This window comes from Pongo abelii, chromosome 7 (assembly GCF_028885655.2).
Source record: "Pongo abelii isolate AG06213 chromosome 7, NHGRI_mPonAbe1-v2.0_pri, whole genome shotgun sequence".
NCBI lineage: Eukaryota > Metazoa > Chordata > Mammalia > Primates > Hominidae > Pongo > Pongo abelii.
In genome coordinates, this window is record NC_071992.2 from 20,092,420 (window position 1) to 21,106,557 (window position 1,014,138).

At 40.3% G+C, this 1,014,138-nt stretch overlaps 4 protein-coding genes, 3 long non-coding RNA genes, 1 other non-coding gene and 1 pseudogene across 23 annotated transcripts; 4 read left to right on the plus strand and 5 right to left on the minus strand.

The window, feature by feature from the left end:
• Positions 1-77,955: 77,955 nt before the first annotated feature.
• LOC134761811 (surfeit locus protein 6-like) lies at positions 77,956-82,863 on the minus strand. Its single transcript, XM_063726382.1, has 5 exons — positions 82,825-82,863; positions 82,622-82,736; positions 81,630-82,485; positions 80,394-80,480; positions 77,956-78,890 (listed from the first exon to the last, which is right to left on the minus strand). Exons 1-3 carry the CDS (start codon positions 82,861-82,863, stop codon positions 81,824-81,826), a joined length of 816 nt encoding a protein of 271 aa, XP_063582452.1. The 3' UTR covers positions 77,956-78,890; positions 80,394-80,480; positions 81,630-81,823.
• LOC100436911 (large ribosomal subunit protein uL1-like) lies at positions 78,230-78,981 on the minus strand (annotated as a pseudogene).
• On the plus strand, positions 81,159-96,205 carry NAT2 (N-acetyltransferase 2). Its single transcript, XM_063726549.1, has 4 exons — positions 81,159-81,487; positions 81,751-82,554; positions 83,032-83,571; positions 94,987-96,205. The coding sequence occupies exons 3-4, from the start codon at positions 83,446-83,448 to the stop codon at positions 95,863-95,865; spliced, it is 1,005 nt and encodes a 334-aa protein (XP_063582619.1). The 5' UTR covers positions 81,159-81,487; positions 81,751-82,554; positions 83,032-83,445; the 3' UTR covers positions 95,866-96,205.
• Positions 96,206-237,200: 140,995 nt separating this feature from the next.
• LOC100173459 (pleckstrin and Sec7 domain containing 3) lies at positions 237,201-238,746 on the minus strand. The gene is given in 1 exon segment (NM_001133000.1): positions 237,201-238,746. A coding segment is annotated over 1 exon segment (315 nt). The 5' UTR covers positions 238,702-238,746; the 3' UTR covers positions 237,201-238,386.
• PSD3 (pleckstrin and Sec7 domain containing 3) lies at positions 237,201-964,954 on the minus strand. 15 transcript variants are annotated; one of them, XM_054561279.2, is made up of 23 exons: positions 964,744-964,954; positions 957,155-957,218; positions 924,754-924,918; positions 882,907-883,029; positions 873,718-873,767; positions 864,046-864,166; positions 814,559-815,431; positions 666,496-666,604; positions 596,211-597,318; positions 592,254-592,649; positions 523,222-523,416; positions 523,040-523,120; positions 519,785-519,897; positions 517,818-517,876; positions 478,961-479,050; positions 468,418-468,519; positions 361,119-361,162; positions 338,160-338,353; positions 306,532-306,602; positions 282,930-283,087; positions 280,322-280,466; positions 266,067-266,210; positions 237,201-245,861 (listed from the first exon to the last, which is right to left on the minus strand). In XM_054561279.2, the coding sequence occupies exons 7-23, from the start codon at positions 815,309-815,311 to the stop codon at positions 245,646-245,648; spliced, it is 3,978 nt and encodes a 1,325-aa protein (XP_054417254.2). In that variant the 5' UTR covers positions 815,312-815,431; positions 864,046-864,166; positions 873,718-873,767; positions 882,907-883,029; positions 924,754-924,918; positions 957,155-957,218; positions 964,744-964,954; the 3' UTR covers positions 237,201-245,645. The 15 variants fall into 15 exon arrangements, with proteins under 15 accessions (XP_054417254.2, XP_054417255.2, XP_063582620.1 ...); XM_054561280.2 differs by lacking the exons at positions 468,418-468,519; positions 864,046-864,166; positions 924,754-924,918; positions 957,155-957,218; positions 964,744-964,954 and adding exons at positions 817,176-817,248; positions 948,140-948,254; XM_063726550.1 differs by lacking the exons at positions 468,418-468,519; positions 882,907-883,029; positions 924,754-924,918; positions 957,155-957,218; positions 964,744-964,954 and adding exons at positions 817,176-817,248; positions 948,140-948,221 and having other exon boundaries at positions 864,046-864,162.
• Positions 708,682-708,832, plus strand: LOC112134786 (small nucleolar RNA SNORA62/SNORA6 family). Its single transcript, XR_002916137.1, has one exon. It is a non-coding gene; the product is annotated as a small nucleolar RNA SNORA62/SNORA6 family (small nucleolar RNA).
• LOC129060908 (uncharacterized) lies at positions 732,831-742,165 on the plus strand. The gene is made up of 3 exons (XR_008527791.2): positions 732,831-732,949; positions 735,411-735,546; positions 741,440-742,165. It is a non-coding gene; the product is annotated as an uncharacterized LOC129060908 (long non-coding RNA).
• Positions 822,082-875,761, plus strand: LOC134761910 (uncharacterized). The gene is made up of 5 exons (XR_010141064.1): positions 822,082-822,231; positions 825,789-826,011; positions 867,002-867,170; positions 872,886-873,029; positions 874,855-875,761. It is a non-coding gene; the product is annotated as an uncharacterized LOC134761910 (long non-coding RNA).
• Positions 964,955-967,448: 2,494 nt separating the features above from the next.
• LOC129060907 (uncharacterized) lies at positions 967,449-975,504 on the minus strand. Of its 2 annotated transcripts, XR_010141063.1 has the most exons (4): positions 975,156-975,504; positions 972,252-972,312; positions 970,081-970,294; positions 967,451-967,703 (listed from the first exon to the last, which is right to left on the minus strand). It is a non-coding gene; the product is annotated as an uncharacterized LOC129060907 (long non-coding RNA). The 2 variants fall into 2 exon arrangements; XR_010141062.1 differs by lacking the exon at positions 972,252-972,312 and having other exon boundaries at positions 967,449-967,703; positions 968,558-970,294.
• Positions 975,505-1,014,138: the final 38,634 nt, after the last annotated feature.

The window sequence follows — 1,014,138 nt, forward strand, 5'->3', positions numbered from 1 at the left end:
TTACCCCTGAAAGAAGAGGTCAAACTCAGAGTATAAGCTTTGCAGCCCAATCTTATACAACAGCCAAAATTAGAAGGGAACCTAACAGGGTTGAATTATAGGGGACTGTAGGAAGGCTGGATGGAGTGGAAAACATCATTCTCTGGGAAGATCAGCCAGTCACCTGGTGGCTGATTGATTGCACAGAACTACTTCTATCATACAAGAGGCAGCACTTTATTCTCACTGGAATAGAAGTTGGGAGTACAGATTTGCCTTCCCTACCTGCAAAGCGTCTGCAAAAATCATCATCCCTGACTGCCTTATTCACCTTTGTGCTAGCACAAAATTACTTCTTACCAAGAAACTTGTTTCACAGTGAAGGAAGTGAGGCTATTGACTCATGCTTACAGAGTTCACTAGTCATCTCATACCGCTGTCTGTTCTCTGTCATGTTGACCTGATAGATTTGCAGAATAGACCTTTGAAAATTATAATGTCACCTGAAGGAAGCTTGTGAGGCTGAAGTAATATCTTCTAGGATACGGTATATCCTCTAAATCAACAGTCAATAATTAGTGCTATTTCTTCCACCACCAGGATTTGTGAGTTCAAGAACCAAGGAGTGGTGCCCAAAAGATTGGCTCCTCTGAATACCACCTCTACATCTTTCCAATATCTAAGACTGTGTTTTAAGCAGGTATACAAGCCTTGGTTCACAATGAAGACATGCTTCAAACAGGGGACACAGCAATGGTAGTTGAGACTACCACGTGAATACTTAAGGCTCCATATGCCCATGTATCCACAGACAAAGAAGGGATTAGTGTACTTGCAGGAGTGAATTGTACTGTCAAGGGGAAAGTGTGCTGCCACTACTCAATGAGGGCAAGTAGGAGTATATGGAATGTGGGAGATACCCGAGAGTACCTTTGAGTACTATCATGTCCTGTGATTAAAGTAAGTGTCAGAGTAAAACCAATACAGGCAGAACTGCTAATGGCCCAGACCCTTCAGGAATCACGTTTGGGTCAAACTACCGGACACGGAACCATGACGAGCTAATGTGTTTGCTGAGGGGAAAGGGAATACAGAATGGATCATGGAAGAGAATAGTTATAAATACCAGTGACAGCCACATGACCAGCTGCACAAAAAGGACTACAGTGATTATGAGTATTTTATACTTATTTTGATATGAATACATTTGTGTACATACTAGCCAAATTTCTTTTCTTTTTTCCCATTCTCCTGCCATCTAATGCCAAACATGTTAATAATCATTACCCTTATATTTAATAATTTAAATTCAGGATATTAAGTGGGGGAGTGTGAGTTGACTAGATTTCTCTTAATCATCTTTTTGGGAGACAGTTATCATGCTTTTAGTTGTCTAAGGGATAGCTGCATCACGTTAGACAAAGACAAAATTTTGCTGTTGTCTTTATTTGGAAACAAAGTTTGGATAAAAAGGGTGTGTTTGGATGCCAAGTTGACAGTATCCATTCTCCTCTTCCTTACTAACAGGATACCTGGTTTTTAGCTGGGCACAAAGCTGTTCAGAGTACGGGTTATTTTTCTCAGCTTCCCTGGTAGCTAAGTATGGTCATATGACTATGTTCTACCCATACTGAAAGTATCGTACATCATTTAAAAAGTATTGTATTAGTCAGTTCAAGCTGCTATAACAAAATACCATTGACTAGGTGGCTTAAACAACAGAAATTTATTACTCAGAGTTCTGGAGCCTGGGAAGTAAAATATCAAAGTGCCAGCGAGGTAGTCTCATTCTGAGGACTCTTCTCTTGGCCTATAGGCAGCTGTCATCTCACTCTCACTTGTGTTCACATCACCTCTTCTTTGTACACTTGAGGCTGGGGACACAGGGGAGAGAGAGAGAGAGAGAAAGAAAGGGATGGAGAGAAAGAAAGGGAGAGAGAGAGACAGAGAGAGAGAAACAAAGGGAGGGAGACAAAGAAAGGGAGAGAGAGAGACAGAGAGAGAGAGAGAGTGCATGTGTACAAGCCCTCTTGTGTCTCTCATAAGGGTACTAACTACATGATGAGGGCCTCACCTTCATGACCTCATATAGCCTTATTACTTTCCAAATGCCTCATCTCCAAATACCACATTGAGGATAAAGGCTTCAACATATGAATTCCGGGGGATAACAATTTGGTACATAGCAAATATCCTTAAAAAAGAGCCATTCCCATCTTTAGCTTTGATATGGTTTGGTGGTTTTCCCACCCACATCTCATGTTGAATTCTAGTTGCCATAATCCCTACATGTCGTGGGAGGGACCCGGTGAGAGGTAATTGAATCATGGGGGCGGTTACCTCCACGCTGTTCTCGTGATAGTTACATCTCCCAAGAACTCAGGAGATCAGATAGTTTTATAAGGGGTTTTGCTCCGCCTTTGCTCTGCTCTTCTCCTTGCTGCCATCATGTGAAGAAGGGCATGTTTGTTTCCCCTTCCACCATGATTGTAAGTTTCCTGAGGCCTCCGAGCCATGCTCAATTGTGAGTCAATAAAACCTCTTTCCTTTGTAAATTACCCAGTCTCAGGTATTTCTTCACAGCAGCATGAGAACTGACGAATACAAGGCCCCCATTCCTTATAGCTGTAAGCAGACATGATAGCTGGAATTCACACTGCTATCTTGGACTATGTGGCAGAAGCCATATACTGAGGGTGCAGAGCCACAAGATAGAAGGATTCTGGGTCCCTGAGAACTTAATAAAGCTACCCTACAGGCACAGACCACCTATTTCCATCGTTTCGGATAAAAAAGAAATAAATTTTCATCTTATTTAAGCCACAGTTTTCTTAGATGTTGTCATTCACAGATGAACCTAACCCTATTTCTTATAATGAATAACACATTATTGGTTCTTTGGATTAACTTAATTAATTCACTGTTGCAGCAGATATTATCATCAACCAGGAGTCAAGTACTTTGCCAGCTGCTGCGGTACAGTAGTGAACAACATAGGTGTTAACATTAAGTTCAAGGTCCAGGATTCAAAACAGACAAAATACAATAATTACAAGCAAGAGGGTTAAAAACAAAGTATTGGGTACTGAATTAGATCACTTAATTCTATATCTAACTGAGAGTGGTGTCCTAAAGAAAAAGAAATATTGCTAGAGAGTGATGAATGGTTCCTCTGTAGAGGACAGACCCTCAGAAGGCCATGTCCAGGAGTCCTGAGCACCCTGGGACCAGAGATTTAAGGGTGAGATACTGGGAACATAAAAAGGTGGAGGAAATTAAAATCACTAGAATCTCTCTCTGTGAGAGAATTGAAAGAAATTATTTGATAAACTTCTTAGGATGGGAACCAGGGTTAAAATCCCCAAGAGGAACACTTAGAAACACAAACTGCTATCTAAGGAGGATGGCTCTGATGAATGGCAAGATTGTTATTTTGCTGAACAGGTGTTCATATCTGAGGCAAGAATGGAACTGTGCTGGATAGTAGAGGAGAGGTTCATGGGGCCCCTGATGGCTCTTCTCTACTTCCTCATGAAGCACAGTCAGACTCTGTTAAATAAATACTGACTACACACACACACACACACACACACACACACCAAACACAAACACACACGCACGGTTTAAAGTACCCTAACTTATTGTTCTGGCCTGGGTGTGAACATGCTTTGTTTTCATTTGTCTGGAGTAGAGGAACAACAAAAGAGAAAAGTCATGAAGAAGAGAATGAAAGGACTCCTAACGTCAAGGACTTAGAGTACCCACATTATTGCATAATACAGTTACCTTTCATCGAATTTTTAAAGAGCAATAAAAAATCTCCCCGATCAGTAAATGTATAAATGACTGAATAGTGGGAAGATCCTCATTGCAAAGACACAAATGGTAATGAAGGAAAATGTGTTGTAAATTTCAGAAATTTATTCCATTAATAGAAAAGAAAATTTAAAAAGAGCTTTCAACAAAGTATAAATTGCAGTTAGTTTGTGTATACAGAAGGGTACACAAAACATATGCCAAGCAACTGATGCTGTTTTGCAATTACTTGACATAAGAAATTAAGTTCTCTTAGCTACCTGACCTTGCACATGTGACTTAACCTCCGCAGGCCTCCTGCTCACCAGTTAAATAAAGGGTTTGAATTGCATGATTTCTGGGTCAACACTGACTGAAAAATCCATGGAGCTATGTTTGTTTCATTAGGTGAAGGTCAATTTTAAATTCGCTGCCATATTCCTTTTTTCTCTTTGATGTTGTCCAGGCTCTTTCCTATGTAGGTCATATCAGCAATAACAGGAACTTTTTGTCCTCCAGATAAACAACTTTCTTCTTTCGTACATTCAAGAATCTCCTGCAATCCTGTCCCAGGCCTCCAATCTGGAGTTGCTTCTGCCCTGGGGCCCCTATCGTAGACTCCCATACTCAGAAACCTGGGGTCATGCTTAACTTCCTCCCTTTCCTGGTCACCCAGCCAATAAGAAAACTTTGTAGACATTTTCAAAACAGCTCTCTGTATCAGTGGTCACCACCAAGTACAAAACATAATTATTCTCAAAGAAAAATTATAAAGAATTTTGGGGAAAATTTTAGTTGCATTGCAAGGGGGCAAGACCTTCAAAAGAAGGGGCTTCCTGAATAAAGCAAGCAAGCAATATCTACAGCTCAATTTGTATATGTTAGTCTATAATTCTGTTTACATAATGATTGTGTGAATTTTAATAAAATTTACATCAGGTCCAGACCAGCCTGGCCAACATGGTGAAACCCATTCTCTACTAGAAATACAAAAAAAAAAAAAAAAATTAGCTGGGCGTGGTGGTGTGCACCTATATTTCCAGCTACTCAGGAGGCTGAGGAAGGAGAATCCCTTGAACCTGGGAGGCAAAGGTTGCAGTGAGCCGAGATCACAACAGTGCACTCCAGCCTGGGCAACAGAGTGAGACTCCATTCAAACAAAAAAATAAATAAATAAAATAAAATTTACATCAGGTGCAAAACTTCAAAGCAATGACACATGATGCTCTTTTTTTGTTCTTCAAATTTTAGTTTAAGTTCCTGGGTACATGTGCAGGTCGTGCATGTTTGTACACAGGTAAATGTGTGCCATGGTGGTTTGCTGCACAGATCATGCCATCACCTAGATATTAAGTCCAGCATCCATTAGCTATTCTTCCTGAAGCTCTCCCTTCCCTATCCCCAACCTCCGCCAGGCCACAGTGTGTGTTGCTCACCCCAAGATACATGGTACTCTTTATTACCAAAATGGTGGATACGGTTAGTCTAAGGGCAAGATGTCAGTGCTGCCTTTACAACCATCTTCCACTTGAGCAATTATAACAGTCTCCTGGCTTGGTTTCCCACTCTGGTCCCATCTCATTTGTTCTCCATTCCTCAGGCAGAATAAATTGTAGGAAATTGTGTATGATTAAGCAAAAGGAAAGCTTATACACTGTTGGTGAGAATGCAGATTAGAGCAGCCTCTATGCAAAACAGTAATGAGATTTCTCAAAGAACTAAAAATAGAACTACTATCAGTCCAGCAATTCCACTTCTGAGTTTCTACCCAAAAGGAAAGAAATCATTATACCGAAAAGATATCTGCGCTAGTGTGTTTACTGCGGCACTATTCACAATAGCAAAGATATGGAATCAACCTAAGTGTCCATCAATAGATGAGTGGATTAAAAAATGTGAGATATATCTATATATACACACACACACGTGGAATACTACTCAGCCATAAAAAAGAATAAAATCATGTCTTTTTTGGCAACAGACATGATGGAACTTGTAGCAACACAGAGGGAACTAGAGCCCATTATCTTAAGTGAACTATTTCAGAAACAGACAGTCAAATGCCACATATTCTCACTTATAAGTGGAAGCTAAGTAATGTGCACACTTGAACGTAGAGTGGAATGACAGACTTGGATATTCAGAAAGGTAAAACGATGGGAGGGTAGAAATGAGAAATTACTTAATGGGTAAAATGTACACTATTTGGGTGATGGCTACACTAAAGGCCTAGACTTTACAGCTATGTAATATATCCATGTAACAAAACTGCACGTGTGCCCCATAAACCTATAATTAAAAAATAAAAATAAATAAAATTGTGCATCAGATCATACCATGGCCTTAGACTTGTTTACTTGGAACACTCTGTCTTCATACCATTTCCTGCTTTCTGTTTATTCTTCAGGTTGCAGCTTAGTCATTCCTTCCCAGGGAAGATTTCCCTGCCTATTGCTGCCTTACCTTCTCCTCCCACCCCACATACACTTGATTAGATACCCTCACCTGAGCCTCCACGTCATCTTCTTAATAAGCCCTTTTGTAGTTCATCTTTGTTTACTTGATTTTGACTTGTTTACTTTTCTATCTTTCCCAGAATCCCAAGGGGACAAGGACTGGGCCTATCTTATTCATCACTATATTCCCACTGACGATCATAGTGTCAGCCCATAGTGAGCACACAATAAACATTTTTGAGTGCCTGTATCTTAGACTCCCTTCTGGAAGGGGCCTCACCATTCTCTCCAGCAGAGATTTCAATGCTGAAAGTGGTGAAAGGAGGATGATGCTCAAGAGCTGTCCCCACACTGGGAACAGCTGTCTTCCAACAGCTCCCCATTCATTCCACTCCAAGGGTGTCCAAGCATCCTGTCTGTTATCCCACAAGGCAGAGCCAACGGGAATTCTTGGCTTCCTGGTGCAAGAGTAGCAATATTAAAATACTGACTGTTCTCGCCTTAACAAAGGCTTCCCTTCCTTTGCCACCCACACAGTAATTTTAATCATTTCCCCAGCTGCATTCTCTCTGTGACAGAACGTCTCCATCCTCTAGTGCTGGGTTCACCGCCCTCCCACAAAACAATCAGGGATGGCTAAGCATGGTCACAAGAGCTTGGATTTCAGTGAAGTGTGCTCTCTCTTTTCACATGAGTGATCTCGCTGTTTCCCTTTTCCATTATTAATAGAGTCATTTCTACTCATCAATATTTCAGAGATTTTATTTACCTAGTGTCTGAAGACAGACATCAGGCAGGGGACCTTCCCATAGGACAATTATACATCCCTTGCCGAGAGCAGCTTGTAAATTTATGGCTCAACTACAGACCCTAAAGCTGGGTTGCATGAGCAGAATTAAGGGACAACAGGCTACAAAGTTGAAATTGTGCATTGCTAGAAATATGCAAACCATTCCTATGATCCTGATGTCAATCACCAGATACAGGTTGGCTAAAAATCTACGTAGAAATTTGCCAATGCATGCCCTATAAAAACTGAGGAATCAGTCACCCACACAGCACTGAAAGAACCCAGTTGAAAAACACCCACCTCCGTGTTGTATTTATTCCTTGATACTCCTTTAAGCAGAACTTTGCTTCTTTGTGAGATATACTTGGCACTTACTTTTGCCAGTGGAATACGGAATTTTTAATGCTCCTCCCTCTCCATCCCCTAGTGTTGACTTCAGGCAAGATCTCAAATGCCCAATAGGGCCTGGTTCACCTGCTGTCTTCCAGCAGGCCCTCAGGATCACTATGGACGTAGTAGAGCTCCCACTCCTGTCTTGTTCTTTACAATTTGTGTCTTTATAGGGCTTTATTAGGGACTGGCTTGTACGCAATTACTTGCGTATGTAACCGGACTGCAAGTCCCCAGAGGACAGCTATCACTTCTTGCTTATCTATGTGTCCACAACCACAAAGCACGGCACGTAGTAAGTGCTTCATAAATGTCAATACGTTGAATTTGTTGGAAATCTTTTGGTATTCAAAATTTATTCTGTACATGGTTTTGTGTTTCTTCATTTTTTATGATTCACCTGTTACTCTGCCTTTCCCTGACAACACAGAGTCTACAGGGGGCACATTTTTATTGTTGAAAATGAGATTATCAACATTTTAATAAAAATTATTAAAGTCATATTAACATCTAATTAAGGTTTTTTTATTTGTGTGTATGTGTGTTTTCTTTTTTGATAGGGGCTTGCTCACTCTGTTACCCAGGCTAGAGTGCAGTGGCATGGTCATAACTCTCTGTAACCTGGGCTCAAGTGATCCTCCTGCCTCAGCCTTCCAAATAGCTGTGACCACAGGCACACATCATCATACCTGGTTATAATTAAGTGTTCCTTACTGGTAGAATGGGGGGAAATGGAAAAGAAACATCTTTACACAGAATGGTGCCCCATAATTACTATCAACTACAAGTATTCATGCATTTACCATTTGGGGGCTCTCTGGAGCTTTATCACCCAATAATGGGAAGGGTATCCTGAAAATTTTAGGGAGAAGATGGTACTCTGAGACCTGAGAATGGTTACACTAGCTATCTGAAAGACCAAGAGGCATTCATTCAATGAAGTAAATAACGCATTGCCTGCCACACAGGATAGATAATTCATTTATCCTCCCCACCACCCTAGAGGATATGACAAATCTAGAATGCAAGACATTATGCAGGATAAGGCGTGGATATTTCAAAAAGATCAACTCAAAACAAAAACAATAGAAGGTAATGGAATGTTGTAGATTAAAAGAGATTGAGAAGCTGTGATTAAATGAAAGCATAAACCAAAACCTAAATGGCTCTAAAGATATTTTAGTAACAATTAGGAAAATTTGAATAAGGACTACATTTTAGTTTCTATTATAGAATTATTGTTAATTTTGTGCATATGCAAATTGTAATCATTAGGTGAAATTGTGCCTCTATTATTAATACCCAAAGTATTTAGAAGTGAGGTGTCCTGATGTTGGCAATTTATTCTTAAATGATATTTGAGGCCCGGCATGGTGGCTCATGCCTGTAATCCCAGCCCTTTGGGAGGCCAAGGTGGGCAGATCACCTGAGGTCAGGAGTTTGAGACCTACCTGGCCAACATGGTGAAACCTCATTTCTACTATACAAAAATTAGCTGGGCGTGGTGGCAGGCACCTGTAATCCTAGCTACTCAGGAGGCTGAGGCATGAGAATCACTTGAACCAGGGAGTCAGAGCTTGCAGTGAACCGAGATTGTGCCACTGCACTCCACCCTGGGGGACAGAGTGCGACTTTGTCTCAAAAAAAAAAAAAAAATTGGGAAAAATGAAGAGACAGAGATTAAGTAAATGTGACAAAATGTTAGTAATTGGCGAATGTGAAGTGTATACAGGTGTTCTTTTTACAGTTATTTAAATTTATAAATTAGAAAAAGAATAAGTTTACTTATTAAATTTTTGTTTTTTTAATTAGCAAATTGTTTTTGGTGAAGGAGTACAGGCAGAATTGCAGTGGAATGAGAAATACAAGTTGAGTTGTAGCAGGACAAGCAACAGACAAAACCCTTCAGACACTGAGTTAAAGAAGGAAGCAGTTTATTTGGCCAGGAGCATTGGCAAGACTCCTGTCTCAAGAGCTGAGCTCCCCCAGTGAGCAATTCCTGTCCCTTTTAAGGGCTCACAACTCTAAGGGGGTCCGCTTGAGAGGGTCGTGATCGATTGAGCAAGCAGGGGGTACATGACTGGGGGCTGCATGCCCTGGTAATTAGATCGGAACAGAACAGGACAGGGATTTTCACAGTGCTTTCCCCTATACAATGTCTGTAATCTATGGATAACATAACCGATTAGGTCAGGGGTTGATATTTAACTACCAGGCCCAGGGTGTGGCGCCACGCTGTCTGCTTGTGGATTTCATTTTTGCCTTTTAGTTTTTACTTCTTCTTTCTTTGGAGGCAGAAATTAGGCATAAGACAACATGAGGGGTAGTCTCTTCCCTTAGAGTAATAGGATAGTGGAAAGATCTTTGGCTGCAAATTGTAAGGAGAGAGTGAATAAGGGCAAGAGACACAGAAGATACTACAGCCATTTCAATGTTGATAAGAATAAAGAAAGAGCAATTGAATATACAGGAGGGGAGGTAATTGATGGAGTTTTTATATATTTATTAAATTTATCACTTTGCCTGGGGAAGAGAATAAAAATACAGAAGTAAAAATACAAATATGTTCTATAAAAAACATCAATCTGCCTGAGGAAGAATACATTGTTTTTTAATATGCAATCTTCTCTAAGTGCATTTTACTAAAGAAGAATAACTGATGAGAGATAATATAGTCTCAAAGTCCACTTGAACTAGGGACAACTGACATTTACCATATTACCCAGGGTGGTGATTGAAAACATACCTCCAGTCACAAATATTGATTGAGCAAAATTGAAATCAGAGCATTGGCTTAAGCGTGAAATACAGCAGAAAATAATGATAGGTAGAAAATAAAATTTGCTCTGTACAAGTTACAGGAGTATAGTTGGGAATATTTAAATATTTAGAGTTAGCAGCTTATTTCAAATGAATACATGAAGTTATATATTAAATACATTTTCATTTAAAAGGATTAAATAGGTTTTATAAAGCCTTTTTGGGTCTGGCTTCTGATGATATTACTAGCAGTTATTTTTTCTTCAAGGACAAATTCAATTGCTTAATCAGGATTTTTAGGTTGGAAAACAGACAACTATATTTTGCAAAGGTGTAATGCACTGACAATAAGCAAAGTAATAAAGGAGGAACCCTTAATACAGAGCTCCTATGTCCTAGATGTTGTGGTACCAGCCCCACACATTACTTATTTATTTATTTATTTATTTATTTATTTACATTAATTGACAAATAAAATTGTTTGAAAATAAAACTGTATGGTTTTATCACTTACAACATGATGTTTTGAAATGCATATACATTTGTGAAAAGCACTATTAACATATTATTACTTCACAAAGTCATTTTTCTGGTGAGAACATTTAAAATCTACTCTTTTAGCATTTTTCGATAACACAATATATCATTGCTAACTGTATCAGTCCGTTTTCACATTGCTATAAAGAACTGACTGAGACTGGGCAATTTGTAAAGGAAAGAGGTTTAATTGACTCACAGTTCTGCTTGGCTAGGGAGGCCTCAGGAAACTTACAAATGGCGGAAGGGGAAGGAGAAGCAAGTACCTTCTCAATAAGGTGGCGGGAGAGGAAGCACAGAGAGGAAACTGCCACTTTTAAACCATCAGATCTCATGCAAACTCACTCACCATCATGAGAACAGCATGGGGAAACTACCCCCATGATACAATCACCTCCCACCAGGTCCCTCCCTTGACACCTGGGGATTACAATTTCACCAGATTTGGGTGGGGACACAGAGCCAAACCATATCACCAACTATAGTCACCAAGTTGTACAATGGATCTCTTGAACTTATTCCTCCTATCTATATGAAATTTTGGATCCTTTGACCAGCATTTTCTCAACTCCCAACCACCATTACCCAATTCTCTGGCAACCACCATTCTACTCCCTACTTCCACCAGATCAAAATTTTTAGATTCTACAAGTGAGTGAGATGAAGCAGTATTTGTCTTTCTGTACATGGATGATTTCACTTAATATAATGTCCTTCAGGTTCATCCATGTTGTTGCAAGTCACAAAATTACTTTCCTTTTTATGGCAGAATAGTGTTCTATTGCATATATACACCACATTTTCTTTATCCATTCATCTGTTAATGGATACTTGTCATTTCTTATCGTGGTTATTGTGAATAACGCTGCAATAAATACGAGTGCAGTGCAAATGTATCTTCAACATACAGATTTCATTTCCTTTGAATATATATACAGTAGTAGAAATGCTAGATCATATGTTAATTCTAGTTTTAATTTTTTTGAAGAACTTTCATGCTTTTTTCCATAAAGGGTATAATAATTTAAATTCCCACCAACAGTGTGCAAGGGTTCCCTTTTCTCCACATCCTCACCAATACTTGTTATTTTTGTCCTAGTTTTTTTCTTTTTTCTTTTTCTTTTCTTTTTTTTTTTTCTTTTTTTTTTGATATGGTGTCACTCTGTTGCCCAGGCTGGAGTACAGTGGCATGATCATAGCTTACTGAAGCCTCAAATGCCTGGGCACAAGCAATCCTCCTGCCTCAGCTTCCTTTGTCTTTTTGATAATAGCCATTCTAACAGGTGCAAGTTGCTATCTCATTGTGTTTTTGATTGTATTTATCTAATGATTAGTGATGTTGAGCATATTTTCATATACCTGTTGGCCTTTTGTATGTCTTCTCTTAAGAAATATTTATTCAGGTCCTGTGCCCATCTTTAACTGGGTTGTTTTCTTTCTATTAAGTTGTTTAAGCTCCTTGTGTATTTTGAATGTTAACCGCTTATCAGTTGTAGATTTTGCAAAGATATTCTCCCAAGCCCCAAGAAGGAGAGTGTTGTAATTACTGGGAAAACATTAAGGAGGCTCTTGTTCACTATCTTACTCTTTGTCTACTGATTATGATTTGAGAGAAGAGTTCCTTAGGCTGACTGTCAGCAAGAGCTATGTATCACCGATTTCATGGCAGTATATATTTTATGGACTCTAGAAATCATGCCCTGGATTTTAACATTTGCTGCCAACAGACTCGGAGCTGAATGTGTGCTACACTTCTCCCAAACATTCTGGAGCGCATTATGCATTGTGCACTAACCTGGCACCTGACTTTCTCTTACCTTCCCTAGTCTCATTTTTCCTATCATCCTCCTTTCTCTTCCACTCAATTTTTATTTTATTTATTTTGTGTCTATTTATATAAGCCAAATTAAAACATTTCTGGAAGAAAACCACTGTATAAGTAAGTAAATAACTATAATATGATATGATCCCAGTTTTGTAATGGCATCGACAAAAAGGATAATTCATATATATATTCATCAGATGTTGAAAGTATCTGTCCTGAATGGTGAGATCATAGGTAATTTTTATATTCTTCTTACATTTTTCTACATTTTCCATAATGAGAAAGATATTACTTTTATAATTTTAAAAGTGAGCTTACAACTAGTTTAGTAAGAAATTTAGACAGTTCTTTATGATGATATCTAAATAGGATTAACAAAGGCATTCTGTGTTCTGAGAAGACAAATCTTTAAAAAATTTAAACTACAATAATCACATCTTAGGAAAACTGGAAGCAACCACACATTATAAAAAAAATTACAGCACATGGAACCCTTCATTGGTGTGTGATAATTTAAAAAGTGATTTATTTTTATTGGTGTAAATTTAAGGGGTACAGATGCAGTTTTGTTACATGGATATATTGCTACATAGTGCTGAAGTCTGGGCTTTTAGTGTTACCATCACCTGAATAATGTACATTGGATATATTAAGTTATTTCTCATCCCTTATCCCCTTTCCATCTCTCCTTCTGAATCTCTAATGTCTATTATTCCACACTTTATGTCTCCATGTACATATTATTGATTATAGCTTTCTTTTATTTATTATGGAAGCTAAATAAAAGTGATTTAAAAAAATATGTGGCTGGGCACGGTGGCTCATGCCTATAATTCCAGCACTTTGGGAGGCTGAGGCAGGTGGATCACCTGAGGTCAGGAGTTCGAAACCAGCCTGGCCAACAAGATAAAACCCCATCTCTACTAAAAATACAAAACTTAGCCTGGAGCAGTGGTGGGCACCTGTAATCCCAGCTACTCAGGAGGCTGAGGCAGGAGAATAGCTTGAACTCAGGAGGCAGAGGTTGCCATTGAACTCCAGCCTGGGCAACAGAGCAAGACTCTGTCTCAAAAAAAAAAAAAAAAAAATTGTGAAATACTATACTTTGGGTCCTGATTCAGGAGGACTTCCGCTGCCAAATACTGTAATCTATCCCAGGTTGTTATGGCATTAATTATGGTAATCATAACAAATTCTATAAATTTTGTACGTACAATGTGATATACAGATATACTCTGTTGCCTGCGTGCTAAATAGAACATTTTAATTTCATTCTTTTTTCTTTCCTTGTTTCCTTACTGTCTGGACAGTTTCTTACACAGACTCTTTGAAAATAGAGATACAAGACCAATGTCTTAGCTTAGATCAGTGCACAGAGCTGTCACTCTAATCTGCAACTAGACTCCCCCCAAGGGAGATGGAGAAAAGCTCAGTAAGTGCTAAAATGTCAAGCTATTATAAATCTCCCTCTTTGAAATTAAATATTGTTCATTTGTTCATTCTAAATGGCTGGGGTTTGTCCCTGTAAAACTTTACCAATGAAATGCATGTTCTTTGTGTGTATATGCACATGTATATATGTAGGCATGTATTTTAAACTTACATAAATGGGTCTCATTCTATTTCATACTCTTTCACTTAACACAATAGTTTTAAACTCTAATCCATATGGCTTTGTGTACATCTAATCTGTTACTACTAACTTTATGGTATGCAAGCATCAATTTTCTCTACCTACTCTCCCTGATTGCCTCCAACTCTGCCACCACAAACATTGCTATAAATGAACAGCTTCATGATCCCATATGGACCTGGTGGGAATTTATTTGTAATGTATCTTGGAAGCAGAATTGCTGTAATCTGTAATATATTATATATAATCACTCCAAGATACATTACAAATAAATTCTCACCCAGGTCCCTGTGTGTGTGTGTGTGTGTGTGTGTGTGTGTTTATTTGCCACCGTACTTCTAGCTCACTCTGTAGCATGGATGCCAAGTCTACTTCCCACATTCCCACACGCAGTGGATAAATGGGTGAGGGTGCCTATGGCCTTATCCAACTTTTTAATAACTTGCCAGTCTTATGGGAGAAAAATAATACCTAATTGCTGTTTGAATCAGCAATTCCATAATTACTAATGAATTAGAGCTTCTCTTCACATGCTTGTAACCATCTCTGTAATTTGTCTGCTTATATTCTTGCCTTTTCCTCTTAGGACTTCTGTCTTATTCTTGTTGATGGCAAGGAGTATCTTGCATATCACACAAACCAGTTTTTCAGTAATTTTGGACATTGTAGATAACATCTCCACCATCTTCTCTCTGTCACCTTTGTCCACAAGTCCTTAATTAAACAGATATCTTTATCTGATGTAGAGGATAAATAATGAGAAAGTGCAATTATAGAAGCTGAGGAGTCACATGATTTTCCATCTGCAAACTGGAGACTCGGGAAAGACTGTGGTGAATTCAATCAAGCCCAAAGGCATGAGAACTAGGGGAGGTGATGATATAAATCTCAGTCTAAGGGCAAGAGAAGATGAGATGAGATGTCCTAGCTCAAGTGGTAAGGCAGAAAACAAGGTGGGGAGGGGGAACTTCCTCCTTCCTCCACCTTTTGTTCTATTCAGGCCCTCAATGGACTGAATAGATTAAACATTATTTCCCATATGAGAACACCCTCACAGACACACTTAGAATTAATGTTTAATCTGGGCACCCAATGACCCAGTCAAGTTGACACATAAAATTAACCATCATGGCCTCTAAACAAGATACTTTAATTTTTTTTTTATTACTTTTTTTGAGACAGGGTCTTGCTCTGTCACCCAGGTTGGAGTGCAGTGGTGCATTCTCGGCTCACTGCAGCCTCATCCTCCTGGGCTCAAGCAATCCTCTCAACTCAGCCTCCCAAGAAGCTGGGATGACAGGCATGCAGCCACCATGCCCAGCTAATTTTTGTATTTTTTGTAGAGATAGGGTTTTGCCATGTTGCTCAGGCTGGTCTTGAACTCCTGGGCTCAAGTGATCTGCCCACCTCAGCCTCCCAAAATGCTAGGATTACAAGCATGAGCCATCACGCCTGGCCTAAACAAGACGCTTTAAAGTATTACCCTTCTAAGCCCAAGATGTGCACTTGGTTCTGTCTTCGCACAGAGGCCATACAGGAAAGCACAGTTTGGCAATCTTGAAAAATACCGTGGAATTTTATTATATATCTTCTAATCGGGGACATCCAGGGATTTTAAATAATACAGACCTTACAGAAACTTTCTATAAATCTATCTAGACATTGTTGCCTCTCTTGAATGTTTCACAACTCAGGGTTTCTAAAGAAGAAATTTCACTGCTCTGTCATCTACTGAGGTCCTTTCCCGGCACTCTGCTCTCCTCATTCGACATCTTCTTCCCTCTCCACCTCCTACACCCTGTGCTGCAAGCACATCATCTGCCTCCCAGGCAGAAGCGAGCACTCATTTCCACTCCTTTTCTCACCCTGAAATTACCTATGATATGACACTTTAGAAACCCGACCCCTCTGTCAGTGGGAGCACATTTCTCACATCTACTAAAAACTTTAAGAGCCCTACACTTGGCATGTAACACGCTATTTCTTAGTCTTTTGTAAAAGATGTTTAGAGAAATATGCATGCTGGTATTTCATAAGCCAATACAGATACCTTTTACATTAATAGCCAGTGTCTGTTACTTCTTGGCTAATGGCATGGGAGCTGCTGTGCAGACACTCATTAACAAAACTGTAGAGGCTCTCAACCATCCAAATCTGGCAGAATAAGCTTATGAGTCACTTAATCTAAAGCATTTAACCATCAGTGCTCTGAAATTTAGAGAGAAGAAGATATGGAAAAGGACAATAATTTCTGGAGGTTCTCCGTGTGTGTGTGTGTGTGTACGTTTATGATGCATCAGTGTTCTATGTCCTCCTCCTGACTGAAATATAATAATAAAAGTTGATTACTTATAATGAAAGTCACTTTACAATAACCCCAAGTGTCTCCTATTATCCCTCATAATTTTCCCCATATAAATGTTAGTTTCTTTCCCCTTAAAATATCTTTTAAATTTTCAGTGAAAGACATTAATTTTGAGAGCCTATTTTATGACAGACAGTGTGCTAGGTGCTTTAGCTTTGTATATTTTAGGACACAGGATGAGCCCATAAACTGAAGCAAAAATTCAAAAAGGGATCTTGTGTGGGTGATGTAATACTTAGGACTAACTTCTATGATATTTAGTTCTATCCGAACTCAAATTGGCCAAAAATAGATGATTCTGTTTGATGTTTTACATAAAACTGAGAAGCACCAAGTATTTGGAAAACAGAGCTATTTTGGAATCCACAGATTAATTATCTTTGTTACTGAAAGCCTCACTGAACAAACATCCAGAAGAATCTCAAATACTGATCAATGAAAAGGAAGAGCTTTGTTTTATAAAACCAATGAATACAAACTACAACACAGAAACACCTATTTTAATGAATTTGAATAAGTACATGAAATAACTTTTTCCCTTTAAAATGATATATGCTGTCTAGGTGACCCATGGATTTCTTGAAATTCCTACTATTTAATCAGTCATTCTCAGACACTATGGTTTCTGTAATGGAAAAGTATGTCAAAATATTTTCTAATTGCTATTCAAAGACATGAATGATTTAGTCATTATTGCTGATTAAAGAGCCAAAGGAGATACAAAATTATTGTAAACTTTTTAAAATTATTTTTGAAAAATAGGTTTTAGGAACAACGAAGTCTTCTTCAACTCTATCGTCAAACCTGACAATGACATTTTGCTCATCACCATTTTAGTCTCTCAATTACGTTCCCTCAACACTATGAGCTCTGAGCTACTAATCCAGACCAAGAATTTAAAAAATGTGTGGAATAAAACAAGAGGTTTATTTTTCACTTTAGAGGAAAAGGTAATCCCTGATGAAAACCAATTTTTACTCTATTTCCTAAAATCTGAGCATGGACAAAGGGTAACATCAGCAAGAAACTCACCCAGAAAGGAAAAGTAGCCCGACTCTGATGATACCTCTTACAATATGTCAGCACTTTTTCTCCCTGGAGGACACCTGCCTTCCCCTCCTCTTTACTAGGCAACACTTGTAAAGGCCAGGATGTGAGGTGTGTGTGAGATAATGTATGTGTACATAGACTTGCCTTACATCCTATGGATGAAACATCTTTCTCAATTTAAAAAGTAAAAAGGTGGCATTTTTTTATAGCCTAATCCTCCAAAACCAGCAAACTTCTGTCTACTTGAGGTTTTGTTTTGTTTTGTTTTACAATAGCAGTCCCCATATACAAGGTCTGCCCTTAAGCTGATTTAGAATAATTCATTATAGCAGCTCATTAATTCACAAGTGATCCATAAGTTGTCAGTCTAAGCAAAGATAATTTGGATCAAAAAGAGCTGGCAATGTCCACATTAAAGCTAAGATTATTACAATTAAAGAAACTTGCCTCCTGCCTGTATGGTTTAATAAAACAAGATTATTGGCCTACTCTTGGGGAGCTTGGTATATTTGATTATATTATAACATTTATTGAGCACCTTTTTTGCTTTCAGGATTAAAAAATTAACAAGATAGTTTCTGACCTCTAAGAGTTCAGATTAATGAAGAGCAAGATTAGCCACCCCCCACACACACTCACACCCAAATCAGCTTTTCCATACTATTACAGAGGTCACAATAAAACTTAAAAATCATTGCTTTAAAGTTTCAAGTATGAAGAGTCCTAACCTCTACTTAATATTCACTGATTTTCTGATTTTCAACTCTAGATGAACACATTAGTGTATTGTCTCTCCTGTTGGTTGACATTTTTAAAAGTAAAGAAATTTTAAGAATCGACAAACATTTGACAGAAATGCTTACATGTGTGGAAAAATTCCATTACATAGAAAGACTCCAAGTTTACATCTTCCTCAGAATTTCTCTCAATGAATTCTCATCCACTCTCATGGATTTTTCTATTACCGACAAACTGATGGCTCTCGCTGTATTATCTTACTCTGGATTTCTTTTCAAAGATTAAGGCCCATTTTTCTGACTGCCTGCTAAATCTTCTGACTTCACCCTGCAAGTCTCATAGGATCCAAAAAGCACTCCTGTTCAAACAGAACTCAAAACAGGCCCCTGAGATATTAAAACTTGTTATAAAGCTAGGTAACTAAGAAAACTTTGTGCTGGTACAAAAAGAAAAACAAATTTCTTTGTAAGTACAAGAGAAATTTATCTAAATATATGGAAGAATTTACAGCAGAATAAAAATCACATTTCATATCAATGTGGGAAAGACAGATGACTCAATAAATGGTATTGGGTAATTGGCTAGCTTTTAGGGAATGGAATGAGATGGACTCCCAAAAAGTTTCAAAATAACTTTCCAGATAGATAAAAAAGATTACCTGTAAAAATGAAATCATAAAGGAATACAAATGAATGTGCTGAAAATAATGAGATAAAGAAAATTTTAAAACATGGTAAAAATTATATAAGAAAAGATTAATATCAACTTGAAAACTTAAAACTTTAACAATTTATGAACAGTATCAGAGCAGACAACCTACAGAATGAGAGAAGACACTTGCAAATTATGTATCCAACAAAGGCCTAATATCCAAAATCTGTAGGAAACTTAAACAAGACAACAAGCAAAAACAAATAGCCCCATTTAAAAAATGGGCAAAGGACATGAACAGACAATTCTAAAAAGAAGACATACAAAGCAGCCAACAAACCTGAAAAATGGTCAGCATCATGAATCATCAGAGAAATGCAAATCAAAACCACAATGAGATACCAACACCAGTCAGAATGGTAATTATTAATAAGTTAAAAAAAACAGATGTTGGTGAGGCTTCAGAGAAAAGGGAATGCTTGTACACTGTTGATGAAAATGTAAATTAGTTCAGCCACTGTGAAAACCAGTCTGGAGATTTTTCAAAGAACTTAAAACAGGGCTATCATTCAACCCAGCAACCCCATTACTGGTTATATAATCAAAAGAAAATAAATCATTCTACCAAAAAGCCACATGTACTCGTATATTCATCACTGTGCTATTCACAACAGTAAAGACAAGAATTAACCCAGGTGACCATCAATGGTGGACTGGATAAAGAAAATATGGGACCTATCCACCAAGAATGCTACACAGTCATAAAAAAAATAAAATGCTGTCTTTTGCAGCAACGTGGATGAAGCTGAAGGCCATAATCCTAAGTGAATTAATGCAGAAACAGAAAACCCATGTTCTCATTTACAAGTGGGAGCAAAACATTGAGCACGCATGGATATAAATATGGGAACTAGATACTGTGGACTACTAGATGGGGAAGGGAAGGGAGCAGGTTAAAAACTACCTATTGGGTACTATGTTCACTACCTGGGTGACAGGATCCATACTCCTTAGCATCACAAGATATTTCCATGTAACAAACCTTCACATGTACTCCCTATACCTAAAACAAAAGTTGAAATTTTTAAAAAGGAAGAAAAAAATCACAAAAATAGTTTATCAAGAACTATCACTCATGAATACAGAAAGAAAATACAGTAAAAAAACATGAAGAGATTCAAACTATAAATGAAAAGCTGGAAGTATATTTTCAACATATGTGATAGCATTTGATATGATAAAGGAATAATTTCCCTAATATGTACCTAACTTGTAAATTAATAAAAATGTCAAAGGTACGTAAATAAATAGTTTAAAGAGAAAAAAACAGTACCAATATCCACTAAACATGAAGATTTTCAATGTCATTCATATTTATAGAAAAACAAATGAAAACAAGAGCAACAATTTTTGCCCATCATATGGCGAAGAGTATGAAGTTGTACTCAGTGTTACTAAGGATATGGAAAATAGGCACTCTCGTACAGTTTTAGTCAGAGAATAAAATTGGTAAACTATTTTACAGAGCAATCTGGCAATAGCTATACAAACATGTAGACACTTTCTCAGCACCTTCACTTACAGGAATTCATTATATAGAAGTAAATACATCTGTGAAATAATGTGTAAGTATAAAGACTACAGCACAATATGTAATGACAAAAAACAGAAACTAAATATTTTTAATAGAGAATTGTTTTTAAATTATAGTTTATGAAACAGAATAATCTGTGGTTGATAATAATAGATAACTCTGTATGTGCCAATGTGGGAAAAAATTTATGGTCATACTTATATACACATGAAAATGTTTTCAAACTGTAAGAATGATTGCCTCCAAGAAAAGCATGAAAATGCAAAATTTTTGCCTCTGTTAGTCCCACTTCCCATTGCCTTTCTCATATTTATGCATTATATTTATAATCCAAAATAAAACTCATCAATGATATCAGCAAGCTAGCAGAGTAAGAATACCAGTCTTTGTCTTTCAAAAAAAAATTACCAAAAAACCACCACAACAACAATTAGACAATTATCCATGAAACAAATGGGCCATGGCAGGGTTTAAGAGTCCAATTAAGGGAAGATGTCAGCAAAATGGTGGAATAGAAGATCCCCTGGCATCACTCACCCAACCAAAGTATAATTAGAAACTATTCAAAGACAAGAGAACCACCATGAATTTTCCAGAATTCAGGGAAAAATGAAGAAACACCCTGGGCCCACAGAATCAAAAGAAATCACAACTGGTAAGAGTAACAGTCATTTTAGACTATGCCACCCTCTCCCCCAAGCCAGCCCCCTAATGCCACTCACAGAAAATTTTCCTAAGCCCACAGCTGCTGAATGAGAGGAGAGAATTGGAGGTGGATATCCAATCTCCCCATGGATCTGGGAATCTCTGTGGGAAACCCACTTTGGTCCTGCCCTACAAGAACCAGTGGGAGTGCCAAGAGGAGTGAACCTCCTGAGGTGGGTTGAGGCCAAAGTGCAGGGCACTGATTGCAGCAACTTGGTAGATATTCTATGTTCGGATCAGTGGTAATGCCATATTAAAGAGATTGGCCAGCACCTTGCACTGCAGGGGGCACAATTCATGGGAAGGCCCCAATCCCTAGTCCTATTTCCCATAAATCCCAGGTGCTTGTCTGAAGACATCCCCTGGCCTGAACAACTAAAAGGACGGCATGAGAGTTCTGGTGCTCACTGTAAGTTTTCACCGGACTGGGAAACAAAGGCAGGCCTGCGGTTTAATTCCAGTGTAGCATTTAAGTTCCAGTGTTCACTATAAGACCTTCCCAAACCAGGAAATAATGGTAGGGCAGAAAGTTAGTTCCAGTGCAGTGTTCTGCTTCTGGTATGCACTATAAGTTCTTCTCAGAACAGGAACAACAACAAGCTAGAAATTAAAATTTGATACTAATTAGTAAAGATCTAATACCACCAAAGAACACCTGTAATAGCTGAAGAGGTGGCTGTCTCCTTAAATGCACATGCATTACTGTAAAGGTGCAAGGATTGTGAAAACTCAGGGAAATATAAGTCCAACAAAAGAAACTAACAAAGGGTCTAGAAAAATTAAAAATCTATGATATGTCTGAAAATAATTTAGATCAATCCTTTTAAAGATGTTCAGGGAATCACAATAAAATATAAATAGAAAACTAAATATAATTTGGAAAATAATCCAGGAACAAAATTAGAAATTTTAAAATGAAATAGAAACAATTTTGAAAACCAAATAGAAATCCTAGAAATAAAGAATACAATAACCAAACTTGAAAAACTCATTAGAAAACATCAACAGATTTGCTCAAACAAAGGAAAGAATCAATGAGGTTGAAGACAGAACACATGCAATTACTCAATCAGAAGATCAAAGAATAAAAAAGAATTAAAAAAGGGTGAAGAAGGCCTATGAGAATTATGGACCACCATCAAGCAAACTAACCTTCACATAACAGGAATTTCCAAAGGAGATGAGAGAGAAAAATGTCTACAAAGGATATTTACAGAAATAATGGCTGAAAATTTCCCACATCTAAAGAAAAAGACTATACCATATTCATGTACGGGAAGCTGAGTGGTCACAAATAAAATTCAATCCAAAAAGCATTTTCCCAAGGCACATTATAATCGAATTGTTAAAACTCATATACAAAGAACAAATACTCAAAACATCAAGAGAAAAGAAACATATCACATTCAACAGAGCCCAAGGATGGCTTTCAATGGATTTATCAGTAGAAACCCTGTGGGACGAGAGAGAAAATGGGATAATACATTCAAAGTGCTGAAGAGAAAAAAACTGTCAATCAAGAACACTCTATCTGGTAAAGCTTCCCATCAAACATGAAGGAAAGATAAAGACTTTCCCAGTCAATCAAAAGCTGAAAGAATTCATCACCACCAAACCCATCTTACAAGAAATGCAAAAGGGAGTTCTTCAGTAGGAAGGAAAAGGATGCTAATGGGTGTACGTATAAAACTCACTGGCAAAAGAAAGAATACAGACAAATTAAGACTACTGTAAACCATTTATATCTCAAGCAGGAAAACTAAAAGATAAAACTGGCTGGGCGCAGTTGCTCACACCTGTAATCCCAACACTCTGGGAGGCTGAGGCAGGCGGATCACCTGAGGGTGAGTTCAAGACCAGCCTGGTCAACATGGCAAAACCCCATCTCTACTAAAAATGGCAAAAATTAGCCAGGTGTGGTGCCATACACCTGTAATTCCAGCTACTTGGGAGGTTGAGGCAGAAGAAACACTTGAATCTGGGAGGCAAAGGTTGCAGTGAGCTGAGATTACACCATGCACTTCAGCCTGGGTGACAGAGCAAGACTTCCATCTCAAATAAATAATTTTTTTAAAAAAGGCAAAACTATCAAAAAGAACAATAACCACAACAATTGGTTAAGGGATAGGCAATATAAAAACGTTAAAGTGTATTTGCTTTTTTTTTTTCTTTGTGGTCAGTTAAGTTGTTATATATCCCTTAGAATTATTGTAGGTAGTATTATTTGTAATAGTTTTGTCTTTTAAACTTTATTCAAGTATTCTATCCTTTTCCCCGGCATACAGAAAGCTCTTAAAATGGTAGTTATTATTAATATCAGGTGTTATTTTATATCTATTTTATATTAAGCACACATATATTTAGGTCACTTACGTAATGGAGATCAAAGTCACAGATGTATAGTAATCATAGATCAAATTTGGTGCCACTCAATCACTTCTATCACATCCCACTATGTTCAATTCTTGGTGTATCTTCTACGATTTCCCACCAGCCAAAGGCTCTGTGTATGAGTTTGAAGGAGTATATTCAATCTTCCTCATTATTTAAAAAATACAAACCATGTGTAACTTTCATAGATCCTAATTATATCCCATTGGTGAAAAGTCACTGTTCTAGATCTTGTGATCACGTAGCTCAACTGTACTCTGTAACAAATGAGGAAATTGAGGCTCAGGGAGATTAACTGGCTTATCTACAGTTGCAAAACTACTTTTATTATATTTCTTTTATCAGAACTTATATAGTGTGTTTATTTTTAAAAATTATAAGACAAGCAGTATTGACATTAATAGTAATTTTATTTTATTTTAGACAGAATCTTGCCCTGTTGCCCAGGCTGAAGTGCAGGAGCTTACTGCAGCCTTGACCTCCTGGGCTCAAGTGATCCTCCCACTTCAGCCTCCCAAGTAACTGGGACTGCAGGTACTCACCATCATGCCTAGTTAATTTTTTGTATTTTTTGTGGAGACAGGGTTTCACCATGTTGCCCAGGCTAGTCTTGAACTTCTGGGCTCAAGCCATCTTCCTGCCTCAGCCTCTCAAAGTGCTGGGATTACAGGCATGAGTCACCACATCCAGCCCAATAGTAATTTTAATAATAAGGAATTTTTATTTATAGAAACAAAACCTGAAATTGTAGCCTGATATATTTTTCTGTAATGCAAAGAAATAAATAGCAAAATTGTTAAAGAAGCATTCTTACTTTATTGAATACAGGGCTAGATTTTAGAAATCTATTTTGTCTTGGCAATACCTTCAATTAATAATTAGTTCATCAAACATATTCTAGAGGCTATCAGGGCACTTTCATTCTTCTTCCCAAGGACAGAGAAGGGCTCTGAGGATCTTCCGAGGTGTTTGGGGTCACCTTTACCTCAGATGAAACATTTGAGTCAGCAGCCAAAGAAGTTAAACACAATGAAGATGGCAAGCAGAAACCATGGAAACTCAGCTTGCTTTCTGTCAAATTATGTGAATCATATTTCATTAAAAGATGTTTTACAAAATAGCCCACCTGTTTACTCTGGCTTTTTTAATTCCACAAATCCACATATTCTCTTGATTAGAAAAACATAAAATACTCCCTCACTAAAAGGCCAGAGAGGAGGAAAGACTATCAATGTTTATTCTCTGAAATTTTTCCCTGGATTATACTTTTTCCTGGGAAACAAATATATTATTTATATGTTATATGCATAAATATATTTTTACACACACACACACAGCACAGAGAATGGCTTCTGTCTCATATATAAAAGAAAAAGTCCTCAGGGTGATGTCAGCAACAAAATGGTGGAATAGAAGGCTCTCGACTACTCTCCTCCCACAGACACACTGAGTAGACACCTACACACAGATCAATTCTCTCCAAGAGAAAGCCAAACTCTAGTTAAAAGACTCCTACACACTGGATGACTGAGAAAATATCCACATCAAAACGGGTAGAAAAAAATGAAGAAAAACTTGCACACGAACCCTATCCTGAGCACAGTGCCTTACAACCTAGAAGGAATCCCCAATTCCTAGCTTCTTCCTGAAGGGTTAGGGGTTTGTACCACACACACATAGTGCCCCAATTTAAAGTCCCTGCCAGAGAACCTGGCTATTAAACCATCTTGCTTGAGGAACATCAGGGACAGAGCATCAGAAGATTTACTTAAGAGCAAAGGGGGTTTTAAAACACATGAGCACTTCCAGCAACCACAGCCGCTAAGATCAGGCCAGCTTCCAACCTAACCCATGGAAAGAGTTTGGCTTCACACTTCCAGCAGCTATCTGTGGCTCTGGTTCCTAAGAAGCCAGTATCTGGAAGCTTACATAGCAAATAAAAACAAAAGCTTCTTCAGCCTAAATGGGAGTGATGGCACTCCTTGTGTCTTCTTCTCTTACTTGTTCCAGCAATAAATCCCTTACAATCTCTCATTTTAAGGAGGCTGGGGACATCTCCATGGCTAAAAGGAAAAGTGAGCATATCTTGAGCTTTCTTCCTTGGTTTGCTTCATTGATTACTTCAGAAGTATCTCCCTGCAAGGAGGGTGTGAGATTTCTGCTTGCTTGAATAGGACAGTAGGCACTCACTGCACTTTCTTCCTCAGCTTGCTTCATGATAATTTCAGCCATGCAATCTTTCCTTGTTGGAGGCCTCTTCCAACAAGAACAGAAGAGACTGCACTCCATGCCTTCTTCCTCAACTTGCTCAAGACGTAAATTTCTGAAATCTCTCTATAAAAGGAGCTTGGGAAACCCCTCTGTGCCTGAAAAGGAAAGTAGGAACTCCCATAACTTACTTTCAGGTTTGCCTCAGTGATAACTCGAGAACAGAAGTCTCCCTCTGCAAGAAGGTCACGAGACTTCTTTTTGCTAACGCAAGAGAACAGGCAATTTCCAAATTGTTAAAAAAATGGATTTTTAATGTTTACACCACAAAAAGTTAAGCTGATGTTCTACTTTGTTGCTAAAGGGTTTCAATGGAATCAACTGAGAAAGCCTAGTAAAACACAAAGAATGACAACCATAACAGAGTAGAAACTCAACACATTTCTTACTTCAGCATGTGGGCATAGTATAGCCTAAAATTAAATTACTCCTTGCGAGATATAGAACACGCATTTTACTAACCACATTGGATCCACTTTGTTTAAATCTGAAAAAAAAATTGAAAATAAAAATGGAAAATATGAATTGGAGTCAGGTAAGATGATTTAAAGCCTGGACAATAAGATCTAAGATGAAAAGCTAAGAGAACACCAAAGCAATATTTTAGAACTAAATGTAAGTGCTAGCATATACTGTTGAAATATACTTCTGTGTAGTATAAAAGGTATTTTCCATTTCTCAACATACAGCAATTCTTTTTTTATTCTTCATTTGTTTTTTGTTTTTTGTTTTAGATATGGATGCCACATTGCCCAGGCTGGATTCAAACTCCTGGCCTCAAGCGATCCTCCTGCCTCAGCCTCCCAAGATACCTAAGATACCTTCCACGAACTATAGGCACTGACCATCATGACCAGCCTGGCAATTCTTAATAACATACGTTTCTCATGTTCATAATAGTAGATTACCCTTGCTTTTGGACAACAGATTTTCTGTGCTCAATGTGCTCAATGGGTTCTACAATATAAGTTGTAAATGTGACAAGTATATTTTCCTATATTGTGCTTTTGAGAGCCGTTTTGACTCTCACTTGGCTGAAAAAAGATATGTGAGTCAACAAGATGGCAGATTAGAAAGCCCTGGGCCCTCCTTCCCTTTATGGGTATACCAATTCAGCAATACATGGATAAATTTTCATTGTGAGAACTACAGAAACTAGTTTAGAAACTACCATACCCTGGGAGAATGGAAAAACAGCCACACAGAAGCTGGTTAATAAAATTTGAGACGCTGTCTCATAATCCACCCCAGCACAATGCTATATTATTGGGAGAAAACCCTAGCCTGGTGCTTCTACCTGGGGAGGAAAAGAGTTGAGCCATTCACTCAACCTTTCAATTTTTCCTGGGGCTGTCCAAGGAACTGGCTGCTGTCTCACCTGTCTTGGAGCACTGACAGGACACAGCATATGCTCAATGCCTGGGGGAGAGTGAAAACAGAAGGCAGTTGAAGCTAGCACACAAGCACTCACCGTAGCCCCTCCTCCAGAGCAAGTGGATTACAAATACTAAATTTTAGCATTTCCCTAGGAAGGAAAAAAGGTGAACTGTATGTCCACCTTTCCAGTTTTTCAAGGAGCTACAGAAGGGAGCTTTTGTTTTCGTTACGCCTGTCTTGGAGCAATGATGGTACACAACATACTCTTGAGATCTGGGAGCTGCTAAAAATAAAGACTGTGGATTGAATTACCGCAAATATTTGAGAGGCCTGCACATTCTCTGGCTGAGCCGATTAATGAGGGTCTTCTGTACAAGACCAGTCTACGAAAACTTAGAAAGATGGTTATTTTCTCTAATTCAAAGACACCAATACAAAAATTCAAGAAGAATGAAGAAACAGGGAATCATATTCCAAATGAAAGAACAAGATAAATCTCCACAGACTGACCTTAATGAAAGAGAAATATATAATTACCTAACAATTCAAAATAGTCATCATAAAGATGTTCAAAGAAGTCAGAACAATGAAGGAATAAAGTGAGATTTTAACAAAGAGACAGAATTTATTTTAAAAGAACCTAACAGAAACCTTGAAGCTTAAGAATACACTAACTTAATTGAAAAATTTACTAGAGGGGATTAACAACAAACTAGAGAGAGTAGAAGAAAGAATCAACAAACTTAAAGACAAGTCCTTGGAAATTCTCCAGTCAGAAGAGCAAAATAATATAAAAAAAGGAATGATGATAGCCTGTGGGACTTATAAGATACCATCAAGCAAGCCAACACACACATTATGGAAATCCTGGAGGAGAAGAGCAAGAGAAAGGGCTGGAGAGCTTATACAAACAAATAATGGCTGAAAACTTCCCAAATCAAGGGAAGGAAATGGACATCCATCTTTGGAAGGCGCAACAAATTCCAAGTAAGATAAACCTAAGGAATTCTTTTCTGAAACACATTATAATTAAATTTTCAAAAGTCAAGAGAACACTTTGAAATTATCAAGAGAGAAGTGACATATCACATGCAAGGGAATCTCCATAAGATGATTAGCAAATTTCCTAGCAGAAATCTTACAGGCCAAAAGGGAACAATATGATGTATTTGAAGTGCTAAAAGAAAAGAACTGCCAAACAAGAATAATATGCCCAGGAGAAACATCCTTCAAAAATGAAAGAAAGATAAATACTTCCCCAGATAAAGGCTGAGACAGGTCACTACAACTAGACTTGCCTCTGGAAAAATACAGAGAGAATTATTTAAGTTGAAATTGAAAGATGCTAACAGCAATATGAAAGCATATGAAAGTACAAACCTCACTGGTAATGGTAAATATATAGGCAAATACAGAACACTGTAATACTGTAATAATGGTGGGTAAATCACTTTTAATTATACTATAATAATTAAAAGAGAAAAGCATTAAAATAATTATAACATAAAACACGTTAATATAAAACATAAAAATGTGTAAATTGTGACATTAACAAAGTAAGCGGGAGAGAAGTAAAAGTGTAAAGTTTTGTATGCTATTGAAGATATATTGTTATCTGCCTAAAATAGACTATTACAACTATAAGATATTTTATGTAAACCTCATAGTAACCACAAAGAAAACAGAAAAGAGGCTATACAAAAGAAATAAAACACCAAGGAAGAAAATAGGAAATGAACAGAAAAACAAAAGAACTACAGTCAGACAGAAAATAATTATCAAAATGACAATAGTAAATTCTTCTCTATAAATAATTACTTTAAAAGCAAATAAATTATTTTCTCCAATAAAAAGATATAGAGTGGCTGAATGGATTTTAAAAAAGCAAAATCTAACTATATGCTGTCTACAAGAAACTCACTTTACATTTAAGACACACATAACCTGAAAATGAAGGGATGGAAAAAGACATTTTATGCAAACAGTAACCAAAGGAGAGCAGGAGTGGTTACACTTACATTCCACAAAATAGACATCATCGAAAACTCTCATAAGAGACAAAGAAGGACATTATATAATGATAAAAGTGTCCATTAACAGAAAAATACAATAAATATACATGCATACAGCATCAGAGCACCTAATATATAAAGCAAATATTGACAGAATTAAAGGTAGAAATGGAGCACAATACCCCACTTTCAACAACAGATCAAAGATTCAGATAGAAAATCAGTAAGGAAACAGTAGAGTTGAGTAACACTACAGACTAAATGGACATATGACATTTACAGAATATTCTACGCAATGGCAGGAGGATACACGTGCTTCTCAAATTCATGGAACACTCTCCAAGATAGATCACATTAGGTCACAAACAAGCCTTAACAAATTTAAGAGGACTGAAATTATACTAAGTATTTTTTCTGACCACAACAGAATAAAACTAGAAATTAGTAGCAGACACAAACCTGGACATTTTACAATATGTGAATATGAATCAACATTCTTGATTGACTCAAAGAAAAAAATAAAAAGAGAAATTAGAAAATATCTTGAGGCAAATGAAAAGGAAGAAACAACATTTCAAAACTTATGGTATGCAGCAAAAGCAGTGCTAAGAGGGAAGTTCCCAGTGATAAACACCTGCATTGAAAAAATATATGTTATATATATATAATGTAATGTAATATATAATTACATTATATATTAGAATATTGATATGGTTTTGCTGTATCACCACTCAAATCTCATCTTGAATTGTAGTTCCCGTAATCCCCACATGTTGTGGGAGGGACCTGGTGGGAGGTAATTGAATCATGAAGGCAATTGCCTCCACGCTGTTCTCATGACAGTGAGTGAGTTCTTATGAGATCTGATGATTTTATAAGAGGTTTATCCCCACTTCACTCTGCACTTCTCCTTGCTGCCACCATGTGAAGAAGGACATATTTGCCTCCCCTTCTATCATGATTTTAAGTCTCCTGAGGTCTCTCCAGGCCTTGGAACTGTGAGTCAATTAAACATGTTTCCTTTATAAATTACCCACTCTTGGATATTTCTTCATAGCAGCATGAGAATGGACTAATACAAATATATGACACATAATATATAATATAATAATGTATATTTTATATAACTCCATATTTATAGTTACATATTTATTTTATATATATATATATGTATATATAGGCACAACCTAACTTTGTACTTCAACAGAATACAAAAAGAACAAACTAAGCCCAAAGTTGCCATAAGGAAAGAAATGATAAAGACTAGAGCACACAGTTAAAAAATATATAGAATAAAAAAATAGAAAAAATTCAACCAAAGGGTCGTTTTTTACAAAAACAACCAAAATTGACAAACCTTTAACTAGACTGAGATTAAAAGGAGAGAAGACTTAAATAAATAATATGAGAAATGAAGGAGAATGTATTGCAACCAGTGCACAGAAATAAAAAGGATCATAAGATCATAATAAACAATTATACACCAACAAATTGGATAATCTAGAAGAAATAAATAAATTACTAGAAACAGACAACCTACCAAGACTGAATCTTGAAGAAATAGAAAATCTAAACAGATTTATGACTCATAAGGAGATTTAATCACTATCCAAAAATCTTCTAGCAAAGAAAAGCCCAGGACCAGAGCTACACAGGTGAATCTACTAAACACTTCAGAATTACTGCCAAATCTTTCAAGTTTTTCCCAAAACAATGAAAAGGGAACACTTCCAAACACATTTTATGAAGCCAGAACTACCCTGATAACTTAGATGAAGATACTGCAAAAACAGAAAACTGGCTGGGTGTGAAGGCTCACACCTGTAATCCCAGCACTTTGGGAGGCCAAGGCAGGCGGATCATGAAGTCAGGAGATCAAGACCATCCTGGCCAACATGATGAAACCCCATCTCTATTAAAAATACAAAAAAATTAGCCAGGCATTAGGGCAGGCGCCTGTAAGCCCAGCTACTTGGGAGGCTGAGGCACAAGAATCACTTGAACCCAGGAGGCGGAGGTTGCAGTGAGCCTAGATTGCGCCACTGTACTCCAGCCTGGCAACAGAGCGAGACTCCATCTCAAAACAAACAAACAAACAGAAAACTATAGGCCAATATCACTGATAAATGCAAAAAGCTCTGAGGATACAAATATCCTCAACAAAATATTAGCAAACCAAATTCAACATCTCATTAAAGGGATCGTACACCATGACCAAGTGCAATTCATCTAAGGGATACAAGGATAATTCAATGTATGAAAAGCAATTAATATAATACTCTACTTTAACAGAATGAAGGGTAAAAATGTACAATCATCTCAATATGCAAAGAAAAAGCATCTGATAAAATTCAACAACCTATCATCATAAAACCTCTCAACAAATTAGGTAAAAAACAAACGTATACAATAAGGGAAATGTATATGACAACCCAATAGCTTAAAAATGGAAAGTTTTTCCTCAAAAGCGTAGAAGGAACAAGGCAAGGATGCTGTCTTAGTTCATCTTGCACTGCTTTAACAGAATGCCACAGACTGGGTATAACAAACAGAAGTTTATTTTCTTACAGTTCTGTAGGCTGAGAAGGCCAAGATCAAGGCACCAGCTTCTGGTAAACCCCTTCTTCCTGTCCCATCACATGCTGCCACCACAGAAGGCAAAAGGGCAAAGAGGAATCCTGTGTCTTCACATGGCAGAAAAGTGGAAGAGAGCAAACTCAGCCCTAAAGCCCCTTTAATTTTGGCATTAATTCATTTATGAGGACAGAGCCCTGATGACCTAAACACCTGTTAAAAGTACCACCTCTTAATACTGTTACAACGACAATTAAATTTCAGCATGAGTTTTGGAGGGCACAAACATTCAAACCACAGGATATGTTCACCATCACCATCTCTATGTCACGTCATCCTGGAATTTCTAGCCAGAGCAATTAGGCAAGTAAAAGAAATACAAGGCATCCAAGTTGGAAAGAAAGATATAAAATTATCTCTGTTTGCAGATGCATGATCTTACATATAAAAAACCCTAAATGTTACACAACAAATGATATAACTAATAATTTAATTTAGTAAAGGGCAGGATACAAAAAACAAAAAAAAAAACAGATTAACATACAAAAATACAAAAATCAGATGCTACAACAAGAAGGAACTATACAAAAAGGAAATTAAGAAAAGATTGCATCTACAATAGCATCAAAAAGAATAAAATGGGTGGTAATTAACTAAGGAGGTGAAAGACTTTTACACTGAAAGTTAATAAATATTGCTGAAAGAAATGAAAGAAATCACAAATAAATGGAAAGAAATCCTATGTTAATGGATTAACACATTAATATTGTTAAGATATCAATACTACCGGATATGCTTTGGATGTGTGTCCCTTCCAAATCTCATGTTGAAATGTGATCTCCATTGTTGGAAGTGGGGCCTAGTGGGAAGTATTGGATCATAGGTGGAATGGTTACACTATCCCCTTGGTGATGAGCAAGTTCCCGCTCAGCTCACATGAGACCTGGTTGTTTAAAAGAGTCTGGGACCTCCCCCTTCTCTCTTTCGCCATGTGACATCCTGGCCCCCCTTTGCTTTCCACCATGAGTGGAAGTTTCCTCAGGCCCTTACTAGTAGCAGATGCTGTAACCATGCTTCTTATACAGCCTGCAGAACCATGAGCCAAAATAAACCTTTTCTCTTTACAAATTACCTAGTCTTAGGTATTCCTTTATAGCAACACAAATGGTCTAACACATTCCCCCAAAGCAATCTACAGATCCAGTGCAATCCCTATGAAAGTCACACTGACTTTTTTTATTGCAGAAATAGAAAAATTCATCCTAAGATTCATATAGAATCACAAAGAACCCAAAGTAGCCAAAAAAATCTTGAGAAAGAAGAAAACAGATGCTGGAGGGCTTACACTTCCTGATTTAAAAATATATTACATGCCTATGTAAATATGGAAAAGAATAAATATCCCAGAAATAAACCCCTACATATATGGTCAACTAATATTTGACAAGGGTGCTAAGAATACACAATGGGGAAAGGATACTCTCTTAAACAAAGGGTGTGGGAAAAGTGGATATCTACATGCAAAATAATAAAATTGTTCCTTACATCATACACAAAAATCAACCCAAAATTGATTAAAGACTTAAATGTAAGGTCTGAAACTGTAAAACTCTTGAAGAAAACATACGGGGAAAGAGTCATAACATTGGTTTTGGGGATGACTTACAGGATATGATACCAAAAGCACAGGCAATGAAAGAAAAAAAACAGTGGGACCACATCAAACAAAAAGGTTCTACATGTCAAATGAAAGAATTAGAGTTGCAAATACAACCTGTGGAATAGAAGATATTTGCAAACAATATACCTGATAATATCCAAAATATGTAAGGATTTTTTTTAAGTTATGTGAGTTACAACTCAATAGCCAAAAAACTAATTTTAAAATGTCCAAAAGACTTGAATAGACATTACTTCAAAGAATATATAAAAATAGCCACAGATATATGAAAAAATGCTCAACATTACTAATCATCAGGGAAATGCAAATCAAGGTCACAATGAAATACCACCTCATGCCTGTTAGGATGGCTATAATAATAATAAAAACAAAGAAAATATAAAAAGTGTTGGCAAGGATGCAGAGAAATTGGAACACTTCTACATTGTTAGTTGAAATGTAAAATGGTGCAGCCAGTATGGAAAACAGCATAGAAAATCATCAAAAAGTTAAAAATAGAATTACAATATGATTCAGCAATCCCACTTATGGGTATTTTTCCAAAAGAATTGAAATGAGAATCTGGAAGAGATATTTGCACTCCTATGTTCATTACAGCATTATTAACTCGAGTCAACCTAAATATTCATTGTTGAATAATGGATAAATAAAATGTGGTATGCAAATACAATGGAATACTATTAAGCCATAAAAAATAAGGGCTCCTACCATATGTGACAACATGAATAAACTTGAAGTATATTATGCTAAGTGAAGTAAACCAGACATGGAAGGGCAAAGCCACATGATTTTAATTATATGAATATTTAAAATAATCAAACTCATAAAAAGCAGAGAGTAGAAGGGTGATTGCTATGGGCAGGGGGAAGGAGGCTATGTAGAGTTGCTTTTCAGCAGGAATTAAGTTTTAGTTATGCAAGATGAATAAATTCTACAAATCTGCTATTTAATATCATGCCTATAGTTAACAATACAATACTGTACTGAACACTTCAAAATTTGTTAAGACGATAGATTTCATGTTACATGTTCTTACCACAATGTTTTTTTTTTAAGTTATGTGAGTTACAGTACTGTATCTTGCAGGTAAAAAATAAAAGAAGAGATCCCAGTATGTTAAAGCTCAACTTTTATAATGTATTGAAGGTCCCTCAAGGAAATGGTCAAAAAAAAAAAAAAAAAAGAAAAAAGAAAAAATTCAGCAGGAAAGAGAGACTTGCTGAAGTCTTTTAATAATATGAAGGTCATCATGAACTTTGGCCGCAGTCTGGGAGCAATAAATGCCAGTAAATTAACAAAAGATAATTAGATGAAAATGAGCCAGAGGCATGCGGTAATTCAGAGACTTTTGAAGTGCCCTGAAGGGACATTATTATGTGCATGTCCAGGAATCAGAGGCCATCTGGAGCATAATGAAAGGTCTATCCCACAAAATCGAAAAGTGGGAGGATATATGATGGGCTGATCATATAGTTTGCTGCAGTGACTTATTCAAAATAAAGGTATGAACAGGCCAATCCTCACCACAATGTAAAACTCAATGGATTCCTATTGCACCTACAAAAAAGTCTAACACCTCTTCTGACTCTGAGATCCCACATGATTTTTCCCCTATCTACCTCTCCAGCCAAGATCTCAGCAGTATAGCTGAGCTGGCCTCTTTTCAATCTCTCTTTAGGACTTGTTTCATTGATCATGGGGTGTGTGCTTATCCCATCCTCTGAGTGAACAGCATTTTCCAATTTTCCTATACGACTTGCAGACTTCATCTCAAAACACTAGAAACACATTCCCTGAGTTCCCTTCCTAAAATTAGGACAGATTCCTTGTTTTCAGCTCTCATGGCACCCTGGACCTCTCATTTTAAGCTTCTGTATTGCTTATCACACTTGAAAGATTTTATTTTTTGTGTCATGATTTGATTAGAACCATCTTAGCTTCTTGATGGTAAACTCCATGAAAGCAAAGACTGTCAGCTTTTACACATTAATGAAGCTTTATTGTGTCTGTTTGTCTACACTACTACGGGTTTAATATGGTCCTAAACACATTAATAAATATTGGCTTTTATTAGGTATTTCTGTAATTTTTTAAAAGGAGTTTATTTTTTAAGTCATCTGGACAGCTTTATCAAAGCTTAGATTCCTAGGCCTTATCATAAGACTTAATGATTCCAGTGGTTTTAGTGTTGCCTGGGCAGCTATATTTTGTTAAAGGACTAAAAATGATTCCAATATCATGAAAGCGTGAGGATCACTGAGCCAAATGGAATGGTAAATATAAGTAAATATTTATGCACTATCAGGAAAGCAATGGACTTTCTAAATATGACACCAAAGACAGGAATTGCAGAGGAAAGACTGATTGATTTGACTGTATAAAATATTAGCCTTTCATATTAAATTTTTTTAAGAAAAAAATTAAAAGGTAAATAAAAATCTGTGAAAGTATTTGCAACATATATGTTGATAGATTTTTATTTTTTATAAAGATCTTTTAGAGGAGGCAAAGCAAGATGAACAAATGGAGCCCTCCAAGATAGTCCCCACAGGAACACCAAATTGAAAAACTATCCATGCAAAAAAGCACCTGTACAAAGTTAAAAAAATCAGATGAGACATCACAGTAACTGCTTTTAGTATAATAACAAGAAAAGACACATTGAAGAAGACAGGAAGTCTTTCATTGCCTACATTGCTGTTCCTCAACCACAGGCAGGGCAGCATGAAGAGAGAACTTGTGTGCAGGTGGAGGGGAGATGGACATGTGTGTGAGACTTAACTCTGGAATTCAGTGCTGGCTCCACCACAGTGGAACATAGCACCTGGCAGAACACTGCAGCCTTTGATTCCAGGCCAGTTCCTGCAGAGAGTACATTTATGACCTGCCCCAGGCAGAGGAGAATCCATTCCCTTCTTGCGGGGAACTCAAGTCCCAGACTGCTTCACCATTGACTGACTAAAGTAGTCTCAAGGACCCAAATACATTTCAATGCCAGCCAGCCACATCAAACAAATGGGGTACTTGGGAAAGCCCTGATGCTGCACTGGTTTAGGAGGCTGTAAATTCAGGGTGTGACCCAGTGCAACACTACCTATTGCAGCCACAGGGGTGCCCAGGTTACTACTCCCTTGGCTCCAGAAAGTGCAGGAGAGAGGAGACACCCCTTCTGCTGGGGGGAAGGAGTGGAAAGGGTACAGGGGCCTTGCAACCTAGTGCCACCCCTGCTCCAGTAAAACACAGAACAAGGCAGAATCCTGAAGCATCAGATTCCAGACCATTACCCCCACATGGCACTTCCAGATCCACCCCAGATGTACAGGTAGGAAATATGAAAAAGTTATAAATCGAGACAACACAACATCAAAAAGTGGGAGGATAAAGTATAGAGTTATTTAATTTTTGCTTTGTCTTCTTTCTTTTCTTTCCTTTATAATCAAAGCCAAGGTGTTATAAATTTAAAATGATTTGTTGTAACTATAAGATGGTTTTTTATAAGCCTCATGGTAACAGAAAGCAAAAACCTAGAATACATACATTAAAAATAAAAAGCAAGGAATGAAAACATACTACCCAAGAGAATCACTTAGCCACAAAGGAAGACAGTAATAACGGAAGAGTGGAGTTACAAAACAACAAGAAAAAGAATAACAAAATGGCACTAGTAAAGCTTTACCTATCAATAACATTGAAGGTAAATAGAATAAATTTCTAATTAAAAGACATCAAGTAAAGGAATGGATTAAAAAAAAACCCCTAAAACACTCAGCTAAATATTGCCTACAGGAAACTCACTTCACCTGTAAAGAAACACATAGATTAAAAGTGAAGAGATGGAAAAAGATATTCCTTGCAAATGGAAAACAAAAGAGAGCAGGAATACTTATACAAGATAAAATAGATTTTAAATTAAAAACAGTAAAAAAAGGACAAATAATGTCATTATATAATGATAAATGGATAAAGAAGCAAAAGGATATAATAATTGTAAATATATTTGCAATCAGTATTAGAGTACCCAAACATATAAAACAAATATTGAAAGATCAAAAGGGAGAGACAGACTGAAATACAATAATGTAGGATACTTCAACACCCCACTTTCATTGTCTGGATGACAGATCATCCAGACAGAAATCAACAAGGAAACACTGGAATTAAACTACACTCTATACAAATGGACCTAACTGACATTTACTGCACATTTCATCCAAGTGATGCAGAATTCACATTCTTATCATCAGCACATGGAACATTCTTCACTTTAGAACACGTTAGTACACAAAACAAATCTCAATAAATTGAAAAAAGTAAAATCCTGTCAAATATCTTTTCTAACCACAATGGAATAAAACTAGAAGTCAACAACAGGAAGAACTTTGGAAACTGCATAAATACATATTAATTAAACAAATCACTCCTGAATGACCAATGGGTCAATGAGTAAATTTTTTTAATGTTCTAAAAATTTCTTAAAGCAAAAACAGAAACACAACATACCTTTAAGTCATAGCAAACACAGCCTTAAGAGGGAAGCTTATAACAATAAATATTTACATAAAAAGTGGAAAGACTTTAAATAAATAACAAAACTATGTACCTCAAAAAACTAGAAAAGCAGGAATAAACCAAACACAGAATAGAAAGAAATAATTAACATCAGAGAAGAAATAAATGAAACTGAAAATAAATAACAATACAAACAGATCAATAAGTCTGAAAAGACCAATAACAGGGAACAAGATTAAAGCAGTAATTAAAAAGCCCTTTCCCCAAAAGTCTCCCACCAAAAACAAAGCCCAGGACCTGATCATTTCACTGCTGAATTCTACTAAACATCTAAAGAACTAATACCAATGTTACAACTCTTTCACAAAGCTGAAGAAAAAGGAATACTTTCAGATACATTCTACAAGGCCAGTATTACCCTGATACCAAATCCAGACAATGACACACTGAAAAAACAAAACTACATGCCAATATTCCTGATGGACATATATACAAAAATGCTTAACAAAATACTAACAAACCAAATTCAACAACATGTTCTAAAAAATTACTCTTCATTGATCAAGTGGGGTTCATCCCAGAGATGCAAGAATGGTTCAACATGCACAGATCAATAAACACAATACATCACATTAACAAAATGAAGGACAAAAAGCCTATGATAATTTCAATAGGTGCCAAGGAAGCATTCAATAAAATACGACATCCTTTCTCAATAAAAAAATCTTAACAAACTGTATATAGAAGGAACATATCCCAAAACAATGAAGGCCACATATGACAAACCAACAACTAACATCATGCTGAACAAAAAAAAACTTGACAACATTTCCTCTAAGATCTGGAATGGGACAAGGATGCCTACTTGCATCATTTTTATTCCACATAGTACTAGAAATCCTAGCCAGGGCAATTAGATAAGAGAAAGAAATAAAAGGCATACAAATGGGAAAAAAGAAGTTACATTGTTCTTGTTTGAAGATGACATGTTCTTATATTTAGAAAAACCTAAAGACTTCACCAAAAAACTATTGAAGTAATAAATTCAGTAAGTTTGCAGGATACAAAATCAACATAGAAAAATCAGTAGCATTTCTATATGCCAATAGGGAACAATTTGAAAAAGAAATCAAGAGAGCAAAATTTAAAAAAATCCATTCACAAGAGATTTAAAAAATACCTAGAAATAAATTTAACCAAAAAAGTGACAGAACTCTATAATTAAAATTAGAAAATATTGATGAAGAAAACTGAAAATGATACCTCAAAATGAAAAGATATACCATGTTTATAAATTGGAAGAATTGATATTGATATTGTTAAAATCAGTCCATACCACCCAAAATGATACACAGATTCAATGCAATTTTTATCAAAATATCAATATTCTTCACAGAAATAGAAAAAAAATTCTAAAAGTCATATAGAACAACAAAAGATTCTGAATAGCCAAAGAAATGCTTAGAAAAAAGAACAAAGCTGTAGGCATCACACTGCTGGACTTCAAAGTATATTACAAAGCTGTAGTAACCAGAACAACTTGTTACTGGCATCAAAACAGACACATAGACTAATGGAATAGCATAAACCCAAAAATGAAATCACACATTTACAGCCAACTCATTTTTGACCAAGGTGCAAAAAATGTACAATGGGGAAAGGACAGTTTCTTCAATCATTGGTGCTGGGAAAACAATATTCATAAGCAGGAGAATGAAATCAAACCTGTATCTCTCATCATATACAAAAATTAAATAAAAATTTGATTAAAGGCTTAAATCTCAGACCAGAAACTATGAAACTACTAGAAGAAACCTTTGAGGAAACACTTCAGAACATTGGTCTGGGCAAAGATTTTTTTAGTAAGGCCTTAAAAGCATAGAAAACAGAAACAAAAATAGATAAATGGGACTTAAACTAAAAAGTTTCTTCACAGCAAAGAAAACAATCAACACAGTGAAAACACACTGGATGAGAGAAAATATTTTAAAACTATCCATCTAACAAGGGATTAATAATCAGAATATATAAAGAACTCAAACAAAACAATAGCAAAATAATAGTAATAATCTAATTTTAAAATTGTCAAAAGACAGTCTGGGAAACCACCCCCCAAGGCTCTGCATCCTTCTCTGAGGCAGCCACTGACGCTGCTGTCTACCAGGTTGGATACTGATGGGGAGTCTGGGAGCTCTCATACACCCCCAGGACAGGTTCCACTGCCATTGCTGTGGTACCAAGGCACATTCAGATTACATATCCCATGTCTGCCAGTCTCCCCCGAAGCTGCCTCCTGGCAGTTCCTATGGAGAGAGGCCCAACCTTCCCAGTGGCAGGCCCAAAACATATGCAACATTGTCCTGCAAGTGTTCTGCTAGCAAATGGCGGGAGCAATCCATCCTTCCCAATCACAACCAGTGCTAGTGTCAGAAGGCAGAGAAGTCCACTGGCCTGATTCTGTGTCCAGGACTTAAGCATACCATCCAGGGTCATGGAGATAAGATTTGTGATCTGATCTCTAGCAAGGGAGGAGCCTCTTTTGCCAGGACTGACAGAAGAGTGTGGTGTGGGTTCATGCTGCAAAGTGGGAGCTGGAGGTCCTTCCCTTGGCCAGACCAAACTGGGAAGGGTATGGCCTGAGAGCTGTGGTTTCTGCCCCAGGAAGGGTCTCACAGCCTGGGGTGGCTTCACCATCTGAACAAAGACTGCTTGAAACTAGCCTTGCCAACCTGGCCTGCTGCCAGTAACCAGATACTGGAGGGAGAAGTACTGAGTTGGGGCTGTGGGAGATGGGCTTGTCCTACTGCAGCCTGCTACGTTACAGATTTCAGGGTACCCCTCTATCCCTGTGTGGGCCCCTTGGTGCAGAAGCTCCTCCACTACTCCCTGGAGGGTTGCCCCAGTAATCCAACAGCTATTCCTCGACCCTTGCTAGGGTGAAAACTTGACGTGCCTTAGGGAGCCAGGTTATGGGCTTGCCCAACCCATCCTTGCTCAGCTTTGTCCCCTCCAACTGCCTTAGTGGCAGAGCATGGTATGGTGACACCTGTGAATTTCCCACCTGTCCACTGCCTAGGATACTTGAGTACTTCTGATTAACAAAGGCCGAGCAAAATCCCAGTGCCACCACCACAGCTGACCCTCTCCTGCAAGCACCACCTACTGGCTGTGAGGTCAACCTGCATAGCCCATCATAATTTCTGCTAACACAACTGCACAGTGCTTAGCTGGCTCTTACCCGCAAGCACCATCTACTGGCCTGGAGATCAAACTATACAGCCCAGTGTGTTATCTGCTGACAGAAGTGCACAGTACAGCAAAATGAGATAAAGTTCCTGAGACCTCCACCTCCTGTTTCGGAAGGATGCAGTGAACCTGTTCACATATCCAGTATACTGCTACTACAACCTAGAGACAATCATCATTTGAAAAAAAACACTACGCTAAGGTTATCTATAACCAAAGAATTCATACAGAGTCTTGGCCCCCTACCAGCACTCAGAAGAAAACTAAAGGACCCTACTCAACATATACTTCAATCACAATCTCAAGGAGTGGAGCCCCGTCCAAATGAAAGTAAATTCAAAAATAAGAAGTAACAGCTTCTTCAGACAAGAAGGAACCAGCATAAGAACCCTGGAACCATGAGAAAAATAGCATTGCTACACCCCACCCCTCACCACTGCCAAAGGATCATACTAGTTCTGTAGCAATGGCGCCTAACCAAAATGAAAATTTTGAAGTGACAGATAGAAAACTCAAAATATGGATTATAAAAATGCTCAGTGAAATCCAGGAGAAACTTGAAAATCAACTTAAAGAAACAAGAAAAATAATTTAGGATATGTAAGACAAAATAGCTCTATTTAAGAAAACAGAACTGTCTGGGTGCGGTGGCTCACGCCTGTAATCTCAGCACTTTGGGTGGCTGAGGTGGGCGGATCACGAGGTCAGGATATCGAGACCATCCTGGCTAACACGGTGAAACCCCATCTGTACTAAAAAAAAACATTAGCCAGGCGTCGTGGTGGGCGCCTGTAGTCCCAGCTACTCAGGAGGCTGAGGCAGGAGAATGGCATGAACCCAGGAGACGGAGCTTGCAGTGAGCCGAGATAGTGCCACTGCACTCCAGCCTGGGCGACAGAGCAAGACTCCGCCGCAAAAACAAACAAACAAACACACACACACACAAGAAACAGAACTTCTGGAAATGAAAAATCACTAAAGAAATTTTAAAATGCAGTTGAAAGCCTTAACAATGCACTAGACCAAGCAGAAGAAAGAATTTCAGAGCTCAAAGACTGGTCTTTTGGATTAACCCAGTCAGTCAAAAATTAAAAAAAAAAAAAAGAATTTAAAAATATTCAACACTTAAAAAACAAAGGCTTCAAAAAACATGAGAGTATGTAATATGACCAAGCCTATGATTTATAGACATTCCTGAAAGAGAAGAAAAAGTAAGAAATTTGGAAAGCATATTTGCGGGAATAATTCATGAAAATTTCTCTGATCTTGCTATAGAGGTAGACATCTATATATAAGAAATTCAGAGAATACCTGCAAGATACTATAAAACATGAACATTGCCAAGGCATATAGTCATTAGGCTATTGAAAGCCAATGCTAAAGAAAATAATTTTAAAGTCAGCTAGAGAGAAGGGTCAAATCACCAATATAGGAAATCCCATCAGACTAACAGCAGATTTCTTAGCAGAAACCATATAAGCTGTAAAATATTGAGGGCCTATTTTCAGCCTCCTTAAAGAAAAAAAAATGCCAGCCAAGAATTTTGCATCCTGCAAAACTAAGCTTCATAAATGAAAGAGAAATAAGTCTTTTCCAGACTTTTAGTAGAGGCTGGGTCTCACTATGCTGCCTGGGCTGGTCTTGAGCTGCTAAGCTCAAGTAATCCTGCCACCTTGGTCTTCCAATCTGCTGGGATTATAGGCATGAGTGTCCATGCCCAGCTGAAATCAGTATACAGAAAAGGTATCTGTACCACCTTGTTTATTGCATCACTATTCACAATAGCCAAGAGATGGAATCAACCTAAGTGTCCATCCACAGATTAATGAATAAAGAAAATATGATATACATATATGTATACACATACAAACACACAAATTGAATGTTTTTCAGCCTTAAGGAAGAATTAAACCCTGTCATTTGCAGCAGTGTGAATGGCATTGAATGACATTAAGTGAAATAGGCCAGGCACAGAAAGACAAATATTGCATATTCTCACTCATATGTGGAAGCTAAAAGATTAATCTCATAAAGGCAGTGAATACAATGGTGGCCACCAGAGGCTGGAAAGGGTAGGAAGGATGGGGGGATGAAGAGAGGTCAGCTAATGGGTACAAAAGTGCAGCTAAACTACAAGGAATAAGTTCTAGTGTTCAATAGCATAATAGAGTGATTACTGTTAACAAGAGTTTATAGTATATTTCAAAATAGCTAGAAAGGAGACTTTGAATGCTCCCAACACAAAGAAATGATAAATGTTTGGGGTCATGAATATCCCAATTATTCTTATCTTTTGAAGAGTAATTTTGCTGGATACACAATTGTAGATTGGTGTGCTTATTTTTTCAACATTTTAAATATTTCACTCCATCCTCTTCTTGTTTCCACGCATTATGATAAGAAATCCAATGTAATTTCTATCATTTTTCCTGTGCATGTAAAATGGTTTCCACCCCCCTCAACTTCCTTTAAGGTTTTCTCTTTGCTCAGCCATAATTGCTCATGCCTATAATCCTAGAATTTTGAGAGGGTGAGGTGAGAGAATTTCTTGAGGCCAGGAGTTTGAGACCAGTCTGGTCAACATAACGAGCCCCCATCTCTACAAAAAAAAAAAAAAAAAAAAAAATAACAAAATAGGATTTTCTCTTTGTCACTGAATTTCCAAAGTTTTAATATAATATTCCTCTGTTTAGATTATTATATACTTATCCTGTTTGCTGTTTTCTGAGATTGCTGGATCTGAGGTTTGCTGTTTTAATTTTTGAAAATAAATTATCCATTCTTATTTCGAATATTTAGTCTGATCCATTCTCTCTTTCTTCTCCTCCTGGCATTCCCATCATACACACACACACACACACACACACACACACACACACACACACATATGTGAGACAGGCGAGGGCAAAGTGATTCCCAGAAAAACTCCAATCAGCCTGTACACTGGGGTGGCGCCTCAAAAAGTGGAGCTTTTTGCAGTAGGGAGGAGCCTGGCCCCTCCTCTTTCTATGTGGAAACTGGGATTTAAACTGTGAGGCAGGAAGCACTCTAGCAGGGACTCTGGCCTTGTTGAGAGTCCTGTTTCCCCCTTTTCTTCCCTTTCTACCAATAAAACCCTGCTTTACTCACCCTTCAAACCATCTAGGATCCTAAATTTTCATGGTTGTGGAACAAGGACCCTGTCTTTAGTGAACTAAGGAAAAGTCCTGCAACATATGTGTGTATGTGTGTGTTTGTGTGTGTCTGTGTCTGTGTGTATATATACACACACATACATACACACATACGTATGTGTATGTGTATATATACATGCACACACACATATACATATATACACACACATACACACATATACATATATACACACACATATATGTGTATATATATTCACCTCCTAAAATCACTCCACAGTTCATGCATACTCTGGTTTTTTTCTCTCTGAATTTCAGTTTGGGAACTTTCTATTGACATATCTTCAATGTCACTGAATCTTTCCTTGTCCATGTATAATATGATGGTGAGCCCATCTAAAGCATTATTTATTTCTATTACAGTGTTTTTTATTTCTAACACTGACTTTTGATTTCTTCTTTAAGTTTTAACCTAGATGCTTATATTATCCATCTATTTTGCATGTTGTCCACTTTTCCACCAGAGACCTTAGCATATTAATCACTGTTATTTTAAATTCCTGGTAGGATAATCCTCAAATCTCTGCCATATCTGAATTAGATTATGATACTTAGTTTCAACTTGTCTTTCCTTATATTTTAGTATTTCATGTAATTTTATGTTAGAAGTTGGATATTACATCTTGGGTTACAGGTACTGACATAGGTTGGCCTTTAGTGTGACGGTTATGTTTATCTGGCTAGGAATTATACTGTGCTTACTGTTTATTGTACCCACAGGTGTCTGAGGCTTCAATTTCCCTTAGCGTCTTTGTGTCACCCCTTGTGTTTTCAGGTTTCTCTAGGAACTCATTCTTAAATAAATTCTGAAACTTTCAATTTTTCAATTGTAATTCTGCCTTATTTACAGTAGTCCTGTTGATGTGGTTGTAAGGTATGGGGAAAAGAGCATTCTATAGTCTTATGATTGGGTTGCTATCTTCCACTGAGCCTGTGTCCTGGGCTGTGACCTTTGAAAGGGCTTCTCAGTTTTTCCCCACTTAAGTGAAGCAGGAAAGCTAGAGGAGGATGAGTTGAATGGATTGAATGTTTTTCTTACCTCACATTAGTTAGGCTCTTGTAATTCCCCTTGAAGGAGAGGGTAAGGGCAGGCTGCTCTGGGCTTACATTACAGTGGTTATTTTTATCCTCCCTCTGCCAGAAGCATGAAGAGATTATACTCCAATTCTCACAGTGAGAACTTGGCAGGGCTCCTGGAGGTAAAACACAAAAGTGTAAAGACCCCCTGAGACTGAACCCCTAAGAGTTTTAAACTCTCAAGCTTGTCTACACTGAGCCTCAGGTTTTCATGAATTGAGTTACATGTTTCCAAAAATACTGGCTTCAACTGGGTTTTTCTAATCCTGAGCTTTAGTCCCTAAGATTGAGGACAAACTGTCACTCTCTGTATATTTACCTGTCTGTCTCTCCTCTTTTCAGAGCAGCAGTTTTCCTGTGACCTCCATTCTATGATGGATTTCAGGAGATTGTTTATTTCAGTTTATTCAGTTTTCCCCTTAATAACAAGATGGAAGGGATAACTCCAAACTTTACTTGTTGGAGTAGAAACCAGAAGTCCAAACTTCACTTTGGAGCCAGCGCTCTCATCAAACCCTTCTTCCGGGACATTCAGGAAAGGGAGAGGTTTTACTCCTTTCTTTGTGCCTTTGCACAAATAAAGGAGGTTTTTTGTTTTGTTGTTGTTTTTTAGTTGCATATACATTTATTATCCATTTATGTTCAGAAATAAAAAACAAAACCAGGAAATTCAATAACTTATAGTTAAGAGCAAAAAAAATTATGAAATTTTGGGAGTATGTCATCAGTGCCACTCTCTGCTCTTTGTGGACCAAGAATTAATTACTAAACATAGAATTTTGACATAAAACTGAGTTAGCACATGTTAGAATCTTTAAACAAGACATAACTAGCTCTAACACTTTAAGTGTTTTAAAAACACAAATAGCATGCCTTCAACTTGCATATGTCACAGTGAAGAGGGAGCTTTTCTTTTCAGTATCACTATTATTACCCCAGCTTATTGCTGTATCTCTTACTTATATGGTAAGGGAGTGCTCAGTGACAGTTCAAGTATTCCCCAGTTTTGCTTTCCTTCTGCATGTAAAACCTTGATGTGGTCAGACTTTGGCTTGAAAGTCTTGATGACCACCCTGCTGGAGGCTGCAGGGTATTCTCAAGCCCACTGACACCCCAACCCTACAACCTCAAGTGTTCTGGCCCTTGGACACCAGGATTCTTGAACCTGGTCTTACTCTCTTTTAGCTGTAGGTCTCCTAATCTCATGGTTTTCCATAACAGTGCTTACTAGACATCCACAAGGATCTCTGTCACTTTGGCAATAATGATAGAGTCAGTCTCAGAATTATACATGTGCTAATCTGGATTGTAACATCTTAATTCCAGGCATCAAGTTTCCAACAATCAAGGAGAAAAATGACCATAATCCATTGACAATTCCTCTCCCATACTCTGTCAAAAACGGTCCAGACCACAATCCTACATGCTGGAATTATTTCCTCTACCCCTGTCCCATCCTCACCTTGGGCAAAGATTTTCTAGCAAGATCTGAACTTTAATCCATTTCTCTTCACCTATGTGTCCTGAGTAATTTGGCAGAAGGAGTTCTTTCTTAAAACTTTGCCATTTAATTCACAAATGGAAATGTGAAGGGTCAATAGATATGAGAAGAACCTATTCACCCGTATTCACTGGGAATCAGAGAAGTGAAAATGAAAAGAACACTGAGTTATCATCTTAGATACATAAAACTGTCAAACATTTGAAGGTGGCTAACACCAAGTGTCAATCAGGATATGAGGAAAGTAGGAATTCTTCTACACAAAAGGACAGAAATCTGGCAGTGCCAAAAGAAAAATAAAGTACACCCATCCTCTGCCCCTCTGCAGATCCCATTCCTGATATATAAATCCCAGCGAGTTCTACTAATCGACAGAGGATGTCTAGAAAGGCATTCATCACATCAGTGTTTATAATAACCAGGAGTGGGAGGCAATCAAATGTCCTTCACAAGTGGAACTGGTAAGTTAAAGAGACTTAGGTTGGGTTTCTCTAAAAGCAGGCCCAAGACAAAGATTTGTATTCCAGTGGCTTATTTCGATTTAGAAGATGATATAAGGAATCACCAGTGCGGGAGTGGAACAGTGAACCCAGGGCAGCTTGAGAATCAATAAAAAGGTGCATTGTTGGCAGGTTGCCTGTGAAGAAAGGGAGCATAATCCCACTAGACAGCAATAGGAGGCAGTTTTGTACATGCCTAAGAGTAATCCCACCTTAGCATGTAGAACACAAGGATATTTAGTCTCCAATTCCCATCATCTGGGCCGAGTGGTGGTCCCCAGTGGATTTAATTTGCAGATCCATCTACCTGCCCAAGCACAGGCCAAAAGAAAAAGAAAAGCCTTCCCACAGAGAGTGCCAAGTTCATATAGGACACCAGAGGCATGTGCCGGAACAGTAGGTGCTGAAGGCACAGCACGAGGTAACAATTATGTCATGAAAACTGCCAAACTCACTCATATGTGGAATCAGAAGAAAACATACATAGAAGTTAAGAGTAGAATAGTGGTTACCACAGACTAGGGAGAAAAGGGGGTGGGGGAGATGGAGAGAGGCTGATCAACAAGCACAATGTTACAGTCACAGACGAAGAATAAGTTTTGGTACTCTGCTGCCCAACAGGGTGACTATAGCTAAAAATAATGTGTTGCCCATTGCAAATAGCTGGAAGGAAGGATTTTGAATGTTCCTGCAACAAATGATAAATGTTTATGCTGATAAACATGCTAATTACCATGATTTCATCATGACACAATGTATACATGTATCAGAACATCACATCGCACCCCATCAATATGTCCAATTATTACGAGTCCATTAAAAAAAGAAATATTATAAATATTATGTTATTAATACATATTTATATTAGAGGGAAATGCATACAAAACAGCAAGAGTTATGGATCAATGCCATTAATGTAAATAAAAAACACAAGCCGAAATGAAAATCATAAAACATGTCATACTCATATCATACATGCAGTTATTTCAGACACTTTACATGGTACCTTAGAGTAGAGAGGTGAGTGGAAGTAAGGAATAGAGATAAAGGGAAGAAAAAAAACATAGAGGCCTTATAGAAATTGATTAAGAAAGTGTGCCATAAACCTGGAATGTGACTAAACCTTCCATCTTCCTCTTCTGCCTCCTCTAGTTTATTGGTTCTGCTTTTCCTGGACTTTTCCCAAACTCTCACCTTCCACATAACACATGAGAAGTCTGGCATTAGGCTCCCAGATAGCAGAAACCAGTTGAAATAAAAGGGCACAGCCCTCCCAGCATGTATCATGGAGATCATCACATAGTATACCTCTCCACACTTTTTAATGAAAAGATTTGAATAAGAGATCCACAGCAGCAACCTGGGGCCCTGCAACTACACTTCCCAGGGATTCCTGGGATGATTCTAATGAGAATCTGGAGTTGGGACCAGTTGCAAATCTAAAGAGATCACTTCACTTTCAGACTTCAGAAGTGGGAGCACTTCCTCTGCAGACTTTGGAAGGGAGAGCATTTCTTCTGCAGGCCTAGGAAGTGAAAGGATTGCATTCATCCTGGTTCCACATTGCTGACTGAAGTCAGCGGAGCTTGGTAAGTAATTTGCAGTGTACTTTCAACTCAAGGTGTAAACCAAAAATAAAATCCTAGGCCCCCCAACAGACTGAACGGATTCCCTCCTGGCCAAGAAGACCCCAGATAAACCTGAAAAGCTAAATCCCAGGACATAATGAGAAGGAAAGTTAGACAGGCCTCATTATACCCCCTCCCTTTTGGAATTTAGGCACAACTGTTCAATCATTAACATTGAAACAGAGATCATAAGACGGGCAAAAAGGACTCTGCGGCAATAAGATACCAAATTCCAACATCACTCTCGTATAGCATCACATGACAGGTAGCAGACCCTGAAAAATATCAACATATTTTACACCAAAATATATTTCTTTGACATATTTTGAAATGGCCTTCAAAGCTACCTTTAAGTGGAAAAATTTGTATCTGTAGGCAATCTCCTTCCCTTTCCAGGCCTTTTCCAAATCTGGGAGAGATTAAATGAGAGCCTGACACCTTTAAGGTCTGAAAAGAGACATTTACCATCTATTTTTTCTACTCTAAGGCTGCTACCTGGAGGTTTCATTTACATAACAAGAACCATGGCTTCCGCAACCCTCCTTATCTTAACACAAGCATTTCTTCCTTCTGACTTAAAGTCTTTAGAAAAGGCTTAACTCTTCCAACCGATTTCCAGTAAGAAAATCTTTTAATCCACCTGTGATTTGTAAGCTCCCCCACTTTGACATGTCCTACCGTTTTTGGGCCAAACAATGTATAGCTTGTATGGGGGCCACACTTTAGGAGGCTCTTGGCCTCCTAAAGTTTCACTAAAAATCACTGACATGATTAATAGGAGAAAAGGCATATAGATTTGTTAACTTGTATACACAAGAAACTTCAGGATGAAGATCAACTTCCCAACGATTTACAGAAACTAATATACTGTCTGAGTCCACAGTAAAGAATGCAGACTCAGTGCATGGTCAGAAACAGGTAAACTAGGTTTAGTTGCAACATAGGTTAAGAGAGAGAAAGAAGAAGCTTGGCTAGCAAAGGTGGCCTCTTTATGTAAATGAAACATCCCTTACCATGAATCGATAGCAAATGTTTCTTTTCACATCTTTAATGATGTCAGATTCTCAATCTCTCCTGGATCTAAGGAAGGGCATATGTAGGGGAGGGGGGCACGGGTGCATGAATGGAGATTCTCCACCAATGCAAATTTTCCCCACTTAAGACAGCTTTGCAAGGCCACTTCTGCCTACTGGCCAAGCAGCAGCCATTTTGAAATATGTCAAATAAATATATTTAGTGGTAAAATATTTTTATTTTCTTCAGTCACCACTTTAAAACTTCAAACAAGTGTCACATACAAAAACCCAAGCTGATAGCTTTGGAAAGATTTGGGTTAGAGGTATTGAAATACAGGTAGATAAAGGAATAGGAAAACAAATTGGGAATAATAGAAGAAAAGCAAATTTAAATAGATCCTCTCATATCTGTTTTCACTAAGTCTTTTAGTACTGAGAAGAGGTCAGTTCAGTTAAACAGTCATGTCCTATTCCAGGAGGTGGCACTGCAGATGCGCTAGGCCTCTATATATGATGTAGGCAATTAGCTTTCTAATAAGCAGCATTTCTATAGAAAGAAAACAGAAACAAAGGTTACTGTCTGGAGTAATCCATCTATATGTCAGGCCTCTGAGCCCAAGCTAAGCCATCATATCCCCTGTGACCTGCACGTATACATCCAGATGGCCTGAAGCAACTGAATATCCACAAAATAAGTGAAAATAGCCTTAATTGATGACATTCCACCACTGTGATTTGTTTCTGCCCCACCCTAACTGATCAATGTACTTTGTAATCTTCCCCACCCTTAAGAAGGTTCTTAGTAATCTCCCCCACCCTTAAGAAGGTTCTTCGTAATTCTTCCCACCCTTGAGAATGTACTTTGTGAGATCCACCCCCCGCCCGCAAAACCTTGCTCCTAACTCCACTGCCTATCCCAAAACCTATAAGAACTAATGATAATCCCACCACCCTTTGCTGACTCTCTTTTGGGACTCAGCCTGCCTGCACCCAGGTGAAATAAACAGCCTTGTTGCTCACACAAAGCCTGTTTGGTGGCCTCTTCACATGGACATGTGAGACACTATAGATTAGTTTTTCCTACACCTCTGAGGCATCCTCAGATTGCAGTGGCACTCTGACAGATCCTTCTGGATTGTAGTTCAAGCCAGGCATTCAACAACCTTTGTGCCTGATGGCATTCAACCGTCAGGGCCTGTGCCTGTCAGAAAGTGACATTCTTTACTCAGAAACCTGCAAAGGAACCTGTAAATAAACTGTACGAACAAGGTACGGGGACGGTGTTATCCAAAAGGCTCCTGTCAGTTTCATAAACAAATCTCAGTTTCTTAAAATTATACCATTCCAGTCAAACCCTTGATAAAACAACCAGTGTCTCCAACTGTGTCCTGTTACAAAAGAAAGCAATATTTCCCTCCATTATAACCTAATTCTGTACTCTTGGTTTTTCTTAACATGAGTAGGGGCTAGGGGCCCTCTGAAGGATCACTGAAAAATCAGCTCAAAAAAGATAGATTAGTTGAAGAGAAGGCATGCAGATTTGTTTGGAGTATGTATGCTGCAGAATAAAGATTCAAACACACAGGGGAAATTGTCCATCTTATGCTTAGGTACAACAAGGTATGGGCAGATGTAAAAATAAGATTGAGCTAAAAGGCATAACCTAATGCTAACTGATTGAATGAGGAAACCCAGAAAGGCCTGTCTGTCTAGATTCCTCTTGACCTCTCAGAGCATGTACTCCCTCCTACTGAGGGTATGGGGATCTTATAACCTAAAGTCCAAGAAGGTAGGTCATATAATTTTTTTATGGCCAGTTCTTACGCAGAAAAGTAGAGGAAAGTTAAGTAATATTTTTAGGCTTCATGGCTGTTTTTGAGAAACAGGGGTTCTGATTTCTAGGGCCTTCCTTGGGCAAGGGAGATTCCAGTTTGTATGGCCAGCTGTGAGGGAAAACTGGACTGAGAAATAAGAGGGCAGAAAGCCAAAGACCCTTTCATTTCTAAGACTGAAATGAGGCTTTCATTTTGGGGGACCATTTTCTGAGCCCTAGCATGTGTTTAAGGTGTTTGATATAACCAAGAAACTTCCCATGCTGTTGCTAAGAGTCACATTTCCCTGCTCAAGGTGCCAGTTTTTTAGTTTCTCGTTTCCTCTGTCATATAGAGTTCACTTATGACTATGGGCACATTCTTCCTTTGTGTGATTAATTCAAATTATCTTTTCAGCAGGTTTGATTTTCAAGTTATCTAAATGGACTTTCCATCAGGAAAACCAGTCATATTGCAGGAGGTTTTGTTTATCTTTCTGGTAACTAGCCTAAAGAAACAAAGATTTTACTTTTTATAAAGATCATTTCTGTGTTGTTTTTATTAGTTTTTAAAAATTACATAGAAAAACTAACTGTAATAATCTGTTTTTACACTGCTGGTAAAGACATGCCCGAGACTGGGTAATTTATAAAGAAAAAGAGGTTTAATGGACTCACAGTTTCACCTGACTAGGAAGGCCTCACAATCATGGTGGAAGGCAAAAGGCACACCTTACATGGCAGCAGATGAGAGATAACGAGAGCCAAGCAAAGGGGTTTCTCCTTATAAAACCATCAGATCTCATGAGACTTATTCACTATCACAAGAACAGTATGGGGGAAACAGCCCCATGATTCAATTGTCTCTCACCGGGTACCTCCTACAATATGTGGGAATTATGGCAGCTACAATTCAAGATGAGATTTGGATGGGGACACAGCTAAACCATATCACTAACCTGTAAAAAGGTTAAGGTTTTTACATCCATGTAACTGCCTATACTGCTTTTAAAGCCTTTTGATTATCATTCTGGTTAAATGAATTATTATTATTTTATAATAACCTATGGTTCTGATTTAATCAAATGTTTTGAGCCTTTTAACATCTTTGAAAAACATCCTCACAATCAAATCCTAAATTAAGTCTCAGACTTATACTTATACTGATGGGTATCAAAACTATAAAAATTGAACAAAATTGTTTAAGATGGCTGACTAGAAGCAACTAGTATATGCCTCTTTCATGGAGAGAAACTAGTCAACACTAGCTCCTCTGCTGGATTAGCCAGGTGTACATGTTGAGATTCATCAAGGAAGCAATGTGACCTACAGAGAAGATATTGGAGGGAGACAAGGCAGCTGTCCCCCCAAGACTGGCACAGTGTCAGGGGTAGGCTCCTCACCATGGGGAAATGGTGAGTTAGTAATAGCCTCTGGGGACCCACACTTCTGCCACAAACCTTTATAACCCTGGGCTCAAGAGATCCCCCATGATCCCCCTTACCCCCTCGACCAGAGCCTCCAAACTAAAACAGAGAGCTACGTGGTGTGTGGGCAGAGCCACCACTCAAGCTCAGGTGGTGATATGGTTTGGCCATCTCCATCCAAATTCCATCTCGAATTGTAGCTCCCAGAATTCCCAGATATAGTGGGAGGGACCCAGTGGAAGATAATTGAATCATGGGGGCGGTTTCCCCCATGCTGTTCTCATGGTAGTGAATAAGTCTCATGATAGCTGATAGTTTTATAAGGGGAAACCCCTTTCACTTGGCTCTCATTCTGTCTTCACCTGTGACCTTGTAAGAAGTGCCTTTGTTCTTCCCTCACCTTCCTGCTGCCATGGTTGTGAGGCCACCCCAACCACGTGGAACTGTGAGTCCATTAAACCTCCTTTTCTTTATAAATTACCCAGTCTCAGGTATGTCTTTATCAGCAGCATGAAAATGGACTAATACAGGTGGATTCCTGGTCCCTTGGACCCCTGGGGACCCTGGCACCAGTGGCTGCAGCTCTAGCAGTCGGGGAGGCTAGGCTCCCTTGCATGCCCACAAGATAGAAGCTGAATCCATGGGGCTGATGAACAGATATACTGCAGGCTTTGCCTCCACTGTACCTATCCACACAAAGCCCACTGGCCTTGGATTCTAGCATGGCCACCCCAGCCCTGCCTGAGCTCTCAGGTTGGTAGCAGCCTTACACTTTCCTGGGACAGAGCTCCCAGAGGGAACAGGTGGACCTTCCAGTTTTACTGCTCCACAGCCCTCAATCCTGCTGCCCTCAGTCTTGGAAAGGAACAAAGTGATTATGAATTAATGTGGGCCCTCAGTGTAGCAGAGCTTACAGAAAAGTGGCCGGACTGTTTTCCACATGGGTGCCTGGCCATTACTCCTCACTGAGCAGGCTTCTCAACCTGGGCCCCCAGTACAACCACCCTGCCCTGACTGAACACTTCAGTCAGCAGTGGCTCTGCATTTCTTTGGGGAGGAAATCTCAGAGACAACCCACAGCCCCTTGCCTATCACAGCTACAATGGTACTGTCCTTATTACCCTCAGGCTGGGGAAGGAACAAAAGGCCTGGTCATGTCACTAGCATCTCCAGCACACTGCAACCACCATATGGAGAGGAGTGCTGTCTCTCTTCCTTGTGAGTCCCCATACCCTACTCATCACCAGGCAGGGTCCCTAGCTTGGAACTGCAGAGCAGCCACTCTACCCCTGAATGAGCATTCCCACTGGTAGTGGCTCTTTGTTTCCCTGGGGTGGAGCTTCCAGAGGAAACTGACAGCCACTCTGCCACTGCCACTGAGGCAGTTCTGCCATTGCTGCCCTCAGACTGGGGAAGGAATAAAGACCCTGAGGTCATTACTCATGCCTCCAGCACACCACAGTAACCATACAGAGAGAAGCCCAATCTCCCTTACCTGTGAGACTCCAACACCTGCTCTTCAAATAGGACCCCTGGCTCAGGCTCACAATACAGCCAAGCCACCCTCGGCTCAACATTCCCTTTGGCAGCAGCTCTGCATTTCTTTGGGGTGAAGTTCCCAGAGGCAACTGAAAGCCCCTCTGCCACTGCTACTGCAGTGGTACTACACTTGCTTCCCTCAAACTGGGGAAGGAACAAAGACCCTGAGTACTTTACTCACACCTCCAGCACACTGCAGGAGAGGAGAAGAGGCCAGTCTGTCTTCCCTGTGAGCCCCCTGCCTCCTGTTCATTACAAGGGAGGTCTCCCCAGCACGGTCCCACAACAGACACCACAGCCCTGGCTGATCACTCCAACTAGTAGCGGCTCTGTGCTTCTCTGGGGTGAAGCCACAAGAGACAAGTAAAAGGCCCTGGCTCATTGCCACTACCAAGGTCCCTTCCCCTGCTACCTCCAAGCTGGGGAGAAAACATAAAGCCTGAGCTTGCCCTAGGGCTGTGATGTGCAGCCCAGGGGTTCTAAGCCCGGATCTCCATCCAGAACTTGAGTGGGAAAGGAGCCCACACTTTCAAAACACTGAGAAGGAACATGGCTGCAAACGTGAGGAAATGCAGAGGAGCCATGAGGCTGAGCAAGAGCCTACCTACTGGACATTACACTTAAGCACCATCTACTGGATCACAGCCCAAACTTCAACATCAAAAAAACTTCGCTAATATACCACTCTGTGAAACCAATGACAACAATTCAGCTACAAATAAAGACCCAGGACAAAGCTTTAGTCCTCTGAAAATGTCCAGAAAGGAAGTTAACTGACTATGCTCAAATTATACCAGAGTTAAAGCCACACAGATGAGAAAGAACCAGCACAAGAACTCGGACAACTAAAAAAGCTAGAGTGCCTTCTTTCCTCTAAATGACTGCACTACTTACCCAGAAATGCTTCTTAACCAGCTGAAATCGCTGAAATTACCAACAAAAAATTCAGAATATGAATAGGAACAAAGGTTATCGAGATTCAGGAGAAAGTCAAATCCAATTTAAGGCACCTAAGGATTACAACAAAAAATGATACAAGAGCTGAAGATAAAATGGGCATTTTAAGAAAAAACAAACTGTTATGATAGAGCCGAAAAACACACTACAAGAATTTTCTAATATAATTGCAACTATTAACAGCAGAATAGACCAAGCTGAGGAAAGAATCTCAGAGTTCAAAAACTGGTTCTACAAACTAACTCAGACAAAAATAAAGAAAAAAGAATGAAAAAAAGAAGAAAACCTTGGAGAAATGTGGGATTATGTAGAGACCAAATCTGTCACTCACCGGCATCCTTTAAAGAGAGGGAGATAAAACAAGCACCTTGGAAAACATATTTCACAATCTTGGCCACAAAAACTTCCCCAACCTCACTAGAGAGACCAACATTCAAATTAAAAAATGTAGAGAACCTTTGTGAGATATTGTACAAGACAACTATCCCCAAGACACATAGTCATCAGGTACTCCAAGGTCAACAAGAAAGAAAAAATATTAAAGACAGTTAGACAGAAAGGGCAGGTCACCTACAAAGGGAACCCCATCAGGCTAAAAGCAGACCTTTGGACAGAACCCTACAAGTCAGAAGAGATTGGGAGCCCATATTCACTATTCTTTAAAAAGAAGAAATTCCAACCAAGAATTTCATATCTGGCCAAACTAAGATTGAAAAGCAAAGGAGAAATAAGATACTTTTCAGACACGCTAATGCTAAGGAAATTCATTACCTTCAGACCTGCTTTACGAGAGGTCCTACAGGGAGTGCTAAATATAGAAAGGAAAGACCATTACCAGCCACATAAAAACAGTTAAGTACATAGACCATTGACACTATAAAGCAACCACACAATCAAGTCTGAATAATAACCAGCTAACAACATAATGACAGGATCAAATCCACACATATCAATATTAACCTTGAATGTAAATGGGCTAATTATCCCCAGTTAAAAGGCACCGAATGGCAACTTGCATAAAAGAGCAAGACCCAACTGTATGCTGTCTTCAAGAGACCCATCTCATGTGCAATGACACCCATAACGAAAACATTATACCAATATCCTTGATGAACATAGATGCAAAAATCCTCACTAAAATACTAGCAAACCAAATCCAGCAACACATCAAAAAGCTAATCTACCACAATCAAATAGACTTTATTCCAGGGATGCAAGGTTTCTTCAACATATGCAAATCAATAAATGTGATTAATCACATAAACAGAACTGAAAACAAAAACCACATGTTTATCTCAGTAGATGCAGAAAAGGCTTTTGATAAAATTCAGCATCCATTCATGTTTAAAACCCTCAACAATCTAGGCAGTGAAGGAACATACCTTTAAATAATAAGAGCTATCTATGACAAACCCACAATCAACATCATATGGGTTGCACAAAAGCTGGAAGCATTACCCTTGAAAACCAGAACAAGACAAGGATGCCCACTCTTACCACTCCTATTCAACACAGTACTGGAAGTCTTAGCCAGAGCACTGAGGCATGAGAAAGAGATAAAAGGCATCCAAATAGAAAGAGAAAAAGTCCCTGTTTGCAGATGTCACAATTCTATATCTAGAAAACCCCATAGTCTTAGCCAAAAAGCTCCTTAAGCTGATTAAAAAAAACTTCAGCGAAGTCTCAGCATACAAAATCAATGTACAAAAATTAGAAGCATTCCTATACACCAACAAAAAACAAGCCCAGAGCCAAATCAGGAACACAATTCCATTCACAATCACCACAAAAAGAAAAACCTACCTAGGAATACAGCTAAAGAGAAAGGTAAAAGATCTCTGCAATAAGAATTACAGGCCAGGCATGGTGGCTCATGCCTGTGATCCCAGCACTTTGGGAGGATGAGTCGGGTGGATCACCTGAGGTCAGGAGTTTGGGGCCAGCCTGGCCAACATGGTGAAACCCCACCTCTACTAAAAATACAAAAATCAGCCAGGTGTGGTGGCAGGCACCTGTAATTCCAGCCACTCAGGAGACTAAGGCATGAGAATTGCTTGAATCTGGGAGGTAGAGGTTGCAGCGAGCTGAGATCACACCACTGCACTCCAGCCTGGGGGATAGAGTGAGACTCTATCTCAAAAAAAGAAAAAAAATTACAAAACACTGCTTGAAGAAATCAGAGACGACACAAACAAATGGAAAAAAGCATTCCATACTCATGGAAAGGAAAAATCAATATTGTTAAAATGGCATTACTGCCTAGAGCATTTTACAGATTCAGTGTTATTCCTATCAAACTACCAATGACATTCTCCACAGAACTAGAAAAAACGATTCTAAAATTCATAAGGAACCAAAAAAGAGCCCAAACAGCCAAAGCAATTCTAAGCATAAAGAACAAAACTGGAGGCATCACACTACCTGAGTTCAAACTATACTACAAGTCCACAGTAACCAAAACAGCATGGTACTGGTACGAATATAGACACATAGACAGTGGAACAGAATACAGATCCCAGAAATAAAGCCACACACCTACAACCATCTGATCTTTGACAAAGCTGACAAAAACAAGCAATGGGGGAAAGGACTCTCAAGTCAATAAATGGTGCTGAAATAATTAGCCATATGCAGAAGATTGAAAACTGGATCCCCTCCTATACCATATACAGAAATCCATTCAAGATGGGTTAAAGACTTAAATGTAAGACCTAAAACTATAAGAACCCTGAAAGAAAACCTAGGAAATACCACTCTAGACATAGACCTTCTCTGTTGAAGATGCCAAAAGCAATTGCAACAAAACAAAAACTTGATTAGTGGGACTCAAACTAAAGTGCTTGTAAACAGCAATAGAAACCATCAACAGAGTAAGCAGACAACCTACAGAATGGGAGAAAATATGTGCAAACTATGCATCCAGCAAGGGTCTAATATCCAGAATCTATAAGAAACTTAAATTTAAAAGAAAAAAGCAAGCAGCCCTGTGAAAAACTGGGCAAAGGGCATGAACACATGCTTTTCAAAAGAAGACATGCATGCAGCCAACCAACATATGAAAAAAACCTGAACCTCACTGACCATTAGAGAAATGCAAACCCAAACCACAGTAAGATACCATTTCACATGAATTAGAATGGCTATTAACAAAAAGTCAAACAATAATGTGCTGGCAAGGGTGCAGAGGAAAAGGAATGCTTATACATTGTTGGTGGTAGACGGAAGGTACAATAGTACTTTTCTTTTTTTTTATTATTATTATACTTAAAGTTTTAGGGTACATGTGCACAATGTGCAGGTTAGTTACATATGTATACATGTGCCATGCTGGTGTGCTGCACCCACTAACTCGTCATTTAGCATTAGCAATATCTCCTAATGCTATCCCTCCCCCCTCCCCACAACAGTCTCCAGAGTGTGATGTTCCCCTTCCTGTGTCCATGTGTTCTCATTGTTCAATTCCCACCTATGAGTGAGAACATGCGGTGTTTGGTTTTTTGTCCTTGTGATAGTTTACTGAGAATGATGATTTCCAATTTCATCCATGTCCCTACAAAGGACATGAACTCATCATTTTTTATGGCTGCATAGTATTCCATGGTGTATATGTGCCACATTTTCTTAATCCAGTCTATCATTGTTGGACCTTTGGCTTGGTTCCAAGTCTTTGCTATTGTGAATAGTGCCTCAATAAACATACGTGTGCATGTGTCTTTATAGCAGCATGATTTATAGTCCTTTGGGTATATACCCAGTAATGGGATGGCTGGGTCAAATGGTATTTCTAGTTCTAGATACCTGAGGAATTGCCACACTGACTTCCACAATGGTTAAACTAGTTTACAGTCCCACCAACAGTGTAAAAGTGTTCCTCTTTCTCCACATCCTCTCCAGCACCTGTTGTTTCCTGACTTTTTAATGATTGCCATTCTAACTGGTGTGAGATGGTATCTCATTGTGGTTTTGATTTGCATTTCTCTGATGGCCAGTGATGATGAGCATTTTTTCATGTGTCTCTTGGCTGCATAAATGTCTTCTTTTGAAAAGTGTCTGTTCATATCCTTTGCCCACTTTTTGATGGGGTTGTTTGTTTTTTTCTTGTAAATTTGTTTGAGTTCTTTGTAGATTCTGGATATTAGCCCTTTGTCAGATGAGTAGGTTGTGAAAATTTTCTCCCATTTTGTAGGTTGCCTGTTCACTCTGATGGTAATTTCTTTTGCTGTGCAGAAGCTCTTGAGTTTAATTAGATCCCATTTGTCAATTTTGGCTTTTGTTGCCATTGCTTTTGGTGTTTTAGACATGAAGTCCTTGCCCGTGCCTATGTCCTGAATGGTAATGCCTAGGTTTTCTTCTAGGGTTTTTATGGTTTTAGGTCTAACGTTTAAGTCTTTAATCCATCTTGAATTGATTTTTGTATAAGGTGTAAGGAAGGGATCCAGTTTGAGCTTTCTCCATATGGCTAGCCAGTTTTCCCAGCACCATTTATTAAATAGGGAATCCTTTCCCCATTTCTTGTTTTTCTCAGATTTGTCAAAGATCAGATAGTTGTAGATATGCGGCGTTATTTCTGAGGGCTCTGTTCTGTTCCATTGATCTATATCTCTGTTTTGGTACCAGTACCATGCTGTTTTGGTTACTGTAGCCTTGTAGTATAGTTCGAAGTCAGGTAGCGTGATGCCTCCAGCTTTGTTCTTTTGGCTTAGGATTGACTTGGCGATGCGGGCTCTTTTTTGGTTCCATATGAACTTTAAAGTAGTTTTTTCCAATTCTGTGAAGAAAGTCATTGGTAGCTTGATGGGGATGGCATTGAATCTGTAAATTACCTTGGGCAGTATGGCCATTTTCACGATATTGATTCTTCCTACCCATGAGCATGGAATGTTCTTCCATTTGTTTGTATCCTCTTTTATTTCCTTCAGCAGTGGTTTGTAGTTCTCCTTGAAGGTTCCTTCACGTCCCTTGTAAGTTGGATTCCTAGGTATTTTATTCTCTTTGAAGCAATTGTGAATGGGAGTTCACTCATGATTTGGCTCTGTTTGTCTGTTGCTGGTGTATAAGAAGGCTTCTGCTTTTTGTACATTGATTTTGTATCCTGAGACTTTGCTGAAGTTGCTTATCAGCTTAAGGAGATTTTGGGCTGAGACAATGGGGTTTTCTAGATACAAAATCATGTCATCTGCAAAAAGGGACAATTTGACTTCCTCTTTTCCTAATTGAATACCCATTATTTTCTTCTCCTGCCTACTTGCCCTGGCCAGAACTTCCAACACTATGTTGAATAGGAGTGGTGAGACAGAGCATCCTTGTCTTGTGCCAGTTTTCAAAGGGAATGCTTCCAGTTTTTGCCCATTCAGTATGATATTGGCTGTGGGTTTGTCATCGATAGCTCTTATTATTTTGAGATACGTCCCATCAATACCTAATTTATTGAGAATTTTTAGCATGAAGGGTTGTTGAATTTTGTCAAAGGCCTTTTCTGCATCTATTGGGATAATCGTACGGTTTTTGTCTTTGGTTCTGTTTGTATGCCGGATTACATTTATTGATTTGCGTATATTGAACCAGCCTTGCATCCCAGGGATGAAGCCCACTTGATCATGGTGGATAAGCTTTTTGATGTGCTGCTGGATTCTGTTTGCCAGTATTTTATTGAGGATTTTTGCATCAATGTTCATCAAGGATATTGGTCTAAAATTCTCTTTTTTGGTTGTGTCTCTGCCCGGCTTTGGTATCAGGATGATGCTGGCCTCATAAAATGAGTTAGGGAGGATTCCCTCTTTTTCTATTGATTGGAATAGTTTCAGAAGGAATGGTACCAGTTCCTCCTTGTACCTCTGGTAGAATTCGGCTGTGAATCCATCTGGTCCTGGACTCTTTTTGGTTGGTAAGCTATTGATTATTGCCACAATTTCAGCTCCTGTTATTGATCTATTCAGAGATTCAACTTCTTCCTGGTTTAGTCTTGGGAGCATGTATGTGTCAAGGAATTTATCCATTTCTTCTAGATTTTCTAGTTTATTTGCGTAGAGGTGTTTGTAGTATTCTCTGATGGTAGTTTGTATTTCTGTGGGATCAGTGGTGATATCCCCTTTATCATTTTTTATTGCGTCTATTTCATTCTTCTTTCTTTTTTTCTTTATTAGTCTTGCTAGCGGTCTATCAATTTTGTTGATCCTTTCAAAAAATCAGCTCCTGGATTCATTAATTTTTTGAAGGGTTTTTTGTGTCTCTATTTCCTTCAGTTCTGCTCTGATTTTAGTTATTTCTTGCCTTCTGCTAGCTTTTGAATGTGTTTGCTCTTGCTTTTCTAGTTCTTTTAATTGTGATGTTAGGCTGTCCATTTTGGATCTTTCCTGCTTTCTCTTGTGGGCATTTAGTGCTATAAATTTCCCTCTACACACTGCTTTGAATGCATCCCAGAGATTCTGGTATGTTGTGTCTTGGTTCTCATTGGTTTCAAAGAACATCTTTATTTCTGCCTTCATTTTGTTATGTACCCAGTAGTCATTCAGGAGCAGGTTGTTCAGTTTCCATGTAGTTGAGCGGTTTTGAGTGAGATTCTTAATCCTGAGCTCTAGCTTGATTGCACTGTGATCTGAGAGACTGTTATAATTTCTGTTCTTTTACATTTGCTGAGGAGAGCTTTACTTCCAAGTATGTGGTCAGTTTTGGAATAGGTGTGGTGTGGTGCTGAAAAAATGTATATTCTGTTGATTTGGGGTGGAGAGTTCTGTAGATGTCTATTAGGTCCACTTGGTGAAGAGCTGAGTTCAATTCCTGGGTATCCTTGTTGACTTTCTGTCTCGTTGATCTGTCTAATGTTGACAGTAGGGTGTTAAAGTCTCCCATTATTAATGTGTGGGAGTCTAAGTCTCTTTGTAGGTCACTCAGGACTTGCTTTATGAATCTGGGTGCTCCTGGATTGGGTGCATATATATCTGGGATAGTTAGCGCTTCTTGTTGAATTGATCCCTTTACCATTATGTAATGGCCTTCTTTGTCTCTTTTGATCTTTGTTGGTTTAAAGTCTGTTTTATCAGAGACTAGGATTGCAACCCCTGCCTTTTTTTGCTTTCCATTTGCTTGGTAGATCTTCCTCCATCCTTTTATTTTGAGCCTATGTGTGTCTCTGCACGTGAGATGGGTTTCCTGAATACAGCACACTGATGGGTCTTGAGTCTTTATCCAATTTGCCAGTCCGTGTCTTTTAATTGGAGCATTTAGTCCATTTACATTTAAAGTTAATATTGTTATGTGTGAATTTGATCCTGTCATTATGATGTTAGCTGGTTATTTTGCTTGTTAGTTGATGCAGTCTCTTCCTAGTCTCGATGGTCTTTACATTTTGGCATGATTTTGCAGTGGCTGGTAGCGGTTGTGCCTTTCCATGTTTAGTGCTTCCTTCAGGAGCTCTTTTAGGGCAGGCCTGGTGGTGACAAAATCTCTCAGCATTTGCTTGTCTGTAAAGTATTTTATTTCCCCTTCACTTATGAAGCTTAGTTTGGCTGGATATGAAATTCTGGGTTGAAAATTCTTTTCTTTAAGAATGTTGAATATTGGCCCCCACTCTCTTCTGGCTTGTAGGGTTTCTGCCGAGAGATCCGCCGTTAGTCTGATGGGCTTCCCTTTGTGGGTAACCCGACCTTTCTCTCCGGCTGCCCTTAACATTTTTTCCTTCATTTCAACTTTGGTGAATCTGACAATTACGTGTCTTGGAGTTGCTCTTCTCAAGGAGTATCTTTGTGGCATTCTCTGTATTTCCTGAATCTGAATGTTGGCCTGCCTTGCTAGATTGCAGAAGTTCTCCTGGATAATATCCTGGAGAGTGTTTTCCAACTTGGGTCCATTCTCCCCGTCACTTTCAGGTACACCAATCAGATGCAGATTTGGTCTTTTCACATAGTCCCATATTTCTTAGAGGCTTTGCTCGTTTCTTTTTATTCTTTCTTCTCTAAACTTCCCTTCTCGCTTCATTTCATTCATTTCATCTTCCATCTCTGATACCCTTTCTTCCAGTTGATCGCATCGGCTCCTGAGGCTTCTGCATTCTTCACGTAGTTCTAGAGCCATGGCTTTCAGCTCCATCAGCTCCTTTAAGCACTTCTCTGTATTGGTTATTCTAGTTATACATTCGACTAAATTTTTTTCAAAGTTTTCAACTTCTTTCCCTTTGATTTGAATTTCCTCCTGTAGCTCGGAGTAGTTTGATCGTCTGAAGCCTTCTTCTCTCAATTCGTCAAAGTCATTGTCTGTCCAGCTTTGTTCCATTGCTGGTGAGGAACTGAGATCCTTTGGAGGAGGACAGGTGCTCTGCTTTTTAGAGTTTCCAGTTTTTCTGCTCTGTTTTTTTCCCCATCTTTGTGGTTTTATCTACTTTTGGTCTTTGACGATGCTGATGTACAGATGGGTTTTTGGTGTGGATGTCCTTTCTGTTTGTTAGTTCTCCTTCTAACAGACAGGACCCTCAGCTGTAGGTCTGTTGGAGTTTGCTAGAGGTCCACTCCAGACCCTGTTTGCCTGGGTATCAGCAGCGGTGTCTGCAGAACTGTGGATTTTTGTGATCCGCGAATGCTGCTGTCTGATCTTCCTCTGGAAGTTTTGTCTCAGAGGAGTACCCGGCCGTGAGAGATGTCCGTCTGCCCCTACTGGGGGGTGCCTCCCAGTTAAGCTGCTTGGGGGTCATGGGTCAGGGACCCACTTGAGGAGGCAGTCTGCCCTTTCTCAGATCCCCAGCTGCATGCTGGGAGAACCACTGCTCTCCTCAAAGCTGTCAGACAGGGACATTTAAGTCTGCAGAGGTTACTGCTGTCTTTCTGTCTGTGCCCTGCCCCCAGAGGTGGAGCCTACAGAGGCAGGCAGGCCTCCTTGAGCTGTGGTGGGCTCCACCCAGTTTGAGCTTCCAGGCTGCTTTGTTTACCTAAGCGAGCCTGGGCAATGGCGGGCGCCCCTCCCCCAGCCTTGCTGCCGCCTTGCAGTTTGATCTCAAGACTGCTGTGCTAGCAATCAGTGAGACTCCGTGGGCATAGGACCCTCAGAGCCAGGTGCGGGATATAATCTCCTGGTGCGCCGTTTCCTAAGCCCATTAGAAAAGCGCAGTATTTGGGTGGGAGTGGCCAGATTTTCCAGGTGCTGTCTGTCACCCCTTTCCTTGATCAGGAAAGGGAACTCCCTGATCCCTTGTGCTTCCCGAGTGAGGCAATGCCTCACCCTGCTTCGGCTGGTGCATGGTGTGCTGCACCCACTGTCCTGCGCCCACTGTCTGGCACTCCCTAGTGAGATGAACCCAGTACCTCAGATGGAAATGCAGAAATCACCCATCTTCTGCGTCACTCATGCTGGGAGCTGTAGACTGGAGCTGTTCCTATTCGGCTATCTTGGCTCTTCCACTCAATAGTACTTTTCTTACAGGGTTCTGAGAGTATAAAGTGAACTTAGGCATGTAAGAGAAATTCATTCAATAAAAGTACTAAGAAAATAATTATTATGACAGATACTTAAAATCATTCTGTTTTTACATATTCAAAACATGTTACAGCTATAATTAGCCTACTCAAGGGAATCTAAGGGCAGAAGTAATGTTATTTGTCTTTGTTTTCCTTGTTTAAGGGATCAAGGACATTATAGTATATTTTGAAAGAACTGGTTATAAGAACTCTAGGAACAAATTGAACTTGGAAATATTAACTGCTATCTTCAGCAACAGGTCTGAGCTGTTCCCTTTGAGAACTTTAGCATGCATTGTGGGGAACACGTGGAGTAGGGCTTAAAGTCCATTTTTTTAATCAAGTTATGAGAAGTCCCCCAGGGTGTGTGGTGTCTCTCGGTTAATGAATTTCTGTAAAGGGCTCTGACCACAACTGGCTTTGATACCACGATGTTAGCAGGGTATGTTTATATCCCTCTGGCCAAAAAGTGTAGTGCTGACATGGTTCACCTTCTTCTGCAGGTGACCGTTAATGGCAAGTACCACATCATTGATGGTCAGTTTGGAAGCTCCTTCCAGATGTGGCAGCTTCTGGGGTTTATTTCTGGGAAGGATCAGCCTCGGGTGTCATTCATTTTCTGCTTGAGAGAGTGGATTCTGCTACCTGGATCATCTTAGAAGATGTCAGTACATTTCAAACTAAGAATTTCTTAATTCTGATCTCTGGGAAGACAAGAAATAACAACAAAAAAATCTACTCCTTTACTCTTGAATCCTGAATAATTGAAGATTTTGAGTCCGTGAGTACATACCTGTAGACATCTCCAACATCTCCATTTACAAGCACATTATTTTGTTCTGTGCAAACCCCAGAAGGGATGCACTGCTTGGTGGGCTTCACTCTCAACTGTAGGAGATTCCACTATAAGGACAACATGGATCTGGTAGAGTTTAAGTTCTGAAATAGGAAGAAGTTGAAGAATTACTGAAGAACATGTTTAATATTTCCCTAGAGAGAAAACTCATGCCCAAACATGGTGATTCATCTTTTACTATTTAGAGTAAGAAACAAAATAAATCCTTGTGTATTTATTAGCCAGCTCACTAATTATCAACTGATGTCCTATCATATATCCTCTATATCCTCACATTATTTGGAGGAAAATTCTATACATCAAATCATTTTACCAATAAAAATGCCAGCATATATCATGAAACATCATTTTAAAAAATGATAACCACACATTTTCAAATTCATGAACATAAAAGCATTTTAAGGATGACCTGTGATTATCTTGGGAACCATAGTGATTTGTGCGAGAAAATATGTAATACGGGTTTTTTTTGTTGACTTTATAGAAAATTTTTACTGGTAAATGAGTGAATAGAATATTACGGAAAAGCTAATTGTCTATAAAGCATATGAAAAGATTGTTGGATAATATAATGTGAATTCAAGTTTTTCTTTAGGAGACTTAGGCTATTATGGGACTAGGTGTCTTTTCCTCAATAAAATCTTCCCTCTCATCCTTTCTCTTGTCTCCTGGTTATATTATTTTACTTCCTTCCAAACTTTGCCATAAGAGAAAGAACATGGTTTTGTTATATAAATTCGATTTGAAATCCTGTGGACACTGGGTGAATTACTTTTTAAAACTGTAGCTCTGATTTCTCAAAGATAAAATGAGGATAATATTTATACAATTCAGTGCCAGACCTAGAGTAAACTTTCAAAAAAATATTTGCTACATGGATGAATGAATAATGTCAGTAATGTTTTAGTACTAAATCAGCATTTGATCAAAGTTCTCCTTCCATCTTGCTTTATTTCCCTACAGTTTGAAATTCTGGCTCCAGTTTCATCTGCCTGCTTCTTCCTTGATTAAATATTGATAGAAAATCAGATGCCCTGGATCTAAGAGTGTGTCTTGTGTTTCAGAATCTGAATGTTTACTTATCCATAACTCAGATTTTCTGTTTGTAGATTCCAGTATCAGGGCTATAGTTTAAACTTCAGACTGATTCTTACATTACTCTCTCTCTCTTCAACTTGTGATCATTTTAATAAGCTTATGAGAAAAGCAGGGACCACAATGGAGAAATATTCATTAAGAAAATAAGATACATTGGAGCATCAGTATTTTAGACAGCAATATAATAGTTGGGAGATACTGGCTAGTGTGAATGATATGGTTTGACTGTATCCCCACCCAAATCTCATTTTGAATTGTAGCTCCCATAATCCCTACATGTTGTGGGAGGGACCCAGTGGGAGGTAACTGAATCATGGGCACAGGTTTCTCCCATGCTGTTCTCATGATAGTGAATAAGTCTCACAAGATCTGATGGTTTTATAAAGGGCCGTTCCCCTGCACATACTCTTTTGCCTGCCACCATGTGAGATATACCTTTGCTCCTCCTTCACCTTCTGCCATAACTGTGAGGCCTCCCCAGCCATGTGGAACTGTGAGTCCATTAAACCTCTTTTTCTTTATAATTTACCCAGTCTCAGGTATGTCTTTATTAGCAGCATGAGAACAGACAAATACCGTGGATTTCCTAGGAAGAGGTGGGTATGAGACCTGGTCTCAATGAGAAGAAAGAATGAGATATATCAATATTTGAAAGCTTGCCATCTTCCTTACTGATGGGCCTTGTTCAGCTATGTTGCTGTCTTGCAATAATGCCAGGTCACTTCTGGTACTCTTGAGCAGAAAGAACTTTCTCACATTCCAACCAAGATCAGGCCAATGGAGGAAATGCTGGCAAAAAAACTCAAACCAGATCAAAATGTGGCTCAAAGAGAATGATGCAGTTTTATACAATGAGTCAAGTAAGTTATGTTGCACAATGAATATCCTGTAACCCAAATGCAATTTTTTTTCTTGAATATATCTATCACATAGGGAGAAAAGCAAAAATATGTTAAAAAAGACTCAAATATACAATTTAGTTGCAGATTGAAGACTTCTGCCTTTACTATGCAACGTTAACCTTTTTCAAATGGAATCTAAATGAATGAAGGAAAAGAATATCACCAATTGATTTGGCTAAAGATTTTGAGGTGGATGTTGATTCTTTGCATTTGTCCAAAACGTTGTCTCTCTTTCTGGTGGCCCTCCGAAGAGTACGATATGCCATGTCTTGTCAGAACCCTGAGACAAGTAAGGTAGAAGATCTAGTTGGAAAGGTTGAGGTGTTAATTGTGTATTCTAGTTCCTCTACCTTCACAGTGAAGCTGAGTGCGTATGTGTTAATCTCCCACTCTCTGTGCATTAAGCAAGGCAGATGATCCGGGACAAGCATGTATACTGGTATTCAGGTGGTAGCCTCTGACCCTAGGGAGATACCTACTGGAAGTGAGCCCACCTGTTTGTTTTCTGAGGCTTAGGGACATTCAGGAATGTAAAGCCCCACTGACTCCAATAGCTAGGCCACTGGGAGAAAGTGTCTTTAGTGGGAGCTATAGAATTTGTGGCACTTGGTGTGTGAGACAACTTCTTCAAGGAAACATGAATAGGACTAGATTTACTACTGGGGTAAGCTGGAAGAAAGGCTCAGAAAGTACCATGCTGTGACTCAGACTACAGGAGGGTTACTGTTTGTCTACTCTATTAGCTCACTAATACAAATTCATTAGAAGCCAGGCTGTCAAATAGTCACTGAAAGAATGTACGGAAAACCCCTTCTAGAAACAAAATGGGAGCTGTGCATTCCAGCCTCTTTTCTGAACAGCACTCTGGGGATGGAGCCCCCTGGAAGTGCTTAGACTCCCACTGAAAACCACCTATTTGTTCTGTAATCTAGAGAAACTCACATGTGTGTTCTCCTGTTCCTAGAATTGGAAGGTTTTTAGGATGCAGTCAATCAAGTGGTAGCTATAAGAGTTTGGGAACTCAATGCATGGCTCAAACTCCATTTGGGAATGAACAAGGAACTGCATTTTAGAGCCCCTTCTCTACATTCCTCCACTGAATGAAGTCCCTGGAAGTGTGTGCAGGCTCACATAAAACTGCCACTTTTTTCTGTGGCCTACAGAGTGTAGTATATGCCTAGTCCTCTCTACTCCCAGAGCTAGGAGGTTTAGGATGCAGCCCCTTGTGTTAAAACTATAAAAGGTGGGGCACTCAATATGAGGACAAACTCATTCCAGGTGGGATTAATGGGCCTGGATTTATCAGTAGTGTGAGTCAGGGGAGAAAGCTCTGGAAAAGCCATTGTGTTTCTGAGGCTACCAGTGGGCTGTCTGCCCCCTTTCTCCCCAGTGCACATTAGAAACCAGACCCCCAAGTAGCCACTAGAACAGTGTGCCATAAACCCATTCCAGGAAGTAACAGGTAGCTGCATTTTTAAGCCCCTTTTATGCATTGCTCCTGGGGCATGAGGTCCCTAGAAATGCTTACAAACCTGTATAAAATCACCACTTTTTCCTGTGATCTAGGGAGACTTACGTATGTCTACTTCCCTCTACTCCAAGACCTAAGAGGTTTAGGATGTCATATCAGATGGAAGTTGAAATAGTGGAATGCTCATCATGTGAACAAACTCTTTCCAGGAGGGATCAATAGACATACGTTTTTCACTAAAAAAACTGGTAGAGGCAGTTATCTAAAGTGTAGAAACCAACGCAGAAGGTCAAAGAAAATGAGGAAACAGGGATATATATTCCCATTTAAGAACAATATAAATCTCCCAAATCCAACCCAAGTGATGTGGAGATATGTGATTTACTTCAAAGGGAATTCAGAATAAAGATAATAAAGATGCTCACTGAGGTCAGGAGAGCAATGTAAGAATAAACTGAGAATTTCAATGAAAAGAGAGAAAATTTTTAAGAAGTACCAAATAGAAATTATAGCGCTGAAGAATACTATAACTGAAATGAAAAATCCAATAAAGTGGATCAACAGCAGGCTAGATCAAGCAGAAGAAAGGATCAGTGAACTCAAAAGTAGGTCAGTTAAAGTCATCCAATCTGAGCAGCAAAAATAGAAAAGAATGAAAAATACTGAAGATAAGAGATGTATGGAACAGCGTCAGGCTGTACATCATATGTGCTATTGACGTACCAGAAAAGAGAAAGTGACATTAACCATATTCAAAGAGATAATGAAAGAAAACTTCCCAAGCCTGTGGAAGGAAATAGAAATACTAACTTAAGGAGCTCAAAGCACCAAACGAGGTGACTCCAAAGAGGCATACATTGAGAAACATCATACTCAAATTGTCAAAAGTTAAAGACAAAGAGAGAGTTTTTAAAGCAGCTAGAGAAATGCAAATTGTTATATACAAGGAAATCCCAATGATAGTATCAGCAGATTTTTTATCCCAAATCTTGTAGGCCAGAAAGGAGTAAGATGATATATTCAAGACCTAGTAGGGGGAAGCCAACTAAGAATACTATTCCCAGAAATCATGTCTTTCAAAAATGAAGGATTGAAAAAACTTCGTCAGACAAGCAAAAGTTGAGAGTTTATCACCACTAGACTTGCACTGTAAAAATTTCAAAAGTAGTTCTTCAAGATGGAGAAAAATGGTAATTAGTAACATGAAAATATAAATCTTAGTGATAAAAGTAAGAATGTTTTAAAATCCAGTACACTCTAACACTGTAATGGCAATGAGTAAGTCAATCACGTCTTCAGTGTAAAGGTTAAAGGTCAAAATGATTAAAAATGACTAAAGCTCCAATAATTTACTAAGGGATACAAATGCTGAAAAGATGTAAATTGTGACATCAAAAACATAAAACATAGGAGGAAGAGGATTAAAATTGTAGAGCTTATATATGTGATTAAGATTACATTGTTATCAGTATTATTCACAATACCCAAGATATGAAATCAGCCTAAATGTCCATCAACAGATGAATGGATAAAAAAGGATGCTGTATATATTCACCATGGAATATTATTCAGTCATAAAAAATAATGAAAACCAGTCCTTCCCAACAACAATGAGGGAACCAGAGGGCAATTATGTTCAGTGAAATAAGCCAAGAACTTAAAGATAAATATCACATATTAAGTAATCCCACGAAAATAGTGAATAGAATTATGGTTACCAGAGGCTGGAAAGGGTAGGGAATATGGGGGAAGAAGAGAGGTTTGGTAATAGATATAAAAATACAGTTAGATACAATAAGTAAGTTCTGATATTCAACTGCACACATAGTAGGTTGATCATGGTTAACAATAATTATTATATATTTCAAGAGATTTGGAATGTTCCTAACACAATGAAATAATAAATGTTTAAGGTGGCAAATATCATATTACCCTGACTTGATCATTAAATGTTGAATCAAAATGTCACATGTTCCCCATAAATATGTACAATTATTATGTATCAATAAATAAATGACAATTTTAAAAAGCAATTCTCCACCCACCCCCAAAATTAAGCTGCTAACACCTAAAATAGCCTGTTACATGTATAAGATGTTTTCTGTAATCCTCAGCATAACCTCAAAACAAAGGTCTATAAAACATACACAAAACATCAAAAGAAAATATCCAACCCATATCATTACAGAAAGTCATCAAATCACAAAGGAAGAAGGCAAGAAAGGAAGAAACAAACAAAGGATCTATAAAACAACCAGAAAACAATGAACAAAATGACACTAGTAAGTTCTTACCTAGCAGTAATTACGTGAATATAAATGAATTTAATTCTCCAATCAACTCATAGAGTAGTTGAATGGATGAAAAAACAAGACCCAACTCTATGCTGCCTACAAGAGGCACCCTCTTTTTCCTGTAAGGACACACATGGACTGAAAGTGGAGAGATAGAAAAAGATATTCCATGCAAAAGGAATCCAGAAAAGAGCAAGAGGAACTTTATCAGATAAAATAGACTTTATGTCAAAAATTGTAAAAAGAGACAAAAAAGGTCATTACATAATAATAAAGGGGTCGATTGTGTAAGAGGACATATTAATTGTAAACCTGTATGCACCCAAGATCAGAGCACCTAAATGTATGAAGCAAATATTAATAGATCTGAAAGGAGAGACAGACTGCAATACAGTAATAGTGGGCAACTTCAATACCCCATTTTCAGCAATGAAGAGATATCCAGATAGAAAACCAGGAAGTAAACATCAGACTTTGTGTTAGGCTGTTCTTGCATTGTTATAAAGGAGTACCTGAGACTGAGTGATTTATAAACAAAAGAGGTTTAATTGGCTCACAGTTCTGCAGGCTACACAAGCATGGCACTGGGATCTGCTCGGCTTCTAGGGAGGCCTCAGAGAACTTTTATTCATGCTAGAAGGTGAACTGGGACCAGACACATCACATGGCCACAAGGGGAGCAAGAGAGAGATTGGAGAAAGTGTGACACACTTTTAAACAACCAGATCTTGTGAGAACTCACTCACTATTGCAAGGACAGCACTAAGAGGATGGTGCTAGACCATTAATGAGCAATCCACTCCCATGATCCACTCATGTCCCATCAGGTCCCACCTCCAATGTTGGGGATTACAATTCAACATGAGATTTAGGGGGACAAACAACCAAACTGTATCAGACTTAATTTGATACTCTAGACCAAATGGACCTACTAGACATACACAGAACATCCCACCCAACACAAACAGACTCTTCTCAAGTTAATACAGAACATTCTCCAGCACAGATCATATGTTAGGCCACAAAACAAGTTTTAACAAATTTGAGAAGACCAAAATCATATCAATTATCTTTTCTGACTACACTGGTATGAACCTAGAAATCAGTAACAGGAGGAGTCACTGAAAATGAACAAATATGTAGAAATTAAACAATACGCTCCTAAACAATGATTGCGTCAATGAAGAAATTAAAGGGGAAACTAAAAAATATCTTGAGACAAAAGTAGCTCTAAAAGGGAAGTTTATAGCATTACACCTATATGAAAAAAAGAAGAAAAGTTATCAAATGAAAAAACTAATGTTACATCCCACAGAACTAAAAAAAGAACAACCTATGACTAAAGTTAGCAGAAGAAAAGAAATCACAAAGATCAGAGAATATATAAAGGAAACAGAAAGTAGAAAAACTACAGAAAATATCATCCAAAATAAGAGTTGAGTTTTTTTGAAAAGCAAAACAAACTGACAAAATTTTAGCTAGAAAAAAGAAAGGCTCAAAATCAGAAATGTAAGAAGTGATATTATAATTGATAACACAGAAATCAAAGATCATAAGAGACAACTATGAAAAACCATTCACCAACAAATTGGACACCTATGATTTCATTCTAACAGCAGGAAGGTGAGCTTCTTAATAGGAACCTATCCTATTTTTCAGAAACTTAAGGAATAGTGAGTTCAAATGCTGTTTTGGTGATCTGTAGCACCATCCAGCTGCTTTCTCTGTAAATAATTATTAGGTTTTTTTTTTTCCTATGTGTTTTTCAGAATAACTGCAATAGTTACAATTTAATCATTAGTACTAAACTTTCACTCTATCGGGCCACTGATTTGGGGGAGTTGTTATGCCATACATTCTAACAGAACCTGAAAATGCTTTCAAGTAAATCAACACTCTACAGAGCTTCATTAAAGGGGTGGAAGATATGAATCCTTGAATGGACTAATAAGTGTGGGCTTCCTGTTCTCTTTTTTCTTGGCAAATGATCTAACTCCTTTAGATTATCTCATTATTTTCCAGTGGTTTAGTCATCTTCTCTGACAAGTAACACAAGAACTAAACCAATACTGTGGTATTGTCTTATTCATCAGAGAAGATTATTGGCCAGACTGTCTAGAGACGGAGGTTTTGAAATCTCTCTTAAGCATGAAAACTTGGGGAGATGATCAAATGCCTAAAGACAATTTTTTTGTGGAATAATCAGTGTGAAAAACTTCTGGGGTCAAAATTATGTTGCCCGATGAGCACAGGCAGTCTACAAGGGGGTTCAGTAAAGATATGCAGGTCCACATATGACTCAAGAATGAATAGCGATCTGGGCAGATTATAAGCATGAAGGGAGTTTCCCTCCTCATGGAGGTTTAAACTAGCTTTACAGTAGGCAGGGACTCTGCTTCATTTTTCATTTATCCAGGAGGCATGCAGTAAATATTTGTTGGATAAATGAATGAATCATTCCAGGCTCTGTTAGCACAGTGCCTGACAAAAGTAGTGTTCAAAACTTATTATTGAATGATGGCATGAGGTATAAATATATGCTTTATTCTTGGAAGGGAACCTACATATAGCTATGCTACTGGGGTCAACGTTACCCAACTCCACACCCACATCAAGCAGGCTCATGCACTGGTGGTAGCCACCTAGTGTAAGGTGGAAATGGACATGAATAGCACTGGCCCTGGGAGAGAGATTCAACCTCCCTGTGCCATTCCCTGGCTCCTGCTGCTCCCACCCAGCTAGTCAGCCCTGCAGACCAAGGGAGAAGTGGGCATATGCCTTTAGTGATGGGGGGTGGGTGTCAGAGGAAGGGGGTGGAAATTAGTTTGGGGAAGGGAACCAGAAATAACAATGGATTTGAAAGGCACCAGTTATAAAGCAATGGCTTGACTGAATTCAACCTTTTAACAGAATAATCTAACAATGAATTATCTCATTGTTTCCTCAGTACCTGCTCTCTTTGTTGCATTCATAGAATCATAAAAAATAAGAGGGGGAAAGGAATTGTAGACACACTTGGCGCCAACACCCTCATTTTGCAAATTAAGAAAGAGCCCTTTACATTCAAGCATCCTCAAGTCACACACTCACTACTGATGGGTAGGGACTTTGTCACTCTTCCTGCCCTTTCACCCAGTCTAGTTCACCCCCAAGAAAGGGATTCTGTATTAGTCTGTTTTCACACTGCTATGAAGAAATACCCAAGACTGGGTAATTTATAAAGGAAAGAGGTTTCATTGACTCACAGTTCTGAGTGGCTGGGAAGGCCTCAGGAAACCTATAGTCATGGCAGAAGGCAAAGGAGAAGCAAGTACCTTTTTCACATGGTGGCAGGAAAGAGAGAGAGTGAAGGAGGGACTGCAAAACACTTATAAAACCATCAGATCTCAAGAGAACTTACTCACTATCATAAGAACAGTGTGGGGGAACCATCCCATGATTCAATCACCTCCCACGGGGTCTCTCCCTCAGCATGTGGGGATTATGGGGATTACAACTGAAGTTGAGATTTGGGTGGGGACACAGAGCCAAACCATATTAGATTCTGTCTGTAAACAGGTTAAAGATTAAACAAATTGAGCTGGTACACCAGGCCACACCACCATGCAGGGTGTGGCTGGCCAGCCCTGAGGGATGGGAGAAGCAAAGACTAGGAAATAACAGCTAGTGAGGGCTGTCCCTGTATTCTGTGGTCACCAGCCTCTAGCAGCCCAGCCCCAGGGTAGTGAACAAAGTCTGCTTCCTCCAGGAGTGTTGACCTCCTATGGGAGGAGCGGCTGCCAGGGTGCCTGCTAGATACGGTGAACCCAAAATTTCAAAGGGCAAGAAAAGAAGGTTCGGTCAAGGAGCAGACACCAGCGTGGCAGGCTGGCAGGCTGAAGACTGCAGATTGGAGCATAAACAAATACTGAGGAAGTCAGGAAAAAGGTCACACTGAGCCATTAGGATTGCTCTGCTTCAGTCTCTGGCGCAGGAACTATAAGCTTCCAGGAGACAGGGACATGGATGAAAACGGATGGACAGAAAGGGAGGGATGGGCTTGGCTGCTATGCGGTGGGAGGCTGTAGAGCTGGTGAGTCTGAGGAGCAGCAAAACAATTCGGACTGAATCTCACTCCCTTGCAATGCAAAGCCAATCCCTGCATTTGTTCAACACCCAGGAAACATATGCCAAGCTCCTCAGTTAGGCACTGTGAGAAATGAGACAGACAAAGCCTTCACTTCTCCTTCAGGGAAGAAACTGATATGAAAACAACTAATATTGACCTAAAAACATGTTTCTTTTACTGCTTGTTGTAATGCACATTTAGTTTTTGTCTCCTGGCAAAGAGAAAACGGGATTCTGACTGACACTTCTGAGAATGCATCATAGGGGGTGACATTTGAGCTCTTAGGATTTCTACAGGCCAAGAAGTCTGAAAAGGGTAATCAATTCAGCCCTAACCTACTTTTACATTTTTAACTCCCGTCACTCTCCTGGAAGCCACTCCTGGTCTGAAGCCCCTCCATCCCTCTCTGTGGTCACCCCAGCTCATGCTCATTCCCGATCCTAATTTGTGCTTTTCATGCCCCAAGAAAGGCAACATAGGCCTAGAGAAGCATAAACAAATTTGAATTCATTTTTATATCTCTGTTAAAATGCTCCTTTTCTGTGAAACCTTTTTTCAGGTCACCCAGACACAAATAATGGCTTCTTCATTTGTGTTCCAATTATACCTAGTATGCCTGGCCATTTCAGAGTCTGTCATGGTGTGTTATTTATTTGTTTGCCTCACTTAATCTCTGACTGGGTTGTGAATGCATTCAGTTAATCAGCACTTATTGGATACTAACCATGTATCTAGCATCTGCTTGATAGAAGTATATAGAGATAATACATTTTTGTTAAATGAACCTACAATATAATATGTTGAGGCTACAGAATTCACTGCACTCAGACATACAGATAAGAAAAAATGGGGTTCAAGAAATGGCTACTTTGGTGTGGCTAATGCAAAGAATTACAGAATTATGCAGAGAGTTGTAACAGACAAGAACCAAAAGTCAAAAGGCAAGGTAACAAAATTGACTTAACTATCAATTCCATGCATTGAGCTACTGTCATGGTTTTAGTTACATACTTACAGCAACTAGGTATACAAAACATAGGCATCCTGTTAAGACCATTTAAGCTAAGTTTGGAGACTTCTGTTGTGCCACAATGCTTTTTGCAGCCTTTTTAGTAATTTGTTCTAAGGTGGCTGACTAAAAAAATTGTATACATCTATCTGCATAAACCTCATAACTGGGGGCATTATACCCAGGAGGCTTTGTAACCAGGTATCTTGATATCTTCTTAGTAATTGTCTTTTAATTCTGTGAGAAGTAGGAAATTCTTTATGGTTTGGATGGCTAAAAAGGGGTCACACAATGACCCAGGAAGCAAAGTCCCTTATTTTGCCAGCTACTTAGGCATCTGTATGCCTGTCTTTGATTTAGAGGATCTAACTTAATTAATTTTTCTTTCACCAACCAAGAGGCAGCATCAATAATTTTTATCCCTCAAATTTGGCCCTTACATTCTCACATTTCCACCTCTTCTGTGATAGTGGCTGGGCCTAGAGGGAAGGTGTTCATACAGTTTTAGCAGGGGAGCATTAGCAATGAAAATAGATCAAGCTCAGTGGATTCTAAATGGTTTTTAAACTTCAGAGATATCAGATAGAGAGGAGAAAGGTAATCTTTGTTGTCCTACCCAATTTTGTAAGCCATGTATAGAATAAGCAATGTTTTAAACAAAAAGGACATAAGCACAGCCTAGCTCTGACAATGACAGGAAAAGAAAACTCACAGGTATCTGGAAAATTTAAATTATCTAGCATTAAGGCATAGAACAAAGTATATTAATTTAGATGAAGGAAAAATTACTAAATCAATAGTTATGATTTAACTGGCCGAGTGTCATATGAAAGCAGTTTATTTTGACTGTCATCTTCTCCCAGGTCTGAAGATAAAGCTTTGGTTAACTTGAATTTAGTGTCAGATAACAGGGTTGACATTTAAGATTCAATAGAAGTCAAGTGTCCCTTTTTAGATGAGATAGGTGTACCCAGGGGTCAAAGCCTCGTAATTTAACAGCACAAAGATTAGTTAACGAGATTTGATAGAGTTTTTTTTTTTTTTTCTGGTAGCAGTAGAGTTCATTCGAATGTGCCTTAATATAGGCGCTGGGGCTTGCCCACGGTGCTTTTGATATATAAGGCCCAGACATTCTGCCAGTTTTTCTTGAGCAATGACACCAGGAAGTTGACAGCCAGGTGAATGTTTTACACAAACTCATCGTCTGTCATCTTCACAGTGGCCAACAGTCACAGCCAGATACAACACCTTCTTCATTTGGAACTTGATTGTGGACTTCGCCTCATCCCCTCTGGCCACCATGTTTTCGTGGTGTGTGAGCAGAGAAGGGAACTTTCCTACCTTATTTAGGCCTGGGCCGAGGATTCGTGGGATCTGCTTGATCAGAGACTCTGAAGCCAAAAATGCATCATACTTCTTGGCCAGCTTTTTGACCAGTTTCTTATTCTCGTTGAGTTTTTTCATCATCTCGATGTTCACGTCGGGGATACCCACGGCCTTTGCGTCGTCACAGTGCTGCTGGTCCCCCAAGGAACAGAGGGAGAACTTGGAGTGCGGAGTGGACTTAAGACTGAGAAGCATTTGTCCTTCTGGGGATCATAGTTCTTCAAGCTGATCTGCAACTCCACCGTCTCCAAAAACATCCGGCACTTGTGCTGGTTCCCTCGCAGGACTCTCTGCACTGCCTGGTACCAAGTGTCGCCAGAGACCCTGCTGTTCATGGCTTCTCGCACAGCACTAACCAGAAAAGAGCAAGACCTCTTTTTCATGGAGGGAATCTCTCAAATGATATCTAATCATCCAGCTGAAGGTGGTGATATTGGAGTTTATGACTCATTTGGAAGCTGTAGAAAGATTTTGTAACCTCAGGGTGATTCATTTTTATAATTTTTTGGGGGGCACTACAATCTTTGTCTCTTTGGAGAGTCAAAAGACTTTTATTTACAGCTTTATTATTATTTACATGCCACCAAAATTCATCTGAGTTTAATCAATTTGCATTCATGCTGATTGCCCATAGATTTGGATTTAATTCTTCCAACATAGTTTGTATCTTACATTCACCTCACTTAGTTCCTAGGTTTTATTCTTTCTTTCTCTCTGCCCTCCTGATGGATTGAGATCTTTCCACCTCATTCCATGTTTTTCCCTTTTAATTTATACTGTTTCTATCTTTTGGTGGTTATCTTAGAATACCCATATTTAAATACTAATTTTTATTCCTTACAAATAAAACACCTGAGAATAATTCAATTCCAGCCACTTCTATAACTTACGTAACATATTGTCCAATATTCTAGATATACCTTGATTTTTAAGCCAACAAATTACAAAACATCGTTTTACACCAGCATTGACCAATAACTTTCTTTGATACATAAATGTTCTGTATCTGTGCTATCCAATAGGTTAATCACTAGGGCTACTGAGCACTTAAAATGTGGCTAATACAACCCAAGAACTGAGTACTTAATTTAATTAATTCAATTTATTAAGTGATAAATAATTTATTTATTTTGAGATGGAGTTTTGCTCTCTTGCCCTGGCTGGAGTGCAGTGGTGTGATCTTGGCTCACTGCAGCCTCTGTCTCCCAGGTTTGTGATTCTCCTGCCTCAGCACCCCAAGTAGCTGGGATTACAGGCGGCTGCCACCACATCCAGCTGATTTTTCTATTTTTAGTGGAGATGGGTTTCACCATGTTAACCAGGCTGGTCTCAAACTCCCGACTTCAAGTTGATCTGCCTGCCTTGGCCTCCCAAAGTGTTGGGATTACAGGCATAAGCCACCGTGCCCGGCCAATTTTATTTAATTTAAATAGCCACTGATGGCTGCTGACTACCAAAATGAAGACCAGTTTCATGCAATGGGCATGTTTAAATTCAAAACATCCCCCTTGTCTGTGCTCACCATTTCTTTGTAAAATCATCTTCCTTCTTAAGTTTCATTTTCTTAAGAGATAGGATGACACAAAGGGATTTTTCAGCAAGCAAAAATAATTAACAACTGACACTCAAAGTGAAAAATATTTACAGGGGTATTGAATTCTAGACTTCTTGCTTCCTCAGTAATTTTCATTTTTCCAGCTTTCATTGTTGCTGTTGAGAAATCAGCTGTCAATCTGTCTTCCTTCTCAAGGTACCTGTTTTTCTTCTCTGGCTAAGGATTGTAAGATTATTTGATCCTGTTTTTATGTTCTGCAGTGATGTGTAGATACCCCAGGGTGTGTGTTTAAAACTTACTTGGAAGTTGTTGGAAGCTTGTCACTTTCATTCCTCCAGATTCAGAGACTAAGTGACGAGTGTAAAAGGGCTATCAAGGGCTAACACCTGTGAAAGACAAGGGCAGGAAGCAGAATGGCTCACACCATGATGCAGAGTGGACAGTCTCAAATAACTCACGGGGAACCATGGAGCAGTCTGCCTATTAAAGGAGCGCTTAGTAGCTGGGTGGAGGCCACCCACACAGTGCATGTCCTTAGCTCAATGGCTGAAGCAAATGCAGAAGGCAATGGTCTGGACTGTCAACAATCTACACTCCTTGTAGCTGAATGGCCAGTTATTTCTCAAAAAAGATCAAGAGGTGCACCTCCATGGCTGCCACAGGTTTCCCACATCTCAAGACTGTTGTTCTCTTTCACCAAGCTGGGAAAGTCTCAGCCCAGTCATGTCTTCATTTCCCACCAACCCAGTCAGTTGTTAAATAAATTCTATCAAGCATTTTCAGTTCAGCCACACCAGAGAGGCTTCTGAGAACATCTAGCATGCTACAATGCCAATTAGAAGTCTGTTTTAAATTGTGTACCCTGGGAAAATTACCCATTTTATTAAATATTTAAGGAGTGACGGGCCTCATGTGTGAATAGCTGCTCAACAAGTGTGATTTCCTCACTCCAAGACACTTAGAAAACACCAGCTACAATGGACCACTTCTGCAACAAAGCACTCACCTGGGACAGAAGCCATCTGACATCCGCTGTCTGTCCTCACCTCTATCCCTCTCATTAGGTAACAGCAAACTTCCCTCTACCCCCACTCAGCTCCACCCTCTGCCAGGAAACTTTTCCTTCCTGACTCCAGGAGGGTAGTGAGGCATGACAGTCACTGCCCCACAATTGGAGCCAGCAACAGGTTCAGAGGTGGCCATGTGGCCCAACTTACATCCACGATCTGGAAAGGTACAGCTCCCTTCCACCCTTTGAATTTTGAGCTGCGGAATGCTGCCCCGGGCTACTAAGGCAGAGAAAAGAATGAGACTCAAACAGGCAGAAGTAGCCATAGTGTTCTGTCCCGGACACACGGTGCCTGGATGGGCTCCAGCTTCTCCCGAGTGCCAGGTGAGCATGCACCCCACCCCGGGGTTGTCCTCCCTTCCAGTGAGTTTTGGACTAAGGCGGATAATTGGCAAAGGACATTCTCTTCCTGTCCTGTGACCCCTGTGAACACGGGCAGGGGAAGAAGGGCCAGTGACGGTCTCACCCCAAACTCCTTCCAGCCACCCCTACCAACGTTCCTCTTCTCTAACTCTGCAAACCTCTGGGAAGCTCTCAGGCCTCACAGAGAAGACGGAAGGGCCGGATCTGGTTCACTCTTTCCCTAGGGTCTGAAGGATCTGCACCCTGTGTTCAAGGACGACGCTGAAACATTCTTTTCTGCGTGCCTGATCTGAGGCCTCACAACTCAGGTAAGCAAGACTGTGTCCCTTTCACATGGAGAAGCCGAGTTCCACAGAGGCTGAGTGAGGAGCCGGCATCACACAAGGACTCGGAGGGGCTCCTCGAGACTCTCAGGACAGAGACGGCAGCCCCAGGTGGGAAAGGCCCAGGCCAAGGACACGCTGGGCCTGGGGTGGGGGAAGGGGGAGCCCTCGGGCGCCCCCACGAGGCCGGCGCGCTCCAGGTCCTGGACTGGATCGGACGCTCCTTGCAGGCCCAGTGCAGGGAGCGCGGGGCGCTGGCCGCCTTCTTCCTGCGCAGGTTTTGGCGCCGCCGCTTCTTCTCCACCTCGTCCGCCCCGCGTTCCTCCCGCGCTTCTCCCTGCGCCTCAAGTCCTAGGGCAGGCGCTAGACGTTCCAGATTGTCGCGCCCTCCGCCTGGGTCGGCAGGTCTGCCCGCGGCCGCTTCACATTGGCCTCCAGCTCTCGCGCCTTCCGCTGGTCCCGGCCCCGGAGTTCCGCAGCGTCCGGAGTTCCGCAGCGTCCGGAGTTCCGCAGCGTCCGGAGTTCCGCAGCGTCCGGAGTTCCGCAGCGTCCGGAGTTCCTCCCTTTCGGCTGCGCGAGGCTCCCCCTTCAACTCCTGCCTCTTCCTCCTCTTTGCGCCTTGCTGGCCGGCTCGTGCTCATTCACCTCCACCTTGTGGACGACCAGCCCCGACGGCTCCTGCGGCTCCTTGCAGGCCACCTCTGGGTGGGTTTGGTCGCTGCCCTGGCCCTCGGCCCTTTCGGCCTTGGCCTGTGCTGCCTTCCCTTTTTGCCGCAGCTCTTTCGCTTCTTCTTCCGGTCCCGCTCCTTCTGTCGTCGCCTTTTCTCCAAAGCGCTTGGCCTCAGCTCCTTAGCATTGTCCTGGCCCCGGGCCTCCTGTATTTTCTCCTGCAGTCGCAGTGGTTTTAATGTATGGGGGAAAGAGAACCATTCTATAGTCCTTTGATGAGGTCGCTATCTTCTAGTGAGCATTTGCCCTGGGATGGGACCTTCGAAAGTGCTTCTCAGCATCCATTCCCCCCTCGCCTCCACTTAGGTCTGAGACAGGAATGCTAGAGGGGTTGGAGTTGAATGTTTCTCTTACCTCACTTCAGTTAGGCCCTTGTAATTTCCCTTAAGGGAAGGAGGACCAGAATGCTCTGGACTTATATCACAATGGTTATTTTTCTCCACCTTCTGCCAGGAGCATGAAGAGACTCTTCTCCAGTATGCACAGTGAGAACTTGGTGGGCATCCTGGAGGTAAAACACAAAAGCGTGAAGACCTCCTGAGACCGAGCACCCAAGAGTTTTAAACTGTCAAGCTTGTCTACACTGAGTCTCAACAATTCATGAATTATTACGTGTTTGTATGTTGCTAAAAATACTGGCTTCATCTGTGGTCCTCTAAACCTGGGCTTTAGTTCCTAGAATTGAGAATAAATTGTGATTATCTGTCTTTAACTGTTTGTCTCTTTTCAGGACAGCACTTTGCTGTGTTACTTCAATTCTGTCATGGATCTGAGAGGATTTATTTTCAGTTTGTTTAGTTTTCTCATTGATGAGAAGATGGGAGGGATTATCCCAAACTTTACTTGTTAAAGTGAAAACCAGAAGTTATGCTAAATGTTAAAATAGATCATAAGCAAAAAAAAAAAAAAAAAAAAAAAATTAGCTTGGATATAGAGCCCTTCTTCAGAGAAGATCAGGAAAGGAAGAAGATTTATTTCTTTCTCTGCAAAAATGTAAGTTTTGTTGTTAGCAAGGAAACAGAGTCAATTATCAAACTTTAGAATCTTGACATAAAAGTGAGTTAGCACATGTGAGAATCTGTAAACTGGACATAACTAACTCTAATGCTTTTCTTTAAAGACACAAACCACATGCTTTCTACGTGTATAAGTCACAGTGAAGAAGGAGCTTTTCTTTATGGTATCACTATTGTTGCCCAGCCCATCTCTGTATCTCTTACTTGTATGGTGAGGAAGTACTCAATGACAGCTCAGGTATTCCCCAATTCTGCTCTTCTTCCACGTAAAAAACTTTGATGAAGTCGCATTTTGGCTTGAAGGTCTTGATGACCACCCTGTGGGAGGCTGTAGGGTACTGTCAAACTCTCTGACATCTCAAACCCCCAGCCTCAGGTGTTTCTTCCCTTGGCCACCAGGATCCTTGACTCTGGTCTTACTCTCCCTTAGTCACAAGTCTCCTCATCTCATAGTTTCCCATGATGGTTCTTGCTGGACATCCTCAAGGATCTCTGTCAAACTGACAATAATTAGAGGCAATCTCAGAATTACACATGTGCCAATCTGGATTGTAACATTTTAATTCCAGGTCTCAAGTTTCCAACAATCAAGGAGAAAAATGACCATAATCTATTGACAATTCTTCTCCCATACTCGGTCAAAAATGGTCCAGATCACAGTCCTACATGCTGGAATTATTTCCTCTGCTTCTCTCTCACCCCACCTTGGCCAAAGATTTTCTAGCAAGATCTGAATTTTAATCCATCTCTCTTTGCCTGTGTGTCCTGACTAATTTGGCAGAAGGAGTTCTTTCTTAAAACCTTGCCATTTAATTCACAAATGGAAATGTGAAGGGTCAATAGGTATGCGAAAAACCTATTCACCCGTATTCACTGGGAATCAGAGAAGTGAAAATGAAAAGAACACTGAGCAATCATCTTAGATACATAAAACTGTCAAACATTTGAAGGTGGCTAACACCAAGTGTCAATCAGGATATGAGGAAAGTAGGAATTCTTCTACACAAGAGGACAGAAATCTGGCAGTGCCAAAAGAAAAAGTACATCTATGATCTGCCCCTCTGCAGATCCCATTCCTAGTACATATATCCCAGCGAGTTCTGCTAATCTACAGAGGATGTCTAGAAAGGCATTCATCACATCAGTGTTTATAATAACCAGGAGTAGGAGGCAGTCAAATGTCCTTCACAAGTGGAACTGGTAAGTTAAAGAGACTTAGGTTGGGTTTCTCTAAAACCAGGCCCCAAGACAAAGATTTGTATTCCAGTGGCTTATTTTGATTTAGGAGATGATTTAAGGAATCACCAGTGCAGGAGTATAACAGTGAACCCAGGACACCTTGAGAATCAATAAAAAGGTGCATTGTTGGCAGGTTGCCTGCAAAGAAAGGGAGCATAATCCCAGTAGACAACATCAGGAGGCAGTTTTGTACATGCCTAAGAGTGATCCCACCTTAGCATGCAGAACACAGGATATTTAGTCTCCAATTCCCATCATGTGGGCTGAGTGGTGGTCCCAGGTGCTTTAATTTGTAGTCCATCTGCCCAAGCACAGGCCAAAAGAAAGCTTCCCACAGAGAGTCCCGACTTCATATGGCAGGATGCCAGAGGTATGTACTGGAACAGTAGGTGCTGAAGGCAACAATTACATCATGAAAACTGCAGATCTCATACGTGGAATCTAAAAATAATTGATCTCATAGAAGTTAAGAGTAGAATAGTTAGAGTAGTAGAAAGTTAAGAGTTGTTACTGGAGAGAAAAGAGGGTATGGAAGCTAGAAAAAAAGCTAGAAGGAAGGATTTTGAATGTTCTCATGACAAAGCGATGATAAATGTTTGAGGTGACAGACATGCTAATTACCATGATTTGATCTTTACACAATGTCTGCATATATCAGAACATCACACTCTACCAAATAAATATATACAATTGTTATGTGTCAAAAAACATTATATACAATGTTTATATTTTAGATTAATATTAATGTAAATAAAAATTTACACAAATCTTTTCATTGAAAATGGTGTGGATAATTATATTATCTGATGATACCCATGCCACAGGCTAGGAGAAATAAAAATTTACATTAATGTTAATGTCAATTAAAAAACAAGCAGAAACAAAGCCATATGATACATGTGACACTTATACCACATGCATAGAGTTATTTCAGACACATTGTGTGTTACCTTTGGGTAGAAAAGTGAATGAGAGCAAGGATGAGAGATGAAAAGAGGCAGAAGAAAAAGAGAGGCCTTACAGGAACTGATGAAAGTGTGCCGTAAACTGAGAGTGTGACTAAAACCTTTCATCTTCCTCTTCTGCCTCTTCTAAGTTATTGGTTCTGCTTTTCCTTGACCTATTTCAAGCTCTCACCTTCCATATCACACATGGGAAGTCTGGCATCAGACTTCCAGAGAGCAAGAACTAGGTGAAATACAAGGGCACAGCTTGTACCATAGCATGTGGCATGGGTATCATCAGATAATATAATTATCCACACCATTTTTAATGAAAATATTTGCGTAAGACATTCACAGAGGCAACCTGAGGCCCTGCAACTACATTTCCCAGAGATCCCTGAGGTGATCCTAACTAGACTCTGGGGTCAGGGTGATAAGGAATTCCAGTGAGATCACTTCCCTTGCAGACTTTGGAAGGGAGAGCACTTTATTACAGACCTTGGAAGCAAGAGGGTTGCATTCAGCCTAGTTCCTGGTTGCTGGCCAAAGTAAGTAGAACTTTGAAAGTAATTTGTGGTGTGCTTTGAAAGTAGGGTATAAATCAAAAATAAAATCAAGTCCCCCTACTGACTGAATGGATCCCCTCTTGTCCTAGGCGACCCCAGAGAAACCTGGAAAACTAAATTCCAGGCCATAATGGAAAGGGAGGTCAGACACTCCTCATTATACACTCCCTTTTGGAGTTCAGGCACAACTGACTGGCATTAACATTGAAACAGTGATCATAAGACTGGCAAAATGGACTGTTTGTGGGAACAAGATACCAAATTCCAATCTGACTCTGGTTTAGCATCACATGACAAGAGCAGACCCTGAAGGAAATCAATATATTTAATCCCCAAAATATAATTCTTTGACACATATTGAAATGGTCTTGCAAAACCATCTTTTTGGGGAAATTTGCTGGTTTCTGGCTCTGCTCTGATTGAGGAGAGATTAAATGAGAGTCTGACACCTTAAAAATCTGAAAAGAGATATTTACCATCTGTTTTCTCTAAGGCTGCTAGCTGGAGGTTTCATCAACATGACATAAACCATGGTTCCCACAAGCCCCTTTAACTCAAGCATTTCATTGTACTGACTGCAAGTCTGTAGACTTAACTCTTCAACAAATTGCCAATCAGAAAATCTTTGAATCCACCTTTGTCCTATAAGCTCTCGTACTTCAATATGTCTGATTTTCAGGCAGAGCCAATGTATACCTTATGTGGGGGCCACAGGCTGTTGGCCCCCTAACGCTTCACTAAAAGTCACTGACATGTGACAGGTTGATTAATAGGAGAAAGGGAGTACAAATTTATTTAATGTATATACATGGCCTATTAGCCAGGACCCTTTAGAGGGCCAGAACTAATAGGATAGATGTATACATAAAGGGGAGTTTATTAAGGAGTAGTGGGTCACATGATCACAAGGTGACATCCCACAACAGGCCGTCTGCAAGCTGAGGAGCAAGGAAGCCAGTCCGAGTCCCAAAACCTCAAAAGTAGGGAAGCCGACAGTGCAGCCTTCAGTCTGTGGTCAAAGGTCCAAGAGTCCAAAAGCTGAAGAACTTGGAGTTAGATGTTTGAGGGCAGGAAGCATCCAGCACAGGAAAAAGATGTAGGCTGGGAGACTAAGCCAGTCTAGTCTTTCCACATTCTTCTGCCTACTTTCATTCGGGCTGTGCTGGCAGCTGATTAGATGGTACCTACCCGGATTGAGGGTGGGCCTCCCTTTCCCAGTCCACTGACTCAAATGTTAATTTCCTTTGGCAACACCCTCACAGACACACCCAGGAACAATACTTTGAATCCTTCAATCCAGTCAAGTTGACACTCAATATTAACCATCACACTTGGGAAACTTGAGAATGAAGACCCAACTTCCTAATAAGTTACAGAAACTCATGTACTATTCCGAGGCCACAGTAAAGAGTGGAGACTCAAAGCATGGCCAGAAACACGTAAATTAGTTTTAGTGGCAACACAGGTTAAGAGAGAGAGGAACGAAGAAGCTTGGCTAGCAAAGGTGGCCTTGTTATGTGGACGAACCTTTTCTCAGAAGCAATAGATGGTAAATGTTTCTATCCAGATCTTTAAAGGTGTCAGACTGTCAATCTCTCTGGATCCTGGGAAAGGCTTAGAAACAGGAGGGGGCATGGCTGCATTAATAGACATTGTCCACAAACACAAATTTTCCTCAGTTAAGACAGTTCTGCAATGCCACTTCTGCTTGTTGGCCAGTGGCAACCATTTTTAAATATGTCAAAGAAATATATTTGAGGGTAAAATATTCTGATTTTCTTCAGTCCCCACTTTGAAATTTAAAACAAGTTTCACATACTAAAAGCCAAAGTAATAGCTTTGGAGAGATTTGGGTTAGAGGTATTTAGATAGAGACAATCACAGCAGTGGAAAAACACATTTGGGATATATATAAATGAGCAAATTTAAATATATCATTCCATATCTTATTTAGGCAGTCTCTTGGTTTTGAGGTGAGATCAGTTCAGTTAAATATCTATGTCCCATTCCAGGAGGTGGCACTGAAAATGGTTTAGGCCTCTAGACATAATGCAGGCAATCAGATTTCTAGTAGGAGGCATTTCTATAGAAACAGGAAAAATAAATAAATACACGTTACTATCTGGAGTAGTCTATATATCTAGAAAAGCTAGTCTATAGTTTTTTCTCTGACGCATCTTCATATTGCAGTGGCAAACTCCCAGATTTCCCTGGAAGTTCAAACCAAGTGTTCAAGTGAACTTTCTGAGAAGGCCTTGCATCACCAGATATGCATGAAGGTTGTTTATAAGTTACTGTTACTTTCTCCTGATACCTTCAGTTTGCAAGACTTTAAGAAAACCCCAGTTTTAATTTCTAGTAAATTCAATTAAGAAAAATGGGAGAAAACATTGAAAATGTTATTTTGGAGACGTAGCCAGAAAAAAATTCAGGATTTGATCTAACTTGTAAAAAATAATAAAAACTGAAAAAACAATGGACAAGGCTAGAAGATAATAACAGATATATTTTAGTTTTTGAAATAGATTTTTTCTGCTTCCAGTTCTTCAATTTTATGAAAGACATAGTTTCATGCACGTCCGTGTGAAGAGACCACCAAACAGGCTTTGTGTGAGCAACATGGCTGTTTATTTCACCTGGTACAGGCGGGCTGAGTCCGAAAAGAGAGTCAGCGAAGGGAGATGGGGTGGGGCCGTTTTATGGGATTTGGGTAGATAAAGGAAAATTACAGTCAAAGGGGGGTTGTTGTCTGGAGGGCAGAGTGGGGGTCACAAGGTGCTCAGTAGGGGAGCTTTTGAGCCAGGATGAGCCTGGAGAAAGAATTTCACAAGACAATGTCATCAGTTAAGGCAGGAACAGGCCATTTTCACTTCTTTTGTGGTGGAATGTCATCAGTTAAGGCAGGAATCGGCCATCTGGATGTGTACCTGCAGGTCACAGGGGATATGATGGCTTAGCTTAGGCTCAGAGGCCTGACACATAGTAGAACTGATTTATTTGCAAAATAAGTTTTGTTACTATACTTGGTCTGATTATTTGCATAAAGTGCAGCAAGAATAATTATTTACTATATAGACTCCTTTTTAAAAAATGGCTTTGCTGGAACATTCTTTTTTATAAAGAATCTCAGATTAGACCTCTTAAAAGCATCCTGAGCCCAACCAAGGATTTATCTGTTTCTACGAGATACCTGTATGAATTAAGTGAATTCCCCCTCAAGGTCGCAAAATAACTTGGGGCTCCTGGGCCTGTCAGAATGTGACCTTCTTTTACCCATTACAGGCCAGAATCCTGTAAAGGAACCTGTAAAGGAACTGCATAGACAAGGTGTGAGGCCAGTTTTATCCACAGGGCTATTATCAGCTTTATAAAGTCCCAATGTCAATTTCTTAAAAATATGCCATTCCTGTCAAATCCTTGATTTTTGTCTCCACTTGTGTCCTGTTACAAAAGAAAATAGATTCTAATTGAATTTATGCAAATAATTATATTCCCATAAATTAGCAATAATCACTAAGAGTTTCCAAATTTCAGAGAAATCAGGCAGATAGAAGGAAATATGCTTCAAATTTTGCTCACAAGAGTATACTTTACACAAATATTAAAAGCTGTAAAAGTCTAAAAACAAAAAAATTTTCTTGAAAAACAAAAGTAGCAATGTCTCAACAAAACCCATAAAAAGATTATTTCAGTCTTCTATTAGTTCAGTCCATGCAATTAACTCCTATTCTGTTAGATATTGGGTGAGCAGTCCTCATGAACGTATTAGTTGTCCATGAGAGTCCTGGGAGTTTTTCTTTCTCTATACCAGTGGCACAATCTCCAAAGTTATCATAAAGCTTCATTCAAAAGCACCCCTTAGAGTCCTATAGCTAATTGCAAATCACCTTTTTAAAAGCATCAAAGTAGAACAACTGTCAGTGACAGAAGTCTTAGGACAGCCATGGTCAAGGACACACTTAACAAGGAAATTTGGTTATTTCTGTGGCATATAACAATTTAACTATATGTTATATATGTTATTATAATACTAATAACATATATGAAGACATCAGAATGATAGGAATATCACACGATGTTGAAAAACATACAAGTAACAGGTTTGATATAAATGTAGCCCAAATAAATTTGAACACCATTTCGTATTTGACAATGTTTCCTATATGATTTTAACATGCCAAATACACCGAATGTGTCTGTTTTTGGCTTCAGGGGACTTAATATCAAAAAAGATAATGAGGTCAACAAGACTGAATTTAGAATTTGATTTTGGAAAGTTTGATTTTCTTCAATCCCTACTTTGAAACTTAAAACAAGTTTCACATATTAAAAGCCAAGGTAATAGCTTTGGAGAGATTTGGGTTAGGGGTATTTAGATAGAGACAGATATCGCGGTGGAAAAACAAATTACAATCACCAAACAGGTCATTGTAAAATAAGTCATTCATTTAGGCAAAGTGATAACTCAAAGATTTCAAAAAGTAAAAATCTTCACTCTTTGAGAGAGAAGACTCACTTTCACAAACAATAAGGCCTAATAAAGACAGCGTGAGGCCAACTAAATTTGTCTCTCTTCCCCAACCCCTCTTTTTTTTTGCAGTTTTCTCAAAAGGTAAGCAAAAATCTTTCACTATCTCTTAATATTAAAAGAAAATCTTATTCAAGAGAAATCTAAATTTTATCATTGCATAGCTTATTATTAATGCTAAAGTTAACATTAATAAAATCTTACAAACAAATTTACTTACTTTTAATTAGTTGTAACACAAACTAAGATTTTTATAAATCTTTTACAACATTTTATAATGTTCTATAAAAGAGCAGATTAGTACTCTAAGAAAACCCTAATATTTTGACATAAGGGCCTAGATTCTGGCCCTGCATTAGTATGCTTTTTATTTTAAGGTTTAATTTATGCAAAAACTAAATAATCCCTTTCAAATTTTAGCCAGCTGGCTTATATATATAATTCCTTTTACAAGATCAGTGATCAATCTTTCATAAACCTTTAGTTTTGTCCACATTTTTAACTTAAAACAATCTTTAAAATCTAAAAAGCTTTTTTTGTTTTGTTTTGTTTTTTGTTTTTTTGAGACCGAGTCTCACTCTGTCAGCCAGGCTGGAGTGCCTGCCTCCAGGGTTCAAGTGATTCTCCTGCCTCAGCCTCCTGAGTAGCTGGGATTACAGCTGTGCACCACCACACCCAGCTAATTTTTGTATTTTCAGTAGAGACGAGGTTTCACCACGTTGGTCAGGCTGGTCTCGAACCCCTGACCTCGTGATCCGCCCACCTCGGCTTCCCAAAGTGCTGGGATGACAGGCATGAGCCATTGTGCCCAGCCTGTAATTTTTTTAATAAACAAGACTAGCTTAATATTGTTCGTTTCATAAAAACGGCTAAATCTTGAGCTATCTGTAAAAAAAATATGTTTAACATTAAGGTTTATACTTGGGTGAACATCTGATATTCACAGGCTATAAAATAGCAAGGAAATAACTTTAAATGTGACTACTTTTGTCTAATGTCTCAGTTCTCAAAGCAATCTAGGTAAACTGCTAACAATGAATAAATTGAATAAATATAAATGGGATGGATAAATGCTTGTTGGTAAACTTTTATGTAATTTAAAATCTTAAACTTATTTCGGATTAAAGAATAGCTACTCATTAATAGTTTGGCTCATTTCCAATTAACTAGAGATATGGAGAAACCTAAAAATTGTAGAGTGATTTCATCTATAAAGTACTAATACCTGACATGCAGTTTAGGATTTCATGTTTCCTAGGTTTAAGGTCACTAAAAATAAAAATTCCACTTAATATATAATTCTGTATATAAAGTCTGTCAAAGACATGTTTTTGATGAAAAAAATAATATAAGACAAATAGAAAAATGTGTTCTAATTAAAAAGAAAATCATTTTTGTCTAATTCAAAGGTTATTTATGAAACAAAGTAAAAAGGAACCAGTAAGTAGGGGAAAGAGATGTAAAGAAAGTTATAGATATAAAGATGTATTTGTGATAAGAGAGATTAAAAAGAAAAGAGAATTATTTTGTATGATAAATAATTTTATATTTTTTTCTGAAGTAAGATGACTGGTAATCTAAGAAAGAGGGAAATTTAGGATACAACAGACAGTCCAATCATGTTGGAAGTGGCATATGATTCTTTTAATCAAATTCATAAAAGAAATTTTGTTTGTGGTTATGTTGGCTTTAATTAAAATTGAACTATTTATAGTCGTCTTTCTGGAAACTGAGCTTTGACCAAAAAAACACAATACAAAACCAAAACATTGATTAGAACAATAAGGGTTTCTTAAAGTATTGATTTGCTCTTCATTAAATTCCAAGAAGTTTTAATGTTTAACGCTATTTTTTTCTTTTTGAAACTTCTCAGATAGATATCTCAGAAGTTCAACTTCTGGTGTATCCTGCTGCTTTTAGCCTTTTCTTCATTTGAGAGAATAGCTGAGATGTTAACTCTCTCTTTCAACTTTTTGTTGGCTCTGGCAACTTTTTTTTTCTTCAGGTCTAAATCTGTTGCTATAGCCTGATGCTGAAGTGTTTCATCTTAAAGCTTCAAAAAAATCAATGTTTTCTTCCATTATAACTTAATTCTGTGCTGTTGGCTTTTCTTCCTATGAGTAAGGGCCAGAAACCCTCTGAAGGATTACTGAAAAATCAACTCACAAAAGATAGATCAATTGAAGAGAAGGCATGCAGATTTGTTTGGAGTGTGTATGCTGGAGTCTTCAGAATAAAGATTCAAACACACAGGGGAAATTGTCCTTTTTATGCTTAGGTGCAACAAGGTATGGGCACATATAAAAATATGACTGAGCCGAAAGGCATAACCTAATGCCAATAGACTGGGGAAACCCAGCAAGACCTGTCTGTCTAGATTCCTCTTGACCTCTCTGAGCATGTACTCCTTCCTTCTGGGTATAGGGATCTTATGATCTACAATCCAACAAGGTAAGTTGGATAATTTCTTTACGGCTAATTCATACACAGAAAAGGAGACAGCAAATTAGAGCAATATTTTTAGGCTTTGTAGCTGGTTTTGAGAAAAAGGAGTTATGATTTCTAGGTTCTGCCTTGGGCAAAGAGATTCTAGTTTGTATGGCCAGCTTTGAGGAATAATGGGACTGAGAGGAGGCCAGGAGAAGGCCAAAGAAAAACTGACTTCTGAAGCTTTTACCTTGTGGCACTGTCTTCTGAGCTACAACATATATTTAAAGTCTTCAACAAAACCATGAAACTTCCTATGCTGTTACTAAGAGTCACATATTCCCCTGCTCAAGCTACTAGTAAATTCTTTGTTAGTGTTGTTCTTCAGTGGATTCTCCCCAGTAGCTTTGGGTTGATATCCTCCCAGCTTCTAGCCTTGCAGCAGAATATATGTGCTTAGATTTAAGCAAAAATGCCTCAATAGAGTTTCATTGATCTACTTAGGTCACATGCCACCCATCGGCCAAGCTTTGGTCGTAGAGCTGTTATGTTTGAATTGGTCCTACATAGTTCATGTGACTGCCTGTAGAGCTCAATATGGGCAGCCTATTGTCCACACAGTAGCTAGACAGATCACTTTGATTAGGCAAACACTGTTCCCCTTATAACCCTTTTCTCATCCTGTCTCACTTTGATTTCTCATCTCGTTTGGAATAAAAGCCAAAATGTAAGCATTGGCTCCAAGGCCACTGTTACTTGTCAGATCTCATCTCAATCCAGTCCCCTTCTCACTGACTGTGCTCCAGTCACCCTGGCTTCCTGGATGTTTCCTGAACACTCGGGACAGGTTCCCGCTAAGGATCCTGGTACTTTCTGTTCCACTGCATGGAACAATCCTCCTCACACATATCCACAGAACTTATTCTCTAGCATCCTTAAAGTCTTAGTGAGCCTTTCTTTAACCACCTTATTTGAAATCAGTGCTCTCCCTGTGCACCCACTAACCCCTTTTTTTGTTTTCACCAGGCACTTACCACAATCTAACAGACTGCATGTTTTATCCATTTATTCAGTTTCCTATTTGTGTCACTTCAACTCCCATTAAAATATAAGATTTTTGAGGGCAAGCAAGCACTAGATCAATAGGAAACACATCAAGAGTATTCTGTAAACTATTTCTTGAATGAATCAGTGAATGAATGAGTTAATCAATATATTTTTTGAGTGAGGAGCTTTGTGTTAGGCACAGCTAAATGGGAAATCAAGTGGGTCATGTACCATGAATACCATATACTCTATTGTATAATTCTCCTGCTTATATCAGAAACTGTTTATAAGCCTATTATAATTGATACCAATTGGAATCTCTTTTTTACTCATCACCAAGAAAACCACAAACAAGTTGTTTACCATTTGGCTCCTTATTTAATCTGGATTTCCAACTCCTCATGCTTGAAAGATGGAAGATACAATAATACTTTCCTTAGAGGGTTCTGAGACTACTAAGTGAACTTATGCATATAAAAGGGATTCATGTAGTAGAAATACTAACAAAAGAATTACTATGACAGATACTTATAACCATTGTGTTTTTACGTATTTAAAATACATTATACCTATAATTAGCCACACAAGGATATCAAGTGCTAAAGTATGATATGTTTTTATGTTTTGTTTTTCTTGCTTAGGGGATCATGGACATTGAAGCATATTTTGAAAGAATTGGCTATAAGAACTCTAGGAACAAATTGGACTTGGAAACATTAACTGACATTCTTGAGCACCAGATCCGGGCTGTTCCCTTTGAGAACCTTAACATGCATTGTGGGCAAGCTATGGAGTTGGGCTTAAAGGCTATTTTTGATCACATTGTAAGAAGAAACCGGGGTGGGTGGTGTCTCCAGGTCAATCAACTTCTGTACTGGGCTCTGACCACAATCGGTTTTCAGACCACAATGTTAGGAGGGTATTTTTACATCCCTCCAGTTAACAAATACAGCACTGGCATGGTTCACCTTCTCCTGCAGGTGACCATTGATGGCAGGAATTACATTGTTGATGCTGGGTCTGGAAGCTCCTCCCAGATGTGGCAGCCTCTAGAGTTAATTTCTGGGAAGGATCAGCCTCAGGTGCCTTGCATTTTCCGCTTGACAGAAGACAGAGGCATCTGGTACCTGGACCAAATCAGGAGAGAGCAGTATATTCCAAACGAAGAATTTCTTAACTCACATCTCGTGCCAAAGAAGAAACACCAAAAAATATACTGCTTTACGCTTCAACCCCGAACAATTGAAGATTTTGAGTCTATGAATACATACCTGCAGACGTCTCCAACATCTTCATTTATAACCACATCATTTTGTTCCTTGCAGACCCCAGAAGGGGTTCACTGTTTGGTGGGCTTCATCCTCACCTATAGAATATTCAATTATAAAGACAATACAGATCTGGTCGAGTTTAAAACTCTGACTGAGGAAGAGGTTGAAGAAGTGCTGAAAAATATATTTAAGATTTCCTTGGGGAGAAAGCTCCTGCCCAAACCTGGTGATGGATCCCTTACTATTTAGAATTAGGAACAAAATAAACCCTTGTGTATGTATCACCCAACTCACTAATTATCAACTGATGTGCTATCACATATCCTCTCTACCCTCACATTATTTTGAAGAAACTCCTACACATCAAATAGTTTCATCCATAAAAATGTCAGCATTTATTGAAAAACAATAACCTTTTAAAGAAACATAAGGACACATTTTCAAATTAATAAAAATAAAGGCATTTTAAGGATGGCCTGTGTTTATCTTGGGAAGCAGAGTGATTCATGCTAGAAAACATTTAATTTGATTTATTGTTGAATTCAGAGTAAATTTTTACTCTAAATGAATAAAGAATATTGCGGAAAAACTCATCGTCTCTAAAGTACATGAAAACATTGTTGGCTAATAGATTGCGAATCAAAATTTTTCTTTAGACGACTTAGGATATTATGGGGCTAGGCATTTTTTCCTCAATAGAGTCTTCCTCTCATCCTCTTTCTTGTCTCCTAGTTACGTTCTTTTACTTCCAGTACATACTTTGCCACAAGATAAGGAACATGAGCTTTGTTGCGTAGATCTGATTTGAAATCCTGTGGACACGGGGTGAATTACTTTTAAAATCTGTGGCTCTGATTCCTCAAAGATAAAATGCAAATAATATTTATATAATTCACTGTCAGATATAAATTTTCAAAACTATTTATTATATGGATGAATAACATCATTAATATTTTTGTTATTGGGCCAGCATTTACTGAAAGTTCTCCTTCCATCTTGCTTTATTTTCCTGTAACTTGAAATTCTGGTCCTACTGTCATCTGCCTGCTTCTTCCTTAATTAAATATTGATAGGATGTCAGATGTCCCGGATCCGAGAGTGTGCCTTGTGATTCAAAATCTGAATCTTTACTTATCCATAAGTCAGATTTTCTGTTTGTAAATTCCAGTATCAGGGCTATAGTTTAAACTGCAGATTTGTTCTTAACAGTATTCTCCCTCTTCGACTTGTGATGACTATAATAATCTTAAGAGAAAAGCAGACATTAGAATGGATAAATATTCATTAGCAGAATAAATTACATTGAAGCACTAGTATTTTAGGCAGCAGTGTAATAGTTGGGAGATACTGGTGAGTGTAGATATCTTAGGAAGCGGCGGATAGGAGATCTGGCCTCAGTGGGAAGGACAAATGAAACACATATATCAATATTTGAAAGCTTGTCATCTTTCTTACCTATTGGCCTTGTTCAGCTCTGCTGCTATCTTGTTGCAATGCCAGGCCACCACTGGTGCTCCTAGGCAGACCCAATTTTCTCACATTCTGACCAGGATCACCTCACAGGAGGATGTGGTGGCAAAAAACAAAAATGAAAACAAAACAGTCAAACAAAAACCAGATAAAAATGTGGCTCAAGTATGATGATACAGTTGTATACAAATGAGTCAAGTAAATTATATTGCGCAGTAAGTATCCTGAAACCCAATTCAGTTGTTTTGTTCTTGATTATATATAGTACATAATGGAAAAAGCAAAAATATGTTCAGAGAGATTCAGAAATATACAATTTCATCATTCTCAGTAAACTATTGCAAAGACAAAAAACCAAACACTGCATATTCTCACTCATAGATGGGAATTGAACAATGAGAACACATGGACACAGGAAGGGGAACATCACACTCTGGGGACTGTTGTGGGGTGGGGGGAAGGGGGAGGGATAGCATTAGGAGATATACCTAACGCTAAACGACGAGTTAATGGGTGCAGCACACCAGCATGGCACATGTATACGTATGTAACTAACCTGCACATTGTGCACATGTACCCTAAAACTTAAAGTATAATAAAAAAAAAAAAGAAGTATACAATTTCGCTTCCAGGTTGAAGACTTCTGCTCTTGTTATGCAATGTTACCTTTTCTCTAATGAAATCTAAATGAGTGAAGAAGAATCTCACCAATTGATTTGGCCAGAGATTTTAAGGTGCCTCTTAATTCTTTGTGTTTGTCCAAACCCATGTCTCTGTTTTTGGTGGCCCCCTGGAGAGTAGGATGTGGCATGTCTTGTTAGAACTCCGAGATAAGTAAGGTAGAAACCAAACCTTCTAGACCTAACTGGGTAGGTAGGGTGTTGGATGTATATTGCAGTTCTTCTGTTTTCAAAGTGAAGCTGAGTGTGTGTGTTTATCTGCCACTCTCTCTGCTGTAAGCCAGGGAGATTATATGGGGCAAGTACCTATACTGGTGTTCAGGCGGCAGCCTCTGATCCTAGGGAGATACCTATTGGAAGTAAGCCTATGGCATATCCACCTATTTGTTTTTTGTGGCCTAGGGACATTCAGGAATGGAAAGCCCCACTGATTTGCAGAGCTAGGTCATTAAGAAGATAGTGCCTTTGGTGGGAGCTATATAAGTTGTGGCTCTTGGTGTGTGACCTAACTCCTTCAAGGAAAATGAATAGGCCTAGATTTATTACTGGGGTGAGCTGGAAGAAAGGCTCAGGAAGTGCCAAGCTGTGGCTCAGATTACTGGAGGGCTACTATCTGCTCACCAATGCAAATTTATTAGAAGCAAGTCTGTCAAATAGTCATGGAAAGAATGTGCAGGAAAATCCTTCTGGAGGGAAAAATGAGAGCTGTGCATTCCAATATTTTTTCTGCACTGCACCCAGAGGATGTAGCCCCTGGAAGTTCTTAGATGCCCATTGAAAAGCACCTCTTTGTCCTATAATCTAGAGAGACTCACACGTGACTTCTTCCATTCTTTGAGCTAGAAGGTATTTAGGATTCAGTTAATCATGGTTGCTATAAAAGTTGCAGCACCTAATGCATGGCATAAATCCTTTCTGGGAAGAAACATGGAGCTGCATTTTTAGAATTCCCTCTCCACACTCCTCCCATAGTATGAAGTCCGTGGCAGTGCATGCAGGCTCATATAAAACTGCTTTTTCTGTGGCCTAGAGAGATTTGCATATGCCTAGTCCCCTCTACCCCAGAGTTGGGAGGTTTAGGATGCAGTCCTAAGAGTGGAAAGAGTGGACAAACTCTTTTCAGGTAGGATTAATAGACCTGGAGTTATCACTGGGGTTAGCTAGGGGAGAAAGCACGGGAAGAGCCATCCTGCTTCTCAGGCTGCTAGTGGGATATTTGTCTGTCTCCTTTCTCCCCAACGCATGTTGGAAATCAGGCCACCAAGTAGCCACTGGAACAGTGTGCCATAAACCCATTCCAGGAAGTGACAGACAGCTGCATTTTAAAGCCCCTTCTGTACATTGCTTCTGGGGGATAAGGCTCCTGGAAATGCTTACGCACTGTATAAAATCACCTTTTTCCTGTGGTCTAGAGAGACTTGCATATGTCTAATTCCCTCTCCTCCAAGAGGTAGGAGGTTGAGGATGTAGTCTTAGGTGGAAGCAGTAATAGTGGGAAGCTCGTCATGTGGACAAACTCTAGGAGGAATCAGTAGACACAAAATTATAGCTGACTAGATTGGGAGAGGCAGTTGTCTCATCTAACATACAGAAACTAACATAGAAGGTCAAAGAAAATGATGAAACAGAGATATATATTCCAATTAAAGCACAAAATAAATCTCCGAAACTGTACCCAAGTGATGTGGAGATATGCAATTTACCTGACAGGGAATTTAGAATAAAGGTCATAAAGGTGCTCACTGATCAGGTGACCAGTGTAGGAACAAAACTGAGAATTTCAACAAAGAGATTTAAAAAAAGTTTTTAAAACACCAAACAGAAATTATAGAACTGAAAAATACTCTGACTAAAAAATCTAATAGAGATGTTCAACAGCAGGCTACATCAAACAGAAGAAAGAATCAGGGAACTCAAAGACAGGTCATTGAAAGTTATCAAGTTTCTGTTTCAAGAACCAGAAATACCATTTGACCCAGCAATCCCATTACTGGGTATACACACGAAGGAATATAAATCATTCTGTTCTAAAGACACATGCATGGGTATGTTCACTGCAGCACTATTTGCAATAGCAAAGACATGGAATCAACCTAAATGCCCATCAATGATACACTGGATAAAGAAATGTGGTACATATACACCGTGCAATACTATGCAGCTATAAGAAAGAATGAGATCATGTCCTTTGCAGAAACATGGATGAAGCTGGAGGCCATTATCCTTAGCAAACCAATGCAGAAACAGAAAACCAAATACCACATGTTCTTACTTGTAAGTGGGAGCTAAATGATAAGAACACATGGACACATAGAGGGGAACAACTAACACTGGGGCCTACTGGAGGGTGAAGAGTAGGAGGAGAGAGAAAAGCAGAAAAAATAAATAATGGGTACTAGGTTTACTACCTGCGTGACAAAGTAATCTGCAAAACAAACCCCCATGACACAAGTTTATCTGTATAACAAACCTGCACATGTACCCCTGAACTTAAAATAAAAGTTAAATTAAAAAAATAAGATTAATATCTGCATATAAATCTTTGTTTACAGCTTGTTATATACTGAATTATGTCCGCTCCCCCAACATTCATATGTTGAAGCCCAAAGTTATTGTATTTGGAAATAGGGCTTTTAGGAGATACTTAAGGTTAAATAAGGTTATAAATGTGGAGTCTTAATCTGATAGAATTGGTGGTTTTTTAAGAAAAAGAGATTGCTCTCTCCCCAGTGCAGATACCAAGGAAAGGCCATGTGAGAACACAGCAGGAAGGCAGCCATCTGCAACCTAAGGAGAGATATCTGTCAAAGGACAAAATTACAACAAATGTAAAGATCTCAATTGGCTTTACTTGTGATTCTGGAATCAGGCAACACTTCATTTCATAAAATAGAATTAGTGCTCCAATGGGCTGAGCAAAAGGGGTTGTTAATTTTATAGACAGAGAAGGACAGAAGAAAGCAGAACTAAAGAATGGAAAGTAGATTGGTCAAATTTACTTTCCTTTTAAGGCAGAAAAATAGAACAATAACTATTCAAGTAATCTTAAGGTTACTTCAGGTTAAGGGTTAAAATAGAAGGAACTTTATCATCATGCTGATTGAAGATTCAAACTGGCCTGTTTGAGAAATTGGCTGTTATCTCTTTCTATCTTTTGTTTTAAGAGGCTTCCTCAGATACCATGCTGGTGGAAGAAGGGGAGTGCCACCTTTCTACTGCCAGGTGGATATAAATATCCAAGTTCCCCATTCAATCTCCTTGCCATTCAAGGCAAGGTGACTTGTTACTGCTCAGTGGAGATGAAAATTTCTGATTTCTCAGAAGGTCAGGTAACAACTTAGTTTTAGTTTAGTGATGTTGATCCTCAGCCTGAGTGACTCCATTGTGATTTTTTAGTCTGGTCTGTTGGGGTGTGGTGTAGAATCTTAGTCCAAAACAGCTGCCTCCTATAATTTTTAATTTAACAGCCCTCACCAGGTAGTGACTCTGCTGGCACATTGATTTAGACTTTTTAGCTTCCACAACAGTGAGAAAATAAGTCTCTGTTGTTTAAGTCAAAAAAAAAAAAAAGTCACCCAGTTTGAGGAGAGAAAATAGAAAATAGTGAAGCCATTTTAAGAGACTAATGGAATACCATCAACTGACCATCATATGCATTATCGACGTTCCAGAAAAATACAGAAAGTCACATTAAGCCAGAAACTTCTCAAGCTTTTAGAAGGAAACAGAAATCCTGATTTAGTAAGCTCAAAGATGCCAAGTAACATTAATGCACTGAGAAACATCATAATCAAATTGTCAAAAGTTAAAGAAAAACAGAGAGTTGTGAAAGCAGCAAGAAAAAAACAAATTGTTATGTACAAAGGAATCCCAATGACATTATCAACAAATTTTTCAGCAGAAACCTTGTAGGCCAAAAAGGAGTAAGATGACATTTTCAAAACTTTGTGGGGCGGGGTGGAGGCGGGTAGCGGGGTGGGAATCCAATTAGGAATACTCTACCCAACAATTCTGTCTTTCAAAAATGAAGGGTGAAAAAGACTGACAAACAAAGGCTTAGATTATCACCACTAGACATGCATTGTAAAAATTCCAAAGGCAGTTCTTCAAGATGAAGGAAGGGGATGCTAATTAGTAGCATGAAAGTATAAAGCTTACTGATCAAAGTAAGAACATTTTCAAATCCAAGACACTCTAATACTGTAACGGCAATGGGTAGGTCAATTTAGTATATGTTGAAACGATTTAGTATATGCTCTGCCATTAATCTTTATTGTTTTAACATATACTAAATTGACCTACTCATTGCTGAGGGTTAAAGGTTAAAGGCATAGCCTTTAAACTTAGTATAAAGACTAAAACTCAAAACTATTAAAAATAACTAAAGCTGCAATAATTTAAGGGATATGAATTACGAAAAGATGTAAATTGTGACATCAAAAGCATAAAACATGGGGGGAAGAGGAGTAAAACTATAGAGTTGGTGTATGTGGAGAGATAGAATGCAAGACAAGAATAGTAGGAGACTTTCACATGGCTTTATGGCAGAGCATGTGATCAATCTTAAAGAATATTCCATGTGCAGATGAGTAGAATGTATATTCTTTGTGTTTGTTGGCTAAGGTATTCTGCAGATATCTATTAGTTCCATTTAGTCAATTATATAGTTTAAGTCCAGAAGAAAGTTAAAACTGTCAAAAGTTAAAGACAAAAAATAGTCTTGAAAGCAGCAACAGAAATGCAAATTGTAATGTACAATGGAACCCCAAAGACATTATCAACAGATTTTTCAGCAGAACCCTTGTAGGCCAGAAAGGAGTAAGACGATATATTCAAGACCTTGTGGAAAAAGGCCAGCTAAGAATAATGTAACTATATTAAATAAGAACCAAACAGAACTGCTGGAATTGAAATATTCACTACAGAAATTCCAAAATACAGTTGAAGGTTTTTAAAATAGACTAGACCAAGAGGAAGAAAAACACTAAACTTATGACTTATTGTCATTTCTAGTAGAGAATAAGAAAATGCTACTTGGAAAACATATTTGGGGGTGTAATTCAGGAAAATTTTTCCAATCTTGCTAGAGAGGTAGACATGCAGATACAAGAAATTTAGAGAACTCCTGTGAGATACTATACAAGATGACCATCTGCAAGGCACATAGTTTAGTATCTGATATAGTGTTGGCTGTCCTCTCCAAATCTCATGTTGAAATGTATTGCCAAATGTTGGAGATGTGAGGCTTCTTGGGAGGTGATTGGATCATTAGGGCAGATTTTTTCATAATGCTTTTGCACCATCCCTTTGGTGCTATCCTCATAACAATGAGTGAATTCACACAAGAGTTGGTTTTGTAAGTGTGTGGTATCTTCCCCCTTACTCTCTTGGCCACACTTTCACTGTGTGACATGCATTGTACTGCTTCCAACATGAGTAAATGCTCCCTGAGGCCTCCCCAGAAGGAGAGCAGATGGCAGCACCATGCTGGTTCAGCCTACAGAACTCTGAGCCAATTAAATCTCTTTTCTTTATAAATTACTCCATCTCAGATGTTTCTTTATAGCAATGTAAAAATGGCCTAATCCACTATACAAGGTAAATGAAAGAGAAAAAAAAAACTTAAAGACAGCTGAAAAAAGGGTCAAATTACCTATAAAGGGAATCCCATCAGAATGACAGTGGACTACGCAACAGAATCATTTCTTTCTTTTTTTTTCTTCTTATTATTTATTTTTATTATTATTATTATTATACTTTAGGTTTTAGGGTACATGTGCGCACCGTGCAGGTAAGTTACATATGTATACATGTGCCATGCTGGTGCGCTGCACCCACTAACTCGTCATCTAGCATTAGGTATATCTCCCAATGCTATCCCTCCCCACTCCCCCCACCCCACAACAGTCCCCGAAGTGTGATGTTCCCCTTCCTGTGTCCATGTGTTCTCATTGTTCAATTCCCACCTATGAGTGAGAATATGCGGTGTTTGGTTTTTTGTTCTTACGATAGTTTACTGAAAATCATGATTTCCAATTTCATCCATGTCCCTACAAAGGACATGAACTCATCATTTTTTATGGCTGCATAGTATTCCATGGTGTATATGTGCCACATTTTCTTAATCCAGTCTATCATTGTTGGACATTTGGGTTGGTTCCAAGTCTTTGCTATTGTGAATAATGCTGCAGTAAACATACGTGTGCATGTGTCTTTATAGCAGCATGATTTATAGTCCTTTGGGTATATACCCAGTAATGGGATGGCTGGGTCGAATGGAATTTCTAGTTCTAGATCCCTGAGGAATCGCCACACTGACTTCCACAAGGGTTGAACTAGTTTACAGTCCCACCAACAGTGTAAAAGTGTTCCTATTTCTCCACATCCTCTCCAGCACCTGTTGTTTCCTGACTTTTTAATGATTGCCATTCTAACTGGTGTGAGATGGTATCTCATTGTGGTTTTGATTTGCATTTCTCTGATGGCCAGTGATGGTGAACATTTTTTCATGTGTTTTTTGGCTGCATAAATGTCTTCTTTTGAGAAGTGTCTGTTCATGTCCTTCGCCCAATTTTGATGGGGTTGTTTGTTTTTTTCTTGTAAATTTGTTTGAGTTCATTGTAGATTCTGGATATCAGCCCTTTGTCAGATGAGTAGGTTGCGAAAATTTTCTCCCGTTTTGTAGGTTGCCTGTTCATTCTGATGGTAGTTTCTTTTGCTGTGCAGAAGCTCTTGAGTTTAATTAGATCCCATTTGTCAATTTTGGCTTTTGTTGCTATTGCTTTTGGTGTTTTAGACATGAAGTCCTTGCCCATGCCTATGTCCTGAATGGTAATGCCTAGGTTTTCTTCTAGGGTTTTTATGGTTTTAGGTCTAACGTTTAAGTCTTTAATCCATCTTGAATTGATTTTTGTGTAAGGTGTAAGGAAGGGATCCAGTTTCAGCTTTCTCCATATGGCTAGCCAGTTTTCCCAGCACCATTTATTAAATAGGGAATCCTTTCCCCATTTCTTGTTTTTCTCACGTTTGTCAAATATCAGATAGTTGTAGATATGTGGCATTATTTCTGATGGCTCTGTTCTGTTCCATTGATCTGTATCTCTGTTTTGGTACCAGTATCATACTGTTTTGGTTACTGTAGCCTTGTAGTATAGTTTGAAGTCAGGTAGTGTGATGCCTCCAGCTTTGTTCTTTTGGCTTAGGATTGACTTGGCGATGCGGGCTCTTTTTTGGTTCCATATGAACTTTGAAGTAGTTTTTTCCAATTCTGTGAAGAAAGTCATTGGTAGCTTGATGGGGACGGCATTGAATCTGTAAATTACCTTGGGAAGGATGGCCATTTTCACGATATTGATTCTTCGTACCCATGAGCATGGAATATTCTTCCATTTGTTAATATCCTCTTTTATTTCATTGAGCAGTGGTTTGTAGTTCTCCTTGAAGAGGTCCTTCACATCCCTTGTAAGTTACATTGCTAGGTATTTTATTCTCTTTGAAGCAATTGTGAATGGGAGTTCACTCATGATTTGGCTCTCTGTTTGTCTGTTGCTGGTGTATAAGAATGCTTGTGATTTTTGTACATTGATTTTGTATCCTGTTTGTACATTGATTTTGTATCCTGAGACTTTGCTGAAGTTGCTTATCAGCTTAAGGAGATTTTGGGCTGAGCCAGTGGGGTTTTCTAGATATACAATCATGTCATCTGCAAACAGGGACAATTTGACTTCCTCTTTTCCTAATTGAATACCCTTGATTTCCTTCTCCTGCCTAATTGCCCTGGCCAGAACTTCCAAAACTATGTTGAATAGAAGTGGTGAGAGAGGGCATCCCTGTCTTGTGCCAGTTTTCAAAGGGAATGCTTCCAGTTTTTGCCCATTCAGTGTGATATTCGCTGTGGGTTTGTCATAGATAGCTCTTATTATTTTGAGATACGTCCCATCAATACCTAATTTATTGAGAGTTTTTAGCATGAAGGGCTGTTGAATTTTGTCAAAGGCCTTTTCTGCATCTATGGAGATAATCATGTGGTTTTTGTCTTTGGTTCTCTTTATATGCTGGATTACATTTATTGATTTGCGTATATTGAACCAGCCTTGCATCCCAGGGATGAAGCCCACTTGATCATGGTGGATAAGCTTTTTGATGTGCTGCTGGATTCGGTTTGCCAGTATTTTATTGAGGATTTTTGCATCAATGTTCATCAAGGATATTGGTCTAAAATTCTCTTTTTTTTGTTGTGTCTCTGCCAGGCTTTGGTATCAGGATGATGCTGGCCTCATAAAAATGAGTTAGGGAGGATTCCCTCTTTTTCTATTGATTGGAATAGTTTCAGAAGGAATGGTACCAGTTCCTCCTTGTACCTCTGGTAGAATTCGGCTGTGAACCTGTCTGGTCCTGGACTTTTTTTGGTTGGTAAGCTATTGATTATTGCCACAATTTCAGCTCCTGTTATTGGTCTATTCAGAGATTCAACTTCTTCCTGGTTTAGTCTTGGGAGGGTGTATGTGTTGAGGAATTTATCCATTTCTTCTAGATTTTCTAGTTTATTTGTGTAGAGGTGTTTGTAGTATTCTCTGATGGTAGTTTGTATTTCTGTGGGATCGGTGGTGATAGCCCCTTTATCATTTTTTATTGCATCTATTTGATTCTTCTCTCTTTTTTTCTTTATTAATCTTGCTAGCGGTCTATCAATTTTGTTGATCCTTTCAAAAAACCAGCTCCTGGATTCATTAATTTTTTGAAGGGTTTTTTGTGTCTCTATTTCCTTCAGTTCTGCTCTGATTTTAGTTATTTCTTGCCTTCTGCCAGCTTTTGAATGTGTTTGCTCTTGCTTTTCTAGTTCTTTTAATTGTGATGTTAGGGTGTCCATTTTGGATCTTTCCTGCTTTCTCTTGTGGGCATTTAGTGCTATAATTTTCCGTCTACACACTGCTTTGAATGCATCCCAGAGATTCTGGTATGTTGTGTCTTGCTTCTCATTGGTTTCAAAGAACATCTTTATTTCTGCCTTCATCTCGTTATGTACCCAGTAGTCACTCAGGAGCAGGTTGTTCAGTTTCCATGTAGTTGAGCAGTTTTGAGTGAGATTCTTAATCCTGAGCTCTAGCTTGATTGCACTGTGATCTGAGAGATAGTTTGTTATAATTTCTGTTCTTTTACATTTATTGAGGAGAGCTTTACTTCCAAGTATGTGGTCAATTTTGGAATAGGTGTGGTGTGGTGCTGAAAAAAATGTATATTCTGTTGATTTGGGGTGGAGAGTTCTGTAGATGTCTATTAGGTCTGCTTGGTGCAGAGCTGAGTTCAATTCCTGGATATCCTTGTTGACTTTCTGTCTCGTTGATCTGTCTAATGTTGACAGTGGGGTGTTAAAGTCTCCCATTATTAATGTGTGGGAGTCTAAGTCTCTTTGTAGGTCACTCAGGACTTGCTTTATGAATCTGGGTGCTCCTGTATTGGGTGCATATATATTTAGGATAGTTAGTTCTTCTTGTTGAATTAATCCCTTTACCATTATGTAATGGCCTTCTTTGTCTCTTTTGATCTTTGTTGGTTTAAAGTCTGTTTTATCAGAGACTAGGATTGCAACCCCTGCCTTTTTTTGTTTTCCATTTGCTTGGTAGATCTTCCTCCATCCTTTTATTTTGAGCCTATGTGTGTCTCTGCACTTGAGATGGGTTTCCTGAATACAGCACACTGATGGGTCTTGAGTCTTTATCCAATTTGCCAGTCTGTGTCTTTTAATTGGAGCATTTAGTCCATTTACATTTAAAGTTAATATTGTTATGTGTGAATCTGATCCTGTCATTATGATGTTAGCTGGTTATTTTGCTCGTTAGTTGATGCAGTCTCTTCCTAGTCTCGATGGTCTTTACATTTTGGCATGATTTTGCAGTGGCTGGTAGCGGTTGTGCCTTTCCATGTTTAGCGCTTCCTTCAGGAGCTCTTTTAGGGCAGGCCTGGTGGTGACAAAATCTCTCAGCATTTGCTTGTCTGTAAAGTATTTTATTTCTCCTTCACTTATGAAGCTTAGTTTGGCTGGATATGAAATTCTGGGTTGAAAATTCTTTTCTTTAAGAATGTTGAATATTGGCCCCCACTCTCTTCTGGCTTGTAGGGTTTCTGCCGAGAGATCCGCTGTTAGTCTGATGGGCTTCCCTTTGATGGTAACCCGACCTTTCTCTCTGGCTGCCCTTAACATTTTTTCCTTCATTTCAACTTTGGTGAATCTGACAATTATGTGTCTTGGAGTTGCTCTTCTCGAGGAGTATCTTTGTGGTGTTCTCTGTATTTCCTGAATCTGAATGTTGGCCTGCCTTCCTAGATTGGGGAAGTTCTCCTGGATAATATCCTGGAGAGTGTTTTCCAACTTGGTTCCATTCTCCCCATCACTTTCAGGTACACCAATCAGACGTAGACTTGGTCTTTTCACATAGTCCCACATTTCTTGGAGGCTTTGCTCATTTCTGTTTATTCTTTTTTCTCTAAACTTCCCTTCTCGCTTCATTTCATTCATTTCATCTTCCAGGGCTGATACCCTTTCTTCCATTTGATTGCATCAGCTCCTGAGGCTTCTGCATTCTTCACGTAGTTCTCGAGCCTTGGTTTTCAGCTCCATCAGCTCCTTTAAGCACTTCTCTGTATTGGTTATTCTAGTTATACATTCTTCTAAATTTTTTTCAATGTTTTCAACTTCTTTGCCTTTGGTTTGAATATCCTCCCGTAGCTCGGAGTAATTTGATCGTCTGAAGCCTTCTTCTCTCAGCTCGTCAAAGTCATTCTCCGTCCAGCTTTGTTCCATTGCTGGTGAGGAACTGCGTTCCTTTGGAGGAGGAGAGGTGCTCTGCTTTTTAGAGTTTCCAGGTTTTCTGCTCTGTTTTTTCCCCATCTTTGTGGTTTTATCTACTTTTGGTCTTTGATGATGGTGAAGTACAGATGGGTTTTTGGTGTGGATGTCCTTTCTGTTAGTTTTCCTTCTAACAGACAGGACCCTCAGCTGCAGGTCTGTTGGAGTAACTGGCCGGCCGTGTGAGGTGTCAGTCTGCCCCTGCTGGGGGGTGCCTTCCAGTTAGGCTGCTCGGGGGTCAGGGGTCAGGGATCCACTTGAGGAGGCAGTCTGCCCGTTCTCAGATCTCCAGCTGCATGCTGGGAGAACCACTGCTCTCCTCAAAGCTGTCAGACAGGGACATTTAAGTGTGCAGAGCTTACTGCTGTCTTTTTGTTTGTCTGTGCCCTGCCCCCAGAGGTGGAGCCTACAGAGGCAGGCAGGCCTCCTTGAGCTGTGGTGGGCTTCACCCAGTTCAAGCTTCCCGGCTGCTTTGTTTACCTAAGCAAGCCTGGGTGATGGCGGGCGCCCCTCCCCCAGCCTCGCCGCCAACTTGCTGTTTGAACTCAGACTGCTGTGCTAGCAATCAGTGAGACTCCGTGGGCGTAGGACCCTCTGAGCCAGGTGCGGGCTATAATCTCCTGGGGCACCGTTTCCTAAGCCCGTCGGAAAAGCACAGTATTCGGGGGGGAGTGGCCCGATTTTCCAGGTGCTGTCTGTCACCCCTGAAAAGGGAACTCCCTGACCCCTTGCACTTCCCAAGTGAGGCAATGCCTCGCCCCTGCTTCGGCTGGCGCACGGTGCACTCACCCACTGACCTGCGCCCACTGTCTGGCACTCCCTAGTGAGATGAACACGGTACCTCAGATGGAAATGCAGAAATCACCCGTCTTCTGCGTTGCTCACGCTGGGAGTTGTAGACCAGAGCTGTTCCTATTCGGCCATCTTGGCTCCTCCCCGCAACAGAATCCTTTCAAGCCAGAAGCAATTGGAAATCAATTTTTAGCTTTTTTTTTTTTTTTTTTTTTTTGAGACGGAGTCTTGCTCTGTCACCCAGGCTGGAGTACAGTGGCGCGATCTCAGTTCACTCCAAGCCCTGCCTCCCGGTTTCACGCCGTTCTCCTGCCTCAGCCTCCCAAGTAGCTGGGACTACAGGTGCCTGCCACAGCACCCGACTAATTTTTTGTATTTTTAGTAGAGACGGGGTTTCACCATGGCCTTGATCTCCTGACCTCGTGATCCACCCCCCACAGCCTCCCAAAGTGCTGGGATCACAGGCGTAAGCCACCACACCCAGCCTTTTAGCTTTCTTAAGGAAAAAAAAAAATGCCAGCAAAGAAATTCATATCCCACCAAAATAAGCTTCAGAAACAAAGGAGAAATAAAGTCTTTCACAGAGAAGCAAATGCTAAGAGAAGTTATTACCACCAGACTGACCCTACGAGAAATGCTAAACATGGAAACAAAATAATGGTACTTGCTAACAAAAATGCACATGTGAGTACAAAGCCCATAGACACTATAGAGCAACTAAGCAATAGAGACTGCAAAGCAGTTAGCTAACAATGCTATGACAGGAACAAAACCTCTCACATCAATATTAACTGTGAACGTAAACAGCCTAAATGCTCCACTTAAAATTCAAAGAGCGGCAAGTTGGATTTTAAAAAAAAAAAAAAAGCCAAGCCTGCTGTCTTTAAGATACCTGTCTCACATGTAATGACACCCATAGGCTCAAAATAAAGGGATGGAGAAAGACTGATCAGCAAATGAAAACAAAAAAGAGATCACTATTCTTGGGTTAGGTAAAACAAACTTTAAACCAACAACAGTAAAAAAGGACAAAGAAGGACATTCTATAATGATAAAAGTTTCAATTCAATAGATTTATCTATCTTAAAGGTGTATGCACCCAACTCCAGAGCACTGAGATTTATAAAAACTTACTACTGGATATAAGAAAAGATATAGGCAGCCATACCATAATAGTGGGAGACTTTAATACCCCATTGACAGCATTACCATTTCAGTCCAGAATTTCTTTGTTGGTTTTCAGCATTAGACACTGTACAAATTAAAGAAAGACGAAAGAAACATGAAGGGTGGCTCGACAGCCAGGTTTATTTTAGAAAACAGGTTTATTTTAGAAAACAAACCACAGAGGGGCTTCTGGCCAAGTTAGGTCAGAGCCACACTTTCTTAAAGACTAAGAGTTTTTAAGGATTCATGGTGGGAGAGTTTATCATAGGCTTGGACTCTTCTGTGTCTCTTTGTTGTGCTTGTCTGGGAGGGAGAGTTGTGTGTCTGTTCCCATACATCTTCCTGCAGCTGCAGGCATACACCCTACTGCCTACCCTGAGTCTGCTTTTAGCTTCCCTATCTTAGTGCACCTGAAGGGAAAGGAATGTGCTTATTAAGGCCATTGTATGAGAGTGAAGTTTGGCAGTTACCCAAGAGACTTTGCCCCCACCTCCCTCTGTGCCTGAGCTGTCTTATCTGTGTTTTACTGTCTGCTCTTACTGGATGCTTATAGTTAGAAGAGAAGTGATTTCCTTGAAATACATGAGGCTAGAAAGGGAGCAGGAACTTAAAGTGGCAGTGTTTGTCCGAGATGTTGGTGCTCCTGCCCTGTCAGACAGATCATCAACTTTAACAAATTCTGGACTTAAAGCAGACACTTGACTAAATGGACCTAATAGACATCTGCAGAATACTCCACCAGACAACCACATCGTATACATTCTTACATGTGCATGAGAAATTCTATAAGATTGACCACATCCTCTGACATAAAGCAAGTCTCAATACGTTTTTAAAAAATCAAAACTATTTCAAGCATCTTCACAGACCATGGTGGAATAAAATTAGAAATCAATAACAAGTAGAGCTCTTAGAAATACACAAATACATTGAAACTAAACAACTTGCTGCTGAATGAGTTTTGAGTAAACATCAAAATTAAAGCAGAAATCAAAAAATAATTTGAAACAAATGAAAATAGAGACATAACATACAAAAATCTCTGGGATACAGCAAAGGTATTGTTAAGAGGAAAGCTTGTAGTGCTAAATTCCTGCATTGGAAAGATAGAATGATCTGAAATTAAAGCCTAATATTTCCCCTAATGGAACTAAAATAATAATAACAACTTAACCCAAAGCTAGCAGAAGAAAAAGAAACAACTAAAATCAGAGTACAACTAAACGAAATTGTGATTTTAAAAATTATGCAAGGGATCAACAAAATGGAAAATTAGTTCTTTGAAAGGGTAAACAAGATTAATTGACAGCTAGATAAACAAAGGGAGCCAAGATGGCCGAATAGGAAGAGCTCCGGTCTACAGCTCCCAACGTGAGCAACGCAGAAGACGGGTGATTTCTGCATTTCCATCTGAGGTACCGGGTTCATCTCACTAGGGAGTGTCAGACAGTGGGCACAGGTCAGTGGGTGCGAGCACCGTGCATGAGCTGAAGAAGGGCGAGGCATTGCCTCACTCGGGAAGCCCAAGGGGTCAGGGAGTTCCCTTTCCTAGTCAAAGAAAGGGGTGACAGACGGCACCTGGAAAATTGGGTCACTCCCACCCAAATACTGTGCTTTTCTGACACGCTTAGGAAACGGCGCACCAGGAGATTATAGCCCGCACCTGGCTTAGAGGGTTCTACGCCCATGGAGTCTCGCTGATTGCTAGCACAGCAGTCTGAGATCAAACTGCAAGGTGGCAGCGAGGCTGGGGGAGGGGAACCCGCCATTGCCCAGGCTTGCTTAGGTAAACAAAGCAGCCGGGAAGCTTGAACTGGGTGAAGCCCACCACAGCTCAAGGAGGCCTGCCTGCCTCTGTAGGCTCCACCTCTGGGGGCAGGGCACAGACAAACAAAAAGACAGCAGTAACCTCTGCAGACTTAAATGTCCCTGTCTGACAGCTTTGAAGAGAGCAGTGGTTCTCCCAGCATGCAGCTGGAGATCTGAGAATGGGCAGACTGCCTCCTCAAGTGGGTCCCTGACCCCTGACCCCTGAGCAGCCTAACTGGAAGGCACCCCCCAGCAGGGGCAGACTGACACCTCACACGGCCGGCCAGGTACTCCAACAGACCTGCAGCTGAGGGTCCTGTCTGTTAGAAGGAAAACTAACAAACAGAAAGCACATCCACACCAAAAACCCATCTGTACATCACCATCATCAAAGACCAAAAGTAGATAAAACCACAAAGATGGGGAAAAAACAGAGCAGAAAAACTGGAAACTCTAAAAAGCAGAGCACCTCTCCTCCTCCAAAGGAACGCAGTTCCTCACCAGCAATGGAACAAAACTGGACGGAGAATGACTTTGACGAGCTGAGAGAAGAAGGCTTCAGACGATCAAATTACTCCGAGCTACGGGAGGATATTCAAACCAAAGGCAAAGAAGTTGAAAACTTTGAAATAAATTTAGAAGAATGTATAACTAGAATAACCAATACAGAGAAGTGCTTAAAGGAGCTGATGGAGCTGAAAACCAAGGCTCGAGAACTACGTGAAGAATGCAGAAGCCTCAGGAGCCGATGCGATCAACTGGAAGAAAGGGTATCAGTGATGGAAGATGAAATGAATGAAATGAAGCGAGAAGGGAAGTTTAGAGAAAAAAGAATAAACAGAAATGAACAAAGCCTCCAAGAAATATGGGACTACGTGAAAAGACCAAATCTACGTCTGATTGGTGTACCTGAAAGTGACGGGAAGAATGGAACCAAGTTGGAAAACACTCTGCAGGATATTATCCAGGAGAACTTCCCCAATCTAGCAAGGCAGGCCAACATTCAGATTCAGGAAATACAGAGAACGCCACAAAGATACTCCTCGAGAAGAGCAACTCCAAGACACATAATTGTCAGATTCACCAAAGTTGAAATGAAGGAAAAAATGTTAAGGGCAGCCAGAGAGAAAGGTCGGGTTACCCTCAAAGGGAAGCCCATCAGACTAACAGCGGATCTCTCAGCAGAAACTCTACAAGCCAGAAGAGAGTGGGGGCCAATATTCAACATTCTTAAAGAATTTTCAACCCAGAATTTCATATCCAGCCAAACTAAGCTTCATAAGTGAAGGAGAAATAAAATACTTTACAGACAAGCAAATGCTGAGAGATTTTGTCACCACCAGGCCTGCCCTAAAAGAGCTCCTGAAGAAAGCACTAAACATGGAAAGGCACAACCGCTACCAGCCACTGCAAAATCATGCCAAAATGTAAAGACCATCGAGACTAGGAAGAGACTGCATCAACTAACGAGCAAAATAACCAGCTAACGTCATAATGACAGGATCAGATTCACACATAACAATATTAACTTTAAATGTAAATGGACTAAATGCTCCAATTAAAAGACACAGACTGGCAAATTGGATAAAGACTCAAGACCCATCAGTGTGCTGTATTCAGGAAACCCATCTCACGTGCAGAGACACACATAGGCTCAAAATAAACGGATGGAGGAAGATCTACCAAGCAAATGGAAAGCAAAATAAGGCAGGGGTTGCAATCCTAGTCTCTGATAAAACAGACTTTAAACCAACAAAGATCAAAAGAGACAAAGAAGGCCATTACATAATGGTAAAGGGATCAATTCAACAAGAAGAGCTAACTATCCCAGATATATATGCACCCAATACAGGAGCACCCAGATTCATAAAGCAAGTCCTGAGTGACTTACAAAGAGACTTAGACTCCCACACATTAATAATGGGAGACTTTAACACCCCACTGTCAACATTAGACAGATCAACGAGACAGAAAGTCAACAAAGATACCCAGGAATTGAACTCAGCTCTGCACCAAGCAGACCTAATAGACATCTACAGAACTCTCCACTCCAAATCAACAGAATATACATTTTTTAAGCACCACACCACACCTATTCCAAAACTGACCACATACTTGGAAGTAAAGCTCTCCTCAGCAAATGTAAAACAACAGAAATTATAACAAACTGTCTCTCAGATCACAGTGCAATCAAGCTAGAGCTCAGGATTAAGAATCTCACTCAAAACTGCTCAACTACATGGAAACTGAACAACCTGCTCCTGAATGACTACTGAATACATAATAAAATGAAGGCAGAAATAAAGATGTTCTTTGAAACCAATGAGAAGCAAGACACAACATACCAGAATCTCTGGGATGCATTCAAAGCAGTGTGTAGAGGGAAATTTATAGCACTAAATGCCCACAAGAGAAAGCAGGAAAGATCCAAAATGGACACCCTAACATCACAATTAAAAGAACTAGAAAAGCAAGAGCAAACACATTCAAAAGCTAGCAGAAGGCAAGAAATAACTAAAATCAGAGCAGAACTGAAGGAAATAGAGACACAAAAAACCCTTCCAAAAATCAAACAATCCAGGAGCTGGTTTTTTGAAAGGATCAACAAAACTGATAGACCGCTAGCAAGACTAATACAGAAAAAAAGAAAGAAGAATGAAATAGACGCAATAAAAAATGATAAAGGGGATATCACCACTGATCCCACAGAAATACAAACTACCATCAGAGAATACTACAAACACCTCTATGCAAATAAACTAGAAAATCTAGAAGAAATGGATAAATTCCTTGACACATACACGCTCCCAAGACTAAACCAGGAAGAAGTTGAATCTCTGAAGAGATCAATAACAGGAGCTGAAATTGTGGCAATAATCAATAGCTTACCAACCAAAAAGAGTCCAGGACCAGAAGGATTCACAGCCGAATTCTACCAGAGGTACAAGGAGGAACTGGTACCATTCCTTCTGAAACTATTCCAATCAATAGAAAAAGAGGGAATCCTCCCTAACTCATTTTATGAGGCCAGCATCATCCTGATACCAAAGCCGGGCAGAGACACAACCAAAAAAGAGAATTTTAGACCAATATCCTTGATGAACATTGATGCAAAAATCCTCAATAAAATACTGGCAAACCGAATCCAGCAGCACATCAAAAAGCTTATCCACCATGATCAAGTGGGCTTCATCCCTGGGATGCAAGGCTGGTTCAATATACGCAAATCAATAAATGTAATCCGGCATACAAACAGAACCAAAGACAAAAACCGTATGGTTATCTCAATAGATGCAGAAAAGGCCTTTGACAAAATTCAACAACCCTTCATGCTAAAAACTCTCAATAAATTAGGTATTGATGGGACGTATCTCAAAATAATAAGAGCTATCTATGACAAACCCACAGCCAATATCATACTGAATGGGCAAAAACTGGAAGCGTTCCCTTTGAAAACTGGCACAAGACAGGGATGCTCTATCTCACCACTCCTATTCAACATAGTGTTGGAAGTTCTGGCCAGGGCAATTAGGCAAGAGAAGGAAATCAAGGGTATTCAATTAGGAAAAGAGGAACTCAAATTGTCCCTGTTTGCAGACAACATGATTGTATATCTAGAAAACCCCATTGGCTCAGCTCAAAATCTCCTTAAGCTGATAAGCAACTTCAGCAAAGTCTCAGGATACAAAATCAATGTACAAAAATCACAAGCATTCTTATACACCAGCAACAGACAAACAGAGAGCCAAATCATGAGTGAACTCCCATTCACAATTGCTTCAAAGAGAATAAAATACCTAGGAATCCAGCTTACAAGGGACGTGAAGAACCTCTTCAAGGAGAACTACAAACCACTGCTCAAGGAAATAGAAGAGGATACAAACAAATGGAAGAATATTCCATGCTCATGGGTAGGAAGAATCAATATCGTGAAAATGGCCATACTGCCCAAGGTAATTTACAGATTCAATGCCATCCCCATCAAGCTACCAACGACTTTCTTCACAGAATTGGAAAAAACTACTTTAAAGTTCATATGGAACCAAAAAAGAGCCCGCATCGCCAAGTCAATCCTAAGCCAAAAGAACAAAGCTGGAGGCATCACGCTACCTGACTTCGAACTATACTACAAGGCTACAGTAACCAAAATAGCATGGTACTGGTACCAAAACAGAGATATAGATCAATGGAACAGAACAGAGCCCTCAGAAATAACACCGCATATCTACAACTATCTGATCTTTGACAAATCTGAGAAAAACAAGCAATGAGGAAAGGATTCCCTATTTAATAAACGGTGCTGGGAAAACTGGCTAGCCATATGGAGAAAGCTGAAACTGGATCCCTTCCTTACACCTTACACAAAAATCAATTCAAGATGGATTAAAGACTTAAACGTTAGACCTAAAACCATAAAAACCCTAGAAGAAAACCTAGGCATTACCATTCAGGACATAGGCATGGGCAAGGACTTCATGTCTAAAACACCAAAAGCAATGGCAACAAAAGCCAAAATTGACAAATGGGATCTAATTAAACTCAAGAGCTTCTGCACAGCAAAAGAAACTACCATCAGAGTGAACAGGCAACCTGGGAGAAATGGGAGAAATGGGAGAAAATTTTCACAACCTACTCATCTGACAAAGGGCTAATATCCAGAATCTACAATGAACTCAAACAAATTTACAAGAAGAAAACAAACAACCCCAACAAAAAGTGGGCAAAGGACATGAACAGATACTTCTCAAAAGAAGACATTTATGCAGCCAAAAAACACATGAAAAAATGCTCACCATCACTGGCCATCAGAGAAATGCAAATCAAAACCACAATGAGATACCATCTCACATCAGTTAGAATGGCAATCATTAAAAAGTCAGGAAACAACAGGTGCTGGAGAGGATGTGGAGAAATAGGAACACTTTTACACTGTTGGTGGGACTGTAAACTACTTCAACCCTTGTGGAAGTCAGTGTGGCGATTCCTCAGGGATCCAGAAGTAGAAATACCATTTGACCCAGCCATCCCATTACTGGGTATATACCCAAAGGACTATAAATCATGCTGCTATAAAGACACATGCACACGTATGTTTATTGCGGCATTATTCACAATAGCAAAGACTTGGAACCAACCCAAATGTCCAGCAATGATAGACTGGATTAAGAAAACGTGGCACATATACACCATGGAGTATCATGCAGCCATAAAAAATGATGAGTTCTTGTCCTTTGCAGGGACATGGATGAAATTGGAAATCATCATTCTCAGTAAACTATCATAAGAAGAAAAAACCAAACACCGCATATTCTCACTCATAGGTGAGAATTGAACAATGAGAACACATGGACACAGGAAGGGGAACATCACACTTCGGGGACTGTTGTGGGGTGGGGGGAGTGGGGAGGGATAGCATTGGGAAATATACCTAATGCTAGATGACGAGTTAGTGGGTGCAGCGCACCAGCATGGCACATGTATACATATGTAACTTACCTGCACATTGTGCACATGTACCCTAAAACCTAAAGTATAATAATAATAAAAAAAGGAAGAAAGAGAGAAAATCCAAATAAGTATAATCAGAAGTTAGAAAGTTGACATTACAATTGATACCACAGAAATACAAAAGATCCTCAGAGCCTACTATGAACATCTGTATGCAAACAACTGGAAAACCTAGAGGAAATGGAAGAATTCCTGGATACACACAGCCTTCTGAGATTGAACCAGGAAGAATTTCTAAACCTGGACAGACCAATAATGAGTTATAAAGTCAAATCAGTAATTAAAAAACTGCCAACCAAAAAAGCCATGGACCAGATGGATTCACAGCCAAATTTCACCAGATGTATAAAGGAGAGCTGACAGCAATTCCACTGAAACTATTCCAAAAAATCAAGGAGGAGTTCTTCCCTCATTCTGTGAAACCTGTATTATCTGGTATTAAAATCTGCCAAGGACGCAAAAAAACTACAGGCCCATATCCCTCACGAATATAGAAGCAAAAATCCTCAAAAAATACTAGCAAACTGAATCCTGCAGCATAACAAAAATATAAATCACTATGATCAAGTGAGATTTATTACTGGATGCAAAGACGGTTTAACATACGCAAATAAATAAATGTGATTCACCACATAATCAGAATTGAAAAGAAAAAACATGATCATCTAAATAGATAAATAGAAAAATCTTTAGATAAAATCAAACATGCCTTCATGATAAAAAGCCTCAACAAACTAGGCATTGAAGGAATACACCTAAAAATCCTAAGAGCCATCTACGACAAACCCATGGCTAACATAACACTGAAAGGGGAAAAGTTGGTAGCATTTCATCTAAGAACTAGAACAAGACAAGGATGTCCACTCTCACCACTCCTATTCAACTTAGTATTGGAAGTGCTAGCCAGAGAGCAATCAGGTAATCAAAAGAAATGAAAGGCATCCAAATAGGAAAATAGGAAGTCAAATTATTCTATTAACCACTGACATGATTCTATACCTAGAAAACACTAAAGATTCCTCCAAAAGACTCAGACCTGCTAAATGATGCCCAGAAAGTTTCAGGATACAAAATCAATGGACAAAAATCGGTAGCATTTCTATATACCAATAATGTTCAAGCTGGAAACCAATTGAAGACTGCAATCTCATTTACAATAGCCACACAAAAATAAAATACCTAAGAATACACCTAACTAAGGAAGTAAATGATCTTTACAAGTACTAAAAAACACTGCTGAAAGTAATCATAGATGACACAAACAAATGGCAAAATATTCCATATTCATGGGTTGGAAGAATCAGTATCATTAAAATGGCCATACTGCCTAAAGCAATCCTCAGATTCAGTGCAACTCCTATTAAATTGTAAATGTCATTTTTTCACAGAATAGAAAAAAAGCTATTCTAAAATTTATGGGGAACCAAAACAGAACCCAAATAGCCAAAGCAATCCTAAGCAAAGAGAACAAATCTAGAGGCATAGCATTACCTGACTTCAAACTATAATATAATGCACTATAATTCAGTTGCACTGAAGCCTCAGATTCAGTGCAACTCCTATTAACTTGCCTATGTCATTTTTTCACAGGATCACAACGAAATTATTCTAAAATTTATGTGGAATCAAAAGAGAACCCAAATAGCCAAAGCAATCCTAAGCAAAGAGAACAAATCCAGAGGCATAGTATTACCTGACTTCAAACTATAATATAAGGCTATTCTAACACAAATAGCATAGTACTGGTTAAAAACACACACACATAGATCAATAGAACAGAATAGAGAACCCAGAAATAAAGCTGCACACTGATAACCAATGGATCTTCAACAAACTCAACAAAAATAAGCAATGGGGAAAGATTCAATAAGTAGTGCTGGGAAAACTGGCTGGCCATATGCAAAACAATTTAACTAGACCCCTACCTTTCACCATGTGCAAAAATTAACTCAAGAAGGTTTAAAGACTTAAATATAAACCTCCAACTATAAATATCCTAGAAGAAAATCTAAAAAAACTCTTTTGGACATTGGCCCAGTGAAGAATTTACGAGTAAGACCTCAAAGGCAAATGTGACAAAAACAAAAATTGGCAAATGGGACTTAATCAAACCAAAGAGCTTCTGCATGGCAAAAGAAATGATCAACATTGTATACAGACAACCTACAGAATGGGAGAACATATTTGCAAAATATGCATCTGATGAAAAACTAATATCCAGATTCTATAAGGAAATTCAGTCAACAAGCAAAAAACAAATAACCTCATTAAAAAGTGGGTTATAGACACTTATCAAAAGAATACATACATATGTTTGTTGGCATACAAGTGGCCAATAAACATATAAAAAATGTTCAACATCACTAATCACCAGAAATATGAAAATTAAAACCCCAATCAGATACCATCTGATATAGTTTGGATATTTTTCCCTGCCCAAATCTCATGTTAAACTGTAATCCTTAATGTTGGAGGTGGTGACTGGTGGGTGATGTCTGGGTAGCGGGGGCAGATTCATCATAGATTCATGTTTTCTTACCATAGTGAGTGAGTTCTCATGAGATCTGGTGGTTTAAAAGTGTGTGGCATCCGCCTGCCTTCCTCCTACTTTTGCCAAGTGACATGCTTGCTTCCACTTTGCCTTCCAACATTAGTTAAAAGCTTCCTGAGGCCTCCCCAGAATCTGAGCAGATGCTGGCACCGTACTTCTTGTCCAGCCTGCAGAACCATGCACCAATTAAGCCTCTTTTCTTTATAAGTTACCAGCCTCAGGGTTTTTTCTGTTTGTTTGTTTGTTTGTTTTTGAGACGGAGTCTTGCTCTGTCGCCCAGGCTGGAGTGCAGTGGCGCGATCCTGGCTCACTGCAAGCTCCACCTCCTGGGTTCATGCCATTCTCCTGCCTCAGCCTCCCGAGTAGCTGAGACTACAGGTGCCCGCCACCACGCTTGGCTACATTTTGTATTTTGTGTAGAGATGGGGTGCCACTATGTTAGCCAGAATGGTCTCGATCTCCTGACCTTGGGATCTACCCGCCTCAGCCTCCCAAAGTGCTAGCATTACGGGCGTGAGCCACTGCACCCCCGCCGGTTTTTTTTTAATAACAATGCAAAACAGTCTAACACATCATCTCATACCAGTTTGAATGGTAATTATTAGAAAGCCAAATAACAGATGTTAGAGAGGCTGCAGATAAAACAGAATGCTTACACACTATAGGCAAGAATGTAAATTAGATTAACCTTTAAACAGCAGTTTGGAGATTTCTCAAATAACTAAAATTAGAACAACCATTTGGTCCAGTAATCCCATTACTAAGTATCAACTCAAAGGAAAAGAAATCACTCTCCCAAAGAAACACATGCACTCGTGTGTTCGTCACAGCACCTATTAATAACAGCAAAGTCATGGACTCGACCTAGGCACCCATCGAAGATGGACTGAATAAAGAAAATGTTGTACATATACACCATGGAAACTACCCAGCCATAAAAAAGAATGAAATTACGTCCTTTGTAGCAACATGGACACAACTGAAGGTCATTATCCTAAGCAAATTAATGCAGGAACAGACAACCAAATATTGCATTTTCTTACTTATAAATGAGAGGTAAGCATTGAGTACACACTGATGTAAATGTGGAAACAGTAGACACTGCAGATTCCTAAAGAGGAGAGAGAGGAAAGGGGATGAGGGCTGAAAAACTACTTATCATGTACTGTATTCACTATTTGAGTGATGGATTCAATAGAAGCCTGAACTCCAGCATTATATATATAATATATAATATATAATATATAACCATGTAACAAACCTGACTTGTACTCTCTGGATCTAAAATAAAAATTTAATTTAATTTTTTAAAAGGAAAGAGAACAATAGAAAAAACTGATTGGTTAACATCAGACTACTTCAGGTTACTTTTTTTGTAAGGGTTAGAGCAGAGAAGACTTTCTTATTATGATGGAATCTCCTGTTGCCAGAAGAAAAAAGTCTGTTTTGGGATCTATGTGCTAGCTTAAAGCTTCAGGTTGATTATGTGGTATGTAGCATGAGTGACTCCATTTTGGTTTGCTCCAGTCTGTTCAAGCCTAGTACATAATCTCAGTCTAAATCAATGGCCTTCCATCATTTTGTTTAACACAAGTAAGATCTTTAAACTACCTGCTATGCCAGAGCCTCATTGGACCTAATTAAAGACTCTTTCCTGACCAATGAACAGTAGAACTTGTTTTAACCAAGATGCAAACTTATGTAATTATTTGTTTCCAGGTAGTCAGAAAATGTCAATGTTAATTCATAGGGCTACCACCAAACTCCCCTTCCTAGCAATAAAAACTTCTGACTTTTCCTCTCCAGGGAGCTACTTGGTAAATTCTTAACTCATATGAGTTCCCTTGTCTGGCAAGTAAATAAACTCAGTGCCTGCTTGCTTTTTCAATATTTGGATTTAGTCTTCCCTTTACAGAAAATAAAGAAACGTTGTATTGTATTCTTGCACACTGAAGTCTGGGGACTACGATTCATTCAGCGCATTGCACAGCGCATCAGGCCATGAGGTGCCTGCTGCTAAAACGACCAGATGCCAATCTGAAATCCGAATATCAGCATGTATGAAATGCCTATTGATGGAAGGAGTTGCTTGCATTCCTAAAGCAAAGTCTTAGTTGTTGTTGTTGTTCCTATCCCCACCATCTCTCGAAATGCTGAGATTCCAGTAATCCCTTGGCTCAGCTTTATTGTTTGCACTGAGAAAAAAACCCATATGAACCTTTTAGCTTTGCAAATGTGAGGCAAAGCTATCTTCCAGAAAGTAAATGTGGAACAGCAGTTCCCTAGGCACAGCAGCTTTGGGATAACAATGGGAACGTGGGAGACCCTCAGAGGAGCCTCTCTCAGGAGAGGAGCAAAAATCAAAAGCTGAAGGATGATTTTCATAATAATGTGGGCATTCACAGTAGCTTCAGGGCCTAAGGGACCATGTGAGGCCCCATATTAAAGAAGCAATGCCCCTTGCTCTCAAGAGCTTTGCTCTGACAACATAGAACTAGTGGCTGTTTTAAATGATAGTTATCCATTAAATTTTCTAACTGGTTGTATTACTTTGCTAGGGCAGGATACCACAGACTGGAAGGCTTGAACAACAGAAATTTATTTTCTCACAGCTCTGGAGGCTAGAAGTCTAAGATCAAGATGTTGGCAGTTTTGATTTCTCCTGAGGCCTGTCACCTTGGCTTACAGATGGCCACCTGCTCACTGTACCTTCACAGGGCACCCCTTTGTCTGTGTATTGTCTGTGCCCCAATCTCCTTTTCTTATAACGACACAAGTCATATTGGATTATAGTCCACGCACACATATTACCTCATTTTACCTTAATTCTCTCTTTAAAGGCCTCGTCTCCAATAGAGTCACATTCTGAGGTAGTACAGGTTAGGACTTCAACATATAAATTTTGGAAGGGGCACAATTCAATACATAACATTCTGCCCCTCGGCCTCTAAAATTCATGTTTTTCTGTATGCAAAATGCATTCACCTCATCTTAACAGCACCAAAAGTAGCTAAGACTTTCCAGCATCAACTCTAAGTCCCAAATCTCACCTAAATACCATCTAAATTAGGTATGGGTGAGATTGGAGATATGACTCATCCCCCGGCAAAATTCCCCTTCAGCTGTAAACCTGTAAAACCAGACAAGTTATCTGCTTCCAAAATACAATGGTGAGACAGGCATAGAATAAACATTTCCATTCCAAAAGGGAAAAATCAGAAAGAAAAAAGAGGCCGCAACCACGTCTAAAACCAAGGCAAATTTTATTAGATGTTAAAACTCAAGGAGAATCCTCCTTGGCCCCAATCTCAATCCTCCAGACCCACAAGGCTGGCATCCCCAGCCTCTGGGCCCACCAGAGTGATGGCCCCACCTTCTCGGCCTGGAGGCAGCAACTTGACCCAGTGAAACCGAGGAGGTAACCTGCCCTCTGGAACCAAGGAGCAGACAACTCTGTCCCCCTAGGCTCTGCCCTCTGGGCTCATGGTGGCAGCGGTAGTCCTACTAATCTCTACATCACTTTCAGGGTTATTCTTCCCTTTCTTGAAAAATAATGCATGTTTGCAGCCAGATAGCTCTATTGGCCTGTCCTGTAGAAATCCCAGAAGTTAGACAGAATTATTTCATTTCATTCTTTGTCCTCTTCAGTTCAAGCTGATAGCATTTCTGCTGAGATTACTGACTGGATCCATGAGTCACACGCATAATTTCTATATCAAAGCGTGGTCCAGCCACACACTCGGTGTTCTCTCCAGAACACCCTTTCTCATCTTTTTCAATATGGATAAGCTGACATAAAAAAGAATGAAATCATGACCTTTGCAGCAACATGGATGCAGCTGGAGGCCATTATCCTAAGTGAGTTAATGCAGAAACTGAAAATCAAATACCATATGTTCTCACTTATGAGTGGGAGCTAAACCCTGAGCACACATGGGCACAAACATGGAAACAACAGATACTGGGGATTCCAAAATCGGGGAGGGAGAGGAGAGGAAAAAGGTTGAAAAAACATGGAAACAACAGATACTGGGGATTCCAAAATCGGGGAGGGAGAGGAGAGGAAAAAGGTTGAAAAACTACCTATGAGGTACCATGTTTACTATTTGGGTAACAGGACCCAGAGAAGTCCAAACCTCAGCATCCTGCAATGTAACCTATGCAGCAAATCTTCACAAGTATCCCCAAAATTAAAATTTTTAAAAATACAATAATTTTTTTTTTTTGGAGACAGGGTCTCACTGTGTTGCCCAGGCTACAATACAGTGGTGTGATCTCGGCTCACTGTGCCCTCCGCCTCCCAGGTTCAAGCGATTCTCCTGCCTCAGCCTCCTGAGTAGCTGGGATTACAGGTGCACACCACCATGCCCAGCTAATTTTTGTATTTATAGTAGAGACGAGGTTTCGCCATGTTGCCTAGGCTGGTCTTGAACTCCTGACCTCAGGTGATCCGCCCGCCTCAGCCTTCCAAAGTGCTGGGATCACAGGCGTGAGCCACTGCACCTGGCCAATAAATATTTTTAAATATGAAAAACAATATGCACAGGCTGAGAACTCTAAATCTTCAAGCTCTGGTTCCTCTTTGCCTGACCATTTCTTTTTCTCAATTTCTCTCTCTCCTTTCACATTTTACTATAAGCAGCAAGGAGAAACTAGGCCTCCCCTTTCCCCTTCAGCACTTTGTTTGAAATCTCCTCAGCTAAATATCCAGGTTCGTCACTTACAAGTTCTTCCTTCCACAAAACACTACAATACAGTTCATCCAAGTCTTTTGCCACATGATAGCAAGGCTTGCCTTCCCTCCAGTGTTTGAGGCCTTGCCAGAAGCACCCTTAATGTTCTTTTTTTTTTTTTTTTTTTTGGAGACAGAGTCTCACTCTGTTTGCCTAGGCTGGAGTGCAGTGGTGTGATCTCAGCTCATGGCAGTCTCAACCTCCTGGGTTCAAATGATTCTCCTATTTCAGACTCCCGAGTAGCTGGGGTTACAGGTGCCTGCCACCACACCTGGATAATTTTTGTATTTTTAGTAGAGACAGGATTTCACCATGGTAGCCAGGCTGGTCTCAAACTCCTGAGCTCAAGTGATCCGCATGCCTCCCAAAGTGCTGGGATTACCGGCGTGAACCACTGCACCCAACCTAATGTCCATATTGCTAGCAACAGTCTCTTCAAGGTAATGTAGGCTTTTTCTAATGTGCATGTCAAAAATCTGCCAACCTCTACCCAGGACTCAATTCCAAAACCAACCACTTCTATATTTTTAGATACTGGGAGTTAGGACATCAACATATGAATTTAGAAGTGACATAATTCAGCTCATAAGGATGGTTATTGCTGAATTATTTTTAAAGCTTGATTTTTTTGAGATTAATTTGAATTTAGTTATTTTACTAAACTCATGTATCACTTCTAATGGTCTTTCAGTGAATTATTGGTACTCTAGGTGTATGACTATATCTGCAGTGTAGATTCATACTTTTGTTCCTGTGTTTCAGTAATAATCTGAGTACTAGTCTAACTGCTTTATCTAAACCCATTTAACCCTCACAAAAAACCCTATGAGACAAGGTACATGGTCCCTTACCTGAAAAAAATTAAATTAGAAAAAATCTATGAGGCCAGGCATGGTGGCTCATACCTGTAAACCCAGAACTTTGGGAGTTCAAGGCAGGAGAATTGCTAGAGACATGGAGTTCCAAACCAGCCGGGGCAACAAAGTGAGACCTCATCTGTACAAAAATAAAATTAGCTGGCCATGGTGGCACGTGCCTGTAGTCCCAGCTTCTTGGAAGACTGAAGTGGGAGAAATGCTTGAGCCTAGGAGGTTGGGGCTGCAGTGAGCTATGACTGCTCCACTGTACTCCAGCCTGGGTGACACAGTGAGACCCAATCTCAAACACAAAACAAAACAAAAAAAACCTGTGAGGTAAATACCACTATTATCTTTACCTGCTACAGGTGAGGAAACTGAGGCACTGAGAGGTTAATTGCCTTGCCTAAGCTCAGAGTGAATAAGGATAGAACCGGGATTGTAATGGAGTCACTCTGCTGTATACACAATATACTCTTTCCTACATCTTATTTCCATTTTTGCTTTTTCACATTAGTGCCAGTGTAGATTCTTTCCCAGTTGGAAAAATGAAAATAGTGCAGAGTTTGTGAAGAATTATAAGAAGAGCCAGGTGAGCTGGCTTGCGCCTATAATCCCAGCACTTTAGGAGGCTGAGGTGGGCGGATCATCTGAGGTCAGGTGTTTGAGACCGGCCTGGTCAACAAGGTGAAACCCCATCTCTACTAAAAATACAAAAATTAGCCGGGTGTCTTGGCAGGTGCCTGTAATCCCAGCTACTCCGGAGGCTGTGGCAAGAGAATCACTTGAACCTGGGAGGCGGAGGTTGCAGTGAGCTGAGATTGCACCACTGCACTCCAGCCTGGGGGATAGAGAGAGACTCTGTCTCCAAAAAACAAACAAACAACAACAAAAAACAAAAAAGAATTATAAGGAGGATGAGATGGATTTAGAGGATTTTTTTTGTTACCACCCATGAGTTATTAAATTGTAATGTCTTACACCTCTGATTCAGGAATTTACAGAACTATTCTGTGAGCATTATATGTAAAATCATGTAAATAGGAAATAATTTCATAAAATATATATTCAGATTAATTCCAATAAGCATATATTCTTACTGACACAAATTCCTTAACTTGGAAAGAGGGGCAACAGTTGAAAACATTTTGAACTTGGCATATACACTGGAGACTGAGATAACAGTACAGAACTGTGGGAACCTTCTACCACGGCAGGATTCTCAGAATACAAAGGAAGCCGGTGGAGGTCGCCACGGGGCAGGTAGAGAGGCGGGCAGAGTCACACCTGGTGCCAATAACCCAAGCCTCTAGTTATCATTGCCTCACAACTACCTTCCCGGCAAAATGCTGAAACAAGCCACTTCAGGATCAAGCCTCTCCATGGACAACTTGCATTTCTGAATCTCCCCACTCTCCTCCCTCCTGTCGGTGATGAACTGTGCAGGTGTGACTCTGCTAAAACAAAACAAGTGCTTGAGATTACAGGCATGAGCCACTGTGCCCAGCCATATTTTCATATCTTATTTTACCCATCCCTGGGAAGCAAGGTGGAACATTTAACAATAGGCATCTCTGAAGGCTTTGGGGCTGGGGGTAATGTGATAAGATCCAGGAAGAGGCATCTGGCTGTGGGAAGATACTGCAGTCCACTCCAGTATCTATGTTGGTACCACTGGTACCAAGTAGAGAGCCTCCAAATCTTTATCCTCTTCCTTCTCTTCTTTCCTGGACAGAGTAGTGAAAGGAAAAGAGCAAAGAAGATGTGTAGAGTCTTCCGGTAACCAGCCATGTGAAGCCATGATTACAAGAACGGATACTGGAACCATACTGTCTGTGCTCAAAGCCTAGGTCCCTAGTCCAAGTTGTGTGGGACTGGACAAGTCATTTCTGTGCCTCCATTTTGTCACCTGTAAAATGGGAATAAAACAGAATATACACCTCAAAGGTTTTAGTGTGTATGTGTGTGTGGTAGGGGATGTAAGTGAGTGTGTGTTTATAGAGTGTGGCATTTTGAGGATTCATCAGCCCTAGTGCCAACCCAAACATCAAGATGCTGATGTAGTTCTCATTTCAATGGTGTCTTTTCTGAGTCTTCCTTAGGGGTTCACTTGAAGGAGCACTAGCTCTTTCAATCCACTCAAGGATTACTAAATGGTTCTATAGCTTCATGACATCAAGGATAAGAGACTCTCAGAAAATATCATCTTGGGTGATCTCTCTGTTAATTAGGATTCCTCCGAATCTGAATGAACCTAAAATACGACTAAGCAGAGTGAAAGAGCCGTCACATGTCTGAACTCTAATTGAACACTAAGTCAAAGGATGTTACATTCCCCCAGGGAGTTAGATGACCCTTAGGCAAGCTTATTAGAAAAAGTTCCTCTGCCCCCCGAATAATTTGCAGTGATCTAGCAATATTGCTGGATGCCAAAGTAGGTGAACATGGAGTCTTTGTAGAGGTCCTCAATTTTGGAGGGGTCCTGCTGCTCAAAAACGTCAGAAGCATCCACAGAGAAGTAGAGAGAGAACCTTATCATGAATTTGTTTGGGGGCCCAGGTATATGACTTTGGTCAGAAACTAAGGAGGCTGCACCTAAGCCACACTAAGAATTCAACTGACTTAGAGTTTCTCTTTAGGGCAGAAGGAGAAACTACACTGGAAAACTGCCCTAAATAAATTCTGAATCTGGCAAAGCCAGACTCCTGCAGATATATCCCCTCTGTCATCACTTCAGCTTTGTCCTTCATGGAGACCCATGAAGCAGCCCCAGTGACTCACGGAAGAAATTTTCAATTTGCACTAGGTTTCAGTAACATAATGTTGGACTCAGGAGAATTTGCAGGCTTCTGTAATGGGGACATGTTTTCTGAAAAGGAATAAATTGCTGATAATAGTATTTCTAGCCCTGCACTAGGTTCCAGGGGAAATCTTTTTAGTGGGCTATTTTTACTCCTCAAATTGCACCTTGTGATCCCTAAATTGCATTTTTTTAAAAAGTCTATAACCAAGGATACCTACTTGTACAAGAACTTTATTTGACACCTGTCTGATTTTTTTATATTTGAAATAGAATTCTCTCAGGCTTATTTGTACCTTGGGAAGACATGAATGTTGTAGAAGAAATCAGAATGTACTTATTTCTTATCAAAAAATTTTATGTGATATATAAATGGAGTTCAGGTCAATTTAATGAAGGCAAATTAATCCTCAGGGCTCTCTCATTTTCTACCCAAATATTGGCTTTCTTGTTCCCAGAGGATACATCTGTCCCCTTATCAGAGCCCAAAGTCTCTGAATTTATCCTGAGATTGTTTCAGGGAAGCCATTTAATCCCTGCCTCATCCATCTAGTAAACCTGAATCAGGGTCCTGATGATGTTCCATGCTTCATTAGGAACCACAATGAACAACAAACTCATGAAGCTACAATAATAGTCAATGCTTACTATAGACACTGTTCAAAGGGCTTACATGTATCAAGTCACTCAATCCTCACAATACCCTATGAAGTAGGTGTTATGAACTGAATGTATTCCCCAAAACTTATATGCCATAGCCCTAAGCCCTGTGTGGCTGTATTTGGAGATGGGGGTCTCTAAGGAAGTAATTAAGGTTAAGTGAGGGCATAAGGGTGGGGCCCTGATCCCTTAGGATTACTGTATTAGTCCATTCTCACACTGCTATAAAGAAATGCCCAAGACTGGATACTTTTTTAAGAAAAGAGGTTTAATTGGCTCACAGTTCACAGCCTGTACAGGAAGCATGGCTGGAAGGCCTCAGGGAGCTTTTACTCATGGTGGAACGCAAAGCTGAAGCAGGCATCTTCACATGGCTGGAGCAGAAGGAAGAGAGAGAGGCGGGAAGTGCCACACAGTTTTAAACAACCAGATATCATGAGAACTCCATCACAAGAACACCACCAAAGGGATGTTGCTAAACCATTTGATATGGTTTGGCCATGTCCCCACCCAAATCTCACCTTGAATTGTAGCTCCCACAATTCCCACATGTTGTGGAAGGGACCCTGTGGAAGGTAATTGAATCATGGGGGCGAGTATTTCCTGTGCTGTTTTCATGATAGTGAATAAGTCACGTGAGATCTGATGGTTTTATAAGGGGGAGTTTCCCTGCACAAGCTCTTTGCCTGCTGCCATCCATGTAAGATGTGACTTGCCTTCCTTGCCTTCTGCCATGATTGTGAGGCCTCCCCCACCATGTGGAACTGAGTCTATTAAACCTCTTTCCTGTATAAATTACCCAGTCTCAGGTATGCCTTTATTAGCAGCGTAAAAATGGACTAACACATTATTCACTCCTTGCCTCTTAACTACAGAATGAGGATTAATTCTTTTTCTCTGTCAAAGTCTCCTACAATCTGGCCTTAAAATGATGTAGTGAAATAAGAAACAGACTGAGAGTGGGGAGACCATGATTTAAGGGAACGGCCCAGAGCTTGTCCAACTTTCATGGATCTCAGTTTTCTCATGATCAGAGACTAGCCTCATTCAGCTTTAATCTCCTCCTCGTTAAGTTCAACAAATGACTGTGAACCAAACAATGTCATTGATTCAGCTGAGTCTACCTTCTACAGACAGAGACGACATCCCAGATCATTTAAACACATGTAATATTAGGGCTAGGAGAAATCTTAAGACACCTGAATCAACTTCCTTATTTTAACAATAAAGAAATAGACGTTTGATGTGAGGATATGACTTATTTGAGGTCCTGTGGCAGGTTATGGTCAGCTCTAGTATATATTTCTCTACCCAACCCTATTCTCATCTATCATTCCATGCCATCTCTGAGAAGTACCTATTTACTAGCTAGTGGTATGTCAATATCCCACTCATATTTCAAGTGACCCTTCTTTCAAGAAGTCTTCCTAAATTTCTCCACTTGAAATTAACCTAGCCTCTACTCTTTCTGACTGGCCCTAGCACTTCCATTCATTAGATACGTACTGGATACCAACTCTTGTTCCAAGCGTTGGGAATAAAACAATGAAAAGACACTCCTAGTTCCGACCTCATGGTGATATACACACAAAATCCTGAGAGACCACCAATTAATCATCAACACCTTCAGTAGCCTTTAATTGTAGCTCAAATCTGTTGTTTCTATTCCATACCCATTACCACTACCGTGTTTCATGTCCATTTTATTCCACCTAGATGACTTTCACAACCTCCTTACCAGGGTTCCTCCCTTTAATTTTAACTCTCCTTTCCATCCTTTGTACCACTCCAGAGGGATCTTGGTGAAATATCAAACTGAATATTCATTCTCTAAGTAGTGAACATCTATTTGGTTGTCCAGTTTTCTTTCTGGTAGCTTTCACCCTCAGGATATTTGGCTCTGTAGGGCTGACTCTAGCCGCAGGTATGTAAGCACCTGATCCAGGCCTGGAAAATCACACTTATTTATCCACATAATACTGTGATTGCTGAGCCATTTGAAAGTAATCATTGTGACACTTTGCCCTTAAATACTTCAGCGTGTATCAAGAACAAAGACATTCTCCTATGGATCAAACTCAAGAAAGTTTACAGTAATACAGTAATATTGTAGTCTATGTTTAATTTTCCCTAACTGTCCCAATAATGTCTATTACTGCTAAGGTGGGTTTTTTTGTTGTTTTTTATTTTTATTTTTTTTGAGACGGAGTCTTGCTCTTGTTGCCCAGGCTGGAGTGCAGTGGCACAATCTCGGCTCACTGCAACCTCCACCTCCTGGGTTCAAGCGATTCTTCTGCCTCAGCCTTCTGAGCAAGTGGAACTACAGACACGTGCCACCCCACCTGGCTAATTTTTTGTGTTTTTAGTAGAGACAGGGTTTCAACGTGTTAATCAGGATGGTCTCGATTTCCTGACCTCATGATCCACCTGCCTCGGCCTCCCAGAGTGCAGATTTTTTTCTTTTATTTTCTTGCCTTTCTGATCTTTTCATGACTTTATATTTTTGAAGGAAAAAGCCAAGTTTTCTTATAGAAGATCTCATATTCTGGATTTGTCTGTTTTCTTGTGATTAGATTCAAACTAAATGATTTCTTGCAACTACTTAGGTTGATGTGGTGTCTTTCTCAATGCTTCACATTAGAAGGCGCTAATAGAAGGCACTGGTTTTCTTACTGGTGATGCTGTTTAATTACTTGGTTAATTTAGCATCTACCAGCTCTCTCCATTACAAAGCTATGTTTTCCCTTTGTTCATTAACTAATATTCTGTGGTATAGTACTTTGAAAAATATGTGAATACCGTGTTGCCCATCAAGTTTTAACCCAATGTTTTTTTTGTTTTGTTTTGTTTTGTTTTTTTGAGACAGTGTTTCGATCTTTTGCCCAGGCCTTAGTGAAGTGGCACTATTTCACCTCATTGCAATCTCCGCCCCTCAGGTCCAAGCAATTCTCCTGCCTCAGCCTCCCCAGCAGCTGGGATTATCGGTGCCTGCCACCATGCCTGGCTCATTTTTGTCTTTTTAGTAGAGACGGGGTTTCGCCATGTTGGCCAGGCTGGCCTCAAACTCCTGACCTCAGGTGATTCACCCACCTCGGCCTCCCAAAGGGCTAGAATTACAGGCATGAGCCACTGCGCCTGGCCATTAACCCAATGGTTTTAACATTTATTAATGAAGTTGCCAGAGTCAATTATTACATTAGTAGCTGAAAATGATAATTTTCAAATTCTATCATTTATTTCACATTTATCAACCATCATTCTTCTGTCAATAAATGCTTACCCTCACTCCCCACCCCCACCCTTTTCTTTTAGTATTGCCATGAATTCACGGATTCTTCTTTTATTTTATATGTTAAAACCAATTATCATCATTATTGTTTGTGATGTCCAGATTGTCTCAAATTTGGGACAACCCAGTGATAGCTCTTTGAAACTGGCTGTGTGTCCTTTTGATACGTTCCATTCATTCTTGAGTGCTTCTTACTTTGGGGAAGACACCAAGAGTACCACGATCACTTCGTAGTTTCTCTGCCTCAAATCTGGAATCAGACATTTGTCCAAGGAACTCTGTTTTGTTTCTTTTCTTTTCTGCCATTGTTGTTGTTTTTTACTGAGAGTGATATTTAGAAAAGAGAATCTGGGCAATAACCATGTTCATTGCTACTGGGATGTCATTGCTTTTAGACCCTTAAAATGGACAGAGCTAGGAAATATTACATGTTATATACATATTTGGCTTTTAGGTATGAGGGAGTATATTAGGCACTGGAGTTACCTTCACACTTGAAACAACTAGAAAACTGGAAAAAAAAAATACAAATATATAAAATATGGTTTCCCTGTGTCCCCACTGAAATCTCATTTTGAATTGCAGCTCCTATAATTTCGACGTGTTGTAGGAGGGACCCAGTGGGAGATAATTGAATCATGGGGGAGGTTCCCCACATGCTATTCTCATGGTAGTGAAAAGTCTTGCTAGATCTGATGCTTTTATAAGGGGTGTCTCCTTTTACTTGGCTCTCATATTATCTCTTGTCTGCCACCATGTAAGATGTGAATTTTGGCTGGGCACAGTGACTCATGCCTGTAATCCCAGCACTTTGGGAAGCCAAGGTGGACGGATCACAAGGTCAGGAGTTCGAGACCAGCCTGGCCAACATGGCGAAACCCCGTCTCTACTAAAAATACAAAAATTAGCCAGGCGTGGTAGTGTATGCCTGTAATCCCAGCTACTCAGGAGGCTGAGACAGGAGACTCGCTTTAACCTGTGAAGCAGAGGTGGAAATCAGCTGAGATCATGCCAGTGCACTCCAGCCTGGGTGACAGAGCAAGACTCCACCTTGGAAAAAAAAAATTAAAAGATGTGCCTTTTGCATTCCACCATGATTGTGAAGCCTCCCCAGCCACGTGGAACTATGAGTCCATTAAACCTCTTTTTTTAAATAAATGACCCAGTCTCAGATATAGCTTTATCAGCAGCATGAGAACAGACTAATACAATATGAAACCACTGTTTTCAGGTATTGAACCACAAGCAACACAGGACTGAGATCCCTGCGGGAAGTGAAACAAATAAGGTGAGTGCCATGATTACCTCGGCTCTCTGCCGGGGGCATGTTGTAGACCATGAAACGGTGAAGGGAATCCCAAACACAGCACTGTGGGCTTGCCAAGCAGAGACAGATTTCAGAATTCAGGGAGATGACTGGGAGTTATAAGGCAGATTTTCAGAGAAGAAAGAAACAGCCAGGAAAAGAGATCCAATGATCTTCACTGGAATCCTCTCTAATCTTTTGCTAATACCATGATGTATATAAATAGAGTAAAAGCCCACAAGGCAAAGAGTAACCCCAGCTGGGTTGCTGGGAGTTCCATAGCTCTCAGAGATTACACAGGGCTGGGAATCATTTGAATTCCCACTGGCCATAATGGAGAGTCATCGTGATCTCTCTGATCATTCAGCAGAATAACCAGAGGACCATGCCTAAGTAATAGGGCTAAACTATCTCTACAGTAAAGGCTAATTTAGATATGATCTACCAAAGCATAAAAACAAGCCTCAAAAATGCTCAAACTGGGCCAGGCGCGGTGGCTCACACCTGTAATCCCAGCAATTTGGGAGGCTGAGGCGGGTGAATCACTAGGTCAGGAGATCAAGACCATCCTGGCTAACACAGTGAAACCCCGTCTCTACTAAAAATACAAAAAGAAAATTTGCCGCGTGGTGGCAGGCACCTGTAGTCCCAGCTACTTGGGAGGCTGAGGCGGGAGAATGGCGTGAACCCGGGAGGCGGAGCTTGCAGTGAGCCGAGATCGTGCCACAGCACTCCAGCCTGGGTGACAGAGCGAGATTCCATCTCAAAAAAAAAAAAAAAAAGGCTCAAACTGGAAACTTAACTACCTAGCAACAAAAACTAGCACTCTTTAAAGGAAGACAACAAAATTAGATGATCAACCATTCAACCATGTAAGTTTCACAATGCCCAACTGAAAATTACTAGACATGCCAAGGAGCAGGTAAATGACTCCAAGATGACAGAGATGATGGAATTATCAGAGAAAGTGATGGAAATGACCATTTTGTTTTCTTATAGCAAAGGGAAAATGCATGTGTAGTTTATTAGATAGAACCGAATTCCCCTCCATAAGGGCTATATCACTTTGCACTCCCAACAGCTTCTTATAGGAGTACCTGTTGCCCTATAGCCTTGCCAGCAAAGTGTGGGTTGAGCTTTTAAATTTTTGCTAACTTGAAGAAATGAGAAATTATACATCATACCCTAGTTTTAAAACTAGTGATTTATACCTTAGTTTTAACTTGAATGCAACTCTGCTTCTGAACATACCATGAAGAAAAATCTAGAGTCTAATTTACTAATTTTGGAGATATTTACCCTCCCTCATATGCATATCCTAGTTCAAGACTGGCTCTGCCGGCCAGGTGCAGTGGCTCATGCCTGTAATCCCAACATTTTGGGAGGCTGAGGTGAGCAGATCACCTGAGGTCAGGATTTCAAGACCAGCCTGGCCAACATGGTGAAACCCCATCTCTACCAAAAACACACACACACACAAAAATTAGCCAGGCATGGTGGCGGGTGCCTGTAATCCCAACTACACAGGAGGCCAAGGCAGGAGAACCACTTGAACCCTGGAGGCGGAGGTTGCAGTGAGCTGAGATCACACCATTGCACTCCAGCCTGGGTGACAAGAGCAAAACTCTGATATTATATAGAGATATATATATATACACACACACACACACATATATATATACACATATATATACACATATATATATACACATATATATACACATATATATATATACACATATATATATACACACACACACACACACACACATATATATATAGTCCTGCCCTGAAGAATATTTACCTAATGCTGGGTGTATGGTGCTCTACAACCTTTTCAGGCTGTAGTTGTGCTCCACAATGAGCATTGAGGTCTAACTATTTTTTTGGTTCACATTCCCTCCCTCAGCCATAGTTCCCCAAAGCACAATCACTGCGTTGGAATGGGTGCACCCACAGGTGCTTTTGACAGCAGCCACATATGTACCCGAACCATTCCTTTGGCAGGGACCCTCAGGCCATGAGTGTTTGCTTGAATCACCAACTCGAATTCCTCATTGTTTCCTTCAAGTTCTTTGGGGTTCTTTTCTACCAGCAGTTGTTGACAAGACTCCCATCCAAGAAGGCTCCCATCACTGACTTTAAATTGCAGGGGTGGGATTTGTGTTCTACACCCCTAATCTTTGAGAAGTCCCTCAAATGTGAGGTCAAATTTCCACTGGAACTCCCGGACCCCTGTGCCTCCCAAGAGGCTGTGTGTGTGTGTGTGTGTGTGTGTGTGTGTGTGTCCATGTATGTGTGTATAGCTGTGTTTATCAAGTCACAATTACATACCCACTATATTTTTTCTCTAAGGCCTACTTGCCTGATACTTGCATGTCTAAGGAGGGTCACAGAAACAATTCTTCTGAGAACAGACCAGTGTTAGGGAACATTTCCTCATTATTAGATCTGAAGCAGCTTACAGCTTAACTCTTCTAAAAAATTTAATCTCTGCCTTATTCAATGTGTTTTTCCCACCAGATTACTCTTGTTGAATATGTGCCCTGTGCAAAAAAAAGATGATTAGAATTCTGAGGAGCACCCAGCATCCCCAGAACCAAGTATAGAATCTCTCCGGCAATCAGCTTTCAGTGAATGCTCATTAAATGAACACACTCATTCATCAATAAACAAAATCCCCAAGCTCCTTAAAAGCTAGAACCATAATCACTGTCGTTTTAAGATATTGCCCCAACTAAATTATAAGCCCCTTGAGGACAACAAATATGCCTTGTATTTCTTCTGTCTAATCTAGGAGTATTTGATAAAGAGCCGAACACACAAAAGAGTTTCAGGATTTCAGATATTTCTGAGTTATTCCCACTACTTAACTATAAACTGACTGAGGGCGAGAACTAGGTCTTATTCATCTTATCGATATCTTACCCGGCACATTCATTCTCTTTCTCTCTCTCTCTCTCTCTCTCTCTCTGTCTCTGTATCTGTCTCTTAATTTTCCTCTCCCAAGTCTACTTCCAAGGTAAAAAGCAAAAGCTTTTTAAAAATCATGAAAACATCTTCTTGGAGTACTGAATTGCTCCTTGACAGAAAAGAAATGAGCTTATAAACAATCCATGGTATTATTTTTCTTAAAGGAGCAAGGGACAATTTAATAGCTCCCTTAATGACTCATAATTTCTAAAAATTATGAATCTATTCATTGCTTTAGTTCATAGATATTTTGTGCCTATTTTGTGAATGAAAGATACACATACAAATTTTCTTTTCATTGAGGGAGTGAGATAGGAAGATAGAATGTGAGGCCAATATCAGGAAAACTCATACAGTATAGTTTGGATATTTGTCCCTTCCAAATGTCAGGCTGAAGTTTGATCCTCTAAAGAAAATGTGGTACATATACACCATGGAACACTACGCAGCCATAAAAAAGGATGAGATCATGTCCTCTGCAGGGACATGGATAAAGCCGGAAGCCATCATCCTCAGCAAACTAACACAGGAACAGAAAACCAAACACCGCATGTTCTCACTTATAAGTGGGAGCTGAACATTGAACATACACGGACACAGAGAGGGGAACAACACACAGCAGGGCTTGTTGTGGGGTGGGGAGTGAGGGGAGGGAACTTATAGGATGGGTCAATAGGTGCAGCAAACCACCATGGCACATGTATACCTATGTCACAAGCCTGCACATTTTGCACATGTATCCCGTTCTTTTTTTAAAAAAAAGAAATAAAACAAAAACAAAAAAAATCTTTTTTAAAAGAAATTTGATCCTCAATGTTGGAGGTGGTGCCTGGTGGGAGGGATTTGGATTGCAAGGACAGCTCCCTCATGAATGGATTAACACCCTCCTTTGGAGGTGAGTGAGTTCTTACTCTAATAGTTCCTCCAAGAGTGAGGTGTTTAAAAGGGGCTAGCATTCCTCCCCTCTCTCTGCTCTATCACCAAGTTACACTTCTGCTCCCCCTTTGCTTCCTGCTATGATTGGAAGCTTCCTGAGGCCTCACCAGAAGCAGATGCTGGTATCATGCTGCTTGGAGAGCCTGCAGAACAATAAGCCAGATAAACCTCTTTTCTTTATAAATGACCAAGTTTCAGGTATTCTTTTATAGCAACACAAAATGGACTAAGAAACCATACACACACCAAAAAAAAGCACAGAGGAAAAGGTGTACACAGAGACACACATAGTCATAGGGAGACACAATCCAAGGGAAGAAAATGAGACACAGAATTTAACTGGTTACAAGTGAAACCTTGAAAAACCACAAGATGAACATACTAGACACTTAGACTTAGTTTCTCTTTTGCAAATCTGTGTTCATTGGCATTTACCTTTTTGGGTAGAGAAAATTACGTTTAGTGCTGTCAGAGCTGATGGGTTTTCCTTCAGAGGCCCACGCTCTTATCCCAGTTAAAGGATTCAGAAAGAGAGAAATCATATTAATAAACCAAGACATCTGAGATGTCATATTGTATCTGCTACTGATTTTGTGACCTTGAGCACTGTATTTAACATTACCTGGCTAAGTTTCTTATCTCTACAAAAGGAATAGTGGAAAGTGATGCACCTAACTATAGGAATACTGTAAAGGTAAAGTGAGATAATGTATATGAATGTGCTTTGTGGGATACCCGTACCTTTCCTCGAGACCTGCTATGACAGACACTGTGCCAAGAATTTTGTAAGTGCAAACTTATTCATCCTTCAAAACCATCCTGGGAGGTATCAGTACACCTAGTGCAAAGGTGAGAAGATTGAGGGCTAGAGAACCTGAAAGCTTGATCTTAAACCAGCTAGTAAACTGTAGAACAAGGTTTTGAACTGACCGCAAGTTCCCTCACCTGCCCATTGTTCGGGAAGCCTCAGCAAGGTAAAAAGGAAAAGCTTTTTAAAAATCATGAAAACATCTTCTTTGAGTACTGAATTGCTCCCTGACAGAAAAGAAATGCGCTTATAAACAATCCATGGTATCCTTTTTCTTAAAGGAGCGAGGGAGAATTTAATAGCTGAGCACATGTGATCTGGGTTAAGACATATTTCACCAAAATTTTAGGCAAAGCAGAGGAGGCAGGAAAAAAAGCCACTGAGCCTACAGGTAATGGATGGCCCTCAGCAACTTCCTTGAGTTCTCACGAACCTCATAAATCTTTACCCAAAATGAGTTTCTTGCTGTTTCCTTAGTGTAGGCAATTTGTGATATTTGTGATCCTGTTCATCCATTTTTCTAACAAACCCAAAGCAATGGGGAAAGAGGTGATTTTCAAATTTTATATTTTTGCCTTCATATTCCAAAAATGGACCTGAAATTAAAAGCATTTTGGTCAAATAGGTATCCTTTCCACAAAGCAGCACTGTTAGAAATTCCGAATGTTCCAGACATTGGCCTGTATTCATCTAAATCCAAACTTAAGTAGAGATGATCTATTAAAATAGAAATTGGGCAAGTCTGCATGCTTTGGTAACTTGTTTTGTGAAATTAAATAGATTTCCAGAAACAGTCAAGCACTGGGGATGTGGAGTTATTGTTTAAATCTGAGATAAAAAGACGCCCACTTGCAAAAGGAAAAGAACTATGAAAAACCTTGTATCTTGAAAGATGAATATGAATCAGAAGAATGAGACAATCTTACCCTTGAGGGGGAGGAAAGGGCTTTTCCTTTCAGGGCTGGAGATGAAACATTTAAAAATAAGAATTCAAAGCTCCAATCCTCTTGCAGGGCTTTGTGACTCAAAATTGAATTTATTAGTCTGACAAATTGGCTTTTACAGATGCCTTGATTTGAAAACCAAATATATTATTTGGCTGATAACCTCACAGAGGCCACACATCTTGCTGAAATGCCTGAGAGCAGCTTCCACTGTGTTTGTTTATACAGGTGACAGAGGACATGGGGGTGCGGGGGGTGCTGCCTCCCAGGTAATACAGTCCATCACCACTCTTAGTTCTTATCAATCAGGGGAGGACTGAATCATCCCTACTGCTGTGCACTGGGAACCTCCTTACTGAATTGGCACTTGCTCTATCTCCAAACAAAATGCAAGACAAAAGGAACATGGTAGCAAGACATCATAGAGATTGTGAGATGGAGTCTAAGCCAGAGCTGGAAGCTAGAACACAAAGTCTGTACATATTAGCCATATAATTCTAGAGCTATCACTCTCTCATGCTTCAGCTTCTCATGAGGCCAAAGAGAAAAGTGAGTGAATGCTTAGGCTCTGAAGCCAGGCATATCTGGACTTGAACTTGGATCCTCTCTCTCCCACATGCTGACTGTGTGTCTTCTCTGAGCCCCAGCTTCTATATATACATATACATATATATAAATGTATATATATATACATAGAGAGAGAGAGAGAGAGAGAATTGTGATAAGGAATTGGCTCACATGACTACAGAGGCTGGCAAGTCTGAAATTTGCAGGGTGGAGATTCAGAGAACAGAGTTTAAGTCCAAAGGCAGCTGCTGTAGAGCCAGGAAGAGTCCATGTTTCAGCTGAAGTCTGAAAGCAGTGTTTGAAAAATTTTCTCTTGCAGGAAAGAGGCCGGACCCCTTGTCCTATTCAGGCCTGATTGGATGAGCCCACCCACATTATGGAGGGCAATCTGCTGTACTAAAAGGATTAAAAGTCCACCAATGTAAATGTTAATCTCGTCTAAAATATCGTCCCAGAAACCCCCAGCCCAGCCTGCTTACCTTACCCCTGGTGTCAATTCCTGCACTTTGTGTAATAAAAAATCCCTTCCAATTCTTTTCAGCTTGGTGGGGGCAGCCAGGGGATTCTCTCTCTCGTGCTGTCTGCCTTATGGGCTCCAGTAAAGCCTTATCTGGGAAAACTCTCTTGGCCTCATGTCAACTTTTAATTTTTACTGCATTGACATCCCAAGAACCTGTTGTCGGTAACAAACTCAAATATACACATTTGGTGAATAAAATCCAGGAGAGCACTCGTGTAACAGGTGGAGGAGGTTCCCTTTAGAGAAATAAATACAGAGATCTAAGATGTAGGTACCTGAAAATGAAAAACTGTAGTGAGGGACTCATGGGTGTGGTCAGAACATCCCCTTCATGTCATTGATGTGGTCGTCATGAAGGACTTAGATGTCCCATTTTTTAAAAGATAGTGAAAAAAGTATTTTTGAAATTTTCAAATCTCGAATTTGGAAAATCTATTTATTATTTAAAAGAAACCCTAAGTTCACATGGATGTATGTGAATCTTGGAAACTTCAAAGGAATCTAAACGCTTCTTTGTACCAGGCAGATTAGGGGTTAACTAATAGAGATCTAAAAGACTGTCTTCTGCCATCTAAACTGGAGCATTTTGACTGTCACGGATGTAATCAGGCAGAAACAGTCACTACGCCAGGAGAAATAATGGAGGAAGAAATAATGGGAGGAAGAAACCGTAGGAAACACAGTCCATCACAGTCTTCACAAAGCTGGTATCCAGGCATCCTCTAAAGAGGTTTGTCTCCTAAGATCCTAAAATGACTGGTGAGACACAAAGAAATAAAGCTTATTACACAACAAAATGAAAATAAAAGCTGTCATCATCATAAACCTTCAATGTATTTTGATCTATGGATTTAAAAAGGTAAAAAACTTCTAACGTTCAATTACAAATGTCAATTTTTAATGCTTTTCCCATAAGATTAGAAATTTTATTGTCTCCAGTAGAACTCACATTCTTCTTGTTACACAAATATGGGGAGAATCTTAACACAAAGACCAAGGATTTAAGAGAACTGTCATGAGGGATTCTTAATAGGAGAGGCATGCCCTAGGGAGCTTAAACAAACACACGTTTCGATTCAGCTAATATTTTATAGGCAATATTTTAGATTTGTTTTCATCCAGTGTAAAAAAATCAATTCTACAAACACTGAATTTTTCAGCTACAACTTTGCCAAAGGACCAGTTTTAAAGAGTAAAAAAACGTAATCAGGGGAAATGTTGCTTTTAATTTAATTTTAACTAAAAAAAAAATAAAAAAGCAGCATTGAGTTGAATAGAGAAAATGAAGATAAAGGGATCACAGAAAAATCTCATGTTAAATTAATTGTACTTGTTTCATGGCTTACACATCTTTGATTCATGCCAGGCCCCACACTCGGATATTGGTTTATTCTTTTTTGCACTTGGTCTCTAATTCCATTCCCCTTCCCTACCTTTGCAGACCACCACCCTAATGCTTTCAATATGCATAAATGAATCTTTAGTTAGTATTTTAATATGCATAGTGTTATGTGTATGTACATCATATTCGCATAAGTTCTATTTTGCTGTATGGAGACATACAGAATGTGCATCCCATGACATGGAACTTTTTTATCTCTATTAACTCACAGTGACAGACAACTATGTTGCTTGCTTCCAATGCCCACTAAATGCTGCAATGAGCATCCTCATGTATTTGCTTTCAGTTTGAAAATTTCTTTGGGGTACAGACCCATTAGTAAAACTCCCAAGGCACAGGGCATGCACATACTTGATTTGACTAGCTTCACCAGATTGTTCTTCAGAAGGTTGCTCCAGGCTGCACACCCACCAGCCTGTGCATCCACCGGCAGTACATGGAAATTCCTGTTTCTTCCCATGTCCACAGAATAACTTTTCGTTGGGTGGGCATTCTGATGGGTGTAAAGTGATGTTTTCTTGTTTTATTTTGCATTTCTCTGGTAATGGTTTTGGGTTTGAACATCTTCTAATGGAAGTGATGGTAATTAAAGTTTCTTCTTTTATTAATTGCATGTTTAGATCTCTTGCCAATTTAGCTATGGATTTTCAATCTTTGATTTATAGGAGTTACTTGTACATTATATTATTTTTAGTTGTAGATACAGATATTATCTTTCCTCAAATTCCTCAAAGACCTAAAGACAGAAATACCATTGAACTCAGCAATCCCATTACTGAGTATATACCCAAAGGAATAGAAATTGTTCTCTTATAAAGACACATGCATGCATATGTTCACTGCAGCACTATTCACAATAGCAAGGACATGAACTCAACCTAAATCCCCATCAATGATAGACTGGATAAAGAAAATGTGGTACATATACATCCTACTATGCAACTATAAAAAAGAATGAGATCATGTCCTTTGCAGGAACATAGAGGCCATTATCCTAAGCAGACTAACACAGGAACAGAAAACCAAATACCACATGTTCTCACTTGTAAGTGGGAGCTAAATGATGAGAACACATGGACACATAGAAGGGAACAACACACACTGGGGCCTATCAGAGGGTGAAGGGTGGGAAAAGAGAGACGATCAGGAAAAGTAACAAATGGATACTAGGCTTAATACCTGGGTAATGAAATAATCTGTACAACAAACTCTCATGACACACGTTTACGTATGTAACAAACCTGCACATCTTGCACATGTATACCTGACCTTCAGATAAAAAATAAAAAAATAAATAAGATGTTTTCCTTGTATAGCTTTTGGGCACACAGACCTCAAACAAACAAAATCACAAATTGATAGGAATAAAATATTTGTGATTCCCATTAGAGCTTAAGTATAATGTAACTAGAACTCTTCTGCCTTTTGCCACAACTTTTCATGAAGTACAAATTTAAAAACAAATAAATTATCTTTCTTCGATCTGCTGTTTGTTAACTTTGTCTATAGCATCAATCGTTGAATACAAATCCTTAATTGTGGTGTAATCAAATCCATAAATTTTTCACAGAACTTCTGTTTTGTTTTTGGTTCTGTTTTTAAAAAATCTGTGTATATCCTTAAATTGTAAAATCTATTCTTCTGTGGTTGTTCTCATTACCTTTGTAATTCTTCTGCTCACATCTATGGATAAGGATCCAATTTTAATTTTGTCTGTATAGTGAGTCTGTTTTGCCCAATTCTACTAACTAATAATCTACCCTTTCCTCATTGGTTTGTAGCATCTTATTTATTTATTTGATACAGACTCACTCTGTCACCTAGGCTGGAGTGCAGTGGTGTGATCTTGGCTCACTCCAGCCTCTGCCTCCCAGGTTCAAGCAATCCTCACGCCTCAGACTCCCGAGTAGCTGGGAATACAAGCACACGTGTGGCACCTTCTTTAACAATATAACAAGTTGCATTTATATGCAAGTCCTTCCGTGTACTACTTTACTGCATTGATATTTTTGACTGTTTCTATAGCAGTACCAAATTTATTTTCATTTCTATTGCTTTATAATATGTCTGAATCTATGGTGGGATAAACCCTCCTCCTTGTTTTTGTTATTTAAGTTAACTTATTCACACCTGGATATATACTTTAGAATGATTTTACAAGTTGCTAACATGAAAGTGGAGTTTTAATTGGCATTGCATTGAATTTATAGATTACATTGGGAAGAAATGACAGCCTTACAATGTTGTCAACTCAACTATGAACACAAATTTTCCACTTATTCAAATATTTTATATTAGTTAATAGGCTTTATTTTTTCTTATGCATTCTTTGTTTAGAATGAATTATGTGTATTTATAGCTTTCATTACTTTTGTGAATGATATCATATGTTGTAATTTCTATTTTGTTATTGTTGGTGTTGAGAAATATTAATTTTGTAAGTTTATCTTCTATCAACAAATTTGAAAATCTCTCTTACTTGTCCTGAATGTTTTTCGGCTGATTCAGTTAATTTTTCAATCTAAATGATTACACCAAGTACAAATATTGCAAACTTAATCTCCTCTTTCGAGCCTTACAAGCCATATACCTCTTCCTTATTTTTTTTGTTTTAGAGCATTATCTAAGTTTAATTTAGACCACTAAGGTCAGAAATACAGAAAACATTTGAAGAAAAGTGATCACTTTATCATAAAGTTTAAAAACAGACTTATATGTATTCTGGATTTTAGTTGTAACCAGATATAAGTTGAAAACACCCTGTACTTTGAGATTTATACATTATCAACTGAAACCTCTCAGCTTGTGGGAAATCCAATCGATTCTCCAAGATTTCTATGAATTTTCAGGGGATTACACTCTCATGGCTTTCAGGTCCTTCGCCCCATGAACGTCACTCGCATTCCATTTCCTGCCACTTTACTCTTCTTTCTATTAGCACCAACAATGACACGGAAGTTGGTTCCCATTCTCTGACATCCTAAGGAAGTCATGCGTGTAAGAGGCTTTACTCAAAGTGTGGAGGAATCAAAGATACTTGCATTAGAGTAAGACAATTAATTTAAAATAAAATATTAACATTCTTGTACTTAAAAGTACTTCAGTACATTTCTTGTAAGAATGTGAAATGATACAGCTACTCTGAAAAACAGAGTTTGGCAGCTTTTAAAATAAAACTAAATGTGCAAATACCATAAAGCCCAGTAATTTTACTCTTGGCATTTGTCCCAGAGAAATGAAACGCACAAAAACTTGTACATAATGTTCATAACAGCTGTATTCATAATAGGCCAAACTGGAAATAACCAGGTGTCCTAGATCAAAATATGAAAATGGGGCATAGCAGAAAGGTGAGTGAAATGGTGAAGGCTTAAAGGGTGAATGATTTGAAAAATTGTGGGACATTTACGGCATGGAGTACTATTCAGAAATACAAAGGAACAAACCAATGATGCATGTGACAACTTGGTTGAATCTCCAAGTAATTAGGTTGAATGAAAAAAGGCTAGTCCCCAGTGGTTACACACTGCATGATTCCATTTATATAAAGTTATTGAACTAAGAAAAGTATAGAAGCGGAGAATAGATTTACGGTTGCTGGAAGTTAGGGACAGTGAGGTATGGAGTGTGCGAGAGCTGTGTGTGGTTATAAAAAGAAAGATGAGGAATCCTTATGGTCTTGGAACTGTTCTGTATCTTGACTGTGATGGTGGATCTAGAAGCCCAACTGTGTGATAAAATTGCATAGAACTAAACACACACACACACACACACACACACACGAGCAACACACACACACAAGAACACAAGGAGAACTGGGGAGTCTGAATAAGATTGGTGGTGTCCATATCCTGACTGTGAAATTGTACTGGGGTTTTGCAAGGTGTTACCACTGGGAAAACTGGTAAAGGGTACACATGATCTCTCTGTATTCTTTCTTTCTTTTTTTTTTTATTAGATACGGGAGGCTTCACTATGTTGCCCAAGCTGGTCTTGAACTCCTGGCCTCAAGTGATCCTCCTGGCTCGACTTCCCAAAGTGCTGGGATTATAGGCATAAGCCACTGTGCCCAGCCTCTCCCTGTATTGTTTCTTACAACTGCATGTGAATCTTCAATTATTTCAAAATCATAATCAAAAAAAAAAAAAAGAATACTTGAACAATCTCAACACCAAGAAGTACTCATTAGCTGTCTTTCTCTACAGACTTCAGCCCAGCCTTTCCCTCGTCGTTTCTACTCCCTCATTTTCAAATCCTGGCTGGTACCCAAAGCAGCATATCAGGCACTTTCCTAAGCAGTCATAACCTGTATGTTGGCCTCCACATGCAGTTTCTATTTTCACTCTTGCATTTAACATAAAGAGATCACTTGTCCCAGAATATTGGCTAGCAACAAATATATCTGAATGAAAAATTAGGGAGAAGTATGAAGGATGATGCACAGTGTTCATTCCAAGAATCCACACTAGACATCTCTTCCTAATTCTCTTTTCTCATTCTTAAAATGCCCAGGTCTCCTGTCTTTTCACCTTCCACCCAAAGCTTGGCCTGCTCTCTCTCAGCTCCCGCCTCTCCCTTCCTGGTGAGTAATCCCATCTTTGCCTCCGTCCTCCCACCCCTTCTGCCTGATCTCTTCAACTTTCGTCTGCAGCCCAATTTAACTTTCTTCCAGTTTCCAAAAGATGAAGCTGATGAGGGCACCAGATGTCAAAGAATTTAGGGACTGAACACATTTATTCCCTTTTAAAGAAGGCTTAGGAGTGCTAAAGCTGTCAAGAAGCTCACTTTGTATTGTTCCAGAGGGAAGAATTAAGTAGAAATTAGAGACAGCTAGATTTTGAGTTAGTAGAGGAAATATGTTCTAACAAAGATTACTGCCCAGGTGTACCACTTGATGATAGACAAGAGCTACCTCTGACATTGTGAGCATTCTGTCACTTAAAATCTTCAACCAAAGACTAAAAGAATAGTTGAGAGGGTGATGGAAGTATAAATCACTGCAATAGGAAATTGGCATAGATCCAACAAGATGATTCTAAATATAACCTTGAGTCACTGAAATGAGAACAAGAAAAGGGGAATAGAATCATCAACTAACACAGTGATGTCCAATCTTTTGGCTTCCCTGGGCCACACTGGAAGAAAAAGAATTATCTTGGGCCACATAGAAAATACCCTAACACTAATGATAGCTGATGAGCTTTAAAAAATCACAAAAGAAAATCTCACAATGCTTTAAGAAAGTTTACAAATTTGTGTTGGGCTGCATTCAAAGCTGTCCTCGGCTGCATGCAGTCTACAGGCCACAGGTTAGGCAAGCTTGAGCTAACATTTATCCAGTCCTTCCTGTGTTCTGGGCACTATGTTGCTGTCATTATCATTCTTCTTATTGTTGTTATTAAGTAATTGCATGTTAAGTAAAATTTGCCAGTAAACTTGTGCAATGTATAAGCAATATCTTTTGCCAAATATCATATGCATTATACTTCATTTTTAACCTTTTTAAGTGGTTACCCAGAATTTGCAATATACATTTACAAGGAATCCAAGTACATTTTCAAGTAACACTATTTGACTTCAAATGATATGTCACTCTAAATGTGAGTATGTTATAATAATAAAATCATCCTAATTTCTTCTCCTATCCCTTGTATCATTGCTGTCATTCATTTCACTTAAATATAAGGGCATATATGTATTTTTCATAGATAGGAAGACTCAATATTTTCAAGACGTTTATCTTTTCCACCTTGGTCTATAGATTCAATGCAATTCCAATAAAAATCCCAGCAAGTTGTACATAGAAGTAAACCAATTCTAAAGTTCATATAGAGAGGCAAAAGATCCACAATGCCAAATACAGTATTGAAGAACAAAGTCAGAAGACTGGCATTATCCAACTTCAAAATTTACTATAAAAGTACAGTAATCAAGACATGATATATTGGCAAAAGAAGAGACAAATAAATCGGTGGAACACAATAAAGGACCCAGGAATAACCCACATTAAGTAGTCACGCAGCACATAATAACACTTTGGTCAATAATGGATTGGATAAATGACAGTGATCCCATAAGATTATAATGGAGCTGAAAAATTCCTATCACCTAGTGACATCACAGCTGCCACAGTGTCATAGCACATGCATTTTCTGTGTTTATGGTGATGCTGATGTAAACAAATCTACTGTCTTGCCAGTTGTATAAAAGTATAACACATACAGTTTTGTACAGTACACTGTACTTGATAATGAACATAAGTGACTACAGTAGTGGTTTATGTATTTACTATGCTATGTTTTTCATCATTATTTTAGAGTGTACTGCTTCTACTTCTTAAAAAAAAAAGTTAACTGTAAAACAGCCTTAGGCAGGTCCTTCAAAAATATTCCAGAAAAAGGCATTGCTATCATAGGAGATGATAGCTCCATGCATGTTATTGCCCCTGAAGACTTTCCAGTGGGGCAAGATCTGGGAGATGGAAGACAGTGATATTGATGATCTGACTCTGCGTAGGCCTAGGCTCTTGTGTGTGTTTGTGGCTTCATTTTTAACAAAAAAGTTATAAAATTAAAAAATTAGAAAGTGTGTAGAATAAGAATATAAAGAAAAGAATTTGGACAGTTGTACCAATTAAAAACTTCATTAAGTAAAAAATTAGAGTAAGGTAAGATTAATTTACTATTAAAGAAAGAAAAAAAATTAACTAAATTTAATGTAGCCCAAGTGTGCGATGTTCATAAAGTCTACAGGAGTGTACAGTAATGTCCTATGCCTTTACATTAATTCACCACTCATTCACTGACTAACTGAGAGTGACTTCCAGTCTTGCAAGCTCTATTCATGATAGGTGCCCTATGCAGAAATGCCATTTTTAATCTCTTAATGCCATATTTTTACTGTACCTTTTCTCTGTTTAGATACACAAATACTTTCCATTGTGTTACAGTTGTCTGCAGTATTCAGTAGAGTAACATGCTATACAGGCTGGTAGCTTAGGAGCAATAGGCTAGATCACATAGTCTAGGTGTGTAGCAGGCTGTACCATCTAGGTATGTGTGAGATCTCTCTATGATGTTCACACAATGACAAAATTGCCTAATGAAGCAATTGCCTAATGATGCATTTTTCAGAATGTGTCCCCCTCACTAAGTGAAGCATGACTGTATAGTCTACTAATTGTTGACAAAGGAGCAATGGCAATCCAACAGAAAAAAGATTTTCAACAAATAGTGCTGAACAATTGGATATCTACATGCAAAAAGAAGAGAATCTAGACAGATACATTACATGCCTCACAAAAATTAACTCAAAATAAGTCACAGACCTAAATGTAAAGTGCAAAACTATAAAACTCACGGACAATAACGTAGAAGAAAATTTAAAGACCTTGGGTTTGGCAATGACATTTTAGTTACAACACCAAAGGCACAAGTCATGAAATAAAGAGTTGACAAGCTGGACTTAATTAAAATTAAAATTTTCTGCTTTGCAAAAGATACTGCTGGCTGGGCGCAGTGGCTCATGCCTGTAATGCCAGCACTTTGGGAGGCCAAGGCAGGTGGATCACCTGAGGTCAAGAGTTTGAGATCAGCCTGACCAACATGGTGAAACTCCCTCTGTGCTAAATATACAAAAATTAGCCAGGTGTGGTGGCAGATGTCTGTAATCCCAGCTACTCAGGAGGCTGAGGCAGGAGAATCACCTGAACCCGGGAGGCAGAAGTTGCAGTGAGCCAAGATCACGCCATTGCACTTCAACCTGGGTGACAGAGTGAGACTCTGTCTCAAAAAATACATAAATAAATAAAAGATACTGTCAAGAGAATGCAAAGACAAGCCACAGACTGGGAGGAAATATTTAGAAAAGACATATCTAATAAAGGATTGTTATCCAAAATATACAAAGACCTTTTAAAACTCAACAATCTGAAAACAAACAACTCAATTAAAAATTAGGTAAAAGACCTGAACAGATACCTCACCAAAGAAGACATACAGATAAAAAATAAGCATATGAAAAGATGTTCCACGTCATGTGCCATTAGAAAAATGAAAATTAAAACAGCAATCAGACACCACCATGCACCCATTGGAATGGCCAAAATTTAGAACACAGACAACACTAAATGCTAGCAAGAATGTGGGACAACAGAAATTCTCATTCATTGCTGGTGGCAATGCAAAATGGTACAGATACCTTGGAAGACAGCTTGGCAATTTTTTACAAAACGGAACATACTGCTACTGTAAGATCCAGCAATTTTGCTCCTTGGTGTTTACTCAAAGAAGTTAAAAACTTATGTCCACACAAAACCTGCATAGAGATGTTTATAGCATCTTTATTTATAATTCCCAAAACTTGGAAGCAACCAAGATTTCCTTTAGTAGGCAAATGGATAAGTAAACTGTGGTTATTCAAGACAGTAAATAACAACATGAAATATTATTCAGCACTAAAAATAAATGAGTCAGCAATCTATGAAAAGACATGGAGAAAACTTAAATGCCTACTGCTAAGTGGAAGAAGTAATCTGAAAAGGCTACATACTGTAAGATTCTAAATATATGACATTCTGGAAAAGGCAGAATTGGACACAGTAAAAAGCTCAGTGGTTGCCAGAGATTAGTGAGAGGGAGCGATCAATAGGATGTATCACAGAGGATTTTAGAGCAGTAAAACTCTTCTGTATGATGCTATGTGGTGGTTACGTGTTATTATAAATTTATCTAAACCCAAAGAATGTGCAACACCAAGGGTGAACCCTCTTGTAACTATGGACTTTGGGTGATAATAACCTGTGAACGTAGCTTTATCAATTGTAACAAATGTACCACTGGGGTAGGGAATTTTGAACATGGGAGAGGCTGTGTATATGTGGTGGCAGGGATATATGTCAAATCTCTATACCTTCTGCTTAAATATGCTATGAACCTAAAAGTAATTGGCACTTCTTAAATGTAAAAGAGAAACTCTCATCTGGTTCTGACCAGCATATTTTGGAGCTTTCTGTTAATTGCAGCCAAATCTGACCTAATTTATACAGTCCCTAGCATGGGCTAATTTTCATCAATATTGGCCACTTTGAAATTATTTTTCCTATACCAAAAATAAAAGCAATGGGCATTTATTCCTATTTTTTTAAATAGAAATAAGTAAATTACCCTAGATGCTACAATGCTTACATTCTAGTAAATATAGCTAAGGTCATGTTACATAATCATGTTTACAATCTGTTTTAAAATTTAACATTATTTGATACATTTCCATGTTTCTATTATTTTTTGAAAAAATACTCTGCAAACTGTTCAGTTAATTGGGTGACTTATCATTTGTTTGATGATGCTAAGCTTGGTTCTTCTTTTCCTCTATAAGTAGATATCATTGCAATAAAAGTGTTTATATTTCAACGGCAGATTTTTACTTTTATTATTTTATTTATTTTATTTTTTTTGTGATGGAGTCTCACTCTGTCACCAGGCTGGAGTGCAGTGGCACAATCTTGGCTCACTGCAACCTTCGCCTCCTGAGTTCAAGCGATTCTCGTGCCTCAGCCTCCCAAGTAGCTGGTATCACAGGCACACACCACCACACCCACTATTTTCTGTATTTTTTACTAGAGATGGGGTTTCACCATGTTGGCCAGGATGGTCTCGATCTCCTGACCTCGCTGTGATACTCCCTCCTTGGCCTTCCAAAGTGCTGGGATTACAGGCATGAGCCACTGTGCCCAGCCAGATGTTCTTAATATTAATGTATATTAGTGTGTCAGTCAGGGTCCAGCTAGGAGACAGAAACCACATCACTAATTGAAACAGAAAAAAAATTAATATAAAAAATCATTAACAAGCAACAAGGGAATTAACTACTAAAAAGAGATACAAGAGAATGCTAAGGAATGAGAACAGCCCAAGAAGGAACATGGAAGGGGCCCCTTCTCCAAGGCTGGGTTTGTTTCAGACATCCTTAAGAGGACAGCTGTGGTTCAGCAGATAGTGAGAAAGCCTGAGTGGCACTGGGCCACAGCAGGCAGGTCAAGGATGATGAGCAGGAAACCACTGGCCAGCAAACAGAAGCAACACTCGCTGGCTGAGCACCCTCATGTGCCCTACAGGCAGGCAGCTGAACCAAAAAAAACAAGAAATGAGAAAGCCCACTGAAACCCGGATGAGAAGCCCCTTCCTCCAAGAATGTACCTCCAGTGGCCCCTACAGGCAAAGCTCAGCATTGTGCCAGCTGGATAATGAGAAATGTTGACAGGGTTCAGCTCTAGTAACACAAAGCAGGGAAAAGAATGGCAGACATGGACCTGAAAGACTATACACAATAAATTGATAACTTACGTAACCACCAACCATTTATTCTTCTTCTGATAATTGTACCCCAATTTTTCATATCTACTTTTTTGCTCTCTTTTTTTTTGAAATGGAGTCTTGCTCTGTCACCCAGGCTGGAGTGTAGTGACTCGATCGTCACTCACTGCAACCTCCACCTCCCAGGTTCAAGCGATACTTGTGCCTCAGCCTCCGGAGTAGCTGAGATTATAGGTGTGTGCCACCACACCTGACTAATTTTTGTATTTTTAGTAGAGGCGGGGTTTCACCCTGTTGGCCAGGCTGGTCTCGAACTCCTGACCTCAGGTGATCCTCCTGCCTCGGCTTCCCAAAGTGCTGGGATTACAGGCATGAGCTACTACACCTGGCCCTATCTACTATTTTAGTCAATATACTCCAACCAGATTATCACATCTCCTTAGCCATGGTGATTGGTGCAAAGATGATATGGGACACAGGCAGAGATATCTACCTGTCTCTCTATCTGTCTATCTGTCTGCCTGTCTGTCTGTCTTTGCATCAAAGCTTATTCTGAATCCATAGACTGAGTCATTTGCTGGTTGAACAAGGAATAATGTCAGTCTTTTGCTGCTGGGTGCAGCACAGAGAGCGATGCAGCAGAAAGTATGACACCAGAGGGTCCTCATGAGTTTGTTTAGGCCTTAAAGCCAGCCATCCATGGACTTTTTAGTTACATGAGCCAATACATTTCCACTTTTCTTTAGCTCAGTTGAATTAGGTTATTATGCTTTCTGCTACTGGCAGTGGAAATAGCCTTGACTAATACAGTTCCTCAAGTGTCCACCCATATTAGTCATTTTCAAAACTCTTAATTTATGTGGTCACAATTTTTCCCAGTAATGTTTGGACATGGCCTCTCAAATACATCACTGTCAACATAGGGTATAGGTACATATGACTCATTACTCGTTTCATAATACATTAAATCATTCATTCAGAAAATATTGATTAAGTGACTGATATATGCCACATGCTCTGCTAGGCACTGGGAATTGATGTGTAAACAATAAAGATATTTTCCTTATTTTTCTGGGGTGTATATCTTGTGGGGATTATGGAAAAGCAACCAGCCAATAACAATACAGCACGAATGTCATGCTGGGAGAGCCCTAGGTGCTCATGGTAGCATAGAAGTGGGACATCCACCCAGACTAAGGAGTGAGGGTGAGAGAGAGGTTGAACAAAAACTTCTCAGAGAAGATAATGTCTCAACTCAGACTTTGAAGGTGCATTTTACTCCTTTAATAAACACTGATGTAGTCAGCACGACTCTAAGCACATTACAGATATAAACTCACTCAAATCCTCATAACAATATGTGAAAGGAAAATAAATCTTGGGGCTCCCAATTCACTAAGCTAAAGGGAAAAGTCAAGCCAGGAACTGCTTAGGGCCAACCTGCCTCCCAGCCTATTCAAAGCCACCCTCTGCTCACTGAGATAAATGCATATCTGATTGCCTCCTTTGGAGAAGCTAACCAGAAACCCAAAAGAATGCAACCATTTTTCTTTTATCTACCTATGACCTGGAAGCCCCCTCCCCACTTCAAGTCTTCCCGCCTTTTCTTCGAGTTTTCCCACCTTTCCAGAGTGAACCAATGTTCATCTTGCATATGTTGATCGATGTCTCATGTCTCCCTAGAACGTATAAAACCAAACTGTGCTCTGACCACCTTGGGCACAGGTTGTTAGGACCACCCGAGGCTATGTCATGGGCATGCGTCCTCAACTTTGGCAAAATAAACTTTCTAAATTTCTAAATTAACTGAGACCTGTCTCAGATTTTTGTGGTTCACAAATCCTATGAGGTATAAACTATTATCTTCATTTTACAGATGAAGAAACTGACGCATGGAAAAATTAAGTGGCTTACCCTAGATTACACAGCCAGTAAGTGGCCAAGTAATGGTTCAAGCCAAGGGAGTGTGAACTCCAGAGCTCACGCTTTTAATCAGTTCCCCATGCTGCCCTTCAGAGGAGGATGAGAAGTATTTAATAATCAGTAGAATGAAGGAGAAAAAAAGGAATAGTATGCATGTCATCCTGGTAAGAAAAGAGAGAATGACATGACTAAGAAGTCAAAAGAAGGACAACAGAACTGGACCTAGAGGTGGTAGGCAGCACAGGAAGGTAGTTAGAGGAGAAGGCAAATGATGCATAGCTTTGTAAGTAAGGTTAAGGAATTGTGGATGTTATCCTAAAAGTGAGGTGACCTCCAAATTCTTCATAAAAGGGGAGCAGCATGATCAGATATATGTTTAAGATGACTCTGGCTAGTGTGAAAGGAAATGGGGGTGTTCTATTGGGAGGCAATTCTGATAATCCAGGTACCTTAGGCTGCCCAGGCTGCCATAGCAAAATATCATGGACTGGATGGCTTAATTTATTTTCTCATAGTTCTGGGGGCTGGGAAGTCCAAAACAAAAGTACCAGTAGATTCAGTTGCTGGTAAGGGCTCTTTGCCTGAATTGCAGGTGGCCACCTTCCTGTGTCTTCATATGGCAGAGAGAGAGACAGAGAGAGAGAGAGCACCATGGTGTCTCTTCTTAAAAGGGGACTAATCCCACCATAAAGGCCCCACCCTCATGATCTCATCTAACTCTAAGCCCCATCTCCAAATACCATCATATTGGAGGTGAAAGCCTCAGTATATGAATTTGTGAAAGACACAAACATTCAGTCCTTAACACCGGGTAAGAGATTCCAATGTAATCAATGAGAAGTATCAGGCCCCTGGGGATGAGGTGACAGATTATGGTTGCCCAGATTTGAGACATATTTAGGAAGTAAACTTGACAGAACATTGAAATGGTTTGATGTATTCCTAAGGAAGAAAGAGAATAAGGATACATAGATTGGCTTGGCACCATTCACTAAGGTAAGGAATAAAGAAAGATGAACATGTTAATGACTTCTGTCTCTGATCCACTGGACATTGAGAGTACCTGGAGGAAATTCTAGTAAGAAGATAAGCACATGACTCTGAGGTTGAGGGTGTCTTGCATGGGAAAAAAGATATGAGGCTCATAAGCAGATAGTAACTTTAGCAGTGAAGGAACAGGATGTCATTTGTAAAATTATTACTGAATAAAAAGAGAAAAAGGCCAAAGGCAATCAAAAAATGCTTGCAAAATGGTCAGATAAAGAGGAGCTCATTAAAGAGACTGAACAAGCAGGGATAGAGGTGGAAAGAAAGGGTATCAGTGAAGGAGATGGGCAACAGTTGTCAAATCCCACTGAAAAACATACATTTAGGACTGAGCCTTGAAAAGTAATTCAGCCATAAGAAGTTCATAGTTGATGTCAGCAAGGACAATTTCACTAAAGTGAGGTGAGTGGGATCCACATTACATTCATGTGAAGAGTGAATAGAAGTAAAAAAGTGGAAATAAGTTAACATTTTTCTTTCAAGAAATTTCTTGTGAAACAAAGGAAGACGTACCTAGGAAGACTTGAGTTTGAAGGGGACATATTTAAAATACGTGTTGGACATATTTAAAAGTTAACAGGAAGAAGCCAGTTAATAGGGAAAGGTTGGATTTATAAGAGAAAAAGAAGGCAATCAATTGATAAGATCCCTGAGAAGACAGAGCTAGATGGGGTCCAGAGCAGAGATAGAAGGATTAACCTGGAACAGGAGGTGGGACATGCCCTTTGTGATAAGAGGGGGAAAAGGGAATGAGGGGGAAAGGAAGATGTCTGCAGTTTGGAGGATAAGAGATTGAAGATATCTGAGGACTCCTATTTTCTTTGTGAAAATGGAGGCAAGCCCATCTACTACACGTAATTGGAGAGGGGGTTTGAGAAGTGTAGGGGAGTTTTAGGAGTGCAGGGAAGGCCTGAAATAATCCCTGAGGAAAATAAGCAAGAACTGATTAGAGAAACAATGGAAGGGATGCACTGAGGACCCAATTGCAGTCAGGCCCACAGTTGTTGAGAGGCACAGGGAGCGCTAAGTCGAGGAATTTCCTCCAGCAGTACTCACCAGCCTCCGTGCAAATGCAAAGAAAACAGGCAAAGCATGTTAGTGCCATCTTTAGGTTTCCTACTCTTTGCTCAGTGTGATCATTTGTATTTTTATAAAAACTCAATCATCCATTTCAGTGAGATTTTAAAACTTAATTAGCATTAAGTCTTTGTAGTTACTCTTTATGAAGTTATAATGCTGTCTTTTGCAATAGTTTTGCTTTTTTTCTAATTTCCTTTGACAACATTTCTGAAAAGCTGGGATATCCTGTGCATCATTTCCCTATGGCTTTTGTAACAAATCACCCCAAACGTGTTAGCTTAAAACAACACAAACTGATACTCTCACAGTTACCTAGGTCAGAAACCTGGAAGCAGTTTCATGGGTGTCAGCAGGACCATGCTCACTGCAGGGTCAGTAGGGAAGAATCTTGTTTCCTTGCCTTTTCTAGCTTCTTAGAGTCCCATCCCCTGCATTCCTCAGTGCATGACCCCTTCCTCATTCTCCAAAGCCAGCAGTGTAGCATGTTGCTGGAGTGGTCCCGTTGCCTTCTTCTGTCTAATCGAATCTCCCTCTGCCTTCCTTTTGTGATTGTACTTAGGGCCCACCTCGAAATTCCAGTGCAATTTCCCCAACTCAAGACTTAATTGGATCACATGTGCAAAGTCTCTTTTATGATATAAGAGTCACAGGTTTCAGAGATTAGGGCCTGGGTGTCTTTGGGGGTCATTATTCAGCCTTCCACATTCCATGGTCTGTGTAGGACCTGCCAGTTCTTCCCAGCACTAGAAGATGTCTGGAAACGCTAAGACCAACAGGAAACAGCTACTGATGGCAACCTGTCACCCTCTGAAGTCCTCGGGTGGGGACAAGGGACAGGTCATCAGGCTAGCATGCAGATTCCAAGAAGGGAGATGACTAGAAAGCTTGAATCCTATGAACTCATTTTGAGCTTTGTTAAAGCCAACTCAACATGGACTGAGAATGACTCTGAACTTCTTGAGACCTTGTGTATGAACTGCAACCTAGCTTAATAGGTAGGCAAGGCTGAAAAACTAACTTAGGAGTATGTGTCTGTAACAACAGCTGAGTCTTGGCCAATCCCGGCGGCCATACTTCAACCATTCATACACTGGGGACTGTTCAAACTGTGTTCAAATAAGGCAAACGCAGAGCTGTAACCAGTCGAGCTATACTGTACCTCACTTCCGATTTCTGTGTGTCATTTCCCTTTTTTTGTCTATAGATCTTCTTCCACCACGTGGCGTGCTGAAGTCTCTCTGAATCTACTGTGATTCTAGTGGCTGCCCGATTTGTGAATAGGTCACTGCTCAATTAAACTCCTTTAAATGTAATTCGGCTGAAATTTTTCTTTCTATCAGCTACCTAACGGAAATTAAGATACATCCTCTTGCGGGTGGAAGAGTGAGCTTGAGAGATGAAGAGACTGAGACATGAGAGGAAAATAGTCACCCACACCCAGTAACGAAAACTACACCCCAACCTTTTCCTCTCAGTGCCTCTAAACAGTCATGGTTTATCTGCACCTTGGCTATTCTAACATTTCATCCTTTTGAAACCGCCTTTGCAAAATTATAACTGAGGAAATTATGACAGTGAAAGAAATCAGACCTAACTGACTCCATCTTGCTTCTAACCCTTCAGCCGTCCTTATTCATTCCTGGCTGTAGGCCAAACTAACTTTGGGAAGGAATTCAGTTTACGGTTTGAATCTGAAACAAAACTGATAACAGACCTTTCCGGAAAAGACCTCCTTCTTGTCTGGGGTCGAGTCTGCCTTTGCAGGACTAACAAATTAGCTTAGAAATTACAGTTCAGGGGTCACGCAGCCTCTGGCTCTAAGACCCTGAACCTTCCCAAATTGCTCCTTGGGGTAACATCACTATTGTAAAGCCTAGCATCAGTGCTTGAGATATTTTGCACACTCTGCACTGGATGGATCAGCTGACACCACCCAGACCAGTAATGTGGCCCAACCAGTACTGCCATCGCACCCAGGAACAGAAGAACCAAGAAAAACTCACTTCCACCCCTTATGATTCCATCTCCAACCTGACCAATCAGCACTCCCCACTTCCCAAGCCCCTACCTGCCAAATTATCTTTAAAAACTCTGATCCCCGAATGCTCAGGGAGACTGATTGAGTAATAATAAAACTCCGGTCTCCCGCACAGCCAGCTCTGCCTTCATTACTCTTTCATTGCAATTCCCCTGTCTTGATAAATTGGCTCTGTCTAGGCAGCAGCCGAGGTGAACCCATTGGATGGTTATGCCCTTTTGACTTTCTCTCATGAAACTAGTAATTTTCTGGGACAAAGAAGGTACTTGACTGGCATTACCACACAGTGGCTCTGAACCAATTTCAGCTTCCCTTCCATGTCACAGCACCCTTAAAATCATGCAGTTCAGCTCTGTGTAATCCTTTACCGAGGGCATATGACAGCAGAGCACAAACCCAGAGCATTACAAGAAACTTATCCTGGGCACAAGAAGAGCTGGAAATGAAAATTATTTTGATTGATGAACTCTGATGTCATTGTCATTCTTATAAAAGTATCTGCTTTCTGTTCAATGGTTTACAGAGCAGAGAGGACTGGAGAATTGCCAGAATCACGCCTTCTTTCTGTTGTTCTTACTCCTAGACAACACCAATTAGGAGACCCCAACATCTTTCGTTTGTATTCAGAAATTTAGAGAGAACAATCAGGGACAGTAATGTTTATATCTCAATCAACAGCTTTCCAAAAATTATTAATGACATATGCTTATGTGTTATATAAACATAGATGTGGGCCATGCGAGGTGGCTCACACCTGTAATCCCAGCACTTTGGGAGGCAGAGGTGGGCAGATCACCTGAGGTCAGGAGTTCGAGACCAGCCTGGCCAACATGGCGAAACCCTGTCTCTACTAAAAATACAAAAATTAGCTGGGTGTGGTGGAGGGCACCTGTAATCCCAGCTATTTGGGAGGCTGAGGCATGAGAATCACTTGAAACTGGGAGGTGGAGGTTGTAATGAGCTGAGATTGCACCACTGCCCTCTAGCTTGGGTGACAGAGTGAGACTCTGCCTCAAAAACAAAAATCAATAAAAATATGCTAAACATAGATGCGTAAAGAGGTGGCTATTGACATAGAGGCAGGAGACCTGTGTTCTAATCCAATTCCAGCCCTGGCCCTAGCACTGTACTGTGCCATTTTGATAAAAATATTTTCTCCATCAGGACTTTACTTTTCTGGGTTGTAAAATAGATGAGTTGCACTAAATTATTTGAATGGTTTATCTCTCATAGCCCACTATTGCATGATTTTGCCTATGTGTCAAAAGGCATTAGATTCAGGACAATTTAAAGGTCTGTAAAACATTTAGCTGGAACTTTCATAGAAAAAGTAGCTATCACTCAGATACCTCTGCACAGTCATTTGATTCTTACTTTGTGTTTGTTTGCATTAGTGAATATGAGCAAAACAGGCATTTCCGAAGCCAAAATCTAAGCATATTTTTCTTTTACAAGCCTTTTTATAATCAAAGTTTGCAAATCTTCCCAAGGTTTGTTTGCTACCTAGGGCATTTTTTTGAAACGTTTTTGAAAATGCTTAAATACTTAAAAAAATAAGGCATCATGTCCTATTAAAGCAAGGGCAATATTGTTTCTATAAAATAAATTTCATCTCCTTAGAATTGAAAAAGTTATCTTGAAGACAATAGCAAAAGAATATATATCATATACTTAGCTTGAAAAATATCTCACAGGATTTCACACCAATGGCTATTTAAACATTTGAATTATGACAAGGTTTTCAAGTTTGTCAAGGATGAAGAGATGGCTAAAATCAGAGGTTGGAAACTGCAGGTCAGATCCGCCTGAGGTTATTTTAGTTTGGCCCACATAGAATCTTAAGAATTCAAAAATTTCACCAAAAAAAAAATTACATTTGGGCTGCTCTTGAAAAATGGAAAAATCAGGCCACCCTGGGGATGTTTTTCCTACTTATGCCAGTCAGCAGCCTGGGTAGTGGGTGTTCTTGTTATTAGAAGCAGACAGACCAATGCCACATTCTGCATTCCCAGCACTCCCAACTGTACCACCCCGTTTATTTCTTTTATTCAGATAACTTTCTGTTCCTGGAGATATTCAGGTTTTCTCTCCATGCTTTGAACATACAAACAAGAAATAAACATTCAATTTTTTTTTTTTTTTGAGACGGAGTTTCGCTCTTGTTGCCCAGGCTGGAGTGCAGTGGCGCGATCTCGGCTCACAGCAACCTCCGCCTCCCGGGTTCAAGCCATTCTCCTGCCTCAGCCTCCGGAGTAGCTGGGATTATAGGCATGCGCCACCACGCCCGGCTAATTTTGTATTTTTAGTAGAGACGGGGTTTCTCCGTGTTGGTCAGGCTGGTCTCAAACTCCGGACGTCAGGTGATCCGCCCGCCTCGGCCTCCCAAAGCGCTGGGATTACAGGCGTGAGCCACCGCGCCCGGCCAAACATTCAATTTTTATGAACGTGATCCATAGATGAGAACACAGGAATTTCTCCCCTTTCATCACTTGTGGCTAGCTCTTTTAAGCTGAGAAATGCCAAACGGCCAGGGACAAACTACAGCAAGACCTCCCAGGTGGCATGAGGAGGAAGGGAAACGGCAGAACAGCCTCAGTATGGCAAGTGCCGAGGAATGACTGCATTCAGGGGAGGTAGCTTAACTACCACCCTAACATGAACTTCTCTGAGCCATGCATTGCAGAGATGCTTATGAAGACTGCAGTGGGAGTTTGAAGATCGCACGGAAGGCCTGACAGAGTCTCTGAGGAAAATAAGCAAGAACTGATTAGACAAACAGCGGAAAAGCTGCAGTGAGGACCCAACTGTGGTCAGGCCTACGATGGTTGGGAGGCACAAGAGCCTTAAGTGGAGGAACCTTCTCCAGCAGCCCTCACCAGCCTCAATGCAAGTGCAAAGAAAACAGGCAACGCAAGTTAGTGCTGCCTGGAATGACAGCACTTGCAGAAATGATTCCCATTCCTTTATTTTTATTTTATTTATTATTTTATTTTATTTTATTTCATTTTATTTTATTTTTGAGACAGAGTCTCACTCTGTTGCCCAGGCTGGAGTACAGTGGTACGATCTTGGCTCACTGCAACCTCCGCCTCCTGGGTTCAAGTGATTCTCTTGCCTCAGCCTCCCAAGTAGCTGGGACTACTGGCACATGTCATCGCACCTGGCTAATTTTTTTATTTTTAGTAGAGATGGGGTTTCACCATGTTGACCAGGCTGGCCTCGAACTCCTGACCTCAGGTGATCTGCCCGCCTCAGCCTCCCAAAGTGCTGGGATTACAGGCGTGAGCCACCGTGCCTGGCCTCAATCCTTTAGTTGTCTCCAACTGGATGGGCCACAATCATGATGAAGCACTGATATCAGTTTCTCCTTCTGGAAAAGTATGAAGACATGTGCTCCAGGGGCTACAAAATGGATCTTTGAGTGGCTACAATTCCTAAGTAGAAGCTACAATAATTCTGGAAAGATAGACTCTCATGTGTTTGAAAATATACGGCTTAAAATGAAACAGGTCCAGATTGCAAACGCTAGAGGAAGGGTAAATTACATTTCCATGTTTTTAATAGCTTTAGCACAATTGGGCATAGATGTTTTACTTAATGTTTTGGATAGGTAATACAGTTATGTGATTCAAACACCAAAAAAAAAAAAAAAACCAAATCCCCCAATCTCCTTTCTCCCACTACACACACATGGTTCTTGTTGGTTTTTTTGTTTGTTTCAGAGAAACTTTATGTATATAGGAGCAAATAGAGATATATATTTTTTTCTTTCCCCTCCTTTTAAAAATAATTGATACCATAATTTATACTTTGCTGTACCTTGCTTCTTTTCCCCTATCAATATGTCTTGGAAATTGTTCCCCGTTAACACACAAAGAATCTACTTATTCCTTTTTACACTTATAAAGTAGCCATTGTATAAACGTATCATAATTTATTTAGTTATTTCCTTTTGATGGACATTTGGATTGTTTCCAATCAATCTTCTGCTACTACAAATAATGTGGCAATAAAAAACATTAATATGCCTGGCATGGTGGCTCATGCCTGTAATCCCAGCACTATGGGAGGCCGAGGCAGGCAGACTACCTGAGGTCGGGAATTCGAGACCAGCCTGACAAACATGGAGAAACCCTGTCTCTACCAAAAATACAAAACATTAGCCAGGCATGGTGGCACATGCCTGTAATCCCAGTTATTCGGGAGGCTGAGGCAGGAGAATCGCTTGAACCCAGGAGGCAGAGGTTGCAGTGAGCCGAGATCGCGCCATTGCACTGCAGCCTGGGCAACCAGCAAAACTCCATTTCAAAAATAAATAAATAAATAAATAAAACATCAATATATGCCATTATATTATATATAAATTTACACATATATGTGTATATATATATAATTGTGTATATAAATACACAGACATATACACACACACTGGCATTACTATAGAATAAAATTCTAGAATGAAATTGTCAGGGAACAAGATACGTGCATTTGCTGTGCTACATATACACCATGGAATACCACACAGCCATAAAAAAGAAAAATATCATGTCCTTTGCAGCAATATGGGTGGAGCTGGAGGCCATTATCCTAAGCAAACTAACGCAGCAACAGAAAACCAAATACTACATGTTCTCACTTATAAGTGGGACCTAAAAATTGAGTACACATGGACACAAAGAAGGGCATGACAGACACCAGTGCATACTTGAAGATGGCAGGTGGGAGGAGGGTGAGGATCGGAAAACTACTAGGCCTATTACTTGGGTGATGAAATAATCTGAGCACCAAACCCCAGTGACATGCAATCTACTTATATAACAAACCTGCACACGTACCCGTGAACCTAAAAGAAAAGTTGAAAAAAGATATATGCATTTGTGATTTTCATAGCACTGCCAAATGGCCCTTCATAAGGCTGACAACAACATATCCTCTCACCACTAGTGTTTGAGAGTGTCTGTTTCCCCACTGCCTCACCCAAACACATGAACAAACTTTTGAAACTATCTTGCTCCAGCAGTCTGTCCTGACTACGTATTCATGCACTGTTAATTTGTGGTTTCCATGATCAAAAGTCAAGAGGTTTTTTGGCTTTTGTTTTTGTTTTTTTGAGACAGCGTTTTCGCTCTTGTTGCCCAGGCTGCAGTGTAGTGGCATGATCTCGGCTCACTGCAACCTCTGACTCCCGGGTTTAAGTGATTCTCCTGCCTCAGCCTCCCGAGTAGCTGGGATTACAGGCACGTGCCACCACGCACGGCTAATTTTTTTGTATTTTTAGTAGAGACGGGGTTTCACCATGTTGGCCAGGCTGGTCTTGAACTCCTGACCTCAGGTGATCCGCCCAACTCAGCCTCCCAAAGTGCTGAGATTACAGGCATGAGTCACCGCGTTCTGCCCAGGAATCAAGAGTTTATTGTTTGTGTATTTGGTAAGACTAGTCCCTACTCATTGCTCTTCATTTACAGAACTTTTAAGAAAGTCTCAATTATTTCTTTTTTCTGTAGAAAGCTAGGCATCACCTTGACTGGCTCTTCTGGTTGGATGGGTTCTTCACTTCATGCTAGCTGTGGTGAAATCCAAACTTGGGTTGGCTCCTGAGGAACAAGGAGGCAGTGGAGAGCCACATCCACTCACTTGTGTTCTTGATCTTACGGTGTTCTTCCACTGCTTGTTTATGAGTTTGCTATAAACTGAAGTAAAAGCAACCTAACACCAACTTTCAATCCCTGTGCAGCGATGCCCTAAGGTGAAATTCACAAACCTTCCACAGTCCAGAAGGTTGGGTTAGGTCTCTCTTCTAAGCTCCAATAACACTCTTGAATTCAGCACTTCTACCTGTAGTTATCTCTAATGTCTGCCATCCTCACTAGACCATAAGCTTCTAGGTCTGTCCTGGTTACAATTATATTCCCATAGGGCTTCCCACACTATAGGTGCTCAATAAATATTTGTTGACTGACGTCCCCTCCCAAATCATAAAGCTACCAAATAGGAGAAATAGGGACTAGAAACCCAAAATTTCCACTCCACTTCAGCACTCTCCTCACTAAACCTCACTGCAACCCTACACCTCAAAAATCACCTTAAACATAATTAGGAGAGGTATGGGAACTGGTTTCTCTGGAGATTCCTGAGAGCTCAAATTTGTTAACATTCAAAAAGCAGTATCTTATTGGATTTTCAATGAAAGAAAGTAAAGAAAGGATGGCAGAATGCACGTACCCTATATAGAATGTCTTTTTTTTAACTAGTGATTCTTTGCAAGAAATCTAGGAATTCATCCAAAAGGCTTCAATGATGGGCTACCCAAAATTGGAGAATTGAGAAAAGCTCAAAAAGCTCTGAAATGAAATGATACTATTGTGATACTGTTCACTTAAAAAAAAGAACTGCTTCAGCTACATTGATTTAAAGCATTTGAATGCATATCTAATCACTAATTGATAAACTATCATTTTATAAGTTTCATCCACAGTGAATGAATCCTCAAGAATACAATGGTTTATATTATCACATCACTAGAAAAGAAAGACTGCATTGCAAGGGAAAGGGGAAGAAGTCTTCTGAGAATAATGAAGCATCCTAATGAAATTCAGAGGCTGAGTGTGGTGGTTCACACCTGTAATCCCAGCACCTTGGGAGGCCAAGGTGGGTAGATCACGAGGTCAGCAGTTCGAGACCAGCCTAGCCAACATGGTGAAACCCCATCTCTACTAAAAATACAAAAATCATCCGGGTGTGGTGGTGCATGCCTATAATCCTAGCTACTCAGGAGACTGAGGCAGGAGAAGCCCTTGAACCTGGGAGGTGGAGGTTGCAGTGACCTGAGATCATGCCACTACACTCCGGTCTGGATGACAGAGCAAGACTCTGTCTCAGAAAAAACCAAAAAAACCAAAATACAGGCTGGGCAGGGTGGCTCACACCTGTAATCCCAGTACTTTGGGAGGCAGGCGATCACCTGAGGTCAGGAGTTCGAGACCAGCCTGGCCAACATTGTGAAAGCTTGCCTCTACTAAATATACAAAAAAAAAATTAGCTGGGGGTGGTGGCGCAGACCTGTAATCCCAGCTACTCGGGAGGCTAAGGCAAGAGAATCACTTGAACCCGGGAGGCAGAGTTTGCAATCGGCCAAGATCATGCCACTGTACTCCAGTCTGAGTGACAGAAAGTGACTCTGTCTCAAAGAAAAAACAAACAAACAAAAAAACACAGTGCCATTGTGTTGGCACTGAGGGACCTCGAAAGATTAATATTAATAAGTGATATTCTCTGCCCTCACAGCTTGCAGGCTGTAGGGAAGAAGGGTGTGCCTGTGAATAACTATGATAAATAGTAAAACATGATAAGTTCTATGATTGCACTGTTGGAGCGTGCAAGGGAGAGATGAAACCTGGGAGTCCCAGGAGACCCTGAGGAGAAAGAGGTGGCATCGGCTGGGCACAGTGACTCACGCCTGTAATCCGAGCACTTTGGGAGGCCCAGGCAGGCGGATCACGAGGTCAGGTGATTGAGGCCATCCTGGTTAACATGGTGAAACCCCGTCTCTACTAAAAATACAAAAAATTAGCTGGGCATAGTGGCACGCGCCTGTAGTCCCAGCTACTCAGGAGGCTGAGGCAGGAGAATTGCTTGAACCTGGGAGGCGGAGGTTGCAGTGAGCGGAGATCGTGCCACTGCACTCCACCCTGGGTGACAAAGTGAGACTCTGTCTCAAACAAAACAAAACAAAACAAAACAAAACAAAACACAAAAACAAACAAAAAAACCAGAGGTGGCATCTGGGCTGGTGTTTTATAGTAAATGATTTGTCTGGTCTTTGTCTCAGGTTCCTGGAATGGAGTTTCTAAAGCCCCTTGGAGAGGCTGAGGTGGGAGGATCACCTGAGGCCAGGAGTTCAAGACCAGCCTGGGCAACATAGCAAGACTTTGTGTCTACAAAAGAAATTTAAAAATTAGCCAGGTGTGGTGGTGCCTGCCTGTAGTCCTAGCTACTCAGGAGGCTGAGACAAGAGGACTACTTGAGCCCAGGACTTCAAGGCTGCAATGAGGTATAATCATGCCACTGCACTTCAGCCTGAGCAACAGAGTGAGACCTTGCCTCTCTTTAAAAATAAAAATTAAAACAAGAATTAAAAAGTAAATAAATAAAACCCTTGGCATACCCTGAGTGATGGGAGTGTCTTTGTTACCCACGAACCCAATGAAACGTGCCTGTATTTATGCTAACAAGATGATTCAAGAGGCAGCTATTCATCAGAAAGACCAACTATGTGATTAGAGGGTTGGGGCTTTGAACCACATGATATCAACCTGACCTCCCAACCTCCAAGGTATGGGGGTTGGAGGTTGAACTGAGTCACTTGGCCAATGAATCAATTGATTATAAGGGAAAAAAAGGGTTTTTCTCAACCTTCTTTGGGTCAATGATGGATCTGAAAATCAAACTGACAAAGACAGATTAACAGGAATAAAGCATACAATTTTATTTAATATGTTTACATAAGGAAATGAAAGCCTAAAGAAACAGTTAAACTTTAGTGTTTTTTAATAGGGTTGATGAAGAGTGGACAATTGTGGAGACATATAATAGAGCAAAAAAGGGTGTGATCTAATGGTAATGAACTGGATAACGCGGTTTTTTGTTTTTTGTTTTTTTTTGAGACGGAGTTTTGCTCTGTCACCCAGGCTGGAGTGTAGTGGCCCAATCTTGGCTCACTGCAACCCAGGGTTCAAGCAATTCTCCTGCCTCAGCCTCTTGAGTGGCTGGGATTACAGGCGTGCACCACCACACTCGGCTAATTTTTGTAGTTTTAGTATAAATGACAGGGTTTTGCCATGTTTGCCAGACTGGTCTCCAACTCCTGATCTCAGGTGATCTGCCCACCTTGGCCTCCCAAAGTGCTGGGATTACAGGTGAAAACCCGCACACCTGGCCTAATGGTAGTAAACTGGAGGAAACTGAACAAGGCCTGTTTGTTCAGAATCTTCTCTATGACCTTTGTCTTCAGAAATAAGACTGTTCTTTTCTTTTTGTACAGAAAGCAGATCAATGGTTGACCATGGATCAAGGCGGGTTGGGGGACTGACAGGAAAAAATTACAAAGGAGTATAAAAACTTTTGGATGTGATGAAAATGTTCGAAATGTTCATTACCATGAATGTGTTTTTCAAACTGTATACTTTAAATAAGCACAGTTTATTTGCCACAAATTATATTTCAATAAACCTGTAAAAATGTAAAATAATTTTTTAATTACAGAAGACATTCTTTGGCGGCAAAAGAACATTATAATACTGTAATACTATAGGAACTGTAGGCACGCCCCTGTAATCCCAGCTACTTGGGAGGCTGAGGCAGGAGAATTGCTTGAACCCGAGAGGCGGAGGTTGCAGTGAGCTGAGATCACACCATTGCACTCCAGCCTGGGCAACAAGAGTGAAACTCCATCTCAAAAATAAATAAATACATAAATAAATAAAAGCTCTGAGGTACAGAAACTTCCTGATTCTCATGGAATAAGAGCAGCAGTCTACACTGAAATATTTCCTACATTCCTACATCCTACAAAAACTATACAAATCAGCAAAAAAGCACAAGTTAAACTACCCCAAATATGTTTACAGTGTGCTTTTCTCTACAAGGGAAAAAAAGTCTTAAAATTGTATTCAGATGCAACCAGGAAAAGAAATATCTGAAATGAGCCAAGCCGATTCTAAAGTTCATGCAAAAGTAAAGATGAAAGTACAGAGAAAAGAGAAGACAATAATCGGTGTGGGTGGGGGAAGAAAGTATAACATTTCCATATACCATCTTCTTCAAGTTGTTCACGTTTTTGCTAGATTTTCTTAATCATTCTTTTTCTCTTCCCTCCATATTATTTTTATGAAAATTTTTAGTATAGAGTACATGTATCACGAATCATTACCCCTTAGGTTTCACTGTGTATTTTCATAGAATAATGGTATTTTCTTTTATGACTAGAGTATAATTTTAAAATACAGGAAATGTATATTTGATTCAATGACAGCATCTAATCATTGACAGTTATAGTTTGAGTTATATATGTCACTTCATAGTAATGATAATAATGTCCTTTAAAGTAATTTTTTATCCCAGCACACATTCAGGTCTAGAATACTTTACTACATTTAGTTGTCATTCTCTTTAGTTTCTTTTTCCAAAAACTTTTAAGTTCAGGGGTACATGTGCAGGTTTGTTTTACATGTAAACCCGTGTCACAGGAGTTTGTTATACAGATTATTTCATCACTCAGGTATTAAGCCTAGTACCCACTAATTATTTTTCCTTATCCTATTTCTCCTACCACCCTCTAACTTCTAGTAGGCCCCAGTGTGTGTTGTTCCCCTCTATGTGTCCATGTGTTCTCATCATTTAGCTCCCACTTATAAGCAAGAATATGTGGTATTTGGTTTTCTGTCCCTGCATTAGTTTGCTAAGGATAATGGCCTCCAGCTCCATCCATGTTCCTGCAAAGGACATGATCTCACTTTTTTGTGGCTGCATAGTATTCCATGGTGTACATGTACCACATTTTCTTTATCCCGTCTACCATTGGTGGGCATTTAGTATGATTCCACGTCTTTGCTATTGTGAATAGTGCAGCAATGAACATGGCGTTCATATCTCTCTATGACAGAATAGTTACTATTCCTCTGGGTATATACCCAGTAATGGGACTGCTGGGTTGAATGGCAGTTCTGTTTTTAGGTCTTTGAGGAATCGCCACACTATTTTCTACAATGGTTGAACTAATTTACAGAAACTAAAAAGCATTCCTTTTTCTCTGCAAGCTCTCCAGCATCTGTTATTTTTTGACTTTTTAATAATAGTCATTCTATTCTGACTGGCGTGAGATGGTATCACGTTGTGGTTTTGATTGGATTTCTCTAATGATCAGTGAGGTTGAGCTTTTTTTCATATGCTTGCTGGTTGCATGTATGTCTTCTTTTGAAATGTATCTGTTTCAGTCCTTTTTTTACTTTTTAATGGGGTTGTCTGTTTTTCACTTGTAGATTTATTTAAGGTCCTTATAGATGCTAGATATTACACCTTTGTCAGATAAATAGTTTGTGGAGATTTTCTCCCATTCTGTAGATTGTCTATTTAATCTGTTGATAGTTTCTCTTGCTGTGTAGAAGCTCTTTAATTAGATCCCATTTGCCAATTATTGCTTTTCTTGCAATTGCTTTTAGTGTCTTCATCATGAAATTTTTGCCTGTTCCTATGTCCAGAGTTGTATTGCCTAGGTTGTCTTCCAGGGTTTTTATAGTTTTGGGTTTTATATTTAAGTTTTTGGTCCATTTTGAGTTGATTTTTGTATATGGTATAAGGAAGGGATCCAATTTCAGTCTTCTGCATATGGCTAGCCAGTCATCCTAGCACCATTTATTGAATAGGGAGTCCTTTCCCCATTGCTTGTTTTTGTCAGTTTTGTCAAAGATCAGATAGTTATAGATGGACAGCCTTATTTCTGGGCTCTCTATTCTGTTCCATTGGTCTACGTGTCTGTTTTTCTGCCAGTACCATGCTGTTTTGGTTACTGTAGCCCTGTACTACAGGACTATGCCAGCACCATGCTGTTTTGGTTACTGTAGCCCTGTAGTATAGTTTGAAGTCAGGTAGTGTGATGCCTCCAGCTTTGCTCTTTTTGCTTAGGATTGCCTTAGCTATTTGGGCTCTTTTTTTTTTTTTTTTTTTGTTTCATTTGAATTTTAAAATAGTTTTTTCTAATTCTGGGAAGAATGTCATTAGTAGTTTGATAGGAATAGCAGTGAATCTATATGTTGTTTTGAGGAGTGTGGCCATTTTATTTTAAGAATATTGATCTTTCCTATTCATGAGCATGGAATGTCTTTCCATTTATTTGTGTTATCTCTGATGTCTTTGAGGGGTGTTTTGTAGTTCTCCTTGTCCAGGTCTTTCACCTCCCTAGTTAGCTGTATTCCTAGGTATTTTATATTTTTTCTGGTGATTGTGAATGGGATTGCATTCCTGATTTGGCTCTCAGCTTGACTGTTGTTGGTGTATAGAAATGCTAGTGATTTTTGTGTGTTGATTTTATATCCTGAGATGTTGCTGAAGTTTTTTATCTGCTTAAAGAGCTTTTGGGCTGAGACTGTGGGGTTTTCTAGATATAAAATCATGTTGTCTACAAATATGGATAGTTTGAGTTCTCTTCCTATTTGGATGCCCTTTATTTCTTTCTCTTGCCTGATAGCTCTGGCTAGAACTTCCAATAGTACGTTGAATAGCAGTGGTGAGAGTGGGCATCCTTGTCATGTTCTGGTTCTCAGGGGGAATGCTTCCAGCTTTTGTCATTCAGTATGATGTTGGCTGTGGGTTTGTCATAGATTGGCTCTTATTATTTTGAGGTGTATTCCTTCAATATCTAGTTTATTGAGAGTTTTTAACATGAAGAAGTGTTAAATTTTATTGAAAGCCATTTCTGCATCTATTTAGATGATCATGTGGTTTCTGTCTTTAGTTCTGTTTATGTAATTAATCACATTTACTGATATGTGTATGTTGAGCCACCCTTTCATTCCACGGACAAAGCCTACTTGATCTGGTGGATTAGCTTTTTGATGTGCTCCTGGATCCAGTTTGCCCGTATTTTGTTGAGGATTTTTGCATCAATGTTTACCAAGAATATTGGCTTGAAATTCTTGTCGTGTTGTTGTGTCTCTACGAGGTTTTGGTATCAGAATGATGCTGGCTTCATAGAATGAGTTAGGGAGGAGTCCCTCTCCCTCAATTTTTTTGAATAGTTTCAGTAGGAATGGTACCAGCTCTTCTTTGTACATCTAGTAGAATTCAGCATTCAATCTGTCTGGTCCGGGCTTTTTTTTTGTTTTGTAGGCCATTTATTTTTTATTCAATTTCAGAGTCCATTATTGGTCTGTTCAGGGATTCAATTTCTTTCTGCTTCAGTCTTGAGAGGGTGTATGTATCCAGAAATTTATCAATTTCTTCTGGATTTTCTGGTTTGTGCATATAGAGGTGTTCATGATGTTCTCTGATAGTTATTTGTATTTTTCTGGGGTCAGTGGTAATATCCCTTTTGTCATTTCTAATTGTGTTTATTTGCATCTTCTCCCTTTTCTTCTTTATTAGTCTAGCTAGCAGTCTATTTATTTTATTAATTTTTTCAAGAAACCAACTTCTGGATTCGTTCATCTTTTGAATTTTTTTTGTGTCTCAGTCTCCTTTAATGCAGCTCTGATTCTGATTAGTTTTGTCTTCTGCTAGCTTTGTGGTTGGTTTGTTCTTGGTTCTCTAGTTCTTTTAGTTGTGATGGAAGTTTATCATAACCCCAGAGATAATGACCTAATGGTCAGTTTTGTGTATATTCCTTCATTCCGATTATTTTCTATGTATATACCAACTCACACATTGTCAAGGTTCATTATTAGATTTCACTAATGTGATTCTATTTTATATCTTGTTTTGCATACTTTTACATTTAGCCAATAAAACTTAAATGTGTTTGAAAATATAGCAGAGTAAAAGTGTCCACTACTCTAAGCAATCAGATTTACTTCTTAAGATTCGGAGTTATGGAGCCAAAGTAGTTAAGCCAGCCAGGAGGAGAGGCAGGAGTTTAAATGGAGCCATAAGTCAATTTAAAAATAAAACAGATTAAAAATGTTGATGTCAATTGCAATAAAAAGTATAAAGTATCTAGAAATAGGGGTCCATTCCAAGATGGCCAAATAGGAACAGCTCCAGTCTGCAGCTCCCAGCGTGATCGATGCAGAAGACATGTGATTTCTGTATTTTCAACTGAGGTACCCGGTTCATCTCACTGGGACTGGTTGGACAGTGGGTGCAGCCCACAGAGGGTGAGGCGAAGCAGGTTTGGGCATCGCCTCACCTGGGAAGTGCAAGGGGTCGGTGGATTTCCCTTTCCTAGCCAAGGGAAGCCATGACATACGGTACCTGGAAAAACAGGACACTCCCGCCCAAATATGGCACTTTTCCAGTGGTCTTAGCAAATGGCACCCCAGGAGATTATATCCTGCGCCTGGCTCAGCAGGTCCTACACCCATGGAGCTTTGCTCACTGCTAGCGCAGCAGTCTGAGATCGACCGGCAAGACAGCAGCCTGGCAGGGTGAGGGGCATCTGCCATTGCTGAGGCTTAAGTAGATAAACAAAGCAGCCAGAGAAGCTCAAACAAGGTGGAGCCCACTAAACCTCAGCAAGGCCTCTGCCTCTACAGACTCCACCTCTGGGGGCAGGGCACAGCTGAACAAAAGGCAGCAGAAACTTCCGCAGACTTAAACATCCATGTCTGACAGCCCTGAAGAGAGAAGTGGTTCTTCCAGCACAGCGTTTGAGCTCAGAGAATGGACAGACTGCCTCCTCAAGTAGGTCCCTGACCCCTGTGCAGCCTAACAGGGAGACACCTCCCAGTAGGGGCTGACTGACACCTCATATAGGTGGGTGCCCCTCTGGGATGAAGCTACCAGAGGAAGGATCAGGCAGCAATATTTGCTGTTCTGCAATATTTGCTATTCTGCAGCCTCCACTGGTGATACCCAGGCAAACAGGGTCTGGAGCGGACCTCCAGCAAACTCCAACAGACCTGCAGCTGAGGGACCTGATTGTTAGAAGCAAAACTAACAAACACAAAGGAATAGCATCAACATCAACAAACAGGACATCTACACCAAAACCCCATCTGTAGGTCACCAACATCAAAGACCAAAGGTAGATAAAACCAAAAAGATGGGGAGAAACCAGAGCAGAAAAGGTGAAAATTCTAAAAACCAGAGCACCTCTTCTCCTCCAAAGGATCACAGCTCATCACCAGCAATGGAACAAAACTGGACAGAGAATGACTTTGACGAGCTGACAGAAGTGGGCTTCAGAAGGTTGCTAATAACAAACTTCTCCAAGCTAAAGGAGGATGTTCGAATCCATTGCAAGGAAGCTAAAAAGCCTTGCAAAAAGATTAGGTGAATGGCTAACTAGAATAAACGGCATAGAAAAGACCTTAAATAACCTGATGGAGCTGAAAACCATGGCATGAGAACTACGTGATGCATGCACAACCTTCAGTAGCCGATTCAATCAAGTGGAAGAAAGGGTATCAGTGATTGAAGATCAAATGAACAATATAAAGTGAGAAGAGAAGTTTAGAGAAAAAAGAGTAAAAAGAAACAAACAAAGCCTCCAAGAAATATGGGTCTATGTGAAAAGACCAAATCTACCTCTGATTGGTGTACCTGAAAGTGACGGGGAGAATGGAACCAAGTTGGAAAACACTCTTCAAGATATTATCTAGTAGAACTTCCCCAACCTAGCAAGGCAGGCCAACATTCAAATTCATGAAATACAGAGAACACCACAAAGATACTCCTCGAGAAGAGCAACCGCAAGACACATAATTGTCAGGTACACCAAGGTTGAAATGAAGGAAAAAGTGTTAAGGGCAGCCAGAGAGAAAAGTCGGATTACCCACCAAGGGAAGCCCATCAGACTAACAGTGGATCTTTCAGCAGAAACCCTACAAGCCAGAAGAGAGTGGGGGCCAATATACAACATTCTTAAAGAAAAGAATTTTCGACCCAGAATATGCAGCCAAACTAAGCTTCATAAGTGAAGGAGAAATAAAATCCTTTAGAGACAAGCCAATGCTGAGAGATTTTCTCACCACCAGGCCTGCTTTACAAGAGTTCCTGAAGGAAGCACTAAACATAGAAAGGAACAACCAGTACCAGCCACTGCAAAAACATGCCAAATTGTAAAGACCATTGATGCTAGGAAGAAACTGCATCAACTAATGGGCAAAATAACCAGCTAACATCATAATGACAGGACCAGATTCACACATAACAATATTAACCTTAAATGTAAATGGGCTAAATTATCCAATTAAAAGACACAGACTGGCAAATTGGATAAGAAGTCAAGACCCATCAGTGTGCTGTATTCAGGAGACCCATCTCACATGCAGAAACACACATAGGCTCAAAATAAGGGGATGCAGAAAGATCTACCAAGCAAATGGAAAGCAAAAAAAAAAAAAAAAAGCAGGGGTTGCAATCCTAGTCTCTGATAAAATAGACTTTAAACCAACAAAGATCAAAAGAGACAAAGAAGGCCATTACATAATGGTAAAGGGATCTATTCAACAAGAAGAGCTAACTATCTTAAACATATATGCACCCAATACAGGAGCACCCAGATTCATAAAGCAAGTTCTTAGAGACCTACAAAGATACTTAGACTCCTGCACAATAATAATGGGAGACTTTAACATCCCACTATCAATATTAGACAGATCAACAAGACAGAAGGTTAACAAGGATACCCAGGAATTGAACTCAGCTCTGCACCAAGTGGACCTAATAGACTTCTACAGAACTCTCCACCCCAAATCAACAGAATATACATTCTTCTCAGCACCACATTGCACTTATTCCAAAATTGACCACATAATTGGAAGTAAAGCACTCCTCAGCTAATGTAAAAGAACAGAAATCACAACAAACAGTCTCTCAGACCACAATGCAATCAAATTAGAACTCAGGATTAAGATACTCACTCAAAACTGCACAACCACATGGAAACTGAACAACCTGCTCCTGAATGACTACTGGGTACATAACGAAATGAAGGCAGAAATAAAGATGTTCTTTGAAACCAATGAGAACAAAGACACAATGTACCAGAATCTCTGGGACACATTTAAAGCAGTGTGTAGAGGGAAATTTACAGGACTAAATGCCCACAAAAGAAAGCAGGAAAGATCTAAAATTGAGAACCTAACATCACAATTAAAAGAACTAGAGAAGCAAGAGCAAACACATTCAAAAGCTAGCAGAAGGCAAGAAATAACTAAGATCAGAGCAGAAGTGAAGGAGATAGAGACACAAAAAACCCTTCCAAAAATCAAACAATCCAGGATCTGGTTTTTTGAAAAGATCAACAAAATTGAAAGACCGCTAGCAAGACTAATAAAGAAGAAAAGACAGAAGAATCAACTAGATGCAATAAAAATTCATAAAAGGGATATCACCACCGATCCCACAGAAATACAAACTACCATCAGAGAATATTATAAACACCTCTATGCAAATAAACTAGAAAATCTAGAATAAATGGATAAGTTCCTGGACATACACACCCTCCCAAGACTAAACCAGGAAGAAGCTGAATTGCTGAATAGACCAATAACAGGCTCTGAAATTGAGGCAATAATTAATAGCCTACCAACCAAAAAGTCTGGGACTAGACGAATTCACAGCCGAATTCTACCAGAGGTACAAGGAGGAGGTGGTACCATTCCTTCTGAAACTATTTCAATCAATACAAAAAGAGGGAATCCTCCCTAACTCATTTTATGAGGCCAGCAGCATCATCCTGATACCAAAGCCTGGCAGAGACACAATAAAAAAAGAGAATTTTAGACCAATATCCCTGATGAACATTAATGCAAAAATCCTCAATAAAATACTGGCAAACCAAATCCAGCAGCACATCAAAAAGCCTATCCACCACAATCAACTTGGCTTCATCCCTGGGATGCAAGGCTGGTTGAACATATGCAAATCAATAAACATAATCCGTCATATAAACAGAACCAACAAGAAAAACCACATGATTATCTCAATAGATGCAGAAAAGGGCTCGACAAAATTCAACAGCCCTTCATGCTAAAAACGCTCAATAAACTAGGTATTGATGGAACATATCTCAAAATAATAATAGCTATTTATGACAAATCCACAGCCAATATCATACTGAATGGGCAAAAACTGGAAACATTCCCTTTGAAAACTGGCACAAGACAGGGATGCCCTCTCTCACCACTCCTATTCAACATAGTGTTGAAAGTTCTGGCCAGGGAAATCAGGCAAGAGAAAGAAATAAAGGGTATTCAATTAGGAAAAGAGGAAATCAAATTGTCCCTGTTTGCAGATGACATGATTGTATATTTAGAAAACCCATCGTCTCAGCCCAAATCTCCTTAAGCTGATAAGCAACTTCAGCAAAGTCTCAGGATACAAAATCAATGTGCAAACAAGCATTCCTACACACCAATAACAGACAAACAGAGAGCCAAATCATGAGTAAACTCCCATTCACATTTGCTACAAAGAGAATAAAATACCTAGGAATCCAACTTACAAGGGATGTGAAGGACCTCTTCAAGGGGAACTACAAACCACTTTTCAATGAAATAAAACAGGACACAAACAAATGGAAGAATATTCCATGCTCATGGATAGGAAGAATTAATATCTTGAAAATGGCCACACTCCCCAAGGTAATTTACAGATTCAATGCCATCCCCATCCAGCTACCAATGACTTTCTTCACAGAATTGGAAAAAACTACTTTAAAATTCATATGGAACCAAAAAAGAGCCTGCATTGCTGAGACAATCCTAAGCAAAAAGAACAAAGCTGGAAGCATCATGCTACCCGACTTCAAACTATACTACAAGGCTACATCAGCCAAAACAGCATGGTACTGGTACCAAAACAGAGATACAGACCAATGGAACAGAACAGAGGCCTCGGAAATAACACCACATATCTACAACTATCTGATCTTTGACAAACCTGACAAAAACAAGCAATGAGGAAAGGATTCCCTATTTAATAAATGGTGCTAGGAAAACTGGCTAGCCACATGTAGAAAGCTGAAACTGGATCCCTTCCTTACACTTTATACAAAAATTAATTCAAGATGGATTAAAGACTTAAATGGTAGACCTAAAACCATAGAAACCCGAGAAAAAAACCTAGGCAATACCATTCAGGACATAGGCATGGGCAAGGACTTCATGACTAAAACACCAAAAGCAATGGCAATAAAAGCCAAAATTGACAAATGGGATCTAATTAAACTAAAGAGCTTCTGCGCAGCAAAAGAAACTACCACCAGAGCGAACAGGCAACCTACAGAATGGGAGAAAATTTTTGCAATCTACTCATCTGACAAAGGGCTAATATCCAGAATCTACAAAGAACTTAAACTTACAAGAAAAAAGACAAACAACCCCATCAAAAAGTGGGCAAAGGACATGAACAGACACTTCTCAAAAGAAGACATTTATGCAGCCAAAAAAACACATGAAAAAATGCTCACCATCACTAGCCATCAGAGACATGCAAATCAAAACCACAATGAGATGCCATCTCACATCAGTTAGAATGGCAATCATTAAAAAGACAGGAAACAACAGGTGCTGGAGAGGATGTGGAGAAATAGGAACACTTTTACACTGTTGGTGGGACTGTAAACTAGTTCAGCCCTTGTGGAAGTCAGTGTGGCGATTCCTCAGGGATCTAGAACTAGAAATTCCATTTGACCCAGCCATCCCATTACTGGGTATATACCCAAAGGACTATAAATCATGCTGCTATAAAGACACATGCACACGTGTGTTTATTGCGGCATTATTCACAATAGCAAAGACTTGGAACCAACCCAAATGTCCAACAATGATAGACTGGATTAAGAAAATGTGGCACATATACACCATGGAATACTACACAGCCATAAAAAAAGGATGAGTTCATGTCCTTTGTAGGGACATGGATGAAGCTGGAAACTATCATTCTCAGCAAACTATCGCAAGGACAAAAAACCAAACACCGCATATTCTCACTCATAGGTGGGAATTGAACAATGAGAACACTTGGACACAGGAAGGGGAATATCACACACCAGGGCCTGTTGTGGGATAGGGGGAGGGATAGCATTAAGAGATATACCTAATGTAAATGATGAGTTAATGGGTGCAGCACACCAACATGGCACATATATACATATGTAACAAACCTGCACGTTGTGCATATGTACCCTAGAACTTAAAATATAATAAAACAAACAAATGAAAAAAAGAAAACATACTTCAGAATATCATTAGTGTAGCTGATTAAAGACATATTAAAGACATATGCAAAACCCAAAGTATCAAAGGATGTTTAAAACGTGTAGGTATATTTATCACCTTTAAGTAGAAAGGATTTCTCATATAGCTTACAGAAATCAAACAAGCCATGAACCTAAAGACTAACTAGATGATGAACAGAGAGTGGGAGAAAATATTTGCAGTGTATACAACAGAGTCAAAGTTTTTCCCAGATCATGTAAAAGGCTTCCATCGGAAAAGAACACAAAAATTCTGATAAAAGTATGAACAAAAGAAAGGAAATTTACAGAATAAGTAACTACAGATGGCTACTAACATGTGAAAAGACATGCAATATTGCTAGTAATTGGGAAAATGCTAATTAAATGAATTAAATGATTGAATGAAATTAAAACAGTAAGATATTCTCACCCAACAGATCATCAAACTGGCAAAATTACAAGTCTGATACAATAGTATTGGGAAGATTCAGTGCTGGTGGACATGCAGACTGGTACACATTTCATTATACTGACAGTGCTTATGATCCCAAATTATATTTCTATTTCCTAATTCATCTATATAGGTGCTTCTTAGTCGCACTCATATATTCAAGGATTCAGAGAATTAAATTTCTAAAAAAGCAGGAGGCCATAAGCCTGAGGCTGTCTCTGTATTTTGAGTTCCTACATAATAAACTGTAATGTAACTTAGTATGTAAAAAAAAAAACAAAACAAAAAAACCTGAAACCTAACATGGAGTATATATTTTTTGTAACAAATAGCTGTATTTCAGTCAATCTCAAATAGCCAAGCTTCATTCAGCCAATTACAGGCAGCCAGCTGATCACACTGTGCCCAAATAAGGTGGATGCCCAATTGTAGCCAATCAGGTGATATCTGTACTTTGCTTCCATGTTTGGCCTCTAAAAGCTCATGCTGCTAGGCAGAGCTTTGTGAATCTCTTCTGGTTCTGAGCTGCCCTCTGTTCATTAACTAAATTGTCATTTACTCATATAAATTCTGTTAAATTTAATCTGTGTAAAGTGTTCTCTTTTAACAATGGCTAAAGATGTTTATGGCAAAAATTTAGCAAAAGTTTAGAAAGTGTACAAATACTTACCAATAAAGGTAAATTATAATGTACCTACACCATGCAATAATAAGCAGCATTTTTTAATGGAGATCTTCATAGACTCACATGGAAACCTGCCAAAATGTATTGTTGAGTAAAATGTACAATATGATACCTTTTATAGAAAACAGTGAAGATACTATACACTTCTATAAGTGCACATACTAAATGCATTTAAATGCATAGAAAAAACTGTGGAAGACACTATGCCAAATTTATCATGACGGCTTTATCTGAGAAGGAAGGATTAGCAACTGAGGAAGATAGTTAAAGGTCAATTTAGCTTGATCTAAATGTCTTAATATTCTACAAACAAAAATTATTTATTACATATGTAACTAAATATTAATTTTAAAACATTACCTACAATTATAAGCCAAGAAACATATGACCACTATCATCACTCTAACTAGTCCCTGTAAGTGTATGAGGGGATACAAAAGCCCACTCAGAACTTTTTAGAGGGCTCTGAGAGATGTAGTAGGAAGGCATTAAATCCACCCTCAAAACATGACATCTCAGTAAAGACTAATTTGGGGTCGGTTGTTATTTTCTGTGAGAGCCTATAAGCCTCATATAGCCCTGGGGATGGGGATGGGTTGAAGGGCAAAGATATAGAGGAAAGGTAAGGAGCAACAGATGGAATATTAGTTATCCATTATTGCATAACAAGACAAACGTAGTAGCTTAAAACATTTATTACCTCAAAGTTTCCGTGGGTCAGGAATCCGGGTCTTCTCCAAGGCTGAAATAAAGGTGTTCCTTTGGGCTGAAGCGTCATCTGAGGCTCAATGAGGGAAGCCTCTGCTTCCAAACTCAGGTGCTTGTGGGTAGAAATCAGCTTCTTACAGCTGAAGAACTGGAGACCTCATTTTCTTCCTGGCAGTCAGCGGGAGACCACTGCAGGCTTGAGGCTGCCCTCAGCTCCTAGAGGCCACCTGTAGTTCTTTGTCACTTGGGGGTTCTCTAACATGGCCACTTTCTTCCGCAAAGCCACTGGGAGTGGGGAGAGAGACTCCAGCAGGATAGGTGCTTTAAGCTTATGTAATATGATTACAGAATCCCATGTACCTTATCAGTTTTACTGTATTCTGTTTATTCGAGTTGAGTCAGAAGTCACATCCACACTCACGGAGAGGGGATTATACAAAGGCATGAATACCAAGAGGAAGGATCATTAGGAGACTTTTTTTTTTTTTAATTTAAAGAAAAAAATTATTGAGAATCTGTAAAACAATTCCTGAAAGATCAAGTTTTCCAGAAAACTAGCTACAAAAATGCATGTTTATTACGTTAAAATGTGCATTAGACCAAACAAAAACCATGAAAGAAGCAGCTGTTCTTCAACAATGTAAGCAAAGACAAAATGCCTAAGGGACAACATGGATGGCTTGCAAAGGATGAGCTCTTTAAGCACTACTTTTCAAAAAAGGATCACAAGTAGATGAGTGTGTTCAGTTACATACACTGAATTGAACTTTTGGCACAAAGAATCAGAGCATTTTGTTATATCGCACTAACTCATATTACAGAAGTGCATAGTGTGGCCCGGCACAGTGGCTCACGCCTGTAATCCCAGCACTTTGGAGGCCAAGGCAGTGGAATCACTTGAGGTCAGGAGTTCAAGACCAGCCTGGCCAACATGGCGAACCTCATTTCTACTAAAACTACAAAAATTAGTTGGGCATGGTGGCACTGTGCCTGTAATCCCAGTTACTTGGGAGGCTGAGGCAGGAGGATCGCTTGAACCTAGGAGGCAGATGCGGAGGTTGCAGTGAGCTAAGATATTGAACAACTGCACTCCAGCCGAGGTGACAGAGTGAGACTCTGTCTCAGAAACAAAAAAAAAAAGTGCATAGTGCATTGGGAGCCATTTTTAAAGCAACCTACAGCACACGTCTTCTCTTTTGCTCTGGCATAAACCTAGATATTAATCCTAACATTCAGAGCCATGGCCTATAGAAAACTTCAGGACCGATAGGAGGGAGCATGAGTGTGGGTCCTTCAAGATGATCATGTTTAGGAGAGAAATGAGGCAATGGAGAGGAGTATCTTTTAAAAGAAATTGGGGCAGGTAATGCAGACGACATCTGTTGTCTTTGCCTGTCCTTTCCATTTTATCTTCAGTTATCAGCTCCCTGATCTTTTCCTTGGAAATCACACTTCCCTATTCTCAACCCATGTAGTTCAAGTAGGGAAGACTCAAATGCATAGTCTTCCAACCAGAGTTACAGTGATGGGTTTAGAGATGGGAATGTTCTGGCAAAATCAGCGTGTACTACAGCCCAGGGCATTCTGACTCAGGACTGGAACTTTGTCTGGTATTGCAGAGAAAAAGGCTCTCAGCGTTCTGGGGTGGCTGAGTTGGTAGAATAAAAGACTGGACCTGCTGGCCACCATCTCTGCCACCAATTGGTGTGAGGAAGCCAAAAATAGCTATGGAGGTGGAAAGAGAAATATTTTCAATTACATCATCTGGGTACCTGGTTCCACCTGTGTCTGAAGTTAGCATAAGTTATGTAAGTCAATCTCTCCATTACTACTTTGCTTGAGCTAATTTAATTTAGGTTTCTGTCCTTTGCAGCAGAGATGACATTCTCCAAACAAAAAGAGCAATGTCAGGAGACAAGGAGATTGTCCTACTGGCAACATCCACTTCTCACCATTTTTATTTGCTCCTTGGAGTCCGAGCTGCCTTTTTGTCCACTTACGGTAGAATCTAAGTGGCTGGTCCAAGCTTAGTTGATCTTGATTCTAAGAGTTTATCACCACAGCTATTGGTACCAAGTACTAGCTCTTGTTTGGAATCCAGTCTATAAGTTAACAGAGTTGGAAAATGAAGTCAAAGAAGTAGGAGAAGATGTGAAAAACAGGAAGTCAAAGGAAAAGGGGATGTTCAACAGTGTGAAGTGCTTCCTACAGAATAAACAAGAACTATGAAAAAAAATCACCTTATCTTGGCCAGGCAGGGTGGCTCATGCCTGTAATCCCAGCACTTTGGGAAGCCAAGGCGGGTGGATCACATGAAGCCAGGAAGGAGCTCAACACCAGCCTGGCCAACATGGCAAAACCCCATCTCTACTAAAACTACAAAAATTAGTTGGGCGTGGTAGTGTAGGTCTGTAATCCCAGCTACTTGGGAGGCTGAGGCATGAGAATTGCTTGAGCCCAGGAGGCGAGGTTGTAGTGAGTCAAGATCGTGCCACTGCACTCCAGCCTGGGTGACACAGTGAGACTCTGACTCAAAAAAACAAAAACAAACAAACAAAAAAAACCACTTTATCAACGATTATTAGGAGGCTGTTTGGCAACTTTGAGGAAATGTTTTCACTAGAGTACTATGGAGTCTTTAGCAGAAATAAAAAATCTGATATGTGGTAGCAAGTGTATATTTCTCTTTTCTTTTTGCAAAAAAGGAAATGACAGAGATGGAAAAGTGGCTCAAAGAGAAGTATGAGAAGAAAAAGTGTTTTTGCTTGAGAGAAATATTTGTACAAGTTTATAATCTGAAGGAAGAGGAAGGATGGAAGAGCTAGGATAATGGATGGAACAAGGTCATCTATGAGATGAGGTCCAGGGAAACAGTTAAACGTTTCCCCTCAGTCTGGTATTCTCAAACCTGTCTGCACTTAGAATCACCTGGGAGGTTGTAAAAAACAAACAAAAACAATGTCCATGCCTCATTCCAGACAGTGTAATAAGATTATCTGGGGTGGGACCCAGACAGAGATGTTTTGATGTGCAGCCAAGGAAAGAGCATTCCTTACACAAACACGTCATTTCCTGGGTCAGTGGGAATGAATACAGTGTGGGTGTGAGACACTTAGAAACAAAGAGAGCTTAAGACAGATGGCATTGATCTCTTCAATAAAAAAAAAAATACAAGGTCAACTGTTAAGAACAAGTGGAATAATGGCCAGTTTGGAGCCAAAAAGGACAGCGTAAAAGGTTTAGAATGGTCATTAGGTTAAAAACAAATGTCCATGGAAATAAAGGCCTCTGTAGTGTTTCTGCTTATGTGCAATTAAGTCATGTAATGAATAGTCCTCAAAATGAAATACAGCTACTGCAACTGGAAAACAATTCAATAACTCATCAAGGTTGCAAACTTTAAAACTTAAGAACAAGGAAAGCGAAATGGTTACATCAACTTTGGAAAATAAATCACACAGAGGGTAACATTAGCTGTGAGGATTAAACAGTAGAAATATGTAATATCCACTCAAGCAGTCATTTAAATATAATGCTTTTTTTTTCTTCTAAGGAGCTCTGTGGATGAAATTACATTTCTATGTTACATTTTTATGAAGGGCTTTAATGATTCATTTTTTTCATTTTTGAAAAGACTGTGGGAGTGGGTAGATGGGTACAGAAAATATGAGTTAATTTGTCCAGGTTTAAAAGAAAGAAAACATAATTCTATAAATTCAACTCAAACTTTTTCAGGGCTTAAAAAAAAGAAGAGGACACAGTGTCTGACCATAAAATGCATTTAATCTATAGAGGGTTTAAAATATAACTGTAGAACATAATGAAAGCCATGAAAAAGATACAAGTGTTATGAAACCACAAAAACAACTCAAAAGACGTTGCTTGCATCTGTCCAGTTTACCAGATTTTCCTGTGCATGAGGATAATTCACATAGGCCTTGAAATGTATGGTGTATAAATCAAGGAGAGTGCGGAAGCTGAGACTGCCAAGTATGCTGTTGTGGAGTCAATTTAAGGAGCGTAGGGACCAAGAAAAATCTTCTCCAACCTCTAATGGTTCACTGAAAATAAACTGACAATGGGCAGACTAATAGGAGAAAAAGGCCTACAAATTTATTTAACATGCATAAACATAGGGGAATAACAGGAAGACAATTACCCAGTAATGCAATGAGGTTCAGGTACTGATTTACCCTTCTTCATAGGGAAGGGGAGATGGGGGAAATGTGGCCATTTTGAGGGGTAGTAAATAATTTTTAGAGGAAATGAATAAGCCCAAAGAACAATGGCCTGGGACAAAGTTCCTCTGAGCTCTAAGGGAGGTAGTGGAAAGGTGAGGGGTGGAACTTCACTGTGAGCAAAGGTTATCTTATTGTGGAGATAAAGTCTCCCAGGTGATTTCTCAAAAGCTGCCTTCAGAAGAAAAGATGAAAAGTCTTAGCATGGTACAGTTTTTTGCCTCTTCTCTTCTGAGTGCTTAATCTTTCCAGATTATTTGATAAGAATCTTGGAAAGGGTGCAGGCAGATCTTAAGACAATTGTATTTCTTTTAGAAAGAAGTTTCCGTAGTCACCTAAGGGAATTTCGCCAAGAGTCCCTGCCTGCCCTTTGGAGGTGGGGGGAGAAACAAGAGAAGACTAGTAAATTTTTGGTTCTGAGGCAGTTTCTAAGCCTTTCTGATTTCTTTTAATTTGAAGGGCTCAGCATGCCAAAGCACCATACTTTGGGGTATCACTCCTTGCTCCCCAACAGGAGAAACTAGGACGTCATGTCACGGACTCTGTAAGCAACAGGGGGCCACGAAGGCAGGTGAGCAGTGAAGCCATGAGATTGGAATTGTTACACTCGCAGGAATACTAAGTGAGGCTATTGCAATGTTTGGGTGAGAGATGAAGAAGAGTTAAACTAGGGTAGAGGACTGGGAAAAAAATCCTTGTGAATGACTGCAAGAGGCATTGCAGGTATAAAATGAGTCAATGATTGGATATGCATAAGAAAGAAGAAGGTGGAGTCATGGGTGGTTCTGTGGTTTGAATGAAGGTTTAGGTTGTTCCAATTTTCATTATCAAAATAATATTTACTCATTTTTTAAAAAATTGGAAAATATAGGGAAGTATATTTTAAGAAAGAAAGGACAAATCACCTGCAATCCTATTATCCAGGGATAGTCACCATATTGTATTTTCTTAGTTTTTTCCTATGCATATTTCTTTTTAATTTTTTAAAGTTTTTGTTGAAGTATAATAGATATACAGAAAAGTGAACAAATCCTAAGTGTACAGCTCAATGAATTGTTAGAAAATGAATACAACGGTGTAATTACCACTTAGATTAAGAAATAGAATATTAACAGCATTTCAGAAGTCTCTCCACCACCTCTCCCTAAGCACCCTACCAATCACCACACCTCTTCTACTTCAAAAGTAACCACTACTTGGACTTGTAACATTTGTGTGTTTTTTATATAAATGCGCTCAGAATATTATCATTACATCTTTGTCTTCTTTTACCCAGTATTATTGACATAAAATTATCAATGGCTTTGTGTGTACTTGTAGTTTATTTTTCTTGCCATAGTATTCCATTGGAAGTATGAATATAGCATAATTTATTCCTCCATTCTACTACTGATGAACATTTGAGTTATTGCCAATCTGTGGCTATTATGAATAATGCTATCTGTTCCTGTGCAAGTCTGTTGGAGCACAACTACATTCATTTCTCTAAATATAAACTGGAAGTAATATTGCTGGTCATAGGGTATTTTTCACCTTCAGTACACACTAACAGTTTTTCAGGGTGGTTGTACCACCTAAACTCCCACCAGGATATAAGAGCTTTCCATAACCCCCATTCCATACCCTCATCAATACCTGGGCATGTCAGCCTTCTTAATTTTTGCTATACTGTGAATTCTGTAGTGGTATTTATGGTGGTTTTAATGATCATTTTATGTATTTCTAATAAAGTAAAGCATTTTTCATAAATTTAATGACCATTATGTTATTCTCCTTTGTGAAGTTTCTGTTCACATCTCTTGCCCATTTTTTTCATTAGGCTGTCTCTTACTTATTGGTTTGGAGGGAATCTTTCTATATTCTGAATATGAGCACATTACCAATTCTACCTGCTGTAAAAATTTTCTTCCACTCTGCAGCTTGCCCTTTTATTCTTTTCATGCTGTCCTTTGAAGAAGAAAGTTTCTTGATTTTAAATACTGTCCAGCGTGTTGATCTTTTCCATTATGTTAAACATTTTTTGGCTCTTGCTTAAGAAATCTTTCCCCCCAGCCAAAGCTTAAATTAGATTGTTCTAGCAAACTCTGACGCTCTGCAGAATCAAATCACTACTCTCATTGATTAGTGATGCCTCTGGCAAAGGATCCCAAGCTAGTAGGTTCAGCTTTAACCAAGTGTCAAAAAAATGCATAAGTGCTATAGCTTAGTGTTCAATATTTTAAGTAATAATCAAATCTAAGAAAAAAATTCCAAATAAATCTGGGAGTAAAAAATATATATGAAGATATAAATTTAGTTATATTAAGAACATAGAAAGGGCAAAGATAAAGCAAGCAAATAAACAAAACTGTGAAAGAAGCACCATAAGAGAATTTACCCTGAAAACATGATCCTCTGAATTTGAATTTGAACTCAGGAAGAAAAAACAGTAAGTTTTTTATGTGTGTTTTTTTTTCCCCTTCTTGAGTTAATATTGAGTCATTACTAAAGTGGTGTATGTCTCCAGGTATTTTTTTTTTCTGAATTGTATTTTCTTAATGCCTTGCATCTTTGAGGATGTCTTTCAATTGCCTTGACACACCACATGATTAAGTGATATATTCTTGGATCACTATTGTTTCTCCCCAAACTCTATAGATAGCCCTATTTTTAACATGCTAACTGTTGCAAAGTTGTCCGAAGTTAGTGTGATGTTTTTTTCATTTACTGCTAAGTTTTTTTTTTTTTTTTCTGGATGTTTACAGGGTTTTCTATTTGACATTATCATTGAAAAAGTCCACCACACTGTGAATCTACATGGTCATTTTTGGTTGATTTTTGCCTAGAACATAGTGAATACACTTCTGATCTATATACCAAATTACTTTATTCAAATCCAGAACATTTTCTTCAACTAAGCCTTTTTTTTTTTTTTTTTTTTTTTTTTTTTAGGTTTTAATATCCTGTTTATGTGAATTTCCACAAGAACTGGAAAAATGTCATTAAAATGGACAGGCAATCTGTATGAGTCAAGATACCTGCTACAACTAAACACACACACACACATACACACATTGTTTCCCATCCTTAACCCATTACCCCAAACATAATCCTACAATTTCTTTTGACCTCAATTGTAAGGGAAAATGTATTCAGGTTTTGCTTTTTGCTTCTTTGACAATCTAAAAATGCTATACCTAAAGTTTTACACTATATATATATATACACACCCACAATATTATGTTATCATTTATATTTTAAAAATAATTATATGTGCATATGTTTATATATTAGCAGAACATCTTTGCGATGATTCACAAGAAATTGATAATAAATACAAGATAATAGATGTGGGAGGGAAGCTTGCTTTTCTATATATATATATATATATATATTTTTTTTTTTTTTTTTTTTTAAAGAGAGACAAGGTCTCACTGTGTTTCCCAGGCTAGTTTCAGACTCCTGAACTCAAGCAATCTTCCAGTCTCGGCCTCCCAAAGTGCTGGGATTATAGGCATGAGCCACCCCACCTGGTCTCCCTGTATATATTTTTGTGCTTTTGAGTTTTTTTTTTTTTTTTTTTTTTTTTTTTTTTTTTTAATTTATGAAGTATTTATTGATGATTCTTGGGTGTTTCTCGGAGAGGGGGATATGGGAGGGTCATAGGATAATAGTGGAGAGAAGGTCAGGAGATAAACACATGAACAAAGGTCTCTGGTTTTCCTAGGCAGAGGACCCTGCGGCCTTCTGCAGTGTTTGTGCCCCTGGGTACTGGAGATTAGGGAGTGGTGATGACTCTTAAAGAGCATGCTGCCTTCAAGCATCTGTTTAACAAAGTACATCTTGCACCGCCCTTAATCCATTTAACCCTGAGTTGACACAGCATATGTTTCAGAGAGCATGGGGCTGGGGGAAAGGCCATAGATCAACAGCATCCCAAGGCAGAAGAATTTCTCCTAGTCAGAACAAAATGGAATCTCCTATGCCCACCCCTTTCTACACAGACACAGCAACAATCTGATCTCTCCTTCCTTTCCCCACACTTCCCCCGCTCTTCCTTTCAACAAAACCGCCATCGTCCTCATGGCCGGCTCCCGATGGTCGCTGTCTCTTCGGAGCTGTTGGGTACACCTCCCAGACAGGGCGGCCGGGCAGAGGCGCTCCTCGCTTCCCAGACGGGGCCGCCCGGGCAGAGGCGCTCCTCGCTTCCCAGACGGGGCCGCCCGGGCAGAGGCGCTCCTCACTTCCCAGACGGGGCCGCCCAGGCAGAGGCGCTCCTCGCTTCCCAGACCGGGCCGCCCGGGCAGAGGCGCTCCTCACTTCCTCCCAGACCGGGTGGCAGCCGGGCAGAGGCGCTCCTCACCTCCCAAACGGGGCGGCCGGGCAGAGGCGCTCCTCACTTCCCAGAGGGGGCGGCCGGGCAGAGGCGCTCCTCACTTCCCAGACCGGGCGGCCGGGCAGAGGCGCTCCTCACTTCCCAGATGGGGCGGCCGGGCAGAGACGCTCCTCACCTCCTCCCAGACGGGGTGGCGGCCGGGCAGAGGCACTCCTCACTTCCCAGACTGGGCGGCCGGGCAGAGGTGCTCCTCACTTCCCAGACTGGGCGGCCGGGCAGAGGCGCTCCTCACCTCCTAGACGGGGTGGCCAGGCAGAGGCGCTCCTCACTTCCCAGACGGTGTGGCGGCTGGGCAGAGGCGCTCCTCCCTTCCCAGATGGGGCAGCCAGGCAGAGGCGCTCCTCACTTCCCCCCAGACGGGGTGGCGGCCAGGCAGAGGCGCTCCTCACTTCCCAGAGGGGGCGGCCGGGCAGAGGTGCTCCTCACTTCCTCCCAGACGGGGTGGCGGCCGGGCAGAGGCACTCCTCACCTCCCAGACGGGGCGGCCGGGCAGAGGTGCTCCTCATCTCCCAGACGGGGCGGCCGGGCAGAGGTGCTCCTCACTTCCCCCCAGACGGGGTGGCGGCTGGGCAGAGGCACTCCTCACCTCCCAGACGGGGCGGCCGGGCAGAGGTGCTCCTCATCTCCCAGACGGGGTGGCCGGGCAGAGGTGCTCCTCACTTCCCCCCAGACGGGGTGACGGCCGGGCAGAGGCACTCCTCACCTCCCAGACGGGGCGGCCGGACAGAGGCGCTCCTCACTTCCCATACGGGGTGGCAGCCGGGCAGAGGCGCTCCTCACTTCCCAGATGGGGCAGCCGGGCAGAGGCGCTCCTCACTTCCTCCCAGATGGGGTGGCGGCCGGGCAGAGGCGCTCCTCACTTCCCAGACTGGGCGGCCGGGCAGAGGTGCTCCTCACTTCCTCCCAGACGGGGTGGCGGCCGGGCAGAGGCGCTCCTCACCTCCCAGACGGGGTGGCCGGGCAGAGGCGCTCCTCCCTTCCCAGACAGAGTGGCCAGGCAGAGGCGCTCCTCACCTCCCAGAGTGGGCGGCCAGGCAGAGGCGCTCCTCACTTCCCAGAGTGGGCGGCCGGGCAGAGGCGCTCCTCACTTCCCATAGGGAGTGGCAGCCAGGCAGAGGCGCTCCTCACTTCCCAGATGGGGCAGCTGGGCAGAGGTGCTCCTCACTTCCTCCCAGACGGGGTGGCGGCCAGGCAGAGGCGCTCCTCACCTCCCAGACGGGGCGGCTGGGCAGAGGCGCTCCTCACCTCCCAGAAGGGGCGGCTGGGCAGAGGCGCTCCTCACTTCCCATATGGGGTGGCAGCCGGGCAGAGGCGCTCCTCACTTCCCAGACAGGGTGGTGGCCAGGCAGAGGCGCTCCCCACCTCCCAGATGGGGCAACCGGGCAGAGGCGCTCCTCACTTCCTCCCAGACGGGGTGGCGGCCAGGCAGAGGCGCTCCTCATCTCCCAGACGGGGCAGCCGGGCAGAGGCGCTCCTCACTTCCTCCCAGACGGGGTGGCGGCCGGGCAGAGGCACTCCTCACCTCCCAGACGGGGCGGCCGGGCAGAGGCGCTCCTCACTTCCTCCCAGACGGGGTGGCGGCCGGGCAGAGGCTCTCCTCACCTCCCAGAAGGGGTGGCCAGGCAGAGGCGCTCCTCACCTCCCAGACGGGGCGGCCGGGCAGAGGTGCTCCTCATCTCCCAGACGGGGCAGCTGGGCAGAGGCGCTCCTCCCTTCCTCCCAGACGGGGTGGCAGCCGGGCAGAGGCGCTCCTCACATCCCAGACGATGGGCGGCCGGGCAGAGGCGCTCCTCACTTCCCAGATAGGGCGGCCGGGCAGAGGGGTTCCTCACATCCCAGACGATGGGCGGCCAGGCAGAGATGCTCCTCACTTTCCAGACGGGGTGGCGGCGGGGCAGAGGCTGTAATCTTAGCACTTTAAGAGGCCAAGGCAGGAGGCTGGTAGGTGGAGGTTGCAGCAAGCCGAGATCACACCACTGCACTCCAGCCTGAGCACCATTGAGCATTGAGTTAGCGAGACTCCGTCTGCAATCCCAGCACCTTGGGAGGCCGAGGCAGGCAGATCACTCGAGGCCAGGAGCTGGAGACCAGCCCGGTCAACACGGCGAAACCCCGTCTCCACCAAAAATACAAAAACCATTCGGGCGTGGCGGCGTGCGCCTGCAATCCCAGGCACTCGGCAGGCCGAGGCAGGAGAGTCACCGGAGCCCGAGGCAGGGAGGTTGCAGCGAGCCGGATCATGGCAGTACAGTCCAGCTTCGGTAACAGCGGGAGACCGAAAAAAGAAGGAGAGGGAGACCGAAGAAAGGGGAGACGGAGAGGGAGAGGGAGAGGGAGAGGGAGAGGGAGAGGGAGAGGGAGAGGGAGAGGGAGAGGGAGAGGGAGAGGGAGAGGGAGAGGGAGAGGGAGAGGGAGAGGGAGAGGGAGAGGGAGAGGGAGAGGGAGAGGGAGAGGGAGAGGGAGAGGGAGAGGGAGAGGGAGAGGGAGAGGGAGAGGGAGAGGGAGAGGGAGAGGGAGAGGGAGAGGGAGAGCAACTAAGCCTTAATTATTCCTGCTTTGCGTTTACTTTGGCCTTTTCATCCTAAATACTCATAGTTCTTTGGCTGATCCTCTCTTACCTGTGCTCTTGACTTATCATCATTTCTCTGATGATTTCAATTTTTGTGTCTTTTTGTTCTGTGTTCTGATCTCCAGGTATGCACTTAACATCGACTCAAAGGTTCTCCAGTGTTAATTTTGTATTCTTGCCTCCATTGAGGGCTTTAATTCTGCTACACCTTTTTATATTTCTTTACAACCCTAGAAAAATCTTACCAATCTTATATTTTGTCTCATCTTATTGTTTTTTGTCTTAGCCTGATATCTGTTTCACAACGGCTATATATAAAATATATAAAAATTAAAATATATATTTTTTTGTTTTATTTTTAAATTTCCATAGGCTATAGAGGAACAGGTTGTGTTTGGTTACAAGAATAACTTCTTCAGTGATGATTTGTGAGATTTTGGTGCACCCATCACCCGAGCTGTATATGGTGCACCCTATTTGTAGTCTTTCATCCCTCAGCCCCTTCCCACCATTTCCCCTGAGTCCCAAAAGTCCATTGTGTCATTCTTATGCCTTTGCATCTTCATAGCTTAGCTCCCACGTATGAGTGAGAACATATGATGTTTGGTTTTCCATTCCTGAGTTAATTCCCTTAAAATAATAGTCTCCAATCTCAACTAAGTCACTGTGAATGCCATGAATTCATTCCTTTTTATGGCTGAGTAGTATTCCGTCATATATATATATATATATATATATATATGCCACAGTTTCTTTATCCACTCGTTGATTGATGGGCATTTGGGTTGGTTCCACGTTTTTGCAACTGTGAATTGTACTGCTATAAATGTGTGTGCAAGTATCTTTTTCGTATAATGACTTATTTTCCTCTGGGTAGATACCCAGTAGTGGGATTGCTGGATCAAATGGTAGTTCTACTTTTAGTTCTTTAAGGTATCTCCACACTGTTTTTCAAAGTGGTTGTACTAGTTTACATTCCCTCCAGCAGTGTAGAAGTGTTCCCTATTCATCACATCCATGCCAACAACAATTATTTTTTCGTTTTTTTATTATGGCCACAATGTCCATACATTTTTATGTTCCATTAAAGATGCCAAATAGTTTCCATGAGTTTCTTTTGGTTCTTGTAGTCAATCATTTTAAGAGACTCATTATTTGTCAGAGTTTTCAAGACGCTCCTTCCTTTCCTTGTCATTATTTGTCAGAGTTTTCAAGACGCTCCTTCCTTTCCTTGTCCTGACTACCTTTTCATAAACTCTGTGTTGTTCTTTTCCCTCGTTGTTCTCATCCTTGAACATGGAGAGACTTTTCTCCTTCTTCAAAAGTTTCAAGAGTTATAACTGAATAGAACACAACTGTCTGACCTTATAAATCTAAAGGGTTATGGTTTCAGGCCAGTAATAGAGGGAGCTCGTGCAAAATAATTTAGGCTCTTACACATAATAAAATTTTCCACCAGAGTATCATTATAACTAACTTTTGCATAAGGCATTGGAAATGTAAAAAGCTCTTTAAATATTTATTTAATTGCATCTTCAACAAGTCTGTGAGGTACAGATTAGCATTGGAATTTGATGAACAAGAGAACAAGCTCAAGGATATTTTGTGATTTGCTGAAGATTACATAGCCAGCAAGTCCTAGAACCAGGATTCAAACCCAGCTCTTGGGAGTCCCCCAAACTCTTATCCTTTTGCACGGGATAAAGATATTCCCTTTTATATGAGATCTGCAAATTTTATAATTTTAATAAGAATAGCTTATTTTTAAAATCACAGGTGGGGAGAAAGCCAGGTCATTAAGATCATGAGCCCATAACCTAGGCACTTTCTCGTGATGGTTACCTGAAAAATGATCTCAGTGATTGTAAGGCAACTCTCAGAGCAGCAGCGCTGCAAACCCAAACAAGACAAAGACAGAAGGTTGCTATTATAAAAATCAACCATTTAAACGGATCAGGGTTAAGAAGTCATTCTCCATCTTACAGGTTTGGGGTCATCAAACATGCTCACTTCACACTCCCAACACGGTCTCCCAAAGTATCTGATCAAGCAAAACTGAGATAGCAAATAAATAGATTTACAATCCCGGAGTCTGTGTTTGACAGAAACAGTGAGCACACAGGAGAATGAGGCTGTGATATTTTCTAACAGTCCTCACAGATTCCTCCAGAATCCTCTCACTGGCTATCTGCCTCCCATCTTGTGCTGTATCTGAATGCCCCTGAACCAGGCAAAACGTGCCTCACAGTCTAAGCAGACCAGGCTGCACCATCACAGCCAGCTCCTCCCTGGATTTGCTCTCATGCTTGCTGTACCATCTCCCTCTTCTCCAGCCATTTTCTACCTTTCTGATTTGTTTAAAAACAATGAGATTGATTTTAGGAAATAATATTCCTTTACATTTATCAAGTGTTCCGCTGTTTACATATTGCTTTCATGAACATAATTCCCTGGGGATGTGGGTACATTCCTTTGGACATTAAAGAAAACTTGCTGGCAATCAGAAATTGCGTGTTTAGAAAGAATGACTTATGGTGGTGGTCAAATATTTTTGGAAAGAAACAAACAAAAGATAACTCCTTAACCATGACCTCATCAGTCCCAGAGCTGTCTACCAGTCTTTACCTATCCTCCCAGCAGTTATATTTTGCTTTTAACAACAACAAATGGGAAAAGGCTGAGATGATGTTTATTTGAAATTCCTTCCAGTACAAAGCCAAGAAGATGAAAAAGATTAATTTACACCTGAATTTTAACTTTTTTCTTGATGTCCAATGTCTGACCCTGTCTATTGAGCAAATCTGCAATATTTTGCTCACCCCAATAGGATACATTTAAGACATGAATGATTTCTTAAACAAATACAAATCCAGAAAATAGTCAGATTGCTCCTTTTGTCACAGAAAAGAAGAAAAACCCAAAGGCTCATAATGTGTAAAGTGATGCTTCTCTTCCCATTAGGTACAAACTTTTGATTTCTGTGATCATTGACAACATTAAAATTATTACACGTCAGTTTCAATATATAACAAAAAATATACCAGAATATTTAATATATGTCATCCCTGGTACATACAATACAAATTTTAGGGTGATGACAATTAGAAATTGTTTATCTAATGTTATTATAAACATTAGAAATGTTTATAATATTCCATAGTTATAAGAACATAAGTTTCCAAGTTCTGTGTTACTGATTATTTTTCTTTAAATTCATATCCAACTGCCTCCCAGTCTCTCCTACCACTTATACATCAAAAGTATCTGATATTAACACATTGAATTATTTGTAGCTTCCCACATGTTCAAGAAGGTAGTAGAAAATAGGATGTTTCCTCCAGGTGGTAATTGCAAACAACAGAATTCCAACATACAAATGGTTGGGCTCTGACATTACAGAAGTTTCATTTCCAGGCAACATAGCCTCGGCCATAATATTTCACCCACAGTCCCAGCAGGGTCAGAGTGGAGCACTAGGTGTCTGGGTGAAGAGAATAGTCTCTCCTAAGGGGTGGCTGTAAAGGGATTTCAGCAAAGACAGGGGTTAGACTAGCCAATGGCCAACACTGAAAACTGCCTTCAGTCCTGAAATTTTGTGATTCCGAGGACAGTAACGGAAGTGCCCTCACTGCATGTTGGATGCCTACTGCCTTCACATACGCCTTCCCCTCATTCCTCTCAGGAATTTCCTGGAGTGAAGTAGAAGGCGCAGAGGTGAACGTTCCTTAGCTCCTCGCCTGAGCTTCTAGGGGAGGAGAAGAATGAACAAAATGGGATTTATTTCTGTGCTTCTATAGGTATAGAAGAGATCTTGGAAGAGGCTCATGGAAGAAGGAAATCGAGGATGAGTGGTAGGAGCACTGGGGGATTTTGAAATGGCAAAATGAAGAGCTGGGTCTTATATAATGAGAAACCAAAATAAGGATGTGAATCACAGGAAATGGAAAAGTTCATGTCTGTGGGAGCGCTCTGCCAGGCATTGCTCCCATGCAGGTTTAGAGGCATGCTGGAGTGGAGCAGTTCTTCCTCCTCATTGTCATCATCGTCATCATCATCATCATCACGGTGAACGCTGACATGCACTGAACATTTGCTGTGTGCCGCCTTTCCCATCATGATTTCACAGTCACCATAAGTACTGTTATGTCCTGTGCCCAATTCACACAAGAAGTGGTGGGGCAGGAATTCAGCGCAGATGTGTCTAATTCCAGAACTGACGCTCTTAAATGGCTGTGCTTGGTCGTGCTCCATCCTTTACCAGAGGTACCCTTCCCCCAGGCTCCAAGCCAACACATCACCCACAGTCCCTGAATATACACCTCTTCTCACCATACTTGTCACAATTCTAGAGCAGGGACTGTGGTCTCAGTCACTTCTGTATCCCCACTGATAAGAAAAGTCTGGGAAGTGTTCAGTAACTATATGAATGGAATTCAATTGTGATATGGTTTGGCTGGGTCCCCACCCAAATTTCATCTTGAATTGTACTCCCATAATTCCCATGTGTTGTGGAAGAAACCCGGTGGGAGATAATTGAATCATGAGGGGGGTTTCCCCAACACTGTTCTCATGGTAGTGAATAAGTCTCACAAGAACTGATGGTTGAATAAGAGTTTCCTTCACTTGGCTCTCATTTTCTCTCTGGTCTGCCACCACGTAAGATGTGACTTTTACCTTTTGCCACGGTTGTGAGGCCTCTCCAGCCACATGGAACAGTGAGTCCATTAAACCTCTTTTTCTTTCGAAACTACACAGTCTCAGGTATGTCTTTATCTGCAGTATGAAAACAATCTAATACAAATAGAGAGGAAGAATTAGAAAGGATCTAGGAGACTGCCAGGACCAGGGCATAGGGATGGAGGGGAAAATATAAATGTCAGAAGGGGGAAGCAAGGCTGCTGCATACAAGCAAGCAAATCAGTGATTTTAAAATGTTGATTCTCACAGATAGACCAAAAAAAAAAATGAAAGTCCGTTTAGCAAAGAAGTACAATGGTTCCTCCGAACACTGCATATCCATTTCTCCTTTTGTTGTTGTTAATTTTTACTTTTAATTGCAAATTGACAAATTGTAGTTGTACATATTTAAGGAGTACAAAGTGATGTTATGATTTATGAATAAAATGTAAATAATTACATCAAACTAATTGCATATCCATCACTTTTTCAGAGAGACACTGTGGAAGATGATATTCATAGTTGCGTCTGCCTATTTAATGCTATTCTCATTAACTGCAAATTTCAAGATCTATTTCAAACTGGTTTTGAAATTACATACTTCTGAAAGACAGACTAATAATAAGACTAATTTTATATCTGCCCAGCTGTTTGAGATGGAATCTCCAAGATCCTGCGAGGAGAAAACTCACAAGCTCACTGGAGGTGAGAATCATGTTCCTTGACTGACAGCATCTCTTCTCTGTCTAATGTGCTTCCAGGGCCATGGTCCTTCTGTTTTGATGACCTTTCAGTACTATTCTTGAAAATACCAGATGGCCTCACATCTATCAGAATGGCTATAATCAAGAAACAAAGGATAACAAGCGTTGGGGAAGACGTGGGGAAATTGAAACCCTTGTACCCTGTAAGTAGGAATGTAGGATGGTGGAGCCACTATGGCAGACAGTATTTAGGTTTCCAAAACATTAAAATTAGAATGGCCATATGTTCCAGAAATCCCATTTCTGGGTGTATATCTCCAGAAGAATAGAAATCATGATCTCCAAAAAAAATATCTGCACCCCCATGTTCACTGTAGCATTATTCACAATAACCAAGACATAGAAACAACCTCAATGTCCATCAACAGATGACTGCATAAAGAAAATGTGATATATATATGTGTGTTTGTGTGTGTATACATGTAATAGATGTGTAACATATACACACATGTATTACATATATATACACACGCATACATGCACAACGGAATATTATCCAGCTTTTTGAAAAGAAAGAAATCCCGCCATTTGTGACAACACAGCTGAACCTGATGACATGATGCTAAGTGAAAGAAGCCAGTCGCAGAAAAACACTGCATGATTCAACCCACAGAAAGTATCTAAAATAGTCAAAAAGAAAACTTTAGGTCAATATCCTTGATAAAAATAGACACAAAAATCCTCACCAAAATACTAGCAAACTGAATCCAGCAGCACATCAAAAAACTAATCTATCACGATCAAGTAGGCTTTATTCTTGGGACAAAAGGTTGGTTTAACATACACAAATCAAAAAATGTGATTCACCACATAAATAGAACTCAAAACAAAAACCACATGATCAACTCAATAGATGCAGAAAAGGCTTCTAATAAAATTCAACGTCTCTTCATGTTAAAAACACTCAGCAAACTAGGCATAGAATGTACATACCTTAAAATAATATGAACCATATATGACAAATCCACAGCCAACATCATACTGAGTGGGCAAAATCCAAAAGCATTCCCCTTGAGAACTAGAACAAGACAAGGATGCAATATAAGTCTTGGTTGCAGTTTTAAATAAACCTAGATTAAATAACCCCTCATTCTATCCTATTTGCTTTCTATATATATAATAAATATGCATATATATAGCTACATGTATATGCTTGTGAGTATACATATGTATATGTGTATCACACACACAAATTATGCCACTCTCACCACTCCTATTCAACATAGTACTGGACGTTTTAGCCAAAGCAATCAGGCAAAAGAAAAAAAAAAATAAAAGGCATCCAAATAGGATTCTATACCTAGAAAACCTCATAGTCTCTGCCCAAAGGCTCCTAGAGAGAAGAGAGAGAAGAGAGAGAGGAGAGAGGGAAGGGAGAGGAGAGGGGAGGGGAGGGGAGGGAAGGAGAGGGGAGGGGAGAGGAGAAGAGAGAGGAGAGGAGAGAGAGGAGAGGAGAGAGAGAAGGGAGAGAGACTAGAGAGAGAGAGGAGAGAGAGGAGAGACAGCAGGACAGGAGAGAGGAGAAGAGAAAGAGAGAGAGAGAGTGGGGAGAGAGAGGAACAAACAAGCAGGAAAGAATTAATCAAAACAGGTAACCTGAGTGAGGGCACCCATAACAATATCAGAATGAATAAAATTTCCCTACTAAAGAGACAAAGCCCCTGTAATTGGTGGGAAATTCCAAGAACCACTATAAATCAGAGAGACAGTGATTCAAAATAAAAGGATGGACAAACACAAATTGAACAAATAAGATTAAAAAGAAAGTGGGAGTGCAACATATGTTAATGCATTCATTTGTTCAAAACTATTTCCTGTGTGGATACTATGTGCCCAGCCCTACTCGAGGTGCTGGTGACATAGACAGAATTTTCGCCCTTGACAAAAACCATGTAAACATATTAACAATATAATTTCAAAAAATATAGCTTCATATATGAAGAAATATTATTCATGGAAATAGGATTTAAGGCAAATAGCATTAAATTAAGAAGTAGTAGTATAACTTCGTTGGGTATAGTATTTTAAAAGCAAAAGATCCTGCAATAGCTGAATTTTAACATTATAAAAAGAAAACAATTTTGTTTTTCTGTTTAGCATATGACCCAACAATTCTACTCCAAGCCATTTAACCAAGTGAAATGAAAGCGTATGTTCACCCAAAACCCGTACACAAATATTTATAGCATCTCTATTTGCAATAGCTCAGAACAGAAAACAACCAACTACCTGTTAATTTGTGAATGGCTAAACAAATTGAGGAGCATCTACAGACTGGAATACCATTCATCGTTAGAAATGAATGAAGCAGTTATAGGTGCAGCAACTTGAATGAATCTCAAAGGTGTTACGCTAAGTGAAGGAAGCCAGGCTCAAAGGATTGTAAGCTGTATGACTCTATTTCCATGGCATTCTGGAAAAGGCAAAACTATAGGGATAAAAAGCAGATCAGTACTTGTCAGGGACCCAAGGACCTTTTTTGGGTGACAGAAATCTTCCACCTTGACTTCCATCAAAGAAATGTTTACATGACTGGACACATGGATTTGCAAATGACGGTATTTTCACGCCTGCACATGTTTTTTCAAACTCCTTCAGACTAAAAGGGTATATTTGCCCAGGCACGGTGGCCCACGCCTATAATCCCAACATTTTGAGAGGCTGAGGTGGGAGGATCGCTTAAGGCTAGGAGTTCAAGATAAGTCTGGGCAACATAGTGAAACCCTGTCTCTACTAAAAATACAAAAAATTAGGTGCACATCTGTAGTCTCAGCTACTTTGGAGGGTGAGGTGCAAGGATCACTTGAGCCCGGGAAGTCAAGGCTGACAGCATGCCCCTGCACTAAAGCCTGGACAAAAGAGTGAGACCGTGTCTCAAAAAAATAAAAATAAAAAATAAAATAAATAAAATAAAAATTTTAAAAGGGTAAATTTTAATAAACCTACATTTTTTTACAAACTGGAAAACTATATTACCCAAATTTAATGAGAAAGACTGAGTTGTGCAGGAGAAAGTCCTGAAGATAAATCAGAACATTTCGCATCTTCGTCTTTCTTGACCATGAAGCAGCAGTTGGCAGGACGGACCACAACTCTCCTCTCGAAATGCACGTCTTCTGGCTAATGCCATTTTAGAGTCTCCAGGTTTCAGCTCCACAGTGAAGCTTACATTTCCTGCCTCCAGGATTCAGCCAAGCAGGAGGTGTCTGGAATTCATGCTTCTGCATGGCATCCATTTATCTTCCACTGAATTTTCCACTGCTTGCCATTGTGCACATAAACTGTAGCTTGGCCTGAGAGTGGACCTTACCACTTCTCAAAAGGTACGTGTTGCTATGAAGAAGAAATCCAAGTTGCATGGAAAAGTCCTGTCCCCAGAAACCATCAATTCGGTTTTGCTTTTTGAGCCTTCATTTGCGCAATCCATTGATGCTATAAATTACTGGTAAGGCTTATATGTCCCCTCATCTCCTCATTCAACAAGGAATTTGCATACCAGAGGAAAGAAAACTATAAGATAAAAGAATAGAAGAATGGCAATGAATTGCTGCATTCTTCTTAGCAGTGAGAGGGAAGAATTGGGGATACTGAGAGATCCCCCAAACCATGCCATTTGGATCATAGCAGAGGTGATATCCAAAATATTAAACTACATGTACATGATGGACATAAACAATCAGACAGATACCGTCTGAAACCTCCACTACAGCCCCATGATATGCGTCCTGGCTGCCTATCCCCTCCGGACATTGGCTGGAGCTGAGGAAGTTTAAGACAGCAACGTGCCCTCTGCTTACATTCACTCCAAACACTCTGCTCTCAGTAACAAATAATAATAGAGCTAATTGTTAGAAGTGGAATACCAATAGTAAAGCATCCCACTGCTAAAATCACAAGCAAACGATTCCAAACTCTACAAGTTATCAGCTACCAGGAATCATAAAAAGCAAATTGCATCACTCCTTTCTATCCAAAGTTTTTAGGTGCTTTAAGAAGCAGCCCAGAGCTTCCGGGGGCCCCCAGTGACCATAAGCTACTACATTGTTGTTCATCCAGGATTTGCAGAGAAGAGAGCCCCAGGGGGAGAGTTCAAGAATTCTAAAAACTGGAGCTTGTGTGTGGTGGCTCCTGCTTGTAATTCCAGCACTTTGGGAGACCGAGGCAGGCAGATCTCTTGAACCCAGGAGTTTGAGACCAGCCTGGGCAACATGGCGAAACTTTGTCTCTACAAAGAATACCAAAATTAGCTGGGCATGGTGGTATGCACCTGCAGTCCCAGCAACTCAGGAGGCTGAGGTGGGAGGATCACTTGAGCCTGGGGAGGTCGAGGCTGCAGTGAGCTGCAATTGTGGCACTGCTCTCCAGCTTGGGCAACGGAGTGAGAACCTGTGTCAATAACATTTTTAAAGTTAAAAAAAAATTCTGAAAACTGGAAGCGGGGAGTGGGCAGACCATTCGAAACTCAACGAGGAGGCAGTGAAAGACAACCTGGCTTGTGCAATCAGGCACCTTTGCTGCCTCTTTTCCTTCTAAGACTGGCTGACGATGTGTCTATCCCCAGGACACAGGCCCAGCGTCAGGCTTCCAGAAATGCTCTACATCCCGAGATGTTGGTAAAAGGGAGGGGAAGGGTCAGTCCATTCCCACTTCCACCTCTGGCCAAGAACATTTGCAGTCCCCATCAAAAGCCAAATGGAAGGAGAATGCAAGCTCGTGAGCTTCCTTTTGCAAAGGGTTTGGTGTACAGATTATTTCATCTAGGTAATAAGCCTAGTACCTAATCAGTAGACTTTTGATCCTCACCCTCCTCCCACCCTCCACCCTCAAGCAGGCACTGGTGTGTGTTGTTCCTATCTTTATGTTCATGTGTACTCATTGTTTAGCTCCCACTTATAAGTGAGAACATGTGATATTTGGTTTCTGTGCCCGTATTAGTTCACTTAGGATAATGTCCTCCAGCTCCATCCATGTTGCTGCAAAGAATGTGATCTCATTCTTTTTTATGGTTGTGTAGTATTCCATGGTATATATGTACCACATTTTCTTTATCAAGTCCAGCATTGATAGGCATCTAGGTTGATTCTATGTCTTTGCTAGAGATTTAGAAGGTAGAATTGTCAGGACATTGGATGTGGTAAGGAATAAAAGAGAAAGAAAATTTTACATGACTCAAAATTAGATGGTGGATTACTCAGCAAAAAATAAGAATGAATCACCAACACAGTAACAAAGATGAATAAGCTACATAGTGTACAATTCTATTTATATAACATTCTGGAAAAGACAAAACTACAGGGACAAAAAACAGATCAGTTGTTTCCGTGCATAGGGGCTTGGGACACAATTTGGGTACAAAGGGCATGAGCGAAGCTTTAGGGTGGTGGAACTGTTCTGTACCCTGAGTATGGAAGTGGTTACATGACTATAAGCTTTTATTAAAACTCACAGAGCTGTGCACTAAAATGGTGAATGTTAATCTATGTCAATTATATCTCAATAAATCTGACCTAAATAAATTTCTGTCTTGGGCAAATGAGTAGGAAACGATGTCACCCATTGATAAAGAAAATACTAGGGGAGGAACAGGTTTTAGCTGTAGAAAGACAGGCAGAAGAGGCTTTCTATTTGGGTTGTTTATTTAAAAATAGAGACAGGGTCTTGCTCTGTTGCTCAGGCTGGAGTGCAGCAGTGTGATCATGGCTCACTGTAGCCTTGACCTCCTAGGATCAAGTGATCCTCCCACCTCAGCTTCCCAAGTAGATGGGACTGCAGGTGGGTGCCACCTTGCTTAGGTGGTGTTGGCTATGTTGAATTTGAACACCCAAGAGATTGGGAGCCATCAGCAGCTGGACAAATGGATGTGGAAGAGGTAGTGAGGGAGGTCAGGAGCCATAATACAGAGTGGGCAGCCATCAGCTCACAGGGACACAGCCATGAGAGTGGAGAGCTGGACCTGGGAGAGAGGGTCATGCTTGGGGGCATTCAGCAGCCAGCTGTCTTCCCTCCATGTCTTCCCTGAAATACCTCCATCCTATGCCTGTATATCCTTAAATAATTTAATTTCAATTTTTCCATTAGCATCTTTAAAAGCAAATATTCCTGGGGAAAGGTAATGCAATGAAAACAAACCCCTAATGTAACGATGCCTTAATGTACATTATTGAGGTCAGATCCTCTTATGAAAGTTGAGTTTGAATTTAGGGTGGTTGGCCAGGCACAGTGACTCACACCTGTAATCCCAGCACTTTGGAAAGCTGAGGTGCAAGAATTGCTTGAGGCCAGGAGTTTGAGAGCAGCCTGGGCAATATGGCAAGACCTCATATTTACAAAAAATTATTTAAAAAAAAATTAGGGTGGTGCCCTTAAATACTTCAAAATGTACAGCATATTTATCAAATTTGTCCAATGATTGTGATGTATTATCTTTCCAAACATAGTTGAAAATGGAACATCTCTTACCCTATATAATATGTTTTTTTCTTTTTTTGAAACAGAGTCTCACTCTATCTCCCAGGCTAGACTGCAGTGGCACAGTCTCAGCTCACTGCAACCTCTGCCTCCCGGGTTCAAGCGATTCTCCTGCCTCAGTCTCCTGAGTAGCTAGGATTACAGGTGCCTGCCACCACATCTGGGTAATTTTTTGTATTTTTAGTAGAGACGGGGCTTCACCATGTCGGCCGGGCTGGTCTCAAACTCCTGGCCTCAAGTGCCTACCTCGGCCTCCCAAAGTGCTGGGATTACAGGCGTGAGCCACCGCGCCCTGATACGCTATATAATATCTGTTAACCTCCTAGAAAGGGTTCTTCTAAACGGTAGTTTGGGAAATTCTGCCTTATCTCAAAGGATGAGGATTGAGGCTGGCAGGCATTCCCCATGAAGTGCTGAGTCCTGGGATAGACAAAAAAGCATGCATGCAAGACCCGGGCATCCCCTTGTCCTCAAACTTGGCATCAGACAGAAACCAACTATGGCGGCAGAGCAGAGAGGGGAGCCAGCCCTCTCCCAGGTCTCCCAGCCAATGCTCGCTTAGCCATATATCAGCCCAAAGGGTAGTTAGCCCTGACTGCTGATTCTGGAATTCTAACCTCAAAGGTTTTGGGTTTCACATTCAGATAAGGAAGAAAAAAGAAACCAAATCATTAAATTCAATGGGAAACCAAGTAAAAATAAATAGATAAGTTTAAACTTTTATAGCATTTACATGATTAAACAAATGATGTTCATTGTAGTTGGTAATATTTTCCATACATAACTAATCAAGTAACAATCCAGTAATCTATAATTTAATTTAAAAGAATTATATATAGATATATATACATACATATAATATAGATAGATAGATAGATAGATAGACAGGTAGATAGATAGATGATAGATAGACACAGATAAAGTGAAAAGGTTAAAGGTTTATTGTGAGAAATAAAGTAACAAAAGAGAATGTGCCTGTTGTTTCTTTTCCTCCTTTCTTAGTGGTTTTTTTCCCTGGGAGACCAAGTAACAACATGGGAGTGAGCTGACAGATGCTGACATGAAGAAGTGGTGACATTGCCAGTTAGCAATTTGTAAACGCCAGGCAGTGGCAGGTGCTTAATTATAATTGTACAAACTAACAATGTACATATTCCAGTTATTTTTAACTCAGTATTCTGAAATAATTGTAGACTCATAGGAAGTTGCAAAAATAATACAGAGAGGGTCCTGTGTACCCTTCACCATCCTGATTCCTGCAATGCTAACTGTACAGTACAGAATACAGCACATCAGCAAGAAGCTGCTAACTGGTCTATAGATCTTATTAAGATTTTACCACTCTAGGCTGGGCACGGTGGCTCACACCTGTAATCCCAGCACTTTCGGAGGCTGAGGAAGGCAGATCACCTGAGGTCAGGAGTTCGAGACCAGCTTGGCAAACATGGTGAAACCCTGTCTCTACTGAAAATACAAAAACTAGCCAGGCATGGTGGCAGGTGCCTGTAATCCCAGCTACTTGGGAGGCTGAGGCAAGAGAATCGCTTGAATCCAGGAGGCGGAGGTTGCAGTGAGCCAAGATCATACCACTGCACGACAGAGACTCCGTCTCAAAAAGAAAAAAAAAAAAAAGATTTTACCACTCTAAAGGGGAAATTGGAGTTTTCTTATTCTGATTTGCTTTGGTTTATTTCTCCTTCCCCTTCAGAAATACTCACTTCAGGGACTACAGGTACAATGCCAGACAGACCTGCAAAGCTGCATTGTTACCTAAATTTTGACCTTACATACACAAGGAGTCTTGGGGACAGAATCCAGTTAACCCCACCCAAATTTGGCTCCAGCCTCATTTATATCTAAATGCCTATGAGAAGCTCAGGAGTTTCCTGAGCTAGAACAGGAGAATTCTGATTATTCACTGGGCTAATATCATTGTAATGACTTGGCTTTTAAGGCAGTTTCCTTGTATATGGGGACATGTGGAAGCTGGAAGGCAAAAAAGGGCCCAATTTTTATCCTTCCCTGAATCACACCCTCTGCAATGTAACTTTCTCCTACCATCAAGGGGTAGCATCTATGTCCCATCTCTTGAATTTGCACTGGCCCTGCAACTTGAGTAGGTGAGTGGTATGTGAAGAAGTAACAGGGGTGCCAGGCAGTTCTGAGCCCAGACCTCAAGAGGCTATAACTTCTGTACTTCTCCTTGAAGTCCTGCAGTCCCCATATGAACAAGGCCAGGCCAGCCTGCTGGAGAAGGACCATGAGGAGCAGGGCTGACAAAACCCATCTGAGGCACCTTCGATCATGCAGCTGACAGCAGATGGCTGAGCCAGCCCAGCCGAAAGCAGCCATGCCTAGCCCAGCAATAAACACCTCACCAGCCCATAGACTTGTGAAACTTATTTTGGTAAGTTACTGGTTTTGCAATTTTAGATAACTGGTACAGGCAAAGACTTACTTGAGTGGGGTACAGAAATGTCCAAATGGAAGAGGAATGAGTTTTTAGCTAAGAGCTGGACTAGCCAGGTTGCTCACTGGAGTTCAAGTGACTGTCATGAACACCCCGGAAGAGCAAATCAGTTGTGAACTAAATGTTTACTGCAGGCTGAAAATAAGAAAGAAGTGGGAGGACCCCAGTGGTCCCTAGAGCTGTCTGAATGGTTTTCTCCAGGGAAGAAAGAAAGTTCATTCAAGCGCTTTTACACTGGCCTCATGCTAGCCCCTGAGAGCCAGGAAGAAAAGAGCGAGCAGGAGACTGCTGAGCTATAAGCAGAGGGAAGCTGCATGGGTCCTTGGGGCTGGGGAAGTTTTCCTAGGGTAAAGGGATTTCCAGCCTAAAGGTAATAAAGCTTTTACCTCTCTTGTCTTGAGGTTTCATGCAAACAACAAATATTTGTTGAATGTCTACTGTGTTCATTGCGCTCACCACTGCCCTCCCTCATGTCCTGTGCAGTGATTGGCAAGCAGTTTCTGCCTCCAAGACTCAGTCTAGTGAGGTGCCACCAGGAGTCTAGACAGGGAGCCAGGTTGGGGTAAGGCCCTACTGGTAGTGGCGCTGGTGGAGGGGACGCAGAGAAAAGGCAGGGCCCTCTGATTACTTTATCTGACTCTCATGGTCAGAGGGCTGTTGCTAAAGTTCCTATTGAACAGAGAATGCAAAATCCTTTATCATATGGTCATGCAAATTATTACGTCAATACAGAGCATTCAAACAAGTGTCAACAAGGCAAAGCTTCCATGAAATGAATCACATGGAGGGACCTCCAGGTGTCTGGCTGCAGGGCCCCTTGGGGGAGAGGCAAGCATCCAACACGGACACTGATCCACCAATACAAGCCGGGATCACACCTCCTAGGGAAAGTGAAGGTGCTCTGAGCACATTGAGGAGCAGAAAAGCCTACTCAGAAAAGACTTCCCATGAAACTGGCATTTAAACACATATCTGAAGGATGAGTTACTTGGGGAAGAGAGGGGATCCTCCAGGAAGGGCATAGAATGAGCAAGACTAAGAGGTGGAGAGGTTGTTAGGAGAACAGCAAGATCAGAAAGTATAGCCGTGAAGCTGGACAGAGAGTTGGGGGAGCCCGGTGGGCTCAGTCAAGAATATTTGGTCTTAGGCCAATCACACCTGTAATCCCAGCACTTTGCAAAGGAGGCTGACACAGGAGGATCACTTGAGCCCAGGAGTTCGAGAGCAGATTGGACAATGTAGTAAGATGCTGTCTCTACAAAAAATAAAAAATTAGCCAGGCCTAATGGCAGGCACTTGTAATCCCGGCTACTCAGGAGACTGAGAAGATGATCGCTTGAGCTCAGGAGTTCAGGGCTGCAGTGAGCTATGATGGCACCAATGCACTCCAGCCTGGGCAAGAGAGCAAGACCTTGTCTCAAAAGAAAAAAATAAAAATAAAAAAATGGTCTTTATTCCAAATGCAGTGGGAAGACTTAGAAGGGGAATCATCATCATGTCAGTTTGAACCATATGAAATTGACATTTTTGCTGGTCAAAAATGATCAACACTGGCAGTTTTATATGGTTCAACCTAATACAGGTTTGAGCATCCCAAATCCAAAAATCCAAAATGTTCCAAAATACAAAACTTTTTGAGGGCGGACATGATGCTCAAAGGAAATGCACGTCGGGACATTTTGGATTTCAGATTTTCAGATCTGAGATGCTGAGCCAGTAAATATAACGACAATACTCCAAAATCTAAAAGTCCAAAATCCAAAACACTTCTGGTCCCAAGCATTCTGTTCTATCCTCCATCTATATTTCGAAAAGAGTCTTCAGCCTGACCCTTCCAAGGTTGACTATTTGTTATTGGTCTTTTAATTCCAAGGTGATTTTCTCATTTCCTTTCACAGGCAAGTCAAGCCTTGGCACCAAGAGAGCAGGGAGTGAGAAGTGTGGGGGCTGAGGCCAGATGGGCCCCGCATCCTACTCTCTGGAGCAGCAGCGACACTGTCATCTCGCTCACCTTTCTTCACAGCCTGCAGTGCCCCACGCGGAGGTGTGGGCTCACCAGGGAGGACTCTCACCTCGGACAGCTGATCCCCGTCCCCCGTGCCCAGGGACATTCTTCTTGCCAGGACTTGATGAGCTCCCAGTGGAGGTGGTGGACTCCTAAGCTTTTCAAGGGATGGGCTCAAGTAATACAATGCCCCCGCACACCCAGCCATCGGCGGCCCCTCGTTCTCAGCTTTCAGTTGCTTCTGTGTATGCGAGACCAGAATCCAGGTCACAGCTCAACTGGACATCACGGCACTGACATTGTTCATTTTCATTTTGGCAGCACTCACGGAGCTGTTCAAGAGAAGGTCACAGCAAGATCATATAAACCAAATTTAGCCATCTGGGTACAAGGAGAGACTTAGGTGATTCGTGTCTGATAAGGAAAACCAGGCTTTCACAAAGCATCCTTTAGTGGGAGCCTTTTAGAAACCCGAGATGACACCTGTCAAACCTCACAGCGCACTTGGGCTTGAGGGGATCGCAGAGTGCACAGGCTCCCTGTGTAGACGAGACCCTGAGGAGATGGTGGTAGTTTTCTCATCTTAGACTAACTCGTACATCCCAGAGTCCCAGAGCACTTTATGCTCCCTGGTCACACGTTGAGGGAGGCGGTTTTAAACTAACTGAAGCAGAGGGGCTGGGGCGGGGCCTAGTTCACCTCCACTCATGGTCTGTGCTCACTCTGAAGTCACACCTGGCACTAAACCATTTCCCTAGAATAGGTGCCCCACTCTGCCACATGTTAATCATGAAACTAAACAAGAGATTTGGCTGACTACGGTGGCTCACGCCTGTAATCCCAGCACTTTGGGAGGCCAAGGTGAGTGGATCACCTAAGATCAGGAGTTCAAGACCAGCCTGGCAAACATGCTGAAACCCCATCTCTATTAAAAATACAAAAAGTAGCCAGGCATGGTGGCAGATACCTGTAATCCCAGCTACTTGGGAGGCTGAGGCAGGAGAATTGCTTGAACCTGGGAGGCGGATATTGCAGTGAGCCGACATCGCACCACCACACTCCAGCCTGGACGACAGAGCGAGACTCCATCTCAAAAATAAATAAATAAACAAGAGATTTGGCAGGGGTAGAGTGGGGTGGAAATCAGGAAATCACACACTGGATAACAAAATCTCACACAACTTTTCTTTCAATATCTCTCTTCATTTCCTGAAGACCCTTCCACCAAAACCCATCCCATATTTCTTCCCCCTCTCCCCCCCACACAGTTCCTCAGATCACCTCCAACTGCCACAGCGCACTCAGTAAGGCAGATGCCAGACATGTGGCCTTCTCATCCTCATTCTCCATCCTTGGAAGCCACTTAATGAGGAATTGAGAGAGATGGGGTGGTGTGGGATGGGGACAGGGGGAGTTTGATTTATCAAGTATTCACTCTCCAGCATTGGCCTCTTCTTAGAGGAGAGAATTTAAAATGTCCTATATTACTATTATTTCCCATATTATAATATTATTAGTAGGAAGCCAAAGAAAGCAGACTCAGGGAGACAAAAGGACAAAAATTTCAGTGTGCAAACAATCAAATAACCATTAAGTGAGAATTGTTCACGGTCCAGGGTGACTTTGAAAATGGCCTCTTCAATGACAGAGGAAAATGAAGTTATCGGGAAAGCTATCATGTGTCACACGCCGAGATTCTGTGACTGTTAAATTTTAATACGTTCAGTGCAAGGAAAATTGAAATTTCTGAAGAAGAGAAAAGCCAAAGGGCAAAGAGAAGAGAAATGAAACCAGCCTGGAAGTGGGGGCGTGGAAGCTGGGGGTGTCACGAGGCCCTGGCACCATGCCCTCTTTCTTGTAAGGGAGATAGACGTGCTCTCAATCACTGTGGGCCCGACCAGGGGGTTATGCCTTTGAAAAATGACAAAAACTACTGAAATTAAGGGGAAAACACAGCGCAAAGGCAGTTAACTCTCAGTTGTTCAAGGGCAGATGCTAAACTTGGGAATGATCTAGACTTTGCCTTTCTTCCTCCTCCTTTCCTGCACGTTGGCAAATTCATTGCTCATAACCACCTTATCCTGATGGTGAACAACCCTGCACCTAGCATCTCTGATTAAATATTAGCATCTTTGATTAACGTTCTAGAGAGCCAGAGAAGAGTGTTTAAATTTTCAATATAGCCACGAATTTTTGACAAATTTGAGAACTAACTCCATAGGAGTGAATGTACTATTCCCAGGAACCCACACCATGACAGCTGAAGATCGACAACACAGCTATTAAGTTCTGCCTTAAGGAATTCTCACCATCAGCGTGGAAGGAGATGTCCAGAAAAAAATGTGGGGGGATTAGAATCGTGCCAAGAATAAAAAGGAAAATACTGATAACATCTAACTACTTCTGTAGAGGCCCTCCCTCCAAATGTTGCACCACTTTCCCCAATACCCAAAGAAAAAGATTTTACTTGGGGAAAAAAGTCAGCAGCAGCACACACAAAAATGACCACACCAGAAGGTGCAAGCATTAAAACCACTAAAAACGTTAATGTGTATGATTGAGAACACAACTGAAATAATCAGTAACAAAATATTGATCACCTCGTCCGGGATCTGATAGGTAAATGGTCGAGTGAGTTGCGCCAGCCCTCAAAGAGTTTATAACTGTATTGTAGGCTGTACAAAAAGACTAACACCCAGGAAGCAAAGAGTATTTAGGACAGAAGGTCATTGCCAACTAAACTGTTTCATGCCAATTGTAAGTTGCTGTAGCCCAGGGGCAGGGGTGGTTGATGGGGTTTTCTAGGCAATAAAGGGCTCAGCTTTGATTGGTGAACAGAACAAGGGCCGGTCAAGAAAAGAGGGGAAGGAAATTTAAAGTAGAACAGCCAAATAGAACATCAGATAGGGGCTAGATATAGCTCCTCTACTTCTAGACAAGAAGTCATTACCAAGTAAGGGGAAAGCAGATGCTTGCCCGTGGACATACAGAAATTAAACACCCTGCCAGGTGGAGTGGCTCACACCTGTAATCCCAGCACTTTGGGAGGCCAAGGTCAGAGGATCACTCGAGTCCAGGAGATTGAGACCAGTCTGGGCAACGTAGTGAGACCCCGTTTCAAAAAAAAAAATTTAATTAGCTGAGTGCAGTGGTGCTGGGACCGCTGTAGTCCCAGTTACTCTGGAGACTGAGGTGGGAAGATTTCCTGGGCCTGGGAGGTCAAGGCACTGTGGGCTGTGATTGCACCACTGCACTCCAGCCTGGATGACAGATCAAGACCCTGTCTCAAAAAACAAAAGACAATGAAGAAAATAAATTAAACAATCAGCTAAGTCTCACTCTACAGAACAATCTTTTTGGAAACTGAGGACGGAGGTGGAAAAGAAAGACCTTTTTTGGCTCTATTTTAGCCTATCCAGGTAAAACAATCTCCGCACTTCAAGTTTCTATTGAAAAGAAGATCATTGAGTTTGTTTATCCATCCTCAGAAGGGGAGGATGGGGACATCATAGTTTTGAGCAATGCTCGCCTCATTGGAAAAACAATTACCGCAATGAAGATCTGCACAACAGGAACTTATGATAATAGCACCTACTACATGGAGTGATTGAGAGTACTGCATGGAGTCATTTCTCTGAACTTTGCATCTTCCTCTGCAAAGTGAAAAAGCAGGTCAGGAAACTCACTGGAGGCCACGTAACAGGAAAGTCTTGTTGGACAAAAGTCTAATGATAAAGCTTGTATGTTGGGGCTGGGTGCAGTGGCTTACCTCTATAATTCCAGCACTTTGGGAGGCCGAGATGGGAGGGTCACCTGAGGTTAGGAATTTGAAACCAGCCTGGCCAACACGGCAAAACCCCATCCCTACTAAAAATACAAAAATTAGCTGGGTATGGTGGCGCGTGCCTGTAATCCCAGCTGCGTGGGAGGCTGAGGCAGGAGAATTGCTTGACCCCGGCAGGCAGAGGTTGTAGTGAGCCAAGGTCGTGCCACTGCACTCTAGCCTGGATGACAGAGTGAGACTCCATCTCAAAAAAAAAAAGCTTTTGTATTTCCATGGAGATACTTCTAATTGTTTCAGTTAAGAGAGGCTCTGAGTCCACAGGACTCTCACGGAGGGTAAGAAACTTGAGAGGAGAACTGCGCTGGGGTGGCTAGTGTCTCTCTGGAATGGCCTTTGGGTCTTACACGGGCCTCCTGCCTGGGACCACAGGAATAGTGGCCTGCCAGGAAGGGCCAGATGATTCAGGGGCTGCCTGAGGTGTGCAATGTGAGTATGGGTTTCTCCAACCACAACCCGATGCGTAGCTTTATCTTGGCAAATTTGTTGCTCATAACCTCTTTGTCCCAGTGGTGAACAAGCCTGCACCAAGAACATCAGTCAGATATTAGCATCTTTGATCAAAGTTCCAGAGAGCTGGGGAAGAGTGTTTAAATTTTTATGACAGCCATGAATTTTTGACTATTTTGAGAACTGACTCCATCAGGAGTAAATGTGCTATTCCCCAGAACCCAGCCCCTCCACCCCCATGAGGCTGCCTGGGTGGGAAGCCCCATACTCAGCAGAGAGCAGGCAAGGGCCAGGCTTCTGTGGAAGACTACCTGGGTCTCCGTGGGACCCCCTGGAGCACTGGGCTGCGGGCTTACAAAACCCAATCCTGGCCAGGTGGGGTGGCTCGTGCCTGTAATCTCAGCACTTTGGGAGGCCGAGGTGGGAGAATTGCTTGGGCCCAAGAGTTTGAGACTAGCCTGGGCAACAAAGTGAGACACCATCTCTACAAAAATTAAAACAATTAGCCAGGTGTGATGGTGCATGCCTGCAATTTCAGCTACTTGGAAGGTTGAGGTGGGAGGATCGCCTGAGCTCAAGAGGTCAAGGCTGCAGGGAGCTATGGTTGCACTACTACACTCCAGCCTGGGCAACAAAGCAAGACCCTGTCTCAAAAAAACAAAAAAAAATTCAATTCTCTCAATTTCCTTAGTCAGCAGGGAGATTAAACTGAAAACAACAGCCATACTACCACACTTCCACCAAATAGGTAAAGTGAAAAGATAGAAAAAACTATTAATGAGGATGTGGAGCAAACAGGAAGCTCATACACTGCTTTGTATAATCGTTTCCATCCTAGGAAACCATTCCGCAGTATCTATTAAAACTGAACAGGCCTGGGCCACATGGCCCTAGAAATTTGACTCCTACGCATGCACCCAACAAAAATGCATATACAGGTTCACCAAAAACATGTATAAGAATGCTCATAGCAGCACTACTTACAAAAAACCCAAACTGGAAATGCCCAACAACAAGAAAGTGGGTAAACCCATCATGGCATCTTTAAACAAAGGGATATCATGAAGTAAAAAGGATGAACAATCTGCAACTATATACAGCAACATGGCTGAGTCTCAACAACATAATATTGAGCAAAGGAAGCCTGATCAGGTGTAGTGGCTCATGCCTGTAATCCCAACACTTTGGGAGACCAAGGTGGGAGGGATCGCTTAAGCCCAGGAGTTTGAGACCAGCCTGGGCAACAAAGCGAGACCCCGACTCTACAAAAATATTTTTAAAAATTAGCCAGGTGCAGTGGCATGCCCCTGTGGTCCCAGCTACTTCGGAGGCTGAGGTGGGAGGATCGCTTAGCTCAGAAAGTCAAGATTGCAGCGAGCCGAGATCGCATCACGGCTCTCCAGCCTGGGTGACAGAGTGAGAACCTGTCTCAAAAAAAGAAAAAAAGAAAACGAAACCAGACACAGAAAAGTATTCACTGTGCGGTTTCCCATTATGAAGTTTGAAATGGGCAAAACTAATCTATGGTATTTGAAGTCAAGATAGTACTTACCTTTGGAGGTGAGGGAATAGAAGGAAATACCAGGGGGGGAGTTAAGGGATGCTGGCAATATTCTGCTTCTTATTTTGGATACTGGTTACATGGACATGTTCAGTCCATAAAAATGTATGGAGCTGTACACTTATGATGTGGGCACTTTTTGTATATAGATTATACTTCAAAGGGTGCAAACATAAGAGGCTGGGGAGTGGGCAGGACAATCATGCTTGTAATTGGCAGGAGCAAGGGGTGGGATCGAGGGTGAGGGAAGAGCTGATGAACCAAAGACGTAATTTAGGGTGGGTACAGCATTGCAGATGGTTAGGGCACAGTCTGACTGAGAGGGCAGGTTGGGCCCTCTCTTACTGCGGAGCATGTGGCCTCCCATGCTAGCCACGCTGAATGGGGACAACAGGCATTTGTGTGTGAAGACACAAGCTGCTCACCACCATCCCACCCGGTGATGGTGTAGCTGTAGTCTCCCTTGTCACTGCCATCTGCGCTCTTCTCTTTCTTCCACCATCAGAGAAGGGATGAGATGTGTTTCTCAGGAAACGCATGTTTAGGGGAAAGCAGGAGAATGAACCTCACGGGCTGGCAGATGATATATATCTCAGAGCTGCAAGGATAAGGCAGGACGTGTAGGTAAGGCCTGGATCTAGAGGGACTCCAAAGTTAAGCAGAGGCCTCTAGACTTCATCAATGGGGAAACTGATCAAATGGAGATTTGATCTAGGAATGCTAAAACGGAAGTGGTGAAAAACCAAATATATTAGCTACTCTCAACTGAGTGGTCTCTCCAAGAACAGAGAAAACGCCCACAGACCTGCCTGCTGGGATGTTATTAAAAAGCTACCACACATACATTAGGATTTCTAGGTTTCCAAGTAAGATCCAAAACGCCCCAGCTGATGACTTTAAACCATAGTACAAAAGTTTCTAAAGTTGATGGAGAAATTCTATTTCAAAAACACTATATTATTTGAAAGAAAAATAGTGCTTTTTATAAACCAAGCTATACAATAAGCTTTTGAAATAAGCTTTTGGGAGGCTTGGCAAAATTGGAAAACGAGGTCAGATGCCCTGCAGTTCAGGTCAACAGAAATCTATGACAAGGTTTAATGTCACAGAGGTGAACTCTATCCATACATACTTAAATGAAAGTCTTCAGTTGGGAGCTCTGGAAATTATTTTTGTTTTACGTATATATTTATAAAATGCATGTTCACATAGAACACACACACACACACACACACACACACACACACACATTCTATACAGCTAGCACCAAACTTAGCCAAATTTAGAGCATCACCTATCTTTGTTGACAATGATACATTTGATAACTGCTTAGATGTGCAAAAGCCCTCAGGGAAGGGTTGTAAAGAAGATCCTTGGGTTACAGAGAGAAATGGGAAAACAAATTATTTATAGGTATTTACTTGTGCACCAGGAATATCATTTATGCTAATCTTTGGTTTGGACTTGGATTTGAGCTCTACCTTCTGCAAGTTTCTGTGGTGTCTTCCCAATGTCATGAAAGTCGCATCATAATGCAGTGTGGGGAAGTAGAAAAAGCCTTGGGCTGAGAGTCAGGAGACATGGGTCCTAACACCCTAACACCTGGGACAGTCCTAGTTTCTATGCGTTGGCTTGATATAATTCTAAGGAACATCTCCTTTCATTGTCAAAAGTGAACCAGTTTAAGAAGTGAATCATATGACAGGGAATATCACAAAAACGGCTCCTCCTCCCTGAATCAACATCTTCTCCAACGAGACTTTTCAGCTGCTTCATCAAACAGTGGGATCTGTTTCCTTTGCCTTGAATCTCAACTCATCTTATGACTTGACGTTGGCCAATAAAACTAAGTGGAAGTGGCTGGGTTTGGTGGTGCACACCTTCAATCCCAGCACTTTGGGAGGCCGAGGCAGGTGGATCACTTCAAGCCCAGGAGTTTAAGACCAGCCTGGCCAATATGGCAAAACCCCATGTCTACTAAAAATACAAAAACTAGCCAGGCGTGGTGGTACATGCCTGTAATCTCAGCTACTTGGGAGGCTGAGGCAAGAGAATCGCTTGGACCTGGGAGGTGGAGGTTGCAGTGAGCCAAGATTGTGCCATTGCACTCCAGCCTGGGTGACAGAGGGAGACTAAAAAAAAAAAAAAAAAAAAAAAAAAAAGCAATGACAAAAAAACTCATAGTGGATGTGATGTGCCACTTCCACATACCTTGCCTATTTTTACTGGTTCTCTTGGAAGTCTGCCCAGATGCCGTGTGAACATGCCTGAGCAGGCCCCCTGGAGCCTGAGAGACCATGTGGAGTACAAACAAATCCTACTGGCTGAGGCCAACACAGGCCAGCTGACCCCCAGATGACCTGGTAGCTGACTGCAGATGCCTAGATGAACTCAGTCAACAGCAGATACACTACCCAGGTGAGCCTAGCTTAAATTTACGATCCACTGAATCATTAGCTAAACACTTTTTTATTGTTTAAAACTAGTAAAATTGAGGTTATTTGTTAGATGTCAGAAGCTAACTGATACATATGGTCTCCCGAGTTCTAATGACCAACTTTGTCTCTAACCATCCCTGCAAACTTGAGCAAATCCCTTAATTCTGGAGTTAAACGTTAAGTGAAGGCTGGGCACGATGGCTCACACTTGTATCCCTCGCATTTTGGGAAACCAAGTTGGGAGGGTCATTTGAGGCCGGGTGCTCAAGACAAGCCTGGGCAACTGAGTGAGGCCCTGTCTCTACGAAAATAAAAGTTAAGTGAAAGGCAAATAAATCTTGGAAAGAGGTAAGTGCTGTTGCCTGTATTCATTTCCTATTCCTATTGTTGCCCTCAAAAAATTACCACAAACACAGTGGCTGAAAACAACACAGATTTATTATTTTCCGGTTCTGCAAACTAGAAGTCCCAAATCAGTTTCAATCAGTTTCAACAGCAGAATCTGTTTCATGCCTTTTCTGGCTTCTGGAGGCCACCTACATTCCTTGGCTCTGACCCCTTCCTCATTCCAACCTCTGCTTTAATTATTGCATGTCTTACTTCCTCTCTGAGCTCCTGCTTCTGTCTCCTAAGGATCCCTGAATTTACATTCGGCCCACCCAACTAATCCAGGATTATCTTCCCATCTCAGGATCCTTAATTTAGTCACAACTGCAAAGCCCTTTTGCTATATGAGATAACGTTCACAGGTTCCACGGATTAGGAACTGAATATCTTTGGGGACCATTATTCAGCCTACCACATTGCCCAGCAACTCTACATAGTAGGCACTCTCTTGAGAACTAGAGAAATAGAGAAACAAAGAACAGTTCCTGTGCAAAAGTAGGAAGCTGGACTGGAATGACTTTCTTGTATTCTTGAGCAGTAATACTTAAGTGTTCTTCATTTCTGTGTTGCCACAATTGCCCCTTGCATAGCATAGGCCATTGCTTGAGGGGTGATACAAGAATGAACATTGTTCATTAAAGGCTTGAGATCTGAGGATCAATTTTTTCCCACTGCCTCATCCTAAGTGAGTCATATGGCCAGAATGCATAACATATATATATATATGTATTACATTCTGTTATATGTTATATAGTCCATACCTGAGATGGTGATGGTTTAGTAAGTGCAGCTGGAAAAAAGAAGAAACTGAACGAGGGACATATATTAACTCCAATCTGGGAAGAGAGATGTTGTAAATGGAAGCTATCCATACAAATTACACATGCTAGAGTAATGACCTATTTGTGGTAAAGGGTGCAAGAGAGGGTAAATGGTAACAATAGGGAGAGAGAGAGCGTAAGAAAAGAATGAGACCTCAGGAAAAGGGGAATGAAAAATGCAAAGTATAAGAAAGGAAAAGCAGCTCCATTTGGAAGAATGAATCTTATAAAATACCAAATGGCACAGCAACCACATGCAGGCAGCGCAGGCTGAGTGAGAGGCGGAGCCACCAGCCCAGCCCTCCTGCTGGGACCCATAAGGCATTTGTAACCATTACCATGCCATCTGCTTCTGTGATTAATTGCTTTTGAGGAAGCACTTATTCTCAGTGGGAAAAGATCAGAATATTACAAAAAGGATTTCTAGAAATGATAAAAATGACTGCTTGTCAAACTCGAATTGGGAAGTAAAACAGGGCTGGTATATGTGCTACTAAGAGAGAATCTAGAACTGAAACTCAGATGAGCTGTCCCTGCCAGGGGACTTTTGATGCATGAGGATCCTGTGACAGCAAGCAAAGTAGGGAAGACTCACAACATGAATCAGGATAACAATAACAACAAAATTTGCGGAGCACTTACTATGTGCTAGGAATTCCATATGCATTAAGTCACTTGGTATTAAAAATGACACTGGGAGGTAAGTTCTGCACACCCTTGTCTTAAGACAAAAGTGGCCAGGAGAGGTGGTTCACACCTGTAATCCCAGTACTTCGGGAGGCCGAGGTGGGTGGATCACCTGAGGCCAGGAGTGCGAGACCAGCAGGATCTCGAGAAAAAATTAGCCGGGCATGGTGGTACACGCCTGTAATCCCAGCTACTTGGGAGGCTGAGGCAGGAGAATTGCTTGAACCCGGGAGGCGGAGGTTGCAGTGAGCTGAGATCGTGCCATTGCACTCCAGCCTGGGCAACAAGAGCGAAACTCCATCTCAAAAATAAATAAACACATAAATAAAAGCTCTGAGATACAGAAACTTCCTGATTCTCATGGAATAATAGCAGCAGTCTAGACTGAAATATTTCCTACATTCCCACGTCCTACAAAAACTATACAAATCAGCAAAAAAGCACAAGTTAAACTACCCCAAATATGTTTACAGTGTGCTTTTCTCTACAAGAGAAAAAAAGTCTTAAAATTGTATTCAGACATAACCAGGAAGAGAAATATCCGGAATGAGCCAAGCCAATTCTAAAGTTCATGCAAAAGTAAAGATGAAAGTACAGAGAAAAGAGAAGACAATAACCGGGTGCAGGTAGGGGACCAATTGTGCAAAACGCTGAAAAAAAATCACCCCCAGAGAGATGGAGTCCCACTCTGATTGAAGAAATTCTGAAAACAGGTCTGGGGGCTGGTAGAGCAGAGCACTGGCTAAAGGAGACTTAGAGGGAAAGGAGTTGAAAGTGCTCAGAATACCTGATGGCAATTTTGGAAAAGCACCACTTCTGGAAGAGGGGGAGGCAACGTGGAGTAAGAATGCTTGTTGGTGAAAGGAAAAGAAGAACCACGTGGCAAAAATTAAGGGGCTTTTAGGAAAAAAAAAATGGAAATGACACAATCAGTTAACATTCCCTTCCCAGAGGCACTATTTATTAAAAAAAAAATTGTACCTTACTATGCCGAGAAAAAAACGACTTGAATTAAGAACCCTAGTAAGTCCAGCCTGGCCAACATGGCAAAACCCTGTCTCTACTAAAAATACAAAAATTAGCTGGGCGTGGTGGTGTGCGCCTGTAATCCCAGCTACTCAGGAGGCTGAGGCAGGAGAATTGCTTGAACCTGGGAGGCCGAGGTTGCAGTGAGCCGAGATCACGCCATTGCACTCCAGCCTGGGCGACAGAGTGAGACTCCATCACAAAAATGAAAAAGAAAAAAAGAAAAGAAAAGATAAAGAAAACTAGTAAGCCACGCAAACTCTTTACACCTACTTTTAAAATAATCAGTTGTTATTACTGGTCTACGAAAATAACGTAATGTATTTCAAATAACAGAAAATTACAGCTGTTATACATACAAAGTTACTGTAAGAAGAAAACACAGCGTGAGAATTTGAATAAGTTTTCTAGTCCTCCTCCTCCCTCTCCCCACAAAAAGCAGGGACAACTCACCTTTCTACCAGCATCAAATATCATAACTCGACTTGAACAAACATTTGAAGGTATGAAAGACATCTCAAGATGTTCCATGAAATCAGGAAATACAAAAAAACAGTTGTGAAATAAGAGTTGACCAAACTAAAGGGAAAAAAGGAATATCATCTCAAAAATTTAGATTACAAGAAAAAATACTGATTAAAAATATAAGGAACACTGAATAGAGGAGTAAAGATAGCCAAAACAAAGAAGATAAAATAAGAAAGAGGTGAAGGAATCCAAGAGAAATTAAGATAGCTATAAAAGGTCAGCAAAAGAGACTCAATATACATATAATTGAAGTTTCAGAAAATGGAAAAAGAACTGCACTAATACTTAAATATAATCCAAACAAATATTTCTGAAATTGAAGAACTAACTATACATATTGGAAGGATCTCCTGTGGACCTGGAAATTTAGAATCAGAATAGCCAACCATGAGATATCTCAGTAAAATAATCAGACTTGATAAAGGGGAAAAAAAATCCTTTAGTTTTCAAGGTTAAAACTCAAGCTGTTATAAAAAAGGAAATCAGCTTGGCATTAGATAGCCTGACAGCAACATCCAAAGCAAAACAAAAGTAAAGCATTTTTTTTTAAACTCAAGAAAATGTGAGCCAAGGATTTTATATTTAGCCAAACTGTCCTTCCAATATTAAAGGTATACAAAAAGTTTTGAAAATGCAAGACATAGTACAACATTTGGGAACCCCACCTAAGAAATTTACTTGAATATGAGCTTTATCCAACCAAGAGAAAGTCATGGAAACGTTAACAAAACATCTCTTAGTGAGCACCGAATTTATTAATCTTTAAAGACTAAGACAAGCATGAAGACAAGAATGGAGAAACAATATGAAACTTACACATTCAAAGAAACAGCAAAGCTGAAAACGTGGGAGGAGAGAGAGAGAGGAAAGTCAGTGTAAAATAAGTTTAGTAATTGCCAAATAGAAAATAGAATTAAAAGATTTGACTTACAACTGACAAATCACATAGAACATGTGCAAGTAAGGAAAGGGGAAGGGTGACTTATCTTTATAAAGAACAGTAGTAGAATAAAATAAAAAATGCCATAAATATAAAAATAAATATGCATTTTCTAGAGAGTGAAAAGACAACCCACTTAATAGGATACATTTTTTTTGCAAATTATATATCTGATTAAGGGATAAAGGTTTAATACTCAGGATATATAAAGAATTCCTACAACTCAACAACAAAAACACAAACAAAATAAAAGATTTGAATAGAAATTTCTCCAAAGAACTTATAGAAATGGCCAATAAGCACATGAAAAGATGCTCAACATTATTAGTTCTTAGAGAAATGCAAATCAAAACCGTAATGAGATTACACCTCACACCTACTAGGATGGCTGTAATCAAGAACACAGAAAATAACAAGTGTTGGCAAGAATGTGGAGAAACTGGAAGCCTCATACATTGCTGGGGGGAATGTAAAATGGTGCAGCCATTGTATAAAATAGTCTGGCAGTTCCTTAAGAAGTTAAACATAGAATGACCATATGATCCAACAATTCTACTTTTAGATATATACCCAAAATAATTGAAAACTGGGACTCAAACAGATACTTGTATGAGAATGTTCATAGCAGCAGCATTATTCACAATAGCCCCAAAGTGGAAAAAACTCAAGTATCCATCACCAGATGAATGCTGAACAACATATGGTGTGTACATATGGTATATTTCACCATAAAAAGGAATGAAGTTCTGATACAGGGTACACATGGATCAACCTTGAAGACATTGTGCAAAATGAAATAAGCCAGACCCAAAGGGACAAATATTGTATGATCCCACTTCTATGAAGTATCTAGAACAGGCAAATTAATAGAGAAGGAAAGTAGAATAGAAGTTACCAGGAAGTAGGGAGAGGAGAGAATGGGGAATTATTGCTTAATGGGTATAGAGTTTCTGTTTGGGATTATGCAAAAGATTTGGAAATAATAGTGATGGTTGCACAACATTGCAAACATAATCAGTGCCACTGAATTGTACACTTAACGGGTTAAAATGGCAAATTTTGCGTTATATATATTTTACCACACACTCAGAAAAGCAACAGAAGATTTATAGAGACAGATTGCAGACTGGTGGTTGCCAGGGGCTGTGGGAAAGAAGAAAATGGGGGTCAACTGCTTAATAGGTACAGGGTTTTCTCTCTGGGTGATAAAAAATGTTTTGGAATGAGATAGAGGTGGTGGTTGCACAGCATGGTGAATGGATTAAATACCACCCAATCGTTCACTTTAAAATGGTTAGTTTTTTTTTCAGTTTTGTTGATGGAGGTATAATTGACAAGTAAAATATATAAATATTTAATGTATACAAAGTGATATTTTGATATACGTGTACATTGTGAAATGATTTCCGTCAAGCTAATTAACATTTCCATCACCTCACATAGTTACCTTTTTTCTGTCGTGAGAATACGTCAGTTCTACTCTCTCTGCAAATTTTACATATACATTATTAACCACAGCCATCAGAGTGTACATGAGATCTTCAGAATGTATTCATCTTATAACTCCAAGATTGTACCGTTTAACCAACATCTCCCCATTTTTGCTACCTCCCAGTACCTTGAATAACTGCTGTGCTACTCTGCTTCCTTGAGTTCTACATTACTACATTTCGTATAAAAGTGAGAGCATGTGTATTTGTCTTTCTGTATCTCGCTTATTTCACTTAGAATAATGTCCTCCAGGTTTATCAATGTTGTTGCAAATGACAGGATTCTTTTTTTTTTTTTTTTTTTTTTTTTTTTGAGATGGAGTCTCACTCTGTCACCCAGGCTGGAGTGCAGTGGCACCACGATCTCGTCTCACTGCAACCTCCACCTCCTGGGTTCAAGCGATTCCTGTGCCTCAGCCTCCCGAGTAGCTGGGATTACAGGCATGCGCCACCATGCCCGGCTAATTTTTGTATTTTAGTAGAGATGAGGTTTCACCATGTTGGCCAGGCTGGTCTCGAACTCGTTACCTCAAGTGATCCGTCTGCCTCGGCCTTCCAAAGTGCTGGGATTGCAGGCGTGAGCCACTGCACCTGGCTCCCACACTGCTTTTTTTAAAGTTGATTATTCCTGTGTGTGTGTGAGTGTGTGTGTGTGTGTGTAAACATCACAATTTCTTTCTTTATCCAGGGACACCTAAGTTGATTCCATCTCTCGGCTATTGTGAATAATGTCGCAGTGAACTTGGGAGTACGGATAACTCTTTAACAAACCGATTTCATTTCCTTTGGATAGATACTCTGTAGTGAGATTCCTGGATCAAATGGTAATTCTGCTTTTCATTTTTTGAGAAACTTCATAGTGTTTCCCATGACAAGGTATAAAGGATCCCTTTTCTCCACATCCTCATCAACACTTGTTACCTTTTGACATTTTGATAATGGCCATTATAACTCGAGTTAGGTTATATCTCACTGTGGTTGTGATTTGCATTTTCCTGACGATTACTAATATTGAGCACCTTTTCATATACCTCTTGGCTATTTATATATATTCTTTGGAGGGATGTTTATTCAAGTCTTTTACCCATTTTTAAATTGTCCTATTTGTTTGCATGCTATTGAGTTGTGTAAATTTTCAATATTGACTCTTTATCATATACATGGTTTGTGACTATTTTCTTCCATTCCATGGAAGAAATATTGCCTTTTCATTTTGTTGACTGTTTCCTTGGTGTGCATATATTTTTAGTTTGATGTAGTTTACATTCTTACACTGAAAATCTTTAATCCACTTTGAGTTAATATTTGTGTGCCCCGTAAGGTAAGGATCCAGTTTTTCTTTCTTTTTTTCTTTCACATTTGGATATCCAGTGTTCCCAGCACCAGTTGGAAGAGACTATCCTTTCCCCATTGTGTCTTCTCGGTGCCTTGGTTAAGGATTAATTATATGTGTGGATTCACTTCTGGTGTTTCTATTGTGTTCCAGTGGTCTATGTGCCTGTTTTTATGCCAGTATCATACTGTTTTTATTACTCTTGCTTTGTAATATAATTTGAAATCAGGCAATGCGATGCTTCCATATTTGTTCTTCTTATTCAGAGTTGATATTTGTGGCCTTTTTGGAATTTTGATGGGGATTGCATTGAATCGGTGGATTGCATTGAATCTGTAGATTGCTTTGGTATTATGGGCATTTTGATAATATTGATTATTCTGATCCATAAACACAGGATGTACTTCCATTTATTTGTGTCTTCTTCTATTCCTTTCACTAATGTTTTATAGGTTTTAGTGTACGGATCTTTCACTTCCTTGGTTTAATTTGTTCCTAAGTATTTTACTCTTTTTGATGCTATTGTAAATTGGATAGTTTTTTAAAATTTCTGTTTCAGAAAGTTTGTTTTTAGTGAATAGAAACACAATTGATTTTTTGTATGTTGCTTTTGCATCCTGCAACTTTACTGAATTTATTTATTGATTCTAACAGTTTTATGAGGGTCTTTAGGGTTTTCTATACCTAAGATTATATCATCTGCAAAAAAAAAAAATTTAAATTTTACTTTCCTATTTGGATCCCTTTTATTTTTTTATCTTGTCAGTTTCCTCTGGCTAGGACTTCCACTACTTTGTTGAATGGAAGTGGTAAGAGTGGGCATCCTTGTCTTGTTCCTGATCTTGGAGGAAAATCTTTTTATGGCAGCAGCAATGGCATTGGTGTCAATGAGTGGTGCCTGTGGAATGGCCATGGAGCTGGAATCGTGAGTGCAGGCATGTGTAGGGGGACGACAGCTCCAAGCTTTGCAGTGGCGGTGGCACTAGCATCTTGGGTGCAGGAGCCCTCATTACCTCATTGGCAACGGTATGCAAGGTGTGGGTACTCTTACAGTGGCTGTGGAGCTGGGCTCTGGAGTGCAGGCATGAGCAGGGCTACTGCTGCTCCAGGGACATGCCTGTTGGAGTGGTGGCTCCAGTGTCTGTGGTGCAGAAGTTCACGGAGCTGTCATGGGGCCAGGGGCTCCAGGGACTGGGGCATGCTTGCTGCGGCATTGTCTCTGATGTCTGAGGCACAGGAGTTCATGTTGCAGTGGTGGAGGTGGGGTCTGGAGCATGGTGTGCACAGAGCAGCCACAGCTCTGGGGTCTGGGATGGGTAGAGGGTTGGAGGGGTGGGTGGCAGTCCTGGTCCCCAGTGGCACAACAGTGTCTAATTTCTGTGGGAAGGTGAAGAGCAGCATCTCCCTCTCTGACGGGTTCATGGCAGTGATGGCTGTTGGTTACATCAGTGGTGGAAGCTTCTGCTGTCCTCTGCAGAGCAGGCCACTGGGTGCTGTGACAGAATCCACTGCACGGCTGAATGATGGCGCTTCCCAATTTCTTTGTTCCTAGCCATCTCGATGTGCCACAGCTAGGCCGTCTCTCCAGTGATCCTTCAGCGGGGTCATTCTCCATTCATTGTTCCACTGTGTTGCTGGGCACATTCTTAATTGGACCCTTGAGCTCTCCAAAGTGTTTTTTCATTTGTGGATAGCTGCTTAATTGTTGCCTTTTGTGAGGGGATGAAGGCTGGTATCTCCTACTATGTCACCTTGCTGACATCACCCTCCTAAGATGGTTAAGTTTATGTTATGTGAATTTCACCTCAATTTAACAAAGCAATTAAAGAATGTAAAAAGCCAGCTGTGGCAGCTCCAGGGAGGGTGAGGCGGGAGGATCCCAGTTACCAGGGAGGCTGATGTGGGAGGATCACTTGAGGCCAGGAGTCGGAGACTGGCCTGAGCAACACAGCAAGACCTACCTCTAAAAAAATATTTATTCCATCCTGGCTAACACGGTGAAACCCCGTCTCTACTAAAAAATACAAAAAATTAGCCGGGCGTCGTGGCGGGCGCCCGTAGTCCCAGCTGCTCGGGAGGCTGAGGCAGGAGAAGGGTGTGAACCCGGAAGGTGGAGCTGGCAGTGAGCCGAGATCACGCCACTGCACTCCAGCCTGGGCGACAGACCGAGACTCCGTCTCAAAAAAATAAATAAATAAATAAAATAAAAAAATTAAAAAATATTTATTTATTTTTTCCTTTACCAGTACCACTTGCCAATTTTTTTTCGTTTTTTTTTTTAAATTTCTAAAAGGGATAGAAATAATCCAATGAAACAGATCACATATAGAGAAAAACACAATAAATACATAATGTCATACACATGCTAAAGATAACATTAGAAAAGATTACTGATTTGAGACCAAATATACCAGTCACATCAATGAGTATAAATGGAGTTGGTTCACCTTTTAAAAGAAAGTTTTCAAAAGTGCCTCACAAACCCAATTCTATGACGCACACAAGAGACATACCTATTACAAAGTTATTTAGAAAGGTTAAAAAAAAAAGGTCTAGGCAAAGGTAACCCAAACAAATATAAACATTAAGGAAAAAGTGTTATGATTCCTATAGAGAACAGCAGAATTCAGGGGAAAACTATTAAACAATTAAAAATAATAAAGTTCAAACTTCAGAATGAAGATTTAATAGTTATTATGATCTATACACCAGTAAAATGGCAACCACCTTCATGAAGCAGAAACTATACTAATAATTGAGAGAAGCACACAAATAATAAGAGATTTGAATGTGTAACTCTCAGTCCAAGGCAGAACAAGCTAATGGAAAATACTTAAATATTTACAGACCTAAAAAACAAAAAGAGCCCACAATCACTCAGGTAGAATCTATGGATATATGTAAAACTTTAAACCTTAATATTATAGAACATACCTTCTCTTCAGGAGCACAAAGAACATTCATGAAGATTATCCATACTGTGTTACAAAGGGATGTCAATCATCTATGAAATATATATAATATAAACCATCTTCTCTGATGACAACACATTCCAATAAGACATTAATATTGTAGAGGAGGAAAATATAATTTTCTCTCTACCTTTAACAGTTCTCAGTTGGAATGGGTCCCTATAACAGAAAAGAGATTAAGAGGAGAAAAACAAATTAATTAGCATGCATACTTCATGTAAACATGGGAATATGAAAGGAAAATAAATCTTGGGACCCCCAAATCACTAACCAAACGGAAAAGTCAAGCTTGGAATTGCATCAGGCAAACCTGTCTCCCGTTTTATTCCGGAAATAAGATAGCTACAAAGATAAGCTACATACCTCCCTCACAATTTGCCCACAAAGTAATTCCCCTAAAACAGTTCTTTTGAATTTCACTTTGGCAATGTAAATTGATAGCTTATCTTCACAGGTGCAGGACAAAGGACAGAACTCAAAATCATCCCTCTGCTCACCTAAGACAAATGCATATCTGATTGCTTCCTTTACCCTATTGTTCATGGAAAAATGCAGATTCTCTGAGGCAGTCTAAGGCATAAGTGACTATTCTTCTACACTCCTCTCACATGTACATTGTGTATTCAGAGAAAGGTTGATCAAAGACTCAAAAGAGTGCAACTGTTGGTCTTTTATCTACCTATGACCGGAAGCCCCTGCTTTGAGTTGTCTTGCCTTTCGGGACCAAACCAGTGTACATCTTACACATATTGATTGATGTCTCATGTCTCTCTAGAATGTATAAAACCAAGCTCTGCCCCGACCACCTTGAACACATGTCATCAGGACCTCTTGAGGCTGTGTCATGGGTGCGTCCTTAATCTTGGCAAAATAAACTTTCTAAATTGATTGAGACTTGTTCCAGATACTTTTTGGGTTCACAGGAGACACCCAGAGAAATGAGTAAATCTCAAAGTGGTGGCTGTGTGTATTAGTCTGTTCTCATGTTGCTAATAAAGATATACCTTAGACTGGGTAATTTCTAAAGGAAAGAGGTTTAATTGACTCACAGTTCCACATGTCTGGGGAGGCCTCAGGAAACTTACAATCGTGGCCGAAGGGGAAGCAAACACATCCTTCTTCACATGGTGGCAGGAAAGAGAAGTGCTGGGCGAAGGGGGAATCCCCTTATAAAATGATCAGATCTCGTGAGAACTCACTCGCTATCATGAGAACAGCATGAGGAGAAACTTCTCCCATGATTCAATTACCTCCCACCAGGTCCCTCCCATGACAGGTGGGGATTATGGGATTACAAGTCAAGATGACATTTGAGTGGTGACACAAAGCCAAGTCATATCACTGTGAATTCCGGTTTTAATACCTTAGCCTATTGAGCAAAAAAAGAATGGAGTGGGAAAGGCCATTTACAGGTAAGTGCCCAGGAAAAGCTTGGCAAACGAGGGTAAGGTATGTTATGCAGATCAAGTCCATGCTTTCTCCATTCAGAAGACTCTCTAGTGATTCTCCTCTTCCTGGTACGGAGGGAGACACTCTTACAAATGAAGGTTTCCTTTGTACATGTAGATTTCCTCTACAAAAGGGTAACTTCTACCCGTTTTTGGAGCTTTTCCTCTGTCTGCAGTTTCTCAAAATAATCAGCTCAAAATAATCATCATGCTAAACAGGCTTATTTTGGGGTGGCATATTCTGGTCTCCTAGAGTCATATTTTGGGGTGGTATATTCTGTTCTCCCACAGTAACAAACACTTAACAAGGCCCTTCAACTTAGAAATGAAAAATATCTCTAACAAACAAGCTTGGGTTTAAGCAGAAATGGAAACCTTAATTGCAAATTTTTTTTTTCAGTTACAAGAATGAAAACATGATATAACCACTACATTTCACAGTTAAAATGGAGTTGACTCACTTATTAAAAGAAATAAATTTTTAGAGAAAAAGTCAATAATATTTATTACTGAATGCTTAATCAATTATATAATAAAATATTAAACACTTAATTCATTACATAATAACCAATATTTATTATTAAATACTTGAGAATAAAAGTAAAGGAATTAAACTTCCAATTCAAAAAGCAAGAAAAAGAAAATCCTATATAAAGAAGGCATTAAAAAAAATCGAGTTAAAACAGAAATTAACAGAAAAACCTTTGAAAAAAGAAGAGAAATATATAAACCAGAATCTAACTTAACTATGGAAAAACTGAAAAATCCACAAATACACAAAATAAGAAATGTCATGGGGAAACTAGCACAGGGGCAGAAAGGTGTGACACCTTTCCTCACCCATGGTAAAGGTCACAGCCAACACTCCTATAACAAAAGACAGGTTAAAGGACAAAAGCATAACAAATTTATGTAATTAAAATTTTAGGTGACACAGGACACTTCAGAAATAAAGACCCAAAGACCCAGAGAAAAGCTGTCTATTTTTACACTTTGGTTCAATGAAAGCTAGCAGTGTGATTGGACAAAAAGGGTATGATCTAAGAATAGTAGACTGATGGGGAAAACGCAGCAAGCCCTGTTGGGATTCTTCTTTGCCTCTCTGGGTAGCATTTCTTCCTCGTGGATGTAGGGCAGGACCCCTTCTGGAATGATGGTCTTATGATCTACTGTCAGATAAGGTAGGGAGAATTTCTTTATGGAAAGGTGGAGGAAGGGTAGAGTAATATTTCTAGGATTTTTTTGGCTTGCTTTGGGCAAGAGGGATTCTGGTTTCTATGACCCAACTTGGGGAAGAAGAATTCTGATTTTTATGGCTCAGTTTAGTGGGGAATGAGGGGAGAGAGCCAAAAGGGAAGAAGTTCAGAGAGACCTTGGTTCTGAGGCTCTTTCTAAGAGCCACACTTTGGCATATTCTCTTCTGAGCCCCAGTACTAGTCCTTGAAACACAGGGTATTGAACAAAACCCATGAGAGCTTACTTTGGACAACTTTATGTAAAATACATTTTAAAATGTAGATGGAGTGTATAATTTCTTAGGAAAATATGATTAATCAAAATTGACCCTAGTAGACGTTGACGCACCATACTGGACCAATTTCCGTAAAGGTAGAGGATATTATTAGACATCAACTCTGTAAAGAACTACTGTACTCAGATAGTTCAAAGAGGGAGCTTTTCAAAGTCTAGATAATTCCAACTTTCTGAAATATAGACTAGGAACTTCCAAATTCTTCTTATGACGCAAGAATAACACTAATGAATAAATACAAATAAAGAATCAAATCAATTTTACTTATGAATATTGATGCAAAAGTCAAAAAAATTAGCAAAGATAATCTAACAGCACATTTTAAAATAATGAATAATGACCAATTGGATTATTTCATCTAGGTGTTAAACAAAATTATGGGAAGCCAGTGTTTGGGACTGAGCTCCTGCTTTAGGCTCCAACAAACCAAACCAAAATTGGGCCACTCATGATAAGTGCCACAGAGTCAGACTGAAACTTGAAGGAATCAGGTACATCCACAAACAAAGCTGTTTTTCCTGAAAACAGGAGATTCACAGCAACCAATCAGAGAGGGCCCAGTCAACCTCAGACAGTGTCATAAGGAAGTTTCTTCTGCTTTAACCCTTACATGAAAAAATAAACTGAAGTAACCTGTTGGTAACCAACCCACTCTTTTCTGTTTCCTTGTTCCCACCTTCTAAAAACCAACTGTTCTGTCATGCCTAGCTGGGCGCTCATTCTATAGAAAGAAATGCTGCGTGATTCTAAAACGGCAAACAAAAGTCAATCAGATTTTTAAACTATATTTCTTATAATTGTGTCTTTTGACATAGGTTTGACCTAGAAATAAAAAATGGTTAAAAATTAGAAAATTTGTCCATATAATGCACCATGTCGGTAAAGTTACGTGGAAAATCATATAATTATCTCCATATAAAAAGCTTTAAAAAAATGTAATACCCCTTGCTGATATAAACACTTAATAGGAATTGCAGAAATTAAATTTACCTGACTTGAATTTAAATTGTCACATGTGGTTAGTGGCTACCACAATGGACAATGATTTTCTAGAGGATCAAGATCATAACAGAAATAGACAATATAAATGCTAAATGATAATGTTCACCTCTGTGTGCAAGCTAAGTGTTAGCAAAGTAGCCTTCTCCAAAATTCTGCTGAGTTAAATTAAAGTCAACACACAGTGGATGAGCCCAGGTATGTGCTAAAGGCATAATTCTTTCTGGGCCAGAAGCAGGAAAAAACCAGCTGACAATGACCATTAATGGAATGAATGATGTTAACAAGGTAATGTTAGTTAATACTGTTTACCTAATTATTATAGCAAGGGCTTGCTAAGGGCCACATGCTGGGCTGTTTTGTATGCACTGCCTCATTTAAGCCTCATAACAACCCTATGAGCTAGGTGTCCTCATTTTTGAATGTGAAAACAGGTACAGATCAGGTAACTTGCCCAAGATCACTTAGTCCATAAGTGGTAGAGTGGGGAGTTATAGGCAGCTTCTCTGGACTCCAAAATCTCTGTTCTAATTCTAATTTGACTTCCACTGTACATCTGCCTAAAGGAGAAAATGTTTGTCACCACAATACCTGTGTTCCAGGCCATGTGATGGTTTTAGATCCATTACTGGCATTTAGCTTTACACTTCAATCCCTTCTGAGTTTGGTCAGTGTGAAGAAGCTTCTGTAGGCGCAGAAATGGGGTGATCTGGAATTCTAGCTTCTATGATGCAGTTTGGGGGAGTGTCAGGGTGAGAGACAGCAGGGCAGGAGGTAAGAGACTTGGATTGAGGCTGCTTCTGAGGCCTTCCAATCTCCCTTAGTTCAAAGCACTCAGCATGTCAAAGCGCCATATTTTAGGGTATCATTTTCTGAGCCCCAACACCTCTGTAAGTCTGAATAACCAAAGATATTGCCAGTATCCCCTTTCTGGCTGAGAAAGGGAAAATTCATGAGGAAATGCTACCCTAGGAGGCCTCCTGGGTAGAGCTGCCAGATAAAATACAGGATGCTCAGTTACATTTCAATTCCAGATAAACAATGAGTACTTTTTTTTTCTTTCATGAGGATGTTCCAAACATTGCATGGTGCATACTTCTGCTAAAAAAGTATCTTCTTTATCTGAAACTCAAGTGTAACTTGCCATCCTGTATTTGATCACAGCTGTATTCCCAGGAGACTACCAGGTAAGTGTTCCCTGGTTATACTCTTCCAGACCATGAGTGCATCTTGCAAATTGTAGCGGTGTGGCTAGAATTCTGTAAACGGTGTGCTTAGCCGAGAATTAACTCTAAATAGCCAGGGAAGGTTGCCTAGAAAGGAGGAACAGGTTGTCCTTAAAGCATGAATGGGAAACATGCATTGCATTCCATTTCAGGAGGGCCAGGCCAGGCCAGGTGCCTCAGGGTGGATCCATGGGGATAAGCTGCGAGGGAGGCCTACTTTTAGAAGGGAAGAATTGGCCAGGGCTGAGTCTCCTTCACTCCTACATACAGGGAAGCCCTCTGGCCATCTAAGTAGCACTCTCCAGTTAACATTTCATTCCACAGTGGGGATAGCCTGGTCTCCCTTCTTCACAAGGACAGTTAAGAGATGCAAGTGACAACGGACAGCATTGCACCAAGCACAAAAATGGCGGAAAACTCCCTGTTGCCCTTTGTGAGCATGAAGGGCTTCTGTAGCCATTGAAGTTACTCTAAACAGTGTGTCTCAAACTTTATGGGCATCAGCATTACCTGGAGGGCTTGATCAAGCACAGATGGCTGGGCCCCATCCCCAGAGTTTGTGGTTCAGTAGGTTGGGATAGGGCAGAGAAGTGCATTTCTTTGTTCTTATTTTTTAAAACTTTTAATTCAGCGGTACGTGTGCAGGTTTGTTATACAGGTGAACTCGTGTCACAGGAGTTCACACAGAAATAATCTGCTGTACAGATTATTTCATCACCTAGGTACTAGGCCTAGTATCCAATATTTATTTTTTTTGGATCCTTTCCCTCATCCCACCCTCCACCCTCAAGCAGGCCCCAGTGTCTGTTGTTCCCTCTTTGTGTCTGTGTGTTCTCATCATTTAGCTCCCACTCATAAGTGAGAATATGCGGTATTTGGTTTTCCATTCCTGTGTTAGTTTGCTAAGGATAATGGCCTCCAGCTCCACCCAGGGTCCTGCAAAGGATGTGATCTCATTCTTTTCTATGGCTGCATAGTATTTCTAACCAGTTCTCAGGAGATGCTGCTACTGTTGCTTCAAGGAGCACACCTTGGAAATGCTTTAAAGTGGGGCTTCTCACAATTGAATGTGCGTACACATCACCTGGAGAGCAGGTTAAAACGCAGCATCTATCTGACTCACTAGGTCTGGGAAGGGGCGTGAGATTCTTCTTTTCCCACAAGCTCCCAGAGATGCAGCAGGAGCAGGCTGAGCTGCCAAGCTCTAGGGAAGTGGTTTTCAATCCTGGCTGCGCATGTTACAATGACCTGGGGATCTTTTAACATTTCCAGAGAAGCAAGATGTGGAGGCTCCCACGTCATCCCAGCACTTTGGGAGCTCAAGGTGGAAGGATCGCTTGAGATCAGGAGTTCAAGACTAGCCTGGGCAACATGGTGAGATGCCATCTCTAAAAAAAAATTTGAAAATTATCTGGGTGTGGTGGCATGCACCTGTGGTCCCAGCTACTTGGGAGGCTGAGGTGGGAGGATTTCTTGAGCCCAGGAGTTCAAGGCTGTGTGAGCTATGATCTATGATGTCAGCACTGCACCCCACTCTGGTTGAGAGAGCTCACCCCAGCCACAGTTCAGGCCAATTTAATCAGAATTTCTTGGGTGAGACCTAAGTATTTGGATTTTTAAATCCATGGGATTCCAACGCAGAGTGAAAGGGACTATTTTTATTGCCAGTTCTTCCTGGATGACACCCATACATCCTACTCCCGTAAGTGGAATCATTGCTTCTTTAATCTGAAGCTGCCAAAGTTGGTGGGTCAGAGCTCTGACTTCTGTAGTTCAAAATAGAAGATGTTGAGGTGTGTTCAAATGCTGCAGCATATCTGAAGAGGGGGGCCTGATGCAGGCTTTTCCTCTCTGTAAAATGGGGTAAATAATAGAGCTGCGTCAGACTTATGCAAAAAGGTTATGCCAAAAATTCTTGCTAAGTGTTCAGCACAGTGCCAGGCTCAGAAAATATGTGTAATAATATTGTCTGTCATCATCATAATCCAACTACTTACCCAAAGCCTCACTCAGTTCTCAGTATTTCCGCCTGAGGATGCCCAAGCACGCTTGAACTTCTCCACGGGCTGACAACTTGTTTGTCATGGACAGCCTGGAATACTAGAAATGCTCCTTTCTGTTGAGCTGCTATCTTATTTTTTGTAAGTTCCAATAACTAATCTAGTTAAGCCCTTTAGATTGCTATAGGACAGTTCTCATGTCCCTCCCGAATAAGACTCATTTTGACATTGAAGACCAGTCTTCCCTGGTTTTGCGTGGGTTAACCATTTCCAGGTCATACGTTTTCCATATTCCTCTCAATTGCTCCCATTTTGGGGGCGCCCTGGCTGCTGCTTTTGCACATGCTCTGTTTCATATATGTGCCTAGTCTCAAGCAATTTACCCAGGGTTAGTCTTGGTGTCCAGGGCACTGCGACTCACCTTCCTTGTTTTAGAAGCCATACATACATCAGGCCGGGCACGGTGGCTCACGACTGTAATCCCAGCACTTTGGGAGGCTGAGGCGGGCAGATCACAAGGTCAGGAGATCGAGACCATCCTGGCTAACACAGTGAAACCCCGTCTCTACTAAAAGTACAAAAAATTAGCCCGGTATGGTGGCGGGCGCCTGTAGTCCCAGCTACTCGGGAGGCTGAGGCAGGAGAATGGCATGAACCCAGGAGGTGGAGCTTGCAGTGAGCCAAGATCGTGCCACCGCACTCCAGCCTGGGCGACAGAGTGAGACTCCGTCTCAAAAAAAAAAAAAAAAAAAAAAAAAAAAAAAGGCGCAGCGGCTCACGCCTGTAATCCCAGCACTTTGGGAGGCCGAGGTGGGCAGATCACAAGGTCAGGAGATCGAGACCATCCTGGCTAGCACGATGAAACCCCGTCTCTACTAAGAATACCAAAAAAAAAAAAAAAAAAAAAAAAAAAAAAAAAATTAGCCAGACGTGGTGGCGGGCGCCTGTAGTCCCAGCTACTCTGGAGGCTGAGGCAGGAGAATAGCGTGAACCCGGGAGGCGGAGCTTGCAGTGAGCCGAGATCGCGCCACTGCGCTCTAGCCTGGGCGACACAGAGAGACTCCGTCTCAAAAAAAGAAGCCGTACATACATCAATGTAACCCAAGATGGTACCAGTGTTTTTGGTGGCTGCATCATCTGTTGACTTTCATCCAGCTTGCTGTGGATTTCAGTTGGAGGCTTTCTTTCCCACTTGCTTGCTATTCGGTGCGACACAATGTCCTATCCTGATCTTGTATAATTGTTTTTTTTGTAACTGAAGTGTAAGACATTACACCCTCTTGCATTCTGCATTAATTTGCCCCATTTCTCTGCCTGATGAGATTTTTTTTCGAATCCTGATTCTGTCATTTAGTGTAATCATTTTCTCCTAGCTTTATGACATACCCATTTTTCATAAACTTGCCTTCTGTAGCTTCCATCAAGTTATTAATTAAAATGTTGAATGGATGGGGCCAAAAGGCAAGCTTTGCAGCAGGACAATACAAATGCTCTTCCAAGTTGATACATATCCTTTAATTAGTGTCGTTCAAGTGGTTTCACACCCACCAACTCCACTAATGTCCAGATAATATTTCTGCATTTTGCCCAGACATATTTCATTAAAGACTTTGCCAAATGCCTTGTTATGGCCCAGATATTTTGTCTCCTGCATTTTTCTAATCTACAGGTTAGTCTTATAAAATAGGGAATAAATGGAGTCTGAAAAGGTTTCTTTTTGGGAACCACACTGGCTTCCAATAATTGCTGCTGCCCTTCCAATTTACTCTAAAATTATGCCCAGAATTAATACCAAGCTCCCTAGTCTACAGCATACAGAACTCACGCTCTTCTCCACTAATATTAGAAAGATGTATGCCTGTCTGCAATATTTCCTATTGCTTATAATTTATCAATAAAAATGGACAGTGATTGAGCAGTCTCATTGATGAATCTCAGTTCTGTGGAATAGAATTGATCTAGAGATGAGACATTTAGAGTTGATTGTTGTATCCTTATTCTATTTATTCCTTATGCAATTTAATTTGCTCTAGGTTTAATTTCCCCCTATGAGTTATCAAATATCTCTATAGTCTCACTGGTGCTAATGTTATTAACTGTACAATACAGAGAATACAACAAGATACAAAACCCCCCGCCTCCAGAGGACAGGCAGCTGACAAGGAGGGATTCATATTTGAGTTTGTGATCTGAGAGACTGAAATAGACACTCTTTTATCAACTAAGATGAACCCTGAGGTTAAGGGAAGAAAAGTTATCTGCTGTGGAGGCTTCAGGGCTTGACTAGCACGGCCCCTAAATTCCTATGGCTACAAGAAAAACCACATTCTTGATAAACTCCCTAACAGTACGAGCTACGGACAAATTGTCTGACCCTTTCTAACTCTGAATGATTAATACAACTACTACGATGCTGATTGGAAAGAAGACCAGCCTTATGAACATTCTTTCCTGGTAAGAAACTGCAGAGCTCAAACCAGTTTCAGCAGGTTCTAGAGACTGTGCACAAACTTAGTATCCTATAGTTCACCTTTTAACATAAAGAGCCAAATTACACCTCATGTTAATGCTAACACCTCGCCCTAAAATGAACGTAGGGTGTATGCTATGCATATATTTACCTATTGCACATGTGCTTGGCTCCCCACATACATATGAATAGCTTTTCCTCCAAACCCGCTGCTGAATATGTATGACTCTATTGTGTAATACCGGCCCTGTGAGGCATAAAAACCAACCTTCCCTTCCTTCTTTGAAGAGAGAGGACCTTCCGTATACATCGGAGACCACTCTCCGAGTTTGTAAACTGATATGGCCAATAAAGGTCTCCTTTCTACTATTCAGCCATCGTGGTGGGTCTTTAGACACGTTTCACATTCCAAACAGGGAGCTGGAGTGAAAGCTAAGTGATGGTAAAGGATATAGCTCTCCCAACCCCCACAATGCTTTGATTTCTTTGAGATTTACACCTCATAGCAATTTTGATCTCTGCCAGGCATCATGTGCATTTGTGTTGAAGAGGCTGTAACCAGTGGCCTTGTTTCAAAAAGTCCAAATCCCCCAACATAAGACATCCTTTCTAATATTTAGCAGTGAACAGGATGGCATTTTATTTTTGATTTTCCAAGTCAACGGATCTTACTTTTAACATTAGGTTTGATGAAAAGAGCACAAAGGTACATACCAGGCAGAGTAAGGCAGTGATTTGGAGACCAGCATTTGCATTTTAGGACAATAACTAGCTGCATGGTCTCTTTGCTTTGATGAGAAATAAATGGGAATGCAAATGGCTCTTGAAATTGCTTCAAAAAGTTTATTTTCTCCTCCCCTGCTCTAAGCCCCTTAATGAAGACAACAGATCTCTGAAGTATTCAAACACAAATCTTCACAGAAATGTGCGGAGGTGAGTTGGTGTTAGTCTGATTTTCTCACCACTTTGTTCAACCACTCTGGTGACATCTTTCAACGTGGGGCTTGTGGGTGTCTTTTTATGGAGGCAGGCAGAGTGTGGTGTTATTTGATTTTTAAAGGTATTATTATAGTTGCTTAAATAAGCAAATAAAAACATTCCCTCAAATGATTGAAATTTGTTGGATTTATTTCTTTCTAAAGTTTGTACATTTACATATATCATATACATATTTTAAATCCTTCACTATTTTGCATGATTTCTATTACATAAAAACCATTTAAATGCAATAAATTTTGTTGCTGTAAAACAACAAAATATCCCCAACTTATAAAAACACAGGAACAATTATATTCATAAACATTTACACAATAAATGTACTCTATATATCACAGCTTCTATACATATCAGGTGACTCACTTGTCTACGAGGTTTAGCTTTACTTGAACAACAGTGAAATAGGGTAATATTTATATACAACTATTTTAATAAAAAATAAAGCAATTGTAAAATGTAAACTTAATTGTCAAAATATTCTTTAAACACTTTAACAATATCCACACAAATTACTGTTCCATTCAAAAGAAGACCACCATAAATGCCATCGTTTTCTAGAAGATGGCATTTCCAGAATCTGGTAGGTGGTGATGAGGAACAGGTTTCCAGTACGTGTTATAGTACCGCTAGCTTACCCAAATCTGCTAATGCCGACAGTTTCGCCATTGAAAAGGAGCAGGTTGCTATTTTGTCACTAATTACTTTCACAATTTGCAGGGGACATATGGCACCAGGACTGCAATAGAACTGAAATGATTGGTGGAGAAAACTTTGAAGGTAAAGAAATGTTCCACAATGCCAATCAGTTTGAGCCACAGTGAATATAACTCAGTTATTATAATAGGCTGGAAAAGTTAAAAGCTTCTTTATATTAACAGATACAAATTATCGCTTTTCTGCCTGTCCTATGGTAATCAAGGCCGACAATATAAATTCTCCGCTAGTGTACATTTCTGCTCTAGAAATGGGTTCCTAAAACTTGAGATAGAAGAGACTGCAGGGAGGTGGTTAGGCCTTTACCTAACAGCTCTGATCTGGACTGAACAAAGCTGCTAAGCTAGCACTTGAGTGTTCCTTGACCCTTCCCCCAGAAAGGAAATGTTAGCCATTTCCAGGAATCTGGGTGTGGAGGCAAAGATATCGTCCATCCGTGGTTAGAGCTCAGTGTGCCAGTTTGTTTTTTGCAAAGGTAAAATACGTGGTGTTAATTTCACTCAGAGAATCTTTGTCATGACGTCTGTTCATGTGCCACGCTCAGTGACTCAGTCACTCTTGGAGTTGATACCTTGCCTCAGCAGGGTCACGCTATCAGGACACCTGGATCCCTAAAGCAGGGGAAGTGGCATTTGAAACCCAGGCTGTCCTTGCTGCTCAGTAGAAGCCTGAGTGAAGTGGCGGCCGGGGGAGAGGCTCCTCTTTGCAGAGATGATGCGTTATCACCACCCTCTGCAGGGCTCTGGTATTCAGGACTCAGAGCAGTCAGCCTCAGACCTGCAGTGTGGTCCTTAATCGAGCCTTGGGCTGGGACTCTTCCAGGAGCGTCCGAAGACTTATTTATGTCGACTGATGGGAAAATATTAAGTGAAACTCCAAAATTCTCTCCATTAACCAACATTTGCAGGAATTGAAGTTAGGGTGCTTATTTCTATAACACTATTCCTAAGAGATTAGCTCGCTGCCCTGCAAAGGGAAATGCATTTTAGTTCGGTTCCTTTCCATTTCCATCCTCGCTGTTGTTGCTGATGGAAAAGTGCTCAACCGCTCAGCATGTTCAGTCGGAGCTCTCTTACCAGTAAAGCTTAGAGGGGAGTGTGGACAAGGCACATCAGTGCTCCTACAGGAAGTGCCTCCTTGTTTCTTCACTTGTACTCCTCTCTCAAAGGAATGATCTGCAGAGCAAGCAGCTCTGCCACCTTGGAAAATGATGCACACCAGCTTCTGGGACTTTACCCAGGCTACGGAGAGATGCTGGAGAGCTGCTGCTTGTGAAATACAAGAAAGTCTTCAATTTGGTGGTCCACAAGAAAGAATGTGATATGGAGCCCCTCATTTATGTCTTAAAAATATAATGCATCTCAAAGTCAGACACTAGAGCTCAAATTCCACCCTGGCCCTTGGAAAACATCTGTGATGCAGTTTCCACCCCCTCTGTTCATCACCTCTTTAGAATATTCTGGCTCTTTGCATCTTAAGGTCTTATGTTTGTATAACTTAAAACATTCACTGTGTGTGCATGTGTGCAAGCATGTGTACACATGTCAGAGGTCCCAGACATGTCAACTTTTCTCCTTATACACCTAAGGGGACAGTCAACTGGTTCTAAATCTCACGAGTAGAGGATTAACCACAAGCATGGCTACCCTAAATGGAAAGCAACCAGTTTACTGTCCCCTAAGCTTCAATTTGGTCTAATTACTCTTGTTCCTACAGTTTTACAAAAGTATCTTAACAGCATTAAAAATCAATGTGCATATATACTCTCTCTAGAGTGGATATTATTATCCATGTCAAATGGTTACTTGGCTTTATAAACTCCATGGCTTTATGTTAAAGTCCAAACATTTCAAATGGTTAAGGCCCAAAAACGAAACATTTTGTTTCTCCTACTCCTTTTCTACATGATTTTTGAATCAAATGGCTGTTTCTGCAGATCACAATAATTCTTAGAAGGAAATACTCTCGCAAAACTAAGACCCTGCCAATCATTCACAGAGCCAGTCCACTGCACGTCAAGAACCAATTAGGAAAAATGATATATTTGCAAAAATAGTTTGAGACTATAGAGTTAATTAAAAACAAAAACAAAAACAAACAAAAAAAAACGCCTCAGGTGTAACTACCAACACATTACTGCAGCCTGGAGCTGAAGTTAGTCTCCCATCCCACAATTCAAACTCTCTGAATCAGCTACAAAGACATGAGGCAGTGTGTTTAAACAAAAGACACTGCACTCAGCCACTCACTCAAACACACTCAGTCACTGCTTTAAATATACCAAACATGCTGGTTAATAAAATTTTAGTCTCTAGTTATCTATTTACACTCTATAATATAAGCAGTAAGCTCAAACAACTAAGGCCAGTGGCTCTTCTTTGGGGAGAGGCAGGAAAAAGAGACCTAAGTATAAAAATATTTAAAATAAAGTTTAAACCTGGTCCTGAAATTCTTTTACCTGTGACACTAGATGCTAATTTGTGCAACTGCAAACCTAGGATACAGTACCCAATCCTGGGATGCCCTGATATACTTTAGTGCTTGTGGTATTTCTTCCAAGTCAAGCGAGTACGGATGCGGCACCACGAGAGTGGTTTGATCTCCCGTAAAACATACACAAATACATAAATGATACGGTGGGTACTTAATTCTTCCAAAAGCTATATTTTTTATGGACTAATTACAACAACAATAAAGAACGTGTGCTTTAAAGCATCACATTTTGTAATAAGCCCAAAATTGTCAGTTTGACTTTAAGTGCTCTTAATACTAAAGTTACTAAGACTGCACAGGCTGCCTTTTTTTTTTTTCTTTTCTTTCTGTATTTCCCAAATTACAGGGAGCTATGCCCTTGGTATTGCACACAGTACACTGCAAAAGATTCACAAGGTTAGTTCAAAGTCATTTTTGCCCTGGTGATTCAAAGCTCAAGGACAGAATTTTCTAGCATAAAGTCTTATTAAAATTTTTAATCAAAATATTATTTGAATTTAAGTTGAATAAAACAATACCACTATATATACTCTCAACAACTTCATTATATAATCAGTCCTATGAGGTTGTACTTGCTTTTCATATCACACTGATTAAGGACAAAAATAATTTTGATGTACATGTACCATACACTGATACGCAATCTACACACTGATGCATTTACATACATACAACTATAAATACCCACAAATACAACAATGGCAGGTGACAGCATTTTCTTTGACGACTGACATACTACCTGTAAGAATATTCTCCAAAAGCCCGCAATACTACAGATACACACATAAATTACAAAGGATGAACTGAAGAGACTTAAGAAAACCTACTGTATATACAATTATGTAACTTGCAAAATTTTCCTGCTGTTGCATTCAAGTCAAACTGTCATGCAGATTCAAGTATTTAATGACATTCTCTCTATGAAGACATTCTGTCTGCATGCAATGGGCCAATTATTGTCATAAGCAGAAGGCTGCCCACATGGGTTCTGGATACTGTAGGTACAAAAGGAGAATGCCTTTGGATTTCAGTCCTTCCTTTATGGATGAGAGATGGAAAAGGAATCTGTGAGAAAAATCAGTGACAAAGCACCTCTCTATTGCTATCAATAATCTATCACGGGGTTATTCTGTGATGATTTGATCAGGTAAGATGCTATAAGACTGGTGGAAAGAAATTTGCTGACCTGTGGCAGAGCAGTGGCATGGCCTGGGAGAAAAGATGGCCAGAAAGCTGTGGAGCAAGGCAGGAGGCCCAGAGGTGCATCTGCCTGCAAAGCTGACTTACCATTTTCTGTCAGAGTAACTTAGATGCTTTGAGACAAAAGCAGATACTATTTAAACTCCAACTTGGACAATTCCTCATAAACTAGACTTCAGGTTTAACAACTCTTAGGATGCCACTTTTGTTCTTTGTTTTACAGTGCTAATTTTACAACTGGAAAAAATTCTGTCATTTGAAAAGTCAAGGGATGACTCACTGCTGAAATGAAGAGAGGTGGCTCCCAACCTGCTGAAAACGCAACCAAGTCCACGGGAGTTAAATTACAGAGATTCAAACCTGCAAAGCTAAACTTCCTGTGAATTCAGGATGCAACATGCTTAACTGATGACTACAAGGAAAAATGCCAAAGGAACTCAAATTCAAGGACAATTAATGAAACCCAAGAAGGTTTTGATAGTAAGACAATGGAGAAGCTTCTTTAACGTCAATTTTCTTTCAATTGTCAATGATTAGTTAAAAAGAGAAGAGTGCAACTCATGACAACCAGGCCCTGCCTCTCATCCTTCCCAGATCTTTACATGATAGAGGGAGCAATAGGCAAAGGACAGTAGAAAAGCTTAGTGTAAGTTTGTGTTTAGGCAGTAAGAGGGCCTCTTTCCCTGCTGGTTGCAAAAATTCTTGCACAATCTCAGAAGTTCTGTAGCTTGGCCACAGGGTGAAATACAAACCTATCTTAGCCTTGGAAAGCCAGCCAGATTTTTCCTCTTCCAGAGTTAATTCCTCATGTCACTTCTGCCTAGGGACCAGCCCTCATTTTCTAGATTAGGATAACAGTTGGAGACGCATAGGGGATCCTTGGCACAAGACCACTGCACCAAAAAATGCTTTCTATCCTCTGCATCTAAGAGCAATAAAAAGGTTACACATAATCCAGGGACTACATTTCCATCAGAGGACTCTCTCCCATCATGGTTTTGCTGAGATTAATTAAAATTCACAAAAGTATTGCTCAGTTTAATTAGACACTGCTGAGAGTTAGCAAAATGATGTTTCAAAAAAGTGCACTTCAGAAATGCCTATGGGCTGGCGATAAAGTAAGGACTCTGCATCCTAGTAATTAAGTTCTGATTGCTAATGAGGAATCCCAGACACCTCCCTGTAAAAGCCAGCATGCGAGGTGGGAACGAACCCCTAAAATTCAGATTTTATACATGGGCCACCTGTATGGTCAATTTCGCAACAAGACTATGACCAAGGTATTCTGATAGCTGTCAAGATTTTCTATACTAGAAATTAATATGAAGTGTATTGATGTGAAGAAGATTTATCATATGGAAGGAAGTCCCAAGGCTCCTGGGCGCTGAGGTGGGGGACGGAGGTGGGTGGCATACCTTCAGAGGAAAGGGAAGGGGTGCTCCCTTGTACCGTGAATTGGGCAACAGGCTTGGAGCAGCTGTGAAAGGAAACATCCTCAATTTCTTCTGGCTAGATACCACAGGAAATAAATTATCCCAAAAGAAAATGTGGTTGGCTATGGGCCAGACTCTCAGAATCTAGGCAAATCAGTGACTGTTTCCTCCCATAGCATAAACTCTTGGCCTCCTTCATGCGCTCATGACAGACAGCAACCTTCAGAAGCCTCAGGGAAGAGGTGTTCTCAGCCCATGCGCTAAAGATGGACAGCATCATGCTATGGCAATCTGAGATCCTGGCTCACAAAAGAACCTTTAAAATTGTTTTTAAAGATAAACTATGCAAACATGGTATAATGAAGCTTCAAAAGAGCCCTTCGTATCCAATGATCTATTAGCCTATCCAGAAGTCCCTGGAGTTAATATTAGTGAGTCATATGACACGGACAGTGCTATAGTGGTGCTGATGCTAGCCGAGTATTTCAAGACTACTCTAAATGTCAGAAATACTGTAGCAAGGTACCATTCAATGTATATTAAATAAGTAAAATACATACAGACATTCTATATACATAGACATAGACTGTGGGCAAACACATTCAAGCCACTCAGGGAAGTTCCTTTTTCTTTAGTTACTGAAGCTCGTAGATGACACGGTCTAGGTACCTCTCTCCCCTCTGCTTAGTATAAACATTTAGGCAGAAAACAAATATCCTGATAATTTAGATTATCAGGTAGAAAGACAGATAACTTGCTTGTGGATATGTTGGATTCAGTGAGAGGCTACAAAAATCAATCTGATACATGGGCCATATTGGTAACTATCCTGTTTGTTTTGCAGTTCTGAAACATAAACTTAGTTACTGCCTTTACCCAAACAAGGCAGAGAGTTAAAAGTGAGTTTTTTTTTTTAAAGGTGTGGCAAAATACTTATTACAAAGAAAGGAACTGCAACCCTAGAGAGGGGTAAGCCTTCTCTGGGCAACAGCAAATATGGACATTTACAGAGGGGAAGGAAGTAAACGTTAATAAATAATTCTGTAAATAAATGCTAGTACATCATAATAACATACCACTTAGACACTACCATGGCTTTACAGCAGGTTTTCTCTAATTCACTGGAACCATGCTATTCATGTAGAGCAGCTGATTCTTTGGTCATAGTACCTTCAACAAATAAACTGTAGAACTAGAGAAAATTTCTAAGGGAGAAAAAAGAATAATCAAAGTGATTCTATTAGTTCTGAAGTTGTGCCACTTGTGGAGATTTTAACTTTAGGGATTACAGAGTTTCAAGGTTAGGAAATCACAAAGTTCTAGATCTCAGTGGGCTAAACTTTCACTCCTTTCTCTTCCTCTACAGAGGAATATTCTGTTTATCACCCTGAATTTCAAAGGGACTGTAACTGGAACAAGCTCATGACTGCAAAGTTAATAGAACCATTTTGAGTAGACAGAAAGAAAGGACCGAAAATAGATAAAGTATTTTTAGGAGAAAGTTGAGTAGTAGCAGAGTGAAGTGGCTATCCAGGAGACTGAGATAAGAATAAACAAAGTCACTTTGCACCTGCAACCAGAAGATTCCTCAGTTTTCCAACCATAATTCATTCTATTACTTTCAGACATATTTTAAAGAACCAATATCCATTGTGGACAACTGCAGCTACATTTTCCTCCCTTATTTTGTCTTAAGGACACAAGAAAAGCTGTTTCATTTTAGTATTATTTTGTTAGGAAGGAAGAACTCAATATCACAACCAGGACACAACCCCATGCCCACACACGCACACACACACACACATATGTAGAGTAAGAGAAATCTATTCCTGGATGGAAAGATATCAACGATAGAGATGATGGATTTCTACTCTAGACCCTGTGGGAGTGAGGTAACAATTCCTGCAGACTGAGCACATGCCTACTGCTGCAGCTCCTCAAGGGCCGATTATTGCCCCCATCCTTTAGCAAACAAAATTAACTGGATATCAATCTTTCCTCAACCTTCAAAGGCAAAATGACTCCACTTCCTCTTTCCCTTGCTTGGCTGAAATGGAATCAGCACTTCAAGCAAGCTAATGTGCTTCCCTAAGTTCTCAGTCCTACGATCTTCACGCTCCTTTTCCCTGCTTCCAGCAGGGTCCGATCTCAACAACAAGTGCTAAGCTGCACATGAAGCTGCCTCATATTGGAGCAACTAGATTCCCAGCACTGTGATTCTTACTGGAGCATCTGTGAGTGCTCAGTTCTACCTCTGTGACTGGGCAAGATTTCACATATAAAGGCGTATATTAACTCCAGCTAGAATTTACTAAAACTACAGTTTGTCCAGTTAAGTGTTTCACAATGGATTAAATTCTTTAACCTTAAAAAAAAAAGTGTAACAGTTGATATGAGAATACATAAAACAACTGAGCAGACTGCAAACAAGAGAAAACCGAAAGAGAAAGGATACATAATTCATTCTGAAATCACGATCCCCTCCTCCTCACAGAAAAGGTGCATTAGCTATCAAGTTGCAAAAATCATCAAAGCAAAAGAAATCAAGAGCAAAGACAATCTGTACAGAAACTAACAAAAATATACAATAGAAAAAATTACTAATGCACCATTTTGTCACAGACTTTTTTTTTTTTTAAATATATTCACGGATTACCAGAAAGATCTTGAAAAACCCTATTTTGCTCCATGACCAGCACTTCCTGGCCGCAGATGGACTCTAAGTAACTTTTTGCTTAATGCTTGGTGTTTCAGGTCGGTGATCCTTCCTCTCTGACACGTTACGCTTGACTTTGGCAGTGATTGGAGAAGTATCCGGGTTCAGCGAAGGACTCGAGTGCGACTTCTTCAGTCCTGCAGCCTCGCTTTCGTCGTTACTCAGGAGCTCTTTGCCTCCTTCCTTGAGAATGCTGACATACATTTCATAGCGGGTTTTCTGAAGGCAAGACCAGAGAACAATGGTAGTCAGAAAACTGTTCAAAATGCACGTGTGCAGCACACTTGTGTATTACTCACCTGGAGAGTGTGAATGGCTGTTGAAGACTTTGCTTCATTTCCCAAACTGACAAATTACCTGGGCACTTACTGGGCACATGAGAGGCAACTACAGAGACTGTCTCAGGTAGATAAGAAATTAAGTTAGAATTTTAGTTCTCATTTGTTCTGGATTCTGATGGAATGTCAACTTGGAGTTGCTGGCTACCAGATGGAACACCATGAATCTAGAACACTCAGGCACGAGAAGGGTGTAAGTTGGAGGAGCTGTCACCTCTGGTTTTCGGCGGCTGCATGGCTCTTGTGGCTCTGTACTAAAGTCACCTGAGCCTCCCCAGGTAATCCAGGCTTCACATGAAACTGGCTTGGATATGGTTGTTTACTCTTTTTCCGACTCCCTGTAACCCTACAAAGGCTCGCCTTGAGGGACCATTCCATGGCGAATCTCCTGGACAGTCAGTCCCCTATGAGACCATACTACTTTCTAGAAGCTGCTCTGGGTTTCCCTCCATTGCTTTTCTGCAAGGATTACCCACTTCTCTGGTTATTATGAACAGGTGCTGCTATGAACAGTAAGAAGTTGGCAGAATTTCAAGTTATTTTCTGATGCTTTTCTCACTCAACAATATTCATTACCAACTATGTACTGAATACCTACTATGTTTCAAACAGTTCCTTGATTCCTTCATCTCTTGGATATCTAAGATTTTTTTTTTCTTTTTCCATGGCTCTGGCACTTTTTTTTTTTTCCAGTTTCTATCCCAATCAGTATATAGAACTATCATATATGTTGCAAATTGGAGAAGGGTCTCAGATTCTTAATTTGATACATTCTGGTAAAATAAGTATTCCACCACCCTGCCTCAACACATGAAGAATTTATAGAAAGCTTAAAGTGTTTTATTTCTAAACCAAAGAACATGTCAGTTATAAATTGTCCCAACAAAGGCAGGCAAATTCTGTTTTGACTATACATCCGTCTTAGGGATTTTTCTAGTCAGATTGGGGTTTTGTATGTGTCGGTTTTAAGTAAGTAATTTAGAAGTGCTACCTTTTCAAGCTGTTTGGTTTAACAATGGGAAAAAGCTGCTAGACATTCAGTATGTTCTGGGGTTGGCCAGTATTCAAGTGGGGTGTGAGCGTTGGTTGCCGATGATGACATTTATTGAGTGCCAACAGCTTAGCACAGGTCATTCACACAATATTCATATACAACTGATAACTTATCATCCCTGCTTTACAGTTAAGGCAACAAAGTTGAAGAGAAGTTCAAAGTCAAAGTAAGGAAGAAATTAAACTGGGATTTGAACCAAGGCAATCTGAGTTCTTAACCCATGGCTCTTAAGCTATATTACCTCCATTGATATGAAAATACAGATTATATGTATATAGATTTTAGGATGACTACTCTGACAGACACTGTTGGTTGGCCAATCAAAGGCCATTCTCAACCCCCTCCACTCTTATGTGCCTTTCACTACAAAGACTGATAAAACCAGAGATACTTACTTTCCCAGTCCCTCTTGTAGCTAAGTCGGGCCATGTGATATTGTGGCCAGTAAGAGGTAAGGAAGAGTCTTTTGGGGGGCTTCTGGGAAAGTGATTTTGCTTTCTGATAAAAGGGACAGAATTTAAGGAGAAGTCACTGGTGTTAACCTCTCATTCGTTTTTTTTTCTCTGAGACAGAGTCTCATTCTGTCGTCCAGGCTGGAATGCAGTGGCATGATCTCAGCTCACTGCAACCTCCGCCTCCCGGGTCCTAGCAATTCTTCTGCCTCAGCCTCCCAAGTAGCTGGGATTACAGGCGCATACCACCACACCCAGCTAATTTTTGTATTTTTAGTAGAGATGGGGTTTCACCATGTTGGCCAGGCTGGCCTCGAACTCCTGACCTCAGGTGATCCACCTGCCTCGGCCTCCCAAAGTGCTGGGATTACAGGCATGAGCCACTGCACGTGGCCTAGCCTCTTTTTCTTCTTCCGTCCTTAACATGGACATGACTCCTAAAGCTGCTGCTCTGTGACATGGGCAGTAGGTATGAGGAAATAGGACAACATGCTGCGCCTGAGGAAAAATGGAAAGACGGAGAGAGCCATGTTGACATGATGAGCTGGATCCAACCCTAAGGCTACGACCTCTGGAATCACGTTAAGTAGGAATAATAAATATCTTATGGGTTAAACCACTGTTTATCAATTATTATTATCTGCAGTTTAAAGCGTTACTAAATACACATTCCAGTTTCAATAAAGAAGTAACAAAATAAAGAATAGCATGCTAAGCATTATCTCAGAAGGTCACATGATGGTTTCATAAGGGCATTTGCTAGTAAAAAATGTCATCAGTATCACACATCAGTAGATGCACTGAGAAATCAGAGGATTGAACAAGATCATATCCACAGGACATAAAGATTCTAAACTCCTTTTCATTTTATGAATTTATTAATTAATCTACTCCTAAACTGCCTTGGTGGCAAGATTAAAAAACAGAAAAGAACTACCCCCAACAGAAACAAAGTTTAGTAAAATAGTCTAAAGGTAGTTTAAAAATAGATTCAGGAAACCAGCGTAAGGCATACGATTTCATGAAGCTGGAGCGTTTACGCAATGAAAAGAGAATGAAGAAAAATTGTTTAGGTCACTTGAAAGGGGACAAAAGGAGAGAAGGTGATAGGGACAGTTTTCCACTAGTCTTTGAAGAAAGTGATACTACTGGGAAAATCCACCTGAAAAATACATGAAGGAAAGCCATCTCATCCACTCATTTTACAGCTCCAGCTGCAAAGCTATTGTCTTAAATAAATTACATCTGTGTGCCAATCAACAAACAAAAGGCACAGCACAGAGGTGTGGCAGTGCATGAGCCATCAGACCAGAAGAAAAGACAAAGCAGAGAAAACGGGGTAAGTGGGGCCGGAAAACAAAGCCTGCCCTGCTAAGGAAGCCTTCGAGGGTTGATGAGTTTGCAAACGCTGCGCTCCATTTCTGACTTAAAAAAGGCTTATAGGGACAGAGGTTACAAAACCCAGAAATGTAGCTTTGCATTTTACCAATCTCTGAGTCTAGATTTTACAGAACCAAACCAAATATGCCTCTTCAAAACATTTTAGGAAAACATAACTTTAATCTCAGGACTAACCAGCAGGTATTAGTTTTAGCCAAGTATCTCTAGGATTACAGACTCAACCACATATGTAAATGCTATCCAGAGGATTTGAGGACAAAATAAAATTGTCTCAGAGTAAAGAAAAATAACTCTGAATGATGCTCTGGAGAGCAACGGCAAGAAACATAACTTTGAAATTTCTCTCTTCATTGATTTCTCCTCATATTCTCTTTCTGGGCAGTAGGAAGGTCATATTTCTTAACTATGCAACAGCATCATTGGGAGAGTTTATTTCCTTTCTTCCTTTCAGAGAAGATGTGATTTGCATCTTTTTTCCTAAGACCGATTGTGAAATTTAAGTTTTAAATGAAAGCTGGTGTGTAAGAAAAAGTAAAGGAGCAGCAAGAAGTATATTAGTAAATTACTTTTTCTTTTTGAGATGGAGTCTTGCTCTGTCTCCAGGCTGGAGTGCAGTGGCGTGATCTCGGCTCACTGCAACCTCTGCCTACTGGGTTCAAGGGATTCCCCTGCCTCAGCCTCTGGAGTAGCTGGGACTACAGGCGCACACCACCAAGCACGACTAATTTTTTTTGTGTTAGTAGAGACAGGATTTCACCATGTTGGCCAGGATGGTCTCGATCTCCTGACCTCATGATCCGCCTGCCTCGGCCTTCCAAACTGCTGGGATTACAGGCGTGAGGCACCACACTCGGCCAGTAAATTACCTTTTAAAGGTTTGACGCACCAGCTCAGAGACTGAAAACCATGATCAGTGTTCAAGAGGTCAACTTGGACCCAAGAAGCTCATCAATCACATTGTGGCAGACGGTGTTTCCTGCTTCCTGAACAGCCTCTTCTTTCGTGCTAATGGAACTGTGCTCTTTATTAAGAATGCCAACATGCCCAGTCCCATGAGAGGAATTATGGTTTAAAGCAGGCGTGATGACCCTTGTCTCTGTTAGTTTCCACTGCTGCCCTGTGGCCTAGATTTGGCCCCTGACATGTAAGTACAAGTCTGCTAGGACAGTTTATGAAAGCAGCTTCTTTTGCTATTCTGATAGAAGGTGGGAGGCAATAAGGTATTTTAAAATGAAGGTACATACATTGTTTTTTAAGACATAATGCAACTGTACACTTAACGGATGACTGTATGCTGTAAACATAACTTTTATATGCACTGGGAAACAAAAAAATTTGGGTGACTTGCTTTATTGTGATATTCGCTTTATTGCAGTACTCTGGAACTGAACCTGCAGTAACTCAGGTACGCCTGTATCTGTAACCACTTTCAGGTTCTAGGAAATGATTAGCACTCTAGTACTTAGGGAGAAAGCTTAGGGATAATTCTTAAGTGGTGAAGAAGGAAATTTGACAATAAAAGCTTTGCTCCTTCACTCTTCTTTTTCTCTAATGTCTCACATCCTTTCAGTCAGCAAGTTTTGTCCATCTATCAGAACTGCACCATTTCTCACCACCTCTCCCATTTCCAGTCTGGACCGAGCTCATCACCTTGTGCCCGGGTTCCTGCCAGTCGCCTGACTGCTCTCCCTGTTCCCTCCTTGCCCTCCACGTGTGCTCCTCTCAAAAGACACTGCCCTGTTAAAACGCAAGACAGAATGTGTCAGCTCTGCCCAAAGTACTCTAATGGCTTCTCATCCTTAAAATCCTTCTCAACCAGGAATCCTTAAAATGCCCTAGAAAACCCATGCGCCACCCCTTTCCCATGGCCCAGTCTCTCAGTTCTGTCCCTGGGCTTGGATCTGCCTCCACGGCACACACTCTTATTCGAGGGCCTGTGGAACTTGCTATTCTCTCTGTCCAAAAAGCTCTTCTTCCAGAAGCCCACAGGACTTCCTCCCTCCCCTCCCTCACCTCTTTCAGGTGTGCACTCTAACGTCACCTTGACACTGAGGCCTTCCCTGGCCATCAAAATCTAAAACTGGAACACCTACTCTTACTGCTTTATTTTTTCCTTAGCATTTCTCCCCATCTGACAGCCTTATATTTTACTTGAAAAAAAAAAAAAAACCTTTTGATTTCCTCCTTTTCCCCCCAATACTAGATACCATCACATGAGGGTGAGGACTTTGAGTTTGTTTACTAATATATCCCCAGGGCCAAGAACACACAGTGGACAAGGAATAAGCGCCACTGAGTGCATGAACAGAAAGAGGAGGAACACATTTTTCCATACACGGTAGAAAATATATTTTGAACTTGTAATATGGCAAATCCAGAAAAAGAAAAATAACATGGATATACATGTTGATGGTAGATGCCTGATGCGTTCCTAATTCAGGATCCTCTGGGAACACACCTTTATCTTCAGTATCCCACCCTTCCAATGATGTTTTTCACAAAAATGCTAAGGTCTGACCCTGTCAGTATTGAAGCTCATAAGCCACCACATGGCAAAGGCTTGTCCACTTCCGCTCCACAACCTCTTGACCTCTGTTGTCAAGATGCCACACATGGCAGATCCTCAACAGTGCACTGAGGTACAGCCTGCCTTGCTTAGGACTGGGGCTTTTTCTCTCTCTTTAGAGAGAAACATAGGTTATATTATACTTTTGAGGTTCATAAAACACAGACCCATTTTCTGAGAATCTTTTTTTTTTTTTTTTTGAGATGGAGTTTCGCTGTTGTCACCCAGGCTGGATTGCAATGGGGCGATTTTGGCTCACTGCAACCTCCACCTCCTGGGTTCAAGCCATTCTCCTGCCTCAGCCTCCCAAGTAGCTGGGATTACAGGCATGCACCACCACGCCTGGCTAATTTTGTATTTTTATTGGAGATGGGGTTTCTCCATGTTGGTCAGGCTGGTCTCAAACTCCTGACCTCAGGTGATCCACCTGCCTTGGCCTCTCAAAGTGCTGGGATTACAGGGGCGGGCCACCTCATTCGGCCCTGAGAATCTCTTATATAGTAGTACATGAAAAATAGATTTTATTGCCCACTTTGAGCTTCAAAATAAAGTGAGAAACTGGACCACTGTAGGTGGACTCCAGTGATTCCTCATATGGATAATTACTAGGTCTCATTACAATTCATTACAACATGAAGAGAAGGCTCTACATTTGTCTTCTAAAAGTATACATTAAAAAGATAAGGATTTGTCAAGGATTATTTATATCTGGAATCTACTTGCCTGATCATTCCCACATGAAATTGACATGTAATGTATCAGGAGCTCATTTACCTTTGGATACGTAATTCCATACTAACCTAAGATTCTAAGTTCTCTGGGTCAGAGGATATTAGCCTCATCAATATGAATTCAGGAGGGAATCTGCTGTTGGTACTAAACAAATAATAACAATATTCAAGTATTATATCTTCGCTTTGATAATTTTTTATAGCCAGATGGTAGAAAAGGGAATCTGAAACAACAACAAGATGTTTTAACTAATACAATTTCAGGCCACGAAGTAATCACTACACAAAAATGAACATAGTTCCAGATAGGGCACATTAAAAATGAGATAGGATGTTTAACAATGAGCCCGTGGAAAGCATGGTGGCAGTAAAAAGAAGAGTCTTGCAGTCAAGTAGCCTGTTGTTGACAATGCCTCTAACTAATAAGAGTGGCCTTAATTCATTCTCCAAAATTGTTGTTCAGTCTTCATAATGTAGCCCTTTCAGGTATGTGTCTTTCATTTACAAGGGCAAAGACAGTTCTAGAAAAATGCGTGCCTCAGGGGCAGTTTTGCTACCTTTGGTTATGTTATTAAAGATTTTATCTTTGTCTCTGCAGATTCATTCTCAGGTCAATTCTAAATAACTTCAGAGCTGCACACTCAGCTTCCTTCCTTAGGAATGCTCCAACAGGGTAAACAGTTCCAACAATGTAAGAATAATATAATTCCACTAACAGAAAAACAACTTGGGATGGAATTTTACCAAATACAACTGCAATGGCAGATCTCTGCTGACAAGAATCTACACACTGTTTTCTTGGACCTGGCCCATTCAGTGAGCTCTCCCTCTTAATTAATTAAAATTTGCTGTTTTGATAAAGCCTTCTGTGACCACCAAGAGCCAAAGGCAACTCAAGTGTTTAATGGCGTCTTTGTCTACTCAAGTAAAATTCTTTCTTCAGTGTGTAACCCCTCCTTATTACATTTTTTTGCTGTAGTTCTTTATTAAGCTGATCTTCGATTATCTGTAAAAATACTTCCCAAATATGGCCAGGCGCGGTGGCTCACACCTGTAATCCCAGCACTTTGGGAGGCCGAGGCGGGCAGATCACGAGGTCAGGAGATCGAGACCATCTTGGCTAACACGGTGAAACCCCGTCTCTACTAACAAAAATACAAAAAAAATTAGCCGGGCGTGGTGGCAGGTGCCTGTAGTCCCAGCTACTCGGGAGGCTGAGGCAGGAGAATGGCGTGAACCCATGAGGCGGAGCTTGCAGTGAGCCTAGATCTTGCCACTGCATTCCAGCCTGGGTGACAGAGCAAGACTCTCTCTCAAAAACAAAAACAAAAACAAAAACAAAACTTCCCAAATATGTAGGGAAAAAATCCCTTTTCACTAGCATCAATGTCCACAAGGGATAAATAAAAATGATCGTGTCTAAGACCATGTAAACTGCTACTTGGGTTGAATGTTAATTGCGTTTCGAAAAAAATTACAACTATTGATATTCTTTGAAAAGTAGTTTAATTATATCCACACATATATTTACATGGATCTCACTGAACAGTTTCTCTCCAGAGCCCTGCATACCATTTTATATCCCATTTAATAGAATAATATCTCCTTTTGACCTCTGATACATGAATATGATAGTAACAACCTGAATGAAAATACAACTGGGCTGCAATTTTAACTGACTGCTCCTATTTGCATTCAGACCTCATTGCTCTAGCAATCAAATCCTGAACACATTTCCTCCTGACATTGTGTTTTCTCATGCAGACAGGGCAAAAGGCCATCTTAAGACAAAATGAGCAGAAAAGCAATAATGTCATGTACACAGCAATACACTTTGCTCCTAGATCTCTACAATGGAAAAGAAACAAACCAAAAAAAAAAAAAAAACCAAACGAACAAAACAAGGAGCTTCTGAAGGAACTGCTTATTCAAGTAAGGACTGCTCATCTCCCTTCTGCGTACTACGGGATGATGGCAGAATTGAGTTGCAGAGACTTTCTCCTTGACCAGGTGGCCCACCCACCACTACCTACTGACTTAAGAAAGCAATTGCATTCAAAACAGAGTTCCTGTATGAAAGCTATGCTGGAAATTACATTTTTAAAAAGAAAATGTTCAGGTTTTTTTTTTTCTTTTCCCTATGCTACTCCCATATCAGGCTTCAGAATACAGTAGTAACCTACTGCCTAAATATAGCAAATAACCACACATTTTTATTTATATAGTTCGTGTTCGTGGCTTTCTGGGAAATCCAAAGAAAGTGTGAATTCCATTCTTTTGATTCATTCTCCCTTTCTGCCCTATTGCTCTCTAAATGAACTCTGTGACTTTCATTTTTTAAAAAATTAAACATTAAAAAGCTTACTTTTTAATATAATGGTACAATCAGAGCTCAACACTAGCACAGTCCAGGAGGCCTGTGTCTGTAGGAAGTGTTCTGAGAGCTTCATTTGTCTGCATTCTGTTCCCATACCCCGCCCCATGAAGCTCTCATAGGAATCTGCTCTTGACTGTGGACTCAGCTCTACCTTACTCTTCACTGCCCCTATGGAGTTTCCCAGACAGGCCCTTCAGAGAGGAAGGAGAGCTGAGTGACCATCAGTAGACACTCCTCACCTCCAGGCCCTGCTATTCCTTTCCTCAGGGCCCAACCAGTCGCCAAGACCAGGAGTAGAAAGCAGGTGCTTTTACCTTTGAATAACAACACTGTCCTCTTTGCGGAGAAGAAGAAGGAGATGTGAGTTGTTAAGAAGAGTATGCAATTCCTGCTGAAAACTAATTTTAAAAAACTATGATTTCTCTCATTCTTTACACTGTTTCTCTAGCTCTCAAAATTCTTTCTTTAAACTCTGTCTCTATAAGTATTCAGCTTCTCATCTCTTTTTCAAAACTAAAATCAACATTCCGTAAGTCCACAAAGCTTACTTAGAAAATATCACACATTTTATTTTCTAGGTGGAAAACTCAAGAAAGAAATTGTCTGGTTCCAACCCACAAACAGAGCAACCTTACGAAGATCTGCCACCCACAAGGCCTCTGGCTCTGGCTGTTCCCAAAGGTCCCACCCAGCTTGGCCTTGTGATGGTTTTGACTACAGCTGAGTATAAAATTAAAAAAAGAAAACACACCCTGATTTGATTAATGGGATTACCGAGTTTGTTGTTCAACAAAATGGAAAAAAAAAATTAGCCTCTGAAACACAAGGATAGAAGGTTAAGCTTCCACTTACCCAAGATAAGTAATCTGGGCTAAAGAAGTACTGCTATCTGGGTAAGAGACTAAATTTTGCCTAAGGATAAAAGTTTGTCACTCATTAAATTTTTCCCTATGTAACTTACATCTTCTAAAACAAAAAAGGTAGCTTGTTATGGCAACATTTTAATATAGGGCACGTGGTTAATCTTTTGGTTTACACTTTGCTTTTCCTTCTGATTGTACTGGAATTCCCCAAAGTCATACTGGGTATCCCTCAGAAGCACATTCCCAGAGTTCTTCATGACATCTTGTGTGTCACACTCACAGCTCCAAAAGGGCTAATGCCAGTCTTAATGGGACAGGGTCAGTTCTTCCAGGAAATCCTTAAAATGTGATTTGAGGAGCAGCTGAAGGAACTGTGATCTAAACTACCTTCCCCAGTGATCTCCTAAGACATTTCATCACCTACATTTATGTATTCCTTTGGACCTGAAGTAGTCTATTTATTTATTTATTTTTGAGATGGAGTCTCACTCTGTCGCCCAGGCTATAGTGCAATGGTGCAATCTCGGCTCACTGCAACCTCCACCTCCTGGGTTCACGCAATTCTCCTGCCTCAGCAAGTAGCCGGGATTACAGGTGCCCACCACCATGCCCGCCTAATATTTTGTATTTTTAGTAGAGAAGGGGTTTCGCCATGTTGGCCATGCTGGTCTCGAACTCCTGACCTCAGATGATCCACCCGTCTCAGCCTCCCAAAGTGCTGGGATTACAGGCATGAGCCACCGTGCCCAGCCTTGAAGTAATTTTAAACTTTCTGAATTTCCAGTTTAAGTGATCCTTTAAATGGGAAGTACCATAAGTAGTCATCTTACCAGTTAGTGTCCAATTTTGAGCTTGTCTTGGTAAAGCGCCTTCCAACCCAAGGAGCCAGTGAGCCACAAGTTATGTGTGGCTATGAGACATGCCAAATGGGGCTAGACTGGATTGAGCTATGCTGTAGGTGTAAAACACACACTAGGTTTTGATGATTTAATATGGAAAAAAGAATGTAAAATATTTTGGACATATTATGTAAAAATTTTAAAAATCTCACTACAATTAATTTCACCTGTTTCATCTATTTATTCATTATGTTGAGAATATTTAAGATCTATTATCCTCAGGAAATTTCAAGTACATAATACATTATTATTAAATACAATCACCATGTTGTACATTAGGTCTCCAGAACTTACGCATCTTATGACCGCACGTTTGTTTGTACCTTTTGATCAACCTCTACTTATTTCCCTCCAACTCCCACCTCAACCCCTGGTGACCACCATTCTACCCTCTGTTTCTTTGTGTTTGAGTTTTTTAGATTCCACATATAAGTTGCACAGGCTATAACTGCTCCATGGTTCGGGGATTTGAATGCCAGGGACATATTTGCTGGCTTGTACCTCCAGCTGGAGGTGAGTGAACGTGGTGGTTCTGCTGGCTCAAGAGCAGGTATGCCTTTGGTGGGTCATCTGGGCTGTTTCTCTAGACAGGGGCATGAGCTTGCATTAATTCAGCCAGCCTGGGATTAATTTGTCTCGTGTGCAGGATCTGAGTCCACAGTTGTTCCTGGGCCCTAGCGCTGGGCACCCACCCATATAAGCTTGGTAGAATGACGGTGGAGACCCAAGATTGGTGGCACACAGAGGCTACTAACCCTCAGAGCAGGACACACTCTAGCAGTGGATCTGGTTTCAAGGTGATGCCATATCGCAGTAGCTTACATAAAGAGGGTAAAGTGAGGGATGTACAACTTGTGCTCCTAATCTGAAGCAATGTAGCTGTGTGAATTACAGGCAGCTCCCCAAACTAGGCTCAGGGCTTGCTACGGCTGTGGTATACTCTTGTAGTAAGAACTGCAGGTGTCTTCAGTGGCAATGGAAGCTGGTGGGGATCTTTTGCTTACCTTTTCCCCTCAAGTGGGCAGTCCCTCTTGACTCCAAGCTAATCTCAGCAGGGAACATGAGTTGGCAGAGGCAGGGTGCCCCATCACCCTCACTATGCTGCCTTCCTGGGCTTCTGAATACTACAGGGATCTCGCTACTCTCTTGCTGCACACTCTAATGCTTTTCCTCTGACACTCTAATTGAGTTTTAGTTGTTTTTGTGAGGGGCATAAGTGCCAGGTATGTGTAAGCCATCTTGCAGACATCACTTCTCAACCCTCTTTCTTTCCTGCTTTCAAGATTCTCTGTGTTTAATTTTTGACAGTTTGATTATAATATGTCTTGGTGAGTTCCTCTTTGGGTTGAACGTGACTGGAGGTCTTTGAGATTCATGTACCTGAATATTCATATCTTTCTCTAGATTTGGGAAGTATTCAGCCTTTAAATAAGTATTCTTTAGATAAGCTTTCTGCCATGTTCCCTCTCTTCCCCTTATTACCTTCTATGATGCAGCAATTAGCTCTCTTGATGGTGTTCCATGATTCCTGTAGATTTCTTTCTTCCTTCCTTTTCATTCTTTTTCCTTTTTTCCCCCATCTGATTAGATATTTTTAACTGACACGTGTTCAAGTTCTCAGCTTCTTTCTTCTGCATAAGAAAGTCTGCTGTTGACACTTTCTATTGCATTTTTAAAATGTCATTCAGTATATACTTCAGACCCAGAATTTCTGTTTGGGTTGTTAAATAATTTCTCTTAATTGAACTTCTTTTGTTCTTGTATTGTTTTCCTGATTTCATTGAGGAATCAATGAACTCTTGTATTCTTATCTTTGTATTCTGTGGCCTACTGAGTTTTCTTAAAATAATTATTCTGAATTCTTTTCCAGGCAACTCATAGATGTCCATTTCTTTGAAACTGGTTACTAGAATATTATTGTATTTTTTTAATTTTTACAGGATTGTGTTACTTAATGTCTTGCATTGCTGTTTTTGCATTAGAAGAAGCAGTTATCTTCAGTCTTTACTGTCTTTGGGTGAGAAACAGCCAAGCTAGGGATTTTGAGGCTCTCTCAGACCTTTTCTACGGACATGTCTACTCTATACTTCTCATTTCAATTAGTGGGTAATTCTTACACTGTATGGGTTCTCTTGATCCTGCAAGGCTGAGTGCTGAGAGCCTCCCATGTGCGTGCCCTTGGCCAGTGTCCTCTAATGCTCAAATTTGTGTGCCCTTCCTGAATCCCACCGAGCTGAGCTCAGTGACTGTATGACAGGTAGTTTGCACTTGCTATCTGCAGTGCATGCATTGGGAGCTGGCTTGGGGTGGGGATGGGAGTGTGAGGTGCATGCAGCATTTGGAGTGCCTGTGGACCACCTGGGGGAAGGGATCTGTAGGTGAGGCATCCCATGCAGCTTGAGGAGAACTTTCTGATGGAGGTCTACAGAGTAGTTAGAAGCCTCCATGGCCTCTCTTCCCTGCTTTCAATCTTTCTCAACCACTCAGCTGTGCTGGTTGCCTTAATATTCTGAGTGGGGTGTGAAACAGTTTAGCCTCTTAGGTGGCATCCTGCATCTCTCAGGAAGCCAGACACTCACTCATTACACTCCCACTTTCCCCAGTGGAAGAAATTGGAAGTCATGGTTGCAGGGGGCTCTCTTGGCAGTGACCTTTCTGCCTTGAGGTAGGGGTGACATAGGTAAAGTGAAACTGTTCTTCTTATACTCATTATTCTGTCCATTCTCAGATTTTTTTTTTTTTTTTTGAGACAGAATTTCACTCTTATTGCCCAGGCTAGAGTGCAAAGGCATGATCTCAGCTAAGTGCAACCTCCGCCTCCTGGGTTCAAGTGATTCTCCTGCCTCAGCCTCCCAAGTAGCTGGGGATTACAGGCATGTGCCACTGCACCTGGCTAATTTTGTATTTTTAACAGAGACGGGGTTTCTTTGTATTTTTAATTGAGACGGGGTTTCACCATGTTGGCCAGGCTCGTCTTGAACTCCTGACCTCAGGTGATCCACTCACCTCGGCCTCCCAAAGTGCTGGGATTACCAGGCATGAGCCACCGCACCTGGCCCTATTCTCAGATTTTATAATCTAATGGTGTGCTAAAATTTCTCCACTGGACTCATGGATTCCCCAAATGTACTCTTGTCTGTGGTATACGTCTAAATCAATGCTTCTGCAGGGAGATGACAACAGAAAGCTCCCATTCTGCCATCTTGCTGATGTCACCCTATTTACCTGTTTCTTTCAATTTTTAAATGTAGCTGCTAGAAAATTTAAATTCACACCTAGGTGGTTTACATTTATTTCTAATGGAAGGCACTGATCTATATCACCTGACATTCCTGAACTGAAATATTTTTATGTTTAACACTCACAGAAATCTTTGTGAAGGTGACATAATCTAAAACAAATTGCTGTTAATGTGTCATTCTTCTAAAAATATAGAGTTGGAAGGGACCTTATCAGCTAATTCACCCAATCCCATCTCATTTCTATAACGAGGAAACTGAGGTTCAGAAAGGATGTCATGCCAAATACACCAATGATAAGACTAAAATGGATTCCCAATCTAGTCCTTTTTCTAATTTTATGATTTTATCTCTCAGCTTACTTGTCCTTTTCCTGCAGATAATACCTTAACCCAATAGAGTGATCCTTATCAGAGCAGGCATTTCAGTAAACGATTGATGAAGGAGGGATTTAAGGACAGGGAGTCATTTCAAATCACATGATTGGCTGCTTATTCTTCCTTCTCAGGAATGGCCCTAATTCTTTGCAATCATCTACTAAAAATGTGGCTCAAAGAATCCTGTTGCTAGGCTCCGCTTCTCTTCAAAAGCAGCTGTTATCATTTAAAGATTAAAATTCAGAGCTCTTAGTCCTCTTTCATTATGTAATACAAAATGCAACTCCAAATGACAAGGCAAGGATCATGTCTGTATTATTAACTGGACTCAGGGTATAAACTGTTACCTTACATCTCTAGCTTTTGACTCATAATTGTAATACAGAATCTCTTTCACTTGCAATAGGGTTATTATCTCAAATAAACACATTCTAAGTTGAAAATATCGTAAGTCAAAAATATTTTTACACCACCTAACCTATTGAACATCATTAACTTAGCCCAGCCTACCTTAAATGTGCTCAGAACATTTATATTAACTTAGGTGGGCAAAATTATCTAACCCCAAAGCCTGTTTTATAATAAAATATTGAATACCTCACGTAATGTACTAAATACTGTACTGAAAGCATACCACTTTTGTACTATCATCAAGTTGAAAAATTATAAGTCAAACCATCTTAAGTCGGGAACCATCTGTACTTAGCATCCCACGAAAAAAAGAAAAGTCTTCGATTTCCCCAAGAATTCTATTAACCTACACTATCTCAGTTCCAGATCCAGATGTATAATTACCTTTGTCATGTCTTCTGTAAAGGAGATAGCATTTGATTCCACGCTAGACTGACTTACTAAGATTGAGACTTTTGCTACTAATCTTCTTTAACTAGTTTAACAGAATTTCTCCCTTGCTTTCACTAGGAAGACCAAGGGAAATAATGGCTATCTTTGCACTTTTATGATCCAGACCATTTGTAGCTTAATAGCTAGAAAATTTTGTTTCAGAGGGTGGGTTTGCCTTGTGACAGTTGGCACTGTATTAAGATATGCCTCTGCACTGCTCCTGTGAAAGGAAAAGCGACCTAGATTATGGCCCCTACTGTGAAAATTGCTTCCCCAATGTTGACAAATAAAAATAAACAATCTGAGGAATAAGGCTAGGATCACAACCAGAAAGTGTTCTCAAAAGGAAATATATCAAACTACCCAATGCTACTCACTATGCGACAAGATACTCAACAGTAAAACGAAAGGTTTACTATCTGAAATTTATATTATCTGTGCTTCCAGATATGAATGGTTTTGGGCTTCCCTAATGACTTTGAATAGAATGTATTTTTTTTTGCAAATATATCAATTTTGGAAGGAATCATGCTGTTTTAAATGTCACCAAGAATTAGAAATTCAGAAAAAGGTGCATCATGCTTCAAGAATGTCCTAGATTTTTAAGAAAATATTCTGTCCCAAGAAATTTATAAGTTTTGTTATAGTGGACATTTGTTGTTTCTAAAATTGAATTTCCTAGCCATGTGGTTGGTGTGGGCCCTAACTGTCTTAAGCCATAAGCATATGCTACTCTGGGTCGCAATTTAGGAGTGGGTATTCAGCTGAATTCAAGCCCATTAAGTCATGTGACCTTTATTCTAAGTTTTTGGTTTCAGTCATGAGGAAAGTGGACATTCTCTTTTTTCCTGCTGGATTGGAACCTGAAAACACATATACCGGGAAATATCTTCCTTCCAAGCATGAAGGGACTATTAATTCCAAGCCCATGTTCAAAGATCTAACTAATACTTAATACATATAAAACTGGCTGCAGCCTCTAGTACAGGGTTGGCAAACTCAAAAGTCTTCAGGGACCAGAGCAATGACACAAACTGTAGAAAGTTATCAGATGTGATATATTAATAACAGGGAATGGTGGGAAGGACAAGACCTGTCTTTCCTAAACGCATATAAATTACAATGAAAACAAATACAATATTACGTTGGCCAAAGAAAACACGTTGACATTAGGTGGGCTGGCAACATACAGTTCATTGGCATTGCGTTGGCTGGTTTTCTACCAGGCTTTACAATGACCTGAAAGCCAGCTATTAACCTGACCTTCAGCAATTCCTCTGTAGTAAATCTCTTGCAGCCCAGGCATGGATTTAATAGGCTTGGGCTGGTGTATCTTTTCCCTCTCCCTACTCAGGTCCAGCTTAACTTAAGGATTATGTTAACATCTGTAATCATCTTAAATGTTGCATCTGTAACATCTTAAATGTTGCACGAAAAATATCTTGAAATAAACAGCGTCATCTCCTTCTAGTTGCTGTTGTTTTTAAAGCTGAAGAAACATAAAACCAAAACATTAGGGCCAACTGCATTGCTGTCAAGGGAATTTCTTTAATGGTGCTGTGTCTTAAGGGGCCCAGGTGTTTTCCAGAACAGCTCAACCAACTATGCTTTGTTTGGAGCCTTGTAAATTTTTACATTGACACAAAACATTGATCTGCCCCAGAACTTGATCTGTTTCCCAATATACCAGAAGCACAGGGATCAATTAAATATTTTTAAGTAAAATGGGAACTGAATAAAATAGAAAAATGTTAATTTATCAGGAAATGAGGCTATTTCTGATATTTATTTCTTGAAATTGGGAAATGATGGTGAGTTTCTCAATGTAGACTTGTCATGCTTAAAGCCTCTTTTAGAAGTAAGATTAGATTCCAAACCACAGCTTGGAGGTTACCAATTCAGTTGAAAACAAAACATCCCTTCCCTTAGAGTCAAGTCAATGAAGACAGCCCATTCTGAGTAAAGTTTGCTGCTTTAAGTAAGTGAATCTTTTTTCTAACAGGCTAAGATGGAAGTTTCCTTGCTCTCTGTACATTTTTTTTTTAAACCCTGAACCTATGTATTTACCAGAATTTCTGACTATTTACTGTCAGTCAGAGTTTGGACAGTTTCTAAGGCATAGTAAGAGAGGTAAATTTGGCTCACCATGAAGCACTGTTTGTACTCAAAGCAACCCGGGGTTTAAACAACTGAAACGCATAAAATTAGGAACACTCCTGATGTTATTATTAACGGCTTAATATTCTGCCAAAATAAAAGTATTTTTCCTTACCAAGGACTTGTGAAAATGGTAAGAATTGCTTTGAAACCAAGGGAGGCCCTGTTGAGGAGGACCCACCATAGGAGGAGGTGAGAGCACTCATTCATGCCTGTGATCTTCCCTGGTGATTAAAGGTCCTCTTCCTGTCACTGCCCATCTGTGGGCTCCCACTGAACTGCAGACACTGCTGTCTGCTCTCACCTGGGTGAGAACAGTCACCAGGTTTGTTTTCATGGGAGCCTCTGGTCCTGTTAAAATAATGAATACTAAGGTTTCTCAGAGAATTGCTTCCTCTGATGTTATCTTTTATATACAATAATAAAATTTCACGCATGTTGTCAATAAATGTGCATCAATTAGTCAGTGTTCCAGAAGCTGGGAAAAACGGTCAAAAACTCTTCCATCCGCTATGAAGCGGTCTGCTCAGGGAATGCTGCTTATGAAGCAAAGGATGCTGTGCAAAGACTCTCTGCAAGCACTCACAAGAGAAAAATTCTGGTGGCTGCAATAACAGCAAAGTGGACTCAATATGATATATGACTTCAATGTTAATTTAAATTACTGAAAAACAATTGTTCACTTTTTAAAAAGCACTGCTTATACAAAACCCCTTTTAGATGACAGCTGAAATTTTCCCTCTTTCATGACATAAATATTAGCTGTACCAAGTCAGGTATCCTCGTGCCTTTCTGATAGACACAGGTGAAGGAGCTTGACAGACAAGCCAACCTGCTTGACATATTCGCATATGGGTCTGATTTTAATGAGTCCTGGAATGCAGTCTGCAAGCTCGCTGAGGTGACGATTTGATAGAAGCAAGACTTAATCCTTGCAAAGCTTGGTCTAACTTCACGTCAGGGATTGAAAATGCTGGCTCTTGGTGGGTTACATTTTCAGAAAAGAGGTAGCGCTGTAGATTCAAAAGTAGGGAGGGCTCCTAGCAATGGCAACCTTTCCATGGCCTTGCAGCCACCCCCCACCTCCTGGGGACAGGCTCTTTTCCCCCTTCGGCATCAAGGGCTCCAGTGAGGTGCTGAGTGCTGGAAGCAGGGACTGAGGTGCTGGGAAATTTAATTAGCGTGTGTGAAACAAAACAGGCCTATGGCTTAAAGCCACTTCGGAAGTGTGAAGAATAATGATTGCTTTTTGAGAACTCCCATTTCCCAAGAATGAGCAAGCCTGGGGAAAAATGAGTTGCCTAGTTTTTTGTTGTTGGTTTATTTTTTATTTTATTTTTTCAAGTGTTTTGCTGGTAAGGCTTCTACGGTTTTTGCTAAGAAACGTTTACCTTTACCAAAATAAATACTTCTCTTAGTAGAGTTCTCTGCCCAGAGCAAGGATTTGCTCGACCATGAAGAAAACTAGTACATGGAACTGTAGTGGAAGTGCCATTTTTTTAATCAAATGCTACATTTGATAACAGAAATATTATAACTCAGAGACTTTTTAAGGCTTCTACGAAATTGTATCCAATTCAGCAAGCACACATAGAGCAAAGGCTGGAAATGAACTTAGGCTCATAGTTTTGGGTAGGGGGAGGTATTACGGAATCCACTACAGGTACAAAGACAGATGAAAATAACTTCAGCTTAAAAAAATTGTGCCAAGTACTGAAACAGATGAATTCCAGCTAGCATATCCGGATCAGGTTTTTCATAGGAGGAATTTGGGCTGGACCTCAAAAGACGAACAGGACTTTCAGAAATGAAGATGATGGGAAGAGCATCTGAGGCAGAAGAAAGCAAGTGAACAAAGGTATAAACGTGTGTTTGGGGAGAGTAGGCAGAAATGTGACTACCGTAGGGAGGCCAGTGTGGGAAAGACGGAGGTTGTGGAAATGTGGAGACGCCAAATCCTCTCCAATGAAAGAACTGAGACTTTCTTCAGGAGGTAACTGGAGGAGGGGAATGGGGGAAGCTGTAGGCAGCTGTTGAACAGAGGAATGCTGTCATCTGGGTTGAACCTCAGAAAAACAACCGGCCAAAGGATTTAGGATGAACAGAAGGAGAGCGGAGTGAGAGAGGAGAAAGCCAGGGCTCAGCAGAGGAAGTAGTTACAAAGCAACGCAAGGAAGGGACAGGTGTGAGACCCCGCAGACACTGATCGCTAGGATGTGGACACTTAGAAGATTTTAAATTTCCAGCCTGAGGAGGAAATCAGATAAGATGAAAACAAAGGAGAGGAACAATGAGAAGTAAAAGGGGCCAGAGCTACAATGAAAAAGGACAGCTAAAGGCAGATTCAGCACATCCAACAGAAAAAAAAAAAGGTCAAATTAGTCAAAATAATTAATTCTTTTTATTTTGTATTGCATGCTACCTACTTAAAAAAAAAAAAGACACTTTAAATGTCTGAAGGTAGAGGCTAAGGGAGTCTAACCCTGACATTAATTTGGAAAAAAACTGAGCCATGGAAATATTTGGAAACATAGTTTTCAATTTGTGTTTAAATTTTACACTTTTCCATGCCAGAGCATATGGCTTCTCACCATTCTTTTTAATAAGCACACTCACTGTATAGATGGATGTGCCACAACTTAATTTATCAACCCCCTTCTGAAGGGCAGTGGGTGACAAGAAGAAAAATGCATAGTGGTGCCAAACAGCAAGAATGTGCAGGGAAAAGCTGATGCCTCACATCACTCGGTGGTTCATTTCCTCCCTTGTGCTTTTTTTGACTCCGATTCTGCCGGAAGAGACACAGGGATACAGAAAGCAGCTGTCTACCCTGGTGTGTCCCTCTACTGTTCTTTTTCTTCCCCTCACAGCGGGCGCACACTATTCCAACCAGGCAGGCTATTTGCTTTTAAGTGTATAAACTGGCAGGTTACTCTTTGATGTTTGTTTGGCACTTAAACAGAATCACAAACAAGAGGGGCCACCATGACCTTGCCAGGAGCTCCCAAATTAGAGTCGGGGCAACCCACGCCTCTCTCAGTGACACTGCAAAGAAAGATACTGCCTCATGGACAGATCATAAGAAAACTCAGAAATCAGCATTTACTAACATTTGGGTGCAACACACCTCAAACTCCAGATAGTGGTCTTTCAGTTTGTACTCATCGACGTCCTTGGCTTTGACCTTCTTGTCGGGGGGATATGAGCGGTGCTCGGCCAGCTCGGTGGTGATCTGCTTCAGCTTACTTTCATGTGACTTCAGTTGCTCCTCCTGCAGGAAATCGTGATGCCATTTAGCGTTCAAAAAAAAAAACAAGTCAATAACAAAGCACGGCATACTTTAAAAAAATCCCCTGTGCTGAATGACTTTAATTCACTAAAACAGCCCAGTGTGCCTCTGCTGCCACATCCTTCCAGCTTTCTCATGCCAGTGTCCACATATTTCATATATTCCTTCCCGGGATGGCAATCAAGGCCAACCTCTTTAACTGGGTCCCTTGTCATAAAACCGAATGGCTTCCGAGCTCTTTATGAGTTGGGACCAGGCCTTAAGAGATGCCCTGACAGGCACGTCACCAGCTGAACAGTTAAGCAGCTAGCATGGAAGCTGCACACCTTGGCTTTCTCATTTCATGCCTATTCAGCAATGCTGCCAGCTTTTCCATCCATCACAATGAAAGAATTGTCTATGTGCATATTTTTTTTCCTTTTTGAAAGAAGCAGAGCTAAGAAGAAATATTTCTTCTCTGAAGCTTACCAGATAATATTCTAAAAAATGCAGCTATCTCGCTTTTCTCTCTCCAAAGCAGCAGAGTTCTTAGTTCCTTCAACTTTATTGGCCCAAAGCAGCCCGTCAATTAAAATGTATCTACCTATTTAGCAATTATTGCCTTAGTAGCATTATTATAGGTACCGTGTACCAATGCAATATGGTTGATCCTACGTCAAAGGATTTCCATTCTAAGGGTACCATTTATATCACCTTAGCAATAGGTTACCCAAAAAGATATGTTACTGAACCTTCTGCCAGCATTTTAAAAACATTCTTGGAATTCTCTTGCATTCTTGAAAATGTATGACTCCTTACTGTTCTAGTTTCACATGCAAATTATCCAAATTTCACACGTACAATAAGATAAATGGGTGAAGGCAAATGAAACAGATCTGACTAAATTAGGTGATAAGTGTATTTTATATAACACCAACGTAATTGTGGAACACAAAAATCTTGTAGAATGAGGGGAATAATTTTTTACAAAACCAGAAAAATGAATATGGACACTAAATTACGATTATATAACATCATTGTAAATCAGTTAAAAAGGTGTCCAGAAATTGAGTGTCACATACAATATCTTACAGACTTTTGTAATAATGTACATCTTAAAAGCCAAACAACAACAACAAAATCCAAGTCAAAAACCATCAAAACAGAAGAAAACAATGACAAGTAAAACGCAGAGTACATGAATGGAAAAATGAACCAGAAAGGTAGCATGAACACGTGGAGTGATCTAAAAATGACAAGATTCATTTCTAAATGCCAACTATAACAAAACAAAATGAAACACTCCAAGAAGTCCCAGAAAAGGAGGAAGGAGAAAAGAAACCTATTTTGAGATTTTAGAAAGGAGTCTACATCTCCAAACCTATTATTTGTATACTGATAATGCTGAACGTCAAAAATGCTTCAGGTAGCTTTTATTTACAAGTTCTTACTCATCTATTACTTTCAGGCAAGGAGACTATCAACTATGTTATGGATTGAATGTGTCCACTCAAAATTAACCTTCAGTGTAGCTATACTTGAAAATGGGGTCCCTAAAGAAGTAATAATGGTTAAATGAGGTCATAAGAGTGGGGCATATATCCAATAGGATTAGTGCCCTTATAATAAGAGGAGACATTGTGTGCAAGCACCAAGGGAAGGCCATGTTGGCCATCCACAGCCCGAGGGGAGAGCCCTCACCAGACACCAACTCTGCTGGCACCTTGATCTTGGATTTCCCGTCTCCAGAACTGTAAGAAAATAGATGTCTGCTATGGAAGCCACCCAATCTATAGTGTTTTGTTATGGCAGCCTGAGCTAAGACAAACTATATCAATAATTTTTATTTCTTTCAAAGTTGTTTTCCTTTGTGTATTTACTGCAATATGTAAATTATCTAATAGACTTCTTGACAAATGATGTTTAGTGACTAGACCACTTCAAAAAATAAAAGCATGATGTATTTTTCTTCTTTTCTAAAAAAAGTTTTAAACATATAAAGTCATATTGAATGACATATGAAAAATACTCATGAATCTAACATAGGAATTTAAGAAATAAAATATAAATAAATTGAAACTCCCTGCACATGTACGTGCTCATCTTATTCCTTTTCAGTGTTATTCATATATAAAGATATGTAACCATAAAAATACAGAAGTGTAGCCGGGTGTGCGGTGGCTCACGCCCGTAATCCCAGCACTTTGGGAGGGTGAGGCGGGTGGATCACAAGGTCAGGAGTTCGAGACCAGCCTGACTAACATGATGAAACCCTGTCTCTACTAAAAATACAAAAATTGGCCGGGCGTGGTAGCACGGGCCTGTAATCCCAGCTACTCAGGAGGCTGAGGCAGGAGAATCACTTGAACCTGGGACGTGGAGGCTGCAGAGAGCCGACATTGCGCCACTGCACTCCAGCCTGGGTGACAGAGCAAGACTCCATCTAAAAAAAACAAAACAAAACCAAACCAGAAGTGTATTCTCTAGGTTTTATACTTTATATAAAAACTAATTAAAGGCTTTCTTTTGTAACTTTTTTCTCCACTCAACATGTTTTTAAGATTTATCTACATGTATGCTCTAGTTCCTGTCTTTTACTCATTGCATAGTACCTCATTGCAGGACACATTACAATTTTGTTTAAGGATATTTAGCTTGTTTTCAGGTTTCCTGTTGTGGGATTTTTTTCCCTGTTATAAATGATGTGGCAACAGACATTCCTACATATGTCTCCTAGGGAATCTGAGCAAGAGTTTTTCTATAGTGTGTCACCAAGTGTTGGCATTTCTGGGTTTTAGAATACGCACATCTTTAAGATGACTGTTTTCTAAAGTGTTTTTATCTGTTTACATTTCCACAGCAGGTCTGAAAGTTCTCTTTGTTTTACATCCCTGTCAAAATGTGATGTTATTATACTTGTAAAATTGTTGCTAATTTCATAGGTAAGAAATGATAAGCTACTGTGATTTCAATTTACATTTCCCTGAATATGAATGAGGATGAGATTTTGTTCATAGGTTTACTGGGCTTCCTCTTCTGTGGATTACTGGACCCATTTTTCTATTGGGTTGTTTGCCTTTTAAAAAATAGATTTGTATCAGTATAGTTATTTATAATATATGTTAAGAAATCAAACTCTTTATATTTTTGGTTAGGAAATAATTAGAATCCAATAATTAGAATCCAATGATAGAATCCAGTTTATTTAAGAAAAAATAGGATTTTAGGTAATTTGGTAAAAGAATTTACAAACTTCTATTTTTTTACTTTGGAGCTAGGCAAATATGCTTTCAGATGTTTGCTGCTTCTAAAGGCTTTAGATTTAGGCTTTCCAATCTTGAATATTCAAATGTCTCTTCTTCTGTTGAATAAATTTCAATTTCTACTTATTTTAATGAGGAATACAGGCTAGAATGACAATATGCACAACATCTTATGTTTTTCACTTTCCTCCCAATACCAGGGCTTGCCAGGGTTTGTTCATTGTTACCAAGCTATGTTTCATAAGTCTGTTTCTACAGTAGCATAAAGGGCTAGTCATTTAGGCTACATTTTTATGAAGGAATTAATCGAAGAAGTGCTGATGTTCAATGAGAAATGCTTCACTACTATTTCACTGCCTTCATAGGGCAGGAGTCAATAAAGTAAGCTCAAAATAAAGCGTTTTAAAATCACATCTCCTTAAATCTGTCCATTTTGAACAGTGAAATAAAAATGCCAAGTAGCTCTTATGGACACAGCTTGACCATGAAAATTATTCCAGTGCTAGAATCCCATGGTAAGAAAGATACAGATTTTCCACACACACATACACACACACACACACACACACACACACACACACACAAAACAAAAAACAAAAAACAAACAAAAAAACAAAAAACAAAAAAACAAAACCAACAACAGCAACAACAACAAAAAACAATGGTAAAAAAACAACGGGAGAGAGATGTTGCAGCCATGGAGATGTCACATTCTCAGACTCAGGACAACTACATTTGTAATAGACATGATGAAGAAAGACAAAGTAGGAATTTGCTTTTTTATCCCCCCCTCTCTTTTGTCTTTGCTTTTACAGTTCTTTAGGGATGCATACATACTGTTTTTACAAGACAATACTAGCAAAACAGATTTCAGAGATGGCAGAAAAATATTACATTTGACAAAGAAAAGGCATGGAGATAGAAAATACCACAAACTCATAAAATTGTTTTAAGTTAGGAAGTGATAATTTTTAAAAAATGAAATTGAAAATACTAGATACAAGAAAAGTTGTTGTGGTTATATGTCAATAGATTTAAATGAGTAAGACCTTTCATAATATATACAACAACATTTTATCTAAAAGGCAAGTTTTCGAAGTCACTTAGGACTTCATTTACTTATATTAGGGGTTAATACCCAAAGTATATAAGGAACTCAAACAATACAATAGCAAGAAAACAAAGCAATTAAAAAATGGGCAAAGGACTTTGCTACCGTTTCATTGTATCCCCTTCAAACTTCATATTGAAACTTAATCCTCATTGTGTAGTATTAAGAGATAGTACTTTTTGGAAAGTGATTGAGTCCCTCATGAAGGGATAAGTGCCTTATAAAAGTGCTGGAGCGATATAGGTTAGACCCTTTTTTGCCCCTGTCTTCTGTCATGTGAGGATACAACATTTGTCCTCACAAATGCTGTCAGGAAAATTTGGAAAACTGTAAGAAGGCTCCTCAAAAAACTAAAAATGGAATTACCAAATAATCTAGCAATCCCACTTCTGAATATGTAGCCAAAGAAATGAAATCAGTATCTCAAAAAGATGTGGCATTCTCATGGTGAGACCATGCCATATCTTCTTCAAGAAGAGGGAACAGCTCTTGGCTGTAGCATTATTCACAAGAGCTAAGATCTAGAAGAGATCTAAGTGTCCTTTGAAAAATGGATAAGGAAAATGTGGTGTATATACACAATGGAATATTATTTATTCACCCTTAAAAAAGAGGAAATTCTCTCATTTGCGACAACATGGACAAACCTGGAGGACATTTTGCTAACTGAAGTAAGCCCGGCACAGAAAGACAGATATCGGATGATCTCATATATGGAATCTAAAACAACTGAACTCATAGAAATAAGGAGAATGGTGGTTACCAGAGGCTGGGGGCAAGGGACTGGGGAGATGCTGGTCAAAGGACGAAAAACATCAGACAAGAGGAGTAAGTTCTGTTGTGTATCATGATGGCTAGAGTTAATAATAATGCACTGTGTATTTCAAACTTGCTCAAAGAGTAGAATTTAAGTGTTCTAACCATAAACAATTGATATAGCAAAACATCGCAATTATACCTGGAAATATATATAATTATTATATGGTCAATTAAAATTGTTAAAAAATATTTAATTTGTTTTCCTATTTATATAGTACTTAGATTTTGAGAAAAATTTCATAACTTCCTTTAAAATATTAAGCTCTAATTTCATCTCTATGAAGACAGTATTGCTTAACTGATGAGGCAATGGGAACAGGCAACTTGGCTGTTGAAGATCTTGCAGTGTGAGTCAAGGGCTGACCTGGAGTTACAGTCCTTCTCCCCCGATGCAGAGCCCAGGCCAGAAATCAGCTTTTTATCTTTTTATACCAAGTATAAGATTTACATAGTACTTATCATGGAGAGAAGGATGAGAGAGAAGCTGTGAAAACTTAAAGGAAACAATAAAATAGAAATGCAGATGGCTCCAAGACGGAAAGGAGGAAGAATGAGAGAGAAGGCAGAGAGAATCGGGAAACGGAGAACACATTTATCCATCCGTGAACCTCACCGAGCGCCCATACAGCAGGCACTGTGCTGGGTGCTGGGAATAAGAAGGGGGAACAGCCACAGTAGCTGCCACTAGTCTTTTCCTCCAAGCTGTGGGATACAGAATCCTAGATGTTCTAAGGTGGAAGAGAACCTGGCCACTGTCCTTTCTAACCTCTTTGTCTTAGAGAAGATGGAGATCCAGAGAGTTCAAGTAATTGTTCCAGTTCAGACAAAAGGACAGAGTGGCAGAAGCCACATTCTCCCAACTTCTATCATGCAGTCACCTTGGAACAGCCTTCTGAAATCCAAAGGGCTGCCAACAACATAGCTTCAGCACATTCTCTTACTTGACAGATCAATCCTGAACTCAGCTTTCAGAGCTCTTGGTAAACTCCACTGCTGTCGGGTCTCCTCTGCTATAGCTCTCAAACGTGCAGGCTGGACTCAGGGTTACTCACCTTGCTCCAAATTCCACTTAAAACCTGTGTTACAGGCTGGGCACAGTGACTCACACCTGCAATCCCAGCACTTTAAGAGGCTGAGGCGGGTGGATCACTGAAGGTCAGGAGTTCGAGACCAGCCTGGCCAACATGGCGAAACCCCGTTTCTATCAAAAATACAAAAATTACCCGGGTGTGGTGGCATGCGCCTGTAATTTCAACTGCACAGCAGGCTGAGGCAGGAGAATTGCTTGAACCTGGGAGGCGGAGGTTACAGTGAACCGAGACCACGCCACTGCACTCCAGCCTGGGTGACAGAGTAAGACTCTGTCTAGATAAAGAAAAAGAAAAAGAAAAAGGAAAACAAAACCAAACCAAACCTATGTTACTCTAGATCGCACCATTTCTTTCTCTTCTGCATTACTGCAGCACTTAAATGTCTATCTCATATGCTTGGCACAAAATATACCCCGACCTGTGTATGAGTTTTATCTCCTTTACCGATTACAAGCTCTTAGAAAGGCAAAAAAGGTCACTTTTTTCCTTCCCTTAAATCCTCCAGTATTCAGTAAAGTGTTGAGCAGAGAGACGGTATGTGGCAGCTTTTGGTTTATAGACATTACCTGCCTAACATTAACATCTCAAGCTCTCAGAAGTTGAGGGCCAAGGCAATTGTCTCACCTATTTTTATAATGCCAACAAAACCTAACATAGTACCTGCTCTACAGGATCTTCTGTAAACAGTAGCTGAACAAATAGATTTTTTTTTTAAGTGAAGGTACAGAGGGGAGGGCTTAGACTGTTTCCTTTGTGCTGTCTTAAAGGAGACAGATGATTTTGAGGGTAATAATATATCTAGGGATCTGCAGTGCAACTGACCAGTCAAATTGCTAAACACTGGAAACTTCTCAAAATGAAGTGGTACATAATTTAGAATACAGAACACCTGTCTTTGAGTCAGTTTGAGGGAGCCTCAATCCAAAAGATTATTTCATAATTTCATGTTTAAGACAGCTTTAGATCTTAAACACAGCGTTTAATGAGTATAAGCAAAATAGCTTCCACGTGATTTAATTGTTTGTTTTACTGGGTACTTAATATATATTAAATACAGACCTCTAAGAAATGAATTTTAAAAAGTCTATCCATTCTGGAGAAGTGTGGGTACCAATTAAGGCCACATCAAAGAGTTTGAATGTGAAAAAATGAGTCAGTTAGGGGTAAGTGACATAATTAGCATCATATTTTAGTCATAACTGTAAAGATGGGTCAGAAGGACATAAGATTAGTGGAAGAGATCACAAGTGGTTACAAAAATCATCTGGGTCAGATTATTCCAAAGTGGGGTGTGTGTGGCCCAGGCAAGATGACCCACTGGGGAGAGTTTTAAAATCAGTATTGAGATATAATTCACATACCATAAAAACACCCTTGCACGTCTAACTGTGCTGAATTCATTAATGAGTTTTCAAAAATTTTAATAGATCCTTAGGCACTGGTAAAAAATTTAAAGTTTTTTTTTTTTAAATCTAAGCACTATAAAATGTTAAGGTTTACTAATATTTATTACTGGGATTGACAGTAGAAAATGTAGTTTATTTGCTTTAAAAAAGCATCATATATTGAAAGATATCTGCTGAAATATTTAGTATTGGGATAAGGTGAATAGTCAAAAAAGTGAGGAGACCAGTGATCTAGGTAGAATATGACAAAAATCTGAAGCAGTAGGTGTAGAATATGAAAGATATCGGCCAGGCACGGTGGCTCATGCCTGTAATCCCAACAGTTTGGGAGGCCGATGCGGGCGGATCACTTGAGGTCAGGAGGTCAAGACCAGCCTGGCCAACATGGTGAAACCCCGTCTCTACTAAAAATACACACATTAGCTGGGCACGGTGGTGCACACCTGTAATCCCAGCTACTTGGGAGGCTGAGGCAGGACAATCACTTGACCCTGGGAGGTGGAGGTTGCACTGAGCCAAGATGGCACCACTGCACTCCAGCCTGGGTGATAGAGTGAGACTTTGTCTTAAAAAAAAAAAAGATAGATATTTAGGAGGTAGAAGTGACAGGACTTTATGACAGAAACTGTGGAAATGGGCGGGTGGGGGCACAGTGAAGGAAGCAACTACAAGAATGACCTCCTCCCCTGAAATCCCACAGCCCCTAAGGTCAGCTCCATTCACCTGGCTCTGAGCACCACTGCCTTGTGGTCATACCACAGGACAAAAGGAGTGGTGGGGGTTACCTCAGTGTGAGAATCAAGCATAGGGCTGCTTTGCTTCTGATCAGTATCCATCTTAAGTCTGACCAAAAAAGTATTTAGTACCCATGGATTCAAACTTACATATGAGAATGGCTGGAATTCCAACAAAACAGACCTAGATATCAGGAAATGAAGATGTCCTGGGGCACCATTCTCTGAAGAAGCAAGGAAAGACCTAGGGTAGGCACAGGTTCCTACAGTGTAGGGTCTAAGTGGGATCTGGAGACACCTGCCGGCCTGCAGTGGAAGAGAAACACACATGTGTCCCTGGGCCCCAGCCTGGACCTGAACGACCTGGTGGGGCTGGGAAATGTGCATTTTATGCAAGTCCCCACATAGCTGTTGTGCACACTGAAGTTTGAAATGACTTCTCTGGTGGGCAGAAAGGGAGGTTGTGAGCAGATTGTGAACAGGGCCGGCCATGCAGTTCTGTGTTTAGAGAGCTACACCAGAAGGAGAAGCAAAACTTGTATTTTCAAACAAGTCTTTCCACCCCCAATAGAAGAAAAATGTGCTCTGGCAACGCTGTCTTGAAAAACAAAGAAGGCGATTCCTCCTACACAGCAGAGTTGTTCAGAAAGTACCACGCTGCACTGGCAATAATCAATTTTAATGATTAAGGCTAATGTGTTTTGCATAAAAGACAAGGATAAATTAAAGCAAAGCCCACAAATGACAGGGTGACAAACACTGTGTCTTGAAAAAGCACCAAACAATCTTTTAATTGAACGTCTAATTTTTCCCCACACTGTCTATCTTTCTTTATCAATGTTTCAGCAAGGCACTCACGTTTTTATACCTGTATTTTGTAAAGTAAAATTATCCAAAAAATTGTGGCATTTAGAGGAGTCAGAGCCAGGTTGTGGGGGTATGGGAAAAAAAAGATAGCTGGTCTCATGGCTTCAGATCCACTGGCTAAAGCAGTGGTTCTCAATAGCAGTGGGTTGGATTTTGACCCCAGAAGATATTTGGTAACGTCTGGAGACATTTTTGGTTGTCAGAATTGGGGGGTTCCTGTTGGTATCTAGTGGGTAGAAGCTGGGGATATGGCTGAACATCCTACAATTCATAGAGCCCCTCACGACAAAGAATTATCCACACCAAAACGTTAATGCTGCTGTGGTCGAATATGCCTGTGTTAAAGGATAAGAGCTAGTCTTTGAGGTACTGGAGGAATCCTAGGGGCAGCCAGACATCTTCCAGGATTTGCTGGAGGCACACTATGACCCCAGTATAGATATCCCCAAAAGCCTCAGGTGCTACTCCAAATACATGCTTAATTTTACATATGTGTTTCTCAAAGCTAAAAATCTTATCTTTAGAAACAAACATTGTGACTTGGCAAAGAAATAATACAGAGCTGTTGATAGAAAAATCCTTGCTGGGCAGGGTGGCTCATGCCTGTAATTCCAGCAATTTGGGAGGCCGAGGTGGGCGGATTGCTTGAGGCCAAGAGTTCGAGACCATCACTGCTAACAAGGTGAAACTCTATCTCTACTAAAAATACAAAAAATTAGCCAGGTGTGGTGGCGGGAGCCTGTAATCCCAGCTACTCAAGAGGCTGAGGCAGGAGAATGGCGTGAACCCGGGAGGCGGGGATCGCAGTGAGCCAAGATCAAGCCACTGCACTCTAGCCTGGGCGACAGAGCCAGACTCCGTCTCAAAAAAAAAAGAAAAAAGAAAAACCCTTAAAAACATTCTAGAACCATCTCATTTTTCTAGATGGAAAGTTGAGGCCCACAAAGCAAATGCTGGGTGATGCAATTCAGTGGGGTGGTGGGGTCAGGGTGGTGGGGATCATTTCATTTCTTTCCAAATAAATTAAATTCCTGAAATGATACGGTTACCTTGTCTTACATGATACTGGAGGATATTTCTTTTTGGTTATTACCTTCTTATTTAAAATCTTCAATCCCTAACTGTGATTATACTACATATGCATTTTTTTTGTATCTCTGTGGATTTATGTCCAAAATGAAGGAAAATATTTTTAAAAATTAGGCATTCTATTTTTGGTTCCAGTGTAAGTCATCTGTTTGAAATAAGAGTGCCTACCATGATAAATGTGTTTGCTTGCCTGTTCTGGTGAAAACACACAAACAGATGAACACATTCATTTTCATGTGCATATCACTTACTAGTATACAGTCCCTAAATAGGAAAGCAGTACATTTTTTAAAGCATAAAGTAAACAGAACTGTAGTGAGGGAAAATCAAGGAAACACTCATATGTTGCTCTAAGTTACATACACCTTCCACGAATGACATGCTTATTAACAGCCCTCTTTAGTTCAACTCACCTTCTCCCCTGGGTCTTTTATAGAACTGAATGTGAGAAAGACCCAATCTACTGAAAAAGAACAATGGGAAAGTCCATCGTAAAATTAATAGAGCAAAACTCAATTTTGCAAGGTTTTTTTTTTTGCTTCTAGTTACTCGATTTTTTCCCTCCCCTTATATCGTGTAATGTGATTTACCTTTTATGCAATATACTCTTTATGTGGTAGGCTGTTTATGTTAAGTATGCATATTTAAAGCAGAGAAATGCATTTGCTTTAAGAGTTCATATTTAGTTGGATAGACGGAGATGTCTGCCAACATATCTTCTGGTCATCAATAAGAGCATTCCTTTTCTCTTAAAGTTGTAGTGTACTTATTACCCTTAAAAACTAAATGCCATTGTGTCCTGTATGAACTGTACAGTATAGTAATGCTTACAAGTAAGCATTCAATATTTGTTAATGATAATTTGAATTAAAAACAGAAGAATCTTTCCTGAAACCACAGATTCCTCCTTCTTACTACTAGTCTTTCTGTTTTCATAACTATGGCAAGACTTGAGCACATTCCCCTCCTCCACTTCCTTATTACCTTCCATTCATTCCCCCATCAAAGAAGGCCAATGTGGTTTGTCTTCTCATGACTCCACCAAAACTGTTCTTGCTAAGGCTATCCAATGATATAGTTTGGATGCTTGTCCCCTCCGAATCTCATGTTGAAATGTGATCCCCAGTGTTGGAGGTGGGACCTGGTAAGAGGTGTTTGGGTTATGGGGGTAGATCCCTCATGAATGGCTTGATGCCACCCTTATGATAATGAGGTAGTTCTTGCCCTATTAGTTCAAGTGAAAGTGGGTTGTTAAAAAGAGCCTGGCACTTTCCCTTCCTCTCTCTCTTGCCATGTGACACATCTGTTTCCCTTTCCCCTTCTATCATCATTTGATGCTTCCTGAGATTCTTACCAGAAGCAGATGCTGATGCCATGCTTCTTGTACAGCCTGCAGAACCGTGAGCCAAATAAACCTCTCTTCTTTATAAATGACCCAGGCTCTAATATTCCTTTATAGAAACACAAAATGGGCTAAGACACCCAGTGACCTCCCAGCCACTAAATATGACATTTTTAAATCTAAATTTTCCCGGAACCTTTTCCCCCTTTTCTTGGCACAACGTTCTCCCTGTTTGTATTAAATCTAAGTAACTTTTTGGAAAATTGCTTATCAAGTGCCTTAGTCTGATTCTGAGCTCTGGCCACTGCAGCAATTGGAGATAGAAGAAAATGATCCAAGAAAGGAGTCTAAGAAGCAAGGGGAGAAATCAAGAGACAGTGAGGCGAGACTTCAGAAGCAGGTCAGACACCACAGTCCCCAGCTGTCCAAGCCACAATGACAGCCTGTTTCCTCTACTTCCATGAGCCACCAGAACTATCCATTCCACACTTTCAAGGTCTCTCAAGCACTTTCACTACGATCCATTTCTTCTACAGCTACTTTGGTTATCTCTCCTCTGGATTACTGAAAATTCCTTTAAAATGGGCCTTTCTGCTTCTAGTAGTATCTTCTTCTAACAATTCCTCATATTGTAACAAGAATAATTTTTAAAGCAAAAATGTGATCGTATTACTCTCCTGCTTAAAACTATTATTATTATTATTATTATTATTATTTTTTTTTTTGAGATGGAGTTTTGCTCTGTTGCCCAGGCTGGAATGCAGTGGCATGATCTCAGCTCACTGCAACCTCCGCCTCCTGGGTTCAAGCAGTTCTCCTGTCTCCACTTCCCGAGTAGCTGGGATTACAGTCATCCACCACCACGCCTGGCTAATTTTTGTATTTTTACTAGAGACAGGGTTTTACCATGCTGGCCAGGCTGGTCTCGAACTCCTGACCTCAGGTGATCTGCCCACCTCGGCCTCCGAAAGTGCTGGGATTACAGACATGAGCCACTGTGCCTGGTCTTAAAGCTATTATTTTAAGGATGCTGGGAACCACAGAAGCATCCAAAATCATACACACGACAAACAAGGCCTTTCATGATTTGGCCTTTGCTGACCTCCACAGAGGTACATTTCTTGCTTTTTCTCAACACTGTGCTCATGTCACAGTTTAGAACTTGTGTGCGGTTCCTGCATCCAGCGCTCTCTTCTCTAGGCCTTCGTTCCTCTGCTGGCTCATTCTCCTATCTCGTCCCACATCTCACCTAACTGCCTCTCATGCTTTGAGCTTCACATTGGGTACCACATTTCCTCCTTCACCTCCAAGGCCAGGCTAGATAATGTCCCTTCCTTGAACCTCCACAGCTCTCTGGACTTATCCTTCCTGTACTTTTATCAAATCATTTTACAATGACTTCCTTATTTATATTTGCCACACCTTCAGGAGAGGATCTGGGCTTCATCTGCCTTTCTATCTCCAGGGCCAGAAATAGTCTCTGATGTACAACAGGCACACAATACACATTTATTAAATAAATCCATCAATGATAATTGCTCCCTCTCTTGCCATGGGACACATCTTATGATATCAAAGATGTATAGGGAGCTAGTTAATACCAACACTCGGTCGATCATAGTAAGATAAAACTATCTCTATGTAATAAGAAATTCACAAAGACATCAAAGTAACTTCCAAAATCTTTAGTCAATGGCAAGGGGGTACTGCAGACAGGTTTAAAATCAGCAAACCTGGCTGGTAGGCAGTGTCCTTAGAAGAGTTTTAAGTGAAAAAGGACATGATAAAATATGGCTTTTAGTAAGATTGATCTGACCACAGAAGGAGGCTTATGTAAATACACTTGGAGCAGAGTTCTGGTACACTTTATCTTCATTAGCTTGGAAAATCCAAATGTTCCATTCAGCTCTGCTCTGAGGGGTAGGGCAGGCCCTTTCCCATTGTACTATGCACAGTGGACTCCTGAAAATATTTTTATATTTCTAGCAGTAAACACATCCTGGAATACGGTAAATGCTCAATAAAAATGAGCTAATAAATGAATGAAAGAAAAGCTTGTTACCAAGCCAGATTATGAGCTGGTAGTTAAAACAAACAAAACATCAAGTATGGCTAATAATGAACTAATATAAACCTTAGAAACTGAATCAAAGTACGTATCCTACTAACTGAAACTCAATTATGTCAGCTTCCTACGTGAAGTGTAAAACCCAGTGTACTGCATTTCTGCCTCATTTATATGACACGCTCTCACAGGGCAAGGTCTCACACCTGCCCCCAAAACATGGAGTACTATCCAAAGACAAATATTTATCACATTATTTGGAGTACTATCCAAAGACAAATATTTATCACATTTTTCCCAAGGTCAAAGTACTATCAAGATGATTACCTGAGACAGTTTTGTTGTAGTGGCAGGCAGAAGTGGGCGGCTAAACTTCTTCTGAGAGCCGATTGCTGCTGGAAATGGTGGTGCAGAAAATACAGCCGCCACACAATTGATTTTGTTTATCCACCCTTGCATTTCCTCTGGGCTCCTATGAGAAACAGATATGTTTATATTAGGATGTTGCTATGTCTAAGTAGCATCACACTTTGCCTATTTCACGTTACTGATTTGCAATGGCATGTGAAAATCATTTACTTCTCCTGGTACAACTAATCCCTGACAAAACTTCATTAGAGATGAACATTGTCATTTGACGATCACCAAAGACGCCACGATCATCACAGTGCAAGACTGTGATTCTCTCCCTAGGAAATAGAAGAGAAAAAAGAGAAACACTTGACAATAAATATTTATTAAACCCCTACTTTCTGTTTGATACGAGGCTATGCCAAAAATTAATTATAAAATTTACTCATCTCTTTTCATTGTACTGTTTAATTTTAAAATCTAACTGAGGAATGTATTGGTAGAGGGAAGGTAAAAGGATTTATCTCCTTTGGAAAACAGCTGACAGGTTCTTCGAAAGTTAACTGTGCATTTATCATACGACCCAGCAATTCTACTCCTAAGTAACTATCCAAGAGAAATAAAAACATATAGATATGCTGGACGTGGTGGCTGATGCCTGTAATCGCAGCACTTTGCGAAGCCGAGGTGGGCAGATCACCTGACGTCAGGAGTTCAAGACCAGCCTGGCCAACATGGTGAAACCCCATCTCTACTAAAAATACAAAAATTAGCCGGGCGTGGTGGTGCACACTTGTAGTCCCAGCTACTTGGGAGGCTGAGGTAGGAGAATCGCTTGTACCTGGGAGGCAGAGGTTACAGTGAGCAGACATTATGCCACTGCACTCCATGCTAGGGTGGCAAAGTGAGACTCCATCTCAAAAGAAAACATATAGATACACAAAGATTTGTATGTTAGTGTTTATAGCATCATCATTCCTAAGAGTCAAAAAAGGGAAACAATCCAAATTGTCCAGTAAATGGATAAACAAAATTCGGTGAATGCACACAACTGAAGAGTATTTAGCAATAAAGTACTGACACACACTACAAGATGGATAAACTTCCAAAGCTTTATGTTAAATAAAAGAAGCCAGACACAAAAGACCACATCATATATTAGTCTGTTTATATGAAATGTCCGGAAAGGGCAATACTGTAGAGGCAGAAAGTAGATTAGTGGGTGCCTGGGGCTGGAGGTGAGAATGGGAGTGACTACAAAATGCGTACGGGGATCTCTTTGGAGTGATGCAAATGTTTCAAAACTGGACTGTGGTGATGGCTGAGCCATTCTGTAAATATGCTAAAAAAATCATTGAAATGTACATTTAAAACTGGTCATATTTTATGCTATGTAAAGCATACCTCAATAAGACTGTTTATAAAACCCACCTCAGAGGAGGTGAAAATCATCTGATGTGATCATATTTTTAATTTATGTGTCATTATATTCAGAAAGCCCAAGATTCACAGCACTTAATAAATATTTGTAAACTCATAAATGAATGGTGGAAATGATCATGAATCAGGACAGATTATCTACCATACACATAATCAATAAACAAAAAGTCAAAAAAAAGTCAGCCAAAGTCATTTCCTTCATCAATTACTCTGAGAGAAACCACACGAACTAACCTGAGACCACTCTAAATGTCAGCTCCTCACGGCACCCTCTCTAGGCTGATCTCTCTGGCTCCATTATTATTTCAATGGACTGTTTTTTGCATCAATTCTGTCCAAAGTAATGAGATCTCCTCAGGTATTACATCTGGTATTTTTGATTTAAAAAACTGGGGAACAGAATAATTTGAAAGTTTCTTTATGCCCAATAGCTGTAATTATACATCCAGCTATGGGTCCCTGTGTGATGTTAACCGCCCCATTCCTACACTCAAAAACCCCGGGCAACTTGTTTCCTTACAACCTCCTCCTAAAACTGGCAATTCATTCCATTTCCTTGCGCACAGTAGAATGACATCTTTTTCTTCTAGTATAATCATGGACTACTAGAGCTCAGAAGGGAAACAAAAAAACAAAATAAACATTTACATTTATTGAACAGTTCCTATGTGCCAGGCACTGTGTGAGGTATTATATACACTTATCTCACTGACTCCTCACTAGAACTCTGTAAGATAAACATTATCCCCTACACTAGTGACGAGCTGAGGTTCAGAGGTTAAACTATGTGCTAGGAGAAAGAGCTAGAGAAACGGTGTTATCCAGGTCTGTTTTACTCATTTTGCGATAGAACTTGTCTACTAAAACCCTCATATTTTATTGATGAGGATACTGAATTCTAGAGATGGTAAGTGGCTGACTAAAAGTCAAAGGGCTACTTTGTAACAGGCAAAAATGTAAATCCTGGGTTTCTATTTTTTTTTATTCTAATCTTCTTAGAGAGTTTATCTCTCTAATGTAAGCAGTTCATGACTTTGATTCCAACTCAAAAAATTTCCCCTGCAGAGCTTGATTTTATTTCTTGTTATAAAGTGGTGCTAAGTGAACTAAAACACAAAATCAAATAAAAACCAACAAAACATACTGAGTTTGAAAAAGCAAGACCCTCCAGTCGGCAGTTTTAAGTTTAAACACGTTTGGTTTCTTCTCATAGTCCGTGGCCTTGGATGCCAATGCGTGGTGCACACTCACAGCATTTTTCAAGTCCTCTTCAGACAAGGCCTTTTCTGGCTTGTATTCATCCTATAGATGGACACAAAGAAAATAAAGGCAAAAATAACGATCAGATTTCAACTTAATTTTTTAAAAGCAAAAACTAAAAAAATAGTTTTTAGAAAATCCAAGTAAGCGAATGAAAAAAATGAAAAGAATGGTGAGCAAAAACAACTTTATAAATGTTATAGAACATTATGTTGTTTGAAAAATTTGCTGAGAATGAGAAAATACATCTACCCAAGGCATTTTTTAAAAATCAGTTTTTTTAAAAAAACTGATATACAATAATTGAGATAAATAGCTAAGTAAGGCCAAAGGCAGAAATATCTATCGTACACATTTTATAATGAACAGAAATGAGACTTGGACCAATAGTGTGATTTGGTTTCAGGATTAAATGGATAAAAGCAAAACCTTACAGGTAACTGTCAACAGAATTATACCGAGGGTAAAAACAATGCCATTGTGTTCTTTGCTCTAAAGATATTATATGTTCCTGTCACTTTCTGTTTAGACTAATATCATCAAAAGAAAAATGAACAGTAAAATAAAATAATTACTCCAGCTCTTCTGCTGAAAGAAAAGAGGAAAATCAATAATAAGGTGAAAGCTTAGCTTGTTATCAAAAATTGAAAAATAGGTAAATGCATATGCTACAAACTGTTAGATATTTTCTAGAGTTTAAGGTCCCCCTTCCTCCTTCCCATATTTTATCGAAAACAAGAGAAACATGCATTCTGTAAAACACACACATGCACCCCCAAACACACACACCACATCACCTTCTGGTTAGCAGTAAAAGCCTAAAGAAAGATATTGTCTGTTTTCTTATCAGTCTGCTTTTACCAATTTTCAGAAAAACAATGACAGTCCTCCATACTTCCCCTCCCTTTCATTTATCCCTTCCACAAACCAAGCAGTTCAAATGTACTATTGCCATCAATTCAAATTGAGTCAAAAATAATCCTTCATGTGACAATGCTGCGAGGCAAAGGTTTTCCCTCCACAATATGACGTAAATACCAGCTGTAATATAAAGATTATCCACATTTATAATATTAAACGACAAAATTGTTACTTTGGGATTGCAACAAGTCTTACTTTATTAAGCCTCCGAGGTTAAGAAGTGCTATTGACAATGACAGTCTTCTAGAGTGGTATGATGAATAAAGGAGAATTTAAAAAATAAATACAAGATATTTATATGTACCTGTTACTAATTCCCACTAATTCATAAAACTATAATCTAGTTATGTTTTAAGATCTGTCTTGTCATTTTTTAAATGAGATTTTTCTCAGTAATTTAGCATTCCAAATATTCACAAATCTCCTTCCAGGGAAATTTTCATCAGAGTAGGAATTCCAACTAGAGGTAGCATGACTACAAAACCCCTCCGGCCTTATAATTACGCTATAACAGAACCCTGCACATCTGGCTCTCCATGCGGTGTAACTTCGATTCCAGACAAAAACATGAGGTAGGTAAATAACTGGAATGAGGAGAAATGATGAGGGCCAAAATCACTTTAGGGAATTTATATGCCACCTCCATTTCCATACATACTGATCCCCTAACACACCTAATGATTGAGTTTGCACAAAGGTTAGCCTAGAAATTTGTGTGTATTTTTTTTTATGTTCTAAAATATGATTTAAGCTTTTATCTTAATTCCTCTTCCCTATTTTCTTTGAATTAATATTTTGTTGTTGTTTGAATTTCTTAAGATGTTACCTAGTTCTTTTGTTTTCCATATTTCTTCTTTGGTTAAGAAAGAATTTAAGGTTACAATTTTTCCTCTGAGTATGGGTTACACTGCGTAGCAGAGTTGGGGAATGAGTATTTTTTCATTGCTTTCTAGATAGTTTGTAGTTTTAATTTTTTATCTCTTATTTAATCTTAGTAATATCAAATAATGTGCTTCTCAAATTTAAGGTAAAGCTTTAGTCATATATTATTAGATATTCATAATTTTATTGGCTTATGACCAGAGAATATGGTCTAGAAAATCTATTTTCCCCAAATTTGGTAAGGTTTTTCTTGTGGCCAATCACGTTTGATTTTTGTTAATGTTCCATAAACATACAAAAAATTTATTCTTTGAGGGATGAATGTGTATTTATATTCAAGTTTATTGACTCAGTTCCTCTGCCCTTACATCATTTTTTTCTAGTTTATTTTCTACATCATTTTTTCTACCAGTTTATCCCCTTCAGACAAGTATATTAACCTTTTCCACTTCAAGCTCTTGTTGCATTTCTGATAACTTTTATATATATTTTAGTTGCTATGTTGTCTGGTGCATTTAGGTTTCTAACTATCATCTTCCTTATAACTATGTGCCACTTATTACTTAAAATGTTCTTTATCCTGTTTAATGCTTAGTCATATAAGATGGAAATTTAAAAGAGTCTTTCTTTTACGAAAATGCTCTATTTATCTATTCCTCACCCACATCAACAAGATAAGACTTTGAAAAATGTTTTGTTCTGCAATCTTACTAAAATTATCCTGTGTTATGCATTTTCTGTTTCAAGAAGCCTTATTTTGAATTTAGATTATACATTCTGAGTCTCCCCTCATAGATTTAACTGCATCTATGTTTCCTTGCTTACCTGCTTCTTTCTTTTTTCCATCTTGACCTCTCTCCTCTCATACCTTTGCTATTTTCTCTTCTTTCAGGTATTTTCTTTAGGTAGGTGGTATACCGTTTTATTCTTATCCTCAAGTATCTTTCATTTCTTTGATAGGTATAGAACTGGATATAGAACATATGGCTGCAGTCTTTTTCTTTTGTTTTACTTATTGTCTGGAGATGCTGTTCTACCATCTTCTAGCTTCCAGTTTAATACAAGTCCAATGCCAATCTAATTACTTTCTCTTTTTCTTGTTTTTTTTTTTTTTTCTCTTTGGAATCACATATCAGTTTTCCTTTAATCTTAGGATTCAGGATTTTTTGCTAGGCTATGCCTTACTTTTCTTATCCATCCATTTAGTCTGAAACTAAAAAGTCCCATCCTTATTCTCCCTTATCTGACCATTCACTTGGGTTGATAATTGCTGACAAAAGTAATAAACATAGTCGTGCAGACTGTGGCTAAGACAGTTTTAAGGTCTCCAGCTATGGTTGCATCCGGTGCCAACCTACAATTGTTTTACATCTCCATGATTTTTGAAATTCTTCCTCGGCTTTTTGTTACAATAGTCTCCTGGTTTCTCTCCTGCCTCTCTGATCATTATTTTGCTCTCTCTTCTTCTTCATGCCCTTCTATGTAACCGTTGGGATGGTTTCAACCCCAGATATATATCACAATGTCTAACAAACTGCTATAGGTGAATAGGAAACACAAAACCAACTGGTAGCTATTACTATTGAATGACTTAGACTGTCTCATTTGGAGCCACTATAAATATTCTTCGAGTATATTACCTGCTGATATCTTCATTTAAAACCAAGCTCAAAGGATGACATTCTTATGCTGCTCTTAAAAATGTAAAAAAAAAAAAAAAATTTAATGCAACATTTATTACAGACCTAGGAAAAAGCTAACAGTAATTGTCACCTTGGAAGAACTGCACCATTATTTTAAAAGAGGACTCTATTCCAAGGTAGTTTCCTAAACTCTAAGGTAAACTGCCAGATTACCTTATAATGGAAGGAAAACACTACATAGGGCAACAGTGGAAGACAGGATCTATTTAATTCGGGCTAAACTGAAGTTGAAAAATTTTAAGTCTAGGAAGCTTCCACTTTTCTGGTTGATAATACAATTTTACCATTTTTTCTTAAAAAGGCAAAATGCAAACCTTAAAATATTTTCAGCATTCTGAACTCCTACTAGAAAATAAAGCTCCAACTCCACACACACAAAGGGCAAAACCAAGAGTAGAGTGGAAACATTAGGGTTGACAATTGGATTAAAAAAATGACTTTATCCTACCAAGTTCATTCTGACATCTTTATTTTTCACTAAAGGAGAGGATAGTGTTTAAATGGTAGAATTGGGCAGGAAGAAATACGAGATAAATTATCGTAATCAAACCATTTCAAACCAAGGACTATTTGCTGTGCAAACTAAATGTGAAACAGTGAGCAAGATAAATCCAATCAAGAAATTTTCTGTAAGAAAAGAAAATGCTCCACGACATCTAATTACTATCCATTTTCTCAAATAAATGAGGGGTGAAAATGATGACTAAAAACATGTTACTCTCTTGTGTTCCCTGCAATCTACATCGTTTTATGTAACAGGATTCATTAGAGCACTCCACCATCCCAATAAGCACTAAGAATGTGATTTCACAACGCTATTTATTTTAAATGCATTTAAAGCATGAAATAAAAAAGCTTTTTTCCCTGAGAAGCTTGTTAATTAAACCTCTTGTGAAGTTGAATCTTAACACACTAACATAAAAATCATCTACATATGTACAAAAAATTGGCATCAAGTCTGAAAAATTGTACTTTCAGGTAATATAAACTACAATTTGGAAAATGACCAAATTGTAATTAAAATTCTTATCAATTTAAAAAGCATATTCAAGACTCCAGTTTTCAATGTACTATTTACTTCATGCCTCATTAAATAGGTAAAATAGCTACATGTAATTAAAACAATTTTAAACAAAGTTGAAACGGTCTTGATTTCCACTGAGAGAACATAAAAAGGGAAAGTGAGACCACATTGTTACTTGGAGCTATGTGGAAATTAATAAAAATGTTAGTAATTAAAGCAAGCTGGGTCCTAAATTGTCTATTAATTCATGGTTTTGAAAATGGCATTAAAAATGTTTTTCATAATTTGATGAATATCTTTTTTAAAAAATGCTAAGTATGTCTGATTAGGTGTCTTTCTAAAACTCACTCAGCTTCGTCCTAATAGCTATTTCAACATGTAAAAGAACACAGAACCAGCAGTTTCACAAAAGGAAATGAAAACGCCATGAGCTCACAAGAAAGCAGGATGAGTGACAGGAGACCAGGCCAGAGAGATGGGCCTGCTCCGGGTGCCACAGTCTTGGGCACATCAGCTCCAGACTGGTTGCTGTCATCACAGTCTGGGAGGCCTTGAATCTTCAGTGGCTTCCTTCTGTGCCTAAACCAAGGCCTCCCCTGATGAGACCCATACTTCCAACACTGCAAAAACTGCTTTTCCAATTAAACTCTTACAAAACCTATTGGTTGAGCCTAGGAGGTCAAAGCTGCAGTGAACTGTGATCGCACTACTGCATTCCAGCCTCGGTGAAAGAGTGAGAACCTATGTCAAAAAACAAACAAAAAAACAAGCCCCCAAAACAAAACACAAACAAACAAAAACCCCTTATAGGCAGCTGGAACAAAATCTCTCTTCCGAGTAAGCCAGAGAATAAAGATGATTCTGCACCAAGGACACAGTTCCTGATCTGTGATAGCAAATGTATGTTTTAGATAACGAACTGATTTTTCCCTTCTAAAGACGGAGTAAAAGTAAATAAATTCAGGTTTGAACAGTTGTTTTCTAGACCCTAAAGATAAAAAAACGTTAGAGATTCTTGAGAGCCTGGTCTGCAGACTACAATAATCAAGAGGTGAACTCTAAGTAATTCACTGCCATGCACTAACCAGCCACCTACACCCATCTCTCTTAACCATTCCATCAATCATCTCTAGGGCAGTTCAGTTTTGTAACAACCAGAACTGGAACAAGAATAACATCACAAGCCTTACAAAAATACTTTCAAGAGAGAGAAGCAGAGACTGGCAGGGACAGACACAAAGCCCATGACAGAAACTGAGAGAGAACTTCTGAAGCTTTGTGATAGCAAAGGCTTGTCAAAGCACTTGGCTAGCGGATGACTCACTCTGTAACAAAGTGGATATGAAGTTACTATCCAAATGTCAACAATGATGGATCATCAGAACCAACAGGAATTGAATCATTTTAATGTCAATTAAAATGCACATTCAATTCATAGCAATTTCTAATTTTTAAAGTACATATGAACTATGAGTATTACATTAAAATAATAGTTGTCTTTTCTTCATGAACGCTTTACATTCCCATAGTAATAATTAACTACCAATAGGGCACACATTTTTTAGGCACTCTTGGGCTCAGGGGCACTGCAAGTACTAGAAAAAACACAGATAGGAGTGTGCTCTTACTTAGCTATAAAACAGACAAAAACATTGTACCATAAAAGTCCTATTATGCCAGATCATGACTGATACCTGGACTCTGGAACAGTTTTGAAATGTGCAAATATTTAAATCAGCCTCTATGCTGGTGTTTATATCACAAGCTCTATCTCAGAGAGTTATAGAAACTAGAAAGAAGTATTCACCCGAATTTATTCCATTCAGCCTGTGTTTTCTCCAACCCTCACCTATACACTTGGTTAATATCATGTTAACTGGTGCTTTTTCACGAGGTGATTTTAAGAGTCCACTAGCCATTCATTGCATAATACTGGTCTTCTCACCCACACTGTCAGGACAAGTGTTTTCAGGGACCAGATGCTATGTTTATTTCTCACATAGCTCCCAACATGACATTTTGTAAAGGGATCTGACATTACTATCGTAATACTCCGTGGATTTACTCTTTGCTTGAAAGTGAAAGGCATATGTGACTAAGTAACATTAAGGAAGGGGCCAGAAAGGAAAATGAGGCAAATGGTGATGAGGCAGATTGTGTGTAACTTGGAGAAGCAAAACAAGAGCTCTGGATGATGTAAGAAACTGTCTGGGGGAAAGGAACAAAGACAAGGACTTACTTTACTTTAGAGTTAAATCAATAACAGGAAAGAAAAGAGATTCAATGGAAATGAGACAGACACCAGGGACTTATTATTTTCAAAAGTCACAGGAAGCGGAATATGAGAAAAAGAGGAGTGGAGTGGATCAAACTGGAAACTTCTGGGTGAACTTCTCGAGAGTAGTTGTCTATGTCCTCTCTGCCTCTGCATCCTCAACTCTCCAATCTGCCTTCCACTCTCACCACCGCACTGAAACTGCTTTATCAACAATTTCCTACTTGCTGAATTGACGTGGCACTCTCCAATTGCCTATCTTACCTTCTCATGACAGGGCACATTTCAAACATCTCTTAACGTCTGTGGTACCAGTTTTCTCTCTGGCTTAGTTTTCTTCCTAGCTGTCTGGCCACATCGCACAGGCTCCTCCTCCTGCCTCTTCCTCCTAGGGCACATATGAGTATCTGGTCCACTGGCTCTGTCCTCCATCTTCTCCTCACTCTTGGAGTGACATCATCTACTTGCATGGCTTAAATTATCAATTCTTTGTTAATGACTGTTCAGATCTGCATTTCTGGCCCCTTCATTGGCTCCAGATCAGAGTATGCATAATTGCTTACTGGACACATCCATTTATTATTTCACAAACTCTGAATTCAACACCTCAAACTAAACTCTCCAAGTAGAACTATGTTTCTCCCTCCATCTTACCCCTGCCCTTGTTCAAGTTAATCTGGTCTCTATGTCTTTGATAGAACCTGTTTCCAAGTCATTCTCCATCCTGCAGCCAGACTGATCTTTTTCTCTTTCAGACAGAGTTTTGCTCTGTCACCCAGGCTGGAGTGCAGTGGCGAGATCTTGGCTCACTGCAACCTCCGCCTCCCGGGTTCAAGCAATTCTCCTGCCTCAGCCTCCTGAGTAGCTAGGATTACAGGCATGTGCCACCACACCTGGCTAGTTTTTGCATTTTTAGTAGAGATGGGGTTTCACCATGTTGCTCAGGCTGGTCTTGAACTCCTGACCTCATGATCCACCCGCCTCAGCCTCCCAAAGTGCTGGGATTACAGGTGTGAGCCACCGCGTCCGGCCCAGACTGATCTTTTTAAAATAGAAATATAGCTGCTGTGCGTGGTGGCTCATGCCTATAGTCCCTGCACTTTGGGAGGCCAAGGCAGGAGGATCGCTTAAGTTGAAGAATTCAAGACCAGCCTGGGTAAGAAAGCGAGATCCCGTCTCTACAAATAATAGAAAAATTAGCCAGATGTGGTGGTGCACGCCTGTGGTCCCAGCTACTCAGGGGGCTGAAGTTGGAGCACTGCTTGATCCTGGGTGGGGTCAAGGCTGCAGTGAACTGAGACCCCGCCATTGCACTCCACCTTGGGTAACAGACTGAGGCCTAGTTTCAAAAAAAATAAGTAAAATAATCATGTCACTCCCCATTTAAAACATGTGATAGCTCCAACTGCTCTAAGATAAAGTCTCAACTCTTTAACGTGGTATTCTAGGCTCTTCAGCCTCAAACACCACTGAACCTGCAGTTCCCCACACACACTGTATCACATCTAAGTATCCATACAGGTTTGTCTCTGAGTTCCCTTATATGACTAACTTCTATTTGTATTTTTAAGTGTGGGGTTAGATATCACTTTCTTCATGCACTCTTTCATGAGCTTCCCTTCTCTTGCTCAGGTGAAATGCCCTTCCAGATGTGCTTCCATAGCACCCTCCTCTCTTTGTAGCATTTCTCAAATTGCACTGAATTGGCCTTTTGTTTGTTAATTTCTTCAGAATGAAGAAGAAAGCTCCTTTGGGCACTGTATCTTGCTCACAATCATATCTCTAGTGTACAAACATTCTAAAAAACGGGCAAAGTCCTCATCTTATACATGCACTCATTATTGACTTGCTTCCTAGGTAAATTTATGGCCCTCTGTATCAGAAAGGTAGTTTACTAGCCAAAGTTCAGCGGATACTGGATACTTAAGCCACATTTTAAGTGTCAACCTGAGAGATATAAAATAGGATACCAACACTTCTACATACTTCATGGTTTCTGGGAACAATAGACCTGAAAAAGGTCTATGTTAGAAAATCTCAAAGTTTACTTACTAAAATAATAGAAGATATGAGACATATTCCAGTGAAAGAGTGGAAAGTCTCATATCCCAGTGAAAGAGTGGTGGAGCCAGGAAAGTCTAATCAGAGAAAGGGCAAAGCCATCATTCTTTACTCAAGTCAGAGGCTGAAGGAAAGTTAATGCACAGTTGCTGTGCAGTGGCCAACTTAGTTGAAGCTGGGTGAAGTCATAACAGTTAGAGACCTCTCCCCACAACAGCAATTTAAACTTCCAGTAATTACAAGGGTCTCACACTAGAGTGTTCATATTTACTTAAGAAGAGACTAATGGAAAAAATATTAGCTTGGTTAGTACCATCCTTACAATACTGAGTAGGTTAATCAACTTTAGAACGCCAGCTTCTCAATTTAAAAAATGGTAACAGTATCCTCCTATGAGGTTGTGAAGCTCAGATGGAAGAAGTAATCTACAAACTATTATACTAACAAACCAGTCTTATTTCTGGCTAAATGGCCAATGAAGCAAGCTGGCTCAGGCAATCTGCCAAGCCATTTCCTACATTTGTGATGTATAATGCTCTGATCTGGGAGTGGTTATTCTTTTAGATATGAAATATACAGAAATGCTCTGCAGGGATATGTGGGCTTTCTTTAACATAGGAATACTGCTCTTAAATTTCTCTTCAAAAAGGTGGGGGGCTCCTTGTGCTTATTTGTTTCATGTTTTTGCCACATGGAATGGGTATATAGAGCCTATGGCTTATTTTTTTATAAAGGGAGCATCTAAATCTCCAGGGTTGAGGTGGTGAGAGGGAGAGGGAGAGGAGGCATGTGTCTGGTCTTTGGTAAAATTCCTCTAACTAGAAGACAAGTATGTAGAAGTCATGTCATATATATAATTAATGTCTATGGGAATGAGGAATGGGGTGATATGGTATTTTTGACCTGTGTTTATGCCACATCGCTAGGTCCAGAACATGAAGCCCTCTGCCTTGCCTAGCACTAGTGCTAGGAGGATTTACGGAGGCATTTGTCTCCTATCTGAAGTGGAAACAAAGGTAGAAGAAATTACTTATTTTTCAATAAAGGTATCAGGGAAAGTAAGGACCTTTATTTGGATAGTTGAGAAAGCCTAACTCTTAATCATTTCATACACAGACTGTTGTAGGAGGATTGTGAAAAGGTAGGAAAATAAGGTCTGAATAAAGCCCGTCACTTTATTTTTATTTTATTTTTGAGACAGGCTCTCACTCTCGCCCAGGCTCGAGTGCAGTGACCCAGTCTTGACTCACTATAACCTCCGCCTCCTGGGCTCAATCAATCCTCCTGCCTCAGCGTCCTGAGTAGCTAGGACCACAGGCAAGCACCACCATGTCTGGCTAATTTTTGTATTTTTTGTAGAGATGGGGTTTTGACATGTTGCCCAGGCTGGTCTTGAACTCTTGGGCTTAAGCAATCTACCCACCTCAGCCTCCCAAAGTGCTGGGATTACAGGAGTGAGCCACTGTGCCCAACCACACCAGACACTTCATTCCTTATGAGATGACTAATAGTCAGGAAAGGACTAAAAGAAAAAATACTCTCATTTCTTATAAGAGTCGTCAGGAAGGGAACCAATATTTACTATTAACCTACTGTGCAACAGGTGTTTTCACGTATTTAATCATTTCTTTATATCAACCATGCAACATCATTTCCCCTCATTTTACAGATAAATGAGTTGAGGTTCAGAGAGGATAATTAACTGCTCCAAATCAGCAATTGGTTAAGTGACAGACTTGGAGTTTGACAAGGCATGTCTACTTACTGGAGTACGACTCTTCATAACTCTTCAAGGTGTGACTCTTCTTTTGGAAGAGCCTTTTAATGCTCTTCTAAGAGATATATTTTCTCTTAGGGGGATCTGAGGAAGCTGGGGAGCGCGATCCCCAGCCTAACAAAGCTCTTACTTTAACACCTAAGAGGCTGCCGACACTGTGCGCATGTGTTCAGGAGGCATGCAACATATGGGGGTATAAACACAGGGCAGCCATAACCTTAAGAGGCACGAGATATTATTTATTAATGCTTCAGCTTCCTGTAGGAGTGGCCAAAAACCTTTGCAACAAGCCACTTTGGCTGGGATGGGAGTAGTGAAAGAGGTTGAGTGAATGGAGACTGTGAGGACTTGGCACTCTCTCCTGTGTAATTTCAGCTGTGCCTAGTTTTCCTTCTGATGACTATTGTGACTTTTTTGTTTATTTGTTTTTCGGAGGGGGAAAGCCTTTACTATTACTCTCCATTTGTAATGAGGAAATGCGAATTGAATTATTCTTGAATTGTTCTATATGGGTAAAAATCATTATACACTATTACATAGTTGAGAAATCTTGATGAAAGGCTTAAAGTAACTGATGAGCAACTGATAATGAAATGAGATGCTAAAAAGACCGTTATTCCAGTGGGTGGGGCAGGGGGTGGTTTGTGTATGTGTGTAGTATATATGTGTTTACAATGAAGGGAAGGTGATCTTTAAAGCCAGCCATTATGGACTTATGGAATGGCTGGAAATACCAGCCATTATGATTTCTTTTGAAGACCAATTTGATTCATTTAATCAGGGAAGCAGAGGCCCTGTTTCCTTCAGTCTCAGGCAGTACTACCCCCCTCATTTATCCCCAAGGCCAAGACACTGGCAGCCGTAGGGGGGAACATGGAGGGCACTCAGGAGGGAAGTTAACTGGAAGCCCTCAGACAGGATTCCTTGATGCTGAGAAATGTATATGGGGGAGAAAGTTGTGGAGAAAGAGAGAATGGATGTAAAGCCTGAGTGTGCTAGTGAGGCCCTTAAGGACAGATGCTGGATCCTGGGATCTTTGCATCCCCATCTCTGGCAAAGCCCCTGTTACACAGGAGGCCAAATGAGTGAGCCTTTGTCAAACTGAATAACACTAACTTTGGGCCAGGGCTTTTTTCTCCTCTCTCCTCACCTAAATAGTGGGGGATTGGCTGAAGAAGGGAAGAAGAAGAAGGAGAGACATTTCTGCTATACCAGAATCCTAGGAGTTTTTGCCATCCTAAGAGCACAGAGGGGAGAACAATATGGTACTCCCAGGGCACATGCCCCACACAGGTCCTGTAAGGAGGGCTGCTTAGCATGGGGGACACTCTGCTACCTAAGTCCTTTGAGTACCTGAATATAGGTGGGAGCAGCAGTGACCTCTCACTCAAAGAGCTTGAAATTCCTTGAGGGAAGAAAACAGTTTTTTTGTAAATGGGGTGCTTTATGACACTGTGATACCATCTCTTTAATTTTTGTGATACCTTCATTTGAAACATAATTTTTTCATCATCTTTCTACTGCTTGCTACTCCCTCTCCAGCCTATAATGCAAATGTAAAAAGTAGTTTGCCACTCTTTGAATATGCCACGTTCTCTCAAATCTGCTATTTTCACCCTTCTCTGGCTAAAATGCTTTTTCTTGCCTGCCTGCCTGGCAAACTCCTGCTTATCTTTCAGGCATCAGTTCAAGTCATGTTAATTCCTCAGGGAGGCATCCTCTGACCTTGGCAAGTATGCTTAGGTGGCCTCCTTCAGTAAGATTTTTCCATACTTCTATTAATTCATCTCATTGCTTAGTGAATGCTCAATTTATCTGTTTTCCTCCTATTTTGTGAGCTGTATGCAGGCAGGGACTGTATCTTAGTCGTCTTTAGAAGCCTAGAATTTTGCACAGTACCTGATGTGATAAATAGCTTTGGGAGGATATAAAACCCAAACTGTATAAACCCCAAACCACCTTGTAATCATACAATCTACTTTTTGTGTAGCATCTGCTATCACGTGCTGGTATATTAGGCTTCCAACCAGAGAGAAGGATTAACCAGCAGTGGGACATTAGTAATTCCCTGTAGGATGCACGCATCACCAGGATTAGCCCTTAACACATGTTACAACCTGGCCAAGGGGAAGAAGTTTAACTGTCTACTACTCTTGTTTCTGGTGGATGGCTCAGTACCCCAAAGGACGCTCTGATGCAAAGGTCTGCTCAGCAGCAGGCAGTACCCTATTAACCTAACAGGGAGTGGCATTTCCAGATGTAGATGCCCATAAGGTCTTCCTTCTTGTACAGTCTACCTACCTTTTTAATTTTTAGTTTTACAAATCAGGTAGAAACCACACAATCAGGTAGATATAGCCATACAAGACATAGAACTATGAAGTTTAAGCTTCCATTGATTGAGGAATTAGTCTCTAGGATCTGTGCAAGGTTTCTAGGAACATATATTAGTTCTGATTTTTTTTAAAAGAGCATTAACAATAAGAAGAGAGTGGAGACCGGTTATTAAACATGGCCACTCTTGTGCAGGCTTATTCTCATTGTAAGTAGATAGTTTACAGCTATGCTAGCACTCTTACGATGTAACTGAAATAGCAACCTGAACAACAGCCCATGATTCTACTTTTCACTCTTCATAAATGTATAATTTCCTTAGTGCCAGGCTTTTCTCTTTATAAAAGCAATTTCACCCAACTTTGCCCAAATGCACATTTGCCACACTCCAGAGCTATCATAAATCCGGAGAAGCAACCTTCTTGGAGCTCTAATCCAAGCTGATGCTGAAGCTTCAAAGTTTACAAAGTTGTTCCCTTGTCAATACTAACCCATTCTCCACCTTGGCGACTCAAACTCCCAATACATTTATCTGAGGGAGAGGACAGCGATGTAGGAAAAGCTGGTACCTTTGAAACAGCATCTTTCCTGGCATCACACCTCTCAAATGTTGAATGTGAGAACAGTGTTCTCTTCCCAGGCCCACCCTGAGACGGAGTGGGTGGAAATCCGGTGGCTAGGTATTCAGAGAAACGGTTTTGCCAAAGGCGGCTATACCCCTTAACAGAGATTTTAGACAAAATAAAGAAGTGAGCCAAGAGAATGGAATTTATGCTGGGGAAACGGCTGTGATATGTGAAATTTAATTTCAAAGGGTTCTTCCTTGCAGAGACAAAGGTAGCTAAAAGGACCAGTGTGGGCCCAGCATGCACACACATGCTGATCTGGCAGAGGCCAGAGTAGCTGACTTATAAACTAGAAGCTTATAGGACTCCATAGGAAAATAAGCTTATAGACTCTATAGGAAAATAAAGACAGTATGAGATATCCAGCCACCTAAGAGCACGGATCATCTCCAAGTATCAACAACTGCCTCCATTTCTCCCTTGTCATGACCCTCAAAGTAATGTGAGAATTTTAGAAGGATGCGGCAAATCGTTTACTTTGTGATCTTTGGGTTTCAGCTAACTCTATACCTCTTTCTACAAAGCCTATTTTCCCAAAAAGAGACCATGGTCTAAGGTGAAGCATTCCATGCTCCAATATTCCTTACCTGATGTATTCCAAAAGGAAGATGACAAAAGGGTTTGTGTTAGATACGGTCCTTCCTAATTTGGACACTTGAAAACAGTTCAGATAAAAAATAAAACAAAAAATAATTATGAAAGTGTTGTTTACAAAGCTGCTCTGGTAATATGCGAAATGTTAATGAAAGATATGGGTTTCCAGTGGCAGGGTCTGGAGAAGGAGTGGCAGGCACCAGATCCAGCCATCAAAGTGGCAAGAAGCAGCCCTGAAATGAGCCAAGGAGATGAGCAAGGAAGAAAGGGCTTTCAAGCAGAAACAAAAAGAAAAGACAAAGAAACTCTGGAGCTGAAAGCAAAGGCTGTGGGCAAGGGTCCCCTGCCCAAAAGGTTGATTTAAGAAATCCGGCCACAAGTAAGTTGTTCTTTGCGTCGGAGGTGATGGTGACCCTTGCCTTCCGTTCTTACTTAAACATCTGTATTCCCTGCCATAACATATTTTGCCACCTATAGCTAAAATGAAGTGCTGTCTCGGAATCTGTTGAACATTTAAAAATAAACTTTTGTAAAAAAAAAACAAAAACAAGCAAACAAAACAACAACAACAATAAAAAAGCAAAAAAGATAAAGTATAGTTGAAATATAGTTAAAGTCCTTTAAATAAAGATCTGGGTGGACTAAGGAAGGCTAGTTTTAAAAAAGAATAATTCTTTCAATCTTATATATGGCATTATTATAATATTTTGAAACATTTCAAAGAACAATAAATCAAAAGTATTCCTTCCCAGTCTCCATTCCAAAGCAGTTGATCATCTCAGCGGTGCAAGTGTGCATACCATGAGGGGTGGCCATCTGATTCAGTACTATGGATAGTAAATCAAAGGGGAGGCCTCTTTTCCAGAGAAACACAGGTGTGGAAAGGCAACTGCAGCAGTGTGTAAAGAGTGGAAGGACATGTGTTCGTGGACAAACACCAAAAACAAAAAGTTCAAAATGAATCCTTTCAAATTCTTTCCTCTGAATATCCATATGTCAATAATACACTGAAAACAGACATGTTGTCACAAACTTCTGTAAGGAATGAAGTTAGGTATAATCCTTCTGGAGGTAATTTAGTAATGTGTTTTCAGAACTATAAACAGTTCCTACCATGTGCCCCATGACACCCCTAGGAATCTTAAGAAAATAAAGAGATATGTGCGCGTGTGTGTGTGTAGTGTTATTTTATAAATCAAAAACTAAAAAAGAATATGTCTGACAGTGGGGGAAAAAGTTAAATTATGATAAATCTATTTAACAAAAAATACTACAAGCATTTAAAAATGAGTATGTTTATAAATGATCTAGGGACAGAAGAAACAAAACCATAATTACATATCATTTCACAGTCACCAAATACCAGATTGATGAAAACCAAAAATGTTTCTAAACAACTTTTAATAAGAAACTGTTTATGATAACATACAGAGTGAAAAGAATAAGATGCCAAAACTGTATTATACTATGATTCCACATAGATTTAAACAGTCTCTTCCTGGGAGTGCTGTTAGCAAGACAGCAGAATAGGTAGTCCCAGCTCCCATCCCCCCATAAAAATATTGAGTAATCAATGATTTATGGATCAAAATACCTACTAAGACAATGCCAAAATCCAGTTAACAGGTTGTAGTACCCCAGGAGAGTAGAAAGCCAAGAAACCCACGCTGAAACAGGTAAGAAAAGCAATTTCATGTCACCCACATCAGCCCCTCCCTGAAGCTGGCATGCCTCAGCACCAGAAGAGAATGCCCTGGCCCCTGACATCTCTTATGGGGGAAAGGAAAGAGGTCTTTGATATTCTGGCTTTTCAGAGGGCTGCCTGCGTAATGGCTTTATCTTGGTTCAATTGGAATACTGAGGGAACTGGATAGTGTGGATACCTGGGCACTGCTAAGAACAAAGGAAAGTGGTGGGTGGCTCGCTGCAGTCAGCACAGCTTGATGCAAGTGGGAGAAAAGGTGGTAAACCTGAAGCTTCCACCGTGGGAGGGCTGAAGAAAAGTAGAGTGTGGGGCCCTCATTCCAGCTCTTCTTGGTCCCAAGGGACTAATTTCTGTCTCACCTCACTCACAGCACTAACAGAACTAGCATAGTTTGGAAGCCTGAAGGACGCTTAGAATAGAGTAGAGAGACAGGTGGATTGCTGTGGCTGGCACAGTTAGTGTAATTGGGAGGTGCACACAACTCAAGATTTCTCTGTTGGGAGGGAGAGAGAGGAGCAGAGTAAGCATCCAGCATTCTGGCTTTTTGGAGGGCTATCTGAGGGAGTAGTATCTGACTCTCCTGATTCAGGGAACTGATGGCATACACTGAGGCATACACTTGGCGGCTGCTTAGAACAGGGACAGCTGGGTAGCTTCCTGCTCTAAAATCAGATAACTTGCAGTGTTGCAGACAGACATTAGACGGTGGAAGGATTATGGGCTCCTCAAAAAGGATTCAGAGTTCCCTAAAATCTCTAGCAAAGATGACTGGTGAGGGGCTTCTGCTCTAGCAAGCCAGTCTCTGTACTGGAAGAGGTGGCTGATTCTTCAAATGTGCAGATCCCAATACAGCTACAAGAGACAGAAGAAACAGGAAAACATGGCTCAATGGAACAAAACGAATTTCCAGAAATCGACCTTAGAGAAACAAAGGTATATGAATTACCTGCATAACCATTGTGAAGATGCTCAACAAGCTAATAAACGATGAATAAACAAAGTGAGAATTTCAACAAAGAGAAAATATTTAAGGGAACTAAATAGATATTTTCAAGCTGAAGAATATAATAACTGAACTTAAAAATTCAGATAAGAGGCTCAAGGGCAGAAAACAAAGAAGAAAGAATGAGCAAACATGAAGACAGGCCATTTGAAATTACCCACTCAGAGAACAAAGATAAATAAGAATGAAAAAGAGTTAAGAGAGCCTTAGGCATTAATGGTACACACCATTATGCAGACCATCACATTATAGAAATCCAAGGAAGAGTAGAAAGAAGAAAGAGAGCACAAAGCTTATTTACAGAACACTTCTCAAATCTGAGTAAGGAAACAGACATCTAGATTCAAGAAGCCTAAAGACAACTAGGATTAACGGAAATAAATTACACTGGGACCAATGACAAAATTATAAAAAGTCAAAGAAAAAGAGAGGACTTTGAAAGTAGCAAAAGAAAAGTGATTTGTCTGTGGATTTGTCAGCATAAATGATCCAGGGCCGGAAGTGACTGTGATGATATGTTGAAGGTGCTCAAAAAAAAAAAAAAAAAACAAAAACAAAAACAAACACTTGCCACACAAGCATATTACATCCAGCAAAACTACCCTTCAAAAATGAAAGATATATAGACCAATGGAACAGAACAGAGCCCTCAGAAATAATACCACACATCTACGAATATCTGATCTTTGACAAACCTGACAAAAACAAGAAATGGGGAAAGGATTCCCTATTTAATAAATGGTGCTGGTAAAACTGGCTAGCCATATACAGAAAGCTGAAACTGGATCCCTTCCTTACACCTTATACAAAAATTAATTCAAGATGGGTTAAAGACTTAAATGTTAGACCTAAAACCATAAAAACCCTAGAACAAAACCTAGGCAATACCATTCAGGACATAGGCATGGGCAAGGACTTCATGTCTAAAACACCAAAAGCAATGGCAACAAAAGCCAAAATTGACAAATGGGATCTAATTAAACTAAAGAGCTTCTGCACAGCAAAAGAAACTACCATCAGAGTGAACAGGCAACCTACAGAATGGGAGAAAATTTTTGCAATCTACTCATCTGACAAAAGGCTAATATCCAGAATCTACAAAGAATTCAAACAAATTTACAAGAAAAAAACAAACAACCCCATCAAAAAGTGGGTGAAGGATATGAACAGACACTTCTCAAAAGAAGACATTTATGCAGCCAACAGACACATGAAAAAATGCTCATCATCACTGGCCATCAGAGAAATGCAAATTAAAACCACAATGAGATACCATCTCACATCAGTTAGAATGGCAATCATTAAAAAGTCAGGAAACAACAGGTGCTGGAGAGGATGTGGAGAAATAGGAACACTTTTACACTGTTGGTGGGACTGTAAACTAGTTCAACCATTGTGGAAGACAGTGTGGCGATTCCTCAGGGATCTAGAACTAGAAATACCATTTGACCCAGCGATCCCATTACTGGGTATACACCCAAAGGAATATAAATCATGCTGCTATAAAGACACATGCACATGTATGTTTATTGCGGCACTATTCACAATAGCAAAGACTTGGAACCAACCCAAATGTCCATCAGTGATAGACTGGATTAAGAAAATGTGGCACATATACACCATGGAATACTATGCAACCATAAAAAAAGGATGAGTTCATGTCCTTTGTAGGGACATGGATGAAGCTGGAAACCATCATTCTCAGCAAACTATCGCAAGGACAAAAAACCAAACACCGCATGTTCTCACTCATAGGTGGGAATTGAACAATGAGAACACTTGGACACAGGAAGGGGAACATCACACAACGGGGCCTTTTTTGGGGTGGGGGGAGGGGGGAGGGATAGCATTAAGAGATATACCTAATGTAAATGACGAGTTAATAGGTGCAGCACACCAACATGGCACATATATACATATGTAACAAACCTGCACGTTGTGCGTATGTACCCTAAAACTTAAAGTATAATAAAAGACATATATATATAAAAGAAAGAAAGATAATATTTTCTTAGGTAAATGAAAGTTGAGAGAGTTCATCACTGCTGGACTTGCCTTACAAGAAAGGCTAAAGGGAGTTCAACTTGAAATGAAAGAATGCTAAACAGAAACATGAAAGTATAAAGCTCAATGGCAAAAGTAAACAGAGAGAGGACTTGGTATCCGTGGGAGATTTGTTCTAGGACCCCTGATGGAAACCAAAATCCATGGATGCTCAAGTCGCTTACATAACATGACACAGTATTTGCATATATCCTATGTATATCCTTCTGTACACTTTAAATCATCTCTAGATTACTCATGATACCTAATAAAAGGCCTACACATCACTTCATTGGCATAGATTCAGCACAGTACTCAGCATGTAGAAAATTCAAGTTTTGTTTTTTGAAACTTTGTGGAACTTTTTTTTCTGAATATTTCAATCTCAGGTTGGTTGAATTCAAATGCAGCAATCACTGATATGGAGTGTTGAGCGTATGTAGGAAAAATATACAATACTTTAATACTGTAATAGTGGTGTGTAAATGACTTTTAACTCTGGTATAGAAATTTTAAAAAAAAGTATTAAAATACTTTACCTATAAATATACATTAGTGGGAACAGAATACAAAAGGATATAATTTGTGAGGGAGTAAAAGTATAGTTTTGGCATATGACCTGAAATCATTATCAGCTTAAAATAGATAATTATAAGTGTTTTATGTAAGCCCTGTGGTAAGCAAACAAACAAAAAAACCCCTAAAAGATACACAAAAGAAAATGAGAAATAAATAAAGAAATGTTATTACAAAAAAATAAGGAATACTAATAAAAGTAAAAAAGTGACAAGACAGAAAATAAAGAGCAAAATAGCAAGAGTAAGTCTTTCTCTATCGATAATTACTTTAAATATGAAATGGATTAAACTCCCAATCACAGCTGGGAGTGTGGCTGAATGTATTGAGAGGCAGAGAGAGAGAGAGAGAGACAGAGACAGAGAAAGGGAGGGAGGGAGAGGGAGAGGGAGAGAGAGAGAGAGAGAGAGAGAGAGAGAGAGAGAGAGAGAGAGAGAGAAACCCAAATATATGCTGTATACAAGAGACTCACTTTAGATTTAAAGACACACACACCTGAACGTGAAATAATGGAAAAAATATTACATGCAATTGGTAACAAAAAGAGCAGAGGGGTAGCCATACTTATATTACACAAAATAAGTAAAAAACTGTCAAGAGAGAAAGAATGACATATAATAATGAGTCAATTCATCACACAGGTGTAACAATTATTAATACATATGCATCTATCATCAAGGCATATAAATATATAGAGTAAACATTGACAGGACTGAAGGTAGAAATTAACAATAGTAGGAGATTTCCACACCCCACTCTCTATAATGTACAGAACTTCTAGACAGAAGATTAATAAAGAAACAGAGAACTTCAAAAACGCAATACACCAAATATCCTAGCAAACATATACAGAACATTCCACTCAACAGCATGAGAATATGTATTCTTCTCAAGTGCATATGGAACATTCTCTGGGATAGATAAAATTCTAAGTTACAAAACAAATCTTACCAAATTTAAGAAGACTGAAATAATAGCAAATATATTTTCCAATCACAAAGAAAGGGAAGTAGAAATTAAAAGCAGAAGGAAAATGGAGAGTTCACAAATATGTGGAAATTAAGCAACATGATCCTGAACAATCAATGGGTCAAAAAAAAAATCAAAAAGGAAATTGGACAATAATTTGAGTCCAACAAAAATGGACAAACCATATGCCAAAACCTGTGGAAGGAAACAAAAGCAGTACCAATAGGCAAGTTTATGGTAATAAACACAACATTAGAAAAGAAGAAAGATTTAAATAAACAACCTGTTTTTATACCAGATAAAGAACAAAGTAATGCAAAGTTAGCACAGGAAAGAAACAATAAAGATTAGAGCAGAAATAAATGAAATAGAGAAATGAAAATCAAAGTCAGCACAGGAAAGACACAATAAAGGTTAGAGCAGAAACAAATGAAATAGAGAAATGAAAACCTAATCAAAGATTAGAGCAGAAATAAAAGAAATAGAGAAAAGAAAAAATAAAACTAAAAATTTCTTTTCAAAAGATCAACAAAATTGACAATCCTTTAGCTGGACTAAGAAAAAAATAGAGAACACTCAAATAAATAAAATCAGAAATGAAACAGGCAGCATTGCAATTGATGCTACATAAACTAAAAGGATTCTAAGAAACTATTATGAACAATTATACACCAACAAATTGGGAAACCTAGAAGAAAGGGATAAATTACTAGAAACCTACAATCTACCAAGATGAATTATGGAGAGGTAGAAAATCTGAACGGATCTATAATAATAAGGGATTGAATCTGTAATGAAAACCCTCCCAACAAAGGAAAGTTTAGGACCAGATGGCTTCACCAGTCAATTCTATCTAACAGTTAAACAACTAATGCCAATCATTCTCAAACTGTTCCAAAAATTGAAGAGGAGGGAACACTTCCAAACTCATTTTATGAGGCCAGCATGACCCTGATATCAAAACCAGAAAACAGTACTGCAAGAAAACTACTTGCCAATATCCATTATGAGCATAAATGCAAAAACTCTAAACATAATGCGGCAAACTGAATTCAACAGTACATTAAAAGGATCAAATACAATGACCAAGTGAGATTTATCCTTGGGATGTAAAGGTGGTTCAACATATGAAAATCAGTCAAAGTGATAAAACACATTAACAGATCAAAGGATAAAAATTACACAAACATCTCAATGATGCAGGAAAGGGATGAAATTCAATATCCTTTCACGATAAAAAAACCCTCAAAAGAGAAACAGTTTCAAATGATCTTATATGTAGAAAACCTAAAGATTTCCCAAAAACCTATCAGAATAAATAAATTCAGCAAAGTTGCAGGATACAAAATCAACCATCAGTTCCATTTCTATACACTAACAATGAACAATCTGAAAAGGAAATGAATAATACCATTTACAACAGCATCAAAAAGTATTAAAAAATACTTAAGAATAAACTTCATCAAGAAGGCAAAAGACATATACACTGAAAACTATAAAACACTGCTGAAAGAAATTAAAGAAGACACAAATAAATGAAAAGACATTCCATGTTCAGGGATTCAAAGATTTAACGTCATTAAAACGTCCATACTGCCCACAGCGACCTACATATTCAATAAAATCCCTATGAATATCCCAGTGGAATTTTTTACAGAAATAGAAAAAAATTCCAAAATTTATATGTAATCACAAAAGACTCTGAATCTCTGAATAAGCCATAAATGATACTGAAAAAGAAGAACAAAGCTGCAGGCCTCAAATTCCTGATTTCAAAACATATTACCAAGCTACAATATCAAATCAATATGGTTCTGGCATAAAGACAGACACATGCATAGACCAACAGAATGGAACACAGAGCTCAGATAAATTCAACACATATATGGGGGGAAGCTGGAACCCTTATGTACTGTTGTTCAGGTATAAAATGGTACATTGCTTTGGACAACCATATGGAGTTTCTTAAAAAAACTGAAAACAGAACCATATGACCCCACAGTCCCACTTCTGGGTATTTATACACAAGAAATGAAATTAGGATCTGGAAAAGATATTTGCACTCCCATGTTCATTGTGGCATTACTCACAAAAGCCAAAAGGTGGAAACGACCTAAGTGTCCACTGAAGGATGAATAAAGAATATGTACTACAGTAGGCTCCCCTTACCTATCCATGAGGGATGCGTTCTAAGACCCCCAGTGGACACCTGAAATTTTGAATAGTACCAGACCCTATATATAGATGACCCTTAAACAGAATGGGCTTGAACTGTACAGATCCACTAATATGCAGACTGTTTTCCATCAAATGAGGACTAATAATATGGCACTTGTGGGGCGTGAAACCCGAGTATGCAGAAGCCAACTTTTCTTATATGTGTATTCAACAGGGCTGACTGCAGGACTTGAGTATGTGGGGACTCTGGTATATAAGGGGGGTCCTGGAGTCAATCCCTTGTGTGCATGGAGGGATGATGGTATACTACGTTTTCTCCTATGCATACATACCTAAGATAAAATTTAACTTATAAATTAGTCACAGTAAGAGATTAACCATAATAACTAATAATAAAATAGAACAATGATAACAATATGCCACCATCACTGTTCTCTGGGGCTATTGAGTAAAATAAGGGTTACTTGAACACAAACACTGCAATAGTTAGACAGCTGATCTCATCACAGAGATGTCTATTAAGTGACTAAAGGATGGGCTTATATAGGATGGCTATGCTGGACAAAGGGATGATTCACATCTGGTCAGGATGGAGCAGGATTGAGTAAGATTTCATTACGCTACTGAGAACAGCATGCAACTTAAAACTTAAAATTGTTTATTTCTGGAATTCTCCACTGAATATTTTTTAACATCAGCAAACAAACTGCAGAAAGTGAAACCACAGATAAGGGAGACTACTGTATATACATATACTGGACCTCGTTTAATTATTTCATCGAGTTTTTGGATTTTTTTATCTGCTTTACTTTTACCTTTTGCAAGTAAAGAACTGTTCCCTTCAGTACAGCATAAAAGGTTTTCCATCCTCGTTTTCCTCTTGGAGCTAGAAAGGGGGAAAAACGTAAAATTTTATTTGACATCATCATTTTAGAAAGAGAATCTAAATGACCAACATGATGACAGTGTTTCAATATTCTACCTAGCTACCAAAAGTAATAACAATAAGAACCAAAATGTTCTGAGCCTTATGGTGTACCAGGCAGCATTCTAAAATGTTTTCTATATACGATCTTAACATTTACAATGCTCCTACCAGGTTGGTACTATTTCTCTCTTCTTGCAAAACTGAAACACAAGGCAATAACTTGCTAATGGTCCCACAACTAGGAAGAGGAGAAGGCTGAAAAACCAGGTAGCATGGCTGACTACAGACTGGGTAAGCACAGGAAGCATACTGGAAATACATAGCAATCCAAGAGAAAGCTTAAAAAGCTCATGTACCAGAGCCTTTATAGCTTCTTCAAAGATTCTAGGAATCATAAAGTAGTCTCAGAATATGAAAGGACCACTTTTGGCATTTCTCCCATACCTCCCTCAACCAGACTGCAAGTTTAAATATTATTACTCCTATTGCAACCTGTGCATATCTCTACTGAGGATCTTGCTGTAATGTACTATTTTTGTCTAAATGTCTCTTTCACTAGACTATAAATGACTTGATAGGAGGTATCCTTCAACTTTAGAATTCACCAAATCTAGTATACTGCAAGGCAGACTTAAACACAATCATACAAATTATCCAAAATAATTAATTATTTCAGAAGTCCTTAAATTTCTTCTGTTTATATTTTTCTGGATATAAAGTAGATTTTCTCTATTGACTTGTATAAACTCTTACAAATTGTTCTAAAGCAAAAAGCAATAGATTAGCAAAACAGTTTAGGATTTATTATCTTAATACAATTAAAATCTATAACTGGAAAATGTTATTGCTTGAATGTCATTTTTCTAAACATATCTGCTGAAATAGACAGGGAGAGTCATTTACTCATGCTCTTGTATCAAATGCTTGGCTGCCTGTGGTCCGTCTTTAACTTGGATACCTGATTACATTAGAAAGTACATTATTGTCAACCAAATCCTTTAAATCTCTTTTGACTGAATACTCAAGAATTCTTAGACTTGGAACTAGGTGAATAGCCACTTACAGAACACAGGCAATCCTGCCAACACCACACTGAGATATCCACCTGGCAAGAAAGGATTCAAAATATCCACCCTGCAGGTTTCCAAGGGAGATAATAAATACCATCCCTTCTGTCTCCACTAGGTGAGCCTTAAAGGTATACTAAAAATACATATAACCAAAAAAAAGCATACCATCATTTCCTTTATAAAGCAAAAAAGCAACTGATATAAACAGATAACCATACATCACGTATAAAATAAATATTCACTACAATATTATAAAATACATATTGTTCAATAGATGTGAAATTCTGATACTGCCAACATGAGCACTGTGCACACAGAAGAGACTAGGGCCGAGAGAACTGCTGCAGAACAGGACCCCAGGTGGCATAGTGTGCAGGAGGCACCTGATCTGAAAGCAGACCAGCTGGTTTCCAGCCCCTTCACAATCTCACCTGGTCTGAAAACTATCCTCCCACCCACCAGCCCCTAACAAGTCACTCTACTGCTGTACTTTTGCTTCATTTTAAAATGTGGGTAATTCCTAGAACTGAAGGCAAAGCACTGGCTAATGCTGGCATGGAACCTGGAGAAAACCTTTTTGTTTTTAACAGAGGAGCCATAGGTATAAAGGCTTTCCCCAAGCCCTAAAACTAATTTATTGGCATCTTGAGATCCCTTTAGTTCAAAAATCTATACATCTACGTTTCTACTTTTGCAGTAGGTCAATTAATCCAAGTACACATTTACAAAATTTTAAACAGCTCTTTCTCATTACTACACTAAGCCTACTAGAGATTCCAAAGAGCTCTCCAAGCGAAATGTGATTTTAAAAGTCACTCATGAGTGACTAATGCCCACTAAGTCAGTTACTTAGTAACTGACTTACTTATTGTACTCACTTACTGCAGTCTCTACTTTTCTATCTCCCACAGAAGTATAAAACTTAACCTTATCTTTGGCCAGTTACAATTTAGTAATCTAACACATGGATGAAACAACCTATAATCCTCCCAAAAAGATAACTAAGTAGCAATTATTCAACAGTATTTAGCTGGTGTGCTATAAAAGCACTGCTCTAAGTGCTCTGACACATATTAATCCATTTAACTCACACCATAATGCTAAGAATAAGGTACTATTGATACTTCCATCTTACAAGAGACAGATGGGTGCAAACAAGCAGAATTCAGGGGAAGAAGGGACTACTGTGCACTAAAGTGGGCTGGGAAGGCTCTCTAGAGCAGGTGCAACTGCTCTGATTTGACAACCACACATACAGTGCCGCTGTTGCCACTGGACCCTTGGTGAGGCTCTTCATGCAAAACACAATGAGCTGGACGCTAATGAATGACAAGCACTGGTCCTCATCATGAGGACTGTAGAAGGAGTTAAAGCGATTTCACAGCACGTGTGTTATTAAACACACAGAGCTCCGTAAAGAGTTGTAACTTCACATAAGGAACTTGATGAGAGGAAGAGTGAAAAGATTACTGACAGGAAACGTAATGTAGCAACTGACAGGCTTTAACTACAAGGGCTGCGGGGAATCAATAGGCTGACATCCTTTAATATCCAGGTATCTTCCGTGAGAAAGTGTTTACTGAGTTTGATTAAAAGACACCATTTTACATGTGAACCCATCCTTTCACTGCAGTTTTTACTATGCATACTTAAGGTCCAAAGACAATCAATTGCTTTCCTTCTTGAAAATACAAGAAACTTGTAGGGTTTTGATTCCAATAATCTGCCTCTAACCTTACTTTAGCTTTTTTTTTGTTTTTTAAACAGACATGATTGTTTTTCTATAACATGCTAGTGTCAGTTTAATGTTTACCTTTATCTTTATTGATCACTTATTTCTGTACCTCAGATTGTTTTTTGGAGGCCATTTTCAATTACTTCTTGAAGTCTATCCTTTAGAAGTTCCTTTAGTGAGGAGGGTCTTTTGGTGGTCAATCTTCTATTTTTGTTTGTATAATAAATGTCCTTATTTCATTAAAAATTCAAAGTTGATAATTGCTTTTTCTTATGAAGACATTATTTCACTATCTTTTGGCTAACACCATTGTTGCAATGTTGATAGTGTTTAGATCTGTGTGCCCACCCAAATCTCATGTTCAACTGTAATCCCCAGTGTTGGAGGTGAGGCCTGGTGGGAGGTGATTGGATCATGGGGGTGGTTTCTCAAGAATGGCTTAGCACCACCCCCTTCTCGTGACAGTGAGTAAGTGAATGCTCGTGAGATCTGGTTGTTTAAAAGTGTGTAGCACCTTGCCCGGTTTGCTTGCTCCTTCTCTGGCCATTTGAAGTCCTGTTCCCCCTTCACTTTCAGCCATGACTGTAAGTTTCCTGAGGCCTTCCCAGAAGCTGAACAGATGCCAACATCATGCTTCCTGTACAGCCTGAAGACCCATGAGCGAATTAAACCTCTTTTCTTATAAATTACCCAGTCTCAGGTTTTCTTTATAGCAGTGTGAAAATGGACTAATACAGAAAATTGGTACTGTGAAGTGGGGCATTGCTTATAAAGATACCTGAAAATGTGAAAGTAACTTTCAAACTGGATAAAAATCAGAGGTTGGAAGAGGGTGGAGGGCTCAGAAGAATACAGGAAGATGAGTGAAAGTTTGGAACTTCCCAGAGACTGGATGAATGGTTATGACCAAAACGCTGGCAGTAATATGGACAGCAAAGGCAAGGCTAGCAAGGACTCAGATGGAATGAGGAACTTATTGGGAACTGGAGTACAAGTCACTTTTGTTATGCCTTATCAAAGAACATGGCTTGCACTGTGCCTTCGTCCTAGGGATCTGTGTACTTTTGAACTTGAGAGTGATGATTTAGGGTATCTGGCAGAAGAAATTTCTAAGCAGGAAAAGTGCTCAAGATGTGGCCTGGCTGTTTCTAACACCCTATGCTCATATGTGTGAGCAAAGAAGTGACCTAAAACTCGAAGTTAAATTTAAAAGAGAAGCCAAGCGTAAATGTTTGAAAAATTTGCAGCCTGGCCACGTGGTAGAAAAAAAAGGCCTATTTTCAGAAGAGGAATTCAAGCAGGCTGCAGAAATTTGCATAAATTAAAAAGAAGCCAAGTGCTATTAGCCAAGACAACGGGGACACGGCCTTGAAGGTATTTCAGAGACCTTCACAGCAGCCCCTCTCGAGGCCTAGGAGGGAAGAATGGTTTCATGGGCCAGAGCCAGGGCATTGCTGCCCTGTGAAGCCTCGGGACACTGCTCCTTGCATCCCAGCCTCTCCAGGTTCAGCCATGGCTCAAAGGGGCCTGGGTACAGCTTGGGCTGCTGCTACAGAGCATGCTGGCCATAAACTTTAGTGGCTTCCACATGGTTTTAAGCCTGTGGCTACACAGAGGGCAAGGACTGAGGCCTGGGAGTCTCCACCTAGATTTCACAGGATATATGAAAAGTCTGGATGTACAGGCAGAAGCCTGCTGCAGTGGTGGAGCCCTCATAGAGAATTCCCTATTAGGGCAGTGTGGAGGGCAAATGTAGGGTTAAAGCCCTCACACAGAGTCCCATCTGGGGTGCTACCTAGTGGAGCTGTGAGAAAAGGGCCACCGTCCTCCAGACTCCAGAATGGTAGAGCCACTGACAGCTTGCACCATATATGCCTGGAAAAACCGCAGGCAGTCAATGCCATCCCATGAGCGCAGCTGCAGGGGCTGAACCCTGCAAAGCCACAGAGACAGAGCTGTCCAATGCTGTGGGAGCCTACCCCTCACACCAGTATGCCCTGGATGTGAGACATGGAGCCAAATAACAATTTTTTGGATCTTTAAAATTTAATGACTGGCCTTCTGGGTTTCAGACTTCTGTGGGGCCTGCAGCCCCTTTTTTTTAGTCCATATATTCCTTTTGGAATGGGAATAACTTCCCAATGCCAGTATCCCCATTGTATCTTGGGAGGAACTAACTTGTTTTTGATTTTACAGGTTCATAGATAGAAGGAACTAGCTTTGTCTCAGATGAAACTTTGGACTTTGGATTTCTGAGTTAATGGTGGAAGGAGTTAAGACTTTGGGGAACGTTGGGAAGGCATGATTGTATTTTGCAATGTGAGAAGGACATGATATTTGGGAGGGGCCTGGGGCAGAATGATACGGTTTAGATCTTTGTCCCCACCCAAATCTCATGCTAAATGGTAATTCCCAGTGTTGGAGGTGGGGCCTGGTGGGAGGTAATTGGATCATGACTCATCAATGGTTTAGCACCACCTCCTTGGTGCTGTTCTCGAGATAATGAATGAGTGCTCACGAGATCTGGTTGTTTAAAAGTGTGGAGCACCCCGTTTCTCTTGCTCCTCTGGCCATGTGAAGTGGTGCTCCCCCTTTACCTTCCACCATAATTCTAAGTTTCCTGAGGCCTTCCCAGACACTGAGCAGATGCCAGCATCATGTTTCCTGTATAGCCTGTGGATCTGTGAGCCAATTAAACTACTTTATAAATTATCCAGTCTCAGGTATTTCTTTAGATGAGTGTCAGAACGGACTAATACAGATTTCTACCGAGTCTAAATGTTATGTCTAAGCATGGGTTTCTTTTAATTTATACAGACTGGTGTTCTTTGAGCTTCCTGTGTATTATTTTGAAAAACCTGTAGACATTATATCTTTGAATAATGTCTCCCCTCTATCGTCTTCATGATTGTAACCTGACACTCCATTCTAATTTCTCACTTCATTCCACTTGTGACTTATTCATTCTTTCATATTCTCCATCTCTCTGTACTTCTGTGCTAAATGCTGCGTAATTTTATCTCCAGTACTGGTAGGCCACCTAGATCCAAAAATGCCCTGAAGGCTTAGCATCCCCAGGGTTAGCCACCTCCCCACATTTGTACTCATGCTTTATTCCTGGCCTAATAGGATTTCCCTTTCATTGTTACAGGCTTATCCATTCAGATAAAAGTTATTTAAAAATATTTCATCTATAAGTTTTAGATGTTTTATTATGGGAGAGTTTCAGAATCTGTAGGCCATCACATTGCAAAAAATAGATTCTCTATTGCATTTTTCTTTCCTTCTTTTTATAAAAAGGGAAGAATTTATGCACAAACTTTGTTATCTAGGAAGAATTCATTTGGAGCAGGATGCAGGAGATATTGTGGGGTGAGAACAAGGAGAGAAACTGGAACAAGGGGAACCAGTAAGGAAATTACAGTAGATGAGATAAGAGAAAAAGGCCAGAACATGAATAGAGGCATACGATACATTAAGATAAAATGGAACAAAAGGGGAAAGGCATTAACATTAACTGAGCACCTACACTGCAGCACTCTGGGTGTTGAGCTAACATTATACCTATACGTTCTATGTGTTCCAAACAATCTTTTCAGGTAGGTATTATTGTCTCTGTTTTATATTTTATGTCCCCATTATTAACTATATTTACAATTCTCAAAGGTAGAGTATGCTCCCAAGGAAGCTACCCATCTAAGGGTTTCAAAGCTACTGTACAGGACAATTAAGGAAATATGTTCTAAAGATACATTAAGAAGTAGAAAATATCCAGGTGACAATTCTTTGCAGTGGTCGGGAAGCTACTCCTGTGAGGTGGGTGCTGAAGGCAGGAAGGGAGATGATGAGATGAGAGGGAAATATAACCAGGTACTTTCTCTAATCTCACTCAACTATAGGACCTTCAAAGGCATCCCTGCTCATGACTACAGATCTCAGAACAGAGGCACGGTCTCTGGCCTGCCCCCTCAGGTGCTCCCAGCTCCACATTTCTGCAGAATAATTATCTAATATTAATAATAATTACAGTAGTAGTAATAGCACAGCATATGATTGCTGAACACATACTGTTTTAAGCACTGTTTCAAGACTGGACCTGTATAAACAAAAGCCCATAAGTCTATAAGGGATCCACGGTTATAACCTCCATCTCACAGATGTGGAATCTATGACCACCTTCTTCCCACCTCCTATGAACGGGCAGCACTTGCTTCCCCATAGCACTGGGCACTTTCACTCTGGTTTCCATAAAGGGAAAGGCCAGCTAAACCAGATTAGGGAGGCAATGTCTTGGATAAATCTGGGATCTAGAAGTGATATTAAAATTATTTAAGAGCTGAGGCTGGGCACGGTGGCTTATGCCTGTAATCCCAGCATATAACAAGACTCCATTGCTACAAAAAAAAAAAAAAAAAAAGAAGTCAGGTGTATTAGTACATTCTCACATTGCTAATAAAGACGTACCTATAACTGGGTAATTTATAAAGGGAAGAGGTTTAATTGACTCACAGTTCAGCATGGTTGGGGATGCCTCAGGAAATGTACAATCACGGCAGAAAGGGAAACAAATATGTCCTTCTTCACATAGCAGCAGCAAGGTGAAGTGCCGAGCAAAAAGGGGAAAAGTCCCTTATAAAGCCATCAGATCTCAGAACTCATTCACTATCATGAGAACAGCATGAGGGTAATGGCCCCCAACAATTCAATTATCTCCCACCAGGTGGGAACTACAATCAGGATGAGATTTGGGTGGGTACACAGCCAAACCATATCACCAGGCATGCTGGTGCATGCCTATATTCCCAGCTACCTGGGAGGCTGAAGTAGGAGGACTGTTTCAGTCCAGGAGGTTGAGGCTGCAGTGAGCCATGATCGTGCCACTGGATTCTATCCTAGGTGACAAAGTGAGACCCTGTCTCAAAAAAAAAAATATTTAAGAGTTGATTCAGGAGCTACCTTAATCTATTGGGAAAAGCACTGTTCCAGTCAGATTGAAGGGACATCCACAGCAAATGGTCTGTACCAGTACACAGTCTCTGAGTATCAGCTCTGGCTTGGGGGCTGCTTCCTGACCAGTATGGGTGAAATTAAGAAATGAATGAAACCAACAAGCTGCTGTGATTGTTATTCTGAGTCACACTCACATACACATGAGGACCACATTTCTGCAATAGAAAACTTGGCAGTTCCTCCAAAGATGGGTGATATTGGAGCCATCACTGAATCTTCAATATTACAAACCAGTTATTATTTTCTCTTTATTACTAATTTGAAGAAACATATTTGGAAATATAAAGTACAGCGAATAATATTTTGGCTTCAGTTAATACCACTGATTTTTGTAAAAGTGAAATGCTTAATGGGGAATGAAAAGACAGTATCCACCCCTCTTTCATAAAGAGGAAGATATAAAATATTTCTAAACAATAAAATATTCAGTAAAGAGTAATAATGGATTTATGCCAGAAAAGTTTTTTTTTAATCCACCAAAAGGTATAAGCTTCATGCAGAAGTTTATATTTGCATGCTATACTCTCCAACTTTTCTTCTCAACTGAACTGGAAACGGATTGTGTTTAAGATCCAATTTTCTATTACTGTTCCAATTTTCTATTTCATTCAAATGGCAGAGTATTTGTTCCTACATCAAAATCTTGTCCTGTTTTTTGCCCACTCATCTCTCTGGGTTCCCTGATCATCTATGTTTTTCCTTTTCCTCATGTTTAATATCAGAAAGTCATAATATGGATAGAAAGACATAGTATGCGCATTGCCTATTTTTTTCATTTAATACATTAATCTTTACTTCCTGTCTGTTGTCTTGAAAATATTTTCCCATTGTTCCCTGTAAAATGACAAAAATACCATTTTATTCCCCTCAGAGTAGAGAGAGAAAATTAGCCATATACACATTAATGAGAAGTAAATTCTTTTTCAGGGCCTCACGAAGAGTCTTGGCGTGACGGCCGACAATGCAAATCCTGCCAGGCCAAGAAACAGGTATGTGGGGATGAGGTAGTTCTAATGCAAAATATCTTGAATTTCCTGAGGTTAACGGAGAAAGATATTTACAATATAAAGCAATCCCAATGATGGCATTCCAAAATAAATCCAGCACTTTAATGTACTTGAAAACAAAGATATACTCAGCAGAAGTTCTGTACTAATATAAATGAGACATCACTTATACTAGCTGTAAAAAGCACAAGGCATTTTTAAGACCGTTCTATTTTCCCAGTGATAGAACTAAACAACTTAAAGTATCTTTAAAACAAAATCCTTAAAGTATGTATCCTAAAGCATGAAGAAACAGGCTACCTTGGTAAGAAGGGAGTTCTGAAGTTCTAATCAATGATACAGCTCACGCAGGGAGGAGTCTGCTTTCTGCAATTGATGTGCAAAGAATTTAAATAAGTTCATAGATGACAGACTCACAGATGATTAAGTGAAGTTAAGGGTAATCCTGTATATTAACCTCTAACTTTCTTTTACAAAATATCCTCAGGCATCACAAGATATTCTATTAAATCTTAATTAATAGAGCAGCTCAGGCACTTTTAGATTACTGCTTGAAGCAATCACGTCCAAGCTGAGCACAGGAAAATTTACCATTGGGCTATGAGTCACACAGTATTTCAGTATTCAGCAAGTGATAGTATTAATTATCATTGGTTTATAGCAGAGTGGTAGAACTAAAACAGTGCTATTACTACTATATATTCCTAATCACTTATTTTTGAAACACTTAAGGCAATTTACACATTACAAAAAAATCACTTAATCCTTATAGTCTTTCTCTTTTATAAAAGGATGCTTTGTCAACTCTATTTTATAAAGGAAAAAACTAGGGGAGCCTTGTAGGAACTGTTAAAGCAAACTAAATATGGCCTTAGAAGGACTCTATACTTCCTTATTTGAGTCCTTGTGCATGAACTGCAACCTAACTTAATAGGTAGACAAGACTGAAAACGTGACTTAGGACTATGCACCTGTAACAATACCTGAGTCTTGGCCAATCCCAGTAGCCGTACTTCAACCACTCATACACTGCTGAGTGTTCAAACTGTATTCAAATAAGGTACGTGCTGAGCTGTAACCAACCCAGTTGTTTCTGTACCTCACTTCTGATTTCTGTATGTCAATTCCCTTTGTTTGTCTATAAATTTGTTCTGACCACGAGGCATCCTTGGAATCTCTCTGAATCTGCTGTGATTCTGGGGGCTGCCTGATTTCTGAATCATTCATTGCTCGATTAAACTCCTTTAAATTTAATTGGGCTGAAGCTTTTCTTTTAACAGAACCTACACCTATTGCTTTTTCCAGAAAATTATTTCCTTTTTTTGTATAATAGGAACCAATGCGTATTTTGATAGAGAATAAAAAATGAAAACAAAGAGAGAATTGGAAGAATATTCTATCCAAAGTGTCCCCTAGTGGGGTGATATTCATTCTGGATATGGCTCTATTCCTTTAAGAGGTCTCAAGACTTTTACCCTAAAATGTTCCGAAATGGCAGAAAGTTTCATAAACTGGGAGCTAGGCACTCAGATTTTATTCATGCCATGATGCCCACTATTTCTCCACTTTTGGACAAGTAATCTAAACATCTCTGGTTAAAAATCAATACAATGAATCTACTACAATCTGACATAATTATTTTATAATGTTGTTGAGTTAATCTGGGCATATAAGATTATTAGGACACATACCCTACCCCTAAATCATTTACATATACAGGCAGTAACATTAACAATGAAAGTTAATTTAACATGATAAACTGTATAAACTGTATAAACTAAATGGTAGCATGGCACTAACCTAAGACAATCACAGTGGGGATTCCAGGAGGTAAAACGAGGAGGAGGTCATTAATTCTGCTTATGAATAGGATTTAGAGATTAGAGAACACTTTAAATGAGGGTGTACTTTAATGTAGGATTTTGAAAAAAAAATAGGGTTTTCTTTTAACCTTCACCTTTTGTACAGTATGTTAGCAGGAAGACATGGAATCAAAATGTGGATCCCAATTTTGGAAGTCTCATAACATTGCAAATTATCATCATCCTTTAGCAAGACAGCCTAGGAACAACAGTTAACACTTAATTTTTTATTTTTTAAGAGGACACATTTTAGAACCAGAGAACCTGGTTTGAGATACTGGCTTCACCTGAGTGACCTTGGACAAGTCACTTAGCCAGTCCTATGCCTTACTTTCGTCCTGTATAAAACAGTTTTTCCGAGACTTAGATGAGTTAATATATGCAAGTCCTTTGGATTTTTTTAAATTAAAGATACTGTCTGCTAAAGAAAATGCATCAAATTTTCATGCTAAAACACAAAGACTTTTTTTTCTCACTTCTGTGAAAATAAGCAATTTAAATCTAAGTTGCTGGAATTTTATTAGAGCCTTAAGGGAATGCGATTAAGGGAGCTGGATCACATTAACAGGCAGCTGTAACCTAGGAAGCTGTAAGCTTTGCTTCTCTGACTGTCTGATTACAGATTAGCCTTTTTCCTTATCTACACTGTTTTGTAAAATGTTGCAAATGACTAAAAGGCACCAGGGAAGACCCCTTCTTGCTTAACTGTTGATCTTCATTACAGATTGATTTCCCTCTTACCTTTCTCACACAAAGACTTGATGACTATCACATTGTCTAAGGTGGGATGTTAAATGAACTCTTTTAAATTGGGAAGTAAATGATAACAAGCTGTAAAGAAGAAAAACAAGCTGTACGGAAAAGAAAAATAACTAAATTATTATAACCCATAAAGCAGCCTTACATAAAAAAAGTTATAATCCTACTAAATTTCTTTGTTTTCTGCCCATATATAAGCAAGACCTTAAGTTTTTACTTCAGAGCACTGGCCTCATTTCTCTGGAGTCCATGTTTCCCAGATTCTTACTTGAATGAACTCTAAAATTGGATTCTGATGCTTTCACTTACTTCAGGTTGACATTTCATTCAAGTATTCGGAATTCTTTTTGTTAGTCAATGTTTGAGAACACCCCTTTAACATTACTGATGCATTTTTTTTTTCTTTTGAGACGGAGCCTTGCTCTGTTGCCAGGCTGGAGCGCAGTGGCGCGATCTCAGCTCACTGCAACCTCCACCTCCTGGGTTCAAGCCATTCCCCTGCCTCAGCTTCCCCAGTAGCTTGGACTACAGGTGCCCGCCACCATGCCTGGTTAATGTTGTTGTATTTTAGTAGAGTTGGGTTTCACTATGTTGGCCAGGATGGTCTCGATCTCCTGACCTCGTGATCCGCCTGCCTCGGCCTCCCAAAGTGCTGGGATTACAGGCATGAGCCACCGCACACGGCCTACTGATGCATTTTTAACAGAAACACTTAGCACATACCACCCTTAACTGGGAAGAGAGCTAAGTCTGACACATTTACTCCTATTAATATATTTATTGTTTCCACTTTGTCCCAAGTCCTGTATTGACATTGGAGATATCAAACATGAATGCAAACAATAAAAGTAGACGACAGAAGAGACAAAAGCTGTTGGAGAACTTTCTACCCAAAAGATGAGCCACAGAGTCACTCAAATCTAACTTTTAAAAACAAGTATCTTTCTCCACTTGGCCAGGAGACGGTTTCACTGGCAGCCATTACTAGACGTACAGGAAGAATTTACATGGCTTGGGCTGAGGTTGGAAAAGAGGTCAGAACACAACAAGAGCATGCATCATTAGCTAAGGGTTACCGGAAATGCGTGTGGGCAGCAACAAATCCCAAAATGACTCTCACTACATCATTTTTTTCAGGAAAAATATAAACACCAGTGATAGAGACAGGAGGCAGCCAAGGACCCCTCCTGCCCCCAACCCCTGACCGAATCCCGCCTTCAAGCCTAAAACAGCATAAGGGATGAAAAACCAGACTGCCAGTCTGGATGAAGCCCTTCCTTTTCCCCAAATGATTCTCTCTGAACAACACCCATCTGCACATTGGGAGGAGAGGGTGGGGCCTTGGGAAGTTTGCGCTGTTTGCAGTGGGGAGAAGCCTGGCCTCTCTTGTTTCTGTGTGGTAAGGTGGGATTTAATCCCTGAGGTGGAGAGCCTGTTAGCAGGACTCTATCTCACTTTGCTGATGCATATTTCCTTTTTCATTTCTACCTAATAAATTCCACTTGTCACCCTTCTACGTGTCTGCGAACCTAATCTTTCCTGGTCAAGTGACAAGAACCCCGTTTTTTTTCCTGCAACACTAGAGTCACAGAACTATTTTTTGAATCTCAATGAATGATACCTCACATTCTCTATGGCTAGAATGTTCCTCTCCCAGATACCATGACTTGGCCCCTTCACTTCAGTTAGGTCTCTGCTCAAATGTTATCTGTGAAACGTACAAAACGGCATCACTACAGTTCAGTGCTCTAAAGCAGAATCCATTCTCAGGGCTGCCTGCACCACTGGCAATCTTGCAAAATAACCCAGTACCTTGCCTTGAATCTTTGAAGTGCACCTAACCACCACAACCATGATATCCTGAAAAACAGCTGAATTTTGCCAGTGTTGCAACTCCCAAACAGCAACAATAAATGAACTATGGACTTGTGCTAAGCCAGCCGCCTCCACCCATGATAATTCTTTCAAAACAACTTGTGTAATCCTTTAGTCTCCTTTGAAAAACCCTCACTTGGTTTGGAACACAATTTGGCTTAGAGCCAAATCTGTGTCTCCTGAATTATAATTCCTAAGAGCCCAATAAATGTCTTGTCTTACTGCATTGTGGTCTGGTTTGTTATCTCTTCTTGGTTGACATGCCACATCCGGGGGTTTCCTCTAATCACTCTCTGCAACATAGGACCTGCATGCTTCCTTCAGTATTTCCTAGCCTTGATTTTACTTTTCTTTGGGTCAGTTAACAGTTGTATAACTTATCACATAGTTTTATTAAGCTTCCCCAGCATTAGAATAAAACTTTGAAGGTAAGTACTTTGGTTTGTTGCTGCATCCACAGAGCAGATTAACCCCTTCTCCCCCACCCTCCACAAAAAAAATCAGATGTCCTAAACTATCATGTAAATGGCATCATTCAACAAATATTACCGGGATTTTTTTTTTTTTTTTTTTTAGTGCTTAATCTTTTAGGTAAAACGCAGGTTGCTTAAAGAGAAAAGAGGAGGTAGAATAAAACTGTGGTCGATTATTCCAATAAGACATTGAATATGGGAATAAGGTATCAGTAAACACCCAGGCTCAAAAGGAACAAATAAGGCTTAATACATTACTGTGGGTTTTCATGGGTTAATTAAAGAATGAACATTTGTGACGAGAGACTTCAAACTTCTATCAAACAAATGACATTTATATACATATTTTTTTCTTTTGAGACAGGGTGATTACAGCTCACTGCAGCCTCCAATTGCCAGGCTCAAGCAATCCTCCCACCTCAGCTTCCCGAGAAGCTGGGACTACAGGTGTGGACCATCATGCCTGGCTAATTTTTTTTTTTTTTTGGTTTTCATAGACACAGGGTCTTGCAATGTTGCCCTGGCTGGTCTCAAACTGCTGGGCTTCAGCAATCCTCCTGCCTCAGCCTCCCTAAGTGTTGAAATTACAGGTGTGAACTGCCGCACAGGCCTCATAATTCTCATAAAGTATATCTGACTAAAGGAATATGCTGGAGAACTTGCTGTTTTTAATAATCACTTCAAAAAGTTAGGCATAACAAAAAGTTCCTGAAATTCAATGTTAGATATGAATTCTAAATTTCTTTTCAAAGAATATGTCAGTATGTTCAATTCTTTGCCTTCTACTTTTAAACTTCCTCGTAAAGCAACCTTTTTCGATCACCTACTCCACCCTGACTCATTTTGATCAGCTGCTGCACCCTACATTCCAATCACCTGCTCCACCCTAACTCATTCCAATTACCCCCAACCTGCTCTGCCCTGACTCCTGCCAAAGCACTCAACCAGTCACTCTCTTTAAATTAGTCAATCGGAATTAGTTTAGCCTGTGCGGTCTAACCCTAGCCAATAGGGGAATGACACAGCAGCAGGGGCCACGTGCGTCAGGGATGAGAAACCCTTCCCCTCCGTTGTCCAAGTATGTGCTCACCATTGTTCCATCTGTAAGGGCGGACCCTTTTATATACAAGTAACGTGTCTTGCTGAGAATTAAAAAGAAAATTTTGTATTCGAGTGATATTTTCTTCTGAGGCACCGAAACTTTATATATAACATTTAAAAAGTTCGTTTATGTGAAAGGTGTGAACATTGATCAAGAAAATCAAGCATACTATGATGTTTTTCATAATATCTAGAGCAATTTCTAGACCTTTTTATATACCTTTTAAGAGCAAGGTGTTAAAACAAATGAAAGGTTAAATCATTGCAGTCTATCTGAGAAGGGCAGGTAACTGCTGAATCAGACAAGTGGGCTTGTCAAGTCACACCAAATCAGGTTTCCTCAACCTCTGAAGCACCACAGAAGCCAGCGAAGGACAGAGCGAAGACCCTGCTGAACATGCATTTCTACAACTAGCAATTCAAATAAGTTATTGTAATTGTAAAACAGCCCAAGGCCCACGGGCACCTTTAAAATGCCTCTGGGCAAAAACAGCTGAAGGTCAATAAAAATAACTCAGAGTGGCTGATGAGCAGCCTCCAGACAGAATCTGTTCTTCAAGGAATATGACAACAGCCTTACTTGCTTTTCCCCAACCAAGGAGCTCCAAAAGTGACTTCAAGCTCTGCCTACTGATAGGTGTTCCTGGCCCTCATTACAGGGCGAGGGCTCTGGCTTACTACTCACGCGCAGGAGCCAGAAAACAGTCTTCTGCTACAGACGGCACCTGAGGTGATGCCACTGCATGATGGCCTCTTAGCTTTCCCAACTCAGACCACGCTTCCTTCATTTATCAGATGTCCAGTGCGTTCAAGTGCTCTCCACTGAAGAAAACCAAAATACACGACCCTACAATACATTTCTTTCACATATTTTTGAGATTGCCCTTACATTTCTTTCACATATTTTTGAGATTGCCCTTCAGAGGCCCTGCAAACAGGAGTAGCTCTGCAAAGCTATCTTTTGTGGGGGAGGTTTGCATCTGTGGAGAGAATCTGTATTGATGGCGGCTAGGCATTCTCTGAGGCCTTCCCTTGTCTGGATCTGGGAAAGATTAACTGAGGGTCTGACATCTTCAAGGGTCTGAAAGAAACATTCACCATGTATTCTGTTTTTCTCATCATGCCTAGGTTTTACCACCTACTTGTGAGATTTCATTTACATAACAGGAACACCTTTGCTAGCCAGGCCTCATCTTCCTCTCTTTTCATAACCTGTTTTGATCCAAGCCCCCATTCTTTCTGTAACTTCAATTATAAGGTAAAAGCTTCTCTACTCCACTGAGGGTCATGTAATCTATCTATGATTTTCCCCTGTGTGCGTGTTAATAAATTTGTACACCTTTTCTCTAATTAATCTGCCTTTGGTGAGTTGATTTTTCAGTGAACCTTCAGAGGGTGATGGGGAAGTTTTTTCCTGGATGGCCCCTGTAGTATATACCCTTCTAATCATTTTACTACGTATACAGATGCAAAACAAACTGAGATATTATTCTTGTTAATTTTAAACTTTTCTACTGGCCGGGCATGGTCGTTCACGCCTGTAATCCCAGCACTTTGGGAGGCTGAGGTGGGTGAATCACCTGCGGTCAGGGGTTCGAGACCAACCTGGCCAACATGGTGAAACCCCATCTCTACTAAAAATTCCAAAATTAGCTGGTCGTGATGGTGGGTGCCTATAATCCCAGCTACTCGGGAGGCTGAGGAAGGTGAATCGCTTGAACCTGGGAGGCGGAGGTTGCAGTGAGCCGAGATTGCACCATTGCACTCCAGCCCGGGTGACAAGAGTGAAACTCCATCTCAAAAATAAACAAACGAAACTCTTCTATTTATATATCATACATTGTAAGCCCATAATAAAATTATAAGCCCCCAACTGCCTGAATGAACCCTACTCTTGGTGAAGGGGATTCCAAAGGAACTTGAAAAACCAGTTTAGGACATGACAGAAAGGGGGTGTTGGACATGCCTCATTATGCCTTCCTCCCTTTGGAGTTTAGGCACAACTGACCAGCACTAACACTAAAATGGAGATCCTGAGACTGACAAAACAGACTGTTAGTGGCAATAAGATACCAATTTCAACCTGACTCTAATATAGCATCACATGGTGGATAGCAGGTCCTAAGGGAAATCAAAGTATTGTACCCCAAAATGCATTTTCTTTGACATATTTTGAAATGGTTCTGCAAAGCTGTCTCTAGTGGGGGAAATCTGCATTCTATAGAGAGTCTCCCTCCCTTGCTAAATCTTTTCTGGAGAGTCTGACAACTTTTAAGGTCCAATAAGAGACATTTGACATCTATTCTCTCTGAAGTGTATTATTTAGAAACTTCATCTATGTAACAAGAACCTTGGCTTCCACCCCACCACCCCCTCAACTTAACTCAAATATTTATTTATGCTGACTATAACTCTTCAGGTAAAGCTTAACTCTTTCAACCAATGGACAATCAGGAAATCTTTCAATCCATCTATGACCTGGAAGCCCCTGCTTCCAGGTGTCCCACGCTTCCGGGCTAAACCAATCAATGTATGCCTTATATGTGTTGATTTATGTCTTTGCCTGTAACTTTGGTCTCCCAAAAATGCATACAGACAGGTTATAACCCATCCACCTTGGGCACATGTTCTCAGGTCATCCTGAGGCTACGTCATGGGCCATGGTCACTTGTATCTGGCTCAGAATAAGCCTCTTCAAATATTTTACAGACTTTGGCTTTTTTTTGTCAACAATATCATTTTAAAAAATGATGGCAAATGATGAAATTGTATTGCTGTATCTATCATATTTCACTTATTAAACATTTTATTGGCCATTAAACTGTTTCTAAAATGATGTTATTTTGTAACTAAAATAACTGGGTTCCTTCTATGTACCAGGCAGTGTACTACACACCATAACAGGTATTAGCCACATTTGATTGCTCTCACCTTAAGGTTTTTGCATTTTTTTTTTTCTAATGGAATATTCTTTTCTCTTCTATTTTTGTAAGATGGAGTGCAGTGGTGCAATCATGGCTCACTGCAGACTTAACCTCCTGGGCTCAAGCAATCCTCCCACCTTAGCCCTCTGAGTAGCTGGGTCTAGGGGCGTATGCTACCACGTTTGGCTAACTTTTTATTCTTTTATTTTGTAGAGACGGGGTCCTACTATGTTGCTCAGGCTGTGGTGGAATATGCTTATCCATGGCCTTTGTGTCCAAAGATACCACGGAACTTCCTTTTGTAATTCAGTTCTCAGCCGAGTAACAACTATTCAGGCATATCCTCTATGTCCACTCCTCCTCACCAAGAGTATTACTGGCATACTGCTTGAGCTCAAAGTGTTTTTTAAAAAATAAATCAAGGACCTATCTTGTTTCAAAGCTCAAATTCTTAAGTCTATCTAGTGTAAACAAACAAAAAATCCTAAGCCCTCCAACCAACTGATGGACCCCCTCTTGGCCAAAAGAAACCTAGAAAACTGAATTCCTGCCATGATGGGACGGGAGGTCAGATGCACCTCCTTATATCCATTTCCTTTTCAAGTTCAGGGCCGACTGACCAGCATTACGGTTAAAATGGAGATCAAAAGACTGATCAAAACAGACTCTGTGTGGCAATAAGATACCAGATTAGAAACAAGACCTAAGGCCATCGGGCTATGGTGGCTCATGCCTGTAAACCCAGCATTTTGGGAGGCCGAGGCGAGTGCATCACCTGAGATAAGGAGTTTGAGACCAGCCTGACCAACAAGGTCTGACCCATCTCTACTACAAATACAAAATTAGCCGGATGTGGTGGTGCCTGCCTGTAATCCCAGCTACTTGGTGGGGCTGAGGCAGGAGAATGGCTTGAATCCAGGAGGCAGAGGTTGTAGTGAGCCGAGATCACGCTACTGCACTCCAGTCTGGGCAACAAGAGTGAAACTTCATCTCAAAAAAAAAAAAAAAAAAAGACCTAAGGCCATGTGGCCATGTGAGGCAAAGGTGAAGTCACACCCTAACCATAAAATTTCATTAAATGGATTTTTATTAATCTGCTATAATGTGGCTTACTCCCCAACCTGACTCTGGTATAGCATCACATGACAGCAGACCCTGAAAGCAATCAAAATATTTTACCCCAAAATACATTTCTTTGACCTATTTTGAAATGACCCTCCAAAGCCGTCCTTTGTGGGGAAAATTTACATCTTTGGAGAATCGCCATTGATGCAGCCAGGCCTTCCCTTTCTAGGCCTTTCCCAGATGTAGGAGAGATTAGCTAAGAGCCCAACACCTCAAAAGTCTGAAAAGAGACATTTATAGTCTGTTTCTCTGAGGGCTGCCACCCATGAGGCTGCTTCTACGTTATAAGGGACGTGGCTCCCAGAGCCTCCTTAACTCAAGCATTCCTGTCTACTCTTCAAGTCTTCAGACAATAGCTTAACTCTCTCAACCAATAACTCAACCATCCCTAAAACCCACCTATGACTTGTATGCCCACATTTCAAGATGACCACCTTTGGGGGCTGAACCAATGGATATCTTTCATGTACTGATTTATGTCTTTGCCTGTAACTCATCTCCCTAAAAGGTATAAAACCAAACTGTAACCCGACTGTCTCGGGACTACTTACTGAAGGGTTCTTGGGTTTGTGTTTTTTTTTTCTCCCAGGCTGTGGTCACTCACATTGGCTCAGAATAAACCTCTTTAAGATATTTTATGGAGTTTGGAGGGCCAGGCATGGTGGCTTACACCTGTAATCCCGGCACTTTGGGAGGCCAAGCCTGGTGGATCACTTGAGCCCAGTAGTTTGAGGCCAGCCTGGGCAACATGGTGCAACCCTATCTCTATAAAAAAATACAAAAATTAGTGGGGTGTGAAGGCACATTCCTGTGGTCCCAGCTACTCAGGAGGTTGAGGTGGGGGGGATTGCTTGAGCCTGGGAGGCGGAGGTTGCAGTGAGTCCAGATCACACCACTGCACTATAGCCTGGGTGACTGAGCAAGGCCCTGTCTCAACAAAAGAAAAAAAGAGAAAACATTTTGCAGAGTTTGACATTTCCATTAACATTAGTGATAACATCTTTTGCATATACATTCTTATCCTCATGATTAATTCCTTTAGGAAACGAGTACGGTATTTTTAATTTCAAATTTTCATCAGATTATTGAAGAATTTGACACACTGCATTAAATTACCACAACAGGGATGCAGGAATTATTTTCTTCTTTCTCCTAAATGTTAATTAAACCGAAATGGTAAACAGAACGAGTCAGCAGTGAAAATAGAATAACCTCTAAAAATCACATGCACAGTGAAAACTGTACATTCCTCTTTCAGAAAAATACTTCAGAGATTCTGAACACAGATTTTTTGGTGCTATAAGATTGGCAGTTTATATTCCATTGTTCCTAGTCAAGAGTATTGCTTCCAGCCAGGTGCCGTGGCTCACGCCTGTAATCCCAGCACTTTGGGAGGCTGAGAAGGGCAGATTACCTGAGGTCAGGAATTTGAGAAGAGCCTGGCCAACATAGCAAGACCCCTTCTCTACTAAAAATACAAAAATTAGCCAGGCGTGGCGGCACACACCTGTAGTCCCTGTTACTCAGGAGGCCCCATAGGAGAATTGCTTGAACCCAGGAGACAGAGGTTGCAGTGAGCTAAGATTGCACCACTGCACTCCAACCTGGGCAACAGAGTGAGACACAGTCTCAGAAAAAAGAGTATTGCTCCTGACGAGAATGATGGTGGAGGACCTCTTTCAACCAACTTTATTGCCAGAAAGCATGGATTTTAAAGACATGAGCCATCATTATGGAATGTAAAAACCTAGAACTTAATCTTTTAGTCTAAATTTTGAATTGTGAATGGGGTATTTCCTATCTAAAACAGCCAATATTCCATTAAAACTAGAGTGTCACGTGACAAGGCGCTCCCGCGCGTTCACATGGCTGCCCTCACAGTGCTGCTGTTTGGCCTTGTATTAACATCTTAAACTGTTAAGATGTTAAACTGTTAAACTGGTCCGTTACACACCCTGCTGCCAGAGAACAGCCAAGTGCCAAGGGAAGGGAAAACCTTAGCCTAGTTTTAAAATAATTGCTTGGCTTTGCCTGTACTTAAAGAGTCTTTCTCTAACAGGAGGAGACAACTGTCTTTTGGGAAAAAAAAAATTCCACTTTTATTATCTCTTAATTATAGTGTCGCTGTTCCCAATGTTACACAATAGCAAAGAATTCTGCCTGCATTACCATTATAAACTATTTTCAGTATGGATGACTCAGAATAAATTCTACTTTCTCAAATTTGACATGTGGGACGAAATTTTCTAAACTTTTGATGACAGGCAGGTGTGTAAATCCCTCTAAAGTGAGAGAACCTCTCCAACCTTGTCAAGGTGCCCCACACCACTCCTTATATCCACAGTATTTACAATGAGATTGAAAAGATGAACCACACGTAGTTCTCACCTCCTTAAAAAGCGATATTTTAATATTTCAAATTCAGAACTAATCTCAGGACTGTACAATGACTAAAGAATCTATAAAAGAATGTGATTAAAATATTTTAAAATTATTAAAGTGATATGTCCACACAATTAGCCTCTTTTGATTCATTTCTTCCCAGCTCCTCTGTTCCCATTTTACAAAAAAACCTTTTGAAACAAATTACTTCTCCCAGTTGTTAAGTGTCATTATATCCCTAAACAATGTGCTTCTACCACTGTGTCATAATAGGTTGTAAACACACTCTCAGTTTTGTGCTGTGCTAGATGAGAATTTAACAAACTTAACTATGCCACTCCATCTTCCCAATATACTTACATAGCTTTTATTTGTATCTGTATTGATTACCTCTGTAGTTTTACGGAGCATAACATTATTATTATTTTAGTGAAAAATTTTTTCCCCAGCTTTAGTAAGGTGTTATTGACCAATAAAAATTGTACATAAGTGTACAATTTGATGTTTTTACATATGAATGGTGAAATAAGTACCACAATGAAGCTAATTGACATACCTTTCATCTCACATAGTTGCCACTTTCTTATGTATTAATTTGACAAATAATGACTGACATTATTTCTTCTTTCTCCAGTACAGGCAGCATCTTCTGACTTCCTCTCTGTAAGAGGAGCTTAACGGATCTCTCTCCCTGCTCCCTCTTAGTTCTATCCAGTTTTACCTCCCACCTCTTATCATCTGTACTCTTACAGGATTAAGTTGCACAATATTTATATTTTAATGTGTACCACAATTAAATCTTTCACATATCTAAATGTGAGTAACCAAAATTCTATTACTACGGTAAGATTTTAAATTATTAATTATGCTATAATGATGGTGATCACAAAATCATTTTTTCTTTTCAATTTTCATTCAAAAAATCTTTTTGTAGAGACGGCTATAACCATATGGTCCAGGCTGGTCTTGAACTCCTAGGCTCAAATGGTCCTCCTGCCTTGGCCTTCCAAAGTGCTGGGATTACAGGCGTGAGCCACTGTGTCTGGTCAACGTTTTCTCTCGCTACGGATTTTTGTTTATTGAGTTTTCTAATTGTAATTTTTCCTGTGCAGATTTGAAGAAAAACATCCTTATATGTTTCTAAATTTTCCATGCAATCAGATGTTCTATTGAGTTTTAAAAATTTTAATTACAGGCCAGGAGCAGTGGCTTATGCCTGTAATCCCAGCGCTCTGGGAAGCCAAGGCAGTAGGACTGCTTGAGGCCAAGAGTTCAAGACCAGTCTGGGCAATATAGTGAGACCCCGTCTCCACAAAAAGAAAAGAAAAGAAAAGAAAAACAAAAAAAAATTAGCTGGGCATGGTGGTACATGCCTGTAGTCCCAGCTACTTGGGTGGTTGAGGTGGGAAGACTACCTGAGCCCAGAAGTCTGAGGCTGCAGTGAGCTACGATTGCATGTACCACTGTACTCCAGCCTGGGTTACTGAGCGAGACTCCATCTCAAAAAAAAAAAAAAAAATTGTAAAACATATAAGACTTCAAAAGGTTATCAAGAGTAATAAAGTAGGTATACAGGTACTAGCACCAAATGTAAAAAATATATATTATCAATATAGTGAAACCACTGGGTACTTGTCAGTGACTGCCTGTTATTCTCCTTTCCAGAAGTAACAACCATTCTATGTTTAATGATTTCAATATATGAATGTATTCTTACTAAAAATAGTATTGTTTTGCATGCTTTCAAAGGTTATCTTACGTGCAGCTCCTTCTGCAAGCCGCTTTTTCTCATTCAATATTACCACTGGTGAGATTCCTCCATGTTGATACGTGGAACTCTAGTTCCTTCCTTTTCAATTATATGGATACACAAAATCCATTCAATCTCTTATTAATGGACATTTAAGTTTTTAAATTTTGAGCTATTATAATGTTGCTATAAACATGACTTCTGTAACACTAAGAGTTTTTATAGGTGTATACACACTTATGACTAATTAACTGAGATATAAGAATAAACATTTCCATCTTTATTATTGCCAACTGCTTTCCAAAGTACAAATGATACCACTAATACTTTCGCAGGGTAGAAGAGGGCCCATTGCTCCAAATCCTTGCCAACACTTGGTTTTCTTTTAATTTTCCTCAAGGTAACATGTGAAATGACATTTCACTATATGTTTAATGAATATCCTTGAATATAAATAAGGTTGAATATGTCTTCATATATGTATTGATCATCTCAGTTTCATTTTCTGAGCATGGCCTCTTCAAGTTTTTGCCCATTTTTCTACTGAGTTGTATTTTTTCTAAGTAATTTAAAATTTCTTTATGAATATTACCATGGATCCTAATCCTTTATTGGTAATATGCTACAAGTATCTTAATCTGTGAATTAGCTTTCATTTTTAAGTACAATTTTAATATAAAGTCTTTACTTTTACTGTAATTATATGTATCAATTTTTCTTTTTACTGTTTTTGTAAATATGTATGGATATACGTATGCCTGTATATATGTAGAGACGATGTCTTGCTATGTTGCCCAGGCTGGTCTTGAATTCCTGGGCTCAAGTGATCCTCCTGTCTTGGATTCCCAAAGCATTGGGATTACAGGTGTGAGCCACTGTACCCAGCTGCTTTCGTAAATCTTAAGAATTCACTTTCTACCCAAAAGTCATGAAGTTATTGTCCCACATGTTCTTCTAAAAATCTTAGAGCCTTGTTTCTCAAATTTTTATTTTTAATCTACGTGAAACTGGTTTTTGTGTTAGCACTGAGGTGGGGAATACACACACACACACACACACACACACACACTTCTCAACAAAAATTACGGAAGCATTTTTGCTTCCAATTATCTGACTTACTTTCTATATCATCCATTAAATTTTTATAAACACTGGAGACTGCTGCTTCTGGGTTCTCTTTTCCAACCCATCATCCTATCTATGTCTTGTTATCTTGGAAAATGTCAACATGGCCCTACTGTACTTCTCCCCCTTAATTAATGTATAAGGAGGTTTGACATAAGGCTACAGGGAGCTGTGAAAACTATGGTCAACCAGAAAATGCTACATCCAGGCAATTCAGTGTTTAAACAGCACTGTGTTGGCCAAGTAAAAGAAATGTTCAGGCTTCACTGTTCCTAGCTTGAGACCTCCAGTTATCTAAATACATGCTACACAGTGACAGACTGTCCCAACTACACAAAAAATGCAGAATTTAAACATTTTATAAGCATATTTTCTCATTGGAATTGCTTTTAACAATATGCTACTATTAGTTTGGTATAATCAGATTTTTGGTCCACCAGATATACTGCTATTCTATACTACATCCTTGGTTAAGATCAGTGTCTTCATGTATAAAATGAGGACAATAATAATATCTGCTTTATAGGACCAAGATTAAATGTATTAATGCATGAAATGCTTAGGATAAAGCTCTAATATTTAGCAATCATTTAATTATCACTATTGTTATCGTGTAGATCATTTATATTTTGGGTACGTTGTTTCCAGTTTCTTTCTTGATTTCCACAAGTATGTTACATCAGATTGAGAAAACTAAGAGCTTATATTGAATTTTGTTTTTTATTGTATCTGACAAAACCCACAAGATGCATTTTGTTTTCCAAATTTGACTTTTCAAAGCTTTCCCTTAATGTCAGATTTAACAGGTCTTGGTAAAAATACATAATTCTAAGATAGGTACAACAGTTTGTCTCCTGGAGGCAGAATTTCTGAACTGAGCATAACTTTGAAAGGCAAAAAATGAAGAAAATCTCCGAGGTTTAAAAATATGGATGCAGTCTGACAAACTGAATGTTTAAAGTTAATTAAAAAAGAAGACACCAAATCTTGAGAGAAATAAATGGTCCATTTGAGACAAGTGTATCAGCATTTAAGAGAAAATAACCTTTCCATACAGCTTTGATTCAAATCTTCACTTATAAAACACTTTTTGTAATATTTGTCATCAGAGCACCTGGCCATGTTTACATTGACATACAAATGTAATATAGGTCTACCTATAGCGACCATGCTTAATCAAAGTAAGTATTTAGAAAATAAGTATCTACTTTTTGTGTCCAAAAAACAGCATTCAGGATTCTCAGAATTACTTGGAGCTTCTATTCCAGGAAAGCTCCACTGCTGTTTTCATGTTTTTTCTATGTAGTGTAAATAAAAAGTGATGTGTTTTATTGCAGGTTATGTAAGTCCTTACTACAAAACATTTCTCTAATTTGTTTATAGTGACCATCTCTCAAAAGAAGAAGGCAGAAACATTCAGAAACAATTAAGGCATTCTGGTAGATTTCCAAGAAGGTGCAGCAGCCAAACACTTAGATAAACCTGTTCAACCAGACATGATTGAAAATCCAACAAAGGAGGTTGGTGGGGAGACAGGATTAGACGGGAAGGAAACAAAAGCTTTTCTACATCTCCAAACATATAACTAAACAGTTTGCTTTTACTTGAATGCTTAGAATTCCTTATTAATTTCATAGTTCAGTAAATATTAGGTCTTAAAGCAGGAAGCAACTGGAAAGACGTTTCTTAACAAAAGGGATCATAAATCAGCCTAGTTCTGCTTATGCCCAAGAAACAGTAACTGCTATAGAAACTGCCCTACTATAATAACTTAAAAAGTCTATGTATGTATATAAAACAAAAGTTTTTAGAAATTTCAAAACAGAAAACATTGGATTATAATTCTGAAGAGAAAGAAACAAATGAGTTAAGAGTGGCTTACTGCTTAGAGAAAGCATCTCTGTTCCAATAGTGGAAGAGGGTACCTAAACAGAGCCTGCGAGTCATGCTGAGTTGAGGAGATAAGAAAGGAGTTCAGTGATGAGGAGATAAGAAAGGAGTTTAGTTATGCTGAGAGGGCTAGAATTTGTAGAGCCGCGTAAAAGAGAGGAGAGAGTTACAAAAACAGATGGTTCTGAAGAACTGTAGAGGATACTCTGATCTTGGCTGTAGCATCAATCTTAGCACTAGTGAAAGGAAGTAACTCAAGGCATGGGAAAAATAAAGTAGTGGGATGTACAATTTCAAGAGCTCACACAGGGCTAAGAAGAGTTTATGTTTTCATCAGCTAGAGTGGATAGACTGTGTAATACATGCCACATTGGAAAGGGGCTGAAGAAGAGTAAGAATGCCTTATTAATGGAAATATTTAAATAAGCCCCAGAATAAAGACTGCTCTGGATCCACCAGAACAAAGGGTAAAGTCAAGCGTCTAAAGAATTTAGTTAATCTACAAGTTGCTTACCTGCACACTAGGATAAAATCCACTGTTTTTTTAGATGAATACAACTAAAAGTAGCACCTGAAAAATGGAAAATTCACAATGTCTGGCACTCAAAAATTACAAGGAATGCAAAGAAAAAGGAAAAAAAAAAATAAACTATGACTAAAGCCAGCAGAAAAAAAAATAACGCAACAGTTCCAGAAATGACAGAAAGGAAGGGAATCAAAGAGAAGAACCTTAAAAAAGCAATTATAAACAGAATAAATATATTCAAGGACATGAAGAAAAACATCAACCTGATAAGGAGAGAAATGGAAGATATAAAATAGACCCAAGTTGAACTTCAAAGATTAACATGCTGATTATGAAATGAAAAATGAAGTAAATGAAGAATAAAAACTATCAAATAAAGTACTGAAATGACAAAGAGTTAAAAATATTGGAAAGAGCTTCAGGAAACCCTTGGGATAGCGCTGAGTATCAAATAGCAAACAAGTCCCATAACAGGAGTGGAGGCTTTAAGAAATAATGGCTGAAAAAAATATGAACCTATGAATCCAAGAACCCCAATAAACACCAAATAAGAAAAACATAAAGAAAATCACACTAAGGCATCACATAATAAAATTGATGAAAACCAGAGATAGAAAAATCTTGAAAGCATTCATAGTAGCAGAAAAAGCCATCTTGGGTACATAGGAACAAAGACAAGAATGATAGTAGACTTTTTTTGTCTGAAATCCTGCAGGGCAGGGAAAAATGAAACATCATCTTTAAGTATTGAAAGGAAAAACAACTTGCCAAAGAATTCTATACCCAGTGAATATACATTCCTAAAATTAAGGTGAAAATAAAGATATTTGCACACTGATAAAGCATGAGAAAAATCCCTGACAGCAGGTATGTGGGGGTAAAAGTAAAAAAAAGGTTCTTTTTAAAGCAAAAATATTAACAATGAACTACTTTAAGTTTTAGAACATAGAATGAAAATATAGGACAACATCACAAAGGCTAGGAAGAGATAAGGGGAATTAACCTGCTATAAGGGTCTCAAATTATAAATGAAGCAGTACAATTTGAAGCTAAGCTGTGACAAGTTAAAGATGTATACTGTAAACCTTGCAGCAAACACTAAAATAATTAAAGGAGTACAGCAAACAGGCTAATAGTGACAAAAAACAGAACGACACACAAAAAATAATCCTACACAAGAAAGGAAAAGAAAAGATGGAATAAATAAGAAACCAACAGTAAGATGGCAATTTAAAGTCAACTACACTAATAACGACTATAAATGTAAATAGTATAGGCACTCTAATTAAAAGACAGATACTGTGATTTATAAAAAGCAAGACCCACCAATATTCCACATAGTAGAAAGCAATTTTAAAGACACAATCATAAATTAGCAATAAAAGCTAGACACAAAATTTGTATAGCATGCAAAAACTACAAAGGAAACTAAAGTGGCTATATCAATGTTAGACAAAGTAGACTCCAAAATAAGGAATATAACCAGGGGTATGGAACGTCATTTCATGACAAAAGGGTCAAATCATCAAGAAGACATAATATATATAGGTATAAGGGATGCAAAATGATATAGAAACTTTAGAAATTTCTTATAAAGTTAAACATATATTTAGCATATGGTGCAGCAATCTTACTCTTTTACTCCTAGGTCACTTCTGAAAAGAAATGAAAGCACATGTACATGCAAAAACTTATATGTGAATGCCCACAGGGACTTTATTTATAATAGCTAAAAATTGGAAACAACCCAAACACTCAGCTGGTAAATCAATAAACTGTGGGATATCCAAATAATGGAATACTTATTAAGCAATAAGAAGAGAGAAACTATTAATTCACACAAACCTAACACTATACATGAATCTGCAAAGAGTAACACTAAGTGAATGAAGCCAAACACAAAGCAGTCCTGTGATTCTATTTATTGTAGTTTCAGAAAAGGCAAAAGTATAGGGCCCAAAGACAGATAATCGTCTGTCATAACTGTCATAGGATGGGAGTAAGAGGAGAAGCAATTACTGCAAAAAGTACAATTAAACTTTCTTGGGTAATGGAAACATTATTTAACTTAATTGTGTTGATGGTTATATAACTGTATACAGTTTTCAAAACTCAAACTATATACTCTAAATTGGTGAATTTTAGTTTTTGTAAATTATTAGAAATCACGCACATTCTGTATTGTAAGGCTGAATTACCTGCTAACATTAATGTGATTTGGAAACCTTGGGAAATTGAAATGGGGATATCCAGGAAGAGCCTGAGGAATTAAAGGCAGCTGAAACTTCCAGGCTCCTCCTGATAGCCCCATGGAAAACCAGAGGTTAAAAGTCCTCCAGTGATAAAAGCAACGGACAGGAAAGAAGCCTGGAGATGGGCACGTCTTAACCCATCCATATATTTTCCCTTTTGTTCTGAGGCAGGAACAGAGATAGAAACAAGCAGAGGCAGGTTTCTTTGGAAAACAGGAAGAACTTCCTAACTTGCTACAAAGACAAAAGCCCCATGACACTTAAAACTGCCTTGACTAACCAGAAATTCTCAAGACAGTTAACTAAGGCTTTAAAGGAGATACACTGGCAGGAAAACTTCTAGCCTGGTACAAGGTGTCTGTGATGTCTCAACTGCTAAGCAATCCTCAGTTTCTGTATCTACATTCATATGTATTAGGCTGCTGAGGGAGAAGAGCTTCTACCCAGAGAATCCTCCAATAGAGGAGGTTTCCTGGGCCACTGGGTCCAGGAAAACAGTGGACAAGGAAAATTTTATCAGTAGAATCTGGGACTTTGGAATAAAGTAACCAATTAAGTCAATCCATTGCTAGGAAATGAGTCAATGAAAAGATGCTCACATGGGTAAACTTTGCTATACCTGTCTAGCAGGAAGTAGTAAATACTCTGAATAAGTGATAGCTGTTGTACTTCCCCTTTTTGACTTTTCTTGAATTGAAATTATTCTTTTTCTTCTGTAGTACTTTATGTGAGGTATGTCAGATACAGTCAACCCTCCATATCTGTGGGTTCTGCATCTGTGGATTCAACCAACGGTGGATAGAAAATATTCCCTCCAAAACTGTGTCTGTATTGAATATGTACAGACTTTTTTCCTTGTCATTATTCCCCAAAGAATACAACATAACAACTATTTACACAGTATTAGATATTATAAGTAATCCAGAGATAGTTTAAAGTATATGGGAGGATATGCATCAGTTATATGCAAATACTATGCCATTTTATATCAGGGACTTGAGTGTCCTTGGATTTTGGTACCTGTGAGAGGCCCTGGAATCAATCCCCTACAGATATTAAGGGACAACGGTATTTTCCTATTTTTCACTTAGCCTATAGATTTAAGTGCCATCTATACCTGACTGAGGGGAATGAACACAATCAACAAATCTTAGCCTTGGAGACAGAAGCTGCAGCTGGGCAGGCATGTTATAGAGAGGTGGTATATTTGTGGTTGTAAAAGGAAAACTGCAATGTTTGGCAAAAGCATTATTCAATGTATGAAGAAGGGTATGTCTGCACATTGAAAGAAACAAATGGGTATCTATTGCTTTGTGTGCCAAGAACTCCCATTCTCTGAGACCAGTATCTCATTCCTCTTGTCATTGCAAGCAAGTGGGGGCTGCCAATCATAATATTCCATCCTCTCAGTGATACAAGTCAGAATCCTGTCCTAGAACAGATTAAATTAGAAGTTAGGGAAGAAGAACAATCCTCTTTGGTGTCAAAATTAAACACATGATCTATAGCGCTGCTAATAACCATGTATAAAGGACCTCATTCCAAAGAATAATGCTGACACAAAAAATCATGCAGAGATAGAAATGGAGAGTACGTCCTGGTGACAATCCATCTTCAGGTGTGCCCTTTTTCTAAGATGGATTGACTTGTTGTCACAACTATATGAGTTCTGATACAATGTTGTGAGATAAAATTAAGTAGTCTAGTAACCTAGTATATAAGGTGCACAGAAAATACGGTGGATGTGCTCTTAAAGAACTTGGGAACATTAAGAAATGTGTTCAGCATTGCTAAGTCCATGTCAAAGCCACTCCACTGCAATGTTTCTCTTGATGTAAGCTAATAGAATATGCTAACACATTAAGAAAAAGGATCCAGCCACAGATAGAAACAGTGGTACTATCCCTCTCTTCACCCCAAAGATAATTCTGAGCAAACATGTCACCTTATCTTACTCTGTTCAACTATACCAAATTGCTATTTCACTCTGCAAAGACTATTCTAACTATATAAGCATGCTCTATTCTTCTCAAACTCCAAACACCATCATTAATCAAGATAATCACGCCTCATACTTCACAGAAAAGTCAGAAGCCATCCAATTGGGCTACTTCAACTTCCCAAAACTAATTATACTATGCTCTCTTACATCTCACCTGTCCACCTTCTCAAAGGCCAGTCATTCCACATATGCACTGGATATGAATTCCCTCCCTCCATCCTTTGTCTCTGCAACCTTACACCATTAATTTTTCTATACATTGCAAATTCAACCTTTCCCTCAACCACCAGAAATGTAAACTTCATGAAGACAGAAAACTTGTCCCTCTTGCTCACCACTGTATTTCTGGTGCCTGGCACAGTAGGTAGCCAGTATTATTTGTTGAAGCCATGACTAAATAAATGAATGGATAGAGAATGAATAAATTGTAAAGAGTTTTCCATTTCTAAAGTTCTATAATTCTGCTTAGAGAAGAGCAGGTGCCACATTGGATTTTTAATTTAGGGTTAGAGGCTTTATCAAATTTCAAGAATATGTCTATACATAAACATAATTTTTTCATCCTTGACTTTCAGATAAATTCCCTTTAAATTTTGAGCATAAAGATGAAATAAATGAAATAGAAAATGACAGCACATGATACTTACTCTTCTTTCCATCCATATCTGCATGAATTTTCCGAGCCAAGAATCCACTTTTGTACACAGCAGCATTTGGATCATGAGGAATGTCCAAAAATGGGTTAGTAGTACTTCCAATACGACTGATGGTCTTTGGATGTGTTCCATTAGCTTTCTCCTCAGTACTTTCTGAGGGAGACTTTTTTTTCTCTTCGTCATCTCTAAAAGGGAGAAAGCACAAAGACTGAGTCAAGCACCTACCATAATATTCAAAGAAAAAAGTAAGTTACTGTAAAAAAACCACATTGTATTCCAATGGTCTATCACTTTTTACAACCACTACCATGATAATGACACACACCATTTGTTAAATGTATTCTATGTGCCAGGTATTAATGATCATGGCAATATCTTATAAGACTGATATTAATATCCTCTATTACAGATAAGGAAATAGACTCAGTGAGTTTAAATATACAAGGCCACAGATTTAGTGATGAAGAGATAATGAAGATACAATCATAAAATCTCTAAAGTCATTGGTCTTTTCACCCTTTACAATGCTTTCACGTTTGTCTTCTTTCAAACAAGTGGGAGTTTATTGGCAGGAATCATGATTTTGACTTATGTATTTCTACAGGGTCTAGCATAGAACTAGGTGTACAGAAAACAGCAAATGTGTTAGAGTCAGTCCAATGGACAATAGTAAACAATATCTCCCAAATAACCACGCTAGTCCCTAATATTAAAACCCCAGGTAAAGCTACTATGGATTAGAATGGGTATGCCATGCACAGTGCTTTGGCATGTGACAGCTGCTACTTTCTCAACCGCCATAAAAATAGTCCCCAGCATCTATTGTTCTCATCTTTATGTCCATGTGTACCCAATATTTAGCTTCCACTTATAAGTGAAAACGTGTAGTATTTGGTTTTCTGTTCCTGTATTAACTTGCTTAGAATAATGGCCTTCAGCTGCACCCATGTTGCTGCAAAGGACATGATTTCAACCTTTTTCTATGGCTGCATAGTACTCCACGGTGTGTATGTACCATATTTTCTCTATCCAATTCACCATTGAAGGGCATCTAGGTTAATGCCATGATTTTGCTACTGTAAATAGGGCTGCAATAAACCTATAAGTGCATGTGTCTTTTTAGTGGAATGATTTGTTTTCCTTTAGGTATATAACCAGTAACAGGATTGCTGATTTGAATGGTAGTTCTTTTTTATGTACTCTAACAAAGTACTTAAAAACTGCTTTCCACAGTAGCTGAACTAATTTACATTCCCACCAATGATGTGTAAGTGTTCCCTTTTCTCTGCAGCCCCACCAGCGTCTGTTAATTTTTTTGCCTTTTTAATAACAGCCATTCTGACTGGTGTCAGATGGTATCTCATTGTGGTTTTGATTTGCATTTCTCTGATGATTAGCGACGTTGAGTATTTTTTCATGTTTGTTGGCCATTTGTATATCTTCTTTTGAGAAGAGTCTGCTCATGTCCTTTGCCTACTTTTTTAGTAAGGTTATTTGGTTTTTTGCTTGTTGAATTGTTTAGGTTCCTTATAGAAGCTGGATATTAGACTTTTGTCAGATTCATAGTTTACAAATAACCACAATATATTTTAAATATATCACAAAACCAGAAGTGTTTGATAATGATGGTAATCAGAGAAAAACAGCCCTTTTTTTTTCTCTCTTAGTATTTTATCAGTAATTGTGAGATAAGTGAAAACAAAACTGGACTCTTAGAAGAAACGGGTATTTTACTTTTATTTTGAAAGAATTTTAGATTTGTGAAGGACAGAATTCGCCTATGCCCAGCTTCTCCTAACGTTAACATCTTATATATTAATAACTATCGTAAAAAATTTCAAAACTAAAAAATTAACATAAGTTTAACACAATGAATTAAACTTGGCTTTATTTGGATTTCGCTAGTTTATTTTTTTTCTATTCTAGGATCCTATCCATGATCCCACAGTGCATTCTGTTCTCATGTCTCTTTAGCATCTTCCAGTCTGTAACAGTTCCTCAGTCTCTCCCTGTCCTTTATGACCTTGACACTTTGACACTTTGAACAGTATTGGTCAGTTATCTTGTAGAATATCCGAGGTTTAGGTTTTTCTGATGTTTTCTCATGACTGGATAGAGGTTATGCATTTTTTGGGGAAAGATTCCATATAGGTGATGCATCTTTCTCAGTGCTTTAGGTCCAGGGGATACAAGTTTTATTACTGGTTAGAATTAACCATGATCACTTGGTGAAGGTAGTGTCCCACAGGTTTCTCTACAGTAAAATTACTATTTAACTTTGTAAGTGTTTTTGGGGAGATATCTTGTAACTATGCAAATATTGTGATTCTCCTTTACCCACTAACTTTATCTTGTAACAATTATTATTACGGTGTTTTAATGGTTCCCTCATTTATTCTACATTCATTAATTGAAATTCTTCTGTAAGTATGGACACATGGATATTTGTTTTATTCTTTAGGTTATAATCAAATACTATTGTTATTTAATTTGTTGCTTAAATTTTTGCAGCTTTGGCCATTGGGAGTTATAATAAGGTGTGCTCCTATGTCCTGTGAACATGCCTCATCTTCTAATGTACTTCTTTACTTTCAGGTACCACAAAATGCCTCCAAGCTCATCTTCAATATTCCTTGTCCTGGCCCTGAAATCAACCACTTCTCCAAGGAGCCTTGGTTCTTCTTATTAGAGAATAGCATTTAGAAACCAAATCTAGGGGCTAGGTGTGCTCACTGCTTTGGGGTCCTCTCAACAGACAAAGCTAGGGAGATATAGTTATGTATCATATAACAATGTGTGGTCAACGATGGACAGCATACAATATACAACCATGGTCTTGTAAAATTATAATGCAGCCAAAAAAATCCCATTGTCTAGTACTTACCATACTATGCTTTTCAGTGTTAGAGTATCCTACTTCTACTTATTAAAAAAAAAGTTAACTGTAAAACAGCCTCAGGCAAGTCTTTCAGTAGGTGTTCCAAAAGAAGGCTTTGCACTATTTACAACACCAAAGACTTGGAACCAACCCAAATGCCCACCAATGACAGATTGGATAAAGAAAATGTGGCACATATACCCTATGGAATACTATGGAGTCATAAAAAAGAATGAGTTCATGTCCTTTGCCGGGACATGGATGAAGCTGGAAACCATCATTCTCAGCAAACTAACACACGAATAGAAAACCAAACACCACATGTTCTCACTCTTAAGTGAAAGTTGAACAACGAGAACATTTGGCCAGAGGGAGGGGAACATCACACACTGGGGCCTGTGGGCGGGGGGTGGAGGGAAAGGGGAGGGAGAGCATTAGGAAAAACACCTAATGCACGTGGGGCTTAAAACCTAGATAATGGTTTGATAGGTGCAGCAAACCACTGTGGCACATGTATACCTATGTAACAAACTTGCAGGTTCTGCACATGTATCCCAGAACTTAAAGTAAAATAAAAAAAAAAAAAAGGCTTTGTTATCATAGGAGATGACAGCTTCATGCATGCCCCTGAAGACCTTCCAGTGGGACAATACATGAGGTGAAAGACAGTGACATTGATGATCCTCAACCTTGTGTGGCCCTAAGCCAGCGTGTGTAGTTGTGTTCTAATTATTTTTATTATTTAAACTCTTAGCCTATAAAGTCCTATGTGTTCTAATTTTTAACAAAAAAGTTTTTAAAAGTAAAAAAGGCAAAATTTCAAAAATAGGAAAACACTTATAAAATAAGGATATAATGTTTTTGTACAGCTGTATAATGTGTTTTAAGCTGTTATTACAAAAAAGTCAAAAAGCTAAACTAACGAGTTTATGAAGTAAAAAAGTTACAGTATGCTGAAGTTAATTTATAATTGAAGAAAACGTTTTTAAAAAGAAATTTCCTGTAGCCTAAGTGTACAGTGTTTAGAAAGTCTACAGTACTGTGTAGTAATGCCGTAGGCTTTCAAATCCATTCAACACTCACTCAGTCACTGACCCACCCAGAGCAACTTCCAGTTCTGCAAACTCCATTCATGGTAAAGTGCCCTAAACAGGAATACCATTTACAAAAAATCTTTAATGCCATATTTGTTACTGTTCATTTTTTGATTACTGTTTGTTTTCTGTTTAGATATACAAATACCATTGTGTTACTACTGCCTATAGTATTTGGCACAGTGACAAGCTACACAGGATTATAGCCTAGGAGCAATAGGCTATACCATATAGTACACATGATGTTCACACAATGATGAATTCGCCTGATGACAGAGTTCTCAGACCATATTACAGTTATGAAGTGATGTATGACTGTATATATAAGTACACTCACGTGTATACACACATCTCTATTTGTGTATCCATCCAACCATCCCAATTAATTCATATTAACATCAGCAAACCTAAGCCAGCACAAGGTTCATTCCAGCCTTCTCCCACTTGCTTATCTGTACATCTTCAACAGTGAGAAAACTGGCTCTCATCATCTGCAACATATTGATTTGTTCAATCTTAGTAAACATATAAAAGAGTTCCAAAATTGCTAGCCTACACCCATGTGAGGAACAAATTTATATACTAGAGTACAGTGATTGTGTACATTTCTTTTGTCTTACACTGTTTTCCAAAGTTATGGGTGAGCTCTTTTTTTCTCACTCTCATCACAATGGTTAGGTGAAAAACACATTCCTTTGTTATAGTCTGAATTCTACTTTGTGTTTATCATATCCTGACTGATTTTCTTAAAAAATAAGCATTTTTGAAAATGCATTTCTTGTGATGTTCAGATTTAAGGATTTAGATAATGTATAGAGTCATGTACCCACCACAATGCCAAATGGAACAGTCTTATCACCCCCCAAATTCCCTCACACTGTTATTTGGCCAGCTCCTCTCTCCCATCAATTCCTGGCAACTGACTTCCATCCCTATAGTTCTGCCTTTTCCAGAATGGCATATAAAATGGTTTCTTGCATTTGGCAAAATGCATTTAAGATTCATCCATATTGTAATGTGAATCGATAGTTTGTTCGCTACCACTGTAAAGTACCATTTCATTTTATGGTCGTGCCAGTTTGTTTATCTATTCATCTACTGAAAGATACTGAGTTGTTTCTAGTTTCTATATTTTATTTTTACAATGAAAAACTATTTGTACTTACAACCAATACCATAATAAAAATATAAAAATACAGTACTGCCAGTCTCTCATAGATCAGAATCAATCTGGAAGAAAGATTTCTGTCCTTCAAATTGATTATTCTATTATCACCATTAAGATTCAGTACTGGGCCCAGCATGGTGGCTCATGCCTGTAATCCCAGCACATTGGGAGGCCGAGGCAGGCAGATCACAAGGTCAGGAGTTCAAGACCAGTCTGGCCAAAATGGTAAAACCCCATCTCTACTAAAAATACAAATATTAGCCCGGTGTGGTGGCAGGTGCCTGTAATCCCAGCTACTTGGGAGGCTGAAGCAGAGAACTGCTTGAACCCGGGAAGTGGAGGTTGCAGTGAGCTGAGATCACGCCACTGCACTCCAGCCCGGGCGACAGAGCGAGATTCCATCTCAAAAAAAAAAAAAAAAAAAGATTCAGTACTGTTACAGCCCACAGCTAACATCATACTCAACAGTCAAAGGTGGAATGTTTTTCCTCTAAGACCATGAACAAGACAAGAATGCCCACTCTCACCACTTTTGTTCAACATAGTTTTGGAAGTTTTAGGCTGAGCAATTAGGCAAGAAAAAAAAAAAGGAAGTGAAACTGTCTCTGATGCTGACAGAATCTTATATATAGAAAAACCGTAAAAACTACCCTTCCCTGACAACTGTTAGAACTGCTAAAGTCAGTAAAGTTTTAGATTAAAAAATCAACATATAAAAAATGAGTAGCATTTTTGTACACTAACTACTCAAAGAATTAAGAAAACAATCCCACTTCCAAAAGCATTAAAAACAAACAAACAAAAAACAAGTAGGAATAAATTTAAGCAAGGAGGTGAAGATCTGTATACTGAAAACCATAAAACACTGAAAAATTCACAAATAAATGGAGAAAAAAATCCCATGTTAATGAACTGGAAGAATTAATATTGTTAAAATATACCTAGTAACCAAATTCCAATGTCATTTTTTATAGGGATAGAAAAAATACTAAAATTTGTAGGAAACTAGAAACTACTCCAAACAACCAAAGCAATCTTCAGCAAAAAATCAAAGCTGGAGGCATAGCTTTTTGACTGCAAAATATAAAGTTACTGTAACCAAAAGAGCATGATACTGGTATAAAAACAGCCCAGAAAAAAATCCCAAGTAGCTAAGGTCAACTGGATTTCTGGGAAAGGTTTCAAGAATGTATAATGGGGGAAACTACAGAATCAGGTGCCATGGCATTGACCACTGCCTTCCGTGGCTTGTGCCAGTCTGAAATCCAAACTACGACACCTTCCCCTCTTTGATCCCTACTTTAGGCAAAATAGAAACCAGTCACGTGGGCAGCCTACAGACAGGCCAGAATATTGTTATCAAGTCCCACTCTCTTCCTTGCATCCCAAGAGAGGGAGTAAGTAATTGGGCTGCTTCCTAAGGACTATGCTATACCATGCTGTGGAGGGAGTTGGGTAAGGGCAAGTAACATTGCTTTGAAGTTTCCTACTGTTTTAAATGTGGCTTTTTTTTTATTCAGAGTTTGCCTGGTTGCTGTACATCTTTGGTTTTCAGAGCACATGTGAAGTTCTTTCAGATGGTCTTACTTGCTTATGGAATGTTTCCCTAAGAAAACAAGGGCCTGGAGCTTCCTAGTCCACCATTGTGCCCCATTTCCCTTTTATTGCTCTAGTCTTAGTGTTATGGGTTTAATTCAGTCCCCACAAGAGAAACTGAAGTACTCACTTCCAGCATTTAGGAATATGACCTTGTTTGGAAATAAGATTAAAGAGTGGGCCCTAATCCAACAATATTGATGTCCTTATTAAAGGAAGAAATCTGGACACAGACACACACATACAGAAGGAAGACCCTGAAGCTACCACAGGCTAGGAGAGAGGCACGGAGGAGACTCTCCGTCATGGCCTTCAGTAGGAAACAACCCTATTTTCACCTTGATCTCAGTGATCAAGAACCATGAGACAATAAATCTGGGTTTTTAAAGCCCATTTGTGGCATTTTGTTATGGCAGCCAAAGGAAATAGATATACTTAGATGCTACCTCACCACAGCTTCAGATTAATTTTATCACTTTTGCAGATGGGAGTGTGCCCTAGAGAAGAAAAACTGGGACAGCTGTGTCTCAGTACTTGCTCTTCCATAAACTTCACTGTGATCCTGAATAAGCTGCAGCATCTCTCTAGATCTCAGCCTCCTCATATGTAAAATTTGAAGCTTGCTCTAAGTCAGTAAATACAAGCCATGCAAAGCCTGTCCAGGGAGTGGGAGCCCAGGATGAGTAGAAAGGTCTCTGGAATCCCCATTCAGTTTCAAAAAACAGCTCTTGGAAGCAGACTGTGGTCTTGAATCCATTCTAGTTCTAGTATTCCATGATTGTAGAACTCTGTTGATATAGACCAATACATAACCACAACAAAAGATCAGGATATTCCATGTGTCTCCATAGCATTGACCCTAAATGGAAACCTATGCTGGTAAGTTTAGGCTAAATACTGCAAAAAGCCTCTCCCCTATGATATGGAGCAGGTACCCCAAGTTTTACCATGCAAACCCTCCACAACAACAAAACTGCATACATTGTTAAGTGATACGGTTTGGCTGTGTCCCCACCCAAATTTCATCTTGAATTGTAGTTCCCGTAATCCCCACGTGTCATGGGAGGGACCGCTGGGAGGTAACTGAATCATGGGAGCAGTTTCCCCCAGGCTACTTGTGTGATATTAAGTTCTCATGAGATCTGATGGTTTTATAAGGCCCTTCCCCTTCACTTGGCTCTCATTCTTCTCCTTCCTGCCACCATGTGAAGAAGGACGTGTTTGCTTCCCCTTCTGCCATAACTGTAAGTTTCCTGAGGCCTTCCCACCTCTGCGGAACTGTGAGTCAATTAAACCTCTTTCCTTTATAAATTACCCCGTCCTGGGCAGTTCTTTATAGCAGCATGAGAACGGACTAATACATTAGCAAGACTGGAGGGAAGATGGCAGAAGAAACCCCTGTTCTTTCCTCTCTATTTAGGAAGCAGAACTAATTAGCCCCACTGACCTACCTTTGAGTGTCTCAAAAGAGAAACTTGACACTTGCCCCCACTACTTCTTTGGCATCAGGTAAACCACTCTATCCCTTTTGCCTTACTATGTGGCAAACGCATTGGGGCAGAGCTCACCTCTGCTCCTTTAGTTCTGATTTCACAGCCTGTAATATGGTTAAGCTGGCAGGCTCAGCAGGCTTGGTGGCCACTCAGGTCCCAATCACATTCTCCAGTATAACTTTCTGCGGGTGTCTTGCACTTTGCATTACACAGCAGAGGCTTGACTTGATTTCACTCAGCACTCTGCTCTGTGTATACACTCCTTTAGCCAGAACATTACAGAAGGATAGGGGACATAAATCAGGTCACAAACTCCACCTTGTACCGGCAATCATTACCATGATCCCTGTAATTTAATCTCCTCATCTTACAACCAGCCTAGAAGCTAGATGTTACCAAGTCCCTGCTCTCCTCCAGGAAGCAATGCTTGGGAACTGGTATCCCTGGGCATCAGGGCCAGCTGACTAGTGATGGAAAGGAGCTCTAAGTTGCCAGGCAGTGTGTGCTAGGCAGTGCTGATATCATGATGATTAAGACCCCTCGAGGGGTTCGTCATCCAGTAGGGGAAACAGATACACAAAATATTGGGTAATACATTTTTTATAAAATACTATATGTCTCCACAGAGTTGTGTACAAAGCAGTACAGGATCAGAGAGGAGGGAAGAGTCTGTATCAAACATGCTAAATTATAAATGCAAGAAATCCTTGTTGGGTGATGAAAATGGGGTGATAAACTATGGTGGTTGTTACACAACTGTGCAAAGTTACAAACACTGGTGTAGCACAAAACTGGTACACTTAAGTGGGTGAATTTTATGGTATAAAAATTACACCTCCATAAAGCAGTTTAAAAAATAAAGGTGGTGGTTGAATGCAGGGGCAGAACACTAAGGTAGCTCACATCTCAATACTGTGATCAGATGACTGCAGGAAAATAAAGCAAAGAAAGAACTTATAAAAAATGTGCTGAGTTATCATGGGGTTTCTATTATACCACATCACATTATACCATGAGGCAGGATGAGTTTAAAATGGATCTTTGTCACTTACCAAAAATAAAAAAGAAAGCATGTAGTTAAATTTTAAAATTCTGCTGAAAATATGAATTACATTCTATTCTCTAAAAATACCTTATTTTGACACAGGAATCCTAAAAGTAAAAAAGAGACTATGCTTTATTAAAAATGTTAGGCTTCATCACTAGCCTTTTAATACCAAGAAAAATGCTGCCAGATATGAGAAAGATGTAGGCTAGTAACTTGGCTTTCTAAATAAAGGATCTGACCATATGTACAATGATTGTAGTATGCTTTCCAAACCAAGACAAACTTAACCAATGGTTAAAAAAAGTTTCTGAAAATACGCTGGGGTCAAGCCAGATGTTAGGTATTCCCAAAAGATCTATTGGAAAATTTTTAAGGGGCAACTAAAAATAACTTCCTTCAGTATTCTTGATCTGGCTAAATTTTCTCACCTTTAAAAAAATACATATATGTATAAATTATAATGTACGAGTACGTAAATGCTCAGTGAAACAACTACTGTCTAAAATGTTCCTCATATACATATTAAAAATCATTCAGAAACTGTATTTATTATATTTCATCTTGTATCATTCCTCATCAAACATCAAGCACTTAGCAATTGATACAGAGGAGATAAAATTCTCTATCCTTAGCATACTAAGAAAAATGCTTTCTTTATATCCCAGCCTCCATAATTCTTTGCTCCTCAGTGATTCTAAAAATGCTTTAGGACAAGTAGGCTACTAACATAATCACATTCCATCTGCTCACCAACCTGTCTGCTCTGAATATTCTGAAGTTGAAGATAATGTGAAACGAAGATAACAATATTTGTAAAGTATATCACTTTCATCATATTTAGAAATATGTAAGCTTTTCACAATAAAACCCTTAGAATTTCTAAGTATCTATCTCAATCTCATTATCAAGAGAGATGCCACTTAGACATGAAGCAAACAATGTATTTTTTTTTTTTAAATTTGGCCTTTTAAAGCTAAGAACTGGGTGGCAAATCTTTCCAGTTTCCTATACACCTGAGTTCAGCTGAGAAAACAAGTACTTACATCTTAAGTGTGAGCTCAGATTAAGTATGAGATATGCTTCAGGTTCTTGATAAAATTACATTTCACAGAGCCATATGAGAGAGCTGTCCTAGTCCATTTTGTGTTGCTAAAACAGAATTCCACTGGCTGAGTAGTTTATAATGAACAGAGACTTATTTCTTACAGTTCTGGAGACTGGGAAGTCCAAAGTCAAGGGTCCTGAATCTGATGAGGGACTCCCTTGCTATGTCATCCCATTGTGGAAGGTGCAAGGGCAAGAAAGTGTGAGAGAGCAAGAGGGCCGTGAACTTGGTTTTATAAGAAACCCACTCCTGCAGTAACAACCTTAATCCATTCATAGCCCTCATGACCTAAGCACCTCTTATGAAGCCTTGCCTAACGGTTGGGGGACATATTCAAACCACAGTATTCTGTCTGTGGCCTCTGAAATACATTCATTTCATTACAATGACCCCAGTTTTAACTCTTTCTAGCAACAACTCAGAAGTCCGAAGTCCAAACTCTGACCTAAATCAGATATAGGTCAATTTGAGGCATGATTCATCCTTAGGCAAATCTCCCACCAGCTGTGGGCCTGTGAAATCAAACAAGTTATCTACTTCAAATACTATGGTGAGACAGACATAGATGCTCCCATTCCAAAAGGCAGAAATAGGCAAGAGAAAGAATGAACAAAACCCAACTCTAAAACCAAATAGGGAAAACAACATTAAGACTTAAAGCTGGAGAATAGTTTCCTTTGATGTCCCAAATCCTGGGAACACTGGAATTGGGGTTGGGCCCCCAAGGCCTCAGGCAGCCCCAATCCTATGACTTCACTGGGCTCAGACCACCCAGCAGCTGTCATGGAATACCCCACGACATCTTTTGAAATCTAGGTAAAGAAAGCCATGCCTCTACAGCTCTTACATTCTGTGTGCCTGCATAATTAGCACCACATGGATGCTGCTAAGGTTTATGGCTTGTATTTCCTAGAACAGTGGGCTGAGCTGTAGCTAGGCCTGCTTACACCATGGCTGGGGTGGCCAAGGAATGCTGTGCCAGAATGTGGGGAGCAGAGAACTGAGGGGGCTCTGGTGGAGAGCACCCTGGGCCCATCCCTTGAAACCATTCTGCCCTCCTAGACCTCTGGGACTGTGATGGAATGGGCAGCCTCAAAGATCTCTGAAATGTATTTGGGGGTCATTCTCCCATTGTCTTGATCTCTTGTATCCATATCAATATCCTTTGCAAATGGTTGCTTGGCCACAACTGTGGTTTGCTTTCCCAAACATGCTTTATCATTCTTTGTAAGGCCAGGCTGAACATTTTCAAAATCTTTCTTCTGCTTCTCCTTTAATTGTCATTCTAACTTTAAGTCATTCCTCGCATATCTTACCGTATGTGGTTAAAAGTAGCTACTTAGCTCCATCAATATTTTGCTTTGAAATTTATTGCAACAGATATCTTAGCTCCTTGCTCATAAATTCTGCCTTCCCTAAAGCCCTTGGGCAAGAATACAATTCAGCCAAGTTCTCTGTGACTTTGTAACAAGGACCGTCTTTATTCCAGTTTCAAATACCTTGCTCTTCATTTCTACCTGAGACCTCATCAAAATGGACTTTACTATCCATGTTTCTACTAACATTCTAATCATGATCACTTAAGTAATGACTAAGAAGCTCCAGATGGTCCTTAAATTTCTTGTCTTCTCCTGAGCCCTCACCAAACTGCCCACAATGCTCCATTTGCAGCAATCTAGGCTTTTTCTAGCATTCACTTCATAACTGTCCCAGCTTCTATGGATTACCCAATTCCAAGGCCCCTTCCACATTTTCAGCTTATTGTTATAGCAACAGCCCTAATTCTCGGTACCAATCTTCTGTCGTAGTCTGTTTTGGGTTGCTATGACAGAATTCCACAAACTGCATAATTTAAAATGAACAGAGATTTATTTCTTAGCATATTGGAGGCTGGAAGTTCAAAGTCAAGTAAGGGGCCTGTATCTGGTGAGGGCCTCCTTGCTGGGGTCTTCTCTAACTCCCACCTGCTCTCTTGCGCTTTGCTGCCCTTCTCCTAGTAAAGTAGAAGGTCAAGAAAGCGCAAGAGAGCAAGTTGGGGATCACAGTTGCTTTTAAAACAAAACTACTCTCACGATAACCCACTCCCTTGATAACATTAATCCATTAATTAGGGCAGAGCCCTTTTCCCTTATGACCTAACAGTCTCTAATTAGGTGCTACCTCCTAACACAGCATTGGGGATTAAGTTTCTAACACACGAACTCTGGGGACACGCTGACACCATAGCAAGAGTCTTCCTTAATTCTAACCACTGAAAATCTTTTTCCTTTAAATACCAAAATCCAGAAGATTGATCCATGTTCAATATCATTTTTAGCTAACAATTTTTTAAATTAAAAACACTTTATTGTAGAAAACTCTAATAATCAATAGCTAACAAAATTAAGTGATCTCAATTCTTTAGTTCAGTATTTCCCTCAAGTTAATGGTCAATTTTTCATAACTATGGCATTTCTGTTTCTTTTCTTACAGTCAGGGTATCTTCGCTGAATATAAATAGAACAATCAAACCAATAATATCCTTTACATAACCACTATACATATATAGATTTAACCTTAGTTATTCTTCATATAGATTGTCTTGTAAGTTTGTTATGCCAGGACTAAGATTAGCATTATTATTTTACCAAGAGTCCAGCGTGACGCAGTATCTGCCATGTTAGAAATTTGAGTACAGTGAAACAGATAGCAATGACAATGAGAACATTAAATCTCATTCTACAATTTCAATGAGGTGTAATGAGTATCTAGAAAAGACATTTAATTGTATGAGCACCTCAAGTGCAGAACTGAGTTTTATTCCTTCTGTTTCTCCCAACAATAAATGAATGCATTATTCCTTCTTTATAGTCAAATATCTCGTGCAAATAATTTTATTAATTTTTCCATGGTGAGTTCTCTCTACCTATGACCCTAAATGCCAAGCTCCCTACCTCTCTCTGCACACACTCAAATTAAATTTTTGGTTATATATTTAAAATATCTGTTTTATGTATACCATTGTCCAGCTTAATATTTTACCAAGAGTCCAGTATCATGTAGTTTCTGCCGTGTTAGGAATGTGAGTATAGTCCCACAGACAGCAATGACGCTGAGAATGTTATTCTAGTATTTCAAGAGGCACAATAGCAACTTCTTCTTGCCTTAGTTTTCTTGTTAGTAATCATTGCTAACCTATAGATGGTTATATTAAAGTTTAAAATGAAAATTACTTTCATTTTAAAGTTCCCTCATAAATGTCTTCATCCCAAATAACCTTTTCGAGCAATAAAAGTTTTCCTTCATTAATCTACATCTACTATTAAAAAACACTACTCTGATTAACAATTTTATATATCTAGATTCACTAGGGATTAATGATATATAGTTATTTAACATAGTAAGTCATTGCAAAAAAGGAAATTACCATGAGTTATCTTTTTGAAAGAAAATCAAATAATTTTATATCAAGGTAAAAAATATTTTAACTAAAATTAGGAAGAACTCTTTTCATTAGGATATAAGTCCAATTCTAAAAAGTACACACAAGGAATTCCAACTTTTCTTCATGGCTGATTCTAATGTTGGCAAATAAACAAAATGAAGCATTACAACAACAACAAAAAAAGAAAAACTTAAATGAAAGGCAACAGATTACATTAAAAAGTATAAGGTGGTACAACTAAATCAGTCTAAACTAATAGAAAAACTCTTGGGTGAAAAGAAAACTATTTGTCCTTATGAGATTACCATCTCCCACAGAGAAACAACTGAGATTACATTTTAATTAATATGTATTATTACCTAAAATGAAATGAGAACCAATGCTGAGTTAAGTAAAACATGCAAAGGGAATCAAATAATGAAAGTAAAAGAGCCCTAGAAGGCTTCTTTTCTTGGAAAAAGAGTTTTCTTAAGAGTTCACAAAACAAAGAGACTTTGGAAGTACTTACCAATTTCATATTTAGGCCATTGGGTTGAATGAAGAATCAAGGTGCCCACATAAAAAACAGGTAATAGTAATCCCATTGCCTCTATCATCCCCCAAGAATACACACAGAGATGTACATGCACACACTCACACCTTCATGGACAGTGTTAAACATAACGGCAAAGAAGTGGGAGGAAATCTTTGGAAAGTTTTCTCTACTTCCTAATTTCAGCAAATCAGCCAACAAAGAGGCAGCACTGATTTCCTGAAAAGACCAGTCATGATTTAAATTTGCAACAAGGAAATGAAAAGCCAAACTACAAACTGTTGGTATTTAAAACCACACTTTCTAAAGCTCAGGGCTATCATAACACATGACTGGAAGGACAGAAAGATGTCAATGTGCTACCACCTCACCTAATTAGCCAGAACAATTTAATATGTGAGGGCAGACGGGAAATAGTTTAACTTATTAGCAAATACAGCAAATGTTTTAAACTGTTATTGTTATAAAATGAGTTGTAGGGCAATATGAAATTGCAGGAAAGATTATTCCACGATGCAAAGTTGTAAAATGCTTATCCAGAGTTAAAAAGAACAAATGTGCTAAATGACAAGCAAGGCCAATGCTGCTGTAACTAAAACACGGAGGGTGCACAAGTGCAGAGGGAATCCAGAAGTTCATTACTTAAAACTGTTTTTTTTTTTTGCTGACTTTATTAAAATGAGGCAATACATGATTTTTTTTTTTTTAAACTAGGATAAGGGAGTGATAATGGTTTGGATCTGTGTCCCCGCTCAAATCTCATGCTGGATTGTAATCCCAAATGTTGAAGGTGGGGCCTGGTGGGAGGTGGCTCGATCATAAGGGCATTACCCCCTTTGGTACCGTTCTCATGATAGTGAGTGAGTGGGTTAAGTCATCATGAGATCTGGTTGTTTAAAGGTATGGGGCACATGGCCCCTCTCTCTCTTCCTCTTGCTCCAGCCATGTGAAGTGCCAGCTCCCCCTTCACTTTATGCTGTGATTTAAAGTTTCCTGAGGCCTCCCCAGAAGCTGAGCAGATGCCAGCACCATGCTTCCTGTATAGCCTGCAGAACCATCAGCCAATTAAACCTCTTTTTATATATATTACCCAGTCTCAGGTATCCTTTATGGCAGTGCCAGAATGAACGAATTCAGAAAAATTGGTCCCAAGAAGTGGGGCATTGCTATAAAAATACCTGAAAATGTAGAAGCAACTTTGGGAACTGGGTAATGGGCAGAGGCTGGAAGATTGTGGATGGCTCAGAAGATGACAGGAAGATGAGGGAAAGTTTGAGACTTCCTAGAGGCTTCCTAAATTGTTCTGACCAAAATGCTGATAATGATATGGACAATAAAGTCCAGGCTGTGGAGGTATCAGATGGCAATGAGGAACTTACTGGGAACTAAAGCAAAGGTTATGTTTGTTATGCATAAGCAAAGAACTTGGAGGCACTGTGCCCCTGCCCTAGGGATCTGTGGAACTTTGAACTTGAGAGTGATGATTTAGGGTGTCTGGCAGAAGAAATTTCTAAGCAGCAAAGCATTAAAGAAGTAACCTGGCTGCTTCTAACAACCTATGCTCATATGTGCGAGCAAATAAATGACATGAAACCGGAACTTATATCTAAAAGTTTGGAGAATTTGCAGCCTGGCCATGTGAAAATTTGCAGCAGGCTGAAGAAATTTGCTTTACTAAAAGGCAGGCAAGTGCTGATAGCAAGAAAACGGGGAAAATGCCTCAAAGGCATTTCAGAGACCTTCGCAGCAGCCCCTCCTATCACAGGCCTGGAGGCTTAGGAGAGAAGAATGGCTTCATGGGCCAGTCCCAGGCAAGTTTCACTGCCCTATACTACTTCCTGTATCCCAGCCACTCTAGCTACAGCTGTGGCTAAAAGGGCCAAGGTACAGCTCAAGCTGCCACTCCAGAGAGTGTAAGCCATAAGCCTTGGTGGCTTCCACATGGTGTTAAGCCTATGGGTATGCAGAGTACAAGAGTTAAGGCTTTGCAGCCTTTGCCTAGATGTCAGAGAATGTACAGAAAAGCCTGATATCCAGGTAGACATCTGCTGCAGGGGTGGAACCCTCCTGGAGAACCTCTACTAGGGGAGTGCAGAAGAGAAACGTGGGGTTGGTGCCCCAACAAAGAGTCCCCACTGGGTCACTGCTTAGTGGAGCTGTGGGAAGAGGGCTACCATCCTCCAAACCCCAGAATGGTAGAACCCCCAGCAGTTTGCACCCTGCATCTGGAAAAGCCATAGGCACTCAACGCCAGCCCATGAGAGCAACCGCAGGGACTGAACTCTGGAAAAGCCATAGGGGCAGAGCTCCTCACATCAGTGTGCCCTGAATATAAGAAATGGAGTCAAAGCAGGTTATTATTGGAGCTTTAAGATTTAATGACTGTCCTGCCGGGGTTTTGGACTTGCACAGTGCCTGTAGCCCCTTTCTTTTGGCTGCTTTCTTCCTTTTGGGACAGGAGTATTTAGCCAATGCCTGTACCCCCATTGTATCTTGGGAGTAACTAATTTGTTTTTAATTTTACAGGCTCATAGGCACAAGGGACTAGGCTTGTCTCAGATAAGGCTGAGTTAAGGCTGAAATGAGTTAAGACTTTGAGGGACTGTTGGGAAGGCATGACTGTATTTTGCAATGTGAGAAGGACATGAGATTTTGGAGGGGCCAGGGATGGAATGATATGGTTTGGATCTGTGCTCCCACACAAATCTAATGTTGAATTGTAATTCCCACTGTTGGAGGTGGGATCTGGTGGTAGATGATTGGATCATGGGGGAAGATTTCCCCCTTTGGTGCTGTTCTCATGATAGTGAGTAAGTTATTGTGAGATCTGGTTGTTTAAAAGTGTGGCACTCCCACCCCACCCTGCTCTGGCCATGTGAAGTGCTGACTCCCTCTTTGCCTCCCATCATGACTGAAAGTTTCCTGAGGCTTCCCCAGAAGCTGAGCAGATGCTAGCATCATACTTCCTGTACAGCCTGCAGACTGTGAGCCAATTAAACCTCTTTTCTTTATAAATTACCCAGTCTTAGGTATTGCTTTATAGCAGTGCAAGAACAGACTAAAACAGGGAGATTTCTTACAATCTGTAAACACTGTTGTAGAAAGCAGCAATAAACATGAAGGTCAAAGGATGGAAGAGAAGAACAGTAATTTTCCTAATAGACAATACTGAACTTATTTTATTTTCCTATTTGTGTTAATTGTTGTATTTTCTGAAGATCCTCATGCAGATACATTTTAAACAATTCCAACATAAGATATAAACTCCCATATCCACCTCAACTCACCTCATCCTACACCATCCCAATCACAAAGAGTAATTACTCATTTTGTTTATCACTTAGACTGGAAATTTTTTAAAGCCAAGAAAAATGCCTCAATGCCTTGTATAGTTTTGTTCTCCCCAAATTATCAGCAGGCTGCATGACGCAAGTAGTTCAACAAACAGATGCTTCACTAATAATAAACAATTGAGCAAAGGAACTTGGAAAGGCAAACGGTCATGGTCCTGTATGATGTAGCTGAGACCTTCCACAAGTCAATTTGACTCACTGCACTCTTCATTACAATTTTTGTATTTTTATCTTTGTACAGTCCTCCCTCTCCCCTCAATCTCATGTTGTGTTCTCATTAGGCAAGGATCTGTGTCTTATTCATATTTGTATCTAGGGCACAGCACTGGGCCAGGCACGGGAGAAGCTGGATGGAGATTGCAGAAGAGATGAATAAATAAATGATCCTTGCTACTAACTTAAGGAAAAACTCTAGTAATTCTATGAGCATTTAATGAAACTAGCAAATTGATACAAAATTCTCTTAATGTGCACTGTATCAAAGGCTAGCACAGAAACATTCAGACTCAATCTCTGCTCTTCAAAGACTTTATAAGACAGGGTGGCTACAGAGATGCCAGGCAGCATGGTGGTGCCATAGGAGGCTGTAACAGCTGGGAAAAATCCTGGCCTTCCCATTACACTGGACTTTGGACCTATTGATGAACACTTCTTGACTTAATTTTCCTCATATATAAAGTAAGAACATTGGACTAGATAAGTATCTTTCAAAAAATTTTTAAAGAACATATACCTTAAAAATATTAAATAGAACCCTATACATATATTCAAAAGAGATAAAAGTAGAGCTGTTTTGATCAGTCGAACTAGGCATAATACTTAAGGAAGCAGAACTGGGTCCCCCACAATTTTCACTCACACTCTCAGGTAAGGCCCCAAGGCATCTCCCTGTAACCCAAGGTTACACTGAACCCAGTCAGAAAACCAATGATATGAAAACCTATAAGGTTTATAACAGTTATAACATTCTCCGGTTCTAACATTCAATAATCCTATCGTGATTTCCTCTAAGGGCCTAACATCCACATCAAGATGCCTCCTGTGGAAGTCTTCCATGCATTATCCTACAAATTTTGCACCATCACCACCTCTCCTGTAACTGTTTTCTAAACTACACACTTGTAGGCTTATCTTTTAAGAAATGTGGTTCCTTCATTACCATTAACATCCTTTCTATAGCCTTTTATGGAGCCTTCATTACATATAAACACTATGATCAGCAACAGAGGAGATAAAGGGACAAATCCAGACATGTATCATTTCCTTAAAGAGCTTACAATCTAATGGCACATTACTACAAATAACCATAATGGGGTAGAGAAACTGCTGGTGTCATTAGATAAAGTAAAATGGAAGCTTAAGGCTGAGATCATACTTCTGGTTAGCAAGATCAGAAAAAACTTCAAGAAAACAGATGGAATAGGAGCTGGACTGTGAAGGATGACAGGCTTTGAACATAAAAAGATTATGGGACACAAGTTCCCAGCAGAGGTGACTTCACGAACACCGAATGGAGAACAAAATCAATTATTGGCAGAATGTGAAGGGCCTAATTAAAGTTTTACAGCACATAGGAACTTCACAGAGGTTAAAGTACAGGGAAGATTGGAGACGGAAGCCCTTGTTGAAAAACAAAAGAGTGGCAGGAGTGAAGAGGAAAGATGCTGTTTGGAGCCATTTCTGCAGGGGTTGGAAGTGGTGGCGTGGGAGGGTGTCAAAGATGATGTAAAGGCTAAAATCCAGGTAAGCCGGAAACGCTGGTGTCATTAATAGAAATGGAGCACACACGACAAGTTTGGAGACAGACGATGAGTGCTAAGTGCCAGCAGAAACATCCTGCAGGAAAATGTAAACACTGAATTGAAACTTGGGAAAGAGGTCAGAGCTGTATATATATATATGTAGGAAGAATTTTTACAGAAATGGCAGAAGAAGTTTTAAGAGTGAATTGCAACTGCTGAGGAGGAGACTACATTGGAAGAAGATAATTCTAAGTGTCCGTCTAACACTAACGGATAATACGAGGAAAATGGGTCAGAGAAACTCTAGTTAGAGAGGTATGGGAGAAATGGGAGAGCACAGTGTTATAAATAATTATATCCGTGTACATATACATTTATCAAGGAAAGAGCTTAGGTTTTTTTATTTTTTTGAGACCAAGTCTCACTCTGTCACCCAGGCTGGGGTTTTAGTGGCATGATCTCAGCTCACTGCAACCTCTGCTTCTTGGGTTCAAGCAATTCTCCTGCCTCAGCCTCCCGAGTAGCTGGGATTACAAGTGCACGCCACCACGCCCAGCTAATTTTTGTAGTTTTATTAGAGATGAGGTTTCACCATGTTGGCCAGGCTGGTCTCGAACTCCTGACCTCAAGTGATCCACGCTCCTCAGCCTCCCAAAGTGTTAGGATTACAGGCATGAGCCACCGTGCCCGGCTGCTTAGTTCCTTTTTTAAAGGATCACATACACTGTGATACATGTCAGTGTTCTCAGAAGTGTGTTCTAAATAAAAAGCACCAGTTTTAGTAGATGTTAAAACATGCTTTAAGATAAAAATAAGACTCAGTGATTTAATAAATTGGGGTATTGGCCATTTATTTCCTACAGAAATTCAAGATGTACATCAGGTTTTTAAATTCAAATTTCTCCTGCAGAAATTCAAGATGTACGTTGATTGAACAGGCTAGTAACAGAGAGATCTGTTTAATTCTGTTTGAGCTAGCATTTATTCCAAGACTTAGTTGACTCATAATCCCTTTGTTTTATATCTGCTTGACAGAGCAGTACTTCTTCCACAGGAGGAAACATTGAAATATGGTAAAACTCAGAAATTTACAGTATATTAGAACTAGAAAAAATACTTGTGATCATTTCATCCAATTCCTTCATTTTATAGGTGAAGATAGAAAGTTAATTATATGATAACCACTATCGTATCTTCTAATTCTTGATAAAGTATAAAAATGTAGTCTATGTATATGCATATGAACAAGGGAGACAAAAAAAAGAAATTGTGGCTTTGAAAGCTACAGCATCAGGCGTCAATTGAAGGGCAACTTGCTTTATGTTCAGTGTTTTCGAACATTTCACAGTGTCATCCTGAAGTTTACATGAGACTCAATAATTGCTCAGTCTTGCAAAAGAGGAAACTGAGGACTACAGGTTAACTTGGTCAGTGAACCAGCTACTACATGAAAAAGCTGTAATTCACACCAAAATTTATCTGACTCTGAAATCCAGGCTTCTGAACAAGATGCTCTGCTAACTTCACAAGAAGAAGCCAGTTACTGGGTAAACTCCCGCCCCTCCACCTTGGATAACACGCAAGATACAGCTTTCTTGCATCAAACTCCGACTACCTATAAATGAATAAATAAAATCTGCTGTAACAGATTAAAAAAAAAACCTAGATTTACAAAACAGGTCCTCAAGAGTATATGTATTTGTTTTTTAAAATAACTTCATAAAAGAATCTTCAATGTATTCCCTTGCCCAGAGTGAACACGATGATGCCATTTTTATATATTTTCTCTAGACTGCATATTCTACATGTGTCAGGATGTCCTTTTTGCATTTCAGCAAGATTCTGACTATATCCTTCACAAAATTTTTTTATGAAACCCACTTTTGTTCATGAGAAATAAGCCTAAAGAAGAATGATCACCTTTGATAGTAGACCATGAATTCTTAATAATCAGTTTTCCTTGAAATGGCACGCTGCCTTTAAATGAGTCTCATCATGTATATACATACAGACACATAAGCCATATATATATATGCAAATATTAAAGTCTTAACTTTTGACTCCCTAACTTGCAATAGGACCATATGACTCTACAGTGAGGAGAAGCAATTCAAGTGGTGCTGATACTTCAAAAATAGATTCCTGCACATTATATGTAATACATAGTCAACTACTAACCTATGTTCCTCCAATGTGCAGATGATAGAACAAATTTTATCTCCCAAGTTATGATTCTGTAAACCCGAGTTCATTGTAGAATGCTGTGTTAGGTCACGTGGTAAAACAATACTTACGAATACTTAGTAAAAATAAAAAATAAAATCCACGAAGTTCTAATTACAAAAAACACATTTTGACCTAATTTCCTGATAATGTGATTAAAAATTTCATATTCTTCCACAATAATTTTATAAAAATTAAAATTTTGAACTGCTATATTGATTAGTGAAATTTTAACAAGAGTGGTCTTATTCTACGTAGACCTAGGTGTAGCTCATCTTTAATAGTATTTCTCAAAGTATCTACCCTGAAACACTATATTTTACTGTCAAAGAGAGTCAGGAAACATTACACATTCTATTCCTCTCTTGGGGACTGATAACACACATTGGCATTGGATAAGCTCCTAGAAGTTCTGCAGTTTAAATAAAATAGCTTTATTCAATCCATTATCTCCTAAGCTTATTCTATTCAAGAGAACCTTTTTTTGGTTGCTGTTGTTGTTTTGTGCTTAGTATCTATCAGTGTCCTAGTATGATTAGCATCATAGGAAATAAACCTGGAAAGCCATGATCTATGATGATACGAAGGAGATAATTAAAATAAATGGATGATACCAAAACCATTTGTATTAAATTTTGGAATACATGCTATTCATCAGCAGATTTTTCTTTTAGAATGTTACTTTTTAAAAGATAAATTTAAGGCTGGGTGCGGTGGCTCACTCCTGTAATCCCAGCACTTTGGGAGGCCGAGGCAGGTGGATCACGAGGTCAGGAGATCGAGACCATTCTGGCTAACACTGTGAAACCCCGTCTCTACTAAAAATACAAAAAAAATCAGCCGGGTGTGGTGGTGGGCGCCTGTAGTCCCAGCTACTTGGCAGGCTGAGGCAGGAGAATGGCGTGAACCCGGAAGGCAGAGCTTGCAGTGAGCCAAGATCACGCCACTGCACTCCAGCCTGGGCGACAAAGCCAGACTCCGCCTCAAAAAAGAAAAAAAAAATTAAAAGATAATTAATTACCTACAGGTAGAGCAACCATTTTAAAAGCAGAATAGGAACACACTGAGTACCAAAAAACCACAGGATACTCTGGGTTTACTTGTATAAAACCAAGGTAGGTTTTACTTGTATCTGGGTTTATTTGTATAAAGCCAAAGTAGGTAAGACACTTGGTGTAAAATGAGAATTGGCAATGCATATTTAATCCTTCTCTAAGATCACTTCCAAGGCATAAAGACAGTAGGAAAAAAGTGAGTAGTTCATTATTAAAAGGCTGAGGTCCAGCACACTTACACTGCCCATTCAAGCTTCTCATTCTTGATTGAGTTGTACAGAGCCTGTAAAGAGAGAAAATGAGATCAAATTATTCTTTCCATTCTGTTCCACATTTTGAATTCAGCAAATGACCAAGTAATTCCTTCATAACAGGATAGGCGCGAAGCCCCCCTTGTCAGTCACCTTGGTTTTAGAAAGGTGAAGAATACATGGGGAGGCAAATGAGCATGGGGTGAACAACGTTTCATGAAACCAAGAGACTTTCACAAAGTTAAAACTGTCTTTTATCAATAAGGCACAGTACTGTACTACATTTCACTATAGTAAAATATTAGGATGTGATTAAAATTACACTGTGCATGCTATTTCTCATATTAAAAATATGGTCTTGTAGTTTCACTCAGTTGGACAGCGGAGGACTCATACTTTTTTCTTCTTTTTTTCAGACGGAGTCTCACTCCGTTGCCCAGGCTGGAGTGCAGTGGCACAATCTTGGCTCACTGCAACCCCCGCCTCCTGTGTTCAAGGGATTCTCTTGCCTCAGCCTCCCGAGTAGCTGGGATTACAGGCGTGAGCCACCACACCTGGCTAATTTTTGTATTTTTAGTAGAGACGGTGTTTCACCATGTTGGCCAGACTGGTCTTGAACTCCTGATCTCAGGTGATCCGCCCGCCTCAGCCTCCTGAAGTGCTGGGATTACAAGCGTGAGCCACTGCACCTGGCCGCTTTTTTTTTTTTTTCATTAATGAAAGAAACAGAATTGTTTCCATGGCAAATTAAAGAGTAAGATACATGGTAGGGGGACTGAAGCCAGACATGGAAAAGCATCTTAGAATAGTTTTAGAGTTTCTATACCACTGACTTAAGCAGTTTTTATTATAAATGTAACACCCCAATTCTGCCTTACAGTTAAGTATTACATTGGGGGGAGTGTGTGGTTGTGGCAGATTGGATAGAAAGCTTCTTTAGACCCTTGGTAACAATAATGGTATACTTAAGTCAGCACAAGACTGCCACCCTCATTCTCCCAGCTCTAGCATTACAAAGGTCCTTGTAGTCAGCTTGTTCGACTATACCAACTACCGAGAAACATTTTTTTAAGAGACAGGGTCTTGGTGTGTTGCCCAGGCTCCAGTGCAGTGGCTATTCGCACTCACGATAATAGTGCACAACAGCCTAGAACTCCAGGGCTCAAGTGATCCTCCTGCCTCAGCTTCCCGAACAGCTGGGACTACAGGCACATGCCACAGTGTCTGGCTTTACCTTTAAATTTTAAGTAAGATGTTATAAGGAACACACAAATGCATTTCTAAGGTACAAAACCACAAGAGCAAATTATATTTAAACAAATAACTGTATGCATAACAATATTATGATGATGTTGGAACATTTTTCCTCAAAGAATGACTTGGATCAATTAGAACTTGAAGGCTTAGCCAAGACTTCATTTACTCTGAGATAGAAAAAAGGGGGATCATATGTCATCTAACGTCTTGTCTTTCAAACAAGAAAAGGCAGGTTCAGAACGTTGTCCAAGCAGCACAGCAGAGCAGAACTGCCTTGTATTTCTATCCTTTCGCCCTTAAATTGTCTCATTCAAGTGTTTACATGTGTGTAAGCAAACACTGCACACCAATAGTGAATTCACTTTTCAGCAAAATACTTCCAAATTCAGTACAAATTTATTGAAGTTGTAGATTTTATATTATTTATGACGCAATACATGTATTCTTAGCCAGTATCTTGACAAACTTCATGAAAGTTCTCAATTGTGGCTTTAATAGTCAATTCAACTATTGAAATATTACAGTAGCTCCTAATAAAAACCAGGTCACATTTTATATTTTTCAGGACATGATATGTATTCTCAAACACAAAAGGGATAGAACATACAATTAAAATACAGAGTATACTGAGGCACAAAGACTATGCTATAAATTGGATATTTGTTTTGAAGAATTCAGGTTTACTGAAGAGATCCAATCTATGATATAGTTAATGTATCAAGAGGCTGAACACCTATGGAAGTGCAGAGACAGTTGAAATCTAGCTCAACTCTCAGGAGGGCTTTTGTTGGATAAACGCCTTTTAAATGAATTAGATTACTTGCATGAGCCATTTTGAACCCACAAGTAACAGTGGGCTGAGAAACTACAAATGAAAAGAGACAGATCATTAAAAGTTCTTTAGATGCTGCTATCATACTCAATATTACCCAGAGTAATCCATAATGTGGCAAAGAATTTTTAAAAAAATTTGTTCATAAAGGTAGACAGTTTAAATGACAGCTAAACATCTAAAATTTTTCTAATACATTCATTTCTGTTGTAGCACAAATTTTTTCAAATACTTTTGCCCTCAAGAATATTTTGTTTAAAGAGAAGTAGAATTCTAAATTTAAAAATTCTTGCTATTCAATCAGCCAGATATCTCATGAAGATAATCTATTATAAAGCATCTTGCCGAATTCCACAGACTTGCAGTATTGCAGGTCAAGTCCTCTCACTGTGTAAATAACATAGAATAGATTTTTTATTGTAGCATGTCCAATCCAAACAGTGGGTGTCATCCCTATTCTTTTCAACTGCAAAATTGCAAAGAATTTTCCTTGTTCTTTGTAGTGCTTTATCACAATTCATTATTTTTCTTAATAAAAGGAAGACGCTTTACTAATGCATCCAAAACTTAAATACACTCTCAACACAACTTCCCATCTTTTTATCTACTCAGCCCAGTTAAGAAATGAATTCCCTTGATTCTTCTTTATCTCTAGCCTGACAGTCATTACTTCCTTTCCTGTGTAGCCTAGACGTCATAGTCTCTCACCTCCACCAGTCTAGTTAGTATCTTCAATTTCTTTGTTCTGCTGTTGTACATGAAAATATTAATAGTTACTATATATATATATATATTTTTTGAGACAGGGTCTTGCTTGGTCACCCAGGCTGGAGTACAGTGGTGCAGTCATAGCTCATTGCAGCCCTAAAATCCTGGGCTCAAGGGATCCTTCTGCCTTAGCCTTCTGAGTAGCTGTGGTTACACCTATATAACTCTTGATCAATCCTACTCTGATTTCTCCATATGAAAATCCTACAGATTAGTTAAGATTCATTTTACTTTCAAATGTCAAATACCTAAACACTACCTTAAGGGTAAGGAGGCCTAATAATTAATGTAGTCAGATCATAAAAAAGTATGCATGTAGTAGCCTCAGGGATCCAGGAATATCTCTCTCATCTCAATTCTCCTCTTTCTACCCCAACCATCTCCAGTCCTTGTTTCTCCACTACACAAGAAACGCATCCAAAACAAGCAACACCTTTTCACAGCTTGTCTCTCTCAACAGTAACAACAACAAACTAGTTCTTTCTCCCAGCTCCAGTATGAAAGGTCCCAGGAGAGGTTTAGTTCACCTATCCTTCCCATGGACAGATCTGTGTGGCTAGGAGATAAAGTTCTATGACTCAGTCCATCTCTGAAGCCAAGGGGACTAGGGGGTTGCAGGGAGGTGGGTATTAATGAAGGGTAGCACTGACCTAGCCACTAATAATCCTCCTGAACTTCACAGCCTCCCCAATTTGTATGTGACTAATTCAGCACTACTAGAGAAAATTAAACAATAGAACAAATTAATGCCATTGAATATTCATCAACTCAAACTTCAGCAGGGTCTTCATTCATGAGCCTCTTGCCATCTCCTCTAAAATGCATCTGCACTAGCACCTATTTCTCCTTTCTGACGGTAAGGGAAGAACCAACAAAATGGGATTTCAGAACTGAACTCAGAGATCATGAAACAAAGGTTTCCTTATACGGATGAGGAAATGAAATCCCATGTTAATTAACTTCTCTCCACATTCCATAACTGTTTTTCACAAACACTGACTCAAGTAAATAACACTTCATGTTTACATCAACTAAGTGCATTGTCTCCTCCTAAGACCAAAACTTATAGCATCGTATATGCCTGGCCAAAGTCAGAGCCCATTTGAAAAGATAATAAGACTTGTGCCTCTCTTAGAATGTATTCAAATAATCTGGTAATGTTCTATTCTTAAAAGATGAGCTTTAGAGAGCCACCCGTTGCTAGGACACATGCTTGAAGTGCCTTTGTCGGTGAGGATGATGGGCTGGCTGCATTGATCCTATACTCTTAGTCCATTTAGGACCAAAGGCATTTGTCATGAGAATGGCTAAAACTGGAGGCATAGTCTATGGCTCAGAAAAACAACTTATCTCCAGCTATGTGAGGGGTTATCTGGCCTAGCCCCAAGAGGGCAGGGTTTGGGGAGAAACATTGCTATGGACTGGTAGTGAGAGCTAAGTGGAGAAAGTTACCACATGGACCTTAATGGGACAGGGCAGCCCATATGAATACATACAGTGAAGCGATAACTCACTGGGGAAGGCTGAAGAATGGCACCCCCTATGTCCAGGTCCCAATCTCTAGAACTTGTGAATGTTACCTTATATGGCAAAAACTTTAAAGATGTGATTAAGTTAAAGAACTTGAGATGGGGAACGTACGTGGGTGGGCTCTAAATGCAATCACAAGTGTCTTTATAGAAGAAAGCAGACGGAGATTTAAGAAAGAAAAGAAGGCAACATGAAGAGGAATATGGAAATTAGAGTAATACACACATAAGTCAAAGAATGCTGGCGACCACCAGAGGTTAGAAGAGGCGAGGAGGAGACTTTTCCCCTGGACCCTCCAGAGGGTAAAAAAGCCCTGTTGACCTCTTGATTTCAGACTTCTGGCCTCTGCAATTGTGAGAATGCATTTCTGTTTTTTAAGACACCAAGTTTGTGGTAATTTGTTTCAGCAGCCCGAGGAAACTAATACTCCAGGGTACAAGAGAACAGCAGATACCTAGCAAAGAATGATGATATACCCACAGGTGGATTTCAGGAAATGGTTCCAGGGTCAGTCCCTAGGTCAAACAGTCTTTCACCACAGTGGTCTTATCTAAAGATGTGACGGTGCACGTGAGAATCAACCGAGGAATTTTTAAAAACACTGATTATTGTGCCCTGTCCTAGATCTACCACATCAGTTCCTCAGATGAGGAAACTGCATGAATATTTCTAAATGCTCCACATGTAACTCTGATTGGAAGCCTTGGTTAAAAAATCACTGCTTTGCAAGCTTACCAATCTTTTATCTAACTGCAATTTCTGTAACTTAACCCCGGAGCCAGATAACAATCATATACCTCTCTCGACACTAGCCAGGACAGAATGACTCTTTGAATTTGAAGATCATCATTTTTAAGAATGAGAAAGCAAAGAAAATTGCTTAAATTACAGAGGTAAACATATTCTGGTCTAAATTTACTTTTAAGTCTTTGTTCCTCACTTTTGGTTGCTTCTCAGAGACGATAAAATGCAATTTTATTCAAGGCTTTAGCGCTGTCATTGCCAGCCCACACAGGGCTCTCTGAAGCTTTTCTACATTACCATGCATTGTGTAACCGTGAGTCTCTCTCTTTCTCGCTCCAACATATTTTGCACAGTTGATGGAATTCGTGTATTTTATTTCAATCAACTCTAAACTCCAATTAATTTTTTTCTCTGTGGTCCCTGAATCATTATGAAATGTATGGAGGATATCACAGCTTCCACTTTCAGTGAAACTGACAGTGACCGCAGTGGAATTTGTACTCAGAAAGAATTATGACACCATCCATACCATAATTCCCTCTTTCAAATGCTATGCTGGCTCTCATGCAGATACTTAGATCAAGCAGACTGTTAAGTATAGAACTAAATATGCACCACTCTGGCAGTGTTATCAGAGAAAGAACATGTTTGAAAAAGACATTGGTTAAAAATTAACCATAAAACCAGTTATTAGATGAATATCAAAATGGTTAGAAAAACTCAAAATACTTTGCAATGGTCTTCAACTTTTATTATCTTATCTATGCCTTAAAATAATTCTGAAAAACCGCACTATCTCTCACTATAGGAAGCTTCTCCAAAACTAGTATTTGGAATTGACTCTTTTTTTGCCCCCTCCCCACCAGTGGAGGTCCTTACACCTTGCGATGTACCAAATAAGGTTATAAGTGAGGATTATGACTTTTTTTTCCTTAAGTGGCAAAGGGCAATTGTTAAGCAGAGATGCAAAAGGAGGAATAGGCTGAAGGCTTGACCACAAGAGAATTCACAGGTAGATCCATTTTAGGGAGAAGCACATGCAGAAGATGAGTTTCTGGAAATGGATTCCCTTTAAGCTATTTGTGTTCTCCCATACCCACTGGACAGTTTTCATATGCCCAACTTTAAAGAGCACCACCATTAGAGAATGTATATCCATAAGCAACCTAGTCAACATTCATCTTTTCAGCTCTTATTTAGGGTGACAGAACACGCTTGAATTTGTTTTTTTGTTGTTTTTTTTTTTTTCACTTCTATGGTAAGATGTAGTTTTGGAATCGAGTCAACATGTAAACAGAGCTGAAATTTGTATCTTGGACAATTAATCTTGTGTTGTGATGCACTTCCAAACCCAGTCACAGTCGCAAAACCACCTAATCATGAATAGATGTCCCAGCATAAATTCATATTAATGAACACTGGAAAATTAATTTTAAAGCCCTTATCTTATTGAAAGAGAATCTGAAGTATAATTAATATGTATAATTCATCATGTAATCATTTTTAAGCACGTTCCAGAGGCTAGGGAGGCATTATGCTAGGTACAGATGAACCTGTTCTGTCTTCAGAGGCCTCTTATATAAGGAATACAAAATGTGCTGCTAACCCTGACTGAACTTTACCTAGTGAAGAATTAGTCAGCTAATGGAGTCAACTAATTTTTTTCCTACTTACAATGTGCGAGACACTTTCACACACAGTATCTAATATGTGACATGTTATACATATTTTCTTGAGAGAAAAATTTGATAAAAGAGAGAACAGATCCAACCTTATGAGCAAAGAATTTGAAATGGGTGGGTGGGGCACCTGTCACTGACTTGTACATTCAAGACAAATCAATTTACCTGGCCCTCATTTTCTTTATATGCAATAGGAGAGGGCTGCATAAAGTTAGTGTTCTTTGCCTCCTTCCAGATCTACTGTTTTACAATTCTACTTGAGAAAGACCTTAGCTATCACCCAGCCAAACTCCCAAAATAGTCCTTTCTTTAGTCTCTGCTCCCTTTTCCTGTGTTCCGCACTAAATATTTTTTGCCATGGTTTTTGATCCATAACATCACTACCTGCTCTCAAATCCCAGGCACAGCTTTTACAGATTAATAAATGCATATTTTAAAATTGCAAATGAACGAACAAGAATAGGAGAGGGAGTGGGAGCTACAGCAAGAAAGCCAGAGAAATGTTATGAGGTGGGGGAAGGGGAGCAATGGGACTCTGACTGCCTCTTGTCAAATGCACCTTTCTGAGCTACAATTGTTTGAACCACCATTCCTTCATTATTACTGAAGAAAAATAAGGTAGTCAAAGACAATACTAACTAAACACACTTGCCAAAGAATATAGCCAGCATCTCTGGAGACGCACAAAATCAAACCCGAAAGTGAAGGCCGGGTGCAGTGGCTCACAAATGTAATCCCAGCACTTTGGGAGGCACGGAGGGCAGATCACTTGAGCCCAGGAGTTCAAAACCAGCCTAGCCAACGTGGCAAAACCCAGCCTTTACTAAAAGCACAAAAATTAGCCAGGTGTGGTGACACGTGCCTGTAGTCCAGCTACTTGGAGGCTGAAGCAGGAGGATAGCTTGAACCGGGTAGGTAGAGGTTTCAGTGAGCCAAGATCATGCCACTGCACTCCAGCCTGGGCAACAGAATGAGACTTTGTCTCAAAAAAACAAAAAGCAAAAAAACAAACTGAATACAAATGTAATTGCTAATTATCTTTTCTACTAACATAATACTTCAAACTTTTACTAATGTGTGTATGCATTCATTCATTTATTTTTGGGGTGGACTTGATCAGTAGGATGTATTCAAACACAGCACATTCCTCCTAAACTACTTTTGCTTCACCTTGAGATTACCTTCTATTAAACTGGCTATTGTGTCTTAGAGAAAGTGTCTTAACTATGCTAGTGTGAATAACACTATTCCAAATGTAAACAAAACATTAAGATTGCTGCTAAGTTCTTTGTAGAGCAAAGGTTTTAAGTACAGGGATACCTCACTGTATTGTGCTTTGCTTCACTGAGCTTCACGTATACTATAATGCTTTACAACTTGAAGGTTTGTGGCTACCCTGTTTTGAGCAAGTCTGTCGGTGCCATTTTTTCCAGCAGCACAGTTTCACTTCGTATCTCTGTGTCACATTTTGACAACTCTCACAATTCAAACATTTGATTATTATATTTGCTATGGTGATCAGTGATCTTTGATGTTACTACTGTAATTGTTTTGGGGAGCCATGAACCATGTCCATGTAAGATGGTAAACTTAATAAATGTTATGTGTTCTGAGCACTGCACTGACCAGCTGTTCCCTGAGACACAACAATACTGAAATTAGGCCAATTAGTAATCCTGCAATGGCCTCTAACTGTTCAAGTAAAAGGAAGAGTTGTATGTCTCTCACTTTAAATCAAAAGCTAGAAATGATTAAGCTTAGTGAGGCTAAGGCTAGGCTGAAGGTGAGGTTTCTTGCACCAGTTAACCAAGTTGTAAATGAAAAGAAAAAGTTCTTGAATAAAATTGAAAGTGTTACTCCAGGGAACACACAAAATATAAGAGAGTGAAACAGCTTTATTGCTGATATGGAGAAAGTTTGAATGGTCTGGATAGAAGATCAAACCAGCCACAACATTCCCTTAAGGCCAAAGCCTAATTCAGAGCAAGGCCTTAACTGTCTTCCACACTGCAAAAGCTCAGACAAGTGAGAAAGCTGCAGAAGAAAAGTTTGAAGGTAACAGATGTCGGTTCATGAGGTTTAAGGAAAGAAGGAGACTCCGTAACATAAAAGTGAAAGGTAAAGCTGCAACCGGTGACGGAGAAGCTGCAGCAAGTTATACAGAAGATCCAGCTAAGATCACTGATGAAGGTGGCTATACTAAACGATAGTTTTTCAATATATACAAAACAGCCTTTTATTGGAAGATAATGCCATCTAGAACTTTGATAGCTAGGGAGAAGTCAATGCCTGGCTTCAAAGCTTCAAAAGTCAGGCTGACTCTCTCGTTAGGGGAAATGGGGCAATGAAGCTGATGACTTTAAGCTGAAGCCAATGCTCATGTATAATTCTGAAAATCCTGAGGCCCTTACTCTGCCTTTGCTCTTTAAATGTAACAACAAAGCCAGGATGGCAGCATATCTGTTGACAGGATGGTTTGCTAAATATTTTAAGTCCATTGTCGAGACCTATTGCTCAGAAAAAAGGATTCCTTTCAAAATGTTACTGGTCATTAACAGAGCACCTTGTCACCCAAGAACTCTGATGGAGATGTACAAGGAGATGACTGTTGTTCTCATGCCTGCTAACACAACATCCATTCCGTAGACCATGGATCAACAAGTAATTTCTACTTCCAAGTCTTATTTAAATACATTTCACAAGGCTGTAACTGCCATAAATAGTGATTCCTCTGATGGATACAGGCAAAGTAAACTGAAAACCTTCTAGAAAGGATTCACCATTTTGTATGTCTTCAAGAACATCTGTGATTCATGGGAGGTCAAAATATCAACATCAACAGGAGTTTGGAAGAAGTTGATTCCAACCCTTACGGAATGACTTTGCAGGGTTTGAGACTTCGGCAGAGGAAGTCACTGCAGATGTGGTGGAAACAGTAACACAGCTAGAATTAGAAGTGGAGCCTAAAGATATGACTGCATTGCTCCAATCTCATGGTAAAACTTGAACAGCTGAGGATTTGTACGGATGAGCAAAGAAAGTAGTTTCTTGAGATGGAAACTATCCCGGGTGAAGATGCTATGAACACTGTTAAAGTGACAAAAAAGGATTTAGAATATTAAATAAACATAGTTCATAAAGCAGTAGCAGAGTTTGAGAGGACTGACTGCATTTTTGAATGAAGTTCTACTGTGGGTAAAATGCTAACAAACAGCATCAAATGCTACAATGAAATCTTTCATGAAAGAGTCTACAGCTGGGTGTGGGTGGTGTGCATGCCAATGGTCTCAGCTATTTGAGAGGCTAAGGTGAGAAGACTGTTTGAGCCTGGGAGATCAAGGCTGCAGTGAGCTGTGATCATGCCACTGCACTTCAGCCTGGGTGAGAGAGCGAGACCCAGTCTTAAAAACACAAACAAACAAACAAAACTAATGATGCAGCAAGTTTAATTATTGTCTTTTCAGAAACTGCCACAGTCACATCAACCTTCAGCAGCCACTAACCTGATTAGTCAGCAGCCATCAACATCAAGGTGAGACCCTCCATAAGCAAAACAATGACAACTTGCTGAAGGCTCCAATGACACACACAATAAACTACAGTATAGTGTAAACATACCTTTTTTTTTTTTGAGACAGAGTCTTGTGTGTCACCCAGACTGGAGTGCAGTGGCAGGATCTCCACTTACTGCAACCTCCGCCTCCTGGGTTCAAGTGATTCTCCTGCCTCAGCCTTCTGAGTAGTTGGGATTATAGGTGCACGCCATTGTGTCCTGTTTATTTTTGTATTTTTAGTAGAGACAGGGTTTCGCCATGTTGGCCAGGCTGGTCTTGAACTCCTGACCTCAGGTGTTCCGCCTGCCTTGGCATCCCAAAGTGCTGGGATTAAAGGTGTGAGCCACCACACCCAGCTGTGTAAACATAACTTTTAAATGCACAGGGACACCAAAAATTCCTGTGGCTTGCTTTATCGCGATATTTGTTTTATTGCTGTGGTCTAGAACTGAACCTGTAATATCTCCAAGGTCTGCCTGTTTAAAGAATTTTTCCCCTAGTTACAACTGTAAACATCTAATGAACTGGTTAGAACATTAAGTCCAAATGCTGGTTCATCATCAAAAAACAAAGAGTTACAACTCAAATATCTGGTAACAGATAAGTCAGGAAGGCCAGGGAGAGACTCTGTGGGTTTGGAGAAAGCTCCATGTACAAGGAAAGCTAGCACTCAGCTGTGGCCTGATTTCAACCAACTGGGAATGTAGCTTCACTACTGCTTTTTTTTTTTTTTTTTTTTTTGGGAAGTAACTAGAAGCACACATTATTTAAGGCTGGCAAATTTTCAAGTGTGGCAACAGAGAGAGCAATATAAACTACTGTGGGTCAGACAAGCACATCCACTGTCAAAGAGGACACCAATTTTGAAACAGATTGGAATGCTATTGTGTCCAGAATTGGTGGGTTCTTGGTCTCACTGACTTCAAGAATGAAGTGGCGGACCCTCATGGTCAGTGTTACACTTCCTAAAAGAGGCCTGTCTGGAGTTTGTTCATTCCTCCCAGTGGGTTGGTGGTCTCGCTGGATGTGTTAGGAGTTTCTTCCTTCTGGTGGGTTCGTGGTCTCGCTCGCTGGCTTCAGGAGTGAAGCTGCAGACCTTCGTGGTGAGTGTTACAGCTCATAAAGGCAGTGTGGACCCAAAGAGTGACCAGCAGCAAGTTTTATTGCAAAGACGGAAAAAACAATGGTTCCACAGTGTGGAAGGGGACCCAAGCGGGTTGCCCCTGCTAGTTTGGGCAGCCTGCTTTTATTGTCTTATCTGGCCCCACCCACATCCTGCTGATTGGTCCATTTTACAGAGAGCCGACTGGTCTGTTTTACAGAGAACTGATTGGTCCATTTTGACAGGGTGCTGATTGGTGCGTTTACAATCCCGGAGCTAGACACAAAAGTTCTCCACTTCCCCACTAGATTAGCTAGATACAGAGTGCTGATTGGTGTATTTACAAACCCTGAGCTAGACACAAAGTGCTGATTGGTGTATTTACAAACTTTGAGCTAGACACAGGGTGCTGATTTGTGCATTTACAAACCTTGAGCTAAATACAGAGTGCCCACTGGTGTATTCCCAATCCCTTAGCTATACATGAAGATTCTCCAAGTCCCTACCAGATTAGCTACAGAGTGCCCATTGGTGCATCCACAAACCCTGAGCTAGACACAGGGTGCTGATTGGCCTGTTTACAATCCCTTAGATAGACATAAAGATTCTCCAAGTCCCCAGCTAGATTCAGGAGCCCAGCTGGCTTTACCCAGTGTATCCTGCACCGGGGCTGCAGGCGGAGCTGCCCGCCAGTCCCGCAGTGTGCCTGCACGCCTCAGCCCTTGGGTGGTTGATGGGACTGGGCGCTGCGGAGCAGAGGGCGGCGCTCGTCAGGGAGACTTGGGTGGGGCAGGAGCCCATGGCGGGGTGGAGGAGGCTCAGGCATGGCGCGCTGCAGAGCCTCCGAGCTCTGCCCCGCAGGGAGGCAGCTGAGGCCCGGCGAGAATTCGAGTGCAGCGCCGGCGGGCCGGCACTGCTTGGGGACCCAGTGCACCCCCCACAGCTGCTGGCCCAGTTACTAAGCCCCTCACTGCCCGAGGCCGGCGGCGCCGGCTGGCCGCTCCCAGTGCGGGGCCTGCCGAACCCACACCCACCAGGAACTCGCGCTGGCCCACAAGGGCTGCACGCAGCCCCGGTTCCCGCCCAGGCCTCTCCCTCCACACCTCCCAGCAAGCTGGGGGAGCCGGCTCCGGCCTCGGCCAGCCCAAAAAGGGGCTCCCACAGTGCAGCGGCGGGCTGAAGGGCTCCTCAAGCGCGGCCACAGTGGGCAGCGAGGCCGAGGAGGTGCCGAGAGCCAGCGAGGGCTGCGAGGGCTGCCAGCAAGCTGTCACCTCTCACTATGATTAGAAATTGTAGGGAGGAAACAGTAAGAATCACTGAACAAACATAGCAAAATTTCCAATTTGTGATTTATAGACAAACTTCTGAATATTTGATGTTTCGTCTGGTATTTCTGACGCTGTGATGATGTTCTAGCCATTTCAAATAACTGATCTTCCTCTAATAATATCAATGAGGCCCCACTATGTTATACTGCTAAGAGCGTGACTTTCACTTCATCTCACTAAACTCTCACAGCAACCATATATGAGAGAGATATTATTATTATTTCCACTCTAGAAATGCCACAGCTGATGCTTATAAAGGTTAAGTAGCCTGCCAAGGTCATACAGCAGAGCTGGGGATCTTAGACACGTCTTTCCTAAGCCATAGTCTCTGCTTTTAACTGCCCTGATCACAACACAATATTGTCACCATATAAGTATATTATTATGTGTACTGTTCACATACACACCTGGGTACATATATACATATTTTAAAATCAGTATTATGTGTATTGTTCACATACACACCTGTGTACATATATACATACTTTAAATTAATATAGACAATCAGTAATAAATTTTGCAACTCTGATAAATGTCTTGCCTAGAAATCAGAGTTAATAAAGTTAAAAGCAAACGATGCTATCCATAGTATTACATTTCTTAGCTTTTCGTTTTGTTATATCAGCTTAGGCCTTCTTATTAGTTTATTTAAAAAATAATGTTTTCACAGGGAAAGATATCCATCATCCTAAGTTCACAGCTAACAAAACTTATGATCACAGTGCACATGAATTGATGGTTTATAGTTCAAATTCTCCTTTAACACATCACTGACTATAACTTGTCTGCTCCATCTACCTACATGGCGTACCTTGCTTAATGCATCCTCATTGTATTAGTCTATCGTACAATGACCACAACAAATATTTTATTATAACACGTGCTGATATATCAAGGGAAATTATTTTTTGTAACTACTAGACACTAATTAGAATGTACTTTTTCTGATACAGTAGTCTCCCGATCCTTGGGGGAATATGTTCCAAGACTCCCAGTGGAACATGAAACCATGAATGGGACCAAACCCTATATATTTTATGTTTTTTTTCCCTAGACTTACATGCTTATAAGGTTGAATCTGTAAATTAGGGACAGAAAGAAATTAACAGTAACTAATAATAAAATAGAACAATTATAACATATGCCAGCTTCACTACTCTTGCACTTTGCAGCTATTATTAAGTAAAATAAGGGTGACTTAAAGGCAAACACTGTGATACTGTGACAGCCAATCTGATAACCAAGTTAGCTAGTAAGTGACTGAGGGCAGGGAGCATCCACAGTGGGGAGGCATTGGACAAACGAAGGATTTGCGTCCACATGGGATGGCACAGGACAGTGAGATTTCATCACACTATGCAGGATGGCATGAGATTTAAAACTTATGAAATGTTTGCCTCTAAAATTTTCCTTTTAATGTTTTTGGACGATGTTTGATGGCAGTTAAGTGAAACCATGAGTAACTAACTGAAACTGCAGATAAGGGGCGAACACTGTAATGGTATAGCATATGGTATAAGTATTAATACAGTAAAGTATTTTATAACAACTAGAAGACTAATTCATGTTTCTAACACTTATAATAGTAAAAATAAATCCCTTAAAACCGTTCATTTATTCATTCATATATTCAGTTGAACAGTTATTTATTTAGGCATCGTGAATACAGTGGTGAACAACAGACACAGAACTTAGATTTGAGTGGGGTGGAAGCAGGTAATAAATAAGAAAAATAACAGATGACGATAATTCTGTCACTTTCTGGTAGGCTACCAGACAATTATTATAAGATGATTAAAATAAGGTCACTGGAAAGAGTAGCCGTAGCCTGGATGGTCAGAGAAGGCCTCTTGGCAAGGAAATGTTAAGACGTGAGTGACTGGGAGCAGCCATGCACAGGTGTGGGGAGCAAGGTAAGCAGCTCCTGGGCACCACTGAGCAGGGTGGGTCTGAGAAACCCAGCGAGGCTGGTGCGGCTGGAACAAATGGGCCCAGCTGTGGTGTGAGACAAGGGCAAATGGGGAAGCAGGTCCCGAAGGGCTTTTAAACCAGAAAAGTTAGGGGTTTATTCTGTGCTGGCCGGGTGACCACTAGAGGATTTTAAGCAGGATGGTGACCTGCTGTAATTCATGTTTTTAAAGGGTGGCCCCACTTCTGTGTGGAGAAAGGATTATAAGAGAAAAAGGGAAATAGCAGTGAGGCAGGTGGAATCTGGGTGAGCGGTGAGGTAACTTGACTGGGATGATGGCAGGCAGTGGCAGATTAGGGACAGATCAGCCTGTTTTTCTAAATTACAGGAGAAAGGTGGACCATTTTCACATACCTCAAGCACAAATAAAAAATTGGGTACAACGAACAGTTTCAATAGTAGCACCAGAAATGTATCATTATAATATTTAAAGTCATTTAAGCTAAGAAGGAGGTAAATACATTAAGAGATATAGTTAAAGGAAAGAAGTAAGGTGCAAAACATTGTTATGGTATGTTTCCATTTTGTGGGGGAAAAATGTGTGCGAGTATCTGGGCACGAATAGAACATTTCTGAGGGGATACACACAACCTCACCAAAAATGACTGACTCCGGACACAGCAACTTGGGGAGCAGGGTGGGGGGGATTTTCAATGTATAATCTTCTGGACAATTTGAATGTTGACTACACACTGTACACATTGCTTCTTCGATGAAAAATAGAGATGACATTAGATTTTATGCTCCTTGCAGATGAGATCAAGTCTTCCATCTCCCTTTAGCCTCTATGATGCTTCATAAGTTGTCTTGACCACAGCAAGTGTTTCATTTGCTGAGAAGGCAAGGGCTTCAGTGAGGATGATGCTGTATAACACAATTATGATGGGAAGCAGCAAAGACAGGAAAAAAGAACAATGAACTAGAAAGCTGCAGACTTGGATTCACACCTGCTTCTACGTCCTAGGAAGTAAGTAGGATGACTCCACTTCGCCAATCTAGGAGCTAGAGGTTAGACAGATTGTTGCTTGGTATAGGTTGAAAGTTACCAGATCAAATGCAAGATGCTCAGTTAAATGTGAACTTCAGATAAATAGTAACATTTTTAGCCTAAGCATGCCCTCCAATTTTACATGAGACACACTAAAAATTGTCAAAAATTAAAATTTACCTGGGTGTTCTGTATTTTTATTTGGGAAATCTGGCAACCCTATGCCAGTCACAACTCTCTTTCCAAGAGGTAAGGTAGTTATGATCTGAGTGAATCACTTTCTTCCTTATAAAATGAATTAAAGGTTAACTTCCAAGGTATTCTTCAGCAGATTTAACTATTCTCCTTTGGAAGCACCATGATTCCAAAAGCCATTGTGTTCACCGTCATCTCCTGATTTTGTTTTTTTTTTGTTTGTTTTGTTTTTGAGACGGAGTCTTGCTTTGTTGCCCAGGCTGGAGGGCAGTGGCGCGATCTCCGCTCACTGCAAGCTCCGCCTCCAGGGTTCACGCCATTCTCCTGCCTCAGCCTCCCAAGTAGCTGGGACTATAGGCGCCCGCCACGACGCCCGGATAATTTTTTGTATTTTTAGTAGAGATGGGGTTTCACCGTGTTAGCCTGAATGGTCTCAATCTTCTGACCTTGTGATCCGCCCGCCTCGGCCTCTCCAAGTGCTGGGATTACAGGCGTGAGCCACAGCGCCGGGCCTGATTTTGTTTTTAACTTTTATACCCTGATCCTCTGAAACTGTAATTTATCAATTTATCAAAAACTTGTCTAGTTTAGACAGCTAAACCATATCAACGAAAAACATAACCATAACCAGTATTTTCAATGAAGATTCTGGAAGGTACTTGATGAAACTTGTTAATGTCCATCTTGTTGGTAAGCCTTAATTGTTGGAAAGTAGCAGGCATGTACCACAATAAAAAATCCAATTTGAGAACATAGGAAAACATAAATTTAAAGTGACCTTGTAAATATATGCAATATTTTTTAAATACCCAAGAAAAACGGTCAATTATATTTAATAACTATGGACATGATGAAGTTAACGCGCACAGTTTATTAAAAAAAAAAATTTACTGGGTAAACAAGCAGAACTCTTTTAAATAAATGGCCTGTAAAAAAAACAATCCCTGGGGGACTTTGACATTTAGAGAGAATGCCAGGCGTGGCATTTGTTCCGTCATTTCCATGCATTAGACAAAGCAATGAAGACAAACCAGATGGAAATAGGTTTTATTCAAAACGATCAATACGAACAAATTAAATAATCTCACCCAGTGGAGAGCAGGCTTCAAATTTCATAAACAGGAAAATTTGCAAAAGAAATTTTAGGGAGCTAAACAGAATTGCCAGTTTTTCGTTTAGCTAAGTGAGAAAATAAATTTTTTAAAGAAACAAAGCACGAACTATTATCAGTATTGTTGCATAAAAATAAGTTGCATGGACAATCTCAGAAGAGACAACTGTTTCTCAAGAAAGGACCAGTCTTTCCTTGATATTTTGCTATAGACTAAAACTGTGACAGCAACTAGCAGCAGAACATGGTCTAGTCTGATAACTGCTAAGAGTATAAAGTCTTGGAAGAGATGAAACCTTTTGCTTTTCTTAAAAAGTAGTCTCTGTTACCTGGCATTCATTAAACACAAAGTTAATTAAGATAAACAAAAGCCATTCTAGTCACTGGAAATGATTCCAGTCTCGTATGTACCTGTATATGCTGTCTATATTCCTTCTGATTCATGTAAAAAAATTTCTCAAGGCAATATATGTATATCATTTATATAATCAAAAATTACTAAAAGGTATGTAATACAAATAATCTTTTAACTTCACCTCTTGATTCTTGCTGCTCAAAAGTCACCTCTTTCAATCTCTTTTTGGTTTTTCTATTTTCAATATGATCTATTAACTTTCAATTGCAGAACTCTGGAAGGAGAACATTTATTTAGTTCTCTTAACACACACACACACCCACACACACCCACACCCACACACACCCTGCCCTTCTCTTTCTTTCCACTCCCATATTAAAATCATACCGCAATCACAATTTGGAGTTTCATGAATTTTCAGTCCTCACATTATGATGACTATATAGACATTATTCATGGGGCAGAACACTAGGCTACGTTTCCATTTTTTGTAAGAGATTTCGTTTCCCTGGAGTTAATCATCATCTTATTTTATTGTTGTTTACTCAGTTTTCTATGAACCTATCTCTATGTCAACTTCATACCCTCCAGCAGGCATTCCATCAGTGCCATGGTTGGAAGCATGTCTCTTGGCATCGTCTCTGACCCCACTCCTCTAATCTGGCTGGTTTCTATCTCCGGCACAGCTGTTGTCCCAGGGTTTCCCTTTGTCATTGTCCTGGGGATTCCCTCTCCCCCTCTGCTCTACTGGACACCATGTCTTCTCTTTCTCTTCTTCAAGCAACTGAGAAAAAGTACATGAGAAAGTAGAGAGGGAAAAGATGCCCTGCTGTGAAACGTTTATACCTTTCACTGAATCCTGCTATTTCCAATGTAGGGATCTCCCTGTGGGCCTCAACTGAGCCTAATTTCCTAAGTCCAAAACCTCTGGGTTAAACTTATCAGAGAGAAAGAACAGAGAATGGTAGTAGGGTGGGCACGGGCCCATGCTGGCTCGTACCTGTAATCCCAACAATTTTGAAGGCTAAGGCAGGAGGATTGCTTGAGCCCAGAAGTTCAAGTCCAGCCTGGGAAACAAAGCAAGACCCTATCTCTACAAAAAAATTAAAAAATTAGCTGGGCATGGTGGTATGTGCCTGCGGCTCCTGCTACTCCGAAAGCTGAGTACTTGGGAGGATTGCTTGAGCCCAGGAAGTTGAGGGTGCAGTGAGCCGTGATCGTGCCACTGCAGTCCAGACTGGATGAAAGAGTGAAACTTGTCTTAAAAAAGAAAAGAAAATGGTGGGAGGAAGGGTATGCGGCTATCAAAGCAGGGGAGGGCATTCAGAAGGTCGACTTACTAATTTTAGAGGCTTTAAAGGTCTGTCCTTGTTCGACTCACTGCCCTCAGAGGTAGCCAGTGGCCCCCAGTTCCTGGGCTTTCCCTGTGTTCTGTGCGGACAAATTGGTCTATTTCTTTCTTTGGTATGTGGGGTCCAGTTTTTTTCTGTGGAACTTAAATAGTTAACACGTCTATCTGGTTTCCATCTTTCAAAGTTTGCTGATGTTTTGAAAAATTCTCTGTCATTCTTTGGGTCCTTAAAGGTCTATGAGTCCTACTGTCATTTTAGTGGAGTTTAGGTGGGTGTAAAGATAAAAGTACATTGTTACCCTAAACTCTAATTTAAGAGTTAAGTTTTTTTGCTATATCTAAATATCACTTAATCACAGTCTAAGAGATCACAGCAGCGGGTTGATGGGGCACAGAAATCTCCTCAAAACACTGTCCAACCATAGTAAGAGTATTCCAAATGGCCTTTTTATTTTACCTGTTTTTAAGAAGATGTATTAAGAAAGAGAAGTGTGGCCAGATGTGGTGTCTCACTCATGTCTGTGATCCCAGCACTTTGGGAGGCCGAGGTGGGAGAAGCATCTGAGGTGGGGTGTTCAAGACCAGACTGGGCAACACTGTAAGTCCTCTGTCTCTACAAAAAATTAAAATATTAGCCTGGAGTGGTGACATGTGCCTGTAGTCCTAGTTACTCAGGAAGCTGAGGCGTGAGGATTATACGAGGCCAGGATTTCAGGACTACAGTGAGCTATGTTCTCACTACTGCACTCCAGCTTGGCTAACAAAGTGAGACCCTGTCTCCAAATTAAAAAAACAACAACAATAAAGAAAAGTGTCATCTATAGAAATCTGCTGGTCCTTTATCTGTCCCTCGGAGTGACAGTCAAGAGCTGCTTCTCTCAAAGTACTTTCCTGTATCTGTACGTCTACTTAGGTAGGACCTCAACCCTTTAGATTTACTTATGCTGGGAGATCTTAGAAGAAAACTGTAATGAAAAAGCTCAACAAGGATTCATTCCCTTGTCATGAGCCGCTGGAGCACCAGGATCTGGAGAAGGTCTTAATGCTTCCTGTAAACACCTTGGCCTGCCCCAGTGGATTTCTGAGTAGTAGAGCTGATGCTGACACCACTAAACTGCAGCTGAGTGCAAGAAGGAGACTAGACTGTTTGAGATAGCTATGTAATCTTTTTATTTATTGGAATCAAACACACACTTGGCTCACCAGATTTGAATGTGGCAATAATGAGTACACTAATGTTTCCAGTGCCTTGGGGGGCATTTCATGTTGTAAAACTTAACTGCAGGCTACAAACAATGGCGTGTCATAAGGGGAGTCAGGCTAGGGCTAGAGCCTCAGCCAGCCTGTTCAGAAAAACTTTGACATTAAGCATTTCAAAGAATCTACCTAGAAAAACAAATTCCACTGATATCAGGTGATCTACGTGTCCAAACAGGTACACTAAATGTACCATCAGAACATGGTACAGCGGATTTTAAAAAAAAGAAATAAAATCTGCTTGAATGATAGTTAAGGCAAAGCTTAAAAATCTTAATTAAAATTAATGTTAGAAGCGCAACTTCCATCACAAATTAATATCATTAATTAACAAGCAGGAAGCCATCTTGCTCAGCTACTCCTGGTATCTGCTTCACTATGGATGAGTAAATAAAAAATATTTTCCAAAAATCTCCCATTAGACTCTAAGCTGGATGCAATCCCTAAGCTCTAAGCCAGGCATGATCTAACAACAGGTTGCAGAATAGCTTGTCACCATACATATTCCCACACAGAAGCTCCTTATGGTTAACTTCAGGTTGTCATGATGCTACGAAACTCCCTGATCTTCGGCAGTGACTATCTTTAAAATGCAAGTATATATATTTTTTCTCTTTCAACTCCTATCATTATTGCATAGATTTTTCTTTTTCCTTTCCCTGGATTCTGAAAAGGATGTTACACTAAGCTTGCCAGGAATGACAGCATGGACCAGCATTTTCTCTACAATGTTCAAATACTGCATGGAAGTTCTCAAACACCTGCTTTAGTACACCTTCCCCAGAAGAATGTGTTCAAATACAGTCTACTCATAAATGGAGGGGAGCAAGAATGCCGTATGGCATTGGGAGTTAGAGATGACACAGAACAGGAGTGGGACGTGGCTTCTCCTTCATATATATTTTTTTCTTCTCTTCACAAAACCCACACCTCTACCTCACTGATGCTATACCCGCTAACCCTGAGGATTTAGTCACACAAAGAAAATAGCCATTCTCTCTGCTCTCATAATGTTTAAATATGTCTTTCACTTAGAGAAATCCAGAAACTGGCCTTAGGAGATTTAACAGGAAACCAAGATTGTGGAGTGTCCTATCCTGAGTAGGAAATACAGAATTGATCTATAGCCTTGTTGCTGCTGGCCAGACCAGCAAGGAGCCCATCATTCGAGATAACTATTACAACCAGATATGCTGACCCGCATACTCTACCCCTCTTTTGTGCTTTGCCCAGCCAAGCCTGTATACTTTAGCCCTGATAACAATATCTGTGTTTTGCCTAATAAAAAAATCCCTACCAGCTTCCCCCCACCGCTCCCTGCAGAGCCAGTCAGAGGACCCTGTGCCTCACCTCCACTGTCTCCCTTGTGCTTGAGCACAAACCCTGATTTGAAAGCCTTGTCTGGGAAATCTGCTTGGCTCCATGTTAATTTCCATTACATGGGAAGCCAAAGAGCCTGCGGTCTGTAATAGAGACATCCAAACCAAACACACCACCTACACTTTACTCAAGTGAAAATGGGTAAATAGTGATGGTGAAGATCTGCTTTTAATTATATTCAAGGGTCAAGAAATATCATTCTATCAGGAGCACAGTGTGCTCAACATTTACTCCTAAGTAATCATTTGAGCAATCTTAAAAAAGACATTTATTTATATGAAAGTACCAGCAGGATTTGAGAAATTCACAGATACAGAGGAACTGGAGGAAGGAGGGAAATTAAGAGGTGGGGGGCAGGGGGTAGTTCTAACAAACCAACCCAATAACAAAAACCATTGTCACTTTGCTAGCTTTCCTAACAAAAATAAAACCAGGTGAGCGCAGTGGCTCATGCCTTAAATGCCAGCACTTTTGGAGGCCAAGGAGTTCAGATCACATGAGGCCAAGAATTAAAGACCAGCCTGGCCAACATGGCAAAAACCCATCTCTATTAAAAATAAAAAAAAATAGCCGGGTGTGGTGGTGCATGAGAATTGCCTGAACCCAGGAGGCAGAGGTTACAGTGAGCCCAGGTCAGGCCACTGCACTCTGGCCTAGAAGACAGAGCAATATTGTGTAAGGAGTGAAAGTTTTTATTTTGGGGCAAGTCTGACTCAAGTCATCAACTTAAGGGGAATAAATAGTTATCGATAATGAAAATGATACAGATAATGATAATCTGTAGAACTACGTCCCTGAAGAAGTCAGATCTCTTTTTAAGATCTCCTTTCGCTAAGGATCACATTATAACATTAGAACATGTTGGCTGGGCATGGTGGCTTACGCCTGTAATCTCAGCACTTTGGGAGGCCGAGGCGGCCAGATCACGAGGTCAGGAGATCAAAACCATCCTGGTTAACATGGTGAAACCCCATCTCTACTAAAAATACAAAAAATTAGCCAGGCGTGGTGGCGGGCGCCTGTAGTCCCAGCTACTCGGGAGGCTGAAGCAGGAGAGTGGTGTGAACCTGGGAGGCGGAGCTTGCAGTGAGCCGAGATCAGGCCACTGCACTCCAGCCTGGGCAGCAGAGCGAGACTCTGTCTCAAAAAAAAAAAACAAAGTAAACAAAAAAAAAACCACAAAACATTAGAACATGTTAGTCTGGCAGAATAATACCTGGTGAAAAAGTATAACTTAACATAGGAGAGCCAATAAAAGAAAAATAGACTTCTGAAGATAAAATTGTTTTTATCTTTGCACTACCAGATTTACTTTGTTCAAGACACCACCTCCCTAATTCCTTCAAATGCCAGGATTAGAACTAGTGCAGGAGGATGTCGATATTCTGACCTAATAGTTTCAGTTGTTTAAAAAAAATTCTCCTTGGGAGCTCATTAGACTGAGGTACCTCTGGCATTTTAAATTTTTACATGAACAAACCAAAGGCCAATGTAAACAGTAAATGGAAACTAGAAAATATACCAATCAGAAACCATCAACTTCTTTTAAAAAATTTATTTTTCTTTCTCTCTGCATATCATTCTTTCCACCAACTAACTTCCAGCCAATCAAAACTGTTCTCTTCGTCTTGTTTCTGCAAATACTATATAAAAGTTTTCCCAGCTGGGCGTGGTGGCTCACGCCTATAATCCCAAGGCTTTGGGAGGCCTAAGCGGGCGGATCACCTGAGGTTGGGAGTTCAAGACCAGCCTGACCAACATGGAGAAACTCCGTCACTATTAAAAATACAAAATTAGCCGGGCGTGGTGGTGCATGCCTGTAATCCCAGCTACTTGGAAGGCTGAGGCAGGGGAATCGCTTGAATCTGGGAGGCAGAGGTTGCAGTGAGCCGAGATTGTGCCATTGCACTCCAGCCTGGGCAACAAGAGCGAAACTCCGTCTCAAAAAAAAAAAAAAAAGTTTTCCTTCTTGCACCTCTCATCAGAGTGCCAGCCCCCTTGTGGTTTGGTACAACCCTAATTTATGCATCCCTGAATGCTCAAACTCTTGAAAATGTATATATGCTTAAGTTTTTCTTTTAATAAAGTCTATTCAGCTAAAGGATGAATTTATGAGGTTAAAAATGTACTCCTTCAACTTAGGAATCACAAAAATATATAGAGACATTTGCAGGAAAATTTTCATATTATGACTAAGAATTTTCTCCATTTTAAAATAGGTAGATATCAATGTCCTGTTTGACCAGAATCTCCTTCCCAGGCTCTAGCCTTAGTCTAAAGAACAAAAGTGGTCTAGGAAGAAATGACAACAATCTGCAAGCCTGCCACCAAAACTTCAGGTCGCAAAGGGCCATTGTAATGATTTCTTCAGGTTTCTTTGTGTATAGCTTTAACTCACAGAGGAAGCAATGATTAGCATTTATCTAACAATGCGAAGGAAACAGCAAGTGAAGCCTAAGCAGAATGGGGAGAATAGAGTTGACGGTGCCTTTCAACATTATTGCAACACGTTTTTAAAAAGCAATGGATTAGGCACTTAGCAGAGCAGAGGTTTGGAGCAAAGGACTTCCATTTTCCTTTAACACGTTTATGGTTAACATCTCCTAGTACAGGAAGAGGTTTATTCAGAATACATATAAAACTACCTTTGTTAAACCTAGCTCAGTCTTTAAGGTTCCTTCTACAGAGGAAATAACCCCACCAACCTCGGCAAGATTTCTAAAATTAACATTGTTCAGAACAAATATATCATTTTGTCAAACCCCTGCATTTTAGGGATGAGTCTTGGGGAGGCGAAGTAACTTGTCTAGGTGAACATTGCTACTTAGAAAGCAAAACCAGGGTAGCCCACCAGGATGCGGCATCCTGACTGAGAAACCAACAGGACAATCACCAACCAAAGTACCAGTACTTTACTGGAAGTTCCTGAAATTTCGGTGTCACAGAAATTGATTTCTTTGCTATATTACCGAATAAAAGCTTTAAACAGTTCACTTGAATCAACATTATTAACTAGAGAATTCTTGATCTAATCTCTAGCATCATGCTTATTCCTCAAAAAATGCCTCAAGGATTCAGCCACACATGTTATATTAATCCACTCATGTGACATTCACCTACAACAACATAAAGAAACAAAAACAGGTTGCGATTCCCCCTCATTTAAACGGTATCATGTAGTTTGGCAAGAGATGGGGAAGAAAAGTGTTTATCAACATGAACTTTTACAGATTTATGTTTTAAACTGTAAGTTAAAAATTAATACCAGAATAATTTATATTTGACAAATATTTAGACACAGAGGAGGACTGTGGAAATGTCTGGGAGAAGTGAGGCTTAAATCAACATTTTCTAATACTGCACATCCCAAATTCTGGAGTACAGTTGGCCCTCCATATCCACGGGTTTTGAAACCCCAAGGGTACCCGAATACCCAGGGCTGATTGTATTCTACTTTTAGGAAACTGTTTCTAAATTAGAAATCAATTAGAATCTAATTGATTCTAAAATGTTACTTTTGTCAAAGGCAGAGCAACCAGCTGGATCTGACAGCAGGAAGGTCTGCACTGCCCCCTCATGGCCAAAAGCCTTGCTGGTAACTCTTCTAATACCAGACACCCAATGAACAGCTGAGCTCAGTCAGACTTAATTAATTTTAATAATGAATGCCGGTGTCCACAAAACACATGTTCTTCCAAAACATATTCATATTTGCATCCTGCCCATATTATGTGCTTCAGAGTTTGATACGAACATTATTATCGAGAAAAAGACAAAGCCACACTCTCTCTAGAGGAAATGGTAAGATTTAAACACAGAATAAAGAAAAAAAGTCAACACGGAGAAGGGGGTTTTAAAGAAAATAACATCTATAAGCTGAATTTTAGTAGGTTAAATAATATTCTTCAGACGAGGTCAATACGAACCATAAAGTATTGGAAAATTCAATTTCCTTAATCAAGAAAAGCGTTTAAGATATTTCACTAAAATCAAGGGCAAAACTTCTAATCCTTTCCACAGTCCTTTAACACTTTTTTTCAAATGAATATGAACAAATCAGAGAACAAGCGAGGACTACAGACAATTAATATTTGAATAAACCATTATGTATTTAATGGCCAAGAAAACGAGCTGAAAACATCACAGATGAAAGTTTCAAAGAATACAAAACATGTAATTCCAGCTCTGACAATGAGAAGCAATTATTACACCTATTCTAGAAAGAGCCAGAGTTCTAGAAAGATAACATTAAATCCCAGGAGCGAACCACGAGTTAATGGTATCTTATTTTTTACAGGTTGGGAAGATGACGTGAGGAGGTGGAGAGAGGTGGCAAAGGGGATCTTCTAATCATCAAATTAGACATCCTGCATTTTGGATGAAAGAGTCAGATAATCAAAAATGCTGTTTACATGATTAGCAAGAAGAAATACCAGCTGGGTGCAGTAGCTCGTGCCTATCATCCCAATATTTTGGGAGGCAGAGGTGGAAGAACTGCTTGAGCCCAGGAGTTGGAGACCAACCTGGGCAACATAGTGAGACATTGTTTCTGTTTAAAAAAAAAAAAAAAAAGAAGAAGAAGAAGAAACACTGATTTAAGGGCTAAAAAAATACCACTAGATATAAGTAAGATCAATGAAAATTCTGATTAAAATTGGAGTAAAACGTGTAACTGTGGATAAAAATGGGAGAAGTGATGCTTAAATCAACATTTTACATGTCTATTATATGTCTATTACATGTCTATTATATATTAACATGTCTATTATAGTATAATTAAGTTCAGCAATTTAGGGTACAAGCCTATCGTATTATTCAGTTTATTTCATTTAGGGAATATAAATGGCTAGTCAATGATTAGGGTCACTCTGATAAAATATTCTAGTCTACTGATTTTCTCTTAGCTCTGATGTTCGATTTTAAGCAACGAGATAATCCTAAAAATATCTCTTGTGAGATATTGGGAGCTTGGCTATATCCTTGAACACATATTCTGGAACTTAGGGACCACATATGCCTCAAAAAAACACTAATGAACTCTTAAAAACCGACTATAATCTTTAAGGTATCATGTGATGGCCTACTGACTACAATTCTACCAGTGGCCTTTAATACTGTTAACTCCTGCAGTGTTTGCAATATTAAAAAAAAAAAAACAAAAAAAAAACAGTGCTTGGCCTTCTCTTGCACAGATACATATCAAGTAAGAGTACCTATACTGTGTGACAAACACAGAGGACAGTAGAGAATCTTTTCATTTGGTATCTATGCTGGATTCCAACATTACACTACACAACCATAATTCTGGGTGAACTCACTAATATTACAATGCCTAAATTATCATGAGGATAGGCAGTAGGACTACAACAGAGTTAAGGATGATGAGCTCTTAATTTCCCATAGCCTCTGACTGCATACCATGGGTATACTCCACATTAAAACATCCAAAACAAAATCCAGAGATGTCTCTTAGTGCTCTTATAGAAGCCAATTTTATAGCCATGTTGAGAATCACATACATGCTCACATACATTTATTTAAGAATATGATAAACCATTCTGGTCTATTTCAGCAGGAGACCACAGTCATCACACCACAGGTGGTCTCATAACAGTTTCAATAGAAGCCAACACATCCCTATACAGGTCACATTAAAGGACTTTGAAGACACATTTCTCTCTAAAGATAAAGCTTTTTAAAAAACAGTGAGGAGTAAAAAGCCAGATTTGAAGACTTACTGGAGCCAGGCAATTTGCTAATGATGGAGGGGGTCAGACTCCACTATGTCATAATGTAAGGGGGTGAATAGGAAGCCAACATATTTCTTAAAGTCACACTAAGGTATTTTGCCACCTGTCCCCTGCCATATTTTGAGGGGAACCTGTTAAAGCCAAAGTCTTTCAATAATGTTATGTCACACAGGGATGGGGAGGTAGCAGAGGAGGAGGGCCGTGGGGAATGGTGGGAGGGTGAAGAAAGCCTGATGTCACTCTCAGTGGGTCTGGATATAACCCCGAGAAGGCTGAAATGACACTGAGATCCACCTCCTGATGCTCTCTCTGCACATTATCAAGCCCATGAATCTCCGTTATAATCATCTCCATCTCCAGCCCTGGAGTTCTGTGATCCTATGATTCTATTATTCCATTTTTAAACCTGTGGAGTGGGAGTGTTTCTGAGTACCCTGCTCACACAGATGGTGGTGGGAAGAATCTCAAGAATATGTTGCATGTAGTAAATGCCCACTTCACTACGTAATCACTCCCTTCACATTTCACACGAACAAAGATTATATTATCTTCAAGACAGCTGCAAAAACACAAGTGGTTTCATGGCAGCATAGCATCAGCACATATATGTGTAAGGAACATGAAAGAAGAAATTTCTCTTCATTACATATGCCTGGGGCTAACAACTCCAAACCTGACATGAATGTAGTATAATAGGACCAGGTCATACTTGTACATCAGCTCCACAGACTGGGGGTTGGGGGCAGACCAGGGGAGGAAAGGGAAAAGGAACTAACTGAAAGATAAAATCATACACAATATCTCTATATTCCTGATGTTCTAAAAATACTCTGCACTGAAAAATCATTTGTCAAGGCAACCTTTCTGAGACCAAAAACAAGATCGATGTGCCAAACAACAGTTTCCCACAGTCATCTCATTTGGAGCACGGCTTTTGCCCATCTCTTCCACAAACTGGCTCTTTACAAAACTGACCCACGCCACAGCATCTCTGTATCTGGAGTTCAGGTCCCATCCCTTTCACCTGATTGCACCTGATTCTCTTAGAACCATTTTATACTCCTTGTTACTTTCTCAGTCTATCACTGCACATTAGACACTGCCAAAGACTATCCAATTCTGTTGCCCTGCCACACAGCTGTCAATAAGGTTCAATGTGGTATTTCTTTACCTTGTTCTCCTTAGCAGAAAACTCTGAGGAGTTGGAAATTTTCATGGACTTTGACCTGTGAGACTGCCGCCGGATAGAATCCTCCCGGGAGTATTTCACGGAACCTGAGGTCCTCACCCGTACCTTGCTGGCACTCTGGACACTATTCACGCCAATCATTTTCGAAGGTCAACTAAGGAAGGGGTTTAGAGAAATAAAAAGGCACTTTCCAACCGTTCCAAGGCTCTCACGCTGGAGGAACTCTGCGGGGTTGTGCCTGAGCAGCTCCTGAGCGCCGTGATCCGCGTTAGCTTAAGAAGCACCAGGCTGCCTCCCCCAGCATCTTCAACTACCCTGTTTGCAGCGAGTCTGATTGTTCCAGGCACAGCTCACGTCACTGGCTGCAAAGAGGAAAAAAATGCAATCCACCCCTGCTACTCGTCTCTCTTTTCCACACACACACACACACACACACACACACACACACACACACCCCATCATATTCACACACTGGAACAAATGGCAATTGGCCAGGCAAGCAATTCATTAACATTCCAAAAAGCAACACTATTTCTCTTGTGATATTTGTGCAGTAAGCTCATTAATGTCAACAACAAAATAAAGATACCACAAATAAAAGTCTCAAGTAATCTCCAAGGCACCATGTGGGGTGGGAACGCAGCTGAATTTCCAAAAGGAAGAAAAAATATGGATGGACGTCAAAAGGCTCAATTAATTACAGGCTAGTGAAACGATGCTAGACACAAAGGCATCTCAATGATCAATAATTTTCCTTTCTTTCCCATTTCAGGCCACACACTGTTTGACAGCAATTCAAATTGTGTTGCCATTCTGAAGAATTAAATGTTTCTTATGACCTTAGACTACGACAGCCAGATATTTAAAGAGGAATTATGTCAGCGTGTATGGCAAATCCAGAATAAAGATGTTCTGTTACTTCTCTGGGAGACTGAGAAAATGACTGGGGGTTAGCACAGGTTAACTTTCAGTATGGCACAGAGTGAGACCAAGAAAGCTAACTCCGGGCAACAAGCAGCAAGCAGCTTTTCCAAAAGCCATCAACGTTCTGTCAGTGTACACAGCAACGTGCAAACCTCCGAGTACGAATCGCAAACTGGAGATTACTAGAAAACAAGACCATTTTAGCTCCTGACATATGAAGTGAGTTTTGAGCATACTACTCAGGATTGCGATGTCTCACTATCTGGCATCCCAGGGACAGAGGCTCAGCCACATAAGAGCGTTCTCCAGATAAAGGAGGCTTTCGTGTTAATATAAATAACAAAACTTAAACACTGTTTATAAAGACCACTCTGGGAAAAAAGGTCAGCCTCAATCCATCCCACCCCTCAGATTTAAACTTTTCCTTTACAACTCAAGAATGTATACACCTTTTTTTACAAGGTATCAATGTTCAGATTTTGCAACGCACTGATGTTCTTGAGCATTATTTGAGGTAATTAATTTTTAAAAAGTGTTTTAAAGTAATTCTTAAACTATAATTACTAAAGTTATGTTTTAATGTCAAGTAACTGTTTCCCTCTACTATCAACAGGCCCAGCAGAGGGTGATGTTTGAGCCTTGGGTTTTGTTGCATCCTCTCGACAGGGGCTTTCTTCCTACCTCCCTTGTATATATGTGTATATATATATATATATATATATATGTGTGTGTATATATATATATGTGTATATATATGTGTGTGTATATATATATGTGTATATATATATGTGTATATATATATATATATATTTTTTTTTACTTTTCATCTCCTATTTTTAAAGCACTTGGTGCTTCTACTGTGCTATAAAGAAGACAAAGACATTAATATTGGTAAAATGTTACCACCTAAAATAATAATAGATTATAGGTTTTGGAAGATCTTGGGGACTCTCCTGTCCTTTGAGGTACATTTTCCTCTCTTCTTAGGAAAGTGAAGCTGCTAAATAACTGTTTCTCAGAATTAAGAAAAATTCTGTAAAGTTACTATTTTACAAAGCATGTTCCAAAGACTTAAAAAGTGGTGTACTATAGCAGTAAAATAAAATTGATCATTTGCAATAGACTTAGTTCTAACTTAAGCAGATGATGATTCTACAGGTAAAGATCTCCAGTTAACAAAAGTAAGCTTGAGGTGGAACCCAGTAAGATACTAATACCATAATCAAGATAAACATTCAAAAAGTCCCGTGTAAAAGACATGAGCGCCTGCCTCTCTGTGGGGATAAAGACAGAGCACGGGCTTAAAAGAAACATGCCCTTTGGATATTTGTCAGTCATCCTAATGAGGAGTTATAAAGTATCTCCTGATGAACTTTATTTTCTTTTCTCCACCAAAATGGTTAGATTAAAAAACAAACAAACAACAACAACAACAAAAACTAAAACCACATGCTAGGACGTACAGAAATGGAATCTGATACATGTCATTTCTGGGAAGTTTAGCAGAAGGACGCCATCTTTACCCAAAGACTGCCCAATTGACGTTACTCCTGTACTGTCTCCACTAATAACCACTTTCATCGATCTGTTTAACACCTAATACTTTACAGAAGCCACTTCTTCTCTTGTTTTCACTCTCAACTTGACAATTCTGCGAAGTGGGTTGAGGTAATATTGCAATCCAGACTTTACTGATGAGGAAGGTGGGTTGAGGACGCTATCACAGAGCCAGCATTCAGATTCTCGCATGAAGTATACCAGGAGCCACGCTGTGTCCCTCACACTATAGCTGTCTGCGTTGCCCTGTCTTTTTTAAACCTGCCATGAGCTTTTCTGTAAGTCAGGGAGAGAAAGTTTTCTTCTGCTCCTGCCTTTTACTTTCTGTTGCAGAACACGTATTTCTACGTGGACAGAGTGAAGAGAACTCCTACAATGCTGCTAGCAGTCTCACAGCAGATGACACCTGCGACACATCTGAGTATGTTTCAAGAGGTACCTGAAAAAGCTGGCCAGACCCCAGCATCCAGGGGTCCTTGATGCTCAGGCCTCATCCTACTGACCTAAACTTAATCCCTACCGCTTCTCACTCTTCCTATCTTTGTCAGTCAGGCCTGACTCTTCGTTCCAGGTGAGTGCGTGGCACTTTAGCTTCCACTCAGCCCATGCATGGAAGGCAAGCTTGCCTCCTTTCTGAAGCCTTCCGGAATAACTGTCCATCTGCTATCATCCTGTCTGGAACTCTGTTGCCCCATCCTGATTCACTACTAAGCTGGCTTCTCCTCATTCAGCAGTCAGCTCAGTATCTTTTTCCAAAAGGACCTTCTGTGACGATCCTTCCTTAAACAGCAGCCCAGCTCCACCCTAGTCATCCATTCGCCACCAAAACCCCTACTTCTGTGACTTCAGGGCACTCATAGCTGTTTGAAATCACCTGCATCTCAGAGGCCAAAACAGAACCTGGTGAAAAGCAGGAGCTCAATGACCACCTGTCAAATAAAGAAACTACTTTAAATAGACAACAAGTTTCCCTTCTCTATCGGCTCTCATGTCATTCAACTTTCTTTTAAAGACAATATAGGACAGGTGCAGTGGCTCACTCCTGTAGTCCCAGCACTTTGGGAGGCCAAGGCGGGCAGATCACATGAGTCCAAGAGTTCAAGACCAACCTGGGCAACACAGTGAAAAACCCATCTCTACAAATAATACAAAAAATTAGCCGGGCATGATGATGAGCACCTGTGGTCCTGACTACTTGAGAGGCTGGGGTGGGAGGATCACCTGAGCCCAGTAGGTCAAGGTTGCAGTGAGCTGTGATCATACAACTGCACTCCAGCCTGGGAGACACAGTGAGATCCTGTCTCAAAAAAAGAAAATTTAGCAGTTTTTTTTTCTGAAAAAATGAATACAATAAATATAGAATGATTTTCCCCCCTAACTATACAAAAAAGTACACAGTGAAATTTGTTTCCTTCCCATACCAGTTTCCTGTTCGGTCCCTCTGCCCAGAAACAAGAACTGTTCCCAGTTTCCTATGCATCCTTCCAGAGATAATAAGCCATCCACGTGTGTGTGTCCGCGCGCGCGTGTGTGTGTGGGTTTGTGTGTGTGCACTTGCCCATCCCTTTTCTTCTCATGGACTATAAATGGAAGCATGATATATATTTTTGCTTTTTTTTTTTTTTTGAGATGGAGTCTCGCTCCATCGCCCAGGCTGGAGTACAGCGGCATGATCTTGGCTCACTGTAACCTCTGCCTCCCGGGTTCAAGCAATTCTCCCTGCCTCAGCCTCTGGAGTAGTTGGGATTACAGGCACCTGCCACCATGCCTGGGTAATTTTTGTATTTTTTAGTAAAGATGGGGTTTTGCCATCTTGGCCCGGCTGGTCTTGAACTCCTAACCTCAGGTGATCCACCCTCCTCTGCCTCCCAAAGTGCTGGGATTACAGATGTGAGCCACTATGCTTGGTCTATTTTTGCTATTTTTATTTTTATTTTAGAGATAGGGTCCTGTTCTGTCGCTCAGGCTGGAGTGCAGTGATGCCATCATAGCTCACTGCAGCTATGAGCAAAGATCCTGGACTCAAGTGATCCTCATGCCTGAGCCTCCTGAGTAGCTAGGACTACAAGCATGCACCTGGCACGATTACATCAGGCTATTTGTTTGTTTGTTTGTTTGTTTTTTGGTAGAAATAGGGTCTTGCTGTGCTGCCCAGGCCAGTCTCAAACTCCTGGTCTCAAGCGATACTCCTACCTCAGACTCTCAAAGTGCTGGGATTATGGGCGTGAGCCACTGTGCCTGGCCTTCTTGCTATTTCTTGCTCTTTTATTCCTTATCAAAATCCTGTTACATTATCACATCCAAAGCCGCCTTACTCTTGTTAATAGCAGCATAGTATTCTAGCATGTGAATGTATCATATTTTATCAGGGTCTTACTATTGAACATTTAGTCTGCAATCTTTTGCTACAATAAGGATGTAGTGAATACTACGCCTGCAACGTATCGCATCCTAACGTTGAAACAATATGGTTTTCCAGTTGTTTTCTGAACAAGTCTTATTTTCTTCCTCCTACATTATTTCTTATCACCCACAATCACGGTGTTAGGTACATATGGGGTTCACAACTAGATTCAATATGAAATAATCACTTCAAAGACGTGTTGGATGACCCTGTCCTGCCCCATCTGGCTCTGAGGCCTTGACCATTTATAGACATGAGCCAGCCTGTACAGAGACAGCCGAGCCAGCTTGCTGTAAAATAAAAGCAGGCTTCCTGGAGAGAAGCAGCTGTTTAAAGGTACAAAATAACTTTCCACAAAAGCTTTAGCAGAAAGTGAAGGTGACTTCCATAACAAATCAAAATAGCAGGAGACATTTAATGAAGCAAACTAATTAAGCAGAAGGCTGGAAACTGGTGCTTCACCTTCTGATGCTTTCTCTAAGGACACCATTTGGTAGATAAGCCCTAAAAGGCTTCTAACAAGGGACCTAGTTAATGGTCATCAGAAAACCTCTCTCAGCCTCTCAAAAGAGTACCAGGGAAATGAACTCATTACACTTCTTTGCTGTGTCTACTAGGTACCAGATGCTGAGGACACACAACGCTGATACCATCAGGCCCCTAACTTTGAGCAGCTCACATTCAGTTGGGGGTGGGAGGTAGAGAGAATAAGAAATTCTGTTGCCATAATTATAATGATGAATATCTTCAGAGTACCAATGAACTGAAAGGCTTTCAGATCCCAAGTGAAATCAACAGGAGAATATCAAACAGCACCCAGGCAGATGCTTCCGTCTTTGCTAAGAAAACGTCATAGAACCATTAGTAGAAAGAGCTGAAGACTGAGGTATGAACTCTGGAGAGAAGCTAAAGTGGAAATGAATTATACATACCAATTGTCTAGAGGTACAATTAGAAGGATACCAAGAAGGACTGGGGAGGGAAGAGAGGCATGAGGTGTCAAGAGGAACTCAGCCTCAGCTTATTTTCGGAACAGAATGGCGGTTGTAACACTCAGTTAATTCAAAAGGCTCTCATCACTTTCCTTAGGTTCCTCAGATTACATTTGCTTGTACTGAAACAGAGTAAAGTGACAGAGGCTGATTTGGGAGTGACAGGGCAGGGGCTTGCCAAGATTTTCTGTCCATATTTGTGACGTGGCCCAACATATTCAAGAGGCTAGTGCTGCTGTTATAAAGATGCTAATGATTAATTCTTTCCTAGACCATTCATTTGGACTTATTATTAGAGCTGGCAGAGGCCTCAGAAAAAATCATCTTCAATCTCTTCATTCTATAGATGACTCCTGAGACACAGAAACAAAGTGACTTCTCCGGGAGCTCATAACTATGAAGTGACCAAACTGAGACTTGGGCCCAGGTTTCTTAATTACCAATATTGAGGTTTCTTTTTTTCCTCCTATGCTATTTGTTTCTTGAAAGCTAAATATTCCACGAACACATATCTTTTCAGACTACATTACAGCCTGAAAGGTTATCTCGAAATGGAAAGTTCAAGGCTGGGAGACTGACTCTAGAGTGAAATAGAGGCCAGAGCTACTCATAAGAACTACGAAAAGGAGACATGAAAAAAAAAATCAACTGTACTAATAGCGTAGGAACTGGTCTTGGAGTCCTGAAAAGTATGTGACAGCTCCGTGTCCTTGACCTGGCAGGAGTGAGGTACGCATCCTTTCGTTCTCTGAGTGCTATTCCTTTCCATGCAGTAACATGACTACAAAGCAAGTTAATCTTGCAGAGAACAATAGCTACTACTGTTAAGGATACATAAACACACAAGTTATCATGAGGAAAACAGATACATTGGATCAAAACTTACTGCTTTATTTTTCCTGTCTTCTTCCAGGCCTTCCCAGCTAATACTTTTCTAGTCTAGGGATCTATTTTGAACCCCAGCAGATGGTGGCAGCCTAGCTTCTTCTAACACTCTATACCCCAGGACAGGATTCTTATCCCCCAGATGGTCCAGCCACATGAGGCCTGATACAGGCTCCACTGCCTGACATCTGAGTCTGCACCAGAACCCAGCTGCCATGTGTCACTAACCTACCATCTTGATAGACACACCACCGCTTTCCTAAACGGGACTCAGACCCTTTCTCCCACATAAACACTTGGCCCACAGTGCCGGACTACCTATTCCTCGCTGTCTGGTCCCTCATCCTTCGACCCCAGCCTGCTGAACCAGCTTCACAACCCCTTCCCTTTATTTCCCCTGCCCCTTTTCAGAAAGGTCCAATAAGGCTTGCCTTTACCCATCTCAATTGGACACAAAATTGCAAAGTTTTTTCTAGCAGTGGGGCTACGGATTTCCTTAGTCCGTAAGACATCACTAGAATGTAAGCTAAATCAACCTAATGAACAGTCACTATAAGAATTGGCGGTTAGGAGTAAAAAAAAAAAATCCTATGATTTGTACAACCTATGAGGACGCATCACCTCACTCCAGCAGCCTTCAATCTTCCTGGAGCATCACATGCTTTTGATTCCATCTGTTCCTCAGACATACAAAGCAACAGGATGGGGGGAAAAATCTTTAAATAGAACCTTCTTACATTTCAAATGAAATAACATTCTTAAGGCAGGGGGAATACCCGTATAAGTTAAACAGTTTCAAACCTGAAAAAAACCTCATTTTTTCCCCCTCATGAACAAGACCAGTCATGTAAGATGTTTTAGACCAGAGTCATGCATTAGATTTGCTATTTAGAAGTACGGACAATGCAGAACAAAGACAGCCTCTGTGTGTTCACACACTTAACTCTGTATAGTTGACAATGCTACAGTCAGCTCAGACCTTTCCAACTATCATATGGAAAAGAAACACAAAACCGTGAAGCTACAGGGCCTTCTGGAGATCAGCAAAACTTACCCTATATACCTAAGGCATTATAAACTCTTCTTTCTGTGCTACAAGAAGGTATTCTTAATTCCAGCCCAAAGTAAACACAAAATGCAAATACAGAAATGCTATTTCACAGCCTCCAAAGCTGTTCATCCAGATGAGTAAACCAATAGTTGTATATAAAAGGGTGAGTGCTGAGAAAATACTGTTTCAAAAGCTAATCCAATAAGCCCGTCCATAATTATCTCTAATATCTAGTGTCAACTCAACAAATATTCCCCAAGTGCCTAATACATGCCAATCATTGAATCTAGGAGGGAATAAAATGATCAGAAATCCCTGCCCTTGTGCTTCACATCAAAGACAAATTAGTCTCTAAGTAAAAAACAATGCCAATTGAAGTACATGACCCTAGGTGCATTTTTTCTAAAAAAGATTATTTGAACAGAGACAGAGAGGGAGCCACTTTTTGCTGTCTCATTTTCATTTATCAAAAGTCCTCTAAATTACCAACATTTCATTTTTCATTTCTTTGATTAGTTTGCTTGGTAGTCAGGGTCACTTATGAATTTCTCTCAGTCCTTAATAATGTCAAGCCATATTTAGTTTCATCAAAATAGGGTAACCATTTGGTACAATGTAAGAGTAACTGTAAGCTCTACAGTGCAAAAGACAAAACATCTGTTTAAATTCTCTTCAACATTTTAACTTCCCTCATTCACTGTGCCAGGTATGAGGAATAAAATATTATGCAAATCCAGAGAGATTCCTGTTCCCACCGAGCTGACATTGAGATAGACATTAATCAATCAATAATTAATAATCAAATAATACCCAAAATAAATGTAAAACAGTAACTGTGCCAATACAGTGGAAGAGAATCACAGGTACTGCAGCTCTGGAAGTCTCTGACAGCAATCGGAATGGGCCTGGCTTTAAGGAAGTGTGGGAAGGCTTCCCTGAGGACTTTAGAAAATGAGGCAGGATCTGAAGAATGGACAGGAGAAAAGAGGGAACAGCAGTCTGTGCCAAGGCCCTCTGACAGAGGGGTAAAAGGTAAAAGCAGGAGCAACCAGAAGAAAATCAGTGAGGCCATAATGGAGCGGGAACTGAGAAATATATTTAAGAAGGATGATGAGAGGCTTTTTTAAGGATGATGAAAAGCTATCAAAGGGACTTTAAAAAGTAGTAACAGAACCTGATTGGAATTTTGAGGGGATTATTCATTTTTTTCTTCCCAGTAACTGATGTTTGGCTAGCTGCAAGAGTTGTCACTTTGGGCACATTTTCTGTAACCAAATTTATCTTTGGCTTTTATATTCAAAAGGGCAGTAAACCAAACTGCCTATATTATATAGATGTTATTTTAACTCCTCACTGGATAAGGTCTCTCTGGAATTAAAGGATGGAATACAGATAGTTGGGGAACAATTAAAATTCAAATTTTAATACCAAAGCTAAGCTCTGGGGCTGCAGAAATTCACTACCGGGGGTAGAATGTCCAGGTGGGAGTTTGGACTGGTACTAGCTCAACCTCAAGTAAATTCCTGAAGGGTTTAGAAAAATCTGAAACAGATTCTGAAATATGTAAGGGCCGGGCTATATACAACATGGAGATGATGAACTTCTCCAATGGAGCAGAACACCACAAAATTTAGAGAAGACAGGGCTATTTCAAACACATTTCCCCCAACTGCTGGTTATACTGCTGCTACCCCTCAATGAGTAGGGATTCTATGAATCAGACCAGCTTGACACATATGACCTTAAATACAACAAACAAACCCAACAGATTTGCTATTTAATACTCTGCCTCATCCAAATTTCAATGTGGCCAAGCCCCAAATCATGGTTTCTACCAGGTCAACAGAACATAAGGTGGCAGCAAAGTGCAATGGCTATGAGCCAAACAGACCTGTGTTCATATCTTGGCTTTGTCATTGACTGGTCAGTGACATTGACTAAGTTCCTTACATTCTCCATATTTCACTTAAAAACAGGGGGAAACATGCTGTATTAAAATTTGTTGATTTTAGGCTACTCACCAAAACAACATCCTGCTTTAGCAGAAATCTTCAGATATTCCCCGTCCCTGTAAGCTGGCAATGAAGGTATACGCCATGTGACCTAAGCCTGGCCATGTGATGCTCTCAAAAAAGTGGCGTAAAGACTCAGAGTTGGTTGACAGAGCCCCCCTGCTGCAGTTGTGGTGGCAACTGCAGGCTACTAGCCCCATACTTTTCCTACGGAAGCAACGTGTCACCTTCCTCTGCAGTCAGCCTCCTTGGTTCAAGTCTATTTTTCTACTATGATCCTCAAAATAGCCTCCTCCTCCATTTTGTGAACTACGTGATGACCTTTCGATAGATTCCTTTTTACTCTGAAGTTATTAAAGGTCAGTTTCCATGTTTTTCAAGCCAGGAATCCTGGCTATTACAAATGACTTATATAAGATGGTGGAGGGCAAACAGAGATGAAGCATCTAGCGTGGCATCTGATAGGTAAGTAGTGATGATGGGCAGTAACACTGGACCCTGAATGCTAGGAAAGATCTGAAAAAAGACTTTGGGATCTGAAAATAGTCCTGTCCAAGCGTTATGAAACAGTAAGGTAACTAGAGCACCTCAAGCCAGTATTTTGTTTCAGTGACAAAGATTAAGAAGACACTGGTACCTACTCAAGCCTGAGGCACCAAACAGTAAATCATCATCAATAAAATGTTCCTGGTCCCTTAAACACCTGCCCACCACACCCACCTGAGCCCTAACCTGCCAGCCAACTCTTCTCATCTGCTACCACCACACTGTTCCCTAAGCCTCTGGAGAAAACATTCCACAAAACTCAAATTAACTAAGTTAAAAATGAAGTTCCAGCCGGGCGCGGTGGCTCACATCTGTAATCCCAGCACTTTAGAAGGCTGAGGCAGGCGGATCACAAGGTCAGCAGATCGAAACCATCCTGGCTAAGACGGTGAAACCCTGTCTCTATTAAAAATACAAAAAAATAGCCGGGCATGGTGGTGGGCACCTGTAGTCCCAGCTACTTGGGAGGCTGAGGCAGGAGAATGGCGTGAACCCAGGAGGCAGAGCTTGCAGTGAGCCGAGATCACGCCACTGCACTCCAGCCTGGGTGACAGAGCGAGACTGCATCTCCAAAAAAAAAAAAAAGTGAAGTTCCTTCTCTAGATGGAAGCTTCTTTCACTTCTTAAATAATAAATTAAAATTATTCTGATAGGCTGGGTGCAGTGGTTCACATGTGTAATCCTAGCACTTTGGGAGGCCAAGACAGGCGGATCACTTGAGCAGTTGAGCTCAGGAGCTCAAGACCAGCCTGGGAACATAGTGAAACCCTATCTCTACTGGAAAAAAAAAAAAAAAAATTATTCTGATAAATGAAACTGTTTTCATGTGGCAGTACTGATTCAAGGGATCCTTGGAGCTGGCCAAAGGTATGGAGGAAAATTATAGCATAAAAATACTAACTCTTAGATATTTAAAAAAATCTAATACATTTTTATACAAGAAGGAAACAATAAATGGATAGGAAAAAAGACACTCTAAGACGAGAAGGGACCAGAGTTAGGCTGTGCAATTCCCAAATTCTCTAGGGTTAAAACTACTCCTTCCCCTTCTACTAGGGATCCTTAGCCTTCTAGACTTTTAGACTAAAGATCCCTAGCAGAGGGAGAAAGCTTCCTTGCAAAGAACAGCAATGACAAAGGCCTGATGAGAGCTAATATTACAGTAATATTGAGATCACAACTTGGGCTGTCTAGGTGAAGGCTGACAATCTAAATGAAATCTTAATCTCTCTCAGAGGAAACTGCAGACACAACAGTCAATGATACCTGCCAGCCCCAAATGAGCCTTGCAGACAGGAAAGTGCATGCATGAAGTAAAAAGATAAGAGCATCTTTCATGCCTCCTGCCACGTCATAAACCAGACGAGGTAGTATATCAAATACTGTAGAAACAAACTATTAGACTTCTTCCATGTATGTCAGAAGACCCCCGAAGGATTCCATAGAACTTTGGATAACTTTGATCTATTTCCCCTTAAGGGGCATTTTTATTATGTAATAACTGACACATAAGAAACAATACATATAGTATTTACACAAGATATTAGAAATAATAAAAAACACCCTTAAATATTCCTCTAAATACATGAAACAGAACATAATCATCACTATTAAACTTCTTGAGGACACCAATCTCAACTGTTTTGCTCTTCCTGGGTATATACCCATACCAGAAGATAATTTTGCATTATCTTGTAAAGTTGAATTTATCTACCTCGTAACCTCACAGTTCTTTTCCAAGGACTATACTCCAGAAACTCAGAAGAGATGAGTTAAAAAATGTTGTTTGTAGCAAGAAAGAGTATGAAACAAGTCAAATGGATAAATTAACAATGATAACTTCATGTGACCAGAACAGTACCCTCTCTCGTGTAATGCAAGCTGGTGACAGGAGTCGGGGGAATGCACATTGCTGGGTAGACGCTGTGCTGAGCTGCCCAGACGCCCCTTCAGAAATGAAGGGCACATCCAGCGTCACCTGGCAGCTGTCGCCGAGAATTGCCCTGAGATGAAAAAAGGTGCCTGGCCCAGGGTCACGGGAGAGAGGACCTGCATCTGAGGATGTGTCAACGCCTCTCTAGCTTTCTCCATCCACCTCCGGTCCCGGAGCTCTGCAAGTATTCACAGAGGCCTACGATGAGATGGCACTGCCGTCCGTTCCTCTCTGCCCAGTCCTGCTTCCTTTCCACCTCCTCAACCCCATACGACTCAGTCTGTTCCCCAGGGAATTTTATATAGGCCAGAAACTTCACATTATCTCATTTAATACATATGACAAACACTATTAGATAGATATGATCAGTCTCATTTTATAGATGGTTTTAGAGAAAGTAGTTAACTTGTCTTAAGCTTTTCAGCTAAGGGAGGAGCTTGGATTCAATGTTGAATCTACTTGGATCCTCAAGACTACGCTCTTTCAATTACTCTGCATGGCCTGTTTTACTAAGCAGCACGTTGCTCAGCTTGTGTTAAGACATTCCGAGGAGCAAATAAAAGTGCATTTCTTTTAAATTATTCTTTAATTTAGATATTACTAATTGCATTTTCCCCAGAATTACAAAGGTCTTAGTACATCATAATAAGTATCACAGTCACTCATCAAGATATGATAAGCTTCCTAGCTTGTGAATACAAATAAGAAATACTCTATTTTTACTGCACTAGTTCTAAGATATCTGATTCTCATAGGATAAGGGAGAAGTAATGTGCCTCAAATCGGAACATCATTAGAGCTGGGGAAAAGTATAGAATAGTACTGTCCAATAGAAGTTTATAAAAGCCTCCCTCTCCCTCTCCCTCTCCCTCTCCCTCTCCCTCTCCCTCTCCCTCTCCCTCTCCCTCTCCCTCTCCCTCTCCCTCTCCCTCTCCCTCTCCCTCTCCCTCTCCCTCTCCCTCTCCCTCTCCCTCTCCCTCTCCCTCTCCCTCTCCCTCTCCCTCTCCCTCTCCCTCTCCCTCTCCCTCTCCCTCTCCCTCTCCCTCTCCCTCTCCCTCTCCCTCTCCCTCTCCCTCTCCCTCTCCCTCTCCCTCTCCCTCTCCCTCTCCCTCTCCCTCTCCCTCTCCCTCTCCCTCTCCCTCTCCCTCTCCCTCTCCCTCTCCCTCTCCCCTTTTTTCGGTCTCCCTCTGTTGCCGAAGCTGGACTGTACTGCCGGGATCTCGGCTCGCTGCAACCTCCCTGCCTCGGGCTCCTGTGACTCTCCTGCCTCTGCCTGCCGAGTGCCTGGGATTGCAGTCGCGCGCCGCCACGCCTGAATGGTTTTTGTAGTTTTGGTGGAGACGGGGTTTCGCCGTGTTGACCGGGCTGGTCTCCAGCTCCTGGCCTCGAGTGATCTGCCTGCCTCGGCCTCCCGAGGTGCTGGGATTGCAGACGGAGTCTCGCTAACTCAATGCTCAATGGTGCTCAGGCTGGAGTGCAGTGGTGTGATCTCGGCTCTCTGCAACCTCCACCTACCAGCCTCCTGCCTTGGCCTCTTAAAGTGCTAAGATTACAGCCTCTGCCCCACCGCCACCCCGTCTAGGAAGTGAGGAGCGTCTCTGCCTGGCCGCCCATCGTCTGGGATGTGAGGAGCCCCTCTGCCCGGCCGCCCTATCTGGGAAGTGAGGAGCGCCTCTGCCCGGCCGCCCATCATCTGGGATGTGAGGAGCGCCTCTGCCCGCCCGCCACCCCGTCTGGGAGGAAGTGAGGAGCGCCTCTGCCCGGCTGCCCCGTCTGGGAGATGAGGAGCACCTCTGCCCGGCCGCCCCGTCTGGGAGGAAGTGAGGAGCGCCTCTGCCCTGTTGCCCTATCTGGGAAGTGAGGAGCGCCTCTGCCTGGCCACCACCCCGTCTGGGAAGTGAGGAGCGCCTCTGCCCGGCTGCCACCCCATATGGGAAGTGAGGAGCACCTCTGCCCAGCCGCCCCTTCTGGGAGGTGAGGAGCGCCTCTGCCCAGCCGCCCCGTCTGGGAGGTGAGGAGTGCCTCTGCCCGGCCGCCCCGTCTGGGAGGTGAGGAGCGCCTCTGCCTGGCCGCCACCCCGTCTGGGAGGAAGTGAGGAGCACCTCTGCCCAGCTGCCCCATCTGGGAAGTGAGGAGCGCCTCTGCCCGGCTGCCACCCCCTATGGGAAGTGAGGAGCGCCTCTGCCCGGCCGCCCACTCTGGGAAGTGAGGAGCGCCTCTGCCCGGCCGCCCACTCTGGGAAGTGAGGAGCGCCTCTGCCCGGCCACCCACTCTGGGAGGTGAGGAGTGCCTCTGCCCGGCCGCCCCGTCTGGGAGGTGAGGAGCGCCTCTGCCTGGCCGCCACCCCGTCTGGGAGGAAGTGAGGAGCACCTCTGCCCGGCCGCCCACTCTGGGAGGTGAGGAGCGCCTCTGCCTGGCCACTCCGTCTGGGAAGGGAGGAGCGCCTCTGCCCGGCCACCCCGTCTGGGAGGTGAGGAGCGCCTCTGCCCGGCTGCCACCCCGTCTGGGAGGAAGTGAGGAGCACCTCTGCCCGGCTGCCCCATCTGGGAAGTGAGGAGCGCCTCTGCCCGGCCGCCACCCCATATGGGAAGTGAGGAGCGCCTCTGCCTGACCACTCCGTCTGGGAGGTGAGGAGCGCCTCTGCCCGGCCGCCCCGTCTGGGAGGTGAGGAGTGCCTCTGCCCGGCCGTCACCCCGTCTGGGAGGAAGTGAGGAGCACCTCTGCCCGGCTGCCCCGTCTGGGAGATGAGGAGCACCTCTGCCCGGCCGCCCCGTCTGGGAGATGAGGAGCACCTCTGCCCGGCCGCCCCGTCTGGGAGGTGAGGAGTGCCTCTGCCCGGCTGCCACCCCGTCTGGGAGGAAGTGAGGAGCACCTCTGCCCGGCCGCCCCCTCTGGGAAGTGAGGAGCGCCTCTGCCTGGCCGCCACCCCGTCTGGGAGGAAGTGAGGAGCGCCTCTGCCTGGCTGCCCCATCTGGGAAGGGAGGAGCACCTCTGCCCGGCCGCCACACCGTCTGGGAAGTGAGGAGCGCCTCTGCCTGGCTGCCCCATCTGGGAAGGGAGGAGCACCTCTGCCCAGCCGCCACACCGTCTGGGAAGTGAGGAGCGCCTCTGCCTGGTCGCCCCATCTAGGAGGTGAGGAGCGCCTCTGCCCGGCCGCCCAGTCTGGGAAGTGAGGAGCGCCTCTGCCCGGCCGCCCTGTCTGGGAGGTGAGGAGCGCCTCTGCCTGGCCGCCACCCCATCTGGGAGGAAGTGAGGAGCGTCTCTGCCCGGCCGCCCCGTCTGGGAAGTGAGGAGCGCCTCTGCCCGGCCGCCCCCTCTGGGAAGTGAGGAGCGCCTCTGCTCGGCCGCCCCGTCGGGGAAGTGAGGAGCGCCTCTGCCCGGCCGCCCCGTCTGGGAGGTGAGGAGCGCCTCTGCCCGGCTGCCACCCGGTCTGGGAGGAACTGAGGAGCGCCTCTGCCCGGGCGGCCCCGTCTGGGAAGCGAGGAGCGCCTCTGCCCGGGCGGCCCCGTCGGGGAAGTGAGGAGCGCCTCTGCCCGGCCGCCCCGTCTGGGAGGAGAGGAGCACCTCTGCCCGGGCGGCCCCGTCTGGGAAGCGAGGGGCGCCTCTGCCCAGCCGCCCTGTCTGGGAGGTGAGGAGCGCCTCTGCCCGGCTGCCCTGTCTGGGAGGTGTACCCAACAGCTCCGAAGAGACAGCGACCATCGGGAGCGGGCCATGAGGACGATGGCGGTTTTGTTGAAGAGAAGGGGAGGAAGTGTGGGGAAAGGAAGGAGAGATCAGATTGTTGCTGTGTCTGTGTGGAAAGGGGTGGGCATAGGAGACTCCATTTTGTTCTGACTAGGAGAAATTCTTCTGCCTTGGGATGCTGTTGATCTATGGCCTTTCCCCCAGCCCCCTGCTCTCTGAAACATGTGCTGTGTCAACTCAGGGTTAAATGGATTAAGGGTGGTGCAAGATGTGCTTTGTTAAACAGATGCTTGAAGGCAGCATGCTCTTTAAGAGTCATCACCACTCCCTAATCTCAAGTACTCAGGGGCACAAACACTGCAGAAGGCCGCAGGGTCCTCTGCCTAGGAAAACCAGAGACCTTTGTTCATGTGTTTATCTCCTGACCTTCTCTCCACTATTATCCTATGACCCTGCCATATCCCCCTCTCCGAGAAACACCCAAGAATGATCAATAAATACTTCAGAAATAAATAAAAAAAAAAAAATAAAAAAAAAGCCACATAAGAACTTAAAATTTCTAGTAACCTCATTAAAATGTGTAAAAAGAAAACAAGTAAAATTAACTTTAATGATACATCTTGTTTGCCCCATATATCCAAAATGTTACCATTTCAGGCCAGGCATGGTGGCTCATGTCTATAATCCCAGCACTTTGCCACTTTGCGGGGCCAACGTGGGAGGATCACTTGAGCCCAGGGGTTTGAGCCCAGAGGTTTGAGACCAGCCTGGGCAACATAGTAAGACTCTCTTTCTATTTTATCAAATTTAAAAGAAGTTATTTCAGACAAAAAGAGCTTCTAGCTCTAGGTCTCCCTCTCCCTCTCCCTCTCCCTCTCCCTCTCCCTCTCCCTCTCCCTCTCCCTCTCCCTCTCCCCCTCCCCCTCCCCTTCGGTCTCCCTCTCCTTCTTTTTTCGGTCTCCCGCTGTTATCGAAGCTGGACTGTGCTGCCATGATCTCGGCTCGCTGCAACCTCCCTGCCTCGGGCTCCTGTGACTCTCCTGCCTCGGCCTGCCAAGTGCCTGGGATTGCAGGCGCGCGCCGCCACGCCTGGATGGTTTTTGTATTTTTGGTGGAGACGGGGTTTCGCCGTGTTGACCGGGCTGGTCTCCAGCTGCTGGCCTCCAGTGATCTGCCTGCCTCGGCCTCCCGAGGTGCTGGGATTGCAGACGGAGTCTCGCTAACTCAACGCTCAATGGTGCTCAGGCTGGAGTGCAGTGGTGTGATCTCGGCTCGCTGCAACCTCCACCTACCAGCCTCCTGCCTTGGCCTCTTAAAGTGCTGGGATTACAGCCTCTGCCCCGCCGCCACCCCGTCTAGGAAGTGAGGAGCATCTCTGCCTGGCCGCCCATCGTCTGGGATGTGAGGAGCCCCTCTGCCTGGCCGCCCTATCTGGGAAGTGAGGAGCGCCTCTGCCCGGCCGCCCATCCTCTGGGATGTGAGGAGCGCCTCTGCCCGGCTGCCACGCCGTCTGGGAGGAAGTGAGGAGCGCCTCTGCCCAGCTGCCCCGTCTGGGAGATGAGGAGCACCTCTGCCCGGCCGCCCCGTCTGGGAGGTGAGGAGCGCCTCTGCCTGGCCGCCACCCCGTCTGGGAGGAAGTGAGGAGCACCTCTGCCCTGCCGCCCCGTCTGGGAGGTGAGGAGCGCCTCTGCCTGGCCGCCACCCCGTCTGGGAGGAAGTGAGGAGCGCCTCTGCCCGGTTGTCCCATCTGGGAAGTGAGGAGCGCCTCTGCCTGGCCGCCACCCCATCTGGGAAGTGAGGAGCGCCTCTGCCCGGCTGCCACCCCATATGGGAAGTGAGGAGAGCCTCTGCCCAGCCACCCCTTCTGGGAGGTGAGGAGCGCCTCTGCTCAGCCGCCCCGTCTGGGAGGAAGTGAGGAGCACCTCTGCCCAGCTGCCCCATCTGGGAAGTGAGGAGCGCCTCTGCCCGGCTGCCACCCCCTATGGGAAGTGAGGAGCGCCTCTGCCCGGCCGCCCACTCTGGGAAGTGAGGAGCGCCTCTGCCCGGCCGCCCACTCTGGGAGGTGAGGAGCGCCTCTGCCCGGCCGCCCCGTCTGGGAGGTGAGGAGCACCTCTGCCTGGCCGCCACCCCGTCTGGGAGGAAGTGAGGAGCACCTCTGCCCAGCTGCCCCATCTGGGAAGTGAGGAGCGCCTCTGCCCGGCTGCCACCCCCTATGGGAAGTGAGGAGCGCCTCTGCCCGGCCGCCCACTCTGGGAAGTGAGGAGCGCCTCTGCCCGGCCGCCCACTCTGGGAGGTGAGGAGCGCCTCTGCCTGGCCACTCCGTCTGGGAAGGGAGGAGTGCCTCTGCCCGGCCACCCCGTCTGGGAGGTGAGGAGCACCTCTGCCCAGCCGCCACCCCGTCTGGGAGGAAGTGAGGAGCACCTCTGCCCGGCCGCCCCGTCTGGGAGGTGAGGAGCGCCTCTGCGCGGCCGCCCCGTCTGGGAGGTGAGGAGCACCTCTGCCCGGCCGCCACCCCGTCTGGGAGGAAGTGAGGAGCACCTCTGCCCGACCGCCCCGTCTGGGAAGTGAGGAGCGCCTCTGCCTGGCCGCCACCCCGTCTGGGAGGAAGTGAGGAGCGCCTCTGCCCGGCTGCCCCATCTGGGAAGTGAGGAGCGCCTCTGCCCGGCTGCCACCCCGTATGGGAAGTGAGGAGCGCCTCTGCCCGGCCGCCCCGTCTGGGAGGTGAGGAGTGCCTCTGCCTGGCCACCCCGTCTGGGAAGTGAGGAGCGCCTCTGCCCGGCCACCCCGTCTGGGAAGTGAGGAGCGCCTCTGCCTGGCTGCCACCCCGTCTGGGAGGAAGTGAGAAGCGCCTCTGCCCGGCCGCCACCCCGTATGGGAAGTGAGGAGCGCCTCTGCCCGGCCGCCCCGTCTGGGAGGTGAGGAGTGCCTCTGCCCGGTTGCCACCCCGTCTGGGAGGAAGTGAGGAGCACCTCTGCCCGGCTGCCCCGTCTGGGAGATGAGGAGCACCTCTGCCCGGCTGCCCCGTCTGGGAGGTGAGGAGTGCCTCTGCCTGGACGCCACCCCGTCTGGGAGGAAGTGAGGAGCGCCTCTGCCCGGCTGCCCCATCTGGGAAGTGAGGAGTGCCTCTGCCCGGCCGCCACCACATATGGGAAGTGAGGAGCACCTCTGCCTGACCACTCCGTCTGGGAGGTGAGGAGCGCCTCTGCCCGGCCGCCCCGTCTGGGAGGTGAGGAGTGCCTCTGCCCGGCCGTCACCCCGTCTGGGAGGAAGTGTGGAGCACCTCTGCCCGGCCGCCCCGTCTGGGAGATGAGGAGCACCTCTGCCTGGCCGCCCCGTCTGGGAGATGAGGAGCACCTCTGCCCGGCCGCCCCGTCTGGGAGGTGAGGAGTGCCTCTGCCCGGCTGCCACCCCGTCTGGGAGGAAGTGAGGAGCACCTCTGCCCGGCCGCCCCCTCTGGGAAGTGAGGAGCGCCTCTGCCTGGCCGCCACCCCGTCTGGGAGGAAGTGAGGAGCGCCTCTGCCTGGCTGCCCCATCTGGGAAGGGAGGAGCACCTCTGCCCAGCTGCCACACGGTCTGGGAAGTGAGGAGCGCCTCTGCCCGGCCGCCCCCTCTGGGAAGTGAGGAGCGCCTCTGCTCGGCCGCCCCGTCTGGGAAGTGAGGAGCGCCTCTGCCCGGCCGCCCCGTCTGGGAGGGTGAGGAGCGCCTCTGCCCGGCTGCCACCCAGTCTGGGAGGAAGTGAGGAGCGCCTTTGCCCGGGCGGCCCCGTCTGGGAAGCGAGGAGCGCCTCTGCCCGGGCGGCCCCGTCTGGGAAGCAAGGAGCGCCTCTGCCCGGGCGGCCCCTTCTGGGAAGCAAGGAGTGCCTCTGCCCGGGCGGCCCCGTCGGGGAAGTGAGGAGCGCCTCTGCCCAGCCGCCCCGTCTGGGAGGAGAGGAGCGCCTCTGCCCGGGCGGCCCCGTCTGGGAAGCGAGGAGCGCCTCTGCCCGGCCGCCCTGTCTGGGACGTGAGGAGCGCCTCTGCCCGGCTGCCCTGTCTGGGAGGTGTACCCAACAGCTCCAAAGAGACAGCGACCATCGGGAGCGGGCCATGAGGACGATGGCGGTTTTGTTGAAGAGAAGGGGAGGAAGTGTGGGGAAAGGAAGGAGAGATCAGATTGTTGCTGTGTCTGTGTAGAAAGAGGTGGGCATAGGAGACTCCATTTTGTTCTGACTAGGAGAAATTCTTCTGCCTTGGGATGCTGTTGATCTATGGCCTTTCCCCCAGCCCCCTGCTCTCTGAAACATATGCTGTGTCAACTCAGGGTTAAATGGATTAAGGGCGGTGCAAGATGTGCTTTGTTAAACAGATGCTTGAAGGCAGCATGCTCTTTAAGAGTCATCACCACTCCCTAATCTCAAGTACCCAGGGGCACAAACACTGCAGAAGGCCGCAGGGACCTCTGCCTAGGAAAACCAGAGACCTTTGTTCATGTGTTTATCTCCTGACCTTCTCTCCACTATTATCCTATGACCCTCCCATATCCCCCTCTCCGAGAAACACCCAAGAACGATCAATAAATACTTCATAAATTTAAATAAAAAAAAAAAAAAAAAGAAGTTATTTCAACATGTAATCAATAAAAACAATGAGATATTTTACATTATTTTTTCTGTACGAGTCTTTGAAATCTGGTGTGTATTTTACACTCCCAGAATATCTCAATTTGGACTAGCCAGGTATTAACTGCTCGACAGCGACATGGGGTGAGTGGCTACAATACTGGGTAGCACAGGCAAGGGGGAGAGGGAAACAACAGGCTAAGAATGAGATAAGAGAATTGTCAGTACTTTTACCACCCGCTCCCAACTAGCCAACAAAAGTACTTGACAAGTGTTAAGACTCAAAACATTTTCTCTTAAATATGGAGCCCATCTCCTTGACAGTCTATTTAAACAAGAGTGCTCTGCAGAACATTATAGAAAAGTATTTCTTTCATATACAGTATTAAGGTCTGAGGTCCATGATTCACTAAAACATTTCCTCGCTATCAGAAGTCGACTTGGGAACATTTTATATTCTAGAATATTATTGTTACTTAAAGAAAAAAAATGCTTTAAATGGAGTTCTAAGAAAAGAACATGGCACCTTCTCTCCTCCTTTATCTTAAAATCCCCAGAAGGTCCCAAAGCTCTGCCTGTGATTGCGTGAATAACCTCTGGGCAAGTATCTATCAATTTTTAAGGGTCCTAGATTCCTCATCCAGGAAATGTGAGTATTGGATGAAATAACCTCTCCAGTTCCTTCTGGCATCAACATTTCGTCACTGCACAGCACAGGCTGATCAGCAAATTGTTTTCTGAAAAGCAATCAAAAATCCATTTCATCGTTGCATCACTTTTCTCTGAGAAAAAGTCTGTACATAATTTATCTATTGTGGAAAGATGAATAATGGTCTCCCCAAAGATGTCCATGTCCTAACTCCCAGATCACAAGATTTTTATGTTACTCTGTGAATATTATATGTCAAAAGAGAATTTGCAGATGTGAATAAGTTAATGAATTTAAGAAGAGATTACCCTGGGTTGTCTCAGTGGGCACACAGGATGTATTTTTGTTTTGTTTTTTCAGAGATAGGGTCTCACTCTATAGCCCAGGCTCAAGTGCAGTGGTGCGATCATAGCTCATTGTAACCTCGAACTCCTAGACTCAATTGAGCGTCCTGCTTCAACCTTTCAAGTAGCTAGGTCTACAGGCACACGCCACTGTGCCCACCTAGTTTTAACATTTTTTAATTTTTTAAAAAAATTTTTGTAGAGATGAGGTCTCATTACGTTGCCCAAGTTGGTCTCTAACTCCTGGGCTCAAGTGATCCTCCTGCCTTGGCCTCCCAAAGTGCTAAGATTATAGATGCAAGCCATGATGCTCAGCCTCACAGCATTCTTACAAGAGAGGTTGGAGGTTCAGAGTCAGAGAAGATGGGATGACAGAAGCAGAAGGGAAGAAGAGGTTTGAAGGTGGAGAAAGGGGGTCATGAGCCAAGGAATAGACAGCTTTTAGAAGCTGGAAAAGACAAGCAAAAAGATTCTCCCCTCGAGCCTCCAGAAGGAACACAGCCCTGCCAACCCATTTTGGACTTCTGACCTTCAGACCTATGAGCTAATATATTGTGTTAAGACAACAAGTTTATGGTAATTTGATACAGCGGCAACAGCAAACAGATATACCTGTAATCATACAAGTAACATCCAAGATGGCATATCTATGTGGCTTCTTTGTCAGAAGTAGGTGTATTGATTTCAAACTAATCTATTTAATTAGGATTAAGGAGTTCTGTGTTAGCTTTTATATATGGGAACAATAACATATAAGATAAGCTTCAATAAAAAAGTACTAGCTTTTTCTAGAAAATATGTAGAAACGCTATCATTTAAAATTAACATTAATGAGAGAGAGTAAATCCGTATTAATATCAATCATCTGAAGACCCAAAGATGAAACTCCACTCAACCAGGCTCATAAGGAAATGAATGAAAAGGTTACCTGGTGCGGCAGAGATGCCTGTTTGTCCACCTAAATCTCTTCTTCCTCCCATGGTACAGGGTTGTTTCTGGGAACACCCAGAGACTGTTTCTCAGTATCCCTTGCAACTAGATTCCTGCTAAGGAATGTGAGTGAAAGCAATGTGTGCCACTTCCAGGCCAAGCTTTTTAAGAACCACTACTCATTTTACTTTTACAGGCCAAATACAGAAAAATTCAAAAGTCCCCAAAGACGATGATGCCACAAAATGGAAAGAGGTTGCTATATTTTTGCAAAAAGAAGCACTCTGTTCACCAGGAATATCTAGCTTTGACAACCATGTAAACAAGAAACAAACTTATACTGTGTTTGAGCCAGTCAACAATTTGAGATCATTTACTACAGTAATGTAGCCTACTCAGATGAAGACACCTAGTCACAGTCAGGCAAGATGGCCCAACATTTCTTTCTTGAACTTATTTTCATGTTGATAACAATTCATAGAGTGTAGTGAAAACTGGGGACTTATATTGAATGAGTTTGACTAACCTTCTACTCATTTGACCGAATACTCTATATGAAGGACAGTGCCCTTAGAAAATATTTGCTGGAATGTCTGTCATTTCTGGTAAAAATTTCAGGTAGCATAAAGAATGCTGGGCAATACACGATAAAGAATTCAAATGATACAAAAATAAATTATAAACATTTGGATAGGCATGGTAGGCTATAGAATGGGTGGGTGGTCAGATTGGGAGAATGAGCAGTTTTAGTTATTACTAGTATTTAAACCAAAGTTCATTAGGGTTTTTCACAGTAACACACATTGTACAAACAATAATGAGACCCCCCTCCAAAAAAACACACAAAAATCAAGCTACAGATTCCACTCCTATATTTTCCTTTCTTTACTAAGCCCATTGGCAACTGATTAACTTTTTGAAATTATTCTCAACTATAAATTCTACCCCATCAGCAGTTAATCAACAATAAAATTCCTGGAAAAAACTGATAATGTGAGGCTTCCTCATTTGCAAGGACATTTGAACAGAATCTTATTTCAGTCAAACCTTATTTTCATTTTCCTAGGCCAAGAATTAGAGAAACAGAACCTGAAATTAGCAACCATCTTTTGGGACTGTTGTATTAACATTAAAGATAATATACATTATAAAAACCAAACCCAGACAAGAATGCAGCAACTTTCCCTGTTTCCCTTTAAAAACAGACCTCCTAATCACTTAATTAGATGTACTTTAAAAGGTACATAAAGTCCAAGAATTTATCATATTGGTTGCCAAAAATTAGAATATTTTACAGATTCCTATGAATGAGTTATCTATACATTATTAGTAATAGGAAAAATGATGTACTTTCTAGAGTACGGTTGTTTCTTAAGGATCAAGCTCTTAAAGATATAACACACTGCTGAAATAGTGTGAACACTGGTGAGAGGCTATCTCCCATGCTTAAACCTTTCTGCTCCACTTCTAATAACCTGAAAACAATATTTGAGAAAATCAACAATGTGCTTCCGGAGCTAAGAATAAGCATAAGCACAACATGGTCTCTTAGCAGACTTGCTGGGGGAAAACCAGGAACAGAAGCCAAGCCTCGAGACCTCTCAACTCAAAGACCAATGGGTTTCACACCATCACACTAAAGACCAATACATAGAATACTGCAACTCCCTTTTTTTCAGTCTTTTTCATTCTTTTGGTTTTTTCTTTCTTTCCTTCTGTCTAGGGGTGAGCAAACAGTAGAGTAGAAAGGATGCTGGATTGAGATTCAGAACATTTGAGTGAAGCTGATGTAATGCCACCATCCTGTGATACAGCCTTGGAAGAGTCACTTTACATCTCCAGCCCTCAGTTTATATATCTGTACTGGTGTTATACCTATCTCCAAGGTCTTTGGAAATTTACAACTCTATAATTTCATAAAACATTTTGTGAATTTATTTATTTTGAGACAGGGTGTTACTCTGTCATCCAGGCTGGAGTGCAGTGTTGTGATCATGGCTCACTGCAGCCTCAGCCTCCTGGCTTAAGCAATCCTCTCACCCCATCCTCCCAAGTAGCTGAGACCACAGGTGTGTGCCAACAAGCCTGGCTGATTTTTTTTTTTTTTTTTTTTTTCTGTAGAGACAGGATCACTCTATGTTGTCTAGGTTGGTCTCAAACTCCTGGGCCCAAGTGATCTTCCTGCCTTGACTTCCCCAAATTCTGAGATTACAGGTGCAAGTCACTGCGACTGGCCACATGAAACATTTTTATCTTGTATACTGTAAGTAAAATAGTTTTTTTTGGTCACAAGAAATGCTGTGTATCTTGAGTTGGTATAAATAATTTCAACGACAATACATGTCTCATTCAGCTTGCTATAAATTTTAAACTCATATACAGTAACCTATTTCAACAAGCCCCTTTGTGAAGCTTACACAATTGAAAACATACTACGTATCAAGAAACCTTTTATACAGAATGGAACAATCACATTGATTATCAATAGGGTAAGATGAACATTTATATTGCAGTCCAGTTAAACCAAATGTGTATGTACTAGTCTCATCATTTAAGCAAAATCTTCCATTGTTGAAGAAAACAAAAAAGTGGCTTCCTAGTAGTGCAGAGTAAGTTCCAAGATGTTTAAAGGATATATACATGTTTCTGTCAATGTGAGCTTTCTTTAAATGCACTGATTTATGCAGTAATATTTGGAGTATGACTTTAAGTGAATATTTGCTTTAATATTTACCAAATATAAGAGCTTTACAATTGCATAGCCATCAGCTTTCCTGAGGGAGTAAAAACCTACTTACATAGTAGAGATTTATGAACAATATTTCACCTTAGCTTTTTTCGACCTGACAAAAAAATATGAAAATGTCACTGGTGTGAAATACTATGTTCACAGGACCATTTACGGCTCTTGGGATTTTTGCCTACAAATTATGTGAAATTACATGAAAGAACTGAAAACAAAAAAAAAGCAAAAACAAAACCCCTTTAAGAGTCCATTAGTTTCAGCATTTTACTTCTCAAGGCAGAATGTTTTCCCAGGAATCCTGGGACTGACTTCAGATACCCCGACTGATATTTACAGCTGCCATGTATTTACACCAATAACTTGTCCATCTGTAGAGGAAGGCCGAAGTAATCAATTTGTAACCGAAAGGTCTTTCTACGTGTTTAAGATCATCTTGAAATAGATTGGAAATGTATCTCTCAGATCCACATTCTCCCAGATGACTTCAAAACATCACCTGATTTTGGTGATGGAGGAAATTTTTTGGTGTGTGTATATGTATGTAGGTAACCTACTTTATGGGTTGTTGTAAGAGTTATGAGATGGAAATCATGTAAAATGTTAGTACATCTTTGGTAGCACATCTTTACCTTAATTGGTACTCTTTTTCCCCTTTTTGTATTTTTGTGTGGTGAATCATAGTTGTACATACTTTAGGGGTACGTGTGTTCTTTTGACACATATATACAACAACGTGCAATGATCAAGTCAGGGTAATTGGGATATTCATCACCTCAAACATTTATCTTTGGTTTGTGGTGGCAGCATGACAATTTTTCACTTCTAGCTATAGGTACTCTTTTTTTTTTTTGAGATGGAATCTCGCTCTGTCGCCCAGGCTGGAGTGCAGTGGCATGATCTCGGTTCCCTGCAAGCTCCAGCTCCCAGGTTCACACCATTCTCCTGCCTCAGCCTCCCGAGTAGTTGGGACTACAGGCGCCCGCTATCACGCCTGGCTAATTTTTTGCATTTTTAGTGAGACAGGGTTTCACCATGTTAGCCAGGATGGTCTCGATCTCCTGACCTCATGATCCGCCCGCCTCGGCCTCCCAAAGTGCTGGGATTACAGGCGTGAGCCACTGCGCTCGGACAGCTATAGGTACTCTTTATAAGAGGCATTTTACTGTTTTGTGTAGTGCTTGCTACAGCCATTTTCATGTTCTCCTAAAATGTCTTTCTCCATGTCTTTTCTAATCTTATCTTGATTTTTATGTTTCTGTGAGGCAAGAGCTGTGAGAAATCCTAATGGGAGGAACTCTCCTTATTTGAGAGTGTCGAGAGCTGGAGGAAATGTCTTAACTTTTTGGTTAAAAAAGGAATGCAAGAAAAAGAAGGCAACGCCACCAGCAGATGCCACTGCCTTGTCACGAGGGCTTTTCTCCCCGATGAATTAATAGTCTACAAAGGGGCAGAAGTTTCCAGTACATTCTGCAGCTGTAAAAGACACTGAAGCTCAGGGACCAAGATGCAAATGAGCCTGCCGCTACTGAACCAATGGTTCAGCAAGGGCCTTCAGAGACTTACACGGAAAGGGTCCCCTTAAAGGTATGAAAAGGTGCTCATTAAGCACTTTCAACAGGTCAAAATTGAAATAACTATCCTTCAGTTCTTCATCATCACTAGGCGGTTGGACTTAGGGGATCAAGCATTTACTTTTCAAGGAAAAGTTTAAACCAAACTCATAAGCACCCAAACCTCTAGAAACGTACCATTTTGCCAGTGAAAATAAATCACCCACAGAAAAGAGATCCCATATAGAGAATTCCCTTGGACAAGAAATTCTTTGTTAAATAACATGCAACTAACTTCCACAGAAGACTGGATGACTGCAGTACAATGGATGCTGTTAACATTTCCGAGAAGATGGTGGCTAACCTTTAGTTGTTTATTTTTTAAAATAAGTAAAATAACATAAATATGTTGCTAATAAGAATATATAACACTAAGCCTGAAAATATTCATTAAGCCATGAATAGAAACGGATACAGCTGAATCTCAATGCTATCATTTTCATAATTTGTCCTGAAGTATATTTGACCATGAATTTCACATTAACCAAAGTGCTTTTAACCCTGAAACTACCGCAGCATCACTGATTTGGTCCTAAAATTGTGGCATTGATTTCAAAAAGCAGCTGATCCATGAAAAAGGAAAAAAAAAAAAAAAAAAAGAAAAAAGGAACTGCCTGGCAGATAAGATCTTTAAAAAAGATGCCAAAAAGATGAAAAAGCAAGAAGCAAAGCAAAGCATGATGTACCAAAATGCTACTTCCCAATTGAAAACAGATAAATTTCTTTCCTCTCTTTAAAACGCTAGTACTTCTAGACCATTTGGCAACTAAAGGGTAAGAGAAATGCCATAGCTTCATACAACCCTTTACTGAAATAAGAATGTGCTTTACTCTGGACATTTATTTTTCTTACTAGACTCTAAATGAAGAATCTCCCTTTACTATAGGACCAGTTCCAGCAAGATGAACTTAGACAATGGGGACCTTAAACTCTGTGTACAAACGAAAATAAGAGAACCTTTTTTGTGAGACAGAGTCTCTGTCGCGCAGTCTGGAGTGCAGTTGTGTGGTCTCGGCTCACTGAAACTTCCGTCTCCTGGGTTCAAGTGATTCTCCTGCCTCAGCCTCCCCAGTAGCTAGGATTACAGGCATTTGCCACCACACCCGGCTAATTTTTGTATATTTAGTAGAGACAGGGTTTCCCCATGCTGGCCAGGCTGGCTGGTCTTGAACTCCTGACCTCGTGATCTGCCTGCCTCAGCCTCCCAAAGTGTTGGGATTACAGGCGTGAGCCACCACGTCTGGCCCCAATAAGAGAACCTTATTTTGGGTTTCCATCTCCAGTTCTGCTAAGTTGCTGAGACACTTCCTATCTAGTTCTATTGCTTTGTTCTTTTCATTCTGCCTTCTTACAACATTCATATCTTTGTCCAGCTTATGATTAAAAACTGAAAGTAGAAAAATAATAAGTTAAAAGACAAACCAGCAAAAATATAAGCAGCATATACGACAAAGGTAATAATAATGTTTAAAAAAAAAAGGTTTTGGAGATCAGTTAAGAAAAAGATGAATATCTCAATTTAAAAATTGGAAAAAATAAATGGGCAACCCCAAAATGAAGAAAGCAAGTTTTCCATAAACATAAGAAAAATAAAAATTAACTAGTACTAAAAATGCAAATTGAGACAATGAGATACTATTTTCATCAGTCACATTGGCCCAGAAATAGTACAGAACACCCTTCCTAGATGACAATTTATTGTATTAATAATACAAATAAAAAGCACAAAAACATCTCCATTCATTCTTTGACTCAGTAATTCTTAAGGAAATTAAAAAATGTTTAGTTGAAGCAGTTGTTGAAAATAACGAAAACTGAAAACAATGACAATGTCTACAAATGAGGGACTAGGCCAGGCATGGTGGCTCACACCTGTAATCCCAGCCCTTTGGGAGGCCAAGCCGGGTGGACTGCTCAAGCTCAGTAGTTCGAGATCAGCCAGGGAAACATGGCATAAGACGCTGCCTCTACAAAAAAATAGAAAAATTAGCTGGGTGTGGTGTCGTGTGCCTGTAGTCTTAGCTACTTGGGAAGCTGAGGTGGGAGGATGACTTGAGCTTGGGAGGCAGAGGTTACAGTGAGCTGAGATTGTGCCACTATACTTCAGCCTGGGCGACAGAGCCAGACCCTGTCTGAAGCAAAAAAAAAAAAAAAAAAAAAAAAATCGTTAAATAACATAAGGCATATAAAATGAAATCTAGTGTAAATATTAAAATTCTGTTGAAATACATATTAATATGTAAAGATCTTTTTAGTATATTAATAGGTAAAAAAGAAGACCACACTTAAATATGTGCTCATCTCCATCTATATTAAAAAAGTCTTAAAGAATGTGACATAGGCTATGTCTGGATAACTATTTTTGGGGAGGAGTTGACTATATTCTGCCTTTGGAGGGGAATGAGTATTTGTGATCAAGAAAGTGGAATGTGGTTGTTGTATTGCTATATACAAATGTATTTTGTATGTGGAAAAAGAATATTTGTGATCAAGAGTATCAAAAATACTACTTTTCACAAATATCTACTGCATATCCTACTCCCAAGGTTTCCCAAGGAAAGCTTCCTACTCCATTGATGTTGACCACAGCCATGTAACTTGCTTTGGCCAATGGACTATGAACAAATAGGGCCCATGTCCCATTCCAGCAGCTTTAAATGCACTGTGTAGGTTGGCTCAGCGTTCAGTTCTTCCCTTCTACCACAGGAAGGGCTTGTCACTGAGCAACTGTTATTTCAAAATGGATCTCCCAGTGAGAAGATGCTTAGAGCAGAGCTCTGCCACAGCCATTCTGTAGCCACCAAAAAGTAATTGAAAAGGGAAATGAATGCCTGTTTCAACCCATTAAGATTTTAGGGTTCTTTGTTACTGAGAAAAGCTGTTTAGTAAATACACAATGCAATATTGTTCTGTAAATTGTCATCATGGAAGAATTTTTTCTCGTTTTGCTTATTTATATTTCCTAATTGTTCTATTATAACTATGTATTACACAAACACACATTGGTTAAAAAAAAGAAAACCTTAAAACAACAGGATAGGTCAACAAACTAAAAGGAATTGATTCTAACTTGACTGAGTCATTTCAATATCCAAAGAAATACTCATTGTTCACTATTTGTCAGCCAAAGAAGATTAGCAAAAAAGCCACACAGAAGAGCACTGGTGGTGCCCATCCATGCACAATCCAGGGGAGAAAAAGCCTTAGCTAATGGGCTTGGATATATTTTTCATCCAGCTGGCAATCACCTAGCAAGGAGATGGATATAGCAGCTGTATCTAATGAACTGTGAGGTTTGTGGTCCTTTGGCAAACTCATCCTCACTGGAAATGGCTACATCAAGCTGCCTAAGCTTGATGACATTAAACAGTCACCACCTCTAGCTTCCTTTGTCCTGATGCCACACCAGCTAAGCAACCTTCTGAGTATACCATATTATATGGTTTCTTAGTTACCTATTAGGAAAGAATGTCCTGGTTAAATCAGCTTAGACAGCATTTATTTAAATTAATAAATTGGCATTTAAATTTAATTTTTATAAGGGAATGAGGGAAGAAATACGCAAAGATTCTTGACTATTAAGTCAAATTCTCATTTAGGAAATCAGGATTTTCCATACTGCATTCTATCCAATGCAATCTTGACTACTTCTCATTTGCAATTCCATGTTCCTATTACACTTATTCCCATTCAGCTGCCACTCCACACACGTATACACATCATATACTCACTCTCTCACTGTGCTGATTTTGCATATTCTTCTCTGCCTGTCCAAATCCTACCCATCCTTCAAAAACACCTCAAAGCTCACCCTCCTCCCCTTTCCAGAAAACCTACCCGTCAATTCACAACAGCAGCACTACCCCTTTATACTGCTCTGCTCCTGTGTCAAGTCCATGAGACTTTTCTAGATGACTATCAGCTCCTTGAAGTTTTCTATACATAGCCCATAGCAACAGGTGAGTAGCAGATTCTCAAGAAATGTTCATGAAATTGATTTCTGACCAAATTAATCCAACAGCTTCAGGGCAGGGCTTATCCTACTTATCTTGGCAGATTGGAGGACTGGGATTTACAGCTGACAGTCCCACAACACACACACTTACGACTACTGCCAGGCAGTTCTGAATACTTTTTAATCAATTATCTTATAAAAACAAAAAGTGCAAGACTATGAGATATATATTATCATCACTCCGATGTTCCAGATGAGACAGCAAAGCTCAGATGACTGATAACATTCCTGAGGTCAGAAGTGGTACGGCTGGGATTCAGGGCCCAAGTTTGTTACCTCCTGCCAATTTTAGCTCATTATAATAAAATAAGGCTCATTAGAAACATAGTAAGCTAGGAAGAAATTCTTATATTTCTTCCCCAAAGAGTACAGTTTGAGATTGAAAAGTTTGGGATGGGAAGTAAGAGATGCAAAAAGGCAAGCTTGAATCAAACAGACAGATACTGATGTCTTCCACAGAAGACAGGTCACAGTGACTGCAGTATGTGGCCAAGTAGGACATCAAAGCTTGGGGCTAGAGCTGAATTGTTCAGGGCAACAGACGAAAGATTAGCCAATGCCACCTACATTTCCTCCTCTGCTCTTGTACCAGGTAATAAACCACCTTGCTTTTAAAGAAATGTTGGCCAATTATGTAAAGAATATTTATGCACAATCTCGGCAGAGGTACCCAGTCTGATCCTGGAGACAGGGGAGAAAGGGAAAACAGACAGAGTTTAATTTACACTTTTAATGGGGCTCACTTTAAACCTCAGACTTACTCTTTCTTCCTTCTTTATACATATGGCAGAGGATATAAGGATAAAGACAACAGAAAACCCTTCCTTTTCTCTCTTATGATTTAGGGATGAGAGTAACAGTAATTCCTCTACATTGTATGGAAGGGCCAAATAAGAGACTGTGGTAAAGCATCTAGTTCAATACAAGGGTGATTAACTGCTCTCTCTCCACTTTCCACCTATGTAAATACTGAATATAGCATCTCATGGCTGCTCTAGGCCTGGGATTGAAAAAAAAATTAGGTAAATCTCTCCATAGAAAAATTTCTAACTTTCAGTCTTAGCAATACCTCTGAGTAGAGCCATCACTTATGGGTTACAGACCACACAACTGTCTCTCCGTGTTTTTCCAAAAGTTTTTACTCTAACCTTCTGTAACAGATAACATTTTCATCATGACCCAGTACATATAAGATGCAAACATGCATAATACCCTCTATTTTCTACTGCATTTTAACAAAAGAAATGCTAGTCAAAAAAGGGGTGAAGATGGCCTACTAGAAGCAGCTCTCCTCTGTGGCTCCCACCCAGACGAACAAAAACAGTGAGTGAATCCTGTACCTTCAGCTGAGGGATCCAGGTTATCTCACTGGGACTAACGAGGTGGTTGGTGTGACCCATGGAGAGCAAGAAAAAGCAGGGTGGAATAATGGCCAATCTGAGAGCCACACAGGGTAAGGGGAACTCCCACCTCCAGTCAAGGGAGGTGGAGAGTGATCATACTACCCAACCAGGGAAACCATGCTTTTTCCAAGTATCTATGCAACCTGCGGATCAGGAGATCCCCTTGTGAATCCACGCCACCAGGGCCTTGGGTCCCAAGCATGGAGCTGTGCAGACTCTCAGCAGCTGCTCGGGTTGTGGACAGTGGTAGCAGGCTGGAGACTAAGATGACCAAGTTCCTGGGGAAAGGGGTGGCTGCCATCACTGTGGCTCCAGTTGGCTGTTTTCTCCTGCTGATGCCAGGGAGACTGGGCAGTTTAGACCAGGAGGAATTCCCCACAGTGAAGCACAGTGACTGTGGCAGATCATGGGCTGACTTCTTTAAGTGGGACCTGATCCATCCCCCCTCACTGGGCAGGGCCTCCCCACATGAATTCCAGCAACTCCAGCCAGGGATTTAGGATCAAACTCTTGATCCCTGGGATGGAGCCCCTGATGGGAGGGGCAGCCACTGTCTCTGGTTCAGCAGATTTAATCTCTCCTGCCTGCTGGCTCTGAGGAGTCTGGTCAGCTCAGAAAAGTGGGAATCCCCTCAGCCCCGTGCACCTGTTCTGCCAAGGGGCAGCCAGGCTGCTTCTTCAAGTGGGTCCCTGATCCTGTGTCCCCTGACTAGGTGAAACCTCCCAACAGAAGTCATCAGACACCTCATACAGCAGAGTTCTGGCTAGTATCAGGTCAGTGTCCCTCTAGGACAGAGTTCCCAGAGAAACAAACGGGCAACATCTTTGCTGTTCTGCAGCCTCCCCTGGTGATACCTCCAGGTATGGGAGGTACCCAGGTGAATAGGGTGTGGAGTGGAACCCCAGAAACCACAGCAGCCCTATGGAAGAGGGACCTACCTATTAAAAGAAAAACAGAAAGCAACAACAACAATTAACAAAAAAGACCCCACAAAACCCCAGCCAAAGGTCAGCAGCCTCAAAGATCCAAGGTAAATAAGCTCACAAAGATTAGAAATAATCAAAGAAAAAACACAGAAAATTAAAAAGAAATAGGGTGCCTCTTCTCCTCCAAATGATTGCAACACCTCTCCAGCAAGGGCACAGAACTGGACTGAGCCTGAGACAGATGAAGTGACAGAAGTAAGCTTCACAAGGTGGTAATAACAAGCTTTGCGGAGCTAAAGCAGTGTGTTCTAACCCAATTCAAAGCATCTAAAAACCAAGATGAAACACTACAGGACCTGTTAACCAGAATAACCAGTTTAGAGAGGAACATAAATGACCTGATGGAGCTGAAACACACAACACGAGAACTTCACAATGCAACCACGAGTATCAATAGCCACACAGACCATGTGGAGGAGAGAATCTCAGAGCTTGAAGACTATGTTGCTGAAGTAAGACAGGCAGACAAGATTAGAGGGGGGAAAAAATGAGAAGGAATGAACAAAACCTTCGAAAACTATGAGACTATGTAAAAAGACAAAACCTATGACTGATTGGAGTACCTGAAAGAGACAGGGGGAACAGAACCAAGTTGGAAAACATACTACAAGATGTCATCCAGGAGAACTTCCCCAACCTAGCAAGACAGGCAAATATTCACATTCAGGAAACCCAGAGACCCACAGTAAGATACTCCATGAGAAGATCAACTCTAAGATACCTAATCTTCAGCAAAGGTTGAAATGAAAGAAAAAATCTTAGAGGCAGCCAGAGAAAAAGGCCAGGTCACCTACAAAGGGAAGCCCATGAGACTAACAGTGGACCTCTCAGCAGAAACCCCACGAGCCAGAAGAGATTGGGGGCCAATATTCAACTTTTTTTTTGTTTGTTTGTTTGAGATGGAGTCTCTCTCTGTCGCCAAGGCTGGAGTGCAGTGGCGTGATTTAGGCTCACTGCAACCTTCAGCTCCCAGGTTCAAGCAATTCTTCTGCCTCAGCCTCCTGAGTAGCTGGGATTACAGGTGCCTGTCACCACACCCAGCTAATTTTTGTATTTTTAGTAGAGATGGGGTTTCACTATATTGGACCAGGCTGGTCTTGAACTCCTGGTCTCAGGTGATCTGCCCGACTCGGCCTCCCAAAGTTCTGGGATTACAGGCATGAGCCACTGCACCTGGTCTGAACATTCTTAAAAAAAAGAATTTCCAACCTAGAATTTAATATCTGGCCAAACTAAGCTTTGTGAGTGAAGGGGAAATAAAATCTTTTTCAGACAAGCAAATGATGACAGAATTCATCACCACCAGACCTGCCTTGCAAGAGCTCCTGTAAGAAGCACTGAATATAGAAAGGGAAAATGGTTACCAGCCACTACAAAAACATACTGAAGTACACAGACCAATAACACTGTGAAGCAACTACATTAACAAGTACGTAAAATAACCAGCCAGCATCATGATGACAGGATCAAATTCACACATAACAATATGAACCTTAAATGTAAATGGGCTAAATGCCTCAATTAAAAGACACAGAATGGCAAGCTGGAGAAAGAGTCAAAACCCATTGCTGTGCTGTCTTCAAGAGACCCATCTCACACACAAAGACACACATAGGCTCAAAATAAATGGAGGGAGGAAAAGCACATGGAAAACAGAAAACAGCAGGGGTCATAATCATAGTTTTGACAAAACAGACTTTAAAGGAACAAAGATAAAAAAATACAAAGAAGTGCCTCACATAACGGTAAAGGGTGCAATTCAACAAGAAGAGCTAACTATCCCAAATATATATGCACCTAATATAGGAGCATCCAGATTCATAAAGCAAGTTCTCACAGACCTACAAAGAGACTTAGACTCCCACACAAAAATAATGGGAGACTTTAACACCCCATTGACAATATCAGACAGATCATCAGGAGAGAAAATTAACAAAGATATTCAGAACCTGAAATCAGCTCTGGATCAAGCCGACCTGACAGGTATCTACAGAACCTTCCACCCTGAAACAACAGAATATACATTCTTTTTATCACTACATGGCACTTACTCTAAAATTGATCACATAATTGGAAGTAAAACACTCCTCAGCAAATGCAAAATAACTGAAATCATAACAGTCTCTCAGACCACAAAGTGATCCAATCAGAACTCAAGATTAAGAAACCCATACAAAACCACACAACTACATGGAAATTGAACAACCTGCTTCTGAATGAGTCCTGAGCAAATAATGAAATTAAGGCAGAAATTACGAAGTTCTTTGAAACTAATGAGAACAAAGACACAATGTACCAGAATCTCTGGGACACAGCTAAAGCAATGTTAAGAGGGAACTTTACAGTACTAAATGCCCACAGCAAAAAGCTAGAAAGACCTCACACCAACATCCTAACATCACAACTAAAAGAACTAGAGAACCAAGAGCAAACAAACCTCAAAGCCCAAAGACAAGATATGACTAAGATCAGAGAAGAACTGAAGGAGATAGGGCATGAAAAACCCTTACAAAAAAAAATCAATGAATCCCAGAGCTGGTTTTTTGAAAAAATTAATAGATAAACCACTAGCTAGACTAATAAAGAAGAAAAAATAATTGAATACACACAATAAAAATGATAAAGGGGTATCATCACTGACCCCAAAGAAATATAAACAACCATCAGAGAATACCATAAACACCTGTACGCAAATAAGCTAGAAAATCTAGAAGAAATGGATATATTCCTAGACACATACACACATACACCTTCCCAAGACTGAATCAGGAAGTGGTTGAATCCCTGAACAGACCAATATTGAGTTCTGATATTGAGGCAGTAATAAATAGCCTACCAACCAAACAAACAAAAAAGCCCAGGACCTTAAGGAGATTTTGGGCTGAGACAATGGGGTTTTCTAGATATACAATCATGTTGTCTGCAAACAGGGACAATTTGATTTCCTCTTTTCCTAATTGAATACCCTTTATTTCCTTCTCCTGCCTCATTGCCCTGGCCAAAACTTCCAACACTATGTTGAATAGGAGTGGTGAGAGAGGGCATCCCTGTCTTGTGCCAGTTTTCAAAGGGAATGCTTCCAGTTTTTGCCCATTCAGTATGATATTGGCTGTGGGTTTGTCATAGATAGCTCTTATTATTTTGAGATATGTCCCATCAATACCTAATTTATTGAGAGTTTTTAGCATGAAGGGTTGTTGAATTTTGTCAAAGGCCTTTTCTGCATCTATTGAGCTAATCATGTGGTTTTTGTCTTTGGTTCTGTTTATATGCTGGATTACATTTATTGATTTGCCTATATTGAACCAGCCTTGCATCCCAGGGATGAAGCCCACTTGATCATGGTGGATAAGCTTTTTGATGTGCTGCTGGATTTGGTTTGCCAGTATTTTATTGAGGATTTTTGCATCAATGTTCATCAAGGATATTGGTCTCAGATTCTCTTTTTTGGTTGTGTCTCTGCCCGGCTTTGGTATCAGGATGATGCTGGCCTCATAAAATGAGTTAGGGAGGATTCCCTCTTTTTCTATTGATTGGAATAGTTTCAGAAGGAATGGTACCAGTTCCTCGTTGTACCTCTGGTAGAATTTGGCTGTGAATCCATCTGGTCCTGGACTGTTTTTGGTTGGTAAGCTATTGATTATTGCCACAATTTCAGATCCTGTTATTGGTCTATTCAGAGATTCAACTTCTTCCTGGTTTAGTCTTGGGAGGGTGTACGTGTTGAGGAATTTATCCATTTTTTCTAGATTTGGAAGTCAGTGTGGCAATTCCTCAGGGATCTAGAACTAGAAATACCATTTGACCCAGCCATCCCATTACTGGGCATATACCCAAAGGACTATAAATCATGCTGCTAAAAGACACATGCACATGTATGTTTATTGCAGCACTATTCACAATAGCAAAGACTTGGAACCAACCCAAATGTCCAACGATAGACTGGATTAAGAAAATGTGGCACATATACACCATGGAATACTATGCAGTCATAAAAAATGATGAGTTCATGTCCTTTGTAGGGACATGGATGAAACTGGAAATCATCATTCTCAGTAAACTATCACAAGGACAAAAAACCAAACACTGCATGTTCTCACTCATAGATGGGAATTGAACAATGAGAACACATGGACACAGGAAGGGGAACATCACACTCTGGGGACTGTTGTGGGGTGGGGGGAGGGGGAGGGATAGCATTAGGAGATATACCTAATGCTAAATGGCGAGTTAATGGGTGCAGCACACCAGCATGGCATATGTATACGTATGTAACTAACCTGCACATTGTGCACATGTACCCTAAAACTTAAAGTATAACAATTAAAAAAAAAAATACATTAAAAAAAAAAAAAGCCCAGGACCAGATGCATTACAGCTGAATTCTACCACAGGTACAAAGAGGAGCTGGTACCATTTCATGTGAAACTATTCCAAAAAGTTGAAAAGGAAGAACTCCTCCCTTACTCACGTTATGAGGCCAGCATCATCCTGATATCAAAACCTGGCAGAGATACAACAAAAAAAAGAAAACTTCAAACCAACATATATGGTGAATATCAGTGCAAAAATCCTCAATAAATGCTGGCAAACTGAATCCAGCAGCACACTGAAAAACTTATCCACCATGATGAAGCTGGCTTCATCCCTGGAATGCAAGGCTGGTTCAACATATGCAAATCAGTTAATGTAATTCATCACATACACAGAACTCCAGACAAAAATCACATGATTATCTCAATAGATGCCAAAAAGGCCTTTGATAAAATTCAATATCCCTTCATGTTAAAAATTCTGAATAAACTAGGTATTGAAGGAACATACCTCAAAATAATAAAAGCCATTCATGACAAACCCACAGCCAGTATCATACTGAATGGGCAAAAGCAGGAAGCACGCCCCTTGAAAACCGGCACAAGACAAGGATGCCCTCTTTCAGCACTCCTATTCAACACAGTATTGGACATTCTGGCCAAGGAAATCAGGCAAGAGAAAGAAATAAAAGGTATTCAAATAGGAAGAGAAGTCAAATTTTCTTTGTTTGCAGATGACATAACCCTATATCTAGAAAACACCATTAACTCAGCCGAAAAGCTTCTTTACCTAATAAGTCACTTCAGCAATGTCTCAGGATACAAAATCAATGTGCAAAAATGATAAGCATTTCTATACACCAACAACAGACAAGCAGAAAGCCAAATCATGAATGAACTCCCATTCACAATTGCTACAAAGAGAATAAAATACCTAGGAATATGGCAAACAAGAGAAGTGAATGACCTCTTCAAGGAGAACTACAAACCACTGCCCAAGGAAATCAGATGACGCAAACAAATGAAAAAACATTCCATGCTCATGGATAGGAAGGATCACTATCATGAAAATGGCCATACTGCCCAGAGTAATTTATAGATTCAATGTCATTCCAATCACACTACCATTGGCAGTCTTCACAGAATTAGAAAACATCATTTTAAAATTCATATGGAACCAAAAAAGAGTCTGTACGGCCAAGACAATCCTAAGCAAAAAGAACAAAGCTGGAGGCATCCCACTATCTGAATTAAAACTATACTACAAGACTACAGTAACCAAAACAGTATGGTACTGGTACAAAAACAGACACATAGACCAATGGAACAGAAAGAGAACTCAGAAATAAGACTACACATTTACAAACATCTGATCTTCAACAAACCTGACAAAAGCAGGCAATGGGGAAAGGATTCCCTATTTAATAAATAGTGTTGTGAAAACTGGCTAGCCATATGCAGAAAATTGAAACTGTACCCCTTCCTTATACCTTATACAAAAATTAACTCAAGATGGAATAAATACTTAAATGTAAAACCCAAAACTGGAAAAACTAGAAGAAAATCTAGGCAATACCATTCAGGGCATAGGCATGGACAAAGATTTCATGATGAAAATGTCAAAAGCAACCACAACAAAAGTAAAAATTGACAAATGGAATCTAATTAAACTAAGGAGCTTCTGCACAGCAAAAGAAACTATCATCACAGCAAACATTCAACCCACAGAATGGGAAAAAATGTTTCAAACATCCATTTGACAAAGGTCTAATATCCAGAGACTACAAGGAACTTAAATTTACAAGAAAAAAAAAAAAAAAAAAAAACAACCCCATCAAAAAGCAGGCAAAGGACATGAACAGATACTTCTCAAAAGTCATACATGCAGCCAAGAAACTTACGAAAAAAACCCTCAATATCACTGGTCATTAGAGAAATGCAAATCAAAACCACAATGAGATACCATTTCACACCAGTCAGAATGGTGATTATCGTAAAGTCAAGAAACAACAGATGCTGGTGAGGCTTTGGAAAAACAGGAACGCTTTTACACTGTTGGTAGGAATGTAAGTTAGTTCAACCATTGTAGAAGACAGTGTGGCGATTCCTCAAAGACCCAGAACCAGAATTACAATTTAATCTAGCAATCCCATTACTGGGTATATACCCAAAGGAATATAAATTATTCTATTATAAAGACACATGCACATGTATGTTCATTGGAGTGCTATTCACAATATCAAAGACAGGGAATCAACCCAAATGTCCATCAGTGATAGACTGGATACAGAAAATGTGGCACATATACACCATGGAATACTATGCAGCCATAAAAAGGAATGAGATCATGTCTTTTGCAGGGACATGGATAGATGTGGAAGCCATCATCCTCAGCAAACTAATGCAGGAAAAGAAAACCAAACACTGCATGTTCTCACTCATAAGTGGGAGATGAACAAGGAGAACATGTGGACAACAGGGAGGGAAACAACACACACTGGGGCTTGTAGCGGGTGGGAAGAGGGAGAACATCAGGAAAAATGGCTAATGCAGGCTGGGCTTAATACTTAGGTGATGGGTTGATAGGTGCAGCAAACCACCATGGCACACGTTTACCTATGTAACAAACCTGCACATCCTGCACATGTAAAATTAAAAGAAAAAAACATGCTAGTCACAAAGCACTAAATTAACATAATGACCCACTAATAGGTTACAATCTACAATTTGAAAAGCATTGACCTAGATTAAGCAGATATAAGAAACATATTATTAATGTATCCATGTATGTAATTCAACACTTTTAGGAAAGCCAATATTTTGCTATTCCTTGAATTATCCTCATTCAAATTATTAAAGAGTAAGTGCTCTACAAACTCTAACTTAATGACTTATAAACTGACAGAAATTTTAAAATGGAATGTTTTTCCTACAGACTAGAAGGCTTTAGATTTCGTCTCTGGAGCTAAATAAAACATAATTTTTAAAAAAGCAAAATCACTTGGAAGTGTTTCCCAAACACAGGCATCAATGCACTGCCTCAGTTGTTATAATCTATGGCAGGCATAACAACAGGGCTCTGCTGCTCTAGAACCTATAGCAAATACCACTTACTAATAATACTGCTTATTTCTTGAACCCCATTGCAGTCTGCAATTTCTTCTTACTCCAACCCTCCAGGCAGCTACCAAAAAACTGTAGCACACAAGTACATCCAACGCATATTTACTGAGTCCCTACTATGTGACAGGCATTGTTCTAGGTAGAGGCAGACAGCAGTAAAAATGCAAAGCATCTAACTTCATAGAACATAGATTTGAGTGAGGGAGGTGGCTAACAAATGAATAAGCAAATACATTGGTTGTTTCAGGTTGCTCTGGGTGCTTTAACGAACAAAAGTAGGGTAAGAGGAAAGAGCATAACGGCAGGAGTGGGTAAGTGCTATTTCAAAGAGGATGGCCATGGCCCAATTATTCGTCAGGGCATGAGCGCCGAGAACAAAATCTACTTAGCTAGCTAAAAACATGATTTATCAGGTATTAAACAGTTGATTGCTGGAAAGGCCAAAGAAAAACTTCAAGGCTGATTGTCTACGAAACACACCCACATCCATACTTGCCACTCATGGTCCACACTCGCCTTACACACCTCATACGGTGTGTCTGATGGTGGCACCAAACCACAACCAGAACCTGAGCAGCAAGAGGAGAGGGAAATATAGTTTTTACCTTTCCGGGCTCTGCAGTGGAATAAACGGAAAAATGCCTCTATGAAAACACAACATTCTTGCAGGCCCCTGATTAATGAGGAACTAATGAAAGAAAGTGTTCCAGGTGTGTGAAACAAAAGGCTGAGAGTGGGAATGAGCTTGGTGTATGCACACAGCAGCAAGATGGCGAGGGTGGCTGAAGCTTGGGCAGTGGGAGAGGAAATAATGAGAGATGAGGCAGGGAGGGTATTCAAGACCCAGTTCAAGTAAGTCTTGCAAGCTTTGATAAGGAGTCTAAATGTATTTTCCTAAGTGTAGAAGGATGTTATAGGATAAGGATTTTAAGCAGAGGAATAACATGTTCTGAATAACCTTTTTTAATAGACCATTGTAGTTCTATAAACTGTTCTCCATGCTTGATTTACATCAATAGCTTAAAAATGTACAATTTTAAAGTGACTTCATTTGATCTTGTAGGGAGTAACTTTTTCAGTTAAAAAAGGCCTATAAGGTAGTATTTCTCAATCTATAACTCTGCCACGGATACAGTACATGTGTGAGCATGATCATCTCTACTTCTCTAAGACCAAGAGGAGTAGCCAAAGGCAGCAGGCCCAAGCCTGGACATCCACCTCTTGCCAGGCTCCAGGAAGATGTGGTTAATCAAGGGTAAATTTTTTTCTAAAAAACAAAACTCAGACCTCTGGACTTAAAAACCTGAGATTCTTCCTAGTTAGAAACAAAAACGAAATTAGCTTCCAGCACTGAAATCAACCTATTTTAAACAGTCTTAAAGGTTTTTTTGTTCCCTTCTCCAATATGCAACTCAAAGCCAAAACATTTCAAACTCAAACAAGAGAATGAAATAAAAATAAAATTAACCAAATTATGTTTATTTTAATTTTTTTTCAAAAAGTAAGCATTTTATACTAACATCCATTTGCAACAGGCCACTTTCTTAAGGAGTGGAACCACTTAAAAGAAAATGTCAATTTAAAAATTGTTCCAGAATGGGAGTGAGGAGTTCTTGCCATAAGTACATGCCTAGTTTAGCAACTATTATGCTTCTGCCAGGAGCATTTATTACTGTTATGAGGTCACCCATTATAAATGTGGTCTGAATGTTCTAATTTGTTTTTCTTTGTACAATGTTAATGTTGCAAGCTTTTGAGCCAAAACATATTTTTCTCCAGTTAAAAAAAAAACCAACCATGAAACAAAATTGCAGAAAGGGCATCAATTTTAAACAAATTTGCTATATTATATATTTTATATGTTTGTATGTTAAATTTAATTTCTTTGACTTTCTCCAATACTGGCTTTGATGAAGGGTCACACTAAAACCACTTGAGTCAACTCCTGCCTTTTTGACCCAGTCAGAAAGATAAAAAAGCAAAACAAAATATTCCCTTTGCCTTCTCTCCATACAGCCTGCCTTTTAACTCTTTTCACACATAAACCTGAACTATTCATTTTCTTTCTATTTCATCAACTTTTGCCTGCTCTAGCTCCCTTACGAACATTAAATTCTCTGTGGTGAGACTTGGTAAATAGAAGAACACAAAAAATGCTCCATAGGATTAGACTAAATGCTGAAGCTGGCTCAGTGGGACTGGTGATGGCCAGCTTCCAAGATGGCACCCAGCGGCCTGCCTCTGGGACTCATGTGCTTGTGTATTGCCTCCCACTTCTGTCCAAGGGTTTAACAGCCTTTCTTCAAGCACATTTGGCAGAAATGGGATTAGTTTCACCCTGCCCTAGTGAGCCCTTGATGCTTTGACTGTATCTTACCTCCTGGAGCAGCTGCTACACCCCTACCCTGTCGCCATTTCCTAAAACAACACCCTCAACAAGGTTACCTTGTATGTAATAGTCTTCTAACCTCACAATCTTTTATTTTATTAATTCCTCCATTCATCTACATTCATCTAGAATCACAGCAATATTTACCTATTTTCCCATGTTATCCATTACATGCTCAAATTAACTTTACTTTTCCCCATAGGGAATTATAAAAGAAGATTTGTAGCTTTAGCATATTATTATGTGTGTGCTTTGGTTTGTTTGTTCTTGCAATGAAGTAGGCAGAGACAGGGATTACAAAGAGGTTAGATCATTTAGCTTCATAGACAGAGATACAGGACTAGAAGGGAATATTCAAACACAGTTATCTCAGCTTTGGGAATACTGATGCATTTTTAATACTTTACAGATTTGCTGAAACAAATGTTTAATACATTTTATAATCAGAGAATATTAACAAAAAGTATCACGTGTATTCACGTATTAGCTGTGCTTTTGAACACAGCACTCTCCTAAGACCTGAAATGTCATACAATCCGAAGAAAAATGCTAAAAACCTTTAGGAGATGACATATGGTACAAGAAAAACAGGAAATGATGACAGAAGACAGTAGGAAGTCAAGGAAATTTTATAATTTAGAGATATTGAGTTTGAAAGGGGATTGGTGCAAAAATACCCCACCTAAACTAAAAAGAGAAAATTGGGTTTTACAAAAAGGAGGCAATGGGGAGAGCAGAGTTCAGCACAAAAGCCAAGATAACATGCAAAAAAAAGACATCACAGACCTTCAGTCTCCACTCGACTGCTACAGATATCTGTGAAGCTGTCAACCAGGTGATGTAGAGATCTTGTGGGAATAAAGGATTAAAGAATGAAAGTGATAACAGAGTTATCCTAGATCAGGAGAATGAGGCTAAAAGGAAAAAGCTAAGACAGAGATAGAAAATTAGGTGGCTGTGACTTCTGATAGTCCCGCAGCCTGCTTCAGAAGCGCTCTGCTCTGTTTGGCCAATAAACGAGTGTCTAGAAGGCACCCTGGAAGATGGGTATGAGTGGATGCCACTGAGATTGTCAAAGTGAAAAGTTTCCTGGGTACAATACACGGAGTTCCTCTAAACAAGACTGCATTTTGACCTTGACTTTTTAACTGAAATTTTAAAAATCTTGAAACTGAGTTTATGGCTTTAACAAACTACTAAATCCAGACTTTTGCTTTATTCCATGTTTTAGAGAACTCCAGAGAAAAAGAATTTTCTCAAGCCACATACACGACCCTGGCAGAAGCAAAAGACAGGTCCAAGGACATTATCTTTATTATGTGCTACTAGTCATACTGCTTTAAAACAATATTCATATTTGTATAAAACTGTAACAAAACAGATACTATAGAATCTCACTTGAACAAGACTTTAAAAATCATTTAGTCCAAATACTCATTTACTCGTTTAGCTGAGCCCCTTGTTCAACATCCTAATTGCACAATTATTCTTGAACATTTGCAGGTCAAGGAACCCACTATTTCCTGACATAGTATGATCTATTCATGGACACCTCCAACTTTGAGAAAGCCTTACTTGTTTGTTCTAGTTTATTTTATTTTTAATCTTCAAGTTACCTAAATCTATTCTTTAGAGCTGGTTTCATTTTAACCAGAAAGCTCTATAGGAATATAGCATATATCTACATAGCAAAACTCTGTATATTTTGCTTTGTCAAAGACTTTCTAGACAATAGGTCTTTTGTATATCAGGATCTATAAACACAAAGGATTAAAGAATACCAACCAGGCCTCTTCTGTTCATAGTGATATATGCATCATATTTCTCAAATCGAAACCCAAAAAGGTAAAGATACGTAAGTTTTCTTGTCCTTAATGCCCCAAAATGTAAAATAGAATTCCATGGGCAATTATGACTACCCCATTCTGACCCAACTCATTAGGGACTACTGCCATTTCCCATGTATGGGAAACTCATATACGTAGAGAAAATCTGCAGATATTCCCTTGCAAGTAGAGAAGTTGGAAAACAAAAACAAAAAAACCCAAAAAACCCTCAAAGCTCCTGCTTTGAATCCAAAAACATAACCATATTTTGTTAAAATGGGCATTAAAGTACCAGGCACGTTCCAATCATTCCTGGCAACATGAACCACCAGATGTTTACTGGATTACACATTTCAGCACAATTGCATTCTCTGAGCCTCTTAAGGTGACTCTTTGGATTGACAACACATTTTAATAAAATATCTGGGAAAAGGGTATAATTTTATTAAGTCAAGGATGAGCAATGTGAGAAACAAGAGTTAAAAACAACAACAACAGCAAACCTCTATGCATATCCTCAAACTACCTGGAATTATATGTGTTCACAGCAATTAACAATTGGCAAGAATTAGAAGATCTTGAGTGGGATATAAATACAAAATACATGAAAAATGACCAAAAAATGAAATGAAAATTCATTCTTATAGAAGTACATACTGAATATGCCAGTAAAATTAAAAGAAAAATCCAGTGTTTAATACAAACCCCTCCTCCCTGCCTGGCCACCCCCACAGTGCTCTGCAGATGGCATACAATACCAGTCACAGGAGCGCCGATGCACTTGCTAAATGCGTTTTAAACATACACATAATTACAACAATCCAAGTCTTCAGGAAAATAAAATGAGGTTAAAGGGTCATATTCCAAAGCAGTGATTTATTATTTGTAGTGATGCCTTAAAGGTTTTATTTTTTACCATTTGATATCACTCTCTTCCAAACCCCAGGATCTGAGGGCAAAAATAAGCCTCTATTTAAACAGACAAGATGAAGAAAAAAATTCATACTGAGGAGAAAGGTTCATCCGTCAATGTGAACAAGGAGTTTACATCACTAGCATTCTACTGGTTTTCTTGGGGAAATAAGTCTCTGCAGAAAAGCCCACAATCCACATCCCACTCGGAGCAAAGGCCCTTCTCACCCGAAGAGCCCTAGTGATTCATGTCATCGCCATCTGTCCCACTGGACACCCCTCAAAACTCACTTCTGGCTAGCAAAATAAGGTGTGTGCAATTTCTGATACTGTTTTATCAATTACTGCTTTTTCTTTAAGGATTATTTCATTAAAAAAAAAAAAAACCTGCCAATGTTCCAATACAGGCTCCAAAGGGGTGGGGAAGGCACCCTGGGGTGCTATATAAGACTCATTTTGAGACATGCCTACAAATGTCTATCAGAATAAACTGTATCCCAAGTAACTAGGACCAAGTGCTTGAGCCACCCAAGACCAGGAACTGCTGTATTTATCGTTTTGTTTTTCCTTGAAGTTCTACAGCATAGCTGGGACCATAAAAGCCTTAGAAGTTAAAAAGATTGACGTTTACTGAGACAATAATGCAATGTCTCATTTTATACATGAGGAAGGTGATATTGTATAAGGTTAGGTGACATGCCCAAGGCCATGAAGCTGTGTAACAACAAGACCAGAGATGGGCCTGGGTCTTTGGACTCCTGTTTCAGGAACCATTCTGCATAAACAGATGATCATTCTGGAATATGTGTCCTATTAACACAGGGCAAGAGGGAGGCATTTGCTAGTGTAACTGTTTACTAAATCATTCCCTAAAGACTTATCACACCCAATAAAATCCAGCCAGTAAAGAATCATAGTAAGTATTTATTTAATGTGTTGATGTTCAAAATGTGTTGCATTAAAAGTCAGCTTTTTAAAAGGCCTACGAGTCACCCAATGGCTGCATACATATTGTTTCCACTGAAGCGACAACCATTTTTAAGTAGGTCACACATAGTAATGCCATGTAATTTAGAGTGTGATGACTAACAACACATTTGAAAGCGGAAGCCAATTTATTGTTACAATTTCTAAACTAGTGCAGACATACAGACTATGATTGTTGAGCCTTGTTTTTAACAGTAAAAATTGAATTTCAACTCCCCTTTCTCCCAGCTGCAGTATTGAACTTAAACGTCTACTAGATCAGTGGGTGGACGATCAAAGAACATTTAAAACATTTTAACTTTACTACCCACAAGGATGTGGGAGTAATATGTCAGTGGGACTAAAATGTATGTGACAGAGTCTTAAGAGATTCCCTAACTCGACAAGAAGCTGTTTGTTCCCTTTTTTAAAGAAGCAACACACTCACCCTTACCTTTGCTCAGTCTACTTTTTAGAGTGCCAAATAGAATAAAAGAGTTAAATCAGAATCTAAAAATATCCATGTTCTTACATGTTCTGTTTCCAGTGCAGTTGAAAACACTAATCACAGCTGATAATCTGAGATTTCTCTTATCTAGATGGCCTTGTAAAAAGGTTTCCCTTCAAGTGAGTAATATGTAATCCACACTAAGAATAAACTTAATCTTTAAAAAATGGAAAACATTAATTCTTTCTTTCCATTTCCTCCCCCTTCATTTCCACCCCAAGGAAGTACAGATGCGAATAAATGTATCTAAATATAATCATTAGAGAAAGATGTCAATCTCATTTCCAAAAGCCTGAAGCCAAGTAGGAGGACAAAGAAGAAGCAACAATGGATGAGTGAGAAAAGCATACTGACCTCTTCGGCCTGGGATGCCCTGAGGCTGCCTCTGACCAGCGCCCCCTTCCATCTGCCTAAATCTCATCTATCTATAGAGCCCATTCAAATTCTGTCACCCCCAAGGAGCATTACTGGAGTATAATATGCCCTCCAAACTCTAATTTTCTGAACTATTTCAGCACCCATTATGCGAACCCCACAATGAGCAACAATTATAGAATGCCGTAGGTCCCTTGCTAGCTGTTTTACATGTTATCAGTTTTGTTTCCCTATTTAAACCATTAAGATGAAGAACCTGCAACATAACTCATGCTTTTAAAATGTTTTCCATAATACTGGCATGCAAACGGACAAACAGGTGCTTGAGAAAAACAAACAAACAAACCATGCTCCATTGAAATGACACAGCAAAATTCATGCCTCTTAAGAGTGACCCACAATATTTCCTCCATGGGCAGTGCATGAACCCAGGAGCACACAAAGGACATGTGGCTGCAGATGACACGTGTGTTCCAGCTTCTTTGAAAAGGCCAGGTGTAACGATCAATACTACTGTTGTTGTTACTCATCTGCATAGAAAGCTAAGTGCCATAAGTAATACTTAGGAATGAGCTGTCATGCAAACTCTGCAAATGCCTTTGTGCATATATGGATTTAATTTTTCTTTCATTTTTGCATTCATCATCCAGTGCACTTTCTCATTTTATAGAAAGTCATTAAAAAGATCTTCAGTAGCTATTTTAATATAATCTAAGTTAGTTCCTCAGGCGTTTCTCTACTGAAGATCAATTAAATGCTTAGCACAGAGCGACATCCTGAAAGAAATACAAAAAGACATATGACAGAGTTTCCTTTCTATTTTGAGGGGGGGAAAAAAATCTTGTTCCTTCTGTATCTCCAGTACCATCTCTCCCAAGGCCTTCCATACACTAATGGTTCAAAGAATATGTCAGTGGCATTGCACTGTTTACAGAATAATGACATTTGTAAGTATAAACATAGCAAAGTACAGTAGCCTTTTTAAAATAAACAATCATATGAAAGCCAAATACATAAAAATAAATACATTTTAAGAACACATTTTTAATTCTGACTTAAATTTCTAGAAGATTTGATTCTCCCAGACACTGCCACTGAAAAATCATTTATTGATTTTAAATCTCTCATGTTTCCTGAGGCAGAAATTAATTTAATGTGATTGGCAACTTCTGTTTCCATACACGATGGAATACCTAAGGAAGTTTCCAGTAGCCACAGCAGTGAAACACTATCATAGCCATATGAACGCAAGTAAAGATCTGTAAACTTACATGTCTACAGTTATACAGAAAATTATTCTTTTGAGGGTTAATGATAATAGACATAAGAAGAATGAAAATACTAAAAAGAAGAAGAAAATATGAGCCTAGGGTTTGGGTTCCTTTTAAGCAGGTAGGGGTGGAAGAATCAAGTGGATTAGAAATCTCAGCATCAGGACGAGTAGAGGGGTAATGCCTGTCACCAAGGCTATTACAGCAGTCTATAAATGGAAGAAGAAAAATGAGGCAAAATCATATTGGGCAAAACAAATAGTAATATTAAAGCCAGAAATCTCCTTAGAGTTCTTACTGTGGGGCCAGGTGTGGTGGCTCATGCCTGTAATCCCAGCATTTTGGTAGGCCAGGGTAGGAGCATCTCTTGAGGCCAGGAGTTCAAAGCCAGCCTGGGCAACATAGCGAGACCCCCATCTCAACAGAAAATAAAACATGAGCTGTGTGGTGGTGTGCACCTGTAATCCCAGCCACTTGAGAGGCTGAGGCAGGAGGATCACTTGAGCCCAGAGTCTGAGGCTGCAGTGAGCTATGATCACTCCATTGTACTCCAGCCTGGGTGACAGAGTGAGACCCTGTCTGTAAAAAAATAAAAAATAAAAAATAAAAATAAAATAATTCTTTCTGCTGGTGGGGACCTGGCAGGGGAAGTGTAGAGGGTTAATGTGGGCATGTAATTCCTCATTTGAGAAAGATAAATGGGCTTAACAAATGATTCAAGAACAAATAAGCTTATTAATAAATGGAAAAATAAATAAAGGCATGAATAAAAGCAGCAAGGAGATAACATATAACTAACTAACAGTCTGTGTCCCTGGATATAAGGAGAAATATGTGGTCAAAGAACAATCACAACAACTAGATGGGAACAATGGGAGATGTGGAATGGCCAGGTGGGCTTAGGCAAAATTAGTGGCTCAGAAAAGAAAGAAAAAGTCATGTAAAAGGATTTTAAGAGACAAAGTGAACAGAATTCTACCATGTTGGGAATCATTGAGCAAATATGATTTCCTAGTTCTTTTCTGCCAAATAATCTTCCATTAAAATTTTCAGTGCAGCAAACGGGTTCTACGTATTGGCTCCCCATCATATTTCCTATGTAACCCATGCCTGGAGTAAGCCTCTACTCCAGTCCACCCAAATTCTATCCATCCTTTAGGTCTAACTCGACGCAAGCCCCCAAGAACTCTTTTATTCTTTAGGAAACTTAGAAAATAGTAATCTTTCTCTTTTTCTGCAGTTAGCTTTGGGAAGAGGGGCTACAAACAGAGAAGGGACAGAAATATCAAAAGGAGAAAATATAAGTAGGATCAGATCTTCAAAGAACTGAATATTATAGATTTCCTTGGTTGGGGTCAGAAGAAAGATGAAAAACAAAGTATTCCAATCCCACTTTGTCCTAAAGGGGAGAAATCCATTATACTTCCTTCAAGCAGGCTAGCTTTTGATTTCTGGAACCACTGGGGACAATGGGCTTGGCATTCTTTTCTACTACCCTCCCACCTCATGTTCCACTTTCCTCTCTTTTGAGAGATGGGGACATCTAGAATGGACTCAGTACGTGTCCTAAAGTAAAGGACAGCCAGGGAGAGGAAGAAGAAGACCCACTGAGAGGAACTTTTATTTTTCCTTTTTATTTTATTATTATTTTTAATGAATTCCTCCAGCACTAAACCTGTAAGATGAACAGATATCATCTCCTAGGTTATTGGCCAAGAACACACTGCCACAATACCAAAGAAGATATAATGCGGAGACTCTAGGCAACTCCCAGAGAAACAAGTTATAAAAGAGAGGGGAAGCAAAATTAGTGGCACCAATGGCAATGACGCAAAGAAAAAGAAAAAGGAAAGAAATGCCAAGCTGTAGCCAGGCAATGCAATGTAAAACCATTGCTTCATGTCCCGCCCACTTCCACACCCACTGAGAGTGCTGTTCTTGGGGACTAGAAAACAGCTTGAGGTAACAACAGAAGAATCAATGCCAAGCCATACTTATCTCTCAGCCAAGACACTAACCTCACAGTTCATGGACGTTATTGAAAGACAGAAGACAAACACAACAGGAGAAGCTGAATGTGGTTCTCTCCTGCCTTGTCCACCACTTCCCTAAACCCAGAAAGGCACTCCTGTGCCAAATCTGTTTAAGAATCATATGAATCACTGGCCTCTGTTTCTTTTATGCATTTATTGTAGACCAGCCTACACTGACATCGATGAGCTAGTGAGATATTGCCAAGTAATAAGCAGCCAGAGACATTAAGTTACTGAACTTTAATGAAATGACAGCTTAGAATTTAAAGACAAAGAAATGTCTTTTATCGTCTTCCACATACAGAAAAGGAACATAGCTGCTTAAAAGAACCACCGTAATTCCCCAATATTCTCTTGTATCCTTATTTTAATATCAACTGCTGTATAGCTGATTATAATCATTACATTATGATATCAAACCCTAAATATAAAGATTTAAATAAACTACGAGATTATCTGCTACCTAGAACTAGGCCCAAATCTCCATCCATTCCCATGACTTTAATTCATGCTCATGGCAAAAGATTTCCAAACAATTCTATCTTCTCATCTCAGAGTCTATTAGAACATGAACTCGATGTCTGTTCTGTTGCATCTTTATAGCCCCTAGAGCATGCTTAATAGGTATCAATTGAATGAACCTAGGTCTAATGAAATCTCAGATTCAGCTTATGGAAAATACCTTCATTCCAACTAAACCAAAACTACTGTCTTAAAGTTCCAACCACGCTTCTGGGCTCTAACTTTAGATAGTCTTAACTCATCTCTGTCCTTTATTTCCACTATCCAGACAGTCCACCATCTAGGAAATTTTCTTTAGAAAATAAATTGCTAGGCTGGGTGCGGTGGCTCATGCCTGTAATCCCAGCTCTTTGGGAGGCCGAGGCGGGAGGATCACCTGAAGTCAGGAGTTCTAGACCAGCCTGGTCAACACGACAAAACCCCATCTCTACTAAAAATATAAAAATCATCCAGGCAGGCTAGGCACAGTGGCTCACGCCTGTAATCCCAAAACTTTGGGAAGCCGAAGTGGGTGAACCATGAGGACAGGTATTCAAGACCAGCTTGGCCAACATGGTGAAACCCCATCTCTACTAAAAATACAAAAAACTAGCTGGGCATGGTGGTGGGCACCTGTAATCCCAGCTACTCTAGAAGCTGAGGCAGGAGAATCGATTGAACCTGGGAGGCGGAAGTTGCAGTAAGCCGAGATCGCACCACTGCACTCCAGCCCAGGAAACAGTGCGAGACTCTGTCTCAAAAAAAAAAAAAAAAAAAAAAAAAAAAAATTAGCCAGGCATGGTGGCGGGCGCCTATAATCGCAGCTACTTAGGAAGCTGAGGCAGGGAGAATTCCTTGAGCCTGGGAGGTGGAGGCTGCAGTAAGCCACGATCGTGCCACTGCACTGCAGCCTGGGTAACAGAGCAAGACTCCATCTCAATCAATCAATCAATAGTTAAATTAAAAAAAAAAAATCCAAATACACACACACACACCTCTTACTCATCTTTACCTCTCTGCCACAACCCTACTCCACTATTCCAGGCTGGCTATCATTACCCATATTTTGGCAGTCCTGTCTAAGCTGGACTTTTTACTTTCAGTGTCTGCATACCAGTTGCAGATGAAAAGTCTCTTTTGCTCAGAAGTTATTTATACTTCCCTATTACCCACCTACTCTCCCAAGTAAAATTATGCTCTTAAGGAAAACCATTCAAAGTCCAAGTTTGTAACATATCCCACCCAACAAGTTGGCCTCCTCATTGCCCTACTAGTCTACTAAGCTACTTTCTAGAGTTATATTTAACCCATTTTTATCCATTTAGTCCATTAGAACACACATTCCATGAGGGCAGGGATTTTTCACTGTTATATCTTCACCACCTAGATTAATGCCTGAAGACTGGACCCTTAAATATTTGCTGAATGAAATAATGATTTTAAGAAAAACAGAAAAAAAAAATGCAGAGAAAGGGAAGTAGAAGACAGAGTGTTAAATTTCACAAAGGAATTTATCATTATAGGTTCAGGTCAAGTCCCACTTTCACTCATCACTTCAGCCTTCACTGATTTCTCTCTTCTCTGATTTTCCATGGAACTTCTGCATCATACAATTGAGCACTGAAATACTCATTGCAAGAATTCAATGAAAAGTTGAGAAGCTCCTATCCACCAAACTCTGCATAACAGACATGGTCTATGCCTTCTCCAAACTTACGGTCTCATAGAAACATTCAACAAAGTCAATTAAAAACCAGCTACCACAGGTGCACATAGAAAGAACACTTAATTTGGACTTTGACAACAGGGAAGGCTTCTCAGAGGAAGGGACAGCTAAGGGAAGACTTGAAGGGTGAGTATGAGTTACCCAGACAAAAAGGAGGGAGGAGTGTTTCAGGCAGAGGAAACAGCATGGATAGAGACTTAGAGGCAAGACAGAGTGTTTAGGAAAAGTGTTTGGGAAATGAAGGAAGTTCAGTGGTTCTGGAGTACATGGGCAGCAAAGAGCCAAAGCTGTTGGGGTGGGCAAGGACCAGACTTTCAAGGGCCAAGCAGTCACCTTGAGTTACGATGCGTGAGCTAAAAATGTGAATTATGTGAAGTCATGCATAAGTTAATTAGCTTGATTTAGCCATTCCAAAATGTATACAGATTTCAAAACATGTTGTACATGATAAATATAATCTTTATATGTCAATTAAAACTTTTGAAAAAAAAAGCTATGAAAATGAATATGAAAGGGAAGCTGGGAAGGGGAAGGGGACAGAGAGGGTGGACGCCTCACATGTCAGTTCTGCTTCTCAGTTATTCTGGATGATTTCTTTTAAGAAAAGCAGAGATCTGGTTTCAGGCTTTCTCTATATCTCAAAATGTCTGTTCAAAAAATGTGGAATTCACAAGAAAACCTGTTGATTTGAAAACTTTGATTCTTCCTGCACCTTTCCCATCCAAAGAAAAAGAACAGCTGTAAAATTTAACAACAGAGACTAATAAGCAATTTTAAACGCTAGAGACTTCATCAACTATAAGAACCTTACGTCCCTTTCAATTTTCTTCCCCTTTGAGACTCTGAACTAGTCAGTAGAGATTTCTGAACTAGACGTCCCCCACAATCCACAAACCTATAAATTTTCATAATTATGCATTCTGTAAAATCTTAAGCAATGAGCTAAGGAAACAGCTCTAAGTGGTTCTGATTTCAGTTTCTCTGTTGCATCAGATTAACTGACTCCTTTAATCCACAGCAGTGTCTAACATTAGTCCATACTCAATACCAAGTTCTAGTCAAATGTGGGACCTTGTGTAAGGTTCTTACCCAAAATTATTTCAAGATGAAGAGGGCTGTATCTAGACTTATGCAGTTCTCCTAAGAACATGCCACCACATTAAATAAAAGTAGCGTGAAGCAACCATAAAACGAATAAACACAGGTCAAAGCTCCTAAGACAAAAAAAGGGTGCAGTGCAGGTTTCTATGTAAGGTATAGATTTTAACTGGATAATTTTTAGTAACTGTATATCAAGAAAAGATACCCAACATCTGTCTCATGTATTACCTTCAAACACTCTTCTTTCTCTAAAGAGCTTGCACTCTCCCTGGGCCATGAATGAAATGAGGCCAGTATGAGAAATTACAAATGCCATTCTGGGGGAAAATCCTTCACATCCCTATCTCAAGCCTAGTACACAGGAGAAGGAAATAAATCCTCACACTAAACCTTCCACTGAGGAAATTACTAATTCAATTTCTCTTACAATGTTGCTACAATGCACTAAACATTTCTACCCAGTAAAAACTCTTATTTATCACGTTCGTTTATTTCCATTTTAATTAGAGTAGCAAAGCCTACATTCTACAAAGACTGGAAAAGAAAGTATCATAAAGCAAAAAAAGCTTCCTTATTTTTGAAACAGGAACATCATACGGGATACTAGCTAATGACTTTCAAAAATAAGAAATATGCTCAAGTATTGCCTCTTTCTAATAACAAGTAATATGCTGTGTTTTTCCCAAGGCACCACTTCTTTTGAGATATTTTGAATATGAAATATTTCTTTGGGACAGCTCTAAAAAATCTACATTTATTCCACAACCACACAACACTAAAATGAGGACCTGACCTTCTAGGTATGAAGGTACCATGGCACAATCATCAACATTGCCACCAATTCTCATCTGCTAATATGTAAAATGTCTCTTTCTCCAGCTGACAAGCGGTAAGTATTCTCCAATAAAAACAAACATGTACACCCCACATTATAACTAAAACATTATCTAGCTTTGACCTGTCATTGTGAGGAAATACAAAAACGTTTTATATATAAATGTTAACGAGATGACCATGCGTTATAGTTGAACTAGCAATGTGATCTTTAACAAAGTCGACCCTTAGTACCTTTGAGGAAAGATAAAGAAAAGATACACTATATCCACTGTTACATTCACTGGCCTTTCATCCATCCACTCAAAAGTATTTATTGATCACTTTCTATGTGCCAGATACTGTACGCTACACAATGTTTACACATATTTTTGGCTTCTATCCCTTAAAATACCAGTAGCAGCTAATTGCCTCAGCTGTAACAACCAAATACATCTCCAGACATTGCCAGATGTCCTTTGGGAAGCCTTGTCTTAGAGTTTAAGATTCTGTAGCCACTGTTTTTCAGAAATTTAAGATATAACTGAAAGACAAGATGTGTGTACTTGAAATGTATGAAAACACTGAACAAATAAATAGCCTGTAATAACATTTTAGGGTTGGCAAGATGGCTACCAAATAAAAAAAAAAAATCACATGTACCTAGCCAAGGTCGAAAATAATGTTTATTTTTAAATAAAACTTTAAAAAGATAATTTCTTTCTAAAAGCCATTCCAATCTGTCCTCTCTAGAAAATTCACCCCTTTACCTCCCCTCCAAAAAAACACTCTTCACCAGCCTGGCCAACATGGTAAAACCCTGTCTCTAATAAAAATACAAAAATTAGCTGGGCATGGGGGCGGGCACCTGAAATCCCAGCTACTTGGGAGGCTGAGGCAGGAGAAGTGCTTGAACCCGGGAAGCGGAGGTTGCAGTGAGCAGAGATTGCACCACTGCACTCCCGCCTGGGTGACAGGAGCGAAACTCCGTCTCAAAAACAAAAAACACAAAACACTCTTCGTTACATAGCAAAACATTTATTCTGACTATGGACTAATGCACTCATGGAGTCAGTGTTAAAAAATAAAGACCAGAAGGATGGAAACAGCAAACAAATCATGAAGGTGACATTGGAAGATTCTGCCAATTAAGAAAGGCAACTTAGATCCTCTATACCCTTCCTCTTTTATCTATTTGATACTTAAAATTTACTGCCCTGTATCAAACATGATCTCAGTAATTCCTTTTTAATCAACTGTTTAGGAAAGCTTGAGGAAAGGAATTGGTAGGCAGAAAGACAACAGGAGAAACAATAAATCTTTTAAGTACAAAAAACTGACAACAAAATGAGAAAAATACTACCTTGTGTGCTCAAAGGAAATTGCTTATAGAAACTGAAACCAGGACTCAGAACAGTCACGTGTTCTACTCAGGAAATTAAAAGTTGTACTTTTAAAAAGGGTTTCAGATCCTTCCAGAAAATCTAAAATAAAACTAGGTAACTACCTTCTAGGTTTTCCTGGGAACACTTGCCATTTGAACAGAAAATACACATTGCAAACTCTCCTTGGAGTGTCTGGGTCTTTGCTTTTAAATAAAAATGTTTAACCTAGATCCTTCTGCTTTGTTTTCTGCCCATCAGTGAGTAGGATGCACAGTTATTCGAGGAGTCTGAGAGGTCAGTATGGTTTAATCAGTAGCAGGAAATATTCTTTAGGGAAAATAAGTCATCTTTTTTCCACTGTTTTTCTTTTGAGAGAGACAAGTAATTTTCTGTGTCTCATATACAACTATAAGAAATTGGTATCACTGTGCCCCCCAGAGAAATGTCCCCCTAGGAGCATTTCAGGAGAGTCACCTGCTCCAAGTGAGGACAAATATAAAGCTGGTAAAAAAAAACAACCCCCCTCCCCCCCGAAAAAAAACCACTAACTACAAAGCAAGAAATAGCGACTAAAGAATTTGTACTAAAACAAAATACTGATTGTAGATGGACATACGGAGTCATAGAACTATCTGGACACACAGTAAACAGATATGAGAAAAGAAGGAAGATTAGGAAGCTACAAATCCTGTCTCAATAATCTATTGCTCTGTAACAAGCTACCCCCAAAAGCGAGGGGCTTTAAATCATCATCAGTTCATTTGCTAGAGATTCTGTACATGTGCAGTTTGGGGCAGAACTCAGTGAGAACAGGATGTCTCAACCCCATGTGCTATTGGCCGAGCTGATATGGGGCTGGAGGATCCAAGATGCCCCAGTCCAACGTATGAGCATGGTGCCAGCTGCAAGCTGGAGCACCTTGACGCTCCTACACATGGCTTCTCCCTCCAGCAGGATATCTTGAGCTTCCTTCCTTACGTGGTAGCTCCGAAACTGCCAGGCCTCTTAAGGCACTTACAACAGCACTACTTCTGCCACATTCTGTCACACAAACCAGCCCAGACTTCGGTGGGAGCGGAGACAGACTCTACACTCCTAATGAATGGAACGACATGTTCATACAGGGATGGGAGAACTCCGAGTGGTAATTTCTTTCTTTCTTTTTTTCTTTTTTTTTACAGATATTCTACCACAAGCCCCACTATTGTGAACCACGACAATATAAAATGAAATTAGGAAAAAGAAAAGATGACCAGGACTAAGTGCCTTTCCTATACACGCCCCCTCCCTATCACCACCATCTTCTGTCCTTGACTCTTCAACCAACGAAGGAGACAAAAGAAAGAACAGAATGAAAGGTGCAATGCAGACTATAGCATCACGGACAGCAATGTTGGTTACAACATCTCATTAGGGTCCTTTAAAAATACAGAAAGAGAACAAATGAATGAGAACCTAGAACCACCACTTACTGCTTTTTCTTACTACTTTTGGCTCAATGTATGTTTTACACAAAAAGAAATGCTACAAGGATTTGGTACCAGGTAAACAATATATAAATTGTTAGGGAAAAAAGGAAAAGTTCTTTTTTTAAAAAATGAGAGGTTCTACTTTTTAGGGTCATAATTGTATAAGTTCAATGTTTCTAGCATATCTTTCTAGAAGAAAGACTAGAACAGCCACAGGTGAAAAAGACAACTGATAAATGGAGGGGGTAATATAGTAGATCCTGTGACAACATCCTTTTTCCTGCACTAAAAGTGCAATGCTGCAGAATGCCATCCCCCTCTTGAAATCCTGACTCTTTGAGAATAGAAAATGGTGGTATTACTCATGCATGACCTTTGCCAAAAAGTGGCTGGCAGATGGGTTTGCACAGCAAAGTGGAGATGTGATGAGATTATTCTGAGTCCCCATGAAACTAGCCCAGTTGAGCCTGGACAAGAATTTCACTGGATAAGAGGCTGTTTACTTTCACAGAACGTAGACAAATGTGCCATGTCACAATGGTTTCCACTCATGTCCTGGTTTATCATCATTCCTCCCTCCACTCCTTAACAGAAACCAAAAAAAAAGGCAATTATCTTTCTTCCAGCTACAGATGTTAATCCTCAACTAACATCCCATACCGGCAGTGTCTGCAATGTAGTAGAAAGGCTTTGAAGCCTGCAAATCATTTAGGACCAAAAGGAGGAAATCCAAGTCCAATTATGGGAAAATGAAAAAAAGAAAAAGAGCAGAAAAGCCCTTCAAATCAGACCACACAGAAGGCCAAAACCACAGATGAAAGGAACTGAGAAGCTATGGGTTTTTCTGCTGCCTTTTAAATACAGACCCCTAGGCAAAGGCAGCACTTATTTAACATATCCACAGGTATTAAAGTCTATAACATATAAGGTGCTAGAAAAATAATTTCAGTGACTGTTACTTATGGGTCTAGATAATTCTTAATATTGACAAACACTGGTCCCCATGTAAAAGACAAAAGTAGAAAATATCACTAAACTTGGAGGTAGAAACCAGACTTGAATTCTGCCTCTATGTATAGCCTTTGGAAAATTACTTTTTGTTTCAAAGCCCAAGTTTCTTCATCTATAAAAATATGGATTAAAAATACCTTCATTCAAAGAGTTGTACTATAACTTTTCAATGAAATTCATGTATATGTCTGAAAAACAGTATCTAATAAATGTAAACTGTGTATGATTCTGATCTTTAATACAGATTAAGACTCCCAAGTAAAAGTCCTTTTTCTTTTTTTTAAATCACGGAAAAGACACAAATTTTGTTGTCACAAGATGATGGTTTGATGGTTCTAGGTCAGATTTTGTTCCTCCTGGCAAGATGATCTTGGGTAAGTCTTTTCTCTTTCCAAGTCCTAGGTTCTCCATTTCATTTATTTGCTTGCAAACCTGAATTCATTTGGAGGCACTAACGGTAAACACAGCAAATAAAGTCCCTGCCCTTATGGAACTTAGTAAGTCATGAGGAGACCTAAAAGCAATGAATGTCCAGTGTTGGCTAGTGTTTTCTATACGATGAGGTGACTGGGTTAGAATATCTTCAAGACCCTCTCCAGGTTTAAGCCTGTGAACCCGTAACTGTAAATATAAAAGTCAACCAAAAGAAGGAAGACCACAATTTTTCATTCTGATGTTTTGTAAGGTGTTAAATCATTCTTTCTCAAGCCGAAATCAAAAGCTTCCAGAGAACAGCAATGCCATTACAAAGGCTTTCTGTACTAAAAACGAACAGTCCTCATCTAAGTCGAAAACTTAAAATTCTACTGTTAAAGGGAAAATCAAGTCTTCACATCAAAGACTGTGCCCTTTATCCCCTTGAAAGCAATAATTCAGAGAGTAATATTGGCACATATGCCAAGGACCACCCATGCCTTAGCATACAGAATCAGAAACTGTTTACTAAAACTAGGGTCTGTTTATTAATCCTACATTCAGTAAGTTTGAGAAGGGAACAATCACCAAAAATCCCTAAGTTCTCTCCTCTGATTTTCAGTGGGGCTGTAGTTCAACTCCAGGAAAACACTTTATAGAGATAAAAGGAGATTACTTACCCCCAGGGCAGAAGAGCATGTTGAGATACAGAAATAATGGTGCCCAAAAACAAGAGATGAAAAGAATTGGGAAAGCTTCACCTAAGAAGAGATAACTTTGCTGAATCATAGAAGTAATCTTCAATTATCAGAATGGTCACTGAGATACTCACAATCAGAGTAATACACTGAATGGCGAATGGACGATAAATGTACCCAAGTGGACACACTATTCCCTAGGATAAGATTCCCAGGGCATAGGAATGCTTTCTTTGCTGCCTTTACACTTTTTATTCTTTATTTGCTCTACAAACATATCTAAGGCTGTAGTAGTTAAACGGAGGGTAGGTTCTGCAAGCACAGTTTTTCTCTGACAGATTTCTATCTCTTGGTAGCATGGTTTTTGCTGGCAACCTCAAGTGGGTAAGCCTTACATAAAAAGCTTCAGTTTTGAGAATGAATCAGACAAGGACTAAGAAATAATGATCATAAACAGTTAGAATCAATACAAATTTATGAGGCTGATTAAACTATGGTAAAACAAAGGATTATTGGATACCAACAACAGTTCTTTAAATATTTTTTCAGTGATACAGCACCAGAAACTTTCTGTTTAAGTTAACTAAGAAACACACATCTGAATAGTATAATTAGGTTTTAGGAAACTTATTTGGCAAATTGAACAAAGATTGTCAAGCAGAATTCATTACAAAATATAAAGAATAAATAAAAACAATTGATATGCTAACTATAAATTGTTTTTATGGAAAGTAGCGTCTGACAAATTTCAAGTTTCTTAAAACAATGTAGAATTCCAACAAACTTGAGCATATCTCCTATACTACAGTTTACCTATTTAAGTATAAGCATAAACCTTATATACCTCACGTAATTTCTATAACTTCCAACTTCCATACTTACAAACTCCGGAATAAGATGCCCTATATTATCCAATCAACATTCTAGCTCTGCCACTTACTGTGAAATTGAAGGCAAGACACTTAACTACTCTGCTCCTTAGTCTGTTTCTTCTTTATATCTAAAAAGTAAAATAATGGTACCTACTCTCAAGGGTTACTGCAAGAATCAAATGTGTTAATATATTTAAACACTAGAATAATGCCTGGCACACCATGAAAATTTTTAAATGCTGGGAATTTTATCATCAACTGTGTTTATTAGTATACATATTTATAGACGAGTATGTGTTAGTAAACCCCATTTACTAAACTGTTTACTAAAACTAGGGTCTATTTATTAATCCTACATTCAGTAAGAGTTTGAGAAGGGAATAATCACCCAAAATCCCCAAGTTCCCTTCTTTGATCATCAATGGGGCTGTAGTTCAACTCCAGGGAAATATTTTATAGAGATAAGAGCAGATTACCCCAGAGCAGAATAGCACGTTGAGATACAGAAATAATGGTGCACAAAAACAAGAGATGAAAAAAATTGGAAAGGTTTCACCTAAGAAGAGGTAACTTTGCTGAATCATAGAAGTAATCTTCAAATATCAGAATGGTCATCAATTAAATCAGTAATTAGACTTATTATTTGTTTTTCCAAAGGTAAATTTGGCTGATGATCAGAAAAATCTTTTAAATCAAAGCTTTCTGATGGCAATGAGCATTCTTTCCAAATGAATGCTAACATTAAAAACAAAATGCTGCTTTTCAAATATGGAGAGATGATTATGCTGAGTGTGAGGCTGGACTAGATGACATAAAAAAATCTCAGAATTGTAGAATATTAAAATTTGAAAAGGACTTCAAAGTAATCTGTTTTGTAGTTTAGTTGTCCATTGGAATCACCTGGGGAGCATCCGAAAAAAATACTGTTCTCATCCCAGATCAATTAAAATCAGAACTTTCTGGGGGTAGATGCTGTGCACTATTTCGCTTGTTTGTTTTCTTTTGTCTTTGTAATTGTCCCAGGTAGTTCTAACATACAGCCACAGCTGAGAAACACTGCATTAGTTCACAAATGACAAAACGAGGGTCCACAGCTAGAAAATAATGGAACTATAATTTGAACCCAGGTACTATGCTGTGCTATTTATTTATTTGTATGTGTGTGTGTGTGTGTGTGTGTGTGCAGTGCATGCTCATGGCTCATGCAGCCTCGGCTTCCTGGGCTCAAGCGATCCTCCCACCTCAGCCTCCCGAGAGGTGGGACTTACTTTTTTAAATATATTTTTGTAGAGATGGAGTTTCGCCATGTTGTCCAGGCTGGTTTCAAACTCTTGACCTCAAGCAATCTGCTTGCTTGGCCTCCCAGAGTGCTGGGATAACAGGTGTGAGTCACTATGCTTGGCCTCTATGCTATTTTCAATAAATTACTCATAAGGTCTATGGCTTTATAATATGCATAAGGCTATAAATAAGTCTTGCAAATATCGGTTTTGGGGGTGAAAGTATATACCTTATTTTTTTCCCCCAGGGTACAGACTGCTGTCTGGTCTATTATCACTTTCTAACTTTAAAGACATTATTTCACTGAACTTCAGTAGAAAATACACACAAAACTAGTCTTGCATCATGGGGTTTACTTTTAACTTTGATTTTGACCTACTTGAGCCTGATTTCCTATTGTTTGAGCAAGTATGCCCTTGCACAGATCCTTATCACACAGGCAAGAGGCACAGGCTCCCTCTACTCAATTTGTGATCAAGAGAAACCGCTTATACATTATTTTCTGCTTGCAGATGACACCAACTAGAAGCTATCTTTGCTAGATTTTAAAAGTCTTAATCAGTGTGAAATTGGGAGAAGGGCAAATGAATGGAAATCAGGAAATCCGAATGGCTAACATGGGGTCACAGGGAAAGAAGAGCAAGCCCAGAACTGAATGTTAATTCCACAACTCAGCCTCTACATCACAAACTGTTCCCAGGACTTTCTGGTGACCAATTTTGCATATCATTTCAAATTAGAGGCCTCCTGGCAGGTGGGAAAACCATGGCAGTGGGAAGGAGAAGTAGCTGTCCTTCTCTCTGTTCTGTCTTTACCCACAGTAATTAGGGCCTTAAACAACTCACTATCTCCCTGAAACTCCTTTTCTCATTTATACAATGGGAAGGTTCATCAAGATCATCTCAAGGGTGACTTCGAATTACAATGTTCTATGATTAGATAACATCTGCATTGTCAAGAAGGAAAGGGCTGGCCTATGATGTTTATACTGTGAATAGTTGCTTTTCCTGTGGACAGTCTACCAGATGCTAAATAGAATCCACACAGTAACCATATTATAAAAGGGATCTACCATACACATCACATGTTAAATTTTTAATACAGTAATCATTATCAGAGATGTGAATTCCATCACAGGTTAAACCTTAACACGAGTAGGCTGAAAATCAAACTGGCATCTTACTCTCCGCAATAAAGACTCATACTAGCCACCTGATAACTCCATGAGAGAGCTATAAACATCATACGCATTGAAGGGCTGACTATAGCTTGAACTGACTGATCACTTTCCAGAAATGCTATTCTTGGATTGCTAAGAAGTAAGCTATACCCACACCCCCTCCAAAAAAAAAAAACAACAAAAAAAAAACCAAGAAATTCCTTCACCTCAAAGAATATTCTAGAAAAAAATTCTAGTCATTTTTTTGTTCTGAAATGTATCTTTTAATATATTTTAAAGACAAAAAAATACAAGGATGATTTCTTTTCCTTTTAAGAAGAACCTTCGGCTCTTAGGTATCACAGATTGTTCAGAACAACTTGGACTAAAGGCGGATTTCGTCTAGTGATTTAATTAATAAACATGTTTGTGGTTCAAAAATCATTTTGGAAGGCACATATGGAAAACCAGGAAAACTTCAGATGGATGAAAATTTAGTAATAAATGTATTTAAGGAAGAATATTAAGCAACTGAAAATTAATTTAAATTGAAAATGCTTTCCAGTTATAATCAGTAACAAGGAAGCAGATGATTCTCCCACAAAAATATAGAATTGTAGGCAATAAACAGATCTTTGTGGAAGAAAAAGAGTAAGCTATTTAAGGGAAAAAATAGGTGTTCCCACGCTTAATTATTAGTTATAAACTCGCTGTTGAAATACCAAGAGTATTTAAAGAAACAAGAGGCTGGGCAAACCTGGAAAACAACACATGTAAATACAGTGCCTTTGTCTGAACTCTATAGAGAACTAGAAAGTGTTCTAAAACATCTGTTTTATTATAGGGTTGAAAATAAAGAAGAAGATAATATGTACTTTGAAATCTATTTTCTAATTTCCATTTTTCATGTGTCTAATAGCTAAAGATAAGACATTCATTTTATAAATACAGTACCACTATTAACAAGCATGGTCACAGGGCTCTAATTTATCCTATTTATAGTAGCAAAAAAAAAAACCACATTTTTTTATTATAAATCAGCAACTTATAATTGTATATATTTGAGGATACAAAGTAATACTATGATTTGAAAACTCAATGTGAAATAATCAAATCAAACAAATTAACATACCCATTACCTCAAATACTTTTTTGCAGTGAGAACATTTGAAATTGACCTGGCTTTCTGGCTAAGATCAACTATAGTATCTGTCTTTATCAGTCTAATTCTAATATTTTTAAAGAATATTAGAAATCAGATGAAAGTTAACATTATCAGCTATCTTTAGAACATAAGTTGTTTCTAAAAGAAATGTCAAGAACTCACAAATAATATAATATCAAATCTGGGAAAAGAGACTGCGTAGTAACTTTCTTGTGCATGGACAAGCTCACAGGGACAAAGCTGCAAGATGTTCCTATCAACCAGAGTGGAGGCTGGCCAGCCTCCATGAGCAGGAGCTGCTGTCCATGGAGCTGCTCTGGACCCACTCCACATTCCCCTAGCACGGCGTTGCTTTCCTGTCTTCTGTTCCCAGGTCTGATCTCCGACTGGCCCGCAGAACTGGACACTGACACGGATTCCACAATGACAGCTCCTGCTGTGTTAACTCAGCCTGGATCGCCCCCACACTGCTTTATGAGCACTAAATTTTGGCAACCTACTCTCTCTCTCCTCGGAATCTGACCTCAACTGCACCCTTTTTGTTCCACTTCACTTCTCCTCAATTCTGACAGCTTGCAGTGACCTTCCCTAGCTAGAAAGAGAAAACTGTGTTGGGTTTCATTTGCAAAATTCTCAAGTAGAATCCATCATACCTTCAGTCCTGTTCTCTAAGGGCCCTTTTAGCAGTCATATTATTACCCCCTTATTATTGGCAGAGAGTCTGAGCGACCTTGGATGAATCTCAGCTGCTTTTTGAGCTTAACCTTGACAGCCCCTCGGTTTCATTATCTAAAAATTTAGGAATATCAGACTATCTAGAAAATCTTTTAAGATTACTTCGATTTCTAATAATCTGCTCATATTCCTTTTCTCAGTTAAATGACCCTACCAGGTACTGAAATCCCAAAAGTCACATGGAAATCCTCTCTTTCACTCATCCTCATATTCAAATGAACAAATGATTCCCTCTGTCCCACCACTTTGTCTCCTATTCCTCCTAATGTCCCTTAAACCTCAGCTCTGTGAGGATGACTTCACTTCCTCTACCTTCCAGCTGCTTCCGGGTTCAGCACTTCCACTAGACTTTCCCAGTGACTTCCGGCTTTTCTCTGAGTGTGGATTAACCTGGGTGCCTCCCTGAGGTCAGAGGGCTTATCTGACCCTCAAGAAATAAGTCCTGGTGCAAAGCAAACAATGAATGAAGGAATGAAAGGGAGAAAGGAAATACCTAAAGATTTTCAGATCCTAACATAAAAAGGGATTAAAATAATGTTTTCTATTGCCTGTTTTTTAAATCGTAGAAAACACAACACTGAGTAATAGCGAGATGAGAGTAAGTGTTGGGGAGAAAGGAAGGAAGGACACTTACAGGTATGAGTTACAGTCCAGAGAACGAGCGAAGCATGTGACACATGTAATCTCATTTCCTCCTGTAACAACTGTTCACAAGATACCATGTCATCTCCATTTTATGGTTGGAGAAAGTGGCCTCTGAAAGCCTCCTTAATTTTCCCAATGTCACAATGCCAGTAAGTGACAGGGTCAGAACTTTAACCAAGATGATGTGACTCCAAGAGTCCACTGATCTTTCCCTAGAGTTTGTTACCATGATGATATCAACTTTACAACAGTGGTCCATGGGAGTAGCTTATGTCATATTAAAATCTTAGAATTTCAGTGTGCAGGAAGAAGAGTTTAAAAACAATCCTAGAATTTAAGAAACCAAAGTATTTGGGAAATAGGAGGGAAAACTCCACCAACACTGCAGCTGTGCTATTCATCTATAGACTCTACTCTTGTACTGGCACTAGCTACATATGTCGGCACCTTTGAAATGCAGTATTTTAAAATCCCATCCTGTGCTAAGATTATCCATCCTATCAGCAGCATGCTGCATTTTGGGATGCCCTCTCCCAGCTACTTTAAGCTCTCCAGAGACAGTGATACAACAATATGGGCTTCAACACACTGCATCTAATTTTATTGTTAAAAAAAAAAAAAAAAAAAAAAAAAAAGGCTCTGCCATATGGTTACCAACAAATGAAATAGTGACTGTTGCAAACAGAATAAAAAAGCAGGTGGAGGCCTGACAAAAAAAAGTACAACTGAAATGAGATCTAAAAAATTTAAAAATAGCTGGTCAACCAGTCATGTATACTTAAACAAAAGTGTTTAAGAAACCAGGATGAAAAATGTATAAAAACATTACCAGGAGTAATATGAGGAAAATAATGCTTTCGACATTTTCATTTTATCCTTGGAAAGCTTTGGTGATTCAAATTTAAAAGGACTATAATAGGGAAGATATAAAAAGGAATCACAAGTCCAAGAGAACAGAAGAAAGTTTCACCTTTCGTTCTAATTTCTTAGAATCATCTTCCTATTTCCTTGCAATATACTTCTTTAAGAAACCTGGTATACTTTGCTTTATATATGATTTACCAAAAAAGAAAAAAGAGAAAGAAACCAACCAACCAAGCAACCAACCTAGTATCACCAAAACCACAAAGACAGACGGGCCTTAAATTTGCTACGTAACCAGTATACGCTTAAATTAGAATGGTCAGGCTTAATTCCCTAGTAAGCACTATACAGAACTTCAGAATGACACAGGCATCAAACCAAGCAAGGAAGAAAAAATCTTTATAATCATGCAACAAACTGATGTTATATCCAAAATATAAATATAAGCATATTCTTTGAAAACATGCAGTTATTTCCATATATATTTTACCTACAATGTATATAAACATAGATAGCTTTTGTGAAGGTATTAGTGAATTCTGGATCCCCCTGTAACTCAGTTGGCCCACCACCACCTAAAGATTAAAAAGCAATTGATATCTATCCTATTTTTAACTTCAGTCCTGGAGATTACATCACCATTTTGGTGCCCAACTCCAGGGTTTAATCATTCTAATAAAAATGTCAGGAATTATTTATTACTGGCAAAATGCTACAGTTTAGAAGCCATTTGGTTTATTTTTCATAAAGATGAAGAGCCAGTCATACCCATCGTTACCTAGGTTATCCATAACCTTTCACAACCTAGAATTATACACTAGAGTAATTAGTTAATCTTCCAAGTTAAGACCCACATTTCAGAGAACTGTAGACATCAACTAGTTTTAAGTGGCTGAGAGCAGAGTCAGGTCTCTTATAATTTCCAATGTGAGGGACAAGTCATATGACCTTGGACAGTATGTGATGCCTTTAGCTGTAGAAATACAGTTTTCATGGCTGGTTTTACTTAATAAATATTGATAGCAGGCTTCTCTTGAAAGTTGCTATGCATACTTCTTCAACTGTATTGCAGGAACAAAGGGCAAACCTCCCCTTTGCCCTTTGAAGGTTCACTGAAAATCAACTGGCCAAAGGCAGAATAACAGCAAAAAAGGCATACAATTTATTAACACGTACAAGGGACAATCACAGAGTGATTCCCCAAATATTCCAATGGGGCCAACACACTCCTGCAGCTTCTTTTCATAGAGGAGCAGGGAGAGAGAAGGCAGGGAACTCTGTCAAAGGGCAATAAATGATTACCAAGGAGAATGAATAGATGGAAAAACAGAGATGAACTTGTAAATGGTCCTCTTTAGAAAATGTTCCAGCACGCTTACATTCTTCAGTATTCTTTGTTACAATAGATAATGAGATAACAAGGAAGCGAAGGACAAACAGTTGTTCTCTTGGTGGGTACCGTCTTTACTTGGATGGGGGGAAAAGTCTCTTCCCACATTTGCTGATCTCTAAGAACCTTTCATTCAAAATACCTATTATACCAGGGAGCCATATTTTGGAGTGAAGTTCCCTGGATACCTTCAGTATACTTTATGTGAAATAAATTTTAAAATATTTAACTTAGAAAGTGGAAGTTCCTATTTGGGAGGCCAAGGGGAAAGATTACTTGAGGCCAGGAATTTGAGACCATTCTGGGCAACATAGAAAGACCCTTTCTCTATTAAAAAAAAAAAAAAAAAAAAAAAAAAAAAAAAAAAAAGAAAGAAAATTAGCTAGGCTTGGTGGCACATGCTTGTAGTCCCAGCTACTTTGAGGGGGGGTTTAAGCTGGGAGGATCGCTTGAGCCCAGGAATTTGTGGTTGCAGTGAGATATGGTTGCATCACTATATCGCACTCCAGCCTGGGTGAAAGTGCAGACCCTGTCTGTCTCTCAAAAACAACAACAACAATAACACCACCACCACCACCACCACCACCCAGAAGTTCCCTAGTATGCTGCTCCCTTGACATCACCACTATTAACACATTAATCTTCCAGATTCTCACATACGAATTTTAACACAAATGGTATCATTCCATACTTAATTTTGTATTGACGTTCCCCACCATCATTTCCTTGAAAATAATAATTAGGTACTCATATTTTATGAAATATTTTTTATGTGCTAAGTATCATCCTGTATGCTTTACATGGATTTTCACATTTAAACCTCATTCCTGGTTCATAAGTAGGTATATTCACTGTTCCCGAGTTCCACCAGATGAGGAAGCTGATAGAGGAATAATTTCCCCAAGGTCACAGAATTGGTGTTAAGTATCAGAGAATCCAGGCAGCATGAATAAAGAAGCTATACTCTTAACCCCTTCTCTTCACTTTGCCATCCATACCACTACTCATAACTCTATGTGGTCTTTTTAACAACTGTATTAATTACATGAATAAAGTATAACTGATGTAATCCTTCACTGATCGAGGTTTGCATTATTCTCAATTTTTTGCTATTGTATACAATGCTGCTTTTAATGTCCTTGTACACACACCTTTGTACGTTTAACTATCCAGCATCTTTCTTTTTTCTTCTGAAATAATTTTAGACTTACAAAAAGGTTGTACAAATGGTACAAAGAGTTCCTGTAAATCCTCCACCCAGCCTTCCCTTAATGTTAACATCTTACATAACCATCGGTGCAATTATCAAAACCAGAACGTTAATGTTGGTATAGTATTAACTGAACTATACACCTTATTCAAATGTCACCAGTTTCCCCATTACTGCCCTTGTCCTATTCCAGGATCCTCTCTAGAACCCACAATGCCTTCAGTTGTTATGGCTTCTTAGTCTCCTCCAATTGGTGAAACTCTTCAGTGTTCCCTTGTCTTTTATGACTTTGATACTTCAAAAGAAGATGGACCAGTTATTATACAGAATATCTTACAATTTGGGTTTGGCTGCTGTTTTCTCATGTTTACAATGAAGTTAGGCATTCTGGAGAAGAGAAGTGACGTTATCTTCTCCTTTAGAGCATCAGAGGCTTCACGATGTTGACATGCCTTGCCAATGGTGATGTTAACCTTGATCACTTGGTTAAGATGGTATCTTTGGCTGTCTATATTGTAAAGTTAGCATTTTCCCCTCATAATGAATAAATATCCTGGGAGAGATGCTTTGAAACTACGCAAATATCCTGTTTCTTCCCATTCACTACTAAATTTAGTATCCTTCAGTGGCTCTATCTACAACAATAATTACTGTGATATTTGTCATTTCCTCCTTTCCTTTCACAATTGTTAAAATTTTTCTGTAATAAAAACCTGTCCCTTCTCCACAATTTTTAAAATGTATTCAATGGATATTCATTTTCTTCTGTGAGTATAATCTAATACTACCACTTTGTTGCTCAAATTGTTCCAGCTTTGGCCATTAGGAGCTCCTCCAGGTTGGCTAGGTTGGCCTTCTGGCACACCACCCTCTTCTTTTGAGCACTTACTTTCTGGCACCACAAGATGTTCTAGGCTCATTTTATATTTTCCCTGCCCCAGGACTACAACCAACCAATTCTCCACAGAGCATTAATTCATTTTACTGGTGAACAGTATTTAGAAACCAAGGTCTGGAAGCTATGCTGCTCATTGATATTGAGATATCAGTGCTTCTAGATCCCCTCAGCAGGCAGAGCTAAGAAATATATGCAGGTGTATATTTACATGCATATATACATACCCACCATGCAAACTCACCAACGTTTCTGCATCAATCCATACATTAAAAATTATGAGTTCATATGAATAACGTCAACTGGAATCCAATATCACAGGGTTCCTTATTCATAATTTCTTTCTCCCATAGAGAGAAAACTGCCTCTTATCATCTATAGTATGTTTGTTTATTTGCATATCCTAGTATACAGATAAAGTAATGACAGAGGCAGACAAATGCCTAGACAGACAGACAGAGGCAGGTCCCCTGCAAAATCCTACCTTCAGGCCAAAGACAGTTTAAAGCCTGAAAGCTGAGCTACAAGTTAAATCTTTGGAGCAAACTGACAGTGTCTTCCTGTATGGCACACTTTCCTCTTATTGGTTCCCACCTTTCAACTATTTTACATATACCCTTTCCTAATTGGTTTCCTACCCTTTCCTAATTGGTTTTTCTACACTGTCCTGCCCACCTTTGAGTGGTGTTTTTGCTTTAGTCTTTTTTGCATACTTACAAACCAATCAGCATGCACTCCCCATTCTGAGTCCATAAAGGGCCCCAGACCCAGCCACACAGAGGAACCCCCTTCCTCCCTTGCTGACCCTTGCTGAAAGCCGTTTTCATAACTCCATAACATTCTTCTCCATCCTCCTCACCCTTCCATGCCCCACGTGTCCTCATTCTTCTTCAGTGCAGTCTAAGAGTTCGGGAACCACCAAACAAAGGTACAAGCTCTAACACACGTAAGCTGGGGCACACCAGCGTGGCCAAGGGAGGTCCAGGTGGGGTGTTGCTGGTCAGGGGTCCCCACCTTGCAAAGTGACCAAGAAGAAAAATTCTGCATCAGTAATAGTTGCAGAATTAATAGCTCATACCCCTGTAAAAGACAAATTTACTAACTGGAGTACAGTGTTTTTGTACTGTTCTTTTTGTCTTCAGCCACACGGCATCCAGTTAAAATACTGTTTTTCAAAATTATTTATGTTCGTTCTTTCCTTTTCCATTCCCTTTAGTGTAAATTACAAAATACTTAATTTGTAATACAATTAGGTTCATTTGTTACTGTTTATACTTTCCACTTTGAGTTTTCATAGACTGGTTGGTCTTAATTATTGATTTGTATCCTAAGAGGGCAAATACCAGGGTTGTGATTTCATGTAGCAAATGAGTAGAAGGGCACACTCAGTGACGGACTGAAAGAAATGCGCTTAGGCATGGATATTTTCTCAGTGTGTTTGTGCGTGCATCCATGTGCCTGCGTGCTCTCTTTCTCTACCTGTGTATGGATAGCCTCAGTTTTTAAATGGCGGTGTCGCCTTTGTTCATATGAGATAATGTGACGCTTAGAAACCTATAGATTTTAAGGTTGAAAAGGGCTTCTCAAACGCAAATAATGCCCCCACATCTTCAATTCTTAATACTAACGATTTAAAAACGTACCACAAGTTGGAGCTTGGCCTTTTCATAAAAATGTATGTGGGTACCTGCAGGAGTACAGACACAGTTTACTAGAAGTTAACGACACTGGAAGAATCCTTATATTAAGCTTTTAATTAGATATTACAAACAAGGAAAATATAAGAACATGAGAGCTGGAAGAAATTACCTAAGAGAGTTTCTAAAGGCTTGGCTTCATTTTTAAAAAATCAATTTTCCCTACAGAAAAGAAACCAGAAGCGGACATAACTGACATAATAGATGGGCAAAGCAATGTATTTTCAAAGTCAGATGCATTGTGGAAACAGGAAGAGAAAACTACAGGTGAAAGCAACAGCAATCTTTCTGAATTATCAGAAAACATACCTTAGCATATTAAAGTGGGAAAATGAATGGAAAAAGATGAAATCAGAAACAGTTCCCAGTGTCTCTGAATCTGAAAGCACAAAGCTTTAATCAGAACACCAGCAGAGATTATGGCTGGGTGGTGACAAAAATGAGACTGCCACATGGTGAGGAAGGTAGTGCTTCCTTTCCAGCTGCTAAATAGTGCCAATTAACTACTATATGAATTACATGTGTACCAATGTCTGCTCAGAATGCAGAGAGCAACTCCAAGAGAAAGCTATTTTTCTTCTCAAAGTGAGTAAAAAAAAAGAAAAAAAAAGACACAGAAGACGACGAGTTTCCTTTTGCAGGCCTCTAATGATCATGACCAGCACTTCAGGTTTGGGTGGAAGGTGGGAAGAGAAGGAAGGAAAACAAACACTGGCAAGAGAGAGGGAGAAAGGTTTGGAAAGACTACGGAAGGCTTCGTATGTACTAGAAGCTTTAAGGGCAAAATATGAGTCACCAAAAGCAAGTGAAATTGTTGATCTCTCATAAAAGACCCCTTGGCTTTCTGCCACCAAAACTTCCCTTTTTAATCCTATTTCTCATATGCAGCATGTGAAAAAAGGACCAGCTAGCTGCACTGGTTTTGTTATTTTAGCCCTTATGTATACACACTTTAGAAGGCTGAATAAAAGCAACTGTGGGCAGTTACATCCTTTGTATTTTTCAAAGGTTGGCAGCAAGTTTTCTGTGACTCCTTTGTATAGATGCATGCTTTCAAAATAAAAAGGTATATACAACTATTTTTAAAGCTTATAAATAAATTAGGTGAAAAGGAAGGGAAGTGGTAGAGAGTAATGCTAATAAAGATTTTTCCAGGCTGGGCGCGGTGTCTCACACCTGTAATCCCAGCACTTTGGGAGGTCAAGGCGGGTGGATCACGAGGCCAGGAGATCAAGACTATCCTGGCTAACACGGTGAAACCCCGTCTCTATTAAAAATACAAAAAATTAGCCGGGCGAGGTGGCAGGTGCCTGTAGTCCCAGCTACTTGGGAGGCTGAGGCAGGAAAATGGCGTGAACCTGGGATGTGGAGCTTGCAGTGAGCTGAGATCGCGCCACTGCACTCCAGCCTGGGCGACACAGCGAGACTCCGTCTCAAAAAAAAAAAAAAAAAAAAGATTTGTCCTTTATGTGGAATTTTTATTAAAAAAATCAGTTATAATATGGCAGTCATGTTTAGAGACACCAAGGACCTACCAACATGACCTCATCATCTCTCCACACAAACTGGGACTGTGCTGAAGTTATCATCCACCTAAAGTAGGGTACAAAGCCCACTCAAAATGGTCACAGAGGCAAGCCCTGTGGGGCAATACAAAAGGAGAGTGGGAGACTTTTCCCAAAGACCACATTCTCTGGTTTGTATCAGTAGATATGGAGCTTTTAAAAGTTTAGAAGTAAGAAAATCAGATTTTACATTTTCATGTGTAACTCTACTCAGTTCTAACAGCCAAAGAGAAGATGGTACAACAATCACACCACACAACTGCCTTAGTCCTTTTAAAATAATGATTCTGCATGCTAAGTGTCGATTAACTTCTTGACATTCCTCTTATTTCTCCTTTGATCTAGAAAAATCTGATGTTAGGAGCCTGTATACCTCTGTAAATAGTAACTAACACACAGGGAGTACATTCTAGGGATATGGCTGCTCTTAGTGGACCACACATTATCATCCTTCCTGTCTCCACATTGGCATTTGAGCTGTTACCCCCAACTAGAGTCCCTTCTATTTCAGCTCTATAGCACCCATTGGAACTACGTTTCAAAAGACGACAACATGCTACCATCTCAAAGGGGCTTTTCCAGATGCTGCCCAGTTGAAAGTCATTTCTCTTTATTCTGAAATCCCACTGTATTTTATATGTAATTCCGCATTTATGCAGGATTTTAAAGATGCTGGCCCCCTAAGAGTCTCATCCCCTGATGATTTAATCAAATGTTCATCTAGCCACTGCTAAGAAGCGACATGGCAGATGGAACTAAGGTTACTAATCAACTAACCTTAATATAGGGAGATTATTCTGGATTATCTGGGTGGGCCCAGTGTAATCACACAAGACCTTCAAAGAGGAAGGGAGAACAGTCACTTGGAAGATGCACCAGAAGATGAAACCAGACAGAGACGAGGCAAAAAGAAGAGGATGAGGAGGTCAGACAGTACCAGAGAGTGAGAAGAACTTGGGTCATCTCTGCTAGCTTTCAAAATGGAGGTAGCGGACCACACGCAAAGGACTAAAGGTGACCGCCAGAAGCTCAGAAGGACCCCTGGCCAACAACCAACAAGAAAATGGGGACCGCAGTCCTGTGACCACAGAGAACTTAATCCTTCCAGCAAGCTTAATGAACTTGAAGCAGATTCACCTTCAGAGCCTCCAGAAATAGACACAGTCCTGCCTAAATCTTGATTTGGGAATGGAAAAACTGGAAGCAGAAAAACCAGCCAAGCAAACCCAAACCTCTCACCCACAGAACGATGAGATGATGATCAATCTGTATTGTTTCAAGCCACTAAGTTTGTGGTGATTTGTTACGACAGCAATATGAAACTAACACATTCTCCTTCATATTATATCCTATTTAACAGTTCAAGTCTCAGTGGGCATTAGAAGCACCTGAGAGGCTTTGTAAAAACACATATGGTGTCATTCCCAGAGATTTAAAATTGATGAGGGGGAAGGAAAAGCAGGGAGAAGATAGCAAGTTTTTGCTTTTATCTCCCCACATGATATGCTCCCCAATATTGATTAATATTAGCATCACCCAGAGAGTTCCTGCAGATCTGTTTCCAGAGGACTCCCGTCCTCACATCCCTGAAGTAAACCACTGTTTTCTGACCTTTTCTCACATTATTTTTGTCTATCCTAAAAGTTCGAATAACAAAATCATGTAGTGTATACTCTTGTGTAAAGCTTCTTTCATTCATGATGTTGTGTGTATCAGCAGTCCATTCCTTTTCATCACTGAGTAATATTCTACTGAATGGATATTCCACAGCATCTTAATCCATTCACCTGTTTGTAGATATTTGGGTTGTTTCCAGTTTGGTGCTATTAGCAATAAAGCTGCTGTGATTATTCTTGTAACATATGCTTTTGTTTCTCTTGAATTACTGGTTCATAGGGTAGGTATGCTTAGCTTTATAAGAACATACCAGACCTTTCTCCAACATGTTTGTACCATTACTTAACAGTTTTCCAACTGAGTGAGAATATTTCAGCCTCCTACTTTTTCTCCTCTGGCCCCAAGTGATTATAATGTGTAGTCAGAGTTGAAAACTACTGTACTAGATTAAAAATTCCTTCAGGGAAAAATCCATGACTTTTTTTTTTAAAATTATTTATTTTGAGATGGCGTCTCCATCTGTCCCCAGGTTGGAGTGCAGTGGTGCCATCTCAGCTCACTGCAACCTCCACCTCCCAGGTTCAAACGATTCTCCTGCCTCAGCCTCTCGAGTAACTGGGATTACAGGCGTGCACCACCACGCCCAGCTAATTTTTGTACTTTTAATAGAGACAGGGTTGCACCATGTTGGCCAGGCTGGTCTTGAACTCCTCGGCTCAGGTGATCCACCCGCCTCGGCCTCCTAAAGTGCTGGGATTACAGGTGTGAGCCACCGCACCTGGCCAAAATTCACGTCTTATTCATCTTTGCTCCCCCAATATACTTAGCATAATAACCTTTACCACAGCCAGAACTCAGGAATCCTATTAAGTTTTATATTGATACAGCTTCTGACTTTTGCCAAACATGGCAAATCTATTAAGTATGCCTTCTATACCTCAATGTTTAATATATAATTTTGAGTAAAGCAGTTCATAGGTGTAGGTGTAGGTGTCATAGGTATAGGTGTCCAATACCTGTTAGCTACTAAATTCTGAAATAGATGACAGCATGGCCTAAATAATAAGAGTTGCACCTCTAACCTAGCTATAGAGCCTGACACACAGCAGGGCCTTAATGAATAAAAGTGTGCTTTGGGGGGGAAAAAAACCTCCTTTCTCCTAATGTTTTTGTTTATTATAATTAAATTACTAGCGTAAAAATCTGCACACTTGGGGAATCCTAGCTTATGGCTCTCAATATTCTGGGAAACAAACATCCATCTGAATATCTGATCACAGGTATAGCTCCTCTCTCTCAAAAAATAAAAGACAAAATTATGCATATACTTACACACATTAACAATTCTACATACAATATCTAGTTGTTCGTGCAGAATCACTGACACTGTGTTTTAAGGAAAACTGAAATTATTTCTTTAATGAGTATTTGTTGAGTATCTGATCTGTTCTAAGAATTTTACTAGGTATGAGGCATACTGTGGCCAACAGGAGGGTCTCCTGTCCTTAAGAATACTGGAAGGAAGGAGATCAAATGCAAGTGATAAGCAATACCACCATCTAATCAGTATGTTCTCAAAATTCCTAACTTTTCAAATGCAAATAACCTTTCGAGATACTATTTTGAGTATACATATTTGCCTTTCATTTCTGTTTTGGGGAGGGAAAGAAAGAGCATGGAAATGAGGCAAAAAGAGTAACAATGTACCTGTCTTGCATTCTCAAGGAATAACTGCTTCTGATTGCTTTTAGAATAGGTAACCTCATCGTGAAATGATTTGCTCCAGGAGCAGGAATTCACTTCCCTTTGTGATCTTTTACAAATGGCAGTGGTTTCCAAATGAACAGGGTAGTTCATTTTTTTCTGGGAAAAAGTGTGAAGGTATCAGGATTTTTCGCAACAGTCTGGGGAGATGATGACCATGGTGGGTCACGCCTGTAATCCCAGCACTCTGGGAAGCTGAGGCGGGTGGATCACGAGGTCAGGAGCTTGAGACCAGCCTGGCCAATATGGTGAAATCCCATCTCTACTAAAAATACAAAAATCAGTCAGGCATGGCGGCGTGCGCCTGTAGTCCCAGCTACTTGGGAGGTTAAGGCAGGAGAATCACTTGAACCCAGGAGGTGGAAGTTGCAGTGAGCCGAGATCACGCCACTGTACTCCAGCCTGGGGGACAGAGCGAGACTCCAACTCCAAAAAAAAAAAAAAAAATCCACACAAAAGAAAAAAATGTGTGAACTCCCTCTGACGAGATGGTGTGTTGTGAAGAGGAAGGTTCACGTACCTGCATTATCCTGAAAATACTTCCTTGCAAGATCTGGATAATGTGGCTTCTGGCATTTCTGCGAAAACAACAATTTAGCACAAAAACTATGCTGCTATCTATGGAAAGTTTAAGGGAAGAGTAAATGTTAAAACAATTAAAACAAGCAAATAAGATGTTTTAAATAACAGTAAAAATCCAACATTGACAGGGAACAGAGTTCAAGAATGGTTTTGGATAGAGAAATGAATTATCCTACATTAGCGCATTTTCTTATTGAAGTTAATTTCTTTAAATGCCAAAAAATCTTCATAAAATAGTTTTATTGGCAATCTTTCCAATCTATTTCACACTCCCTGTCTCCTTAATCAAACCAAGTAAACAAAATGTCACATTTTTGATGACTCATTAAGTACATCCATTACTTTGCAGTGCTGTAATGCAGCCATTCTGAGAGGCTACTGACTACACAGATTTGATTGCCTCTCTTCAAAACAACTCCAGCTGTACCATTTGGAGACCTAGTGCCCTTTAAGGTTGCAACATTTTCTCTTTACCTCATTAGCAAATCACTTCTTGCTACTACTCCTCTATCTGAGGAACATCACTTCCTTGAACTCCATTCTTCTGATTCATGGCCAAACTGAGAAAATAAATGTTTCTTTAAAATAATTTCAATTTAGGCCAGGTGCAGTGGCTAACGCCTGTAATCCCACCACTTCGGGAAGCCGAGGTGGGTGGATTACCTGAGGTCAGGAATTCCAGATCAGCCTAAGCAATGTGGTGAAACCCTGTCTCTACTAAAAATACAAAAATTAGGAGGGCGTGGTGGTGTGCGCCTGTAATCCCAACTACTCGGGAGGCTAAGGCAGGGGAATCGCTTGAACCTGGGAGGCAGAGGTTGCAGTGAGCTGAGATCACGCCACTGCATTCCAGCCTGGGCGACAGAGTGAGACTCCATCTCAAAATTAATAAATAAATAATTTCCACTTAAAAATTTATGTAATAACCTAAATGTCTGTGTTCTATTAAATTCATTTTATTAAAATCAGTTGGATTTGGCTATTAACTTGCCCATGAAAGAGCTGGCTCAGTGATAGTCAGCAGTGACTTGTATGCTGGTATTCGCCTATGTCTACAGGCCCATGATTATGATATGCCAGGGGGAGGATCAGGTCAAAAATTTCAAAGTGAAAACTAATTGTGGGCATTATTAAAAACAGGCTCTAAATAAAGGTCTGTGTGAAATTTATGAGGTCAGTTATTAATACATGGACTCTGTAATTATTCTGGCTGTTGAGAGTTATTTTTATTTTTTTGCTTGTTTTCAATTTTTTTAGTCTTTTTTAAAAAAGATTGACCTTTAGCTAAGTGAAGCATTACTATAACAACATATTGTTTTCCTTTATGGGATATTTTGACTATATAATTATAAATGTCTTTAAAATAAAATTTGTTTTTCTGTATCCTTATTGGCTATGTAAATACCATGTTCAGGACAGAATATGTGCCATGGTAGTTCCACTTATCCTTGCACTGCTGGTCTGCTGAAAGGAGGGCATCAATCATCCCAAGGAGCTCCTCAGTCTCCTGACATATCATAAGCAAAAAGAGGATAGCTTTTATTCACGATGTGACCAGTTACATTCATATCAATAATACATGCTCATGTTAGTGAGAGGGGCAGCAATCTTGGACTGTTATGACACTTTAAACACGCTCCAAACAAGGCCGGGTGCAGCAGCTCAAGCCTGTAATCCCAGTACTTTGGGAGGCCAAGGTGGGCGGATCACTTGAGGCCAGGAGTTTGAGACCAGCCTGGTCAACATGGTGAAACCCCTGTCACTACTAAAAATACAAAAATTAGCCAGGCGTGGTGGCGCACGCCTGTAATCTCAGCTACTCAGGAGGCTGAAGCAGGAGAATTGCCTGAACCCGGGAGGTAGAGGTTGTAGCGAGCCAAGATTGTGCCATTGCACTCCTGCCTGAGCAACAGAGTGAGACCCTGTCTCAAAATAACACAACATAATGTAACATAACATAACATAAAATAAAAATGCTCCAAACATACGAACATTCAAACGTCTATGGATGCATCTGAATAGGAAATTCTGTAGCACTTCTTCATGATCAAATTGAAAATAAATTTCAATATAAATTCCCACTGGGAATCATTAATATTCCATTACAGTACCCTTAATGATTACAACCACCACCACTCAAACTTTTTTCCTTTTTTCTTTTTCTGGGGGTTAAAAATCGGTTTGTACTCTTAAGCAGCATCTGTTCTGTTAAAACGTTCTAACAGACTTCTTTTTGGTAATTTTTTTTTTTTTTTTAAGAAAACACATGAACATGATTTGTGGATCTTCAGTTACTTCAAAGTATTACCCTCATTATCGTCACCATTTTTCATTCATGGTCTGAACCACACCAAAAGCAGCATCATTATTCTGCCCATGATGAGCACGTGACTGAAAGCGAAAGCAAGCTGCCAGACCTCCACGGGGAGGGCAGAAGCGGAAACACGCCACGCACCTTTCATCACCTAACTCAGCTTGATTTACTTTACTGAAAAAAGCAGCAATATTCCATATTTTAAGCCAGAACCTTTAAAGCTTTTCTCTTAAAAAGCTTGCAAACCTAGCTTTTCTCTTAAAAGGCTCTCCGACTTACACAGGACAGGCATCCAAGCCCTCTTCCTCCATGGATACTGTTGCTACCAGGTTTCCATGACCTTCTCTTGGAAAGAACTCACCTACTCTAGGCAACAGTTGATGCTCTTTTTTTAGCTACACTTAAATACCACCCATAAGTTCCTATTTTCAACTACATACTCCGAATATAACTCAGATAAAGTATTTTTGAGAATTCAGTTCAGGCTTTTCCTTTATAAAAAGTTCAGACCTTTTTCCGACTGAGGTCTGCTTCTTCCTTTTGTGTAGTCCTTTAGGAATAATCTTTTGAAAATGCTGCGATGACAAAAGCAATGTTCTTGGATTTAAATCTGAACATTCTCTGGTTTCATTACTAAGTATACACTTCTTTGTCTAAACCAGTAAATACAAGGTGAGAGTTAAGACAGTTAAAACTTTAGAAATGCAATTTGGATTTATAAAGGAAAAAATGATGTTAAGAAAATGCCCAGCACTTAGACTGAAATGATCCTTACAAGATCACCCTGTGAAGTTTTTCCAATTTCTTTTTTGCCACATAATATTTTGCTCAAAAGACATCACCAGAGGAAGTTAGAACATGACAGAAAAAGAGAACAACTTCTGCAGCAGAAGGGGAGCGGTGACAGGGAGGGGTGAACACTGGACACAGGCTCCAGAAGCCTAAACCGAAAACCTGAAAACCATAGGCACAGGCCAAATATTTTATTTTACAAATGAGGAAACTCACACACGAAGTGAAATGATCACCCAGAGGCGCCACCACTAGTCACTAGCAACACTAAGACAGGCTTAGAGCCCAGCGACTTCCATAACCCAGTCAGAACAACTAGTGCATCCCACAGGGGCACACTGCTAGCCACTTAACACACCTCATCATATTTAATTCTCCTAACCGCTCTTAGAGGAAGGTGTTTTTATCCCATGCCGCACCTGAGAAAACTGAAAAGGATTAAGTTGCTTGGCCAAGGTAAGATATTGGGATTACTTTCCAGATCTGTAACTACTCATTTTACTCTGCCACACAGCCTTCCATGACATTCAGCCTAACAGGCCAAATAAACATTAACTGGGGTCTGGACGCGGTGGCTCACGCCTGGAATCCCAGCACTTTGGGAGGCCGAGGTGGGTGGATCATTTGAGGTCAGGAGTTCAAGACCAGACTTGCCAACATGGTAAAACCCTGTCTCTACCAAAAATACAAAAAAAAATTAGCTGGGCGTGGTGGTGGATGCCTGTAATCCCAGCTACTCGGGAGGCTGTGTCAGGAGAACCAACTGAACCCAGGAGGCGGAGGTTGCAGTGAGCAGAGATTATGCCACTGCATTCCAGCCTGGGCAACAGAGCAAGACTCTGTCGCAAACAAACAAACAAACATTAACTGGGTAGAGAAAATTCAGATTCTACTCTTTGTTTCTTTTCTACTTCATTCAGGTAAGGGACAAAGGGGCAATCAGGAAACCAGTCTACCGACAGAATCTCTAATAGTAAGCTCCAAATAATTCAATACTTAATATATTTCCTTCAATACTGTCACCACCAGCATCGGAACCACCATCCTTCTCACACAGACAATTGCAATTTTATCATCTTTCCACTTCCACTTTCCTAAACAATTTTCCAAATATCCAGAGTAAAACATGATAATAAACATAGGATCATGTTACTTTCCAGTTTTCAGTTCTTCAAAACAATTCCCATTGTCTTTTTCTTAAAACGTCAGTGTTTTTAATACTGTTATATAGTTATTTCTGAACTGTTGGTCATTATATTATACTCAGTACTTTAAAAGAATGACCAAGAGTAGTAAAATTTCATTAAGCCAATTTTTATATGATGCCTAAAACCTCTGGCTCAATAGACAAACTGCCCCATTTTTTTTCTTAAGAGTGGACTTGTTCATTATTTTTGTCATTGTTTTACTGAGAGAATTACAAATTCACAGGCAGTTGTAAGAAAAGAACAGAGTCCTTGTGCCATTTACCCAGTCTCCTCCAATGGTAACATCTGCAAAACTATAGTATGATAGCACAAACCAGAATGTTGACATTAATAAAACCTAGTCTTATTCTGATGTCTCCAGCTATACTTGTACTCACTGATAATCAGGAAGTAAAGATGAGAGAGGAGAGAGCAACAATGAGAGTAGGAAGATGAAATAGGGAAAAAAGACTTCATGTTGCTTAGGTTAAACCTTCTGGTAGAAAATACTGAAAAGTAGGGCAATTGTCAGTGTTAAATTTCCAATCTTCTCCCTGGCTGAAAGGGGTAGATGGAACTCAGAAAGAGAGATGGGTCAGTTTTACTCTTTTTTTTCTTTTTTCTTTTTTTTTAAAGAAGACTCATTACAGCTTTTGCTGTCACTCTGTGTGAACAGATCCTTTTTGGGGTTTGAACTTACAAAAATGGCTTATCTCTAGATTTTTAATGGCTGATTCATTTGTTGTTCTTTACCCTTATATACAGCTGTAACTGATTAAAAAGCCTAATGGTTACAAATCTGAGAGCATCACTTTATATTTTCCAGTTATGTTTCTTCCTTGTCCAAAAAGATGCATTAATCTTTATTTAAAATGTGTTTTATCTTTGCTGATCTTTTGAGTCTGTTTAAATTCTACCTTCTTGGCTAATTACTCCATTATTTTCACAAATTATTTTTCCTTAAGAAAACCAAATGAGAAAATTATGTTTAAAACAACATATGTAATCCTTTCAGCTGACAAGATAGGTTAAAAATGGGACGGAGGTATCCTACATATTCTTGGAACCGTCTCCTAAGAGAATCTTGCCTAAACTCTGTCCTTTGAGAAAGCAAGGGAAAACAAATGCATTTGAATGACAACTTTCATTAGAATTCTAACCAACAGACTATGTAACAATTTAATTCACTGTTTTTTTTATCACTCCATTCATGGAATGAAGCTTATAAATCCTGTTAGGCCAAGCATACTGATTTACATCCTTTCAATTTAACCCATTCTTCACACACACACACACACACACACACACACACACACACAAACTCTCTCTCTCTTTCTTCCGCATTAAAACTTTTGGTCTTCCCTTAAAGGAAGACGTGCTAATTTCAAAGTTCATAAATTCCCAAGTAAAGCAATTTCTATAAAAAAAACTTAAAAATTTAAAGAATATTCTAATGTCAAACATCTAATAGTAAGCAACAACCTAAAAGACTGTCATATTGATTGGTATCTGTAAGATTTATTTCCCTACGTTTTTAATGATTTCCAGTGACACTGTCTTCTAACTAGAATTATTCTTAGAGCTACTTGTGTATTTAAATACATTCAAGGTATGTTTTTAAACATTCTGCAAATTGTGTTCAGTTTTATCACAAATATTTGGAACATTTTGTTTTGTTGTTTCTGTTCTTTCCATCAATAAGTTGGTATAAAAATTCTTAAAGGAGAGACTGTTTCAGCTAATTTCTTTCTACTCTCCCTTGGTACTTAACTGAATTTAACTGCTGCTCAAAAAAGAAATAAAGATCTAACAATGACTGGAATAAAAATTCTAAGGAGAGCAGTATTTGAGTATTAAATGGTAGATGGCAATGGGAAAATGGGACAGAAAACAATTGGGTTCATGTCATGTCAAAATCTACAGTCTAGATGTCTCTTCAGAATGAAATTATGGGACAGCCAATAACTGACCTTCCACCCTTTATGTTCCTAGACCATTTGCCAGGATCTTCTTGTCTTTTATTTCTCAGTTTCTTCCCTTCTTTCATGTAAATACATTTTCAAATGGACAATTCATCTCTAAATATATAAATGCCTGGTGACCATCACTGAAAGGCCCTGTGTGTTTTCTGTATATAATGAGAAATGGAGAATTGTCAACCTCCAGAGTTAGAAATGCAGAGCAGATTCGATAGAAGATAGAAATGCAGCTTTTCTGTTACAATCAAGAACAAGGGTTTCTTATGAAACTCAGTAGAAATAAAATTCAGGGAACAGAAAGGCAGAGGAGCAAGACACTGCATTTTGAACATAAGATAGAGGAACTTTCAAGAAAATTCTTAGTTTTAAATGTTTTAATTGGCAAATGAAAACTATATATTTGTGGTGTACAATGCAATATTTTGAGTATACATACATACTGTACAATGATTAAATAAAGCTAATTAACCTATTTCTCACCTCACATACTGTTTTGTGATGAGAACATTCAAAATCTATTCTCCTAGTAATTTTCAAATAAACAATATGATGTTATTAACTATAGTCACCATGCTATACAACAGAGCTCTAGGATTTATTTATATAGTCTAAAGGAAACTGTACCCTTTGTTTAAATCCCTGCCTTCCCCAGACCCTGGTAACCACCATTCAACTCCTTGAATCTGTGAGATCAACTTTTTTAGATTCCACTGTAAGTGAGATCATGTGGTATTTGTCTTTCTGTGCCTGGCTTATTTCATTTAGTGTAATGTCCTCCAGATTTATCGATGTCACAAATGACAGAATTCCTCCTTTTTAAGACCAAATAATATTCCACTGTGCATATCTACCACATTTTATCCATTTGTCTGCTGATGAACATTTAGGATGATTCCATATCTGGGCTGTTATGAATTTTCAAAGGTTATTCCACAGAGTGAAGAGTTTCAGAAATATGCACATAATCAAAAGCTAACACTTCACTAGTTGGTATCAGCCACTGATGAGACTGGGTGAAAGAAGTCCCCAGGCTGACACAGTCAAGAGTCCATAAAAATTGCCCCGAGACAAAGCAGAATCCCAACAATTCCTGGACCTGATCCTTCAGACCAAGCCCTCTCCATTAGGAAGGCACATCTCTAGCAACCCTTGTTCCCCCCAGGGATGTTTTAATCACTTCAAGTAATTCACATCTCCATCAATATTCCAGGATAATCTTGGGATCTTAGGAGAATATGAACTAGTTTGCTTCCTCAAAGGTTCTTCAAGATTCCAGGACCAGTCCAAGAGCCAATGCACACTAGTACTTCCCCTCTTGTAGCATCAAAGAGGGAAGTCACTAAAAACACAAATCAAATGTCAGGTATAAAAATGTGGGAAGAGGGATAGGCCCAGGAGAAAGAGGCTGTTAACAAGGTAAAAAGGTAAGGGTTAAGCAAGGTTCATGTTCAGGTCAACGTCACAGGTGCTTCCTTTCAAAGAGCAGAGGATATGTATCCTTGGAAAGCAGCAAGCTAAAAAGGGATGGTGGGTAGAGGTTTTGACTACTGCCGCTAATCTCACTCGCCTCTAAAAAATCTTAAACCCAGATACCTGCAGGAAGGGATAGGGCCCCAATTCTGGCCCACTTTAGGCTAGGTAAAATAATATCAAAAATAAAAAGTTTTAATAGCTAACAGACAATACTACATGTTAGGACTCTAAAATCTCCCATTTTATAGATGAAGATATTGAAATACAGTATTTACTTGACATAGTCCCCTGACTATTAAGAGATAGAACCTGGAATTAGAACCCAGTCAGTACAGCTCTCAAACCAGAATCTCAATCCTCATACCGTACTGTCTCTCAAAACACAGCCTACAATACAGAGCTAGCCCACATTCTACATTCTTATCCCTCTTTATTCATGTCCTCAGTAGCTGTAATACTTATTAGAGCCTCAGGAATGTTTTACGAAATCTATCAGACCCAAAGCAGAACCTCCCCTTTCTCTTCCACATTGTCCCCAAGGATGCTTGAATACAAACCACATCCAACCGCTGGGATGGGCGGAGCTGGTAGAAACACGATCACAGGGTTAATCAGAAACTTGTAACACAATAACAAACTTTTCTATGTTTATCTGTACTATGTGATCATACCAGATGATCTGGCCTACTTTGTTAAATGAATGACTGTCTTGATTTGGTCATGTAGTTGAGAGGGGTACATACGAGAATGTCTTTGGGTGAAAGAAGGGGCAGGAAATGCAATGGAATAATAACCAAGATAACAAGGCTTTTACCTATACTTCAAAAGGCCATCTGACATGGTTTGTGTCCCCACCAAATCTCATGTTGAATAATAATCCACGGTACCGGATGTGGGGTCTGGTGGGAGGTGACTGGATCAGGAGGACGGAGTTCTCATGAATGGGTTAGCACCACCCCCTTGGTGCTGTTCTCATGATGACGAGTGAGCTCTCCTGAGCTATGGTTATTTAACAGTGTGTAGCATCTCCCTCCTCCCTCTCTTCCTCCTGCTCTGGCCATGTAAGATGTGCCTGCCTCCCCTTCCGCCACGATTTTAAGTTTCCTGAGGCCTCCCTAGGAGCCAAGCAGATGGCAGCATCATGCTTTCTGTACAGCCCGCAGAACCATGACCCAAATAAACCTCTGTTCTTTATAAATTACTCAGTATCAGGTATTTCTTTACAGTAGTGGGAGAATGGACTAATACACCATCTCAAACATCACCTCCTCCCAGCCTTCTGCTTTGAAGAACCTAAATAATATCCTATCACTGGTTGTCTTCTGATATCCAACTTATTTCACTTTTATTACAGATATCCATATCTTATACTCTAAACACCCTGTAGGGGAAAAAAGTCAAATATCAGTTTAGGTTATTTGAGTAAACAACAAAAACTGCAATGGAATTTTAAACTAAAAAAGGGCTCAACGTATCATCTATCCCTTCAATACAGTATAAGTCAAATTCAGAAGCAAAATATTAATTAAATTAACTGAATTAAAGGACTTTACACAAGTTTCTCATTTCTCATACATTTAAATATGCCACGGTCTATTTTTTCTTAACCCTTTCTCTTCAGAAAACAACAACAACAAAACCGAATTTGGCTTATACTTTTACTTCAACATGGAATAACTGTCTCTTTTATGGAGAAAGACACCTCCAATATTTCTCAGTAGTCTGTGATCTCTGAGGACAGGTGCCCATTTGGTTTCAGCATCTTCTTCAGTCCCACAACACCTAGTAAACACACAGCAGACCTTCAATAAATGTTCCCAACTACAAAATGACATGGAACAACAGACATAAAAGTACAAATGTTACTTCTGGGCCAAAGAAATCTGAACAGACATAAATTCAAATGTTACTTTCGATCCAAATTAATCTAAAAGTATCAAGGTCAATACGTAACAATAAAAGCCTCAGTTTATGTAACTTTAAGCTTTTTTTTATATTGAATCTAGCAGTTTCTATATATGATTATGAAGAAACCTAATAAAGGTCATAGTTTTTCCTTTTATCTCACAAAAAATAAACTGAATGTCACACATGCCTGTAACATGGAGATTGGAAAGGTGGCAAAGAGAGAGAGAATGACCATGATATTAAAAAACCTTTAAGATGACACCAAACTTTGAAAAGTTTCTATGTATGTATGTATCTATGTAGCACATATATAACAATATTTTCCCCCAGAATTCAAGTACATACTCCACCCAATAATTTATCTCAGCAGGGAATCCAGCGATAGCTATCCTAAGACAAAGAGAATGAGAAAAAAAGACACCAAAAGAAAAATAGAAAGCCAAAGAGAAACGAAAAGACAGAAATAAAAAGAAATCAGAAGAAAAGGAAGGCAGGAAGAAAGGGAGGAAAGGGAAGGAAGACTGAACAGCACACAGAATAGAGGAATGAAACAAACATGGTTTAAAGAAAACCTTTTCTTACTGAAATTTTCAGTAAAACCCATTCCTACTGAAATGGAAAACTATCTTGGGTGGGTGAGCGGTTGGGGTTTGTTATGGAAGAGAATCAATATTTCACGTGACAATGACCATGCTAACCACCACCATTTTCCGTATCATTTCACTATCATCTTCTCACAACAAAAAAACAAATAATACATACTTTCCCATGAGGTTTATAAACATAATCTCATTGCACAACAGCAACAAATCATCTGGCAAATTCTTGGTAGACGAAGTCAAAGAACACGTTTGCTCAAGGCGAACAGCAGCCTCTAGACTGTATATTAACCATATATATGGTTTCATACAGCTCCACCAAACATGCTCTAAATTCGCCAATAATTTGCCAACAGTCATGCAGGTTACCATAAGCCTACCACTAAATTCTAAAAGCTTCACTATGAAAATTTTCCTGTCAACTTTCATTTCTGACATAAGTTGATAAAAGCCTCACAAATTCTCTCTTAGACTCCATAATTTTCCACGCAAATACTACTAGACTGAAAAAAGTCTTGTTAACACCATATGGATTCAATGGAAGATATAAAACATCTTTATCACGTCACAATCCTGCACCATTTATCTCCCGCTCCCATTTGGAATTATACCTTTAGAAATGGCAGCACTTGCTTTACAAAGGACCTAAAAAAAATGCCTTCTTTACTCCATAAATTAAAGCTACTTTTCTTCCTGCTTTTTTTCAATAATTTTTTGTAATGTGCTGCAAATAAAGTTAGTAAGACTAAGAATGTCGTAATACCACATCGTAATGCATTCTTTCATTTACCATAGTAGATAAGTCTTTCCAAATCTGGCAGAACTCTATTCTATGTAGCTTAAAAGTTACATAAAACATAACAAAGGATTTCTCTTTCAACATTTCCATATCATATCATATATTTCCATACCATAGCTGATTCAAATGTCACCTTTCTTGAAAATTCATTTAAAGAAATTGATTCCAAAAGAAACCTATATGTGTACTAAGTTTTTTAAAAGGCTAGAATCAAATAGAGAACTGTAAAAACCATATTCTCAATGTATACATCTTACCCTACAACCCCCCAAATATTCATATTGTCATTATTTTGTACTCAATCAAATGCCCATCTCATTTACAATGCTGGAGAATGCATGAATTCCAAAGTTGATTTTGTTGTCTCTTTGAAAACAATTTGATGATGGGGAAAAACATGCTGATTGTTACCAATAATAAAGCCGAATGCAAATAATTCAGGCATTCTACAATTACTGAGAATTTAATTTAATCTATTTCCAGAGACAACCTGAGTGGCTCTGAGACTAGGGACTGAACACAGTTGGAACTGTTTCCATTACAGCCTGCAAATGCTACTCTGTTTCCGTAGTGCATATACCTTTGCGATATTTCTCGAATTCTGATAGTCTAATTACAAATAAATCAAACAAAAACTGCCACTCACTATTTGTATCACCAACCATTCCAAATTTACTTACCTCAGTATTATTGATTATAATGCAGACTTCTAGAAATTATCAACTTAAGGTACTTTGCAGCACGAAAAATCAAGGACAAGGCTTAAAAGAAACATCACCAATAAAATCAAAAGCAAAAAGCAAAATACTTAAGTGATCCTTAGCCTACTTAGGATTAAGCTGTAAGCAGCAAATAGAAATACAAGCATACACTAAAAACCAACAGTTCCATGCTTACTTTCAGCAGGTCCTTGGAGAAATCAACACCCTCATTCACCCCTTGTAGATTTGCAATGAACTCCTGACAGGTCATCTTCTTTCCAATATTCTGAAATAGAGGCAAACAGTACATCACTATGACATTCATGGAATTAAGACTGAGTCATAAATATATGATGAGGCAGACCAATAATTTGTTTCTAAAAACGTAAGTAGGCTGGGTGCAGTGGCTCACGCCTGTAATCTCTGCACTTTGGGAGGCCGAGGTGGGTGGATCACGAGGTCAGGAGATAGAGACCATCCTGGCTAACACGGGGCTATGTTTAGCAGAAACCCTGTCCACTACTAACATGTTTAGTAAAAACCCCGTCTCTAGTAAAAATACAAAAAATTAGTTGGGCATGGTGGCATGCACCTGTAGTCTCAGCTACTCGGGAGGCTGAGGCAGGAGAATCGCTTGAACCCGGGAGGCAGAGGTTGCAGCGAGCGGAGATGGCGCCACTGCACTCCAGCGTGGGTGACAGAGCGAGACTCCATCTCAAAAAAAAACACAAAAAACAACAAACAAACAAACAAAAAACATAACTAGACATCTATTTACAAATACAGGGCTGGATGCAGTGGTTCCTGACTCACGTCTGTAATCCCAGCAGTTTGGGAGGCTGAGGTGCATGGATTACTTGAGGTCAAGAGTTTGAGACCAGCCTGGCCAACATGGCAAAATGCTGTCTCTACTAAAAATACAAAATTTAGCCAGGCGTGGTGGCAGGCACCTGTAGTCCCAGCTACTCGGGAGGTTGAGGCATGAGAATCACTTGAACCCAGGAGGCAGAGGTTGCAGTGAGTCGGGACTGTACTACTGCACTCCAGCCTGGGTGACAGAGTGCAAGTGTATCTCAAAAAACAAAAACAAACCAAACACAGGTTTATATAAACATACATACAATTTTACTGCACTAAAAACATGGTTTATTATGCTTTTAAAATTCTCATTAAATATAAATAGCAAACTTATACCAAAAACCTATTATAATGTAGAAAAAAACTTGAAAAACCGATGCTACATTTATACAATATATAATATAGTTTTTAATGAAAAACATGGGTAAAAACGGACATTTCTGAGCTGAACTCAGCTGTTTATGCATTTATTTGTGTTACCTACATACTCTCAAGACCTGTGAAGGATCTGAGATTTACACTACTTTCAAGCTAACAAGTTAGCCTGTCACAAGCTAATAGATGCTGGCAGAGGAAAGAAGTCTCCTGGTTGAGAGACAAGGTCTTTATTACTTACAATAACAGGGGCAGCCAGAATATCAACATTATCTTGTGACCACTGGGCTCTAGTTCCCCAAGTCCCAAATATCACAAAGCAACTTGAATAGGGCCACAGGCCACCTGCACATGCAGCATGTTGCATTATAGGACAGAAACCCTAACCTTCAGGAGCTGGAATCTTTAATCACGAGAAATATGCCTATCCCTTTGCACTAGCGGGAGATACCAGCTCTACCTTCCAGGGAGATACGCAAACCTGACCGCTGCTGTGAAGTCACTACAGCATCTTCCAAAGCTACTCACTGTATATAGAAATAATCTTGAAAAAATAGACAAGAACAAAGGCAGCCACAGCCTCTGTTCGCAAAACATACAGGAAAAGTGTGAGACCCATGGAAAATTATCTCCCAGCACGTTTCCAAGCTGGTTTAAGGACAATAAAGTTTAACAAAAGGAAATCGCATAAATAAAGTAATTAGAAAATCCAAACTACAAAAAGAGCAAAGATATAAACAAACTAAGAAAACTAACAAAATTTCTATCACAGAGGATCACCTCTTATTCTAGTTCCAAACAACTAATAGAAGCTGCCAGCTGTGGAGGATTCTTAGGTTCCATATAGACAGCAAGATACATCTGTCACAAGTGCAGGAGAGGAACGCAGAGCACAGACAAGTGTCACAGGTATCATCTCTAGCAAAATGTAGCCCAAGCGAATACAAAGTTTACCAACATCGAAATATACCTGTGGCCAGGCACGGTGGCTCAAGCCTGTAATCCCAGCACTTTGAGAGGCCGAGGCGGGTGGATCACGAGGTCAGGAGTTCTAGACCAGCCTGGCCAACATGGTGAAACCCCGCCTCTACTGAAAATACATAAATTAGCCAGGCGCCATGGTGGGCGCCTGTAATCCCAGCTACTCGGGACGCCGAGGCATAAGAACTGCTTGAACCTGGGAGGTAGAGGTTGCAGTGAGCAGAGATCGTGCCACTACACTCCAGCCTGGGAAACAAGAAGAAGACTCCACCTCAAAACAGATAAATAAATAAAAAATAAAAACAACAACCAACCAAATAAATAAATATATCTGTATACACGACTACTATGCATAAATGTATGCTTTTCAAGGCCACGCTATTCTTTTGTAAAAGGCTAACAGGAGGGTAGAACAGCATCTACTGAATTCATTTGAATACCTACAGTATTCAAAATAAGAAAGCAGACTTCTGGAGATAGACTTTTAAAAAGTAGCAGAGGCTGGGCATGGAGGCTCATACCTATAATCCCAGCACTTTGGGAGGCCGAGACAGGTGGATCACTTGAGGTCAGGAAATTGAGACCAGCCTGGCCAACATAATAGAATCCTGTCACTACTGAAAATACAAAAAAAAAAAAAAAGAAAAAAAAATAGCCGGACGTCATGGCGGGAGCCTGTAATCCCAGCTACTCAGGGGGCTGAGGCAGAAGAATCACTTGAACCTGGGAGGTGGAGGTTACAGTAAGCCAAGATTGTGCCACTGCACTCCAGCCTGAGCGATAGAGAGAGACGCCAGTTCAAAAAATAAATAAATAAATAAAAATAAATATAAAGGAGGCCAGGCATGGTGGCTCATGCCTGTAATCCAAGCGCTGCCTGGGAGGCCCAGGCAGGAGGATCACTTGAGCCCGGGAGATCAAGGCTAGCCTGGGTAACATCCCTCTCTAGAAACAATATGAAAATTAGCTGGGTGTGAAGGCACGTGCTTTGCAGTCCCAGCTACTCTGGAGACTGAGGTGTAAGGATCGCTTGAGCCCAGGATGTTGAGGTTACAGTGAGCCATAATCATGCCACTGCATTCCAGCCCGGGTAACAGAGGAAGACTTTCAAGAAGATGCACAGGCATCATTTTAAGGGAATATGTATACACAACCTCAAATTCAAAGACAGATTTGCCTGAGAACATACACCTGTGTGCCACAGGAGTAATCATTTCCCACCTCCCCTTTCCCAGCCACCCTTCTCCTGTTTCACAAAATAAAACAATTCATCCCACTCCAGGTATGTAAATATTTACAATGACAGTGCTGACATTTTTTTCTTGTTGTTGTTGTTAAAAACCTTGCCCTCTTTCATCAGCAAAGAATGCAAAGAGTTTGTATGAAACACTGAAAAAAATGGTTTGACAGAAGTGGCTTTGTCAGCTAACTTATTTAGTAGATATTTCTCATAAGTTAAATAAATTAAATCTGCAGTTCAAAAGTTTTGTTGATAATTAGTTTAAAGCACAGAAAGGAACTTTAATGAAAAATATTGTTTTGCAACAGTATATTGAAGACGACAGTAACTCAGTTTTCCCAATCCTTTCCGAGTGTATCAGGTTAAACAAGGTGTCTCAAGGTAAAAAAAATAACACATACAATGAACAGTCATTATGATATACCTTGGCAATGTCTTTTTAGATATGTTCTGGGGAGATGAATAAATAATGACTAGGTAACAAATCTTTTTCCAAGTCAGGTGGTGTTTAATTCTTTGCTTTAAATGAAATTAAAGGAAGGTCTAATTTAATTATCAGTTAATCACCAAAACTATTTTTTGATATGTAATCTGCAAAATTCAACTGCTTGTAACATTATCTGCTTTAAATAAATTGTTATTAATAAACTTCTTTGTAAAACCACACTAAAATATGAGTATAAAAAGGAAAATTTTTCTTAAAAAAGTGTGTTAATTTTGTTATATGATAATAGTATCAACTACTTTAACTTTAAAAAAGTATCAGCTTTACTAAAATACAATTCACAGTATATTCTTTCGAACCATATAATTCAGTGATTTTTAATAAAGTTGTACAATCACCACCACTATCTACATTCAGAACATTTACTCCCTAAAGAAACTCCATACCTACCAGCAGTTATTCTCCAAATCTCTTCCACCACCCTCACTAGGGATCATCTGGCAACCACAAATCTGCATTTTCTTTATACGGATTTGCCTACTCAGGGCATTTGAAATAAATGGAATCATATAAATGTAGCCTTTTATGACAGCTTCTTTTACTTAACATGTTTTCCAAGTTCATCCATGTTTTTGCGTAAATCAGTATTTAATGTCCTTTTATTTCTAAATAACAATCCATTGTATGGATATACCAATTGTGTTTCTTCACTTATAAACTGACGAATGTTTAGACTATTTTCTCTTTTTGGCTACTATGAATAATGCTGCTATAAATATTCATGTATAAGGTTTTGTGTAAACATGTTTTCATTCCTCCCGGGCATATATTTAGGAGTGGGATTATTGAGTCCTATAGTAATCTTGTTTATTCATTTAAGGAACTGCCAGACTCATTTCCAAAGTGGCTGCACCATTTCACATTCCCACTAGCAGTGAATGAGGGTTCCAATTTCCCTCCAACCTCACAAACACTAACATCTGTCCCTTTTACTTTAGGTATTGTTATGGGTATGAACGGGTATGCTATGGTTTTGATTTGCATTTCCCTAATGACTAATGACCTTCAGCTTTTTTTCATGTGCTAATTAGCCATTTGTATATCTTCTTTAGAGAAAGGCCTGTTAAAATCCTATTTTCCTTTCTTATTGGAGTATTTATATTTTTATTATTTAGTTGTAAGACTTCTTTACATATTCTAGATATAATTTCCTTATCAGATATGTACTTTAAAAATATTTTCTCCCATTCTGTAGGTCTTTTCATTTTTTTCCTTTCACTTTCTTGATGATGTCCTTTTGAAGCAGGATATTTCCCTGAACGCTTCATGGGCAGAAATGGGAGTATATGAGCACTGGAGTCAGCCAACTCCACTCACTCAAATCTGCTGTGTTCCACCCCTTGCTGGAGGGAGCAAACAGGTGAGTGGGTACGGCAGCTGGGGCGAATGCCTTCGGACACCAGCAGGAGTGAACTCTGTACTGGTCCCGCAGCAACATCTGGGGAGGGGTGCCAGTGACCCCTGAAGTCCCAGAGGAAGTGTATGGGTGCTCTTTTAGCTTGGCTGTCTGCATATGGCTTAAGTGTTAACAGCTCAGTGGATCCTCTGCCTTTTTGCATGAGGTGGCTGCCTTCTGCCACCAAGGGCAAAGGGTCAGTGTGACAGCCTTTTGCAACCACATTTGTGGCACCTGAGCTCTTGACCAGCATCCAGGAGAAATGAGGTTGCACAAACAAATTGGAGGATCGTAAATGCAGGAAATTTTATTGCCGATGAAAGTGGCTCTCAGCAGGAAGGGGAGCTGAAAAGGGGACAGAGTGGGAAGGTAAACACCACTGAAGTCTGGCTGTCTCTGGCCAGATTCTTCTCAGAAGTTATGCTGTCAGGCTGTCCCTCTGAAGTCAAGCCACTTCTCTCTGACATCCAGCTATAGTCTCCAGTGTCCAGCTGCTTCTCCTCTCTCTGCTGGCTGAGCCTGGGGCTTTTATGGGCACAGGAATGGGGGGCAGAGCAGGCCATGGGTGGTTTCGGAAAAGGCAACATTTGAGCAGGAAATCAGGGATGTAAGTTCTCACTTTGGGCCACTGTATCAGGCTTTTCAGCTTAAGGGTGCAGCCCTCACTGGGGACCCATCCTCTTCTGCCCAGAATTTCCCTGCCTCCTGTCCCTATCACTTTGAAGCACAAAAGGTTTTAATTAGGTGAAATCCCGTTTACCTGTGTTTTATTTTGTTACTTGTGTATTTTATATCTAAGAAATCACTGCCTAATCCAACATCACAAAGATTTACTCCTAAAAATTTTGTAGCATTAGCTCTTATATTTAGATATTTGACCCATTTTGAGTTAATTTTTGTATGATAGAAAGCAGAAATTCAACTTCATTCTTTTACATGTGGATATTCAGTTGTTATAATATCATTTACTGGAAAGACTACTTTTCCCCACCAAATTGTTTTGAAACTCTTTTTGAAATCAACAGACCATAAATGTAAGGGATTATTTTTAGACACTTGACTATACTGCAATGATGTAGTTGCTGAGCTTTATATCAGTGTAACTCTTGATTACTGAAGCTTTGCACTGAGTTTACCATGTTAACAGTTTTAAGCATTCAGTTCAGTACTGTTTCACTTAGTATATTCACACTGTTGTGGAAAAGAATTCCAAAACTTTTTCATCTCACTAATCTCAAACTTTATACCCATTAAAAAGCTCCTCTTTTCCCCTTCATGCCAGCCACTTGTAACCAACATTCTACTTTCTGTTTATATGAATTTAACAACTTTACTTACCTCAAATAAATGGAATCATTTTTTCTTTTTGTGACTGGCTTATTTCACTTAGCATAATGTCCTCAAGGTTCATCCATGTTGTAGCATGTGACAGGATTTCTTTCCTTTTTAAGGCTGAACGATTTTCCATTTTATGTAGAGACCACATTTTATTTATACATAAATCTGTGGATGAACATTTGGTCTGCTTCTACTTCTTGGTTAATGTGAAAAGTGTGGCTACGAATATGGGTGGGCAAGTATCTCTTCAAAATCCAGCTTTAAATTTTTTATATATATACATGCAGAAATGAGATTGGTGTATCATATGATAGTTATATTTTTCATTTTTTTGTGGACCCTCCAAGCTATTTTCCATAGTGATTGCACCATTTTACAATTCCTACAACAGTACGTTTCCAATTTGTCTACATCCTTGCCAAAAATATTTTCTATTTTTTTTTTTGATAGCAATGATCCTAGTGGGTATCAGGTGATACCCAATTGTAGTTTTTATTTGCATTTCTAGATTAGAGAATGTTGAGTATGTTTTCATATGCTTGTGAACACTTCTTTTATTCTTTTTTTGAGATGGAGTTTTGCTCTCATGGCCCAGGCTGGAGTGCAGTGGCATCATCTCTGCTCACTGTGACCTCTGCCTCCCAAGTTCAAGTGTTTCTCCTGACTCGGCCTCCCAAGTAGCTGGGGTTACAGGCGCCCGCCATCATGCCCAGCTAATTTTTTGTATTTTTAGTAGAGATGGGATTTCACTATTTTGCACAGGCTGGTCTCGAACCCTTGACCTCAGGTGATCTGCCCACCTTGGCCTTCCAAAGTGCTGGGATTACAGGCATGAGCCACTGCGCCCGGCCCTTGTGAACATTTCTAGACCATCTTTGGATAAATATCTATTAAAGTATTTTTCCCCTTTCAAAATCAGGATATTTGATTTTTAGATGTGGAAATATAGGAGTTCTTTATACAGTCTGATATTAACTCCTTATAGGTATATGATTTGTAAATATTTTATTCTATTCTGTAGGTTGCTTTTACACACCCCTTTGTTTTAAGGCACAAAAGTTTAAGTTTGATGTAGTCCCATTTTTGTTTTTGTTGCCTGTGCTTTTGGTGTCACAGTGAAGAAACTGCCAGCACATACAATAACGTGATGCTTTTCCCCTATGTTTTTTTCTCAGGATTTTATAGTTTCAGGATTACATTTAGGTCTTTAAAACATTGAGATAATTTTTATACACTGTGTGATACAAGGGTCCTACTTCTCTTTTTTTGCATGAAGATACTGTATTCACACTCCCATTTTTTAAAAAGTCTGACATTTCCCCAATGAGTGGTCTTAGCACTCTTGTTGAAGATTTGAGGATTTGTGTACTGTATTCTATTCCATTAGCCTGTCCTTATGTCAGTTCCACACTATTTTGACTACTGTAGCTTTGTAATATGTTTAAAATAACATATGAGTACACTAACTCTGTTCTTTTTCAAAATTGTTCTCATTATTTGGGGTACCTTGAGCTCTCATATGATTTTTAGAATATTTTCCATCTCTGGGATAAATGTTATTGAGATTTTGATAGTAACTGTGTTGAATCTGTACATTGTATAGTATAATCTATATAAAAAAATTAAGTCTTCCAGTACATGAACACGAAATATTTTCCCATTTATTTGCATCTTATTATTCTGCAGCATGGTTTGATAAATTTTGAAATGGAGAAATCAGGAGTCCTCCAATTTTTTGCCTCTTTTTCTACATTTTGACTATTCTGGGCCCTTTGCATTTCCACATAAATTTAAAGATTTGTCGGTCCATTTCTTTACATACATACACAAAGTGAACCTGGATTTTCACAGTGATTGTGGTGAATCTGAAGATCAGTCTGGAGAGTACTTCAGTCTTAACAATAAAGTTCCAATACATGACTATAAAATATCTTTCCACTTTTACAGTTCCTTTTTTCAGTATTTTATAGTTTCACTTGAACTTATTTTGTTAAATTTATTCTCTAATATCTTGATCTTTTTGATGCTACTGTAAAATTACTTCACTTTTAATGTTCATTGCTAGTATATAGAAATACAACTGTTTTACAAATGCTCAACTTGTATTTTGCAGCCTTGCTGAACGTCTTTAGTTCTAATAGTTTTTTCTTTTGTAGAGTCCTGAAGATCCTCTACACACAAGATCAGTTCTCCCATACAGATTCTTTTAGTTATTCCTTTAATTTTGTTTTAAAGACACAAAATATTTTATTATGCCACATATAAACAGAGTTTTTAAAAACTGAAACATAATAGCTATATATATTTTTAGAGTACATGTGATATCTTGATATATGTATATAACGTATAATGAGCAGAACAGGGAAAAAGGGACATTCAGCACCCCAAAAATTCACCCCTTCTTTGTGTTGAGAACATTTCAATTGCTCTCCACCAGTTATTTTAAGATATACAAATTATTGTTAACTATAGTCACTCTACTGCAGTACTGAACAATACATCGTGTTCCTTCTAACTGTATTTTTGTGCCCATTAACCTAACACCTTTTTTTTCTTCCAGTTTGAATTTTGACTCAGCAACGCTCAGGCCTAGACCTCTTACTTCTGTCGTTGGTACAGCCTGTTCCTGCTGCTGCTGCTTCTTGATCTTCAGGTTCTCCCTATGCTTGTTCAGCCAGTGGCACATGATACAAGCATTCTTGGGCCACAGATCTGGGGGCTAGTATTTCTTGCTCTTGTAGAACTTCCTGAGGTTTGTTTTCTGAGTTTGGCTAATGACGGTGAGAACACAGGCAACAGATTTGGAAATGACTACAATCTAAGAGAACTGGAATGTCGGGCACCTGTCACTTTGGCGAAATACATCTGGGACAGGTCTACCTTCAGGTTGTCCAGCTGTCTTAGCAGCTCCTCTTCCTTCTTGCCTCAAAGATCCTGAGCCTTAATCTTGGCTACGGCTGCAAAAGCCACCACCGCTGCCAAATGCCCCGAGGGAAAGAGAAAAGTGCCCATTAATCAATCTTTCAAAATCCTTTCTAAATCCCCTGTGCCCCCTCCTCCTTCTAGCTTCTGGTAACCACCAATCTACTCTCTACCTTCATGAAATCTACTTTTTAAGCCCCCCACATTTGAGAAAGAACATATGGTATTTGTCGTTCTGTGCCAGTTTACTTCACTTAACATAATGACCTCTGTGTTCCATCCACATTGCTACAAATAACATAATTTCATCATTTTCTATGGCTGAGTAATATTCCACTTATATTTATGTACCACATTTTCTATATCCATTCATCTATAAATTAACATTTAGGTGAATTCCATATCTTGGCTAATGTGAATAGTACTACAATAAACATGGGAGTGCAGACATTTCTTTAATATATTGACTTCCTTTCTTTTAAATGTATACCAAGCAGTGGAAATGCAGAGTCATATGGTAGTTCTATAGTTTTTCAATGAGCATTCACACTCTTTTTCATACTGTCTTCTTCAGAGAGTGTATGAGGTTCCCTTTCTTTTCATCCTGGCCAGCACTCATTGTTTATCGTCTTTTTGATAAAAACCATTTTAACTGGGGTAAAATGATACCTCATTGTAGCTTTGATTTGCATTTCCCTGATGATTAGTAACACTGAACAGCTATTCATGTATCTGTTGGCCATTTCTATGTCTTCTTTTGAGAAATACCTATTCAATCAAAAATTTTGCCCATTTTAAAATCGAGTTATTTGACTATTTGCTGTTGAGTTACTTATATATTCTGGTTATTAATCCCTTTTCAAATGGATAGCTAAAAAATATCTTCTACCATTCTGTAGCTTGTATCTTCACTTTGTTGATTATTTCATTTACTGGGCAGAAGGGTTTTAGCTTGATGGGACACCACATCTAAATATTTTAGCATTTGTTGCTCATAATTTAGAGGTCTTCCCCTCCCCCACCGACCCCCTGAAAAATCTTTACTCATCCCAACATTGTAAAGTGTTTCCCCAATCTTTTCTTCTAGTAGTTTCATATTTTTAGGTCTTACATTTAACTCTTTAATCCAAGTTGAGGTGACTTTTGTAAATTGTGAAAGTTAAGAGTTTAGTTTGATTCTTTTTCATAAGCATATCCAGTTTTCTGAGCACCATTTATTGAAGAAACTCCCCATTCCTCAAAGTATGTTCTCGGAGCCTTTGTCAAAACTAAGTTGGCTATAAATGCGTGGATTTCTAGGTTTCTCTATTCTGTTCCACTGACCAATGTGTCTATTTCCATGCCAGTACCATACTATATTGGTTACCATGGCTTTCTCTCTCTCTCTATATATATATAATGTATAAATATAGTATAAAATATATATATAAAATATATAAATATATATATATAATTTTTGTTTTTGAGATGGAGTCTCGATCTCTTGCCCAGGCTGGAGTGCAGTGGCACGATCTGGGCTCACTGCAACCTACATCTCCTAGGTTCAAGCGATTCTTCTGCCTCAGCCTCCCGAGTTGCTGGGACTACAGGCCACCACACCTGGCTAATTTTTCTATTTTTAGTAGAGACAGGGTGTCACCATATTGGCCGGGCTGGTCTCGAACTCCTGACCTCGTGATCTGCTCGCTTGGGCCTCCCAAAGTGCTAGGATTGCAGGCGTGAGTCACCACATCTGGCCTGGTTCTTCTTTAAATGTCTGACAGAACTGAGCAGTGAAACTGTCAGATCATGAGCTTCCCTTTGATGGGAGACCATTTTATTAGTGCTTGATCTCATTACTCATTACTGGTCTGTTCAAGCTTTTTCTTTCTTCAAAGTTCCAGATGTACTTCATGGTTCTTGAATCTTCTTGGTAGTTTGTATGTTTCCAAAAATACCTCCACTTCTTGATTTTCCAAGTAGTTGGGGAATACTTCTTCATACTTCTTCATAATAGTCTCTAATGATTTTGTGTTTCTTTGTATTTCTGTGGTATCAGTAGTTATGTCTCTTTTTTTGTTTCTGATTTTATTGATTTTGGTCTTTTTTCTCAGACTAGCAAAAAGTTTGTCAATTTTGCCTTTTTTTTTGAAATGGAGTCTCGCTCTATTGACCAGACTGGAGTGCAGTGGAACGATCTTGGCTCACTGAAACCTCCGCCTCCTGGGTTCAAGCAATTCTTGTGCCTCAGCCTCCCATGTAGCTAGGACTACAGGCATGCACCACCACGACCAGCTAATTTTTGTATTTTTAGTAGAGACAGGGTTTCGCCATGTTGGCCAGGATGGTCTCGATCTCCTGACCTCCTGATCCGCCCACCTTGGCCTCCCAAAGTGCTGGGATTACAGGTGTGAGCCCCTGTGCACTGCCAATTTTGCCAATGTTTTAAAAAACCCAACTTTTCATTTTTGTTGACCTTTTAAATTGTTTCTTAAAATCTGAACTTCACCTTTTATGCTCTGACATTTATTGTTTCCTTCCACTAATGTTCAGTTTTTTTCCCGTGCTTTTCTAGTTCCTTACAGTGTTTCATTAGATTGTTTATCTGAAATCTAAGTTTAAGAAAACATTAATACATAATAACTATACATATTTAAGGGGTACATGTGATATTTTGAAATATGCATGTAATGTATAATAATCAAATCAGGATATTTTGGATACCTATCACTTCAAACATTTACTACATCTTTGTGTTGGGATCATTTCAAATCTTCTAGCTATTTTGAAATATTCAATAATTAGAAACTATATTCATCCTCCAGTGCTATGAAACAACAGGACTTATTCCTTCTATCTAACTATATGTTTCGATTAACCTCCTTTTATCCCACCACCACCACTATCCACAGCCTCTGGTAAATATCATTTTACTCTCTATGTCCATGATATCAACTTTTTGAACTCCCTCATGAGGGAGAGCATACAATATGTGTCTTTCAACGCCTGACTTATTTCACTTAATATAATGAAATGTAATTTTATCCACGTTACTGTAAATGCCAAGATTTCATTTTAATGGAAGAGTAATATTCTATTATGTATATGTGTTACATTTTCTTTGTGTATTCATAAGTTGATGGACATAGATTAATTCCATATCTTGGCTATCAAGAATAGTACTGTAGTAAGTACAGGGATGCCCTATAACTCTGACATTAATTTCCTTCCATTTGAATAAAAACATCATAGTGGGGTTGCTGGATCGAATGAAATTACTCCTGGGTTAAATTTATTCCTAGGTTTTTTCTTTTGTAGCTGTTATAAATGGGATTATTTTCCTGATTTCTTTTTCAACTAGTTCATTAATAGAGAATAGACACACTACTGAGTTGTGTACACTGATTTTTTAGCTTGAAACTTTACTGAGTTCATCTATCAGATCTAAGAGTTTCAGGTAGAGTCTTTAGGTGCTTCTATATATATAAGATCATGTAATCTGAAAAGGGACAATTTTCAAATGTGGATGCATTTATTTTGCCTGGTTACTCTGGCTAGCACTTCCAGTACTATGGTGAATATGAGTGGTGAAGGTGAGCATCCTTATCTTGTTTTAGTTCTTAGAAGAAAGGATTTCAGTTCTGCCTCAGTATGTAGTTAGCCGCAGCTTTGTCATACATGGTGTTTACTATGATACTATGATGTGTTCTTTCTATGTCTAATTTACTGAGTTTTTTTTATTGTGAAGGGATGTTGAATTTTATGAAACCCTTTTTTTGCATTTGAGATGCAAAAATATATAATTATATTAAAAATATAATTTTTGACCTTTTTGTGATGTATCATGTTTATTGATTTACATATAATGAACCATCCTACCATCCCTGGAATAAAACCCACTTGATCATAGTGAACGATTTTTTTATTGATTTGTTAGATTTCATGTGCTGGTATTTTGCTGAGGAATTTTGCATCTAAGTTCGTCAGGAATACTGGCCTACAGTGTTTTTTATTGTATCCTTATCTGGTTTTGGCATCAAGGTAATTCTGGCCTCATGGAACAAGCTAGGAAAAAACCCCTCCTCTCCAATTTTTCGGAATAGTTTGAGGAGAACTGATGTTAGATCTTCTTTGTAAGTTTGCAGCATTCAGCAGTAAAAATCTCCTGGGCTCAAGCTTTTCTCTGTTAGAAGACATTTTATTACTGACTCAGTTTCATTACTCATTATTGGTCTGCTCAAGTGTTCTATTTCTTCATGGCCAAATATTGGTAGTTTTCTCACGTCCAGGAATGAATCTGTTTCCCGTAGGTTCCAATTTGTTCAGACAGTTGTTCATGACAGTCTCTAACAATCTTCTATTTTTGTGGGATATAAGTTTTACTGTCTCCTTTTTTGGTTGGGATTTTATTTGTGTCTTCTCTTTTTATCTGGGTTAGTCTATACAGCAATTTATGAATTTTGTTTATTCTCTCAAAAAAAAAAAACCCCAACTCTTCATTTCATTGATCCTTTGTATAGCCTTTTTTTTTTCACCTCTAATTTAGTTCTGCTCTGACTTTATTATTTCCTGCTGTAATTTTGTATCTGGTTTGTTCTTGCTTTTCTAGTTCCTTGAGGCGCCTCAATGGGTTCTTGAAAATCTTTCTAATTTCTTCATGTAAGTATTTGTTGCTATTAAACATCCTTTTATCATGGCTTTTGCTGTATCCCACATATTTTGATATGTTGTGTTTCCATTTTCATTTGTTTCAAGAAACTTTTGTTTCTTATTTCTCCTTAAATCCAATGATGGCTCATAATTGTGGCTTAATTTCCTCGTATTTGTACAATTTCCAGAGTTCTCATTGTTAATTTCTAGTTTTATTCCATCACTGTCTGAGAAGATAGTGATATTATTTCTATTTTTTTAATCGTTTAAGACTACTTTTGTTGTATAACAAATAGTCTAGCCTCAAGAATGTCCCATGTGATAAGAATACGTATTCTGTAGCTGTTGGACAATACATTCTGTAAATGCCTATCAAGCGCATTTGATCTAAAACGAAGTTTAAATCCAATATCTCTTTGGTGATGATTTGGCTAGATGATCAGTCCAAGGCTGAGAGTCGGTTGTTGAAGACATCTAATCTGATTTTATTGGAGTCAGTCTCTCCCTTTAGATTCAATAATGTTTGCTTCCTATATCTGCATGCTCCAGTGTTGGGCGCACAAATATTTAGAATTGTTTTATCTTCTTGCTGAATTGGTCCCTCACCTTCTTTGCCACTTTTTGACTTAAAGTCTATTTTATCTGATATTAGTGTAGCTACTCATGCTTGCTTTTGGTTTCTGTTTGCATGGATTATCTTTTTCCATCCCTTCACTTTCAGTCTATGTGTCTTTACCAGTAAAGTCAGTTTTTTATAGGCTGTATATAGTTAAGTCATTTTTTTTGTTTTTCTATTCAGCCAATCTATATTTTTTAAGTGGTGAATTTAAACTGTTTACATTCAAGGTTATTATTCAGTACTTAACCCCTGTCATTTTGTGAATTATTTTTTGGTCTTGTGTATCCTCTCATCCTGTTCTCCTCTTATCATTGTGGTTTGCTGGTTTTCTGTAGTAGTAGCACTTGATTCCTTTATTTATTTATTTATTTTTTGGTGAGACCGAGTCTCACTCTGTCGCCCAGCCTGGAGTGTGCAGTGGTGCGATCTCGGCTCACTGCAAACTCTACCTCTTGGGTTCACGCCATTCTCCTGCCTCAGCCTCCCGAGTAGCTGGGACTACAGGTGCCCACCACCAAGCCTGGCTAATTTTTTTGTATTTTTAGTAGAGACGGGGTTTCACTGTGTTAGCCAGGATGGTCTCAATCTCCTGACCTCGTGATCCGCCTGCCTTGGCCTCCCAAAGTGCTGGGATTACAGGTGTGAGCCACCGCACCTGGCTGAGAGTTTTATACTTTTATGTATTTTGATTTTGACAGATATTGTCCTTTATCTTCTAAATGCAGGGCTCCCTTGACCACTTCTTGTAAGGCCAGTAGACTGGTGATCAACTTCAATTTTTCCTTGCTTTGGAAAGCATTTATTCTCCTTCATTTTTTATATCTTCCCCAGGTATAATATTCTTGGCTGACAGTTGTGTTTTTTTGTTTGTTTTGCTTTTTACCACTTTGGATTTATCATCTCATTTACTCCTGAACTGTAGTGGCCAAAGTGATTCCATCCACCACATTGATTTTCTCATTAACCCCAGTTCCAAGAAGGCCTCTAAGATTTCCAGTTTATTTTTACTTGTTTAAGAGCATATACTTACCATAAATCCCATTCCTAGGTCAAAACAATGTAAATGTTATTGTACTTGCTATAATCAATGCCCTTAAGCAGTTGTCCTACACAGCCCTTCTGATGCATGCATACCCTTTTTCTATGGCATATAAGCCCTAGGTCTTGTGAGTAAAGGCACAGGGATCCACCATCTTTGTTTCTTGAGGTACCTCCCAAGACACAATCCCTATTAAATGTTCCTAAGTCCCTATTAAATGTTTCTAAGAAACTGAATTTGTCAGCCTCTTTCTTTGGCCTCTCATATTCCTTAAACTTTGGGGATAGGGTTGTATAGAGCTTTCCACCATGGAACATGGCCTGTAAGGTTTCTGCTAAGAAATTTGCTATTAGTGTGATAGGGATACTCTTCTATGTGACTTGACCCCTTTGCTGTACTTAGAATTCTCTTTTTCTTGGACTTTTAACAGTTTGACTATAAAGTGGCATGGAGAAGACCTTTTAGGGTAGAATATATTTGAAGATCTTTGAGCTTCCTATATCTAGATGTCTGTATCTCTTCCAAGACTTGAGAAGTTTTTACCTATTATTTCGTTAAATAGGTTTTCTATGCCATTACCCATCTGTTCTCTTCCAGGAAAACTGAAAATTCCAATATTTCGTCATTGTATGTGTTACATAAGCTTTCTTCATTTTTATTTTTTTTAAAAATTTTATCTGCTCAGGTTATTTCAAAAGACCCGTCTTCACGTTTACAAATTATTCTGCTTGATCTAGAGTCTGTTGTTGAAACTGATGATTATATTTTTTATTTTACTCTTTGAATTCTTCAGTTTCAGGATTTCTATTTAACTTCTTTCTGAAATCTTTGCTGAATTTCTCATACAGATGGTGAAATGTTTCTTTGCATTGTTCATCTGTTTTCTGTAGTACCTGGGTTTTTAGAAATATTTTGAATTCGTTTTCAGGTATTTCATAGATTTTTTTTAATATTGGCATCTGTTGCTGGAGAATTACTGTGTTCCTTTGACGGTTTCAAGCTTCCTTGATTTCTCATGTTTCTTGTGTCCTTAAATTTATATCTATGCATCTGGTGTAACATTTGCTTCATCCAACTCTATGGATTGGGTTTTGAAGGGAAAGACATTTTTTCCTATAGAGCTATCTATAGTGTTGTTTGGGTAAGGCGTTTTGGCTTTGATTCTGGGTGGGAGAAGCAGTGCAGTCTCCATATGACTTCTTTGACTATCTTTAGCATCAGTGGTGTCTATGAGTTCCTCAGTGGATAAAGCTGTGGCTTTTAGTAAAGGCTGTAGTGAGGCTTTGCTAGTGAAAGGGACACCAGGCAGGCCAGTTCTTAGGCAACAATGATGGCAACTCTGGGATGGATATGCAGGACCTCGGTCAACACATGTGGATATTGGTAAAAGCAGGTCAGGCGGACCAATCCTTGGCCTTCAAGTGGATTGTCTGTGTGCTAGCAGTGGCAACAATGGGCTGAATGAATGGGTCCTCAGGCCCTTAGGTGGTATGCATAATATCTGCGGCTGCAACAGCAGCAGAGGGCTAACTTGGGGCCCCAAGCTACAGCTTTGGGTGCCAGCAGTGGGGGTACAAGTGACCTAGTGGCCATCACCGAGCCTCCAAGTGGCACACAGGTAGGTGGCACATGCCTGTAGGCAGGGCAGTGCCAGTCTCACTTGGTCATGCTATATAATCCTTTTTATATTTTGCTGAATTAGGTCTGTTTTTGAATGCAAAAAAATATTCATAAGGGATATCCTTATCATGACTTGTCTCATTTTGGTATCAGGGTAATAGTGCCCTCATAGAATTATTTGAAAAGTATTCCTCTTTTTTTCTGAAGGGTGTAAAAAAACTGACATTAAAACTTCTTTAAATGTCGATGTAATTCACAAGTAAAGCCATTTGATCTTAGGCTTTTCTTTGTAGGAAGTTTTCTGATTACAAAACTCTTCACTTGCTAAGGATCTATTCAGGTTTTGTTTCCTTTTGAGTTTCAGTTGTTTTTAACTTTCTAAGAATTTGTTCATTTCATCTAGGTTATCTAGCTGTTGACAATATTCACTTACAATACTTATTTCCATAAGGCCAATAGTAATGCCCTCAACTGATTTTAGTAATTTGAGGGTTCTTTCATTCATGGTCAGGCTAACTAAACTTTTGTCAGTTGTTGATCTTTTCAAAAAATAAGCTTCTGATTTCATTGCTTTTTCTCTATTACTCTTCTATTCTCTATTTAATTCATCTTTGCTCTGATTATTCTTCCCTTTCTTTGGACTGAGTTTGCTTCTGTTTCTTTCATTAGGTTAGATTGTAAATTGGACATTTTTCTAAAATACAGCAATTTAGAGCAATAATTTGCAATTTGCCAATTCATCAGCTGTATACCATAAGTTTTTTATGTTGTATTTTCATTTTGCTTTTTTTGTTGTTGTTGAGATGTAGTCTTGCTCTGTTGCCCAGGCTGGAGTGCACTGGCACGATCTCAGCTCACTGCAACCTATGTCTCCTGGGTCAAGTGATTCTCTCACATCAGCCACTCGAGTAACTGGGACGATAGGTCCATGCCACCACACCTGGCAAATTTTTTGTATTCTGAAGTAGAGACGGCATTTCACCATGTTGGCCAGGCTGGTCTCGAACTCCTGACCTCAAAGTGATTTGCCTGCCTCGGCCTCCCAAACTGCTGGCATGAGCCACTGCAACCGGCCAACATATTTTTATTTTCATCACTATCTTTTAGTTCCTCATGTAAATTTTTTTTGGACCTATTGGTTATTTAGGAATATATTGTATGACTACATAAATGTCCTTTAATTGATTTCTAATATCATTCTGTAATGTCCAGAAACATGTTTTATATGTTTTCAATCCCTTTTTGCGACTTTTGTCCTATCCTTGAGCATTTTTCACGTATACTTTAAAGATTACTCTCCTGTCGTCAGATATCTGTTAGATCTGGTTGGTTTTTATGTTGTTCAAGTCTATTTCCTTGTTGATATCCTGTGTGGTGATTCTAAGCATTATTTAATATACGGTGCTAATTTCTCAATAAAACAATTTCTCCCTCCAATTCTGTCCATTGTTCTTTCATGGCTTATTATGTGGTCAGAAGGAATAAGACTTTTTCCCTACACTCATACACCACTCAACACAATAGTCACTGAAGTATGTGGGGGTTTCTCCACATATACAACCAATTCTCCAGCAGACACCAGTTGGGTGTTTTATAATTCAATTATAACACTATGTATCTGCTGATTTCATGAGATCATACAGGTTAAGGGCTCAGTCCTACAAGATCACCCCAAGTTTCAGATGTCAATTGGTAGCAGTGGGTTGTCAATTATACTTCTGACCAATCAGCTATAAATGGGGGTTTGCAGCATCATCTATCTGTGTTTAATTTACTAGGATGGCTCGCAGAACTCAGGGAAACATTTATCCCTTTAATATCAAAGATATTGCAAAGGATAGAGATAAACAGTGAGATAAAGAGATACATGGAGTGAGGTCTGAAAAGGTCCTAAGTGTTGGGGCTTCTGTCCCTCTGATGTTGGGATGCCCATCTTCCAAGCACATAGATGTACTTGCCAACCCTGAAGCTCTCCAAACCCCATACTTTGGGTTTTTACAGAGGCTTTATAACACAGACATGGCTGATTAAATCAACGGCCAGTGGTATCAACTAAACCTTCACCCTATTCTTGCTCCCTGGAGGTGGGGTGTGTGCGGAAGGAGAGGAGGCTCAAAATTCCAACCCTCTAATCACATGGTTGTTTCCCCTAACAACCTGTCCCCTTGCTGAGCTTATCTAGGAGCTCACCAAGGCTTGCCTCATTAGAATAAACGATGCTCCTATCATTCATCCAAGGCATTTAGGAGCCCTGTGTCAGAACGGCTATCACTCAGGAGGTCCATTTCAGAACCAGGAGCAGAGGCCAAATTCGTATTTATTATTTATCATAGTATCATTGGGGCTTATATTGATTGGAAGTGTTTTATCACCTTGATGAATTGACCCTTTTTATAAAATGTTCTTCCTTGTTTCTAGGAAAAAATATCTTACCTAGACCTTCTGGATAGCTTGCCTCAGATTCTATATTAGCACTTGCTGCCCCACCAAGCATTTTATGTTATGAAGACTCTTTCTTTCCTAAAACTTCATGAACCAAGTTCTCCTAGCTTCCAACTTTTCTTCTGCAGCTTCCTCACCTCTCTCAACCTTCATAGAATTGAAGAGACTCCAGGGCCTTGCTCTGGATTAGGTTTTGGTGTAAGGGAATACTGTGGCTGGTTGGATACCCTATCTATGCCACTAAAACTTGCTCTGTATCAGTAATAAAGCTGTTTTGCTTTCTTATTCTTGTGATCACTGGAATGGCAGTTTTAATTTCCTTCAAGAACTTTTCCTTTACATTACAACTTTATTAACCGTTTAGTGCAAGAGGCCTAGCTTCTGGCCTATCTCAGCCTCACTAAACTTAATCATTTCTAGGTTTTGATTCAAAGAGAGAAGTATGAAACTCTTCCTTTTACTTGAACACTTAGAGGCTATTCTAAGGCTATTAATTGGCCTAATTTCAATACTGTTGTGTCTCAGGGAATAGGGAGGCCTGAGGAAAGAGAGATGGGGGAATGGCCAGCCTTTGGCGCAGTCAAAACATATATATTTATCAATTAAGTCTGCCGTCTTATATGGGGATGGTTCATTGAAAAATGGCACTGATAGACTTGCTTGATGCAGGGTTCCATCAACCTTCACTTTGTTAGGAAAAATGTTCAGTAACTGCAAAGCGTAATAAAGCAAAGGACAATAAAATGAGATGTGCCTATACTTAAACTTACAATAAAAAGTTTCCCTGTGGTCCCAGCTGCTCGGGAGGCTGAGGCAGGAGAATGACATGAACCCGGGAGGCGGAGCTTGCAGTGAGCTGAGATTGCGCCACTGCACTCCAGCCTGGGTGACAGAGCGAGACTCTGTCTCAAAAAAAAGTTTCCAAATTTAAACTTGAAGAAGAGATACTATTTTTAAAAAATTCTTTTGGGAGATTCATGAACAAGATATTTAAAGGCTACAGAGTCAAAAGTGTTTTTACAGGACACCATTAATTTCTACTTTAAGGAATTATTAAAAACATCATTTAAGTAATAATTGTCATATTTCATAACATTTTAAAACAATAAAGTCCACGAAGCTATTTTGGTCTATGAAATCGTACCTCATCCTAAATTCAGATTTACTTTAACTGCTTATTTGGCAGTGCCTTCTGTCCAATCTCAACAGTGATCATACCATTACCTATGTCAGCACAAAGATACCAATTTGACTCAAGTGGACTTTGAAACAGCCATTAGGAAAAATAGCAGTTAGGTGGGCAAGATGGATATATAGATTCAGACGAACAAAAGCCAATTCAAATACTTGGAGTCCTGTGCAGTAAGCAAGTATTAGTACAATCATCCAATAGACTGTACCTTAATTTTCCTTACCGGTTCAGAGAATAAAGATAATGTGGTTTTCTATGTGTTAAAAATGTCCAACAACTTCTCGAATACTTGACTAGCTGAAGTTGCTTTTATCTGTTTATTGTACTCCTCTGACTCACTGATAATTCTTCTAGGCAAGAATTATCAGGAACAAAAGGTGAGGAGTCAGATCAGTCCATTTTGCTGCTTACTGGCACATATTTAAACACCTTCCTTCCACTCAGGCCTTTATACGATTTCCATAGGGAGTAAAACTAAAACGAAGTCTTTGTCATCAAGAAATACTCCTCATGATGTCTGGATTTTTTTCTCCTTGTCATGTACCAAGCTGTCTCAATTATTTTAAAATACTATTATTCAGGCAAACACTACTCAATTAATACAGCAAATTCTAATCAGTGATTTTGTGTCTCAAGGATTCGTAAGTATCCAAGAGAAGCTCATACACTATCACAGTTCCATTCATTTTCATCCCAAATTAGTTTTGGATAACTTTGCATAAAAGTAGTTCTGTTTGGCATAAAAGTAGTTCTGCTCTGAAACAAATGTTGACCAGTTGCATGCCAATAAAGTACTTTAATAATCCTTTTTCATATTTTAAATTTCTTCCCATTAAATCAATAAAGCATGGAGATTTGAAAATGCCTCCTGATTTTCAATATATTTTCTATCAAAACAGATGCAACTAAAGATGAAGCTGTGGATCATTATCTTTAAAATCAGTAGGCATTTTAATCAAACTTAAAAAATATCAAATAACAAAACAGATGACAAAGTGGAAAATTTTTTAAAAAAATTCTATTTGGAACCCCAAAATTCCAGGCACGCCCAATTCTTAAATATTTGGCTAATCAAGGTATCACCCTTAATGGGAGCAAATATTAATCAAAAGTCAAAATACTCTCTATATCGGAGGCTTATGTCATCCCACAACAATTTAAGGCTACTCTCTGCAGCGACAATATTACCATTTTCAAATGCTTTCTTATGATAAAAAGATGTTTTCTCTGTGTTCATTTAAAGATACATTAAATGCCCTTTAGAGCAAAGTTCCTTGATAAATTTATCATTTCTGGAAAAACTTATCCTCAATATGTTTAATACATTCCCATAAACAATTTTTAGTAAAGAATTTGGGGAAACAAGTGTCCAAGCTCTAGCAGGTTTCATGAACTAAGGGCAAGAGTCCACAACAGACAAATTCTGTAAATTTCTGTAAAGGACCGGACAGTAAATATTTTAGGCTTTGCAAGTCATCTATTCTGTTACAGTTAGTCAACACTATAATTGGTGTGAAGATGTAAACAACTGGGTATGGCTATTTACGATAACACTGATTTACAGAAACAAGCCCCAGATGGATTTTGCCTATGAGTCATAACTTGTCTACCCCTTGTCTTAAAGAAAACCAGGAGGAAGTGGTATTGGTACTGAGGACAACATCGTCAGTGAGCAAGCAAACAGGTTAGGCATCCTGATGTATTCTGTTCTCCAAATGCAGGTTTTTGCTTTGTTAAAATAAAGGGCACTTTCCCCCGACCGTAACAGAGAAGCAGCTCCCAACTTCTGTTGCAATAATGAGAGCAAAGGGGAAAGTGAAGATAGAGAATTTCATTCATATCAGGAGCAGCTAGAAACCGTATACAAGCTTCGGCACCAAACTCAGCAAGCGGGTGACCAAATCTTTGAGCGTGCCATCCCTGGCAATCTAGGGAATGTAACTTTCTACAAAGCTCTGACCATCGCCTAACTTAAAATCAGCCCTAGGAGAGCTGCAAATAGGGCAGCTGTGTCAATCAGGTATTCACTAGGAAAGCTGACAACAGCATATACTCTGATCCAGAGGTTGAAGAATTAAGCATAATGATTCTAAAATTCTTCATTTTTGATAGTGTCATCAGGTCTGGAAGCTTTGTGGAAAACGTGCTTTCAGAGAAACTAAAAGCCCTCATCATCCATTGGTAAAATCTGGCTTCATAAATCTCAGGATATTAAAAACACAGCAGGCATACTCTCCCATATGACAATTCCACCTCCTCCAACATGTTACAATAAATGGTGGAAAGGCATACTACTGATTTGGTAATTACTTCAGTTATGTGGCTCTGCTGAAAGCTCCTGTTTTGCTTTTATTTTGTAGGCTTTGCTATCAAATAAGTTTGATTATGTCATGCTGCCCTCAGGTGTCCATTTCTTTTTAAATGTATGATTGGTGGGCAAAGGAGGACCCTTTGTAAATTTTAAAACCAGGACTACAGTGGATATTCAATGTGCTCTCTCACAAACCCTAATCACAGAGCTCATTTAAGTGCTAAAAGCTCAACATTTAGGAATATCTGATATGTCACTGGGACTCTTCCCACCTGTCCTATAATATCCTGCCTTTGAAAAAGGGATCAGAGTGGTAAAAAGAAAAAAAGGAACTAAAAATAGTACCTCAGCACAGTGGTTCTCAAAGTGTTTCAGAGATACTCTTCCAGATGTCCATGAGGTCAACCTTATTTTTATAGTAACACTAAAAACATTTTTTTCATTCTCTCAAATATACAGTAGAGTTTTCTAGAAGATACATGACTTCTGATACACTGCTACCGACTATAAACAAAAACAGATATGAGAATCTAGCCATCTTTTACTAAGCCAAATATAAAAAGATTAGCAACAATTTTAAGTGCTATTCTTTAATATATTTCTCACTTAGGAAAGTGTAACTTTTATTCATAAATGTGTTATTCACTTAATGGGTTTTTAATGATTTAATGCAATTTAAAAATCTTATCAGTTTTAGTTCCAGATAAATATCAATATGTAAACAAAAGATTTTGGGAGTTCTCAAAAATTTTAAGAGTATAAAGCTATCCTGGGACCAAAAAGTTTGAAAATATTGAAATATCAGATTTCTATTGATATTTCAAGGAAAGCATTTCCCCTAAAATTTGAGAAAATAAACACACCTAACTCACTGTCAAAGTACAAAGATTAACCAAACAACTTTTAACTTGATTGCTGTAGCAGGACAGTAATTAAAGCAAGCAACAGGATTGGAAACAAGAGTCAGGGGTTTTAGCCACCCTCATCCTCACACCTCCCTCCTTCCTCCACAATCGATTTGCAGGAAGTAAGAAAGAGCAAAACTTACTTAGAATTTGACCTGCTTTCCTTGATCACTTTCTATAACAGAACTGTGCCAATGTAAAAAGCTTACAATGATAAGAAGACTGAATAATGTATAAGTTAGATAATATGAGGCCCCTCAATAAGCCCCACTGACACAACTGATTAAAGCTACTCTGAGGTATTTTCCATATATAAACCTGTTCTAAAAAAAGCAAAACTATCAAAAGTGGGAGGCTAGAGGGTGGGGAAAGGGGACAGGTGAAGGAACACAGGATGGAAAAAAGGAAAGAAGGCTTTCATTCTGAGAGGTCATAGAATCCAACAAAATTGACCAGTGCATGATTAAACTATGGCATACTTACATAAGGAATCCTATTAAAGTCTAGACCATTGGCAATATGATAGTAAATTATATTCTCAAGTTCAATTTACAATTCCACATTTTTAGATCATGACATTTTTCTTTTTTCTTTTTTTTTGTGAGACGGAGTCTCGCTCGTTGCCCAAGCTGGAGTGCAGTGGAGTGATCTCGGCCCACTGCAAGCTCTGCCTGCAGGGTTCATGCCATTCTCCTGTCTCAGCCTCCCAAGTAGCTGGGACTACAGGCTCCCGCCACCACGCCCGGCTAATTTTTTGTATTTTTAGTAGAGACAGGGTTTCACCATGTTAGCCAGGATGGTCTCTATCTCCTGACCTCGTGATCCGCCCACCTCAGCCTCCCAAAGTGCTGGGATTACAGGCGTGAGCCACTGCGCCCAGCCGACATTCTTCTATAAAAACATTTCAACAGCTAATGGTTAGGTTCTCAGGCTATTCCCTATATACTTATTGTGGAGACAGAAAGAGTACTGGTGAAAATGAATGCCAGGCCCCACTAGAAACCCTCAGCAACTGTGAGATCTAGCCCTGATTCTTCTCTTAGGACCATTGAGAAGCTCCAGGGATGGCAGCCTTAGGGCTACTGTGTCTGGGAAGCTCCAAGTCAGGTAAAAACATAGACCAAAAGCTTCTCAAGGTGATAAGCAACCCTGGCGAAGTCTCAGGATACAAAGATCACTAGCATTCCTACACACCAAAAGTCAAGCCGACAGCCAAATCATGAATGAACTCCCGTTTATAACTGCCAACAAAAGAATAACATACCTAGGAATACAGCTAACAAGAGAAATGAAGGACCTCTTCAAGGAGGGCTACAAACCACTGCTCAAAAAAATCAGAGATGACACTAACAAATGGAAAAATATTCCATGCTTACAGAAGACTGGAAGAGTCAGTATCATGAAAATGGCCATACTATCCAAAGCAATTTATAGATTCAATGCTATCCCCATTAAACTACCATTGACACTCTTCTCTTAATTAGAAAAAAACTATTTTAAAATTCATATGGAAGCAAAGAACCACCCAGACAGTCAAAGCAATGCTAGGCAAAAAGAAGAAAGCTGGAGGCATCATACTATCTGACTTCAAACTGTACTACAGGACTATGGTAACCCAAACAACATGGTACTGGTACAAGAATGAACACACAGACCAATGGAACAGAATAGAGAACCCAGAAATAAGACCGCATGCCTACAACCATCTGATCTTCAACAAACCTGACAAAAACAAGCAATGGGGAAAGGATTCCTTATTTAATAAATGGTGCTAGAAAAACTGGGTAGCCATACGCAGAAAACTGAAACTGGATCCCTTCCTTACACCATATACAAAAATCAACTCAAGATGGATTTAAGACTTAAATGTGAAACCCAAAACCAATAAAACCCTAACAGAAAATCTAGGAAATACCGTTCTGGACACAGACATGGGCAAAAATTTCATGATTAAGATGTCAAAAGCAATTGGAATAAAAGCAAAAATTGACAAATGGGATCCAACTAAACTGTAGAGCTTCTGCAGAGCAAAAGAAAGTATCAGAGTAAACAGACAACCTACAGAATGCAAGAAAAATTTTGTAATTTATCCATCTGACAATGGTCTAATATCAAGCACCTACAAGGAACTTAAATGTATAAGGAAAAAACAATCACATTAAAAAGTGGGCAAAGGACATGAAGAGACACTTCTCAAAAGACATATATGCGGCCAAGAAACATGAAAAAAACCTTAATATCACTGATCAATATCGCAAATCAAAACCACAATGAGATACCATCTCACACCAGTCAGAATGGCTACATTATTAAAAATTCAAAAAACAACAGCTGCTGGCGAGGTTGTGGAGAAAAAGGAATGCTTTTACGCTGTTGGTGGGAGTGTAAATTAGTTCAACCATTGTGGAAGACAGTATGGTAATTCCTCAAAGACCTAGAACCATAAATACCATTTGACCTAGCAATCCCATTACTGGGTATATATCTAAAGGAACAGAAATCATTCTGTTATAAAGATACATGCATGCATATGTTAACTGCAGCACTATTTACAGTAGCGAAGACATGGAATCAACCTAAATGCTCATCAAGGGCTGGATAAAGAAAATGTAGTACATATACACCATGGAATGTCATGCAGCCACAAAAAGGAATGAGATCATGTCCTTTATAGGGACATGGATGGAGCCAGAGGTCATTATCCTTAGTAAACTAAGGCAGGAACAGAAAACCAATTACCATGTGTTCTCACTTGTAAGTGGGAGCTGAATGATGAGAACACAAGGGCACATGGGGCAGAACAGTTCACAGTGGGGCCTGCCAGAGGGTGGAGGGTGGGAGGAATGAGAACATCAGGAAGAACAGCTAATGGATGCCAGGCTTAATGCCTGGGTGATGGGCCAGTTAGAATGGCGATCGCTAAAAAGTCAGGAAACAACAGGTGCTGGAGAGGATGTGGAGGAATAGGAACGCTTTTACACTGTTGGTGGGACTGTAAACTACTTCAACCACTGTGGAAGACAGTGTGGCGATTCCTCAAGGATCTAGAACTAGAAATACCATTTGACCCAGCCATCCCATTACTGGACATATACCCAAAGGATTATAAATCATGCTGCTATAAAGACACACGCACATGTATGTTTATTGCAGCATTATTCACAATAGCAAAGACTTGGAACCAACCCAAATGTCCATCAATGATAGACTGGATTAAGAAAATGTCACACATGGGAGGAGGAGCCAAGATGGCCAAATACGAACAGCTCTGGTCTACAGCTCCCAGTGTGAACGACGCAGAAGACAGGTGATTTCTGCATTTCCATCTGAGGTACCGGGTTCATCTCACTAGGGAGTGCCAGACAGTGGGCGCAGGTCAGTGGGTGCGCGCACCGTGCGCGAGCCAAAGAAGGGCGAGGCATTGCCTCACTCGGGAAGCGCAAGGGGTCAGGGAGTTCCCTTTCCTAGTCAAAGAAAGGGGTGACAGACAGCACCTGGAAAATCGGGTCACTCCCACCCGAATACTGCGCTTTTCCGACCGCCTTAAAAGATGGCACACCAGGAGATTATATACTGCACCTGGCTCAGAGGGTCCTACGCCCATGGAGTCTCGCTGATTGCTAGCACAGTGGTCTGTGATCAAACTGCAAGGCGGCAGCCAGGCTGGAGGGAGGGGCGCCTGCCATTGCCCAGGCTTGCTTAGGTAAACAAAGCAGCTGGGAAGCTCGAACTGGGTGGAGCCCACCACAGCTCAAGGAGGCCTGCCTGCCTCTGTAGGCTCCACCTCTGGGGGCAGGGCAGGGACAAACAAAAAGACAGCAGTAACCTCTGCAGACTTAAATCTCCCTGTCTGACAGCTTTGAAGAGAGCAGTGGTTCTCCCAGCATGCAACTGGAGATCTCAGAACAGGCAGACTGCCTCCTCAAGTGGGTCCCTGACCCCTGACCACCGAGCAGCCTAACTGGGAGGCTCCCCCCAGCAGGGGCAGACTGACACCTCACACGGCCGGCCGGGTACTCCAACAGACCTGCAGCTGAGGGTCTTGTCTGTTAGAAGGAAAACTAACAAAGAGAAAGGACATCCACACCAAAAACCCATCTGTACATCACCATCATCAAAGACCAAAAGTAGATAAAACCACAAAGATGGGGAAAAAACAGAGCAGAAAAACTGGAAACTCTAAAAAGCAGAGCGCCTCTCCTCCTCCAAAGGAACACGGTTCCTCACCAGCAACGGAACAAAGCTGGACGGAGAATGACTTTGACGAGCTGAGAGAAAAAGGCTTCAGATGATCAAATTACTCCGAGCTACGGGAGGATATTCAAACCAAAGGCAAAGAAGTTGAAAACTTAGAAAAAAATTTAGAAGAATGTATAACTAGAATAACCAATACAGAGAAGTGCTTAAAGGAGCTGATGGAGCTGAAAACCAAGGCTCGAGAACTACGTGAAGAATGTAGAAGCCTCAGGAGCTGATGCGATCAAATGGAAGAAAGGGTATCAGCGATGGAAGATGAAATGAATGAAATGAAGCGAGAAGGGAAGTTTAGAGAAAAAAAAAATAAAAAGAAACAAGCAAAACCTCCAAGAAATATGGGACTATGTGAAAAGACCAAATCTACATCTGATTGGTGTACCTGAAAGTGACAGGGAGAATGGAACCAAGTTGGAAAACACTCTGCAGGATATTAACCAGGAGAATTTCCCCAATCTAGCAAGGCAGGCCAACATTCAGATTCAGGAAATACAGAGAACGCCACAAAGATACTCCTCGAGAAGAGCAACTCCAAGACACATAATTGTCAGATTCACCAAAGTTGAAATGAAGGAAAAAATGTTAAGGGCAGCCGGAGAGAAAGGTCGGGTTACCCTCAAAGGGAAGCCCATCAGATTAACCGCAGATCTCTCGGCAGAAACTCTACAAGCCAGAAGAGAGTGGGGACCAATATTCAACATTCTTAAAGAAAAGAATTTTCAACCCAGAATTTCATATCCTGCCAAACTAAGCTTCATAAGTGAAGGAGAAATAAAATACTTTACAGACAAGCAAATGCTGAGAGATTTTGTCACCACCAGGCCTGCCCCAAAAGAGCTCCTGAAGGAAGCGCTAAACATGGAAAGGCACAACCGGTGCCAGCTGCTGCAAAATCATGCCAAAATGTAAAGACCATCGAGACTAGGAAGAGACTGCATCAACTAACGAGCAAAATAGCCAGCTAACATCATAATGACAGGATCAAATTCACACATAACAATATTAACTTTAAATGTAAATGGACTAAATGCTCCAATTAAAAGACACAGACTGGCAAATTGGATAAAGACTCAAGACCCATCAGTGTGCTGTATTCAGGAAACCCATCTCACGTGCAGAGACACACATAGGCTCAAAATAAAAGGATGGAGGAAGGTCTACCAAGCAAATAGAAAGCAAAAAAAGGCAGGGGTTGCAATCCTAGTCTCTGATAAAACAGACTTTAAACCAACAAAGATCAAAAGAGACAAAGAAGGCCATTACATAATGTTAAAGGGATCAATTCAACAAGAAGAGCTAACTATCCTAGATATATATGCACCCAATACAGGAGCACTCAGATTCATAAAGCAAGTCCTGAGTGACCTACAAAGAGACTTAGACTCCCACACATTAATAATGGGAGACTTTAACACCCCACTGTCAACATTAGACAGATCAACGAGACAGAAAGTCAACAAGGATACCCAGGAATTGAACTCAGCTCTGCACCAAGCGGACCTAATAGACATTTACAGAACTCTCCACCCCAAATCAACAGAATATACACTTTTTTCAGCACCACACCACACCTATTCCAAAACTGACCACATACTTGGAAGTAAAGCTCTCCTCAGCAAATGTAAAAGAACAGAAATTATAACAAACTGTCTCTCAGACCACAGTGCAATCAAGCTAGAACTCAGGATTAAGAATCTTACTCAAAACCGCTCAACTACATGGAAACTGAACAACCTGCTCCTGAATGACTACTGGGTACATAACAAAATGAAGGCAGAAATAAAGATGTTCTTTGAAACCAATGAGAACCAAGACACAACATACCAGAATCTCTGGGATGCATTCAAAGCAGTGTGTAGAGGGAAATTTATAGCACTAAATGCCCACAAGAGAAAGCAGGAAAGATCCAAAATGGACACCCTAACATCACAATTAAAAGAACTAGAAAAGCAAGAGCAAACACATTCAAAAGCTAGCAGAAGGCAAGAAATAACTAAAATCAGAGCAGAACTGAAGGAAATAGAGACAAAAAACCCTTCAAAAAATTAATGAATCCAGGAGCTGGTTTTTTGAAAGGATCAAGAAAACTGATAGACCACTAGCAAGATTAATAAAGAAAAAAGGAGAGAAGAATCAAATAGATGCAATAAAAAATGATAAAGGGGATATCACCACCGATCCCACAGAAATACAAACTACCATCAGAGAATACTACAAACACCTCTACGCAAATAAACTAGAAAATCTAGAAGAAATGGATAAATTCCTCGACACATACACCCTCCCAAGACTAAACCAGGAAGAAGTTGAATCTCTGAATAGACCAATAACAGGAGCTGAAATTGTGGCAATAATCAATAGCTTACCAACCAAAAAAGGTCCAGGACCAGATGGATTCACAGCCGAATTCTACCAGAGATACAAGGAGGAACTGGTACCATTCCTTCTGAAACTATTCCAATCAATAGAAAAAGAGGGAATCCTCCCTAACTCATTTTATGAGGCCAGCATCATCCTGATACCAAAGCCGGGCAGAGACACAACCAAAAAAGAGAATTTTAGACCAATATCCCTGATGAACATTGATGCAAAAATCCTCAATAAAATACTGGCAAACCGAATCCAGCAGCACATGAAAAAGCTTATCCACCATGCTCAAGTGGGCTTCATCCCTGGGATGCAAGGCTGGTTCAATATAGGCAAATCAATAAATGTAATCCAGCATATAAACAGAACCAAAGACAAAAACCATATGATTGTCTCAATAGATGCAGAAAAGGCCTTTGACAAAATTCAACAACCCTTCATGCTAAAAACTCTCAATAAATTAGGTATTGATGGGACGTATCTCAAAATAATAAGAGCTATCTATGACAAACCCACAGCCAATATCATACTGAATGGTCAAAAACTGGAAGCATTCCCTTTGAAAACTGGCACAAGACAGGGATGCCCTCTCTCACCACTCCTATTCAACATAGTGTTGGAAGTTCTGGCCAGGGCAATTAGGCAGGAGAAGGAAATAAAGGGTATTCAATTAGGAAAAGAGGAAGTCAAATTGTCCCTGTTTGCAGACGACATGATTGTATATCTAGAAAACCCCATTGTCTCAGCCCAAAATCTCCTTAAGCTGATAAGCAACTTCAGCAAAGTCTCAGGATACAAAATCAACGTACAAAAATCACGAGCATTCTTATACACCAATAACAGAGAAACAGAGAGCCAAATCATGAGTGAACTCCCATTCACAATTGCTTCAAAGAGAATAAAATACCTAGGAATCCAACTTACAAGGGATGTGAAGGACCTCTTCAAGGAGAACTACAAACCACTGCTCAAGGAAATAAAAGAGGATACAAACAAATGGAAGAACATTCCATGCTCATGGGTAGGAAGAATCAATATCGTGAAAATGGCCATACTGCCCAAGGTAATTTACAGATTCAATGCCATCCCCATCAAGCTACCAATGACTTTCTTCACAGAATTGGAAAAAACTACTTTAAAGTTCATATGGAACCAAAAAAGAGCCCACATCACCAAGTCAATACTAAGCCAAAAGAACAAAGCTGGAGGCATCATGCTACCTGACTTCAAACTATACTACAAGGCTACAGTAACCCAAACAGCATGGTACTGGTACCAAAACAGAGATATAGATCAATGGAACAGAACAGAGCCCTCAGAAATAACGCCGCATATCTACAACTATCTGATCTTTGACAAACCTGAGAAAAACAAGCAATGGGGAAACGATTCCCTATTTAATAAATGGTGCTGGGAAAACTGGCTAGACATACGTAGAAAGCTGAAACTGGATCCCTTCCTTACACCTTATACAAAAATCAATTCAAGATAGATTAAAGACTTAAACGTTAGACCTAAAACCATAAAAACCCTAGAAGAAAACCTAGGCATTACCATTCAGGACATAGGCATGGGCAAGGACTTCATGTCTAAAACACCAAAAGCAATGGCAACAAAAGCCAAAATTGACAAATGGGATCTAATTAAACTAAAGAGCTTCTGCACAGCAAAAGAAACTACCATCAGAGTGAACAGGCAACCTACAGAATGGGAGAAAATTTTCACAACCTACTCATCTGACAAAGGGCTAATATCCAGAATCTACAATGAACTCCAACAAATTTACAAGAAGAAAACAAACAACCCCATCAAAAAGTGGGCGAAGGACATGAACAGACACTTCTCAAAAGAAGACATTTATGCAGCCAAAAAACACATGAAAAAATGCTCATCATCACTGGCCATCAGAGAAATGTAAATCAAAACCACAATGAGATACCATCTCACACCAGTTAGAATGGCAATCATTAAAAAGTGAGGAAACAACAGGTGCTGGAGAGGATGTGGAGAAATAGGAACACTTTTACACTGTTGGTGGGACTGTAAACTAGTTCAACCCTTGTGGAAGTCAGTGTGGCGATTCCTCAGGGATCTAGAACTAGAAATTCCATTTGACCCAGCCATCCCATTACTGGGTATATACCCAAAGGACTATAAATCATGCTGCTATAAAGACACATGCACACGTATGTTTATTGTGGCATTATTCACAATAGCAAAGACTTGAAACCAACCCAAATGTCCAACAATGATAGACTGGATTAAGAAAATGTGGCACATATACACCATGGAATACTATGCAGCCATAAAAAATGATGAGTTCATGTCCTTCATAGGGACATGGATGAAATTGGAAATCATCATTCTCAGTAAACTATTGCAAGAACAAAAAGCAAACACCGCATATTCTCACTCATAGGTGGGAATTGAACAATGAGAACACTTGGACACAGGAAGGGGAACATCACACTCTGGGGACTGTTGTGGGGTGGGGGGATGGGGGAGGGATAGCATTGGGAGATATACCTAATGCTAGATGACGAGTTAGTGGGTGCAGCGCACCAGCATGGCACATGTATACGTATGTAACTAACCTGCACATTGCGCACATGTACCCTAAAACCTAAAGTATAATAATAATAAATTAATTAATTAATTTAAAAAAATGGAAAAAAAAGAAAGAAAATGTCACACATATACACCATGGAATACTATGCAGCCATAAAAATGATGAGCTCATGTGCTTTGTAGGGACATGGATGAAGCTGGAAACTATCATTCTGAGCAAACTACTGCAAGGACAGAAAACCAAACACCACATGTTCTCACTCATAGGTGGGAAGTGAACAATGAGAACACTTGGACACAGGGTGGGGAACATTGCACACCCCCTGTTGTGGGGTGGGGAGAGGGAGGAGGGATAGCATTAAGAGATATACCTAATGTAAATGAGAAGTTAACAGGTGCAGCACAGCAACATGGCACACACATACATATGTAACAAACCTGCATTTTGTGCACATGTACCCTAGAACTTAAAGTATAATAATAAAATAAAATAAAATAAAAAATAAAAACATAACAACTCTGTAAAGTATCAAAATACAAAAAAACAAAACAAAACTGGGTAACGGTATGATCTGTGCAGCAAACCACGTTGGCATTTGTTTACCTATGTAACAAACCTGCACATCCTGCACATGGACCCCTGGCCTTAAAGTTAGAAATCAAAAGATCTTTGCAAATAGTAATTTAGGGAAAAAAACCAGGAAAGACAAGACAGACACGGCACCAAGGAGATAGGAGAGACGACTCCAAAGAAGAAGGCAGTGCTAGCGCAATAGAAATTATGACCATGGCTGGAATCTACAGCAGGGGAAAGCTCAGAGAGAAAATTGAATGCCAACGATAGCTTTCATGGCAGACGGCATCACCTTTCAAGGCAGAGGGCATCACAGATACAGAGAAGCACAGACAGAAGAGGTATCCACAGGGAAGATATTATCCTGCAGGACGATGAGAGGACAGCATGCAAATGTACTTAAGGCAGCTGCCAGTTACAATAGTGATCATTACAGATGCAGAGAGTTCCTGAGGATATTAACTCTATGAGGTTCATCAACTTCATGGAAGTCTGTAATGTTTTTGACAGTGAAAATATAAAATAGCACAATATGAAGCATTTTAAATTTTTAAAATAATTTTTATAATAGTCATTTTCCACTACTGATAATAAACCAAATATTTATCCATTATTTAAGATTCTAGGCTCCTAGGAAGCCAATGCAATAATTACGTTTATAGATTAGAAAAGAAATAATGAATTCTTACAATCTATCTCACACTGAACTCCACATTTCTTTTAACACTGTTCTGTTACAAAACCTAAACATACTTTCTTCCTTGACTATATTCTTCTCCCTACCAGTAAGTTGTACTAGATATGGTTTTAACCCTTTCCAAACTTATAACCCAACACTAAAAACATTAGTAAGGTCCTGCCTCATATATTAAACTCAGACCACAGGGCATGATGCTCAACATGCTCTGAGTATGTCAAGGGTAAAGTATATGTAGGAGGCCCAGCCTGAGAAAGACAGCCACCTCAAAGAACCACAACCAGGCTCTTATACCAACTGTACATGGTGGGGTGACTCTTGCCAATACTGGAGAACAGAGGGCTGCTGGATAAAACTGCTACTGAAAATCTCAAGCCTTGATGTTAAAAGGTACATTTTGTCAAAAAATCTTGATTAAAACTAATGCCCTGGCTACTGCCTCTTACCATGGCCTGACCTTGGCCAGCCACTGACTTGTGTATCTCTTGTGACTTTCTAGTTGTGAAACTGGCCAGCTGACTATGCTCCGATCTATCTCACTCCTCACTGCTATGCAATTCTATACTTAACCCTCCTACCACCTTAGAACACCAGCCCTGGGTGATAATCCTGCCAGGATGGTAGGAACCTGACTAAACTATGACTGAAGGACAAGCAAGCTAGTTAGTGGTAGCAAATAGAACACATTTGAAGATCCATCCAGAAAGGGAGTGAGTATAAACTTATTCTAACATATGAAATCTTATCCATACCATTTCAAACAAGGTTTAAGAAAAAGACTTTCAACTCTTTCCTTGTTGATAGTTCAAACAATATTCAATAAAACTTAGTTCCAATATAGCAAAGAAAGAAACTCTAGAGTTTAAGAGAAATGTATCTGTATGTATAGAAGTTTAATTTACATACATATTTTGTAGATGAGGCATTTCGAAAATAAAACAAATTATATAGCAAATTCACCACATGACTACAATTATAAAATATTTAATTTAAGGGAATAAACTACTTGCAGACAAGTAAAAACAAATAGATACTCTTGCTAGGAAAATGATAAATCAGTCACATTTTTTTAAAAGCAGGTACTGAATTCTCCCCCCAAATACTGTATATACTTCAGATAGTTTTTTATCTAGCCTAATTAGAGAGGTTTAATATAATCCAACATGAAATTAAAACACCTCCCCAGTGTTTTCCCATCATAGCACTTCAGCAACCTGCTACCATGTCTTCAGTGAAACCTGACTAATGAGGTCAGCCTAGCCAACACCATCAGAGAGGATTATTTGGCTTCCATGAACATTGTCTCATTCACCTCTGATCCTTACTCAAACGGCAAAGAGTACGGAAAGGAGGAGGCACACACATGCTATATACATATTTGTTGAAGGGGAAAGTTAGAAAAAGAAAGGGATTTCAACATGTCACATTAGCTAAATGTAAGTATAATATTAGTATACATTCCACTATTTTATTAGTAAGGAAATTAGCAGGCCAAACCAAGGCCCATATTAATGCATTCTCAGTGCCTCATTCCTCAGGGTAAAGGAAAGGTTCACCAACAGCAGCCAAAACAAGTTAATCTCCCAAGAGGGGAGTCAGCCCTCCTCATAGGGGAGTCAGCCCTCCCCTACCGAAAGCATATGAGGACAAGCTGGTCTTGGCACTTCTTAGAAAGATCATGCTGCAGTATTGCTATTATGACACAATGGTAAGGAAAAAAGAATAATGGTTGATTAGTGTACTCCCCATGAAGATTATTCTGGCATTGGACCAAGTAATGGGTGGTCATATTCTAGGTAGTATAGCACTAAGGAGAAGGTGAAAAGGAGCAGAACAGTAGAAATAATTCATTTTATCTGCTGCATGATTCGATTTCATAGGGGCCATGCTAACAAGTCAAACAGACACTAAAACAACAACAAAAAAATCAGGCAATCATGATGCAAGAGAAGCTACATCCAAAATTATGGATTAAAAACTTACCACCTAGAAGAATAATTTATTTTTAAAATGAATCCAGAGGAGAAAGATAGAAGAAACATATTTACATGGTTAGTTCTTATGATAGCTACTATATATTCAACAGACTTGTAACAGCATGCATTATAGAAAACTAATACGTAAAACCTAAATAGACAATCCCAAGTATATCGCACACATTTTTAAAACAGAGAACTACTTATCACCAAACACATGATCCTGAATATGACAGAGATTCACTGTTATTGATAATTTTCTCCCTCTTCTATCAGTAGTTTTGCTACTATTGCCAATTATTAATTATCCATGATTGGCCTAACTCAAGGTAATATGAAAATGTTAATTTATACAAATTCTCTTCCATCCCAGTTGCCAAGAAGAAGCAGGATGCTTCATCTAATCTCCTTACAACTCCTTATAAGTCTAAAGAAGGGCAAATGTCCTATATTTGCAGCTCTAAACCTGTAGCTACTGAAACCTGGGTGTCCACAGCTTTACCTAGACATCAAGCATGCTGAGATATTTAATAAAAAATAACAACTTTATTGGTTGCTACATTTCAAGTTATTATGATTCAGATACATGCTTATGTAAAAGTATTATTAAAGCTATAGTAGCTTTTTAAAAACGCAATCTAGGATTTAGTAGAAACAAATCACCAAAAATGTGACAAAAGCTCTAAGAGATCTGCAACCTTTAAACAAAAATTGCAATATTACTGAATTTTTTTCCTCCCACCATTAAACATTTTCTCAGTTAACAGATGCTAAACGTACAACTCTTTTATGTTGATGGAACCTCAAAATATCCAGTGTGAAGGGAATTCTTCATGCTGGTGATCACTGACTTGATTCAATGTTATATGCGGCCAAACACACTCAAAATTTTCTCCTTTGGCCAGAAAGGCTAAGGAAAAGAAGGGTGCAAAGAGCAACTGCTATCACCAAACAGGCAGACAAAGCAGTGAAAACTTGCTTGGCCAGTAACACGAAAAAAGTGGTCACGACAATCCACTGACTGGCCATCCCTTTAACAAGCTGGATGAACATTAGATTGTGGTACTCAAGTCAAGGTTCACACTGTGAAATGTCTGCAATTCTACATGGTGTATTAGCTGTGCTATATTGCCCAAGAATGCTTCCTGCAAGTATCTATTTTCTTTTCATCTGTATTATCTCTGGACACGTGCTACCCATGTTTACTAGCCACTAAGTGATTCTAAATTCACCTCTTATAAATGGCAAAAGGAACTTTCTAGTTGAGTATTTTGAGATATGTTAAAATGATGTTAAAATTAGGATTCTATCACTGTATCTCCTCTTTGCTTTCTGGTGATGGAACCCTTTCTCCCTGAATCCCTTCCTCTTATAACAGCTAGTCTAACTTACTGGTCCCACAGAGCTCCATGTTTCCTTTCTTAAAAGGGAACACTATATATTTTCCAAAAAAAGGAAATTATGTGACTAGCAGAATATCTAAATATCAAATTTTTATATGTAATTTTTAAATTGTAAGATATATTATGGCAAATCAAGGGATAATATACTCTACACAGACACCTGATTTTCTCTTCAAAATAAAATTAGAATTCGTTAAATATGGATTAATCTATATTTACTTAGAGCAAAAATTACTTCATAGTCCCAGGTTCATTTATTTTGAAGAGTATTATGAAGAGTTCAAGTAAATGCTAAAATTCTACTTCTACGAAACTTGCAAATTTATATATAATTATACATTTTAACACTTTATCTTCTAAGTAGATGATGAGATGGTAATTACGTTATTTTATTATTTCAACTAGTGAAAGACTAGGTAAGCTGAGGGGCATAAGAAAGGCTGAGTTATTTGACTCACTATGGTATGTAGTGAAAACACAATTCACATTTTCAGATCTAATTTATATTCTCTCCATCATTATCTATCAACTGTAATTCTCAACCAAAAAACAAAAACAAGTAAAAGCTCTGTCTGCCATCTACTGGACAAAGAAGACACAGAACACACACATTACTGCTAAAACAACTCCAGACAACAAGACGATGCATTTAAAATCATACTCTGTGCTAACGTGCGAAATAAAAAAATTATTTCTTTTTTCAAAGATTTATTTTTATTCACCTGCCATGGGAACCATGTAGAGAATGAGAAAAAGGGAGTCAGAAAATAAATGTGTATGAACACAAAAGCAGAGATAAGCCCGACATGTTTTGGATCCAAGTTTCACAAATTCACACTTACATGGCCATGTAGATCGGTATTAAGAAGCATTATTGCACAGGTAAGGCAATGGACTCCATCTAAAGAAAGATACAAGAAAAAAAAGCATAAATTCGCTTTTCACTGTTGGACTCCACCTTATTATCACTAATAGGATACATTCAGAACCTATGAAAACAGTACTGTGCTAGGTACAATTAGTCCTGTTTTAAGAAACAAAAAATGGATTTATAGAAAGAACCCCAAAGCACAGAACCGGACTCCACTGTTGATAAGTTGTTCTTACCTCTCTGGAGGACAATTTGGTAGTAGATATGTAAAGCCTTGAAAAAATGTCTTTGATACAACAAATCGGCTTCTAGGGCTTTGCACTACAGCAATAATTAGTGATCTATACATAGTACAAGGATATCCAGACAAGCATTGCTTACAATGGGAGACAACTAAATATGAGCCTCCAAAGACACATTTCTGTTAGGTTAAAGTCATATAAAAATGTTCTCCAAGTAGAGTTAAGATTCTCATTTCCAAACATTAGAATTAGTTGTTCTCGTTACTATCACTCTGCTAATTCTCTATACAAGTACAGTAGACAATAGCAGTTTCAGATGCAGTAAAAATCTTTTCAATTTATGCTAAATTAGAAGGTCTAATTATTGCACTCATAAATTAAAGCCAGGGTATTTTTAAAAGGAAGTTCTTTAGTATAGTAGGTGATTTCTGTTATCAGTGTCTCTAAATAGATGCTACCAAATGGCTAAAAGTATATTTATTCTAGTACCATTTTATTATCACAAGTTCTACATATATTTAAAACAAATTCTCGAAAGTATTTTAAGAACTCAGCAGCCAACTCTCAAATATCCTTATCAACAGCCAATTAAGTACACGAATCCATATTTCTTATTTTATCCAAGAATGTAAACATCTTCTTAGATTTGAAGAAGGTTCTAATAAAAACGGCCCACTTTTATCTGCTTCATTCTCTTGTCAGGGCTAATAGTGACAGCAATAGTGAATAACTGGTCCGAATAGCATCAGTTTACCGATAGGAATGTGACCTTAATCAGGTGATAAACTAACTGTGACTGCAGCCTTGGAGATGGAGGGAAGGTTGAGGCAAGCACCTTGGCCAATACCAAGTACATTATCCAGGTTAATCGGCAATACTGAAGCTAAGAGGTAATTACTATTTCTTGGGAATCTAGTCTCAGTGATTTACTCTATCATCTGTAAGTTTATGAAACATTTTCCAGTCACAAGTCAAAGTCCTTGACTTCAAACACTGAAAAGTGTACTTTATTGCAGGAACTGAAATGGAGGAAAGATCTCTCTTCACAAGGTAGGTCCACAAACAAACAGTTTACAATTAAGTCATTTACTTTGTAAAAATAGTGTAATAAGCATAAGCTCATAGTTTATTAAAATTATCAACAAAAGTTTGTGGTCAGTATCGTTACAATTAATATCAAACGAAAGCACCAGAGACACAGCGCAACCACCAGTGAGATTTGTTAATTTTTCCAAAACTAACCCCAACACTCAGGATACATGAGCTTTCATCAAGAAACGTAGAGACCAAATGTATAAGAAATAAGAAAACTGAAATTTCATTCATTACATAAAATCTCAGAGTGACAAACCATGAACAATTTAAAGAAAGTGTGCTGTCACACTAGAGAAGTAGAAAACAAAATAATTTAAATAAGAGTAAAGGATATCATGCTGTCCTTAAATATTATGCTTTTAAAGAATATTTAATGACATGAGAAAATGCTCACAATGAAATAAAAAGGCAGCTAAAAACAAAACTCTAATTACAATTTGACACTAAATATTAAACAGACTAGAATGAAGTAAACAGAAGTGTTAATAGTTATCACTAGGTAATTGAAGATACATAATTTCTCACAATAAAATTTAACTTTCATAATAAGGAAAATAACCATTGATATAAAAAAGAAATTCAAGGATTTGTATCAGATTACCTTGTGAAGCAATGGTATCTGGGTTACAGTAAAAATATCTATTGGAGAAGTGTATTAAAACTCTCTCTCGTTCTTGAGTTTCTCCCACAAGAGAAAACGCTTTAAAGAAATACCTACAAGAGAATTAAAAATTAAACAGTGAAATTTTAGAAAGTGGTATCACACTCTTTCATAGTTAAAAGTCAATTTATATAAACCTAAGATATTAATTATACAAAGTAAGATATTATAAGGTTATTTCCCCCCAAAAAATCATTTACTAGATAGCCATTCAATATAAATTTGCATTAGCATTTAAATTCTATCAAAAGCACTTTGGGAGGCCAAGGCAGGCGTTCATTCAATGTCAGGGATTCAAAACCAGCCTGGCCAACATGGCTAAACCCCATCTCTACTAAAAACACAAAAATTAGCCGGGCGTGGTGGCAGGCGCCTGTAATCCCAGCTACTCAGGAAGCTGAGGCAGGAATCGCTTGAACCCGGGAGGCGGAGGTTGCAGTGAGCTGAGGTCGCGCCACTGCACTCCAGCCTAGGCAACAGAGCGAGACTCCGTTTCAAAAGAAAAAAAAAATGTCCACTTAAAAGATATGACGGGGTGATAACAGAGTGGTCAGTACATCAAGAAAGCCTTGGGAAGGTAGGTAATTTCCTCATTATGACCAAGTGTCAAGTAGCCAATTTTAAAAGGTCAGATTAAAAAAAAACAAAGACCACTTAAGACTCAATACATCATCACAAAGGCTGTGTTTTAAAACTTTACACGCATCAGGGTGCTTTTGTCATTTTGTTACATGACTGTCATCTCTATTAAAGCCACTGTGAATTACATTGCTTCGTGCACAGGAGATTTCTGTTAATTTTGTCTATTATCACACTTTAATATTAATTTGTTATAGGAGGAGGAAATTGGGAGATACAAGTAATTTATTCCTTACATAATGGAATTAGTTTATGTATAAAAATATCCCTTAAATTATAGGAAGTGTGCCAAAACCCACACACTAATCTACTCGGAGTCCCTAAGAGCACTGTTTATTTGAGATGAATCCAGATGGCCCTCACTTGACAATGTAGATTCATTTTCCTCAACATGAGATGGGAAGGAAAAAAAAAATCATTCAAAATGTGTAAGAAATCTTACTATGGTAAGAAACATACCATAAGCTTCATTTCTATCAAAATTTTGCCTTCTTCCTTATTATAGGTATAATTAAGGTTAACAAACTATATATGGACAAAACTTTAATTTTTCATAACTTTAATAAACTACATCAGAATGCAAGGCAAAAATACAGATCTTTCATCCACTGATAACTGTTTTTGTTAGAAAACCTGGGTACCTTTGCTGCATGAAAACAGCCCCACGATAAATCACTGCAGTACTACACTCCAGTCCAAACATCCTCCCTTCACCTCCCAGGCCTCAGTTTCTCGATTTGTAAAATTAAAGGGTTCTACTAGATGATCTCAGAATTCTTCCAGACACGGATATTTTATAAATAGTGTTGAAAATTAAATGCTGACTAGGTTTTACCTTCAGCTACTTAGAAACTTGTAATACAATATAATGTAAAAAGTGAGAATCAGTGAGTTTTAGACACCTTCATTTGAAAAGGTCAGAAAAAATGGATATTGTTGGAAACAGTTTTACAGATACTTTCTACTGATTATGTTGACATTCATTTTTATTCCACTGAAGAGTTAATATCACCTTAAAAGTATCACCTTAAAAGGCTACTGGGGCTGGGCGCGGTGGCTCACGCCTGTAATCCTAGCACTTTGAGAGGCCGAAGCGGGTGGACTACCTGAGGTCAGGAGTTCGCGACCAGCCTGGCCAATATGGCAAAACCTCATCTCTACTAAAAATACAAATAATTAGCCAGGTGTGGTGGTGCGTACCTGTAGTCCCAGCTATTCGGGAGGCTGATTCAGGAGAACTGCTTGAACCTGGGAGGTGGAGGTTGCAGTGAGCCGAGATGGTGCTACTGCACTCCAGCCTGGGTGACAGAGCAAGACTCTGTCTCAAAAAAAAAAAAAAAAAAAAAAAAAAAAAAAAGGCTATTGGGCTATAGTAAGCAATACTTAGGAAAAAAATCTAATTCTAATTCTACAATCTATAAACTGTGTGTGTGTGTGTGTGTGTGTGTGTGTGTGTTAAACTGATCATTCAAAAACCAAACTCCCTACTCAAAACAATTGAAAACAGGGTCTTGAAGAAATATTTGTACACTCATGTTCATAGTGGCATTACTCACAATACCAAAAGCATGGAAGCAACCCAAGCGTGTCTTGAAGCTGACGGTGGTATATATATTCCCCATAATGGGGTATTATTCAGCCTTAGAACGGAAAGAAATTCTGATATATGCTACAAGAATGAACCTTGAAGACATTATGCTAAGTTAAATGAATCACGAAAAGGCAAATAATGTATATATCCATTTACATTAGAGTAGTCAAAATCATCAAGAAGAGAAGTAGAATAGTGTTTGCCAGGGGCTGGGGGAAAGGAGGGGAAGGAAAAAGAAATCATTCTTTAACGAGTATGGAGCTTCAATTTTACAAGAGAATCATGGAAATGGATGGTGGTGATGGCTGGACAACATTATGAATGTTTTTAACGCCACTCACTGTATACCTAAAAATTGCTAAGATGATAGATTTTATGCTATCTGTATTCTACCACAACAACAACAAAAAGAAAAACAGAAAAACTCCTACAGATGGCATTTTTTATCCAGATTTGCTTTGCTACCAATTGTTTACCATCTGAACTCAGGCTTACCAGTAGGTGTAGAATATCAATTCATGTGTCATTTCGTTAAATGAATACATTTTTCTTACTCTTTGCTGTGTTTAATATCTATAATACAATTTGAGCTAAGTTCACAAACTACAGGTTAAACGTCCCAAACCCGAAAATAAGAAATCTAAAATGCTTCAAAATCAGAGATGCTCCAAAATCTACAACACTTTTCAGTGCTGAAATAAGGTTCAAAGGAAATGCTCCCCGAAGCATTTCAGATTTTCAGATTTGGGATGTTCAACTGAATAAATATAACACAAACATCCCTAAACCTGACAAAATCCAAAATCCACAACACTTATGGACCCAAACATTTTGGAGAAGGAATACTCTACCTATACCTGGAGGTTTAAAAAAAAAAATAAGATTCTAGCTAGAAGGCATTACTTTCTCCTCTAAGAACTAATCATTTGAAGGCAATGAAGAGCAGCAAGGAGGCTTAGTCATACCTGAGTGACTGATCCAGCGTCATTCCTGTAAAATCAAAAAACTTCAGATATTCTTCTGCAACTAGTTTGCTAAATTCATTGCTATAAGAAAACAGAATAGACTTGGTTAATGAAAGGTAAACTATTTAAAACACACACAAAACAGGAGAGAATTCAGACTCCAGCAATGGGTCAGAACGTACTTCTTGCCAAGGTGTTTTGCAACATCTGATCTTTTGAATCTGTCCAGCTGATAAAGGCGTTTGGCCAACCTTTTGGCTGCTTCCACATTGCTGCTGGTACCATTACTGAGATTTTCTGGGGTCTCCTTTTCCAAAATTTCAGTGCTCCCCATTTCGGAATGAGCTTCTAGCCGTGTTGTTTTCACCCCAGCATTGCTATGATAATTGATAAAGAGAGAAAATAATAGATTTTTCTTATATGGCAAAAAGGAAAATATCTGATGAAATATTGACAGTTTTCTTTTAGTTCAGCTACACTTAGATGAGATCATTGTATGTTTAAATATTCATAAAAATTGTTTCAGTTACCATATTTTAAAGTACTAAAGAACAGATTGCCTAAATCTTAGGCAAGCAGGTCCCAAACTTTTCGGTCTCTAGACCTTTACATTCTTAGAAGGACTCCATATGGCTTACACTTATGTGGGTTATACCTACTGATATTTACCATAGTAGTAATGAAAATAGAAACATTTTAAATATTCACTCACTTAAAAATGAATCTGTTCTATATAACAAATACTATAAAGATACAACTATTGTTTTCCAGAAGAACTAAAATTCACTGTTTTTTTAAAACACAAATTTCTTTAACAGCTGGCTTACAAGACAGTTGGATTCTAAGAGCCATTTCTACATTCAACCAGTAACAATATATTATTTTGGTTGAAAGACATTAAGAAAATGTGCCCTCACTCATAGTTCATTGGAAAAAAGAAATATTTTAATATCCTTTTCAGATAATTGTGGATATTCTTTTTTGATACAACAGCAAAGTGAGACAAGTGGTAGTTTCTTAAAGGATATTCTTACTTGCAATATGGAATCTAAATTTGTGTCGATTAACTTTTTGTACTCTTATATTAAAATCTATCTTATACTTTGAATGGATCTTTTAACCCATACATGATTTTGTAACATCACACATTGGTTATCTGCAAAACACGTGTTGACACATTTCATTATATAACCTTAAAAAAATCATATTCACTAATGTCACCATTAAAGAAAAGTCTAAGTATTGGGAAGCTGCCAAACCTTTGCTGGCAGATACAAGTTTTCCAAAATCCTAACTTTTGTTCAAAAGCTCAAATGTAATCATTTGCTACAAATTATTATCAGCTGTTTTCCTTAAAGTAATAGGCTTACTCCATTTTCAAGAAAATGTTTGCTGATAACCATAGTTTGTCAGTCATTCTCTCAAGGAAAAATGACATTCAATGAAAAAAGTGACTAGTTTTTAGCTCCAACTTAAATGACAGATGAATGTTTTTCCTGGAGACTATCAGGAACAGAAGTGCTTTATTCCCATTTCATCACACACAAAATTAAGAAGACATGATCTCAAGCGTTGAAATGAAATAAACTGTACTGGTTTCATCAAGGATTTTTTTAAAGGCGATACTGGCCTTTATTTTCATTTTGAGTGCATGACAGTGGAGAATACGACTAGAAGAGTTTGGTGCTGCTGCCTTAAGTTCTACTAAGACCTCCACTATTGTTTTTGCACCATAAGATATCAACGCAGTGAAAAACAAAAATAGTGTTATAATAATTAGTGTAAAACAATTTTGATCTCACAAACCTAACTGAAGGAAGAAAGCTCCACAGGCAACACGTTGAGAACTCCGCCCTAGAAAGGGCTTAAAGGCTACAGCCTGTGGTCAGGTATAGAGGGTTCTCTTGTATTTGTAACACTGAAACTAATGAGGATACATTAATTTCCAAATCTTTATCTTAACTTGGAAGTAAGACATGCTCATGATAAAATGTGCTTAGACGGCCTTCGAACATACTTACCACAGATGCTAAACCAAGGGTGGTCAGAATTTTTCCATAATGGACCAAATCATAAATATCGTAGGCATGCAGGCCACATACAGCCCCTGTCACACATGCTGCTTTGTTGTTGTTGTTTTGTTACAACCTTAAAAAACCTAAGAGCCATTCCAGGCTGGGCTGAATTGGGCCCATGGATGGGAGTTTATCTGCCCTTGCTCTATCCCATAGTTCTTTAACTTGGCTTGCATTAAGCAGAATAACGATTTACTGTCTAAACCAGAACACTCTAAAGGGGAAACAGAGATAACAAATCCTTAAATATTCTATTATAATCACTACAAAATAAATAAAGAAGGCATCATCAATAAAAAAGCAGTACTGCTAATGGGCATTGTTTCTTTTGGGGTGATGAAAGCATCCTTAAGACAGTGGTAACAACTAAACAACTCTGAATATGCCCAAAGCACCGGATTTTATACTTTAATAAAGCAAGTGATATAGTATTTCAATTATCTCAACGGTGTTATGTTTTTAAAAATCTGAACCTAACAAATAGGTTGTAAACTTACATCACGAAATGACAAAAACCATTGTAGCAAAAATAAATGCATTTCTAAGCAGAACTGCTCCATCTTGTCACTTATTCTGCCTCATTTACAAGTTCCCTTTTCCCACTGCTCTACTAAGGAAGTGCTGGCCTTACGCTTCAAGGTCACTGAAAGAGCAGCCAGGGCTCCTGGACAACCAGCTGGTATAACAAGTAACTGCAAAGTCTCATACTCCCTCAACCACCACAGGATTAGAAGAAGTTAACTGTCCTTAGCAACTCTTCTCCAAGCACACTTTATCGGCAAGCACCTGACATCCTGCCCTTGAAATGAAGCTCTAAGAATAGGGAAAAGAGCGAGAGTTTTTTAGAGTCAACTGTGTAAAAATGTCAACTCACACATTCCCAGATGATACCATGGGAGAAGCTGGGAATACGAAGTTAGGTCTACCAAACCCATGCTGGCTTATTTTACCATAGCTATTAATGGTAATAGTTCACTTATTAAAACTTTAAGTCAAATACCAAACAACAGTCAATATCAATGGCAGAACAGCAGGCATTAACTGGAACTGACCCAGACATACTAAGATGTATGGTAACCCTCAACACCTTGAAAAGTTTCCCAACACACATGCCTACCAGCTAAAATAAATTGCTTCATTATGATAAAATCTCCATGAAAATACATTTTTAAATGTCTGATTTTTTCATCCTACATCTTCCTTTATAGACTTAACATTACATGGCTGGGTGTGGTGGCTCAAACCTGTAATCCCTGCATATTGGGAAGCCAAGGCAGGAGGACTGCTTTAGCCCAGGAGTTTGAGACCAGCCTGGACAATACAGTGAGACCCTCTTGTCTATGATGTAAACATTTTTTTAAAAAGAGACTTAACACTACCATTCAGTTTTGTGAAATCTATCCCATCAGGAAATTGAATAATCATTATCAACAGTATAACCTATAATAAGAAAACTCACAGTAGAAATTTATTTTAGGCAATTCATGGTTACTTTGTGTTTTCCCACACAAGTGACAGAAATGTAAAATATTTATTCCAAGAACTCCGTTAATTACAATCAAGTACTTTTTATAATTACACGAAACACAAAACAAAGCCCTTGGAGTTGTGTTTCCATGTGTGCTTTTCCTATCATGTAGTAAAAACTCATGTCAAAGAAAGGATTTTCTTCTTAATTAAACCACTACTTACTGCTCATTTCCCAGGGAAAATTCATGGCATTTATTTAATCATTCTGTGCAAACAATGTAATTATACCACATATATAGTACTGGCCTAATTTTGTTCAAATACAAGAGGTTTTTTCTAATGAGTGCACATTTTAAAAATTTATTATCCAAAATCATTCCATTCCTCATGTTACGCATTCTCCATATTTGCCCCTTTTCTATTATGCTGCCCAGTCCAGGTGATTTCACCTAATTTTCCTCACATTCACCAAAACCATATAATTGCAAAATCCATGTGCATCAGACTTTCTGGATCTTCTTCAAAAAGATTTCAGTAAAAGGAGAAAATAAAGAACAAAGGATAAATATCCCTGTCCCTAGATGGCTTCATTCTATCCATTTCACAATTTAGGAGATTATTTGAACAAGAACCGAAATTGCTCCTTTTAAATCAGAAAGCTTGACAATATGATGGCAATACAAACTTACCAGCAACCATACAGACACCAAGAAGAGCCCATCGCAACCCCTGGGGTGCACCTGGACCATCCTTCCTCTCCGAAGCCCCGTCCAGTATTCTTCAGCTCCCAAGTTCAGTGTCTGCCGAGCCTCACAGCCTTCCAAGAACCTGGCTCCCTGTGAGGTCACACTACTATGACCTCACATTCTCAGCCGAGTGTTCATTGTTGGGGTTTTTGTAATGTTTCTGCAGTTCTAATAAAAACAGGAGCCAGAACACAAGGGCCACTGTCTATCCAGAGCATAAGAAACAGTGAGCCCAGCCTCGTTCACACTTGATAAAGCCGACTCAGTGATCCCTCTCGGAGGAGATAACACCCCATTTTGTTTTCTTGAATACACAAGACATTGCAGCTCTAGTCTGCTGAGCATTAGATGCTTTCTGTAGTTTGGATTTTCTCTTTTCTATAGTTGTTTTATTTTCCCTATTTTTCTTGATCAAATCAACTTTACAGCCTAGTAAGGTTGCAAATAAATAAATCCCTACCAGTCACTTAAATGTGTAAAAGACTTCCCAAAAGGTTCTCCCTGTGTTCTAGAAAATGCTTCCCTGGGGCCTTTACTTCTGACCTCCAAGTAAACATGGTAATAATTCTCTCATCAAAACACTCCATCATCAAATGAAGGACCAGATCATTGACTCTGATCACCAGGCCTTCTCACAACCTTTTGAATCACACTAAGATTGGCAGATTTTCCAAATAAAAATAGGGTACCCAATTAAATTTGAATTTCACATCAAAAAACAGTGTCTAGTATAAGTATGTCCCAAATACTGCACAGGACATACTTATACAAAAATATTATTCATCGTTTTTCTGAAATTCAAGTTTAACTAGGCATCTTTTATCTGGCAAAACTTCCTGAAAAGTTTTTTTCTAAACTTTATTTAAAGAATTCCAATAATGGTGTTCCATGATTGCCAACTGGTAGCTTATTCACAATTAGAATCCTTCTGGATTTTTTCACTTGTTTCTGCGATTTTATTCCTACTGTTTTTCTACAGTTTTATCAAGACTTTGTTGCCTATAATCTACTGATTCTTCTCTAACATCCTCTAAATACAAAAAAAAAACAACAACAAAAACACAAAAACCCTCTTCTGTGTTTTCATCCTTCTGTCTTGACCTGCATGCTACCACCACAAATGTGATAATGTAGCCACTTTACACAAATCCGACACAAGATCCATATTCTGTAGCATGTCCTAAGGCTCCTAAGGCCCTTTCCAAGCTGACTCCAATTTCTTTTTTCAACCTGTCCTCTACCATTTCCCTCCTGCTTGAACCACACAAATACAATCTGTGCTCCCATGCCTTTTACGTATGTTGTTCCCTTTGCCACTCTCATCACCCCCAGCCCCACCACGCCAAATTCTGTGAATTCTTAGCACTACCTTTTAAAATCTCATTGCTTTCACCTACCTACCACTCTTGAATTCCAGTTCGAATCTTCCACACAAGGGGCGGCTGAAGGTACTCAACAGCCATCTGCTAAGAGAATGCAAGAACACAGCCATCTGCCATGTCTACTTCCTCCACTGTCTTCCACGCTGTGCTATCAATAATGGTATGTGGCACTAATTTTCCAATTCACTGTAGCTAATCCTGGAAAGTTCTGGAAAAAAACTGACATCAGTAGTATACTATTGCCTGTATAAAACAATATACTCAATAGTATACTGTTTTACTGTCAATTTTTCCCAGAACTTTAATAAATAGTTTACTATTGCCCATTTCATACAGGCAATAGTATACTTTGAATTTAAATTTAAAATTTCTTTAAATGTTTATGTAATTGTGGTAATAAAACTAGGACCAAAAAGAAGTTAGGTTAAGGTGCCAAAGCTCCCTGTATCACCCTGTATTTATAAAGTGTACCCCAAGGGTTGTACATAGAAAATAATAACAGCCACCTAGTAGAGTTGAATTTTGTACATAACTTAGGCAATGGCAAATTAGAAGAATTTCAAGGAGTGAGAAGAAATGACTTCAGTTGCAAGTGGAATAAAAGGACCAGTGGGAACAACATGACCCCTTTGCCATTCTTCAGGCTGATGACACGGAAACACAGAAGACTGGAGCCAACAGACAAGAGAGCCAGTACAAATGCACAGCTTTCAGGGCTGAAATAAAAGTCAAAAAGTAGGTACACCATCAGCAAAAAATAAGTAAAACCCTAAATCATAAATTGCCTCTGAAAAGGGAAAGGAAAATAATTTACTCCATCACTATCTATGGCATTTATTTCCTAGGCATTGTAGAGAGCACATCATCTAATTCTCAAAGAAACGTAAATGATAAGTTATTCAGAACAGCCATAGCACCCGCCATGGTACCGTAAACCTAATAGGTTAACAATGGTTAGGCATTTAGTATGTGCCAGCCTCTGGGCTTCTTCCTAGGGATTGAATTGTCAGTCTTATGAAACAGGCAAAAATATAACCCATTTTACAGATGGGAAAACTGAGGCAAGGAGCTGGACATGGTCAGTGAGACTCCAATGCTTTACTACTTTTATAAGCTTTACTACAATCCATTTTGCTCCTGCCAGTCATCTTCTGGTATGTCTGTCTTCAATGATTCAATGAATACGTATTTAATTCCCTATACTGTGCCAGATATTTTAGGTGCTTGGTAGACTACAGTAAGCAAAACAGAATTTAAAACTTCTACCCTGGGTGGGGAGGGGAGCTAAAAATAAAGAATTTAATAAATCAGTAAATTCTATATATTAGAAGGTGACGTTTGCTCTGGAAAAAAATAGAGCAAAGAGAGAAGAGGAACCCTAATTTGGGGATGAGGGTGGAAACATTTTTCTACAAAGTGGTCACGGGAGGCCTCATGGAGAAGGCAACATTTGAGGAAGGGCGTAAAGGAGATGAGCCTTGCAAATATGATAAAATAACAGAGTTCCAGGCCCACAGAAGGCCCAGAGGCTGGCGCATGTTAGATGTGTGAGAGCAAGCAAGAAAACCAGCATGGCTGGGGCAGAGGCAGTGAACGGAGAATACCCAGAGAGCAAATGGGCTTGTGGGATGGAGGTTCCCACATTTTCTCAATTCAATCTTTAATGTGTAAGTTTTTTAAGACACTCCAAGGCCAAAGGAAATATATTCCATTTAGTAACAGAATAATAGTGTATAAATGCTTATTAAGTTTGGACCCAACAATTTACAGTCATTTGAAAAAACAATACATATATATTGAATGAAAAATTATTTTTATTATTAAATAACGATTGCTTACTAGTGGATGTGTGTGCCTCTGGGCCATATGACTTCCTAAATCTCAGATCAGACTGAACACTACCACTCATCCATTTTCTCATAGCACTTAATTTTTATCACAACAACTGGTGAAAATCCAGCTCAAAGCTATGATGTCAAAAGGAATATAGCACAATCTGATGATGACACTGAACTAGTCGTTCACACTGTGTTTGACAGATGATGAGAAGAGCTGTGTTTCCCTTGACAATTTAGATATCCTAAGAAACACCTGTGAGCTCACTGCAATGCCCCAGGACACCTCTGCAGAGTTGGAGAGTGACTTTGTGGTTCAAAGGCCTTGGGGGCCACTATGGAGACTGGTTTTTACACTGAGTGAAATGGTTAATATTGAAGGGTTCTGAGTGAAGATCTAAGATTAATTTATATTTTTAAAGGGTCACTTTAAGTATTGCTTTGAAAATAGACTGGAGGAGCGCAAGCAGGATGACCAATCAGGGGGTACCGCACATGCCAGGGAGGAGCTGGCTTGGGTGGCAGCAGGGGCTGTAGGTCCCGGAGGACCCGCCGACTGGTCCTTTGGGAGGGCTGAGAGAATAGTAGTTAAGTTTTAGGCCTGAGCAACTTCAAGGGTGGGGTTGCCATCGACCAAGACATGAAAGACCAAAGTTAACACACGTTGTGAGAAAAAGAAGTTCCATTTTTGATGTGTTCACCTTGAGATGTCCATTAGCTATCCAAGTAGGATGTGAGGACACGTGGAGATTTCAGGAAAGACACGTGCCAGGGCGCACTGCAGGGAATTCTCAGTCGCTGGCCTGCGGTGGGCCCTGGCATTCTTCTGTTTAAGGACCAAGGTGATCTTGACGCACTGTCAGAGCTTTGAGTTACCCCTCTAACACATGGGAAGTCACTATAGGTCTAAAGAGGGGAATAACAATCAGACTTGGGTTTTGGTAAGATCAGTTTTGCTTGCGGTGTGGAGGGAAAACTGCAGGGCCACAAAATTGAAGACAGAAAAACCAGCTACAAAAGGTATCAGAACAGTACGGTCGAGAGATGAGAAACTAAATTGCATGCCTGTGTGAATATGAAGGAAAAGCCTGCTTTGAAAGCTATTTAGAAGGTAAAATGGAAGAACGGGATGAGTGGCTTGAGATGTGCATGGAGCTATGTTCCGAGCGTGGGTACAAGGCTAATCCTGACTTAAAAGCTGGTGGAAGGTGACGCCACCAAACAAGACAATGAACACAAGAGGAAGAAGAGGGAATGGGTAACAGTGCGTGCACGTGGAAAGAAACAAGCACTCGTGGAAGACCAGGAGTTTGGTTCAAAGAAACGATAGGTACAAGGCACCCACAGGTTAACCAGGCAGAGCTGTCTGGAAGCAATGGCAACCATCCCCTATCTGCAAGAATTCAGTAGAGGTGAACTAGTCACCCTTATGTTGGTGGAGGGAATCACCTGGGAGAGGCTAGAGCACTCAATATGACCAAAGAACACCAAAGTGTGCCAAAGAAATATGTCTAGCAGCAGTGTATTCATCTGAATTCTACTACAGCAGAAGAATTCGGGGGTCTCCCTTCATTTATTAAGGAAATTCTACCTGTGAGTGTTCAGTTTGCCAGCAAGTAATGATTATTAATTTAGAAGATGCCAAAAGCAATCATCTGCTGGAGAACTCCAGTTAGACCACCCAAGTTCAAACACTGGCTCCAGTGGTCACCCGTTCTGGGACCTTAGGTAGGTAAGGTCATCATTGTCTGTAAGCCTTAAGGTTTTTAGCTATAAAACAGATAATAGTATCATATTCACAAGCTGTTGTGAAGATCAGATGAGAAGATCCATGTATGATGCTTGGCATGTTAAGATGTCTGGCATATGGTAAACAAAAAACGTCTGCTCCTATCACCAGATCCATCTTCGTCACCACCAGCATCATTAAGGTTATGATGACATGAGATAATACATGACAGCACTTCATTAAATATAAATCTCCATACAAATGTTAATTAGCGCTCAGTAGGAATACTTCGGACAAATGCCTCAAATGAATCTGTTTTCAACACTTACATAGAATACATTCCCTGGAAGGGACAGCCTCTTATGATTTAAGACTCTTCATAAAGGAGGCACACAAAACCCAATTATTAAAACTCCTAACAGCTATTTCTCTGTTCAGCACAGAAGACAAAATTCAGTCTTCACCAATAAAAAATTTTAGTAAGCATCACAAAAAGATTCTGCCCCCAGCCCCACGCGCCAGATACCTTCCAAGTCTCACTCCTTTTTCTCAGTCTTGCCTTCACTATTCCAGAAGAGGGCACCCACGTGCAAGGCAGTCCCATGGAAACTGACCCAAACTCACTGTCAGTCGGGGAGTCTGCATTTGCTCCTGAGGCACCGGCTTCCAACATAACAACTGTATTTTTCACCCATGTAGGGGTTCAAACGTTTCTAGGGGCATGATGCGGGTTTTCACTTTTTGTTGGTTTAGTTGTTTTATTTATTTATTTTTTCCTATACTAAGTTGCTGCTCTTGTGGGATAGCTCTCACATGAGAATGTAATATGTGCAATATTATCAAGTCAATGTTAATAAACCCATCCCATAATCATTTCAAACGAACAATTTGCAAAGAAACTCTTACTGGATATCCAGCTTTAGAAATAGAAATACATTTAGATGCAAACAAATGTATATGCTCATTATTTGCATAGAAGCTTCTTTGGGCAAAGTAGGATCAGTAAGCCCCAATTCCGTGGACAAGACAGGAAGAGTGACTCACAGTCTGACCAACTCATTTTTCTGGAGTCTTCTTAAGATGCCATTGGACATTCTCTTCTGTCTTCATTTTTGTCAGGTTGAATTAGTATCAGTGTATATACACTGGACATCAGAAGCTGGGGAGCAAAAGGCGGCACGAAGGAGCTGGCAGAAGGTGGTCCGGGACTGGCCAGAGAAGGAATGCAGGACCTTTGACTAACTTAACTGGCAATAGATACAAAGTAGACACTCCTTATGTGGATAAGAACTACAATTTTCGTATCTTAAACAGTTTGTTTAGTGTTTATGTTAAAGAGCTGGGTACCCACACCACCACCAGTCCTTAGAATACTCACTTCCTGTCTACTGCACAGGTAAAATACACTTATAAATACGAATTTAGTTTGATCAAATACTCTCCTTTCTTGATTAGGTAATAAATGCTACAATCTAGCCAGAGAATATTACAGAAGTTCTGGCCTCCCATTGCTCCCACTCCCTTTTCTCTTCTAACTCTTCCATCTTCTGGGATACAAGAGGCTGAACAATTATTTTCTATGATTATATAATGTCCAAATTTTACCATCTCTATTGGTACATTCTGCCCTTTCTTCAAATTCTCTTTTTTGCGGAGTTGGAGGTGTGGGGGATAGAGTCTCGCTCTGTTGCCCAGGCTGGAGTGTAGTGGCGTGATTTCGGCTCACTGCAATCTCCACCTCCAGGGTTCAAGTGATCCTCCTGCCTCAGACTCCCGAGTAGCTGGGATCACAGGTGTAAGCCACCATGACTGGCTAATTTTTTTGTATTTTTAGTAGAGATGGGGTTTCACCATGTTGGCCAGGCTGGTCTCGAACTCCTGGGCTCAAGTGATCCGTCCACCTTGGCCTCCCCAAGTGCTGGGATTATAAGAGGGAGCCACTGCGTCTAGCCCCTTTCTTCAAATTCTTACGACGACACCTTTTCCAGTGTCCTATAGCACAGGCGTTGCTGTGTTTCTCTTTGGCGTGTTTGGAACTGCGTATCTGTTCTGCAGTGTCCCTCTCCTGCTGACACATCCACTGACGACATGGCCGTACAGTCTCACCTTGCACATAACTTCTACTTTCTTTTCATGCACGCTACAGGCAGTTTCTACAACAGCAGCCTAACAACATATCCTCTCTACACTGTGTTTCTCCTAAGTGCTACCTACTACAACTACACTGAAAGCTGCTCCATGCGATATAGGGAAGGTTTCTTGGATTCACTTAATTTTGTGTGCAATTTTAAAAAAGAGAAAAGAATTAGCACCCTGGCAAGAATACAAGCAGTAAGACTCTCCCCTTAGGAAATAAAATCCTATCTCTGTCACTTCCTGCTTTCATCTCTTTAAAATATTCCAGCTCCTCTGGAGACAGATCCAAAGGGTCATCTTCATCTGGGCTATGGGATTAACAGGGGACTTTTCTACTCTTTAGTACCCAATATGAATGAATTAGTAATAATATCAATAAATATTTTGTCTTAACATATTTTTATTAAGAATTCCAGAATGTGTACTCTGTTTCATACACTATTTTAAGCACTTTATATTAACTCGCTTAATGCCCTTGACCCTAAGATAGGTACTTCCATCATTCCCATTTTACAAAAAAGGAAACTGAGGTATGGTGCAGTTAAATAACTTTGCCATGACCATCTGCCAGTAGGAGGTAAAGCTGGGACTGGGGCTCAGCACAGGCGGTTGCAGTTGTGCATTCAGCATCTTAACTAATATGTTTTGTGGCTTTCTACGCTATATTACTACAGGTTATACTGCATGCATAACTTTGTTGTATAAAGGAACAAACATTTCTACTTTTTAAAGGACATCCGTATATGTGTTTACTATGGCTGCATAATTAAGTATACACAACCAAACCTGCACAAATTTTCTCTCCAATTATTTATTAAAACACTGACTATGTGCCAGCACATTTCTAAGTGCTAGGGGTGCAGCCTTGCCCTTGTGGACTTTTACCTTCTAATAAGAGAGAGAAACAATAAAATACATGAAGAGTTTTCCCTCCGTTCCTACCTTTCACCCTCCCACAAATATCTGAATATGTTACGACTCACACACTGTTCCAGGTAAATATTAGGTCTAACAAAGCATCAAAAGACAAAAGTCCTTGCTTTCATGGAGTTTACATTCAGACAGTGACATTCATTAGTGCCTTGCAGATAAATATAGCCAGGTATGCAAGAGGGGAAGCAGGGGTTGCTATTTTATTCACAGCACTCAAAGTACCACGTGAGTACAAAATAGAAGGAAGTGAGGATGTGGCTTTGCAAGGTATCTTCAGATCATTTTAAACAAATGCAGGCCTGGGCAAGATGGCGTTTGGTAAGTTTAAGATATGGCCCAGAGGAGCCCCCATGGCTGGAGAGGAGTGAGCAAGGGGAAGAGGAGTTAAAGAGGTCCCAAGGAAGGCCTGAATTCACCTACATTTTCAAAATAGTCAATCACTCGGAAGCTTCAAAATTAACTGCCAATTCTCCAACATCCACAATCGGAGAAGGTACAACAATTTACAAAAGGTTATTAGTATCATATATATACTTTAGACACATGTTAGCTTCCAAAGTTCGTGAGCTGTTTCTCAGTTCCCTCTCTAATTCTTCAGTACCTCTCCACGACCATCACATCATCTAAGGGTCCAGACTCTATCAATCGCGTAATTCATCCTGTAGGTCATAGATTCAGAGCATACTCTCCCCAGCACTGTGCCCCAAGGGCTAGTCTGTGATTTTTCTAAGGCTGAATCCTTATCTTAATGAAATTTCTATCACAGCGCCTTGGATAATGGCTAGGATTTAACATATGCTCAGTACAACTGTCCTAAATCAAACTGCAAGAAGCTTAAAGGAAAAGTCAAACAACTGTGTACTCATCTCAATGCAGCTATCAACTTGAGTGGAAGATGCCCAAAAGCAGTAATTCAAATGTTTTCTTTCATGAATCTGTATACAAAGCTGAAAATTTCTGAGTTTTACTGTAAGCAATTTCCTTATTATGGAATCTAGAGACTCTGATCAGTGGAAATCATCTGCCAATGAGCTCTCTCTAGGCTGCAGATCTTTTAATGCTTATCCCTTATCGTTGCCAAATGGGGAGCAACGTGAAAAAGTGGCAAAAGCAAAGGGGACAGAATGCAGTGGCAAAGTGGACAGTATGCAGCGGTGAAGAGGGGAAGGACTTCAGCTCTTAATATCTAACCTAATAAAACTAAAACAATGATTACTAAATAGATTACATGCATTAGGTTTTTTGTTTTTGGTTTTGGTTTTTTTGAGACTGAGTCTCAGTCTGTTGCCCAGGCTGGAGTGCAGTGGCATGATCTCAGCTCACTGCAACCTCCGCCTCCCGGGTTCAAGCGATTCTCCCACCTCAGCCTCCCTAGCAGCTGAGACTACAGGCACCTGCCACCACACTTGGCTATTTTTTTTTATTTTTAGTAGAGAAGGGGTTTTGCCATGTTGGCCAGGCTGGTCTCGAACTCCCGACTTCTGGTGATCCACCCGCCTTGGCCTCCCAAAGTGCTCGGATTACAGACGTGAGCCACCGCGTCCAGCCTACGTTAGCTTTTTGAAAGACAAGTATCGTTGTCAGTTTCTAAGCTTTGCATGTGCCTAGGTATTACTTTTAAACTAGTTTTTCCTTCTCTTCATTTATTATATTTTAAAGTAGCGAGCTACTTTTTTTTTTAGGGAGCTATATAAGATCTTACTTTGCCCTTTGATTTCACACTAGTGCCTCCTAAAACCAAACTACCTGTAAGGTGTAGAGGGTGAGCACTGTGTTCTTTAATGTGAATTAGATGTTATCTGCCATCTAACTCGATCTCAAAGTGTTTGGTATTTTAAGACTGAAATCACGGCATTTTGAAGTAAAAAGAGTTTAGTGACATAAGCTGGAACAGATTCAGTTATTGGGCACAAGACAGGACAATCTGCTCTGCAAATAAGCTGAGAATTAAAGAGACCCAGTAGACAACAAATTTAGTGAATAATGTCCTCTCGTTTCCCCTGTCCCCCTCCCCCCAAAAAGGAAAGAAAGAATGAATAGTCTTTAAAATCAGATGGGAAGAAAAACATTGCATTTTCTGGCTTTCTAAAATGTGACAAGGACTTTACATTTATAATCTTATATTAGTGACAGTCAGAACCTCCTAGCAGATTGTTAGAGTAAATTTAAACAGGAATCCCCTCAGACAGATGAACGGGAGCAGGGGGGTTGGGGGGAAAAGGCATCCCTGCCAGGGCTCACAGGTAAACAAGCACAATTCAGGGCTTGTCTGCCTGTTACATCAGAGACCCTTGAAATGGTCCAAGGGAATTGTGGGGTAAGCTGGACAAGCATCTACCTCTAGGCCACAAGGACTTAAGAAAGCAAGCTGCAGTGAGCTGAGATCACGCCACTGCATTCCAGCCTGGGAGACAGAGTGAGACGCTGTCTCAAAAAAAAAAAAAAAAAAAAAGAAAAGAAAAGAAAGGAAGAAAGCAAGCTACAGAACTTACCAGCAATAGACCACCTAACGATTGTTCATATGAAAACAACTGGTGCCCAGAGACAGAACCCCTGACTCCATATCCAACACTTTTTGTCCACTGCACCATTGTCTAGAGTAGAGATGACAAGGTAAACAGCTGTTGACAAAGCTGGGCTTTCCAGAGGGTAGGTTTGGTCAACAAATACTTTAACAAGTATTTTTCAAGCAAACTAAAAAAGACAGAGTCTAAAGGAGAGGATAAAGTGAGAGGCAGCACAAACCAGCTTGAAGCACCAAAAAGAATCCTTCAGAACCAGATCATGAGCCTTCCTATGAATGGAGGGGATGAGGCCAGAAGGAGCCAGAAATTCTACTCAATAGAAACAAAAAAACTCCTCCCCAAACTCCTCCCCTGAAACTCTCCAGAGGGATGAGGCAAAAGTGCTGCTTTTGGCAAAACTATGTAAATACAAATTCATATCATATTTCATTAGTTCCTACACACATTTTTTTTAATATTTCAAAGTCTTTAAAATTGGAATGGTGTTTTTTGTTTTTTTGTTTTTTTTGTTTTTTTTTTTTGAGATGGAGTCTCACTCTGTCACCCAGGCTAGAGTGCAGTGGCACAATCTTGGCTCACTGCAACCTCCACCTCCATGGTTCAGGTGATTCTCCGGCCTCAGCCTCCTGAGTAGCTAGGACTACAGGTGCCCGCCAACATGCCCAGCTAATTTTTGTCTTTTTAGTAGAGATGGAGTTTCACCATGTTGGCCAGGATGGTCTCAATCTCCTGACCTCATGATCTGCCAGCCTCGGCCTCCCAAAGTGCTGGGATTACAGGCATAAGCCACCATGCCCGGCCAAAACAGTTTTCTTATGCATCAACCAGTGTGAACCCTGGCAGTCAGGTGGCTGTCAGATGTTTATTACCTGTGCACAATGCAAAATTATACTGTTGGTTTAATCTTGATTTAACTGATGTTTACAGTGTCTTCAAAAAGATGCTATAAAAGGTACTGAGACAAAAGTATTATTTATGCAGACAAGCATTGAGAATATGCCAAAGTCATTTTTATGTAAAAATCTGTAAGTTTAAGAATTATTAGAAACTCCAAGAGAAAGCATTGTACCATAGTTAATTGCTGGCATTTCCCCCCGCCTTTTTTTTTTTTTTTGGTTCTGTATTTAATACTTTCATTTTCTCCAAGTGAAATGGCATATTCTTTTCTTGCAGTAGCAGAAAATACATGAAAATATACTTTTAAATACGTAAAATATAAAATATAATAAATTAAGATATTGCCTTATCTCCCAATCAATAGTATCTTAGATTCAAAAAATTCTATGTTGTTTGTTTTCACTAGTACTGTCATCCCTTGGTATCTGTGGGGTACTGGTTCTAGAACACTCCCCTACAAAATACCAAAATCCATGGATGTTCAAGTCCCTGATATAAACTGGCACTTAGTATTTAAATATAACCTATGTACACTCTCCTGTATACCTTAAGTCATCTCTAGGCTACTTTTAATACCTAGACAATGTAAATGCTATGTTGATAGTTGTTATACTTTATTTGGGGAATAATGACAAGAAAAAAATATGAACATACTCAGTATAGATGCAACCATTTTTTTTTTTTAATCTATTTTCCATCTCCAGTTGGTGGAATCTGCCAATGTGGAACCCTCAAATACAACGGTCTGGCTGTATGCAGTTGCCTTAAAACTCAGTAACATTTAATTTTGGTTTTCTTTTCTCTTTTGAGACAGCATCTTGCTCTATCACCCAGGCTGGAGTGCAGTGGTGGAACTGCAGCCTCAGCCTCCTGGGCACAGGCAATCCTCCCTCTTCAGCCTCCTGAGTAACTGGGACCACAGGCGTGAATCACAATACCCAGCTAATTTTTAAAATGTTTGTAGAGATGGGGGCTCATGATGTTGCCCAAGCTAGTCTTGAACTCCTGGACTTAAGTAATTCTCCCACCCCGGCCTCCCCGAATGCTGAGATTATAAAAGGTGCGAAGCCACTGCACCCAGCCTAACGTTTAATGTTTAAAAACAAGATTTTATTCTGTTGATTTTCATTTATAGGTCATGACATTCAAACAATGACGGCATATAAATTCCTTCTGTTTTGGGCAAAACAAGGTATTTTGAAATTCTTTTTTTTTTTTTTTTTGACATTTAATTCTAAAGGTTTATGGCCAATTCCTCAAACAAGACCATTCAAAAAATTACAGAAATTCTCTCTATTCAACTCCTTTTAAAATGCTATTTTTCAGTGTAGCTAAATGAGAACGATATTTTGTAAGCACTGCTATTATTAGTGACTAAGAATACATTTGAGATTATTATTAGAATTTTACTTCTCCATTTTCCAAAAAAACATAATACCAAGTTCTAAAAAGCTGCACCTTGAGATTATAGGTAACTATTCCTCATGAAAAAGAATTACAGGTTGGATGAAATTTGCATGAATTAGTTAAGACCAGTATTTATAATCAAGGCCTAACAAAATTAAAAGCTCTTGAGTTTTTCCTAACAAAATTGAATAATATTGTTTCTCATTTGTGACCAGTTTCTATGGAAATGAACAATATTCCAGCTAATTCAAACACTGCTGCAGATAATATTAAATAGCCATGTCATTTTGAGCCCAAAATTTTGACCCCCACAACACACACACACACACACACACACACACACACACACACACACTACAATAACAAAGCTCCAATTCCAGGTAGCTCTTAAACTTCTATACCCATGGCTTCAAATAATAATTTTGATTTTGAGTCATAATCTAGCCTCTCACTTCAAGTGTTTTATTTTGAGAAGGGAATGCCGACATGCACACACACACACACACACACACACACACACACACACACACACACACACACACACACACACAAAGGGTTGCTTAGAGGGCAACCTCCATCCTAAGAAAAAATAAGACTGGCAAGTAATCGAGTTCTTTAACTTCTAAGCCCCCGACTGCGGAGTCACAATGCACCTTAGTACCCTTAGTAAAGACAATAAAGATGTAAAAGTCCTTCAGAAAAAAAAAAAATTTTCTTTGTTTCACCACCTTGATAATTTTTTGTTTACTTCCTATTTACTTTCTATCTTTTCTACATGCAACACACTCTTTGTGAAACAGGCATTCCAAGTTTTGCGAAGCTGTTAGATTTACACAATAAGGTTTTTTTCTACCACAGAAACTTTGGTTGAGAAGGGGCCATGGAAAGGTCTTGTACATGCTACAAAGAAATATCCTAAGAATAAGTATGATGCATAGCCCTAAATAAAGTCTGTCCTGTGTCCCGTCCAGTGCTCCAAAGGACATCATTCAGGCATCACTTGATAGCGGAACCAACCTGGGTTGTTCCTTTAGTAGTAGCACAGTCCATCCCCTGGAGTGTGTTCCAAGTACCCCTTCACCACCCCCTGAGCTGGACAAACACACTCTTAAGAGCAGTACTCCACCTGGTGCAAGAATAAAGTAGAATCATCCTCAAATTCAACTCTTAAAATGGCAAGAGTCTGTGACCTGGCTGTGATGTCCTGTGTCAAACTGTCCCTCCTACGCCAATATCTCCCTAGTGACAGTCTCTGCCTCCTGACCTAAATGACATAAGCTATCAGTATGAACCACCAAGCAATTCCCGACTATCTGCTAGAAGCAGCAGCATATCAGAGATGAACTCAGAAAACAGTTTGCACTCACGTTTTATGACTTTCAGAGAACACTGACATTTCAGAATGAAATTCATCACGGAAAAGTAATATGCTGACCTCCCTAGTATATTAACCCCATGTACATCTCATCTTCTCAAATAAAAAAACACATGTCAGATGACCAGGTTCAGGTATTTTAAAGTTTACAGCACAAGAATATTTGCTTAACTGGGCTTCTCCTAGGTCCCGGCACTACCTCACTCCCATCCAGCACATGTGCTCACTCCAAAAATGGCAAGCAGATCCAATCAATCAGCTCTTGAAGTTTCAATTTAAGCTCCATTCTTTAATTTTATTTCTAAAGCATATAATAGATAATATTAATCTGGTTTTATAAAGAAGGAGGAAAAGAGAGAATGGAGAGACAGGAAAAAAAAAATAAAAAAATAAAAAAAAAAAAATAAAAAAAAAACCTTATCACTTCAATAACTAGAAAAGCATACCTGAAGCCAAAACAGACCTGCCAGTCTGGAACTTCCCCTCAGAGGATACAATCCTTTCTTCGGAGTATGTAGAAAACAGAATGCACTTTGGCACCATTCTTCATGTTCGCTTTAAAATTTCTCCTTCAACTACAGTCAAGTCATCTAGACAGTCTAAGTTTTACATTCTGAATTCCTATCATTGGGCTGATAGGAATTCCTATTTAGGGCTGATAAAATAAAAACTAAACATCCTTTAAATCAGTTAAAAGATCTTTACCCTAGCCATTCAAAATAAGAACAAACTACAAGTCAAGTGGCAATAACAGCAAAGGTGTGAATTCCCCCCTCCCCTTTATTCATTAGAGGTATGAAAAGTCCTGTCCTGTTGATGATCAAACCGGCTTCTGGGTCCTGCCACAAGAGATCCTGAATTCCACAACTTATCATTGAATTCTGCAATGTCACCAGCTCCAAGTCACCCAAAAGATGATGTTTCTACACCTTGTCACACAGTATTGTCACATGCCAGTCACTCCATAGCAACCAAAATACTTGCAGAAGTAACTCTCATTGATACCATTTAAAACTTGCCTAAGTTTTTGGGAAAATGAGGACACCATACCTCCTCTCTCTCCTTACAATTACACATGGTGCTTTATCTTAAACACACACACACACACACACACACACCCATTCCATGTTCACAAATGTTTCCTAATACTCTGACAAGGCGGCCTAGAAAGCACTACAAACTTAGTGGAGAAAAAGTGAGGTCAGGCATGGTAGCTCAAGCCTGTAATCCCTGCACTTTGGGTGGCTGAGGCGGGAGGACTGCTCAAGCCTAGGAGTTCGAGACCAGCCTGGACAACACAGTGAGACCTTGTCTAAATAAAACAAATTTCCAGGCATATCAACACATGTCTGTACTTCTGGCTACCTGAGAGGCTGAGGTGGAAGAGCATGTGAGCCCAGGACTTTGAGGCTACAATCAGATATGATCATGCCACTGCACTCTAGCCTGGGTGACAGAACATGACCCTGTCTCTAAAAAATAAATAACTTTTTAAAAGTGAGAACCAGGCTAAGTAAATTTTGCAAAGACATAAAGATACTTAGATACAAAGTTAGAATTAACCAGATGTATCTGTCTTCAGTCCTAGAGTACCTTTCACAGTAAACATTCCACTACCCTTATACAGTTCAAAGGAGGGCAACATGGCAAAGAGAAAAGAAATGATAAATTTGGAGGTTCAAGCAGACCAAAGTTCAGGTCTCAGCTCCAAATTATGTCACCTTTCTCAGCCTTAGTTTCCTCATCTGTAAATGCTAAGGATGAGAACACCTGCCTTACAGGGTTACTGTGAGGATCAGATAAAATTAGTAACTCAAAATTAGGTATTAGTCTTAAGATATTTAAGGGTGGAACCAAGATGGCCGAATAGGAACAGCTCCAGTCTACAGCTCCCAGCGTGAGCAATGCAGAAAACAGGTGATTTCTGCATTTCCAACTGAGGTACGGGGTTCATCTCACTGGGGAGTGTTGGACAGTGGGTGCAGGACCGTGGGTGCAGCGCACCCAGCATGAGCCGAAGCAGGGCGAGGCATCACCTCACCCAGGAAGCACAAGGGGTTAGGGAATTCCCTTTCCAAGTCAAAGAAAGGGGTGACAGACGGCACCTGGAAAATCGGGTTACTCCCACCCTAATACTGTGCTTTTTCAATGATCTTAGCAAATGGCACACCAGAAGATTATATCTCGTGCTTGGCTCGGAGGGTCCTACACCCACGGAGCCTCGCTCATTGCTAGCACAGCAGTCTGAGATCAAACTGCAAGGCGGCAGTGAGGCTGAGGGAGGGGTGCCCGCCATTGCCGAGGCTTGAGTAGGTAAACAAAGCGGCCCGGAAGCTCGAACTGGGTGGAGCCCACCTCAGCTCAAGGAGGCCTGCCTGCCTCTGTAGACTCCACCTCTGGGGGCAACGCATAGCCAAACAAAAGGCATCTGAAACCTCTGCAGACTTAAATGTACCCGTCTGACAGCTTTGAAGAGAGTAGTGGTTCTCCCAGCACGCAGCTTGAGATCTGAGAACGGGCAGACGGCCTCCTCAAGTGGGTCCCTGACCCCCGAGTAGCCTAACTGGGAGGCAACCCCCAGTAGGGGCAGACTGACACCTCACACTGCCGGGTACTCCTCCGAGACAAACTTTCCAGAGGAACAATCAGGCAGCAACATTTGCTGCTCACCAATATCCGCTGTTCTGCAGCCTCTGCTGCTGATACCCAGGCAAACAGGGTCTGGAGTAGACCTCCAGCAAACTCCAACAGACCTGCAGCTGAGGGTCCTGACTGTTAGAAGGAAAACTAACAAACAGAAAGGACATCCACACCAAAACCCCATCTGTACATCACCATCGTCAAAGAGCAAAGGTAGATAAAACCACAAAGATGGGGAAAAAACAGAGCAGAAAAACTGCAAACTCTAAAAATCAGAGCACCTCTCCTCCTCCAAAGGAACGCAACTCCTCACCAGCAACGGAAGAAAGCTGGATGGAGAATGACTTTGATGAGTTGAGAGAAGAAGGCTTCAGACAATCAAACTACTCCAAGCTAAAGAATTAAGTTTGAACCCATGGCAAAGAACTTAAAAACCTTGAAAAAAAAATTAGACGAATGGCTAACTAGAATAACCAACGCGAAGAAGTCCTTAAAGGACCTGATGGAGCTGAAAACCATGGCACGAGAACTACGTGACGAACGCACAGCCTCAGTAGCCGATTTGATCAACTGGAAGAAAGCGTATCAGTGATGGAAGATCAAATGAATGAAATGAAGCGAGAAGAGAAGTTTAGAGAAAAAAGAATAAAAAGAAATGAACAAAGCCTCCAAGAAATATGGGACTACGTGAAAAGACCAAATCTACGTCTGATTGGTGTACCTGAAAGTGACGGGGAGAATGGAACCAAGTTGGAAAACACTCTGCAGGATATTATCTAGGAGAAATTCCCCAATGTAGCAAGGCAGGGCAACATTCAAATTCAGGAAACACAGAGAACGCCACAAAGATACTCCTCGAGAAGAGCAACTCCAAGACACATAATTGTCAGATTCACCAAAGTTGAAATGAAGGAAAAAATGTTAAGGACAGCCAGAGAGAAAGGTCGGGTTACCCACAAAGAGAATCAGACTAACAGCTGGTCTCTCGGCAGAAACTCTGCAGGCCAGAAGAGAGTGGGGGCAATATTCAACAACCTTAAAAGAATTTTCAACCCAGAATTTCATATCCAGCCAAACTAAGCTTCATAAGTGAAGGAGAAATAAAATACTTTACAGACAAGCACATGCTGAGAGATTTTGTCACCAACAGCCCTGCCCTAAAAGAGCTCCTGAAGGAAGCACTAAACATGGAAAGGAACAACTGGTACCAGCCACTGCAAAAATATCCCAAATTTTAAAGACCATCGAGGCTAAGAAGAAACTGCATCAATTAACGAGCAAAATAACCAGCTAACATCATAATGACAGGATCAAATTCACACATAACAATATTAACCTTAAATGTAAATGGGCTAAATGCTCCAATTAAAAGACACAGACTGGCAAATTGGATAGAGAGTCAAGACCCATCAGTGTGCTGCATTCAGGAAACCCATCTCACGTGCAGAGACACACATAGGCTCAAAATAAAGGGATGGAGGAAGATCTACCAAGCAAATGGAAAACAAAAAAAGGCAGAGGTTGCAATCCTAGTCTCTGATAAAACAGACTTTAAACGAACAAAGATCAAAAGAGACAAAGAAGGCCACTACATAATGGCAAAGGGATCAATTCAACAAGAAGAGCTAACTATCCTAAATATATATGCACCCAATACAGGAGCACTCAGATTCATAAAGCAAGTCCTTAGAGACCTACAAAGAGACTTAGACTCCCACACAATAATAATGGGAGACTTTAACGCCCCACTGTCAACATTAGACAGATCAACGAGACAGAAAGTTAACAAGGTATCCAGGAATTGAACTCAGCTCTGCACCAAACGGACCTAATAGACATCTACAGAACTCTACACCCCAAATCAACAGAATATACATTCTTTTCAGCACCACACCACACCTATTCCAAAATTGACCACATACTTGGAAGTAAAGCTCTCCTCAGCAAATGTAAAAGAACAGAAATTATAACAAACTGTCTCTCAGACCACAGTGCAATCAAACTAGAACTCAGGATTAAGAAACTCACTCAAAACCGCTCAACTACATGGAAACTGAACAACCTGCTCCTGAATGACTACTGGGTACATAACGAAGTGAAGGCAGAAATAAAGATGTTCTTTGAAATCAACGAGAACAAAGACACAACATACCAGAATCTCTGGGACACATACAAAGCAGTATGTAGAGGGAAATTTATAGCACTAAATGCCCACAAGAGAAAGCAGGAAAGATCTAAAATTGACACCCTAACATCATAATTAAAAGAACTAGAGAAGCAAGAGCAAACACATTCAAAAGCTAGCAGAAGGCAAGAAATAACTAAGATCAGAGCAGAACTGAAGGAAATAGAGACACAAAAAACCCTTCAAAAAAATCAATGAATCCAGGAGCTGGTTTTTTGAAAAGATCAACAAAATTGATAGACCGCTAGCAAGACTAATAAAGAAGAAAAGATAGAAGAATCAAATAGACGCAATAAAAAATGATAAAGGGGATATCGCCACCGTTCTCACAGAAATACAAACTACCATCAGAGAATACTATAAACACCTCTATGCAAATAAACTAGAAAATCTAGAAGAAATGGATAAATTCCTCAACACATACACCCTCCCAAGACTAAACCAGGAAGAAGTTGAATCTCTGAATAGACCAATAACAGGATCTGAAATTGAGGCAATAAGCAATAGCTTACCAACCAAAAAAAGGCCAGGACCAGATGGATTCACAGCCGAATTCTACCAGAGGTACAAGGAAGAGCTGGTACCATTCCTTCTGAAACTATTCCAATCAATAGAAAAAGAGGGAATCCTCCCTAACTCATTTTATGAGGCCAGCATCATCCTGATACCAAAGCCTGGCAGAGACACAACAACAAAAGAGAATTTTAGACCAATATCCCTGATGAACATCGATGCAAAAATCCTCAATAAAATACTGGCAAACCAAATCCAGCAGCACATCAAAAAGCTTATCCACCATGCTCAAGTGGGCTTCATCCCTGGGATGCAAGACTGGTTCAACATATGAAAATCAATAAACGTAATCCAGCATATAAACAGAACCAATGACAAAAACCATATGATTATCTCAATAGATGCAGAAAAGGCCTTTGACAAAATTCAACAACCCTTCATGCTAAAAACTCTCAATAAATTAGGTATTGATGGGACGTTTCTCAAAATAATAAGAGCTATCTATGACAAACCCACAGCCAATATCAAACTGAATGGGCAAAAACTGGAAGCATTCCCTTTGAAAACTGGCACAAGACAGGGATGCCCTCTCTCACCACTTCTATTCAACATAGTGTTGGAAGTTCTGGCCAGGGCAATCAGGCAGGAGAAGGAAATAAAGGGTATTCAATTAGGAAAAGAGGAAGTCAAATTGTCCCTGTTTGCAGATGACATGATTGTATATCTAGAAAACCCCATCGTCTCAGCCCACCATCTCCTTAAGCTGATAAGCAACTCAGCAAAGTCTCAGGATACAAAATCAATGTGCAAAAATCACAAGCATTCTTACACACCAATAACAGAGAAACAGAGAGCCAAATCATGAGTGAACTCCCATTCACAATTGCTTCAAAGAGAATAAAATACTTACGAATCCAACTTACAAGGGATGCGAAGGAACTCTTCAAGGAGAACTACAAACCATTGCTCAATGAAATAAAAGAGGATACAAACAAATGGAAGAACATTCCATGCTCATGGGTAGGAAGAATCAATATCGTGAAAATGGCCATACTGCCCAAGGTAATTTATAGATTCAATGCCATCCCCATCAAGCTACCAATGACTTTCTTCACAGAATTGGAAAAAACTACTTTAAAGTTCATATGGAACCAAAAAAGAGCCTGCATCGCCAAGTCAATCCTAAGCCAAAAGAACAAAGCTGGAGGCATCATGCTACCTGACTTCAAACTATACTACAAGGCTACAGTAACCAAAACAGCATGGTACTGGTACCAAAACAGAGATATAGACCAATGGAACAGAACAGAGCCCTCAGAAATAATGCCACATATCTACAACCATCTGATCTTTGACAAACCTGACAAAAACAAGAATTGGGGAAACAATTCCCTATTTAATAAATGGTGCTGGGAAAACTGGCTGGCCATATGCAGAAAGCTAAAACTGGACCCCTTCCTTACACCTTATACAAAAATTAATTCAAGATGGATTAAAGACTTAAATGTTAGACCTAAAACCATAAAAACCCTAGAAGAAAACCTGGGCAATACCATTCAGGACACAGGCATGGGCAAGGACTTCATGTCTAAAACACCAAAAGCAATGGCAACAAAAGCCAAAATTGACAATGGGATCTAATTAAACTAAAGAGCTTCTGCACAGCAAAAGAAACTACCATCAGAGTGAACAGGAAACCTACAGAATGGGAGAAAATTTTTGCAATCTACTTATCTGACAAAGGGCTAATATCCAGAATCTACAATGAACTCAAACAAATTTACAAGAAAAAAACAAACAACCCCATCAAAAAGTGGGTGAAGGATATGAACAGACACTTCTCAAAAGAAGACATTTATGCAGCCAAAAGACACATGAAAAAATGCTCACCATCACTGGCCATCAGAGAAATGCAAATCAAAACCACAACGAGATATCATCTCACACCAGTTAGAATGGCAATCATTAAAAAGTCAGGAAACAACAGGTGCTGGAGAGGATGTGGAGAAATAGGAACACTTTTACACTGTTGGTGGGACTGTAAACTAGTTCAACCCTTGTGGGAGTCAGTGTGGTGATTCCTCAGGGATCTAGAACTACAAATAGCATTTGACCCAGCCATTCCATTACTGGGTATATACCCAAAGGACTATAAATCATGCTGCTATAAAGACACATGCACACGTATGTTTATTGCGGCACTATTCACAATAGCAAAGACTTGGAAGCAACCCAAATGTCCAACAATGATAGAATGGATTAAGAAAATGTGGCACATATACACCATGGAATACTATGCAACCATAAAAAAGGATGAGTTCATGTCCTTTGTAGGGACATTGATGAAGCTGGAAACCATTATTCTCAGCAAACTATCGCAAGGACAAAAAAACGAACACCACATGTTCTCACTCATAAGTGGGAATTGAACAATGAGAACACATGGACACAGGAAGGGGAACATCACACACCGGGGCCTGTTATGGGGTGGGGGGAGGTGGGAGGAATAGCATTAGGAGGTATATCTAATGTTAAATGACGAGTTAATGGGTGCAGCACACCAACATGGCACATGTATACATATGTAACTAACCTGCACGTTGTGCACATGTACCCTAAAACTTAAAGTATAATTTAAAAAAAGGTATTTAAGACTTTAATGGTTTCTGCTTCCCAGAATTCTTGATTTTACAAAATAGAAATAGAAAAATTAAATTCTACGCAATTCCCAGAATAAATCCAGGGGCCATCTATCACTGGCTAAGGCATAGACTTTATTATCTATGGTAAATGCTACGAAGAAATGTGTAATGTTTGGGGGAAGCAGTGAATAAAAACAGAGACCAAGATGGCTTTGTTCAATACCCGACTGCAATATAGATAACTAGAAGAGTCAAGTTAAAACCCTAGGCACAGTATCAATAATACACAGTACTTCAGCCAGTGTGCCAGGGCATACACGAGTCCAGCACCACCCTTTCAGTCAAGTATTTGAACAAAGAAGAAGACAAGGATTGCCCTTTTTCCATAAGTCCCCCCAAAACAGTATTCTATGAAACCCTAGTGTGCTCTAGGCTCTGAAAAAGCAAAACTATAAAAAAATACACACATACAATGTTTTAACTTTCCAGCATTTCTCAGATTTATTTGACTATGAATCATTTTGTACCTAAACAGAATTTGAAAAACCCTGCCTTTCTGCAATACTACAATATACTAGTGCAGTCCCTCAAACTTATGTGTGTATTAGAACTACATGGGAAATTGTTAGAAGCAACTTTTCCAGTCCCATCTCAGACCTAAAGTTTGAGGACCCAAAAGTTAGTTATATTTCAAAAAGCATCCTAAGTTCTAAACAAATTTAGAAAACTACTGCACCAGTAGGTTTTTAGAGTTGTCAGTTGTGAAGACCACCAGACTCTCTCCAAATTCAGTGTCTGTAAGAGTCACCTGGGAAGCTTGTTAAAAATGCACATTGCCAGGTACCACCCCCCAAGAGTCAGATTCACAGGTTCTGGGGTGCAACCCAGTTTGAGAATCACAAATGGTCTAACTAGGAGTTCAGTGTCCACTGGCTATAAGCATCCTCACCGTAACTATCTTGTATTTTATTAGAGGATAAATAACAATTAGGGATATAAGTGTTGAGGGGAAGAGAATCCTGTTCATTGGTACAAATTAACTCAGAGGGTTTCAATATTTTGAAGGAAGATGATTTCTTCTTTTTCCAGTTCCAGTTCAAAGGAGAGGATGATTTAAGAAATTATGATTCATACTTTGAACGTTACTGTTTTAACTGATCAATATTTTCAATGGACTGAAAACAACCTGTGCAAATCTGATCTCTTCCCTAACCTCCACATGCAACTCATAGCTGGCTTTAAAAGCATTAGCAGAATCAGCAAATCCCACAGGGATCTATGTAGTCGATTCACAGTCTCTTCATTTGATCAGAATCAAGTTCTTCCATATTTCCCCCTACAGCAAAAAGTTCCTGGGATGGTTAATTTTATGTGTCAACTTGACTGGGCCACAGGATATCTAGACACCCGGTTAAACATTGTTTCTAGGTGTGTTTGTGAGGGTGCTTCTAGAAGAGATGAGCATTTGAGTGGTGGACTGAGTAAAGCGGATGGCCCTCCCCAATGTAGGTGGGTATCATCCAAAGCCTAAGGGCCTAAATGAACAAAAGGGTAGAAAAAGTTTGAATTCAATCTCTTCCTGACTGCTAAACTGGGACATTGCTCTTTTCTGCCCTCAGAACTCCTGGTTCTCAGGCCTTCATACTCAGACTACCATCTATATTATCAGCTCTCCGTCGCTGAGGCCTTCCAACAACACCAGAGGCTTCCCTGGGTCTCCAGCTTGCAGATGTCCGATGGTGGGACTTCTTGGCCTCTGTAATCACGTGAACCAATTCCCTATAATGAATCTCATGATAGATAGATAGCTCCTATTGATTCAATTTCTCTGGAGAATCCTATTACAATTACACTACTCTCTACACGAACTGGACCCAAAGAGAATTGTATCAGTAGCAATTTCCCTTCTAACTTGCCAAGTCCAGCTTCCTATATGGCTCATCCAATAGCACATCTTATTACTTTATTATTACCTTATATTCCCTGTGATGTAAATAAGATTATTCCTCAAGATCTTTTGTACCTTTCCCTTGAGAATATAAATTGAAATGTTACCATCAAAGAAGGAAAGAGTCATATTACCTACAGTCGATTTTGGAACATCTACTGTGTTATCTTTGAAGTTTGAAGAACGCATGTCAGCCTCCATAAGTTTGGCAAAGGCCCTTTGGAAATGTTTGAAGGTTTTGTTTTTGATTTTTAAAAATCTAATTATGGCTATACACACCGAGGATCAACTTTCATTTTGTACTCAACACTGAGATGAATATTTCTAAAGCCAGAGGCAGTGCACTTTCTACCTTTCAAATGTACTGTAAGTTCTGGGCCTTAAGTGCTATAATATAATTAGTAACAGCTCATACCAAAGTGATATCAATGGTATGATAATAGTATCAGCTCATACCAAAGTGATATGAATGGTATAATAATAATATCAGCTCATGCCAAAGTGATATGAATGGTATGATGGTTCTGACATTGTTTTGTACCAATATTAATGTCACAGTTAAGAGCAGCAGCTTAAGAGGAAAACAAAGTTCTCTCACTGATATCAGTTACCAAGCATGCATCCACACCTCCTGCTGGGCACCATATGAATAAAGAGCAAAATACAGCTCCACATACCAAGAACTTCATAGTCTAGGGAGTGAAGACAAACTCTGCACAGATAACTATAAGCAAGACAGAAACAACAGAGCAACTAGTGCTTCAATGGGAAAAGGGTATATCATACACAACCCTGAACCAATACATGGCATTTACCAGGTGGAGGGAAAGGAAAGTTTTCCCAGCACCAGGGATAGGTCACACAAGACACAGACATGTAAGACTACACGGCTTGTCCAAAGCAGTGCAAGAGCCAATGTCACTAGACTACAGGATGCGAAGATGGGGCAGTCAGAGAGGGGCGTGGAATGCTTAGGCAAGGGAGGTAGGAAAAGACTTTAAGTGGGTAAGAAAAATGGCCAGATTTAAGAGTGATAACTAGGTGGTATTATGGAAGGTGACTGGATTAAATAGATAGATTAAATGAATTGGAATTTATAAAGTGCTTAAAACAGTATCTGGCAAGTAAGTGCTATGAGAGTGTTTTTTAAGAGGGTGAGACTGAAGATGGGGGTGGGTCCAGTTAGTAGACTCCTGCAAGGATCGAGGTGACATATGAGAAGGACTCCATGTAAAGTAATCAATACAGAGTGGATGGAGCAGGATTGTGAGTAAAAAAGTAAAACTGGTTGAATGTGAGGCCAATTATATATGAGAGATGAAGAAGAGCGAGGACTCAAGGTAGACTTCAAGGTTTCTGACTTGAACACCTTGGTGAATCACAGTGCCTTTAGCCAACCTTTAACCAACGCAAAGATAAGCCAGACTTTTAGGAAGGAGGCAGATTAAAAAAAAAAAAAAAAAAAAAAAGCTAAATCTACTATTTCTTATACTTAAATCATTTGGGTCTCATAAAGTCCCTGTAAGGTAGATAATTTATTATTATTTATTTTTACAAAAAAATGACTGAGGTTAACGAGCTATTCCCTGAATTGCATAATTAAAAGTTGCAGGCAGCAGAGCTACAAGCTACATTCTCTGGCTCCCTGGCTCATGGTTATTTCCATGCCACAGATTTGCCAAAGGAAACATATCATCCTCATACTCCAGCTTTCTTCTTTTTCTCCTAAGCCAACTATAGAAAGCAGCCAAAAATCCATCCACAAAACGACTTTAGTTTTATAGTTGCTGGTTCTTCCATTGAAGGCTTTGTTGTACCTCCTTATTAGTAATGGGAAACGCCCACTAACATTCAAGACTCAAGTTCATTCATACATTACAGCAACAACCAAGTGACCACATTCAAGCTTCAATACAAGAAAGCTATCTTACTCACAATTTTTTTTTTTTTAATTCTCTTGACAAAAGGTATTTTTTACAATGAAAAGTCAAACTATTGGCCAGGCATGGTGGCTCACGCCTGTAATCCCAGCACCCTGGGAGGCCAAGGCAGGCAGACTGCTCGAGCCCAGGAGTTCAAGACCAGCCTGGGCAACATGGTGGACTCCCATCTCTACCAATCAATCAATCAATACAAAAAAATACAAAAGTTAGCTGGGGCTGGGCATGGTGACTCATGCCTGAAATCCCAGCATTTTGGGAGGCTGAGGCAGGCAGATCACATTTGGCCAGAAGTTTGAGATCAGCCTGACCAACATGGCGAAACCCTGTCTCTACTATAAACAAACAAAAAACTGGGCATCGGGGCACATACCTGTAATCCCAGCACTTTGGGAGGCTGAGGCAGGCAGATCACACGAGGCCAGGAGTTCAAGATCATGCTGGCCAACAGGGTGAAACCCTGTCTTTACTAAAAATAAAAATATAAAATTCAGTTACTAAGAGGCTGAGGTGGGAGGTTGGCTTGAGCCTGGGAGGCAGAGGTTGCAGTGAACTGAGGTTGCTGCTACTGCACTCCAGCCTGGGTGACAGAGTGAGACTCCATTAAAAAAAAATACTGAAAATTTAAAAATTAGCTGGGCATGGTGGCATGTGCCTATGGTCTCAGCTACTAACAAGGCTGAGACATGTGGATCAAATGAAGGTACAGGCTGTAGTAAGCTGTGATCATGCCACTGTACAGCCTGGGCAACAGTGAGAGAGACCCTGTCTCGAAGGAAATTTTTTTAAAAAGGGGCAAATTATCTAATATTTAGAATTTGAAAAGTAGGTTCTCTATACCATAGAAAAACTAAAAACTCATTTAAAAAAAACACACAAGGGAGAAAGTTTTAAGGTTATCTAGTAACCCAAGAATCTTAAGATACACCCAAATTCTTCCATAGTTCCCCAGCAACTAGAATGGATGTCATTCCCTTTACCAAAACCTTCTAGTGCCTATAGAATCCCGTCCATCAACGCCCTAGCATGGTGTTCCAGATTTGCTGCGTTTGGCTGACCAAGTCTTGAGCCTCGTTTCCCACTAAATTTTTCCCTGGTACACTATGTGGTCTTTGGCTCATATTATTGTTTCCTTAGCTTCAGGTGTCCTCTCCCTTCTAGTACACACAAATCTCCTCCTGCAAGGCTCAAATCAGATGCCTCCATGAAGCCTACGGAAACCCTTGACTGACATGACTTCACAATCATGCAGCACTTTTGTTAAGCCTCTAATAGGGCACTTCTTTAACTGTCTTGAAATAAAATACATGAGATGAATTAAAGGATACTCTACCGTTTGAGAGAATTTTTATTGCAACTTTGTAAAAAGACATTTTTAAAAGACAACCATTTCGCAGGGCCAGATGGTAAAAAAAAAACAAATAAAAAAAATAATAATCACAACCATACCTTCTTCCCCAAAAAGCTCTGAAGATATCAAATCTTAGTAACTTTATTTTATTTTATTTTATTGAGATGGAGTCTTGCTTTGTCAACCAGCCTGGAGTGCAGTGGTACAATCTCAGCTCACTGTAACCTCTGCTTCCTGGGTTCAAGCAATTCTCCTGTGTCAGCCTCCCGAGTAGCTGGGACTACAGGCATGTGCCACAACTCCCGGCGAATTACTGAATTTTTAATAGAGACAAGGTTTTACCATGTTGGTCAGGCTGGTCTCGAACTCCTGTCCTCAAGTGATCCACCCGCCTTGGTCTCCCAAAGTGCTGGGATTATAGTTGTTGAGCCACTGCACCCAGCCAGTAATTTTCTACTGAATCAAACAGGCCTCCAGATCCCATTGAGTCCTCAAGCCCCAAGGACCTTGCTACATTGAAGCCTTTAGGTCCCACAAGTGCTATTGCTGAAATGCGCTCAAGTTATATTTGGTGTTCCCAATTAAACTCCAATAGACCACACCTAAACCAGACTCATTGTGGGTGACTCTTGCCTTACAACAAGTTTTATACACCAAAACTTCTGGGCATCTCTTTTAGTCATTTCCCAGGAGGACACAGAACACAGGCATAATGCAACTTGTTTAAAAGAACAACAGAAATTATCTTCTGTCATTCAAAGCAGAGGAACAGCTATCAGGTATCAAAGTACACTTTGGTTATCCAATCAATCACTTTCATTTGCTGGCTTTTGGGCAAACTTTTTTTAAAAATGAGTTACCTAAAGAACAACATGGTCGCGAAAGGAGATAAAGACTGCAGCATAACCCAAACTCCACCCCTTCGGAAGGCGTAGCTGTCCTTTGGCTGCACTGCTCCCACTGCAGTGTAGGCATGGAGGTATCTGCTTCCCGTTTCAGGGTTCTCTAATCACAGACTGGATTCTTTCAATCTAAACCATCTCTGAGAACAGAGCATCTTGGGGAAAGGCCAATACCATTTTCAGCTATGGAAAATATCTACAAGAGCCATTTATTGGGGAAGGAGCTTCCCTGAAACCATTCATTCTAGGTGGCAACATTGTTAAGGGCAGAGAATAATGGACTGCCAGTCCAGAAAGCGAGGTGGAGGCAAAACAACTCAGAGGTTAAATACAAGGACTGTGACGCTGACCACCTTGGTTCAAATCCTGACTCTGACATTTGCTAGCTGTGTGAAGTCAGTCAAGTTACTTGAATTCTGTGCCTCAGTTTGCCCATCTATAAAATGGGGTAGGAGTGCACCTGACTAAGTGCATAAAATAGGGCAGCTACTATTAATCTGGCTCTGAAGCTAAATGCCTGCATGACCTCAAGCAAGTCACTTAACATCTCAGCTTCCTCCTCTGTAAAGTGAAAGTATTAAATATACACCCTTCTGCAGCTCTAGAATGGCTCTAAACTTAAGTATAGTACTATATAACTCAATGTGCCAGGTTAGCAGTCTCAACTTGCTTAATTTTATTAGTCATATAATAATTTCACATAAAATCAGTTTGATCACCGTATCTTTAGTTCCAGTTCTCCAAGGTCAGCCTCAGTCCAACATGACATCAGGCCAGATGCCGTGGCTCACGCCTATAATCCCAGCACTTTGGGAAGCCGAGGCAGGCAGATCACCCGAGGTCCGGAGTTTGAGACCAGCCTGGCCAACATGGTGAAACCCCATCTCTACTGAAAATACAAAAATTAGCCAGGCGTGGTGGCGGGTGCCTATAGTCCCAGCTAGTCAGGAGGCTGAGGAAGGAGAATTGCTTGAACCTGGGAGGCGGAAGTTGCAGTAAGCCAAGATCGCACCATTGCACTCCAGCCTAGGCAACAAAGTGAGACTCCATCTCAAAAAATAAATAAATGAAATAAAATAAACAAACACGACATCAAACAGGTTCCCTCATGAAGACATATTGCAAATAAATAAGCTATAAAAAATAGCCAAAAATGTATTTGTTCTTGCTATTCATATTCAGTTCTGAGTTCAGCGTGTAATTTATAGTAACAGAATTAATTTAACAAAATAACAGAAAAAGTATGGGAAGAAAGGTAAGCTTACTGTAACTTGAGAAAAGTTGAAACGGTGTCTTTGTATTCACTTCTGAAAACATTTTCATAAACTGGAACCATCCAGGCTCACAAAAGCAAAAACCTTCCTTTCTGTTGCCAAGAAAATAGCACCAAACACTTTTACGTACATTCCTGTGTTTTCCTCCTACTGCCTTTTTCACTCTAGCTGTTGAAATATGGTCTTTATTATACGTAGAGTTCTCATACTTTATGAGCCAGCCTGCCATTTTAGATTCTGTAAAAGTCCAGTGGATGTATTACTGCAACCCTAAAGAGTAAGGAAATTAAAGGATAAAAGTATAAAGTACAGGGTTATATCTTGCTTCACATCCAAGGTTGCACAGAGGTCATCTATGTATAAAACTGCTTTTTTTTCAAATTCCTCAAAACTGTGCACAACTCCAGGAAACAGAAGGCAGGCTTTCCCTTCAGTTCTGCATAGATTCACACCAGGATAAAACTCAAACGTTTTGGGCACAGGCTTATTGTCCATACTCCTTTCAACTCCAACTTCCCTATGCCACTACTTCTGCCAGTCAGTACAGCTCACTGTGGTTGCTCAAGTTCACCAATAACATGTCAAGCATTATCCTCCAACACCCTTTTAACTGTTAACTTAGGAAACACTGAGTTACTACTGTGTGTCAGACACAATGGTCAACATATTAGTCCATTCTCACAGTGCTCATAAAGACACATGCAAGACTGGGCAATTTATAAAGCAAAGCCGTTTAGTGGGCTCACACTTCCAGATGGCTGGAGAGGCCTCACCCTCATGGTGGAAGGCAGAGGAGGAGCAAAGGCATGTCTTACATGGTGGCAGGCAAAAGAGCGGGTGCAGGGGAACTGCCCTTTATAAAACTATCAGACCTGGTGAGACCTATTCATTATCACTAGAACAGCACCGCTCCCATGATTCAATTACCTCCCACAGGGTGCCTCCCATGACACATGGGGATTATGGGAACTACAATTCAAGATGAGATTTGGGTGGGGACACAGCCAAATCATATCAGTAAACAAGGCAGATATGCTCTCTGGCATGGCAGTTTGAGGATAGAATTGAGCAGCCATGAGCGATGATTTTTAAAAAGCAACTATGTTAAAGATTAAAGTGCTATTTTTAAAGATTTAAAATGTTACTTTAAAGGAGCAATGCAATAGAACACATACCCTAGTCTAAGGACATCAGCCTTCCTGGAGAAAGTGACAGTGAAACTGACACTGAGGACCAGGAGCAGGAAAGCCCCAGGCAAGAGAACAACACATATTTTAAAAAGCAAGAGACGTTCACTCAGGTTGAAGCTTATGGGATGGAGGTGAGACAGTGTGAAGAACACAGAGCAGGCAGAAGATGAAGCTGGAGGTGGGCAGCTGCTTCATTATGAAGGCTCACATTGACAGCACCATCAAAACACTTTTCCGTTTGCTTGAGGTCCATCTTGCAATTTCCCATAATAGGCGAGTACCATTTATTAGAAAATAATCAGATTACTAAATATGTGACTTGCCATCTTAGCAGGTATAATACATTCACGCATTTTAACAGGGACTTTGTAGAGGCAATGCTTTGACCAGAAAGACTGATAAATGACTGAAATTTTCAGGCTCCAAGACAAGCCAGTGGAGAAACTTTTTGGGGTTAAAATGAGTTTTCCACTAGTTTCATTTCCTGTATTTGCTGTCTAAGTTACCAGAGCACTCCAGTTATCTAGTCAGAATAATTATCACTAAAAAAATACAACAGTGTAAGACATGCACTACATGCCATTACAATTATTATCCTCATTCTAAAACATCTAGCACAATAAACTGAGAAAAAGAAAAAATAGAAAAAGGTAGAAATAAAATAATTACTTGCATATGTTATAACCATTTACATGTAAAGCACAAAAATATTGAGAAAAAAATTACAACTAGTAAGGTAGTCAGTTACAAAAATATAAAAACAATAGCTTTAACAAATCGTGAGGGACAGTTAGAAAACGTAACTGAAAAAAATTCTACCCAGAATAAGACTTATAAAGTAGCTAGGAAAAGCAAACTAAAATAAGGAAAGTTCAAAATTTTGCTGAGAGACGTGAATTACAACTAAATAAATATATGCTCCTGCAATAAACATTGTAAAGATATTTCTCTCACTAATCCCTCTAAAATGTAATCCAATTCAAGGAGCACATGAAAGATAAGAATGTAGAGAACTTGAAGAAAATATATTTGAATGTATAATTTCCTCATAGAGAAGGTATTTCTAACCTACAAATTATCAGAAATCATGATTTAACTGATAGCCTTGATTACATGGCAACACCACTAAGCAAAATTAAAATGATAAATGGATAGAAAAACACCCATTATACAAAAGGCCATACTATCATTCAAATGGAAAGGACTTTTGGGTACCCATAAGAGAAAGATTAATACAACAAATCAAAAAATGGGCAAAATACATTGTACTGAGCATTCTAATTACTGTGTCCTTGTGTCTTGGCTAGAGAAGTCAATTCATCCACAGCCCCTGGCAACAGGCCCCAAGAGCCTCAGCTCTCTATGCTGACCTCAGCTGATTGGACCAGGAGTGACTAGCTGATAAAACTGATCCAACAGACTGCTCACCCTAGAAATCTGGGCCGCGGATACCCATGCACTTAGACTATGACTGGGTACGTGAACTGAAAGGTCACATACAGTAGGGGCTGAACTAAGTGGCGTGGCACACCAAAGCCAGGTAGAATGAAGAGTTATATAGGGGAACAAAGACGCCATGAAAAAAAGGGAGAAATCCAGTATGCAAAGCAAAGCAGGAGAGTAGAGACAGCAGAGAGAAGCAGACCCTCCAGTCCTTGTGTCTGGGAGGTCTCACTGTCCCTTGCATCCTGTTCTTGGATATAAACCCGACGCCTGTGACATCCATCCAATACAATTAGTTCAAGTAGGTTTTCAGTCCATTGCAACCAGAGTCTAGACCAAAACAGATGAGAGCAAGCAATTCGTAAAAAAAAGGATAAGGAGATAAGAATTAGACATGTGGAAATAAAGCTCAACCATGTCAAAGACACACAAGTTAAGGTATTCAGATAGCTTTTTCAGCCATTACATTGGTTAAGATAAAAAAGCACTTAGATAAAGGACAGTGAAGTATGCAAAGAAATACAGGCACTCATACATTAAAGGCAAAAGTAGAATCTGATATATATGGTGTAGGTCTGTTAACTCTTAAAATATGCATATCCTAAGAACCAGCAACTATATGTCTAAGCATTCATTTTAAGAAAAGAATCATAAATATACCCAAAAATTACTTAAGGGTATTCACTGCAGTGATAATTATAATAAGACCACAAAAGAAACAAACTTACAACATATCAGTGTTTTTCAGGCATTATTCATCACCTTTATGACTTTTACAAATCCTTACACCTCATGTATTGATTTACTATTATTAAGTCAGGTCATGATTTTTATTTAACTTAGTCTTCCAACAAGTATTTACTGAGTGCCTACTACATTCCAGGAACTTTTCTAGATTCAGGAGTGACCAAAACAAGAAAAAATCCCTGCCCTCGTGGAACTTACATTTTAGAGGACAGAGAGGTGATAAGTAAAATACGTAGTATGTTGGTAATACAGCCAAGGGGCCGTGGGGAAGCAGGCAAGGAGAATACGAAACCTTGAGAGGAAAAGAGTTATAATTTTAGAAAAGGCAGCCAGGTAAGTGCCCAACAGAAGAGAATCATTAAAAATGTGAAGTGGGAGAGCAGGGCTCTGGGGATGAACACTTCAAGGAGAAAGAAAAGGAAAGGCAAAGGCCCCGAGGTGGAAGCACGCCCGGCGTGCTCAGAAGCAGGCAAAGAGGCCAATGCAACTGAAGCAGAGTGAGCAAGAAGAGTGGGAGAAGATGAGGCCACAGAGCAGTGTATGCGGTGTAGATGGGGGGCGGATCGTGGAGGGACTTGTAGCCCTGGCTTTGACTCTGAGATAAGTCAACAAAATGAGAAAAGACTAAAGCAGGGTGTTAGTTGCAAAGATATGGGAATAAACTGTGCTCACTTGGATCACTTGAATGAGAGTAGCATTCAGAGTGGTAACACAGTTGAGATATGAATGTATTTTGAAGGTAGAGCTGACCAAATTGCTGACATGCTGAATACTGGAGACCTAGTGAAATCACCTGAGTGAGATGCTGAAAAGATGCTGGAGACTCCCGCATTTAATGGGCTTTCAAAGTAACCATAACCCTGAACTCACGTTTGATGCAGTAGTTAGAATTTCAAATACACATAGAATAAAAATATAATTATTAAAAATCAAACATGCTCAGTTGTTCCCTACAATTACCTCAAATATCATCAATGGTTTCTGCAACATACTTTCGGAATCAGTTATTTTAAATAAACCAGATACCTTTATACAATAGAATACCAAAAGGACATTAACTTATGTGGATTTTATTCATCTGTGCACACGCAAACTCAAACACAAACACACAGAGGTTCGGAAATGCATATATTAATACTAAAATGGTAACAATGCTAATTTTTTAATAGTGGACTAATAGATTTATTTGCTTCTTTGTGTTTTTCAGGTTGTTTTCAGTGAATATATACAGTTGTCCCGCCGTATCCCTGAGGGATTAATTCCAGGGCCCTTTCTGGATACCACAATTTATGGACGTTCCAGACCTTTATATAAAATGGTATAGTATTTGCATATAGCCTACACTCATCCTCTGGTATACTTTAAATCATCTCTAGATTACTTATAATACTGAATACAATGCAAATGCTATGACAATAATTGTTTTTCTGCCTTGTTTAGGAAATAATAACGAGAAAAAAAAAAGTCTGTGCATGTTCAGGACAGAGGTAACCACCCTCCCCTGACCCTCCCAATATTTTTGATCCACAGTTGGTTTAACTGGATGTGGAACTCACAGACAGCAAGGGCTGACTGTACTTTGCGTCTAAAAAAAATTCAAGTTTCGTAATTTTTTTTTTTTTAAATACACATGCAGATCTTGCTCAAATCAAGTTGTTTCTGGTTTGATCTGATGGCAAGGCTTTTAACTAAACATGCAGAAGGAGAGAAAGGGACTGGGCTAGGGGCCTACAAGGTAGGAGTGAGGAGATATGGTCAGAAACTAGAAAGTGAATCGTAGATAGCAGTGACAGAGACAGCATATATATTCCCAAAAAGTGGATGGCTTATCACATGCAAAAACTCAAGATCCAGACAGTATAGGATAGACAGCAAATGTGAGACGCTCTTGAACCAGCCATGACCCAGCTCTGGGTCACTCTGTAGACCAGGGGCCAGTTCTCCACTGAGACTTCACTGCTTTGTGGTAAGCAAGTCTTCCTGACACAAGCCAATACTATGACACCATGTATTTATAAACTACTCAAATGCTTCCAAGTAAACGTCACTTAAAATAGGTAAAATAAACATTCATATGCATACACCAAGCTCAAGAGGAGTAGGAGCAATTTCAATAAAAATCAGAGTGGGCTCTAAAAGAACCTAATCATGCTTCTGTTCTCTGTTCTAATAGTGTAATCCTCATAGGTAACTGGGATTAAGTGGAGGTTTTAGGTCAAACCATTTAGTTCTTGATATTTTAATACTAACTGGCAAAAGATGACAAATGTAGATAGTAATTGAAATGAGACTAAAGTCTAAAAGTACTCTAGGCCAGGCATGGTGGCTCTGTCTGTAATCTCAGCACTTTGGGAGGCTGAAACAGGAGAATCACTTGAGCCCAGGAGTTCCAAAACAGCCTGGGCAAGATGGCAAGACCCCATCCCTATACATTTAATTAAAATTTAAACATATTAAAAAAAAATAAAAGCACTAGTCATCTCTGAGATGTTCAAGTAATTCTCTGCTTGAATTAAGAACAAGGATGGCTGTTCACTAATCTCAATCAGACCCATGATTTGTTTGATCTTGAAGATGCCATGTGGTCTATCAGGCGGAAGGCTAGTAGGTAAGGGGAGAGTCACTCTGGGATGAAATGATAGAGGACTGTTGTAAATACCTGTCATGTACAGACACAGCTCTCTAATTTCTCTACTAAAGAGCATAATTATGAAAGGTTTTAAGTTATCTCATTGATCAAATGAATCATATGGCTTAACTCATTAATAATTCATGAAATTATATAATGCCATCTGACACAGCTCACACCTGTATTCACCTTACAATCCTGAGCGGGGCTTTTAATGTCTAAAACAATATTCTGTCAATGACAGTAGCACTTCAGTTCTGATTTCATGGAGAGTGCTGGCTTTATGTGATCAAGAAACATTAAGTACGAAAAATTACCTAAAGGTCAGCAATGCCTCACCATGCTTGGCAAGTGAACAAAACGGGTTCCCATGAAAGGAAATCGTCTGTCCCTCCTTTCTTTGTGTCTTCTGCTTTAAAAAAGCATTTCTGTGCTTCACAAATCTAAATATTATTCAGTAAATGTATCCTGTCCTCTTTAAAAAGAAGTAAATGAAGTTGGGACAACTAAGTATGTGCAAACCAAAGTTCTGTTTTTAAAAATAATGTTCGGGCTGGGCGCGGTGGCTCATGCCTGTAATCCCAGCACTTTGGGAGGCCGAGGCGGGCGGATCATGAGGTCAGGAGATCGAGATCATCCTGGTTCACATGGTGAAACCCTATCTCTACTAAAAATACAAAAAATTAGCCAGGCGTGGTGGCGGGCGCCTGTAGTCCCAGCTACTTCGGGAGGCTGAGGCAGGAGAATGGCGTGAACCCAGGAGGCGGAGCTTGCAGTGAGCCGAGATAGCGCCACTGCACTCCAGCCTGGGTGACAAAGCGAGACTCTGTCTCAAATAAAAAAAAAAATTAATTAATAAAAATAATAGTAATAATAATAATAATAATGTTCAAGAAAAAAGTAAGACTTCAGTGGCTGACAAGCTAGTTAACTGCATTTCAAAAGGTTTTGCCACTAGTTCTTACTTGTTTCTCAATCATCTTAATTGGTCTCTGAATATTCTAAGGCTGAAAAGCTTGTGGAAAAGGCTTATCATACAAATGGGATGACAGACAATTCAAAACCAACTTTAAAACAAGCAGAAGGGAGAGGCCTTTAAAAAGGGAACTAAAGCTCCAAACACCACTACCTGCACTCAGCTGTCTCCCAAACAGCCGGGCTGCTGCAGCTCATCTTACCCAGAAGAGCTGCAAATGCTTCCCAGGATCCTAACTTGAGCACAGACATACCATTTACAAATGTAAATGTGGTGAGTTCATCAGTTTCTGGCATTACCAATACAGAGCATGGACAGAGGAGACATTTCAAGTCCAAATTTTCTCCATCGAACTTTTAGACACAAACTCAGCTGAATGTTTCTGTTTTTATAGGAAAATATTTTCTTTAGCATGAAACAGGATAAACACCAAAAACAGTGGGGCCAAGTTTGCCTTGTAAAAGATCTATTGTCAAAAGGTAAATTTCCCTGGCATCTCTTGCGACATCAGAACACCTCCCATTTGCTTTTCCTCCCACAACTCCTCAGCTCTTTAAAGGTGGAGTCTGTTTGCTGCAGCAAAGCCAAGGGGAATGATGGTTCCGGGCAGGCACAGAGGCGGCCTACTTTAAGGAGAAACACTTCTGCAAACGTAAGCAGGAACCACGTTTACTCACCCAGAGAAAAAAACGTTTCCTCAGAGGGTTTTGCAGCTCCAGTAGTTGTAGAACACACCACTCACCACCAGCATCACCACTGTAAGTCAAGTCAACGCGGAACTCAAGTAAGATCAGAGTTCTCCTCCAAGTATCTTACTCATCACACAAAGCAAGACTTGGGCTTGGCTGTAACTCTCCCATGACACAGGGATGACACAAATTAGCTCCACACTCTGTCTTCCCTGCCTCCCACACAGTCGATGGCAGTGGACTGACAAATGTGGTAGTTACTTAGCAATACTTTGTGGTTATCTCACCCACATCATTCACAGAGACAGACAGTGCCACCCTTCCATAAAAACTTCTCTCCTCCCACAAACTGTTGAATTCTACATAATAAGTTACATTATTACATGGAAGAACAAAATACTGGCTTGTGCTTAGTAGAAAGTAGTCATTCCATGGCCCTTTAAGAATCCTAATGCTGATCCTGTTGTTCTCTAGGTCTTGAGCAAAATCACTCCACAGTAAATCAAAGGAATGTGAATGCCAAGTGAATAAAGCCAGAAGAGCTTAGTGACAACTACCACCCACTTGCAAACGTCCCCCCAACATCATTCTAAGCAGCTAAGCCTCAAGCCCTCAATCACTCTGAGTAATAGGTGGGGAGGTTATGGGGGGTGCATTAAACCAAAATGTCTCAAACACTTGTGATGAACATGTTGGCCTCCCAAAGATGACCTGAAGGGGGTTGGTAGGGTTGGTACAGACATTGTGCTGTCCTTAAATGAACCCTAGTTGGTCTACTCAGGCTGAGAAAAACATTTCAGTGGGATCTATCATGAGCTTTAATTTGTCCCCACTGTCATTAAAAGCATTCAGACAAAAATGATAGTTAGCGTGTACTAAGCACGTTCGATGTTCCAGGTTGGTCTGAGACGTTTACAGGCTTTAACACATTTAATCTTCAAAACAATCCCGCGAAGTAGGTATTATTAGTATGTCCACCTGGCAGATGAGGAAAACAAGGCATAAGTGCTAGGTTTCCCATAACACAGTAGACCAGTGGCAGAGCTGGAATGTGTATCCAGGCAGTCTGACTTCAGAGACCACACCCTGAACTACAGCTTATCCTGCCTCTCTGGGACAGGTCTGTCAGGCCAGTGTGGGATAGCAGATTCGCAGACAGCGGTCAGATTGGAGAGGCACGTGATGATAATATTCTGGAATACAGAATATATAAACGGAATTCTAGTTCCAATTTCACTATTAACGGTGTGACATTGGGCAAGTTGTCTTACTTCCTCAAGATCAGTACATTCATCTGTGTGTGTGTGTGTGTGTGTGTGTCTCGAGATAGATGAATGTACCTTGCCCCTCTAAAATTCTACTACAGTTCACTACACTTCGTAAGGTTATTAGAATATTATGCTCTATTTTAAAAGTACTAAAACAAGAACCTAAGTAGAGGATAGAAAGCAGAAGAAAGTCCCGTGATTTCAGTTGGGTAAAAATCAAGTTTACAACCCAAACCACCTGCTAAGCCTGCAGCTAGCATTGACAACTCAGGCCTAAAGCAGCTAGGTAGTAACCACACTAATTGGATGGCTCAGCAGACCGCTGTGTTTGTTATGGCTGGCTAGTGTGTATGCCAATATTCATGCATGCTCAGGCACTGCATGGAAAAAAAGTCTGTTATGTACTCTTAGGGAGGGCAGCCCACTAAAAAACAGCACCTTGGGAGTGCTGGGGAAGCCAAGAGTGGAGCTCAGCAGCTCCCATTCAGGATCTCACAAAGCAGCTCTACTTTGAAACAGCTGATAAAACTGAAAGTTCTTAGTAATACTTTATTTTTAAGAGTGTCTGCTATTTAAACACACACACACACACACACACACACTGAATTTTAACACTCACTAGCATGGAGAGAGCAGACGGGGCTCTCCAGGTCCCATGTGGAAGAGCAGGCATTGTTTGAAATGGGTAAGAGGCAGGACACCGGTGAATGTGTAGGCTTCTCTGGGCTGTGCCCAGCTAGTATCAACCAGTCATGCCTAGGTGACTCAAGTATAATGAAGATAGCCAAAATTCTTTGAGTTTTCAAGAGACCCTCATCTGGCGCTAACATGAATGAACCATCTTCAGGAAGTCTCTGAAAGACAGGCATAGAAAGATTCTTCTACACCATTCCACCTGGGGGAGAAGCCCTGAACATATGAGGATGACAAAATGAATCTAAACACATTAGCTAGTAAAGGGACCCTAATCCCTTCATTAAAGCCTTTAAAAAAAATTAGACCTTTGATATAAAACTTACTCTATTTCTAAACAGAATACTTCAGACCAGTAGAGAGGTAAGGAAAGAAGAGCTGCCAGAAACCCTGCCCACGTGTCACAGGAGCAGAAAGGCAGTGGATGGCCCTCCTGTGCCGTTTCCAAGGCCAAAAACCCAGTAAGACCTCACCATCTTCCCATGTTAACCAGGATTTCCAAAGTCTTCCAATACCAAGAAGCAAAAAGTACCTACTGCTGGGTCCATAACGAGCCTCGCGTCTGCTGACTGAGGATTACATCAACTAGCATTTGGCCCACAGCCAGAGCAGCTTAGACCAAAGCCACAGCTACCCTATGCGGCATCACTATGTGAATTCCCATAAACCCAAGGGAGCTGAAGACTGCACAGTTCCAAAGTCTACATGCCATTTTACAACCCTTTTGCATTGTAGAGACTACTTAGAAGTAGGACATAAAAATGCTCTCATAAGGGATTTACATGGGAAAAACAATTTTGGTTCTGTTTGAGAGCAATCTGGATAATTTAAGATAAATAGCTCTCACAAAATTGTATGGATTTGGCCGGGCACGGTGGCTCACGCCTGTAATCCCAGCACTCTGGGAGGCCGAGGTGGGCAGATCACGAGGTCAGGAGATCAAGATCACCCTGGCTAACACGGTGAAACCCCGTCTCTACTAAAAATACAGAAAATTAGCTGGGGGTGGTGGTGGGCACCTGTAGTCCCAGCTACTCGGGAGGTTGAGGAAGGAGAATGGCGTGAACCCGGGATGCGGAGCTTGCAGTGAGCCGAGATAGCACCACTGCACTCCAGCCTGGGCAACAGAGCGAGACTCCGTCTAAAAAAAAAAAAAAATTGTATGGCTTTACTAGTATACAGACTATTAATATTCAGTGAAGAAGAGCTCTTCAGCAAAGGTTTTAGACAAATATCTATCAGGGATGAACACACTGATTAAACAAAGCCTCATGCAATGTTAAGGTACGGAAGCCTTCCTCAGAAGTTCCCTCTTGCCAGAACACATGGAACCAGGCATGAACTTTCCTTGAGCAAAAACCCATACATTTTCATATTATTCTTTTATCAAGAGAAATTCATTTTCCATGTTATTTTTTACACAGTCAATATACCACTCAAAAAGGCTGACTTTGCTATAGCTGTTAATAAAAAAATAAAATCATCAGTAGTATTAGAGGAACCCAGTAGCAAGAGTTACTGCTCTAGGTAGACAAGTTCCAGCATGAGGAATTAGAATCACCATGCCTAAACATCTGAGCAAAATTCAAAGAATATTTTAATTTCTCCATTTTCTTCCCTTTCCCTTCGTATAATGAAGTAATATGAGAGGTATTACGAAAACCTCTCCTCCATGGAAAGATACTTCAGAGCACTCTGTATTCTGGGTTTATAGTGCGTTCTCCTCTTCTAACAACAGCTTTGAGATACAATTTCAGTTCTCACCTGACACCCCTGACCCAAGGGCATCAAAAACGGTAAAAAAAAAACAAAACAGAGAAGTAGAAAAGTAATGAGTGTGCCATACTGTTATTTGTTGCTAATCTGGGCTTTGTGATTAAGGGAACGAATATAAAAAGCATGGTAAAACAGAGGTACATTCAAGTACTGATGGTGGTGGTGGTGGTGATGATGACAGCTGACATTTATCGTGCACTTACTGGTTCCAGGTACCATGTCAAGCACTTCACAAGCATTATCTCAATTGATCCTGACAATATCTCCAGGAAGTAGGTTTACAAGACAGACTATTTTTTTTTTTTTTTTTTTACCCAAGGCAATACTGTCAGGAAATGGGCAAGCTGGGCTATGAGGACAAATATCCTGATTTGAAAAAACAAGGTTAACCCTACACAAGGTTCTGCCCATTGGGTTTTGAGTTCTGGTCCTGTAAGACGGATGTCCAGCAGCTGGCTCTATGGGGTTCCAAATTTTAACATAATTATGGGAAGACTCCCATCAATACCCTTTACTCATAACTTACCTATAATTATCTTAGAGCTATATCTCCCCAGGATTAAAAACTACAAGAGTTCTGATCATTAGTCCTCAAATACGAAGGTACCATGGAAAGAAAGAAAATAAAGTTCCCCTTCTCCCTTGGGTCCCCCGAGAAATCTAAAGATGGTGAAATTTTTTACAAATTTATCTTTTCCCTGTTGTATTTCATTAATATATAAATAATTTAAGATAGACACTTATACCTTCCATCAGAAACTTAAAAATTCTAATAATGATTCCTAGGAGATCTAACACCTTTCCTCTTTTTAGTTCAAGGTCTTACATGGAAACAACTTAAAGCAGACTATATCTTGACTAAACATGATCCCGCTCCTGTCTACTATATTTATAGCTCTTATTGTTCTCTACCCTTGAGCCCAAACCACATTAAGAATGAATCACTTCTACTGAAAACACACTGATGCTAAAAAAGAAAAAAAAATCAGAATACAACATAAGGGATTTGTTTTCATTTCCAACCACAACCCCTACTCCACATTAAATAGGATGGATTGCTTTCTCAGGGAAAAATAAGATTATTAGAAAAGTTAGTTAGAAGCACAAAAACCAACGTATAAGGGAGACTGTTCACTTAGCAGGGCTCCTCTGCTATGGAAGATTTTAACCAAGAGGAGAATCGTACAGTCAAATTCCAGAATAAGCTAGTCTGCATAGCATTTACTTTGGGTATAAAGAAAATGACATCACTACAGCGCTGGGATCCGAAACAAGTGTTTCATACAAAGCTGGTTACAATGATCAGTTCATTCCAAATTGGTGGGAAAGGCTTTGCACTAAAATCTGGGAATGTACAGCCATGGATGGCTCAAAAGCGTGTCATGGGGGTTCAAATTGGCCTAGATTTTTAAAAATCTTGTTATGTAAAGAGGATAAAATTTTAACTTGAGGGTAAGTATATTCTAAAGGAAAAACATGAGGTAAAAATATGGTATCTTGTCTGTTAGAATATTGCTTTGAAAGTAAAAAGCATATTTCCTTACTACCACTCTGATTTGAGATTCTGTTACTCCTAGAAGCTGGCAGCATAAATTATAGGTAATTTATGAGTTAAAGCGTATTGATCATAGATATGACTTTGAAGAGGATGGCGAGAGGAACGGCTGTCATCTCAGTAGTAAGCTGAAGAAACCCTGCGTCTCCTGGAGTGGATGGGGTCCCCTGGGCCTTTGGCGGCTGCACCGTCCCACTCATGGTCCTGTCTGCATTCTCAGACTTAGTGACATAAGCAGGGTGGCAACTCCCTCGTCGGTCCTTCAGTCGTCACTTCCAGGTGCATAGCAGGGCATTCAGAAGACAGGTGCGTCCACACTGAGAGTGCTCTGGGGCGGCCCCCACCAACACTGTGGACAGTGTCAGCCACACCCATGAGGGTCGCTGCAGCTCTTTCACTCCCTCTTCTCCCTCCCTGCTGCTCACTGCAGGAGTTTCACAAGCCCACTGCAGCATCAATTAGAAACAGTAGAAGAGGGTGGGTGTGGTGGCTCACACCTGTAATCCCAACACTTTGAGAGGACAAAGCAGGAGGATCATTTGAGGCCAGTCGTTGGAGACCAGCCAGAGCAATGTGGCAAGACCCCAACTCTACAAAAAAAAATTAAAATAAATGGCGGAAGAAGGGAACTCAAACTAGTCACTTAGTCTCAGGGTTTTATGGGAAAGAATACTGAAGTTACTGTTTGGAAGAAAACAAACACATCTAAACGAAATCCTTTATATTTCTTGACCAATAGCACGAATAATTAAATGCATTTGTAATAATCTCCACTCGATACTGTTCGCTTAAGTCAATGGTATGAGACTAGCAAAAGCATTCCATTCTCCGAGAGTGACTAGAGTAGTATTCTTTGTGGAGATGGGATGTATTTTAAACGCTTATCAATTTGACTGCAAAGTTACCCTGTGGAAGCAAAAGAAAGAGAGATAGAAGAAAGATTTGCAGATTCCCTCATGATCAAAAAATATTCTTAATAAGCCATTTAACGCATGTGTTTGACCGTATCAGCAGCAATACAAATATTTTGATTGGGATATCATTACCAAGAAGGGAAAGGTAAATATTTCTCTAGAGAAACAGTGACGTTACCTGCTAAACCTCACTCCAAGGCTCAAGGGCACAAGCAGGTCCTTCAACCTGAATGCCAACATTTAATAGAGGCTGTGGGGCTATGAATGTCCTTGAGGCTTTTGAAGAAAAATCAAATGAACAGAAACGTAGGGGGCAGAAACTAACGATAGGACAGTTTCTACCACGCCCTGCAGGGAAACATGTTCCTTGTGAAGGTACAGGGGTTTGAAGCTTCTGTTGCTACTCCTGGGGAAACTCACACCGGGAAGCCATGAATGTCTCTGGGAGGTTGTATTCCTGGCAGAGAAGGCCACAGACTGCTAACAAATGATCAACAAATGCCAACAAATCAGTACACTGACCAAAAGTAACAATCAGTTTTCAAACATCTTGTGGTAAACTGGACTTAGTGCTGTGCAAAAATTAAAAGACAGCCTCTGCCTGCAGAGAAGTTGCAGGATGCACAGGAGGCATCGGCAAAACCCACTGGTCTCAACTCCCTTTGCCCTCACTTGCCACATCTCTCTAGGGGTCTTGCTCATGAAGAGGGAAATTACAGACTGTGGCAGGTTGGTGCTGGAAAAAATCCTAAATTGTTTGGCTTGGCCCAACAACCTCATTTTAAAGATGAGGCCAGCTCAGAAATGGGTAGGTGACACAGCCAAAGACAGAGCTCATGTGAAGTACCAGGAAAACCCCAGGCCCCACACTGCCAATCCCACGCTCCCTTAACTCTGAAGGGAGAAAAATTCGCCTCAATTTGAGCCTACAATACCAATGCCCTGGATAAGAAAGAGTCAAGAAATTCCCGATTCGGCCTCGACACTGCCTTTCACCTCTTACGTGCTGGTTTCACTTCAGCTGCTGAGGCGCACACTTCTGCTTTCATGCGAGAAACCAGGCCCCTCTGAAAAGGGATGGAGAAGATGCACCATCAGCCAGTCACTTGAGCCAAGGAAAAGAGACTGGAGTATGATCTCCTACTGTCCTGGTGCTTCCCTTCCTGGAAAAGGTGCAATTGGGGTTTCAAAGTAAATGTCTCCCATCAGTCAACTCAGACTGAAGATAACCAGTGGATGTTACTTCCATGAAAGAACAATGCAAAACGTCAAGCTGTGTAGGCAGCCCAGGAAGACTGCAAACCAGCCGAAAGCGCTCTCTCCCTCCCTCTCCTTGCTCCGCCTTAATCACTGGGCAAGCTATGCACACTGTTGCTACTTTTTTGGTATATTCTACCTGCTCCAATCCCAGTATCCTCGTTGTTTTCAATTTGTTTTGAGTAAAAGATCCTAACTGGTCACAAAGAACTAATCTAAGGAGCCAGAATTAGTATGATTTCATACCATCAAGTAATGAGTTTTCGGAGGTGGAATATGCCATGTGAATTATTTAATCAAATCTAATTTTTCAGGTAAGTAAATGAAAGCTTCAGAGAGAGATGAAGAACTTAGATATAAACAGAGCTGGGGCCAGAGCCAAAGCCTCCTGACTCCCAGCATAATGCTCTTCTGGTGACCCTCTGTGGCACCCGCAAACACAAGGCTACTGCAGACATCAACCCTGGGATCAGAGTCATGCTGGCCTTGGATGTGCAATGGCCACAGCAACATAACAACTTAAAGTCCTCCTCCGTGAATGGCTAGTGAGACTCAGCAAGATAGGATGTGGGCTGCAGAAATAACAGGGGAGACATGAGCCTGGTTAAATATTCAGGGAAGAAAAAGACCCATGACAACCTAAAGAATGTTGAAGATAAAGCAGACTGTAAAGGCAGGGAAGAGAAAGAAAAGAGGGGAAGGAACACGTGCCATCAAGAAAGCAGGTGAAAAGAACAGCATCAGAGCACAGAAAAGCTAGCTGCTGATCACATGATACACAAGCTTTCAAGAGTTTAAAAAAAAAAAAAAAAATCCCTAAATCCTGTTACTTCCTTTACAATGAAGTAACTTTCTCTAAAAGAAGGCATTCAGTGTTTAACCACGTTGGTGTACAGTTACATCAGACAGTCTTCGGATGTGTTTTCCTAAAACTGAATGCAACACAAGATAAATATGACTTCTACCCCAGCCAACAAAACATGGATTTTGATACTTAATACATACTGCGTAGGGCAACCCCACCCTTGGCTTGCAACCTAGCATCTGCAGATGGATCTCTCAGCCTCTTGCCAGAGCTGGTCCCCTGGTTGCATGGCCCTGAGACCTCCCAAGAACTGGGTGCCACAGGAAGAGACACTGCTGACTCAGGAGATGGCCACCTCCCATGGAGAGGCAGCCAAGCCAGGCATGCAACTGAGAAGCAGCTTGTAGCAGTGGTGATTAAGTTTTAAACGCTTAATAAGACTGTGGCTCATATCTAAGTGCTATATGTTCTCTCTCATGTAGGGGTGCTTCTAGAAATATTCTTGTATGCATGTGTAGTGGTGGGTGCCTATTTTTGTTGTTACTAAAAATGTTTTTCTCCTTTAAAGAAAGAAATTACTATCAAAAGACTGGCTTGCTGCTTACAGAGGAGTCCCAGAATGACCAGTAAACTCACCCTAGGTTGGGGCGGAATGCAGAGACGGTGGGGATTATGGCCTAGGTTGTTTACTGTCGTATAAAAATGTGGCAACTGCCATTCTTTGGCTACGTTTCAAGCGGATACTTCTTGGTTCCCTCATCTTTAAGCTTTTAAGAAATGCTCAGCTATGCAATTGCCACGAAGTCAATCAATGATGAATTCAAAGCTGTAATGCAAGATGAGACAGATTTGCTTCCAAAGGTCAAGATGTCAGAAAATCCAAGGCCAAAATCACCTTATATCACCCTTAGGTTTATCTTCTACACCTGTTGGCCATATCACTGCCTCCAGTCCCAAAGCAGCATTTATACACCTAGCAACTAAATAGGTATTCATCTACTTGTTAGAAAATTTATGCAAGGTAAAGGGATTTAGTAAAAAAGTGGCAAATCCTATATCAACAGAATTTCCACTTACATTGCAAATGAAAGGGTCTAAAACAGAGAATTCCAATCACAATTACTCATTGATTGATCTTCCCACACCATCTATCATTTCTACATGATGAAACTTCAGCTCACTTCTTGGTGCCTGTCTAACCCTCTAGATTATTACAGTACTATTTTTGGCCATGCACTATGCATCAGACACCTCAACTGCCTTCTCTTCAGTTGCTCATATCAGCCGAGATGTAAACTACGGCTGAATGGTCCATTATTTTCATGCTAACGGCACTTCAATATTTTTCATCTGCCTCTTCTTACACGTTGGCTGAGGTTTATACTATGTAACATTTACATTTCTAGAAACCTGAAATATTGGCATTATCCTCCTACTCACAACTATGGCAACAGCATTCACAGGCTATGTGCTCCCATGAGGCCAGATATCATCCCGAGGCACTACAGTAATTACAAATCTACTATCAGCCATGACATCTATTGGAAGTGACCTTCTGCAATGAATCTCTGAAGTGGATTCCTTCCTCTTACTGACTGACCTTGTCTTTTGAAACTATGACTCCCCTCATGTCTAAGGTAAACTTTTCTCCTTATATCTAAGGTAAACTGTTTCAACCAGAAGGACATCTTCCATGGGTCTCCAACACTTGGTCCAATCGATCAGTTCCCCAAGGGACTTGCTAGATGCATAAGTTCTAGCAGCCAGTGACTGTCTCCCACTACTAGAGCTATTAATGAGCCTTCTGGTTAATCAGCTGCAGAGATAGATTTAACTCTTCTTGTTTATCTTTTCAGCAGCAAAATACTGAAGAAATACAAATGTTATCCTACTATTGTCATCTAGGAATTCAGTCTTGCCATGGGAAAGCTAGACTAAAATGTCCACACAGGATAGATGTACTCCTCTGTTCAACAACATATAGATAATAAAGAGCTTGAGAAAACCAGGATGGATGAAAAGCACTGAAAACCAGAACCAGAGCAATGCAAACATCTCCCACATAGCCTGGCAAAGGCCCCTCCCCTGTCCCAAAGGGATTGTTGCCTCATGCTGAAAGAATTATTCATTCTCCATGTCTTCTCATGGTGGCATCTCTATTTCAGCCACCAGCTGTCATGACATCCTTTCTCCCTGGCTCCTTTCAGGTACTCACAGCTCCTATAACAATGGATCTGAGACCCAGAAGCCCTGATCAAAGATGATCAGCTGTGGATGATTACAAAACAAAGTGACGTCAAGGTCAGCAGATTACAGGCAAGACAATTTGATACTCATCCTTAACACCCTGTCACCCTTATGACATTTTCATTCATTTAGTTCTCAGAAGTCAACATGGCATCTCAGCTTGATGTTCAGCCTCATTACTCACTTGTCCTATGTTTTCTAAGACAATTGTCCTAAGTTATTTAAAAGGAGGCAAAAATTGCCCAGTAAGACGATGAATACAGCAAGGTAAAGGAGAATTAGAAAAGGAAAGATAGTCACTATCTCTCCTCCCCATGCACAAAAAGGTCTTGTAGCCCAACCCCTTCTGCAGATGGGCAAACTGAGGGGTCATGAGAGGACGCGATTCTTCCCAAGTCTCACCATCAAAAGCAGAGTCGGACCAACCGAGGTTCCTCTGCTAAAAAGCAGGGCCTCAATAAAGGACCAGCTGAATCAACAAAAGGGAGTGGCTTCCTTAAGAACATCCTGGGCACAGAAACTCTATTGCCCCCCTCCCTTCTGAGTACAGGTTCTTATGCATACCAGGAGCATTCAAGAAGAGAGGGGACAAAAGATCTCCACAACAGCGAGACAAAGTGCAAGGACACCAGAACACCAGACAGCTACAACTGTTCCTTGGCCTCCGAAGCATCAACAGTTCAGTCTATCTCAACAGGTAAAGGAATAAGCCACTGTCCTTTGAACATCCAATAAGATAAACAAACCAAAAAATCCACAGAGCACTCTGCAGTCCATCTAGCACTTTCCCATAGTTATTTTGTTTCATCCTCACAATAGTCCCATCTTGCAAGTAAAGAAACTGAGGACCAAAGAAGTCTTACCCAAAGTCACAGCTGGTAAACAACAAGGCCGGAAGTTGAGCCTACATCTTCCAACTCCATATTCAGCACCTTCTACTCTACCTCCACCCAAAGACATTCATGACAAAAAGCCAAACATAACAGTAGACCAAAGGGCCAACTGAACCACAGCCTCCGGCCAGCTAAACAATGACTAAAATCCCAGCTGGAACCCAAAGCAGGCTCTGCCTCCTCAGGACTTCAGGACAGGATTCCAGAGTGGGTTCAGACCAGCCCTCTGCTACGAGGCAAGCTCTTTGCTCTCCTACAGGAACTCTGGGTTAATCACACACCCCACAGCAGCATGGCTGGAGCTAGACCTGTCAAGCACATTCGACTCTCGGTGACACAACCCAGCTGTGCAGGCGGTTCCCGTCAAGGGAGCTCCAGACATTCCAGACGCTGTGCCACGGTATTGCAGGGAGGGACCGAGCTGCACAGGGAGCTGGCAAGCCCGACAGAACTTTCCCTACCACATCTGTACTTCTGCACCAACAAGGCAGTTTCAAATTAGCTCCCAAAGAGCTACGCAGATTCTGCCTTACAAGGATAGACTAGAAACTGACAGTGGAGACTGCTTCTGGGGAGTGGGACCAAAGGAACTGCCAGTTGAACTTTTACCATTGGCATCATATTCCTTTCATAATATCTTTGAAAACTAGATCAAAATTCAATCTAAAAGCCATAAGGATGACAGCCTACACCGGAAAGTGGTGAAGGCAAAAAGAAACTGACATCAGATGATGTAAACTAATCACACAAGAAAACAGTTTTAAACAAGAGCTTTAGAAACGCTGAATTAAATGTAAGACCTTTATAAAGTATAACAAGATTCTTATTTACAAATTTTACAAAAATTTCCCTTGACTGTAACAGAAGAAATTGAGCCATTTTTGAGGCAGGAAAAAAAAAAAGTCTTTAGTACTTATTCTGTTAGGCATTTTCACATACTTTACCTCATTTAATCTCAATAACCATGATATAAAAATATTATCTACAAGTGATAGACCAGGAAACTTAGACCAGGCACTCAGAGAAGCTAAGCAGCTTTCACACAGCTGCACAGCTACCAACTCCTCAGTGTAAAGACAGAAAGGGACAATCTAGGAATACAGACACGTCCTAAAAAAGCTGCCACCACTGCTGGGCAAAGGCAACCTGCACCTATGAAAGAACCCAGACACAATGGCCAGTTTCTGACAGTCCTTTCTCGAGTGGGTCACATGCTGCCTATGGGGTACATGTGTACACAATGCTACTCCCCATATTTATGAAACTGACACGCCCTCCACACTACATGAGCACACAGATGTTTTCACAAAGTGCTTATGGACCTGCGGTAATCTACCCATTTTCCTCTCCCAGCCCCCGTTGCCACTGAAGGCTGCATTTGAGAGATGCCCAACTCACTGAGATGAGAACAGAGGTGCTATCCTGGAACCTGGCCACAAGGAAGCCGTGATGTGTTTACAGCGTGAGCTTGCCCACAACTTCATCACCATCATGCTCTAACATCGAAGTCCTCACGTGCGTGACATAAGAGAGCACAATTTAAACGTCGTAATAGCCAATGGTCATTAATGTTTACTGAGCTCTTTTAGAGCAGAAGGAACTATGGTAATTGCTTCCCATTCACTACACACTAGTTAATCCTCACAGCCACCACCCCTCATGTTAGATACCATTATCATTCCTACTTCATATACAAAGAAGCGGAGCTTCAGGAGTGGTTAAGTAACTTGTTAGAGACCAAACTGTGAGGAGTAAAACTGAAGCCTATGGGCCTGTGACTCCTAAGTCAGACTCAGAGCCACTCCGCTTAGGTGTCTCATAAAATACGTTTCATGGCCTTTTTCCCTCAAGTATTCTCTTTGTCATTTCTTATTAAAGTTATGAAACAACATGTCCAAACAGAAGAGGCAAAATTGTTACACTGATGGGCTAGCCAGACAAATGGCATTATAAAATACTGGAAATAGGAACTTACAATCCATAGTCAAGGCAAGAAATGCCAATGTTACCAATGCATACCCACAAATACGCCTGTTACAATCACTGACTACCCTGGAAGATCAAGCCCTGGAGTTCTTGCTGGGTTCTGGATGGTCAGGAATTATTCTTCAATCCCAGGCATCTTGAAAATGGACATAGTATCAACGGACTAGGCTCACTTCCCCTTCTTTAGCATCGCTGACCTCACTTATCCCCTGCCTGTTGAACATCACAACAGAAACTTTCCCAGAAAGAAACTGTGAGGCTGAAATTCCCTCAGCTCCAGGGGGAAAAAAAAACTCCCTATGCCCTTTTCATTAGATAACTGGTTAATCTTTGAAGTTTCAGGCATAACGTTGAATTCTAAGATGAATCATCTTTCCATACTAACAGCACAGCCAACTTTCCTTTCAGAGCAGTGATACACCAAAACAAGAATGACAGCCTTGTGCAGTAGTCATTACGGACCCCACTACATGACTAAGCTCAAATTAGTGACCTTCCACAGCCTGGATGAAGTTTCACAAAGGGTAGCTGGAGTTCACATGCAGTCTAGGAACACCAAGCTATGTTTAAGCACCTCAAAGAGCAGCACAACTCCACTAGGGAAAAATCTCATTTTGCCCAAACATTGTAGACCCTGTAATAAATATACTCTTCATTTGTCACCCTTATTTAGAAATTAACATATGATCATTTTCCTAAGTCTTTCCTAGGATCTCCTTACAATGCTTTTCATTTGAAATAATCTATTTTCAAATCCAAGGAAGTTTCTACAATTACAATTATACATAATCCAGCACTGCCTAGGACCAGACAAAGACAATACACCAAATACCAGTTACCTCCGTCAGCAAACAGTCTGCCCATAATTTTGTCAGGAATTGAAGAGCATTCTCCCATTCCATCTGCTCAGCAAACTTTCGTCTTCCGCAAGGGCTCTTTTAATGTACTTCTAAAGCTGCTTCTGTTGCAAGTACAAACTGCTACACACTGACTCCGCAGTGACATTCTCCCAGAATGCCACTGGATCCCTCAGGGGCTCAGGGATACGAACTTGAAAGAAGTTGAAGGAGGACGTCCCCCTCTTCCCAGCCTCCTCTCTCAACAGAGCTTCCCTCCAAGAGACCTGCTTCAAAAGTCCAGACCCAGTGAAGTCACTCATGACCTCACAAACCTCTAGTTTAACTCTTTAAGAGCCAGACGGCAAGCTGACAGCAGGCAGAAAAGCTAACTGTCTAAGCTTATTTGGAGTGGTTGCCGTTTAAGGGAAAGGAGACATTTGTCCAGCATCGTTCAAAACAAAGTAACTTTGCCACTGATTTGGTTGAATAGCACTAAAGTTTTTTGAACAACTATTTTATAGACTGCAATTTCCTACAGCACACACAGCCTGGTCCTAAAGAAATGACTGAAATAGACCACAAAATAGATTTAAGTCATTAATATTATACACAATTTAGCTCTGTTAAATTCACACTTAATCTTATGTAATTTGTGTTTTTCTATTTTCATTCCTAGTTTTGCTTTTTCTGCTAGTGACTGTGAAAATATTTATTGTCCTGTTGTCCAAAGCCTGCTTCAGACACGTAAGTGGCCAGGCAACACACACAGCTGTCAGACACAGGCAACAACTGCCACAGAGGCATCCGAGAAACCAGGGAGAGCAGGAGCTGAGATCCACTGGAAGCCGTGGCCGCCAGACCTAACCAATGGACGGCAGAGTGTGTGTCAGCCCCTAACAGGAATAGGAGACCGGCCTCACTTCAGTTTCTTTTCCATGCTTTTCCTGGGGCTCCTGCTATTTTTGTTGGGATACAGGGATTATGAGGACCTGGAGATTTAAAAGACTAAAAATTACTTTCTAAACAGAAGTGGGTAAAAATTATACACTCGAAGAACATGTAATATGCCCTTTCAAGAATGTTCTGGTTTACCAGAAAATGATTATACTTACCATGCAGTAATTTTATTCCTAAATATATACCCAGCCTAGAGAAGTTCTTCCATGTGTTCCCAGAAAGCCACATGAAGGCTCTGTGCACATCACCATGCTGTTTGACATAATAAGACAGTCAAAAAGCCCATAAATAGAAAAAATGAAAAAAATAGGTTATAGTATGTTCACATAATGAACACTATACAGCAATTAAACTGATCAAACTAGGGCCGAGTCAATAAGGATGAATTTCAAATACTGAGAAAAAAAGGGTAAAGACAGAAAGGGACAATCTAGAAATACAGGTATGTCCTCAAAAAGCAGCCACCACTGTCGGGCAAAGGCAACCTGCACCTATGAAAGAACTCAGACACAATGGCCAGTTTCACAAAAGGAAACAAAATAGCTTGTATATGAAGTTGAAAAGCATGTGAAACAACACTGTCTAATGATTACAGATGCACATCTCTAAAGGAATGATAAACATCAACAGCTCATGTTTACTTCACTACGTAGGGAAGGAAAGAGAGGAATGAGACCTGTCGGCATAAAGAGGAGAGGAGTTTGCAATTCATCTGAAATGCTTTTATTTCCTAAGTGGGATGATGAGATCACAGGTGTTTATTATTGTCTACACTTTTTGGTATGCCTCAAATGTTACAGAAGCTTTAGAAAGCCAACTGCATAATGGCTACAACCTCTTTGAGTGCAGCAACACCTGTTCAGTCTGGACAATTAACAGAACAGGAGGCAAAGAGGTTAACAATTCCCTTCACTCTCAAGTCCTCAAATCCAAGCAGCTGCTGCTCCTTCTGCCATAGTTCGGCTCCTTCTCTCTAGCATGTCACCCTGCTCCACGCCACCCACAACCCTTTACACATAGCCAACTCATCTTTCACAGCCCACCTCAAAATGCAGCACCCCCACAAGGGCCTCCGTGACATCCCACGATGCAAGTAACCCCCACCTCAGAACCATAGAGCCTGGCTCTCTGGGCTCTGCACTAGAGTTATTTCTGAAGTTATCTGATCTGCCTGTTTGGGAGACACCTTAATATCTACTACAGAGAAGCTGCTCATTAAGTTCTTCATTCAACAAAAACTGAGTGCCCAATATGTGCTGGCCACTATGCCAGGGGTTCTCTGAGTCCCAAAACGTAGGACTTGAGAAGACCACAGCCTAACAGAAGGGACAGGCCTGTAGCTAAGTATAATACTTTAATACTATGTGCTGAATCCTCAAATAGTTGCTAAGTGAATGCCAACTACGAATAATGAACTTTTAGGAATGCTTCGCAATAGTAACTGTTCAATACATCTTATTTTCTCTATACTAAAGACTTTATAATATTACTCTTGACAAGAAAATGTCACCTTGTTTGCATTGAGGTGGGGCTTCTAAATAGAGTAATTATAAAGACAATAAACTATCATTAAACCTCCTCAGAGTCAAGGAATTGAAGGCTCTTAGAATTATTACAGAAAAACAACATCTCAAGTCGATTTCGATTTTACCACAGTCCATTCATACTGGGTGACTTTGAAGAGGTTTTAAAGACATTTCAAGCACTGTTATTACTGATAATAGCCAACATTTATTGAGTACTCATTAAGTGCCAGTAAATGATTACTGATTATGTGCCAGTAAATGATTTAGAGAGAGAATTGACTAAAATTTGAACCAAAGCACTCCGACTTAAGAACCCACACTCTTCACCACCAACCATACGTTTCCTAAGCAGGAAAATCAATCAATCCCTGCTAGTGTAGTTTGGATGAACTCCTATCACCACCACACCAAAGACAACAGAAGAAATCATTTCCAGGTTCACAGCCAGGAGCACTCACTTTCACAAACCTCTGTTAGGAGAATCCTCCCCTCCAAAAGCGGAGTTACCTTTAACAGGCCCACATCCCCCTGAGAACGGGAACTGGCTCAACTTTGTATTCTGCCTCTAAGCAACTTCCAGTAAACGCCTCTCAAAAGCAACTTCCAGTAAACGCCTCTCAAACTTTAACACGATCATGGATCACCTGGGAAGGAGATAAAATGCAAATTTTGCTTGAGCAGGTCCAGGGTGGTGTCTGAGAGACACATTTCTAACCAGGTCCAGGTGATGTCTGTTAGTCTGAGGCCCACACCTGGCAGCGGCAAGGTGCTGAGAACCTAGGCTGCACATCAGAATCACCCGGGAAGCTTTTAAAGCTATCCATGTCCAGGTGCCACTCTAACAAATAGAACCTCTGATGGTGAAGCCTGGAAATGAGAAGCTTACAGAGCTCCCTGTATGATTGTAATGTGCGATCAGGTTTGAGAACTACTGTGCTACAGCTGTACTACTCAAGGTTTCCTCCATGGACCACTGCTGTAGACCAGTGCTTCGCAAACTTCCACGTGAATGTAAACCACTTGGACCTCTTGGTAAAATGCAGATTCTCATGTAGTAGGTCAGGGTGGGGCCAAGGATTATGCAATTCTAATAAGCTCCCAAGTGAATGCTGTTGGGTGGCAAGATGGTGAGTAAAAACATCAGAAAATCTCAGGAGTTCAGTGTGTGTGATTTATAAGGCTTTCCTTTTGTAATTTTAGATTCAGAGACCAGTAGAATACCTGCAAATAGAGCGTCAGGCACAGGCATAAGAAACAGCATATGAGGTATGGGGATTATGAAATGGAAGCATTTATCCAACATTAGACAGGATAGAGTTTAATATTAATCCTCATTAGCATTCATGAGAAACATATTTACCTTCCCTTGCACCATGGCCACTGTCTGTCTCAAGTGCTAAAAATGAAGGCTCTGCTAACAGCTTGAGCCAATTCAACAGACAGACATACCTTGGATATATTGCTGGTTCAATTCCAGAATGCTGCAATAAAGCAAATATCACAATAGAGCAAGTGATACAAATTTCTGGATTTTCTGGTGCCTATAAGAGTTAGGTTTACGCTGGAGTTTCTCAGTGTACAACAGCATTATGTCTAAAAACAACAGTGTACATACTTTCATTTAAAAACAAACTTTATTGCTAAAAAATGCTAACGATCATCTGCGTATTCAGCAAGTCCTAATCTTTTTGCTGATGGAAGGACTTGCCTCAATGTTGATGGCTGCTGACTGATCAGGGTGGTGGTTGCAGAAGGTTGGGGTGGCTGTGGCAATTTCTGAAAATAAGGCAAAAATGAAGTTTGCTGTATCAATAGACTCTTCTTTTCACAAAATATTCCTCTGTAGCCTGTGAGGCTGCTTGATAATCTTTTACCCACCACAGAACTTTTTTTTTTTTCAAAATTAAAGTCAATTCTCTCAAACCTTGCCACTGCTTTATTAATTAAGTTCATGAAATATTCCAAATCCTTTGTAGTCATCTCAATGAGGTTACAGCATTTTCATCAGGAGTAGACTTCATTTGCAAGAAACCGTTTTCTTTATTCACCCATAAGAAGCAACTCCTCATTTATTAAAGTTTTATCATGACACTGTAGCAATTCAGTCACATCTTAAAGCTCCACTTCTCATTCGCCTGCTATTTCCACCACATCTGCAGTTACTTAACCTACTGGAAGTTTCGAACCACTCAGCCATTCATGAAGGCTGGAATCGACATCTTCCAAATTCCTGTTCATGTTGATATCTTGACGACCTCCTCCCACAAATCGCAAACGTTCTTAACGGCATCTAGAATGGTGAATCCTTTCCAGAAGGTTTTCAACTGACTTTGCCCAGATCCATCAGAGGAATCACTATCTATAGTGACTACAGCTTTACACAATATATTCCTTCCAAAAAAGCTCAAAGTTAAAATTACTCCTTGATCCATGGTTTGCAGAATGGATATTGTGTTGGCGGGCATTAGAACTACATCAGTCTTCTTGTACATCTCCATCAGAGCTCCCGGGTGACCAGGCGTCTTGTCAATGAGTAGCAGTAGTATTTTGAAAGAAATCCTTTTTTTTTTTTTTTTTTGCGCCCCTAAGCAGTAGGGCTTAAAATAGTCAGTAAACCATACTGTCAGCAGATGTGCTGTTATCTAGCCTTTGTAGTTCCATTCCTAGAGCACAGGCAGAGTAGATTTAAGCATAATTCTGAAGGGCCGTAGGATTTTGAGAAGGGAAAATGAGCACTAACTTCAATTTAGTGTCACTAGCTGCATTAGCTCCTAACAAGGGTCAGCTTGTCCTTCCAAGCTTTAAGAGAAGGCGATGCCTCATACTCTCTAGCTAAGAAAGTCCTACCTACACAGCATCTTTTTCCAATAGACAGCTATTTGGTTTACATTGAAAATGTGTTGTTTAGTGTAGCTACCTTTATCAATTATCCCAGCTAGATCTTCTGGATAACTCGCTGCAGCTTCTACATCAACACTTGCTGCTTCGTCTAGTACTTTTATGTTATGGAGATGGCTTCTTTTCTTAAACCCCATAAACCAACCTCTGCTAGCTTCCAGCTTTTGGGCTGCAGCTCCCTCACCTCTCTCAGCTTTCAGAGAATTGAAGAGAGTTAGAGCCTTGCTCCGGCTTCGGCTTAAGGAAACGTTGTGGCTGATTTGATCTTCTATCCAGACCATTAAAACTTTCTCTGTATCAGAAATAAGGCGTTTCTCTTTCTTATTGTTCATATGTTCTATGAAGTAGCACTTTTAATTTCCTTCAAGAACTTTTCATTGCATTCACAACTTGACTGTTTGGTGCAAGAGGTCTAGCTTTCAGCATATTTTGGCTTTCAACATGCCTTCCTCACCAAGTTTAATCCTTTCTAGAATCTTATTTAAAGTGAGAGACATGAGATTCTTCCTTTCATTTGAACATTTAGAGGCACTGCAGGGTTATTAACTGGCATAATCTCAATATTGTGTGTCTCAGGCAATAGGGAGGCCCGAGGAGAGGGAGAGAGAGGGGGAACAGTTGGTTTCATGGAGCAATCGGAACACACAAAACTTATTGATAAGGTTACCACGTTATATGCGCATGGTTTGTGGTGCCCCAAAACAATGACAATAGTAACATCAAAGATCTCTGACCACAGGTCACCATAACAGATATAACAGTAATGAAAAAGTCTGAAATATTGAGATAATTACTAAAATGTGACACAGAGACGCAAAGTGAGCACTTGTTATCGGAAACATGGCACCAACAGACTTGTTTGAGGCAGGGTTGCCACAAATCTGTAATCTGAACAAAAAAAAACCAGTATCTTCAAAGAGCAATAAAGCTAAGTGCAATAAAATGAGGTTTGCCTGTAGCTCTGTATTTCAGCTTACGGAGGGCTTATAAAGTGAAAAACAAGATTAAAGTACTGTAAACAAGCCCCTTTTGAGTTCAGGCAAATTTGTACTCCTGTGTAAAACACCTTCAGGGAATGATTTACTCGGGAAAGTCGGTTTCTTTTTCCCTCCCCAAACCAAGGCTCAATGGATAACACCCAGTGTTGCAAATATGGTGCTAAGAGACCTCTGCTAAGATGAATATCACTTCCTTTAAAAGTTAAATATTGTACCGATATATGAATAAAAATATTGCTGTATATCTTGATCAATTAAAGTATTAACCACCATTCCAGTTTTTATTTAGACCTATGATTCTCCTTGTAATCACTTATACCTCCAATGTCCATTATCATTTGATGCCATTCTTTCATCAAAGCTCATCCAAGTAAGAGGCGCCCCACCATGCTCTTCGGTAGCCACCAATAGCCAGGGAATTACTTTGGTTTGTTTGTTTTAAGGTTTAAACCACAGAATTAGGAAGTCTCCAGGAATAGCTATTTCAAATCCAGAACCATTTCCTGAAGTCATCACTAATTTATAAGAGAGGCACCAAACAGACAGAGAGAGTACAAGACCACCAGGGCAAGGGCTGTCTGAAGGGCAGTGAAAGAACAACCAATGACCAGTGCACTTAGCTTCCATCCTGGGCTCCCTGACAATTGACCCACTGTTGGAGAAGGGACAAAGCACAGAAGAACTGCCAGGAAACTGACCTTACAGGGCACATTTTCTACAGAGATGGCATTAGAAGGACACATAAGCAAAACCCAAGTACTCCTGTGTGAGCCCCTCACAGTCTCATCCTCAGCCCACTCCTCACCCTTGGGAGCCTTCTCATACCCACAGCTGCAAGTCTCACATCTAAAAGGGTGACTCCCAAGTCTCTCCAGTGACCTTCAGTCCCATATTCCCACCAGCCCTACACAAGTAACCCTCTCTCTCCTCCAATTCGACCTCTTTATATCTGATCCCACTAGGTGTCCTCCTACCAACCTGCTGCTTCCCCCAACTCCGGTGCAGGATTTCTTGCTCCAGCCAGTCACCCATGCTTGAACTCTCACAATCATTTTGACTCAGCCCCATGTGTCCTAGAGTCAAACATTCATCAAATCCTTGCATCTTCCTTTTTACCAGCCTGTTTCTTATCTATTTTCTTATTATTCCTCAGACTCTTAGACTACTACAAAACCCATGATAGGTTTAAAATAAATATCCACAAATTAGAACTTAGCAAAGTCTTACCACAGAACTGCATATTGGTTGATAAGGCTATTTCCATCTCACCAATAAGCAATCAGAAGTTCCAGAAATGAAAAGACCTGCCGGAGATCAAGCTGCCAGGAAAGAGGATGGCTTCACCTCCTCTCTTCTGTCTCAACCCTCTAGGTTTATTCCACCTACCACAGTGCACTGCGCTTCATAGACAGAAAGTGATTTCTAAGGAAGCCCCGTAGTAAGTGTCCAATGCAGGGCTTCTGTCCATGGCCAAGTGGCAGGATAACTTTTCTTTGGGTTACTACTGTCATTGGTATTCATTTGTATTTAATGAGCTCCTACTGTGTACCAGACATTGTTAGGCCACTTGACTATCTTTTCTTGATTTTTGTTCCATCTGATTAATCTCTTTTCCTCCTCCTTCCTTTATGAGATAGGTATTATTCATTTCATTTTACACTTGCAGAGGGTCCTGGATTTTATGTATTTATTCATAAATACACACCTAGAAAGTGAAACAATTCGAAACCAGGAATAAATGGCTCTGAGGCCTAGAAGAGCCCCTAACCCACAACACTGAGCAGGAACTGTGGTTTAAAAAAAAAAAATCAAATCACCATTACACTACTTTGGAAAGAAGCCAGAAAGAGAAAAACGAGAACCTCTTTTTTGACTGAACAAATTTAAAATGTAAAGGAAAAGGATTAAAGAGATGACTGGAGCAACAGCAACCAGCTCATGAAGCCACGAGGCAGCAGAGCTTCCCACCACCAATGGCAGAAGAGAAGCCGGGAGCTCGATGGGCAGCCAGATCTCTCCAATTTCACAACATCAAAATTTTGTTCTCTGTCACCAGCTTCACTAACGTCACATTATTTTAATTTATTCTTTTAATATTTATATATTATATTAAAGTGACTTCAAGTTTAAACTGGGATGTTGAAACAGTTTTTCAAATCGCATTTCAACAAATTTCTACTTCTTATTTCACATGAATTCTTCCTAAGCAGACAAACAATACAGATAGAGAAAAAGTGAGGAAGAAAGAGCATAATTTCCAAACAACTGCATTCCATTTGAGAAGGAGAAGAAAGAAACAAGAGCAAGGCAAAAAAAAAAAAAAATCCTGCAAATATCAAATTCAGAGTGGGCTGAAGACAGACTGAAGTGCTTCCCTCAGGCAGATCAGCTGCACGCAGATGTAATTCACCTGTTCTGCCGTACCCGTTGATATCCTGAGCAAGATCTGAAAGGAAAACTAGGAAGCTGAGATATAAAATAGATCATCATGCTACAAAGGTTATTTCAAAAAGCAGCTTCATATATTTCAGAGAACCAAAAAACAAGTTCCTGCCATGTCACGGTATTTGCTTTCTTTTTCTCCCGTCCAAACCCAAGCTCAATGGAAATGGACAATATCCAGCTAATGGTCACAGTGACAACATTTGTGCCTTAAGAACTTACTGACTGGAGTTGTGGTCATCTGCTGATAAGCCGGCGAGCGAGAAGCACGCAGACACAAAGGAACCCATTGAAATGTGTATAACTGTAAGTCTCTAATTATCCTTTCTAATTTTGGAGCCATGTGACAGGACTTCACACAGCACCGCTGACCCCCAGTCAGCCTGAGTGCCATGTAGCTGGACCACACACGGAGGGGATGCTCCTCTTTGCTTCTTCCTTGAAATATTGTGTTCCATGCACAGGCTGAGCTGTTTCCGGCTGACATGTGGCTCACTGATCAACAGGCAGGCAGAGCAAGCACCTCGGAGAATGTATTAGGCTGGTGCAAAAGTAATTGCAGTATTGACATTGAAAGTAATGACAAAAACCTTAATTACGTTTGTGACAATCTAATAGTCCGTCCAGATTTATTCCAGGATTTTAAGAGGCTTTTTCACCTTACACAGAGTGAGCCGCTTGATGTCACAAAGGTATTTAATACTTTTAAAGACAAATAGACACGCACTCAAAGAAAAACTGTCTTTCCCAACTGTATACTAGAATATTATAGATTTGGAATATTTTCTTCTTTGACTTGAGCAGAGAGAGTAACAGGGAAGAACAGTGTCCCTCTGGCCGCCAAAGGATGGCTGAGCCCAAGACTGGAAGGCATTCCTTAGAGAAAGAACTAAGTGCTACAACACCCCCATTAGCTTTCCCAACCTCTTGGACCTTTCTTTAAAAGAGCAATTCAGCTCTGAACAGTGTCATCCTGTGCTCAGAAAAAATCACTGTCCAATACTGCCACTGAAATAATCTTTAATGACAAAGCAAAGACAGATCTTGAAACAGAAAAGGATTTAAAAGTAAATCTAGGCAATACCAAAGCAAATACATTTTTGTTTTGTTGAACATATCTGGTCTTATTCTAGATCTACCATGAAATCATTATCACTTGGTCCAGTTCAGCATAGCTCAGTAAGAGCACAGGCTCTGGAGGCTGACTGCCTGTGTTCGAGGGCTGAGTATGCCACTTACCATCTGTGTGACCTTTAGCAAGTTACTCAACCTCTCTGTACCTCAGTTTCCTTATTTGGAAAATTAGAACACTAATAGTTCCTTTCCTCCTCCTAGCTCATTATGAGAACTAAGCATCATGTGTTTACTAAATAAATAAAACCTATGGGCTACATATGACACACAATTATGTTCAGAGACTAGCTAAAGTAATAATATTTTTTACAAGCTAACGACTAACACTTTATACATTAAAATCAATATTTAATTTCCTTGGTTCATGTCTACCAAATATCAAGGAGGCGTGATCAGGGGAGAATTCATTAGTCTTATCCCTTTTCTTTTGTGCCTCCCTCAGAGCTCACCTTACCCAACGTGCTCAGACCCCCACCACTAGCAAGAAGCAGGAGAGGCCAGTGAACACAGATGGAATGGAGGCATGGCCACTGCTTTTACTTATCACTTTTCTTTTGTAAATATACTAATACAATGGGAAATTTTTTCTCCTTTAATTCTAACGCTTGGGCCCTCAGTGCTTGGCTGAAGGACAGGCTTACTACCTCAATGTCCACTTCCTTACCTCGGCAAAGGGATGTTTTCACGCAGATGAAATTTTAAAAGGCCAGCTCACTGATTGCTTTAAAAATATGTGGAAACATGTTTATTATTGACCTGGTAAATTTTCCTTCAAATTGAATGCATACACCACCACCACCACCAACAACAAGCAGCTCTACATTTAGAACTTAGTTTCTTGAAAACAGGCCGTCTCAGACTTCCGGCTTTATTGACACATGGCATGAGAGAAATCGGATCAAAAGAAAAATAACAATATAAAAGACCCAACACCTAGCACAGTGAGTGAATCCGGCCTAGGAGCCAGACAACTTGAATTCTAGTACAGTATCTGTCACAAGACAGCCACGTGGCTTTGGGTAATATATCCCACCAAACTGGAATACAGATTCTATATTATTAAAAAAAAAAAAAAAAAAAAAAATGGCTACCTGAGGCCCCTTCAAGTAGTAAAATGTCCTCATTCTCCAACCCACAATACTAACACAATTCTTCTTTGGTTGCAACTTCTCCAAATTACCAAGGAAGGTAGAAGGGGGTAAAGAAAACTATGGGTTTTTCAGTCTCCTTAAAATTTCTTAGGATCATTAAACCTGCCCTACCTTTTAACCTTGAATAGAGACATACATCACAAAATAAAGCTTACTCCACCTGTAACCACTTATTATCATATGCCAACCTCAAAGAACACAAAATGGGGGGTCCTACCAAACTTGTCTGTCCAAGCCACTGGCAGTGCTCAGAGAGCACAGTAGGATGACCACCAGTCAGGAATTGTACAGGAGGAGTGCCCAGGCTGGGGGAGAGGTGAGATGGGGCGTCTCCAAGGTGCTTGACACTCAGCACTAGAACGTGGTCCTTTACCACTACACAAGATCTCCTGGTTTGACAATGCAGGTGATACAGCTGAAACTTCATCTCAACATGGCCTGAAGGATACCACTGTCTAAATCTGAGATGCTAAAATACTATGACCTACTCCAATACTCTCTCCCAACTATTTAACTCTGTCCATCCTCGTAAATGGCACCCCTGCTGGCCCAAATGATGACAACCTCCTGTTCTAAGTGCACAAGCCGCACACTTAATAAACCTTTCACCCAATTCTTCACTGGTGTTCATCTCTTGGCTTCACTTAGAACCACTCCCTGTGGCTTCTGCAGTGAAGCCTCTCAGCCCAAAACTCTTCAGCTCCCCAAACCATGTTTGGTCTGTAATATAAACAACTTCCACTCACCCTAGAAAACAGAGTTGGAATTTCAGTGCAATTATCTGCATACCTTTCCTACAGCGTTTTATCACAATTTGCGGTCCTCAGAGACAAAGGTTAAACGGGAGGACTAAGGTGGCACACTCCACTGAGGAGCGCCCCCTCGCGGGAACACTGTTTTCAGGGATGCCTCCTCTCCAGGACTCTTCCATTGAGAGACACTCTGATCTCAGAGATACAGGAAGTCTAGACGTAGACTAACCAGGCAACCAGTTCATATGCACACATTTACCCAGGCTCTGCTTTGTACCATGTCCTGTGCGAGGTGCTTTAGTCTCTATTTACCCTTTAAATCTCACAGCCTCACAACACACTTGATCATTAACCCCATTTCGCAAATAAATAAATCAGGTTTCAGAGAAAATAAGTGCCTTGCTCAAGTACTTCAGACCAAAGTCTTGTGGTTTTGACACCTTGTTCTTTTTATTCTCACTGTGACCCAGTAAGACAACCAATATCCACAATTCATTTTCATGAGAAAATGTATAGCTACAACATCACAAGGTGCTAATCCTGAATTTGCTCATGTAATGAACTATAAACCTTCAAACTGGTTACAGAAAATGCTCAGCACAGGGCAGACTGCTCAAAAAGAGAGGTTCATTGAAAACCTGTAATATGAATACTGGCTTTTTTTTTTTTTTTTTTTTACAAAAAGCACTGGTATTATTTAATACAGCTTTAAACAGCTTTAAAATAGTTGATCACCATTTAACACCTCCCACCAGCTCCATACAAACATCCATACACATACACACACACACCCCAAAACAAAATTCATAAAATTGTCACAGGTAGATAACCTGAGGATGACGAGCATGAAGAAACGAAATGCTGGATAATCCATAAATAGACGCGGAATCCCCAAATAACACGCATGGTGCATACGACATTCATAATTTGTCATTTTATCTCCCAGACAGACTAAAAACCCTAAAGTAGAGAGAGAAAATAAATACAGAGCCTAAAACAAGATATCAGGTCTCTCAAGCATCTGTCTAATCGGATCCTTCCTTCAACATGTCAGGGACAGGAAGACAGAACAGGACCTCTCAGAGCAAAGGGCTGGAAGAGACTTTGCTGACTGTATAGTCCACCACTTTAGTTTCCAATGAAGGAATCTCTGAGCTAATCAAACAACCTTCTGGAAGTCATCAACCACCCTCAGTGCCAGACTAAAGCTACGATCTCTCAGTGTTCTTTTCACAGCACTACGTCTCTGCCATCGTCGGAGCTGATACCACACTCATCATCCCCAAATATTTGTTTGGTATCCAATTTATATATAGTCATCCAGGAAATACCACAGACTAAAATGATCACAGTTTGCCAATTTGACAAACCACTAAGGTGTGTCCTTCCCGCCCTAAAACTCAAATTACTTTTTACGCACATCATTTGCTTATATCCACAGAAATTGGCCAAATGATTTAAAAATATATTCCACACTGAGATTTCCCAAAGAAGAAATCCTACAAAAATCACCAGCATGAAATGAATGAGAATGGGATGAGTACCTTCCCCAGAAAGCAATCTCCGGGGTGCCTTTCGTGTAGATGGAGTCGCTGGCATCATTCAGCCCATTGGTGACCCCACTAGAATAGCCCATCATGATTCCACCATCTGCTGACACACTCAGGACATCCTGATGTCCTCCCCCGGATGTCCTCTCCAAGAACTGACCACCTTCTTTAATGCGCTGTTGTATCATTGGAGTGAGGGGCATTTCAAAGCTAAAATAGCTATCAGGCTCTGAGTATAATGTCTCCAGGGACTCCGCACTGTAGTATAAAGAAGTGTTGTCCAAAATGGTTTCAAACTGGGAGCTGTACACATCAGTGGAGTCCTCCGTATATCCAGGCCCAAGGATGTCTTCATCTTCCACCTTAATGTGCTCCTCTTGTTCAGTGATCCTGAAAAGTAAATACGAATGAAGAATTCCAATATTAGGTTAATGTCTTTATTTTTCCCCCTTCAACCTTATAAAAAGGACAACATTCTAAAGATCTAACTCTTCTATTCATTGACTTATATCTTAACATATTTGGGAAGGAAGCTATGAAATATAATCAGGTTGAAAAATTCTCGGCATGCATGTGGCTAGGACACTATAAATAATTTAATAAAGTTTCAAACTAGTTTCCTAATGTGTGAATGCATCTGGTCCAATGAAGATATGAATAAAATATTCAATTCTCATTTTAGCCAAATATACCCTACACATTCAGATTATTTGCAACTACCAGCATTCCTAATTATAACAGAAGCAGATAAATATATCATGTAAACTTGATACGGCAAAATTTCAGTAAAAATACACCAAACTTTCATCAGTTGATCAATACTTTTTGATTTAAATAAGGCCAAATGCTCTCAAGCAGATGACTTCATCAGAAGCCAAGAGCTGCCCCCTGCTGACAACAGAGCAGCACTGCAGAAAGATTTCAGGTCCAAAATTAGCCAATGAACAGCCTAACAAAAAGCCAACAGAAGCAAGGCTAACCAAAGCCTTAAGTGATTAGAAATAGCTCAAAAGTCAATATACAGGGTAGGGCATTCACTTTGGCAGACAAACGTGAACAATTAATATGCAGCATGTTCTACAAATATTAAAAACGAACATTAGGACAACAAAGTAAAATTAAAAACTTGGGAGCTAGATCACTACTAAGAGCAAGAGGTCAAGAGTTAGAAAAACCGGAAGCTGAATTTTCGCTGTCTCAATTACTAGCTATATTACTTGAAGAAACTTTACTTAACCTCTCTGAGCCTCAGATTCCTACAAATAGGAATAAAATAGAAATAGGAATTATCTATTAAGCATCTCATAAGTCATCCACATTCCCAGGTATTACTGGAAACCACATTCAACATTGCAATTGGTTTGTTGTTTTTAAATACTGAAGGTCACCCATGGACCAAATGCTATGTTCTTAATGGCTTCCTACTGCACTTGGCATAAACTGGACCATTCCTAAGATGATGCTCCTCCCCACCTCTCCACACTCACTGCACCCCACTCTCCCCTGCTCTTTATTTATTTATTTTTTTGAGATGCAGTCTAACTCTATCACCCAGGCTGGGGTGCATTGGTGCAATCTCAGCTCACTGCAGCCTCCGCCTCCCAGGTTCAAGTGACTCTCCTGCCTCCGACTCTCAAGTAGCTGGGATTACAGGCATGTAACACAACGCCCGGCTAATTTTGTATTTTTATTGGAGACGGAGTTTCACCATGTTGGCCAGGCTGGTCTCAAACTCCTGACCTCGGGTGATCTGCCTGCCTCGGCCTCCCAAAGTGCTGGGATTACAGGTGTGAGCCACCATGCCCAGCCTCCCCTGCTCTTCAGGCATTAGCCACACAGGGGGAGTTTCAAATCTTCAAGCCTGGCACAGGCCTTGGCTTCACACATCTGCAGGAAGCACACACTAGTCAGGGAGCTCAGCAGCCTCCTGTGCACATGCTGTTCCCTCTACCTGGAACATTCTTCCTACCCCTTCTCTAGCTGGCAAACTCATTCCTTCCTCATGTCTCAGTGTAATTTCCATTTCCACAGAAAAGCTTTGTCCAAGCCATCAACTAAACTGGCCTCTTCCCTCCATCCAAATTATTCTTTCTTGTAGGTCTCTGTTCTTTCCTTCACAGAACCTAGCACAGTTTGTGATCCTATACCTATTAGCATGTTTATGTGATCAATGTTTATCTTCAGCGGTAAATTCCATGAGGACAGTAACCGTGAGCCGCATCTTTTTGAACATTCCTTTACGCCCAGCATCTTGCAGTGTCAGGACATAGGAGACAACTGAAAATATTTGTGGGAAGAAAAGAGGAATGAATTATTAATCTGAACAACAGTAAAAGTGTATATTCCAGTGGGAATATAAACACTGGGCCACATGCCACATATCAAGGCCGCTTTGGAGGGAAGTCTGGAGAGCTGATGGGTTGGGGAGGGGAGTGGGAAGGATCCTGCCAGCGATCCCAAAGGAGCAGCACTCTCAGTGGGTTTGTTAACTGCAGAGGAAAAGGCATTTCCTTACACCGAACAAGAAAACAAAAAACAACCCTCAGCCTTGACACAGATGCTCTCCCGTATAAACTATAAAATGTGGTGTCATGAGGGCTGACAGAAGAAAAGATGGTACCAATTAGAAGTACAGTACAAAACAAATGACTACGATCGAAGGGAGTGGAGAAAGATGGGTCACGTCTGCCATTTATCCAGGGTCTAAGCTGGTGTAGATATCAGAAATGCAGGGAAAGACCAGGAAATACCACATGATGCCAAGTTTCACTCATAAGGGCCATAAATCTCATAAGTGGGAGTTAAACAATGAGAACATATGGGCACAGGGAGGGGAATATCACCCACCGGGCCCTGTTGGGCGGTTGGGGGCTAAGGGAGGGATGGCATTAGGAGAAATACCTAATGTAGATGATGGGTTGATGGATGCAGCAAACCACCATGGCACATGTATACCTATGTAACAAACCTGCACGTTCTGCACATGTACCCCAGAACCTAAAGTATAATTTAAAAAAAAATAAAGGCCATAAATCAAAATATATGCTACTTGTGAGAAGAAGAAATTCCCATGTGAATACCAGGGAACAACTGAATTATAAAATCTACTTGTGACCCCCTGAGATGTCATTCTAAACATAGGAAGGGCCCAGCACAGTGGCTCACGCCTGTAATCCCATCACTTAGGGAGGCCAAGGTAGGAGGATCACTTGATGCCAGGAGTTTGAAACAGCCTGGGCAACAAAGTGGGACCCCATCTCTACAAAGAGTACAAAAGTTGGCCAGGTGTGGTGGTGCACACCTGCAGTCCCAGCTATTCAGAGGGCTGAGGTTGGAGGATCTCTTGAGCCTGGAAGGTCAAGGCTGCCCTGAGCCGTGATCATACCACCGTACTCCAGCCCGGGGGACAGAACGAGACCCTGTCTCTGTATAAATAAATAAACAAACAAACATAGGAAATTGAGTGGGCCCAGAACCTCTGTGTACATACGTGTATGTAGGCTGGACTGAAGGCATTGGTGTTATACCCAGAAGAAATGCCAAGGTTGGAAGTACCAGCTATATAGGGTGTGTCAAAAGAGTCCAAACCTTTTCATAATACTAAAGATGACTGTGGGGTATGTTAGTTACCTTGATGTTGGGAAACTTGAAATCTGTCAAATGTTAAGAAAATGTCAGAAAAGAATTCACAGTTTAGTGTTCACAGTCTCTTCAGAACTGTTTCCCTGGTCCATGCCTAACAGATGACTTTATAATGAGATCACTTTAATATCTGAGAAGCTTAGGAGGAATCTTAGCTCAGAAGGACCTAGGTTACAGTAACTCCCCTTATATTCTAAGATAACAAGAACCCAAGGTATTGTGATTGAGTTCTCATATCAAGTACAAGATAACGGTTTTCTATGATATGTACCAGGCATCCGAGACAGCAGGGCTACTATGGGAGCTCACCTTTCCTTGTCTCTCTCTGGTTCAGGTGTCTTCTCAAGATGCTGTTTGTTTTCCTTTAGGAAGACTTCATCCTCTCCACTCTCATCAAGATGCACAGGGGAAAATGTCCCCGAGCTAGTGCCAGGCCTCTCTGAAGGAGCTTTCCAGGATTCATCCCAAACATTCTCAGTTAAACTACTTGAGTTACACAAACCAGCTGATGAGATGAGATGGCGTGGCACTTTGGAAGACTCTTTGCTGTCAGGAGAGGCTGTTCTTTGCAGTGATGTCTCAAAATCTACAGGATGCTGGGTCTCTTTCTTATCTCCTCCTGTCCACAGTATCTCCACTCCTTGAAATTCCACATGTTTGACCCGGCCTGGGCGTCCCATGGAGCTGCTTCGATCACATCCCCCTGGGTGCTCTCTCCCAAGAGCAGACCTCTGCTCTTTCAAGAAACCAACACTGCCTGCAGAGTGGCAGGTCACTGCTGAGCTCCCAAGGGAGGCCACAGGACAAGATGGCTCCTGCACACAGACAGCCCCTTTCCTCCCATTATTCATTATCTGGGAAAGCTCTGCCTGAGTGTCTCCAGTTAACAGCGCGGTGAGATCTTTCTGGATGCTCAAATAAAAACTTTCCTCCATCGTTACTTCAGCTGAAAGAGGTATTTCTGGTAATTTTTTTTGGCCAGCAGGGAGCAGTTTGTTGACTCTCTGTGTTTTACGACTGGCAGTGTCCAGCTCTTTTTCCACCTGCTGAACTGAAAAACTAGAAACAGCATCTTGGTCCAGTACCTTTGTAGCCTGTAATGTTCCAGAAATGATTCTGGCTTCTGTGGCTTTCAGAGCTGAAATCAAAGAGTCAATGGGCTGTAAACTTTGTTCCTTGAGGTGACTTTGAGAGGGGGCCTCTCTGACATCTTTTGGTCCTTCTGTAACACTGTTGAGCCCAGAGTGGCAGCCAGTAAGAGGCCGGACACCCTGCTGCTCTTGTGGGTGGCATGGCAAAGTCTCACCATCAAACTCCAGAGAAGCCCTTAGGCCTTCTCCACCTTCCTCCATGGTCCCATATTCTGGAAATTCATTTGTGACATTTGGTGGGAGTAAAGTGCTTCCTCCATGATCACCTGTGAAGAGAACACAATGGACACATGATTTGTTGTAGAAAGACAGTGCCCAGTAGGTAATAATGCATATTCACACAGATTAGGCACTCAATAATACTTATTAACTTGATTACTGCATTATATCTGTCCTCCCACCACCCTGTAACACACACTTCTCATGACACTGCAGTGATCCCTTCTACTCAGCCTATGTGAGTATAACCACAAAACTTTCGGCCTAGAAGGCAATCTAATGACACCTGCCATATTTAACTTTGCTTCTGATGTCCCATACATGAGGATTCAGTAACTCAGTTGCTTCATATGCAAAAAGGGGTTACAATAAGGATATGTGCCACCTTCCAAATACCACTCATGAAACAGCAATTAAAATGTGTATATTGGGCTTAACACTAAAGAGCCCTATGATCTAGCCAACAGTATCTGTGCAGTGCAAGCTCTGCGACAGAGCCTCTGCAAAATGCTTATGATCTATTTAAACTCAGTCAATATTTTTTTTCTGCCAGAAGTCTCCCCTTCATTGTTGGGTTTCTGTGGAGGGAAAAAATGCTTTCAAAACATCCTGAAAAATAAGAATGAAGCCCACATGGAATGACAAACTTACTGTGTTGAGAAAGATTTCCAGGAACCCAACTACAGAAAATTTATTTTTCTCATTTCATTCATTTATTTTCTCAATTGACAAAAGTTTGTTTATATATCTATATATATGTTTACATATATAAAGTTTATATATATAGTATACAACATAATGTTTAATATATGCATACATTTGTAGACTAGCTAAATCAAGCTAATTAACAACATACCAGTACTGTACCTCAAATTATTGGTGTGTAGTGAAAACATTTAAAATCTACTTACTCTTCCAGCAATTTTCAAGTATACAACACACTGTTAACTATAGTCACCATGTTCTACAGCAGACCTCCTGAATTTATTCCTCCTATCTATCTGCAATTTTGTATCTTTTGACCAACACCTCCCCAATCTCACAACCCACCAGTCCCTGGTAACCATCATTCTAGTTTCTGCTTCCAAGAGTTCAACATTTTAGATTCTACATATTAGTAAGATCACTACCTGCATAAAATTTTAATGGCATCTTATGAAGAACCCCAATATATGAAGTAAAGAAAACAGTATTGGTACATATTCACTATATTGAACCAAATTTATAATATTTTCTTGTTAAAATGATAGCCAGTGAGAACTGAAAATGGGGACATTCTGACAAACCAAAACTTTAAATTGGGGGTTTATGGATAGCAGTTATAGTCCTATCAGCCCCAGTATCCAGTCTTCTTCTGAACTTAATTTTGGTTACTTTGTATCATGAAAACCCTCATCTATGCTGGAAATACAGTGTACTCACTTTTACTTTATGAAAGAGGACATCAGTTGTTACCATTTTTGTTTTATTTTATTGTATTTATTTATTGAGATGGAGTCTCACTCTGTTTCCAGGCTGGAGTGCAGTGGTACGATCTCGGTTCACTGCAACCTCTACCTCCCGGGTTCAAGAGATTCTCCTGCCCCAGTCTCCAGAGTAGCTGGGACTACATGTGTGCCACCATGCCCAGCTAATTTTTGTTTTTTGTTTTTTTTTTCAGTAGAGACGGGGTTTCATCACGTTAGCCAAGATGGTCTCGATGTCTTGACCTCATGATCCACCTGCCTCGGCCTCCCAAAGTGCTGGGATTACAGCCATGAGCCATCACGCCTGGCCATTGTTACTATTTTTAAACTACTGCAGAGCTACAACCTTCCTATTTAGTGAAATATTTTATAAATGTCTGTATATATACACTGAAATGGCTGAAAAGACTTGATTCTGCCTGTAATCCCAGCTACTTGGGAGGCTGAGGCACGAGAATCATTTGAACCTGGGAGGCAGAGGTTGCAGTGAGCCGAGATTGCACCATTGTAGTCCAGCCTGGGTGACAGAGCAAGACTCCCTCTCAAAAAAAAAAAAAAAAAAAAAGATTTGATTTCCAAGGTAACTTGGAAACATCAGTTATCCTAATAACTGATAATTATTAATTGCTGATACAATTACTAATAATACATGTATTGCTATTTAACACACGGTATCCCCCAGGGTGTTAAATAGCAATACCTCTGAGAGTACATGTTGTTTCATATTCCATGTTGTAAAATAATTTGAAATATATACACTTTTTTTTTCTTTTTTAAAGACAGGATCTTACTCTATCATCCAGACTGGAGTGTGGGAGTGCGATCATATAGCTCACTGCAGCCTCAAACTCCTCGGCTCAAGTGATCCTCTCACTCCAGCCTCTCGGGTAGCTGGGACCTCAACAGGCGTACACCAACACGCCCAGCTAACGTTTTTACTTTTTGTAGAGATGGGGTCTCACTGTGTTGCCCAGGTTGGTTTCAAACTCCTGGCCTCAAATGATCCTCTCGCCTTGGCCTTGGGATTACACACATGAGCCACCACGCCTGGCCTGAAATATATTTTTAAAATTAAATTTGAATCAAGTGTTGATGGAATCTAACAAGCACTTCTCTGTGATAGTATTTATAATACCTTCTACAAGACAGAACTAATAAAATGTAGCTTGCTTACATCTGAAGAGGAAGTGAATTTTCAAACAATGAATTGAAAAAGATGATAGCTAAAAACAATAAAGAGCCTTCTTCCTCGGGTGGAATATTGACATTTTATGTCTTTCAGTAAAGAATGCAGTAGGTCTTTTCATGGTTCCACCTTTTAAGATTCAGTCATTTTTAGTATATTCACAAAATTGTACAACTATCACCACTATCTAACTCCAGAACTTTTTTTTTTTTTTTGAGATGGAGTCTTGCTCTGTCACCCAGGCTGGAGTGCAATGGCCTGATCTCGGCTCACTGCAAGCTCCGCCTCCTGGATACACGCCATTCTCCTGCCTCAGCCTCCTGAGGAGCTGGGATACAGGTGCCCATGCCTGGCTAATTTTTTGTATTTTTTTAGTAGAGACGGGGTTTCACATTGTTAGCCAGGATGATCTCGATCTCCTGACCTTGTGATCCGCCCGCCTCGGCCTCCCAAAGTGCTGGGATTACAGGCGTGAGCCATGGGGCCTGGCCACTCCAGAACATTTTTATCACTCCCAAAAAGAAACCCTGTATCCATAAGCAGCCACTCCCCATTTCAGCTTTTCTCAGCCCCTGTTAACTACCAATATACTTTCTGTCTCTATGAAATTGTCTATTCTGGACACTTCATATAAATGCAGTCATATGATATGTGGCATTTGGGGTCTGACTTCTTTCACCTAGCACAAGGTTGTCGGTTGTACTCATGTCCTATCATGTATCAGAACTTCATTCCTTTTATTTTATTATTTTATACATATAAAGAGAGACAGGGTCCTCTATGGTTCCCAGGCTGGTCTCAAACTCCTGGTCTCAAGCAAACCTCCCAGTTTAGCCTCCCAAGTAGCTGGACTACAGGTATGTGCCACTGAGCCTGGTTGAGAACTTCATTCCTTATTATTGCCAAATAACATTTCATCATAAGGGAACAGTCTTTTCTTTGGCCATTCATCAGTTCATGAGATATTGGAGCTGTTTCCACTTGTTGGCTGCTATGAATAAAAAATGTGTACATAAGTTTCAGGGTCTAAATATATTTTTACTTTTCTTTCTTTTTTTTGAGACAGGGTCTCACTCTGTCACCCAGGCTGGAGTGCAGTGGCACGATCATGGCTCACTGCAGCCCTGACCTCCTGGGCTCAAGCCATTCTCCCACCTCAGCCTCCTGAGTAGCTGGGACTACAGGCACAGGCATGCACCACCATGCCCAGCTAATTTTTTTTTTTTGGCAGAGATGCGGTTCCACCATGTTGCCCAGGCTGGTCTTGAACTCCGGGGCTCAAAGGATACACCTGCCTCGGCCTCCTAAAGTGCTGGCATTACAGACATGAACTACCTCATCTGGACTAAATATATTTTTTATTCTCTTCTGTATATACCTAGCAGTGAAATTTCTGGATCATATAGTAAATCTATGTCTAATATTTTAAGAAACTGCTGAACAGTTTTCCAAAGCAACTGCACTATTTTACATTCCTACAAGCAATGTCTAAGATTCTATTATTGTCTGTTTATTGTTACAGACATCCTAGAAGTGGTATCTCACTGCGATTCTCATTTGCATTTCCCTAATGACTAATTATGTTGAGCACCTTGTCATGTGTTTTTTGGCCATTCCTGCATCTTTTGTAGAGACACGCCTATTTGATGGCCGAATTATTTCTCTTTTTATTACTGAGTTATAACAGTTCTTTATATATTCTGGACATAAGTTCTTTATTAGATGTATACTTTGCAAATGTTTTCTACCATTCTGTGAGTGGTCATTTTTCACTTAATTGATAGTGTCTTCTGAAGCACAAAAGTTTTTACTTTTGCTGAAATCCAGATTATCTGTTTTTCCTTTGGTCTCTTGTGCTTTCTGTATCATATGTACCAAATCATTGTCTAAACCAACATCACAAAGATTACTTTTACGTTGTCTTCTAAGAGTTTTGCAGTATTAGCTATTACATTTAGCTCTCTCATCCACTTTGAATTAATTTTCGTATATGATGTGAAGTAGAAATCCAACTTCATTATTTTGTATGTGGATATCCAGTTTTCCCAGTGCTATCTGTTGAAAAGACTATTCTTTCCCCATCGAAAAGCCTTGGTGTCCATGTCAAAAATCAATCATATACATATATTAATATATATGCAAAGGTTTATTTCTGGACTCTCAATTCCATTGAGCTAGATGCCTATCTTTTTTTTTTTCTTTTCTTTTTTGACAGGATCTCACTCTGTCGCCCTGGCTGGAGTACAGTGGTGCAATCACGGCTCACTGCAGTCTTGACCTCCTGGATGCAAGTGATCCTCTCACCTCAGCCTACCTAGTAGCTGGGGCTATAGGCGTGCACCACCATACCCGGACAATTTTTCATTTTTTTAAAGAGACAGGGTCTCACTACATTGCCCAGGCTGGTCTTGAACTCCTAGGCTCAAGTGATCCCTCCCGCCTCAGCCTTCCAGTGTCGGGATTACAGGCATGAAGCACCACACCTGGCTAGATGCCTATCTGTATGCCACACTAACACTGTCTTCACTACTGTAGCTTTGCAATAAGTGAAATCTGGAAGTGTGAGTCTTCTCCAACCTTGTTCTTCCTTTTCCAGGTTGTTTTGGTCACTCTCGGCCCCTTGAATTTCCCAATACTTTCTGAATTAACTCATCAGACAGCTGTGATTTTGATAGGGGCTGCAATGAATCTATACAGTACTGGCTTCTTAAGAGTATTACTATTACATCTTTTGTTCCATGACCATGGGCTGTCTTTTCACTTATTTAATCTTCTTTAATTTCTTTTAGCCATTTTTTTATAATTTTAAATGTACAGATTTTCAACTTATTCCCCTAAGATTCTATTTCTTTTGATACTGCTTTTCAAATTTCTTTAGATCATTCAGTAGCCGTGTATAGAAATTCAATTTGTTGCTGTTTATGAATCTTATATCCTACAACCTTGCTTAACTTGGAGCATATAATAACATATTTGTAGATTCCTCAGGATTCTATATACCAGATCATGTCATCTGTGGATAAAAGCTTTACTTCTTCCTTTACAATCCCAATCCATCTTTCCTAATCACGTCTCTCTCAACTCCCTTTCACATGTTATACTATTGCCTCTAAACTGAAGGAGGGGGCAGCCCATGAATACCCTGAAAAGATTTATTCTAATCCTGATACACAATGGAAATAAGCTTAAGCATACATACATTCTGAATGAGTAGACATACACACGCTCTTTGCCTTTGTTCAACTTCCTTTCTCTACCTGACATACTTTTTCTTCTCATTTCAACATAAATCAGATTATTTTCACATTTCAACACCTAAACCAAATCCCCTGTCCTTAATTATGCCTTCCCTTGCTCACCAACTCGAAAAAAGTCCTCTCCTCTGTATAAATAAATGTCAAAAAGACTTTTGCTGTATGGTATATATAGTGTAAATATACAAAACAAATAAGCATAATGTTACTCACAACTTAAAGCTTCCAAAGGCAATAATGTTTAACCCATCATGAAGTGTTTTAAGAAAACTGACCATAGTGACTGCTGAAGCTGTATTTATAAACAGCACCAAAACATATAACAGTGAAATCCATTCAACAAAGGGAAGAAAAGTTAAACTTACACACCTGGGAGCCCACTTTGCTTTAACAGTTTCAATTGCCCTCTGGAAAAAACAAACACACACACACACACACACACACACAGAACTGAACACTGGCCCCAAGAGAAGTGACCAAAAGATATCAAGGGGCCTCAGAGAAATCTGATAATTCCTTCACCCCATTTTTAATAGTTTTCATTGCAATGTCCCTCAGAAAGGGGAAGCAAATGCAACAATTGTGGGCAAGTGCTTGTGATGTCTGATATAACAACTTGGCAACCGGTCAAAGAAAATGAGGTCAGATAAGAGGGAGAAAGGGTGAGGCAAAGCCCTGCATGACAGATTGCTTGCTTTACTATTAAATACTGGAGTAGTTTCTCCTGGTCTGTGTTTACTGTTCTAAGAACTGGAATAGACGAGGGAAGACAAATGTTCTGAGAGGCGAAATGACCTGACTAAGGTCAATAAAATGATGTTCAATAAAGTATTGTTTTAGAACAGTAAGTCAGGACTAAATTGCTAGTCTTCTGTCTCTCAGGAGTAAAAGTCTGGGAGAAACTCAGGGACACTGAACTGTGAGAGACCATCATTCATCATTGCTTTTTTTCTTTTTTGAGATAGGGTCTCACTCTGTCACCCAGCTGGGGTGCAGTGGCACCATCATAGCTCACTGCAGCCTCAACCTCCTCTGGTGCTCAAATGATCCTCCAGCCTCAGCCTCTGGAGTAACTGGAACCACAGGCATGTGCCACCTCATCCGGCTAGTTTTTTTATTTTTATTTTTTTGTAGAGACGGGGTTTCCCTATGTTGCCCAGACTGGTCTCGAACTCCTGGGCTCAAGTGATCCTCCCACCTTGGCCTCCCAAAGTGCTGGGATTACAGGTGTGAACTAACGCATTCAGCCAAGACTATCATTTCTAAGAGCAGTAATGTTAACAAATATAATGAAGAATAAAATCAGAAGTGTTCTAGTTGTAGCTTCTGGGTAGAAACAGCCTTAATCATCATGTCCCTAAGGATTCAGCATAACAGCAAGAACTTCCTTTCAAATAAGGCACACTCTGTCACACCCCATGAACAGTTTATTTTTGCTGTTTGCATTGGTTATCACAACTTGACTGTCTTTAACAACACAGTTAAAGACTGTGTTGTTAATCCTGACCTTTTATTTAGAATTTCTGATTTATTCCTTACGTTTAAAAATTGGGACTATAAGCTAATTATTTTTTTTAAAAAAAGACCAAATTATTGTTTTAAGATTTTTTTAAGCTGCTCCCTTTTAAAACAGGGCCTTAGATACTTCCTATTAAATGCCCAGTGTTTCCAAAATTCATTCACGCATTCAGCAAATATTGATTACCTACTATGTACTAAACACAGGGGATTCAAAACTGAGTATTTCCAGAACATGAGAAGTCTGTTTGGCATGTTAGAAAGCTCGCCTTGGTAGCATGTGAAGGATGTATAGCAGAGAGGGTACAAGCATAGACTCAGGAATAACCACGCAGGCTTCTGGCAATAGTACAGGTGAGAGATGGTGAGTGCTAGAGCCAGAACAAAGGCAGACTAGACAGGAACAAAGATGCAAGGGGTGCTACATCTCCCACGACACTCTACTTGGACCAGCATCCATGCCCATCATCTCCTCATCTCCTCTGCCCCAGGCCCCTCTAGTTTCAACATGGCTTCTTCCAACTGCTGTGAGCTCTTATGCCAAACTTGAAACTTGTTAACACTTTCCCTTTCAGTCTACATCTATTACTAATGTAAGAATCCACTGAAAACATTTCCCCTCCAGCAAGCCTTCCTGAATCAGTCCTACCTGAATTTGGTCTCGCATGTGTGACAAAGGGACTCAGGGACTTGCTAAATATAAAAAAACAACTTTAGCGCTTACCTAAATATAAACCACACACTAGTAGAATGTGAATTAATAAAGAGTTCATACTTTACTGCGTGTATTTTTCCCCTTAAAGAAATGAAAATGTAGTGTAGAGTGTGGAGGAGGGAAGAGAGAAGAGTTTTCACATTCATGTGAAATACATGTACTTTTTGGAGGTATCTATTTATAGTCCATTAGAAGTCATACTTTTCTATCAGAGACTTTATCTGCTGCTTTGTGTATCTGGTTAGATTCCTAACAAATCGTGTTTCCTGTTGTTTAGCAAAGATGCTTTTCCTGCAATGACATATAAACCCACTGATTTTTTTTAAGACCTTTTTTCTTTTGATTTAGTATATTGAGAAAGAAATGAGATACACATTTGAATGTTAACAAGATGAATTTTAGGAGTGCTTTGGGTTATATATTAAGTAGTCATCTGTTTCTGGAACACAGGGACAGAGCTGTAATAAAATGAAATGGAATAGAAAGAAATGTCTTCAAATTGTGAGAAAATAAGCCTGCTCCATAAGATTGGCTGCAGAAAAACCAGGGCCTTTCTAAGAATTATCCTGTTTGAGGAGCAGTAAATCAAACAGGTTTTCTTCCACTCTGGCTAGCAAACTCCTGAAAAGACAATAGTTCAAGAAAAACAAAATACAAGAACTATTTGCCACATCTACTGTAGACTCGGTCACTGTAAGCTGAAATTTGAACCAGATAAAACCGTTTTCATGCGGGATTCTCAGCAACAGGACATATGTTTCCCCAGAGTATATGACGGTCACATCTATGCCTAGGTTCCTCAGGAGAGCCACAGTTACGGATTCTACACACATATATTTTCTAGAACCTGGGACCAGTCATGCCATTTTTTAGAAAAAGGTTTTTGTTTTGTCTTATATTGTTTTGTTGCCACGAAAATATAAACTCTAAAAGGCAAGAACTTTATTTGCTTTCTTTACAATTATATCTCCAGAGCCTATAACAATCTTACCTAGCAAAATGGGTATTTTTGTTGAATCGATCAATTATGAATGTCCCAGAACCAACAGGATACCAATTAATAGAAGTTGAAAGCCAGATGAGGTGGTTCACGCCTGTAATCCCAACCCTTTGGGAGCTTGAGGCAGGAGGTTCGCTTGAGCTCAGGAGTTCAAGACCATCCTGGGCAAACAGGGAGACCCCTTCTCTACAAAAAATTTAAAAACTTAGCCAGGCGTCGTGGTGTGTGCCTGTGCTCCCAGCTACTTGGGAGGCTGAGGTGAGAGGACTGCTTGAGCCTGGGAGGTTGAGGCTGCAGTGAACTGTGATTGTGCCACTGCCCTCCAGCCGGGACAACACAGCAAGACCCTGTCTCAACAAACAAACAAACAAACAAAAAACCTTAAGACAGAAGCAAAAAACCACCTCCTTAAACATAAGCAAAACACTATATGTTAGTGTCACCCAAGTCCTATCCGCTGCTTCTAAGTCCAGGCTTGAAAAGGATTCGGGAAACAGTAGGGTGCTTCCTGATATTAGAGCCAGCTCATTCTCTCATTTACTCAGCCAACATTTCTTGTGGACCATGAATGCATCAAGCAGCAGAGAAAAGGGCAACAAACAAGAGCAACTTGGCCTCTGTCATCAAGGAGCTTACAATCCAGCAGCTCCATCTATATATACTGTCTGCTCGCAAACAAAGTTCAGGCAGTGGTAAATTTCAGTGGAGATAATCTCAGCCTATTCTAGAATTCAGCATGATACTACATGAGCTACTACCATTAAGTATAAATTTCTCAGTGGATTTCTCTCTAACACTGTGTTGTCCAATTTGGTAGCCATACCCACATAAGACTTTTTAAATTTACATTTAAGTTACTTAAAATTTAATAAAATTGAAAATGTAGTTCCTTAGTGCTCCATACCATATGTAGCTAATACCTACCATACTCCACTATACAGATATATGGAGATAGATATATATATATATATATATATAGCTTATATAGATATATATCTATTACACACACACACTCACACACAGATATCCATATATCTGTATAGTGGAGTATGTATATCTGTACAGATACCTGTATATTTCTATATCTATCTATACACAGAGAACATTTCCGTCATCACAGAAAGCTCTATTTGAAAGTGCTGCCCTAGACCCTTTCTACTCAGTGTGGCCTTGAGAAAGCAGCATAGATATCACCAAGGAGGCTTGTTAGAAATTCAGACTCTCAGGCACCACCTCAGACATTCCCAATCAGAATCCTGTTGGGTTTCTAACAAGAATCCCAGAGGATTCGTATACACGTTCCAGGATGAGAAACACAGCTCCAGAAAACTACAACAATATCTACAAGTCATTCTGACTACATTTAATGCCTACTTTTTTATTTTAAAAGAGATCACAACTGCCTGCCTCCTAACTCAGAGGTCCAACTGTTCAATCAAATAGACATCAACTAAAGTAAGTTCCAAGAAAATAATTTCATTATTGCAAAGAGAAACACTTATCATTCTGTTCTGGGTTTACCCTCGAATTAGCAAGTAACCCCGGTACCTTTCCAACAAAGGAAGAGAATTGCCTCTGCTGTAATATGACCCCTTCTTGATTTTATAGCTCATAGTAAATTTCTCTCACAATGAATGGCCAACGACTCTCTACTTAGACAAAAAGATCATAAAATAACTGCAAATGTAAACTTGACAATTAGTCAAAACCTGTATATTATTATTTGTACATAGCCTTAAAAAAATTACATTGGCGCTTAAAAAAAAGGGCTCAGGGAAGGGTAAGGACTTTTCAATTTTTAAAAACCAGTATATTTTCCCAAGGTTTTTAATGTTCATATCTTTGGATGCATTGCTTGTAAAATAGAAATGTATGGGGAAATTCAGTCTGATAAGGTACTATGGTGAATGCACTAAGGGTCTTATAATCTATTTCCTATGACTATAGTTCATCGGATTTTCAATCCTTTATAAATTGTGGCTAACCCAGCCACTAATAATCTGTTTTCCTTCCTTTCTACATGTGATATTCATAAATGCAATAACATCTTTGGTGTTCTCTGTTCCCTAATGAATATCAGTTAGTAAACACCTTAAAACTTATATTAATATTATGTTAGTACAAGAAAACTATAAATTAGTAAGCTATTTTAACACTTGAAAATTTATAGAAGCAAGCTTAAAAACACACTCCCCTAACTTGTCAGAAAGGAATTCAGTTCCAAAGACGAGGGCAGGAAAAAGAGTGATCCCTCTGATCCCTTAGTGTGAAATTTCATAAATCTGTAAGATTGGAAGATAAATGCTTAATTTACAAAACAAATATAAAGAGGAAGCCTTGCAGAGTTAAAAAAAATCTCAAATGCATTTCATCTATAAGTAACTATAATCCTTAACTGTAATAATGATAAACATTTTTACGTTTAATAATCAATAAACTTCACCAGCAACACAGTGATACATGACTCAAATTTGCAATGCAATAGTAAAATTTGTATTAAAATAAAACAAGAGGATAATCTAACCCATTTTGTCCAGCAATAGAAAATAAATTTGGTACGATAAAAATAACTGAAAAATGAATATGAGTAATGAGAATTACTAAATGAGTAATCTAAATACATTATATTTTAAGACACTCTCTTCACCCTAAGAAAAGTCACGTTTTGAAGAAAACTATGGTATGTAATCCAGGATGCTGGCTATTATCTGGACACTGATAATGCTAAAGGCACAGATATTTAAGTTGTTTATGTGTTGGGAAAAAAAAAAAAAAAAAAACAGGAAAAGGCCTGCGAACCACTACACAAGCTTCTAACGTGCACATGAACAGAAAATATTCCATTAATTGGACACTCTTTCCCCAAGTGATTAATAGTTACAGCTGTGCTTACGGCAAACTAAATTTCACATACTAATGATTCAGAACCCAATTTTTCTTATTCAGCTCTAATCCCTAGAGAAATGATACTAGTTTACCATTCAGTCAATTTCAGAGGCAGCTCTGTGAGCTAAGGAGTGGCACCGCATACAGCATACCAAAGGGAAGCTTCAGTGAGACAGGGAACAGCCCATTAATTTTAAACCAAAGTCTCTGCAACTGTGCAGAGCACTGTTACTTGCTACGGAGAAGAAACACTAAGCTGTAAGAGCTGAATTTGCGCTCATCTTTAAAATTGCCATTTTTCAAAGCTGGTTTCCTTTTTTCAACCAGTGAGGTTCTCCACTCTTGTCTGCCTCTCTTTGTCATAACTTCTGGTTTTTATATCCACATCTTGTGCTTCTCCTTTCAGCCTTTTACCTTCTGATCAGGGATGCCCCTCTGATTTCATCCATCCTGTCCATTTTCTACGCTCCTTTCTGTTGGGGAATCCACACTTTAAAAAACCCAAATGTAAAATTTCTCTCTCTTTACTGACTCTTTAGTTTTAATTTTATTTTTAAAAGCCAAAAAAAAGTTTAAACTAAACTTTTAAATAACTCCACAGTCTCGCTCACAGCAAGCTTTCTTCTGCTAAAATTAACACAGATATGGTAAGATTAATATAAACTGTTTCTTATATATGTAGGAAATATTGTGACATTTAAGAATTTGATGTTTCAAAAAACCATACAATTCTTTTAAAAAATAATCATGAATGCCAAGCAGCTGGAGTTCTTAGCAGTGATGATCAACTACAGCTGTGGACTTCTTTAAACTGCTGTCTATGAAGACAGATGTTAGGTGCAGTGGTAAACACGCCACCTCATTCAGCCTCCAGTGTGTAGCCGACTCAGGACTCAGCTGATCCACATTTGCAGCCAGTAGTTTTCATGCTCAATAAGAGACCCACAGTTTCACTAAGGATTCAGGCTACAATCCGACATAAACAATTATCCCAAGTATATCTAGAAATGCAAATTTTACAGAGTTGAAAGTCAGTTTCCATGGTGAGAGAGAAATAAATCTTGAATTACTATAAAAGCAACACTTTTAACAAACAGGAAAAACACATCCCTGTGTGTAAACTGAGATACCTGTTACAAACTTCCAGTAAAGATTCTATCTCAGCCTCAACTAGCGTCTTTCCAGAACATTTTTGGTGCTACCTTTGAGCTAACCTTGTTCCCTTCAAGGCTATTCGGATACTAAGCTGTACTTCAAGCACACAGATGGAAAGCAGTTTGAGCTCTTTAAGAGAAACTCCTCCCCTATTCCCATCCAGCACTACAACATTATGTCTTTCTAAAACTGGAGGGGTAGCCTGTTTTCTCTCTTTCTGTCTATATAATATATCACAAACAGGGAGCAGACATAGGGTGACAGAATTGTGTGTTCCCAGGAAAGCTGGTGGGGAAAAAAAAAATGAAAAGAAGTAAGATTACAGGTAAGAATAATATTCTGCTTTCTATATAAAAATAAAAATTTTGAAAAACTCAATGTCACATGCTGAAATCAACATTCCAGGTAAAGCCAGGTGAGGTGCTGGGCACAGGCATTCAGAGGGCAGGCGGCATCTCTCTGATGACTGGGAATTAAAGAATGGTTGGCATGGGCATCCCTGAATAAATGCAAAATGCTCTCCTCTATGTCTGGATTCAGCAGAACCTGGTCTAGCCCCAGGGGTCTCCTACTGGGACGCTTGAAAGACAAGACTAGTAAGCAAAAGCAGTCAATAATACAGACGGATACTTTCACAGCAGCATTTAAAAGAAATAGATATATAAAAATATATTTGCCTGCATAGACCTACAAATAGAGGTTACTCACAGAGATTACTGTAGCTCCAGCAGTTACCCATTGATCATAGAAAATGCCCAGTTCATCAGTTTAACGCTTGAGAAAAGTTAGCTTAAAAAGAAGCAAGCTAATTCAAAATATGCTGTTCTAGTCAACTGGAAGCAAATTAGTTTCAGATTTCCTGGCAGCCCCTTTTGCCCTGCACTGCACACGGTGATGGAAATGGAAGCACTTTGAGCACTTGGAACCCGAGCCGAGAGAAGCTGCTGCCTCAGTCCCTCTCACAAAGGCGGAAGCAGCCTGTTCTCCCGTTTGCTCTCCCTCTGTCTGCCTCTGCCGCTCTCTACCTTGGTAGCTTACCGAAAACAGCCACGGTAGGGCGTTTTTATATTTGTGAAAACTACTTCCAAGGAGATAATTGAGATGCCGGGAGTTAGCTTTAATGTAACCATGTCCCCCAGTGCAGCAGCAGGAAGCCCAGCAAAGGCTTGGAGAGGATTGTACCATCCTGGGTGACATCAGAGGTGGGGCTGTCATCTTAGTATTATGCAGCATTTTCTCTGATGCAAGAATGACACATGGGAAAGAGATGGGTAGGTTCTCTTTAAAAGGGTTTAATTCTTGCATTATTTTAACGGACAAGGGAAATGCAAACACATTGTTTAAAAGCTGCCACAGAATGACATAAATCCTGCTTTGCCAGTCCTTATCTCACTGCTAAGTGATGCTGCCATTTAAAGTCATTTTAGTGACGATTGTATCTTGTTCCTGTGATTAAATTAATATTTAATGGGTGATTGCTGTTACTTGGAAATGTGACATGAAAAGACTCAAAACCAGTAACATCCATTTTTAAGTATGAAGCCATAAACTTTTATATCACTTACAGTACCTTGCATGTATCCAATGCCTTTCAACACAGTCTCAGTATAAAAGCACCAAATGTAAAAACTAATAGTTTTATACATGAGAAAAGTGAAGTGAGGTGGAAAGTAGCACGAGATGAGTAAGATATTGTAATATAATTGATCCTTAATAGTGATAATGGCTATTAATACAAATATTAAAAATAACATGAAAATTCCAATCTTCTGTAACCCTAATATTTCCAACCAGTATGAGATGCATGGGCTGACAATACAAACCACTGGACAGTTGCTTTCATTCATTCCATATACATTTACTGAGTGCCAAACAGGGTGCTGAAAAATGTGTTTGGTTTAATTCGGAGAACATTTCTGATAAGTAATAATATAATCAGGATAGAAAGTATTTACTTATGTGCCAGGCACTATACTAAGCAGTTTTATTGTATTAATTCATCTATTTCTACTAGCAGCCCTGTGGGATGGCTACTATGATTAATCCATTTTATAGATGAGACTACTAAAACTCAAGGGAGGTGTGTGACTTGTCCAAGATCACATGGCTGACGCTGACACAACCAGGATTCAAACACAGCCAAAGTGCCTCTAAAGTCCACTCTCCCTACCCCTAAGCTAAAGTGCCTCCAGGGGGATTCCTTGCCAAGTAAAAGAAGTCTAAAGAAAGAATATAGTTTTCAGGATTCAGAACCATAGCAAGCCAAAAATATCCACCTCTCAAGAAGGCTGGCCCAAATATAAGAGGATATAGATGAGAGTGTGCACCTAGAGAGAGCACCAGGGTAGTGGAAATACACCCAGAAACAGAAGCTCAGTGCCGACTACCGGCGTGACCTTGGGCCAATGCCTTAAAACTTTCCAGCTTTAGCTTCCTTATCTCTGAGCTAGAGATGTTTAAATTACAGATCAGTATAACCACGTGGTTAAAGCACAATCTCGGCCATTAATCTGGATTCCGTCACTTTCCAATTACGTTACCTTGAGCAAGTTATTTAACCTCTGTGAGGCTCAATTTCCATCTGAAAAAAAAATGGGAATAATAATGGGGTTTTCTGAGGACTAAATGAACTACACATACAAATACATAAAGCACTCAGAGTAGCAACCAGTATAGAATAAAAGCTCAAGGTTTTATTACTGATACTATAATCACTATGACTTTTAGTAGAATTACATTTTTTATAAAACTACCCACTTCCCTTTTCAAAATCCTCTCAAAGAAGAGCTATTTTTTGAGTTGGTTTGAACAGCAGAAAGGATAACCTTTGTTGGCTTCATACAAACACTAACCAGTCTGTGAATCACCAATTCCCTATGAGATGTAAGCTGGATTTGTTGAGCAAGCCTTCTAAGACCGCTCCTTCCAAGGGGAGGAAAGAGGGGTAAGCGCCCTTTTGTTCTCTCTCTTCCTTATGCCTGGAATTCAGAAGACGGAGCTATAAGTGAAGCAGCCCTGAGGAATTGTGAGCATCCCATAAGCTGGGAGGGCAAAGCCGAAAGCACCCCATACCCACCACAGACCTCCTACCCCCACCCACCATCTTCACATGGGGGAGAAATTTACATGGGTCAAGTTACTGAATTCAAGTTTTCCAAATGTCTATAGCATATCGCATTAGGCTTTAGTTAACACTTACTTTGACTAACCCCCTAAAACACCATCTCAAAACGTAAAGCTCAGAAATAAATTACTTACATGTTCTCTAGTCTTTTACAGCACCATCTCTTAAAACCATGCACAAAAACAGCACCTGCTTAGCAGTGCCATCTTCAACTCCTCAATTGCTTCGTTTTGTTTGTATTGATTATATTCTCTTATTCTCTGTGTTCTTGATACTCTGGTATTTGGGGCCTTGACTGTGGAGAGACTGTTCCTCCCTGGGCTGGCTAATTCCTAGAGATAGAAAAGACCCCTATGCGAGTGTGCCTGTGATATACAAATCAACCAATCCAGAGCCACAGCAGGTAATATTCCCCCTGTCCTAAATCACCCCGGCCCAGGTTCTGGACAACCGGAGACCATCGCTATAGCCCAAAGCCTGCCAAAATTATTCATACTAGCCAATCTTAAACTTACCCAGCTTGGCTACCCTACCTTGCCCATTCCCTTCTGCAAAAAAAACAGTAAAGGCTCTGGGCCATGCTCCCCCATCTCCCATCTCTGGCTCCCATCCCAACCTGGTGTTTCCCTGTGACCCTGTGCAATGTACTGAGCCTCCTGCGTCTAGGGATCTGTGAATAGAAATCTCTTTCATAACAGTCATTTCCATGTCTGGATGTCTCACCATACCTGAATTTTTAAAAGCCCCATGTACAAATTTTAGAACAAAATTTTGGGAGGAACAAATGATTACTCACTAATTATCAGGAAAAAATTTCAAATTTTGCACAATGTATTTCCAGACTCTAAAGTCACTAGCGCTTTGGCTGTTTAGTTTGGAAATGACAAACTATAAGTAATAAATTTATATTTGATATAATGTGTTATTTCTCAAAAATTTCAAATAAAGTAGTACGAACAGGCAAGCAAGCTATTATTATCCAACCTGATATAAGATTTTTAGAAATACAACTTTTTCACAAATCAAGACTGACTGCACGATACCGAGTTTTATTATCATAACATCCTCTGTTTTATTGTTACCTTTTTTTAAACCACGGGATCCACGCAGGAGACAATAAGATTATTGGAGGAACTGGTAACAATAATTCCTTATGTAAAATAACTTCCTTCATTGAACAAGTTCCAGTAAACAAGAAATCAGTTTTCCTAGCTCAATTTATTACTTTTTCAGTCTGGTTCTTAGATCTCAAAAAAAAATTCAATGCCAATTTAAGGCTTATAAAAATTGAGTTTTTGTATTTTAGTCTGTTGTCTCCATTACCAGGTACATCTAAATGTTCAAGCTTAATCTAGACAGATAATCAGAATTCCAAGAAGATATTACGTGAAATAAATCCAAGAGAGCAGAGAGGAGAGAGGTGAAAAGCCAAAACCTGTCAATAATGATAGTCATGCCAGAGCTCTGTACCCTAATACGCTGTTTTGAAAAGAAAAGAAAATCTCAAAAGTGAAATTTAACTTATAAAGGGTATACATACGACCTTCCTGGTAAGATCGTTGGGAAACATACAGTATAAAAGGTTTGAATGCTGGAAACATTACATGTAATAAAGAGGTAATTACAAGTCACCTGCAAACCTCTACAATTGTCCTAGAGCTACTTGACAGACGAACAAAGTAGCTAAGCTCATTGTCTTGAGTTACTGAGTGTGATCCCTCTCAGCACAGAAGAGATGTGTGTTCCCTGCACTGCAAACTGCACTGGGGGTAAGGGTGGGGGGTGGGGAACACAGAGAAAAGGGGTCGAGTGGCAGAAAGTCACAATGAACATTTTGAGATTCCTGTCTTCCAGGGACCAAGCAAGATGCTTTTCACCTCTCAGGCCTCCCCTGTCACTTTCTAAGAAACTCTCAACTACCAGTTTCTGTGTCCTAACCCAGCCTGTGATAGAAAGGAAAGATCAAAGAAGAGCAGGAAGCAGATCTCATAGCAGGTCTCTATCAGTCCCTGTTAACCCAGAGCTTACTATGGATAATGCTTGCAACATCACAGACACTCAATTAATTGTTTCATTTAATCCTTAAAAACCTCCCTACCGGGTAGATATCAGGTATACCTAAATATAAGGTAACTCTAAATACATGTTAGGTAGTCCATAAATTCCAATAGGGCAAAAAGTTATTGGCTATATTGAATATTTAAATTTTTAGGATGGATGAAATAATCAAATGGCTCCTTATAATATTTTATTATGTTAATTTGCATATATAAAATCACATAATACATTAAAACAATAAATAAATGCCTGTTTTCATTCGCTTCCACTTCAGGAAATGATTTTGTTCAAGCTTTTCATGTGTAATTTGTCATAAGGATCTTTGCTACCACTAGAGTCTCCTCATCTTGCATCTTCAGTTCTAAGTTATTTGAGATACAGCAATTTTTTAAACGTGTGATGGAAATTCTATCCTAACCTACAGTATCCATTCACTAGCAGTGATCTGAACATCACTTACTGCATGTATGACCTAGAAAAGTCATGTTTAAGAAGCTGGTTCATCCAACATCTGACACCTGCACCTCCGAGAGCATTTCCCCAGAAAGAATTACTAAATGTGTGTTCAACTTGTTTTCTCCCTCATTTTACCCTGTTTTAGTGATCTCCATAAGCATTCCAAACTGACATTATCTATAGTTATTTCAAGCTCATATGTTTTCTCCAAAGAATTCTTTGTTAATCAAAATAATCAAAAGAGGATCCCTAATACAGAACACTTTAAGAACTTAATGTAAGACCACTCCCTCTTTTCTGATATCTTTTTGAGAAAAACATCCTCACCCTAACTTTGGGATATATTGAGTATTCATTCCTTTTTACAAAAGAAGAATATAGCGAAAGTTTAGGCAACCTTAAGCATATAGAGAAAGTTAACCCAACACACACAGTTAAAAGAATAAGAAGCATCCCTCAGACCAAAGTTTACAAAAGGGGCATTTAGTTGGCAGCCCACATGTGAATATAAAGAAGAGCAGAAGAGAACAAACAAAGTCACTCTTTTACATTATTTGCACTATATTTTTTTCTAGCACAAGTGGAGAATTTTAATCTTTCTTTCCCTATTGATTATTTGCAGTCACTTATTTACAATCACACACACACACACACACACACACACTGTATTTTCTAGTAATATAAACCATATAAACTTTTTGTTTGTTTGTTTGTTTTTGAGACAGAGTCTCGCTCTGTCGCCCCGGCTGGAGTGCAGTGATGCTATCTTGGCTCAATGCAAGCTCTGCCTCCTGGGTTCACGTCATTCTCCTGCCTCAGCCTCCCGAGTAGCTGGGACTACAGGTGCCCGCCACCACGCCCAGCTAATTTTTTGTATTTTTAGTAAAGACGGAGTTTCACCATGTTAGCCAGGATGGTCTCGATCTCCTGACCTCATGATCCGCCTGCCTCGGCCTCCCAAAGTGCTGGGATTAGAGCCATGAGCCACCTCACCTGGCCATAAACATTGTTAGTGAACACTCGATGTATCATCAGTAATACAATTTAGTCATTGTTAAGTAGTCTGGATATTTCCAGTTATTTCCAATATTATCCTTATTTTTTTTTTATTTTTTTTTTTTTTGAGACAGGGCCTCACTCTGTCATCCAGGCTGGAGTGCCGTGGCGTGATCTTGGCTCACTGCAATCTCTGCCTCTCAGGTTCAAGCAATTCTCACACCTCGGCCTCCCAAGTAGCTGGGATTACAGGCATGTACCACTACGTATGGCTAATTTTCGTATTTTTAGTAGAGACGAGTTTTCATCATGTTGGCCAGGCTGGTCTCAAACTTCCGGCCTCAAATCATCCATCCACTTCAGCCTCCCACAGTGCTGGGATTACAGGCGTGAGCAACCGTGCCCAGCCCCTAAGTAGATTCTTATACTGACAACTGGATAATATGATTCAGAATGTAATCAAAATATAAGTCCCACTGATGCAAATGAAATAAATGTCCAAGAAGTCAGTGATATGTATCTGTTTTGTGCACTGTTGTATCCCCATGTCAGTGAGAACCCCAGAAAGTACAAACACCAAATTGCAAGGTCAAGATGGCATAAAACACGGTTGCATGTAGTGGGCAAGAAGCACTTTGATAGTGAGCTGAGAAACTGCTTTCGCCATGTACTGAGCCTGGGATGGAATCAGAACCCCAGGGTGCAGGGACAGCATGGGAGCAGGAAGCAAGCAGAGGCTTGGGCTTAAGGGGCTGATCTGAAGGGGTTTATATAATATACCTCCAAAGAAAAAGCAAGAGCAAGTTCTGGGGGTAACTGAATCTCCCTAAAGTAGAAAAGTCACTAAGCATCCAAATGGCATCTAAGTGGGCAGCAGGAACCAGCGAGAAGGGCTCGATAAACCATACTTATCGAGTCGATTTCCGGCTAGCCTTTGGTTAAATTAGGTTTGTAAGTCTAAGCCGTTTCTTTTTATTTATTTTTTCTTTCTTTCAGTATAAGATTTCTTCAAACACTCTAGTTTTGTCTCAAGTATCAAGTAAAGTGAAATGTATCATTCCACCTCTCTGTAGGGATGAATGAGGGTATTGGTGTGCTAGAAGGCAGGGAAGCAGGATCGGAACTGCAGCCCCAGGCCCAGGAGCACAGCACATCCATGTGCTAGAGGGCAGGGAAGCAGGATCGGAACTCCAGGCCCAGGCGCAGGAGCAGAGCACAGTCTGGCCAACTAAAGGAAAGGCAGGGTAAAGGATTTCTTTTAGAATCCTCTCTCTCACTGGCTCACAGGCAACATCCTCTCCCAGCTGCGGTTCTGCCACGGCTGCCATTCTGCTCCATTTCCTTGGCCTGTTGTACTTCTCCCACTCCCCTTTAGTGATAGGTGAAGGCCCAGGGATTAGTTTTTCACCCACTGTTCTTCTTACTTCACTTTCTTTGCCTTTCAAAATGCAAGAGCTTGGAAGCAATATCTATCATCCAATCAACACACCGGTGTGGTGGCAAATGTACCCTAAGTCAGTCAATGTATATAAATCGCTTAAACAGTGCCCAGCACATAGGAAATATTCAGTAAGAATTAGCTGTTATTACTACCAGTGCTGGGAACCAGCCTTTGCTACATTACCATGTGATTTGGGCCGGTAATTCTGCCTTTCTTTTCCAGCCTTTTGTACTCACTACAAAGTACATTTGTACTCCCAGGCTTTTGTACAATTAATTTTGAACCTAATTCAAACAATCACTGTAGGCAAACAAGATGCTTACTTCACGGGTTTTTGTAAGATTAAAATGACAGAAGTCACATGAAGCGGCACATGAAAACCTCAAAATGACTAAATGTAAGGCTCTACATCAATAACTCCATAGCTCTATGATGATAATTTCAGGTGTCCAGACCTGACATCTCCCCTAGGCTTCAGGCTACATCACAGTTCTGTTACGTGAGAAGGAATCACCAAATAGAAACTATTACACAGGAAAAGCAAAAGATGTCAGTAATTTAGTCCATTCAGAAGCAACTATGTCAATCAGCCGGAACAGACATCTGAGGCACGAGTCTAAACTTGAACTGGGATAACAGAACAAGGAGAGATGAAAGCAAGATAACTGTAGATCAGATTGTATTCTTTTAACCCCAAGAATAAAGAAAGGCAAATACAAAAGAAATCTTACCAAGCAGAGTTAACCATCTCAAAGCTACATTCCCATCTGTCTTGACAATCAGAACTCCCACCCTATGATAATAACATAATGAGAAAAAAATACAAAGCAAACCATAACCAGGAGCAGCTCACACATGGTCTAGTTAGCTCACTTTGCAGGAAGGTCTGAGGAGACATCCGGAAGGGACAAGTATCTCATGTTTTGAATGAAAGGCAAGGATCTGAGTTTTGTATGAAGTGTTAACGCTCTCAAGAGAGATTTTGGGTACTCTGTCCTGTGCTTCTCTCACAGACAGTGGTCAAGTCATTGCCAGTGAACGGCCATGCTGTTACATATCTACATTATCTCAGAAGGCCACCCCACCCTTTGGTGGAAGGAAGACAGGAATCCTGCACTGAGGACAGAGTCTCACTTTCCTGAGATCCTGTATGGGCTCTTGGCAATCAAGGAAGCCTGCTCTCTGAACTGTGCCCCTGCACCTATCATCCCCTGGAAAGTTGGGCGTGTCCAGAGAATCAGAATAAAGCAAAGAGTCAACAATTCCCAACTGTCTGGCAGATGCCCCATGTCACACATTTAACATGTCAAAACCAAAGTGATTGCCTTCCCTGAAAAACTAGCTCATGGTGGAGAATTCCTATTTCAGATGCATCATTAACATCTCCTGTCACTTTACTGCCAAACTTCAGAGTCATCATATCTCCCCATATCTACAGTCACCAAGACTATCATGACTTTCTGAAAGTCTCATGCATTTATGCATTTATATTCCTATCAGCATCTCTTCTCTACAGTGCATACAATTAGTTTCGGAATTAAATGCCAACCCTAACAAGTCTCCCCTCCTCAACATTAGTTCATATCTTCCAATCCACTCTAAGCAATTTTGCTAGATTAATTTTCCTATAGCACTTTTCCTTTTTTAAACTTCTGACAGAAGCACAAAAGAAATGTGTGCGTTGGGGGTTTTTATTATTACTCTTAGTTTACAAATAGTAACTGTACATGTTTACAAGATACAGTGTATTTCCACACATGTATATGATGTGTAATGCTCAAAGAACAGTAATTAGCATATCTGACACCTTAAACATTGATCATTTCTTTGTGTTGAAAACATTAAAAGTCCACTCTTTTGGCTATTTGAAAATATACAATAAATGGTTGTAAATTATACTCACTCAATCCCGCTATAGAATACTAGAACTTATTCATCCTAGCCAGCTGTACCTTTGTATTCTGTATCCGTTAACTAACCTTTGGCTATACCTACTCCCCTTCCCCTCTACACTTCCCTGCCTCTAGTAACCACTATTCTACTCTACTTCCATGAGATCAACTTTTTTAGCTTCCACATATGGGTGAGAACATGCGGTATTTATCTTTTTATGCTTGGCTTATTTTACTTAACATAATGTCCCCAAGCTAACTCATCCATGTTGCCATGAATAACAGAATTTCATTCTTTGTTACTGCAAAAGAGTATTCTATTGTGTGTATATACCACATTTTCTTTATCCTTTCATCTGTTGATGGACACGTAGGTAGATTCCCCATCTTGGTTATTGTGAATAGTATTGCAATAAACATGGGAGTGCAGATAGATCTTCGACATACTGATTTCCTTTTTTCTGGATATATACCAAGTGGTAGGATTGCTGCATAATATGAGAGCTCTATTTTTAGTTTTTGAGCAACTTCCATACTGTTTTTCCTTAGTGGCTATACTTTTATTTTATTTTTGAGACAGGGTCTCGCTCTGTCGCTCAGGCTGCAGTGCACTGGTGCAATCTTGGCTTGCTGCAGCCTTGACCCCCTGGGATCAAGTGATTCTCCCACCTCAGCCTCCCAAGTAGCAGGGACTACAGGCACACACCACCACACTCAGCTAATTTTTGTATTTTTTGTAGAGATGAGGTTTCACCATATTGCCCAGGCTGGTCTTGAACTCCTGAGCTCAAGCCATCTGCCCACCTCGGCCTCCCAAAGTGTTGGAATTACAGGCATGCACCACCATGACCGGCCTCCTTAATGGGTTTACTAATTTACATTCCCACCTACAATGTGTAAGAGTTCCCCTTTTCTCCTAATCCCACTAGCATTTTTTTATGTTTTGTCTTTTTTTTTTTTTGAGACAGAGTTTCGCTCTTGTTGCCCAGGCTGGAGTGCAATGGCATGATCTCGGATCTCGGCTCACCACAACCTCTGCCTCTCAGGTTCAAGCAATTCTCCTACCTCAGCCTCCCGAGTAGCTGGGATTACAGGCATGCACCACCATGCCTGGCTAATTTTGTATTTTTAGTAGAGACAGGGTTTCTCCATGTTGAGGCTGGTCTCAAACTCCTGATCTCAGGTGATCCGCCCACCTCGGCCTGCCAAAGTGCTGGGATTACAGGCATGAGCCACTGCGCCCGGCCTGTGTTTTGTCTTTTTGATAACAGCCATTCTAGCTAGGTTGATATAATATCTTATTATGGTTTTGATTTGCATTTCTCTGATGTTCAGTATTTTTTCATATACCTGTTGGCCATGTGTATGTCTTCTTTTGAGACGTGATGTGTCTGCTTATTGAAGAGACTGTCCTTTTCCCAGTGAATGTTCTTGGTGCCTTTGTTGAAAATGAGTCGGCTATAAAGACGAGATTTATTTTTCTGGGTTCTATATTCTGTTCCATTGGTGTGTGTATCTGTTTTTATGACAGTACTATGCTATTTGGTTACTATGGTTTTGCAGTATATTTTGGAGTCCAGTAGTGTGATGTCTCTTTGCCTAGTGTGGTTCCAGGCAAATTTTAGGACTGTTTTTTCTATTTCCGTGATGAATGACACTGGTACTCTGATAGGGAATGCACTGAATGCGTATACTGCTTTTTGTAGTATGGTCATTTTTACAATATTAATTCTTCCAATTCATGAAAATTCAATGTGTTTTTATTTTTGCATATGCCCGCTTCAATTTCTTACATCAGTGTTTTACAGTTTTCCTTGTAGAGACATTTCATTTCCTTGGTTAAATTTTTCCCTAGGTATTTTACTTTTTGTAGCTACTGTACCTGCAATTGCTTTCTTACTTTCTTTTTCTGCTATTTGAATGTTGGTATATAAAAACACCACTGAGTTTTCTAAGTTGATTTTGTATCCTGCAACTTTACTGAATTAGATTGTCAGTTCAAAGGTTTTTATTTTTTATTTTTGTTTTTTGAAGCTTTCACAGTTTTATTTATATAAGATCATTTATCTGGCTAAAACTTCTAGTACTATTGAAAAAAATGGAGAAAGTGGTCATTCTTGTCTTGTTCCAGAGCTAGAGGAAAAGTCTGCAACCTTCCCCAGTTCAGTATAATGTTGGCTATGGTTTTCTCATATACGGCTTTGACTGTGTCGAGGTATGTTCCTTCTTACCTAACTTGCTGAGAGTTTGATTAAAGCACAGTATAAATCCGATGTTGCTTTGTTTATTTTCTGTATAGATGATCTATCTGATGCTTGAAGGGTGTTTAAGTGCCCAACTGTTATTGTCCTGTTTAAGTGCAATTTAAATCTAATAATATTTGCTTTGATTACCTGGGTGCTCCAGTATTAGGTGCATATATGTTTATAAGTGTTGTATCTGCTTGCTGAATTGATCCTGTTATCATTGTGTAATGACCTTCTTTGTCTCTTTTTACATGAGTTTACTTAAAGTCTGTTTTATCTGATATAGGAACAACTACATTTGCTTGCTTTTGGGTTCTGTTTGCATGGAATGTTTTTTTCCATACTTTCACATTCAGTCTACAGTTGACCTTTGAATAAGATGGGATTTAGGGGCACTGACCACCACCACCATGCAGTTGAAAATCCACATAACTTTTGACTCTCCAAAAACTTAGCTACTAATATATTAGCCTACTATTGACTAGAAGTCTTACTGATAACATAAATAGGGAATGGACACATATTTTGTATGTTGTACGTATTATATACTTTATTTTTATAATAAACTAGAGAAAAGAAAATGTTACTAAGAAAATGATAAAGAAGAGAAAATATATTTACTATTCATTAAGTGGAAATGAATCATCATAAAGGTCTTCATCCTCAACTTCTCATTGAATAAGCTGAAGAGGGGGAGAAAGGAGTTGTTGGCCTCATCTCAAGGACGGGAGAGGCAGAAAAGGTAGAGGAAGAAGAACGGGAAGCAAGAGAGGCAGGCACATTCAGTGTAAATGTACAGAAATAATCATAGTTTCTGTCTGACTTTTTAACTTTTTCATTTCTCCAAAAATGTTTCTTCTATACAGTACCAATCCTTCTTCCACTGTTTGCTTTAGTTTCAGTGCCCATATGATAGAAGGTTCAACATCATAAAAGAAGTCAAAAACAGTCTGGAATCACGGGAACCCTTCTGCCAGATTATCTCATGTCAATTTGTTTTCTAGAACTGCTTCTTCCACATCTTTTTCCTCATCATCTGGCACTAATTTTGAAGCACTCATCTCCAGCAATTCATCTTCTGTTAATTTCTCTGGTGTGATACCTATTTGCTCTTGAATTTCTCTGATATCTACATCTTGAAATCCTTCCTCACCACCCCCTCATACCTTTTTTCCCATATCTACAATATCTTGTCATTATTTTCTTGATTGGGTCGATTGTAAATCCTGTGAAGTCCTGCACAACATCTGGATAAAGTTTTCTCCAGCAAGAACTTATTGTTTCAGATTTCAAGGCTTTCACAATGGAATCTTCCATGATGCAATCTTCCAGACTTTCATGATGTTCTATCAGGGTTCTCTTCCATAGCACTAACAATTCTTTCCATAAAACACTGTGTGTAGTGAGCCTTAATGGTCCTTATGACCCCCTGATGTAGAAGCTGAATTAGAGATACTGTGTTTGGGGGCAAGCAGATGACTTCGATGTCTTCACTGTTGAACTCATAGAGTTCTGGGTGGCTAAGAGTATTGTCCTATATCAAAAGAACTTTAAAAGACAGTCCCTTACTGGCAAGGTACTTCCTGACCTTAGGGACAAAGCACTGATGGAACCAATCCAGCAGAAGAGTTCTTGTTGTCCAGGCCTTCTTGTTATACAACCCAAAGATTGGTATCTGTGTTTACCTTTTCTATTCAAGGCTCAGGGGTTAGAAATTTATAGACAGGGGCAGTCCTCATCATAAATCCAACTGTATTTGCACAAAACAATACAGTTGGCCTATCCCTTCCTGCCTTAAATCCTCATACTCACTTCCCTTCCTTACTAATAAATGTCCTTTGTGGAAGTGTTTTCCAGAAAGGGGGCACTTTTTTTCTACAAGAAAAAAAAGAAAGAAACCTGCCAGGCAGATATCCATTCTTCTCAATGATTTTCTTAATGGTGTCTGGGAACTTGTCTACTGCTTCTTGGCTGTCTGCTGCTTCTCCTGTTATCTTGACATTTTTTAAGGCAAATCTCTTTCTAAAATTATCGAACCATCTTTTGCTGGCATTACATTCTCCAAGTTTAGATCTAACACCTTCCTTTTGCTTTAAGTTGTCATACACTAACCTCATTTTTTCTTAAATCATTGTAGAGTCTATAGGCGTGCCTTTCTTATAGGTATCCTGCATCCACATAACAGCTACATTTTCAATATAAAAAAGTTCAAGGTTTTGTGCCTACTGAGGGAGCTGCAGTGACAACAAATTTCCTTTTCTTTTCTTACAACGGTACTTACGTTTCTGGATTCTTTTATCTTGAAATGGCAGGTGACCACAGCTACAGACCTCAATCCATTTGGTATGTATCAAGCAATTCACCCTTCTTATAACATCATGAATTTTCCCTGCTTCTTGGGAGCACTTCCAGCATCACTAGTGGTACTTTGTATGGGTTCCATGGTGTTATTAAAGGTTTATAGTATTGAACTAAACATGACAAAAAATACATGAAAACCATGAAAGACAACTCTTTTTTTTTTTTTTTTTTGGCGGAGGGGGAGACAGGTTCTTGCTCTGTCACTAAAGCTGGAATGCAGTGACACAATCATAGCTCAAACTCCTGGGCTTGAGACATCCTGACACCTCAGCCTCCCAAGTAGCTGAGACTACAGGTGTGCACCAACACGGAGATCACTTTTTAATACAATACATAATCTACTGGACAGATGAATGGCTCATATAGAGCTGTTAGCATCACACAGCGTTTTAAGCAGATACAACACTTGAGCTCATTGCAATAGCAACAACAGGTGGCTTCAACATTATTATACAGTACAGTATGTACTACAGTTAATTGTATGCAGTTATGATTTAATACTGCATCTTTATGTTTCTTTACATTTCTCCGGACTGCAAATGGCACCATGTGCAGTCTGGTGTATATAAGTTTTGATAAATTTTAACTTTTTATACTAGATGTGTTTCTATTTCATGGTAATAAATGATTAAATAAACTAGTATCTACATATACTTTATGAATTCATGTCACGACTCTTGTTTATTTTTCCAGTATTTCTAGTCTACATGGTTTGTCTGCAAGTTTTCTCAAATTGTTGCAAATCTCCCAAAAAATTAAACAACATATTTATTGCTTAAAATATTTGAATATAAGTGGACCTGTGCAGGTCAAAACCTGTGTTGTTCAATAGTCAACAGGTAAAGTGAGTTTCTTGTAGGCAGCATAGAGCTGGGTCATGTTTTTTCATCCATTTAGCCAGTCTATATCTTTTAAGTGGAGAATTTAATCCATTGACATTCAAGGGTATTATTGATAGGCAAGAACATACTCTTGTTATTTTGTTAATTTGTTTTTTAAGTTGTTTGTATATCCTTTGTTCCTTTCTTCCTCTTTTCATTCCTTTCTTCCTCTTTTTCTATCATTGCAGTTTGGTGGTTTTCTGTAGCCTAAGTCTTGACTCTTTTCTCTTCCTCCTTTTTGTATCTGCTCTACCAGTGAGTTTTATAATTTTGCCTGTTTTCATGATAGTGATTTTCATCTTTTCACTTCCAGATGCAGGACTCCCTTGAGCACTTTTTGTAAGGTTGGCCTAGTGGTAATGAATTCTCTCAGTTTTTGTTTGTCTGGGAAATACTTTATTTCTCCCTCATCTCTAAAGGATAGCTTTGCTGGCCATAGTATTCCTGGCTGGCAGCATTTCTCTTTCAGCTCTTTGACTATATATCAGCCCATTCTCTCCTAGCCTGTACGGTTTCTGCAGAGAAATGTGCTATTAATCTAATGGAGAGTCCCTTAGACGTGATTTGACTCTCCTCTCTCTCTGTTTTTAGAATTTCCTCTTTGTCCTTGACTTCTGTCAATTTGACATAAATGTGTCTCAGGCAAAAGAAAAAAGAAAGAGAAAAAAGAAAAAAAAAGACCTTTTTGGGTGGAATTTATTTGGAGACTTTTGAGATTCCTGGCTCTAGATGTCCATATCTCTCCCCAAACTTGGGAAGTTTTCAGTTATTATTTCATTAAATATGTTTTCTACGCTTTTTTCTTTCTCTTTTCCTTCTGCAAATCCCATAACACAAATATTTATTTACTTGATGGTGTCCCACAAGTCTCATAGGCTTTCTTCACTTTTTTCATTCTTATTTCTTTTCTTTTTCCTCAGATCATAATTTCAAGTGAGCTTAAGTTCAGAGATTCTTATGCTTGATCAAGTCTTCTATTGAAGGTCTCTGTTGTATCTTTTATTTCACTGACTGAATTCTTCAAATACAGAATTTTTATCTAATTCTTTTTCATAATTTCTCTCTCTTTGCTGAATTTCTCATTCACATGGTGAACTGTTTTCCTGACTTCATTAAATTGTCTCTCTTCTGTTTTTCACTGAGTTATCATAAAATTACTCTTTTGAATTCATATTCCAGCAAGTAATTGAATTCTTTTTCACTGAGGTCTGTTATTAGAGAGTTATTATGTTTCTTTAGTGGTGTCATATTTCCTTGCCTTTTCATGTCTTGTCTCCCTGTGTTGATGTCTGTGTGGCAGATATCTGTGTGCTGATGTCTGGTGGAATGGTTGCCTCTTCCAAACTTACTAGACTGGCTTTTGTACAGAAAGACTTTCACCTTCAGTAGGGTTTTACTGTGCTGGTTGGAAAGAATGTGGTGACTGTTTCCAGACAGGTGCAGTAGTATAGTCTCTGTACAGACTCTTCATCTGCATTCAATGTCAGCAATAACTGTGGGTGCCTCAGTGGCATATGCTGTAGATGTTTGTGGCAGTGCTGGCAGTGGCATAGGCTGCTAATGTCTTCAGTGCTCTTATTCTCATTTTCCACATAATGGGGAGACTTAGATGAGGGGATTTCTCTTGGTGTCAGGTCTGACGTGGCACAAGTGGCTGCAACAGCACTGAGTTCTAGATGCAGTTGCTTGGAGTGGCTGTGGGACCAGGGTCCTAGGCTCAGAGTCTTGTGAACCTACTGCGGCACCTGCATCTTGGAGTGCAAACTTGCTGTCTGTGAAAGGACTGGATGTAAATTGCCCCTGGAACGAGGATCTGTGACTCAGAGCTACTCCCTAGCAGCTCAGGCTCAGGGGTCCAGGTTGTAGCTGTGATTTTACTTTTGGGGGATACAGTAAAGCACTCACCCAACTCCAGGGAAGTGATACTCTGAAGGTTTAGGCTCAAGGAGCAAGGTATGACTGCAATTTGGGAACTTTGCGAATGGCAACTCGGGTCCCAGGGCATGAGTCACCTTGTGGTAGTGACTCTAGACCCTGGGTTGGCAGTGATTGTCAGCATCTGAGCCTCTGTGAGGCCAGGTGCAGTGGCAGCAAGTACCTGAGAATGGCAAAGAATAGCTGTTTTTTGCAGCATGGTGGGATGAAGAGTGGGGGGGGGCAGGGAATAGCACAGCGATGATTCCATTCCTCAAGAACAGATGTGTCCCAACAGCTCAGACTCTAGGGCCTAGACCAGCTCCGTGGAAGCAGGATACGAGAGCTGTTTGGTCTATAGGGTGGTGTGTCTCAGCTGAGCCACTGTGCTGCTTCCCTGGTACATGGGGTCCTATGTCAGTTCAGCCCAGGGATGTGCAGCTACTTAGCTCAGCCAGGGCACTGATACCCCAGGGACCAATGTGCTCCTTCAGCTCAGGCCTGGGGGCCTTGACTGTTCTGGATGGCCCAGGCACAGTTTCCTTAGGATGCAGGCTGCTGCTTCAGCTTAGGCACTAGGATATAGGACCTTTTTGGGGGGCCAAGGCACCGTTTTGGGGACATGTGGCACTCCTCCAACTTAGGCTCAGGGAAGGTGTGACTTCTCTGAGTGGCCAAAGTACTGTTTCCCCAGGAGAAAGGGCACTACTTCAGCTCAGCCCAAGAAGGCAGGGAGAGGGGTAGGTGATGTGGCTCTACTTCTGCCTGGCCCCATGGGGAAGTGTATGATTCTGTTTTGCAGTGCTATAAAGGAACACCAGAAACTGGGTAATTTGTGAAGAAAAGAGGTTTATTTGGCTTACAGTTCTGCAGGCTGTACAGGAAGCATGGTGCCAGCATTTACTTCTCTGGTCAGGACCTCAGGGAGCTTTTACTCATGGTACATGGAACATGTCACAAGGTGAGAGAGGGAACAAGAGGGAGAGAAGGAGGTGCTCGGCTCTTTTAAACAACTAGCTCTTATATAAACTAACAGAGTGAGAACTACTCATTACCTCAGGGAGGCACCAAGCCACTCATGAGGGATCTACCTTATAGACCCCAGGATTGCACAGCCACTGGCAGTGTGCACTCTGAACTTCAGAAAAGCTGCAGGCATTGCACTCCAACCCGGCCTGCGCCCAAAAAAGCCACGAAGATGGGGCTGCCCACGACTTCAGGGGATCACCCTTTGTACCAGTGTACCCAGGATACAAGACATAGCATCAAGGATTATGTTGGAACTTCAAGGTTTAATGTCTTCCCTGCTGGGTTTCAGACTTGTATGGGGCCTACTACCCCTGTCTTTTGGCTGATCTCTCCCTTTTGAAATGGGAATGTGTACCCAATACCTGTACTACCATTGTATCTTGGAAGTAAATAACAAAACAAAATAAAAATTTTAAGTAGATCTTCTGTAATTATGTTACAGCTGTAATTGTTTACTCAAGGTCAGCAAATTTTTTTCTGTAAAGGACCAGACAGTAAATACCTTAACCTTTCTGGGCCATAAGGTCTCTACACAAACACGCAACTTTGCCATTGCAACCAAAACAACCACAGACAATAGTAAATTAACATAAGGCTGTTTTCCAATAAAATGTGATCTAGAAAGACAAGAGAGGAATAGGATTTAGCCCAAGGGCCACAGTTTGTCAATCTTTCCTTTAACTTGTCATTCAAGAGCTTGTGCAATCTGGCTACTAACTCCCCACCTTATTCCCTACTACTGTCTTGCTGGCACTTGTATTCGGTTTTTCTTTTTAAATAGAGCAAACACACACCATGTTAAAGTATAAGAAGGGTACCAGCTTTGCAAACTAAAAAACTGAAGCATAGAGTGTTTTAAGTAGCTTATAGCTAGGACTAGAAGCTGGATGAAGAATCCATGCTGTTAACCATTACAAAAAGCTGCCTCTCCATTGGTCAACTCAGCATTCCCCCTAAGTTACATGATCACCTCTGCACTTTTGCTTATTATTTCCTCCTCTCTAATTTTGTCCTACTCATTTTTCATATCCTGAGCTCTCACTGAAGCTCTCCATGCCTCACCAGCTCTCAGTGACTTCTCCTCCCCTTTTCTTCTTTTGTGTGAGATGGAGCCTCGCTCTGTCGCCCAGGCTGGAGTGCAGTGGCGCAATCTCAGCTCACTGTAACCTCCACCTCCCGGGTTCAAGCAATTCTCCCGTCTCAGCCGCCTGAGTAGCTGGGACTACAGGTGCGCGCCACCATGCCCGGATAATTTTTGTATTTTTAGTAGACAGGGTTTCACCATATTGGTCAGGCTGGTCTCGAACTCCTGACCTCAGGTGATCCACCCACTTCGGCCTTCCAAGGTGCTGGGATTACAGGCGTGAGCCACCACACCCGGCCTCTTCTTTTATTCTTAAAACATATATTGCCTATACTTTTCTATGCGTCCTTATATTTTCATAATTTCATACTGCCTTCCCTGCTTACTTTTTATCTTACATTTTCTAGATCCTAAATACCTATCATAGTGTTCTGAAGTTAAAAGGTATTCATTATTTTTTACTGGATGATATTAACATATAAGATAATTCATGAATACAGGCCTAAAATAATTTTTACCACTCCCCATACTTACTAAGATTAAAGCAAGTGGTCTCTTTACAGTAAATATATCATTTTTCAAGATGAAAAAAGAAACAAAGTATAAATTGGTTCTTTGATATTTCTAGAATGAGATACGCTTTGCAAAAACAATTATAACTATATATTCAGTAACTGAACTACTTAGAAGAGATTATTTTATAGTAAATATCATATTAGTGGTGTGATTGAACTAGGGTAACAGTTGTATCTGAAAGACCAAGAAAAATATAACACACTGATTTTTCTGCTCTTTAAGTCTCAGAAAAGTGGTTTTCTTTGAGAAAGACATCCTTGAGAAAGCTACAGACCCTCTCCTGACAAAAAAAATCAGATAAACATTTATACAATTTTTCATCAAATATCTGGGTGCTCTAGACCCCCTAAAGTTAAGAAACCCTGCCTGAAAGGGTCTCATATTAGCTACTCACAGCTGTAACTCACCTAATAAATTTTCCTTTTAAATCAAGACATTCAAAGAAATTTCAATGCACTAACAAGATGTGGCCATATTTTTAAAATTCATACCCAAATTAGAAGGTGTCGAAGATCATAAACATTGGAAATGGGGAAATTCATAGTTAGGAGCAAACGGGTGAGGGGAGAGCAGGAATATTACCAAAGACTTAAAGATTTCAATTTCATGTTACTACTTGTTAGGAAGGCTCTGATGGCCTGGTGATCCTGCCATGTATATGAGGGGCACAAACACAGGTTTTGTAGGGACAACATATATGATCTTATTGCTAAACTTCATACCTTCAAATCAGAAGTGGTAGTATCATATCCTAAAACAATAAATTGAACTAAGAAAAATTAGCATAAGAAAGTAATTGTAGTGTCTGTTTAAAACTCAGATTTAGATATAAAAACAAGTAAGCTCCAAATAAAAACAAATAAACACAGTCATGCACCATATAAGAACATTTCAGTCAATAACTGCATATACAAAAGATTATATACCTATACCTAATTATATACATACACAGAAGATTACAATGGAGGCAAAACACTCCCATTGCCTAGTGACAGCGTGAAGATCCTGACCCTGTGTAGGTCCAGGCTAACGTGTGTTTTTGTGTCTTCATTTTTAACAGAAATATTAAAAAGAAAAAATAAAAACTAAAACATTATTAAAAGCTTATAGAATAAGAAAATAAGGAAAATATTTTAGCATAGTTGTACAACGTATATGTATTTTAAGTATCATTACAAAATAGTCCAAAGGTTTTAAAAAGTTAAGAGTTTACAAAGTAAAATAGTTACAATAATCTAAGGTTGTTACTGAAAGATAAACGTTTTTTATAAATTTAGCGTAGCCTAAGTGTTGCTTGTTTATAAAGTCTACGACAGTGGACCGTGATGTCCTAGGCCTTCATATTCACTCACCAATTCACTCAGAGCAACTGCCAGTCCTGTAAGCTCCAAGCATGGTAAATGCCCTACACGATGGTACAATTTTTTGTCTTTTCGTTATTTTATTTTATTTATTTTATTTTGTAGAGATGGGGGTCTCGCTGTGTTGCCCAGGCTGGTCTTTGAAATCCTGGCCTCAAGTGATCCTCCCACCTCAGCCTCCCAAAGTTCTTAGATTACAGGCATGAACCACTGCACCCGGCCTTTTATCTTTTCTATTGCATTTTTATGGTACCTTTTAAATGATAAGATATGTTTTGACATACAAATACTTACCATTGTGTTACAACTGTCTACTGTATTAAGGCAGCAACATGTTGCACAGGATTAGAGCCTAGGAGCAATAGGCTATACCATATAGCCTAGGTGTGTCTCATATACCATATAATCTAAGTTTCTGCAAGTACACTCTGGTGTTCAAACAAGGGAGAAATCGCCTGATGACCCATTTCTCAGAACATATACCCATCATTAAGCAGCACATGACTGTACCAACAGAGTAACAAGCCCGTAAATACAACAACAGACAAATAACAAACAATAACATTAATGATACATAGTTGCTACATTTTAATTTCCTTTCATTTAAACTTTTTTCAATAAGTTGAATTTATTAAATGTATTGCTAAGCTGGATTTAATTTTTATAATCTTTGCACTCGGCACACAAGAATGAGAGCAATATATCACAAAATTCTAAATTTTAAGTATGCAACGTGAAATGGTTAAAATCAAACTACCTGTAGAACATACATATATTGATGGATGTAGGTAAACTGATGAAAGCAGAATTGATAACAGGTAAATTAATATAGAATTTCAAAACTAGCCAAATACCAATTAAGATAACCAGATGTAGTTTCATCTCTGTTGGCAAAAGAAAAATCTATAAATTTGTGCCTTTCAGAATGAATGACTGGTTCAACAATAGAGGCAAATTCTAAGGTAGAGTGGAAGCCCCCCAGAAAGAGGGCAGTCACCGAAATTAAGCAATTAAGTAAGACTTTTGGAAACATATACTTTAAATCACCATTTTTTGGACTAATATTTAAGGTCTTCCATGATCGTATGTTAATTTACTTCTCCATCTGAGTCAATATTCTACTATCCTCCACAACATCCTGTACTCAGTCTCAGGTTTTTCTAGAACCAAATTCTCCCCATGCTTTCCATGTATTCAAATAATACTTACCTTTCAAGGCAAAGAACAAACGAGCATACCTGGAAAAAGCCCCTGATTACCCCTTTCACCCTGCGCTGCTTCTCCCCTCCTGTCCATATGATAACCACATATCCCTGACTTCCCGTCCTGATCCTGATCATCTCAAACAGTCTGTGTCCTTATGAAAGCACATGTCTGTCTCTGTGCAGGATCTTCAGCATGAAACGAGTCATCTGTTCATGAGATTCATACCAATCATTTGGCACTTAATTACGTATCATCTTCTATTTAATGGTTCCTCGTACGAATGTTGTCTTGCTTGTAAGTTCATTATCTCCTTATAAGCAATGACTAGCAGTATTGGGTACACGGCAGATACTCCATAATTATGTGAAGAAATTAGTTAAACGCCATTATTTCCTGCCCTCCCCTTTTTAAAACTATCTAAATATTAGAATCAAAACTATACAAATCTCAGTTCCCGACAAATTCTAGGAAAGCTGCAGCCACACACAAAAAAAGAGTCTCTAGTCATTTTCACTTTAAATAGAAAACTAAAACAGGGTCTCAGTCTACTTTATTTAATTCTATTCATTTTAACCAACTCAAAGTTTACTATGACAAAGTTCACTATGACAATTGTTCCAAGGGTAACTAAAGGAATTACATTTCAGATATTTAGCAATCCACCATCAAAAGGGCAAACACTCTAAGTTGCTTTTTCCTAGTGTAGTTGGGTATTGCATTGAGCCATCCCTATTAATTGGCTTAGGTTTCCCTAAATCCAACAAAAATATTTCTGTAAAATAGCTTGCAAAGCTCCTGATGTACAGAAATTAAGGTTATCTCTCCCTTAAGGTTTGACCGTGGCCCCATTAACATAACAACACTGTCTTATCAAATGAACAAACTCTGACTAGATGCTTCAATATATGAACGGTATAGGCACTCACACACAAAATATTGTTGGGTAAAGGCACAGATAACTTAGCTATGGATAAAAGGGTATTTGGTCTTGCTTCTCGGCTATTTTGTATTTTTCTTCTTCTTTTTTATTTTTTATTTTTTTAAGAGGGAGCCTTGCTCTGTCACCCAGGCTGGAGTGCAGTGGCACGATCTCGGCTCACTGCAATCTCCACCTCCTGCGCTCAAGCAATTCTCCTGCCTCAGCCTCCCAAGTGAGTAGCTCGGATTATAGGCTCACGCTACCATGCCCGGCTAATTTTTGTATTTTTAGTAGAGATGGAGTTTCACCATGTTGGCCAGCCTAGTCTCGAACTCCTGACCTCAAGTGATCTGCCCACCTTGGCCTCCCAAAGTGCTGGGATTACAGGTGTGAGCCACCGTACCCGTCCTGTAGTTGTTTTTAAACTTCTTTAATTCCACAATGTTCTAAGTAAACAGAAATTGTAATTTATGTTTCTTTGTTTTTATATGTTTTTACTTCTATCGTATTCCTGACATTGTAATTTCCCTCCGCTGGGAGGCAGGGGCTTTAACTTTGGTTGCTGGAAGTTACAGTGAAAGGAAAAAGTGGCAGGCTGGTGCCCAATTATAACAGAGAAGGAATTTAGATGTTTCAGCAGCCTGAGACACAGAGGACTGCCCCATGAAGAGTTCGCTCCCCTCCTTGAATGCCCTGTCATCGGCACCCAAATGCTCCCAATGGAAAGGAACTTGTACTGAAAAGTCTGATGCCCCAGGCCATATCTTCTTTCTCTTCCAAAGGAAAAATACAAAAAGCTGTTGTGGTATGCCAAGATCCATAAAGAAATGGTCAGCTAGATGGGAAAAAATCATATAGTTTAGTGGTTTCAGTTTTGTTTTGTTTTGTTTTAACAAAGAAATTGTGCCTTCAAATGGTATCTGACACAGAAGTCGAAAAAATAAAACAAACAGAAGTTCAACAGCCAGGCCAGGCTGGGTAACACAGCAAGACTCTGTCTCTACATAAAATTTAAAAAAATAAAAATAAAAAAACAAGTTAGCCAGGCATGGTGGTGTACTCCTGTAGTCCCAGCTACTCAGGAGGCTGGGGTGGAAGGACTGCATTAGCCCAGGAGTTCCATGAGCTATGATCATGCCATTGCACTCCATCCTGGGCAATAGAATGAGGCCATGTCAATCAATCAATAAAACAGATAAAAGAGGGAGTGTTTTTGGTTAAGTGGGGGTGGGAGCACAGTTTCATAGCACTACCCCCTCTTTCCCCAAACCACAGGGAGACACAGACACAGACTTTGGTTTAAAGACTGAAATAACAAAAATAAAGCCAGAGAAGTTAAATAATTTATTCAATACTAACAATTAAGAACAAAGCCAGAAGTACAGCCTACTTTCAAGGAAAGTTAGCACACTGTCAATCGGGAGCCAGTGGCACTTCACTCCAATTCCCTGTAAGGCTGCAGGACATGGTGGAGAGACAGGCTTGATGTCATGCTTGACTGGGCATGGCAGACCCGTGACTTCCTTGCTGTGAAACCTGAGGTTAAGTTACTGGGCCTCAGTGAGTCTCAGTGACCTCATCTATAAAACGGGGGTGAGGCAAGAAACTGTATCAGAAGATCTGTCTGAGGTTCCAAAAATAATACAAAAAGTTACTAGCAGAGTGTCTGTTGTATAACAATGATGTAAGAGTGTTCACTTCTACAATTTGGTGTGATAAAACAGAAAATGAAATCTTTATGTTTGCTTTCCAAACAATATTTTAATTTTTTATAATTCACAACTCAGGGATATATATATATAGACATAGATATATAAATGTAGACATACACCTACAGATATACACACTCTACCCCCCACACACACATCACTAGTCAACATGAACACAATGAAGCAGAAAACTCAGGATTGAACCCCCTAAATTACAAAAAATATCTTACTCATTTTGTCAGCCTATACCATAATTTAATACACACCAAAACAAATGCAACAAACCAAAAACTATCCATCCACAAACAGCCAAGTTAAGTATGACCTTTCACATTAGTCTTTCAATTATTATGACTCCAACAAGAATGATTTCTTCAGAAGGTTTTGAAAAATTTATACACGAGGGAAAAAAATCAACCCACTAGATCAGGTTTCATATATTATTGTTAACGCGTCTTGTCTTTTGGGGCCTACCAAAATGTCCACCTGAGAAGTTTTTGCCATGAAAATCCCAGATCCTTATTTCATAACGTCATAACGAGATTAAGATATAACAGGGCATATTTGTACACCACTGGGATTGTGACAAACCTCCAGATTAATTAAGCAGAAAGAACAAAAGAGTATTAACTCCGAAACAAATCTGAAGGAAATCTGCTAGCAGGAACACCCTTCAGGAACAGCACTTCACAATGTTAACTGCTACTGAAAAGTGTTGCAGGCTCAGTCCACCAGGGGGCAGTGTGGTCTAACTAGTAACAGAACTGAGCTCTTAAAAGGAATAAAACTTTTGTACTTTCTAAAAATTTCTTTGTAAGCTTTCAGAAGGAAAAAAATACACGTATTCTTTGAAGGAAAACCTAAAAATCTTTAATTTAGATATCTTTAATTAGGTGAAAATCTAAAAGATGGTCCACTTCTCAAAATCATTTTGTGCCTGTTAATGTATATCATCTCTGTGGCTAGGATTCTCCTAAAAGAAATGCAGACACTCACTCACTCACCACACCTAGTTCCACAGCCTGACCAGGGCTGCTTCAGTTCCAACCAGAACCCTCCTCCTCATTGGCAGCCTGATGATGAAGTTCACAGAAAGCAGTGAACAGTGACAGGTGGGACCCTAATGCTTCATCACAAATTTCAAGCTAGTTCTTGATGGCCACTGTATTAATATCTACCCACTATTCCCAAAAAACATTTTCATGCAGCAGGAAATAAACCCTAAATTTTAGCTTGAGAGAAACAGTTACCATGTTGTCACAATGACAAAAGCCCCAAGTGGGCTGCTGAGGGGCAAGGCACCCAGGGGATGTAGAGTGCACTCCTAGAGATACTTAAGAAACAGCCACCATCTACACTGAGTAATTCCAATAATTATGAGATCATTTAAAAAAAAATTTTGGTTTAATCTAAACAACTTTATACACACACACACACACACACACACACACACCCTCCTTCTCCTATTTCAATGCATTCAATTACCTCCTAATTGCTAGATGCTTCAAGTCTTTATTGGACTGGACTAATCTATGGCATGTCTCTGCAATTACTGCCTCCTTTTGAAAATCCTCTCTCTCATTTCCCAAATATTTTTCTGTTAAAGTTTCCCTTCTCTATCTCGGGTTGATTCTTCTAAATTTATTTTAAATACTACTTTGTCAAACTGTTCATTTTTTTTTTTCTTTAGAGTGCAAACTTCAGATTTCCTGTCATTTTCCACATGATTCCCGGGCAATCATACTCACTTCTAAAACGTCTTCTAAGCCCCAATGGCCAAAGGCTTCAGACCTGCACCCACAGACCCAGAAACCAGTCTGGCCCTTGCAAATAGAGACTCCAGGCCTCCCAGGAGCCAGGCCAGCCTCAGGGGCCTCATGCTCTACAGAACTAAGGATCCAGGCGTGCTCCAGCAGACCCTGGGGCCACACAAGCTGCCACGAACCCAGGACCCAGGCCCATCCCCAGGGACGCAGTCTCCAGGCAGGACCAGTGCCAGTGGACTAAGGATCTAGGCCTGCCCCCAGTGAACCCAGGGTCTAAGCACCAGGCTGGCCTTCATGGACCCAGGCTCCAGGACTGCCCGTACAGGCCCAGGCACCAGGATGGTCCCCACAAACTAAGGAGCCTACCTCTACCACTACAGACTCAGGCTCTAAGCACACCCCAATGCCAGGCCAGCCACTGCGAACTCAGGCTCCTAGCCCAACCCTACTGATCCAGGTACCAAGCCCATCTCAGCACCAGGCTGGCCCCTGCAGATCCAGGCTCTGGGCCTGTCCTCACAAATTCAGGCTCTAGGCCCAACTCAACAGACACAAGCTCCAGGCCCATCAGAGTAAACCCAGGCTCCAGACTTCAACCTGAAAATCTAGGCTCTAAGCAAACCCCAGGGGAGCCAGGAACCAGCCTACCCAAAGGCTCCAATAGCAAGCCCACAAACATTCCCTTCCAGATGGGGGATCATAAGATCATCTCAACAGACTCATAAACAGCATTTGAGAAAATTCAACACCCTTTCATGATAAAGAAAAAAAAAAAAAACACCTTTCAACGAATCAAGTAAAGAAGGAATGTATCTCAACATAATGAAGACCCTATGTGACAAGCCCACAGCTAACATCACACTCTTGAGAAACAAGGCAAGGATGCCTACTCTCACCACTTCTGTCAGCATAGTACTAGAATTCCTAGCCACAGTAATTAAGCAAGAAAAAGAAATAAAAGGCAGCCAAATTGAAAAGAAATAAGTAAAATGGTCTCTTTTTGCAATTGACATGATTTTATATACAGAAATCCTAAAGATTCCACCAAAAAAATGTTAAAACTAATAAATTCAGCAAGGTTGCAGGATACAAAATCAGCATACAAAAACCAGTAGCAATTCTATATGCTAATAACAAACTATCCAAAAAAAGATATCAAAAAATAATCTCATTTGTAATACCTACAAAAAGTAAAATACTTCAGAATGAATCTGACCAAGAGAGTGAATGACCTATACAATGAAAACTATAAAACACTAATGAAAAAAGTTGAAGTAACAGAAATAAACGGAAACATATCCCATGTTCAAGGATTGAAAGAATTGTTAAAATGTCCCTATTACCTAAAGCAATCTACAGATCCAATGTAATGCTTATAAATATTCTAATGGCATTTTTCAGGGAGATGGAAGAACAATTCTAAAATTCATACGGAACCAAAAAAGACCCCAAATAACCAAACCAATCTGGTGCAAAACAAAGCTGGAGGCATTACGTTACTTGACTGCAAAATATACTACGAAACTATGGTAACCAAAACAGCATGGTATTAGCATAAAAACAGACCTAAACCAATGGAACAGAATAGGAAGCCCATAAATAAACCCTTACATTTATAGTCAACTGATCTTTGACAAAGGTATCAAGGACACACAATGGGGAAAGAACATCAATGAATAGTGCTGGGAAAACTGAATATCCACATGCAGAAGAATGAAATTAAACGCTTATTTCACAACATATACAAAAATCAACTCAAATGGATTAAAGACTTAAATGTATGACCCGAAACTACAAAACTACTAGAAAAAAACATAGAAAAAAAGGCTTCTTAACATTGGTCTAGGACATGATTTTTTTCTATATAACACCAAAAACACAGGCAATGAAAGGAAAAACAGACAAATGGAATTGCATCAAACTAAAAAGCTAACACACAACAAAGGAAACAATTGTCAGGGTGAAAAGACAACCAACAGAAGTGAGTAAATATGTGGCAAATCATGTATCTTATAAGCAGTTAATATCCAAAATATCCAAAATATAAATATATATACATTTTATTTGTCAAACAACTCAATAGCAAGAAAACAAATAACCCAATTTAAAAATGGGCGAAGGACTGAAACAGACATGTCTCAAAAGAAGACATACAAATGGCCAACAGATATATTTTAAAAAGCTGAACGTCACTAATCATTCATCATCCAGAAAAAGCAAATGAAAACCATAATAAGATATCACCTCGAACCTGTTAGAACGGCTAATATCAAAAAGATAAAATACCAGATGCTGGAGCCTGTGGAAAAAAGGGGAACTCTGTACACTGTTGGGGGAAAAGTACAGAAGTTCCTTTAAAAAAGTAAAAACAGGGCAGGCATGGTGGATCACGCCTGTAATCCCAGCACTTTGGGAGGCCAAGGCAGCAGGAATCACCTGAGGTTGGGAGTTAGAGACCAGCCTGACCAACATGGAGAAACCCTGTCTCTACTAAAAATACAAAATGAGCCAGGCATGGGTGGCACATGCCTGTAATCCCAGCTACTCAGGAGGCTAAGGCAGGAGAATCGCTTGAACACAGGAGGCGGAGGTTGCAGTGAGCGGAGATCGTGCCATTGAACTCCAGCCTGGGCAACAAGAGTGAAACTCCAACTCAGAGAAAAAAAAAAAAAAAAAAAAGTAAAAATAGAACTACCATATGATCCAGCAATCCCATTTCTGTGTATTTAGTCAAAGGAAATGAAGTTAGTATGTCAAAGAGATATCTGCATTCCCATATTCTTTGCAGCTTTATTCACAAGAGCCAAGATATGAAATTGACCTAAGTGTCTATGGATTGATGAATGGATTAAAAAAAAGTGGCATATACATACATATATATATATATATATATACACACACACACACACACAACAGAATACTATACAACCTTAAAAATAAAGAAGAAAATCCCATCATTTGTGACAAAACAGATAAACCTAGAGACCATTATGCTAAGTGAAATAAGTCAGGCACGGAATGACAAATACTGCACGATCTTATTTACATGCATAATCTTAAAATGTTGAGCTCACAGTAGCAAAGAGTACAGTGGTGGTTACCAGGGGCTACAGCAGGAAGGAGGATGAAGAGGTGTTGGGCAAATGGAACAAAATTTCAGCTAGACGGGATGAATACATTCTAGAGATCTGTCAGACAGCATGGTGCCTATAATCAATAATCTATCACACACTTGAAAAGTAGTAAAGGAGTAGATCTCAAACGTTCTCACCACAAAAAAAAAGTATGTAAGGTAAAGAATATGTTAGGAGCCAAGATGGCCGAATAGGAACAGCTCCGGTCTACAGCTCCCAGCGCGAGCGACGCAGAAGACGGGTGATTTCTGCATTTCCATCTGAGGTACCGTGTTCATCTCACTAGGGAGTGCCAGACAGTGGGCGCAGGTCAGTGGGTGAGCGCACCGTGCGCCAGCCGAAGCAGGGGCGAGGCATTGCCTCACTCGGGAAGCACAAGGGGTCAGGGAGTTCCCCTTCCAGGGGTGACAGACGGCACCTGGAAAATCGGGCCACTCCCACCCGAATACTGTGCTTTTCCGACGGGCTTAGGAAACGGTGCCCCAGGAGAGTATAGCCCGCACCTGGCTCAGAGGGTCCTACGCCCACGGAGTCTCGCTGATTGCTAGCACAGCAGTCTGAGATCAAACAGCAAGTCGGCAGCGAGGCTGGGGGAGGGGCGCCCGCCATTGCCCAGGCTCGCTTAGGTAAACAAAGCAGCCTGGAAGCTTGAACTGGGTGGAGCCCACCACAGCTCAAGGAGGCCTGCCTGCCTCTGTAGGCTCCACCTCTGGGGGCAGGACACAGACAAACAAAAAGACAGCAGTAACCTCTGCAGACTTAAATGTCCCTGTCTGACAGCTGTGAGGAGAGCAGTGGTTCTCCCAGCACGCAGCTGGAGATCTGAGAACGGGCTGAGTGCCTCCTCAAGTGGGTCCCTGACCCCTGACCCCCGAGCAGCCTAACTGGGAGGCACCCCCCAGCAGGGGCAGACTGACACCTCACACGGCCGGCCAGGTACTCCAACAGACCTGCAGCTGAGGGTTCTGTCTGTTAGAAGGAAAACTAACAGAAAGGACATCCACACCAAAAACCCATCTGTACATCACCATCATCAAAGACCAAAAGTAGATAAAACCACAAAGATGGGGAAAAAACAGAGCAGAAAAACTGGAAACTCTAAAAACCAGAGTACCTCTCCTCCTCCAAAGGAACGCAGTTCCTCACCAGCAACGGAACAAAGCTGGACGGAAAATGACTTTGACGAGCTGAGAGAAGAAGGCTTCAGACGATCAAATTACTCCGAGCTACGGGAGGATATTCAAACCAAAGGCAAAGAAGTTGAAAACTTTGAAAAAAATTTAGAAGAATGTATAACTAGAATAACCAATACAGAGAAGTGCTTAAAGGAGCTGATGGAGCTGAAAACCAAGGCTCGAGAACTACGTGAAGAATGCAGAAGCCTCAGGAGCCGATGCGATCAAATGGAAGAAAGGGTATCAGCCCTGGAAGATGAAATGAATGAAATGAAGCGAGAAGGGAAGTTTAGAGAAAAAAGAATAAAAAGAAATGAGCAAAGCCTCCAAGAAATGTGGGACTATGTGAAAAGACCAAATCTACGTCTGATTGGTGTACCTGAAAGTGACGGGGAGAATGGAAACAAGTTGGAAAACACTCTGCAGGATATTATCCAGGAGAACTTCCCCAATCTAGCAAGGCAGGCCAACATTCAGATTCAGGAAATACAGAGAACGCCACAAAGATACTCCTCGAGAAGAGCAACCCCAAGACACATAATTGTCAGATTCACCAAAGTTGAAATGAAGGAAAAAATGTTAAGGGCAGCCAGAGAGAAAGGTCGGGTTACCATCAAAGGGAAGCCCATCAGACTAACAGCGGATCTCTCGGCAGAAACCCTACAAGCCAGAAGAGAGTGGGGGCCAATATTCAACATTCTTAAAGAAAAGAATTTTCAACCCAGAATTTCATATCCTGCCAAACTAAGCTTCATAAGTGAAGGAGAAATAAAATACTTTACAGACAAGCAAATGCTGAGAGATTTTGTCACCACCAGGCCTGCCCTAAAAGAGCTCCTGAAGGAAGCGCTAAACATGGAAAGGCACAACCGGTACCAGCCACTGCAAAATCATACCGAAATGTAAAGAACATCGAGACTAGGAAGAGACTGCATCAACTAACGAGCAAAATATCCAGCTAACATCATAATGACAGGATCAAATTCACACATAACAATATTAACTTTAAATGTAAATGGACTAAATGCTCCAATTAAAAGACACAGACTGGCAAACTGGATAAAGACTCAAGACCCATCAGTGTGCTGTATTCAGGAAACCCATCTCACGTGCAGAGACACACATAGGCTCAAAATAAAAGGATGGAGGAAGATCTACCAAGCAAATGGAAAACAAAAAAAGGCAGGGGTTGCAATCCTAGTCTCTGATAAAACAGACTTTAAACCAACAAAGATCAAAAGAGACAAAGAAGGCCATTACATAATGGTAAAGGGATTAATTCAACAAGAAGAGCTAACTATCCTAAATATATATGCACCCAATACAGGAGCACCCAGATTCATAAAGCAAGTCCTGAGTGACCTACAAAGAGACTTAGACTCCCACACATTAATAATGGGAGACTTTAACACCCCACTATCAACATTAGACAGATCAACGAGACAGAAAGTCAACAAGGATACCCAGGAATTGAACTCAGCTCTGCACCAAGCGGACCTAATAGACATCTACAGAACTCTCCACCCCAAATCAACAGAATATACATTTTTTTCAGCACCACACCACACCTATTCCAAAATTGACCATATACTTGGAAGTAAAGCTCTCCTCAATAAATGTAAAAGAACAGAAATTGTAACAAACTGTCTCTCAGATCACAGTGCAATCAAGCTAGAACTCAGGATTAAGAATCTCACTCAAAACCGCTCAACTACGTGGAAACTGAACAACCTGCTCCTGAATGACTACTGGGTACATAACGAAATGAAGGCAGAAATAAAGATGTTCTTTGAAACCAACGAGAACCAAGACACAACATACCAGAATCTCTGGGATGCATTCAAAGCAGTGTGTAGAGGGAAATTTATAGCACTAAATGCCCACAAGAGAAAGCAGGAAAGATCCAAAATTGACACCCTAACATCACAATTAAAAGAACTAGAAAAGCAAGAGCAAACACATTCAAAAGCTAGCAGAAGGCAAGAAATAACTAAAATCAGAGCAGAACTGAAGGAAATAGAGACACAAAAAACCCTTCAAAAAATCAATGAATCCAGGAGCTGGTTTTTTGAAAGGATCAACAAAATTGATAGACCGCTAGCAAGATTAATAAAGAAAAAAAGAGAGAAGAATCAAATAGATGCAATAAAAAATGATAAAGGGGATATCACCACCGATCCCACAGAAATACAAACTACCATCAGAGAATATTACAAACACCTCTATGCAAATAAACTAGAAAATCTAGAAGAAATGGATAAATTCCTCAACACATACACCCTCCCAAGACTAAACCAGGAAGAAGTTGAATCTCTGAATAGACCAATAACAGGAGCTGAAATTGTGGCAATAATCAATAGCTTACCAACCAAAAAAAGTCCAGGACCAGATGGATTCACAGCCGAATTCTACCAGAGGTACAAGGAGGAGCTGGTACCATTCCTTCTGAAACTATTCCAATCAATAGAAAAAGAGGGAATCCTCCCTAACTCATTTTATGAGGCCAGCATCATCCTGATACCAAAGCCGGGCAGAGACACAACAAAAAAAGAGAATTTTAGACCAATATCCTTGATGAACATTGATGCAAAAATCCTCAATAAAATACTGGCAAACAGAATCCAGCAGCACATCAAAAAGCTTATCCACCATGATCAAGTGGGCTTCATCCCTGGGATGCAAGGCTGGTTCAATATACGCAAATCAATAAATGTAATCCAGCATATAAACAGAACCAAAGACAAAAACCACATGATTATCTCAATAGATGCAGAAAAGGCCTTTGACAAAATTCAACAACCCTTCATGCTAAAAACTCTCAATAAATTAGGAATTGATGGGACGTATCTCAAAATAATAAGAGCTATTTATGACAAACCCACAGCCAATATCATATTGAATGGGCAAAAACTGGAAGCATTCCCTTTGAAAACTGGCACAAGACAGGGATGCCCTCTCTCACCACTTCTATTCAACATAGTGTTGGAAGTTCTGGCCAGGGCAATTAGGCAGGAGAAGGAAATCAAGGGTATTCAATTAGGAAAAGAGGAAGTCAAATTGTCCCTGTTTGCAGATGACATGATAGTATATCTAGAAAACCCCACTGTCTCAGCCCAAAATCTCCTTAAGCTGATAAGCAACTTCAGCAAAGTCTCAGGATACAAAATCAATGTGCAAAAATCACAAGCATTCTTATACATCAATAACAGACAAACAGAGAGCCAAATCATGAGTGAACTCCCATTCATAATTGCTTCAAAGAGAATCAAATACCTAGGAATCCAACTTACAAGGGATGTGAAAGACCTCTTCAAGGAGAACTACAAACCACTGCTCAGGGAAATAAAAGAGGATACAAACAAATGGAAGAACATTCCATGCTCATGGGTAGGAAGAATCAATATCATGAAAATGGCCATCCTTCCCAAGGTAATTTACAGATTCAATGCCATCCCCATCAAGCTACCAATGACTTTCTTCACAGAATTGGAAAAAACTACTTTAAAGTTCATATGGAACCAAAAAAGAGCCCGCATCGCCAAGTCAATCCTAAGCCAAAAGAACAAAGCTGGAGGCATCACACTACCTGACTTCAAACTATACTACAAGGCTACAGTAACCAAAACAGCATGGTACTGGTACCAAAACAGAGATATAGATCAATGGAACAGAATAGAGCCGTCAGAAATAATGCCACATATCTACAAGTATCTGATCTTTGACAAACCTGACAAAAACAAGAAATGGGGAAAGGATTCCCTATTTAATAAATGGTGCTGGGAAAACTGGCTAGCCATATGTAGAAAGCTGAAACTGGATCCCTTCCTTACACCTTATACAAAAATCAATTCAAGATGGATTAAAGACTTAAATGTTAGACCTAAAACCATAAAAACCCTAGAAGAAAACCTAGGCATTACCATTCAGGACATAGGCATGGGCAAGGACTTCATGTCTAAAACACCAAAAGCAATGGCAACAAAAGCCAAAATTGACAAATGGGATCTAATTAAACTAAAGAGCTTCTGCACAGCAAAAGAAACTACCATCAGAGTGAACAGGCAACCTACAAAATGGGAGAAAATTTTCGCAACCTACTCATCTGACAAAGGGCTAATATCCAGAATCTACAATGAACTCCAACAAATTTACAAGAAAAAAACAAACAACCCCATCAAAAAGTGGGCGAAGGACATGAACAGACACTTCTCAAAAGAAGACATTTATGCAGCCAAAAAACACATGAAAAAATGCTCACCATCACTGGCCATCAGAGAAATGCAAATCAAAACCACAATGAGATACCATCTCACACCAGTTAGAATGGCAATCATTAAAAAGTCAGGAAACAACAGGTGCTGGAGAGGATGTGGAGAAATAGGAACACTTTTACACTGTTGGTGGGACTGTAAACTAGTTCAACCCTTGTGGAAGTCAGTGTGGCGATTCCTCAGGGATCTAGAACTAGAAATTCCATTCGACCCAGCCATCCCATTACTGGGTATATACCCAAAGGACTATAAATCATGCTGCTATAAAGACACATGCACACGTATGTTTATTGCGGCATTATTCACAATAGCAAAGACTTGGAACCAACCCAAATGTCCAACAATGATAGACTGGATTAAGAAAATGTGGCACATATACACCATGGAATACTATGCAGCCATAAAAAATGATGAGTTCACGTCCTTTGTAGGGACATGGATGAAATTGGAAATCATCATTCTCAGTAAACTATCGCAAGAACAAAAAACCAAACACCGCATATTCTCACTCATAGGTGGGAATTAAACAATTAGAACACATGGACACAGGAAGGGGAACATCACACTCTGGGGACTGTTGTGGGGTGGGGGGAGGGGGGAGGGATAGCACTGGGAGATATACCTAATGCTAGATGACGAGTTGGTGGGTGCAGCGCACCAGCATGGCACATGTATACATATGTAACTTACCTGCACATTGTGCACATGTACCATAAAACCTAAAGTATAATAATAATAATAATAAAAGAAAAAAAAATAAAATAAAATAAAAAATAATAAATAAAAAAAAAAAAAAAATAGGGACAGGGACAGTTAAATTGGGAGCCTTTCTTACAACCTTGATTTTTTTTTCCCCCCAAGTTTCCTTCTCCACTGAAATGCCACACCAATGGTTGTTGGATTTATGAGGTGGCCAAACCAATGGGTTGTTTTTTCTTTTTCTTTTCCTTTTTTAAGTCTCCCTTGAGAGAATAAATGGTAATGGAGAGAAAAAAAAAAAAAAAGAATATGTTAATTAATTTAATCATATCACAATGAATATATGTATGAAGATATAATACTGTATGCCATAAATCTATATAATTTTTGTCAATTATATCTTAATAAAGCTGGAGAAAATGAAAAAAAAAGAAAAGAAGGGAGAGAAGCCTTTAACATTTCTTTTTAAATGAAATAAAATATCTTCCCTCTAGCCCAGACCTGATACCCACCAGCCCACTGAATATCCGCATCTGAATGTGCCATGGGCATCTCCTACGCAACATGTCCCAAAGTGTCAGCATTCTTCCACCTCATCCCCAAATCCGCTCCTCCCTCCCATCCACCCAGTTGCCCAAAGCAGAAACCACCCTCAATGCCTTCACCTTCCTTTCTTCCCATATCTAATCCGTTACCAGTATCAGCAATCCCTGCAGTATGTCTCATCTTCCGTATCTCCACTGCCTCAGTTCAGGTCTTCATTATGTGTCCCTTACATTCCTGCACTACTTTCAGGCAGAGATGGAGATGGTTTACCCCACTATCCATTTCTCCTCTTCCCTTACTGATAGAACTCCTCCATTTTTACCTGGGCACACGGCTGCTGAATAAATATTATCTTTTCAGCCTTTCTCTTACAGCTAAAAGTGATCATGGCACGACACAGGGGCAATGAGCTCTAACTAGAAGTCTTCCGTGGCAATTTCTCCAAAATAAAGACAAGTCCTCACTCAACATTGCAGATTCGTTCTTGGAAACCAAGACTTTAAGCAAAACGACCTACGGCAAGTCCTCAAATAACACTGTTTTGTTATATTGATAACATAATTGGTTTTGTTACACATCCTATACGTTTCGCTTGAAGTCGCAGTTTCCAAGAACCTATCAAGGATGTTAAGGACTTACTGTATCCTTGTATTACAGCTAGTGCATGCCCCTTTGCTCTTGTGATTCCCACCTCCAACCCCGCCCCTTGCATTCCTGCTTTCAGGAATGTGGAGCTCAAGCAACCACATCAGAAGATGAGAAAATCTCCAAGGATGGCAGACCAACTAGCCCAAAGTAGCCAGGACCTGCAACATTGTGGAACCAACATACAAGCTCTGAATCATGTATCTGGATTCCTTTCATGGAAGAGAACTTTTATTTTGTCTAAACCACTGGTGTGTGGGTGTAGGCAGGCGGGCGTGTGTGTTTATGTATTTATGTATCCTAACAAGGTTCACTGCCTCCAATCTCACCTCTCCAAAACCACAATCTATCTCTACATTGCTTCCAGACTGGTTTCCTAAACCCTAAATGTGGAGAATCAATCCATTATTTTTTTAAAAAATTAATAAAATACACACTTACAGCATATTTTAGCATGGCACGTAAGACCATTCATAACCTAGTCCCTGCCCACCTGAAGTCTTCTAGTTCATTGCTCCCTCTTGACACCAGCTGCTCTGACCAAGCCATGGCCTGCATAACACCACAGCTTTATATGTGCTTCTGCCACTGTCAAAACATCTTTCTTCCCAGCACCCATTCTAAATTATCTTCAAAAACTCTGCTCAGATCTCAGATGTTACCTCTTCCAAGAAGCCTTCTCTCCATCCTGACTGAGGTACAAATTCACAGCCCTCCAAAGCCTCTGTTCTTACCTCTACCGTAGAAGGTATCATCCTGTGTTAGAATCATGTTATTACTTGCCTGTTTCTCCAACCAGACTTCACAGTCAGGCTGTAGGCTTCATCTTTCTTTCTCTAGCACAGGAACTACAGGTATTCACTGAATGCGTGTTGAAAAAGTAAATACTTCCAGGAATGTACTGAAGGAAGTTTTTGGCATCTGGTACCTGACATATTAATAAACAAAAACCTAGGCCTCTTGATTCTTTGCCCAGGCCTGTTTCCAGTACATCAGCATTTCCCCAACTGTGTTCCAATAACATCCATTCAGAAAATGTGAATAATGTGTGGGTTTCCAGCCATGCAACACAGCTTTCAGTTCCACTAACCTGTCAAAATCCCACCACCCTCAAAGCCTCTCACCCCACACTTTTGGTCTTCTGCCTGGACGGAGGGCACTGTACCTGCACCGTGCCCCTTTCCCTAGTTCCCACCATTCGGTCATCATTCATAAGTGCCAGTTCAGACTCGGGGAAGACTATCTGATCTTGCAGTATTTTTAATAATCCTCTAAAGCTTGGCTAAAGACTGCCCTGAAATTCACCAGGCTCTACAATTTCCTTAATTCTCCTTTCTACAGATTAAGGGTTTGCCTCTTGGATTTTTTTTTAGCACTAGTCCCTATCTTCATGATTTTCAAAGAATATCTAGAGTAGATATAAAATTTACCCGCAAATATGCTCAGCTTCTTAGGATATTATCCCTCAGAGTTTAAATTCATGCAAAAGGAGCCAGGTGATCTCTTCCTGGGCTTCAGCTTCTTCTAGCAGTGTTTGTTCTACCCTTTCAAACAACGTGACTGTGCTCCTTGATAGAGAAATGCCAGCCAGGAAGGAGTTTCATATCTCTGCTTTATCTCAGAAATCTCTTAGCATTACCTCACACACCCTCAGAAAGGAGCCCAACCTTTCCTTTTTCTCTTTCTTTTTCAGACACCACACAGTTATTGCCCCTGACCCATGAGAACAGGATTGCTGAAGGTGCCATCCAAGGACTACCTGAATCGGAATCATCTGAGGAGCTCATTCAATACTAGATTTCTGAGTCAAACGGAATCAGAATTACTGGAGTGAGGTTCAAGAATCAGAATTTTTAACAAGCATGCAAAGCAGCCAAGGTGGAAATAGATCGTTGGCTTGCAAGGCGGGGTGGGGCAGGACTGGGGTGGCCAGGATCCCCAGAAACTGTTACCTGCAGCCCAAGACCACTGCTTTCCTTCACTTCCCTGTGCAATACAAAGAGTGTAATTTTCTACACGCACCATGAAGTAAAAAAGTTTCATGGAGTTTCTAGAATTTCCTAGAGAACTACTAAATTAGTATTTCTAGGGCAGGTTCACAATGATCATTTCCAAAACTTCTACAGGACAATCTAATGTGCCCTGATGCTTAAGAACCATTGCTTTAAAACAGCAACTCTCAACTCTTTAAGGGCAAAAATACCTTTTCATAACATTTTGCAATGCCTTCTTTATTATCCTAGAGTGAAATCCATCAACAATATAACTGCCTAAATAGAAAATTCAAAATAATCCATATAATGCCCTAAATAACACAAAAGGGAAACAAAATTAAAATGATTTTCATTACATAAATGCTCAGGTTAGTCAGACACTTGCTTGTACCTAAAGGAGAATCATGCTGAAAGCAAGGTTCGAGTGTGGACAGATACAGCGGTATTGAAATGGTGACGCAGGAGCATGAGCGCTGCTTTCTTGGATGTGATACTTTGAAACAGTAAACAACTTTTAGTAAATTTGCAAAGAAAACAAAGTATAATCTTCTCTTGATTTACATGGTAGTTACAGTCCTAGAAAACTCACTGATATTTAAAACCATGTAAAAAACATTTTATTGACATATCCTAAGGCCAGGATCATTAGAAACATATTTTCCTCCTACATGAATGTCCAAGAGGACATTCGAGGCCATACAGAATGTAGAATAGTTCTTCCTGGTGTGGTACTATCCCAGGGACTAAAAGTTGTCTAGCATCCCTCATCACCACCTATTAAAGGCTAGTAGCCACCCACCCCTCCATCGCCAACCACTGTGATAATTAAAAATATACCCAACCATTCAACCTCTCCAAACAATATGAATAAAGGTACCTGTGTCAGGCTATAATATTATTTTCCCTTGTGACACTATCATACATGATAGTGACTCCAGAATCTCTGCGTGATTCTACCTATACTTATAATATTTTCAAAGGCAAATATTTACATAAATTCTACCATAACAGAAATTGCTGGTGAAATTCTACATGAATGGAATGAAAGTTTGACAGATATGAGAAACCTTCTTCAGAAATTCTTGAAAAAACAAATGCAAACTACTTTTTTTTTTAACAACCAAATTGCGTTTTCCTGTTGACATACTTCAATTTCAGAGCTCTCTTCTCACTATTAATATTCAGTTGGCAGTGGTTCCTAAGCAGTTCAGCTCTGCATGTCAGTAAAATATATCAAACTACAGTTTAAACGTATTAAATGATTCCAAAATGCATCCTTTTAGTGTGAAAATGGTTTATAAACAGCTCAAGTATATTACCTTTTAAAACACAATGGTTCTCAAGCCTGTATGTGCTTCACAACAAACACCAGGGGAGATGCTTAAAATGTAGAGGTGCTGGGGTCATCCCTTGCCCACAGATTCTAACTGCATAGGCATGGGTTAAGTAGAGCCTAAGAAGCTTTATTATTTTTTAAAAGGTCTACAGGTGATCCTCATGCTGGCAGAGGCAGATCTGGTTTTGTGGGTCCTGAAACCTATACAACTGGGCAGGGGGTCATGGGGAGTCTCTTTAAGAAAAAGAACACATGGACACAGGAAGGGGAACATCACACACCAGGGCCTGTTGTGGGGTGGGGGGAGGGGGGAGGGATAGCATTTGGAGATATACCTAATGTTAAATGACGAGTTACTGGGTGCAGCACACCAACAGGGCACATGTATACATATGTAACTAACCTGCACGTTGTACACATGTACCCTAAAACTTAAAGTATAATTTAAAAAACAAAAGAAAAGAAAGAAAAAGAACAAAAAAAGGGCAGGTCTCTTGGAGCCTTCGGAAAGCTTCCTGCATAGTAAATCCATCTCTGGATGCTACTTGGGGTTGCAAAGTGTGACATAATGAAACTCACAACTGGAACACATGGGCAAAAGTATAAAGTCATACACTATGTATGCAGAGGCCATAAGCCCAATGTTCATGGGCTTCAAGAGATAATATAAATGAGTAAGGCAGGCAAGGTATGAGACAACACAGGAGGGAGCAGTGACTAAGTACCTGTGCTCTGAAGGCACCAGCACTATTTGGTGTCAATGCCAATGCACACTCAGTGTTGGCATTTCTCAAATTCACCAACAGAAGCTTCAAGTCTGTATTTTTACGTGAAATCTCCCAGTTTTTAAAAGTTAGCTCAATATTTTAATAAAACATTGGTTAGACCAAACAAATCATAAGTTAAAAACGCCGGGCTGGGTGCAGTGGCTCATGCCTGTAATCCCAGCACTTTGGGAGGCCGAGGAGGGTGGATCACGAGGTCACGAGATCGAGACCAGCCTGACCAACATGGTGAAATCCCGTCTCTACTAAAAATAGAAAAATTAGCTGGGCGTGGTGGCATGCGCCTGTCATCCCAGCTACTCGGGAGGCTGAGGCAGGAGAATTGCTTGAACCTGGGAAGCAGAGGTTGCAGTGAGCCCAGATCGCGCCACTGCACTCCAGCCTGGTGACTAAGCAAGACTCCGTCTCAAAAAAAAAAAAAAAAAAAAATGCCGGTATGTCACTTCTGCTTTATAGAAGGGAAAAGATACTTCCTACCTAAAAATAAAACTGAAGACTAGATAGTTTATTCAAGGATCCATGAAGGGAGACTGCTAAAAACATACTTTGTGAGGCAGTTCATACACCTGACAATGAAAAAACGGTTTGTTCAGGGATTCTACAACATCTCAATGACTTAAGTTTACTCTAACATGTCCTAACTGAACCCAAAGAGTTCTGTAAGTCAATAAAAGGCAAGCTCTCCAATATAAAACTCGTGAACAGGAAAATCTTTCAAAATGAATCATAAATGGCTAATAAGCACATGAAAAAAGTTTGACCTCAATTACATCTGGTGCAGCAAGTCTGTGGAGATTAAAGCTCTCAGTTCTAATTATGACATTCTGGGAACACAGGAATAAACTAAACGGAAGTGCTTTTCCTATTGTCTCATTCAACCTACACAGAAGACTTCTGTGACCAAATGTTTTCCCCACAAACCGAGCAAGCAATCAATTCTGCAAGAGACACCACCTGGGTGTCCTGTAATTCAATTCAACTGCAACACTATCTAACTGGAGACAGTATTAGATCCCACGGGTTGGGGGCTCAGTCTCCAAGACTGCCCCTTCCCTTCAGATGCCCATCTAAAGCCGCAGGTTGTTTCACCTGTGCTTCTGACTGGCTATAAATCAGGGTTCTCACAAGCCCCACCTTGGGTTCGATTAATCTGCTAAATAGGCTCACAGAACACAGGGAAGCATTTATGTTTACCAGCTTATGATAAAGGCTATTACAAAGGATACAGACAAAGGGATGCATGGGGCAAGGCATGTGGGAGGGGGCAGAGAGTTCCATGCCCTCTCTGGACACACCACCCTCCTGGAACCTCCATGTGTTCATCTTTCAGGGAGCTCTGCAAACCCTGTCCTTTTGGGTTTTTATGGAGGCCTCATTAATAGGCATGATTCACTCAATCATTGGCTATTGGTGATTTCCTTAAACTTCACCCCTCTCCCCTCCCCAGAGGTTAGGGGATGGGACTGAAAGTCTCAACCCTCTAATCCAGGGGTGTCCAATCTTTTGGCTTCCCTGGGCCACACTGGAAGAACTGTCTTGGGCCACAGATAAAATACACTAACACTACCAAGAGCTGATGAGCTTAAAAGAAAATCTCATAATGTTTTAAGAAAGTTTAAAAATGTGTGTTGTGCCACATTCAAAGCTGTCCTGGGCTGCACGTGGCCCATGGGCTGTGGGTTGCATAAGCTTGCTCTAAGCTTGGACAAGGTAGCCCCATTCTAAAGCCACATAAGGGTTGCCAGGCATCAGTTAATTCATCAGCATACAAAAACACATACCACTTTGAAAATCCTAGAAATTTTAAGAGGAAACTCAGAGGGAAGACCAAATATAGTCATGTGCCACATAATGACACCTGGCTCACCAATGACCATATATAGGACGGCGATCCGTAAGATTATAATGCCATATTTTTACTGTACCTTTTCTATGTTTAGAATTACAAAGACCACTGTGTTACAATTGCCTACAGTATTCAATACAGTAATACGCTGTGTAGGTTCGTGGCCTAGAAAAAACAGGCTACGCCATATGGCCTAGGTGTGCAGTAGGTATACTATCTAGGCTTGCGTAAGTATGTTTTATGATGTTTGCACAAAGATGAAATCGCTTTATGACACATTTCTCAGAATGTGTCCCTTTCTTTAAGTGCCACATGGCTGTATATACTGCACAGTGTTAGATGTGATGTCCACTGCTGTTCCAAAGCTGATTTGATCCTACTCTCAAAAAAGTCAAATCCTGCTCCTCAGCTTTTCAACAGCTACTTTAAATATATATACACACATATATGTGTGTGTATTATATATATACATATATGTGTATTTATATATATACACATATATGTGTGTATTATATATATACATATATGTGTATTTATATATATACACATATATGTGTGTATTATATATATATACATATATTAAACACCAATCTAAAAAAATAGATCTTGTAGACAAAAATACTGAACAGACAGTAGAAATATGCTTTTCAATATGCTCTCCTGGTTGATTTCTGCAACACTTCTTAGTTATCTTGGTATATAAAACACCAAGTAATTCCAAAGAAGTAGTTAAGGCTACCAGTATGCAGCCCATTCTACAGATATGTGGGCCAGTGTGGAATAAGACGGAACCTCTAACTTATTATACCAAAAATCCCAGCCAAAGAGAAAGTTACAGTCACTTCCTGGCCCATTTTGTCAAGCCAAAACAGACCACTGAAAACTACTGCCTATCAAGCAGAGGCTGTGGTATAGCTAAAATAATGGAGAACATATGGTCAATTTAATAAGGGCCAAGGAATAGTGAGCAAGTCTAACACACACTTGTTATTATACTGTAAAATCATTTTTCTGCTTTTCATAATGGGTGGCAAGGAGGCTGGGGAGTGGAAAGGAAGGAGCGAAATAAATAAAAATTGCCAAACATAGAAGATTTACTAAAGGACTAGCCACAAAATTATAAACCAACTTCTATCCATGGTGAAAACAAGAAAATAACTCAACAGAAAACCTGAGAATTAGAAGATTTGTCATTTCTTCCTTTGTTTATTTGTGGTTTTCTATTTCAGCCCACATTTTTCCTAAAGCAATAACTCATAGGTTTCCTAGGTCCTGCGGTGAGATGCAAAGATCTGAATAGGCATGAGTAGGGGCTGAGCTGCCATGCTACTTTTTTTGTGTCTTGCTCTCCAGGAATTCTGTGTGTATGGTGAGGCATCTACCTAAAGCAGATGCTCAACATTCACCCAACACATTCTATCTGTTATTCAGAATTATTCAACTTCTTCTTTGCACTAAAAAGAAAAAATAACTAACTCAAAATGGGCCACAGACATAAAGGTAAGAGTTACAACTATAAAACATGGAAGAAAATACAGGATTAAATTTTCTTCACTTAAGTTAGGCAATGGTTTCTTAGACATGACATGGAAAGTACAAGCAACAAAATAAGAGATAGATAACTGGACTTCACCAAAATTAAAACCTTTTGTACTATAAATGATGACTATTAAGAAAGTGAAAACATAATGAATACAATAGAAGACAGTATCTGCAGTCATACAATTAATAAGGGGCTTGTATACAGATTATAGAAAGAGTGCTTTCAACTCAATCATAAACAGACAAATAAACCAATTAAAAAACACAGCTGGGCGCTGTGGCCAGGAGTTTGAGACCTGCCGGGGCAGCACAGCCAAACCCCACCTCTACAAAACATTTACAAATACAAAAGTCGGCCGGGCATGGTGGTGCACACCTGTAGTCTCAGCTACTCAAGAAGCTGAGGTGGGAGGATCACTTGAGCCCAGGAGTTCAAGGCTGCAGTGAGCTATGCTATGATTGTGCTACCACACTTCCAGGCAACTATCTGTAAAAGTATATATATATATATATACACACACATATACATATATATAATAAAAATTCTCTAATGTTTTGGAAAAATGTTAAAAAATGGGCAAAGAATCTGAATAGACATTTCTCTAAAGATATACAGGTTGAGCATCCCTAACCAAAAATCTAAAATTCAAAATGCTCCAAAATCTGAAACGTTTGAGTGCCAATGTAACACAAGTGGATGATGACATTAATTAACACTGCAAAAAAGTGCCCATAGACAACATGATGAAAATGTGTGATGGGTTTATTCAAGGACTACAGCAGGGTACATTCATAATAGAACAAGAAATCATGCCAGTTTATAAAATTCGAGAGAGAAGTCAAAGTCAAAAACTACTGTTAACGAGGAAGATGACTGGAGGATGCATGTAAAAAGCCATCCAGCATAAAGCCTCCTCATCCTTAGAGGACTCACTTCCAGGTCCCTCAACTGCTACTGGTGTTTCTTCTCAACTCAAAAAACAAAACCATGTACAGTGAATTCTTATCTTTTTAAAAAATTTTTCTTTCTTTTCTAAAACCTCATTTTAGAAATGATAGAGTGAGTTTTTAATCAAAACACAGCATGGCAGACGAAGACGGGAAGCCTACCGTTGTTTGTTCCTGCTGCTGTCCAGGAGCTAACACAGGTATTCTGGTGATGCTACTGTACTGCTTAGCTATACTGAACACATTTATTTTTTCACCATATTAATGGTATGTTCTGTTTTTTTACTGTTAAATATGCATATGTGAATCAGTGTTAGAAAATGATTGCTTCTTAGAAGCATATACATTCAGAGGCAGGAATGAGGGTGATGCCACACAACCATAGCTTGTCCACACGGGTGGCTGAGATAGTGACCTCTGCATTCTGATGATTCAGCATACACGAACTTTGTTTCATGCACAAAATTATTTATAATTTATAATTATATATTCATAATTATAAAACAAATGAATTTCATGTTTAGACTTGGGTCTCATCCTCAAGATACCTCATTATGTATATGAAAATATTCCAAAATTAAACAAAATCCAAAAAATCCAAAATCTGAACTCCTTCTGGTCCTAAGCATGATGGGATACTTAACCTGTACAATAAACCATAAGCACAGGAAAAGATGCTCAATGTCATCAGTCATTACAAAAATGCAACGCAAAACCACAATGAGATACTACTTCATATCTCCTAGGATAATTATAATTTAAAAAGACAGAGAATAACAAGTGTTGGCAAGAGTGTGGAGAAACTGGAACCCTCTAAGTAAGAAAAAACACACAGATAAGCAATTTTTCCTCTGATCTCACACCACAAGGTGTGGAGATTTTCTCCACACACGAAGCAAGCAATCAGTCCTACAGAGGATACCAGCTAGTTGTCCTCTAATGCAATTCATTTCCAACACTACCTACCCGGATATGGCATCAGATCCTACAGGTTGAGGGCTTGGTCCCTCCACCCCACCCCTACCCCCATGCCCTAACCCCACCTCACCCCCGCCACTTTAGATGCCAGTTTCAAGCCCCCGGTTGTTTTATTTGTGCTTCTGAGAAGGTCTAGATCAAGGTTCCCACAACCCTTTCCCTGGACTCAGTTAATTTGCTAGACTGCCTCACAGAACTGAGGGAAACATTTACTTACATTTACTGGCTTATTATAAAGGGTATTACAAAGGATGCTGAAGAGATGCATATGGTATGTATGGGAAAAGGGGCACGGAACTTCCAAGCCCTCCCCAGGCACGCCACCCTCCAGAAACCACCATGTGTTCAGCTACCCAAAACCTCTCAAACGCTGTCCTTTCTTTTTTTTGTTTTGTTTTTTCTGAGACGGAGTGTCACTCTATTGCCCAGGCTGGGGTGCAATGGCGCGACCTTGGCTCACTGCAACCTCTGCCTCCAGGGTTCAAGCAATTCTCCTGCCTCAGCCTCCCGAGTAGCTGGGATTACAGGTTCACACCACCACGCCTAGCTAATTTTTGTATTCTTAGTAGAGACAGGGTTTCACTACGTTGGCCAAGTTGGTCTCTAGCTCCTGATCTCGTGATCTGCCCTCCTCAGCCTCCCAAAGTACTGGGATGACAGGGATGAACCACCACGCCCGCCCCTTTGGGGTTTTTATGGAGGCTTCATCACACAGGAAGGAATGACTAAATCATTGGCCAACTTAATCTTCAGCCCTTCTCTCCTCCCAGGAGGCTGCTCATTGCTGCTGTGTAGCCACTGACCCGGTGGGCTCTGGGCTGCTGCCATGCTGCTTAGTTTCCCTGAACACACTTAGGAGAAAGTCCCAACCCTCTAATCCCACTGTGTCCTTCTGGTGCCCAGCCCCATCCTGAAGCTACCTAGAGGCTGACAGCCATCAGTCAACATATGAGCACACAAGAAGACATCACTGTGGACATTCTAAGGATTTTAGGAGGTGTATGCCAGGAAATGGGGACAAAAACCAAATACATATTTCACAATATCACACCCTCATACACTACTGGTGGGAATGTAAAATTGTACAACTGTTGTGGAAAACAATTTAGAAGTTCCTCAAAAGGTTTAATGTAGAATCGCCATTCAACTCGGCAATTCTGCTTCTAGCTGTATACCCAAAAGAAATGAAAACATACATCCACTCAGAAACTTGTACACCAGTTCTCCTAACAGCATTACCCACACAAGCCAAAAAGGAAAAGCAACCCAAATGATATGGTTTGGCTGTGTCTCCACCCAAATCTCACCTGGAATTGTAATAATCCCCATGTGTCAAGGGAGGTGCCAGGTGGAGATAATGGAATCATGCTGGCAGTTTCCCCCATACTGTTCTCATGATAGCAAATAAGTCTCAGGAGATCTGATGGTTTTATAAACGGGAATTCCCCTGCACAAGCTCCCTCTTGCCTGCTGCCATGTAAGACGTCCTTTTGCTCTTCCTTCGTCTTCCACCATGATTGTGAGGCCTCTCCAGCCATGTGGAACTGTGAGTCCATTAAACCTCTTTCCTTTGTAAATTACCCAGTCTCTGGTGTGTCTTTATTAGCAGCGTGAGAACAGACTAATGTACTAAATTTCCCTCAAATGGTGAACAGACAAAATGTGTCCCATCCATATAATCAACTATTATTCCACACAAAAAAGTAGTGGTAAATATTATAGCAAAACTAGTCATAACAATGATTCCATTTATATGAAGTGTCCAGAATAAGAAAATCTCTAGAGATAAAAAGCAAATTAGTGGTTGCCTAGAATGACAGCCAGTGGGTGTTCTCTCTTTCTTTCTCTCTCTCTTTCTTCCTTCCTTTTTTTCTTTCCTTTCTTTTTCTTTCTTTCTCTTTCTTTTTCTTTCCTTCCTTCCTTGTTTCTTTCTTTCCTTCCTTCCTTCTTTCTCTTTCTCTCTCTCTCTCCCTTCCTCTCCTCTCTTCTGCCTTTCTTTTATCCTTTCCTTTCCTTTCCTCTTCCTCTTGCTCAAGACAAGGTCTCACTATGTTGCCCAGACTGTACTTGAACTCCTGGGCTCAAACAATCCCCCCACCTCCAGCCTCCCAAGCAGCTGGGACTACAGGAAGGAGCCACCAACAAGTCTTTTCTTTTTAAGATGACGAAAATGTTCCAAAGTGGCCTGTGGTGATGGATGATGCACAATTCTATGAACGTACTAAAAATCCACTGAATTTTACACATTAAATGGATGAATTGTATGGTTTACAAATTGTATCTCAATCAAGTTATTTTTTAAAGTATTCAGCCTTCTGGGTCACTATTGCAGACAAGGATACAAATTTGTTTAATCTTCTCTAAGCCCTATGAAAATGGCAACAACCAATTTCAAAAGAAAATAAATTCACAACAGTGCTGAAAAAAAAAAAGAGTATAACCATAGACAAAATAACCATAGACAGAAGTCACAACCCCACACAAGCCCAGAGGGCCACAGTTATCCTAACAGTAGAGCCACAAAGAAGCTAGAAACCCAGAGTTGGCAGGTCTCCAGATGTGGAATGGGAAGCAGAACATATGTCACCATGATTAACTGAAAAACTATCTGCAGAACAGCTTCCCATCCTAGCCCCCTTCCACCCTGTTCCCCTACCCAGAGGTTTGCCAGCAGCAAGGCACTTACCATGGGTCTAATCCCACCTGCACTTGTGCCAGTCCATACACCCCACCTCATACAAACCCATTCCAGCCCTCTTCTATATGAAGGGAAGAGGCCTGCTAAGAACACACACTCCACACAGCAAGAGAAACTCTACCTGTCTATATTTGGGAACCCAAACTTTCATTCATGCATATGAATGAAAAAAACAAACTCCAACAGACATTTGAGGACTAACAGTGGCTTTCAAAAGAAGTTCCAAGATTTAATGAAACAGAACTGACCCTGGATGAAGCAAAAATCCAGGAAACAGAAGATAATCTCAGGGGAAAAAAAAAATCTAATTTTTTATTTAGAGAGATTCAAAATAATCCATCCATAAAAAAGCAGACTGCAATGAAAATTGATTGACCAGAGAATGGGAAAGAACTCTTGAAATTATAAATAAAACTATAAAAATGTTGTTAGAAAGAACGGAAGATCTTACTTTAAAATAGGAAAGAAAAATTAAAAGACGTAGAAGATTGATCTAATCCAGGAGAACCAACATCTATCTAATAGGAACTGGAGAAGTAAAAACCATTTTTAAAAAGTAGAGAGGACAAACATTTTCAGAGCTAAGGAAAGACATGACTGAAAGGGCTCCACAGGCACCATAGCAAGAATACAAGACTCACACTTCCAGAAATATGAGTGGGTAGGGGGTCAAGACAGCCCTGAACGCTGTCCATAGAGATAAAGCCAATTACCCACAGGTGAGATCTCAAAGGTCTTTTCATTTAAGAGACTCCAGTGCATACTGCATACTAAATCAAAGCCAATTAAGACAAAAAAAGGGATTAAATATTTTGAAACACACCATGCAAAGTCTACCACTTGTGTTATTCATTTCCTCATTTCAGTTACCTAATTCCTAATCTGCTTGATTTCCCAAACAGTGAAACCGGAGGACAGGCCATGAACTTTCACGTGCAAGTCTTTGCATTGGCATACGCTGTCACGTCTCTTGGGTAGGTATCAAGAAATAGAATGGCCTAGTGGTACAGAAGGTATATCTTTAACTTCTTAACTAACTTTTTCAATTTTTTTTTTTTTTTTTTTTTTGAGATGGAGTCTCGCTCTGTCACCAGGCTAGAGTGCAGTGGTGCGATCTCAGCTCACTGCAACCTCCGCCTCCCGGGTTCAAGCGATTCTCCTGCCTCAGCCTCCTGAGTAGGTGGGATGAGAGGCATGTGCAACCACACCTAGCTAATTTTTGTATTTTTAGTAGAGACGGGGTTTCACCATGTTGGCCAGGATGGTCTCCATCTCTTGATCTCGTGATCCGCCGGACTTGGCCTCCCAAAGTGCTGGGATTACAGGCGTGAGCCACCGCGCCCGGCCTTCAACTGTTTTTAAATAATTGGACCTTTTACATTCCCACCACCAGTGTGTATGAGTTCAGCAGCTCCACTTTCTTAACAATCACAATATGGCCAGTCTTTTTAATTTTAGCCTTTCTAGTAGATTTTATTAGTATCTCATTGTGGTTTTCATTTCCATTTCCCTAATGACTAATAATGTTGAACATCTTTTCATGTGCTTACCTGCCATCCATATATCTTCCTTGGTGAAGTATCTATTAAAATCTTTTGCCCATTTTTTTTCCCTTAGGGGATTTGCCTTTTTGTCATTGAGATGTAAGAGCTCTCTATGTATTCTAGATACAAGTCCTTTGTTGGATCTCCAACACACAATGTCAATAGTCAAACTGTTGAGAAACCCTGATCTAGTTAATTTTGCTGAAAAGAACCATATTACACTGCAAGGAGTCATGTATCTACATATGATTCACTTTACCTTTAAAAAAAAACAGGTAATTTTTAAAAAACTGACATGAGACACTTCTTAAAATCATATGCTACAGCATCCATTTACATCTAAGTCCAGTGAGCACCTTAGTTATTCATACTTGTGACCATAAATCATCATAAAGAGAAAATTTGCTTAGACAATACAAGTTAGAATGAGCTCCAACTAAAAGAAAATTAACATTTTAATAAAATTTTGGTATGTCTTTCAGAGGCTTCCAAGCAGCTAAGCTCTCACTACACAATCACTCTAGAACCTTAAAATTATAACACATTTCCTATGGCTTCCCCACTAGCCCCACCCAACTCTTTTCTTTTAATGATGGGCTCTGAACAGTTCAGGTGACGGCAGCAGGGAGGCAATGTGAAAACAGCTCTCCTCTTTCCTCCGTTAGTCATCAGGTACCTTCTCCAACAGAAGAGTCCCCAAAGGCCTCCTTCAGAGCCTGTTTATTCTGATCGTGGTTGCCTTTCTAACACAGCATATTTATAGCATATTTCAAGGGAGTGGGGTGATGCGACTTTTACATCTTTCCAATCTAAGAGTTGGTTTTTCTACAGGAACAGATGATGTCACATTTCACACATGATGCAGAGCAGAGGAGCCTGGATCATGGTCTCAAACCTACCAATGAGTTTGGGCAAATTAATTCATTCTCTTGAGTCCTCAGTTTTCCTAACAGCTAAACACTGATTGGGTACCACGTGCCAAGCCCTGAGCTGTGTATTTACAATCTCACTCGATTTCCACTGCAACTCTATGAAGAAGTTACTACCATTTTCCCTATTTTACAGATGAAGAAACTGAGGAGGCTCAGCGTTGTCCACAGGCGCCTGCGGTAGGCTGGGACCCAGGCTCTGCTGCGGCTGCCATTGGCACTTCGCATTCAGTAAAGTGGGAGGAACAAGATACAGCTTTATGCCAGCCCACAGACAGCTGTGAGGAGTAATTACAGTCAGAGAATTTCAAAAACACACACAAACTCTAAAAAGCAAGTTTAGGACCGTTTATGAAGTTCTACAATTCTCCAAACAACTGAATAACCCATGAAGGTACCTATCTTACCGCATTACATCAAATAACTTCCAATTACTGGCGTGCTGTACCTAATAAGAGGACTGCACTAAAGCCAAGACTTCTCATAGGCTATGGAGAGACTGGATTTTTAACCGGATTCTAAAGCATCTCAGCTATGTGCCTTTAGGCATGTTATTTAATACCTCTGAAGCTCATTTTCCTCACCTACTTATTTTTAAAAGTCTATAAACTCTTCATCTTGCCTTAGGAGGCCCTACATGATATGGCCCTTTTCTAAATGGTAATCTTTCTGAACTTATCTCTCAATGATGATGTCTGCAGACTAACCAGGCTAGTCTTCCCCAGTTTGTCAAACAATTTATATTTCCTGCTCATGCCATTTCTGCAATTTGAAATGCTCTCCCCACAAAACTCTACTATTCAGAATTCTAGTCATTCTTCAAGACCAAGTTCAACTTCTACCTCCTCCATTAAGTCATCACCAGACCAACTAAAAGTGATCATTCTTTCTTGCTAGTCACTTGGAGACATATTGTTTCTTCTTAGCTAAAGAATAAGAAACTTATGAGTAAGAACCATGTCTTCCACGTCTTTGCACCTTCAATGTGCCCAACACAAGTAACCTGCACATAGGTGCTCATTAAATGTATTTGTTCAACGATGCATGCATCCTTTCACACCTACAGAATAACACCACACCAGCAGCAACTACTACTAACCATTTTTACCAAGGCAAATAAGAAACAAAAGGTTTAAAGTGTCATTTTGGTTTGCCTCGGCTATGATATATCTGAGCTGCTGATATAGGGAAAACTACTCAAAACCCATGAGTAAGGAAAAACCAAACTCACTCACCAATAAGGCAGAGAACTATGTAGACATTTGGTATTATCTCTATACAGTTAAGTAAAAATCAGTTTTATCATAGTCAAAAAAAGCTTAATTAGCAAAAAAAAAATCACAACGTCACATTCAGAGTTGTCTATACCAAGGAATTTTATTTTATTTTTAAAATTTTTTGTTTACTTTTTGAGACAGAGTCTCACTTAGTCATCCAGGCTGAAGTGCAGTGGCACGATCTCGGCTCACTGCAACTTCTGCCTCCTGGGCTCAAACGATTCTCGTGCCTCAGCCTCCCAAGTAGCTAGAATTACAGGCACATGTCACCATGCCCAGCTAATTTTTATATTTTTAGTAGAAACAGGCTTTCACCATGTTGGCCACGCTGGTCTCAAACTCCTGACCTCAGATGATCCATCCGCCTCGGCCTCCCAAAGTGTTGGGATTAGAAGTGTGGCAACCAAGCCGGGCCAATGCCAAAGAGTTTTCAAAAGTCTTGGGATAACTATAATCAGTACCCCATCAGGGAAAGAGTAAACAGATGATTAGGTACCTCAAACTTCAAGCCCAGAATAGTTAGGTATTTATGATACATGACAAACAGCATAAATGGCTACAGTACATGCTAAATATAAGAGATATACTATGAAACACATTCTCCTCTAAATTAGGACACAGTGATAAAAGCCAAATGATTTTTAAAAATAATTTAGCTATTTTTTACTGTATCTAAGAGTCCCCAACTATTAAAATATCTAATAAATATTCACTTTTTAAGCTAAAAGAAGTTATTATATGGCTGTGTATACACTGCCTTCTTGATATCCTCAAATATTAAATAATCCCATCTAACACGTGAGTCAAAAATGTGTAGTTCATACTTGGGTTTCTTCAACTGAGCAACAGCTGTATCAAGTCAGATTCTTGGTCTTCCCAAAACAAAAATAAGTAACAGATAATGATAAAGCTGAAAAAAGTAAGGACTGCACTTATAATATCAGCCTCAAAGGTCAGGGACATGATGATGATGGTGATGGTTATCACAATAATTAACAGCAGCAAACACTTTCATAGCACTTATTGCATACCAAGCATGACTCTAAGATCTTTTTTTTTTTTGAGACTGAGTCTCACTCTGTCGCCCAGGCTGGAGTGCAGTGGCGTGATCTCGGCTCACTGCAAGCTCCGCCTCCCGGGTTCATGCCATTCTCCTGCCTCAGCCTCCCGAGTAGCTGTGACTACAAGCACCTGCCACCACGCCCGGCTAATTTTTTTTTTAGTAGAGATGGGACATGACTCTAAGATCTTTATAAATGTCAACTTATTTCATCCTCAAAAGAATTCTAAGACATAAATCACTATAATCCCATTTTACAGATGAGAAAACTGAGCCACAAATAAGTTGGATAACTTTGCAAGGTCACACAGTTTATAAGTTACAAGGCCAGGTTCAAACTCAAGAAGTCTAGATCCAGAACTCAGAGAATATTAACCACATGCAATAGTCTTTTCCAATCTAACTCTCAAGATATGCTAATATCCCCTTTATCATCAGTTTTCCATAAAATTAAACGTTTTGAAATTCAATACAAGGCTATTTGCATTTTTATCTTGTACCTTCTTCTAGGAAAATGCCTTCAAAAAAGTATTGCCTTAACAGGATGAGCTCTGCGGTCAGGCAAACTTGCCTTATACTCCTGGCTCTGCTGTGTGAGTGATTGTGACTGGGAGGAGATTACTTCAGATCCCTCATCTGGAAAATGGGGATAACAGTACCAACTTATAAGGTTATTGTGATGATTAGCATAGTACCTTAGCACACAGTAAGTAATGTAGTAGGTTAATTAATATTATTACTGTAATTAGTACTAGTAATAGTTCTATTTGTTCTAAATTTACCTGCTTCAAATTGAAAAATGTTGCTTCTAGTTCCAGAATATTAAATTTGATAACTAGATTAGGCCAATACTAAAAAATATTAAAAATAAACGAGAGCTACAATAACCTCCAAAGTAAAGACTGCAGTGTCTGAAAATCATTGTGGAAATGTTTCCTAATAATATATTTTGTTAGTGAAAAACAAGCACCAAGGGCTGGGCATGGTGGCTCACATCTGTAAACTCAGTGTTTTGCGGGGCTGAGGCAGGAGGATGGCTTGAGGCCAGGAGTTTGAGACCAGCCTAGGCAGCATAGCCAGACCCCGTCTCTTAAAAAAAAAAAAAAAAAAAAAAAAAGTATTTTTTTAATTAGTCAGGTGTGGTGGCATATGCCTGTAGTCCCAGCTAGTTGGGAGGCTGAGGCAGAAGGATCATTTGAGCCTGGAGGTCAAGGCTGTAGTAAGCTAGGATGGTGCCACTGCATGCCAGCTTGGATGACAGAGCAAGACTTTGTCTCAAAAAAAAAAAAAAATACACCAAAAATACATTAATCAATATATACAACAATGGTAACTATGGAAAACTCTTAGGAAAATTGGTTAATTCTTGGAATTTCAAATATCAGAAGCTGAGAATTCTTCAAACCAAGAACACGACTTGAAATTACCAAGAATAGGCCACAAGAATTACATGAAATATTTGTGGATTCTACATCTTGGGAAGATTGTTTTGATGAATAATTAGGGCAAACAGGTTTCACAGAGGGAAGAAGAAAGTAATGCAGGTGGAGAAAAATCACTTTGAAATCACAGCTCTTCATATATTTTACCTGGGAGAGGGATATGAGGAAATACTTACTAGTATCTGGAGTTTTCCCTTCAGGTCTGCCAAACAAAAATTCATATTTGGCCTTGGCAACACTCTGGGAATGTGCAGATGCATTGTTCACCCAAACAAATGTCTCTGCCTGCAAAATGAGAACAAAACAAAGACACATTTAAAATACATCATAAAAAAATACATCATAAAACAAATTATCCAACATGAGATTGGTAAAGCAATTGTGACATATGTACTCAAAGCTATCTAACCTTTCAAAATGAAACATGAAAAGTGTAACATGAAAAGAATCAGAATACAAACTATCACTGCATGATTATAGCTATATAAAAAATGTATACATATAAACATCTATAGGGAAGTCAGAGGAAAATAAAAAGTATGGCTTGATTGGGAGGCTGAATTAGGTCGGTTTTTAAAAAATTAACTTAATGTTACTTTTCTGCAATTAGAAAACTATATTTTGGCTGGACGTGGTAGCTCACACCTGTAATCTCAGCACTCTGGGAGGCCAAAGCAGGTGGATCACGATGTCAGGAGTTCGAGACCAGCCTGACTTACATGGTGAAACCCCATCTCTACTAAAAATACAAAAATTAGCCAGGCATGGTGGTTCCTGTAATCTCAGCTACTTAGGAGGCTGAGGCAAGAGAATCGCTTGAACCAGGGAGGCAGAGGCTGCAGTGAGCCGAGATCGTGCCACTGCACTCCAGCCTGGGTGACAGAGCAAGACTCCATCTCAAAAAAAAAAAAAAAGAAACAAAACTGTATTTTGTTTTTAAACACATCATTTTCCAAGTGATTATCATTACCCACAGTCCATAACAAGAATATTTCTTTGTGTGGTTTCTGTTAAAGTACATCAACAAAAAAACCAGTCTTTCCCCAAAATAGATCACATTTTTATATAATCAGGAACACCATTCAGCCGAACAGGGCATGGAACAGAACTGCCAGGAATCCCATTTATACTGATTGTCCGACATTTCAACATCTGTCCCAGGGTCCTGTGTAATTCCTAAAGTCCCTTATTTGAAATAAGAACTACAAAGGTGATGGTTAAAGTGGTACATCCTAACTCTGAACTCCTAAGACCTCCTTCCTCGCTGTTTTAGGCAACTGTCAAAAATCAGGAGTGCCTCTGTTCTCCAGCTGAGGACTAACTAAAAACAAGTAGCAAGGAAAAAAATTTCAAGACACAAAGACATTTGACCTAGCACAGTCAGGGAGGCCTTCTTTTGCCTCTTTACTCTGCACTTAAACATTAACCAGGATATAGATATCACCCGTACTGGTTTCTACCCAATGGTTATGAGACATCATCTTTTCTCATGTCTGAACCGTGACTGACCATTCACTTTCGGGGAGAGAAGTGTGAAGGGTTTTATCAGCAACCAAGTAACTATTTCAAAGAGGGAAATGTTACTATTTCTATTCTATGCTTTGGAGCAGAAATGACTGACAATAGTAGGAAGACCCAATCACACCTCCATCACCCCACTAGAGACAGGTTCAGGGGGCAGACCCCACTTTTTTCTTCAATACCAAGAGCAAAGAGCTAGCATGCACATTCAGATAGCAATTTCTTAAAAGAGTTCCACAATCACTTAATGTTCATAACGCGTCAAATGTATCGGTCTGAAAAAGGTGCATACTTCTCTTGGTGTTACGTGTTTGATAATCACAGGTTGTTAATTATCCTTTTCCTCAATGGAGAGGAAATATTAATTTTTTGATGTGTTTGGGGAGCTTCAGGCTAGTAAAAGAGGAACTCGGCCAAGGGGCTGCCACGTAAGGTGCCCTGATTTGGGCAGGTGGTTAGGGAAAGCTCTCTAAGAAACTAACGCCTGCAGAGATGAGAAATATGACAGGCTGGGGAAGGTCAGCGACATATCGGCGGGAAGGCCATACGCATGGCCTTAAGGAATGGAAGGATGGATGAGGCTACTCAGATAACTAAGAGAAAGCCAATGTGGCCGCAGAAGAGCAGGTGAGTGGGCAAGTTTAGAGACTTGCAGGATGAAGAGTGTAAATCAAGGAAAGGACGGAGCATTCTGATGGGTTTGATGGGAAGCCACTGAAGGGTTTTATGGGATACAGTGATTCATTTGCATTTTAAAAGATTATTCATTTACACTTTTAAAAGATCATATGGGTGTTATATGGAAAATGAATTGGAGTGAGACAAGAAGCAGCAGAGACACCAGCTAGAAATCCAAACGAGAATAGGGAAGCTTGGAGGAAATAGGCAAAAGTGGATGAATTAAAATATATTTGGTAGGAAGAATTACACAGTTTTCTGATAAACTGGATTTAAAGAATGAGGGAAAGGGGCCGGGCACAGTGGCTCATGCCTTTAATCTTAGCACTCTGGGAGGCTGAGGTGGACGGATCACTTGAGGTCAGGAGTTCGAGACCAGCCTGGCCAACATGGCAAAAGCTCGTCTCTACTAAAAAATACAAAAATTGGCCAGGCGTGGTGCCATGCACCTGTGATCCCAGCTACTCAGGAGACTATGGCAGGAGAATCGCTTGAACCTGGGAGGTGGAGGTTGCAGTGAGCCGAGATGGCGCCATTGCACTCCAGCCTAGGCGACAAAAGCGAAACTCCGTCTCAAACAAAAAAAAAAGGGGGGGGGGGGAGATTAAAGATAATTATAATAGATACTAACCACTTACTCCATGCCAGGCACTGTTCTAATGTAATATATGGAATATCTCATCTAATGCTCAGAACAATTCTATGAGGTGGGGGCTACTGTCATCCCCATCTTATAGGTGGAAAAAAGAAGGCAATGAGAGGCTAAATAACTTTTCCAAAGATATATGGATCCTAGATTCACATCCGAGCAGTCCAAATCTAGAACTCGTGGCACTGGGGATGACTCCCGGGAATCCGGCTTGAACAACCAGGTGCATCTATTGAGACTGGGGAGACCAGAGAAGAAACAGTATCAATAGCCTACATTTGGGCTTCCAAGTGATCCCCCAAGGACTCACTAAAACATCAGAAAAGAACATTTTAAAAAAGGAATCCATTACAGGGGTGCTAGAAAATAAGAAAAGATGCCATGTATAAAGCAAAAGTTTCAAGAAATTCCAAGAAGATAAATTTTTGCTTACAATCTCAACTTTAAGGCCGAGAACTGTTCTCTAAAGCAAGGTTCCCCTTGAGCAAGGATTCTTAACCTCAGGTCCATGGGGAAGCAAGTGCCAATCAAGAGAATTCTGGAAGTTCATGAAGCTGGGGAGGGGGTGATTTACATCTTTATTTGCATTTACCTTTAGATGAAATTTAGCATGTTTTCAAATACAAATGTAAGCAACAAACCAGAGTATTGGTAGCAATAACTGTAACTTCTCATAAATAGAAATTCATCATTTTCATATCATTTAACAGTTACTGCAGATATCTTGAAATATGTATACTCATCCCTAGTTTGAAATGGTAATAGTTACTAGACTCACCATTAAATCTTGTTATCAATAAAGAAACATGGCTTTTTTTTTTTTTAGAGATGGGACCTAGATATGTTGCCCCGACTGGACTCAAACTCTTGACCTCAAGCAATCCTCCTGCCTAAGCCTCCTGAGAAGCTGGGATACACATATTATCATACCACAAATGTAATAAATGTAATATTTTGGTAGCCAATCAAATTGGTTTCTTTTGCAACTCTATCTATATTATTGTATGCATTTAAAATGCATTATTCTGACGAAAGATCTAGAATTTTATCAGACTATCAAGAGGGGCCTGCTCAAGACTACTGTTTCTCAAACTGCATCTTATGACCCATTAGTGGCTTGTAAAATCACTTTAGTGGATCATGACCATATTTTTATATCAATAAGTTTATACACACATATGTGTTTAATAGAATAAAAGTAAATACCAGAGAAGAAAACACATTGTAAGATAAGCATTGTTTCATGGAACATCTAAGTCAAACGTGCATGTGAGTGTGTGTACTGAGTCATGATTAAAAGTGTATTTCTCAAGGTTGCTCATGACCTAAACTGTTTGAAACATATTACCCTAGAATGGTTCTCAAAATTTATCATGAATTAGCATCACCTACAGCACCAACTAAAACACGTACTGCTGGGGTCCATCCCAGAGTTTCTGATTCCGTAGGTCTGAGGTGGGGCCTGAGAATCTGCATTTTCTAACAATTTTTCAGGTAATGCTGATGTTGCTCGTCCAGGAACCATCTTTTTTGTGAACCACTGCTCTAGACCAATGGTCTTCATACTTTGTTGTTTATATGAATCACCTGGAATCTTGTTAAAACATAAACTGAGCAGGTTAAGGTGGGGCCTGGGACTCTGCATTCCTAAAAGTTCCCTGGTGACCCTGATCCACAGACCAGCTTTGAGGAGCAAGGCTTGAAGGCGCTAAAGCTTCAGAGTGAAGCAGTGTTCAAAGTATGCTCAGACTATCACAAGAGCGAAACATTTTTTAAAAAGGACTGCTCTACCTAGAAGTAAAATTCACTAAAGGGCTCTGCTTAATAAAGTGCTCCATTAACATACTCCACCTTGCTAAATAATATAAAATTCATTCTGCTTGCATTTGTGCGGAGGCTAAAGTAACTATCTTGGAAGCTAATATGCCGTGTTGACTTCTGATTAACCCCAGTTCTGGGAATGCCTCTGAGATTTCCAATTTATCTACTGTTTCTTGCGTAATGGCACATACTTACAGTAAATCCTGCCCTTAGATCAAATTCCTACCTATTCCCTCTGAAGCATGTGTGCCCCTTCCCTATGGGATATAATCCCTGGGTCTGGGGTATAATGGCATGGAGATCTACCCGTCTTGTAGTTGCCCAAAACCATGCTTCTGTGTGTCAGTTCCCCAATAAAACACCCTATAACAACAGTCTGGACCTGTCTGCCTTCTGCTTTGGTTTCTCAGCTCCACCTGCAATGGGGGGTTATTCTTATCAAACAATTAGTTATTCTTGAAGCTGTGAGCCCCTACTGACATATCCTCTTCCCATGGCAAGGCTTATAAATCTTTACTGACCTCTCCAATAATTTATGCAGGTCTTTGAAAACTGTATTGTTAAAACAATCAGATTAATGAAAGACCCACATAATTCAGACTACTATTTCCTTTGGCATTACTAACTGAATAAAATATATTCTTTTGTTTCATTACAGCTGTTTTTAGGAACATAAATCTCCTTAAGAAGCATGGAATATGAAACATTAGCAGATGGACTGATGGTCAGGTGATCAGACTTAAATCTCGGCTCGATAGTACCACTCAGTCTCACACAAATGCTTCATGTTTGGGCTTCAGCTTCCCTATTGATAAAAAGTGTTACTCAAATTTATCTCTCAGTTCTCTTTGAATTCTGAAGCACAATGATTCTTCACACTTCTGAACCAGCTTCACAGACACTTCACTACGGAGCAGTAACATCTTTTCCTTGGGATAAAATTACAATGGCATGATCCCCAAAACACACCCTGTATTTAAAGATGCAAGCCCACCATTAAATGGATGGGACAAACAAAATCTCAACCTTACATTTGATATGACTTTTCACATTTACAAAGAATTACATTCACATTATCCAACTCACAACATTACCGATTATAATTACCAATGTTAGACACAACATAAGCACTACTGATGTAGAATGACTTTTTATTTTTTATTTTTTTTGAGATGACAGAGTCTCACTCTGTCACCCAGGCTGAAGTGCAATGGTGCAATCTTGGCTCACTGCAACCTCTGCCTCCCAGGTTCAAGTGATTCTCCTGCCTCAGCCTCCAGAGTAGCTGGGATTACAAGCACGCATCACCATGCCCGGCTAATTTTTGTATTTTTAGTAGAGACAGGGTTTCACCATGCTGGCCAGGCTAGTCTCGAACTCCTGACCTCAGGTGATCCGCCCACCTCGGCCTCCCAAAGTGCTGGGATTACAACAGGCGTGAGCCGCCATGCCCAGCCTAGAATGATTCTTTTAATTAACTGTTTAGCTGTAAAAAAATCAAAAAGACAAAGCAGAAAGCTACAGGCAAATTTTAGAAGTAAAAGTGGTTTTCAGTTGATTTGGGAAGGGAATGATGGGGCCAGAGGAGGGAGCAGGGAGAAAAAGGTTAAGAGTAGAGTTTGAGAAAGGTGGCATGCTCCTTCATTTCCTTAATTATTTCAACTTCAGTATGATTTTCAGAGAATCTGAAAGCCTCCAAGTCAGCCAGTGAGTATTATAAAGAAAAAATTAAACACTAAATTAAAGACTATAAAATAATATTTCATTAGTCACTCAAAAGTAACACTTGGTTCCAACAGTCACACTCTGCACTTGATCCTGCTCAATCCCATCTGCTCCCATCGCCCGGCAGAAGCCAGGCCCATGGAAGCAGGGTGCCACGCACAACTCAAGTGCAGACAGGGACAAGAAGCTCAAGGGTAATGCTGCAAAAGGCAACAGTTAGGCGTTACGGGCTGAATTGTGTCCCCCCAAAATTCATATGTTGAAGTCCTAACCCCCAGTACCTCAAATGTAACTGTATTTGGAGATAACGTCCTTAAAGAGGTAATTAGGTTAAAATGAAATCAGTAGAGTGTGTCCTAACTTAACATGACTAATGTCTTCATATGAAAAGATGAGGACAGATACACACAGAGAAAAGACCACGTGAAGACACAGGGAGAAGGTGGCCATCTGCAAGACAAAGAGAGAGGCCTCAGAAGACAGCAACCCTTCCAACTTTGATCTCGAATTTCTTCTCTCTAGAACTGTAAGAAAATCAATTTCTGTTGTTTCAGTACCCTGTTTATGGTACTTTATTACAGCAGCCTAGTTAACTATTACTTTAGGAAAAGGCTAAAGATTGGAGGGCAAAAGGAAAATTCTCCAGGATGACAGGTAGCAATCCCCTGCTATTCCCTTTTAATAAGCAAAAGGGTCTAGATGAGAAGGTATATCCTTGCACCAGCCCACACAGGGCGAATGTGGGTTTGAAGACATGTAAAGACATGTAAAAGGAGTGAATCATTCATTCTAGCCAAAAACAGCAAAGTATAATACTCTAATCCAGTGGTTTTCCCAGCTGTGTACATGAGAATCCTAAGATTCAAAGAAGCTACCTGGGTATAGAGACAGGGTGGCTGCAAAGATCAACAAAGGGAGGCATGGCGAAAAAGACTCTTGTTCACTCAACCCCACACCACTTTTGCAACCACAGTAGCTCCATTTCTGTTTTAAAGATTCAAGTTCTATAACAGGTTTATGGGGAAGGGAGACGTCCAATGTAAAACGAAAAAAAAAAGTTTAAAAAAATCACTGTTCTTTATTTCTGGGTAAGATGGCAAAATAAATATACACATTTGCATTTGCTCTCAACCAAAGCTACTAAAAGCACAGTAAAGAGATTCTTCTTATAAAAGCACAAACCCACAGGAAATAGAATAAGAAAAATGACAACATTTTTGAAGCAAATGATCTAGTGATAACTGACATAGGAGACCACAGGAAAACCCGGAGAAGGAGAAGAACCAATTCAATACACCCCACAAGACATCCAAACGACAAGGGAGTGAGGGAGCCTGGTAAACTCTTGAAGTGAAGGAAAAGGGAGTGGCTTAGATACAGAGGACTATTCACAAGGAATGGTTATCAAGCACTTAAGTCCTCAGATCCCTGCCTCCACTACACTGGGCGATAGCCCCTCCCCTACTCAGGTAAAACAATAATTTTATTAACTAGAGAGATTTTTCAAAGAGCACTCTGGCCTAGGGGACACCAGACACTACTGAAGTTAAAGATACCATAGTGGAAACTGGGATTTGTATGCTGGATGTTAAGATGCTTAGATTTCTTCACTCACCAAGCTAATGAAATTGTGGCACCCTATACTTTACCCTGCAAGCAGGAGACCAGAAGAGTTTCACTGAGGAATGCAGCTAGACCAAGAAGGAAAACCTACAAAACTAAGTCAGGACTCTACGAGTAAATAACTTAACCAGATCCTCCTACAGTGAAGCTTAAGAGCTTCCACTTGGTTATTACCACCCCACTACTATATCCCATTATACTCCTTAACTTTCATGACTATGAGGGTTCTGAAAGTTACAGGCCAGTTATTTTACAGAACGTTCTTCAACTTGGGCTTATCTTCATGTTTCACGATGCTATTCTTCTCTTTGCAACCTATCAGTGGCACACACTTTCAATTTGTCCAATTACAGATCACATTCACTTTGATCTGCCAGGTTTCACCACTGAGAAACCTTTTTAAGTTGACTTAAAAAGTTTAAGCCGGTCAGGCGTGGTGGCTCACGCCTGTAATCCCAGCACTTTGGGAGGCCCAGGTGGGTGGATTACTTGAGGTCAGGAGTTTGAGACCAGCCTGGTCAACATGGTGAAACCCCGTCTCTACAAAAAATTAGCCAGGCGCAGTGGCGCACACCTGTAATCCCAGCTGCTCAGGAGGCTGAGACAGGAGAATCGCTTGAACCCAGGAAGCAGAGGTTACACTGAGCCGAGATTGCGCCATGCACTCCAGCCTGGGTGAAAGAGCGAGACTCCATCTCCAAAAAAAATAAATAAATAAGTTCACATTCATATTTTTCCATAAATGTATTTCTGCTGCTTTCAAGTACAAACGAGTCATTAATGAGATAATCACAAGACTAACATGTAACTTGTTACTCCACCTGTACTGTTCCTTGTTAGCACAGATCATCCAAATACACTTTGCTCTCTCTCTGTAATTAAGACTTTCCACTATAATTAAAAATTTTTTACTGCTGAAAAACAAAGAAAAGTATCCATTCCCTCAGTTTATCTGGCAATAAAGAGGAAGATTCAAGTCCTAGCATGTGTAGCATTTTTTTCCTTTAAAAATATATTTGAGGCCAGGCACAGTGGCTCATGCTGTAATCTCAATGGTTTGGGAGCTCAAACTGAGAGGACTGCCTGAGGCCAGGAGTTTGAGACTAGCCTGTGCAATATAGCCAGACCCCGTGCAAAAAAACAAAAAATAAAAAAATCAGCCAGGCATAGTGTGATGCACCTATAGTCCCCGCTACTCAGGAGGGTGAGGCAGGAGGATCACTTGAGTCCAGGAGGTTGAGGCTGCAGTGAGCTATGATTGTGCCGCCGCACTCCAGCCTGGGCACAGAACACCACCTTGTCTCAACAAATAATAATAATAACATTAAATAATAAAATAAATAAAATTTGACGGGCACAGTGGCTCACGCCTGTAATCCTAGCACTTTGGGAGGCCAAGGTGGGTGGATCACCTGAGGTCAGGAGTTCGAGACCAGCCTGACCAATATGGTGAAACCCCGTCTCTACTGAAAAAAAAAATACAAAAGTTAGCTAGGCGTGGTGGGCAGTGCCGGTAATCCCAAATACTTGGGAGGTTGGGACAGAAGAACTGCTTGAACCTGGGAGATGGAGGTTGCAGTGAGCTGAGATTGTGCCACTGCACTCCAGCCTGGGCAACAGAGCAAGACTCCATCTCAAAAAATAAAAATAAATAAAATATATTATAAAATAAAATTAAATAATAAAATAAAAATATATATTTGACATACACTGCACATAAACAAATGGGGAAGATGCTCGTGCTTGGGCCGAAGGGGATGGCCCACGTATTCCCTACAAACAGTCCCTCGTCACCTCACAGACTAAGTGGATAGATATTCCAAAAGTCAGTAACAACATCAAGTAAAAAAGTAAAACTGGGACAGAACGCCTCTCAAGAATAGAGAGCTTCACAGACAAAACAGCCAGGAGACAAACCGGGTAACTGAAAAGCCCAATCTTTAATTTGTGAAGGTTAGAAACAGCATGGAAACCAAAGGGCAAAGCAGGAAATGGACCACCAGCCTAAGGAGAAGTCGTCAGCAAAAAGCAAGCCTCGGTCCACACCCTGTCATCATGCAGCCCCGCTGCCAGCTTGTTTTTAATTGTGTGAGCACAAGACCAATAACTGCATTCATGGCCTTTTTAAAAGCCCCTGGAGGTCCATTCTCATTTTCCCACCAGCTGCTCTCTTCACTCTGTCCATTTCCAGTGTGAAAGACGCTCCCCTGGGACAAGGGGAAGCCGGGGTTCTGCTGCTCCTCCAGGCATGGGGTCAAGGAGCAGCGGCCATATGGGGTGGCAGGGGGCCCAGAGTAGAGCCGCAGTGGCACGAGCTGGCTTCCATCGACACACATGTGAAAGCAGAGGAAAGGACAAGAAAGGATGCCTTTAACATGCTCAAACGAATCTTCCTTTGGTAACCTTCATGTTGGACCCATTTTCGTTGTCTTTTAACCAAATGGGAAGATTCTATCCCTCTTCTAGGAACCGTGCCTCGCCTGGGCAAGGTTCTGAATTCATAATACTCTAGGGCTTCTTACCAATGGTGGTAGCTGCTTTATGCTTTTTGAAGTGTGATGTAGAAAGCTGGGAGCTGGAAAGCTAGGGTGGTACACATTCATTTGTAATAAAGGCTCCCATAAAACCAAAGTAGGATAGAGGGATCAAGTCTTCTTCACACTCCTTCACTAAGACAGCAGTAACTAAAGAGCTGGAGACCTTCAATGAAAGAATTTGAAAGAAAATTAACAACCGACTATTATGAGTTCACAGCATATCCTCCGCCTTTCCCACCATCTCATGATCAGTAATGACAGACTGAGAAGACAGGCGGCCTTGGACAGCAAACAATAAACCTAGTGATTCAAGACTTCATCTCGCCTTTTCCCTTACCTATTCCTGACCTTTTTTTGCCTTCCTCAGATTCTGGACCTGTGTGCTTCTGATAATGTTTAAAATTCACAAATGAAGCAGATAGTATAAATATTTGCATTTAAAAAATAAAAACATTGTTAAATCTTTGAACACATCTTACTGGCTACAGACTCTGGGTTCTTAACAGGAGGATGGAGCTCTCCACATTGGGAGAGCACTTGGGGATTTAAGTCGGGTCACATGAGGAAAAGCTGAAAACTACAGAGAACTTTAAAAGTCAGCCCAGCATAATCAGGATCCCTATGAGGAAATCAACCAGGCTGAATAAATAACATTCATAAATGCTCCTTTATTTATTTCTCAAAAAAATGGAGGCGGGTCGGGTACTGAGAATGATCAAAACAAGTACTATGCAAAGCAGAGACTACAGGCTCACATGAAGTGTTCAATAAATATTTTTCCTGATTCCTTATAAACTCGGAAACCTCAAAAAAGCCTTGAAACCTTGGAAAAGGCTAGGAAGAAGAAGTCCTACAAAGAAACTGCATATAAGCATCAGCCTTAGTCACCTAAATCTGCTTTGAAAATATCATGGTGTCTTTGGTCATTTCAGAAGTTCCACTAACTTCTGAAACAAAATGAAATCCACTCTATATTTTTAAAAAACATAATTTGTTACTTTGACTAAGAGAAAAACAGGTGCTAAATGTGATTTTAAGGTGGGAATCATGAGAAGTAAATGTCTTCTCACCTTAGTTTGCTATATCTCTATTTCCCTTAACTTGAAAGTGACCTCTTGGTAGCAACTGTGTATTTAAGTGAAACATGTAATACCTAGAACTGCACCTTACAAATAAGACAGGCAAAAGATTGCTCTTGATTAAGATAAGAATATATATACACGGTGAAACCCCGTCTCTACTAAAAATACAAAAACTTAGCTGGGCATGGTGGCGGGCCCCTGTAGTCCCAGCTACTCGGGAGGCTGAGGCAGGAGAATGGCGTGAACTCAGGAGGCGGAGCTTGCAGTGAGCCGAGACTGTGCCACTGCACTCCAGCCTGGGCTACAGATCGAGACTCTGTCTCAAAAAAAAAAAAAAAAAAAAAAAAAAAAAAAAATATATATATATATATATATATATATATATATATTCATAGTTTTCTTCTCTTCCAAGGAGTTATACCAGTGATCAAACAAATTAAACCAATGTTATTTTCTACTTACACAGTATTAATCATTTACCCAACCTACATGCATACAGAAAAAAATAATCTCCTAGGCAAATATAAACATTCTGAAACTCATGAAATCCATGTTGTGATTTACACTAAAATAACACATGAAATATTTAAAATAATATAATCATTGCATTGATTTTTGTTAAGAAAATACATGGCCCACCTAAATTTCATTAAAGCTAAATATCTCCAAGCAAATGATCATGAGTTTCATATGACAAAGAAAATCAGAAGTCAGGTCGCTCAGTGGAAAGCTTTGGTTCTGTGTATAGGACATAAATCGTGACCAGATGATACCAAGCATTTCATCCCTGGCTGTTAACAGATGAACATTATGAAGAACTGTCCATAAACTAAGCTCAGAGCATCTACAAAACACATGTCTGTAAGGTCAAGTTAAAGAGGGCCACCAAAGAGAGCAAAAGGTCCTAAAAATATAAATTTAGCAAAAAATTTCACATCAGTTCTCAGACAAATAACACTATCTCTTGTCTTGACAAATTGTTTTCATCATATTTTAAATTTTAATTTAAAATGATAAAGAAAAGTAAAATACATTATATGGGTGCTTAATACTCCTGTCAATTACCAGTAAAGTCATTCTTCGAAATGTCCTGACAAGACAAGATGCATTAACTGTCTGACTTTCCATTGCGAAATTCTTACATCCCAGCTTCAGGGAGGTTCTGAGGGCAGTCAATAGGTGAAGACACACTAGAGAAACTGACAAAGTACCTGGATTTTTATTTCAGAAGGTCTCCATTATTTAAACTATAGCATTGTCAGGATACTCATACTACCTGCAATATGAAAAAGTTCCCATTATACCTTTTTAACTTTTATAAAGAAACAAACTATTTATTTGTAATGAATATTCAAAGACACAAACTATTCATTGAAATCCAAAAGGAATAAACTTCTCAGAAAGGAATTGTTTACAGAAGCATATTAAAAGTGGTTATTTTATTAGTTTTTTTGAGGAACTCTGTTACTTTTCCATTTAACACATCCATCACCTCAAATACTTTTTGTATTTTGTGGTAGCAACATTTGAAATTTGCTCTCAGTGATTTTGAAATGTATAATACACTATTATTAAAATTATATTCAAGGTGCTCTGCAATAGAGCTCAAAAAAAAAAAAAAAGAAACAACATATTCCTCTTGTCCAACTGAGGCTCTGCACCCTCTGGCTATCATCTCCCCATTTCCCCCACCCCAGCCTCTCGTAACCACTATTCTGCTTTCTGTTTCTATAAGTTCAATTGTTTTAGAGCCCACATACACGTGAGAACATGCAGTATTTGCCCTTTTATGCCTAGCTTATTTCCTTATTTCACTTCATAACATCACTTTGTACCCCATAAATATATACAACTATAACTTATCAATTTATAATTCATATATTTAAATATATATAATATAAAATTCCAGGACCCATTTGGTCAATGACCTCTTGGGGAACATCAGGTTGTTCCCTGGTGCCCTGACAGAGTTTATCAGCCTCACCCACAGATGCAAGTGATCCAAGAACGGTCCTGTGTCGTGCACTTGAGACAGCCAACATAGGAGACACAGTATTTCTGTTGCTCTAGGGCCGAGCTGCAATGGGTTACCTGGGGTGCTTGCGGATAAATTGCTGATTGCTAGATTGAATCAGATTCTTAGGAATGGAGCTGCAGAACCTGCATTTTGACTTGACTCCTCCATGTGATTCTTAGGCATGCTGATGTTGAGGAATATTCATTCTGGAACTATATGAGTATACAACAAAGCCCTCAAAAAGAAAAGGGCATGGTGGCTCACACCTACGATCCCAGCACTTTGGGAGGCCGTGGTGGGAAGGCTGCTTGAGCCCAGGAGTTCAAGACCAGCCTGGGCAACATAGTGAGACACCATCTCCACAAAAAATTTTAAAAATAGCCAGGTATGGTGGCACATGCCTGTAACCTGTAGTCCCTGCTACTCAGAGGGCTGAGCAGGGAGAATTGCTTGAGTCCAGGAATTAAAGGCTACAATGAGGTATGATCACACCACCGCACTTCAGCTTGGGTGACAGAGCAAGACCCTGTCTCAAGGAAACAAAAAACAAACCAAAAAGGACCAAGGAACAGCAGCGCAGTGGAAAACAAGGAACAAAACCCAATCCTCTAGGGCCACAGCCACCATTCCTACAACACAAACCACAACCACAAAGTACCTGGAAAAATGCACTGACAAGTTAGGATTTCTGGCTTCTTGAGGGTATTTTACAACTGATGTTAACATTGTTAGTTGCTTTCATCAATGGCTTCAAATTTGTGCAATTAGTGAAAATAATGCCATTAGCCATGAAGTTGCTTTTGGACCCAAGCAATCAAGGAATATAATACTGGAAAATGGGCCAGGCGCAGTGGCTCACGCCTGTAATCCCAGAAATTTGGGAGGCCGAGGCAGGCGGATCACCTGAGGTCAGGAGTTCAAGACCAACCTGCCCAACATGGTGAAACCCCTCCTCCACTAAAAATACAAAAAATTAGCCGGTGTGGTGGTGGGTGCCTGTAATCCTGAAGCAGAAGAATCATTTGAACCTGGGAGGCGGAGGTTGCAGTGAGCCCAGATCGCACCATTGCACTCCAGCCTGGGCAACAAGAGCAAAACTCTGTCTCAAAAAAGAAAAACAAACAAAAAAAACTGGGAAATGTTCCTTGCTACATAAGACTGATTCAGTCTCACAAATACTGCATTTTCAACAGCCAATGCACAAACTAAAGAATAATGGGTGGATGCCAGTTACCTTTGTTCTTAAATACAGAACACTGGAGAATAAATGATTCACCAAGAGATGTCTTCAATTTCTTAGTTTTAAAGACGTCTACATCCTACTCCTCCCCTACCCACACACCTACCCCATGGTCACTGATCTCCAGAGCTTCTGAAGATTATAGGCTTATTCTTTCTACCTTTACATCCGTAATTGGAACATAAAAATAATGTGATAAACTGTTAATTTTAAGAATGTTTGTTTGAGCTTGCCAGAGACCTAAAAACGGACTTGTTTCTGGGGAAAAATAACAGAGCTCCAAATAATTAAACTGTAAGTAAACTTTTGGGATTCACGTGTGAAAGTCAGAGATCACTTATACATTTTATTGACACACATGATAGTAAAATCTGGTTCAACGCAGTTAACAGCTTACATCGATTTACAAAGACTACTGATGTGACTCTGATTACAAATCCCTAATTGTGCTGTGAGGGGCTGATAACAAATCATCTTGTGAACAAGAACAAATGAATTAAATATACAAAGTATAGGATTGTTAGAGTAACAGTTCCATTATTTGGAGCACAATAATCCAGCAAACATATTTGGAATATAGAAAGCAGATTTTCAGAGTGGCCAAAACATACATGTTTAAAAGTCCATGCAATTAAATACACTTTATTCAGGAGAGCCCTTCGAAGCTCTTACATATGGACAATTTGGAGAAATTTAGTTATTTTTCTAATTCTTGTAAGAATCCAAACAACTTATTGAGGAGAAGGGCTAATGGCCAGCAGATACTATATAAAATCGAGAATGACCACCACAAGTCTGACAGCAAAAACAAATGATAAAAGACAACATAAGCAAAAATTAAAGACATGTATCAATTGTGAGTAAACATCTGCAACATATATTTAAATATCTAATATATAACAAATTCCAACACATCAATAACCTAGCAGAAAAACAGGCAGAAGATAAAAGCAGACCATTTAAGAAACAGAAATACAAATGGCGAATACACATTAAATGATCTTCAATCTTCCTAACGATCAGTGAAACACAGGTTAAAACAAAGTCACCAGTTTTTACCCACAATAGTGGCAACAATTAAAAAGACTGACAATTTTGAAAGGCTATGAGGAAACTGATAAACTCCTGGTTGGGGTATAAATTAATGGTGACCCAGCATGTTCATATACATCTGTCTCTCTCCATATGTGTGTGTGTACGTTGTATGTATGTGTGTATGTACATACATATGGTTTACAAACATTTGAACAGATACTCAAGGCAACATATATAAATATATCAATGGCAGCACTGTTTGTAATAGCAAAAACTAGAAACAATCTGTCCATCAGTATACAAATGGCTAAATAGGCCAGGCGTGGTGGCTCACGCCTGTAATCCCAGCACTTTGGGAGGCCAAGGTAGGCAGATTACCTGAGGTCAGGAGTTCGAGACCAGCATGGCCAACATGTTAAAATCCCATCTCTACTAAAATTACAAAAATTAGCCAGGCGTGGTGGCAGGCATCTGTAATCCCAGCTACTTGGGAGGCTGAGGCAGGAGAATTGCTTGAACCCGCGAGGCGGAGGCTGCAGTGAGTTGAGATGGCATCACTGTACTCCAGCCTGGGCGACAGCAAGACTCCATCTCAAAAAAAAAAAAAAGAAAAGAAAAGAAATGGCTAAATAAATGATAGGATGGAATACAATGGAGCAATTTTTTAACATGAAGTAAACTCGCATATACTGACGTGGATGTATGCCTACATATATAAAAAAACAAACTGAAAAAAATATGTGTAGTATGACACTTAAGACACACATATATACATATATATGTATACACTCCTCACACACATACGTAGTACAAGTACAAACTGCAGGGTTGATACTCAAAATATCAAACAGTGACACAGGGCTCTGAGCAATTTCAGCAGATGCTTGCTCAATGAGAATGGATACCAGCTGTATTGGTACAGAAGATTTAATGTATACACTTGCTCCTCAACTTATGATGTGGCTACATCCCCATCATAAGCTGAAAAATATCTTAAGTCGAACCATCTTAAGGACCATCTGTATTAGCCATAAATATTAACAGGGCACATAAACATACATAGAAAAAAATCTGGAAAAAATAAAAAAGATACCTGTGGCACAGTGGATATGAGGGGCCCAAGATTTGGAGAGGGGTTCAATGCTGAATTTGACCTCATCAGTAATGCTTTAAATTTCTATGAGAATGTACTCATGAATTAACTATGTAACTAAAATTTAATTTTTATAAGAAAAAACAGAGTAGTATGGAGAAAGTATATCAGTTGAGGTACTCATTCATTTTACTTGCCAAGTGTTATGTAGTTCTTGAATCAAATCTGGCTAAAATTTTCTCATAAAGATGACCAACGTTTAGTTCCCTAACCCAGAAGCAATCAACCATCCATTCATCCATCCATCCATCACAAAAAAGGGTTCTGGTCGGAGAAGAACACCAAGGGACACTGTCCAATATTCCAATTTCAGTGGTGGAGGGGATGCACAAAGTAACATCCTGATGAAGTATTTGTCTAGCTTCAAGTCCAGTGGTTCCTAAACTTGGGTATATCTGAGAATTCCTTAAAACCTCACCCCAAATATTCTGTTTTCGCAGGCCTGCAGTGGGAGCTCAAGATTCTGTATCCCTGCCAAACCCCACAAGGATTCTGATACAGATGGTTCAAGGACCACACACTGAGAAACACTGCTCTAATCCAAGGGAATTACAACATTAATCTTTCCACCCTCATCCCAAGTTCAATGAACTGTGTCAACTTTGTAAGTGACGTCAGGTTAGGATGGACAGATGCCAAAAAAATAGATAACATCAAGGTGCAGGCAGACAACGAGGGAGTCAAATAAGCAGAGTACACAATGTGCTAGTCAGCTTTCGCTAGATTAGTAGTGGCAGTAGCAAATCACCTTCAAATGTTAGTACCTTAAAGTGAAGGTTTATTTCTTGCTCAGACGTTGTGGCTGCTTGAGGGCCAACTGTGGCTCTGCTCCAGGTGTGGGTAGGCTGAAGAAGATGCTCCTGGCATCTCCTTCATTCTGGAATCTATCTGAAGGGGCAGCACCACACTAGATACCTGATATACATGATGTCTCTTTTGTCTTTTTAAAGACAGGGTCTCACTCTGTAACCCAGGCTGGAATGCAGTGGCACAATCATAGCTCACTGCAGCCTTGAACTCCAGGGCTCAAGGGATCCTCCCTCCTCAGCTTCCTGAGTAGCTGGGACTATAGGCACACCACAGGGCCTGTCTTTCTCTATTTAATAATATAATTGTTAATGTTGATATATTTTCATTTCGGTTACATATATACTACTTTCTTGATTATATAAAAGTTTATGCATAACACAATTCACTCATTTATCAATTTTTTACTATTATAGTGTTGCAACAATCAACCTTCTACACATTTCTTTACATTCTTTTCTGATTATTCGTTTATGAAAATCTCCTAGAGGAGACAACATTGAGATCAAAGGAAATGCATATTCAATACTCTTGATACATGTTGCTGAGCTGTCCTCCAGAAAGCCTGTCCCAGGAGTGGACAGAGACTGTGTTTTCAGTCATGTCTGAATCTCAAGCCAAATCATCATTCTTAGCATACTTATTTATTTATTTATTTATTTACTTATTTATTTATTTTATTTTATTTTATTTTATTTTATTTTTAAGACGGAGTCTCATTCTGTTGCCCAGGCTGGAGTGTAGTGGCACGATCTTGGCTCACTTCAACCTCCACCTCCCAGGTTCAAGCTATTCTCCAGCCTCAGCATCCCAAGGAGCTAGGACTACAGGCGCATGACACCGCCTCAGCTAATTTTTGTATTTTCAGTAGAGAACGAGTTTCACCATGTTGGCCAGGCTGGTCTCGAACCCCTGACCTCAGGTGATCCACCTGCCTCAGCCTCCCAAAGTGCTGGGATTACAGGCATGAGCCATCATGCTCGGCCTATATTTTAGACCCCTAATCAACTGAATGAATGGAAGGAAGAAGGAAACTGAAAGAAAAAGACTTTTCTGAGGAAGCTGTATGATTTAAGGAAAGGCAGACCGCTGGAGAAGTGTAAAACATGCTTAGAAAATGAGAGCTAGGCCCGTTCAGCAGATTGTATCACATGAACGAAGGCTGAGAAGAATGAAGTATAAGAGATCAGGGCTTCTCAAACTGGGGTGGGCATGCACAACACTTGGATCCTGCTAAAACTCTGATTCTGATCCAGCAGGTCTGGGGTGGGGCCTGACAGTCTGCATTTCTAACAAGATCCCAGGTGATGGTGATGCTGCTGGTCCATGAACTTCACTGCAAATCGTAAGAAAGTAGATGATTACACTGGAGAGGCAGATTCTCTCTAAAAAGTTTCCAATGTCAGGCTCAAGAGTTTAGAGTATATTTATTTGGTAGTCAATTTAAGGAAATGGGTGTGATGAAGGTTTCTGAGCAAGGGAGACCTAATCACCTTAAAAGAATCAGATTAATAAAAATCTTTATATACATTACCAACCGAGTCGTGCTTAGAGGATCACTTATTTTGTTTTGTCACTTTAATATTTTCTCAGTGTTGGTTAATATAGCACACAAACTTGAGGCTATTTTAGCAAAGTTTCAGTGCTTTACATATATCCCTCTCTAGCTTAAAAATGATTGTTAATAACAGAAGGGACAATTAACAGACAAAGGATCCAGGGTTTGGCTTTTCCCTGCCTCCCTACCCCTAATCTCCTCTGACCTAATCAGCTGAGGCCACACCCAAGGCTCCTGGGTGTTGCTTTCTCACTGTTTCTGGTGGCAACCAGGACTCCAGTTGGGGATCCCGTTTATAAAAATAACATATGGATAACCAAGAGTTACATGCCCCCACCACTTCTCCTCTCCCAAGATGAAATCTTAACTACTTCTTATTCAGTAAGCAGTGACTGCCAATTCTTGGGGCATCTATCACCTCAACACACCTGGATTTAAGAGTAAACAATCGGCCGGGAATGGTGGCTCTCGCCTGTAATCCCAACACTTTGGGAGGCCAAGGCAGGCAGATCACAGGGTCAGGAGATTGAAACCATCCTGGCCAACATGGTGAAACCCCATCTCTACCAAAAATACAAAAATTAGCTGGGCGTGGTGGCACGCGCCCGTAGTCTCAGCTACTCGGGAGGCTGAGGCAGGAGAATCACTTGAACCAGGGAGGTGGAGGTTATGGTGAACGGAGATCACGTCACTGCACTCCAGACAGAACAAGACTCCAACTCAAAAAAAAATAAAAAAAAAGAGTAAACAACCACACAGGAAACAACAGTGACTGTACAATGTGAGCAATGACTTCAACTCAGGCAAACAGTGAAAGGTAAGAACACCCTAGATAGAATCCACGGGCCCAACAGCTAATTCCACATCTTCTCATCCATCTCTGTTCCCTCCAGTCATTATTAGCATTGGAATGCTGACAGAAGATGGCCAGCATTTGCTACAATTCTTTCACCTATTCCATTACGGCCTAGACAAGGAGGGCTTTAAAAAAAGACTCAGGAATAAGGTAGGCAGAACAGCTTCAATACCTTGTTTGGGCATTTTGCCAACATCCTCTCAATTCCTGCTCATCTAGAACACAGCAGTTTCTGAGGTTCTTATGAGGCTCTCTAGCAGGAAGCCACTGCTTGCCAAAGCTCATGAGATCACCAAGTTAATAATGAATGCACTTGTGGGTGGGGTGAACTGTGGTGCAGCTAGCATGACTGAGACTTCAAATGACCTGGGCTGTGGGAAATGAGTCTTGGCCAGAACACTTCAGATATTTGCCACAGCACGCTCATACACTGTTAGAGTGTAAGGAGGTATAACCTTCTTGGAAGATGATTTAGCTATTGCTACCACTATCTGAAACGCATATGACCTTTTATCCAGCAACTCAACTCTTAATAATTTATTCCACAGACACATACCAAAGAGGAAGGTACAATGATGTTCATTTCAGCAAAATATGAGAACTTGAATGTCATCAAGGGCCTGGCTAATATACGAAAATATAATAAAATATAAGGTAGATATTAAAAAAGAATGAGAAAAACCTTGTGTGCTACACTGAAACTACCTCCAAGATATATTGTTACATATATAATAATGTATGCATATAATGTATCATCTACATAATTATGTATGCACACAAACACACAGGCTATCCTCTGGTAACAGAGATTGTCTTAGGGGAAGTGGGTTTCTGAGGTGAGAGAAAGGCCTTTGTTTTATAGGTCCTGCCCTTTTGTTTTATTTATTTATTATACACATGTATTACTATTTCCCTTTTTTGTTTACTTTCTTTTGGGGGAATATTTATTTATTTACTTTTGGGTTCCCAGGGCATAGATTCTTTCTGAGCACTCAAGGAATTACAGAAAACATTTATAATGAAAAATGCAGGTCAACCTAGCAACATTAAATGCAAAAATCTTAAACAAGATATTAGCAAAGTTAATTCAACAACAAAAAGATAATCTATCATGACCAAGTTGGCTTTATCCTAAGAATGCCAAGCTGTTTTAATTTTAGAACTCAATCAATATAATTTACCACACTGATAGATGAAAGGAGAAAAACCCATATGATTAGCAGAATACATGCAGAAAATTATATGCAATAAATCTGAATGTCAATTTATTATTTTAAAAATAACCTTAGCAAACTAGGTATACAAAGAACTTCTATAAATCTGCTTAAAGCACTATTTAAAAAATCCAGAATAAACATCATACTTAATGGTAAAATTTTGTTCCAATAAGTCCTATACACAAACAGGATACAGAGGAGTTAAGTGGTGTTTTTTTTTTTTTCTTTTGAGACGGAGTCTTGTTCTGTTGCCCAGGGTGGAGTGCAATGGTGTGATCTTGGCTCACTGCAACCTGCACCTCTTGCGTTCAAGTGATTCTTCTGCCTCAGCCTCCCGAGTATGTGGGATTACAGGCACACATCATCACACAGCTAATTTTTGTATTTTTAGTAAAGATGGCATTTCACCATGTTGGCCAGGCTGGTCTCGAACTCCTGACCTCAAGTGACCCGCCCAACGCGGCCTCCCAAAGTGCTGGGATTACGGGCATGAGCCATCACACCCAGCTTAAGTGGAGGTTCTTAATCCCTTTCTGAAAGATGATCCCTTTAAAATAGCTTACATATCATTTCAGGGTGTTTCATATCCGTCTCCCTTCCGAACATCCAAAGCCAGAAGATCCATGGATTCCAACTGAAAAAGCCCTGGGGAATCCATTCTCCAGCACTACTGGATTCATACTACCAAAATAACCCGCTGTACACTTTACAGCATTTTAAAACCTTCAGTGGGTCCTCAGCCTACAAAATAAAGCTCACACTCTAGCTCTGCACATCTGACTCCAGTCTCCTATTCCAACTCTCTCTCATTGCTCACGACACTAAGCAACGGTGCCCATCTCCTTGGTGTTCATGTCCTTGGTATTTAATGCCTTATGACTCCACCCACCTTCCCTTTCTGCCCACACTCACATTCCACTAAGAGAACTGGGAATCAACACATTACTTTTATTACTGATAAAAGCTGACTAGAGAAAATGGCTAAAGATCAGTGACAAGAATTAGCCAGACCTCCCCAGCCAGTCACTGGCACAGCTAGACAACCTCAAGCCATGCCAGCAAGGCCAGGTCTGTTAATACAAGGCAGAAAAGGCTGTAGTACAGAACCATCTCTGAACAGAGAGGCCCTGCAGTGCTGAGCTGAGGATCTCCTTCTTACAAATTCACCAATCAGATAAGCTACTCTTCTTCCCATTGTGGTCCCTCAGGCTGGAAACATGAGGCCAGGGAAATGTAGGCTCCTTCACTAATATTCAATCCTTGTTTTCAAGGCACAGTACAAGTCCCACTCCAACCTGAAAAATCATTCCATCCCCAGAAAAATTACACATTATCGATTCCTTGGAATTCCTATGGAACCTAATGCCTGGGCACTGTTTTGATTCAACATCTACAATGTCTCGTATACTGATAGCAGTTTCTCTATCAAAATAAAACCGAGTGCTTGTTTAGCTCTCTGAATTTTCATCATTTAGATGCATGCTCGGAACAAAGATGATGCTCAACTATATTAATTTTGAAAAATTATGAATGTCAGAATGCAGAGTGTGGTCTTTAATAGGTAAGAAGAAATCTTAATAAAGAGAACGCATGATCAAAGAAGTGTCTTCTGAAGATTAGTAATCAATGGCATGTCTGATTAGAATACAAGACACAGACACAAGACAAGAGAAATGGCAATAAAGAAAACTAGTTACTTAGATGTGATTTAGAAAAGGGTTCTCAATATCAGAGTAATAAAGCAGAAATCATAAAATAATGGAAAGCTGTCCAACAAAAAACTGAATAAAAACAAATCAAGAAAAGAAATTAGGAAATGCATAAATGTACTAAGGGTCACAATAGATCACCAGCTGACAGTAAACTGCTGCTTAGTGACATTTTTCACACAACAGGGCTGTTAAAGATGGGAAGCAGTAAGTCATTTTTATACTTTCTATGTATAACCAACAGATCCCAATTAGATACTAACTGAAAAGAATAACGAAGACAATTTAAAGAGCTGAAAATGAGGCTTCTAGAAGGAGGAAAATGGCAATTTATTTATTTATTTATTTATTTAATTCTGAGGGGGGTAATCATACTCTTAAAGACAGGCTGGGCACAGTGGCTAATATCTGTAATCCCAGCACTTTAAGAGACCAAGGGGGCAGATCACTTGAGGCCAGGAGTTTGAGATCAGCCTGGGCAACATGGTAAAACTCCATCTCTACAAAAAAATAAAAAATTAGGCTGGTGTGGCAGTGAGCACCTGTATTCCCAACTACTCAGGAGGCTGAGGTGGGAGGATCTACATGAACCCAGGGAGGTCGATGCTGCAGTGAGCCATGAGTAACAGTCACTGCCCTCCAGCCTGGGTGACAGAGTGAGACCCTGTCTCCAAAAAAACAAACAAACAAAAAGACCAGTGGTGAAAGAAAAAGTGCAACTAGACAGTTTACTACTCTACTGAAAAACAGAGACATTCAGTAACAGAGAAATTTTAACTAAATCTGAAGAACTCTCTAAGCAGAATCATTGTTAATAAAGCGATGGTGGAAACAATATTCTTTTTTACTTTGACAAGTCAATACTTAGGAGTCCACAGTTACTAACACAATGACACAACAATACAGTACACAAAGAAGGTTATTAGTTAAGCTACTTAAGACAAGGAGGACAAAAATAACAGAAGAGCCATAAAAATAAATATATGCAGGCTGGGCGTGGTGATTCACGCCTATAATCCCAGCACTTTGGGAGGCCAAGGCGGGCAGATCATCTAAGGTCAGGAGTTCAAGACCAGCCTGGCCAACATGATGAAACTCCATCTCTACTAAAAAATACAAAAATTAGCTGGGCATGGTGGCACATGCTTGGAATCCCAGCTACTCGGGAGGCTGAGGCAGGCAGAATTGCTTCAACCCAGGAGGCAGAGGTTGCAGTGAGCCGAGATAGCGCTACTGCACTCCAGCCTGGGCGACAGAGCGAGACTCTGCCTCAAATAAATAAATGCAGAAGTTATTTGTAGATATAAATATTCCTCTAAAGAGGTATTTAAAATTACCATAAAGACATTGTATTCGTCTTGAGTCAAGAACATGATAAATCAGATATACTGCCTAAAAAAACTATTCCTAAATCCTGGTCAACAGTGTGTGTGCTTCCTCCACTACACAGCACTCACTCCCTCCAGCCCATAAAGGACATCACTAATTGATGGCTTGCTTTCCTGTGAAAACCATGTAAAATCTATGACATCGGCTTTCACTTTGCAAAAATTTTATATTTAAAAATAATGAATCCCAGCACTTTGGGAGACCGAGGCATGCGGATCACTTGAGGTCAGGTGTTTGTGACCAGCCTGGCCAACATGGTAAAATCCCATCTCTACTAAAAATACAAAAATTAGCAGGGCGTGGTGGCGGGCACCTGTAATCCCAGCTACTTGGGAGGCTGAGGTAGGAGAATCTCTCGAATCTGGGAGGCAGAGGTTGCAGTGAGCCAAGATGGTGCCACTGCACTACAGCATGGGTGAGAAGAGCGAGACTCCATCTCCAAAAAAAAAAAGATAGGTCCATTGCAATTCTTAAAATCTTGTTGTAGACTAAAGTTATCAACAGAGAAGAAAAGGAAAATAATTGATGAAATAAATTTAATAGCTTGTTGTAAATACCAGGAATTGCCTTTAAAAATTTCCTCAACATTAAAAAACTTAAAAATCTTTGGCTTTCATTAAAGTTGGGAATATATGACAACACACACGCACAGCAAAAGGTATTTTTGGTGGGAGGAGGTGATAATATTTTGGAAAAAAAATGGCAAACTATATTGCTAATGCATCTCCAGTGAAATGTCTTTTTTTACAAGGTAAAAAGATCAGTGCTAGGTTGAGAAGGGGCTTGGAGTTATTCCAATTCACTAACAAGCTCTAATTCCCTCCACAGCATCCTGCCCAGAAGTTTAAATACCTCCTCCCACTGTGAAGAATTAACTCTGCCTAGAGAACTTTTGTTGTTTTAAATTTTTTTTCTTAAAAAGAGAAAGTCACGCATGACTATATACTATGAGCCAGGCACTGGGCTAAGAACTTTATCTTGCCACACTAATCTTTACAGCCACCTGAAGATCTAGGTTCTCTTGTCACTCCTATCTTGCACATAAGGAAACACAGAAAGGTTAAAGGTCACATCGGGCCATTGGTGGAACCAAGATATGCCATGGTCCTTGGAAGAGTTCTTTCAGCCTACACAACATATGTATTAGTCTGTTTTCACACTGCGGATAAAGACATACCTGAGACTGGGGATAAAAAGAGGTTTAATTGGACTTAAAGTTCCACATGGCTGGGGAGGTCTCAGAATCATGGAGGGAGGCAAAAGGCACTTCTTACATGGCAGCGGCAAGAGAAAATGAGGAAGATGCAAAAGTGGAAACCCCTGATAAAACCATCAGGTCTTGTGAGACTTATTCAGCACCATGACAACAGTATGGGGGAACCGACCCCATGATTCAATGATCTCCCACCAGGTCCCTCCCACAACACATGGGAATTATGGGCGTACAATTCAAGATGAGATTTGGGTGGGGACACAGGGCCAAACCATATCACCATATATATTTCCATTTACTACAAACCACAGAATTTGACCTCCTGAATTTGTGTTTCTAAACTAAAAATTTCCTTCAAAACTTTTCTCATGCAAATACCAGAGCCTCTGAGGTTTCTGTGGACTATGGATTCCCACTCAAGAATCTTAGCATTTTTTCTTTTTTTCTTATTTTATACATATGCGACTTGCCAACTAAATTGCAAAGCATCAACAAGACAAATCCAATTTTCTTCTCTCAAAACGATTCAGAGAGGTAAGCAGAGACCATCACAGTGTTTAAAAATCAGAATCACTGATTACTTCCTTACATTTGTCTTGTGTAAGAATTTCTGCTATACAACGCTAGCTGGGAGAAAATAAGAAATGGGGGGACAGAATGAATGGCCAACAGCAATGTTTCACGTATAAACAATTTATTAATAGTACTCCAAATTTAATGAAATAGCAATATTTTAAGACTTTGTTCACAGTTAAAATATACAGGCCACATTATCAAAACATGAAGCAAATATGTCATTGAACAGAGTGAGAGGTATAATACTTGCCCCAGCAGATCAGATGGGTCGCTCACCCTACGTATTCTATGCTTATCTTGCTTACTTGCTGTCTCTCTGTGAATGATGGTGTTTGTTTCAGGTAATTTAGCCCTAGTAGGCAGGCTTTCTTCATGAAGAGAAGAAATAATGTCTTAGTAAGAAGACAGCACACACATGCATAGTTTCTGCATATACTTGCCTATATTTATAGGCAAAATACCTCAATTAAAGTAAGAGTTATAAGAAATAGCATTCTCTAAATCTAATGAATAACTCGGGGTTTTTTTGTTTGTTTTTGCTTGTTTTTAAGAGTGTTGCTCTGTAACCAAGGCTAGAGTACAATGGTGTGATTATGGCTCAATGCAGCCTGGAGTTCCCAGCCTCAGGTGATCCTCCCACCTCAGCCATCCCAGTAGCTGGGACTACATGTGCCACCATGCCTGGCTAATTGTTTTAACTTTTTTTTTTTGTAGAGGTGGGGTCTCACTATTTTGCCCAAAATGGTCTCGAACTCCAGGGCTCGAGTGTTCCTCCCACCTAGGCCTCCCAATCTGGTGATTGGGAGCTACATTGCCTGGCCATTAATAATTCTTGTTACACAAAACTAATAACCTTAATGACTCTTTTTGCACAAAACTAATGCTTTACTCCTTAAAACCTGGAGCACTTATTTTTTTACTTCAAAGATTGTGTTGCCTTAGAATCAATTCACAAGAGAGGCAATGATTATCTCCTTAAAGTGTGACCTCATGAACAATGAGCTACTCTTGACTTCTTTATGGAGAGGCCTTCCTTGATCTCCAAAGCTGCTGGAATGTCCTGAGTGGTTCTGAACTGCCTAATTTTCCCCAGAGAGGCACAAAAGACTCCTGTGTCTACCACTGCTCTCAACTCGCTCAAAGCCAGTGGCCTCCATTTTACATCCAAGCCACCCTTTTACTTATTTTGAAACTCAAAGGAAGTACATTATAAACAAGGTGACATAGATTTGTTCACAGGGCTATATTTCAGGAACTACAATTATTTGTGCGGCTTTCAGGTCAGACTTTTTGCTTTTACAGCTCTAAAATGTTATTTGTTTAAATCCCAGCCCTAAAATATTTAATACAAACTATTAAAACACCATTTCCATGACCAACTTATTCTTCACTGAATCTCAGCTCATAAAAAGGTTCATTCATGTTAAAAAGCTATTTTTAAATGCGGCTAACTCATTGCTTAGAATATGCTAACAATTAAGCATTATACTTCACTGGAATTTTTACAGTTTAAAATTATATTTCTCCCATCTCATTTCCTCCCCCACCAATTCTGCCATCCCAAATATCAACATTATTTTAAACTTTGCTGTGTTTTCTATGACAATAACCTCATTCATTGGTCATTCAGAAATAATATCCTTCTGAAGATGCTGGCAACTGACTTTCACACTCAGTTATACAAGTCAGGTTTTGGGTACCTAAAGATATATGAGCACACCATGCCAAGGCCCAAGAGAAGTTCCTCCAGCTGAAATCAAGGGAGTAGGTTGTGCCCTTGAGGAACCAGCGTCCCCGCTATTGAGACATTCACAGGCTGTGCTGGTAAGGCCTTGTTCTCTCATCCCATTACCCTGCTCAGCGGGGGTGACAGTGACAGCAAGCATCACACACGCTAGTGAGAAAGCACGCATGCCCGGTTGCCACGATGACCATTTACTACTCAAGTAGAGCACAAGGTTTAAACAATGCTCTCAACAATTACAGCCTAGAGTTATTGAAACAGCTGAGTCCCCACAGATAGACTCAAAGCTGCAAAACGCAGTAAGCGGTGTACATAAAAAGTGTCCAATCCAACAAGCTGTAGGTCAAGCTTGCAAGATTCTGGAGATGGATGGCAAGTGAAAACATGTGAAGCCAACAGGCCCACTCTTGATTTTGACACGTGGATATTTTCACACCCATGAGATGGATTTGAAGCTTAATACAGAATTGTAATGCGAAAAGCAATACGTGAACAAAATAAATGGACACATAACAGCAGCGTAAATGCCAGGCCTGAGTTAAGCTCCTGGTAATATAACACCTGGGGTTTGGGGTTTTCCGTGCCCATTTCCTCTTGTGAGTTTAAGGCACATTACTAAAATGATCTCATTAATCCTCACAACACCTGATGAGGAGAGTAGGCAACAAATATTTTAATCTCCCATATAAGATGGAAAAAACAAATCACCAACGTGCTGTATAACTTTCCCCAGGATTACGGCTGGCACTCAGTCAGAGAAAACAGTCGACTTGAATCTCAGTAAAGAGTTGACTACATCAGGCTATTTTAAAGAAAATGCTCACTAAGATGGGTTTCTTAATTAGGCAGCTGTATACCACATACGTTCCAGGTGGACTGCCATTCTACTTCTCACAGAGTTTTCACACCTATACTAGGCTGTCAAATAGAGTCATTTTTAAGGCCAGGTGCGGTGGCTCGGGCCTGTAATTCCAGCACTTTGGGAGGCCGAGGCAGGCGAATCACTTGAGGTCAGGAGTTCAAGACCAGCCTGGCCAACATTGCGAAATCCCCATCTCTATTAAAAATACAAAAATTAGCTGGGTGTGGTGGTGCACGACTGTAATCCCAGCTACTCGCAAGGCTGAGGTAGGAGAATTACTTGAACCTGGCAGGTGGAGGTTGCAGTGAGCCGAGACTGCACCACTGCACTCCAGCCTGGGCAACAGACAGAGACTGTCTTAAAAAAAAAAAAAAACCAAAAAACACAAATAGAGTCATTTTTTAAAATACTTCCCTAGACTTCCTGGCTTCCAGTTATGCCCTATAACTGTTCTTCTCAAACAGGGGACTCCTCAGATCCCCAGGATTACAAACCAGTGTGCCCCAGGAGGACACAATGTTTCCGGACCAACGGGCACATCTTCTTGGGGCTCAGTTTGAATAGATGGTCATTTAAAATCTGATTTTGATATTTCAATATATTTTTTAAATGAAATGCAAAATTGGCATAAAATTTTCAAATTAGTCTTAAAATAGATGATACCCTAACATGCTGCTTTAGGACACACTCATAAGCACAGCTTGGGTAGGGGGAGAAGGGATGTTAGGTGCACTTTGCTATTAGGTGTAGTTCAAGGAAAACATGTCCAAAAACAAAACAAAGCAACTTAAGAGGAAAAACAATTCCAATCTGCTTGCCTGGTCCAAACCGTTCCAGGCAGACAGGAACATATCTTGCCATAAAAGCTTTTACTTGGCTTTCTTTTCACATGGGCTGTAAGACCTATCAGCGTGGAATCCCACTTAGGATTTTCTTTTTCTTTTTTTTTGAGACGGAGTTTCACTCTTGTTGCCCAGGCTGGAGTGCAATGGCATGATCTTGGTTCACGGCAACCCCCACCTCCCAGGTTCAAGGGATTCTCCCACTTCGGCCTCCCGAATAGCTGGGATTACAGGCGTGCACCACCATGCCCGGCTAATTTTGTATTTTTAGTAGAGACGGGGTTTCTCCATGCTGGTCAGGCTGGTCTCAAACTCCCGATCTAAGGTGATCCGCTCCCAAAGTGCTGGGATTACAGGCATGAGCCACTGCGCCCGGCCAGGATTTTCTATTAAAAAAATCTTAAGATTACTAGTAGTAAAATGCTATTTCCATATTAAACTTGACAACATCAAAGCTACCTATTGACTCACTTAACTATTTCCAGAAAGCCCAGCAGATACCAGATTTGCCCTGCTGAAGGCCTTTATGAGCTGGTCCACAAAACATCTTAGAACCTTTGACCATCAGGGTAGGGTTCTCTTTACTATTTCAACCAGAAAATTAGAAAATCAAGGAAAGGCAAATGACCTCAGATGTTGGTAGGAGGAATTCCTTTATATTTACTAAAAATATCTACTAGCTGCCAAAAGAGTCACATGATAAAGTTGGTAACCAGAAATGGAGGCATGTAAAAGGTACACACGGGTTATCAGGAAAATCAGCTGATGGCAGATACAGGCTTCTCCCAACACGAACTTTTTCCAAGTGCTCAGAATTAGAATTAGGTATCAAGGGCCCATTCACATATTCCTGGGAGCTGCGAGGAGAATTGCTTCCAATATCCAAGTTCCACAAAAGGCTAGCAAAAGATCCAAATCTAAACCACCGAAACCAGACTGGTAACTGCTTTGAGGAACTCACTGAGCACTATGACCACAGGAGACATTCATTTCAAGCTCCTCACGGTGGCTCCAGATTTATAAACAGAAATTAATGTCCACATTTCTATAGTTCCTGAAATTGGCAGAGAAGGAAATTCCACACACACACACACAAAACTGTGCACCACTTCAGGGCAGCCACTGGCCTCAATTAAGAACACCTTATGTTTCTACCCAACAACTGAGATTCTCCAACTCAGAAAACCTCCCCGCAAGTCCAATTCTGACTCATCAGGATTCTATGACACTGAGGCAAAGTTTACAAGGAGATCATAAACTTTACAAGAAGACTTTAAACTTTATTTTAAAAGCAGAATGTGTATATCTAAATCAATTGTCCTCATTCAAATGGTCACCTTAGAAAATCACACACGTTATTTCAAGGAATCCTGAGCAAATCATTTGGAATTCCTATTCTGAAAGAACCTTCGAAGCCCGTTTTCACATCACACGATGCAGGCTTCTTTATAGACATCTCAAGACTAAAGAAAAACTATTTCCCAGCTTGCTGTCACCCAGCTTGCAGAGCACACTTTAAAATGTTGTGGCCTGGGCTGGGCGTGGTGGCTCACGCCTGTAATCCCAGCACTTTGGGAGACAGAGGCAGGCAGATCACGAGGTCAGGAGTTTGAGACCAGCCTGATCAACATGGTGAAACCAAGTCTCTACTAAAAATACAAAAAATTAGCTGGGCATGGTGGTGGCACGCCTGTAATCCCAGCTACTCAGGAGGCTGAGGCAGAAGAATCGCTTGAACCCGGGAGGTGGAGGTTGCAGTGAGCCGAGATCGTGCCACTGCACTGCAGCCTGGGTGACAGAGCAACACTCTGTCTCAAAAAAAAAAAAAAAAAAAATCCACCCACAAAAATATAAAGGCCCAACACCACTGGGGATATGTTTTTAAAATGCAGTGGGGGATATGAAGACAATTCCAAAGAGAAAAGATTTAGCAGCATGTGTTGAGTTATTATAACATCACAGAAATAAGTATATAGCCTTCCAGAGTGTCTACTATGAAAAGGAAAATATTCTTTTAAATCTTTAAATTACAACATAAAATATATTAACTTAATAAAATTTCTTGAGGGGAAGGAGGTAATATTCAGCAATGCCTTCCAGAATGACTTACCTTACTGGAATCTACTTTAATAACAGCTATAAAGTGCAAAGCAGTCACATCATAACTATACATTCTCTTAAAAATCCCTCTCCCACAAATATTCGTTGGCTGTTAAAGTGTCCTACAAAGCACGTTGTCTTAATTCAAATCTGAAAATAAGACATCTAAATTTCGATGCAACAGCAGCCAGCAATAAAATGACTATAATATTAGCTTCACGTTCAATTGCATAGAAATCCACGGTACACTATAAATTTTTGTTAATAACCAGAAAATTTCTGGGTGACAGCGGACTCTGTAATGATAGACAATCTATGCATGTTTTAGTCCTTGTTAAAAAAATTATGTTATACCAACAACTTTTTATTAGTGGCCATTTCTAAAGAGAGGTCACAATACCTTCTTTGTTTAGCAAAATAATTTAAGACTACATTAATGAAATGCCCTTGATCTTTTGAATGTTCATCTTTAGGTAAATTCAATATTCAAATTATTATATGGGATGTCTCATAACTATTAGCCTTGGCTATCTTACTCCACAGACCTGAATTCCTGTAAACATACCTGTAAGTTAAAGTAAACCCAAGGATCTTTCAAAGTCCAAAAATTCTAGTCACGAGGAGCAAATATTCAGGAGGAAATGGTAGTTCCATCATTATGGGTCTGTAAACACAACAGATATATGGTCTCCATATAAATATTTTTAAAAAAAAATCTCCCCACAAGGGATTTTTTAAAACAGTGTGCAAAATACCTATAGCTTTAAGAATTTTAAAAGTTTATGTACATTCCTGCTTGCACAGTAAAATTAATAAACACTATCTACTTTTTTGAAGAAAGAAAGAAACGCTAGGTAAAAGGAAAAACAAGAAACAACCTCGGCCGGGCACAGTGGCTCACGCCTGTAATCCCAGCACTTTGGGAGGCCGAGGCGGGCGGATCACGAGGTCAGGAGATCGAGACCATCCTGGCCAACACGGTCAAACCCCATCTCTACTAAAAATACAAAAAATTAGCAGGGCGTGGTGGCAGGCGCCTGTAGTCCCAGCTACTCAGGAGGCTGAGGCAGGAGAACGGCGTGAACCCGGGAGGCGGAGCTTGCAGTGAGCTGAGATCACACCAATGCACTCCAGCCTGGGCGACACAGCGAGACTCTGCCTCCAAAAAAAAAAAAAGAAAAGAAAAGAAACAACCTCATTTCCCCCAATACATCTAATCACCGGCAAACCAACATTCCTTATTTTCTTTTATTTGCAATTCGATGAATTCCCTAAAGGTCTGGAAAAACTTCAGCATTTCTAATTAGACTGTAATTTTTCTACCAGACAATCAGACGTAGTTTCACCTTTATACAACTTCCCATATCCTAAATGCCAACATCCTGGCATGCTCCCCATCCATCTTCCTTCTCTTAACAGCACCTGTTTTGAAAAGGTGAAAACATTTAGTCTTTCCTAGAATAGTCCTCTGAAAATCAATCAGTTAAAGATGAGAGGCCTGGATGCGGTGGCTCATGCCTATAATCCCAGCACTTTGGGAGGCCGAGGTGGGAGGAACATATGAGGTCAGGAGTTCGAGACCAGCCTGACCAACATGGTGAAACCCTGTCTCTACTAAAAATACAGAAATTAGCTGGGCGTGGCGGTGTGCACCTGTAGTCCCAACTACTTGGGAGGCTGTAGTCCCAACTACTTGGGAGGCTGAGATAAGAGAATCACTAGAACCCAGGAGGCGGAGGTTACAGTGAGCCGAGATCACGCCACTGCACTCCACCCTAAGCAACAGAGCGAGACCCTGTCTCAAAAAAAAAAAAAAAAAGACAAAAAAATTCCTAACTGCCACATAAATAGCAATTATCCACCTCAGGGAATGCATTCCTTAATGAGACCATGCAGACCTCGCATGTGCTTAGGCAGGAATGAATAAACCCCAGAATCCTAGGCCACACGTTTAAAACAGTCAAATAACGACCTTCCTATGTGGATTACAAGTTAAAAACAAAATGGACTCAAGTTAGTTTAGGTAGAAAAGGTGTGTGTTTACTGGCAAGGTTTGGGGAAGCTCCCTGTCTCTGGGAGGGCCAGACACCCAGGCTCAGGCGGGAACAAGCAAGGCAAAGCTCAGCCAAGGTCCTGCCACACCACAGGCTGCCCGAGTCACTGCAGCCACCACGGCCTCCCCTCAGTGGACAGTCCCCTCCCATGCGCCTGGGCTCTGGACCCTGAACACTGTCATGAGGACAATGCCCCATCAACTGGCCTAGCTGGCCCCAAGAGTCTTCACAAACAGAACCATTCTCCTGAGAAAATACCAGAATGGGTGGGGTTGATTGTGCTCAGATCATAGGCCCAATCTGATGGCCAGAGGTGGGGGAGGGAGGCTGCAGCCCCCTGGCGTCAGCACAAGGAGGTTGAGTCCTGCCTCGCATCTGCCTTTGACTCCCTCAAAAAGGAAGGGGACTTGGCACAAAAAAAGATAATTCTGCCATGAAGGAATGTGGAAAATAGGATTCGGAGGGTCCCTTCCAGTTCTAAAATACTATAAAGAGGCCAGGTGCAGTGGCTCACACCTGTAATCTCAGCACTTTGGGAGGCCAAGGCAGGTGGATCACTTGAGGTCAGGAGTTCAAGATCGGCCTGGCCAACACAGTGAAACCCCGCCTCTACTAAAAATATAAAAATTAGCTGGGCATGGTGGCAGGTGCCTATAATCCCAGCTACTCAGGAGGCTGAAGTAGGAGAATCGCTTGAGCCTGGGAGGCGGAGGTTGCAGTGAGCCGAGATCACGCCACCGCACACCAGCCTGGACAACAAAGCAAGACTGTCTCAAAAAAAAAATAATAATAAACAAAACACTATAAAGAGTCAGATGAAGATTTAATGCCTATCATCCTAAACAGAAAAGAAAGGTATGACTCTTACTAATTCAAATAATAAGGAATGAAGAGCCTATTTCCTCAATCTATTTTCATAGAGTATGATCTGATGAAAGCTATTCATTAAAACAAACCAAACAGAGTGTCTCTCTGTCAATGAGGCTCCTACTTTATTTATGTACTTCTAGATCCATTTGTCTAATTTTGGCTTGTGAAAAGGAAATGGAATTGATTTTCCGCAATGATACTAAATACAACGCTGTTATAATGTTCAGAACAGACAACAGGAGGGGAGCAGGGAGTCTGTAAGAGACTGCCAGGTGCAGGCATAACAAGCAGACAGATGTGATCAAATGGCAGCAGTTATCACAGGGTCAGATTTTGACTCAACATAGCTAATTCCTCGGAACATCTGAAGGAATCCAATCCTGGAACAAGTTTCACAACAAAACAGTACCTCCACCAATGGAGGCAGCCACTGCTAGGAAGAGAGCAATGGGCTGAATGTGTTCCCCCCAAATTCATATATTAAAAGCCTAATCCCAGTATGATGGTATCTGGAGGTAGGGTCTCTATAAGGTAATTAGGTCATAAGGGTGGAGCCCTCATGAATGGGATCAGTGCCTTCATAAGAATAGGCCAGAAAACTAGGTAGCTCTGTTTACATCATGTAAGGACACATGTAAACCAGAAAGAGGACACTCACCAAGGATTCTAATCTCAAACTTCCAGCCTCCAGGACTGTGAGACACAAATGTTTATTGTTTAAGCCACGCTGTATATGATAATTTGCTACAGCAGCTCAAACTAAGACACACAGCATGGAAAGCATCACTGGGAAAGTGGGTAGGCTGGCTAGGCCACCCTTCTAAGGTCCTGTCCAACTAGATTTCTAAAAAAATGATTTTCTAGAGTCTGAAACAAACAAAAGCTGAAATTAACAAGACAAAACTCTGAATTTGGACAAAAGTAATAGACCCAATATAGGATAATGTAGACCTGAGTCTTGGGGGTTTATTCGATGGACTACCTCACACAATCTGCGATTCCACTGTAAGAGCAGTGTCCAGCACCCAAACTGCTTGGACCGTCTGGGGGTTCTGAGTTCATCTCCGGGTTTCCCATTTTAAAAAGAACACTGACACGTGAAAGTATTGAGACAAGGGTGACAATGATGCAGAGGCATCTGAAAACCCCCTCAAGATGGGGATGATGACATAAGAAAAGAAAAGGGATCTAGATTTGTCTGCTTAGGCTGCTATAACAAGACAGCAGACTGAGTGGCTTAAGCAACAGACATTTTTCTCAAAGTTCTGAAGGCTGGAAGTCCAAGAGCATGGTGCCATCTGGGTTGGATTCTGGCGGCCCTCTTACTGGCTTGGAGACAGCCACCTTCTTGCTCTTGTCCTCAGATGGTCTTTCCTGTGTGTATACACTCTGGTGTCTCTTCCTCTTCTTGGAAGAACACCAGTCCTATTGGATTAGGGGCCCACCCTTATGACCCCATTTAACCTTAACTACCTCCTCAAATGCCCTACTTCCAAATACAGTCGGCACACTACGGGTTAGGACTTGAACATGTGAATTTTAGGGAGATACAAGTCAGTTCATAACAGGACTCAATCCTAAATATATGAAAGGCCATATCTGAAAAGGATACCAATTGGATCTTTATTGCTCTACATGGCAGAATTACACATGAAGTGGGAGTATTAGAGTTGGACTAGATGAAGTTTAAGCTTCTTCCATTCTGCTGTTATTATTAAACTATCGAATATGAGTTACTGAGGACTTACTATGAAACAAACTTTGTGCTGATCAAACCTTTCTGTCCATTCCGAGGTCGATACTACTATTATGGACCATTTACTGTTCTTTACAAACGGAGGCCTGCTCTTGCACAGTGTCACATTGCTGTTAAGTAGCAGAAGGACAGGATCCCAGACCATCAAACTCCAAAGCCACCCAATCTAGCTTTTAACCACTGAGTAGTCTACAATACAAATGAGAAAATAACTCCATTTACCAACAGAAAATCACACAGAAGAAAACTAAAATACTAATAACCATATTACCACCATCATTTATTTTTCTATGTACCAGTTGTCTCCATAGACTGTCAGAGTTAATCTTCACTTCAAGCCAAGGTAGGCATTATTATGTCTATGTTACAGATAAAGAAAAAGGCTCAAAAAGCCTTCCTCAAACTCAGACAGTGACTAAAAACATGCGGGCAACAGGATTCAAACCAACCTCTGAGTTATTTCAAATGCAAATCTTTTATGTCAATTACAATGCACTCCAACTAGGCTCTGACTTGGCTCAGGCCCTGGGATCTGATAGACTTCAAAATCCTCTGAAACTGACCACATTTCCCAGGGAGGGCCACATACAACCCAGACACTGCCTTTAAGAAAGAAAAAGATGCAAGGAGAGCAAATTCTATGAAATGAAATCAGGCTTTCCACTACCAAATACCGTGCCATTCGGCAAGAACTTAGGGAACCCCACTACGCACTAGTCCCAGGGAACACACAGAGCAACAAGCAAAAGGAAACCCCACTTCCCTGGATCCTACATTCTAGTGGAGGGAGACTGAAGGAACCAACCTCCAATATAACATATCAAGTCAAAAAAAAAAAAAAGCAGAGAGTGAAGGGGCAGAGGAACAGGGGTGGAGGGTTGAGTGCTGTTTCAGAATCAATGATCAGGCTGGGCTTGGGTTTAAACTGCTGCAAAGGAGCGCAGAAGACCTGCTAGCTATACATCCAGCAGGTCCTGCGGTCTTGACTACAGCCTGGTATTTCCTTGCTTTTCACTGGAGGAAAGGGTGGACCACGGTGCTAATTACAAACAGGTCAAAGGGAAAGAAAAATACAAAATCTTTTTCCTTGACCAGAAGGGAAGCAGTTACCATGCACTGTTGCCATGGCATTGGAGAAATAGAAAAAGCAACATTCTAAGTACCAGAGTATGAAGAGAAACACAACAGTGAGGAGAGGACAAGAGGCTGGCAGAGGTTTCACTCCCTGCAGTGCTGAGGCCTGCTGGGTGGCAGGTGGGAAGCAAAGCTTTCAAAAGGGACAAGGGTTGGAAGGGTGGGGAAGAGGAAAAGCTCAGCGGTATTAAGAAAAATGTCTCTGCCTAGTCCCCCCGTTTTCTACATCCCTAATATATCAGGGTACTTAATAAAATAGTTGCGGAAAAATCAAAATAAAAGAACACCAAGTTTCTGAAATGCACAGAAGGTTTCTAGATAAAGATTTTCTGAAATTTTTTTTTTTTTTTTTTTTTTTTTTTTGCCAATACGTACCATAGGCTTCAGCCAGCTAACTTACTACTAATGTGATTCTGTATGGCTCAGGAGCAGAAGGCTATAATTGGTGGGATGGAAGGAATATGCTAAAAGTCACGCAGAAGAGGGTTTGTAGCTGATTTCTGCCATTTACAACTATAGAACTATAGATAAGTCACTTGGCTTACCCAAGTCCCTTGTTCTTTATCTATAAGATTAAAATAGAATAAAAGAGATAACAAGTATAAAGGTTGACTTATGATAGTAATTTAATAAACATTCATTCCTTTCCTGAAACATTTCCAGTATCTTTTGCTCTAATACCATCAGTGTTGGGAAGGTTCATTCCACTGTTAGATAACTGATTTTATAAAATTTTAAAAATAGCACATATAGTCAAAATCCTTCTTAAGGCATGAACAGGCAATTCACAAAGGAAGAAATACTAACTGCAAATAAACATATGGAAAATGTCTCAATGTTAACTCATAATAAAAAAATACACATTGGCCAAGAGTTTTAAAAATAATATGTAATATCACTGGTTATTGAGAAATAGGCACCCCGTCATACCCTGATGGTCAACCTACTTTTATCATTCTTCTAGAGAGACAGAAAATATGAATCAATGCCTTAAAAATGTATATTCCCTTCCATCCATCATTTACACTTCTAAGAAATTTCCAAAGAAAATTCAATAATAAATGGATGTTCTTGATAGCATTGTAATGAAAAACTGGAAGGAACAAAAGTCCCACCATTCACATAAACTATAATATCACCATAAAATGTAAAATACAGTCATTAAAATGCTTATACTAGAAAGACATTTGCAATGCATAGGAGAATTCAAAATCTAATTTCTTTATTTTACAGAGAGCTTATAAAAATTATTAAAAATAAAACTATCCAATAAAACCATGAAGACAGTTTACAAAAAAAGAAATACAAATGCCCAATAAAGATACATTGTATAACCTTATTATTAAATAAATTACAAATTACATTGAAATACTATTTTTCACCAATTAAAAATTGTAGCCTCTGTGATACCCAGGACTAGAAAGGTATAGTGACACAAGCAATTTCATACCCTTGTGGTAGGAGTATATGTGGACATTACTAATGTTTACCAATACCAAGGCTTTCTCCATCTCTGACCCCCTTGAAGCTGGGCATATGTAGTTTGCAGTAGTCAAGATTCCAAAAGGGTTCAAATCACAGATTTCACTTACTACATGACACAAGAACTATTTAACCTCGTTATGTCTCAATGTCTTCAAACGTAAAACAGGGATAATAACAGTATCTACCTCATAGGGATATTTTGAGAATTAAATTCAAGCATAGTGCATGGCACACAGTATTACTAATAATAATAGAAATCACCGATCTTACTATGCAGCAGGCACTGTTCTATGCATTTACTCATAGTAGCTGATTTTATCACTCAATAAACAGTACCATTAGTATGAGAATATTGCCGCATTGCTTGTAATTGCAAATATCTGAAAACAATCAAATTGTCCATCAGCAGTGAAGGAGACAGTTAAACCAAAGTATACAAAGGACATATATGTGGCTGTTATAGAGAATGAGGTAGTTCTGTACATGCTGACAGAGAAAGATTTTTTAAAAAATAGGGAAAGACTATTGTTTGACTTTGTATTTAAAGTCTAACGGTTTGTGTGTGGTTAAGAAATGGCGGGTGGATCATTTGAGGTCAGAAGTTGGAGAACAGGCTGGCCAACATGGTGAAACTCCATTTCTACTAAAAATACAAAAATTAGCCGGGTGTGTTGGTACATGCCTGTAATCCCAGCTACTTGGGAGGCTGAGGCAGGAGAATCGCTTGAACACAGAAGGCAGAGGTTGCAGTGAGCTGAGACTGCACCACTGCACTCTAGCCTGGGCAACAGAGCAACACCCTATCTCAAAAAAAAAAAAAAAACATTGGGTTCTTGAGCCAGACTATCTGAGCTCATTTCCTACTAGCTGTATGGCTTTGGGAATTATCTTAAACACTTAGCCTCAGTATCCTCATCTGTAAAACAGGATTAATAATAGCAACTACTTCTGATGGCTTTTGTGGGGATTAAAGGAGCTAACAGATAAAACAGTCCCCCTGGCATACAGTCAGCAGCCAACTAATGTTATTTGCTTTATTACTAATCATTTTAACATGTCACATGGACTGAAAGATAATGGGCCTTTTTATTTTCTTTATACTTATCTGTATTTAAAAAGATAGATTTGTCTTTTGAAAATACAAAATTGTATTCTGATATGAGAGATGTATAGAACATGTCATATGAGAACTGTTAGTAAAAAACAGTATATACAGCCCAAAGTTATTTTTATTAAAATATATTTAATGTTATGTAAATAAGTGTACATTAAAAATTTAGACATGCACTAAAATATTACCAGTGGTCTCTCTGGGAGATGGATTATAAATTATTTATATTTTCAGACATTACTTATGCAATAAGATTTTAACTGTCGTAATTTATTTCCAACCATAGAAGCCACAAAGGAAGAGGTTAAACTGAGAGGCTTCCAATGATGTAACCAGAGATGTACTTTTGAGCAAAAACAAGTAAACAATACATGATTTACTGAGAACCCATATGTTCGATATCATGACGCTAGCAAGGAAAACAGCAATTGATCATCAGTACCTAAGACTGCCATTCTCCATTGGGCCAGGCTCCCACCTGACTTTAGGGAGGGATTTGAAAGCCAGAATTTGGCCCCAGGTAAATGTAATAGGAGCCAAAGCAGGTAACACCCCTCAGAGCTGAAGTTTGCTGAAAAGTCCAGAGGGCACTGCCTGCAAGGCTAAAAGCAACACTGCACGTCCACACGCTGGGTTTCAACACTTTTTTCACAGCAGCAAATCCATAATGGACTCTGAGCGAACTGGGAAAGAATAACTAAAACATTCAAAATACTTTCAGAAAATCAGTTTGTATTATGACTTCTCTTACAATGTCCAGCTCTAAGTAAGCAAGGCAGGTCACAGGATTTTGTTCAGATTTGCAAGTAGAAAGGGAAACGTGAGGTTATACTCAGGAAATCCTTTTGCTAAGATTCAAAAAATCTGAAAATTAACAAATTCTAAAACATGCACATTTCAATTTGCCCCTTCTCTCCTTAACATCTCTCCATAACCTGAGACAGCTACATCTACGACTGGACTGGACTAGAGGCAATAAATACAGACACAGTAACCTCAAGATGGGGTTTACAGTGCAGGAATGAGGAGGAGCCAATGGCAGGTATAGAATGTTCCCACACCTCAACCACTGCCAGGCTCCGCAGCTCACTGATGCGCCAGACGCTGCTTCAGAGCACCGCTTCATTGGTACCACTTCTGAGAAGCAGCAAAGCAGACATGCTTCTTTCTTTATCATCTTCTCTATCTCTCAATGACGACTCATTCTCTCTTTCAACCTCTCTCTCTTCCTCTCTCCTACCCTCTACCCTCATTCCCACCCCCTTATCACTACACTAAGGCCAGCAAGAGGCCACAACCACAGAAGAGCTTCCAGGCAGCAGCGAAGCAGTTCAGTCTCAAAGAAAGCCAGACAGGAGTCCAAATGCCTGTGTTCCTTCTGGAGTTCGCTATACGACCTCACTATAATCCCTTCACCACTGTGGGCTTATTTTCTCATCTGGAGGACGAATGGGTAAGAAGAGACTTCTGAGGTCTTTTTCCTGCTTTGAAATTCTGTGATTTCACAATAACTGAATACAGTCACTAAATGGGAAACCACCAGGACACTGGGGGGCAGCCAGCACATAGCCATCTTTGTTGTATTTTTCATTGCAGGCTTCCAAAATGTCTGTTGCCAAGAAGTATATCCAACTAGACCCTCGGCCCATGTTTTAATTTTTATACACTGTAATTAAAAGCAGAATGACTTGCTTTTACTTTGGATTATGTAATTTCTTTCTATTCATAATGAGCAGCTCTTACATGATGCCAAGTGAGTTTTCTCTTAGGCAGCACATTCTTACTCAACCAGAGAACTGTTGGCATTTGGATTAATAGAATCAATAGTATCTTTCATTCCAAAACCAGAAATTGCTGTTTTGATATGGTCTGCCCAACAGTTCTTCCAAGGAAAATATTTTTATTATTTTACTACTAATATCTCATTACAGCTTATACATGAGTGAAGCATTTATTTTTATATTAAATAAATCATGCTCTTTAAAATAAAAATGAATATATTCTTGTTAGAGCTCGGAGTTGAGGCCACTGACTGGCCAATGAACTCACAAGTGTAGACAGGGTGCTACGCAAGGGACAAGTTTTTCACTAACACCACAAGCGTCTCTGGCCCAATGAGTGGAGTTTAATAGAAATTCTTGCTACAACTAAAAGAAAGAAAAGAAGAAATAAAAGAATATACTCTCCTACTGTAAAATCCACTTAAGCAAAAGTAGGTTATCAGGTCTTTATTGCAGAAAGTGGCTTTTATTTCTTCTCTGCTGTGGAAACAAACCTCCAAATCATTGAAAGGTGGAACAGTATCCTTCTACAGAAATCGGATTTAATCTTGACAGAATTAAATAAGAATCACTCATTATACACTGATCTATGTTTTAGCAATTATACACTGATCTACGTTTTAGCAGATATTATGGAAAACACAAAGGTGTAACAGGTTCTCTGCCCTGCAAAGAGTTTACAATCTCATATGGAAATCAAATGTATACACATGATAAATGCTACTTAAAGACCTACTGCTTGCAAAACACCATGGAAGGCACGAGGTATGTGAGTGAGACTCCACCTCTGCCAAAAAGTTCCTCACAAGCTGGTGGGAAAGCCAGACCTGAGTAATCCAGACACTGCTAACCTCCCAAGACCACCTCCGCTGCACTTAGAGTGGGAAGTCCAGTGGCTTTCCTAGAAATGTGGTGGCTTCCAGGGTAGACAGACAGGGAAGGAGATGGAGGTAGCTTATCTTATGGTCACCTCTTGTCATTTCTCATCTCCTGGAGGTACTCCCTCTCTGTCAGGTGAAAGTAGCACCTAGTTGGGTGGGTTGGTTGGTTGGTTGGTTGGTTGGTTGGTTGGGTTTTATCAGTCTGACAATCTTTATCTTTTAATTGGTACATTTAGAACATACACATTTAATATAATTACAAATACATTAGGGTTTACATCTACCATTTTATTTGTGCTACTCATCTCATCTATTTTATCTTTCTCTCCTTTCTTGCATTCTTTTGATTTAGTTTTGTTTTTATTTTTCCCTCTCTCCCTCCACACATGCGCAAGTTTAGATGCTATACACTGCTTTTAGGCTTTCATTATCCTAGAAATTACAATAAATATATCCAACTGATCAAAGTGTAAAGTTAATCAGTTATTTGACCCTTCTGCCTGATCTTAGAACACTTGAATACTATTTACACCCTTCACTATCCCCACTCCTAATTCAGAACCTAATTCAGGTCCTAGTTTCAGAGAGTTCTTTGCACCCTGGCTCCCCTGTCCCTGCCCTCCTCCCCAGTGAGTTTCCCTTTGTTATGCCTGTCTTCCCTCCTAGACATTAAGCTACAACAGTCAATGACTGCTGGGCACCTAGGCTGTAACATAAGGGTCCACCAGGATACTGCTAGCCCTCAGCACCACATAATGGATACTCAATAAATATTTGTTGAATTAACAGACGAATGAAATATAGTGGTTTCAAGACATATAGAAATCAGGAAAGAAGCAAGAAAAGTCACAGGTCACCCCCCAACACACACACAAAAAAAGTCCACTCATTATTGAAGCAGAAAGACTACTATGGTGATTTAAAGAGTGCAGGCTCCAGTGCCAGACTAAATGAATTGAAGTCCAGATTCTATCACTTACTAGTGGGTGACCTTGGATAAGGTACTTAACATCCCTGTGTCTTTGGAAAATAGAGATAACCATAAAACAAACTCATCAGGTTGTTATAAGGAATAAGTAAGCTAGCACTTGAAAAGTATTTAGAATACTTCCTGTTAAGATTCTGTATTTACAGACATACTCTGGAGACTGTGTGGGTTCAATTCCAGACCACAACAATACAGTGAATATCACAATAAAGCAAACTCACAATAAAGTGAGTCACTCCAGTGATTCACAGTGAATATAAAAGTTGTTGACACTATACTGCCGTCTATTAACTATGGAAGAGCATTATGTCTAAAAAGAAAACAATGTCAAGCTACACATCTTGATTAAAAAATACTTTATTGCTAAAACAATACTGACAATCATCTGAGGCTTCAGTAAGTTGTAATCTTTTTGCTGATGAAAGGTCTTGCCTCAATATTGATGTCTGCTGACTGATCAGGGTGGTAGCTGCTGAAGGCTGGGGTGGCTGTGGCAATTTAAACAGTAAGACAAAAATGAAGTTTGTCACATCAATGGTCTCTTAAGACAAAAGATTTCTCTGTAGCATACAATATTGTTTGACAGCATCTTACCCACAGTAGAGCTTCTTTCAAATCTGAAGTCAATCCTCTCAAACCCTACCACTACTTTATCAACTAAGTTTATGGAATATTCTAAATCATTTGTTAACAACTGAACAATGTTCACAGCATCTTCACCAGGAGTAAATCCCATCTCAGGAAACCACTTTCTTTGTTCATTCATAAGAAGCTACTCCTCATCCACTAATGTTGCATCATGGAATTGTAGTAATTCAGTCATATCATCAGGCTCCATTTCTAATTCTAGTTTTCTTGCTATTTCTATCAAATCTTAGCTACTTTCTCCACTGCAGTCTTGAACTCACCCCTAAAGTTATCCATGAGGGTTGGAATCAACTTCTTCTAACTCCTATTCATGTTAGTATTTTGATGTCCTCCAATGAATCACGAATGTTCTTAATGGCATCTAGAATGGTGAATTCTTTTCAGAAGGCTTTCAATTGACTTTGCCCACATCCATCAGATAAATTACTATCTATAGCAGCTACAGACTTACGAAATATATTTCTTAAATAATAAGACTTAAAAGTCAAAATTACTTCTTGATCCATTGGTTTCAGAATGAATGCTGTGTTAACAGGCATGAAAACAACATCCATCTCCTTGTAGATTTCCATCAGCGCTCTTGGGTGACTAGGTGCATTGTTGAAGAGCAGTGATAGTTTGAAATAAACATTCTTCTAAGCAGTAGGCCTCAACAGTTGGCTTAGAATATTCAGTAAACCATGCTGCTAATAGACGTCCTGTCATACAGGCTTGGTAGTTGCATTTATAGAGCACAAGTAGAGTAGATCTAGCATAATTCTGAAGGGCCCTAGGATTTTTAGAATGGTAAATGAGCAATGGCTTCAACTTCAAGTCACCAGCTGCATTAGCCCCTAACAAGAGTCAGCCTGTCTTTTGAAGCTTTGAAGCCAGGCATTGACTTCTCTGTAGCTATGTAAGTTCCAGACGGCATCTTCTCCCAATAGAAGGCTGTTTTGTCTACATTGAAACTCTGATGTTTAGCATAGCCTCATTCATCAATGGTCTTAGCTAGATCTTCTGAATAACTTGATGCAGCTTCTACATCAGCAATTGCTCTTTCACCTTTATGTTATAAAGATGGCCTCCTTCCTTAAACCCTATGAACCAATGTCTGCTAGCTTCCAATTTTTCTTCTGCAGCCTCCTTACCTCTACCTCTCTCGGCCTTCACAGAATTGGAGGCTTGCTCTGAATTAGGTTTTGTTTTACGTGAATGTTGTAGCGATTTGATCTTCCATTCAGATGACTCAGATTTGCTCCATATCAGCAATAAGGCTTCTGATTTCTTATCTTTCATGTATTCACTGAAGAAGCACTTTGAATTTCCTTCCAGAACTTTTCTTTTACATTCACAACTTGGCTAACTGTTGGTGCAAGAGACCTAGCTTTTGGCCTGGCTTCAACATGCCCTTCTCACTAAGCTTAATCATTTATTTGATTTCAAGTGAAAAACATGCAACTGTTCCTTCCATGTGAACACTTAGAGGCCATTATAGAGTTATGAATTGGATTAATTTCACGTTGTTGTGTCTCAGGGAATAGTGGGACAGAGGAAGGACCAGTCATGGAGCAGTCAAAACATACGACATTTATTAAGTTCTCCATCTTACATGGACACAGTTCTTGGTGTCCCAAAGCAATTACAAGAGCAACATCAAAAATCACTGACTGGTGCAGTGGCTCATGCCTGTAATCCTACCATTTTGGGAGGCCGAGGCAAGAGGATTGCTTGAGTCCAGGAGCTGAAGACCAGCCAGGCAACATAGCCAGACTCTGTCTCTGCAAAAAAAAAAATGTTTTAACTAGCTGGATATGGTGGCATGTGCTATAGTCCCAGCTACTAAGGAGGCTGAGACAGGAGGATCTTCTGAGCCCAGGAGTTCAAGGTTACAGTGAAATATGATTGTGCTACCATACTCCAGCCTGGGCAACAAAGTGAGACACTATCTCATTATTTAAAAAAAAAAAAAAATCACTGATCACAGATCATAACAATAGATATAATAATAATAATGAGAAAGTTTAAAATATTACAAGAATTACAAAAAGGTGACAGAGAGACACAAAGTGAGCACAGTGGGAAAATGATGCTGAAAGACTTGCTCAACACAGAGTTGCCACGAACCTTCAATTAAAAAAAAAATAATAATAATAATACCTGCAAAGCACAATAAAACAAGCTATGCCTATATGTTTACAATAGAGCTGACTCTCTAGTTGTTAAACCACATAACTGAACTACACAATTCTCAACAGATCCTTACTTAAAGCCCAGGTATTCATACATTAAAATGATCCTAACATAATGTCTTTACATTATGGTACAAATTTATAGCCCATGAAGACAACATCACTGCATTAAAATATTTGAAAACAATCAACCAGAATTATTTTTAAAAGTTAAACAGTATTAAGTGCATGCATTAAAAATACCAAAAAAAGGGGCAGTAATACATTTTTTAAAGAATGCTCTCAAAAAATGTTATCAAAGAAACCATTTGAGCATTTGAAGGAACAACTTTCAGTTTTTAAAATGAGGCCATAATATAATTTTGTGAATTTTGTAGTCTTACCAAATTGTATTATAATTCCTTAAGTGTAGCTATAAAGTGTTGAGGTTTTTAAATTTTTTCACATTTGAAATTATCCAAATAATAAAATTAAATATTCATTATTATCCCATAAGACAGACAAAAAAGATCATACTCCTGCCAACCTGACTGTGGGGTAGTACCGCCAGGCTGCAGTGCACAAGGCAAAGACCTTGGAGGCTGTGAAGGCAGCCAACACTTCCAAGTTTCCCCCTCATAGATCCACCAACTTAACCAGCTCAATGTCACCAGGAAATGGTCCTAACCCTGACCCATCACACTTCGCTTTTTTGTTTTGGCGGGGGGGACAGAGTCTCACTCTGTTGCCCAGGCTGGAGTATGGTAGTGTCATCTTGGATCACTGCAACCTCTGCCCTACAGGTTCAAGCGATTCTCGTGTCTCAGTCTCCCGAGTAGCTGGGATTGCAGGTGCTCGCCACCACACCCGGCTAATTTTTATATTTTTAGTAGAGATGGGGTTTCGCCATGTTGGCCAGGCTGGTCTCGAATTCCTGAGCTCAAATGATCTGCCCGCCTTGACCTCCCAAAGTGCTGGGACTACAGGCGTGAGTCACCGCGCCCGGTCATCCTTCGCTTTTATAGAGTGGAGGGCTGCCCTGTCTTTACCTGGTTCTGGAACTGAAACACTATAGCTCCTATAAAATTATGAGCCTTTGGAGTCTCATTAAAATGAACAAACATAAGCACAGAGATCTGCATATAGAATATCTGGGGCCCTAAATTCCCTAATACTTAAGAATACAATCACTGTCCTATTGTGTTTGTTGCTTATTTATCCTAATAGGAAGGCACCACGAATTCCCTAGTTAAGAGATGATATAAAACATATTTTGAATGAAAGCTGCAATAAAGCTACAAACTATGATTTGGGGTCTTTGCTTAAGTCTGAGATACTTGGGAACCTTATCATGAAACATTAGTTTACTTGTCTTTTGTCAAGAGTAATTGCCTAAACTTGAATAGAAATATGAGCTTTCTCAGTTAAACATACTCCTAAAAATAGCATTTTCTTCTGGGATTTGACTACTAAAAGCAGACATTTAAATGAAGTCAATGGCACTTATCAGAAAAAAATCATTTTTTAAGTTGTAATGAGATCTTTTCTAAATATTAAAATATTAGAATGACGTATTTCATTTTCCTAGAAGCCAATTAAATATCTCCTATTTAGTTTGGACATTCATGGATACTTTTTTTAATGGATACTTTCTAACTCTAAATTAATAGTATTATAATTACATTTTATTATCAAAGTTTGCTGTCAATATTCTACCTCACTTTGTTACTCAAAGTTCTATTTAAAGACCAAGATTACAGTTGTATCTAAAATTCCTAGGTCACAAAATGTAGAGTAGCACAGAAGTAGAACCTTAAAATACACACTGGATAATGATGTAACAAAACCTCATTAACTTAGATTAATTGTGCAGGGTCAAAATGAATTTAGGAGTTTTATCTTAAAAAGAAAATAATTTTGATGCTTTCACATACAGAGAATAACTGAAATAGGGTTAACAGTAGAGGTCCCTGGAGAAACTGCATTAATGAATAGATATAAATGACTGTAATTAGAATTTCAGTTATCAAGTTTTCAAAGGCACATAAATTGTTTTCACCCCTTGGTGTTAAGTTTTTTACTTGTTTTTGTTTGTGTTTTTATTTTGTCTTTACTGTCAAATACTGGGTACCTCATATGAGTTGCACTGTGTTTCTGATTTAATTCCCAGAACACACTTGCAAGGTTGGTATTATTACCTCATTTTGTATCAGAAAAATACACTCAAGGATCAGAGAATTCAGTAAGGTCTCTCTGGCTTTTTCTGCTTCACTACACATTCTCATGAAGTCCATAAGCTCTTTCTTGAGATAAAATGGTCTCAACAAAAAAAAAAAAAAAAAAAAAAGTTCAATGTTTGAAAAAAAAAATCTCACAAGCATTTTATTAATGGTGCTGTATTTCTTTATCTGGTTAGCAGATAGATTACTATGGCTGTTTTTGAAGAGTTATACACTTCACTTATCGCTGAATGCCCCTAAAGGATTCTTTAAACCCAGCGGGCTAATGTAGCCATTTGCAAACTGGGTACAAAAGAGAGTACTCCATTAAGAGAAGACCAAGATGAGGCAGAACAAACAGTCAGCAGTGGGCAGATAAGGAACTTGTTCCCATGCCCAATCCATGAGGACTTGAGGAAAATCAACTCACTTTTCCGGACCTCACACACCGTGGGCCTACTTTAACCCATTTATGCCTAGTGTTCCATTATTGGAACGCTAAGCTTGTGGGAGTTATGTACATCCTACTGCTCAAGGTCATCGCCAAGGTCTGATTTGTTTACAAAAAAATTTGCAACCTCCAGCACAAATGGGTTAATGGTGCTGTCACAGGGAGGCGAACAACATACTATGCATAATAGTGCTTTGCAAACTATACCTAATAATTTGGTAAAACATTTTCACTCCACACTTTTATTTTTAAAAGATATACAACACTCGTGGTATTATTTATTGTGTTTTAGAAGAAAATTTTTTGAAGTTTAGCTTAAATTTTAAAACTACCAGGAAATAAATGAGATTTATTTTACAGAAATTTATTTTCTTTTTTAATTTTTTTTTTTTTATATATTTTTTTTAAGACGGAGTCTCGCACTTTCGCCCAGGCTAGAGTGCAGTGGCGTGATCTCGGCTCACTGCAAGCTCTGCCTTCCAGGCTCACACCATTCTCCTGCCTCAGCCTCCCAAGTAGCTGGAACTACAGGCACCTGCCACCATGCCTGGCTAATTTTTTGTATTTTTAGTAGAGACGGGGTTTCACCGTGTTAGCCAGGATGGTCTTGATCTCCTGACCTCGTGATCCACCCGCCTCGGCCTCCCAAAAATCTCTGCCTGTAATCCCAGTACTTTGAAAAGACAAGGCAGAGGATCATTTGAAGCCAGGAGTTCAAGACCACCCTGGGCAACACAGTGAAACCCCATCTCTACAGATAATTTCTAAAAGCCAGCCAGGTGTGGTGGCACGTGCTATAGTCCTAGCTACATAGGAGGCTGAGGTGAGAGAATCACCTGAGCCCAAGAGGCAGCAGCGAGCCGTGACTGCATCACTGCACTCCAGCCTAGGCAACAGAGCAAGACCACGTGTCAAAAAAAAAAAAAAAGAAAAAGAAGGAAAATAATAAATCCGTTTTGCAAAATGAGCTGCAATTACATAATCTAACTCTGAGTGTACACACAAAATACAAAACAAGGGCCTAGGCTTTAAGTTGCTCATTCTTTCAACAAATATTTATATAGTACCTACTATAAGCCAAGCACCATGCTAGCAATGGGGCAATAACACTGAACAAAACAAAGCCCTTAACTGCTAGATATATTTGAATCCCTTGCATTTAATAGTGCTTGGCACACAGTAAGCACCAATGAATGTTAGAAAAAGTATATATATATATATATATACATGAATAAGTTAGGTGTATAAAGGTGACTGGAAAGCAGCCTGTCACTAGAAAAGCTGCTTGAATTGAATTCTGACTACATAAAACATGCAAGTCCTTTGCAAAGATTTGACTAAAAGTGTCCTGATAAGTCTGCTCCACTAGAATCGTGTAGTAAAGGAAATGAAAGGAAAAGCATGAAAGCCCTATCCCCAAACTGCGAATAAGACATTCCTGCCTCTCTGCTATCTTGGAAATAAAAGTGTAACCGATGAAAATGCGACAAACAAATCTCTAATTTAAAAAATAAATAAGCCCGTAAGTGGAAAACCTGCTTTTCATCAATCAAATAAATCAGGGAAGGCAGCATTTCCAGGCCATTGCCCTTGGGTCTACCACAGCACTTAGGAAATGGCTTTCCTAATTAGTCTAATCATCACTTCTGTTCTACATGGTTGTAGCTGACTAATTACCCAACTCAAAAATGCTCACCCAACCCCCATGCCAAGCTCCTCCACAGCTCTATTTCCAATCACACTACTTAAACCATTATTCACAAGAACATTAATGACACTATCACATGTTTAAAAAGTGTTGACTTGAAGGTGTAGAAGAGAGTTCCCAAACTTTGGGACTTTTTTACCTTAGAAACTTTTAAGGAATAGAAATATGCAAATAAGAGCAGGGAAAATAACTTTGGTTTCTGAAATTCTCTTAATCATTGTTTTACAAGTCTACAGCAATGGAAAAATGACATAGAACAAAAAGCGTGTGTTTGTCCGGGAATGTGAGCGCTTGCCATTTTGCCATGGGGGCTTCAAAGCTGACTGCAAGCCAGGGCCGAGCCCACCATGTGACTGTCACTGTGTTCTAATAAACAGCAGCCTGCATGGTCGGGACTCCAGGTAAAGATAACTTGGGTTCTGTAGGCATTCTTTTTCAGACGGCCTCTATTCAGTTCCTCCGGTTTTAAAATTCTCTTAGGAAGAAATAAAGAGCATGCCAGAGATGACAAAGGCCATGGATGTAAAAACACAAGGTAGCAGGGCTGAGTCTCAGTAACCAGTGAGCACCTCCTGTGCACTGGAGCTAGACACTGCGCAATGTTCTAGAAGCCATTTTTTGTTCTAGAACAATTTTTGAAGTGGTTTCATTTGCCCTATTACCTCAGGTGGGTGTCGCTGAGTGACCGGACAGATTTCTTCTGCTTTCAGTCTCTTTTCATGGGTCCTTCAGAATGAGTTTTGGAAAGGAGAAAAACAAAAAGAGACCAGAAGGAACTGAGAAGCTCAAAGCATCAAAGGTGAATAAATTTGGTATTTTGTTCTACTTTTAACATGTAGAAGAGCATCAAAGAAAAAAGAAACACAGATTTTAGTCAGGAAACAAAAATTACCCAAAATAGCAAGTATAGGTTAGATGATTTAATGAGAATGCTAGGGATTAAGAGAATGTCCCAGCTCTATTAATAAATTATCTTGGGCAAATCTCCTTAGCTCTGAGGTCTAATTACATTTTCTATGCTCATGGTACCTTTTTCTTACATAACTTGCATCATCTGAAACAAATCTAAAAACCAACAACAATAAATATCCTAACAAATGGCACTTGTTTTTGTTCCTTTAAGCCACCTCTCAAGAGCCACTCTGCAAGTAGGATTTGGATTAACTACCTACCTGATACATGTCCAACCAAGTGGCTATTCTAATGCCTCAGCACTGTGCTAGAATCAATGGTGAAGAAAGATGAAATGCTGCCTTATCTTTGATCTAAGAAGCTTATAGTCTAGGTGGAAGGATGTGAGTAACACAAAGCAATATCCAACAAGAGTGCTACATCTCAATAAATGGCAACTCCAAGAATCCCCATTAATTGAGGCAGAAATCTATGTCATTCTTCCTTTCCTTACACCCCATCAATCATCAGGTTCTGTTGATCTACACAAAATGTGGCTCATTTGTCTTTCCACTTGTCTGTAGCACAGCTGCCACCATCCCTGTCCAAGAAACCTTCATCTCTCACCTACAAAAGCTCCCTGATTAATCTCTCTGCTTCCTTTCTTGCCCTCTTCAATCCATTCTTCACAGGGCATGCAGAGTGATCTTTTTAAAAGGCTAAACTTCTTAAACCTCTTCAATGACCTTCCATTTTCATAGGATAAAATGCAGGTACCCTCCTTTAGCCGTAAGGCCCTGCATGATCTGGCTGGCCCCAGCTTATCTTTGCAATCTCATGCCTTCATTCCTACCGCTCCACCCACTCTTCCCCACTTGGCTCTGCCGCCTGGCCTTCTCTCAGTTCTTCATATGTGACGCTCTCTTCTGCCCATGGCCTTGGTGCTTGATATTCCCCTGGACGGCATATGCTTCCTCTGGCCAGCGCCATTTCATCTGCCAGGGACATCTGCTGCTCCTGCCTGGCCAGCGCTCCTTCTTCTGGTAACAGAACACCTTTTTTCTTCTTGAAGTCACCTTTCCCTCATTCTCACTCCATGTGGTTTGGCTTAAACTGGCAACTTCTCCTCATCCCCACCCAGGCAATCTACAATTACCAGGATATTTTTGGTAATAAGGGAACAAATTTTAATTAAAAATTTTAAAAAAGAATACTTTAAAGTAAGTATACAATCAGAAAAGGTTGCCTGTGCCTGTGAATACCTTCTTCAGAGGCCTGTCCTCCACTTACCTTTCCATGATCTGTAATTCCCCTGATGATTACATTCACTAACAGATCAACCAAGCTGCAGTGTTACATTAGCAGTAATGCAGTGATCTCAGTTTTGCCAAAGTGCTTTCAAATAACTGAGGAGGGGGGAAGCAAAATCCTGCCTCCAAAGACAGTTAAAAGGACCACATGATCCTCTAACTCTCTATTAACCCAGATAAATTTATCAGCTCAGCTAGCTGACACTTCAGCCCCAAGAAAGTGAAATATATAACTGGGGTAGAAGAAGCTGCCAGCCAGAGCCCAAGGAAAACGGGGCACCAGAAACACGGGTTTTACATGGGCCCAATTCAGTTTTATATAGGGTCTCTTCCTCATCCCGCATGGAGATTAGCAAGTCAAATTTAATACTTTTGACCAGACACTGGTCTAGATACAGTATTGAACTAAGTCAGACTAAATTTCCAGTGGTAAAAATACACAAACAAAAAATTATTACAGAAGTGAACTTGGCTACAGAGTCATAAGGTGATGTGTTTACTCTCTCGGAGGACAATAATCTTGGGCAACAGAAAACACACACACACACACACACAGACTCCTGACACTCCATGGAGAGGCTTCACAGTACACCACTTCCCTGGGTGTCCTGTGGCTAGGGTCAACTGTGACCTACAGGCAGGGCCTTCTCTGACTGCTTTAATTGATAGCTGAACCACCAGAATTGGTCCAAAATTGGTAATACCTGTGGAATGAGGGAGGGAGCATTTGTCAATTTGTGACACCACCAAAACAGTTAGTGACATTTAAAAAGATTAATTCATACACATGCAAAACAAAGTGTTAATTAAGTTAGGGGTGTCATTTTAATGCTTGTTTCCATGTCAGGACCTTTAGACAAAGGCATTAAAGACATTTTGTCTGAGCTCTAAAGTAAAAATAAATTAAGGCTCTGAATTAGCACCCTCAATCTAGCTTCAAAACAACTTTCACCCATGTTTAAAATCTCCTTGACTAAATTATCAAAAAAATGGCTGTGCTTTTATTGAATATTTACAATGCACCAGACATGGGGATGAGCATTTCACAGTTATGATTTCCCTTAAATCGTTCAACCCTCAAAACCACTCCTATGTAACAAGTTTTACCCTCACTGTACTAATGAAGAAACTGAGGCTCAGAAAAATTAATACATTTGCCCAAAATCGAATCATCAGTGAAACTGTCCATCAAACCTAGGTCGGTCAAATTCCATCATGAATTCATAATGGTTTTCAAACCAGTATATGGTAGAACATTTTTAACAGGTTTATACTCTGTTTTTATGAAAAAGTTTCAGGCTTTATTGTGAATTTAGTTATATAACTAATAAGGATCAGACCTCAAACTGCAGTTAATCCCAATTGTGTGCTGAGATCAAAAGGTATGTCTCATTAAATCAAGGCAAGTGGGACTACAGCTTGCTGAAACTCCCAGGGAATCCTTTTAATTTGTTAGTGATACTTAAAAAAAAAAAAAAAAAAAAAAAACTTCTAATCTTCTGTTCAAAACAATTTGATGGTTTCTCATCTCACAGTAAAAGCTAATGACCCTATAATTGTGCTTGGAAGTGTTTGGTACACACCTCAGTAACACTTGTTGAATGAATGGATAAATTCAGAGAGCCAGTATATCCTTTCTTATCCTTTCAATAAAAAGATACACAGGTTTCCAGGGAAATAAAACACTAACAATAAAAGAAGTTGACGAACTGAAAGCTTTTCTTAGGAAAATCACTGAACTCCAAGTGCAGATAAGATAACCAAAAAGGACTCAAGTGTGCCCTAATTAGGACAAATGAACTTCAGGCTACTTCATTTTGTTAACTCTGGAGAAGATTCAACAGGACCTTTAAAAATGTACTAGAAATGATTGAGTCTTCTTCATCCATACATTAGAAACCATAATTTTTTTTAAGTAGTGGACTTGAAGTCAACACCTGAGTACTTGTCCAACTTTGTCCTTAATTCATTTTCTTTCTGTTTCCTCATTTGCAAAATGACATTAGACTTCAAGATTTCTAAGGTCTGTCTGAGCTCTGGTATTGTATTATTAATCACAATCTCCAACTTAATTTATAAAACAACTCAATAATTATTTCTATCATAAAAATAATCTGATTAAAGGACACAATTTATTACAAAATCAGAAATAGACACCTCATCCAACGGTCAATTCCTAATTTCTTGTATAATCCAAATCTTCCAAATGCAATAATTTAATCCAGAATATCTAGGGAGTGACCTAGCCTCTGTCCCATTAAAATTGGATTAAAATCCAAAATAAGAAAATTTTGTAAGTGTCTTTTCTATATTCCTTAGAGAAAGACAGAGTGAGTGTACTCCTTTTTGCCAGAGTCAGTTTTCTCTTTAGATCTTATCCTTTATTCCAAACACTTACTGGTAACTATTATGTCCACTAAGTCTTCTCTCCTTAGGTTAAGGATCGCAGTTCCATGACCTCTCCTAACATCACATGATTTTCTCACCACTCACCTACTTGTTCACTGTTAATGTCCCCCTTTAAATGTGACACCCAGAATCCAATAAAATAATTCTCAGAGTCTCATTGTTTCAGACTATAGTGGTACTGTTTCTGGCACTTATTTATTGATGAAGATAAAACCAACTTGACAGCATTGCTTTAACAGTTAAATAAGATAATGAGTGTAAAGTCTTAACACAAGGTTTGGCAGATAGTAACCTCTCAATAAATGGTTACTGCTGCTGTGATTGCTAGTAACAATAAATTGTAATACTATTTCATGAGTATTAGAGCTTATCTCCCCAATTTAGTTGTATGCTTTAGCTCTCAATAACACTGAAAGTTTGCCTTATACATTATTAGCTGTTTTTCCCCACATCAGGGATAGGCAGAAAAAATGCTGAGGCTCAATTTAAATTGAAGATCAATCAGAAACCAAGATAAAGTAACTCTGAAATTAAAATTAATGGCAAACAGGGTATGATTTATTTAAGGAGTTAATTTATCCTCTGTTTTCCAGAACAATTTGATTATATCAATCAAACAATTTGATTATATCAATCAATTTGATTATATCAATCAAACAATTTGATTATATCAACATCATTTGATTATATCTATCACTTTTTTCAGCTAAAGAGCACCATCCCTCAATCATACCATTTAAAAGATGAAGCAAATGTATGTATCACTGACATGTGCTGAGAAGGCAGTCTGGCACAGAGTTGAAGGGAGTGAGCTCTGGAACCAGTCTGACTAGAGTTCCATATCCTAGATCTACCACTTACCCACTGTGTGATCTAAGGCAAATTACTTAACCTCTCTGGTCTCAGGCTTCACATCTATAAAATGTGAGTCATGACAGGACCTATCTACCTTATGGGGGGCAGTAAATTATCCTAAATAATGTTGCTAAAAATGTATTATCTAGAAGTCTCAGACATTTTCAATTTTTATAGGTCCTCATCTCTGTTAGCCATTGCTGAAGTCAATCAACATGTTAGTATTCTCTGCATATTTATAATTATCTATTTTCTGAAACATCCATTTGCTTTTAGGGTAGATTTTAAGATTACTGTAAAAAAATCCATCTTTATTTTATTTTAATACTTAACTAACCATATATGCCTCACTACAGCCAATCATGTGTTGGTATTAACAGAGAATTATGAGATAAAGAAACAAATAAAACTGTGCTTGTCATACCTGCAGCTGCTCTGCATATACACCTGTGCTGTCTCATATGACAGCCACATGGGGCCATTTAGCACCTGAAATATGGCAGATGTGCTGTGAGCATAAAATATAGGCCAGATTTCTAAGTACAAGCAAAGAAAATAAATTATCACTAAGCTTTTGTCAAAATGACAATATTTCAGACATAGTAGGTTAAATAAAATATATTACCTACATTAATTCCATTGATTTCTTTTTACTTTTTTTTAATGTGGCTACTAGAAAATTTAAACTTACATGTGAAATTCTCATCATATTTCTATTGAATAGCACCCATACAGAAGATCTTAAAAAGTATGCCTCATTAAATTCAGGACAAGATATATGGTCTAAAGTACAGCAGAAACTAAATGTAGAATTTACAGGAATTTTCAGAGTTCAGATAATTAATTTCAAACTCTTCTCCAACCCCCACCAAAACATATCCTTTTATAGGCACTTTTTAAGTACCGTGTCCAGTCTAGAGCCATCTAAGAAGCTTTCATTAGCCAGTGGTGACTTTCAAAGATTTATTCTATTTTCCACAAGCTGACAAAATTTATTTATAACAAAGCCAAAGGACTGCCCTCCAGTAAGGGAGCTGTTTACTGAAGAGATTTAGCCTTAGCAAGTAGGTATCCCGAGAATTTAAAAACTGACAACTGAACTGGCAAATTGGCCCCAGTACTGGGACTTTGCCTATAGCTCCAAAGCATGTACTCAGAGGTCTAGGACAAACATGGCCTTGGGATGTGAATGAGACCCAGAAGTCTGGCCTTCCCTATATAATGCAAATGAAACTTGGCCTAGTCTCTTCAGCTATCTAATTACTAAACAAAACTCCCAGACGCCAGTAGCTTTTTTGCAAAGATCAATAAAAATGCAGAGTGAAAAGCGGAGATACTGAAATGCTATCAACAAATGCTACAACAATGTATTGTTGTTCTGAGTCTGAAAGTTCCAGCTGGAAAAGGCCCAATGTGGCAATAATAGAGAAATAGAGGAAGAGCAGAAGCAAAAACTAAGGAGAAAAAATAAGCCAGGAAGTATTACCCTAAGATCTCTTTCTACTCAAAATGAGGTGCACCAGTGTATTAGTCTGTTCTCAGGCTGCTATTAAAGACATGCCTGGGACTCAGTAATTTCCAAAGGAAAGAGGTTTAATTGATTCACAGCTCAGCTTGACTAGGAAGGCCTCACAACCATGGAGGAAAGCAAACGGCCAAAGGCACATCTTATATAGCGGCAGGCAAGAGAGCACGTGCAGGGGAACTGCCTTTTATAAAACCATCAGATCTCGTGAGACTTATTCACTATCACTAGAAACAGCAGGGAAAAACCCACCCCCATGATTCAATTACCTCCCACCAGGTCCCTCCCATGACACGTGGGGATTATGGGAGCTACAACTCAAGATGAGATTTGGGTGGGGACACAGCCAAACCATATCAGCCAGCATCCCTAGCATCACCTAGGAGCTTGTTAAAGATGCAGATCTCAGGCCCCACTCCAGAACTAAAGAATCCGAATCTTCACTTCAACAATGTCCCCAGGTGATTTCCACAGTAATGTCTGGGAAACAACTAGTCATCCACACAAGATCCAAGGACACTGGTTTCTTTAAATTCTTACTCTTATTACCCATCTGTTGCCCTGTGGTTGCTACCTGGAAACATGGGGTCTTTTGTGTTTAATGCATGCAATGAACATTTAGTTGACTGAATAAATTCTTGGAAAATGCGATCTTATACATGCTTAATGGACGGTGGGGAATCTGTGCCTCAGATGAGAGCTAAAGAAGTCATCAGTTACTGAAAACATGTGGACAGAGTGTACCTCAGATCCATGCATACTGCAAAACTATTAACAGAACTAGGGACTCCCTGAGGTTGAACAACATGAGCAGACACAATTCATACCCAAAAGACATTTATTTAAAGGGTCAGACAAAAGAAAAAGTTTTGATTTTTGATGGAGATGAGAAGATAAGGACTTTATGTTGAAAAAATCGACAGCATGAACAAAAATTAGTGTTTACAACAATAAGCTAGATGATTTTGGCTGTTTTAAACTACACCAAAGGTCCTTTGGGAATTATGCTACTACATGGAGAATCGTATTTTTTTCCTCTTTACTGTCTTTCCCATTGGTATTCAAACATGCTGTTACTTCCTGCATTTTTAAAACATCTCTTGACCCCATTTCTCCCTGCAGCTACATTTCTCACATTCTCTTTACAGCAAAAATCTTTGCGATATTTTTCTACATTTGATGTTTCCGTTTCTCTACTTCTGCGCTCTCTTACATCCTCACTGATCAACATTTGGTCCCCACTACTACACCATAATCCCAGTTGGTTATCAACCTCACCAATGACATCTCCATTGCTAAATCCCTGGGTCAAATCTCATTTGCCCCTCATTTTACTTTACTTCCCGGGAGAATCTGACTCATCTTGCTTGAAGCGGTTTTTTCACATGGCTCGCAAGACCTCACACTCTCGATTTCCCTCATTCGCTGCTTTCCTTCATTCTCCTTTATTGGTGCCTTCTCATCTCTTCAATCTCAGTGTGGAAGTAGCCCAGGTTTTGGCCCTCAACTTCTTTTCCTTTCTATTGACACTCACACCCTGTGGTTTTCATCCAGTTTGTATATTCTGACAACTCTCAAATGTTTACCTCTAACCCAGCCCCTTCCTCTGTAATCCAGATAAATATATCCAGCTGCCTACCAGACAGCTCCCTGACTGTGCTCCTGATCCTTCCTCCAAAATCAGCCTCCCCCTATCTCAGTTAATGCACCTCCGTCCTTCAAGATGCACAGGTCAATATTTTGCAAGTCACCCATGCTTTCTCCCACTCACATCCCACATTCAGACAATGAGAAAATCCTTCCCACTCAACCTTCAAAACATTCCACGGTGGTCCAAGCCACCACCCTCGCTCACCTAGGTTACAACAGCCTCCCAACTGGTTTCCCTACTTCCACTCTTCCCCGCTTCAGTCTGTTCTCATGAGACATAGCAGCAGCATGTCCTCCAAGAACATAAGCCAGATCATGTCCCATTTTTATTTGAAACTCTCTAACAGGTTTCTCTGCTCACTCTCAGTCCAAACCAAAGCCCTTGCAATAGCAACAAGGCCCCACAGGACCTGGTGACGGTGTCCGGTCCAACCCCACTGCTCACTCTACTCCAGTCACACTGGTCTCCCTGTTCCTGGAAGGCAGGAAGTATGGCTCTGCCTCAGGGCTCTGCACCTGCCGTGCCCTCTTCCCGGTGCACTTACCTTCCTTCTTCAGGTCTTTCCTCATGCGTCACCTCAACAAGGTCATCCTTGACCACCCATTTATAACTGCAACTCCACCCCCTCCCAAACTCTCTCCTCTGCCTTATTTTTCCCTGAAGGGCTTCATGCTATCAACATACTACACACACGCACACGCAGACACAACTCATACACTGTCTGTCTTACCTTGTAAGAACAAGGATTTTTTTCTTTTTTTATTTTTATTTTATTTATTTATTTTTTTGTCTGTTTTGTTGACCACTGTATCCCTGGAACCTAAAATAATGCCTGGTTCATAGGAGACACTCAAACACTATCTGTTGAATGAATGTATGAATGAAAGAAAAGTGACCGTGACACAGAACTGCATATGACCTATTACAGTACGCCCTGTAGCCTTTTAAAAGAGTTGTATTTTAAATAAGTCACTTGGTATGCACATATATTCAGATATCGTGGAAAAGACAAAGCTGCTCCAATTTGATAATTAAATTAACCACATACAAAATCTGGCCCATTGTAAAGAAAAAGCTCTCTTAACTGAGAGATGCCCTGAAACACTCCAAGGGTGCTAGGCTTTCTCAAAACCCTGGACCTGCTTCACCAGAGCTCATTTAAAAGATGAGTCCCGGGCCGGGTGCGGTGGCTCACGCCTGTAATCCCAGCACTTTGGGAGGCCGAGGCAGGTGGATCACAAGGTCGGGAGATTGAGACCATCCTGGCTAACATGGTGAAACCCTGTCTCTACTAAAAATGCAAAAAATTAGCTGGGTGTGGTGCCATGTACCTGTAGTCCCAGCTACTCAGGAGGCTGAGGCAGAAGAATTGCTTGAATGCGGGAGGCGGAGGTTGCAGTGAGCCAAGATCGTGCCACTGCACTCCAGCACGAGCAACAGAGCGAGATTCCGTCTCCACAAAAACAAAAAAATGGGTCCCAAAAGGTCCACCCTTTCTGCAAGCAGGTGAACATAGCCAGGCTAATATAATGGACTTTGATTTCTTTAGATGAAAGAGAAATTATGATGCAAAGTACAAAGCACTTTACAGTTATAATGATACATAAATTCCAGGTGTAACCCATTTTCAGTGAACTTCTGGACTCAAGTACAAGACAGAAAAAAATGTTTTTGTTATACTTTAGTAACTCACTCACTCAGTAGATGGACATGGTGGGTCCTATTTTTATAAACCACATTTCTTAAAAACCTAAAATTATCTTCCAGGTGAAAGGAAAGCAAAATAATTTCAGCAAACATTTTAGATGTGGAAATAAATTATTCAGGAGGGAAGTAGCTTTGTACACAACATAAGTGATGTGAGGCAGATAAATGCCAAAAGTGATTTTAGAACAAAATGGAAAGAATGTCCTAATGTCTCTACCTTATAATATCCCTTTTCATTTCTTAGACCATAACAGGTTTGCTTTTGTTTCTGAAGTTATGTATACAGCAGAAATTCTTAACCACCCTCCAATTAACCAACTCCAGGATGTCTCACAAGGTGACACAAGTTACCCAGGAAGACATGCTGGCTGATGCCCACTCATATCCGCTGCTCACAGCTGGTAACAGATAAATAGAATTAAAAAATCAGTACCTGGTGCTCAAGCTGTGGTCTTAAGACTACAGCAAGCTCATGAAATTCTGCCCACACGATTGAGGTGGCGATTACCAAGAATCAGTTGTGTTTGCACCCGAATGGATTTGTGCTGGTTGTACTTGCTACCAAAATTATGTAACTTAAATATTATGTAAAACATAATATCTCTCATAATAATGAGAGAGAGGTGTATTGCTAAACGGAATGCTTTAGAAAGAAGCCATTAAATGGCCACAAGAGAAGTCTACTGACAAATTTTTTATTTTAAAATTATTTTTTACTAAACAGAGGCAAAATAAAACTTTACAAAATATTTATAAAATACAAATATTCATGAAGGAAATACCTCTGTATACTAACTACACCACCCAAGTTTTTTAAAAAATGGAATTACCATTATCTTTCTAACTCCCCTCTGAATCTTACTGAACTTCCCTCTGAATCATTACTTAACGATTTTATAAATGATGATATTTTCTCACTGACTAATCACAGACATATTTATTTTAGTAACGCTTCTAAAATTTTGGCTTTAATTCCTCCAGGCCTATCAAGTTCTTTTAAATCTATAAACTATATTATCTTTACATAAGCTCCAGTTTTAGAATATGATATTGTATTTTATTAGACTTTTTTTCCCAAGCAGGACACAGCAATATGAGAGACCATCAACTGATATACAAGCCACACCGAGAAGGTAGTAAGAATTGCACTCAAAATGAAAAAATATGACCTGGCACAGTGGCTCACACCTGTAATCCCAGCACTTTGGGAGGCCAAGGTGAGAGGATCACTTCAAGCCAGTGGTTTGAGACCAGCCTGGGCAAGATGACGGGACCCCACCTCTACAAAAAGTTAAAATACAAAAATTAGCCAGGCATGTTAGTGTGTGCCTGTGGTCCCAGCTAATTGGGAGGCTGAAATGGGAGGATAACTTGAGCCCAGGAGTTCGAGGCTGCAGTGAACTAGAATCATGCCCCTGCATTCCAGCCTTGCTGACAGAGCAAGGCTCTGTCTCAAAAAAAAAGAGAGAGAGAAAAAAAACCTGATAAAATCAAAAGAATGAATGAAACAGATCTCTGAGACCGTTACATCACACCAGGTGAACACAGCCCAAGCCTTTACCTACTTTTATCAGAAGTCTCTGCCAGAAGGGAAAGAGCTGGGTGAGGAAATCCATAGTAACACATTACTCTCTTGCCATTTGCAAGAGAGCTATTAATGAAAGTCACATACCTGAAGCTCTAAAAGCAGCCCAGGGAATGGGGAAAATTCCCTGTCTCCAAAACAGAAGATGAAGCCACCGTGAAGCCAATAGCAAAAAAGTGATCAGGCCAGAAATCCTGCTGACTCAGGAAATTCTATTCTGCTATTAGACGAGGCTAAATGTCAGAGCACCTAGTCTGCCGTGTATTCTTAATAGGGTTCCTGTACTTAGCTTTGTAACAGCCTGTGGGGTTTAACTCATTCACTAAAGAAACATATTGAATGAGGACCCTGGGCCAAAGCACCACATATAGTCATCCCTCGGTAAAGTAGGGAAGAAGTGGGGATTGGTCATAGATTTGGGGATTCAAAGGTGCTCAAATCTCTTATATAAAGTGGTGTAACGAGTAAGAAGGAACTAAGCGCACACATTCTCTGAGCACCTGCCGCACGCAAACACAGTGCTAAATGCTTCCACATGTATTATCTTTTTAAAATGACTTTTTTTTTTTTTTTTAGATAAGATCTTGCTCTGTCACCCAGACTGGAATGCAGTGATGTGATCACAACTCACTGCAGCCTTGACCTCCTAGGCTCAAGCAATCCTCCCTCCTCAGTCTTCCAAGTAGCTGGGACTACAGGCTCACACCATCACATCTGGCTAAATTTTTTCTTTTTTGTAGAGGTGGGGTCTCACTATGTTGCCCAGGCCCGTAGAGTTTATTTATTAGAGTAGTTCTAGGTTCACAGTAAAATTAAGCTAAAGGTAAGGAAATTTTCGATACACCTCCTGCCCCCAACACATGCGCAGTTTCCCCCATTATTATCAACCCCCACGAGAGAGGTACATTTGTTGCAGTCAATGCACCTACACTGACACACTGATCTTATTTAGACCTTAGTTCCAGCATCTCTGGAAGAGTGGCAGTTGTGTCATTGGCTGACCCTATTGCCTGGTCTCGCTGCTTGGTGCAAAGGCCTTTAGAAATTCTCTGCTTTGACTGACTGGCTAACAAGTGGAGATTTGTACCCAAAGCATCAAATCTGTATAGGAATCGAGCACATGGAAAAATCTTTGATTCCTCCAGTGTCTTGGATCTCAATGAAAGCTCCAGCCTCAGCCTTGGTGGAGGCAGCAGCCCCGGGCTCAGAGAAGGAAGGTATTCAGACGACAGGATTCAGACATCTCAGGATGACCAAAGAGTATCCAACCATTCACCAAGGATCAGAAGCTTCCCTATCGCTGACAGGCAGTACTTCCTGCAGTGTCCCCAGCAACCCCCGGAAACTGTGGACAAGGCACAAGAAGAAGTCTGAATATGTGAGAGCCACCAACAGTGCCTTTGAGGCCGACTAACAGTGACCCTCCCCGGGTACCCTGCACTGGCTGAGGTTGACTAGACAAGGGGAGAAGGGTCAGGACTGGAGCTGGGCCACACTCATCTCTGCTTGCAGCTTGGTGCAAACACATCATCCTCTCTCACTAACTGATCACCCTGCCTTAGGACACAGAAAAGGAACATCCCTTGAAGGCAAAATGAAACTGCTCCTTCTTAGAACTGCTAAAGCTGTTGGCCAGAAAGTGACTTTGAGAGGTCATAAAGTTTATATCTCTATCTTTAAGCAAAATCACACCTACATGGAACTTTCCCAGCCTAAAGACCTCCAAGGAAGGAAGGCGACAACTCCCCCATCTTCCTTGTGAGTTGCTGGTGTTCTAGGGTGTGTAACTTTCTGGTCTAAATGTAAGAGCTTCACCCTGAGGCACTTATAAACACACGGTTCTTACTGTTCCTATTATCGCATTTATTTCACCTTGATGAGATACAATTTTTAAGGAACAAGCATATATCAACTTAGTAGTTCTAGTATCTACTGAAGAGTACCATCAAGATTGATTGTGATGGTCATTTGGCATGACTGCATGAATTCTTTATTCTTTTATGTGCAGGTTTTCTATAGAAAAACATTGAAAGTTAAAAGTTAAAAAAAATGGTGTAGCATTTGCACATAACGTATGTACATCTTCCCATATACTTTAAATCATCTCTAGATTTCATAGAATGCCTAATACAATGCAAGTGCTATGTAAATAGTTGTTATACTATATGAATAAATAATGACAAGAAACAAATGTCCATACATGTTCAGACACAATATTCTTCTGCATATTTTGATCTGAGGTTGATTGAATGCATGATGCAGAACCCATAGAAACAGAGGGCTGAGTGTATTACAATTTTTCTCCTGGCTTCTATAAAGCACACCTGTAGGCAATCACAGTCTAGGGTACAAGAAAGTCCAGTTTTGCCATTTAATAGGTGTGTGACTTTAAGACGGGCAATAATAATTCCACTTCCCACTCAGGTAAGTATAACCTACCATCCAGGTCACATTTACTGCCTACTTACTGTCTTTCCAAAACTGTCTAAGCCCCTTCTAACCACTAAATGTTAGTGAGGTATTCCATGAGGTAATGACGCAGTGAGGCACAGAGATGTTAAAATAACTTGCCCAAGGTGACACAGATAGAAGCAAATCACACTATACAATTCAAGGGCACACTCCAACCGCTATGCTGCACTGCCTCTGGTAACACAGAATATCCTTTAAGAGAAGAACAGGGCCAAATACAATGGCACCCCTGTAGTTCCAGCTATTTGGGAGGCGGAGGCAGGAGGATTGTTTGAGGCCAGGAGTTGAAGGCTGCAGTGAGCTATGATGGCGCCTGGGAGTAGTCACTGCACTCCAGCCTGGGCAACAGAGCAAGACCCCGTCTTTAAAAAACAAAAATAAAGAGGTCAGATAAGTGAGTCTCCCCCTCCCAACTTCATACTTCTCACTCTCCTGAAATTCTTCAGGAGACCTTAATCAACCACATAAAACAAGCAAAGTGTAGAGATTATGTAAGATGTTTATTTTTCTTTCCATGCCCTTTTCTCCCCATTGAGTTTCATGGAGATCTGTGTGGCTATGGGAGGCCTCCAGAGACTCAGCAATGGTAAGAAAATATGAACACATTTTAAAAGAGGAGGGAAGAAGGAGGGAGGATTCCTCCCAAGAGAGTGGTGGCAACCTCATAACTTGAAAATGTCTGTGGGCCTGGTTTAAATTTTTGTGACCCATCTCTACCACACTGGCAGGGGGTGGGGGGTTGGGGACTTGGGTTGTCTTGGATCAAGACCCAGTGCTGAGGTAAGCAATGTAGCCAGACTGGCTTGATCAGCTCCTTGTAATCTCCCTGGCAGGGATGTTTGCCAACTGGAGACCACACCCACTAAAGAGAACTAATTAAGTTCTAGGGGCAACCACTAAGGTCATCATTATTACCAGGTGAGATCAGTTTCCCAAACATTCCGATCTTAAGACTCGCATGGGGTGATTATGAAGACTGCTCCTTCAGAACCACTGTACCAGAATCTTCAGGCAGCCCTAGAAATCTGAAACCAGGTAATTCTTGACAGACAAGTTTGGGAAACACTATTTAGATTACGACATTACAGTACCTAAAAAGATCAAGAAGGGTCTTCGAGGTAGGGTGTCCTCCTTTCAAGCAATTCTCTGTCTAATCCAGGAGGAGAACACTATTTTCTATACATAAAAGTCTCCAGAGAACTGGCTTCCAAAATTTCCTTTCAGTATACATAAGGGTCTCAAGTCTTCAGAGCTTTGTGGTTCCTCTCAAATAGCTCAGGCAAAGGTTAAATCTCCATCCTTCTTCCAACCAGATATTTAAATAACAATATCTGTTACACAAGTCATCATACTTAAAGTTTTGTTAACTCACTTTGGAAAATACATGAGGGCCTAGAACTGTGCTAAGCCCTCTGGTGCTCTGTTTAAGAACCTCACTTATTTCAAAGGTCAGGAAGAAGAAAGAGAAAAGACAACCCACAGAATGAGAGAAGCTATTTGCAAAGCATATATCTGATAAGAGACTTGAACCCAGAATATATAAAAACAATGCTTAAAATTTAAGAGTAAATAGACAAATAATATAATTTAAAAACGGTCAAAGGATCTGAATAGACACTTCTCCGAAGAAAATATACAGATGGCCAATGATATAGTTTGGCTGTGTCCCCACCCAAAACTCATCTTGAATCGTAACTCCCACAATTCCCGTGTGTCATGGGAGGAAGCCGGTGGAAGGTAATTGAATTATGGGGGTGAGTCTTTCCAATGCTGTTCTCTTGATTGTAATAAGTCTCATGAGATCTGATGGCTTTAAAAATGGGAGTTTGCCCGCACAAGCTCTCTCTGTGCCTGCTTCCATACACGTAAGACATGACTTGCTCCTTCTTGCCTTCCACCATGATTGTGAGGCCTCCCCAGCCATGTGGAACTATAATTCCATTAAATCTTTTTCTTTTGCAAATTGCCCAGTCTCAGGAACGTCTTTGTCAGCAGTATGAAAATGGATGAATACAGCCAATAAGCACGTGAAAATATATTCAACATCATTAGTCATTAGAGAAATGAAAAGCAAAATCACAATGAGATACCAACTCACACTCACTAGAATGGCTACAAAACTTGTATGCTTGTGTTCAGAATGGCATGATTCCTGTCAAAAGTGGAAACAACCCATCAACTGATTAATGGATAAATAAATGTGACCCATCTAGTCAATGGCATACTATTCAGCAATAGCAAGGAATGAATTAATAACACATGCTACTTCAAGGATGAGCATTTGAAAACATGAGAAAAAAGCCAGCTACAAAAGGCCACATTTTGTATTATTTCATTTACATGATATGTGCAGAACAGCAAAATCCAGACTCAGAAAATAGATTAGTGGTTGCCTGTGATGAGGGATAGGAGCAATGGGGAGAGGTGGCAACTTATGGGTCTGGAATTTTTTGGGGTTTTTTGTTTTGTTTTGTTTTGTTTTGAGACAGGGTCTCACTCTATCACTCAGACTAGAGCACAGCGATGCAATCACGACACACTGCAGCCTCAACCTCCTGGGCTCAAGCAATCCTCCTGCCTCAGCCTCCTGAGTGGCTGTGATTACAGGCACGCATCACCATGCTCAGCTAATTTTTAAATTTTTTTGCTATTAAAGGGGTCTCACTACGTTGCCCAGACTGGTCTCAGACTCCTGAGCTCAAGAGATCCTCCTACCTTGGCTTCCCAAAGTACTGAGATCACAGGTGTGAGCCACTGTGCCTGGCCTGGGCTTTGTTTTAGAAGTGATGAATATGCTCTAAAATTGACTATGGTGATGGGTGCACAACTCCATGAACATACTAAAAATCAATGAATGTATACTTTAAATGAGTGAATCGTATAGTATGTGACTATCTCAATAAAGTTGTTTAAAAAAAGGATCCCATTTAATCTCCAAGAGCCTCAATTTCATCCTCTGAAAATGGAGACACCACCTACCTTTCAATACTATAAAGGATATATAGGCCAGGTGCGGTGGCTCACGCCTGTAATCCCAGCACTCTGGGAGGCCGAGGCAGGTGAATCACGAGGTCAAGAGATTGAGACCATCCTAGGCCAACATGGTGAAACCCCATCTCTAGTAAAAATACAAAAATTAGCTGGGTGTGGTAGCACGTGCCTGTAATCTCAGCTACTCGGGAGGCAGAGGGAGGACAATCACTTGAACCCGGGAGGCAGAGGTTGCACTGAGCCGAGATCGCGCCATGGCACCCCGGCCTGGGTGACAAGAGCGAAACTCCATCTCAAAAAAAAAAAAGAATATATAAATACATACAGATGCATGCAGGCACACACTCACACATACTATGTTTCACATAGTACCTAGCTCATAATAAATACTAAATAGATGTCATTCTTTCTCCTCTTCCCATCCCCACACTTTTGTATTGTTATGCCTTGATATTGTGGTTCCACCGCAAATTACAAAACTCAAAATTAAAATGTATTTCAACAGAGGTCTAACCATGAGAATTTCACACTGCTACCCTCAAGACTATTCCTACGTGGCTAACTCTGAAGAAATCCTGGAGCCTGCGAATGTGATTGTCTACTTTCCAGACTTGTCACTACACAGTATTTGGGGATAAAGAGTAAGACCTTTTTCCTCTGTTCCACTGCCTTATTAGAATGTTCCTTATTTCTAACCACTGGACACAGGCACCTTCACTTACCTATCTTTAAAACTCAGCACAATCCTTGCCAATATAGATGCTATTCAGGCATTTTTCCTGTCAATTTCATCTACAATGAAAATCAACTGGGCCTCCAAGACAGCTCTGCAGGTGTCCCCAAAACACCTTAGCTTTGATATACAGCACTGCCCACCTGAATATTCACTGTGATACTAGGCAGATTCAAAGAGGGCTAGAAATTAGGGAACCATCTACAGCTTGCAACAAAAAGTCAAGTGCAGCCAGCTGGGCCCAGCGGCTCATGCCTGTAATCCCAGCAATTTGGGAGGCTGAGGGGGGACAGATCACCTGAGGTCAGGAGTTTGAGACCACCCTGCCTAACATGTCAAAACCCCGTATCTACTAAAAATACAAAACAGCCAGGCATGATTGGTGCACACTTGTAGTCCCAGCTACTCTGGAGGCTAAGGCAGAATCGCTTGAGCCCGAGGCAGAGGTTGCAGTGAGCCGAGATCTTGCCACTGCACTCCAGCCTTGGCGACAGAATGAGACCCTGTCTCAAAAAAAATAAATAAAGAGAGAGCAAGAAATGACAGCCCAGGACAGATAATGCCATCTATTAAAAAAGCACTTTTGCTGTAAAGTTGCACTAATATAGTAGTTACTAGCTGCCTGAAGCTATTTAAATTACTGAAATTAAATAAAATTTAAAATTCAGTTCTTAAATCTCACTAGCCACATTTCACATGCTTAGAAGCCACATGTAGCTACTGATTATCTTATTGGACAGGGCAAATATGGGACATTTCCATCATAGTAAAAGCTCTATTGAACAATGCTGATTCAGGCAGTAACTGCATCGATTCTATAAAGTTCACAAGTTCTGAGTTCTTAGGTACTGTAGTTTCAGTATTTGCTAATTGTGAAGTTTGACTCGCACTAGTATGATCCAAGTGAGGTTTGCCTAGGTCAGTGGACAAGGTTTTTTGGAGCGTACACTGAGCTCAGCACATGGTAAGCACTTAATATTTGCTGAATGAATAAATGAATAGCATAATAATATCTGTACTTCAGTCTCTGCCTTGATACTTTCAGATATTAGCTCATGGAAAGCAATGGTTAATTTTTCTTCAAGGGAGATTTTTTATTTTTATTTTTATTTTTATTTTTATTTTTGAGAAGGAGTCTCCCTCTGTTGCCTGGCTGAAGTGCAATGGCACAATCTCTGCTCGCTGCAACCTCCGCCTCCTGGGTTCAAGTGATTCTCCTGCCTCAGCTTCCCAAGTAGCTGGGATTACAGGCACCTGCCACCATGCCCGGCTAATTTTTGTATTTTTAGTAAAGACAGGGCTTCACCATGACGGCCAGACTGGTCTCAAACTCCGCTGACCTCAGGTGATCCACCTGCCTCAGGCTCCCAAAGTGCTGGGATTACAGGCGTGAGCCATGGCGCCCGGCCAAGGGAGATTTTTATAGGGAGATATAAGCATCAGCAGGTGGGGAAGGTGGCTCACAGACCTTTTGTAGCCACTAGAAATGAATCGGCAAAACATAAAAATCTGCCCAAAAGTAACTTTGATATTCAAACAAAGTTTCAGACTCAAGAAATATCTTGCCTCTTCAAACACTCATTACTTGCACCTTGTAGGGACATGAAGGCAGAGCCAGAGGAGACACTCTGGAAGATCACAAAACCTGCTGTCAATTTCTCAGCATTTTTCCAATATAACTTTGCCAGAAAATAATATAGTCACAAAGACAGCAGCCATCTAATGGCATCATCTGTGCCATCACTCTTACATCTAAATTTCCCCTTTCCCAGTGTCCCATGACTCAATCTAAACTGTGCCTATCAAATAACTTCTTGGAAAGTACAAGTTGTTGAAAATCTACATTCAAAAAAGCATGTAAGTTTCCATATACAGAGAAAAGCAGTTCCACTGGCCCTTAACCAGTAATCTCCTAGAGGCCAAACAAAAGAAGCTATAGCTGCTTCTATTAAAATTTTCTACTTCTGTTGTCCACAGACCAAATAGGCATAAGAAAACCAAGCTGCTCGATTTCTATAATTCACTTTTTCTTAGCAAAGGTCTGAGAACAGAAGGCCAGGGAAACGGGGAGCAGCTGCCGCCTGATCTTATGAATGCCCTCGGCTCATTCCCCATCCTCCTCCTTATTGTTTCAAGCTCCTTTTCTCAACAACCTCTAAGCCCCAGCTTGTGGGAAGAAATAACAAGGAAAAGCAGCCTTCACTGTGTCAACACCCACTGTGGTTGAAGCATCTAGATCACTTCTCTGAGGTGATGCAATTAGAAATTAAATTAGAAATTAAAAAGAAATTAAAATACATTCCATTTTAATTTGTTAATCTGCTTTATTGTGAATTCCAATTAATGACATATAACTACGTGGAACTCCTTACATGTGGTCCTACAGCGATCCTTTTAGACACCCCAGGGGTTTTGTTGTTGTTGTTTAATTACACCATTTCTACCTCTTGAGCCAAACAACAAATCTGGTCCCGCTATTAAGCCGACAAATGTATAATGGTTGGTGATGAATTAGTCATCCAATATTCAGATTCCAAGACTGGGATAATCTAAATATTAGAGGCAAAGAGCTCAGTTTCTGCAACACGCAATGCTAACTTTGAGACATAAAAACAGAATGGTGGTTAAGAAAATTGGATGACCTGAGTTTAAAGTCTCAGCTCTGCCACTTACTCACTGTGGGATCTTGAGTAGGTTCCTTAACCTCTCCCGACTTCAGAATGGAAATAATGACAGTACTGACCTCATGGGTTGTCATGGGGACTAAGGGAGACAACCCGAGTAAGAACTCAATAAATATTAGCTGTGATTGTAAAAATGTCTCATGCCAGGAAAATATCACTTGAAATAAGCATTTTCCAAAAGTTAGGACTTGGCCGGGCCTGGTGGCTCATGCCTGTAATTCCAGAACTTCGGGAGGCCAAGGAAGGCAGATCACCTGAGCTCAGGAGTTTGAGACCAGCCTGGGCAACATGATGAAACCCCGTCTATACCAAAAATACAAAAATTAAGCTGGGCGCAGTGGCGTGTACCTGTGGTCCCAGCCACTCGGGAGGCTGAGACAGGAGAATTGCTTGAGTCTGAGAGGCGGAGGTTGCAGTGAGCTGAGACTGCACCATTGCACTCCAGTCTGGGTGACAGAGTGAGATCTTGTGTCAACAACAACAACAAAAAAATCAGGACTTAACATGAAACTTAAAAGAAAACGCTGCTTTCTCAGAAGACCCATGTGAAAATACTATGTAAGAAAAGAACACCAGCTTAGGTCAAAATGTTAATTTTGCCAGTTATCCTAAATCCCTAACTCCAATAATAATCTTTTAAAAATATCCTTCAACATGTATAAATCATTCTGATTCATCTCACTGATGTATACTCAGAGGAAAGGGAATTTCAAACCAGATGGCTGTTTGCTGCAAAGTAAGCCTCAAGGAGTGAGTGGTCTACCATGGCCACAGCCTGACACGAAGGAGGGGGAGAAGAGCGGGTGGATCCCTCACACCACCGGTGTCACCAAGAGAGAAAATGCTCTGCCACCTCTGTGCCCTGACGTGTCAACAAAGTCCCTGCCCACTAGGCACCAACTGGGCCCAAGTTTGTTGACCTTCTGGGCGCAGTGAAAAACCTTTCTTTTGGTAGAGCAAACAAGCACTGCAGGGACATGCACTATTTTTATACAAATAAGATAGCACACGCAAAGATTCATTATTAATGTTGAGTTATGCCTTATTTTCAAATGAGGCATGGACATTTGGTAATTTGGATTTAAGAATAACTTGTTAACTATATGCTGCAAATTATCCTTTTTCTCCATTGTAAATTGCAACAGTCACTACAACACTACTTAATTTGGAGCTTGTGAAAAATGTCCTTGAAAGATGGTCAACGTAACTCAGAAACAGTCTTTGAAAAAATAATGCCACCACTTAAATTCTTTCCAGCAAATCTCTGAGTCTGCATACAATATCACAAACAACACAAGCTGTCAAGATATGGGCACTCCGAACAAACGCTCTGGAGAATTTCACATGGATCCTGTACTCTCCTAAATGAAAGCCAGGCTGGTTTAACTGTAAAAGAACTAGGAAGAACTGAGAGGCAATATTCAAAGTGAAAACACCTCCACTCTTAGCAAAGGGAAGCCAAGGACCTCTGTGCTTGGCCCAGACGGTCCGGGAAGAACCCCTAAATGGTGAGAATCACAACAGCAGTAATTCAAGGTCACACTAGACCCCCAGCCTCCTATAAGCCTGATTCACATACTAAACTCCACAGACTTTGGTCACCAGATTATTTTTTACAGTCTGACTCAACTTCAATCACATCTGAATTCATTTCCAAAAACTGGAAACGATCACTATCCATAACTCACCTCCCAATCCAACCCAAACCCAAAGATACTCTTTTCATAATGTCCAAATGACACTACCCCATGTAAACCTCAAACAAACCAGTCTTGAAGCCAAAGCAGATACACATTTTAATATTCACATGGTTTTGCCTCAGCATCTCTTAACCAAGACTGCAATTAACCTATCACCACACTGGTGTCTTAGTTTATGAATAATGCATGACAAATCACACCTGAATTTCTATAAAAGACGAAAAAATCACCTCCAAAAGTAGCAGTACCATGGACATGTTTTTTCAATGTAATGCTATGCTAAATTCCACTCAAATAATTTTCCATCAGGGCTGACAAACAAATATGTAAATATCAAGGTTTTAGAAAGAGGGCAGAGCCATTGACAGAAAGTACCTCTAAATTTTTCTTTTTCAAGGAGCTACTTCCATCTTACTTTATTTTTTTATTTCCAAATTCCCAAGATTTACTAGCCTGTAAGAATTTCCAAGGTTACTCAATTTTTTAAATTACTAGTATCTGATTAAAAGCAGAATTGAATTGCTTAAGTGCAATGTACATAATAAGGTACCATGTTATTCTTTGGTCACAAATGAAATGAGCAATGTCAACAAAACTTTCTTTAAAGAAGACACACATTAAGATTGGCAAATCAAGCTTATGCTCGCATTTAAAAAAACAAAAAAACAAAAAACAAAAAAAAAAACAACATTCAACCATGGAATTTGGCCTTAATAAGGTTATTTTAGCTTTGTAGCTCTAATCATTCTCCCACATTCAATGGTCAGGATAAGAGTGCTGATCCATTCACAGAACACACAAACAGATATTCAGAATGTGAAATTAAGAGTACGTCACTGAATAAGTAATGCATAAAACGTGTCTAGACATGGAAATATCAAATGGTAGGGCTAGAAGGCTCTGAAAGAGCATCTACCTAATCCCCTCACCCTACCAGGAAACTGTAGCGACAGAAGTTAAATAATTTGCCCAAGACAGTGGCAAAAACTCACCCAGTCAGTGGCAAAGCCTCTAAGCTAGGTGTCCTACCTACAGATCCAAGTCTCTTTTGTTGATACCACTCTACTCCTTTTGGTACAAAAAGCTTCTATTAATGAAATATTTAACAAGACAAATCACTTGTGGATGGATATAAAAAAGTTGTGGAAGGACATCCAGCCAGCCACTAAAAACTGGTTGAAAAGGTGCTAATTTATTTTGCATTTGCTTAACTGGTGATGTTGAGCATGTTGCACTTTTAACTGCTGAAGAGGAATTTCATGACTTTTTTAAAACAAAATCTCTTGGTTTGTAAATACCCTCAGAAAAGAAAGGATCATTTCTTGGAAAAGGGTAGAAAGTGAATTTCCTTTCCTTTAGCTGGGGACATCCTTTCCCTCACATCTCACAAAAATCCAATCAACCCCTCCCTTTCCAGGTCCAGCATAACTGCCAGCTCCTCTCTGAGAACTTCCAAGCCCGGAGGCCAGAAGCTTCCTCTGAGATCCTCCATGGTAGCCTACGCATAAGTCTCTCCCAGGCAAGCTCTCAAGCACGCTTCTTGAAAGCAGAAATCCTATCCTACTCACCTGGCTACCGGGCTTTGCAAAATCCTTTGCACATACTCAGTTACAACGAATGCATTGAGGCATTTGTTGCCAGAATCCCACTTAACAGTAATTTTCCAGATCTCCGTCTTCCCTACACCAACACCTGGACCCACTCAAGAGTTATTCTGGAGCGGAAATCCTGGATCCCACTGTCGGGAGAACCAGTGTCTAGAAAATGAAATCGTGGTGCCCATTCCATCCTCTGCCTAGTGGGCGTTTAACATCCTTTGACATCGAGGGGAATGGCAAAACGAAACATTTATTATTTAGGTCACCAACAACATTCTAAACCCACGTCCTCTAATCGGTGTTAATGTGTTTAAAAAAAAAAAATTCAGAACATCATTCGCCAGAACGGAAAGCTGAAAACGGCGGATAAAGTTAAATGCATGTAAAACAGAATGACTTAAACATCTGTAAAAGCTCCTGGGAATTGCACCGAATAATCTTCCCTTGTCTGTTTGCTCGCTCAATTCAAGTTTGTTTAGTTTAGTCTTTTTTTTTCTTTCTGACAGAAACGTGATAGTCCCTAAATACAAGCTGACTGGGCAAAGAAAAATCGGCATATGAGGTCCTCTTTCATGTTGCCTTCTTTTGATAGCTTTTCTCCCAAGTCTGAGGTTTTCAAAGCAGAGGGATGAACTAAAACCCCTAAACCTTAATACCACAAAGTTGACCCTGCTGCGCTCCTAAAAAAACACAAAGCAAGCAAGCGCGAAGAGGAAAATCGTACCCAGCACCTATCGAGACAGCAGAAACCCAGGTGGCCCCGGGATCCTGGGGGACAGAGCGGCGACAAAGCAACACAAACCCCACGTCGGACAGCGGCGCCGCGTGCGCACCCCGCGCCCGCGCCCCGGCCCCGTAGCTCACCGCTGCGCTCCTTCCTTCCATCTTCCATCGCCCGCCCGGCCGCGCGCCGAAATCGCCGCCGGGCGCTCCGGGGCCGCAGCCTCAGGGCGCGAGTGCCGGCGGCCAGCGCCGCGTGCTCTTTGTTGGGCTCCCGGGACGGCCGAGAGGCGGCGGCCCGCGCGCACCCTGGCGGAGGCTAGCGAGGCTGCGAGCCCGCTGCGGCCGCCCGCCCGGCCCCCAGTAACGTCAAAGCAAAGGCGGCGCAGGCGGGGCCGGCGGTGGCGGGCCCGGGGGGCGGAGGGCGGAGGGCGGAGAGGCGGGGCCGACGCCTCGGGGAGGGGGAGGGGGCAGGGCCTCTGAGGCGGGGGCGGGGTCTCCAGGGCAAGGGCGGGGCCTCCGGGGGAGGCTGGAGGCGATCCACACCTTCGCAGTGCAGCCCTCGAGAGGCCCGGACAGTCCGCTGCCTCCGGCAGCCGCGCGCCCGCCCTGGGCCCAGCTTCCAGCCCGCGAGCAGAAACCTGCCTGTTGCTTTGTCTTCTTCCTTCACAGTTTTCCCACCCTGAGAAAAGTGAGAGGTGCTTTCCCTGGTGTTTCCTCTCAGGAAGGGCCGTGTGACTGGAGCCGCGAGTTGGGCGCCGTCTCGCCGGGGCTGGAGGTACGCGGGCTTCGAGACACGCACCTAGGCGTCCCTCGGGGTCCCGGCCTCTCTGACCGGGCTCCCCCGGCACCGATCCGCGGCCGGAGCGTTTAGTCCCGGGGACCTGTCGAGCCCTGAAAGGTCCATTTCCCCCTGAGGCGAGTCCCCCCAGGCGCCCCGCAGCCTGGTCTCGGGACTGTCCCCACCGACAGTGCGTGCCCGGGGAGAGGTCACTTAAAACTGCATTTTCGAACATTAGTGCCCCAGACCCGCACCTTTTTTCCTCCGTCCTTTGATCTGTGCCGCAGAGGCAAGGGCTGGAACGGCGCCCTCCCCTGGTAGAGGGACGGAGAGACCTCAAATCTTTCCCCCCGGGAGGTCCGTTAAGTAGATCCAAGCACCTGGAGGCGGAACCTGTGTGGCCGGCTGCAGAGTGGTCCCGTGTATGTGTTACCGCCTTATTGTTCCAAAGAACAGTCTTTTTCAAGTGACAGGTAGAAGACGCCCCAATAACGAGAAGTGACTGACTTGGCCAAGCTTAGACATGGGAGTGGAGTCAGGTTCCCTGGTGGCCCCACGATCTCGCCCACCATGTCAGCATGGGCTGCCCGGTGAGCATAGCTGAGATGCACCAAGTCCACATAAGTCACCTACTTTGCCTTGGCTGCCCCAACTGCATCTATCAAAGGCAGCCTTGGATACCCACCAGAGGAGCCAGCATGAGGAAGGGTATGCCTTTATACAAATTCACTCCAACTTCAGAAAAACGTCCGCAGCTCATGCTCCCCCTGCCAGAGCAGCAGTGTGAGCAGATGTGTAGGTTTGGAAGCACCCTAGTCACTTGGGCATTGATATGGTTTGGCTGTATCCCCACCCAAATCTCATCTTGCATTGTAACTCCCGCAGTTCCCAGGTGTGTGGGAGGAACCTTGCAGGAGGTGATTCAGTTATGGGGTGGGTCTTTCCTGGGCTGTTCTCGTGATAGTGAATGAGTCTCACGAGATCTGAAGATTTTAAAAATGGGAGCACTTGGTGCACAAGCTCTTGGCCTGCTGCCATCCCTTTAAAATGTGACTTGCTCCTCCTTGCTTTACGCCATGATTGTGAGGCCTCCCAACCATGTGGAACTTTAAGTCCAATAAACCTCTTTCATTTGTAAATTGCCCACTCTCTGGTGAGTCTTTATCAGCAGTGTGAAAATGGACTAATATAGGCATATTTCTCGTTTGTGATCTCCCTTTACCCTTGCGTACATACCCTACAGAGACAGTCCCGGTGTGCCTATTCCCAGTCAACTCCTGCCTTCCTTCATGGTTTTGTTGGCAAAGCATCAAAAGTAAGACCGAGTACAAAATGTAGTTGCTACCCTGACGCTTGACCACTGGCCTACTGGCCTTTACCTGGGAAATTAACCAACTCATAAACAAAAAAAAGAAATAACTAATCATATATAGGAGGCAGGGTGGACATAGATTTCCGTGATATTTCTAGTTAAGGGACTTGGGCATAGACATCTATAATCTGAGCTTCTGTTTCCTCATTTATAAAATTGGGTTAATAATGCCATTCAGAAGTGTTATTAGCATGATAAATTAAGGAAAGCTCCTGGCCTATAGTGAATGTTCAATAAAGGAGCATTTCAAAAGGGAAGCCACAGAAATGTATTTCCAATTTTCATTGCAAAGGGAATTTTTAATTGGTTTTATCCCTGAAGCCAAAATATTTTAAGATTGTACTTAAAAAGCTGATCACATATATTAAATAATCATTCATTCGTCCAGTTATAAATAATCAAAGATAAAATGGTTAGAGATTCTGATGAGCATAAATTAGCCAGTGTTACCACTACTAAGTCAATGAAGCCTAAAGCAAATCAAATAAACATTGACATTTCATTTTGCCAGCATGTATTTTGTGTGTAAATATTTTGTTAGGCTTTTGGAAATATTAAAAATGAAGTAAGAATCGTCATTTCTGCTACCATAGCCCCCAGTGCTCAAGTTCAGTGTCAGAATACACAAGCACCCGCCCTGGTAAAAAGAAAGGAGGCATGCAGACCACCTAGGCATGGGCTAGTGTGTATTTTATCCAGTAACATATTCCTGCCCCACCTCTTCCCATGAGCCCTAATGTATGTGGTGTGGAAAGAGAGACTATACAGTAGGCAAGACATTATATACTGGAGGTCAAAAGAAGAAATGAAAAGGAAGATGAAATTCCATCATGTACTATTCATGCATACAGTTAATCCATCCTATTTCTGAAGGTCACTGAAAAGCCCAGATTATGGAGTATTTTTTAGTACAACATGAATGTTTATTTAGAATTGCAAAAATCTCAAATACAAATTTCTAAGAGTTGACAAATCCCACAAACATTACCAAATCCAGAAAAATCACACAATAGTTTTATCTACTGCCTACATAATATTTTGTATTAATAAACTTCCTAAAACACTTCAGTAATATTTGTCTTCACCTGTTTTCTGCTTCTATAAGAGAATACCACAGACTAGGTAATTAATAAAGAAAAGAAATGAATCTCTCGCAGTTCTGGAGGCTGGAAGTCCAAGAGCACAGCAACAGCACATGGTGAGGGTGGTTCCATGGTGGAAAGCATCACATAGCAAGCAAGCACAAGAGACGGGAAGCAAATGGGGTCCAAACTTATCCTTTTGTCAGAAGCCCATTCTCTAGATAACTAACTCACTCTCTTAATAACAGCATTCATGAGAGCAGAGCCCTTATGACCCAATCACCTCTTAAAGGCCCCACCTCTTACTCCTATTACAATGGCAATTAAATTTCAACATGAATGTTGGCAGGGACATTCAAGCCATAGCAATACTTTTTCCTTAAGTATTTTGGCTACATACTTTTTTTTTTTTTTTTTTTTGAGACAGTATCTCACTCCATTGACCAGGCTGGAGTACAGTGGTGCAATCACAGCTTACTGCAGCCTCTACCTCCCAGACCCAAGTAATCCTCCCACCTCAGCCACCCAAGTATCTGGGACTACAAGCACACAGCACCAGGCCTGGCTAACTTCTCATTTATTTAAGATGGGGTCTCCCTATATGGCTAGGCTAGTGTCCAACTCCTGGGCTTAAACAGTCCTTCTGCCTCAGCCTCCCAAAGTGTTGGGATTACAGGCGTGAGCGACCGTGCCCAGCTTAGCTACATACTCTTGATAATCTCATTGGAAAGATTTTTTTTAAACAGCTTTATTAAGATCCAATTCACATACCACATAACTCACCCATTTAAAGGGTACAAATCAATGTGTTTTAGCATATTCACAGATTTGTGCAATCATCACCACAGTCAATTCTGAAAATTTTTCATCATCCCCTAAAGAAACCCTATCCCCACTGGCAGTCACTCCTCTTTTCCCTCCAAACCCCTCAGTCCCTGGCAAACACTAATTTACTTTCTGTTTCTACAGATTTGCCTATTCTGGACATTTCATATAAATGAATCATAAAATATGTGTTCTTTGTGACTGGCTTCTTGCACTTATCATAATGTTTTCAATGCTCATCCATATTGTAGCATATATCAGAACTTCATTGTTTATTGCTAAATAATATTCCATTGTGTGGATAGGCCACATTTTATTGATCCATTTATGAGTTGATGGACATTTCAGTTGTTTCTACTTTTTGGCTGTTAGGAATAACACTACTACAAAAATTTATGTACAAGTTTTCATGTACATGTTATGTTTCTGTTTCTCTTTTCCATTCTACCTAGAGTAGAAATTGTGGGTTATATTGTAACTGCATAACTTTACTTCCAATCTGTTTTCCACAGTGGCCGCACCACTCTACATTCCTACCAGCAATGTATGAAGGTTCTAATTTCTCCACATCCTCACCCACATTGATTATTGCTTTTGTGTTTGATTATAGCTATCTTAGTGGGTATGAAGTGGTAGATTGATTGTGTAACATTTTCTATGGGTTGAATAGATAGCCCAGTCTTTTCTCTAGCATGGTTGATCACAATTTTATTATTGACAATTCAGAAAAATCCCACCCTCACATTTATTACTGATAACAACATTTACACTTTTAATATGTTTTCAAATTTTGGAAGACCTCTCAAGTTTCTTTCATGTATAACTGTAGGATTTCAAGGCATTTCGTTTTTTATGCAATGATTAATATTAAATGCTCTTTTTGTTTAAAAAATGAGGCATAAGGGATCTTCCTAAGATGATGCAGGTGTTCTATTTGGGTGATGTTACATTTGTCAAAACTCATAGAATTTTACACTTAAAAGCTGTGCATCGCTCGTATATCAATTTTACTTCAATAAAAGAAAAAACGTATAATTTTGAATCAAGAGAAATGTTCCAATAGTCAATTCATTGTTTTAGACTGAAAGCTTAAGAGATATGTAGATGTGTGTGCACGTGAAAGCACGCATGCGCTAATAAATCTGAAGCTGAGAACATCTCGCTAAAGGTAGAGGTGGAGAGCCACTTGGAATTTGTTTGGGCATTAAAGATAGAGGTGTTGATCCAAAACCAGAGAAAATACTTTTTCTTGAATCGAGTGTGTCTGAACACCAAAAACTTGACTACCCAAGTCTATCCTCATGAGAGTCAGAAGATAAGTTTCTTTTCTCTTTTGAGACAGAGTCTTGCTCTGTCGCCCAGTCTAGAGTGTAGTGGCTCAATCTCAGCTCACTGCAGCCTCCGCCTGCCAGGTTCAAGCAGTTCTTCTGCCTCAGCCTCCTGAGTAGATGGGACTACAGGCGCACAAAGCCACACCAGGCTAATTTTGATATTTTCAGTAGAGACGGGGTTTCACCATGTTGGACAGGATAGTTGGATCTCCTGACCTTATGATCTGCCCACCTCGGCCTCCCAAAAGGCTGGGATTACAAGCGTGAGCCACTGCGCCCAGCCAGAAGATAAGTTTCTTATTCCTGGTGAAAGCCTAGGTAATTTACTTAGCTCTGGAAATAAATGACAAGCAAAAAAAAACAGAGATGGAAGGAATCATGAAAACAGATGAGTTCCCCAGGCTTCAGGTTAATGCTTTAAACTTAAAACTCAACAACTCATTTTTTTTAATCTCTATTATGAGTTTTGCCATTTCACAGATGTGAGTCATTTCACGTCAAAAAATAAAAAAAAACTAAGTATTTTTCCCTTGTGATCTATGGCTCACTCCTCTTTATTATCAATTCTCAAGCAATCCAAGAGTCTTAAAATATGCATTTAAAGGAAAGGGTTTTTATTTTAAATACATAAGCAACTCTAACCTCTACAGTATTTTCAATAAGCAGGCTGCCTACAACTGCTTAAGTGCACAGATAGGATGCCTTATAAATCATATAATAACTGCATACAAACCACTGATATATTAGAATAGAGAACATAAGTGCCAGTCTTATGTATTTGTTATTGTATTCCTAGCTTCCAGAACTGTGCCTGGTCTGTAGTCGAGGCTCAACAAAAAATTTTTGAATTAAAATTTGCCACTACCCAAGGCAGAAATAGTCAACATATCTAAAATCATGATGTGCTTGGATTTTAAAAGCTCAAGGTGAAGCTGAGAGAATATGTCTGACACAAAATTCACCACGGCATTTGCCTGGTGGGACTCGACTGAATGCTGAGTGTATGCTGGGTGGGTAAGAGGGATGGGAGACAAGAAGGAAAGAGCAGAAAGGTGGCTCATGTGCTTAGGGGATGGAAGAGAATGGAGAAAAGAGGAAAACTGAGGAGGGAGTATAGTAAGTGCACAAGAAATGTTAGACCAGAGGGTGGTCCAAGGCATAGGGCATACTCAGTTCACCTTTCCCCCAAGACCCAAATAACTGAGGTTAAGTCTCTATAATAAAGGTTCAGTTTATTTTTTACTATCCTTCTTATGAGTAGTTATTCTTTCATTCATTCATGTGACAAATATTTATCCAACATCTACCATGTGCTAGGTATAGTTTACTGACTCTAGTGGAGCACAAAGCATCCCTTCCCTCATGGAGCTTGAGAAGACAGAAAATAAGCAAGATAAGTAAATATATGTGATGTTTTATGATGCTGAGTGTCTTGGAGAAAAACAAAACAAGGAAAAGAATAAGGCGTAAGGAGTATAGCGTCAGGACAGTAGATGATTGCAAAGGATATTGAGAGAAGGCTTCACTGAGAGGTTAAATTTGAGTAAACACCTAAAGCAGGTGATGAGGAAAGCCATGCAAATATGTAACTATAAGTGCAAAGGCCCTGAGGTCTTGCCTGGTGTGTTTTGAGCACAGCAAGTGGTCAGTGTGCCTAGGGCTGAGTGAGCTAGGTGAAAGGTAGTCAGAGATGTTGTGAGTGGGACCTTATAGGTTGTTGTAAAGACATAGGTGTTGTAAAGACCCTTAACTGCCCTTGGTAGATTTTGAGCAGAGGGGTAAGATGATTGACTTACATTTTGCCAGAATCACCCTGTATTATGTATTGGAAGCAAGGAGGTGAATTAGGAGGCTACTACAACAATTCAAGCAGGAGATGATGGTGGCTTGGGCCAGGATGGTGGCAAAGAAGGAGATAAGAAATGTTGAGATTCTGGTCATATTTTGAAGATTGAGCTGACAGAATTTGCTGATGTGTCAATGTACATTATAAAAGAGAGTCAAAGATGACTCAAGGGTTTGGGACTGAACTACCAGAAAAATGGAGTTGCATTAACTAACAGGGGAAGGCTGTGGAAGTAACAAGATTTAGGATGGGAGATCAGACTGTAATTTTTGGACATGTTAAGTTAGAGTTAACTTTTCGACATTCAGCAGAGGAGTGCCAGGCAAGCCACTGGATATACAAAACCAGAATTCAGGGGACAGGCAGGAGTGGGAGCTGTAACAGAGATGATATTTACATCCATGAAACTGAATGAGATCACCAAAGGAGTGGATGGTGAAGAGAAAAGAGGAGAGCCTAATGCACTCCAATGCTCAGAAATTAGGGAGATGAGTAAGAACATGCAGAGGAATCTGAAACGAGCAGTCGGTGAAGTAGGAGGAAAACAAAAGAATGTTCTTTAATGGAACATTTTCAGATTATTTTTACATGAAACCTTTTCCTTTCTACAGTTTTCAATCAGCAGTGTCTGCGTTCTGCTCTCTCCCTACCTCCTGCAGTCATCACTTCTCTTTTTATCAAAACTGTTCTATTATTTTCAGGAAGAATGAAAGAGATAGTGCTATATGCCTGTAATTCTAGCAATCTCAGTTTGTCTCAAGCTATGTTTTATGCCCAATCCAGTGTTACTAATACTCACTCCCGATTTTTTTTGCATAAATAATTACATCTGGAATTAACTAAAAAGACAGATTTAGTTAATACACAGGTTTCCAAGCTGACAGAAATTAATTTATATTTTATTTGTTTTTTTGTTACAAAAAAAAAAACCCATAGCTTCTTGGAATTGTAAAGAGAAAATCTGATGAAATCCATGTAAGTATCATAACCAGGATTTTGAATAAGTTCCATTCCTGGCTGACAAAAACTACCTGCTGTGATCCTTTTATTCAGTGGGAGAAACTTTCCCCTGGCATTATGTGAAAACTTTGCAGGCCCAATTATTCAGCTCACTTGTAGGTCCTCTAAGCATAGTGTCAATTCAGTAATTAAACTATGCCGTCCTTAGTCTAAACTTGACTTAGCATCAAATCTTCTCTTCTGCTTCAACTGGAAGGGCGCAGTGTGAAAGGGAGGGTGGGTGATATATTAATCTATTTGTGTTACTATAAAGGAATACTCGAGACCAACTACTTTATAAAGAAAAGAGGTTTAATTGGATCAAGGTTCTGCAAGCTGTACAAGCATGGCACCAACATCTGCTCAGCTTCTGGCGAGACTCAGGAAGCTTATAATTATGGCAGAAGGTGAAGCAGGGGCAGGCATGTCACATTGTGAGAGAAGGAGAAGGGTAGGGGGAGGTGCCACACTTTTTAAAACAACCAGATCCCATGTGAACTCAGAGCAAGAACTCACTTATCACCAAGAGGATAGTGCTAAGCCATCCATGAAGGATCTGCCCCCGTGATTCAATCACCTCCCACCAGGCTACACCTCTGACATTGGGAATCATATTTCAACATGAGATTTGGAGGGGACAAACATCCAAACCATATTAAGTGGGGTCCTCTATTCCAGTTCCTCAGTCCTATGTACCCACTTGAACATTTCTTCCTGCTGAGCCTTGCCCTCTCCCACCCACCCTACTGGGTGGACCCCAAGAAGATAGACTCCATGCCAACTCTATTGCACGTGGCCCACATCTCTTCCACAAGAAACACTCACACATGCCCCTTGCCTCAGCAACTCTGGGAGTGTGGGCTGATCCCAACCACATAGCAAGGGCTTCCCTAGTCCCTCTCCCAAAGCAGTTGGTCAACCCTCTCTCACTCTAGGTTTTGTGGGAAGAAGCAGCCTCCATTGGTTTTCTGGAGCATGAGCGAGGCCACCATCTTCAGTGTTTTCCAGCTACCAGGAACCATTTGGGATTTCTCCAACAGGTCTCTTTGAACTCCTTTTACTAGGCTTGAGGCTACAGAGTAGCACCCAGCTCTCTTCCAATGGAGAGTAGAGCCAGACAACAGCTCTCATCACCATCTCCTCATGTTCTCCTCTCATTAGCACTTATTTTTATAGTTTTGATCTGACTGACAAGGGATCCAAGATTGTGTAACAAAGTCTCAGGACCATTTTTTAAAAAAAATCTGTACATGGGGTAGATGTTGTCCCAAATACACTTGGACATACTTTGCTGTGTATTACATTGTCCCCTCAGTAGCACCCAAGACAGAGGAGGTCCCACTCTACCATCTTCTCATACTTCTTAGCTTGAAAGAGTCATAGCATTTTGTTTACTCACTATAGATATATGTGTACATAGGATATCAATTTAATCACCTCCATCGTAGAGTCTTATATTTGAAGGAATGATTCTGAAAGATTGGAGAGATGTCCTTTGTGGATAGATATTGCTGGAAACAATCCTCCATCCACATCTAGCTCAATCATTTACAGTCACATTGTGGATATTGAGGCATTTTGTATTTCCTATTTCTCACAGCTATGCTGTCCAATTCCATAGCTAGTAGACTACGTGGCCATTTAAATTTAAATGGATTAAAAGAAAATTAAACTTAAAATTCATTTCTCAGTCTCACTAGCCATATTTCAACTGTTCAGGTAGTTAGTGGTGACTTTATTTATTTATTTATTTATTTATTTATTTATTATTTCTTTAGAGACAGGGTCTTGCTCTGTCACCCAAGCTGTAGTGCAGTGGTGCAGTCATAGATCACTAGAGCCTTGACTTCCCATGGACTCAAGCGATCCTCCCACCTCAGCCTCCTGAGTAGCTGGAGACTACAGACATGCATTACCACACCCCACTGATTTTTTTTTTAATTTTTTTGTAGATAAAAGTTCTCACTATATTGCCCAGGCTGGTCCAGAACTCCTGGCCTCAAGTGATCCTCTGGTCTCAGCCTCCCAAAGAGTTAGGATTCCAGGCATGAGCCACTGAGAATGGCTACTATATTTAGACATTGCAGATCTAGAACGTTTCCATGAACACAAATAATTCTATTGACAGCACTGCTTCACAGTCTTTGGCACATAGGATACACCGGATAAACAACAAATGAAAGTTTGGTCACAAGGTATCACATGACTGCACTGATTTATTTTTATGTGAGTGTAAAGCTTTTTAGTACAGCACTATGTACTGTATTGTACAGACTCGACCATTAAAAACAAAAACCAAACCTTTTCCTAAGTACACAGCTGCAGCTGCTTTTCTGTTTCATGCTCAAAAACTTATCTGCATCCTCCTACTCTATCAGAAAATGCTTTACTATCAAAATAATTCCTGTAAACATTTGAGAAGAAAGTCCCTATTTCCCTCAGAGCACAAATAAATCACTTTTTCCGAATTATTCCAATAATGAAATGTTTTCAAAATCAATATTTCTATCGAAGGGGGATTCCATAGAAAACATTCCTTTGCTGAACTAAGCATTTCACTTACAATCTTTTTTCCCCAAGATACGTTATTTCACATATAACCTGTGGAAATTACCTATGCTTGCATGTTTTTAGATTGTAAAAGTACCCTGGAATGTCTCCAAGAGGACAGCAGGGCTTAGAGACACTGCTGCTCTGCAGGGAGTGATGAAGGGAGATAACGAAGACCATGCAAGGGTCCTCTGAAATGTTAAATCAGAGTCAGAAGACAGAAAGAGTCCCACTAACTCATTGTCTAACTGTGTGGGATAAAACAAAATATATTTGGTCTTTGTCCTGGTTTCTAAAACCCTTGGAATTTCCTGAGTCCTTTGTTTTTTATTCATAAAGAAGCCACTTATGATGACACCTGAGCTTATGTTAATGAGGTGACTTAGGATGGAGCCCCTAGACTCCCCAAGGATGGAGTTGGTTATCAGAAAGACGACATGATTAGAGGGGTGGAAATTTCAGCCCCACAACCGACCTCCAGAAAGGGGAGAGGGGGTCTGGAGATTAAGCTCTATAGAAGGTCTTGGACTGGGAGACTTATGAGCTTAGGAGTTGGTGAATTCATTGAGGTGCTGGGAGAGTGGTGTGCCCAGAGAGGGCATGAAAACCCTGAACCATCCCCAATCCCCTGTCCTATGCATTCCTTTCATTTGGCTGTTCCCGAGTTGTAGCTTTTATAATAAACCAGGAAACATAAGTAAAGTGTCTGTGAGCCTGAGTTCTGTGAGCTATTCTAGTAAATTATCAATCCTGAGAAAGGGGTCACAGTGAGACACGATAGTCGTAGGAGAACAGAAAATTCCAAGCAGCAGTCTCATGACTAGCAAAAAGGAGCTGTTGAAAGAGCTGCATATACTAGGGACCAGTAAGACCCTGGATGAAGGCCAGGATGAGGGCCAAGTTGACTAAGACCAACCAGACTCAACATGGTGCTGGATTTGGCGTAGGTTTCACCTAGGACTTCATTACACACTAATTAACACCCTAAATCACACACCCACTAGTGCCATAATAGTTCATGGAACACCCATATTTGGTGTAAACATGGATGACACCACGGTACTGAGAAATCTTTACCTTTTTCTATAAATCTTCATGAATATTCCACCCCTTGGTTAAAGAAACCCATAAAGGTAGAAACTCCAAACCCCACTGGGCATGACTCACTCTCTTGAGTACACACACTCACACTCCCCTTTCTTGAGTGTGTCTTTTCACTTTGTCACAAAGCTCCGGACTTTCACTATTTTCTGACTCGTCCTTGAGTTTCTTGACGGTGTCCTTGAATTTCTTGATGGTGAATTCCTTGACTTGTCCAGGTGTCAAGAGCCTGGACACTGGCCAGGGTTGAGGTCCTGCCATCATTTGGGGTTAGCTCTCCTACCCCGCAGTATCAATGGGAACCTCTGATTTATGGCCACGTGGTCAGAAGTATTGGTGGCAACCCCAGACTTACTGTTGGCATCTGAATTGGGGAAAGTCTTGTGGGATTTTAACTTGTGTGTATGATGCAAACTCCAGGTAGATCGTGTCATAATTTTAGGATTCCCAGCTGGCATCTGCAGAGAATTGGACAATTACTTGATGTGGAAAAAACCCACACATTTAGTGTCAGAAGTGTAGTGTGAATAGAGAAACCATTTTCTTTTACCATGGTGTATTAGTTTGTTCCCACACTACTAACAAAGACATACCTGAGACTGGGAAATTTATAAAGGAAAGAAGTTTAATGGACTCACAGTTCCACGTGGCTGGGGAGACCTCACAATCATGCTGGAAGACGAAGGAGAAACAAAGTCATGTCTTACATGGCGGTAGGCAAGAGCACCTGTGCAGGGGAACTACCCTTTATAAAACCATCAGATATTGTGAGGCTTATTCACTATCAGGAAAACAGCAAGGGAAAGACCTGCCCCCATGATTCAATTACCTCCTACCGGGTCCCTCCCACAAAACATGGGAATTATGGGAGCTACAATTCAAGATGAGGTTTGGGTGGTGACACAGCCAAACCATATCCCATAGGACCGTCATATTCTTAGGCTTTCATTTCTTTTCTCTGAATGGGAAGGATGGCCTTTTTGACTGCCAAATTCCAACATTCTAGGATTTAAAGAGCTTTATTAAAAGCAGTCTTTATCTCCACGATTCTCAGTTTTTTTTTTTTTTTGGTTAAGTTTTCAGTGACGAGGGCAAATCGCAGAAGCTCACTCTCAATGTTCTGAATTGTGACCCCAAAAACCTCAGAGAAGTTAGAGCTCTCCAGAAGACAGAGACCACACCTTATTTGTATATTTACTTTTAGTTTCCAGCACTGGGTATATTGCCTATCATGTAGGAGGTGATTAATAAATATTCACCAAAGGAGACAAGGTGTGGTGGCTCACGCCTATAATCCCAGCACTCTGGGAGGCTGAGGTGGGAAGATAGCATGAGGCCAGGAGTTTGAGACTAGCCTGAGCAACATAGTGAGACCACATCTCTACCAAAAAAAAAAAAGAAAAAAGAAAAAGGAAAAAAGCCAGGTGTGGTGGGACACACATATAGTTCCAGCTACTTGGGAGGCTGAGTTGTGAGGATCGCTTGAGTCCAGGAGTTTGAAGCTGCAGTGAGCCGTGATCACATCACTGCACTCCAGCCTGGGCAACAGGGCAAGAGCATGTCTCAAAAAAAAAAAAAAAAAAATAGAAAGAAAGGAAAATGTTTACTGAATGAATGAGTGAATGAAGGAATTCTCTCTTCTTATTTTGGGCAAGAATAGTATGTTGTTTAAGAATTCCTATGATTTCAGTGGCTCTAAAGAGAGAAATGGTGTAAACATTATCAACAAAGTTGGTAAGAGGACTGCAGATAGAATTCTCATTGCACAATACACGCATTATGAACCCTTACATTGGAAAATCTCTGTACATTTGTTTCTGAAAGGAAGGAAATCTATCAGCTCTCTCTCAATTTCCCTATTAAAGACTCTCATTCTGTCAGAACAGAGCTCTCCAAGGGGGAAAAAAAAGAAAAAGAAAAAGACTCTCATTCCTGACATAACTGCTGAGTTACCTGCAAGAGTTAACAAATTTCTAGGGCTGAATTCTGACAGAGTGGAGCTTTTTGAGCCACTTCACTTGTAAGTTCTGAGAACCCAGCTGTTTGGTTTTTTGATTTCTATTAATCCACAGTCAGAAACCCCAGAGAAAAATTTTCTCCTTCAAAGTCAGCTTTATTGAAATATAATTTTCATAGTGTAAAACTCATCAATTTTGTGTACAATTCAATGAGAGTTGGCAAATGTATAGCGCTGTGTAAGTTCCACTACAATTAGGATATTTCACCCCCTCCTCATGCTCCCTGCAAAGTTCCACGCCCCTCTGCCAGCAATCCCATCCCTGTGGATGCTGGGATCATAGCAACTGCTGACAGCGTTTTAGCTCTCTGTAGTTTTGTCTTTTTTATAATTCTGTATTAATAGATTCCTATGGTATGAGCTCTTTTGTTTCTGCCCTCTTTCATATAGCATAATGCTTTTGAGATTCATCCATGTTTTCATATGGGTCTTTAGTCATTCCTCTTTATTGGACAGTGTTCCATTGTATGGATACATAATTTGTTTTTCCACTCACCAGTTGATGGACATTTGAGTACTGTCCAGTTTTGGCTATTGCAAATAAAATGCTATGAACATCTATGTTTAATTTTTTGTGTGTACATGTTTGTTCTTGGATAAATACCCTGGAGTGATATTACTGGGACATACGGTTAAAGCATGTTTAACTTTACTTTTAAAAAAATCTGTCAGTTTTCCAAAGTGGCTATGCTATTAACACTGTGTTGCATTCCCATCTGCAACGTATGAGAGTTCCAGCATTCTACATTGTGGCCAACATTTGGTATTGTCAACTTTTAAAAAAACATTTAGCTTTTTGAGTATTTTGTTGTAGTTTCTCTGGCATAGCTTAATGATAAATGATATTGAGCATCCATCATTTCATGTACTTATTTTCAATTTGTGTGTCTTCTTTCATAAAGTGCCTGCTTCAATCTTTTGCCCCCTCCCACTCCCCCCTGCCCTTTTTTTTCGAGTTGGAAGATTGTGAAGATTGTGTAGATTACGAAGCCAATCTACCTTTTTTTGGAGTTGGAGTCTCTGTTGTCCAGGCTGGAGTGCAGTGGCATGATCATAGCTCACTGCAGCCTCAAGCTATCACTGGGCTCAAACAATCTTTCTGCCTTGGCTTCCTGAAGCGCTGGGATTATGGATGTGAGCCATTGTGCCCAACTCCCACTTTTTAAGATGCATTTTTGTACTATTACTGAATTGCAAGAATTCTGTATACATCTTGGATACAATTTATGTATCAGATATGTATTTTGTAAATGTTTTCTCCCTGGCTTTGGCTTGCCATTTAGTTTCTTGAGTGTCTTTGAAGAACAAATGTTTTAAATTTAAATGAGGCCAGTCTACCATTTTTGTTTATGATTTGTGCTATGTTGTGTCCTGAGACATCTTTCCCTAATGTCATGCCACAAAGATTTTCTTCTATGTTTGCTTCTAGAATTGTTATAGTTTTAGCTCTTATGTTTACATTTATGAGCCATTATGTGTTAATCTTCACATGTACTATGAGTTAAGAGTGGAGGATCCTTTCTTCCCAGATAGATATCCTATTGTTGTATTCCATTCTTGAAAAGATTATCCTTTTGCATTTACCTTATTGAAAATCAATTGACCATTATATATGTGAACTACTTTTGAACTCTCTCTTCCATTTCGTTGATCTATGTCTCTATACTTACAATAATGCAAAGTCTTCATTACTAGCTTTATAGTAATATTGAGATCAAGTAGTGTAAGTATTCTAAATTTGTTCTGCCATTAAAAATTGTTTTGACTCCTCTAGGTTCTTTGTATGTCCAAATAAATTGAGAATTAATATATTAGTTTCATTAAAAATGTCCAGTATGATGTCAATTGGGATGGCACTGAATCTGTAGGTCAGCTTGGAGGGAATTGAAAATCTCAACAATTTGTCTTCTAAAACATGAACACTCTATATCCATTTATTTATATTTCCTTTGATTTATTTAAGCAATGTTCTACAGTATTCAGTGTACAGTACTTGCACATTGTATTTGTCCATTCTCATGCTGCTAATAAAGACATATCCAAGACTGGGTGATTTATAAAGGAAAGAGGTTTAATTGAATCACAGTTCAGCATGACTGGGGAGGCCTCAGGAAACTTACAATCATGGCAGAAGGGGAAGCAAACATGTCCTTCTTCACATGATGGCAGCAAGGAGAAGGGCAGAGCAAAAGTGGGAAAAGCCCCTTATAAAACCATCAAATCTTGTGAGAACTCAGTATCACGAGAACAGCATGAGGGTGAACACCTCCATGACTAAATTACCTCCCACTGGGTTCTTCTCACCACAGGGAACTACAATTCAAGATGAGATTTGGGTGGGGACACAGCCAAACCATATCACACATATTTTAAGTGTATACCCAAGTATTTTCATGCTTTTTGATGCTACTATAAATAGCATTATTTTCTTAATTATTATTTCAAAATTTTCACTAATAAACAAATTTTATTTTTGTATGTGGATCTTGAATTCTGTGACCTTGCTAAACTCACTTATTATTTCTACCAGTTTTTAAATTAAAATCTTAATAATGATTTTCTACATAGCTGATCATGACTTCTGTGAATAAAGAGTTTTATTCTCTGTAAAGAGCCTTTTTGCACTGGTCAGGAATTTTAATGCAATATTGAATAGTAGTGATAAGCACAGACGTCCTTGCTTAGTTTCTGATCTTAGGGGAAAAGCATTCAGTCTTTCCCTATTAAGGAGAATGTTAGCTTTTGGTACATGCCTTTTGTCAAGTTGAAGAAATTCCTGTCCATGCCTAATTTGCTGAAAGTTATTTATCATGAATAGGTATTGAATTTTGTCAAATCCTGTTTCTGCATCTTTTGAGATACTCATATGATTTTTCTTTTTTATGCTGTAATTTTGGTGAATTACACTGATTAGTTTTCAAATGTTAAACCAAATTTACATCTTGAGATAAACCCTATTTGATCATAATGTACTATTGTATTAGTCTGCTGATACAGTTTGGATATTTGTCCCCACCCAAATCTCATGTTGAATTGTAATCCCCAGCATTGGAGGTGGGGCCTAATGGGAGGTATTTTGATCATGGGGTGAATGATCCATGGCTTGGTGCGGTCTTTCTGATAGTGAGTTCTCATGAGATCTGGTTACTTAAAAGTGTGTGGCAGCTCTGCCGACCACACTTTCTCTCTTGCTCTTGCTTTCACTATGTGACTTGTCCTCTCCCCCTTCACCTTCCACCATGATTGTAAGCTTCCTGAGGCCTCCGTAGAAGCCAAGCAGCTGCCAGCACCAGCTTCCTGTACAGTCTACAGAACTGTGAACCAATTAAACCTCTTTTTAATTATCATTTATCATCTATGAATTATCATTTATCCTCTCCATCCCCATATCAACTTAATTTCTAACCTTCTACCACTTCTAAACTTCTACCACTTGGATGATTTCTAGATCATCAAAGGAATTCAACATGGTCTTTGTCACAGCCTTTGAGAGCGATCCTAATTTTGGTTATGAAAAATATGCCTGGATAAGCTGCTTTCTCTTTCATGTCCCTCTTCTTCAACTCATTTCTAAACATAACTCCTTGCTATAGAAGATCATAGCAGAAACAGTCCTGTGTGTTTCCCAAACCATCTCAATTTCCTCCTAGGCACAAAGGAAGACTACATTTCCTAGTCTGATTTTATCTAGGTGGGGCTATGCTACCAGTTCTGGCAAATGGACTATGTACCAGCAGCACGATATACCACTTCATGCCTAGCACCTACAATCTGCAAGAGAGCATCTGCGTTCTCCTCTCTGTCTACTGTAGGATTGTCAGTGTCCAGCAAAACCAGGACATTCACCAACATATTCTGTGAAGTAAGCAAGAAATAAATTTCTATTGCGTTCATGTACTGAAACTTAAGGGTTTCTATTAAAGTGGGATGATTACTTCCGTTGACTAATACCCAGCCCAAACTACACTCAATCAGGTATCAATAATAAGCATATTATTTATTATACATTTGAAAGCTGGAAGAGAACTATTTTGTTCAAAGAAATGTGGATCAAGTATCTTGAAAGCATTTATCGGTTTAATAACATTTGGCATACTACTTTGTGGAGAAAAATCACATAGGGAACAGAGTACTATATGGTAAATGCAAAGTCCTCCTATAATATTTTCTGCTGAGCTGACCTCTGCTTTTTGATACGACAAAGTCAAGAACAATCTGAAAAAGTATCAAACACATATGTAGGTGAGGGTGTTCCCTTCCCTCCCAACAAATGGACTAAAAGGCTTTCTAATAAGGAGATTTAGGATGCCATTCCATTAACAACAACTATATTTGACTCATCATAGTGCTGCTGGGTGCTACTTGGGAGGAAAATGGGTGACATTCTAATGATCAATTTGTTTATGTATGTTAACTAAATAGGGGCAGAAAAATAAACCCATGAGCAAAACACTCAGTCTCATAGAACTGAACTAAAATAGAACTAAAAGAGGCATTAGACATTATCTAACTCAATCTCAGTTTACAGATGAGAAAACCCTTTTAAAGACTCTTCATGATACAGTTGTTTGGATAGAAACATCATAATATTTTACTTTGAAAATTTCCTAATTAGACGCATCCCACGATCTCTTCTATTTTGGAGAAATGATAGCCTGCTTAGGGAAATCCTTTCTGCACATTGAAAATGACTTGGGAATGGGATGCTCAGGCCTCTGAACGCCTAGAGCGAGGGGACCAACACAGGATGCTAATCTGAAACCAATGGGCCCTACCTGGTCATTTTACTCTAAACACTGTCTTCATTTGTCAAACAGTAAAAAATAATTTCCTTTTATTTTATATAAAAGACAAAAGGTTTGTTGAGGAATTTTTATTTTTAAAAGTTCAACAGTTCATCCAGTTGCACTACCCCCCAACACACACACACGGTAAGTGAGATGTGGTTTATCTGCCTATCGCTCGTGTTCATATGTTAAATACAATATTTAGAAACAAATTAAAATTGAAGGCAGCTGGGTGTGGTGGCTCACTCCTGTAATCCCAGCATTTTGGGAGGCCAAGGTGGGAAGATTGCTTGAGCTCAGTAGTTCAAGGTCAGCCTGGGTCTTGAACTGGTAGTGAGACCCCATCTCTACAGAAAATAAACAAAATTAGCCAGGCACAGTGGCACATGCCTGTAGTCCCAGCTACTCAGAAGGCTGAGGTGGGAGTATTGCTTGAGCTCGGGAGGCCAAGGCTGCAATGAACTGAGATCATGCCACTGAACTCCAGCCTGAGTGACAGAGCAAGACTCTGTCTCAAAAAAAAAAAAAAAGAAAGAAAGAAATCCAAGTTGATTTATTTTGTAATGTAAGCTACATTCATCTGCTATTAAAGTTTTTCTGGTAGGAAAATATTTCCAAAGAAAATATTAGTAACTTATAGCTGATGAACATTCAATATTAATGTTAGAGTGTAGAAATTATATCTCATTTTTTGTGAATATAAGTAGAATATGCTCATATTATTGTTAAATAACTTCTGAAAGTATTAAGAAGGCTAGTTTAACGGTCAAAAATGTTTTATTTGAGGAAAATGCCACATAAATGTCACCAGTAAAAAACAAAACAAAAAACTAACTAGGCATGTTGGTACCTGCCTGTAATCCCTACTTGGGAAGCTGAGGTGGGAGGATCCCTTGAGCTCAGGACTTCAAGACCAGCCTGGGCAAGACCCAACATAGCAAGACCCTATCTCAAAACAAAACAAAACAAAAAACAAAAAAAGACAGAACAAAACCACACACAGAGAGACAAACCCAGGATCCTATTTTGAATCCATTTGGTTCAGAAAAAGAAGATGTTATGTGATTTTTAAAAAGTTATTTCATAGACAGAGAAAGATACACAACCAACATTTTTTTTATGTGAGATTTTCTCCCTTAATTTTTTTCACATGGAAAGTGCCCATACCAGACATACTAGTTTATTCCGCCTCTACTGTTATAGTTCTTCTAGTAAATGATTGATTGTAGAACAGCTAACAGCAAACTGGTATTTTTCTTTTGTCTTTTACTACCTATTTTATTTTTCGAAGTTTAGTTTTGATTCTCTCTAAGAATAGTGTTTCTCTTCCATTTGCAAGAACTATGTAGATGTAATGTGAAAATCAGGACAATTTAAAACCTGTCTTCCTTCCTTCTCTGCTTTGAGCTCTTTTTTTTTCTTTTTTTAAAATCTGTTTTTTTTCTCTTCTTGTACCATTTATATTTAGCCCTTTCACTCTTGCCTTGATTACCTCCCTAGTACTCATTTTCTCATTCCCTTTTCCGTTGACTCTCTCTCAGCTTTGCTTTAAGGTTTTTAGTGGGTTCCTTGCCATTATTAGCCAATTATCTTAGTGAGAGCAGCACTCCCAGAAATTGAAGTCTCGTAAGTGGTTGGGATGGAATTGACACCACAGTCCCACAAACAAGTCTACAACTGTATGGATGTTAGTGGTTTCTGCGCAAACATTCAGCAACTGGGCAGAAGCTGATCATCATACAATGTTATTAAAGAAAAAGAAAGAAACATGAGAAGGAAGGTCATGTTATTTAAATCTAGATTGGTTCATGCCCTCTCACTGATAGAGGGGTTAAGCAACAAGGTAAAGATAAATAAATATCTAGGGAAACATGATTATATACAGAAAATATTCTGAATATGAAAGGAAATAGTTTGTAATGTTAAAACACAATGGGCCACAGACTTAGGAAAGCTAGTTGAGAAAAAAATCTCTATTTGTAAAGGATCTAATGGATCTCAGAGGAAAACCTGGCAGAGACTGGGGCGTCAGAATTAGTGGCTCTTTTTCCCAGAGTTAAGGCTAGTTCAGGAAAAAGTCTGCAAGAGAAAAGTTTGCTCTCTATAATACCATTTCACCGATAACATTGTGTTACAGCCTAGATCCCCCAGGTATCACATTATAGCAAGAATACAATATAGAAAAGGTTAAAGGATTAAAATAGATGTCCTTTCTCCCTTCCTTCTGCAAAATTCATGGAATCATATGGACCTGGAAATCATTGATTTCAACCTCACCCTCAAAGCAGGAAACCCTTAGACAATATTTTTAACAGGTGGCCATCCAGTTTCTGCTTCATTACTTCCCGTGCCAGAGAAGTGAGTCACTGCCTTGCAAAGCAGTCATTCAACATTTAACATCCTTTTAAAGACAAATACTATCACATAAAGAGCTGACAGTCATGCATCACTCGCTAGGTACCAGATGAAGGCCTCAGTGCTTTACTGGGTGTGTTATTTTGGAAGTTCCCAGATGACCCCCTGCAGCAGGCTTGTGGCTTAGAGCGGTTAGGTAGACAGACTTGCAGAAGGGACAGAGTCTGGATTTGGGCCCAGTCTTTTTAACTCCAGACGAGGCCTTCACATCACGCTGAATCACACTTGCCTCCCTGTAGCTTCCACATGTTCACTCTGGTCTGGATCCCAGAGAACAAACCACAACTCCCGTTCTTCCACTTCAAAGCCCTCCAGATACATGAAGATAGTGACTGTTTCTTCTCCCTGCCCTCCCTCTGCAACCCCTCTCCTCACAGGCTAACCATGAACAGATCCCTCTGTTAATTCAGAGGCAAATTTTTTTTGAGGCCTCTTTCATTCTAATGCCCTTCTTCTAGAGATGGATGCTCAGGAGCAAACATAATAGATTAGATATGAACAGAGTAATGATTGCAGATGAAATGTTCATTTTTGACTATCAGATTCAGTAAAGGAAAATCTTTTCTGAGTAACAAATATAAAAATTGTCATCCATAAATGTTTGATATTGCATGTGTCTATGTATACTTGCAAATCTTTTCATTATGAACATAGTAATTATCATCCTAAACACATTATAGCACTACATAATAATGATTTATTGCCCAAACTGAATTATATTTCAGGAATTAAGAATGAATTTGATGGATACAGCCATTTCTGTGTATCTCTATTTACTGCCATGGCAACAAATTAAAATAGGTTTGTTTAATTAGTTGTTGGTAAAGCACTATGAACATGAAAACTGCTATTAATGGATGCACAGTGTTTAGTGTTAATGCTAGTGTTATCATAAATGGCACAGTGTTTATGGACAAAATAAAGCAATTTATTTTCCATTAATAGTAATAATTTCATCTTTGAATTAGGAAAAGGATTTGTTAAAAAAACAACAACAAAATTGTCTAGTCTCCCTTTTATGTTTTTTGTGTTTAAAGGCAGGTTCTTGTTATGTTGCTCAGACTGGTATCAAACTCTGGGCCTCAAGCAATCCTACAACCTCAGCCTCCCAAAGTTATGGTTTTTTTGGCCACATTTTAACCAACATTATACATTCAGGCAGAAGAGAATATGAGTGCATATAGTGATGACCAAAATATCCCAGTGAAAACTGGTATACTTTTTTTGGGGGGGGAGGGGTGGGGGGGACTGGGTTCCACTCTTTTGCCCAGCCTGGAGTGCTGTGGCCTGATCTCAGCTCACTGCAACCTCCACCTCCCGAGTTCAAGCCATTCTTCTGCCTCAGCCTCTCAAGTAGCTGGGATTACAGGTGCATACCACTATGCCTGGCTAATTTTTGTATTTTTAGTAGAGACAGGGTTTCACCATGTTGCCCAGGCTAGTCTTGAACTCCTGGACTCAAGTGATCTGCATGCCTCAGCCTCCCAAAGTGCTAGGATTACAAGCATGAGTAACCATGCCCAGCCAAAAAATATATATTTTCTAATGGCCGTTGCAATGTTCAAATTACCACTGCTGAGCCTTTTAGTTTCCTAATACAGAAAGGAGGATGGAGATTGCTGTCAATGCAGAGCTGAAGGAATTAACCACATCACCCACCAGGAACTATTTTCAGAATGGCTCAAGGAATGCTTGTGGAGAGCTTTAGATCTCCCCAAATCTTGTCAATTTCCCCAGTGGCCCCCAATGCTTATGCAATCTCAGTAAAAACAGCTGCTTACCAGGAAGGTGCAGTTCCATACCCAGTCCCCTCCCTTCTCCTCCAACCCTAAGTCTGTCCTAGGTTGAATTTTGAAGCTCCTTTAGACCCGCCTCCTGTCATTGACTTCTCAAGTCTTGGAGTCCCATAGCTGATATCATACGATTTAGAAATCGTATGATATCGTATGGAAAAGTCCACCAGAGATCCTCTAATCCAGCTCTCTGCATTCTAATAGGTAAAATATTTTACAGATAAGGAAACACAAAGTACTAAAGAAACACAAAGATAAGCAAACCAGCTGAGCTCAGAGAGTGCTGCAGATGGAGTGAATGGGCTGGACTCCATCTGGATTGTGGTAGGGTGATGTGGCTTGGGTTGGAAATCTTATCCACGGGTAAACTGAGAATGCCTTCAGCTATCCTTCCTTAGGCCAGATTCATGAACCCCAGGCTGAGTACTTTGTAATGAATTGAATGGACTATCTCATTGCCAGTCATTGAAACGTCCTCTTGTACGTGGTGGTAATGAATCAGACCAGGGCTCTTCTTTAGACACTAGTTCACCTCAATACTCATCTAGGGCCAGAAGAGGCCAAAGATGTGAAGAAGGATGAATTTGACTTCAACATTAATCTTCCTCTGAATATCCTGTGTGTTCATGTTGCAAGTCCCCAGGATTGACCCTTTCAGCTGTGTCTTATTGTCTTCAGCATCCCCTGTGTCCCAGCCCCTACTCCCACCACTAATTAGAATTTACCTATCCTTGGGATCATCCCATGTGAATGCCAAAGGACTCTCTTGCAGTCCTTACTCTATTGCCAGGTAACGTGTTTGTGGCTTAAAGGGATATTTCGATCCCTTAAGCCTGAGGAATGATTGAAAATGGCAATTTCAGGCCCTGTGGTAAATCAATGGTAGAACTTTCTGTGCTAAAGAATCTGACCTGAGAAAGAAAGGTCTGCTTGCAAGATGCTGAGAGCCACCAGTGGGGACACTGTCCAAATACAGCTGATACAAAACTGGCTGCTGGAGATGCTGCCCAGGGAATTTGGGTGACATTGGGCCACATGGCCCTTCAGACACCTTCCAACCCTGGGATTCCAGACTGTGTGAAATGATAGGTCCGTGGCAACTTACAGGGGCTTTCCTATGGTTGCTGGAAGGATTTGTGATGGCCGATTTCATGTATTAAATTGACCGGACTAAGGGATGCCACATAGCTGGTAAAAAATTATTTCTGGGTATCTGTGAGGGTGTTTCCAGAAGAGATTCATATTCAAATTGGTAGACTGAGTACAGAAAATCATCCTCACCAATATCAGTGGCCATCATCCAGTTTGGTGAGGGCCTGAAGGAACAAAAAGGCAAAGGACGAGTGAGTTCCATCTCTGTTTAGGCTGGGACATCCTCTTCTGCTGCATTTGGACATTGGTGCTTCTAGTTCCTGGGCCTTCACACTCGGAACAGAACTTGCACCATGGGTTCCTGATTCTCAGGCCTTTGGACTTGGACCGAATTATACCACCAGCTTTCTTGGTTCTCCAGTTTGCAGATAGTGGATCATGAGACTTTTTGGCCTCCATAATCACATAAGACAATTCCCATAATAAATCTCTCTATATATATTTAATATATATAATCATATAGATTTTAATATATATTAAAGTTATATACATACTAAAAGTATATATATACAATTTTAGGAGAAAATTTTATAGTATAGATTATTTACATATAAAATCTCCTATTGATTCTGTTGGTTCTGTTTCTCTTGGAAACCCTAACTAATCCTTGAATCCTGATCTATCCTTAGCCCTGTGCAGTACTTATCAAACCATATTACCTCAGACTGTTGGAATTATCAGCCAACATGTGGCATGTAAGAAAGAGGGACTCAAAAGCTCTTAATAAACTGGGCTATGAACTGATCTAACAAGGCGACTTTAGAATGCATTTCTCTTTATCAAACTTTCCAGAGCTCCTCTCATCCCTATAATCTGTTTTATGTTCCTCTCTTACCATCTAATTTCTTTTCCTTAAAACTAACCACTTTGCCTGAATTTGGGGTCCCTTTTTCTTTCTTTACAGAACTTTTATCACTCAAAAGAAGTCTTCCCTTGACCCTGTTAATCTTTCAAATTTATGTCTTACCTTTCTATTCCCCCTAGACCCCACATTTATTTATTTATCTATTTATCCATCTATCTGTTTATTTAAGACAGGGTCTCTTTCTGTTGCCCAGGCTGCAGTGCAGTGGTGCAAAGGCTCACTGCAGTCTTAACCTCCTGGGCTCAAGCGATCCCCCTGTCTCAGCCTCCTGAATAGCTGAAACCACAAGCATGTACCACTATGCCCAGCTAATTTTTTAATTTTTTTGTAGAGACAGAGTCTTGCCATGTTGCCCAGGCTGGTGTCAAACTACTGGGCTCAAGTGAACCTCCCATTTTGACCTCCTAAGATGCTGTGAAGGTGTGCGCCTGGACCTTAGATCCCACACTTCTATCAAGAGAAACAATACCTTAATTTATTGAGTAGTTATTATGTGTTAGACACTGGGCTAAGCAACTAAAATAGGTTATCTCATTTATTTCTCATAATGCCTTTATGTGATGGGTATTAGTTTTATTCCTGTTTAGTATATGAGGCAATAAGGCATAGATAGATTTAAAATCTTGCCCAAGGACAGACAGTAAATGCTAAAGTCTGGCTCCAAATCCAGGCAGTTCAACTCCAGAGCTCTTAACCACTAAGCCCCCTCATCTTCACTATCTTAATCCCCAGCAATTTGACCTTTAACTCCACACTGCTGAAACTGCTTTCCTCCTGCTAGTCCTTGTCTTACTTGACTTTTCCTTGACTGACCTTTTTTTCCTTGGCTTTGTGACACGATGGGAATCCCTTATTCTCTGCAAACATGTTTCATATGCAAAGGTTAGAGCTTTTGCATTCTTTTCCCCATGCTTCTTTTTTCCTGTTTACCCTTGAAAATCTTTTTCCACAGTTTCAATTACAAAATCAGTGCATGTATCTGTGCTTATTTCTGGGCTTCAGTTTTTCATTCTAACAGCACATGATATCTGAATTTGCATGTCCCAGTGACACCTCAAGCTCAGCATGTCCCAAGCTGAATTTATCATCTTCCATTAACTGCTTTTCTGTATCCTGACTTCATCTCCTCCTCCTGACTCTTAGAGATGCTATGATGTCATGGAAAGAACACCAGCCAGGGAACTCAGAAGACATGGACTCCAGTCCCTGATATGCTTGCTATATGACCTAGAGGTCTTCATCAAACCCTTTCTCTAGGCTAAGGGAGTCTACTGGACAATATCATGTCCCTCCCAACCCTTCAGACCTGTGGCTCCTGATGTCCCACTTGCATCATTCTTTCAATTACCCAGGGATGGAGTCTTACAGTCATCTCTCACCCCACATAAACTCAGCCTTCAAATGGAAAGAGAATTTTTCTAATAATTAATTTATTCCTCTCATTAATATATATTCACAGAATACCTACTATGCAACAACACTGGGAAATAGTGGAGAATGAAGGAGAAAAGTCCCCTCCATCATGGGGCTTACAGTCTAGTGCAGGAGGCTGACAGTAAACATCTGCACAAATAAACTTATTATATGGTACCAGGGAACAAAAAGAACTGTGAAGAAAAATGAAGCAGGTCAAGGGTTTATCAGTGACTCAAGGGTTGGGGGGTATTTATTTTAGTTAGGATAGTGTCAGAAGATGATATCTGGGCACCAACCTAAATGAATGAGGGAATGCACCACACAAACAGGAACGGAAACAGCCTTTCAGGCAGAAGGAAAAGACAGCATGGGTTGCGAAATGGGAACAAGCTTGGTATGCTGGAAGCACAGCAAGAACTTCCACATGGTCAGTGCAGAGTACTTAAGGAAGACAGGCAAGAGCCAGCGCCCTAGGCCTCAGAGGCTATGGTAAGGCTTTTGCAGTTAAATTTTATTTTATTTATTTTTTGAGACAGGGTCTTGCTTTGTTGCTCGGGCTGGAGTGCAGCGGCATGATCTTGGCTCACTGCAGCCTTAACCTCTTGGGCTCAAGTGATGCTCCCACCTCAGCCTTCCAAGCAGCTGGGGCTACCACAGGCACGTGCCACCACCCCTGGCTAATTTTTATATGTTTTGTAGAGACGGGGTCTTGCCATGTTGCCCAGGCTGGTCTCGAACTCCTGCGCTCAAGTGATCCACCTGCTCTGCCTCCCAAAGTGTTGGGATTATAGGCATGAGCTACCGCATTTGGCCTGGAGTTAGATTTTAACTGTGATGGGATACCTTAGAGGATTTTAAGCCCATGAGTAACTTGGCCTGATTACATTTTAAAAGCTCACTTTCTGCCCTGTGGAGAATAAAGCATGGGTGTTGGGGCAGGACAAGAGTGACAGCAGGAAGACTGCTTACGATTCAGAATCTGCTGCAATCAGCCAGGTGAGAGATCACAGTGGCTTGGACCAGAATATATTGGTGCAAGTGATGAGCTTACTGAATAAGCTAACTGATGAGGTATAATATCCCTTTAGAAAAGGGAGGAAATCAGGAATGTTGTCCCTGAGTTGTTCTTGGACCACAGGTTATCCAAGCTCTCTTACTCTGACATTCTACCCACTGTGAAGCTTGATCCCATTTTATTTTTATTTTATTTATTTATTTGAGACAGTGTCTCACTCTGTCACCCAGGCTGGAGTGCAGAGACACGATCATAGCACATTGCAGCCTTGAACCCCCAGGCTCAAGTGAGCCTCTTGCCTCAGCCTCTCAAATAGCTGGGACTATAGGTGCACACCACCACATCCAGCTAATTTTTAAATGTGTTTTTTACAGAGACATGGTCTCACTGTGTTGCCCAGGCTGGTCTCCAACTCCTGGGCTTAAGCAATCCTCCTGCCTCAGCCTCCCAAAGTGCTGGTACTACAGGTGTAAGCCACCACACCCAACCTCGATCCCATTTTATATAGAACCTTCTTAATCTACTTTTATGGCCCACTACCTCCTGTAAACCAGAGGCAAACTGGGAAATGAATTAACTCAGAGAAGAACAAAGCTAACTGGAGCTGGCCGAGCTAATATCCTATCTATGGGAGTGCCATAGGGAATGTTGGGTGATACTCGTTTTAGTTATATGTGGAGTCAGAATTCCTTGGGCCTTAGACTCGAGGTAAAGGCATGCACTTTGTGAAGATTAAATGAAAGAATGTGCAGCAGCTCTTTAGTTTAATTAGATCCCATTTGTCAATTTTGGCTTTTGTTGCCATTGCTTTTGGTGTTTTAGTCATGAAGTCCTTGCCCATGCCTATGTCCTGAATGGTAATGCCTAGGTTTTCTTCTAGGCTTTTTATGGTTTTAGGTCTAACGTTTAAGTCTTTAATCCATCTTGAATTAATTTTTGTATAAGGTGTAAGGAAGGGATCCAGTTTCAGCTTTCTACATATGGCTAGCCAGTTTTCCCAGCACCATTTATTAAATAGGGAATCCTTTCCCCATTGCTTGTTTTTCTCAGGTTTGTCAAAGATCAGATAGTTGTAGATATGCGGCGTTATTTCTGAGGGCTCTGTTCTGTTCCATTGATCTATATCTCTGTTTTGGTACCAGTACCATGCTGTTTTGGCTATTGTAGCCTTGTAGTATAGTTTGAAGTCAGGTAGTGTGATGCCTCCGGCTTTGTTCTTTTGGCTTAGGATTGACTTGGCGATGCGGGCTCTTTTTTGGTTCCATATGAACTTTAAAGTAGTTTTTTCCAATTCTGTGAAGAAAGTCATTGGTAGCTTGACAGGGATGGCATTGAATCTATAAATTACCTTGGGCAGTATGGCCATTTTCACGATATTGATTCTTCCTACCCATGAGCATGGAGTGTTCTTCCATTTGTTTGTATCCTCTTTTATTTCATTGAGCAGTGGTTTGTAGTTCTCCTTGAAGAGGTCCTTCACGTCCCTTGTAAGTTGGATTCCTAGGTATTTTATTCTCTTTGAAGCAATTGTGAATGGGAGTTCACTCATGATTTGGATCTCTGTCTGTTATTGGTGTATAAGAATGCTTGTGATTTTTTTACATTAATTTTGTATCCTGAGACTTTGCTGAAGTTGCTTATCAGCTTAAGGAGATTTTGGGCTGAGACAATGGGGTTTTCTAGATATACAATCATGTCGTCTGCAAACAGGGACAATTTGATTTCCTCTTTTCCTAATTGAATACCCTTTATTTCCTTCTCCTGCCTAATTGCCTTGGCCAGAACCTCCAACACTATGTTGAATAGGAGTGGTGAGAGAGGGCATCCCTGTCTTGTGCCCGTTTTCAAAGGGAATGCTTCCAGTTTTTGCCCATTCAATATGATATTGGCTGTGGGTTTGTCATAGACAGCTCTTATTATTTTGAGATACGTCCCATCAATACCTAATTTATTGAGAGTTTTTAGCATGAAGAGTTGTTGAACTTTGTCAAAGGCCTTTTCTGCATCTATTGAGATAGTCATGTGGTTTTTGTCTTTGGTTCTGTTTATATGCTGGATTACATTTATTGATTTGCGTATATTGAACCAGCCTTGCATCCCAGGGATGAAGCCCACTTGATCATGGTGGATAAGCTTTTTGATGTGCTGCCAGATTTGGTTTGCCAGTATTTTATTGAGGATTTTTGTATCAATGTTCATCAAGGATATTGGTCTAAAATTCTCTTTTTTGGTGGTGTCTCTGCCCGGCTTTGGTATCAGGATGATGCTGGCCTCATAAAATGAGTTAGGGGCTAAAGAGGTTCTGCACAGCAAAAGAAACTACCATGAGAGTGAACAGGCAACCTACAAAATGGGAGAAAATTTTCACAACCTACTCATCTGACAAAGGGCTAATATCCAGAATCTACAATGAACTCAAACAAATTTACAAGAAAAAAACAAACAACCCCATCAAAAAGTGGGCAAAGGATATGAACAGACACTTCTCAAAAGAAGACATTTATGCAGCCAAAAGACACATGAAAAAATGCTCATCATCACTGGCCATCAGAGAAATGCAAATCAAAACCACAATGAGATACCAACTCGCACCAGTTAGAATGGCCATCATTAAAAAGTCAGGAAACAACAGGTGCTGGAGAGGATGTGGAGAAATAGGAACACTTTTACACTGTTGGTGGGACTGTAAACTAGTTCAACCATTGTGGAAGTCGGTGTGGCGATTCCTTAGGGATCTAGAACTACAAATAGCATTTGACCCAGCCATCCCATTACTGGGTATATACCCAAAGGACTATAAATCATGCTGCTGTAAAGACACATGCACACATATGTTTATTGCGGCATTATTCACAATAGCAAAGACTTGGAAGCAACCCAAATGTCCAACAATGATAGACTGGATTAAGAAAATGTGGCACATATACACCATGGAATACTATGCAGCCATAAAAAATGATGAGTTCACGTCCTTTGTAGGGACATGGATGAAATTGGAAACCATCATTCTCAGTAAACTATCACAAGGACAAAAAACCAAACACCGCATGTTCTCACTCATAGATGGGAATTGAACAATGAGAACACATGGACACAGGAAGGGGAACATCACACTCTGGGGACTGTTGTGGGGTGGGGGGAGGGGTGAGGGATAGCATTAGGAGATATACCTAATGCTAAATGGCGAGTTAATGGGTGCAGCACACCAGCATGGCACATGTATACATATGTAACTAACCTGCACATTGTGCACATGTACCCTAAAACTTAAAGTATAATAATAATAGTAATAATAATAATAATAAAAAGAGAATGTGTATGAAAACCACAAAGCTATAAAGTTCTACGGACATCCAAGTGACGATGCTTTGTTTAAATGAAATTCAGTGCAGATAGTGCAAGCAAATGTTTTCCAGTGTGCTATGTCACTTTTCAAAGCTGTAACTACTGGAAATGCTACATCTCTTGCACTTACCTGGGTTATCCACAAAGACAGCTAAAAACTGTAAGTCAGTATGTATCAGGTAAACACATTGGACTATGCCCAGGCAGCTTTCAAATAGATGAGACAAGAGTAGGGATGTGTCCAAACATGTTCTGAACAACCAGCATTCCTCTTTGTTTTGATATAATCTGCAAAAGTTTTCTGATGAATTATTTATCCTTGTTAAAAATAAACCAGAAACCTCGATTGCTAATATTATTTCAAAATTGTGCCTTTCCTATGTGGCTTTACAGAGGATTAAAAGAATGAAGGAAAATATTTGAAAAGGGGAGACAAGACAAAAGACACAGTCAGAACTGCATTTTGTTTTAAATTCTATTTTGGATTTTTTTTAACTTTTTCATAATTCAGAGATTTACATGAATTCCACCATCAAAGAAACTTTAAGAGAAAAAACAATTTCTCTTTATTAAAATTGTTTTTATTTTGTGTGTATGTGTTTATATGGGAACAAAACAAAACTGATGAGAAACAGCTGAATGAACATGTGGCTTTTAAAACATTACATAATAAAAGGGAAGGGAAAGGTCTGGAATCCTACATTGCACATATGATATTTTGTCCCTGTAGGCTCCTTGTTTTTCTTAAGGATATCAAATTCCAATGTGATTTCACAGGTGACCCAGCTTCTAGAATTACATTCTGCAAAATTGTTTCCCTTCCAGAGGCTCAGTGAAATGTGAGGTGATGGCTTCCACATGAGGATAAGTCCCCAACATGTTCTCCAAGCAAACCCAGGCACACGTTTAAAACCAAAGTGACAGATACACTAAATCTAGATCCATTATATAGAAAGTAAAGAAAATGATATGTAACAGAAGAAGATTAGTGATTGAAATATCAAAAAACTTACATTTTGTGCTAGCAAAGTAGGGTTTTTGTGTTTTGCTTTTCAATAAAGTTGACCATGTCTGGATACCAATGAAATTTGTGCAGTTTTCTTTCTAAATAAAATCCTGGGATATAAACAAAAAGCACCTCACAAAAATACTTTTGCCTTGGTTGCTGAAATACAACTGAATTCAAAATAACTGAATTCACGAAGAGCTTGTAGGCATATCATAAACCCATACAATGCTATTGAGCACAGACTTGGGCATCTTAATTTCACTTATAATGTTTGAGTTTGCTGCCAAAAGTCCAATTATCTCCCTTTTTCAATTGAAGTACTTATGAAAAAATTGTACTTCCTAAAAAGAAAGCACAACTTTATAAGAAAAAAATTAATTGCTCTTATCTCCAGTTAAACACAACTTCCATCGTTATAAAATCAAAAAGATTAATTGTACCAGTGAGCTGGCCAACAATACAAATAGGCTGGAGGTACTGACAAAAAGAAATGTTCCTCAATTCAACCTACCTCCTCTCCGCAATAATCTGGTTCTTATCCATAAACTACTTTGGCCTTACAGAAAGAAGAGGTTTATAAAAAATGGGCAGAACAGAAAAGAGTCGAATTCCTGTAAAGACCCAAGACTTGAAGCCTACTAACCAAGAGATCAATTCCATGTTTCACATCAGACCACACATTTTGCCCAATAGGATAGACTGGTAAATAGGATATTTGGCCAAAATGGCTGTGGTAAAAATTTGTACATGTAGAATCATGCTATATAAACAAATTTTGAAACCATTTTAGTGGTAGTTAAAGGTCAAAAACCTTTCCATACATACTATGATATTCAGCTGAACAGATCTCACAAACACCTCTCTCATCTGTTAGTGTTTTTGGAGGGCTGATGTGCTGCACTTTCTGTACAGTTGCCAATATCCCCTGTGAACTTAACAAATTCTGGCTGGGAAAGAAACTAGTAGATGGGTGTCCAATCTATTACTTTTGCAGGTCGCCTTTAGGTTTAGAGTTGTTGGGGGAAATACCATGACCACATATTGTATGAAATCTTGAATAGGCATTTCTATGGTTTGAGGGTTTGTCCCCTCCAAAACTTATGCTGAAGTTTAATTGCCAACGGACTAGTATTGGGAGATGGGGTTTTTAAGAGATGATTAAGCAATAAGAGCTCCACACTCATGAGTGGGTTTAATGCCTTAATAAAAGGGCTTTTGAGAGTAGGCTCCTTCTTTTGCCATTTCCCCTTTTGCCACAGATGACACAGCAAGAAGGCCCTTACCACATGCCAGTCCTTTGGTCTTGGACTTCCCAGCCTCCAGAATGGTGAGCCAAGACATTTCTGTTCAACATAAATTACCTAGTCTGTGGTATTTTGTTATAGCAGCACAAAATAGACTAAGACAGGCTTTAACTGCTTTATGATATTTTCTGCAGGATCTGAGTCTTTGTTTTCTGCTCAACAAGCTGCTGAGCAGCAATCCCAGCCCCAGGGCCCAGAGCACCTTCCTGTGGGAGTCCAGCCTCAGGACTGTGCTCTGCCTGCCCCTACTGCACAGGCCTCAGAGCCATCCATCTCAACTCTGGTTCAGCCACAGTCAGAAGCAAGTAAGATGCTGTGCTACACTGATGAGCTCTATGAATCTGCTTTTCGTTTTCATGACCTTTCTATTTGGCTCCTCCTTATCAATATCTATCACTTTCATTGATTGTTCTCTATTTATTAATCTTATTTAGGCCCTCATTGCCTTACAATTGAATTACTGCTCCGGTCTCCTAGCTGCTTTTTCTCCTCAATCCACACTGTTTACTAATGCCAGCCTGTATCTTTGATTATATAATTGCCCTTTCCTGAGCCAGCCTGGTGTAATGCAAGAGCCTGAGCTTTGGAGCATCAGATAGGATTCAATTCTAGGCTCTTCCTTAATTAGTCTAAATAAATCACTCTATCTTTAAGCCCATTGACTAATCTGTAAATATGTTAAACCCTACATGATTGTTGAATAGATTAAATAAGATTATATCAATTATATCCTAGAAAGCATCCACTACAGATATCAAATGAATGTAAAGTATCTTTTGTTCTTTTTCACTGTAAGTCATTCCATAGTCCTTAATCTAGTCACCAAGACTTTTAATGCCAGGTAATTTTTTCTAGGAGTTTGCCATCTAATGAGAACAAAGACATACAAATATAATTAAAACACAAATGTACTGTGAGATTGAAAGAACTATGGAAGTGCTATGAGAACTTTGCTCAGTGGTATCATAAAGCCTTACAGAAGAGATTCTTCAAGGATGAACAGGAGTCTGGTGGAGAGACGGGAAAGATTATATAGAAAAATGTGAAGGCTTAAGCATGTTCCAACGTGGGATGGAGATGAGACTTTTAAGAAAAGTAATGTCCAGGTCGGGCATGGCGGATCGTGCCTGTAATCCCAGCACTTTGGGAGGCCAAGGTGGATGGATCACCTGAGGTCAGGAGTTCAAGACCAGCCAGTCCAACATCGCGAAACCCTGTCTATACTAAAAATACAAAAATTAGCTGAGTGTGGTGGTGCACACCTGTAGTCCCAGCTACTCGGGAGGCTAAGGCAGGAGAATTGCTTGAACCCCAGAGGCAGAGGTTGCAGTGAACCAAAATCATGCCATTGCACTTCAGCTGGGGTGATGGAGCAAGACTCCATCAAAAACAAAACACAAAATACAAAAACCCAAAAAGAAAAAGAAAAAGAAAAGTAATAAAGTAATATCCGAATTGTGAAAGCCTTGAATGTTTGGACTTAATTTCTTACAGTCAGTAAAGGGAAAATTTTAAGGAGAATATGATATGAAACTAAGAGATTCACAAGACAATAGAAAAAGTTGACAAGGGACCTGTATATCCCTCTCATATAGCTCTCATTTTGAATTTAACGAAAGTGTTAAGGGAGGTGAGACTGATAGTAGCCAGCCTCCCTTGAACACAGCCAAGCTTCTTTCCTGGACAAACAATAAGCATTTCTAAGCAACAGCACAGACCTCTTGAAAGCGGCAGTTCTCAGTACCTGGTTTCTAGGACCGATTCTACAGAAGTTTACCCAAGTGATTAGGAAATTCTTTGCTCTGGCAAAGATTAGATCTCTTTATAGAATGACAGTAAGTAATTATCCCTTCCTTCAGGAACACCTTCTCCATTTAAAGGGGGAGGAAATCCTAGAAATGGAAGGAAGTAAAAGAATCTAGCCATCTGATTCAGCCAAAAATCAGCTAGAGTTGAGGGGTGGAGAAGATGCTGTTAACATTTGTGGGTCACCTCCTAGGTCCTAGCATTCCAGTAGATGCTTTATGAACATTCTCATTAAAGCCTCACAATAACCTGTCAGGTAAGTGTTTTTATTCCCAGTTGAATTCAGGGCTTGCATTATGTCTAATCATCACTAGATTCTCAAGTCATTTCTTTTAAATCTCCTTTCTGGCTATAACCATCATCCCTTATCCTCTGCCCCTAATAGATGATTACCAAGGATGGTTGAAATTAATTTCAAGTTAAGTTTGGGGAAGCAAACTCTTATAGGAATTACACAACAAGAAACAAGAAAACATTGTATGGAACAAGGGTGAAGTAACTAGATCTTCTGTTGTTGGTGGTGTTTTGAGATGGAGTCTTGCTCTGTTGCCCAGGCCAGAGTGCTGTGGCCTGATCTCGGCTCACTGCAACCTCCGCCTCCGGGTTCAAGCGATTCTTCTGCCTCAGCCTCCCGAGTAACTGGGACTACAGGCATGTGCCACCACACCTGGCTAATTTTTGTATTTTTAGTAGAGACGGGGTTTCACCATATTGGCTAGGATGGTCTCGAACTCCTGACCTCGTGATCTGCCCGCCTCGGCCTCCCAAAGTATTGGGATTACAGGCTGAGCCACTGTGCCCGGCTGGTAACTAGATCTTATACTTCTGACTTTTTCATCTTTTTAGCACCAACTGATTTCCTTTATTGGGCCATCACTTATTCATTCAGCAAATGAGTTAAATTCCCAGCATCATGCATCTGGCTGAGGTCAGGCTCAACAAAGGGCCATGCCTATTCTTACTCAATCTTGGCACTGTATTCCTTACCATTTCTTTCTGCCTTTTGAAATGCCCAAGTATAACTTTGCCTTGAGTTTCCAAGACAAGCTCAAGCTCCTTTGTCTTCTGAGTTGATGCAATGTTGGATTACCAAATAAAGCTCCAGATGCCAATCCTTTCAGTAAGATCTGATGAGGTTTTGTTACAGCTGACAAAAGAAGTTTCAAAGAAATACTGTCGACACTGCTAAACAGTATTTAATAATGAAGCTTATGTAATTCAAGCCTTGGCAAGTGTAATAGTTAGTTTGTCCTGCAGTGGAAGAAAAGGCCTTAAACTGGGTAGTGACAGCAGCAAAATTCTCAAGTTTGCATCTCAGGTGAACACTTGTCTCGCATCAAGAGTGGGTTGTATCATATACTACCTGGAGAGTTAGGGGTTAAATCTTAGGGCTGGCAGCCCTGGGACCAACAGCTTCCAGCAATTACATTTATCAGTGTATCCTCTGCATATCCCACTCCCTCTCTGGGGCTCGTTGCCAGCAGGCCTCTTATTCCTCTGTTATACAGGGACATAAATCTCTTTGCAGGAAGCAGAAACTAAGCCAGGTGCTTAAGAGCCTCAGCGGAGAAATTCAGTGCCACTCAGCTGTTGATATGCTGATGATAAAATGCACTGCTGATGTGCAAGCCTGGAGGTCCCTCCCTAACCCTGCAGTTCTCTGTGCCCTGGGACAACCTTCATGTGGCCTCCAGGGTACAGTAATGCATTGTATAGATTTCACCGCAAGCAAAGGATTCAGAACTCCTGCCTTGGAGAGTCCACAGGATGCTCATTTATTATAAAATATCTTCTAGTCAGATGATAAAATTCCACCATTAAGGATTCATGCCCTAGGATAAATGTCACTCTCTTCCTGCAGCCTTCTTTCTAGGATGCAAACCTCTGGGAGGTAAGAATGTGGAGGGGGATAAATGAATGGAGGAAAGGACAAAGAACAGGGAGCTATAGAGTTTGAGTTTTTGGGGAGGGAAACACAACCTTTGCCTCCTTTACAACTACGCCATCAAGCCCCAGGGTCGGGGACCAAGTTTGTCTGTTAATTGCTGTTCTGCCACACCTTATGTCATACCTGGCACAACATGGGCACTCAGTAGGGATGTGTTGAATGATGTAAATGAACAAAGCAGACACTTATCCCTCTCCTCCCTAAGAATGTGTGTGCATTAGAATAAGGACGACTAGGTATTTGTGCCCCAGGCAGAAGCTAGCATCTCACACTGCACAGGAGCCTGTTGCAGTGGCCAGGTGGGCCTCTTAGTCGGAAGCCCCTGCTGTCAGGTGATGCCTACTCACAGCCAGGTTTGGCTATTGAGTGTCTCCTGGCTAGATTGATTTTTTTTTTTTTTTAATGAAGCAGCATGGAAATTCACCTTCTACCTTTGCCTCTTCAGCAGCTCCACTGACCAACCTGTCGGCATTCCTGGCTTGCCCAAACCTAGAAACAAGCAGTATGTTCACATCCAAAGACTTCAAAGAGCCAGGGCAGACAGTTTTGAATTCATCCTCCTGAAGCCTCTGCCACAGTTGGCAGCCAGGGCGAGGCCAAGCTTCACGGCTGCCCTCTGGGGCTGAAATAAATCTGAATGCCAGGGAACCTGGTAGGACAATGGAACCAACCTATTTGGCTCTTTAAAGAGAGGTGGCCCACCCTCTCCTACGGGCTGCAGAGTCCTGGCCGACATATCAACTCGGTGGTTAAGAGCACCTAAAGATGTTTTTTATGGGACTTTTTACAAGCGCAATCCTCATTTAAAGCCTGCACCTTTGAAAGTCAGATTCCTGGAGAAATGGTTTCCAGCCTTGAGCATGGTAAATGGTAAAAACCATTAAGCTTGCAAAACTATATGGATAAAATAATGAAATGGGGCTAAGCTGCTGAATTAATACTTTATGTACTCAAAGCAGTTTAACTGCTAAAGTGCTAGCTTGTATATCCGTGGAAGAGAAATGAGAGAGAAGTAAGGGAGACAGAGACTCTAAGTTATCAAGATGGCCAATAAACACGAGAACTGTGAAATGCTGAGTTGACAGCCGTAGAGATACACTTTGCTTTTGAAGCAGTAAGCAGCCTCATTCACAAAACAGAGAGAACTGTCACTATCAGAAGACAATGGATTCTATATGAGCAGGGAAGCAAGGAATCTTAATCAAGCTTCCTCATTTTACATGGATTTGGTAGAGCTCCTCAGGTTCTGTATCTGTTTGCTAGGGCTGCCATAACAAAACACCACGAACTGGGTGACTTAAGCAACAGAAGTTGATTTTCTCACAGCTCTGGAGACTAGAAGGCCAAGATCAAGGCGTTGGCAGGTTTGGTTTCTTCTGAAGCCTCTCTCCTTGGCTTGCTGCCTTCTTGCTCTATCCTCACAGGGTCACCCCTCAGTCTTTGTGTTGCCTGTGTCCTAATCTCTTTATAAGGACACCAGTCATGCTGGATTAGGGTCCAATATAACCTCATTTTACCTTAATTACCTCTTTAAAGCCCTATCTAATTTTACCTAATGACCTCATTTTACCTTAATTATCTCCTTAAAGGCCCTGTCGCCAAATACAGTCACATTTGGAGGTACTGGGTGTTAGGAATTTAATATGTGAATTTTGAGGAGGACACAAGTCATCCCATAATAGTCTCCAAAAGGAGGTGATATCTTGCAAGGTGGAGAGGGGAGACTATCTCCCATCATCGTAGTCCTACACCCAAGGAAGAGGTCAGAAATCCCTTAAATCTAAGCCATATGTGTGAATGAGCTCCCTGTGCTTCTAAGACCTTTATGTGCCTTTACAATCTATGAGAAAGGATGATGTGCCGGGCACAGTGGCCCACACCTGCAATCCCAGTGCTCTGGGAGGCCACTGCAGGAGAAATGCTTGAGGCCAGAAGTTCAGGACCAGCCCAGACAACACAGCAAGACCCTACCTCTGCAAAATTTAAAAAAAATTAGCCAGACATAGTGGTGCATGCCTGTAGTCCAAGCTACTTGGGAAGCCAAGGCAGGAGGATCACTTGAGCCCAGGAGTTTGAGGCTGCTGTGAGCCACAATTGCTCCACTGTAGTCTAACCTGGGTGACAGACTAAGACCCTGTCTCAAAAAAAAAAAAAAAAAAAAAAAAAAAAAAAAAGACAATAGTGAAGATGTCTTTATTTTCTTCTTTAATGAAAAGGTAAAAACATAGGTTATTTTCTCTCCTAGGACTCCTGAGCCTGCATTGATTAGTGAGATACAGAGCGGCATGACAAAATCGAGTCTGAAGCCAGATTCCCTGACTGGAATCCCATCCCTGCCACTTACAGTGTAACCTGTTAACTGACAAACCCATTAATAAAAACCAATCATGACAAGGGAAGGAATGGAGCAATTAAAATTCCTAGTTCCAACCACTTTTCAACAGAAAGTTGAAAGTCTCGAATAAGCCAGAGCTTTGAAAACATAACACTTTTGTTCAAACACGCCAATCAACTCATGATGGAGACTGCATTAATTCTTAGATCAAGAGCTCATTACTTATAATGTAGGTCAAGGAGGCCATGTCAGCTCTCCTAAGTTAGTCTTTGAGGACTGCAATTTGCAAATTAGAAAAAAGAAAGTGTTCTAATTAAAATGACTTGTCATTTTTGGGCCTTGGAAGTGTGCCAGAATGTCCTTTTTGAGCAGAAAAAGAACTAGCCACAAAAATGCAGTGGGCTTCACAATCTACACCCATGCCCATATCCCCGCCTGTCAAGGAAAAAATGGCTAAGAGGCTTAGAAAATACAGAAAAAAATAAGGAATTAAACAAGTGGGCTGAAGACCTCCCATGAGCCAGGAGCTAGTCACTCACATTCTCTCCCAACTGTCGTGGTGTCCTGAGGCAGAAACAGAGCCTCAGAAAGGAAAGAGAATTTGCTCAACATCTTTAGGCTCATAAGATTTGATGTTAGGACATACGACCCAGATTCCAACTCTAGTGCTCTTTCAATGTCCCTAGAGTCTATCCAAACCTCTCCACACTGCAGGTAGGGTGCACATCTGATCACGTCTCACCTCTGCATAAAGACCTTCAGCAGTTCCATGGCTCTTAGAATAAACATGCAGCTTCTTAAGCTGGTCCAAGAGACCCTCCTCCCTCTGGTCCCATTCAGGGGATGCTCATTCCTTCCCATCTTTGCCTCAATAACCAGCGCTCGTCCTTCAGTTCTCAGTTTCAGTTCCATTATTCCAGGTCCTAAGAAGGCTTTCCTGCTTTCTGGGATCAGACTACACCCTCTATTACATACTCTCATATGACTCAGTGTTGCCCCTTTTTAGCTTATACTTATTTGTGTTATCAAAACTTGTCATCTTTAGTTATCTATAAACTCCATGAATGCAGTTTCTTAGGGTGTCTCCATCATCCCACATAGTGCTGGCACATAGTAGGCACTCAATAAATATTTTCTGAATGGGTGAATGTTTTAATGAGTGTGTTTGCATGAATTTTCTTCCTTTCTATTCTTTCTGCTCCTGGAATGTGGAAATTGGCTCTGAGGCAGTAGAGGAAATAAAAATCCTCAATCAGAATAATTGCTCCTTCCAGTAACTACCTGCTGAACGATTTGTCACTGTGTCATGCTGATTTATAACATAGTTAGGGGATTAGCATGTTACCATCTTCCCCTACTAGACTGCTGGCAGGGGTTACATTTGGTTCATTATTGTATCCACCATACCTAGCACAGTGCAAGAACTCACACATTTGTTTCTGGAAGAAAAACACAAAGAACTAATGAAAAATGACAGGCTACAGGAGTAAGATCTCTTAGCTCAGGCGTAAAGAAATTCAGAGCAGAGTTAGATTAATTAACTCCAGGAAGGAATAGGAAAATCTCTTCCTCTGATACTGCAAGAAAAAGAGAGAACAGATGTAGAAATAAAATTAGATCAGGGTGATGGAGAATGAGGAATAGGGCATTTGTGCCAGGGTCCACAATTTGCCCAATTTCAGGCTTTCCATGGCAAGGTCTGCAGGGAGGAGCGAGACTGGATGGAAACAAAGGTGGAGGCTGGAAGAGAGCAAGGATGGTCCAGAAAAGCCACTGTGGTGAGAAAGAAAGTTCATTAAAGAAATACAGAAAATTGGCCAGGCGTGGTGGCTCATGCCTGTAATCCCAGCACTTTGGGAGGCTGAGGTGGGCGGATCCCAAGGTCAGGAGATCGAGATCATTCTGGCTAACACAGTGAAACCTCATCTCTACTAAAAATACAAACATTAGCCAGGTGTGGTGGCATGAGCCTGTAGTCCCAGCTACTCAGGAGGCTGAGGCAGGAGAATTGCTTGAACCCGGGAGGCAGAGGTTGCAGTGAGCCGAGATCGCACCACTGCACTCCAGCCTGGTGACAGAGCGAGACTCTGTCTCAAAAAAAAAAAAAAAAGAAAGAAAAAAGAAAAAGAAAAAGAAAAGAAATACAGAAAATGAGCAAAGCAAAGTGTCAAGAGTTGAAAATTGGTTTAGTCTACAAACTGTTTCTTGTAGTTTCTCTAGCTGTGCTTCATTACCTAAATTCAGATCTTGAGGAATGGGGTGGAGCCTTCATTGTTAATTCAGCTAATTCAGAAGTCCAAGTTGGGAAAGGAGTTCGGTAACATCAGAATGGGTAGGATTGTCTACACAAAGTGGGAAGGAGTCTAGTTGCTGCCAATCTTGGTGATAGCTGAAGGTCAGGACTTGAGCCCCCTAAGCTGTGGGTGGGTGGGTCCGTCAGGTGCCCCAGGACTTGAAAATCAGGCACACTGGGGAGGGGCAGGTGCTTGGGTGCAGCTTTGAATGTGAGTAGGTAGAGGAAGTCCAGCCAAGCTGTCCAAACTTACTTGTAGAGGGCCTGCTTGTCACTTCCTACTGACAATGACAAATTCCCCACCTTGAGCTTTCACACTGTGGAAGGTCAGGCAGGTGATGAGCATCCTGGAGCCAGGGCTTTGGCCACACGGGTGAATTTAGGGAAATTCCCTAGGAGGGTGAGTGGCTAGGAGGTTGTAGTCTTGGAGTGACAAGATGACTCACTGGGTAGGCTTTCACCACACTGGTTCGTTATAAATTCAAGCAGACAGAAATCCCAAGGGTTAAAGTCATCTTAGGAAGGTGAAAGTGGGTCTATGGTGCACAGGGGATGACTGGAGTAATGTGTTAAAGGCACGTGGTGGGAACAAATGGGGATGTGTGGTGGCTCTGGAACAAGTGCTGAGGACAGAATCATCCCTCCCCACTGCGTCCCCTGCCTTCTGCTGCACACACCCACTCCTCTCTTCTTGAAAGAGAAAAAGAATAAAATGAAATCTCACAGGAGAGAATACTGGGACAGAGTGATTTAGAGAAAGCTTCATTTCTTATCAAATGAGGAGATGAAGTAAGGAAACAAAGAGACTTATGATGAACTTGGAAAAACACCTAAAGCCTAATCAAGAGGGAACATAGGCCGGGTGTGGTGGCTCACACCTGTAATCCCAGCACTTTTGGAGGTCAAGGCAGCTGGATCACTTGAGGTCAGGAGTTCGAGACCAACATGAGGAGAGCCCGTCTCTACTAAAAATACAAAAATTAGCTAGGTGTGTGGTGGTGGGCGCCTGTAGTCCCAGCTACTCAGGAGGCTGAGGCAGGAGAATTACAGTGAGACTCCGTCTCAAGAAAAAAAAAAAAAAAAGTGACATACTAATGGTACTTTAAACTTTATCACTAGATCTGTGAGGGAAGGATTTTTTTCTGGTTTGTTCACTGCAGTATTCTGTATACCTAGAAAAGTGCCCAGAAGAGAAGGCACTCAATAATTATTTGTACAAATGAATGAATGAAATTTTGATTTTTGTTCACCTAAGGAAGGTTGCAGTCTTGGAGTTACAAGACTGCTTACTTGGTAGGCTTTCACCATAGAGGTTAGTTAAGCGAAAAGAGGACTCCTTTAGCTTACTTCTCCCTGTCCTTTAAGTGTCTTCTCCTCTGACCCTAACTTGTACTGGTACTTGGGCCTGATGTACAGCACTGCTAGACCAGGCCCATGAAACTCCCTTTCATGGGATCCTCTAGGGCCTTTCTCCTGCCGCGGGCTTGTTGCCATCCAGTGCTTTGGAAGCCACATGTTGAATTGATGGAGTCATGTAAGTGAGGGAGGCTAGACCCTGAATCACTGACTGAAAACATCCTCCCACAGCTCAGAAACACACATTTGGACTGTACAGGAATTTAAAGGAAACTGCCATTCTGTTAAGCCCTTGAGATTCAGGAGTTTATCTGTGAGAGTATCCAGTGTTACCCGAACTAATGCAGGGACAATGGCTACCTTGTTTATGATCATCTTTTTGGTGCCTGGAAGAACTGGTAGCATATGTCAGAGACTGAATAACGTTTGTTGAAGGAAAGAAAAAAGAAAGGAAAGGAGGAAGGGAAGGAGAAAATGATATTCCCAGAGCTCTATAATCATCTTGTCAGGGATTCAACTTGTTTACTTATTTTTACCATCTCCATTTTCTTCGCCACATCTGCCCTAATTTTTTATATGCTGAAAATGCAGTAAGGAATCTACCTTTGGGTATCTGCCAGATTTATTCCAAGGAATTCATGTTTTTGGTAAACTTCGTATTAACAATACCTGTGAGCTAAAACTATTTTGTAAAACTGAGATTAAAGAAACTATTCTCAAACAGAATCATAATAACAAATTTATCCCTTGATAACATCTAATAGCACAAACAATATTTAATCCTGACAGACCTGAAATTCTAGGCTTGGAGAACCTTTAAACTAAGTCAATTAGAAAATGAGAATATCATATACATTATACACTATAGACACATATGTTATTATATATTACCAGCAGAAAGAAAATTTGTGATAGAAACTTCTAGTGCTCACCTGGGCACAGGGAAGACTACCTGTTCACCCCTGTAGAGGTAGACAATGCACTGACTTGTCCTAGACAATGTGAGATGCATTTGTCACTTCTGGGCTGAGGCAGTGAAAAGCTCTGATTCCCCTTCTTGATCTTTCTTCTCTTTACTTGAGTTGCATGAGCAAGAAATAAGCCTTTGTTGTGTTAATCCACTGAGAGCCAAGCGTTGCTATGTTGCCATAGAATAGTCTTGCCTAGCTTAATTTAGGATGGTTACTGAAGAGGCAGTTCATACAAAACTAATGACACATTTACGTCCTAGATGATTTGTAGACTTTTTTTTTGGACAGAGTTTCACTCTTTTTGCCCAGGCTGGAGTGCAATGGCAGGGTCTCGGCTCACTACAGTCTCCAACTCCTGGGTTCAAGTGATTCTCCTGCCTCAGCCTCCCAAGTAGCTGGGGTTACAGGCACCCGCCACCACGCCCAGCTAATTTTGTATTTTTAGTAGAGATGGCGTTTCACCAGGTTGGCCAGGCTGGTCTTGAACTCCTGACCTCAGGTGATCCACCCACCTCGGCCTCCCAAAGTGCTGGAATTATAGGTGTGAGCCACCACGCCCGGCCGATTTGTAGACTTTTTTCCACTGGTCTACATCATTAGTCCTGGGGAGAAAGGACTAAGCTATGGTTTTTAAGGTCAAGATATCAAGAACAGGCAAAAGATTTAGAAAGGGTAAGTATAGTTGGTGCTCATGATACAGAGTGTTGACAAAGCAGTTACACAATTAAGACCAGTGCATTGAAATCCTTAACCTCACTGAATTCACACCTCCTGCTGTGACCTGTGGCGACAGAGATTTCATCTTGGCAGTGATTCCTTTTCCTGTATTCAGATTACATTAAATTCGATTGGAAAGCTGTTCACCAAAGGTAGACACAGAAATCAATGCAATTCAACACTCAGCCTTCCTGATGCATATGTCAAGAGAACACACTACTTTCCCAGGTTATCTGCTCTCTTACTAAAAATGCTGCTACCCACCTCCTTAAAGACACATTCTGCTGTAACGTAACTCTATTATCTTGAAAAATCTTTATGTCAGTCTGACTTCTTTTCTTCTCCTTAGTGTTAAATACTTTGCCCCTTGTTGCTATTCTTTGAGTTTTAATCTCATTGAAATGCGATCACTTACAGTAACTTCTTTGTGGGATAACTTCCTTTTCTTTGATCGTTTTCAAATACAGGCAGACAAAATATATTATTTCAATGTAGAATCTATTACTTAAAAAAAAGTCCACAAAAGAAACCTGTCATAGCCTTCAAGCAGTTAATGGTTGCAGCTTTGCAAATAAAACTGACCCTCCTATAACATAATTGATCGAGCCAGTCAGAAACTGGGTCTGAATATGTGGATTTAATTTTAAAAATTTCTTGGAACTGTTCCTTTCACTAGAAGAGAAGTCAGAGTTTTGACACGTTGTACAATTATAAAGAAAAAAGAAGGCTCCTGATGGAAAGCATGGACAAATTCCATGTACACAATCTAATTAGCATGAAAAAATGCACGGGCAAATGAAGATATATCTAAGTAGAAATCATATTAGCAAAGCAATTGCTATCATTTCCAAATTTCAGCAGGCAGCAAACATTCCATTAAGGCTCCAAACTACATATTATGTCTGTGCACTTTTTCCATTATCAGTTTGTCTCCTTCATCAACTATTCCAAACCCTGTCACCGGTTTTCTAGGTTCCATATTGGGAAGCTAAGTGAAACCTGATTATATGTCTGGTGCAAATATATCCAAATATCCCTTGCTGACCCCTTCCTTAGTGGCATGAATTCAAAATAAACGAACAAAGACAAAAGGAAAAAGAAATAGAGGTAAAAAGAATGCAATAAAGGGATTCACTGTGTAAGAATTCACAAGAGGTTAGGTAGAAGCTTGTTCTGCTCTAAAAATTCCCTCTAATCTCCCACGCTGTGGGTGATGAGCTCAGCTTACACTTTATTAAGAAAATAGAAGCTATCTGATAAGGGTATGAACTTTCATCTTGCTATCACCAAACCTATATGCTGGTTTGCCTCTAGCTAGCTTTTGATGAGCTCTTGATGCTACTTCATCTCTTTCCTTCTTAAAACTGGGTCCCCTTGGTTAACCCCTCAATCCTGCATCAACAGCACATACTCCCTGTACTGCTCTCACTAGCATATGAACATGTTTTACTATCTCTTTATGCATTCTTCCACCTGCTGCCTCATTTCTCTACTCTTGTTCATAACCTAATTTCTCCAAGAGCGATATACACATACTGCTCTTCAACCTACTAGAATTTGGTTTCACCCCCATCTTTCCTTGGAAGTTTCTCTTGACCTCTTTTCAAGGTCTCCACATGGCCTCATCTCAGCAGCATGAAACACAATTAACCCTTCAGTTTTCTATGACATGAAAACCTCTGCTCACCACTCTGGTCACGCCTTCTGTGTTCCTTTGCAAGATCCAGGACTTACATTCAATGGTCTCTACTAGTTTGGCTATACTGGTTGTTAAACAGTGAAATATTTCATACTGATTGTAAATAGTTACCATCCTGAGCCACCTTACCCCACCTCTCCTCCTATCTTGGCCCCTTCTCTGGGACCCTGCTAAACATTTGCTTCATCTAGCAACTAAAGAGTTATGCCCCCAAAGCAGAGGGCCTCCTGGACCCCAAATAGGTTATAAGGACAGCTATTAGTGAAGTAAATTCCAAAACCATGATGAGATACCACTATACATTTATTAGAATGGCAGAAAAGAAAAAGAAAATATCAAACACTGGCAAGGATGTGGAGAAACTAGCTCTCTCATACATTGCCGGTGGGAGTGCAAAACGACAGGGCCACTCTAGAAAACAGTTTGGCAGCTATTTATAAAAGTTAAACATATGCTCATCATATGACCCAGCAATCCCCCTCCTATTTTCCCTAGAGAACTGAAAACTTCCATTCACACAAAAACCTCTACATGACCACTTACAGCAGCTCTATTCATAATCACCAAAACTTGAAAACAACTAAAATGTCTTTCAAAGGATGAATGAGTAAACAAACTAAGGGTCACCTGTAAGTGGAATATTCAGTAGCAGAAAGGAACAAACTGTTGATACATGAAATAACTTGGTTGAATCTCAAAATCATTGAGATTTGCTGAGTGAAAGAAACAAGTCTCAGTGGGTTATGTACTTTATGGTTTCGTCTGTTTTGATATTCTTGAAAACACAAAACTACAGCGATGAGGAACAGATTAGTGGTTTCCAGGGATTATGGGTGGGGAGAAAGTATAAGTATAAAGGGATAGCATTAATGAGTTGTTTTGGGTGATATAACAGTTCTGTTTCCTGATTTTGGTGGTAGTTGTACAAATTTATATAAACATTTGTAATATAATCTATAATGTAAAACTATATGATATATTACATTATGATACATAATATATAATAGCATATACAATATAAATATATAAAATTTATATATAATTTACATACATTTATATTATATGTGTGTTAAAATTCATAGACCTGTACATACACACACACAGACACAAGTCAATTTTACTGTATGATAATTTTTTTTAAAAAGTATTGTCTACCCTACCACCTAGGGCCAACTTAAATTCTACCTGTATCTCTTCCGTTTCCCTGAATTGGGTGATTAAGCACATTGTACAAAAGTTTCTTGAAGTTTGGAGATGTTTCTGGAAATTAGAGAACAGTGCCAGCTCCTTATCTAACTATTTTTGACGGTTAGTGGCTCATCAGTACCTAGGCCTGTAAGGTGAGAGGGAGCCATCACGTGGAGCACCTTGGAAAGAGGAAGTGAGGATGTTGCCATTGTTCTCCATGGCTTTGGAAATCAAGGCAAATATTCAGCTGGTTTCTGTGACCCAAGTGAGGTTAATTGAAGGATGGGCTCCCATAGCTGGCCCTCGCGTTCACTCTGCAAAGCAGAGCTGCCCAACCTGAAGAGATATAGCATATATGGCTGGCAAGAGCCACAGAAAAGATTGACTGTCCCCCAGTGATCTTTTGGGCTGGTTAGCCGTATTGAGGCCGAATGCTGCACATGGAAATTCCTTATGCCATCCACACAGAAATCTCCATTTTAGCAGAGACATGAAAAGCAGAATAACGAGAAGTCACGGGAAAGTCTCTCCATCCAAATAACACCCAGTTGTGGCTGAGTCTGGCTCACAGTGCCAGGAATCAAACCAGGAAATGGTGCCACAACAGGGGCCAGCAAAGGAGTGACCACACCCAGGCTTCTCAACTCCTTAGACCCCCTTTACCTGCGTAGGAAGATGTCCCTCTAGCCTCCAGCTCTGTTGTTACTTCTGCGGATGATGGAACTCAAAGGAAAAAAAGGAGAGCTCATGAGAAGCACAAGGAAAGCAGGGTACACCAAGCTCTGAAACACACTATTTCCAGCAGCACCAGTAGCAGCTGGTGCAGAACAAAACACTAGCCCGAGCAATCTAAACTTTTAGAAAAGTCTAAGATTTAAACCAGTATCAGGTGGGACCAAAGTACTTTATTGGGTAAGATCAGATCCGTCCTTCTCCTACCCCGTGCCTAGACAGGGAGATTATGAGAGCAAAAGTTTGCTATCAGTTAGTCAAGAAATTAAAAAAAATTCTATGTTTGTAAAGCACTGAGTTGAGACCTTTAATCATTCCCACAAGAGAAAGAAGAATGGTTAGAAAATAAATTGTAAAGATAAAGGAGACAGGAAACAAACAATTCACAGAAAGTTCAAGGACTTTCTCTGGGATCATTTTCTTTTTTCCCAACCTGCCAGGGTGCCCTTCGGCTCCATCTGCCCAGCCTCCTCTCCAAGGCACCTACCAGGCTCTGTCTTCTATAACCATGGGAACTTCTGGCTTTGCTCTGTGCAGAGAGCTGCATCCCCAGCAATGGGGCAGGACCTGAAAATCAATGGATTAGCAAGCATGCATGGGCTGCTGTCAAATCTGGGCTTGAAATAAGTGCTTTTGACAAAAGTCCACCCTTAAATGTCACTGACCTTTCAAATGACAACCTTTATGTCATATTATGTAGGAAGGGCCCTAGCTCTGAAAATCCAGGATTTTGCTGAGATGCAGTTTCTCCTCTTCCTTACTTGTGAATAACATCAGCTGAAGGAAGTGAATACATTTTAAAGTTTTGGAATTTAAGGATTATGTGGTTTCAGGTGACTAGAAGAAAACTGAAAAAGAGAAAAAGCTTTAAAAGTGAAATGAGTTTCCAAGAAACAGTTTTAGGAACATTTGAGCAGAGATTTTGTTATCAATACCTCCTGTTTACCAATATATAGGTATCTACAGTTTACTTTTAGGATTACTGATTTCCTTATATCTGTAACCACAGAGGTCTATAGATCTTATATATAGCTCCAGTCTAACATATTAATGTCTCAGTCTGGACAACATAGCAAGACCCCAACTCTTCAAAAAACAAAAAGCTAGCCAGATGTGGTGGCACACACCTGTAGTCCCAGCTACTCAGGAGGCTGAGATGGGAGGATTGCTTGAGCCCAGCAGTACAAGGCTGCAGTGAGCCATGATTGCACCACTGCACTCCAGCCTGGGCAACAGAGTGAGACCCCATCTCAAACAACAACAACAACAGCAACAAATGTCAATAGATCTTGGCAGTGTGAAATATGCCTCCATGCCAAAGTCTAATCAATAATTCTTCCACTGTTATACCTGTTTTCCACTGACAGGATGGACTTCTTCTTTATTATTGCCTCAATTATAAAGTTAACTGAAGGGGGAAAGAAGGAAGTGAAAGATGAGACATGGAAGCAACCAGTCATGCAAGGGCACAAGGTTTAAAAATGGCAAGTGGCTTTGACGGTGCCCATCCCTGGTTATCTAGGCATCTTCTTTGGCAGGGTAACAACAGCCCCCTTGTTGAAGGCTCCTGGCTCCTACATTCTCTGACCGGCCCTTTCTTTGACTTCTTTCAGCCAGCCACAAAACACAGTGGGGCACATTCATTAGCCAGGGTTTCCTTCACAGCCTTGGCTTGCTCCACGGGCATCAGCCAGGTGCCAGCCTTCACCAGCAGCATCTGCTTGTGCCTCATTTATCCTCACCCCTTCCCATTTTCCTATAACTACACAGACTGCTTAAAAAGAAATATATAAAATCGTAGTTGACTCCTTGAAAATAAGCACAAACACTCATGCACGTGCACACACAGCCACACCACATTGAGAAAACAAACAAGCAAAAAAGATGAAGTCATTCAGTTGGTCAAGATCCTTATAATTAGAGAATAAAAATAAAAATATTTTGGGAAATTTAAAAAGGACATGGTGAAAAATTTAATCATTGGCGACAAGACAAAACAAAACACACTATTATTAACAAAATGACTCAACCCACAAGTATGTCGATTGCAAATATTGTGCTTGAATCAGGAGCAGACAGGTATTACTATCTTGTTTGTTTGCTGGTGAACTTGTTAAATCATGCATTTAAAAAAAAAAATCACTTCCCGGCCAGGTGCAGAGGCTCATGCCTGTAATCCCAGCACTTTGGGAGGCCAAGGTGGGCGGATCATGAGGTCAGGAGTTCAAGACCACTCTGACCAATGTGGTGACCCTGTCTCTCTAAAAATACGAAAATTAGCCAGGTGTGGTGCGGTGTGCCTGTAATCCCAGCTACTCAGAAGGCTGAGGCAGGAGAATCGCTTGACCCCAGGAGGCGGAGGTTGCAATGAGCCGAGATCGTGCCACCCTACTCCAGCCTGAGCGACAGAGTGAGACTCCATCTAAAAAAAAAAAAAATCACTTCCCAGAATTTACACACACGATGAACCCAGCTTAGAATGTTCTCCTTCTTCTTCTTATCCTTATTTTAGCTCATCTTCCTTCAAGGTCATGTCCTATCTTCTACCTAAACTTCCTGACAACTTTCCCTCCCCATCTGGGTAAAATTTATTACACCCAATTGTATTGATTATCTGTCTGGCTAATTTGTCCTCCAAGTGCCTTCCCAATGAAACTGTGAACTCTTTGAGGCCATTCTTCATTTTCTAGACTTCTCTTACTTCCTTTATGGCACCTAGTTCATGCAGGACACAAGTAAACTCAATCAGTGGTTTAAATATTCAAGCTGATGGCTACACAACGTATTCCTACCAATAAGCAACTGAGCAAAAATGCTAACTAAGGACATAGAATTAGAGGGATGTTTGAATAGCAGAAGCGGCGGGGTCTCAGTTAATTTATGGAATCCTGGCAGTCAAACATTGAGGCAGACTGGTGTTCCTCTCGGTGTGTTTTGCAGTTGGGATAGAAAGGTGAATAAAACGCTGTCTGTTACATTAGAATGCTTACAGTTGATGGGGTGATCATCAAGTCCAAACCCCATTTTGCAGATGAGGAAACTGAAACTCAGAAGAGTAGAGACTTGTTCAAGTCACGCAGTTAAGACCAACAAAAGACCACTGTTTCCCCAGTTAACTCCACGACACAGCATCTACACAGTTTTTGTCGTATATGAATAACAACCGTTCAATTCCTAATGCTTTTTCTACTTAAATCATTTTAAAAACAATCTTTAGATTTATTATTAATAAAGGGAAAACCAGTATTATTTTCTATAAGTAAAAGACACATACTAATATGCTTTAAAGTAGATGCAGCAGTAGATTTAAAGTATTTTAATTTCTAAAATAAAAATAATAGAAGTTGTGTTATCACTTAAAGCCCACATTTTTGGGAAACGTTACATTACATCAAAATCCATATTGACCAAAATCAGGTAGATTAGCATGCATTTCATGTAAGATGTTACTACAGACATGTGATCACTCACGTATGAAAAATCAATCTTTTTGCAGAAATCACATCTAGCTGATTTGATCTGTTTTACCTCAAATGCAAAAGAAAAGAAAACTCAAAAATGGTCAAGAAAAAAATGTCTATTCAAAAGTGAAGGTGCCGATAGGTATTTGGTAATAAAAAAAAAGAAGAAATTAATTAGAAGACATGCGTGAGACAGCTGGACTTGAAGAATACAGATTTAATTAGTGTAGAAAGGCAGAGAAAAACAGCACCAGTTTCTAACTGTTATTTGAAATTTGCTAAAATCAGAGTTGACAGTTCCATTGAGTCTGTAAGATGCACCTGTTCTCTGTAGGGAAAACACTGTAGTTTCTGAATACAGGACAATCAATCTTTTATTAACCTGGGTATTTTCTAAATTGGGAACTCTGGTTAGCTGATTTTAATAGCAGCTTACCAAGAGTTAACCAATTTATTAGCTAACCAAAATATTTCAATTTTAACTGACATTGTTAAAATCATCTTTTGAAAATATGAAGGAATAATTTTCTGCCAGAGGTAGTACAGAATAGCAAATGTAATGTCACATTTCTTTACATATTTGTGATAATTGTGGTGGCTCAGGCTAAATCTAGATTTTTAAATGCTTTCGATTTCCTTAGGGCCTATCACGGACTGGCCCTCTGTTTTCCTTACACAACCCCGCGATCTGATTCTCACTACATTGCAGTGAGACAGGCATTACCATCCCTGTTGTGCAGATGAATGAATGTAGCTATCAAGAAATTAAATATTAATAGCATGTCCAGAGATCAATAGCGAGTGTAGTAAAGACTTTTACCCAGGTCCACCTGGTTTCCAAGTTCATGTCCTTCTTCCCTAGAAGTGTGGTAGTGCATCAGAATTGGAGGACACAGAATCCTGGCCCGAAGGTGCATAGTCAGAATGGGATTCCTTAGTCTTAAAATAAGAGTTGTTTTTTATTTTATTTTTTATTTTTAGCATCTTATAATCTGGCAATTTCCTTGAAGGCTTAGATACAGCACAAAAAAGAAATTCAAGGCCGGGCACAGTGGCTCAGACCTGTAATCCCAGCACTTTGGGAGGCCGAAGTGGGTGGATCACTTGAGGTCAGGAGTTCGAGACAAGCCTGACCAACATGGTGAAACCGTATCTCTACTAAAAATACAAAAATTAGCCAGGCGTGGTGCTGCCCACCTGTAATCCCAGCTACTCAGGAGACTGAGGCTGGAGAATCACTTAAACCTGGGAGGCAGAGGTTGCAGGGAGCCAAGATCGTGCTGCTGCTCTCCAGCCTGAGTGACAAAGTGAGACTTTGTCTCAAAAAAAAAGAAATAGCAACAACAACAAAAAGAAATTCAAGTAAACTGAGAACTCCAAGTAGCTGAATTCTAGTTAATTAAGATTTAATAGCATGTAATTCCTAATAATTAAAGACACCTCTAGCGTGTACCTAAATAGAGTAATATTAGACATGAGAATGCTTAAATGGCTTCTTTTTTCTCCTTTTTTGATTCGTTTCTTAAAAAATATTTTTAATTATTATTTTAACTATGTTATTTTAATTATTTATTTTTAACTGTTATTTACATAATAGTCATACCTATTTATGGGGTAAATGCGATATTTTGATACAAGCATACAATGCGTAATGATCAAATGAGCGTCACTGGGGTAGTCATCACCTCAAGCATTTATCATTTCTTTGTGTTAGGGACATTCCAATGGCTTCTTTTCAAGTAAAGGGAGAAACATTCTAATAATACTGACAGAATCTAAACGCTGCTCAGCAAATTAATCTTCTGAATGTTATGAGGTCCCCCCTAGCGAAAAATGTCCAAGATGAACCTTTCTGAGTTATGCTTTAAAAATGTTAGGAATAAAATTCTTCCCACCCAGCATTCTAGTATTGCTTCATTATTTGGTCTAAACATGAAATTCCAGGAATTAAAAACAAGAACTTGCTAGAATTATTTGGTCTAAACATGAAATTCCAGGAATTAAAAACAAGAACTTGCTAGAATCAATGCCTTTGTGATTTAGCTTGAAGTAAAGCAGTGAACATTTACTTTCATTGTATTAAATAAACTTTATAGGAGGCCATTGTTTTGGACTGAGCTCCTGCACTAGGTCCCAACAGAACAGACCAAACCAAAATGGAGTCATTCATGTTAAGTGCCACATAATTAAACTAAACTTTAAAATGGGCTAGTTTTCCAAAAAACAGGAGATTCACAGCAACCACTAGGAAGGGGTCCAGTTTACCTGAGCCAGCATAAGGAAGTCCCCTCTGTTTTAACCCTATAAGGAAAGTAACTTTGTAATAACCAGTCTGCTTTTTGTTCCTTGTGTCTGCTTTCTTCCATCTTTTTCTGCCTATAAAACTCTGAGGGGAAAAAACACAAATTACGTTTTTTTTTCCTGCTCTTACCATAACAATAATAATCCATACAGAAGATTTCTGTGACCAAACGTGTGTGTGGTGGGAAGTTTCTCCTCTTTCTCCCCATCACCAAGTAAACAATCACCTCTGTGGTGGACATCAGCTGGGTGTCCTCCAATTAAATTCTGATACTATCTACCTGGAGATAGCGTCAGATTCCCACAGCTCGAGGGCTCAGTCTGACAAGACTGCATCCCCTGACCCTCGTCACCAGACACCAGTTTTATGTCTGGACCTCCAGAATTTCTGACAGATCAGCTTCAAGTTAGGGTTCCCACGATCCCCTCTTTGGGTTTGATTAATCTGCTGGAACAGTTCACAGAATTCAGGGAAACACGTTCACTGGTTTATTACAAAGGGTATTACAACCTATACATAGGAAGAGATGCACAGGGCAAGGCACGTGGTAAGGGGCATGGATCTCCCATCCCTTACCCAGGCATGCCACTCTCCAGGAACCTCCATGTGTTCAGCTATCCAGAAGTTGCCCAAGCCCTATCCTTTTGAGTTTTTATGAGGGCTTCATTATACTGGCATAATTGATTAAAACACTGGTCACTGATGATCACTTTAACCCTCAGCCCCTCTCCCATCCCCAGAGGTTGGGGGGTGGGGCTGAAAGTCTCAACCCTCTAATCCTGCCTTGATCCTTCTGGTGACCCCCTCCAATCCGAAGCCACCAGCCATGAGTCAACTTGTTAGCATACAAAAAGACCACTTTGGAAATTCTAAAGATTTTAAGAGTTGTATGCTGGGAAATGGGTTTGAAGACCAAATAAATATTTCACAATAACACAAAAACCCACCTCCTTTGATCAAGTCATGGCAGCACCTTTCTAAATCCTTAGATGGGATGCTGCCCAATTCATGAATTGCTAATAAAAGCCAACTGGATCTTTAAACTAAATTTGTTGAATTTTTAAAAACAGTTCCCACCTGGTAGATACTAGTTAGAATGTCATTAAAACCATTACAGAATTTTATAACTTAAGGCTTATTAGAAAATTTGATTACACAATCCATCTCAGTTCTGAGAAAATTTTTCTTTAAAGAAATTTTAATTCTAACAAACCTTTATACCTCTGGCTGGATGTAGGCCATTTTGTCTCCCTCTTTTTTGAATTAGAAAGTAGCTTGTTTTTTCTTTCACCAACACACTACCATCTTAGGGAGCAGAGGCTCAACCAATAAATGCCCTCCCAAGTTTACACAACCAGTTGACACTTTCTTCCAGGGTGCTTTTGCACAGTACATCAGGTACTGCAGAGTCTGACTCAATCTTTATCTCCAGACTCATCCAGCTTCTCGTCTACTCCACAGTCAATACAGAACCTGGTGTGCAGCTACCTGTACTCATATTCAGAGGTTATCTCCAACTAGTTGTGAGCCTTGGGGATGTTTTTACTTCGTATGCCTTGATTTCTTTTGTCTATAAAGTAGAAACAATAATAGAATCTATCTGATGTTGTTCTTTCAAAGATTAAATGAAATAATGCACATAACATGCCCACCCACCCATAATAAATGCTCAATAAATGTTACCTTATACTATTAGCCTGGAAGTCACTTCTGGCAGGAAGTTTTCCTAACCATGAAAACCAGGCTGGGTGCCCCAATTATTCATTTCCATAGCATCTTGACATTCTTGGGGACACTCATCCTTTTTTAAATTATTTATTCAATGACTGTCTTTTCAGTCAGATTATAAACACCTCAAAGAAAAGCCTTATGACTATTATTATTAGCTATAATCACAGCGTCTAGCACAGAGCCTAACAATGAGTATTTATTAAATGAGTGAAAGCTATTTACCAAAGATGTAAGACTGATGAGCTCTTTGGGCAGACTGTCATTTAAAAAAATTGATCAGTTTGCAGGAACTGTAAACTGAGAGAAATCGGTATTGTGCTGTGCCTTCGTTTGTGAGATAAGTCAGAGGAAAATATGACAGTAATAGTAACTAATAGTAACTACAGTAATGCTACCTGAAATTTCCATGCCCTCTTGCACTGTACAGTATGTTCATATCTATCATTCTAGCTCAGGCTCACAGAATCTGAGAGTTGGGAAGAAATTCAAGAGTCACCTCATCCAAGTCTTCATTTCAGGGATAAGGAAATGGAAAGACATCATTGCACCAAGAGTCATTGCATTCTCCAAGACGCCTCCCACAGAAGGCACCAGAATAGCCCTTGGACTCTGACCATGTGTTCTTTGAACGAAAAAGTTCAAATCATAACTCTCTGAGTACAACTCGAACAGCTTGTGAAAGGATGGGAAATCCAACATAAGTGGGCTGGTAGAACCAGAAGGCGGAACCACAATTGGGTGGTCCAGGCACAGAGGCTTCCCAGGGTGTCACAAGCCAGCAGCAAGGGGTGTCACTCAAGGCTCAGGATGGGAGCTGTTGTCTTATGAACTGCAGGGAGCCACAGCAGGGGTCAACGAAGCAGGCAGGAGCTGTTCTCCAGAGACCCACAGCAGTTGCCTCTGCATGACTCATTTCCTCCCACTGGAGCCAACTGGGTGACTACTGGGCTTATCAAACCCAGCCCTCTGGACCTTTTTCTGGCCACCTTGGAGGAATGTTCCTGGCATATCTACCCATGCCCTCTATCTTTTCAGCTAACGGCAGCTATCTCCCTTTAACTTTCCAACATGGGATCCTTGAGGATACGAAGGAAAATCCCTCCATCAGTCAGGCACATGGGAAGTGATTTCTGATCAAGATGTGGAAGAGAATGATTTTCCATATGCCTGAAAGTTCAACCCAGTTCATCAGTTCACAGCTCAGGTCTGTGTGCTGGGAATACAGGACTGGCTACACAATCCCTTGGTTTTGGCTCCCCTGCAGCCCGCATAGAGGTGATATCTGCCAGAGTCCCCAGAACGCATGAGAAGAGGACACAGCCCCTTGAGATCCTTAGCGATGGTGGAATTGACATGGGGGAAGCTAAGGCTGGGGACTTAAAAAAAAACAGATTCAGATGGCTTTTCTTCTCACTTTACTCTTCCTCCTCTTTTTTTTTTTTCCTTTTCAAGACAGGGTTCACGCTGTTGCCCAGGCTGGAGTGCAATGGCATGATCCTGGCTCACTGTAGCCTCGACCTTCTGGGCTTGAGAGATCCTCCTGCCCCAGCCTCCTGACGAGCTGGGACTACAGGTGTACAACACAATGTCTGGATAATTTTGTTTTTTGTAGAGACAAGGTTTCACTATGTTGTCTAAGCTGGTCTTGAAGTCCTGGCCTCAAGCAATCCTTCCACCTCGGCCTCCCAAGGTGCTGGGATTACTTTTGTGAGCCATTACGCTCATCTTCCTCTTCCCTTTTGATAGCAAGGGGTGGCAGGACAAAGAACTGACACGTCCTTGCGATAGTTTGCTGAGAATGATGAGTTAATGGGTGCAGCACACCAACACGGCACATGTATACATAGGTAACAAACCTGCACATTGTGCACATGTACCCTAGAACTTAAAGTATAAAAAAAAAAAAAAAAAAAGAACTGACACATTAGACCAGGGATGTGCTTGGTGCTGCGATGTACAGGCCATCTGCAGTTGGGCTGGCTCTGACTGTGCGAAAAATGGAGTTGCTTTTAAATCGCCCACATCTGCTTCCTTTCAAGGGGTGGCCTGGAAAGGTGAACAGTCCAGCAAGTCCCTTCTACCATCCCCTGTCACTTTGGCTCCCCTCCCCCAAATCCTTATTATGCTTCATAATTCTATAGAAATACCTCAGCTTCCATCATACCCAACTCACAGTTCTGATGGGGCTATTCAAACTAATGTCAAGCTAACACAGGGCAAGTTGTTTTAAACTTCTAAATTCAGCAGAAGAATAGCCACCCAGTGCGGTAATTATTTACTTTCAGCAGCTTGAATGCAAATGTCATTAAATCTTTACAATGGTTCTCATAAATGCTATTCATTTTCATCCGCAGTTTCAAAGAATTACACAGGGGAGTTTTAAAATTTAATATAACAATAAATCTTATTTGGGCTGTGGGATCCACTGGCCTATAAAAGCTGAGTAAGGCAGTTTCCACAAGGGCCTAGCTTGCTTGAAATAACTTCAGAACAAAACACCATTCTTCCAACGGGGGAAGGGAAAGGAAAAGGAATAGAATTGGAAGAGGGGGCCAGCCAAGTTGACAGTCACTAGACTCTCTAAAAGTGCTTGGGCAGAAGCTGAATTTATGCAAAATTTAGCAGATTATGCACCCATTACATGTACATCTGTGCAAACGTGGATCTTCCTTTCTAGTAAGGGAGATAAGATTTGTACATAAATACTTGAAACTGTGTTGAAAGTGATAGCATCATCATCATGATAATACCTACGATTTAGTGAGAACGTTTTCTACAATGTGCAGGAAGTAGCTAAGGGCTTCGAATCTTTTATAAAAAGAATGTTCACAACAACTAAAGAGTACAAAGAAAGTGAGGCTCAGAGAAGTTAAGGAATTTGCCCTGAATCACTCAGCTAGCTGGACTTCAAAACCAGAACTGACTCTAAACTAAGGTTGTCAGATAAAATACAGGACACCAGTTACATCTGGTGCATTTCAGATAAACAACAAATATTCGTGAGCTTAAGTATCTCCCCAATATTGCTATTTTTATTTGTGAAATCTGGCAGTTCTACACAAACTCATCTTAAAAAGCTTTTCTTTTTTTTCTTTTTTTTTTTTTTGAGACAGAGTCTCACTCTGTCACCAGGCTGGAGTGCAGTGGCACGATCTCAGCTCACTGCAACCTCCACCTCCAGAGTTTAAGCGATTCTCCTGCCTCAGCCTCCAGAGTAGCTGGATTAGGAGAGGTTTCTTCTGGTTAGCAGTGTCACAAAATAGACTGTTGCCCATAGCTCTGGGTACTCAATCCCTATTTCAGATGAATTGTTATGGCTACGAGAGGCATAAAGACTTACAGAAAATTGTCCTGTAGATAGTATTTGTTTTTAATGTGATATGCCTAGCAAGGTTTAAACATTTTATTTTCCTGCACTCCAACAGCAAAATCATTTGGAGCATTCACTTTCAAAATATACATATTGATTTATGACTGATATATTTATACTATTGTATTAGTATGTCATGTGCAAAAAAAAAAAAAACCCAACAAAAATAAAGCTAGAGAGGCAAGATATAAAAATATAAACAGTTGGGAGGCCGAGGTTGGTGGATCACCTGAGGTCAGAAGTTCAAGACCAGCTTAACCAACATGGTGAAACGCTATCTCTACTAAAAATACAAAAAAATTAGCCAGGCTTGGTGGCACAAGCCTGTAAACCCAGCTACATGGGAGGCTGAGGCAAGAGAATCGCTTAAACCTGGGAGGTGGAGGTTGCAGTGAGCTGAGATAGTGCCACTGCACTCTAGCATGGGAGACAAAGTGAGACTCTGTCTCAAAAAATAAGAAATATATATATAAACAGAAGCACCACTATTTTCTTTCAGTACCTAGTACATTGTCTTGTACACCTCACTTTCCACACTGCTGACCCACAGCCCTCTGACTGATTCTTTAAGTCACTGGAACTCAGCACTAACCAAGCAAAGTTGAATCCAGGACATTGTATCCAGATAATCAATCTAGGTGTATTCATCCATTTTTGTAAAATTCAAATTTTCTTTAACTCTTTCCTTTAGTTAGGCTAGGCAGATCTGGCCTAGTGTTTTATTTTTATTTTTAAACCCTCTTCAAAGAGTTCTTGAGTGTCAGGATAACTTACAAACTTGTGGATTTTCTCCTGATCATTTTTTTCATCTCTCCTCTCTCTTTTTTTTTTTGGAAGGGGGTAGGGGGGATGGAGTCTTGCACTGTTGCCCAGGCTGGAGTGCAATGGTGCAATCTCGGCTCACTGCAACCTCCGCCTCCCAGGTTCAGGAGGTTCTCCTGCCTCACCCTCCCGAGTATCTGGGATTACAGGCACCTGCCACCACACTCAGCTAATTTTTGTATTTTTAATAGAGATGGGATTTCACCATGTTGGCCAGGCTGGTCTGGAACTCCTGACCTCAGGCAATCCACTCGCCTCGGCCTCCCAAAGTGCTGGGATTACAGGCGTAAGCCACCGCGCCTGGTCTGCCTTCTACTTCTTAACCTTGTTAGAGGACCGTGATGCACATAACTTCACTCTTGCAACTTTACAGAGCTCTTTTGGTTTCCTGAATATTTCTTTTTTTTTTGAGACGGAGTCTCCCTCTGTTGCCCAGGCTGGAATGCAGTGGCATGATCTCTGCTCACTGCAGCCTCCACCTCCTGGGTTCAAGCAATTCTCCTCCCTCAGCCTCCCCAGTAGCTGGGGTTACAGGCACCCACCACCACGCCCAGCTAACTTTCTAGTGATTTCACCATGTTTGTCAGGCTGGTCTCGAACTCCTGAGCTCAAGTGATCCGCCCACCTCGGCCTCCCAAAGTGCTGGGATTATAGGCCTGAGCCACGGAGCCCAGATGGTTTTCTGAACATTTCCAAGCCTCAATAATACTCTTGTTTTCAAAGTCTCATTTGTTCTGAAGTGCAGTGGATGATAAATTTATGGAGAATTAAGACATTAGGTATACAGAACACAGAATTATGATTAGACGAAAATAATACATTTTGTGTTTCTATTTCAAGATGGGAGAGGTGGGAAAGAAAAATCATTTCTATTCAGACATGGAGAAAAGAGAGAAAACCCAGGCCATGGGCTCCCAGCTGCTCAAATGCAACCAGGACACAGAAGCAGTGGAACTGTTGGACCTGAAAGCACGCAGCCTAGGGTGAGAGGCAGTTGAGCCAAAATTCGGGTGGATGGAGGACTGGCAATCAAAGCAGGGAGGCTCTCCAGGGTCTGCATATTCTGTGCTAGGCTCAATTCCAAGCTCTTTACATATTATAACTCACATAATCCTTATTTTCCATCTGGCTCTGAAGTCTGTACTGCGCTGAGTTCATGCAGAAGGACTCAAGTGAACGTGGAAATGCATGAACGCTTTTGTACCATTGAAATTTCCTGACCCTTGGCCCAACTGTAAAGGACAGGGAACCCTGAGACTATCTGAGACTGAATTTCTTGCTGGACCAGTAGGATGAGGATTTGGGGCTAGATTTTATTAAAGATAATAAAATGGTTAATTCTCTGAGAATGTTGATTTTTATACCTGCTATACTTGTAATTCATGAATAACTTATTTTGTTCTTTTTCTTGCCTCTTAACAGAATGATAACCCATTTTTTTTCCCCATAAGGCACGGACTGTTCCACCTGCAGCAAAGGCCGAGCAAACCTGAAAAGGGATGAGGTGGGGAATTAATGCTACAAATTCTTTGGTCAGGCTTCATGATTAAGACAGGCCTGGCAGGGCACGGTGGCTCACACCTGTAATCCCAGTACTCCGGGAGGCCAAGGCGGGCGGATCACTTGAGGTTGGGAGTTTGAGACCAGCCTGGCCAACATGGCGAAACCCCATCTCTACCAATAATACAAAAATGACCCCAGCATGGTGGCACACCCATGTAATTCCAGCTACTCGGGAGGCTGAGGAACAAGAATCGCTTGAACTCAGGAGGTGGAGGTTGCAGTGAGCCGAAATCACGCCACTGCATTTCAGCCTAGGCGACAGAGTGAAACTGTCTCTCAAAAAAAAAAAAAAAAAAAAAAAAAAAGATAGGCCTAAGAGGTCTTAATAATTGTCTTGTCTGAGAGGGAAAAAGGCAGAAAAGCCAATCTGTACAGGACTGTTGTGAACTGACATATTATAAGAGGGGTCACAAATTTCTAAATGGCATTTTTGTTCAGGGGTCACAGCCTGCTTATTCTCAACTGAATCAGCTGCTCTGATTTGCTATTCAAACATCAGAATTCTGTTTTTTTGTTTTTTTGTTTTTTTTTTTTTTTGAGACAGAATTTCACTCTGTCACCGAGGCTGGAGTGCAGTGGCGCGATCTCGGCTCACTGCAAGCTCCGCCTCCCGGGTTCACGCCATTCTCCTGCCTCAGCCTCCCGAGTAGCTGGGACTACAGGCGCCCACCACCACGCCCGGCTAATTTTTTGTATTTTTAGTAGAGACGGGGTTTCACTGTGTTAGCCAGGATGGTCTCGATCTCCTGACCTCGTGATCTGCCCACCTCGGCCTCCCAAAGTGCTGGGATTACAGGCCCGAGCCACCGTGCCCCGCAGCCCAGAATTGTTTATGTGCTGCCTCAAGATTGCAGTCTTGCGCTGGGAGCCTCATCCAAAGCAGCATTCCCAAAGCAACCTCAGCTCCCCAACTCCCAACACGGTCTGACCAGCAAACAGCTTCAAGTCACTGGCTTGGATCGAGTTTACAGAACCCATTGCGGTGTTTCTGCTGTCTCTTAGCAACAGGTCTTGCAGGGTGGCCTTACTCAGTCGCCATCACTGCCTGGCACCCGGGAAGGGGAATCTTCCAGGATGAGGGGAAATCTCCCGGGTCCGGGGGGTGCCACCACTCTGTGATGTACAGACACACAATCTAGGTCCAGATTTTCTAATCTGGATTTCAAATTCTCCAATGTTGTCTTAAATGATGCATATTTTTTATGCTGAAATATGTACTTCATTTCATGACATTGTATTGTTTTCCATACATGTAGTTGACCATTTTTAGTTTATTTTTATGACTGAATAAAAGGTATAATTTTATAACTCAGAAATATATATATATATATATATTTTTTTTTTTTTTTTGAGACGGAGTCTCACTCTGTCGCCCAGGCTGGAGTGCAGTGGCGCGATCCCAGCTCACGGCAAGCTCCGCCTCCCAGGTTCATGCCATTCTCCTGCTTCAGCCTCCCGAGTAGCTGGGACGACAGGCGCCCACCACCACGCCCGGCTAATTTTTTGTATTTTTAGTGGAGACGGGGTTTCACCGTGTTAGCCAGGATGGTCTTGATCTCCTGACCTTGTGATCTGCCTGCCTCGGCCTCCCAAAGTGCTGGGATTACAGGAGTGAGCCATTGCGCCCGGCCTAACTCAGACATATTTTTGAAAATTAATTACTATTTTTTTTTTGAGATGGAGTCTTGCCCTGTTTCCCAGACTGGAGTACAGTGGTGCAATCTTGGCTCACTACAAACTCTGCCTCCCAGGTTCAAGCAACATTCCTGCCTCAGCCTCCCAAGTAGCTGGGATTACAGGCATGGGACACCATGCCCAGCTAATATTTTTGTATTTTCAGTAGAGACAGGATTTCACCATGTTGGCCAGGCTGGCCTCGAACTCCTGACTTCAAGTGATCCGCCCGCCTCGGCCTCCCAAAGTGCTGGGGTTACAAGCATGAACCACCATGCCTGACCATTAATTACTAATTTTTAAAATGGATTCATTTTCGTTGTAGAGATAGTCTCTCACTCAGTTGGCCAGGCTAGTCTCAAACTCCTGGCCTCAAGTGATCCTCCCACCTTGGCCTCCCAAATTGTTGAGATTACAGGCATGAAGCACTGCATCCAGCCTATAAACCTTAATCTTAATTTTCAGGTTTCAGACCAATTTACTGCATGTGTATATGATCACATCGTTGCTATATTCGTTCCTAATGAATTATGAAATTCACACATGAACTCAGGAGAAGTCCAAAACTCAAATCCTCTTTACATTCTTTCAATTCACCAAGCTTTTTCCTCTTTCACTCTGATGGCCCCTGAAGTGCATCTCTACTGAGGCTGTCTTCTGACTCAATGGAATAAAAATGGTCACTTTTTTCCTCAAATTACGATGTGCAGATAGTAACTTGGACAGTAATTACCGCATTGTAGGCTTGCACTGACTAAAGTATTAAACCTTTGTAAATATACTGCCAGTGTTTCATGCTATATGTTTTAAAAAGCCTCTTTGCATGTATGTTTATCTGCCCTAAAAGCTTATAGAAAGCAGAAAAAGAATCTTCTGTTGTATGGATTATAAAGGACCCAGAGAAACATTTAATAAGTTAATTTAATAATGAATATGGTAACTTACACGTAATCAACAATGTAATTCCTGCATTCACTTTGAATACATAGCTTCTAATTGGATTTCTGTAATGCTTTTTCTCCAAAGAGCTTCACATGCTATAAACACAAGGCAACCTAATAAATGAAGAAAAGGCAGGCGCCAGCCAGAAGCGGCTCACAAAACAGTATAAAAAGATAGGTTGTTATGGAGGATGCGCTCAATAAAAAAGATGGTGGAAGGGCAATTTGCAGAGTATGCTAAGAAAAAGTTCACTTACAAGTAAAGATTGAGGATGAGAAAAGTAAGAATTTTTCCATGAGCTTTCTCAAATGGCATGAAAAGAAATGTAGGAATGATTTATTTCAGTTGAAAATATTTATTTTATAGGTTGTTTAAAGCATACAGTACAGCTGGATCTACTTGCCTTGCAATAGAAACAAATTTGTTTTCTAGTTTCCTGGCCTGTGGTGAATTTAGAAAAGGATGTTAGAGGTAGGCATAGGAATAACAGTGAGAAGAGATAGGCCAGAACAGAGGAAACTGAAAAACTACTAAAAATAAAAAAGAACTCAGCAGAGTACTAGTGGGAGAGGTGCAAATATAAAATTTTATTAAATATAAGGGCAAATAGTCTTAAAGATCTAAGAGTACCAGCAAGCAATACTTGGGTGCCAGCAGCAAGACTAGGGTGATTACTTACATTATCAGATTAAATTATGTTATGTGTATGATGTTTAAGGAAAGAGAAACACAGTGAATATGAAATGCTCATTAGAAAAGTTTTAATCCAAAATGTTGTTTTTAAATTGTTACTTTAAAGGTCAACCAAAATTTGTTTTTTAAAGAGAATTTCTGTGGGACATGTTAAAAGAACCCGCATCCTTCCTCCCTCCCTTCCTTCTCTCCTCACCCTTCTCACAATTAGAGCTATACAGCTACCCGTGCGACTCTTTGACCTTGGGCAGCTAGGAAGCACAGAGCTAAGTCTGAATGTCAAACATACCAGCTTTGTAGGCCTTTATGGGATGGACTTTTGGGTTGCTTTTCTAATCTCAACCTCGTCCTTCCTTGACCTTGACTTTTATTTATATATTTTCCTAGTCTTGATTGTTCATTACCATTTAACTTTCACCATTGTTTTTATTTATTATTTGCGCTATTGTTGTAGGATATTGGAAATGCTTTATGGAGAAGATTGAGTCTATGTTAACAAAGTCTCCTGAGACTTCTCTGAGATATCTCTGACATGAGACAAATGGTTTAACATTTTCATGGATACTGCATCATACAATCAGTGAGAACTCAATGAAGAGCAGCCAAGCTCCCTGCAGATAAAATGAGATTTTCCAATGATATAACATTGTAAGTGATTGAATAATTCCCTGGAGCTTTTTACCTCATAATCTGCCGGACCTGGTTATTGAAAGGTTAATGCAAAATCACACATCCTGAAAATTGAAAGTTAAATTCCAAAAGTTAAAATGGACTAAATATAATCACAGGAAATATGCACAACATGAAGGGCAGCCAAAAAAGAGTCATAGCTGCTGATGACTTTAGAAGGAAGGAAGGTGGACGTCCTTAAAAAAAAAATGCAGCCCTGCCATTATCCAACAATGTCACCTCCATGTAGCCATCATTCTGTCATTTGCCCACATTTTTCGTATGCCTAGAAACACTTGCAGAGAGTTGTCAGCTAAGAGTGTAAAGCGATTGCTTTGTGTAAATGTTCTATCAGAGCTCTCTCAAACTTTAGGGAAGCTAATATACATTTTATAGCTTTTGGGAGATTTTTAAAAACAACATCCTTGAACTTTGTAATATATTAGGATCAAATTATTGCGTGAAGTGATTTATAAATAGATTTGCTTATTTATGCTTATTTAACAGACATGCTAAGTCATAAGGTACAGTTCAAGGTTCAGTATAACCCAATTCAGGGAATGTGGCTAATCACCACTTTTTGATGTTGTGACTTCTGGAATACTGGGTCAGGAGTCCCAGAGAACTAATGTAAAGTTGAAGAGACCACATGCGGAATCCATGATAGTCATTTGATTACCATACAACCTGCTTTCACTAGGTCTTTGTAAGTCTCATTGCATCCTATAGTCTCTATAAATCTACAAGGAAAAAAAATTTGTTGTTTTTGAGACAGAGTCTTGCTCTGTTGCCCAGGCTGGAGTACAGTGGCACAGTCACAACTCACTGCAGCCTCGAACTCCCAGGCTCAACTGAGATTCTTTCCTCGGCCTCCCAAAGCGCTGGGATTACAGGCATAAGCCACCAAGCCAAGCCAGGAAAACAAAAGTCTTTCAAAGATAAAATTTTTACCGTGTCATAACCTGTAGCAGATTGTGGAAGCAAATCTATTTATAAATCTCCTCAGGTAATGATTTGATTCTAATATATTACAAAGTTAAAGGATGCTGTTTTTAAAAATCTCCCCAAAGGCTATAACATGTATAATTTTATAGTACACTTATAGATTCTATATTAATTATACATTAATGTATAATTTAATCTCAAAATGTTAAATCGGAGAGAGCTCAGATAGAACACTTATACAAAGTAATCACTTTCCACTCTCAGCTGACAACTCTCTGCAAGTGTTTCTGGGCATTTATTGAGTTGGCTGTCTATATTTCCTCCTCTGATCTGTGCTCACCATCAACCTTTATGAGTAGTGCCTTTCCCAGACCTCCATGGTGTAACCACCTTCAGGATCTCAGCACCCCTGTTAGCACAATGTGAGCCGCATCTACCTCTGTGCCCACCATAGTAGACTCAGTGGGTACCAGCCCACATCAGACCAAAAAGTCTCTTCCCAGGGATGCAGGCCTAAGAGATTTCAGTCTTAGCCTGGATTGTCTTCTAAGGAGAAGAGATGTAAACCTGGGAGTGGTGTTGGTCAAATTCCTCCCTGTGGAGTAGGGAGATGAGTAAGCAGACGGGCAGAAAGAGAAAGGGGGATTCAGAGAAGACTGAAGAACGGGCAAGCAGAAGATAGCAGAGGAGAGATGAAAAACAAGACCTATTGGAGTTGCATCGAGTCCCTGAGTCCCAGCTCCCAATCCAATTGCTTTTCAACATGTTGCAAGGGACACAGCTGTAAAGGTGTCCTTGCACTCTTGGCCCTCTGCTTCCTATAGGTGGATCCAGACGCTGAACTTCCAGGAGGATTGCACCTATACAACGATCCACAGGACTCCTTTGCGTGAATGTTGAGGATGGGATAAGGAAAGAAAAAGAGCAAGAGAACGTTGTCATGGGAACACCAAGGCAAATCACAAGATGAAAAAGGATTGAAACCCATTCTGCTATCTCAGGCTTTATTTATTCAAGTAATAAATCAAGACATCTGTGTCAAAACCAATGTAGCGTAAAATGAACTAAAGATAAGCTTTTCAAACCCATCAATACTACCTCCTAAATACCACAATCTTTTAAAATGGATGTTTCACTGCACATTTAATCTATATTTCTGCTAAAATTACTATATAAGCATTTGTACATGCTCTTTCTTTGTTCGTTTCTTTTATAAAATTCTAAATGACTCACCAAGTAGAATTAATATAAAGACAGAATTATCTAGAATACAATTTTATGAGAAAAACAACTTCTAAACTTATGACAGACCAGAAGTCAAACAGGCTTGAGTAACGAAATATTTAACTTTATGAGGTAAGCGACTGCTTCCTGGGGGTTTAGTAGACCAGGGAGTCAATGTTCAACTCGTAGAAGGGGACTTTATTTAACTAGAACCATTATAGGACAGACAGTTTGCAATACTGGTCCAAAATTCTGTGGTGGGAATTTGTATTACTGTTCAAAGAAAGCACTGACCCTTTCATATCTGAATGTCTTGCTCCTCATGGAAATCCCAGTTTTCCCTAAGAAAGGTAAGCTCACTCTATATGTAAGTTTCCTGTAGTGAAGTCATTTGACAAAATAATGAATCTATAGAGATAAGCTGAGATAGATGAAAATAGCTTTTTTTTTTTTTTTTTTTTTTTTGAGACAGAGTCTAGCTCTGTCATCCAGGTTGGAGTGCAATGGTGCAATCTTGGCTCATTACAACCTCCACCTTCTGGGTTCAAGTGATTCTCCTGCCTTAGTCTCCGCAGTAGCTGAGATTACAAGCACCTGCCACCATGCCTGGCTAATTTTTATATTTCTAGTAGAAACGGGGTTTCACCATGTTGGACAGGCTGACCTCGAACTCCTGACTTCAAATGATTTGCCAGCCTCAGCCTCCCAAAGTGCTGGGATTACAGGTGTAAGCCACCGCGTCTGGCCAAAATAAATTGTTTTAATACTTACCTTTCCTCAAAGAATTTCATTCCCTTTCTGTATTCATAGATGCATAGGTATTATAGAATTTTTGAGGTAGAAAGATTTCCTGGAGAAAATGAGAGAAGCTAGCTTTGTTCAGGGAGTTGTCAGAGGCCACAGAGCTAGTTTGTCAGCAAAACCAGAGCTTCTTTGTCATATTGTGAATTAAACAAAAACTTTCTACCAAAAGGTAATGTACTTTATAGATTTACATTTCAGACATTAGTTTGATTTTAAGGAATAACAGTCCAAGACAGAGAGTTCACACTATTTTTCCTAGTCTGCTAGACAGTGTCTGCATATAAGAAAATAGACCTCCATCGCATTTCCATTGATTAGATAAATGAATGGTGTCCCAATGCCTGTCTCCCTCTCACACAAACCCCCTCACTGGCTCCTTGCCTGTCATGATCATTTCCTCGCTGTCTCCTAAATCCTGAACAGTCTTACAAGCTAGTGATCAAAGCTCAAAAAGTGAATTGGTTTTGAGGACCAATGGTGAGGTAGGAAAGGAGAAAGGAAGACCAAAATAGAGCAGTCAATCTTTTTGCAAATTCAAAGCCATAGATAAAATTGAGGTCAGTAAAAATGAGGGACATTAAAAAATTTATTTCACTAATTTTCTAAGGCTGCTTATATACCAAAAGCCACTGCTATTTTAAGACACAAAATCTGTAAAATATGAAGACCTAGCAAAAAAAAAATTTAAGATGTGGAAATGTCCCAAAACGATGATAGAGAAAGCTTTTCCTCCCTCTCTTTTGAGTTGGGTCTGCTTTCCTAATCCTCTTATTTTTAGCCCCAAGTTCAAATCAAATGTGAACAGTTCCCTGGGTTCCCACAGAGGGGCAGCAGCACATGAGGCCCGGGAGATGGTTAGGGAAGGCTCTGGCCCCAGCCCATAGAACATTCTCTGATTCACACTGACAGACTCACCACAGGAATGTTAGAGCTGTCTGCTGGCACCACCCTGAGCTCAGACTCCACATCCCCAACACCTAGGCCTTCACTGCTTCTAGAAAGCTGGCTGGATTCATTCGTACTAGGTTAGGTCACTAGACCTAAAGTCTTGAGGGTCTTTCTCCCACCCTCTCCACCAGAGGAATTAGGAGTGCAGTACAGACCACCAGGCCTCAGGAAAGGTAGGGTTACTTCCAAGGAAATCTTGCCAGCTGGAAAGACAGTGAAAGAAGGCAGAGAGAGCCCTGGCCTTGGGGTAGACAACTTGAGGGCTGGGCCCAAGCTGCTTCGTCCTAGTCCCATGGAATTGCTTACCATCTGCAATCATCTGTCCTTTCAAGAGTGAAGTGGGGTGATAATAACATACATCCTTGCAGAATTTCGAGATTTTCATAAGAGGAAATAATGCAATGGAAGCCATCCAGGTCACAGAACGCTCTGATTATTTTTACTAAAGCCTGGTCATAGAATAAACTAAGAACCAACCAGTGAAGATTTGTTCTTCATTTCTTATAATACTTGGAAAGATGCAAGCCAACAGTTTTTACTCTGGAGCCTGTGATGTTTCATCATTGAGAGAACAAATTGAGCCATTTTGAATCCTGCAAAGAAGAAAGTTTACTCTTCAGATCCAGGATTTTCCAAATTGACACTAGGACCTCAACTCTACTGTACACGTGTAGGAATGGAGTTTCCTTCCCTGTAACCAACGTCTCACTTTAATAAACATAACTGAGTACATTTTCCATAAGTTCATCGACTGAAAGCTTCTACTGTGGGGGATCGAGGGCATTAGCATCCACAGTGGTCAAGAAGATATTATATTTTAATCAGCTTTTTGATACTTTGCGACAACTCATATAGCTACATTCCAAAACATGAAAGGATTGAGTAATTCTCACACACTCATCTTTCAAGTCTAGATAGCACCTTAATCTGTCCAGGGCTGGACACATGGAAAAATTATTGTGCTGCTTTGTCTAACACCCAACCCTGGGCAGGGGTTCCCTGGTTAGTGATAGCCGTACAGCACCCACAGGATCTAAGGGTGCTAATTTCCCAACTCCTCTCTCTCCCCATGGCAGAGGGAATCACACTGTCTGACCACCTCTGACTCCACGGGTTCCCTGGTCCTACCTGGTGTCTCATTGATTTGGCTTCTCCTCTTTTCTCCCTTAGGACTACTGAGGGCCCCTTTCACTTTAGTCCGCAAATCTCCATTGCAATGTGAAGCAGGGGACATCATCAGTGTTTTCATGATGGAAAAACTGAGCCTCAGAGAGCTCTGGCGGGTTGCCCTGAGTAAGGACTTGGACTTGGGGCTTCTAACTTTTTAGCCAGGAAGCCTCCAACCTTTAACTTAGACCGAGCAGATGTCGGGGGCCCATTTGCAGCCCTCTGAATTAGGTGGACAAGGGTGAGATCCACACACTTGGACCAATTCCCAAAGTGCCTCTCCCCAGAGAAATGGCAACAGCTCTGAGGCTTCAGCTTATCCCCCAAAGGCGGGAGGGGAGAATGGGAAAAGATGGGTTTTCAAGTCATCAGGCCAGTTGTGTACTGAAGTACACAAACAATGACTGTGTGACCCCACATACAGAGATGGGATCTGATGCAGGAATATGTCATTCCTCCTAAATCCTGGTAGGAAATGAGAGATGCAAGAATTAGGATGGAATGTAAACTATTTCTTAAGGAAGCATGCTAGCATCTCTTCCTCCAAGAGTGCTACTCTGGAGAGAACTTTCTCCCCGTTTCTTAACTGTGGCTATGCAGGCCCTTGTTAAAAAGAGAAAAGGGAAGGAAGGGTGCCGTGAGAAGCCTGCAGGAGAGGGCATGGTGTTCAGATGAAGCGGTACCCCCTCTAAGCCCATGGGAGGCCCCTGCCAGGTGCTGTGAATTTCATTCATTTCTTCTGTGACTTCCCTGAGATTCCTCTCCATGCTAACCCTCAACACTCCAGTGACTCCCTCTTCCTTCCATCTCATCCCACCACCCTCCACACCCTTCATCACCTCCACCCTCATGCTCACACACGTGCAAAGGATAGCGAGATGTCCACACTGTAAGAAAAGAAAGCTGAATGCATAATTTTAAGTTTTGTCCACCCATTTTGAGAACAGTGCACCTGAGCTAGGTGGAGAGGGTGGGCTGCAGGCACAAGCACAACGGGAAGGCTGGGCCAGAAGTGTGGAGTGTGAGATGCTAACAACAAGGGCAGGCAAGGCCATGATCAGAGACAGAGCCCATAGAGCTGGAAACAGGAGCCCACAGAGCTGGAAAAGACCCTGGAGGCCACAGAAGGCTGCCTTCCCCTTCCTGATGGGGAATGGAGGCTCCTGTCCCAGGCTGCACATCCATTTGGTGGTGGTCTAGGTGTGTTGGGGAGATGGAAGGTACATGAGAGCCCTAGAAAGTCAGGTGTTCACAGATGACAGTAGGGTATGGCTGAGTTCCAAGGCTGTGCTCTGGTTCTGGAAACCTCCACAGCTCCCTGGAGCCTCCCCCATTGTTCCCAATACCCATTCTGGAGAACAGGCTTTGCTTTTGCCCTTGTCTTTCTGCAAGGATGGGGAGGATGTTTGCCCAGTCACGTCTCCATCCCCTCATCTGAAACTGGAGCTGTGGAGCTCTATTTCTCAAATTGGTTAAGAGGAGTAATGGGATGTGAGAAAATGCCTAGCACATCACAGGGCCCAATAAATGTCTGGGTACCTCCTTTGTCCTTCCTTCTGGTGTTCCCCTATAAAATGTGCCTGACTTTTCTTTTCCCGTCTTTGGCAGAAATCTCGGGAAATAGTTAAACCTTGCCTTCTTCCAAACAAAATGTTTCCAGTGGCCTGGAAGGTGGCAGAGGACAGAGCCAACGCCAGGCCTGGGAAGGCTACGGCTCGTGGGTACCTCTGCTGTTGAGGTGTGGCCCATCTAAGCAGAGGAAAGAACCAACGCCAGAAATTGGGGGCCAGGGTGGCACGTCTGTCCCCTGGCTCCCTTTCTTCTTCTGGGATTCAGGCCATGCGAGTTCTTACCTTGAGAGGCAGAGTGGCAGGTGGGGCTGGGCAGCCCTTGCTGGTGTGCACAGCTGGACAGTACCTGTAGAGCCGTGCCCTTGTCGCCTGCACCGTGGTACCTGTGGCCTCCTTACAGCTCCTGGGGAGTATTTGGCAGGTCTCGGCACCTCTGCTCAGCACAGTCCTTTCCGCTCCATCTGCAGCGTGGACCATGACAGCCCTTGGAGGGGAGCATCCCAAGGCATCCCTGCATCGCGGGTCCATGCCCCACAGATCTTGGGTAGCAGAAGTGACTAGCCAGTGCTTCCAGCCCATGGAGGGACTGCTGCTTTCATCACTCATGACGGGAGCTGGGCTAGGAAGCCTCCATGTCAGGGGCTGTAGCCAGCCCAATGTCTTGGAGGCAGGGGCCTGGCAATGCCTGTGATGTGGGGATCTGCAATCACCACCCCTGCTTATGTCCGGATCCTGGGATTTTTTCCTCCCTTCCTTCTTTTCCTTTGGAGCAGAGCAAGTGAAAGCAGCTGGTTCCTCCGTCTCAGGGCCTGCCTTCTGCAGCAGCCTCAAAGGAGGGGCAGCTGAGCCCTGTGTGCGCCTGAGGTCCCAGCCTGCCAAGAGGCCTGTCCTGGGACTTGGGAAACTGTGTCCCTCCTCCAGGCCCCCTGGGGTTGCCGCTGGAGACAGGGCGGGGAGAGTGCAGGCTGGAGGAGCCCGCAGCTGGATGAAGAGGAAGGAAGTTTTCATCTGCTGCTGCTGAAACTGCCCAGCCATTTCCTCCAGGGGGGTCGGGCTGGTCGCTGCCAGGGTGGAGTTTCAGGCCTCAGTGCCCAGGGATGCGAACAGCAGCAGCTGTGGGCAGACGTGACTCAGCCCCATGGTTCCACCGACAGCCTGAGGAAGCAAACAACATGTCTTCAGCACCCAGGGGAGTCTTAAAATAGGGGGGTCAGATAATGATCTTGGCCAAGGAGCTGGACTTTGCACTTGTATCACAGAATCACAAAAAGATATTAGTGGAGAATAATCTACAAGTGAGGGGTGACAGTGAGGACAGTCAAGACAACCCCTCTCACCTTTTTTTTTGTTTTTGTTAAGACAGAGTCTGGCTCTATTGTTCTGGCTGGAGTGTAGTGGCATGATCCCAGCTCAACGCAACCTCCGCCTCCCGGGTTCTAGTGATTCTCCTGCCTCAGCCTCCGGAACAGCTGGGATTACAGGCACCCGCCACCACACCCACCTAATTTTTGTACTTTTTAGTAGAGACAGGGTTTTGCCATGTTGGCCAGGCTGGTCTTGAATTCCTCACCTCAGGTGATCCATCCGCCCCACCTCAGCCTCCCAAAGTGCTGGGATTACAGGTGTGAGCCACTGTGGCCGGCCCCCTCTCACCTTTGTGTGTCTAAATGGAATCACTTTTTCTTCACTGCCCCCTTCCTGCTATTTGAAATGAAAACACTATTCATTTCATAATTTAATCCTAAATTCTGTGTTAGCTATTCTTGTTATTTGGTGACTGACCTGTGAGACACTGGTTTATAAATGAAGCCTCCAATAGGCTTTGAAGTGTACTTTTCATCTACTTTGTTTGCATTATTTTTACTAAATACTTTTAAGACCTCTAGGATAAAGTGCGCAACAAACAGTTGTAAGCAACTTTAATGTTTTCATGAATTTGCACTTTAAATCCTGTGGTCATTTATGGGTTCTCTAGGAGAGGTCCCACATCAAAATACTTGGTGTCATGGTTTGTGTCTCCTCCAAAATTCTGGTGCTGCCAATGTGATAGTATTAACAGGTGGGACCTTTCAGAAGCAATTGGATCCTGAAGGTGCCTTCCTTCATGAATGGGATTAAGACCCTTATAAAAGAAGTTTCTCACAGCTGTTGAGCAGTAGGTTGCCCTTCTGCCTTCTACCCAATGAGGACACAGTATTCCTCCCCTCCAGACGACAAAGTCCTCACCAGACAAGGCACCGGTGCCTTGATCTTGGACTTCCCAGTTCCCAGAATTGTGAGAAACCAAATTTCACTTCTTTATAAATTACCCAGTCTATGGTATTTTCTTAGAGCAGCATGAAAGAAATTTGGTATCACCCCACAAAATGAAAAGGAAGTGGTATTCTGTTGCAGCCATGCAGAAGATATTTAGCATCAAAGAAAGAAAGAGAGAGAGAGAAAAGAAAGAAAGAAGGAAGGAAGGAAGGAGGGAGGGAGGGAGGGAAGGAAGAAGGAAGTAAGGGAAGAAGAAAAAGAGGAAGGAAGGAAGAAAGAAAAAGAAAGAGAGAGAAAGAAAGAAGGAAAGAAAGGAAGAAAAAGAAACAAATAAGAAAAAAGAAAAACATAAAAGAAGAGAGAAAGAAGAAATAAGATTAAAAATAAAAAATCCAGGTAACAAATTAGGCTGGAAGGGCTTTTTGTTGTTGTTGTTTTAAAAAATAATTTAGCCCATCTTAATTAGAGGGAAGAAAAAAATAATCTAACCCTTTAACTTGTGAGAACATGGCAGTGCTTTTTAAAAATGGAGATCGTTTCTTTTTAGCAAATTGTAATAGGTAATTGAAAAGTATAATAAATAAAAAATGAGACAAAAGGAAGAAGAAAAGAAATCATCTTAAAATTCAGTTGACTCACTCACATGCAGAGTATTTCTATAGGCTCAGTACCTCTCAGAGGGAAAGGAATCTTTTCGAGTCATGCTGACTTTGTACCTGAGGAGGAAAGAAGGCAGGTCTGAGAAAGCTCTAGTCTTCATCAGTGTGAAATAACCTGACTAAAAGGGAACCAGGAAATCATCCTCCAAAACAAAGTGAGCATGTGGTCTAGAACTTCCTTGCTCTGCATGCAGCATTGTGTCAAACCTGGGTGAATTCTCCCTCCCTGACTCCTCAGCATCCCCGCACATGGGCAGCACCCCTGGGGCATCAGGGGCCACTGGCCCTGGCTGACCACGGCTGGCCAGGCTGAATCCTTGGAAATTCTCAGGATGCCAGGATGCCCAGTTGGAGTCTTATGATAGTTTTCCTTGTTAAAGGTCTTCACACAGTTTTTTCACCAAAGGTTAAGGAGGTTTTGCCCACATTTCCAGATAGCTGGCAAGTGACTCAATCTACATCTCACTTAGAAATGTGTTCAAATCTGTTTAGGCCAGGCACCGGCTGCTATAATCCTTTTTATCACATCTACAAAGAAAATTTTGACAAAACCATATTATGTCTAACTGTAATTGTATGTTGATCTCATTACATTAATGTTCATAAAACATTTTACATAAGTGATGTCTAGTCCTCTATAGGTAATTTTCACACTCTCCTATACAAGAACTTGTCTGAACATTGTAATCACTCAACAAACAGTAGTGCGTGTTGACTGATTAACTGCCAATAACATGGGAAACTATATCTTCGTATGGAACAGGAATTTGGGTGAGAAGAAACCTTCTGAAGGTACTAACCATGACGTCAGGGGCTTTGCATAGTGTATTTCATTCAAGGCACAGCACAATCCTGTGAAGTAGGTGGCATCATTTCTATGTTGCAGTTAAGGAATGTGAAGCTCAGGGAAGGCACAACTGCCCCAAGTAGGCAGGGGCTTTAAAGAGCTATCAGATGAGAAGTTTCACTCCTTCACCTCTTTCCATTTCAAACATCCAACTTCTAAACCAAATGAAGTAAAGTACCAAGGGAACCATGGTGATGCTGGTAGTGTGTCCAGAGCACTTCTCTCTTCTTTTTATTTGCAAGCTCACCACAGTGGGGATTACTGCCCAATATTTCATTTCTGGGTTGTGTGGGCTGAAATGGGAGAAAGGTAAAGAAATGGTGGATGACACTTGAGAGCTGAGAGGAGGGCTGACTTGGAGGATTCATGTAAGACATTTCCTTGGGACACCCTTAAGAATTAGGAGGCATTTAGGGGATGGGAGCTCTGTGTGAGATGTGGGGGAAAGTGTCAGAGAAACATGAGTAAACAGCAGAGTGATTTGAGAGCATAGACTTTGGTGCCACACAGACATTTCTCAGCCCTACTTCCACTGTGTGGCCGTGTGACCTTAGGCAAGTGTATTAGTCTGTTCTCACACTGCTCATAAAGACATACTAGAGACTGAGTAATTTATAAAGGAAAGAGGTTTAATTGTCTCACAGTTCTGGAGGGCTGGGGAGGCCTCATGAAACTTACAATCACGGCAGAAGGGGAAGCAAACGTGTCCTTCACATGGTGGCAGCAAGGAGAAGTGTAGAGCACAGAGGGGAAAAGCCTCCTATAAAACCATCACATCTTGTGAGAACTCAATATCACGAGAACAGCATGGAGGTAACCACCTCCATGATTCAGTTACTTCCCATTGGGTCCCTCCTGTGACATGTGGGGGATTATGGGAACTACAATTCAAGATGAGATTTGGGTGGGGACATAGTCAAACCATATAAACAATTCACTTGGTCTTTTTGACAATCGGGTCCTCTTCTCTAAGATGAAGTAATAATAAGTACTTCCTTTTCAATAATAGCCATTCTGACTCATGTGAGATGGTATCTTATTGTGGCTTTGATTTGCGTTTCTCTAATGATCAGTGATGTTGAGCTTTTTTCATATAGTTGTTGGCCACATGTGTGTCTTCTTTTGAAAAGTGTTCATATACTAACACAAGAACAGAAAACCAAACACTGCATGTTCTCACTCGTAAGTAGAAGCTAAGTGATGGGAACACATGGGCACACAGAGGGGAACAACACACACTGGGGCCTATTGGAGAGTGGAGAGTGGGAGGAGGGAGAGAGTCAGGAAAAATAACTATTGTGTATAGGCTTAATACTGGGTGACAAAATAATCTGTACAACAAACCCCCAGGACACAAGTTTACCTATATAACAAAACTGCACGTGTACTCCTGCACTTAAAATAAAAGTTAAAAAAAAATAGCTACTTTCAAGGGCTGTTGTGAAGATTAAGTGTAGGTGCAAAAGGCTTCCTTAGCATAGTGCCTGCTACCTAATCGGTTCTGTAAAATAAATGTTAGTTACTTTTTGAATTTAGACCCGCATGTTATCCTGGAGAAAACTTGTTCACCCAACAGAACAGTTTGAGTTGTTTCATGAAATGGATAATTTTTTTTAACCTGCAACAGGTAATTACATGCATGTTTTCATGCTTCCTGTCTGACGGGAAAGCACCTAAGAGCTGAGGAATTAATTGGGACGTAGGAAGGTCAGCAAGGGATTTGGGGTCAGGGGAAGTGGGTCTGAGTTCTGGAGTAACTAATCATTAGCTGTGACTCACAGCAAATTTGAACCTCAGTGGACATTGTTTTAACACAACGAAGTAAATTTCTGCCCTTCCTACCTTATGGAATTGTTTTGCAGGTCAAATGAGATAATCTATGTAGGAATACTTTGTAAACACAAAACTGATATAAGGTCACATACCATATGACATTTCGGCTAGTGATGGGTGGTCCCATAAGATTAAAATGGAGCTGAAAAATTCCTATTATCTAGTGATGTGGTCACTGTCATAATGTCATAGCACAGTGCATCACTGATGATGCTGGTGTAAACAAACCACTATGCTGCCAGGCACATACAATTGTATGCAATTATGTATAGTACGTAATACTTGATAATATGTACTATAGTATGTAACACTTGATAACAAACAACTATGTTACTGGTTTATGTATTTACTATTTTATCATGATTTTAGAGTGTACTCCTTCTACCTATAAAAAAAGTTGGCCGGGCGCAGTGGCTCACGCCCGTAATCTCAGCACTTTGGGAGGCCGAGGTGGGCGGATCATTTGAGGCCAGCCTGGCTAACATGGTGAAACCCCATCTCTACTAAAAATACAAAAATTATCCAGGCGTGGTGGCGGGCACCTGTAATCCCAGCTACTCAGGAGGCTGAGGCCGGAGAATCGCTTGAACCCAGGTGGCGGAGGCTGCAGTGAGCCGAGATTGTACCACTGCACTCCAACCTGGGTAAGAGTGACACTCCATCTCAAAAAAAAAAAAAAAAAAAAAAGTTAACTGTAAAACAGCCTCAGGCAGGTCCTTCAGGAGGTATTCCACAAGAAGACATTGCTATCCTAGAAGAGGACTGCTCCATGCTTGTTTTTAGTCCCGAAGACCTTCCAGTGGGACAGGATTTTGAGGGGGGATACAGTGATAGTGATGATCCTGACCCCTGTGTAGGTCTAGGCAGTTGTATGTATTTGTGCCCTTGTCTTTGACAAAAAAGTTTAAAAAGTAAGAAAAAAATGTTAACAGAAAAAAGCTTTATTATAGAATAAGGATGTAAAGAAAGAAAATATTTTTCTACAGCTGGAAACTGTGTTTTAAGCTAAGTGCTACTACAAAAGAGACAAAAGGTTAAAAGAATAAAAGAATTTATAAAGTAAACCTTTACAGTAAGCTAAGATTAATTTATTATTGAAGAAGGAAAAATATTTTAAAAATAAATTTGTTGGAGCATAAGCGAACTATGTTGATAAAGCCTACAGTAGTGTACAATAATGTCCTAGGCCTTCACAGTCACTCACCACTCACTCACTCACTCGCCCAGGGCAATATCCTGTCCTTTAAACTCCATTCATGGTAAGTGCCCTATATAGTTGGACCTTTTTTTCTTTCTTTTTTTTTTTTTTCTGAGACAGAGTTTTGCTCTTGTTGCCTGGGCTGGAGTGCAATCGTGTGATCTCAGCTCACTGCAACCTCTGCCTCCCAGGTACAAGTGATTCTCCTGCCTCAGCTTCCCAAGTAGCTGGGATTACAGGTGTGCGACACCGCACCTGGCTAATTTTGTATTTTTAGTAGAGATGAGTTTTCGCCATATTGGTCAGGCTGGTCTCAAACTTCTGACCTCAAGTGATCCACTCACCTTGGTCTCCCAAAGTGCTAGGATTACAGGCATGAGCCACCACACCCGGCCAGGTGGACCATATTTTATCTTTTATACTGTATGTTTACTATACTTTTTTCATGTTTAGATATGCTTAGATACACAAATGCTGATCATTGTATTATCATGCCAACAGTATTCAGTAGAGCAATATGGTGCACAGGTTTGTACTCTGGGAGCAGTAAGCTAGACCAGAAAGCCTAGGTGTAGGCTATACCATCTAGGTGTCCAAAAGTGCACTCTGTGATGTTCGACAATGACAAAATTACCTGAGGATGCATTTCTCAGAACATATCCCTGTTATGAAGCAACACATGACTGTGTATGTTAGATCCTTGAATTGTGATGGATGTTGTTATAATAATATTATTATTACTAACAGTAATTCTAAACTAATCATTGTTTGCGATTTCTCTGAAGTCTCAAGGTTTCTTGCTCTGAAATAATGCTAAGTTGAGGCCCTATTTTTTTGCTAGCACCACAGACCTTCAAGATTCATAAACGATGAATGCAAACAACAGATCATTAAAAGTGTACTTTATTTGTGATAGTGATTTCTTCTCATCACTTCTACAGAGAAAAAGAACATTCTAGAATCGTAACAATGGTGACAAGGGGTGTGGGCACAGCGTTGTTAGGAGGGGGAGACACCAGAGCACCAACTTCTCTCACTTAAACCTTATGACAACCTTAAGAAGTAGGCAGCATGATCCCCTTCTTGGAAATGCAGAAAGAGAGAATGGGGGAGATTGAGAGGCTTGCAGAAGGTGACATCATTAGGGAGAACAGTGGTTGAGGTGGGTATACAGGTCTGGCTCTTTCCTCTCCTCTCTATGACCAGTGGACTTAATGTAAACAGCATGTCCAGCCTGACTGTACTTCCTGGCCTCAAAGCCCAGGTTCCCAAGAAAGATCCACCCACCCCACATGAGCTCCCTTTGCTCATCAGGGAGCTTTACCATTTCTAACGTTGTTTCCCTAATGTTTTTAAGAACTTATGTGATTCAAGATTGTATAAAAATGGTACTTTATCAAGACCATTGACTGAAGTGAAGAAAACCAGTGATCTCAAAGGAATGATGATTCCAGAGAACAAGTGTTAGAGGCTTAAGACCCAGGAAATCCCAAGGATTCCTGGAAATATTCCATTCAGAATTTTAGATCAAAGGAGGCACAACCTGCCTCCCAATTCTCATTCATTCTCCCAGATGGTGGAGTCCACCACTGTCTATCCTTGGCATTGATTTACAGAGCTCTTTGGAGTCACTGTGCCCAATTTGGTTGTGACCTGGTGGGCATTCACAGCTGATAGGAAGAAAAAAATGTGGTAATCTTAGCCTTTTCCTGCTGTAAGAATTGTGTTTGGAAAATGACCTGCATTCTTAAGTCAAGAAAAAGTGAGAGACAAGGTACAGCTGGAATGGGACACGAGACTGAGGGAGAGTTTGGCGGAACTGAAACCTGAATAGCTAGGGAGGCATGAGTGTGTTAAGGGAGTGTGTGTCAAGGGCATAGATGAGGTGACTGAGCTGAGAGATGACCTAGGAGAATCAGAGCAATGGTAAGAACTAGCATTGACCATCCCTACTCATACTTTAACAAATAAAGCTTCAAGATGTTCTAGGATATTCTATCTACTGGTTAGAAATACATCTTCAGAGTCAGAGCTTTAGTTTTTTTTCCACTATTATAAGAAAATTTTTGTCCATGTGAGCTTCATGTAATATTGGTATTGGTGATGATGATGATTATAGCTACTGTCTTAGTCCATTCAGGTTGCTACATAACAAAATAATATAGACTTGGTGACTTACAAACAACAGAAATTGATTTCTCACAGTTCTAGGGGCTGGGAAGTCCAAGATTAAGGTCTCAGCAGATTTGGCGTCTGGTGAGGGCTGCTTCCTCTTAGACAGTGGTCTTCTTACTCCAACCTCACTGGGTCGAAGGGGTGGAAGGTTTCTCTGGAGTCTTTTTTATAAGAAAACTAATCTCATTCATGAGTGCTCTGCCCCTGTGACCCATCACCTCCCAAAGGCTCCATATCCTAATATCATCCCCTGGAGAGGTGAAGATTTCAACATTTTACATTCATCACTTCTAATCTTTAGAACAAAGTAAATATTAGAATCTCTGTCTCAAAGACATGGACACAAGTCTGCAGAAGTGAAACTCTTTCCCCGAAGTGACAGCAATGGAGTGGATGCGGGCCCAGGTCGTTCAGGCTCTAAGGTCCGTGCTGTTTCTATGATGCCAGGCTGCTTCCTAATTAGTGTATTTAGGAGATAACTCTATTTTAAAGATAAAGACCTGAGATTTGGAGAGGGAAAGAAAAGAAGAACACATTTTCACCTCCTCTCTAGGAACCAGGGCCCGTCATCCCCTCAACCTCTTAAACTCCTGCTTTTTCCAAACTGAGTCCCTGGTGACCATTTTTTGCCTCTCCCTGAAAAGCAAGCCCAGTTCATTTCTTCAGGAGATGACACTGTGTCAGATATTTCCCCTTGTGATTATTATTTCTGGAAGAACCAGATGGGAAAGCTTGAGAAACATTCTAATTAGAAAGAGTCTTTCATTTCCATCCTGTTTCTATTTCCCTTCCAGCCCCCACCCCCATCCCATGCACACATTGGCACGTTCTGAGCACTTCTTTGTATTTTAGGTTGATATGTGCCTACCCTGGCAGCTGATCACACAGGCAGACTGCTTTTGAAGTAAATGGAAAGACTGCCCAAACAGACAAGAGTACTGAGCCACACGGGGAGTTTGAATGCTCTGTTCTGTGTCAAGCCCAGACAGCCGGTTCTCTTATTCATGGTTTCTGAAGCCCTTTATGCTAAAGAGTGCTGGGCAGTGAGAGACAGGGTCCTTTAGCCAGGCAGGGCTCAGGTTCCACACCATGAAGTGAGTGGGAAGCTGCAGTAGATGCCATTTGAGGGTGAGGAGTGAGGTGTGGGGTGGCTGTGCTCTAAGCCACCCGGGCAGGAGCCAGGGTCTGTACCTCCTCCCTTTAAACTCTCACTGCTCCTCAGTGAGGTCATCCTCACAGTGTTGCGCATTTACTGGAAGCAGCCTTCACAAAACCTTGATTAGATGAATAGGAATTACTTCTAAGAGCACGTTTTCTAAGTAGTCAGCTCATGTCTGTTGACCTTGGTAATGGCTGCAGTTGTATCTAGTGCCCCTGTGAGACAAGCAGTTCCCATTGGCTACTCAATTTAATCCTCCCCGGGCTACAGCAATGAAGTAACTGAGGCCTGAGAGCTGAAGCAATTTGCCCAAGGTCACTAACAAGAGGCAAAGCCAGTTCTTGAACCTTTTTTGTCCTAACTCCAACCTGGGGCTCTGAAGTCCTGCTGCTCCACTGGAAAGGCCCTCAGTGCTGTCCATGCCTAGGGGGGGCAGTCAGGCTGGGTGGGGATGCAGTCACACTGAGTGGGCCCGTGATCTGGTTCACCTCTGCCTGGCAGAACTGGAGGTATGGACAACCATGGCAGGGTATGAGTGGGATAGGAGCACGTGTGCTCAGCTCACATGCTCTATGCCTTTCAGAAGCAAATCTTGCAATAGTGGAAGAATGGCCTTATTTATCTTAAAAAGTCACACCAAGTAGATGAAGTGTGACACATAGTGGGAGGAAAGCAACAATTAAAAGAACAACCACGGCCGGGCACAGTGGTTCATATCTATCATCCCCACACTCTGGGAGGCCAATGTAGATGGATCACTTGAGTCCAGGAATTTGAGACCAGCCTGGCTGGCCAACATGATAAAACCCCATCTCTACAAAAACAAAACAAAACAAAACAAAAATTAGCATTACCCATGTGTGGTGGAGCATGCCTAGAGTCCCAGCTATTCGGGAGGCTGAGATGAGAGGATTGCTTGAGCCTGGAAGTTCCAGGCTGCAGTGAGCTGTAATTGCGCCACTGCAATCCAGCCTGGATGACAGAGGAGACCCTGTCTCAAAACACACACACAAAAATAAAAAAGCAACTGTTTGAAGCATAAGACTTTTCCTTAGGTCTTCTTGATGGCAAATGACTGCTTATTCCCTTGAGCACATACACGCAGTTGGGCTTGGTTTTCAACCTGTCTTCCTTCCCCTCTAGTGAAACAGCTGTGTAAGTAGGAGAGGAAAGGGTCCTTCCATAAGATGCAAATGCACCCATCAGAGTACCATAGAACCAAGAGTTCTACCTTTACAGATTAATTTTTCTGGGTTAAGCATTGTCTTGGGGGGTAAGAGTGAATTCTCCTTGAAAATATTACCTACTCTGGGAGGAGAAAACCCTCTATCCCTAATATCATGCTTCAAGTGGTTTTCTGAGACTGCTTCCTTCTACACTGCCAGGTGCAGCAGCTCCTGCAGGTGGGTGGTGGTGGAAGGAGGAGAGAATGGGCCACAGGCAGACCAAGGGCAAGCTTAGCAGCACTCAACATCCTCCATGAACTCAACAGAAGTCAAGAATGCAGGCAGTTCATGATGAAGACCTGCAGCGGCCCAGGTTTACCAAGCTCATTCACAATTACAATTGGAGAATTCGTCTTTGGTCATTTTCTACTTTAGAAATAGGGTAAATAATGTAACAATGTTTTTAAAAACAAGCTTCATCCCTTCCGGGTCCTTGTTTTAGCAAATATTCGCATCTAAAGGAAATATACTTGTGTGTGTACACACATGTGACTGTGCTGTTTGTTTTCCATTCCGCAATAGGAAAAAAACAGTTAACATGCTTTAAAAAAGTCATCCAAGCAGAAAATTGGGAAGAGCAGCAGCTGTGAGAAGAGATGTGTGCAGGGGTTACAAATGATTTCTCATTAACTCCAGATGCTCTTGTTCCTGGTCACCACAGCCCCATCTGAGAGGCAGATGTGACAGTGCTGGCAGTGACGATGACAGAGGAAGAGATGGGAGGGAGAAATGGTTAGCTTATTTGTTTTAAAAGAAGCTGCTCAAATGTTTTGAGTCCTTCTATGCCTCATGAGTTACAAACCCACAGAATGGGCAGGGCTTGGCTTGAAATTGAGGACAGCCTGCCTCTGCCATTTCCTGAGCGGGTGATCTTAGGCAAGTCACTTGGACTCTCTAATGCTCATTTTCTCACTAATAAAATGATGATGATAATACAGTCTGCTTTACAGAACGGAAGCAAGAACTAAGCGACATAATATGTAAGAAAGCAATTTATAGAATGGAGATTACTATGAACAAGGGGGTTATTTTTCTGAACAAATGGCTTGACTCAAGGTCACAAAATATCCATGACAACATGCCCTTTAGGGTAATTCTGAGTAACATGAATCTTAAAGGATAATTAGGAATTGGGCAGTTAAAGAGGAGGAGAGAGAGCACTTAGGTTTTGCATGAGCAAAACACACACACAAAGAAACCATGAGGCATGTAATCTGCAGGGCAGGCTGGCGCATGCAGACTTGAGGGGTGGCGGGTGAGCAGGGGTGGACAGATGAGCCCCCAGGTGGTTTGGCTCAGTAGCAACTAATCATAAAGTTTGAAGCAGAGAGTGGCAGGAGCCTGATCCTAGAGGCATTATATACCTTCTCAGGGAGATTGAATTTTATACCCTAGAATGATGTTGTATCTATTATGTTCAGTGAAATTTTAACAAACATATCTTTTTAAAAAAGTTTATTTAGTCAAGCAAGTTCTAGAATGGTGATGTAAATAGTTAACCCTGTTTCTTTACTGCAGGACTAGTTGGTATGCTAGTATAGTTACTAGGTTATGCTAGGTTAGCATACTAGTTTAGTACGATAACATGAACCACAAATCTTCAAGAAGGAAGTACTCTGGGATGTTTCTTTAAGACCTTTGAGCACAGGACTTTGTTTTGTTTTGTTTTGTTTTTTTGAGACAGCATCTCACTCTGTTGCCCAGGGTGGAGTGCAGTGGAGCAATCACCACTCACTGTAGCCTCGAACTCCTGGGCTCAAGCGATCCCCCCACCTCAGCCTCCTGCGTAGTTGAGACCACAGACATGTGCCAGCACACCCAGTTCATTTTTTTAAAGAAGTGTTTTTGTAGAGACAGAGTCCCTCTCTATCGCCTAGGCTGGTCTCAAACTCCTGGACTCAAGCAATGCCCCTGCCTGGGCCTCCTGAGGTGCTGGGATTACAGGCGTGAGCCCCCAGGCCCGGCCAGGACCTTTTGTTGGTCCTCACTCCCTCTTGCCCTCCCACTGCTCCAGGATTTCCCTGTTCTTACTCCACAAATTGGGGAATGCTAGGACCATGAGGGGCCATGAGTGAGCTCACTACAAGTCTGTGCTTGTAAACGCCACTGTGGTTTTGCCAGCTTTTCCTGATTTCCCATGCACTTGCCAGAGACACCCTTCCCCAGCTCCTCTTCACACAGGCTACTGCTTCTTCCTCTCCATGGATGAACTCACCACCTCTCCTGTAGAAAGGGTGACATCCAAGCTGGGGGCCAGCCTTCTGTTCCACTCCAACACATCTACATCTACAGACTCTGTCTTTGCCAGTTCCTGAGATGTTGGTCCTCCTTTCTAAAGTGAAAGCCACATTCTAGTCTAAGACGGGAATAATTGTCAGAGAAGTGAAGCTACATGTTCCAAGGTTGGAGAGTTAGTAAGAGGCAGAGCTTTGGCTAGCATTCAAGTCCCCTGATGCCCGGATGAGGACCCCTTTCCTTGGCTCATCATTATCTGTATCTTCCATTCTATAGTCTTAATCCAAGAGGTTCAAGTACATGACAGATGTATGTCATTAATACATTTTTAAAACACTGGCATAAAATCACTTAAACACATTGTGAATGCCTATTGGCTTTAATCTGTCAAGTTTTTTTTACTTGAATTATTATTTTTTCCTTTCTTTTCATTACACTATTTCTTCTTGTTTGTTTCTTTTGTGTTGAGGCAGGGTCTTGCTCTGTTGTCCAGGCTGGACTGCAGTGGCATGCTCATGGCTCACTGTAGCCTCAGCCTCAACCTGCCAGGCTCAAGCAATCCTTCTACCTCAGTCTCCCAAGTAGCTAGGACCATGGGTGTGTGCTACTACATCCAGCTAATTTTTTTTTTTTAAATTTCTTGGTAGAGAAGGAGTCTTTCTGGGTTGCCCAGGCTAGCCTGGAACTCCTGGGCTCAAGCAATCCTGCTTCAGCCTCTCAAAGTGCTGAGATTACAGGCATGAGCCATCACACTCAGCCTGCACTGTTTCTTCAAGAAAAATCACTCCAGTCCTAGAACTACCTAGGGATTAATATAAAACCTTCTGTACTAACAATGAAAACTGAAGTTAATGAAATTCAGCTGCCTTTCACAGTAGTTTCCATTTTGTTTCCCCACATTTTCTCTGAGTTTCTACTGTGCTGGGGATGCCAGTTGAGGGTGGATGACAGTTGTGCTGGGTGACAATAAGGGAGGCCCCCCACCTGCAGAGCCCCTGAAGCAGGTACCTGAGTTGCAACGGCATTTCAGCAGGTAGCGGACCCACTTTCACCCCTGTTATCTCTTCATGCGTTACTGACATGGAACCAAACACATCCACTGTGTTCGTGCCACTGAAAATGTTTGGATTTAGAGACAGCATCTGAAAAAACGTCTCTCTAAAGCCCTTTGCTTTAAAGAAGGTCTCTTGGCATAAAATCAACACCTTTCTTTCTCCATTGCTTGTTTCTCTTGGTGTTTAGAGTAAAACTGTTCTTTGCCTCTTTCTTTTTTTTTCCCGAGTACTTTGGGTAGAATTAGTTTTTGTTTTGCTCATGTTAAACCCATCTTTAAAACCTGTATGGCTATTTTCTAAGTTTTCAAAACTCATCCACTACTTTAATCACATTTTCCAGGCACTATTTCAATCCAGATAATTCGAAGGCACCAGGCTTCAGAACTCAGAGCTGGCACACGCACGACCTGAGAAGAGGGCTTGCTCACCAAGTTTACGGCAATCAGATTTGGAAGGAGTGAATGGTTGTTTGTGTTTAAAAATAGTCAGTTGAATATGGGAGGCTTTTTCCAGTTACTGTGGAGAGACGCTTTTAGGCCTGATTAGCCCCCAAACCACAAACTATGAATGCTTTATAGCTTGTGGGAATAAATATATCCTGAGATAACCTGGGACATTCATTCCAAAGCTATAATAATCTGGACACAACAAACCGAAGGCTGAATTATTAAATGAATCTAATAATGTTAATTCTTAATAAAATGTTACTATATATAACTTAGCTTTCATATAATCCTTTTTCCTTCTCAAAAAATATATATCTGCTGAATCATTTTATCTTTCCAGAGCCTTGCCTCCAGTTTTTTTTTTTTTCTTGTTTATTTTTGAGACAAAGTCTCCCTTACTCTGTCACTGAGTCTGGAGTTCAGTGGTGCAATCTTGGCTCACTGGAACCTCCTCCTCCTAGGCTCAAGTGACTCTCCTGCCTCAGCCTCCTGAGTGGCTGGGATTACAGGTGTGCACCACCATGCCCAGCTAATGTTTGCATTTTCAGTAGAGACAGGGTTTCACCATGTTGGCCAGGCTGGTCTCAAACTCTTGACTTCAAGTGATCCGCCTTCCTTGGCCTCCCAAAGTGCTGGGATTACAGGTATGAGCCACCTTGCCCAGCCACCTCCAATTTTCTTTCTAATGTAATCTATCCCTCATATTGTTGCTAGGGATATTTGTCCATAACACAGATACAAGCAATTTGGTTTTTTTGGCTCAAAATATTTCATGTTTCTCTATATCCATTAAGTCTGAACTCTCCAATATCACATTCGGTACTCCCCACAATCTGGCCTCTCACTTTCTAGCTTTGTGTGCCTCTAATAACACTTTACCATTTCAGCTACCTCCCTCTCAATAACGAACATCAGCAAATATTTATTAAGCATCTATATTACATGCCTTGAACTTTGCTAATTGTCAGGTTAATGTCAGTGAATAAAAGAGTTGTGTCTCCAGGTCTTGTGTAGCTTTCCATCGAATCACTAAGGGAGAAGATAATATAATTAAAAAACAAACCAATTCATACCAATTCATTGTGAGAGGTGTCACGAAGCAGATGCTGTAACAGAGAATCACAGGGGAAAGGCACTTCACTAGGGATCAAGGAGGACTTCCCTAAAAAGATTACAAGGTGGAACATGGACTGTGCATTCCAGGCAGAGGGACTCGCATGTGTGAAGTCTCTGATTCAGACCTGTCTGCAAGGTGGGCTCTGTAAAGTGAGTATTCACAGCAGAAGACAGTATGACGGGAACATCTCGGGGCAAGGGGCGTTATGCAGCCTACCACAGTCACTGACTAGAAAACTCACTGTTGGATTTGACATCCTGGAGTACATTGGGTTGAGAAATACAATTTTGGCAGAAAACAGTTTGGAGTTGGTTGAGGAATGAATGAGAAACCAAGGAATAGAAGGATCATAGACAGACAATCCTTTAGAGAAGTTCTGCTTTGACAGGTGATAGCTTCAGGGGTTTGGAGAGGGAGATACTAGAATGTGTGTCTATGCCAAGACTGATTGAGTAAAGAGAGGGAGATTGATTCTGCAGGAGAACTGGAAGTCGAGCTTACCAGAGAAGTAGAAGACCACCGACAAGCAATTGAGAGCTCATTCGAAGTCTAAAGTCATTAATTTGGAATGAAAGAAATAACATAACTTTTTGCAGTTGTGCTCATGCACAGAGAAAGTAGAAGGCTGAGTTTATCCATGAAGCTATGGAAGATGAAGGAATTTATGGTCTTTGTAAAAAGTAACTAGAATGGTAGAATATGGAATTGAAACTAGGCAAGAAAGGAGGCATTTATGAGGAGATCGATGAACAGTGAGAAAGTGAGAGAATGGATGGAGTGGATGCCATGAAGAAACTGAAGGACTTTTCTAGTAGGGATACTTGGACAAATAAACTAGAAGGTTATGGGATGGCCCAAGAGCTTGATGTTGGCCTTCAAGATTTTAGAGGTTGTACAATGATCCAGGGGGCAACTACTGGAGTGGGTGACTGAAGTAGATGGAAATAAAAGATCCCTTGAGATAAGGAGGTGAAGAAACTGAGATGCCAGGGGACTGAAATGGCCTTTCCTGGGAATGCTGAGGTTACAAAGAGTGATGACAGAATTTGGGGTGGAGAGGAAGACAGGGAACCAGAAACTAAAATCTTCAGTGAATAAAAAGGAGGGGTGGGGTGGTGGTGGTAACAAAGGAGACGGTATATCCAAGTCACAAGAACCCCAAAGGGCAAAGTTTCTGCAGGAAAAAGGGGACAATGGTCTGGTGGTGACAGAGGAAAGAAAGGAAAACACCTACCTTACATGGTTACGTGGAGTATGGGAAATAAAACAGCCTTTGGTGGCCATCGGAGAAGTGGTTTCAGAAAACCACTGCATTTCAGAATGGAGATGAAGAGAATGTTACAAGGGGAGGCTGTGAGATGGAGACATTTTATGGTGGAAGAGAAGGAGAACTTGGTCGAAGAGGAGTAAACAGAGATGTGTGAGAGTGAGAGCTCTGTTGACAGTGGATGATGGGATGCTGGGACCTCTTCCGTAGGTGAGGCAAAGGGAGATGTGCGCAATGAGATTTGGCCTGATGGCCTCTTACAGGAGGCTTGGCTCTGGTGGTCTGGGACCACAGTCCTGTCCATGTGGTCCAGGGTGGCAGCTCCCCTGGGACACCTGCATAAACGTCTTCCTGCTGGATCCGTGTCCTCGCAGACCTCCAACATATTCTAGATTTTCCCCTTTCTGAGCTTGGCCCCCAGTGCTCCTCCATGTAAGATGCTCTTACCTGCTAGTGCTACCTAATTTAGTCTCATCTGTCTTTAATGCCTGACACAAATTTCACTCTTTCTGCAACATCCTGCAAGATCCTTTCAATCAAGAGACCACTACTCCCGCTTCTGAATTTATGTAAGTGGAGTGGGATATGCAATGTTTTAAGACATTTTTTTCCCTCTTCAGCAGAAAACTTTTTTTATGTGCATTTTTGAGGCAGGAGGTGTATGCTGAAGGGAGGTCCCTGTAGTTCTAAGGACCCCCAAACCTCCCTTCCAGGAAGGCTAAACAGGATATGTGTTGTGTTGCCAAAGGTTAGGGCTCTAATTTTTGTCTTTTTCTGTCTTTCTTTCTCTTTCTTTCTTTCTTTTCTTTCTTTCTTTCTTTTCTTTCTTTCTTTCTCTCTCTTTCTTTCCTTCTTCTCTCTCCCTCTTCCTTTCTTTATTTCCTCTTTCTTTCTTTCCTTCCTTCCTTCCTTCCTTCCTTCCTTTCTTTCTTCTCTTTTTTTTTTTTCAGGGCCTTGCTCTATTGCCCAGGCTGGAGTGCAGTGGTGCAATCACAGCTCACTGCAGCCTCGAACTCCTGGGCTCACATGGTCCTCCTGCCTTGGCCTCCCATAGTAGGGGGCTGTAGTTTGAGGGACCCCTGAATTCCTGATTAGGAAAGAGACAGAGAATGAGGCTTTGGTGAAGGAAGGCTAAACAGAGTGTGGGTGGAAGCTGTTTGCAGGCAATCAGAGAAGCCTACAGGAAATGGGCAGAGGGAATCTGAGCTTGGAGTGTTCAGATGCCAGAGGCCACCCAGGGGACCATTCTTAGAAAGTTCTAGGGTCAGGGAAAAGAAGCAGGGACTGTACAAAACCAGAACCCAGATCCAAGGCCTGATTTTAGTCTTCTCCTGAGTGAACATCACTCATTTGTACCAGAGCCCTCACCTGTCCACAGATGGTGACTTACAGGAGCTGCAGTTTCTGGCTCAGTTGCTTTCCAGTCCCTAGCAAGGAGCCTTGTGCATATGTTGCAGATGCTCAAATAAGTTTATTGAGTTAATAGACTATCCTCTGAGATGGGCAGATGTGTTACTCCATCCTTGCATTGCTATAAAGAAATACCTGAGACTGGGTAATTTATAAAGAAAAGAGGTTTGATTGGCTCATGTTTCTGTGGGCTGTATAGGAAGCATAGTGGCTTCTGCTTGGCTTCTGGGGAGGCCTCAGGAGACTTACAATTATGTTGGAAGATGAAGCAGGAGCAGGCACCTCACACGGGGAAAGCAGGAGCCAGGCAGGGGGAGGTGCCACACATTTTTAAACGACCAGATCTCACAAAGACTCACTATCCTGAGAACAGCACCAAGGGGAGTAGTGCTAAACCATTCGTGAGAAATATGCCCTGGGATCCAGTCACTCCCCACCAGGCCCCACCTCCAACATTAGGGATAACATTTCAATAGGAGATTTGGGCAGGGACACACACCCAGACTATATCAGTAGGTTAATCACCTCAACCTTGTTATACTTTAGAATCTCCAGGACTAACTTCATACATTACTCCTGGAGATTCTGAAATACAACAAGGTTAAGGTGATTTCTTTGTATTTACTTAAAAAGCAACTGACAGAGGAAGTAAGAATTCAGGCTACTTCATGTATGGGTATCTTTGCCATTTGTTTGAGCCTCAGCTGTGCAGCTCCCCTGAAGGAAAAGAATGAGAGTCTGCTACTAAGGTGACAACTTGCAGAAAAGAAAGGCAAGATTTTATGAATACATAGTAACATTTTCCCTTTGCAGAGAGCTTGCATAAACAAGGCCATTTAAAAATAGTCTTCTGATAAGAGCTCTACAATAACCATAGTGTATAAAAATTGGAGTCCATATGGAAACAACCTGGGAGACAATATACAAAAATTAAAGTCATTGTAGAGTTAGGTTGGGATGATGAGTAATGGCCCCTGACTTTTCTTCAATCACTAGTTCACTATTTTTATATTACATTTTCAATACAAATGCTTCAGAAAATTCTCCAGTTTAGAATAAGACACCTTGTTATATAAAGTCATCATAATAACTTTATAATAATAGCATTCATTTAATTTCTGTTAAAAAGAATCACAGATAAAAAGTATTTTCTCAGGTCTGCCCCTGGAACACAGAAAGAATGCTCTTTAGGGTGGAGCAGCATCAGAAGCCCTCCCACGGTGGGGGACATTCCAGTTGGCATCCAAAAGGCCCTAAGTATTAACTGGGGGACTTTAGGGTTGAATGCCACAGCTGCAGGTGCCTTTTGTCAAAATGCAGTGAGTAGGAAGCTGAAGAAATGACTAAGGAGCAGAACTGTGGAAAATGGGAGGGAGGTGAAGTCTGTGATATTAGTTTCAGATCATCATCATCAAACCCTACCCACTGCCAGTCTCCCCCTACCCAGTGCTCATCAGCTGTCACACTGATACCTCCAGCTGGCAGTTCCTGAGTAAATTCTGACTACAGCAGATGAGATCTCAGGACACTCAGATCCATCAGCTGCATGCCCTCAAATTAGACTTGCTGCCGTAGGCTGTAAGGTTTGGAGGGCCTGAGGCATCATGTCCACCATATCAGAGCCTTCTCCTGAGTCCTGCATGTAGAAGAAGTTTATTCAAAGTCAAGCCTGATCAAATTAACTTCTGCTGTTAGAAGTCAGGTTAGTGGATTCCTTGAGGATGGATGGGTGGCAGAAGAAAGAAAGAATTCCTGGAGTGGTAGTAAGTTTCTCTTTCTTGATCAGGGTGTTACTTGGGTATGTTCACTTTGTGCAAATTCATTAAGCTGTTGTAAATTTATTCTATGTACATTTTTTCTTATATGTATTATAATTTAATAAAAAGTTAAAGGAAGAAGAGAGGAGAGAGAGGGAGAGAAGAAGAAAGGAGGAGAAGAAGGAAGGAAGAAAGAGAAGCTCGATGATAAAACTAGATCGAGGAGCTTGAGCCTGATTCTATAGGCAATTGAATGCCACTCTAGGTTGTTTAGCCGAGTATGACATGATAGTTGCATTATTATAGGAAGATTAATTTTACCGTGGAGAGCAGTTTAAATGGGATGAAACTAAAGGCAAGAAAATGAGGGAAGAGTTACAGTGACCTAAGTCTGCATGATGATGGCTGAGACTAGACTGGGAGGATGGTGATGATAGTTAGAAGGGTAGTGAGGGACATTCACCACATAAAGAGACAGTTGTAAGATAAGCTATTACATAAGTGAGCCGACATTCAGCACACATTACATGTTGTTTACATATATAATATTTAATATCGTGTTGCACACTCACTTTGCTTAAATTGTAATAAGAAATCTTGCTGTTATCAGTTGGCAAAGGACAACTCACATAGACTCAGGTCCATGGCTGAGGGCTACAGCTCTGGGTCTAACCAGTCTCTATTCTCAGATATGGACCATTTGTCAGGAGGCAAGAGCAAGGGCCTAGGAGTGACTCTAGCACAGACTAACCAACTGATTGGCAACAAGAGCCTTGCTTTTTTGCTTTGTTACGGTTTGGTTTGGTTTTTAATACATCATGATAATACTGGTGTCAAATACTTAGCTTGCCAGATCAAACTACTACACTTTCTGGGAGCTGTTCAAAAGATTAATATAATGGCTATATGTTTGAGATTAAAGAGATAATTGCTTTCTGCAGCCTATTAAGAAGATTTTAAAAGATGAGATCAAACAGATTGATGCGTATCCTTCTGCAAAACAATATGAAAAATATATTGGCACAAGGCCCTTAGTACAACTTAGATTTATGCAAAACTTTCATTTTTCACAATCCAAAATTAACAAACTCAGAATGACACAAATGTGTTGAAATGCAATGCAAACTAAACATTTTAGTACATCGTCCTACAGTTCAACAGAATGTTGATATTTAAATTCACAATTAGGCACCTCATTTAATTTCTGCATGATGATCCAATGGGCAGAAAAAGATGAATTGCTGACACACTGACTTTTTTTCAGCTCCCAAAAGGGAAACAAAAGTTTGCAGTCAGAGACGAGTGAGGAGTTCATCTGGTTCATTAGTTTGCATAAATCTGTAATTATGTACAAAAATAATTTGTATGTACTGTGCTAACTGTATGATTATTATTATTTAGCTTTGTTCTGATGCCAATCATTGAAACATAATCCAATTTTATTAAGTTCCTCAGAGCCTTGGAGAATGTTAGTTACAAGACCTTTCTCTGCTCATTAGCGCTGACCTTTATGGTTTGTTTATTTGGAATTTTTAAAATTTTTTTTGGCCTCCTGCCCCTAAGTTAAGTCGCCTTTGTTTAATAATCTATACTGTCATTATGTCCTCTTGACCCAGAAGAGAGGCACATGAATGGGAATACTGATGCCAGCTTTACAGCTTCTGCACACGGGCAATGTGCCTGAATTCCTATCATTTGACTCTGATTTCTTTTGAAACAAAGGGAGTGAAGAGAAAGAGAAGAACAGGTATTCAAGGTCTTTGTGGGCTCATAATTAAGCACTGTTATATAATGTGATTAAATAGCACAGGGCATATAGTAAGTCCAATATCAATATCATTTATTATCATTGTTGTTGATGGTGTTGTCTCTTCATATTTTTGAGCACCTCCACTTCAGTTTTGTGCCCCATCTTGAGGCTTTGTTCAAAGGTCTTGTACCCCCAAATCTAAGTCCTACCTAACAGAGCAGCTGTTTTCTTTCTACCCTCTTCAAAAGGAACAAGAAAATGATCAGACAAAATGATCAGCCAGATAGGTGGAGCTATGTGAAGACATGCTAAAAGAGAAGAACACTTCAGCCTGCAAGAAGTCCAAACAGCATCATGTTCAAAATCTATCAAATCTGAATGGCATGTGTAAGATGAACATGTGTAGTCCCTAAATCTACAGGTATTCAGATGACAAGTGGACTCTGAAGTGTAATGATTGAGAGCTTAAGACAAAATGAATTTTTTATTTCACATAGTAGGTAATAAACTTAATAAATTAATTACTGAAATGCTCATGTAGGAAATAAACCTTTTTTTAATTAAAAAAAATTTTAGAGATAGGGTCTTATACTCTGTTGCCAAGGCTGGAGTACAGTAGCATGATCATCATTCACTACAACCTCAAGCTTCTGCGCTCAAGCAATCCTCCTGCCTCAGCCTCTCGAGTAGCTGGGACTACAAGCATGCACTATCACACCTGGCTAATTAAATTTTTTTCTTCTAGAAACAGGGTCTTGCTATGTTGCCAAGGCTGGTCCTCGAACTCCTGGCCTCAAGCAATCCTCCTGCCTCAGCCTCCCAAAGTGTTGGGATTACAGGCATGAACCACAGTGCCCATAGGAAATATAACTGAATTATAAAAAGGTCAGAAATATTTAACAATCATTCTCTAAGTATCTATTATGAAATGATGCAAACTATTAGCCAGGGATGGTGGCATGTGCCCATGGTTTCAGCTACTCAGGAGGCTGAGGCTGGAGGATCACTTGAAGCTAGGAGTTCGAAACCAGCCTGGGCAACACAGCAAGAGGCCATCTCTACAAAAAATACAAAAATCAGCCAGGCATGGTAGTGTGTGCCTACACGCTCAGTTACTTGGGAGGCTGAGGTGGGAGGACTGCTTGAGCCCAGGAGGTTGAGGCTGCAGTGAGCTATGATTGTACCACTGCACTTCAACCTGGGCAACAAAGCAAGAAAGTGAGACATTACCTCAAATTAAAAAACAAAAACTACCTAAAAATTTGGGAAATGGTTGTATTTTAAATAATTATATTATATTTAAAAGAGAATATATTTTAAAAGAAAACAACAATTAAATGTATATCACAAATACAGTAATACAAAAATATGGAAACTTGTGACAAAAGAATTTATTAAAATGAAAGTAATTCTGTAGGATTGGGGGCAGTTCACTCAAAGAGTTATTTAATATGATTTTGCTTTAAATTAACATTTTTCCATTTTACCTTTTTCTATGCTTTTATTTCGACTTTTTGATGTTATGTTTTAGGTGTGTCTCATAAATAGCGTATAGCTGGAATTGTTTCCTCAGTGATGACAATCTCCCTGTCTCATGGTTTACTTTGCTTTTAACTTGCAAAATGACATAATTTACATTCATTGTGCTTATTGATATAGTTAGACTTGTTTATAACACATTAACTGATTATTTTCATTTGTCCTACTTTTTCCATGCCTCTTTTGTCATCTTCCTTGCATTTTAAAAAAATTTAACAAGGTTTTTATTTATTTTTTTTATCCTCTGGCTTCTTTTTTTTTCTTTTGGTTTGGAAGCTAAATATTCTATTGTTATTCTTCTGTTACTTTCCTTGAAATTTAAGTAAAAAAGCCCAAGTGTAATCAATATCTTAGTCTCTCTCTCAAACTAAAATAACCTTGGAATACTTTATTCCACAATTAGACATCATAATTTTTATTATAAACAACATGCTTTCTTTTTTCTTTTTTTAAGAGATGAGGTCTCACTCTGTTGCCCAGGTTAGAGTGCAGTGGTGGAGGGTCTTGAAGCTGCGGTTTCTCACTGCAACTTCAGCCTCCAACTCCTGGGCTGAAACAGTCCTCCAGCCTCAGCCTCCTGAGTAGCTAGAAGTACAGGCATGAATCACCAAACCTGGCTAATTTTTTAAATTCTGTAGAGACGGGGTCTCCCTACGTTGCCCACACTGGTCTTGAACTCCTGGGCTCAAGGAATTCTGTCACCTTTGCCTCCTAAATTGCTGGGATTTACAGGCATAAGCCACCATGGCTTGGCCAATAAACTGCATATTTTCTAATATATTTGCTCACCATTCCTTCTTGAATATCATACAATCCTTCTAAAATCATTTCCCTTTATCTTGAAGTAGAGTCTTCAGAAGTTTCTCTAGTAAAGGTCTGCTGGTGGCAACTTCCCCAGCCTTTCATTATCTAAAACGGTTGTTGTTTTACTCTCATTCTTGAAACAGCTTTTTCTGGGTTTTCATTCAGCTGTTGATGATATTGTTCCACAATATCTGACTTTGTCTTTTATTTTATAATATTTTATTGATGCATAACAGGTACACATCATTCTGGCTTCCTTTCTGTGTGTGTTGACATGTCTTCCAGGTTTCATCGTCATACCTCTGTAAGTGAGCCACCTTTTTTCTTTGGCTGCTTTTAAGATCTTCTCTTTGCTTTTAATATTTTGCAATTTCACTAGGGCTTATCTAGGTACAGTTGTATTTTTATTGATCTTGTTTGCTAAGCTTTCTGTACATATAAGTTTTTCATCAGAAACCCATTTTGCTTTTCAGTTACCACCTCTCCTCCGTCCTTTCTATTCTCTACCTCTGTGGCTGTGATTGATAATATGTGTGGTAGAACTCATCATTCCATCCTCCATATTCCTTCCACATATTTCCTGTGTCTAGGCTGATATAGTCTCTCTTCAGTTGCCATTAATTCACTATTGAATCTGTTCATTGAGTTTTTATTTTAACAATTTATATTTCTCACTTTTTTTCTACTCTGTCCTTGTCCAATCCCTCCCTCCCTCCCTTCTTTTTCTCCTTCCTTCCTTCCCTCCCTTTTTTCCTTCCTTCCTTCCTTCCTTCCTTCTTTCCTTCCCTCCCTCCCTCCCCCTCTCTCTCTCTTTCTCCCTTTCTCTCTTCCCTGTTTTTGGTTGTTGTTTTAGTTTTGAGTTTTTGTTTGTTTGTTTGAGACAGGGTCTTCCTCTGTCGCCCAGGCTGAAGTGCAGTGGCATGATTGTGGCTCACTGCAGCCTCAGCCTCCCAGACTCAAGCAATCCTCTCATCTCAGCCTCCTGGATAGCTGGGACTACAGGTGCAAGCCACTATGCCTGGCTAATTTTTGTATTTTTTGTAGAGATGAGGGTCTTGCCATGTTGCTCAGGTTGGTCTTGAACTCCTGGCCTCAAGTGATCTGCCCGCCTCGGCCTCCCAAAGTGCTGAGGTTACAGGCATAATCCACTATGCCTGGCTATATTTTTCATTTTTGAAAGTTCCATTACGCTCTTGTGTAGATCTACCTATCATTTGGTTTCTTGATCAAGTTGTTTATGATACCATTCTTTATTTCTATAAATACTTCCCACTTAATTATTTTATGTCCTTTAATAATTTTTAAAATCTGAACACCTTGGGGTCTAAGTCTGTTTACTTCCTTCTTATTCATCAGTCTGACTTGTTTCTTTGTGTTTTTGCTGATCTTTGATTGTGAACTCATATTTGCTCGATATTAATCCATGCAAATCTTGCTGATTTCTAAAAAGAGAACTTGTGCCTGTTTTTGCTGCTACTGAAATGGGCGCTTTTAAAGTCCCCTTTGGAGTTCTCTGGTTCGCACCAGAATAGCAAGTTTAGCTCACCCACCTGGTGCTGGCCTGAGGCTTGAGCTTTTTATTGCAATGGCCTTTGCTCTCAAGGAAACACTCATTTCTGGTTGCTGACTGTTCCCAGCTCCTGTTTCTGTTTTTACTTACTTTATAGTTGGGAGACAGAAGTGGGGACTAGAAGCTGTGTGGATAAGAAAGTCCTTGAAGATTTCCTTTACTTCTCCTGAGTCCTGCAGTATAAAAGCTGTAATTTGTATCAAAGGAGATTTTTTTTTAATTTTTAAACTTCTTAAGCAATTAACGTGGTGTTTGATACTGTACTTATTTAACAAATGAATAAGTAATTTTAAAAATGTACAAAAATAATAGCAATAACATTCATGGGGCATAGCCTTATGCCAGCTCCTATGCCAGTTTTAATCTTCCCAACAATCTTACAAGGTCAATATAATTATTTTGATTTGTTTATTTTACAGATAGTAAATGGCTGTTGTGACTTTAACCCAAGTCTGTCTTGTTCCAAAGCCCATGCACATAATTGCTCTGTATGTTGTTTTGGCATAAATAAATGAATAAATACAAAATTTCACCCATTAAATTAATAAATATTTCTTGAGGATTTATAAGTAAATAGTAATAAATTTATTATAAATAAATAGTAAAATATCTAAGCATTGTTTTGTAAGTACTGGGATATAGCAACGAACAAAAGAGAAAAATATTTCACCTATGTGGAGCTTACATTATAGTGGAAGGAAAAAGATACAACAAAAATATGTAAGCACATTTAATATATGAAATATGTAAGGACGATTGAGTTTACCAAGAGCTGGGCAAGACTATTACTATTTTACTTTAAGTGACCAGGGAAAACCTCATTGACAGGTGATATTTGAGCAGAATATATGAATGAATAAGTTTAAATTTTAGCTATCTTGATACAACATGAGACACGTTACATATCATTTAAACATAAAACAAAATTGGATTTTCTTTGATAAAAGTCATGTTCTCCAACAGTTATTTATTTTATTTTATTTTATTTTTTTGAGATAGCGTGTTGCTCCATCGCCCAGGCTGGAATGCAGTGGTGGGATCTCGGCTCACTGCAACCTCTGCCTCCCAGTTTCAAGCGATTCTCCAGCCTCAGCCTCCCAAGTAGCTGGGATTACACACATTCACCACCAGGCCCAGCTAAGTTTTGTACTTTCAGTAGAGATGGGGTTTCACAATGTTGCCCAGGCTGGTCTCAAACTTCTGAGCTCAAAGTGATCTGCCCACCTCGACCTCCCAAAGTGCTAGAATTACAGGCGTGAGCCAACACTCTCAGCCTCTAAGAGATTTTTGTTGTTGTTGTTGTTGTTTGAGATGGAGTCTCACTCTGTCACCCAGGCTGGAGTGCGATGGCGCAATCTCGGCTCACTGCAATCTCCGCCTCCCGGATTCAAGCGATTCTCCTGCGTTAGGCTCCCTAGTAGCTGGGATTACAGGCATCTGCCACCACGCCTGGCTAATTTTTCTATTTTTAGTAGAGACAGGGTTTCACCATGTTGACCAGAATGGTCTCGAACTACTGGCCTCAGGTGATCCACCCGCCTCAGCTTCCCAAAGTGTTGGGATTAGAGGCATGAACCACCAGGCCCAGCCAAGAGTTATTTTTAATATTAACAATGTATTATACTATGCTTTCTATTTAAAATAATCAAATATCATTGTATTATATTTTTTGACCTTATCCTGGAAAGCTAATGGGTGAAGCGTCAGAGTGAAATGGTTATTAACATGTGTTTGAATTCGGATGCATTTATACCTCCCTGTGTGATCTTGGGTGAGTTACTGTACCTTTTCGGTCTCAGTTTCTTAAAGTGGGAATAAAATACAATGTCTTCTTCACATGGTTATTGTGAGGATTAAACAAATCAATAAATGCAATACACTGAGAACAATGCCTATAATAAGTGCCAGCTGTTGTTGTTATTCTTCTCATTTTCTAGTTGAGTAATTCTAGATGCAGAATGATTGCTGAAAAACAAGACTGTAAAATGTAAATTCCCTGGTTTCAGCAGAGAAGCAGTCTAATTGCCTAAACAAGCTTAAAGTCTATTTTTGAATCATTTCAACATTCACTTCCTAGCATCTCTTTTCATGCATTGTGCTTTCGTTAGAGCAATTTAAGTTGCTACTAACAGGATTTCAGGGTTAAAGTCAACAGAATATATATGATTCTGCAAATGTTTTTTCAAAAAGATAAATGGGCAAACCCTTTCTTATTGCAGTTTTCTCCCATTTTCTTGTTTGTTTTTCAATTTTTAATTATATTTTTAAAAATTTTTGTGGGTACATAGTAGGCATATATATTTATGGGTACATGAGATATTTTGATACAGGCATACAATGTGAAATAAGCACACTGTGGAGAGTGGGGTATCCATTGCCTCAAGCATTTATCCTTTGAATTACAGACAATTCAATTACATTCTCTGTTTTAAAATATACAATTAAGTTATTATTGACTATAGTCACGCTATTGTGCTGGCAAATCATCTCATTTATTCTTTCTATTTTTTTGTACCCATTAACCATCCCCACCTCCCCCCACCCAACTCTCCAGTACCCTTCCCAGCCTCTGGTAACCATCCGTCTACTCTCTATGTCCATGAGTTCAATTGATTTGATTTTTAGATCCCACAAATAAGTGAGAACATGCGATGTTTGTCTTTCTGTGCCTGGCTTATTTCACTTAACATAATGATCTCCAGTTCCATCCATGTTGTTGCAAATGACTGGATCCCATTCTTTTTTGTGGCTGAATAGTACTCCATTGTGTATATGTACCACATTTTCTTTATCCATTCATCTAACGATGGACACTTAGGTTGCTTCCAAATCTTAGCTATTGTAAACAGTGTTGCAACAAACATAGGAGTGCAGACATCTCTTCTATATACCGATTTCCTTTCTTTTGGATATATACCCAGCAGTAGGGTTGCTGGATCATATGGTAGCTCAATTTTTAGTTTTTTGAGGAAACCCCAAACTGTTCTCCATAGTGGTTGTACTAATTTACATTCCTACTAACAGTGTACAAGGGTTCCCTTTTCTCCACGTTCTTGTCAGCATTTCTTATTGCCTGTCTTTTATAGTAAGCCATTTTAACTGGGATGAGATGATATCTCACTGTAGTTTTGATTTGCATTTCTCTGATGATCTCAATGATGTTGAGCACCATTTCATATGCCTGTTTGCCATTTGTATTTCTTATTTTGAGAAATGTCTATTCAATATCATTTGCCCATTTGTAAATTTAATTATTCGATTTTTTCCTACAGAGTTGTTTGAGCTCTGCATATCTTCTGGTTATTAATTCCTTGTCAGATGGGTAGTTTGCAAACATTTTCTCCCATTGTGTGGGTTGTCTCTTCACTTTTTTAATTGTATCCTTTGCTGGATAGTTGATGTGATCCCACTTGTCCATGTTTACCTTGGTTCCCTGTGCTTGTGGAGTATTGCTCAAGAAGTCTTTGTCCAGACCAATGACGTGGAGATGTTTCTTGATGGTTTCTTGTAGTAGTTTCATAGTTTGAGGTCTTAGATTTACGTCTTTAATCCATTTTGATTTGATTTTTGTATATGGTGAGACCTACGGGTCTAGCTTCATTCTTTTGCACATGGATATCCAGCTTTCCCAGCATCATTTATTGAACAGACTGTCTTTTCCCCAGTGTATGTTCTTGGCGTCTGTCAAAACTGAGTTCATTGTAGGCGTGTGGATTTGTTTCTTGGTTCTCTATTCTGTTCTATTGGTCTATGTGTCTGTTTTTAGTTTCTTCAAATTTTGGATTCAAACTGTGACTCTGATTTAACTAAGGAATGATGTAAAATTCTCAGCATGAATCTAGTGTATTTTACTGATTTACTGGAAGTACTAAAAATAAAATTATTTTTACTAACGGATGGTCTTTATTTCAGTTTATAATATATAGTAGAGTAAATATGAAAGAAATTTCAAAGTAGAGGCCATTCTTTTTCCAGAAGAATCACAGATTGCTGAGGATTTGGGTGCCAGCCCTGCTTTCTAAACTTTCACATTCCATGAACATTCCAATAAGGTAGCTAATAACTATACGTGGCTATTGAGCACGTGGAATGGGCCTATTACAAATTGAGATTATCTCTAAGTGTAAAATACACGTTCAATTTCAAAGTCTTTGTATAAAAAATGAATATGTAAAATATTAATTTTTACATTAATTATATATTGGGATCTTAATGTTTTGTATATATTGGTTTAAAATATATTATTAAAATTAATTTTACCTGTTTCTTTTTACTTTTGTAAATGTAGCTGTTAAAAACTTTTAAACGATAAATGTGGCTCACATTATATTTCTATGGAATGGCACTGGTCCACACAGCCTTAGTAAATCCTTTCTTTTTCTTTTCTTTTTTTGCCTTTTTTTTTTTTTTTTAAATATAGAGACAGGATCTCCCTCTGTTGTCCAGGCTGGTCTCAAACTCCTGCCCTCAAAAGATCTTCCTGCTTGGCCTCCCAAAGTGTTGGAATTACAGGCATGAGCCACTGCACCTGCCCAGTAAATCCTTTCTGATATACCCTTAGTGCTTCCAACTAAGTACCAGTCATCATTTTCCTTCATTTCATGGGTATGGGGACAAACAAAATGGCATATGCGGTTCCCAAACTGTCATTTCTGCCAGTCCTACCTTAAAAATTCGTCCATAGCTAAAAAGATGGTCTTACCTCATTTTGACTACTTTTACTATGCTTAGGACAAGGTGTTAGTTATTTCAGTACCCAAAATAAAGCTTTTCAGAATTTGTTCATCCTTTTTTTTTTTTTTTTAAGAGATGGAGTCTAGCTCTGTCACCCAGGCTGGAGTGTAGTGGCCCTATCTCGGCTCACTGCAACTTCCGCCTCCCAGGCTCAAGCAATTCTCCTGCCTCAGCCTCCTAAGTAGCTGGAATTACAGGCATGCGCCACCATGCCCAGCTAATTTTTGCATTTTAGTAGAGACAGGGTTTCACCATGTTACCCAGGCTAATCTTGAACTTCTGACCTCAGGTGATCCACCTGCCTTGGCCTTGGCTGGGTTTACAGGCGTGAGCCACTGTGCCTGTCCTTGTTCATACTTTTAATTTCATTTAACTTGATTTGGGGGCACAAAGTTCAATGGGATGAGAAAGAGAATAGAGGAGAAAAGACAGGGATACCTCGCCCATTTAAATACACTAGGAAATTAAACAATTTTAAATCATCAGATTACCAAGGACTACTTAGATGCTAACATATAATTTAGGTAAAGGTGGATGACAGAGGAAAAGATTCCCTAGGGTAATTACTTGGTTACTCACATATTCACTATGATTCACCAAATCCCACAGTAATTACACTCCTTCTCTTGGGCGTGTTCCTAACAAGAATCTATTAATTTGACTAAACGTCAAATCCACGTTTTACAGGGCACACTGTCGGGGGCACCACATAGAGGTAGCAGCCTCCTGTTTGGCGCTGCTGTCTCTTGCCCATGCTCTATTGTGAACGGTTGTGGGGGAGACAGGGGACAAAGAAGACACTGGAGAGGATTTTCCACCGACAGCCTAGGAAGGGATTTCCCTCTCTGTGGGAAGAAGAGGGCAGAGTCTCTTAAGAAATCATCTTTGTGAAGTCCATAACCCCTGGGAGTTTGAAACACACTTGACCCCATGAGTTTCAGATACAGGGTTGGAACCTTGCTGTGGGCTGCCACAGCTTGGGAGGCAGGGCAAGGAACTGGGCCCTTCATCTACTCACTTACGCTGCTCTGAGCCACTTTCCCAAAGGTTACTTTTTCCCTTCTGTGCTTTATTTGCTTATTCACACAATCATGCCCCAACTCGAAGACAACTCAGTGGGTGCTATAATGGTTGCCAGATATGTTTCAGATATACTGGGATAATGCATGCTGTCTCTCTATGATGTGGGCCAGTCTTTGCAAGGCTATATACAATTATAGTAATTAGATTTACCTTCTCTAAATCTACTAACACAGAAAGAAGATACGTAGAATCTTTTTAGTATAACCGTAAAGAGAAAATGAATTCCATGAATTATGAAAAGAGTAGTGTGTGTGAAGACGTGTTCATGTTAAGATTATAACTTATTTTGAGAAACTGTGCAACAATCTAATGTATTAAGAAAGTTTATTGGGGGGAGGGGGGAGGGATAGCATTTGGAGATATACCTAATGCTAGATGACGAGTTAGTGGGTGCAGCGCACCAGCATGGCACATGTATACATATGTAACTAACCTGCACATTGCGCACATGTACCCTAAAACCTAAAGTATAATAATAATAAATAAATATATATATATAAAAGAAAAACAGCTAAGTTTTGTAATTTTGTTTTTTTAAAATTAAAAATTTAAATATAAAAAAAAGAAAGTTTATTTATCCTCAAATTTCGTACTAAGAATTATGGTTTAAATTCATTTTCCTGAAAGATTTCAAGGATCTGGGTAGAAACTGGCAACTAAAAATGTAATTAGATGTGATTTACCATAACTAGGACTTAAAAAAAAGAAAACCTACACTATTTCTTTAACACTTCTAATTATCCGGCTTTGGTGAAAGCATTTATGGTTCCTTTCTTGGAAACCTTTCCTTAGTAACTATTCACATACCACTCCAGATGGGTGTTTCATATTTGTTACTGCTTACTGCCCTTTGTACCTAAATTTCATTTTGCATAAAGCTAGCACATGAGAACATTAATGAAAAGGATGTATAATTTCTTGTCTCTTAGAAAAATCCCATTTATTTTCTTCTGAGAGTGAGTGAAATATGTAACTCTATATATCGTTTACAATATGCAGTAATTATATTCAAATGTCTTTCAAATTACTATTTTCTTCTGAGTACTATTGCTTTAGTATAAGTTCAGTACTCTAGTATAGCCAGCCTACATGATACACAAGCCGTAATGTACTTCCCAAATCTTGCATACCACATAGAATTTCTACATGCCAGTCTGTTTGGGACACCCTCATTCCTTCTGCCCCCATGGGACCATCTGAGTCATGACTTGAAAATCCAGATGAGGTTCCCTCATGCTCAGGGTCCCTTGAAAATGCCACGTTCCCCAAAGAAGGTGACACCTGAAGCTACCGCTCCACTTTCAATGGCCAGTGACTGTATCCCATTGCTTGGTGTGTTGAGAGCCATTTTTCTGAAAGTTCCTTGACTCTGTGACAGGTCCGTCTCATTTTCCCCTTTGAGCTTCCACCTGCAGCCTGAGTTCTCCACTGCTTCCCTGTCTCAATCAGTGGTTCTTCCTCCAGCAGTAGATCTGGAGGCAGCTTCAAGAAAAGGTTCATCAGACATTTTCTCCTAACACTTAAACAATCTGACACCATCAGATGGGTTTCTGGATAATGAGCTTTTAATTGGCTCATATGTTTTTGAAAATGTCATCTTTTTGTCGTTAAACTTGACTCTCTTACCATTACATTCTTCTTTTGGGAGTGAATTCAAATGAGGGCTGGTTTAATTGGGTCATCTATCCTAAACCTCCATGAATGACCAGAGAAAAGGCACTCCATGCATAAATAATTTGCTGATGATGTATGAGACCCACGTGCTTTTTTTTTTTATTATTGTAATAGTGTTGTTTTCGTTTTGTTTCTTTCTTTTTTTCTTTTCTTTCTTTTTTTTTTTTTTTTGAGACACAGTCTCACTCTGTTGTCCAGCCTGGAGTGCAGTGGCGTGATCTCAGCTCACTGTAAACTCCGCCTCCCGGGTTTAAGTTATTCTCCTGCCTCAGCCTCCCAAGTAGCTGGGATTACAGGCGTGGGCCACCACGCCTGGCTAATTTTTGTATTTTTAGTAGAGGTGGGGGTTTTTCCATGTTGCCAGGCTGGTCTCAAACTCCTGATCTTGGGTGATCCACCTGCCTCGACCTCCCAAAGTGCTGGGATTACAGGCGTGAGCCACAGCACCAGGCCTGTTTCCTTCTTTCTATTAGCTAGTTTTATTTGTGCCTGAGCTTTACAAGAACATATGAAAAAAGTTCTGCCCTAACTCAGGCACCCTTAAACTGGCCTATCTATACTTTCTTGTGGGTTTTCTTCCGCTACAACAACATTGTGTTCATTCAGCTTGAACAATCACAATTGCAAACATGGAGCATGTCAGCCGTTGCCCGGGGAGCGCAGTGACCCAAGAACTCAGCCCGACTCTGCTTATCTGGGAGGCCCACTCAGTCTGGCAACAGGAATCCTCGGCACATTCCTCCTCAACAAAAATCAGCGGTACAGGCTCCTTTATCCATTTATTTTTCTAGATCACAAAGTTGTCTCTAAAGCTCCAGATAATAATTTCTAGAGGATACCTTTTTATGTGGTAATGTTTAATTGGGATATAATTCATATAACGTGAAATTCACCATTTTAAAGTGGTTTTTAGTATGGTCAGTTGTTTTTAGTAAATTTGCAATGTTGTACAATCATCACCACTATATGATTCCAGAACATTTCCCCCATTAGAAAAAGAACCTCTATACCTGTGAGCAGTCATTTCCATTCCCTGCTTCCCCCATCCCCTGGAAGCCTCTAGTTTACTTTCTGTCTACGTGGATTGCATATTCTGGATATTTCATATAAAAGGAATCGTACAATAAGTGGTCTTTTCTGTCTTGTTTTTGTTCCACTTAGGTAACATTTTCAAAGTTTTTCTATGTTGCAGCATGAACCAGTACTTCATTCCTACATGAATAATATTCCATTTATGGCTGGATAGTATTTCATTTATACATACACCATATTTTACTTATCCATTCCCAAGTTGATAGGCATTTGAATTGTTTCTTTTTTTTTGGCTATTTTGAACTAATGCTGCTATGAACATTTGTGTACAAGTTTCTGTGTGAACATATGTTTTCAATTCTCTCATCTATGTACCTAGAAGTTGGATTGCTGAGTCACATGGTAACTCTCGTTTCACTTTTTGAGCAAATGTCAAACTGTTTTCCACAGCACTACCATTTTAAAATCTCAGGAAGAATGTATGAGCGTTTCAACTTCACAGCATCACTTGTCATTATTTCTCTTTTTAATCACAAGTGTGCAGGAGAATTTTCCATGATGTCATTGTTTTATCAGCTCATGGAATGTGTACTTGTGTATTCTCATGTTTCACAACATTCTCAGACTTAATTTATAACATATTTACATCTAACATACATACATATCTCATATATCTAGCTAGCTTGCTATCTCTCATAAAAACAAAAGCCAGAATCTCTTAGGGATTCTCGATAATTTTTGTTTTTAGAGTGTAAAGGGGTCCTTAGACCAAAAAGTTAAAAAATGCTCATCTAAAGAGATTAAGCAACATAACTATGTTTTCTGTGATGTGTTTTATTTCTACTATTCTGGAAAGAAAACAAAAGATTTTTTTAAGAGATTGGGTCTCACTATGTTGGGTCTCACTATGTTGTCCAGGCCGATCTCGAACTCCTGGGCTCAGATGATCCTCCCACTTCAGCCTCCCAAGTAGCTGAGACTATAGGTGCTCACCACTGTGCCTGGCTATATATATACATATATATATATACACATTATATATATACACATATATATATACATATATATATACACATATATATACACATATATATATACATATATATACACATATATATACATATATACGTATATATACACATATATACATATATACATATATACACATATATACATATATACATATATATATACATACACATATATATATACACACAGATATATATACACATACATATATACATATATATGTGTATATATATATTAAATTCTAGGGTATACAGTTGCATACTTGTTTAAAATTCATTAACCTGTAAGAATTGCCCAATTCTTAGAATTGTGTGAAACTTTTGTAAGATTTGATACCTTAGTGTATTCATGTTATACTTCAATTTAAAAGCAGTTTCAAAACATGGACATTAAATAATTCTGGTGAGGAAAGGAATTAGAAAATAAATAGTTCTGTACTAATCCCAGATAATTGTCCAGATTAAGATTTTTATAAAAGCATAAGTGATTTTACAAAACCAAATTTTAGCTCCCTGCAATTATTATCTCATTCCTAGAGAATCTTTACCTTAGAACCTCCCTCTCAGAAACTAAAGGAGAGAGTATTTCAAGAATGATGGGAAGGTTCTCAAAAATTAAATTCTGCCAGTGTACTGATAAATAAGTTGGATTGCAATTTAAAGAAATGGAAAAGATTGATGTACAGAATAGAGAAGACAGGGCCTGCAGTAAGAAACAAATGCATGAAATTATATTTTTGGTTTTAACCAGCTTGTCCTATTTGTCTCCTACTCTAACCCGATTTGGACTATGTGACACAGAGCAGCACTTTCCCGTAGTTGTTAGAAATAAAGCAAGTTTTAAGTTTTATTTCAGTGACGATCTGGCACAAAGTGATGGTGACTATGTAGAACCGGCCCCTTCCCAACCATCTGACTTATTAAATAGTTCTAAGATTGGAGGAGAGAGAGACAAGGAAGAGGAAGAATACAATTAGAAGTAGTGGCTGGGCATGGTGGCTCACGCCTGTAATCCCAGCAGCTTGGGAGGCTGAGGCAGGTGGATCACCTGAGGTCAGGAGTTCGATACCAACCTGACCGACATGGAGAAACCCCGTCTCTGCTAAAAATACAAAATTAGCCGGGCGTAGTGGTACACACCTGTAATCCCAGCTACTCGGGAGGCTGAGGCAGGAGAATTGTTTGAACCCGGGAGGCAGAGTTTACAGTGAGTGGAGATCGTGACATTGCACTCCAGCCTGGGGACAGAGCCAGACTCTGTCTCAAAAAATAAAATAAAATAAAATAGAGGTAGTGTATGGACCATGTGCTCTGCCCCCATCTCCAGCCTCCAGAAGTTGGGAGTGCCCAGTGAAATGTTTTTTAAAATTTGAGGATCTGAAGGAGAGAAGACCTGGGTTATAGCCTAGGGTGAGAAATAGACAGCCTTGAGAGAACGCTTACCCCTCCTCCATGCCATTCTGGTGTAGAAATGATGACAACATATATACTCCTCAAGAGGTCACCTCTTTCAACCCCATAGCTCCAAATTGTGTCTGATATACCAGCAACTACCAAATGCTATCTATCTCCAGGCCAGACGTCAATTCATAGTTTTAGGCTAAGATACCCAACTGCCCACTCAATACGTCCATTCAGGTCTCTCACAAGCGTCTCATTTTCAACACGTTGAAAACCCAGTTTATAATTTTCCCCATGCAAACTGCTCCCTTGCCATTGTTTGCTGTATAAGTTAGTAATATCATCTCCTAGCTCAGTAAAATTGATATCTCCACCTAGATGTTTAATAGGCATCTCAAACTTAAAAGGACAAAAATAACTCTTTACTTTTGGTACTTATTGTTTATCATATGTGTTAATGGTACTACAAGACACCCAATTGCTTAGGCAAAACTTTCATTGCTGTACTGGATTTTTCTTTTTTCTTTTCTTTCTTTTTTTTTTTTTTTTTTCTGGACACAGAGTTTTGCTCTTGTTTCTCAGGCTGGAGTGGAGTGGCACAATCTTAGCTCAATGCAACCTCTGCCTTCCAGGTTCAAGTGATTCTCCTGCCTCAGCCTCTCGAGTAGCTGGGATTACAGGTGCCTGCCACCATGCCTGGCTCATTTTTGTATTTTTAGTGAAGATGGAGTTTCATCATGTTGGCCAGGCTGGTCTGGAACTCCTGATCTCAGGTGATCCATTCGCCTAGGCCTCCCAAAGTGCTGAGATTACAGGCCTGAGCCGCCGCGCCTGGCTGGATTCTTCTCTTTTACTCGCTCTCCACCCCCAGTTCCAAAATAAAACTGTAGCTTCTGTCTTCACTTCGGAGATCTGACCACTGCTTTCTATCTCCTCTGCCACCAACTAGCTCACATTAGCTTTTGCTTGGGCTGAACCAATAACCTTGTAAACATCTCTGGACTTCCACTGTAGGAACCATCTACTCTCCCTACAGAAGCCAGAAAGAATTTTTAAAATACTGACCTTTTCAAAGGCAGTTCATTACACATAGAAGGAAATAAAAACCTTCCTCTGGCTTTCAATATTCCTATAATGTGGCCTGTCTCGACTTCGACTTCTTTAAACTCATTCCACTTTCCATTCACCCACTAAATACAGCCACACTGGCCTCTCTGTTCCTGGGGTTGTCAGATAAGGATTCCCGTTAAATTTTTTTTCAGTTAATTGACTTTTATTTTTACAGCAGTTTTTGGTTTACAGAAAAACTGAGCAGAAAGTACAGACAGTTCCTATTTACCCTCCACAATCCATATACAGCTTCTCTTATTGTTAGCATTTGGCATTAGTGTGGTACATTTGTTACAACTGATGAACTAACATTGACCTGATATTATTAACTCAAGTCCCTAATTTACATCAGGATTCACTTTTTATGTTGTACAATCCTAAGAGCTTTGGCAAATGTGTAATGACATGTGCTTATCAGCTGTTTGTTTATCTTCTTTGGAGATTACAGTATTTATGCAGCGTAGTTTCACTGCCCTAAAAATTCCCCACACTACTCTTTCAACTCTCTTCCCACTCTCCATCAATCCCTGGCAACCACTGAACATTTCACTGTCTCTATAGTTTTGCCTTTTCCAGAATGTCTTGTAGTTGGAATCATACAGTATGCAGCCTTTCCAAACTGGCTTCTTTTGCTTAACAATATGCTTTGAAGGTTTCTCTATGTCTTTTTGTGGCTTGCTTGACAGCTCATTTCTTGTTGTTGAATAATATTCCATTGTATGAACAAACCACAGTTTGTTTATCCATTCACCTATCAAAGGACATCTTTTTGCTTCCATGTTTTGGCAATTATGAATAAAGCTGCTATAAACATTCATGAGCAGGTGTCTTAGTCTGCTTTTGCTGCTGTAACAGAACACCTGAGACTGGGTAATTTATAACAAACAAGTTTATTGGCTCACGGCTCTGGAGGCTGGGAAGTCCAATATCAAGGTGACAGTATCTTGCAAGGACCTTCTTGCTGCATCATTATATGGTGGAAGAGATCAGATGGCAGAAGTGCAAAGAGAGGGCAAGAGACAGAGAGACAAAGGGGGGCAAACTCATCCTTTTATGAAGAACCCTCTTCTGTAATAACAAACCCATTCCAAAAATAACCACATTAATTCTTTCATGAAGGCAGAGCCCTCATGGCCTAATGACCTCTTAAAGGTCTCACCTGTTAATACTGTTAAAATGGCAATTAAATTTCAACATGAGTTTGGGAAGGAACAAACATTCAAACCACAGCAGCAGGTTTTTGTATGGACATAAGTTTTCAACTCATTTGGATAAATAGCAAAGAGTGTGATTGCTGGATCATATGGTAAGACTATGTTTAGCTTTGTAAAAAACTGTCAAAATATCTTGCAAAGTGGCTGTACCATTTTGTATTCCCATCAGCAATGAATGAGCGTTCCTGTTGCTACACATCCTCACCAGCATTTGGTGTTGTCAGTATTTTGGATTTTAACCATTCTAATAGGTATATAGTTTGTTTTAATTTGCAATTCCCTGATGACATGACATTGAGCATCTTTTCATATGCCATTTGCCATCTGTAAATCTTCCTTAATGAGTGGCTGTTTAGATCATTTACTCATTTTTAATTAAATGGTTTGGTTTCTTATTGTTAAATTTTAAGGCTTTTTTGTATATTTTGGATACAAGTTCTTTATTAGATATATGTTTTACAAACACTTTCTTCCAGTATGTGGCTTGTCTTTTCATTCTCTTAACAGTATCTTTCACAGAAAAGAAGTTTTTAATTTTAATCACCAATGCAAGGTTACTTAGTTTTTCTCATATGTTATTTTCTAGAAGTTTTATAGTTTTATGGTTTAGGTTCTGTGGTTTCGTAGTTAGGCCTATGATCAATTTTGAGTTAATTTTTATGAAGAGTGCAAGGTCTTTGTCTAGATTTGTTTTTTGTTTTTTCTTTTTGCATGTGAATGCCCAATTATTTTAGCAATATTTGTTGAAAAACTATACTCTTTTCATTGAATTGCCTTTGCTCCTTTGTCAAAGATCAGTTAACTACATTTATGTGGGTCTATTTCTGGGCTCTCCATTGTGTCCTATTGATCTGTTCATCTACTCATTTGCCAAAACCACACTGTCTTAATTAATGTAGCTTTGTAATCAGTTTGGGCTGTGTCAGTCCTCCAACTTTGATTTTCTTCCTCAATACTGAGTTGGCTATTCTGGGTCTTTTGCCTCTCCATATAAACTTTAGAATTAGTTTGTCAATATTTTCAAAATAACTTTCTGAGATTACGATTGAGATTGCATTGAATCTGTAGAACATATGGGAAATAAATTATATCTTAACAACGTTGAGTCTTACTATCCAGGAACATGGACTATCGCTCCATTTATTTAGATACTTTTTATTTGTTTAATCAGAATTTTATTGCCTTCCTCATATAGCTCTTGTACCTATTTTGTTAGATTTACATATGCCTAAGTATTTCCTTTTTTGGTGCTAATGTAAATAGTGGTGTGTTTTAAATTTCAAGTTCCAATTGCTCATTGCTAGTATATAGAAAAGCAACTAATTTTTGTATATTAGCCTTGTATCCTGTACTCTTTGATGTAATTACTTATTAGTGCTAAGAGCTTTTATTTGTTCTTTGGAATTTTCTGCATATTCTTAGTTAAATTTGTATTTCAGATAAACAACAAAGTTTTCTTTTCTTAGTATAGCATGTCCCAAATAGTGCATCATACATACTTATATTTTTAAAAAATGTTGCTGCTCTGAAATTCAAAATTAACTGGGTGCCTTGGTTTTTATTCATGAAATATGGCAACTCGATTTATCATCTCACCAAGCTCATTTCTGCTTCAAATAGTTTCATCAATTAGTACCTCTTCCGGGAACATTCTTTTTCCTATTTTGCATGGTTGGCTGCTTCTTGTTGTTCAAAATTAAATTTAAATGTTATCTCCTCAGGCGAGCTTCCCTAACCCAATCCAAAGTGGCCTCCCTGTCCTTCTCTCTTACATCTGCCTATGTTAATGCTTTGCAATGGCAGTCATTCCTTAACAATTTATTGACCGATTGATCAATTGTTTGATGATCTGCCCCCTCCTCTCACCAGCCCGTCTCACTAACATGAGTTTTCTTGCTTGGCACTCTCCTCTCAACATTTAGAATACCTGGCACACAGCAGGTACTGAACAAACACTTGTTGAATTGACGATGGAATGAACTTAAGCCACCAAGCTTAGTAATCCTTTCATCCTTCCTCTTTTCCTTAATGTCTGTATCTAATTAATCACAAGTCCTGTCCCCAAATCCCACCAAATATATCTTAAACCCATCCTCTTCTCAGGTTTCCAGTGTCAGTCCTCAGATCAGGGAGGAACTAGGATGCCTTCTAGCATCCTGAAGATAGTGCTACCCAGTAGCACTCCCACCCAGTAGATTCTCATTGAGTATCTGTCTTTTCCATTTCTCTAAGCTCCACCAAGCAGGGATGGTGTCTGAATGCTGCTGTATCCTCTCTGTCCTGCACAGAGACTGATGCATAGTCAGTATTCACTAGGTGTTAGCTATGATTATTTTACAGTAGTTACAACAAACATTTATTAGAAACCCATTTGATTTCACTGAAAGATGCATAGTGATTAGAAAGAAATGTAATCTTACCAATGACAAAGCACTACAGATATTCTTGAAATTCTCTGTTTCCTAGCAAACTCAGTTACCTAAAATGAGCAGTTCTCAAATGTTTTGGTTTCAGGACCCCTTAACACTCTTAAAAATTATTGAGGGTGCCAAAGAGCTTGTTTATGTAGATTATAACTACCAATATTTACTGTGTTAGAAATTAAAACTGGGCCAGGCGTGGTGGCTCATGCCTGTAATTCCAGCACTTTGGGAGGCCGAGGTGGGCGAATCACCTGAGGTCAAGAGTTTGAGACCAGCCTGGCCAACATGGTGAAACCTCATCTCTACTAAAATTACAAAAAGTAGCCAGACGTGGTAGCGGGTGCCTGTAATCTCAGCTACTCGGAAGGCTGAGGCAGGAGAATTGTTTGAACCTGGGAGGTGGAGGTTGCAGTGAGCCGAGACCATGCTATTGCTTTCCAGCCTGGATGGCAAGAGCAAAACTCCGTCTCAAAAAAAAAAAAAAAAAAAAGAAAGAAATTAAAACTGAAAAAATTTTACAATATTAGTTTATTTAAAAGCTATAATAATGAACCCATTACATGTTAACATAGGCAACATATTTCATAAAGAATAACTGTATTTTACAAAACAAAAAATGTACTGAGAAGATAGGCATTGTTTTGTATATTAGCAAATTTCTTTAGTGTCTGGCTTAATAGAAAAGTTGAATTCTGATATCAGCTTCTATCTGAAACCATATCAATAAACTTTCTAAATCTCTTTACAACAAAACCCGTCAGTACATTTTGTACCTTGAATGGCTGTTTTATCCATTCATGATTTTGTTTCATCATTTGCCATTTGGAAAATATTTGTTTGCTACATTACAAAAACATTCTAAATGTTGACACATTTCATAACAAAACATTGAAAAATCTCATTAGTCAACATCACTGCTAATCTCATCAGAGAAGTTTCATGTATGGAAACTATCAAACGCATGGTGGCAGATATTAGTTTCCTAAAATGCTAATTTTTACTTGAAACCTCAAATATTATTATTGGCAACAAATATTGTCCATTGTTGTGATATTGCCCATTGTTGTGCTCTAAGTGATCTGCTTGACTCACTTTGCTCATTTTTGAGAAACTGTGAAATATCCAAGTCTAAATAACCATACTTTGTATGTGAGTCATTTGTTTCAAGTAAAAATAGTGTTCCATTTTAAGAAGTGGCATGTTTACCTTGCAACCTAAATAATCATAAAAGTACTTCTCCTTGAGAATCAAACAAGTGCATTTCTGGTAGGCAACAGAACTTTATGTGTGTTTTTCCCCTTTGTCCCACAGAATAGTAAAGATATGTGTGCTCAAGGGGTTGATTTAATAAAATTAATAATTCTTATTACTTATTTTATTTTTTGAGATGGAATTTCACTCTCGTTGCCCAGGCTGGAGTATAATGGTGCAATCTCCGCCTCCTGGGTTCAAGTGATTCTCCTGCTCAGCTTCCTAAGTAGCTGGGATTACAGGCATGTGACACTGTGCCTGGCTAATTTATTTTTTGCATTTAGTAGAGACAGGTTTTCACCATGTTTGCCAGGCTGGTCTCGAACTTTTGACCTCAGGTGATTCACCCACTTCGGCCTCCCAAAGTGCTGGGATTACAGGCATGAGCCACCAGGCCTGGCCAAGTACGTTCTTAAGTAAAATTAGCATTTCCTTCATTAAAAGTGCATGGTAGTGAGGAATACTATGACAACTAACACAGCTTTGTGCCATGTCGTAGTTCAATGTGCCAGTAGTTTAACACCATTATTGCTTTTGCACCGTTAGTGCCATGATCAACACAACAAAAAAGGGCAAATAATGTCTTAGTATTATTATGAAAATAGTTCTGCTCTTACGGATCCTCTGACAGGATGTTGGAGATTCCACAGAAGTCTACAAACTGTGTTTTGAGAACCAATGAACTGAAAGTCTATACATTGATAGACTTTTGATTTACATTCAATTCCTTCAGAGGCTCTAGACAAGTCCATCACACTTTGGAAGTAAGAGGTGAGCTTTATACATTCTTTTTTTCATGGCCAAAAACTCTAGCCTACTGCTTAACACACTGTTTAAACTCTCCCACAGTATTCAAAACAAGAAAGATTTGATGGTCCATTCTGAGTCACTGATCAAATTTGGCAATAGGATTGAGTTCCAGATCCTACACATTGAAAGGGATCATAACAAACCAGAAACCATGATGCACAAGAAATGAGGAAAGATACAGAAAGAGTTTGTCCCAGAGAAGGGAAAATGAATGAAAATGCATAACTATTTTCAGCTAATACATGAGTTGTCATATGTAAGAGACAATGAATTCAGCCTCTGTGGCTTCAGAGGGCAAGATATCATAATGACCAATAATGAGGTACATTCTTACTCAACCAAATAACTTCCTAATAAGTAGTGTTACTAAAGAAGAACAAGCTAGTTCATGAGGTCACTGGTTCCTGTCATTACAAGGCTATAAGCTGAACTCAAGTGACTGCCAAACACCAAACAGGACATCCTTGGATAGGGACCAAAGGCCTGTACTCCAAGCGTAACCTTGGGAGTTGTGAGTGAGCTTCCAGTAAGCAGTTATCAACAAGGCTGGCGACTCACACTCTGAGGTCACCCTCTCAAGGTGAAATCAATGCCTAATTAAAGGCATTTATGCAATTATTGGGATAATTCGTGTACCACACAGCAGACATATTGGATGAAAGGCCTGCCGTAATCCAGTATGACCTCATCTTAACTAATTGCATCTGCAACCACACTATCTCCAATAAGACCACATAGTAGGGGCTAGGACTTGAAAACATCTTTTGTGGGGGACACGATTCAACCCATAACAATTACTAATGAAGAATAGGTTCTAGTGAGATTCCTTATTATATCTTAATTAATGAAATCTGTTTCTCTTTTATTTAAATTACAGAAAAACCTAGGCAACATTGCCTATATTCCTTTTCCCTCTTATCCTTCCGCATTCAATATGATTTTTAGAGTATGGATGTAATCATTGCACAGTAATTGGATTCCTAATACTACCTGATGGCAAAGTGCTTCCAATGTGTACACTAGAATTGAGGTAGTGTGTAGGCTTTGTGACCAGATGCATCTATATTCAAATTCTAGATCAAAATTTGGGTTGGGAGGCTTAGACTGGAGAAGACTTGGATTTATGAAATTCGAGTAAGTGTTTCATTCTCGCTGAGATCACTACAATATTAGAAAGAGAAGATGATAACAGTGACTATGTCACTGGGTCGTTATGAAGTCAAGCAAGAGAACGGACTTGAGGCTCAAGTTTTACGAACTCAAAAACAGGTTCCAACTTAGACTCAAGCCCACAGATGTATTTAGTTTTTGTGTCTATTCTTGGCCCACACAGAGCTTTCACATGTTTTACTTGCTTGTTAACCTTTTCAAAAGGGAGATTTTGTAAGAAAAACTGCATTTCCAGCTTCTTTTGGTAGGCCTGTACTGACATTCCTGGGAGCACAACCAGCAGGACTATGAGCTGCGATGGAGACCAAGAGACAGCTGCCACTGATCATTGGACGTGCTTCTCCATTTTATTACATTGGAATTTTTCTTGTGATGGGACAAAGAGTGAAACATTTCTTAGGTTCAGGATTCTATCAAAAGTTAGAAAACGAAAGCTATACTGAGAGAATCACATGGCTCAGGATAAACAAGAGGAAGTGTATTTCTTTACAGAAGCTAAGAATATTCTTACATTTAGTATTCAAATAAAGTCTATCTGTGTTCAAAGCATATGTCCTAGGGTGCCTTTATAGAACAAACTCAGCCTGAATAATTGCGATTCTTACTCTAATATGTTATACAACATTAGGAAGTATTATGTCAGCATCTACTTAGCTGTTATTTATTTCTCTTCCTCTCTTCTATTTAGCAGTATATGAATTACTTTTATGTTCATTAAATTTCTCTGTGATGTTAAAGCACTCTATCCTATAATTTTGCAGTATTATCTAATAAGTTCCAAGTATCTCCAATCTAAGTATGAATTGCTTGTTTTTATCTCCCCATATTTCCAGGCTTAGATTTAAATCCATATTAAAACGCTTAACTCTTGTAGTGATTTTTAAAGTTTCGTAAGTGGAACCTCATCAATGAGCCCAAGGCAACATTTCTAAAACATCAAACGCCCTGACAGAAACCAAAAGATGTCGTCGCTCTCAAGACGCATGGTGTCACGTAAACACACAAAAGATATGCTGAGTGCTTCATTTTCATCCAGATGTCTTGGCAACATGCAGACAGAACCTTTAAGGAACTGAATGATGGGTCATAGCTAGTATGTCCACCATCTGCTGCGGGACACCACTTGTGCGAGATTTTAAAATGGACTCACAGCATAAGATCAATTATAACGTCTGGAAGCCAGCCAGTTCGCATTTCCTCCTGGAAGACACCACCATTGGCTTTTATAGCTTCCTCTGAGGTCAAAAACATTCTGACTTCATTTAATGGCATCCATACGTGCCCAAACACCCAGGCTAGAAACTCAGAGTTACTTTTGAGTCATTGTTCTCCTTCACCTTCCTCATTAATTTAGCTACTAAGTTTCATGAATTCTACTCTACAACGTCTGTGGAATTTGTGTCATTTTCTCCTTCCTCACAGTGTTAATAATTTTTTTTTTTTGAGACGGAGTCTTGCTCTGTCGCCCAAGCTGGAGTGCAGTGGCACGATCTCAGCTCACTGCAAGCTCTGCCTCCCAGGTTCACCCCATTCTCCTGCCTCAGCCTCCTGAGTAGCTGGGACTATAGGCACCTGCCACCATGCCTGGCTAATGTTTTGTATTTTCAGTAGAGACAGGGTTTCACCGTGTTAGCCAGGATGGTCTCGATCTGCTGACCTCACGATCCGCCCTCCTCGGCCTCCCAAAGTGCTGGGATTAGAGGTGTGAGCCACCGCGCTAAGCCGCAAATAATTTTTTTAACTTTTCATTTTTCTGCCTCCCCCCACCTCATGCTGTATTTATGATGTGTGTATATTTTTATATTATATGTATCTGTGTATATTATATCTATATTTTCCCCACAGTTTTCTATTGTCTGATAAGGTCCAAAGTTCTTACCATGACATCTTCTGGAGCTGGGCCCTTGTGTAGCCCTTTAACCTCAACTTCTATCATTTCAGACCCCATTCAGACCTCTCTCATTCATTCACAAATTTCACAAATATTTCTTGAACACCTACAATATTCCAAGTGCCATTCTAGGTTCTGGTGATGCAGCAGTGAACAAAACAGACAAAAATCCCTACCTTTCTGGAGTTTATATTCCAGGAATGTATTTGATAGCGATATGTGATATGACAAAAATAAAAGAGAAGAGGATAGGGTGTAAGGGGGAGACTGCCATTTTACGGAGGAGGGTGAGGGACCCATTCCAGGAAGGATCATCACCTAGAGACTGTAGGGGCTGGAACAAGTCGGTTGGGGAGGCTGGAGTAAAAGCTAGGCCAATGTGGATGCAGAGGTAGGCAAGAGAGAGGACTAGAGGGAGGAAGGTGAATTAGGGAGGGGGAGTGCCAGGTCAGGCAGGGCCTTGTTGGCCATAGTGAGGACCGGTTTTTACACAGAGTAGAATGAGGGCCGCTGGAGGGGAGGTTTGAGCTAGAGAATTGCATGATCTGTCTTGCAGTATAAATGGATCACTCTATCTGCTATGCAAACAGATCACACTATCTGCTATGTCAAGGACAGATTGAAGTGGGGCAACCCTACAAGAGATGAGGGGGACTTGGACCATGGTGGAAGCTTCTGAGCTGGTGAGATGTGCTGGGTTCTGGATCCATTCAGTGGAGCCAAAAGGATTTGCTGATACCTTGACACCTTGGCTGTCACTACAGACAAGTGTCAATAGTGCCTCCCAAGCATTTGGTCTGAAGGATGCACTTGCCATGAACTGAGAACAGGAAGGCCATGGGAGGTGCCTATAGGGTCGGGGCATGGAGGAATAAGAAGCTCAATTTGGTATACATTGACTGTGAGATACTTATTAGATATCCACATGGAGATGTTAAATATGCAGTTGGAGATATGTATCCTCCCAACCTAGGATTTGCAGCACTCTTGCTAAATACCTCATTCTTTCATGTCTATATGCCAGTTTATACATTCCCCTGTTAAGGCCTCTTCCTCTTCTTTGCTTGCTGAAATACATTTTCTTATTGGCCTCTACCACTTATTGAAGCGCATTTGCAATGATATGTGTGTGTGTGTGTGGTGTGCATTTGTGTTTTGAGACAAGGTCTCACTCTGTCTCCCAGGCTGAAGTGCAGTGCACAATCATAGCTCCCTACAGCCTCAAACTACTAGGCTCAAGCAATCCTTCTGCCTTAGCCTCCTGAGTAGCTGAGACTACAGGCACGTGCCACCACACCCTGCTAACTTTTTAAATTATTTGTGAAGAAGTCTCACTATGTTGCCCAGGCTGGTCTCGAACTCCTGGCCTCAAGTGATCCTCTTGCCTTGACCTCCCAAAGTGTTGGGATTACAGGCATGAGCCACCGTGCTCAGCCCGTAATGGTTATTTTAACTTATTTATTCTGTTACCATACTGTCCTGCTAATAATTCTCAACAAGATGCCTGATACAAATAAATGATCAAGAAAAGCTCATTGAATAGTTGAAACCTATGGGGGGGCCATAATCTTCTGCATTCAGTGGTTAGATTTCTTGAAATACGTTGCTATTTCTCCTCTTCCATAAAAAGAACTCTTTGGCGCATATCGTTTTAATCAATGAGAATTAAATTCTATTTTTGTTGATGTGCTTTTTTTACATTCCCTTGGGCATGCAATTTATCAAGCATGAGTAATATCTGGCACACAGAGTCTCTAATAGCTTCCTTTTTATTATTAGATCAATGATTGTCTGAATTACTGAGAAAGGAAATATCTAGGAAGAAAATGCCCCTAAATTCCTTGAAATCATGCTAAAAAGAAAATATGGAAGTATAGAAACATTAACAATGAAATTGCTTTGGGGCACTTGAATCCTTATTTACGGAAACTTGGAACAAGTTTAAAAGTGTATTTTCAGCAGCCAGTGACTTAGTAATGATCGTTTGGTTTCTGAATTTTGAATGCATTTATTGTGTCTTTAATGTTTGACATATGTTAAAAGATGCATTTAGAAGAAAACTAATTTTAACCAACTAATTCTTTATTCTACCACTCTATTTCTACCAGCCCACCAGTCCCTCTCCTGAGCCTAATCCAGTTAATAGCTATTTTTCCATTTTCCAGAGACTGTCTAAGCCTTAATATAGACTTATATTTATGTCTACCTTATTTTTACATAAATGGGATTCTACTATGTATTTTTCTTTTTCTTTTTTTTTGATGGCACAAAACCAACATTGTCTGAGTTTTATTATTTGATCATCAGAAATTCTGTTGACAGCACAGGTCAGAAAACTGATTAGTTCACTTAAAATATCTTAAGATGCTTAAAAATAATAGTATTTTATAATAGCATGCATGCTTATATATATATATATCAATGTACCTTTTTCTTGTCAACAGCTTCATAATATCCCATCGTACAGGCATATCATAATCTAATTAAACAATATCCTACAGTTAGGCACTTATTGTTGGACATTTATTGTTGTAACAAAAATGTTTCCATGGCCCAGGCATGGTGGCTTATGCCTATAATCCTAGCACTTTGTGAGGGATTCTAAAAAAAAAATGAAAAAAATTAGCAGGCATAGTGGTGCATACCTGTAGTCCCAGCTACTTGAGAGGCTGAGGTGGGAGGACTGCTTGACCCCAGAAGATGTGGCTTCAGTGAGCTATGATCATGCCATTGTACTCCAGCCTGGGTGACATAGTGAGACTCTGTCTTAAAAAAAAAAAAAAAAAAAAAAAAAAAAGCATATATGCAGTTTGAACAATTTTGTGCATATAAGCACTTTGTAATCTTATACATACACACACACACACACGCATGTACTTAGTGCTAATATAGCTAGACTTAGACAGGCTCACGCTCTGTTGCCCATGCTGAGTACAGTGGTGAGATCTCGGCTCACTGCAACCTCTGCCTCCTGGTTCAAGCGATTCTCCTGCCTCAGTCTCCCAAGTAGCTGGGATTACAGGCACAAGCCACCACACTTGGCTAATTTTTTTTTCTTTTTGTATTTTTATTAGAGACAGAGTTTCACCATGTTGACCACCCTGGTCTCAGACTCCTGACCTCAACTGATCCACCTGCCTCAGCCTCTCAAAGTGCTGGGATTGCAAGCATGAGCCACCACCTGCCTGGCTAATTCAGACATTTTAAAAATACCTTTGCTATTATAATTTCCTATATACAACTGACAACTCTGAGAAACCCAGTAAAATACACTGGAGTCCACAAACACATGCTGCATACAGTCTAATCAGGACCCAGATTTCTATTATCAAAGCCTCATTAATGAAGCCATCCACATTCATTGTCGAGATTGCTGCCTGGCCAAAAAGCAAGCAGCAGATGTTGACCTTTCAAAGGTTAACTTAATAGAGTTGAATTTGATTTAAATCCAATCACTGTTTCCACAGCCGCTCTGTGGGCCCAGATGGAGGCTGTAGGAGTGATGTCACAGTGTCGCATGGCATGGCTTGATGCTCTGGCATGACTCACACCCATGCTCTGAAAGACTCCATTGTCGTTTTGCTCCTGGGTGGGGTGGGATTTGACTCACACACTGACTCAGTTCCCTAGCACACCCTGTATCTGCTGTTGGAACTTTTCATTCGGGTCATTAGCTCCATCACACCCTCCTCCCTGGCAAGCAGGTAAAGGTAGAGACCCCTAATCTACAATGGTCTTTGGCTGTGAGAGCCCCACTGCAAAATCCAGCTAATTCTTGGGGTCTCGTATCCTTTCCTCCTCTCTTCCCCAGCCTCCAATCCCATCAAAATTTAGCCATGTTTGTTACTCAGCTCCCTAATGATACTTTAAATGCAAAGGAGTCATGTAAGAATAAATCATCAAGCACGGTATGGGCAGTATTATGAGTAAACATTTCTGTTAAATTGATGTGCTTAATTATGGCTATATAATTTATTTGTAAATAAATTATGCCAGAGTGGGCACAGTTTAAGCTCTAATCCCTCCTCACTAGGGAGATGAGAGTTTTACAACTTGGGAAGCAGTTTTCAGATTTTGGTTAGGTTCTTCATCATCTGTTAAAGCTGTGTGTTTTTCTTTTTCCTTAGAGTCATTTCTTTTCTTTCTTTTTTTTTTTTTTTGAGATGGAGTCTCACTCTGTCACCGAGGCTGGAGTGCAGTGGCACCATGTCGGCTCACTGCAACCTCCGTCTCTTGGGTTCAAGCAATTCTCCTGCCTCAGCCTCCCAAGTAGCTGGGATTACAGGTGCCCACCACCACGCCTGGCTAATTTTTATATATTTAGTAGAGACGGGGTTTCACTATGTTAGGCAGGGTGGTCTCGAACTCCTGACCTCAGGTGATCCACCTGCCTCCGCCTCCCAAAGTGCTGGGATTATAGGTGTGAAACACCGTGCCCAGTCTTTGCTTACAGAGTCATTTCTTTACATGTTTTGGTTGACACAGCTATGCCTGTTATAAAACAAATTCCTTGCTGCCAATTCTTGGTATTTTAATGTATTCCTTTGCTTTCTCCTTCCTTTCAAGAGATGCTCCTGCTTTTCACCAAACACTGCCTTTTATTCCCCATTTCCTGGGTGGTGCCAGCATCTGCATTAAGTCAATGTCCATTTTATGTTTGTTCAGATCTTTCTCTCTCACTAGAGATTTTTCTGCAATTGGCTCTTTTCATGGTGGGAGGGGTGATTTCTCTGCCCTGCAGGAAACTCATTAGTGAGTCAGGAAAGACTGGCTCTCAGGCGCAGTCATAAGGAAGAAAGTGCTCCCTGACAACACACACACACACACTCACACACACACACACACACATGCACACACACACACACATACATACACAAATGAGTCTCTGTGCTAATTGCCACTTCTGCATTTTAAAAATGACTGGGGCCTGGCAGAAAGGTCCCCTCAGGGCTGGGAGTGGTGGTTCATGCCTATAACCCCGGCACTTTGGGAGTCTGAGGCGGGTGGATCACCTGAGATCAGGAGTTCGAGACCAGCCTGGCCAACATGGTGAAACCCCGTCTCTACTAAAAATGCAAAAATTAGCTGGGCGAGGTGGTGCGTGCCTCTAATCCCAGCTACTTGGGAGGCTGAGGCAGGAGAATTGCTTGAACCTGGGAGGCAGAGGCTGCAGTGAGCTGAGATTGCGCCACTGCATTCCAGCCTAGGTGACAGAGCAAGGCTGTTTTTTTTTTTTTTTTTAAAAAAAAAAAGGTCCCCTCAGCATCTTCCCTCTTTATTCCTTTTAAATCCTGTATTGCACACTGGAGTTGTCCGAAGCTGAGGTTTGGGATGTTGGCAAGTGGAAAGGATGGAGCAGTCGTGCTCCCAGTAGAAGGGGCGAGGCAGGAGGAAGGCATGTGAATCTCATCATCTGGGTAGAATGCTGTTACAAGGCCTTGATCCTTTTCCTTAGAGTGATGCTTATTTATTTTGAGCCATGGTTTTTGGTTTTAGTGCCTTTCCTAAATTCTTCACAAATTGGCCAGTTAGAAGCACAAAATGCCATTCACAGGAACCATGTTTTATTCCACCCTCACCCTTTCATTCTATGCTTTACAGGTACAAAGGATCAGGGAGAACCAACGGCAGACATGTGCTATATCCCAACACACCTTGACTCTTGCTCTCACTGGAAGCTCAGCTTAGGGAAAAGAGATCTTAATAGGAGACAGAAGACCAGGACGCTGGTTTTGATTGTGCCCTTCTCCAGCTGTGTGGCCTTGAGCAGGTGACTTCACCAGTCTTGTCCTCCTATTTGTGAAAAGACAGCCCCAACTGTCTGAAGGTGGAAGCCTGGTTCACGCCTCTCAAGGTCCTTTCTCACTACGATATCTATGAACCAAGTAGTTATTAGGTTGGTAACAGAAGTAATTGCGGTCTTTGCCATAAAAAGTAAATTTACTTTTTAATAGATTTTGATTGGGTTCATCATCTGTTAAAGCTTTGGGTTTTTCTTTTTGCTTAGAGTCGTTTCTCTTTTTTTTTTTTTTTGAGATGGAGTCTGACTCTGTCACCGAAGCTGGAGTGCAGTGGCAGTCAATTTACTTTTAATGGCAAAGACCATTAAAATGGCAATTACTTTTGTTACCAACCTAAATAGTTAATGTATTACTGCCATCATTGTAGCAAGAAAAAAAATAAGTTCAAATAAGTGATTTCTCAAGTCTCATGAAGTAAAGAAGATACATTAATGGAAAATTTGCTATAAGTCAAATGATGTAAGTCAGACCAGATGAAATCCCCAAGCCAGGAGATTTGTTGACTACATTACTTTTACTTAGAAACAATGGCATAATAGAAGGGAAATGAGATGGTGTAAAATGTGCTCAGCATAGTGCCTAGGACACAGTAAGATGGCAGTCCCCAACCTTGGGGTCACAGACCAGTACTATTCCGTAGCCTGTTAGGAACTGGGCCACACAGCAGCGGGTAAGCGGCGGTAGGAAAGTGAGTAAAGCTTCACCTGTATTTATGGCCACACCCCATTGCTTACATTACCGCCTGAGCTCCGCCTCCTGTCCGATCAGCAGCGGCATTAGATTCTCATAGGAGCACAAACTCTATTGTGAACTGCGCACACAAGGGATCTAGATTGCACGCTCCTTATAAGACTCTAATGCCTGATGATCTGTCACTGTCTCCCATCACCCCTAGATGGGATGCCTAGTTGCAGGGAAACAAACTCAGAGCTCCCACTGATTCTACACAATGGTGGGTTGCATAATTATTTCATTATGTATTACAATGTAATAATAATAGAAACAAAGTACACAATATACGTAATACACTTGAATCATTCTGAAACCACCCCCTCCCAACCTGCCCCAGTCCGTGGAAAAATTTTCTTCCACAAAACCAATCTTTGGTGCCAAAAAGGTTAGGGACTGTTACAGTAAGGCATGAAGAAATGAATGCCTTTAGTGAAAATATTGACAGCTTCATTGTTATCTTTTTATAGAAAGCACTCCAGGGCCAAGTGTGGTGGCTCACGCCTGTAATCCCAGCACTTTGGGAGGCTGAGGTGGGCAGATCACGAGGTCAGGAGATCGAGACCTTCCTGGCCAACATGGTGAAACCCTGTCTCTACTAAAAATACAAAAATTAGCCGGGCATGGTGGCACATGCCTGTAGTCCCAGCTATCTGGAAGGCTGAGGCAGGAGAATCGCTTGAACCAGGGAGTCAGAGGTTGCAGTGAGCCGAGATCATGCCACTGCACTCCAGCCTGACGATAAGAGTGAGACTGTCTAAAAAAAAAAAAAAAAAAAAAAAGCACTCCATATGCTGTATCTAATCAGGTGTATTATCTATCTATATGGTTTCAACTCAGCAAACAGGCACATACATTTTAATTTAACATTAGGCACTACATCTCCATGAATGATGCCTCATTTTAATTCCACATAATTGTGGTCTAATTTGACTACAATAGATAAAAATTGGAAAAATATGCTTACTTGGAGACAGGATGGTCTAATTATAAGAGTACGGGCTTTGGGGCCATGTGAAGTTTTTCCTTGCCACAAAAATTAGAGACTACGGTTTGACATAGTGCGTCTTTAGAAACAGGGACATTTTCTGCTATCCTGAGATGTTACTTGTCACATAAAGCTTCAATTTGTAGCTAACCTAATCCAGGGTATATTTGTCTTTGGAATGCAAAATCAAGTCTTATTCACAGTGAACTTTCACCTTTGTTCCTTCATCAGTTGATTGCTTTACAATGTAGAAAAAAAATGTTAAAGATTTGGCTTGAGAGGTACCCAAACTCAAAGACACAGAGCTCCGAATTTGATCCTAAAACATCAAAAGCAAGATTCATTACATTTGGTTGTCTCTCTCAGTGCTTGCAAAATGACCTGCCATCTTTAGGCTCAACCAGGTGAGTATTTAAGCCAAGAGAAGTCTGACCTTTTAATACATTGGAGCTCCCATTGTATGAGCAAGTGGGCTCTGGAGATGTTCGCTGTCCCAAGTCCATGCTATGGATCCCAGGGGCTGAACTGAGTCCCAGATGCCTGCGTGAGTGAAGACCTGCAGTGTCCCTACTCAGCCTTCACAAGAAGTATATCTCTCTGTTCTGTCTTGTTATGGGGTTTCACTTCATTCACCTGAGACCTTCACCAACTTTTCCAATACCCACTAGTCTATTCTTCCAGGGCTGGACCCTGTTTTTTTAACGGTTCCTCACTCCTCAATGTCTGCCCTCCATCACCAAACTCTGTTCCTTGAGCACACCCAGAAAAACTCCCTGAATCTTACAGTCACCTGATTCTGAAAGCCACAGCTTCCTCAGTGCCCCAGATGCCCCAAGCAGGGGATCTGTGTCTGGGCTAAACCCTTGGACTTGTGATTCCTGATCCTAAACCCACCTGACTGAGCTGTGTGATCCAGGGTCAGCCACTTCTCCACACATACCTCCTTGCCTTCTGCCCTCACCTGCCCCACTCTAGGCCCACCGGCCTTCTTCCTAGCTTCACTGGGACCTTTTAAACTTGGTCCTACTTTTGGTCCTTCATGTTAGTTGAGGCCTCTGCTCAATGCACTCTGGCCTCCTAACTAACATGATTTGCTACTTCTTATCACTCAGGTCTCAACTTATGTCTTAGTTCACGTTGTTATACCAAAAATACCACAGAGAATTATAAACAAGAGAAATGTATTTCTCATGGTTCTAGAGGCTAGAAGTCCAAGATCAAGGTGCCGGCAGATTTGCTGTCTGGTGAGGGTCCGTTTCCTGGTTCACAGATGGCCATCTTCTTGCTGAGTCCTCACAAGGTACAAGGAGTAAGGGAGCTTTCTGGGTCTCTTCTAGAAGGGCATTAGTCCCATTCATGAGGGCTCTACCCTCATGACCTATTCACCTCCCAAAGGCTCCATCTCCTAACACCCTCCCATTGGGGGTTAGGATTTCAATATATGAATTTTTGCATTGGGGGTGGATGCTATAGATCATAAACATTTGATCTACAGCAGCTTATATGTCACTTTTTCAGAAAGATATTCTTTAATGACCTCAATTGCTTTCACATTGCTTTTTAAAAATCATTACACGGTGCTATGGTTTAAAGGTGTTCCCTAAAGTTCATGTGTTGTAAACGTAATCCCCAATGCCACAGTGTTGGGAGGTGGGGCTGGATAGGAGATGATGAGGTCATGAAGGGAGAGTCCTCATGGATTAATGTCATTATCACAGGAGTGTGTTAGTTATCTCAAGAGTGGGCTTGTTATCAAAGCAAGTTTGGCTTTCTCTTGCTCACTTGCACTCTCATACTCTGATCTTTTCACCTTCTGCCATGAGATGATGCAGCAGGAAGGCCTTCACCAGATGCCCCTACCTCTAGAACTGTGAAGAATAAATTTACTTTATAAATAAGTTACCATCTATTGAGTTCTGTTATAGCAACACAAAGTGGACTATGACACTTAGCATTTACTGGTAACTGACATGTAACTATTTATTTATTTTAATTATCATGTGTCTTTCTGTCTGTTTCTGGCCATTAACCTCCTCCATGCCCTGCCAACCCAATTTAAGTTCCATGAAAGCAGTAAAATCCCAGACATAAAAGATTTAGCCTCATCTGTTTCAGCCTCTGCTATATCCCAGCATGGAGGATAACTCTTGGCATATAGAAGTTGCTAAATAAATGTTTATGAAATGAGTCAGTGCTAATCCCTTCCTGGGTAGGAGGGAGGACACAAACCCTAACTCTGCTAATTTCCTGACTTTTGCCACCATGTAGTCACCTCAGTTCACTTCCTCTTCCTCACGGGGGTATTCCTAACACCTACAGGGTTGGGCTACACAGCGTTAAATAATTCTCCTGCATTTTGATGCAAGAGTACTACTGGCCTTATTTTTAAAATTAAATTCAAGTGTATCAATAAAATTATGAAGCTTTTCCTATATTCCCTTTAAAGAACTCCCTTCTTCAACATGTTGCTAAAATTCTCCTTTCTAACTTTTCACAGTTGGTTTATCACCAATAAAGTAAAAATCACACCCCAAGGCATTCCTGTTTCTCTCTCTTTCTCTGTCTCTATCAGCCCTATTTTTCCTCTGCCAAGCCTGCGGCTCCCCATGAAAGGCGATGCTGGAGCAGAGATGCTGGGGAAAGGCACTGACGGATGGGGCTGAGCCAGGGAGCAGGCATTTAGTGCTGCCCACCCGACTATAACAGGCTGTCACTGGGTGTGACAGGCAGGATGAGACATTGCACGAAACTGAGAACTGCCCAGGGAAGGCAGTGATGAATGCCAAGCTGGGGTGGTCTGAAACAGCTATAGAAATTCTGAAGCATACCTTGCAGTGATGTGGCTTAGCTGAGCACTGCTTGAAAACAGGCTGGAAAGCCAGCCTCCCAGGTTGCCATTAGGAACAGAGCTGCTCAAAATAAAGGCAGCTCTCAGGAGAGTCTTGACTCACACAGATGTCGTTGGGCACATGGCTGTTATTCCAATCACACCCACACAAACACACCCAGAGGTGGTAGTGACTGCCAAAGGTCAGCCCCTGATATAGAGTATGGAATATCTGTGTAAATGGTATGTAGAATATAACAGTAAAACTGGAAACAAGACTTAGGACATTTCAAATGAAATCTTCTGCATGCTATTGAAATACTATTTGTAATTCTAATTCCTAACACTTAAAAATTTTGCATTCCACAGAACATTTTCTCTGCATTATCTTGCTTGATCCTTATAACAATATCATGTAGCAGGCAGAGCAAATAATATCATACTTACAGTTGAGAAAATTGAAATTCAGAGTGGTCAAAAAAATTACCACAATGTCATACAGATTGTCAGATATTCTTGGAGGGTTCAATAGCATCGAAGAAGCCACATTTTTTTTCTCTTTTAACTTTGAGCAGCTTACATTAGCCTAAAGAAATTTTCATGAAACTATAATTTTGATTAAGTTAATAGGTAAAATTATATTCCCAGAAAAGAGAAAACTGGGATGGGAGTAGTTTTATTCACTTTACAAAAGAATATTAATTTAGCTAAAGAATATGATCTGGCTTGTTTAAATCACAACTGAGAATATTTTAAAATAGCTTTATTGAGATACATATACTGGTGCATTTAAACAATTAAAATTATTGTATAAATAAATAATCAAAACTAGAGCATATGAAGGCTTCCTATGAAACAATAAGGAAAAAAGCAAAATTAAAATGGGTACATTGTATTACCAGCCAAGTCATGGAAGAAGAAATCCAAAAAGTCAACAAACATCTGCTTGGGAAGGAATGCTAGCACTTTTTACATTCCTTCCTTCTTCTTGGACATGGCTGCCCAGCCAGACACATATATTTCCTATTCATGAGACTAAGTCCTTGCCAATGAAATGTGACTGGAAGAAACGTGTGCAACTTCTGCCTAATTTGTCTGCAAGGAAATTGCTTTCCCTGAGCTTGTCTTTTTTTCCAAAAGCTGGTATGTGGCAACAACCTGACTTCAACCAGGAAGGCAAGGTTGATGACCTAAGGGATAGCATTGTAGCAAATGGAAGGATCCCTGAGTGACTGTGTGGAGCAGAGCCCTCCTAGCAGCCTGGACTAGCCAACATAAGATTAAGTAAGAAAAAGATCTTTTTTATTGAAATTCTTACCTAGATTAATATATCTGGAGGTCTCTTTGTTACAGCTGCTTAGCCTTTACACTAACTAGTACAATGGCCGATCTAACTAGTAGTCTGGGAAATGAAAGTCAGAAAAAGATATTTCATACCCTAAGTTTGGCCACACTTTAAAAGCCTGGTGATATCAAGAATTGACAAGGATATGGGGAATGAGAAACTCTCATATATTTCTGGAAGGAGTGCAAATTGGAACAACTACTTGGAGAACAATTTGTCAGTATTACTAAAGTAGAAAATAAGTATTCCCTGCAACCCATTCATTTCAATGCTAGGTCTAGTAACTTTATATACTCAGACATGCCTCAAAGGTTATTAAAACATCATTTGTATTAGTAAAAAATTAGAAACAATATGAATATTCATTGTAAGAGGAAGGATGAATAAATTGTGATATTTTCATACAATAGAGTACAGTCAACAGTTAAAATAGATGAACTGCATCTGCATGTATTAACATGAATAGATTTCTAAAACATATTATTGAAGGGGACAGGAAGTTGAAGAACATGAACAACATGATAGCATTAGATAAAAATTTAAAATATGCAAAGCATAACTATGTATTCTTTTGCATACATATACATGTAGGAAGAGTGCAAAAACATGGTCTAAAAGAATACATACCAGATTCTTGATAACGGTTGTTGCTGGGGGAGGAAGGTGAGGAAATGAATCTGTGGAGAGAGAGTACTTCAGCATTATTACTGTTTTATTTATTTAGTAAAAAAAAAAAATCATGCAAAACTGCTAAATTATTAACATTTATTATTTATGGTTATTGGGTATAACCAGAAATGCCCGGACGGGCATGGTGGCTCATGCCTGTAATCCTAGCACTTTGGGAGGCTGAGGCAGGTGGATCATCTGAGGTCAGGTGCTTAAGACCAGCCTGGCCAACATGGTGAAACTCTGTTTCTACTAAAAATACAAAAAATAGCCATGTCTCTACTAAACCCTGTCTCTACTAAAAATACAAAAAATAGTGGTGGCATGTGCCTGTAATGCCAGCTATTCGGAAGGCTGAGGCAGAAGAATCGCTTGAACCCGGGAGGCAGAGGTTGTAGTGACTGAGGTCACGCCACTGCAGTCCAGCCTGGAGCTGGATCACACCAGGCAAGCTGATCATGTGTAGCTCTTCCCCATCTGCCCATTCAGTGGCGTCACGGAGGTGGCTTGGAATCAGCCATGGTTGAAGTATTTACACCACAGAAATCAGCCAATGCTACAAACCAGCAAATGCTGTGTTTTCCTCTGGAGAGTTAGGGACAGTTAGTTACTAACACTAAGTAGCACACCACTGGGTTCAATGTATTTTTTTTTTTTTTTTTTTTTTGAGACAGAGTTTTGCCCTTGTTGCCCAGGCTGGGGTGCAGTGGCACGATCTCGGCTCACTGCAACCTTCGGCTCACTGCAATCTCCGGCTCACTGCAACCGCCGGCTCACCACAACCTCCGCCTCCCGGGTTCAAGCGATTCTCCTTCCGCGGCCTCCCGAGTAGCTGGGATTACAGGCATGCGCCACCATGCCCAGCTAATTTTGTATTTTTAGTACAGACGGAGTTTCTCCATATTGGTCAGGCTGGTCTTGAACTCCTGACCTCAGGCAATCTGCTCGCCTCAGCCTCCCAAAGTGCTGGGATTACAGGCCTGAGCCACTGCGCCCGGCCCAATTTATCTATTAAATTAATCTTGGTACTTCTGGATGCTTTAAAATCTTTTCCAAATGTAAAAAATTAAAATTCTGTTTCATTTTATTTTTCAGGATTTTTTTACATAAAGCATACTGCATGGGTGTCCTACTGGTGATGGAAAAAGAAATGAAAGCATCTCTCAAAAGGGTCAAACCAAGGCCAGGTTTTATTTGGTGTTTGAGAAAATCTGGCTTATTTGGGTCGGGAGAAAATTTTGGACTTCCTACTAATCACAGGATTTCAACAACAGGCGTCTTCAAGTCATTTATGACATCCCCTGGCTGATAAGAGGCTTCCCGCCTCATCTCAAGGAAGGCAACACCTTTCATAACTACCAGAATGACCATATTTGCCCCACTAAATTGTAGTTGTTGAACCACAAACTTGATTCCTACTTCTGTAAAAATAAATCGGAATTAAAATGATTAAGATATGGAATTGAGCCTCTATGAGGTTTCAGCAGGCATCCATAACCTATAGGGTTATGATAGTCATATTTTCTGAATCCCAAATCAGGACATGGGACCATGGAAATACATAAGACCATCAAGCAGAATGCTCGACTTCAGTTCTGTCATGAAGATTCTGGGCTTTCAATCCTTCTAACTATGGTACTAGATGACAAAGATGATTTATTCCACATTAAGCACTCATGAGTGCTCTGTTAACCTCATTCCTTGGAATGATTGTTTTAAAACAACTTTCCATTTTTGCTATTAAAATACCTGCTACTTGGGAGGCTGAGGCAGGAGAATCACTTGAACCTGGGGTGGGGAGGCTGCAGTGAGCCGAGATTGCACCACTGCACTCCAGACTGGGCAAACGAGTGAGGCTCTGTCTCAAAAAAAAAAAAAAAAAAAGTAATGCATATTAATTGAAGAAAATATAGATATGGAAAGGAAAGAAAATCATCCATCCATAATTTCACAACCGAGAGATAACAACCAGTAACAGCTTAATAAATAGTATTTCAACTTTTTTATGTGTATATTTATATATTTTTCCACAAAATAATATTAAACTATGTACACTGCTTTAACTCTCTCTTTCCACTTAAGATCTATCATTAACTTATTTCCATGTCATTAAATTTTCTCCAAATGTATTATTATTTTATAGCTTTATGCTGTTACATTACATAACTATAACTAAATTTATTTCACCCATCTTCCCACTGTTAAATATTTAGAGTATCTGCAATTCATCCATATAAATAGGATGAAGTGATCATTACTCTAGTAAGTCTTTGCATACATCTCTGTTCCTTTCTTTGGGATAAATTTTATAAGTGTAATTCCTGAGTCAAAATTTATAAATAATCTTTAAACTTTTTTCTCTCTTTATGGAAATAAGTTATTCCTGTAGAAAGCTTTATACCATATACAAAAGTATGTTTGGAGTAAAGATTCAAAAGTTAAAAGCAAAAATTTGAACTTTAGAATAAAACTTATGAAAATATTTTGTACAGCATTGGTTAGGGCAGAGAGAAAATACAATAAAAAAGGTAACAAGAGATATAACTTGAGTATATTAAAATGTACAATTTTGTGTAACAAAGGACTATAAAAGACAAAACAAAGACTGGGAGAATATATCTACAATAATATCTGTATCTGTATTTACCCCTATATAACACAAAAAGGTTAGGATTTCGAATATAAGATCTCATAAATCAGTAAGAAAACAGGCCAGACACAGTGGCTCCTGCCTGTAATAGCAGCATTTTGGGAGGCTGAGGCAAGAAGACAGCTTAAGGCCAGGAGTTTGAGACCAATCTGGGCAACACACTGAGACTCCATCTCTACCAAAAAAAAAAAAGAAAAAAAAAAAGAAATTAGCTAGGCATGGTGATACATGCCTGTAGTCTCAGCTACTCAGGAAGGTGAGGTGGGATGATTGCTTGAGCCCAGGAGCTCGAGTCTGCAATGAGCTATGATTGCACCACTGCACTCCAGGGTGACAGAGCAAGATCCTGTCTGTATATTTAAAAAAAAAAAATATATATATATATATGTATATTTAAATATGTGTTTATTTATATATACACATTTTATGTATATATAAATATGTGTGTGTATATATACATATTTCTTAAATATAAGAAAAAGATAGGCAATACAATAGAAATTGGGAGAGAATATGAAAGGCAATTCACAGAAAAGGAAACCTGAATGGCTAATAATATCATGCTCAAATTGACTAGTAATAAGTGAACTACAGATTAAACCAACACATCCATAAGATTACCAAAAATTTTCAAGTATTCCATCACACTTAACAAGAATGTGGTATGACTGGAACTCTCATACATTGCTGATGAGACCGCAAATTGGTTCCAACATGTGGAGGGGCAATGTGTGAAGAAATTATTAGAGTTGAAAGTGTATGCTCAGAAGGGTCAGGACTTGGGTGAGTCAAGGAGGTGCCTGGGGCTTCACATTTACAAGGAGGCCCTCACTCTCAGGATCATGCAAGCGTAGGGATGCCACCTGAGAGGGAAGTCCTCCTTAAGTATTGCACTCTGTGTCTTTTATTGCCTTATCCTGGTCCTGGTTCTGGTGCATGTAACCTAAAAACCAATAATTCCATATATTTTGTACAACATTGGTTAGTATTTATATATATAATATATTATATTATATAATTATATAATATATATATTATATATAATATATAATATATAATAATATATAATATATATAATATATAATATATTATATATATAATATAATATATAATATATAATATATTATATTATATATATTATATATAATATATTATATTATATATAATATATTATATATATATATTATATATATATATTATATATATATATATATATATATGAGCAAGAGTTTGAGACCAGCTTGGGCAACATAGCAAGATCCCATCTCTATTTTTAAAATAAAATAAGAAAAATAAAAATAAAAATAAAAATTTAAAAATTTTTTAAGTTTTAAAAATGTGAAAAATAAAAACCGTTAACGAAATAGATATTCATGTCCATACCTGGTAACTTTGGGCAAGCCAGTTAACTTTTCCAGAATATTAGTTTATTTTTTTTCTAAAATAACAACATTAATTTCAAATTCAGAGGGTGATAGCTGTTGTGTTTTCTAACTCTACAAAGGCTTTCCTGCTATATATTCAACCTTGTTGTTATTGAGTGACTCCTGACTGAGGTTTGTGGGCTTAATTATTGGCTAGTGGAGCCCCAAATGGGTCCTGTGTCATGAGATTCAGAATTTGGAATGTCTACAGTACTCACCAAAATATAAACCCACCTTCACCCTCATCTGTGTGTTTTAAGTCCTCATGTTGGACATGGTGACACACCACCCAGATCTCCATCAAGGAAGGACTTCTTGCCTATTTCTGGAAGGACTATTAGCAGACAACCTTCAACTGTCAGTGCCTTCAGGGATAACCCCATCTGCAAAGAGCCACCTAGTTCAAGGTCAAGCCCTTCCCAGTGCATCCCATATCTGGTGACTGATAGATTTGAGTGAATAAACATCCAACCATTCTGGCCCAACACAGGCCAGTTCTGACCAGTGATTTTAGCTCCAAAGCTCCCTCTGGGGTTGCCGGGGTGGCTGCAGCTTCACTTCTCCCACTGTAAAATTTGGCATCTCCCCCTGGCCTTCCACAGGTGTTGACACAGGGAGCATTTCCTAATAAACAATCTGCAGGCTCAACAGTCTCAGGGTCTGCTTCCTGGAGAGACCAACTGATAAAGCTGGGTAGGTGAAAAGGTAATATGAGGCTTGGGAAATGGGTCAGTTGCTACCTCGCTGGCAATAAGGATCCCATCACTGGTGGTAAGTTGAGTACAAATAGCTCCTGATATAAAGTGGCCATCTATATTGGGTGGAATAGTGTCCCTCCAAAATTCATGTCTACATGGAAACTCAGAATATAACTTGTTTGGAAATGGTGTCTTTGTAGATGTAATTAGTTAAGGTTGTTGGGATAAAATCATCCTGGATTTAGAGTGGGCTTTAAATCCAGTGACTGGTACCCTTATAAGAAGAGAGGAAGACATACAGACAGAGAGGCATGGGCAAGGCCCTGTGAAGATGGAGGCAGAGGTTTGAGTGATGCATCCACAATCCAAGAAATGCCATGAGCCACCAGAGTCAGGAAGCGGTAACGAAGGATTCTCCCCTTGCATCTTTAGAGGGATCATGGCCCTGCCAATACCTTGATTTGAGATTTATAGCCTCCAGAACTATGAGAGATTAAAAGTCTATTGTTTAATCTACTTAAATTTGTGGTAATTTCTTATGAACAGACTGTGCAAGGAAATTAATGCACAGCCTAGTTCTTAAAATTTTCACCAGTGGCAAATGGAGATAGTATAGTAGCAGAAGGAAATGCAGTGGCTGGTATAAAGTATTAGATATTTGAAAACTTTGGAAGAATCAGTGCCTATAATGACAATGGAATCCAATTCTACTGCCTTAACGTAGTCTGACACTTTAGAGAATATAATGAAAACCTGACAGCAATGTACAGGCCGTGGGAAATCAAATGTGGACAAGCCAGTGGGCCTTCTTGCAGCATAGAAAGAGGCTGTCCTCTCCTAGGCGAAGGCAGAGAAAGCTGACCAGCAGACTTAGGACCTAATTGTCAGAACAGCAGGGCTCCAAGGAAAGCTAAACTCCCAGCCAAGATAGATCTGCTCTGGCAAGGTCAGGACCCTGGTGTGAAAGAACAGTACTCTAATACTAGGATGGGGACACCCAGGTTGATTTCAGAGCCTTCCTTCCCTCAATCTTGGAACTCCTAATTCTCTAAATCCTCTGGGCCTGCAGAGGTGGGCCGCCCCTCCCTAGGAAGAATGTAAGAATACTCATCCCCATTGCTGGAAGACAGTGTGGGGAGCCTCTACCCACAAGACAAAATGTGTCCCCCACCTCCTCTCTTGGCCCTTAGGCCTATAAATACAGTTACGTTGCTGCCTAACCTAGCCCCTAGCTGAGGATGTGCTGGGCCTGATAAAGAGAGAAAGGGATTATACATCCGGGGGTGTCAGGACCTCCTGACCCATGTACCAGCCACAGCCTGAGGAGCAGGCAAGAGACTCAATGCTGAAAGTGATGATCAAGGGGTCAGAACATAAGACCAGATGAAGGAAAGGTTGTAAATTTGAGAGTGCTCTCTCAAGACTGAGAATTGAGCATCTTGGAAAGGCCTCCTGGAGATGGTGTCAGCTGGCTACTAAAATGGCTTCTAGAAGCATGGAAGAGGTGATGGCCCAGGCTAAGGAGGCTGAAATGCAAGAACTGCCAGGACAGATGGTGGAGAAAGAGATGGAGAGGCTTGGAGAAGTAAACACACTGGATTGCATATACTAGATAAGAACAGAAGACCTACAGGTGATCAGTTTCTGCAGGAGAACCAGATGCAGCCTTACCAAGGTCGTCAGGAGTGTGCTGATGGAAGGGAACCAGGTTCTCTATAAAGTTCAATGATGGCCTCATCTATGGGCCAAGGCTGAGGTAGTGGGGGCTGTCACAGACAAGGTTCATGTGCAGCAATGGGGAGGAAACGAGGCACAACAAGACATTAAAGAGCAAATTGAACTACACAGTTATCTACAGTAGATGCCTGTGTGCAATGTGGGTTTGTTGAACGAATGTCAATCATCGTGAAAGAGAACTGAGAATAAATGTCAGACCCTGAAACAAAAATAATAGATGCGTGCATTTACAAGTTATTAATGTAGTTTTGAGAACCATCTCTTTCACCAGCTGCCATTGGCCCTTTCCTCTGGGCTGTTGAAAGAAGAACTTTAAACTAATTAAATTTAACAGAGTGTAATTGAGCAAAAAATGATTTATGAACTGAGCAGTCCTCCAAAGCAGAATAGGTTCAGAGTCACTGCAGTGCTGCCACAGGATTGGAGAGGATTTATGGGGAAAAAAAAGGAAAGTAAGGTTCAGAAAACAGAAGTGAGGTACAGAAGCAGCTGGATTGGTTACAGCTTGGTGTTCGACTTATTTGAACACGATTTGAACAGTTATCCACCTTTGAATGGCTGAAACTCTGTGATTGGCACAAGAGTAGGTTACAGGCTGTTCACACATTCATTAGGCTACAGTTCACCATGTACTATATGTAGAAAAACTTTTAGCCTGAACTTAAAATATATAAGGAGGCAGCTTTAGGCTAAAATTAATTTATTTTTAAATTAAAAAAAATTTTTTTGGAGACAGAGTCTTGCTCTTTTGCTCAAACTGGAGTGCAGTGATGTTATCATAGCTCACTGCAGCCTTGACCTCCTGAGCTCAAGTGATCCTCCCACCGCAGCCTCCCGAGTAGCTGGGGCTACAGGTATGTACCACCATGCATGGCTTAAATATAACAGGTCAAAACCCATTACTTTTGTTCAGGGAAAATTCCTACCTTGCTATGAACAATATAAAAAAAGAAAAAAAACAGATGGCAGATGATAGAGGAGGGAATGAAGAGGCTTGGGAAATAGACATGCTGCAGTGGCTGTCCTCCACGTCATCGATGGCACTGCAGCCTACAACATGAGGCAGTGGTGGTGTGTGGTGGAGAGTGGTGTGCGGTCCATGTGTCCCTGGGTGGACCAAGGTACCCACTCCCCCAGCTGCCAGAAGTGTTAGTGGCAGCTCCCAATTGAGTCTCTCCCCAGGAACTGCCTAGTTGCTGCCTAGCCCAAAGTCAACCCCTACCACAGGGCCAGCCCACATTCAATGATTGGCTCATGCTAAGTACAAAGATTCAGCCCTCTTGCCTGATTAAGGATAACCGGCAGGGCCTTTCCAGCTGCACTCTCCCTGTGGGGTTGCCTGAGGCCTCTGAACAACTACATTGCAGCTCATCTTCCTTCTGTGCCCAGGCCTGGAACCTGCACCCCTGTACAGATGTGGTTCCTCAGAACACTGTTAAAAAACAGGTCTCAGGACCTGTTCCAGAAGCCTATCTAAGACAGTAAGTGTTGTCATCATCCATGGAGTCTGCCCAACTGCATAGAGTTTCGAGAGTGGTGAACCTAATATTTGTAAGTCTGTCCATGGCAGGCCTGACAGCTCTGAGAATTCCATAAATGGCTCCTAATTTCTGTGTGCCTTGAGTCAGTTTTAATAATGAAGTTAAGAACATTTGACCTTTAATAGCTCCCTACATGCTTACATTTGCTAATTGAAAGACTGCCTGAAACTGAAAGCAGGCTTTGCACACCAAAGCCCTCTCACATATTGAAAACAAAGGGATCTCCAGAGATTTTAGCTTTAAAAAGGCACACTCATGCTTGGGAATTCATGGGTTTAGCATTTTCAATTAGGTCATTTCACATAGAGGGAAGACTGAGAACGTGCAGGTATGGTCATGGAACGTTAATTGGAAATAATAGAGCTTTTTGGGGTACCTCTGAAACAACTCCAAGAGAGACAATTGATTTAGTCGGTGCAGTATAGTGTGCACGGTGCCTGCCAACCCTTTTCTAATTGGATTATCTGAGACTAAATGTGAAGAGTTAAATAATTTCGTAACACAACACAGAACAAATACTCATGGTGATGTGACCCAGAGAAGAAGGAGCGCCCGAGCTTTTACTTTAATCTGAAAGGCTTTGGCAACCTTGGCTCCAGCTGGGGTGCAAAGGAGTCCATCAAAGTGAAGCAGAAATTGCCCCAAAGGCTGTTGGCCAGGCCACAGCTGGACTGACTCATTGTTCGGTGACTTGTTCAGGACTATAGCTGCTATACAAACAGAGAAAGTGGGATTGCTTTTGCTTTTTGTGGAGGTACAGTCACAGTCGGGGCTAATTTAATTCCTTCATGCTGACAAACTGAACACAAAAGTCAAGATTTGGGGAGAAAAGCATGTGAGGCCATAGCTTTCAGCAGCCCCAGTCCCAGCATCTTAATGCAGCAGAAGCAGCACAGAGGTAGTGCCATGAAAAAAGTCAATTCCAAGAGCAAAGACAGGCGGGTTTTGGTGGCTCATGCCTGTAATCCCAGTACTTTGGAAAGCCAAGACAGGAGGATTGCTTGAGCCCAGAGTTCAAGACCAGTCTAGACAACAAAAGTGAGACCCTGACTTTATTAAAAAATTTTTAAAAATTAACCAAGTGTGGTGGTACATACCTGTGGTACCAGCTACATAGGAGGCTGAGGCAGTATTCCTTCAGCACAGGAATTCAAGGCTGCAGTGAGCTGTATGATCATGCCAGCACCAGCACACTCTAACCTGGGCAACAGAATGAGACCCTGTCTCAAAAAAAAGAAAAAAGAAAAAAAAAGGTAAAAAAAACAGAAGAACTTCATTCTATGAGACCATCAAGAAAATGAAAAAGCAACCCACAGAATGGGACATGCTGGGGTGGGTATGCTCCACGCCATTTATGGCACTGCAAATATTTGCAAATCACTTATTTGATGAGTGGCTGGTATTGGGAATACATAAAGAACTCTTACAACTCAATAATAAAGAAACAAATAACCTAATTGAAAATGAGCACAGTCTTTGAGTAGAAACTTCTGTAAAGAAGATATACAAACAGCAAATAAGCAAATGAAATGATGCCCAACATTAGTCATTAGGGAAACGCAAATCATAACCACCATGACACAGCACTAGGGAAATTGCCTTTGCAAAATTTTAACTGAGGAAATTATGACAGTGAAAGAAATCAGACCTAACCGACTCCACCTTGCTTCTAAGGTTTACGCTGTTCTTTTTCATTCCTGGGTGTAGTCAGAACTAACTTTGGGAAGGAATTCAGTTCATGGTTTGACTCTGAAACAAAATTGATAACAGCCCTTCCCAAAATGAGCTCGTTCTTGCCTGGGGACCAGTCTGCCTTTGCAGGACTAACAAATTAGCTATAAGATTAGAAATTATGGTTTAGGGGGTCATGCAGTCTCCGGCTCTAAGAGTCTGAACCTCCCCAAATTGCTCCTGGGGATAACATCACTATTGAAAAACCTAAGATCAGTGCTTGAAATATTTTGCAGACCCTGCACTAGATGGATCAACTGACACCACCCAGACTGCAATCTGGCTCAACCGGTTCCACCACTGCACCCAAGAACAGAAGAAGCAAGAAAAGCTCACTTCGACCCCCTATGAGTCCAACTCCAACCTGACCAATCAGCACTCCCCAATTCCTAAGCTCCATCCATCAAATTATCTTTAAAAATTCTGATCCCCAAATGCTCGGGGAGACTGATTTGAGTAATAATAAAACTCTGGTCTCCCGCACAGCCAGCTCTGCATAAATTACTCTTTCTCCATTGCAATTCCCCTGTCTTGATAAACCGGCTCCCACTAGGCAGCAGGCAAGGTGAACGCATTGGGCAGTTACACTAGGGTGGCTGGAATCAAGAAGACAGATAATAAATGTTGGTGAGGATGTGGAGACATTCAGAACCCTGCACAATGCTCTTGAGAATATAAGATGGTGCCATCGCTATGGAAAACAATTTGGCAGTCCTTGAAAAGGTTAAACGTAGAGTTAGCATATAACCCAGTAATTCCACACCTTGGTGTATATGCCAGAGAAATGAAAATATATGTTCACTCAAAATCTTGTACACAAATGCTCATAGCAACAGCATTCATAATTGCCAAAAAGTGAAAACAACTCAAATGTCCATCAACAGATGAATGGATAAGCAAAATGTGGTATAGCCAAACAATGGAATACTATTCAGCCATAAAAATGTACGAAGTACTGGCTGGGTGTAGTGGCTCACGCCTGTAATCCCAGCACTTTGGGAGGCAAAGGCAGGCAGATTATGAGGTCAGGAGTTTGAGACCAGCCTGACCAACATGGTGAAACCCTGTCTCTACTAAAAATACAAAAATTAGCCAGGAATGGTGGCACATGCCTGTAATCCCAGCTACTCAGGAGGCTGAAGGTTGCAGCGAGCCAAGATCGCACCACTGCACTCCAGCCTGGGTGACAGAGCAAAACTCTGTCTCAAAAAAAAAAAAAAAAAGTATGAAGTACTGACACATGCTATGACATGGTTGAGTCTTGAAAACATATGCTAGGTGAAAGAAAGAAGTGGCAAAAGACCACATATTATATTATTTGTTTTTTATACAAAGTTCGTAATAGGCAAATCTATAAAGACAGAAGTAAACTAGTGATTGCCTAGGGTTAGAGGGTAGTTAACAGGGAAAGGTCGCTGGTGGGTATGGAATTTTTTTTTTTTTTTGAGTTGATGAAGATGCTATAAATTTAGATGGTGGTGATGGCTGCACAACTCTGAATATATTAAAGCCACTGACTTGTACGCTTTAAATGAGTGAATTTTCTGACATGTGAATTATATCCCAATAAAGATGTTTTAAAATTTTTAAGAAGAAACTTCATTCCATTAAGATTGCGCCCTCCATTTCTTCCCTAAGCCTGGGTCAGATGGGGAAAAGAGCTATCCATTCTGAGTTCCCTGGGGGAAAGCCTGCATGTTAGTCTCTTTTTTATTATGAACCCCAACCAACATCCTGAAATGTAGTTTTATTTTCCATTTATTAAGAATATATCACACCATATAGCATGTTTAACACCACCTCTTAATGGTGTGGCAACTCACAGAAGAAAAAGAAAGCCCAGAGAAGGGGCAGGAAATAGATAAAGCAAGTAGCAGGAAGGAAAAACGCACAATGAAGTATGATAAGGGGCAAAAGAGCTGGAGAACCATTGCCAATGACCCTGACAAATATGCGCATGCTCTTTGCTTTTGATTGGAAACTGTCAGCAGGAGAAATTGTTGATGTAATCTCTGAGTTACTTTGTCTTTATCTTCTAAGAAACATGGATCCCAAATAGATTAGCCTTCTTTTTCATTTCTCCTGGATCACTTCACTGAAGGATACCAATTCCATTTTTATTTTTATTTTATTATATTTATATTTTTTACATGTATATACATATTTACTTTAAGTTCTGGGATACACATGCAGAATGTGCAGGTTTGTTACATAGGTATACACGTGCCATGGTGGTTTGCTGCACCCATCAACCCATAATCTAGGTTTTAAGCCCTGCATGCATTAGGTATTTGTCCTAATGCTCTCCCTCCCCTCCCTGTGTCCATGTGTTCTCATTGTTCAACTCTCACTTATCAGTGTGTTTGGTTTTCTGTTCCTGTGTTAGTTTGCTGAGAACGATGGCTTCCAGCTTCATCCATGTCCCTGCAAAGGACATGAACTCATTCTTTTTTATGGCTGCATAGTATCCCACGGTGTATATGTACCACATTTTATTTATCTAGTCTCTCATTGATGGGCATTTGGGTTGGTTCCAAGTCTTTGCTATTGTAAATAGTGCTGCAATAAACATATATGTGCATGCGTCTTTTTGGTAGAATGATTTATAATCCTTTGGGTATATACCCAGTAATGGGATGACTGGGTCAAATGGTATTTCTGGTTCTAGATCCTTGAGGAATTGCCACACTGTCTTCCACAGTGGTCAAACTAATTTACACTCCCACCAACAGTGTAAAAGTGTTCCTATTTCTCAACAGTCTTGACAGCATCTGTTGTTTCCTGACTTTTTAATAATCACCACTCTAACTGGTGTGAGATGGTATCTCATTGTGGTTTTGATTTGCATTTCTCTCATGAGCAGTGATGATGAGCTTTTTTTCATATGTTTACTGACCGCATAAATGTCTTCTTTTCAGAAGTGTCCGTGCATATCCTTCACCCACTTTTTGACGGGGTTGTTTTTTTTCTTGTAAATTTGTTTAAGTTCCTAGTAGATTCTGGATGTTAAACTTTTGTCAGATGGGCAGACTGACAAAGGGCAAGCTCTTTGTCAGCAGTGCTTGTGGGACAAAAATTTTCTCCCATTCTATAGGCTGCCTGTTCACTCGGATGATAGTTTCTTTTGCTGTGCAGAAGCTCTTTAGTTTAATTAGATCCCATTTGTCAATTTTGGCTTTTCTTGCAATTGCTTTTGGTGTTTTATCATGAAGCCTTTGCCCATGCCTATGTCCTCAATGGTATTGCCTAGGTTTTCTTCCAAGGTTTTAAGCCTGCATGTTTTTCTATAGCTGATCTGTATTTTCCTCCACTTGTGTATATTTTTCAAGTGGGCTAAAGCTACGTGTATGACAACTCTCCAACTAGAGCATTTATAAGGATGGACATTTAATGTGAACACTTTTTTGGAGGGCAGCTACTTAGATTGGTGGCAACTTTGCTACAGCATTGAGTCTCCTCTCTGGTTCTGCTTCTTTTCCACTTCAAATTCTTCATTAGCTTTGGGGTGAATTGTATTATTTTTCTGCAAATATTTCCTCTCCCCTCTGCGCCTGTCCTGCCCCCACCCCCAGGACGAATGTACTTCCAAGCGTTAGGCTGGCTGACTTGCTGTGGCTGATGGAATGAAGGAAGTAGTGACTCCTGTTAGTTGCAGGCTTAAAGAATCTTGGAGGCTGGGTGCGGTGGCTCACGCCTGTAATCCCAGCACTTTGGGAGGCTGACGCAGGCAGATCACAAGGTCAGGAGATCAAGACCATCCTGGCCAACATGGTGAAACCCTGTTTCTACTAAAAATACAAAAATTGGCTGGGCATGGTGGTGCATGCCTGTAATCTCAGCTACTCAGGAGGCTGAGGCAGGAGAATCACTTGAACCAGAGTTGGAGGTTGCAGTGTGCTCAGATCGCGTCACTGCACTCCAGGTCACAGGAGAAAAAAAAAAGATTCTTGGAGATTTTCCACTAATCTTCCATCCACTCTCTATCCACTGTGGAAAGTGCGCATTCTAGATAGAAGTATCTTCATCAGTCTGAGTCCCAGACTAAAGACACAGGAAGCATATATGAAGCCAAAGGCAGCCTGGAGCAGCACTACTGCAGACTGCCCGTGACCTCCAAGGGAGAAATAAATGCTTGTTGCTGCAAGCCACTGAACTTTCTCTTAAAACACAACATTATCGTAGTGAAACCTGATCCACACAATCATTGTATTCATTCAGAAAACATATTCCGAGCATTCACACACTCAGATCCTATGGCTGTTCTTCAATAAATAAGATTGAATGTCTTCTGTTCTCAGGCAACTTGCAGTCTAGAAAGTAAGACAGAAAAGGATGCAAATAAACCAAATACAAAATATGTGGTGAGTGATATGAGAGAATGAAGTATACTAAGAGGTTTGGCACAGAAAGAGATTATTTCTGGCTTGGCGGAATCACGGAGCTTCTTGGAAGAGGTGACATTTGAGGTGGAGTCTTGAAGATTTATACATATATATAGAAAGATATGGATAAATAGTATATACATATTACTCCCGAACTGTTCATTCTACAATCAGCTACTTTAGATGAGGAAAATGCAATCATATATAGATAGAAAACAAAAGAATACACTTTAACACAACATATCTAGTTCTTAAGGTAGACAGGTATACGGGTACAAACAATATATTAGAATAAGATGAAGATAACTTAAAAAAAATTTTTTTTTTTTTGAGATGGAGTCTCGCTCTGTCACCCAGGCTGGAGTGCAGTGGCGCGATCTCGGCTCACTGCAAGCTCTGCCTCCCGGGTTCACGCCATTCTCCTGCCTCAGCCTCCTGAGTAGGTGGGACTACAGGCACCCGCCACTACGCCCAGCTAATTTTTTGTATTTTTAGTAGAGATGGGGTTTCACCGTGTTAGCCAGGATGTTCTTGATCTCCTGACCTTGTGATCCACCCGCCTCGGCCTCCCAAAGTGCTGGGATTACAGGCGTGAGCCACTGTGCCCGGCCAAAAATTTTTGTCACTTTATTTAATGACATTAAATAGTTTAAGTTTCAACTACTAAACAGCACTTCAAATGGTGAAAACACAGGTAGTATATCATCAAACTTTAATGCTTTTCTTTAAAAACACAATTCTAGTCCTTATATATATTACAAAACACCCTTAAAGGAAGAAGTGGGCCAGGCACAGTGGCTCACGCCTGTAATCCCAGCACTTTGGGAGCTGAGGCGGGCAGATCACAAGGTCAGGAGATCGAGACCATCCTGGCTAACATGGTGAAACCCGTCTCCACTAAAAATACAAAAGTTTAGCCAGGCGTGGTGGCGGGTACCTGTAGTCCCAGCTACTAGGGAGGCTGAGGCAGGAGAATCACTTGAACCCGGGAGGCGGAGCTTGCAGTGAGCCAAGCTCACACCACTGCACTCCAGCCTCAGCGACAGAGCGAGACTCCGTCTCACAAAAAAAAAAAAAAAAAAAAACAAGGAAAGTGACATCTTTTCTACAGTACTTAAGATACTCAGTACAGAACTGAAAAGCAGTCTAACGGAAACAAAGGCGAGTCTTGACAGCTGTATGATTTCAGCACCCAAAGCTGGATGATGGACTCAAACATTACTATACAACTGGGACAAAACATGTACAATATCACAATAGCAAGAAAAACGCTTTACACCCAAAGAAATAAAACAAGTTACAAAATGTGGAGAATTTAGCAGGCCAAACTGTACTACAAGCAACCTTTTAATCATCATTTTTAATCCATTGCAAGTATCTAAAACATCTAAAACAAATATAAAATGACCCTTTTAGTGTTTTACTAATGTTGTTTCTTTGTCTTTAAATATTTGTTAAAGCTTGACGTTGTACTCAAAGTACATATTATGTAGCTAAAATGTCAAGTGAGAAGAGTGTATGCAAAGTGGTCCAAGTTTTATTTCAAACTCTGATGTCCAATTAATCCTTCTAAGTATTATTCTTTAAGTTATAGTTTCATCCATGGTGAAAAAGGTTTAGAAGGTTGCCTAAAATTTTCACATCTATGTCTTTGAGTAAATAATTAGACCACGTTGAAAATTCCCAGGTCTAGTAAATCAGGTTTAAAATATTCTGAACTTGTAGAAATACCAACTGATAAGAGTTGGCCACAGTTTACTGCCTTCAAATATTTCTCATAAATCTTGTCTTTTTCATTTTTTCTAAAGTAAATACACACCTGCCCGGCCCAATTAAATAAATCTGATTACATGGCTGGCCTAATATCTAAATATCCAGAATTTATTAGTGATAGCTCGTCATGGGAAGGTGGTGTGGGGGTGGCAGTGGATCCACCAAACCTCACAAATTCTTTATCACAATCCTAGTGCTCTTGGATGATTTATCACTAGTTCTTTCAAGATAAAAATGGCAATCTCTTAATTATACAAACAACTCAAAGCAGTTTTAGCTAATGTTAAACTCATTCTAATCCAGTGATATGTAGAGCAAAGCCTATACCCAGTTTTCTTTCGTTTTTCTTTTCTGGAATTCTTAAGCTGTTTCACTACCTGTTATATCATCATCTCAAAAATGGTTTTGCCATGTTGAGTTGACTCCCATAGTCAAAAACAATGTTTTCTTTAAAAATTCAAGTAACCAAAATTATACATGAATAAAATTATGAGACATTTTTACAGAACCGGATTAAGAAAAAATAAAATGTAATACGTTTTCTAGTAAAACTTCAAATAAAAGGGTATTGGATAAATTAATTTTGATTTAATAATTGTCTCACAATCTAAAATAAAACAACTCTGAAACAATTTAAAAAAAATGTAAGGAAACTGGGGTAAAAGAACATGACGATGAGAGAAAAGAAGCACGTAGAAGCCAGTGATTCTTATCTTTCAGAGGAATTATTTCACAATACTGATAGTACTGGGAATTGTTCAAGCACATTCTTCATGTGAAAAGTCAGCAATGGTTCTGCCATTTTGATGTTGTTCATAAAACAGGATGTGGGCTGGGCGCTGTGACTCATACCTGTAATCCCAGCACTTTGGGGGACCGAGGTGGATGGATCACAAGGTCAAGAGACCAAAACCATCCTGGCCAACATGATGAAGCCCCGTCTCTACGAAAAATACAAAATTAGCCAGGTGTGGTGGCATACGCCTGTAGTCCCAGCTACTCAGGAGGCTGAGGCAGGAGAATCACTTGAACTGAGGAGGTGGAAGTTGTAGTGAGCTGAGATCGCACTACTGCACTCCAGCCTCGTGACACAGCTAGATTCCATCTCAAAACAAAACAAAACCAAGAATCAGGGTGTGAACCTAACAACCACAACTTCAGCGTTAAGCTCCTAAAATGCTAGAACTTGATTTTCTAAGTCCGAATCCCACTGCCAGGAACAGGATGAAGCACTAGCATGGCACCATGTAGTTAAAAGATGTGCTTTATATTCATGCCAGGAGAGGGAAAATTCACGTGTGGAAGATAATCCACAACCTGATTCATCTCACAAGTTGAACTCTAATGTAAAGTTATTGCTATCACAGGTTTCCAGTTGCTTCAAAGCCTTTGCTTCTCAATTATCTGTGGATAAACTAGTTCAGTTTAGTTTTGTTTTGTTTTTAAGGTAACCTCGCACCAGCCGTGCTTGCAGGGGTGAGGGAATTACTTCACCCTGAGCACAGAGGTGCTTCATGGCAAGTAGCTACATCAAGTCCACTTCCATGAAAACAATCCTGTCTGAGGGAAGAGTTCAGAGGGGAGGCTGGGCCATCAGAAAGGTGTCTCATCTGATTTCAGTATGGAAAGAGGTCTTCACATACCCTGATCCCACCCCATCATTATATTGGTGAAGCATAGAAGCTCAGGGAAGCTGAGGGACTCTCTGAAAGTCACACAGGCTGTTTGTGGCCGGCGTGGGGATTGTAGGTAGGCCTCTGGATTCTCTATCCTGTTCTTACTTTTATTTCTAACAATTATAATGAGAGAGAGAAAGAGAGAGTGCAAGTTAGACAAATAGATATCTACTTACCTATCTATCTATCCCTCACCTTATATTTGTGCCTTGCCTTGTGCTAAGTTCAGTTTAAAAATAGAATGTAATGTTCCCCTTCCTGTGTCCATGTGTTCCCATTGTTCAATTCCCACCTATGAGTGAGAATATGCAGCGTTTGGTTTTTTGTTCCTGTGATAGTTTACTGAGAATGATGATTTCCAATTTCATCCATGCCCCTACAGAGGACATAAACTCATCATTTTTTATGGCTGCATAGTATTCCATGGTGTATATGTGCCACATTTTCTTAATCCAGTCTATCATTGTTGGACATTTGGGTTGGTTCCAAGTCTTTGCTTGTTGTGGGGTGGGGGGAGGGGAGAGGGAGAGCATTGGGAGATATACCTAATGCTAGATGACCAGTTAGTGGGTGCAGCGCACCAGCATGGCACATGTATACGTATGTAACTTACCTGCACATTGCGCACATGTACCATAAAACCTAAAGTATAATAATAATAAAAAATAAATAAATAAATAAATATGACAATAAAAAAAACAAAAAACAAACAAACAAAAAAAATAAAAATAGAATGTAAAAGTGAGGAGTTTAGGGCCCACGTCACAAGTGTCTACAGGGTCTAGACAGTTCCATAAGCCTAGAACAAAGACAGCAGCTGTGGGTACACTCGGACAGACTGTGGCCAGAGGCGCAGAAGGGCCCACTGTGGCCAGAATTTAGGATATTTTTCAATTCAGATATTGTTTTGAGACAAGATAATTGGGGTGGGAAAAAACCTTTACAAATAGAGGGAAGAGTGTAGATGAAGATAGAAAAAATGGCCGGGAGCGGTGGTGAAACCCTGTCTCTACTAAAAATACAAAAAAATTAGCCAGGAGTGGTGGCATGCACCTGTATTCCCAGCTACTCGGGAGGCTGAGGCAAAAGAATCGCTTGAATCCGGGAAGCAGAGGTTGCAGTGAACCAAGATCACACTACTGCCCTCCAGCCTGGTGATAGAGTGAGACTTTGTCTCAAAAAAAAAAAAGATAGAAAAAATGGGAATTGTACTTAGAAAAAAGCCAGGGTTCTGATTTGGAGACATATGAAGTATCTCTTGGTCAAGATAAGGGTATGCATCCGGCAGCCCATGGAGAGACAGAGATGAATTTACCCCCAGTAGGTGCAGAGAGAACCACACTCAAGGACCAGATAGGACTGTTCTCACTGGATGCTGCAGTACGAAAGGGAACAACTGGAGAATACACAATTTCACCCGTGCCATCCCTGCCCTTGCTATGGTGCTAGACAAGCCCATGGAATGTATATCATTTTTCAGGGAAAAGAAGAAGTGGGCTTCAAGGAAAATCCTAAAATGACTGGAAAACCCTTGCCGTGATAGGTATGCTTGGAACTGGCTAGACTTTCTATCTTCAGGAAGAATGGAGGTTTAAGATAGGCTTCAGGTTTCATTATAGAAAAATTTAGGTAGATTTCTGCATACTTAAGTCTGTGCCTATAAAAGTCATACTCACTGCACACACAGGAAGGGAACGGCGATTCCAAATGAGGCTATGTATCTTAGAAAGCCAGGTGCTTGGGTTCCTGCCTGGATGTCTTGTTTCTTTAGATAACTATTCTATTTCACGCCCTTTGCTAAAATAACGTCCTATGAGTTTTCCATATATTGTGCTGTGACTAAGATCCATGCAGAAACATCAAGCCCAAAGGAAAAATCAACACATTTGTTTTTTTCCATGTTGACAGTATGCTTTGGAAATGTGGAATTTTCTCCCAAATGTTTCTATTAAAACAGCCCTACCCACAAACTCCTTCTTATTTTAAAACTACATGCAAAATAAGGGAAAACGGAATGTACCTATACCAAAATCCACAGAAAGCAGTCCACGAATACAAGAAAAGGCTCAAAACCATGGTGTAGCTTTGACAGTCTGAATTTAACTAAGTAAATCTTTATGAAAGCAAAACCCTAGGAAAATATATCCTCCAATTTATTTAGGTTTTAGCATAACCGTTAGATCTCTAGAAGGTTGCAGTACCTTTCATTGCAGCAACGGATTTAAGGAGACATTGGCATCTCCAACAAACTCCAATGAGGGCACTGCAGTGAGCCGGGTGCTACTTCTGGTCCTACCAATCACTCCCAGTGAGGCTTAGGAAATGAGGTGCAGCCCCTCTGGCTGCTGAACCTTATTTAATCATCTTTAAAATGAGAGGAACCTGTGCCAGGCACGGTGGCTCACGTCTGTAATCCCAGCACTTTGGGAGGCCAAGGTGGGCAGATCACCTGAGGTCAGGAGTTCGAGACCAGCCTGACCAACATGGAGAAACCCTATCTCTACTAAAAATACAAAATTAGCTGGGCATGGTAGTGCATGCCTATAATCCCAGCTACTCAGGAGGCTGAGGAAGGAGAATTGCTTGAACCCGGGAGGCAGAGGTTGCAGTGAACCAAGATGGCGCCATTGCACTCTAGCCTGGGCAACAAAAGCGAAACTCTGTCTCAAAAAAAAAAAAAAAAAAAAAAAAAGAGAGAGAGAGAATCCCTAGTTGATTCTAGGCCCTTTCCAGCTTTCACACCATTTGATTCTACTTTGTATTAATGCGACTTCTAGATATACAGCTTGGCAAGTCCTTTAGAATTTAACATTTTTTCCTCCTAACAGTGTGTGTTTTGACCAAAGTCCATCAGAGCTAATTTTGTTCATCTTCCTAAAGATTGATTCAGAGTTGATCTTTATACTTACACGCACAAAGAGGGTGTCAATGCTGGAGGAGTTCTACCATCCTATGCAGCCTTTAGATGAAGTAATTCTACCTTGGGGACGGCAAGGGACTATGGATTACTCAGAATAGAAAAGTATTATCCCGTGGAAGGAGAAAGCATGATTTTCCATTTGAAAGAGAACAGGCATATTCCAGCAGAGACTGCTCACTATAAACCATTGTCTAATTTCTTTATTTCCATGTAGCTTTATTGACAGATACATAAGCGTTTCAGGGCAGTTTACAGCATTGATAGTTTGCTTTCAAGCACAGTATGGCTAAATATAGAGCTCAGAAAACAATCACAATCAGTAAAATTCTGTAAAAGCATGACATGCCAGGAAGGAATACCATAACATTACAGAGAAGAAAGAGAGAACCAGAAAGAAAAATAAAACAATTTTTAAGAGATCCCAGAAAGGAAATTTTACAGCTTCTAAAGTCTGAATGGAGAAAGGCATTCAACTAGCAGTAGAATATGATCTAAAATTAAAAGTAAATAGAAAATAAGAAGAAAGGGACCGGGTGCAGTGGCTCACGCTGGTAATCCCAGCACTTTGGGAAGCTTAGGCAGGTAGATCTCCTGGGGTCAGGAGTTCAAGACCAGCCTAACCAACCTGGTGAAACCCCATCTCTACTAAAAATACAAAAATTAGCCAGGTATGGTGGCACACACCTGTTATCCCAGCTATTCGGGAGGCTGAGGCAGGAGACTCCCTCGAACCCGGGAGGTGGAGGTTGCAGTGAGCTGAGATTGTACCAGTGCACTCCAGCCTGGGCAACAGAGGGAGACTCCGTCTCAAAAACAATAAATAAATAAATAAATAAATAAAATAAAGAAAAAGAAAATAAAAAGAATAAGAAGAAAGAGATGAATTTGGAGAACTGAAAGTCAATAATGGAAAATGAGTAATTACTAGTCCGAACAAAGGACTTGTACTCCAGAAAAATAAAGTGAAAAAATTTCACGTGTGAATATTCTTTTCATCAGCATTGTTGGGTTAAACCTATGTCACTATATTTATTCTCATCTTGGCCATTTATTTAGCCCAAGACTATGTGGTTACGGTATTTAAATAATTTGTTAATATACTCTTAAATGGAAGACAGTTAAATTAACACACAAACAGTTGTTAGACAACGTATACATATATAAATTAATTAACATAATAATATAAGATGGAACTAAAGATGATTCTTGAACTTTTCTTCACAATAATATTTTTCCTAGGTCCACTCACATAGAATATGCAGATTATAAACAAACTTATGAATATATCATTAAAGGTTAGTTATCACCACTTATAGCTATCAAATATTTTTAAAATGATAGTCAAACAATTATGCCAAGATTCTTAAAGCATTAGAATCTGGGCCATATTGAATACTTTGAAGAAAATTTGAGAAGTTTCACTAGAAACATCTACATTATGATGACTAAACAGAGTAACAGAAATGAATGTAATATGAATGTAATGCTTTCAGGTTTTATTTTTTAAGTAAGTGCTTTCTCAAAGAGTGCTTAAACATTTGCTGCTATTGGTTTATTCATACAGGATTTCACATTTAAATTCATCAAAGCCTTTAAACAAAATAACTTGAGGTAAAGAGTTCAAAGTATATGCATTTAGACAACTCCAATTTTTCTTTTTCTTTCTTTCTTTTTTTTTTTTTCTTTCAGAGACAGTCTCCCTCAGTCACCCAGGCTGGAGGGCAGTGGCATAATCATAGCTCATGGCAGACTCAAACTCCTGGGCTCAAGCTATCCTCCTGAGTAGTTGGGACTACTACAGGTGTGTCACACTATGATCAGGTATATTTAATTTGCATACTCTATTTGAGCGGATCTAAGAAAAATATTGTTTTGCAGAAAGCTCAAGAAAAATTCACTTGAATTTGTCTTGTTGTACAAGAGACCATTTAAAGCAGGACTCGATCATCCAAGGGGGTTTTGGGTGGATGCTACTCCACAAATCTAAGTCAAAAATCTACATGCTCTTTCTTCAGAGAAATAAGGAATGTAACTGTTTACTGAAAGAAACCTAGACATCTCATGAAACCATGGGAGAAAGATTGGAAGAGTGGCATGGCTTATCCAGGGTCATGTGGCTCACCTGAACACAGCTGCAAGTGAGATGGGCCATACTCTTTTCACCTCCCTAAGCTACTATTATTGCAATTTCTCTTATGATTGCAATAGGCAGGGAGTGTTGCTCTTACAGGTGATCTCTTTTTTAGGAAACAATGCAATTAAACTCATATTTCTTTGCTGATCCTCAGACCTCCTGATCTATACCCTCACTGTGTGATCTTTCAACCAACATTTATTGAGTAAAATACTTTGGACAAGGATTGAGCTCATAATAATCGTTGTTCTTATTTGTTGAGCACTTACTATATGCCAGGCACTGTTCTGAAAATTTTCCATGCAGTAAGTCATTTAGCTCTCCAAACAATCACACGAGGTATTATTTTTGTTTGCATTTTACACATAAAAAAGAAGAAAGAAAAACAGGCACAGACAGGCTAAGCAACTTGTGTAAGATCACTGAGTAAGTGGTAGAGCCAGGATTCAAATCTAAATAGGAGAAAGTCCCACCCCTGCTGAGTGCAAAGGCTAAGTGGGAGATAAACTCAAACAACAGGGCTAATATTTTGTATTTTGTGTGTAGGTGCATTTGGGAGTTTACTGTATTTAACCTTCTTTCTTCACCTGCCTTGAGGGGATTTAAATTGTTGCCAAAGAAATGAATGCCAAAAACATTAGCAGTCAAATTCTAACATTCAAAACAGAACTTTTCATTGCAAAATCAGCTTGAGAGCCAGGCACTATTGAGATATGATGTGAAGAAAAGAACGGGCCAGGATTGGCTGTCCAGACCACAGAGCTTCACAGTACAGCCAATCAGGGAGAAGAGGAGGAAAGCCCCTTTCTCCTCCAAGAGATTGTGGGAATAAGATGGCTGGCAAAGATGGTTGTATATGTGATGGACTTGGGAAATACTGGGGGATGGAGGACTTAGGAGTTTGGCAGGGGGTCCTGGGACAACCTGGGTATCCCAGGATAAAGCAAAAGGCAGAGCAGCCAGTTCGGGCAGAGGAAGGTTCCAGTTTGCCCTCTTAGGCTTCCCACACCCAAGTCATACAGCAGGGATGCTAAGTTATGGCCAGCATCATTGCAGGAGGGCTGGGAGTAGACCACCTGGAATAGGGGGGAGAATAGAAAACATACAGTGTCATGGAGTAGTCTACACCTTGGGGGACTGAATCAGCAAGAAGATGATTCCTGAGTTGAGAAAGAGCTAAGTGTGAGTCAGTGGTAGTAGGCCCCAGCAGAATGCAGGAACATCCTCTCTCAGCTATGCAAACAGAGAATCAGAGAGTGTGGCATGGATCAAAGGACCGTGCAATCCTCCATGAGAGGTAGGCCATCCTCCCTCCCCGTCTCGGTAGAATTGGGGGCATGCAAGTAAGCAAACTTCCCAAAGATTGGACATTGTCAATGAGACGCTTAAATCATGGAACAAACTCAGTTTGCAAAGCCAAAGTAAGTTTGGTTACGTTATCTCTCAGAGAAAGAGGGATGGAGGTGGTAGCTGTCAATTCATGAGGAAACCCAGAACAACTACAAACAAGTTAGAGGGACTACACTTTTCCTACATGACTGAGTTACGGTAGTACTTAAAAAAAAAAAAGTCTTGCTGTATATAAAAACTGTTAAAAATTATCAGAGGAGTGTGAACCAGAGCAACTCCATCTTGAATAGGGGCTGTGTAAAATAAGGCTGAGACCTACTGGGCTGCATTCCCAGATGGTTAAGTCATTCTAAGTCACAGGATGAGACAGGAGGTTGGCACAAGATACAGGTCATAAAGACCTTGCTGATAAAACAGGTTGCAGTAAAGAGGCCGGCCAAAACCCACCAAAACCAAGATGGCAATAAGAGTGACCTCTGGTTGTCCTCACTGCTACACTACCATCAGCACCAAGACAGTTTACAAATGCCGTGGCAAGATCAGGAAGTTACCCCATATGGTCTGAAAAGGGGAGGTGCTAATCCACCCCTTGTTTAGCATATAATCAAGAAATAACCATAAAAATGGGCAATCAGCAGCCCTCAGGGCTGCTCTGTCTATGGAGTAGCCATTCTTTTATTCCTTTACTTTCTTAATAAACTTTCCTTTCACTTTACCCTATGGACTTGCCCTGAATTCCTTCTTGGGGTCTGGATTGAGACCCCTTTCTGGTAATATAATGAAGCATGGGAAGGTTCGTAGTAGAATAACAAAACACTGCTTCCTGTATGTCAGACACTGTCCTCAGCATGTTGTAGCTATTAATTTATTTAAGGCTTACAACATCCCTGTGACAGGTGCTATTATTATCACAATTTAGCAGATGAGGAAACTGAGACACAGAAAGGTTATGTAACCAGGCTCCAGATCACATAGCTGATAAATAACAGAGGTGGGATTGAACCTAGGCAGTCTGGCTCTCAAGTTCATGCCCTTAACCTCTCCGGGTTACACATTGCACAGACAAAGCATGGAGGCAATACAAAGATGACAAGACCCACTCTGCCATTTGCAGAGGAAGCGCTGTTGGGGTTTGGCCTCAGAGGTGGGGAAGGGAAGCACAAGGGTGAGAAACAGGAGCAAAAGCACTCAAGCCTCAAGGCACACGCATGCAGGGAAGAGCAAGGCAGTAGACTCCTAACATGCAAAGGGATTCGTCTGCAGGGCTGCTAGAATATTCTATTCATGAATACCACTATGGCTGCTGCAGCGTAGCATATTTGATACCCAAGATTTCTTTCTTCTGGCTGAGAACCAAAACTTTCTAACACTTCCATGCTTTGACTTAACTTCCACTTCGTGGCCATTTTGCAAAAAGAAACACCTTTTATTACTTTATGAGAATGCCCTAACGATGAATATGAAACAATAAGGCTCAGTCCATTGAGAAGGCTTGAAGCCAGCTAGGCTCACTCACTAGCTGGATGACTCACAGCTCATACCCCTCACACGTCTGTAATGTGAATTCATGCCTCAGCAGAGCAGCTCACAGGTAGCCAACACCAGGGAGGTGAAATCTGGGAATGTGAGGAGCCTACCATGTCCTGCGCGCTGGACCACGCAGTATGGAGGAGAAGAGGAGGAAAGGAGGCCGGCAGGTCAGCAGACGCTGAGTTCTGACAGGCCTCGCATGCCCAGCTCGGGAAGACATGGGACTCAGAGGAAAAAGGGTGCCAAAGAAGGACCCCTACAGCATGGACATTCTCTCGATCTAATGATTCCGGATAATTTTTCTTTCTTTCCATATTTTCCTCACATTTATTGGCTTCACATTTGTATTTCTTATTTTCTGAATTTTCAATTTTCCCTTTGTTCATTGAATATTCATATTTTAAAACACCTTTAAAGATGTTTTTGTATTAAAATATTAACCGATATTCCGTGAAAGTTATTGGAATCAAAATGGAGTGATGAATGTTAAGAAAATCCTGAGAAAGGCTAGGCACTGTGGCTCACGCCTGTAATCCCAGCACTTTGGGAGGCTAAGGCAGGTAGATCACCTGAGGTCAGGAGTTCGAGACCAGCCTGGTCAACATGGTGAAACCCCATCTCTACTAAAAATACAAAATTAGCCAGGCGTAGTGGCGCACACCTGTAATCCCAGCTAGTTTGGAGGCTGAGGCAGGAGAATCGCTTGAACCTGGGAGGCGGAGACTGCAGTGAGCTGAGACCGCACAAATGCACTCCAGCCTGGGTAACAAGAGGAAAACCCCATCTCGAGAAAAAAAAGAAAAGAAAAGAAAATCCTGAGAAACAGAGCCAGGGGAGGCCCTGGAAAGTGGGTTCTCATGCTTCAGTGTGTGATAACAAAAAAGACTACAAAAACCACAACCTTGAACAAAGGCCATCACAACCATACACACAAAACAATACTTCTGCAAGAACATCTGTCCAGCAACTGGCCTCTCCAGCCTCAGACTGGCGTCACCCTTGTTATTGATCTTTGTAGCCAAGGATAATGATTTCAAAACAATTATGTAATCCTCCTCATTTTTCTCTTTGGAAACCTTTGTCTTTCTTTATCTCCCTGAAAATGCACATAGTTTACTATGACATGCCTATTCCCATTGCAAAGCTCTATTCTTAAGTAACATCTCCTCTTTTAGAGAGTCTCTGCGATTTAGGTTGACAATATATTGTGAATATTTTGCTCAATGTGGTGTGTTATTTACTTCTGAAATTTATTTAAACTGTTTTTTATATGAAAAGTTTTAAAAAATTATGTGGCCAAGTCTATACACTTTCCTTCGTGGTTTCCTTCTGGTTTCTTCATTTGCTTATATTATTATTTTCTGAGCAGAAAAGCAACCCTATGGTTTTTTATGTCTGCCTCATGGTTCCACTACAGCTTAGAGGTTAAGAACTCAGGTTCTGAGTCCAATGAAGGTGAGGTTGAATCCTGGTTCTGCTGTTCACTGACTGTGAGCCATTTTTCTTCCTATAGTTTCCTCTCCAATTTTGAGCCAGGCACTCAATAAACCAATGAGAGACATAGTCTCTCCATTATGCAGATGGAAAAATTAGTATTTAGAGAGGTGAAGTTAATTGTGCGGTAAGTGGGAGTTAAAATTGGACACGAGTTTGCCTGTTTTTAGAGGCTGGGCTCTTACCAGTTACACTTATTCTATACTCCCTCACATGGGACATGACTGCTACAGTCCTTTACTATCTTGTAGAATAAGTTTTGCTAGCATTTTACTTGGGGTGTTTGCATTTATGGTCAGAAGTGAGAATGTAGTACAGTTTGTAGGAAGTCTGCAGGTAGTTTGAACAGTTTGTAGGTAGTTTGAACAACCTCTGGGCTCTGGCTAATAATCAGAACCTGGTGATGTCATCTGAAGCCTTAGTTATCATATTTGGCCCATGTCAAACACCAGACTGGACTAAATGCCCTGGCTTGGCACACAGTCTCTCTAACGAGACCTACAAAGAAAAGGGGGCTGGAGAAAGAAGAGAGCAGATTGGCTTAATCAACAGTATTTCGTAGTTACCCTCTCTGTGAGGAACAACAGTATGCACTGTAAACAGGCACTAAGAAGATTCTGCTGCCCTGGGCTGCTTAAAGCAGGAACAATGATGTCAGGCGATGGTGTGAGTTCAGTTCAGAGCATGTTTTTAAATTTGCATTTAACTTGATTAGAAACAGCTGGAAAATCAGAACGATTGAGTAACCTCTGCAATGATGCAGAGGGAAAGAATGCCCACTGCACAACCACAAGTTACCATCTTGAGTTGTTTTAGACAGGGAAATAATTCGCAGTCATTGCAAATTATTTTGCAAGCCCCAAACTTCTGGTCCTTTAAGTGTTCATCTTTATGCCTGTTCAGATAATATTGCCGCTTGCTGCTGACTAGAGTCACAGCGCTAAATACTACAAAATTAACATCCATTTTGTCTTTACGAAGTGTTTTTTAAAAGTATTTAAATCAGTAAGAGATTCTTAACAATCAAATATAATTCTTTCCATTATTAAGTCATGGGCAGATGACATAGAATATTCTCCAGAGAATTGAGGAGTCAGATGTAGATCTCAGCCCTGAACATATAGGAAGAAATGTAAATCTGGGTGAGTAGCACTGGTCCTGGTTCTGCTGCATCCTGATTTTGCCTCCATCCTGGTGGCAGTGAGGGTGGCCTGTGCCCAGCCACCAAGCTCCATCCCCAAGGCTAAGCTCCACCTCCAAGGCCAAGCTCCACTTCCAAGGCCAGGCTCCACCCCCAAGCCCAAGCTCCATCCCCAGGGCCAAGCTCCACTTCCTAGGCCAGGCTCCATTCCCCCAAAGCCAGACTCCACCCCCAAAACCAAGCTCCACCCCCAAGGCCAAGCTCCACCCCCAAGGCCAAGCTCCACCCCCAAGGTCAGGCTCCGTTCTCCCAAGGCCAGGCTCCACCCCCAAAACCAAGCTCCACTCCCAAGGCCAGGTTCCACCCCCATTCCCTGGAGCCCCGCCTCCCCAGCCTGCCTGGGCAATTGTCCAAACTCTAGCCTCAGATCCTTGATTGAGTCTAGTGTTAGTTTCACTGAGAAATTGGAATATTTTGCTGGTCTTTTCTGTTCTTCATTTGTGTAGTGCAAAAAATAATCAAAATGTAGTCAACCCTACAAAGCCACTGTCAGAATAAATAGAGGAACCTCTGATTTGTTTCAAATAAAACAATTTGCCTTTAAATGAAAATGATTACTGCTTAAGTTTAAAATGGGAGAATACAGAATAAAGGAAGTAAAATAACAGAAAAAGGCCAGGCACAGCGGCTCACACCTGTAATCCCAGCACTTTGGGAGACCGAGGCAGGCGGATCAATTAAGGTCAGGAGTTTGATACCAGCCTGGCCAACATGTTGAAACTCTGTCTCTACCAAAAATACAAAAAGGAAAAATTATCTGGGCATGATGGAGATTGCTTGCAGTCCCAACTACTCAGGAGGCTGAGGCAGGAGAATCGCTTGAACCTGGGAGGCAGAGGTTACAGTGACCCGTAATTGGGCCATTGCACTCCAGCCTTGGCCAACGTGGGAGCCTCCTGCTCTGGGAAAGCAAGGGAAGGGCAGAGGAGGGAAGGGGGAGGGGAATTGGAGGTGGAGAGGGAGGGGGAGTGGAAAGGGAGGGGAAGCGGAGGGGAAGGGGAGGGGAGGGGATGGGGACGGGGAGGGGGGGAGAAGGGACGGGGGGAGGGGGAGGGGATGGGGAAGGGAGAGAATCTGTAATCCCACTGCCTCTAAACAACCACTATTAACATATTGTCATGTATTATGCCTTTATCCTGGCATAAAGTAGTTTGTTCTGTGTCTCTCTCTCTTCTCTCTTTGTGCCATTCTTTCTCTGTCTCTTTTTTGTCTCCTCTCCCCATATGTTCTGCAAGAAGTCTTTATCTTTCAACCAGAGGCCAATGAGTTAATTTTCCCTCACAGAGAGGCCAGAGAGGTAAAAGGGGAAGTACCTACATCAGGATCCACATTCCTGAAAAGTCCATATCTGGCCATAGCCTTGCACCTCTACAGACCCTCCCAGACCCCACCAGACCTAGAATCTCCATCAACTTACTTCGGCTAAAAGAAAAACCTTAGACAAAGTAAATTTAACACAGATTAATTGAGCAAAGAATGATTCACAAATCGGGCAGCCCCCAAACCAGAATAGGTTCAGAGAGGTGTCATCACAGCCATATAGTCCCAGAAAATTTATGGACAGAAAAAGAAAGTGAGGTACAGAAACAGGCGAATTGTTTCTCGCTCGCCATTTGCCTTATTGGAACATGGTTTGAACAGTTGGCTACCTCTGGCCGAAACTGTGACTGGCACAAGAGGAGGGTACAGGCTCTTTACACATCCAGTTAGGTTACAATTCACTATGTACAGAGAAACTTTAGGCCAAACTTAAAATATGTAAAGAGGCAGCTTTAGGCTAAACTTAACACTTCTTAATTGCCCACAACTGTCTACGTAGAGGGCCACTGACAATTATCTATGGGCAGTGGTGAAAGCAAGGGGATGAGACACAGAAGGACATATTTTATAGGCATCACCACTTTCTCCATGGCTTTTTTTTTTTTTTTGAGATGGAGTCTCGCTCCATCGCCCAGGCTGGAGTGCAGTGGTGTGATCTTAGCTCACTGCAACCTCTGCTTCCTGGGTTCAAGTGATTCTCCTGCCTCAGCCTCCCGAGTAGCTGGGACTACAGGAGCATGCCACCACGCCCAGCTAATTTTTTGTATTTTTTTTTTAGTAGAGATGAGGTTTCACCACGTTAGCCAGGCTGGTCTTGATCTCCTGACCTCGTGATCCTCCCGCCTCGGCCTCCCAAAGTGCTGGGATTACAGGCGTGAGCCACTGCGCCCAGCCTTTCCATGGCTTTTTGGCCCAAGATGAGCTCCACAAGTTTTAAGTGTTGTATCCCACCCCATCCCCACTCTGCCAGTATCTCTTAAACTACCCTATCTCGATAGTTGAATTTCTTTTTCTACTGGTGTGGCAGAGATGGTTATAGCTTAGCAAATATTCCATTCACTAGTAAACCATCCCAGCTCTTCTGCAGTTAGGTAAGACCATGTGGCAAAAGCTTTCTTCCCTTCCTGACTTGAGGCCTGTACTCCATCCAGATGGTGCAGCTACAAGACAGCCTGTCAAGGGTCCATGTGGAGCAGACTGACCCACATGGGACATGGAGTGGGTGAGGGAGAGAAAAAGACTTCTGTTGAGTTTTTGAGGTGTGCGGTTTGTTTATTATTGAGGTACACTCTAGCATATTTTGACAAACACAATTGGAGAGGCCCTTAGATGGTGCTATACTCTGATTTTTAAATCTCCCTAAAATATGGATGTGATCATATTATTTTCTTGTTGAAATATCATCAAGAGCTAGCCATTATCTAAATGATGAAACCTAAATGCCTTACCCTTGCAGGCAATCTGGTCCCACCAATAATCTGGTGTTCTGCCCCTAACCTATATCCTAAATTGCAGCCACATTGACTCCTAAGCTATTTCCCAAACACTACGTTTTGAATATCCCAGTCCTTTAAATGGTAGTGATAGGCGTTGTACATGCTGTTCTGTCTGCTGAGATGGCCCTGGCTGCGGTTCTCCACTTGGCATAGTCTCACAGATCTTAAAAAACCCAGCTTACATATAATATATATGAAGTGGTACCCAACTCCACAAGACATTGTCAGCTCCCTCTCCCGTGTCGCCACACGGCTTGGCAGGGTCTTTCCATCAGAAAGTCTCCTACCACATGAAGCATTTACATGTCCATTATTCCAGCCAGATGGTCAGGTTCTTAAAAATGGTGTCATATCCTATTCTTTACTAGCACAGTGCCAGGTACATAGATACGTATATGCATTCCCTGTTAATCTAGAGCTGTGGCCACAAGGGTTGGATTAAGAGGGACATTAGCCCCTCCATGGTATCTGTCAGTCTACCCTCACAAGTCTTTGCTATATTCAACTGATGTTTTTCAAGCAGAATGTTATATAGACCAGCTTTAAGACAAGTCTTCTGCCTCCTTTTCTTCCTACACCCAGAATGTCACCCCAAATATCTCCTGCATCAAAGTTTTAGAGCCCATACTGAGTAGCACTAACAATGCCTGACATAATAGGTGCGCAACAAAAATGTGTTGATGATAAAAAGACCACTAGTTAATGGATATAGAGTATTTACTATGTGCTAAGCAATAAACTAAGCATTTATACCCATTATTTTATCCGGTCCTTAAGAAAACCCTATGAGGTGGGACATTATTAAAATCCTCATGTTACATCTGAAGAAACTCAAACTGGTTAAGTGTGCCCGGGTTGACATGGTGGGTAAATGACAGAGCGAAGATGTGAACCCAGGCTCTCCACCTTTAGGCCTTTGTGTTAATTAAAGAATGAATGCTCAGAGTTTATATTTTTCTGTTTTGTGACAGAGTCTCACTCTTTCACCCAGGCTGGAGTGCAATGGCACAATCTCGGCTCACTGCAACTTCCACCTCCCAGTTCAAGCGATTCTTATGCCTCACCCTCCCAGGCAGCTGGGATTACAGGTGTCTGCTACCACGCATAGCTAATTTCTGTATTTTTAGTAGACATGGGGTTTCACCATGTTGGCCAGGCTGGTCTTGAACTCCTGAGCTCAAGTGATCCACCCACCTTGGCCTCCCAAAGTGCTGGGATTACAGGCGTGAGTCACCGCGCCCAGCCCAGAGTTGATTCTTATGATCCCAAACAGTAACATTCAAGTATGAAAATGACCTCCTGGGGAAAAAAAATTGACTCAATAGTCAGGTCTCTAAAGACGGTGAGATGGACCTGAAATAATCTTTTTGTAAGAGGCACATTTGCCGTTTTATACTACAAGGCCAGTGTGATGCTAGGATGTTGCATGTCCAGCCTGTAGCTCCCAGTGGTAAAAGCTCTTTTTGTTTACAAAACTTGATCTAGTCCCAGTTCTGCTATTCACTACTTGAGTGAACTTGAACCAAGTTATTTAACCTCTCTCTTTCTCCATTTCCCCAAGAGAAAATTGAGGAAACACTAGCCCTATCTCATAGCGTGTGAGGATTGTGTGGGCTGATGCACATAAGACACTTAACAGAGGCCTGGTAGATTTTTACTGCTTAGTAAATGTTGACTATATTTATCACATAATCATTACAACAGGACAAAACTCCTTATCAGTATCAGCTGCCATCTCTGATATATCTGTGAACCTAAGATTTCCCTCCATGCACTGAGAACCAAGCCATGCTCAATGGAGGAAACTCACAGTAGAAGTCTGGACCTAAGTCAGTTCTCGGCTGTGCTATTAATTTATGAGAGCGCTCGAACAAAACAGCGTGATCTTTCAGGGCCCGGGTCTCTGTCTCTGGGCAATGTAGATAATGATGTACCAGTCACTAGCAGTGAGCGATATACTTAGATAGTGTCTTAAAGTTGCTCTATATGACCACGCCAGCAGTGGCCATATAGAGCAGTGACTAATGGTCACGCTAAAAATTTTTGACTTTAAGTCAGATATGTAAACTAATGAAGGCTATGTGGAATGGATTAAGTTTTGGGTTTTGTTTTTTTGTTTTGTTGTTGTTGTTGCTGTTTTTGTTTTTTTGAGGCAGAGTTTTACTCTGTCACCCAGGTGGGAGTGCAGTGGTGCAATCTGGGCTCACCGCAACTTCCGCCTCCCGGGTTCAAGTTATTCTAATGGCTCAGCCTCCTGAGTAGCTGGGTCTACAGGTGCGCACCTCCACACCTGGCTAATTTTTGTATTTTTAGTAGAGACGAGGTTTTGCCTTGTTGGCCAGGCTGACCTTGAACTCCTGGCCTCAGGTGATCCACCCACCTTGGCCTCCCAAAGTGTTGGGATTACAGGCATGAGCCACTGCACTCAGCCAGATTAAGTTATTTTTAATGATAAATTGACATAATATTTAGAGAAAAATCAACATTTAAGTGACAAGAAAAAACATTTAAAATGCTCAGAAACAGAAGGACTCAGGAGGAGATAATTAGCTTTTAATTACTTAGATACTGTTCACTCCAATTGAGATCAATTGCCTATGCTTTTAAGTTACATTCGGAAGTATTTTCCTATTTAAGAAGCCTATCTACCAGAGAGAGAGAAAAGGTAAGATTCATAAACTCCACCTACTTAATTTTTCAGGAGAGCTCTTGGAAACAAAAAGTCAGAGGGAAATAAGAGTTGTGCTGCTTCAAATGGAATTTAGGAATACTGAGCAATGTAGGTGGTCCCCGCTGGTATGATGCAATGCGTTTCTAGAAACCAGAGCATGAGAGGAATCCTTATAAGGCCCGCCAAGCAGCTACTCTTGCATTTGTTTGCACCCGGCCACAGGGTAGTCCTTAATTTCCCAGGCCATTCTTGATCCAAAGCACAGTGGTAACAAGAAAACCCTCTATTTTTCAGGCAATGCCGGAAGTGAGGACGTGCTTATCAAAGTGTGGGAGTCATTTTTGTGTTTTTGGTTCTTGAGACCCCCAGTGGAACACCACACTCTCTGAAAGGGGTGTTTCTTTGAAGCAACACGGATCTGGGCTCCAATTCAGATTGCACTCCTTGCTGTGTGAAGTCAGGCAAATTACCCAGCTGTCCTGAGCTTTTCTGGAATTGTCTGTAAATTCAGGGTAATGATACCTAACCTGCGGTTTGTTCTGAGGCTCGATGAGTTGTCACACCTATACAAAACATCAAGTGGGTGCCGGGACATCCTTATCGGCATTCAGTAAAGCTAGTTATGTCCTCAGCGGCCCCTCTTTTCCCTCATGCGCTTTGGACGTCTCCTCTATAGTCTTGTAACCTTTGCTCAGGGTGCCCCCTATAAAAGCCTGCGGCTCAGCTGCTTGGTCACCAGCTCTCACTGCTGCCCCAATGTTGCTACTCTTGCCCGGCTACCCCTCTGAGGGCACCAACGAGCTACACTTTTCTGATCATCTTCATCACGTGTGGCTCCTCAAGTGACACAGGAGAGGTGCAGGCCCAGAAGTCAGCCTGGGCCCTGCATTGAATTTAGCTCATTATTCGCTTGCACCCCTGTGGCAAGGTTTGAACAACTTTATAATGGGCAAACTGCTTCACCATATTTGCATCCATTAAAGAAAAATCCAAGTTGGCATATGTGTTTAAAACACACAGACTACTATACCTGTACTGTCCAATGTGGTAACCATAAGCCACATGTGGCTACTGAACATGTGAAAATTGATCCAACAAACTGGGCCATTCTGGGCATATCCAAGTAAAGCAGAGTTGAGAGGCCAAGGGGAGAAAGCACTCAGGGCACATGACTTGGCTCCAGGAATGTAATTCCCTGCAAGCCGGGCTGCTGAAACTGCCTGCTGTAACTGGAAACCAGTTTTATCTGACAGCTACTGAAACAACCTGCTACAACTCTAAGACTACTTTTACTTACCCTCCACCATAGTCTCTCACCAATCAGAACTTGTCAGCTTCCCAGAACTTGCCTGGTGCCAATGAACTTTTTTTCAAAACAATACATAGCATTTCTCCTTTCTATAAAATCTCCAACCGTCTCTTTGTTCTTCAGACAGAATGAGGACCACTGGTCTGTGTGTGTGCTCTAAATCGCAATTCTTGCTTCCCAAGTAAAATGTTTTAAATTTAGAGATTCATCTCTATATTTTATTTGACTTCAACAGATATTTAAAATGTGGCTGGTGAGAAGTGACATGCCTTGAAATGAAATACACACTGAATTTCGTGCAAAATACAATTAAATATAATCATTAAATATACCTTAATTATTTAAATGTATTTTTATTGATTATATAAATTGTATCATTAAAATTAATTTCAACTGTTTTATTTTATTTTGCTTATTTTTTTGAGACGGAGTCTCACTCTGTCTCCAAGACTGGAGCGCAGTGGCGCGATCTTGGTTTACTGCAACCTCTGCCACATGGGTTCAAATGATTCTCCTACCTCAGCTTCCTGAGTAGCTGGGATTACAGGCATGCAGCACCATGCCCAGCTAATTTTTGTGTTTTTAGTAAAGAGGTTTCACCACGTTGGCCAGGCTGACCTCAGATGATCTGCCTGTTTCAACCTCCCAAAGTTCTAGGATTACAGGCGTGAGCCACTGTGCCCAGTCCTATTTCTTTCTTTAATTCTTTTTATTTGTCTTAATGTGACTAGTAGAAAGTTTTAATGGTGGTTCACATTAAATTTCTATTATATTAGACAAATCCGAAAAGCAAACATATTAACTATTTTAGAAATATTGCAGTAATCAACAGCTTCAGTACTGTGGAGACAGGTTTTTCTTGGAAGAGATTATGGAATGTAATTAATCATGTTTTGACAGAGTACTTGCGGCCTTTTGTATTCGCCTTTCATAATGGCTATGTCATCATATGATTGACCACTTATTTACCTTTATTGAATAAATTCCCCGATAGATGATTTTCAATTGGCAAAAAAAGTTAAAAACCATGCATAAGGTTTTCTGTTATAAAAGTAATGCACAATCATCACCAACTTATAAGTACTTGTCATATCCAATGTAGATTTACAATAATGGAGTAGTATCTGGTTTACTGATTCAATTGTCTAACTCATTTTGTATACAATTCCCAGTTACTTGGTCACTATTGTATAAGCTCTTTTGGATACATACGTAACTTTGTTTTAAAATGCCTAATTGCTCACTCAAGAATGAATCACTTTCAGTAGCTGGCTAAATGATTCCTATGAAATTTCTATTATTCGAAGAAAGCCAGTCTTCACTGTGACATCAGAAAAACAAAACTTCCACTAAAAAAGATTAATAAACACAATTCTTTTTAGCAATCAAAATAATACTATGTTTCTTTGTCTGGTCTTTAAGACATTGGCCTAGTACATTTTTATTTGTTCAATATGTGATCCAAGTAAACATAGCCATCTTATGCTTTATGACTTTTGAAGGTTCTCTACATATTCACCCAATCTAAAAACTGACCTGATACAGACATCTGTCTCATTGAAAACCACTTACAAACAAAAATAATACAGGCCGTCTTGGAATAGGCCAGCCAGAATATCACCATAGTTTGATCAGTTTTAGTTTTTTTTCCAGAATACCTATTTTTAAAACTTCTTTTCAAAATTATGCCTGTATGTTCTGTTTAATTTTCTATATTACTGGGATAATAATTTTGGAGGGAAAAACCTACTATATTTTCATTAAATGGTGTAACAAGCTGTAAAGAAAGATCACAGTATTTATCAAAGACAGTGAATTCATCAAATGAAGCTGCTATTGGCTTCTGCATATTGTTTGACTGTACCAATTGTGTTTTACTTCACTTTTATTTTAATAGTTAATATTCTGGTATTTTTCTTTCCCATTTAAGAGTGTCCTGACCATCATCATCTTTTTAAATTCTTCTGTGTCATTTCGATTACCTATATATTCTTGCCATTCTTAACTTTTTTCTGTATCCTTATGAGTTTTAACCAGCAGAGTTTTTGTTTGTTTGTTTGTTTGTTTTGCTTTTTCAAGTTTCTACTGTGACATATAGGAGAGTTTGGGACATTTTCAGTTCTGTCAGTCTTCTCCCTTTCAGTTTACAGTCTGAGCTTCCACTAGGCTATTTCTTTCTTATTATTTGAATTTTAACATGAACATAAATCTGAAGAAATATCCCAAATTAATCTGAAATTAAGGCATATGGAAGAGCAATTTGAATGCATTTAAATGGTTACAATGTTGCATGGTTGTATGAAGCTGCATTACTGTTTAATCAAATCTTCTGCTATATACCTTGTCTATTATGAATGATGGAGCTCAGGAGTTTTTATCACTGGATCATTTGTGTCAGTAACTATTTTGCACACTGTTTCCTCTGGAACCACCAGACTTTGTTAAGTCAAGATAAATTAAGATATTCTGAGATGCAATGCAATGTGCTGAGTTGCCTAAGGCATATGACTTTTTTTGTTTTTTTTTTTGGAGATAGACTCTCACTCTGTCACTCAGGCTGGAGTGCAGTGGTGTGATTTTGACTCACTGCAATCTCCTCCTCCTGGGTTCAAGCAGTTCTCCTGCTTCATTCTCCTGAGTAGTTGCGATTATAGGCACGTGCCACCATGCCAGGCTAATTTTTTTGTATTTTTAGTAGAGACGGAGTTTCATCATATTAGCCAGGCTGGCCTCGAACTCCTGGCTTCCAGTGTTCCATCCACTTTGGCCTCCCAAAGTGCTGGGATTAAAAGCATGAGCCATCACACCCAGCCATAAGGCACATATCTTTGCACACGGACTCACTCCCTGTTTGTAGTACTGGCATAGGTCTGTGCTCTACACACACGAGAAGCCTGAACAAGTCATTTCACTGAAGTCCGTTAACAAAGAAAAATATTGTACAGGACTTTTATCATTTTAGACAATGGATGATGGAGTCTACTGACAGGAGAGCTCTTCCGTTTTGAGCAGGTGTTGCTGAATATAGAATCCTCTGCTTAGCTTTGTACATGTCTGATGATAGGGAGAATTTTCCACAGACCAGTTTTGGTCTCCACATGTTTATACTAGCTTCTCTTCCACTATCCAGCCGTACAGTGCCAGTACACAGGCCACGTCCTGATCACAATATGACCTGGCCCTGCACAATCACATCACTGCAGTGCAGGTCAGCACGGGGGCCACAGGAGTATTCCTGGAATCTACTCCATAGTGGGACAGCTAGCAGTAACTTAACCCTACACAGCAGTGACTGTGAACCTCACAAATATAACCCGTGAAACCCAGCTAACTGGATCCTCCATTTAACTTCCTCTTAGATGGAGCCTCAAAGCCCCCGTGATCTCCAAACACACTCAAGGCAAGAAGAAGAAGGATGGAGGGAAGGCAGAAGTGGACAGAGGTGTTGAGCAAGCATGCTTAAGATATCTCTAAAAATATTGTTTGCATATAAGAACATCAGACCATGTGAGCACATTGCTAAGCCCTTTCCTGGGGTCTTGGGAAAGGCCCATGCAACTGAAGGGCCCTGAAGTGGAAGCTTTATCAGCTGCACAGCAAGTCAGCTTCTAATTTATTTCAACACCAAGCCAGGGTTCCAGGACATGGCCCCCATATCTCCATTCCCTTCTGTGTCAAGGTCCAGTCCATGTCCACCAACTGGGCTCCTTATCCAGATGTGGGGACTTGTGGCCTCCCCTTTATTCAGGAGTATTCCGCAGAACTGAGATGCCCTATTATCAAGTCCTTCCTCACTCTCAATTTCTCCCAGATGATCTGCTGCATCTTCATGAAAACTTGCCTCCTCCTCAGACAAGGCCTCCTCAGTTGTACTCCCTACTTCTCATTGTCTTGGTTCCTTGCTGTGAATTATGGAAGAAACTATCTTTGAGTGAGTAAAGAATATGAAAAGTTAAACAAGTTTTATTAGGCAAAATTCAAAGCGGCAGTGAATGGGAATCAAGAATATACACAAACTTTGCATGTTGACAGTGATAGAAAAACATCCTAGTGTAGGATGCTATGCTAATTATAGCATGGATCACTTGGAACTGATTCCGGAAAGAGTATCAAAACATTAGAGTCGATGACCTAAGACAAGCCCAGGAGAATTTTTAACCCAGTTGTGACTTACAAATCCAGAAGAATTTTTAGCTCAGTTTGGGTGGGGATGTGACAGATGCCTCTCAATAATTGTTACGTGTACTTACAAGGACGGAGTGAATAATGTAGCTGGGTGCAAAGCAATCTAAATTAAACCAAGTAAGTTAAATTAAGTAAAAGATAATAAGAGCCAGATGTTGTGAAACTCCATTAGGCTATGGAAATATCCCAAAAGAGATACAAGTACCATCATTACTCAGAACCAAGAAAATAGTATTATCACTGAATGTGTTATGAGTAACTTCAGGATGCTTCTTCCAGGGGACTAACTGGAGGCCCAACACGTTTCCTGTTTCTCTTTGCCAAATGCCACAATTCTGAGAGCCCTGTTTACCCAATGCTAAATTATGAGGACAAATTTCTTCATTAATATAATAAAACAAAGACTATTGCTTAAAGAGTTCAATCACTTAAAGCCCTACTTTTTTAAAAAAAGTGTCTTCTCATAGAATAACTGAATTTCCCATAAAATCCAATGAATTTTGATGCTGTGCAATGAAGCCTGTCAAACTGGAAAGAAAGAGACAAGAGCAGGGAAGACAGGTTTCATCTAGTAAGCTTACTGTAATTAGTTAATAGCATTTGCTTGGGGCTGTGAGTGGAGAAGGGTTTTGAGGAAAATAATATCATGATCCATCAGTGATGTCTGCCATGGTATGGGATAAGCCAGCAACAACTTGTCTGCCGTTTGCAAAACTCTCTTAGACCAGAGCTAGAGGTCAGCTAACCACAGACTCATCAGAATCCAGGAGGCCCCAGGCACTGTAGACACAGCCCTGGAGCTGAGGCTTTCTGCTCCTGCCTTAAAAGATTCCACCACTGGCAAAGAAACTAGGAAGCCATGTTTAAGGGCTCACTATCTTAGGCTATGAGAGTCATGACTATACCCTCTGGCTTTTGAGAATGCTCTTGGAGGCAATTTTGCACAACTGTGTCATTTTAATTATGAGGAAGCTGAGGCCAGAGAAGCTATTTCATTCACCTGTGGCCATAAGACAACTTAGAGGGAGAGTTGGGACTAGAACCAAGGCCTCCTGGCTCCCAGACCTGTGACGTGAAGTTCTATGGGAACAGCTGGTCCCTTTCCTGCTCCTGCTCTGCAGCACTGCTCCCAGGTCCTGGGTAGCCACATGATACTAGTCTTAGAGCTGTGTGGGTACTTGTCAACCTCTGACCTCTTGTTGGCCACCAACTTCGAAGGTTGTATTCCTGCTTCCTTTTGGGGTCTGCGGTCAGTCTTCTCTTGTTCTTCAGGATCAGTGGCTCATTGGACACCTTAATTCAGGAGATAACAACAATGGTAGCTCCTGAAATGGCCCACTGAAGCTCAGGTGGACTATAGTATTCTTCCTGATGTAAGCCACAAAACAAAACATGCTTGACCTGGGTCTAGAGAACCCTGAATGAGCCTCAATATTCCTTTCTGGTCTGTTGGTGACAAGAGGCAGCCAAGGGCAGATATGAGTCAGACACTGGTGTCACATACATCCCAGGCTGACCTTGAACTTGCTCTGCCTGTTAGAGACCCAGGGACAGCAAAGAGAAGCTTCCTCTGCCTTGTTCTGGGCATGATCACTTTGCAGAGGACAATCTAATCCCTTTCAACTTGACTTGTTTAATTTGCGCTTTTTTTTCACTCTTCCTATCAAGACTCCTAAGGACATCTGATAGCCTGATGACAACCACCTTAAGGTTCATCAAGACCCAGACAAAACAGAATTTCACATCAGCAGAAAGCCGAGCACCTCCTGTCTTCTTTCCAGGACTGACATGTTTAGTCATACACCCTTCTAAGTTTTCTTCTTGGTTGTACTTACTTGTGTGGCATGGCCAGGGGCCAAGGCCAGGGAGATGCTCAGCAGGCTGCTCCAGTGGGAGGAGTTTGATGCTGCCCGGCTTTTCTCCTCCTGCAAGGTCATAAACCATTCCTGGTGCAAAGCTTCAGACATTGTTTTCTTAATACATGAAGTAACTTTGGCTTGACTGCAAGGACAGTGTTGCTCTGGCAATAACTGGTATTGTATCAAATGAACATGAAACTCAATACAGCAGCATGGTCTTCTCCATCCTTGGCCATTTATGACTAGTGTTCCATTATTGGAACACTAAACATGTGGGAGTCATTTATATCCTACTGCTCAAGGTTGTCGCCAAGGTCTGATTTGCAAAAATTCAAAAAATTGCAACCTCAGGCATAAACGGGTTAGAGCCTCTTATTTTCAGAGTGCCTGAGCAAATAGAGCAAAAGGCAACTATTCTTCCAAGGCTTGTCGGATTTGCATGTATACACCTAGGCCTCTGTGAAGGGGTCTAGGACTATTGCATCGTTATCCAATAGTCAAAAAGGATACATCCAGCTTCTCATGTAAAGCATTTATCATAGTATCTGGCACATGGTAAGCGTTCAGTAGAGTTAACCATTCATATAATTATTATAACTTTTATTGTGTAAGTAGCACCATGCTGTAATGTGCAGTACTATATGGCTTAGTCTTAATAAGAGCTGGCATACTGTAGAAGTTTATAGCTATTAAATAATTTTCAATCATAATTCCACTTAATCCTCAGAAAAATAGCTTAAACTGCACCTCTACATAGAATTTTCTCCATTGGTTCCCATCTATTCCTTCTCTGAACTACCACAGCGCTGAATTTGCTTCTGTTTGTTCCCTCTCCCCCACTTAACACACACAGCCCTGGGAACTATACCCTCTCCTCCTCTGCTCTGCTCTCAGCCCCAGGAACTGACATCCCCCAGGCTCCCCTGCTGGCTGGGAGGCACCAGCCAGAGATTAGAGATGTAGTAGTCAGGGTTGTCCAGAGAAACAAAACTAGTATGAAGAGATGTATTAAAAGGAATTGGTTCATTTGATTCTGGAGGCTGACAGGTCCCAAGATTTGCACGGTAAATCAGCAAGCTGGAACCCCAGGAGAGCTGATGGTAGATTTCCAGGCTGAGGGCTGGCAGCTTGGAGACCTAGGAAGAGTCAATATCTCAGTTCAAGTCCAAAGGTAGTAAAAAAAATGTTGATGTTTCAGCTCAAAGGTCATCAGGCAGGAAGCATATTTTTTTTCTTGGAGGAGGGTCCAACTTTTTGTTCTTTTCAGGCCTGTGACTGATTGGATGAGGTCTGCTCACATAAGAAAAGGCAACCTTCTAGGGCCGGGTGCGGTGGCTCAAGCCTGTAATCTGAGCACTTTGGGAGGCCGAGGCGGGCGGATCACAAAGTCAGGAGATGGAGACCATCCTGGCTAACACAGTGAAACCCCGTCTCTACTAAAAAAATACAAAAAATCAGCCAGGCGTGGTGGCGGGTGCCTGTAGTCCCAGCTACTCGGGAGGCTGAGGCAGGAGAATGGCGTGAACCTGGGAGGTGGAGCTTGCAGTGAGCAGAGATCGTGCCACTGCATTCCAGCCTGGGCAACAGAGTGAGACTCTGTCTCAAAAAAAAAAAGAAAAGAAAAGAAAAGAAAAGGCAAGCTTCTTTGCTCAGTTACCAATATAAATGTTAATCACATCCAAAAACACCCTCCCAGAAGTACTCAGAATAATGTTTAACCAAATATCTGGGCACCTTATGGCCCAGTCAGGTTAGTGCATAAAATTAGCCATCACAGAGGGTAAAGGAGAGAAAGGTCTCAGCATTTCTTTCCTTCTGCCTCCCTGCTTTGGGTGCAGCATCTCCGAAAGCTGACACGTTTCTCTGGGATGGCAGATCCAGTGAACAGCCCCCACTGCAGACCCCAACTCTATTTATTCATTTCCTACCATGGTAATAGCTCCCTTTCTTATCAATCTTTGGGCACCTGAGCAACCTTTGTTGATTCTTTAACCCAGCACACACCAGAATGATCCCATCCTTCAAGCCTCTTCATCTGAGTCTTTGGGGTGAATGTTGTTTCCTCCTGAGATTCAAAGAGACATAGCAATATTCATCCTTCTCTCTATTTTATAATTATAGTAGAAATACATGTTTATTGTGGAAGCTTTTGTAACTAAAGAATACATTTTAAAAAATCAACCCGAATCCTACCAAAAGGAGATCACCGTTATTGACCCGTTGTCTCCTATTGGTGTGTGTGTGATGGAGGAGCCTTATAGAAATAGCTTGCTGTTGTCATCTGTCTCATTTCTTTAAACATTCTTCAAGAATGTAATTTTTAATGGCTGCTGGTTATTGGTTATTCCATGATATTTATAACTCTCTTGTGGCACTTGGATTATAAATTATTTTCTGCCCCTAGCAGATACTTACAGAAGCCAATATGCCATTCAACTAGCTTCGTACTTTGCACATTAATGTCATTTATTCAAAGCCACATCACCCACCCCACCCTGTCAAAGACAATAAATGGTTTACAGAGTTAAATAAAATATAGCAAGAGAACATACACTTAATGTATATGAGAGTAAAAGAGAAAATAAACATCAGCATAGTAAAATGAGATGGAGCCAAGACAGGTTAAAATCCACTAACGCATGCCAAGAATCTTGTACTCTTATTAGAAGTTGGCCACAAACTTGGCTGTAAGTCCATTCAAAGAGGAAAACATCAGTAGTTACTCAATCAGAGTTTCCATAAAATAAAAACAATCCAGTTACTTGGGAGTAGTCTTGACAAATGGCATAATGTAGTCTTCAACAATATCCTTACTGCCAAGGCCGAGAGGAGATTTTTATGGAGTTGTTTCTTATAAAATCTGCCTATATAAGCCGAGGGTATTGTGCCAAACTGCAAGTCAGGAAAAGCAATTCTACCAGGGCCCTGGGGAGATACATTCTTGGTACATAGCTCTTCATCTGGCTTAAGCTAGGAGTGGAATTCAGAGACTGTAGACAAAAGGATGGTTAGCATATTCTTTAGGAAAATCTCCACGCTGGGTCTCTTTACAATATCTGTAGATCTATACCTACTATATTAAGTAGCAGAGTTCTGGCTCCAGCAACGTGGTTATTTGAACTAAACTGGACTCCATCCCTTCTAGAAACATTTAAAGTAGCACAGAAAATTATAAACACATAATCAAAATTGAAAGAACAAATGAACAGTCTCCAGGTCTCAGCAACAGCAAGAAAGGTCTCAGGCAGAGGGATTAGGCTTACCAGCCACCTCTTGTGGCCCAGGGGGACATGGAACCGCAATACAGATCCGAAAGGGTGAGATTTTAATATGTCAAGAGGGGAATTTGGTGTGCTCTCAGGCCTCTGCAAAGTAGGGAATTGAGACTGGAAAGTTCTGTACGCAGCTAAGTCCCTGGAAAGAAGGACTAGAAAAGCTATTATTAGCCCATCACAGATTAGGGCTCTGATTTAAAAGAAAAACATCAGATAAACAAACAAAAATTATCCTACAGAAATGAAACCCCAATTTCAAGACACTTGTAATTGTAGAGCCCTGATTTACCCAATCATAGCTGCAAAATTAACATAAATATGGTTCCCAAACCAGTGAAACCCACAGAACATTTGGCAAAAGAAAATGCAAAACAAATCTGTAGCGACATTTCCCCTGCCCAGGCTCCTGGGACACCCACAGGAACAAACGACTTCAGTTGATGATGAGCTCACAGTAAAAAACTTACAAACCACAAGACAAACAAAAAAACTGAATCACATAAGGGAAGTCAGCAGATACAAAAATACAGAAAAATAGGTGCTCCCCACCAAATTGAAATATTTGGCATGTTGGGGATGTTGGAGGTGGTGAGATTCCCTTGCATCTTTGTAGATCTCAAGACCTCGGAGATCTTGGGCTCTTTAGGTGAAGATGGCACAGGTTGAGGAAGAAAGAAGAAACTCTTCAAAAGCCGTTTACGTCTGAGTTCCCACTTTTACTGTATTAAAATAATGTTACAAAGTGAACTGAGCCATGAACCCAAGTCAGAAAGCTAGAGAGCCCTGAAGTTTTCACCAAACGTATGGACATAGGCAAGTTTCCTCACCTCCTCAGTCTAAACCACCTATTTACCATCTATTTGCCAACCCCAACACGCAGGCAGTTACTAGAACCCTTCCAGAATCACAGAAAACGGGGCAGATGGGGATGTGCTGACTGACAAGAGATGAGCTCTGAGGTTCTGCAGTGAGCAGGTCTATGCAAATCTACCCCTAAATTCTGAGGAAGCTGAGAGGCCAAAGAAAAAGGCTGACAAATCTAGTTTCTTAGAAACTATTAAAAGGGGCCTACATAATAACTATGTTTAAATGATTAAAAATTCTGAGAGGAAAGAGAATCAATATGAAAAATTAGGCCAGTAAAAAAAGGAGAATCTATACAAAATTAGAAATAAAAATATAGCTACTGAAGTTAAAAATCCAGAAGATGGGTTCAATGACAGACCTAGATCCAATTAAAGAGAGGAAAGACCTGAGGAAATCCCCCAGAATTCAGTTCAAAGACACAAAAGGATTCTAAGATATGAAACGACAGTGAGCTCAAGATCATATTTAACTTTACATTTACACAGCACTTATGTGGGTAGCCTCTGTCCTGTTCTTTACAAAGATCATCTAACTTAATCCTCTTGACAATCCTCTTTTTCAAATGTAGCTGAGGTACAAAGAGTTTTATTGACTTACCAAAGACACACAGGTAACCTTGGAGGTGGCAGAGCTTGGGTTGGACCCCAGTAATCCACCCTTTCTGACTACAGTACAATGAGCCTCAGAGACCCTATTGCTTCTGTGCTCCTCTCTCTGCTGCACTAGCCACCTCCCCCTCTCCACGGGACCATTCCTATCAGCATATCATAATGCTCTTGTATTTCCCAACATTAAAAGAAATCCTTTCTTGATCTTATACCCTCTGTCAGCTACTAATTCCATTATTCTGCTATTTATCACAACCCAAATTTATAGATTTTTACAAAGGCTGTCTTGACTTCCTTACCTACTATTTTCTCAACTCACTCAATGTGTCATCTATCTTGTAGCATACTATCTTAGAGAATCTCTCTGAGCTTCAAATTGATATATTTGATTGCCTATTGGATTCCAAATTTAACTTGTGTAAAACTTAACTCTTAACCTCCACCTTCCCCGTTATATAAATCCAAAAATATATGAAAGTAAATTATCTCCACAGAAGATGCCTAATTTTTATTTATTTATTTTGAGACAGTCTTGCTCTGTTGCCCAGGCTGGAGTGCAGTGGCGCCATCTCAGCTCACTGCAACCTCTGCCTCCCAGGTTCAAGTGATTCTCCTGCCTCAGCCTTCCAAGTAGCTAGGACTACAGGCGCCCACCACCATGCTTGGCTAATTTCTGTATTTTTAGTAGAGATGGAGTTTTGTCATGTTGGCCAGGCTGAGATGCTTATTAATAACAAAGATAAATTACTACTTTCCTGGCATAAATAAATTTAGTCAAGTAAAGTTAATCACCAATAATGTGACAAATAGATCTTGTATGACTCTTGATAAGAAGCACTGGGAAGGACACAACATCACTCTGTGTTCCTCCCAAAAATATATCACCTGAGTTGAATAAAAAGAAATATCAGCCAAATCTAAATTGAAGGACATTTAAAAAAAACAAATGGTCTATAGGATTTTTTCTTTTTCTTTTTCTTTTTTTGAGACAGACTCTCACTCTGTTGCCCAGGCTGAAGTGCAGTGGCACGATCTTGGCTCACTGCAGCCTCCACCTCCTGGGTTCAAGTGATTCTCATGCCTCAGCCTCCCGAGTAGCTGGGACTGCAGGCATGCACCGCCACACCCAACTAATTATTTTATTTTTTGTAGAGAAGGGGTTTCACCATGCTAATTTTTGTATTTTTAGTAGAGACAGGGTTTCACCATGGTAGCCAGACTGGTCTCGAACTCCTAGCCTCAAGTGATCTACCCGCCTCAGCCTCCCAAAATGTTGGGATTACAGGCATGAGCCACCATGCCTGGCCTTTGTTCCATCTTTACTTATACCTGATGCTCCACACCGATATGGGGCTATAGTCCTGCAACATTTTCACAAACATGATTTCATTCTGAGCCTCACAGCACTCCTACAAGAGGAAGGGTAAGAATTATCCTCTCCATTTGGTAGATGCGGTGGTTTAGACTGAGGTTGTGAGGAAACTTACCTATGTCCATACATTTGGTGAGAACTTCAGGGCTCTCTAGCTTTTTGACTTGGGTTCATGGCTCAGTTCACTTTGTAACATTATTTTAAAACAGTAAAAGTGGGAACTCCAACATAAAGGCTTTCGAGGAGTTTCCTCTTTCTTCCTGAACCTGTGCCACCATCTTCACCCAAACAGCCCAAGATATCTGAGGTCTTGAGATCTACAAAGATGCAAGGGAATCCCACCACCTCCAACATCCCCAAGAGCCCAAATACCACCTTCTAGGTGGAGACTACTCTGTCCTTGTCACCGCTACCTTTCCAAGGACATCTTCATTATTCTTTCCTTGGTGCTCTGACATCTTTTTGCACAGGTCTTTACTGTAAAGTTTTCACTTTGTATTACAGTTGGTTCTTTGTATGTCTGTCTCTTTCAGCTAGAAACTGATTTCGTTGATGCTGAGTTCATATTGTCTCCGTGTCTTCTTCATCTGTCAGTGTCCTGGCACCCACACGTTAGTAATTTGGAAAGAGTTTAAAAAAGGGACTATTTACAAAGATGTGAGCTGGGATTAGGAAAATGAAAGCAATCATAGTGTTCTCCCTTCCCCTCTCTCACCCCCCCTCACCCTCACTGATTCCCACCTACTTACCAACCCCACGACCTAGGCAGTTACTGGAACCCTTCCACAATCACAGAAAGCAGGATGGATGGGTCTCTGCTAACTGACAGGAGATGAGCCCTGATGTTCCACAGTGAGCAGGTCTATGCAAATCTATTCCTACAGTCTAAGGAAGCTAAGAGGCCAAAGAAAAAGGCTGACAAATCATTATCAGACAGTAATATTTACTAGGAACTTAACAGACAGAAGCCGTGTTTGTGTGTCAGGTGGCAGTGAGACAAGATGGTGGATTCCTGTGCTATCAACCTTCAGACCCAGGGCTTATATACCATAGGGAAAGAGTGATTCAGAAGGGATGCATGGGACAATTGAAGTACAATAACATCAAGGTTGTTTGACCTAAGGGGAGGATTTACAGCAAGTACCTGCTCTTACACAAGGAACAGTTTACAAGGAACAGATAAACTGGAAATCTCAGGAGATTCCCAGAACTGGGGTTAACCAGAAGTCAACACGGTGGATTAACATCCAAGATGGAGTTACTTTGGCCTTGACACCTGTCTAGAGGGTGAAGCCAGGCCACGAGATTCCCAGTGAGGAGCTCCTGTCTGCTGGCCCATCCTGACTGGAAGCCAGCAGGCAAGGGAGTTGTCAGTGGTGTCATCTCCCTTGGGTGCAAAGCAGGGAGAGGCAGAAAATGGGACAGACAGAGAATGTGCCCACATCTTTGCATTCCCAGTGTGTAGCAGAGTGCCAAGCACATCATTGGTGCACAGAAATATTTTTAATTGAATTACTGAATCTTAGATACTGCTCATTGATATCCCTTAGAAATAAAGAAAACTTTTTTTTTCATTGCTACGTTTAGCACAGTTTAAGCCAGAGAAATACCAGACATATTATCAAAGTTTCCAGGGTTTTTGCACTGTTGTGATGAACTCAGACTTCTATACAAAAACATAAAGCTAACTGCTCTATTTAGGAATGTCATAGCCAAAATATAGAGTACTGTAAGATAATGAAGTTATAATTCTTTCCTACTTCATTCAGTTAAAGATCTTGTGTACCCCTCAATATTAGAAAAACGTATTTTTGTTCTACTTTTCTTACCCAAATGCTAAGGCTCTTCAGCCTGTTTAATAATTAAAGCAACATGAGACTTCGAGTGAATGGCAAATATTGCAGCTAATGATAAATGTAGACATGTGTGTTAGTTATGCCGTCTCTGAAGAAACTGGCGAGTTGGCTTCCTGATTATCCAGTGACGGCCAAAATTCCAAAACAGACACTGACGTTTCTCCAGGTTTCCATAGCTCTCTTTCCCCAACAGTCAGATTCACTGCTTTTATTAATATCTCAGCATGGTGTTGAGTGTAACACAAAATCCTTGCTTCAAAGGCCACTCAGTACTCAATTTTCTAATTGATTCTTTTAACAAAAACACCCCAAAATATCTGCAGCATACACTCAAACTCCTTGAACATCTATAATTAATAAGCTGAGATTGTGGCTCCAATACAAACTCCCAGTGATGACTAATTTGCTGAAAATTTATGGCTTTTGATATTAATCACACAGGGAAGCTGGCCCAGGAGAGGCATGGTTTGTGCCTGGGGTCCAGTTGTATTCATTGGTAGTCCCTGCTTCTTTTCTCAAAAGTGTGCTGATTTGGTCAATAAAATATATGGTAACCCTACATAAGGCCCAGCCTCAGTCTCGTTTCAGGACTTTTGGAATAAGTAGATGACAATACTTCTGTAGCAGTACCAACACTAACATGAAAGTTACAATATCCGTGCTATCATTTGCCAGTTCACTACCATATTTTGTTGGTTTCCCGTGGGTTCCATAGCAGATTATCACAAACTTGCCGGCTTAACATAGCCAACATTTATTAATATTTGCTCACAGTTCTAGAAGCCAGAAGTCTAAAATCAAGGCATGGCCTCCCTGTAGAGGCTCTGGGGGAGAATCTATGCATCTCCTTTTCTGGTGGCCACTGGGATTCCTTGGCTTGCCGGAGCGTCATCTCAATCTCCATGTTCTAGGACACCTTGCCACCTCATCTTCTGTCTGTGTAACTTCCCTTTGCCTCAGCCTTATAAGGACGCTTGCCACTGTATTTAGGTCCCACCCAGATGCTACAGTAGGGGTCCCCAACTCCTGGGCTGAGGACTTGTACTAGTCTATGGCCTGTTAGGAACCAGGCTGCACAGCAGGAGGTGAGAGCAGCAGGCGAGCAAGCATGATCACCTGAGCTCCACTGCCTGTCGGATCAGCAGTGACATTAGATTCTCCTAAGAGCGTGAAACCTATTGTGAACTGTCCATGCGAGGGATCTAGGTTATGTGTTCTTTATGAGACTCTAATGCCTGATCTGAGGTGGAACAGTTTCATCTCAAACCATCCCCTCATCTCCTTCCCCTGTCCAAGGAAAACTGTCTTCCAGGAAACCAGTCTCTGGTGCCAAAATGGTTGGAGACTACTGCCCTACAGTATGATCTCCTCATCTCAAGATCCTTAGCTCAATCACATCAGCAAAGAGCATTTTTAAAAAAATATGATCACGTTCACAGCTTCCAGGAATTAGGACACGGACGTATCTTTTTGCAGGACACCCTTCAACCCACTACCCACGTTAAAGTCAAGCTTACGTTTCCTAGCCATATTTTTGAATATATAAAATTTCTGTTTTACATTTTCAAAGATCCTGTGAGTCATTTATACTTGACATAATTACACCTCAGATGTCCCCAGCACAAATTAAAAACTAGTTCAGGACAGCCTCCCTGGCCCTTCTCTGAGAACTCTGCTTATTTTATTTTATTTTAGTTTTATTGAGACAAGGTCTTGCTCTATTGCCCAGGCTGGAGTGCAGCGGTGCAATCTCAGCTCACTGCAGCCTCCACCTCCCAAGCTCAAGAGATTATCCCACCTCAGCCTCCAGAGTAGCTGGGACCACAGGTACACACCACTGCACCTGGCTAATTTTTGTATTTTCTTTGTAGAGACAGAGTTTCGCTGTGTTGTCCAGGCTGGTCTCGAACTCCTGGGCTCAAGCAATCCACCTACCTCAGGCTCTTGTGCTGGGATTACAGGTGTGAGCCACTGTGCCTGGTCTGAGAATGCTGCTTTCTATAACCCTCTTCACAGTAGATTAATTCTCTTCTTCTCATGAGTCCAATCCATGTAGAGAGTCTATCCATGGGACCAGGAAGAGGCAAAGGAGTCATCTGCCTTGGACACAAAATTTAAGGGCAGGCCAAAAGTTTTAGTCATCAAGATAAAGAAGAAGAATGACGAGGGTTTTCATCACCCTCTTAAATAAATTTCACATCTATTAAAATATTATTTATCTGGATGACTGAACTTTTTGGTATCTCCTGGAAGTTGGCACCAATGGTGAGTACCTCACTCGCCTCCCCCCTGGAGTCTACATCTGCTCCTTGCCTGTGAAATAGCAGGTATCACAGCTTCTGGGTCTGTGGCATTCTCTCAGGGTGAGTGTGTAACATCTGCTCTTTTCTTTCCACACTCAGTATTTCTCAGTATCAAAAATCTGCATTATAGGTAAATAGAATGGAAATGTTCTGAAGGATTTGGGGTTCTTCAGTTACCTGGTCCCTTCCATGTTCCTTACCACCAGCCTGCCACACAGGCTCTTCCAATCCTTAAGTCCACAGGAAAAAACAACAGGTTTTCTAATTTTTCCTTTTTGAAGTAGCCATCAAACCAGTGAATGCCAGATTTTTAAAAACTTTTTTGTAGAGACAGGGTCTCACATTGTTGCCTAGGCTGGAGTGCAGTGGTGCAGTCATAGCTCACTGCAGCTTTAAACTCTTGGGCTCAAGCAGTCCTACTGCCTCCTAGCCTTCTGAGTAGCTGGGACTACAGGCATGCACCACCATGCCTGGCTAATTTTTTTTCTTTGTTCTTTTATAGAGATAGGGTCTTGCTCTGTCATTCCGGCTGGAGTACAGTGGTACAGTCATGGCTCATTGCAGCCCCAAACTCCTGGGCTCAAGTGATCCTCCATCCTGAGCCTCCTGAGTAGCTGGGACTACAAGCATGCACTACCATGGCTAGCTAATTTTGTTTATTTTGTAGAGATGGGATTTCACTATGTTGCACAGGCCAGTCTCAAACGCAGGCCTCAGGCAATCCTCTTGCACTAGGAGGCCTCCCAAAGTGCTAGGATTACAGATGTAAGCCACCAGGCCAGCCTCAGGTTTTTTTTTAATTAAAAGGTACATTTAAATCAATCAATATGTAGTTGTTGAGTAACTGTTAAGTGCCTCCCCCCACCCTGAAAAAAAACTTTCATTTTTCCTTCTATTGAAAAACTCATGTTTGATAAATACCACTATGATATCTCTTTCTGACAAATTATATACAAAGTTATGAAGATCCCAAGCCACTGTCCTGAAAGGCTGGCATGACAAGCAATGTCTTCTAAGTCAAGCCAGCAGGATCGGAGAAAGCCTTGCTCAAAAGAGCTCAACCCCTGAGCCCTGTATATGCACTTGAGTATGTGTGTGTGTGTGTATATGTATCTGTATATATATACCTGATAGGTACATATAGGTATATATATATACCTGAGAGTGTGTATGTGTATATATATAGCTGATAGGTATATATAGGTTTATATATAGCTGATAGGTATACACAGGTATATATATACCTGAGTGTGTGTGTGTATACATATAGTTGATAGGTATGTATAGGTGTGTGTATATACACACACACACATACACACACACATATACTTATATAGAGAGAGCCTGTTTCCTTAAAATATATTTTCTATAAAATTCCAACCTATTCCTACATTGCCCTCCATCACCTTTCAGAGCCCTCAGGAGCTCCTTTTCCACAAACATGGGAAGGATGCCCTTACCACATGGGAGGGTGTGACACGAGTCTAACTGGCCATGGAGGACGGCACCACCTGCACCTCCCGCAGTGCATCTTGGGAGAAGCATCTGCCCAACAGTGATTGTTCAGAGTGATTTTCAGAACAGGATAGAACGCCACGGCTGGTCTCCTTCCTGAGTAATTACATCTACAAATTTTCTGTTTAGGTCTGACATCAAGCCGGAACAAAACTGTAGATTATGTGGCGACAAGCTGAATTTTGTTATGGGATGTTTATGTAATTCCACGTATAAATGCTTACAAAAGAAAGAGAATTCGTTGCCTTGTCTTTCCTACTTCAAGCCCATATGTAAGAGCTGGTGGCTATTTTCTATTTGTTAATAGGTTATTAATAAATCAAATCCATGTTATTTCAGTTTTCAACTGGGTTTGTTTACTAGTTTTTAGTCTTAGCACACTCAAAGGATGTTGTTTTAAAATAACTGTAGCCTTAGAACTTGTAAGGGAAAATAATTTATCCTTTTGTCAAACTCAATAAATATTGTTACAATGTGGTTTACTAAATAAACCATTGGGTTAAGAACAAATGTTAAAATACACTCACAATCTTTCAGTTTTTACATTAAACTAGAAGGAGGCCCGGGTGTGGTGGCTCCCATCTGTAATCCCAGAACTTTGGGAGGCTGAGGCACGAGGATTGCTTAAGGCCAAGAGCTTGAGACCAGCCTGGGAAACATAGTGAGAACGCATCTCTAAAAAAACATAAAAAAACAATAAAAACTGGGCATGGCGGTGCATGCCTGTAGTCTCAGCTACTCGGGAGGCTAGGGCAGGAGGATCACTTGAGCTCAGAGTTGGAGACTGCAGTGAGCTATGATTGTGCCACTGTACTCCAACCTGGTGATAGAGCAAAAACTCTGTCTCTAAGAAAAAAGAAAAGACAATCATACACACTTATTGGCTTTTGTTTGCAATGTTTGCAGATAATTTAACTTTTAAGTTATGTTTTGGAGAGGCTAGTTGTAAGAGTCACATTATTAGAGCATACACAGTTGCGTAAAAAAGAAGATAACCTGGGAGTTTGTTGGAAAACTGGAGAACAGTCCAGTTTGAAACAAAAGAGAAAGAAAAAAAGGGAGAGACTAAGCCTGGAAAATACAATTGAGAATACATCCATTCTATTGATAGCTATAAAAGAAAAGGATTGTTTCTTATTTGTGGTGTGAGCAGTGTATGACTTTATAGTCATTTTATATGTTAGAAGAGGAATTGGGTGGTGAAAGAAAGAGTTAGAAGGCAGAGCAAAAGAGATTTAAAAGATGAAGAAAAGAGAATAATGTTAAGATGACTTCCTTTGCGTTGTTTGTTTCTTCTTGAGGACAACTGTTACATTTACACTTAATTCCTACTTGACAAATAAAAGAAAGCCATCCAGATGGGGCAGGTCAAAGAAGGAAAATGCTTGACAGTCATAACCCAATGTAATAACATTGAATTGTTTCCCCTAGTTTTACCTGAGGTTACTTTGCTACCACAGACCCAGGTCTAAGCAATAGGAACTACGCAGCTCTTTTAAACTCTGGTTACAGATTATATGACAGAAAACGATTGGAAAAAAACTATATTTAAGCACATCTGCTGCTGTGTGCATTTCATGTTCAAACCAGCTCCATTGTTGTCCATCAGCCCAGTATAGCAAGTGCCAGAGGTGATACTGTAGTTCCTTAAGTTGCTTAATCAACATGCGACAGGTGTGGCACAGCTTCCTACTGTTGCAAGCTGCTACCAGACTGATCGATGGGCAATCCACCTTTGGCTCAATTACACTGATGCTGTCTTTGCTTTCTCTCTCTTTTTTTAAATTATTATTATACTTTAAGTTCTAGGGTGCATGTGCACAACGTGCAGGTTTGTTACATATGTATACATGTGCCATGTTGGTGTGCTGCAGCCATTAACTCGTCATTTACATTATGTATTCCTCCTAATGCTATCCCTTCCTGCTCCCTCAACCCCATGACAAGCTCCGGTGTGTGATGTTCCCCGCCCTGTGTCCAAGTGTTCTCATTGTTCAATTCCCATCTGTGAGTGAGAACATGTGGGTATTTGGTTTTCTGTCCTTGTGATAGTTTGCTCAGAATGATGGTTTCCAGCTTCATCCATATCCCTAAAAAAGACATGAACTCATCCTTTTTTATGGCTGCATAGTATTCCACAGTGTATATGTGCCACATTTTCTTAATCCAGTCTATCATTGATGGACATGTGGGAAGGTTCTCAAGGATCGAGAAGTAGAAATACCATTTGACACAGCGATCCCATTACTGGGTATATACCCAAAGGATTATAAATCATGCTACTATAAAGACACATGCACACGTATGTTTATTGCGGCACTATTTGCTTTCTCTTTTTATTGTGTTTGAGCTTGCACTTGGGACAGCTCCTAAATCTCTAATCTCTTTTAAGAAAAAGCTGAAACGTTGTTTGGGGTTAGCATTCTCCAAACAAAGAGAAGACTGGCATCCTTAAGGTACTCAAAAGCCATAAATACCTAACATTTTTTTTAAAAAGTGAAGTCAAACAAACAAACCGAAAACACATTTTGGGTCACTCTTGCACTACTTCTTTAAATAGTGACACAGGAGATCCTAGTTGTGTTTGAATTCCAAAGGTAACATGTCCAGAGAAAGACACATAGTGTCCTGTACTGCGGCTGGAGCAGAATGCACTGATGCAATCCTTTCATCGGGGTAGATGATGGTTCATTAAATATGGTGAGGTTAAATAGACCCACCAGACTGAAGATGCAATTGGACTCCTGATTGTATACCAATGCATCCAGCCTCAGCGAGAGCCATCTCTTGGTCCATTAGCAAAGGTGAAACCAGAAATATATCCCCTAGCAGCATGTCAGTGAGCAAAAGATGATTTGGCTTCTTAGCCTCAGGTATATTGGGTATGCTGAAGTCATAGGAGATACTAGGTTTTTAAGAACATAATTTTTCTCAGTACATATTCTTTATCAAAATTGTAAATTTCCACATTAATCTTTCAGTTTCTCTTGCAGAAGTAGAGAATGAAAATAGAAACTGATTTAAAGCACCTTGTATAATTACCATACTGTAATACGGTAATTAGAATAGTGGTTCTCAAAATGCAATCTCTGTACTCACTGCATCAGCACCACGTGGGAACGTGTTAGAAATGCAAATTATCAGGCTTCCCTAGAACCACTAAGAAGCTCTGGCGAGGCCCAGCAATCTGTGTTTTAACAAGCCCTCCAAGCAATGCTGATACAAGGCCAAGTTTAAGAAAAACACTGTCATTATTTATGACTGATTACAGTAACATCATTATAAATTAAGCAAATGAAAATCACCAAATTTTACATTTTTTGTCTGTTCTCAGATCTGCTGTTCAGCAAGATAACTGATTTTGAAACTGCTATGTCCACAGGTATTTAAAACTTAAATCTTAAATTAATTCCACTGAAAACAGAACTCAGAAAGGATAAATTCTCTGCTGTCTGCTACTCAATTTCTGAAGAAACGTTTGATTCTGGAAAAAAGACACTGCGTCTGTGTTGTTGACATTGTAAATTATTCTAAAGGATGGATGTTATGTGGCTTCAGACTCTCAATGGCATTTGATTAGACTGGGCAAGTTAAATTCCCACAGCAATTAGTGAGTGCTCTGACCAAAAAAAAAGGGATGTGAAACAAAACTAAACACAAAGAAATAAACAACAACTTTTTGCTTGGATATAAATGGGTAGAAATATTTGGAAGACTGATGGAAAGAATAAACAATATAGAATATCATTAACATGACCCACCCCTTCCCACCCAAGGCACTTCCATTTTAAATTAGAGCTGTGTTTTATTCTACTGTAAACCCTTGAAATCATCTCCAATACACAAAGTAGAAAATAAGGCAAAGCAAGGGAAGAGTCTTCAGATCAATCTCTTAAAACCTAAAAGCATGACTAAGTAAATCCTCCTTGGAAAGTTATCAAGGGTTCACATTTTTCTAAAAATTAAGTCTACGAAAAGGAAAACCAAACAGCATTAAGCCTTATATAATTCAAATATTTACTTCCGCTAAAAACAAAAAAGAAACCAGTAAACTAGGCTTTTAATAAGTACTGGAACTAAACTTTACTAAGACATGTGATCAGCACATTAAATTAATTTTAAAACTCTCAACTCTCAGCTACCTATCTGGGTTTGCTAGGTTTCTTTCTTTACAGATAACATCGGGACTGGAAAGGACTTTGGAGCTACTAGGGCTTCTCTGATCCATTTTCTGCTTTTCTTCTCCCTCAGAGTCTGGAGATGCACATAGTCTTACTTCTGGCTCAGGCTTTTTATGCGGCTTTTCAAGAAGTTTTTCCTTTTCAGTCCAGTATTTGTACAACTGCCTTTTCTTCTTTAGAAGAAAGTTGAACATGCAATTTTTCAAGAGTTATTAATGGTTTCCCATAAATAGTCACATGAGCAGGAAGGAAGAAAGGAAAAGGAAAGAAGAAGTAGAAGTAGGAGGAGAAGAAGAAGGGGAGGAGGAGGAAGGAAGAAAGACTTGGCTGAAATGAGAAGTAGGCAAGTAACTGTGGTCCTCACACACAAATCTAGCAAAAATGAGTCATCTGACTTTGAGAAGCCTTTAAAGGGAATATGCTCAGAGAATACAGGAACGCTTCTCTGAGTGATTTCCTGGATGTTTCTCAATGACAGACTAAAAATGTATTGTGTACCTTGTAATGAGAGTTGTGCTTCAGATATATTTTATACAATGACTACTGGAGTGGAATATGCTGCCCTGTCCTCTAGTGAGAGATGGGACACCAGGGGGTCATGGACTCTATTAGCACAGTGTAGCTCAAATTCTCATTGTGAACTAATATAATAGGCCCAGTAACAAAAACTTTTCCAAGCATTTACCTTTCCTCAGAAAAACCCTTTTATGTTCTGACCCATTTCAACAGGCATCAGACAACAAAGTGAAAACCAAGGCCTTTATCACCACAAGTAACTTCCTTCCTTTATTAGGACAAGGCAAAAAGAGAAATGCTATAGTTTGGAGATTTGTCTCCTCCAAGTCTTACGTTGAAATGTGATCCCCAGTGTTGGAGATGGGGCCTGGTGGGAGGTATCTGGGACATAGAGGAGGATCCCTCATGAATGGCTTGGTGTCATCCCATTGGTAATTGGTGAGTTCTTGCTCTATTAGTTCATGTGAGGGCTGGTTGTTTTAAGTAGCAAGACACACCTACCTCTCTCTTCCTCCCTTTCTCACCATGTGATGTCTGCTCCCCTCGCCTTCTGCCATGAGTGGAAGCTTCCTGACGCCTCACCAGAAGCAGATGCTGGTGCTATGCTTCTTGTACAGCCTGCAGGGCCATGAGCCAAATAAACATCTTATCTTCATAAATTACCCAGCTTTAGGTATTTTTATAGCAACACAAAATGGACTAAGACAGGAAAAAAAATGGCAATTTCTGGACTTGGATTTCAGATATTTTGAAGCATTTTAATTTCTCTAATGCTCTTGGGAAGAGGGGAAAATGGAAACCAAGTGATGGCCCATGTCTACACGTGTCACCAGAGAGAAAACAATAGGAGCCATCACCAACTCCACCTCCCCAGCCCTGCTTAACATCAACCCCAGGAAAGATGGGTTACATTTAAAAAGATGAGGGTGAGACTAGGAAGAGTGGGAGGACAATAAGAAGAGGACTGTCTCACAAACCCAAGGGAGGAACCCCAGTGAGGTTCTGTGAGATGACAACCCAAATATAATGGATTTGGCAGTTAGGACATGGATGACCTCTTCTATCCAATTTCAGCCAACTGGTGAGGGCTAAAATCAGGTTTCCCAGGATTGAGAAGTAAGTGAGAGATGAGATATTTCTTCCAAGAAGCTTGGCAATGAAACAGGGGAGAAGAAAAGGGAAGTAACTTGGTGGAGAGTGTGACACTAGAGAAGGTTTTTATACAATAGTAATATTTGTGCATGATCATAGGAAGGAAGAAAGGAATAAAGAGAAGAGAGAAATACGGTAGAAAAAATTATGAAATAAATCCCCAGAGAAGGTGGAAAAGAAGGAAGATCATTAGCAAAGTTGAAAAAAATTGATTTTTGAAGAAAGTAAAGATTCCTTCGGCCTCAGATAGGAGGGAGAAAAGGATGGATGAATATATGGTAACTCTGAAAGTGGACAAGAGGGAAATGGAGGCATTAAGATATTTCATAGATTTTTTTTTTCTGAATAACCTGGGAAGCCAGGCTGTCTGCCAAAAGCAGATATAACTAATGGAGATGTGAATTAGACTGGACTGATTTTACATGCAGAGCTCAAGAGATGTTATGAAAATTGGTCTCTAAGGACAGAAGCTTAGAAAAGGGAATAATAACTCCTATTTATTTACTGTCACTTCTTTAACCATTACACTTCCAGGAAAAATAACATTTTAAAATAAGGAGATAAGGAGTGATACTCGGGCAGTAGTAGAAACACTGGCACCACTTTTGTTTCAAAGAGAAAGTGCAGCTGACTGGTACCTGAGATCTGAACACGGAGCATGTCAATTGCTCTCATAAAGGAGAAAGGTAGCAGCAGCTCAAGGCAAGGTAACTATTACTTTCATTCTTGGATTCTCAGGCAGAACTGTTGAGAGATGGCTTCATAACCTCAGGTGTCCCTGACTTGCCTGTTTGGCACAAAAGGGGGATGCAGAGTGTTACCGCAAATGCTGCATTTATATCACTTGCTCAGCTCTAGTTATCAGCATCTGTCAAGGCAAGAGAAAAACAATGCCAAATGAAATTGGGAGTTGAAGGAAATAAATAAGTCTCAGCAGAGCACCAGGTAACACAGACTGCTTTCTTGTTGCTTCCCAAGTTTAGAAAACAGTAAGTTCTAAGAAACTAGAGTTTTATTAGAAATGGGAAAATATTTAGCTTACACTGACCCAATATGTGTAACAATTCTTCATAAAATTGTTGGCCAAAAATGGGTGATACTCCAAAATGTTTAAAAAAACAAACATTAGTCTAAAACACTGATTATGTTTCCAATAGAGTGATGCTTTGAAGATGGATACACAAGTGAACTGTGTATCCTCTCCAGCTAAGGAGTCAAACACCTAATCAAAATTTAGCAAATTATTCTTTACTAACAATATATTAACACAGGAAAATCATAACCACGAAATTATGATTATATGAAAGCACTGGTTAAATATAAATCCTGTCAATAGAAATGCACAGGGCTATAGAAGCAAAACCAGAAGACCCTATCCCGCATTCACGACAGTCACATTCCCTACACAGGGGGGTAAAAGAAAGGAAAAGAAGAAAATATATATAGGGAAATAAAAAAACAAAAAAATGGTACTTGCATGAAAATAATTGCAAAGACTAGAAATGCCAGCATCTCCAGATGAGAAGGAACCAGTGCAAGAATTCTGGCACCATGAAAAATCTGAATGTGGCACCACCATCAAAGGATGGCACTAGCTCCCCAGCGATGGTCTGTAACCAAAATGGAAACTCAGAAATGACAGATAAAGAATTCAGATCATGGATTGCAAGGAAGTTGAACCAGATCCAAGACAAGGTTGAAAATCAACACAAAGAAATTTCTAAAGCAATCCAGGAAATGAAGGAAGAGATAAACATCTTAAAAAGAAAAAAAAGACAAGAAAAAAAAATTTTTTTTTTTTTTTGAGACAGAGTCTCTCTCTGTCACCTAGGCTGGAGTACAGTGGCGCGATCTCAGCTCACTGCAAACTCTGCCTCCTAGGTTCACGCCATTATCCTGCCTCAGCCTCCCCAGTAGCTGGGACTACAGGCGGCCGCCACCACACCCGGTTAATTTTTTGTATTTTTAGTAGAGATGGGGTTTCACTGTGTTAGCCAGGATGGTCTCAATCTCCTAACCTCGTGATCCGCCCGCCTCGGCCTCCCAAAGTGCTGGATTACAGGCGTGAGCTACCGCACCCAGCCGGAAAAAAAAAATTTTTAATTGGAGTATGTAAAGCAACCAAATGAATGGATTATTGGCATTCCTGAGAGAGATGGAGACAAAGAGAACAACCTAGAAAACATATTTGAGGGGATAATTCAAGAAAATTTCCCTCATCTTGCTAGAGAGGTAGACATCCAGATACAAGAAATCTAGAGAATACCTGCAAGATACTACACAAAATGAACATTACCACGGCATACGCTCATCAGACTGTCCAAGGTCAACACTAAAGAAAAAAATTGTAAAGACATCTAGAGAAAAAGTTCTGATCACATACAAGGGCCTACCAGGCTAATAGTGGACTTCTCAGCAGAAACCTTACAAGCCAGGAGAGACTGGGGGACTATTTTCAGCATTCTTAAAGAAAAGAAATTCCAAGCAAGAGTCTCACATCCCACCAAACTAAGCTTCATAAGCAAAGGACAAATAATTTTTTCCACTGAAGCAAGCGCTAAGGAAATTTGTTACTACTAGACCAAACTTACAAGAGATCCTTAAGGGAGGTCTAAACATAGAAATGAAAGAATGATACCTGTTACCACAAAACACCCTTAAGTATGTAGCCCACAGACCCTATAAAGCAACCATGCAATAGGAACTACAAAGCAAACAGTTAAAAACTTCTATCTCATTCTCCAGCATCACTCTGATGCCAAAGCCTGGCAAAGACACAAAAAAGAAAACTGCATGTTAATATCTCTGATGAACAAAGATGCAAAAGTCCTCAACAAAATGCTACTAAACCAAATCCAGCAGCACATCAAAAAGTCAGGCTTTATTCCTGGGATGCAACTTTGGTTCAACATAGGAAAATCAATAAATGTGATTCAACACATAAACAGAATTAAAAACAAAAACTATATGATCCTCTCTGTAGGTGAGGAAAAAGCTTTTGATAAAAATTCAACATCCCTTCGTGATAAGGTTTTTTTCAGGAAACTTGGCATCAAAGGAACATACCTCAAAATAACAAGAGCCACTATGACAAGCCCATAGCCAACATCATGCTGAATGAGTAAAAACTGGAAGCATTCTCCTTGAGAACTTTAACAAGACAAGGATGCCCACTCTCACTACTCTCATTCAGCATAATACTAGAAGTCATCGCTAAAGGAATCAGGTAAGATAAAGAAAGAAAATATATCCAAACAGAAAAGAAGTCAAACTCTCTTTGCTGACAACATAATTCTATACCTAGAAAACCCAAAAGACTCTGCCAAAAGCCTCCTGGAACAGATAAATGGTTCAGTAATGTTTCAGAACACAAAATCAATGTACAAAAATCTTAGCATTTCTATACACTAATAATGTTCAATCTGAGAGCCAAGTCAAGAATGGAATCCCATTTACAATAGCTGCAATAAAATAAAATAAAATACCTAGGAATACATCAAATCAAGAAAGTGAAAGATCTCTACAAGGAACTACAGAACACTGCTGAAAGAAATTATAGATGACACAAACAAATGGAAAAATATTCCATGCTCAAGGATAGGAAGAATCAGTATTGTTAAAATGGTCATACTACCCAAAGCAATCTACAGATTCAGTGCTATTCCTATCAAGCTAACAATATCATTTTTCACAGAACTGGGAAAAAACTATTCTAAAATTCATATAGAACCAAAAAAGAGCCTGAACTGCCAAAGCCATCCTAAGCAAAAAGAACAAGGCTGGAGGCACCACACTGTCCAACTTTATCCTATTAAGCTACAGTGACTAAAACAGCATGGCACTAGTACAAAATCAAACACCTAGACCAATGGAACAGAATAGAGAACCCAGAAATAAAGCCACACACCTATAGCCATCTGATCTCCTATGAAGTCAACAAAAATAAGCAATGGAAAAGGGTCTCACTATTCAATAAATGGTGCTGCGATAGCTGGCTAGCCAGATGCAGAAGACTGAAACTGGACCCCTAAGTTTCACCACATACAAAAATTAACTCAAGATGGATTAAAGATTTAAATTTTAGACCTAAAACTGTAAGAACTATAGAAGAAAATCTAGAAATCTAATAAAAACCATTCTGGACATCAGCCTTGGGAAAGAGTTTATTACTAAGTCCTCAAAAGCAATTGCAACAAAACCAAAAATGGACAAATCAGACCTAATTACACTAAAGAGCTTCTGCACAGCAACATAAACTATAAACAAAGTAAACAACCTACAGAATGAAAGAAAGTATTCACAGATTATGGATCTGGCAGAGGTCTAATCAGAATCTATTAGTAAATCGAACAAGTGAAAAACATATAACCTCATTAAAAAACGGGCAAAACATATGAACAGACATTTCTCAAAAGAAGACATACAAGCAGCCAACAAACATATGAAAAAATGCTCAACATCACTAATCATCAGAGAAATGCAAATCAAAACCACAATGAGATACCATCTCATACCAATCAGAATGGCCAGCATTAAAAAGTCAAAAAACAACAGATGCTAGTGAGGCTACAGAGAAAAGGGAATGTTTATGCACTGATGGTGGGTGTAAATTAGTTTAACCACTGTGGAAAGCAGTTTGTAGGTGTCTCAAAGAACTTAAAACAGAACTGCCATTAGACCTCACAATCTTATTACTGGATATTATGGATATATCCAAAAGAAAATAAATCATTCTACCAAAAAGACACATACACTCGTATGTTCATTGCAGCACTATTCACAACAGCAAAGACATGGAATCAACTTACACCCCCATCAGTGGTGGATTGGATATAGAAGATGTGGTATGTATACACCATGGAATAGTATGCAGCCATAAAAAAGAATGAAATAATGTCCTTTGTAGCAACATGGAGGCAGCTGATTATCCTAAGCAAATTAATGCAGGAACACAAAACCAAGTACTGCATGTTCTCACTTATAAGTGGGAACTAAACAATGGTACTCACGGACATAAAGATGACAATAGACACTGGGGACTACTAGATAGAGGAGGGGAGGAACATGGCAATGATTGAATAACTAATTATTGGATAATATGCTTCGTACCTAGGCAACAGTATTAGTTGTATTCCAAACGTCAGTATCACGCGATATACCCAGGTAACAAACCTCCACATGTACCCCTGAATCTAAAATAAAAATTGTAATTATTTTTTAAAAAAGAAAGCATTGTTACATGAAAGCATAATCAATAATCTGATATAGAGCAAGCTTTGAAGAAACTCAAACACCCAGGTTATATTTTGGTGGAATTCATGTTTAATATTTCTGACTTTAAGAAAAGACTCACTAAGCCTAAAGATCAGAAATTATCTCAGACATATACATCATATATACAAAACAATCTGACTTGACAGGAAACATTTATATATACATTATATATACAAAATAACCTGGCTTGCTTTAGCTGTCGGACCTTTAATTACCTCCTTACTCTAATTACTAGGACTTCCTCTTTCTCTATCTTCTAATTAACCCAGGAATTTGAATTCCCTGAATCTTCTCCTCTAGGAGAAAGCTGCTTTTCTTCCTCTGCGCTCCAAGACTTTAAGTGCTCTCTTCCTTATGGCTAGCAGAAAAAAAGAAAAAGGATAAAAACCATGGCACGCACTATATTTTCCCATGTCTTCCTTTTGTTCTATCATGAAAGAGTTGCAATTCAGTTACTTCCTTTGAATGCTCTCTTTAACTTCAATTTTTATATTGCATCAAATAACTTGTTTGCTTATCATCCTAACTTTTAGCCCCAAGAGACTTCTTAAATGGGAAACCATTTATTCCTGAATATTTTGAGATCATGTCACACCCAAAATGTGTTTTTAGCCAAGCAATACAGTAGTTTCTTAAAATATCTGTTCAGATAACGCAGGAATGGAAAACCAAACACCGCGTGTTCTCACTCGTAAGTGGGAGCTGAACAATGAGAACACATGGATATGGGGAGGGGAACAACACACACTGGGGCCTGTTGTAGCGGGAGGGAGAGCATCAGGAAAAATAGCTAATGCATGCTACGCTTAACACTTAGGTGATGGGTTGATAGGTGCAGCAAACCACCACGGCACACATTTACCTGTGTAACACACTTACCTATCTATGCAAACTCATGTGTTCTGCGCATGTACCCCGGAACTTAAAATAAAAAAGAAAAGAAACACAGTGAAACCCCGTCTCTACTAAAAATACAAAAAATTAGGCAGGCGTGGTGGTGGGTGCCTGTAGTCCCAGCTACTCGTGAGGCTGAGGCAGGAGAATGGCGTGAACCCAGGAGGTGGAGCTTGCAGTGAGCAGAGATCACGCTACTGCATTCCAGCCTGGGCGACAGAGAGAGACCCCGTGTCAAAAAAGAAAGAAAGAAAGAGAGAAAGAGAGAGAGAGAGAGAGAACAAATAGAAGGTTATGAAAAGCCAGTTTAGGAAATACATCCACCCTGAGATTTTAATGGGCAGGAAATCTTGTGATCTTAGCTTTTGATGACATGTGCTGTTAAAAAAGCACGTGTAGATTCATAAACATGGCAGTGGCCAAATAATTAATGAATCAGAATCCAAGCACCTATCTCTGCCACTTGGAGCTTACAGTGAGTTATATAACCATAGCAAGCTTTAGTTTCCTCATTCAAAAAATAAAAATAACGATATAGAAAAAAATCTGTTTAGAAAAAAAAATTAAGGTGTTTTGTTATGCCTTCCATTATTGTCTCACCATCAAATTGGCTGAAATACGCATTTTACACATGAGCATATTAAGGCAAGTTTATTTCTCTCCAAATTTATTTATTTTTATCTCTGATCATTATTTAGAGTCTCTACCTCAAAAGATAGTTGTGAAAGTTACATGATTAATGTCAATTAAATTACATGTAATATAAAACACTTAGGAAAGTGTCTATGAGAAAGTAAGTAGTGTAGAAATGTTAGCTGCTGCTATTATCATTTTAGGAGTGATTAAGCAAATAATGTTTGATTACTCTGATAGTTGGCCTGTATTTTCTGCCTAAGAAATCTGTGGGATGTGGTTTTCTTTTTCAGAGAAGTCATGTGAAAGTCAACATTGTAAAGATATTAAACTCCTTGTTTAAATGTGCGTAGGGATTACTATTAACCAAAAATTTCCCATTAAAACTTCAGACATATGAATGTATATTGGAAAAGAACAAACTGCAAAGCTGAACATGAGATGGAAACTGTAGAGGAACTTTATGTTTGCTTTCATTTCCTACATAGATCTCTTGAACTTGAGAAGCTTCTGTTGGGTTTCATCTGTCAAAATGTTGCTTCGTTCCTATTATTCATAAATTTCCCTGAAGTAAGGCTCCAGTAAAAACTGTGAGTCATGGTCCACTCTTTTGTAACTGTCACAAAATACAAATTTCTGTAACAATTGTAAAGTAGTGCCACATTTTACCATACTGTGCTGGGTTATACAGTCTTCAGGATGTGGGGAATGAGGAATGCAACTGATCATAAGTGGGAATTGCATGGTTTAGCGTAAAAGTTCATGTTTCCAGCAAAGGACAAGCTATCACCAGGACTACATGTAAGAAACAAGAAACTTTACAGAAGCCCAAATATGCGGTCTGTCATGTTGATTGTGGGGATATTTTTTCTGTAAAAATCTATTGATCATGCCCCAGTATTTAAAAAGATCATCTAAAAACTTTACATAAATTCAAATTAATTTCCAGAGAAGAAATATAAAATATCCCAATCACTTTGTAAACTAAGAACAGATGATGTAAAACCTGACTCACAAATGTAATAAAACATATATTTAGAAAGGGAGAGAGGATGGTGTAAAAGATAAAGCACCTACAAAGGGGATGAATCAATACAAGAGAAGGAGGCTTGGCGTGGGGCTGACACCTGTAATCCCAGCACCTTGGGAGGCCAAGGTGGGAGGATCGCTTGAGGCCATTTCTACCCTGGGGAACATAATAATACTCTTTCTACAAAATAAAAATAAAAATAAGCTGGTTGTAGTGGTGCATGCTTGTAAACCCAGCCACTTGGGAGACTAGGGCAGGAGGATTTCTTGAGGCTAGGTGTTTGAGACCAGCGTGGGCAACATAGTGAGACCCTGTCTCTAAAAAAATTTTTCTTTCAATTGGCCGGGTGTGGTGGTATGCACCTGTGGTCATAGTTACTTGGGAAGCTGAGGCAGGAGGATCCCTTGAGCCCAGGAGGTTGAAGCTGCAGTGAGCCATGATTGTACCACTGAGCTCCAGCCTGGGCAACAGTGAGAATCTGTCTCTAAAAATTAAAAAAAAAAAAATGCTGTGAGGAAGAAGAGGAGGGAAGAAGAGGTCTAGGAATAGAAATACTGTCCAGAATAGGGAAGAGAATGTAACTTCAGGAAAGTTATAACAGAGGCATAGCAGTACCAGGGAACAATTAAAAGAGCTCCTTCTACATTAAATAAGAAGTTGGAGGGGAAAAGCTTTTGCATATTAATTTTCAAATTTCAACATCTATTTTAAAATATAGATTCACTCTCTGATCACATTCTGTAGATTTTTCATCCCATTGGGTCATAATGGTGTATGCATAATCATTAAATTCGGATCATGGATAATAATATTTAGGGTAAATTTTTTGTTTCATTTTTATTGGCTTTCACTGCACTGGAAGTATAAATATGATTCTTATGGAAATAAAGAAAACTTACTCTGTTTACTCTGTTCTAACCAAAGGGATTAAGGGAATATATGAGGTCTCATTTGAGTTGGACCTCAACCTCCTGAATTGAAAAAATAAAGCAAAACAAACTTATTATTAAGGAAAATTTCAAATAAACACAAATGTGAAAAGAATAGTAAAATAATTTCATGTACAGCTGCCCCCCAGTTTTAGGGGGAGGAGCAGCTCCAGGACAGTCCATGGACACCAAAATCCAGGGATGATCAAGTCCCTCATAAGAAATAGCATAGTATTAGCATGTAACTTGTGAATGCCTGTATACTTTAAATCATCTCCTAGTTTACTTGTAACACCAATATAATGTAAATAGTTCTTACATTGTATTTTTATTTGTATTATTTTTGTCGTTATATTGTTATTTTTAAATTTTTCTGAATATTTCCCATCTGCTGTTGGTTGAATCTGCAGATGCGGAACCTGCAGAAATGGAGGGCTGACTGTACTCATCATTCAAATTCAAAATTGATCAATGCCTTGCCAATTTCATTGCAGCTATTCCCTTGTTTAAACACACGTGCACACGTGCACACACACACACAGATGGAGGCAGAGAGCTGGCCATATGTGTCCATGTGTGTCTGTGTGTTTGTGTACATATATATGTGTGTAGTTTTATAGGGGGGCATACACACATAGGGCTGAAGTGCAGTGTTTTAAAATAGTGCTACTCAAGGTCAGTCTGAAACCCAGCAACATCAGTGGCAGCAGGAACCCTTTGGAAATGCAAACCCTCATTTCCACTACAGACCTCCTGAATCAGAACCTCTGGGGGTGTGACTCGGTATTCTGTGTTTTAATGGGCTCTCCAAGTGATTCTGATGCATGCACAAGTTTGAGAAGCAAAGTTTGAAAGCAAGTTCCATACATTATGTCATGTCATCTGTGAAAACTCCATTATGCCTCTATAACTGATACTACTACGTCCAACAAAATTATGAGTAATTCCTTAATAACATCCAACCTAGGGTAGTCACAGGTCCTGGCTGGCCCAGATCCGTCCAGTTTACACCTGCTGTCCTGGAATAATTATTAACATCACTCCTTTCACACTCAGAAGTGTCCCAGTTAGCATGACAAATGTTACGGTCACTGTTTTCATACTTCTGAAGATTATAAAACAAGATTCACCTTTGTCCTCTCTATCCTGTTCCCTCCTCTCCCTTTGGTAACCATTTTTTATTGGTTTTATTTATTCTTCATTTGTTTATTTTTGAAACTGTGAATTAACTCATCTGAGTTTCACTTGCTTCCTTTTTTAACACGATTCCACAGCTCGCATTTTTAAACTTTGCAATATACAGGAGAGATAACTCTATGGCAGTGTACAGGGATCTTTCTCTTTCCTCTTACGGCTACATAATAATCCTTTTTGTGAAAGTTGTAGTCATCAGACTGCTATTGAAACACATTCCGGTTGTTTACAGTCCTTTGCTATTTCAAATAGTGCAGCAATGACTAGCATTGGGCATGCAGTCATTTCATAAGTTTGCCCATGTGTCTGGGAGAGATTTCTAGAAGTGGAGCTGCTGGGCCCAAAGGATGAATGTATATATAATTTTGCTAGATACTGTAAAATACCACAGTATGGGCCTGTGCAAATTGGATATTTGAGTTCCTGTTTTCCTACTGCCTCCTTTAGAGGATATGTTATCTAACTTTGGAATGTTTGCCTATCTGATAAGCAGAGATATGGTATCTCAGTGTAGTTTGCTTTTTTAACTTCTTACTGACATAATATCCATATAGAAAACTGTGTATATATATATGTGTATATATATATATATATACACATATATATATACAGATAGAAACGTCACAAACCAAACACACCTGTGTAACCAGCACACTGATGAAGAAACAGAAAATTATCAGACGTCTAGAACCTCCTACAGGCTCTCTTAGTAAATTGTAATGTGTCTTTCTCTTACTTCAAGCAAAGGTAGTAAGCTCCTTTTCATATATGTCAGGACTTTTTTGCATTTCCATACTGAATATCCCAGTATGGCTTATTAGAGAGTCACAGAGTTTTTAGGCGACTTGTGCTAGCAGAAACATCAACTGGGACAGAAAAGGATGGAAACATTATAAAATAAAATGAGACTTTTGGGCCCAGAGACTTCTGCAGACCTCATCTTCCCATGTCGTTAGGACTACATGCGCATGCCACCACATCTGGCTAATTTTTAAAATTTCTGTAGAGATGTGGTCTCACTATGTTGCCCAGGCTGGTCTCAAACTCCTGGCCTCAAGCGATCCTCCTGCCTTCCAAAGTGCTTGGATTACAGACGTGAACCACCACACCTGGCTGACTGCCTTTTGGAATGGCGGCATCTATAGCAGTTATCCTATGCCGTCCCCCCATTGTAGGTTGCACGTGGAGAGCAGATAAATTGTCTCTTTAGCTCGCAAGTCTTTAGATTGAGAAGAAGTAGCCTCTGGAGCTCTGAACCACTGTGTAAGAAGCTGAGGTTGCCCTGCTTGTGAGGAAACAGAAACTAATCAGGAAGAGAGACCACACCAAGAGAGAGATGCCTCGCCCATCCCTGCATGCATCAGCACACCACTGATCCCATGGCAGCCACAATTACACTGCAACTTCAAGAGTGAAAGTGAGGCAGAAATACTCCATTGAGCCATTTCCAAATTCCTGCTCACAAAAACCAAGAGGAATACTGCATGATAGTCATGGCTTTGAAACACCATTTGGGGGTCGTTATGCAACAATAGATAATTGGGACTGATTTCGATCCTTGCTCATGAAGTTAAAAAAAATCCAATTTCCTACTGAATGTAACTCAAAAAGAAATTCAGGAATGGCAGATAAAAAACAGTTTAAGTTTTGGAAATTAATTCTGGAACTCAGGAGATGTTGTTTAATTTAATACAAATCATTTATAATTTCAAGTTACCTGGCTGCCTCCTTACACTCTAACTTGCAACAATGAGACACAGTGCCTGCATTTTAGCCAACAATTACTTAACTGATACGAGATTTTAATTGTTCTAGGTTTTAAAAAATCTAGTCGCTACAAGTGAAGATAATCAATAATTAAAAAAACCATACTACCAAAAGCAAACACACTCTGGGAATAAAAATGGAACTATGATTCTCAGTTCTCCATCAGTTGTTGTAGCTTGGCTCTGAATGGAAATGTCAAAGAAGTAATTGGACAGAAATTATTCTGTGAGTCAAAATAGTGCTCCTTTTAAGAACAACTGATCAATTAAATTTATCTAAAGAAAACTGGGACTTGAAAGACATTTTGAAAACCCTAATTTTATCATTTGATATTTGATATTGCCAAGGCCCAAAGCATCACCATTGGATATGATTTCCAATTATTTTATTCCATTATGTTAAAAATAACACCAAACTCTCACCTTGATTGAAGTAGTAACCAATAATAAAAATATTGAGTTATATACTTTTGATACAGAAGAGCTGTCTAAGCTGACTTGTGAACGTAGGTGTGGCATTGAATTACTGAGCCAATGAGGCATAACTGCTGCTGTAATTTGATTATTGAAAAATTAGTGTTTGACTCGCCTTTTAGATGGTAAATGTGGTTTTCCTTTCAAAGCTTGTGGAGCCTCAGCACATTTCATCATATTTAATGGCTGTTTCCCTTTCTCTTTAGTGGTTTTTATTTTTAATTTTCACAGGGTATCAGGATGTGACCTGCTTTGTTTCAGTATTGCCTCAAAGACTGAGAAATAAGGGGTTCCAGGGACTGTTAAATTCCAAAGAGCACCTACACAAGGCATGTAAGAGCCAGAAGCAGCTTTTACAAAGCTTAACCCTTCAGCCAACTGGAGCCGTAAAAGGACTGAATGCAAAGAGGAAGAGAGAGTGAGGATTTCTTTGGACCATGTTGTGATGTGCGGGGGCTTCCCCTCCCACCTTTGTTCCACATGCGGGGGTAGGGGGAGGTTCACCCCCACCACTGTGGGAAGGGGGCTGCAGTAGAGCTGAAGCAGGAGGTGGGATTTGACTCCAGAGGTGGGGCTCAGACACTGGACCAAATTGAGGACTAGCTAAAACAGAGAGGGGACAGAAGTACCTTTCCATGACATTGCTACCAGTATGCCATGTTAGTTTACCATTGCCATGGCAACACCTGGAAGTTACGATCCCTTTCCATGGCAACAACCTGATGACCTGGAAGTTACCACCCTTTTTGGAGAAATTTCTGCATAATCCACCTCTTAATTTGCATACAATTGAAAGTGGGTATAAGTATGACTGCAGAACCACCTGTGAGCTGCTACCCTGGAGAAACTGCCCATGGGGCAGCCCTACTTTGCAAGGAGCAGGACCTCTGCTGCTGCTGCACACTGACACTTCAATAAAATTTGCTGTCCAACACCACTGGCTCATCCTTGAATTCTTTCCTGGGGGAAGCCTCCCAAGCTAAGCCCCAAGTTTGGGGCTCTCCTGCCCTGCATCAGAACCGGGTGGAGAGCTTGGCACAAGCATAAGGGGTGGGCCGCAACGGTGAGGCCAGGTCAGCCTGACTTGGTGCCTTGGTGCACAGCACCTTCTACCAGTGGCAGGCTCAGGAGCATATTCTTCCTTTGGGCCAAGGGGGCAGCCTACAGCAGGACATGGTCATTTACAAAGGAGGATGCTTTTCAAAGGCCTTCATCCAGAGCAAGCCTAACTCCCCCCACAGAAAGGACTGGAGGTAGACCTTAGTCAAAGGGACTCAGGGTTAAAAAAGGTTGAAACTGGCCAGCCAGGAAAGTCAAGATCTACCTCATTTGGCAGGAATTCAGTTGGAGGAACCCAGAGGGGATTCCTTAAAAACTCATAAAAATCTTATCTCCCAGAAAAGGAGTGGGTTGTGGGGATCCACCACACTCAGAGAGTGCTCGCATGGACGAACTTGGGGCTGGGCCACCAGGAGCTGCGCTGTGCCTCATCTCCCCTTCCCAGGGCCAAAGTGATGAGTTGTCTAGGGTTGGGGAGAGTCAGGGGTCTGGGCAGGGATCAAGCAGGAGAGCAAGATGGGAACAGAGAACAGAAGTGCATTCATCTAGATTTCTGATGCGTTGTCACCAGGGGTCTTGCTGACTGCCCCTTCCAGGGTTAGCCAATTCCCAAAAATAGTAAATGAGGCTGGGTGCGGTGGCTCATGCCTGTCATCACAGTACTTTGGGAGGCCAAGGGGCTTGAGACCAGCCTGGGCAACATGATGCAACCCCATCTCTACAAAAAATACAAATATTAGCTGGGCATGGTGGCACAAGCCTGTATTCCCAGCTACCTGAGAGGCTGAGATAGGGGAATCGCTTCAGCCCAGGAGGTCAGTGAGCCATGACCTCTCCACTGCACTCCCGCCTAGGTGACAGAGCCAGACTATATCTCAAAAACAAACAAACAAACAAACAAAAGATAGTAAATGACTCACCTGGGAACGTGTCTTTCGTGTGCAAACCAACCAATCCAAAGCCCTCAGCCTATCACCTCCTCTATCAGACTTTCACACTCTGAGCCACCAGCCCCTTGCCCTAATCACTCCAGGGCCTGGGCCCAGAAAACTAGAGACAGCTCTTATCACCCCAGAGCCTTCAGAAATTGCTCAAACCAGTCAGCCCAAGCCTGCCCACCCTGCCTTGCCCATTTCCACAGAAACTAGAACAAAGGTGCTTGCTCACATTTTCCCTTCGCTCCCTCTGCCTTCAGACCAACCCTGGTGCTTCCTGGCATGGCCTGCCCTGCCTCCTGCTTCTGGGGAACTGTGAGTAAACACTTCCTCTTGCCTGACAGTCATTTCTGCATCTGCACATCTTATCATACCCGAGTAAATCAAAATCTTGGTAGCCTACCAACAGGAAGCCACCCCATTGTAGGCTTTCCAGATGAAGCAGGCTCAGGAGAACAAGAAGCTTTCCCCCCAACTCCCAGACACCCCCTTTTTTTTGAGTCAGAGTCTTACTCTGTCACCCAGGCTGCAGTGCAGTGGCACAATCTTGGTGAAGCTTCCCCTTTGAATGAGGCTTCAGATTTGATTGTCTCACTAGATTGGACAATCAGTTACTGACATGAGACTCTCCTGGAAACTAATAGTTTTAGAAGACTTTTTGTTCTTGAAAAATAAGAGGGCCTGGAAAAGCTATAGGACCCATCTGAGTCTGCAAGTTTCTGGGAAGAAACAGTAAGTTTGAAGGATACAGTGGGTGGAAAGAATCAAGTTGTTTTCAGCTTGAATCATTTTGAGTTCAGTTTATTGAAGGCTCTGGTTACATAACAAAAACACACAAATATATCACCATCAGATGATGTGAGAAAGGAAGTTCTTACTGACAATGTAATATTTTAAGTAATGATATATTTCAGAACATTCCAGAGAAAAGCATTTTGAGAAACAGTTGTTTGTAGTGATGTTTTAAAGTACAATCTCACACTAGTAGTGAATTTATTAACTTTGGTAGTATGAAAAAATGTCTTCTCTTTTCTCTAGTCATAGGTATAACTAGAATTGAAAATTTCTCTGAAAAATGCCTGAATTAGAGGCCTGACTACATATTGAAAGCCTTGAAACATCCTTCAACCTTCAATTCCTCTTCTGGCAATTGCTCTTAATGAAATAATTGAAAAGATGCAAAAAATATTTACTGTAAGGATGTTTATTGAAGTATTGTTTATAGTGCTATAAATTGGAATCATCCTCAGTTTTCAATAACAGAATGTCAGATAAATAAATCATGGTGTATTCCTCCCAAAGGAATGCTGTCCTGTTATGTAAAATGATGTTGTTGATCAGTGTTTTTCAAAATTTTTTAAATTATTGCCTCTCGAAAGAGTCTGGTTTAGTCTGTTCTAATGCTGCTAATAAAGATATACCTGACACTGGGTAATTTATAAAGGAAAGAGGTTTAATTGACTCACAATTCCACATGGCTGGGGATGCCTCACAATCATGGTGGAAGATGAATGAGGAGCAAAGTCACATCTTACATGGCAGCAGGCAAAGACAGCTTGTGCAGGGCAACTCCCCTTTATAAAACCATCAGACCTTGTGAGACTTATTCACTATCAGGAGTCAGCACAGGAAAGACCCACCCCTGTGATTCAATTACCTCCTACCAGGCCCCTCCCATAACAAGTGGGATTTATGGGAGCTACAGTTCAAGATAAAATTGGGTGAAGTCACAGCCAAACCACATCCGAGCCTTTTTAGACTCTTTTACCTAATACTCACCCACCAACCCCTTCTTCCCCATGAAATTTTGAGACCACAAATATTTATCTGTTATGTGGCCCTTTGGAGGAGCCAGAAATTATTGTAATATCTAAGTTTTTTCACCCCAAAGAACCCATTTTTGCCAACTTGGGGATGATGTGAAACCTATTGAGAATGCATGTTGTTGATGAATACTGACATGGAAAAACATTCATGATATTTTGGGAAGTAAAAAAAACTAGAACATACAAAATAATCTATTTTCACTTATTTGTAATAGGTATAGAAAAACTTATAGAAGTTTCTATATAAACATATTAATACTGGTTATCTCTGGGTGGAAATTAGACCTAGTATATATTAATCTCCTATTATATGTGGGTACTTTTCATGTCATTTAACACTTAATAATAATGCTGTGAGAAACTGGAGACCTACTGGGAGACCAGTGTGGGGTAGCGAGCAGTGTGTTTGGCATAAATTGACATTTAGTAAATAGTAGCTATTTTTATTATTGTCTTAGAGGCTATCTTTAAGAGACAGAATATGTTTTTAATTAATATGGCATAGATGAAATGGTATTATGACCCATGGAGCCAGAGTGCCCAGGTTCAAATCTTTGCTCTGTTGGCTAAGTGGCCTTGGAGAGTCACTTAATCTCTGGCATTCAGCTTCCTTACTCATTAAGTGACTATGATGACAGTAATTATAGCTACTCACAGGGTTGTTGTGAAAATTACATACATTAGTCCTTATAAATGCTTGGAATAGCATCTGGTATATAACTAGCAGTCAATAAATGTTAGCTTTTTATTCTTACTTAGTCTTTGCAATGAATCTGTGAGGGAATATAATAATTTCCATTTTCCAGATGAGAAAATTGAAGCTCACAGAAGTTGAATAATGGAATGATTGCTGAGGATGAGGACCTCAGAAAAGGATGAGACACCAGGTGTCCAGAAGTAAGGCAAAAGACCCAGCAGTTGAGTCGTAAGAAGTGAAAAGGTGCCAGAGATGAGTTTTTGCATTTTCTTTCCATGTCTATAGCGGATATTGCCTATATGTATGTATAATGTGTATTTCACATATCCACATACACATCTGCCATGTGCTCCGCATGGTCCCTTCGGGAGACCACAGAGGAACAATAGGAATGGGGAAATTATGTGACCTTGGGGTTGAATTCTGTCTCTGATGCTCCCTGGTTAAGTGGCCCTAAAGGATACATCCTTTCTCTGAGCCAAAGTTTCCTCACTTGTCAAAAAGGAGATATAATATCCACCTCCTGAAGTTAGTAAAAATTAATAAGAAAATAAAAACAGCCACCATGTAAAGAGTTCCAGGCATGCAAAAGGTACCATGCAAGCTATTTTACATGAATAACACAACAGACCCTAAAAGAAATACTACTTTCCCCTTCCAGCGTCTTTCCTTGCCCCAGTTGAAAGACTCATTTTGCATGATAATGAATAATTCTTGCCTAATGCTAATCAAGGAGATACTTTATTCATTTGCTGTTCACCCAATAGGTCCTTGCTGAGTTGTCTCCAGGTGCCAGCACTTGGCCAGGCTTGGGGAGGGTAAGAGGAAAAACACCTCAACCAGCTTTGGAGCAGTATTTGGTCTAGTGAAAGGAACAGTAACACAAGTCACTAGAGTATAATGTGATGCAACATGTCACATGATAGTCATATGATATACTTAAGTGGCTTTAATAACATTTGATTTCAGCTACAAACTCTCCTGAATAAGCCTGTCCTCATTCTGCCTTCCACTGACAAAGGATACTGTATTAGTCTGTTTTCACATTGCTATAAAGATGCTACTAGAGATTGGGTAATTTATAAAGAAAAGAGGTTTAAGTGACTCACAGTTCCGCATAACTGAGGAGACCTCAGGAAACTTACAATCATAGTGGAAGGGAAGCAGGCACGTCTTATATGATGGCAGGCAAGACAGCATGTGAAGGAGGAATTGTTAAACACTTATAAAATCATCAGATCTCGTGAGAACTCACTATCACAAGAACAGCATGGAGGAAACCACCCCCATGATCCAATCACCTCCCACCAGGTTGACACATGGAGATTATGGGGATTACAATTTGAGAGGAGATTTGGGTGGGGACACAGAGCTGAACCATATCAGATACTGTCTCTGAGATTTGCAACTATTGCTAGGGATCATTAGCACTTGCTGGTCTCACTTTCTAGGAAGCTCTTCTTCCAATAAATTGCAGTTGTTCTCTTCCCTCCAACCTCTCTGTTACAGAGACAGAAAACAGTGTCACATTTCTCCTGCAAGTGACTTCCTTTCCTTCTTTACAACCTTTCTCAAGGGCTAGAAACTCTAGAAACCGTAAATTAGGTTAAACGAATCCAGAACACAGCACTTCAAAGGCTGAGAAAGTGGTCCAATAAATCTCTTTAGATTTACAATACATATCTGCCCCCAGGGTGACTAAAAAGAATGAAAAATTTGCAGCTAAAATTTAGTTAGGTAAAAAGAAGACACGCTATGACCAAAGGCTTTAAACAATGGAGAGGGTTATCTTCCTTACAGAAATTCCCTGGAATGATGAAGTAAGAGTTGCTTCCAATAAATAAAGAAATGTAAAACATAACTTTTTCAATATCTCCCTTCTCCAACTTGATGGGGAGGCACAGACCGATAACACTCAGTTCATACAAGTGTTTACTGAGCACCTACTCTGCCAGTGTCTGGCACCTGAAACACATCAGTGAAACAAAATCTTCAAAACCTCTGCCCTTGTTGGGCTTACATTTCTAGTTGGAGGAAGCAGACATAAACATAACAATAGGTAAAGCATATCTTAAAATGTAGTAATCGCTACCGAAAAAATATGCAGCTAGTTAGGAAATAGGGCTAGCTGGGGCATGGGGAATAGGGAAATAAATGGAGTAGTCAGAGTAGGTTTTACTGAGGTGCTATTTAAGCAAAGACCTGGATTAGGTGAAGGACAAAGTTTTATTAGCAGCTGAGGTAATGAGTTCCAGGCAGATAGAACAGCCTTATGAAAGCTCTGAGGTTGGAATGTCCCCAGTGAGTTTGACAGGTCATCCATGTTGTTGAAGATTGATGCAGAGGGAGACAGATGTGGTTCCAGTTTATCATTTATCATTGTGGGTTCCAGTTTATCCAGCTTTCTTCCAATTATGGTCCAGTCCTCCTTCTCAACTATCTGTCCAGGTGACCTACAACAACTTCAGGTCCACCACCAGATGCCAAGCCACTAGCTTTTTATAAACTTCTCCAGCACCCCCGACACCTAGATAGGTTCTAATCCTTGCAATAATTCCCTCATTTCCTATCACTCATAGTGGTTCTGATCTTCTGATTGAACCCTAAGCAATACAACATCCAAGTGAGATGTCAGGTAGGTATCTAGATATAAGAGTCTCAAGTTCAAGGGAAAGTTTCCAGCTGGATGTATAAATTTGAGAGTTATCAACATATAACTGGTATTTAAGGACATGAGGTTGGATTATGTCACCCAAAGAGAGAGCATATAAGTAGAAGAAGAAGAGGTATAAGAACCAGACCCTGGAGCACCTGTAGTAAAGAAGTCAGGGAGGAAACAGCCAAGGAGACTGAGAAAGAACAGCCAATGAGATAGAAGGAAAACAGAAGAGTACAGAAAATGTAGAGGGGAGAAAGTGTATCAGGGAGGATACACTTGGGTCAAATGCTGCCAATTGTTGAGTAAGACTGAGAACTGATCATTATGTTTAGTAATACCAAGGTTATTATTGATATTTTCAAGAGTGGTTTGCTGAAGTGGTATGAATAAAATTCTGATTGCAGTAGAATTCAAGAGGAGATAGGATGAGGACTGGAGAAGATAATTGTTTTGAGAAATTTGTAAAGAAAATCAGAGAACTGGTGAGAAAAAAATGAGGTCAATTAAGAGTTGTTTTTTTAAAACAAGAGAAATAAAGCCTGTTTTCTCATGGGAAGGATTCAGTAAAGAAGGATAGTAGTGGTGAAATTGGAGAGGAGGAGGAGAATTTCTGGGGAAATATCTTTAAGTGGTGATAGGTGATGGGATCTACTTCACGTGCACGGCTGTTAGGCTTAGATAGAAGCACGGGGATCTCCTGGAGCAAGGAGTGTGGGTTCACATCTTACTGGTTAGATGAGTAGAAGGATATCAGAAGTTCTCTGCTAATGGCCTCAGTTTTCCAGTAAGATAGAAAACAAAGCCATCAACTGAGAAACAGCTTAGGGGAAAAAATGTAGGTTTTAAGAGAGAAGAAAAGGCATGAAATAGTTCCCTAGGAGAGTAGGAGAATATGTGAACTAGGGAAATATAGTATAATGACCAGCAGTATTAAAGGCCTGCTTGAGGATTGTGGTCATGAATTTAAAGTGAGACCACGTAGTGTGAGTATGTGTGAGTCAGGCTCAGCTGCACAGATGCAGGAGCAGACGAGAGCAATGGAAGTGTTCAGCCAGACATGACTTTCATAAATAAGACGAATAAAGAGAAGAATATGCAAGTGAAGAGGAGGCTTTATGCAAAGGAGTGATTGTAACAACTAGCCATGGAATTTTAATTGGGTAAGTGGGGGGAAAGACGAGACGGGAATGAATAAAGAAGAGAACACATGATAAAATCAATGGAATGGAGGTCTCACTGGGAGGGGGGGTCTTCATTTTGGAATGAAGGTGCTAGATGGAGTGAATGGGAAACACAGGAGGTGTAGGTTGGAGAATGGGATGTGTGAGATGCATGGAGGTCTGGATTTGTTGGTCACAATATGGAAGTGAACAGCTGAGATAGGGCTGAGGACAAGATCAGTAACTAAAGGTACTGACAAACCAGGATATCGCAAGAATCACATATGCATATATTGACATCAACAAGAAGTCATGTGGGGAAAGTGTTGAAAAGAGTGATACTGATTCAGGAGCTAAAAGTGATCCAAAAATTGGAGAGCTTGACTGTTCTAATAACCTCCTATTCACTCCACTGATGAAAGAGGGTTCTCCTGCCTTAAATAGTATGAGGTGGCTGAACACCAGATACCTAGCATTGGACAGATGGGATTGGCAGCACTTTATTAGTGCTCACAGCTCTGGACACTGCATGCCTTCCAGAACAGGGCCACACAGGGGTCGCACTCAGGAATTGAGTGAGCCAGTAGAGACTGTGGGAGGTAGGCTTTGTAGTAACAGAAGGATGAAGTGCCCCTTCATTCTCATGGGAGGACATAACTGGCTTATTTGAATCACTCACAGGCTAGGAGGCAAATGAAATTTGTAAGATTGAACAAGTAGAGTGCAGCTGTTTGGCTGGTAAGCGAACTAGATGGATGGGGAAACTTTCCCACTGTGGAAGGGGTATATCTGGTGAAAGCAGGGTCATTCATGGTCAGGCCTTTGGGACCCTGTGAGACTCAGAGACGTCAAGGTAGCACTTGAAATTTTACACCTTACAATATACTTGACCCAGGTTGATGACTTCAGCAATGAGAGGTGGTGGGTGACATAGTCTGATGGCATGGGATTCAAAGCAGTATGACAGCATGGACTTCAAAAGTGGGAGATCTTAGGGTAAGGGAGAAAGTGTGCAAGGAGTAATGAGGGCAACAGAGGACACCTTCCCCACCCACAAAGTGAGAGAAGTGCAGGAGAAGCAGAGCCCTCAAAGGAGATGTAGATTTCAGTTACGCAGTGAAAGGAGCATTCAGAAGAACACTGTGAGGATATGAAGTCAGCTGATGATGAATTGTGAGTTCCAGGGCCATATAGTAGGATTTTAGGAGTTTGGGAGGAGTGAAAGATGAGGGGAAAGAGAGATGTGCAAAACTATATGATGAGCAGTTACAGGAGATAACTGGTGACCCAGGGGTCTGGGGCTTCTCGTGATGACAGATACAAACAAGGATGAAAGATCCAGTGAGGCTGAGCATGAAGGTTTCTAGGTGAATACTGATGGCAAAGCTGACTATTTAATGGACAGGGAGAAAGAGACAGAGTCTGGTCGGCTCTGGCCCTTATTATTTATTAAATCTTGAATTAATACCTGGGCTTCACTCTCTCTGTGTGTGAAATGAGGGAGTTGGAATAGAAGATTTCATAGATTCCTTTTAGCCCATAATATAAGATTTTAGGTCTGGCGCAGTGGCTCATGCCTGTAATCCCAGCACTTTGGGAGGCTGAGGCAGGTGGATCACCTGAGGTCAGGAGTTCAAGACCAGCCTGGCCAACATGGTAAAACCTAGTCTCTACCAAAAATACAAAAATTAGCTGGGCATGGTGGCACATGCCTGTAATCCCAGCTACCTGGGAGGCTGAGGCATGATAATCGTTTGAACCCAGGAGACAGAGGTTGCAGTGAGCCGAGATTGTGCCACTGCACTCCAGCCTGGGGGATAGAGCGAGGGTGTCTCAAAAAAAAAAAAAAAAAAAAAAGACTTTAGGCAGAGTTTGCACAGCCACGGTATCGGGAGAATGACTTGCTCAATCTGGTGTAGCACCATTATGCCACCATGGCTATGCTTAGCCTGCCCAGTATGTAATGCACAAACTTTCTGTTAGCAAAGCCAAGTCAGAGTCATTCAAGGCCATTCCTTCCTTTCAACTTGCTTCATTTTGCTTCTAACTCTTTTATTACCAGCTTTACTTCTGGCTTCCAACTTCTCTCCTTGCCTTGATCGTTGAGTTTTCTGCACACATCTGTCTTCCCTATTATGATTGTAATGCTCCAGGGTTCTGATTCTCCACTTGAGTCTTCATCTCAACCTTGTTGGATCCAACTCAGAGTCACCCCAGAAAACCTCAGTTCCTCCACAGCCAAGACATTCCCTAGCCCAGCTTGGGCAAGGCTAACCCAGTTACCACATTTTTAAATCTCCCTGGCTGACTTGTATTTGTTTACAAAGGGAAGGGAGTCTCTCTCCAAACACAGACACCCTTTACAAAGCACAAGCAGAGCGATTCTGTTCATGAATATCCTGAGAGACAGGGTGTAAGCCCTGCAGCAGAAGCAGTCCTGGTCTCAAAGGCAGTCTTAGTTCAAAGACTTTTCTCTCCTTCTCTTGAGCCAGTGCTTTTCCTTCCAACAGCCTGCTGATGCAAGAAGTGGTTCCTCAGCTAGCAAGTCTGCATAATATTGCTGGAAGTTCACAGGCTTTCTTAGACCCATCCAAAGATGGATCCTGTAAAATCCCAGAGACATCTTATAGTTACTCTGATTTGGCCAGAATTTCTTCATGGGGATTTCATGTTCTCCTTTTTGGAGAGAACATGAGCACCCAGAAGAGGGTGGAGAGGCTCCATTTCTTTCCCCATCTCAGGAAAATGAAATTCCAAGGACAGACATTGGGGGGAAAAATCACATCTTGATCCTTGGCAAAATTGAAACTATTAGGCTTAGCATATCCTGTTTTGAGTAAGAAAAAAAATAAAATTCTCTATTCCACACCCCACCTACCCCTCCCCCCTAAAAAGAATCCTATCCTCATGACTGAAGGAGTTATTCTGAGAAGCTTATCTTTTCATATCTACAAAAGTACATCAAATATTCCCCAGACAGTCCTACCACCTCGTCACCTCCACCCTTGCCAGCCCACACTCATTTTTAAAATCTCACTCCTAGCTTATATCCTGCCCATTAACAGAATTGTGATTATGGAATTAGGCTGAAACCGTGTCTACATTCCACACAGTCTCTAACACACTGATACTTGGTCACTGTTACTAATGACATTAATTGTAACGTTTATTCTCCTTAAGAATGTATAGCATGACATGAGGTTGCATGCTTTCTAATCTTTTTTTTCCAATTATTTATAAACGTTCACATTCTGTGTGGTCAACAGTTGTCTTCAAAGGAAACACTGACATTTTCTGTTAGCAACTGCTCTGCATGGAATTGGTTATCTAATATGTCTGGTTAACAAGTCTCTCTTTGACATTTAATAAACTGCAATGATTTCACATTCAGGTAGTTCCCTACTTAACTTGAGGGCAAAGGGCTGTATAGAAGCTAAGTTAGGGGATTTGATTACAAAAACAAATACTTTTTTATGGATAAGAGGAAAGTAAAAGGTCTTTTTTTCTAACTCTGCCTTTCGAAGTTTCAGTGTCCATCCTTTCTTTGGAAACACATGGCATCTTAATATTTTTACTGGTCACAGTTTTCTTTGAAGTGCATTTGTCATCAACTCAATGCTTTGGCCATGACTCCATCTCTGTAACCATGAGATATTAAATGAAGGGCAAAAAGCAAAGTTTCGATTCCATTTTATTAAAACAGAACTAGATCTTCTGAATCAAGATAAACTTGAGTTTTCTATTAAAAAAATTATCCCTCAGTGTATGTTCATGAAGACTGTGTATCCAACCAGCCAATGTTTCAGAATATATTGAAAGAAAAGCATAATTCACAGGTCATTAAGCTGCCTAAATCCTCAAATACTGTGCCACTGGTCATTTGATTTTATGCTAGAGTAGGTTTAGATGGTGAAACAAAAAATATTTTCCTGATTCTCCTGCCTCCAAAGGAAAACATGCCCCAAAGCTGCCTAGCAAAATACCCCAAATTACCTCTGCTATTATGCAAGAATTCCTATCTTTGCAGTTATGGATATAACAAAGACAGAATTTTTAAGGACCTAAACACTTTCTCCTAAAATATATTCTTGCTAGTATTCTGCTTCAGACAAAAGTTTAAATCCTAAGCAGTGACTTACCAGGCTTGCATCTGTCAGCTCCTTGAAGAGGTTCCGCTTTGGTTTTGAGGGGTTATGTCTAAAACTTAAAATATAAAATGCTTTCAGTTAAGCTGCCTGGCATGATTGACTTTGTTTATTCCAGTCATTCCATTCCAGTGAAAATTTCAATCCCTTCTCTTTGTAAAATCTTCAAATTATTTTCTTCCTCATCCTCTTTCTCTCCTAGACTCCAAGCCATGGACAAAAAAACACACGATCTTGACTCACTTGTTAAGGAAAAGGTGTAAAATGTACATGTAATCAAGCAAATGAGGAATTGACAGTTGCAAAACGATTTAAGATTTTTCAAATAGATATAGCTAACCCTATTAGCTCTCTGCTTGTATGTATTTGGTAAGAGAATAAGCTTTTTCAGTGCAGGAATGATACAAGGGCAGGAAGGGACACTTCTGCAAGTCAGAGAGAGAGAGAAGCGGAGAGGATTCGAAAAGGTGCCAGAGGGTAATTGGACTCTGGCTCTGACAGTTGATCCAAAGCACGCTACAGGAAGTGCACTGGTTAGCTAAAGTTAGAGAAACAGTGGCCTCTGATGGAGCCCCAGATGTCACACCAATTACACATGGTACAGAAATTTGCAGTTTATTTTGACAGTCATTCAAGTTAAAACACGAGATGAGAAGGTTGCAACAGAAAAGCCATCTTGGGCCTAATTATTTCATTTCTATAAACAAGGTCAAAAGGTCTCATTTTATTATTATGCTCTGATGTTCCTTCCCAGCACTGTTTATTTTCCGCCTCCTATTTTAAAGATGCAAACATATTCTAACAAGGTTCATCTTTAAAAATTTTGTATCAAAATGGAAATTTTTGTTTTCTGGCTTCCTCTATGTTGATATAAGCAAACAATCTTATAATGTTTATTTTGATAATCAGTATTGAGCAAATATCTTACTACTGGGAAAAATCCTCCTGCTCTGTAGAGAGCAGTTTTGTCCACTGGGCACATACAATATAGGCTAGAATTACAGACACTGGGTAGTGAGAAAGTCAAGTTCTTCCTCTAAGAAGACTATGTTCATTTACTTCCTTTTTTTCTCTTTTTTTTTCTTTCTTATTTTACTTTAAGTTCTAGGGTACATGTGCACAACATGCAGGTTTGTTACATATATATACATGTCCCATGTTGGTGTGCTGCACCTGTTAACTCATCATTTACATTAGTTATATCTCCTAACGCTATCCCTCCCCCGTTCCCCCACCTTTGGGTATACCAACATGTGCTAATTTCCTTGGCTGTACTCACATTTGTAAAAATAGCAGAAAAGAAAATAAATGGTATTTCTCTGGGTATACCCAAAGACTAATGACAAGCTGATCCTCAAAAAAACCAGACAGAAAGACTGAACCCTTGATACAGAATTTTTCTTGGCCCTTTGTCGGACTTGCAGCAGGGGGAGCCTCATCTACTTGGCCCACATGCTCAGCCCCTGGCAGGAGGGAGCATGTGAGTAAGCAAGTGCAAGGTCCAGTTGGCTGCTTTGAGTGCTGACACAGGAGCAAACTCCATGCAGCGCCTGCGGCCAGACCAGGCGTGTCACCCTGAGGGGAAAGCAGCGGCTCCCAGGCAGGGGTGCCCGTGATTCCAAAGCCTCAGAGGAGGTGTTAGTTTGCTAATTAGCTCTTTTAATTCTGCCCTCCGCAGCTCAACAGACTGCGGTGTGTTAGCAAGCTCAGTTGGCCCCTTGGCTTGTTCTGGCCCATGGCTCTGGGACCGTCTTAGCTCTGCCACTGCTTCTGTTGTGTGGGGTGGCTGCCCTCCACTAGCAAGGGCAAAGGGCAAGTGTTACAGCCCTACTGGGTACCCTTGCTTGGTGGGTTCCGAGCTCTTGTCCAGCGTCTGAGAAGAATGAGGTCACACTGACTGTGGAAGGGTGATGAGGGCAGATAATTTTATTGAGTGACAAATCAGGTCTCAGCAGAGAGGGGAACTGGAGAGGGTCGGGAAGGTCAGGTTGTCCTTGCCAAAGTCAGGTCATCTCTTCTTGATGTGGCTGAATCTGGGCTAGGGGTGTGCATGCTGATTGGTGTGTAAGTATGAAAAAAAAGGTTAAAACAAAGGCACCAGTAAAAGGTGGGCACAGTGTAAAAACAATCAGGGAAGCGTAGGTATATGTAAAATAGTTGAAGGGTGGGGCTCACTCAAAGGAAAGCATGCCGAATGGAAGACAGGTTCTCAATCCAGTCCATGGATTAGGCTTGTAGCTTGACCTTCAGGCTTTAAATCATTTTTGACTTGAAGGTGGGGTTTCACTGGGGACCTGACCACCCCTATCCGTCTAGGATTTCTCTGCTTTCTGCCTCTATCACCCTGATTCTTTCCAGATTTAGTATTTATCGGGTTTGCAGAGACCTCTAGTGTGCTTCATCTAGTGATAAGGTGGGGCAACACCCAGAACAGACAGTGATGGTGAACTTGGGCAAGGCCAATGCAAATTGCAGGGAGGAAAAAAAAAACATCTGGGGGGAGTTTCCTGAACTTTGAATAGCATATATTTGATGGAATAACAACAATAACACACAGGTAAAAGTAAAATAAAATCAAAGATAATTAAAGTGGAAGGCTCCATTTGCCAGAAACTTACCTGTTAAAGATAGTTCCCATGGTTTTCATTTTAAGTAATAGTGCAAAATTATGTGAAAAATACATTTAGCAAGAAACTGAGTCAAAGCCAGTTTTACTATTCCATATTCCCTCAAATGAGTAGCCCTGTTGTGTTACATTATCTGCTCTCTAAGCACAAACACAAATTACCATGAATCAATATCAAGATATTAAGATAATTATTCTGTTGAGTTTCTATTATTATTTTCCTCAAGCACACATTTGTGGTCTCATTTCCTAGACATATTTTATGTAGTTTTATATAAATTCATGAAAAATTCTCAACACATGGATGTTTCATAATGTCACTGGAGGGTGGATTTTCATTTATGCCTCAATACACATTCATTGAAAACATTTTGCAGTCCTAATGGAAAACCAAGAGGAATCCTAGCAAAGGTCTCCTGGAAGTTAGCAAACCTAATGAAATATTTTGTGCAATAAAACATTGTTTTCATTTGTGACATAAATTCATTCTTATCTACTTCCTGAGTTGATTTTGTATTTATTGGAGCTATAAACATCTCCCAAAAGTCAGCCTATTTCACTGACAAGGACTCTGATTTCCGCTCAGTTAAGGCAGCTATCTCAGCTTTGTTATTGCAGTATTTGATCCTCTTCTCTTTTCTGCTCTCTCTCTTCTATGAAGGTCACCTCTCTCTCTTAGCCATGTGTCAGAATCTATTCCACTTCACTCATATTTTCTAAGTCAGATAGAGAAGGATGCTACCTCTCTATTCATTCTGATATTTTATTTTGAAACAGTTATAAGGGACACATCTAAAGATTTAAGTAGTAGTAGATAATCTCATGCCTTTTTTCTTTTTTCCTAAATTTTTTTCATGATAAAAGTAATAAAGGCTTATTGTACAAAATTTGGAAATTCCAGAAATGTACAAAGTACAAAAATGGTAATACAGATCAGTCACATTACCATCAGCCAGAGATAATCTCTCTCAACCAGTTCTTTTTTTTTCTATTCATATATTTATTTTTAGTAATATTTGGATAGCATTGTGTCCTGTTCCACCTACCATTATATTATGAGCATTTATGTCCCCATATTCTTCTTTTTTTTTTTTTTTTTTTTTTTGAGATGGAGTCTCGCTCTGTCACTCAGGCTAAAGTGCAGTGGCGTGATCTCCGCTCACTGCAAACTCCAACTCCTGGGTTCATGCCATTTTCCTGCCTCAGCCTCCCAAGTAGCTGGGACTACAGGCGCCCGCCAACTTGCCCGGCTAATTTTTTGTATTTTTAGTAGAGATGGGGTTTCACCGTGTTAGCCAAGATGGTCTTGATCTCCTGACCTTGTGATCCGCCTGCCTCAGCCTCCGAAAGTGCTGGGATTACAGGCGTGAGCCACTGCGACCGGTGGTCCCCATATTCTTAAATGTGATTTTAATTTCTACATAATACTTATAATTTGTTTCATTCTTCTCCCATTATAGAGCATTTAGATATTTTCCAGTTACTATTTTAAATAATGTTATTGAGAGCATCTTTCTTGCCATTTTTAAGTTATCCGTCTTCGTTAAGAGAAATTGATTATTCCAATAATTCTATACACTTAATTTCAGTGACCTAGGGGGATGAGGGGCCCAGAGAGACTCTATGACTTGCCAGAGGCCATATAACTACTTATTGGAAATGTGGAATTCTTGATATTTTCAGTTCTTTTAATCTATCATGATCAAACCCTAGGCTTTTAAATTGCCTTTTTTTAAACCAGTTTCATTCCATTTTATAACAACTCCTGCCACTGCATTCCCATCCTTTCCTTGCAGCCCCACCCAAAAGCCACCTGCCTGGTCCCTAGGGCTTCCCTCTTCCCATTTGCCCTGAACACCACTATCAGGTGATTCAGATGATCCTTCTTATATCACTATCAGGCTCAAAAATTTCATTGACTTCTTAGTGAAACCCTGCATGAAATATAAACAACTTGTCTGACTCTCAAAGCTCCATTTTTCCCTTCAGTCTTTCCTCATCCGCTTCCACTTGTCTGCTGTTCCCTATCCCATTCCCAGCTTCCTGCCTTCTTCTTATATTTCTTTCCTTTCTTTTTTATTTGAGACAAAGTCTCACTCTGTTGCCCAGGCTGGAGTGCAGTGGCACAGTCTTGGCTCACTGGCACAGTCTTGGCTCACTGCAACCTCCACCTCCTGGGTTCAGGCGATCCTCCTGCCTCAGCCTCTCAAGGAGCTGGGATTACAGGTGCATGACACCACTCCCAGCTAATTTTTGTATTTTTAGTAGAGACAGGGTTTCACCATGTTGGCCATGCTGGTCTCGAACTCCTGACCTCAAGAGATTTGCCCGCCTTGGCCTTCCAAAGTGCTGGGGTTACAGGTGTGAGCCACTGCTCCCAGCCTACTCTGTATATTTCTTAACCAATCGGAATACCCCTTTGTTCTCCTCATCTCTTTAACTTCATGCAGTCCTCTAATGCCTAGTGCAAGTCTTATATATTCAATGAGATAGAATGAACTTCCATTGTATCTGAAATTGTTCCATTTGAGTTCTTGTCTGTAATGAACCACTTTCACTGGAAAATGTGGGGGCAAATAATTAACTCTGCTGAGTCTATTTCTGCATATGCAAAATAAGAATAATTTCACTAATACCTGCCCTATCAACCTCCCAAGATCCTAGGAAGGATTGGATATGTGTTATAAAGTTTTGGTGAGCTGCTAACTGGTATACAAATGAGGGAAAATATTCTCCACTGTGTCCACTCATAGCTGTCACTTTAAACCATTTCAGTATCCAAGACTGTACAACATGTAACATGGAAATGAGTTATGTTCCATCCTATCAAATTCTCTCATTGTCTTATGGATGCTAATCATTTTTCCTTAGCTTGGTTGTGAAGTCTGTCAATGTAATACAGTATCTAATATTACCTCTCTAACCCGGGCATTGCTGTAATGACTACTAGTCTAATCTAGATAAGTCCTAGCTGGTAAGGTCTGGATGGGGTCACAATGGGATTTAGATAAAAGTGGATGAGTCAGTAAGGCATCAGTGTTCCAGAATTTTTCTGGAGTAGAAAAGTGTTACACTTCGGGAGTCCAAGAAGACTGGGATTAAGGTTAGCATACACCTTGTGAAGTTTATGTACTCTCAATTTAGATTTTGTTTCCTGGATATATTCACTGAATTTTTATAGCAACCCATATTAGGCATGCTTACTGTTGGAAAGCAGAGGCAAGAATGTCCTTCAGACATCTAACCCAGCCTTCGGTTACCCCAGTCAGAAGGGTCAGGCTACCCAATCATGATATGCTGTTAAACATGGCCTCCTGATGATCTGCTTATAGATTATTCATTTAATCTGAAATTTACTTCTCAGTTTTAATTATCTAGTTTCTAGAGTCCTAAAGAATATTTTTTCCTAACAGGTCTACCCTGAAAATAGTCAGTTCTAAGGTAAAGATTAGGACTAATGACAAGAGATAGGGATAAGGCTAGAGTTAGGGTTAGCACTACCTTTAGGTTCAGAGTTAAAGTTATGATTAGGTTTATGGTTAGTGTTGGGTTAGGGTTCAGTTTAGGATGATGGTGAGATTTAGGTTCAGGCTTAGGGTTAGCATTTATGCTAGGGTTAGTGTTTGTGTTAACTCTACCCTTAAGGCTACAGGTTAGGTTGGCGTTAAGGTTAGGATTAAGTTAGATTCTAGGATACAAAGGACACTTTTACAAAAGATATTCTAGCAAATGTTACTTCGTATGGTAAAAGAAAACATCTTCCACATTTTTACCCATTTCCTTGGAACTAGCAAAAACACTATTGTAGTAGAATGCCTATTTTATAGTATTCCACGATTAAAAACAACTATGAAGTTTTCCATAGTTGATCAGAGTATTTTTAAATCTCTAGTACCGAAAAGGCAAGTAACACCTTTAATGTTAGTGTTAACACCCAAGAGGTCAATTTGTCAAGAGTATTCAATTTATACTACCTTCTTCCCCTGACATTCCCAGCCACCAACACAAAAGCTGATACCATTAAAGTAAAATGCCATGATCTGAAATGCACTTACATTTTATCTGAAAAACATTTATATATATATATATACATATATATATGTGTGTATATATATATATATACATATATATGTGTGTATATATATATACATATATATGTGTGTATATATATATACATATATATATGTGTGTATATATATATACATATATATGTGTGTATATATATATACATATATATATATGTGTGTATATATATAAATACATATATATATGTGTGTGTGTGTATATATATATATATATATATATATATATACTTTTGAAGCACCAGTCACTTGTCAAGCACCATAAACCAAAACACAATCTATTTAATAAGGTTTCCAAATCATTAGACGTCACTCAAATAGGTATTTTCAGCCAGACCTCACTCTCCAACAACTTTAAGTGTCTAGTGACTGGATGATGTCCTCACATAGCACCTGAACTTCAATAGGTCCAAACATGGTCTCCACAGCCCTCGCCCAACACACCTGCTCCTCCTTCTTTTCTTCCATTTAATTTAATGGCAGCACCATTTACCAAGTGCTCCAAACCAGAAACTTTTCATCAACTCATTTTTCCTCACCTCCCCTTGTCCCATCCTGTTGTGAAAATTACCTCAGACCTTCTTTCTGCCCCTCTCTTCAGTTCTATTATTTCTTGCCTAAACCATTTGCAACAGCCTCTTAAATAACCTTGAAATAACTTTCCTACCTCCAAGTTCTTCGTTGTCCAATCTGTCCTCCCCACACTGTCACCAGAAAGTGCCATCTTTGCTGTACCACCCACCAGTTGAAAATCTTTGCTAGGTTCTGTTCTAGAGTCTCTTTCATGAAAACTTTCTCATTCCTCTGTTGGCCTGGAATTTTCCACTTTCCTCTTTGCACCCTCCCATACCTTGTACATCTATGGTTGCGCTTACCATAGTTTATTACATGTGTTTCCCTTGAGTAGATGATAAACTTCTCAAAATCAAGATGATCTCATTCACTCCCGTACAACCAGTTCACAGAACAGTGCCTGGCATATGGTAGGTGCTCACAACATTTTGCCGAAAAAAAAAAAATAGCTTACAAGACCAAGTAACACTCACAGATCCTCTTTATATAATAGTGTGTCCGGTCCCAAAATAAAACTTATGCTGTGTAAGGCTTCTTAAAAAAGCACACCCTGCATCTTAACAGGAAGTTACAGATTAATAAACAGCTGACGGAATGAACTAAACAGCATCCAGTGACTCACCAGGGGACCGTTCAATTGCTGCTAACTAGATTCAGGGAGAGAGAAGATGGGGCCAAACCATCATTCCCCATTGATGGGAAGATTTTGCAAAGATGCTTGAAAGCCCTGGGTATCAGGGTGATGCCTATTTTCCTACACTGTAGTGGAAATTCAGGAACAGAAAAAGGCCATAGCAAAAATGAATTTGGGGGGTTGTGTGAATACAGACCCCAGATAAATACCAAATATGTGGCCACAGAATGTCTAACACTCCTTACTTCATCCCTTGTGTAACATACAGCCTTGCATGAGGTATACGCTCAGTTTTTAAGTTACTCTTCATGAGAATATGTGGTGAATACATAGACGAGACATGGATTTACCCTGGATTTTCTTCTGCCTTTGCCACCTCTGCAACACCAAGACCAACCCCTTATCTTCCTCCTCCTCGCCCTACTCAACATGAAGACAAACAGAATGAAGGCCTTTGTGATGATCCACTTCCACTTAATAAATAGTAAATAGATTTTCTCTTCTTATGATTTTCTTAATAGTTTTTCTCTAGCTTACATTACTATAAGAATATTTTATGTGTACAATACACATAAAATACAAAATATGTGTTAATTGTTTATGTTATCAGTAAGGCTTTCAGTCAACAGTAGGCTAGTTAAGTAGTTAAGTTTTGGGGGAGTCAAAAGTTATACTCAGGTTTTTGACTTCAAGAAGGGTGGGAAGATGTGGGGGTAGGAGGGGCTGCCTCTAACCTCCTAGGCATTCAAGGGCCAACTCTGTATGGTTTTCTGTAACTACTGGCTGTCCACACTGTACGGAACTAAGACGAGGTTGAGGAAGCTGGCTTCACAATTTTAAAATCCAAGAGCTCAGCTGCCAGTCTTCATTACAGAGCTGATGGCCCAAAAGGCGCAGCCTTGGGTTCAGGCTGCCTAGAGCAAATGCCTTCCACCTGAAGCATTTCTCGCAGACATAATGTTAAAACCCAGCACCTTGGAAGGTTAGATCTGATTGAGAACTCTTATTGGCAGCTCTCTCCTGGAAATCTGTATGTGGCCAGAGGAAACAGGAGAGGAGGACTCGCCAGCGACAATATACAAACACATCATGGCCAGACCATACATAAAAATAGAACTCTGACCCGTGACCCCTGCAGCAACCTAACCCAGAGCGTCAAGACTTGATCAATAACCACAAGCTTCCCTAAGGTTTGCCCTTCCTTTCCCCCTTCCAACTCAGGACCAACTCGAGAAAGCCAAATATGTTTCCCAAGCTAATCGCATGGGATACCTACCTCCAGGTCCCCGACGCCAACTGCCTCCAATCGGGGTACATCTTAAAGCCTTCCGTTCTCCACGATGAAGGGTCCCCACTCCCCGGCCTGCCTCTGAGTCTTGCCACAGCAAGCTCTGAATAAACTGCTTCCCACTACCGTGGCCCTGGCGGATTTCCACCTGGGTGTCTGGAGCACACCGGGAGCTTGCCTACCGTGATGGAAGGCGGCCTCTCCCTTGGTGGGGTTAGAGAGGTGGAACTGGAATTGGAAGGGTCACGTTCCAGTTCGGTGGGAGGAGTTGGGTGCAGGTAGAAAGCCCAGGGTGACGCCTCAGGCCAGGAGGTGGAGGTAGCTGGAGAAAGGAGGAAGGAGGCGAAGAAATTCTCCCTGCAGCGGTCCCCTGAGCCGGGCGCGGGAACAAGGGATGTGTGCGACTCGTCCTCCTCCGGCCCGGCCGCTGAGGTGGCTGTGACTGTGGGGCAGTCGGGCCGTGCACGTCTGGAGACCGCCCGGGCGCTGGCCGCGGCTGGACCCCGGGAGCCGAACCGCGAGAGGGCGCTGTGCGGGGCCGGTGGTGGCCTGCTCGACGGAGGTGGCCGCCGTCACCCTACTGGTCCTGTGCTACGTGCCCGAGGACTGCCCGGGAGCCAGACCTGCCAGCTGGTGCTGGACACCAAGGTCAAGACTGGAGCAGGGAGAAATAGTGCTGCGGCTTGGAGAAGCGCATCAACCAGGACCAGAGGACATCTGCGAGCTGCCGGGCGGCCAAGGGGAGGAAGTCTGGCTGGTGAACCTCGTGGTGGCGATGTGGCACAGATCCCCTAGGGTACCATGCTGCCTGCTACCACAGCATCTTCAGGGAGGCTCAGAGAAGAGGAGGAAGGTGCTGACCCCATATCCCAGCCTGCTGTCGGCGTCCTAGGAGAGGGAGGGCTCTGGTTATAACTCAGAAGTGGGCCTTATCGTGTCTCTGCTGATTTTTTTTGAAACTAAGAACAAAGTGAGTTAAAACAAAAGCAGATTCTCATGGGACCAGCGGGGACACAACCGCCCGAGAGGGTGAAGGCAAAATGCGGCAGATTCAAACATACACCAAAAAATATATAATAATAATTCTACAAGACAAAGTTATAAATTTATCCATAATGATTGGCAAGTGTGGTTGGCTCATGGCTATTTTCCTCACTTTGTCTCCTTAATGACAAATTTGGAAATACAGACTTTTGGGACTTGCGACAACCAATGAACTTTAGATTGCATTGCAGTTTATACAGAATATATTATTCAGTTTTTCATTATCAGAATAACAATCTTGGTGGTAACTGTTCCTGAAAGCTTTTCTTTTGCAGTTCCCCTTTCCTTGGCTTATTCTATAAAGAAAATGAAAGATAATCACTCCGTGAGACATTTGGGTGCTTGTAAGACTATGGGAAATGCAACAGTCTTTTGTTCTGATAAAGCAAGCACATTACTATTCCAGGAGTCCAGGCTTCCATTGGTGAAGCTCATTGTGTAAGTCCCATATCCATTTTGAAATACCTTTTTGACAGGTATTGCTGTTCATTGTTCTTATAACAATTTTTTAGTTGTTGAGGGTCCACCCCAACAGATTGGCAATATAATAGAATATGCCTTTTTGGGATTTCTTCATCATTTCAGAATAGATGTTGAGAAAGAAAAGAAAAAAGAAAGGAAGGGAGGGAGAGAGGGAAAGAAGGAGGGAGGGAGGGAAAGAGAGAGAAGGAAAAGAAAGAGCATACCACAGGCTCATGCCAGTAACCTCAGCACTTTGGGAGGCTGAGGCAGGCAGATCACTTGAGGTCCGGAGTTCGAGACCAGCCTGGCCAATATAGTGAAACTCCATCTCTACTAAAAATACAAAAATTAGCCGGGTATGTTGGCGGTCACCTGTAATTCCAGCTACTTGGGAGGTTGAGGCATGAGGATCACTTGAACCCGGGAGGCGGAGTTTGCAGGGAACAAAGATCATGCCATTGCACTCCAGCCTGGGTGACAGAGTGAGACTCCATCTCAATTAAAAAAAAAAAAAAAAAAAAAGCTTACCACATAAGAGTTTATACCAAATTATAGCATATATCTTCTACTCAGAAAATCTATGACTACTGTCTTCAAACTGCCTGATGAGGGTTTTTGGTTGTTCACAGAGGGAGTCTCAGAACTATCACTTAACAGGGGTGTCAAATCCTGAATGAAGAAGGAATACCTGTATTTTCCAAAGTGTCATGAAACCAATGGCTTGTGCAGGGCTAAGAATGCTGTGCCTGGCATTCAGAAATTCTGCAGATACTGACAACAAAGCTGGCTGAGCAATGCATAAGATATTACTACAGATCTTGCATGAATTGCTTTTGTAGGCATTGAAGATCCTATGAGACCGAAGGCGTAAGTTTCCTGTGGCTGCTTCAACAAAGCTCTGCAACCTGAGTAGCTTGAAACAACAGGAATGTATTTTTATCCAGTTCTAGAGCTCAGAGGTCCCAGAGGCCATGTTCCTTCTGAAGACTCTAGGGAAAAATTCTTCCTTGCTTTTCTCATAGATTCTGGTGGTTGCTGGAAAACTTTGGCATTCCTTGACTTGGAGCTTCTATCTTCATATGGCTGTCTGTCTTCTGTATTTCTGTGTCCAAATTTCTATCTTTTTTTAAGGACAGCAGTTTACTGGATTAGGGCCCCCCAGTCTAATGTGACTTCATCTTGATTACATTTACAAAGACCTTATTCCAAATAAGGCCATGCTCATAGGAACCAGAGTTCGGACTTGAATACATCTTTTTGGGAGACATATTTCAACCGTCAACACCTGAGGTGCCAAATGCAGTTTCATAACGCCAGCATACTAGATTCACTGCACGTGTGATTCTAGTGACAATCTCCACATTGTAAGGGCTGTTACCCTGAAATATAGCATTGTAAAGGTCCCTGAAGGTTACCCATGTTTAGAGGGTACGGATTTCAAGAAACTGACACATAAAAATGAAAATGGAGAAATTGAAAAAGAAAAAAAGGCTCAAAAACAAGGGTTGGTCAAAATTTCATGTACTTGCAAGATCCAGCTGGTGACGGTTAATTTTCTGTGTTAATTTGACTGGGCTGAGGGATGCCCAGCTAACTGGTAGAAATGTTGTTTCTGGATGTGTCTTTGGGGCTGTTTCTGGAGGGGCTGTTAGCATTTAAATCAGTATACTAAAGAAGATTGCCCTCACTTAATCTTTTGAGGGCCCAAATAGAACTAAAGGGCAGAGGAAGGGTGAATTCATTCTCCCTGTTTGATCCGGGACATCTGTATTCTAACTCCCTGGGACATCAGCACTTCTCGGGCCTTCTTGGACTAGGAATTATACCAGCAGCTCTCCTGGTTCTCAGACCTTCAGACTCCGACTGAATTACACCACCAGCTCTCGTGGTTCTCTAACACACAGAAGGCCAATTGTGGGACTTAGCACCCTCCATAATCATGTTAGCCAATTCCTATAATAAATCTTCTCCCATATAACCTGTTGCTTCTATTTCTCTAGAGAACCCTGGCTGGTACCCCAGCCTTACTGTTAAATATACTATTACTTAGTTAAAATGTGTAACGAATAATGTTTCAAGATGAAGGCAAATTGTAACAGTTACTGGTGATGGTCCTAATGATGGCCCAGTGTTAAAGAGAGGAGATGTTGGATCTGCAATGGGATTAACAGAAACAAAGATAGCTAAAGAAGTTTCCTATGTCGTTCTTACTGATGATGACCTTCCAAGTATTGTTAAAGCTGTCATATGAGGTAGAAATGTTTATGACGGCATCTTCACATTCCCTCCACTTCAGCTGGCTGTCGGTGCCACGCTGTGGCCTTCACAGCTGCATGTGGTGTTGTCCAGCATTCTCCTTCTAAAGCTGGTCAAACCCTTCTGGTGAATCTCATAGTAGACGCTTTTGCTTCCTTTGCTCTGGCAACTGAAAAGACCATGGCATCACTTTTGCTTTGTAAATCTTATGGTAGAAAAATATCTTTCCTGTCCATTTATAAAATTGATGTATAACAATTTTATATATAGTGTATAATTACTTTTGGTCTTATGTTTGTTAACAAAATCCTTTTTAATTTTGAAAGTGGAAGAAACACCATCCTACATGCTCTTCCTTCTCTCCTTCTACCTATTTTATAATGATATATTTATAATTTAGTACTTCTGTTGGATGCAACTTTTATATATATATAGATAGATAGATAGATGGAGTTTCACTCTTTGTTACCCAGACTGGAGTACAGTGGCACGCTCTTGGCTCACTGCAACCTTGCCTTCTGGGTTCAAGCGATTCTCCTGCCTCAGCCTCCCGAGTAGCTGGGATTACAGGTGCCCACCACCATGCCCAGCTAATTTTTTGTATTTTTAGTAGAGATGGGTTTCGCCATATTGGGCAGGCTGGTCTCAAACTCCTGACCTCAAGTGATCCATTTGCGTCAGCCCCCCAAAGTGCTGGGATTACAGGTGTGAGCCACCGCACCTGGCCAACTTTTTAATGAAATGAATGCCAGGAAGCTTCATTGCAAAACAAATATATTTGAAAGACTTTTCAGTAATATCTTTTGTCTAATGGTCAGGTGAACATTCGCTGTATCATGTGGTATGGTGCAATACTGGAGATAGGTGCTCCACTGTACAAATCTTAGCCCAGACATGTGACCATGGTGCATTTTGCAAGGAGTATGAGTTTTACTGGGGGTTCAGCTCTTAACTACAGTTCCCAATAACTGTGTGGAGCCCATCATAAGACTTTCACTGGGGGAAAGATTTACTAAGTTTTTTACTGAATTTACTAAAGATATGCGAGAGTCAGAATTAAAAATGCAAAGCAAAGATCCATTTTGGGTGCTGTGCTGAGGTAGAATCAGAGATCCAGTTGGAAAGATAGAAGCATGGCCGGGCATGGTGGCTCACACCTGTAGTCCCAGCTACTCTGGAGGCCAAGGCAGGAGAATCGCTTGAACTTGGGAGGCAGAGGTTGCAGTGAGGTGAGATCTCACCACTGCTCTCCAGCCTGGGTGACAGAGCAAGACTCCGTCAGAAAGAAAGGGAAGGGAAGGGAAGGGGAGCAGAGGGAAGGGGAAGGGAGGGGAGGGGAGGGGAACGGAAGGGAAGGGGGGAGAAAGAAAGAAAGGAGGGAGGGAGGGAGGGAGGGAAGGAAGGAAGGAAGGAAGGAAGGAAGGAAGGAAGGAAGGAAGGAAGGAAGGAAGGGAGGAAGGAAAGGAGGAAGGGAGGGAGGGAGGGAGGAGATGTATTTCTTCCATTCATTCACTCTGTCAGGTCACCCAGTATAAGGGAAGGAACCCTTTCCAAATTTACACACATTTTATCTTAAATACTTAAAATATCCTAATAACCCCAAAACAACTTCATTTTATCCTTTTCCTAAAATCTTAGATTTTGCTTTTATAATAAATGCATGAACTGAGTTGTCATCACTGCTACTTTTAAAAGGTGTTTTTTGGAAGTGAAGGATACACAGAGAGCTGTATTTTAGACAGAAGGGTAATGTGAGAATTCCATATAACTAAAGCATGGACAAGAAAAAAATATTCTAACTGTTGTATTTCCTTTCATCTTTTAGCAGAAGTCCAATAACAAAATTATGAATAAGTTAATATATTAATATTTGCTATTAATAAAAATCAACTATCTACATTATATGAGACAAAGATATGTTTAAAACGCTAAGTACCTTATTGAAACTATTGTTATTATATACTATAGATAAAGGATACATGTTATTATAAAAACACAGGCAAGTTAGATGCTTTCTAAAAAATATAGGCAGCTATGGTCCAATGTAATGGCTTTTGAATTAAATTGTTCTTTAAGCGTAGATACCCTTCATGATTACTGAAAAGAAAAGGAGAAAAAATACGAACCATGTTTTCTCTATTTGTTATCTGGCCAAGCTACCATTGTAATTGGGTCCTTGCAGTGCATCTGAAACATAACAAGGGCTCCATAAGGAAAATGAAGCACAGAACCAGGGAAAAGTAAGTGACAACTGGCAATTTTTTTTTTTTGAAGTAGAATCTCGCTCTGTTGCCCCATACGGAGTGCATTAGCATGATCTTGGCTCACTGCAACCTTGGCCTCCCAGGTTCAAGTGATTTTCATGCCTCAGCCTCCCGAGTACCTGGGATTACAGGCATGCACCACCATGCCCAGCCAATTTTTATTTATTTATTTATTTATTTATATACATATATATTTATTTATTTATTATACTTTAAGTTCTAGGGTATAGGTGCACAATGTGCAGGTTTGTTACATATGTATACATGTGCCATGTTGGTGTGCTGCACCCATTAACTCGTCATTTACATTAGGTATATCTCCTAATGCTACGCCTCCCCCCTCACCCCACCCCACCACAGGCTCCAGTGTGTGATGTTCCCCTTCCTGTGTCCATGTGCTCTCATTGTTCAATTCCCATCTATGAGTGAGAACATGCAGTGTTTGGTTTCTTGTCCTTGCGATAGTTTGCTGAGAATGATGGTTTCCAGCTTTATCCATGTCCCTGCAAAGGACACGAACTCATCATTTTTTATGGCTGCATAGTATTCCATGGTGTATATGTGCCACATTTTCTCAATCCAGTCTATCATTGTTGGACATTTGGGTTGGTTCCAAGTCTTTGCTATTGTGAATAGTGCTGCAATAAACATACGTGTGCATGTGTCTTTATTGCAGCATGATTTATAATCCTTTGGGTATATACCCAGTAATGGGATGGCTGGGTCAAATGGTATTTCTAGTTCTAGATACTTGGGGAATCGCCACACTGTCTTCCACAATGGTTGAATTAGTTTACATTCCCACCAACAATATAAAAGTGTTCCTATTTCTCCACATCCTCTCCAGTACCTGTTGTTTCCTGACTTTTTAATGATCACCATTCTAACTGGTGTGAGATGGTATCTCATTGTGGTTTTGATAATTTTTTTTTTTTTTTTTTTTTTTTTTTGAGACTGACTCTCGCTCTGTCACCCAGGCTGGAGTGCAGTGGCACGATCTCAGCTCACTGCAACCTCCGCCTCCCAGGTTCATACCATTCTCCTTCCTCAGCCTTCCGAGTAGCTGGGACTACAGGCACCGCCACCACGCCCGGCTAATTTTTTGTATTTTTTTAGTAGAGACGGGGTTTCACCATGTTAGCCAGAATGGTCTCGATCTGCTGACCTCATGATCTGCCCGCCTCAGCCTCCCAAAGTGCTGGGATTACAGGTGTGAGCCACCGCGCCAGGCCTGTTTTTTCTTTAAGTAGAGAAGGGGTTTCACCATGTTGGCCAGGCTGGTCTTGAACTCCTGGCCTCAAGTGATCCACCTGCCTTGGCCTCCCAAAGTGCTGGGGTTACAGGTGTGAGCCACCGCACCTGGTCTTGTGTGACAAATTTAATAATTGGAATGTGAGTCATCTTATATTTGGACACTTTTGCTTTGAAGATTTAGCTTTAAGATTACATTTGGAAGATTTTGCGTTTGGATTTGTCACCAAACTCCAGAAATTTTGCTCTTAATTATCGATTACGGGGAGCAATAGACTCTATCCCTTTCTGTATTTCTGTTTGATTGTTCTGCATACCAAACTTGAAGTGATTTCAAAATATAAGGTCTACTACACATACACAATGAGCCAGGGAATTTGGCCCTGTAGTGTGTTTATCTCCTTGTCTGTATAGATTCTTTCAATAAGTCAAGCATTTGTTTGAAAGCTCCAGTGTGAACAGCACTGTTCTAGGTATGTTAGAGTGTTAGGGAGAACAGAGACATGCTCCCTGTCTTAGAGCAAATTTTTGAACAGTAAACTTTATAAAGCAGGAATATACTTAAATAGATGCTTATTTTACTTACTGGAGAACCCACTAACTTCCGAACTTACGGTTGGTGACTTCATATGCACCAGAGAACCCCATGAGAATTCAGGCTTCCCAAAGTTTAAAAAGCTTCTTATTCACTTCTGATTTTGTTTTCTTTTGTTTTGTTTGTCAGTTACAAAAAGCTTCAGACTTTTACTAACGGATATTGCTATTTTCTAACAAGGAGGGAATCTCTTCTCATTACCACAGTTGCAATTTGTATTTATGATGACATAATGACAGGAACCATCTAAACATGTCTAGTAATCTGACGAGCCAAAACCCAAAGATTCTTCAAAAAATGCTTACTTTTATTCTAACATAAAAGTTAGAAACACGTCTTTTCTGAAGTATTTGAATGCCTGCTGAAAGAATCAATGGATTAAAAAAATTCTTTTGCTGCTTTCTTTGATTAATACTTTTAAAATAATCAGTGATTTTTAAAAAACCAATGCTGTAATTGAGCTTATATTTGAAAGTTTTGGAGAATTGTTAACTCTTAGATATCACACAGTGGGATATGCTTTAGTTTATGGGGAAGTTATATCCAAGAGTGATTGTTATTTATTGCTGGTTTCTAAACAACAATGTTTGCTACTATTTTTTTGAATTATGATGTAATAATTGACTTATGAAATACATTTTTATCAACCTTTGTATAATATCAGGGCTGTTAACATTCTGAAAAAGAAAGCGATATTAACAGTAATGATGCTTCTTAATTTCCTCCTTGTGTCCAAAGAGGTTGCTAACAGGACATCCTCCTGAGAAGGAAGGAAGGACTTCTTATTCTGACTCAATGATTATTCACTTCTTTCTCTAAACAATCCAGAGTCAGCTTTGAAAGGGAAGAATTCCTCTCTGGCCACAGCCCTGTGGAGCTGGGATGTTAGCCTGTTAAATTCATAGCTCATTTGTCCGTACCTTTCCTCACCTTCCAGGTGCAGGAATTAAATCTCCAGGCCTGGCAATAACTCGGAGGAACTAGTTCCAGGGCAGAAGAATCTCAGCTGGTGCTAAAAGAAGCCATGTGGCTCCCATCCACATGGTGGCAGTCTTCGTGGTCACAAAGAGAATGGGGCAGTCCTCTTTTCCTCCACTCTTTTCTAGGACTGCTTTTCTCTTTCAGGATTGCCTCAGGTGATTATTTAAATCCAATTTATTTCACTAGTATGTGTCTGTCTTGGGGAGAGGACTTGGTTCACCAGGCCTTGAGGCAGAATCTGTTAATCCTTCCTTGCCCCTGACTCATCCCCTCCAACCTTCTGGGGAAGCTCTGCTGGTTGCCTTGGCAAAAGAACTTGCTTGCATCACAATTAGTACTCTATAGCCAAGTCTTTGCCGATAGGGTTAAGGCAACAAAAAAGTGAACTCCAGAAACACCAAGGATAGTACTAGTGGGTTTTTCGACAAATGGGATATAACTAGCTTAGTGACCTTGTCCCACCTCATTTATTTTATGTTCCCCATTATTAGAACAATTGTCCTTCATAAGTGCTTTTCCCTACCTGTTTTCCAAAAACTATCAGTGGATCATATTTGCTATGACATTAAATGTAACTGTGACTTGGCTTTTAAAGCCTTTCAAAATCCAGCTCCACCATGCCTTTCTGAATTCTCTTCCTAAAGCTCCATAATCCTGAGTAAATTCTCATTTCAATTGGAATCATTTCCATAAATATTCATTGAGCACTTAGTTGATCCCAGACACTGCGCTATGTACTAGGAATAAATAGGATAAAGTCCCTGCCCTATAGGAGTTCAGGACATATCAGGAGAATTAACAGGAATGTAGCTATCATATAATCATAATAGTAACAACCGTTAACTTTATTGAGCCCATTCGTATAGTTGAGGCACCATTCTAAGCATTTCATATCAATGCCTTTAATCCTCACAACAAACCTATGAGGTGGTATCATCAGTATCCTCATTTTATAGCTGAACCACAGAGAGGTTGTTTTCCAAGATCACACAGTTAATAAATGAGTAACTGAATCCAGACAATCTGGCTACAGAACCTACTTCCTTAACTACTATTATTATATAGATATTGTGAGAGAGCTGTACTGGAAATGGAACAAAGGCTATAGGAACAGAAAGGATGGAATTCATTCAGCTTGGGGATATGGGAAATGGTGTCACGGAGACAATCTTGCTCTATTCCTTATTTATGTATACTGCTACCTCCTGGAAAGGAATCAGGACAGCTCACACTGGGAAAGGTATGCATTAAAGTAATGATAAAATTTAGAAATAAGGAGTCAGAACCAGGGACAATGTAAATATTGTAAGAAAATCAAGTCCAGAGGAAAAGTAAATTTCTTCTTAAAGGAATAGCTTAGTTGGCCAGGCGTGGTGGCTCACGTCTGTAATCCCAGCATTTTGGGAGGCCGAAGTGGGTGGATCATGAGGTCAGGAGTTCAAGACCAGCCTGGCCAAGATGGTGAAATCCCCCTCTCTACTAAAAATACAAAAATTAGCTGGGTGTAGTGGCGGGCGCCTGTAATCCCAGCTACTCGGGAGGCTGAGGCAGAGAATTGCATGAACCCAGGAGGCAGAATTTGCCGTGAGTTGAGATCACGCCACTGCACTCCAGCCTTGGCAAAAAAAAGAATAGCTTAGTTACACCATGCTTTAGCATCTAATTTTGCTATGAACTTTCTGGTAGTCAAAGAGAAAAGCAAGTCAAACTCAATTGCATGTTTATTGTCATAAAGGAAAAAGCAAGCCAGTTTATCACAGGAGAAAACAAGCCTTCCTTAGAAGTATGTTCTAAAATAAAATTTTCAAGAGGGATTACTGAGAACTTTAGTAGAAACCATGTCCCCTACAATGCTCCTGTAACAAAATAATAGAAAAATTTATATGGCAGTTTCTTAAAACATTTGTTGATAAAAGCCAAGGATATTGCATTAATGTAATTTAGCAAAGATGATTCCATTAAGGATACTACTGTCTGAATTCAGAATCTTCTGGTAGTAGGAGTTGGAGCTAAGTTTAGAAAAATGAGGATTTTTCTAGGTTTAGAAGCAGCGTGAAGGCGTGCAAGGAAGAAAAACAATATGATGTTCAGTTTAGTGTGATTTCCCTGGTACGTATGTGTGAGGAGGGAGGAATGGAGGGAAAGTTGGTCAGTGAACAAACCTTTATTGAGTGCCTCCTATGTGTCAGGTCCTGTGCAAGCTTCTGGGATATAAGAATGACTAGGATAAAGTCCCTACCCTCAAAGAGATTACATTCTAGTGTGTAGGTATAGTGAAGGGGTGGAAACTAGAATAATAAAGTTGGGAACAAATAAGTAAGTAATTTCACATGAGTGCTGATCATTATGATAAAGAAAACAGGGTAAAGTAAAGTACCTGGGGTGGAGGACTGCTTAAGCTGGGACCTTCAGGAGACAGCCTTATAAATACTGGCTGAAGCGCTTTTTCAGACAGGAAAGGTAGCAGATTTTAAAGGCAGAAAACAAGATGGATTTTCTTCTGAGAATAATGGAAGCCAATGGAGGATTTTAAGCAGGAAGTTGACAATGTGATTTACGGTTTTGTTTTTTTTGTGTGTGTGTTTTTTTTTTTTTTTTTTTTTGAGACTGAGTCTCACTCTGTCACCCAGGCTGGAGTACAGTGGTGCAATCTCGGTTCACTGCAACCTTCACCTCCTGGGTTCAAGTGATTCTCCTGCCTCAGCCTCCCGAGTAACTGGATTTACAGATGCCCGCCACCACACCCAGCTAATTTTTTTTGTATTTTAAGTAGAGATGGGATTTCACCATGTTGGCCAGGCTGGTCTCGAACTCCTGACCTCAGGTGATCCACCTGCCTCAGCCTCCCAAAGTGCTGGCATGAGCCACCACGTAAATTTTTAAAAGCTCACTCTAGCTGAGATGTGGAAGATGGAGTAGATGGATATTGAGAGAGAAAAATGGTGGCAGAAATGCCAGTTGGGAGGCTGCTTGGAGAGTCCAGGGGACATGATGGCAGCTTGGACTAGGGTTGTACATATTTTGGAAATAAAACAAATGTGGGGTATGAATGAGAGACTTTTGCATCAGGAAAGAAAGAAGAGTAAGTGGATCAAGTTACAACTAGGTTATTGGGTTTGGTGATAAGGAAATTGATTAGTTATCATTTGTGTCTATTTTTAACGTAATGCACAAGGCAAGGCTATCACCTAATAATGATGAAAAGAGTAGATGATAGAGATTTAATCAAGGATGATGCATAGTTGTGTTGCCAAAGCAAGTAGGTGAATGATGTGCCTTTTCTTTTCTTTCTTTTTTTTTTTTTTTGAGACGGAGTGTCGCTCTTTCGCCCAGGCCGGCGTGCGGTGGCGCTATCTCAGCTCACTGCAAGCTCCGCCTACCAGGTTCACCCCATTCTCCTGCCTCAGCCTCCCGAGTAGCTGGGACTACAGGCGCCCACCACCATGCCTGGCTAATTTTTTGTATTTTTAGTAGAGACGGGGTTTCACCGTGTTAGCCAGGATGGTCTCGATCTCCTGACCTGGTGATTAGCCCGCCTCTGCCTCCCAAAGTGCTGGGATTACAGGCGTGAACCACTGCGCCCGGCCGCCCTTTTCTTAAATAGGCACATTTAAACTTAAACAAGGCATGGAAATGGGGGAGTAGGGAAATAAGTAGTTGTGTTTTGACCAAGTTAAGTTTGAAATGACTACTGGACATCCAAGTGGCAGTGGCAATAGAAGTCAGGAGCTCAGGGGAGAAGGCAAGAATAAACTGAAAATTAATGGGTATCTAAAAGATTTTAAATATCTTAAATACAGAGAATATATTTTTAAAATATGCTAATAACATTTTCAAATGTAACTCTGTTTTCTTTTATCTTTGCAGACAAAGACTCTCTTTAAAACCTGAGTCCATTCATTAATCTGGGCAAAAAAGTACAATAAATAAATATTTTCCCTGTTTCGTCTTTTTCCAAGATTCAGAGCATACATATAGAAGCCTTGAGACTGGAAAGATTATTTGGAAGATGGGAAGAAGAGCAGGTCACAAGTGGACTAAGAAAAAGAAGCCAGATTAACAGGAGGAGTACTAGATAAGATGGAGGGCTTCCAGGTTTATTGGTGTGATAAATGTAAAAACACTGTCACAGAGTCTGGAGAAGAAAGTCTTTCAAGAAGAAAGGAATGGTCAATCATGCAAAATACTGCTGAGAGGGTGAGTAAAATAGGAAGCGAGCATTGACCATTGGCTTTGGAGAAATGTAAGTCATTGGTGATCTTGGCTAGTATTTTAGAGAACTGGTAGGAATAAAAGCCCAGTTGGTGTGGGAGGAGTGAAAAATAAGAGGTGAAGAAGTGGAGACAGCCAGGAATACAAGTCTTTTAGGTAGGTCTGTTGTGAAAAGAAATAGAGACATACGGTGGCAGCTGAAGGGAAATGAGATCATGGAGGATCTTTTCCAATGATGGGTGATATTAAGTATGTGTACATATAGATAGCAATGACCCAGTGAGTGGAAACTGATGACGTAATAGAAAAATTATATACCTGTAGAAGCGTGGTCCTTAGGAAGGGAGAGAGAACAGAACAGAGAATTCTATAGAAATTGAATGATGGAAAGAGGAGATGAGAGAAATTTAAGGAGACGATGTCAAGTAATCATCTTAAAGAGTAAAAAGGCAAATTTACTACAGCAAAGGAGAAGGATTACCCAAGAGTGTTGAATGCTCATTTGATATTTGTGGATTTAAATAAAAAACAATTGAAGGGGCTGGGTGCAGTGGCTCATGCCTGTAATGCCAGTCCTTTGGGAGGCCACTGAATGGATTACTTGAGGTCAGGAGTTCGAGACCAGCCTGGCCAACATGCTGAAACCCCCCATCTCTACTAAAGATCCAAAAAATTAGCTGGGCATCGTGGTTCATGCCTGTAATCCCAGCTACTTGGGAGGCTGAGGTAGGAGAATCGCTTGAACCTGGGAGGCAGAGGTTGCAGTGAGTGGAGATCGCACTACTGCACTCCAGCCTGGGTGACAGAGTAAGACCCCATCTCAAAAATAAATTAAAAAATAAAATAAAATAAATAAATAAATAAGTAAAAACAATTGAGGTATTATGAAGGAGGGCTCAGTGTCTTCTTCTTCACTTCAGTCACTCATTTCCTAAACTCATATCTTGACTTCCCTACATCTATTCTACCTATGAAATCTAAACTCCAATATCTGACTCTCTAACCACAGTCTTTTATCATTCAAGTTTTCATCCACTTGGTACCACTATGCCATGTATCTATTTAATGACACAATGACCTTGGCATCTTCATTTCTCTTGGGCTATTGGGTCTCATTCAGGCTTTCTTTTTCTTTATGTGTTGCTTAGATTCCATAGTTCATTACTTCAGTCATTTTCTCTGTAATATCTTAACTTTAATTTCCTTAACCTATTGTCCATTCGTTGTGCACATTCAATAAAATTCAAGATGAGCCAAGTGTTCTGTCTTTTCTATTCTTACACCTGTGCTGTAGGGCAAAGCAAAGGGAAGAAAGAAAAAATACATGAATGCTGCCACACACATCCACAGTTTCTCAATGCCCAGCCATTCTTGGTGTGCATTCTTAGTGAGTTTCTAGTCCAATTCCTCCTGAGTGACTACATTTTCATCACATTTCTGAAGGTTTTGCCACTTCTGCCATCACAATTTGAAGGTAACATAGCCTTATTTATGATAGAGAAAACAGAAATAATCAGAGGAGAACCTTTATAAATTGTTGTTCCCCTCCATCAACTTTACTCTGCTCTCCTTCACTGTTTCCTTTCTGCCTCAATAGAAATGACATCTCAACTCCCATCCTATTTTAATTCCCTCCTTGCACATTTTGCCTGCCCTATATTATCCTTGATGGTTTTGGTTGTGATAAAAACCTAATTCAAAATAACGTAAGCAAATGAACTCCAAGAATGGGGCTGGCTTTAAACACAACTAGTCCCAAGAGTTCAAATTCGTTTTTCAGGACTTTGCCTTTTTCTTGTCTCCTCTGAGCTTTTCTTTCCTCCATCCCTCAGCACAAGGAAGGTCACCTCCAAGTGAGAGGTGAAGATTGTCACCAGCAATTCTAGCTTTTGTTGTCTTTACAAATAATGACTCCACAAGAAATAAAATTTCATTTTCTTGGTAACTGAAATAAAAGTACCAGGAAGGACTCTGATTGCCAAACCTGAGTCACACATCCATCTCATCACCAAGAAAATGGTCAGCCACCCTGGGTCAAGTGCTCATCCCGGATTCAGAGAGTGGAGAGGGAAGTGGGGACATGTGAGCAACAGCCTTACCAGGTGGGAAAGTGGCATTTCTTGAGCAAAAATATGCTCAACAGACAAAACCTTATCATATGTACACTGCATATCCCTTCCTGGCCTTCCTAACAGTTGAACTCATGAAGCAGCCCTTCTCATTACCGTATCTTCAAACTCTTCTACCGACATTGCCATACGTTATATAATAATAATAATAATGCTTAACACAAATGCCTGGCACATAAGTGTTCAATAAGTGTCAATAATAGGAATAGTAATAATGATAATAACACCAACTGCTGTCCCAGCTTAAGCAAATTCTTAGGCTCCTCCTCTACCTTCCCTCTCCCTCCTTCCCCCTGTGAAAGGAAAGTAAATCTCCGGACTGCAAAATCACCAAGCCCGGGGGAAAAGTCAACCTGGGAACCGCATTGGGCAAACCTGCCTCACATTCTGTTCCTGAATAAGACAGCTACAAAGATTAAAAAAAAAAAGAAAGAAAGAAAAAAAGAAAAGCTACATACCTCCCTCGCAATTCACAAACAAGGAAGTTCCTTGTGGACCAAAGACAGAACTCGAAGTCATCCCTCTGCTCACATGAGACAAATGCATATCTGATTGCTTCCTTTGCCCTATTGTTTGACTAAGCCAGACGAAGGCATAAGTGACTATTCCTGTAAACTGTGTATTCAGTGAAAACGCTAATCAGAAACTCAAAAGAATGTCTTTTGTCTACCTATGACCCGGAAGCCCACTCTCCACTTCAAGTTGTCCCGCCTTTCCAGGTCAAACCAACGTGCATCTTACAAACATTAATGTCTCATGTCTCCCTAAAATGTATAAAATCAAACTGTGCCCTGACCACCTTGGGCCCATGTCATCAGGACCTCCTCATGCCTCCACAGGCATGTCCTTAACCTTGGCAAAATAAACCTTCAAAATTGACTGAGACTTGTCTCAAATACCTTGAGTTCACACCCCTCTTCCCTGCTAATCATCTGTCTTGGTGTATTAATGCTGCTATAACAAAATACCACAAACTGAGTAATATATAAACAACAGAAATGTATTTCTCACAGTTCTGGAGGCTGGTAAGTCCAAGATTAAGGCATTGGCAGGTTTGATGTCCAATGAGGGCCTGATTTTTACTTCCAAGAAGGTACCTTGTTGTCGTGTCCTCTGGAGGGGACAAACATTGTGTCCTCATGTGGTGGCAGGGATGAAAGGCAAAAAAGGGGGCCAAACTCATGCCCTTTTATAAGAGTGCTAACCCAGCCCATGAGGGTGAAGCCCTCATGGCCTAATCACTTTCTAGGGGGCCCCTCCTCTTAATACTACTGTACTGGGGATTAAGTTTCAACATGAATTTGAGAAGAGACACAAGTATTGAAACCATAGCAGCATAACTATGTCTGTCCTTCTCCCCCATCCACTTCCTCAACTTACTACAGTCTGTCTTGCCCCATACCACTCCCCTGACACATCACCAAAAGCCTTCACCATCCCAAGTCAGATAGATACTTTCCCAATTTGATTTCACTGAACACCTTCAATATTTGATACTATTGACAATTATATTCTTGTGACTTTCCTCCCTTCCTTTTGTAACTCTTTTCAAACAGCTTTCCTCCCTTCCTTTTGTAACTCTTTTCAAACAGATTTCCTCCTTAGCATTATCCTTGTCTACCTTAATGGCTACTTCCTGATTTCCACTGTGAATCGGACTCTAATGATTTCCAACATCAGCCCGTCTCTTTATTGAGATAGAGTTCTCTGTAATACAACTTCCTATTGAAGAGTTACATTTGGATGTCCCAAAGGCACCTAAAGCAAAGCATTTAAAAAACTGAATTTATCATTTCCCACAGCCTATAACAAAAAATAAGTTCCCTTAATTATATTTCCTAATTTTATTGAATGGCTCCTTTAAACACCTATAACTGTTAAAGCTGCAGGATTGGGAGTTATCCTATACTTTTCTCTCCCTCACTCCCAATATCCAGAATCAAATTTAGTACATGCTTTCTTCTAAGAATCAAATCTACTCACTTCACATGCCACTTCTCTAATTCAGCCCACATCATCTCTTGCCTGCATTATTGCCAATGATCCATAACCAAATCCTCTACCTCTCCTGCAAATCACTCGCTGTATTTTTACTAAAGCAATTTTTTTCATTAAAAGCAAATCTGGTCATATTGTTCTTTAGTGGCTTCCTATGGCATCAGACAGCTCTAGTCTTCTTGTATAGGAGACCAAAAGTTCTGGCTGACCAAATTTAAGGGACAGTTTATTTGCCTGTAGCCTCTAGAACAAAGACAATCATGTGTTTAACCTCTTCACTTTTCCAATGCCCAAGAGAACCTCATAAACTTGACATGAACAGGCTTAGCAATAAGCCATATTCATGAATAGTCAGGGAAAGTCACAGCTCTTTCTAAAGGGGTGGGAGGGGTCTCAATAATTTAGGGGAGGAAAGCCTTTACCTTCTGGTATTCACATCTTTATGTAATCCCCTCCACTTGAGTATAGGGTATCACTTCTGAATTAGTTATAAATTGACTGTCTTAGGTACACTCTCTTGGGTCCTCATTCTGGCGGAAGCTGGCTGCCAGGTCCTGAGGCAGTCCTGTGGAGAAGGCCACGCGACTGAGCTTGGATATAGATCCTCCCATAGTTTTGAGATGACTGCAGCCCTGGCCAGCATCTTGAATGTAGCCTGTAAGAGATCTTAAACCAGAACCACTTCGCTAAGCCACTCTCAGGTTCCTGACCCACAGAAACTGTAAGATAAGAAATGCTTGTATTTCCAACTATTATATTTTGGAGTACTTTATTATGCAGTGATAGATAATTAATGCAAAGTCTAAGGGGGAGGGCATCTCACTGCAAAAACACTGAAAGAGAAGAAAATTTAATAAAAATAAGAATCTCAAGTAGATGCAATTAGATTTTTTTAAAAGATTCACTGTAAGTACAAATTTGGATTTAAAAGTTCACTAGAAACTAAAAACTTATGGTTGTGGTAAGAACTAAATTGATGGCACAAGACTGAAAGGGATAAATAATTCTCAACATACAACACAGAGTAAAAACAAACAAAAATTACAAATAATGAGGGAAATTGTAAAAGACTTGGAAGGCAAACCTAAGCAACCTATTATGCAAACAAAATTTTCAGGAACCAACAGAACAAATAGAGAAGTAACAATAAAGGAAAACATAGGAAAAAAATGTTCTCAAATATAAAAATACAAAAAGTTATATTAAATGGGAGCACAGCCTCAAGTAGGATTGAGGGGGAAATATACATACAAGATTTCTGAACTCCGTTGATTTTAAAAGCATTGTATAAACTTCCAGCCAAAAAGAGCAGAATACTCTAAAGAAAAGTGGATTCAACTTATCCTCTGTAGTATCAGCAGCTAATAGATAGTGAACAATCATTTTAGGCTACCAAGGGAACAGGGCTTAATCCGAAAGTCCTATACTAGGTGAAGACATAATTCTTGACATTTACACATTTTCAGGCTTTCAGAAAGCATACCGTCCACATATCCTATCAAAAGAAAGCACTTCAGGAAGTAACCTAACCACAAACACACAAAAAAATCAGAATAAAATATCTTAAATCAGAAAATAGAGAAGCAAAAGAGTATAAGAAACACTGGTGAGAACTGAATTTTGTAGTACCTGTGGCTACATCTAAAGAAATGACTGTAAAATTTCTTGATGTTAAACATATGTATTAGGAGAGTAAGAACAGGAGACTTCCAGTTTCCAGTTGGGCATATAAGTAGTATAGAAGTCATCACTGTGTTACAACAACAAGTATAAAGCCAAACAAACTGGAAAACCAACAACTTTTCTTAGATTCATTAGAAAAGTGAGCTCTCAGGGCAAACCACTATCCTCAAAATTGGAGAGACAGACAGGCTAGATACAGAGAGCCACAACTTAGTGAAGCAGAAACCCATGAGCAGAAACCCTCACTGGAACCAGTACTGGGGTAGAAAAACCTGAACTGTAATTTATGAATTACAGGAAGCTTAATGTGGACAAGTCTGAGACTTAAAAACTGCAGGGGACCCAGCCATGGGAAGGCTTCTCACACTTTTGTGTGTTTTACATCAGGAGCTTTATTAGGTTCTCAGAGTGAAGATCAAAGAAAAATCCTTCATGCTTCCATTAGGAAGTGAGGGGAGGTCGCCATTTTGAAATCCAACAAAGCATTGTTGTTAGAAAGGCCTCCTGTCCTCAAGAGAAGCTGTTTTACCAGAGTCCAGCCTAATGATAGCAGTGCAAGGGGAAATCAATAGATTCATACTTATAGCTGAAGATTTTGACATTCTTCAGTCATAAATGGACAGATTCAGCAGACAGAAAATCAGTAAGGACATAGTCAAACTCAACAGCATCGTCAATCACCTAGATATAATTGACATCTATCAAGTACTTTATCCAACAAGAGAAGAGTACACATTCCTCTCAAGCTCACATGGAACATCCACTAATGTAAACCACACACTGGGCTATAAAACACAAGTTATCAATGTAAAAGCATAAATCTTACAATATATTCTCCTTCTGATCACAATGGAATTAAACTGAAAATCAGTCACAGAAAGATAGCTGAAAAATTTCAAAATACTTAGAAATTAAACAACATACTTCTAAATAACACGAGTCAAGGACAAATTCTCAAGAAAAAATTTAAAATATTTCTAACTAAATGAAAATGAAATACAACTTACCAAAATTTGTGGGGTACAGTGAAAGCAGTGCTTAGAGTGAAATTTATGGCATTGAATGCATATATTAGAAAAAACAAAAGTTTAAAATTAATGATCTAAGCTTTCACCTTAGGATACTAACAAAAGAAGATATAAAGGTAAATAAGCATATTAAAAGATATTAAACATCATATGTTATTAGGAAATTGCAAATTAAAACAGGTTACCACTACATTGAAAACTATGTCCACCAAAAAACCTGCAGATGAATGTTTATAGCAGCTTTATTTATAATTGCTAAAAGTTGGAAACAAAAATAGGACCTTCAGTAGGTGAATGGATAAATACATATTGGTACATCCACACAATGGAATATTACCCGGCACTGAAAAGAAATGAGCTATTAAGCCATGAAAAGACATAGAGGAACCTTAAATACATATTGCTAAGTAAAAGGCGTCAGTCTGGAAAGGGTATGTACTGTATGAATCCAACTATATGACATTTTTGAAAAGGAAAAACTGTGGAAACAGTACGATAAATGGATCAGTGGTTTCCATGGGTTAAAGGAGATAGAGGGGCCAGGCGCCGTGGCTCATGCCTGTAATCCCAGCACTTTGGGAGGCCGAGGTGGGCAGATCACAAGGTCAGGAGATCGAGACCATCCTGGCTAACACGGTGAAACCCCATCTCTACTAAAAATACAAAAAATTAGCCAGGCGTGGTGGCGGGCGCCTGTAGTCCCAGCTACTCAGGAGGCTGCACTCCAGCCTGGGAGACAGAGCAAGACTCCATCTCAAAAAGAAAACGGCGGGGGGGATAGAGGGATAAATAAGCAGAATACGAGAGATTTTTAGGAAGTGAAACCCCTCTGTATGATGTTACAATGGCGGATGCATGCCATTGTTAATTTGTCACAACCCATACAATGTCTTTAACACAATACCAGGAGTGAACCCTACTGTAAACTACAAACTTTGGGTGAGAGTAATGTGTCCATGTAGGCTCATTGATTGTAACATAACAACCACTCTTGTGCTGGATTTTGATAGGCAGGCAGGCTATGCATCCCTGAGGGCAGGGTTTCTATAGGAAATCTCTGTACCTTCTGCTCAATTTTGCTGTGAATCTACAAATCATTCTAAAAAATAAAATCTATTTTAAAAAATGAGTCCCAAGCCATGAAAAGATAAAGAGGGATCTTAAATACATGTTAATTACTAAGTGAAATAAGCCAATCTGAAAAGGCTACATACTGTATAATTGCAAGTATATGCTCCTCTGGAAAAGGCAAAACTATGGAACTAGTAAAAAGATCAGTGGTTTCCAGGAGTTGTCAGGGGGATGGAGGGATGAACAGGCAGAGCATGGATTTTTAGAGCAATGGAAATATTCTGTATGATACTTTAGTGGTCAATACATGTCATTACACATTTGTCAAAACCCATAAAATATACAACACCAAGAATAAACTTTAAAGTAAACTATGAACTTTGAGTAATAAGAAAAATACAGACTAAAGAAACAAGCAAACAAGCAAACAAAAATATCTTTTATTTAATAAAACTCTTGGCTGGGTGTGGGAGCTCACGCCTGTAATCCCAGCACTTTGGGAGGCCAAGGTGGGCAGATCATTTGAGGTCAGGAGTTTGACACCAGCCTGGCCATCATGGTGAAACCCCATCTCTACTAAAAATGCAAAAATTAGCTGGTCATGGTGGCACATGCCTGTAATCCCAGCTACTCAGGAAGCTGAGGCAGGAGAATTGCTTGAACCTAGGAGACAGAGGTTGCAGTGAGCCACGATTGCGCCAGCTGGGCGACAGGGTGAGACTCCATTAAAAAAAAAAAAAGAAAAAAACTCTGAAAAAATCCTGTAATGGGGGTGGGTAGATAGGGGTAGTGTGGTGCCTCAGTCTGTTCTCACACTGCTAATAAAGACATACCCAAGACTGGGTAATTTAGGTTTCATTGACTCACAGTTCCACATGGCTGGGGAGGCCTCACAATCATGGTGGAAGGCAAATGAAGGGCAAAGCCACATCTTACATGGCAGCAGGCAGAGAGAGCTTATGTAGGGGAACTCGTCTTTATACAACCATCGGATCTCGTGAGACTTATTCACTATCATGAGAACAGCATGGGAAAGACCGACCCCCATGATTCAATTACCTCCCACTGGGTCCCTCCCATGACACGTGGGAATTATGGGAGCTACAATTCAAGATGAGATTTGGGTGGATGGGGATACAGCCAACCATATCAGGTGGGTACAGCAGAGAGAGCTGAAAGTTGAGAACACGAACATCCAAAGGTCTTGTATCGATGTAGGGGAAATGGCACTGTAGATGAGTAAAACATATCGGCAAAAGAGCACAGTTAATATTTATTATTAGTTTTTATGCTAGTAGTAAATTTGAGGTTTAAACATAGATTCAACATGATAACATAACCACTATGGTTGATGAAGCATGATAGAAATTATAACTGATGGAAGGCAGAAGGGAATAAAAAGAAAAAATATCAAACTAGCAAAAATAAGGAAAACAGGCAAGAGGAAACAACTATAAACTTTAGGTAATAAACATTAAATATAACCAAACTGAACTCGTTTCACCAAAAAATGTGATTGGGGTAAATTCTCTATTAAAACATGAAGTCTCACATTAGGAAGGAAAAGAAACAAAATCTAGTTACATATTGTTTACAAGAGTCAGAAAAAACTAAAGGGATGGGTGAGATTTCTATTTCTGAAATTTGTGATGGACTGGATTCCCGGAAAAACCCTGCTGATGAAAATAACAACAAACTTGTCTTTATATGAATCTCACAATTTGAAAATAAAGATTCCACAGAGGCCTAAAACAAGAGGAAAACAACAGCCTTAGGCAGTGGGGCTGAACCTTGGAGAGCTTAAAGAGCCATCTGAGGGCTCCTGCAGGCCGATAACCCCGGAGCCTCCCTGAGATCAGAAGTCCTAAAGGAGATTCCTGCTTAACGCAGGGGCGAGGGACCTTAAAAGGCTACATTCTCCGTGTAATGGTGAAGAATAAACCTATTACGCAGTACGCAAGAGGAAGGAGCTTGCCTGTCTTGATCTTGATTCTCACTGGAAGCAAACAAACAAACAAAATCTTCCTGGTAATTCACAACTGCAAGCCAGCCTTCCATGGTTTGAGATCTGAATTCATGGTCTCCAATATGCTGAAATGAAATAAGAGTAAGCCTGAAATTCTACATCCATTGATGACTGCAGGATGAGATTCCACTGAGAACCATACAATTGTCAACTTTAATGATGTAAGAGTTCTAGGCCGGGCACGGTGGCTCACACTTGTAATTCTAGTACTTTGGGAGGCTGAGGCAGGTGGTTCGCGAGGTCAGGAGACGGAGACCATCCTGGCTAACACGGTCAAACTCCATCTCTACTAAAAATACAAAAAATTAGCCAGGCGTGGTGGCGGGTGCCTGTAGTCCCAGCTACTCAGGAGGCTGAGGCAGGAGAATGGCGTGAACCCGGGAGGCGGAGGTTACAGTGAGCCGAGAAAGTGCCACTGCGCTCCAGCCTGGGCAACAGAGCAAGACTCCATCTCAAAAAAAAAAAAAAAAAAAGAGTTCTAAAACTTAGACAACCCTGGGAAGAGAAAGACTCCCAATTAACAAAGATTAAGATTCTGCTCCCTGGTAGAAAGGAGGCTTGGTATGGAAATTAAGTAGACTTATTTTTAAAATCATTATATTTCTTACATGCCTGAGTTGTGGACTCAGATTTATATCTGCTGCTTTATTTAAAAAGGAAGATTAAAAATACATTAATTAAGTATGCCCCTTGAGACAATTGGAAAAATACACTGAAAATAAACATTAAGACAGTACGTATAGGAAATTAAAAAGATAAAGGGCAGAACTGATTAAAAATAAAGCAAACAAAATGAGTAAAAGGGGTAATAGAACCAAAATCTCTTTTATCTGCGTAAATAGATAATTCCCATTACATCTCATTAATGAAAAATGTGAAAAAGCAAATACAAACATATCAACATTGACAAAGAGAAAAGATATGCCCACAAATTCAAATAAGATTAGAAAAATTATGAGAAACTATCATCCCGGGTGCGGTGGCTCACACCTGTAATCCCAGCACTTTGGGAGGCCGAGGTGGGTGGATCACTTGAGGTCAGGAGTTTGAGACCAGACTGACCAACATGGTGAAACCCCATCCCCACTAAAAACACAAAAATGAGCCATGCGTGGGGGTGCATGCCTGTAATCCCAGCTACTCGGGAAGCTGAGGCAGGAGAATCCCTTGAACCTGGGAGGTGGAGGCTGCAGTGAGCCAAGATCGTGCCACTGCACTCCAGCTGGGGCAACAGAGTGAGACACCATCTCAAAAAAAAAAAAAAAAAGAAAAGAAAAGAAAAATTGTGAGAAACTATCACATACAACTCTCCAGAAATATAAATAGAAACCAATAAGAAATGTAACATTTTGTAAAAATAAATAAATTAATAAAATTTTCTCAAAAGGACACAGAAAAGTTGAACAAATAACTCAAGAAAAATGAAGGCACCTAATTCAGTTAGTTTTGCAATAATAACTTCAACACTGTTTGAACTCTTTCTTTCAGCTCATAAAAAAGAAAGCTCTATGGGCTGCCATGATGGCGCATACCTGTAATCCCAACATTTTGGGAGTCTGAGGCGGGAAGATCCCTTGAATCTAGGAGTTCAAGACCAGCCTGGCCATCATAGGGAGACCTTGCCTCTACAAAAAACTTGAAAATTTACTGGGCATGGTGGTTCATGACTGGTAATTTCAGTTACTCGGGAGGCTGAGGCAGATGGATGGCTTTGAGCCTGGGAGTTTCAGGCTGCAGTGAGCTATGAGCACACCATTGTACTCCAGCCTGAATGACAGAGTGAGACTCTGTCTCAAAAAAAGAAAAGAAAAGAAAAGAAAAGAAAAAAGTAAGAAAGCTCTCAATTCATTTTAAAAGCCAACAATTCTAATATCAAAATCTGACAAATAGAGAAAAAAACACCTAACATAACTTAAATTTACTCAAGGATATACATGTAAAGATTATAAATAAAAGACAAGCAAACCCTATAGTATATTAAAATAATAAAACATCACAATGAGAAAAAGTTTATTCCAGGGTGTTAATATTAGGAAATTATAGGCAAAAATGTATTACATCAACAAATTACATCAACAGAAACAGTACTGACATGGTGTAAAAAGGCTTTTGCTAAAATCCAGGGGTAATTTCAAATAAAAACTCTAAGTAAAGTAGGAACAAAAGAAAAATATATAAAAGTGATATAGATTAACAAAAAAGAAGAGCAAACATCCTATAGAAGGGTAACATATTAAAGTCATTAAAATTAAAATGAAAATTAAGAAATGTTTTCTTCGCTTGACTTCCAGGAAGTGGTGTACTTTCCTCTGAGTCCACTGGTCTGCCTTTCTGTTTTTTGTTTTGTTTTGTTTTTTAAACAGAGTCTCATTCTGTCACCCAGGCTGGAGTGCAGTGGTGTCATCTTAGCTCACTGCAACCTCTGCCTGGCGAGTTCAAGTGATTCTCCTGCCTCAGCCTCCCGAGTAGCTGGGAATACAGGCATGTGCCATCACAACTGGCTAATTTTTGTATTTTTAATAGAGACACAGTTTCACCATGTTGGCCAGGCTGGTCTCCAACTCCTGACCTCAAGTGACCTGCCCACCTCGGCCTCCCAAAGTGTTGGGATTACAGGCGTGAGCCACCTCGCCCGGCCCCCACTGTCCTGCCTTTCTTGGTCACCTTTACTGGTTCCTTCATTTCTCCCTGGTATTCTTAACATTGGAGGTCATTTGGGCTCAGCCCTTGACCTTGCTTCTTCTCTGTCTGTATATTTACTTGATACAGTACTCACAGTAGTCTCATAGCTTTACATACCACTTGTTTGCCCTTTCCTGCCACATTTACATCTCCAGCCTAGACCTCACCCTTGAGCTCCAAGCTGTGATGTCCTCCTGCCCATGGAAATCACTGCTTGGATGCCTAATTTTGACACATCTCACACACCAGACCCCTGATCTTTTCCTCCTTCCAAGCCTGCTCTTTGCACAGTCTTTCCCGTTTATTTTGTTTGTTTTTGAGACCCAGACTGGAGTGCAGTGGCACAATCTCAGCTCATTACAATCTCCGCCTCCCAGGTTCAAGTGATTCCCCTGCCTCAGCCTCCAGAGTAGCTGGGACTACAGGTTCGCACCACCAAGCCCAGATACCTTTTTGTATTTTAATAGAGACGGTGTTTCACCATGTTGGCCAGGATGGTCTCGATATCCTGACCTCGTGATCTGCCCGCCTCGGCCTCCCAAAGTGCTGTAATTACAGGTGTGAGCCATCGGGCCCAGCCTCTTTCCCATCTTAGTAAATGGCAATTCATCCTTCTGGTTGCTGTGACCCAAAGCCTTAGAGTCACCCTGACTCTTCACTTCTATATTTGCCCTCTTAGAGGCGAATCTCAACACAGCAGACAGAGTAATTCATGCAAGATATGAGTCAAAACCCTTCAGTGGCTACACATTACTTGGACTAAAAGCAGTTTCCTTTTAACGGCCTATGTACTCCTGCATAATCTGGTCCTCGGGGGACAGAACCCTCTTACATCCTTGACTTCATCTACTCCTCCTCCATTCTGCATCTTCTACTCTGCTCCAGCCATGCTGGCCTGCCTTCCCCAGGGCCTTTGCACTGCCCATTCTTCCTGCCTGGCTTGTTCTATTGCTCTTTTTCCAAATCCTTGAGTTAAACTTGTAATTTCTAACATTTAAAAATTTTCTGTTAAATATATTTAAAGTTATAATTTTACCTAATATTACTTTTTATAAGGTTTCGTATATTTAGACATAAATGTTATCATTATCCTTTAATTATAAGCATCTATTAATTTACTTGATTTCCCCTTAAAACCAAGACTTACTTACTAAGGTATTCATCTTCACACATAGAGGATTTTTAAAATTTTTTATTTCCATAGGTTTTTGGAGAACAGGTGGTGTTTGGTTACATGAATAAGTTCTTTAGTGGTGATTTCTGAGATTTTGGTGCACCCATACCCCGGACAGTATACACTGAACCCAATTTGTAATCTTTTATCCCTCACCCCCTTCCCACCCTCTCCCTTGAGTCCTCAAAGTCCATTGTGTCATTCTTAGGCCTTTGCATCCTTGTAGCTTAGCTCCCACTTATCAGTGAGAACGTAGGATATCCAACATAGGGGATTTTTTTTAAAAGTTATATCTTTGTGACTAATTTCTAATTTTACTGAGTAAACTACAATTTCTACTTGAATAAATTACAAGTTGCAAGTTCTGCAGGGAGACTTTTTTTTTTTTTTTTTTCCTCTCCAGAGCCTCAGCAGAAACCATGCATGGCCTTGATCTCTTCCTGAGTGAATTCGGCCCTCCCCAAGCCTGGCTTGTGCGACGGAGCTCACTTATTCCTCCAGCCTCTGCCTCCAAGGCAGCTGTGGCAACAGGCAAAACCGCTCTGGTTTTCAGCACCCCTTTAATTCTTAGCACCTGATTACTTTCCCCTTTTGTTCCTGCAAGCTCAGCTCAGCTCAGCATTGAAAGGGATGTTTGTAATATACTAAACAGCACTAGTGGGAGGATTTTCAGGTAATCCTGTCTTCTGTGTTGCGTATAACTGGAACAAATTCCAACTACACAGAGGGGCATAAAAGAAAAGTCTACTCCTGCCCAGGGCGGTCATCCCAGTCTCCAGTGCTAACCAGTGGGAACAGTGTGGTCTTTTTCCCAACAGCCTTTTCCTTCATATTTTGCAGACCTGTGTGTTGCAAGGAGTGGTAATAGAAAGACCAGATCCAGTCCCAGCTCTGCCACAAAAGACCTATGTGACTTTGAGAAAAATCACTGACTTCTGTAGCTCTAGTTTTCTCCCTCAAGGGTCATGAATAATAAGATGTAGTATTAGTAAGCTTATTTTTTCTTATATGGTCTGTTTTTTTGTTTTTGTTTTTATTCTCTCTCTTTTTTTTTTGGCTTCTGTACTTATTTCAGAAAGTAGATTGTGGTTAGTAACATATAACTTTCCTGGAATTAAAAAGGAAGAAAATATGAGGATTCAGACTATATCTAAGGTCTTTTTTATTTAGCACTAAAAGCCCTCTGTGCTTATCTACACGAACAACCCTAATAACCTACACAGGTACTTCCCAAACCTGCCTATGCATCAGAATCACCTTCAAACACTTGATAAAAATGCAGGTTTGTGTTCAAAATACAGTCCATTTGTTTTGAAAAAAAGAGCCCTTGAGGACTTTGACACGCAGCCAGCTGAGTGCTGAGCAAAGCTCTGGCTTTGGGGAGTGTGGCCTTGACAATTGCACAGGGGACTGCACAAGGGCATTGTTTATGTCACTACTGAAGCCATTTTGCATTCAGATTGTGAAGTCCCCACGCTGACCTTGGCCAAGAACCTTTCCCGCCCCTGGCCTCTGCTGCTGCTTCTACAAAAGGAAGGGTTGGATTTTCTTCCAACTTGGACATTCTACTAGCTCATAATCCAGTGCTCCCTTGTACTCAAACCTGTCCTATTTAGTAGAACATTTTCGCCTAGGGGTCGTCTTCTGCAGAATTGTGAGGTGACGCTGTCTTTTACACCCTGAGTTCCCAGGGCATGGTTCTAATAGTCTCTTTTCTTAATAAAATAAACGAAATCACTAATATCCATATGTTACTTTTCTCCTACTGTGAACAGATTTAACTACTCCTTTGAGAAGTCTCTGATTTCCAAATCAAATCTGAACCCTTCCTGCCTAGGAAGAAAATATTTGGCTATCACATTTATTTTAAGGGGAGTGGTCCACCCTGCCTAGGGATGTTCATATTTTCAAAGAGGCCCTTAGGCATGGACAATATTTAAGCTGATGAAATAAATTATTGGAAAAATTAAATATCTGCTTGGCTGATCTATGGGATGTGGGGGAGGTCCGATGTGTTGCAACACATACTCCTTAAGTGACCACCCATATTTCCTGCAGATAAGGAAAATTCTATTTGTATATTAATCTTGCATCACTAACTAGTTCATTCAGATATTCAAGCTACTTCGAGTAAGCCAGAGTCCCCACTCCAGGGAGCTCACACTTTAAGGGAAAGACTGATATTTACAGCGTAAGTGAACCTGAGAGGCAGGATCAAAATGTGGAGAAGAGGTGGAGGCACCACAGAGAAGCCGACCTTTGATTTCCTCTTGAAGGGCATGGAGGAGGGTGTCAGGTAAGGAGAGTTAAGGGAAGGCAGGGAACTATTAGAGCTTAACAGAGGTGCCTAGTTTTAGCGGAAGGATGGGCTGTCATGTTTGAGATGTCAGTTGGGTGTTCCCTAAGAGACTGTCTACCCTGAGTGTTCAGAGGCTCGATGTCTTTTCAGGGAATCTTTCTTCTAGTAGTCCCTTTTCTTAATAAAAGTAAACGAAAACACTTATATCCATATGTTACTTTTCTCCTACTGTGAACAGATTTAATTATTCCTTTGAGAAGTCTCTGATTCCCAAATCATTAAATAATTAGTGACCTGACTGAGCACTGTTTTAAGACTCATTTGCTACTTCTCAGACTAAGAAATGAGAGAGGCTCAATTTCCTAACACTTACAAACCTTAGGGAAAGGACCAAGTTAATTCTGGCAAGTACCTGACTATATTATAAGTGATTACTGAGGAAAGGCAAAGATCTGAAGAATAGTGATGTCTCTCCACTCAGCATAGTCACAATGCACTTTTTTGGAGGGCTAGGGAGGGAATGCATGGATGTGGGGAGACTGGGCATCTGATCATAGCCACTGTTTGGACACTGGGTTAGGAAAACTAGTCCATTTCTGCAACTTGGCCCATTTTACAGATAAGCAAACTAACTCAGAAAATGAAAGTTCACGTAAATATGACCTGTTTTCCCATTACATCACACACACTGGAGGGTAGAGTAATACAAAGGGTCTTTGCAGCTCTGTACTAGATGCTAAGAGAATGCATTCTATGGAACTTCAGAAAATACAGACTCCCAGATCCTATTCAGACTTAACCAACACAAACATTCAGAAGTGGGATCGAGGAATGTTTTCCTGTTTTAAGCTAGGGTGATTCCAATGAGTATCTCTGATTAAGAACCACTCTATTGAGTTAAGAGACAACCCGCAGAAAGGGAAGAAATTTTTGCAAACTATGCATCTGACAAAGGTCTAATATCCAGTATGTATAAGGAATTTAAATTTACAAGAAAAAAACCAACAACCCCATTAAAAATTGGGCAAAGGACATGAACAGACACTTCTCAAAAGAAGACATACACATGGTTAACAGTTATGTGAAAAAAAAGCTCAACATCATTGATCATTAGAGAAATGCAAATCAAAACCACTATGAGACACCATCTCACACCAGTCAGAGGGGCCATTATTAAAAAGTCAAACAATAACAGATGTTGGCAAGGTTGTGGAAAAAAAGGAATGCTTTACATTGTTGGTAGGATTGTAAATTAGTTCAACCATTGTGGAAGACAGTGTGGCGATTCCTCAAAGACCTAAAGACAGAAATACTATTCAATCCAACAATCCCATTTTTGGGTATATACCCAATGGAATATAAATCATTCTATTATGAAGACACACACATGTGTATGTTCATTGCAGCACTATGAACAATACCAAAGACATGGAATCAACTTAAATGTCCACCAATGATAGACTAGATAAAGAAAATATGATGCGTATACACCATGGAATACTATGCAGCCATAAAAAAGAACGAGATCACATCCTTTGCAGAAACATCGATGGAGCCGGAGGCCATTATCCTTAGCAAACCAACGCAGGAACAGGAAACCAAATACCACAATGTTCTCACTTATAAGTGGGAGCTGAATGATGAGAGCACATGGACACAAAGAAGGGAACAATACACACTGGGACCTATCAAAGGGAGAAGAGTGGGAGGAGGGATAGGATCAGAAAAAAGAACTAATGGACACTAGGCGTAATACCTGGGTGATTAAATAATCTATACAACAAACCAATACGCATCACACATGTTTACCTAGGTAACAAACCTGCACATCCTGCCCATGAAGTCCTGAACTTAAAATAAGTTTTTTTTTTTTTTAAAAAAGAATCACTGTATCATCAAATGCTCTATTTATACTTAAATTGTTTGGTTTACTTGGTCCATTGATTCGTTTTCCCCCCTTTACTCAGCCCAGTTTCTGTTAACACAGCATATCTGAAACCACTAACATTTGGAGTTTTGCCAAGCTTATTCTCAATGCATGCATTTGGCAAACTCATTCTTATTTATTCAGGATTGCAGTACTTAAGAAGGTTGTATTCACCAATTTCCTGCATGGCCTCAATTGAGTCTTGTCTGTAAAAGGATCATATGACAACACTGTTGGACTCCAGGATAAAAACCCGGGCATGCATCTCTGTCCTTGAACAAACTGAGAAAACGGGTCTCCTTTCCGACTGTAGCCCTCAGAGGACTTCTGTGTATTCCCGGAGCTCGTGGCTTCCAGAGCCTCCAGAAGCCTCCAGTGCCGCCTGCTGGAAGAACATTTTATTTCACGCAACTTTACTAGATTGAATGCGGTGAACCCGGGAAACTTGGAAATTCCCATAAAAAGGCAAAAGCTGTAAGCCACCCAATTCATGTTCCCTTAATGTCAGCAAATAGAGGCCCACCCTAAAGGGAGATTTTGCAAAAAGGAGAGAGGGAGGAGAGGGCTGGAGAGAGGGAAGTAGGAAGAAAGGAAAAATCAGTTGCTGCTCTTCAGCTAGGCAGTCACCTGGTTAGGTGCCCTACATACTCTATCTCTAAGCCAATGCACAGCTGGGCAGCTTTATGGGATGCCTAGGAATAACAACATCAGTATCATATGGAAAACATATGCCCCAAAACAACAAAAGCAAGATATTAGAACCCATGGTCCTGATCCACAATGAATAAATATTGCATTGTATGCCAACATCGGCTCTAAGCCAATCAAAACAGCTCTCAACTCAGTAAGTCTTGCATAAAATAACTACAAGGAAGTTATAGGATCCTAGGAACTACTCCAGCTAGAAGCAAAAATGAAGGGCTCTGGCAAGTTTTGACAAGGAAGATAGAAAGACACTATTTCAGAGGGTGGCCTGGTAACACTGCTACTTTATACCTAGGAAAATTTTAATCTTGGGATAAATCAGAGACCATAAATAACATACAAATGAAGATCCTGGGTATGTTAATCTGCAGTTTTTCGGTTCTCTGAACATAAGTAAAAGTTGGTATCAGTCCCCACGTGGGGTTTGGGGTCACTAGGCCCCTTTGTCACCACCATTGCCACCCACAGCAGTAATTTTTTGACAATGATGATTCTGTGTATAGGTATAGATACAGGAAGGTACAAACCTAGCTTTCAAAACTGAAAACGTGTGACTCTCTCATCCTACATCTCATAAAGTCACTCATTCTGTTTATTCTTCTCAATAGCAGAGATTTTCTAAGTACAACAGCAATAACAAAATTGCTACAGCTAAGACTGATCATGCCATTGAGAATGGAGTGGCATAGGGAAGGGAAAATTGTAGCAGAAGTTTTCAAAACGAAGGCCTTTTGGCTGTCAGTGACACACCAGGAAAGTCTAAACTCCTTCAATCGTCCTTTAAAGGTTCCTCAGGTGGGGGCTGGACACAGTGGCTCACACCTGTAATCCCAGCACTTTGGGAAGCCGAGGTGGGCAGATCACATGAGGCCAGGAGTTCAAGACCAGCCTGGCCAACATGGTGAAACCTCTTCTCTACTAAAAATACAAAAATTAGCCGGCTGTGGTGGCACATGCCTGTAATCCCAGTTACTTGGGAGGCTGAGGCACAAGAATCACTTGAACCCGGGAGGCAGAGATTGCAGTGAGCCAAGATTGCATCACTACACTCCAGCCTGGGTGACAGAGCAAGACTCAGTCTCGAAATAAATAAATACTAAATAAATAAATAAAATAAAGTCTCCCCAGATGAAGTGTTCTTTAGAAAAAGGGTCAGAGACTGAGATTTCACTAAGTTACTGTTGTCTCTGTAATGTCCCCTGCCTCACAGACTAAGCCATCTGATTTGTTTAGAAGGATCTGGAATCTCTCTTGGGTTTTTCAGCATCATGCGACAACTTAGGACATTTAGTCGTGTTGCGAGAGCAATTCCAGCCTTGAAAGAAAAGGCCAGGGCAGATGGCTGAAAACAACTTTAAAGGTTGACTCCATGTATAATTGTATTTATTTCCTTCCTCTGCCACTCTCAGCCTAATTGGTTCTAAAAGTCGGTACGGGGTAATATACGGAACATGAGCTTTGAAGTCAGGCAGACCTGAGTTCCAATCCCAGCTCTGCCATGTATCAGTTGAGCAGCATAGGCAGACTTACTCAACATTTTTTTTTTTTTTTTTTTGAGACAGAGTCTCACTCTGTCACCCAGGCTGGAGTGCAGTGGCACAATCTCAGCTCAGCAACCTCCGCCTCTTGGGTTCAAGGGATTCTCCTGCCTCAGCCTCCTGAGTAGCTAGGTCTACAAGCACATACCACCATGCCCGGCTAATTTTTGTATTTTTAGTAGAGACTGTATTAGTCACGATGATCTTGATCTCCTGACCTCATGATCCAGCCACCTTGGCCTCCCAAAGTGCTGGGATTACAGGCGTGAGCCACCGCACCTGGCCCTTACTTAACGTTTCTGAACATTGGTTGCTTCATGTATAAAATGGGAATACAATGGGCCTATCTCATAAGCTCTTCCTAACAGGTTGTGGAAAGGAAATGAGAAAGTGTGTGATCCCCTCAGCCTGGTGCCAGCCTCCTCGGAGGAACCCAGAGAATGAGCAAGATCATGGTGCTGAAGATGAGATGTTCATATGGGAAAAGGGAAGAACTTGGCCGTGCTCTTCTCCCACCTTCTAGGGTGAAAATGACCTAAATGCTCTAAAACCTGGCCTCTGCCCTGCATGGGTTAACTGGCCCAGCCACTAGGAGGTGGAGGGAAAGACTGAGGCTCCAAAAGAAAAATGTTTGAAAGGCCCAGCATGATGATGAAAGATGGGACCTCGCAATCTGCACTGTACCACCTGCTTCCTCAGTGTCATTTCTGGCACCTCGCACGATGCGTGGGACATGGTAGGCATTGCAGGAATATTTATTGAGTGGATCCTTCGGCCCCAGGCATGTGGATGAGCAGAGAGACCCAGGCCCTGGGCAACTCTGTTGCTTCCTTTGTGTCTGGCCACTTAGGGTGGCAGTAGATTCTGTGCCCTGTCTGTGCCCTGGCCCAGCTACTTACTAGCCCTGGGATCCCAGGCAGATTAATGACCCCCTGAGGCTCAGTTTGCTAATCTGCAAAATGGGGACAACAATTTCACATAGCTGTTTATAGAATTAAAATGTAAGATATAAAAGGCACATCTTACAGTACCTAGCACACAGTAAAAACTTAATGCCAGCTGTTTAAATTGCCATCTTCATTATCATAGTGTTATTACTAGAATTATTATTCTGGCTACATGCTGATTGTTATGTTACTCTAGAACCTGGCTTCTGGCCCCCAGGTAACCAATTTCAGGCCACTCTCAAGCATAGTAATCAATCTTGTTAAGGGCAGTGGCATCTCTCACTGTCTGAGCTTCCTCCATTGCCAATGAGTGGTTTTGTGGGATTCCCAGTACAAAGCATATGGCCGAGTGGGGTGGCTCATGCCTGTAATCCCAGCACTTTGGGAGGCCAAGGTGGGCAGATCACCTGAGGTCAGGAGTTCATAACCAGCCTGGCCAACAGGGTAAAACCCCATCTCTACTAAAAATACAAAAATTAGCTGGCCGTGTTGGCAGGCTCCTGTAATGCCAGCTACTTGGGAGGCTGAGGCAGGAGAATCGCTTGAACCCAGGATGTGGAGGTTGCAGTGAGCCGAGATCAGGCCATTGCACTCCAGCCTGGGGAAGAAGAGCGAAACTCCATCTCAAAATCAATCAATCAATCAATCAATCATAAAAAGAGAATCCTGTGGTTAGAGGACGCCTCTTCAGGTAGTGACCCTTCTCCTGCAACATCATGTTTATTCAAGGTTGCTCATTCCTGTTCGTCCATGTGTGGAATGTCTCTTGGACAGCCTGCGAGTTTGAGGGCTAAAACTGAACTGAAGCTACTATGTGTGCAGTCACGGGTGGCTGATAAGGGCCTGGGATTTTATTTTATTTTATTTTTTTTGAGACAGTCTCCATCTGTCGCCCAGGCTGGAGTGCAGTGACACAATCTCGGCTCACTGCAAGCTCCGCCTCCCGGATTCACGCCATTCTCCTGCCTCAGCCTCCCGAGTAGCTGGGACTACAGTCGCCCGCCACCACGCCTGGCTAATTTTTGTATTTTTAGTACAGACGGGGTTTTACCATGTTAGCCAGGATGGTGTCGATCTCCTGACCTCGTGATCCACCTGCCTCGGCCTCCCAAAGTGCTGGGATTACAGGGGCTGGGATTTAAATACATCTTCTGAAAAGGAGCTTCCACGTGTAGAAATTTTCTGTCATGCCTAAAATTCAACCCCCAGAGAGTCATTCCTTCTGCATCTGGAGAACATGGTCTTCCAGGGAGCATTATTACATGGCACTACTCCTAGAGAAATCACTCCTGAAGGTGCCATTACAATAGCAGCAGCATAAGAAGATAAGTGAATATGATTTGCACATTAATATCATTATCTTATGCCAGGCACAGTGCTGAGCCCTTTATGTGCATGATCTCATTATATTCCAACAGCTTTTGAGGTAGGCATGGCCAGCCCCATTTTTATACATAAGGAAACTGTGCTTCAGGGAGATTAGGAAACATGAGCAAAGTCATGCAATTAGTAGATGGTGGACCTAGGCACAGTGCCAAAAACTTGGTGGGTGAAAACAATAGAAATTGTTTTTCCGAGAGTTCTGGAGATTAGACGTCCCAAATCAAAGTGTCAGCAGGGGAAACCTACCTGGGAGAAACCTGAAACCTGGAGGAGAGAATCCTTCCTTGCCTCTCCCTAGCTTCCTGTAGGGGTCACCAATCCTTGGTGCTCAATGGCTTGCAGCTGCCTCGCTCCAATCTCTGTCTCTGCTGTCACATGGCCTTGTCTCTGTGTGCCTGTGTCTTCACCTGGCATTCATCTACCCGTGGGTCTCTCTCCTCTTCCTTTAAGGACACCAGCCATGTTGGATTAAGGACCCACTCTCCTCCAGTGTCAGCTCATCTTAATGTAGGTAATTACATTTGCAATTATCCTCTTTCCAAATGAAGTCACATTGTAAGGTATTGGGGATTAGGCCTTCAATATATCTTTTTGGGGAACCACAATTCAACCCATAACATTCAGTAAAATATGTCCTGTGTCATGTGAACTAAAACATGCTCTTACCAAGCAAAAATGTGATACCTTGCAGTTCATATTCTGTTTCACTCTTAAATTTTTAAAAAACCATATAAAAGCTCCAGGTGGCCACTTGAAGAATGACAAAATTGAAGGACACATTCTGTTTCTTTGTCCTTACAATTCCTGTGTTAGCTTTATTTTAAATCTAATGTTTAAATTCAAATAAGTGTATTACTTCCAAGGTTGTAGACACAAACTGCGCCTCAAGTGAGTTCAAATCACTCACAACTGTGATAAACTTGTTCTCTGAAAGCACGTATTTGTGTTCCCATGTATAATTAGTAGACTTGCCGGATGAAATACAAGACACCTGTTAAATTTAAATTTCAAGCAAACAACAATGTTTCTTTTGGTATAAGTACGTCCCAAATAAACATGAGGCATATTTATACTAAAAATCATTTGCAGTTTACCTGGAATTTGAATTTAACTGGGCATCTCTTATCCTTATTGTTAAATCTGGCATCTCTAGCTGGGAGATCTCAGAATTAAGTTTCATGTGGAATACAAGGCTTATTAGAGGTTAAGAAACTAAAATGTGCTAAGTTGAAGCTTTCACACATATCATTAAAATTCAATAGTAACCACAACAATTGTTTGCAATAGTGACCTCCACAATAATTTTTCAGGAAAGAGTATTTTATCACTGACATGATTTAAAACTGCCAAACACAACAATAACAAAAGCAACCTAATTTTTAGTCGGTTTTATAATTGTTTTTACATTTTCAACAGATAATACAGCCTCTTATTGTTTGCATAGGAAGCTGGTGGTATCCACTGTCCCACCCTTAATCCATTACTGACTGTGAATATTAAACATCCAACATGAGCAGAACACAGTCTCGAAAGCCCTCTTTCACATCCATTATTCAATTCAATCCTTGTAGTGGCCCTTTGGATAGGCAGATGTGGTTTAAAAAGTATGTAAATGAGGAAGCTTGCGTGACTGACTTACTCAAAGCCATGCACTTCCCGCAAGGTAAATCAAGGGCCAGTGGCCCTGTCTGTTAACCTTTTGCCCCAAGTCCTTTTGCCCGGGACACCTTGGTTCTAGTGCTAGTTTTACCACAAACTAAACTGACTTGAACCACTTTATTTGTCTTGGCCTCACTTTCCTCATGTATGGAAAAAGACAGAGTTGAGCCAGGTGACTTTCGAGATGTCTTCCAGCTCTGAGATTCTACAGTTCAGATCTTGGGACCAGTTCAGACCCGGGCATTTAGCCTCTTACCATTGGCTGGGAGCAAGAGAGGAGAGCCAGGACACAACACAGGGATGTGGGAGCGGTGTCAAAGCATCCCAAACTTTACCTCTGTCATCATTTGGCCCTGGAGCAGTGAAGTGCCGCTGTGCAAACAGCGAACAATACACACTGCACTCGCCCCTAAAACTAGAGAATGGTGCCAAAGAATTTTGCTGGGAACACCCCTCTCATCGGCTCACACTCACACATGCATGCATGCACGCAAACAGGCATGCACGCACACGTACACACAAAGTCAAAGGACTGAGACTCTTCAGGTTCTATATGAGAGCCTCATTAAGGACGCTTCAAAATTCTCACCATCAGCCAGTGGACGGGGGTCAGCAGCCCCATTAATCTACTTCCAGGGTGGGTCTGATCTCATCGACACCCATGTGAATCCAGTGACTTGGTCTCCAGCACAGAGTTTTATTCAAGCCTCGGTGCACTTGCTATCTCTGCCACTCAGTTTTTGTGTTTTATTGTTACCCTTGTGAATTTTTAAGATATTATGTGGGTGTGCAGGCAGATGAGGCCTGGAGAGTGTGCTGGGCTGGGAGAAGACAGAAAAGCAGGCAAGGAAGAACATAAAATGCAAAGAAAAAAGAAAGGGTGCTGTGGCCTAAGGAATCCTCTTTTTGCCTGCATCTAACACATATATGTATGTATGTATAATACCTGTAATTCATATACATATATATCAAAATAATAACTGCAGCAGTAACAAATAGAACAATAGATATATTTAATTGCAAGACTGAATAGAGTAACATACTTTTTTCCTTCCAAGTTAATTTACAGATTTAACACAATCCCAGAGCTGGAAAATGCTCTACGAAGCAGACTATCTGCTACGTCAGGGGTGGCTTCATAAATCAGCACAACACTTGGAAAGCAAGTTGGAAATATGTGTAAAGAATCAAAAAATATCAAAGCCCATTGGCCATAATTTACCTCTGGGAATCTGTCCTAAAGAAATAATCCAAAATATAAAGAAAAACCATATGTTCATAGATGCTCACTACAGTATTTATAATAATGAAAAATTGGAAGGAATTTAAATGCTTACTAATGGAGAATGGTTATGGAAAAACATAAAAGGGATATTATGCAGATATCAAAATTACTGCACAGGAAATAAGGAACAAAGTACAACGTAAGTCTCTATTATTATAACTGGCAAAGAGCTTAGAAGCAAATGTTTTTAAAAGTTGCCTTTTTGATTTGGATAGTAGGTAACTTCTTTCCTTTCTAAATATTCTGTAATTTTCCTGTTATAATAAGAGAAAGGTAAAATGTAGACCAAAATTGAGTTAGTCAAGTGTACTTTATTCTTTATGATGCAACAAACCACATCCCATATTTGGCCTGCCAAATATCACTACTCACCTGGTAGCCTTTTTCCTTAATTGTGGACACAGTCCCTAAGAAGAAAAATATTAATCTTACAAACCAAAACAATTACACAATAAGTATTTTATCTCAAAGCAGCCCATGCATAGAGCAGGCCAGGGTACACAGCTTACCGGCAGTTAGTCAAGCTGCAGGGCTGCACTGGCCCTGGAGCGGGCTCAGTGGAGGGCAGTGTCTATAAACAGACCTGGCCCATGTAATGCGTGACTTTGTTATATCACAAGAGGAAACAGTATAAGAAGAACCCAAAAAAGAACCATAAATGAGATAAAGGTCATTGTTTTTAATACCCCTGTTTTAATCTGTTCTCATACTGCTAATAAAGATATACTCACTTAAGACTGGGTAATTTAAAAAGGAAAGAGGTTTACTTGACTCTCAGTTCCACATGTCTGGAGAGGTCTCACAATTGAGGCTGAAGGCAAAGGAGGAGCAAAGTCACATCTTATATGGCGGCAGGCAAGAGAGGGCATGTGCAGGGGAACTCTCCTTTATAAAACCATCAGCACTCATGAGACTTACTCACTATCACCATAACAGCACAGGAAAAACCCTCCTCCATGATTCAGTTACCTCCCACTGGGATATTCCCATGACAGGTGGAAATTATAAGAGCTACAATTCAAGATGAGATTTGGGTGGGGAAACAGCCAAACCATATCACCCTTTCACTATAATTTCTCCTTTAGGACATTGGTTTAATCTCCTACTGAACTATGTGTATTTCTGTAAGCCATCTCAAATTTATATTGGAACAAGATGATTACCTACATAAATAAAACAGTCAGATTAAAACAACACAAGAATCAACTCTACATGCAGCACTATTGAAGGCATATGGGATGAGGGGCGAGCCGTTAGAATTCTCAGACATGGTGCCTCTCGCACAAGAGCCAAGCATCTATTCGGGGAGGTATTGGGGGAAATGGGGCCATGAGATATGAAGGTAAATTAAGAGATGAAGGAGGCCGGGCATGGTGGCTCATGCCTGTAATCCCAGCACTTTGGCAGGATGAGGCGGGTGGATCACCTGAGGTCAGGAGTTCCAGATCAGCCTGGCCAACATGGCAAAACCCCATCTCTACTAAAAATACAAAAATTATCTGAGCATGGTGGTGGGTGCATGTAATCCCAGCTACTTGGGAGGCTGAGGCAGGAGAATCACTTGAACCCGGAAGGCGGAGGTTGCAGTGAGCAGAGATCACACCACTGCACTCCAGCCTGGGTGACAAAAGTGAAACTCCATCTCAAAAAAAAAAAAGAGATGAAGGGGGAAAAAATTATAAGGAAAGAGAAGGAACAGGGAACTGTAGGTCTGGGAGAGATACCAAAATAAAAAAGACATCCCAAGGAAGACAGGCTGCCTTGTGGACCACAGAACACATAAGATATAATAGCACCACTATGAAATCAATTGAGTTTTGGTTTGGCTTCATATTTCTGCTTTCTGGTTGAGGTACTGGGGAACCTCATTTTGATTCAAGTGCAAACACATCTTGTTCATTTTTATTTATCTGAGAAATTTCGATCAAGTATCTTAGCCCAGCACAGTACTCAGGGTGTCATTCCTTTGAAAAAAGACAGGTGATGTATGGCTGCAACCGACGCAGGGTCTTCTGCATGCTGGGCTTTGTGGCTGCCCTGGCAGCTACTAAGCTTATCAATCTTGGCCCTTGGCTGGCACATTCAGCCTCTATTGTTAGAGGCTGCTGAATATGGCTTAGGTCCTGGTCAAAAGATTATGTGAAAGTTTAAAGAGACACTGAAATTATTCTGTTTTTCATTGCTTGAATGATGAACTGAGCTATTATTCCTGAAGGGTATGGCCTGGGTTTTTATTACTATGCAGATGAGCTAAGGTTATTTCACTCTGCTGTCAAATTAAAAAGCTGTGCTTTCTTTTTTAACAGCTCGCACGATGCTGGGACAGGGACATCACTGAATTTTTTTGCAGCAAATTGAAGACCAAGTGGGAATTTCTGCATCAATCAGCATCCATTGGGAATCAACTTGATGTGAGGCGTTACGCTAAATAAGGCAAGTTAAAGAGATATATACAGATGACATGAGTCCTGGTTCCAGGTTGCTGAGAAGGAGCACCTCACAGAGATCAAACCGAACATTTACGTATGAAAAAGAGTTCAATAATGGCATGAGGAGGCAATGTGAATAATTTCAGGCTGGAGAGTAGGAAAGTCATTAAAATATATTGATCGCAAGCCCTACCTGATCTGCCACCCAGCCCCCACCCTCAGCTCTGCCTTAATCTCCTCCAGTTCTGCCTTCTCCTCCTATGCTCCAGTCACTCTGGCCACCTCCCTGTTCCTGGAGCATTTCAGGTGGGCTCACATCCAAGGGCCGCTGTTCAGGCTCTCCCCTTTGTCTGAAAGCTCTTCCCCAGATGTCTATATGGCTTCTCCCTCACTTCCTGTAGGCTTTTATGCACATTTCACACTGAGAAAAGCCTTCCCTGAACACCCTATCTACACTTGCAACTCCCCTTCCAAGACCCACTCTCTGCTTTATTTTCGTCAGCACTTACTACTGTCTAACTTAATGCATGATTTACTTGGCCATATTGCTTTTTATCCTGGTCCCTCTCTTAAATATAAGCTTCATGAAGGCAGGAAATTTTGTCTGATTTGTTTTTTTTTATTTTATTTTGAGACGGAGTCTTGCTCTGTCACCCAGGCTGGAGTGCAGTGGCGCGACCTTGGCTCACTGCAAGCTCTGCCTCCCGGGTTCACACCATTCTCCTGCCTCAGCCTCCCGAGTAGCTGGGACTACAGGCACCCGCCACCACGCCCGGCTAATTTTTTGTACTTTTAGTAGAGACGGGTTTTCACCGCGTTAGCCAGGATGGTCTCGATCTCCTGACATCGTGATCCGCCCGCCTCGTCCTCCCAAAGTGCTGGGATTACAGGCATGAGCCACCGTGCCCAGCCATTTTGTCTGCTTTGTTACTGCTACATCTCCACAGCCTGGAACAGTGACCAACACATGGTGGGCATTCCTGAATATTTCTCAAATGAATGAACTAATTGCCTCTTGCTTCTCTTGCACTGTGCGAAGTGCTTTATGTAAGACGTGTATTTGAACACTCTCAGCAATTCCATGAGGCAGATGTTATTTGGAGGAATTACAATGTGTGCCCTTGGGCCCACAGCAATGTTTTAGAGTCCTCATCAGGGCAAGGTCTGTTGGATGTTTCCCAAAAGGTTTCACAGGGCAGTGTTCCTCACTTTGGCAAATTTACTCTGGACCAAGGTGTGTGGACTTTGGCCTCGCTGGATCAGAAACACTTTTTCAAATTGCCAACATATTCATTAACAGTGGGAGAGAAAACTGCCCAATGAACAGGCGTGAACACAACATGCTGAGTATATTCCTTTCTATGAAGTCAGACCCACGTGGGAAGCCAACCCAACAACAGCACCACCGCAAGCCTCCAGCATTCATCTCTACGTTAGGACTTTCCCACCCAAAGCTCAGCCCAAGTCAAAGCTCCCTCTGCTTTGGGCAGAGCTTGGAGAGAGAGCTGATTCATCTCCTTTGCTCCTGTTTTCATTCTCCATCGTTCTCTGTTCTGCTCTGTGCCACAAGACCCCAGCCTTTACAGCTTGCCTCCTGGGTTTATTTCTTTTGGCTTCTGGTCAGACACCAGTGGGAGTCACCAGCACGACAGCTGATGAACAGGAAGAGAAGGAATCGGTATATTTCCCCAAACTTCCCACTGCAGGCTCATCAATTTGGCGGTGGCTATTTTCATGTACAGCCAAGCTCTATCTAGCCAGGTCCAGTGATGTCATTTCTCCTTCCAAGCCTGGGGCAGCGGCGGAGGAGGGGATAGCTCCCAACTGTGCAAAAGCCCTGGAGGTTCCACCATCTCGTTGGTTCTCTTAGCCCTATCCACACCTTTGTTAACCTCCTTATGAAACTCTCTTCAATTAATCTTTAAGTGTGCTATCTGTTTTCTACCAGCACCCAGACTGATACAATGTCACTGCCAGGGATTGACTTGAAGACTTTCCATTGTCTGTACTTCAAAGATTAATCAATTCACCAACTCATTTATGAATTAACTAGTGCTTTTCTTGAGCAGTGCCATCCAACAGAGCTTTCTGTGATGATGGAAATGTCCTCAATCTATGTTGTCCCACTAGCCACATTCTCGGTGGACACTTAAAATGTGACCGGTGAGATTGGGGAACTGAATTTTTAACTTTGTTTAAATTTACTCAATTTTAGTTTAAATAGCTACACGTGGCCACCATACTAGATGATGCAGGTCTGGCCATGTCATCAGTCAAGTACTGTTGACCTGGTAGTTATTTTTCCTTCAAACGACATATCTGTGTCTCATCATTTATGGGAGCAGTCTTCCTAATTTCCAAGATATGGATGGAAAACTCACTGTAGCCCCCAGGAATTACAACAATATTATCTAGAGAGATTAAGCAACTTGCCAGCATGGGCTGCGTGACAATACTTATGACAGAGTTAGTTAAACAAGAGAACAGTGTTACACAGGAAACTCTTTAATGGGGTCCCTGTTTCTGTAGGAGAAGTGGAACAAAACTTTCCCCCTTCATCCCAATAGCAAAGAATTCAGCAGCAAGCTAACAATATCACAGTAGCATGTAAGTTCCTGGTGGGTAGTGACTTGGTGATAGTGAATTAGGAAGGGGAATTGGACATGCACAGGATGGGCTTTCTCCTCCTCCTAGGAACCAGCTGTCTGTAGGAAACCTGCGATCAGCTCTGCTCCTCCAAGGAAACCTGCAATCAGCTCTGCTTCTCCATTAGGAAGCAGTATAGGGAAGGCTGCCAGGTGGAGAGCCTGAATTGACCTGAGGTGTAGGTGTGTCTGATCCGGGGGCTCAGTGCCCAAATGCCTTCTGGTCAGCAGATACAAACTGTGCCCCAGCATTTATCAGTAATAAAATCGTCATCTAGGTGTTCCATCTGCCTTCCTCTTGTCTAATTTTTTAAAATTTTACTTTAGTAGCTTTAAGGGTACAAGTAGTTTTTGGTTACATGGATGAATTATATAGTGGGGAATTCTGATGTGTTAGTGTCACAAGAGTAGTGTACATTGTACCCGATATGTAGTTTTATATCCCTCACCTCTCCACCCTCCACACTTCTGAGTCTCCAAAGTCCATTATACCATTCTGTATGCCTTTGCATACCCATAGCTTAGCTCCCACTTGTATGTGATAACATATGGTATTTGGTTTTCCATTCCTGAGTTATTCTACTTAAGATAATGATTAACTCCATCCAAGTTGCTGCAAAAGACATTATTTCATTCTTTTTTATGTCTGAATAGTATTCCATAGTGTATATATATATTTTCTTTATCCACTCGTCAGTTAATGTGCACTTAGGTTGGTTCCATATCTTTGCAATTGTGAATTGTGCTGTGATAAACATACATGTATGGGTGTCTTTTTTAATGTAATGATTGACTTCTTTTTCTTTGGGTAGATATCCAAGTAGTGAGATAGCTGGATAGAATGGTAGATCCACTTTTACTTCTTTGAGAAATCTCCATGCTGTTTTCCACTGAGGTTGTACTAATTTACATTCCCACCAGTAGTGTGTAAGTATTCACTTTCACCACCTCCACACCAACATCTATTATTTTTTGACTTTTTAGTAATGGCCATTCTGGCTGGGGTAAGGTGCTATCCCATTGTGGTTTTAATTTGCATTTCTCTGTAGATTAGTGATGTTGAGCATTTTTTATATGTTTGTTAGCCATTTGTATATCTTCTAGAAATGTCTATTTATGTCATTTCCCAGTTTTAATGGGATTATTTGTTTTTTTCTTGCTGATTTGATTGAGTTCACTGTAGATTCTGGATATTAGTCCTTTGTCAGATGCATAGTTTGCAAATATTTTCTCCCAGTTTGTGGGTTGTCTATTTACTCTGATGACTATTTGTTTTGCTGTGCAGAAGGTTTTTAGCTTAATTAAGCCCCATTTATTTATTTTGATTGTTGTTGCATTTGATTTTGGGGTCTTAGTCCTAAGTTATTTGCGTAGGCCAATGTCTAGAAGAGTTTTTCCTAGGTTTTCTTCTAGAATTTTTATAGTTTCAGGTCTTAGACTTAAGTCTTTATCCATCTTGAGTTGATTTTGTATATGATGAGAGATAGGCATCAGGTTTCATTCTTCTACATATGGCTATCCAGTTTTCCCAGAATCATTTGTTGAATAGAGTGTACTTTCCTCAATCTATATTTTTGTGTGCTGTGTCAAAGATCAGCTGGTTTTAAGTATTTGGCTTTATTTCTGGGTTCCCTATTCTGTTCCATTGGTCTATGTAGCTACTTTTATATCAGTACCATGCTGTTTTGGTTACTATAGCCTTGTAGTATAATTTAAAGTTGGGTAATGTGATGCTTCCAGATTTGTTCTTTTTACTTAGGATTGCTTTGGCTATCTATCTATTCAGGCTCTTTTTTGGTTCCATATGAATTTTAGTATTGTTTTTCTAGTTTTGTGAAAAATGATGTTGTTATTATGATAGGAATTGCATTGAATCTGTAGATTGCTTTGGGCAGTATGGTCATTTTCACAGTGTTGATTCTTCCAATCCATAAGCATGGGATGTATTTCCATTTGCTTGTGTCATCCATGATTTATCTCAGCAGTATTTTGCAGTTTTTCTTGTCGAGAACTTTCATCTCCTTAGTTAAGTATATTCCTAGATTTTTGTTTGTTTGTTTGTATCTAATATGAAAGAGATTGAATTCTCAATTTGATTATCTGCTTCGTCATTGTTGGTGTATAGCAATGCTACTGATTTGCATATATTGATTTTGTAGCCTGAGACTTTATTGAATTCATTTATCAAATTTAGGAGTCATTTGGAGGAGTCGTTAGGGTTTTCTAGGTATATGATCATATCATCACCTAACAGAAACAATTTGACTTCCTGTTTTCCAATTTGGATGCCGTTTGTTTCTTTTGCCTGACTGCTCTGGCTAGGACTTTCAGTACTATGTTGAATAGAAGTGGTTAAAGTGGGCATCCTTGTCTCATTCCAGTTCTTAAGAGGAAGGCTTTCAACTCTTCTTCATTCGGTATGATGTTGGCTGTGGGTTTGTCAAATATGGCTTTTATTATTTTGAGGCATGCTCCTTCTATGCCTAGTGTTTTGAGGGTTTTTATCATAAAGTGATGCTGGATTTTATTGAATGCTTTTTCTGTGTCTATTGAGATAATCAGATGGGTTTTGTTTTTAATTCTGTTTATGTGGTGGACCATATTTATTGTATAGTGTATATTGAACCATCCCTGCATTCCTAAGATGAAATCTACTTGATCATGGTGAATTATCTCTTTGATGTGCTGTTGGATTCAGTGTGCTAGTATTTTGTTGAGGATTTTTGTGTCCATGGTCATCAGGGATATTGGTCTGTAGTTTTCCGTTTTTGTTATGTTCTTTCCTAGCTTTGGTATCAGGATGATACTGGCTTCATAGAATGAATTAGGGAGGCTTCTCTCTTTCTCAGTCTTTTGGATTCATTTCAGTAGGATTGGTGCCAATTCTTCTTTGTATGTTTGGTAGAATTTGGCTGTTAATCCACCTGGTCCTGGGCTTTTTTTGTTGTTGGCAAATTTTTTATTACTGATTCAGTCTCACTGCTTGTTATTGACCTACTCAGGATTTTATTTTTCCTTGATTCAAGCTGTGAGGATTGTATGTTTCCAGAAATGTATTCATTTCTTCTAGATTTTCTAGTTTGTGTGCCTAAAGGAGTTCATATTTGTCTCAAAGGATCTTTTGCATTTCTATGGTTTTAGTTGTAATGTTTCCATTTTTGTTTCTAATTGAGCTTATTTACATCTTCTTTCTACTTGGTTAGTCTAGTTAATAATCTATCAATTTCGTTTATTTTTTCAAAAAACCAATGTTTCATTGATCTTTTGTGTTTTTTTGTCTCAATTTCATTTAGTTCTGCTGTGATCTTTGCTATTTCCTTCCTTCTGCTACTTTTGGGTTTGGATTGTTTTTGTTTCTCTAGTTCCTTGAGGTATGACATTAGGTTGTTAATTTGTGATCCTTCAGACTTTTCAATGTAGGCATTTATAACTACATGTTATGGGGTTTTGATAACTTGTGTCACTGTTACCATTGATTTTGGAGGATTTTAAAATTTCCATCTTGATTTCATACCCCAAAGTCATCTAGGAGCATATTGTTTAATTTCCATATGTTTGTATAGTTTTGAGGGTTTCCTTTAGAACTGATTTCTAGTTTTAGTCTGCTGTGGACTGAGAAGGTACTTAATATAATTTTGATTTTTTAAAATTTACTGACCCTTGTTTTGTGGCCTATCATCTGGCCTACCTTAGAGAATGTTCCATGTGCTGATGAGAATAATGTATATTCTGCAGTTCTTGGGTAGAATGTTCTGTAAATATCTGGTCTATTTGTCCCAGAGTGCAGGTTAAGTACGGTGTCTCCATGTTGACTTTCCCCTTTGATGATCTGTCTAGTGCCATCAGTAGAGTGTTGAAGTCCCCCACTGTTATTGCGTTGTTTAATTGATCCTTTTGTCATTATATCTTCTTGTATAATTGATCCTTTTATCAGTATGTAGTGTCCATTTTTGTCTTTTTTTCACCATTGTTGTTTTAAAGTCTGTTTTATTTGATGTAAGAATAGCAACTCCTGCTCACTTTTATTTCCATTTGCACAGAATATTTTTTTTACTCATTTACCTTGAATCTGTAAGAATTATGTGTTAGGTGTGTCTCTTGA

What these genes read in the sequence shown, in the direction of transcription:
- NAT2 (XM_063726549.1), top strand. Translation starts at nt 83,446, where the DNA reads ATGCTAAATGTTAAAATAGATCATAAGCAAAAAAAAAAAAAAAAAAAA. An exon ending in ATTTCTTTCTCTGCAAAAAT is followed by an intron (nt 83,572 to 94,986) that starts GTAAGTTTTGTT and finishes TTTCTTGCTTAG; the next exon opens with GGGATCATGGACATTGAAGC.
- PSD3 (XM_054561279.2), bottom strand. Translation starts at nt 815,311, where the DNA reads ATGGCTGGGCAGTTTCAGCAGCAGCAGATGAAAACTTCCTTCCTCTTC. An exon ending in ATACCGATCTACATGGCCAT is followed by an intron (nt 479,051 to 517,817) that starts GTAAGTGTGAAT and finishes CCTCTATTTCAG; the next exon opens with AATATTGGAAAGAAGATGAC. An exon ending in GAGAAGCTTGAATGGGCAGT is followed by an intron (nt 338,354 to 361,118) that starts GTAAGTGTGCTG and finishes TCTCCCTTTTAG; the next exon opens with AGATGACGAAGAGAAAAAAA.
- LOC134761811 (XM_063726382.1), bottom strand. Translation starts at nt 82,863, where the DNA reads ATGGATGCTGAGAAGCACTTTCGAAGGTCCCATCCCAGG. An exon ending in TTCGAAGGTCCCATCCCAGG is followed by an intron (nt 82,737 to 82,824) that starts GCAAATGCTCAC and finishes CTGCGACTGCAG; the next exon opens with GAGAAAATACAGGAGGCCCG. An exon ending in GAAGAAGCGAAAGAGCTGCG is followed by an intron (nt 82,486 to 82,621) that starts GCAAAAAGGGAA and finishes GAGGTGAATGAG; the next exon opens with CACGAGCCGGCCAGCAAGGC.